We start from the raw sequence: 1,153,433 nt of genomic DNA on the forward strand, positions 1-1,153,433 counted from the left end.
TAAATCAAGTAAATGGTATTTTCAGTCTAATGACACCAAATCCTAGGCTTTCCTGATATATAAAAGTTTACAGAATACAATTTTTATGTGCTTCCCTTACATCATGTTGTTGAATGTTGTGAATGTGGAGCACACTAAGGCTCTAAAGATACTACCAGCATCAAAAGCAGGCAGCTACTCATTGGCCCACATATGATTTTCAGGGTTTAGAGCTATTATAGTGGAAGCTCATTAATATTGTAAGGGAGGAAATTTTTTTAAAGCTTAGGGAATCTAATATACATGTTTTGTTTCAGCTCTGAAGCATGTTCACAAGAGTATGACATATTAATTCATTTTTATTTCAGTAATTTGAATCTCAAATTACATATGCATATTTGGGGTGGAAGAAAAATATTTTTACTTAAAGTTTGGAGCTACTTTTTTTAAAGAACATTTCTAAATTAGGGTACAGACCTACAAAAAATTACTGAAACCTAGTAAAATTGTGGTTTCCAGAAGAAGACATCTTTTTCAGTAAAAACTTCCTAATTTGAATTCTGACCATCATTATTGGTGTTCTTGATCTGCAGGAAACTGATAACTTTGAATATTTCAAATGAAGTGCACAGTTGAAAATAAGAGGTGTGAGGATGATTTGGAGAACTTGCATGAAAAAAGTATTAGTTATTGATTTAGCAGGTTTTTTTAGTTAGACCAATAATGAATGAGAACTGAAATGCCAGTTTACTCTCAATATGGTAGTGAAATCTAACTTTTGGTTCAAGGCTAACTCGTTTTTTGAAAGTTCATGTTTAATTGTGCTTGTCCAGCCAAATAAAGATGTTTAGTACTTCATTCCATTAGTCAGTTGCCTCTGGCTTTACATTTATTTTGAAGCTTTACACTCCTGAGGGTCTTGTTTCTTCAGAATACTAGATAAAGTACTTTTACATCATCTTTTTCAAATTCTTTGCTGATATTTTCTTTTGTTATGCAGAAAGTTTAAACATACTTAAGTGTGTTGTTTGTTTGTTTGTTTGTTTGTTTGTTTTCCTAAAGCTAAGTTTAGGAACTGCTTGCATAGTTCAGGAGTTGCTATATTTTGCTGTACTTTCTACAGACTGGCAGGCAAAATAAAAACTATATAAATGTTGTAACATGATATTATCATGGTGACTCCCTTGACACTGAGTGGGAGTGAGTTAGTTCTCAGTATTAACTCACTGAGTGAGTTAGTTCTCAGTACTGAAATTATGTGGAAGATTTACCAAAACACAGATTCCCTAAATTGCAGATCTCCTAGCTATGGGTGAAAGAAAGGCTATGCAACCTTCTCTTCCCAGGCAAACGTTGCCCATTTTCTCTGCACTGGAATTCAGTTAACCTGATTTCAGATTTTTTAAAAATATTTGACTATTTTAGGATTGGTGTGTAGTTGCTCAGGATGGAAAATGTCAGGGAGCAGCTATGTGGAGGTGGGTGAGTTGAGAGCCTAGGGTGTCCAAAGTGCAGGCTGTGCCCTCAGTGACAAGGTACAGTGCTGACCACAAGCTGGGTGAGGAGCACTGAGGGCTGCAGCAACCATCTGCAGCCCCAGCTGAGCTTCCTAGCCAGGTGCAGGGAACATGCAGTGGCCACGCTGGGAGCAGCTGCTGAGGATGTTGGAGGCCAGACTCAAGACAAGCTCCGTGCACTGCAGGTCTGGAGCCCAAGCTCAGGCAACAGGGCTTGTAGAGCCCTTGTCTTTGAGCGCAAGCTCAGTCCAGCAGGAGATCAGAAAGGTATTCATGTGCCAGAGGTCAAGCATGGCCTGAGTGTATTCGAGGTGCTGACTGAAAATTGAAATAGGTAATTTATTAAACAAAATACAACTCTTCTGATCACTTTGCCCAGCCTCAATCACATTTCAGTACAGTGAATGCAAAGAAAATTTTAGGTAGTAATATAAGTTAAAACCTTTCCATTTCACATTTTGTTTTGTTTTAAACTGTTTCTCACCTTTACAAAGTGTGATGAAAAAGGCATGAGAAGCAATATAAGAGATATTGTGGTGTAGACATGATCATGTTTGGCAGCAGTAGCCTTCTGAACCAATTCTGATTATCTTTTAGAGTTTAGTAGCTGTCAAAACTGTTTCTACCAAGTGTCCCTAAACAAAAGGTGCTGTTCACCTGTCACACTTACATGTAAATGATGAATTTATATACAAAACCTCTTATCTACTAGATATATATTCCTATGTACATACCTGTGTTTCCATCTCCAGTATTTTAATTGTATTTCATATGTAATCTATTTTCTTTTGTGTGTGTATTCAGTACTTTTCAAAACACTTATAAAATTATAGAATCAGAGAATTGTTAAGATTGGAAGCTACTGTTAATTATCAGACCTTACTACAAAACATTTTTTAAAAGAAAACAGATTGTGATTACCAAGTGCAAATAAGGAAGAATTAGGAAAATCGAATCCATATTTTCCAGTAGACTGGATGCTTCTTATCTGTAATACAAGGATAATTAGGCACTAATGTAGAAGCTGATTGAGAGAATGATTACAAACATTGTTCATGAAGCTGAGATTTTTTTGAAAGATATATGTCTTAAATTCAAAACAAATCTATAAATAAGATATATCCTTTCGCTTTCAATTAATGTTGAATATTATATTTTAATTTTGTTAATTGTGAAGGAGCAAAGAAATTTGTGTCCTTAACAGTTGCAACCCTGTGCTTAGCATGGCAAAGTTGTGATGTACAAGCTGATAGTTCTCTGTGCTTTGTATTCCTTTCTGCTTGTCCTTTTAACACCAAAATCAACAAGGCCATTTTAACAAAGAGATGTGTTTCTGTGAAATATGTGTTGTGGCCAGCAACCGTGCTTAGGGGAAAACTCTTCCTTTTTTTTTTTTTTTTTTTGTTCAATTTGACATTTCCCATAAAGGAAGGGCAATTTGGATTCCAGGTGTCTGCAGCTCATTTGAAGAGAAGACTTTTTTCAGAAGTTGCTCTTTATTTTAATACCATTACCTTGTGAAATTATTTATCTTCAACTTTTTAAGGAAATGATCAATTGGTGAATCATTATCAAAGAAAAAATTAAAGGTTCTTAGCATTTCATCTCCTTTTTTTCCTTTCAGTTGAGTAATTTTATGTTTCTATACATGTAGTAGTGTCTGGAGATAAAGCCAAGTAATGTTTGTTCATAGCTTTTTTCCTACCACGGACATGGGAACTAAAGGTGTCAGAGAGCAGTGTTCTGTATCTCAGACTTTGAAGCTTCTACAGTTATTTGCACTGAGAACAGGTGTAACTACACTGAACTTTGTTCCTGCCCTGCAAAACTCTGAAAAAGAAATAGGTAATGAAGCCCAGTGGTAGGAACAAGTGTTACTGAGCCATGCCCAAATGCAGCTTTTTGTCCAGTTTCAGTGTATATGTTCCATCTTGGGTGTCTCCTCTCTCCACCTTAGCCTTACATATTGCACATCATAATTTAACGCCGTTAGGCAGCTGATTACCTCCTGGTGTTGGAGGGGGAGACCATTAAAAAGGGGAAACTGAAAACTCTAGAGATAGAGACAGTTCAATGGGTAAAGCAAAAGCTGTATGCACAAGCAAGACAAAATGAGGAATTAATTCAGTGCTTCCCATGGGCAGGCAGGTGTTCAGCCATCCCCAGTATGGCAGGACCCTATCACACAAAGGGTACTGGGGAAGACAAACACCATATCTCTGAATTTCCCTCTGCCTTCTTCCCTCAGCTTTTATTGCTGACTATTCATCATGGTATAGAGCATCCCTTATGTCAGTTGGCATCATTTGTCCTGGCTGTGTCCCATCCTAAGTCCTTGTGCACTCATTGGATGTTGCGTTGTGCTCTGTGTTATTTATTTTCATGTTGTATTTTATGTTACTTATTTTAGTTATAATGGTTTGTTCTGCTCTCCCCTGTTCTCCTGAGAAATGTAATGTTCCAAGGTTTGTCCCTGCCCCCTTCCCTGTCAATCCTCCCACGCTCCTCCTAGTCCCCTCCTATGGGCCCTGTCTGTCATTCGATTGTTCCTCCCAGCTTTTAGATAGTTCAGGTAAGGACATTGAGTGATAGGGCAGGAGCCAAGGAGGTTCCTCCCTGTAAGTTCTCGTTGGTTTCTTTGAATGTCCCTCCAACCCTGTTCCACTCCCACCTTTTCCCTCATTGGGTGTTGGTTTGCCTCCTCCCTTAGTCCCTCCTCTGTATTTAATCCTGGAGCTGACCACCTTGGGCAGCTCGTCTGGAGAGACCACCTAAAGTTAAGATGTTCCCTTGTGGGGCTGAATAAACACCTTGGACTTTTCCCTCCAACTGAGTCCAACTCCTCCCTCCGTCTTTGGCGAGGTCTCTCCCATGATAAGGGGAAAACCCCCTTTGCTGCTCCTCTGGTTCCCAAAATCCAGAGGAGTGTTCGCCGACTGATCACAGTGTCAGAGCTAGCCTGGGTGGAGGAGCCATTGCTCCGAGAAGACCACTGCAAAAATTGGAATTGCAGCATGAACAACAGAGGCAGCCTTGACTCTATTGAAGTGCTGCTCAGCATTAACTGTAACATCCCTGTGTTATTAATGCTGTTCTGGCCACAAATCCAAAACACAGCACATGCGGGCTGCTTTGAAGAAAATGAACTGTATCCCAGCAAAACCCAGTTGTTTGCACTTATTTATTTTCCTCTTTTTTTCAATATGCCTTGGTTTTCACTTCTTCACACTTAGAATAAGGGTCAGTATTTTAAGTGTGCCATTCTAGCTTAGAGAGGCACTCATTAGAGGCAATATGATATGAAAAACATGTCAGAGCAGAGGAACAGCTGATACACTTAAGGAGCACACTTTTTTTCAGGTCTAACATCTGCAAATTTTGAGCTGAACATATTTTGAATTTATCTTAAATGCATTAATCTTTCAATCAGATTGAAAAAAGATGCATGGTGTATGTGAAGAAGAGAGCAAACAAGACTGTAAGTTTCCAGTCATACTGTGCAGGTAATTCTATGCCTTTTTAATCACTGTATGTGGTTATTAGTAGCCATAACTTCAGTGGCTGATACTTATGATCAAAATGAGAAATTTACTTTCTTTGTTATATAGAAGTAATAAAATTAAAATATTTTTGCTATTATGGCAAAAGTTTACTTTAGCAAATATAACATTTTGCTACATGACATAAAACCACTGACTCTTATACACTTGGTTGTCTGAAATACATGTTGGACATAAATCTTTTAAACTCAATGCATTGTAATGTTATGAATGAAAAAGTTTGGATACAGAACATCAGTTCATACTCAGAACTGATGTAAAATTTCAGTATATTTTTCCTAGGAAGCATACGATGAATTATCAGAGAAGAGTGCACCGAGATTTCCCTATCAGATGCTAACACATTCTCAGTGTCTATCCCACTGCTTAGTGAAGTGCAATGATAATGATGTAGGTTGCATTCTTTTTGGGGACTTGTGTATTGAAGATACTGTTCTAATTCCACCATCTGGGACAAAAAGCTTTGTTAGCTCAGCTCTTTCAAGGTGAACTAAAATCTCATGCATGAAAACTGGCAAGTGTCGTTCAGTTGAAGGTGGTTTAATGTTTTTCAGGCCCTGTTCTTGATGAATGACAAAGTTTTACCATTTTGTGGGGTGGTTTTTTTTTTTTTTTTTTTTTTTTTTTTTTTTTTAAGAAAGCACTCCTTTAAAAATAATGAATAATTGTTTTGCTTTAAAAATCAAAAGAAAATATTCCAATAGTTTTCTAATTTCTCAGAGTAATTTTCTCAGAAGAAAAACTTCATAAGATCTCTCAAAAACTTGTCCATAATTATATGCTGCCATGATAGATGACGGTAGAAAGAATAAGAGCTTTTTAAAGAGAGTAAATAATGTGGGAAGGGACACAGTCAGTGTTGAAACAGTAGAAACAGAGTTGACTATAAATGAAGAATAAACCACTGAAAACTCTCATTTATTTCTATGGTATCTGAGGATGCATCTATTTACTTTGCAGGTTCTTGGCTTATATTTAAATGACTGGAAATACTCAAGTGCTTTTGGAAGAATCAGGTGAGAGAGTGAACCTGGCCCAGGAAAGGGAGTTTTGTGATCCATACAGTCATTAACATTGGGCCGGTAACAGGCCAATGGGGCAGCTTTGGGGCACAAATTTTCCATGGAAAGATGAACCAGAGCAGTGATTGTAGCTTCTCTAACCTATTCAGAATCACCAGCATGTGCAGATGGCTTGCTTGTCTCCATCATCATCTGGAAACCTTTGAAACCACCACAGTCAGGACTGAAGGTCCTGTGGGGTTTGCAGTTATAGTAGCTGTACTACCAAAATTACTTTGTTGCAGGGAAAGGGAAGGAGAGCAGCAGCTGAGACATCTGTTGGGTTGCCCTAGAGGGTTGCACTAGAGAGAGCAGGTAAAAAAGACTGTTTGTATGACCTGGGCTACAGAAAGATGAACCTTCTAAATAGGCTTTTGGGCGTACAAAATAACAGACTACCTGCAGATCATTCCCTGGGGTATGGTGGGAAGTTGCGGTCAGCCAAGACACATGCAAATTACAGTAGGAATACTAAAAAAAAAAAAATCTTTTGATGGAAAATATATGCATCTGTTTTGAAGTTTATCATGGAATATTCAGGTTTCTTCTTCTCTTCCTGCCCCCCCACCCCCCAAAGTAATTGATCTCTGCCATGGAAAGGAGATTAGCAAATATTACTACATTGTACCTTACATATACTATGTCTGCCTGCTTTTGTGTGAGATCAAGTTTAAATTTCTACAAAATAGAGACCAAAAGAGATGATGCAATCAAATCAGTCTTCCTGACCATTATGAAGAATTTAATCATTTTTTCTATAGTACAGGAGTAAGAAGAGGTTTTTAGGATATTTTTTCCAGAGTGTAAATTCTAGCAAAAATTTAAAACTAAGACAAGAATGTTTTTCTGTTTCTTAAATAAAGTTTTCATAGAAGAGTTTCCAGGTTTTTCTTTTAATCCACATATACTTTCTGCATATACATACAGCATTAGGCTTCAGCCTCTACTTCAAATATTCTGATTCTTGTCACAGTCTAATTTTTTGAGTACTTGGTCTGTATGCTGTGGGCATCATTAGGAAATCTTCCCAGTAAAGGCATATACCTTAAAATGTGAAGAAATAATTGTAAAAAAATCTAAAATAATTCATACCTGACACCGACTTTCCAAAATTCTGGCTCGTGGTTAATTATTTGATTTCATATTTCTGCTTTTATACATCTTATTTTTCAACCTTCATTGGTGTATTTTAACTTTTTTTTTTCAGATTCATCTCTTTTGATCTCAAAAATACCTATGTTTCAGTGAGTGCTAACTGCATTTTTGTGTCTGTATGTAGCCAAGATATATTTATACAGAAAAAGCTAGTATTAGACTGTTGCTGTTGGCTCAGCTGGTTTACCAGTACAAAAACCTCGCTGGCTTATTTCTCTTTTGAGAGACAAAATTAGTGACAGAGGTGCTTTGTTACTGATTTGGCTGGTTTTTGTCAGAGAAACCCATAAACTTTATGAAAAATGTGCATAGTTTTCCTTTGCTGAACATTGTAATAAGTAGCAGCAGAGTTTTTCCTATTTACCTTTCTGTCACTGTAATATGTCACAGAGTTCTACTCGAAGTAATTACCTGTATTTTTGCTGACTTTCTTGTTGCTTTCTGTGGATGGAGCATAACAGATAAGCCCAGTTTGAGCCAAACATTTCTCCTGTATTTCTAACCATTTGTCAGAACTCATCAAAAATGTGATGATCAGTCTTAGATTCAGTGTCATTTCTGTGGGAATATTCCTCTGGGTTTTTTGATATAGATATCTTTGATTAATGTATCAATATGTATGAAAGTATCAATATTCAAAAATAATAGGAAGGGGTGTTTGGGTATGTAGGTCTACAATTAAAAAATCTACTTTCCAATTACACAGAAGGCTATTACTGTCACATTAAGACAGTATCTCATTCATATACTTCCATAAAATAGGAAACATCTGTGTTGTGTTTCTTCTAGTAGAAGATGGAATTATTCCAACTGTTATGTACATCTGGTGCTGCTTTCCAGGGTTATATATCACATAATTTGTGGCAAAATCCCCAAAGTTTTTCATTTTCTCTTCTCTCTCTAATTCTTATGCTCTCTGTATGGTTAGCTTCTATACTGTTATTCTTGCAATTGCCAAATCAGACTTTCTGCCCTGAACAGACAATGGACATTATCTGCAAAGTCATGAAAAAGCTATGGGAAAAGACAGAAGTAAAACAGCCACAGTCAAAAATATTTTTTATCTGAACTAAACACTTATGAAAAAAAATTAGAATTCAGTGCACTGACCACAATGGTATCTCTGTCCATGGCACCTAAATCTGTAATAATCACAGAAACAGAATCACTGGGTTGGAAGAGACCTTCGAGATCAAGTCCAGCCCATGCCCTAACACTTCAACTAAACATGGCACTGAGTAACAAAACTCGTGAAGCCTCTTCATAACTTAAAATTCCACTCATCTCTCCCATCCCCTCCCCTTCCCTTACAGTCCATGACTTACCATTTTTTGATCCCAACCATTTTTTAATCTCAAAATCCTACCAAATCTGTTCACAGGATTTTCGTAAAATTCCAAGTTTTCTGAGTTGGAAAAACTATATACTCTTAAAGTATATTTCTGGAGCTGCTCTGACTTGAATGACTTATGTAGCTGAAACTGGACTGAGTCAAAAGACTGTAACTGTTCATGAGGAACAAACAATTCTAGTGGCATTTAGATTTTTAGAGGAGAAAATGCTCTTCATGAATGGAAAAGTAGTGATGAAAGCCCAACTATTAAGATTTTCTTTACCACAGAAACTTGTGGTTTGAAAGATTAGTTTTTATCCCCATGTGTACATGTGACAAAGCATTAACTTCTTGAAGTCTGTTACAGATTGAACCACAATATAAAGATGAAAATAATAAAATTTAAAATTTACCTTTTGTTACAACATCATATCATCCTTCAAAAAGCCCATACATTGGTCATAATAGCCTGACAGTAGTAATTTTACATGGAGGAGTAAAAGTAGCAGTTGTAAACACCCCTTCATGGGATTGTTCCCTTCATGGGGAAGTTCAGAGAGCCCAACAGCATTTCACTTGCTCCTATTGGACTGAATACAGTAATGTTTAGTAGGAGTATGGTGTTCAGCAACCTCTGAAAGGTTGTGTATTTCTAAATGAGGATATGGTGAAAACAAATTTAAACTTAACTACAGTTAGATAGAGAGCGTGGATCAATGATGGAAGGCTGATGGCTGAGGCTTGAGGTGGATGACATTTAAGTTGTTCAGTTATGAAAAATAAACATTCCTTGGTAGTGAGAAGATGCTTTGCTTGCTTTCGTGGGGTTACTGTTTGCTGTGAAGCTTTGAGGTCAGATTTGTAGAACAGGACTGGCAATTGAACTCTAGGCTTTCTGATGTGAAGCCACAGATGGAAATTGTACAGTCCTTCTGTCAGAACAAGCAGGGGAAAAATTCAGCTGCATAGTGCAGAGTGAGTAGGGTAAATACATTGACAATTTATGGTGGGTGTAGCTGAAGTGACGCTCAGTGGTGAAAAAAATGGGACTTTTAGTGTCTAGTGTAACAGAAAAGTTAATTAACTTCTGCAGAGTAGAACTAATTCAAGTCAGAAACAGATGCACATCAGTTTCCTGTATGTATTCATCAAAATATATCCTTATACTCAAAGATGCTTACTCATAGTGTATTCCTCAGATCATATTACATTCCTAGAAGCCTTATGCAAATTACTGTTGCTTGTGTATGATGCTGATTTAATTGTACCTGCCAAATCAAACGTTTATTAGAGCTTAAGTGTCTTGGGAAGATTGTCACACCATGGTTAGGAACCAGAGTTGGTGCAAACCTCAGTTTATTGCACATATCTCTGCAGAATTAATACATCTTCTCATGGCTCTTAGTATTGAGAATTCTGCAGTGGTCTCTTTTTTAAATTGTACTTAAGACTGTGTAAGCAACATCTTGTCTTGTAAGGACTAAGTAATATTAAGTGGACAAATGAAAAGCAACATTAGCAGATAGTGCTTTATATTCCCTGTTGAGGAAGTTAATAGAAACAGTTTCAGGGAAAATTGTTCACAAATGGCTTGCAGAATTAAACTAAACTCTCTTCCATCTCTCTATCAAAAAATGTCCTCTTTTGCAGCAAAGCAATAATATTCTCCAGTATATTCCATGACATGTTCCTTTCTTTGAACTTTTCACTGCTTGAGTTGTTTGCTGCTACTGTCAGCTACCATTATTATGAATCATTCCTGTTTCTTTTTACTAAGTTATTCTCAATTCAGTTGTCTTCTTGAGAGAAAAAAAGAGCCTTAATAACAGAAATTAAAATGCTGTTCTGTGAAGACTTGAAAACAATATATCTCCATTTTATTTTCTTTCTGTATGTTTTTGGGTTTTTTTACTTTTCAAATTCCAGAGCTTTTTGTCATTAAGATATTTAAAACTCCTGTGGCCTGTACAAGTATGAAATATAAAATTTAATGAAAAAATAATGATATAAAATTATTTTTAATTTTAGCAAGAAAGCTGCAGCCCTTTGTTTCTGTTTCATTTTTCCACTTCTCTAAAATATTATATTTTTTTTGCTCTGAGTTTTGACTGATTTTGGTGCTGATAGTTTTTGAGAATGTTTTTTCCACTGTGTAGGGCGAATACATTGACAGCTTATGACTCTTTGTGCATAAAATGGTGACATAATATATCAAAGCCTAGACATTTCAAAAGCAAAGCATGAAAAATAGGTGGATAGGGCAATTAGCTCTGTGATTTCCGACAGTCTGGAGACTTAAGGAGATGGTTGTATTTTAGTGCCCTTTGATAAATACATATAATAGAGGATAGCTACTAAAAAGTTACTTTCTCAGTATGATGGAGAGACTGCAGATCAAGCACTTGACATTAGCAAACCAAGCCAATTTCTGTATCAGAAGACCCATAACACAACTCTTTAAGATCAGCTCAGCAGGGTACTTCACATGCCATCAAAGCAGATCCCTTCTCTGGCTCACTGTTATCATCTTTTACATGGTGAGCAAAGAAGTATGTTGCTTTTCTGAGAAAGGGTTTTTTTTAAAGAAAATATAGGCTATACAACCATCTTCTAGAGAAAAGTAGACTTTCTCTGCCACATGGTTTAGTCACACTCAGGAACACTGGACCCTTTCAGTGTTAAGTGCTAAAATTTTCTTTAGAAGACCACTTTATTATCCTTGTCATTAATGCTTGTCCAGATGTCTACCAATGCCAACAGTTTACCATCTGTTCACAAATACTTGTGGAGCAAATATGTGTAAAGACTTAGCTACACCTAAAATTTTTCATGTGGAAAAAGCCTGACCCACAGACTTAGCCTTATGTGAAGGCCTCCATGACTGTTATATTTCAAGGTAAAATAATTTTCAGGTGTCTGAATAAGACATCTAAATGAGCAGAGCTTTCAAAATATACTCTTGGTTGGACATTAGTCAGTAAACAAAGTTCAGAGTATCTGTGCTTAGTTATAGACAATCAAAAACTCAAACCCATGAGCATTAGAAAAAGAATATCCTTTCCAACATTTTTTTTTTTTTTTTAACATAAATCAGTCCTATTTTTCATAAGAATGAACAGTGCTTCTGTTAAATTTATCATGCTTTTCATTCCTTTCTGAAGCATACTGAAAGCAGCATGTAAGCTTATTGAGTGCCTAGACTAATTGTCAGTAACATTCATGTGACCTGCTGTTTCATATGCATGGCTTCTGTCACATGAAACCCGTTACTCTGAAACCATTATTACTTTACTTAGGAAAGGGGAACTGTGCAAGAATGGGCCTGGGTATTCACATAACTATTGAAGCTGTCAAGATCTAAACAGAACTGCTGAGTCCAGAATACTTCTTTTTTTTTCTTTTTTTTTTTTTTTTTTTTTTTTTTTTTTTTTTTTTTTTTTTTTTCCTATTAGAAAGAACTGGTTCACATCGACCTCAAAACTGAGGTAATCCGTGAGCTTAGCGTCTGAAGTTAAAAGACTAGTACTGTGTAAAGCATAACTGCAATTAGACTAGAATCTAAGTTTCCATAGAAGCATGCACAATATTAAATTGTGCTGAGAACAGTTCAAAATTATGGGTTTTGAAAAGTCAATAATAATCTCATGGAGATGAGTCAGGGATAGATGACCTTGAGATATATGGCAAGGAATCAGCTTGTTTGTAATTCCTTCAGCCTTTTCAGTATATAATCTTTATTTCTACTCTTGTAGTCACCCTACTCTTTGACTGTCAATGAGCTCTCTTGCTTCCTAAGTATTTTTGTTGTATTCTTAGAGGTCTGCCCAGAATACCTCATTGTCAACTGAACCCTGTTTGAAACTGCTACTTTTGTTTGCTTGTTTGTTTGTTTTTGTCTTCATAGTATTATTTGTGTAATGTAATCAAAGCTAGATCATTACATATTTGAGGTAAATATCTTGCATTTCTATTCATAATTCGTAACCGAATTTCCACTACATTGGAATGAGTCCTGCAGTACAAATTCTTTAAAAAATCAGTAGAATTTTTAAATGTCTCAATAATTTTTTTGCTTTCTTTCTGCAAGGTCAGTAGCAGAAAAAAAAAAGTAACTGAAAAATAATTTGATATTAAAAAAATTATCCAACTTCTCTGTCTTGTATATCCTGTTGGATATTGTTAAATATGTTTAACTGTTATTCAGAAACCAGCTTAATCTGACGATTTTAGAGCAGAATCCTCACATCTCTAAAGAGACTATGTAAATAAATTCTGATTAATATCTTCAAGCAGCCAGAGTGGCATTTTCAAAAGCACACTCTTTTGGTTGAAATCTATCTCTGAAATCAATGCAAATTTTATCACTAACTGTAACAGGAATATAGAAATAAGAGAAGTGCTGAAGTCATGGAAACCAGCTCTCAGATTCCAGAATGGCACAAACAAAGGAAGAAGTGTGTTTTTCATCCAGCCAGCAGTTAGAAGGGTTTAAGTATTCCAGGCAGTACAGGCGGATGTTTAAAAGGCAAAAATCAAAGGAGAAAAGAAACTAAAGCCCCTTGTTGCTACACATCCACTATTAAAAAGCAAAGGTAGCCTGAGGCCAAAAAAATAAAGCTGTGCTAGGTATGTGTGGGTTCTGTGAACTTTTTTTTAATCTGTATTTTTTTCCTAGCATGATGTCTTCTGGCTTACTTATGTGCTAGCTGGAAAAAAAAAAAAAAAAAAAAAAAACCAAACAAACAACAACAACAAAACTGTCCAGAATCGAATTTTCTGAAGAAATAAACAATATGTTTGGACAATATAAGCAAAAACTATGATTTCTTGGGGAGCAGGTCTTAAAGAGCATGTTATTGATTTCTGGAATCAGTAAAATGAAACATAGAGAATCTTAAAATAATGAAAAGTAAATATTGGTAAGTATAGCTGTGAGATAGGCATAACGAGAGGGAGTTCAGTTTGGATGGCCCTAAGAAAACACCACATACAAAAAGAAAATAAGTTCCAGTTCTGTTTCTTTTAATAGATAGCAGTCTTTTTTCCTCTAATAGAATCACAGAATCACAGAATAATGAGGTTGGAAGAGACCTCTAAGATCATCAAGTCCAACCTATGCCTTAACACCTCAACTATACCTTAACACCTAGACTATAGCACTAAGTGCCATGTCCAGTCTTTTTTAAAATACAATATAAGTGATTCCTTTCCTAAATTTTCCCATAGGCAATTTTTATATATTATTTCCCAAATCTTTTATCTTGAATCTTTTGAGCAGCCAAGGAGTCTGTGATCTGACCCAGAACGCCACAATCTTCCCAGAGAGAGAGAGTTCTCACAAGAGATAACCTTCCAGGCATCTCAGGCTGTCCTCCAGCCTCTGAGCAGCCTCAGCAAGGTGCAGCCAGTGGCTGCAATTGATTCAGCTCTCAGCAGTGATTTCAGATCTGCCTTGCAAGCTTACCCAGCTCAGGGACAGAGAGATGGGAGAGTCATGTGGCCATTCCACAGGGTAGCCTTTATTGTCCTGCAGCCTGCAAAGGGGGCCAGGGACGACAGCTCCCTAGTGAACCGGGCAGAAGCTGGGGTATTTATGGGGGAAAGCAGAGGTGGTTCCAAAGGGGAAAAAACAGGGGCTTAAAAAGAATCTACATGAGTATATCAGAACATTATAGGTACTCGCCACGACCAGGGAGAACAGCCTTATCTAAGGGGTATCTCTCCCAAGGAGGGTTGAGATGAGCTTATCACATTTGATTCAAGGGACATCCCTCCAGGGGAGAGGCTTAGCAGGCTCATCTGCCTCCACAGAATCTCATACATTTGAGTTTGCAGGTATTTTGGATCAGCTTGAGAATTGAGTTTGTGCATCTCAGGAGTCACTACCTTCACAGAAGCGCTGAATTTTGTCATGTAAATGCCGATGAATAACTTCGCATGGTTCAGTTGAGTTTGTTCTGCAGAAATATCTTCATACTGCTTTCACTGCACTCAAGGTTACACTTACATGTCAACTTGTCATATTCAAAGGTAGAACTTTGAAAGTGGGCTTGCATTTGGATCCTTCCCAATGTAATATATGGACTTTGGAATTCTGGGGCCTGTGGTGCAAAGTCACATCTCTGGAGATCCATACTTAGTGTAGAAGAATCGCTGCTATGTTATAAAAAATTATACTTGTAGAGCCAAATGTTTCTGTCAGGGGCTGTACAAGTGTATGGATATTATGCTTTCCAGCTCTCCTGATTCTGACTGCTGACTACTGAGAACCCTAAGCCTGCTCTGCATGGGGCTGTCCAATACTTGTCAGACTTACTAATGAATGCTGAGCTGCTTCCAAGCCAGACCCTAGATTTTTAAGGTGACATATACACAGTGGATGCCTTGCTAATAAACCCTTTTGGACCCTTGCTGGCCTGCATCAGACCCAGTTGTAAGTTCTCAGTAGCAGTGATTCTATTTATCTGCAGTTCAGACATACTGCTCACAGAAAAGTGAGGCTGCAGCATCTGGAAAAAAGTCTATTAGTAATACTTTCAAAGTGGTCTCCTGAATTTTTAAAGCATTTTGCCATGCTTCTTGCAAGAGACTGATGGTATCTTCTTTGAAATTGTGTCAGGAAGTTTTCTCATCTGTACTCTGCAGGTTAGCTAGTGTAGCTCTTAACAATGACAAAAATAGTTTTTACAGTTATAGCAGAAATTAAATTATATTGCCCAAATATGTGGGGATTTCTGCATTGGAGTGAATGAAACAGACATTTATTCTCCATTTTTTTCTGAGATCTAATAAAAGCCCAGTGTAAATTGCTTGGTCCTGAAAGCATTACTTACCTTTATTCTTCACCTACTTGTTTTATAAGGAATCTGAAAGGCATCTTCTTTTGTTGTCACATCAAAATGACAATCAGTTTTATGCTCACTTTTTTCTTTTGCTAAGCTCTGCCTGATCAGGTGTGATGCTTTTCGTATACTTGTGGAAGTTTTATAAGTTGTATGAGCGTATGTAGGTATACTGTCAGTATGTGCTAGCTGTTCCTCATGGCCAGAAATTAAACAAGAGAAAAGTTTGGAGATGCCAGCCCTGGTTTCAAGGGCTGAGATGTCACAGATCTTCTTAAAATCTTATATTATAAATTTTGTGGTAGTTTTGCTCTGTGCTGACTATGGGCTTTTTGAGAATTGGTAAAGAGAAGGGGACAGCACAAGCTGCAACCCAGAACATACAGTTATTTGAAACTGAGTAGCTACTCTGCCTCTTTTAACAAGTGTAATGGTTTTAATTTACTAAAACCAGGCAGAAACACCAATTAATGTAGTAGTTTTATATTCGCTAAATTTTTGTTGCTAAATTTAGTGCAGTGGTTTTAGTGTTTATTCTCTTTTTTGTGGGAGAAAGATTAGGAGAAAAGTAAAGCAGGCTTAAACGTAAAAATAAACAAATAGTTTTATTAACACATGCTAAAAGAATGGAAAAGAAAGTTAGGAAAAAACTGAAACAAAACAGAATGAAACTCCAAAACACTCTTCCCTCCCCATGCAAAGTGTTAACTTTCTTACAAAACAACATAGAGACACACAACCTGTGATTTTCAGTCAGTTTCACCATTTAAACATAATCCTTCATCACTTTGGGAGAGGAGTCTCTCTAGAGTACCATGACAACACTCACCACAAGACTACAACGGTTTTGTGGCTCCCTAGGTAACAAATCTGCAACTGCCTGGAGTTTTTGCAGATTGTGCTGTTCCACCCATTAGCAGCCTTTCCCCTGGATACTCATGGGCCTCTCAGTGTATCTGGGGTACTGTTTAAGAATGCTTTTTCTAGTACAAAACAAGGATTCACTTTTTCTATCTTTAAAATCATCTCTATCTCAAAAGAAAGAAAGACCTCCTTTTACCCCAGGAGCCGAGGGCTTCAAATCACTTTCTCTCTAAAATATCTTTGTCTCAAAGGCTGAGACTTCTGTTTAACCCAGGAGTGAGGGCTTTAAGGTTCTCACATAAATCTCAATCATACCAGTCCCCAGTTTTGATTAGAACCAACATTCCCCCAAACAACATTAAGATGTTACAAGGAATTTCTCCATAGTTTACCCCAGACAAGTCCGGTTAAAAACTTCTTTGATCTCATTGTCTAATAATATTATCAGTTCTTCACTCTTGGTCCACTGACTTCATGAGATGTCTTTTCTACGTACCCTCTGTCTCTTTCTTCTCTTTCTCAGGAAAGGATTAGACCTTGGAAGCTTCGTGTTGCTAGGAAAGGGTTAAATGTGCCCAGGCCTGCAGTGGCCATGTGCTCTCTGCCCCGGGCTGCAGGGCTGTAGAGACGAAAAGCCGTGCTGATGGGGGAGGCCGGTGGATGTCCTCTCCTCCACCCCTTGGTCTCATCCAGGGCAGCCCGGCTCGGAGCTGCCACAAAGCTGCAAGATTTCTTTCTCCGCTGCCAGAGGCCACCAAGCCAGGCCATGGCTTGGTCCCCTCTGCCATGGCCCGGGGAACGTGGCAAGCACTGCCGGGGGGAAAGGGGGCTCAGCCAGGGGAAAGGGGGCTCAGTTGGGGAAAGGGGGCTCAGCCGGGGGAAAGGGGGCTCAGCCGGGGGAAAGGGGGCTCAGTTGGGGAAAGGGGGCTCAGCCGGGGGAAAGGAGGCTCAGCCGGGGGAAAGGGGGCTCAGCCGGGAGAAAGGAGGCTCAGCCGGCCCGGGTCTCTCCCCGTGCGGGCAGCGGCTCCCGGAGCCGTGGCCGGGCCTGGCCCGGGCGCCCAAGGACAGCGGGGCCTGAGCCGGGCCCTCCTCTGCTGCCCACGATGTTACCTCATGGCTATCCTAGACGGAAGAGGCTGACTTGCAGTGGATGAGGGTTTTATATCGGTACTTCCTAAAGTCGCATTCGACATTCTCAGTGGCTAAAACAGATGCTAATATCTCAACTAACATTCTGATAGGTCCCTGTCTCCCCCTCTGCCCCAAGGCAATTCTAAGGTCCTGGAAGGGAAAAACATATTTTCTCCCCATCTAAAAATGAAACTGTGCTAACCCATGACAACAAGTGAACTTCATGCCTTCTTTTCAGTGGAGTGTTTGTCATTAATTCACATCAATTATTTGATTTCCAGTAGTAGTGGTGTGGACATAGGCTACGTACTCTTGCTGCAGAGCGAATGGTTCTTTTAGACCAGACAGGAAAATCTTTACTTCCCCACTGTGGTAGCAGATTAATACAATCAATCATTTTACTAAGGAAAAATAACAGGAAACTGGTTTACTGCTTAGATTTTACATCAGGGGGTTTTTGGCTGGAGTATTAGTGCCATTAAAGAAGTTGTGCTGCCTTGGTTGAGTTTCCAGCTTGTGTTGACCTTCAAGAAAGGAACAGGTTCTGTGTGGAGAGAGAAAGCAATTCTTTCACTTTCCTACAAACTGGTAAGAGGCCTTGTATGTCAAAAGTCTGTACCTGAAGACTGGCTCTGGAGTATCTGTTCTCATATCCTTAAGTGTGACAGTGCCCTGGAACATATTGAACAGAACATACTGAACAGAACCTCTCCTGGAAAGAAAGCCATATAGCAAGATAATAAAGCATGACTGAAAAAGTTGCTATCATAATAATTATTTTTAATAATCTGCATGTGTAAACAAATTTTGTGTCTGAATTTCTCAGAATGTTAATAAAGCCCTTCTAGCTCCTGGTCATTATTTTTAGCCTCCAGATTTTTTCTGAGTGATGAATTTATCTTGCATTGTCAACTTTCATTATAACAAATAGTGTCCATCCTGTATTTGCAGAGAACGTTTGAAATGTGTATTCTTAGGAAATCATTAACAAATAATACGTATGGTTTTGTTTCTTTATTAATCTGAGATGGCTACCTTTGCAAGATTTTTGAGCTGCACTTCTCATGTAGTAAATAGGTACGTGTAACATTTACCTCCATCTGCCTTAGTTTTGAACACTTTGTTGCAATTTCAGGTCTGGAGTCTGGCATGTTATTTCTGAGTTACTTTGCTTTTGATACAGTTTACCCCAAGTCTAGACTGATTTTGATACAGTTTCTAAGATAATACTAATCCAAAAAAAAAAAAAAAAAAAAAAAAAAAAAAAAAAAAAAGGCATCAAAAGTGGTCCCTGGCTTATCATCACATATCTGAAAATTTACTCATAAACAGTTGGTAAAATAATCCATACAATTTTATTTTCATCGGTGGCCAATCAAGAAAAACAGTGCTCAGAAATAATTTTTTACTCCTTCTAGAAATCTACATATGTTGATTCAAATATGTTGAATCAAAGCAGTATACATTTATAATTTTATTTTTCTAGAAGAGCTGCAGAGCAATATTGATCCCATAATATAATTTTATACAACTCTGTAAGCAGAGTTATGAAATCTATTCTTGCATCTCTCATTTAGACAAGATAAATACTTTCATTTCTGATAGAAGCAGTGAAATAAGTGTTTTAAAGGGAACATAGGAGATAGTAATGTTCTTGTAGTATATTTGAATGAAGCCAGGGAAGTGAATTTGTAAGAGCAGCATAGATCCTATTCACCACCTAGAAAATGTAATTGTCTATCACAGAGCTGAATTTCCTTTTCAGCAATGTTGCTACTGTGAGCTCCAAGAAAAATCGTAACTCTTTTCATTTTACTGTTCAAATTAATCTTGTGTATTTTAATGTATTCCGTAAATGTAGTTATAACTAGTTAAAGGCAAAACCAGTAGAGGAATGTGGGCTGTGTTTCTTCAGTGGTTAAATTAAGTTTGTTGGGCCCAAAATTCTATATACAGATTTCAAAGACTAATGCTGTGACTTACTCTTTAGAAACAGATGAAATAGGGATATACAAGTCTGAAATTTCCATGGGGATGCTATTTTGACAACTGCCAGTACTAGAAACCATACTCTTAATCAATATTAAAACAAGTCCATGGGTGTCTGTCTTAGTACAGAACAGTCTTAGAAGTCTAGCATTGCCTCAGGATGTAAAAAATATAAATAAACTCTAACTGAACATTTATATCTTAATGTGGGTTTAGATGCTATCTATAATCTCTCTCTCTTTTTTTTTTTTTTTTTTTTTTTTTTTTTCCCCTATAAATTACTTAAGTCAAGTAACATATTAAAGGAAATTATGAATTACTGGTAGCAAATTAACTCTATTTATTGCATAGCATTGTCTGTCATAGCATTTCATTTATAATAAATAAATAAGTAAATAAATATTTCCATGTTTCAACTCCTTTTTCCTTTAAAACTTTGATCTCAGTATGTTTTGGACTTTGTCCCAAATACAGCCTCAAGACACCCATAGAAATGAATCACCAACTGTGAGCTAAAGCAAGACAGGAAGTGACATGAATATCAGTTACTGTCTTAGATTCAAAAGTCTTGTCTCCTTTTGGTCTGGCTGTGGCGAACCAGTATCTCCGTGCGCTGCTGTGCTAATGCAGCCATGAGCATATTTTAAAATGTGTAAGAGAAATGACACCACCATATGTCCTAATTGTTGGAACAATGCACTGCCCTCCTGTGGGTTGTCATTTTTTCTTCCTAACAGTGCTGCCAGACGTGTAATCATCATGCTCAGCCACTACTTCTCATCAAAGATTTAGAGTGTGAGCTGTCAACGCAACATTTTCCACTTTCCTCTTCCTTCTCCACTTCTCCCAACACTACACTTTTAAACAAGAGGAAGAAAACTTTTGGTGTAAGTGTAATGTGATTTGCCTTTGCACAGTAAAAATGAGTGATATGAGGTGTTAGCATCAACACTTCTTGTTTCTAAGTGTTGATGTGTCAGCCTGCATCACTGATTCATGTAGCTCTCTCCCTGTTTCCTATTCTCACAGGATTTCTATGGCCTCCTAAATCATTCAGATAATGGTGGCCTTGAACTGAAATGATGAACACAGATTTCTTTTTAACTCATTGTTAAACTTGTAGCTTAAATTAGCTGTCTTCTCTGGAAATCAAGAAACTTTCCTTGTTTCTTTCTTTCCTGTGTGTCTGTGTTACTTCAATGAATGTATTGGCTAAAAAATGTTTCAGAATTAATTTTAAAGGTATTCTACTTATGACTATCTTTCATAGAATCTCAGAATCACAGAATCACTAGGTTAGAAGAGACCTCCAAGATCATCGTGTCCAACCTATGCCCTAACACCTCAACTAGACCATGGCACCAAGCGCCACATCCAGTCTTTTATTTTAAACACATCCAGGGATGGTAACTCCACCACCTCCCCAGGCAGACCATTCCAGTACTTTATCACTCTTTCTGTGAAAAACTTCTTCCTAATATCCAGCCTATATCTCCCTTGGCACAGCTTGAGACTGTGTCCTTTCGCTCTGTCAGTTGCTGCCTGGAGAAAGAGACCAACCCCCAGCTGACCACAGCCACCCTTCAGGAAGTTGTAGAGAGTGATAAGGTCACATCTGAGTCTCCTTTTCTCCAGGCTAAACAACCCCAGCTCCCTCAGCCGTTCCTCACAGGGTTTGGGTTCCAAGCCCCTCACCAGCCTTGTTGCCCTCCTCTGGACATGCTCAAGCATCTCAACGTCCTTCCTAAACTGAGGGGCCCAGAACTGGACACAGCACTCGAGGTGTGGCCTCACCAGTGCTGAGTACAGGGGAAGAATGACCTCCCTGCTCCTGCTGGCCACACCATTCCTGATCCAGGCCAGGATGCAATAAGACTCAAACATTTGAAGATATGAGGATTTCTTATTTTCAATGTTGTGGTCATCTAGACTTATTGCAGAGAAGCTTTTGATGTTAGAATTTAAGCCATTTTAGAGCTGAGTTTTGTATTCTTGTGTCATTTGCTTAAGAAGGCAATTTATTCCAGTATAATCAGTTACAATACTGAATTCAAAGACTGTCAAGTGAACAAAGTAAATTTCTTTTTAGGAAATGTTTAATAGGAATTTAAGGGCATGAAGAGAAGAATTTTTGTCAGAGGAACAAATAAGACCAGCAGAAACATCCCCTTGCCAGTAATTATTTATAGCAGTTCTTCAGAGTAGACCAGTTTGTTGGATTTTTTGTTGTAAGTTTTGAAGGGGAGGATGTTTTAGAGGGACTGGAACTGTTTTTTAGACTATTCAGTGCTGCAAGAGTATGTATGTACAGTTCATGCTTACTGTGGCCAGGTGCTTGCAATAATGAGAGACTGAAAACTGGGTTTTGGAAGCATTTGTTTTAGCTGATATTTTTAAGGTTAGTTGATAAATGGAATAACAATATCTTTAATAATAAATAGATAAAATATATTTTTAGTACTTTAAGTTCTTGGCAATCCCACAGTTGTTAGGCTGATGAAAAACAAAACATTCAGATTAACATTTCCGTATTTAAATCTGCCAGTGTTTGAACTTTACTGTATATTTTTGATGACTTGGGAGGTTTGCTTACTAATTTGGAACTTTGCCTAATGTTTTTGTTAAAATAGAACTTTATATCTTATAATTAATCTCCTTGTTCTATATCTTCGTACAATAAAAGTGCAGAACAAATGAGTACTCAATATTCGAGATGTATAATGAATAGCTGGAGTTTAAACATAACTATTTTCCTGACAAAGACATGATACTGCTATAAGCAATTGGCTGTCTTACATTATTCTTCTGCCAGTTTTTTTTTTTTTTTTTTTTTTTTTAATAGATTACCCAATAAGAAACTGCAGATAGTCATGACTTTTACAACAACATGAAATGAACTAGTTCACTTCCAAAAACAAGTGAATCTACTTTGTTTGTTGTTTATTTAGAATTCAGATTCACTGGCCTTATCTCTATTTGCACTCAGTGGGAATAAATGAATTTTTGTTATTGATTTATGAATAGAACATCCAGGGGCAAAAAAATAATATATTCTATCTGCTTATGCAGAGAGCCATCTTCATTTTCTTAATGAACCTAACCAGTGAATTTAGTCAAGGGTGCAGAACTGTATAAAGCCTAAAACAGAGGCAACACACTGGGTTTCAAGTTCAAGAGAGCCTGTGCTTCCCAAAAGGGCATTGTGGATTGAGTGATAGCTTTAGACAAGACCTACCTGCCTTAGGCCTAGATTTTGGCAGCAGCTCTACTTAGGTGACCTGCACTCTGGCTTGCAAGTTCTCGAGAATGGATGATCAAGTCTGTTATAAAATTAGGGTTTTTTTTTTAATAGACAGGAGATTAACAGACAAAAGGCCTTAAACACAGTTACTTACTACATAGTATAAAACAAAAGAACTACTAGTAGATTATATAAAGTAGTGTACAGCATAAAGGTACCTATTTATGGCTAGCACAGAAATAGTACAGATTAGAAGCCAATGTAACTTGCCACCAAATTGATGGTGGTGTACAGAGTCCTTTCATGCAGCCATCGAGATGGTAACTCAAGGCATGTGTCCCAAACCTTGAAAAGTCATCCCCACACACTTCCAGAGAATGTGCAGAAGCTTTCTGCTCTGTGAAAGTTTGGCAGCTTTTATAATTTCTAAAGTGAATTGTCTGTCAGTGAGAAATTCTAGCTTATCTTCCTACAATCTTACTTTCAAGGTATTTATTGTCAGCTGGGACTGTAGCTTCCAAGGTGCTGAAATAACTCACTACAAGACAAGCTTTCCTGATTGAGTTATTTTACCAATTAGCAAATTCATGTTAGGGAGAGATGCCCTGAATTATTGCACCAGCCAACAGGCAGCAGATAAGCTCTCCTGTAGTGGAAGGAGGGAATGTCTGCTATGAAGAGAGAGAATCGTTCGACTTTATTAGTCATGTTCTTCATTTCACCTGAGCTTCTCTCGTACCCATTTGGCTCACTGTCTCTTTTGATGCTGTCTGCATTCAAGGGTGGAAGGAGTTTAGAGTTTCAGTCAATTAGACCTCCTGTGTACAAAAATGTTCTGTAGAAAGTATGGGTCTAGACTAAGAAATTATTACAGTTCTGTGGGATGTCATGTCATTGCAGGACTCACAGTACATCTAGATAGATGCATATGCACAATCCAATTCAGAATCTTTTGAAGAAAACTGATGATTGGGGGTTGACCTGCCCACTATTGCCTCATATTTTTTCAGTCAAAACTTTCTATTTCTGAAACTGTCCAATGGCTATCTCATAAATTTGATCCCAAAAGAAGGTGTAATATTTTTGGTGTGGTGCCTCTCCTTATCTAACCTGACTGTGAAGTGTGCCATGGAAACATGGTGCCATGTTAAATGCCAGGCCGTGTTTCAGGTAGATGAATTCCATCTTCTGTAAGTATATTTGTGCAAATTATATTTTCTTGTGTGAATTTCAGTGTCACAGAGTCATAGGTTTTTGTCAAAGCCTTGTAATTTAATTTGTTGTATGTTCTGGTGTTATTTGATTTCACTTTTCCTGATAGTAACACTAACTGTTGTAAAGGGCTGTGACAGTACTTTATTAGGTGTCTGAGAAAAAGACCTAAGTACAGAGGTCATGTTACATCATCTGATGCAGGTCAAAGCTCTGCTATGTCTTGAATAGTCATACTTACTCAAGAAAATTTAGGCAAGTGAAGAATAACATTATGTAGATTATAATAGTAGCTCCCTGCAAAAAGCAGGGATTTGCCAAAGCAGCTGATCTCTCAAATGTCTTTGAAGAAGGCTTTTCTTCTCAAACTTAATGTGATTAAAAAAAAAAAAGGTTTCATGAAAGAAAACATCTTCATGGGTTGGAGTAGAAACATCATGGAGCCACACTGCTATTTCTGACAAAACAGCTTTTGTAATTGGAAGCTGGTTGTCTTGTCTAAATCAGGTCTTTAGTAACGTACTCAATTGACCAGGATTATATATGGATGAAAACATCTTTGTTATGCCATTTTTAGCATTTCTTAACTTAATATACTGGAAGGCAGGTCCATAAAAGTAGAAGGGAGACTATTACTGCATCAGATTTTGGCCTTAAAATGTGTTTTAACTGAAATTTACTGTGTTGCATAAAAAGCATGACAGGCCCAAAACACAGAACAGTAACAACTATTTCTACCTTAATTATAGGTGTGGTGGTTTTTTTTTTTTTTTTTTTTTTTTTAACCTATACCTTGCGTATCTTTTACTGTTAGAAACTGTGTCGGAGAGTTTTGTTTAGATACTGGAACAAGGCTCAGGGGATGGGTGGGCACTGGAACAGGCTCCCCAGCAAAGAAGTTGTAGCCCCAAGCCTGACAGAGTACAAGAAGCATCTGAACAATGCTCTTGGATACATGGGTGTGACGCTTGGAGCTCCCTTGTGCAAGGCTAGGAGTTGGACTCAATGATCCTTGTGGGCCCGTTCAGCATGTTCTGTGATTATGTGATTCTGCAATAAGAGATTTCTCTCCATTTTACTCATGCCTGTCCATTTATCTCTGTACTGCTACACTTAGCAATACTATTTGCTACGGATGATAATAAGATTATTGTGAGATTATAACATGGGATTCCAAAGGGACAGTCTACATATTAGAGCTGCTGAAATGGGGACAAACATAATTTATTTTTTCCTTTGTGTTTTAACAGCTCTAAAGGTACTATTTTCTGTGGACATAATCTACTAGAAAGTTAACAGAAATAATTTTTTGAAGGCTGTTGGAAAACCAAATGGCTACAATATCTTGCTTGGGCCACATACTACATGCAGGTACAAGATTTAGAGAGATTTCCTGTACTCACAATTGTCCAGTCCTTTCAGAAACTAGTTCAGAGGGAGATTAGTGAAAATGTCTGCTGTATTTCAGAAAGTAGTTTGTTTTTCCTGTAATACTATAATTTGATAGTTACAAAAAAACTATCTGTAGTGGTTTTACATTCTCTAACTTTTGGTTGCCAAATTTAGTGCTTATTCATTTTTCTGTGGGAGAGAGATTAGGAGAAACAGCAAAGCTGGCTCAAGCTTAAAAATGAACAAAATCGTTTTATTAACACACACTAAAAGAATGGAAGAAAAAAAAAGTTGGGGAAAAAAAAACAAACTAAAACAAAACAGAATGAAACTCCAAAACACTTCTCCCTCCCCCTACAAGCTATTAACTTTCTTACAGAACAACATAGAAAGACAAAACCTGTAATTTCCAGTCAGTCTCACAATTTAAAAATAGTCTTTCATTAATCTTTAGGAGAAGAGTCTCTCTTAGAGTCATGGATCCCACTGACAACTTAGAACAGTTCTCTTGTGGGTTTTTTAACTATCACAAAAACAGCTGCCCAGGGAAACCTGCCTTTGTGACCCCTCCCATTAGCAGTTTCCCAAGCTGCTTATGGGTCATGGGTCTTAGAATTTTGCATACTGGGGTGTCACCTTTTAAAGATGAATAACTCCAAAGGCAAAGGATACTTCATCTCAAGGAAGAGAGATATCTTCTCATTTCTTCACTGGTGCAGAGGGCTTCTCATCTCTATCTCTGTTCAAGCATCTTGTAAGATTAATATCACTTAGTCCATCACCAACACCTTTGCTCAAATCCACACACAAATCTAAACAATCATCTTTCCAAATACATATCTTTCCCAGGATTTAAAGGAATAATCTAAATATAAAGTTCATTTCCATGGCTCAATAAGGATGGAATGACAAACTCCTCAACCCCCTGTCCCAATAGTCTTTTCATTCTTGATCCACTGACTTCATATGGTGTCTGTTCTACACCCTCTGTTTTCTTTCTTCTCTCTCTCAAGGAAGGGTTGTACTTTAGAAGCTGTATGTTGCTAGGAAAGGGTTAAATCTGCCCAGACATGCAGTGGCCGTGTACTCTTTTCCCTGGGTTGCAGGGCTGTAGAGATGCAAAGCTGTGCTGATAGATAAGAGAAACTGGTGGGAGTCCTTTCTTCCACCCCTCGGTCTCATCCAGGGCGGCCTGGCTCGAAGCTGCCACAAAGCTGTAAGCACGTGGCATTGCTGAGCTGTTTTTTTAACCCTTCCTGCTGGCAGGCAGGAGAAGGGCTCAGCCCAGGCTGCTCTCTCTCCGTGTGGGCAGCAGCTTCTGGAGGCCTGAGGGCAGCGGGGCCTGACCCGGGGCCCCCTGCCACCCACGATGTTACTTCATGGCTATCTTAGAAGGAAAACAGAGACTTCCTGTGGATGAGGATTTTAAATGCACCCTTCCCAAAGTTGCATTTCGCCTCTTTTTTGGTTAAGCTAGTTGCCAATATCTTGGCTAGCTTTCTGATAGGTCCCTATCCTCCCCCCGCCGAGCAACTCTAAGATCCTGGCAGTGAAAAACATTCCACATTTTTCAATAACTAGAAACAAAACTGTGCCAACCCATGATACTATCCAAGATAAAAAAAGGAAAATAGAAAATCTTTTTGGTCCATGAAGGCAGGTTGCGCTGATATCTCAAGATGATAAATTACCTCTGATACTAGAAGTGGCCGTGGCAGAGAAGGTCAAAAGTGAAAAAGGTCCAAACACTCTGAACAATCTGATAAACTTCCATATGTGATAAAATTGTCAAATATCATCAGGATAAATAAAGCTATTTAACATGTAGGACAGAGGAAAGCTTCTTTTGGCAACAGATGTCCTTCTGAATTAATATCCTGCACTGCCTTTTATATGACGTAGTGTGTTAAAGTTTATCAGAAAGAAAAATTCAGCTGAAATTCCAGACAGAAAATCAGAATGTGAAACCATTCACTTTTGCTGATGTTTGGTATTTTTTAGTTCAATTGTATTTTAGCAGTACATCGCAGCTTCACTTAGACTGCTATTGCTGATGTGCAAATTCCTTTTCAAAACCCTTCTTTTATTACCAGAGGCTTTTATTATATTTTCTCTACTTGACTTTTGAGTGCATTTTGTGATGTAAAAAGTAGGGAGTTAGAGTTGGAATAATTATTTTGGTTTAAAAACCAGATTATGGACTTCAATCAGTTAATCAGAATCCAAATATTTATTTTCCTGCTTTAAGAAACCATTGTAAAATAATCCATTATTCATACACCATAACATTATGAGGCCTATTACTGCATATTACTTTTCATCACCAGATATGCAGTTATTCGCATCTCAAAAGAATTAACTGGACAGACAGAAGAAGTAACTTTCCAATTAACACATAGAAGATTGAAGCTTGTGTTTTACATTGACTTCAGGTATTCTTGATTTACAGTGAAATTCTAAGACCACAGTGGTCTGCCACAATATTGTTATATTTAAATCTCCTTTTCTGGGCTAGAGCTTTCTTATATTCTTATATGCTTTTCAAAGGTGAAGCTAGCTGTACTTCAGTTAATCCTTTTCTCAAAGTCTCACCTTTAGTTTTTTGTTTTCTCTTAAGCACCTAAGAAAATTCTCTTGTTGAATATTAGTTCATTCCCTTATTTGTTTTTGCTATAAAAATACATTTTCAGATTAATTTTCTGTGCTTGACTTCAAGCTGTAGATACACAGCATGTGGATGTTCTCACCTGTGAGCTGACAAGGTTGTGATTTTTGAGTGTTATGTTCTTCCATATATTTCATACATGGTTTTTAGTTCTGATTTATCACTAATACAGATGTTCAACTGAGACCTTTAAAACACATTAATACAGACAAACTCGTTAATACATTCCATTTTCTGACTATTTTCTTCTAAATTTTTGGTCATATATCTTTAACATAATTCTTAACTGTGCATTGTTTTTATCTTATTTTGTATTCTGAACAGTAAAATAATAATATCTAATAACATTATTACCTTATTGGTCAAATAAGATATCTTTTATTAGTGAGTATAAAAGTAGTAGTGGCATAAGCAGAAGAAAATGAAAAATGAATCAGCAGTTCAAATCTCTCTTTTTGAAAATGAGAATGCAAAATTTTGGAAGGGTCCTTGCTTTCTTTCTGCTTCTAACATTTTAAGTTGTAGATGTTGATGTCTGTTTAGTTACATTACATACACACACACACACACACACACACACACACACACACATATATATATATATACAGAGCTAGAATTTTTACTTAGTTATATTAGTTATATAAAATGGGCCAGTAGGTTTAAAAGATTTACATGAGACTGGAAGTTCAAATAGTTTTGGGGACACAGTTTTCATAGACAAGTACACAGTGAGGAAGCTAAAGCTCATATTGAAGTGCCTCTATCTCTGCTATATTTGCTTTAGTGTCCCATAGACCCTTGGATAGCACCTGAATGTCCTCCAGTGGTATAAATAATTTGAAACATCTTGTGCTTGATTTGAAGCCCATAAAAATAAATTTCTACATCAGACTGTATTATTTATGCCTGCCCTTGTTTTCTTTTCTTTCTCTTTCCAGTAATTGAGTAACGATGGACATTTTGGAACAAGAGACTGAGATGCTCATTTTACATATACTAAATTATGTATATAGAGATCTTACAGACATACTGCAGGAATGTCCTAGCATTCTCTGAACCAGACCACACCTTGGTCTTCCCAGGCATTGACAATGCCATTAGTCATAACAAAATAATAATAAAAAAATAATAACCCCGTAATTTTTTTACTATATCAATCAGTTCAATTTTGTCTTTTTACTTACAATGCAGTTCCACAGAATGTTTTTTAAAGACAAAGATAGAGTTTTTCTTCCTATTTTTCCCCCTCAACCTTGCATCTTGCCTTCCCTTCCCTTCCCTTCCCTTCCCTTCCCTTCCCTTCCCTTCCCTTCCCTTCCCTTCCCTTCCCTTCCCTTCCCTTCCCTTCCCTTCCCTTCCCTTCCCTTCCCTTCCCTTCCCTTCCCTGCCCTGCCCTGCCCTGCCCTGCCCTGCCCTGCCCTGCCCTGTCCCCGGCCCTTTCTTTTCTTTTTGAGACTGGAAAGAGAAACTCATTAAGGAAAACAAAATAAAAACAACTGAATGAAAGAGGAAGGAGAAAAGCCATTTACATGGATTCTTCCACTGTGCTTAGCTAGAGTCACAAAAACCTGAATTATCCAAATGAAAGTGATGGAGATGATGACTGGAAAGAGCACTAACATATAGGTGTAAGGGTCTCTTCCTTTTTGCAAAAAAAGAACCAAGCAGGGAATTCTCATACATTTGTACATTGTGTCTGCTCTAGATCCCTGTATTGAATTTACCTGACTATACAACCCACCATCACATCCAGTGTCTGTTACACTTCCACAGAAATTCTAGTACTTATTAAATTTTCTACAAAATACAGAGAGCTTTTTAAATTTTTGGCAGGTCATTTACACACATGTCTGCTGGAACATCTTTTCTGGTTGTAGAACAGTAGGGGAAAAAAGGAAAAATTTTACTTTAATCATGCAGCCACAGGTTTTCCATCTTCATATTTGCAGACTCCGTTTTTCTGCTGATTTAATTTAAGAGCTTTTGCACTCTACATTTGGGTTTGGAAGAAGAGATGGTATAATAGCTTCCTTTTCTTGCTGTAAACTCTGAATAGATATCCCTAATATTTACTAATTTACACAGTGGTACTAGATTTTCTATCTCTCTTCCATGAATTTTCCAGTATTTTATCATTTGTTGTTCTAAGCGATAATATGTAAATCAGAAGAGAAAAACACATTCAATCAAATAGATTCTTTTTTACATGAAGTCTGTTTGCACCTTTCTTTTTAATAATTAATATATGTGCAATTTGCTTAATATATCATGACAAAAGGTTTGTGAAAAATTATATGCTTATTAAAGATTAGTGCAATAAAACTAAAAAGCTGTATCTGAAATCAATGTCAATTAATCATTTTCAAATTTATAATGCACTTTCTAAAGAAGTACTTTGAAGCATAGAAATGGACATAAATATAATGTGGTAATATATATCAAGGCCTGCTTGATTCATAGCTTAAGGTTTTTGGATGAAAGTACTAAAACCTGAGCTAGTAAAGAAATAGAAATAGTGAAGAAAAATTGACAACAGGTATTTTTAGAATGATTTCTGAAATTGTATTTTCTAAATAAGATTGTAATATCATGATGAGAGTAACAGAATATTAAAAAGAGTAGACAATAATTGTCCAGATTATTTAAGAAGATGTTTCCAAAACACTGGCTTGTGGTCAATTTAATTTCCAAATATTTTTATGAATTTTTCAGAAAACTTTTCTTCAATATGTTATTTAGTGTGGTATATCTCACAGTACTTAAAAAGGGTATCTGGAGCTGCTTTTCTGAAGTATGGATAAATTTGTTTTGTTTAAATGAATAGTTCCCTATTTTGGCTATTATGAGACTATTAGTATACTAGGATAGAAGAATTTGTCTTCGGGTATTTTCTCTTACACTTGGTAACTTTATGGGAATTACTAAGGTCAGTTATGTAATTGTTTTAACAGCATGAAAAATTAAATTGGACAGACTTAGAAGCATATCAAACTCTCCTAAGATTCATGTCATTAGAAAAGCTGTACATGCTCAAAACATGAGGCAAATATAATCTTTTCCTTTGTTGTAGTTTAACCCTGCTTAGCTGTTTGGTCAATGTCCCCCAGTGGATAGGGAAGCAAACTGGCAGGGTAAAAGACAGAAAAATCATGAGATGAAGACAGTTTAATAAGGAAAACAAAAGCTGCACACACAAGCAAAGCAAAACAAGGAATTAATTCAGTGCTTCCAGTGTCAGGCAGGTGTTCAGCCACCTACAGGAGAGCAGGGCCCATCACAGCTAATGTGATTTGTCTTCCCATTGGGAAGACAAATGGGAAGACAAATACCATCCCTCCAAACATCTCCCACTCCTTCTTCTTCTCTCAGCTTTATATGATGAGAATGATGCCATACGGACTGAGATATCCCTTTGTTCATCTTGGGTCACCAGTCCTGGCTGTGTCTTCGCTCACTTCTTGTGCACCCCACCTTCCTCACTGGTGGTGCTCTTTGGGAATTAGGAAAGGCCTTGATGTGTGTGAGCAGTGCTCAGCAAGAATGGAAACATCTCTATGTCATTAATATTATTTTGGCCACAAATCCAAAACACAGAACTGCAGGGAGTGCTGTAAAGAAAATTAACTATATCCCAGCCAAATCTAGTATATTGTGTTATTGACATCACAAAATTCATTCTTTTTCTTTCTAATTTACTAATTTCTCTCTATCAATTTGAATTTTCTCTTATGACGGTTGAAAGAAGCACTAAAACATTTTTAATGTGTACATGGCTATTTCTGTGTCATATTGCATCACCTTCATGAAGTTCATGGATGATAAAAATTCCAATTCATCTTTGACACAAGGTTACAATGTCATATTGATCCTCAAGCTGATTGATGTTATGTGGCAAAATGATGCTTCTATTTTTGGGAGAGGGCATGGAAAGTAAGGTAGAATTAAGATCTAAAAATATAGTTTTAAAACAATATTTACTCATTTACAGCCTTTTAAAACAGAAGTTAATTTAAGAAATATTAAATATATAGGAGGATGCAGGACAGATTTGTAACTTATTTTTGCATGTCTAACATATGAAAGGAAAATTCTCAGCAAAAAAAGGGATTCTTGCTGTGTTCCCAGATGCAATGAAGTTCTGTTCTGCATAAATCAATTTTTTTCTTTTGAGTTTTAATTCTACAAAACATGCCAAAAGTCATCTGACTGTTTATACTTGGAAAAAGAAAATGGACCAGTGTGTATGTTTGTCTTCTTTCAGACCAGAGGACTCTGCTCTTTATTAGCAGTATTCATCAGTGTTGGCAGTTCTGAACTAATGAATTTTACCTATTCCAGATAAGTGGGAATCTGTTATTCTGATAATAGTTTCTCAGATTCCCCTAAAAGGAAATATCTAAAATACTGCATTATGCAAGAAAGAACACTTATTTTCAATATTGTCAAAAAGTAGAATTCCATACTAAAATGATCTTAGGAATATACTCCCCAACAATGTAGATTGGTAAGGTTCATTGAGATAAAGACATGAAAATTAAAAAAAGGTCTGAAAACTCAGTTGCTAATTTACATAGAAGTCATAGATTAAGGGATGATATGGACTTAAAAAGTCTCAAATGTGCATGCATTTTCCTGAATAAACTATTTATTAAGGCCTTTAAGACATGTGATTCACTAAAAGTATCGGCTTTATTCTTTAACTATTTTCCACACAAAACCAATTTGGAAACTGTTACATTTAGTTGAGTATAATTTATATTAACATACATTACTAGTCTCATCTTGAAGTTAAAAAATTTTCATGCCACTTTAGCTTGCTGGAATCCTCTCATTTAGAGAAACATATCCTGGTGAGGTATATGTAAGCTGCTGTTTGGAAATCCAAGTGGCAAAGCATGAGCTGACTTCAGAGCATACAATTAAGAATCATAAGAGAAGGGTGGAGTTTGTTTTTCTTATACAAATTTGTTTTTTCTTATTTTCTTGTGTATTGTTTGTCCTCATTCTCTAAATAGCTACCTGTAGATGGTGACTTATGGCCTCTGCTATAGTCTTCAAAGCAGAAAATATATTTGGAGTATTGTTAATAGATGGTGGTGGAATAGAGTAATGCAAATAGAAAAGCAAAGGATAATTAACCTAGTTGTGGTATTAAGACAGAATTGTTTGTTGTAGAGACAATAGGAGGAAGGAGTAGGAATGGAGGGGAGCTGAAGAAGGTTTCTGCCTACAGAAGGACTGATACTGTGCTCAAGGTGTGAATGAAATGTAGTGTTACTGGGATGGTAACAGCAGAGATAGAATGAGCTAACAAGCGGTGTTAAATTGAAGTTACCTTTAAACCAAGCTTAGGGGTCTGATCTGTTCATCAAAATGATCGCTATTTTTTATAGGAGAACTGTGTTGCATTTTCTCCATTTAATTCTGGAAATCTTCTGCTGGGATTTGTTAGGGTCATTTTCAGTCCTGCTCTTAGAACCTATCTTTTTTCCTATACCCAATTCGAAGCAGTGAAAATAATATTAAGTGAATCACAATGACTTGAAATTGAGCAGAATATTTCTTCCATGGATTCAACACTGGCAGACTAGCTATATATTTCAGTATTTTTTGAGACTAACTTTGAAAGCATCATTGCTTATTTTCATATCTGTGTTTTGGGTTTTGATAGCCTCTCTCTTGCTAGCTATTGTATCAAACATATATTGTCAGGAGTCTCTGCAGCTGAGATCTCTGATGAAGAACAGCAGGGATTTCTCACATGTTTTTATGTCTTAGAAGTAGAATTACATGGAGTAGAATTCAGCTTTAAATTAAGAATTCCAGAACTGCCTTTGCTATGTTTTTGCTCTCACAAATGTTCCACAGAATGATGCCTAGCATACATGTTACTGAAACCTCAGTAACAGTTGTGGCAGAATTAGAGGTACATGGTGAAAGACAATTGTTGTTCAAAGATGTAACACTGACTGCAGGCAGAAATTGTTCATAAATTATTTGAGTAGTGAACAAACTTGTATTGGAGAGACAAAAGAAGACACAGTTAGTTTTCTTTAAACTAATGTATATTCATGAGAAATGTGATTTGTGGCATATAGTTTGTTTATAAACATTGGAGGGTCTTTCAGTATTGATCTCTTGAGGTTGTAGCTGTTGCCCATTCCTATTCATTAATCTCATCCTGTCTGAGAAAGTCCTGCTGAAATGAAAGGAAACTTACTGTTGATTGTAATACAAGTCAAAGCCATTCTCCTGCAATTAATCTGGTTGCGCTATGGAAATTCCTACTCATAACATCTTTCCCTCTGTAATGGATCCAGCATGAAACAGTGATAAATAGTACATGTCATTAGCATGCTTTCACTGCTAGGGAGAGTGTGAAGAAGCACTGTGGATCCTCTGGGGTGGAGACCCTGCTGTCCTGGTGGCAACAGCTTTTTCTGGGCACCTAGCCACCCTCTGCTGAGCAGATGGGGAGCAGTGAGTATGCAGGGATATAACTCAGAAAATGGAGCACGCTGAGGGAAGAACCTTCAGTCAGGCTGTAGAAAGGTTTGAGAAGCTGGAAGAATCTTCAGTATGCTACTCCTGGAGGACTGGTGTCCTTTGCTTACACAGGGACACAGATCTCTGCATGTCTTCCAAAGCTATTAACTCTTTCCTGGAGTTCAAATTCTCCAAAATCGGGATTGGAGGGGAAGGGTTTTTTTTCTGTTGGTGGGGGTTTTTTGGTTGTTCGTTTGGTTTGGTTTGGGGTTTTTGTTTGTTTTTGGTGGCTTGGTTGGTTGGTCTGGTTTTTTTTTGGGGGGGGCAAAGTATAAGATCAGTGAGATATAATGGTGCTCTTAGCTTCCCATTTCACGCATCCATTTTTCTATAAATTCCTTTATCCTGGATTCTTGGCTTTTATTCCTAAAAATTGTCTGTCTAGATTTAGTTAGTATAATCTCTCTCCTTGTTGTCTACATAAAAAGAACGTAAAAATCTTCTTGATCGAATACATAACTGGGTTATGTAAGGATCTCTATATTAGATGGCATTTTTCCAAACATTGTAATGCTAAAGTCTATAAACCTGACAGTAACACAGCTTGACCATGTCCTTCATACAAGTGATATCAATTACTTCCACCTGTGACTGGAGCTTTGTTAGTTCAAATGTATTCACTTATAATTCTTTGAAAATAAGTCAATGAAAAAAATGTGTCTTTTTAAGACATAAAAAGAAAGACAATGACAAAAATCCCAACCCACCTTGCTCTTCCACAAGGACAGAAAAGGAAAACATGTAATGCTTATATAAATATTTTATATTCTGAAGAAAGGAGACTAATGAAGTTTAAAGCATGAGCAGCTGTTCCTTTTTTTTTTTTTTTTTTTTTTTTTTGCTTAAGTAATAAACTGAAATATTTTACACTCAAGTTTTTATTAAATAATAATTATTTACTTCATCCAAGAAAAAGCCCTTCCCAAAATCCCTTTTTAGGTTTGACTTATTTATAAATACTATAATTCCCTGCTAAGACTCAAAGTGCATAGGATCTCTTAATATATCATAGGAATTTTGCTGATTTCCTTGATTTTTTAAAGTATCTGTCTTCATTAATGAAATATAAACTCTCATTATAGATCCTGTCTATGATATGCTGAGTTGAAACAAAGAGTTATGGTGTATTTATACAAAAATGGCAGAAACACAGAATCATCACAAAATGGCTGGAAGGGACCTTAAAGATCATATCTAGTTCCAACCCTCCATCCACGGACAAGGATGCCATCAACAATATCAGCTTGATCAAAGCTGCTCCAACCTGGTCTTGAACTGTTCCAGAGGTGGGTCATCCACAGCTCCTCTGGGCAGCCTGTTGCAGTGCCTTTGAGTAAAGAATTTCTAATCTAATGTAATCAAATCTAAAGTCTCTTCTCTCTTAGTTTAAAAATATTTCCCCTTATCCTATCATTGTCCATGTGAAATGTCCCTCTATTTTGTTATCCTCCTTCCAGTACTGAAAGGGTGCAGTGAGGTGTCCCTGGAGCATTCTCCCCTCTGTGCTGAACAAGCCCAGTCCTTTCAGCTAGTTCATTAGAGAGGTGCTCCAGCCCTTTGATCATCTTTGGGACCACCTCTGGACCTATTCTAATGGACTCCTATCTTTCTTCTGCTGGGACCTCAGAGCTGGGTACAGTGCTCCAGGTGTGGTCTCATGAGGGCTGAGCGGAGGGGGATAATCACTTCCACTGACCTCCTGGCATGATGCTTTTGAGCAGCCCAGGATTCATTTGGTCTTCTGGGCTGCAAGTGCACATTGGCATGTAATGTTCAGCTTTTTTTCCAAAAGAGCATCCAAGTCCTTGTCCACAGGTCTCCTCTCAATAAGTTCTTCTCCTAGTCTTTACTCATGCCTGGGACTGTCCTGACTGAGGTAAAGAACCTCACACTTGTACTTGTTCCCATGGCCCAATTCTCAAACTTGTCAAGGTCCCTCCAGGTGAAATCCTGTCCTTCAGTTGTGTCAACTGCACTGCTCAGCATTATTGCAACTGCAGACTTTCTGAGGGTGCACTTGATCTCACTGTGTCATTGATCAAGATGTTAAAGAAAACAGGTTCCAAGGTAGAACATCATATATGTTAATGGCATGGCATCTTTTTACACTTGCTGATCCAGATCTAGGAAACTGAAAAGATCTAAGATTGAAATTCGGGGGCACTGATATAAAATATCCTTATAAAAGAATGAATGAATGCTTTCCATAATTCTTTTAAGGAGCAAAATGACTTTTTTATAATTCTTTTCTCTCCCTTCAATTGGTATCAGCAGAATTTCTTTTAAGACTTTGAAATGTACAAAAAAATTTACATCATTTATATTAGTAAATTTGAAAATATTATAGGATTATTTATGCTCTTTTCATATGGAATCTTACCTCTACATAAATTTATGTATGAATTCAGACAGAAGCTCCATTTAAGCTAAAATCACGTCCTAAAAAATGACAAGAGAAACAACTTTACTGCCTTTATAATTGGTTTACAGGTAGACAATTTAACAGACAGAGCTCTCTCATAAATTATGCCATTCTGGGTTTTTATTTTTTGATGATGTGTGTTTAAAATGTAGTATTATATGTATTCCACCATAGAAATTATGTGTTGTGGGGGGAAAAAAATCCACTTAATTATATCCCCAGTAAAATTCTGAATGAATTGTTTTGTCAACCTTCTTTAGGCTAACTGAAGCTGACATGAATATTCATTTAACATTTAATAACATCTACATGGAATATACCATTTAATATGGGATGAAATTTCTCCCAACTGAAAGAGATAGACAAGGCAAGTTTGTTGTGGCACTTCAAAGCAATAGCAGTTGATTATAATCTTGGATAAGTAAATGCCAAGAAGAAACTCAAGTGGTATAATATGTATCTCAAGGAATAGATAAAAGAATATTTAAGAATCACTTAAGCTTAAATGTGAAACTTGTCCTGAAGGCCATCTAACATCACAGTTTTGCCTATCATATTTTTAAATGTCATATGTCAGTTTAATAGCTTCTGCAATATGTGAAGCCAAAAGCCTCCATGGGCCAAAACCTCCTTAACATAGTTCTTTATTGGGAAAATTGAGACTTTCTTACGTATTAACTACATTTCTTGATGAAAATATATAGAAGAGGAGGAAAACACCACCATCTTTTCAATTAATTCCATTGGAACTAAGTTTTTAATGTAATTCTGGTAGAAATAAAGCACAGAAAGAGCTGGAATCTCTCCTGATTTCTGATAAACATAGGTAGTGTCAGTCTTTATGCCTAAAATTAGTATGAAATCAATAGGAAGGCAAATGTGGTCAAATTGGTTCAGAAATGTGTAACAGTACACACTGAAAACATTACCTTTAAAACAAAACTAAGAAGAGAATGGTATACAGGATCTCTATCCTCATTTTGACAAATACATATGATAATTTGCCGCATTTTAAATCCTGTGATTCACTCAAGAGTCTAGAAATCAAAAGTTTGACTTTTTAATTGGTTTTCTCCATAAAAACATTATTTATTATTTTTTAGAGACCCATCATAGAGTCAGAGAACACAAGGTTGGAAAGAACCTCAAGAATCCTCTGGTACAACCTTTCTTCGCAAAATCACAGTCTAGACAAGATAGCCCAACACCATGCCCAGCTGAATCTTAAAAGTGTCCCACACTAAGGATCCACCACCTCCCTGGGGAAATTATTCCAATGGCTGATGTTTCTCTTTGTGAAAAAATTTCTTTGTCCATTTGGAATCTACCCAGAAGCAACTTGTACCCTAGACCCCTAATTTTTTTCTATGTGATCCCTTGTAAAAAAAGGGAGTCTCCATCTTCTTTGTAGCCACCCTTTAAGTACTGGAGCATGGTGACTAGGCCTCCCCTTCTCTAGGCTGAACAAGCCCAGTTCTCTCGGTCCTTCCTCACATGGCAACTTCCCAGTCATTGACCATCTTTGCAGCCCCTCTCTGGACCCCTTCCAGCCTGTCCACGTCTTTTGGTATAGTGGGAGCAAAACTGAACACACTATTCCAGGTGTGGCCTGACAAGCACTGGGCAGAGTGGGACAATGACTTGTCATTCTCTGCTGGTGGTGGTGTTGTAGATGAGCCCAGCACCCTGCTGGCTTTCTCTGCAGGGGCAGCACACTGCACACTCACACTGAGCTTCCTGCCCACCAGGACCCCCCAGGTCCCTTTCTACAGAGCTGCTTTTCAGTGCTGTTTGATTCAGATAAGGTACAAAACAGAAGCAAATAACCTAATTTTATTGCACATATGATGTTTTCACTCCTGTACAAAGTAAGTTACTATAAAAAGACACACAAATCCATGAAGTAAACGTTGAAGATTTTCTGAGATTACTATTCACAAACTCCAGATCTTGAATAAAAACTCCATATAAATAGGGATTCAATATTTAGAGATATGCATTTTTCCCTGGAATTTAATATAGAAAATTTCTGACTCACCAAGAATATTGTTTTATGATAACTTATGAAAAATAGTGATTTATACAGATAAATCACGGTCACCTGAAAGATATTTAACATATTTGTCATAAGGTCTGTGGTGGAGTTCATTAAATGTATTTATGAACCATGTTAACTGTGTTCTCATCACAATGGTTCCTTGAAGAATTATTTCCATGATGATGAAAAAATGCACAGTATTTGCTGATAACAATATTTCCCCCATTTTTGTTCTATTCTTAGTCTTTATGGTTATGTATATTATATATAAATTCACTGAAATAACTAAGGAAGCAAAAAAATTTGAAAAATTAAATCCTAGAACTTCCATATTAAATAAATCTATTGCCTTTTATATTTTCTAGGGTGAAAACTATACTCTCGTGTCTCTTTTGTTTTACTACTCTAGATCAGGAATGATGTAAATGATAGTTCATTGTATAAAAAGCAATGCAAGATAAAGTATTGTAAATTAGATATACCAGTGGTGATATACCACTTCTGCAATGCATCGATACCAAGGAATTTATGCATCTGCAGGTTATTAAGTGCGGCAGAGGACTTCTGAAAGGAGTGACAGATTTTGGATGTCAAACCTTGTTCCTCTATTTAAATGTTTTGATACATTTTGATTGTTATTCAGTATCCATGTAAATATGAAAAACCTAAACATTCCCAAATCAAAAAAAAATCCAAACCAAATCAAAACAAAACAACCAATCTTCTCCATTCTTACGGGGATGCTCCAAAATGAGACTCCAATTTCCTGTGGCTGCAGTCAGATTCTTTGTGGCTTGCTTAAATTTCTGGCTCTGTGACCTACAGTGGGTGAGCAGTAGTCTTTATTTCAGAGGGAATAGTAGCTGAGGGATGAAAAGTCTGAATTTTAATCCTGTTAAATTGAGGCAAGAATAGGAGCCAGGCCTCCCACATAGTCTGAGTGTTGTAACCAATCGGCTATTATGCAAATACCCAATGGCACTGAGATATAAAGTGACTGTGATTACTGTGCTTTGTGCTAAGTTCAGTGCTATCAGTGTGTGGGAGATGTTCAAAGTAGACAAGTTGGGTCCAGCTGTGTTGTTTTGTTTGTAAATCACCCAAAACCTTAGCTGTTCAGATACTGTCATCATTGAAGAGGTCTGATCTTCTAGGAGTGTACACTAATGCACCTTTTGGTGTCAGGGGGAGAGATGAAAATCTAAGCACTCTACAAACTCACAGGAATTATAGCCAGGGACTTTTTTGAATGTTTTAAATTGAATTGCCAAGATTTTATATTGTCATGCTTCAGTCCTTGCTGGGCTGCAGTAGTTCGTTACAGTTTAATAGAAATTCATTAAAGAGTTTTTCTTAAAGAAAACTCCTTATATCTACATATAAAGTAGATTTTTTTAATTTTTTTTTTTTTTTTTTGTGATTATTATTGCTGTAGACAATTTATTTACAAGAATGATTGTGGCAGTCAGACTGAAAACTCTTGGTCACTCTGAGGGTGAGGAAGGAAGGAAGGAAGGAAGGAAGGAAGGAAGGAAGGAAGGAAGGAAGGAAGGAAGGAAGGAAGGAAGGAAGGAAGGAAGGAAGGAAGGAAGGAAGGATTTTTCTGTGGAATACTCTTCTCCTCAAAACAATCTGAAACCTCAATTTTTTTTTGTTTCACTGCTGTTTCCAGGTTTGTCACTCCCCTTTTCCCTTCCCCCCTCCAAATGTTCCTGAGGGGTCTTTTGAGTTACTAGTGACCCCAGCTAGGGGAAAGGGTAAAGTACTGATGGCTGTAGTTAAGCTATGACATTAGAATCATAGTTTAGATTATAAAAGGCTTCTGAGATTAAGCTGGGCCTTTAACCCAGCACAGCCAAGTCTACCACTAAATTATGATGCTTAGTTTCACAGCTATGCATCTTCTAAATACCTGCAGGGATGGTGACTCCATCACTTCCTAGGGCAGTCTGTTCAAGTCTTTGACAGCCCCCTTTCAGGGAAGAAATTCTCCTTACTATCCAATTCAAACCTTCCGTGGCACAACTTGAGGCCATTTCTGCTTGTCCTGTCACTTGTTTACCTAGAAAAAGAGATTGACTCCCACAGAGCTACAGCCTTATTTCAGGTAGTTATGGAGGGGGATAAGGTTCTCCCTGAGCCTCCTTTCCTCCAGGCTAAGCAACTCCAGCTCACTTAGCTTCTCCTCATCAGGTTTGTGTTACAAACCCTTCACCAGCTTTGTTGCTTTTCTCTGGAATCCCTCCAGCACCAGTCATTTTAGAGGCCCAGAACTGCACATAGGATTTGAGGTGCAGCCTCAGAAGTGCCAAGTTCAGAGGGGTGATCACTTCCCTTGTCTTTCTGGGGCTCCTCCATTAAATTTCTCAATTAAGTCTTGATAAATGCATATCACTTGTTTTGGCTAAATCAGTTCAACCAATTAAGTCAATTTAAAATAAGAGCAAAGGTGAGAACAAAGACTCTAACCTCGATTTGTCACAGTGGGTGCACTTGCATGAGCTGCCAAGTGAACTACTACTCTAATTACCTTGTTTTCAGTGTTTTTTTAGTTAGCATAAGTAATTAGACTAGTGAGCATTAGCTTTTAGGAGCATGATTTTTTTTTTCCTTTTCTGTTTTTTTTCCACCCTAAGTAGGTCCTTGGAGCCAATAAAAGCAGAGCTACATAAATGATATTATATTTGTGTATTTTTAACTGGTAAGGCTTAGAATTGTTGAACATACCATGCACAGAATTTTTGCTGCAGTTTGTGGTAATTAGTTCATTACTTTCATTGATAAACTGAAGCAACCTATAACTACAGGAGAGACACCTTCAGAACCCAATTGAATGTTTTGTTGATTTGTTTTCAAAATGACATGTTGAACTTTCCATGGATAGCTAATACACATTACACAGCTTCCACCAGATCGAAATGTGTTTACATCACTATTCTCCATCTAGAACAGGATTAGAGCAGGAAGCAATTGAAAAAGAATGAACAGGGCATGCAAATTATTTCTTAATATAACTTTTGGGAAAAGGAAGTTAAAAGCATCCAAAAATTAGTGTTTTCTTGGGAGGGGACTGCCAGGAAAAATAATTTTTCTTCAGTAGTTAAAAGCCTGGAGTTTATGCACAAGTCTTTGCAATGGATGTTAACACCCAGTCATTAAATGAAGAAATATACATATTCTGCATCACTCGGGTCCATTATTAATGGAAATAATTAGAACAAAATTTACTCCCATAAGTTATGTATTTATATATATATATATATTAGTTTGGCAATAGATGAAATAGTGCAGGGCTTAACAAAAATTCTTAGCTTTTAGTGCATGGGACTTCATATGAGCTAGAAGGCATTTTATTAATTATAAAAAACACAAATCAAAACAAAAAAATCTTGACAAGCAGATGAAAATTGTACACACGTATATGTATATCTCCATGTTACAGATTTGTGCAGATACATGATTACGTCTCTCACAGTCTACTAGTAGACGAGTCATAAGCATCTGCAAGGCATTATTTTGAAGATATGTTGAAGTGAATCTTTCAGGGTGATTGGATTGGCTTCTTGGGCAAAAGTGTTACGATGACCCCCTCTCCATTAATATGCTAATAAAATTAATAAAAAAAACTATGAGCCAATTTTAACTTCTATTAGTTATTTCTGTGTTTCAAGGCCTTTAAATCTTCCTCAGGAAAAGCATTGTAAATTGATACTTAAGAGTAGTTTTGTTCATTTTAGTAATACTGTTCTGGAAATTCAGGTATCAGTACTTAACTCTGTATCAGTATTTGTTCTGACATAGATAAAGGACTTCTGTAACAGTTATATGCCGCAAACAACGTACTTAAGTACAGGCTGACAGTAGAAGCACGAGGTGAAAGACCAGATGTGAATACAGAGTTAGGTATAATACAATATGCTATTATAGGTTATGCTGAACATTGATCCCTCTCCTGTGATAAATTACAAGGTGTAGGAAAATAAACTTTTTCATCTTTTGAAAAAAAGAAGTGAATATTTCCAACGTAGGTTCTGCAGCAGCATTGTATTCAAGCCTATAATAATGCTGACCAGGTCCCATCCCAGTTTATAGCATAGTCCACAGCATACTATGCTTTTATTCATCCACACAGTGAGTTGAGGGCAAGCTGTATGCTTCTCTGTTAAACAAGTACACCAGCTTTCATTAATAATGGCTCTAAATGACTGTTAAGTAGAACTACCATAATGCTACTAATATGCTTCTAGTTAGTATTATGTTTTGACAGAACAAAATAAGGAAATCTTAAGACTATGAAATGAATTCAATTTAACAACTTTTTATCTTGAGAACAAAGTTAAAATAGATTATTCTGATAATTAGATAAATATACTGTGCCTTCATATGAAAAGTTTTGGCACAATATTTCAGTGAGGTGAAATTTAATACATAGGAGAATTGCATAATTGCAGTAAACAGACTATAGAATAAGTCTAGACAGGCAAGTCTTGTTTTATCTTCTCCCATTAACTGTGCTGCAAGAACAAGAGAGTTCAGCATATGATTGCACTATTGATTTAAATGCTTGAAGTGTGCAATCAATACTACAAAGAGCCATTAATGGAAAGAGGTTATGTCATCACATATAAGAACTTGGGAGTCTTTTTTTTCCTGTTTTTCATAGATAACGTTGATTATGCTGCTAAAAGAATTTTTGAATTCACCCCGGCATATGATTTGAAGTATTGATTTGATTAAAATAGTATTTGTTCTCTTTAGTCAGAATTAAAGATTTAGTTTAGATTACAATGATGCAAAATTAGTATTTTTGCATATATATAGGGACAGGCATACTTGAGGAGCACTGAAACTGGCCCTACCTCTGTGAGAAATGCTTGAGAACCCATGGTTCCAAACTGAGGAAAAGATATGGATACTGTCATGAAGTATAGCAGATTCTTGATCTGAGTTTTGGTGTGGAAATGCTTTTTAGTGATGCTTGAATGCTGACAACTTCGTTAAATGCTGTCTTCTATAGTTGTGATCAGGATTTAGTTTTAAATATTAAATTCTTTAAAGATTTTATTATTGTTTAATTGGAATGTATTTTTTCTCATTTTTGAAAGACTTCACTATGCTAGTGCAGGATTTACATGATGACTGGGATGTAAATGTAATGACAGATCTTCTGTGTTAAAACTGTGTCTTAATTTGTAAATGAAAAACAATGTCTCATTTTTAGGAAGGTCACACTTTCTTTCTTTCCTTCCTTTTTTTTAATGACCTGAAACGACTCCAACTTATTTTGCTGTGCCATTCTTCAAACTGCCATGTCCATTCTCTTCTCACCTCTTACAGATTTATTTATATATGTATTTTGGAAAAGTTTCTTTGGAAAAGTAACTTTGGATTAAAGTAGTATTTTCCATTTCATATGGAAACTGAATTCAGTTGCCAAAGGAGAATTTTGAAAATTATGTATTATAAATACATAGGATGAAACTAATACATGTGAACTTGAAAACTGCAGTGAGTGAAATGAGTTTAGCCCACCAACAGACTAAATATGGAAATACAGATTTACCAGTGTGAGATGGTTATTTTACAAAATAATTATCCCTAACCTATCAATCCTTTTCTTGAAGGAAGCTTACCGAGTACATTTCAAAATCTGGGGACCTAAAATTCACAACAGCTGGACACCAACGTCCACAGTTTCAGTACCCAAGTTTGTTTTGTGTCTTGTTCTAATTTTTCCTGTTTTCAGTCTCTCACCCCTGCTCACTAGAGCAGTTAATAGTCTTAAGAGTTTTCAGTGTGCTTCACTGAATGACTCTTTTGTACTCAGTTTTCTAAATAATTATTATAACTTTTAAACTGAAAATGCGAATTCAGCTTATGCTTGATATTGTCTTAGTGCAAGCCACAATATAGCATACTCTGCTACTTCTCCTAAGCTTCATCTTAAGGCCAGGGCTTGAATTTCCTTTGCTCTGTGACCTGATGGGAAATTAATTGTTTTTAGCTTTTCCTTGAATGGGCAAGACAATGTTATCTTTAGACACAGTGTGAGGAAAGTGGTTGAGGAAAGAAAGCAGAAGGAAAACAGGCCTGTCATTATAGCAGGATTCTCTTCTTGTACTAGGTTAACCATAACAACGCATCTGGAAGAACAAACATTTTCCAACCTCCATTTAGCTAGGAGTTTATTTTCTCTTTGTAAAATTTAAATTCTGACACATTTATAAATATCTATAGTCCAAAAATTGGACTGTACTTTTCAGTTGTAAGTAAACATAAAAAAATGCTACTTTTCCCTACCAAAATTACTGTTCTTAAATTGGTAATGTCCTATTAACTTGTAAGATTTTATACATATTTGCATTTGGGTCTGAAAATAGATTTTAAATAGTTGTAGTTACGTTATAAGACAACAATTATGAATATAAAGAGAGGAAGACAGCTACATTTTAGGGGACAAAGGTTATATATGTGATATAGCAACACACTCATAAAAGTGTTTTTTTTAATACTCACTTCCAGAAAATTTTGGACCTTTCCCTTGATACTGATAAAAGTTCTAGACTTTATTTAATCTTGAATCTCCCATTCAAATGAGTAGTTTTGCTGATAAGAAAAGATCTCCTAAGTAAGTAAGCATGAGCTTATAATAAAAACTGTAGAGTTTGTAGTAACCTCAATAAAAAAACTTGCAGTATTCCGGAGAAAGTATTAGCCTAGATACCTGTGTGTCCAGTATCTGTGCTCAGAGATAAGAAAAATATTTTGACTCAACACATAAGTGACTGTCGGTTGTTTGGCCTTGTGCTTTGGTCTTAAACTAGCATATTTTGTGACTAGAAAGTGTTTCCTGAAAGAGAGAAATACGCATCTAATCAGACATATAGGAAATATAAGATTTCCCTACATGTAAGAAACTTTAGAAACATGCCAACTAATCAAAATGAGAGATTAGCCCAGGAATCTACGAGAACTATCTTTCTGTTTGGAGATTCTGGGACTGATTCAGGGCTTTGAATTCCCCCTTCCTGGATGGCTCCAGATCTAGAAGTTCAGTTTTGTTTAGGGTTTTTTGGTTCTTTTTGGCTTTTGAGTTTGATAGTTTGTCATTACCACATCAAGGTTTCAAAGTTTCCAAGGTATTAATAGTGAATCTAATATGCTGTAGACACAAGGTTTTTTATTTAGGACATTGACAAAGAAGTACCTGAAACATGTAAAAGGAGCCAATTCTTTCTGTAAAGGGTCCAATTGCAAGCAGAAAACACCTGAACAACCTCCACGTGCTCAAAGGTGAGGAAACTGTAGTTTCTTGTTGCCAGCTGTGCAAGCTCATCAGAGAGTAGAATACATGATCCTATTAAAATGATCCTATGCATCACGGACAGGTTGGATGGGGCATATGGAGCTACCTGGTCTAGTGGAAGACATCCCTGCTCATGGCAGGGGGGTTGGAATTAGATGATCTTTAAGGTCCCTTCTAACCTGAGATATTTAAAACTTCCATGAAACCTTTCAAATGACTGTGAATTCCTGCATATCATCTGGAGCATGACTAACCTCTGTACCTAGGTGTATCACTCTCCTGGGTTCTTACTTGATAATTTTCAGTATTTGTTTATCAGAAGGAGCAAGACCTTCTACTAGCTAGGAAATAATTAGAGACAAATCCCCTTTCTGCACAGATGAATAACTCACATCACTGCTTCAGATACCAAAAAAGTTATGTACACAGTAATTTTAGTGTTAATATTTGGACCCACAATTTCAGTATATCCACACTGATGAGGAATTCCATGTAGTCTGCAAAGCCATGACATATATCTACTGTGAAAAGAGTGGTGTGTAATGAATTGTCTTTACCTTCTGTTTTTCACTGTATGTAACAGTGGCCAGATGGTGTCACAAAATTTATGGAATTTGGAAAGAGGAAAAAAATAAGCTTGGAAAGCTCTTTTAAATCTGGAGGAAGCACAGATTGTTTCCACTCTTTTATCATTAACAGGACAGCAGAGCTCAGCATCTTTCCTATAATCCTCAATACATAAGAGATGAGTATGCATAAGGGGTTTTCACTTTACTATTTTTGTAAACAATGCCTTTATGCAGGTTTTCTGATGCATGGAATAAATTTTCAGACCAAGAATAGTGAGATACAGTTGAGAAGAAAGCTCTCAGTTAAACAACTTCATCACAATCTCTCTCTATAAAACATGATCAATACACAGAACAATAGAATTTAAAGTAAAAAATCAAAGTGAACATTAAAGAGAACACAAGAATAGCCTTTTATATTCCCTTACAACTCAAATTAGTTCTTTCCTTTATTAAAGACTGATTTTTAAATTTTGCAGCCCTAAAGGATGTTCAGTGATTAATCACTTCCTCATCCTTGTGTCCCTGTTTAGTTTTATTTAGTTTCATTTTTTTGGAAAGAAAAAATTGCCGAGTTGCTTCTCTTCTGTTTATTCCTGGGCTTTCAGAAGTTTTGCTTTCTGCTGATCCTTTTTTTCTCAGCTGTTGAAATTGATACATTTCTCATACTGACAAAATAGATAGTCTTTGACAGAATTGTAGTGATTGTAATGCCTAACTGTAGTATATGGTACTGGCAATATAATTTAATAAGGAATTTACTTTTGAAGTCCGTTACAAAGTATTCCTACAAATCAAAAGAGAAAATCTGAAATACTTTTCCTCATGAAAAGCCTATAGAATTCTTTTACATGTGAAAACCATTTTATATATACATTTTTTGCTTCCAACATAGTCCTGAAAGTACTTGTGTGTGCACATATATATACACATACATTCACTATATATATATATGTATATGTACACTATATATGTGTGTGTGTATACATACACAAAATATATATAAAGACCTACATTTTTAGCAAGTTTACTACTGCTTCTATTAAAAGTTAAGTTGCTCAGAACTTTGTTTGTTTGCTGCAGCTGTGGTATGCCTTCACAGGATCGAATCAAAGAGGTAAATCTGCATCTTCTTTTAAAGATTATAGGCTAGAAAAAAACCCCAGTATTTTAAAATACAATTAATACAGACTTTCAAGTTCTCCCATCAAGGGAGAATCCTCTGCTTAGTTCATTAGACTAATGTTAATATAAAAGCAAATAATATTTTTCTTATTTTTCAACATTAAAGAATATCTATTTTTATATACACTTTTCTAGAGGGAAGTCTCTCTCCTTTTTTTTTTTTTTTAATTTACTTTCTTGAAGGAGATTTAAAATTCTAAAGTGTGAACTAAACATATTTATTTTGCTTTAAATTAATCCTATTACTGCTGGTTTCCCAGCAAATAAAGATTTGTAAGGATTTCCCTTTCAATTTTAATGTACTTTGCAATCAATTTTTGTCTCTGTAATTTTGGAAAATAATAACTAATCTTTTGGCATTAATTCCTTTTGATAGAATGTTTATAATTTCTGGTAAGAAATTGATCTATAGAAAATTGTTGTCAGGGTTTATATATTAGATAAAATTAATTCATTGCATAAATTTCACAGAGCCCAGAGAAGTACCAAAATGTTTCAACAGTAATGGGTCAATTCCATGCTCAAAATGAGCTTAAGAGCTTTCCTAGAGGGAAGACTGGAATGACTTATCTTTTCTAAGTTTGATGTATAGTTAAATGTATTGCTGAGTTGGAAAGGTGAGGCGGTATTTAGCATCTCATCAGGTAACCATGTAAGAGTTAGACATCTAGTCTGATCTCAGTTTGTTAAAAAGACAATGGAGAATGACATTTATAAATGATTCATATCTTTGTAGAGTTTATCTCTAAGATAAAATTGAATGATTCACACTTCTAAAATTCTCACCTATCTCTAAAATGGGAGCCTTGATGACTAGTTTAGATTACATGACTAACTTTGGGTTGTTAAAGTGGAATGAGAATAATCCTGTCCACAATGGTTTTACATATAGGCATAATCTGACATTTATAAGACTTCTAGAAAACTGTGCTACTGAGTTCAGAAGTAGAATCAAGTTTGTGTTGGAGTTGTGCGTTTATAAATGACCACCACTCAGTGAAGTTTGAAGAAATCTCCAAACCAATAATGTGAAAAAGAAAACATGTAGAACAGGTCTACATTGAGGAAAGCCTTAATGAATTGTTATAGGATGTGGTCAGTTGGTCTGATAGCTGCAGAATTTGCAGATGGAAATAGATTGAAGTGATTTTGAAACGGTATCTTTAGAATATGTTGCAGATGATGAAGAAATTGTGGTTGCAGATTAAATGATACATGGTAACGAGAAAACAATGCTCATGGGAGAGTTTGAATTTCATGGAATAAAACAGGGTTGTTAAGTTTAAAACGAGACTTTATATATCTTTATATTGCACATTTGTACATGTTCTATTTTCATTATAAAACCAAACAAAAGCAAATCAAAAGCAAAAGCCTGATATATTTTAGTCCCTAGGGTATGCATGATAAGTAAAAAGAAAAATTGACAGTAAAATTTGCTAACTAGTAATATATATTTGGGGTTTGTTTCTAGAGCTTTTTGTCTAGGCAGCTGTGAATAAAAGTGAGGCTGAGTTTTCAAAGTGTCTTTTAAAAGACCTCATTAAGAACTTAGGCAAGTTTATGAAAACCTTGTATACTTCAGAGTAGACCTAATTTATGTTTATCTGAATATATATTACAGACATGAAGGGTAGCTCTAGGAAATCCTTTGTAAGTAGAAATGTTAGACAGCTGAGTACCACATTGTTCTCCTTTGGAATACAGACACTTTATCTTACAGTACCAGGTGAAGCATTCTAAACATTTTACATTTTTGTAATTGCCGATTTGTTTCCATGTTTCTTCAGCTGAAACCCTGCCAGTGGGACAAAGGCCTAGATTTTATCCTGGATCTCAGATCTTCTTTCTTTCATTAGCTAAATTCAGAAACTCTTTGGGAAGTAGGCTTGAATCCAGGTCTTCCAACTGTGTGATGAAAGAGCAGCCCTACAGAGAAGGACTTAGGATACAGGTGAATGCAAAATTTGACACGAGCTGGCAATGTGTACTTGGCAGCCCAGAAAATCAACCATTTTCTGAGCAAAAGATCAACAACCAGTGGGCTGAGGAAGGTGGTATTGCTCTTATGATGCCACACCTGAGTGCTGCATCCAGCACCGGGGTCCTCAACACACAACGCGGACCTGTTACAGCAGGTCCAGAGGAGGGCCATGAAAATTATTAGAGGGCTGGAGCACCTATCCTATGAAGACAGGCTGAGAAGGGTGGGGGTTGTTCACCCTGGAGACGGCTCTGGGGAGAACTTATTGTGGTTTTAAGCCTCCTTGAAGGAGCCTCCTTGAAGCCTCCTTGGCTTATTAAAAGGAGAAAGACTTCACCAGAGCCTGTAGTGACAGAAAAAGGGCCAAAAGGTTTTAAATTGAAAGACAATGGATGTAATGGAAGCAAATTTTTATGTTGAGAGTGTTGAGGCAGTAGAACAGGTTTCCCAGAGAAGCTGTGGCTGCCCCATCACAAGAAGTGTTCAAGATTTGATGAGATTTTGAGCAACCAAAATCCCTATGGAGGCCTACAGAGGAGGGGTGGACTAGGTGGTCCTTTCTGGCCCAGACCATTCTGTGAACTTAAACTTGTGTTTAATTGTCACAGGGGTCATTGTCCCACAGTTTTCCACTAGTACAAGAGATTTTGAAAAGTATGAGGTCTGCATAATTAAGAAGATTTGGTCAACTAGACCTCATATAGTTTTTGAGGCAGTTGCCTAAACTCTATCGGGGGAGCAGAATTTTTTGCATACTTTTCCATAGCATTTAATGAATGCTGCATTCCTGGAAGATTTCTCTTTTTGGGGAAATTTCAATCCCTCTTTAGAGGATAAATGTAATAAGTCTACTTGTATAAATTTTCTATCATAGTAAATATTAGAATTTGGAAAAAGTGAAGCAGCAAAATTGCAATGACCAAACTAAAAATTCTAGATTTTATTTTTTGATTACGTGCTATTATTTTAAGTAGCTTATTTGTGTGAAGAAGAAGGTTTTTTGGAGAGATGGGTTTTTTTGGAGAGAACAATAGTGACAGTGAACTGGAGAATGTTTACAAAATAAGAGAAGTGGTTAAGTGTGTCGCTAGTGGACACAAGTAAATACTCACAGATTTGACTCCACAAAATGAAGGCTGAAGAAGGAAAAGATTTATTGTTTACAAAGACCTTGCTTTATAGGTTTTGAAGAATGACCAGGGATTGGAGAACAAGGCTACCACCTCTCCATCCCACTGGCCAGTCTAGAAGTCCATCAATTGACTATCATCAGAAAGGAATGTGGAAAACCAAGATGTTTACATCAGGAAACTGTGGGAAAATTCAGTCAGAGCTGTAAACATTGCACAGAAGTTCACATAATATGGCAATAGTTAAGGAATGGAAGGGGACTGGATGTGAAGGAGAGAATTTAAAAAGTATGGACATGTGATCATACAACTAAAGATTGCCAGCATGCATAACTAAAGAACTAGAACTAGAACTAAAGTGCCACCTATGTTTTAAGCATTTTTTGGTTTGTATTTTTATAATTGGATTAAGGCATATATTTATGATTTTTCTCAGACTTTTAACAACAGAGCCCCCAAAAACTAACAACTCTTTTGCTTTTCCTTGTCACAGCCTTTGCCTATGGATCTATTTTTTTTTCTCCCACTTTTTCTAGTTCAGTGTTTCTTAGTTATTCTGTGAGTGGGAGGGTGTGAGTGTGAAAGTGTGTGTGTGTGTGTGTGTGTGTGTGTGTGTGTGTAGCACTCATGCACACTATGGTGATTTTTGGAAAAACACCCCCTTTTCCTCTCTATGATACCATACTTTGCTCCAGTCCAAAGCAACTGGAAGCATGCAGCACAGGGAAGTCACTGACACCTCGTACAGCTGGGCTTGAATAGGTACTATTAATATGTGAGGATAAGGTACACACAGTCACTGTTCAGTCCCAGAAACCACATGGAGCCTTAGCATGCTTCCTGAGGAAGGACTCAGTGGAGATGTTGTCTATTCTAAAACTAGAATTCAGACTCAAAATATGTTGTCATAACTGACTATATTTTCATACAGATAGCAGAGACATACAGTGACTCTGTCTCCAAAGCACATTTTAAGACAGAAAATATACCATTTTCCTCTAGTTTTGATTTTTTTTTTCTGAAGTAGAACTAGAAAAAGAAATAGCTATTCTATTAGCATACCCAAGAGAAATAATAAATTTTAATATTGACTGAGGAACTGGGAAAAAAATAGCCTTAAAACATGTCATGCAACTCTTGCAAGAAATGGTACAATTCAACAAAATAATGAGCACCAGCCGCAAGTGCAATACAAAAATGTCATCACTGCATTTATCATTGATTAATACTGTATGAACTCACATCAAATTATTTGTATGAATAGAATTTCATTGTAAAAAGCTTTTATTTGCAACTGGTGCTATATAGGACCAAACCCACCTTTATGCTAGTAGAAAAATTTGCAATTTAGGTAAGTAAGAAAGTAGCACTGTTATCCTGGGGAGGAAACCAGGACCTTCTCACTTGAAACGTTAAAAATACTCCAACTGAAAAAAGTCAAAACCCTGCACTTACTAAAGTTTTCTTTATTTTCAGTCTGAAATGAAAATAGCCTTGTTACAAATGAAAGAGATTATCAGCATTTATATATAAGCTAAATCTGCAGTAATATGTCACCATCATCTGCCTGCTTATTTTAATGATTCACCCAGTTTTGTTAATTGCAACCATCTATCTTGTTTACTGTTCTGTGCAAATATTTTTATCTTTGTAAGAGGCAAGCTCCTGTCTCTACTTTGGGCATATATTGGTGTCACAGTTCTGACCACACATCTTGTATACAGCTTAAGGAACATCTGTCTGCTGAAGATCAAAACTAGTTTTATTCAAGAACTTAGCCAATAATTTCAGTCACTACCCATTTTGAAAGGTAAACATTTTCAAGAAGGCTATATGTGAAAACAGTGGTCTCATGGAAGGTTTTGGTTCAAGGAATAACTTCCCACAATGCAAACCCAATGTTTCAAGGTTTCAGACACATTTTCCCACCATGAAGTTGCCTATTATTGGATTATTTCACAACTTTCTTAATTGGCTGATTGAAGAGCTGACCTGTAGTACCAAAAATTTAGTTCTTTTATGAGAAAAATGTATGTTTTTTCTCTATTGTTCATATTTTTTTTGTCTTTGTGGGGAAAGAAAAATTACTGTGGTGTTTAACTAATTTTTTTTTTTTTTTGTGGCCTTCTGTAACTTGCTGATAGTCCAGCTAGTTCAGCAAAGAAATTATATCATTCTCATGTGAGTGCCAACACCCCAAAAGAAATTTCCAAGGTCATTCTACAACTCATAGTGTCTGTAAATACATCAAGATGGCATATTTGGAGGATTCAGAACAAATGAGGCATAGCGTTACAAACTAATAGATGATGTTTAGTGAACAGGGTCTGTGAAAATCAAGGACCAAACTGTTGCATTCTTACAAACTACTGTTTCTTCATCATAAATCACTGCTCAGTATAGTCTCATGGTGGCAGTCTAATCCACGTGTATTACTTTCACTTGCTTCCTAATGAGACAAACAATAATAAAAATGTTTTACACAAATATTAAGCCTGCCAAATCTCACATAGTATGAATGCTTCATCACAAATTGGCAAATCCTCTTCGTTATAAATGTGTGGTTTAAGAAATTCAGTAGTAGTTACTATCACTATTAATATTGATCAGCTACTATAACTATTGATCGGCCTGGCTATTAATAATGCTTCTTTTTCTCTGACCAAAAAAAAAAAAAAAAAGAAAAAAAAAAGAAAAAGGTTTTACAAAGAAAAGGGAACCAATGTAGTTAGCTCTGTAAATGTTTTGCATGAAGGCAATAAAAGCAAAGATTAAGAATGGCTAATAGTCTCCTTAATAATGTGCAGTTTGTTTGAGACTTTCAATGAAGAAGAGAACCAAAGTCTTAAAACATAAAACCTATTAATTGGATGTTATTCAGACTCGGACATGGACAACCTTCTACGATTGGAGGTCTATCCCTCCTCAGTGATAACTCCCACTTGGTAGAGCTGACCAAAGTCCAAAGTCTGGTGTATTATATGTATATCACTGACTAATAGCAGATGTCTAGAAAAACTAAGAATGTAAGCGTATTTTAAAAGATATTTCTAGGTCTCTGTGTCTGAGAGACTTGCTAAGCCATAGGGTGTGCATTTCCTTTTAAATTTTTTTTTTCTTTTTTTTTCTTCCCCTTTAGCTAATTTCCCTTTTGGTACAGTGTAACTGCTTTTTTTGCTGCAATGAGTTGCACTATTTATTTATAAACTAGGTAAAAATATATAGCCTTTTGGTTCTTTTGGTTGGAGCTGATCAGCAGAAGGAGTGTTGTGAGGAATGAAAACAGAGAAATGAAAAACAGGACAGAAGAATATTTTTTCTAACCCCTGCCATGGACCTCTCCTACCTTTGCCCTCAGCAGTAATTTTCACAAGCTAAAAAATCAGTTTGTTTAGTCTCTCTGTTCAGAACCTATTTCCTGCTTTTAATCATCCTTGTAATTCTTATTTACACCTTTTCTGATAAGATAGTGGATTTGAACTTATGTACAGAGAGCAGACTAGACATTAAGCTTAAGCAGGGTTTGATGACAGTTCTGTTCTCTAATGATTTTAAGCATTCAGTTGACTTTTGACTCTCATGGTTTTATGAACAAATTACTCCAACAGACCCGCTACTTCACAAAGGTTCTCCTGAGTTCTAATAGGTAGTTTGGAACCCATTGCTATGTGTGCAAAATTCAGATGGCCTTGGACACAGTTATTGCACCTGTGCCAGATGGAATTTCTCAGTATCACAGTCTTCCTGCAGCTCTTCACATAGCAAAAGCAAGTGAAATTGCAGCTAAATTCAATATCTGTTCTGTCCATTATGCAACTAAACAGCCAAATAATCTGGAAAAAGATTTAACAAATGCAGTAAACAGACCTCTTCCCTTTACTTGCTTGAATTACTAGTCACATGTACAGGGGTTTGCTCAGAAGCATAGAAATAGTGAAGTAATTGATAGAGTATCATTTCTTCGTAAGAAGATCAGATTAGAGAGTAAATAATAAAATGTCATTGCCAAAGAAGCATTTGGAAATGGAAGGAAGGCAAGAAGGCAGGAAGGAAGGAGATAGAATCATTGTATGAGTTGGAAATTCAACTAGTGTTAAAGTTGATCCGATGTGATGTAGCTGGTGAGGACATGCCAGCTTGTATCAACTGAAAATCCACAGAGTGTGACACAAAGACAGTTGGCTTAAAGAGGACAGATGATAAATAACTGAGATAAGAAAAGATATTTAATAATAAAACTGTTTGTTGCAGATTTTTATTTTTGTGAGTTGTCCAGCTTGAGGAAAGTGTGTATGTGGGGGGGTGTCTCATGTACTTCAAGCCTTGTAATTATATATGGTAATACTTTTATGTGTGACCTTTGATGTTATGTTTGCTGGCTCTAGTTGTTTTAATAGCCTACAGGATAAAGAATTTATAAATGTAAACATGGGAAAATACCTGTTACGTCAAATTATAAGAATCACAAACAATATTTACTTAATTTTGTAGTAATTTTATTTATAATAGGTGCAGTATTTCATAACCAGATTTTGTTTATAAACTATACAATGCTGTGAATCTTAAATTTGTTTTCAAAATACACTTATACTTCAGATTTTTTTTCTGTGAAATTGTAAGAACATTGTTTGTATGGACTGGATGACTGCCGCTCATGACCATACTTTGACTTAGAAGGTATCTTCTTCTGTCATTGCAACCTGTACCTGCAGCTGTTATGGTAGCAGCTAAAGCAAATAATCAGTTTGAATAGTCAATAATATAGCTGAAGAATCATAAACATTTTGCTGGCTGTCCTGCAAGCCATTGTGGACAATTTAATTTTAGAGTTTCTACCATAGGAGCCATATGTTCAGTCTTTTTCACATACACGTGTATGATCATGTCCTCCCTGAATAAGGAAAGTTGTAGATAGAGGGTTGAACTGGGAGTCAGGTGGGCTAAGGACATGACAGAAGTGAGCACTTTCAGAATGTCAAGGGTAATTCATACAGCTGTAGTTTAATAATTATTACAGTGCTCATTGAATTAATAATGTATAGTTGCTTGTATAAAAATTGTGGAGTTGAAAAGGCTTTTTATTCTTAGGGACAAAAATCTAATTAGAGCTTGTTTTATGGTATCTGCTAATTGAATATTCACCTCAGTAAACATAAACATGTTTTCAAGTCACTGTTTTCTCTGCTGTTTTCTCTGTCTTTTTATGTTTTGTAACAGAAATATGCCTGTCAGGTGAGATGTGGGACAGCATGACATAATGAAGTCTGATGTAACATAAGTGAAAGTCAATATTTTAGGTTCTTATCCTGCTCTTGTCAAGGGCCATGTGCAGTCTCCCAAAGGCATGTATGTGCACTTCTGTTGAGCCTTTCCAACAGCTTCCCATTTGGATTTTTTTTCTCCTGGAAGCAAGACAGATATGTAAAGATTAGAGACTGTATTTACAAAGTAGGTTCTTCTGTCATTGAGGTCTGTGGATTCCTCAACATTGACGTGAAACTGTGCTACTGTTCAGAAAGGCTAGGATCTTGGGACCAGTGTCTTGCATCCCTCATCACCCCTGTATCTCAACTGTTTTATTTAAAGTCAGGTCACTTGATTATCACAAACATCAAAGCCAATAATTTTAGCCCTAGAAAAAGGACACATAATGTTGTATTTTTACCTTGTCTGGAAAATTGTTTGCATTAGAATATATGTGGAACCACAAGGCTATACTGAGTGGTAAATTAAAAATATTCCAGAGAATCTCCATGTCATTTTGTGGAAGCAGTGACTATGAACATTAGAATAGCTCACAGGTCTGAGAGCAATTCCCCACCACAGATGCAGCCCTGACATTGCAGATCAGCCTACATTTTACCCACCCTGGCACAACCAGCTTTAGCAGTGCCAACATGAATATCATCTACTTGCTGTGCTGCTTCTGGCTCTGCAGTTTCTGTCAGTCAAACGGGTTCCTGAGGATGAGTCAGTGATGCAGACAGCTTTATTCTTTTGTACGTTATTTCACGTAAAATGAACATTAAAAGGTTTTGCTTGTAATATTCTTGCAAAGAGTAGATCTCTTCTGTGTATTTCAATTATGCCTTAATCAAGGATTAAAAATCCCTTTGAGAAATCAAGTTCAGGAGTAGTCCCTCAAATAGTGCTTGTGTGTTGCGATGTAGATGCAGTATGTGGGGGCCCAGGCTACATGAAAAACCTGAAATGAGTTCAGTTTCTTCCATTTCATATAATTTACCTCTCATAAATAATTGAATATTCATGTGATTTTTAAAAATTTGATATCTAAAACCAGCATCCACCATAATTCCATGAGAAACTTTTGTGTGATATATAGTTGGAGTGTTGCACTGTTAGGTGAAGTAATTTAATTATGTAATATCGTAAACATCCTCTTACACCATTATTGTTTCACTTTGTACTATCATCTAAGTCTCTTAATTTATTTGAATTCTACTTTTATTTCTGTATCATATCTGAATCATTTGCATGGGCTAAAGGTATTTAATTAGTAAATAGACATGCTATATACACACTATTCATAAAATATTATTACTATCATCTGTACTTTAAAGCGAATGCTGATTGCATTTTTCTAACAGTTCACAACATTACTTGCTATTATTTACAAATATGAATAATTACTTGAGATTTACAGAATGGAAAACCTATCATTGAAACGTTCTATTTCATATGGGAGAAGTAAAACTAGATCTTGCAATGATACAGGGAAATATCTTATTCCTCACTCATTTTACTCCAGTATGAGCTGAGGGCGCCAAATCAGACTAGCAGTATTTTGGCACCGTTTTGAATTCATGTAGATAAGGCCAAGGGATTTGGAGCCATGCTGAATCAGACCCATACACCTTATTCCGTTGTGAGTGTTATTGATGCTGCAAGATGGTGGTTACCAACTCCAGTCTGAATATAGCTGTGCATAAATCTCAGCTACTGACATCATGACTCGGGCACAGCAGCTGCATCACCCTTCATGCCATCCCTCATTAAAATAAAAAATTACTTTCATACTGTGCAAACATATCAGTAAATACAAAGAATCAGGTTCTAAATTTCCTGCGATTATTAGAACACATCATTACAGTTCCATTCAAGAACGTCTCACATAGCTGTCCTTTGATTTTATAATTTTGAGGGACTGTTTTTATAATTTTGAGGGACTGTGTGTCTGTTTCATCATTCCAACTTTGGTGATGTTAATGAAAGTCATAGATTGTATATGTTTTGTGTCTAAAAATTTCTGTTTTATGCCTGCATGTGTTGCCCTTTTACCTATGTTTTGATTATATTTTACTTTGCTAATGCTGCAATACTATATTCTATTACAATGTTAATTTTTCATTCTTCTTTCTTGTATATACATTGCATAGTGCAAATATTCTTCTATATATAAAATTGTCATTTAAATCAGAAACAGAATTGTGTGCATAGAAATAATGCACCTGTCCAGAAGAATGTTTCATGATTTCTTGCAATAGATCCATAAAATATAATTTTTAATATTATGGATAAAATTCTTTCTGCAAAATGTGCTTTTATTAACAAAGTGATGGTTTTAACATTAAACCCTAATGTAATGTCATCTGTTCCTTCTAAATTAAATTCTAAAAATAAGTCTTCCATCTTTGAAAACGAAACTTCTCTAATGACTGCTGAAAAATTTATTGTCATTCATTCTCTTTCCTCATTATGACTTAGCCATTTAATTTGGAAAATAGTATTTGTCCTTCTCACTTGATATCAGTTGACTTCACTCTGTTTTAAATGCAAAGGATCAATTCAAGTAACAGAGAAGAATAAATATGAAACCTCTTCTGCACCAGTTATATGGACAATAGAAAAAATGTTGGGAAGCCTGGTGGATAACACGTAATGCACAAAGCAATAACTTTCAGGAAGGAGAAAGTAGTTAATGTGGATAATGTACATGGAGCAGTTACAGTGAGGGAAACGGATTTTTCCTGGTCTTTTGACAGTAAGTTCTTTAATAATAATTTAAAACAAAACTGCTTGAACTATGGAACATTTTTCAGCCTGATGGTGTAGGCATCCTGTGACAAAGATTATAATAAGAAAAGCTGCTCTGAGATCCTGACATGTGAGCAAGGTCTTGGGAGAGTGGTATCCATAAAAGGCATCAATAAAAAATGAAAGTCAAAGTGACTATGATGAAGTGATCAGATTTGGTACAGACAATTATCCTGTATGTTCCAGGAGTCTGGCAGCAGAGAAGTAATTAAATCCTCAGAGTAGTTTGCCTACAGTTGTATTGCTCCTGTTCCAGTGAAGCTCAGAAAAGAGTTTCTTTTATTGTTTGAGTATTTCACAAACAATGGAAACAGCAGTATCCTTTTATCTACCTGAGCTATACAATGCTCTCTAATTCTACCAGCTGTTGCTAAGCAACTGTAACAGTAATAGTGATGTTTACCTAAAGCTTCAATTTATTTCACTTTATCTTAGAAAAGTAGAAAAATAAAATCCAACCTGTCCTCAGTGATCTCCATTTGCAGAATGAGTTTGCCTCTATGGAGAATAGTATTTTTTTTCAAGGGTACTAAATCTACCTTTAGCTCAGAATTTTAAAATATAGGATCTTACTCTCTGTAAAATAACTTTTTCAACACTGCTTTCTACATATTTCAAATCTGGTATAGGACTTGCAATGTTTTCCTCTCTTTTCGATGCACTTTTTTCCCTTCATTTTGGTGTATTTTTAAAAACAATTGGATGTCGCGGTGCTGTCCTTCGCGCCGGTTAGCGCGGCCACGGGCTAGCTCAGTTCCGCGCACCGCTCCAACGTAGCTAGGTCGGGGTGGCAGGCTGAGCAAGCCACCTCCTCCCTGTGGGGCCTTGTTTCCCCCACGCCAGCGACAGGCACGCGATGGAAATGACGACCACGGCAGCTGAATGAAAGGTGACTCTACTGAGCAGGGTACAACGAGGTTTTATTGGGGGGAGAGGGAGCACGGAGCTCTGCACTCTCAGACCTGCTGCCCAGAAGAGCACTGAGAGCAGGTGTGCAGGAGCTTATAAGGAGGGGTGGAAACAGGTGTGGCTACAACTGGTCAGCAAATCACTGAACTTGGGGGTGTAACCGGGGGTGTAAACCATGGAACAGGGGACCAACCACAAAACGCCGGGAGGGGATTTCCAGGGCCCCAGCCTATCACTCGACGCCCTCCCTGGAGCTTTCCAGAAGCCAGGGAAGGGTCCTGGAGTGATAGACAGGGCGCCCAAGGGGAGAGAGAGGAGATTGACAACCTGGGTACAGGGGGAAGGGATGATTGACATAAAATGAACTGGGAGCACTTTCTTGTAAAGAAGTCTGAACCATAACAGAAACAGGGGGGTACATGGAACAAACCATTACATAAATATGTATAAAACAAATAAAACAAATTGCACACCGCCACAATTGGAGAAAATTCAAAGGAAGAAGGAAGAGTATGCAAAGATCTTTGCTTTACTGGGATAAAATATATATTTTTGAAAGAAAAGGGATAAACCAACTTCATATAATCTAGCTGCTTTTAATTAAGAACTTATTGCTGTGTCAGAAGGAAGTGCTGCCAAGCTGTAGCCTTGAAAGAGCTATTATGCTCTTATTATTTTTTGCCTCTACTAACCAGTGACCTTGAGTTGATAGTGTTATACACTGGATTTTTTTTTAAGTATTAAAAGCCTTTTTGGAGAAAAAAAAAAAAAAAAAAAAGGTATTTCCTGTAGAGAGAATATTGTCCTACATTTTATTTCCCCATTAGCCTTTGTGAATACTGATTTATTGGTCTTTTTGGGCAATCCAGTATTGAAAAGAGAACATGAAATATCTTTTTTTCAAATTGTAATGGCAGTATAATCAAGTTTATGTGCACTGTATTTCAGCATTTAGTTCATTAAAATAAAAACTTTTATGCCAGCAGTTGAGACATATTGCTCTGGTACACAGCAAAGCTAGCATTATGGCAGAATTGTTTCAGAATTTCTTGCTGAATAGTAATATTAATCTTTAACCTTTAGGACAATTTAATTTCAGTTGAGTTCTACACAAAGACTTAAGTATACATAGGAAATTGTCCAAAAAGCTAGCTCCTGACTCTCATAGTACTAATCCGAGACTTTAAAAACACCAGCTTTTCTGTTTCATCAGCACAATCGATGAATATATCCTGTGGCCAGAAAGTCTGAATTTAAAATGTTTTATAGATTGATGAAGTTCCAGTCACCTTGTGAATGTCTGCATCAGAATTTAAGGTTATTACATGCATTCAAGCATTTCATGTGAGAGGACTCCGTGAAGGTCCTAGACTGGTCACAGCCAAAAATTGCAGAGTTTAAATAGATCTGTATTTAAAGAAAATCCATCTAAGTTTTGCAATTTAGCTGCAATTTTTCCTCTATTTTTACCCTTAGTGCCAAGCTACAAAATATTTAATGATTCAGAAGCATCTGATAGTGCTTGGAAGGGTAGAATCCGGCCACCAACACAGGTGAGGCTGCCCCACTGCCCCATCAGTTTCCCAGATGGAGGCAGAGACAAGGCTGAGCAGCTTTTCCCAATAGGCACACAGAACACAAGAATACACCATGTACACATGTACACAGCTGACTGCATGGATGAACAGAGTCAGACACGCTCACACTCACATGAGCTCAGGCAGCATCACTTGATTTCCCATCTCTGGCCCAGGACAGAGTTGTATTCCACTCACGCACCCACGGAGCTGACTACAATCTCCCTGGGCTGCAGTAATCACCCAACTCAGAGTCTTGTCCTTGAATAAGCCTTCCTGTGTGTTGTAATGGTTTATATTGTGTTTCATCGGATTTGCAATCTGTATCGCGTGGTCTGTTCTCCCTCAGCTGTAACCCAGCTCTGTTCCCCTCCCACTTTATCCCTGATTGGATGGTGTCTTGTCCCTGCCTCTGGGTCCTGCCCCCTGGGGAAAAAGCCCCAGCGTGGGCGAGGCTTCAGGCGCTCTGGCACCGGTGAGCTGTGGGGAAAGATCTCTAGCCCGGCCGGGCAGGACTGGAGAATAAAGCAATATTTTCCCTCCCAGACAAAGAGCAGGCTCTTTCTTTTTGCTATTGGTGGTTGTCTGGTCTTGCGAAGGAACTCAATACCTGTGTTCCTCTCCTTGTCCCCTGCTCACCGTATCTGCCCAGAAGTTCACCAGCATCCACACACACTCGCACACCTGCAGTGGCTTCTGGTGCTGCCTGGCAGGCAGGCAAGCTGGGGCTGGCACAGGCTGTCACTCACTGAGGTCTCCCCAGTCACTGGCCCCCAGATATTAATTATTTCAGATCAAATAATTTTGAAAAAAAATCTCACTAATTCTCTCAACCATTTTTGCCTGAATCTTTCAAGAACATAATGCATAAATTTGCACTGTTCTCATTTCACATTGCGCTAGGACTGTCTTGAGTACATTTAAATATCTGAAGTACCGAAGCCTTGTGGTGCCAGTTCTACCTGAGGCTGAAAACCAATGGCAAGCACAGCAAATGGACTCTGGTGTGGGGCAGGTGCCCTCTTTTTAGATATCTGTGCTGGGGCATGCTCTAGGTATGCCAGTAAAGATGGTGGCTTGCTTGTGAATAAATCTTCAGTGATGCCTAAACTAAAAGGAGCTCAGTACTTTCTGATTTGATTAATTCCCTGGAAAGTGCCTCATAACAGTGTTGTGAGGGTTTTTTAATGGATTTTTAAAGGACACTTGAAGAAGCTACGTGCTATTTAAAACAGTCCTCAAAGAGAGGAAGAAGTGATGAAAGCCCAGTGCAGAGAACAGCCAACTGATGGAAAGGGCTGCAAGACCTGCAGGTCTCAGTAGGGGTAGGAAGTGCTGGCAGATTACATAGACCTCAGGAGAGGAGAAAATACAAAGAGAGAATATAAAAACACAAGGGAAAGGAAAAAGGGATGGTTGAAACAAGGTGTGCAAACCACCTTTTCACATCTTACTGCTCTCTACTGCTCCACTCTCTCAAGTGATAACAGCAACAATTTAAATCTCTAGTTCTGTTGTAGTTCCACAGTAAATCTTTTTTGTTCTATGTGTACATAACACTTTTTTGTGCTATCAGTAACATTTATTTTTTATCCTTTTTGTTAAAAGTCATGTTTATGAAACTGTTGCTGTCATGCATTTTGCTGCTCACAGTCATTTAAGTTGTGGCTAACACCGCAGTAACAAAGTTCTGCAACTGTGCACATATTTGAGTTAAAGGAGTCAAAATTTCAGGCATGAGGTGCTCTGGGGCCATGAGAGATGTGTGTCCGAATTTGCTGTGCAGGAGAGAGGATTTAAAATCTTTGAAGGCTCTAACCCTCAACTCCTATAATTAAGGCCTCACAAAAAAGAATAGAAGAGAGGTGATAGAATTCATCATGCTATATATTCAAAGCAAGTGGTCAGCGCTGTTCTGTGCCAGAGGGAGATAATCCCCAGGTAAGGTGAGTGAAGGCAGGTGTATCACTGAGGTCCCAGTAAAATTTAGAGGCTGCTGGGCCCTCTCTGAAGGTTTTTCTGGAAATAAAATATTAGTGTCCAAGAGCATTGCAGACCAGCACTGTAGAAATAAAAATTACTTCTCTTTTCAACACAGGTGGAACAAGTAACCTGCAAGAGATTCTTGCTGGGCCAATAGATACTAACAACATAAAGACAAGATTAAGGAAGACAGAAAAAAATACATATGCTTTGTAATTCTCATGCCTGAACTGTTCTCTATGGAAAATTCCTCAATGTCTCTGTTTAAAGTTGAAAATTTGGTAGAACAGGTTATGGAACAAACAGACAAAATAAACAGTAATGTTACAAGCACCATGCATTATCCAGAGCTTAAAAGACAATCTAGGAAAAGAATTGCTGCACAGCAAAAGTAATTTGCAGCTCCAATTTACCTTTGATGTCCATATTTAAAAGGGGCCAGGGGCGTTAAGGTATAAAAGTGGAACACCTGAAATTTGTGTTAGGAAATTCTATTAAGGAAAAAAAATCAATTGACACATGATTAAATATGGCATATGGAAGAAAAAGTTTAAAATTATATGCTTTTCAAACCTATTGGAGTTCTCTGAATGAGTCAGCTTGAATGTGGAGAAAGGTCATCAGAATTCCAAAGGACATTGAATAAGGCTCCCCAGTAACAGCTGTAAAGGAAAAAAATCAGGTAGGGCATAAGAAAGTTGCACAGTGCTGAAAGGTTGGATGAAAGATGTGCCCTTGGAGAAAATTAATATTTTTTACAAAGGAAGGAGTCATTATGGCATCCCAAAGAAATCTGCTGGCAGGTGTGTTCAGTGTGCTCATAAGTGATTTGCAAAAGAGGGTAAGTAATGAAGTAACTGTAGTGATAGGAAGTGATGAGTTAATGAAAATGAGGAGCAGTTGTGAAGAATTACAAAAAATAGCCTTATGTGACCAAGTAAGGAGGTGTTGGAGTAGTAGATAAAATTCAGAGTAGATGAATGTGATGTACATAGTAATAAATGTAAGAAATCTAAAAAATCACATTTTTCTGTCTAAAATGATAGGCTCTAGCCTTACTGTAATTCCAGAGAAAATAAATCTTAGTTATAATCCATAGTCATATAAAATGTCAAGCTACTACTTCCCTTAGAAGATACAAAATTAGGAGAAGGAAAGGGATTAAAATTATCACTGCGTAAATTATGTATACACATTTTGAATATTACAAGAAATGTTGGTATCCCTGTCTCATGCAGGGTATAACATAGCATCAAAATGGTCACAGAAAGGTGATTAAATTGCTTAGGTGCAAGGAACACCTAAATGAAATGGAATTTTTGAACCTGGAAATAAACCAGAATATGACAAAGGTCAGTGAAATGCTAAGTGTCATAAAAAACATACATACAGGTCATTTATATATTCTCTTTTCATGCATAAACTTGTGTCAAATGAACCTAAGAGATGGTAAATGATGACCAAAGACATAAAGGGGTTTTTCGTGTTTTAGGGTTCCCTCTACAATACCTGAATGGCCCTAGAAGTTAGTAGAGCCTCAGAGGATGACTCAGAGATAAGTTCATGGAAAAGAACTATAATATCAAGGATTATTAAACAGAAATACAAGGGTACTGGAATGTCTTCCTTTTAAGAAATTCCTGAGATACTGCTCATGAATGGAAGGGATGCTTTTTGTTGAAGTCCTCCATACTTTGACTTGCTGTGGGAAAAAAGGTACTGAGCAGAATGAGCCGTTGATCCAGCTGAGCATAGCTGTTCTTACTTATTAAATTTATTAATACAACAAATTCATATTAGAAAATATTTCAGGGAATGAGGAAGATCCAATCTTGCTAGACATGTATTATCAACCTCTCTAGATGCAGAATGGAAGATGCTACTTGCAGTCATAAGAATAAACATGACTTCATTATCATGATTGATCAAAATGTGTTTAGCATCAGTGACTTTACTAGAGATAGTTTTGATGCATTTTATAATTTTCTTGTTCAAAATACATGTATCCTGTAAAAATTCCTATTATTATATAAATATGTACATGTATACATATATATTAGTCTTCCACAGACTACGTTATGAATTACAAGAAGAGAAGCACTCCTTTTTTGCATGTTTTTTATAGAATAATTTGAAATTTGAAACAAGCAAAAAGAAGTCAATGAACATGATAAAAAGGGTGGGAAGTATGTGTAGGGGAAGTATGTGATAAATAAACCTAAAGGCCCAGGAAAATAAAAATCAGATTTTTTAGGAAGTGTTTTCTAAGTTGTTATTTTGTGAAATTTGTTCAAAATCTTACAGCAAAGCAGAATTAAAATTTTACAGATTCCTCGTGATTCTACCACCCATTTGACACTAGCATTTAGGGGAAAATTGCAATGTTTTGTTTTCTCCGTTAGCTCTTACTTAGGAATCACAACTGAGAAATGTTGAGCCTGAGCAGGTGTAATAGGACTAGTACGGGATATGCAAAGTAACTTTGAAAAATAGAATAATGCTTTAGCCAATTTAAATATTTTTCAACTACAACCCAAGACCGTCACTTTTCTTAAAATACACTTTTTATGTCATAAGGTGAAAACTAGGTGTCCAGAAATATCTTCTTACAATGTATGACAGAATAATAATAATAACTGCATAGTTTATACTCCTATAAACAGTTATGTGGTATCATACAAATAATGGCAGTCTAATACACCTTTAGTATTAAAATAATTCAGTATACTCATATTGTACTCAATGAGTGACTGTGTGTCTTGTGAAAAATGGCAGTATTTATTTTGTTATTTGACACAAAGTCCAAAGCTAAAGTGAAATCTATGAGTAGACCTTTTTGGGGTATATTCAGTGATACTCAGTCCACATTCAGCCTAGTAGAATTACTTAATCTCTGCTCATTTTTTTTTAACATTTCCTGTTGATGTGTTTATTTTCTTTACTTTGATGACTCTTTCTTCTCTTAAAATACACATAAGAAGCAAAGGTTAATTTCATCAGTGGTCATCATCATTAGTAGTCTGTCGTTCCTCTGCAATCAGAAACTGCATTTTCTCTTGTGGAATAGTGTATGATCAGCTGCTATCTGTCACCCTTAATCTCTTTGTTCCTGTTCTCCAAGTATATCCCCCAACTGAATCTCTCTTAAGTGGTTTGATGCTGAATTTACACCTTCGAAGAGGTGTAACATCTGAGAGTTCTGATGGATTTAGGCTTACATATATTGACAAAATAGGTATTATACTGATAGCAGCTGCCTTCCCCCCCCCCCCCCCCCCCCCCCCCCCCGCCCCTACTTTCTGTTCTGTTAACACACTCAGGTCTTAACTAGGCAGGGACAACTTAGAAGATGTGTTTTCTGGGTCTGTATAGCTCTTAAAACCTCTTTAAGTATTGCTTACTTCAGAAGCAAAATCTTCCTTGAAACTGTGGTGTGCAGCAATGAGTTTTCTGGGAGCTGTGTATTAAAATTTTCCTAGGATATTTACTGTTATTTTTACTGAACACTAAGTAAATAAGTATATATTTATATATGCATATAAAATTAAGAAAAAACCTAAAGAGCATTTCACAGTAATAGGCGTTTTTTTAATGATTCTCCTTTGCTTCATGTTTTCTTGGGTACAAGGTAAATAGGCCATAAGTGTATGAATAGTTTCAGAACCTGTATATGAATAGTTTCAGAACCAGAGTCTTATATATATATATAGGAGAGTAAAAGCAAAGTGGAGAAAAAAAGTGTTCTGGATTGTAAGAAATGCTTAAGTTATACAGGGGTAAAATATTGTTTGTCTTGTTCCCCATTAGAGTTTGTTTATTTTCCAAAATAATAATGCACAATAACCTGTATCTACAGATAGTACAAAACACCTTTTGGAATAAAACTGGGATCAATCCCTGGCAGTTAGAACAACTTCTGCAAGTAGGTAACAAGCATCTGTGTAAGGAAACTGCTAAGTTATGGCCATGTGTGGGCTATGAGCGTTCACTTGCTACCCCAACAATATGGACTTTAAAAATAAAAGTTAATAAAGTTTATATTCTAAACTTTATAACCATATAACTATAGAGTTAATAAAGCTTAAAAATAAAGGTTAATAAAATTTTACTTAAAGCCAGCTCTAGGGTTCCCAAAGAGATTGGACATAATTTGTTTGTCTCCACAGATGTCAGAAATGTAGTTAAGATACTGCATTTACATATGCAGTTACATATGGTGTACTATATTCTTTATACTAGAATTACAAATTTCTGCTCCTAAAATGGGATTCTGTCTTTGACAGATTTTAGATGAATTGCTAAAATGCACTCCTTTTTCAATGCAAACCTTTCACACCCAAGTGGAAGGAAGGCTGCTGTGCAGCACAGCTTGAAAGGGGTACTTGACTTACTGAAACCAATGCTGGTGATGTGAAGTTGCTGCTTAGAGTAACAGGGTGGTGGGCTGTCACTATAATTTTCCTTTTCTGTTTTCAGAACACCAGTTCTATAGTAATTAAATTGTTTTAAATTGTTTGTGGCATCGGTATGACATTTCCCCTGCGGTTGTAGGAAGAAGGATGCAATGTATCTTCAAATGTCTGCAAGAATGCTGATAATTTCTAGTGAACAATATGTAACTGAAACAGGCATGCTAAGTTCATGGTATAATAGGTTCCTTTTTTGCAAATGTTGGATAATCAAGATGTCTTATTAAAGTGAATCAAATGATGGGTATACCAGAGAAGATTTTTATTTTAAAATTTTCCTGAATCCCCACAGCCTTTTTCATTTCTTCATTAGAGTTAATATATTTGAAATTTAGTAAAAAATTATTACTTGTAAATTCTTAGTTTTAGGAGCAATCCCTTTTATTTAATCCATCTTATTAAGATTTAGAAACGTCCCACAAGAATTTGACAGCACTCCTCTGAAAGATTCAGTCTGAGAGACCCACTGCTGGGAAGTTAAAAACAAAATTGCAGTCAGAAATACTCTTCTGGTTTAGGTATAACAATAAGATGTGGGATTGTACTTGTTCTGAAGTGCTTAAAATGCATATAATAATCCAAACATTACAGTCCACAGAATGTCCTTATATTTTTCTCTGCTCCAATATTTCATTAATGCTTCTTTCCAGCTCAGAGTCAGTACAACTGTTTTGTTGGGGATTAACAAAATCAAGTAGGAAACTAACACCAGTGTGCACTGTAAGTCAAAGGCTTTTTTCTGAGGACTTCCTGTTAATGAGCTATCATGCCCTTGCAAACTCTGTAGGATGTACAAACCAGATGCAAAAGCCTGCTGAGTAAACCCTTAGTGCTATTTTCTGAGGAAAAAAAAAAAAAAAAACAAAACCAAAAAAACCACAAAACCCAAAACCCCAACCCAAACAAACAGCCAAAAAACCAAACAAACAAACAAAAAAACCCCCCTCACACACACAAAAAACCCACAAAAAACCAACACAAAACAACAACAACAACAAACCAACAAGCAAAAAAAACAAGAACAAAAAACAACCAACCAACCTACCAAAAAGACCAAACAAACAAACCTCCCACTTTTCTTAGCACAGAACACATGGAACTACAAATATTATATGACAGAAATTTTGCTGTGTTTTCTAAGTATAGAAATCTTGATAGTTGCAACACAAAGCATATTAAATGTGTCTACATTTTGCTCTTAAAAAAGTTTTCAGAACATCAGAAACTCTGATATTTTGGTACTTATATAGAAACATTTTAAATTGCATTTGCCAAAATGTTTTGAACACTCTCTTGCCATTAGAACTGTCAGTCTGTTGAATTTATGGCATTAAAGCCAATACTGAAATTTCACATTTGAATGAATAAGTCATACATTTTTAATACTACAGGACCTTAAATAATGATTCACTGCAGAAAAAGATGTTAAGTGTCTGAGAAAATCCAGCTATGAGGGTTTTTAATCTGAAGGGAAGAATGGTATAAATGCAATTTTTTGTGCTGTTTGTAATCTAGAAAAAATATTTTTAAATTGAGTTTACATATAAGTACTTATGTAAGAATATATACTGGGTGAGGGAAAAGAAAACCAACTGAAAATTTTCCTTTCTTCTTTTTCAGGTCAGAACTGTGGAGGCTTAGTACAGGGACCAAATGGTACTATAGAAAGCCCTGGATTTCCTCATGGTTATCCAAATTATGCCAACTGCACATGGATCATTATCACAGGAGAGCGTAACAGGATACAATTGTCATTTCATACTTTTGCCCTTGAGGAAGATTTTGATATTTTGTCAATTTACGATGGACAACCACAGCAAGGCAATTTAAAAGTGAGGTAAGGTACCTTTTTTCTTTTCCAATTTCTTTCTGTCTGTCTGTCTCTTTACCTTTCTTTCTCTCTCCTGAGTGTATGTTCTGATGATATGTTAGAACATATATTGTGCTTCCTTGATTCATCCCCAGCCACGGGGACAGTAGTACTCCATGATCTCCCAGAGAAAGATGTTAATCCAAATTTCAGATTTTTATGACCCTGGCTTGTGTATCAGTAACATCAGTTGTATTTAAAATTTACACAGTCCAAGGTCAGTTTTGGTGAAGGCCCTGAGCACAGAAATACTCCATGTTTCAGTATATTATTTTTATTTTTCTGCTGGTGGAATCCAGGTTTTGCCAAGAGTCCCTTTCTTGAAGGCACCAGTCACCAGTTTTTGAAAGAACTCTTACTGAGATGAATTCAGCCGTAAATTGTTTGGCATTGCCAAAACTGAAATTCTTCTCCATTAAGCAGTTAGGGATATTTAAAGGTCAGAGACTGGTGTGTCTTATCTGCCCAAATACCGCTGAGGTCATAAAGAGGCTTTGTGGAAGCTTTCTGACCTTAAAGCTTTTCACAACTTCAGGTTTGAAGCATTAATTTCATTGGTGTCTTGTTCCAACTTCCTCAGTCATTTGCTGGATCTGGACTGCAGAGCTGCAAAGCAAACAGGGTCTTTCAGCACTGCTCTGTCATTTGCTGTTCAGCCGTGAGATTTATTGAGTACTGTAAAACATAGCTTTCAGTTCTGTTGTCTGATTACCCTTTTATATGCTGCTGATTTATACTATAGTGCTGAAACAAATGTGGGAGCATCACAAATTTGTTCCACATTTTATTGTGTATCATCACTGGATATTTTTGACAAGAACAATGTTCTGATTGATTGTTTACTCAGTTCAAAAAGTTTTGAAAACTTTGAAAGGCAGTACAGGGCTACCAATGATTTAGATGCACAGTGTGTAGGTTTCCTTTGCTGTACATAACTTACATTTAGTACTTTCATCACCAGTATAGAGGAGAAATCTTTCCCTTTAGTCAAATGCTTTTATTAGCATAATCTAACTTGCCTGTTTGTTTTGTACTAGTCTCAGTAGAAAATTGTTTAAAGGAAGAGCACCAATAAGGCAGATATTTTATTTGTCATTGCTTGTATTTTCCAATCACCTTCACAAACGACATTATGAAGGAAAAAGCATTTGTTGGCTTTTCAGCATGTAAAGGTTAACATAAAAGAATTTGAAGGACAGGTTTCTATTGACTTCTCATATCCCATGTCATACCCTTTGTTGCAAAAAGAACATTCACAGGTGTGCCCCTCTGCAGTTATGCATTTCAAGACAATTCCTTCTGCAAATATTGGAAAATTATAGTTGTGGTCATTTAGCTGACAGCATGCAGATATAAGCGAGCATCTTGGAAGTTCTGCTTCAGGGCATACACTTCTTTATTCCCCATAGATAAAATTATTCCAGTACATTTTGGGTAATTATAATTCTTTAGCCATCATGCAAAATCTGGAGCCTTTCCTTAAAAATAGATGAGTATCTATATCACCATCACAAACTCTAACAATTAAGTCATACTCACTCCATATTTTGTATTGTGTTTTTTTCAGCTGCTACAGAAAAATTGAGTAAAAATGGATAGTACGTTCATCTTGTTTATTGTGCTGCCTGAAGGACCTTTCAGTATGCTAAATGTGCACCAGGATACTTCCACTACTTATTGATTGTAAAATCCAAGAAAATGGGAACACATATAAAATACATTTAAATGATTATGAAAAGGAATAAATTGGATTAGGCTGTTAGTGTGGAGAAAGAAAAGCAAAACAGGGACTGATTACATCTATATGAACTTTGGTTAGTGCATTATTAAAGCATATACTGGTTTAACGGATAAATTACAGCTGGTAGTAATCACAGGCTTTCATAAGCTATAAGGATGTTGAGAATCAAGATATTAGTGGGAAGAATAGAGTAAACAGAAGATAAGGTACTAAAAAGTGCTATTTTACATCTTTTTATTTTTCTAGAAAAAATCCAGCTAGCATTCTGGAATTCAGTGTAATTCTGAGACATGTGGCTCAAAATTGTCCTTAAAAGATTGCTACTGTGGCTTTATTTTTATCATGGTAAAGATCACAGAACAACAACAAAAAAGATTTTACATCTCATATATTTTATTTTTTAATATATTTATATTTATATTTATATTTATATTTATATTTATATTTATATTTATATTTATATTTATATTTATATTTATATTTATATTTATATTTATGGTGTATATTTATATCTACATACATATATTTCATTCAGGAGTGCAGCAGAGGCTAGGATCTATCCATCCGGGAAGCAGGTCTGTGGAAGGGGACCTGGGGGTCCTGGTGGGCAGGAAGCTCAGTGTGAGTGTGCAGTGTGCTGTCCCTGCAGAGAAAGCCAGCAGGGTGCTGGGCTCATCTACAACACCACCACCAGCAGAGATTGACAAGTCATTGTCCCACTCTGCCCAGTGCTTGTCAGGCCACACCTGGAATAGTGCGTTCTGTTTTGCTCCCACTATACCAAAAGATGTGGACAGGCTGGAAGGGGTCCAGAGAGGGGCTGCAAAGATGGTCAATGACTGGGAAGTTGCCATGTGAGGAAGGACTGAGAGAACTGGGCTTGTTCAGCCTAGAGAAGGGGAGGCCTAGTCACCATGCTCCAGTACTTAAAGGGTGGCTACAAAGAAGATGGAGACTCCCTTTTTTTACAAAGGGTCGCATAGAAAAAAATTAGGGGTCTAGGGTACAAGTTGCTTCTGGGTGGATTCCAAATGGACAAAGAAATTTTTTCACAAAGAGAAACATCAGCCATTGGAATAATTTCCCCAGGGAGATTCAGCTGGACAGGGTGCTGGGCCATTTTAGTTAGACCATGCTTTTGTCAAGAAAAATTGGACCAGACAATTCTTGAAGAACCTTCCCACCTAATTCTATGACTATGATTCTGTGATATATAAAAGAGGAGGCTTTAAGTATAATGCCACCTGTTATGGTAATACTTTATTGCATGATGTAGTTGTATTTCTATAGAAAAAACATGAAGTTAGATGATTGATTCCACCACATATTAGAACAAAAACAAATATTTCAGTTCTATGTTATTGAAAGAAACTTTTATTAAAGCAAAAAAATTACTTTATCAGTTGATGGAGAAAGATTTCAAAAGATAACTACATTCTAATTTAACTGAGAAAAGATGCAAAATATATATTTTTGTTTGCATTTTATATTCTAAGGAAATTTTCATTTTCTATATGCAGTTAATTGTCAGCATGTAGGAGTCATGCAAATGAAGCAGAGATGCAAGTGGGGTGCACTGAGACAACAGTTATTATTCTGATGTATTCCTTGTGGATAATTTCCCTATGTAAGCATTGTATTCAGTAATTCAGTGTAATCCAGAAGCTAGCAAATATTTATTTTGACTTTTTTCCTTGTCATATACATAAGATGAAATAGTAAATGGCCATATTTTTAAACAGAAAGGAGAAATGTATCAACAGGACAGAGACACAGGTCAGCCGTGAAGAGACAGCATAAAGGCAGATGTGAATTGACAATATTGACCTATTGGCCACCAATAGAGACATTACCTGCCACAGACAAGTGAATTCAAAACAGACAGCTTAAGAGTTTATACATTTCAAAACTCATTTCAGGGCTGGTTGTAATACCTATTTTACACATCTGAAAATAGAAAATTGGTCACTAATTTTAGTGTAAGTCATATTACAATGTTTTTTGTTTTCTTTTTCTGTGTGCAGAATTCCTGAATAGGGGTGTCATAGAGAGGTATAAGGAAACCATAACAGGACTCAATAAACAGAAAAGCCCGCATCGAAACCTCTGTTTCTGAAAAGGTGGGGTGGAGTGTAAGCTGGGTGTTAAGATATAGAACTATGAATTTTACAGACATGGTGAAATGAGACTTTGTATGTGCAATTGCCTCCATCTCAGTTTATACCATGAGGTACAATTTTTTTTCTGTGTTAAATACTGGTAAATGCTATCATCTCTGTGTTACCATGTCTGTCAGTAAAAGTTACTCTTTTAGTATCTCACACTTTCACACTTAGTTTACCTAAGAGTTAGTTGCAGACCTGTGCAACATAATCTGGAAAAAACTTTTTCAGTTACTTTTTCAAACAGTTCTAAAAAAACTTTTTAAAATGGATTCCAAACACTTTGGTTTGTTGTGGTTTTTGTTTGTTTGTTTGTTTGTTTGTTTTGTTTTTTTCCTTACACAGCAAAGCTGCTAATTAAATCATATGCATTAATAGGAAGACACAAATATACAGTGGTGATATTTTTTACTGTGTGTATGCACGTCTGTCAGTTATTTTAGACATAATATATATTCCTTGGAAAGTGATTTTAAAATATCTACTTGCCTTCATGGTTTCTCAGGCCTTCTAAGCATTATTTAGTTTACTGCAGCCTAGCTACTAATATAATAGCTGCTGCTTGTTATTATTCATATCAGTTGAAATAAACAGTTTTGTTTTAATGGCGCAGTAATGCATATGATGTAAGTTGTTAATGTAATGTAATAAAATACAGCTTACCAAAAGTTCTCTGAAAAGAACATATAAAATGTGTGTTTAATAGCAATCTATTCCCTCTGCTTTCTTGAATCATGCAGCAATAATGGGAGTTAAATATGAATTATTTACACTGTTCACTTTTCCCCATCTCCAGCAAGCAATAAACCATATACATATTCTGCACATCATAATCCAAGCATAGAGGTAAAACTTAAAGTCTGAGCTCTCCCTTGCTATTAAACCTCTTTTATCTTTACAAACCATGATTCATCATGTATGCAACATCTTAAATTTTTTGGTTTTGTTCTGTTTCTTTGTTGTTTATTATCTGATTGTTTCTTCAGAAACCATTTCTGTCTTCCATCTCTCCAGGGTCAAGAGAACAGTGAAGCAATGATGGGGTGATTGACTTTTCTACAGAACTGCTGACACTGCAGCAGCAAGAGCTTTGTGCAGTTTAAAGATCTTATTTCTTTTTTCTTTCCCCATGAAAATGATAAATGTAATTTTTTTTTCACCTTTTTATTGCACATCATTTCCTACAAAGAACAGAAGACTTTTGTTGTGTGTGTGAGGTGGTGACTGTGAAGAAAAGAATATAGATTCCTACAGTAGCATTTTTCCAGCTGAAAATTTCCTAGAACACAGCACAAATTTATAGGCTACTGTTCAAAATTTTAAAACAAGATTATTAAATAATTTCAGCAGAACATTCTGGTACTTCATATATCTGTAGGAAAAGAAAAGCTATTACTGTATATTACATAATTATTACTGAGTTCTTGCCAGTAGACATGCCAATCAATGACTACTGTTCCCTTTTTTATGTTAATCACAGAATCACAGAATAAAATACAGAATGGCTTGGGCTGGAAGAAACATTAAAGATCACCTTGTTCCAAGCCCCTGCAGTGGGCAGGGACATCTTCCACAAGACCAGGTTGTTCAAAGCCCCATCCAAACTGATCTTGAATTCTACAAGGAGTAGTGCACACATATCTAATCTAGAGCTCCCCTCTTTCAGTTTAAAACCATTGCACCTTGTCCTGTCACTCTTTATAAAAAGTCCCTCTTCCTCCTTTTTATAAGTCCTTTTCCTCCTTCCCTTGAGGTACTGGAGGCCACATTGAGGTCTGCCCAAAGCCTTCTCCAGGATGAACAACCCCAGCTCTCAGACTCTTTGTAGGAGAGGTGCTCCAACCTTCTGATCATCTTTGTGGCCCTACTCTAAATCAGATTTTTCTTAGGTTTTCACCTATTAATGTATTAGGAAGAGGAAGCTTTTGTAGTACAGGGCTAGAATGTGATTCATTACACATACTTTCCTTCAACATAGCTGTTTAAGGAAAGAAAGTCTATGATCTAAAGATCAGCTAAATGATGACAAATAGTTTCTGCCAACATGAAAAGAGCATGTAATGGACGGAAAGATAATTTATGTGTGCAACACTGGCAGGTTCAAACTCATGTTTGGAGTTTTGTTGGGACTTTTTTCCCACATGTGGATAGAAGGTAAAATACCTATTCCAAAATTTTAGCTTCCCAATTCAAAATCATAAGCTTTCTAATTTTTTTGGCAAGCCTACATGCCAAAAAGATTTAACAAAAATTGTATTAAATATAAAGCCAAATAAGGAGTCTTCTTACTAGCAAGCCAATTATTTACCAATTATTATAGGACATATTAATTACCTAATAAATAATTACCTAATAATTGTTTTAGGTTGATATTAAATGATGACCAACTAAAATAAAAAAATTCCCCTTCAAAACCATGGAACTCTCATCTGAAAAAGTCTATTTCACATTTAAGGAACTATTATTTCTTGGAGGAAAAAAATTAGATTAATTTAAGAAGGCAAAGCAGTGCATGAACCTATACTGTAATATTATTCCTCAGTTTTTAAAATGTTTTTTAGTGTAGTGGTTTAATTATCAGTGTGATAATATGCACTCACCATAGTGAAAAAGTGAAAATGTAGCTGTGCTCAATTTCTTTGTCCTCTTGGAGGTAGATCTCTTTTTTCGTCTGAAACTGGCCATAGTATGTCTTCCAAAAATGTATAGGTGTTGCTTCTTTGCCTCTTTCATACTTTTGGAACTAACCTGTATAAGTGTCAGTGGTGGTTTGATGCATTTGTATGTAGTACTGCGCTATCAAAAGTATTAAAAGTAAGGATTTAGAATATGACAGCTTGGATATGGTTCCAAAACAGACAACTTTCCAACTAAACAGGTGATAACATTAATACAATTACTGGTTATATAAGGATTTTTTATTCTTAAATTCATTAATTTTTTGAGAGTGAGGACAATTTCTGCCCTTTATTTTCTGCCATCTAAATATATATTACACATACAGAGTGCGTTAAGCAGTTTTATATTAGTATTTCTGCATCTTCTGTTATGTTGAAAAAGGTAAGTCTGTTTTATTTTAAATTATATAACTTGAATTGACATGATTATATATAGAAGCCCTTCTGATCAGCATTCATAAATACTGTGTGTACAATAACTGTTGTGACTGTCCTTGGTCAGACATTGGTCACTTCCCTTTGTTTATATTCTGACAGCAAACTAATAATAAAATTACAGCCATTACAAAATTTTGAGCTGGACTCCACAATGAGAAAACAGTCCAGTTGTCAAAATCTGCCCCTTTTTGATTTTTTGCTGTACATCCTTATTGTGGGATTTTCTACAATTTCTGTTTAACTGTGGTAGATATATTTTTAATGAGTACATAACCTATGTGTTATGAAGAATTTTTGACACTTTGTTTTAGAGAGGAAAAACGTATTTTATATGTCAAATTACAGAGGACCAAAAAAACCTTTATAAAACGTAGTAATCATATTTCTGATGCATTTAATTAGGTTAAACTGTGAACCATATTCTTTTACTGTCATCTGGTAATTACCTGAGCCTTGTGATTATTGACTGTCTGATCACAGTCCAGTTTTGGATCACTCTGTGCTGGACAGGGATGTAGTGATCGTGGGACAGATAAAACATCAGAAATGTTCAAGCATTTGAGGGGAATTCTTCAGTCCCTTATTTCTGGATTTCTGCAGTGGAAGTTCAGCATCCTCTACCCTGTCATCCAGTCACACACAATCTATTAATCTTGTAAAACAAATTCTGTAGACAAGTGTTCTCTTGTCTACAAATCTTGCAGTTTCTGATATTACTTGGAGACTTTCCTCAGTTTTCATACTGTTTTTGTTCACAAGAGTATTTGCTGACATTATTAGGGGCCTTGGATTTTGACAGTTAAGTTTTTCCCACTTCAGTCTAAAGTATACTTCTGCTGGCATCCCAGATTATTCCTATGTTCATACTTGCATTTGAGTGAAAATGATGTATTCTCATCTCCATTCAACTTGATGAATTTATTAAGAATGCTAACTAGCCAGTGGCTGAAGTGCATATAAGACTGACTCTGATCATAAAGCAATTTGAACAGAAATTTTGATAATAGTCCAATAATACAAACCAGGCAGAGAACAGCACTCTTTAAAACTTCTCTTCTGTCTACAAACCTCATTTATATGTTTCTGTCTTTCAAAAAAAAGATCATTTAAAAAATATTCTTTTCTTTATCTCCTACACTCCTAACACACACACATATGCATTGACGAGGTTTTTTGGAGAGTTTAGTGTGACCAGAATCATGAAACAAAAGCAAAATGGCAAAGAAATGAAAGTAGCAGATGCTGATATTAGACTGCCTGGATATCTTAGTTGCTAAGATGGGCTTCTCTTGGCTTCTGAAGTAGAATATTCTTATTAAATTCATAAATAACAAAATTGTGATGAATTTTAATGCAAATTATTAGACATTATTTACCAAAAAACTCCCTCATTTCTTGTTTTTAAGTACTTGAGATAATTCCTCAGTTAATGAGAGGAACTGGGGACAGAATGGCTGGAAAGTGGCCAGCAGAAAATGACCTGAAGGTGCTAGCTGACAGCAGCTGAACATGATCCAGCGTGTACCCAAATGGCCAAAAAGGCCAATGGCATCCTGGCCTGTATCAAGAATAATGTGGCCAGCAGAACCAGGGAAGTGGTTTTCCCACTGGTCAGGCCTCAAGTTCTGAGACCAGTTCTGGGCCTCTCATTTCAAGAAAGACATTGAGGGGCTGGAGTGAGTCCAGGGAAGGGTAGTGGAGAGGGTGAAGAGTCTATAGCACAAATCATGTGAGGAGCAGCTGAGAGAGCTGGGAGTGTTTAGCCTGGAGAGGAGGAGGCTCAGGGGAGACCTCTCTACACTCTCTACAGCTGCCTGAAAGGAGGCTGTAGCCATGTGAAGGTTGGCCTCTTCTCCAAGGCAACCAGCAACAGGACAAGAGGAAATGTCTTCAAGCACCAAGAGTGGCTCCAGTAGGACATCCAGTAGGACAGGAAGAAAATTTTCACTGAAGATATGTGGCATCCACAAATTCTCTGGGCAATCTGTTCCACTGCACAGTAAACAGTTTCTTCCTAATATCTAATCTACATCTACTCTCAGTTTGATGCCATTCTGTCTTGTTTGTCACTACATGCCCTTGTAAGTAGTTTCTCTCCATTTTCCTTGTAGGCTCCACTCAGATTCTGAAAGGTTGAAATTAGACCACCTCGAAACCTTCAGTCTGAACAAACCCAATTCTCTCAGCTTTTCTTCATATGAATGTGCTCCATCCCTTTGATCATCTTGGTTGCTCCTCCTCTGGACTCACTCCAACAGGTCCATGTCCTTCCAGAGCTGGAGACAGTGCTTCAAGTGGGGCCTCACCAGAGCAGAGTGGAGGGGCAGTAGGGGGCAAACCCTCCCTTGCCCTGCTGCCCATGCTGCTTGGGATGCAACCCAGGATAACATTTGCTTTCTGGGCTATGAGACCACACTGCTAGGGCATGTTCAGCCTCTCATCCACCATCATCCTCCCAAAGTCCTTCTTGGCAGGGCTGTTCTCAGTCATTCATCCCCCAGCCTGGAATGGTATCAGGGCTGCCCCATCCCAGGTGCAGCAGCTTGCACTTGGGCTTGTTGAACTTCATGAGAGCCTGGTTACTCTTGGTGATATTATATCCTTCAGGCATGTCAACAGCAGCACTCAGCTTGGTGTCATCTGCAAATTTGCTGAGAGTGCACTCTATCCCCTTGTCTGTCTCATTAAGCATTACCCTTTACTATAGTTCAAAATTGTAACAGTTTGGTATTTTGAGAGAGCATTCATCAGAAGGAAAAATGAGACATTTGTTCATGGTGATGAAGTAATGAAGCAGGGATTCCCAAGAGAACTGTACAGGGACCATGTGTTCCCATATTCAAGTCAAAGAGGACAGACATCCTTTGTCTTATAGTTTATAAATTTTCCTTCACAAAACTGATTAAAATTTCCTATTAAAAATATATGGTTTTTCTTTGCATTTAGGCTGCCATATGTGAGAAAATTAATCAGATACCCCATGTGACAATGAACAAAACATTTTTATACCTTTTTGAAAATCTGCTTTTTCACTTAAGGGACGATGGTTGCCCAATATCTAATAGAAGAAACTACAAAAACTATTTGTCTTATGATGAAGAGTGTGTGGAAATCATTGATTAGTAGCATAATTTCAAGTATCAAGAGAAGAGTTATTGGTGTGTTACAGAAAACAAATAATTTTAAATAAAACTGCTTTTAAAGGTAAATATTCATTTTTTAATGACAGAAGTGTTAATGAGAGAGAGCAGTAATATTAAACAAAATTATGTTTCTAATAAAGTCCAAGGTATTTGAGCAACATGGTCTGGTGGAAGATTCTCTGCCCATGACAGGTTTGGACCTGGATGATCTTTAAGGTCTCCTTCAACCCAAATCATTCTGTGAATCCCAATGCTTTGGAGAATTAATTCCACAGGGTTTTAGTTAGACCACAACTCTTGTGTGCTACAAAATATGTGAGACAAACCTGTGTGCAGCCAAGCTGGAAAGTATCAAGGGCAGTAGTAAAGCAACCATCCTTTCACATAGTAAAACCATCATTTCACAACCAATGTAGTGAAATAAATTTTAGTTCGTACTTCTCACATTTGGTTTTCTATGTTATGTGTTTCAAAAATCAAAATTAATACCAGCCAACAAATGACATAGTACATTACTTAGATTGCTAAATTTTGTTCAAAATAATGAACTTAAGTAGTGGTATTATTGTGCATATATCAAGCATCATACCTATCACTTTTAGGCTGCACACCATTTTGTTTAATACTTGTAATAGGAAAGAATTATTTACAAAATGTATACCTTCTTAATTTTTCTTTATCTTGACAAGAGGTAAACTACTGAAAAAACGATTAAAAAAAAAATTCAAAGTAACTTTTAAATTTCAAACAGTGTCACTGAATAAGCTTAACATCACTTTGTATAGTAAAAGAATATGTTGCTTGGTTAAAACATACAGTGTGCTGTCCTTCAATAAATGTTCCACAGCATGCAGAATGTGAGGTTCTGAGAAGCATGGCAGTTAACAAGAAAACCTCTCTCAGCTGTAGCTGTAGCTTCATGGTTTTTTTTTTTTTTTTCCTGTAGAAATCACTGAAAATGGATGGAGAAAGAACTCCCTTTCCTTATAAAGATAAAACACCAGGCCATTAAAACAACAAGCCATCAAAATTTCCTTTGTGTTCTACAAGCATGAAAGAGCAAATTGAGCATAACAAGTAAACACAAGGATCAAGAATAAGATTGTTTGTTTGTTTGTTTGTTTTTTAATATTTTAGGGCCTTTAGCCGAATATTGTCATATCATGCTGTGTGAAAAAGATGTTGGTTTCTCTGCTTGCTGTGAGATGTTCCAAGTTTGGAAGAAACTGCCACTCTGAAAAAAAAAAAAAAAAGATGAAAGAATGCATTACCATGAATAACTCAATGCTCTCTACTGAGGAAAGAAAAGCAAGTTATTTACATATAGAATGGAAAAATTACACTCGATCAGTGAATGAGTACCAAATATCAGATTGAAAAGTGGCCAGTTTTGGGCTGGTGCATGGGATGTTTGCATGTGAATTCCTAACTTATAACAAAGTCAATTGCATCATTCAGTCTACAGTGACCTAACATTGATGACAGTGAATAGAAACAAATGGATGCAATTGTCTAGCAAATTGAATTTCAACCTTGATAACAGTTAAGAATCTTATTAACAAGGCTAAGATTTTCAGTACCATTTTAGAAGAGGCGTAAATAAGACCTTGTGACAAGAGCAGAAATTATGGCTTCAAGAAGTTCCCAGCTCCAGTTATGGATTGTGACAGTGACTGCACAGCAGTGACAGAAGTTAGGTGCACAGAGCAGTGATAGTGCTGCTCCCTTCCCATTGTTCATAATCTCCATAGTTAATCTGTGTCTTGCTCTTTCTTTTCAATCCAAGGTTTCTTAAAGTTTTTGTCTCCATCTACCCAGAATTTATACGGAAATTACTTTTGTATCAACCTGGGACTTATATGGTCCCTTTTATGTTTTACCTAACTCTTTTTTCTGGTTTTATTTCAAATTTCCTACTCATGATTTTTCCACATCTGCCAAAAATAAAACTTGCCTCATATACTCATAATAATTTGTAGCTTTTAAGGAGAGACAATCTTGTAAACATGAGTATTATGAATCAATATTTGAAAGACATGTAGAACTGGAAAGTTAGTGCATTTGAGTGGACACAGACAAAGTCTGTGCAGGTCTGCAAATTATAGACAACTCTGCTCTTTTTTTAAATTCCAAGAAGCCTAGGATTTAGTGACCAAAAAAAAACCCGCCAAAACCACAACAAAACAAAAAACCAGATCCCACAGACAGAAAGAATTTTTCATGCAAATAGATAGAGGAGGAAAAAGGATATTTTATAAACTAAGCTTTCAGAACCTTGCTTTATTTGAATGTTTACTCCAAATATGACACTTCGGAGGGAATGGAAAATCAAAAAACACATAGGAAAGCAACAGTGATTTCCAATATATGTAGATGTGGACTGTAGGGAAGGTCTCGTTTAAAGTGTCCAAAGCACTTAAAGCTCATTTATTCTACTTCAAACAAAATCATAATAGAAGAATTCTATGAGACAAATGGAAATCCACAGCCAGGAGCTCTGAATCCCCTTTAAAATGCTGCTTCTGAAATCCTGATTTTCAAATGTTGCAATTCTAAAGTGAGAAAGCAGAAGAACAGAAGAACAGTATGTTGTTGTAGTTGTCCTAGGACTCCATTATACTACAGATCATCAACCATATACCTTGCAGTGGTATATTTCAAGATTCAAATGACTTTCCTCCAGCACTACAGTAGTGACAAGTAAGTGGTATAGTTCCAAAAGATTTAAGTAAATAACTTACCTAATAAAATAAAAAATAAATTTTAAAAATAATAATTTGTGCAATTATTGAAATATATATTTTAAATTTTAAAATAAAGCACTAATTTCTAACTACATAATAAAGAATAAAGTGATTCATTTTATAAAAACCAGTTTTCAACTATTCAGCATATGTGGCAACTTTTTGCTATCTGTTCAAGCTTGCTTTCACAGTATAGACTTGTCCTCATTTATTTATTCTTGCAGCAATCAATAATAATATATTCTCTCATCCCTTTCATAAAGACCTTGCCAAAAGGAAAGCTTGTCAACTTCAGCATTTTGAGATACAAAGAACAGAAAGGAAAAGTTATTTTAATATTGGACCTTAATTATTAGTACTGTTTCACTGTTTTCTCTTCATGTTTTAAACCCTCTGTCTTGTCACAAAAAGAGAAAGGATTTTTTTTTTGTGCCCAGTCTGAATAAGTCTTTGTAATCTTATAAGTTCACTATAAAGTTGATAAGTTCTTCTTCTCAAGAGGAATGTATTATTGTTGCCAATAAGCTTTAGTTTCCTGTGCTCAGAGTTGTTGCTTGTGTGTAGGAAGATCCTGTGTAAAAAGAAGTATTAATGTGCTAGGCTAAAGCTTTAGCTAAAACTTTTGTTTATTTGTTTGTTTGTTTGTTTTGGGGTTTTTGTTTGTTTATTTTGTTTTATGGCAATGATATTTTAGGAACCAATTTATGACTTTGAAATTACTTATTTTCTTAATTTACACATTTAATATAACTAGAGGCATTTGATATCACATTGTGGAAGTGCATTATGATGTATGATGTACAATATTGATACGAGCAGAAAGAGTTTGAATTACTGAATATACATTTTGAGGTTTAATTATCATAAGAAATTTTCATAATTACCTTATTCTTGATTTTTCAAGTGGTTAGCTGTAAAGATGAATCCCATAAAACTTTGACTGTTTTATTAGTCCTTACTGTCAGTATTTGCATGCTGTATTGATTTTTATGAAGGTTTATTAAAGTTTCTTCATGGCAAAGCTGAGTTAAAAGGACTTCAATTAGTATTGTACCACCTCTTTTAAATTCTGTATTTGAAATCATTTAATTAGTCGGGCATTTCAGTAGCTCATAAAACTCTGTTTAATTTGAGAAAAAATCCCCAAACCTGAAATAATAACTCCATTACCCACCTTTGGGTATGATACATTATTTAATTAATGCACCTTAAAAGTCACATGTATCAAAAATTCAACTGTAAGTTGCCTCAAATATACTTGGTTGGCATCATTTCAGCTCAATCTAACTCCTGTTTTCCTCAAATGATAAAATTTTGCATTCTTTCTATCATAATTTAGTGTGATTAAGTAAAAAAATCTCAGTCAAACAGTCAGGTCTTGGAAGCAAACTTAGGACAAGAGATCATTCTGTATTTTAAAATATCATTTAATCTCTATTTTATTGTTTGTGAAAAATAGTGCTTTTGTTAATAGATGTGTTTTCTTGGTAAATACTGAAAGATTGTCAAGTGTCTTGGAGTAGAAGGTGTGGAAGCATGAAATAGTTATCATTGTTTTCCTTTGGCAAAAGGAGATCTCATTTCCAGAGTCTTTGGTTTTCAGAAACTTCAAATTGCTGGGTCTGCAAATCTGTATTTTCTGAGCATCTTTTAACTTTATTTACGTTTAAGGGTTTTTAGAGCCCTGGGACCATAATCCAAGGGAAGCAAGATGCTAACACACGTGGAGCTTTCCCAGCTCGGCAGTAAGGCAGTCTAGTATGTGCTAAATCAAGTCTTTTGTTTGTAATTGTAAAGACAGGTCCAATGGAGGCAGCTGTACTAACTCTGAAGTGATGTTTATGGGCAATAAAAGACACACTTTTGACGTAACATCTCTTGGATCTTTGAACAGGGGAAATAAAGTGGATATAGAGCAGGAAGTATATTACCTCAGTGAATGCACATGTACAGCAGAGGGAGGCATTGGGGCAGATTGCAGTATGTACTTGTGTACAGGATGATGAAGACACAAGTATGTCACTGGAAAATATCTTCCTGTTGCCTCAGGATCATGGAAATGTAGCCCTGCTCTGCTACCTTCTAGTGTTGGCAGTGCCCCAATACTACCAGAATATTTAATAGCAGAGCCAGAGCTTCTCTCAGATTTGCTGAGGCCTTTAGGAAAACAGGTGAATATTTGGGTCTCATGTTTCTCTTTTCTTCTATCACAACTCTTCATCCATTTTTGTTTCTTACAGAAAACATTGTGAGATTGAAAGAGCCCTCATACATGTTGGATATAGACCCATTTTCTCAGGATTGGCTCTATATTTTCTGTAATCCCAGACAGGCAAAATCATGTGATTTAGTTATTTGGATCAAGTTTATGCTGTAGGGGATTTCATACTTAAATGGTTTCCTTGTAAGTACATAACTTATCTTTTTCTAGGAGAAAAAAATAGCCATTAACCTAAATCGGATAAACCCCACCATCTGCAAAAAAGAGGGTGACAGAGCTAATAAAAAGGGTTTGTGAATTCAATAACCAAAATGATAGATTTACCTTTAATTGGAATGATAAATGTCTCCACAATGATTTTACTGGATGATCATTTTCTGAATGAGGTAGGAAGCAAGGCAGCTTACATTCTTGGCTTAAAACTATTTTGTGAAATCCATGTGTAAGGTAAATATTGAAGTATATTACATTTAAACAGTCCAATTTTAGCTTCCAAAATTGTAGGCCAGAAAACAAGGTGTATTTGTTGAATAAAGCAAATCCCTCTTTCCCATCTTCATCCCTTTTTTACCTTAATCTTCACCATGACTTCCTTCTGATTTTTGCTGTTTCTACTGGAATTTTTTCTTTTGTTCTTATATGTAAATTTCTCTCTAAGTACCATGAGTCTAAGCTAAAGCCTAAAATATATATTAACCATTTATTTGTCACATTTGCACTTGGCTTCCTCTTACTTGAGGCAAATTTACAGCTTCTCTGATTCTATCTAGCTCCCTTGACCACCTCAAAGTGGAACAAAAAAGAAGTAGATTGCTTGTATTGGGGCTCACCTGCCCAGAGAAATTAAGGTATGGTAAATTCAGGGTTGAATTTAGAGCATTCACTAACTAGATGGGTGAGAACACTCTGATTGCTCATCGGAGATTGAAGGCATTATTAGTTCATTGTGGCCACCATTGTGCACTGGCAGCATCACATCCCCACATGACAAGTAGAATCCAAACTGCTTTATACAGCTTTCAATTAGGTTGTGCTCAGTGTGGCATTGTGTGTTACTAAAAAGCTTCCTGCTGGTTCAGAGTGTGAGTGGACTGCAGCTTTTAGCTTTCTGCAAAATACCTCCCTGGGTGTAACTACAGAGCACCCTTCGACAAAGGAACTTGATCAACCATAAGGAAAAAAAAAAAAAAAAAAAAAAAAAAAAAAAAAAAAAAAAAAAGGGATCCAGCATTTCGTTTATAGTAAAAATGAAAAATCAGTAAAAAATAGCTAGGGTGCTTACTTCTATTGTGCATTAACATTTATTGGCAGGTAGATAGTTTTTTGGCATAAGGTCTCATGGTGTGATTCAGTTGATATACGTCCTTGCTTACACCAGAGAAATTGGCCCTGATCCTGCTCTCCCCCAGTTCCCATGGGAATGCTTTGCCACACTGCCTTGCACCAGCACAGTGGTGCATTTACAAAACCTGTGTAATTTGCTACACTGTCAAAAACCTCTTAGTGGTTCTTCTGACTTTATTTAAATACTTAAACAAATTTATGATGATTGAACAGAATGCCAGTTACCAGTGTAAGGTTGGAAGTGGCAAAATGTCACGTGGCAATTTGAAATTAGAGATATGTGGAACATTTTAGCTGGCTCATTTGTCTTGTTATCCATATCCTCAATATTCAGTAATATCAGTTTGCCTGTTTAGTATTCTCATAAATTCAAAGAAAGCGGCATTAGGATAAGAAACTGAAGTATTAGAAATTATCTGGCAGATTTTCATGGGAAAATACTGAAAGTTGTATTACTTGGGCTAATAAATTAACTTTGCAAAAAAATAGCAGAAATTTCCTACACAATGAGCACATTGTGGTTCCACGACAACTTTTTAAGACAAGCTGAGACAAATGTCATATTTCAACTTTCAAACATGTCTTACCCAATGAAATTAGTGAGTAAATAAGTAAATTGGTATTGGAAATCTTATTCCCACCAATAAGCTTATTAAGTGGTGGGGAAGGAAGATGTTCCTTTTTTATTGTTTTTTTAGCTTGTGAAATGGACAGCTTTAAGAAAATTGGTAGAATCTGTGTTGTTTAGAAGATAATCAAAGCTTGGAAACATGGATGCTGGTAAGAAGCAGTAACCAGAAGCAAAAGAAAAAAGCTTTCATAACCAGGATATACCTTCCATACAAGCCTTCTTCCCAACATAATTATAATTAAAAAAAAAAAAAAAAAAAAAAGGTTTCCTTGTTTAGAAGAAACTTTTGCATTTTCATGCAAGTTTTTATCAACTCATTTAATAAATTTATGAAAATTTAATGTTATTTGTGAACCGGATGTTCAAATAAAATGTGCAAAGTACACTGCCTTGAAATTAAAACATCTCACTATAGTGGGAGATGGAGAAGTATTTAAGCTGTGCTGATAATACACAAGGCAAGGCTTCCTCTATTACATTTAAGTCACAGTTCTGAATAATTATTCTTTTTGTGAAGGGACCTGTCAGGGTTCTCTCAGATCCATCGCTTTGTGAAGTGCTTTGAACAAAAATGAATTGCAAACCACCTTTACATTCTCATTTTCTGATAAATTACATGCAAACTTTTGTTCTCCACTCTCTACATTGTGTGGAAAAAGGAGTAAAAGAAGTACCTTTGTTCCTCAGTGTTTAGTTATGTTTCAAATCTTTGAACTGTAAACAAAAGATGCTTCGAAGTAAATGCCAAAATCTACCTCTTTAAAACAAGTAGATCCCCTTAGCTTTTGTTTTCCTTATTAGTGGTAAAGAAGATATCAGGTCTCACTGATGTTTTATTTGCAGTGGTTCCCACACCTAATGGCCTTTTTTATTTCAATATCACACTGAAGTGAAGCTGAACTGGTATCTTTCATGACTGATATCGGCTTTTTTGCTTGACAGATATAATTTTTTTACAAGCCCAGTCTTCCACTTAGTATATCAGTCTTTCCTGACAAAATTAACTTCCGTAAAACATCATTATAGAGAGAAAAAAATATCTGAGAAGTCCTGTGTGTGTGTCAGCATTCCTCTGTAACGTACTTCAGATGAGTTTAAGTGGTAGAGGTTTTTTCAGTCTAGTATTCATTTATGTTTGTTTGTATTTAACTTTTGCAACTAATCTTGTTTTAAAGACCTTAAATACATTTTATTTGGACAGTCATAGTTAGCATGAGATTTATAGGACTGACCTCCAGCAGTCTTCTCTCCCACATCATCCTTGGGGACCTAGAAGAAATATCAATGTAATAGTCTATTTTTGGGTCACTGGACTTTGGAAGATGAAAATAACTTGTAGCCAAATATCTTTGAAGTTCAAAGATACCTGAAAACTTATTGCTTTTGTTAGCTGACTAGAATAGCTGAAAGGAGAGGAGCAGGCAAAGACAGAAACTAAGAACCAGGGAATTTGAGGTTTATTTCTGGGTCTTTCTCTAAAATATTTTGTGACTTGAGAGATTCCACAAAACTTTTTGTTTGTTTGTTTTTCAGTATGAAATGCATGGTCAAGATAATTTTGGATTTAAAAAATTAATTATCTTTTTGTGAAATACCCTCTAGAATTGAAACACATATATATATCCATTTAGCCTTCTCAATGTATTTATACAGTGGCAGTGTAGCACAAGTACATAAAGGCTTTACATGGGCAAGGATCACTTTGAAAATCATGCAAATTCATAGTTAAAATGTATGTAATCTCTAAAGCAAGAAAGTGTGAGAGAGTAAGTGACAGCAGCAAAAAATCAGCATCCAGAGAAGTCTGAAATATCACCAAAGTTGCTCTAAATAATTTTTTCTCTGCACTGTTTTTTTCCTCTACAGTTCTCCCAAGGGTATACAGAGAAGTTTATTCTTGTGGCAAGAGAAGAAGTTTATGGAACACAAAATAGTCATTGCTTTATGGAAACAAAGACACTGTCTAAAATATGGCCTTTTGTTTAATCTACACAACTCTGAAGAGCCAGTCTGGAAATCATCCAGGAGTATCTATCCTGGAGTAAAATATAACCATGTTAACTTAAGGAAACAGAAAATTATTTAAAGATATCAGTGTCATAATCCATAAAATAAGTGGTGAGATTTGCAAGTAATAAGTTTTGATTTAAAGCATCAATATATCCTGTTTTATGACAACATTGAATACCTCTATTGAGAAGGGATTTTATGAAAAATTTTGGACTTTGGATTTTTTGAGACAAAGTTCTACTTTTAGACTTCAGGTACTGTTTAGTAGATTCACACACATTTTGAGAGGAATTATAAACATCATTAGAACTTCTGGACCTGATTTTGGATTTTGACAGAGAATAAGAGATCGGGTTTCAATTCTGTGTTCTTCCTTAAAAATCTTTTATGTCTGTTGGAAACTTTTTTTTATGACATCATCATGTGTACTAAATTTATATGATAAAATATTATGTATTTATGTCCTTTGTTTTCTTTGCTATAAAGCACTATGGATTCATCTCATCTTAGATGTACATATTACACATATGAGAAACTGCTCTCTGAAATGTTTAACTCCTCTGATTAGAGAGAGAATGTCAATTCAATGGCAAGCCTTTTTTAATTATTTAAACAACTAAGATTAGGTAAGATGAATCTTACCAAAATTAATACTGGAGCAAAGGACAATAGCTTGAAATATAAATTTAATCCTCAAATCTCATGTTTGGAGCAGTGTGGGATCCCAAGACAGAGATTTCTTGTACTTGTTTAGTGATCCTATGATTCTATGATATGGTTGCTTAGTAGCAGGATGAAAGACAAAGAGGAAGAACATCTTTTTCTGATAGTAGGTATATATGTATTGGATTAAAAGGTGATCTAAGAGGAAAATAATGAGCTTCTATATTATCTGGCTTCAATGAGAATTTAAGTTCTGTGGCTTTTGCCTTGGTTTTAGTCCTTTTACAGCTAAAGTAAAAACAAAACAAACAAACAAACACCTCCCCCCCCCCCAAAAAAAAATCAAACCCACAAACCCACAAATCACAATTTTTAGAAGTACTTTTTTCCACATTAAATATATATATATATATATATATATATATATATATAGGTCTCTAAAGAATTTATTACACTAAAATTAGCTCTCAGCTCGTGAGTTTAGGTTTCCAGTGTGGGATGCAATGTTAGATCATTGCCTATTTGTAATCTTGCTCTTTCCCAAAATAAAATGTGTGTGATATATGCATTTATCTCAAGGTTTAGTAGGAACTGTGAGAGCTGATGTATGTGTTTGGACAGAGCTGCATAGCAGCTTCTTTTTCTGATATGTGAGCCAGAGAAAAGGTTTCATCGGTGTGTGCCGGAATATAGCCAAGGGTTGCGTCCCCTGCTAAACATAGCAGGCAAGTCTTATACCCCTTTCCTTTCCCCAAACTTCCTCCACTTTGGCCAATGCACTGGGAAGCACTGACTGCATGTGAATGAAGGTTTCTCACAGGATGGATGAAGGTTCCATTTTTTCATACGTGGTAGTGACAACAAGCTTCTGGGTGATGGCAGTAAGGGGACCATGTTGACACCTTTTTTTTGATATGACTATATTAACAGAAGCCATGTCTGTCCTTGTCTTGTAGAGTAAGACCTGAAGAAGAGATGACTGTCAAGCTGGAGGGTTTGGGGGCTTGGCTTTTTTTAAATTTGTCCTTCAAGCTACAAACATGAACTAAAGTGCAAGACTATTCTGGAAGGTCATGGGAAAATTCTTACTTTCAGACTTATTTTGACCAAAGCAAAGGATGCTCCTCTACTCTAATATATATTCCTATTTCAACCGTAGAACTTTAAATAAATTGTATTTTTCTCATAGTCATACTGTTACTACTAATAGTCATAGTGTTATAATACTAATAGTCATGCTGTTAATTTTATTCTTTATGGAATTTGTATACTTAATCACTGTCCAGAATTCCCAGTGATGATGATAGTTACGCAGATTTTAAGAAGCAGATGTGGTGCTGTCTGCACCAAAATTAACTAATAGCAAGCTGTATTAACAAAGATGTTATTCCTCCTGCTGCCTGTATCTGTGAACTCACTGCTTTGCAAATGGTTGCAGTCTGTAGTGCTACTCTAGAATCAATGAATAGAGATGACGGAGTGTTTTTGTTTTGATGATGAGTGCAAAGAAGTGAGGAAATCCAGCAGAGACAATACAGCATTGATTCAGAGATAGTATTAATTGCATTGCAGTTAATTTCCAATTGTTATGACTCATTTTGTATATGAGACTGAGTTGATGAACGTGCTTTATTATCGGTTAATGAGTAGTGAAAATATTATTAAGTAACACTGTTCACTGTAGAGCTGGCAGAAGTGTCACAATTCTGTCACAGTAATTAGAATTAGAATTAATTTGTGACCTGGATAATCTCATCTAGGGTCAAAATTCCTTGGAACACGCACTTTGTATGTAGAGCTTTCTCTTATAACTCCACAGGATAAATTTTTAAAGAAGCAAAGTAACTACGTGCTTATGGTGGCAGGTCTCCCAGGCACTGCAGTTCATATTTATTTAAGCCTTCAAGATTAAGTGGCTTTCCAGTTGCAGAATTCTAGTTTTGAGTAACTGCATGTTGAATCAAGGGCTGTACACTTGCACACAGGGAGCAGTGCTAGTAACACTCAGCCAGGTATCTTGGGGTTTTTAGGGAGAGTGTGTTTTTTCTGAATTCCAGCAGCATCTATTTTCTGCTTGGTTGAGTAGATCCTAGGACTTTTATTTCAGAATTTTAAAAATCTTTTCTATGTAAGAAAGAACACCTTTTGTTATGGATATATTTTGAATTTACATAAAAACCCCAAGATTTGTTTTAATTCAACTCTATTTCCAAAACATGGTCTGACAGTCAAAAGAACAATCCACAAACTTATTCACTGATAAGAGGGAATTCTGTAGTTGAAGATTTTCAACGAAACTTTTTTTTTTTTTTTTCTGATCTGTGGCAATGATGGTGCTTTTTTCTAACAGGTGGCCAGCCTAGCTTAATTTGTAATTGCTTGTTTTTGAACTGTGCCAATAGAGAGGTTTATTTAGGAATCCCATTGCTCAGTTCTAGCTAGATCAGAACACTCAACATTCCTTTGATCATGAATTTGCTTCTGTGAAAATGACAGCAGTCTACAGTGGTAGAAGTAAAAAGATTCATGGTGGTGTTTAAATTACTTAATTTAAGGCTAGTATGGGCATAACTAACACTGGACACAATTATTTTAAAATAATAGTCTTCATTAAAAACATTCATATTTACTTAAGGTCATTGTGTAATTGAACACCTTTCCACGGAAATAGTTTTCCTTTTTAAAAATTACTATCCTATGTACAAGTGATTGGAAAACCAGTGATCTTATACTTAATATCTTTGTAAACAATATACCTCAGAAATAGCTGTTCTGTTCTAGTTTAAAATAACAAAGGTCTATAGTTCAGGTTCTCATTACATTTTCCCCTTTCTCTTGGTAATTTAATAGTCCTTAAATGGAAGTGCAAAGGTGCTTTAATCCAAATGTAACTTTATATTACACCCTTAAGGTGACCTGGTAAAAGTGACAATCTGTTTGTATATGTTCAAAAGAAATATAGCTGTATAGATAATTATAGCTGAAGTATAGCTGTAATAATTATAAAGAGCCCACAAAAAAAAGTCATTATGCTGTCTTTTATCACAGTAACAAGAACAGAGACTTAGTAGTGCACAGTGTTTAATTAGTTTGTTATGTACAAGTGAAAAATAAGGATATTAATGCAACGATGATAATAAAAATGATATTAACATTCAGGCTCCTACAGAGACTCCATTAACCTTGACTAAGAGCTGTCAAAGCATATGCCAAGTTCTCATCCCTTCTAGACAAGGGAACAGATTAATTTTTACTCTTGGATGAAGCATCCCACTGCTGGTGTGAAAAACCAAACCACAGCTCCTGGGTTTCATTGGGTGGTACAGATCAGGTACATTGCAATACCATGGACATTGTAGTCAGCAATTTCAGTAAGTGAAACTTAGCTGCATATTGCAATGGTTCTTAAGATGCTTTCAGGGAGCACAGAGACTGTAAAAGGCTTTATGTAAACAGAAAATTTCAGCTTCAGAGTTTGTACTTTTATCAAAGTAGGAGTTATGTTGGGTGAATAAATATTAATAAAAACCATCTTAACTAAGGACCAAAGCTAGTAGGAAAAGAAGTTTCTCTTCTTTATAGTAACAACTAATAGAATTATATCTGCTGTGGCAATCATATCTAACATATGCCTTGGATTAAGGCTAAGCCACTGTGAGATTTGGGGTATTAGCTGATGTTCTCTTTTAATTTTTTTTTTTTTTTTTTTTTTTAACCTTATAAGCTTTGTAACAGAATTTCACAGAAAATCCCGTCCCATCAAATAATTCTTGAATTATCTATTTTCTTTTTAAAGACATTGTAGCTGCATGTGCTTTGGGGAGTTTCTAACAATATACTATTTTCAGAACTGATTTATTATTTCAAAATGGTGAAGCCTATAAAAACTTTTCCATGTTTTTACATTAAAAGAACTTTCTAAACAAACAGAACAAAGACATTCTTTTTGCTGCTTCTTGTGTAAACCAAATGAAATATTACTATATTTGACTAACTTTTTGCTCAGTAGTCATGACTTTTCTCTAATATTCCTTGTAATTCCAAGCTCTCATAAATTTAAGCAAGGGTTAGATGGCAAATGTGAGTTTTTCTCCTGCAAGGTGGTTTTGTAACAGGAATGTAGAATGTAGCATTTAATTTTTTTTTTAAATAAGATTCAAAGTTTTGTATTTATAGATCTTCATACACAGAATATCTTCTTAATTTCTGACAGAAACAAGCATTATTATGGGTACAGATTTTGTCCTGAAATATATTCATAAGGGCATGCTTCAATAAAAGTTATTAATTTAGGAAATAGAACACCAGGGTGCTGTGTTAATTTGAAAGAAGTTTCCTGTAGCAGATTCTTTGTTCAAACTGTTTTTTAGAGGAGACTAAATATTGCGCTGTTCACCCTACCATTGTGTCTCTCCTTTTGGCTGCTAAAATTCCTCTCCACAAAATCTGGAAATACAAAAATTGTTCTTTAACACATATCACACTTGCTGAAACATCAGCCACATGACATGACTACCTTTCTAGTCTTCTAAGTAGTTTTTGTCATCCATCCTCAATGAGACTTCTGTTTCTCAGAATAAGCTTTAAATATTACAGTTTGTCATAAAAATGACAAATAATTTCCCTCTGTACTGACATAGGAAGTATGAGATTCTAGACATCTGCATGATGGGGCGAGAGCAAAGGATTAAATAATTTCTTATCACCTACCAGCAACTAGTCACCTCTGGCGAAGAGTACACCTTCTTTACTCTTAAGGCACATACTGCCCACCTTATCTGAAATTCTCAGTGTTTACCCATCTTTCTAACCTCATTTGAGTGTTTGAGTGTTGTTGATTAGAACACATATCTCAAAAGCAGAAGAATTGATGGACATAAGTATGAAGCTAAAAAGCTTACACTGCTTTCAAGTGTTTGCCAACTCTCACCTTTCAAATATTAGGCACTTAAATATGTCCAGAGCTAGAAATAACCAGCTTCCTAGGTTACACTGTACATTCCAATGTCTAAGCTTTTTGTTCACAAAGTTCTTCCACTTCATCTGCCAACACACAACAAATAGTTAGAGCCAAACAGATGTTCTGGTTCGAGTTGTTTTTTTCTCCATGATACATTAAGCTCACAGATACTCTCTGCATGCATGTTCTGGTCCTTTTTACCTGTCTCTGCGTCTTACTATGGCCCTCATATGTTCCTGCCTGATATGAGTGCTGACTCTGAAACTCCAAGATTTGCACACAAGACCATTTCTGAATTGGTCTGAAACTTTTGTTCCACTACATATGATGAAGACATACATAGCAAGTTGTACAATTAAAAACCAATTTTCTTCTTGTGTCTCCATACCATCTGGGTTAATCATACTCCAATCCTAAATGCATAAGCAATTCTTTTCAGGCCAACCCTGCATTTGGCTGAAACAATGCAAACAATCACGTACTCCTCTGAATCCTTTCTCTGTTTTAGTTTAGATCATTTGATAGAGCTGAATAGATTGGACATTAAGCATAGTTTATTTATTAGCAGTACCAAAATATATTTAGCTGCCAGACCATGTTAGCAGCTGCAGTCAAACTTGTCACCCTGTGAGTGAGTGGCTGTGAGCGTAGGATCCAGAAGCAAAGTGTATTGGGTATAGCTGAGCTGGAGTTAATTTTTGCCATAGCAGCCCCAAAAATCCTTCCAATGGCTTTGTTTATATTGCTTATAATCGCAGATGGATTTACCATCTTGCTTAACTGAGCAAGCCAACATATTTCCATTTCATTTTTCTGCCTAGCTTCCTCTTCTGTGCAGTTCTTGGTGGTGGAAGCTCCAGACAGATACAGTTATGCTTCTTCAGGAATGTTTTCGGTGAGGTATTTCTTTTTCTGAGGATCCTTGTGCAGCTTGCTAAAATCACTCTGTGAATGGAGAGAAATTTGAAACTTTTACCTTGCTTTTGCCAACCAGCTTGTGGTTCATATTGTGAACTGAGAGTCCACTAAGTCTGCCCAAGTAATGAGGCTGATCAGAGCATTCTGCTATCTTCTTAACATCCTTTCTGGCGCAGTCTGTGCTTGTGGCTTGTCTCATTTTTGATACACAAGTTTACAGTATGTGAACATTTCCTGGAAGAGATCTGTGCATGCTGCCTCACCAATTATAGAACTGTGGTTTCTGTCAGATTGAGATTATTGACCATAATTTACCCCAAAAGCATTCAGATTGAAAACACTCAATTTGCATCAAAGAAACATGCACTCAAGGAAGAACTTCAACCAGGGGGTTTATTTGTATACATGAATAAAGTGATTATATACATGCCAGATTTCTGCAAAATTAGATTAAACTAATCTATTATCTTGTTTTAGCTAAACGTGCGTTCCTTTTGACTTGATAGGATTCATGACTTTATTGTAAAAGTTAATCAGGTGCTGGGAAGTGTAGTCAAGAAATGGAGAAAATAGGAAAAAAATACACATTTTACCTTCTCATAAAAATACTTAGATTCACTGATAATACTCTAGGTAGCAAAAAACCAGGAAATGTTATGGTCATTTTGGTGCTTTTGGGGATACTAAACTGGAACCATAAAGTTCTGAAGAGCCTATTAGCATTACAGTTTATGCTGTGCATATGGATCAAACCTCTGGGAAATGCAACACACAGAGATTTTGCAGAACATGGAGTATCTCCTTGTAAGCCTATAGACGACAAGAAGACACATGAGTGAGCTCTGGAGGAAGCTGGTGGAGAAAGCCAATTGGGAAAGCCTGCCTTGCTGGTGGGTGCTGGGAGACCTGTGCGAGTTCCACTAAGGGACCTGAGTTTTGGGGTCAAGGAAACCATGGAAGATGAGGCCCTTGTCCTATTTCAGTGTCCACTCCCACATGTCAGCCTGATGAAACTGCAGGGGGTGCTTGAACGTCTCTCCTCAGCAGCACATCATAACCAAGAGCACTGCTATCCACTGGGAGGAAAAGAGAACTTTCAGATTATTCTTTGTTGATAATTATAAAACATTGCGCTTTAATATTGAAATTTGTCATTTGGGACAATTATTCTTTTGTGTGCATTGCTTAGGTCACTCATTTAAATCATCAGACAGATAACTTTTAAACTAATTGTGGTACTTAATTATCCTGTATTTTATGGAATGGAAAAAGTCTGCAAACATTGCATGCACACAGCAGGTTCCCTGTAGAGAAACAAATTTGCATTTCTAAGTGTTAAAGCTTAGCAATGTTAAAACTTAGAAGTGTTTCCTGTTCCTAAAAATAAGTGTGTTGAATTAGATGCAATCTTTTCAGTGTTGTCATTGCATATTTGTTTCTATTTATATACGAAAAAAGACTTTTTTTGTAAGCAGTAAAATTTTTAGAAATATTTTTGTCTTTTTTGAGTTTATTTCATGTTTTTGTGATTGCTCATAGTTAACAAATTAACAGGATTTTGGAAGTTGATATTAAAATTTTCTCTTTTTCCCTTCCCCTTCCCCTTTCTCTTTCCCTTTCCCTTTTCCCTTTCCCCTTTCCCCTTTCCCTCTCCCTTACATTTGACGAGATTTGATTTGCTGATTTATTCCCGTAGCAGAACTTTGGCTAAAAACAAAACACAGAGGCAATATAACACTTAGGTTGTTGGAGATTCTCCATTGATTTCTGATGAAACAAAATAGGCTATTACTAATTCCCCTTGAACATTATGTAATTTTATTTTATTTTTTTTTCCAGATAGCATTTACATATATTGTGGAGAAAAGAAACAAAGGTGGCCCTCAGTAACTTTTATGCAAATCCTGAGAAATTAATTTTAAAAATGCCTTTGCTTTTTATAATTCCTTTAAAAAGCATTTAAAACTGTGAACTGTTCCTTAACCGGGTCTTTGTAAAAAGAAAAAACAACCAATTCCAATAAATAGTTAAATAATTTTTAGATAAAGGATTGAAAACTAATGGCAGGAGAATATAAAGCAATAGAATGATAGAAATTCTCACTGAATATGTCTCTCCTAATTGAAATAATTTCTTTTCTTTGAAATACCATCTTACATACTTTTAGTCAGTGACGATCACAGCTTAAATCAATTAAGTAAGCTGTCAAGTGCGAAATGTGCCTCTGAAGTGACATCTTTTAAAAGTCTTTTTCACCTTGTCATGGTTAGGATATTTACTTACTTTTAGGAAAGAGACCCTTTTTGTTATTAGCCATGGAAAGAACTGGATTTTGGTATTATTGTGAATTATTAATATCATCATTTTCTGAATTCTGTGGAAAATAAATGAACTTGTAGAGATTATTATATAACTACTAGTGATATTGGACAAGTTATAAAGAAATCTGACTAATTCTGCATGCATGGAAATTTCAGGTTTGTATCTTTGTTAAATGACTTGAGAAATGAATTCCAAAAATATTTTCCTGCACATTCCTGTTTGCAGTTATCATACCCCATGGTTATCAAAAATTACTGGGAAATCTGAATGCTTGGATATTATATCTCAGTGCATTGGAAAACTTGAAACATCTGTCATTGCCAGTTTAAAAATGAAATTCAGCAGCAGATTCAAGCATAGGTAGATAGCCATGTACATGGAATTAAGTTCTTATGAGCAATCGTTCCACAGGAAAACATGAGTAGGTGAAAAAAAGAAAAAAAAAAGAAAAAAAAAGAAAAAAAAGAAAAAAAAAAGGAAAAAAGGAAAAAAAAGAAAAGCTAGGTAGTTTTATGGGGGAAACTATGCATGTGGGATGCTCATGGTCATAGGACAAAAGTCACTAGAAGTCATAGAGAAATAGATGGCTAAACGAAACTGAACTCTAAAGGATTTCTCATGTAGAGAATTCTTGCTTGTGCTGGTGGAGAAAAAATGACATTCTGTGAATTTAGGACTATCCTGGTCTTCTAACAGTCATGCAGTCAGCCACAGTTTATGAGCACTAATCTCATTCCTTGACACATGAGCACTCAGTAGACAGTAATGAGCATTAGCTGTTGTAAGCATGACTGCATAACTAAAGCCTAGAGCATATATTTTGCTAATGTTGTGATTTGTGTGTAAAGTCTCATTTCAGTCACACTTCATTCTTTGTCACCCTGGCTCTGTGCAGGAATAATATGTTTGATATTGAACTTTTTTACCTTTTGTGACAATTCTTGACAACTGAAAACCTAAAACATTTCTAACTGCTCATATAATGGAAGTGATCAGTCCTGTTCCCCTTTCATTCTGCTGTATTGAGGTAGCCTTGTGTTGACCCATTAATATTTTTGAAAGTTGATTTCATAATTAGTTTCATAAATATCTTCAAACAAATTAGAAATTCTTTCTCAATTTGCCCTATGGAGGAGCAGCCTCTAGTTCATGTTATTTTTTTCTGATTTTTTCCAAGCTTGATACATATGAACATTTTAATAACATTCCCTTTACTTTGATTTTTTTTTTCAGGTAGCTGAAGGTCTGCTTAAATATGCTTTTGAATCCTGTCTTCAGAAAAAATATTTTTTGGTTTATTAGTTTCAGTTTATAATTGCTTAATCTTATTATATGTAGAGTGTAAATTGCAGTTATACCCACAAGATACTATTAAATTAAAAATTTTGGGAGGTTTTTTTTTCTGTCCTCAAATCATCACATCAGACCATTCATCAACCACTTAACTGGAATCCCTAAGGATCACTCAGAGCTCATTTATGGTTGAGGCATAAGAGATCAAGACATGCGGTGTCCTCTGAATAACATAAAATCTTTCCTACACTTGATATACTTTTCAAATCCAGTTGTCTTCTAAAACCATCCACAAAAAGAAAAAAAATGGGGAGGGGGAGGAGAAAAAGTTAAATGGGTTTATCAGTCATAAATGACACTTTTTTTTTTTTCCCCAGGTGAAGAATCTCTTTTCAGTTAATATACAGAGAAAATTTATTATCCTTAGATTAGTAAATGCACACAGACTGAACAAAAATCTAAATCCCTTACCTGAAACTATACTTCCCTCTAGCCACCCCCTGGCTCTTGCTAGCTCAGTTATTCAGGGGTTTTAGGGAAATATATTTCCAGAGAGACAGAACTAAGATTTCAAAAGAGTGGCTCTCACCCCCAGCTTCCATCCAAGCTTTATTCTCGATGTGATGTTCCAGGAGCCCGAGAAAAGAGAGAGTGAACAGGAAGAGACAGGGGTTTTTCTAGTTTAGAGCCAAGGAAAGATATTGGCCCTGAACCAATAGGGTCAGGAGTAGGTATGATAGGGAAAAAGTGTTGAACTACATAGCACAGGCTCCAGGGGGATTCTGAGAGGAAAAACCATTCCTCAGAGGAACACAACACTTACCCTTGAAGGAAAATTATTTTCATGTACAATATTAAGAAATGGTTTTGATACTGAGAAGAATTAAATACATGGGTGTTTCATTCTTTTAATACTCCCTTGGTATATATTAATCATGTATTATTTGAATGTCATTTTATCTTGAGAAATTGTAAAGAAGTAATTAATATCTCTATTAAATTAATAACTGTTGCATGAGAATTTTTCCAAAGCAATCCCTAGTTTTACCTGTGTGTTTCAACTGGGATATGAAATGACTACATTTTATAACTGTTTAGGTTCTCCTAAATTGTCTCTTAAAACAATCCAAGTCTATTTTTAAACTAGTTATAAATCGCTTCTCAACTGGAAATACATAAGAACAAAATAAATAGGTTTTATGGCTCAGAATATTTTCTAGTGTGATTTAAGCACTACAGGCCCTCTTCTTGAGGTCAAATATAATTATTTTGGATGAAATGACAGATTCAATATACATATTTTTGGGTTGTCCCATGCTGGTTAATTCAATAGCTGAGCTGTTAATGAAGAACAGCTTTGAATAGAAATAAAGTAATAGGTGATTAAATTATGTATAACTCTTGCATTTTTCGTGACTCAATTTAGAAGTAAGAATTGACCTCAAGCTTAATTAAGGAATCAAGTCAGCTTCAAACCCAAAGAGTTATTGTGAATTTAACTAGAAATCTAATAAGCACAATTTCAACCTATTTATTTCTCTTTTTTTGTTTGTTTGTAGTTGTTGTTCCTGTTGGGTTTGATTATTGAAAATATAGGGAAAGAGAATACAAGCAGAAATAGTTAAATTTAGTATTAAACTTATCTTACCTCTGTGGTTATTGTGATGTATACTTTGAAACCTGTTTATATATGACATTTTTTAGTATATACATCTCAGCATTATTAGCAAAGGTTGTTAGACAGTAATACCTCCATTTTACAGGGGAGGAATGTTATTATAAACTGATATCAGAACCACACATACAGTCTTACAAAAAAGCCTTCCATTTACTGGGTTTTTATCCTGTTCTCTAAATGAAGTACTTTTAGTGTTATACAACACAAAATGTGGTGTACCTGACAGTACAGCTTTAAAATGCTGTGTTTTGATGTTTTGTTTATCTCTCCCTAATTACAGACCATGAAATATTACTTTACAGATAAACAATAGCATATAATAGGGAGTAAATTATGGAGTATCAAATGTGGCCTACTCTTGATTGATACAATTAGACAGAATTACTACATGTATTAATATAAAAGGAAAACTAGGCTTTAAAAAATCAATATTTTTGACTGAGCATGGAAAAATTCATTTAACAATATATGCTTATTGATTTCATGCAGAGGAATTTCACTGCAACAATATGCAATCCAAAAATAAGGAACCGGATTTTGGATTTTTCTTTGGAAAAAGTTCTTTCTGTTTTTCTAGAAATAGAAGACTGCTGCTTTTTGCATTTCAAATTAATATGTATTTTAAAAATACTAATTTAAAAACACCTGTATTCTTTAACGGAATAGTTAACATAACACATCTGTCTTTTGAAACAAAATATTTCTTTCAAAGTATAAGATAGGAAAGGTAAAAGGAAAATATGGGCGAAATGTCTAAACTCTCCCAAGATTGCTACAGTTTCAAAAGTCTCATCAATTAACACACAAATAAAGTAACTCACTAATCTTATGTTTGGATAATTCTACCTGAAATATTTCTTGGTTGTAAAAAATTGAATAGCAAGGTTATTGTTGTCAACTTCTTTCATTGCAATTTCAAGGACTGGTGAATGCATGAGCAGTACAGAATTAGCTAATTAATTTTAATCACTAAACTGTTTCTTTCATTTCCTATAATAGAATGCTTGAGTCTCTCAAGCAACTATTTTTACTGCACTTATGTTGATTTTTCTTCTTTACAATTTATTTTATACATATGTGAATAACCTGGCCCACATATTACTGTTTCTTTACTGTTTTTCTCATTTACAGAACATTATATTTTCATATCTATTTCAAACATTTTTTCTAATAGAGCTACACTTGTAATAAACAAAAAAATTGAGTACAAACTACAAAGTGTGGTCTGTATTCTAGTTACTAAAGTATTATAAATTATGAGATTAATCAAAATTCTAATTCTTCTGTACAGTAATTTTTGTCAAATATGGGTAAAGCCACTTAAAATTACAGAAATATAGCATCTGATCAAAACAGATTTCCATAGGGCACTATAAAAGATACTGGTATATTCAAATGTTGATGTCTCTTTTATATCAAGTATAGAGTATATCACAGACTGAGATGAGCATGTAACCAAATATTGTCACAGTGCCTTTCTACGAGTGAGCGCTGACCAGCGCTACTGCAGGCTAGCTCAGTTCTCTTGGCACTGCAGCAACGTCAAAGGTCGGGGCGGCAAGCCACGCAAGCCACCTCCTCCCAGTGGGGTCTTTTCACCCACACAGCGACAGGCGGTAGATGTTGAACGCGACCACAGCAGCGAAAGGAAGGGCCGACTCTTCTGTGCAGGGTATAAGCTGGTTTATTGTATGGGGAGAACGGAGCTCTGCACCTCTGCACCTGCTGCCCAGAAGAGCGCAGATTGCAGCTGTGCAAGAGCTTATAAGGGAGGGTGTAAACAGGGGTGGTGACAACCGGTCAGCCAATTACATAAAAGGTGGGCTCAGCTGGGGATGTAAACTTCACAACAGGGAACCAATCACAAAATGGAGGGAGGGGATTTCCAAGGCCCCAGCCTATCACTCGACACCCTCCCTGGAGCTTTCCAGAAGCCAGGGAAGGGTCCTGGAGTGATAGACAGGGCGCCCAAGGGGAGAGAGAGGGGATTGACAACTCAGGACAAGGGGGAAGGGGTGATTGACATGAAACGAACAGAGATCTCTTAACTGTAAACAAGTTGAAACCATTACACAAGATGGGGGGGTACAAGGAACGAACCATTACATAAAAACGTATTTAAACTCATATAAAACAAATAAAACCAATTGCACACCACCACAAAATATAGCATTGATATTTTTACCCCTAGAAGAGTCATTATCAGCATAACTTAGTTGTTTCTTTGTTCATGACTTCTATAATTTCTCAATCCTTAAGATTTGCTGTGAATTTTATGTTAATCCCCTATTTTTATAAAATAAAATGGATGCATCCAAATGGATCTTTGTTATGACAAGGTAGCACAATGTGATTGCAGTATGAGAACAAAGACTCTTTAATCAGTTACTTGTAGTTCAGAAATGTGTTTGGCCACTTGAGCCAAATTCTGTCATTAAGAGTTTTGAGAGTGTTTTAATTGACTAGTTCAATTGGGAAAAACATCAATTCCCTGGACTGTGGGAAATGCTACTAAAAAGGCTCTCTAAATGTCTGATTGGTAGATCATGGAAAAATTTACTGTAAGAGACAGCTGTGGAAAGATCCTAAAATTAGTTCTTCATATGTAATTTAATTTTAAAAGTAGGACTATAAATTAAAATATCCAAATGTCAAGAGAATTTAATTTTGAAAAGTAATTTAAAAGTTTCCTGAAAGATTAAGATTACTGGGTCCATTCTTTGTATTTAAACAGTTCCCATATCTGTCAGAGAAACGTTCTGTAAAATGTAGTATCATATGGAATGAAGTATCATGCAATCTGTTTTCTCTCCTGAATATTTATGCCATTGAATATGAAGCTTTCTATTTAGTAATACAGGAGAAAATATTTAAGACAGGAGAAAAGTTCATCTAATCAACTCCCTCTTTGAAAACCTTTGTGAGAACAGATAAACACTGGGAAATGGTACTTAAAACTAAATCACTTTTAAAAAGCAGATTTAAGTTGTGATTTTCAAGTTCTGATTTTCAAGCTGAAATACAGCTTCCATTATTTTTGTATTAAAACTTTAAAAATTTAAATTTTTAATTTAAAAGTATCAAAAAAAATTTTAATATATTTTGAATAGCGAATGAAAGAAAAATGTTGATTTGTCAGTTCTTTCACAAAACTAAAAATCAATTATTCAGTTGTCTCTTTCAAAAATACTAAACTTTAGAATAATGTGTGTCTTTCTCAATGCTGTCAGAAGTGTTGATCTCACTGTCATGTCACCATGTGGATGTCAATGTATAACTTCTAAGAAATCATTTTATCAGGGGACAGGGAAAAACAAAAAAAATCTATAAAGCTTAAATATAAGAAAACTAAAATAAAAAGGATATAAACAGGGAAATCAAATGCACTTAAAAGTCTCACATTCTCAGAGGCAATATCTGATAATTATAGAATCATAGAGTCATTCAGACTAGAAATGATCATCAGACATCATGTCCAACCCTTATCACAGCACTGCCATGTTCACCACTAATCCATATCCCCAGGTTCCACATCCACATGTTTTTTGCATACTTCCAGGCATGGTGATTCCACCGCTTACCTGCACAGCCTGTTCCAGTGCCTGATCACTCTTTTACTGAAGGAATTTTTCCTCTTATTAAATCTAAAAGTCTTGTAGTACAACTTTAGGCCGTTCCTCTTGTCCTGTTGCTGGTTGCCCTGGAGAAGAGACTAACCCCCACATGGCTTCAACCTCCTTTCAGGCAGGTCTAGAGAGTGATAAGGTCTCCCCTGAGCCTCATTTCCTCCAGCCTAAACAACCACAGCTCTCTCAGCTGCTCCTCACAGGACTTGTGCTCCAAGCTTCATCAGCTCTCTTGCTCTTCACTGGGCTCACTCCAGCCCCTCAATGTGTTTCTCACAGCAAGGGGCCCAGAACTGGACGCAAGAATTGAGGTGTGGCCTCAACAGGCAGTTTTAGGCTTGCTAATAAGCCTAACTGACTTGAGGATGTTACATTGAGGATGTTCCATTTTTTTAAGATGGAGTTATCTGGCTTTAGGAGGATTAGCTCCTATGTGTGTGCCTGTTGTGGTGATAGAGCTTGGGTTACACACTGTCTGAACAGTAACACCACCTCCTGTGGAATATGGACTCTTACAGGATGTCCCAGGATATGGGGGCAGTTTTTCTCCAACATTATTTTACTGGCTGGTCGTTTACTTAATATACATTCAGATGTAAATTGGTGATCATCAGTAGAAAGACTAGTGTTGAAGCTTGGAATTGCAGAATGGTATGTTCTACCGCCACATAAGAAACCGACAAGAGTGTGATTTATGCGTAGCATCTAAAGGTGATTATGCTTCTGACCTTGTTCAATTCTTCAGGAAGTTAATAGGAAGGTTGAAAGTGGTAAGGTGAGAAACTTCATTTACTTTAGCAATTTGAGAACAAAAGCTTAATAAGGAAAACGAAAAATCATGTCGTATAAAAATCTTGTCAAAATTCTAAATTTGGTTCTTATCATAAAACATTCTTAAGAAATGTCTGGTCACCGGAATATTTTTCTCATCTCTCAGTTCTTCTGAGTATAAGCTATTTTGGTATGCTAACTTCAAAGTGTGGGATGTAATTATTTTTTTTTCCGTTGTAACTTGACATCTCAGCTAGTGCAGAATTTCTTGCTTCACATTCTTTCCTCCTCTATCTCCTGAATTTTTATTTTCTTCCTTCTTTTCTTCTGGTCACTTTGTTTCATATTCTGATAGCCTATGCTAGCCTTAATCACAAACTTAACTTTCTTCTCATCCATTTTTAATTTCCCTCTCCTTCATCTAACATGAAGGCAACTCGTGTATATATGTGCTCTTAGCAGTTAATTTTCTGCTTGTGCATTTGTACAGACTCAGCACCAGCAATTTCCACATATCATAGATCTTGCTTTTTTCAGTTCTTTTGGCCCCAAATGCCCTAAATTCAGGGAGGTTCAGTTACTTATAAGTAGTTTAGGTACGTCAATCCAAACCTTATCATAAAGAAGTCTGGCCTGGTTTCAGCTGGGGTTGAGTTAACTTCTTCCTGGTAGATGGTACAGTGCTGTGCTTTGGATTTATGATGAGAAAAGTGCTGATAACACTAATGTTTTAGTTGTTGCTGAGCAGAGCTGACACTGATGCAAGGATTTTCCAGCTTTTCCTACTGCCGTGCCAGCAAAGAGACCAGGGGCGTACAAGATGCTGGGAGAGGACACAGCTGGGTCAGCTGATCTCAGCTGACCAAAGGGATATCTCAAACCATATGGCACCATGCTGAACATATTGAACAGTAAAATGAGGGCAGTTGGTCTGGGGCCAGCAGTCTCTTGTTCAGGGATAGGCTGGGCAAACATCAGTGGATGATGAGCAATTGCACTGTGCATCATCTGTATATTCTTCTACCATTATTATTATTTTCCTTTCATTTTCCACCAAATGAAACTTTTTTTATCTTGTTCCATGGCTTTTACCTTTATTTTTTGTTCCTCTCCTCCAATCTATAACATTAACACAATCTCCTTTGCAACTGATATCAGGAGGAAAAAAGAACTCTAAAAGATCTGTGCAAATATCAAAATATTTACAATAGGGAACAACAACAAAAACAACAAAACACAAACAAAACCCAAACAGAAAAACAACAGAAACAAAAAAGAAAAAAAAGACCAACAAAACCCCCAAACTACAACAAAATCCAACAACAAAAGAAAGGGCAAAACCACCAAAACAAACAAACAAACAAAAGCCCAGAAAAAATCCAGGGAGAAACTAATACCCTGGGCATTCAGAGGAAAGGTTCCTGCTTATAGTAAAATTTAGAGTTAGCAGGCCAGTATCATCTTATTATTAAGCGATCTCCTGGCTTAATTTTCTTTTGTGGGCAATAGGAGACTGTACATCAACAAATGCTTTTGTGATCTCTCCCTTTTCTTTTCTTTTTTTTTAAAAAAAAAAAAAATTTGCTTCTCCTAGTGAATAGATAAAAAGTGGAAGAAATATGTCATGATATCTTTTCTATGTATTTGTAGGGACTGGTCAAATGATCAACGTGCTATTGAATTCATTACACATATTACACCTTGACCATCCTACTATATATGACATTTTTATAATTTTGTCCTCCTTAATCTTGAGGGAAGGATGAAATTTCTGAATAACATCAATGAAGAAGTGAAAATATGTATGAAAATATTAATCATTGTCCGCAGCATTCTGTGACATGTGATGTCAATATTGAAAGAAAGGAAGATGACTATTTGGTTATTGCTGAAAGAGAAAAAAATTATCAAGTAGAATTTTAGAAGGCTATAGGGGTTTTATTTCTTTTTTCCTTGAAAATGTACATATTCTTGCCCACATAATGTAGTACACCTGTAAGAATTTTTCAAATTTTCAACAATTCAGCAGCTAGTTCCTTTTGTAAGAAATCACTGGCATTTGCCTTGTTGCCTTGTCTTATCTCTAAAGTTACATTAAAAAAAACCCAAAAACCAAAAACCAAAAAAAAAAAAAAACAAACCAAAAAAACACCAAAAACAAAAAAACACCACAAACAAACAAACAAAAAAACCCAAACAACCTCTAGGACATGTCATAGGTGTCAAAATATCTTGGACACAGTATCCAAATAGTCATAGCAATGGAACTGTTACTATGGTTGGACCCCTCAGTTATAAGCCAATCCAGCTGTGACTTTCAGTACAAAAGGAGTAGTAATAGTGTTCTCTTTTTCTCCCTAAGGGAAGAAAAACGGAAAGTAAATGTCTGAGGTTGTCCTTTATTCTGGGCCTACATGGACATTTGAGATGCTCCTCCTGGCAGGAAATACGATTTAATTCTCAGGGAGGGAACTAAACTGGTGTACAGAAAGACAGATTGTAGTAACCTGTGATGTGATGAAAGTACTGCTCTATTTAGCTGCAAAATGAAGGAAGACTCCCTAAAAGAGGATGGAAAATAATTCTGTTCCACAATTCCCTAGGTAAAGTAAGCTATGTTTAAATTAGCATGGAATGTGACATTGTAGAAGCACAGCTCTAGCTGGCTCCTGTGAGCTGATGGAAATGCCACTTTGTGGGTGGAACTGTTTCGCTGCCTTCAAGAGCTCATCTTCCAGGTCATTGGAAATAGCAAAATAGCAGCTCATTGACTCCTCCCTGCCATGTCTAATCCAAGCCTGGTGAGTATGAATGATCAGATTTGCTTCAGAAGCACATTTCTGATCCAGGCTGAAACATTAATATAGCAACACATTTGTATATCCCTTAAATACTTTGGATGGCAAGTTCAATCCCTCAAAAAAATGTAACTTCTCAAGGCGCGCACAGTTAAACTCTGTAACTCATAGTCACAGGATACAAGGGATGCCAAATTCCTACGGGGTTCAAATACAAATTCTTGGAAAGAAAATGTATTAAATACAAATAAATAGAAAGATATTGCTTCCAGCTGCAAATGTTCTGGAGAAACAAATGACTGGAAGAATTAAACACTGAAGTACTACTTTCAATTTGTCGTGCTCTTGAACTGCTTTTGATGACCTGCTGTTGATCACTCTCAGAAACTAGTGGGCAAGGTGTGACCTGGTACAAAAAGTCTCATGTTGACTAAACCCCCTCAGTAATCTTACACAGCACACAAGGTGCAGGCAAAAGTCCAGAAATATCCAGAAATTTTGCTCAGTCATTATTTTCAATTTGTCCTATGGAGATAAATGTCCATGTCCACTGATGAGTTACAGACCCTAAGCTTCTGCCTTGGAAATGCAAGCGCTCCAAGACAGGCATAAATGTCATTCAGGTAGTAGTCTTTAAAGGCAATAAATACAATATTTTTCTCTGTAGAATTTTACTTTTATCGCTGTATGTTAGCAGAGATAACTATAAATAAAATCTGCATTTAATTCTTAAGTATTTCTGTGATAGTAGGGCACACTTGTCTCTTTTGTTTTCAAGTTTCACTACCAATGTAGGGTTTTGATTAGTAAACGTTTGAGTCTCATACAATATCTGACAATAAATTTATAAATAATAGCTGATGCTAAAGACAACTTCCCTCCAATATAGTTCAGCTTATGTCCTGGAAAATCCTGAAGTTTAGACTACTCTGTCTGGATATTAACTTACAAATATTATGCTTGAAAAAATCCACGTCCTGAAGTGCCAAAAAAATTAGCAAAATTGTTCTCAGGAAATCTGTAAAAATCCTGACAGCTGTAGAGTGCACTTGAGGATATGCCAGACTTAAAAGATTTCATAGGAATGAGGCATATTCAGTCCAATTTACATGTCAGTTGGGGGATTTTAAAGAAAAAAATCTCTAATAATATGGTTTAATTAATATATAATGTTGATGGAAAGTTTTACTGAAAAATTACACTTTGGATGTCCTGAGAAGTTCCTTTATATCAATTATCTATAAATGGAACAACTATTAATAGAATGGATTTAGTGGTAATTGTCTGTCATTTACTGTACAGAGGGTTAAATATTTTTAAACCGTCAAGCTCATTTTAAGGAGGTAATATTGAATAGTTAAGTTTTTAAAATGAAACAAAATGCATGAAGGAATTAAACAAATGAGAATAAATAAAATATAATACATTTATGTACAATGCAGTAATATCTGAGAACATGTAAGAAATTTTTTTCGAGGGTTAATTATTTTCCATGGAAGCGGATGGAACCTATTAACTTTTGCTAACATTAACTGTTTTTGTTGAATCAGAAGTTGTAGGGTTTTACTGATAAGTTTGAAAACATTTTGCAGAGCAGAAAAAGACAGTAAGACAGTGGTATCTACAAATTAGAGGCTGGTAAAAGTGATAGAGACTATTTATTTAATATTTATTGGCTTTCTGTAGAGAGTCTTCCGCTTGGCATTCACACTTAGCATATTTCACAAGAACGGTTTTAGACACTTAAAAAAAAGTTAAGTATAACTTTATAAATTACTTTGACAGATTTCTCTGGAGTCCCTTCGAGTAGTAACTCATTTATTACACTGTAATAAAGAAGATAGGTGTGATTCTTTCATGGAGCTCCTTTGAGATGAAGAGGCTTACAAGCAAAATACAGTATTTCTACATATGCAAAATTTTCAGACATATTTTTGGACATAAATTTGCATGGAAAAAGCTGACAAAGTGTGTGGGTGTATTTCAGATGCAATTACTTCCAAATCTGAAAGGATCAAATACATGGAAGAAATCTATAATCCATACAGGATTATGTTAAAATTTAATACAAAATGCCATTCATGTCACTAAAATAGTGTATGTGGAATTTATAATTCAAAGAGCTCCTTTTCCCAAAGACATTCTAATTTCATATAATTTTGGTGTAAGGACTTCTATAACATCATGATTTTTAAACTGCTTTTTTATGGTGCTACATGTTGTAAATAACAGACAACTAGTAAAAGTGTTAAAGTAAAATGCCCCTTTCTTAGTGTTAACCCAGGGAAGAAAACATGCTTGATAAACCCCTAAAAGGTGTTATTCAAGTAATTGATAAAACCCACCTTTGTACTATTATTGCATGTCTTACCAACTCTGCAAACAGGTACTAGGTAACAGAGTGAGATTGAATGAGAATTGATCAATTTTCTGATTATAAAGTTTAGATAATACCGTTCCCCCAGGACAGTATGCAATTTCAGTCACAATTCTGTGTGTTCAGACAGGAATTGATAGGATTTCATTGTAAGAAAGATCTCCAAAGCTGAGAACTTCCAATTAGAGCATATTTAGGAAGTTCTGGAAATTTTGGTTTTAAGCATTGTTAACATCTTGCATCTCTGACATTAATGTCTTATTTACCTTTAACTAAATTAATAGATACTTCCTAGATACTTCCTAGATTCTATGGAAAATGTTTGTACCTTAAGATAGAAAAGAAAAAAAAACCACAGCAAGTTGTTTTAAGAATGTTAGTGATTTCAGCTCCAGAAATTAAGGCTGTGAAAAAAAATCCCTGTATAGCTATAATAAAACCACTTATGTCAATTTAAAAAACATATACATATATTCATGCATCTTAGGGTCTGATAAAGCAGCTGTTATATTTTAGTTGGTTTTGAAATAGTTTATGACAGAATCAGTACCTTTTAAAGGTGAGTTACATACATTCAGATGAGTTATACTGGCAAAATTCTACAAGTCTGTAATTCAATATCTTAGAGGTATATTTTACTCAGCTGGAATTTTCATAGAAATGAACTGATAAATTTTAATATATTAACTTGAAACATGCTTCTTCATGACAAGAGAAAGTTTCTCTTTAAGTATATTGAGTCAAAGTGATTTTTAACTGTAGAGGCACCTGTTTTTGTCATTGCTGTGAACGTAGTATTTGGTAAATGACTCAGAATCACCTCCATCTGGACTGGATCATATCTTGCTTCCTGAGGCAGCTTTCACAAATTATAGATTAGCAATCTTCCACACACACTTTTCTTCCAAAGTGGAGTAAACATTGTAATTTGATTGGCATTTTCATCTGATCTGTAGTTAAAAAATAAGTGGGGAAAAAAAAGAGTCCCATGTTATTAATTACAAAGAAGGTAAGACAGTAATTGTATAATGTTTCATAGGAATAGAGAATTTATGTAGTGAAACAATTAGTAAAAATATTTTATTGTTAACCTTGAAGCATTTTAATGTGCCAGAGTATTTCAGAACAGTATTGCAAATATTGCTTTAAAAGATTTCTCAAAATGATCTTAATTTGTAGGGTGTGTGTGTTTTGTTTTAGTTTCGGGGGTTTTTTGAGAATGGGGGAAAGGATTGGGGAAGGCAAATACCTGTTTATTGTTGGAGGAATAGGGATTTAACTGCATCACTATTTGAGTGGGCAAAAAACCAGTTAGCTTGTAATACACCTATGAAATGCTGTGACATGAAGTATGAGTCTAAATATTCTGTAGTGTTTGTGCTGATTTTTATAGGCTGTGGACTGTGTCTAGACACTCATTCACATAGTTTACATTTACACCCATTTTCTGACCTGATGATATACTTTTAAGAAGATGTTTTAATCATGACAGAAATATTAACTGTGCACACTAAATATATCTTTGCATGATTTCCTAATGTCATTTAATATTTCCATATATAGGGACAATCTGGAATCTTGTGAATAAAAGCTTTCAAAAGCAAAATTAAAAATATTCATCACCCAAATTTATGTAGCACAGAGAAACTGACATCTGTATCCACTTACATGCATATTAAACAGAGTTCTAATAAATACATTTTAAAATATCCCTATGTTTCAAGTTCTTGTTGGATGCTCGTCCTTTTTGCACTGCTCTGATTGCAGTGATATTCAGGGTGGGATACCGAAATGGCAGGATGAGATTTCTTCCCACTAAGCTGTATGATAGAAGGAAAATGTTCAGAGAAATATTATATAATTTTATGATTAATGCTGCCTGCAGAAAAAAGGGCATCACATCACTGTTCAGAGATGACAGACCCTACTTCACTGGCTAGACTACATATCTATTATTGTGTACAGTTCTGAGCACCTCAGTACCGGAAATATCTGAATCAATTGGGAGGAAATAGGAGAAGAGGGGAGAGATATATAAGTACTCCACGGATTAAGGAGGATGAACTGTTCTATGACATTTCCACAGGATAGTCAGATTTTCTGAAATTGGAACTGTGTTATATCAATATTCTTTGAATTCAGTGGTCAGAACAGGTTTAAAGGGGTAGTTGTTATATAAGCAATATCTGGTTTTATGTCATCCTCTAAACTGCCTCTCTTCATTCAATATGTAGTTCCAGTGGCCAGTTCTTTATTACCAATTTCTCCTGTCCCCTCAAAAATTCCATATCTCATATGGTACACAATCTGATAATATAAAACAGTCCAGCCTGTGACTTAAGTAGAATGCATTTATTTTGCACTCTTGGCAGGGCCCAAGTATGTGTTTATAAATACACAAAAATTCAAGTATGATAATTTTTTCTTCCTCAAACTCAAAAGCTAGGGAGTCATATGGAAGAAACAAAACCCAATGAAAAATTGTAGTGAAAGAATGTGTGAGAAAAGCAACCTCACAAAAATTTAAATTACAAAAATAAATCTGCTTGAACTTCTGTATATTAGCACAAAGCCAAAGCTGCACCAAACAAGTACTTGTTGGAGTCAACTTGATAGTGTTCAATCATTTTTTCATCCTGTTTTTCTTTTAAATATGGTCCCTGATGCATATAGTGAAGTATAGACACATCAGAGACAGCTGTGTGTAAATCAGATTTCCTCAGTTTGAGTATTTAATTTTGTAATCAAATCAGCATTTTTCTGGTATAGTCTTTCTCCTACTAATTATAATTTCTGTCCTATGCTCATTATCGTCCGTGTAGTGAGACAATTGTATGTTTGTTGGTTTTGGTTTTTTTTAACCCCACATTTCCACATTGTCCTTTCTTTCACTGGTGCTTGACCATAAACCACTATTGGCCGTGACTGTGAGTCTTGCTCTCAGTTGTTGTTCCATCATTGTAAGTATTTTTCTGCTGAATTTCACTTGGCTGTTTGCTTATTCTATTGATTTCCAGTATTTGATGTTTTCCTTTAGATCATTTCTTCACTTAAATCCTGTACCTGATGGTATCTTTGTCATCTGTTATGCAGAGATTGGCATATTTCTTTAAAACTGGGTAAATAAACAAGCCCAAACAACCAACCCTCATGTTTTATTCTGTGATCTTTCAACAGTGTTCCATCTAAATCATTACATCTTTCTAATGGCAACCTGCTGTGACTATCCTCTTTTAATTTCCTTTCATTTATTGTTTATTTAATGTAAGCATACAGAGAGACTAGACACGTTCTACTTTGTTACTCTTTCAACAATTATTCCATTTTATTCTGAATGATTATTGATTATATAATAGTCACTTTGACGGCATTCATGGCTAGGCTCATTTGCCAGCTTCCATGTCTGGCCAATTTACAGAAATGGAGTATTTTTTTACTTCTGTTTCCTAGTGCTTCACTTAACATAAATGGCCTGTGGGAGAAATGTCTCATCAGAGGGTATAATTGTGGTGATAGGATGCCTGCCCTTTCTCAGATTAGAATGGGAGAAGAGACCATTCTAACTCTTGTCTATCCTTGATGGATGCTTCCCTTAATATTTTCAAAGGTTGATACCTTGAAGGAAGGTAAAGAAAGAGAAGCCAAACTTAAAAGCTCAGAACTTATTCTTTTTATTTCTCTATGGAGAACACCAGGAAGGATTTTATTTATTCAAAGTAAGAAACATGGAAAAGAGTACTCTGAAGGCATCCTGGTGGTCATAGAGTATCCCAACTATTCAGTCACAGTTAAATGGATATTTAAGCTTTAAGAAATACACTGGCAAAGAACCCTGTCAGCAGCTCCAGAAAGAGGCTTCCAGGCAGAATGTTATCCAGCTGTAAGAGAGCTACAGTCTTTTGGGAGCAGCACTTACAAGCTGTTCATGCTGGTAAGATCAGAAAACCAAGTTTGATTCATGGTAAAAGCTCTAGGGCATGTTTATACTGTCTGCTTTACCGTCGCTAAAGTATTAATCCAGGTGTTCAGGCCCAAACAGTGACCTAATGCCTTGAGTAAAGAAATGAATCTCAAATAACTAGAATAAATTGCTGGATTTTTTTTTATTTATTTTTTTTTTAACCTCCATGACTGCTTGTTGCACTGGAATTATTACATAAGTTTTAATTACCAAGGTGGGTTTCAGTGTAAAAGAAAATCATAAAAGTAATTAAGAGTTGCAACACTGCCTGCTCTGCTGGTTTGGAACAGTTGAATTAAAGCTTTTCTAAAGAACACAGGTGTACTTTTACTTCATGTGACTGTCCCCTTATGTGATTTTCATCTGTTCAAAGCAGTGCAAGCTTCATTTTAGGATTCCCAAAATGTGTCTCATGGATCGTAAGTCATCTGTGAAGTGTGTGCATGTTCTGAAGAGGAGTGGCTCTGTAGTCATGGTCAGCCTCAAGTGACCCAGCGGATTGCCAACACTTCATGCACAATCAAATTCTTCTGGAAGAGCATCACTGCTTGAGAGACTGATGAGAGGAGCGGATGAGAACTCAGTGCATCCTGCTGCCCTGGCATCAAGAGGCAGACAAAACTCAGAATTCCCTAAATTAGATCTTAAATGTTCTTCCCATCCTTCATGCTGTTCTGCATGACAAGATTCTTTCATTAAGTCTGTTTCAGAGACACCTCAGAGTCTATGCCCAAGTTTTGAAAGGTGGGGAGTTCCCAGAATGAGGTTCAATCCTAAAGCTTGGGGCACTGCAGAGGAGCAGAGCGACTACAGCAAGTGCCTGAGGCTGCAAACACATCCTGGTGAAGATCCGCTCTGTTCTGCCTCTTGTATATGTAAAATTATCTTGTATTCAGGCATTGGAAATACCATTTTAATTAATTTTTTTTAATTTAAGAGCGGAATTATTTTAAAATCTATTTTTCTTTAAAATTCTGTAGTTTTATTTTACAGCTTCATACAAACATTTGTAAATATTGTGTTCAATACCCTTATATATTCCCTCTCTAGTTTTCCTCTTTAGCAATAGACAAGATTATTTTTGGATTATTTTTAAATTGCCATTTAATTCTTAGCCTAGCACCTCATATGATTTCCTATTTTTTCCTAATTCATTAACTCATTTTTATGTTACAGTCATTTAATCAAACAAATATTCATGTAATCTCATTCTATCTGTAATAAAAATATTATTTTTTTCTTAGGGAAAAGATTTTAGTCTCAGTAAGATACCTGACTAAAAGGAAATCCAGATTTTTTTTTTGTGGACAGATAGAGTTTGAGTTGCAATACTGTATCTCTCCCTATTCTTAGAAAGAATAAAATGCTGTGTTAAATCAGCAAATTATACTTTCTTTTGGTAAGTATGTGCAAACCAGTGAATCATTTGCCTCTAGATTGTTTGGATTGTACACAGAAATTAAGATGCTTACTTGTATATTTTATGAGTTTTATAGACCCTTCTCCATAATCTTTTAGGCAAATATTATTATTTTTTATCTTTCTATGAACTTTAGTATTCTATGCATTGATTTGCTATCTGGAACAGGTGACTAGTTTAATAAACATTCCTGAAGTAGTTCTAGATGAAAGTTCATCTTTTGTCCAGGAATGTTTAATCTGAAATCTTTTTGATCTTCACATCACTTAGAAAGATTAGTGGTTCATATTTTTTCCAGGTTGCCTGATACTCCTATATATGACACTGGATCAGAAGTTTATCGTCATCACAGAATCACAGAATCATGAAATGGTTTGGGTTTAAAGGGACCTTAAAGGTCACCTAGTTTCAACCCCCCTGCCATGGGCAGGGACACCTTCCATTACATTTTGCTTTTTAAATTACTTCTTAAAATACATTTTGCTGTGGTACAGTGTTTCTAGCCACATTGTAGAGGTCATATACCTTGAAGAAAATACCTCTACTGCATTTCTTAAAAAAAGATGAATGAATTTCTGTTGTATTCTCTGACCTAGCTTAAGAACTGAGAAGACATTTTTGCCCCTAAGAAGCAAGGCCATGTCTCACCTCAGCAACAGAGCTGTTCCAAATTACATTTACTATGGATTTTTCATATACCTGGTATAATTTTCTTATACCATTAAGCCTTCATAGTCTTAATGATGTGGGGTTTGTTTTTTTTTTTTTTTCTTTTTTTTTTTTTTTTTTTTTTTTTTTTTTCTTTTTTTCTTTTTTCAATTAGAATGTCTGTGATGTATGCATTCTTAAATTAAGATCCAGATGGAGTCTGGCAACGTAATTCAGTATTTTCAGTAATTGTCAAAAACTGTCATTTTGCAATATTTAACTTCTAAATTGTATGGTACAGGTGTTTTATTTTGAGTGAATACAAATTTGTAGTAGTTGTGGGACTTTATATTCGTTTGCAATACATTATTGAAATTCTTTTGTAAAACTGAGGCAGTAGTCATGAGGTGCATGAACTGCTGTGTGAAGTCTCTCATTCTACAGAAATATTCTACAAAGAAAAATAAATTAAAAATCTAATATTATCTTTTATTGCAAGGTCCTTATTTTTTTTAGGTAAGATGTTTTCCTGTAGCATTTTGGCTCCCTTAAAATCTTGTGAATCTGATTTAAATTCACTGCCAATAATTTAAGCTATTACTCTGGAGAGATCAAATATATTTGCAAATACTTTGCTGCTGAAAGCTGTCTTCATATACTTAATATAGTTTGTGGAGCCAATGGTTATTAAAGGCTGCTGAACATTTCTGTTTTATATTAACCACCTCTGAGAAGATGATGATATATGAATTTGATAGCCAGCAAGTTGGGAGAACCATCTGTTTATAGTTTTTAATGCAATTTTGCAATCACTACCAGGTGAGTTTCTAGGAAGTATATTTTAAAAATATCAGGTAAATAAAATCACCACTATGGAGGTGAGCTATGAAATAATTATTATTGAATCATAGGTTTTTGAAAGAAATCTGGAGGTCAGTTTGTTGTAACATATTCTCTAAGGAATGTTTGTTTCCTCAGACTGTGTTGGAAACATTTAGTAATTATTGAAGTTATATGTGCTTGGTGACACAGTTCTGGTGGGAGCCAACAATATGTTGCAAACTTATAAGTGTATCCCAAATCTGCTCTTAGATAAGAAAAAACAGAGGGAAAAAGTGAAAGCCCAAACCAAAAAACCCACACCCAATCACACTCCCAAGCCCCAGCCAGCTGATGATTCCTTGATGCTTGAAACAGAATAGGCATTCAGACATTCAGTAAGAGGTGGAACAAGAAAAATTCAGTAATAAGCTATTTCTCTGAAAGGAAAGTTGAGTAACACACCTGAAGGCTGGTGAGATGACTGTCGAGTGTGTGGACAAATCTAAGGTTGAAAACACCTTGTTCATTCACTGAGATGTGCCTTCTGTCAGTGTATTTGGGAAACAAGCCAGGGGGACACTGGGTAAACGCCAAGCCTGCTCATAAGATACCCCACTGGGTGCCGGGAGGTGCCTCTGTGGGCTTAGGAAAAGGAGTGCCACTGTGTAAACAGAGGCAGATAACACACACCTTGCTGCAGTGTCTAGCTCATGCTTTGCTGCTAGGGTTTAATAAATGCTAAATACATCTGTCACCTCCAGGCTTGAGGAATAAAGGGAAAGACTATTTTAGAGGCCCCTGGAGTGAGATTCTAAGAGATGTAAGGTAATTAGGCAGTAGCTTTAAAAGGACTGCTTCATTAGCAGAAGGTTACATTGACTTTTGCTTTCCAAGATTCATTCAGGGTTCATTTATCTCTTTGAACTGTAGAGGGAAAGGAGGAATGTCCAGGCAATCCCACGCCCCTCTCCTCTATCCACACATATATTCCTGTTCTTCACTGTAGCCCAGAGTGAGGGTACAGGAGTTCTGTATTTGCCTCCTTTAACTGAAGGCACATTTCAGACTGTCCTAACCAGGTAGCTGTAGGTTAGTCCTCATGAGGAGGTGGTTTAACTTTTCTGTTGGAGCTCTCTCACAGATTAGTGAAGAATTTAAGGTTAACCTTGTCAAAGATTGCATAAGTAAATCAGGTTTTCTGGAGGTTTAATGCCTTAATCAGATTATTATAGTCCATATTCTGGTTGGCACTGCCATCTCTTTGAAGTATTTACATATAAATGTCATTGGAGAAAATTAATGTCTGGAGTTTTTTTCTGCGAAAAGTATGGGGGGAGGGCAAGCTTGAAGAACATTTCCAACCTCAGCCAATTAGGAGGGAAACAATTCCACTAATGGTGCCTTATATACAGTGTAAGACATTTTCTGTGATTTTGAAAGTACAAAGTAATTGACAGCTATAATTATATTTAGCCATATGATTCAAATGAATAAAACCCCATGACTGCAGTACAAGGTGTCTTGCAAAGAGAGTAGCTGTTAAAAACAAATTGGCCTGCCAGTGAGAGTTATTGAATTTAGGACCTTACTTACAAAGATGGAATAGCTAATGAGAAAATGCATGTTCTGGATCCAAGGTGATGTGCCCACACCATATGAACACCGCGGTCCTGGCTGAAAAGGTTTTGTCCTGAAAAAGGTGCATGTTTTTGTCTTTTGTTCAGGACTTCCCTGATGAAAGCAGCTATTAAATAAAACTGTATGCACAGATGGATGAAGGCAGTCTGCCCCTAGATCTTGAGTCTGAATACATACACACACATTGACATCTAAAGGCATACTTTAATATATTATTAAGCCAGACAATTAAGATACATCTATTTATGGTAGTTACAATCTAATTGTCAGCACTGACAATAAAATAGTCTGTAGATTGTGGGAGAAGCATTATATCCTTTCCAATAACACATTAACACAACAAGAAGCCCTGCTGTGTACAGGCTTTTTTTCCTTGGAGTTCAGTTATAATATGTCTTATATACTATGTATTACACTCTGAGCAATCCATGGAGTCAAAGTTCAGTGGATATTTTTTATATAATTTTTATATATATTATTGCAACAAATATTTTTAAAGTTTATTTTGAATTATTTATTTTGCAGCAGAGAAATCAAACCTTATGGGGGAAAAACCTAATAGTGTCTCCAAATCCAGTTTAATCTATTCATCAGCTCTTTCAAATTTTTCCATTGGTAGCTGAAATGGAAGAAGAAAAAAGATACTGTTTTTATTTCAAGCCTTGATGACAAAGTACTCTTGTACCATGTGTTTATAGATTACTTAGAAAGTTAGGTTATTTGTAGGTTTTAAATTTTTATTTATTTAATAAAATCTCCTTATATATTTTCTTCCAATAGCCCTTGGCTTGATCACTTGTCAAAATAAATACTAAATTATGGAAAAGCTGTACAGCTTCTCTGAGTTCATCCCTGTGATCTTGGCTGGAATTTACCCTTTTTTTATTATTACTTTTTGAAGTTTCTCTCTTATATTTTGCTGTGAAGATATGAAACAAACACCAAGTATTTGCTAATCCCTTCATTTTGGCTTAAAATACAAACCAGTTTTGGCTGTAACTTTCTGAGGTTAAATGACTGTCATAACAAGAAGAAACAATGACTCCTAATTTCAGAGATGCGAGGAAGCTCTAATGGGTTGGTCCCAGCTGGATGACAGGTGCCCACCAAAGCCTCCCTATCACTCCCCTCTGCAGCTGGACAGGGGAGGGGAAATATAATGAATGGTTCATGAGTTGAGATAAAGGAGCAGGAGAAATCACTCACCAAATAATGTCATGGGCAAAACAGTCTAGAGTTAGAGATAATAATTCAGTTTATTACTAAGAAAATAAGAAGAAGAAAATGAAAAATAAAATAAGACCTTAAAAACTCCTTCCCCTAACCCTTCCCCCTGTCCCAGCCCTACCTTTCCCTGTGGCAGAGAGAGATGGCAATGGGGTTATGGCCATTACATGCTGTTTCTGTTCCTGCTTAGAGGAGAGGAATCCTTCACCTGCTCCAGTTCAGGTTCCCTCCCATGGGAAACAGTCCTCCATCAACTTCTCCAATGTAAGCCCATCTCAGGAGCAACAGTTCTCCAAAGACTGCTAGGTATGGGTCACTCTGCCTCAGAGTGCAGTCCTTCAGGCACAGCCTATTTCAGCACGGGTCCCCCACAGGGTCATCAGTTCCTACCAGAAAACCTGCTCCAGAGTGGACTTCTGTCTCCATGGGTCTGCAGGTACCTGCCTGGAGCCTTCTCCAGCACAGTCCTCCCACCAGACCACAGCCTCCTCTCAGGCATCCACCTGCTCCAGTGTGGGTCTCCTCCATGAGCTGCAGGTGGATCTCTGCATCTCTGTGGTCTGCACCATGGGCTGCAGGGGAATCTCAGCTCCAGAGCCTGGAGCAGCTCCTCCTCAACCTCCCCTTCTGGACTGACCTTGGTGTCTGCACAGCTGTTCCTCTCACATGTTCTCACTAACTTTAGCAAAGAGGTGCTACTATCATTCCAAGGGCTCAGGCTTGACCAGTGGCACATCAGTCCTGGAACCATCTTGCTCTGCTGGACATGGGGAAACTTCTGGTAGCTTCTCACAGAAGTGGCCCCTGTCGTTCCCCTTCTATCAAAACCTGGCCACACAAATCCAATACTGAAAACAAAGAAAAATCTCTCAGCACTTGCTTGTGACTCTGAATAGAGGGAAATATGAAGTATAAGTATTTACACATCTATAAAAGCTTATATTCCATAGTTAAAATTCAAGTGGCATGGCCATCAGGTGAGATACCATCCAGGATTTCCAACTGGAAAAAATAATCCAGTATTTTTTATAGGAGATACAAAGAAGAAGAGTATAAATCCCCAAAAGGTTTATTTTGTTTTATAAAGCAACACATAAGTCTGCAATGAAAGGACACATCCTTACCTCCTTTAAGTTAAACTGGAAAGCAACATAATAATCTCAGTTAAAGGAAAATAAATCCTAATATTCATCTGTCAGAATGGTATCTTGTAATTAGTTATTCCAACACTTTCTAACAGTTTAAGCTTTACTGACATTAAGCTAATTATCACTCACAAAGGAATGTGTTTTCCAAAGGTAATTGTCAAACTATTCTATCATCATTGAAGATGGGAATTTCATCTGATCTTATTAAACCTAGAATGTAATAGCATTTTTGACAGTTTGGTAGCTTATTTCTATTTTACATTAGCCAGTTTGTAAGAACAGAAAGAAAAGGTGTACTTATTCCAATATGACAAATGCCAATTTCCAATAACTTTTCATCCATTTTTGCATTTATTATTAATATTCATATATGTCTATTAATACATCCAACATATAATTATTGAGGTGTATTTTTATGTCAGGAATTAATAAATATTTGTCAGAATTGTGGTCCTCTATACTGTTTCAATGTTTAGAACATCACTGTGCTTTAAAAAATGTATACATATTGTTTCAGAACTGTTAATGTAGCTAAAGGATACCATAACAAGTAAAATACAAAATTACTTTAAATAATATCCTGCAACATCAGCCTGGCTATCAGAGTCAAATTTAATTCTTCTTGTGAATTGTAGTTCCTAAAGGTCTTGTAAGTTAAATTTAGTCAGTGAATTATGCCTGCACATCTACATTAACTTCAAATTATGCTGTTGCTGACACTTGAAAAGTACTTTGACTTCAGAGCATTTTGTTGTGTAACTGTAATTTAGAAAGCAATTCTGTTGATAGGGCATTAGACAGAATAAAATTTAGAAATCTCTTTAGTCTTTTAGTGAAAAAAGGACTATGAAGTGAAGTAAGAAAAAAAAAAGAAGGCAAGAGATTTGCAATTCAAAAATAGAACTTTTACATTAATAAATTACAGAATTAAACTTGTTTTACTTTTCCAAATTTTGTGAAATGTACTTAGTAACAAATGCTGTCTGTGAGAAGACAAACTCTTGGTCCAATTTTTTTTATGCTCTGTTCATCTGAAATACTGCAGAGTGATAGAAATTAAATTTGATTGTTAATCTCTGTGGTTATACTACAGAATGTTTATGACAAAATTTCAAATGCTTTATACTCTTCATATATATGCATAAATATATATGTGGATATACGCACATATTCATATTTATTATTTATCTCTATACTTATGCATCAGCTTAGAGCTGAATTTAGGAATTCACTTTTCCAAATAATTTCAGCTGAAACATATTGCTGTGTACTTTGTTACTGTGGAGGAGGTAGTACTAAACTAAGTAAATTATATCTGCGAAGAAATCCCAGAATGTTTCACCTTCATAAGAGACTTAACTTTAGTGAAGATCTTTTTCTTTCTCCCTCTCTCATTTTCCAGTGTGACTTTTCTCTATTTCCAAAGAAACATTCCTTTCATGAATACTTTTTTAAGATGAGCTTCAAGCTGAATGCTATTTTGACTTTTTGACAAGGGCAATTTCAACAATTGTCATTTTGTCTTAACCAAAATCCTGTTTCTGTAAAAACCTTGCATCTTTGGGTTTTTTATGTTACCTTAAAGAATTATCTTACCATTTTTTTATGGACCTTGCATCACTTGTCTTTAATTGTATTTTCAACAGCAGTCGCGGAGACATTACTAAACCATCCTTGCAGACACACCAAATCTCTGATTACTGCTGGTAAAATGAAGAATTATTTGCCCTCTTGGGTAGTCTGAGTTTGGCATTTCCTTTTCAAAACACACCTCTCCTTAGAAAAAGAAGCTGAAAAAACCAGCTGAAACTGAAGTTACTGAAACAGAAAAAATGAATTCCCAACATGAGATTGAGGGTGAGTCTTGGCACTCTGTAAGCAGACATGTTTGAATGAGTGAGTCTGCTGTTTTAGGAAAAATTAGAATCATAGAATCTTGAGTTGGAAGGGATCCACAAGGATCATCAAATTGAACTCCTGACCCTGCACAGCGCCATCCCCGAGAGTCACACCATGTGCCTGAGAGCATTGTCCAAACACTTCTCGAATTCTGCCAGGCTGGTGCTGTGACCACTGCCCTGGGGAGCCTGTGCCAGTGCCCGAGCACCCTCTGGGTGAAGAACCTTTTTCTGATATCCAACCTAAATCTCCCCTGACACAACTTGAGGGCATTCCCTTGGGTCCTCTCACGGATCACCACAGTGAAGAGATCAGTGTCTACCCCTCTGCTAACCCTCATGAGGGAGCTGTAGAGCACCAAGCTGGACAAACTATGCAAGTTACTCTGTGAAGCACATGCACGCTCCGTGTCACTGCTCCAGCATGTAGAGTGCTGCAGGACTTCTTTCAAATTAAGACCGCAAATTCTGAGTGCAGTAGGCTCTTCCAAGAATTTGTGTTGACCTCCTCAGTGAGGAGAAGAATTAAAGGAAAACTACCTAAGGTTAATAATGGGTTGAAGATGATTATTGCAAAAACAAGCATTTAGCTTCTACAATGAAATTATTTTGACCTGAAAATAACCCCCACAGGTTATTCATAGGATTAGCACCTTATATACACCTTAAAGCTCTTTTATGATAAAAAAAAATATTAAAAGATTATTTAAAACAAAGATACCTTGATAGCCTCTGTTTCCTTTAAGTTGGATTAGAGAAAATACCTTGATCGTGTTACATTGTGTATTGCTTCTATTGACGTTAGATTATCAGTATTAATTTTAGGATACAAGAGTTTCAGTTGGAAGAGACCTGGGATGATTGTCTAGTCCAAATTAAGATATTCATCAGCCTTAAAGTATTTTTATTTCTTTGTTTCTGGTTCCTTTATTAATTTGACTTATTTTTATGGTTATTTTGATTCTTTTCATGAAGAGGTGCTGAAAATTAAATTTTATAGTAAAAATTCAAGAATAATTCTCTAGTAAGCACTAAAAAATATTTTAAAACTGTAAATCATGATTAGTGTGCCGTATACAAAAAGGAAGAACAATGTTTTCCTTAAGGACCCAGTTACATTTTTTACTAATATAATGCCATTTACTGCAAAGTAATATAAGACTAATAATTCCTATGAACTTGACAAAAAATAGTGGTATATAACCCATCTGAATTTTTAAAGTATCACATAAATAGCCACCCAGCATGTAATTTTCAATTCTTTTCTTTCCTCTCCCCATCTGACTCAGTTATTCTTGGGCCAAATGCTGATTAAAATGATTTCCAAAAGTACAATGTACAAAATTATAGCAGTTTGCTAAAACAGTGATCAGTATGCTGAAAGATACGAGCTGGAAGGAAGAAGCAATAGTGGGGATGAGAGAACATTTTGAAAATGAAACATGGTTTGGATTTGCTGTCATTGGCTTCAGACATTTACCTAAACAATGTAAAACTCTGCTGTAGGGGTTAAGGCATCTGTCATACCCACAAATTTTAAAATGGACATTCAAAAGAATGAAAATAATAGAAAATATTAAAGATAAGGAGAATACATGCCTTCTTCTGTAATGCTTTACTCCATATAGGCAGGGCAAACTGCTTTAGTTGGAAATATAAAATATTTAAAACAATATAAAAAGTCAAATGAGTTTTTAAAGGGACTGCGGGCATCTTGCTACAATTGGTATATTGGTAACATATTTATCAACTGGGTTTATTCTTGGTGGGTACTATGTAAAGGCAAGTATTGCAATTAATTTTGTGGATTTCCTAGTTTTTCTGCATTCTTAAATCATCCCAGTTTTTAGGTGGCACTAAATGAACTTGAGAAACATAGGGCAACTGCTGATTTTCTGTCATTCTTTTTGTATGGTTGAAGAGTCCACAGCTTTAGGGAAGGAGAGATGAAGGGAAAAGGGGAAGAAGAAAGACAGAGGGAAGGAGAAAAGGGAGGAAAAGAAAGGAAGGAAGGAATATAGGAAGGAAGCTGTGAGTAGCACTCATCAAACAAGCTAACAGAAGCTATTAACACAGATACTTTTATAATTTTTGTTCCAAAATCACAGACTGTCCAAAGAAATAAATAGGGCAAATAAATCAAAGTCAAGATTCAAGAGCAGAATCTTGCCATGATAAACTAAATGTTTTAAACCAGAATGTAGATGACCTTAACTTTAATAAAATGAAATTAAATCACTCCACACAAGAGCCAGAATGAAGTGTGCAGGTCACAGAACATGATGTTATATATTTACTATCAGGTTTCAAGGTGAATCATAGCCGTGGGAACAAATAAACTACAAGGAAAAGAAAATCTTGTTGGAGTTCAATTTTTTTGACTTTTGAATTCAACAAAAAAATTAAAGAAGTTCAGAAGGTGACTTAGGTGGTAGAATTTACCATGAGATGACCAGAGTTATTCTGTTATTTATAGCAATAATAGCACATGTACCAGATGCTTAAAGGGTATATTTTGGTGGTACATATGTAAGTCTGATACATACATCTTTATTTTGCCATTTTTACTTTCAGAATAATTAGAAGAATTCTGCATCTGCATTATATTTAAGGCAAAGCATACTGATTGTTCCTGGGTTTTAAGTTTTAAAATGATTCAATATTCCTAGTCAAACAAATTTTTCTTGTGTAATCCAAGAGCTTTCCATCCAAGATTCTACCCTCATGGTGGCATTTTCTTGGGTTGCTTTCTGCAGAAGATGTGAGACATACTTCTTGATCACTGCTGTCTCTGGTGAATACCTAGTATTGCTTCTGGTATAAATTCCAGTCAGGAGGATTTTCCATTTCAAATCATAGAAGCTATAGATTTTTTATCATCTCTTCTTCATTGAACCAAAGCCAGCCACAAATTGTCTGTGTTATCAAGGCAATTTATCTGTGGTGTCTACTACAGAAGTTGACATGTGTTTTACCACTAGATTCATAGGAAATACACCTGAAAAAACAGGATTGAGACGTCCACATTTGGAATCCATGTACCACAGATTTTCACAAAACGTAAAAGCTGTAAAGCTTGTAATTTTCATATATTCATTCAGATATATAAAATATAATAAAAAAAATGACTCTCTCACTTCTGTGTATATAAATTATGCTTCATCTCATCTAAATCAGGGAATAAATATCCAGGGGTTCAAGAAATAACAAAACCATATTTTCTTGCCTTAGAGAGGGAATTTTTATAATTTTGACTTTCATTAAAAATGCAAATAATCATATTTTGCAATGCATATTTTGCAACTTATGACACATTTGGAATCAGGTTGTTACTTGATTGTATTGCTTACAGATAACTAACGGTCAATTCTGAACACCAAACATCTGAAGCCATTTAAAAAAGAAAAAAAAAAAAAGCAGTTTCCTTTTTTTGCCTCAGAAATACTTCTTATGCTAAATTTGTAGAGGATAGAATAGGATTTTTGTAAAACAAATTTATCTAGAATTTAACTCTCATGATTACCGGTCTAAGAATACCATCAAATATTTTGTGTGTCTAAGTGGTTTAACAGGTCACTGACCACTCCCTCAAGGGTTTTGGGGGCTCCCCATCACTTTAAGATGCATAAGTACCTTAACACTTCATTTTTATAGTTGGAAAAATTCTCTTAAACTTTTTATTTGAGAAAAATCACATACTTCTGTAAATAGGCAAAGATTTAAGATAACTGACATTAATACATATGAGAATATGAATATTGCCCTATTGTTGGGTTTTGATATTTTTGGTTTGATATTTTTGGATGTAAACTGTTTTGACCCCAAAACAGCCACAATTCTCTGCTTGATTCCTGCAGCATCAAATGGGCCCTCCAAGCCAATTTTAATAAAAAAGAAAATCACATAATAAATATTCAAGATACAGTCAACCTCCAAACTGTGATTCATCTTGCCTTTCTCTAGCATCTATTTTAGGGTCGGGTAAATATGTTTCATTTTTTTTAAATGCTGAATGTGTATGGCTCTCAGACATTCATCTTGAATCAGATACCTGGTTCAAGGTGGTGGTATCATATAGCATGCTTCTGGCTGTATAATGCCATGGTTTTTGTTTTTAGGGTTTTTCATGAATGTGAATTATTGGTGATTTTTATTAGTTGAAAACATACATTTTATCAATAAGTGCTGTTTTCAGGGGAGTTTCAGAGTTACACCCCATTATATTTTCTAAGGATTGGGATGTTCAGGTCTCCATTGCAAGAAAAATACTTCTTTTTCCAGCCTCTACTGTCTTGTCATCCTCATTAATTTATTCCTTTCTTTTGGAAGACTAAATATTGTAGTGTCACAGGGAAATGCAAATTATTTTGCTTTTGTAAAAAATAATGATGAAGCAGCTAATGAAAAGGTCCTCATCATGAAGAGGTTACAATTTAAACTCAGATGTGAAACAAAAAGAGAAAAAAATAAACCAACAAAAAATTATATAAATGTGACTATAACTTTTATAAAGTATTATGCAATTATCTGTCAGGCATGTCTGTGTTTTTGATTGCTGAGTGCATTAGTTCCTTTAATGGAAGATTTTGGGAGAAAGATTTTAGAAGTACTTTGAATGATGAAATAATGAGGTCTATAAGTAGGAATTCAGAGGCCAGTCCATGAATCTAAAATAGCTAGAAATAGAGCATGAAAATAAAATGGAGGAAGAAAATTAAAACAGTGTTGAATTCATGTTCTTAGCACATAGAAGCCAAGGCCAAAATTTTAGGTTAAGGCTGAGTAATTTGGGTCACTGAGTGTCAAGAACAAGGAATTTGAACTTGTCCTGACAGAAGGATATAGTTACGGATGATGTAATTGTAGCATCACACAAACTGTGGAGTTGGCCACATTTTATGCCATAAATTACATTAGTATGTTCTGAATCTGTTTATTGAGGTTGAAGACAAAGAGAAACTATATGGCTTAGATTTAATAAGTGTATTTTCATGTACATAAAAAATCAATACAAGATAAAGTTGTTGATGTTGATTGACATTTGTAATTTTTTGGCAGCTTTAGATACTTTATTGCCTATTTTCTGTTCTTTGTGAGTTCATTATGTCAATGGATATGAATCACTATTTCCTGTCCAAAGTACAAACTGAGTAGCTAAGAAGTAAAACTGAACTAGCTATTTTTCTGTGCTTTTCTCCTTTCTGCATTTTAAGTTGGACTCCGTTTCTCCAGGCACCAGTGGTGTCCCTCAGGGGTCTGTGCTGGGGCCAGTGCTGTTCAATATTTTTATTGATGACACGGATGAGGGTATTGAATCTCTGATTAGTAAATTTGCAGACAGTACTAAGCTGTGAGCGTGTGTCGATCTGTTGGAAGGTAGGGTGGCTCTGCAGAGAGACCTGGGATGGTTGGATGAATGGGCAGAGCCCAATAAGATGAAGTTTAATAAGTCCAAGTGCCGAGTCCTGCATTTTGGCCACAATAACCCCCTGCAGCATCACAGGCTGGGGACGGTGTGGCTGGACAGTGCCCAGGAGGAAAGGGACCTGGGGGTGCTGGTGCCAGCAGCTGAACATGAGCCAGCAGTGTGCCCAGGTGGCCAAGAGGGCCAATGATATCCTGGCCTGGATCAGGAATGGTGTGGCCAACAGGAGTAGGGAGGTCATTCTTCCCCTGTACTCTGCACTGGTGAGGCCACACCTTGAGTGCTGTGTCCAGTTCTGGGCCCCTCAGTTTAGAAAGGACGTTGAGATGCTTGACTGTGTCCAGAGGAGGCAACGAGGCTGGTGAGGGGCTTGGAGCACAAACCCTGTGGGGAATGGAAGAGGGAGCTGGGGGTGTTCAGCCTGGAGAAAAGGAGACTCAGGGGTGACTTTATCACTCTCTACAACTTCCTGAAAGGTGCTGTAGTCAGGTGGGGTTGGTCTCTTTCTCCAGGCAGCAGCTGAGAGAATGAGAGGACACAGTCTTAAGCTATGCCAAGGGAAATAGAAGTTGGATATTAGGAAAAAGTGTTTTTTTGGAAGGAATGATAAAGTAGTGGAATGATTTGCTTGGGTACCTGGTGGAGTTGCCATTCTTGGATGTGTTTAAACACAGATTGGATGTGGCACTCAATGCCATGGTCTAGTTGAGGTGTTAGGGCATGGATTGGACTCAGTGATCTTGAAGGTCTCTTCCAGCCTATCACCTTTGGAAAAAAGTGGCAGACAACTCAGGAAGTGTTTAAGTAAGTCGTCACGTCATACTGAAAGAAAATTAGAGTTGAAACTGTAATTAGAACTTCTTTTGGCCACTTCTATAAAGAATAATAAAATGTGTTTATAAATACATTAACAGCAAAAAGAGAGGCAAGGAAAAACCTCCATTCCTTATGGGAAAAGGGGCATATAGTCACCAAAGATGAGGGAAAGGGTGAGGTACTTAACATCTTCTTTGCTTTAGGATGACTGGCCTGCTGAGCAGGCAGACAGGGATGGGAAGCAGAATGGACTCCCTGTAATCCAGGAGGAAGCAGTTGGTGATCTGCTGGGCCACTTAGATGCTCACAAGTTTATGTGACCAGACAATATCCATCCTAGGGTCATGAGGGAGCTGGCAGAAGAGCATGCAGAGCTGCTCTCCATCGTTTATCAACAGTCTTGGCTAACCAGGGAGGTCCCAGGTCACTGGAAGGTGGCCAGTGTGATACTCATCCGCAAGAAACACCAGAAGGAGGATCCAGGAAGCTACAGGCCTGTCAGACTGACCTCTGTGCTCTGCGATATTATGGAACAGATCATCCTGAGGGCAATTGCATGACACCTACAAGATGGATGGAGGATCAGACCCAGCCAGCATGGATTTAGAAGGAGCAGGTTCTGCCTCACCAACCTGATCTCCTTTTCTGACCAGGTGACCTGCCTAGTGGATGAGGGGAAGGCTGTGGGTGTTGTCTACCCAGACTTCAGCAAAGCATTTAATACTAACTGTCTCCCATGGACTTCTCCTGGAAAAGCTGGCAGCCCACAGCTAGGGCAGGAGCACTCTTCGCTGGGTTAGGAGCTGGCTGGACGGCCAGGCCCAGGGAGTGGTGGTGAATGGAGCTGCATCCAGCTGGCAGCCAGTCAGTTGTGATGTCCCTCAAGGATCAGTGTTGGACCCAGTCCTGTTTAGTGTCTTTATTGATGATCTGGATGAGAGGATTGAGTTCACCATCAGCAAGTTTGCAGATGGCACCAAGTTGGGGAGAATCTGCTGGAGTGCAGGAGGGCTCTGGGAGGGACATGGATAGTTGGACCAAGTCCAACGATATGAGGTTTAACAAGCCCAAATGCGCTTTGGCCACAACACTCCCGGGCAGTACTACAGGCTGGGGATGGTGTGGCTGGACAGTGGCCAGGCAGAAAGGGACCTGGGGATACTGATTTATGGCAGACTGAAGAGGAGCCAGTATGTGTCTAGTGGCCAAGAGGGCCAATGGCATCCTGGCCTGTATCAGGAATGGTGTGGCCAGCAGGAGCAGGGAGGACATTCTTCCCTGGTATCTGGCACTGGTGAGGCCACACCTTGACTGCTGTGTCCAGTTCTGGGCCCCCAATTTAGGAAGGATGTTGAGATACTTGGGCGTGTCCAGGGAAGGGCAACAGAGCTGGGGAAGGGTCTATAGCACAAGCCCTATGAGGAGCAGCTGAGGGAGGTGGGGTTGTTTAGCCTGGAGAAGAGGAGGCTCAGGGGAGACCTTATCACTCTCTACAGCTGCCTGAAAGGTGAGGTTTGGTCTCTTTTCCGAGCCAACAAGTGACAGGACAAGAGGACAGAGTCTAAAACTGTGCCAGAGAAGGTTTGTTTAGTCCAGACACAGGGAAAAAGTTCTTCACAGAAAGGATGATTGGGCATTGGAATGGGTTGCTGAAGGAGGTGGCGGAGTCACTGCACCTGGAAGTTTTAAAAAAAATATTAGCACTTAGTGTGATGGTCTTGTTGACAAAGAGATGTTTAGTCATAGGTTGGACTTGATAACCTCAAAGGTATTTTCCAACCTACTAGATTCAACCTGCTAGATCCTGTGATTCTGTGATCTGTGTATTTTCTTCAAGCATAATTTTTCTAATATAGTTTAAATGTTTCTGTCTACTTTAGACATTCCTAAGACACTCTGAAACAGCCATCTGTTTTACACAGCTGAAAGTTTAAATGCATTTTACCACTGGTATGCAGTACCTTGACAGTATATTGGATGCTGCTATTTTATGTCTGTGGGAGTGAGAAATGAAAATGCCAGTTTTATGACAACATGATGCATTGATTCTACTCACATGAATATCATTAATATCATACTCTGCCTTCTTGTCTTGGCTAAATTTTGTTTTCAGCAAAACCAAAATAATGTAATTCAGATTATTTTTATTTGAATGATGTAGTATTTAATTATTTTTTTTTTTAATTTTCCTGAAATGCTAATAAAATCTGCAGTGATTGTTAAAGAATGAGGTCTACTATTCAAGGGTATGCATGCTTGGTAATGGAGATTGTATTTTTTGCAGTATTAATGTTGAGGCCATATGCACAGAAAACCAAATCAGAGTCTTCTTGATTGTTTATTTTGTATTGATATGTAGATTTGTCAGTCCCAAAAATCTGCCCACCAACATTTTTTAGGAAAATATGCAGATCTATTTTGAACTTTATAGTACAATTTAATTAGACATATAAAAGCATCCACACTACAAGATCTAGTAATTTGGGAACTGTAGTACTCAGGATAGGTTATTGATCCTCCATGTTCCAGAGATATTATTTGATCTTGGAATTACTCCCTTACATACAATGGCAGCACTACATGGTGGAAATTGCATCTCACTGACATCCACTGTTCAACACATTTCAACACTATCTATGGCAAAAGAATAAGATACAACCCTTCTTGGACCTCACAGCTCCATAGGACCCAAAGAAAGTAAAGGGATCCTAGAGATATTTCAGCAAGAATTTTAAAATTTCCTTTTTAGTCACCTGAGAATAAACATCTTAGATAAGGCAGTGCTAAATGTTCAGACTGGGAATATTTAATCTTTTTTGTTTACATCAAAAACCATCAAACCTTTTTTTTTTTTTTTTTATGTTTTGAACTGAGAATTTTTACTTTTCAATGAAAAGTTTTCTAATTCTGCTTTTCCATCCATTCTCTTCAGAACTGGAAAAAAAAATTAAAAATTCCTCTAGGATACAGTTTCTCTTTTCATTGAGCTCTAATTGAATATTTCAAGTAAAATAATAATAATAAAAAAATACAGCCATTGATTCAGAGTAGATGATGTTTGTGATTTCTTGCATTTTTAGTATGCTATTGCTTAAAGTTTTACATAAGGAGTTTCAGAATATCTTCATAGAATGTGTTGAATTCCCAATTTTAGCAGACTCTTATCTTCTAGGGCCTCATCAGCATTTTAAAACATCTAATTTTCTTCAAGCACAACAGAAATAACTAAAGCTGTGTCTAGTTGCATTTTGGTTCAGAGCTTTCAATATGCACAAGAGCAATTGACCAAATTTTGTCAGATCATCTGAATAACTTTGGGAAATTGCAGGTTAGTCTACCATATAGCAATTTTCATTTACTAATTCTCATTAACTTTTAATCTTCACAGTGTTCATCCAATAGTTTGTTGATTAAGTTCTTCTGGCATTTCCTAGGGTTTTGATCTGATAAAAGAGAATGAAGAAAAAAGGTGAAAACTCACAAGTGGGAAAGTTTTAAGGTATTGCAGGAATCAGGATATCCATCCATTTTTGAGGATTAATTCTTGGTGCAGCCAAGTTTGCTGTAATAAATACCTCTGCTATGCTTTTTTTGCGCTTTCACTTGATAATATAGCCTCTTATTTTGAAAACTGTTTTTGTAAAGGTAATCAAAGATTCAAACTATTTTCTTGTGAATCCTGGTTGCTTCACAGCTGAGCACAGTAAAACAACTGGTCTATATCTTCAGTTTGTATTTACTTTTGAGTTGTGAATTAATCATATTTATCTCCAAGTAATTTAGCCATGGTGTAGAAAATATATATATTTAAATTACACCTAATGACTTTTCTCCTTTTTTTTTTTTTTTTTTTTTAACACATATTTCTTGTAGTCTTACACATGGATGAGGAAAACAATGAGTAAAAGTAACAGCCATTACTATACCCAAATGAAATATGAAGACTGGTAAACATCACAGTACCTGAACGAAAATATGAAACACACTGAAAAAGGGTGTGTTTCTTTTTTTTTTTTCTTTTTTTTTTCAGAAAACATTTGGAGCCTGAGGTGTAGCTGTGAAATTAATTATTTGTTGGAAATTCACCTTCTGCAAAGTATTGGTACTTTTGAATAGGCTGTTATAAGAAGTGATAAGTAAATGTGTGTGTATTCATATCATTAGGAAAATCCTATTTTAATAACTGTCTATTTGAGACTACGGGTTATTTTATGTGCAATTTTATGTTCCTTGGAAATAATGTTTAACTTTCAAAGGTACTCTGTAGCACTTAATTTAAAAGGATAGGTTTTGTGTTTTATCTCTTCATTTTCTTTTCAAAACTATTCAGTCTGAAATTTGCCTTCTAACAGAAGTTAATAAAATAAGAAGAAATTATCAAGACAATTTCAAGATAATTTACCATTCATTTATTCTTCTCCTCCTGTGCTTATTTAGTGGCTGCCCTCTTGTTTGTCAGCATAGCTGCAGATTGCAATTTTCTTCTTCCTGCCATGCCACAGTGGTGAAAGTGAATGTACGCTTGGGATTGAAACCATCTATTATGGAAGCACTGGAATAGGTTATGAAGAGGACATGACTGCTCAGATATATCAAAGAGCAGCATTGGACTGAAGAACATCTGTGCTGAAATTCCCAGCAAGGAATGATGTTGTAATACACAATATTATTTCAGTGCTTCTGTGGGTTCAGTGCAATTTTGGAAAACATAGCATTTTCTAAGACATAAGTAGTTTTTAGTTCTTATTCAGCTTCAAATTTATAAAACCTCTTTCTTATTAGCAAGTCTCCAATTAACAATACGTAGTGTTTTGGAGCTTGTCGAAAACTCTGACCTTCATTTTCCTATTTGCTGTGAGTGTGCTTGTGATCTAAGGACATTCCCTTGAAGCTAGATCCAGACAAACATTTAGGATTCTGCACTTAGGCAATGCAGAGCCTAATTTTTCCATCACACAGACTGAGACAGGAATTTGAGAAAGCAACAAGGCTGTTATGTGTGGTGGATGGGAGGACCTAGGCAAAATACTGCTGAACCTTTCTCAATAGGAAAGAAAATGTAAGATTCATAAAGCAGAGAAGGAAATATAACAATGTAACCTGGAGTTTGAGTAGCTCAGACTTGGTTCAGGAGAACCCCAAATTCACTTCCCCCTCTGAAAACAGTTTCTGCATTTTATATGAAATAGTCTTCACAAAATTACATCACTATCTGCAGAACAGGAATAGACCTGTGCTTTCCATCTGAGCTTCTGCTGGGCTAAAAAATCTCTTTATTTTTGTCCATATGCATATTCTGTCTAGCCTTATAAATGTTCATGTTTTGCACAAAACTCATACCTAACAAAAAGATATGAATAATTTGTTTTGAACACTTTTCTGATCTTAGGGCTTGAGGTATTGTGTTCTTCAAGAAGGTGGGACAGATTGGTTTCAATATTGGTTGATACAATAGGTTATTATAGTAAAGTGACTGCACTATCTTCCAGCTCCTTGAAAGTAAAGGGAACCTCTTACAGCTTGATTTTAGAGAAAGCAGTTGCTATTCTACATCAGCAGGAGCCCCATCCTTTCTTATATACTCTGATTACTCTGATTGTGAAATATAAAGCAATGCTGTAATGTAGATATTTCTTGCTTCAGCAAGTAGCTGCTGCAGATTTAGGTCTTCAGTTTTTCTTGCTTCCACTTAAACATGGATAGCACAAGAACACCTAGCAGCAGACACAATAAATGGAGTCTTGTGAAGGGATGCTGGAAGAGCTGGGGCTCTAGAAAGACAAATAGGTTTTCTAGGGGTTTTTGAAGAAAAGCCTGTGGGAACCATCAGAGACTTCAGATGGATGTAGGAAATGTCATTTAATTTTGAGTGCCAGGAGAAAGTAAAAGCTAGAGGAAGAAGACAGAGCAGCCTTGCTCTGCCTACAACCCTGACCAATTTCCAGAACTTTTTTCTGCTTCTTTTAGGGAGAATGGGATCAGGAAAGCACGACCTGTGATGTAATGATCCTCCTCGTAGGATCCAAAAGATGAGTCCTGTCCGAGGTTGAGACACAGAAGGGCTTTTTTCAGCCTGGAATAACTTATATTAATAAAGAATATAAGCTATGATGTTGGCTAAGGAGGCTGCTCTGAGATGCTGTTTATTTTGTCAACTGCCTTCCTCCAGCTTTCTTAATAGATCCCACAGTGGATGACCTTACTAAAAAGTGCTCCTTAGTGACCTGTTCCACTGCCTGTGGAAAAGAGACTCTTACAACCTCCAAACTGAATATTCCTATGAGGAATGCAAATACAATGGTGTTTTGAAGGGATGAGAAATACTACTGAATAACAGTACATATTAATATTTGAGACACAGCCAAAGGACAGAAGGACCTTTCTTTTGCTTTTTCTTTTTGAGGGGAAGATTGTTTTGTAGTAGATCTGATAGAACTCAGTTTAAAATGCAAGCTTTTTTGTTTGGAAAACATAAAAATATGCATTTGAATGTCCTGTGGTTTCTCTCCTTCTGTTTTTCCATTCACAGATCAAAAAAATTGCAAGATATTCCCAAAGTGGGTTAAATCTTCATTGTTCCTGAGAGTGATATGCTGAAAACTGTTGCCTAGCTCTAAAGGGTCCCTGGCTGAGGCTCACCCAATTAGCCTACACTGATAGTTGCTGACAGGAACATGGGTATTTTGGACATTGGTAGTAGAGTGCTGAATGTGATCTGCAAGTCTGTGCACTGTGCACAGGGTGACAATGAGTGGTGTTTTCAACAGTGGCTCTATCTGCTAATGGGCTTGCAGGACACATGCTATGGTTTGGGTTTTTTTTTTTTCCACACCATGTGATCCCTTTCTCTGTGGGCTTCCTGTAGACAGAAAGTTGGATCAGTTAAGAAATCAGTCTGGATCATATGCTGAAGTAGCACTGGGAAGGTATGACAGTCTTGGACAAAACATGTGCAAAGCTATCAATCCACAAAATACTAGGCTAATTTTTCTGCCTAGTGTAATTGCTCTGAAATGTGCTTTCATAATGGAAGTGCTTTAAAAAGCATTCCTACTTTTCTTCTTTACTAACAGTTGTATTCCTCTTCCTATAAAAGAGTTGTAAATTGGTGGGGTTTTGATATTTTTTCTCCTGTCTCTTTTTGTATCAAAGAATTAATGTCATAGACGTCATATGAATCCTATGTGACAAGATCTATGCAGCTGAAATTGAATGCAGAATGTCAAAATTTTGCTTACAATAATCTCATTAAACTTCTTCCATTCTGCTTTTGACCACAGTCATTACAATTTTGCACTTCCAAGTTTCACTCCTCTAGGAGTATTATGAAAGTGGGTGGAGTGCTTAGTCTGTGTTGTCTATGCCAACGTTTCTTTTTTATAGTAAATCCCTTTATATTGTTGGAAGAAAACAAGGCATACCTTTATCTCTTGAACATCTGTCTTCTTTATCTTCTCTGACCTTTTTCAGGCAAAAAGTTCAGGGCTATAACTGTGATGTGAAGCATTTTGTGTCATTCTTTCTCTTTTACTCTTGTTCTTTAGAGAATTCTGAAAAAACACATTATGCTGTACCCTGTGATCATTATTAGTGTTAGAGGCCAGAAAGAGCATTTTAATGCATCCACACTGACAGGTCAAGGTCATGTCACTGGAGATGTGATGCCTGACAGGTAAATCACTCTGAAGTCGTAAGTCAGAAAATAGTGTTTTACAGCTGTAGCATGTCGCCACCTAGCTTTACTTATTTCTTTTTCTCCTTTAAAATTTAGTATTTCAAATATCCTAGGTAATTTGTTGAACATTTTATATTCAGAGAAGTGTCTCCCTATCCATCAACTACCTGCTTTTTTATCTTATGCCAACAGCCACTCTTTAATCTTTTAACTTATTTGGCTCATTTTGTCAATCCTGAGCTCGTCTCATCCTCCCTTTAAAGAATATGCACCCAGTGCAGTTACTCCCTTATGAGGTCTAAATTAATGACAAAACCCAGTCATCTGTTGAGGCTGCTTTTTCAAGCTGCCTTTTAGGAAGGGAGGAGGAATGTGTACAGGCTACCATGAAAGGAACCCCTATTGTCTTAGACCACGTCTGTGTAAGTTCTCTTCTACTACCTGCCCCAGCCTGCTCAGCTTGGATTAGTTTGGAGAATAATGCATTTTTTGAAATCTAAAAAGGCAAAGGCATTGGACTCTTTCTTTTAAGAGTTAATTTGTTGGATAGAATGCATGGGAGCTGGTTCTGCTGTCTCCTTAATTGCTACAATATAGTGACAGTCTCATCAGATCACCATTTTTATCCTGTGCCAGATCAGCATTTTAATTGAATGATCTCAGTATAATACTCAAATAACTTCAAGCTGCTCCAAAATTATGAAGATTGTAATATCCTACTGTCTCTTTTTCATTACTGATTATTTTTATAATAGATTTCCATTACACATTAAAAAATCAAATGTGATTGGAAGACAGGATTATTTTCTTAAACTGAATATCGAACTCAGATTTTTACCTAATTTGTGAAAGCTAAAATTTAAGAAAATAATGTTATTGCCATTCAATTTTTAACAACAGTGTTGTAAAATTATTTTATATTACATTGTATTTGTATATTTTTGTATATTTATTCTATACAGTATTGTATTGTTTTCTAAATTAATGGAAAAGATTTATTTTAACCACAGCAATTTAACCAAGATTGGTCTCACAAAGTGCACAAGGCAGATTGAAAACAATGGTGGCTTAATCATGTATAGCATTTCTATATTTGGGGATTCTAGAGGATTTGCCTCCTTTCCTCTTGTCTGTTTTAATAGTTACATAACTTTTGTGGTTTGCCCTACAGACTTCAAGGTCAGCTGGAGAGCAGGCAAATCCTTTCTCTGCTTCTTTGCTTTTCTAAGATTATGTAAACAGACTATCAGAAAACACACCCCCTTTCCCTCCTTCTCCCTCCAAGAAGTTAACAGTTCAGCAGGTCAATACTGGCAAGAATATTTCAAGGATGACTAATAATTAGATGCCCTTTAAAGAAATGAGAGACTTAGTACAGCAAGAGCTTACACAAACCACCTCAGTGCTCTGCTGAAGGGAATTTCTCAGCCTTTCTCCCTTGTATGTAAAAAGATGCCGACTTATAATCCTTGACTCTCAAGGGTTCTTCAGCTGAAATCTGAGCCTTGGAAAAATTAGTAAGAGCATCCTATAGCTGCAAATTTAGTTTAGGAACTTAGAATTTCTTCAGTTGATGTTAGATGTAGAAATATTTTGCTTAGTAAATGGAATTGTCTAGTTTTCGGTTTTGTAGACTTGGTTTAGCACCAAATGAGAAGGGAGTGTTTAGTGCTTTCTGAGAGTACCTAAGAATCAAAATTTTGGCCCCAGTTCACCTACTCATGCTCTCAAAAGATGACAGTTTTCCAGTGCTCAGAAGTGGAAAGTTTGTTTGCAGTCAAGTAGCATTGAGTGAGGAGCTAACATTTAACACAAGATATAAAAACATATGGGTTTATCAGGTTACACAGCTGTGCAAAATGAAAATAAATGGCAAATAGAAGATAAACATATTAGTCATAAGATATCTTTAAGTTAATTGAGTTAGAAATATTCAATGAAAATTATTTTTAACAGCTGGTAGCTCAGGTTCTTGAGGTGTGAAACACAACAATTGGACTAGTCCTACATATTAATTTCTAGATACAAGACCACAGTAAAAAACATGTAGGTTACCTGGGTTTACGGCCCAAATAGGGTAGATCAAATCCAGTCCATCTCAGGATATTAATAAACTGAGTTATCTAGATATTATAGTTCACAGATTTTTCAATTATTGAAGACTTGGCCAAGACTCACAATCAGGAATGCTGCATTCAAAGCCTTTCATATGCCTGCATTTGTTTCTGCTTCAGGATTTGCTTGAAATCTTGCACAAACCACCCCAGTCAAAGATTATATATGCTTTGATGAGTATCTGTCATAACTAAAGACTGAAACAACTCTGTAAATTTTGAATTAATTTAAAAGTTGCATTATAATTTAGGTTTCTTCTTATCAGTAAGATAAAATAAATTTTCCTTTTTTTTCTCTCTTTTTTTTTTTTTTTTTTTTTATTCCATCAACCCTTCACATTATTGTGTTGTTATTATTTGAATATGTAATTCAGAACTATAGATGCACATTTTAAAAGACTGTAGTTAAACTGGCATGGAGTGCTTTCTCTACTGCTCTAGCTCTCTCGGATACAAAGTGCATATAACAATACTTGTGACACTGCACAATTGCACTAAGCTAAAGCAAGCCAAAAGAAACCTTTAGGCAGGCCAAGACTAATCTATAGAAATACTGATTGATTCATGTGCAGACTTTTGGTGGGAATATTGGTCTGTAAGACACAGTAAAGAAATCTTTGGACATCTTAATCTCTACCGATGCTGAGCAAAATTAAGATAGAAATCAAGAGTAAGGTGTTATTGGCTTTCAGCTACCACAGTTCAACAAGACATTTTGACATATTTCCTCTCATATTAAAAATATATTTATTGATTATTAACTTCTATAGAATCTTTGTCAATTTTTTTTGTTTTTGTTTTTCCTCCCAGAGAGTTATTGAAAATAATCCAGAACCAGAGCTCCATGCATCTCCAAAGCTTGTTGCAATTTTAGTTCCAAAATTCACAGTTCAGATACAGTGTCCATATTAGAAAATCATGGAGGTAATGGTTACAAAACAAAATTAACTCAAACCCCAAGATTTGATATGAATATTAGCAACCTATTTCATACAGGGTGTAATTTTTGTAGCAATTTGCTTTACTTTGTGAATCCAGATCCTTCAAAAAACCCATTCTTAACACCTTGACTTCTCTATTTTTAGACAAGACTTACCTCTGGTCTTTGTTTCCATTGGTTTAGCACAAAATGAGGAGGAAGTTTTTAGTTCTTTCTGAAAGTATCTAAGAATCAAAATTTCAGCCCCAGTCCACATACTCCGGCTCTCAAAAGGTGACAGTTTACCAGTGCTCAGAACTTGAAATGGTGATGTTTATGTTTGCAGCCAAGTAGCATTGAGAGAGGAGTTAACATTTAACACAAGATGTAAAGACATAAGAATTTATCAGGTAACAGGTTATGATTGTTTGGATAAATCATATACTTGGTTCCTTTCTTGAAAAAAATCTATTTATAATTAGGAATTTGAGTTTAAATAGTCAATGTCTTTCTCGCAAAACAAAGTGACTTGCTTTTTGTCCCAGAACCTGGTTTTCTTCCATTCCTTTAGCAGGTACAAATATGTTTTATTGTTTTCTGTAGGATTTTGTCAAAATGGTCTTCAGGTTGTTTCTACCTGGGTATCTTGAAAAAGAAATTTAAACCTTCCTTTCCTGTTCAGACAAGTTTTAGTTAATGTATGCACTTTAGTTGGCTTATTCTTATTATAAAGAACACAAACTTATTTTCCTTTACTATTATTATTTGCTGGACTATAAACAAAGAGCCATCTACTTATTAAATATGCATAATTAAAAATATTTTTTTCAGCTGTTGCTATAATTTCTTGTTATTTTACAGGTGTCCATATCTGCCCTTAAATTTTAGAGTCGACCATCTGTAAAAGGATTTATACATAATGTTTCAAATGTCCAACACTAACTGAATACACTTTTCAGTTCAATAATAAATAAAACTAAGTTTCTTTTGTAATTAACCTGAACTCAGAATATTTACTGTGTATTGTTTTTTAATGTCAGATGATGAGAGAACTCATGTGTCTTTAACAAAAGCAAATTGTTTACTCATTCAAGGATTCTGTTCAGAGCTCTGTGTCTGAATGAATTCCAAATCAGCAGTTCTATTGAGCTGCATGGCAATCGATTGCCTTTTATATGAGATGAATGGTTGTGTTCAACACATTTCCCCCCCTTGTTCCCTATCCTTTTTTTTTTCCTTTTGGCCCACGGCCTTAGATGCCATCACCCAAAGCTGTTAGTCCCAAATGAGATTCTGTTTAGTGGCTATCAGCCACTTCCAGATTTTCACTGCATATAAATGAATGTATTAAGAATTGGAGATGTGATGTGGATTTATAAACTTGATCTGTATTTTAAAAAAAAGTCCAAATGTGTGGAGGAATATTTTCCAATGGGACCTCTGAGAGGATGATTAGCATAACATTTTTCTGTTTACAACTATAGGCATTTTACTAATTGTAAAAGAGGTTTTGTTTTCATGTGACAAGTTAGTATCCAGCTTATGGAGATGTCCAACCTTTAGAAATACATACCTTTCCTTTTATCAATAATGAGCCTTTATATAAGCCTGTTTAACTCCATTGGACAAGGCTTGTAACAGTTCCATGCTGCATGTATTGGAGGGCAGGGACAGTGATAATGTTTTTATTTATTTAATGGTTGTTTCAGAAGATAGGCTATGTGTCTTTCACTCTTGACTCATTGTCAAGAGTTTCCATTCTTCAAAGTTTGCCAATTACTAGAATCTTTTCAGTGTTCCAAACAACCCTGCAGGAACACAGTGAAATGCACTAAACATACACTTTTCAGCCTGACAGTGGCATTCAAAAAAGATTGTAAGTGGGTTCATAAGGCATCCACAAACATTAAACCGTGCTTGCATAACTTCCACTTCAAGCTACAGTGCAAAGTGTTATATAAATATCACTTTTGTATTATCTGACAATAAGATGATTTGTTATTAACATCACAATTTCTAAAGCAGCGTTATCCCCATTCTGCACAGACAATAGTTGTATTAATGGTAACAAATTCTGTTTAGCAATGGACATACCAAGTTCATTGGGAGTGCTTGGGAGCACTCCATATTTTAATCGTATGAATATTCATGCAAGGTGAGTCTTCCTGCCAATGATATCTGGTTCACATTGGTGTACAGTGAAAAGTCTTCATTCTTGAGCACAGGCACTTAAAGACCTCTTGATGTATGTTGAATATATAATTTTTTCTGAAAGAATACTAAGATTCTTTGTTTTTTAAATGATGCTCTGACATGACCACTGATTTTCATTCATGGTACTGTTAAGGACCTTTTTTACCTGAAAATAAATAAATGTCTGTGTTAGTGGCACCTTTGTCTTGCACCTCCATGTAACTCACGGTATGTCCTCTGTTTCTTGGCAGTTTACAATTCTTTCTTTCTGCTGGTAGGCTAAGATTTCTTTCCTGCACTGCCTGAACACATGTGGCCCTATGTCTAAAATTCAGCACTCCGTCCTTCTCTTTAAATCTTGAAATTCTCTCCCTTGGATGAACATCTTTAGATTCAATGGGTGTTTGAAAGGACTGCAGTCCTGGTCTAGGGTTTCCACACATGATGTAACTAACCTACTTCCCCCTCTATCCTTCCCTTCATGTAAAATATTCCACTCCACTTTCTAGTATATCATAGCCCACACTGGAAACTCTTCACTGACTTCACCTTTGTTCTTATATGTGAAATGCCAACTTTCATTCTCATCTTTAAAGTCAGATGCTATTCCTCCGTGCATCTAATGTCTGTTAAAGCACCTTTGCTCTGCCCAGTCTTCTTTCCTCTGTGACCTGTTTGTTCTCTTCACCCCCAATGATTTTTCTACTGTGCTTTTGATAGTTCCACTCCACAATGTAGTAATAAAAGCCTCCTTTCTGTGGGTCAAGCACTTTTTCTTTAAATTCACTTTTTTTCACTACACTTCTTTTTCACTTCACATACTTTTTACTGTAATGGACTTTCACTGTCTCTGTCTGACCCAATGCACACCTATTATCCCACAGACGTTTGCAGACACCTCAGTCCCAAGTGTTTTAAAATAATGAATAAGTGCATTATAGATCATTAAAATGTTTTAATATAGGCATATAAAATAGCATAAATAAGCTTAAAGAGCCCTATGTTTGCTTTAAGAATGGAACTAGATACACCAGCTGGGTATTAGCCTCTGAATTATCACTTCTTACTTTAGCATGTACATGGAGCATTACCCGGGATTAACTATCTGGATTTCTTTTTCCTCCATTAGATCATGCTTGATTTGGCTATATAGTCAAAAAAAAAATCCATTTTGGTTGACAGCAAATATATTCACTTTAGGACAAAAGACTGTTGCAGAACGTGAGCTCCTAGGTTACAGGTAGTTCTACAACTCTGGTATACAAGTCCAATTTTCATTCAAGCTCCTGCTAGACTTGAGGCTCTCACAGAGGCTTGAGATGCCAGCACTGCTGGCACTTGACATGCTAGCATAGGCAAACCCAGAACCTACTTTGTTTATGGTAGTTTACATATAACAGGGGAAAAAAAATTGGAAAAAGAAATCATGAATTATAGATACATAATTCTTTTTGTTATGCTCAACTAGTCTGGAGCAGGTAATTTGTAAGCTTTGCAAAATGTCATGCAATTAGGGTGCTAAGGATTATCGACAAGAAAAAAATGCCTAACAGAAACCGAAATTCACTATTTCACATATATATTACACTTTTTTGTTGTTACATTGACTGTCAGAACTTTTCAGGTGAACTTGCAATTATCACTTTTTGTGGTCAGTGGTGCACTGCATTCTCTAAAGATCTATAGATCAGAGGTCAAGTGCGATGTGATTGATATAAACCACAAAGATCTGAAATCAGGTGCAGTTTTTGTGAATGTTCCTAGTTCACTAAAAATTTCTGTAAATTTGGCTGCCTTGATGCCAACATAATTCTCAGACAGCTTTTAGAAACTTAACAGGCCAAGACTAGAAATTCGCAGTAAATTAATATGTTTAGCATATGAATGAGATGAATACAAAAGGAATAAAGCTTATTATCCAAGATAATTGATGAGCTAGAAAACACTTATTATGGTCTCTTGTGTGTATATCTCTCTCTTTGAGTGTCTATATGTGTATGTGGCTCTCATTTACCTTACAGAGCAGAGTAGTACCATAAACATCTGTTGAAATGTGTATATTTAGATTTAAAAAAGAGTAAAATTGCCCACTTATAACTTAATGATTTCTTTCAAGACATTGCACAGTACTTTGACATGAGCAGTTGCAGGTTTCTATATCAGTCTTTGCCATACATAATTATGTGCTTATTCATGTTAAATATTTTAACAAAACTACTGTGTAGGTATGGATTTCTAAATGTTACTTCTCTTGATCTTTCCCACATAAGTGGGTGGGTAATGGCAGGGATTACTTATGAAATAATTAATTGCAAAATATTTCTTCATGTGAGCTGCTGAAGTCTGACACATGTGCTTTGAATTTTTCAAGCTGGAAATAATATCAGATTTTTAATATTAAATTAAAAACAAAAAGTAACACTTGTTTTTTAAAATTTACTTTTGACAAACTTAGAAGTAATTTTGGTCACTTCAGTTGAACCCTGTTGTGATTTTGCCAGAGTGGTGGCTTGCATTTTGGCCTTGGGAAACAAAGAAATGTTTTTACCTTCTTAAAGGATTTCCCAGAGACCTTACAATTTTGATAATGCAAATTCAGCATTGCAACACTGCTTATTATGTATGCTTTTAGAATGGGTTTTCATCTGTTAGGTCATGTTTATGATTAACTTCTGAAAAGCCTTTAAAATGCGAGACTCAGGACCTAATTCTTCAAGACCTGTATTCTGCCAAACACATGAAATAGAAAGTGGTGTAATGGGTTTTGCTGTATTTCAAATATTTGCCATGGAACCCACGGTCAAGTGAACAAGGCAGAGGATTTCCATTTATAAGTTTTATATCAAATAAAGATGAAAATGTCAATCTTGATGTAGTTTTCAATTCAGAAAAGGGTCCCAAAGCCAGAAGGGTTCTGATACAACTCTTTTCTACACACTGGGTTTGGTCAAATATCTTGTCTTCTGATAGCCAATTCCTCTCACTCACAGAGGACCGTGAATATAAAATTTCCAATTAGTGCTCATGCAATCAATATTTGTTATGTGCTGAGAAGTCCACTTTCATATGAAGAAATTTCCATGTTCATGGTGAAGTCTTCTAAAGCTTCCTCAGGAGTGTCCTCACTGTATAGAGATGCATCTGAAGAAAGCAACATTTAGCACTGCTTCTTCTGCTTCTTCCAACTGCTAGAAGTACAAAATACTTTAGTAATTTCATTTAATCATCTTGGCTTGCTTTTTACTGCTATAGCTTGGGTTTTTTTATAATGTATTATCAATGTATTTTACTGAATACCAGACAGAACTTCTTACTACTCAGCTGTAAAAGAGAAGTAAGGAAGACCATCTTTAGGCTTCTCTCTTCTACTGCTGTTTTAAGAACTATAATAATTTCAGGTACTTCCAATGCTTGTGAATAAAGTTCCCAGCTCTTAAAGTGATGTTTTTCAGAATAATCTAACTTAAGGGAATTTAGCTTAGTTCAGCTTTCTTCAGCATCCATATAAGCCCCATTTTAAAGTGTACTATGTTAGGGAATGTGTTTCTAGGTGAGACATCAAAAATGCTTCCTTAATAATCACAGAAGCATAGAACGGTTTGAGTTGGAAGGAACCCTAAAGGTAATCTAGTTCCACCCCCCTTGCCTTGGGCAGAAACAGCTTTCACTAGCTCAGACCCCCATCCAACAAGACTTTGAACACTACCCAGGATGGGACATCTACAACTTCTCTGGGCCAGTACCAGTACCCTACGCTCTCACAGTGAAGAACTTTCTCCTAATACTTAACCTAAAGCTACTAATTTTCAGTCTGAATTCATTCCCCCTTGCCATATAACTACTTGCTCTTGGAAAAAGTCCCTCTCTGTCTTTCTTCAGGTACTGGAAGGCTGCAATTAGGTCACCGCAGTGCCTTCTCCTTTCCAGGCTGAACAATCCCAACTTTCTCAGCCTTTCCTCATAGGAGAGGTGCTTCACCCCTCTGATCAATCTGGCCTCCTCTGGACTCACTCCAACAGGGCCATGCCTTCCTGTTCTGGGGACCACAGAGCTTAGTGCATCACTGCCGGTGGGATCTCATCAGAGCGGAGCAGAAGGGCACAATCCCCGCCCTTGCCCTGCAGACCACGCTGCTTCGGATGCAGCCCAGGATACAGAATACAGTTGGGATTTTGGATGATAAGTGCAGATTGCTAGCCTCATGTCCAGCGTCTTCTCCACCATCGTAATAACTGTATTTTGGTTTCAAACTGACAATTAAAATGCTATGATAAAACCAGTATGCAAGAACAACTAATGACAGGGATGGAATATACCCTATATAGTCATGAACTTGTGTTTTCTACTTGAAAGTGAAAATTGTATTTTGGTCATATAAAAAAAAATAATTTGAGTAGCCTTTGAAAATAAACAATTTAGGGAAGCCTTTGCTTTTGTGAGGGAAATCAAGCCATTGCTGTGGTAATAGAGAAGTAGTTCTATACAGATGCAAAATTATTTTCATTTTAGTAATCATATATGCCTACATATATTCATGTTTATATATCACTATGCATCACATGCAAAATATTGGAATGAAAAGATGAATTTGGGATGATTATTGGACATGGTAAATGGCAGAGTACATCCCAGTTTTAACTGGTGGTCGGTTTCTCTGTTGAGTCAGTTTAATTACTAAAAAAAGGAAGATGCAATTGCAGAGGCATGTGGATAAAGCTTTGTAAGCTCCATGTTTACAAGCATGCTAAGCAGTTAAACATGTCACCCAAAGGACTACAGTGCTGGGGTTTTATTTACCTCTGCAGTGTTTCAAGGTTATGTGGTCTGTGTACATAGGTGAGTGCTTAAAGTTTATCCCTGTGATTTAAAGGAATGTTAGTGACTCAAGAGACTATGTGTATTATAAGACATGTTTCTTCTATTACAAAAAATAATATTTTCCAATGTAATAATTGCACAGTATTGTCCAGCTGACCATTTATTTAATATATAAGATGCATTCCTGGGAATCAATGTGTGAAACTGGAAGCGAATATGTATGCAGTGAATAAAATTGAAGTGAAAACATCCATGTATGGGACTTTGAGGACGTAAGACCCACCTCACATGAAATACCCTTTTTTTCACTAGTACATGTGTATGACCGGCCTTTACCTCTAATAATTTTGGGGAAAAAATCTTGTAGTGTGTTTCTGCTGAATAAAGAAGTTGTTGCACTAGATGACTGGTGTTTGAAAACAGAGAATTTAATCTTGCAACTCTAATACCTAAAAGTACTAAGTATACCCTGTTTCAGTGTACCAAAAGTATAAATAAACAGAAGCCAGGTTTGATAGTGTTTGTAGCTAAATGCAGTTGCATGTCATTCTTGCATGTGAGATTTAAATGGGATGCTTTTCCTTGTATGCAGAATTAAAACAGTTACTGTTATATCATGATTAGTTGATTTTCTCTTTTGTAGTAATCAGTGAACGTTCAGGTTTCAGATTCTCGATATTTATCTAAGGTTCTTTTAGGGTCTGTTTTAACACTTACCTTAAGACTAGGACTGTAGATAAGATGACTAAATGGATGAAAAAAACACTACCGTCACTCAGTTCATTGCTAAGTTACTTTGATATTAATTCATTGCAAGGGAAGAAATAGAACTTTTAATCTCTAAAAAATGACCAGCAAGAATGGGCCCTAGAATGTCTGGAATCAGAGGGTGAGAACTGTACATTCTGTGTATGAAATTTAAGGGGAACTGAGGACAAAAGTGTGCATATGTCATCATCCCTCTCATAGTTGAAAGGAATCCAATTTATACCAGACAATTTTAAATGAATACAACTTACTCAAAATTATTACTTTGATTTGAAGGCTAAGAATCTACTGTCAAAGACTGCTCAACCACTTCTTGTATTGAAGCTTATGGATTTTTTTCCTGGAATGTTGCAGCCCTACTAATTTTATTATTTTCAGAAAAAAAAATTAAAATAATTAAATTTAAAAAATAATTAAATTTTATTATTTTAATTATTTATTAATTTCAGACCATCCATATAGTATGCATGTCTTTTAAAGGCTTCAGAATGCAGAATTAAAGATTTTTTAAAATATCATTTCCATTGAAATTTATAAAGGGAAAAAAAAAAAAATAGGAGGTGTCAGTGCTAAGGCACTTACTGAACTAGGTAGGGAATATACATATGGTATTTTGGGGTTTTTTGGTGGACAGAATGAGCTAAGTAAAATGTTACCTCATGTATCCTTTACCAGCTGTGCCCATTGCAGCTTTGCAGTTTGTACTTCAAGAGCTGGTGGAAGGGATTAATTTTTCCAGGGTTATAATCACCGTGGTTTGAAAAATCAAGTGATTCTTCTTACTTGGTGTTTCAGCCCAGGTTTCACATGACAGTTCAAAAGAGAGTCACATATTTTATTATTTCATTACAGCTGTAGTTCTTGAATGTATATGTGTGTATATATTGCTCTTATTTACAGCTGCTTATATATGTGGGGTCTTTGTTTTCCAGCAAATTGTTGTCACAAAACTCTTGGTTGAACAGCGTTGAGGAAAGATTGTAGTCTTGAGGATTTACTGCCTAATTTGAAGCTCCAGCTGCGCAGGAAGATGTCAGCTTTTCCTGATCTAGTTTTGATGATAAAACAGGAGGCAGAGGTGGCTAGTATTCAGTGTCTTCCATGTAGGGAAATAACTGCAATCTTTTATGTCTTCTCATTAGAAATTCCATAAAAGCCATTTTAAACTAACAGAACACATCCTTTCAGTTACGGTACACCTACTCCTATCAGGACCTTCTGCTGTGATTTAAAACACCATATGTTCATATGTGCTTGTTCTGAAATTTGCACAAATTATCCAAGATTTAATATGGGAATTAAAAGCAAACAACTTCCATTAGAAATTCTCTAAATCTGAGTAGCTCCATAAAGTAATCCGATACTTGACATTCTCATTAATATTTTTATTCCTGTATAGTCCAAGTTGGCATCACATCTGTCATGGCAAAGGAATCATAATATGTGTTTACTGCTTGAAGCAACTGGAATTAAGAAAGCCAAACTCATTTGCCTAAGTCAGTTAACAAAATCAGCTAATTAATGAAGCTCTGCTGTATTTCTCTGTATATCTCATAGGAAGCTGATGCTGTGGCGGTGTTCTGCTTAACTTCATTCATTCTCTTGTTTTATGTGCAGAATCACTTTTTCCTGTAGTTTCTGCATTATAAAACTTCTTTAATTTGATGTAAACAATAGTTTAATGTTCCCCTAATTACCTCTTTTTTTAGCTGTAGCCCTGGACATGTAAGTGGAAACACTGATTTTCTAGAAGCCAGGGGTGGAGGAGATTTTTTAATGAGATACAATTAAATCTGACTATTAGGAGGACATTAATTAAATAGTTTCTAGTTCTTCCTCTAGACTGACTATGTAGTTTTTAGGAATGAAGTAGTGTGATTATTTCATAATTAGTAGAAACAATTTCAGAAGTTTTAAATTATTTCCACAAAAGAAGAAGAAATAAACAACATGGTTAAACTTTTGTCCTCTTTTCAATTGCACTGAACTGCATTTCGGCCTGAATATTTAATTAGTAATTTTCTTCTTGAAGTATCTTTATAATTATATGCATATCAGAAACTAATAACACTTTTATGTCTTTTTATGATTGTTTTTCTTGTCTTAGAAGACATTTTGTTGCTTAGTTGTATTTAGTGCTATCTTAGTGAATAGGTATGCCTAATTTCCTTTTCTGTAGAATTTTTTCCATTACCATCATTCTCAAAGTAATATTTTAGTCTAAACATGATGAAAATAAATGTAGTACAATAATGTATATAGTATGGTCCCTATTCAAATTTAAGAATATCTTTGCTTTAGGAAAGTTAAATATCCAACACTTCATGACACAATTTTGCAAAATGCTCTGTTCTTAACTAAATTCAGTCATATATCCTAGATGAAATGACATAATACTGAGTTTTAAAGATCTCTTTGGGGAAAATCTATCGTTTACTAACAACTCTGCTGTGTTGATTCCTGAATTATGCAACATGAATTACAGAACCGTTCTCATGCTTTAGTGATTTGAATGTTTCCGAGCTATTACGCATCAAAATTTTTAACAGGTGACACCCTAAAATTATTGTTCTTCATATCATTCCCTTGAATGTTTATTGCATTAAAAATAAGACCTTCTGAAAAAGGTAGAACAAAAAAATCCCAACACTCTCATGGGAAAAACCAACCAACCAACAACAACAGCAACAACAATAAACTCACCAAAAAACCAAAACCAAAACAAAACAGAAAATACCCCAGACTTTTCCTTTTCAGTCTCTCTTTGTTCACATCCTGTCATGTCTCCTTCCCTTAATTCTCCTTCTCTGAGGATGAGAAAATTGAAACAAGGAGATAAGTGACTTGTTGAAGTCCACAAAAAGAGTTGATTGCAAAATCAAGATAAAAATCTCTGAGGCCTGCTTCTTAGTCCTGACCCTCAAGTATTAAACCACAAATAACACATAGCCCTGAATTTCATATCCAAGAGTTCGATCTGCACTCCAAAAGAATGGCTGTGACCTCTCAGGAAACACACTGATGAACTTTTATTCCCCACAAGAGAAAGGCAACTTCCAATTCAGACTGAAATCATAAAGGTTCAGTCAGATGTTCAAAACTTTTCAAAATATCACACCTCATAAATACACCTTCCTTTTTCCTTCCCTGACCGCACTGTTACCAGTAGTAACAGTGTTTAACAGTCCTTACCAATAGTCTAGCATATGAACGGTTGTCATTAGGGTTGTCTGACCTTTACAATTTTTATCACCCACAGTAAGTAAAAAACAAACCACGAATTTAAATACCTTTTTGTCAACTGTTTATCACTTTACTGATAAACAGTTAGTATTTATCATCATTACCATTAAAATGTGCACTTCATTTTCCAAATACAAAGGAAGACACTTGTCAGAAAGCACTTCTGGGAAAGAATTCCCCAAGCTGCATGCCCTGTTATTTTTGGATATACAGGAGCACAAGCCTGTTTGCAATAGTGACATCTAGTGATCTAGTCACATTTATATCGTCCCCTTCACCAGCTTTAAGTTTCTGCAGGCTTGTACCCCATTACAGATAAAGTTTTGCAAATGAGCCAGTAAATATGTCCTTTTTCTTTCTAAAAGACACTGGAAGAAGCAGGACCCATTTCTCAGGAACAAAGCTTAAAGACACACGTATTTATTCCCAGAGAATACAGTGAGACAGTTTCCAGCCTCCTGAAGCAAGGTGTATTTATCATTTGCAATAAAATAAGCAGAACAATTTCAGCATTTTTCCTGTTAGTGAATTCTCTTAATCAGGATGAACATATAAAGATGACATGTGTTTAGGCATTGTATAGCAAAAAGAAGTGACAGTATTTTAATTAAAAGAAATAAATGTTCCAAAACTGTCCCATAATGATGGAGGTGTGGGCTTTGTGGTTCACTATTGGGGCTTTTTTTACCAATATGTCAATCAATATATCACTTAATACATTTAATATTGCAATTATCCTTTCTTTTTTCTTCATCTCTATAGTTTCATGTTGAATATTTATACATCCTGCTTAGCACCTATGTATCTTTTCAAGCCACGGCAGTACACAGTAATGCAGTAAAATAAGATAAGAATTGTAACAAACAAGTTTATTCATTGTTTATCATCAGCACCACTATGATATTTAAAAGTAAATGATAGTTATTTACATTACATAAAAATAGATTTTTTTCTGACTGTTACAGTCCACTCTTTTCAGTTCATACTGTGATGATCTAATCTTGCTTCTAGGCATGCTGGTGTTCCCAAAAGCTCAATGTACCTTGACATACGCAAAGTGCTACATCTGGTTCTTTGACACGAGGCATTGTGTCACTCCACTCTGTGTATCATGTCACTGTGTGTTCAGTGGCATTAGCAAATGGTGCCCTGACACAGCCTCTTATGTCAGTCCCTTCTCAGATGAGATTAAGAGCTTATATAGCACACGTGCATTTGCAGAGATGCCACAGAGCACCGGTGTTCATATTTCTGTAAAGCTGCAATTTCTATGTTGTTAAGAGCAATGTTTTAATTAAAGTTTTGTTTTAATTAAGACCTAATTAAGGAAAAGATATGAACAGCTGCAAATCAACAGACTTTTCCTAATAGTTCATATCTAATTGCCTTTCTTTTTCTTTATTTATATTACCTAAGCTTGTTCAACACCAAAGAAATTTGTTGAACATGTAATAACAAAACCCACAGACCTTTCATTAAAAATTATCGTGAGAAAACAATGTTAAGCCACACTTTCCCAGAATCACAACTGAGAAGTTTGGAGGGATGCAGGGAATCTGATGCCTTTTAATATATACAAAGTAACGCTATCTCATACCTGCCTCTTCAGCCTTTAGAAATCTCTAAAAATGAACATGAAGTGACTTACAAAAATATAACTAACAGCCATTTCATCTTGTTAGGTACATTTTCCATACCATCCATAGTCACGTAAGAGGAAGACCCTAGTGAAGAGGCAGAGGGTACTTTGTTTTTATTTAAAGAAAAAATTGTGAAAGAGTAATTCAGGTCACTATATGAATTGATGGGGTCAGACTTTTTTTTTTGCATCACATTCCAGGAAAATGTCATATTGGTGGCATACAGTCAGCAAAGCTTTTATTTCCAGTTTCAGTTTTTGGCACATGCAAATACAAACTTCAGATGTATTTTCAATTACTGCTATCAGAAGATTTCTCTCCATCATCCATATGAGCTGGGATGGTTAATTTAGCTAATTATAACTTGTCATTCCCAACTCAAAGAGTGAATTTTTAATATATGTAGAAAACTGTGATCAAGCCAAAGACCAAGTTTAAAGTTTAAGCATTTGCTTACTTTAATAGATATGAAGAATCAATTAGCAGCTGGGCAAACAAACAATGTAAGTTGAGCAATTAGTTTCTATTATTTGCTTCAATCTAGTAAATTTACCAGGGCTTTCAAACATTAAAAATGTAACTAGTTTTAAACGTGTCTATATAATTTTAATATGCTTTCACATCTATCATATTTGTTTGAAAAAATCCTCATCCGCATACGAAAAAGCAAATGGAAATTTATCCAACCATAAAAATTAAATTTAATAAGAAGTAATTTAAATTGGGCCACAGATTATTTGATTTTACAATTATATGATTCCACAGTCATATTTTAATCGGCACTTAAACAGTTACCTTTTTACAATTGGAGTCAATAGGAGTCGTGGAAACCTGCTTTGATATGAAAGTCAAAACAAAGAAAATAGTAGTTCCCTAATGTACACAGATACAAAAACATAAACACAATGTGCGTCCCTTTGAGCTCATGTAATTATTTCCCTAAAATTTAAAAAAAAAAAAAAAAGTCAAAAACTTGGAAGAGAATTGGAAGTAAGCAAGTAACTGGGAATTAGAAAAGGCTAGGAATAAAGTTCTATTTGGAGAAATGTGCAAGACCCCCTCAGGAGCAGACAGAGAAACTAGTCTGCACTGGCAAAGTGTTTGCTCCCTGTGCTGCATCTCCTGCAAAGGGTGGTCCACCAAGCTGGGGCTTCTCATGAGTAAACAACAACTGGAGGTGTGCCAGGATTAGCTGGTGCTCCCAGGGTACAGAAGAAATTTGGGTGCACTGCAGCGACACATGCTCCAAGTCCAGATGCTGGCAGGCACACACAGGTCATTGAAGGAGTAGAACAGGGAAATGAGAAGAAGTGGAAGTAGCTAAGGAACACAGATTGGGTGGGGCAGTCATGGGGTGCTGCTCCTCTCGGTGAAGCGTGTCCATGAAGCCTCTCGCAGAGGTGCATTGAGAGAAGCTACAAGTCATTTCATTCATCACCAAAAAAGTAACAGTGGTAGTTGAATTCTAAGGTCTGATCAAAGTTGAAAAATACCTTTGGAGAAATATTTGTCACCTTCAGCTTCCCATTTTTACTTGTGTTTTTGAACATAATTGTGTTACAAGTCTTCTCCATTACAGTATAGTGCTTTATTAAACAAAAGAGCACAGGATTTCTAAGTCATACATTGAACAAGAGTGAAATCAAGTCAGCATTTTGAATTTCCAATTTCGGTGTTTGTTGTTGGAATTGCTAATATCATGCTAATTGTATTTAAATTGCAAAATGTATTAAAATCAATGCTCTTCCATGGGATGTTTTAGGTAATTAGTAAGTATAATTTCTTCATCTTAAATTCCTAATTTAATACTTTGATTTTTTTTTCTCTGTGTAGAAACATAAGTTATCTGTATATGCCTTTGTTTTAAAACCTTTTGGTTTCCCCTAAAAGATAATGAAGAGGATTTTTAATAATAATTAAATTCTTTACAAGAGTGCTCATCTGTAAGATCCCATAAGGTTTCAGCTACCATTTCCCCTGTTCATATCCTCTGCAAAGCAGCTCTGAGTTATTTCTGTGTTGCACTGTCATTCATATAGAGCTTATGTTCACCTGCTTTTTACAAGGTGTTTTTCTCCAATTTCATTATTGTCCCCACATTTGTGAAGTAGTTAATGAAAATACAGAGATTTTTAAAATATTTGTTGTTACCTAATCCTAAAAAATGGAGGAATCAAGTACTACAAAGTAATGCTGTGAAGCATTTGGATGAAGAATTTCTGGGGAACTGAAAGTTGTGTCAATTCACTTTTTCTAAGTGGACAATTTGCCCCTGATTTTTCATGCAAAATATACGCATGCAAAAAAATGTGGGTTTTTTCGTGTACAGGTTGTGATGAAGGTGGTTGCTTCGCTTTATGCTGGAGAGGGATCCCTAGCTTTGTTAATATAACCAACTCAGTTGAAATTAGTCTATGAAGACATCCTAAAAATTCCAAAGACTTAACCTCTATCCATTGGTTTCAAGGGCTTACATCACCCTTAAGTAGCCTGAAGTACAGGCGCTCTTAGTTCTCTGCTTCCATTTTTATAGGTGCTGTTCACTGACAGTCCTCAAACCTGTAATATTCCCAGTTTGATAAAGTGTGTTTTTTCAAACCTGAAAGCAACTGCTCCCATTAACTACCCTTTGGTATGCATGACACTTTGAAGAGCAGCAGCATTTTACAGCAGAATTGTGAGGGTTAGAGATAGTGGGTTTAGAGAAATTTTATTTGGTGCCCTGTTTTTTGGAATACTTTCTTTGGGAAAATTCACCACAGCAAAATAGGCCTAGCTTAACACGGTAGAATGGTGCATTATGATTATTGTTTTTAACATTATTTAGGAAAAATCCTGGAATAATTGTTTAGAGTGTTTCATTTAGGGTGGTTTTTTTTTTTTTTTTGCTTACAGCTCAGTTCTGCCTAAAAGTGCATACTGACCATGGCTATAGTTGCTGTAAATGAACTGCCTGCATGTTTTCTAGATGACTTTACCTTGCAGCACTTTATTCATTAGAAGACAATATTCTCTCAAACTTGCTTCTTTTAACTGCTCATTTGAGAGATAATTGAAGTGAGACTGAAACTGTGGTATCAAAGTAAACAAATACTGCTTATGTGTTAATCACCAAAAGACTAATATTCTTTTTATTTAACATAGTGTGCATTATAGTAGATACAAGTATATCTGTTAAGTGTACATTTTATTAACAAAATTGCACAGGTAGAAAGAAACATGAACCGTATTTTCAGTTCTTTATCTTAGTGTCTTTATGTGTCTTTCTTTTTCTACATTTGGAACTAAGTAAGTTTCGCTACCCTAGTTAAAAATAAGAAAAAACCATGAAAGTTAAATGCAAGCATTCTTTGGCCAGTTGAAACCTTCTCTAAACTTTCACATTATTGAGGTTAACAGAATCTGTTACCTTGAAAACTTTCTCATTCCCATGTGCTGTTACAAGTTGAAATAGAGCCCAAGGGAAACAGAAGTCACATAGTAAAGCTTCCTAACTGCTGTGTGAAAATGTAGACAATATAGAAGACTCATTACCACAGATAAAACAGAATCAATTCCTAGAGGACTTTTTATAATAGTTTTGGGCAATTGCATTAGAAAGTTAGTCTATAACAAGATGTTGTGACTTTTATACTAATGAAGGGCAATAAGGAGATTCTAATTATGGTGTCTGCCCTGAAAAATTAATCTAAGATTTAAAAATCCAAGCTGTTTGAAGTAAGCATGACTGTAGCCTCCAGTCACTCAGGCAGGACAGTGACTAAACTTCTTTTTTAAAAAGAATTATTATGAATGCTACTGCATTTCATTATTGAGGCTATGAAATACCATATGTGTTGAGGAGGACTTGATAACTCTCTGTAAGTACATAAATTGTTTCACTAAAAGTATTCTCCAATGATGCCTAATTCTAATTATAAATTTTGTGCCCTTGCACTTCCTTTTCTTATCACCAGGCTGTGAAATTTTTGCACAGAAGGGTTCATTGTAAGGGTATGATAAAATTATAATAATTTTTCTGTACAAGCTTTTGAAAATTTTAAAATGTGCTTTGACTAGTGGGGGTATCTGGGTTCTTTACCACAAATATTCACCACAGTCTGATCAGCATCAGCTGACCAGTCACATATCCTGTTGGGCTGAATGGAATCTCTCTTTTTCTCCCTTAATAACACAAACAATACTGCATGCTATATGCTGCCTGGGAATATACAAACCTATGTTCAGACTGTATTTTGGGTATTTTAACCTTGAACTGAATCCTGCCTTAATCTCTCTCTTCCTTCAGAAAATTCCCAGTCAGAAACTGAGTCACATCAGTGCCATTTCTTACTGCTAATGCAGATATGAACTAAAATCTGGAGGATTTTCACAAGGGAAATATAAAGGACAATTAAACAAACAAAAGGATTTTCAAGAAATTTGTAGGAACTTAATAACTTTGTCCTCCCATACTTTATCAAATTTGGCTATCAGATTTAGCTAATACATCTGAATATTCCAGTAGACAAACAGACAAGTATTATTTATATGTGCTGAATTTTCTTAGGAAATCACTTTAAATATATTGTTCTCATTTCTTTCTTTTTCTTACCTATTAGCCTGACTTTTCGTTTCTGTCTGACAAGTATGTATTCATATATGCTAGGTAATTTTGTCATTATTTTCCTAAAATGTTCACAGATTTGGTACCACTCCTCTTCAGTAAATCTTGCTGAGAGCAGCTGATGTTGGGAAACAAAATCTGAAACAAAAAAAATTTGCTGAAAATATTTATGTTACATTTTTGGCTTGTCAAATTTCTCAAATAGTGAACAGTGTCTTAGTGACAGTGCAATATTCAGTGGGAAAGGAAAAGGAGCAAAAATCTATGGGATAAAGTCAGCAGAGAAGACGTGGACTAGCATTCTTTTTAGGATTTACTTATTCATGTCTCAAGTGTATTGTTGGCTATTGACAAGCCCATGAAGCCAAAGTAAACAATTTCTTTAAAATATTTTTCTGAGCCAGGTATAGCTCTTCCTGTAGAGAAGTTTATTATGATATTGAAATAAGCCATAGGTAAGGGAATTGTCAATTCTTATTAGATAGGATAGAATAAACATGTTTTACTGGTTTATTGTTTTACTTGTCAGGTATCATTCAACAGAAGCTCAGGCTTATGTTTCCTTATTGTTAAATTAAAGTAGTTTTTCCCAGCACAGTCATGTAGACTTAGAGCAGCAGGACAAAAGCCTGTTTAACCTGATTTTTCTAGCCAGGAAGTTCCTGTAAAACTGTTTATCATACTTTAAAAATACTCCTTTCTTTATATGTCCACTTTTCAAGCATTTTTGCCTTCCCTGATGCTAGGGATTTAAAAAATTCTTATTGACTATGCAAATCACTTCTGTATATTTTATATCAATTCTACATCAATAAGATAGAAGTGTTTAAAATATTATTACTACAACTTAATCGCATAGGTGACTTCTCAAAACTCTTGATACTAAATCAGTGCTGGCACTTGTCTATAAATTCCTGCTAAGCAAATTATCACGTGCTGTGTTCAATTATCCAATCAATTATAGCTTCTTCTGGGTAAAAGATCATATGTAACTCAGTTATGCCAAATAGCAAAACTCCTAATTGGCCTGGCCTCTCACGCAACTAATTCTCCTAAATTGTATCCCTGCAATGTTAAATAATCAGTGGAGTCACCAGTATAATTTCATCTGCTGTTTAATGACTGTTTTGAAAAACAGTACTCTAACAGGCTTTTTTCAGTGCATCAATAAACAGTGAGTAAAGTGGGATCAGAACAGTTGAATCATCGTGATTGAACAATTTATGTACCTGTTATTTGACGTCTCATTTTAACTTAAGTGTAATTACAAGTTTCTCAGGGTTCTGAGGACACCATTTGGCCTCAATATCCCTGTCCAGGTTCACCTGGGGCCTCCCCCCAGCGCACCATATGGCTCCATTTCACCTCAGCATGGAGCCATCATTTCCTGCATTTTAGGTGTGCTGATCTCCAGCCCTTTCTCTGCCCTGTCTCTTGATGGGCCTAAGGTTTGTGCTGTTGGAAATTTCTCCTGGATAGGTCTTGCAGACAGAAGTTTCTGCTTGTCTTCTGTCTCCATTGCTGACTCATTGATGGACTTTGGGTTCATGCTGTAGCCTCATATCCATCCCTGTCTTTGATCCCATCTGTTTTGCTGCTGGACAGAGTGCCTGGGCCTGGTCCATTGCTTGCTGTGTCTGGTGCTGTTCAGGGAGCCAGCAGACTAGCCCCAGACTCTGCTCATAGTTTTGAGTCCCTGCAGGACAGCTTCCCAACAATGGGCTCTGACATTTCTGGGGTCACATGTTCCTCCCAGATGGTCAACAGGCCAAACAGGCTGGCCTTTGCTGCTCCCTGACAAAAAGATTTTATTATAAATTGAGTAGTTCTTGTGGATGCTGTAAACTGCCTGGCCTTTAGTGTATATTTTAGCTATTTAAAAATTGTGAGGAGGATAGGTCTCAGCACCTTCCAGTGTATACCCTCAGATTCATTGTAATCCAGGAGCCATATGCCCTAGAGTAGCATGTAGCCTCCAAGGAATAAAACTCTCTGCATTAAGTGCCAATAATGCATTTACACCTTTGTGCATACTGTCTTCTCAAAAACCCTATTACATTGATAATTTACTGCCAGAGAATAGTTCTGACTGATTTGGCTGGCCACATAAATACCCCAAATTTTTGGAAGTACTGGATATCGGGAAGAATCTTCCTTTCACTGAAGTGGAATCCTCAGAGATCCTTCTTCTAAGAGAACTATTTACCTATCCAGGAAAAGATGTTGAGGAAGTCAACTCATTTGAGCCTTTTGGGGGTTAGCACCAACCCTCTCTCAGGTATTTGGCTGCAGACAGCACAACTGTCTGCAACAACATGGCTTGGGACCAGGATGTTCAGGTGACCCAGATCTGTGTAGAAACTGGACATACCAGATCTCTAGGCCAACAGCAACTGGTGACAGAGTGCTCTGTCAATTAGTACAAATGCATCTGTGACTTTGGCCTTAGTATGTCTCTTAGAAAGTACCCCATACACATCAGAGACTGAATTTTGAAGTGGTTGGATTGTTCCAAAATTCATAGTTTGGAACTATGCATCCAGGAGATGCAAGAATGCAAGATGTCTCCCATGCACTCTGCCACATGTCTGAGCACATGTGAGATTTCCTGTATAATATCTGTCATCACTCAATCTCTCTGTATACATATGTCCATACAAAATCTGCTTCCAGGAACTATTGTAAAACTAGTGAATCTGTATAGATGTGCCAGGTGGGTTGTGTTGTTTTCTCTAACCAGTTGCTTCAGTGTGCAAAGGAACAAGGTTTAGTCCTTATTCAAAACTAGAGTTACTTCCTCCACTGTGGAATTCAGTATTGGTATAAGCTGGATGTTCTTGTTACATGGAACGTGGATAATTAATTGAAATTTAATTAATTGAAAGAACTTCTGTAGAGAGATGTGTAGAGAGATACTTTTCTTGATATTGACTGACTTTGGTTAAAGTAATTAAGTCTGCTTTCCCGATGGATGTGTGATTTTAGAGCATTCCAGCACGCTCCGAACAGTGCCGTCTCTGTTAAATAATCAGGACAATTAATGGACAAGCAAGGGGCCAATGACACATGGAAACTAGACCAGAATTCTACTCTTTTATAAATGTCAGGGATCAGAAAAACATGTTCAATTTTGGAGAAATTAAAGATTTTTGAATATGATATAAAATGTATGTTTTTGAGGCATTGGTCTTATCACTGACATATTTTTGACTGCCATTTTTTTGCCTTAGAAATAATCCAATATGAAGTAAAACCTATATATGGACTATATGAAAATCAAGGAGCATTTTGTCTTTCACAGCAGCAGTCAAAACCTGTATAAACCACAGTAACCAAAACAATCAATAAGATTTATTTTAATCTGCATATTTTCACTTAAACCTAGTATTTCTTTAATTCAAGTTTCTGGTAAGATGAATTAGAAAGAAACCTACTATTGTCAAAATCTGTGTAACAGAAACACATATTTCTTTGCTAAAAACATTTGAATAAATCTAACACAATCTAGGTTACCTAAAAGTTTTGGAATCTATTTAAAATCAAGATTTCTTCAATGTGTGGCTTCATGCTTTATCTAGTTCTGCTGTGACAAAAAAAGAGCGTGTGTATATAGTGTATAGTGTATATAGTAGGAAAACTAAACCTTACTGAAATATATAAAATGAACTCTCTTATAATGCTTCTGAACTCTTTAATTTCATTCACTGAAGCATGGTCAGAAAATAATGGGTAGTATTTAGAAGCCCAAAGTGTTTTACTTTTCACTACCTTTGCATTTCTAATTTTCACTGAACCTGGTGTTGCAATGTTTTGGGGATAATAATATGATGATAACTATTTTTATCTGATTGGTGCTGTTTACTTCTTAATCCTAGAACGTGCTTAACATGTCTTCAGTGTTTGTGATTTTTTTTTCTGTACATACATGTCTTGGCGACAAAAGGTACAAACTTACATCCTTACACTAACTACCATCAGCTCATCACAGGAGAGAGCCAGTTGTGACACCTGAATGCTATCAACTCTCCTAGAAGACATCTTCCAGTGACTGAGATAGTAATGACTTCATAGAAATTCCCTCTTTCTTCTTTAAATAGTAACTTAAATTTAACCATCTCTTACCTGAAGAATTAGTTACATTATTGCTGCAATGCATCAAATATAGACCTTTTTAAAAAGCGTGAGCCAGGCATCCATATTAACTTTTCAGGTATTTCACTGGAACTTCTTACAATGCATAGAGATTTGATAAATCACTAAGAAGGCTTATCTATGAATCTGCAATATATCCCAGACTTTAAAATGTGTCTAAGAACTTAATGTTCCAATTCAAACTTAGTGAACCATAGAAAATGCCATGCTAACTTTCACATAGGTAAAAAATACAGACAGCAGATTTTCAACATTGGTTTACTGAAGACTGTGTCATCTTTTCTATCTGAATAAGACTTAAGAACATGCAGCTGTGTAGCAGGGTTAGGTCCATGACAGAAAGACTGTAGATGCCTAGAAGTTTTAGTCTAACATTCAGTGACAAAGTTTCCAAAATGGCTACCCAACTGCTGCCTAAACCCAACAAACAAAATTTCTTTTTTCTTGTCTGACCTGAAAATTTGTCAGACAGCTATGCTTCAAATTAGCCCATATAAGCTGGTCTAATCTTCTTATACTATGAGATGCCGTCCTGCCAAACTGAGAGCCTAATTTTGTTTACAGCTGATGGGAGTGATTCATTTTCTTGTGAAAGCCTTCAGAGCATGATCATCTTTACCCGAGTTTAGACCCACAGGACTGTTCTCTTGGTTTTTCAGTTGCTTGCTTTTTCCTATGAAATACGTAGGTATCCATCTCCCTTCACTTTACATGTTGAAGCCTTGTCATTTCTCAGCAAGGAATGAAGGTTTATAGGTCTACAGCCCTGTGTGAAGAAACAGTTTTTACTGAACTAAGCAGTAATAAACTCTGTGAACTGGAAATCTAAGGCTCTCACCCTTACTTCAGGATTTTTATGTATTTTTACCAAAAGTTTTTGTATCCAATTTATTTTCATATAAAAATTTACATGAGAAACTCTTCAAACAGTAAATGTAAGGCACTAACTGCCAGATGGGGTACTAGCCTAAGGTTTTTTGCAGAAAAGATGGGCATTAATTTTCTGGCTAATTCTGTGTAATACTTACAGGGAATGGGGATTTCTGGGCTCCTGTGTTGAGGAATGTTGATGAATTGTCAGTGAAATAGTAGCTGTATAATGTTGATATGATTTGTCAGGAGAAAACAATGGAAGCCTTAATCCCTTCACCTACCTGGCTTGCTCCTGTTGTTACTGGCATACAAAACCACACATTTTCACTTCCGTTCTGAGCAGTGGCACAGCTTATCTGAAAGCAATAAAAAATATTTCTGACTAGTTCAGAACTTTGTTGATGAGGTTCTCAGGTAAGAAACAAAAAACCTGGTTTTAAGAAGAACTAAAAGAAAAAGAACAAGTCTCACCAATATTAATGCTTTGAGTTATTTAGTACATCCCTAGGCTGTTAGAGAAAATGGAGATGTTACAGGAGATGTTGGCATCTGATTTAGTTACGTAAATAGAAAGGAAATACTTCTGGAATGACTGAAATTTATCCATTCTTTTCAGAAGAAATTGCAGGGATCCTAGGCTATAAAGTGGTTTTGGAAAGTGAATCCTTAGTAGAGAGCTGTACTGGTCTGAAGTAAGTTTATTTAGGGCACCATCAACTTTTCCAGGACGATTAATTTACCTCATTGTTTACTGTCATCCTCAGGTTTGAGGCATTAAACTCTGCAGTGCATAAGAACCTTAGATGCTAAATGCAGTTGAATTTGGCCTTAGGGATCACACAACATAACCAGGTCCTTCAAAGCTGGAAAATCGGTACCTGTGTATCTAATGTGTGTGTCCCAGCAGCCAAACGTTCTAAACCAGAAAATTTTTTAAACAATATATTTGCAAAGAAAACATACTGCCTATTAATATTTTGGGACTTACTTTGTACAAACCTATTGGTAAATGCTTTATATATAGAATCACAGAATAGAATCATAGAATGTTTTGTGTTGGAAGGGACCTTAAAGATCACCTAGTCCCCACCCCCTTACCATGGGCAGTAACACCTTTCACTAACCATGTTGCTCAGAGCCCCATCCAACCTGCCTCTGAACACTTCCTGGGATGGGGCATCCACAACTAGTCTGGGCAACCTGTTCCAGTGCCTCACCACCCTCTTAGGAAAGGACTTCTTCCTAGTATCTAATCACTTAAAAATTCTTTAGGAAACACTGCATCTTTATGCGTATAGAATTGTTTATATGTTGTGAAGGACTCAGTAGTGATTCTGAGTCCTGCACCTCTGCATTGCATAGAGTCAGGGGCTTTGCTTCAGTCTGTCAGGGGCTTTGCTTCAATCTGTCTCATGGGCAAAAATCTTCTACTAAATACAGTGCTCAGTTCAGTGGAGGCAAAAAGTGCTATGTGCACACTGGATGACTCAGAGATGGTTTGGCTAACGGGCTGGTTTTTAACCTAATGCCCCCCTGAAGCACTGGGAATATCTAGTGCACGTACATCAAACCCGCTCAGAGACCCAAACCTGCACATGGTAAGTGAAGACAATGACAGGCTCACAATAAAATTGCACTATTTCCTTGACCCAATTTGCAACTACAACCAGTAAAATAAAACAAAGCCAGGCAGTATCACTTTGCTTGATAAATGGTCTTGCATTTTCTTTTAAACCATCATGGGGATGCTGGTACATATCAAAGGTGAAATCCACAGTGACACCAAATGCATAGAGAGCTAATGGGAAAATCTGTTTACACTCTGAGAAATTAAACAGACAAGTGTTATCTCTCCTCATGGATTGTATATCATCAACATGGATTAATGTTGTATTTTGCATTTACATTTTTTAAGAGCTATATTGTATAACTAGTTGCGGATATGGGAAAATCCATAATGTTTCACTCCAGGGCATCTCATTTTATTTCAATTTTGATTGAAAAAAATAGGCAATTTTGATTTGAAAATATGTATGGAATAGATTAAATTTACTCACAGCTTATTTTCAGTGGATATAAGATACCAGGTTTCAGTTGTGAAAGTGCTACTAGAGAGCATTGTTCTTAATATACCTCTAACTGAAATCAGCCGTTGTTCTCAAATTGCAGCAGATATTTAAGTCCATGTAAATAACAAAATAGAAATATTCTAAAATTCAGCTAAGGAAAATCACAAGGGGGAAAAAAAGAAATACCATAATAATAACTTGCCTGAAAATTAATTATAAATTGAGATGCAGTGTCTCAGCCACCTACACAAAATATTGTGAAGGCCTTAACAATCAGAAGGTTAGAAAGAAAGAAAAGAAAAGAAAAAAAAACCAACCAACCAACCAACCAAAAAAAACCACAACAAAGACAAAGAATTCGTATTTTAATAATCTGCTAAACAAACTAAATTAAGAGATCATTATCAACTGAGAAAATTAAAACTGTCCTGCAAATTATGCATAAATATATAAAAGAGTGATTGATGCCAGAAACTTGGGAAGGTTAGATAAACCTTGGTGCATTGCTTAATTGGCAGCAAAAGCTATTCAATTTTAGAGGTAAGAATATTCTAATTGAAACAAAGAAAAAAATGCCAGAAAATCCCAGTAGGACCAGCACTATCAAAAGTGTTTTACAGTAAAGAACTTGGAAATTTTTCAAACCACTGTCTATAATAATATTGCACAATAGCAATTACAGCTGAATCTATGAATGAAATACCATAGTCAGAAATTTTACTTTCAGAGTTAGAAGAAATGTTGAATTTTTCACATACTACTAAAGTGTGCTGAGTCTAGGTTGGAGTTCTCAATTCACATCATGGTTTAAAATATACTCTTCTATACCATTATACTAAGGTTTCTTCTATACCATTACTTTGTAAAACCACTCATTTTTGTCTCTCTGCCACCTGGAGTGCATTCACGGGAGTTATTCAGAACAGATTAAAGTGTTAATGGCATAAAGAAATTTATATGGATTGTAAAATAGAGCAGGATTTTAGCAGTACACTCAAGAAATATTAGTAATTTTCTATTTCTTAAGAGAGAATATTACATCATTATGTAAAAGGGGTGTATCAGAATGAGAAAAATTAAAACCTCATAAGAGATTTTAATTTCTTGAAGAGTGAGCAATTGAGGAATTTTTATCTGGCTTTTCAGCATACATATTAAAACAAAATCAAATCAGTATGCAAGAAATTAAACTAAGCAGTGGAAGTGCACTTCTGGTGCTACTGTCCTGTGCAGTTTTTCAGAGTATTTTGTGATTCCAAAACCTGTGAAGACCTGTATTTTATTCTTTATTAAATACCCACAACAACAGCTAGATTACTAATTCAGAAGGAGTAAGTTTGGCATTCTAGAAGAATGTACAGCGCGCTTAGGTTTATGGTTTAAATTAATATCAACAACTATCAAATTGTTGCACAGGATGAAAGAAGACAAAACTCCATGCTGGGATGTATAACCAGGGAAATAGACTTCTGTGAGCAATGTAAAAGAAACCTTGATTTCCTTTTAGCACTGGAAAGACCTTAGCTGAGGCATAGTATCCAGAGTATCCAGTTCTGAAGAGCCAACCTCAAATTCAATCTGTAGTAAGTGGAGGAATGCTCAAAAAAAAAAAAAAAAAAAAAAAAAAAGATTTGAGCTGATCTTAGGTTCAAGGCCTAGAGATAAAAAAGAATGAAGGAATGTAGTAAAAACAATAGTAAAAATAAAACCAGGAAAGTTTGGCTTGGTGAGATTTCATTTCCATATATCATATTTACTCACTAATTCTTGTCTATAGAAAAATGCAGCAGGAAAGTAAGAAAATATGCAAAATATATGACTGGAAAAAAAATTCCTCTTTTTTTTCACCTCACCATTATTGGCTTTGATTATGGCAGTGTGAGTAGTGTCTAGTTTGTGTTTTCTGCTTAATGGTGAGAGGCACTCCTAAAACAGTGATCTTAACACTTACTTTTTATAATTTTGATTTCACAGTTTGGCTTGTTTTGCTTTTGGCAGACTAGACTTAAATTCTAATGCTTCATATTTATTTTGCTCTTTACTTTCATTCAGGGAATTTTTTTTCTGGGATGGTGTTACCTGCAGGTTACTATTTAAATATCTTTTTAACAAGTGAAAAGTCAATTGATTGTATTTTTGCTACATATTAATAGTACACATGTTATGTTCAGAAATATAGCAGATTTTCAGCACAATGTCTATAACTAATGCCTATGAGATTTTAATGGAAATAACTATCACTACTTTATTAACAGTATTTTTAAAATCTAAGTAGCAAATTATTCCTCTGAGCATTAATATATGAACTTTCCTGTATTTCTCTCTTGACAAGGCAGCTGCCAAAGAGATTTCTTCTTCAGAGTGGCTTAGGTTAATAATCTGACCAAACTTGTCAGACTGATATGATGTTCAGCATGGCATTTTCAACTGCTCTTTTTTCTGCTAAATTTCCAGTGTTACAAGAGTAATATTTACTCAAAAAGCATGTGTTTACTTTGTAAATACTCAACAATACCAATATCATTAGCCTAAAATAGAGGAGTTGGCACCTCTCAGAAAAATAAAATAGGATGATCAGAGGTTTTCAGGAAGCATGGCTTGAAGCAATTGCCCTAAAATTTCACTGTAGTTCAAGCAGAAGATGTTGTTTCTGGCAGTCTGTGGAAGTACCAGCAAACTGTACAATCCTTGGTTTAAAGTTTGAATTGTGTGTAGTACTGTGTAGTATTGTGTAGCAAGTGATTTTATTTTCCTAAAAGGGAATTCCATTTGAACAGTACCACTGATGAAAAGTCCAATATGTTTTTCATAATTTACATCTTATATTCAATGAGAAATTTTCTCTGTTGTAGCTCTAGACTGTTGTGTCTAATCCTTTCAATGGGCACCTCAGAGACAAGTCTGTGTCCATCTCACATATTAACCATGGTTGATAATATGATGTCGTAAACCAGGCTTCAGCTTATTTTTTTACTGCCCTTTCTCCAGTTTCCTGATCCTCTTCTTCAGACTGCTCATGCCCTTCTACCCCAAGCATCTCAATGGCCTTTTGCTGAAATCACTTAAATAAGTGTGTCAGTATTAGTGGAGGCTTTTTGATTTTGTTTGAATTTTTTATTGTTTATTTTTGTTTAGGTTTCCATTTATTTGGTTTTGGTTTTGTTTGTGATGTTTTGGGGTTTTTGTTTGTTTTCTTTTTTTGTTGTTGTTTTTATTTTTTCCTATAGTTCATTTTATTAGTTCATTTAGAACTATTATTCCTCTCAACTAATTTTATCTGTGTAGAATTATGCAGGCAGTGAGGTCATCTTCCCTCAGAATCAACGAAATCCCAGGCAGTGATTCATCCTATCCGACAAGATGTCTGTCTTACTCTACCATACTTCTGCCATTTTTTTCAGTTATTGATAAATATTTTTCATAAGACTAGTCCAAGACTAGGAACACATTGCTAGTAGTTTCTCTTGTCTGACATTTCCCTTTCAAATCATTAAGTAATTTATATCCACTGATTTAGGAATTTCATCAGTATAACATCCATTGTGTAATTTTAAATTCTTTGCTTCTCAAGCATCAGACAGTTAATGTAAATTTAAGAAACTGTGACTGCAAAATCATATGCATTATTCTGTTCAGTCATAAGTGAATTTGTTTCCTCTATGAAGGACAGAGTTAGAATTACTCCAGAGTCTTCCACTGAGAGATCTTTTTCAATAGAAATTTACTATGTTATTATAATTTTATAAGCTTGTACTAAATTCAGTAAAATGTAGAAAATGAAATTGCTCACAAGTACAGTTTCTGGGTGTGGTGGTGGTGTCTTCCCCCCCCCCCCCCCTTAAAATGAAAAATGTACTACTATCGCAGTTGCTACCACCTGTATCAAAATAGACAATTTTTCAGGAATTTTCTCCTGGGATGTAGGAGAGTTAAAACTGTACCATTTTTGCTCATTATTCCTCAAAGTCTTAAAATCCCCTGTCACAGGAAAACAATGACATCCCACAAATTCTTGTTATAATTAAGAAGTAAGAAGAGGATTCTTTTTTTAGTACAAGCAGTTTCATAGAACAGAAAAAAAATACATCCCAAATATACAGTTCCTGAAAGGAATCATACTCTATCTGTCACCAAATAGACTAGAAGGAGCAGCTAAAAATTAAATGTAGCCATGAAGAACACACTAAAATTGCTTTACATATCCTGCAAAAATATTTCATTTTGTTTTACATATCCTGCATAATATTTTGCATAAATAGCAAAAAATGTTCAATGAGGACCATAATTATCACAGCATTTGTTCTTGTATTTCATATGGTAACAAAACCAAAGTCAACTCTAGAATAGATTCTGACAATGAAGGGAAAGTCATTTATTTTGATAGTTGGAGTTTCATCACAGAATGACAGATCAAAGAATACACATAGCATAAAAAATTTTAATACTACCAAACATAGAAATGAAAAGATCAAAGTGCTCTCATCTGCAGTACTGAATAATGTACTTCCATCAGGAAATCAATAAATGATAGGTTTTGTGTTTGGCCAAGAGTACCAGTAAAACTGCAGCTACAGATCTGTCGCAGATAAAGCTGAAACAACTTCATTAGGTCACTTAGTCCACATACCTTTCATTCTGTGATCAAATATAGGTTTCTAAGGAAAGGAGGGTGAATAATGACAGACTAATAAAAGCAATCACTAGAGTCTGCTAGTAAGGAAATGTAATAACACACCACCCTCCCACTCCCACTGCCCTTTTCCCAGCATTAAAATAAATGACAGATAACTAAAAAGAAAAAGAACAGACCAAGAAGGGAAATCAAATCTTTTCATCATAGTATAGTATTATGGGAAGTATAAAGTGATAGGAAAAACTAAAAACCGCACCAAAGAAGTTTGGTGGGGATTCTTCTGCCTTTTTTTTTTTTTTTTTTTTTTTTTTAATTGCATTAAGCATCCCCTTAACTTCATTAATATCCTCTCTTTTCCTATTTTGCATTTTCTTTCTTTTTGTATTGGTATTTGGAACTGCAGGTCGCAGTTTTGCTTGGTCGTTTGAAGCAGGGACCCTTGCATTTACGTTGACGCTTGACCTCTGAGCAAACCTTACTTCTGTAAATCATAATGGTTATAAGAGCAATGGCAAGAAAGGCAGCATTTACAGTTGGTTAGTGTTCCATCTTCTAGTCTGGCGTTTGCCTTTTATTCTATTTCAGTAACAGAAGGAATTGCCAATAATCTTATGCAGTTTTCTCTCTTGCCTTTCACACCCCCATCTCATCTCATATCATCTCATTATCATCTCATATCATCTCATATCATCTCATATCTCATCTCATCTCATCTCATCTCAGTCCAGGCAGCCTTTTTCTTGAGGGGTATTTAAAAATTACAAATTTTTGTCATGCTGGTTAATCTGGTGACGTTTCTTTCATAGGTGTTAGACAAATATGTTGGTTTAGATGTTCATTCAATGTCAAAGGAGACAGGCTTACCCCTTCATTTGCTGCATCCAGCTTGACTGAATCTGGAACATAAAAAGGAAGTTAAAAAAAATTCCAGCAAAAATGGATTCCTTTTATCTGGTTTTCTGTTTAGTACTCTACTAACATTCCCTACATTGTCTTCCCTGAGAATCTTTGTCAAATAAGCCAAATTCTCTTTGTGTTAACTAAGCTTCTTTTTCCATAAAACAGAGCATTCCTTCCCATAGTTTTCTTCTTCCTCATCTCTTCTGAATAAGCAGCATTGACTCACGTCTTATGTTTTTAGTTGCATAGATGGCTTCCCTGAAACTCATTATTTTGGTCTCAGTGGTTCTCTTGATTTTTGTTCTGTCATCCATCCAAATAGTAGTTATTGCTTCTTACCCATTTCATACCTCTCTTACATGCTTCCCTACCACTTAGGAGAGGTCAGAAATCTCCATATTAACACCATGTCAGGGGAATATCTAAGTAGTGCTGTAGCCCATGCCAAGACTGTTCCATAGGCATGTGAAATCTTCTGCAGTGGTTTGGTATCAAAACCCTTCTCTAGCCACAAAGGGAATCAGAGATTTCTGTTTCACAATAGACATATTTTTCCACATTAAATTAACAACAACTTGCAGAAGTTATCCCGTTCATGAGAAAAAGCTAAGGATTACAAACTGTTCTAAATATATATGAGCCAGTGACAATATAAATACACCCAAATAAAAATACAATTCTAAGCAACAGGTTTAGCTAAAACTCTTGTTCAAATTAATGAGAAAAAATGAAAATTAAGATGGAAGACATAAAACTAAGATACTTTCACAGAATCACAGAATCACTAGGCTGGAGGAGACCTTCAAAATCATCCAGTCCAACCCAGCCCTAACGCCCTAACTAGATCATGGCACTGAGTGCCACATCCAGGGATGGTGACTCCACCACCTCCCTGGGCAGACAATTCCAGCACTTTATCACTCTTTTCAAACCTATATTTCCCTTGGCACAACTTAAGACTAAGACTATTACTTGTGTCCATATTTAAGATCCTGCAGCCTCTGGACACACATGAGCAGCTATGGACACACACGAGTAGCTGATGGCAGCTGCAGACAGCTGTCACTAGACCATCTGCAGGAGTAAGCAACACATAATAGGCTAACAGATAATGCACAGCATTGCCACTTTCCTGCAGAAATTCAATGGCAGAATTTGCCTAATATGTATCTTGCTTCAGGTAACTATGCAACACCCATTGCTTGGGGCTAATACAAAAATATTATGATAAAATTTTAAGGGAAATTCTTGCTGAAACTGAAAGTATGAGGAAAAAAAAATGGCTTTGCATACACCATTTCTTTGGAAGGAGCACTTAGAATGAGAACATTTTAAACCAGCAAAATATGACTCAACTGAACACAGTTGTTAGGGTAAGTCATCCATAAGAAACAATTTGTTCCAAACTAAAAATGATATTACTATAGATAATCTCAATGATGATCATAGGGCCTGAAATGATATATTATATATGTAAGGATTAAAGGACAGGAGAACAAGATAAAATGTTCTGATAGGAGGAGCTCAAGCATCAAATTATACATCCTAGGGCAAATCTCTACTGAGGTGACTTAAAATGTAAGAACAAAAAATGCTCAGAGAGAAAGATGAAATATCTCTCAATTAAGGCGTATTTCTAACTTGCTCTTGGAATGTGATATTTCTGGCTGAAGTTACCCAAATTTGTTTGCCATGAAATTCAACAGAGAGATCTGCTATATTACTTCTGAATTTGTTGAAGATCTGATTAGAGGGCACACTGATAAGGTGATACCATAGAGAGGGAACTTTGAGGGTAATCATTAAAATTTGTATGCATACTAGCAACTTGAGGTAGATCAAAACAGGTATTCAGTACACTAAACTACACCATTTACTGCAATAGAATATGTACAAGGGAGGAATATTCTGAAAATAAACTGACATTTCAACATTTGCTCTAGGAGTTAAGGAAAGAATCCTGGTTAAAAAAGTCACGGCAGTCTTAGATTCATTAACTGCTATACCAAAGAAGTACAATGGCCAATGCTGGTGCAGAAAAACAAAGATATTAAAAATGTGATAGTTAAATATTTTCAGCATGGGTGAAAAAGTCAGCAAAGATACACAATTAAGGACTTCAGTGTATACTGACAAATAACTCCAGCTTTCAGAGGTGCATCATGAGCTTTCTTAAGGATTATGGATCTTTGCCATGGTATATGATCCTTTTTACAGCGTAAGAAAGAAGCTGAGCCACTGCTTTTCCCTCCTGTCCCACCTATATACACTCTAAATGGATTCATTGCTGAAAGTCCACGTCTCCATGACTTGACTGCCTGTGTCAGATATTCTTGTATGTGCAGTGCCTCCCCCTTTTCTTTTACAGCCCACTCATGATCTACACAGGAATTATGTTTAAATTTAAGCACTGAACTACACAGATGACTTATCCTCCTGAAGGTTTTGAATACTGCAAAAATATGTCCAAAGGAGATGACAAGTGACATAATGAAGAAAAATATGAGTATATGATACTTAATATGACTTATTAAAGAAAATATGGGTTATTGATCTAGTATCGATACCCAACTGAGACGGACAAAAACTCTCTAACAGTTTAAAGTTAGAAAGTGTATGTTATTACGGCACCGGACAGCGTGCGGGATAGTTCCCAAATTCACACCGCAATTTACAGGTGATCATAGAGTCCTTTTATTTACAAAAGTATTGAATATCCAGAACACAAATGCATATTCATAACCCTGGTACATCCCATTCCCCGCTTCGTATGGTAATTAGCTTAAAAGCCATTAAGCATGCATAGTTTGTTCTTTGAAATGCGTTGGTGGTCCTTTTCATGGAGAGGGGTCCCCAAAATGAGGAAGTAAAGAAGTCTTCCTCGCTCTGACCTTTCTGCCTTTTCAATGCAAATGTGATAAATGAACCCTTGGTAGGATTCCTATTTCCTGTCTTCGTGACTGTTCAATGGGTTTCTGGGCAGAGGAGGCCTACAATTGTCTTATGTTCCTAAAAGCTATTTATCACTTTCTGTATTCTTCATTATAAACAAAGCTAACCAAACATAAAGTTGACAAGTGATCAGTTATTCTAATATGGAAAAGTGATCCCAAACCCAGTTTCTCTTAGTTAATTACTAACTTTTAATTTCAGCAAAGCCTACATATCTACTTTAGTTAATTTCAGCAAAGCTCATCTCTAACTAAAATTTTAACCCCTCTAAAAATCCTTAATTCTCTAAAGTTTATGTCTTAAATACAGTAAGTACAGAGCACCCAAAGCACTCACATAATTCTCAAAAATTTCCAGAGTTTATCATTATTTCGTACTAGTAGCAGCAACTGCTTCTTTTGAGTGCCACATGAAACTATCAAAACTAGTTAGCTTCAAAAAAAATTTTTTTAAAAGTTAAATTTAGATAAAATGAACTTTATGACTCATTGAAATACCCGCTAGATTTCTTTCTTATAAAGGACAAACAAACCAAGCAGCAGTTTTGACAGGAGGTATTCAAGTAATAAATGATACATACTGTATTAAACTTCAAGTATGATGGGTAGAAATAATAGACAGACTTCAAAGGTTGCATAGAAAAGAAGAATGCCATAGCTCTTGGGAGTAAAAACATAGGAGCAGAAAGTTAATATAGTCAGCTTTGTACAGATAGTCTAAAACTGTCAAAGCCTGACCCCCTTAAAATAGAGTTGTCAGAACAATTAACTTCAGGGAAAAAAACCAAAGTCATAATGAGGTGACAGTGAAGGAAAATCTTTTTCTCAGATCTGAAACAGGATACATTATTTTATTGAGTGAAAAGTCTCATATGGACATATTAATAATATGTGTAGTATATAAAAACACTCTGAGAAGATTCTTTATGATTAACGGGTACATAATTTGGAATGACACAGAAGGTGAAGGAAAAGTGTCACTTGATTGCACCAATAACTTTTGGGTTTGGAACTTCATCAGTTGTTCTTCTTTAAGTATAACTTTTTGTCTTACAGCCATAAGAAACATTTCCAGTAGAATTCCAAATGATCAGGACATTGCCTAAGTTTCTTTTGCCAAAATGTATTGCTCAAAATAAGAAAATTGCACATAATTTTAACTTCCTTTTGATTTGACGTATTTAAATAAATACATTCTATTCCCCTAACTCTGGATCTGTCTACAAGTTGCAATGTACTTGAGTTCCTAGTCATAGAATTTCAGAATACTTTGGGTTGGAAAGAACCTTTAAAGTTCATCTCATCCAACGCCTCCTGCATGAGCTGTGACATCTTCAACTCTATCATGTTGCTCAGAGTGCCATTCAACCTAAACTTGAATGTTTTCATGTTTTCAGGGATGAAGCATCACCTCTCTGGGCAACTGTTCCACCACCCTCAAAATAATAAAAAAACCCCCCCTTCTTCCTTGTATCTAGTGTAAATCTATCCTCTTTAAGTTTAAAACCACAGCCCCTTGCCCTGTTGCAATGGGCCTTGCTAGAAAGTCTATGCACATCTTTCTTATAAGCCCCTTTCAAGTACTGGATTGAAATCATTTGCATTAGTGAAAATTGATCTGAATGTTCTTCATAATTTTTATTAAGATTTCTATCATTAGCTTGTATTTTGTATTGAGCAATAAAAACCAAAACAAAACAAAACTCACACACAAAAAAACCAAACCAAAAAAACAAAAAAACCCACCCAGACAATTCAGCATGGACAAAACAGATACTGAAAATCTGCAAAGCCATGTTGGTATTCCAAATTTTCCTATGTATCATAGGCCAGATTTGCAGCTTCACACATTTCTACAATAAAGTTCTGGGCACAAATATTTAGTCTTCCTTACAGAAGGAACACTGAATACTATATAAACTGTTTGTTAAATGCACTCATATTTGGACAGTAACATTTTTTTAGATATCTCCCTATTGCTGCTAAGGACAAACATACTGTTTGTATCTATTCAAATATTTGTTAGCATATTTTCTTTTGCCTTTTCTTTCCCTAAAGTGGAACCACCAAAGAAGGCTGGAGTAGGGGATTTTTTAGCTGGCAATACAACTGTAATCCAATTCGTAAAAAACATTAAGACTCCAGAAATTGCTGTATTTCCCCCCTTCAGGCAATTTTTGTGTGTTGCAGGTCTCCTAAGCTACTTGTTATCATTCCATTTACACTGGCTTCATGCCACTGGTTTTTGCAGAGGTGCCATGATACTATAATATAAAGTGAGCCTATAAAAGATAGAGAAGTGGAAATGTGGGTGATCTTTCAGTTATTAGTACCTGACCAGTGAAAAGAGTCCTCTTCACAGACTTTTCTCCACCTAAATTTCTTCTAGTACAGACAAAAAATACAATTTTTCCTTTGATAGGGTTTTGAGGGTTTGTGAATTCCAGTTTGTTTCTTTGGTTTCAGGATTTTTTTTTTTTTTTCCCCAACAAAAGAGTTCTGTACATTTTTCATTTCCAAACAACTCACAAGTGGGGAGCAAGAATATAATTTGCAGCATTATGGATGTTCTATAATGGATTTGTAAAACAAAGTTTCACATAAAATTCATCGTCACTTATTCTGAAGTTGAAACAACGGTTTGTTGATGTAATGTTGTTCCCAGCCTGATGTGGGTTTCTCTCTAAAGCCTTCTGACATAGGAAATGCAAACTAGCTTCACAAGCGAAATTATGTAAAATAACAGATACCTATATATATACCCATGTGGATAAATAGGACACACTTTCCAAAAAGATGACTGATGTGACATCCATATGTGACAGTAAACAGACATAACTCACATAATGAAGCTTAAAATGACTAGAGCAAATGTTCTTTTCTAAGAACATATCTTAAACTGCTTGACAAGGCATGGGTGACAAAATCCTTGAAAGATCTTTGTCTTTCTGACACAATTTCTGGTCATGTATGGAATACATGACTTTACTTAAAGGTTTCAGCTGTTTTTTTCTCAAGCACAAAAAGTCATTGGCTTTATAGTAAGTGAAATAACTTACTTCTTTTAAAGGTAATACTTTAGTTTTAGTCTTCTGGTACTAATGATTTATGGTATCACTGATTTTAGGCACTCCACAGCATTGCTTTGTTTTTGTCTGGCTTTATCAAATATTATCTGATGTTTTCTTTCCATGTCATTTAGCACAGACATATGAAACTATTTCTGTGGCTGAAGTTTGTCTACAGTTAGTAGAAATAGTAAGAAAATAGAAGGCACTTCTGCATGGACATAGCACAGTGCTGTGTCCCACTGGTTTATTAATTCATCAGTCACCAGTCTTAGAGACTGCCAGGACCTTGAGACACAAACTGGCTGTTTTCCTCTGTTGGTGCCTGCAACTGTGGGGTGGTGCTGTGATTTCCCATTAGGCAAGTCCTTTTCCACATGTGTAACCCCACTATGCCCATCCAGCAGCAGCCAATGCTCTGGGAAGTGCTCTCTCCCCATGTGGTCCCACCAGGCTGGAGCCATTGGAGCCTGCTGGTGGCCTCGCCTTTGCCAGCAGCTGCACACCCTGGAAGCCCCTGGCCCACCTCCCTCACTTGGGAGCTGCCATGTCTTCCGTTCCACTCCTGGCCTTGTGCTGGTTTGGCGTAGGCCAGGTCATGTCATGTGCTCCTGCCCCCTTAGGGACTCACGGAACTGCCGTCACAGGCTGCTGTGAGCCATCAGGGCTTCCCACAGCTGACATGGACCTTTGCTGCCATGGCTCTTTGGTGGCACCTAGATAAAACAACTGCTTTTTCTCAAGGCCAAATACATCAAAATCATTCAGCTTGTAGCTTATTTCTGCTTATTGAATGAACCTGGTGAATTTGGAAAAAAAGGAACCTTCCTCTACTAGCGAAATATCAATGTTATAATTCCTGCAATTTATTTTTAGTTAAGCTTGAACAATTTTCTCTTTATCATCCTTTTTTTCTGTGACTTAAAGAAAAATGTTGAGACTGGGGGCAGTGGGACTAAATATAAATTAAATATATATTTATGTTCTGTGATAAAAAAACAATTATAAATTATGGATCTTGTACTAATCTTATAGCAACTTCTTCTGCTATGTATGAGATGCTGTCTTCGGTTTTAAATCTCCACTTCCTTTAGGCAACAGAACTGATGTAAATTATTAAGATAAGGCTTCTGCGAGTCCACACGTGGCAGGTAAAATCCTATTTTTTTGGAATGGATGTGCTGATCTTTTGGCTCAAAGTACTATTTGGTGTCTTACCCTGTGGCTAAGTAGTAACTCCTCTTACTGGTGACAGCAAGTGGCTTTGTTAAAGGTCATGTAATGGATGTGAGTCCTGTAAATGTGCTGTCACAGCACTGCTGATGTTTTCTGTGGAATAATCGGAGTTGCCAGCTTCTTGTAAATAACTGCTGTAGCTTCTCTTCTGTCCAGACATTCAGGTAGTTTAAACTGATTCTAATTACTAATTAGGATATTATTTTTTTACTTTTTAATTCAAAAACTGAGGTGCACTGAAGTGTTTTCTGCTTGTATCATAGAGGCTGTACAGGGTATGGGTGCTCAGGCTCCCAGCAGGGCTGTGGTGGCTCTGTGAGAGGAGGCTGGAGCTGCCCCAGCCAGACACAGCCGGTTCCCGCTGGAAACAGCCAGTTCCAGCTGGACACAGCTGGTTCCAACCGGACACAGTCAGTTCCAGCCGGATCCAATTGCCCACCATGGGGCATGGCTGAGCCACAGCTGGGCTGGAGGTACCTCGGGGAACACATGTAAGAAAGGAGAGCAAACATCAGAAAGAGGGGAAAAACTAGTGAGAGAAACAGCTGTGAGGCCCCCAAGGTGAGAGAAGGAGGAGAAGGAGGAGGTGCCACAGGCACCAGAGCTGAGATTCCCCTGTGGCCTGTGGAAGAGGCTGTGGTGGAGAAAGAGGAGAATGTTTCCTGAAGAAACCACAGCCTGTGGAAAGCCCATGCTGGAGCAAGGTAAAACTGTGAGGTGGAAGAGCAGCTGTGGAGGAGCCCCAGCCCCCATTCCCTGCACTGGCTAAGGGAAGAGGTGGAGTAATTGGGAAGGAAGGAATGAAGTTGAGCCAGGGGAGAAAGAGTTTTGATTAATTTCTCTTTGTTCCCCAGAATCCAAACATATTTTAATTTGTAATAAAATGAACTAATTTTCCCCTAGCCAAATCTCTTTGGCTCATGAAAATAATTAGTAATTGATCGCCTTGTCTGTATCCTGATCCAGGAACATTTCTGACTTACTTTCTCCTCCTATCCTGTTGATGAGGGTTAGTGAGTGCCGTGGTGTGACACTGGCCAAATGCCAGGCACCAACAGAAGTCATTTGCTTACCCTCTTCTGCTACAGTTGGGCAGAGGAGAGGGAAAAAATTAACGAGGGGCTCACAAGCTGAGATAAGGACTGGGAGAAAAAAACACTCTAAGGGCAAGACGGTTCAAATTTAAAGGTATAAAGTAAATTCATTATTAACAGAGTCAGAGAAGGATAATGAAAAGTAAAATAAGCCTTTAAAATACCTTTTTTTTTTTCCCAGCCCCGCCCTCCTTCCCACTGACAGCACAGGGAGACAGGTGTGGGGGTTTTGGTCACTTCATCAGTCAAGATCTCTTGCTTGCCCAGGGAGAGGAGTCTTTTTTCTGTTATGCCATGGTTTTCTCTTATGCTGTGGGGTCCCTGCCATGGGCGAACAGTTGTCCCAAAACCAACATGGCATGGGTCACTCGTTCATGGGATGCAGTCTTTTTAGGATAGGCTGCTCTAGTTTTGAAGAAAGGGCTCTGTCTCTGGAAGCAGAGGCTCTCTTTCTCTATTCAGATCTCCCACTAGACTACTTCTCTGACAACTGCTCTCTCTGGCATGAGCACTTTTCCTATGGGCTGCAAGTGGATTTCTGCATTCCCTGTGGACTTCATGCATTACAAGGGAACGGTTTGTTTTACCGTAGTTGTCACCATGGCTTGCAGAAAAATCTTGGCTCAAATGTTTGAAGCAACTTCTCCCCCTTTTTTTTTTCCCATTGACCTTGGTGTCACCATGTTGTTGACCCTCACGTCTCACTTCCTCCTCTTCTCTGACAAGAATAAAAACTGCTGTTTGTAGGTACCATTGTTAATAAGTTCCAATAATGTAAAGATTTTTACAAAAGTAGATCTTGTCTAAGTTCTGTGTCGAGGAATCACTCATCACGCTTCTGCAGCCAGCCAGCCATTGCATGCAGCAATGGATGCCATGGCACTGGCGCTACTTTAATGCCTCTCTTCATGTAGGGGGCTGGGAAGGGGAAGCTGTCGCTGCTACCGCCCCTGTCCTTTTGCCTGCTGTGTGGCTGGGGTGGCCAGGCAGGCAAGACATAGAAGCACATAGAGGTAGTCTTATGAATTTTTCTATTAAAGATTTTTCTGTAAACATTTTTAGTGCGATATAAAGATCTTGATAAAATACATTTCAGGTTGATATACTTGAAATTTCCTCACTTATTTGCCTTTTCCTATAGTTACAATCCACCCCAGAAGATGAGGGTAACCTGATGCAGTGTCCGTCCTTGTGCTTGCCAGCGCGGCCACAGGCCAGCTCAGTTTATGCACTGCAGCAACGTGGATGGGTCGGGGCAGCAAGTCGGGCAAGCCGCCTCCTCCCTGTGGGTTCTCAGTTCCCCCACACCAGCAACGAGCGGATCGATGGAGAACGCAACCGCGGCAGCCGAAGAAAGGGCGACTCCTCTAGGCAGGGTATAACGGTGTTTATTGCAGGGAGGGGGAGCATGGAGCTCGGCACTCTCTGACCCCCTGCCCAGAAGAGCCCCGGGAGCAGGTGTGCACGAGCGTAAAAACAGGCGAGGGGACCGGGGTGGCGACAACCGGTCAGCCAATTACAATAATGAGGGGTATAACTGGGGGCATAAACCTAATAACTGGGGGCCAACCAAAAAACGAAGAGAGGGGATTGCCAGGGCCCCAGCCTATCACTCGACCCCCTCCCTGGAGCTTTCTAGAATCCAGGGAAGGGTCCTGGGGTGACAGACAGGGCGCCCAAGGGGAGAGAGAGGAGATTGACAATTAGGTATAAAAGGGGGAAGAGATGACTGACATATAACAGACTTTCTCTAACTCCGGGCAGACAGGTTACAACCAATACTAAAAACAGGGGGGTACAAGGAACAAACCATTACAGAAAACTCAATATGAATTACATTAAATAGATAAAACAAACACACACCACCACAGTAACCCAGTTTCTTATTGACAGAAACCTTGGGGGAAGTTAGAGTTAAGCAAAGCTGAGTGACTGGTGTTTATAGGTGTAGGGTTTATTTTAGAACAATTGTGTTGCAAAGGAAAGCAGGTATGTAGGTTGTTATTATCTTTAGTAATATAGCAATGTAAAAGCATAAAATAAACACTTTAGAAAATGTATACAGAAAAGAAAGAAGGAGAGGATAAGAGTATAAAGATACCACTGCCCATGGATCCAGCAATGAGACTTGACTGTCCATCTTTTGGTCAGAATCATGGTCACCATCTTCATCTGCTGCAGGTGAGGGAAGCCCACGATGCACAAGCTCAGTGGGTTAACATGACTTCAGGTTCAGGTGGAAGGCCCAGGTACCACCCCTGGGGATGGGCATTTTACACCGTTGCAGCACTGTGGGTCTGGCATAGCCCTCTGGTGGAATGCCCAGAACTGAGTCTGGGCATGCTTCTAGAGGCCTTAGTTTATGACACTTCCAAGACATTGCCTTTCATGTCAGCATGGTTGAGGCAGTTATGCCCCTTCAGAAGGGACAAATACCTTCAGTCCTATGTATGAACATCCCCTGTGAGTGTAAGTGTCCAATGCCTTCCTCAGAGAAGATAGATGGGTCAGCTAGAACTGAGCCAGTTGTGAAACAGAAGGACATTAATGGTAAAGAGCACTGCCCTGCCTCTGCAGGGTCTGCTTCTTACCTGTCTTCTTCCTTACCTGGCTCAAAACCCAGGACACAAATAACTCTCCTTGAGTGGGTGGGTGTGCAAACCTGGCCTGGCAAAGCACCCTGCTGCCTCCACAAGTGACAAGAAAGTTTTAAGTCATTAACCATTAACATTCCAGTCTCACACCTGTAAGTCTGCAAAATCTTTAAGAGCAATGACTTAGGGTATAAAATAATGTATTTGTCTTCCTTTAGTGCGAATTGCAATTTCAACCTAAAGAATGATCTTCTTTCAAGAAGGATGCTATAGAAAAAAAAATATTTGGCTCCTAAGAATCCATATTGTAGGAGTGACCCTTATTAGAACAGAATCAGAGCAGGTTGGTGTAGAAATCATACCAAGAACTCAGGATGTCCACTCACAGCTCAGATAAGTTCATTTATATGAACCAAATCCAGATCAAGTGGAGAACACAGGAATGAGGAGCAAAATCTTTGTAGTTCTGCACTGATATAATTTTTTTTTTTCATTTTATTGTGGGGTCTTTCTTTAGTTCTCCCATGTAGTGTGAAATGTTGAGGCTAGCTGCTTCTGACTTGAGCTGATTTTTCCTTTCTTCCCCTACAATGCATGTTAGTTTCCTCTAATTTAGAAAGAAATTTTAGATGCATGAAATACTGTAGTGTTATCCAAAGAAACCCCAAAGCCCATCCCTTAAAACAAGAACTCTTTGAATCACTTCCCAAAGAGAGAGAGACATATAAGTAAGATCAGAAAAAAACACACCTAAATTAATAATGAACTCTCAGAGAGTACACTCCAGATGTAGGGCAAAACAGATAACCACTCTAATTTATTAAATAAAACAAGAGGCACATTTTCCTAAAAACTGCAGTGTCTAGTGAAGGTGAGAGAACATGCAAAAGCATGAACATAAGATGTGGCAAGCCTTATGGTAGTTCTGCAGTTTGAAGACTGAGGGGAAAATCAACCTGGTTATTTCTGGAATTGGAGTAAATGAGGTGGAAAAGAATAGGAATATTAGGTTGACAAGTACACAGAAGATAAAAGATTTGAGCAAACATCTAATTACCACATGGGAGACAATGTTGTTTAAAATGAAAGGAAGAAATTGCAGAAAGCTTTTTGCTGACTTATGTTTCCTTGACTGTATGCCTTTATCTGTAATTAAAGATCTTCTTGCTTTGATCTCTGACTCTTCTATTTGTTTCCTAAAGCTCAAAATTGGCAAGAGATGAGGAACTACCCGACCGGTGTAATTGAAGCATGGAGTTTCTCTTATGTGTTTTTATACATGAAAGTGGTCTTTAATAAACCTAATTTTGGAAAAGAACATCTAGTTCAGCGACACTGCTCTGCTAGTATTTTGCTTACAGTTATTTCTCTTCTGCAGTTCTGGATGGCAATAATGAACTACTTAATTATACTATAAATTTCACCATAAATTTCAAGGGCAAGGTGGTTTTGAGTGGGTTTTTTTTGTTTTTGTTTGTTTGTTTGTTTGTTTGTTTTTTTTTTTGTTTTGGTTTTTTGATATGAATTGTCTTAACCACCTAGATCTTAAAAAAAGACTTTTTTGGTGGGCTTTTTGTGTTTGTTTATTTGCTTTTTTTTTTTTTTTAATCATCTGTTTCAATGTCTAAGAAGCTCTTTTAGGGTGAAATTTGAACAAAAGCTGCTGTTCTGGAAGGGTTATCCCATACATACTCAATCACATATCGTTATTTCACTATACAGAAATTAACTAGTGATTAGCTAAGCTACCAGTATAGTTTTGTTTTTCTGTGACAGTAATGGTGTCTTATATCTTACTTCTGAGAAATTAATCATTAGAAAACCATCCCACTAGTATCAGCCAGGTCTAACAAATTGTGTTTAGAGATGTTTCAGTAAAGGATCTAAATATTTTTCTCCAATCAATTTTCCCCTTAAAAATATCCAGATTTTGGGAAATTGTTTTATAATCTATATAATTGACTGCAATGTAATTATAGCTTATCAAAAATTCCATTTTGTATGTAAAGGTAAGATTACTAGTAAGAGGGGATATGTAAGGTAATTTATTCTGAAATTCTTAAACCACAGTGTGGTGGTTTTTTTTGTTTTCTAGTCAGTTAATGTTTATCACACTGAACATATGACATCCACGTGTTTTCTGAAGCAGCACCTGGAGGATAGACAGGATAATCTAAGCTATGTCCAATTGTAGAAAGTATCTCTGAGTGAGTCAAGGCCTCAGTATCTATTTCTAGGTGTCCTAAATTTGCCTGTCTTCATCTTAAAATGAGTCCTAGCACAAAAAAAAAAAAAAAATTGTCTGTACCAGGTACAAACAGGCTTTTCCTTCCTTGTTTTCTAGATGTGTTAACATAGGAGTTTTAAAGGTCAAGGAAATGTTTGAAGTTTTGCAGTGAATGTTTAGAGATGCATCAAGGTAAAGCCCACAATGTGTTTGCAGTTCAGATGTAAAAACATTGTGTTTATGTTACTGCTCATCACAGCTACTGATGGGCTGTATTATAAAAAGTGTTAGTAATTTGTGCCTTTTTATTGCACAGGTTATCTGGATTTCAGCTTCCATCATCTATTGTGAGCACAGGATCTATCCTCACCCTCTGTTTCACCACAGATTTTGCTGTCAGTGCCCAGGGTTTCAAAGCTATCTATGAAGGTAAGAACTCTTCTTGCTGGGTGTTCACTGTACTTAATACATGTTTTTCATGTTGAAATATGATATTTCAATTCTGTTTGGGATTTGAGTAATCGGCTGTTATCACATTAACTGTGGGGTTTATTTTGTAGCATATTTAAAATGCTACTTTATCTGGGCCATAGTTTTGAATTTTAAATTTAATTTACACTGATACTGCATTTTCTGATGGAATTTTTAAACAAAATTTGTCAGGCCTCAAAGCTGCATTCAGAGATGGATTCATTTAAATGGTTTTCTTATTATTTCCTAAATTATCTTTTTGGAAGCATCTTTAAGCAATATCTAACTTAGGGGTGTAGTGAAAAATGAGAGGAGATATGGATCCTAACTGGTCTTGAAAATTAATTCCTAACCATCTCGTTGTGGAAAAATTAAAAAAGACAATAACAAAAACATATGTATATATAAAATTAAAAACAAACCAAAAAGCAGTTGAAGCTTACTCTGTGGAAGGTGTTAGACTGCAGTGATGACTCGGTTTTTGTTAGAAATTAGGCCAAGAATTTCTTGTGTCTACCAAGAATGATTCTCATCAAACTGGAATGATACCTTTTGTATAGCTGAAAGAATTAAGTAAGTGGTTTTATGAGAACTGCAGTCCTTGTTGGGGAAGTTAACAGGTGCAGTAATATTAAGTCACTTGCTTGTTGGATTATAAAGGTGTTTTGGATGTAATCCAGGATTGCTTTCAAACAGTGTGTGGTGTTGCTTTGGTAGTTTTGGGGTTTTGTGTGTGTTAGGATTTTTTTATTACTTTATTTTTTTTTTTTTATTCACGGAAAATGCAGGGTTCATAATACTTAAAGCTGCAGAAGACTCATTTTCAGATTACTTCTCAAACTGCAAGTGATTTTTCCTGTGGTTTCATAGATCTAAACATTGACTGATAGTGTTTATTCTGAAAAATTTGCCTACAATCATTTAAGTGCCTGAAATGTTTTTATTGATGCAGTTGATGTGGAACTGAATCTAGAAAGTAGTATGGTTTGATGGTAGCTCTTTACTAGGAAGAGAATTTACAAGTGAGTAAACCCATTACATTGGTCACCACTTCAGAGAAAGTGAAGTGGTGACCACAAGTACCTTCAAATGCTTTGTGAGCTTTGAGAATGTTTTTCTAGGACTGCTGAAACTTTGCCTCCTTTTCTTGACAGTGAAAAAGTCTACTCCATATTGATATGTATCTTTCTTTCATATCTCATTAATGTTTTGAAATGATAATGTGTTTTAGGGTGTCTTCTTGAATTCGATAGGCATGTTGAGGGGATTACATAGGTGCAAAAGATGGGCTAAGGGGTGCCATGAGTAGCTCAAACTTTTTGGTTTTGAGCTTTCTCTCTTTGAGTGAGTAGCTCACAGTATATCTCTCCTTGGTAGCTATTCCCCCCTTCCCTTGTCCCTCAAAGCCTTCTGACCTAGTAAGTCAGCTAATCAGTCTCTTATTTTTTAACTTATGTGTGGGCTTCGAGAAACAACTAAGTTTCATTGCCATAGTCTTTATAGACTTTTACTAGGTAAATTGAAAAGGAATATCAGAATGATGAACACACCAGGAACTGGGTTTTTTTGCCTCAATAGGAAGCTGCTTTCTATGCACCTGTATTATTCTTTTCTATGAGGTGCATGCAAGAGCATATTCCATCCTTTTATGCAATCGGAGCAGTTTGTTCTTCATATTGAAAAGCACAGTTGAAAAGGCTAAAGGACATCTCTTGACTGTCAACTCAGGAGCACATGCATGGAGCCACAGGCTGTAATATAATGACACTTCCTGCTGGCCTACTTTCTTCTAAGACCCCCAGCAGGAAGAGCTGTAATTAACAGTGACAAACAGCACCACTTTCTGGTTAAACAACAATGCCTGCTTTCAGATTTAGGGCTGTAAACCTGGCATTGTTAATGAACTTTTAAATTTACTTCCAAATGTGACATTCAGCTTTGGAAAAAGTGTTGAATGTCTGTTTCAATGTCACTCAAGTGACAACATTTCAGTGTAGAGACAGGCAGTGGGTACTGATGATTCTAGAAGGAATTGTAGCAGTGAGGGGTTAGGTGTTTTCTTGTGAAGGCTTGGAGTGATTTCTGAAGCAATGGCCAACTGATTTGCCCCATTGTTAAAGAAATTCCATAACTGTTCCCTAGACTACCTGTTTTTAGTAGTGACAGCTCCTGGCTTCTCTGTCATATGTGATTTTAAGGCAAGTATTCAGTTCCTCTAGGACAGGGGAATATAGACCAAATATTACCAGTGAGTAGAAGTCTTTATAATCACTCTGCCAGCTACCCATCCCGGGATAGTTTGCCTTCCTAAACTATGTGCCTATCCCTGGTTTTGGCCAGCTCTTTCATTCTTCTCTTGAGTAACTGAATTACTGTTCAGTTAGCAGCAAGGGGAGCACTGAAGTGCTACTGAATGCTGCTGCCAGCTGAGAGTTTGGGATATTATGGGTTCAGGATGCAGAGTTTGAAAAACTCAGATGGGCACTAAACCAGGAAAGAGGGCGAGTGAATCGCTTCAATGGTGATTGAATGGCCTCTGAAGTTTTACCCATACTTGGTATCCCTAGAAAAGAGAGATAACATTACATCCCCGTTCCTGGGCTAGGATTCAGACCTGTGCCTTTTACTCTAGTGTATTCTTCATTTACGACCTCAGTTCCTGTGCAGCAATGATATAACTGGATCCTTGTGTTTTTAAAATGGAGAATTAAAAATTAAGCTAGTGAAACCACATTATGGCACTGTAAGTCCTTGAAGATTGGTAGTATTTACTTGACTTAGCCTGCTGTCACCCATATACCATGTGGATATTAACATTAACTAAATCAGATCTTTTTGGCAGTAGACCAGAGAGTTTAACAAGACACTGATGCAGTTGGGCAGTTACTGAATTCTTAGGCTGAAATGTAGGTTTCTTTACTGGATCATTCTTTTACCAGATTTATATGTGTGTTTCTGAAATTCTCTTAATATTTTCAACCGATAATACTTTAGTTTTTCTCAATGATAACATCAGCTCTCTAAGTTCTGGTATGGGTGGAAACAAACTGTTCTTATTTTCTAGAAATAAAATTATCTGTGGAAGTTTCAAACATGTAATTATATCAGTGAAAAAACTATGAACTACAGAAGTAGTAAGTTCAGTTTATAGCATCAGTCAGCTTAAAATGTGAAATGATGTATTGACCATTACAATCACTGTTTCGTATATAAACATAATTTTTTTAGCAATGGAATTGGAAAATTGAGAGATAGCTCTTCGTTCTGTAATATGTGGCTGTTTTTTATAATTGCAGTGGTTTGCATCATTGGAAATACATTTAGGCTTTGCAGGGACTGCAGAAGGAGTTGTGCACTTTTGCTTAATTCCCTGGTAAAATCAGTTTTATTCTTACTTTTCTAGAATGAAGTTAACAAACCGTTTTTTAAAAAGGTGCTTTGAGGGCTACATACAGCATTAAAAAATCAGCATTGCTGTGTCATTGTAGTAGTTTTCTTTGGAAAGTCAATATTCCTGCCATACAGAAAACTTGCTTATGTTTGGCAACAGAGACAAATCCTCTTTAAATTACAGCATCTGAACTGCTGTGCATATTTATAATTTGATGGTCTTTCTTCTATTACAAAGAACCATGGTCTGCCATTCAAGGAATCCAGCTGTTAAGTGGAAAATTTTAGTTAAAGTACAAAAGTAATTTCACAGTGTGTTCCTAGTCATCAACATGAAATGAAACATCATGGGGTTTAGCTTATATTTGGATACACTAGTGTTATTAAACATTAAGATGACCTCTAAGGTTAGCAATACTTTGTTAATTGTTGTTGTTGTTGTTGTTGTTGGGTGTTTTGCTTTGGTTTGTTTGTTTGTTTTGTTTGGGGAGTTTGTTTGGTTTTGGTTTTTTGGTGTGGGTGTGGGTGTATGTGGTAATTTTTGTTGTTTCTAACCATATTTTGTTGTGTAGAATTGGTGGACAGTGTTTAAAAAACAAGCCAGATATACTGGGCTTGGTGTTTCTTCATAACTTTCCTTGACTTCTTCTACAGCAGCAGCTATTCCTTGACAGAGAAAGAGCTCACAAAGAATGTTCTTCTATTCTATTTGCCCGCAGGCCATGTTTCCTTTTTTCTTTTATTCTTTGATTTCTCAAAGCTTTCTGCTCACACCCAGCATTAACATTTATGCTGTCAGTCACCTCATCTTCCCTTATGCATCTTCCCAAAGCTTCTTTTTAAATTCCTTTTGTCATCAACAGCAGAATGCAGTGATGCACTTCCATGGTGTACATCCTTTCTTTGAAGAAATTTTCTGGTTTTTTCATCTCTCACAGGTTTTGTTCTTCCTGAGTATCTGTTAGTTGGTGGGGGATTGTTTTGTTTTGGTTGTTTTTTGTTTGGTTTTGGTTTTTTGTTTGGTTTCATTCTTGTTGTTGTGTTTGGTTGCTTTTTTAATGGTTCAATGCTTTTGGCTATATAAAATAAACAAAAAAATAGAAAAGTTCCCTCAACAAATTTAGTATGATTCTGTGAGTTTGCCAAAGTAATTTTCCTGACACTGTGATTTTTTTTCCAGTCAACATGGACCCCAGTGAAAATAATAGACTTCAGGACTCAAACTAATGTTTTTTGTGTTTTGCTTGTTTCCCTCCCTCAAGTACCTAAGTACCTTTTTTCACACTCGGTTTTAAGAGTAAAAGTTTTCTTGTCATTTGGTCAGTGCTTGAACAGCTTCCTACTTAGTGTCCATGGGTCTGGTTAATGGCTGTGTAGTTCTCCCTACAAACTGTGATACCATTATGAGACTAGTTACTCTCTGGGAATGAATTAATAATCCAATGAAAAATCTGAGGCAAATATTTCAAGTTCACTGTGGGAGGTTAAATTGGTGAGAAAATACCAACTTTATGCAACTTTTACACATAATGATTCCCTGATATTCAATGTGAGATGAGTAGTCTCCTGAATCTTCAACCATTGCAAATTAATCTCTGTGGTTTAGTCATGGGTGCTCTTTTATCTATTAGACAATATTTAATTTTCATAGAATCATAGACTGGAAGAAGACTGGAAGAAACTGTAAAAATCATCAATCTCAAAACCCCACCAGCACAATGGGCAGGGAACCCTTCTGTTAGCAGATTCAATCATTGGAACAATTTTGATTGCTCAAGTGATATGAAACTGTGAATGACTTGTGAACATCAGTGGATTAGTAAATCCAGCTCAGAAAAGCTCCAAAAGATTCTAATGAGTGCCTAATGATGAAATCGAGAGTTAGGCAGTTCGTTCTATATTATCTGGTGTGGGTTTTGGGAAGGATTCATTTTGTCAGTCCCAAACCTGCAAGTATTTTCTCTTCTGCTGTGGTTTTTGGAGAAAGAAGTAGTGTAAATTCTATGACTTCAATATTTTTAAATGTTAAAGGCACAAACTACCTTTTTTTTTAGCTTTTCTTTGGTAAGAATACTTAACTAATAATAATGCTGTACTAAAAGCTGCTGTGGTTGTAGATGTAATATTGACAGTTTTTCTGTTAGTGTAATTTGCCACAAGACCTTTTAATAAGCTGATGTATTTCTATTTTTAGTTAAGTACCTCTTGCTATTTTGGTAGTCTGTTCTTTACAAACTGAGATGTTTGTTGAACCTTTTATCAATATGAGTTTGTGTATGCACACGATAGAATAAATCAAAAACTTTAAATAGTGAAATCAGAGATTTAAAAAAGACTTTTGTTTTTCAGGCTGAAATTTGTAGTTGTACCTCTCTGGAGTGGAAGTGATTGTTTTCTGAGAATGAATTCGGGCATAGATTTCCTTTGTCAACTGCAGTCCTTAAAAAGGAGATATTTTTTTCTTTCTTTAGCATTTTTTATTGAAAATAACATCTTTTTGTAATGATATCATATGAATGATTGTTAATGACAACATACAGGAAAGAAATCATAATGCATCTAAAAAAGCCCCTGATATTTCATGTATCACACCATAACTAGTAGCAGCAAAATCTCAGGGCATAAGAAGTCTAGCAGTGATGTTCTGTAAGAACTCTGCTACCTAATCTAGGATATCAATGATTTAGATATCAAGAGAGTTTTAACAATATGTTAAAGAAAATGATTTTAATTCTATGTATATTCAGAAAACTTCTGAAAAATTAAATGCTGTGTTTGTGAGGAGAGACAGGTGTCTGCTTGTGTTCTGAAGTGTGGGAATGAGTTTAAGAAGTGTAACCCCTTTCACTTAAATGCTGCATTTCAGCAATATTCAAAGGGCCAGGAGTCAGAAACCTGGAATGCTGTTTCCTTAAAATGTCCAAGGGTAGAAATTTCCCAATAAGTTCTAGGAAATTCTTTCCTAGAAAAAAAGATGCTTTACTGAAAATTGTAATGGAATACACTCTATTTGAATTGCCCCCAAATTAAATTAAATGTTATAGGTCTCATTATCAACCCCTGAATTTTGTACCTAAAGGAAGAATAACTTTTATGGTATGTTATGTTATGACCATTATGTTAGTCAATTTGTAAGCTGTGTCAGCTGTGTTCTGCTTTCGAGCTTTCACACAGGCTCAATTTATCCAGTTCAATCCTTAATGAGGGAATGGCATCCTTCCTGTGGCTGGTAGCCCTTGCAAAAAGAATGACATGTTTTAAGATAAATTCTTCAAACTGTCTTTTTGGTTGCCTCTGATTCTGGAAGGGATAATTTTGTGCCTTCTGGTGACTTACTGATCCGTGTAAAAACTACTGTGATCTTTGTCCTTGGTATGTGAATCAGTAACAAACACACTGTTGGTGGTCCATAACTTGTAATGATGTAGTGGACTTGTAACCTCTCTCCACAAAATTCTTCCTTCTGCTACTATTTGAGATCACAAACCCAAAAGGAAAATGTTTTGGTGAAAATGGGCTTACCAGAGAGGAATAATAAGGACTTGGTCCTCTGCCACTGAGAGGTGCCAGTCCTAAACCAGAACAGCACATTCTAGCATGGAAAACAGAAGTGGAAAGTCCATGTTGTAACAGGATTGTTTCTCTTTCTGTGCAGCCTAAATAACTTGCTACAGTGGTATCATGCTTCTGCTACATCCTTAGAGATCATCATCCCAACTGTGGTGATATTAATAACCCATTTCATTTCAAGAGTTTTTTGAAATGTCAAAATTATCTAAGTGCAGTCATTGCCTCATCTGAATGAGTATTAAGGTTATTGTGATTTAGCCCCCGGGGCAGCTGAGCACCATGCAGACACTCGCTCACCAGCCCCACAGTGGAATATGGGAGAGAATTGGAAGGTAAAAAGTGAAAAAAAATTGTGGGTAGAGGTAAAGACAGTTTAATAGTTAAAGCAAAAGCTACAAGTGCAAGCAAAGCAAAGTAAGGATTTCATTCACTGCTTCGTATCAGCAGGCAGGTGTTCAGACATCTCCACAAAAGCAGAACTCCATCATGTCTATGGTTATTGGGGAAGACTAATGCCATCACTCCAAACATCCCTGAGCAATGTCAGCCCTAGCCAGACTCCACCCCTGCCCATTTGATTGCTGACCATGACACCATATGGTATAGAATAATCCTTTGGTCAGTTGGGGTCAGCTGTCCCAGCTGTGTTCCCTCCCAACATCTTGTGCACCTCCAGACTAGTCCTCGACAGGAGAGAAAAGGCCTTGACACTGTGTAAACTCTGCTCAGCAATCTCTGAAATATCTCTGTGTTATGAAAAGTGTTTTCATCACAATTTCTAGACTCCATTTTAGCTACTAGGAAGAAATTTAATTACTTAATAAAATTTAATAACTGGAAAAAGGACAAATGTGCAGTGTGATCTAAAAATACTGTAGGTCAGTGTTGTAGATAGCTTAAAAAAGAATCACAAACAAAATAAAACAACAAACAAACAAAAAACAACAATTAAAAATCCAAAACAAAATAAGCAAACCCTGCTCCTGCTGAGGAGAAAGAGATTAACTTTGCCTCTCTGTTCAAAATGCTCTAGTCTTTCTTTCTGGACTTTAATTTTTACAGGTAAAATATGTTTTCCCAAAGCTGAAATAGTTTGATAAAAAAACAAGATCAAAACTTCCATAATTCTAAGATTATGTTGGATTCTTTCAGGTTTTTTTTTTTTTTTTTTTTTTTTTTTTTTTTTTTTTTTTTTTTTTTAAATTCATCCACATAAGGAATTTAAGGAATTTGTCTCTTCTCCAAGTGCTTTTCTGAAACAAACAGAATTGGCATTTTTGCTTGTTCCATTTTACAGCCAAATGGTATTGGGTGGAATAACTTTTTGTTCGTAGCCTTGCAGATTTGCTGGAGATAGAATTTTAGTCAAGCAGCCTGTGTCCTTTCCTACTCACTCCATATTTATTGTAAACAGCAACTGATGCCAGATATCAGCATGCTAGTAGTTAAAGAAGAAACCTGTTTTCTGTTCATACTCCATTTTCCCTGAACTTTCAGCTCTGGACTTAGTCTCTTCCTCTTTACCAATGGGGAAATTAAAATACTGTCAGCATCATGTGCACTGCTCACATGAGGTTTCTGAAAAAGGCTGAAAAGTTTAATCCTAGTTTCTTTTCTTGTTGCTGGATATACTCATTAGTAACTTACCTTCAGATGGTCCCAGATTAAATAAAACTATCACTTTACCTAGAATTTAATGAATCTGACTATGACTTGGTTAATTTGTGGCCTTATTTGTAAAGCAAGGGGTTTTTTTCCTTTGGCTGGCAAAAAGTAGGGGTAGTTGTAATGGGCTTTTCATCTCTCAAATTATAAACATTCTGTTCCAGCCATACCAGTTCTGGTTTGTTGTAGTCTTTATATTGCTTATATTTTTTTGTTATCTATTTTCCTTAACTTAAAATAGTATTGCTTTGTATTATGGAAACTATATTTCTGCCTTTATAAAAAAGTCTCTGCAGCTTACTGAGAGTTACTGTTGATAACTACTTTGTATTTATTATGAATCTGCCTGCAATGACAAAGATGACTTAGGGATTTTATATCTTTTGTTGCAAAAATAAAAGAAAATGGAAAAATCTCATCTGGAATTTTTGTTTCCAGATTTTTATTCTTTTAAACTGGCAGAAAGTGTAGTGTGATGCAGGGCTGAATCAGTATTTCTGGAATAAACCCCTGTGGGTTATTGGGATAGAAAATAGGAAGTTAGATTTGCTATGTTACTGTAGCCAGCAGCTGTTATCCTGATTAATTAAAGGCTGTATAATTTGCTGTGTTAGATGGATAGTTAACATATAAATACAGTCCCATACCTTGCTTTTCATCTTCTCTTGTATAACGAAACCATTAATAATTGCACTTTGAATTACTTTGTTTTTCATATCCTTCTCATATATTGAGGGTTTCATTTGCATAACTTTTCATGTTTTTCTTTTGCAGTTGGGATAATAAGGCAGATAGATGGAAGTTTGCAGCAAAGTATACTCACCAAAACATGCATGTCTAAATTTTTACTAAGCTGCTGATCCTGCTTAGTAATGAAGACAGTAGCTGGTATGTCACTAACTTGTTAATTGTGAAGAAAGGAACTAGGTTGCTTGTAGTACACATAATATAGACACTGCATTTTAACTAAAACTTTTGAGATTTGTTCAAATCTATCACATGATCCCTGCCTCCAAGTTTTTGTACTATTTATTGAACTACTTTGTGTATTGAATAGTTAAGTACCATTTATTCACCCAAGTAATCTCATTAACTTCATTAGGTATATGTCTTGCTACAAATGAGTCTGCAAAACTATTTAAAGTACTTGTTATCTCTGTATTTTGCATTTGTACCCTTAACACTCTGAAATCTTTTATCTTGTATATACTGGAAGACTTCCTAAAATTTTTATATAATTATTTATGAGTGGAATACTTTCGAGAAATCTTGCCTTAAGGTTCTTTGAAGCTAGCTTATAGGATTGACTTGAAAAGGGCTATTGGAAGCATGGAAGGTCACACAATCTCCTTGACTGTATTAGATCTGTGCCTTTCTAAAACTTGTTTAACAACACAAGGCACATCTGTGTTGTGTCACTGGATTGTAAACCTGAAGTCTCAAGAAGGTTAAAACAGTTTTGGATATGCAAAAATCTTATTTTTGGGGAAAGAGTCACCATTCTTTCTGTGTGTATGTATATAAATCCAAAATTGTTAATAAGCCTTGAGTATCTCCTCTTAATTCGTCGAGATGAAATTGTTACATAGAAGGAAAAAAGAACAAGAGGACAATAATAGTTGCACAAAAAATAATTGGTTTCTGCTCTTTTTCCTAGTATTATGCTTTTCCTTCCCCTGCTCATCTGGGTCCACTAGTAGATGCTTTCTTATTCTTCAGTTTAGGATACACTTGAGGTTATTCTTTCTTAAAGTGATTTTATATGTTTTCTCTTTCTTCCATGGTCTGCAGTTCTATGTGTCATCCATATTTACTTATTATGGTGTCCCATGCATGTTAGCTACTACTCCTTTGATTTTTTGTTATTCCTAAACCCAGTTTTGTCTGGGTCTTAATTTCTGTAGTTGACTATGAGTGAGTTGTTCATAACTGTGGACTCTCTAGTGCCAAATCTTTGTTTCATCTCTTATTGTTCCTGTACAGGTATTTCCCTGGACTTCATCCTTTATCTCTTTTTCTCCAAGACTCAAAACAGGCTTGTATTTCTCTGAACCATGTCATTGTGCCAGTTGCAAAATACTTAATTCTGTATAGACTTTGTTATAGCTATTCTTTTAAAACTCTGGTTGTACCATCAGAAAAAAAAAAAAAAAAAAAAAAAAAAAAAAAAAAAAAAAAAAAAAAAAAAGAGGAAACCAAATTAGCCTTATACACCCAGTCAATTAGATAAATTGCTATCACAGCTAAATGAAGTAAAGCAAAGCTGCAGGCAAGTTTGAGAATTCCATGCAGGGTGAGCCTGACAGTAGCAAGAAATTGGTCCTGAGGCCTTGCAAGCCCTTTACAAAGCTTATGGTCTGTTACTGAGGATGGCAGTACTGGATTACAGGGCTTCACAGTCATAAAACATGGCATGCATAAAACAGTTCTCCTGATACAGCTTTAGCTTTCAAAATTGCCTGTTTTAATCAAAGTTTTCATCAGAAGTCTCCAGAGAACTCTTGACTGTAAAATCCTTGCCTGGTCTGGGTACTACATGGGTTGCCTGACCTAGTGTCATGGGTTAGCACAGTTTAGTTTTTAGTTGGGGAGAAAATGTATTTTTCCCTGCCAGTACCTTAGAGTTGCTTTGGGGCAGAGGGGGGAGACAGGGACCTATCAGAATGCTAGTTGAGAGATTAGCATCTGTTTTAGCCACTGAAAATGTCGAATGCAACTTTGGGCGATACTGATATAAAACCCTCATCTCCGGCAGGTCTAGGATAGCCATGAGGTAACATCGTGGGCAGCAGAGGAGGGCCCAGCTCAGGCCCCGCTGCCCTTGGGCGCCCGGGCCAGGCCCGGCCACGGCTCCGGGAGCCGCTGCCCGCACGGGGAGAGACCCGGGCCGGCTGAGCCTCCTTTCTCCCAGCTGAGCCCCCTTTCCCCCGGCTGAGCCCCCTTTCCCCCTGGCTGTGAGCCCCCTTTCCCCCAGCTGAGCCCCCTTTCCCCCGGCTGAACCCCCTTTCCCCCAGCTGAACCCCCTTTCCCCCAGCTGTGAGCCCCCTTTCCCCCAGCTGAGCTGCCTTTCCCCCTGGCTGAACCCCCTTTCCCCTGGCTTGGTGGCCTCTGGCAGCAGAGAAAGAAATCTTGCAGCTTTGTGGCAGCTCTGAGCCGGGCTGCCCTGGATGAGACCAAGGGGTGGAGGAGAGGACATCCACCGGCCTCCCCCATCAGCACGGCTTTTCGTCTCTACAGCCCTGCAGCCCGGGGCAGAGAGCACATGGCCACTGCAGGCCTGGGCAGATTTAACCCTTTCCTAGCAACACGAAGCTTCCAAGGTCTAATCCTTTCCTGAGAAAGAGAAGAAAGAGACAGAGGGTACGTAGAAAAGACATCTCATGAAGTCAGTGGATCAAGTATTGGACAGGGGAATCAAAGAAGTGGACATTTTTAACTGGACTTCTCTGGGGTAAACTATGGAGAAATGGACTGTTCCTTGTAACATCTTAATGTTGTATAGGGGAATGCTGATTCTAATCAAAATTGAGGATTCATATGATTGAGATTTATGTGAGAACCTTAAAGCCCTCACTCCTGGGTTAAATGGAAGTCTCAGCCTTTGAGACAAAGATGATTTTAGAGAGAAAGTGATTTGAAGCCCTCGGCTCCTGGGGTAAAAGGAGGTCTTTCTTTCTTTTGAAATAGAGATGATTTTAAAGATAGAAAAAGAGAATCCTTGTTTTGTACTAGAAAAAGCATTCTTAAACAGTACCCCAGATACACTGAGAGGCCCATGAGTATCCAGGGGAAAGGCTGCTAACAGGTGGAACAGCACAATCTGCAAAAACTCCAGGCAGTTGCAGATTTGTTACCTTGGGAGCCACAAGACTGTTGTAGTCTTGTGGCGAGTGTTCTCATGGTACTCTAGAGAGACTCCTCTCCCAAAGTGATGAAAGATTATGTTTAAATGGTGAAACTGACTGAAAATCACAGGTTGTGGGTCTCTATGTTGTTTTGTAAGAAAGTTAACACTTTGCATGGGAGGGAAGAGTGTTTTGGAGTTTCATTCTATTTTGTTTTAGTTTTTTTCCTAATTTTATTTTTCATTCTTTTAGTGTGTGTTAACAAAACTATTTGTTTATTTTTAAGTTTAAACCTGCTTTACCTTTGTCCCAATCTTTCTTCCACAAAAAAACCCCAAAAACCAACAACAACAAACAAACAAACAAACACACTAAAACCACTGCACTAAATTTAGCAACCAAAATTTAGCGAATATAAAACCACTACACCTAGCTAGGGTGATCCTTGCCTGACTAACTCCTTAAATTTGTGATAGCTGGATACAGAGCTATTCATAAAAGATTATAATCAAATATTTCAAAAGCTAATTAACATTAGAAGTCTGTGTTAGCATTAGAGAAATCTCAAGGCAGAAGTGTCTGCCTTCTTTGCTTTTTTTTTATGTTACAATGCAATTTGAAGGTCTACCTTAGCTGTCTATAAGTTGAGAATTTTAATCATGGAATAGTTTGGGTTGGAAGGAACCTTAAAGATCATCCAGTTCCAACTCCCTGCAATGAGCAGAGAGTCCTTTTACTAGATCAGAATGCCCAAACTCCTTTCAAACCTTACCTTGAATGCCTCCAACAGTGGGACAGCCACAACATCCCTCAGCAACCCTTGAGCAACCTGTTCTAGTGTTTCACCATAATCTTGTAAAAGATGTTTTTATGTCTAAACTAAATCTACTAAATGCTTTAAAACTTTGTCACTGTCCCTAACATTTCAGACCTTGTTAAAGAGTTTCTCTCCATCTTTCTTCTACCTTCAGGTATTGAAAGGCCTCAGTGGGATCTTCCTGGAAACTTCTCTAACAACTCAAAATCTCTTAGCATTTCTTTACAGGAAAGGTGTTTTGTGGCCTGCCCCTGGGCTGGTTGTAAAAGATCTGTGACATTCTTGTGCTGAGGCCTCCAGACTTGGATGCTGCATTCTAAGACTCTGCTTACAAGAGCAGAGTAGAAGGGGATAATCCCCCGTCTCACCCTGCTGGGTCACACTGCTCTTGATGTCGTTTAGGATATGGTTGGCCAGCTGACATCTAGGCAATGTGTTCTTACAGGCATCCAGGCATTTTATTCACCACTGTTCCTGGATTCTTCACAGAAGTGTTCTAAATCCATTCATTCCTTAGCATGTGCTGATATCAGCAGGTGCCATGACCTAGTTGCAGGACCTTGTACTTGTCCTGATTGAATTTCATGAAGTTTCCATAGGACTATTTGTCAAGTTTGACCAGATCCTTCTGGATGACACCCCTTCTGTCAAGCATATCAAGTAGAACACTCAGCTGCACACTTGTTGAGGCTGCACTTGATCATGGTGTGTCCTTAATAAAAGTATTGAGCAGTATCAGTTTTGATATTACCCATGAAGGGTACTTCTTGTGATTCATCTCTGTTTGGACATTGAGTTGTTGACCACCATCTTTGGAGGCAGCTGTCTACCTGAGTTCTTCTCCATTGACTGGTCCATCCATCAAACCTACATCTTTCTAATTTAGAAGTGAGGAGGTTTGGGGGGACTGTATCAAACATCCTGCAGACGTCAAAGTATTGCATTGAGGTTCAGGGACCTGAAAGATGAGGGAAGATCACTTGCCAGTGAAAACAGAGACAGAAAAGTCATCAAGCAGCTCAGCCTCCTGTTGCTACGTTTTGTGAGTTTTGTGAGATGTTTACAGTTCTGTAGCTGAGTTTTTACGCTTGTACTATAAACAATCGTTGTTTTTCACATTCTTTTCTGATGAAGAATACTGATTGATTTCTAGCCTGGGCAGTGGGATGGAGAGGTGGTAACCTTGTTCTCCAATCCCTGGTCATTGTTCAGAATCTATATAAGAGAGATCTTGGTAAATAATGAAGTTTTTTCTTCAGCCTTCTTCTTGGAGTCAAAAAATTGTGTGAGTATTCATTTTCTCTTTGCGTCCTCTAGTGTCAGCCTCCTCCATGTCATCAGGAGGAATCTTGCCACAGAAAGGGTGCTTAAACACTGGAATGAACTGCCCAGGGAGATGGTAGAGTCACCCTGGAAGTGTTCAGGAAATGACTGGTTATGGTACTTAGTGCCATGGTCTAGTTGACATCTGGTGGATCAATTAAGGGTTGGATTCCGTGATCTTAGAGGCCCTTTCCAATCTAAATGATTGTGTGATTCTGTGATTTATTGGAGGAGTACAGTTTCTTTTGTCTTCTTCCTTTGCTTTCTTGATCCCATCCCTCCATTCACAGGTTCCATGCCTATATTCTTCTTAGGATTTGTGTCTGCTTCTTAATCAAAGATTTAGACCATGTACCCTACTTTACAGAAAGTCAGCATTTGAACTGAAAGGAATTTGAATAAAAAAAATTTGAACTATTTCAGTGCCTCTCAGTTGATTGATCTTCACCTGGACAAAGAAAAAGCTTTTTCAGTATTGTGTGGTTGTGGTGTGTATTTTTTTGTTGTTGGTTGGTTTTTTTGTTTTTTTTTTTCCTCTTCCTTCAAAACTTTCAGTTGCCCAATTACTACCCACTTGCCATCCATCCCTGACTTTAATCATGATGAAATCTGCATGCCAAGTAGCTTATTTAGCAAAATAAGTCTTCAAAAGAAAGAAGAACTCCCCCACCCTGAATGTGAGAAGTCAAGTATCAGTGGAGTTCAGTCTGCAGATAATTATTTTTCTTGGAGCCTTTACCAGAATTCTATGACAACTGCAAATTTTAAAGATTCCTTCTCTTTGCTCACTGCATGCTTGTCAGTAGTGGGTTTTCCTCATGCTCAAAATGTAGCTTTTGAAAGAAAATTGAGAATAAAACAAAAGTTAAAATACTATTCTCTGTTACATGATTTGCAAAATCAAATGACATAATCACCTTTTAAAGAGATAAAGCAGAGATGCCTTAAGCAATGCTTAGGTTATACTCAACCCTTCAAAGCCATTTATGGATTTAGCTGCCCCTTATAACTTCTTTTGGTTATTTTTTTTAGACTTAGATAATAACCAACAAAAAACCTAAATATTTTCCTTTAAAGATAAACTCTATATTACAGGAATTTGATTTTTGTTTGGGTTGTTTGTGCTATGGTCTGTGTGAGAGATAAGGGAGCGTAAGTGGGAAGAAAAGAGAAAATATACTCCTTCTAGGCTTAGAGATTTCAAGCTGTTGTTCATGAAGCTCATGATCAATTCAGAAATTAGTTATTTATACTGAGGTTTTTGAGGTTTTAATTCTTTTTTCCTGTAATTCTGGTGTGAATGACAAATACAAGAAAAATGTTGTGGTTGCAATTTTTTGTCTGGGTTTACTGTTTGCTTTTTTATTCTATTTATTTCTATTTTCTAATGATTAGTTGGATTTGGTTTTTTAGGTAGCAGTAGAAATGACTCTACTTCTTGCACACTGAACCTCTAAATCCTGGTTATTGCAAACTGTTTACTCAGAAAAAACAAAAGTGGTAGTGGCATTAAAAAAAAGAAAATCCAGGCCAAACAGAAACCAAAACAAGCACAAAGCAAACTCAAAAACCAATAATATAACCTACACAGTAATTTACTAAACTCTAGAGAATAGATACAGAATACAACCTGAATAAAGCCCTTGCTAACAACTAGTAAAATGTGATAGGAGATATTGGTAGAAGTATTGCTGTAAACTTTTTGGGTTTATTTATTGATTTATTTATTTGTTGCTTATTTTATTCTGCAACCCACTTGATATTGGACAGGCAGAAACAAGGCACATATATGTTTGTTTGTTTGTTTGTTTGTTTGTTTTTTTCCTCTCCACTCCTACTATTATCTGTTTGTTTTTTTCCTCTCCACTCCTACTATTATCAAGTGCAGATCCGTTAGAGTTTGTGCCTAATAATACTGTTGTATCTTCATACCCATGTCAAAATAATACTGCATTATTAGATTTAGAAAATCACTTGTTGTTTGGTGGGCATTTTGTAAGGTTGTTTATGATTACAATCTTCTTGAAATAATGGTCATGACTTCTACGTATCAGATGTCATATATAATTCAAGATCTCACAACCATTAGTGGTTAGCAGCTAACAAAGTTTCCTAAGACAGTCCATTAGTATAACTGGTGTGATTGTGCTCAGTCAGTTTAAAGTGATCTCAGATGTTTTGTGGAACTCCCTGTTCCTATTGGTTAGTATGGAGCAAATCACAAATGGTGAAATCAGTAGAGTTACATCATAGAAAAAAAATTGATTTTAGTGAGTTCTCACATTGCTGTAATTTTCAAAATACAGATTTTTAATTTTTTTTTTTTTAAACTGCTGAGCTCTTTTACATCACAAACACCAGTTCTCAGACACTGCTTATGTCAGTAACTTGTTTACTTGTCTAAGTGTTTTTTTACAGATCAAAGTTGACATTATTATGTCATATTATTATGATATTATGTAAATAATCAAGAGCAGAAGTAGTAATGTCTTCCAGCCAGTGGACTTCTGAGAGCAGTGGACCAGCCGATATTGGTATAAAGGAAAAAAACACAATTCCTTATTTGTATAGAAGTTTTTTTTTATATAAAATCCATGTGGTATATTCTAACGGTAGCTATGGCAATGATGCACTAAAATTAGTGTCTTATTTTGTGTTTTAGTGCTTTTGTGTTTTAGTGCTTTTGTGGTTTTGTGCCATGGTAGGTAAATTTTAGTTCAATGGAAGTACAATGCCAAAAATGTAGACTTAAAATAAAAGGGGACAATTGGTTCCCCAAACAAGTTAATTAAGTTCTGTGTTATTGTATTTTTAAGTGTAAAGACTCAACAAAACTGGTAGCAAAGTTAAATTAAATGTGATACAACATTGAAAGCAAGGTTCAGAAAGTGAGTTGGTGAGACTGTAGGTAGAAATAAGAAGGCAGAAATCCTATGAGGTCCTGGTGTTTGACTTGAGATCATAGGAATGAATGGTCCTTGACCTGAACCTGTGATCACTAAAACAAAGCATTAAAATTAGCAGGTCTGCCTGTAAAAGCTAAAACAAATCATGAATAAGGCCAGTGTTAAGTTTACCTAGTGTACACTTACATAAAATATTTGCAGGAATATTGAATGCATTTTTAAAACACCTCAGGGATTTAAAATATATTACAAATTGTAAAAAACCCTCTATGACATTAACAGAACAAGTAGTAAAGGTAAAACTATTAAACCACCTTTAATACTGTGTGAAGTGACAAAAGATAGACTAAAAAGCTATGGTGTTCTAAATTGCAGCTCATTAATATCAAATTAATCACCTTCTGATGAACTGATAGAACTGAAGAATTTTGTAAGGGGAAAAAAAACCCACATGAATATAATAGATGTCAAACCTTAATTTAGATTTTTTTCTTGTTCGGCTTATCTTGGGAAATAATTTTCTTTAAAATTCTAACTGGTTTAGAGGCATATATTGGAGGCATGAAATTGGAAATATTTAAAGCTAATTAAACATTGCAAGAGCAATATTCTTTATCAAAACTTAGGGAATTTCTTAAAGTCTGGACAATTTCTAGTAGACTGTTTAACTCAGATTTACACTTACATTACATTGACACGCATGGTAATGGGAATCTTTATGGACCTGTCGGGATGGGTATGTTGCATAAAAACAAGGCTGGAGCCCATTCCTCCCCATTACCTTTTGATTAATGTTGTGTATATTTGTTTTTTTTGTGACAGAGAAGCAGCTCTAATATTCAAGCCCTCATCCCTCTGATATCACAGCTGTATCCAAACGAAGCATAATTCACCTCAATTTTCATGTGACAGGTGCCATGAGGTACTAGTTTCAGTGAAGTCTTAGCTGCTTATACTACAGAACTTTGGGTTCAAGAGGGAAAAAATGTCTGCAACAGGTTTCCCACTCCATAGACGCACTGGAAAGACAAAATGTGTCTGAACAAAAAGTACAAATAATTGGAGAGAATAAGATCTCCACTTGTGGTTGCAGACTGTGTATCAGCTCTGTGGCTGAGCTCAGGTTCTTCAAGTGTAGCCTTTCCCCTCTGGTGAACACAAAGCAGGCACTGTGCACACTGACACAACGCAGCTTCCCTCACGATGGTGGATTCCAATATGCTTTTCCCAACTTGCATTGCACATTGCCAGAAGTGGTCATGTGGCTATAGAAGTAAAAGTTCCGAATTCTAGTAAGTTAGTGAAACAGGGAGGTTCCTTCCCAGGTTAATTCAAAACAAGTCTGTCTTTTACTGGACAGGAGGAAAAGAGAGGACAACTTGTATTGTCAGAACTCTTCATTGCATTGATCAAATGGTGTTTCGTGTGTTTTGTTTTTTTTTGTGTGTGTGTGTGTTTTTTTTTTTTTTCCCCACTGAAAAGTCAAGCAGCAACTGCCTGTTTGATTAATGTAATTTATAGAATATTGGTAGGAATGATGAGATCACTTACTACAGTTGAGTTAGGCTGACATGTGACTTACCTGAAACAACTTTTGTTATACTAACAAGCAGTAACTCATTGCTATTTCCATATCCTTACACAGACTTCAAAATATATGTGTATATGCAGAGCATTTCTACTAGAGATGAACATCCAAAGTTATAACACCACATCAAGGTAGTCCCATTGTAGTCCCATCTTACTACTTTCTATTTAAAAACTTCACCTCAACTTTTCTCCTTAGATCTAGTTTCTGAAAAGGTTCTACTGTAAAATTTTCATTCTGGTATTTTTTTTCTTCAGAGAGTAGTGGTGAATCAATAGCTGAGTGGCCAGTCAGTGGCTAAATCCTGGACTGGTGTCATCACTCTGTTATCAGCTTCTTTCTAGTTAGAAAAGTGCAATTAGTTTGCCTCTTACAGGGATTTTGAAACGTTTTATTAAAATGTACCATAGCAGAATAAGAACCTTATCTGTATGTTGTATATGGGGATATTCAATCTAACCTTAGACCCATAAGGAACTGAGGCATGTAGAAGCCTTATTTTTTTGCTACTGAATTCCAAGTGGCACACCATAGCCTTCTGAATGTTGGCTGGAAAAATATAATGGCCATTGATCCTAAGTGGTTACAGATTTCTCCCCCACGCAGTCACTTCCTCCAGCCCTTCTGTTTTGATTTTGATAATGGTCATATGTAAAGTCTCCATTTCCTAGAACACTTTATTTTTGACTTATTTTTACCTGATGACCTCAGTTGACTTCACCTTGATGTCTTAATATCCAAGAAAAAAATAGTGTTTGTAATCAGAGCTCATTTGAACACTTTCCTTTCAAGGTATCTAATATGTAATAGTTACCTGTATGGACACATTTCTGTATACTTAGAAATCTTACATAAGCTGAATTAAAATGAATTTTTATTTCAATTTTGTACAGAATTCTATAAAACTTTATTGTTCTTATAAGCCTACTCTAGTTAGTTTTAGACATCTTTAGGGTTGAACCACATCTAATATGTAGTGTCCATCTATAGTGAAGAAATTACTTCAATCTTAACATTCATATTCCTTCTCCTGGTTACTTCTGTTGTCAGAGATATTGAAAAGACAAACAGGGAGGTAAAGATGCTTGCTGTAAGCAATTGTATGGGTCATTAGTTAAAATGAGTGTTTAGATGCATAAATGATGCCCCTTTAGATTATAAACACAGAACTAAATTAGTAAGACAGGAAAACTCAGCACAATTTTTTTATGATCACTAGTTGGGTGTTCCCTAGCTGAAACATAAAACAAAATCTTTTAAAGTACTGTATCATATAATTAAATTTAGTTGTTTTAACATGTGTTATACTATGATAACTGTCTGATAGTTACATTTATATTGAACATGTTAGAATTAATATATATTACTTCTTATATTTAGGATATTTAGGAAATAACACCAAAATAGATGGAAATTTATGCCTGCCTTCTGTTGCTTCTCTTGCGCACAAAAAGTAGAAAGCCAGCATGCAGTTATAAAAACACACAAGCATTGTGACATTAATAAAGAGATTAAATCCAATATTTTGAGCTATGTTCTTGTTGCAAAAAGACTTCTGAGTTTTGATCAAACTCTCTGTTTCTTCACTTATTGTTTTTCTTCATGTATATTCATATAATCATAAATCAAAATGTGCCTGTAAATTACTTAATTACTTGTCCAAACTTTTTTGGGTTTTTTTTTAGTGTGTATTTTGAATGGCGGAAGGTTGAAAATTTTAACTTGTAATTAGGTAGGTTGGTGTGCTGGCTTGAAAGCAAAACCAGCGAGAGACTCCAAGTCAGAAAAAACAATTTAATAGGAGAGGAAAAAAAAGTAAAATAAAATAAAACACATGCAATGGTACAAAAGATCACTGACAGAGTCAGAATACAACTTGAAACCGTGGTGGTAGCAGTCCAGATGAAGTGGTCTTGTTGAAGCAGTGTTCTTGCAGAAAGGTCTGGTAGCTCTTGTCCTCTGGGAATCCAGTGGGTAAGGCTGCCTGTGCTGTCCCAAATCCCAGATTATATCCAGGTGGGAATGCTTGGCTCCTCCCCCTGGGCGGAGCATCTCACAATGGACTGACATCATTTTATCAGTCTTGTAATGGGTCCTTGATTGTCCATTAAACAGAGATAGCTCCTGGAGGGAGTTATCTATGAGTCATGCAGCAGGGCATTGACGGGCCATTAACAGAAGATAGTCTGGAGGGAGGGGGCACGGGAAACACTGCCCAACCTAGTTTCAACAGCTCATGTAGATGGTGATAGAATACATACTTTGGGCACATCTTACATTGTAACCTAGTTTGCTGTACCTCTTTGTGAATGTTAAACTTAATACGGCATGGATGGCAACTCTACTTTTACTGAGAGGCTACACAGACTGAAGTTAGAGTAATCTAATCTGACATACTGAAGTTAGAGTAATCTAATCTGTGAGGACCAATAAAAATACTTCACATAGTGGTACATTTTCTTTTCCTGAAGTTAAAAATTGAGAACAAACTATGGAGAGCCTTAGAGGCCTTTATGATTTAAATGATACAAAGAGACCCTTGCACAACTGTTGATGTGCAGTTCCCATTCTGACACGTAAGCGGACATCTTTTTGGTTCCCTCTTAAGAATTGAACAGGCCAGAAACCAGTGAAACAGATGGTGATCCTCCCTTCCTGCAGGAGCTTGCATAACACCATCAAAAAAGCAGGGAATAGCAGAATGCCTCTTCCGGTGGAAAACTGCCCTTGAAACGCAAAGATCATGCCTAATTTTCAGGCAGTGTTCCATTTTGAGAGGTGTTGTATCTCTGTTCTAGTTTTTCAGAACAAGTAAATTGCAGTCTGTTGGATGAGCTGTTGTAGACACCGAGCACCAGGAGCTATATAGGAATACTGTTAGGTGAGTAGCAGACAGACTACAGTTTTTAAATCAGCAAAGTAATGAAATAATGGGCTGAGTGAGATCCAAAAATATCTCTGCTCTGGACTGGGAACTATTAAACACTTTGGGAAGCATTCTGAGGAAGAAGTAAGTACAATTTTATTGCAAATTGCATTAAAGTAGCTGTAAGACCAGGATATAATGGTATAAGTATAAACAACAGGAATGATCTGAAGGAAAAGAAACTGAACTAATAGGATGGCAATCAGAAAAGCAGTGACAAACTTTTTTACTTTTATATAAATCGGGATCATTGCATGTGTACTACACATTTCAGGAGACACCAGCTAGGAAGTGTTACCCTAGGAAACAAGTTTAAAAGCTTGCAATATACCATGAGTGAACATCATTATACTGGGGGGAAAAAATCAGTGCTGCAGTTATAGGGAGAATAAGCTAAAGAATTCTGAAATACTCTTCTGTATCTTCCTGCTAGGGGCTTGCATTTAACTCTAGGCAACACAGTTCCAGATACATGTAGACAAAGAATTTCGACAGAACAGCAACAGGAATAACAAGAGAGCAAAATGACTTAACTGAAACTTTGAAAGGAGATGCTTCTCAAATTTCAATAACAATAAGTTGATAGTCTTTATCTATGTTAAAGGGAAAAAAAACAAAAAAAACCCAACCAAACAAACAAAAAACCAAAAAAACAAAACACCAAAACCAACCAACCAAACAAACAAACAAAAAAACACCAAAAAAAAGTATGGAAAGGAATTCCAACTAACTTTCACACATCTGCTCCAGGCAGACAGAATGAGAATCATTCAGATTCATCATACATATAGTTATGAAGTTCCTTTTTTAGTAATGTGATAGTTAAAATTTGTTCACCTTCATTCTTGAACTGTCATTAAAGAGTGGCTGTTGCTCTAAAAACTGTATGTGTATGGAGCTGCACTAGAAAACACAAGCTAAAAGAGATTATTTTAAACTGATGAGTTGTGTCTAGTTAGATTCCAGAATTTTCTTACACAATTCATTGTTTAATTTGAGCCATTATGATGAATTCTAATTATTGAAGTGATTCATAATTTCATGAAACTTTATGTTTAAAAATGAAATGAGGTAAGACAAATCTTCAAATTACCTTGTTTCTCTCACAGTAGAAATGTCCTGAAACTTCAGTCTCTTGTTAAATGGAACATATTTTCTATGGCTTCAAGTTCTTGATAATACTTTGTTCAGTTTGACAGTATCTGATGAAAGCCATGCTGTGGGTTTTTTTTGTTTTGTTTGTTTGTTTGTTTGTTTTTCTTCCCCCCCCCCCCCCCTCCCCCCAGTTTATCTGTATTGGGTTTGCATGGCCAAGTTTTAGGGGGCAGATGCAGCCAGGGTCAACCCACCAAATTATCTTTCTTATTCAGAACTTTAATTACCACACAACTATCCTATTTTATCAGTATTACATTTGTAGTACATGCATGCTAAACTTAAAAAGTCAGTTGTGTATCATGTGACAAAGATAATGTCTAGGTATTGACACAATTAGATATGAAATTCATGCCTAAAGATCGTAATTCTTTAAAATATTTAAGAGGCTTTTTTAAGAACTATTATAAATATGTCCATAAAAACATCTAAAGTGTAGTATGATATGGAGTAAAAGTGTCACTAAGGACTTCCTGCAGTTACATGAAGTTAGTATATGTGAAAAAGAAAATAATCTGATGTTGGAAACACCTATTTGGTAATTACATTTTTAACTATTTAAAAAATAATTCTTTTCTGAAACTATTCCAATTTATTAGAATAATGAAGAAAGCTTCTGCTTGTTTCCTTTCTGAAGGCTTTGTAAAGGGAGAATAAAATCAGGTGATTTGTATTTAAGTTGGTCCAAAAAACCCCTATTATTCTAGCCATGCATGTTGCAATAAAAAGGTTTGTTTAGATAATACCAGATGGTGACACTTAACTGCAATGCAGTTTTTTATTAGAAATATGACTAATAAAATTTTCGATTCTGAGTGTCTATGTCTAACTATGGGGTGATTTCCACCCTACTTTAAATTTCAGGCAGGTTTCTCTCAAGAACTTAGTGCTTCATCAAATTCTGTCAAAAGCTAGGCTCAAGTACACCAGACTTCTGTAACTGACCTGACATGATATTTTGGAGTACTGTTGTCAAAGTGATGTGCTTTTATCTTCCCTGTACCACAAATAGTTTCTGGAATGTGTAAGGATAAAGAGAAGAGAACAGCTTTTCTGGAAGGAACTCTGGGGAAATAGGGAACTTGAAGTCCTCTTGCTTCAGTTGTTCAGACAGAACATAAAATCAAAATTTGCAAATGCACATAAACTTGACTCCAAGGAAAAAAGTGAACTTTTGCCATCATTTCACCATAGGGGGATGGGCAGACAATGGGAAGGTGGAAAGTGAGAAAACTTGTTGGTTGGTTGAGAGTTCATTTTCTTCATGGTATCTAGTACCTATTGAACTATTGCAGCCAAAACCAGCATAATCTTTTCCTGAGTCATTAATCTTGCTTTAGTCACTATACTTTAGATGTGGCAACAACTTAAGACAAATTGCATTGTTTCTAAATTGATCAATTGAGTATCAAAACCAGTATCAGCTAAATTTTAACACTCACTGATGCTAGTAGATATTCTTTTGGGGAATAATAGTTAGTACTGTATTTAGGTTTTTTGAAATTTGCAGTCTTAATTGGCATTTTTTTTTTCTTAAGGAGCTATTCATATGGATGCATTTAAGTATATGTAGATTGTGTGGGTGGAAATTGTGCCTGCTAAGGCAAAATCTTTATTCTCATTAGGACTGTAACATTTTCACTCCTGTCTGGATAATCCTCGTATTTGAAACACCACACAAGGTATATTGTCAATTGCAGCATAAAGGGAGATAGTATAAAATCCTCAACTGCCCAAGAAAATAAAAGAAACCAACAAAAAAATCTTGCTCAATTTCATACTCCTTTTTTTGGTTCTAAAGACAATGTATACGTACTACTTTTTACATGTCTTATGAACATGCTTAGGATCAATGCACTGTAGGTTTTAATTTGGTAATTTCTATGAACTGATGTTAGAAGACTTGTGTAGATTTTTTTTTCTCACAAGGATTTAAAAGTTAACATATATTAGTTATCTTGTTGGAATGCCTCTACAGCATTTTCTCTGGTTGCTTGTGCAGTGCTAATAAATCAGAAGATTAATATCAAAATATAGATTTTGATGATTGAGTAGATGTGATTTCTGTAGTCTCACTCTGCTAATGTTTTCATATGATTCTTTAATAAACAGCTCAGATCATCTCGTTGAAGTCCAGAAACATTTATATTATTTGGAGAATATTTGTTGCAGCAGGATGCTTCTCCTTGTGTAAACTGGTGCATTAAATAACACAGAGAGAATCAATAAGGTTAGAAAAGACCACTAAGATTACAGAGTCCAATCTTTGACTGAACACCACCTTGTCAACTAGATCATGGCACTAAGTGCCACATCAGTTCTTTCCTTAAACACTTTCAGGGCCAGTAGCTCCATCACCTCCCTCAGCACCTTGTTCCAGTGTCTGATCAGTATGTTTGTGAAGAAATTCTTCCTAGTGTCCAACCTCAATCTCCCCGGATGCACTTTAAGACCATGTCCTCTTGCGCCGTCACTAGTTGCTTGGGAGAAGAGACTGATCCCCCACCTGGCTAAAACTTCCTTTCAAATAGTTGGAGAGAGCAATAATGTCACTTGAGCTTTCTCTTCTGTCCAGCCTAAACAACCCCAGCTCCCTCAACTGCTCCTCAGGGTACCTATGTTCCATACCCTTCACCAGCTCCATTGCCTTTTTCTGGAGTCACCCCAGTACCTCAATGTCCTTCTTGAAGTGAGGGGCCCAGAACTGGACACAGCACTCGAGGTGTAGCCTTACCTGACTACAGGGGAGAACCACTCCTCTAGTCCTGCTAGCCCACTATTCCTGCTTGATTACCTGGGCACACTGCTGGCTCCTGGTTGGGAGCCAGCAATTTTACCAATTCACCCTTCTGTTTTACAAAACAAAAAATTACAATGCCAGCTTGTCAGAATATTGTATATAAACATATATTGTATATAAATTTATATTGTATATAAATATTTTACTTCTACAGGAATTTTCCATAGGAAGTAAAATAGGTTGGATAGAGTTATTTCACCAGCAAGCATAACTGGGAAAGGTGATACAGCTGGGAAAGGTGATACAGTAATGAGGCCAGATGGGGACATGGGGCTTCAGGGAAAATGACAGCCAGTATTTCACCTGATGTGAAATACTGACTGTCACTTGACGGTGGCTTTGATACTGGACAAATAGCCAAAAATGTCAACAAAGGCAAATATTAAATTTCTCACTTGAGATAGATTAAATCCCTTTCCCTGCTTAGTGTGGGGACTGACTGGTCAGGTTGCAGCTTTGCTGAGAGAGAGCTGGTGTCCTGGCAAACAGTCAGCAGAACATGAGCCAGCAGAGTGTATGGTGAGGATGAAGGCTAATGATGTAGTGGACCTATCAAAATGAGTATAGTCAGTAGGTTAAGAAAGTATTTTCCCACTCCTTCTCCCTTTATTTAGAGTTTATTAACTTTCCTATAGGAATATTGCATCCAGTTTTTGATCCCTTAACATGAGGAAGATGTTAACTGACTGGAATGAGTTTGGTGTAGAGTTGCCAATCTGCTCCACTTACCCTGTAAGGAGAGGCTGAGGCAACTGAGGGCTTCCTCAGCCTTTCAGAAGAGATGGCTTCAAGTGGACCTGGTAGCAGCCCCTTAATCCCATACAGGGACGTTTCCAGTAAGATAGAGGTAGGATCTTTATTGAGGGAAACAATGGGAGAGAAAGCAAACGGCTATAATGGGAAACAAAGAAAGGTCCAGATGAATAAAATAAGAGTTATGATGAAAATAGTGAAGCCCTTAAACAGTGAGTTTTAGAATCTTTGTCTTTGAGAGTTTTCAAGACCTAAGGAGAAAATGTCCTCAGCAACTGGGACAGAACTTGTTGTTGTCTCTGGTTTTTATGAAAGTAATTGCTTGCATTTATATAACCTGAAGTGTCTCCTAGGTGTTAATTTTATGGTAAGCTGATTCATTCTGCTGGATGTAGATTAGGCCTCTGTTAACTATAAAGAATATTTAGATAGTCTGTGTATCTGCAGGTGTCTTCATCTAAGTTTCTTAATCTTAAACTGAGTTTTATCTCTAAAAGTAATACAAATCTAATCTGGAGAATTTGGACTCCCTCTTTTAAAGGAAAGAAACAGACACCTCTGAAAAAGTTTTGCCTCAGTTCTTTTTGCGAACTATTTTAGGAGGAGGTGAATCACTTCTTGTGAAATTTCTTTTCTGTCCCCAAAGCCTATATATCAAAAAGGAAAATCACTTTGAGATTTCAGCTTTTCACTTATCAATATGATGATCTGCAAACCTGATTTTCAAAAATCCTAAGCATTGCACAATTGTTTACTATATTTAAAAATCATGTCCTCGTGTTCAACTGAAATTTGTACTTTTTATTTTGGAAAATTTATGATAGAGTGTGAAGTCTTCCTACACTATTTAGTGTTTAAGTGGAAAGATTCTGCACTGATTAACTTTCAAATGCTCACTCAGGTTGATGCCTTTTGGAGCAAAGCACTCTTCTCCAAAGACATAAACTTTGTACTTATAAACAATTTCATGTTCCAAAAGTTTTGTAAAGAAAGTAAGTGTTTCTGGATAATACAATGACATAAAATAATTTGTCATTTTCCCGTTTCATGTAGGAGATGAAGATTTAGGTTAATTTACTTATTGAGAATGAAAAAAAAAAAAGCTTTAGCACAGCAGTTTATGACAATTATTTGCTTCACTAGGCTACTCTGATTTGCTGAGCAATTATCTCAATTAGGGGTAGCTGCAGTTAGGGCCGAGGACCAAATTGTGCTGGTGCTTGCATCAGATGGCCTGCTATAAAATAAAGGTGTTGTAATTCCTAATTGCTTTATTGTAGAAGATGAGATATTCAGCAGTCAAAATTGTTCCCACTAACTGATTGACGGATGGAAGACAGACTTGGTAAAATAGTGGGCCTGGTGTCATATCTTGAAATCCTGTGGAACTCTACCGCTTACAGTACACAGCAATGTCATCTGGGAGTTGCTCTGTGAGACTGCACATCCTGGGTAATCTGGGAGTTGCTCTTCCAAATCAGTAAGTGCCCTCAATGTCAGATGACTTCACTAGAAGGAAGTTTTCTGCAAAACAGATAAAATTAAGATTGTGTCCTCTTTAACTTTAGTACTTATTATATGTGGTATGAAAATGCCAATTCAACAGCAAAATTTGTTACTACTTTTTAATATAGTGAGAAATTTTGCTAAGGTATGTATGTTCAAGGTAAGTATTTTTAGCATTTGTAGTTGTGTTTGTACTCTACACAGTGACTAACAGAAAGTGACTTTGGAACTATTCTGTCAACTGTGAAAAGATTAAGATAACAATTTATGTAAAATAATCAAATGCATTTTTGTTCATCCAGAACATAAATATCCCTTTTTAAAAATTCTTATTAGTTTTCTATTCAGAAGTAGTGCTTTATTTCTTGATAAATGTGAAGTATTAGTTAAGACATCCTTTCTGTTTATTATGTAGAAGTTAAAGGGACTTCATTTACTATTACATAAAACTCTTGTACATTGCATCTTGTACACTGCATCACTTCTACAGCAACATAAAATCTTATTTAAAAGTGTTTTTAAACAGTAAGTATTTGTGGCATGATCCAACATATACTGAAAAGAATTTCAGTGCTCTTGGTACTTGAAGTCTTGTTTATCTTAATAAATTATCAATTAGTTTATAAGAATTAACAAATCTTTTTGATAATATACTTTAAAACTGTTTGAGTACTAGATTTTCATTTATGGAATAACTGTTTTTGTAGGCTGTTGTGAGAAAATAATTGCAGATGCTGAGAACCTGCTTTTAATTCAGAGGCCTCTTTTTTTGTCAGCTGGATGGGTTGGTTTGGGAGGTTGTTTGCTTTGATTCAGATTCTTGAGAGAATCAGTTTCTGTCACTTACTGAATTTTCTTTGTGTATTATTTTCCAGTTTACATCCCCGAAGGAACTTTTTTAAAAAGTCATCCATCAAGCTAATTTCTACTATGTAAAAGCAGGAAGCCCCTCAAAAATAGTAATATTCTCACCTTCAGTTCCCTACTAATGAAAGAGATTCAGTCTGAAAGGCAGCAGACAGCTGCTCCATGAGACTTTGTTCTTACTGGACAACTGACAAACTCTTATTCCCCAGCCAGGCTCAGCAAATGTTACCTGCTTTTCTTATGTGTAGACAAACAGGTGGGGAGCACAGCAGCCAGTGCTGCTAGAGGAGAAAGCGTCCAAGGACTATCAGAAGGAACTTGGCAGTACTTTTGGCAGGGGCAAGAGTGAATGAGGTAGTAGAGTACTAAAGGACACTTAACCAAATACTTCAGGAAACCAAAACTTTTTTCAAACCCTTTGTTTCTAAGTACTCTGGCAAAATGGTTATTTAGAATAACCTTTGTTCTGTGAATTCAAAAGAAAAAAAAAAAAAAAAAAAGGCAAGACTCTCCAAACTTCTTTTGCTATATTATTTTATGCTGAATATATGAGAAAACAAAATTTTACATAAAATAGATTTTAAAGTAAATTTAGCATTATAAAATACTTACGTATGGCTGCATTACTTCTGCAACCTACTGCAATATTTTTCTTTATTCATGTGATCCTTCCCCTGTACTGTGCCGTGAGACCACAAAGTCTACATCTTAACTAATTCATAGACCACACCAGGGGTAATTTTCTGTCTCAGAGTTTGACTGTTGTCATGCATGTGACTTACATGCTGGTGACTAAATTCTTTCTTATCTCCTAAAGCTCAAGCAGTTATTTATACAACAGCTGTTACAAATACTGCCCAGCATATTCCAAAGTTGCTTTAGGAATCAGGTCAAAATTTAATCATATTGATAATATACCAAAGCTGGTGTTCACCTCATCTCAGCCTCATTTAGTTTACTAGGATATATGTGGCACAAAGGTCTGAGTTTAGGAACGGGTGTAGTTAGGAGTAGATAATATTAACTCTTTATATTCAGTGGATTGTTAATTCTATACATATGTGATTCTTCTTCCATCCTAAAAATAAACATCCTAATAGAAATTTCCTACCCAGTGCTGGTAGAATTTTTGGTGCACTAAATCAGTGGGGAGGTAAGGATGTCATCTGTGTAGCACTTCTCTTATTGCTTGTCCATAAGATTATGGGCTGAGTTTCACAACAGGGTTGAAATATGCTAGAGGTTGTACTCACAATTATCTTAGTTTGAGATCAGAACATGTAGCAAGTCTAAGTTTCTTCTGAGGGTTTCAAACCTTGAAGACCTGTAAGAGGGCTCTGTATCCTAAACCTTTACTGGCCGAGTCTCCTCTAAGTTCCAGAAACACCTCAAGACATCCTGAATATGTTGGTCTGGTCTCTCCAGCTAATAAACTACTGTATTTTTTTATTGATACTAATTTTTTTACAAGAGGCTTTGCAATTCATCTGAAGTAATCCTATAGCATTAAACAGTCAACTTTAAACAAGAATGCTCTTCACGTTAGTTGTTAAACTGGTGGCTTTGGCAAAATAGTAAAGAAAATTTATCAGTCCAAAATAAAGAACCTAAAATCCCCCAGCAGATCCAGATGTGTCTATGTTTCTTCTATATCTAGATTAACATGCATTTAATTATCATGAGTTTCAGACTGAGTATAATAGCAATAGATAAGTTTCTCAAGAAACTGTAATTTACACCTTTCACATTCCTTGTAAATTCAGCTGCGTGACATATGCCTCATGTTGCCTATAATACTGTAAAATATTGATCAACAAAATTTGAAGGGGATGAGGAATGACAGGAAAATTCAGAAGGAGAAAAGAAAATTGTCTTAGATAAAACCCACTGTGGGGTGGCACATCTACAGTGACTGAAAGAGCAAACAAAGCTATTAACCAATGCCTAACAAAAATAGTTCTGTGGGTAGCTCATTAACATCACAAAATATCTGCAATATAAATTAATTTTAATGAAGGTGTATCTGCATGCATATACAGTGACTAATGAAATAATTTCTCTGAAACTTTATCTCAGCTGTTCCATAAGCAGAAGTGGTACACGCCAGAGTCATGCTAATTCACCAGCAACGTGTGTGAGTCTTTCAGGCTGGGGAAGCCATAGTCCATTAACACAGAGAATATTTTGCCACCAGTGGAGAGCATTTAACATTTAAATTAGCATTAATTGTTGGTGGGATGAATCAAGTGCGGTTGGTGCATCTAGAAAACAAGATGGGAAAGGATCTTTTCTTTGTGTGTCCAGAACCATGAGATTTAAGCAGTTTCAGAGATGGGACAGAAATGGAACGTAGGTTACCCTTTTTATACTTTGAAGGGACTGAGAGGTAACAGCAGAAGTTTTACAATCTAGTGTTATGATGTGAATGCAGTATGAATGCATATTCTTTATGGAGGATAAGAGCTTCTAATGACACTGTTATGGATTGCTAGTCTGTGCTGAAACCATCTGAGAATCTGAGCTGTTCCTGCTCACAAGGTGCTCTGTAAATTATTATGCACCAGCTGGCTAAGTGCCACATCCTAACAGGATGTGGATCAGCAAAAGGCTGTTTCTGGAGTTTTATTCTGGGAACTGCTTCATCACTCAGAGTAGTGCAAGGTTGCTCCTTTTTAAAAAGTAATAATTTATAACCTCTTCTATGTTATTTTATGCAGCCTATGTTGCTCCCAGTTAACATGCTTAGGTGATGTTTGGATCTCTCTCTTCATAGACATTAAGAATCCTACTCCCAGATACTTTTCATATGGAAAGCAGTGTTAATACAAGAGAAAAGATTATCCCTTCAATAAAGGGTTGACCATGGAGTCTCATGCCTTCTAACCATGCTACAGGAAATGTAACAGCATGTAACTTTGTTTCTGTTGCTATGGTATTATTGAACAGAATTTGATTGGCACATTCCCAACAAAATACAGGAAAATAGTCTGTGGGCAAGGAACTTCGGAATTCATGAGAGATAAAATTTTATACAAACAAATGTCTCATCACTGGTTTACACTTCATATTTCATTTAAAGTGTGATACTGCTAACAAAACTAACTCAAAAAATAATGTCAAGAGATCTATTTTCTCATTATATGTTCATTGCTACCTTATTTCAGTATCAAACCCACTTTTTATTGCATTTCAGTTAAGAGACTAGGATAAATAGTACTTAGGGAGCTCAGCTCTGTTTCCTTGTGTGCAGTGTCAGCAGAATGTTAACCAATTTCAAATTGTAGCTCCAGCCAGCAAATATACTGAAGGTTGATTGTATTCTGTATGGGCTCAGAAGGGATTGTTTCTTTCATGGAAATTCACCACTGATGCTGATGTGAAAGAGGACCCAGAGTATTTTAGAAATCACAAGTAGACATGTGAGACAACCAGGTCTTTATCATAATGTGTAACCTGACTTTCCCCTCTGCCTGTCACACATGCAGAGTGATTTGAAATTAATACAAATCAGAGTGCAGAAGTTGTGAGCCCCTCCTAAGATTGAAAAATACGAAGGGGGAAGGAGGGATTAGCAACCATAAAGTAGAAATGAGCAAAACTCCCTTAGTCAAAAAGAAATACTGCAAAATGCTCAGATATGTAATGAATATATACCAATTTGCTGCTAAACTAGTTTCAGCACTGTCTTGTTAAATTCTTTGCTACCATATGATGTTACATTTTGAAAAGACTGTCAAATTTCCAGTGTCCTTTTTTTAGCTACAGGATAATTCTGCACCTCCTACACTGAGCTGGCATTATCCTGAAGCAGTTTCTCTTCTTGAGCTTCACTTATTTAAACATTGTGTTTGAGAGTGACAGTAAGCAGTAGCCCCATTATGGGGAGGGAAGGAGGAGGGAAGTTGTTTTTCCAGGAGTATTTGTGCTTCATATTTACAACTTCACATGCAGTTAGGAATTTAATATTTATTAGTGACTGCATAAACATGGAAACAAACTCTTGATAAAATTCAGAACAGTATAGGTAGTAGTTAATCAAGTAGCTTAATGATTTATATTGAACTTCTGTTACTGCCATTTCTCACTTTTAGTGCTTTATTTCTGACTGTTAGACACATTATCCAGAAGAATAGAGTGACTTATAAGCAGCACTGTAAAAAAGTCATGAGACAATATGAAAGACTAGTCTTAACTGAAAAAGTAAAAGAAACGGAAAATTAAGGTAAAATGGTAACTGGATGTTGATTTCACTGTAGTAATGACTTTGCTGAAGCCACATTATTTTCTGGTGTCTCATTTTTATATGTATGATATGAAGTAATGGCTCATATCTTCTGAACAGTATGGTGGTAAATTGAAAATACAAACCAAGTTTTAGATATATTGGAGTAGATATTTTAGATGAAAACTCTAAGGATACAGATTAAAAAAAAAAATTCTAAAAGTTGAATAGATTTTCATCAGTAAGGGTTTTTTGGTTGTTGTTGTTGTTTTGAGTTTGGTTTGTTTTGTTTTTGAATTGAAAAGGAAAAAATTGTAGGTAACATTTTCCTAAGAAATATGCTTGTAACTTTTCCACCTGTGTAAACAGGAGAGGCAGTAAGTAGGTAGCTGAGAGAAATGTTGTACTGTGGCAGAACTCTGATTTATTATACAAAAGGCCAGATTTTGGCCTTTCTTGGACATAGAGTGACTATATGTTTTGTCAGTAAGTTGCATGCAGAGATCACATTTTACCAGATAGACATATACATTAAAAAAGGGGGGAAGGCTGGTTGGAGTACTTATTGATTTACTTTCCCAACCAAATATCTACAGTTCTGTTAAGTGCATTTATTTATTTTGACAAAGAGTGTAATTTCATTAAATAGCTAGAGTCTAGTAGTTTATCATGTATATGGAATAGTGGTTGGGGGTTTTTGTGTGTTGGCTTAAAGAGTGTTTTACCTTACATATGGCTTACAGCTGGTTTTTTATAGATAAATAATATGACTAAAACTGTGGAAGACCCCAGTAGTCAACTCTCCTAAATAGTTTGTATTTTCTGAAAAGCTACAACTTATGTATAGTATCAATTTTTTATCCTTTCATTTTTTGTCCAGTAGGGATTTGTTTATTTGCTTTACCTTTCATTCCTGAGGGAAAATGAGGTAACCGACTTTAGAGTCTCGATACAGTTGAATGAGTGTATTTCCACCTTAAGAAAAGCTCCTAAATTTAATGCATGGTGTTTCTGTGATTTACCCATTTGTTATAATTTATTTTTACGTTATTTAATTCTCTTATACATAACAGTGATACATGAACATAGCATATCTCACTTTTTTAAAGAAAAATATTGTGTGATATATACTACTTTAGTGAAACTTTTCCTTTTTAATTTGAGGAAAAGGCTCCCATCCTTTTTTTTTTTTTTTTTTTTTTTTTTTTTTTTTTTTTCCCCTTAGGGGAAAAAATATTGCTCCATGTCATTAGCAAGTTTCCCAGGGTTGCTTTTTTGCTTTGATGTGAATTTATCATAGTCAAGATGTGGTGGTGTGTGATTTGTTTTATTTGTTTTATGTAAATTTATACAGATCTTATGTAGTGGTTTGTTCGATGTACCTCCCTGTTTCTGTAATGGTTCTGACTTATTTACTGCTAAGTGGCCCCTGTTTGTTATATGTCAATCACCCCTTCCCCCTTGATCCCAGTTGTCAATCCCCTCTCTCTCCCCTTGGGCGCCCTGTCTATCACTCCAGGACCCTTCCCTGGCTTCTAGAAAGCTCCAGGAAGGGCGTCGAGTGATAGGCTGCGGCCCTGGAAATCCCCTCCCATCATTTTGTGGTTGGTTCCTGGTTTTATGGTTCACACCCCCGGTTACCCCCTCAGTTTCTCTGACTGGCTGACCAGTTGTCGCCACCCCTGTTTCCACCCCACCTTAAAAGCTCTTGCATGCCTGCTCTCGGGGTCTCTTCTGGGCAGCAGGTTACAGTGTGCAGAGCTCCGCGCTCCCTCTGTCTCAATAAACCTCTGTTACACTCTGCTCAGAGGAGTCCGCCTTTCATTCAGCTGCCGCGGTTGCTTGCTCCATCTACGTGCACGTCGCTGGTGTTGGGATCCAAGTTCCCACAGGGAGGAGGTGGCTCGCCCTGCTTGCCGCCCCGACCTTACCACGTTGCCGCAGTGAGACCCACTGAGCTAGCCTGTGGCTGCGTTGGTCAGCACAAACCAGACACTGTGACATCAAGCAATGCTGGTAGCTTGCCAGAAGATATGTGGTTTAGATTTCTATTACAAGCTCTGTATGCTGAAATTTAGGTGTACTGATAAACCATTGAGAAAGATATGTTTCTTTTAGATTTAGCTGTATATTTCTATTTCAGATACTTGTTGCATAAACCTAATGAACCTGACCTTACAGAAAACTAGAAAAGGAAAGGTATGGAGGGGACAATGGGAGGACGGGGTCATGAATGTAGTCTTTAAATGCAAAAGTCAGTAATACACTCAAACTGCATCAAGAAAGCTTGAGGTTAGCCTGAAAAAAAACAAAAACCCCCTAAAAAAACCAAAACAATGTAACAGACTTTTAAACAATAAGGGTAAAGCAGTTCTGGAGTGGATTGCATGAAAAAAAATGATTAATTCTGTTGGTGGAACACAGATAGAAAAAGTTATCCACCAGATATTGCATTGCTGTGTCTTACTCTTTCTTGCAAAACACGTGCTGCACGAAGAAATCTTCCACAAAAAATGTCTCCTACTAAAACCCCACAATGCTGATATCTTGTCCAGTGATTTGTACCCTCATATATGTTACAAATGAGATTCAAACCAGACAGATATTTCTTGATATTAACTGTGACTCCTAGTATTGTCATAAGTAACCTAGTAATTGGTTTAGAGTTGAGGGGCCGCTCTTTTTTTTTTTTTTTTTTAAGGAGAAGGGTATTGCAGCTGTACACATTGAATTAAGACCAGCAAAAGTTTACTTAGTGCAATTTCTCTCAGCTGACGGAATGATTGACCTATTCTTTTGCACAAGCATGTAAATATTAAAAAGCAAAGAAAAAGTACTTCCCTCTCCCATTATTTTGCTGATTTAGATTCTGAAGTGCTACCACTTCTAAAAGTATTTTATTTCAGGATTTTTTAAAAATGTATAACCTAAATAGTTCCATTCCTCTCAAGGAATAATAGAACCACAGAAAGGCTTGTAGTTGGAAGGGACCTTAAAGTTCATCTAGTTCCAACCACCCTACCTTGAGCAGGGATGCCACCCATCCCTGATATTGCTCAGCATCCCATCCAGGTCACATGAGGAAAAAAAAGAAAACACAAACCAATGAGCAAAGAATTACAGCATTTTCTTCTAGGGTTATAACAATCATTAATGTGATGTTCTTCACCAAGGCAGAGGATTTTTAGTGTCATTATGTGTGTAACAAAAGGAAATTGGAGTGCTAACAAACACTGAGTTACTTTGATTCTGCAAGGTTGGTATTCAGCTGACCAGTAATAACATAGCAGTTACACAAGAGAAGATCTTGCTGGTCTCACCACAATCTAGGAGGCAATGCTGAGAACAGGAGGGCAAAAAAAAGGTTCTCTGACTTTCTGCTCTGTGGGGTGTTTCTGATTTCCTTTGTGCAGGGGAAAGGAGAAAAAAAAAAAAAATCACATTTTGTAGTTAATTCTTGGGAAGCTTGACTTGAAGAAATGGACACAGAAGGACTGCTGTGGACAAAGCTAGTGTACTGATAAGGGTGCACAGAAATGAGATGTGTAAATATATTTCAGTGAATATGATTATTTCCACTACCACCTCAGTGTTGGTGATGCATGTGTAAATTATTTCTCTTAATATAATGTTATCCTTTTCTGGGAATAATAAAAGGATGCATTGCTCATTTAAAAAAAAAAAAAAAATCTAATTAGTATCTTTTGACTCCTGTTTGCCTACCACTGCTGAAATTAATCTTCAATCTCTAAAAGAATGTAGAAGATAATGTAGGAATGTTTTCACAGTGCTGTAGCATAGAGTTGAAATCTCCAATCCAATGGAAGGCTCATACAGCCCTCCTATGTGTACCCAGAGCCTGACCTTACAAACTCCGTGCCAAAAATACTGTCAAAGTGCTGGGGAGAGAAGGGGATCAAAGGAGCACATGAAACTAAGCTGTAATACTGTTTTCAAACCTAAGCTGATTTATTTAGAACTAGCTTTGATGTCTTTGCACTCGTAAGTATAGCTCCAGAAAGTTTTCATACATTAGCAACTAGAAAGCTCATGATATATTGTACCCATTTTTTAATGTTTAGAGGAGTTGTAAATTGAGGATGTTTATTGACTACAACACAGAATGCTTATTAAATTGGCAAAAGAAAACAAGACTAAAGGAAATCTCAATATACTTTATTAAAATAGTATTAATTCTTACTCGGAGCAAAAAATGGCATTTTGAAGTTTGTTTTTGTTTTTTTTTTTTTTTTTAACAGGAAACTGAGCATTTGGAATTCCCTTTGGGGATTAGAGTAAATGACAAAGCTAATTTAGCTTTATTTAAGTAATGTACAGCAGCTTGTATACAATACCTGAGTTCTCAGTTCATACTATTCCGTAAGAGTGAGTGTTAATTTATAGCTAATAAAGAAATCTTGCAGAGTTGGAAATATTAAATGAGGGAGAAAAAAACCCATGAAAACCAAAAGCCAGCGACAGATCCTCAAAATGAAGAGAGGCTGAGTTGCTGAGGTGTGCTGTCTACTTAATGCTTTGCACCGGAGTGATGCCAAATGCTGCAATCTGATTAATTTAAATGACAAGCATGAACATCCTAAAGTTAGTCACTTAAGAGGAAATATGTAGTACCTCTGTAACAGTTTAGTTATTTATTTCATGGTTTAGGATTGTAATTTCCAAACTAATAATGTTTAGATTTCATGACTTTGAAATATTTAATGAATTTTTTAAAATATAGTTTGAGCAGGCATGTAGACAATAATGGAAAGAAGTGTCTTACAGAGAGGTGACTTAATTAAACCTATAAATACCATAGAGAAGGTACTAGTTACTAATGAATATAATGAGCAGTAACTTAAGTACTAGTGAGAAAAAAAGGAAGGCAATAGACCATTGTATCTGATGAATCTCTTCAGTATGTTGCACATGAGAATTTCCTAGAAAGAGTTTGATGAATGTCCCCTTTTTCCTGGCAGTGTTACTGGAAACCAGATGAGCCATAATAAAAGCAGGGTCACAAAGGAGAGAAAAGCTTTTTTCTAATCATTATGCCATTTATATTTACACAAATTTGTAAATCAAATGCTGTTGTGTGAATGGTAAAAGTAAAACCTTTTCCGTGCAGCTTAAACCTGATAAACATTTCCCTTTAGTTATTTTTTGTGAACTACTGACCTATAATTGAGTTCTCTGCTGAAAGAAAACAAAAATCTTAATAACTATTTCTGTATATCTTTACTGCCACAACATTCACCATAGAAGAAAAAAATAAATCTTATTTTACAGTACTTTATTGCTATTTTAGCAATTAGCTCCAAACTACAGAGGATGTGAAGCCATCTTGTTGAAAGTAATACATAAAACCAGAAGTTGGCCACTACCAGCATCTTCGTGCTGGTAAGTCCCACATGCATCCTGTCACAATTTTTGGTTTTTTCTGATAGCAGCACAAAATGCTTTCAGTTTAGAATACCTAAAGGACAAAATGCAGTAACCTTAGTTTATTAACACTGTCTTTCAGACTGTGGAGTACTGCACAGTGTTCCTCAGAGTCTTGGTCACTAATCTTCCACACTGACTGACATTTAGAAGGCTTATTAATTGAAACCAGGAATTAGGTGATGAAAGCAAACATTCAGGTCTTGAGAACATGTTTAGACATGAGCTGTGAAAAACCTTCAGATGCTCAGAGCATTCTTGAAAATAGAAACTGATAAACCAACTGTTCAAGACATGTATCTGAGCAGATGTGATCCACTTGATATTAGGGATCTTGTTCAATCACGTGTTTCAATTCCCTTAAAAAAAACTCACCAGAGTTAATGAGTTGGTTATATTTGTAGGAACAACAAATCCCAAACCTAGTTATTTTGGCAGTTGGACAAATGGGTCAACACCTCTTTGTTTTTAATCAGAATTTTCTACATAATGATTGAGAACAGACAGATACCTAGAGGACAGGTCTCAGATACAGTATTTTCTTTATTACTAGCAACTGCTTTCACTCAGAGATTCTTGGTGATAATCAGGACATTAATACTTTGCTCTATCTTGTCAGTCAGTCCTCTGAACTTTGCTATTGTGGTAGTACCACTCTGTGCAGTGTGCTTTGACCAGTTGTAGCTGATGGAAGATCACCTGGTGATCAGTTTGAATCCCTTGTTCTTCTAGCAAGTCTCATTTGTATTTCAGTCATGTGTCTGTGCTTGGAATGCATGCATTGAACAGGTCACCATGCAGTCCTTGCCCTGAGTGTTGAGAGAGATGTGGGAATGTGCCATCTCCCTTCAGCACACTGGAGAACTACCTGGGCACAAAAGCTTGCAGAATACACCACCCTTATCTTTGCGACTGGAAAATGAGGTGTCCAGACTGGCATAACATGAACATGCCTGCACATATGGTTTAGCATAGTCACGTATTACTCTTGGATGAATGAAGTTGTGGGATGAAAGGCAAACTGGTCTAGCATAGCTGTTGGAAGAAAAGGCATAATCAACATGTATTCCACTAATCATGAACTGTTTAGGCAGAGATATACAATGAGGAGTATTGGAAGGCTTTTGTAACCTCTAAGACACTCACACTGTATATATGCTTTCACTTCCTGACCAAAGAAATTAATTCATTTCCTTGTATTCCTCTTACAAGGTACAGCACTACATTTCTTCTTAAAAGGTACTTGTGTTATAGCACTATTTTTTGGTGTGTACTTTGATACAAATAAATATTTCACTTCAAAATTCTGGAATTAGAGGATTAGGAGAAGAAAAGAAAATAAACTGCATTGCTTATAGAAGCAGTTTAGAACCTGCAGATGTTAAAAGTTATCAGGAAATTTAAAACTGGAAAACCAATTGTCACATCATTTAGGGATTCCAGTGCATAACCTTATTTATATAGGGTACTTCCTTATTGATGTTTACTTATACTTTGAGTGACCTATTACCTCTAGTCAAGTAAAAGTTGCTTTTAACAAGAAGTCTCATTAGAACATATTAAACCAACTTTTTCAGTGGTTGTCCTGGTAATTGTGTCCGTTTTTTGTTTGTTTGTTTTTTGTTTTGTTTGTTTGTTTTGTGTATGTGTGTCTTTTGTTGTTGTTGTGGGGTTTTTTTCCTGTTTGTTTTGTTTTCTTTAAATTCATAAGTGATACTATTTCTAGTTATTTTCCCCTTCAGAAGCTGCAACATTTATCCTTGTCTTTGGCAATGGATATTTAAACAGGATTTAGCTTTCTAATAGCCCATTCTATTTGGTACATGTATTGATTATTGTTTTCTGTATGTAAAATTCATCTAAACATAAAAAGATAATATGGGGTTTGTGCCGATACACTCTATGAATCTTATAACAATATGCCTCTTGCAGAAAACACAGGCAGGTGATAGAATCAGTTGCAGAGAAGTTATATCTTGTCTGTGATTCCATACACAAAATAATGAAATCCATAACTCATATCAACAAGGTGTGTGACAGTCTTTATAATGATCTGCTAAAATGTGACATTTGTTTTCTCCTTAGATTTTGCTGCTAATACCACATTACAACCAATGATTGAAAACAGACACTGACATGTTCTGGCGAAAATTATAATCAGAAGTGCTCTTTCTTAGTATTTAATCAGCAAGCATGTCTGTTCTCTGGCAGTCTAATCTATTCAGTTTCCCCTTTTTTCTAGAGACTAATTTAAATATCAAACATATACACACTTCCGTAAATGGTATGAAGTTATCAGTCTATCACACTGCCCTATCATAGTTACTTTCTGCTGTTGCTTTTAAACTAGTGGGTTCCTCCAGGTATAAAACCAGTGCATAGAGAAGCACCACTGAACTGCTAGTTAGTTGAAATGTTTTAAAAACTGTTTTCATTCCACTGAACAAGTGTGTTAAGTTAATGTACAGAGAACAAAAAAAAAGAATAAAGCTCATTAAAGTACAGCTCTCTAAATAGCTGTTTTGTACTGAAGCAGTCAGCAAGGGTTCTACAGAGAGATAATCGATATGTCTCTGCGAAGAGGAGACATCTCATTATGCTTGTGCTCAGAGCTCACCAGCTGTGAACTCTGTATTTAAGAAGCTATGTAGCACTGACCAAAAAAAAACCCCACAAAAAAAAAGTTCTGTAAAAACTCTGTTTGGCCACCTCTATACACATATAATTAGCTGTTGGTTCTTCAAGGAATCATGCCTGCAGTCTATGTGCTCTGAACTCCTAATCTATTCCTGTTCCAAAATACAGGTATCCAAATTATCTGATCTGAACTATTGTGAGCTATGCTTCACAAAATTCTGGATGTTGGGAAGTGCTGGGACCCACAGCTGTCATGATAACACAGAGGTTCCTGTCACATGAGCTCTAGAGTTTAGAATGAATATTTTTCTTTTGAAACTTTCTTAGATAAGCTACTTGGATTTGTCAGGATGGGCCTACTGAAGCCTCCACAAAGCATTTTGACAATGAGATGCTTTTTAGACCCATTGATTAAAGCATTTGCTTGGATAATGGAAGATGGTCTCACACCTCTTCCTTACAATGCATTTTATAAAGGGTTGGAATAGAGGTAATATGTATCTCAGGTACTATTTAAATGACCCTTATGTAAGACTCTTAGCAATTCCTGCTGTTAAAGTGTTCTGGTTTTCACACTTGAATATTTACTGACCCAGTAAATACAGGTGCCTCTGTGGTAAAGCAGATTAGGACATGCGTGTTAAGGCATAGTTTTGGGGTCCTCACAGTAATGAGATGCTCTGTTAAATACAGAACAGACACACCTATAAATTACTTTCAAATACAATTTGTTGGGATACTCTCTTGGAAATTTAACTGTTCCGTGTAATAATGCAAAAAAGGCACCTTGGGTATGTCTGGTTTGGTTTGTTTCTTTTTTCCTCCCTCCCATTTTATAGCTAAATGGATTAGCCATTGAGGTACTGGGCTTAAATGTGGGCTGTATTTTTACCTTTTGAACCAATTCTCTGAGAAAGTACCCATTGTTATAGCCACTTAATCCTGGATGTGATTCCTGACTGTGAATAGGGGCATAGGGGAGGGAGAAGGTTCGTTCCAGTCTTCTTTTTCACAGAAATTCTTCTCAAAATTTCTGTCCACCAAGCTTTGGTATCTTCCTGCTCAGTACTGCTATTCTCTTACCATGCTTATCATACTAATCTTCCTCATGAGCTGCAGAAGATATTTAAGTGCCTTAACATATTGTTAAAGATTGCAATTGCCACAGGGAACCAGTGGCCTTGCAGCAGTAAAACCAAACCAATTTTGAAGGTGGCTATAAAGTAAGCTTGACTCAATTCTCATTGAAGAGTAGGAATGCCTATGTTAAGCCAGGATTTCAGAGTTCAGCTTCCAGATAAAAATATGCTGAAAAGCTACTTATTTGTTGGCCTCATTATAACTAAATTTAAAATCCTCATGTTGGAACTGGCTCCTAAGCAGATCCTAATCATTGCTAGCTTTTAATAAGTTACATATACTAGGGTATTATGTAAGATTGTAGTGTGCTATGCTTTGCAAATGTAATGAAGTCAACCTCAAACCTTGCTACAACATCACTCTTAAATCTGTTGATAAATGCAGAGTTCTGCGAGTTATAAATATGTGGATTAGCAATGTGCTCATTTTATATACTGAAGAGATTCTGGCAACAACATAATAAACAAAAAAGCATCATTAATGCATAATGTATTCTCGTCCTGGTCACAGTTTAGCAGGTGGGGGGTTTGTTTGTTTGTTTGTTTTTTAATGGATTAGGCTACATTGTTAGGCCTAATGGCATTAGGCCATACATACTTCAGCCCACTCAGTTTTTCTTCAGATGATTGTAATAGAAATTTACACTCACTTATTTCTATTTTTTTTTTAAATGCTTATGTATTATTTTCTCTTGATTGTTGGTGCTTGAGAAAATGTTTTGATTACTTGTTTCCTCATGAAGTTTTTCTTACGTTATACATACCAGGCAAGCCTTCCAGCTATAATAGTCATAGAAAAGGATGTGATTCATGTTCTCTGTAATACTAGTAGTGCAACTATAATATTTGATTAAACATCAATTCTTCTTTCCCGTATGCTTAAATAGTGAGTTTGAATCATGGAGGAATACAAGTCATGTTGTCACAGTCTTGTCATGCCGTACCTAAAATATACTATCACTGCCTTAGTGCAAATACTGTTCTTGTAAGAGATTCTTCCAAAATCCCTACCACTGATATTTTTCTTTATCCCAAAGTTTATTTATTATGTTTGTAATTTAACTCACAGTATCTAAAAATGTCATAATATCTTTATCTTTATGAAAATAGCTGAATCAGTACTGGGTGTAGATCTTCCTACCCTCCCACTTACAACTGACCTCACTTCATGGAACTGTCTGCCTGATGAAAGAAAATTAATTATGTGATGCAAAATTCATCTGGTGTTCAGTAACCAGTAGTATTACTCAGCAATCAGTAGTGAAACCATCAGAGTTAAATATTTATTTTAATGAACTAGGGGAAGGAATGGAGGGCCTATTTAGCAAGTTTGTGGACATTATCTAATTGATGGTGCTGGGGTAGCAGCAGTTGATCTTCCATCAGAGTGATCTGGACTAGCTAGAGGAGTTGAAAGCAGCATCTCATATCCAGGATGGAAAATCCCTTTTAAACAGTACAGGCTGGGGCCCAACTTTCTAGGGAGGCCGCTGGATTTGTTTGCTCTGTTTGCCTCTATGGCTGTTTTTGGATGGTCTGAGAGGAGCTCTGTCTCTGCTCCCTGCTGTGCCACACCCGTGCTGATATGCCACACCCCACTTTGTCCTTCTCCCTGGAGCCCTTAAATTTCCCTTGGTTGCTCCTGGCACTGCCCTGTCCCCACCTGGTTGGCTGCTGAAGCTTATGGTTTGTGATGAAGCTCAGGGCTGCTTCAAGGGCTTGTGAAATTGGGATGCCCCCCATAGAGCTCAGTCTCACCACCTGGACTTCTCTTCAGTCATGGCCTCTTCAGCCTCAACAACTGAAAGACAAGACTATGCTGGATTCAGCCTTTATCAACCTTATGTAAATACTTTTAGTAGGGAAATGAACTATGTGACTTTCAGAGTTTCATGTCAGAACATAACCTTCCATTTATTTTTAGTTCATTCAAAAGGAAGAACTTTTGAACAAGGAGACAGTTCTTCTGTCAATTCTCATGATATTGACAGAAGATGTTACCTCATTTTCCTGAGGCTGGTCTCAGTCTGTATTGGGAGATACTGGCTATCACAGTGATTTTTACAAAGGATCAAACTATGAAGGTGCTCAATTTGAGCCTATTTAGATATGAGGCATAAAATATTTTCTATTCAATATAAATGTGTCAAACTTTTATCCATGAAACTTTTAAGTTCCATTGGTAGTGGGACTTTACTAACTTATTTTATCAATAATTCAAGTTCAAGGAAGGCTACACTTCTAAATGTCATCTTTTCCCCTTTTTATTTCCAGAAAGTATTGAACAACTAACTGTATTTATTGGATTGATGGTTGCTTTTATAAATGATTTTTATTGTGTATGCTTTTTAGCATATATAGAATTTATTTCCTCAGTGAAATTTTCCCTGTGATATCTTATGGAGTCTTTGATGTGATCAGTAGTTATAGAATTCTGTGTTCCATAGCTTATAATTTGAAAATAATTTCTCTAAACTATTGCAAATAAATTGATGCTGGCCACATAGGCAGCTTAGATGATGCTTAAAAATATTAACTTTTTCTCCTGATAGTCTAGGAACACTGACACTACATATAATTTCTTCTATGGAATGGTTTCTATTATGATTTAAGACAGTAAGTATTATCTGTCAGTTATTTGTTTCTTAGCTAGTGTGTAATGACATATCTTAGCAAAGTGCTCAGTATTCCTGAAATATTCGAGTTGAGCTTCCTTTGGGTGACACATGGTATAACTTGTAATGTGTTACTAGATTTGCAGAAGTAGCTTTACTGTTTCTGTTTACATCAGTTTTACTGAGGTTTTAGTTCTCTAATTGTAGTCTTGCAATTTTCAGTAATGAGTGCTGTAAAGTTTAATCTGTAGGTATTGAATTGCTTCAGCAGTGCTGTTTCTACCTTTAAGATCCCATTTCTGCTGTTGCTGTTAGCCCTACTAGCAACAGTTGTGACTTTATACTGTGTTAGGTGTGGATCAAGGAGTCCAGTACAATATGCAATTGAACTCTTTGTAAACTGCTATCAATGAAATAATTTAATACACTTCCAAATTTATATGTAGCTAAAATTTGTTCTAAAGTATCAATATGGTTTCTGTCCATTTACACAGAGTATATAGTATGCAATGTAATGTATGTGTTCAGCACACAAACATTAACTAAGGCTGGGAGAACAATGTTCTTTTTCCTAGCGGCCAGAAGAAATGTAAAACTCTATGATCTTTCCAAACAATATAATCAGAGAAAAGTTTTTTCTTCAGAAGTTGCTTTAACAATTACAGGGATTTAGTTAGGGGTTGTGGAGGTATCCTTTTCAACATTTTTAGGTCTATTTTTATCAGATGATTACACAGCAGCTACGTGAAGTCTAGCCAAAATTACAATATATCAGAATGGTATATCAGACACCCAAGAGAGGTAAACTCTTCCTGAGGGATTTCCTCTTTAATTCATTGTGTTCCTATGGAAATTCAAACCAAAATATAAAAGAATAAATAGGTCTTCCACAGACTTTAAAGAAAACACGGAGATCATATGCATTAAAAGATTCAGGCTCCTCTTTTTTCCCATCTTTTTATTTTAACTTGTGTCAGCATAGAGTGGAGTAATGAAACTTCAAAACTGAATTGAATGCATTACATTATTTATTGCATGAACACAAACTGTGTATTATGCTTCAGGTAAAATAGAAATAAGGAATTCTCAGTATGTCACTGTTAGTTAAAAAATTGTAATCTGTGGGAAGTTGTTTTTTGAATTTTTTTTTGCAACCATGATCTAAAATTCAGTTTCATATCTGTCACGGTGCCTTTCGAGGTGTCGCCTCAAGCTCACCTGGGCTAGCTTGCACCATGACAAGCTGAAGGTACGGCCAGCAGGTTGCACCAGCTGAACCGATCCTGTGGGTCTTTGGTTCCCTGAACCTCGTTGGCAGGCACTGTTGGGATGTTACGACAGTGGTGGAGAAGTGAAGGAAGGACTCTGTAGAGTAGTCACAAGGATTTTATTGGAGCATCTGGGGAAACCTCCTCACCTCCTGAGAGCTGCTCAGACAGAGCACCCTAGGCTGCTTGACAGCACCTTTTATTTGGAGGTGGAGCAAGGGGAGGAGGCAGGAAGTCAACTAATCACGGATCACTAGGGAGGAGTCACAAGGGTGAATGACATTTCCATAAACCAAACATAGATGGGAGTGGGACTTCCTCTGGATCTGACCTATCACTCAATGCCATTGGTAGAACCTTTTAGCTCCAGAGGAGGGCCCCAAGATAACTGGCAGGCTCCAGAGGAGGAGGAGTGGGGGATTGACAGTTAACTGCCAGAGAGGGAACTCCAGGGAGGAACTATGAAACAAGCAAAACAGGGGTACATAGAATGAACCATTCGGCAATATAGCTTTAAATAAAGCAAATATCATAGCTAAACAAAACTTGCACCACAACACATATCAAATTGTATTGCAACACAGAACTCTAGTGTTTTATTCCAACCAAAAATTTATGTGTTTTCTTTTCTGAATTACAGCTTGTTAACTGCAGCATATGCATTGAAGATACCAGAGTACTTTTGATAGTGCAGCTCTCTTGTCCAAATCCAGTAATCCTGTAGGCAGTTTCTCTTTACTGAGAAATTACCTTTCCTCTCTCTTGTTTTGTCTTTCATGGAGAAGATATTATTTTCTGGTCTTGATTTCAGAGAAAACCAAAAGACGAATTTATTAATAGATTTTATTTTAAAGGGGGGGGGGTTATCTCTCAGAAATACAATACCATTGATTGACTATGTCTCTTTATTGAAAAAAGTCTAGAGATTGCTGAGGCCTGCATTACTTGTTTTTGTTGGCAGGGTTCCCTGAAATAAGTCCTCACAATGAGTCTAGAATGTCCTGTTCATGGATTGTGCCAACAATCATTATTGTTTCCTAACAGGCTGTAAATCAGTACTTCATATTTTCTTCTTCTTTTTTTTTTTTTTTTTTTTTTTTTTTTTCCCTTGTATGTTCATCTGTGGTTTTTTTCAATCTGTAGATTGCAAGGATGTCATTGCTGTAATTTAGTGACATGCTTTTCTTATAATTTACAAAATACAGCCTTTGTATAGTCACATTTTGTGACACTAGAACAGCTTCATGGGACTATAAAAGATAATAATAAATTTTTATAAATAATGGTAATATTAAGAAAATATTCTGGTTTACTAGAAATTTTGGGATAGATGAGAACAGTAATAGTTGAAACTTACCATTTGACCTTTTTGTAATATAGAAATGGTAATAATGCCAAGTAAACTCTACAGCATAAAAAAATCAAGGCAGTCCAGAAACTCTGTAGCTGTTTCAATACTGAAGATGAGGATTGCCACTATAATGAAATTAAAAGCATCAAACCTTACAATTTTTATTTTTTGTCTGGATAAACATAACAATTCAGATCTTTCTCACAATAAATGGTGAACTGAGGTTGTAATGGAACCATGAAAAAGACTTCAGTGTGCTGAACATGTATATACATATATGCTTTGGACAAGTTCAGTATTGTGGAGAAAGAGCAAAAGAATTTTTTGTCATTTTATCTGAAAAAAAAAAGGAGGAGGAAAAAAAGTAGTTTGCTGTTGGTACAGACTCTCCAGATGGTCAACAGCAAAGAAGAATGAGTAGTTAACTTTTATTTTGGAAATAGTGTCACAGAATTAACAGAGACAGCTGTGATGCCAGTGATGCTACTGTCAAAACACTGCTGCTGTTTGTCAGCCTGTTTTGAAAAAAATCGGTCAGCCGCCTGCATATAGATCCTGTTGTGCCTTTGAGATGCATTCAGTGATGCTGAGCTCATGGGAGACATCTGTTGAACTGGGAGCACAACATGCTGATATAGATTAATAGAGCCCTGTATATCCTTACTTTGGGTGATTTTGTATGCATCTGAGAGTACAAATAGGGTTTTATACTTTGCTATTCATATGTAGAGAAACTAGATTTTTCTTTGTTTCAGAACATGTGACAGGGGACTTGTAAAAAAATTCTGTAAATCTAATTATTTTTTTACTGACAGTCCTCAGTCCTCTGTTCTACTACTTCCATACTATTTTTTGAAGATCAGGAAGGTGTGTGTGCTATGGCAGGCCTGAAAAAGCTAAAAATATTAATATTAGTTTATGTGTTAAGCATGGATATGACTCTGTTGATGCCAGAGGCACAAAACCTAAATGGCTAAGTCAGGAACAGAGTGTAGATTCTGTTTCTGTTGACAGAAAAATACCGAGAATCAACCTATTTTAACACCCCAATCGTGTTCTTAAAGTGTTTGTTTTTTCCTTCTCCTGATAAAAAAAGTTGTCTAGGATGACTTTGACATTAAGTACCTGCAACCATTAAGACAAAACCCGGACTATTTTGCCCTGGAAAGAAAATGGGGCTATTTCCACGTAAGAATAGAAAGTATCAGCTTAAGTCTCATTAGCTTTTTATTTACTCTATATTCTCTGCTTCCATTACTTGCCCCATTTTCATGTCATAATGTAAAGTATCAAGTGACTCAAGACATTGATGTCTGGACACACTTTACCCATACTGCAAATTTCTGCTGTATGTTGGTGAAATAGATGTATATATAGCTCTATTGTGTGGACAATAAATTTTTACATCTATGGGATAGCAATCTATGAGAAAATGGAAAATTTTCAGTTTTCCTGAAACTATATTGCAATCAATCATCAAAGTTATTCTTCTCTTATTTCTAATTTTTATAATTAAAATTAGAAGTGAAATTTTCTAATTAGATTTTTTCTAATATTATTCTAATACAATACATTTAAATTTTAATTTTGTTTATCAGAAGGTTTTTATTATTTAAAGATGACACTTACATGTAATGCATTAATAGAAATGTTCATCCTAATTTTGAAAAGATAAGCAGTCCAGAATTATGCAAAACTATTTATTTGCACTAATTTAGATTCACAGTAGCTGTGAATTTTATTTACCAAACAGATACTTGCATGTGTAAATAGTTAAGGTAGTGCTATATTTTGTAATTATAATTCTGTTTTCATGATGGTCTGTGATGTTCCTGGTTTGGTTGTTGAGTTGATGGAAACCTCTAAAGTTTTATGGTGTTAAGTTTCGAGTTTTTAAAAGTTCGTGAGTGTGTTTCTTTTTCACTGAAATGCACACTCATAATGCTTAATTAATATACATTTATTGAATCTCTCAAAAAACAGTCATTCAAAGTGTAAAATTTTATACTGTGTGATAGTGGGTTTTTGTCACCAGCTGAAAAGACAATGAGAATGTATTTATGGAAAATTGTGATCTAGGGTTTTTTTCAATGGGAGTAGAAATATTGAGTCTTGGGAATATCCATTCCCACATAGCACTTTGAAGTCTTGAAATCCATTGCAATCAAAATTGTACGTCAGCTTTTCAACAGATGGCTATTAAGATAGATAATAGAATAAAAAAGCTGAGTCTGAGAAAATACATCAGTAGAAAAATTCAAAATATAGAGTAATAGGAAAATACAGCATATTCCTCCCCTTTCACAAATGGATTTCTAATTTTCTCCTAGCTGTTTCCAGTAGCTGTTTTCAGGTACATTTTATTTGTTCCATTCTACTTCATTAATATAATTTTTGTGATGGTTAAGGGGGTAAATAGAGACTAAGAGAAGCTTAGCAAACAAAGAAGCTGAAGCAAGATATAGTTCTCATGCTATATAAATTCCAGTGGATTTAAATGTTCCTAAATACTCATTTAATTGTTTAGATTTTATTTAAAACTCATTCCTTTTTCTAGCAGAGATTCTCTTGTCTCATTTTACAGGTGATTTAGTATCTGCTGGTGTATGCATATTGTATCTTATGTAACTATTGTACATCTCTCTCTATATATAATTGAAATATTTGTCTAAATTACACTTTAAGACTGTAAGAGTAGACAGCAACAAATACCTGCTCTGTGTCCCACAAGACCGTGCTCTTTCCATCTGTTCTAAGCACAGAAGAGCAAAGGGAACTCTATGATTAAAATTGATCAAACCCTGAAAGGTCTGAATATACCAAAACCATGTGATTAAAACCAAACAAGGTTAGATGTTAATAAAAAAAAAAAAAAAAAAAAAAAAAAAAAAAAAAAAAAAAAAAAGTATATTTTCATTAATTGTAACAGAAGAAAAGAGAAAGAGGAAGGTAGGAAAAGGAAAGGGAGAGAAAAGAAAGGGGAAGGAAAGGGAAGGAAAAAGGAGAGTGACAGATCTTAAGTAGAAGTGTGTCACTCCTCAATGGATTCCAACAATGTTTCATTGCTTCCTATTGTCTGGTCTTCTCAGTGGTGAGGATCCCCGACCAAAAAGTGTAGAATCCAGCAGTTTAATATACATTGAGAAGAGCAGGTTTGACATTGTCCCTAGCAAAACTGTGAATTCATTGCATCATGTTGCATCACATCCAGTGCTTTAGTGCATGGTCTGAGAACACACCCCCAAAACCTCTCCTCCTTTCCCCCCTTTGGCGTGAGGGTCTGCGCAAGCCTGGCAGCAGATAAACCCGGCGCTGTGGCCTGTACCCTGAAGGTGCTGGGCTGGGCCCTGCTGTGGATGTTCTTCCAGATGCTTTGAACAAGAGTGTCATTTTCCTTAACTCAAGTTGCCCTAGGCAGTTCAACCCACAGTTCAGGGCCTCATTCAGTTTGCGGTGGTCTTCCATGCACTCGTTGTTATATGGTTTTCCTATAACAGGCAAAAGTCCTTCATGAATATGTTTAAGCCACAAACCGTAATGTTTCAGTCTCCTACACATGCTTCTCATAACATTACCTACACACTCAGAAACAAAGTTTTTGGAATATATTATCAAATCTTTTGGGTTGGAAGGGACCCTAAAGATCATCTAGTTACAACCCCTTGCCATGGACAGGGACACCTTCTACTAAGCCAGGTTGCTCAAAGCTCCATCCAGCCTGGCCTTGAACATTTACAGGGATGAGGCATCCAGTTTTCTAGGCAATGAGTTCCAGTGCACTCCTGTAGGAGAACAGAGTACAACAGGTGACCTCATCCCTGATAAGTAACAGCTGTATTAATTACCCAATACAGCCTTGCCCCTGATGAGTCACAGCTATATGCAAAAAAGATAAGTGTGATAAAAGGGAGTGAGTTAGCTAGTGAGAGGGGAGGAACTTTGAGGAAGAGGGAATGAGATGATCAGGAAGAAGAAGCAGGATCCTGGGGAGAGAGAATCACTGCTGTGAGGTCAGTCTGGGTCTGCAGTTAGAGCCTGTTGTTGGAGCCTGCAGTCAGAGTCTTCAAACTGATACATGCAGTCATAGTTTAGCAGGAAATAACCAGCAGTCAGAGACTGCAAAGGAAACTGACAGTAGGAGCTTACTGCAGCCAGAATCAGTGAATAGTTGGTGTCAGGATGGCTAAGCTGTAAAGAGGAATAAACCAGGACCCTTCTCATGCTGTGTTCAGCAAGAAGTCAGTGTCTTGGCTAATTTCAACCCACTAACAGGAGGACTGCTGCAACATGTTACCATGCTCACAGTAAATAATTTGTTACTAATATCTATTTTAAACCTACTTTCTTTCAGTGTAAAGACAATTGCCCTTGTACTATCACTACATGGCCTTGTAAACTCCAGCTTTCTTGTAGCCCTCCTTTAGGTGCTGGAAGGTATTACAAAGTTTCCTCAGAGATTTCTCTTCTACAGGCAGAACAAACATAGATCTCTCACCCTGCCTTTATAGGAGACATTCTCCAGCCTGCTGATCATCTTCATGGCTCCCTCTTGATTCACTCCAGCAGGTCCACATCCTTTTTATATTAGGGCCCCCAGTGCTGGATGCAGCACTTCAGGTCAGGTGGGGTCTTATGAATAGGGAGAAAAAAAAAAGAAAAAAAGGAAAATATATACAATACAATGCAAGCAGAGAGTAGCAGGCTTGAGAGTCTAATCTTCAGAAGTGATGGAGAATGAGAGGAGGATCCAGAGGAGGCTGCACAAATCATTGCAGCACAATAAGCCATGGAGTTGTAGTCCAGCTGTCCAAGAGACAGGGTAGGTTCTGATGGCTATAAACATATTTCTGCATCAGTGTCAGTTCTGAATTCTCTTACTGGAGAAGTCCTCAGTTCTAATATCTGTGGCAATAAAATCTTCCTCAAGAAATGAGTGTTAGTCAGTATAGGGGTACGTAATTTAAAGAAAAACTTCAGTCAATGCTGTATGGAATTACCTGAAAATCATGGTTCAAATACTGCTTTGTCACAGTTTATTTAAGGAGAAAGGTATGTGTGTGTGAAAGCAGAAAGAATAGCATCTTGAGTGAATGAAATTTATCTATAATTGACAGCATATGCCATCAGTTACTGCAGCTGAATAACTTTTGTAACTTGGGCATTTTCAAATGAGAGTTCTGTGAAGCTGATTTCTTATTTTGGAGCCTTTCATGTTATTAACTAGTGTGACAGAAGAAGCAATGAATCAATTATTTCTAGTTAAATATACTTTCACTTACTTTTCAGTCTTTATATGAAGTATTTATAATGAACTAATTCTGGAAGATGTTATCATGCTGTTTTATTCATAATAAGAACATAAACATAGCAGTGAATATTATGAAAATGTTTCAAGTTCTGTTCTCAAGGCTTCTGTATTTTGAATAAGGCAGTAAAGCTTGCACACTGGGAGTTGGTTAAAACTTTAATGTATTTCTTTGGCATTTTCTTTTTCCAAAAAAACCAGTCATTCTCAGTTTAGTATTGAGATTAAAGGCAAGTGATGAATGATGCAATATGTGTTAAAAATGTACTTATTTTGGCTAAAACATATACACCACTGTATAACATTTAAAATCTTCAATTTGAAGGCTTGGATTCTTGTAATACTTTGCTTCATGAATAAGTGGGACCCCAGTGTGCTTCAAGCATCAAACAGGCTGCTGAAAACTTTTGGTATTTTTCTATCACAGAGTGATATTCCCTGTCCTTTATTTAAAAAAAAAAAAAAAAAAAAAAAAAAAAGTTATTTAGATTTTTCTCCTCACAAGATTGAAAACTAACCCAGAACATAATATTGGAACAGAAGGTTAAAGTGCCTATTTTCTTTGGGTTGCTCTAATGGAAAACTCCAACTATTACATATATGAAGATACCACTAGTTCTATTCACGACCTTATGATTATCACACATATGTACAATGGTGGTTTCAACTGGCTTCCTGATATTCTAGTCTAGGATTCCTCTATTCCAATAATTAGTGGACCTGAGGCAGAAAAAAGAAGGCGGAGTGACTTGTTTGCCCACAGATGCCCCATGTAATTGAAGTGATAACATGTAATTTGCACTTCCATTGTGTGTGCTGGATACATGCTTTTTCTTCATTTATATGGAGAACAAGATCTTTTTAATACTGTCAGTCATTTGTAATTGATGTTCAAATGCAGGGCCTCGTGATGATCATGTTACTGCTATAATGGCATACACCTGTTGAAAACTTCCTGGCTGGCTTGCTTTTCTTTAGGGGCATGCTTGCAGAATACTAACTTGCACGCATACCTTAGCACATCTGGGCTTTTTGGTCTTCTGTGAACCATTCCACTAACTTGTTAATGTCACTAAATATATGGCAAGATAGAGATGGTTATTTGCAAATAAAATGGGGGTGTTTACAGGTATTTGCCAGTTGCCTTATTATACCAGTCTAATATTTGCCTTATTATAATGTGAGACTTTAACTTCAACACAGATGCCAAAATAGTAATAAAAAGAGAAAAAACATATTTCAGAAAATGTTGACTTCAGAAGCTTAGCTATAATTGAGATTACTAACAGGAAAAATGCTTTAACTTCAAAAACTACAATGATGTTGGTTTGGAATTTTATAATAAAGAGAAAGTCTGTTATCAGTTTTATTTTCTTTTCTGAAGTAAAGAAAACTCATACAAAAGCAGTAAATAATAAAAATGGTTGGCAAGTGCAGCATCACATGTTATAAAAATGTAAGTGTAATGCACAAAAATAGAGTATTGTTCTTTGTAACTGAAAGTGCCAGATAAATCTTTAGTACATTAGGAGAGGAACTGGCAGAGGTGTAGAATTTTTATTTTTATTATTATTATAGCTCTCAGTTTCTCTAAAACTGCACATATAATTAAGGTTTTATTTCTTTACTTGTGTTTAGAGGAATGGAATTTGTAAAAAATTGTGCCTACTAACTGTGGAGCTGTTCGTTGTAGGTTTTATCCTTAGGAATAAACTTTTGCTGTTGATTTCCATATTCATAGCTTTGAATCTTTGGTGAATCTTTGAACAGCTTCAAACCCATTCAGTGAGGTTTTGGTCCAGTATTGGCCACAAATCCAAAATGCAGTACTGTGTGGGGTGCCCTGAAGATGATTACCCCCCTGCTCAGGCACAGCCAGAGCAGCTTTACTGGTACAAAAATATACTGAGCTTCTGTGTGTTGTGGAAATCTGTGAGTAGTGAAAAGAAAAAAAACCCCTAACCTATTTACTGACTCTTATTAGGTGTGAGCCCAATTTTCTATCTTTTTGGCCAGTCAATCAGCCATGTACATGATACAAAACTGGGTGCAGGAACTGTGCATACTATAGACTGTGGGGGATGCAGAGTGGTTGAGGATGGAACTCCTTGGACTTAGTGTCTTAGAGCTAAAACTAGAGAATGCAGAAATGCCAGGCAAGTACAAAGACTTCACTCTACTTAGCAACTTTTGGCACAAAATTTCTTTCATGGACCAACAGGACATGAGGTTTCAAAGTTCCAGGATTTTAGGAAGTATATTTTATATCTTGAGTGGAAATGTAGTCTTCCCTTTTCTACATAATTCTTGCTATAACTGCTAAATTCATTTAACACAATGGGATTGTTAAATACACTGATCATTTGCATTTATCAGAGCAGGCAAAAAAAATAGGCCAAGATTATTTAACAGCTTATTCCCTCTATGGCAGTAGTTCTGCTTACCCAACTTTGAGTCATGTGTTCCTGCACCCTCCCATGCATGAATCATGCTTGCCTTTTCAGTGAGCTGCTCTGTGTGCCAATCCAATGGGATGCTAAGCTAGCAGAAGTCTGATTTGGGTCCAACCCAATGAAGAACTGCATGGCCAGGAGCTGGCAAAGATCAACTGACCCTTTTAGTATCAGGCAGTTAGTTTGGTCTGTGTGTAGAAGAATTTATTTAAGCTTTCATTTTTTAGTGTACAAATGAACTAGAAATGCCAAGAAAACCAATTGCAAGATTTCTAAGGAGTAGAGTTGGCAGTAGTAGTCATACAAGAAGATGGCTGGATAAAAGGGTGAAATGACAGCCACTTTTAGGTGTCTGGAACAGCCAGGCTGCAAAGTTGCTCTGTTCAGTGAGGAGAGAGAGTGAGAGATGCCTCCAGAGAGTGATTTGAAGCCTGTACATTATAGTCCTGTCTAGTATGCACATTATGATAGACATCATTTTCTAACAAAAACTACCTCTCTTTTGCTGATCCAGGGAGCTTAAGGAGACTAACCTCCTAACTTAAGTGTTTTAAGAGTTGGTCTGTGTGATACATTTTCCAATTTTGCTGAAAAAATTCAAATTAAATTAAATTATATCTCATGGCAAAGAATAAAAAATGAGAATCTGATTAATATATTCAGGAAAACAAAGAATGTGATTGAGGTGGAAAACTTATACCCGAAAGCACAGACATTGATTAAGAAATAGAATAACCTGAAAACACAAACTCTCCTTGCAAGTAAATGTAGTAAGATAATTGATTTTTCCAAAGCAATGCAGCCACAGGCCTTTCCTTACCTGAAGATACTGTTGGAGTCCTTTGACATCATTAACATTTTTCCTTCTTTTCTACTGGAGATTTAACCTGATAATAAACTTACACTGCTGTAAAAGGAAAGGTAGGAAATATTTGTCACTCTGCAGTTTTACTCCTAATATTTTTGGTGTGATTGACTGACAAGAGCCTTTACTGAGCACTTATAAAAAATGGTCTTTGATTCACGCAGTGTGGAAAATAGTTTAATTACCACTTAGCAGCAAAGCAGTGATGCTGAAATTGCCAACTTTACTGATTCTGAGAAATAACCCACCCTATTTTGCCCAGTAAAATATGGCAGAATAATTTTAATAATTTCATTAAAACTTTCTGCATATTTTTATGCTTCCTGTGTTCTGTATTTTAAAGACTTGTAAGATTTATTGAAAAATGGTAGCAGTAATCAATAACTGTAAAATGGAGGAATTCCATGAAGCAGACCAAACTGCTTTGCATGAAATGTGTCTGCAGTAAATTTTACTTGGCTTTGTTTCATAGATACTATCTTCCAAAGAATGCAATAAATTAGTTTGTTTGCAGTCATATAATAGCATTGTAAAAATTACTAGTTGCAAGTGGTATAAGTGGGGGTTTATTTCACATGAAGTTCAATTTAGTAAATTTTAGTAAAGTAAAAATAATATAATCACAGGCATCAAAACCAAGAACTTTTGAGTCTTAATCTTATTGTTTTGGAAAACACAGCTTAAACACTTCTCTTTTGTTTTTGTATATAAAAATAGGAAAAAATATGCATTTTCTTCATTGTCACAGATGTTCTAAATGTAAATAATGAGTATTTGATACACAGAATGTCTCCAGCAGGAAGAAACCCTTCAAAATACAGCAGCTGTAAAGATTCTGTGTTGTACCTGGGTCTGTGTCCTTGCACAGAGCATATTATGAAATTACAACTCAGTCCAGATATTTTTCCTTTAATATTTTTTATTTCTTTTATCAAAGCTTATCTTCTCCTTCCTTGTAACTGAGTCATAATGCAGAATTTAAGCTAGTCTAAATAGAAACCTGCTTTTAAATGCTCAGAATAATCAGTCACAGAAAAACTTCCAGGTCTTATGAAAGCCAGCCATTCTCTGGTGGGCATAAGTCTCAAGGTAGGATGAGGCAGGTTGGTTCCTAAATTGATAAAAGCACTTAGTTTCTCTTGGTTCTATGCACAGTCTGAAAAGAAGAAAAGAATTTGAGTGAATTAGATTAATATTGAGATATCCATCATAGTGGTTACAGGAATGAAGTTAAATAGGTAAAGTATCATTCTAAGCACTGTTTCTTATAGGCCTTTTAGGTGGAAAACAATGTATATTTCAGATCTTTCTTTACAAATGAAACAAGATAGGCTTGAACTTATTTCAATAATTTTGCACATTCTTTTACATCATCTTTCTAATAATGTCTTCACCCATAAAAATACTTTCTTTTTAATTTGAAATGGTTCTGCAAAACCATAACTGCTGGTCTTTGCAACTTTTTTTTTTTTTTTAAAAAAATTTTAACTTACTTTGCTGAAATCTAATAATTTTTCACTGTTTAAAAATTTAATTGGGGCATGCTGGGGAATCATTTGAGAGCGGAATACTCTGGAGGCCTATGCAGCTCTAGAAGTGTGCAGGTCAAAAAGCACTGTCTTTTATTTGCAGAGATTTTAGTTCTACCTGGTACCTGGGCCATAATTTTCTTATTCTTTTGGAGTGAAAAAAGTGATAATAATTAAACAACAATTCAAATTCAATTATCTGCTCCCTTTAATAGTATGCATTTAAGTTTCCAGAATATATGAATTTGCAATACATCAGTTAATTGAAAATAATGGATATGGTGTTTCTGGAATATTCTTACTCAAAATCACAGAAGATACCAAATAGGTTACTGAATTCTGTAAAATAGAACTGCAAGGGAACTGAAGAAATTACCTAGGCCTTTCCAGGATCCAAGAGAAAGTGCTAAATGTATGTTCGAGCAAGTGCTCACCTAATTTTAAATTCACAGTCTACTCAATGCTTTTGAGCATCTTCTGTATGGAAGGGTTTTCTATTATCCTATTTGTCCTGCCATAAATTAAACCTAATTATTTCTGTTCTGAATGCACTAACAATATGGAATGAATTATTATGATTCAGATTTCTTATGTTTCTGGAAATTTTTACTTCCATCAGAACTGTAACCACAGTTAATTTTATCTTTTTATTTTGTAGATCTAATAAACTTTTGCTGATTTGTCAATGAAAATACTATGTGAAGCAATGTCAAAGTCATATTAGAGCAAAGATAGATGGATTTTGCTGTTTGTTTCCTCCTGCTCTTCGGAAGTAAAGGAAACTGTACTGTTGTAGTGTACATAAATAATTACTGGTCAATACTTAGAAGATCCCACTGAATTTTGGACTTCAGTCTTAGATGCTATATGAAGATATATTTCAGAAAAAAAACAAGCCCAAAGAAAAACAAAAACAAACAAAAACCTGAAAGCAAAACAGAAAAACAAAACAAACAAACACACCCCCCCCCCCCCAAACCCTTGATTTAAAGGCTTCAGACAGATGACAAAGACAGAAAGAGAAGACCAGGCACAGAACAGGGAAATTGTGCTCCATGTTCTGTGTTGGGTCAGCAGCAGGGTTAGGAAATTGCTAGTGAGCTGGTCTGTTAAGCTGCTATCCTCACAGGAGGCAAAAGTAGTGCTTCCATTCTGCATCCCTTTTCAAACTGTTGGAACTGACTGCTCTGAAGAATAAATAGCAACAAAGATACATAGAGCTGAGTTAATGTTAGTGAGATAACCTTAACATCTGCCTTTACTTTTGGCTTTCCTATAATATTGAAGTATATTGAAAAATTCAATATACTTTAGCTCTCTGTCTTGCTTATTAAATTTCTTTTCTGAAGGTTCCAATCAGAAAATGATGAAAGGTTAACAGTAAGAAAACAAAGGTTCTAGACCATCTTTAATATGAAGCAAAATGTTCCCCTAATCTTTTTCCAAAACAATTTTTAAGACACAAGAGCATTCTTTCTAGGAAGCAGAGAAAGTCATATGTGGTGTGGATAAAGTATTGGCAGATTGATGCACAGAGCAGTGCAAGGATGAGTGCTGAGAGGTGACTAAGGCAGATCTCAAGCCAGGCTGCTGAGTTGTGAAATGGGACAGAGAAGAGAGTAGAACTGCAGTCAGGAAATGGAGAGAGGAGAAACTAGAGGCAGCCCATGGTTCGTAAGGGGTTGTGCTGTGCCCTCTCAAAAGTGAGCTCCTTAAATCCTGCACAGAGGTATTGCTGTACCTCCTGACAGTTGTGACATTCATCTCTCTTGATTCCTTCAATGTGCTAATAAAACATGCGTACTGAGGTTTCATCTTTTACCATCTGCCCTGCTATTTTTTTTTTTAATTCTCTACTGGACACGCAGGGAGATGCTGACAGGATTTCACAGAAGCATAGTCAGAGAAATTAGCAGGACTGAAAAGTAGAGGAGGGGTTTGGAGCTGGTATTGGAAAGGGGAGAACTGTCATGTTAGTATAGACTTACTGTTAGTAGTAACAGTAGTAACAGTAACAGTTAATAGTTACTGTTAGTATAGAGTTAGTATAGTATAGAGTTACTACACCTGAAGAGTAGACTTAACTGTAGAGTTAAGACACCTGAAGTTAAATAGTTTAATTTTACAGAAGACTTTCTAAAATAAAAACCTCAAACACAAATGGACATTTTAATGAAAGCTGAATATTTATGCTGTTGTTTCTACACAGCATTTTTCTCTCTTCAGTTCACAGGGAAAGCTGGCAAATCATTCCATGGCAGATGACTTACTGTAGAAAATGCAGGACATTATGCTAAAAGTAAACATGTCCTCACTAATCTGAACACACACTGTGTCAGGGTAAATTCAAGAGGTTATTCAGTCTTCTAGATGAGACTAGAGTAGGAAAGTAGTCAATGTTTGTCAGAAGGCTCGTTCAGTTTTCTGAAGAGTAATTAACCTATTTTCCCCTAGAGATTACAATTATAGCAGTTTGCACAGTGGACACCCTACCACCTTCATTTATAAGTACTTTTCTAACTTTCCTCTTGTCTTAAAATAAGTATATCAATACAAGCTTTAAGAGAATTACTATATTTGTCTTTATGCATAACTCTATATTTGATAAGGGCGAGTGATTTTTGCATTGACATGAGTTTATACAACACTTAAAAGTTCCCACAGAGAGAGTAGGCACCGTGAAAGTGTTAGCTATTGAAAAAAGTACAAAATTTGTCTTCAGGTTTTTTTTCTGCTTTAATTTTAAATTGAGGAAACGAGCAAGCAAGATTATGGGAGGTTCAAAAGGCCTCTGAAATGGCAGTCTTTTATACAAAGGATTGTCATCCTCATTGGAATCTTGAGTTGTGAATTTTTTGAGTTGATAAAAATCCTGAAATCTGGTTTATTGCTGAGTGTTAGCAGTAAGATGTGGCGCAAACCAGGCATGTGCATCTCCCCTGTGGCGTGATAAATACTATGAAGTTGAGCTCTTTTCTACCAGATCTGGGCCATGTCCTAGCAGAACAGTCAATAGTGGAAATACTGTTAAACCATTATTCTGCAACTAATTTTTTAAAAAATCTATCTGAATTAATGAAGTTTGTTATGCTTTTCCTCCATAATTTATATGTGAGATAATATTTTAAAGTTTTACTTTTGTGACCATGCACATATAAGAGAAAATTCTCATTTTTGTGGATTACAAAAATTACAGAATTTTCAACACTGTAATTTCTTGATGCTGTACTTGCATTTTGAGAAGTTTTTGTGGCTTTTTTTTCATATAAAAGAAAATCCTTTATATCTAGAGAATACTAACCACTGATTTTCATATGAAAATTGTCATTTTAGATATTTTCAGAACTCCTGATTGTGTGCAGCCACAAAGTATGGATATGTTAATTCTCTTTTTCTTTTTCCCTCCTGAAGAGACATCTCACAGCAAATCTTTAAATATGTAGTAATGTGTCTTTCATTTTGCTAGAAACACTTCTGAAGCTTGAAGCATCTAAAATGTCTGTTAAGAAGATTGCTCATGATTGTCTTAAATATTTCATTATTTGCATCTACCATACATGTGGCAGAATACTTCAAGCTAAAAAGAAGCCCACAGATATTAAGAGTGCAGCTGAAGAAAATGTATATGGTGGTGCAATGTGATCATTTCAGATTGTTGATTATATGTCCCAGAAAGAAATTTTCTATAAAGAATGCTTTGAAGTAAATTCAAAAATTATAGAACTGTTTATTCAAAGCATATTTTTGTCTCAGTGTTTAGACACAGAGGTCATTATGGATCTTCTTTTGAAAAAAAAAGTTGTAAAAAGGAAGCCATCTTTTCCAATAGTAGCAATTTTCCTAGATGTATAAATGCATGCACACAGAAAAATACAGAGGATGTTTTACTTTAATGGTATCAGCTTCTGTAAAATCCTGCAAAGGAGGAAAAGTTCAGGTCAGTAAGCTATGGACATATTTTATAGGTCCATATATGTAAGCTCTTTACAGATTTTCACATGCAGAGATTTATGTGCTGTTTGTCGAAATCCTTTCTCTAGATAAACAAGTTACATAAAATACCCATTTCTTCTTTGGATCAAAAACTGTTTCCTATGTCCAAATAATGCTATTGCTCCTCAGAAGGGTAGGTAGAAGGGCTTCCAAGGGAAAGAAGGTTATTATTTGCAAGTCACCCTCAATGTCAAAATGCCGGTGAATTCTTAAGTGAGGACATTAAAGAAATTGATTGAATTGCCATTAAAACCATCATATTGAATTGCCATTAAACACACTGAATTACCATTAAAACCATCAAATCAGACTTTTTTAGTCTGTTTGTCTTTCCTTTTCTCTTTTTAGTGTCACCCCTTTATAGCCAAGATAGCTGAAATGGAAATGTTATAGGGAATGCAATATGTAAGAATGTAGATTAGGTCTTCTTACTTTTATGTATGGTAAATCATTCAGTAACTTTCACATTCTGCTGTTAAGAATAGGACTCCACAATGTGTTAGCTTTTTTTTTCATTTCAGTTTATCATACACTGTACCTCAGTCAACCTAAAGTATCTTTTCATTTCAGACTGAATTCTTTTTCTTGTGATTTGTGTGAACTGAAGACAACAACAGGAATGATGGAGATAAAATAAATGTGAACATAATGTAAATAACAGATTCTACTGATGAAACTGATTCTTATGTGTTTTTTCTTTCAAGTTCATACATAAAACTTCATATTTTTCCCTTCCCTTGGAGAACTTTTCTGTATGTTGTAGCATATCTCTAAATCCTAAGTGGATGTTTAAAATTAGTTGAGTATGGACTAACCCTCAACACCTGATTTGGCACTCTTTCTGTAATTGATGCCTGAATAGCATGCATTTAGAGAGTTAAATCAAGAAATGTCACAATTCTTAGTAGTTAGGTTCAGATGATCAAATAATTAGGTTTGCAACCAGTTATCTCTAGTTGTTCTTTTACAATCAGGATGACATCAGCAGCTGAGTCAGAGTAAACCTTGAAGCCTACGTGAGCGTGGTACTGCCTGAAGTATCATAAGCATGAAGATCCTGTAAAGCTAGCAGTGACTTGCACCCCAATCCTTCCATTACCTGCTTGCAGACAGCAGTGTCAATCACTGCATTTGGCTTCCTGAAAAAAAACCCACAAAAAACCAAAAAAAACACCCTAAATCAGGTTTCTATTCATTGTTTAGTTCTAACCAGGGATTAGGTTTTGTTTGACATCTTCCAGACTCTGTAATACAAGAAATGTTATTGAGCATGGTATCTTGGATCAAGCATAATGGAAAGCTTTTGGAAATAACAATTTTAGATTCATGCACATGAAATAATGAAAAACATATAAGTGGTTTAACAGTCTGGTCCTGGATCAACTTTTGCACAGGCATAGAAGTTCTAAAGCTTGGCAAAGCAACTCTCTGGTCATCTTTGCTTTCTTCATTCAGTAGAAGCCTATATATTCCATATTCAGCATATCTTGTTAATAATAATTTATTAAGAAAATATTAGTCATATTTTTTCCACTTTGATTATAGGTGTGTACTAAAGTTGAATGCATTAAGTGTTAGGTGGACATATAATTGTTTCTCAACTATAGAAAAGATTATTGAAGTAAAATCTTAGAAAATCTGTACTCCTTGTTAATAGGTATTCTGTTTAAATATGTGCATATGATACAGTTTGAAAGTACTATTTCCATCTTAAATGATTATTTTGAGCATTTATGGTATAGTAGAGTCTGCTCATGCACTTCAAAGTGCCATTTCTTTATAGTAAATAATAGTTGAGAATCTGTTTTAGTTAGGCTCTGGCTATCTACTGCTATTCAGAAGTATTGCAAAAATAGGAAACATGCCTGGCTTTTTTCTTGTATGAAGTTCTTAGATTTTAGGAAATGCATTATGCTGATGGATGGCAATATATTTGCATATTTTAAAATTATAAATAAGTGGTCTATCATCAAACAGTGACGATAGTAAAATATGCAGAAAGCTACACAGCTCAGGTGTTAAACATACCTTTGCATAAATGTATACACTGACAGACTGCTAAAAACCCAGAAAACTACTCTCTACGTCAGAATTCCTTTCCTTAAATGTCACTATTTTTGTGTCCATTTGCCATCTCATGATAGTCCACAGAATCCGGGGAACAATAGATTTTCCTGTAAAAGAAAGAACATTGTGGAAAAGAGCTCCCAGGTACTGCTTTCCTCTGTCTGCACAGGCATGCTTGTAACACTGCTGTATCCTGTAGCAATTGGCTTCTGTTAGAAAACTTCAACCTGTGTCTTCCATTTTGACTTTTTTTTTCTTGAGAACATGAATATTTTTTTAATTCACTTTAGATATCTGCAATTCTATTTTTACTTGTCTGGTGGGGGCAAACACATGGCAAGGAGAGGCTTGTATCATCAAGTTGTTCCTGTTAAACTCCTTCCTTTATCCTAATTCCAAACAAAAATACCTGCTGTCATGTATTGCATTTGATTGCAGAATGATTATTGTTACAGAAAATACAGAGGAATTGATACTGACTCTGTTTAATTTACACCGCGGATTCCGTAACAGCTTGCTATAAATGGTTTACATTAATTTTGCACAATATTTAGAAATTTCTAGATCTCAACTGTTAAGAAATATAGAGGGGTTGAAGATTTTACCAGTATATTAACTGATCTACAGTCATACTCTGAAATGCTGAGGTTACATTCACTACTGTATTGGTCTGCATTGAAATGCAATTCTGCATTACCTTTAAAATAAAAACAAAACCAGACCATTTACTTGAAAAAAGGATTTTTTTTTAAGTTACACTCCAGAAATTTAAATACTTTAAATACTAATGATCATCTAGATTGTCATGCCCTGTTACTCCTAATGTATCTGGAAATGGAGTCTGTTCTATAGTTTCTGAAGATAACAACAAGCCATGATGTCTCTTTGTCTACTGTAATTTTTAATGCCTCCATTATTTTTTTACTTCTTGATCTACTGAAAAAGTAGAACATAATATTTTCTGAAACCCAGAAAATACCATGGGTTTCTCATGCACTTCACATCATTCTGCCTGAAAGAGAATTATTTAAAGTCATCCGTCTCAATTTTTTCTTACAGTCCTGGCATAGACTTCTAATGCAATAATAATGTCTATGTAATTTTTTTTTTACAATCTGCATTTCTTAAATTTAAAAATATTGTACTTCCCTTCTTGATTGCCAATGTATACATTGTAATGACTAATTGATTTCCTATGCTATTTGATATCATCCACATTTAATTTAAGTAGCTCCTGGTTTTCCTGGGGAGTGGGGGGGAGGGACGACGACACGTGAATTTGGCTTAAGGCATTTCAGTTTAAAAATTCTAATTAAAATTGACTCTTAAGAACTCACTTTTGCAAAGTTTACCTTTTGTAGACATTATTTTTTAAATCTTTTCCTTAAGTTGCATAGGTGAGCCACCTCATCTGAAATCCATCTAGTTCTGGAGAAAATATGAAGAAGGACAAAAAAAAGTGAAATCACAGCCAAATGAAATACTGTTTCTATTACCAAAAAATCTTCATAAATTATATTCTGTGATAATCTTCAATGTACTAACTTTTTGTTAACTCATCTTAGTTCTCAGAATGATTCCTACTTCCAATAAATAGATTGTAAATCAAATTATATATCAATCTCTAGAAATTAGGCATTAATTACATTAAATGACTATTTCACTGGCATAGAATTTTTAAAAATTGGGAAAAAAGTACTGGAGAATTTTATTTTTTTTTCACTTTAATGATAAGCTTTTCTGTGCCTCAAATGTCAGTGGAAAGATTAAGAATGCATAGTTTTTCTAGCAGGAAAGAAGTTCTGGTTCATGGCTGCTCACAATATTTGTTGTCAGTGAGTGAATGTGTCACAGGAGCTTTACTTTCTCTGTCTTTTTCTGTGGAACTGTCGACTTAATTCTGTCATCCAAAGTGTTCTGCAGACATATACAAAATGTCTTTCAGAGAAACCATGTGACAGTCTTCTTGGAGGATTCTATTCCCCCTAGGGAAAACCTTTCAACACCAAATTGTTTGTAGTACCATATGAAAATTCTTGGATTTTCAGTGAAAATAGAAACCGAAAAAAGAGCATATTTGAATTATTAATTTGAAAGGCAGTCGTACGACAGTCCCAATGAAATGGATTATCTCTGACATGTCAGCGGAGTTCATTCTCAACTCCCCTCATAGCTTGTGTTCTCTGACATACTGGGCCTCAAAGCTGAGTGGTATCTTTGATTTCTGGAAAAAGGCTATTTCAACCTTTTGCACTTACTAGCACAGAGACCACTTTTTTGCCAAAATATGAAAGACCTAAGGAAAAAAAAAAAAAAAAAAAAAAAAAAAATTCAATGCATTGCACTTTTTAAAATGCATGCTACAGTGTGTTTCTACATTGAAAGTGGCAACAACTTTAATACAGTGGGTTTGTGACTTAATGACTTAATCACTGCTCTGCGCTGTATTTTCTCTGTTACTTTTCTCTGTAAAAAAACCAAACTCTAAATTGATAGGAGAGATCAGGAATTTTGGGATTTAAATCTGTAGTCAAAGTGTAGCAAAACAGATTTAATTTTTTTTAATGAATATGCCCAATTTAAATGTAGTAAAAAAAACCCACCAACATCTTATTGTCCATGATACTAGAGAAGGGGGAAACAAAAATAGAAGGGGAGAAAAATGTTTCTGGAACTAAAGACAAAAGACTCAGATTTGTATCACTTACAGAAGTTCAAAAGTCATCTGTGCCTAATGATAGCCAAGATCCTAAACCAGGTCCTATCTGAAACAAAGGTCATTGCAGACGCTCTTGCACATTATTACACTGAGTATCTCTCTGCATAAATAACTCAGTCTTCTGTGGTTGTAGGCAATGTATGGTGTATTCTGTCTCTATTCTGTAGCTGAGAAAGCACATATGAAGTGTAAGTCATTGCTTCATATTTTTATTTTGCTCTAAAGAGTTTCACTCAACAAGGTTGAGACCAGTCATGGATAAAATACAATTTTGGAGAGGACAGTTCAGTACAGTTTTGGATCCAAAGCTATCTGTCCTGAGATAGACTAGCCTATATGGTTTTCACCATACACAGACACAAATAAAAATAAAACTTTGCCTTGGGAGAGTAACCTGAAACCTGATGAAATTTCATTGATTGGGAACATGCAGATAGTTTGTCAACTGAAAAAGTATGCTGCCAAATCCCTTCTGCTCTACTAATTTTAACACAGGTTTTTCTGTAGTCTTTTAAAGTGTGGCCAAATTCTGGAACAAAATATGTGAGGAACTATATCGGTCAGTTGGTTAAATCTTACACAGAATTGGAATTTTAGGAAGCCATGCTGTCTTATGGTGTCATTTGGATAATATAAACATCATCTTGGCTGTCTGGGATTTCTTTGGCTATCTAGGCTATAAAACTGTATTTTTATTTTCATAAATCTCTACAATTTGAGTGCATTAAAGCATTCCATTTGAAACTCACACTCTTGAAGAGTAGGAAAGTAACAGAAGGTATATTTTTACAGAATATTTGTCTCTTAAACTGTAGTTAGTACTTTTCCACAACACCCATCATATTTGTAAGCATCCCATCTGATTTCAGAATCAGGCACAGACTGAATTACTGCCAGGAATTAATTGTAGATAAATATTTAAGGTTTATTTTTAATTTGATTGGTTTTGTTTGTTTACTTGTCTTTTTTTCATTCCAGTTCTAAAAGAAAACAAAGTAGAAATCCTTTCAGTCAAAACTGAAACACCACGAAGCAGAAGTCTTGCTGTTCCTTAAATGTACAAGTTTCTGACAGGCTTTGCTGTGGCTTAGTAACCCAGTTGTGAATGCACAATAGTGGGAAGCTGAGCCAGGCCATCTTAGGACAGTGTGCTGCTCACACTTGTTACAGTTTCATATACCTGAAGTCAGTTTAGTGGTACTATAAACATTCTACCAGTAGTTTTCTAGTCTTAAAAATTATTCTGTAAAACATCCAAACAGAACAATGAAATACAGTCTTATTTATCATTTGGCATTGTTTTGCCTTCAATGAACTGAAAGCAGTCAGTGGCCATATCTTCTCTCTTACATGTTTGTGTGAGTAGTTCTTTCCCCTTGTCCTTTTTAAAATTGAAAATCAACCCCAAATCTTCTTTCCTCACCAGATAAAAAAATCATAAAATACTGAAATTTGAGGTTAACTGTTTGATACAGACATAGTAGCATTTACTTAGTAGATACTAGATTTTGTTTTTGTAGAATTAATGTGTTCCTTCTGGATGGTTTATGTGATCTTGCGAGAATTGCAAATAAGATCTTCATTAATATCTTACCCATTATGACACCCTTCTGGGTCATAAGGACTCAACTGATGATTTTATTGCTGTGCCTAGTCAGGTGTTCTCAGTTACATTATACAGTGCCTGAAAATGGGCATGAGCCAAATTAATACTGGAATTGTAGAAATTTGCTTAGTGTCATCTTAAGAGAATTATTAAAAATAAATTATTGTTGTCTTCTGTCACTGAGACACACAAAGAAATCACACGCAGACAAGAGATTTTCGCAGAGGTTCTTCTGATCCAGCTCCCTGCTGAAAGAGTGGAGAGAAGAGAGCCCCTTTGTTTATTCTTTTACTTTTTATACACTTGTGGGTCTAGCAGAAGATTGGCTTTTGGGGTTTCCACCCCTCAGCCTCAGTGGCCAGATGAATTGTCAGTTACAATTGTTTTCAGGTTAGAAATATGCAAACAAAAGACAGAGAATGAAAAACAAAGGATTTGTTTATATTACTTCTGTGGGAAAGGTAGAAAACTGCTCTAATATTCTACAGTAACTAAGAGATCTGACTCCATTTATGAAAATCAAAAGGCTAATAAAGAAACTCAGAAAAACCAGGGTAACAGTCTTCCATCATATTATATTAATGGGGAGAAACTTCTCAAAGATACTTTTTTCTGAATCCCTTCTTTCTGAAATTTTAACCCCATTCCACCCTACAATGATATCAGAAATATATTTCATGTATTTTTCTACCAAAAGCAAGTTCATTATTTACCATAAAGACAGAAGAGTGTTTCTTCTGAAACTAAGTTTGAAAAAGCAGATAATCCAGTAATTTACTTGAATGCATTTCTAAATGAAAATACTTATTTCATGATATCTTTAAATTTTGTATGATTGTTTTATCATTACTCCTTTAGATTGCCCTGTTATCATTTCAATTTTGATTGTTTTTATAGAAACTTTTGCATATGTAAAAGTAGCTACAATTCGATAGATTTCTATTTTCCTTTGAGAATTATAAATATATTTAGACAAAGGTGAAACAAGATCAGAAGCATTTATGTAAGCAACAATATATTTTGGTAGCTAAGAATAAAATTATTTAGAAATCCAAATAAATACGTGAAACATTGACTGTAGTCCTTTCTTTAACTGCTGTCTGCATTGAATTTATATTTGTAAGTCCACATGGCTTCAGTAAGTATGTTTAAAAAATCAAGAATGATATATGTTTATCATTTAGGATCTCAAGAAAGTATCTTAGTACAGTGACATTCAGGGCATATCTCTGAGAAATTACTATTTGATTTTATTTTGAAAGTCCACAATAAACCTTACTTTAACATTTTTAGACTTACATTATAACCGTATATATTGTGGCCCATGGTTTTCAAGTTTGACTGCACTTTGTTTTCACTGAAATCATCTCAAGGAGAATGTTTCAAGTTTGCCTGGCATATGTTTAACCTAGAGAAAACAATTAAATATGTATCCATTTTCCCCCAGAATTGCAGGATTAGAGATGCTTTCTTCTTCAATAGCTACTATTAATAATTTTATGGGACATTATGTCTCAAATGGATAGATAAGCTTAGAGATATAGGGGAGAGTTAATGACAAAGAAAGACTTGTATCAGAGGCCTCAGGCAGTTTGAAAGGCTACAGGGAGACCTCCTGCTCTCAAGTGCATTGACATGAGCAGGTGTTTGTATTAGCATAGATGTGTGATCTCAGCAAACTGAAAAGAGACTTTCCATTTTAAATACTAGGGTTATGGTTTTCTCTTCTTAGTCAGACCATCAAAAAAAGCAGAGAAAAAGAGACCTAGAGACTGAGTTTTAATCTCTGATAATTCTTAGAAGTGGCACCAAGACCTGTGCCACTTGTGCCACAAATTTGAGTATGATAGCCATTTTGAATTAGAGATTCCTTGCTAGTCGTCATATTTATATTTTCTTCTGATAGTCTATCATCTTGCATAATGAGCACAATACTTCACAGTGTAAAGAAAAAAAAAAAAAAAAAACCCATCTTTTCCAGTTAAAAAAAGAGATGCATTAAGCTTCTTCCTTTTTCTTCCTTTTCTTTTTTCTGTCTTTCTCCTGACCTATTTTATCCAGGACAGTAACTTTAAAAGACTTCTGTATATTGTGCTTTTAAAGAAAAAGATGAAATCTTTCCCTCTGTTGTTGGAATGAACTGATCTTGGTCACCAGTGTAGGCTGTAATAAAGTATAACCCTACATATTTTACTTTCCATCTTCAGTTGTATGATATTATTTTCCTGATGACAAGTGTTCTGATTTTAATGAAAAGAAGCTGACAGCATTTTGAAGTCTTTTCTCACACTTTTAGTTACAGTTAAACTGTATGAGACTCAGGTGCAGCAAGAGTCCAAATTCTCGCTCTGTGTTTGCTGCCAGCATAGGAAGAAAATGTTATTTTCCCCAAATCAGAGTTGAATCCAGTGCTTCTGAGATCATTTGTTATGCCTCTTGGTATAAGCAATTAAATTCATTCCAGTTGTTATGGCAGGATAACTGAGAGCAGAAATTTGCCAGTTCTCTGTAAATTTAAATATGCTCTTAGCTAAATAGAATAAGCCAGATGAGAATAATTCAGTATTCTTCATGACCTTTGATAGGAAGGTTTATAAGTCTAGATGAGCAGAAGTTGTGGAGAAGATACAGGCTAATAGCAAGCAGTCATGGTAAGATTAAACTTCTGTATTTAATAAACCTGCAGACAGCTCAATGATTTGGAAGCTTGGATATAATGAACATTCTGTGTCCATGTTTATAAAGAGTAAACCAGACACTCAATGGAAAAAGATAAAATTATATAACTTAACTAATTGCAGTGCATTGTACTTAGAAATGGACTGTATATTCCCCTTGAATAATTTAAGAAATAATCAAGGATACTGTGATTATTAATTCAGTCACTCCAAGTGGACACTTAGAATAATTTTCAAGATTTTGTTGTCTAGAAAATGTAGAATGAAAAAATACGCAGTATGGTGAGATAAAATGCATGTAACAAGTAATTGAGCTAGAATATCTTTTTATAATTTCTTTGGAATTTCAGGAACAAATCAAATTAAAGTTGTTGAAATGTTAGCATAGCACACTTTTCAGGGTAAAGAAATTATAGTTGTGAATAAAACTATTTCATCAGTGCTCAAATAGTAGCATTTGAAATTGATTAGGTGTAGAGGGAATATTAAAATGCAATAAAAATCCTCACCCTCCCTCCTTGACAATGTGAACACAGCCTACATGCAATTCCAAAAGCTTTCCCAGTTAAATATAAGAGATCTGTTTCCATATTTTTGGTTAGATGCAAGATTTTTATTCCATTCTGTCCTTTGTGTTCCCTTCTAGGTACTTCAGTCTTTGGGAATATGAAACCCTGCAATTAAATTCAATACAAAAATTAAGAAATGCAATCTCACTTGAAATTAAATTAGATTTCATAAGTGCAACTTGCTCTTGAATCACACAGAATCACACAATGGTTGAGGTTGGAAGGAGCCTCTGGAGATCCTCTTGTTCACTCTGTCTGTTCAAGTAGAGATAGCAAGAGGTAGCTGCCCTCAACCATCTCTAGAGAAGTCCAAAGGGAGAGACTACATGACCTCTCTGGGCTACCTTACAGTAAGCTAGTGTTTCCTGATATTTCAGCTGGTGTTACCTGTATCTCAGTTTGTGCCCATTGCATCTCATCCTTTTACTGTGGACCACTTGGAAGACTCTGGCTCCAGCCTCTTTACACCCCATTTTCATCCACTTTTATGCATTAATAATGTCCCCTTGAGCCTTCTTTTCTTCATGCTGAACGGTCCAAGCTCTTTCAGCCTTTCCTTGTATGTTAAGTATTCCAGTCCGTCAGTTATCTTAGTGGATCCTCACTGCGTTGTCTCCAGTGTCCATGTCTCTCTTGCACTGAGGAACTCAGTAGTGGGCTGAGTAATGAGGTAGAATAATTTCTCTCAACCTACTGCCAACACCACTCTTAGTGCAGCCTAGCCTACCTTTCACTTTTTGTGCCAGTGCACATTGCTGGCTTGTGTTCAGTCTGAAACAGGACCCTCAGATTCTTTTCTGCCAAGCTGCTTTCCAGGTGAGTGGTCCCCAGCATGTACTGTTGCATAGGGTTATCCCTTGTCAGGTGCAGGACTTTGCATTTCCCAGATGTCCAGAATCACAGAACCTGTCAAGTTGGAAGGGAACATGGAGGGTCATTTGGTCCAGCCTCCCTTCTCAAGCAGGGTCATTCTAAAGCACTTGACACAGGATTGTATCCAGATGGTTCTTGAATATTTCCAGTGAGGGAGACCACCACCTCTTTGGACAGCCTCTTCCAGTGTACAGAGCTTCATGAGGTTCATGTCAGCCCATTTCTTCGGCATGTAACGCTACCTATGGATAGCACCCTGACCTTATGCTAAACAGGACTGGACCCAGTTTTCAATCCACTTCATCATCTGCTTAACCACCTGTATATCACATCTTATGTTCAGATGGCTTCAAAGGCTGTACTTGGCCTGTCTCATCATCCACAGACCAATCCCTTCATCACTGAACTTTTTCAAGTTAGTCAAGAATTGCATCCTCTTGGGGAAGCTGTGCTGTGATCACTCCTCATGATTTTTATTTTTGTCATTAATATACCTGGAAATGGTTCCCAGAAAGGTGCTCCTCAAGCTGATACTGACTGGCCTGTTGTCTGGGTCCTTCTTCTTATCCTTTTTGAAGGTTCTTGAAGATGGAGGTGGTGTTTACTTTTACAGTTTTCAGGCATTTCTCTCTTGACATAGAACTGCACATCTGCAGGGGTCTCTAAAGAAATTGTGGTATCTAGCTAAATGGATCGCAGTAAGAGGGTAGTAACATGAAAACAAACCCACAAATTCTGAGAGACACTGAAATATGATAAAACAAGTATTATTCCAAAATAGTTTTGAGGAGAAAAATCTTTGAGAAGTCAATTTTTTGCTTCTGCAGTTGTTTTTTTTTTTTTTTTTTTTTTTTTTTTTTTTTTTTTTTTTTTTTTTTCCCCACCCAGCATATTATTAGCTAAAGCTAGTGGCTTGTGGCCTCCTTGGGATGTGTGTAGTAGGGAAAGAGCCTTTTAGCCATATATTCACTATCATATGCACATTACTTTGACATAGAGTTTGGATATCAAAGAAAACAAAAGAAAACTGAAATTTGTGGTCCAGTGTGAGTAAATAGATCTTTCTCTTCATATGTTAGTAAAACAATATCCAAGATTGACACAGGTTAAATATAAAATTACAATAGCCTGGTCCAGCTTCTCTTTGTATTCATAATTTTAACACTAAACTTATTGGTTTTGCAGGCTTATATGTGAACAGAATTATCTAATTTGAACATAGAGTACTAATAACTATATTTTAAATTTGAGGTGTAGTCATGGTATTCTGTGGTGTGCCTTGTACCTGTTTTGTTCCATCATGATTTCTGTCTTTGTCGAATAAAATATGTATATGGCTCAAGCTGGTGATGTGGTTGGCATCTGTTTCAGATTCATTTTTACTGACAGCAGGCTGCTGCTGGTGAGCACTCAGCCTTCTAATTATCAGAAATATAGAGACTGTCATTCCTGTCATTGCTCTTTATTTTTCCTCTGGAATTCTGCATCCAATGTACTCTGCATTAAAACCTGCAATATATGAAGAGCATGACAGAATATGCATTATAATTTTCCTAATTATATTTTTTAAACAATACTAGAATTTATTGACAAGTTATTATAACAAGTGTAGAAATGCTAGATAACCCTTGGCAATGGCTAAGCTTCATTTCAAAGATTTTAGAATGTCTGTGCATGTTTACTTAGATACTTCAGAAGCTGCTATAAGAGAATAGTTTAAAAGTATTTTACTGTTTGTAGTATGACCCATTTTTCCTAATGTGTGCTGCATTATATTTCCTTTTTGTGCATCACAGTTGAAGGGAGTGCGTGTGTATGGACATGTAAATATGTACATAAACCATTCAGGCGTATCATCAGATATATATTTAGACTTAGGGTTCAGCATGAAGTTGGAAAGACTTTCTGAAGTGTTCCATTGTTTCAAGAGTAATTTTTTCCCAATTTCTGCACTGTATGAAGTAGGATACTGGGGCTTAGTTTAGGTGAGGTGACTTAACATAGTGTAGAATAAAAAAGACATATTCTTTGTGATTTAAAGTATTCATGCCATTTTGCATGCATGAAAATGACGGTCTTTTCTATTCACTTTCCTACAATTCCCTTTTGCCTAGACACATTTCCTTTTGATATGATCCATTGCAAGGAAACCCTGTATTTTTTTTCTGAACACCCTTAGAGAGTCACTTTAGTTTATAGTGTCTGAGAAAAATAGCAAATTAGTAACAGTGGGTTGGAAGCAATATTTGGATATAAACATTACGTATTTATGAGCTAAAAGCTATTATACATGGACTTTCTCCTGCTTTGCCACTCTGTGTATGTAATTTGTTCTCTTTTGTAGTGTATGCTGGGAGTTTACCATTCTCGTAGTCATGGTCCTCTAGCTCACGGTGCTGAGACCCCCTTGGTACATCAGCTGTGTTGAAACAGAGGCAAAGAATGCATAAAGCACCTCGGCCTTTCCTCTGTGGCTGTGCGTGGGTTGACCGCCCTCATCCTGTGCTGGGCTGACAGTTTTTTCTACTGCTTTTTGCCAGTAACATATTTGAAAAAACTCTTTTTATTGTCCCCCACATTTCTGGCTGGCTTCAACTCCAGTTGAACTTGGACTGGATGTATTTTCTCCCTACAGTGGCAAGCAGCTTCTCTGTATTCTTCCATGACACCTTATCTTGCTACCACAGGGCATGCATCTTCCTTTTTGCCTTATTTCCAAGAGAAGATTCCTGGTCAACCAATGTCGGGGGCTTACCCCAACATTGAGGTGGTTTCAGGGTCCTTGCTCCCCTGCACAGCTCCGAGCCGAGCCAAAGGAAGAGACGGAGTTCTCAGGTTTAGATTTCTCAAGGTTGCATACTTCGTTTATTGTTTCTTATCTTACAATTTTCTCTGAGTCCGACAAGATGTTCGCAGCTGCATGGATTCCTCACGTCTCCCCCCGAGCTGGGCTGTCCTTATCTTTTATACTAATTACTACGTATTTCTTATTTACTATTTCTTACCAATGTCTATCACTATTACTAAAAAGGTCATCTTTACTCTGACCCAATCCTCACTAACTACTTTGTGCCACGTCAATGCAGCAATGGAGTGAGGGAAGAAGAAGGAGAAGGAGAAGGAGACAACGCCCCAGATTCTCCATCTTGTCCCCATTCACTTCAATGCTAGAAACCTAAAACTATTATTTTCTCATTCTGTGATAAGCTAAACTACTATTTCTCACATCCTTGTGGCATGTAAACCTTCTCTCAGCGTAGGAAGTTTTTCCCATGGACTGAAATCAAAGCCAGTGTCTCTCTGAGCTCTGGGCTGGGGTCCCAGACCCCCCTGCCCAGGTCCCTGACCCTCCAGGGCAACCAAAGGAATGCCCTGGACTCCAACAAACCAAGCCAGCATTTTGCCTCACCTGCTTGACTTCTGACATTTGGGAATTGCCTGCTCCTGTGCCCTTGGGATGTAATGCTTAAAAAGTGACCAGTACTTAATGACTCTCACACCTGCAAAAATGTTTTCCCTGGGTATTTTACTTACTAGTTCCCTGAGAAGATTTAAGTCTGCTTTCCTCATTTCAGAGCTGAGGTTTTGCTGGCACTTTCCCTCCTGTCAACAGAAATTTTAAAGTTGGTTGCTGTGGCCAAAATGGCCACCAATCTTCGCTTACGGGATCCTCTCTGTTGACAAGCAATAGATCAAGGAGGGCATCTTTCTGAGACAGCTCTCTTAGCACCTGTTCCATAAAGTTGTCAACCAGTTTTTTTAGGAATCCTCCAGGCTGTAGCAGCTGTGTGGTTCTCCCAGGTAATTTCTGGCAAGCTGAAGGACAAATGCAGTTGACTTGAAAGTGTCCCTTAGCTGCTCAAAGAATAATTTGTTAGCATCATTATCCTGGCTAGGAGGTCTGTAGTAGACTCTCACAGTGACAGTGACATGATTTGTTTGCCCCTCGAGTCTTTTTCACAAGGTCTCAACTGAACCATTGCCAACTGTGAGTTCCACAAATTCTACCCCTTCTATTACATATGGTGCCACACCTTCACCTCTTCTTCCCTACTTACACCCCCTGAAAAGCCTGTAACCATCCAACAGGGCACTCCACTCACCAGACTCACTGGAGCAGGTTTCAGTTATGGCACTGATACCAAATCTCTGGGACTGGGCCAAATCCTTGAATTCCTCTTGTTTGTCCTTCATACTGTATGCCTTAATGTAGAAACAAAGTGCCATGCAAAGTGCTGTGTCATGCCCTTACTGCCATTCCATGCTCCTTTTGCCTGCTCCTGTTGGGCCACACCCTCACTGTTGTGCCATGCTCCTGATTGCTTGTTCTGGGCTGTTGACACTCCCTGGAGTATTTAAATCTTCCTCTGTTGCTCCCAGCACCTCCCTCTCCTTGCCTGGCTGGCTGCTGTGGACTTAGAGGTTGTGATAATGCTTGTGCATGTTGCTTCAGATGCTGAACTTGGGAACCTTCCTATACAGCTCAAAGTCATAGTAATAAATAAAAAATAGTTTCATTTTCAATGTATTCTTGCCAGCTGTTGTACGAGATTTTGCAAAACCACCTGTTTTTTGGCATGAGGCACTTCTTACAGTTCAGATATTTTAGTTCTCTTGGCATCCCAGTTTCGGTTTTGGTTAGAAATGTTGAAATAGAAACTGCAAAACTGATGCAGCTCTACAGAACAGTTCAACAGCCTGTTCACAATCTGCTGAGGTATTATTACTTCCAGAAGAAAATAGCAGAATCTTGTCTGAGAGCCAAAATTAGATGCCCGTCTGTATTTTTCAAAGAACGTGGGGTGTGCTTCTGTATGTTGCTTCCAAAATGAGAGGCCTGTCTCTGTGAGGATTGAGGCTTGTCTAGCTGATTGGATGGCCCTTTTAGTACACCTCAGTATGTGCTCCAGAAGTCGGGGCTGCTTCTTGTTTAGTTTCCTGGTTTGTCTCATTGTCTTCTAGAAGGTGATCCGACATTGTCAGATTTTCTTTAACTGGCATATGAGCCCTACATTTCCCTACTTGCCTCAAATGTATCATTCAAACTGTCTAGTCATCCAAATTATTTGCTTCTGACCTGGCCTCTTGCTTGCAGTTTTACGTACTCGGCAAATATCTACTTGTGCATAATTTCTGCTCTATTTTGTCACCATTATGTCCCTCCTTCAAATGGTACAATGGCCCTTGTAGACAGCACCTTAATCAAATCACCCAACACCACTGCACTCTCAAAGCATCTTTGAGACAGACTGTGTTGTGAGCACAGGACTCATGAGGTGTTCAGAGAAGTACCACACACTGGTCCTTTCTGTAGTGAGCAGAGGACAGTTTGTCAGGAAACCCACTTGAGAAAATCCCCAAAGAGAAAAAGCTTGAATTGTTTCTGTGTCATGTTTCCTGTGTTCCATGTGCTTACCACCAAGCAGAAATAGCACAAAATGGGAAGAGGTGAAAATTAAATATGATACAAAGGGCACCATTTGATTATCCTGTTGAAGTCACTTACAGGTAACAAAGTCTCAGGACACAGTCTTAATCTGTACCAAGGGAAATTTAGGTTGTATGTTAGGAAAAACCTTTTTACTAAAAGAGCGATCAAGTACTGGAGTGGTCTGCCCAGGGAGGTCGTGGAGTCACCATCCCTGGATGTGTTTAAAATAAAGATTGGATGTGGCACTTGCTACCATTGTTTAGTTGAGGTGTTAGGGCTGTGTTGGAATCGATGATCTTGAAGGTCTCTTCCAACCTAGTGGTTCTGTGTGTGATTCTGTTTGTATCTGGCCATATAAATATGTAGAAAATAAAGTGTCATAGATAGTAGTGAATTTTCAATGTACCAACTAATTTGCACAGGCTGACAGATCAACATTTGAGAAAACCAAAATTGGAAGAATATATTGAAGTGTTCTTAACTCAGTATTAAAAGTAATATATAATGACAAAAACGGTAGTATTGCTTTCTTAAATATTTTGCAGAACTTCTGTAGGAGTAGTTGTGGGTTGGTTGGCAATATTCAGGGAAGTTTCTAAACTACCTCTGCTACTGTTTATCTAACGCATAATAACTCTTTTCTTGTGCATGGAACACTTTTATCAAAATATTTCCACCACAATGGACTGCATTTTACACAAATTATTTAAAAGGCACAACCTTCTAATTTCAGGATATGATTTTAGGCTGCAAATACTTAGTGAGTAGAGGTACCTCCCTGTAGTCCTTGGTAAGATGTCTTGGAAGCTTACCCATACCTTCAGTGTCTGCTGTTAACCCACTGTACACTTGGCATGCTAGCAGTACTTCTGCATACTCATATTGTCATCCCATTCTCAGCTACCTGACTTACTTCACAAGAGGAGTGGAAAACTAATTATTATGTCTTCTAAATATAGATCATTTGAGTAATTAGACCTTTGTAGAGAAAGAAACAAGTAGAGAGATTCAAAACAATCTGAAAAAGACTGGAAGTGATGATCTCTTGGTGCTGCAAAGTGCTGCATAGGAAAGCAAAAATCTGTGAACAAAAGCTTAGAAACAACCAAAGAAGGACAAAATAAGAAATCTTAATTTGCTTCTTTGATGTTGCTGCCTCCACCGAGGCGTAGCGACCTGGTTCCAGGAACGACACGGCAGCCACACCCAGGCTGCTCGGGCCACCAGCTCACAGACACCAATGTGACGGCAAAAGGCGTTTTATTAACTGATTACGTGGAGTTATAAAACCTCTGTTTGCTCCAACACATCTGTCTGCTTATGTTACAAATTACGTGTTGCTTACCTTATCAAGGACACTAAACAACTAAGTGTTGAGAGAGGGGTTCTGTCTACCCGTACAACGCAATATCTTACAACCGCCTGTCCCTAATCTCCCACAGATGTGAGGTAAAAATTGCTGGAGGTATGACTAGAATAAATTGTTATGGTATCTGTGGAAGAATAAGAATTTTGTCATAGCAGGACAGAGATAAACAGATGTGGAGGTGCTTTGCTCAAAAAATTTTCATCATTGTAAGAAACATGTCAATACAATGGATTCTAATTATCTCAAATGACTTATTCTACACGATAGACTCAATACTTGCAATCCTTTAAGTATCTAGTGTGTGTGAGCTTTCGAGGCTGCACGGTCTGGCTTTCCTGCGACATTGCATAGGTACCATTTTGTTGCAGTGATCTGAAAAAGAAGTAAAGTCTGTCACACTCTTTCAGTGGAGCTCTGCCTTCATAAACTTACATACGGAGCTTAAAAAGCCATTGTGATGGAGCATGGAACTTGGTAGGGACTGCATTATTATGTCTTAAAACTATGTGTCTTCTTTAAACCCATTGAATTCAATTTTACCTGCTTAGATTCTTTATTGTACCTGACTTACGGTATTTTCACAGATGCTTGCAGCCTTACAAGATTCAAGTTTATTATTTATTGGTATATAGAGACACAGATATTCACTGAAGCTGCTTTTATTGTAATATCTTATCAAATGGATTAATTTATTTCAGAATGTGAGCCACCCTACTATTTTCTTTGCAGTGAAGAGATTTTGTGGCAGGAGAGGCTGCCTCTGAGTTTTCAGGTGCATCTTCCCAGGCTTATTGATTTCAGTTTTCTAATATTATTCTTCCTATTTCAATCACGGCAGTTAAAACAGTCACAGCAAGTAGAAACAATTACTTTTCAAACCAGCCCAGTAGTCACTATACTCCCCTTTCTAAATGACATGTCACAGCTTGAGGAAGTAGTCAGAGCAGATTTTAGGATTGCAAAAGAAAAGAGGTAAAGTTTCACTGTGGATTGAACTTCATAACACTGAAATAATCAGTATGGTTTCCAAGAGATATCTTTCACTGGCTTACATAATGAGTTTACAAATGAAATCTGCAGACAGCCTTTTTCAATCAAAAATCTTTAAGAGAAAGGTTTCTTATCTGAAAGAACACTTGATAGTCAACTATTCCTCCTCCTTCCTCTTCCCCACCCCAACTTCCACTATAATATACCTTCTGCTGTTTTGAGCACCGGTGCCACAAATCTACCAAAAATGATGATGTTTCTACAACAAGAGGAAGTACATGAAACACGTTTAGAACAAGCAAAGAAGATGAAAATGCTAATGATGCCTGTTTTGTGTCAGCACTTCATGAAAACCAGTGTATGCTGCCATCAAAGAAAGTGGCAAAACGATGAGTACTGTTACCAATTTGAATAAGCTCATAATTTACAGGAAGTAGGTATGTTTCTCATGCTTATATGTAGTTCTTTCACGTTTTGTACTCCTATGCTCCTTTTTCCTGTATTTACCAAAAGGTGTTAAACTTCTGCTATATTTGAAAGGTGTGAGGGAAACAATGTGCACAGCTCTAGCAAGGTTTTATTGAATCCTTCACAAGAATCAGAGTACAGTTAAATCATCAACACAATCATGTTTTTATTGCAACCACTCCTAACACCCTTAGAAATATGTATTTTTGAGACAACTAATATATTTTCTTAGTCATCATATAAACTGTCTTGCTGAAAATTTCAAAAATCTGGTAAACTTGAAGTAGAAAGATGTAAAACTGAATCAAGAATGGCTTTTTATTTTTTTTATCAACAATGAAAAAAAACCCAGATCAACAGCTAAAGATGTTAACTTTTATATATTTCTTGAAAAAGAAATCTGTCAATTTAAATTTGTTTGTTTTGTCTAATTCAGAAAAGGATTTTCTTTTCCTGAAATAAAATTTTAGAAGATCTCAAAATCATAGAATCACAAAATCAAAATCACAGGCTCAGAGTGATTTGTCTTCAAAGGGAAATTGAAGATCATCTAGTACCAACTACACTGTCATGGGTGGGGATGTCACCCACTTAATGAGGCTGCTTAGGGCCAGCCTGGCCTTCAATACTGCACAACCAAAACTTATTTTAAAAACTTTAAAGCAATGTTTTCAACAATGCATTTGAAATTATATCAGAGGTTTTCAAAATTTATATTTCCATTTTTTTTCCCTACCCAGCTGGAAATATTTTTATGTTCAAATTATCAGATTATTTTGGTTGCTTTAGAAGCTTAAAATTTGGGAGAAATGGTGCCTACACTCAAAAACATTCCTTACAGCTACAGATCTCTAGATATATAATATGGTTTTGAGTTGCAGTGAGAAACCACAGGACCCATTCTGAGTAGCTAGAAATTAGAAAATTTTCAAAATCTTGTGCAAGTAGTGAACAAGTCTATATCTATGGTAAGTGGGAGTAGTTTCATTACTCTGTACCTTCTGTTAGAAGTAAGCCTAGGCTATGTATTAATTTGTGCCTTTATTGTTTGAAGTTTCTTGTTGGAAGGATTTAAAAAATGGAGAAAAAGTGTTTTAAGCCAAGCTACTAATGACTCAAATTTTGAGGCATTTAATATGGGCACAGAATGCACAGTTCTCTGACTTTATTTCATTAGAAAATGTCATTAAATTCCACTGTCGTAGTTTTCATGCATGGAATGTAATAGTGAGAAACAAAGTAACATAGGAAAAAATCCTTATTTTCTCTATTCAAATAATAAAATTGAGGGGAAAGGATATTTATCTTCCATCAAAGTACCAAATGCACCATATAGCACAATACAACTAAAAGTTGCACCACTGAATGTACCATACCTTTTTTACTTTTGCTGTTGTAAGCAGAGAGCATGAAGATTATTATTTTATTTAGTGTATAAGTTGAAATGATCAGGGAAACCACACTAATTTAGAATTTTAATGTTCTATAAAACTATTGTTTTTAAGGTTTCTCAGAAACAAAAAGGTCCTGTTCTTTAATAATATCTTCAATTTGAGTATTCATGTTTTAATAATATTGCAGTTAATAAATTATTATTTACACTAATTAATAATTACCTTATCATTAATTAGTATTAATAACAAATATTAATGAAAGAAATTTAAGAACGGTTAGCAATTCTGGTAGTTTTACTTAGAGGAATCTACATTTGGCTGTTTTGAAAAATTTTCTGAGGCAAATGTTTACTATCTTAATAATTCAGTGGAGAATTGTCCTAATTTGTAAGATGATAGGTATTAAGTGTGGTGGTTCTTTAGAGAGACCCAGACGACTGTCAATGGCAAAAGGGAAGAGCCTGCTCTTTGTCTGGGGTGGGTGGGGGGTGGAATTTATAGCTTTGTTTGGTCCAGAGCTCCTTTAGCTCCTTCCCCATCCCCACTGGTGCCAGAGCGAGCAAGGATCCACCCGTCCCAGGGCTTTTTCCCAGGGGGGACGGGCCCAGAGGCAGGGACAAGCCACTGCCCAGGCAGGGACAAGGTGGGAGTGGAACAGAGCTGGGTTACATTCCAGTGTGGGGGATGGACGCGGCTGAGCAGGGACAGACCATGTGATACAATTTCCAAGGGGAACAGGGAAGAAAACATTACAACTCCAATATAAAAATGAAACACAATATAAACCAAATTAATGCACTACAACATTATAGTTTCATTTATAATGATAATTTATTTAAACATATGCAGCACAATGACAATCTGCAGAATTTTGTATGTGAGCAGCCTTACTTCAGGAAGATTACACAATTAGGAGCCTAAATTTAGGTAATAGGAGTCAGGCTCGGAGGACTGAGCCCAACTTTTCATAAAAAATGCACTTGTGATAAACATTAACAAATCCATTTTATGTTTAATACAGTCTTGCATAGGTCTTCATAGAGCAGGTGTTTATATGATAAATTACTCAGTAGGAAGACCAGTTAGTTGTATTGGGAATAATTAAATATTACTAGTGTTGTATATGGAGAAAAATGTACCTCCTTATGAGACACTACAAATTCATCATGTGGATTTAGTCTGGCTTTGAAGAGATCCAGTCGCATTTGTAGAACTGAAAAGATGAGTTTTAGATATACTGATGCTCCTTGCTTCTACAGGCTTTTCCTTTATAGTCTAACTAAAATTGTTAAATTCCTCCCTTTGTTTTATGTAGTGACTCTATAATGAAGGAAGCATGCTTGTGTTTCTTTGTGATATACAGCTGTGAAGCTCAGTAATCTGTCTGACTGGCAGGTCACTGAGCAGAATATTAGAGGTCTATTCTAGAAGAGATAAAGGCTTGAATGAGTTTGTCTGAATTCCACAGAGATGTGTTTTAAACTTGTAAATATTTATCAGGTGATAATAGATATTATTAATAAATATGTTAGCATTCAGAAAATGTACTGGGGTCAAAAACCACTCTGCTGTGTTATCCTAGGCATTATACATACAGAAAAAACAAAACAAAACAAACAAACAAACAAAAACAAAACAAAACAAAACAAAACCTCCACCAAAACCACCACCAAAATTTCATGTATTTGACTTGCCTCTGAGCTCTTGAGGAAACCTGGATAAAATTTTTTCCAAATTAGCTCAAGAAATGAATGTGTATCTAAGAAAGAAAATGTTTCCAAATTAGTATGGTGTGGTTTTCTTTGCATCAGGAAAACACTGATCTTTGTGGTACAAATTTAAATTATCTGTCTCAAATATAATATTAGTTTATATTTGGAACTTAATAGAATATTGTTTGACAATAAATAATAAGAGACTCTGGAAAGCAAAAAAAGATAAAAGGTTTTCTCCCTGCAATAAGTAGAAATAGTGAACCCCATCTACATTCTACAAAAAACTTGCATGGTACGTATCTATTGTTTTGACCTTCTGGCATAAAAAGAAGCATTAAGCAGAAAGAAGGATGCTCTTTTAGATTAGAATATGTTTTCACCTCTGGTATCCTCACTGTGCAAGAGTCACAAAAATTGCATCTGATGGTCAAGCCAAAATGGAGTTTCAAAATGGACTGGCAGTGATCCTTCTTGCCAGTCATGGTCCTCACTGATGGTAACTCAGAAATGTTGTAGATAAGCCTATAGAGGGAGATTTCCAGTGAAATGGGAGAGTATTTTAACATTATTGGGCATGCAAGATGCAATCTGTCATGAAAGTAATGAGACTGCTCAGAATGGTCTCTGAAAGATCCTACAGAAAAAAAAGAAAAAAAAAAAATCCCCCAAAACAAAACAAAACAAACAAACAAAAACAAACAAACAAACAAAGGCACCAAAAAAAAAAAAAAACCACCAAAAAAACCCCACATGGAGTTCCAGTCTCAAACTTAGAAGTATGCAGAACCTTTTTGGGTTATGATTGGGAAACAGTTATTTGGGAAGAGTAGGGTAGGCTTTTTTAGACATTAGAGAATTCATACCTTAACCCCAAAAACTTGTACAGCAGAAATATGGTTCCTGCAAGCAGGAATATACTCTGTTTCAATACTGTATAAAACATATTCACTGCAATGCAAACTTTGATATCATGCAACTACAGAACAATTTATACCTAATATTTTATTTAAAAGACTTTAAAAAAGTTATACAGTTATAATATTTTTTCTTAATTTTTGGCAAAAAAATTTAAGCTCCCAAAAGTGCTGTTAAGTTTTTTGCTGCTTAAGTGGTTTTGTCATTCAGGAGGCAAGCTTTAGTTATCTCTAAACATAAGCATTTCACCCCCCTTTGAGAAAGTTTTAATCTGTTGATTGCACTCTCTTGATATTTTAGTCTTCTTAAGATATGCTTTATTAATGGAATATAAGTAACCAACTTGATAAGAATTTATGGTGAAAATTAGGAGTATAATTGAAATAGAGCTATTAATGAAATATCATCTCTTTTTTAATAACAATATAAATATATTTGTAACTATTTTATTTTTTCTTAATCATTCTAGTTCATTTCTTTGCTAATTTTAACTGTATGTTATATGTAGCAAACAATGATACCAAACTAATGTCAGTGTTTTGCTTTTTTCAAATGAATGTCGTTCAGATTTTCAGATAATATTCACTTATTTGTTTTGACCAGAATGCAGTGCTTAAGATGTATAAACTGAGTCCCTTATTTAGTGACTTAGCAATTTAGATTTTAAATTAGCTGCTTTGAAAGTTATTTGGTGATTGTAGTTCTGGGCCCCAGGTGAAATAGTACCCTTTAATATGAGCCTTGAAATCCTCAGTCTGTACAGACTGATCGGGCTGAAATCATGTGGAAACTGAGTGAGGCTTGTGTGCTCTTCCCTCATGGTAACAATATCTTGCTTTCCACATGATGGTGCCAGGTAGCATTAAGACTTTTTCCAGCATTTAAATCTCTTCTGAAATGGTTCAGCCCAGACACTTAGAAGCTGTTGGGCATTTTGATTGATTTGGAAAAATGCTGAATAGGAAATTCATGAAACAATAGTGGTGTGCTCAGGTTGGAGTAACCACAATACAGAGGTGAACATAAGATTTTTTCATTTTAAAAGCTTGAGAGAAATAACATTGTCTTATATATTTTCTAAAACTGTGCTATAACAGAATCATAATGGCCTGTCTTGGAAGGGACCTTAAAAATAATCTAGTTCCAACCCTCTTGCCTTGCACAGGGGGAGCTTCCACTACACCAGGTTGCTTAGAGTTCCGTCCAACTTGGACTTGCACGCTTCCATGGATGGGACATCCACAGTATCTCTGGGCAAGCCTCACTACTCTCACAGAAGAGAATTTTTTTCTAATATCTAATCTGAACCTGCTCTATTTGTTTAACCCTGTTCCTCCTAAATGCTCTTGTAAGTAGTCCCCCTCCATATTTTTTTGCAGGCTCATGCATCCTACAGGTCACAAACCACCAAATTTTAATAAGGGAGGTTTTGTGCTACATTATATAGGATGAAACAGATGACTCTGCATGGGAGTTAAGAAAAAGTTGCAATCACATGGGTGCTGTAAAGAATTATTAAATTAACATTTCTGTAATTTGAAGATTAATAGAAGATGGAAAATGTGTGATGTCATATTTTCCCATTAAGAAGCAAATAGTATTCAAGTAATGAAAAGCAGATTAGTGACATCCAAGTTATGTCAGAAAAGTGATAACCACAATAAGGATTTTTTTAAAGATAACTTAGTCACATCTAAGGGATATTATTGAAAATAACTGCAGTTTATCAGAACTATAGAATAATAAGCCAGAAGAGAATACTAACAATAAAAATAGGGTCATAAACTTCAAATAAATAGCACAATAATGTCAGGCACCTCCAATAAAACCTTTGAGATCTAAAGATAGAATTTTACCTTACAGTTTACATCCCAAGGTCAGCAAAGTGAAGTACTTTGTCCTACATTCCAGAAGTGGTCTCTTTACTCATTTACAGTAGGGAGCCATTTAAAGTGACTTACAGGTAGGTACAAGGCTTGGTTCTCATTTAATTCCATTTAAAAAAAGCAGTAGTTTAGTAAAATATTGGGGGTGGGGGGGGTGGGGGGGGGGGTGGTGGTGGTTGATTTTTTTCCCCCATTTTCTTTATTTCCTAATTCAGTAATCCTACTAAGCCTGGAAATTCCAAATAAATTGTTGATTTGACCTAAGATTTTGTATTAAAAGCAAATGAAAGGCAGATAATTTGAATGGCCAAAAAACCCTGAAGCAAACTGACTTATATACATACATACATACATATATACACACACACACACACACACACACATATATGGAAAGTGGCTTATTTATTTAAATTGTTTATTGATACATATAATGAGCCTTCTAGCAAATGAATGGGTTTGCATTGCAGATACCTGAATAAGGATTCAGTTTCTCCTGATCAAGATAATATCAAAATAATTGTTTGCTAACAGTTGAAGTTAAAAGAGGAAATAATTTCCTAGCTAACTGTAACATAATTATCTAAATTGCAGTTCCTGTGGCCCATGGATTTAGCATACCATCCTTCCTGTCGTAACCCCCTGCCATTTAGTATCAAGATCCTAGTTTTACATTACACAAAAAGGAAACTGTGATCTAGTGCCACGGCTGAAAAAATTAATACATTTGAGAAAGTCACTGCTAAACTCATTTATACAACATGCAGCATAAAGCAAGTTTTATGGCAGCTGTTAATGGTTTTAATAAAGAGTTCTTGCTTTTATTTATGTCATTTGAAGGAGAGGAATATGCAGGGATACAGATGTGATTTAGATGTCAAACAGAAAATTCTTAGTCCAGTTTTAACTTGCCACCATGGCAATGTAATATGAGACGCTGAGAATGACTTTTAGGTTTTTGAGTGCTGAATTCAAACAATAATTTAAAAACTCAACACTGCATATGTGTGTGACGGTTCTTTAGACAGAACAGGTGTCCGTCGATGGCAAAAGGAAAGAGTCTGCTTTTTGCCCGGGGGGAATTATGGCTTTATTTAGCGGTCTGGCCCGTTTTGAGTCTGGAGCCCAGTCTGCTCCTGTCCCAATGTCCCAATGTCAAAAAGAGAGCACCCCTCCTCCTCCCAGGGCTTTTTCCCAGGGCACAGGCCTAGAGGCAGGGACAAGCCACTGCCCAATCAGGGACAAGGTGGGAGTGGAACAGAGTTGGGTTACATTCCAGTGTGGGAGGATAGACACAGCAGAGCAGGGACAAACCACGTGATACAGTTTCCAGGGAACAGAAGAAACATAACAAAAGCCAGTATAAAAATGAAATACAATATAAACCAAATTAACGCTCTACAACATATGTGTATTCTGCACCAGTGTCTGCATTAAGAATTTATCTCTACTATCCTTTAAAAAATTCCGTCTTATATCTAAATTTCCGGTATTTTCAAAAGCCTATTCAAGTCTCCCATTAGCTTGATATGCTTATTTCCATGAAGCTGTTTTTCTAGGCTACTCAGTTCCTTGAATTTTTAAAATTCTCTTGAAGTAAAAAAAATAGTATTTTCAAATAAATTGTGCAAAATAATTCCTGTCTATTAACTTAGGTTTCCAATTACATGTATTTTAATTTTTTAAATAAATACAAAATATTATCACTTATGTTACCTACTTGGAAGAGAAGAATACAGCAAACATGCAAATACAACCTGCACATACGGTAGGTATAGTTAATATAGAATCTTTGATTTTAAAAGTTATTTCAGGAATTAAGAAATCAAAAGAAAAATATAAGTTCTGTGGGTCTCTATGTGTTGCTAACTCTTGTGGTTTTTAGCCTATGGTCCATTAATCATAGTAATGTTGGTAAATATGTGTTTAGCAAGTTTAAAGAAAGATAAATTAGCTCATCCCTCTGATTTAAGTAAGTTTCAATTGTATGTTTAAAGTGTCCTTGGATATTTCTTTGCAATTCTGATTTTTCTAATCTAAATATATGCTAGAAATGAAAAGGATATAAAAGTTCTTGTATTTTATCAGCCAAATTAAATAGAGGAAATAGCTAAACTGCATTGTGTAAATAGTCAAAATTTGTTAAATCCTTCTGGAAACAGGCATCCCTTGTGCTAAATGTGGAAAATACTTGTAGAGTAGAGGAAAGTACTGAAGATTCCAATGTTGGCCTGATGCAAGCTGCAGAAGCTACTGAAGCCACATGCAGCGCAGCTGACCCACAGAAAGGCATGAGTGGAAGTGACAGATCATGATGTTTTCTGAATGTTAAAATTTAACAGTTCTAGTACTAGCTGTCACTGATTTTTTTTTTTTTTTTTTTTTTAATAAATAGTAGTTGTAAAAAGACTGTGACTTGAGAACAAACTTTGTTTTTCAACTTATTTTAGCAAGATGTGTTTAAAACCTCTGAAAAGTTTTTGGGTTTTGTTTCAATTTACTGTTATGAAATGCTGACCTCTCAGGTTGGGAGTTCACTGTGTGGCTGTAGTAGTACTCTTTTATTCCTTTAGATAATCATTTCAGTAAAAACTAAAGGACCAAGGAGAACCAACTGCAATCTCATAAAAAAACAGGAGCTATCCATTATCCAGTAACAAACAGCAAAAAAGGGAGCTGTGGAAGAGATTCTGGTCCCTCAAAATATGGAAATTAAGATTTATCTCATTGTGAATAATCGCTACAGTACTGTGAGAATTTCTTTAATACAACCACTCAATGAGAAGTAATCTTAAGATGTAAATCAATTATAGAATTTCTGCTTAATATAAGTGTAACCTTTTGTAGACTCCATGCGTAATTCAAGACTGTATATGCAAAACAGCTAAAAGTAATCTGTATCTCCCTTATCCGCTTATAATAGAGGTTGGATTTTTTAATAGAACTTAAGTTTTTTTACCCACTGAGCTGAAAAAGAGCGGCAGCCTGATTATTGAGGTAAAGGGGACTGTGTTAGCTCAGAGATATAAATCACAAGATTTGAAAGCTTATGTACAGTGTAAATTGCAGATGTGCTGAAAATTCTGATACTTCTGGGGCTGTTAGGATGAACTTGTGTATTCAAATTCTTTGTAGATAATTAAAGCTTGCAATTTATTTAGAAGAATCATTTAATGCAATGTGTTTGAACATGAGTTATGAAACATTGTCTTTACTTCAGCTGGTTTGTTTACTTGCTCTGAGGGGGAATTCAGTGAGGACAATTCTTTTCTTTTAAACTTTTTGGACTAGCTGAATCTTATTCATAAGACAATTCTCCATTATTTGTCACTGCGACAAACTACATGCCTCTTAAAATGGAGCTATGCACAATACTAGCAACTTTGTCTAGAAAACTTAATAAATGTAGGAAAATAAGGAGAAACTCAAGTCATTGTGACCACTTTAAGACACTTTTAAAAATTTTGACACATGTTTACAATTGAACTATTTTTAAGACCTGAAAGAAACACATTTATCTTGCTTTATTTAGTTGAATGAAAATGGCACTAAAATTTATGCTTTGATTTCAAGAGGCATTGGGACCTAGGAGCCAAAAAAATTATAAAATGAACTATCACAGCAACATGAAAAATTAGTGTGATGATGCGATGAAAAGTTCTTTAAAGAAAATGCAGTCATATGAGTAATTTTCATGCCTGTAGAATCACATAACCAGAGCATACCCCAGATCATTACCATTGTTATCACAGAACATGATTGTGGAGTTTATCATTTTGATATAGTAAATGCAAACTAATAATAAAACTTTAATGCTAACTTACAATGGCAATAAAATAATTGGAAATTATCACTTCCCTCTTGCTATTTTCTTCAGATGAAATATAGTGAAAATGAGAGCACTTGCTTATACAGACATGCACTACACTTGAGAAGTATCAAGTTGCAAAAGGTTTAATTATTGAAGTGTAAAAATAAATAGAAATTTCTACTTAAAACAAGCTAGGAATAAGGTTTTTCAAACATGTTTGTGCTTTACTTCCGGGTATTCATTATCTTTTCATCAGCAGATTATGAGTAGTAAAAGAATGACCATATTAAAATAATTTAATGCCATGCCTTTGAGAACAAAAACTTGAAAAGACAGAGACAAGTTATAATACATTGTTATTTCTTCAATACATGTGTAATTTGTCATGTTCAAAAAATACTGTGGCATTTGGAACACAATATCTTTTAAGTTCTTTTTTGTCACTACCAGTAGGTATTTCTGCTAGACTTGGTGGGTGCCTTACTTCTTTTTAATAAGCCTTTATAAATCCTTTTGTATCTCTTCATTACAGACTGAAGGGGACAGGAGGGAATATCTGCGCTCATATTTTGAAGCAGCAATACAGATTTGATAATCAGTTTCCCTTTTCATTACATACCTTTGAAATATATGCTGTGCACCACGCACAGTCAAACCATGAAGTATGCTTACAATGAAAATAGTAAAGGTGCAATTTTCATTTGGCTGTAACTTATCTCACTAGCTACATGAACCAGGGATGACTCATTTAAGGTGCAAAATTTGGCCTTTAAACAAAAGACAGATTTTGATGTTGTGTTAAATGAGGAGTATTTGTTTTTAGACCACTGGAATTTCTACTCATTCCTATCAGAAAACAGAAGATATTGAGAATTTATTTAGAGTATGTTTTTTAATCTCTAATCACTATGTCATTTCATTTGCATCCTATCTCCATAAAAAATGCTGTTGTTAGAGTTCATCTTCACTCTTTTCATATAGCATATTTCCTATAGTTTTAAGCGCTCATTGAAAGAAATTAAATAGTTCATGTTGTGTATTTTTAACAACTTTGTTTTCAAAAACGTGGGGAAAAATTCTCTCAAATTATTGCAGCTTTTCTGTATGTATTTCTGTTTCCAAAAGGCTCAAACCTATCATGCATATGTTAAAATTAGCCTAGGGCCTAGGAAATTTGGCAGGGAAATTGTTAGAACAGTATTTCACAACCACCTGCACTTTCCTGTTGTGAATTTTATTCCAATTGCTAAAAATATACTTGCCATTAGCAGTGGTTTTAGCGCTATCAGTGTAATATCAGTTCAAGCTGGAACTCAGCAAGGACAGCTAAAGAGAGGTATCAGTGATTATGACCTGCTTGTTCAGAATTCTCTTTTCATCTATGAAATGTACATCCTGCAAACAAGGAGATGTGCTGCCTTGGAGTATTCTTTAGAAATGATCTGTCTAACGAAACAAGAAAGAACATCTGGGTAAAATCTGACAAGGAGCACAGATACTACTAAAGCTCATACAACACTTACCAGAAAGTTATTGGAATGTCAGGTGGAAAATCAGGTCACAAAATAGTTTTCCTCTAAAAAGGAATTCTACAGTATTTTGAAATGTATTTAACTTGTGCTAGGAATTTCAGTTTGCAAACTATTCTTCAGATTAGAAATGAAAGTTAAAATAGGGCCTGGAAGTATGTAAGTTAGGTTTAGTCCTAAAGGCCAGTAAACAACTTTCAGTGATGAAGTTTTTTCTTGTCTGTTTTTTTTCTGTTAGGTGGACTGCCATGTATCAGTCATCATCACATTTTAAGTCATGCTATGCTCTTAGGTCCTATTTTAGCAAAAAAGCAAGTGAATAACTGGCCAGTAACTGATTTGCTTATAGTTATTTGCAAACATTTCGAAGTGCATATACCAAAAGGCTATATTTTGGTTTTAATTTGTAGATTAGGCTTTTTAATTCTTAGAACAGCTTAATACATCTCCATTTCCCAGGGCAGTTCCATACAGCCATGTGGGTTCAACCCTTTTTGTTCATATCAGTGCTATTTTTTGCCTGAGCTGCTGTGCAGCAAGGAATGACAAATTAATGCTCTAATAAATAGGAATGTGCCGGTTTGGTTTTACGTTCGTTTTCCTGAGAAGGCATTGCAGGCTTAGCAGCTCCTTATGTAGCTTTAGCCTACCTTTGCAGTGCAAACTGGACAGGTTGCAAGCTTGAGCAAAAAATCTTACTTGGGGATTTGGCTATGCCCTGGGTTAAATTAACAAATTTAGGCTGAACAAATCTCTGAAAATAGGTCATAAGCTTTCAACATGTGAATGAGAGCTAGAGTACGGGCAGTACCTTGGTGCTGTGGTTAACGCTACAGGCAAGATACACCTTTCTGAAATGCTTGAAACATCTCTATGCATTTAGTAGTTTACTTAGGTGCTACATAATCCTGTGGCTAGGGCTTCAGTTGCTGAATTTTTTACATGATTCTGCCTTAGCAAGGAGCAGAGTCACTGCTTTAATAATACATAGGGATTGATTATCAGCTGAAAAATCCAGGTGCTGGGTTTTGGGGCATTTGAGCATTTGTAGCATTGTTTTCCATTCATCTTCAAGATAATATCATGTGAACTAGACTAGAAATACCAATGCCTCTAAGATTGCCTTTTTCCAGTAATTTCTGAAAATATTTTCAAAACAAGTTTTTGTGGGTTTTTTGTTTGTTTTGTGCGTTTCTTTGCTTATCTATCTATCTATCTATCTATCTATCTATCTATCTATCTATCTATCTATCTATCTATCTATCTATCATCTCTCTCTCTCTCTCTCTCTATCTATCTATCTATCTATCTATCTATCTATCTATCTATCTATCTATCTATCTATCTGGTTAGTTAGTTAGTTATTTAGTTAGTTAGTTAGTTAGTTAGTTAGTTCCTGTCTACAAAAACCACTGTGTTCATCCAATGGGAAAAAAGTCATAAGAGAATAGGAGCTTTTAATCAACTCTTAACTAAAAAGTAAACCAAAGAGATTTATATCAGGCCAGAGTTGACTTACAGAATTTTTTTAGAAGAGATTCAATTCAAATTCAGTTCAAATATGCACAAACTTACAAATTATTGGAAATCAAAATGAATCATTTGCAAAGCCTAGTCTTCCATGGCCTTTTATTACACAGGGGAGAATGTATGCTACAACAGTCTCGCAGAATCTTGTAATAGGCATGGAGCTGTTACACTGTTAAACACATTTGTTCTGAAAGTTTCTTTACGTAGTTGTCTGTGTATAGAAATTAGGGAAAATTTGACTCAGTGTGAAATCTGACCTGAAGGTATGTATTTTTCTTGAAGAACCAGATATCTTTAGATTTTGACAGAATTCTCCAATATTGAAAATTCTGGCATTTGGTGGGTGTCTCCAAGACAGTGATCAAATGCTGTGCTAAACAAAATCATGGGTGGGATGGCTACTTCCTTGTTTTATCAAATGTCTTATTTTTTAGGCATTCCATGCAAACACAGTTGTTAAAATTAGTGTGAAATTTCTATTTGTAGTACAGGATTAATACATTCTTTCCTGCCAGTTTACCTGTCTGGTGAAATACCACTCTATTGTATGAGTTACATTCTGGCAGCCAGTGATTATTTGAAGTAAATTCAAGAGCACAAAATGAGACAACTTTTTTCTTCAATAGCACATTGTGAATTAACATTTATGAACATTTACTAACCTAACAGTTATAAATGTAATAATGTTTGAATAGAAGTATACCACACCAAAGTTAAATCAAGTTACCTGCACATTGTTTAATATTTTTTTGTTAATTTATTTACATTTGTTGATTCTTTTTCTGACCATTAAGTTAAATGTTCCTAGTTAAATTAACTCCAGTATGCAACTCCAGCAAGAAAATAGATTTACTTTATCAAGGCTTGATTGACTCCAGGATTGAGAGTGATTAGGAAAGAGAAAGAGAAGCAATCATATAAAATGGTGGTGGTGCAAATATTCTTGCAAGCATTAACTTTCTGTGCTCTGTCCTTTTGAAATTAGAAGTGTTGACTGTGATTGAGAATGTCACCCCATGCTTTTTCCTGTACTGCCAAGAGACTTAAGTAGATCTAATAAATGAGCTAAATCCTCCATTTAAATTCTAGAAAGATTTTTCAACACTAGTCTTGGTCAAGGTAGTAGAAAGAATTTCCATACATCAAAGAAGACTACGTTAAAAAGGTCCTTGTCTAAAATATACCTTTTTTATAGTAGAAGATTTGGCAACTCTTTATGAAGTTTCTTGGAAGAGTTTCGCCTGAATACTCACATAAGTTAAGACAGATAAAAGTTAATATTCTGTGTTCTCATCTTTAGATGTGGGCTTTTCTGAACTTTACTTTTACTTGTTTACAAAATATCAAATGAGTTTGGTGTCATGTTGATGCAGCCTGTAGAAATACTTGAAATCTCAAAATACTGTTTTGGTGGAAAATAGTTTCTCAGCTAGAAAATGGTTTCTAACACAGTTCTTATTTCTGGTTTTGGAGAATAAGATATATCTGAATGTTATGTCATGATAAAGGACAACCCTGCCCACACCCAGGACTAAGTAGCCTATATTAATGTGCATAATTTGTCTCTTTCTCACAGAAGATAATATAATATGCAACTTGCTATTGCAGTATTGCAATAAACTTTGATCCCAGGTGTCTTTTAGAAGTTATAAATTTAAAATATTTAATTTTTATTTTAGATGCAGAAAATACATTAAATACAATCCCCCTTTTCCGCACCCTGCACCAGGTAAACTTGCAGTGTTTTATGTAAGTAAAACGTACTTCAGGTCTAGCTGATTTCTCTATAATAGTTATGAGTCAGATTGGAGAAAATTATTAATAATCATTAGTGCAGATGATAAGCGCGGTGCAACATCACATTATTGGTGTATGCAGTAACTTTGTTCTTTAATTATTTAAGACTTTCCGGTATCTGCAGCACTATCGTAGTAAAGTGAAGGTCCCTCCTTAACTGACTACAACAACAGTGTATCTGATAGTTATCCCATAGGAATTCCATGTATTACTCACACTAGACAGGGTAATTCATGCATTAAATGGAGACCTTATCTTACTCCTTGCTTCATGTGTTTATTAATAACAGGTTGCCGCCTCTTCTACTACCTTAAAAAAAAAAAGAAAAAGAAAAAAAAAAAAAAAGTTATTGCAGGACTATGGAATAGTTTAGTCCCATAATTGTTTCTGTAAACCTGCTGCTTCTTTCAAGCTTAAGACAGGTCTCTTCTGCCATAATATCTCCTTCTCTGTGATCTCAACACCCTAAATCGGTCCTGGGTATGACTTCATCACTTACTTCAATTTATCTATTTATCTGCTTGCACAAATTCAAACATCTCAAACAAATTAGTCAGTCCCATATCAGTATCTTCTAGACTTACATCTCAGACATTGAATTGCTCTGTACCTTTGTGCATCATGAAGGAACCTCAGAGATCCCTTTGCTTTTGAGCAACTGCTTCCTATTTTGCAGAATCTTTCTTTCTGAAGATACATTTTTATCTGAATTAGGATATGCATCTTATTCTAAAATGTCTTACTTTTGAGCTCCTGTTGCTGCCTATCTGTTCTCATTCTAACAACTTAATTTTACTAATATTTTTAATAAGATCTAATAAATTTAAAATTTTAGCTGTAATATTACAGAAAAAATTAATTGCATTTATATTAGGAGTAATATTTAAATTTTAGATATCAAGTTGTTTCTATGTTTTTCACTGAAAGATCTGTTTCAAATAGAACTAATTTATCAAAATGAATAACACCATTTCCAGAAGAAGCAAATTTCTTAAAACCTCAAGTATATGTTTAAAAGTGACACATATAATTATGGTACAGAAGATGCCCCTATGGATGACTGTTGTTTAGAAAACAGTACCAGTCCTCTTTCATGTCTGTCTATCCTATGGAGGATATAACAAACATCAGGCAACTTGGGTTTTACTCTTCTCAATGCAAGTCTGATAGCTCCCCCTGGAATAAGAGTTTAATGGTCCCAGAGTATTCCTGAAGCAGCCAAGTGAATTTAGTCTGAGAGCAGCTGAAATCTGATAATCTTCCTCTGCCCCTGGCTTATTTGTCCTGGTTGTCTCCTCTCCTTCTTCTAGCTGTTCACTTCAGAAGGAGACATTGAGATGGAAAGTACTCCCAGCTGTGGGATTTGACACTTGCTAGAGATGTGGGAGTCTTGAACTCTCTGATGCTGAAAGGGGCCAGCAGATCAAATTTTCTCCAAATGAGGGATCTAGACTGTGAAGTTTTAATTGGGCAGGACCACATCCATGAGGATAACAGCAATACCACGTTAGCTGATGCTCTGAACACATCTGTCTCTTTAGACTTCTCCATGGGCATTCACAGGTATTTTCTGTCTAATTTTTACAGAAGAGCTGTTTGCAGAACACAGTACTACAGCTCTTTAAAAGAAACCATATTAGGGGATGTTCTTGCAAGCCACCCAAGTAACTTGGCCCTGAAAATCAGACCAGAGAGATTTCTGTCCAAGTTCAGCATCAAAGTAGTTCAAATGACTTTATGCATGTTTTACAAACACAAGCCAAAAGTATTTGGAAACTGAAATCATGCAATGTTTCTCTGTGCCAGAGAAGGCACTGTTTAACGGATATGAAAAAATAATCCTAAATCCCCTCTATTCTTTTACAGGACTACTAATATCTATCTTTTTCTTGAAATAACAGGATGTTGCAAAATGTACTGAATATGTGAACAAGGGATTGTAACACAAAAAAATGAAAACAAGAGACACCTGATATGTGATCCAAGTGGATATTAAAATATATGTTAGTTTTCCATTAAAGCAATTTCTATAATAAAAAAGAATATTAATATCAAACCTACTTTCATCCCAGTGGTTTATAAATGCTTTAATGATTACATCAAGTCTCTATGCACTCAAATTCCTTGCTTTGGATTCATTGAAGATTTTCTTTATTCTTGCAGAGGAACTTATAATAATGCTTCAGTCCTTACCAGGTAACCTTTTTAGGGCAGACATGACATAGATCAAACTACAGATGTTGCCATTTCAGTGATTTCAAATCTTACTACGAAACAACACCAAAACACAAACCCCCAACCCAAGCAACAACAACAAAACAGTAGCAGTACTTGGGGGGAGGGGAGGCATATTTTCAATCTGTGTTTGGTGAACATGAGACTATTTGACTCTTTTGTTCACTAAGATAATATTTAAAAAAAAATAGTTTAAAGGAGGAGTAAAGGATGAATCAGGAATAACTTTCCTTTTAATTTGAGTGGAAAAGCTTAGGCTTTAAAATATCAGATGGACTTAATTGCTCCGCAACATGGATGCAGAGTGAAGAGTGTGGTAACAGCAAACAGCATATTTCATGTACTGTGCTGGCTTTGGCTGAAGTAGAATTAATTTTCTTCACAGTAGCTGGTATGGGGCTATGGTTTGGATTTCTGCGGAACATAGGGTTGATAATACAGAGATGTTTTTGTTATTGCTGAGCAGGGCTTACACAGAGCCAAGGCTTTTTCTGATTTTTGTGCTGCCACACTTGTGAGGAAGTTGGGGTACATGCGAGGTTTGGAAGAGACACAGCTGAGACAGATGACTCAAACTGACCAAAGGGATATTCCAGACCATATGGCATCATGGTCAGTATATAAAGTGGAGAGAAGAAGGTGGAAGGAGAGTGTCTGGTGTGTTGGCATTTTTTCTCCTGAAATACTATTGCATGTGGTGGGGCCCTGCTCTCCTGGAGTTGGGTGAACACCTATCTGCCCTTGGGAAGCAGTGAATCAATTCCTTGGTTTGCTGTGCTTGTGTGTGCAGCTTTTGCTTTCCCTGTTAAATTGACTTTATCTCAACTCATGACTTCGTTTCTGATTCTTTCCCTGACTTCACTGGTGGGAGTGAGCAAGCGGCTGCATGAGGCTTGGTTGCTGGCTGAGGTTAAAACACAACACATATGCTTATTTATTTGGCTTTGGAATTGCCAAATTAACAACAAATTTAATCAGAAATTGTTGTAAGGCAAGGAAAGACAATAAACAAAGTTGAGCTAAGGAAAGAGAGATCTTTGGAGAACAAAAGACCTTTCTGTGGCTTTCATGACAGAACAAAGGTTTCCTCTTCTCTAGGGGAATATATTCTTTACCCTTTTATTTACTGTATGTCAATTCAGTTTTTAGTTACACCTGTCCTTTTTATTCTTCTCTCTCATCCCTTCAGCTCCATGAAATTTCACTACAGTCTATTTAGGTCTCTTAGGATTGGAATGGATTTTCTATGTTGCAGTTTAACTGGGAAGCAATTTCTAATGCCCAGCAGAGCTGCATCTTACAGTTTTCATCACATGAGGTTTCATCATAGCCTCTCATCTCAGTTTAGATCTGTTGGTAGCCCCATTAACCTTTCTGGGAATATGCATCTAGTTTCAAGTACTCTTGATTGATAAATAGATTTATATTAAGATTTAATAAAACAAGATGAAATTCAAATGAAAAAAAAAAAAAAAAAAAAAAAAGAATTAAAGCAATGAGCCAGTACGTATGAAGTCCAGTGTGTGGCAGCCACTGGGCTTTTCACAGCTATGATGGTGTTTTCATCTTTCAAATATAATAATGTTGATAGCTTGTGCCTATTTCAGCAAAATAGATTGATTAGATAACAAAACCAAAATGTACACTGTGGCTTGTTATCTAATTTGTTCTTATTTTACCAATCATCACAACTAGAATGCATTTTATGTATAGGAAATCCTCAAGTTCATAAAAGAAAAACCAACCCTCAAGTCACAATTTTTTTCCTTTTTAATTGGAGTACCCACTGACAGTCAGGAGCAAGCTCCAACTATGTAGGTCCATGGCCATTTGTAATTATCTAAAATCTATGAAGTAAATTGAAAATGTGCTTGTAGAAAACATATTCCTAAGGAAGAAAGAATTTTTAGTTTATTAAAAAAAAATCTGTTTATATTTTAGTATGGTGTATCCATGTGTTTATTCTTTGCTGCTATCTCAGGGCCAGCTGATTGTGGTATATGGCTAACTTGTAGGGGTATGTTACCCAAAGAGATTGTGGTGATACATGCTTAGGAAAAAAGCTCTGGCAACTAGTTGCTTCTAGGTGGTTCTGCTTGAGCTGAAGCGTTGGACCAGGGGACCTCCACCTCCACCATCTTGTTGTTCTATGAATGGCAACCAGAACAAGGTTATGAAAACTACATTTCTGTTGGTTTCTGCTTATATAGAGGCTGTTTGTGTTCTCACAGTCCACTGAAGTGTAACAGAAACCTAGGCATTGACTGTGTATGTTTTAAAATTCTCATCAATGCTTCAAATAAAATAATGCACAGAAAAATATTTTAGCTACTAGAAAGTTATGTGTCAGGTTAAAATTAGTAGACTAAGTTCTTTATATAGTCATTTGGAAATTGATTCTGTGTATTTTACAATATGACAAATGGTGGTCTGCATTTATTTAGGAGGAGGCTATTGACTAAATTTGATTTGATTCCTGTGTATTAGATGGTAAAATTATTAAATTTTCTCTCAACTGTGTAACAACCTCTTTCAATTAATATCTGCTTGCTAACATGATTGTCTTCACATATAAAATTTGCACATCTAGAACCCCTGATGGTTTAGTTAAGGCTTGCTTCTTTAATAATTTTGTCATTGTGATAAAAAAGTTGATTATTAATGTGCCTCCACCATTGCTCTTCATAGTCCTAAATTTAAAGGTCTATGTGGTTGGTTTTAATATATGGTATGAAGGTCATTAAAAAAAAACAAACCAAAAACAAAAACAAAAAAAAACCCTAAACAAACAAACAAAAAACCTCACAAACCCCCACAAAAACTTATGTGACTAACTAACTAACAGTTTAAATAAATTTAAAATATGTCTTAAATGAGGATTTTATTCTATAGTGGATATGGCTGTGCCCTTTTGCGCCGGGCGGATGCAGGCCCCTGGCTGGCTCAGATCTGCACAGCGGCCAAAGCGTTTTTGGTCCGGGTATGCAAGCAGGCTTCCTTTACCTGCTGGACTCGGCTTCTCAGCAGCAGCTGGTCCAAACTGTGTTGTGACTGCAGTGGTAGATAAAGGATGGCTCTTGGCTAAGCAGGTTTAAAGATGGTTTATTCAGAGCGGCGGAGCTCCGCAGCTCGTCCAAACTGCCAGCCAGAAAGGCCCTTTGAATTTCCCTCCCCAACCTTATAAGCGGGGGAGGGTTCAGGGGAGGTCACAACGGGACAGCAAATCAGGGAATTTGGGGGGGTAACAGGGGGTGTCCACTTCTAAGCCTCTGACCACTGACACAAAGGAAAAAGGGGATTTCCCCGGGCACCAGCCTATCACTCGACGCCTCTCCTGGGAATTTCCCGAGCCCAGGGAGGGGTCCCGAAGTGACAGACAGGATGCCCCAGAGCTGGGGGGAGAGGGGATTGACAAGGATAGGTGGGGGGGTGGGATGATTGACGTGAAACAACTCAAAGGGGATGGACTTTTACAGAACTGGGGGCACAGTGGAATGAACCATAACATAAAACTTCTTATAAAAACTTGATATAACAATTCTTGCACCGCCACAAGTAGATAAAATTTTCAAGGAATGATAAGGTGGCACAATTTTAAAGTACAGTTAAGAGGTGCATTTTATACAATATCTAGCTATCGCAAAGCTGAAGTGACAGAGATTCAGTACATGAGGCAGAGGAAGTACCACATTTGATAACAGTCATTGGGTAATTTGACAACTTTTGGATTGTAGAATATAATTCATATTAATGCTTATAAGCAGTGCTTGATTACCAAATTGTGCACTTGCAACAGTTGTTTCAGTTGTGTTTCTGAAGAGTAGTTTTATCGTCTTGATGAGCTGAACTGTTACGTAAACATGGACCAGGGCCACACATAATTTTTTTGTGAAAACTACATCAGTCCAGTTCAATTTTGAATTGTACCAAGACAGAAGTACACAAGAGAACGAGAATAATTACAAAACTCACACTAAAATAGGCATCTCCATCTTGTCAGTTCCTCCTTAGACTCTCATGACTATATTGTTTCCATTGGAAACTACATGGATTATAGATGACACCTAGATTGAAACCTAGATAAGTTTAAATGTCTTGATATTAGCTGAGGCTCTTCCTCCTTATCAAACCTGGTATGCTTTCATGACAAAGTAACCCTCAGCTGATCAAGGGAAACCAGTTGATGTGATCTTTTTTAATTTCAGAAAAGCTTTTGATACTTTCTCTCACAGGATCCTTCTGGACAAAATGTCCAGCGCACAGCTGGATAAATACATCATGTGATGGGTGAGCAACTGGCACAAATGATGTTGGTGACTGGGGTGACACCAGACTGGTGACCTGTCACTAATGGGGTCCCACAGGACTCCATCCTGAGTCCAGTTCTCTCCCACATCATCATAAATGACTTGGAAGGGACTGGAAACGATACTGAGCGAGTTTGCAGATGACACAATACTGGAAGGAGCTATTGACTCTCTTGAAGGCAGGGAGGCCCTGCACAGAGATTGCAAAAAATTAGAGGACTGGACAATCACCAACCATATGAAGTTCAGCAAGGGAAAGTGCTGGTTTCTGCACCTGGGAGAGCCAACCCTGGATGTATGGACAGATTTGGAAATGAAATGCTGGAAAGCAATGCCACAGAAAAGGACCTGGGAGTCCTGGTCAACGACAAGTTGAACATGAGTCAGCAGTCCTCTGGCAGCCAGGAGGATCAATGTCCTGGGGGGCATCAGAGACAGCATCACCAGCTGGGCAAGGGAGGGGATTGTCCTGCTCTGCTCTGCACTGGGGCAGCCTCACCTCAAGTGCTGGGGGCAGTTCTGGGTGCCACAATGTAAGACAGATATTACGCTATTAGAGGGAATCCAAGAGACCTACAAAGATGGTGAAAGACCTTGAAAAGAAGCTGCATGAGGGATGGCTGAGATCTCTTGTTCTGTTCTCCCTGGAGGAAACTAAGGGGAGACCTCACTGCAGTTACAGCTTCTTGTGTGGGGAAGAGTCTCTTCTCTGTGGTGAGCAGAGACAGAATTCAAGGGAATGGCCTAAAGTTGTGCCAAGGGAGGTTTAGGTTGACTATTAGAAAAGGTTTTTCACAGAGACAGGGTGGTTTAGCATTGGAATGGGCTCCCCCAGGAAATGGGGGAAATTCAAGAAATGTTTTGGCACTGCTGTTGGGCACACGGTGTTACTCTTGGGGATGGTGCTGTGCAGGATCAGGAGTGTCACTTGATGATCCTTGTAGGTCCCTTCCAACTGCTTATTCTGTGATTCTGCATCCTATGAACGTGCAATCCAATTCCTATAATCCAATAGAAAAAGACATAAACTATCTCAGATCTGGAAATCTAAACTACCATGTCTAAATATGTATAATTCATTAAAATTTTATTTCTATTTAATTTGAATATCACTATTGCTGAGCTTTTGCATGTAACATTGTTTTTTATAAAGTCTTCAATATTGTTACATGTATAAGAAATGCATATTTACAAATACAAACTTTTAGAAAATACGGTAGTATGGTTCTCTAAAGATTGAGCAAAATGCTTGCATTTTGCTGTACTGCTTAGGCTTTTGCTTTTGTACTGAGAGGATATGGACAGGACCATTCCCTGGTGAACTAATTTTGTCCCTTCTTAGGAGACTTTTTTCAAATTTAATTAGGCCCGAGGTTGGCCAGGCACATTGAAATCCCCAAAGGTGTCAGAGGCTCAGTCCTCAGATTTTTTGATAGCCTGATGATCTTTGAGGAATGCCTAAAGGACAAGTGCAAGTGAAAATATAAGAAAGAAGGTTGATGTGTCTTAAAAGAAAGCACAGCATCCTCTACATGTATACAAATTAGGTTTTCTTTGCTCCATACATTTCCTAACAGAATGAAATACTTGGATATCAATCCACCACAAATTATAAAAAGATGATCTTTCCTCATATGCTGCATATTGTGTCTGAATATATTTATATTTATATATATATATAGTATGTGTTTATATAGGAAAGGAAAATCCCAATTCAATATTTTTATAAACTTTTGTTGAAATTATTTTCACTAAGGCCTTACTGGAAAAGAAAAAAATTGTTAAATAAATGACTGCCTTACCAATATATGCCAGCAAAATGTAACTATACCATCAGAATGCAGTTAATCCCATCTACCTCTAAGTATTGCAGTGCACTATAACTGATGCTGCCCTACACTCCACCATCAATTGTTTAAAATTATTGACTGGCTCTACTAAAAACTGACATGTAGAACTAAACTGGCTGCAGTGGAGGTTTAATTCAGTGACTTGGAAAGTGGCAAATGAGAAATTACAAAACGGAAGCAGTGTATTGCAGCATTTACTGCCTTTTAATAGTACAGTGCATTTACTCTTCTGATCATGATTTAACTACGTCTATCTTTCATGCACATCTATTAATCCTGAATTGTAAGGATATTTCTATATATTAGAATATGCCCTGAGGCTTCCCTTTCCCCTCCCTTTCACTGAGTCTTTTGGTCACATCCTTCAAACACCTAAAAAGGAAGTTCATGAGAACATTTGCTGACATTAATCACAGCAGTATAAAGTGTGGAGCTATTGATTGCTTACAACTGCATCTTTTGAACATTCAGAGCCATTGTGTTCACAACATGATGAATGCACTTGCAGATGGCTTTGTTCTGTAGTGGTCATAAACTCCAGTTAATGGCTGAATTAATTTATAGTAAATGAATAATATCTTTTCGGGCCGTTCCAGGGAATAAACTACTTGTCACATTTTTTTTCTGTTCTGGAAACAGCAGTCATAATTCAAGTAAGTATGTGTGTCAGCTTCCCAAAATGTGGAAAAGTGTCTTGTATAAGTAAAAACATTCACTTTTAAAGCCATTATATGAAGAGTTTCAGGAAGCAAGCTGACATCTGAATAATCATTTCATCTTCTGAAGTGATTTTTTTTTCGTCCCCACATGCGTACTATTAAACATTAAAAGGATATGGCATTCTTTTTTGTGTTATAGGTGGATGATTTTAGAAATCTCTCTGATTTTTTTTTTTTTTTTCACTTTTTCATACTTCATCAGTAGAGTTAATCTTGCTTTTTGCCCAAACAAGCAAGCAAAAATCAATCTCAGAAAGGTCTGAAAGAGACTGATGAAATCCCACATGGAGAGTTAACTGACTTGTTGAAAATGAACGAACAATTTACTGGTATCCTAATTCTAGGAGTAAACCAGATTAAAATCAGGCTTTCTCTATTTCCCTGATGATCTTGGAGTTCTTAACCAATCTTAATGATTCTGTGTTTCTTTGGTTGTTCTGTCTTTCTTCTGTTTTTCCTCTTCATTCCTCCTGAGCTCAAAGGGAAACGCTTAATTGTTATCTTTCAGGCTTTCGTCACTGTGGTTTGTTTTTCTCCTGTTACTTTACTGACCAGTAATTGTTTTTGCTGTACCTACCCCAATTAAACAAAGAAATACTCCTAGTGAGACTCTGATATTGCCCTCCAACAACCCTGCTGTCCAGTGCAGTTTGGAATAATATCTTTTCTTCCATGAGTCTCTGCTGCTGTTTTTGCTTCATTCAGAGAAAGTTAAATGAATCAAACCCAGTGTCATGATGTGGATTGGAAGGGGAAGCGTGCCATAGGGTCCTTCCCCTAGCAGGCTGCATGGATGGCAGCATAAACAGCAAGGTCTAGCAAAATATACTTACAGATGTTATACTTGCAACGACTTTTGTTGGGGAGAGCAAGGTTTTAAGCACATCCCATTCCACGCTGACTGGTACAGGAATTCTAGAGCAAAAATGCTTCATATTTGCTTTCTTGCTGAAGTTCATTATTACTAATCAGTGACTATACTGCTTACATAACTGCCTTGTGCTCTGGTTCCCAGTATGAGAGCACTGACATCACAAATAGCTGTAGCTGGTTAAATTAGCAATATTGTGGAGCATATTATTGGCTGATGCATCATACTGCTGCTCCTCTATTTAAATGACTGAGAGACTGAATTTGTTTCCTGTCTTAAGATACTTTATCGTTATAAAAGGGGAAATATGTTAGAAGATATTTTTTCCTGTCTGATTTTCATCACAGGGCTTTAAATATCCCAGTATCCCAATATTTTTCTGGCGCTGGAGTTGACAACTCATGCATTTTTACAGAATAAATGAGCTGGAATCTGGTGGTTTTGCTGGCTAGCATACTTTTTGTTTGTTTGCTTTTTATCACTTGAAATTCTGATGTTAAATCCCAGTTTTTGAGAACAGGAAGGATTACATTTGATAATTTGTTTTTGCCATTGACTTCCTTACATATAGTAAGACATTGAAAGAAATGCAACTTCTGAAACAACTGTCAAGTTGAATCAATCTACTTTCAACTATAAAATATACATCACCGTTGAATTATTACTTTCACAAAAACCTTACAGATACATAGAAATGTGCAATGAAGGAAAATTTGAGCTTAGTTGAGCTACTAATTGTGTTTAACCTCAGCCAGCACCACACAGTTGCTTGCTCACTACTCCCCTGAGATGGAGAGAAAATCAGAGGAGTAAAAGTGACCATGGGTTGAGATAAAGGCAGTTTAATAGGTAAAGCAAAGCTGTGTGTGCAAGTAGAGAAAATAAGAAATTAATTCCCTCCTTCCTACAGGCAGGCGGGTGCTCAGCTGTCTCCAGGAAAGCAGGGCTCCAGCACACCAGTGGTGAATTGGTATGACAAACAGCACCTCTTCTTCTTCCCCTCATCTTTATATGCTGAGCATGACACCTCTGCATATCCCTTGGGTCAACTGGGATTGGCTGTCCCAGCTGTGTCCCCTCCTGACTGTGCACGCTCATCCTCTTTGTTGTTGGGATGGTGTGAGGAGCAGAAAAAGGCCTTGGCTCTGTGCAAGCACTGCTCAGCAACAACGAAAACATCCCTGTATTATCAGCTCTGTTTTCAGCATAAATCCACAGTACAGCTTCTGTGAAGAAAATTAATTCTCTCCCAGCCAAAACCAGCACATTGCAGATTAGAGATGAAAATCTGTTCCTGTTGCACCTCTAAAAACCATTTAAACAATGACAGGCTGACTCAGCAACACTGCTATAGATTCTGAAGGAGCTGTAAAATGATTATTCGTGGCACAGTAAAAAAATATCAGATTAAAAAAATGAAATCTGAGCAAATATTAATGAGCACATGCATTTATAATTAATGTCAAAATAACAATTTATTATTAAAAGTGAGATGAGAGAGTTGCAAGTAACATTTAATAAACACACTCTAGTCTACTTCATGCAAACCGAGAGGTGGTGATAGTAAAGAATGCAGTAAAATGTGGATTTTCTTAATTGCACACTACTTCATTGTCTACTGCATCTTTTGAAGGGAAGGTAGTAGCAAAACCTGATAATATATTTAAAAGAAATAAATTTTTAAAGATGTTCACAGTTCTTGACTATTTTACAGTCTTGTCTAGGAAAACTACTGGGACACCAAAGCAAGCAAATATAAAAATTTGTGTGTGCTCAGCAATGAATGAGTTCTGTACATTGGATGTTGGTATTCTGGTCAACAGAATGACATTGGGGTTTTTTTTTGAGTAAAAGTATTTTCCAGCTCAAAAGTACATATTTCTCAGCTAGCCAAGATTACCTTCCTATGTGTAATTCATAATGTCATTCATGTCAACACATTTTTATAACAGTTGCTTACTGTGACTGCCCTGTCAGACGTGACATTTTCAACAGCATCTTCCAGTCACAGGAGTTAATTGCTTTTTATGGGCATCTTGGTTGTCAATGGATTTGTATACCAGTAGCACAAACATTACCAAAATAGAAATACAGAAACTAGAATCACAAGCATTAGGGAAAGGGAAATACAAGCCAGTAATCTGAATTTAGTATCCCAGAGATTATTCTGACCAAAATTATGAGAGACTTTTAAAAAAAATATTTATTATTAATTGATTTCATAAAATGTTTTTTTGATTTCAGCTAAGAATAATTTCTGTCTGGCAGCTTTGACAAAAAAAAAATTATGCTAAGTTGATATGATGTCTTGCTCTAATGAATCTCAGTTGAGTCAGATTTCTGTTACTTACCATGTATTTCAGGGAATACAAAAGTGAAATGTGAAAATTATTCCTGATAACCTTGGTTACCTTTGAAAATGTGATATTATGAGCAATTATAAAGAGGTGAAAAAATAAAAGAATGCAAATCAAGTCTTTTTTATTGGTGGCAGTGGTTTTCAGCATGAAGCCTACTTTGAATGCTCTGTAGAGTTAAATATGTATTTTACTTTATCATTATGATGTGTGAGATTATTGATATTTAGTTTTAAATGCCTGAAAACTCTTATATTTCTGTTTGTAAACCTTTTTATTAGTTCCAGAAACAACACTGCAATTTTCAAAATGGTGAATTCTTTGAGAATATTAGCGTTTGAGTTATTATTTTCACCATCTGACAAAGCACTTGCATATTTCTGTGAATTTTATGTAAGTATGTAAAAATATATATATGCATGCACTGGAATTCAGACTGCCCATATTGTACCAAAATTGGGGTCTAGGTAGGCACCTCAACTTGAAAGAGAAATTCAGGAGCCTATCCTCAGACACTGCCTACTCTGCTAACACTTAGCTATTCAGCTTCTGCAGTTGGACTAAACATCTAAACTTTCATGTGCTCAGAAACGGGCATCACCTCCCACCTTTAGTTCAATATAGAAACTGAGTAGGAAGAGACATAGTCTCCATCTAAATCTCCAATCTCTTAGGCATACTCAGACTATATTTAGTACATTGACAACAGTAAGTTCAGAAAATAAATGAAACAGAGATGTATATTCTCATTCATGAAGTTTTGTAGAACTACTTTATAATTATAGCAGATTCCTGTTTAAATATTCATTTTACAGTAAATTCTGAGGTTTTAGGTCTCTCAGACTGACTTAATGCAGATCTGAGACCACAGAACAACAAGCACTGTTCTGTGAAAAAACCAATGTGGTTACCCACATGTTGATAAAAATATGCTCTTTTGTTGACATTAGTAAGGAGAGAACTTGGGGCAACAGACTAGCTGCCACTATCAATTTGTCCTGTGCTTTCTGTAGGACTACCTCAACTATTCTTCTATCACCTCTTGAATTATTACAGTTCAAAGTACAAAACATAAGATGAACCGCATGTTTCTGTTTGTTTTGAAAAACTGGGTGGTAATCTGTGATGATTTTGGAGCTGCTGGTCACCTCAGATGTTCTACACTTGAGGGTGGACAGATTGTTGAGAGCAGGAAGCCTTTGCTGCAAATACATTAAGGGTGGAAGACATCTGTAACCATTTGAGCAAGTCTGTTTTCAAGTAAGAGAGGACAGTTCTCAGGAATTTTATGTTTCACAAGCTGTGGGGTAGGCATAGTTCCAAAGAATGGACAAAGGCAAACAAACAGACAAAGCTTGGATTGTGGGGTATATTTTGGTGAGCTGGAATTCTTTCCCTGTAACAGAGTGTTTCTGAAAGGAGTTATCGTACAATGAGTTTCAAATTCACCACCCCGATTAAGAAGCAGCATCTAATAAACAAAGTGGATTTTTTTCCCTTTAATAAATCATCTAAAAATCATTAAAAGCTATTCTTAATAATGGAGATCATATATGTAATATACATGGTGTTTGTATTGAAGAGTTTAAAGGACATTAACTTTAGCTAGTGAGGGATTCTTAATAAGTAGGAAAGATTATTGAAATCACACAAAATGCGTAAGAACTAACTCTATTTACTACACAGAGTATTCTTTATATAAATATATGGTGCTTAATATATACTCTTTATATATATATTCTGTGTATAATATGCATCTATATTGTGTGATTTAAATCCATCCTCTTTACCGGAAATGTGATTGAAACATTCACAAATGCTTCAGAATATTTTATCTATGTGGTAAAGAGGTGTTTTCTGTATGTATGTTGGCTAACACTAATTTTAAATGAGGAGAAGATAGTCTCTCATGTGACTTCTGGAAGGATCTGTGTGGGACACACAAGTGTTGGAACAAGATAGGTAAGGAGGTTGGGGCTACTTGTTGGTTGGAGCTACTTTGCAACACAGTTTTGAGACTTCAGTATTCCCCTATCAGTGCTGCCTGTAGATAATCAGATCTTGAGACATCTCTTTTTTTTTTTTTTTTTTTTTTTTTTTCCCCCCTTAGAATTATGTGAAAATTTCATGGTGACACAAGAAGTAGCAAAACTTCACTGTCACATGCTTTGTGCCTAATTTTTTACTCTTTTTAATAATTCTAATCCCTGGTGTATAAGCATATGCAAAACACATTCTAATTGAATAGGAGGACTCTAGGGGCATACCTAAACCGTTCTCAGTTATCTAAGCATTTGGGAGTGTTTAATCATATTTCATGTATTTTTGTACTAAGGCAGTGGAAAAAAACCCATGCTTTATTTTAATGTCTTTCTAAAATTATCATCTGTATAAGCAAAATATTTCATAATTACTTTGTAGTCTACAAAATACTTTTAAAATTCATCTATAGTATCTACATGTCAGATTTACAGAACATACTCCTCATCTCTGCAAATTAAAGGGCTGAGGATATGGACACTTAGAGTCTGATTTAGTTAAAATTATCCCCTGCAGCAGAGGGTGGGTATCAGTTCTTCACAGCTGAGAATGATTTTCATAATTGTGCAGCACTCGGCAGCTGCAAAATCCCTGAGGATGCATGTTGCTCCTCTTCCAGAGCAGCCTGGGTTTGCCCTGCCTGGCAGAAGCAGTTTGACCCCTCATCTCTCTTACACTCACCTTGATGTGGGTTTCTGGAGGTGTCCGGTTTCCTGGAGTCATCAGAGGAAAGTTGTAGACACTACCAGAAATACATGAGTATTTTTTCCTCACTGATTGACAGATCCATTTAGAACGATTCAATGAAGATTAAATAATGTATATTCTCCCTCTTCCTCTGCATTGGTGGAGATAATTTTCTGACACATTGCCATCTAGTGGCATTTCTCTCATGGAGCCTATTACAGGATGCTAAAGCCTTACCTCAAGCTGCCTGATATTTCCTTAGGTGGCCATATCTGTGATAAATATATTTGAAAGAAAATAAAAAGAAAGAAATAGAGAAAATAAGAGTTGTATTTTTAATTTTAGCAGACAAAAATATTATTCAGATTTTCAATTAATTATTAAGGAGAAATTTAAAAGCACTAAAGCTAAAACCTGTATTCATATAAAATTGCACATCAATTTTTCTGAAAAGAGGCTGAAGATAAGAACTTTTAAATAAATCTGACGTATTACTCTGATTCCCTGGAACTGTGTTACTTACTTGTGGGCAAATTTTAAAATATCAACTTCTTGGTCCTGATGATTCACAGATATGTTTAAAACATTACTAAATAATTGGCTACTGTTATTTCAAAGAAATTTATCATTTCTCCAGGAGCTTTGACTCATTTGTTCCAACTAATTTAAAACTACATTAACTGGAAATACAATTGTTAATCACAGAAAAGAAATTTCAATCATTTTCACAAAACCAATTAGTTCTCATGAATGCTAATATCAGAAGTGATAAAACTATTTAATCTGAAATTAATTTAAATATAATTATAAACAACAGAATATTTGCACAGGTTTTGTCTTGTGCACATATATGTTCATTTTATGTGTTCAAGTGCACATATCCACCTAAGCTCATGCATATACACACACACACACACACACACACACACACATATATATATATAATTTATGTTCCTATGCACTGTGGAAATGCATGAATATTCAACGTAGTAATTAGGATATTAACAATTGCCCATTCAAGTTTAATTATTTTAGATAATTAAAATATTTATTCCCCATTCCTACAGTAATTCTGTCTGTGACAGCCTTTGCAAAGGCATTCAAGAATCAATGCCAGAAAAGTTTGGACTGATTTAAAATTAAGAGAAAAATAAAAATTTGAATGTAAATGTAGAGTAATATATGGCTTGGTCAGATATCTAAATTTAATTTTTAGATGTGTTAGAAAAATGTAGTAGCTGGAGCATCCATACTATGCTTTGAATGTATAAAAAATGATTAGTAGTAGATGTGACACACAAATATTGATAACATACTGTTAGTAACCCATTGTTTGATGGTTGTGGACTGTTTTTCAGGCATTTCTATTTAGTCTCTAAAATATTTGAAAATACAATGATGTATTTTGAATCTCTGAAATGAATAGCATTTCAGAGATTCATAACTGCTAGCATGGCTACAAATTTGTCTTACAGTCAGTTTTTAAGGACTTAAGCCCTATTGGAAATTTATGTATTTCTTTATTAACCATTGGGTGTTTCATAATGAGGTTGGCCTTACCTTGTGTCAGGATAGCAGGAATGTGAATAGCACAACACTTTCCTTGAAGTGGGTTGGGGATGACAACATTATTTGTGAGTCTCAAAGTCAAATATGAACAACAGAACTCACCCAATCCTGTTCCCAAGAGAGTTAGCATACTAAACTAATGTTTTTACACGTCCATAGCATCAAACAACTGCATAGATTTCAGCAGAAATATGGATTTTTTCTATTTTTAATAGAATGATATATGGATAGAGAGATGTATTCTACTAGTTATAGATTAGCTATTAATATTTTGAGTAGGGTGGCTACGTGCAGGAACTGGTATAGACATGAATAAGGTGTAGTTGTTGCATTTTTTAACTGGGATGTATTTTAATAAAGTATTGATGTATAAATTCTACACAGCTTAACACAAAATGAAATTATAATGTCAATATAGTGCCAAGTACAATATGAAATTATCAGTCAAAATTCAAGGACGCAGTTACAGGGGTATAAATGACATGATAATCTTTGATACCTAAAAGGTTTAAAATACTAATACTAATGTTACCAAAACACCTTAATATTATTTAGACAACATACTGACTTGACCACCTTGAAGCTTCTTATTAACATTTATACAAACCAAGCAATAATGCCTATCATTCACTGCTCATTTTGGTAAGGAAAATGTCAGGGTGTTAATATGAAGTGACATAGCCTTGAGTGGTGCTGTGGGAATTACATACTCTCTCTGTAAATATAGTTTTATTCAGATGAAGCTGAGGAAGGTGAAAAATGGCTTGAGAAAAATATGTCATGGTCATGACTGTGAAGAGATTGGTACCTATGCTTCCACTTCTCCTCATGAGGATGTTGAAGACCCCAGTGAGGTCTCACAGAGCATGATTTAAATGTGCTGGAATACACATTTGTTGGAAAACGTAATTGTTAAAGTCCCCACTAAACTGTTTTTTAACCTTTGTGGTGTTCATCATGGGAGCATTAATAATCTTAGAGTAAGAACTATTTTGACCGTTTGTGCTGCCATATGATTTTACATTTTCCATGGTGCAGCTACTATGTAAATTGTGTCTGGAAACCTGACATATGTTTTAGGCAATAGGAGAAGAGCTGGACAATTGAAAATTGAAATTGAAGAGGAAAAGATACCCTGTAGTCATAATAATGCTTTGGATTGGTATTTGGCAAGAGAGGAGTCTTAGAGCTTTATAGTTTCTGGTACTGGCTGAAAAAAATTATTTGCAAGGTGGTATTTTGAGAACAGGACAAGTGATGGTGTGTGCATGTTCTCAGATTGCATTCTCAACCTGCAGATTATCCAAGTCAGCATGTACTGACTGTGCCCTTTCTTTCCAAGACTAAATTTTCACTTGTTTCTCCTGTCCAGTCTATTTGGGCAATATTTTAATGACTCTTTTCCAAGAGCCCCAATACAGTCTTTTCTGTAATAATTTGGAAACAGCATTCTCAAATCTTTGAAATCCAGTGAAATGTGGAACATATAAAACTTCTACATTCACTCCCAGGAATGACGGAATAGCTCTTTAACTGCTACTATGATATTGTATAGCCATTGTGGGTGCTAACAGAAATGTTTCAAGTGACCATAGCCAAAATATTTATTTTTTATCCCCAAATGCCAAAATTAATCTTAAGATTTTGAGACTTTTCTGAAAGAATTGTTGATTATGTTGATATGAAAGGTCAATACTTCCACTGACTTGTATTCCTGGAAACTTTGCTTTGTTTACCAACATGCTATAGCTAATTTGTTAACATGGTGCTCTGAGATATCTTATTTCTTCGCTTATTATTGTTATTCTGGCAGGATTCTTTTTTTTTTTTTTTTTCCCCAGACAATGAGGGGGGAAGGTTATTGTCTAATGTTCCAAAGGTACATAAACTATCTCAGTTCTACAAAACCCTTCCCTCTAGATCAAAACAAGCTAGGCTGACCCTTGTATCAGTTGGTGAATATGGGACACAGGGAAAGAAGAAAGGCCCTGATCAGATGTTAGGCACTGCACACAACCTCTGTCGGGGCATGAAGGTATATGTGTGTAGCGATACAACATTCATATCTTCATGTTTCAAAAGAAAAACAACTAACAGCTATTGCAAACACAAAAATTCTAACCAATCAATTTAAAGAGAAATCCAAATCACTGGAAAATATATTAGGTGTAAAAAAGCAACAAGAAATTCTCCAACATAAGCCTTCTTGAAAAGCAATAAGTGAGGAAGATAAAAACTGAGATAAGAACTAATACTAAAACTGAAGAAGAGAAATATATACATTTATATACATTGTACTTGAGATATGATCTCACTTTACACAATACAGAGATTTCATTTTCTTCTTAAATATACCTCAACAACTCCCCCCACCTCCCCACATCAGAATCTGAGAAGCCAACTAAAAATATTCAGAAGGACAGACAGAAGTTGCAAGAGGAAATTTGATGAGAAAAGAGGTCCTTCTCCAGGCTGCAGTTTGCTAGTGCCCTTGTGCTGTTGACACAAGGTTACTGTAGTTCCCTCTTTGGATGCTGCTCAGATCCTCCAGCACTCAAAGCGACGTTTGCATCCAAAGAACTGAGCTTCTATTCACATATCTGGAACAGCAGTATTGTTATTTTGCTCCCTTCATGGTTTTTCCTGTGCCAACCCGGCAGAAAGCTACAGAACTGAATCAGAATTGCATTTGGCTTCCTCGGTAATCGCGACAGAGTAGGCCCTGTCCCTGAGGTTGCACTTGAAGTATTGCTCATTTGTGTTCATGAAAAGGAGTGGAGAAAGACAGTCATCCCTAGAAGAGAAAGTGCATTGTATTCTCTATGAGCTTCAGCCGTTGGGAAGTCATTTTAAGTTATCTGTGATTTCTGTATACTGTTTTCAAAAATGCTTACACAATTTTTGGACAAATACATGAAAGTGTTTGAATTACTGTAAAATTCTCTGAACTAAATAGCTAAATCATCTAAAAATAGGTAATGTGTAGCAGATGTAGCACTGCATGTAAACAATGTTGTAAAAAATAGTTATATAAGATTACAGCTAAAAAAATTGCAGCTTATGAAGTTATGTTAAAATGCTGGTAAAAGTATGACCATTTTTAATAAATTTATGTCTCAGAGCTCTTTCTGGCTGCAAATTTGTTGTAAGTTTTTGGAGGTTGATCTTATATATTGTTTACCAGCATTTTCTAAGGTTGTGAATCTTTCTGAGACCAATTTACTCTGTAATTCTTCCACTGACATTTATTTTTCTATATTTTGCAACTGTTTAAAAAGAAATGTGGAGGAAGTCTTCCACAAATAAACTTCTGAAGTGTAATAGTAGAAGACCTGTGGAAAGGTCTTTTCTTTTTTGCTTCCACTGAATAAGTGCAGCAAACTATTTTCTGCCATGTTGATGTACTACCTGATTTTAATTTCCTAATACATACTGTTATTTCATAAAGATTCAAGGCAGTCACTCACAAGGTGGCACAGAGAGACATCTTAATAGTGGCCAGCAGCCTTCCCTAACTTAATTTAGGTTACTAAATGAAAAATATTGCACTCAGATGAAATATGAGGTTGAATTGGTCAGAGCTAGGATTTTATAGCTTGGTCTACTTTCACCTAAAAGTGGTGAGCTTAACACAAGTAACCACAAATTTACTTTTTGCTCAAGTTGCTGTTCATATAATCTAACTCAGACAACAAAGATTTTAAGACAATTTAGTCTAATCTAGTCATCATGAGCTCATGAAAGGTAATTCTTTTCATCCTAAAGTAGGGATCTGAAATAGACAAAGTTGATCTCTATAGGGATCTATTTCTTTAGAAAAGGCCTACAGAGACATTGGATTTAAAGGTTTAAATTACATCAAACTAACCATATTTCCAAATCACCGTTTCTTTACTATGGTAATTCCACTAGTAGAAAAGCTGTATTTGTTTTTTATTTCATTACCTATTAAGCGGGTGTTTCTAATAAAATTGTTGCAACTTTTTCTTTTCTGCTTTTGTCACTAGCGTTTTTGTTTTAGGGTCATCATAGCAGTTTCTGCCTTAAAGTACCAGAGGCCTTTAGGGAAGATGAAAGGTGCTACTGTGCTATAAAATTGATGGTAGATTATGTCTCTGGACAAAATCTCAATCAGAGGAAAAGCACAGTGTGAATGCAATGCAGAATGAAGGAATTAAGTTGTGCAGTAGATAAGAAACTATTTCATTCTCTGGAAAAAAGGGATTTCTACTAGAAGTTTGCAAATGACCTGTCAAACCTGATTTATGACGGCAACTGATTTTACAGGGCTATGAAATCCTTTTCAGTAGTCCAAAGATTTCTTTAGGTCATTGTGCACATTTGATTTGTTAGCAGGAAGTCTTTTCAATTTTTTTTTTTTTTTTTTTTTTTTTTTAAATATTCAGTTTTATATACAGAGAGTTAAAGCCTGTTACCTATAAAATATAGATAAATTATATGTGAATAAGGGAGGTAAAATATAATGGTTCCCTTGATTTCAGCTTTTATTTGCATAACACAAGTTTGAGATGCATTTAATGGCAAGTAGCTGTCAAATTACATTTAATTTTAATAAAATATTTGTACAGTATGTCACCTTTGCAGGCTGCAAAGGCCTTAATTTCATCTGCAAAACCTGTTGCCACAGTTTCAGGATTTCAGCTTCAGAGTTCTTAAAAAAAAGTAAAAATTGACAAAACTACTCCAAAAAGTATTATTATATAGAGCAAAGTCACAGTATCATACCTCATTTTCTTAGGAAGGGAAGATGGAGTAGTGAATCTTCCTAGAAACTTGAGGAACCATCTTTTATAAATAAATTGAGTCTCAAATTTCTGTTTTTCTTGAAACATTACAATATTTCTAGTTGTAGGGTAACTATTGCTGGAACAGAAGTAATTGTTATTCATTATTGAGATTTTGTGGACCTCTTAAAAAAACCCTACCAAACTGGTATTTTTCTAAAGTGAGACTTTCCATTTTAAAAGCTGTCTTGACTCTTCTTCATATTTATGCAAATGTCCATAAAACCTATTTGTTTAGCATAATTCCTGCTGGTTAGTCCAGTGCCAGTGTCAGGCTTACAGGTTTGCCATTCCCCAGATCTTCTGCAGAACCCTTTTCTTTTAAGGGAAATGGCCTGACATTTGCCATATATGGCTATTCAGCTGTTTCATGCTTAAGATCTCAGAATTCAAGGGGTAACCATTAAATCCCGGGTATAGCATTTAATCCTGCTGATGTTCTGCTCCTAATCTTGTCAATTTGTTCTGTATCTCTTCTACAGTCAGTTTAACTTTAGATGGATTCTCTGGTGAACCCCTGTGCAAAAAATTGTATTGAGGTGGGAACCTCCACAGTTTTTTCAAAGTGAACATTGATGCCAAGAAGTCATTTAGCTCCTGTGCAATTGCATGTCCTTTCTAAGTGTTCCTTTTATACCCAGCTCATTAAGAGGACCTGCAGACTCTCTGCCAGACTTCCTGATCTTGATTTGTTTGAAAAAAAAAAAGGCTTATTATTACGTCTGAGACTTATTATCACCTCTGAAACTCTTTTACTAGCTTTTTCTCAAACTTTTTTTTCAGTCTGCCTTATCTGCCAGAGTTATTTTCTTCATTTAAACTCAGCTTCAGCTTTTTTGCAATGTGTTCCTGTATCTAATAGCCTTCTTTACCCTGCTAGTTAGCTGAGCTTTTCAGTCCTTTTGTGCCTTTTCAGTCTGTTCTAAAGAGATGGTGTGCATTTGCACTATGTTTCCAATGCAGTTTCTTTATGAACAGTCCATGCTGTCAGGAAAGATTTAATTCTCCAGGTTGCCACTTTTTGATGACCTTTCTCTTTTCTAAGCATTAAATTAAATAAAACCCTGGAATTCCTAGACTTGTTCTGCATTAATACAATGTCTAAGTACATTAAGTACTTTCCTTAATACATTTTACCGTTAGTACTTAGTAATTACTAATGTAGACACTTAGCATGTTGGCAAAGCAACATATTCAAACTCAGAACCAAAGAACCATAAAATGGTTTTGGTTGAAGAGAACCTTAAATATAATAGATTTCCAAGCCCCCTGGCCATGGGCAGGGAAAGCTTCCACTACACCAGATTGCTCAAAGCCCCAGCCAGCCTGGCCTTTAACGCTGAGGAATGGGGCATCCACAGCTTCCTTTTCAAGAACTCTCTGGAATCCCTTCCCTCTAGCATGCCAACTACACTTCACAGTTCGGTGTCATCAGCAAACTTGCTGAGGATGCACTCAATCCCACTGCCCATGTCACTGAAAAAAATGTTAAACAGCTCCAGTCCCAGTACTGACCCTGAGGAACACCGCTCAGCACTCCTTTCCGCCTGGGCATTGAGTCATGGATCACAACTCTTTGAGCGCAACCATCCAGCCAGTTTCTTATCTACCAAGCTGTCCATCTATGAAATTCTTGTCTCTCCACTTTAGAGTGGAGTGTTGAGTGGGAAGGTGTCAAATGCTTTGCACAAGTCCAGGTAGATGACTTCAGCTGCTCTTCCAGCATACACTAACACTGTAAACCCATCACAGAAGGCCACCAATCTTTTTCAGGCACAATCTGCCCTTACTGAAGCCATGGCTCTCACCAATCACCTTCTGCATAAACTCCTTTGAGAAACAGCAATATAGTTAATTACGCAGCCTTGGCATGTTTGTCTCATCTGGCACAGGATTCCATAAATGCAGCCTTTCTTTCATGTGTCAAGTAGAATAACATACTATTGTGTCTCTTTTTGTTTAATTTTTTCACATTATAACTTTCTGTCACTGATGATTACTACCTGATTGATTGATGGATTGATTAATGGTCAATTTCAGATTTTTCCAGAAGACTAAAGGAGATGAAGAAACAGTCTTGACACGGTGACTGTTATCCTCCTGTCTTTTCCTCTCTGAGATTGATTACATCTCTATTGCAAAAATCACGGTGTCTAAGTCCTCTGATCCCCCTCTTCCACTTCTGATTATAGTTTTCAATTTAGTTTTAGCTTAACAGCCTTTCAGCCAAATTCACTGACATGTTCTTGAAGCTTAAAGCATTTTCAGCTTTTGGCTCAGGTTATCTACTCAAATGGTCAGCAAACAACTGAACTGAATAGAACACCACCACCATGCAAATGCATGAACTAAAAGATATGTGATTGAAAAACTTGAGCACCCTTTCAGTCACCTGAATACTGGTGTTCATGAATATTAGAACAAATTACAGCACAGTGCTAAAAAAGCAGCCTGTAAATTGCCTTGAAAAAAATAGTGTTTCCTATAATCTGTTTTTCATAGCATTTTAGAAAATGAGGGGTAAAGGTCTCTTGTATATTAACTAAAGTACCATGTGACTGGTATTCTTTATCAGTTGCTGAGCAACGGTCATACTCTGAATTTTTAAACTCATTAGCAAGCTGAACAGGCTGGCATTTGGCAGATGTTATTTGATTTTGTTTGGAGGCAAGTCAGTGGGGGAGACAGAAGAGACATTGAGCTCATTGTGTTATCTTGCTTCTCTTATTAAATTCTCATGATATTTTAAACACATTTAAGGAGACTGAAAGGAATGTCTTAATTTTCAGGTTATTCACAGAACTTTTATGTGATTTATGTAGTAATATAAATGAAACACATGAGCAGAATTTTGTTAGCTTCAAACACATTTTAATCTGTACCTAACATTTTCCTGAAGTAACTCAGTCATTAGTAATGGCTGAAGTAGCTTTATTTGAATCCTCTAATCATGCAAGCATTTCTTAAACAGTTTTGTCAGCATACCTTGCCCTTGACCAGGATTATTTTATTTTTGTGTTCCAATTGAAGCTTTTTTTAATAGAAGAACTGTCAATTGTTATAAATCTTCTGGCGCTGTGTGACAGTGATGTGATGTGACCATGCATCCACAAAGAACTCACTCTGCTTGGATTTTAAGATAGTGATAGCCAAAGCTTACAAGTATTGGCAATGTGCCTAAGTAAGCTTAAACCACTAAAACTTTGAACTAATGAATTATAAACCAGCAGGGGACCTCTAAAGAACATAAGTATAAGGGAAGTCAGATACTATCAGATTTTTAACATTTATTCAGGAGCACAGATCTCCCACTCAAATACCAGATGTCAGCATATTGTTTTCTTGACTCGTTAATGGCAGTTTTAGCTTGGCTGGTTTTTTTTGTGAGTGAAACTGATTAATGAACTAGTGAAAAGAGAGTAATACTATTTCTTAGTTTCTAAGGGCTGTCTTGAGTATCTTCTTTGTCTAAGGCATCTTTACCCAAACAACTTACTTCCATGTGATTTAAAGGATCATCATGAAGTACTGAATTACTATTGTTGGTTTTCACCTCAGTAGCAGACATCAGCCCAACTCAGATTTTTCACATTTGGCATTACACATAAATGAACATTAAGAAATTACTCACACTGGTATATGGAGTATGTTTTAACTCCTCCAACATTATTTAAATTACAAATTTCTGATAGTCTTGCAAGTACTTGCTGAGCAGTTCTGGAAACTAATTTTGCCTGACTTCTGGGTATTTTGGGTTTTTTTCAACCTTATTTTCCTCATCACAGATAGAGTCTACATATTCATCTCAACAACAGGTACTAATAATATTGTAGAAAATAAGTCTATCAAAGCTATGGGGCTGGATTCCAAGACAAAAAGCACCCCAAATATCTGGGTATATTAGCATGCTTTGGTCAGTAAGATAAGTCAACAAAAAAGGGAATATCAGAGTAATATCCATAAATTGCAATTAGCAAGAAAAGAAAAAATGGTTTATAGGGAAAGTTGGATTGAATCAAATCACCTGTTTTGTTAGAAGTACTTAGGGAACATAGACCAGACTCACAAGTGACATCATGGTTTATAGCACACAGAAAGACTGTTCTGCAACATGTGGTTGCTAAGTTAACTTCTTGCTGATAGATATTATGGATGTTTAAAATTTATATAAGCTCAAAGGAAGACAGAGTTAATGGACAAGAAATCCATTAGGGTCTTCGGCTGAGTAAGCTTCTGAAGTACAAGTTATTGGGGTTAAGAATGGGTTACCTACTGAAGAAATGTTACTGTTATTTTGTCTGGTTTTGTACCTTTCCTAGGTACGTGGTATTGGTCACACGTTATTTTTTCTGGTTTTGTACCTTTCCTAGGTACCTGGTATTGGTCACACGTCCTTTTAGTCTTAGAGTTTACAATTACCTCTTATGCAGCTATTTATCATTAATTCCACATACATAAACCTAATAATACCACAGAACTGGTTCGGGTTTCTTTTTGTTGGTTGGTTGGTTAGTTGGTTGGAGTGGGGGCTTTTTGTCTGCTTGATTTTGTGGTTTTTTTGGTTGTTTGGTGGGGAGGGTTGTTTGTTTGTTTTCCTTTGCTTTTCTTTTGTTTTCTTTTTAAATCCATGTCTCTCTTCTATAAATCCTTTGTTCTTTGAGCCACATTGGAGAGCAAAAATATCAAATGCTGCAGGGTGCATCATGTAGGAGCTGTGTACACAAGTACTCTTCCCACTGCCCTCTTCCTGCCCTGTGGAGTCACTGGTAATCATCTTATACTGGTATACTGAAACAACTTTTTTAGTGCAGAATGGCTTATCATAAGGGAGGGAATTCTAAAATCTTCCTGCGTGGTGAAATTTTGGAGCCTTCTTATGCAGTTTCAAAGTTTAGCCATCAAAAAGTTTTTGTGCTCCAAGTAATATCAACACAATTTTCGCCACGGCTTTCAAATGTCTCTCTGATGCAAAGAGGGTCTTTTACTCTTGAAGATGCAGCTCTGTAAGGTAAGGCAGATACTGCCAGGTAATTCTAAAGCTTAGGATCTCCTTCTAGCAGTAGCACATTATAAATTCACCTCACGAATGGAACTGGAATCATTGCTGTGTGTTTGAAAGCAAGAAGAAATAGTAAATACTCTCTTCCCAGTTTTCTTCACTGTTATCACTCGCATATTACACCAGTATGGAAAATAACTGTTATTTGGTACCATGTACCTTTATTAAACATCAGTTCACAGAGTGTTTGAAGCTGAAAGGGATCTGTGGAGGTCATCCAGTCCAATCCCTCTGCTCAGGCAGGGCCACCTAGAGCAAGCAACGCATAACCATGTCTAGTGGGGGTTTCAATATATCTAAGGAGTGTGTCTGGTTCCGTCCCGCACCGGGCGGGGGATGACCTCCGGCTAGCTCGAGTCAACACAGCCACAGAATGGTCCCGGTTCGTTTTGGCTTCTCGGCTTAGCAGCTGGACCCAATTGTGTCGTGACAGCAACAGCAGCAGAAGAGAAAAGGCTGGCTCTCGGCTTAGCAGGTTAAAAGATGTTTATTAGCTCAAGAGCTGTGGAGCAGAGAGACTCCGAGCTGAGCAGCAGAGATGCTGCGAGAGTTTTTTCCTCCCTCCTACCCCCTATAAGCGGGGGAGGGGTTCCAGGGAGAATAAAACAAGACAACAAATCAGGGGATTCAGGGGGTAACAAGGTGTGCCCACCCCCAAGCCTCAGACCACTAAAATCCAGAGCTAAAGGAATTCCCCCCAGGGGGCCCATCACCTGAAGCCCTCTCCCTGAGATTTCGCAACCTGGGAGGGCTCCTCAAAGTGATAGGCAAGCTGCCCCAGAGATGGGGGTTGGGGCAGAGGGGATGTTACATGTCAGGTGAGGAGTGGGAAGACTGACGCAAAACACCTTATTATACAGACAACACAAAAGGGATACAGAATTGGGGATACAGTGAAACGAATCATAACATAAACTTCTTATAAAAACCTAATAAAACAGTTCTGCACCACCACAAAGGACGGAGACTCCATGACCTCTCTGGGCAACCTCTGTGAGTGCTTAGTCCTTACTGTAGTAAAAAGTGTTTCCTGATGTTCAGATGGCAAGTCTCGTACTTCAGGTTTTGCCCATTACATTTTATCTCATTACTGGGCACCCCTGAATAGAGCCTGTTTCTGTCCTCTTTGCACATTCAGGTCAGATATTTATATACTGATAACATCCCCCTGAGCCCTCTTTTCTACAGAGTGAACAGTCACAGCATTCTTGACCTTCTCTAATAATGAGATACTCCAATCTCCTAATCATCTTAGTGGCTCTCTCTAGTGTGTCCATGTATCTTTTGTAAGGGACAGCAGAGAGTTGGACCCAGGACTCCAGGTGTGGTCTTCCCTGTGCTGGATAAAGGGGAAGAATGGGTAAGGCTGGAGGTCATCTAGTCCAATCTCCCTGCTCAATTAGGGACCCTTAGAGCATGTTACTCAGGAGTGTGTCTTGACAGCTTTTGAATGTCTGCACTGAAGGAGATTCCACAACCTCTCTGGGTGATCTGTTCCAATGTGTGATCACGCATACAGTGAAGAAGTTCTTCTACATGTTCTAGTGGAACCTTCTGTGCATCAATTTATGCTTGCTGCCCATTGCCCCTTGTCCTATTGCTGGGCACCACTGAGAAGAGTCTGGCTTCGTCCTCTTTGCACCCTCCCTTCGGATACTGATAGACATCGATGACCTCTCAGGTGACTCTTCTCAGGTTGACAGGCCTAGCTCTGTCAGTATTTCCTTATGCTTCTGTCGCTCAATCATCTTTGTAGTCCTCCACTGGACCCACTCCAGGACCTTCATGTCTCTCTTGTACTGTGGAGCACAGAACTGGACACAGCACTCCTGATGTGGCCTCACCAGGGCATAGTAGAGGGGCAGGATCAGCTCCCATGGTCTGCTGGAAATGGTCTTCTAAATGGATCCCAGGACACCACTGGCCTTCTTGATCACAAGGGCACACTCCTGGTTCATGGGGAGCATCTTGTACACCAGAACGCCTTACCAGCAGGTCAGCTCCCAGCCAGCACTCGTGCATGAAGTTATTCTTCCACAGATGCAGGCCTTTACACTTCTTTCTGTTGAGCTTCATGAGTCAGTCAAGGTCTCTCTGAATTGCAGTGTTGACCCTCTGTCAAATCAGCCCCTTTCCCAAGATTGCAAATTTGTTAGGAGTAGCCTCTGCCTGATTATCCAGGTCCTTGCAGATGTTGAACAAGACTGGACCCAGCATTGACCCCATGGGTCCGTCACTCATCCCTGGCTTCCAACTAGAGTTTGTGTGGCGTATCATCACAACCTGAGCCTGGAGACTGAGACAGATTCCACTCCACCTCACTCTCTGTTTATTCAGCCTGTACTTCATAGTTGTGATTAAGTATGCACAGGTAAGAATTTTCTGAATGGTGTTGGTTTAGAGATGTTGATTCCTAGGATAGCATTAGATAGAATTTTTTTGAGCTAATGTGCCAAGCAGTATACCAAGAAATTAATTGTCTTATCTGTTTTCATTCCTGTCATCTGAATTCTGAAATGTAGGTCTGGCTGAACATTCTTGGGAGCACTACAATTTAGCTGTCTTCCAGAAAGGAATTGTGACTGTAAGTGTGAAGTGGTGGTTATGATCCTGATATGAGTAGGGGATCCTGCTTGGTTCATCAAGTGACAAGAGAGACAGCAAACCTTTCCTATGCCTTAGGACACAAGCTTTCTTGGTTGGCTTGTGGAAAAGAAGAGCTGTCCGTAGTTTCCCAAGTCTGGCTTCGTGGGCAGGGAGATGAGCCTTGTGCTCTCAGCTAAATCGTGCAACACTGATTGCCAGCGCTACTGAGATTATGAGAGGTGAAAATTTAGGCTTCAGGGCTAGAACCCTCTCACTCAGTATTTAGCTGGATGGGCAGAATAAGTTGGATAGCAGATTTTATGATTTCTATTTTATGGTATCTGCCTTATCTTAGGTAAATCCCTTCCTGTTCTTATATATTTATAAAAAGATCATTTGGGGCTGTATGCATAATATTCAAATATGCACAAACATGCTATCAGCGTGCTACTGTGCTACTGACTGAAAGCTTACATAATTAAACATCACTGCTGTAATTGCTATTGAAAAATTTAGATGTCTAGAAAGCCCTAGGGCAAAAGAAAATAAAAAGAAGTATCATAAAACTCTGTATTCCCTTTGAAAGATGCTTTTAAGAACTGTTGGTTTTTTTTTTTTTAATTTACAAAGAAGAAATCTTTGAATGAAAAATTCACAGGAATTTGTTATAATTTCCAAAGTGTGTCGAGCCAATTAAAAAAAAAAAAAAAAAAAAAAAAAAAAAAAAAAAAAAAAAAAAAAGACTTTCTTCACAGCAGACCTAGCAGAAAAAATTAGTTGTGTCACCTCATCTTGATTATTTTTTCCCCAGCCTATAAAAAACACTGCAAATGTGATATGATTGGCACTCTCTGCACAAGAGAGGCCAAGGAATAGAATAACAAGATAGTTTGCAGGTCAAGAGAAAAGGGTGAATTAGTAGAGCTGGAGTAAGAAACTTGCACAGCCTGGATCCACTGTTTAACTCGGTCAGTACTGTTAGTCTTATACTTTGATGAACTCTAAATTCACTGAGAAAAGACAGAAAAGAAGTAATAGTAGGGTTGAATGAATCCAGGAGCAGAAATGTGTTAAAGAACCTTTCACCTCCACTGTTATTTCATAATGAAGCAGAATAAAGACAGCACTTTCAAAAGAAGTTAAAGGGAGTTTCTGAAATGAATCTAGCCAAGGTCAGAAATTCTTATAATTCTTATTATCTCTGAAGATGTCTGAAGAATACACTCTTGGTCCCACTTTGTGATGGACAGGTGTCAAATCACAAGCCTCTAATGCTTCCAGCAAACTTAGGGAAAAGTGTAAAAATGTAAATGTAAATAGATAATGAAATAAATAAATAGTCAATCTCTCGGCTGAGTTTATTCCAATGTGCCACTGTCACTTTGATACTAAGGTCACTTAATGTAAAGTTTGATATTTTCCAATGTGTTCCATCCAATTTTTCTTTAAAATATTATTCCTTCATTAATCATATTTACTTCTCAGAGAACTACAAATAACCACACAGTTCAGATCAAAATCTACATTAATTTTGTCAGGGCAGCTTTATTAAGCAGCAGAAGAAGAGACGTTTGAAATAATCCTAAACAGGAAATTTCTTTGTGAGGGAAGGAGAAAGAAATACCATTTCCTTCTTCCTTTGTTCTGAGCCCTTCTCCTCACTCACTGCTACTTTTCAGTATTAACTGTTTACTTTCTTTTGTGGCATTTTTAGTTCAAAATACCTACAGTCCAGTTCTGAGACAATCCTCATAAAATTTGTCTTATTCAGTATGGGTTTTTTGTGTTAGCAATATGGTGGATAGTAAAGACATAAACTAAGACACTGTGATAATTTAATAGTATTTGGAAAGGTCTTCCTTTCCAAATAATGTCCCTAAGTTTCAATATATGTTAAAAATATAGGGGTTATATAAGTTTACGGAAGGATGTTTCCAGTGGGTCTTTTTATTGCAAGAAGTTAATACTGGAGTATCTCAAGGTTATTTCTAATACTTGACTGTTGTAATAATTATTTTATTTGAAGTTAGTGCACCATTTTCAATGAAATAGTTATTCAGCTTGACCTTTATAGCTTTAAACTTGGGGGTTTTTTTCCATCAATTCGTCTACATTAGTGAACTTCAAGATTTCAAAAAATACATAGTCCTAATGCAATGTAAATGAAATAAAACACGAGCTAGAGAAATAGCAACTTAACCAACCACACAAAACTCCCCAAAACCCTAGAATTACATAATCTTCAAAAGTAAGCCTGTACAATGATAAGACCAAGTCTTATAATCTTTATAATAAATAATATATAACAATATATATTTATAATATATAACAAGTAACACGGAATAGTACTAGCATAGTTTAAAATTAATTATTTTCTATGTTAATTCCATAATATAAGCAGTTGTATTTGTAAAGCATTGAAGCAATTTGTATTACACAGTTTTTGTTGTGAAAATTGACTTTATGTAGTACTGTAGCTTATCTTTGCTGTCTCTCTTGCAGAATAAAGATGTTATTTTTGAATACATAAGTAGCTAAATGGAAATTTATAACATCAGATATAGAATATTTTAGTCTGCTATGGGGGGATATTTCGTAGTTTTTAAAGGACTTATTGTAATTAAATTCAATTAAAATATTGTAGTTTTAGGAAGTAAACTAAGAAAAAATTATACAATGAACAATGGCAACATTTGGTAAAAATTCTGAATATGAGGTTCTATAAGAATTTCAGTGAATACATAGAGGTATGAGATAGTCAAACATCATTCAAATAATCTTAGTGATAAACTTTACTTTTCGCTATTTTAGACCTTCTATGGGTGGGTATAAAAATGTCTCTTGTTGGGTTCATTCCTGCAAATGGAGAAGTCACACATGGTATAATGAGGAAGCTGGGAATCATAGTCATTGGGAAGGAAGCCCAGGGTTCAGTGAACAGGTAAATGCTGTCCACACGAACAGCAGCACATGCTTAACAGCCCTATTTCCACCTTCCTGTTTTACACACTGGAGCGTTCTGAGCATTACTTACTGCCATGGTCTCCTGGGTCTCATGGGCTTCTTTCAACTGAATGCTCAAACCACTTATTATTTCTTTATTTACATTTCGATTTAATCAGCAATCAGTAACTAGGGTGCTCATTTTGAATTTTGTACTAATTTTACCAAAAGTATTTTATCTGACTCTCCTTTTAGTGTGAAGACTGAAGTGGTTATGACTGAGCCAAAGAAAGGAAGAATAATTTCTGTTGGCTTTGAAAGTTCCTAGAGCTTTTTATAGTTCTTAGGAATGATGCCACCTGCTATAAATACTTTGAATAAATTGTAACAGTATTAGTTACTGTTAATATGAAAGATTTAAGTCATCTTGATGGTGCTTTTTTTCTGAGTGGTTATAGACTGATACATGCTGAAAAGCTTATAGTTCTTTATATTCATATTTATTTCCGTGCCCTCTTTCCAATGTCTAAACCTTCTTCTATTCTTAGAAGAGGACTTATACTCTGGAGGTTAATTAAGCATAATTTAAGTTCTATAATCACATAGACTATTAAGGTCCTTCGGATTTCACTGTAATTTTTCATATCGTAGTGACATGGCTTGATTCTGATTGCCTTCACGACAATGTAAATTAAGATAACACCACAAGAGGCTTGGACTTGGTAACTTTTTTCATAATTTTTGTGATACATATGACTGCCATAGGACAAGGCTGTTACTAAAACAATATATTTTCTGTGAGTGTCCTAGCTAGATAGTGATAGCATTATTAGAATTTGTTAGAATTTTATCTCCAAAATTCTGCACCTGTGTCTGAATTGAATACCTGTACTAAACTGTAAGTTCTGTGTTTGTTTTTTTTTTAATTATTATTTTTTATAATTATTTTTATTTTTTTATTTTATTTTTTTTTTCCCCTATCAAATTTCCTCAGGAAATTTCTTTAACAAGCAAGGTACAAACCTGCATGAATGAAAACAGAGTTGAGATCAGGATCTGACCTAGTCACTTCAAATAAAATACACTTGAGACCTCTTAAAACTTGATCAGTTAAGCTGTTTATTCTCTGTTCTAAAAATACAAAATATGTAGAAACATCATGATAAATGCAACAATCACATAAGTAACATAATTACAGCTCCCAAAAAGGTTTCAGAAAAAGCTTCACAGTAGTAAAATAATGATTATTCATTCAGAGTAAACTAAAGACATGACAGTGTAGTGGAAGTGGTAAGATGTCTTTTGCAACACTCAGATACACCAGACCTTACCATGTGACCCTTCTAGCTAATTCTTGTTCAAATCCTTTAATCTGCAACCCAGACAGACTCTGGTCTACTGAGAAGACATTGCTCACTCACAAAGGTCATAGGGATTTTAGGTCCTTGGTGCACACAATATCTGTATGGCATTTGGATAAGTACTTTTTTCCAAGGATTTACATCAAGATAAAGAATGCGAATGTCCAACTCATCCAGATGCAGTAATTTGACCTTAACACTGTATGTCCTGATTCTGTCCAGAGTTAATTTTTGCAGTAGCCATGAGGAAGCAGAGCCTGGAGTCCTGTGGACATGGGTAGGACGTTATTCTCTATCACCTCACATCAGTTTCTAGGAGTGGGGATAAGGAACTCTGCTTCTGAGAAAAAAGGCATGGTTTTCCAGTGGAGCAAAGAGTGGCACTGTGGGAAACCTGGACACCATAGTTCATCGTTTTCTTGGGTCCATGGTGTACACTTTTGCATGTGAATCACCCTCTTTTTGTATACTTTTGCCTTATTATTGCTGTTACTGTTTGTTCTCTTATCTCAATGCTGTTTCCAGTAAATTGTTCTTATTTCAACCCATGGTGTCTGTCTTCTCTGCCTCGCACTTCGGGGGGAGAGGAGGGGTTCATGGTATTTTTAGTGGGAGTACTAAAGTGGAGAATACCATTCCTTAACCACGACACTGCAGATAACTCCTCAGGTCAGATCTGGACAACTTGAATGTGTTGTGTATCTCTAAATACTAGGGAAGGTGTCTATGTTTTCTGTCTTCACTTCTGTGGGCACCTCTCTATTAATAGAGCACTTGGTAACTTGGATCACTTTACTAGGAACAGCCAGGCCAAATCTCAAGAAATAGCACTACTGGGGACCTGACCTGCAGTCTGTGGAGGAGCATTAGACAGGAGTTGCTGGTTTATCTGGTTAGCTTGGGAGCAATAAAGGATTTTCTAGTCCTTTTCATTAAAGAAACCTAGGAATATAAATCCATGGAAAGAAAACTAATTACTTACCTATATGACAGTCAAGTGTGATGTACAGAAAACCTAAAGGATGATTTTATAGAGGCTTGTGGTTTTTTGAGACGTTTAGTAGCATGGAATAGCTGTTATGCTGTGGAGCACTCAAGCTGAAGTGTTACATAGACATGACCTGTCCACTCAAAAGCCTAAAGGCAACCAATCTATAACCCAGACCATAACATTTGTCAGCGGCAACTGGGGTAGTAGTCCAAGTTGTAAGGTTGCAAGAGATAGTGTGGAAACATCTAGTTGTTTTGGTTTTAAGCAGCCAAATTGCAGATTTCAGCCACTCTTTCAAAGAGATTAAACTAATTTCTCTGAGAGAAACAGTACGTGGCCTGTATGGCCTGTACACCATATGGATGGCACATAGCATCTCTGCATCCAAGTAGTTAACCATGTCACAGTAAATATCACTTGATGGGATCAGTATGACATCTCATATCCAAACACTTCCCAGTGTAGGAAAATTACTGCGTGAAACTTTAATGGGAATATTTTACGTGTTTCACTGTTACTTTTAAATAAAAATTATCACATATCTTTTTAAAGATGAACAATGAGGAATTACAGTCTTTTGCGTTCTTAGTGAAGCTAACCAGTAATTTATACTAATCATGTTTATACCCAGGCATATAAAGGGCAAGTATGTGAAAAATGGTATCATGTAGATGAAAAACAGTCAATATTTTACTCATAAATTTGTAAACCTTGCATTCTTTTTGCATCCTGCAGAATGAGAAAACACATGTGAGTTCCTCAAAAATAGTATGATTAGCATTAGGAGAAATTTCTGAGATAGTTGTATGTTTCCAGTAGGCAATAATTCTTCCACAATTTGAGTTTAAAAGATCTGAAATATTTAAATTTTTATATATATATATATATGTGTATATGTATATATGTATATATGTATATATATATGTATATATAAGGAAAAAAAAAAAGATAAGGGGATGACATTTGGGTAACCTTCCCATTGCTGAAGAGTCCAAAACATAGTTTTAAGGATGCTTGCATACTTTAAAAAGTATTGTAGACTTACTTACAAAATTAATTTCATAATATTTCTTATGGCAATTGATGACAAAGCACATAGTTTCAAGAGGCCTTGTGAATAGTTCTGTGGAATGCAGGCTTAGAAAGACATCTGTTAATACCTGTTAAATGATCTGTGAAGGTAAAGCACATCAATCTTAAATGTATTGAAAATCTCATATCTTTTTCAATTAGTTCAGTTTTAGTTCGGATCAGGAGTGCACTTCTAGGTGATTCTTCCTGTTGTCCACAAGCACAGAGCTTTCCTTTGCTTTTAGAAGCAGTTGTAAAGGATGCAAATTATTTTTAGATGCTGACCGGATTAAACTGCTGTTCAATTGTTCCTAAGTATTTCTTCCACCAAACTAGGATAGACCTAGTCTTGACTAAATCTCTGCAAAAGCTTAGAGTAGTAATGAAATGGTTTTCTCAGGTGTGAAGAGTTCTCTTTCTGGGACACCAGAAGGAGTGTGCTACACCATCATTCTCCTCCCCTTGCTCCCTCATTGCATACACAGACATTCCATACGTGTTTCTGTCCCATCTGGGGTGCCAGTTGTTTCTGTCCCATCTCAGGGACGGCGAGTTGTTTCTGCCCATCCCAGAGACGCCAGTTGTCGGGGGATCCTTTTTAGGAGCTTAAATTCCCTGGCATTCAGGTGGTTTTAGAGTTCTGGCCCTCTGCAAAGCTCTGTGCCAAACGCAGGAAAAGATGGAGTCTTCAAGGTTACATGCTTCATTTATTAGTTCTTATCTTACAATTTTCTCAGTGTCCAAAAGATGTTTGCCGCGGCTCGGACATCTGGTGACTCCTCCTGTCTCTGGGCTGTCCTTATCTTTTATACTAATTGCTACGTATTCTTTATTTACTATTTCTTACCAATGTCTATCACTATTACTAAAATGGTCATCTTTACTCTGACCCAATCCTCACTAACTACTTTGTGCCAACGTCACTGCAGAAATGGAGTGAGGGAACAAGAATGAAGAAGAAAGGGACAACGCCCTAAATTCTCCATCTTGCCCCATTCACTTCAATGCCAAAAATCCCAAACCCATTGTTTTTTCACCCTGTGATATACTAAACTACTATTTTTACACTCTTGTGGCCTGCAATGCTTCCTGCAGTGCAAGAAGCCTCTCCCATGGACTGAAATCAAATCCAGTGTCTCTCTGAGCTCTGGGCTCTGGGCTGGGGTCCCAGACCCCCCTGCCCAGGTCCCTGACCCTCCAGGGCAACCAAAGGAATGCCCTGGACTCCAACACATACGTAAGGAAAGACTTAGCTGATATAACGTAGTTATAAAATGACTCTTGTGGGCTTCTGCTTTTTTTCTTTCATAAGCCTGTCCAATTTGCAATGTTTTTTTATAAGGAGTGCAAAATAATCCAACATATCGACACTGCCATAGTGCTTAACCTGATGAATCTGTTGATAAATCACTTTTAAGGCAACATATTTAACTATTTCTGCCACTTTATTAAACACACATTTCTAGAGGGTCTCCCTTTAAGTCTCTGTTGGCTTGCTTTTCAAATATCATATTCTATTTAAATAATTACTGTATTAAAGTGTGATATTTAAAACTGTAATCTGGTTGCAACAAGAGCAAGGAGAAGCAAACCTAGGGTGGGCTGGTTATCTTCCATTCAATCCAGATCTTAATCTAACCTTTTTGAAGTCACAGTCTTTTAACTATAATCAGAATAAATCCTTTAGTTAAACATTTGTTTCATCACTATATTTAAAAAAAAATTCTGATCTTAAATGAGTTAATTGAAAATTTTCTCAATTTTTCTTTAGTAAATTCTTCATTATACACTATATTTTCTTTTTTTGATTACATTGATGAAGTGACTGCATTCCCTTTGTGATCATAGAACAAAATGTAACATCTAAGTAAAAGCTAAACAAATCTAGATGAACATTATATTTGGAATTGAATATCTTTCTATTTGCCATTGATAGTAAGTGTTCATGCATTAGACGTTTATGTATTTGTATGAATACCTAAGCATGTATAAGTATAGATGAACTCAAGATGATCAGGAAGTGGCACTAAAGGTGTATGAGTCATGCAAAAGGGACTGGTTATCCTCTTGCTTCCTCAAGTATTGAGCTTCAAGTGATGATGCCTTTAGAATGAACTTGAGAAGTGACAGGCATTTTTGCCTTCACAAACACAGATATGAAAAATCAAGCATTGATGAAGCTTCAAGTGCCGCGTTGTAATGGTCTTAATTTAATGAAACTGGGTGGAAACACTAATTAATGTAGTGGTTCTAGTATTTATTCTTTTCCTGTGGGAGGGAGAGATTAGGAGAAAAAGCAAAACAGGCTTAAGCTTAAAAATGAACAGAAATAGTTTTATTAACACACACTAAAAGAAGGGGAAAAAAAAAGTTGAGAAAAGGAAAACAAAATAAAACAGAATGACACTTTAAAACCTTCTCTCCCCTTACAAACTATTAACTTTCTTATTAAACAACATAGAAAGACACAACTTGTGATTTTCAGTCAGTTTCACTATTTAGAGATAATTCCTCATTATTTTAGGAGAAGAGTCTCTCTAAGGTTTTTTTTATGAAGATGTTTGCCACAAGACAAAATAGTCCAGGGCTCCCAATGTCACACATCTGCTGCCGCCCAGAGTTTTTGCAGACTGTGATGTTCTATCAGCAAGGCCTCTCAGTGTATCTGGGGTACTATTTATGAATACTTTTAGTCTAAAATCATCTTTGTCTTAAAGGCTGAGACTTCTTTTTAAGTCAGGAGCGGGGGCTTTAAAAGTTCTCAATTAAATCTCAATCACATCAGTCCTCAATTTTGATTAGAATTAGTGTTCTACTCAACAACACGAAGATGCTGCAAAGAACAGTCTATTTCTTCATTTTTTACCCTAGAGAAGTCCGGTTAAAAATGTCCACGTCTTCAATCCTATTCTAATATTATTAGTTCTTTCACTTCTAATCTACTTACTTCATTCAGTGTCTGTTCTATGTACCCTCTGTTTTCTTTCTTCTTTCTTTTAAGGAAGAGTTGTTCTTTAAAAGCTCTATGTTGCTAGGAAAAGGTTAAATCCGTCCAGGCCTGCAAGGGCCAAGTGCAAGCACCGGGCTGCAGGAGCTGAAGAAAATGCAAAGCTGTGCTGCTGGAGGAAGCTGGTAGATGTCATTTTTTCTACTCCTCAGTCTCATCTAGGGTGGTCCGGCTCAGAGCTATCACAAAACTGTAAAAGGGCTCAACCCAGGCCGCTCCCATGTGGGCAGCAGTTCTCAGAGGCCCGGCCGGGCCCGGCCCAGCCACCCAGAGGGCAGCGGGCCCGACCTGGGCTCCCCCCACTCTCCATGCGGGCAGCAGCTTCCGGAGACCTGGCTGGGCCCAGCCTGGATGCCCAGAAGGGCAGCAGGACCTGACCTGGGCCTGCTCGCCACCCACGATGTTACCTCATGGCTGATTCTAAAGCGAGAGACAGAGGGATCTGCTGCAGATTAGTTTTAAATGTCCTTTCCAAAGTCTCATTGACATCCTTATTGGTCAAACTAGCTGCCAATATCTTGGCTAGCTTTCTGATAGGTCCCTGTCCTCCCCCCCAAAACTACTCTGTGGTCTTAGCAGGGAAAAACCTTCCACATTTCTCTATAACCAGAAAACAAAACTGTGCTAACCCATAATACACGTGATGTGGTTCACACCTAGAATCATAAACTGCTTTTAAAGATTGGTGGGATGCATCCATTCCCAAGTGCATTGCAGAATGACCTGCACTGCACGGAGACTTGTTAACTGGTGGTAGTTATGCATATTAGATTAAAGAAATCAGAGGAAAGGAAAAAGAATAACTATTTTTCTGCCTTCTTTATTGCCTTTGTTTGTAACTTGATCTGCCAAACACCACCTGATCTTTATTTTGCTGCAACTATTTAATTCAACAGGCATATTTTCCTTTCTTTTTGTTAGAATTATATGTGATCCTTTCAATTTTTTTTCAAAATAATTAAGACTGTTTTTGAAAACCTGATTTTTATTAAAAGTATGAATAATACTACATGCTGAGTATGAGCTGTGATACAAGTGAGTGAACATACTGCGTGTGATCGAAGCCAAGCTAGAAAAGAAAATGAGATGCTGAAAAATAATCAGATTACTCAGTCTCTCAGAGATTCAGACTTGTAGCATGTAAGGCAGAAGAACATTCCCATATATGCATATGTTTAGATTCTGAATCCTCTTGAGATACCTAACACAAGGAAAACCAAAGTTCATATTTCTTGATGGCCTTGTTGCTGTAGGACACAAAAGAAAGACTAAAGACTCCAAATATTTCAGAAGGCAAAGAATTTAGAAGGCTTTATTGTCTAATTCGCACTACCTTTTATAAGGTGTTCCGATACAGACTTAACATAATTGGTGAATAGGAACAGCACCTTTTTAATCCCATTGGTGAAACTAGAGAAACAGCAAAACATCACCTGGGGAAAGATTGTTTTGGGAAAGGCTAGTTGTTTTGCCAAGACTGTTTTGAGAAGAAGCTTTCTCGAGAACTTTTCCCTTGGGAAAGAGTTAGCACTGTTAGCAGGCTAAAGTCTTTTAGACCAGAAGTATCGGGCCCAAAGGCCTTAAGCTTTCTTTTTCTGCCCAAGAAACAAATTGCTTATTTCTTTATTAATAGTGCTAAATATGAATTTTAAATTAATTTTGTCTTTTCTTAGATACCAGTTTAGTAAGTAGCATTTGACATATTTTCTTTTGGAAATCAAGTTCAGAGAGATTCTCCCTGTTTGTGTCCATAAGAGTACATATTTCATGACCTTTCATATTTCATAGTGAGATAAAAGTATTACTGACTTCTTTTTTATTTTGCTTTTATGGTAATTTGCTATAAGCCATCTCCTTGAGCAATTCTAAAGGCCCTATGGTATGCTTAATAATCTGTGGCACATATCATGAAGTACAAATGACTGCATATATAGGACACTGCAACTAGTGCTTATTTTAAAGAAATCTATATGAAACTGAGCCAAGTAGGCTGCATGATATAATTGGCTCAGTACAGCCTATTCTTGTAAAAGCATTGTTTCTTAAATTAAAGTAAGAGCTGAATCCTACTGGGTGATTATTTACTCTGTGATTAGAATATGTTTTGAATCCTATTATAGATACAGTCCTCCAGATCCTTTGACTGGGTTGTGAGTTGAATGATACCCAGTGTTTTTCTTAAAGCCTTCACTTTATGAATCAAATAGGTAGGGTAGAATCCTACTAGTCATTTTTAAAGCAGGAAAATATCATTCCTCATATACGCTATTAAAAAAAAAAAAAAAAAAAAGCTTAATTGCTGAAAAATAATGTGTAAAAAACCCAATTAATGATATAAATAGCAATTCTCAATTCATTCTCTCATTTTGGAGATATTTTTATTGTTTGGACATTGAACACTAAATAATCTTTGTGATACTGAGCTGAGCCCCATATTTGACTAGTAAGCCTTAAATCTCCAGCAAGCTTAAACAGTAGATGAAATCTCAGCTATCTTCAGAAAACAAAAGCCAGTGCAAAGTATATTGACGTGCAACTATGCACAGTTGAACAGCTGCTGAATCATTGTAACTCTATAGACTGTTGGTCTGTTTTCATTTGCAAATAGTATGTATACTAAAATTCATTACTAATGCTTATGGTTTTTATGCCACTGTAAACCTAATAGATTTTAATCTAGATTTGAATTTTATTCAAGGGCAACACTCATCCTCCTTTGATAACACCAAAATTATATCAAGTACTGTTAAGTGAAATAGTATAGAACTGAGAATGTAAATCTGCAGTATTTCTCAATTCTACTCTTAGATAAATAAAGTATTTAACAAGTTATATTATAACAGTTCTTCCATTTGGAATCTGACAAGTCTCTTCAGTCACATCCCATTTGATAATCAACATGTTCTAATTTTAAGTAAACTGAAACTACATTAAAATTATTTTCATTAAAAAGATCCTGTGTCTATTAAGTTCCTTTTCATACAACAGCTATTTTATGAGTGGATTGAGATTTTAAATGTGATTTTCTGTCAGAAATCTTCAAATATTCAGTAGAATATTTGTCATCACCTAAAATGCCATCTAGCAATTGTTGCAGATCTTCATAACTGAAGCAGATTTCTATATCTCAGAGAAGCTCATCTAATTTTGTTTTTTAGTAACTATTTGGGCATACTATATTAAACTGTGTATTTAGTAATTATTATGTAATAATACAGTATCTACAACAGCCACTTTCCTGACAGGTACCCCTGTTTTGTAAATAAATATTCTTTTTTTTTGGGAAGAGTTTAAACAGGTTCAGTCAATTCATTCAATGATCACTTGTTGTAATGCATTAATTGGGTTTATATTTGTAATGTTCTTTTCTATCTGTCCCTGCCCAGCGGTGCCCACTCCCCTCACTGAGATGTAACCTAAACTTGTTTTATCACTGATTGGGCGAGGCCTCTGGGGTCTTGCCTCTGGGCCCTGCCCCCTGGGGGAAAAAGCCACGGTGCGGGAGGGGCCAGCACTCTCTGGCATCGGCTTTCCATCAGATAGGTTCTCAAGGCTGAGCAGGACATAAGAATAAAAGCAGAACTATCCCACCGAAGTCAGAGAGTCAAGACTCTTCCTTTACCTTCTGCGGCCGTCTAGTCTTGTGGGGAAGGCTACAATTACTCTACTTCTAAAATATGCAATAGTTACTATATTGATGATAGCAGACACATGCATTGTTTCCTAGTTACATTTTTCTTTTTAAATAATTTAATGCTTTTTTTTTTTTTTTTAATGTAGACAAATGTAAGATATGAAATTACAGAAATTTCCAAGTAGACACATACTTTTATTTTTTTGGTCTTTGGGAAACTGTACGTCCTTCTGGAGCCAGGGGTGGATGGAGCTAGAGCTGGAAGCAGAATTTGCATAAGCAAAGGTCATACAATTCCCCTCACAACATGTCATCAACAGCCTGCACCTGGATGGAGATGTACAGATAAAACTGCTCCCCTTGGCTTGCCCACTTCCCCCTGCCATTTTTACAGTCAAGCATATACACTGTCATATCCTCCTTTATGCTGGGAAAAAGAGTAATCCTCAACCTTCAGTGTGAAACCACTTTTGTGGGGCAGGAGAAAATCGTGGTGTTAGTGTTGTAAGGAAAAGAGAAATGTCACAGCACAGTAATTCTTATTACTAGGGACTTGTAATAAGGATGACAAGTACTCTATGTGTTGCTTATTACATAAATACCATACTTACTTTATCCTTGCATGGTGACATAATTTTCAACATTGTAACAGAGAAAACTATGCACAGTTGAACAGCTGCTGAATCATTGTAACATGTATGCCTGTGTTTTGCTTGCTTCATTGGGATAATATAAAGCTTTATTTAAACTTAAACAGAAGTAGTAAGACTATATGTATTAAAATCCATGGTTCAAAAAAATAGTCTTTATCATTCTTACCTTTTTTAGACCACTGAGACTTCAATAAATATTAGCAACATGGCTCCTCTGGCAAAGTCCTGCCACTGTCGATTAATAATTTCGGTAACTAATACTTATACATAACTTAAAAATACAAATTGCTAGCTCTGCAATAATTTGAATCAAAAAAGGAAAATTATTTGAAAACCCAAGACTTTCCATTATCAAAAATCACTCAAATATGGAATTTTAATAGTAGCAGAAGTGTGTTCAAAATATTATATGAAATTGGTATTGTTTATAAAAGTTTTTGGTATTTGTATTTTCTATTCATCCAAAGATGTAGATTGTCTAGGTGTGACCAGCATTCAAAGGTAAAACACTTTAAAAATTTCATAAGAGGGTGTAGAAGGCTGATCAATATATCAGTAATATTGTGTTTAGTATCTCTGCTCACAGACTGTAGGTTGCTGGGTAAGCATCAAATGGTAAGTTTTGTAGTTCCAAGATTATAGAGTGCATGTTTAATGCATGAATAAAATTTCCAATTACCTTGTAAACCTTGTCTTCCTATTCTTATAATATTAAACACTTAATATTTACTTGAACTCTCTTCAGTGGAATTTCTTTACATGACTCAAATATGTTCATGTGGATCAAGTCTGCAGAAGGGGCTTCTTCATGTACTGTGTATACAAGTAAACTATTACTCATTAGTAAAATACATAGTACCTTGTTGCTTAAATGCTTATCTACTAGTTAGAAAAAATAGGCAAATATGTTTGTTGTCTGTTTTGTACAGTTAGTGTGTTAATATAACTTATATACTGTATTCACAAAATATGAGAAATTGCTTTTGAAAAAGAGTACTTTTTGAATGGTACAGAGTGAAAAGTGGATGATTAAAAAAGTAGTTGGCAATTCACACGAATAGACATATTAATAAGTGCTTTGTAAATTCATTGATGTAATGAAGCTAAATTAATCTGTGAAAGTTTGTCTTTCACAAGAATCAATAACAACATAAGCAGCAATGCAGAAAGCACAGTGCTGTCCTTATTTACAGCTTGGCTTCTAGTACTTTAGCTTTGTCATACTGCTGGAATTGTACCCAGATATTCATCTTCTGGAAAGTGGTATTGAAAATTTCTCAGTATTGAATTGAGCTAATCTTACTTTATTGATCGTGATTATCTATCTTTCCTGAGATTCAACAGAGTGTAAGGGAAACTTATGTGTCTCATTTAAAACACTTGTGTAGAATATCTCATGTACTGAGATACAGTCAATACGTTGAAATATTGGATTCATGGGATTCAACTGCGTTGAATGTATATGAATAAGATTACTGCTATTGATTTATGGCGAATATCAACTGGACCCAAGTAGTACTGTACTATATCATAGTGTTTTAATGATCCATGTGGACTCATTTATCATTTGCACAGACATAGCAAAATTATTCTGGTTTTGACTGAGACTTTTAATTAGATAGTTTTGTGTGTGTGATACTGCACTTTTCTATGAAATAATTTGCTTGAGCTGCTAGAAGACTTTTGTCTTGTCATGAATGTTTTTTCTGTACTATACAGGACCTAGTATATAATAGTTTCTAAGTCTTTGGAAAAGTGAATATCAATGATAATTCACTTTTGTAATGCAAAATGAAAACATAAAATGTTTTATGATGAATTAAGAAGTAGAGGAAATACTTTAATGTTTTGGGGGTTGTTCCACCATGTGCTGTTTTGCCAGAGTAAAACTTTATTACCATGCTAAACTGTATGATATATCAACATACAAGGAGAATAGTGCTGTATATTATAATTCTAAAACAGTTTGGCAGCAAAAAAACATTCTTAAAGAGGGTAAGCTGAATAAGAGGTTTTAGGTGTAGTTTGGCAGTTTCTTTTGAAGGTTTTGGTGCCTGCCCTTGTCCAGGGGTTCAGAGAGCAGCAGAGTTACCTGGCTGTCTCATTGCTTTGTGGTTGTCTGGGTGGATGTGCTCACTTCACCCAGAAGTACTGAGGCGTGTCCCTAGTCGTAAAAGGCAAAACTGTTACCTGCCAAAGGGACAGTGTGTTTGCTGTTGTCATTTCCCATTTTGCTGACAGATCAGATCTGACAGTCAGAGCTCCCACTGAGTAGTGTCCAGGTCCTTTCCTCATGAACATATGGAGAACATAGACATCAAGGAGGAACAACTCGGGGCCTTTGCAAAATCTGCTTGCAGCTATAAAATCACATCCCCTTTTCTCAAGCCTTGCAAGCTGTGTTTGGCAAACTTTTATCTACTGAGAATGCTGTTCTTTAGGAAAAAAAATAAGTGCTGAAAATCAGTGTGGATTTCTTCATTAAGTAGAAGGTTTGTAGAAATCACATTATTACTCCTCTCAGTGCTCTGGCCGATTTCTAAGTGAAGCTTAAGATGATTGTTTTGATGTAAAAACCCGGCATGGAGTTGCTCTTGATTACAAGAGATCCATCTCTTTTGCATGATTCCATGACAGATTCTTTCATGCCTTTTACTTTGAAAGGGAAGGAAGCTGGCCAGTCAACTTTTAAGAATGTGAAGTACCAATAACAATGTTAAATGCTTTGTTAAAGACAGACAGTGTAGATCATCGAAGATTTCTTTAATTTAATAGCCTTTTTTGTTTAAGTAAGGATGACTTGCAAAGAGGAAACAATGGAACCCAGCACTTTTCTATCTCATAATTCCTCTATATAAATATATTAACTCACTATGGTGGAGGAGGGGTAGGACCTCATGATGTTTGAGGTCCCTTCCAACACAAACCATTCTAGAATTATAGGATTCTAGGATTGAATACAGTTTCTGAAGATTTTGTCTGCTTTGAGACCAGCAGGTACATGTGGCTTCTTCCGTAAAATGAATCCATCTCCAAGGCAGGGTGACAATGTTAAAATTACCTTCTATGGATTGCCTTGTATTAATGTAATAGTTTCTTGGCTTATATAAGTCTTGACCTGTGGGGACACAGTTTGGAGACAGTTGTTTGGCTTTCATCAAAACTGTCCTGGGACTGTGTGAATAAGAGTGATCAAGTGCTAGTATTTAGGCATATTAGGTCTATTAAATTTAATAATAATAATGTTGTAGTCTTTCATATATTCAGAGTCACTTCTAGTTAAGCTTGTCTGGGTTTACCACTAGAAATTTTAATGTAGTACAAGAAATTCTGTAACTGTGCCTTTGATCTACAGTTGGCTTGAGTGATTTCGAGCATCTGAATATAGCTGGTAGTTGTGCCTGGATGGGAGTATGCTTAGAATAGATATGTCAAACTGGATCCTTGTAATTAGTGTATGCACTATGTTACAGAAACCACTCCAGAACTGTTTGTGTTGAAAAACTTCAATATTTTCTGCTTGTCAGGTTTGTCAATCACAATATAAGGCAACTAATGAGTTTTCATAGTAAGAAATCAAACTTTTTCATGTAAATACATCCTGGATACTACTGAGATATAATTTTAAATATATGACATTCAAAGTTAAAAATTGAGAATTGAGATGGATTTAGAAAGACATTTTAAATTTGCATTTGTTAATTTGGAAGCTCAACTGCTTATCTTCCATTTGAAGAGAATAATAATAATAATAATAATAATTTTGTATTTTCAGGTATTTGTTTTAGGTAAATTCTAATACAAATTCTCACATCAATCAAAAAATACTTCATTGGGCTTGAAGTAAGCATTTTTCTTTACTACCTAACAATAAATACAACAAAAGCAAATTACTAACACAAGTACTGGTAATATAAGGGGTTTCAATTTGTACATCAGTTTCAAGATGAAATGTGTTATGTCTTGCCTACATATTCATATAAGCAAAATCACGCATGCTCAGAAAGTCAGGTTTTCATATGCTAATTTAGTCTCCTTTGCACACATAGGAGTAGTAGTTGCCAAAGGACAATAATTAATGTTACTACATTACGACTTCATCTTACAATTTAAAAAATTATAATTTATTTCAGTAGAAAATTAAAGTCTTTCTTTTATTTGAAGATGGCCACTTGACATTGCCTGGATTTTGAAATAAATACACTAGATATCTCTATGAGTTTTAAAATATACACCTACTAATTTAAATAATGTATGAAGCCTCAAAAAATCCAGGTAATTTTATGAGCAAACTACTTTTTCCCAGATAAATTCCATCTTCATTGCAGAGATTATGGATTATTGAAAATAGCCTTGATGAAAAATGGAGTCTAATTCAAAACATCCAGTCAAACATTGACTACATCAATAGCATGCAGGAAAGTCTTCCAGTAAAGCTGAAGTTCCCTTGAAATTGTTTTTTCTAGAATATATTGAAATTGTCTCTGAATTTGACTTGTGACAAAAGTTCTTTTCAGCGAGTATTTGTCTCCTGAGTGATTTTATTTAAATTTCATTTATGTTAGTAGATTATTTGTAGGCAGTTTCATGGAAATAAATTATTTTGCAGTTGTGCAATGAGCTGTTGCTTTACAGATCTGGAGTCTCATTCTCTGTTTCCATAATCAGAGTTCTTACATGACAGGCTAAAGGACTATGGAGCTTTTGTGCATCTTTATTCTAGGAGAATTCTCTTCAATATTTTTTCTGTCCTTCTCCATTATATCTCTAGGAATCTGCAATGTATTTTGAATGCCTCACCATCTTTCTTTTTCTGCTTTATCATCTATTTATCATTTCAAGGATTTTCTAAAGTATTGTGAGGGAAGCAAATTATTAGTAAATTCAATTTGCAGACAACAATTTTTGAAAAAGCAACCTAAGGGCATCCTGTATGAAATTGCACTTTCAGTAGTTTGGAAACTGTGAAGTGTGGAATTTCAATAGAGTGCATTTCATTTGTTTCCTGTGGTAGAGGCAGACAAGCCTGAATCGTTGGTCACAAGAAGGTCAATAAAGCAACATTCATTACCTGAAGAAGTGATGCAGGGCCATCTGTCAACCTCACCTTTTAATAAAATTTCCCAAAAGGAGACACACTGGGGAAAAAAAAATATAAACAAATGTAACTAGCCTCTTTGACAGTTAGCGTGACCCTCACAGTAACTTTGCCTTCATCTTCACTGGGATGTCAGTCATGAGTTTGCTGTGAGGCTGTTTGTAGACCTTATACAAAAGCTTGTGATTAAATGTTTTTTTTTGGAAATGGCTTCACTTGAGTTTAACCAGATCCCAAAATGACAAATGACAGTCCAAAAACAGTCTGCAGGATCAAGCCTTTTTTCTGGGAAAAACTAATGTATTTTGAGATATGTGAAATTCTGTTCTGTCTTCTGTGGGACCTGACCCTCAAGAAAACTGTTTATGAAGGGGAAATAATTAACTAATAATTTGAAAGTTATTAATCACCAAGCTGTGGGATACTGCATGCAAGAGTACTTCACCATATACCCTGTTGATACTCTGTATTTGTGTGTTGAAGAATATGAACTTAATGTGTTAAAACGAAGAAAGGATAGTCAGTGATTAGGGAACATGATTGAATGAATGCAGTCTTAAATTTTACCTTTTCCTGGCTAAAGCTTTCAAGTATGACTCTGCTTTTGTCTAGGTTTGGTTAAGAGAAACTACTTTTTTATTTGCTTAGACATATCCCTCTAGATTTCCATTTTGCTGCTTCATTGGCATATGATGATACCAATGGCAATGCTTTTTTACTGTGTTCTGTGAAAAAAGAAGCATGTGAAGACATTGTCAGAATCAAATCTAACATAGCAGTATTTTTTCATTGTTTTATTTGATATTGTGGATGATTATACTGGTAGTATAATGCATTTTGTTTAGATGTAAATAAGAAACAGCAGTATATATTTCTTAGTTAATGGTCTTTTATTAATTAACTACAAAATCATAGACAAATTCTGTTTTTTTCTGCCTCAGTTCTGTGCACCAAAGATAAACAGTCCTTAGTTAATTTCAGACGTTCTTTAAGAATCAGTGGCTTTTAAATACTTTGCAAATGTAAAATGTTGCTTCAGAGATCAATTGGTTGTAGCAGAAGCATTCTCATTTGTGTAAAGTATTAAAGCTGTATTCAGCAAGAAAATGAGTCGTATTTAAAAAATACTGTTTCTCACATTAGCATTTGTTAAAGATACATATCTGTCCCACTCAGTGCATGACAAATCTGAAACCGAAATACAGTCTTGTTAACAAAATCATCATACTTACTCATATACTTATTGTAAGAAATCTGAAATACCTCATCTGGTTGACTTACTGTGTGTTTTCTGAACTTTTTGGAAAAAAAAAATTAAAAAAAGAAAATTAAACAGCCATTACACAAACATTTTGATTTAGCTTTTATCTTTTTATAAAGGATATCAATAATCTCAGTTAGCTCATATAATACCTCTATACAAGTTGGCAGTGTTTCTTGTACCTATGCAGGGGCAATGTTAGATATGCTAAAGTAATCAGGATGTGAGTGCCAATCTGATGCTGAACTTCCCTCCAAATCCCTCCTGGAGAATTTGAAAACCAGATTTTTTTCTCCCCACAATCCTTCTACTGCTCTCTGAAAGAAAAAAACAAACAAACAAAAAACCCAGAACCCCTCAGTCTCCTTAGAACATTTTGTTGTAATGAAAGAGAAAATCATGCTTCCAGAAATTTTTCCCTTCGCTGTGAACTAAACAAAACCCCATTGCAATCCATTTTCCACATCCAAAATATTTTCAAGTGTAACCCTTCCTTGGTTTCATAACATATTCTAGGGAAATCCACAGGAAAAAAAGTGAGACACCATCCTTTTCTTCCACAAATTTGTGAATCAGCTTTCTGATAGCCTCAACTTAGTACTTCGGAACATACTATAATAATTTAGAGTACATGTAATTTTAAAGATCAAAACAAAAGATTAACTAATTCAGTATACTGACCTTAAAGACTATAAAATACTGACTTCCAAATTGTATTTGAAATTAATTTGAAATATTACTTTATTGATTGTGTGAATGAATCTTTTCCATACTTGAATGAGTCTCTGCATAGACTGCTAGGAAAAGGGGGTTTTTTTGGGTTTTGGGGTTTTTTTTGCCTATCTTTCATAGATGCTGAGTAATAACAAATACTGTGTGTCCAACAGTTGTTTAAAGGTGTTTGACAAAGCTGAAGGAGAGGAGAGGGCCCAGTAGAAAATAGGGACAAAATTACTTTTCGTTGCTTTTTTTTCTTGCCAGTTACATTAATTTACAAACTGGGCAGCTATTTCATCAAAGCTCTTCCAGTCTTGCTTGTCAGAGGCAGATATTCTGAGAGGAAAGAGACCTTCTCTTAACTACTGAAAGACAGAAAATCATCAGAGGAAGTGATTACTGTAGGTTCACTGAATATCCTTTAAGAACAGCACAGGGAGCAGTTAGTACACTGGGAGCAAGTGAGCTGGCTTGGATATGACATCTAGGGAGTTACTTGTATTAACATACATCTTCCATTTATGTCTCTCCATATCTTCATTATACAAAATAAGAAAATCATATCAGTAGTTCCGTTAAGAACACGCAATCTCAGCATTGTACACAAACCTTCCCAGCCAGCAGTATTTGCCTTCGTTATATCAGTAGGAAAAACGTGACTCAAGGGCTTTCTGTCTACACTTCCCTTGTGTTTGTTGCATAGCACTGATAATATCCATTTCTCTGAAGTCTTTCTCTTAACTGAGCGAATTTTTTTTCAACAAACAAACCCCAAACCAGAGCAAAACTCCCCACATGCAAAACAAAACAAACAAATAAATAAAACTCCAAACCAAAACAAGCCAAACTGTACACCAAGCAACCCACAAAAAATTTTCCCAACTTCACTTTTGCAGGAATTTTTACAGTATCTAAAAGAGTGATCATCAGGATTAGACCTTTTTGTAATTCATGCCCAAAAAATAAAGCTACTAGTCCTGTGAGAGCGCTTCTAATGTCACAGCAGTAAGTACTTCATGCTATGCTGATTTAAATTATCTTTACAACCTTATGTGTGATATCACTGTTACATAAAAATCAGAAGCAAGTCAAGAGCACTTTTCAATTTTTGTGAGAGTATGTTTGTAAATTGTGTTATACCAAGGCAGTTGGTTAATGACCTCATCAGTGATGACTTCTTATTTTTCTCCTTCTGAGTGGTTTACAAGCCAATTTTTATAACACATCTCCTTTAATTTACAAAAATATAGTTTCCAAATTCCGTAAATAAAGGATGTTTGAGATACATACATTATTTTAGGAACAACCTGTATTCTGACACTTACTTTATTTGCGATATGGTTGCTCTTTTCTGCTTCACATACCAACAACTTTTAAAAGAAAAGTAAATTAGTGTGTTATACTCTATCAGTCACTCAAAATATAGACTAATCATTCTCCATAAAATGAAAAAGTTCAGGGTGATCAGGATTCTATGAGCACTCTAAAGTTTACAGATTTAATTTTGAAATCTAGTACTTCCTCAAAATTAAAATAATTAAGTTTCATCATTTGAAAAAAAAAAAAAAATCACCAACCTTTTTCCTTAAAAGATTTTTAGAAAGATGTTTCAAGATACTTACTACTGATACGTAGATAGGAATGGTAGGATACAGGACTTTTCGGTTCCTTTCCATATTTTGGAAGAAAATATATTCCCACAGACACACAGTTTTAGGAAAAAAAAAACCCACGTATTTTGGAATGTATTCAGAATATTTAAAAGTATTGGATGGTGTTTTTGTTCACCTTAGGGAAAGATGTTTTTCAGGTAGTACATACCCCATTCCAACAACTGTACAAGATGCCAATGACAGAATTGAAATTCCCGGGGGTCTGAGCCCAGATGTTTGGACCCCTTTGAGTTTCCTCAGGACTCAGCCCTGTGGTGACTTAATGCAGCCTTGATCCAGCTGTCTGGGAAGCAAATTTAATAATACGAAAACAGCAAACAATAAGGCTTCCAATGTATTGGAGCAAACTGGAACAAGGCAGTAACAAGGGGCTAAAGGCAAGAGGTCAAAGGTGGGGTTTAGGTTCAGACAGGGCTACTTATGCACCCTGGTGTGGGTGGGGAGTTAAGGTGGGGTCTGAGGGAAGGGTCCAGTAGGGGAGAACAATAAGGAATATTAAAATTCCTGCACCAAACATTAAAGCACGATAATTCAGAGAACGAGAAACCTTCTAGTAACATTTGCATTCTTGAACATGTGAATAAGCTTCTTGCTTATTGCATTTTGATTGGGGTTTCCCATGGCATTTTTCCAGGGTTCTCTTCTTCCATGGGGAAACCACCTCTACACAGAATTGCTTTGGTATTTGAACCAGATCTTTGGAGCAATTAATGGATTGGTCTTTGGAATATCTTCTTGAGGTCCAACCTTGGTTCAACAGAACATTACTGAAAGAAATGGTCACTTGTGGGCTTTTTCTCTGCCTCATTTCTCCAGCTGGGTGTATTTTGCTGAGATACCTTAGTGACAAGGCGACCATCCCTGTAGAGTCCTACCAAAAGCCCAATTACACAAAGAATGGAGTATGACTATGGAGGTATTTGACATTATTCTTTGTCAGATACTCCGTATCTGACCTAAAGTAAATTTCCTAGAAGTTATGAGACATGTTATGGAATGGGGGGATATTACAAGGGATAGTGTGGAAGACAGAAATCACAAGATGGCTTACCTAATAAATAAATAAATAAATAAATAAATAAATCTTCAGAATTCTTCTTTTTATATGCACCTGATTTAATACTGACTCAATGGATTGTTCCTTTTATCCAGTCATTGATAATTCAATTTTAATGGTTTTGTGAGCGTATTATTTGTGTATGAATTAGAGGCTGTGTCTATAACTGGGAACAGCATGCTAGTGAATGCTAGACATTTGTATCAGGATAAGATATGAACTATTGAAGTAATAAAACAATGTATTTCATGGATAGCACTTCTGCAGTAATCTGTTCTTGGCCTCTTTCTTTTTTCCTGAGCTGTGCAAAAGCTGGTTACTGCAGCCCTAGGGCAATAGCACCATGTTATCTGTGGCTCCAGCACTATAGATGGGAGACATTCCCATAACTGATAAATAAAATACAAACCTGCTAGAGTACAAGGGAGGTTTATCTTTTCTGTTTCTAAGGTCCATGATGAGTCTTCTATCTCTGAAGAATTCTTTATTTCTCTATACCCACACAGAGAAATGTATGTACTGAATCCTCCCAACTTGCCATATTTGATTTATCTTCTTTTCATCCTTTAATATATGTAAACTCTTGGTCAATCAGAATAAGTAAGGTATTTTCTCTCACAAATGTGTGTTGGGGAGCTGGCAAGAGAAAAAATATATCAAAAAGAGGAATTCAAAGGAGAAGTAGTAGAGAACATACACTCTTTTAAGGAGCAGGTCCAGCAATGAGAGCTGATGTTAACAGAACAAGTTAAAAGGACTTTTTCAGTTACCATCTTCATTCCAACAGAGAAGTGTTCCTTTCCTGGCACTTCCTAATGATTTCTGAGTGAAAATTCCATGCTCAACATTCAGTGCAGCACACCGTTAAATATTAGGAACATATTTGTAATTGGACAAAATTTCTCGTGAAATGTTTGTGTTTGATCCACTGCATGAGGATATAGTAAATATAGTTTATCTGAAACAGGATCCTCACTTGAATTAGATGAATTTGGATCATGAGGAGTTAATCTAATCTCTAATAAAAAAACTGAGAAAGCAACTCTGGGGTGGGGTATGCTTCAGGCCACAGTTTAAGTCACATACAATTTTTGTCCTCAGATAATTAATTTACTAACTGCTAACTTCATCTCTCATGTGTTATTAATCTCCTTTTGAATTTCTTCGGTACATGTTCTGCACATTTAAAATTCATTTGGCTACAGAGCTCTATAAAAAAACAACAACAACAAAAAAAACCAACACCAATTTCATTGTTAAAATGGCCCACTATTTTCAAGTGTATCTCAAACATGGTTACCACAACTCAGATAGATTGTGTGCTTACTTTAAGACAACATATAACTTCAGAAATATGAAAAAGAGAAGGTGAGTGTTAGGAAAGTCAAGGATATGGAAACCAGATGAAGAAAGTTAGATTGTAAGCAGTTATGATAGTATTTTAATATCTTCTGAAAAGGTCATTTATTTTATAGTATAAAAGACATTTCAAAACTAACTTATGCCTTAATATGATAGTAAATTCTACCTACAGCGTCTCCTGGTAATTATGTTTAATGAAAACCTGATTATTTCTTGTCATAGTGAGCAGAACTTTTCCTTTTCAAAAGACTGATTTTTTCCTCAGTCTAATAAAGAACAACACAACATAGATGGGGGTGGGGGGGTGGGTGTGTGAGAATTCTACCCTTACTGGTCAGGAAGGGAAGTAGAATGATTGGAAGAAGATGGTTGTGAAATGAAAAATGAAGGGTGTCTGGGGGTTTGTAGTGCAATGTAACTGCCTGTACATAGCAGTATTAAGATTTGATTGTTAAGAGATTTCTTTGCCCAAATTAAGGTACAAACGAGACCATATCCTGAAGTCAATAGCACGGGTTTTTAACAGCAATTGTGAATGAGAGAGGGAGAGAAAGAGTGAGAGAGCAGGAGATAGCCACCATCCTGTGAATCCTGCAGAATCCTGTTGCATCTTTCTTCACCCTGGTTGTCTCAGTGGTGGGGGTCCCAGAATTGTTCTCCTGGGGTATCAACTTTATACAGTCCAAGTTCTGGGTCCCATGGGTTGTAGATGCCATTGCCATAAACTTGAGCTGTCATGTGTTTATGCAGTTGCTCTTACAAGCCTGTGACTGTTGACTGTGAAGGCCTGAAAGCTGACTTCAAATCAATTAAAGTTTTCGGTGAGAAAAGAGAGACCTCTTTGACCTCATTAGGTTTTTTACCTGCTTCAGTAAGAAACTTAGATGCCCCAGTATTAAACTCTAGGTATACAGCTCTGAAGTATGAAATTCAGAAACAGCTATTTGAACCCTAATTATGTATATGGTGAATGAGGTTCAGTTTATTATAGAAATGAGATTCAGAGAATATAGCACCTGAATTAGGTATAATTATACCAATCAGTAGAAAACACTAAAAAGAATAGCTAAAATTCTGAATGAGAGATATGTATGGATCTATAGAGAGAGATTTATGTACGTAGACATGGCTGTGTTTACATCCCCACAGTGATTCCTGCACATCTTTGAGTACCTAGTGCCATCTTTCCCTTCTGGACATGTTGCTGTTGTGTGCTGTGATGAATTCAAGCTTGTCTGTGCATGTTAGGTACTGTGAGAAGTCCCTCTGGGGATTTAACTTTCAGGACATTGAACTTATTAAACCAAACTGGGACTAGGAGGCAGATTAGTACATGAAAAGTTTCAGTCACCCAGGAGAGAGGCACTCTAGTTATGTATCGTAGGCTCTGGAGAAAGGGAGTACAGCTACACTTGTCAAATATTTACCTTGGATATGTTTTTTTCTTACAAATCCACTACTACATCCTGGTGAATTAGACCTTTGAAAGATTTTTGATATCTTTACTCTTTAATGATCACTTCAGTCTAACAGCTAGATTGCAGAGAAAGCTGGATGAGAAACTGTAAAACTTAAAGCAGGAGAGAAAAGGTTAAGGTTTAGTTATGATAAACTGATAAACATGTTAGTATCTTGAAGGCTACCTTAATTCCATGCCCAGAACACTGCTCCAATTTTGATGAAAGGCAAGTCAGAGACCTTAAAAAATGCAAAATCATGGCAGCTAGAGTGATGTTTTCTGCTAGATGTGAAGTATATTAGACTTTGATATATATTGACAAAGAAATTGAAATGTTATCCTCTTACTTCTGAATTAGGTATCTGAATACTTTTGAGCATCTTTATGAATCTCTGTGCTTCATTTTATGTCTAAAATGGCAATATTATTGCTTGTTTACCCCAAGGCATCCATGTGCATGCACACATATAGACATGTTTGCTACTAAAATTGCAATCTATAATAATAACTGTAGTAAAAAAGAAATAGAATATAAGTAATTGAAAATATTAGACATTTTGTGTGGGTTTTGGAGAAATAAAATGTAAATGGCATAATATATGGTTATGGGGATGAATTTTTTTTTCTTTGAGAAATGAGACATAATTACCTGTTTAAAAATAATTTTCCAGCCTACAGTTAATGATGTAATATATAAAAATACAAAAAATATACTACATTAATATAAAAAGTAGAACATAATTTGATTTTTAGTTTGTTTTCTTTGCAATTACATTTACTGTAATATTTTAATTACACCACCCTGTTCGTCTTTTGTGCTCCTTAGGTCTGTTATTTAAAATAAATACCTACTTTGCTCAAAATAGGAAAAAAAAAAAAAAAGTCATAAAACACTGACCACTGCACACTTCTATGAGATAAACCAATAAAATTTTCCAGTGAGTGCACTGATTATATAATAGGCTTGATGTTAGGGCAAGTGTATATTGAAAGTTGTTTTGTTGGTTTTTTTTTTTCATTATGTGTGAATATAATTGAAAGCTATACTGTCAGGAGCAATTATTCTATTCTAACATGTACTATTCCCAAAGGAGTTCAAAACAATCCTGAAATACCTGATTTATTACTATTCACTATGAACTTTGAATGATATCCCTGAATAGTTTGAGAATTAGCTTTAATTATTCTGAGACAGATTTGGGGTCAAAATAAGATGTAGAATCTCAAGAATTAAAAGCAGTAACAACAACAAACCCCAGGCCCAAACAAACAACCAAAATTTTTCTCATAAAACCCCACAAAACTAGACAAAAAAGCCCAACCACAAGACCCCAGACATATTTGAAGATGTATTTTCTTCTCTGGGAAATTACCAGTTCCCTGTCTGGGGCACATGCATAGTAATAATGAATAAATCAGAATAGACCATCCATTGTGACCTCTTTTACTTATTTTGCCACCATACATTTTCTCAATTTAATTATTATAGTCCGTCTCCTTAAAAATACCTAAAGAGTTTAACATTTTAAACATCTTTCCACAAGGGCTACGACCTCCATTTTCACATAAAAAATCACCAATCCTAACCCTAATGCTGCTTAAGGGTACAAATGTCATATGATGTGATTTGTTGTTGGTTAGGGGTTGCATAGCAGGATGGGTATATTACTTTTCCAAACAGTACAGTACTTTTTTAGGGCTCTGTTATAGGTTTTTTACTCATGTCTGACTGTGGCCTTTTCTCCATGGTACGGATTTTCTTCTCTGATTTTATATGGTTTTAAGAAATCCCTTCAATTTTTGCCATTAGAGTAACAAGTGCACGAAACAACTTGATTTTTGAATGAGCTTACTTAAAGGATTTTAAAAATAGTTGTTTGGAAAAAAAATTGCCCTTCAAACCCTTTCCTCTTTCTGAATGGTTATTTATGTATGCTAAGAAAGAAATGTCAACAAGAGATTCTGCAGTTTACTAGTCTTTCACATAGCTGTTACTTCTTGACCTTATGGTCTTCATAAATGCTGAATCCTTGTAAGTCAGTGTTTAAATAAAGCATACACTCGCTTCTCACCAGCAGTGCTAAAGAAACTTAGTAACTACAGTAGCATTCTATACACCTTTGCTTTCCTGCAGATCAGTAAAACTTTTATGCAGAAGATCATATGATGAGGGTAAGAATCCCAGAAGGCTGTATGAGAAGGTTGAGGAAACCCTTGCATTGAATTTTTAAAGAGAGCTCCAAATTTCAGATTTCCTCATGTTACAATGGAGCCCTGTTTGCCATACCATTTATTTCCATCTTCATTGCAGGTTTATGACACTGACCAGATACATCTGTTCTCCTACAAAAATCTGTATTTATACTCCTTAAAGAAAAGAAATCAAACACACAGTGGAGTGGGGGTGGGGGGTTGGGTTTAGGGATGTTTCTCTACAGTGGTTACAAATGTCTTTTTCTTAGAAATGCGTGAACTCATATACAGAGCAACTTCTTCATCAGCAGTGCTGATCAGTGAGATGAATGAAACATCCCCTACATTTTCATGCTGAAATAGAAAGGCATTTGCTGCTAATGAAGTTTATTTATAATAATAGGGAGATAAATTAAAATTACTTCTATTTCTTATTGATAACTATAATTTAGTCCAGTCAGACATATATAAAACACCATAAAGACAGTCAATCTATGAGTCCACTAAAAATGTATCTACTTCCTATGCTTCCAAGACAGTTATTACTTCACAGCTATCGTAAGGTCAAAACCACACTTACTAGTTTTCCAACACACTGTCTTTTGAACAAGTTGTTCAAAATAATAAGATTTAAATTTGGCACATTAAACAAAATGTTCTTGAAGAACTAGGAAAGGCTAATTAGAAAGGAAAGAATCTGTTGGAATGTAAAACCCTCACGGTACTCATGTCTGGTAAGCAGAATGAGTCTTGGACTCCTGTGGTATATGAGTAATGAGAGCAAGACAATTCCACCATCACTTCTTTTTAAGAGAGTAATCAAAGACCCAGTAAGACATCATAATTTGGTACTGGAACAAAGTAAAACTGTGGCGGTGGGAGAATTGTTTTATTAGGTTTTTATAAGAAGTTTTATGTTATGGTTCAGTTCACTGTATCCCCAGTTTTGTAACAGTCCATCCCCTTTTGAGTTTTCTGTATAACAAGGTGTTGTATGTCAGTCCTCCCACCCCTCACCTGACCTGGACCATCCCCTCTGCACCCCCTCGCTCTAGGCCAGCCTGCCTATCACTTCGGGACCCCTCCCAAGATTGAGAAATCAGACGGAGAGGGCTTCAGGTGGTAGGTTGCCCGGAGGGAATTCCTTTCCTCTGAGGATGATTGGTCAGAGGCTTGGAGGGGGACACCCCCTTGTTGCCCCCTGAATCCCCTGATTCGTTGCCTTGTTGTAACCCCCCCTGATCCCTCCCCCAGTTATAAGGTGGAAGAGGGAGATTCAAACTCTCTCTGGCCTCTCTCTGGCCTGCAGTTTTGGGCTAGCTGTGATGCTACCGCAGTTAGGCCTGAATAAACATCTTTTAACCTGCTAAGCTGGGAGCCATCCTTTTCTACTGCTGCTGCTGTCACAACACTATTTAGTCCAGCTGCTGCTGAGAAGCCAAGCCAGCAGGTAAAGATAACCTGCGTGCCTATCTGAACTGGAAACATCTTGTAGCTGTGCAGATCTGAGCCAGCCAGAGGCCGTCGTCCGCCTGGTGTGGAGATAGAGCACAGCTTCATAAAACAAACTTGAGGAAGGATTTGTCATTTGGAATCTACTGTGCCATTGGTTGCACTTCATCAGTATCATCTTGAAAGGTTATCTAGGACAGGTTGCAATGGTATACATCATCACCCTTTTTTTTTTCTTTGTCTGGAAACAAAGAGTATAATTCTGCAACAATAAGCATCAGGTAAACGAAACTAACCTTTTCTACCTTATATCAGAGTTCAATGGTTTCTGCCCCAGCTCCTTTAGAAATGGCACCCAAAGAAGCTTTATTGCTTAATCCCCAAATTACTTGACATTATTTTAATTTATCAGGGTGGTTTAGTAACTCACTTAAATCCTACTATAAATAATAATAATAATAAAAAAATCTGCTAGAGACAGGTTTCAGGAATATGCTCCGACTTTTAGTGTTCCCGTAGAGATCATATAACATCCCATTTTCCTTCAAGAGAAGACCAGGTGTTAAGTGTAGTCCATGCCTCAGTTTTTGCTGAATTACTCCACTTGTCACCAGCACCCCATACTCTTTTTTTCCTTCATTAAATAGTCATGCAGATTGATCCACATTTGAATGTTTAAGCACAACCTCATCTCCAGTGCTTCAACAGGGTTTTACCTCTATTTTAAAAGGAATTTGTGCAGCCCATTATGAGTGGGACATACCATGGGGTTTATTTCTTTTTTCGTGAATTTACAACCTCCTACAAGTGGGATTCGGTCCTGGACATAGTACAAGTTCAGTGTTTTGTACCTATTCATTTAGTAGCCTACTCCTCCAATCTACTGTCCTATAACTTTCAGGTTGTAAAGTTCTTTGTCCATTGAAGCACACCATTTGTACTTCTTTGTCCCCAATGGGATCTCCTATGACATTGTTTTTCTCAGAACAAGTAGCAAACCATTTATTTAGACCTGCAATTCAGCTTGTTGGGGATACCCCCTCTACCCTGACTATTTCTAGCTCTGTAACTATGTATTTCCAGCCCTGGTTCTCATGTTGAGGGAGCAGTACACAGTAATCTACTTGCCAAGTTTCCCAAACAGATTTTCAAAGTGACCTTTTGAAAAGTGCTGTACCATTTTTAGAGGAAAGAGTCTAAAATTTGTCTTGTCAGAACATTCTCACAGGCCATCCTCATCTCAAAGCTGAAATAGCTGTGGGGTTCAAGCCACTCCCCTGCAGGTTTCAACAGATTTGTGTGCTGTATCTAATCTCTGCTACTGCTCATGGGATGAAGCAAGGGGTCCTGCTGCTTGAGTTTGATCCCGACCACCAGCTCTCCCAACACAGCACTACATATCCCATGCAGTGGTCACTTTGTTGTGTTTTGTCAAAACATTTCTGCCAAACACAGACACACTTCCCAGATGCACTGTCTGGAGGGTTTTTGGCTTTAGTATTTACAAGTGCCGTTGAAAGGTATTTTGGCTGGGCTTTAGACATTTTGTGTGGGCTGAAAGCCCACCCTAGAGCCTGGTGTTTCTTGTCACTTGTATCAATATGTGCAACTCAGCTGTTCACATTCTTTTGACTAACTCGAGGAGAAGCATTTAAACAACCAGTACATACATTCAGCAGATCCATCCAGGTGATCTAGCCATTCATTCAGACCAAAATCACCTGGGTGTCCTTGGCAATGAACAAAGCTTTGCTCTCTTTACAGCAGACCCTTTCTTCCCAATGTCCTTCCCTCTCATTGAGGCTTCCTGGCACTCTAGGTGCTCATTGACTACTCACATTGTTCTTTAAACAATCTGCTAGCCTTTTCTTTTGCAAAATGTGGTGAATATTTGGTTCATAGGATTGTGGGTCATCTCCACCTTTTTCATCACAAATTGGTGCAGTAGGTAAAATGAGAAAAAGTTTTTAATTCCTTTCCATTTGTACTTTTGCCTTCTGGAGTGTCTTTTGTTTAAAGAACACCACTAAATCATATGGCAGATGCAGTTTTACCAGGAATCCTCTCTGTTTCAGTGTTTATTCTTTTTCTCCCACCACTCTAGTGCCATTTCAATCTAGTCTAAAGGAAGCAGAGACAGAGAACATGCTAAAAAGAAATAAACTTTTTTAGAGTAAATAAATAGCTAAATTGTAACATTAAAAGGGAATTTACATTATCTCATTCTATTTCCATTTGTGTTTTCATCAAAAATGAAAATGGGTGATCATATTTTACTATTTTTAAGGGAGAAGGACTAAATAATGAATAAATATTCAGATAATATAGCATAATTTTTATTACTAGGTTAAAAAAAAAACCAAATCAAGTCCAGCATGGTTGACATTACATGATTTTCGTTCATCTGGATAATTATAGGTAATTTTCTCCCCTCATGATATACAATACAGCACATTTCCTTTAAGTTGTTTCAGACTACCTTGCTTCTATTTCATCCTAGCAAAATGTTTCTTAACAAAATCTGTTTATTGAATTTGATCACAAACTGCACAAACTAAAAAACATGGTACACTGATCTCCACAAAATTCTAAATGTGTATTTTGGCAACTAATCCTTACTGGTTACCAAATTATTAATCAACTGGCAAGGTAATTCTGTGGCAATCTGAGTTGAAATGGGATGGCTCTTTGAGGTGTACTTAAATAAGAGTAATGCTTTGCTGACTTTAATTGCCACACCTAAATATTCTGATTTTTGGTAAGAGCTTTAGTTTGGTGGTATTTTGTGCTGTTTCTTGATTTTCAGAAAGTTTTTCAGAAATATTTTTTCATGTGTGGATGCTTTTTTGTTGGATGTGTCATTAGCAAAAGCATTTTTCATGTTTTTATTTACGTGGATTTCAGCTTTTTAATGTAAATGCATGTGTAAGTAAAAGGACTGCTCTCTTCCATAATATATGATGCTTGGACCCCAAAGTCTGTAAAAATTATACATAATTGATGCTGTCAGCATCAATCCAGCTTTTAAATAGTATATATCCAATGAATGACATTACATTTATGAAGAGTTGGGAATGATAAATGTACAGTACTGCTAATTCATGCTACCATCATGTTATCTAGTGAAAAGTTATGATTCATTGCAGATCTCTTCAATTGCTGTGCTGATCTAAAATAATGCAGAAAACAGTTCCCCACAGGAGGAAATAGCTTATAAAATTAAATTATATTTCTCAATTTTAGACCTGCTATTGCAATTTAGATTTGTATATATATGATTACATAACTTAAAGTGCCACAATTTCCAAAGATGATTAAAACAAAACAGATAGCTTATTGCAGCTTCAGTCTCAGAGTCCTTTAGCAATCATACATAAATACAGTCATACTCATAAATCTGTAACTCCCAGATCTGGTTGTATTCTCCCAGATGCTATTCTTCATTAGCATGACATCTTCTGTTTATGTGCAATATAAAGACATCACCCTGAAATGCAAACACTTATATTTAGAGTTAGGTAAATGCAGTTTGTGCAATTCACCTATTCCTGAATTCCTATCTTAACTTCCACAGTTTACACAGTCACATCTTCCCATTTAAACTAATTTTGGTTTACTGATTTGTAACAAATCATTCCCACTTAGACTTGAAAAGATATTAGGGATCACTTCAGACTTGCATTTTCCCTGGAGAAAACACATTTTCTCTGACCGATTCTGCAGGTTTTGGCTTTGCATGGTCCTCTGCTTTGAAAAGGACAGCTTTGTCTCTCCAGTCTGTGTCCTGCTCCTAGAGTTCTTCCACAGTCTTCACGTGGATACTTCCACCGGTTTAATCCACCAGACTTTTGTTTTCTTTTAGGTTTCATAAATGTTCCACTCTCTATTCCTTCTTCCTCTGTTTTACTTTTTCAAGCTACTCTCCTAGTGAGGATACTTGTCACAGGCATTGTTTGGTTGTCAACTAAAGTAATGTAAAATTTAATTCTGTTGTGTGTATTCACACACTAACTATCAAACATTCACATTTTCAGACTGATAAACCAGCAATTAAAAAACAAACAAACAAAAAAAAACCAACAAAAAAACAAACAAAAACAAAACAAAACAACAAAAACCCACAACATCAACAACAACCAAAAAGAAAACAACCACCACACCAAAACAAAACCAAAACCCTTTCCAAAAATATATGACATAAAACTTAGAACTTTTAAATGTTTATTTTCTACTTTCATTTACTTTACTACTTACTGGGTGTTTCAAAGCAATAGCCACATAATTATTTTAGTTTGAAGATGCTTCTTTATTTATGTTTAATAGTGTATGTTGGGTACAGAACAAAGAAAAAAATTGAGTAGTGTGAAGCAAAGTAATCCGCCCCATGTTTCTGTTCAAATGAATAATAAATTGCATAGGGAATACTAGTATTTTTCTACATTAGTCCATTCTGGCTTAATATATACTGTCTTTTTACAGCTGATTAGAAGTAAAGTCATTGAAAATGATTTTCAGTGTAATTGGTTCCCCTCCTATTGAAAGAGGAGAGGAATATGCCTACAAAGGCAGCAGCTGAACTCAGTCTAATAGATTTCTCTTGGAGATAATAAAATGAGACACATAGGGGTCTTTCCCTAGTGGCATTTGGTATTGTGCTATATGGACCTTGACAAATGTTCTCAATTTCAATCATCAAATCACCTTTTCATTCCTTAGGAAGTGGACATAAAATGACTTTTCTGAAAAATTGGATAAAATAAAGACTTAATCAAACCAAAATGTTAATGTTTGATAAAATCAAGCCATCAGGAATAGATCTAGCAGGAGCACGAGAATGTTGAGAATTGTTATTACCAATTATATATCCTTTGGATACATTGGCATTAATTTCTAAAAAACATGTGTATATTGTGACCACTAATGGTTAACAATGCTGTGCAACAGCACATGTAAAAGTAGTGAAGTGAAATCCTTTCTCAGTATGATTAAGTCAGTTTCCTATGGAATAGAAGCTTGTGTTTTCAGGACAGTGAGTAATATTGTCTAAGAATTTATCATATTAGCATTGGGATGAACGTTGTTAGCAGATCATCCTGGTTTTATTTTTTTAACTACAGTTTATCCTGAGAAAATGGCAGCTAATGGCTATCCAGAAGAGACATCTTATTCTGAATATTTGGCCAGCAGCAATGATCCAGATACAGCAAATACACGACTCAGAGTTGTGTATGTTCAGGCAACTATGACAAAGCAGCTTTTCACTTTGTGAAAGGGTGACATTTTTGTGAAAAGTTCTGCCTTATGTTCTATATTAAAGTTGATCCCTCACTGTACTAGAAAAATGCCTAAGCATCAACATCGGTGGATCCTCAACAATTTTTCCTAATTAATGCCTACAGAAAAATCACTGCTTGCTTGCCAGAGCACCTACAGAGACATAACCCACTTTTTGAAAACTACCCAAGCAAACATAATTATTAATAGTAATAGTGTCATTTTCTGCAACATGCTGTATGTTCTACATGGAGACTCATTATACATTTCATGGCTTTGACATACACCCCATTTTCTGCCACTATTTTGTTGACATTTTGGAATTGAGCTGAGTGTTTAGATCTTTCTTCTTTGATAAAGTGGATGCACTATAGATTATGTGTCAATTAACCCTTTTCTTGCAGCAGAGAGTAACCTCATCCGCTTGTTTCCTGGAGGGAATTGGAAAATTCTGGAGGCTGACTTTTCTTAACTCATCTCCAAATGTAAAAGTAACATAGAAAAGAAGCATATATTTGTATAATAAATTAGGTATAATCAAAGAAATTATTCAAATAGATGTTGTGTTGTATGAAGTTTCTGTTTGTTTGGGTTTTTTAATACCTGGAAATTATCTAATGTGATTATTTCAATAATGTCATTCTGCAACTAATTGAAAGAGACTTAGTACAATACTGAGATCTCAGGGTTTTTTAATTAGTATAGCATATATAATCTAATTTAAGTGTTTTCAATGGGTCTTTAAATTGATTTACTTTTAATTGCCTTTTTTTTTTTTTTTTTTTTTTTTTTAATGGAAGTGTTTGGGGTTTTTTAAATTATTCTCAAAAACCAAAGTATAGAGCAAATAGTTGAAGCAGAAAGTGAATAACAATTAAGTGAATTCTATTCTGGGTCTATATGTCACCTGGAGTCAGAAGTATTTTAAATAAAATTGCATAGAAAGAAAAAAAATTCTTTTATTTATTGAGCATTTTATTTATTGATCATATTGACCAAATAGAAACTAACAGATGAAACCTTGATGTACTGCGTGCACCAAACATTAAATCATGAAATAGACATCTGAACACCTATTCCTTCATGTGGAGAAGAAGCAGATCATCCCTGGAAGGAATCTTTATAAAAATTTCTACCTCCTAGCTTTGCTGCTGGGAAATATATAATTAACTTTCACTCTTCTTCTGGAATGAGTAAAACTTAATTTAATATTCTGCTTCAGAATAGTAGAATACTTTTGTGCCAGTGTTTTACAAGCAGCGTTTTCTGAAATCCAAGTGTATCACCTTCTTATCAAGATTATTTTGAAACAGAATATTTACATCCTTCTGCTAGTAGACTTCCAGTGTTTACATCAGTCCCATAATACTTATGTGAAATCCCCACTGCTCAGAAACTGGGTGCTTCTTTTTCCTTCTGCTGCGGGCAGTGTAATAATAAAGAATGATTCCTGAGCTTGCTTTGTCTTCTGACTCAAGCAGCTCTGCTACTGCAAGCAGCCAGGTTTAATTAGCTCTGTTGTGCTGTATCTCTATTTTGATTTTTGTATGTGTGAGACAGCTTGTCTCCACATCATGTTTTTGAAGTTTTATGTTAATGTATGAGGGATTTCAAGGTTTATTGGTTTAGATGAAAAATACAGAAGCTAAAAATGACTGTCCATCTAGTCCTTTGGATAGTCACTGGGAAATGGGAAGTTACATATCAGCATTAAATATCTAATTGTTAAGATACAAAAATATACTAATATGCACTTGATTGTGTTTTTACCCACTCCTATGCAACTGCCTTAAGCATGAAGCTCCTGTGTCATTTTTCCTCTTCTTGTTTTGGTCTAGTTTTTGTATTGGAGGGGGTGGGGGTTTTTTGTTTGTTTTGGTTTTGTTTTTTTTGTTTTAATTGTGTTTTTAGGTTTGTTATGGTTGTGTGGTGTGTGGTGTGGGTTTGTTTTTTGTTTTTTGGTTTTTTTTTTTTTTTTTTTTTTTTGAGTTCTTGCTTTTGTGGTTATGGAGTTTTAACAGACAAGTGACAGGTTCTCCATGCTCCAGAGTACTCCAAAGCCTTGAACCTAGGACTGTCTTTCTCATGAGAAGTATGAATACCTGTGCAATTAAGACCAAGCTGAGCTACTGTAGTCCACATTTTTATTGCCGTTCAAACTGTGGAATCAAATTAGATGAAGCATGATCTGTGCAGGATCCTTCATGATCTATAACACTGCATAATTCTCATGAAATTTTCCATTTAGAATTAGATGAAAGGTTTCATGGTGGTTTGCAGGATATCTGATAGCTCACCAAGTTATGCAATCCTAAACATTTAGAGCTAAATAATACCTATTTTGGTATAAAGGTATGGACCTAAGAGAAGGTCTTCAGTCTTCTCCATTTGCCAGATTGGAACATATCCAGATGTTAATAGAAGCATCACAGGTGACTGCAGACTGTTGCTTTCCGTTGCTCTCCAGACCACCGGATACTAACTCAGGTCTGTTGAACTCTTCCCATTCAGTCAGGAGCAAAGGTTCCTTATATCCAGGTTCCAGGTTCTAGTTTGGTACCCCAGAAAGCATGCAACCTTTTTATTGGCCTGGCAATTCCACACTCAGAATTAACTTCAAGTAACCTTAGACATATGCAGTACAGCTGTCTATAAGACCCTGGAATCACTTTTTATTCAGTAAAATAAAAAAAAAATGTACAACTCATCCAACCTACTCAAGATGTTTGCCTCAGTTTAAGAGGAATCATATTATGAAAGCACATCTTTTTTCCATTGCCTTTGAGGATATTTAGATTAATTTACATTGTGCACAACTGCCTTTAATTGGATGTGCACCATCCTCTGTTTCCATCCAGTAGTAAAAATACCCATACAGAAGTATTTACTTGGTGTACGGGACTAGGAGCTATGTAAGACAAGGCATGCAGATGCTAATCAGTGAGGTCAAATAAAAATCTGTTGAATATGTATTGTATAATCATAATATGGAAAATCTGAAAACTGCCGACAATTGTAAGATGCAGTGAGGTGTAAAACTGTATACTCTCAAGGCTAAGCAGAGAGACTTGTGCTATTCAAGTAAGAAAATGGAAACTTACATGGTGAATGGGGGGGTTAAATCTTTATATTAAAGAATAGCCCATTACTTTAGGTAGTGTAGCTCTGGCATAAAGTTGACAGAATTAATTTGCAGACCAGGGCATTATTCATTATTAGAATAAAGCACCAAAATAAGAGTTGACACAAAATTATCCAAGTAACCGTACCAATGTCATGTATTGGATGCATCATGTCAATATGGGCAGTACTCTGACACTGGAGAAAAGGAGATCTAGTGTTCTGTAATTATTCAGAGTCCATTTAATTCAGTCCATTTAATTCAGCTTTCTTCCTTTGTCAGAGCTTTTGTTTTAAAATTACATATTTCATTACAGATTTCAATTTTCTCTCATTTATCTAATTTAACAAAAGAGGTTAAGAGAAGTACTTATTAATAACTCTTTTCTTTTCCCCTCTGCAGTGTTTCAGAAAAAAAAAAAGTTTTCTGCAAAATTGTACTCAGGAGTGAAGAGATATCAATAATTATGATCTGATTTACATAGAAATAGGCTAATTATTATGTTGACTGATTTGAAATAGTCATAGTTTAAAATTTTAAACCCTAGTTTGTATTTTAAGGAGATTTTTATTGTTTTATAGATTGTCCCAGAGCATCATTTCTAATTCACTTTGGAGTTCCTAAAATTTGGACACAGATGTTTCTTATTATTTTAACATGAGCTAAAAGCTCTTTCTGTAACACATGTTGCTTTTCAATTGATTTTAAAATAATTAGGGGGCATTCCTTTGGTGCCACCTATCTTCAGATAAAAGGGAAGAGAGAAATTGGTAAATTGTATCTTATTTTGTTCTTTTACTGAATTATGTATACTAATTTTTTTTCTTCTGCCTTTGGTATTTCCATTTAATGTAATGATTCCTTGATTGGTGTTTTTTTTTTTTCTTTCCCCCTAAATCACAAGTTAATACTTGGCAAAAGCTGCAGTAGTTCATCACATCTCTGAAACATTCCTCCATACAGCAAATACAGTGTGTCCATCATGTATTTCCATTGGCTATTTCTTGTGAAAAGAACAACCTTGGGAGAATAATATCTTCTTTCCTTGAGATTTTCATTACCATGGGATAAAAATTCCAGACATTAGTGTTTGGAGTGTAAAAATCATCTACTTAAAAGATGTGTAGCATGTATGTAATGTAACCTGACTTGTACAGAAGGATCCAGCTGGTGTGGGGAGTTGGCTGCTACAGAAGGATTTACTCCATTGCTTCAGACTGGGGTGATGCAGAGGGAGGGATGGGAGGCAAAAACTGAAAGACAAAGAACTCAAGTAAAATGTGCTTTATGATACATATCTGGGATCAAGACTCAGTTATGCATTTAAAGTTTTCATTTTTTTTTTCAGGTAGGGTTCAGTTATATTATCATGGACTGCTGTTAATGTCACCATTACATATTGTCCCACTACTCTTTGAAAATAGTGCAAACACTGTAAATAATTGCATATGAAATCCATATAGCAAGATTAAGTTTCAACATTTCCTCAGGAAATTAAAATAAATAAATAAATAAATAAATAAATAAATAAATAAATAAATACCCTGTTTGAGTACCCTGTTTGTTCCTTATGCAGATTTTCAGCTTAGGGGTACTGTTAGAAATTTGATTTTGCTCATCTGACTTTTACTATAGGGCTGTTAGTGTAATGGCTCTGCTTTGTAACTAGTGTGTATCTTTTAAACCATATTATCTGGTAAAATAACCCTCTTTAGTATCTGACAGCAACATTGTGTTTTTTTAAAATAATGAATGGTTAGTCTTAAATGCTTTGAGACATTTATAATTACACCTCAAAATAATTAAATGATTCAGTATCTGTAAGACAGATGGCTGTACCACAGAAACCAGCCTCACAATTGGCACTAATTAGCACCCTTGTTGGAATCTCAGCAGTGGCCAAAATATTAAATGGGTATCAAAACTAAATTACTCAGCCAGAGAGAATTTTTTCAAGTTGATATATTGATAAGTGATTGTGAATCCCTTAATTGCATGTGTGCTTACTCATAATTATTTTCTGAAAGCAAATAGGTGACTTCAGACTTCTGTAAAGATAAATATTGTATTTCCTATTAAACTAAAATTAAAGTGTTCCATGTTTGTGAGAACTGAGAGAATGTATTCCCTCAGAAGCTAACAATTCCAAAGTTACTGTGAAAATACATGTATGTTACTTCTCCTTTCTAACCATGTCCATATACAGTAATTTCTGGAGGGTAATTCTAAATGTTATGGCTTTATAGTACTTATTTCTTCTTGCAGAAAGATGTCATTTCTAAAAATAAAGAAATGAATGCACATATCAAACAATATATCATAGTGCTTTATTGAAATTTGGTTGTTAAAAAATGCATGTAAGAGCCTTACCAACTGTCAAAAAAAAAAAAAAAAAAAAACACCCACACAAAAGAACCCCCCCCAAAACAAACAAACAAACAAACCAAAAAAATCCAGAAATATTTGCCATCAGTTTTTTTTTTTTTTTTCCCAATTTTAAGTTTTGCAGCTGATCTGCATACATAGCAAAAACAATGAAATAAAGGTCCACAGTAAGATGAAGGGCAATGGCTGCAAACTGAAAATTAAATTCTTTCCAGAAAGACCTTGACGAAACAGACTATGATAACGCCCTGGTGACATATAAATTATATGACTATATAAAATCTGGAGGAATTTAGGACATTAGTTCAGAAATACATGTTTAATTAAAATATATGAATGCTTTTAATTTCTTATATCTATGAAATAAAATATAAAATGCCCACTCAATCACCACAACCTTACAAAAAAGCTACACTCAGTCCCTTTTACCGCCTAACTTGTGTGTAGTTGCAGGGGAGAGGAAAGGGAGAAAGTAGGGAAAGACAGGTTCAGTGGACTTTAATTCTGCAATGATGGCATTGCAATACACAACAAAAGAAAAGCTTCTAAAAGAAGGCTTGGTTACTTATTTCTCCTATAAGCATTTCTTTTCCATTCTTGAATTAGTTGCGTAGCTGTACTAAATGATTTGGACATTTGTATCTCTTCACTTGTCACTTTTCTTTGATGTGACAAAACTCTGAACTTCTAGTGTATGTGAATGCATGGATTTGGTCACTTTTTATGCCTTTAGTATTTTTGATTAAAAATCCATTTTAACCAATATTTTTCTCAGATGATTTTCACTTATAAAAACATTTTTACAATTAAAAGGATTCCTAATAACTGGGTTGCCTATGGATGGTGCTCAATTGGCATTTCTGTCGTGACAATACCTTAGCAAGGCCAGCAGAAAATCCATGCTGGTAAAATTTCAATAGTTTTTTTTCATTCCTTTTATGAATGGGAGAATAATTCAGTTTAATTTCTGGTAAATTATATGACAGCTTTTAATTGTGCAGATAATTATAGACTTGTTTGTATTATATGGGGATGTTAGTTCCAGGTAGTGTGTCAGTGTTCCTCTTACTGGCTTCTTTGAGGATGTTGTTAGTAGAGCAGTACATGTGGAATAGTCTAGTTAAACTTTAAAATTTGAAAGAGAATGTGAGAAATAACTCCCTTTTTGATACAATGCAGTGCAGATAAAGTCCTCTGAGCAAGAAAACCCTATTTGTAATGAGTCAGCTGAGCTGGGCACATATCCTCCCAAGAGGTGAACACACACCCTTCTCCAACAAAATGACAACTTCTTAAACCCCTTTGGGGCTGGGGGCGGTCCCTGTCCCCTTTCCCGTTGGATGTTACTCAGGAACTTATTCTCTCTCCCAACTGCTTACTCTTCTTTCCTGTCCCCTCTCATCCTTCTTCCTTTTTTGGTCCTGTCTTCAAACCTGCCCCTCTCCCAGTTCTCAATAACACCCAACAGATTAAACAAAACACATCCAAAACATAGATAACAAAAAATAGGAAACAGAAGCAACAACTTTCATTCTTTCACTCAGTAATCTTTTTGGGCTGAAGCAAAATGTTATTTTATCTCTCACAAAAAACCCCAGCCTCTTTTCCCAGAGCCTTTTAAGAACACTAACATAATAACTTCTTAGTTTAGTCTCTGAATTCATATAGTTCTGAAATCTAAAGGCTTGGCTGATCCCATATCTTTGAGAGAGGTAGAAAGCAGTCTAGAGCCCCTGCCTTTGCCTGCTGACTACTGCACTAGCTCTCAGTGAGACTTTGAAAATGCCTGCTTCTCTTGCTTTATTAATTTAGGCTTCATGTGTAATAATAAGGCCTTATTTATGGAGGGAGTTAGCACACAATTGCTAGCAAATTGCAATTCACGTAAGAGCCCAAACTTTACATGAACCTCCCAATGCAGACTATCTTTTAGGAAGCAGACTGTGGTCATTACTTCCACACTAACAGTGAATGGCACCAGAGGCAGCTTGCAAAAATGTTGCCCAAATACTTATATCAATAAAACTGCAGTAAGAGCCCAATCATCTTCATGCTTAACCAGAATTTAGTTTGGTGGTTTTGCTGCTAGTTTACTCCCACATTTAGATGAAGGAAAGTCTCTGCCTTAGGTGTGTCAGTGTAGTAATGTAGTCAAATATAATTTGCTACACAAACCCTTACAATACAAAAAACCCCAATATGTAAGACAATTTATTTATTAGAATACTCATAAAAGCTCAAGAACTGAGATTCCATGCTGCCATTATTATTAAAGATATTAGAAAATTTAAAATTTTGGTTAGGTATCTTTTAAAATTACTATTTGAAATTAAATACAGAGAATGAAAATAGATTGCAAAATACGTGCTATATACAATATCTAATCTCTTAACTAAAATAAAAATAATGGAGAAACAGTACTGTGGAAAGGGTTCTGGGGGTGCTGGTTGACAGAAAGTTGAACAGGACTGAGCAGTGTCCTGACCCTCGCCAGGACAGCCAACCCTGTCCTAGGGGCATCAGTCACAGCATCGCCAGCTGGGCAAGGGAAGGGATTGTCCCGCTCTGCTCTGCACTAGGGTGACCTCACCTGGAATACTGTATGCAGTTTGGGGTACTACAATATAAGAAAGATACTAAACTGTTAGAGAGAGAGTCCAAAGGAGGCCAACAAAATGGTGAAGGGCCTTGAGGGGAAGCCGTATGAGGAGCAGCTGAGGTCACTGGGTCTGTTCAGCCTGGAGGGAGGAGACTGAGGGGAGACCTCACTGCAGTTCCAGCTTCTTGTGAGGGAAAGAGGAGGGGCACACACTGATCTCTTCTCTGTGGTGAGCAGGACCTGAGGGAATGGCCTGAAGTTGTGTCAGGGGAGGTGTAGATTGGATATTAGAAAAAGGCTCTTCACCCAGAGGGTGGTTGGGCACTGGAACAGGCTCCCCAGGGAAGTGGATACAGCAACAAGCCTGACAGAGCTCAAGATGCATTTGAACAACACTCTTGGGCACACGGTCTGACTCTTGGGGCCGTCCTCTGCAGGACTGAGAGCTGATGATTCTTTGGGGTCCCTTCCAACTCAGCATATTCTGTCATTCTGTGGAAATTAAACAGTATATAGAATACAAATACATAAAGGCAAAGATACTTTCCTTGGTGTGCAGGAATTGTCTCAACCCCACAGGTGAAAGCAGGGCTGCTAGATTAGGGACTGCTTAGGGAGATTTTTCAGTAATGTGAACGAGAGATCCCTGATCTTATGCAATTAGTTCTTTACATGCAGTTCTAGTGCAAATTCAAGGACATTATTTCAACTGTAGTCTGGGAATAGATTACTCATATTAAATAAAATAACACAAGAACCTTGTGTTGTGATCCTTTGCCATGTGTTTCATGGCTTATTACAGCACTGGAAGTGGCAAGATTGATCAGTGACTGAATGATGATCCAAATGTGCTATTAAAAAGAGAACCTGTAGCTTAGAGCTTTGTTGTCTGCTCTGGAACTCAATTCCACTGCCTCCAACTGTGACTTGCTCATTTGTGAAGTGCCTCAGGAATCTGTGTGAGGCTCAGCCACTAGGAGCTTCTCAGCATGGTGTGATTTAGCAGATGAAAAGTGTGCAGAATATAGTTTTACTTTAACAGTTTCTGCAGCGATCATTTTCCTGTGGTGTTCAATTATGTGTTTCACAGGAGCAAGTGTCTCCAGATTCTGTTTATTCTCCTTCCTTGGAGACTGAGCACAGATTTTTTCCCCTGAACTAGAGAAAGATAGTATGTAATGTTGACCAATATAATCTATAAATTCTTACACAAAACCTGAGTTAATTTCATGGCTCTGCAGGTGTACAGGTATGAGAGTAATTCTGAGCATTTTTATCTTGCTTGCTTCTGTACAGAACTGTACATTTTAGCACTATGCTGGAAAGCATAAAAGACAGGTTTTTCCAGATCATATCTTGGCAAAAACGTTACTGCTGCAAGATGAAGGAATGATCAGATTAACTTCCTTTAATCTAGAAACAATCAAACTTTCATTTAAAACTTTCGTATTTAAAGTTTCAGTAAAACAATTGTTTCTACAATATAAACACAGGAACAAAAAGTTTTTAGAGAAATGTGTTCCATTCATTTTAAAATGGAGATAAACAATTTTCTAGAACCATTTATTTTTACTTGTTACTTGTTGAAAAATAAATACTTTAAAAGATTGTCTTAGTGTCTCAACACATGATATAGCATAATCTGTAACTAAAAATAAAGATCTCAGAGAAAGTTGTGAGCAGAAGTGTTATAGTGACTGCTCTGGGTTAATCCTAACTGGCAGCTGTGTCCCACCCAGACACTCCCTTGCTTCTCTCCATAACAGAATGAGGGAGGTGATCAGGAAGATAAAAACAGTTTAATAGGTAAAGCAAAAGCTGCACACTTGAGCAAAGTGGTACAAGGAATTCATTCACTGCTCCCATTGGCAGGCAGAAAACAGGACTCTATTCTATGCAACCGTTACTTGGGAAAACAAATGCCTTAACTTAGAATAACCTCATTTCTTCCTCATCCTTGCTCTCTTCTTCTTTCCCTTATGTACCAAGCATGACACCATATGGTCTGTGATATCCCTTGTGTCAGTTGGGGTCACCTGTCCTGGATATGTCTCTTCCCAACTTCTTGCCTGTCCCCAACCACCTTGATGGTGGGCTGGGGTGAGAAACACAAAAAGCCTAGTCCCTGGGTAAACACTGCTCATCAACAGCTGAAACATCCCCACTGTTGTCCAAATCCAAAGCACAACACCATGTGAGCTGAAAAAAATAGTTAAATCTACTCCAGCCAAAACCAGTACACTGACATTTGTATTTAAACCAAAGCTTCTGATGTTGATTTTTTTTTTTTTTTTTTTTTTTTTTTTTTTTTTTTTTTTTTTTTAAACCAAGCAAATAATACATAGTAAATTTATAGTGGTGAATAGGAAGGTGACTCATAAAATGGGAACTCTTTGGATGTTACTGCTCTAGGCAAACCAAAATTAGTTCAGACTTGAAGCACATAGGCATTAAATAATTTTGCTTCTAGATTTTCTTACTTGCGGCAACTACCTATATGTAAAGTTGGTCTGTGATCAATGGCCACAGACCTAGCAATAGTCTTTTTCTTCATATACTAAAGTCAGTTATTTAAATATCACTGAAAAAAATGAAATAGAATTAAATGCAACACAGGGGGACACATTTTAATATATATGTATGCGTAGATGTACATTGCTTTTGGCAATTTTAATAGCAGTTTTCTGAGTAGCTGTTGATAATTGGATGGTTCAAATGTGGAATACATATTTCTGTTAAGAGTGGTATTAAATAAGTAGGATGCTGGTAAGACCATCTTAAATAATTTTGCATTAATAAAGCTTAGCACTTTAACAGAAAGCAAGCAGCTTAAAGAGCAAGAATACAAAAGGCTATGCATTTTGGCAATGCTGCTTCTTATTTCTGCGGTGATAAAAACAGAAATCTGATATATTTTCTCTTCCAAGCTTGACTTTTTTGTCCAGCTTGTATAAAGAAAATACATCTCCAGAATGACTTATCCAGAGAGTATGTTTTGGAAAAGCATCTTGTACTTAGATGTTCTTGTACTTACAGTTCTCTGGAGTATTGCATCATACTTAAGAAGGGTTTATTTCTTATAAGTATGTAAGATAACATCAGCTGTAGGTAGATAAGTGCAAAAGCATGACGCAGATGCTGTATGAGCCAAGGGAATTGTCAGAGGGATGCAGTGTTTTTCTTTTCCTCTGGCTGCCCAGTTGTGCCTGGTGAATGAAACCCTGGTCACATGCCTAAAATCTGAGCTCTCAAGAAGAGGTGTGGTTAATATATCTTGTCTATACTAAGACAGGAGGTGATGGGAGAATTTAAGTTTTTTTAAAAAATAAAGCTTTCTCAAGTTCCATAGTAGTATATGCTGTTGGTTTTGGTAGTACTGCAGCTTATGCATTCAGTATTTCAATTATAAGTATTGACAGTATGATCCTAAATGAGACTACTACATGGAACACTTGCAGCTATAACAGTTGTTAGAAAAGTTACCTGCATTGATGTATATTTCTCTGTTAAGAATATACAAATTTGAAGCAGTTTTGGTATACACTTGCCATAAAGCTCTGATCCAAAGCATTGCTATGGTCCTCGCACATGACTACCCATTTAAACACAACTGTGAAGCCTGCCATTACCTCTCCTGAACACACTTTCCAAAGGTTGGCATGCTGCACTGCAATTCACTCTGCTATGTCACTAAGAATGGCTGTACCTTTTAAAGAAATGATTATATTTTAATAACTTTTTTCTTTATTGTTTCCACTTAGTACTTGATAGATTTACGAAGCTATTTTAAAAATTGGATAAGGAACCCTCAATAAATGTTCACATTTTATTTATATGTATATGCACGAAATTTATTAAGAATGCAATATTTAAAGCAGGATGTCTAATTAGTTTATTAAAGTTAATTTTTCAGTGTGACTTATTACAGGAAATGCTTATGAATTCACTTGGGTCATTACTTTGTACTTCATCACCTAATCATATTAATAAGAGTTCAAATTAGGAAATGCATTATTATTTAAAGCAAGACATGGAGTATTGCTATTCTGATGTGACAGTCAATTTAGCATTAATAATAGAACTTAAATTCTGCAGGTTTTTATGCCTTTCTGCCTGAACCCTCTGATTGGCATATTTAATGTAATCTTACACTGTGGCATGGTTGACCATTGGGACTATTTTTAGCCTCATCCATCCAATTAAGTATAGGGGATCTGGGATCAAAATCCACCATAGGCCTCATTTGGAATTAACTACACTGCTTTGAGAAAAATCATCTGAAGAAAATTAATTTTTACCATACAGAAATGGCTGTCTAACTATTGGAGAAGATTGCTAAATTTAGCTTTTCTTTCGTAGCAGCTTTCTTTGCAAATGTAGCAAAGAACAGGAATCCTGTAAGTATGAGGCTGCTGGAACTGCATGTATATACAGAGCAATATGTACCTGCAGAAAATGGTTCTCCTGCTCAGGCTTCTGCTGTTTGCCTGAACAAGGCTGTCATAACCCCAGCAGAGCAGAGCTGCCAAGGTGTCTTATTGAACTGAGCAGATAGAGTGAGCAGCCTCCTGGGAAGTCAAAACCATTGTTCAGTGTCAGAGACTGAGTATAGCTGTTAGTAAATGGAGTGCTTTTATAAAGATGGTTAATTTATAAAAGACTTGTGTTAATTTGCTGCTTATCTTGAGTTATTATGATTTTATGCACCATTATTCTTTTTTAAATTTGTTGAAATATCTAGTATCTCCTAACACATGGTGTTTCAGTCCTTAGGGGAATGCTTGCAACTGGAGCTGTTTTGTTCTCTGCTCTGTAAATCCTTTGATGTATCCACTGAGAAAAGTTCAATGATCTGATTTACAAATGAATGATGTGGCACGGTCACTTCTGGTTCTGCTAGGTTGTGGGAAAATATAATATTGCTTGGGGTGCCCCTGAGGAATTGTGTGAATGGGAATTTATCCTAGACAATTATCTTTGTATATGTACAATGCCTGTATGTTCTCTTATATGTAGGCTCTCTGGAATGGAGAAACTAATATGTGGAGTATGATGACTGCAACATAAGCTTTGCTTTTGACTGCAGGGCACTCGTGCTCAAGGCTTTTAATCTGGTTCACATGAATGATCATAAAAGCCATACTCTCCCACCTGCTAGCAGTGCTGAAAATAATTTCATACAACTATGCTTGCAGCAAAGCTCATATATGGTCTGATAAGAGGGGAAAGTGAGACTGAAAGGAATGTGAAGAGTGAAAGAGGAAATCATATAATAGGAAGAAACAACCACAGGGGTGGAAGAAAGTGAGGGGAAGTTGAAAAACATTCAACCTTGAAGGCTAGTGAGGAGAGAGTATAGGGAGAAGAAGAAAAATAGAATGGCAGAATGAGAAATGCAAATATTCAATATGTAACTAAAGGGACTGATAAAATTTTGGGTATAGGAAGGAACATAATTTAATTTTCTATGGGCACATAAAAACAGGAAAGCTTTTTTTTTTTTTTATTCTGCATGGGATATGAGTGTAATTTGTCTATAAAAATGCATGTTTTTAATAGATCTTCATTTTTTTCAGTCCATGGGTACTGCTCATTCGTGTTACTTCACTTAGAATTTCTTAAAATATTATCTGGTACCAGACGGCTTAATTTGAGTAATTTCTGTGAGCAGCAGAACAGTAGACTCAGGTGAAACATTAACATTTTCAACAGAAATGGTGATTTCTATTTTCCGTCTTGCAATACTTTAGTAAGGACATTGAATACACATTACTTTAGTGAGCAAAATATTTTTGTCATTCTTGTCCATATTCTCTCCCTTAACCTTATGTGTATTCTTCTTGTAAAAAAAAAAATCAAGTGTTGTTAAAATGACCATTTAAAAAAGCAAGTCAAATTGGAACTAGGGAGCCACACTCTTAAACAAAAAGGAAAAAAAGAAGAATATATTAGGGAAAATATTTTGCTACCAGTCATATTCCTTTTAATGGAGTTATCTAGAAAAATGTTCTCTCCCATCCTGAGATAAAAGAGTTTATTTTAGAAAGCAAGAAAATCCCCTAATAACAGTGTGGCAGGGAAGTGCTCTACTAAATCATTGGTGAGGTTCATACAGTAGTCAGTAAACGTGAAGGACATTGTACTTAGACCAATCTGTGCTTGAAAAGTGTGGTTGAGAGTAAAGGTACATCTTTTATGACTGTTCTGTAACTCAGTAATTAAAGTGTTCCTCTTCCTTTAGATAAATGATAGATGCAGGACGAAATTCCTGAGCTTGTTTTCCTATATACTGGATAGATGTAGAAGGGCAAAATAGTGGATAAGCTCCAAATTTAGTGAAACATGTTTCACATGCAAAGTTATGTGGCATTATAGAGGAAGGGATGCTCTGCTTCTGCTCAGTTTCCTTTCCAGTCTGAAGAAACCCAGGGTAAGACAAGACATTGCACTGCCTCGTGGTTGCGTGGTCAGTCCAAAGATGTTGTCAGCATCACTGTGTCAGTTCTCCCTCAGGAACCAAAGTGCCCAGGCAGTGGCAAAGTGAGGTGGTGTAGGCAGGATGCCAAGGCACAATATCAGCATGGCTGTGCACTCTTCTAAGTGAAGGTATGATGATCTTGCTGCCTTATGATCAAACAAACGGAAGCAAAGTGGATCCTTGCCTTGGTTGGAGCTCATTATATCTTGATACCAGCAACAGGCTTTTCTAACAGTGGAATATTGACAATATTTTGTGGAGGGGGGAAGTGTATAAAATTCCCTGGAATTATCCAGCTGCTTCACAACAGATAAATTGAAAAGATTAATTACAAACTTTTTTATTTAACACAATACACATATCAAGTTAGTAAACCATGATGTTTTATGTAAACTTTATTTCTAAACTCAAGTGTCTCAACAGAGCAATATGATGATTTTCACAGAGCAGTATCTCTGTTTAATTACTATTTAATTGCAATCCTTACTGGCTGGTAGGTATTTTTAAATAATTTCTGAGTGAATAATTTGCATATTGAAGACTATTTCATCAACGAGTAAACTAACTTCATAAATCCAAACTGAACCCACCAGAATATTTTACTGCCTACAGCAGAAAATACTAATTAATAAACTGGCAGCATGTGAGGAAAAGGGGACTGAAATTACTGGGTAATTTGGGTTTCCATCACTAAAGACTGAATTACAGGTCTACTCCTATATATGCTAGGCCTGACTAGTTTAATATTTAAACTTTCTGTAAGGTACACTATAAAATTACATTCCAGTGAATGAACATTCTAGTATATTTTCATAGATTTTTAGTAGGACATAATGCTGGTTCTGTCCTTCTTGATGTTAAAAATAATAAAAAAGCTGCAATACCTTAATGCACCAGTGTATGAATTTTTCAACAAGACAATTTCTCTTAAAAAACTTATGCTTTGGCAAGAAATATATAGGTCAGAAAAATGACTAGGATGTGAGGCTGATGTCAACAGTGGATGCTGCAATGCATGAATTTTGTATTGTATTATCTTTTTCCTGCCTGATGCCTATCATTCCCATTAACTTGATCATAATCCAGGAAATGCACTCCTGAGTTTCCCAGTCTGATGCTGTGGGATTTTTAAGAGTATGTGCAGAAATTTCAGTTGCAGCAGCTTTCTTTTAGAAGGCAAGTGGAAAAGGTGTTGATGATTCTCCACTTTCATTTAATTCACCTGACTTCAGTTAAACTATCTAAAAATTCAATATTTAATAAAACTACCCCTTGGCATTCTTTGTATGGCTGAACATAGTATGAAGGAAATCATCAGGTCAAATTTCGTATATTCAAAACAGTAATAAACCATAAAACAACACCACAAGAGGTAACAAAAGATTTTCCCCTTTACTGCTGGTCATTTTAAACAAAAAGCAATATTTGATACCAGGAGTGCGCTTTGATATGATAAATCATGGAATTCTTTTTTGTGGAGTCTCTGGCATATTATGAAATTGTGAGTTGACATCTTCCCTTTCTTAATATAATTAAAAATATTCAGTGATTGTAATAAAGTTCTGACAAATGGCAATTAGATGAAATTGCTCTGTGATTCCCTGAACTAATTTAGCAAGCTCCTCTTTAACAATACTTATTCAGGCATGAACTGCATGTAAACACAGCAACTGCTGTACTGCTTGTAAGAATAGCAAGTTGGTAATTGCCAGAGTCCCTACCTTTGTAGCATACATCAATGGTCATTATATAAAGACCTGAATGATATAAACAAAATGGATGTGAATGAATTTCATATTTTTTCAGCACAGTGATACATCTTCAACATAAGAAGCAGAAACTGCCAACAGCTCATTTAAGAAGTCAGTGTTGAGTACTATGGAAATTGTTCAATTCTGTCACACAGAGGATAGGATAAAGTGTTTTCCATGTCCCATGGAGTGCACACATCATTAGTTCCTGAATATCAAAAGAGAGAGCACGAAAGCCACTGCTATGCTATCATTTGGTTCAGTCATCTTACTGGTTGAATATAGCACAGTTTATGGATACACAACTGAGCTGAGCAACTTTATCGAGGATTGAGCTCCTGAGCCTCCCACAGGGTTAGATGCTGTGTGTTAAGCACGATCTGCATAAAAAGTTTTCAGGGTCAAAATTAGTCATCTACCTAGATTCTATGTACTCTGCTATACACAGAGGTTTATGTCTATTGCTTTTCTGCAGCTGATTAAATGCCATTTTAAAAAGTGATATTGACACTTAAATTTCCACATCCCATTTACCTTTCTGGGGATTGCAGAAATAATAATAACAAAAGGATCAAGGGCTTGTGACAGCTATAAGTGGCTATAGAACCACAAATAAACATAGTGCGCTTGCAATTTTGATTTTATTGACTGAAGTCTGAACGTTGCTTAATTTCTTTCACATTTTACCATTCTAGGTTAAATTTGTGTTCATTTTACAAAAAAAAACCCAAAAAAACCCCACAAACAAACAAACAAACAAACAAACAAAAGATATCACACTGCATTTTGCAGCAGAGTTACAAAATTTACTTGGTTTCTAGTATATATCAGTAGTCTGAATTAATTTCCAAAAAGAAGGCAATATGCCAGGAAATAATTTGCTGGACTGAACAAGCATTGATTTCTTGATGAAAATAACCCTAAAATACAATTATTGTTCATGGACTCAATTGTTTCCTTATTTTTGTTTGTTTTGTATGTTTGTTTGTTTAAATTTGGTAACACACTGGAGGTCAGTGATTGAGAAAGGCATCCCAGAAGAATCAAAGTACTTGAACTTCTAGACTGAATGATTCATTTAACTGTCTCATCTGCTGTAGTAACACCTTCTTCTTTTCCAAAAGCTTATTTTACAGCTTTTCTCATGGGGGAAAGAACCTAGAACCTGCTGAAGCCTTTTGTAGAATTCTTCTTGTGCTAGTCTCCTGTATGAGTGTCGGTCCAGTGACATTTCTCTGCCATAGAGGGAATGCTGAAACAATGGGATAGGGTTTACGGCTTCTTCCCAGCACTTTTATGAATCACCCAAGAAATTTCTGCTTTGCAAAGACAATAAAGAGCAAAAAAGTTACTGATCCTGATCAGACATGATCAGGAGAGTATTGACAGATGCAGGAGAGGCAGTTGGTTAACTGAAAGAAATTATTAAATAAGGAGAGAAGTGTAAGGGAGCAGATAAGGCTTTCAATGGAAGTGTGCTGCAGAAAAATGTTAACTCTTGTCTCAGGCAGGTGTTACGATTATAGCATGAGAATAAACAATTGGGAAGAAATGGAATAACAGAGTGTAATGGTTTTAATTTAATAAAACCTGGTGGAAACACCAGTTAATGTAGGAGTTTTAGAATTTATTGTTTTTGTGGGAGGGAGAGATTAAGAGAAAAAAAACAAAGCAGGCTTAAGCTTAAAAATGAACAAAAAAAGTTTTATTAACACACACTAAAAGAATGAAAAAGAAATTTGAGAAAAACAAAACCTAAACTAAAACAGAATGACACTTTAAAACACACTTCTCTCCTTTGACAAACTATTAAATTTCTTATTAAACAACATAGAAAGACACAACTTGAGTTTTTTTCAGTCAGTTTCACTATTTCGGCATAATCATACATTACATAGGAGAAGAGTCCCTCTAAGGTTGTTTATGAAGATGTTTGCCACAAGAAAAAATAGTCCATTGCTCCCAATGTCACACATCCCTAGATAACTGAAAACATTTTCTCATTAAATACAGGGGTTTAATTCCATTGTTTATAATTCTTCTGCTTTTCTTGCTTATTTTTTTCAAGAGTTTAAATTTCATAATTTCATAGTCATTGCAGCCCAGACTGCTCTTGGCCTTCATGTCCTTGACCATTTCTTCTGTTGTGTCATGAACAGATCCAGGAGAGCCTCTCCCTAGTCAGTTTGTCAATCACCTGCATCAAGAAAAGGTCATAAGCGTGCTGCAGAAGCCTTCTGCGCTGTTCACACCCAAGATTATTTCCTTCTCAGGGGGTATCGTGTTGGTTGAAGTTCACCATAAGTACCAGTCATGAACATGAGGTTTCTTTCTGCTGTCTGAAGAAGTCTTTATCTGATTCTTCTTGATCATGTGGTTAAAGCAGGCACCTGCAGCAATGTCCCACGTGCTAAGTATGACCCAAGGCAACTCCTATCTTATTTCAGCCACTTCTCAACACAGCACAACTGTTCCTCTTCATCTTTTCAGGATTATAATTATTTTACACTATGTGGATTTATAATTACATTAAAACAGTAAGTAGTTTGGGGGAAAAAAAAAAAAAGAACAAAAAAGATGAAAACAATTTTAGCTCACTCATGTACATGCAATTATGCTCAAATTTCTTAAACTTAATTCCAGATTTGTTCTAAGCTGGAAAATGTAAAAATTACATAGTATTTTTTAATGTGAATACAGCATATGATTATTTTTGTAAGTGACCTTCAGTTTTCCAGGCTTTTCTGTATCAGAGTGTAAGAACATAAAATTGTGATGGAACAATATAAAATCTGATAGACAACATTTTAATATTAGTATAAATAATGAGGTGGTGATGTCATTCTTCTAGAGTAAGGAAACCAGTGAGGGGCTCTGGTAACATTTATGATTTATTAAGCATCCTGCAGTCACATGTACAGTTTTAAGCAGAGACAGGCTATAAAGCAGATTATAAAGCAACCGAAGATAGAACAGGTGTAGACAACCATAATCTATTGTTTTTTATAGTGAAATTCATTGAGCAGAAACATTAATTTCAGTGTAAATCTCATGCTTGATTAAATTCTTGTTAATTCTCTATTTCTGTTTGGGTTGTTAGTATTCAGTATTGAAGTGCTCATCCACACACCAAAGCTTATGGATCCCTTTGAGTTCTTTATGCCAATAAGCACCTAAAACTTTAGGTGGAATGAATGCTCATTAAGAGCTGGGTATAATTTGTTTCATAATCTTGACTTTCAAAAATCCACATAAGAGCTGTATTCTCCTAATAGCAGGATCTATTTTGTTTCTTTTATCACTTTATGAATATTAGAGATTTTGTCTCTATAGTTGCTTCAGCTGTGTATTCATGATGCTTTGATAAGCAATGTTTTCCATTGACTAAATAATTATTCCATTAAGTATGGGTGAAAAAAGATAACTCAGGATTGCAAGAGAACTACATAATTTTCAATTTTGGATACCCAGGAAACTGGAATAGCAATAAATTTTAAATTATTATCTAATCTCATTAATGTCTCAAGACAACTATGAACCCACAGAGATGTAAAAGAAACCATTCTACCTGTAGGAACAGTGAAAAAGGTATAGAAATTATTAATATTTTCTTTTGCGGTACACTGCTCTTTTTTTTCACCACATGTATTAGTCAGCTGTAGAAATTAGTCAGTTGGTCAAAAGAAACTGAACTGTCAAACCAGTCTGTCTGAAACAAAATATCCAGCAAAAAAAAAAATAATGAGTAATACCTATGCAACTAAAAGGTAAATTGGACACCCTCATTTGACCAAAGTGCCCCTGCCCAAATTCTTGTCTCTGCGTAGTACAAAAAGTGAAAAGGGTGCAATTATGAAGGAATCAGTCTGCTTTTCCAAGTAAAATGCAGAGCAGGCTGAAGTATAAATCTTATTTAGGAAGGCAAAAGGTCATACTAGGTTGTGTTAATTACACATTAAGTCTAATAGAGATCAAAGCACAACAGAACCAAACACTTCACCTTGCCTCAACGGTGGGGTTTAATAATATCTTTATTCTTGTTTTCCTACAGTTTTATTAAATTGTTTTCTAGTGATAATAGAGGCTCTTCTATGTATGAACAACTGATGAAAATCAAAATGAGTATATTTTACTATTACACTGTTGTGATTAATATAAGATAAATATTTCAATGTTGAGGGAAAAGTCATAAGAACCGTAAGTTAAAATATTTATTTTCAGGGGAAATAGAGGGAAATAAAGAACAAGAGACAATTATTCTAAAGACAATGCAGGCCAAAACAACTTGAACAGACACTTATCTATATGTTTCTTTCAGACACAGAATTTGTTAATAAAATATGCTTTGATTCTGTTACTCATACAAAAAGAATGAAGAATTCTAAAACTTTGGTTTAACAGCATGAATAGAAAAAATTTCAAGCATAACAATTTCCAAAGGACAATCCCATAGAACACAGAAGTTTATTTCTTCCAAGGAAAGGTGTTTTGATTTCTAAACTATTGCAATTTCAAATTCAGTCTCTTGTGTGCTTAAGATAATAATAAAAAAAGTTTAATCTTCTGCCACTTTTGAAAGTAATGCCAGGACTTCAGATATTGCCAAAATGACAAGTTGCTCCTAGCTGCCAGAACAATAAATCCCTTAAATATTTGGAGCTCGATCAAAAAATGAAGTGGCATTAGCTATGTGTTTTCAGTAGGAAACTTAGAGAATAACAGTATGTCTCTAATTTTTGCCACTTACTCAACCTTTGGGGAATGATCCTTGATGCTTGGTTCAAGTCTGTAGCCTGCTTGAAAAACAAAAAAATTAAAACTTTTGGATGAAGGAGTAGTTTGCTTTGAGTTCTAGTCCATTTTAGGCTTGACATGTGAACTGGCTTCTCAAACCTCAAAGATTTATAAGCAAACTAAGGAGCGGAACTTAATGCAAATGAGTAGGAGAGTAATAACTAAAAGACAGTTTTAATTTTGTGTATGTATATATATAATATATACACATCATTTCATATAAATTGTGGTATAGACATGAATGAAATTTTTGGTTTGAATATGATGGTATGTGTAGCAGAATAATTTTATTTAAATTCTAAATGTGGTGGGTTTTTTTTCTAAACTAGGATACTGATTTGCTTAGTGGTCCAGGAAAATGTATAAAAAGGACCTTAGTGCAAGTAGTCTCGCATGAGGATGACTACATGGCACAGTGTCTTTTGTGTGGTCTGCAACTGTAGACACAAATGTCTTAATCAGAACCCACTCTTGCACCCTTGAAAAAACCAGACTAAGACAGGTGCAGAATTAAACAGTTTTCCAAAAATGTTTTGAGCAGCTAATGTGGCTTGAAAATATAACCTGCAGGTTCCAGTTAGGGCTAATATCCCAGAATTACTTGATATCATACAGGCTCAAAAGTAAACATTCTTACTTCTGGAAAGGACGTTAACAAGAACTAAGTGATTGACATGCCTTTCAAATATCCCAGAATATTTTAATTTTTTATATAAATGTTGCCATGTGCTAAACTACACTTCCCTTAGTAAAGAGAAACTGTTGCTCCTTTCCCAGAGGATGCTTGAAAGACCTGATGGAGAAGATAAAACACTATCCTGTGTCTGTAATTACTGCTTCTGGTGACTGGCTACTTCTTTGGGGCCTTTTGGGGGGCAGTTTTTTGGCGGGTGGGGTGGTTTTTGTTTGGGTTTGTTTTTTGGTTTTGTTGTCATTGTAGTTGTTTGGTTTTTGGTTTGAGGGTTATGGGGTTTGTGGTTGTTTTTTTGTTTAATGCTAAACTTTTATAAATCCTTTATTCATTAAAAAAAAAAAATCTTTCCCACAGCTATTTATTTTACCTTTCACAGTTCAGCAGCAAACACAATTTTCTCTGCTTTCCTCTATCACCATATGTGCATAAGGCCTATCCATAAGTACCAACATTTTAACATTCTTCCTTAACTTTATCAGGATCATTTTTTCTGTATATTCAAAGGATAAATCAGCTATAGTAAGACTGCTCTCAAATGTAGTTTAGCAAATGGCAACAGAGAATTTCAGGGAGTAGTTTTAAAAGAAACTACAGTGGAGTATGAGCAAGTTCAAAGGCACACTGAATCAAATGAACAAACAAATTATAAGATGGGAATTTATTTTCAAGGTTTTATAGGTTGGGGGTTTTTTTATTTTTTTGGGGTTTTTTTTAAATTTTTTTTTTTACAAAAAATCATCAAAGAAGGAATTACTCTTGCTGGAAACCATGGAACTAATTGAAGTACACATATAAAAACAAAGTTGTCAACTAGCAAGTTTTCCTTAAACTAAAGTGTAGAAGCTGGCTGAAGCACTGTGACTATTCAGTCTCCTTCATTATTTCACCCAGTTTCCTGACAGAAAATTCTGTGGTTCACAGCAGATAAGTCTCTTTCTGCTTGGCACAACTGAGATATGTGGCCAGTCCGATTACACTGATTAACCCAAAACATGAATAAGGAAGCTATCTCCAAACCTGGAAAATTCAGTATCACAAAAATTTAGAATAAAATTACCAAGTTGCAAAAATAGCCTCATAATATTGGGAAGATAAAATCAAAGCATTAGATGTGAAGATTAATGTGGAGAATATATATTAATTCAGTGTGCCAATACATCATTTTATTAAGCGAACAAAAGCAGTGCAAGAGACTTGCAATACATCACAGAGAAAGGCAATAGTAACCGGTGTAAGTGTAATGCCTGCCGATGATCCGTTTTCCAGGGGCTGCATTATTAGCAGTCGGGTGCTGAGACTTCCAGACGGTTGTTGGAAAATCTGAAATTAGTTTACTAATCCGCATCATCACATTCCTCTGCTCTCCCTTTTACTGCTGCTTTCATTAAAGATGCAGGTACATAACCTGGCAACACATTCCAGATCCATATGAGGGAATAAAGTACTCACTGTTTGATACCTCATTTGGTGAGGTTTGGGTTCACAAAATTTAGAGGCAAGGAAACAATCTGTTCCAGGTTGCTTTCAATTTCCATTTTATGAAAAGATTAAACAAGGAGACACTTCACTAATGCTAATCCAAAGAGATTGTTCCCAATTTAAGTCAGAGATAGCCTTCCTACTTTCACATTCTAGATAGCGGGAAAAACTTTTTCATTTTGTTTTGATTGAGATCTTTCCACCAGCCAACCCTCTTCCTGCTCCTTTTGTTATGGCCACATCCATGACTGGGCTCTTGTTTCCAGGTGATGATGTACTGCCCCTTCGGCAGTACATTAAATGAATGAAAGAGGTTCATAAGAAAAATTCAATACTGGCATTGGAAAAAGTAAATGCAGAATAAGGTACCTTTTGGATTATCTGGTTGCTCATCTTTAGAGTATATCTTTGGACTTGAATTCACTGATTACTTTTTTCTTGTTTGTATGTGATTTTAGCGCATATGAATATACATATTGCATTTTAATGGGCCTATATTACAGTTGCAAATATCATGTAAATTTATATCCAGTTAACTTGTCTGGGGTGACCATTTCCAAGTCCTGCTTTAGCTGCATGTTGTAGTTATGCCACCTGTTCCCCACAGATATCTCTAGTTGCCTTCTTAGTTCAAGGGAGAATTGTTTATTGCTGTTTTACACCAGCACAGCATATCTAATGCTTGCTACAAAACACACCAGTTTACATAGCTCTGTCACACAGAGGAATAACTTCATCATCTAGGATGTGCCCTCTCTTGCCTCTCACTGATCTGTACAGGAAGGGAAATAGGATCACAGGTGCTTTGCAGCTTGGTTTAAGGCAATCATGTTTGGTCAGCAAGAAGATGACTGTTACTGAGAAGCTTTGTTACACAGCTAGGGAGGATTCACATTTTCATACCTGAGTGGGAACAATTGTATTACTGCTTATACACCGCCTTTGAAAACAAAACAATTACTAAAATAAATGCATTATCATCACATGCATTTTCTATATCTAATTATGCAAAGAAACACTCTAAAAATAAAATAATTTTATTCATTTTTCTGATCATATTCCTCACTTCATAGTTGTAACTATAACTAGTAACATGAAAAAAAAAAAAAAAAAAAAAAGGTTGCAGAAGACAATAAATTTAGAAACATTTTAAATTGCATACCTTTATACCTTGATGCTCTCTCCCTCTCAGCGGAACCAAAACCTCACTGCTCATTAATGGATGATGATATTCAGACTGTTACAAGGAATGTATAATCAAAATATAGCCTTCATGACTCCCTGAAACTCATTTTAATGTTATGTCAGAGTAAAAAAGTTCACTTTAAAAAAACCCAAAACCACTTTTAAGATGAGTTAAGCTCATTTCAGAAAACATCTGTGAACCTCTGACCTCTGCTGCCACAATGCCAAGGGTAGGTGAGGTTTTCCATAAGGAAGCACTAATGTGGCATAACATAGTCTGCCTTTTATAGGGACTGAGATTCTAGTAATGTTTAATGGGCAGAGAGAGTGTTTTGCTTCTCAGGAGTCTTGTTTTACATCTATTCTCAGGACTCAAACTCACAACTGAATCGATATGATTCACAACTGAAGTGACTGCCGATATAAGATGTTTTGGGATTCTTTTGCAGTAAGAGTTCAGACCATTGGATAACCTAACATAATCCTACAACTGGAAAGTAAAAACTAATTCTAGTCTATTGTAAAAAATAACTGCTTATGAAGACTTCTGTTAGTTGTTACCTTCAGTGAGTATTGTAACAGGTTGCCACGAGAGTCATTCAGGCAAAAATTATTTATACTGTTCCAAGTTTCTCATTTATTAAAACAATCATAATATACTACTATATATTGCTCCTGTTTAGATTTATTTTCTTTTAGGTAGAGACACAGCCTAAAGACAATCTTTCTCATTTTATACTTATTTTTTAAAATGTTTTGGTGTGAGATGGTGTATTAGAAGGGATTTACAAGGAACAATTTTGAAAATAATTAGAATTTAGAATTCTAAAAAAGGGCAAAGAAATTCTGAGAATAGTAAAAATGTATGCTATCCCTCATGATGGTCCTCAATTCCTCATCAGTTTTAACCTATATTTTTGTTGTCATATACCAGGACCCCATTTTATAAGGCCTGTACCATGACTTGAGTATACACATCTGCTATACCTGTCTGTTCCAAAGAACTTAAACCAGGTTCCCCACTAGCTGTAGAAGGCTACAAAAGAAATGCTCTAATCTGTGAATCCTGAGCCAGGAAAGAAACCTAAATCTTGCAAATACTTAAGACCCCACATAAATAAACAAGTTTCTGATACAGGATAGAGAGGTGTTTGGTAATACTCAGTTCAGAAATACTTGGTCTTCTCAGTAATTCCAAAGGAATAGTTTGAAGGAACCACTTTTCTGAAAAGGAAAACTGATACAGGATGTTTTGTCTTCTGAGAGAATCTAGTACCACTGCTGCTGTTGACTGCTATCCTTGAAACTTGTGTGTCAATACTCCCGAACTGCCCCCAGTGCCGTAGGAGAAAGATTTATTCTTCTGAGGAAATTAGGTAATGATCAGTGAGACTACTCACTGCACCAGCCACTTTTATTAACTGGGTTATTTTAACTATGATAAAGCTGTGAATGTAGTTGAAGGATAAAACAACCTTCATCACTTTGCCAAGGAATAAAAACTTAGTGATGAAGAGCAGAAAGAAAAGGAAAAGATTATGTAAGAGAGATAATATGCACAGACATACTACTGGAAAGAGCCAATATTGTGATAAACTGGAAAACCGAGATAATAGCTGGTTATGGACAGAGATCCTACAAGAGGATGAGCAGTTAAGGGCAAAGATATTATTTGGATTGGATGATTAGTTGTAAACCTAGTTTGTTGGGCTGTGTGACAAGATAAGGATAAGATTAATGTTAATAACTTGACATTTGTGATCCGTTGGTGCTTGATCAGGAGGCATTTTCCAAAAGGAATCTAAAATTTGATGATTCTGGGGCTTGGTACCATATTTTAATTAATTCCCATGGTTCAGGGCCTTTGCTCCTCCCCTCCTGACACCAGAATATTTCATTTCTGTGACTTAATCTTTTTCCATTGCTATTTCTTTTGGCTGACTGGTTTGGTTTGATATTGTTTTCCTCTTATTTTTCTCTGCTTGAAGCCCTGGAGATTATTGACAGGTGAAAATGAGATCTGTGGTGCTTTTAGTGTTGTTGCAAAGCCTGTCAAGTGCTCAGCTATCTTCTGTGCTCAAGAAAGGAGAGCTAACAGCAGATGGGATGAACAGAAACTTGCAATACTGAAATTGTTTACCTTTTCCTGCAATATGTCATATTTTCTTTCCATCACGAGGAAATACTAGGTAAAGACATTCCTTCAGGACTTTAGCCCTGAGATGGATATACCTGAACTTTTCTTCTTTCATCTTATAGCCTACTACTTTTTCTGTCACTACTGATGTTTGATGAGACTTCAGCTAGATCACAGGAAGTGCTCTGTGCACTGTTCCAGGTTAAAGGCTGTTGCACTGATACTTGCAATTGCAGACACCTAAAACCTTTCCTAAAGACCATCCTGATTCTTTTCTCTGCTCAGATACAACTTGACCTAGGATTTTTTGGCAGATATAGGTGCTGTGACTGTGCTGATGGAGGATGCTGGACTTTTTATAGTTCTATAGGAAGACAGAGTCCTAACTGTTCCTTGAGGAATTTTTAAGAAGTTCTTGATTCAAACAGTCCACAGTGCAATACTCTGGGATTGAATTTATCACCACAAAGAAGTTTGAGTTCTTAGGGATGAGCTGATGTTGAATCATTATTGCAAATCATTTCTGAGGTATGTCTGAGATAATGGCAATTTGATTGTATTGAGTGGTTCACTCAGGAATTAAATTCCAGCATAAAGTTGCTGGCTTAAGCCAGAAATCTTTTATTTATTTGCCAGGTCACTGCTACTACATGTGCTACTATTATGCAAGAAGATCTCTCCAATGAAAATTCCTCACACTAAAAACTACATTTTCTGCCTAATGGGTTCTAAATTATATATAAACTGTGCAATTTTCAGATGTGATGCAAATTCTTCTGTCACAATGTCTTGTAATACAGAGGCTGTTTCCACTAAAGTGACAATTCTTTACAGATGGACTATAATACCTTTGGTTTCAAAAACATCCACTTGTAGTGCTATCATATACCAACTAAGATTTTTTTAAAATATTTCTGCTTGTCTTTATCTTGACTAACAGCAATACACACTGTTAGAAAAGAGTGGACCCTTCTATCAAAAACAACATTTGATTCTCGGGTTTATGTAAAAAAAATTAAACACAAAATATATTAAGATCTTATCATTCAAATCATGAATTTGTGCATTGTCTGCTTTTTTCGTTTTTTGTAACCCACTAATGTGTTTACATAACTGTGCCAGCATGTGGCACCATGGGCAGGTATCTCCCTCTTCTACACTGGCACAAAAGCAAACTGCTGCTGGCAGCCATTAAAGGATAAAGGAGATAGGCATTTCAGTCCAACTTTCAATTAAGTCTTGAAAAATCAGACAACAACACAGGAACAACAGCAAAAACCCTATCCTATCAAAGTCGAGATTATCTCTGAAAGTTGGGTGTGCGTTGGTTTTTTTTGTTTGTTTGTTTGTTTTGTTTTGTTTTTTTTGTTTGTTTTGTTTTTGTTTTTGTTTTTGTTTTTGTTTTTTTTTTTTGTTTTGGTTTTGGTTTTGGTTTTTTTTGTCAGAGGTAATTATGACAGGTTCAGCAATCTGGGCCATTGAGAGATCAGTGAACAGGTTTGGCTGTGACAAGTTAAAATAAGGGGACTGGTTCCTTATTAGTACAGGTATACATGGAAAAAGATACCTGGCCATGGAGCAATGTAAATTACTTTTGTGAGCACCGGTCTCAGAAATAATAGCTTGGTGTAAGGGAAAAATAAGGATTTTGATTCAGCCTTAGAATTGTATGTCTGTAACCCTGTCATGCCAAGCAGCACCCACATACCGAGTTATGGTGACATCCATAGGCACCATCAAATAATTGTGCTCTTTCTTTCCCTACTGTACACTCTGTAGGTAAATCGGGACTTGGCCAACAAACAGGTTTCCCAGGGACTTCTTAGATGCTCTTTTATCTGTGCTATACTGTTCTCAAATACAAAGCTAAATGGAATTGTGGTGAAGCTGATACCACTCCTGGTATCCAAATCGAGAGGTAATTCAGTATAGTTACAGCAAAAAGTATGATCTGGAGGGTGTCTTGCTCTCTGTGTAGGACAGAACTGGTTATGGGTGTCTGCTTTTCAAATCAGCTGAGTAAAGACTTAGGGAGGCAGCAATCTATTCTCCTTTTGCATATCATCCAAAAAAGGGCTCCTAGAGGACTAAGAAGAGAAGCTGCAGTTAAAAGTCCCTTTTCCCACAGCCGTAGACTGTGTTTTGGAAAGTGGTGCCAATTTCAGCATACTTTTTTCTCTGTGTTGATTCAGAGCACTGTGTACTGTTTTACCTATCTTTGCGCAAGTTGAATTCACAAGAACCTGGTGAATTTTTAAGAGGATTTTGGCACTGAAACCCCTGTGGATATGTATTCTTTGGTGAATATCGGTCTTTAAATCATATTTTATCAAGCAAGCAAGTATGGCATTCTAAATGGCATTCTATTATGCTATTATTTTAATGAAATCTGAACTAAATGCAGCAGTTCAAAGCTGCAGGGAAGTGATGAAAAGGGAGTACACAGTGTAAACTTATACAACATGTATTAATGTGGCATTTTTTTTCTGTGAATATGATTCATTTCACATTACAGCCTTATCAGGTTTGCTGGCTTTTATTTTTATCTTCCTTTGATGCTGATTTGAGGCTGACACTTCTCTTTTATATGCTTATCTTCTATTCTTGTTTGTATTTACAGCAATTTTCCACTACTTTTATTCTTATGTATTTGCATCTGTTATTAATAGCAGATGGGATAGAGAGGAACATAATCGTGTGACTCAGCAGCAGTCATGTCTGTTTGATCAGTGGCATCTGACAGAGCATGCATTTACTGCATGATTGTACTGTCATGTTTGACACAAATGGTAGATCACTGCTTCACATAAGTTTTCAGTACTTGTTCATTGTATACAACACTAAATTGTACTTTTCTTACAGTCACCCATCAAAAATTTCTGACCATAGTTACAATTCAGCCAGTGCCATCGTGGTTCTCAAACAGTCAAAATATTGATTGTAGCTCATTCCTCCAAGGATGGCTGATGTATCAGTTTTAGTTTGTAATTACAATTTCACATGAATCAACTGTTGTAAACTCTCATTTAAAAGAATTTGAAACCTAAAGAAGGTCGCTGACTGATATAAGTCAATGATATTTTTTCTTACAGCAAATATACTCATTTAATGATCAATTATTACTAAAAATAGCTTTACTTGAATAAATGTGTTTTCTGTTCCCCCTGATTTTTCAAATGCATCAGATTGTATTTATCTGAGGTTTGTTTAAATTTCAGAAAAGTTTATCACTCTTCTTTTATATTTGTCTTCATCATTGAAATGTAAAATACTATATTTCCAAGCACAGTTTGATTTCTTCCTCCTCAAATGTACTTAAATATCTTAAAATATCTTAGCAAAAAGAAATATCATGAACTTTAAAGGCTATGTCTATACCACAAAATAAATCAGACAGGAGTATATTTTAGGAGCCAGAGGACACGTGGTGGGACATGGCTCCCATGATGTACAGCTGAAGAGTGATTCCCCCCAGCAGGAAAGATTTGCACACGAGCAGCTGCTGGGGAAATTCTTTCACCATCCACTCAGCTATGCCCAGGAAGTTGCATTTACACTAACAGGTTAAAAGGTGGTGCTTGGTCACGTAAAATGTTAAGTGACTGAATTGGACCCTGGCATAGTTCTGTAACAGCACTCTCCTGGACAATACCAAAGCACAGTCTGGAAAATCCCCCACACTGGGACCTGCTCCTGTCCTGAAGCCAAGGGAAATGTGCAGCCTTGTTTTATATGGACTGCGGACAGCAGACTCCAGGGCCAGGTTGCTGCAGTTCCTGGGGCAATACCAGGGGCCAACCCTAGAAAGAGCATGTAAAATGTTTAGCAACACAGACATGTTTGTTAGTGTCTGAGACAGAGCGATACACAAGACTGCACAAGCAATTAACAGAGATCCCTGCTGTGTATGATTGTAAAGGAAATGCAATGGAAAATTGATGTTCTATTTAAGATGCTGCAAAGATGATCAATTTAGTTCCTTCACATATAAACCAAAGACACTCAGATACAGTCTCCAAAGACCTACATTATTTCAACACTGTTCATTTGATCTCATATCTTAAGATTAATATTTATAGTGGGGAAATGTATGATGGAGCAGTTGATTAGAGCATGGTTAGCTCCAAGGTTGTGGGTTCAGTCCCCATATGAGCCATTTACTTAAGAGTTGGACTGGATCCTTTTGGATTCCTTCCAATCTCAAATAGTTTTTGAACCTATGAATCATGTCAGATATGCTGGACAGAATCTGGAGACAGGAACACTTTTAAGAGTAGTGACTGAAAAAAGATACTTAGCTTCTTAACTCTGAAGTTCTGTTTATTACAAGAAAATTAAAGTATAATAAACAGAGGTGAACCAAATTGAAATGACAGAGGTGAAATCAACTTCTCTGATCTCATTTTTTTCTCAAGAGTTTCTCAGTTTGCACTTGTCCTGCAGATAATATCTGCTTGTTACCTCCCAATCATTTTCTGCTCCCTAGAACCTGTTTCCAGTTGAGCCTGATATTTTCCTGAGAACATTTCGGAAATTTCATTGTTCAACAGCCTGCTGAATAGCCAGAGAAATCTGAAACCATGAGCAAATAAATGAAATGTGTTTTCTGTCATGAATCATTTACCAGGGGATGATGAGTTAACAGTTAACTTTGCAGAGGAATGCATATGTTGTTAAACAAAGAAAAACAACAACAACAACAACAACCAACCAACCAAACAAAAAACCCACAAAATTTTAAAGGACAAGAAAGAACAATGTCTCAGAGTTTTGCCATAAATGAAAATATAGATTACAGATGTGTAAGAGCAGAAATAGCGCTGCTCCAAAACTGTGAACCCCTGCCTTCTCTTCCTCCCAGACCTGTTCCTCCTCAGACACAGATGTCAGCAGTTAAAAAAAGCATTTTAAATCTGCATTAGGAAGGACGTGATAAATAGGAAGGAGGGAAGTCTAATTTAGTTATATTTCATACATGGGGACTTGGATCACGTGATAAGGACAAGCCTGAGCCCTTTTCCTCCTTTTGTTTACTGAAGGTGAGCTCGTGGTCTTGTAAGGAACCAGGGAAGGATTAGTAACAGTGTTGGGCTGATCCTGTTTAGGCTTTTAGGCTTTGATAGCAAAAAAATATTACAAGTGACAGTGGAGTTATTGTGCCATAATTGATCCTGATATATGCAATAGGTACTGGCAGAGGCATTTTGAAAACAGTTTATTATTTCAATAATATTTCTCTTGTGGGTTGTTGGTTTTTTTTTTTTTTAAGTGTATGATTTATAGAAGTCTCTGTTAGAGCTAAAGAGCTTTGTGCAGTTGATAGAAGCAATAGTCAGATATTTCAATAACTAGCTTCAGGCAAGCAAAATGTGTGATTCCTGGTTGGTGAAGAGACATTTTGCACTGCACTTCTTTCTGACTCTTGGCTCACGAGTTTTATATAATTTTGCCCTGAGTGAATGTGTTGTTAATTTAACTATAGCAGGTGCACTAATGCCATTGCATATGAAGGCAGAACATGACATACCCCAAGGGTGAGGTAAAGTTAGAATTGATTGAACTCCTTTGAACTTCACGCAAAATAATGGAATTCTGCATCTATACAAATTTTTAGATCTACTTCAAGCCATAGAAATTTCTAGAACATTGCAAATAATTATTAGCAAAGTTTGCTGTATATTTTTCCCTATCTTTGGCTATGATTAAGCATAGTAATAACTTCAAAAGCTAAAATAATTTATGTGCTAGTTTGGGTTTTTTAATATATTTAAAGTATATGCAGACAGATAAAGTATGTATAGTAGGATGAATGTCCAGAGACTGTGTTTGTAGAAGAGATAGTTACTGGCTGAAGGTGGACACCTGGGGCTTATCTCAGTACCAGTGAATTTAATGGTGCAGAGACCTCGCTACTGAGTCCTGATTGTACAGTTAGAGTGCTACAATGGTTCCATGTGTGATTTCTGTCTCCAGTCAAATAATTCCTGGCACAGTTCAAAAGAACACTTCTGAGGCAATTTGGAGGTTATCATCTTCTTTTATATTGTGCTACTTAGCTTAATGGCCTTAAAAAAAAACCAAAACAAACTCTGGCTTGATTACTTTACTTGTATATGTAGCCCTTGTAGTATTGGAATGCATTTAGTTAATTATTAATATTCTCCCATGCTTTCTGATTAGTATTATAATAAAATTTATCAGACAATGAAGAATTAACATAATGCCTTGGCTACATGAAGGACCTATAAATCTGAAAGACAGGTCTTGGTTGATCAGCCATTAGAAGTGCAACATAGAATGTCTAAGAAATGGATGTTGCTCTCTGTAACAACTTATGGGTTAAAGTGTTTTCATTGCTTTACAAAAGAAACACATGTTCTAGCTCTTGCATTCTAGGTTTTACATTTATAAATAGATACCAAAAACTTGTGTTCAGCATGTCAAGGCATGTGGAAGATGAGTATTTGCTTCACTGAGCTTATATGACCAAGGATTGTTTTGATGCTGAAGGGGGAGTGGAAAACAGGAGCACAGAGTCTGCACCTGAGGAGATATGGGAAGCAGTGCCAAACCCCTGAAAGTCTTGAAATACTAATTGAAGTGCCATCAAAAATTATTCAGACAGAGCTTTGGAGAGGGCCACCTGGATTTTGTGACTAATAAGAAGCGGAAAACTAGGAATGTGAAGATTTGGAATATTCGAGGGAGGCTCGAATGACTATGTAATGTTTACAAGGAATGTTTAAGGGAAGCGTACTGGGGAGGTACAGAGCTGGGGCAGGTGGAAAAGGGTATGAAAGAGCTGTTCTTATGTAAACTGGGGCTGGACAGTGCACTGTGTGGCTGAGCCCTCTGCCAGATTACCACAGGCTGTCCTGCTTTATTTAAAGGTTCATAACTTTCTCTCTCTGCATGATCTCATTTTTCATCCTGTGTGTGTGATTATCATATGCTGGGTAAACCGGCCTGAGTGCAGTTGCGTGCCAGCTATTGGGGTCACACTGGGGTGTAGGTGTCCTGTACTACAGTGTAAGCAACTGGGGGGTTGGGGGTCTTTCAGCTGCTGTGGGGGAGCAGTGTGTGTCCTAAAAACCAGCTACTAGAGGGACTAGAACAAGCAAGGGGCTCAGCACTGATGGCTTGAGTGGGACCATGGGTTGCAGCTGGGGTACCTGGTGCTGGCTGCAGGGACAGTGAATGTCTGTATTACCCCCAAAACAGGTGTTCATGACTATTTGCCAGAAAACTCTAAGCTGAACTCACCAGAAGCTAGGAGGAGGCTCCAGATTTGGGAAGGGGTGTCTGGTATCCACCGGTGCAGGTGGTCTGTGCAGGTGTTTGAGGGCAGCTGTAGATGTGGAACGCCTGTGGGACAGGTCTGTATCTGCTGGCAGTGACCACTGGGATGGCAAGCTGGTGAATTGGGGACCCATGGGGTGGGAGAGTGTCATCTGTACACCCACGAGTGACTTCCTGTCTCTGCCAGCCCAAGAGGAGGAGGGAATGGGGCTGTCAGTGTTTCTGTCAGTCCTGGTAGCATTAGGCTGGGCTCTGAGTGCCCTCCTTCAATGTGGCAGGCCGTGGTTGTGCCTTTTTTGCCTATGCCCCAGGAATATGCACTTGGCTTTGCTGCTGGTCGAACCTGCAGATGGGAAAGCAGCAGCTGCATCCATTGGTCCAGTCAAGATGAACCCCCAGGTCACCGAGCTGTTGGAGGCAGCAGCAGCTTATAGCATCTCTTAGCACCATGTTTCATGTACTGTAAAAGGGGAAGGGGAAATAAAAATGTTCAGTCATTCTGGTTAAAATATATCTTTGAAAATGGGAAGGTTAGAAAGTATCTGTTTCTGTTTACTACTTTGATAAAAGCCATAGAGTGCAATCTGTAACCAGGAAATAGATTTCCTTTTTTGACTGAAGACCTTGAATGTAAAAATCATGAATTAAGCTACATTGAGTTCTAAAAGGTTTGTCATGTTCTGAAGAGCATTCAGAAATAGTGTAAGCTTTTACAAGCTTGGTTTTATTTGTATTTTGTTTGTTTGTTTTAAAGGTCCAAACATATTTACTTTGGTGTTATTCTGTAATTATTGAGTTAAATATTGAAAACATAATCATTTAGATAATCTGTATGCCGGCCAAGGTTGTGTCACAGCCTCCTGAAGAACTGACACTTTGAGCATTTGATCTTCTCAGTGTCAGTCATCTGTTCAGCAAAGAATGCCACTGCATGACTGATGGTTCTCATATCAGCACGGGATTGACCGTGCAGCTCTTTAAACATGTTGTGACAGAAACAATCTGAGCCTGCTTCAGCGGAGTTAACACGTTACCGATGTCAAGCCTCAACAGTGCCTACTGAGGAAAACATAATGCTCTTGTATGGCCCCCATATTGAGGGAGAAAATAAAGGAATATGTCTTTGCTCCTGCTATTCTCATGGTGATAAGCAATTAGAAATTTGTGAATATAGAATCAAGATAAGGATCTTTTTAATCTCAGAAACATAAACTGCAATATTAAAATATACTGCTGCTTCACTAATTGAGTGAAAAAGTTTTATCAATATTAAGTGCTATCGATATAAAACTTTTTAAAGAGGGGCTGTGGGATAATTTAGAAATCTTGCTATTAAACAGACATGCTGGCTTTGTGATTGGATTTGTAGAGAGCCAGTCTCCTGGCAGTAAAGAACAGGCTATAGTAGTAAACTGAAGGTTAAACTGCTTTCAAGAGAGACTCAGGAGAGACTCATGCACCTCTGAGACACGATCTGAGAATACAGGTGTAAAATTAGTGAAACTTCTGACTTTCTCCAAGTGTTATTGATTTCTTACCTAAATCAATTTCCTTAGGGAGGAAGAAAGAAAGAAAAAAAGAAAGAAAGGGGAAAAAAAAAAAAAAAGAAGAAGTGAGGGAATGGATAGACCTTAGTCCCAAGCAAACCAGAGAAAAAAATTCTAGACAGAGGAAATGCAAAAGAGTTTGACTATAAAGTGAGCCATGTGGTTTTGGCATTCTCAGGGGTGCAAAAGCCAAAAAAGTCGCCCTGTGATGAAAGTACAGCATTTGTCTGTGGAGATGTTGTGAAGCCTCTGAAAACACTTGCCGGAGATGGGCTTCCTTTTGATTACACCTAGATTCTTTGGAGGAGTTATTGGTGCAAATTAGGGTTTGGGTTGTGTTGAAGAAGAATTTTTAGATCCTAAACTCCAGACAGAGTATGAGAAAAAGTGAACACTGCCATATGAAAATTAAGCCACATGCTGTTGGGATACAGAGCTACAATAGCCCCCTGAGAAAGCACAGTATATATTTAACACTTTTAAAGAGGATTGAGACAAATCAGTTCAGCTGGGATGCAGAATCTTCTCATGAATGATGAAAAATATTCTTTCTAAAATGTGATCAAGACTTGCTCTTTTATTTGAAGTGACTTCAGCTGTGTTGTTCTACTATCCTAAAGAATATAATATTTAGTGCAGTTCACTCCTTGATACATGTGTCTGAACCTGTTTGGACTGTTCTTCTCAATTAGCTGTTAACCATCTCTGCTGTGTCTGAAGCTGAGTTGGTCCTGCCTTAAAAATTAATTTAAAACCAATCAAAAAACTGTAGAGGAGACTGCAAAAGTAGGCAAGCTTTAGAGCTGTGCTTCTGGTGCTCTCTCTTTCCTTCCTGTATTACTTCTGTATTGGCTTCTGCCATGTGACAGTGATTTGGCAGGAAGAGGTGCAATTATCTTTATCCAAGTAAAGGCTAAATTACTAAGGCAGTAAAACTGAATTCACTCCAGCTCAAGAGGGGCTTGAAATTAGGGGATTTGACTTCCTGGAAGAGTTGTTCTTGGGATAAGTGAAATTTTGTAGTTTTGGAATTTATTTTTCAAGTCTTTTATTAAGAAAATAAAGTAAAATATACATTTTGTTGGTAGCCCAGTTGCACTATGACATTGTTAGAGCATTCTTGTCAGCCCATCCAAAGTCATAAATATAGAAAGAATTGGCTTCTATATTAGGTGGGGCAAGTGAAGGAGAGAGATTACAGGCTGCTTATATGGGGCAATTGCATAAGTATATGGAAGTGTGACTTTAATAGCTTTAGTACAACTTTAAAATCAATCACAGAGGTAACTAGTGAATTTCATCTCTAGGAAAGAAGCATTTTATTTTCCTGATGGTTGGCAGTACTGTCTTAATCCTGTTCCAAAGCAGCCAGCAAACTCTAGTGCTCAATCCAATCAATGTTCTTTCTCATGACAGTGTAGACTAGTAATAATACCTGTCTGATGTAAAACTGTGCCATGAAACAAGCAGTATTCCTTTGCAGAGCAGTCCTGGTTTTGTTAAAGGTTTGTGCTAAGAATTGTTGCAGGAGAACCTCCAGTCTATCTCTATAGGTACATATCTGTTTTCAGCCAGATTCGGTGCAAACAATAAAAAATAAGAGTCTGAACTTATCCTTCTCTGCTTGAGAACGTTATAAATTGCAGGTATAGTTGCAAAGAAGAAAAGGGAATTGTAGCTGCAAACAGGAGGCTTCTAAGAAAAGGATGCTTTCATTTCAAGCAAAATTCACATTGTACAAATAACAAGGTTATACAGTGAACTTCAGAAACTCCATTGGTAAGAAAAATATTGTTTTTATTTTGATTTAATTACAAAATAGCAAGTTTTACATTGCTTGCATGTTCATAAAATTTACATTTGAATTTCTTATAGTACCAGAATTGTCAATATTTCCCTTTATAAATATACTGCAATGTAAAGGAAATCGTCATGTAGCAGATTTTATATAAATAAAAGCAGGTAGTTAAAATGAAGTATTAAATCAAGCCAAGGCAATGGTCATTAATTCTTTATGCATTTCCTCCTGCTGCTGTTGGGTTAAAAATGTGAATATATGGGTATAAAAGACTTTTCTCAAATCTAGTGTAAGATTTCAAGTGTGAAAGGTTCTTATTTATTAAAAGTTCTTTAATTGTACCTATGACTGTTGTTGCAACTAGCCTCTAGTAATCCCAGCAGCATGAAATTTAGCTAGACACCTTGTAAAATCTGATTGCCTTTTTCAAAACAATATGCAATTACACATAGTCTTCTCTTTTTGATCATAGCCTGTTCCTTCCCAGCTCAGTGCCTAGCCTCATGTTGGGGGTTAGCTTTAGTTTTGGTTTTTTCCCTTTCCCTATAGAATTTTTCTCCCCCATAAGTTGCTAAGAGACTAAATACTAATGCTTAGAGGGTGCTTGACCCACACAAAAGAAGTGTCGAGAGTGGGGGAAGATCACTTAAGTTTGGGGGAGGGAAAGGCTCAGCGGCTCTGGGAGCTGAGGGTGCCCTCCTCCTGCACTTGGCATCGGAGAGGATGGTCGGGCGACTGCTAGCTGCGTGGAGTCCATTGTTAACGGAGGGTCCGGTCCTGGGAATTCTATCATCTGCTGGAACGCCCAGGAATTCAGAGCTCCTCACCTGCCCTGCTGGAGCTGCGCCAGCCCCGTCCAGCCACCGCGGCTCCTCCAGCACTGCTCACTTTGCCTGCCGGGACACCCCCTGCCTGCTGGGACACCCCACCGTTTCCAGCCATCAGCCCCGGAGCATCCCACCGTTTCAGCTTGGTGCTCTCGGGGGTCCCAAGAGATCAGTCTGCCCGGGGCTTGTGAAACAAAGCCCCTCGAGGTTCTTGGTTCTGTTTATTATTATTATTATTGCTGTTGTTGTTTGTTTGTTCTGTTCTATTTACTAGTAAAGGACTGTTATTCCTTTCCCCATGGCTCTGACTGAAAAGCCTCTTTAATCTTTTAAATTATAATAACTTGAAGGGAAGGGATTGGAATTCCCCATTCCTAGAGAGGCCCCGCCTCTCCCTAGCAGATACCTGTCTTTCAAACCAAGACACCTCAGTTTTGTTAAATTTTCCTTAGTGAGAGAGATCTTTTAGTGTTTGTCTGTTTGTTCCTGGCTTTACTGCAATTAAGTTAGTGATGTTTAAGGTGATTCTCTGAGGAATCAAAAGCAGGGTAATACCATGCGCTGATCAGAAATAACATGACAAGAAATCAACTTTGTTATACTGTGTCATGGGGAAATTTATTCACAAAAAATAACCCCACGTATTTTTGCTTGGGCCAACTCCATTTCTCTGGTTGGCAGAATGAGTCAGAGCTAACTTCATACATGACACCTTGCTATGGTTTAACTCCAGCAAGCAACTGAGCCCAAACAGCCACTCACTTGTTTGCTCACTCCAATGGAATGGGGAGAGAGTAGCAGTGAGAAAATTCATGGGTTGGGATGATGACAGTTTAATAAGTAGAGCAAAGGTGCATACAGAAGCAAAGCAAAATAAGGAATTCATTCACCACTTCCCATGTTCAGGCCATCTCCAGGAAAGCAGGGCTCGTATGTGTAGTGCTGACTTGGGAAGACAAAAGCCATCACTCTGAAGATCCCTTGCCTCTTTCTTTATCTCACCTCTTTATATGATGAACCAGATGCCATATGGTGTGGAATATCCCTGGGGTCAGCTGGGACCAGCTGTCCTGGCTGCGTCCCCTCCCAGCTTCTTGTGCACCCACAGCTTGCAGTAGTGTGAGGAGCAGAAAAGGCCTTGACTCTGCACAGGCACTACTCAGCAATAGCTAAAACGCCTCTGAGATATCAACACTATTTTCATTACAAATCCAAAACCTACCAGCTACTATGAAGAAAAACTAGCTCTATGCAAGTCAAAACCTCAGGCACACCACTTAAAGTTCCTATTCATTTCAATGGTACCATGGTCCCAGTAAAAAAATTATGCATAAACTTGTATTTTTTCTAATCATGTCTTCAATTAACTTATTTTGAAGTAATTGAAAGTATTATTTTGAAGTGAATGTATGTCTGTGGGGATGCTCCTTAGGGACTTTGTTTTTTCTACAATAGTTTCTTATTTTGCTTTAATTCTTACAGTACACCAGCTTTCAAAATTGGAAATGCATATAGCTTTTTAAACTCTAATTATAATCTGCTGAACACTTAGATCAAATCCTGGCTAGATGATGTAGCTTGTGCTCTGTCTGTATAATGTTGGCCTTGTTAACATCCTTTTATTTTGCTAATTTATACCTCTGCATGCCTCAGAAGTTCCTTAATCATCTCTTTTAGATTGCAAGAACTACAATGAAACTTTTTTGTTTTTCATAGCTTAATTGGATGCTCTGTTAGTATGCAAGAGGAACATCTCTGTACATGGTAGAGATATCAAGTAACAGTGCTGCAAAGTGAAATAACCTTAAATCTTTCTCCCCATTGAAGGCAGTGGGATATTTGCAATTGCGGTACTATATAGCAACATGAAAATATTTAAGATATTACAGTATAAATACTTGGAGGGAACAAGCAACCTTTAACACAAAAAGATAATTGTAGGGGAGGGAGTCCCCATTGAGATTTATTTCCTGCTCCCAACCATCTCTTTTCAAGTTTTGATTTTGTGTAGGTATTTACTTTCATCCTGTCTGACCTTGATACCACTTAGCAAAAGAAAACAGCTTTCTGACAGAGTACAGAAATTATATTATAACATATAAAATAATTTAAATAGTGCATTCATTTATAATGTAGAGTACTTACAATAAAGAAATATACAATGCAAGCTTACTCTGATATCCAATTAAATTTTGTATCCATAACATTTTCTAGCATAGGAGTGTGGCTGCGCCCCTCCACGCTGGGCAGGCACGGGCCACCGGCTGGCTCAGATCTGCACAGCGGCCAAAGCGTTTCAGTCTCGGTTGCCAGCTGGCAACCTTTTTGTGAGGGACTCCACTGCCCACCGGCGGCTGGCCTTAATTGCGTCGTGACTGCAGCAGTGGATAAAAGGTCGGCTCTCAGCTAAGCAGGTTTAAAGATGGTTTATTCAGGTCCGAGCGGCGGGAGCTCCGCCACCCATCCAGCTGCCCAGCCAGAGAGACCCTTTGAATTTCCCTCCCTGATCTTATAAGCGGGGGAGGATTCAGAGGTGGCAACAACAGGTTAGCAAATCAGGGAATTCGGGGGATAGCAGGGGGTGTCCACTTCTAGGCCTTAGACCACTCACCAAAGGGAAAAAGGGGACTTCCCGGGCATCAGCCTATCACTCGACGCCCCTTTGGGAATTTCCCGAGCCCGGGGAGGGGTCCTGAAGTGACAGACAGGACACCCCAGAGCTGGGGGAGAGGGGATTGACAAGGACAGATGGGGGCGTGGGATGATTGACATGAAACAACTTGCTATACAGCAAACTCATAGGGGAGGAACTGTTACAGAACTGGGGGCACAGTGGAATGAACCATAACATAAAACTTCTTATAAAGCTTGATAAAACAATTCTTGCACTGCCACATAGGAGTACATATTTTTTTATTTTATCAATTTGATTTGAATTTCTAAATTCTAAAAAACTATTCTCAAGAATGTTTACCTTAAAAAAACAAAAAAAAAATCATAGTATTTTGCATTAAAATTCATAGTAAATTGCATTAAAATGCTCTCTAAATAATAAAGACACCAAAAAGTAGTGTCAGCATCAGCCTAAAGAAATGTCCACCCTGAGGTGGATAAATGACCTCCTTTCTAAATCCTCTGAGACATGGGAAATAAGGAATTTAATTATTTTCTGATGCATATATTTTAAGTATTTTGTTGTCATTAGGTTTGAGAAGCATGGGAACCAATGCCTTGTACTAATTCCCTACATTTTATGTACATTTTATGTACATTTTATGTACAAGATGATTGCTGATGAATATTATTTACCCAGACTTTTTGCCAAGAAAAAAAATAGCCATATATTATAGCTATCAATCTTCAGTGAGTATCCATCTCTAAAATGATGTTATACTGCCATGTCAGAATCCCTACCTGACTTTTCTGGACTTTAAACACCTTCATCATCTTTCCTTGAGAATAACAATGAGCTTACAGTTCATTTACACTTATTGGTACTAGCTTCCATGAGAATTGCATTTTGCATCCATAGATGGCTATTTTAAATCCTTTGTTAGCAGTAATACACTGCAAGCTGTGCTGCGCTTCTTTCTGCATTCCAGGAAAACCAGCTCCTTTTTAAAGCATTGTAAGATTTTGGACTAGAAACTCCACAGCTGTAGTCTGTGTTCACCGTGAACTGCAGAGGTCATTGTTCAGAATAGCAGTTACAGGTGTTTAACTTTAAAGTGTATACAAAAAAACCCAGATTCTTGAAAAAAAATCTCAAATGAAAAGAGATATCTAAGAGATGTCTATTTACTTGAGTATGAATTTGGAAGTATGAGAACTACTTGATAGTTTTCTTCCAATTGCCCTCTACATTTGATGCTTCTTCCATCTATCTGAGCTAAAACCTATTTAAAACCTATTTTTAAGTAAATTAATGCATTTAATGTGAATCCCCTGTGGAGGAAAAAATGCTGAAGTTTCCTCTTGCTCTCTTGCCTTTTTTTTTTTTTTTTTTTTTTTTTTGGAAAAGTCAACATCTGAGAATGATAAGGAGGAATAAAATTATACCAAAAAAATTGAAAGGCAAAAATGGTATTTTATTGCTGAATTGAGCTTGGGGAGAAAAATTTATCAATCTCTTCCCATCTACTGAAGATGCAGCTGGTGGAAAGATTTGATAAGGTACAAGTACCTACACAGAGGAGAATAACAGAAAAAAATATTGCACTAGCAGAACCTCAGCAAGAAAGAGTAGCTGCAGAATATAAAATTGCAAGTACAAAATTAGATACAAATTTTGACTAAAAGTATGGGAGTAAAATGGCAGTGCTTTATGGCTCTTATAAGATGTCTCTCCATTTCTGTGAGTTATGTTTTACTATACAAGTCACTGGGTTCAAATAGAGTAATTACATAACACTTGATACTTTTTTATAGGAGATTTAAAGGTCGCCTAAGATATTTGCTCTAAAACATTTACAAGTCTTCTAATTTGCTATTGTAGTCCTACTTTTTAAATTTTTGAAGAGCTTAAAAATCCTGTAAGTGGTACATAAACTGAACCTATATTTTCCTGATAAAAACTCCTGACAAGACCTAGAAGTTCTCAAAAGAGCCTAAAATTTTCAGAACTAAATATGATAACTGAGAAAAGATGGAAAATTAGGTTTTTTTTTAACTTGTTTTGCGGTGTTCTCTGTGTCTTACCTAGTGCATCACTCCCATTCCTCCCCTTGTGAATCTGGGCTCCAGTTTACAAATATCACAAAGGAACATTAGAATTTCTTCTAAGCTCATCTGAAAATTTCATCAGTGACTCTGTATACGCATGAGTTATTATATGGACAGAGAATAGTAGTTTATAGACACAAGACTACACTGAAATAATGTATAATGTTCACAATCAGCTATGACTCACTGGAATGCTTTGACTTAGTTCTTGTAGACGGGAATACAGGTAACTTTGCCCCTGATAAGTAACAGCTGTGTTAATTACCCAATACAGCCTCGCCCCTGATGAGTCACAGCTATATCCAATAAAGATAAGTGTGATAAAAGAGAGTGGGTTAGCTGATGAAAAGAATCACCATGGAGGATTATGAATGTGAGGATCATGAAAGAAGAGGAACCTTGAAGAAGAGGGAATGAGAGGATCAGGAAGCAGGATCCTGGGGAGAGAGAATCTCTGCTGTGAGGTCCATCTGGGTCTGCAGTTAGAGCCTGTTGTTGGAACCTGCAGTCACAGTCTGGCTAGGTAGAAGCCTGCAGTCAGAGTCTGCAAACTAATATATGCAGTCATAGTTTAGCAGGAAATAACCAACAGTTAGAGACTGCAAAGGAAACTGACAGTAGGAGCTTACTGCAGCCAGAGTCAGTGAATAGTTGGAGTCAGGATGGCTAAGTTGTAAAGAGGAATTAACCAGGATCCTTCTCGTGCTGTGTTCAACAAGAAGTCTGTGTCTCAGCTCATTTCCACCCTCTAATAAGAGGGCTGCTTCAACAAGTTTTTGGGTTTATTACACTGTCTTAATGCTAGCCATGACACATATAATCTTGCACTGAGCCACCTTTCTTTCTTTAATATTGGGCTCAAGCAGATTGCAGACATGTTGAGTCATCTCTTGCTGTTGTGATATCCTTTACTGGTGTTGAGTTCCTTTCCTCTTGTTGATCATTTAGATATTTTCAACTCAAACCCACTTTCCATACAGGACATATCACATTATTTTCTTAGCACAGTACAATGAACAAGATTAAGAAGAAGTAATCTTCTTTGTGCTGAGGAATTTAGACAATTAGCCAAAAAAAAGACAAAGGTAAAGGAAAGACATGGGAAAATTTAAATACCTTATAAGCAGTGTAGCACTGCTCGGTGGCATGAAAGTGGGAGGTAATTGGGATTGAATGACTGGCTTCTTCTGGGTCCCTAGCACTATAAGCAAGGGGTTTGATAACTCCAGTGTTTTGCCTGGACTAGTGTCCTGATTTCACCAAAGGACAGTGCTAAGTTTTCACAGTAGCTGTGAGGGGACAGTCTGGAAATATGTGGGCATGACTAAGAACCTAATTTTCTTCAAAACCACTGCATGTCATTGCTGGGGGGAGAAAAGGACACTCTCTCTTCTGCAAACAGTATTCCTTCTGATGGAATAAGGATGGCAGACATGGGAGTGGTAGGGGTGGGGTGCCACCGGCTGTGAGTCTGGTCACTTAGTGCTGGGTGAGCATTTTGTGTGTGAATCACCCTTTTTTTGTACTCTGTTAGTAGTAGTATTGCTGCAGCTACTGCTCCTTTTCCTATCTCATTGCTATTTCCAGTACATTGTTCTCCTCTCAGCCTGTCATATTTACCAAATACACCTCCAGGTCTCTTCTTCAGACACCTTTTGGAGTCTCAGTCAGGGATGGGGAGGACAGGAGGACTAAATTGGGGAGTAACATTTCTAAACCACAACAAACAGGCAGAAAACTGGTGGGAAATGATAATACTATGGAAGTTGTAGCTCCTAGCTCTCAGACTTCATGAACATGTGGCTGTGGGTGAGGCCTCTTGTGCCTTAGACCCTTATTCTACCCTAATTCTAATGAAATACAGGGACTAATAAAAATGTTTCAGGGTTATTAAATTTCAGCACAAATCTTTAAAATGGACCTTCAAAAACCCTACAGATTTGTGCTAAAGTGAAATAGTTATCTTTATGGGGGCTATCATGCATTTTTTTAGGTTTTTTTACTTCACTTCTATTTTTTGTCTGTATGATTTCTTGAGTATTTAACTTAAAAGATTTGAGGTCTTGGAAGAAATGAGGTATCAAAGAAACCTCTGCAATTAAAATCTGTAAACAGTGTTCAGTAGGACAGGGTATTGTCCAGGTTTTCTATCCATGTAATATTGTCTCTGGCCTCGTACAACACGAAAGCTCGTATGTCTTAGTTCCCCAACTGCAGGGGAATCAGCCTGGTATGAAGGGCAAGGAATGACAAAGTCTGAGCTGCCCTACTTGGAGCTGTAAAACTGATAGGTAAATGAGCTTTCCTCCTGTGAATACTTAAGGCATCAAATACATTTTAAACTTTATGGTATATGTTAAAACTCTAAGGTTACTTTATATGGTGCTAAAAGAAATCCTGAGTTTCCTATGTTATTTAATAGTACATAAAACACAGGGAGGTAAGATAACAATTCCATGTTTCCTAAACAGAATCTACCAAGTTTCTGTTTTGAGAAATTCAGCTCAGGGAGTACCTATGCAGTTTATATTCAAAAGGAGGATGTGCACAATTTTTTTTTTTTTTTTTATCACTGTAGTGTGAATATATGTCCAGCTCATTATGAGACCTGCAAACAATGAATCTGTGCATTGATTATTTTGGTATAAAACAAAAAGAAGCTCTGATTTACCTGTAAGAGCCATTCAAGTTTTCCTGAGCTTTCCCTTACAGCTGCTCAGGTGACTCTTACATTCTTTACATTAATTAATTTCTTACGGTAATTCAGTGTTGTACTTAAAAGGACCAGTCCTTCTGTTTGACAGCTGAGATTTGATTTTTACAGAATATGTTTTATCCCCTGATATAATACAAGTCAATTCCATTTGCTGCAGCCAATAAGTCAAATCATCTATTTAGCCATGTCCTCTACTGTAGAAATTGCTTCCAACTGTCAAACTGACAGACAAATATTCAAAGAAATCTCAAAAGCATGGTGGAGTTAGAAGGTAAAAATAGACAATTATTCTTGGTGTTAAGAAAATATTGGATTAAAGTATTGCTTACATGTTAATATTTTTAATTAACATTAATATACTTTATCACTGTTTCAAGAGTTTGATGAACAGCCATTACCACACTTCATGCCATTCTCATTGATATGTGGTTTCTGATTGACACAAGGTATATGAGTTTTTTGGAAATGGTCCAGTAACATCTTCTTACATATTTCCTTTCATAGCATTTTTGGTTTGTTTTTTTTTTAATTGTCATCATTGTGTTATGAATATTTTTTTTTCTCATATTGATTTATCTCTTGACTGTCATACTCCCAAAATAAATTTGTGTGTGCTTATGGGGAAGTAAATTCACCTTTGCACATTGTCTACCAGAAATGTCATAGTGGCAGCATTGTTGTACTTGTGATGGTCAGTGGGAATAAGCCAGGCACTTTTTGTGTAGCTGTTTAACCAAGTAATCAAACTATGTCAGAATAGAGGAGATTCATTGTCACGGTGTCCACTGTGCGTGTGGAAGCACAGGCTCACGGGCTAGCTCAGTCCCACACCGCGGCACATGCACTTTTGGGTCGGAGTCGCTAGTTTGACTAGCTCTCTCCTCCCTGTGGGATCTCAGTTCCCCACACCCTGCGACGGACTTGTTGGTAGTCATGACCACGGCGATGGATAGAAAGGCGACTCTCTGAGCAGGATTAACAGGGTTTTATTTAGGGGGAGACCAAACAGGAGCTCCATACCTGACCACTGCTGCTCAGAAGAGACCCCGTGCAATAGTCAGGCAGTAACTTTTAAACGGGGGAGGAACAAGAGGTGGTAACAACAGATTAACCAACCAGGGTAACTCAGGGTGGAACTAGGGATATAAACATTCAACAGGAGAACCACTCCACGATGGGGGAAAGGGGATTTCCCAGGCACCAGCCTATCACCTGAAACCCTCCCTGGAACTTTCCAGAATTCGGGGAAGGGTCCCGAGGTGACAGACAGGGCGCCCAAGGAGAGAGAGAGAGGGGATTGACAGTAACATAAGGGGTAAGAACCGTTGGGAAGAACGAGGGTACAGGGAACAAACCATTTTACAGGGTACAGGGAACAAACCATTTTACAAAACTTCTTATAAAAACCTGTAAATTAATTATATAAAACACTTAAAAACCTAATAAAATAACTTTTGCACCACCACATCTCATAACTTTTGCATAGAAGCCCTTTTGCAGGTCAGAATCTTGCTGAGCAAGCTTTATGCCTGCTGTTTATATATGCCTTGCCTCCCTTATTCTAAAATGGTATTTTTCTTACTTTGATATCTTTAAAAGTGCTAAATACTTTCTGTTATGATCTGACAGAGTACATGTGAAATTCTAGAAGCCATAAACAATCCTGGGAAGTGTGGATTTTTTTGCTTCTTTGGGCAAGTCACAGACCCACAGTCCAGGTGTATGTGAGTTTCATACAGCAGTACTTTAGGCTCTATAAACCAAAGCTTCTCTTTGGACTTGTCTCATAACTTGTATCATCTGACTTTTTCAGATGTGAAAGCCATAGATTGAATTGCTGACAGTATTATGATAATATTACATGAATACACTGCCCTGGCTGTAAGAAGCAACCTACTTTTTCTTGAAAAAACAAGTGTTCTTAAGTTCTAGAAATGAAATCAAGAGCAGCAAGGACAATCTGTGCTGCATGGCTGGCTGGGTCAGGGGTCTCACCAGCAAGAGCCTGGGCCTGGGGGAGGAGGACAGCACTGAGGGTTGTGTCCTGGGACAGGCCCAGCACTGGTATGGGTAGACAGAGCTATGGGGTTGGGCACAGACCCACATCAGTGCTGGCAGGAGCTCTCTGGAAAGCTCTGAGCCCCAGTGGTCAGACCTTCTGGTGAGGATGCCCTTGGGGTGATCAGACTGACACCTGAAACCTTTCACTAGCTAGGTACTGTGCTGATGGGAAGGGTTGAAGTCTTGTGGCCATGACTAAAGTTGGATAGTCTGAAGAGTTTTAAATTATACTCTCTTCATAAATGCCCAAACTTTGTTATAACAGGGACTTTAAATCTCAGTAGTATTAAATCATCTTTATCTGGAGATGGGAAAACCCCATAAGATTTCTCAAATTCACTGTTTCAAGAAAAAAGGTTTAGTAATTGTGAGATATAGAAATTCAAAATGCTTTATTTTCAAATAAGATGCACTTCCATGCTGCTTAATTTTGCTGTAAATGTGCATCTGAAATTGAATTTCTGGAATTTTCCTTCAGATTTTCATATGTTATGTAAGACCTAGAAAAATGTCTCTGCTGTTAACTTTTCCAGTCAGACAATTTTTTAAACTCCTACTACATTGATTATTTTCCGTAAGAATAGTGTTTTCAAAATACATTTTGTGAACTGTTTTTTTAGGTCTTAGTGTAAGTATTTTGAGGAGCAATTCAATGTCTAGTAATTCTTATAGCATTATTAGTATGCCTGCATCGCTTCAGCATCTAAAACAAGTTCCAACAAACTCTAAACCTGATTTTCCAACTGTGAGAAACCATGAAGATTTTTAATACCCAAAAATGCCACATATTAGACATACTGAAGGGGCACTTAATAATTTGAAGCATTTTGTTGGATTCATAGAGACTTCTTGTATTGTTGGGAAGTATTCCAAAGCCAGCCTTGGAACCACATTAAAAATGTAGGTGAATGATGAAGGCACAGCATGTGTGTCTCTTGAGATGTTACCTATCACCTTGACAAGCTCTTTGTAAATTGAAAACTGGTTTAGCAAAGAAGAGCTGCTGTGATTACTGAATGAATATAAAGCTTTCACTTCTGTCATTTAACAGCTGGCAGATAACAGAGATGTTTTTTGGGGAGAAAAATTAATAAGTTAGTATTAGGAGAGAGATAGATAAAATCACTTTCTCTCCCAGGGTGTATGTGAAGCAAATTGATGTGCCACGGTAGACCTTAGAGGGGCAGTACCAGCAAGAACTGGTACCTTTCAGGCTACAGAAATCCATAAAATGCCCTAGGTAGCTATTCAACAGGTTCACATCTCCAGGTGACAGAGAAGTATGAAAGCCTTAGGGGGGTAAAAAAAAGACTATTTGGTCTATTTAAGTCTTTTGCATTTGCATAGATATGATCCTTGCTATCAGTACAGTCCAGATTTTATCCTTGGTTCCTTCTTTCATATCCTGTGGGGGTATTCTTTTAGCTGTTTTTAATTTTTCTCTTGTTTGGATATTTAAGCAGGCAGGGATAGGTATACTTTAAAGCAAACCCCCAAAGCTCCTTGATTATGTGTGAGAAGGTTGCCCCATTCCATAAGAGATGGCAGCAGAGATAATTTTATGATTTCTCCCCTGCATAATCATTCTAAAGAGAAAGATGGTTTCAGTGCTTCTTTCTGTTCACTGTGGGATATATCATAGAATTAATAAACTAAACAGGACCAAAATGCTTTCTAACAAATAGCAAAGGAATACAACAGTGACTACACATCCACCCAAAACTGAAGTTCCATCTACCACAGGAGGTGCTGATACTCCTTCTCTTCCTAGTTTGGCATGAGTGAGCAGTCAGTACAGGCCCAGTGTGTGTCCTTGTCTATAGCAGAATATGGCCCTTGTCAGGACATGGGCAGAGGCACTGACAGCCATCTATTGTTGCTGAATGGATCACAGAACGAGTTTTATTTGGGCCAAATAGCACTTTCCTGAACAACTTTTAGGAATGATTCAGAAGTTGCTGCAGCCTGGTGACTGTTCAGAGCAAGCAATCTGGACACAGTCATCCTGTTTTGCAGGCTCAGAAGGTTTAATAATAATGTGCCAGCTGGCCTCAGTTCTGTTCAGTTTCAGTGCACAGTGTAGTCATCATGTCTCCTTAGCCTGATCTAATGACTCACTTGTATGTGAAGTCTCTGTAAGTGCAACACGATCTCCAGGGATACACAGTCTTTTGGGGTTTTGAGTAAAAGAGAATTTTGGGGTTTTTTAAGATTTAGAGAACAGCCTTACCCTCTTGCATAATTGTAATACAGAAACAAACATGAAAATAATGAGTTCTGGGACCATTTCAGTATTAAACTCTTTTTCCTTGCTTCCAGTAAATAATCTTTTAGACAAATAACAGCAGACAATCTTCTTTAGCTGCCCACTGAGCAAGTATTGCAGTAAACTTCCTTGGATATGACATCAGCCTCACAGATGGCTTCATTGTTTAAATAGCCACAAAACTAATTTTTATGCCAAGATTGTGACAACACTGAGGTGTATGAAATTATCTTCTGGTGTTCTATGTGCTGTTTTGTGCTTATGGTTAAAATATACAGTGACAACTGTGTCTGGTTCCATCCCGCACCGGGCGGGAGATGACCTCTGGCTAGCTCGAGTCAACACAGCCACAGAATGGTCCCGGTTCGTTTCGGCTTCTCGGCTTAGCAGCTGGACCCCAAAAGTGTTGTGACAGCAACAGCAGCAGAAGAGAAAAGGCTGGCTCTCAGCTTAGCAGGTTAAAAGATGTTTATTAGCCCCAGAGTTGAGGAGCAGAGAGGCTCCGAGCTCTGAGCTGAGAGCTCCGAGGCTGAGAGGCTGAGAGAGAGACTTTGAATCCCCCTCCTACCCCTTATAAGCGGGGGAGGGGTTCCAGGGAGGATACTACAAGACAACAAATCAGAGAATTCAGGGGGTAACAAGGTGTGCCCACCCCCAAGCTTTGGACCACTAAAATCCACAGCTAAAGGAACTCCCCCCAGGGGACCTATCACCTGAAGCCCTCTCCCTGAGATTTTGTAACCTGGGAGGGCTCCTCAGAGTGATAGACAGGCTGCCCCAGAGAGGGGGGTGGGAGGACTGACACAAAACACCTTGTTATACAGACAAAAAGGGTTACAACACTGGGGATACAGTGAAATGAACCATAACATAAACTTCTTATAAAAACCTAATAAAACAGTTCTGCACCACCACAGACAACCAAAGTGGACATAATGTCATAGTACGTAAAAACGTTACAAAGAATTAGTGAGTTTCTTCTGGTTTTTTACCACTTTGATGTCGGAGTCCCAAAAGAATGGCAGAGTTGGAGAATGCATGGAAATTTTTTTAATTGTGTGTGTCTGTAAGTGTCAGTTACAGCCAGAATCTCATAAGAAGAGGTAGATGAGAATCTATGTCATCTCCAGATCCAGATGGTCCTGAGAGTTAGTCCTCTACAGAGTAAGTTTTGATTAGACCATTATTGACCAAATAAGCAAAAATTGAACCAGTATAGACTTTAGTTGTGTGCAGAACATTATTTGTGTGGACTCCAGATGGTCAGTTGTACAAAATGAGTTTGAGAGTAAGATTTAGGAAAAAAGAAGGAAGTTGTGATTTGTAACTACAGGTTAGGAAATCTTTGATCATTAAGAATCACTGTGATCTAGCAAAACATCAAATCCAAGCCTTTGGAACCAAGTGATTTAGGAATTTCAAGGGAATTTTACACCAGATGTTTCAGAGGAAATGTCTAGAAAATCTGGCCACTCACTGCCACTCTTCAGTTCCTTGCAAAGTTATTACTTAGTTATAGATTTCACTTCTAGTAATCTAATTCTTCTCCTGGGAACAACAACAGGTCATCCTGAGAAGGCTGAACCTGTGACATTTGTGGTTTAATATTTTTATTTCTTTTTTCTGATTATGTATTTAATTAAAATAATAAAATGAAACTTCGCCAGTCATTGTCTTTTATTATAGAATGCAAACAAAATTAAGCATTTTAACATTACAGTATTTAATTTTAGCTTGCAGTGGATTTAAGTAACTTCTTTTCTCTAGATTTCTGCTTCCTTGTCCCATCAGTGCGGAAGGATTTTTAGCTGAGTGCTCACACATAATGGATATAGGGACACCAGCCTGACATGAGTCAAGCTTGGGGTTTTTTGAAGGAGCTTTTAAGATTTCTTATGTCAAATCTGACAAAAAAAAAAAAAAAAAAAAAAAAAAAAAAAAAAAAAAAAAAAATCCCCCAAACCAGAAAACAATTTGAGATGGATTTGCATGATGGGCTACAGATCAAAAATAGCACATATTGTTGCCTAATAAATACATGCTAAAATATGTACTTACATGAGAGATTTCAGAAGTTCGGAAGATGCTACTTCATTTTACTGAGGGAAAAAATTTAGAAAAAAATCTGCAAACACAATAAAAATCAATTTAAGGTTTTGTTTATTCACTCCTTAAGATACTCTTTTTCCTAATTAATTAGGGTACCAAGAACAACATAATGTAAAATTGCATATGTAGGGTTTCGACTTTCTTTCATTTCTTGCTTCTCCTTCTCCTCCTATTTGTGCATGACCCCCTTTATCAGGCATTTGTTCTATTTACCAATCAAGGAATCTAATTTATAGAAAGAAGGTGTCATTAAGAAACTTTGGATTATAGCTTCATAATGCAGTTCATTTTGCTTTCTGAACTTGTTTCCTTCTTGATGCTCTTCATTCTTATTCCTACACCGCAGCTAAGAGGCGTCTCAGTGGTACCCACTGCAGCTTAGTCAAGCTGCCAAAAATGCAATTGTGTGTCTGTGGGAGGAATATTTTTTTTTTTTCTTTTCAAAGCCAGAGCAGTTCTTTCCACTTATTTATAGATTGTTTGTGTAAGCCACTATAAAGAAAAAGAAACCAGCTCAAAGCACTGAAAATAAGCAACAGAAGATCATGTTGTTGTGTTAAAACAGGGGCTTGGTGACAGAATTTGCTGTTTTAAAGAGCACTCTCTGCCTTTCTCAACCAACCTCTTGGCTAGTTAAATAGCAAATATCTGTTGCATATTGTGAGACACGCATAACACCAATTAATTTGGTAATATTTTTTTCCTTCTGAAGTCATTTAATTCATGAAAGTTATACACTTTCACCTTTCTAAACTCCCATTAAAACTGGTATTTTCATCAAGAGTATGTTAACTTTTCACAGGCTATAGCTGTGGATTGCAAAATACTTACTGTTCCATTTAGGTCCACAAAGTGCTGAACATTGAAGTGTACAATACTTGAGGACTTCCTAGATAACAAGCTATTTATGATTCTTCTATAACTAAAGCTTTTGAGATGGAAAATTCTTCTCCTGCCCTTATATTGCTATTTTTTCATACAGCCAGAGTAGTGAGCATGGTACGCGTCACCCTTGTTGAAGTATGAGCCTGCAAACGCTAACCAGACAAGTCATCCTAACTCCCATAGCTTTCAGATGCCATATCTAAGAACAAAGGGAGACAAAGTTGAAAAATAATTTGTTATCACAGTAATTTTGAACAATGGCAACAAAATGAAGTATTGAACTAGGAGAGGAAAAAAAAAAATCAATCAATATTCCTTCATGAAACTGGAAGGACTTGGACTGCAGGGCCTTGAGAACTGCAATGCTGTCATCCATACAGCCTCCTGTTTTTAACCTGTGTGCAAGACAATTCTTAGCATTGACCAGGGACAAAGACAGGACAGAGCCTTTTTTTCCTGAAACTGCATGGGTAAGGAGTGGAAAGAAAAAAAATAGTGGCTATGACATTTGCTGTGCTACATTTTCAGGACTTAACTACAGGTCCCAATTCCTTTCATTTTCAATTACAGGCATGGACAATAGGCTTGTATGTCATACTGAATTCCTGTTAAAAATTTGCCTCATGATTGTCTGTTAGCGAGATAAAGTTTCAAGTCTCTGGGGGCAATAGAGTGCCACTTATGAAGGTGTTAAGCACAAAGAGAATAGTTCAGGAAAGTTTGTGAGAGTCCACAGTCCAGCTTTGCTAAAAGCCACCACAGTGGCAGAAGTGAGGGAGTGCCCGCCCCAGAGCAGGGAGCTTTTGTAATCTGAATAAACAGCAAATCAAGGTGAAAGAAAGAAGGACAAAAGGAAAGAAAAAAAGAAAGAAAAACAGAAAAAAAGAGTTTTGAAAGACTACTGCCTTACTTTAATTTGTAATAAGGGTCTGCAGATATGATGGCAAGCTGGTGTTAGCTGAAGATAAGCCTGTATTAAAACATCAGTATTGTATCTATTACTAAAACTGATATTTTCTAAATTTATTCTGCCATTGCTTCTTTTCTTGTCTCTCAGCCCTATGAGACTCTGACCTCTAAGTAGTTAGGCTAAAGAACAGAAATGTGGTACATATGAGTCCTGCAGTTTGTATTTATCAAATAATACAGGAGATTAAGCTTTAAGCTTTATCTGTTCTGATTTAATTTTTTTTTTTCTTCTTGAATGTATTTTACTGAAACATAAAGAATTTTGATTATATTTAACAAACATTATTTGGAGTGTATCTACAAGATTTGTATACAATATTATTGCAACTTTAAAACTTAAAGAAGAGTAAGCTCATGTCTAATTCTTTTAAAATTGCTGTCCTTTCCTTATATGGTGGGTCTTAATTTAAAATCCAATTTTATTTAGTAACAACAATCATCAGACTGTTGACTGCAATAACAGACAATCATCAGACTGTTGGGAGCAATAAAGAGAATATTGTGTAAAGTGGCCCTCTCTCTCCCGGAGCCCCGGCTCTGTTTTTGCCTCGGCTAGCTTGAGAGAGAAACCATGCCGGAAGGATTTTTTCCCTTCAGGATCCCAAAAGGTCCCAGAGAGGCTGGAAACCTTTTCCTTTAGAGAGAGCAGGCGTCTGTCAATGGCAAAAGGAAAGAGTCTGCCCTTGGTCCGGGGGAATCAAGGCTTTATTCTGGGGTCCTGCCCCCACAGGGTCCGGAGCTCAGCCCAGTCCCTGTCCTCTTCCCAAGAGCCGGAGAGGTTTCCATGTGGTCCTAGGGCTTTTTCCCAGAGGGGATGGGGCTAGAGGCAGGGACAAGCCACTACCCAATCAGGAACAAGGTGGGAGTGGAAGAGAGTTGTGTTACATTCCAGTGTGGGAGGATGGGCGGGGAGAAGGAGCAGGGACAAACTTCGTGATATATTTTCCATGAGAACAGGGTGGTACAGAAGAAACCATTACAAAACCCAATATAAAATGAAATACAATATAAACCCAAATAATGCACTACAACAATTGTGAAATCTTTCCAACAGTTCATATTCACAATTCATCTGTACAGTTGTAGTATGTATCTTGTTGTTTTGCCTTCAGGAAGTGTGATCCATTTATTTTGTCTCTGTACCATAATTCTCAACCTGGGTTGAGCAGATTCATGTGTCAGGAGACATTTTTCCAAGGAAAAAGAGAATGAAAAAATAGTCTTGGAGTGCTAGATGTGTAAAAACTTATGTATGCTTGCATAAGATGTATGTAAATATTTTTAAACTTCACTGCATTTTTAATAGTTACAAGAATATAAAAAATCTTTATTGTGCAATATATTTTCTTTCATCATGTTAGTATACCAAGATTAACTTGGTACATTCCTATCTTCCATTTTTAAAGAAATGTGCCTTTCTGTGTAAGGCAAGAAGTCAATTAACTTCCTTATTATCTGTCAAATTCAATTTTAAGCATCTCAGTTGTCAGACCCAAACACCTGTGTCTTGGCAGGCTGACAGGATAGGACATCTGCAAGTGGGACTTTTACTTTTGTTTCCAGTTATGTCAGCTACATGAGGAAGCTTCTTTATTTATTGATAAGACTCCTTAATATACAGGGAGTAACTGTTATCTAAAACTATTTAAAAAATTTAGGTCAGCTTCAAACTGGTTACACTACCTCCATTCTTCTCTCTCCATGTGACTGCATGGAAACTACCCAATAGTTTATTTTTCCACTAAGATTGCATCTCATTTTGAACCTGCTTGTAATTGTGGTTTGTTCTTTTTTTTTTTTTTCCCTAGGCTTGCCTTCAGAGCTGGTACAAAATTCCTTGTGATATGATGTTTGCCTTCCAGTGTCTTCATAGTGACTGCATTTTAATTTTCATTTCTCAGATTGTGTCTCTAAAAACCTTCCAGTATCCTCTCCAGCTCTTGATCACTTAAGGAATCCTGTTCTGCATTTGCTTCTTATTCAATTACTCTAATTTGAACATGGGTAATCAGATTTGTATGTCGGTTTTCACATAAGGTCATAACAGTTTCTTGTACTTATCCTTAGGCTTGATAAGTACCTCTTAACACACAAAGATATTGTTTTTACCCTCATCTCCCCAGGGCTTTCAAGGACAGGATGGACTATTTTTTTAATGAATGTTGGTCTTTTGTCAAATGAGATTCTCAAATGTTGTCAGGTTAAAAAGCATATTATATTGGATTAATTTGTTATCACACACGAGGTGATGAACTAGAGGTTTGGCAGTTTGAAAGTTTAATGCCATGGAAGAATAGTTGAGAAGACAGGAGTTCCTTCTTTGCTAGAAGGTCTTTCTCAGAATGCAAGGGGCAGATACTGTGCATAATTCTAATGATTGTACTGACAGACTAGAAGATAGACCACAGAATACGCTGAACTTTTTAGAGAAGTTGGAAGGGCATTACTTTGATTTTTAAGAAAATTACTAATTACTTTTGATTTCTGGTTGCTGGAAAAGTTTCTGTTTATAAATTTTGCACAGCCTCAAATACTCTTTATCTTCTTGCCTGGACTGTCATGTTCCATTTTTTCTCCTCTTTCAAGAGAGATCTAAAACCTCAAAATATTACTTGCTGATCTCAGTTTACCTAGGAAAGTGTGTAGTATATCTGAGGCAAAAGAAGTATGAGGAAATAGAAAGTTTGAGCTCTAACTTCAGATTACCTTTGCACTTGAGAGTTTTCTGGCATTGTTTGTATGATATTGACTTTTATGATCTTATAACCAACAGCAAGACATTTATTATATAATAAAAGTGAACACACTAAAAGTAAAATCCATCAATCCTGGGTGTTATTACCTGCAAAAGAAAATTAAAATATCAATCTTAATGCAAAAGTTGTATTAAAGTTTTAGAGGTGCTCCTAAATGATTTTAGAGTATACTCCTAAATGATTTTCATAGCTTTCAATCCAATACAATTTTTTTGCACATCCTTAGAGATGGACAGACACAGTTAGGTAAATGCTTGTAAAACAAGAAAGCTGTATCTTTCAAGTGGTAAAACTTAAGCATTTTATCTAGCAAATATTGCAATGGTTCATGTGGGCACAAATACAGAAATTAGCATGTAACAGGAGAGAAATTTCTTCTGTCTTGGGACTGTATAAAAATAAGAAAGCATAACTAAACATAACAGCTTTATTTCTGTCACCCAATAAGACTGGATGGTTTTTTGTTTTGTTTATTTGGATTATTTTAAGGAAAAATTGCAAGTAGCCCCCACAAAGACAGCCTGAACAAAAAGGTTGCTGGCAGATAAACAGAGGACTATGTTGAAAGCTGCAACAGGTGCCACATAGACTACTGAGCATTGCATTTGTCACCTTGTAGTGTAAATATTACTTAATTATGAGGTATTCCATGAATTTGCACTTCATACCTTTTGGTTTCTATGATTGAACTCTTCCTTCCCCTAGAGTAAACCTAGTGAAATCCATTAATTTTTGATGAAATAATTTTTAAGAAGGATGTAATTTTGATATTGGGAAATATTTGATATTGCAGACTAAAGCTTTCAGAGATTAGTTGTGTCTTTGTGTTTATGTACACATGTACAAATGACAGTTTGGTACTACCCTTCTAGTAGTAGATTCTGATCATAGTTATTTGTAACTCTGGAGTTCAGAAAGATTTCCTCATTTCATTTTGGAGTGAATAGATGTGAAAATTCTGTGTGTGATTTACCATTAGTGACTCAATGTTAGCTCTTCCAGTCTAATGTTGAACTGAAAGTTAAGACTTGGAAAAGACTAGCTTTTAAAATCTGTTTGTGAGCTTAGGGTTTTGGGGTTTTTTTTGTTTTTTTTTTTTTTTGTGAGTATAGTAATTACCTTCCTCAAAAACTATTTTTTATTCTGTAACTCTAAATACAGTTGAATTTATGCCTTCTATTTTTGCATGAAATGGCAAAATGCAACACTTACTAGAGTCACGTGGACAGGGTATCATGGGCTGTGCCTCACACCTACTGAACCTCTTGACACATGCCCTGAAACTTTCTGAAACCCCCATTTTCTCCACAGAGCTTCTGGAGTTCCTGCCAATGTTGTAATTCCAAAGCTGTCATTGGTATCAAAGGACTATCTCACTTCCTCCTAACTTATGCTTTTTCGTTTGTGTGTGGTTTTGCCTATGGCCACCAGTTTAAGGTAATGTTAGAAAATACTCAGGGGACTGTAGTAGAGGGACTATGGAACAGTAAAAGGTCAGCAAGTTTACATTTGGCTAAACTTAAGCACAACATGGAAAACTTTTGCAGATGTTTCAGTAACAAGAGGAAAAAATCACAAAAATAATATATCCTTGTAAAGCCAGGTAAAGATATTGAAATAAACGGAGGAAAAATATTTACTTAATTCCTTTTCTTTCTTGTTTCCCTTTCCTAATTTTCCTAATTGGCATTAAGCTGCTTTCTGAATTTCTGCTGTCAAATTCCAACTATTGTGTGTGGCCTCTATAAGCTGAGCAACTGGTTCACAGAAGGTTGACACTGATATAATTTTGACTGACATAAGCGGTTTGAGCTTTTTGCTGCTAAGACCTCTAGGCAATCTTTGCAATCTAGTTGATGATTATGACATCTGAGGGAAAAAAACAAACAAACAAAAAAGAAACCTTATTTCTCTTGACTATTATCAATTTGATCCTCTGAATGCTAACTTCAGCAAAGGTTGGGAAGTTAATTTTCATAGTTTTATAACTGTTTTCCAATCCAGATGTCTTATTCATGTAACAATTAATAGTAATTGCGCTGCCAGAGACCTCAAATCCTTCAAGATCTATTAGAATGTATCTTTTTTTAACTCAACTTTGTAAACCAAAATAGAAAAAAAGATCTTACCAAATCAGGCCATTACATTGCCAGGGTCATGATGCCATGAAGTGGGATCAGCAGTGCCACTGCTTGAAGTGAACATGTGAAAAACTTTAGGCATTGCTTATAGCATATTTAAAGACTCTTGGATTTTAGTATGGAGACCATAGTAAGACAACTTGGGTGAAATAGTCCTTCAAAAGTTTATTCAGTCCAGTGACAGCTACCATTTATATTTTGGTTTGGTTTTCTTTTCTTATCAACCACTGCTGTTTAATTTTAGGTGGCTTCTCTGTTATGATAGAACATAAAGAGGTAGATTATGAAGTCTAATATATTAAAATAAAATTAAGGAAACTCTTCATAAGTGAAAAAAAGGGATTACTATGTTTAAGGTGGTGTCAATATTCTTTCAAGTGGCCTGTGTTGCAAATAAATAGTTTAGCCTTAGAAAGAGTCTTGAAAATGCTGTATAAATAAATAATCTGATACATGCCATTTAAGATTGAGTAATTTGTTAAATATAAATTTATTTAATAACCTTTAATTGAAAATTCATATATCACCAAGCTGCCATTTTTCTACTACTTTTTACAGTCTTGCTATGTTGTAGCCTTTTGCTTCTGTGTCAAAATAAATACTAGCACTACGTTGTAGCATATAGATGCATAGTTAGAATAGGAAGTTAAATCTTTGGCATTTTAGATCATTAATTTTTTTTGCATTAAGGAATTTGATCATGTGCATTTGTTAAAAATTTCTTCTGTCCAGGAAGACAGAGGCAAAATATGAGGAAGGCCTATACTTTGGCTTGATTTCATGAAAAAATCTTAATTAATAAGCAGTGCTACAGACTGATCTGTGCTAGGAATTGAAGGCTATACAGGTTTTTATGTCTGTCAGAATGGTGAAGATAGACTCCACTTGAGGAGCAAGTTGGAGAAAGACATCCTTCGCTATCTCACTTGTGCCATATATTTTTGCTAAGACTAAATACCAAGACTACATATATTCCTCTTTAAACACTGTAACTACTTTTTTCCCCCAAAGTTGGAAAGGATGTGGGTGAAAAAAAAAAAGGGTATGAAGCATGGTGAGAGAACTTTAACTTTAGTTCTATATAAAAAAATCCATTATCTTAAGTGTTTCAGTGTAGTATAGTTTGTAATAGTTCTCAATATGCAAACATCAAACTATTTAATGAATCAAGAGCCTGTGACTGCAATCTTCTTGACAGTAGACTTCAGTAACTCTACTGATAAATATGAATCTTTTACTGAAAATTTGGCAATGAATTCAAAGCTTGATGGATGCATATGATAACTTTGGTCAGCTAGAATCTCCATAAACCAAAGATTAAACTATTTTGTTCACTGTTGGAACCTTCAAAGGCTAATTCATCTTAGGTCTAGACTAGGAACAGTAAAGTCTGTGCAGATGAAACTGTCTGTCTCAATACACTTCAGTCAAAGTTTTAAAAAAGCACATAAATAATGCAGTTGAATGCTTGATCTTGAAAAGTGAAGTCCTGTGAGCTATTACAGATATTATTGAGTACGGCTGTCATTCTCAGATCACTCATATTTTACTGGGTTTTAGGAGGTTGTGGTAAAGTGCTTGCCAATTTCAGGATGCCAAGTACCATTTTCTCTGGAGTACTTGACAGGGGTAGTGGTAAGAAGATGCAGGTAAACATATTACAGGAGACTTTATAGAGATACAAGACTGACTTGCTGCAATACAGTTTCAACAGTTAGCCAGTGACAGTTGTTATTTATATGGCAGATGTAGATTTTCTGTGATGTGTTTCCTTGGGAATCCAGTTTATCAGAATTCACAGTATCTTTGAATTCTTTTTTCTTTTTTTTTTTTTTTTTTTTCTGATAGAACATCCTCTCCTAAAAATAAAAGCTGACATTTGGATTGTGTACATTTTTGCTGCATGCATCAGATCTTTTCATTAAACTACTTCAATTTACATTTCTTTGTAAAGATGTTTTGATTAGAAAATAACATAAAGATTTTTTTTGTCTCAAATGCAAGTATTTCCCTGCATCAAAGGAGGTAACAAATTTTTCTGTTTGGCTTTCATTTCACTGAAAAAATGCCTGTGTTAACCTGTCCATGACTAAGGCAGCAAAAAGGAGAAAGTTTGAAAAGAGAGAGGTAGAATTTTCTGTAGTGCTAAAATCATGTAATAGCATATTACATAATAGCAATATACACTGTAGATCATTGTTTTCAGCTTTTTGGAATACAAATTGGGATCTTTATTTTATTCCAATTATTCTGATATCTCTATTTTATGTGTAAGCAGTATATTTTACATGTAGTCTTTCTCATGTATCAAGCATGTATCAAGTGATTTTTTTTTTAATAATGTGAGTGAGCACATCCAAAGACATACCCTATTCTGCTAAACCTGCTGAAACAGTACAAAATAAATCAGGTATCATAATGTTTGCTTCCACCTTTGGCAGCTATTTACAAACAACCTTAATTAGTTTCCTTAATCCTAGAAATCTTAGATCTTTGACCTACAATGAGTAGAACATATGTCTAATTCATCATTCATTAAAGTCTTAAGTGATTTTTGTTTCCTTACTAACGTTCATAGAATATTTTGGTATTTTTATAATAAAATTATGTAGTAAGTGAAAGTTTTCTCTCTTCTAATATTTGTGTTTCTTGACCTTTTCAAAGATTTTTATATAACTTGGTTTGTAAATTAAATGTAATTACTATCATTTAAATGCTACTGTGACTGAGTAATGAATTAAAGCATGCATTCACTAATTGAACTTATATGGAATAGTGGGACATAATTAATATTGATATATTGATATAATGCTTTAAAATGTTCTGAGGATATGCATGTATTGAGTGATTAATCCTCTCAATATGCAGGTTAGAGGTTGGCATGGTTATTTTTTTTCTGCAGATGGGTATAGTAAGGAAAAAGAGGAAGTATGGGGTGAAAGAATTTGTTCATCAAACATGTGTCTTCTGAAATGATACCTTAGTTTTGTATGAGCTTTTCAGACCAATATTTCTTTGATGCATGTTTATCTTCTGTACTCTGCTCATGACACATTTTAGCTCCCTACACTTACTTGGTCTTCTCTAAAGGAAATTAAAGAATTTTAATTTATGCTATTTCAATGAAAGCAATGGTGTGCCATTAAAAACTTTCAAAGAAGTTTGAGAACAAACTGAACCAATTCCATTTTCCTTCTCCCCTACACATGTTCTGGTTTTTTGTAGGTGGAGGGATATCAGCTTTAAGCTGACAACTTGTTCAGACAACCTCTTTCAAATAACTAATATTAACAAATGGTAGTATGTTTCTGCAATAAAAAAACCAAAATATTTCCATTCATATTTTCCCAGGGTAACTGATTATTTTCCTTCATATATTCTGTTTCATTTAACAAATATTCACATAATTTATTTTCAATAACCTTAACTAATATGAAACTAAGAAGAAAAACAAACTTTTTTAATATGTTTGAGGCTTTAATTTACTGTCAGAGAACATGTAATTATTGGAAATTTTTAAACTGTTATTTCACCACCTAAATGAAAACTGTACATAAAGGGCTTTCTACTGCCTGCATCCATAATTATGTTGCATGAATATCTTTGCAATATTTACAAGATAAAATTAAATAAAAAGTTCTTTCACTCCATCCAAAGAAAAGCAGCAAGATATTTAGGACACTCTTTGAAAATAGATCTGTAAAGAGCTTCACTGAATGACTGTTAAACCAAGAACTGAGTTTGAAATTAGCTTTGAAAATTATGACATCTATTAAAAACTGAAATGTTTTGTACAAGTAGATTCCATAACCTAATTTCACCTTGTTTCTATAAGAAATCGTGTTTAAAAACAAACAAAAAAATGGAACCAATAGTTAATTATAGTTGTGGGACAAGTATTATTATTTCATTCTGCAAATTTTAACTATAATGTATTTCATTCTTTCTTCTGACAGTATTACCTAGTCATACGTGTGGCAACCCAGGAGAAATAGCTAAAGGAGTACTTCATGGAACCAGATTCAACATTGGAGATAAAGTCCGATATAGCTGTATCTCTGGTTACATCCTAGAAGGCCATGCCATGTTGACATGTATTGTGAGTCCTGGGAATGGTGCATCGTGGGATTTTCCAGTTCCTTTTTGCAGAGGTAAAAAATGAAGACATGAAATTTTAAATACATTTAAAATACATTTGAATACATTTTAAATACAAACAGGAGATGAAATAAATTTATTTTGAGGTTGGGTGGGTTTTTTTCCCTCTAAATTAAAGTGTACTAATGTATTGTCTAAGAATTGACACCTTTTAAAACTGTAATAACGCAAGCAGTGACACTCCAGAATTTACATTCAGATATAGATAGATCCTCATTCCTTGAAGAGGATCCTGTGGTGAAAGAGGTCAAAGCCTTGTTGCCCAGCCCCAGCTCCTTAGTAAAGTGCTGTTCTGCTGGAGTCTAGTACTCCTACCTGACCTTCTCCCCTTGTATTAAGGGGAAACCCTGTGGTTTCCTGCGCTGTTCAGCGTGTTCTCATGCCCTGTGGATACCCTTTACTGCTTCTTCTCCCCTTCTCTTGACAGTATTATTGCTACCCATGTGGATGAGCAACCAGGGGCAATTGTTTTATCCAGTGATGGTTACTTGTGACTGAGGGCTCTTTTATTGTAATTCCTCACAGCAAAGAAATATTTTATGTTTTCCTGTGCTCCTAAACAAACACAAGGGTTAATAATCGAAAAACCCTACAAAATTTTGGCCAGGTCTGTTTTTTGTATTTGATTTCAATCAGTTCTCAACAGAGATTACTTTTACTAGTGGGTCAAAAGAGAAAAAAAAAAAAAATTCTCACTGTTTCGTGTCTGATCTTAGATGTTTGGTTTTGGTTTTTTTTGTCTTTTTAGTAAAACATACCAAAAATTTTTCTATAAGTATATACAAATATACTTACACGTTATACTTTTATATACTTACAAAAATATTCAGAGAGAATCAATGGCTGACCTATATCCTGTTAATGTTTTTTTTCTGGAGAATTGAAAAGTTCTTTGTCTAAATCTCAGTTACCATAACAGTATTACCCAAAACATTTGCCTTCCTTGTCTTGAGGTTGAAATACTGTGCAGTACAATTCTGAAACATTTTGAGAGTTAATTTCATTCTCTTCAGTAGTTCCACTAACAGGTGATTTATGATATGTGACTACTTCAAAATGAACTTTGTATAATTAGGTTCTCAGTTCTCAGTAATTTTGAGAATCCCTAGTTGATTATAGTTGCATGAGTCAAGATTTTTATAAAACAAACATTAGGAATACAAATTGGATTAGTGATATTAAAATGGTAAGCTTTTTATCACAATAAAAATAGCTGTGAAGGGAAGAGCATGTAATATATTATCATTAAAACCACATCCATCTATTGGAGGGAAAATAAAGAAGACAATAAAGTTAAAAAGATCCTATGTCAGTGTCCTGGTTTGGGACAAATTTGGGAGAAAACCCCTGTATAGGATCCCTCTAAGGAAGCAAACCCACGTGGCCCCTCCCTCCAACCGGTCTGGAAAAAAAACCCGAAACCCTCTTTGGAGAAAAGTGGAAAAAACTATTTTACTAAACAAATGAAGTGCATACAAGTATAAAGAATGAATAATATGAAACAATAAAACCTCTCCTTCTGAAGTGAGATGGCAAATTGAGAAAGTCCTTGCCGTGGGTGTAGCTCGGCTCTCTCTCAGTCTCTCCTCAGTCCCAGTCCCTCCGGCGCTGCTGGAAAATGCCGAGGTCCAGGCCCCGGTGGGCCGCAGGTGCAGCCCCCAGTGCTCCCCTGGGTTTTCAGTCCAGAGCAGGTTTAAACAGTTCCAAGAAAAAGGAAAAAAAACAGTCCAGGGAAATTCTCTGCCCTAGCTAGCTGAAACTAACTAAAAGCAAAAGAAATCTCTGTCCTGCAGTCTCTCCAAGCCTCCGCCGAGCACCCCGTCCGCAGAAGAATGTGGAGGAGTCGGGCAGTTTTCTCAAAACAAACTCCGCGCTTCTCCTTGCTCTTAGAACCAGTCTTAAAGGCACAGGACTCAATATACAGCACAAACAGAACAGACGATTGGGGATACAGGCATCATAAAGTTACCCTAGGACAGTCAGAAAAGTCCAAAAGGAACAAGTAATAGTTAATCAGGTTTAAGATTTAAGAACTATTGTTGGAGAAATATTGTGGTTAAAATATATATATTTTTTCATATACATGCACATATGTATATTTATACATCTCTAAAATCAAAAAAGGTATTACTTGATAAAGGATGAAAAGAAAAAGTCTGTGATTCACTTAGAGTAAAATAAACTGAAGAGAGATGCAGAGCTGTTGTTTTTTGAAAAAAAAAAGGAAATTGATGTTGTTATCCATACCTTCTGAGGCAGCAAGCAATTCAATTCTGTTATAATTTCTTCTCAGCCTCTGATGTTAAGATAAATACTGTTTTATAAGTTTAAGGAAGAGAAAAAGGTGTCCTGACCCCATATTTATCCATGTTTACAATTAAAAAAAAAAAAAAAAAAAAAAAAAAAAAAAAAAAAAAAAGAACATTTTCCAATAATTTTGCTTATTGGTGCTTTTTTGACTAATAGATAAGATGTCCTGTCCAGAGTGGATGGAGAGGAAATAGGTCTTTATTATATAACAAACCAATTTGATAGAAAAAATAATTAAAGGTTATTAAATAAAGCAAAATATTTACAAAATAAAAACAACCAGTGCAAGATTACCTGTCTGAGTCCAGTATTCTCAGGGCCCATAACTGTGGAATGACCCCACTGGGGTCTACTTAGGTCAAGCTCACTGGAATCTCAAAGCTAAAATGTTCAAAATAGTGCTGCAGCTGGAATGGTTGCCCACAGGTCCCTAAACAAATTGCAACAATTGGTGTGTTTCTATTTTGTAAATACTATCAGCTTCATGTGAGAAATATGATTATTTAATATATGTAAAATAGATTCTGTTTTGCTAAACCACAATAATTTCTGAAATTTTAAACATCCCCTCCCCCCCAATTCTACTTAGAGAGCAATCCTAATTATTTTGAAGTGCCCTTTGACAACTATGTAGATAGAAATAAAATTAATCTTAGATGCATGGTGTAATGAGTATTTAATTTATGTGAAGTTGATCAACAGCAAGAGAAGAAATTGAGAAAGGGAGTCAAACTGATTACAGCACTTAGCTGGGATGCAATACATCTGGATTCAAGTGATGATAGAAAAAAACCCAAGCGACTTCCAGCAAGTTTCTGGTTTTTTATAACACAGAAAAGAAGCAGAGGTGTTGGCTTTTACCTATTCAAAATAAAGTCTGTAAAAACCTAAAACACTAAGAAGGAAGCAGAGGTGTATATTTTGCTGGTTAAATAGCTGTCTGCCTGTTGGAATGAAATTAGATTAATGAGCTATGAGATGAACACATAATGCTACACCATTGTAACACTTTGTGATGTGTTTGGTCATTCTGAATCTGCAGTTTAACAGCTTGACAGTTGGCAATGACACGCTAAAATTTATTTTTAAACTTTTCATTGATATACTATGGCTTATTTTTATGTTTTTGTCACTAAGACATTTTAAAATGGTAATTTTAAAGTCCTGTTTTAAGAAAGCTATTACCAAACTCCTCGTACTAACCCTTTTGAAAATATACAGAGCATGTGTTTGTGAAAGTAATCATGCATCATTATTTCATAGATATGGTCTGTGTGCTGAAGTTTTTTTGTTTTGTTTTTAATGGAGGATAATCATCTATTTTCTCACAAACAAACTACAGAAAAATGCCATTTAATAAAGAATTCAATAAATCTTAAGATCATAGAATGTGTCAAGTTGGAAGAGAGCCGTAAGGATCCTTGACTCCTGAAAGCCTTAAATTAAACCACGTGGTTAAGAAAGAACAACATTGCAATACTCCTTGAACTCCAACAGGCCTGTGCCATGGCCATCTCCCTGGGCAGCCTGATCCAGTGACTCGCTCGTCTCCCTGTGAAGAGCCTTTTCCTAATATCCAGTCTGAGCCTTCTCTGCCACAGCTTCATTCTGTTCCCTCGTGTCCTGTTCATCTCCCTCTCTGCTGCCTGCCTGGAGTAAGGTGCAGACTGTGCAGAGGCCATCCTACAGCCTTCTCCAGGCTGAGAAAGCCAAGGGACCTCAGCCACTCCTCCTAAGTCTTGCTCTCAAGACCTCCTCTGCACACACTCTAATAGTTTGATGTCCTTCATATACTGAGATGTTCAGAACTGCGTCAGTAACTTAGGTGGGGCCATTCCAGAGCTATGCAGGATGGCTATTGCCGGGCTGGCGAGGCTGTGCCCAATGCTTCCCAGGGGACAGCTGGCCCTCCTGGCTGCCAGAGCCCTGCTGACTTATTTTCAACTTGCCATCAACCCAAATCCCCAGATCTTTCTACATGGATGTGCTCTGCAGCCATGATAAAGAACTATTTCAGAGAAGCTATTAATAGAGCTTGCTAAATAATTTAGACCCATGGTTCATTTAGAACCCTCTAAAGCTACAATTTTCTTTAAATTATAAGAATTATAAAATAAAATGTGACTCAGGATGACAATGTGTCATTTGATGACAGTTCATAAAATATCACTCAAGTTCTTAATTGCACCTATGCTATTGCTAGTGATAGATAAGGAAATTACTACTAAATACATAATAAGAAAAAACTTTATTACTGTAATTTTTTTACTTTAAATCACCACAATGTTTTTATCACTTATGTTCCAAGAGTAGTGTAGTAATGTGATTTATCACATGAAGAGCTTTCAATAAATCTTCAAGTGTAAAAGTCAATTCAAATATTTAAATTCAAATTCTAAATTAATTTTGAAATATTTTAAGTAAATTTTGAAAGGTTAGGTTCGTATTAAGGTTTTGGGGGTTTTTTTTATAATGCAATAGATGCTATTTTGTTTGCCTATTTTATTATATGGTTATATTTGCTATTTTATTATATGGTATGTTAAAAAAGGCATATAGAATAGAGAACATTGCATTCTGGAAAGCATTTGTGTGATGAGGAGAGAAAAGTCCTGTAAAAATGATTAAATGTTCAAAAGATACCTACACAAATTCAAAGGAAGTTTTCTAAGATACTGGTTTTGTTCTTACTTCATCCTTGGCTATCTGCTCACCAAGGCTTGCATCTCACTTGTAGCAGGATTCATTTATGCAAAACCCAGCTTACTAAAATTGTCAGATTATTGGTTTTGTTGAAATTACTCTATCTTAAAGAAGAATTAAAGATTTTTCATTGACTTCCATAGTGGTACTTTTGATTTTTTTGCATGCATAAACTTGATGGATATGTTTATCTGTTTTATCTAAGCTACACATCTGTACAATATACATATTTTTTGTCAAGTGATGCCAGTATGTTTTTGCATGTGCACTTTATACAAGATGCGTATTCTCTAAATTCAGAGCACTTAATTCCTGACTACTGAGAGATCCAAATGTTTGTATCTTTATACTTCAAGTAGTCATTTATGCTGATACAAACAGCACTGTGCAGTTGCTTACAACTTGAAAATAACCATAAGGGTTTGGAATTAATTACTTGCACATTTTTAAATGCAATTTGTAAATCACATAGAGTTTGAATTCATGAAGCCTCAGGCACTATCTGCTATCAAATTACTGCAAACACAGTGATGTACTAAGATTCCTGAGCACTAAGTCTCTCAAACTGACTCTCTAAAAAGTGTGACATAGAGAAGGCCATGGCCAAAAACGATGACCAGTCCAAGGAGGCCAGCTTGCTCTGGGACCAGCTGTGTAAGACCATACAGTTTGTATCTTACCCTTCGAGCAGTGCGGCCACATCCTGCCTGCCGGCATTCACTTAAGCACTGTATTATGCTTTACTGTTCATCAGTCTGGTTGTCTCAGCCTGTGTGCCTTTTTGTGATGACTTCTTGCAAGTCTCTTCAGAATGGTGGTGTAAATAGATTAAAGGGCTATGCATCCCTTTGGGCAGATAGGTGAGTTCCTTTGACTCTCATTGGTAATGCACAGTGTATAAGTTTAGATTTTTGCATGTGGTTGCCAGTGATAATAAACAACATTTCAGCTGTGAAATTCTGAGCTTTAGAGCTCCAAGATTATTCAAGGGCTCTGTAGCAGGAACAGGGAGGAGTATTGTATTTACCACTAGTATGTTACTTGATGTCAGTGTAAACACAGTCGGAGAGGGTATAATTGAGGATGCTGTCATAACAAAATTTAACAGCAGCAGCTAGTACCAAAGAGATATGGCTAACTTAGGAGTTTGCTCATCTTGCTGGTTATCCTGCATGGGAAAAGTCTGCTTTCTAGCTTTCAAGAATACAGGTCGAACGACTGTGTTAGAAAATGAAACTTAAAAGTGCAAGTACAGAATGTATGGAGTTAATGTGTTTTCTTTTCTGGGTTGGATGATGATCTGAAATGAAGTGGGGAGAAAAAAGAAAAAAAAGGCAAAACCACAACAACACAAACCACAAAGCAAACACATACACATATGCACAAACACTGGAAAAAAAGAGTAATTTTAGATATCATTCAGTAACAAAACCATTTCTCCTTTATGATTTATTATAGATTTACTGTAGTTTTCAAATTATTTTAATCTTTGAATGTGTTATGCACCAGGCAATTTCACTCAGATTCTCAGCTTTATCCATGGTTCTTTAATTTTCACTTCCTTTCCCCCTTTCATTCCTCAGAGGCACAATGGCCCTTTCAATATGCCCTGTACAAAAAGCCAGAAATTGAGGAAGGAATCACAGAAATGGCCTGGTTTCACCAACAAAAAGAAATCTTTTAGGAAAGTTGATCTATTCTAGCTCAATTTATTCATTTTTAAAAAGAACAAACACTTATAAATATCAAGGTCTAGGAAGTAAGATATGAAATTTATTGAAAAGACATGACCTCCTCTAAAAAATTTGTGTGCCAAGAAATTAAATAAATAAGGTTTTGATAACCAGGGTTATGGTACATTTGTGTATGTCAAAATTTACTTTGCATGTAGAAGTGTAAAGATAGATACGTGTTTGAGTCATTCAGCAGCTTTCTCTCTTCTTTGTAGTCAAATTAATGCTCTATACATTACTTAAACATTAAAGAAATTATTCTGTTTCTGTCTATCTTGCAATTCTTCCTTTTATTTCAAATCCCTTATTTGCTATTTAACCCCTTTTGATAGCCACCTTTTCCTAATGTCCAGATCCAGTATTCTTCTTCCTTTGATTCACAAATCCTTTTTTCCTTCAAATCCTCCTTTAAAACACATTTCCACTGACAGGCTTTCAATTATGATTGAGAAGAGCAGCTCTACTCATACCCTTTTCTATTGTCTTAATTAGCTATTCAGTTATTATCCTAATTAGACTATAAGTTCCTTGTGTTATACACTTTGCCAAGCTATGTATTTTTGAATCTCCACATGCATTTATAGTATGCAAATAATTCCTAATCATAGTAGCAGTAAGTAAAATGATAGAACAGATAAAAATAAAATGCTTCTCTTCTGATCCTTCTCCTATGCAGAAATATTTTTAATTACTATTGCTTTGGCTTTCATAGCCACACTACCAAACAAAAAAAGCCACCTGATGAATTTTTAGTTTCTTATGTCAATGAATTGTATGGATGATGTATTTTCTTGGGGGATTTTAATTATATGCTTTTATATCAGATACTGCTGATCATCTGCATATATTTATGGGTCCTAAGTGGGTAAAGAAGAACTGGGTTTGCTAAGGCAGAAACAAGGATGGTGCTTCACTTGTTTGAAGTGCAGCTTCATTAGTAATTGGTATTCTGTTCATCAGCTGAAGGAGCTTGTGGAGGGACACTGCGTGGGACAAGTGGAACAATTTCAAGTCCACACTTCCCTTCTGAGTATGAGAATAATGCTGATTGCACCTGGACAATATTGGCTGAACCAGGAGACACCATTGCTTTGGTCTTTACTGACTTCCAGTTAGAGGAAGGATATGACTTCCTAGAGATCAGTGGAACAGAAGCACCATCAATATGGTAAGTCAGAGATCTTGCAAAGATCTCACTTCTTGTTTTTCTTGTTTTGGTGCCTATCTGAAAAGATATCAGAAGATCTTTTCTACCTGTTGGAAATGACCATTTTATATTCCTTTTTTTGGTCCCTTTCACCTTTCAGAACTAAAAAAAGAAATAGTTTGCATCTGTTTCTTTTCACATCTTTGTCTTTTCTCTTATTTTCCTCCATCTGCTGGAGTTATATTTGTACAGTATCTCATCAGTGAGCATTTGATTCATGTTACATAGCTGAACATGGTATAAGAGCATTTTCTGATGTTGTGTCTTGAATAACTTATTATGTTATTCTACTTCAGCAATGAAAGTGGTAAGCAAAGGTCAGCCTGAGTAAAACTGTTATATATAGACAGATAATAGATGACATCTTATTCTAAACAGGCTGTAATTCAGTCTTACTACATGTATGCATGTATGCAAGGATTACTATCTTATGTTAGCTGGTGTTAAAACTGTTTACTTAGCAATTATTAGGGATTGTAATGCTAAATCTACATTCTCTGTACTAAGAAAAGACGATAGTTCTGCCTGTGGGAAGGGATTAAGTTGTGGAACAGTTTGTATCATGGTTTCTGTGCAGCCCACGTATGCAGATTTTTCATCCTTTTCATCTCTGAGAATGTCTTGTGCTTGACATATGCACCATTACTATAAAATTTAGCCTAAAAAAATGTAGATCTTCTCACAGATGACTGATTGTTATTATCTTCAGAATGCCTTTCTAGAGATATGAAGCAATCCCACTATTATTTTGATGTAATAACTGGCTAGAGGGTGCAATATATTAATAAATGTTAAGTTCTTGCTAGCATCTGATCTTTTGAAAATTTATCAATAAAAATATGTGGCAACTATATTTGGGACCTTTGTAAAAACTTTGGTTTAAAGACAAATGTAGATCTATGTCTACATAGATGTCACTGATGGCAAGATGATTTTTTGCCTTTTCTTTTATATTTTTTTTATATAACTTTTATGTGTCCTCAGTATTCTTATCATGCACACTTGTAATTCCTTAAGTCTGATTATTTAGCATAGTCCTAGTATTCTGTTAGGCCCAGAGACCAAACATCCTAAAGGCCTTGTAGTAGGAGCCTGGAAAGCCCTATGATATCTTGAGAAAACAAGGTCCGTTCTAGAACGTATCCTGTAAACTGAAGATATGGCCCATCTAGGGGGGAATTCCACAGATGGGGGAATATCATACCATTCATCCAGGCCTCCCATTGGGGCATTCTTGTTAGATATGCTAATTTGTAAGCTCTATAAAATTGTATATGTGATCTATCATGTGTGTGCAGTTCGGCTCGTTCCACCTTGGCGAAGTGGTGCAGCATCAGGATCCTTATTAAAATACCGAGGTAAAAACCCTTATCCCTTAACCATGTCTGGCTCTCAATTTTTTAAGATCAGGAAAAGGCATCATCACAAGATTACTCTAGCATTTCCACTTGAGCAGAAGTTGTGTAGTGGCAGTCAGTGAAGCAGCTTGGTATCAAATTAAGTGCTCATGTCAGTCTGAAGTAGTGTGTGAGCACCCGCTTGCCTCTCACTCATGCACAGACATGCACAACAATCATCAATAAGAAAGTTTTCTTCTTAAGGCTTCTAAGGTTTAGAAGATGAAATCTTGAAGGGGGAGAACTAATGTAATTTGCTAAAGAACATAAAAGTATGTCCATTTGATTTTGTGTAAGAGACTCTACTAGACACTTTACAACAAATCTGTGCTTTTGATTTCTGGTAATAGATTAATTATAATATAAGTAGAAGGCATTGGAAACATTCTGCATAGATCTCATGCAATATTGATCAGCTTTACACTGGAACAGAGATAAAATAAGAATTTTATTTCTTCTTCAATTCAATCTCAACATTTTTCTTGACTTCTGTGTTATGCTGGAGATCATTATTTAGCACTGATCACTAAAACCTGGATTTATTGTGTGTTCCTAAGATCATAGAACCATAATAAAATTTGGGTTGGAAGAAACCTTAAAAGATTATCTAGTAATAACTCTCTACTGTGAGCAAGGACATCTTTAACTGGATAAGGTTTCTCGGTCCTGACCTTGAATATATCTGGGGATGGACATCCACCACCTCTCAGGGCTTTTTCAGTGTCTCTCCACCCTCGCTGTCAAAAAAAAAGTCTTTTTTATATGTAGTGTAAACCTACCCTCTTTAAAATCTTTACTCGCTGTCCTATCAAATCAGGTTCTGCTAAAAAAAATCTGTTCTTCTCTTTCTTATAAACCTCTTAAGTACTGAAAGGCTGCATGAGATCTCCACAGAGCCTTCTCTTTCCAGGCTGACCATCTGCAACTCTGTCTTTTCTCGTATGAGAAGTGTTGAGGCCTTATTGTTTTTATGGCCCTCATCTGTACTCCGTTGAACAGGTCCATGTCTTTCCTGTGCTGAGACACAGAGCTGAATGTAGCACTCCAGGCAGGGTCTCACCGGAGCAGAGCAGAGGGGCAGTATCCCCTTCTTTGCCCTGCTGCTGGCTATGGTGCTTTTGATGCAGCCCAGGATAGATTTGGCTTTCTGGGCTACACGATGTGAGTTCATATCCAGCCTCTCACCCACCAGCGCTCCTAAGTCCTTCTTGGCAGGGCTGCTCTCAATCTGTTCATCCCCCAGCCTGGATTGATATAAGGGATTGTCCTGACCCAGGTGTCTCGGATTTTTCTCCAGAGATTCAAGTGGTTCAATGGACCTTACACTTGGCGTTTTCGACCCTCACGAGTTTTCCATGGGCCACTGTTCAAACTTGTCCTGGTACCTCTGGGTGTGTCCATGTCACCACACATTTTGGTGTCATCAGCAAATTTGATGAGGGTGCCCTTTTTCCCACTCTCCATGTCATGGAGGAAGATACTATGAACAGTACTGATATCAGTGATGCCCATGCAGGATTTGTACAGGATCACTGATGAAATTCTGGCGAAGTTATGGGGAGTTTTGTTAGAAATGTTTAAAAGATTATTGGAAAATTTGGAATGAAGCTACACATTCAGCTATATTTAAGCCAGAACAGTTACCATAGCGACATTAGAGCCATGCTAAATGTAGTGCATTCTGTAATATGCTAAAATCAGCTGTGTGTTTAAATGGGAAGTTGTTCCATACTTAAAACTAATGGTCTAGGGGTGTTATCATCTAAAAATATAAGGTTTTTGTAATTGCTCCCTTTTATTGTATCTGGCATCATGTCAACAGCTTTAGACATTAATTCTGTATTAGGAGTCACATATTCCATTAGCACAGTCTGGTAATTAGGATTGTGTTGGTGGTTTTGTTTTTTTTTTTTTTCCTTTAAAGGAGTACTTGCTGCAGAATAAGTGAAAAAAGACACATCTATGAGCACTGTAAAAGCTAGAAAGAGAGCAAGAATTAAGAAAGTAATTTCAGACTGATTATTCTTTAGTGTTTTTAGTGTATGATGCAATATGTCTGGATTACCCTCTCAAAACATATCAGCAAGGTTAGAAGGAATTCCAGCATGGTTGCAGTAAAAACGAGATGGATGTGGTTTTTTAAGTAAAGCAATGGAAATGCAAGAAGAACTGGAATCTAAATACTGAAGAAAAGTAATCTATCTATAAAATATATATGTAAGAGATTTTGTGTTATAGTAATTATATAGATTATACATCTTACTCCTATACACTAGTAATATTTTTATATTATTTATATGCTACACGTGTTTCTAAACCTTCTATAAGATCTTCAGGTAATTTCCGTTTATATAGCTGATCATTGGTTTGTTTTCCAATGCATTGATAAAGAAGAGATTTGTTTACCTTTTCTTATTTTTAAAATCACTCATATGGTCCATCCTAATGAAATTACTTTATCAAATAGTTGAGAGATACTATTTATTTTATGATACAGTTAGAAGGTCTAAAGCTATTCAAGGTTTATTTGTTTGGGAATTTTGTTTTGTTTTGTTTTGTTTTGAGGTTTTTTATTGTTTATTTTAATTAGAGAGTAGTTATGTAGCTGTGGGTCTTGAATGAATATAGGTGAACACACTTTTAATTCTGCTTTGAATCAATAGAAGTGTCAACAGGCTTAAAAATAACATCAGTGCAAAAGAATGTGAAGGACATAGAAAAGGCTTTTTAATCTGTGAAAGAAGTAGAAATATCAGTTAGACTGTAGGTGGAGGACATTTTTTCTGAATTTGAATAATTTGCTTAGTTTGCTATTACATAAAGAGTTTTAGGTGCAAAATAAGTTTATTTTGAGTTGGTAAGCTATTGCTTGCAATGCCACAAACAGTACTTGTAGGAGCATAACAGAAAGACTGCCTCTGCTATGTGTGGAGCCCGTCTTCAAATGGCTGATCTTTTGGATCTGAAGGGCTTCTGTGTTGTTAATTATTAGAACATTAAAAAAAACCCCAAACTGAATACTGAATATAACTTTTAAAATACTTAAAAACATGCCCCTTTACACTTCTGCATAAGTTATATGGTACTTAAAATCAAATCAAAGATGGATCTAACAATAGTATTAAGAAGTATCTTAGAAATCCAGACTTTAGCTGAACACAGTTTTGAAATAGAATTCTATTACTCAGGGAAAGTATCCTATTGAAAATCTTAGTCTTTCCTAAGACTCCTCCTTGAGATGGAAGTCTGGGATTTTTTTATTATTATTTGTAGTTTAGGCAAAACTGGACAATTCACATCGGCATAGATAGGTCCAACTCAGGCTTTTTCATGGAAATGTGGCCTGGCCATAAGTTTTACAACATCATCAAATTACCTTATACTGTTATACTGTGCACAAAAGGTGATTATGATACTAAGAATATTTCTGCAATTATTTTTTTAATGTGGAGTTCTAATTTTAACCAAATTTTATTATTTTTTTTCTTTTTGACTTTACAGTACTGATTTTATCTTACTCTTCTCTAATTTAAACCCCGGAATAATATCCTTCACATTTTTGTCAGTATTTGCCAATGCAGGAGAACGTACTACACTTCATACTTTTTAGTCTAAATTAATTTCTTAACACTGTTTAAAATTACCTTAAGGTTATTCTGACTTCCTTATAAATCATTTCAATATCATAGTGAAAGGGCAAAAAAATGTTTGTGGATGTGTGTGTGATTTGGAAGCAGCACTAATGAATTGCTATAATCTTGGCATACAATTTGACCATAAGTGCCTAGAGTCATCCGAAACTCACTTATTGTTTCTGTGTTAATGAATAAGTCCTGTAACAGTTGGATACTGTTTTGTGTTTCTTAGCTGAATACGCCAGTCCAAACACTCAGATATATTTCAAAATAGTAGGATTTCAATTTGCATGCTTTCTGTCCTGTTTATAGATATCTTGTTACCTTAATTACCACTGTCCCTGTGAGAGGCCTGTATATAGTGAAGTAATGAATGAGGTAATGGAGTGGTCTAGAACACCTTTTTGATTGATACATATGGCAGCAGATCCAGACATCTGAGCTGGGTGTTTAGCTCAGAATGACATAATTAGACAGCTAAAGAGCACCATCTATTGGCTTGCTCTAAGAAGAGGTATTGCTTGTGGATCACCTTCAATAAAGTAGTTCTACACCAGAAAAAGGCTTGGGACATACCAATATAAGGTACCATTTTTTGTTTCCTTCTCCATCAGGTGAGAAAATATGTACCATGGCCATGCAACAAAGGGAAGACAGTTAGAGTCCAGCTTTTTCATCTGAAGAAACTATTAGTTTTTTGTCAATTTATGTGTAATTGATCACTTTTTTAGCCTCTTTAGAGACATCATGACAGTCACTTCTTTTTTGTGTCACCAGAGAAATTCTGTAAAGTTATATGTTTGTCTTGGAAGTACTGGTAAAGGGTTCTCTTGCTGCCTACTAGTTTTGGAAGCTCTTACCTTTCTTTAGTTTTTAACCGGATTTCCCCTATTAACTGTTTTGGTTAGGAAACCAATAAGTATAAGCTTCTCTACTGGATAACCTGTCCACCTGAACTGCTATGAATTGTTTGGGTTTTTTTAGTAAAAGAAATTGCATAGTCACCCTCAAATTCTTTCTATTGACTTTCATGTTGCCAAGTTTTCAGTTACCATGTAAAAATTACATAATCTATGGCATGTGAAAATTAACAATAATGTTATCATGAACCCAACCTATTAAATATATATAGCAACACAAAAATGTTTAAAACTGATTTACCATAGAGCACTATTCTGTTCCAAACCCCCAAGATACATTGGATGGACAAAGAAATTTTAAGGTGAGTGGCTAATGTAGATTGTGTGCCTGTATGAAGAGCTTTTTAAGACTGAAAAATATAATGATCCTGATGTAACACTGCAAACTTTTAAATTCATATTATGGTTATTTACATTATTAGAATGAAAATTCTGTTATATTAAATACATTTTTACCAACAGATTTCTTCCATACGTAATTCGTTCAAACTCTTGCTATGGCAGACATCATCAAAAGGGATTTACATATTGAAAACTGATTGAATGACAGAAAAAAATCCCCAAAATAGGTACTATGGCAAGCACCGTGTCCCTTTAAAAGGCTCAGTGGAATACATCTTTTCCCTATCTTCTGGGTCCTGTCAGTTGCTGCCTTTGGTACTGATGCTTGTCTCTCCTGGTTTCTCCTAGATGTTTTTTGTTCGCAATACCTATGCTCCCACTTCTTCCTTTGCTCCCACAAATGTGTCCTATTTCTGCATCCATCCTCAGCATTTCCTTCTGTGTTAAATGTTTTAAGCTTAAAATCTATTAAGAACTGTCCCCAAAAAGGAAGGAAAAATCATAATTGATCCTGGTTTCTTGTAGATAGAGGGTTGAAAAACTTATACCCCCAAACATTTTTCTTTTTAAAGTTAACCATGTGCTTTAGTCATAATCAAAATGCTGTATCAAAAGTTTGCAAGCGAAGTGCTGAACTTGAGTTATTGTGGAGTTGTGTGATCTTGAAGAAAATGTCTCACAGGTCTCAGAGCTGTTAAATATAGTCTCAGAAAGGATTATCCCCACTCACGTATCAGGGAATTTATACAGAAAATTGGCAGGGTGTTTTGCATAGGACATCGGCTATGTATACTAAACATGTCATACAGGAGACTGGTGTACTCTAATTCTAAAAGTATTGCTCTCCAGAGTCACTTAAATTCCCTGAGTGGGAAATAGCAAGGTTTAATTGTGTCTATAGCCAGTTCTTATTTTTTTTAAAAGCAGTTGCTAAACCCAAATGTATGCAGATAAACAGCTTCTTCACTCCTACTCTTTTCAATAATAAGGATTAATAAACTGATATCATCGGTGATATATCTTGTACTTGGCTATATTTATCAAAATCATCATGTTCCAAAATGGATTTTCTGCAGGCATACAAATGCCTACTTGAAAAAATGAATTATCCACAGTTGTAAGTAAATTGTTAGCAGTCTTGGGGAAATACAGTGAACACTGCTCAGTATCTTTAGAGTCTACAGAAATTTTAAAAAATTAAAAACAAACTGTGGTTGAGACATGTAGTGAACAGTTCACCCTTCCTAAAATTTATGTAGGAGAGAAGATGAAGCCTGACTGGTTAAGAAAGCAAAGCTGCAGGAAAATTGGTATCTTAAGACAGGGTTACATTTATTTCCACCATCCTGGGCATTGTCTTCTCTTTGCTTTTAGCATCCTAGTGGCATTATTTTTTTCTTATTTAATTGTTTTGATACAGGGGAACATGTCTGGTTGTTGTGTTTGGTTTTCTTAATTATTTAACTGTATATTAAATAATGTAGTATATATTGTATAAGGAGATGAACTCTACTATTTGCAGTGACAAAACTGCAGATTCTAATTGTTGAAATGGCCATAAGGAAGAGAAGAAAAAGAGTGCGAGTAGTGTTTTTTTTAGAAAAGGGTAAATGTGGCATCCAAATTTGTATGTGATCTGAGTTGTTGGCATTGCACTGGAAGAAAGGAAGTGTTGGAGGGAAAAAGGACCATGGTATTCCTTCCTATTATATGTTATGTGTGTATACATATATATATATATATGTATGTATATGTATATGTATATATATTATCTTGAGGTTAATCTGATTAAAAAAAATTGCATAGAGTCCTGCTGCAAAGACAAATCTCAATAAATGTTTAGTTTATATCTCTCATAGAAATCTTGCAAAATTTCTTCGACTTGTATTTGAAGAAAGCATATCTGAAATGCATCACTTATCTCTTGTCATTTTTTCATTCTAAATAATATATATAAAATACATATTAGTACTTGTATGCATAAAAGTATGTTGAAGGCTTTGCAAGGATTTTGACCTTAAAATAGATAGGATGGTAAATATACTTCATGCTAATAGTAGTGACTGGACTCATATAATCTCTTGCTTGTGTTAGCTGTAAGGACAACAGAGGCCACTTAGCTGTTAACACCAGCATGTGAGTCGTGTATGAAGTGGGAAGTACAGAGGCATTAAATTGACATTTAATTCACAGAACACTATTGCTTTCTTTGCACCTATTAATTTACAGCCTACTGTGCTGAAGAGGCATAAAGGCTTCATTCATAGCACATCACAAACTGACAGGAACATAAGAGTGAGAGAACTCACTTAAGGAAGCACTGTGACCCACAGTATAATTTTCTATTACATTTAAAAGAACGTAAAAAAGCAGTAGATTTTTTAAATTTAAGTATGTGAGCATGGTTTAAATACATCAGAAGAGAGCTCAGATTGCTTAAAATACCACTACTTTACAATCTTTCTAAATAGACTTTATAACCCTGGAGATTCAGTGTGCTCCTAAAATATCCTTCTACTAGGTATGTTGCATTACTCTAGAATAGCTATATCATTAGCTTCATTTACTCACAAAATTCTTGACTTTCATGTTTTAATGATGAAACATTTCATGTCAGTGTAGTCAGATTAGAAACTTTTCTTAGAGATATTTATAAATTGCTAAATTTCTTGGTTTTACACAGTATATGTCCAATGTAGTCAACCTGAAGAGTGAAACAAAACAGACAGATATTTCAGCTTCTGGAATGTTACACTAAATTCTTCCCCTCCTTCCCCTTTTGCCATACAGCCCTGCCAGGGATTCTAGGTTTGCTTGCAATAATCACAGTAGATCTGAAAAAACCACGCCTACTCATTTGTGTTTTTTTTTTTTTTTTTTTTTTTAAAAAAAAAGAAGACAACAACAACAAAACCCAAAAGAAACCAATAACAGCCCCCCCCCACTCCCCCCCCCACACACACACAAAAAAAAAAAAAAAAGGAAAAACAAACCAAAACAACCCAACAAACCCACAAGAAAAAAAATCCAAACCAATTGGAATTTAAACTGGAGCTTTCCAATCTATATTTCTTTTGAGGTCTGTGTTACTGCATTAGAAGGAAAAAGTTCAACGGAAAAAAAAAATCTTGCTTTTAATATGTGTTTGCACATAAATATGAAGTCTCAAACTTGTAGAAGTAATACAGTTCATCTGGTCCAATTACAATTAAGAAAGATCAATATTGAGACTACTAGATCAGTCTGGAAAACAAAAAGACAGTTATTTCCTGGACCCTAGACCAAATTCTAATTTTGACACTGGAACCTAGTTTAGCAATAATATCAGAAAGGAAATCAATCATGGTTACTGTTAGGATCAGTGAGGATGAAGGATGGTAATTTACCCAACTGCTCTTTTAAAGCATTGTAGTTTTCTACCTTATATTTCAAATATATTAGAATTTTAATATGAAGTATTGCCATTTTCTAAAATATATAGGTCATTTTAATACATCCTTTTTGACATATGCTTTCAAACACACAACTATATGAAAAATTCTTCAGTAGGAATTAGCATAGTTGAATGTGTTCTTACTTTCCAGCATATAAAATTATCTCATCAATTATTCATCACAGTTTAAGAGAAGAATAGGTTTTTATGATGTAAAAATCAAGTATAAATATAGGTCTGCTTTATTTTTTTCCTGGATGTACTGAAAGGTGCTAAAACGTGTTACATGACAACTATATAATTTGTTAGTAGTTTGGGTTGTTTTCTTTCCAGCAATATATACTGAAGTAGACATACTCCTCAGAAAACTCTTCCTGAATTTCCACTGCAAGTTTTTAGGCCAACTACCCATTAGTTTGTTGCCTGTTTTCTCTGCTGAGACCAGTGCTGTGATCTACAGCAGCTCAGAGTAAACCTGCCAATGATCTGTTCTTACAGTTAATAAATACCTTGGCCCCTGGTACCTCTGTTTAGTTAGCACACAGAATACATTGATTATTTCTTTGACTCTAAAAGAATGTTAAATTGAATTTAAATAACATGTTTATTGATGGCTACTCTTTATTAAATGCCTGCACAGTAGGCTAATGATTGGACTTCATGGGTTTTCTGCAGAGGTCTGCACTTAGAAAGGACTGTGCTGTTATGTATCTCTGATGTTTTGAAGTGTTAGTTACAGCACAGAAAGTTTAGATATGATGTGTAGTGGTGACTGAGATATTGTTTCTGTTTATCTAATCTCCCACATGGGTAAGGGAGAACACAATCAGTGGGGAAGGCTATTTTGATGTGAATAAAAGGAAAACAAGGATTTTGATAGTTTAGCCAAGCTTGTGACAGCAACACAATGAGGAGCTGGAATTTCAGATCTAAACCATTTAAACAAAAATGGAAGTACTAACGGTTCCTTTTTAAACAGTGGATGCTGATGGGCATATTAATGGAAAAACTATTCTCTATTCTGATAAGATCGGCAAATTATTCCATCCCACTTTTAATGAAGTAAGGAGAAGAGACAGAAAATAAATGCACATTTTCTTCACTAGAACTCATATTAGAAAAAAATATTTTTTTAGAATTATGTGATTCTAATACAAATACTAAAATATTTTCATTAGAAACTATACAGTAAAATATTGTGTGAAGATTGACTAAAACAGTAAATTATTTAATTTTAAATTTATGCAGTTGCATGTAGAGATACATGATCGTCTGCATTTGGAGGAGACTGACCATATGTATTTTGTATTCAAAGCTTTTGTAAATAAGATATTGAAAGAAAGACTCTATTTCTGGTATTGTTCTATATCAAGGAAAAAAACACATTTATTTTAGAACATACCCATTTTTGCACCTTTGCCTTGAAATTAGGGACAGGATCAAATCCCTGAAAAAACATTTAGTAAGTAGCATGCAAATTAACTCAAATAACTTCAAGTAACTAAACTGCCTATTTAGTTACATCACCACATTAATCAATGGTTGCCTTTTTTAGCTGACTGAAGTGAGAGTAGTGCAGCTTACAATGCATGCCAGAACAAAAGTAGGATATATTCTAGTAGAGTATATGTGCAGATTTATTGGACTGTCACTTTTCGTCTTTCTATGTACATAAAAATATCATTAATACTATAAAGCTAAGCACTCAAGACTAAAGAATGCCATCTTTAGTCTGAGCCACTTATACATAAAAGTTGACATAGTTTTTTAAATTATGCTATCAAATGCTCTTATTTCTAACCGTGAGACTGAATTATTGTTGTGCATTTAAAAAAACTCACGTCAGTAGAACTGCTGCTATATATGCTGAGATATGTACAGCATTATGTGGGATATTATATGAGATATTAAAGGAAAATAAAGAAATATCTAATGCTTAAAATGAATTGAGTTACTCTTTAAAATTTGGGCCTTATGTATGCATTTTTCATAGAGATGCTAAGTCATGGTATCTATTATCTTCAGACGAGATTTGCGCAAGGTTTTGCCAATACTGTGTTTCTCATTTCTGATATAATTGCGTTCAACTCTTTCAGCTCTTCTGTCAACTGCAACTGCTTTGGTTGAGCCATGATGATTATTTAAAGAGAGTCTTATAAAATTAGACTGGAAACAAAAAGGAAGGAAGAGTAAAAAACTTTGTCATTCATATACAACCCATTTATGAAGTGAACAGACTTACTTCCAAATAAGGGCTTTATGGATTCTAATATTCATATGCAGGGAATTTAATTCCAAATCAATTATGTGTTTATATCATGGTTTAGCTTAATGATAGACTTAAAAATTGGAAAATGATGCCAAGAATCAACTAATATAAAAAACGCTTGTCCTTACAACCTCAGCAGTGATAGCAGATGAAGAGGGTGCTCGAGCCCTTCATGTGTGCCCCTTACCTGGTTTCTGTACAGTATTGCAATGAACAGGCATTTTTTTAAGCATACCAATATTAGACCAAAATTGGAAGACTGGAGACAGACTGTTCACAGGTTTAAAAGGATGTTTGAAAAGGAAACATGTAATTAGAAAAGAAGATGATTTAAAAGTGGATGCTTGTCTCATCTGAAAGCAGTTTCACATGGAAAGGTTTAGAGCATCTAAATGCACCCATGCAGAGAAAACATGATATCCTACCTATCTAAACAGACCAAGGAGTCTATGGCTGAGACAAAGAACCAGAATCTATTTTCACAGTTGAAAGAAGCAATGGCTTTGTTGTTTTTAGCAAATTTCAAAGCTGACTTTGAATTTTCCATCTCTTCATCTCTTAAATTGAGATTGGATGTGTGTCTTAAATTAGTATTGTATTGAGGTGTAAATTATTGCATACAGCCCAAAATAACATATGATTTCTAATTTTAATGTACAGAACCTAGATCTACAGACTAACTGTCCAAGAAGACATTCTATTAGTTCTTCTATCTTCATTGGTATGAAAAAAATCCTTTGAGGTAGCAAATCTTATATTTAGTATTGAAGGTGTGGGATTCCAGAATTTGGCACTATTTACAGAAAGTGTTTTAAAGATGCAGGTTTTAACTCTGCTGCAGAGGACAACTATCAAGAGACATCTTGGTTTCTTAGAAACTGGTGTACAGGTTTTCATAATAAATATTTAGAATTAGAACGGTGCTCCCTGGGTAGAAATATGGTAAGAAAAAAAAGGGTAGTGTGTTTGCTTCAGCTGCTGTGTTTGAAATCAATCCACTGCCATCCCACTGGGCTGGATAAAGCTCTTAAAAATGTTAATTTTTCTGCGTACAGTAAGTAGCAGTAAAACCCTGCAAATCTTCATAGACTTGAGAGCTGAATTAATGAGTTTTATTTATATTTGGGATTTATCCACATTTTAAATGGTTCTATTCTGGGAGAATCTCAAGTCATTGTCAAATTTTAGACACGATTGATTTATAAGAAAAGAGATTCTATTCTTAAAAAAAAAAAATGCATCTCAGAAGACTGAAGAGAAAGATTACATGTTTGATATGAAAATATTAACAAGAGTTTTCGAATCCTGTTTGCTCCAAATGCGGATATTATTTCAGAAACTTTTACTTCTCAGGAGTGATAACAGTTTCCTGTGTGTTCAAAGCATATACGAGAGTATTTTTTCATTATCATAATCTGATAAATTCAGGCAACATGTAGGAAATTCATATTTAGGAACACATGCTCATTCTAATAATAAATGCTTACCTGAGTAAATGAAACCATGAATGTTCTCCACAAGAACAAAACCATATTTTTTTCAGAAAAATACTATATAATCCCTGATTTAGTGTTTTCCAGTCCTTCAGAGTATTTTGTAATCTGTTAATTAGCCTTATTGTTCAAAGACAGCATCTTATTTCCAAGCTTCCACACATGGCTAACTTCAGGTTCCAGTCACAAAGTTCTGTCTTTGTCTACATGACTGAAAAATTACTGCCAGACTGTAGTCCCCAATAAGTCCTTGCAAACTGAAATCCCACAACTTCCTCTTTGATAATATAAAGGAATAAATTTTTTTTTTAGTTTTTAAGAAAATAATATCTAATTTTTAAAATATTCTTGATTTCTTTTCAAAAACCACTGCAAATATTCTTGGCTGCAAATAGACATTGTGAAATGGAAATGAGCATTACAGAAGTAGATAATTTTTTGTTATTTCCCTGCCATCCTCAGTGGTTATCTATTGGTACCCATGTCAGTGTTTGGTTTTATTTGTGTTTTTTGTGGTGTCTTGGGGGTTAGCTCAAGAATATTGCTATACACCCAACTGGTGTAAAATAGAAAAGAAGGATAGATATGATATGAGTTTGTGTTTTCTGTGAGTTTTATCAAGTTACAACTGTCTAATATTACCTCTTGCCAACCCAGAGAGCCACAACAGTTCTTGTGGTCAGACTTTGTCAGGAATTCTAGCAAAAACTGTAGAAGAGCTGTGCCCAAACAATCGTATGAGAACTTGTCCTCTTCAAGACAGGTAGCAGATGGCTCCAGTCAAGTGAAGTGAAGGAAATCCTTTCCTGCCTTGGGATGCATTTTCGTAGAGTACCCTTTTAGATAGGTTCCTTCATAAGAATCAATAGCAAATGTTTCTTTTTCTATTTCTAGGACAAATTTTTACATTTTTGTTCTTGGACTCTCATTCAATATACTTTAGCATTTACCAGTATAAAGTAAATTCAGCTGTCCTTTAGATTTTAAAGGTAGGATGAAGAAATGAGGGTAAATACATTGAGAGCAGATCCTTGCAGAATATGCTCAGAAAACCAAAGACCCTTTTCAAGAACATGAATTTGCATCAAATAGAGGGGTAGAAACATCCACAAAAACATGGAGTTGCCTGTTCTCAGTGTTGAAGAAAGACAGTCTATCCTCAATGAGATTTTCATGAGACACTAGAGATCTACTGGGAAATTGTCTAATTTTGGGGTTGAGAGGCTGTCAGAGGGTTAGAGGACAGTTTTGGGGAATGCAGCCAGAGAACAGCACCATGCCACTCACTGCATGAAGTCTCAAATTTGTTTACAGAGCAAACATATCAGGTTGGGTACATAATGGGAAGAGCTGTCAACTGCCTCAAGGGCAGAGAGGCCCTGCAGAAAGACCTGGCTTAGCTTCTTTCTGTTCCGCCTCACGCTTGGTTTTCTGCACCTTGTATTTAATAACTGTATATTCCCCGAGTATCTTCTGGTTTAACATTTTTACAGTTTTCTGCATTAAATCACTGGCATGATCTGCCCATGACTTTAGTCCCTCACCAATTTCTGAGCAACCAAACCTAACTGACCTTCTACATGTGTCTTGAATAGTGACAGCAACGTTAACTTCTGTCACTCAGCTGTGGAAGTGCAAAATAACACAGTCATTCCTTGCTTATGACAAGTGCTACACTCGACAGTCTTGTGTGTAGCAGGGAGTTATTTTCTCATTAAGGGCAGGTGCTCACAAAGATAGTCATGTTCCAAGCATTTTGGTTTCATGCTGACATTCAGAGCAATAAAGGTGGGCCTGGCTCTTCTGCAAGGAGCACCTGTCCTTTGCACCAAACAGACTGCAAGGTGCCAGGAACTGCACTTACGTTCTTATGGGATTCAGTTTCAGAATGCTTAATCTGACAAAAAAATTTATGTAAAATATACAACACTGCATTTTATACCCACAGCTGGGAAATTAGTTAAAAATTGCAATTGCTGATTTTGGTGCTTAACATGGTGAAAATCTGGCTTGGTTTGTATTTCATAGAATGGTCAATGTGGATTTACCGAGCCTGTGTTGTAGAAAAGAATAAACTTTGAAAATATAGCATGACTACTATTCTTTTTTAGCAATACAGTAACAGTTTATGTATTTTCTTTTATTAAAAAAAAATGAAACTCTGATTTGATACAGCTTCATGTAAAGAATAAAGCCGATACCTTTACAAGTTGGAGGGCAATGCTTGTGTGAAGTTTGTGGGAAGTACTAAGCCTGATTTACTGGATGAGCTGCACAAGATCCAAAACCTTCAAAAGGTGTGTAGAAAGTAAATCTTGAAAAATAGGGCATGAAACATTATTGAACAAATAATCATTTTTATTCTCAGCATGTTAGTAGAAATAGAGTACATCTGTCCCGCCCAAATGATGCATAATTTTGAAGTTCTTGAGAGGGCTTGTGGAGGTGAGGAGAGTATAAATCACAAATTGAACAGTAAGAAAAGTATGCAAAGAAACAGTGTGGCTGTTCCCCTCCACGCTGGGCAGGCATGGGCCACCGGCTGGCTCAGATCTGCACAGCGGCCAAAGCGTTTCGGTCTCGGTTGCCAGGCGGCAACCTTTTTGTGAGGGACTCCTCTGCCCACCGGCGGCTGGCCTTAATTGCGTCGTGACTGCAGCAGTGGATAAAAGGTCGGCTCTCAGCTAAGCAGGTTTAAAGATGGTTTATTCAGAGCGGTGAGAGCTCTGTCACCCGTCCAACTGCCCAGCCAGAGAGACACTTTGAATTTCCCTCCCCGATCTTATAAACGGGGGAGGATTCAGGGGTGGCAACAACAGGTCAGCAAATCAGGGAATTCGGGGGGATAGCAGGGGCTGTCCATTTGTAAACTTTGGACCACTCACCAAAGGGAAGAAGGGGATTTCCCGGGCATCAGCCTATCACTTGACGCCCCTCTGGGAATTTCCCGAGCCCGGGGAGGGGTCCCGAAGTGACAGACAGGATGCCCCAGAGCTGGGGAGAGAGGGGATTGACAAGGATAGGTGGGGGGGGTGGGATGATTGACATGAAACAACTTGCTATACAGAAAACTCAAAGGGGAGGAACTGTTACAGAACTGGGGGCACAGTGGAATGAACCATAACATAAAACTTCTTATAAAACTTACAAAATTACTTAAGAACTTGATAAAACAATTCTTGCACGGCCACAAAACCGAAATACAATCAGTAAGTATCTAAAATACATCCATAAGGAAGGAATATGGGAGATTTTTATTCCAATATTTAAGAAATTATAGAAACAGAAAATCTGAACAGTTTTAAAAATTACTTGTTTAAATTTTTAATGTAATACTATGATAAAAGATTAATACAGAGTTTGTATATTGTTTTCAGAGCCAAAACAAAAAACCCTAGTATTTTATCTTAGAGGTATTTCCAGAAAAACTTGGGAGAAATTAAAATTTTCCTCGCTCAAAAAGTTGAGGATAATTTTTGTAAATCAAATGTACCATCTGTATTTGTATAATTTTAATACTCCTATGTATTGTTTTCCTAATTAACTAGATACCTTTAAAAGAATTGCCATCATGAAGCTATGATACTGGAAAACATCCCATTTCAACTGTAATTTAGAAGTAAATGTTCTTATTTGATACAAACTAGTATTTTATTTTCTTAAAAGTATTCCCTTAGCACTACTCTTTCAAATTACTTTTTACAAACAACAGAGATCCCCATTCAGTATCTAATCATTGTATCTAATAATTAGCCTTAGCTTCACTACTACAAAATAGTGCTTGCCGCGCTTATTTTATTTTAACTGTTGACAACTTTGAAGATTTCACCAACTTACTTGTGTGGTTGGGTTTTTTGAATTACATTTAGTTAGGACATGCTTCTGTGAGTACATTCTTTTTATCAGACAAAATATGGAACTTCAGAAATTTTATATTCAAATCATACATGCTTTATAAAAGAATTATAAAAAATGTATTATATCATTTATAAAACTCCAATTTCAGTAATTTAATTTCAATTGTTTTTATAAAGTTAATTTCTTATTTACTTTATAACATGAAACAAGTAACAAATGAACCCTGTTTTCTGACTAGTAGGATTCAACAGTGACTCAAAGGACTTAAATATGAAAGCATTATAAAGAGTTCAGTTCCTATAAATCTCAAAAACGTCAGCATTCTTTTATTGACAGTGTTTTTGTGTGGGAATACACAAGACAGAGAGTAAGACAGACTTAATTAGCATGGCTAGTTTGATAACCATGATGCTGTGGCAGGAACAAACAGAGCCTTGAAGATTACAGAAGATGGGATTAAACCTGCTTACAGGAAGAGAGGAGATTCAATCAACGCTCTGCAAGCAAAACATGTTGTAAATGTATGAGTTGTATGTATGATCTTTTAACCTAATTATTGTAGGGGAAAATTATTAACCTTCCTGAAATGGGATATAAGCTTTTGGGAAACCTGAGTAAAATTGAATTCTGATCACCGAATCAGTCTTCCTGTCTCTCCAACAATTGTCAATATTTTCAGTTTTCTCAGGTTGAAACAAATTACTGGAGAGTTATCCAACTGGCACAATCATACCTTATTTTTCCTCTGTATAACATCTTTGTGGATAGTACACATTATGAAAGTAACATACCTCCATTGAGTGCTGACCTGCAACTCTCTGCCTTTTTTAATTTTAAGTAGGCAAATCTATAGCATTTTAGTGGATCTGTCTTTTTAGGTTCCTAGTGTGAGCATGATAAAAATGAATCAACCACTGAAACATGAATCTAATAAGAGAACTTTGTCTTCAATAATTCTGATTTTTTTAATGGTTTTGTTTGTCTTTTAATTATGCAGAATAAATATGAATGTAGAACATGAGATTGCTAATTCCAAATTCTATTGTTCTGTAACTCTGAATCAGTCATTTGAACCTCGACTTCAGCAAGCCAAAAGAGGCAGTCAGCAGCAGTAGATAGTGCAGTTCATGTTGACAAGGTGGAGTTCACTGCAAATTGTGGTCCACGTGCATTCCACTGTCTCAAATACAGAGAAAAAAAGTCCTTTGACATTTAGACTTTAAGTGCAGGCATGCCTTGATTACATATCTTCCTAATGATATTTTATATTTATGTAAAAAATGCAAAGTGTTGCACTGCATCATAGAGAAAAATGTAGAGACGGTAAAGACACTTTTATGAAAGACTCCTCATATTTACATACTGCTAGCAAAGGGATGTCAAATACACAGAGATTATTAGTAACTTTGTATGTTTCTAAATTCTTGGAATCACTGACAGTTTTTGATAATTTAACTTATAAGAAAGCAGTGTCATTAAACATTTAGCACATTTTAATAATCTTTCATTAGTCTTTAGTAATCTTAAGATAAAAATAAATATTATAAATATTATAAATAATATTATAAATATTTAAATATTACATTAGGTTATCAACAAAGTACACAGTCCCTTATTTTGAAATACAAGACATATTTAACATAGAAAACATAGAACCATTTCTAGAAGAAGTTTTAAGCTACTTGTATCTTCTTGTCTCTGAATTCTCAAATGAAAGCAGCTTGATATGGAATATTTTTTGAGCTTTAAAGTAAATACTAGTATGAGGAGATTATATATAATTTCTCATATACTAAATATTAGAAAAGAAAAAACTAATGTCCAGTCCTACATTTTTTCTAAATTATAATCTTCTTTATTGTTATTTGAATCTACAGAGTTTTCAGCAGAACAAATCTTTAAGCCTTTGAAAATGGCACAAAAGTGTCATAGATGAACAGTAAAGATGCTTGTCTGCAACTTAAGTATATCCAATTCCTCATAATTTTATCTCTCTTTAGTGGTACCTCATTTTTTTGAGCAGTAAAATCACTTGATTCAATGCTTTTATCAAGTAGTAGTATTTAGTCTCCACTACTTTTCAAACTGCTACTCCTATTTAAGTGTGATCTTTCAACAGAGCAGGTATCTAAAGGAATTGGAAATGCATGTGTTTCTGCTCTGGGTTATGTTCAGATGTAATTACTGGCAGATTGTTACTGAACTGCTGGGGAAAAAAGAAAAAAAAAACCAAAAAACAAAATTAAAAAAAAAAAAAAGCAAACAAACAAAACAAAACAAAATCACCCAAAATTCATCTTAATTACCATTTTAATTCCTTTCGAGCAATGATAAATTTTGGTAACTGGAAAATAATCTAGCCAAACCAAGGCTTCATACACCCAAAGAGGGGCTTTACAGTGTCACAAAACCCCAAAGCCATATTTCATCCTCTTCTTTTCAGGGATAACAGATTTCTGAGCTGTATTGACAGTCAACTGCGTATATCTAATTTGATGACTGTAAATAATCAGTTTAGTGTGGCTAAGACTGACAATAGGTAGGGTCCAGAGCACTCTCAAACATCCTACAGATTTCACAGAATCACAAAATCACAGAATTAACTATTTTAGAAAAGATCTTTGAGATCATTAAGTCCAACCTATGACCTAACACCGCCTCATCAACTGGACCATGGCATTAAGTGCCATATCCAGTTTTTTCTTGAGAACCTCCAGGGACTGTGACTCTACCACCTCCCTGGACAGCCCATTCCAATGCCCAAGCACTCCTTCTGTGAAGAATTATTTCCTAATGTCTAGCCTCAACCTTACCTTGCACAGTTTAAAGCTGTGTCCTCTTGTTGTGTCTCTGGTTGCCAGGGAGAAGAGCCTGACCCCCACCTGGCTAAAGCCTCATTTCAGGCAGTTACATTCTACAACAGGAAATACGATCTATGTGATTAAGTTTTTCCCTCTGATGTCTGTGGTATTCTAAAGTGAATGAAAAAGAGCTGAACCCATATAAGCTCTACACTTTATAGAAAGGTACACAAATGGAAATGTTTTCAAAATAAGCAATAGAGGGAATATATCTGCATATCTGAAAGACCCATGTCTATTAAACTTAGACAGAAACCATATGTTGCTTGGAACACAGGAAGCAAAAAGAGTATATGGGAGGGAATGAAGCACACAACTATGGAATTCTGTAAAGGAATATACTGTGATGTTTCTCTAGAATTCTGTATCTGTGAAAATATGTTTGAATCAAGCTGAGAATAAAAGAATTTCCTTACCACTTTGCAAGGGACAGGGTTCTTGGCTGCTACTACTATCTGTTTTCATTTTTTTGGTTCTTTTTGAGTTTTTGATAGAATCACTGTATCTAGATTTTCATCTGGTATTCCTGATGCTATGTTAGTTTATAAAATACTTACATTAGTGCCTTTTGGTGAACATTCTCATTCTCATAATATAATCTTTTATAAGGCTAACTGCTAGTATTAGATAAAATATACAAACCTGTGGGTAATAATTCAGATTGAACACAAAACATCATAGATTTACCTTCTAAGTAACCTGCCCAGCCATGGGAATCAGTGAGTTAATTCCTTGTTTTGCTTTGCTTGTCTGTGAGGCTTTTGCTTTCCCCGTTAAAGTGTCTTTATCTCATTGCAGGGGTTTTCTGTTTTACCCTTCCCATTCTCTCCCTGACTGCACTGGTGGGAGGGAGCAGGTGGCTGCGTGGGGTTAAACCATGACACTCCTGAATCTGTGATGCTTAGTATTCAATCTGAATTAATAATTTTAGGTTCCAGATTTCTCTTTAGAAAGTGTCTTGTGGTTCTTTCAAGAAAGACTTGACTGAAGAGTATTTTTGTTGTTTAAAAAGGAAAATTAAAATATTTTGCCATTGCTGACTGTTTGCTCATCAGTTACCTGCAGGATGATTTCTTCCAAACTGGTATTCTCTGAAGCTGTACTTTTTATGGCTGAACAGCATATTCCAGTTCTTATGTACTACTTTAGTCTCAAGGATAATGGAGGAACAGGAGATAAGATATCTAGGAAGTAAAATCTAAAAGAAAAAAACTGTCCATTATCTGTAAGATAATGCCTATAATGGCACATTTTTTAGGCCAGAAAACCCTAAATAAATGCTTACTTTATTACTAGCCACTTAAACCCAAAGAAAAATCAAAACCCACCACCTACAGCTCCCAGTGCATTGTGATAGGTGATATCTTAAAGACATTCCCAAGAAGGAATTCTTGCATACTTTCGGTCAGGGAATGAAATACAAAAACTTGTCACATAAAGCAAGAGAGATGGAAGAGAGTGGTTTTCGTCTGGTAGTTTCATGGTGTCTGCTGTAGGACTAGGGCATTTCCATTAGTAATGGATGCACAATCAAGGGATTTTGTGACTTGTCCTTGGGGCAGAAAAAGTCACAGTACACATCAGTCTTGTCCACAGGCTTCCCCTTGACTGTTAAATAGGGTTGTCCAAAATGAAAGTTACGTGTGTGTTTAGGATTCTCTCACAAAATTTTCAAATAACACTTTAAAAAAAAATCAAACCCAGAACTTTGTAAAGTTGTTAAAAATAAAATGTTTAGTGATGGCATATTTGGTACTCCAGTTCACTGACTTGTATATCTTTGTTATATGTCAAGCTATTCATGGCTATAAGGTCTTTAAAAGCCAAGTGCATTTTCTGGGTGTTACAAGGCTGTTTATTGTATAAATGCATCCGTCTCGAAGGCAGAGTTCTAAATATGCAGTCTTACTAAAAGCTATAAGGCTTAAGTTCCCAGAGGGGCGCAGAAGCAGGTTGACAGAGAGTCCCAGCCACAGGGGCAGATGCAGATTAACAAGGGATCCCAGCCACAGGGGAAAGGCAGCTTTTCGACCCAGATTCCATTCCCAAGCATCATTCTCTGCAGCAGCAGCCACAATGGCAAAAGCTACCGCCACAGCTGCAAAGAAACAGCAGCAGCAGCACCTCCAGCAGCAGCAGCAGTACCAGCAGCAGCATCCCCAGCAGCAACCCAAGCAATAATATCTGACAAAGTCCTGGCAATGGCTCCCTGGCATCGGCTCCCTGGCAAAGCCCCGTTCTCTCTTGTTGTAGGTGGTAAGAGGTTGGATCAATCGATCCAGAAACAGGGGCTTTTTATCCATAAATCATAAGTGCATATTCATATCCCTATCTATAAGTTACCCAATCAACTAAGGACACAATTCTAAAACATTCTCTCTACACCAATCTAAACCTAATTTTGAAAGTACATAAAACTACAAAGGATGGTATCAAACCTTACACAAAACATAAACGCACGTAGCATATCTATTAAAGTTTCTATCATATAGCATGTCTATTAACGTAAAAGGTTCTATCTCATTCACAAAAAAAAAAAAAAAAAGAAAATTGTACTGCTCTATCTAGTACTGTAAGCAATGTTCTATTATGTTTTTGTTATCTCTCAAGCTAAGTTACCAGGCCTTAGGACTCTAGGCTCTGTGCTAGCTGACAGATTCTTAAGGCACTTAGAGTATGTTTACTTAAAACTAAAATCTAAACGTCTATGTTATATTTATGTGGCCTCATATTTTAATTTATCTACAGACTTCAATTCAACCTCAGCATCTTTCTCTCTCCCTGGGGAACTCAGGGAGGGGTGCACTCCAACACTTACAGAAGATAATTTTCAATAATTATAGCAAGTGTTTATGAGAAAAATAACCAAAATAAGCAAGTAGAAGTTCGTCATATGTTAGGTTGTGCTTATTACTAAGAATATATAGAATGGGTTCTTCTAAATCTCACAAAATTGATTGTTAGGCTTTTTTTTGTGTGTGTTTTCACATACAAATTACTTTGTAAGATTCTCTCTGTTTTACTCAGAAAAAATATTTGACCAAGTACCTCATACAGTGCTACTGATTAAAATAATTTATGTGAGTCATGAATTTTTTGGTTCATTTTGTCAGCATTTTGAGTCCTCCAATGTGTGTGGATGTTTCTTAAATCCCACTGGCTTATTCTCCAAATAAAGGGGAAAAAATCAAGATAAAATTGAAATTCAGGTATGAAATAAAAATGCAGAGTGGCTCCTCAAAGTAAATTTTCTACTTTTATTCTGTGATGAAAGAAAACATAGGTTTCTGCATATTTTGTTTTGATTTGGGGAAATAATGATATGAAGTGAAGCCTTCTTGGTATGATTTTTTCTTTTAACTAACAGTAGCTGTAAATGCAGACACCGGAGTATTTGTCTTTGAAGCCTCACTACTAAAACCACAAAGATATTTCTAGTACAAAGATCTGTACCTATGCACCCACCTGACTGTCTATCTATATTGTTTTAATGTGTAGTATACATATATACAATTATGAATAATTTATCTCCATCTGTGCAGACAGATTTCACCACCGTAATCCTTTGTAACTGTAAACTCTGTAAGATAATGTTCATGCTGTGGAGCTACTCCAGTGAAATTTAAAACAATTTTCTAGGTATTTAAAGATAACATGGCTAGTGAGACAATATTTTAAACAAGTAATGCTTAATTGCATTATCTGTCCAGAAATATATTTGAAGACAGTATTACAGAATGTGACTTCACTAAGTGTACGTTCTTGTACTTAAATGTATCTTTAGCTAATGAAAGAGCTTGCAAGTCAATGACTTTGATTCCCTCACAAATTACAAATTTTGCATCCACCTGCCTCTGGTGGTACAACTAATCAAAACTTTGATATGTTTAGAGAGTTTTTTCTTATATTTAAGTTGGATTAAGTACCATGGTAGAAACAATTTTTTTTAACCTTAATTGCTGCAAACAAACACATTTATTTGCTTTTATTAAATTGGGCAGTTTTAAAATACAAAAAACTCAGCTAGCAAGCCTCAAAACTTTCTCATTTTCTTTTAGAAAAATAAAAAGCTTACTGAATGATTCTCCATACTCAGTGCAAGTGCACTGTGAATGATAATACCAATAGCTTAATTTCTTCAAAGAACTTTTATATACCAGAATAAAATCATGTGTCATTCTGTTTCATTTACATGGAGTTTTTATATACTCTGGATTATACCTAAATGTCATCCTGAACAGTATGGTGAGGTAAAAATGTGGAGCTGCACAGTATCTGCTTTAGTTTTCCCTGTCCCTGAAAAACTAAAGCAGTTCCTTTGGATGTACAGAGGAGACACAACACCCTTTAACTTTTTTAAAAAAAATTTTGTAGAATCTTTCAGCAAGCAGGAAGTAATCTACTAATCCACTCTATACAGAAATGACAAAAGTAAAGTCAAGGAGTGTGGTTTTGCTGAATGCAAATGTGTACTTACAACACTCATATGCCTCTTCGGGAGACGCTTCATGGGCACTATTTATTCTAAATATGCATTGGTGCTTTAACAAAAAAAACAGGTCAGCACGTGAAGTTAACATTGAATGTTAATCACAGTAGCTCATAGGTTTTGAGTAAACTTGTTTTCTGCAGTCTTTTGCATAATTCATATATATGCCATTGGAAAACCATTTTTTTTAACACTTATATTAAAATAATACTGTTTTTTTTCCCCTAACTGCAGGATATCTTTTTTCCCTCCCCTGCCTCAAAGTACTGCAAAAGTAAAAACAGTGTAATGCACAAGGCACTGTGAAGGAAAATCTGGAATAAGAACAATTTTGCAAAAAATATCAGAAAGGAAGAAAAAGAAAAATTGAGTCCTGTTGGTTTCACTAATGAAACAAACTCCAAAATTTCTTCGTTCTTTCTCTCTCCTACATCACTAGAATTTTTTTTTTTGTCTCTACTCTGCTTCCACAGGAAAGTCACAGGTTGTGAATGAGATTTTCTTTGCTGATGGCTTCACATGGTCTTTGGATCAACCATCAATATGTCTATTTTGGTTACACATGATAGATCAATTGATTTTTTTACAGCTGCTTTTGACCTTGCAGTATTCTAACAGTAAACTCCCAGGAAAAAAACCCTGCTACTAGAGAGCTTTTGGACCTGTATGATAACTGAACAGGGACTTTGAGAATGACACATGAGACAAGGGCATTAATTTTTAATCAGTTCTTCTGATGTTCTAAATTTTACCTGGTGTTTCCCCCAGACTGTCTTGTGAGCATCTCCACTGGAATCTAACCATGATTCTTAGGGATCTGGAACATACAATAAATTAGGTGATGGTGGAAGAACCGGCTTTTTTTTCAAGCTGGAAGAGAAGATTTGAAGTTGGAAACTTTTGCCTTCAGCCTAACGTGAAGCTAGTAGATGGGAAAAGACACACACAGACTATTTGGGAAGAACATAGTGATAGTATGAGAACAAAAATTCCAATTAGGTGTAAAGAAAAAAATTCTGATGGGAACAGGTTGCCCAGAAAGGCTCAGGAGCCTCCATCCTTTCCCAGACAAGGCCTAGAGCATCACCACACAATTGCATTTACTTTGAGTTTGGACTAAATGGCTTCCAGATCTTCTTTCCAATAGAAATTGTCTGATGTTGCTAAATTTTCATCCAGTTATAATCATAAATAGCATTTTAATTTTGTTCCCATGGATTTTGTTTTCATATTCCATTTAACTGCAAATGCTATCAGTATTTGTATTTCTAACCACATTCTTTTACAAAGACCCCATAATCATCCTAGGAGCTTCTATAAAGTTCACAAAGTCTGTGCCTTTCCTATTCCTACACTTGACATGGCTCCTAGGATAGCGGAACAGTGAACAGCAGTGCTTCTTACAGATGTACAAGGCCCTGTCTAAAACAGATGAACTGCAAGAAAAATCGCATGGTCTTTATGTAAGGAAAAAGAGAATTTATAGAGTATAAATATCTATAAAAGATAGTGCTGTTGGGGACCATGTGACACGCAGTGATGTCACAGTGATACAATGAACTTGTTTGGTTTTAACATACTTTTACAGCATTTTATTATGACATGAAAATCGCTAAGGAGTTTATTTTTGCTTCTCTCTTATCTATCATGTTTCTGTAAAAATTTTTAAGAAGGTTTTTAAACCAGAAGCATACAATTGGTCCCTCTCAATATAAAGTATCAGGATAGGCCTTTTTAAAACACAAGGAAGTATCTTTTAATGCTATAGAGAAAAATCAGTAAATTATTTGTGCTTGTAAATTACACAAGTGACTAAAAATAAATGTAAGTACTATAAATTAATCCTTTTTGTATTCCTGGTAGCCTATGAATTCTATTTCTACTGCCCCATTTACAGACATCAGCTGCATAATTGACAGTGATAATTTTAGTGGAATTTTTGCCAGACGTAGGATTTTCTCTGGAGCCTTGGAGTCAATGTTTATAGTTTTTACATAACCTTTGAAATGCATGAGGGTAATGTGATTTTATGTTTTGTCTTACTAACCCAGGAGTACTGGGTTGTAGTACTACAGCCAGCAGATTATTCTGAAATGTTTTGAACAGCTGCTGTCAAAAAAACACTTGGAAATGATAGTGTAGTCCTTCATCTTGACTGTATAAGTTAGAAGAGCAAATGGAAATGTGTCCTTGGATTACAGCTGTCAAAAATGTGTGCTTTGCTTTTACTAATGTGTCCAGAAATAGATCTTTTGGCAGCTGTGTTTCCAGATACAAGTTCACTGTAACATTTACTATACTGTTTGTTCTCCTTCTGTGATATTTCCCATGCTATGTTCTGGTCCTTGAGTGTTTGGATTTATTTGTGCTACTTGTTTCTCTAAACTGGAACTACTTGAAAGAAAACATTCATGTGTTATCAAAGACTGTTTTCTTGAATGTCTCGCTATCATGAGAAAGTGTTTGCAGTATTTTTACTTAAAGAGCTCCCACATGTGGCAAAATAAAAAGCTGAGTAAAGTCCAGGCTGACATGTTTTGCTAGGCCTAGATGCTGCAGTTTGTTGCTGTGCGAGTCTGTCTAAATGCAATGCCACTAGAGTTTGTAAGAACTGCAAGGGATGGTGTTCAGGAAACATTTATCAAGTTTTTGTGCATCCTAACTTAAATTGTAATTAATGGGGTTTGGTAAATCAAACTCACTGTCTTCTACCTGCTGGGGTTAATTGGCCTCAAGCTTTGTTCAAACATAGGCAATGTTTTTTTTTCCTCTTTCTTATTTATTTTTTCTTTTTCTTTTCTATTAAGTGCAAGTAACTTCAATTGTCCAGTAAATGTATCAAGTAACACAAAATAAAATAAACTAGATAAGTAAAATAAAACAAATAGAATAAAAGCCCTGTGAGATTTTTCACATACTTGTAAAAGATCGCCTATGACATTCAGTTCAGTTTCTTCTGGGCTCACTAGATTAATTCAACCCCACTTGAAGTTATAACAGCTTGGAAATTGGGGGACCAATATCGAATGTGTATTTTACATTTCAAGCAATTTTCTGAAATCCCTCTTTTTTTTTTTTTTTTTTTTTTCCCCAGTGATTTTGTGTCTATTTCTATAAATAGCTGTATATTTAAGATGAAGATGTTTTCAAGCTGATTTATCACTACAGATATGCAAGCGGTGTGCAATAGTGCACAACCACCCCTCAAAGCTTACACTGCCACATTTTCATATGGATGTTTTAATTTAAGTGCAGCAATAATGAGGTTTTCACAATCCTGCCTGTTCTTAATATGTTTCTTGATTTTCTTGTTTTTGTTTTTTTTTTTTTTCCCTGTGGGTAAGTTATCATTTATACTGTTAAGGTATGTGATTCCCAAGTAAACATTTGCACACACATTTTCACAGAACTGTTAGGAAGCAGAAAAGTATAACCATCTTATTTTATAAAAAAAACCCCAAATAAATAGAAAAAAGGAAATAGTGGAGAGCACACAGAAGTCTGTGTGAAAACGAGCAAATTTTATAAGTCTGAATAGCCATTCTAGTTTATCCTTAAGATCTGCCCGTAATGTGATTAATTACAGAAGCAGTGCTGCAAACCTCAGGTCCAAGAAATCTTCCACTGCCTTGGCCAGGATTCCATGTGGCTCAGTGTAGAATGGATTTAGTGAGTATGAATGCATAGAGGTTTCCACAGGAATGGATTTGGGTGGCTTATCAGCCTACCTCATATTATTTTTAATATCAGAAGAAAATTAAGGTGTAACTATAAAAGGAAGTTTTTCTGAAACTCAAATATTCTTTAAAAAATATTCTGAGTTTTAGAGACATACATATGAATAAAGAGACATCCCTTTATGTTCAAAATTGTCTCTGTTTCAAGATGTTAATAAATTTTCAGGAATTTATTTGGATCATATGCTGGGATTCATTTCTATGGTGTTTTGCTCGTCTGAATGTATCATTTTCATTCTAGAGGATCTTGATTTGGAGTCAAGCCTTTCTCTGTGTACCTGTTTTGTCTTTGGGTGCACCAGATTTAAATTTCAATTGAGAAACTCAATGTTTACTATTAATATTGAAAACTATCTCCAAAGAATTAAGGATTGTCATAATCTTTTTTTAGCAATCCTAATATTTTTCTGGCATGGATATACAGCATTTTCTTTGGTTATCTAGTACAAAAAGTAGAATGAATGGCATTATTTCAATTTATATAAGGTACTTTTCTGTTGAATATTAAATAACTGGCAGGATGGCATGGCAGATTTGAAGCCTTAGTAAATAGATTCTTTAGAAATGTGAAATTATCTTTCAAAATATGCACTGACAGCTTTTAAATAGAACTTGAGAAGAGCTATGACAATATAAGCAGTATAATAGTTTGTTACTAATTCTCAATAGAAATTAGATGGGAGAATAAGCAATTTTGTAGTGAGTAGGTTGTTTGAAAGATATTTAAGAATATTTTTGAGAAAATGATGAATCCTAAATCCAGGTCTATCCCTATGTGTAGCGTGCATGCCTATCCTAGACCTGAAATTTAAAACAAGAAGAGGTGCTTGCATTCCATGACACCAGCTTTGTCATGTAGCAGGTAACATTACAAGACATTGTAATTGTTTATTCAATTTGGGCAAAATCATTTGGGCAAAAAAAGTTTATAACTTTGGCACAGTGGTGTAAATACAGGAAAACACATATTTTGTGTTAAGTCCTATTTTATATTGCTGGGTAGACAAGGCAGGTTTGAGAATCTTTGAAATTGTCCCTTTTATCTATTTTCCAATTTGTGTGATCTTTAAATGGCATGGATGATTTTAGCACTGATTTTTTTTTTAAATAAAAGGGTATTATAATTCCTGTCACTATTCAGATGGTTTTACAGGGCAGATAACTCTTCAGATTAAAGTCTGCCATGGCTTTCCATTTCACTGCAGCACACTGATTCATAATAGAGCAGGCAGATGGTCCTTCAAAGCCTAAGTCTGAGCCAGCATTTGCAGAGTTAAAGCCCTTCACAGTGTCAAGGAAAATTTTGTCTGATGTTTGTGGCGACTTCCCAGTGGCCACCTTTTCTGCTGAATTTATTCACCATCTAGTCCATCTATTACTCTTTATTACCAGTCTGTGCAGGCACCAAAGCACTTTACTCAAGAAAGCTACTATTTTCTTCCCTTTTCTAAAACCATATATTGAAAATTGCCAGGTTACTTATGTGTCCTCTTGATCTGTGCCACGAAGGAGACTGTTGAACTGTGGGGAAGCAAGCAGGAGCAGCAACCAATTACTGCTCTCTGAGGCAGCTTGGGCCTTCAAAGTGATCTGTGTCCTGATTCCATAAGCACTTTCCAGCCCAGCCAAAGGTGGAGTGGGGAGGGAAGTACATTAGATACAGTCCATTAAATATAATTAAGCAATGTATTTTTTTCTGAATTTTTCTACCTTCTTTGTTACTTTATGCTTCTTCATACTGTCGTGTGGAAGCAATCATTGCTAAGATAATAAACATTTACTCATAATTCCTTTACTTATTATTATTTCTTTATTATTTCACTCACTCTAAAAATCAGATTTTATGGCTTACATAAAAACAACAACAACAACAACAAAATGGTGAATCCCACTGCTTCAGAGCATGTGGATAACTGCAGTCTGATTTTTTAAACTTACCTGAAACTATTTTAATGCTTTCAGGGTTCTTGTATGGAACTTTGTTTAATGAAAGTGTTGTAGAGAAAATAGAAAAGCTGGAGTTCTGTGATGCAAATTAGGGAGGATAATTTAGCAGTTTAATTATCTCCCAGTTAGAAAGTTAGATTGTAAATAAATAGCTTCAGAATGTTTTGTTTGTTGCTTTTAATAACTTTTAGGAAAATTGCCACCCAAATTTTAGTATTTATTAAGGAGATAATTTATTCAATTTGTCATTATGTTTAAAGAACTCTCTGTGTACTCATGATTTATAAAAATTCTCTGACTTACTTTTATGTATGAGCACAATTTATTTTCTTAGGTAAGCATTTTGGTTTGGCTCAAAGTATTTAGAAAGAATTACTGGCCTTTCATTCAGCTTCTCAGTTTGATACACCCTCTAGTTAGAAACATACAAACAGATTTTTCAATGAAATATATTTATGTAAAAATACAATTTAAGTCATTTAAATTCATGAATTTATTCTGGAGAACCTCTTTTCGGCTTTCCTAATGTAGTTGAAACTTGAAATATTTTAATGAAATCTTTAGTATTATCCAACAGTTAGCTTTCAGAGTTCTCTTCACATTTTTTTCCCATATTTTTGTGGAATATTTTTTGTTTGGGTTTGTTTATTTGTTTATTCTTAACTCAGATTGCAGTCATACAAAGTCCATGCACAACCTTCTGCTGGAATGGGCCTCTCCAACATCTCTTTGAGGTCAGTGACTTTGTTCGAACTGTTCATGTGTGTGTAATTAACATTGAAACTGTAATCTACAAAAGCTGTTCATTAGGTGAGACATCTTAAAAAAGTGAACATAGTAACAAAAAAAGGAAGCAAAAGAATTATACAAATAAAGACATTTATTTCTCTTCATTTCTAGAAACAGAATTTTAGAGCCCCTTAATGAAATAGCTGACATAAAAAGTTTTAAAAATTAAAATATTTTGAGATAAATAAAGTCTCTAAGTGAGCTATTCATTATAGAGTGAAAAAATCACCCAGGGGAATGGAGGTAACCCTTCTGAAGTAGTTTCATTTTGAAATAAGTAGATCATTAGTATAATTCTTGTCTAAGAAATAGTTTCTGAATACTTCCTTTTTAAAAAAGCTTAATTTTTGTCTCTATTATAACAGTGGCTAAGGGCAGGTACCTGTTTGGAATGATTTTAGTTTCCTCTCTTTTTCCCTGACAAAAGTCACAAGTTCATTTCTGACTTTGTTCTGATAGGACGCAAGGTCATTATAAACAACTAGACCATGATATTCGCTGTTCAATTTAAATTTTGGGGGGATTTTGTTTTTGTTGGTTTTTTTCTTTTTCTTTCTTTTTTTCCGTGTTTCAGGCAATTTGTTTGGCTACCTTTGTGTATTGTTAAAGTGTGCTCAATGAAATTGGTATTATTTTCCTTTTATTTTTGTCATTATTATTCTGGTCCCCTCAGTAAAGTCAGTATATTTTTTCCATTTACTAAGATATTAAAAAAAAAATCATTAAAAGAAAACTAAGTGGACCAAAGGGGAACTCCAGTTTGGCAGCAGTTGACAATAAGTGGCATGATTGAACAGTAGTTACCAGTGAGCTGACGTGTGCTCTTCTAATAAAGACAAATGGAGATATCATGATGATATTTTTAATGACCTCTTTAAAAATACTAACAGTAATGTTCTAATGAGTGCAAAAGTGATGACATTTTGATTTTGTCACTATGTACATATATGTTTTTTATTACTAGAACAAGAAAATGAAGAAATGCAGATATTTTAAAATGTATTCAACTTCAGTCTTTAAGGTACATCTGAAAAAAGTTATTAATGTTCTTGTTAGTAAGTCCAGACTAAAGCTTTTTTTCTCCAATGGGACTGGAGAATGCAAGACTATAAAAATCGCATATCATGTGTGAGCTAGAGATCATGCATTGACAGAAGCTGAACTTTAAATAGTAAGCAGGGAAGTCTAAACTAAAACTAACTGTTGGGTGATAATTGCTGGTGTAGAAAACATTGGGAAATCAAACAGGAAGGAAAACACAAGCAGCACGTGTATATTTACCTGATCATTAATCTCATATGATGTAAAACATTTACTTTTCCGTATGTTTAAAGCTTCAGTGTAGAGTCTATTAGAACATACCACCAACAGAGAACCTACTGGAGGATAGGTTGTTACCTGAGGAGTGCATTTTTGAGTGACTTATGAAAATTAAGGTTGATATTTAACATAAAACATGTATCTTTTAGGACTGGTTTTTCCTTTCGGAAGTTATGTGAAACCAAGCACTAAAATGTGTTCATATTAGCTTTAGATGGACCACTGTCTTAATCATTTTCATCTGTACGTTTCAACTAATTGAATTGGAAATCCTTACATTTAGTTGGAATCTTACACTGTCTTACATTTCTTTTCTGAATTTCATCAGCTTCGAATTTAGATACTTCTTTGGGTGTCTGGAGAGAAATGTAAAAATTCTTTGTATGCTTGCTTCAGAAAAATACAAAAGGTTTGTTTCCCTTTTTTGTCCCCTTAACAACATAGTATTTTTAGGGTTTTTTAGAGCTGTGGAGGCAGTAAGATGTCCACTGAAAAATCTCTTCATGGATAACATATGTAAAAACTGATTTCTTATTAATGAAAGCATAAATTTAAAAAGAAAAATTCAGGATGAAATGAGTGATTTTGTGAAAAGGCTTCTAGCATGAGGTTTCTACCTGTTTACCAAGTACTCTGTAAATCTTGTCTTGAATCAGAACTAATTGCTTTGTTTTAAACTAATTGCCTTGTTTTAGATTTGATGGAGATGGGATTTTTTTTTTTTTTTAATTGCACTATAACATTAAAGATCATTAATATATGATGTATTATTTTGGTGTGATTTCAACACTGGAACTCCTGAGAATATTAGTATTCTTGGAAATAACCTGAATACTGTTTAGTTACCCTGACTGGTGCAACATATGAGCAGACTACTTTTACTGTATTTTCACTTTTATACTTTTCCTGTGGCTCTCATCCATTAGCCTCTTTGGCTAATAGCCCCCAGGCAATCCTGTTTCACTCCGTCCCAAATGAAATCTTGCTACATTTTGCTCCTTTCTGGTCCATTGCATCTCAACAGTATTCACAATCTTACAACACCCTCTTACTCACCTTGATATTCAAGTACAACATAATCTCAGTGTTAATGGTAATGATGGGCAATTGAGAAACTCAATTTATTTCACTTGTAGTTAATACTGTATTCTACTAATCATACTTTTTTATAATGTTTTGCTTCATCACTGACTTCAAAAACAATCCTAGAATTGTACAGATCAAGTGTAATCCCTTTTTCCTCCTCTGTGTAGATGATATTTCTCATTCAGGCTGTTCTGTAGGGTTGTAGGTGCTAACAGTGGATCTGCAAATAATTTCTAACATGCTGTATTTTCACAACAGTTTCAGACTTCTGGCTCCCTAACATCTGTGGCACTACTCAACATCTCATAACTTACTCATGAGATGTCTCATCTTGAGATAGTCCTCATCACACACACACACACACACACACACATGCAAATATTGTCTTGCCCCTGTGGAAATTGCTAGGGGAAACTACTCATGTTATTTAATTTTATTATTTTTTACAGAACAGGATCACTTGATAACTTATACTTTCCTCTGTAATTTTTATACCTAGTTATGACCTTAGTAATTAGCACACTGCAATTTGATATAATGTCTGCCTGCTTGGCTTGTCCTGTTCTGTTATTCATGACTTAGGGCCCTGCTGAAATTTGAGAACATTTTCAAAGCTAAATTAAACTAAGTAAAAAAAGAAAATAAATACTCAACCTATTAGGTAGTATAAATATTAAACACCATACCATTTAAGACACATTGGGGTTGATTCTTTGTTATGTTCTTTAAGAAAAAATTTACTTTAGATATTATCACAACCTATAACACTGGTTTGCATATTTGCACAGAAGCAATGGAGTACCATAATAACATCAAAGTAAATGTTATTTCCTATTCATTGCATCTTCTCTATTTTTAAGAATTTATAATGATGTGGCTACAAATTGTAACTTAATTGCTCAGTCTATCAGTTTTCTTAATTTACAATATTGTCAGCCTAATTTTTCAGTGAAAGCTGATATGGCATCTAAATTCAGATTAGACAGACTAATAACAAAGCTGAAATTAACAGAACTGTAACTGTGTGAATGAGTTGATTTAATAAGGTTAACATCTGCCACTTCCAACAAGTTTAGCATTAAGACCCTACATATCAAGATGCCTTTGCCAGGCTCAAGATTAGTTGTTAGTGAGAAATACCAACAGAAAATGTCAATGTCTTTGGCATCTGTTTCAAGTGGAGAAAAGTTCCCAAATGGTGTTATTTGTCTTTACTGGTGACATAATGGATTTTACAGGAAAGAGTAATATTTCTAAGGTACTTCAGCAATTGGGTCCTTAGAATCAGAGAGTTTCCACGATCAAAAGGTCAGGCCATGCTGGCACGCAGGTCCTTCAGCAGAGGTTGTGAGTACTAGAATAGTACTGTTTGTTTAAGACCTTTGTGTGGCCACAAGATTACATGTGTTTTAAAAGAAGTATTTTATTTTTTTTCTTTCCTGTTCTCTTTGCCTGTGTTCAAACTTGTTTTATGCAAACCTAGGAGAAATTATGATCGTCAGTTGGTTTGATCTCTCCTGGCTCTAATTTCTCCCTTGAAATAATAAAGGTAGAAGACTGGAAAGGAGTCATGCAAGATAGGATCTATAGCAAACATTACATCTTCACTGTCTATTTTGTATTTTTTCTGTCAGATGTTAGTAATGCTTTCCTTTGTGTCTTTGTTCAAAAAATCTCAGAGACTGTACCTCAGATGACAGTTTCTGTATAAAAAGTACAACAAAGCATCTTCAGATGCTGCTTTTATTTTAATACTATTCAAAATATAAAGAAAGTTTTAGAAAAAAGAAATTACATTTTCTTCAGAGTAAGAGCAGAAACCCTCAAACAATTGCATCATTCATTCCTTTTAAAGTCTAATCTAAGCTGACTTCAGATTTCAACTTATATAACTTATGCAGTTTACTTCTTGTCCTGCCCAACCACGGATACTGTAGCTGAGACTCTTCATTTTTAGGGGTTTTTCCCCCCATTTTTGCCAAATCTGTCCTTGAGACTGTGAACAGAGAACTTTCCACGTGGAGGCTTAGTTCTAATTGTTGCAATGTCTCACATCTTTTTGGCTGGCTTTCTGAGATCTGCTGGTTCATATATTCAGTAACATGTGAGTGTGAGCTAGCTGAGCTGAAGGGATAATGACATGATAATCTAATGAGCATCTTTTTCCTGTTGCTAAGCAATATGATAGGAACTTCCCTTGCTAAATATAATCTATACAAGTAATTGGGGAGAGATTCATGGCTGAGGCAGCTCAGTAGACTGGGTTTTCCTAGACGTTCCTGTGACACACAAGTGCTAATTTTAAATCCTGTAAGTCTGCTAACTTTTCATATATTCACATTGGTAGGAAGGCTGACATAGAGAGGAAAAAAAAACCTCAAAAAGACAATCATGCCCACAGAAATCTTCAGCCCAAAGTGATGCATTTGTAGTATAGATTAATTTCTCAGATAAATCCCATTATTTATTTTTACAGCTGCATTTTAGTATAAAACAAGATATATATACCCTCTAAAAACTTAAATAGGCTGGAAAATGCTGGAAAACTTCCTCCTTTTTGCAAATTCAGTGGCATAAGAACCCAACAAAAAGAAATTTCTTTCCTCCACAAAAAGCTATTTTATTTCAGTCTATAATCTGCTCATCCTAGAAACAGTTCAGAGAGCATATGAACAAAATGCTTTGAGCTAAAAAAAAAGTAAAATCCCAAAAAATTAAAAAATAAAAGATAAAAAGAAAGAAGTGCATTGATTTAAGGACTAAGTTTCCTGGACATAAAAGCAAATTGTTTCTCATTACCACAGAATTTTATACACAAATCTCCTTTGCGATTCTTAGGAAACAAAACATTTTTCAGTATATCCTGCTATAACATCTGGGCACTCACTGGGCATTATAAATATAGTGAGGAATAAACAGGAATAAATGTATGTCTCATGGTATTGTCTTTAAGTATTATCTTAGTGAAAAGCATGCCTTTGAAAGGCATATGCCTTTGAAATTCTTTTAGTAGTGTTTTGTAGAGCTTGTGGATATCTCAGAAATTACATTTATGTTTACAAATCAATTTTTGTTATTTTATATTCTATCCAATATATTAATTTGTCATGCTAGATGTGCTAGTTGAACCTATCTAAGTTTGGAGTTCTCAGGATTATCATTTCATAAACAGAGTATGGGAATGGTGTCTTGACTGACTGGATTCACTTGCTTCTCCATGATACATGAAATATCCTTAACTGTTCTTTTCGAAGGCTTTTTATAGAGATATTGCATGTGTCCCTTGATACACTCAAAGTAGATTGCTTTCCAGCACTTTTAAAATAATTTTCTATACTTCACAGGAGAGCATGTATGTGTGAATCTGTCTAAAAATATATAGCTCTGGTTAAATTTTTAGCAATGGGTAGCAATGAGATTCATTTTCAAACTGAGATATTTTTGAGTTGCTCTGTTAATTTTGTCCACTTTTCCAAGCTTTTCTCCTTTTTTTTTTTTTTTTTTTCTTTTTTCCTCAGAAATGAATTAAAACCAATGCAATCATTTGTATTTTGCATACTGACAAAATATTTGTTAAAGGAAGCTGCATCTTGGAAGAACAGTCTATTTACAAACCAAAGCCACTTCATTCTGAGGGCTGATTCTATCACACTGAGCTGCTATGAAAATCTAACTGAAATGTACCTGTAGCACTGGAGCTACCATATAACTCTTTAATGATAAAATACAGCCTTAATAGTATTGTTGCTTGTTCAGCTTTGAGTTAGTTGGAGTTAGAATTAAGTAAGAACAGAAGATAAATTGTTATTGCAGTATACCACAAGCCATTGTCAACTGTATGACTTTTTTTTTTTTCCTCATTTCTTGTGAACACTGCATTTTATGGCCTGTAAAACGCATTTCAAGTTTTCATTTAATGAAAAATGATTTATCAGAAATTCAGGCAGAGAGAGACCAACACTGTTGTTCGAACATTACATGTCGCTATGATCAAATTAGAAATTATTAGAATTAAACTTTAGTGCCTTCAACTACTGTTATTTTTGTGTTAAATGCAAAGAAACTACCTTGGTGTTAGGAAGTCCCTGACCCTCAAATTGCAGCCTGTGTTACATCTGCTTTTTACAACTGACAGAAAAGAATACTTGCCTAAGTGAATTGCTCATCTTATTGGTGGTGCTGAAGCAGTAGAACTTTTCAGGCATAAGCACTTTCTGCTTATGGTGGTCCCAATATTTATGGAACACAATTGAACAAATAGAATTTAATATTAAGTGATAAATTGACTTTAAGTTTCTAAATTTCAGAACAGAAGTTCAAAAAAAAGTTACATGCTGCTTAATTGATAATTTTGTTATAAGTCCTCACACAAGTACTGCTTTCAATGGATATTTCATTATAGTTAAACTGGTGCCAAAATTAGGTGATTAAAGATACTGAAAATTAATCCATGTTCAAATCACTGAAAGTGAGTTAGAACAAAGTTAAATAATTATAGGTAAATAACAAGAGGGGTTAGCAAAGCAATAAATGAAGATTAAAAATAAATGAGTAAAATTCCAGTGGGTGGTAAATAAATAATTGGGATTAACTGGAAATTATTTTGAACAGATTGGAAAAAATGCACCAAAAGTAGAGTGCTTATAGGAGGAATGGTATTGTATATAATTTTGGGTCATATTATGACAACATAGAAAAAAGTCTTTAATTGGTGGAGTAATCATTATCTCATATTGGTTGACTGCAGCTGACCATGTAAATTGTCTCCTGTTTAAGTAGAGAGATTTAAATGAAGACTGCAAATTTTGTATTGGTTTTTGTTAATATCTTTCAATGATTTTTAATTTTGCTGATAATGGTGGCCATTAAAAACCTTTTCTACTGGTGTTCATATATTACATGAAGTACAGGAAAGGCTAAGGTAGCAACAGTGGTACTAGAATAAGTTAAGCAAATTTATGTGAACTCTGATATTTCTGGTCACTTTCTGTCTTACAAGAGAAGCCAGTGCATCTGCTTCTGCACTTCTTAGTGCTTCCTTATATAGCCTACATCACTGGAATGTGTGAATAAATACATAAATAAATCAAACACAAAGTCCTAAATGCAGCCTGTTAGCTGCCACTGAGGCTCTCCTCACCAACTAAACAAATTCCCTCAATGTTGCACTGTCTCTACAAGGTGAGACAGTGGTTCTTCAGCATATGGATCATGCTGGAATGCAAAAAGGTGCAAAAGGATGAGGCATAACTGAAGCTATGCCATTGACAGAGATTGGCAGTATTGACTCCTGGGAATGCATTTTACATCATGGTTTTTTGCCATCCTTAGGGCTGTTGTAAATTTCAGGGAGTCTCTGAGGTGAGTTTGAAGTGAATTCAACAACTGTACGAAAATTTTACTATTGACAAATGTTGACTCTAGATATAATATCTGTTTTTATAGGAAAAGAGTGCTTGAAATATTGATTGAATAGAAAAAAAAAAATTGCTGACTATTTTTCTTAAATTGTGATAATTTCTGTGTGCACAAAAGGATACTAATTTTTTTACCAAATACTACCGACCACTATATTTTCATAGGAGTATTAGTGTTCTGTGACTATAAAAAGCCTGACATCCATGGAAAAAGAAAGTCAGATATAGATAGATAGACTCTATACTATGCCAGTCTATGATATAAAAAAACCTAATGTTTTGGGGGACTTTTTAAATGTATCACTTAGCAAAAATGGCCAATGGAAAATAAAAATAAATTGATGCTGCATGAACAGCAACACTCCCTGTAATACTTCTACAAGGTAATATCAAATACTGTTAATGACTTCTGGATATGCACCTTCAGGGTGAAATCTTTTACCTCTTTTAATAATTCAGATGACAAAAAGGCATGTATAAAGATAACAAAATAATATGTATAAAAATACGTGTTATTAACACATAATATAAGAGGTAAACTTAATTTTTTTAGTTCATTGGAATTTTTTCTCCCTTCGAGCTGTGTGTACTCCTAAGCTCTTCAACAACTAAAAAGCTTAATTTAAGTTTCAAAAAAATCTGCAGCTTATTTATTGTTTATATTGGCACATATTCTACATCCTTTCTAATGTGCTTTTTGTTGTATGCTATTGTTTCCTATAGGCTTCTGTCCTATGAATGACAACTTTGCTGTGAAAAAAGTGATTTAAATTATCCTTGGGTTTAATTATGTGAAACACTTCTAATACTTGCAATACATTTCTGTCTATAGAAAAAGAGGACTCAAAATTGCTTTTTATTTTCTTTTTCCTAGAGTCCTTCTCCTTATTTGAAAAAAACCCCAAACCGCACACCACTGTCTTTAAAATACTACAGTTATAACTAAAATTCACAAGACAAATAATATTGTATTGTTTTCCCATATATGTCTGATAATCTGAATTTGTAGATCTTTTCTATGTATTTAATATACCTGGAGCCACACTCTGCTCCAGTGGCATTCTTGAACAAAAGCTACGCTTCTGAAGATAATTTGATTAAATTAAATTTTAAGGTATTTTAAGAATATCCTTTCATAGCTTGTATTTAGCTAACTGCATACATAAAAGTGTGCTCTGGGGGTAAGTAATGTGCTAACACTGATTACCTGATTTGTTTTTATATTCCTAATGGCTTAGGGAAAAAAGGCAAAATGCCCATGTATATAATGAAACTGAAACAGAAGATCTGACAAATAGTTTAATTAGCAATATTGAGCTATTTTCCTACTAACCATAATAGCAGTATATTAAAATAATTTGTCTTTCTCCATATCAAAACCAGAACACTAATATATCTGGAATAATTCCTACAAAGCTTAGTTGCAGACTACAATTACAATACAAAAAACCTACTATGCTTGGATGACTCAGTATAGAAGAAGCCACAGCTTATTCAAATAATACTACTCATTTGTTAATTTTTTCATGGATAGAGTTTTGAGGCCATTCATGGCATTCCTGCCAGGGTAAAAACAGAATCACAGCAGTGGTAGAAGTTCTGTCACTTCTAGAGACACTTCTACTAGAGAATAAAAGGATGTTTCAGAAATTTGGGAAATTAATACCTAAAAGGAACAAAATGCTAAGGTTGCAAACAATCCAAGTCTTATCTAGAGTTGCAAAAGTTTACAGATATAACTTTATATAAAAATGTCAAACTGGCAGGAGCTAGAGGTAGTGTTGAACAGATAACAGCAGAGAAAAGTTTCATGCTAGATATTTGGATTTTTGCATCCCTATGTACAGATGCATGCAACACACAGGAAACTTTCCATTTAGAAATAATAGGAGGGTGAATAGTGAACTAGTTCAAAACATATTTCCTTTTTCCTTTCTAACTGATATTCACTTTTGCCATACACTTTTGGAAAGCTGTAGAAACAGCAACTACACCAATACCCCTTTCACATATCTGACGAGGGCAAACATGAGTCAGAATACATAAAAAACAAGTGGTAACAGTAGCATTATATGTTATCATTAGCATACATCTTCATCTCAGAAATTTGTTCCAAGACGTTAATTTGTATTTATGTAAGTCCTTTTTTTATTTTTTATTTTAGCACAATGATTATTTGTTTACTAATTATGCTATTCCTTTATCATAGTGATTTGATGTTTTGGTATTTATGCAATTTTTTACATCATTTCTGATCAGAGCAGTTGTATAGATGTGTGACCAAATATTTTATTTACATCAAATATAGTACAAAGCACATATATATGAGAGAAATGCTTGGGAGAATTGTATTTTAGTTTCTTGTGTGTTTTGTTGGTTTGGGTTTAGTGTGGGTTTTGTTGTTGTTGTTGTTGTTGTTGTTTGGTTTGGGGGTTTTTTTGTGGTGGTTGGTGGTGGTGGTTGTTGTTGTTTTGGTTTTGGTTTTTTTTCTGGAATCTTAATTGTACCAGTTTCCAGTGCAGTTCTGCCTTTTGTTTGCACTGACATACTGCTACTGCTACTAGTAGGGTGAGCAATAAATCCAGGAAAAACCCTGTTTAATTGAGCGTTCTTATATTGGCTTTTGTTTGCAATTTTCTTGCTTGTATTTATAATTATTAGTTTATAATTGCAATCAATTAGGGTAGGATGTTTGTACACCTGTTTTATTTTTAGTCAGTAGAGACTGTTGTATAGAATAAGACAGTAATTCCCAAGAGTAGGCATACAAAACAGAATTACAAAGCTGAGATTCAATATTTTCTTATCACGCAGTCTGGGGACGTTACCGAGAGATGCTAAGGATCAACAAATTTAACAGGCTGTGAGACAGAAGAAGGAGGAAAGGGGAGAAGGAAAACGCTGCGTTGCTTTAGGAAGGGGCATGATGAAAGATACCTGTAGATTTTATATGAAAGATGTGGAAAAACATACTGTGTGAAATGAAGAATGTGTAAAATATCACATAGTTTTTATTTTTAGAGGGAACTGAATATCAAATTACCAAAGAAACTGGAATTATTTGCATGACACATGTAGTATTTGAGAACAGCAGCCTGAATCTTGTCTGTAAGTGATTACATTTAATAATTCAAGCTTGAGAAAAATTATTCTGTGATAAAATAAAGAAGAAATACATAGGCACTTAATGGGACCAGAGAGATTCTGACATCATTAGAGGTGGATTTTAGATGTTGGTGGCAATATGGAGGGTTTTTTTTCACTGTGAGTTTTACTCTCCCTTCTTACAGGCACTATGAAACTTTAACAAAATGAAAGCAACTTTTCTTGTCCCATACAAGAAAATGGCCTATCACAGAAACTGAGTCCTACAGGGTAGTGATAAAATCACTGTAACACATTCCATACTGCCATAATGTTGCTATCAGGATGACTGATTTCCTTTCCTTGATGAAATTGCACAGATGAGTATAGTTACGGATTAAAACTACAAGAGTTCCAGAGGGGCTGAAATCCTTCATGTCATTCTCCAGGGTAATCCTGTGGTGGTCCTCAAATGTTTGCTTGAGTTGTAACAGTCTCATTGTTCTAGAACAACAATGCAGTTTGATTTGCGATAGAAAAGCTTTGGGGAGGGTTTTTTTTTGTGTTTTGTTTCTTTTGCTGTGGGTTTTTGGTGGTGTTGTGGTTTTTTGTTGTGTTGTTTTGGGGGTTTTTTTTGGTGGGTTTTTTTTTTTGGTTGGTTGGTTGGTTTTTTTGTGGGGGGTTGGTGCTATTTTGTGGGGTTTGTTTTGTTTTGTTTGGTTTTTTTTTCTTTGATATCTGTTCACTCTGAATGTTCATTGTTCTTTTTCTCTCCTTGGTCTTTGCTTCTTCAGACACTTCAAAATGGATCACTATTTTTCTAACAATCTAGGTCACATGTGTGCAACAGAGAGCATGTGGTTTTGCAAAGGGATCTTTCTGTGCCATAATGGCTATGACACATCATAGTGAGATGACAGAGGGGTTACAGATGGATTCTTTCCCTATATGAAGACTGCCTTAGGGGACTTCATTTATTTCAGATATGGTTATATTTCTTGTGAGTCAAGTAGAACAGCCTTTGATGATTTCTCAGTATTGATTAAACATTGTTTTTTCAAGTGCCTCTATTTTCTTCAGCCTCTGATCAGAAGCTGATGTGCAAGCGGGCCAGAACAGGTTTGTAAGCCTCCCACTATATTGTTTTTCTGTCTCCTGAAAGGCTTACTTTTTCCTTTTATTTTTATAGTCTCATATTTTCATGCTGAAGGCTGCTTCTCCTTAGTTTTACTTTTTTATATATCCTTTTTCTCTAGCGACAGAAATAATACCTGTTAGGTAAGCATGTACTTCATGTCCATCTGATCACAGAAAGCAGCCTGACATACAGCCATTCTTACTCTCATCTTTGTACTTTCAGATTCCTGATTTCATAAAGAATGGATTTACTTTACAACATTCAGAGTTTAAGAGTAAAAAGCCAAAATTCTCCAATATCCAGCCATTATATATTTCTTCACATATGTATTGAAAAGTGTTTTGGAAATAGAATTTGCTCATGACTGCATTAGAACTGTTACCGTACCAAATATAAGAAAGCTGTTTTGTGTATAAAAAGGGCTTTTTACTGGAGTATGGATTGTCAAATAAGGGAATTTTTTTTTTTTTTTTTTAATCTTTCCATATTTAAACCTGAAATTTATTCAGAATTCCAGTGGTTAATAATGCAGACTGTAGATGGTAGGACTGTATGGAATGCTTTCTGTATCAGTTTATAAAAAATGTAAATTTAATTTTCTCTGCTAAAATAAATAACATATATATTTCTATCAATACAGATATACAAATATTATTTTTTCCATATCATTCAAGCAAAGTTTGCAGGGAATAATATGAGGAAATTCATCAAGTCTTTGTTTAAGTTTGTAAAATGTGTACCCTTGTTTGTGAGGTCTATATGTACACACTGACCGACAGATTGCATCCTTATTTCAGAGTAATTCACATTAATTCCAACTCTCACTGAGTTGGGGGAAGTACAAATCCCTCAAGCACTTTGTCTCCCAGGAGGTGTACTGATTCCTGCAGCTGGTCAGCTCTGGCAGTCTGGAGAGGCAGAAGGCAGGCTGATTCCCCGAGGAAGTCATTCTGTCTCTCAAGGAATTTGCAAGTGGACTCACAATGTAGAAAAAAGCATTACAGCCAACTCTTGATTCAGTTATTGCAGGCTTCCTGTGCAGCCTTAGGCAAGTCATTCAGTTTCTGTCTGCTTCAATACACGATCTGTAATACACAGAGTGTGTAAGCTTTTCTCATGTATTTTTGGTTGTTATTGCTATACTTTGACATGAGAATCTTCTGTATATTATGGTGACTTTCCCTTTGGAGAGATGGCTAGGTTGGCAGATAATCCACTCAAAAGTAACCTTTAAAATTTTACCTCATGATCTTTCACTAACAAGATACTGATTGCAGCAGAATACTAACTCTCTGGTCCATACTGCCTTTTAATATATTCTGGTCATCCATGTCAAGAGCTGGTTTAAAGAAGGTCAAAGAGAGTTCAGTATTACAGGAAAGAAGACAGCTTTTGCCTAATCAGACTAAAAGTTCTGATGAAATCCTTTGTTTAAAATGTCAGAATTGTAATTTGTAGAAATGTTATTTTTAATGCTTGATAACAAAACGGACTGATAATTTGTCAGATATGAATAATTTCACAGCAATGAGTGTGATTTTTTTTATTATAAAATTTATTAATTCTTGATATGTGAGTCATCCTGCCATCCGACTTCTCCACCTCCAGCCTTTCTTAAGTCCTCAACCTTACAGTGTCTGTGTGTCTCTACCCCTCAGTGCTCACCTGTCAGCCCTGGCCATAGTATAAGATTTGTCAGTCAGAGATTTGGTTCAGTGAAGGTAGAGAAGTTTCTCATTTGAGAACTTTGCCCTTACACCTTAGGAAGCACACCAGGTAGAAAGAAATTTTCACTTTTTAGTATCAGACATTCCATTTGCTAACTGCAGTGTTATAATTTCCACTTACAGTGACTATCACAAAGTCAGATGAAAAATCTGTCACTCCAGTTCTTGATTTCCAAATATTTATGTTAATTCTCTTGCATACAAGAATGCTAACAGAATGAAAAAATCTAGCCAGAATCAATAAGGATATCTAAAATATAGTGACATGCACGCCTGCTGGTTTTCTGTCTTGACACTCACTCATCTCTTTTACCTCAGAATCCTCTGTTGATGTTGGATTGTTACTTACTCTCTACCTCCAAAGAGTGAAGGTAGTTTTGTTTTCTTCATCCTATGTGCTGCCAACTGTCTGAGGTTTTACTCTTGTGGATTTGGCTGGGATGGAGTTAATTTTCTCCATAGCAGCTCAGATGGTGCTGGTTTAGATTTGCAGCTAAAATAGGGTTGGTAATACAGGTGTTTTCGGTCTTGCTGAACAGTGTGCAGGGTGCCAGGGCCATCTCATTTTCTCACTCTGTCCCTTGGTGATCAATTGGTGTGTGCACAGGAATTTGTGAGGGAACACAACCAGGCAGATGACCTGAATTAACCAAAGAGATATTCCACACCATAGATGTCATGTTCAGCAATATCGTGCAGCATACTGGAGTCTGGTGTTGTTAGCCATCATTTGCTCAGACACTGGCTGGGTATCATTCTGGCTGTGGGATATGGTGAGTGGTTGCCTTTTTATCACTTGTTTTATTTCTCTCTTCTTCTTCTACCAATCCTTCATTTTTTAAACAATGGTTATCTATATACCCAAATCTTCTTGCTTTTATACTTCCATTCCTCTTCCCACATCCTAATGGGCCTGAGGGAAGTGAGTGAGCAGGTGAATTTCAAGTTTAGCTGTCTACTGGTGGTAAATCCACTTTAATTGAAAATCCAGATTCTGTTTCTTCATCTGCTTAAGGCTTTCAAGACTTATACTTCTCACTTCCCAGGAACTTAATTTTATCTCTGTGGCCTTCTGAAATAGAGACTCATGCTGCTCCTGCTGAAGTTTTGCCACTGCCCAGTGTTCCAGTTTCAGTGAGCGATAAAGGATGCAAGAAAGAAGAAACACAACTCTAGTGTACATTTTATAATGACATTTTATAATTGACATGAGGATCTTGAAACTGAGGTTTCCAACCCCTGCTCATGGGACTGATTAATTTTATATTAAACTTTCAGTGGGTGAGTCTTTGAGATAGGAACTACAACCTAAACCTGGATTCCCTAGTTATTATATATATGTGCTTCCCAGCATACCCTTAGGTCCTTTATTATCTTTAGCCCTTAGCTCAGTATCCCTTGTAGACTGTAGAGTGTTGCTTCTGCTGGTGTTTATTGCAGCCTTTTACAAAATATAGGTTTGACTGACATGGCAATTAGTAGAAATGGTAAGTGGTGGCAACCCAATCCCTAGTGAGGCATGTTTTTAGAATAACTATTAAATCAGACCTGTCAATAGACATAGGAGGAAATATACTTAATTTCTGTTTCCTAATTTTCAGTTTAGGCCAGTCTTGTGCCTAAGAATGTGAACTCTAATTATATAACAATGTGTGTACAGGCATGCATATATACGTGGCAGTCAAGTGTAGAAAAATTGAGAGAAAGTATCTTACAGAACATGAACCATATGGGTTATTAATTTTCCAGATGATGCTAAGAAAGCTATTGAGATGCTATGCATTGGAAAATGTAGAAAACTCTGAACAAACAACAATTATCATTTATAGAATACTATCACTTTCTCCAGAACATTGTTTTTTGTGCATATCCTGAGTTCCCACAGATCCACATCTGTGACTTTGGGAATAGCTGGGGAAATCATCATTCAGAGAAACTACGCATTGCAAAATACTTAGTTTCAAGCTGTTGCAGTGCTAGGCCTTGTCCTAACATAACCACTTTCTATGCTTAATACAAAACAAAGACTCAGGAAAAGTCTGTAGAGATTTATAAAGTTCTGGGAAGAACCTATCTCAGTAATCCTCAGGGTAAATTCCACTTTTTTCACACCATAAAAGTGGTTCTCATGGTGAGTTTTGTAACGCCCGTGAAATAGTCATAAGGTGCACTTGGTTATTTACTGCAGAGAGGACAGTCAGACAAAACTGCTATGGAGGCCTTCCCACTGAGGTTCAAAAAAGGTTCAGAAAAGACCCCCTTGTGTTCTCAACTCCTTCTCAGAGAGAGTTTAGCTGCAGCTGGATCCAGACAGTCCCAGGCTTAGTCATTTGTATAGGTCTAAAGGATTATATATGCAGAATCTGTCCTTTATGCCACTTATCCAAGATTTCAAAGTTTCAGTGCACTTACTCCCAATTCACTTTCTGAGTATCTGACATGATAAGGCTTCTCTCAGTCTCAAGGAGTAACCTTGAGAGGTGCTTCTGCTGAAGGGGAGATCCTGGCATGCAACCGCTGCCATGCAGGAAAGCTCAGCAGGCCCTGGGCTGCCCACTATTTATGGAGTGTGATGATTGACATACAGTCTTAATTTGCATACTGACTACCGATATATGTTCCAAATTTGGCTGGAATTGGACATTAACCAGCACTGTGCTTAGGTGGGCACATTGCTCAAGTTAGCCCTTGGCTGTTTATTGTCTCGTAACCAAAATACCCCCACTCTGAGCTGGATGAAGCCATCAAACAAACACACAAATTACAAACACACTTCTAGTTTCCACTTAAGCAGGGTAACAGGACATAAAGGTCAGGTTAAGGAGGGCAGGGAGACCACACTGACACAATTTAGTATACAGATTATATCTGTATTAATCCTCAGTTTATCCTTTTCAGAAGGGCTCATGAAGACTCTGCTTCAACATGTGATGGTGGATTATTTACACCACATTCCAGGGAATGCAGTTCCAGAATAGGGTACCTCCCATTATCCAAAGTCATACAATTTGGCAGCAGTGAATTAAGTTCATACTGTCATGACTGCCTTGGTTAAAAAGAGTCAGAAAAATGTGGAAACATGTGCTATGTGTCTTAATGATAGTAATTCAAATGATCTTTTCCCCCTTTCAATTAATTCAGTTTTTTCCATTGTGTAGAATAAAAAAAAGAACAAACCACAGAGTTAGTTAATGTTCTTAATCCAGATGTTATTGACTTCCACCTTCTCCTGACAAAATTTCATAATTAATTTCTTAAACATTTGGAAGAACATTTTAATGATGCAGTCTGAGCACTTGCATGGTTTACACTATTTCCTCAATTTATTTACCTAAATAAGAGCTTTAAATGAAAACAAAAACCTTCATTGATTCCATGACTGCAATGCTGCAATGAATGGATAGAAACTCCACCAGGAACACAAAACCAGGAACGAATGTGAGGAGTGGGAGTTGTTGGGTAATGTGAGAAAGCAGTTTGGGGTGGATGATGGGCCACGTGACAGCTTATGGGTTAAGAAAGTGGGTGACTGGTACAGACAACATTATCGTACATGTCAGCTACAGACTGCCTCATCAGAAAGAAGTAGATGAACATTTCTTCAGGTAATTTGAAAAAACTGTGTGTTTTCAGGCCCTGGTCATCATGGGTGACTTCAAGCATCCTGATAATTACTGGAAATGGGAGGCAAGCGTGACAGAGATCAAGCAGTCCAGGCTTCCACAGTCCTGTGATGAGAACTTCCTAATCAAAATGCCCAAAGAACTGAGGAAGGAAGATACTCTAATAACTTCACACTTTCCAAAGAGCTAGTCATGATTATGAGGGTCTTGGCTGCAGCAAACACAAGATGGTGGAGTTCAGAATATTTGGAAGACAAAGAGAGATAGCAGGATCAGAAGAGAATCAGAAGAAAGGATGAGCAGACTTGGCTTGCTCAGCTTGAGTGAATGGCATGGAATGTGACCAAGGAGAGAATAAGGCTGCAGGAGAGCTGGTCAGTTTTCAAGGAATAGCTCTTCTGGGCTCAACAGTGGTCTACCCTGATAAGCAGGAGGTCAGACAAAATATGGCAGGAGATCTGCATAGATGAACAATGAGCTCTTGAACATACTTTGGAGAGAAAAGGGATGCCAGGGGTGGGAAAAAGGTCAGGTGACCCAGGATGACTGTAGAGGTGCCATCTGAGCATGCAGGGCTTGCTTAGGAAAGCCAAAGCCCACTTGGAGTTGAGTCTGGAGAGTGTTAATAAAAACAAGACAGGTTTATAGATGTACAATGGCAGGAAGACTAAGGGAAAAAGGTGGACATGCTGGCGCATGAGGAAGGAAACCTGTTGACAGGGAACATGGAAAGGATGGAGTTTTCAGATGCCTTTCTCACCTAGCTAGATAGAGCTGGTAGAAGGAAAACTCACTTTTTTTTTTTTTTTTTTTTTTTTTTTCCTTCTCTGTTATGTTTGTGTTAGATTTTAAGTTGTCTATTAGAGCTGACATTATTCTTTGTTGTGTCAGACTGGGTCAATAAAATCTGTTGTTCTTGTTGCAGGTGTTTTTGTTTAGCAACCCTACAGAGAAAGCAGGTGTAAACAGCTTTGCCTGCGGTTTCTTTTTGATTTATCTAGAAATCTGAACAATTTGTTAAACATGGGATATTATTTAATCAGCAGGGCAAATACTGTGTGGGTGTTACATTTTTCTTGAACTGTACATAATTGATATGGAAAAAGCAAAGTGGAACAGCATTGGCACTGTTGGATGAAACATTATTGCTAAGTGAATGGATGTGCCTCTTTTAAAGAACAAAAAGGATTGAGCTAACTCAGTTATGTGAAAACCCTATTATGTGAAAAAAAATTAATCTATCATTAATACACAAGATTAGCATTATTAACATATTTTTCATTATCACTAATAATAAATTTTGTCACTTCCTTATTTTCCATATTATTCCTTGATGAGAGCACTTTGCTGGTAACAAATATGTGCATAAGTATTCATTGTTAATTCTTATTGCCTCCTCATCAGCTGTATTTCTTTTTCATCTTCTGATAGAAAGGAAAAACATAAATAATTTTTCTTATTCCAATTTGAGCATGGCAAGTACTATATTACATCTTAATGTGCTTGCATTTGTGAAAAAATGAAAAAAAACCCCATACCCCAGATGTTGTGCGTGGAAGATTGCTTTTCTTCTGGTTGAAATGAATTGATTGATTAAAGGCTTATCCAGTAATTTAGACAGTATAGCTTCTCTTGCTGAAACCATAGCAGCAGTTCAGCATATTTTATTTTTCTTTTAAGAAAAAATAATTTTTATTAAATAGGATTTTAAATTAGAAAGAATTTAATTTCTGGGCCATGATTTTTAATCAATCAGATTGCCAGTGCCTGGCTAAACTGCTTTTTTTGAATTCTGGAATTCTTTCACTGTGACCTATGAAATTTCTGAATCTAAACAACTATGGGTTTTGAAATTACATGGAGCAGATACTTGTTCAGAAGTCTGATTCTTCCTGCAAATAACACAAGGACAGACATTCCATTATTGTGGAATTTACCTTTCGGAGACCTTGAGAAAATGGAGAAACACAGAAAATAAAAGTAAGAAATAAAATTTATTAAGATAAACTTTTAGCTGATATAAAATTGCTTTCATTTACGCTCAGTTTATATTAATCTAGAAAAACATAAGGTGGAAGAATGTACCTGATTCTCATAGTAGATAATTTTTTCCAGTAATTAAAAAAACACATGAAAGAAATAGTGTTAGCTAATTGGTGAGCATATATATGTAATCAATGAATTTGTTGTAAATGTGGATTGTATTTCCACTGTTTAAATATTTTTGCTGCTTGACTGTCATTTTCAAACCATAAACTCTAGTCCCAAAGCAAATGCAGACATTTTATTTTCTTGAGCTATAGTTAAATAAAAATACATCCTTAGGGGAAAAAACTTCCTAATCTGTAATGAAAAATTTGAGAGGAATTGATGTTGCTAGGCTTCCTTCATGGTGGACAAATTACACAAGACATTGAAGTTGTCTGTACTGCTTTTGTGAATATTTGCAAAAGGTTTTCGTTCCTGTCATGCACAAATGGCACACTTTTCAGATTGTAAAACATAGCTTAGTTTACCTCATTTTAATAACATAATTAAGAATTGTTTTCTGTCGCAGTGTCCCTCACACCTAGCAGGCGTTGACCACAGGCTAGCTCAGTTCGGCACTGCGGCAATGTGGTTCGGTCGGGGTTACAGGCAGGGTGAGTAACCTCCTCCCGGTGGGTTTTTGGTTCCCCACACCAGTGAGTGGACCTGATGGTGTTACGACTGTGGCAACGGAAAAAGGGTCGACTCTCTTGAGCAGGGTAGAAGGTAGTTTATTAAGGGGAGTCCGGCAAGGAGCTCCACCTCAGACCACTGCTGCCCAGAGAGAGCTGAGATCAAAGCCTTGCGGCCACTTATAAATGGGGGAGGATGCAGGGGTGCTGACAATGGGTCAGCCAACCAGGGAACATGGGGGTGTAACAGGGGGTGTCAACTTCTGAACAAGGAATGAATCACAAGAGGGGAGGAGGGGATTCCCTGGGCACCAGCCTATCACTCAACACCTCTCCTGGATCTTTCCAGAATCCAGGGAAGGGTCTCGAAGTGACAGACAGGGTGACCAAGAGGAGAGAGGGGGGATTGACAGGGACAGGTGCAGGGGGGAATGATTGTCACAAAACGTCTGGTTATATAACTAACTCATAGGGGGAAACCATTGCAGAACACAGGGGGGTACAGTGGAATGAACCATTACAAAAATAACTTATAAATCTTATAAAAATAACTGAATAACTGAATAAAACCAATCTTGCACCACCACAGTTTTCATTTTAAAGGTAGTGATATTGGGCTAACAAACTTTCATGTAAAATCCTTTTAAAAAATTACTGTCTTGTGGAAGAGGGGAATTTTGGACTTCTCCCTGTTATGTGCTGGTGTGTACCAGTCTGAACCAGTCCTGTGCCAGCTGATGGCAAGCTGTGAACATGCTGAAAGTGACCCTTCACTAACATGGACCTACCCAAGATGTGCAGTCAGGAGCCTTGAGGGCTTGTGCATTATGGCCTTAAAAACTGTAGGCTTAGATTGTAAATTTAGTATTAAGAATTGTAAATATAAATATTTTTAATTTGCTAAGCTTAATGCATTATTTAAAATAAATTTACCAAGTGTATTAATTGCAATTAAATTAAAAAAGGTAAATAAATAAAATTTATAACTAAAAAAAATTATTGAGTTTGCAGAACATTTACATTCTATAAATTGGAGATGAGAAACTTAAAGATTAATGGTTGGAGTTTGTTGCATTGGTGATTTTCTCATAAAGGCTTTGCAAAAGAATCATCATTGTGGACTAAATAATGCCGAACAAGTTATTTTTGTAATTAGTTGGACAAGTTATTTTAATTGGCAAGTTTCTAAGAATTGACTTATAGAGGCTTATCAGGTTCGTAGTGTGATCATCAAGAGACACTGAATTATACAGTGAAGTTACGGTAATTTATAGTATCCTGTGATCAGGTGCTGTCTTCATAATGACTCCATTGACAGCTTCAGGTATTTAGCTTTTCAGTTAACAATATAAATGTCATATGGAGTGCCAGTAAATACTGGCAAATCCTGAAAAGGTCAGGTTGTTTGTATAACTCAAATACCCCTCTAATGTTAATGGCTTCTCAAGGTTTTGCAGGAATGCTTTAAAACCAATAGCCTTCTATCTGGCTTCTGCAAATTTTGTTTAATGTATGCCTCTCACGTATATTGCTATTTATTTATGAATGTAGCAATTTTACTACACAGTTTCACTGTGTTAAAAAAAAAAAAAAAAAAAGCACCATTAAAAATGGAAGGACAGAACAAAAAGAAGGTGAGCTAAAAAAATGAGAAACTGAATGTCCCTTGACCAGGCACCCTCTGTGCTGCTTCAGAAATTTTTTCTGAAATAGAGAGATTCCTCCTCACCTCCTGGTTTCCTGTTAGTCTTTCCACAATTTTTGTTGGTAGGTGCTTCATGCTGGAGTTGGAAATAGCGTTTTGAGACTTCGTCTTTAAATCCTCTCATTGCCTTAGTCTTGAATTGTCGTAGTTTCTTTTATTTTCTGTTGAGGTTCTTTACATCAGAAGAGAAGGAATAGACATGCAGACACATTATGTATTAAATTATATAAATACATAGATATTTAAATACAATAGGTAGCAACATAGTGTAAAACCAGCAGAGACATAATCTTCCATGGTTTTATTGCCCATCTCAACTACATTTCTAAAAGAATACTTGGACACATTTTTAGTTAGCTTATAATTACTTTGGAAGTAAATTTAAATTAGAAAATGAAACACCATCCTTAGCACATTTCAAAAATTAGCCAAAAGCTGAATTTTATGTTTTTTTTTTAAAGATATCTTTTACAAGCTATTAATAACTAAGTAATCTTTCAACTTGGTAGCTTTTATTTAATCAATGATTACATAGTTAGTGAGGAGGAATCAATTCAGGAAAATAAGTAGCTAATCAAAAGGATTTTTGTTTCCACATTTATTTTCATTATGAATTTTATATCAGGGACTTAACAGACCAGAAAAGACAGATGAAGTACCTGCAAGCTTTCCCTTGATGTGTCAACAAAGCTTCATCTACCCTGGGGAGGATAAAAATTGCTCAAACCTTGAGCTGATTCGTTCATCGTACTATTTTCAGAAAGAAATAGCAATTATATGGAATCCTTCATGTTCTCAAGTCTAAAATTTCAGTTATATAACTTAAAAAAAGACTTATTATTTGTTTAAACAGGTTTAAATCCAGTGTTGATTTTGTTCTGTCCCTAGTGCCTGTGTAATGTCTATGAGCATTTTTACAAATTATATGAGTAATGAGTACTGTTCCCTTTGTAAGGTGATCGGGAAGCTTGTCTTCCTATGTTTGTTGAGCTGAAATTACGGGTAATAAATGCACATTGTTGGTTGCTTATTGGAATTTTGTTTCAATGCTAATTTCTTACCTCTTGTACATGGTTTTGGCACTTTGTCATTTTGCTAAACTTCTATTTAAAATAACATTGCTGAGGCTATTTTTTTTTTTTTTTTTCTTTTGGTTGGATCTAAATAAAGAATTATTTTTCCAACTGTCTCTTTTTGATGTGAGTAGCATTTCATGAGGTTACTGCTTATGTTTGCCTAGTTGTTTATATGGCTCTATCTAAAACCATTCCTTACACTCACAGATATTTAAATCAGGATGCTGTAGTCTCTGCACAATTGCAGAGGGTGAATCTGCACATGGGGACGTGATTCTGCCACGAATGTCAGTGGGTGTGAAATCCTGCAGTAACATCTCTCCTCTCCTCTCCTCTCCTCTCCTCTCCTCTCCTCTCCTCTCCTCTCCTCTCCTCTCCTCTCCTCTCCTCTCCTCTCCTCTCCTCTCCTCTCCTCTCCTCTCCTCTCCTCTCCTCTCCTCTCCTCTCCTCTCCTCTCCTCTCCTCTCCTCTCCTCTCCTCTCCTCTCCTCTCCTCTCCTCTCCTCTCCTCTCCTCCGCTCCCCCCCCCCCCCCCCCCTTTTGGTATAAAAAACAGATTTTTGGGGGGAAAAGCACTTTTGAAAATTTAATTTCAAAATATGACCTTTTTTTTTTTCTAGAAATGAAACAGTGATTTTTCTTCAAAATGGTGCTTCTTAAAAAAAATGGAACATCATAATACTCTATATTTTATACATTAGCTGCTACTAACTTACCATGATACACACTATTAATTGCACAATTAAATTATTATTTTCCTCTTTAAATGCGAAATCTATTTAATATTAGTTGAAAACATGTGGTAACAGCCTATAATCTATTTGGAGAAAGTGCATTTCCTAAAAATCAATGTTTTGAAATTTTTATATTACATTCAGGTACTCCTGAACTGAATTTATTGCAAAATAGTTCTAAAACTCAAATAAGTAACTTTTACTTATTTAATTCAGAAAAAAATAAGTCAATGTATGGCTCATAAATAAGTAGTAGTCATTTTAGTTATACATAAGAGGTGAAAATCATCTAGTAGAATAATTCAGGCAGGAATAAACTTTGAAGGCCTCCAATTGAACCTCCTGCTCAAAGCAGGAATAACTGTGGGGAGCTTCTGAGGGTCCGGCTGCATCTTGAAAATCCCCCAGGATGAGTCACACAATCCCTCTGGTCAGCCAGTTTCAGCATGAAGCCTGCTGGGTTTCTTGTTTTAATGCAAAGAGTGGGGGGGTTGGTTTGATTTTTTTTTTTTTTTTTTTTCTTTTTTAATGTTGCTAATAGTGTAACAAAATAAATTTCAGAAAAAATCTACCTATAATATGGTAACGCATCTTCATGGATATGTGAATTATTAGGAAGTTTACTGGCATGAGGTTTTCTTATGACCTAGAGGCCCTTTTGATGTGCACGTAAAATTTGTTTCCTTGACTGCCTTTTTTAAATTTTTGTCCCTTTTCAACCAGGAGCTAATTCCTTCATCGCAAAAAAATTTATTACTCAAATAATTCTTTAAAACATGTTTCTCTATATATTGGCTTAGACCAGAACTTTCACTGACTGTTAAAATTACATTAGTCCCTTATTTCTGCTTTATTTTATCATTATTGAACACACTGAATTTGAGCCTTGATGAAAAAGAAATACCAAGAGTCCAGAAGTTGTAAAGTGGGTGGATATTTTTTTGTCTGAAAATGAAGAAATTTTATAAAATTGCCCATATTTTTAGAATTATTGACAAAATGTTAGGGTTGTGGGGGTTTTTTTGTTTGTTTAAACTTATTTGAAGTGTGTTACTTTTTGAATATAGCTTCTTTTATTACATATATTTAAAAAAATTAAATCACAACATGGGGAAACACTGATGCATTACAGTTGCTTCCTAATGAATAAGACAATGGGTTTTTTCCTGTGCCTGATGTATACTTTGTTTCATTCTCCTCATTGACAGTACTCATGTGAAGAGTTTTTATTAAAATGTAATTAAGTGTGTTGAAATACGAGGAAGCTAATAAACATTTTAATATTTAATCAGGATATTTTGAAATCTTCTTTTTCAAAGCAATTGCAATTAAATGAAATATTTCAGGGGTCCAAGTACCCAGCATCAAAGGACTGATTAGTTTTGTTATTTATTTTTTCATGTCTTTGAGATATTTCTGTAAAGGCTTGGTAAAAGAAAGATTTGTTTGAAAAATACAATTGAATTGCAAGGTCTTCAGCAGAAAATTTTTAAGGCTTTTAATACTTTAGTTGTCTTACGTATTTTTTTGTACAACTAAAAAACCAATTTGACATGTGATTTCTTGTTCACAACATTGTAAACATGAAGTGTGTTGTTTTAAAATATTTTAAATGTGTGACATTTTAATAGTCTAAATTTGACAATTTTAGTCCCACTGACAGAAACTACATAGTTTTACAGAACTTCTCATCCAGTTTTTGTTAATATTAGCAAGTATAAATGTATTGCCAACTGCTATAGATGAGAGAGCTTTCCATAACCAGGGATGATAAAATCTATCTGTGAATTATATTATGCCATGACAAAATTGTTTGTTTTATTCAATTTTATAAATTTATTAGTACAGGAGATGTCAATTTATTTTTTCTTGCATTTTGAGTAATTTTAAAAATAGAACCTCCAAAAGGCCAAATTTATGGTTTCAGATTGGTTTCAGACTTTCGCACTAGATATTTTTCATAATATGCTCTAGTGAAAAACACTGCTCTAGTGGAAAACACTGAAGTAAAACCTGTCATATCCTGGTGTAATTATTACTTTGCATGGGAATTATGCAAATAAGAAAAGAAAAGCAAAAACAATTTTAAAAATTATTGATAGTAATGTCTTATCATAATAATATTCAAATAAGTAAATGGATACAGAGGCGACACACATTAAAAATTTAGTTTTCATGAACTTCCACATTTTTCCTTGTTTTTAGTAACTGTCCATTGCCATTTGTTTTGATTCTACCTGTTGATTACAAAGAGGAAGTCAAGGGTTTGCAGATGGTCTTTCCTTCTTTTCAGTAAATCTCACTATACTTTGGGGCTCCTGAGAGTGATGAGATTTTCTTGTGTAGTTCCTGAATGTGTTTAAAGAGATTTGAAAGCTTGTTGGAAAACAAAAAGTTCATTTTTTCAGGTTTTTTTGTAGACGGGGCAGGAAAAAATTATGTGGAAGGAACATAATCTTCTTATTACTTCACTTTATTCCTCCTTGCTTTTTCTTATTTTTTATTTTCTGGTGTATTTGAATGAATACAAAGAGGGATGACATGAGGCTTTTTAAAAATTTATGTTTCATTACTTTGTTTATTCCCTGATAATAAATTTTCATTGCATAAACTGACCATTTGAGAAGTTGAAGGGAATAAACTAATAAATTGTCATACATTTCATTAAGACCTGTCTTGTATTCAGAAATCAACTCTGTGAATTTGGAAGGGCTGCTCACAGCCCAAAGGGGAGCAGTGCCTCTACTTTGACACTTTGATGGTACAGAAGGTTGGATGTCACTGTCTCAGGCCCATGCTCTGTTTAAGGTCCATAGCTTAATTTCCCATTTGATTTGTATTTAAGGTGGAGCCTTGAGCAAGTAATTTTTTAACCCCAGTGTCTGTTTCACTATGGTTCAGTAAGCATATTTATGTTTGATTAAACATATAAAATAAAATTGAGTCTAGAAGAATCCAGGTGTCAATAACAGAAAGGACATTATTAATCCTGTTTGTCAATAAAATTAGCTTGAGGTGTTCTTTTCTAAAGATAAATAAATTTAGATTAAAACAACAAAAAATACTGGTTTTTTATATGTAACAGCAAAACTATTGCTTTTTGTTCTTTTAAGAAATGGAGAAGAATTAAAGTGGTTCAGTTTAGGCTTAAAGGTCAAAGTCCATTGAGGTGGTGGAAAAGAGTGATCTTGCTGTTCTTTCAGTACATGTAATAATCTGCTACATGTATGTTCTAGTCTGAAGTATCACATTTCATTGACTTCAATTTTTTGTGTATTTCAGTGTGTACTCTTTTTGGGTTTTTTTTGTAATTCAGTGTGTACTTTTGAAACAAGTGTTGCTTAGATATGCAGTGACGGAAGATGAACTTTTATCTTGGTGTTTATCTTTGTGTTGCCAGGGTCAAAAGCTTTCATAGGTGCCAGGGTTCAATGCAATCAGTTATTTTGCATTTCTAACTTTGCGAAAGGCTACAAAAAAAATACTGTGAAAGCAAATCATCAAAGACTTTTTAGAACTTGGTACTATTACAGGTGGAAGTCTTGATCTTGTACTGATTACTTTGTAAGAGATGCCATTTAATAATGAAACAGTACTAAATCCTGATGAAAAACTCTCTGTGTGAAGTCTATTGGTCTTGATATTGTATGATAAAGTACTCTAGGCCAGGAATTTACTTGCTCCATAGAAAACAGGAAAAATAGTATCTTTCTCACCACAGCCCCCAATTTTTGTCTGATTAGTCATGTTTCATCAACTATTTAATTCAGCCTACATTGTTTGTAACAAAGTAGAAAAGCAACATGCTGTTTCTTGAGTCTCCTGAATTATCTTAAAGCTGTGACTTTTTCTTAGTGATTATAAATCTACCTGAAGGAAGAAATTATAAAGAAAAACAGTCTAGTCCCACAATATTGTAGCAGCTATATAAAAATTAATATTGACAAAGACAGCTGTTACCTTTATTCAGTAGGAATTTAATTTCCTAGTTTCTATTTTTTTTTTTTTAAACATATGCAAGCTTATAGATTACTTTTATGTTCTTCAGACTACAGGGTTGTTCTCCAAAACATTTTGCTAGATGACAACCCATGTCAAATGGCAACCAACATGTTTTAAACAGTTAGCCATGTGAAAGAAATGCCTTTTATGGCTGACTTTATTTTTTGATTGATTGATTGATTGATTGATTATTTATATCAGAAGCCTTTCACTGTGTGAAAGAGAAATAGGAAAGGGAAATAGCATCAGATGTTCTATTTTAATTCTTTATTTGAATTTTATTTGCAATACTTTCAGAGGATAACCTGTAAAGTAGGTGGTGTTTTTATGATTTTTCAATAATCAGATATGTAGCAGAGGTAGATATAGAATTTAATTTTTACCATTTGTTGTGTATATTGAAGGAGAGATGAAAGCTGACAATGTTTTCCTTAAAAAAAAATTACATGTATTACAAATGTTGGAAAATTATGTTTTAAAAGCAAGTGAAATATATTTTTTGCATGTATCCCAAGTCTTAGGTTTAATAATTTAAATATAGTAATATTTCCAATTAAAATTTTAATTGCAATATCACTTTTTAATGGAAAACAATACATTGATTGCCATTATGTTGATTTTAATGGACAATTTTTCTTTATATAAAACCCTTAGGGATGAAAAATAGATTTCTCAAAAATAATAATTTCCTGGTACTAATTCCATTTCTGATGCAGAGAAATGAATATTTTAAAAAATAAATAAATTTTCTGAAGTGTTTCTTATTAGCAATGTTCTTGGTCAATTCCCATCACAGAACTTTAACAGAATTTTAAGGGTTTATAAAATATCCTGGGTTGGAAGGAATACACACGAATCCTTGAAGTTCAACTTTAAAATGTAAGAAAAGGTAATACTGACCACTTTTAGAATCTTTTAATTTAGATGTTTCAGATTATTTCAGGAAAATATTGTGTTTTTATAGTAAAGTCGTGGAATTAGAAGTCATACGCTGAGCATAGATCTGTATTTTGTTGTTTGTTTTGGATGGTACTTTGCTTCACCCTAGTAGTTGTTACATTTCTCTCAACATGGAGAAGACAGAGGGTGTTAGGAGAGAAGGTCTTACATGCTTATTTTTTATCATCATAGGAGTTTGAAAAGTTACTTGAAAGCATATCGTGTTCCAAGGGCTGTGTGTGCAGTGTTGACTCTATCCTGGCAAATAATGAATGAGTTCTAAGTACATAAGAAATAGCAATGTTTGGATAATGTAGAGTGATCTTTTTTTCTCCAAATACATCCAATGACTTTCATGGACATGCTAAATACAAACTGCATTTGTCAACAAAGAAATGTCTAAGTTTTGTATAAATGTATTTACAAAACTTAGACATTTGTTTGTTTGTTTGTTTATGAATTTGCTTGTAAGTGTAAATCAAATGTAAACTTTCAAAATGTATTCTGACAAGCCCCATTTCCTCCTCCCTTTCCATTCATACCTAATGACTGATTTCCTGGTTCATGATTTGAGAATTAACAAGGTACAATAGAAGAAATATCAGATAAATTTCAATGCATGTATCAGAGAATATATGATTAAACATTCTTTAAATATTGAACACAATGATTGAAATAGTATTGAGTATGGACTAAGATAAAGAATTTGATTCTAGATAACTACAAACTGCTTGTGAAGGGTTTCATGCCACAAAGAGCCTGAAGTTAGCTGGAAACTGTACTCAAACCTTTCTTTTCCAAATTAGCATATTAAATTACACTGAAGGCTGAGTCTCTTAATTTCCTTGGAATATAAAGTAGTGAAATTGAATATGATCAGGCTGTAAACAGGGAAAACATGGAACTTTTGGATGACAAAGATTTATCTGGTGAAAAGATCCTTTGTTCTCAGCAAGGACTTTTCCTTACCATATATTTCAGTGCAGCATGTTTTCAATGACTTCTTGGGTTGAAAAAAAATCTTGAAAACTATTTTCTGAAAAAAAAAAAAAAAAACCCCGAAAATCTTTTCTTTCAATCACCTTTGAAGTCTGGCTGTGGGTCTTCACCCTGTGACAGGCAGGCATAATAATTTTCCTAAGATAGCTGTAGCTCCATGCAGGGTGCCTGTATTATCTGGGCTTCCCAGTACTGGCCAGCCTGAGTACCCTTGGTCTTTGAGCAGCTTTGTGCTGTGACTGTGCATTCATACATTATAAATGTGTAGCCTTCTGCTGTACTTCAATTACCCAGCAAGCTGTTTGTAGAATATCCTATATACAATATTTGTACTGCAGTTTAAGAACAGATTTTTCACTTGTAGTGTCTGTCATACAACTTTTTACCCTTATTCCTGCCTGCTTTTATAACTCTGGTGAAGAAAACAAGTTTGTAAAAGGCTAAACAGGATGAACCTGTAGCCTGTCATGCGTTTTCCTGTCATTTTATTCCTCATCTCCTTGAGCTGATTCTATGACATCTGACAAATTCTATTGACATAATAGAAATTTGGTCTGTCTTTATTTCACTTGTGTGCGTTGAGGATTTGAGTACAAAAACATAGTTGCAAAAAAAAAAAAAAAATCTTTTCAAGCTCTATTAAGCACATTGATCCTCTTTCGACCTTCATGTTTGATGGAATGAAAAAAGTGAAAGAGATGTCAGTTTAAAGTTTGATGGAATTCCACAAATTGCTCAAACACCAACTTCAACAAGTATATGAAAATTATGATTAAAAATGTCACTAAGTATTGCTTTTCATTATATTGACCTCAGTATTTCTCAGATTTGACAGAGCCAGGCATGTACTTGAAGGCCAAGAATTCTATAAGCTGGGAATTTTTAGTGTTAGAAGATATGGCTTAGAGAAACATCTCTAAAATGGGAATTATGTGATTATTGCTTGTATCCATACCAACCCTTTTGATTTATACTATTTTAAAGGATATTCTACATGAATTCTCTGGAAATACATTAATCACACTTTTAGATTATTCCATTTGGAAAGTAGTGCATTCAGCAAGTGTATTTAAGGGTATATATGAAATATATGAGTACCTGTAATACTGGAGAATATTTAAAATTAGACAAAAGTCAGAATCCCTCTGCAGTTTGAAGTCCCAGAGGGTGTGAGAGAACTCTTGCTTTTACTATGCAGTGTTTGGAGATTGGTATCCGGTTGTTACAGAAACACTTTTGTTCTTCACAGAAAACACAGTTCAAGTAACAAAACTCTGGATTAATTTAGAAGCCAAAGACATAGTTTGGATCCATCACTGTGAGACATGCTTGCGTCAGAGAGAGATTAATCCAATTTTGCCAACCCGCAAGGCACAAATAAAAGAACACTTGTTAAAAAGTAGATCTTTGCTTATAGAGAAAGATCTGATCTTGTTATTTAGCTTAGAGTCTGAAATGTAAGCCTTCCAGCAAAGCTGAAACCTCTTTAAGAACATTTTCACTGAAGAGTTTTCATTGCCATAACTAGATTTGTTTCAAAATTAAACTATTCTTCAGGCATGGTTGTAAGAGACTCCATGAAAGCAGCTGCACTGGAACTTAAAATCAGTGATTCCAATTAAATGAGCATTAAATGAGGATGTTATTTCTCTTTGTCTTAATGTTTTGCCATGCTATTTGAAATCAATTAAGGCAGAGATCTTGCAATTTAAAGTACACTAATTAAAATATCATCCTTTATTTGCTTCCATTTCTTTCCCAGAAGTGTCAGTTGCTGTGGAAAAGCTGCCCTTTTTTTTTTTTTTTTTTTTTTTTTTTTTTTCCTCGGGGGAGTTAGGAGGGAAATGATTAGGGGAGCTAAGAGTGAAATGATTAAGGAGGAGCCATATTAATAGAGAATTTATTTGGGCAGGTAAAATATTTCATTACTGTAAGATCTGTGTATTTGGTTGTACAGTTTTTACACAGGAGATGGGGAATGTTTCTAATTAAAAATAAGAAAATTCTAAAAGAGTGAGAAAGAGGAGCAGGAGTTTTCTCAGTGGAATTACCTGGATATGTTTTGTTTGTTTGTTTGTTTGTTTTAACTGAAAAAGCTTTTGTTGGTGTCATTGAACCACTAGGAGCGATTTGGTTTCAACCTGTGAATACATAATGTTTTGAGAAACAGAACACAGGTTATGGAGTTAGTGAACAGTACAGTAATGGTAGGTTGGATACTCTAAAACAGTTCTGGGCCTAATCATGTGTGTGTAATCAAGTGTGCAACTAGAATGATTGTTACATTGTATTTTAGCAGATATATTACCCTTGTGATAAATGGGGGAAAAAACTAACAACTTTGTTGGAAAAAAAGAAAATATGCAAATTGCTATTTATTTCTTATTTCTTTTACTTCTGAAATATTTGCTCAGATTTTAATTGTAACTCGAGGAAGTGGGGGGAATCTTATTTTAATCAGGCTAAATACAAAGGATACTCTGAGGAACTCTATTCTCTCAGTGTGGGACCCATATTGTTTTATTTTTCAGTGAACTGATGGTGTAAAATTTTCCATGTAAGCCCTATTAAGGAGAAGGATCTATAACAATTTTTCTATATACACTAAAACCTGCAATTCATTCTTTTGAAGTTATCTATGAAAGTAGATGTCCAGAATAATCTTGCTGAGAAAGTAGATAAGTAGATTGACTATGATCATATTATGACCTGCCTCTGAAACAGAGTAATTGAGACTAAGGTTCTTGTTAATGGATCCCTTAGGTGGATTAGAGTGAAATGACACTCAGTGACTGGTGTTTGTATGTATGTATGTATGTATGTATGTATGTATGTGTCTCAGGTTAATTTTGGAACAATTGCAATAGAAAGAAGGTATGTAGCCATTTTGGTTACTATGTATAAAAATGTAAGAATATAATAGTATTAAACTATCACCTTACATACAAGTATATAAGTACATAAAATATCACCAACATATAAGGAAAAGAAAGAGAAAAAAAGGACAGTAGTAGGTAGTTGAGAGGAGAGGTATTACCCACAACACATGGATCCAGCAATGAGACTTAATCGTAATTTCGGTGTCAGTTGCTCAGTAATGTTTGTGGTCTTGATCTATCAGGGGTGAAAGAAGCCCCAACAACACAAAATTCAATGGCTTAATGCATGTTCATGTTCCCCTGGGAACACCTAAGCACCTCTGCTGCAGGGGCAGTTTTACACTATCTGATGCAACACTGGTGGAAGGACACAGAAATCAATCTTGGGGGTCTTTGATGGTTTATGGCTCTTTCTAAAGACATGACAGTTCTTTGACTGCTTGGTTGAGCCAGCTGTGTCTTCTCAGAAGAGATGAATGCCTTCAGGCTTACATGATACCTGCTCAAGCTGGAGGCGGGAGAAAATTTGCTCTATAAAAAGCATTATCCCACCTTGCCAGATCTGCTTATCAGCCTTTCCCTTACTGAGCTCAAACCCCAGCCTGTTGCAAAACAAAGGTCAGTTTATAATAGTCATTCTCTGGTGGTGGATGTGCAGATCAGAGATTTTGCCAGCACAGAGCCAAAAGCTCTCCTCTTCCCCTTCATTTCAGGGGTGAAGACTTGGCCTCAGCATAGAATCCACTCCTTTTGCAAATGACTGGTTGTTCAAGTTATTAACCTGTGTCATTTCAGTCTCCCACGGATCATTATACTAAAAAAGACGGAAGAGGCAGGAAAAAAAAAAAAGAAACAAAGATAAAAGGAAAAATAAAAAAAATCAAAAACTAAAATAATTTAGGAAATACAATGAGTATTATCCTAGTTGTTACAAAACCTTTAACTAATTGACAGAAAACAGGACACCTTAAAATAAAGTGTCTATAAACTTCAGCTTCAAAGATGGTGGAGCTGTATAGATTATTTTGTTGTTACTTGTTCTTACACTGCAATAAACTTTTTGAGTTATCCTAAAATAATTTCAGGAACAGAGGAAGATAAAATTGTCTTTGCATGTCCATGAACTTCAATGACTTTGCTATATGTTTCAACAAAAATTGTAATAGTTTTGTTTGTTTGTGGTTCCAAATGGCACTGAGGAAGGAGACAAAATGAAAGTTATCAGAATAAGCACAAGATTTTTTGGGGGTATGTAACTAAATTTACATGATAAAGGAAAAAAAAATCCTAATTAAATAAAAATCTTACTGAGAATTTAGGTACTACCTAGGAGATTAAACAACCTTTTTCTGTTTCATGTACCAATCAGTATTGAATTTTGTTTACTCATGCAATTTAATGGTTCCAGAGTAGGATGGGACAAGATAATCTCTAACCTACAATTACACAATGAAATCTCAGGTCAAGTAAAATGGATTTATATATAATTTATTAATATGGGGATGAAATAATTAGTAGTAGGAAATAGAGTACTCATATTTAGGGGCAGCAGAGAAGTGGTTTTAGTGATGATTGCTCCTGAGTCCTACTTAAATTGCATGAAAACAAGTTGAAGGAAAACATAAATAAATAGAAAATAAAATCCAATGCAACTTCACTGGAATATACATAATAACACATTTAACAATACACTTTGAGACTGAAACATTTTCAAACCAGCATTCTGATGTTGCCTATCCTAAAGGCCAATAATTGTTTCTATTTCTCTATGATGGCTTCTTGTTATAACTATGCAAGTTGACAACATACACACATGGTGTGTGTATGGTAGATCCAGCAAATTTGGCACTCATGTTGGGTTTGCCAGACCAGGTTTTGGTAAGGGGGACTACAGGTTCAAAATCACAAACTTAATTAGTCATAAAGTGAATATTGAAAACCACCATAGAAAATAATATTTTTGGATTATCAGTCACCAAGTGGTGGAATGTGCTGTACTGTCAGAGATACGCTCGGATATCCTGGTTGGTCTCCAGTTGCCACTCCACCACATGCTGGGTCTCTGATAGGTTCTTTTTAGCCTCGTGCATTGAAGTGGTGCTGGTTGTCTGCATTTAGGCGACTGAACTAATCATTTAAAGATGTTTTTCTATCCATCTTAGGGTCAAATTTGACAGACTATGCGCCTGTGTTAGCAAACCTAGAGCATCCTAAATGAACTGGACCAGTAAGTTTCAGTAACTGGATCCTACAAGTAGTCGCTGAAAAAGTCTGTAGGAATCAGTGACTGAGACAATGGTGGATAATGGAAGTAAAGGCCAAGCATCCAGGAAGATACCTTCCTGAGGTATTTATCCTCAGGGCAAATTTCACAGTGATGATGATGATGGTGATGGTGATGGTGATGATGATGACGATGATGTGACAGCTAGTGAAAACACTGAGTCACTGAAAAATGCACTGGTAACAACCTGTTAACATGTGTGTTGTGTTTTGGTTCTTATGAGAAGTTATGGTCCTTAAGAAAAAGGAAGACAACTCAGTACAGGTTATTTCTTGATTTTTCCAGAAGTTCAAGAAGACCATCAAAGTGACCAAGATAATAGATCTTATCACAGGATAAGATCTGAAATTTATGTAAACATAAATTGAGTTTTGTCTCATGCATCAGAAGTAAAAAATCCAAAGAGAGAAATAATCTATTTAACCCAATTTCTTCAACTTAAGAAAAACCTTACATGAGCATACTGTAAGTAAGTTTTTTGCTAGAAATCTGTGGAAATCATGGAGCCACCAAATAAAGCAAGATTTTGAATATTAAAATAATGTGAGAGTAAGAATATTACTACTTTTTGGATGCAAGTTGATTAACAAGAAAAGCTGACTATAGATAGTTACTGGAGCAGGAGTGGACACAAAATGTTTCTTGTTATGTTCCTCATTGACCTAAGACAGTTAACAACCACTGCAGGTTGGAGAACTACTTTTTTCCTGGGTAAAATAATTCTATGTCTGTGTCCCTGTATTGACTGTCCTTACAATTGCACTGTTATTAATGTAGAGGTGTTAGTCAATCTTTATACTTTAGTCACCCATGTTTAAGAACTTTTTTATGCTGTTTATTATTTTATTTTTTTTCATTATGTAGTCATTTACTTTAAAATGTAGGGATTGATTTCTTAAAAAAATGACTACACACTGCAGCTAAACCTGCAGAGCTCCACTTTAACGACTTGTAGAGCAGGAAGGGGTTTTGATTTTGAGGTTTGGGTTGGTTTTTTTGTTCACTAGATCTAGACAAAGCCTCTTCATACTCTTTTAGAGTGTATTACACCTACCAGAAGAATTAGTGTATAAACATTATAAATGCTGTTTATAAATTAATCTTTGCACCATTTTCTTCTGGAAGCACAGTGTATACTGTTGTGTTCGGTATTTTTCAAAAGCAAACTATTTCAGACTGGCATTTTTCATGATGCTTTTGGCAAACAAAGCAGATGGATTCCTAAAATAAAGTGTTAAATTAAGCAATTAGCATAAATTTATAAATTTAATGAGTTAAATGATAAAATATTTTAAAATGTGGAGAGGAATAAAATCCTAATACTAGCAAAGTAATTTTGCAGATCAGAATGTGGTGGGGTGAGCCTTTTCTCACAGTTAACATGGACAAATAATTTAGTTTGATTCCTGCCCCTAAAATTTCTACAGAACAATTATATTGTTGTTAAGTATTTTCATTTTCCTTACAAACGCCTAAAGCATTCTGAATTCTGCAGTAAAGTGACAGATCGGAATGATACAATGAGCAGACAGCTGAAGGGCCATGTGGGACAATTAGTGAATTTGTACATCACTTACCCAAATTTACAGTTTACATAATGAAATGTAGTGTGTGTATTTCATCTTCAAATGCATATCTTCAGTAAGCATAAAAACATAAATTTAACTTTCCTGTAAAAGGCTTAACTATAGAGGCATGTGTGTGGAAATTTTAGAATAAGACTAAGTATTCACATGACTAATAATTATCTTTCAGATACATTTCCATTGGGAACTTGCACCTTCAAGATTAGGGAATAGCATTTATCTGTCCTGCACAAGTTAAGGAGCAGTCATCCCACTCCTTTTTAGTCTCCTATTCTGTTTTACATCTACTGACCACTCCTTTCATATCATTGAGCCAGTTGACTTAACAAAGCTAAACTTGAGCCAGTTGTTAGTATCTTTTATGTAATATCAAATTCATTGCTTCCGAAGTAACAACAACAAAAAAAATCTTTGAACTGTTAATATTCTGTGACATAAAAGATAGTATTGTTGCATACTCTCTCTTGATTTATAACTTCAGTATATCACAGTCATGATAATGCATCTGCTGTGTTTGCTGACAAATTATTCTTACCTTCTGGAACAAATCCACTGAAATCTCTTATCTTTCTATAAATAATTCCCATCACATCTTTATCACTTGATCAAAAGCTTCAGTGATTAGTATACCAAAAGGAAATACCACTTCTTAAACTGTAAATAGGCAGTTTAATCTTCTCATTTCTCATTATACACATAGGATGGATTGTTTTCCCATTACTATATCTATCCCATTACTATCCATCTATCTGAACAAATTTTCCTATAAGAAACAAGTTATTACTGAGTTTTGTTCAACATAGGATGAGAGAAGGAAACAACTGTCTAAATAATGTACTGCATTTTTATTTATAGGTGTTAGAAATGGTTAATGTGCTATACTACCTAAATAAATGGGTAAGTTGCCATTGCCACCGTGGTATTAAATGCATAAGCTACATGCTGTACCATTACTTGCTGCAGCATCAATGTACATTGTAGTTACATATATATATATATTTATGAAAAACATCTAAAAATTCAAGAGATAGTAGCCTTAATGAACTGATCTTATGCATTAGTACATTTATGTTTTAGATATGAAACTTAACTAAATGTCTTGCTGCATTTTTTTTCCTAACATATTGAAAGGCAGGTAATACAGTCCTTTTGAAATTGTAAAAGGACAGCCTGTAAGCTTTAAGTTGAAATAAAAGAGAATTAAAAGGATCTTGCTTTCCATCAGTTCTTCTGCTGATTTTTAGTCAATGTGCATAGCTATTAATTTGTCAGATATCCATGAGCTGTCTTAAAGACAACCTAGCATAAAATATTGATCAGATATTTGCACTCCTAGCACTTTCAAAAAAAAAAAAAAAAGGCGTATAAACAAAAATGAAAATGCTCTAGTAAAATTATTTATAGCACAGTATAATTCTGTCATCTGATTTCATCTTTGTTAGCATTAAAAAACTCTGACATTTCCTAATTAATGTTATTATGTATGCTAATTCTTGGTGAGAGGGGTCTAAAGAGCACAGCTGAGAAAATTCTTTCTTGTTTGTGTAATTGCTCTTAGCAGCTGTATACCTTATTTCTTCAATATAAAGGAGTAAATACAAGTTAAGCCAAATAAAGATTCACTAGTATAATTTCCAATCAGTATATGATTGGAATTATCATATATTTAGATTACATGAAAATACACTTATTTTCTTAAGAAGTTTGAATTGGTGGGTCTCTACCACACACAAAATTTCAAATGTATGCCATTCATATAAAAAGGTCTGGCATTCTGTTTAGTTTCACCTTTGTTTTTCTATGTGATGTCATCAAGATGAAACTTAAATGACATTTAGTGTAACAAAATGTTGCTGTCACTGATATTGGTTTAGATAAGTTGTAATGTATCCTGCAATTTTTTTCTGATAGTTTCTGTTGAACAGCCTTTAGCACATCAAGATGTGGTCCTTGAGAACTTTTTAGTTTAGTTGTGTACTATGCAGTGTTGGATTGAGGGGGTTGCAGTCAATAATCTTGGAGGTCTTATCCAACCTTAATGATTTTGTGATAGTGTATGAGACATAAATATGCGCTGTTCACCATTTTTCCTACTAAAGCTGTCATATGATGTGCAGAAACAAGGACACAGCTAGGAAGGAGCCTTTTACAGGATTCTTGATTATTTTTTAATGAAAACATTAATGAGGAGACCCCTATACTAACACAGCAGTGTTTGTTTCTGTGGCATGGTTATGTTTGTAGTGGCATTGTGCCATACGTGGCTCCTACCTGCTGTAAGGGGACTTTCTGCCTCTGGTCACTGCCTGAGGTGGCTGAGGAGCCCACTGGAGGCAGCTTCAGGGACTGCTGTAGTGACAGAGGGGAATGTGCCACCCTCTGCTTCCCCTGCAACTCCCTTCTCCATTGCCAAGTCAGAGCCTTCTGTTCCTGTTATTGTCAGTAATACTGATTTTGCAGAATTCCTGGTTAAAAATACGAATTATATGTAAATATAAGAAAATTGCATTCATAATTTATGCTGATTGCTTGGAAGTCAAAAAAATGTCTTGCCCCAGAAGTTCTGAGAACTGTCTCAAACTTTCTCAGCAGTTTGAAGATTAATGTGTAAACACACAGTATCCTGAGCATTAACATTTCTGAATATTTTAGGATCTATGATTTCCTTTCCCTTCATAAATGTGAGATTAACTTCCAGATTCAATACAATGCATATTTTTTCTAGCTTAGATGGATTTTTTTTTTCCTCCCTGCATTATGGTCTTTGTTGCATTGCCTTACTATTCCATATGGCATGCCTTTGGCTAGCTCTAGGAAGAGTCACAGCTTCACTCTCCATGAGTTCCATGATACCAGCTACAATAACAGATTCTGGCTAAGATAATTCTTTTGTCAGGGAACACACAAGCAAATTGATCTATTAATGTCTGACAGTAATGAAATACCTGCATTTTAGTCATCTATATATTCTGTAAACATATTATATGTGATCTATATAAGGCTAACTTCAGAATTACTGAAAACAACACTGGATTTATGTATGTTTTGTAGTTAAACGCTGTGCACAGTTTGTCACTCGTCTTTCTGATGTTACATTTGTTCTAAGTAAAGCAGTCTCTGTGTCCAGGCCTGCAAGATGCTGAGCATTTTCAATTCCCAGTGACGTCTGCCACCAAGAACAAATCATGTCTTATAATTATTTACATACCATGGTGTAAATCCCTCATGAGCCTCACGCAAGAATGTCTGTGTGGATGTGCACACAAATTGAAATGCACTTGCAAAGTGCACTTCCCCATGGAGAACACCCCTTGTGCCTTCCCTTCTCCTGGCTGCTCCCTGCAGCCCAGTCTGGTGGGTGCAGTGGGTCACAGGTGACCCATGCAGGAGACCTGGTGATTCCATTGCCATTCCATTGACTGCAGTCATCTTGAGCATGACCTTCATATGATTTCTGAAATACTCTGAGTTCATCAGGTGCAAATGTAAAGAACACAAAATGTAATGAAAGGCTTCAACACCATTAAATCTGCTTATATTTTAAAAAATGTGGGATGCAATTTGTGGGAGATGCTTTTATGGAAGTCTTCCATACAAATTTTGAGCAAAATAAGATTTATGTGATAGCAGAAATACTTTATTAGAAAATATGTAGTTATATCCAACCTTATTTCAGTGTGATCTGCTTTAATCCGTAGTTACTACTTTCCTCAGAGTTTGTAGCCTTCACAATATAATTTTTAACAATAAGATTTCATATCTGTGATATTTTCCTAATGTTTCAAAATCTTTCCTACTATGGTTGCTCATGGAGCTGGAGTTTGAATAATATTCTTTATGAAAGCAATAGTTTTCCCCTTTGTATGAAATGCCTAGGAATTGCTCTCAGTTTAAATGTATATATTGATCAAATGAAAATATATACTGAGCAGAATATGGAAAGTTTTCGGGTAATGGATGGCTGTTGAGAGGTTCTTTTCAGCTTTACATCACATATGATGGGTCTCTGAAAGCAGATGCTCTGCCAATGCACCCTCCTCCCCATCATCAAGCATATGAAAAATAACATAGCAAGACAGATTGGTAAATTAATAATAATCACTGGGTAAAATATTAATATTCACTGGTGTAAACTCAGAGATTAATAAGCAAAAAATAGTTAAAATTACATAAATTAAGAATGGGAGGGAGAAAAGTACAGAGGCTTTGGGAATGGTTACAACAGAGGAGAGAAAGGATGGGGCAAGTGGCAAAAAAAAGTAGACCTGAGGAACCAGGGAGGAGAAAAGATCCACCAAGACTATATGACCATGACACTAGAGCGAAAGGCTGGCTTATTTCCAATTAAGGGATTTTGTCTTACCCCAGACAACACAACTTAAGTCTTTTTATGATTCCTACCTTGCTACATTTTTGAATGAATTTGCCTTGCTTAAGCAAAATGGGTGACATTTTAGGCATTTACCTCGTTAAGGGTAATAGGGACCAGACTACAGACATTTGTAGGTATTCTATCCAAATGGTGTTAGCCCCAAAAGCAATGAAATAGATGTGAGACAATAGCTGGAATACTTTAGAAAAAGTTAAACTAGGTGTATGTTTTTATTTGCTTAGTATTTTATATGCAGATACATGTGTGCCTGTTTAGGTATGGGGATGTGGATATCCATAATGAATACTCTGAGTTCTGTCATTTCCATGCTTTACTTTGCCCTGGAAATGGTAAGATGCAGCTTAAAGACATTTTTATTTCGGTTGTGACTTCATCTAAGAAAGGCAGCAGGGAATCAATTGAACTAATTTTTTGATTGGAAGAAGAAGTTGAGATCTGTCGTACCAGAATGCAGCACATTTTACTTAGCACATTTATATCAATTTAACTAAATGGATAAATGAAATGCATGTTATTTGGATTTTTTTTTCTGATTACAAATCTAGTAAAAGTCAAGAATAAATCTTTGTCCACGGAAGTGCAGTTACTACTGTTCAGTGATTACTACAGTTACTACTGTTCATTCTGAATTCAGTAAATTTTTTTTTTTTTTTTTTTTTAACATCGTATAAAGATGAGTTTATACTGTCACGGAAGGAGTGCAAAATCCATAGATTTTAAATTCATCCAATTTTTGGTCTTCACAGATTTCAATACTATTAAACATTTTTTTCTCATTCTTAACACTTCTTTTTGGCTTAGATGCTCCTTTTCTATGTTATATAATACTCTATACAATTTCAAATATTCCACGTGTTTACTTTGGTAAATTTAGAGTATCAGATAGTGCAATAAGGAGTGTCAGTTAATGTAAGTTAATGTAAGGAAACAGTCAGTTTTTCCTCTCTTTCTGAAAGGGCATCCTGTATAATTTTATATCTATATAGACTAAAGAACTTACATATTTATAGTGCAGAGGGGAAGATAAAAAATGGTTGGATAATGACAGTAATCTATTGAAGTCAATGGGATTTATTTGTATTTATGATAATGCAATTAGAGTTAGACCAGTGATTTTGAAAAATCCTGTCTTTCAGCTTTATTTTTTAATAAGGATATTATATTTAAATAAACATTTTTAACAACAAGGACATATCCTTGTTAACTGCTTCTCTTCCTGATTGTTATTTTGGTTATGTGGTAAACCACTCATGTTTTTCTCACTTCTCAGGAAAAAAAACAAAAAACAAACACAACAAAAAAAGGTGAAATAGCATTGCCTTTACCACAGTAACAGAAGATCTAGCTTTAAATGGTTTTTCTTTTTGCAATTACCTTTGTTTTTCACTAACTTTTATGATAACATTTTTGCTTAGTATGACTTGCACAGGTGGTTCTTTAGTTCTTGGTTTCATCTTCTGTGTATTATTTATGAACAACAGTTATTCCTCTGTGTTTCCTTTACTACTGGCAGTGTTTCTACCAACAGACTCAGCAAGCAGCAATCCTTCCTTAGATGTTTCAGTTTAGCATTGCTTTTTTGGAAATAAACAGTAGACTTTTCAACATGAAAATTCTGTTAATAATTGATGGCATTTATCAAAAACAGCCAGCATACCTCTAAGTGAGACTCTGTGGGGTTTCACCAAGGAAAAAAGTAAATATTTCAGAAAGTAAGGTGCGTAATTGGATGGGTTGGAGAAGGGTAAGTAGGAAGAAGGCTTTTACCACAGCAAATGGTATTTTCTGGAGAGGGTGACACATTCCACCTGGTCACCTCTCTCCAGCCAGTACTTCCCAGCACAGGAGTAGTGGGGTCCAGCAGCCCCAGCTGCCTTACTGGGACTGACGCATCCCCAGAACCAGGCACTGGAGGCTTGTTGGAGCCAGGAGCCGGAGCAGCCCTGACACAACACAATCTGTGTCATGCCAGTTTGGGTCTATTTCTGGGGGTTTAATTTTTTTCTCAGTCTATTACTGAATGAAGCCTTTCTTATCTCAGTGTCCATTGTCCTCATACTTTCTCATGTCAGCTACCTTCTACAGCAATATTTTTAGCTCATAATTCTGTTTTTACTTATTTCAGGAAAAGGCAGAACATCCGCTGGGATTGTCGTTAATAGCTTCAAGAAAGATCTATATAGACAAGGTCATATACGGTGAGAAACTTCATAGTAGTGACAAATGTATCAATCCTGCCAAGCTCAGGACTATTCACTAACTCTTGAAACTAATTGTATCCCATTAGGAGCAGCGCTGGACAGGCAGTCAGCAAAACAGCTTAGGTGATATTCAGTATTACCACCGTCCATGTTTTAGCACTCAGCTTCTCAAGTAAGATTTACAAGGCTGACTCCTGATACTTGGAATAGATTGGTAGAAAATCTTGACTTTAGGCTGAATCTCAGACTGGTGCTGTACTCCAGACGTCAAATTCAGTGAAAAATCAAGTAAGAGGAAAACTGGAGCCTACACTTGTGGCTTCTACATAATTCAGTTAGTTTTTATGCCTACAGCTGGCCTCTTGTGGGAAACAGAAGTGCATAATCAAAGGCATTTATGTACAGATACAGGTAGGTGCAGTATGGTCTGAGAAGTTTGATCAAAGCAGTCTCTGTGGTAGGTATCACTTCCTTGAAACTGGGTTAGGCAGAGCTTTGAAACAGGTGCCTAAACAGTCAGAAACCTGAAAATAATGCAGAGTGTGTCCAGTAATTTCAGTTCAACTGTTCAAGGAAAGTTTTTGTATCAATCAACACAGAGAGTGTCTCAGTTTAAAGGGTCTTGTATCACGTTCCTGAAAATAAGCAAATAAAATTCCATGCAGACAAGACTTGCAGTTACTAAGTGGGTTTTTTTGAGTGCTTAACTTTGGTCTTTCTTAATGCAAATCACTGTGTAAGATCTTGGGATATAATGCCATCTACTGGCATTTTGTTTGCTGTCTATGTACATTGCTTAAACATGGAAGACCTCTGAACTTGTTGGAGTGACTACTGCAGCCTCTCAGGGATAATTCAGTCTTCTGAAAATGATACTAACAAGCTGATTTATTTGCTGACACATAGCTGTGAGGAAGTTCATGCTCCAGAAGGTCACAGGGCTCCAAAGGTCTCCGCATTACTGCTGAAAAATTCATATAGAAGTTTTGGATAGCCTAGAATTTCTAAAATCTCCCTTTACGCTTAAGGATATCTAAGAAATGGAAATGAGCCCTAGATCTTCTCTAGATGCAAATAGGATCTTAAGCACCTCTTCACAGATCACCTGAATGCAGAAAACTCCTTTTAGTTATCCAAATCTCCAATTAAGCAAAGGACATTTCCTTCTAACAGTTGTATGGGGACACTGGGGCAAATACCTCCTCTTAGTCTCCTTTCACACAGAGGAAGCAAAGTTAAGTAATTTTAGAAAGCATCTAATTTTAATATGCCTATGGTCAGCAAGAAGTGAAATATCCTGCAGTTCAAACATTTATACCATACTTAAATGTTAAGGTAGAAAAAGATTGAATGGTATAATTATTATTAAAGTGCTCAATTGCACAGAACAATTTAATGATAATTTACTTATCCCCACTTTGGCTTCAGTATTATTAAATGTATTTTGCTATTAACTTTTATTATTTTTAAATATTGGTTTTATAAGGAATTTTTAGTTACTGGTGAAACTACAATTGAGGAGACAGATGTGTTACAAAAGCTTCAAGTATAGTACAAGAGGGCTGCCTATAGCAGATATTGGATATTTCTTAATATGTACAAGGTACGCGGTTAATTATCTTTGGTCCATCTACTAGGAAGAAAATTACATTAAAATAAGGTATCGCTCAAAGACTGGAGCATTAATTATAATTTTAAGAGAATAATTACAAGAGAACAATTAAGGCTATGTCAAGAATTTAAAATATATATTCTAAAGTTAGGCACATCCAACATATACAATTGATGTCTGATTCTTTCTTCTACTTTGGATATTTTTCAAGATACAACATCAGTTCCTTAGCACATTCATTACTTTGATCAGATCCAGATTGGAATGCTGGTATTTGTTTATGTAGTAAATCCCAACTGTGACCAAAAAATATTGCAAGTTAGAAATGTTCTTATAATCAATCTAGGGTGTCAAAATTCTTAATAAATTCATTTAACTTTAACTGAATTAAAAAACAAACAAACAAAAAAAACCTTAAAAAAAAAACCAAAATCCCCTCAACCAAACAAAACCCTCCAACAATAACACCACCACCACCATAACCACCCTCTGCCTCTGCTTCCCCTTAAAAACCCCACCAAAAAATACCAAAACCCAAACCATATTTTCTTTACTGAAAAGAACATATGACATTTATACTGGGCTTTCCAATGGCCACTACTCACTATTCTGAACAAAAGACTTTTCCCGTGTCTTTTTCTTGCAATGATGTTGACCAAGTGGGATTTTCAGAACAGCCTCTGAGAAGGCTTTTTTTAGTAGAAATATTCCTTTTGCCTGCCTAATAGGTCAGTTTCATACTGTTACTTGTATTGTATCTAAAAGTTATGATTTCTATTTCAGTCTGTCCATAGTTTTCAGAATTGCTCCGGTATTTCATTCAAAACCTGTCTCTTGTAAAATGTCTAAAGAGACTGTGGAGAATGGACTCAGAAATGAATCCTATTTTTGGCTATACTGGGTTATAGCCTAACTTTATGCCTATTTTTAACCAAATAAACTTGAGTTCTTTATAAATTCGTAAAAATTCATTAGGAGAGGTTGAAAGTGTCCTTACATCAAAACAGTTAAATTATTCTGGCAGAGATTGCAAATGTAGGTTTCCCTCAAGCACAAAATAAAATTTATTCAGATTTGCTGCATCACAGTGTTGTTGGATAAAAGTAGCCATGCCTTCCTATTCCCATGCTTTGAATGAAAGCTCTAACTGTGGGTCTAACTGGAGTTCCTACACAAAGTAAGACCTAAATGATAGAAAAATGAGGTTTTGCATCATTACTGAATAAACGGATGCCAAACTGGTAACTGGTTTTCAGGACTGAAGACACCTGCAGAAGAAGAATGCCAGGTGAACACTCAAGTAAAATTAAAATATTAACTAATGAAATATATAAGTAAGAACCTTTTTAGCACTTCAATGGTCAACATTTGTTTACACAGATTTTTAATAACAGAATTTGGGCACTGGGTGTTTAAATTCCACTGAAGTCAACCCTTGAGTGCTTCATTCTTTTTTCTTGTTTTTTAATCGGGCTTCAAATTTATGTAGCTGTCCTACTAATGCAATCTTTCAGAAGAGAAAGTTCACCTAGGGCTTTCTAAATCTTACATGAGTATCATTATTCCTTAAACATCCTTTCTTAGTTGTGAATATGCAATTTTGCTTGAAGTTTTATGTGTCAGGATGATCATTTATTTGAACTGATGTTTTCAGTCTGGCACATCCTTCTCTGTCTTTCTTCTTGGGAAAATTAGCATAATGTCTTTGAAAGATATCCAATAGAATCCTTAATTTATGTAGTGTCTCTTCATTTTCTGTTTGGTTTTAAAAGCTTATTGCAGTGTTAGAAGGAGTATAAAATAATATAAATGTTACTTAATCTCCAGTAGTATGAAATTGGTAGGATTAAATAGATATGCAATCTTATTATGTATTTCTATCTACTTATTATGCTTATGTGTCTGCATTATAATATATATGCAGGTCTTTTAGTCTGTGTTTTGTTCTTTTTTATTTAGAAATTGTTTATTGAAGTAGTTACATATTGAATGAATCTCAGTTCTAGTTATGACTACAATACAAGCAAAAAAATAAATTGGTAAATTTGTCTGGAAACTTTAAACCATGGTTGCAGTCATTCATTTTAATTGTGATATAGCATAAAATTGGTTTTGAACAATTTCATAATTTATTCTAATGAATAAGCAGCATCAAATTAAAATCTATATTAAAAAAGCCAAACTTGATTCTCTGACACCTTCTCTTCCAAAAGGAAAATTACATTTCTTCCCCAAAATACCCAGAGTATGTAATATGTAGGGTTCTTAACCAAAAGAGCAAGAAAAAATGTAACACGACCATCTATGGACTCCAATGAATACTGAAAATCATCTTAATGTACTTTCATTCAAGTAATTTGAAGATTAAAGGAACAGAATGCTTTCACATAACAAATGAATAAGCTTGGAGAAAAAAGCTTTTTAGTCTGGAAATTAGATGGCAGAGAACAGACATAATAGAATTTGGTAAAACTGTGAACTGACAAAAAGTTGGAGAAGGTAGAGCAGGCAAGGGCAAGAGGGAAGAAGTGATAAAGAATTTAAATGTTGTAAGAAGGAGTTACAGAAAAAGAAAAACAACCTACAGTTTGTATTACCAAGGCATAACATACTGTACTGGTTTATTTACTTCTGCTGAATCACTAGGATAATCTTTTCTTTTTTCTTCTAAAAGATGTCATCTCCTGTAAGTGTTAATGTACAAGTTTAGTTTTTTTTCTTTTTAAAATTAGGCTCAATAGCACTGTGTCATTTTCAGAACCACGTATAATTGGCTTTTATCTCTAATGATCCCTAAGATTTGAGAAGACTATTTTTTATCTCCAGGTCTTACAATTTTTCTAAGAAAGATTATGGATGAGCATTTGGGAAGTAGAGATTGGAAAGTTTCTCTCCACGCACTCTGACTGATCTTGTCTTTGGATTTTGCCATAGAAGATTATGTCTGTATATGAGTAAACTTGGTGTCAGACCACAAATAACAAATCCATTCATTTTTGTGATTAAATAAATTCCTGAAAGTATTGCCACACAAGGCACACATGCAGGTACAAAGAACAGATTTGGCCCCTCTGAAATACTGGCCATAATGTTCTTTTTGTAATGAGCCTTTTCTTCCTGACTGAATGGAGACAGTGGTATCACCTGTCCTATACATTTTATCACAGCTGTTAGTCTTATGGTTTACATTTAAAAAATCCCAAAATGGTAGAAAGACTGATGCAGTGCTTAGGGGAAGCAGGGTCCAGCTGACATGAAGACAGATTGCGTTACAGCAGGCTTGTGAGAAATGCTGAGAGATAACTTGGAGTGACAATATATATATATTTGCAACAGAGAGTTACTCCTTGAGGCTATTCTATATCAGCCAAAGGATAGCATGCAAAATAAACTCTGCCATGAAGGTGGAAATCCAGCAGAGCTGACCAAAATCATAGAAAAATAAAAGCATCTAAAGGTGCATCCTATACCTGCTTTATCCATTTCAATTTTAGCTATTTTTGTTATTGTTGTTGTTGGTTGGTTGGTTGGTTGGTTGGTTGGTTTGTTTTGTTTTGTTTTGTTTATCCTCCATTTCTTAAAGTAGTGGTTAGGTCATGTTATTCCTTGAATATAGTTCCCAAATGCAGAATCCCAAAATATTTAGATTTAAAGTCTTTCTATATGCTGATACCTGCATTAAGTATAATGCTGTCTGAAAAGAAATTATCTCAGGAACTTTTACAAACACAAATGTTTAACTCTTTGAGCTTTTGTAAAAATAAGGGCATGCCTCAGAAAAAGTAGCAGAGGTATTTGTTTTTACATGTGTTTACTGATTTTTGCTATCACTGTGTATATATCACTGGGAATGATACAGTCACTAAAAGATTTTACTAACATTGTTAATATCTCCTGTGACTAATCATGTAGCAGACTAAATAAGATGAACAGAAATAACCATAAAACTGAGCAGAACATTCTCCATAAATGGTAAATATATTCAGAGTATATTGTTCATAATTCTGAGAAATATTAATAATTAGAAGCTAAGTTTAGGCATCTAATTCAAATGTTTAAATTTAAAGGTTATTTTTACTTCCGTTTCCTTCATTGTCAAAACAGGGAAATTCCCAGGCTCTGAGTCACTGTTAGTAGCAGACTTTATAAGTTAGGTGCTAAAAATAAGAATACCTCCTTTATTTTATAAATAACATTTAAACATTCCATCGTAATATTTTCTCAAATTATCTAAATCATTTTCATGTACAAAATGTGAGAGAAATGAAAATGTCAGCTTCTGAAACCAAAATATTTATTAAAAAAAAATCATTTGAACTCAAACCACTTTCACTAATAGGAGTAAAAGCACCTTCTGCATCACACTATTTTGAATAATTTTCTTCCTAATTTTTCTTTTTATTCACTTCTGATTTATCCATGAGAACCCATTATTTCTTGTGTTCAACAATGTCCACATAGAATTGAATTTCATAATCTTCCTTTGATTGACTCCAGAAACATATTGACTACAGAAACATCTTGAACCTATAAGTCATTAATCGCCTTGTTTTTACACAGAAGACTACACATATGAATATTAAAAGTAAATATTAAATATAGTTAAAAAAACCCAAAAAATGCAAAAGTTTTAAATTTAATGATGACTTTTAAGCTACTCTGTTAGTTGAAAACAAAGTCAGAAAATTAAATAATTTTTTAATTTTTGTCCTATTTCATTTATCCAGGCCATGCATTTTGGAAAACAATAATTTAACAAGATTATGAGAATTCCACCTATTGTTAAAAACATTGTAAAACTTTTCCAATGTTACAGCTCTCTCATTAGATTGAATTTATCCAGGATTACTATGAGAAACACCAGTAGCAAGTATCAGAAATAAAAAATTCTGAAAATAAAGTGGCTAGTATTGTTACTTCCCTTTCAAAGAATACTTCTCATGAATGCTGAATCCTGTTTCCTTTGAACTACAGGTGAGTGCTCACCACGGCAACCTCCCAATGTGGTCAGAGCCATTTGAAAACATGTCAAGTATTAATCTGTCTAGTCTGTGTATTTTAATTGGCACATATTTGACTTCACTTGAAAGGAATGAAAATGGACTTGGAATGTGTAATAATATGTTTCAAATGACAGTAGACAACAAGCTTGTGGAAAAACAGAGCTTTCAAAAAGGGCCTGATATTTAGTGTGAGTGGTATTAAAATAGAAGCAAAGTGCATTTCTTTTTAATCTAGTATTTTATGAGTTTGAGGAAGATAGGACAGTGACAGCAGATTGTATGTAGCTGATTAGTGAGCTCTTAACCTATGTCAGCTTCTTCAGATTGTTTTCTGCTGATGGTCTGTAATTCAGAAGAATTTCTCCCAGCAACGTGTAAGAAGAGTATGGGAAAAAAGTTCTCTGAAGTAAAAACAATAACAACAATAAAATAGAAAACAGAACTATGCCAGTGTTATTAAAGTAAATGTCCCTTTGCAGACAGAATGCCTCCCAGAAGGGAACTTTTTTTGCACTGCTATTCACTGTGGAAAAAAGGTTTACATAAAATATTTGTTAACAGCTGTAATAATCAAAGAAATGAGAGATAGAATAACTCCAGGATGGAGTTTTTTTGTATGTTCAATTTATTTCACGCGGACCAGAGACATTTTATTTGACTTTTGTTCTTAAAGGAATTTTATACATCAAAGTATGCAAGCAGTTGAAGTATCCTGAAACTCTGTAAAAAGCAGCAATCATAAAGGACAGCAAAAATTATTAATTTCTCCATCTTATGACTGGAGTGGCTGTCTCTGTCTCAGTCTGCCTGTATGATCATGTCAAATCTCCAGGTTAGAACAGGCCCTCTCAGGAGGTGAACCAGGATTAGCACTGAGTTGCCTGTGATGCTCTCCACGTTCCCATGACTGCAGAATGTGTCACAGTGCAGTTAGTGTCTGTTCTCTGGCTAGGATCTAAGGGAGAAGCAGAAGGTGGGGAATGTAGAGGTGGACACAAAGATAAACAGCAGGGAACAGGGCAAAGATGAACATTAGAGAATCTGCTTATTCATGCAATGATACGCTCTCAGGAGTAGACTAAATAGGTATGGCAAGAGAAGAAACAGCACCAAGACTCAAGAGTGGTGTAATGTGTAGATATCTGTCAGCTATTTCCAGCTTTTATATGCACATGAGCTCTTCATCTAGGCTACTAATAATCTCCACCAGCTGTACAAACTGAATATTTGCTGATGATTCTTCAGCTGCTGACCCTTTGTGAGCCATTATCCTCAATGAAAATAGTTGTAGACACAATTATGAATAAGCTGTTGAACTGACTGCATGCAAACCAGTTCAGACAGAATTCTAGGACATTAGGTTCTATCACTGTCATAACTCACTTAGGATCTCCAATTTATAGCAAGAGTTGATGTATCAGCTCCTTGTACACGTCTTTGACACCCCATGGTACCTCAAATGGTGATACATGTCTGTATTTAATCAGCTGAATCCCACCTAAGGTGTCTGCTTCAAATTGAGCTGAATGTCTTTCTAGGGTGTTCTAGCTAAATCATCATTTACTAAAAAGGAAGTTCAGAAGCTGACTCACCTGCATTAGGTTACAAAAATTCAAGTTTCATAATCTGAAATTAAAAACCATCCTTAGTCTCCTGTGGCATATATGGTAAATTTTATCATTGATTTAGGTAGCTATGATCTTCTCCTTTGACTAGAAATAAACAAAACTGCTGCTTCATTATGGAGTGTACTGAGAAAAGGATATTTCTGAGACTGTAAAACAGGGGGCAAGTCCTCTGTGTATGTGAATTTATCAGTAAAATTTATGAAAATATGTTAACAGATTAGAAAGCTCAGCAACTGCAATCAGAAATCACAATTCAGTTGAAAATACTGAACATTGTCAATCCATCTTGCTGTCATTGAGATTCACTTGGTGCACTGATGTTATACTCAAGTGAGCAAGTTATAAAATGTGGGGGGGTTGTGGGCTTTTTTGTAGTAAGCATCCAGTAAGTTTATGTCACTGCATACTAATAAAGTCAGAACAGTTCTGGCTTTTCAGGATGTGTATATACTCCACTTTCAGAGCTTCAAGCAGAGAATGCCTTTACATTTAGTTTTGTATTCACTGTGTTGCAACAGTTTGGATGTGTCTCATAGCACTGCACAGAGTTAAGCCATTCCAGGTGAAAATCTTACAGCCGCAAAGCAGTCTGTGTTTGAAGACTGAGATTTAAAATAGGCCAAGTCCAGTGACATATAAATATAGAGGTTTTTTGAATAATAAGGTGTGTTCTGAGAACCATAATTGCAGTGGTTGTCAGTTCTCAGAATCTAATGGGGGTTTTTTTTAGGATCCTAGTCTGTTTTATACTGCCTTTTAGAGAATGGGTTTCTTAGTTTGTAACGTTTTTCTCAGTTTCTGTAAAAATGAAAGTTACTGCTGAAAACAAATCATTGAAGGCTCACAACAAAGAGTGAGGTTACTGTTTAAGGGTTGTATGATCATTGCCATACACACACCAATGGTAACTAAATATCCTCAAATATTTTAAGAATTTTAAAAAGAGGAGGTGAGAAAGCCAAAGGAAAGGCACTCTAAACAGTTTAATCTATTTTTTAATGCAATGAAGACATTAAGTTTTATTTATTCTGTTTAAAACAGTACACTCAACAAACTTTCCTGCTTTGAGAATTATAATGATATTGCCAGTTTATTAAACTTGAGGGAGGTTTTTTAGCTTTTACTTTACTGTACTGAAGAAAGTGGATAATATTTAAAACAGCTGAATTTTTTTTGTGGAATCTGTTGCAGTATTTAGTTCTCTTGCCAATGTTTTCCAACTATTTATCAAGTGGTACAAAGCGGTTTTACATGAAATTAGTAATTTTGATGTTTTACTGTTTACTTGTGGAACATTATGAATAATAATAGGATAGTTTCCCGTTTGCTGGTTGCGAAGGAATGAGCAGGCTGCATAGGGCAAAGTATTACCAGGGGGTTGAGGAAGATGGTCCTTCCCTTGTAGCCAACGATGGTGGTGCCACTCCTGGAGCACTGCGTCCAGTTCTGGGCCCCTCAGTGCCAGGGACACGTGGACATACTGGAGAGAGCCAAAAAAATATTTAAGGGACTGGATCACTCCTATGAGGACAGGCTAAGAGATCTCTGTATGAAATTACATGTGTAATTCCTATCTGTTTTGATTGCTATAAACATATATGTCCATACGACCCACATATGGACATACGTCCAGATTTATGTATAGCAAGATAGTAAAAAGTTGACTTTATTATGGCTTTGGACTAAGCAGGCACAGAAGGAGCAAATTACTGTCAGACTACCTTCAGACAACTAATCCTAGTCTTTCTTTGTTGTATAGTGGAGAATCCCTTCAGAGAACTGAGAAAGTAGATGCTCAAATAGCCTTCTAAATGACTACAGATAGAACTCTCCATTCACTAGATCCGAATTCAGAGAATTCATCTAAATCGGACATTAGGTATCTGCCTTTAGAATGAATTTTTTTTTTTTTCTCCCTAAATTTAATCCCAAATACTGACTGGTTAAAAAGTGACAATGTGACTGTTTTCTGTTTTGCATATGAACTACAGTTAATTTTCATACTGTGATTTACAAAAAGTTGTGTTTTTTTCTATTTATTAAATAGATGGAAAAAATAGATGTGAATGGAAATGATTGTGAATGCAGCATTTGTAGATACACTTCTGCATGCACAAGAATTACAGCATATTTACAGATCAAGGTAAAACATACTGACTACTCTCAACTTACATGATGTAAATATTACAGAAGACTATGTTCAAAATAATGTTTATACCATTTAACTTATTTTTCTTAGAAACAAGCAAGTTTTCAGTATCCAATTATATCTGCAGTGTTAGAGGATAATCTCAAGTAAAATCGGTGTAGTTAAGCTATGAAATGCCTGGCAGTTTGATATTCATGTGGATTGCCAAACATTTGTTTGGCAGATGAACTGTTTACAGGCATATTATATGAAATTAAAGTGTCAATGTTTCCCATTTACTGTAATGAAAAGCAACACAAGGAGTTTTAAAAATATCAGACTTGTTATGCTATGTTAAGAAAAAAGAATAAAAATAATAGCCCCTGGTCTGCACAATGATGGCAAAAAATTGGAAGTTTACTATAAGGAATTCTGACAACATTGTGTTTGCTTTCAGTGATATTTTTGCCTATTTATTGAGCGGAAATATTTTATATCATTATCTGTACCAGCTTCAAAGCCTTCTAAGCATATATTATGTACAAAATTTTTATCTGCTCACATTTCATACAATTTGTTACAGTTATCATAAGTTGCAAGAGGAGACTAAATGTGTTCACAGCATAAACCTTGGCAAATTTCAGCCAAAAAAAATCAATATATATTTTTCACAAGGCTTTTAAAGATAAACTTTATTCATGAAGATTTTATTGAAGAGATTAGTTCCATATGAATAGTTCATTTCATTGATGTAATTTCAGTTTTATCTTGTACTTTGATCTAGCAGAAAGCTTTCAAAAAGATGACAGTCACTTAGGGAAATCTAGAGTCATGAAGATATTACAAGACAAGGTATTTTCTTAAGGGAAAGTGTTCTTGTATGCTGATAAAGGAATAGTTTAACAGGTAGGGATTGAGTTTTCAAACCAAGAATTTTTAAGTATTAGTCAAATGGTTATTGAATTGCTTAATAATTCAGAACATTTCAAACTTAATATTAAGAAAATCTTCCTACACAGAAAATGCATAAAGAACCTTTGCCGAGCAGTAGCTGCTTATGATAAGTTTGACTTATTACTGTAAAACTTTGATTCACTCCCATAAACTAGAAAAGGGCATCTTAAGTGAGATTCATAGTGACAAACCTTGCTCAGAAACACTGTTGATGAAATTACGCAAATACATGCTGCAATGACATTCAAGAAAGAATGACAGGATCACTAATGAAAACATTAGTTTTTGCAGTTCTTTAAGCTGCAAAATTGATTGAAAAGGCACATTTGATTTTCACTCTTTTTTGAATTATTTGGATTCTACTACAATAAATTTTGAGATCTAATTTAAAATATATGGCTGAAACTTGTCAGAACACCTTTTTTTTATTCCCATAATATTCATTAATTTCTGTGTATACCCTATCAATTTGTTTAAATCTCTATGACTCTTATCACTCCTTACATAGCTACTGTCAGCTTTTTAAGCCTATGGCACTTCCACTCTGTGTTCTGATATTATTTTAATATTGTGAAATATATTATCTCTAGTTTGCTGACAAGAAGATTTTATAAAGATGTTTTCATAAAAACTCAGAAAAAGATAATGCTGATATTTTTCAGCAAAAATCTAATAAATTTTGGTTTCATAATTCAAGAAAACCTCTCATGGATTTCAGAGCTCAGTTCTGAGTATTTTTTTCCAATGGAACAATTGAACTACCTCATAAAGAATCAATAAATAATATGGTTTAAAACAACCCATTCCAATTTTACCATATTGAAACTATTTTTAAATATTTTGTGACTGATTTGTGCTTTTTCATCAATTCCTCTCAACCAAGTCAGGAAAAAAAAAAAAAAAAGGTGCTTGTTTTGCTTTATTTACTTTTAATTCTGGATACGTTCACCTCTCCAAATTTATGTGAAAACCATTTATTATTATCATCCTTTTGAGAATCTCTGCTGAATATCTTGAAAACTCTTAGTATTCATAGGACCTTGTGCTTGTTTACTAAAATGTAATTAAGGAGAGAAGTCTGCAGGTTTGATAGAATTTATTTTCGGATAAATCATCAACTCTGTCAGAATAAATTAGGCATCTCATCCTGAACTTCAGATATTTCAATTGGAACACTTATGCTGTTGGTGAAAAAAGATGTTTCTGTCAGGAATGTTCTATGTGTATGGCTCTAATTGGTCCAGTTTCACATTAATGCATGAAAGAATCCTTTGTCATTCTTCTATTCACAAGTTGCACAAAGAAATATGGCAAAACCATCACTTCTCCTGTTTGCATTCGTCTCAAAACAAAAAGGAAAGATAAACAATTGTGACTTTTTTTTTTTTTTTGACAGAACAAAATTTAAATAAAACCAACGTCATACCCAGAAAATATCAGCATTAAATGTTGTCTTCTTTTGATGTATTTTCAAAATAAATATTAGAGGTGAGAACACTTGAAGCAAATGAAAATGCAAAGGATCGACTTTTTCTTAACAAAAGGAGATTAAATACAGCATAACTGAATCCATCACATGGCCCATTCATTTCAATATCCTGGTTTTTCATGTTATGCAAGATTGTTCTAGGAAAAGCCACTACACCCCAAGAAGCATAAGTATGATGCGATTACATACAACTTACCAATTTACAGAAAATAACACCCAAGAACAACACTGACAATCTCTGCAAAAGCTCTAATTTGCTATAAATAAATGTTCTAAGCAAACACAAAATAAGGCCGATCCTGTTATGCATGTGAAATGAGAAACACCATGAGAAGCATCCCATCTGTTTGCAATCATGAGCTTCACGTGCTCTCTCTTGAAAGCTGTATAGCTGCTTTTTGGTGGGGGTTTTGTTGAGTCATCCAACCTTTGTACCTGACCATCCAATTACTCCATGGCCCATCTGATCAAGGTAACAGGGTGGTTTGCACATACTGATATGAAAATTATGTGAGTTGTAATAAATTTTTAAAATCATACAAATTTAAACCCTGTTGTACCCTAAATCACATCAAACTCACCATTAACTCAAACTTCTCCCAAATTTAACCCAAACCCAAGGGTGATTTAGGGGGTTCTGGCATGAATCTGCTCTTTGGTGTGGCCTGATCTGTAATAAAAGCTGTACTTTTCATGGCCAGGATGATCCTTAAAACAGCACAGCTATGTTCCAACATTGTTGTGCCTGCTCCAGTAACTGTACACTACAGCATTTAAGTTTGTCCAAAACTTCTGATTCATCCCCATAGATCAAGTCAGAAGAACAAAGTGAGAGATGAGGTAGCTAATACTTTTACTATATAAATAAGTAGCATCAAACAAGGAAAAGTTATGTATTTGTACCATGGGTATACATGTTAGCATTTGTAGCAGTGTGCTCCTATGCAAAACAGAAAACCGCATATAATATTAGCAGGAGCAACTGCAGTAAATATAAGTAAAACAATTAAGAATATTCCACTAAACTTTTTTCTAAATCTGTTCTAAATGTAGTTTTGCATATTAACATTTGAAGAATTTGGTTATACAATGAAACATGCTAATTTTTATTTATTTAACATATGGAGAGAAAACACTTGAGCGCCAAAGTGAGAGAAAAACACTGAATTTCAGTTCTTGATTTATGTAGACAAATTAATTTGAAATTAGAACATAAGGCCTCCAAGCTTTTGAATTCAAAATATCATGAAGGTCATGTCCTGTCTTTCACAGATTATTTTGGGATATAAACAAAATTATTGCAAAAATTGGTATCTAATCCATCTGTTTTTGCCTAAAGTGTTAAATATTTGTAGAAAATAAGGATATTTTAAAAGAAAACACAAAGGCAATGCCTTAAATTTAACAAAGTCCTTTGGTTCAATTGCACAATTTTCATTTCAATCATCTCTGATTCATGAAGGCCTCCCAGACCACCAAGTACTTAAAACCATTAAAATGAAGCATATGTTTGTGCTTTTACTGGACAGTGATATTACTTAACACATTGTAATAATTTTATTAAAACACTGATAAGGCTAAAATAAGTTACCTTTCAGTTAAAATAAATGAGTGCTACGTTTAATCCTTGCTGAAGCATTTTAAGCAAACCATTGATAAAATAGCTACAAAAAATACTACAACTTTTAAAGTTTAAAAAATAGTATTAAAAATTCAGGTTTGCTTACAGAACCATGATCTTGTCTTTTTTGTTTTGTTCTTCTTCTACCCCTGACTCCTTGTATATGACTCATAAAGTTGTTCCATTAGTTAATAATTAACAGTAAACATGTGACTCTATTCTTGGCATTATGCAATTTTTTAACATTTTCTCTTTGTTTAATATCAAGGTAAATTCAAAATCCAAGAATCTTAGCCTCAAATATTACTAAGAGTTCAAATAATATGGTAATTCTAGGTTGACTGGTTGTGACTTGAGACTGTAAACCGGACACTGCTTTTAGAGTAAATTGTGTTGAATTTGCTGCTGTTACTCTAATTTTTCATTATATGAATTTCAGTCACATTCCTTGTGTTCAACTAAAACATTTCTATATCTGTTTTTCTCTTATTAGTTAAAATAAAGGGCTTATCTGTTTTCAGATGTGTATACATTTTCTGAAATTGCTTCCAGTAGCATTAAAATCCATTGCTTAGTAGTCCTGTCTGTAAATCTGGTTAACAAATCAATAATCTATGTTAAACAGCTTTCTTACATAAGCCCCTACAAGGGAGACTTTGCATCTTTTTTTCCTGGTCTTCTTCTTCCCCAGTACACTCTGGTCCACCTCTTTCCTTTCCATTGGTCCTTCTCCTAGACATCTCATAAGAAATCTGACATGCGGCCATAGTTTCTTTAAAACAATCCTAAAATGTTCTTTCTCCTGCATCACATAATGTCCTCTACCCTTGTAGCAAGTAAGCCCCTGTATTTTTCAGTTATGAAGAATTCCTTCTTTCAGTCCTGTTTTTCTTTGCAAACCCTATGTTGGCAATATTTCAATTATTCTCCCCAATGGACCTATGGGCAGCTGATTTAGTGGCATGGGCTTGCACTGGTCAGGTTGCTCAGGCTCTCCACAGCCTTTATTACTTGATAAAGGATTTTTTTTTTTTTTTTTTTTTTTTTTTTAATATCTTGAGAAGAACACAAAGGGTAAAGCAAAGAATATGATCAGATTTGAGAAAAGCCTGACTTAAAATTACTGGAAGGGCAAAAAAGAGTTTTTCGTTACTTTATGAGAAAAGCTCCTGAAAGGAATGCATTTTTATTTGCCATAATTTTTTATTCTTCTTGCCCAGAATGGGTAGATAAATACATACTACACTTAAATTCAAGCAAAGCAGATTAAAGTTAAATAAACTTTCTAATAGTACAAATGAGGAAGCAAACAAATATGTTTCCCTAAGCAGTTATGAAGTCTCTGCCATTGTCTTTGAAATCCCACTCAAAATAATCAGAAATATGATACAAATCACATTCTTTCCTTGGAGTAAGAAGATGAAATAGTGACCTGTTAAGGTCAGTATTTTATGGTTTTCAGGACTGAAATTTAATTAAGAACATAATTGGAAGAAGACAGTGGTGGCTCATAATTGCTGCTTTTATAAGCAATATTGCTTGTAATCTGAGAATGAATATTACAGACTGACAGAGTGTAGTGGTTTAACATCTGCTGGGATTTACATTCCAAATAAGACACTCCCCTTCCTCCCTCCCTCTCCTGTGACAGAGGGACAAAGGCAGTGACTATGGACTGGGATAACAATTTACTGAAAGCAAACAGCAATGGAATAAGAATTGCACAGTAACAGCAGCAATAATAGTAACCAAAGTATACAGATGAGAAGGGGCTTTACACCCCAAAATGTTGATGCCTCCACTGAGTTCCACATGCCTGCTGGGACAAAGACAAGATGGTGGACATCCCTGCAGCTGGGCGGTGACACACAGCTCTTGGTGAGGGAAGACAAGATGGAGGGTCACCACCAGGGTCCCCCTCCCTGAGTCCAGGACAATCGAAAACCATAAGAAAAAAACCCTGAAAGCTGGAGCATCTGCGTTGTGCTGCTCGCTTTACCAGACTGCTCTGCTCTGCTGGTTCAATTCCGCACAGTGCTGCTACTTTGGACTGCTCAAGTTCCGGTGTTCGGAACTCCATTACCTGTAGTTGTATTACTTTTGTCACTTACCTGAATGTGTTGTTTTTGAATATGTCTTTAAAGTCAGTTTTTATCAGCTACAGGTGTAAATTATTTTCTGACATGTTAGAAGATTCTTCAGTTGTTGATGCAATTAAAAGAGTTAGAGTAATTATTTATAATTGCAAAAGCTGCTCCTGTTCAAGAGTAAAATTGATGTAATTGTCAAAAGGACTGGAATATTTGTGTGTTCTGAATGCAGTAAACAAAAAATTTAATTAAACAGCTATTAGAAAAGCAAATACTAAAAACTTTGGAGTGACATATGTCCTCTAGAAATAGGGACTTACTGGAATTTCCTGTTTACTCTTTATTTTCTAATTAATAACATTACATACAGTGCCTAATGAGGGAAAGTAACAACTATTATTACAGGTCAGGAGGAAGGGGTCTCAGTACCTTTAAAGAAAAAAATGCCTGTTCATAGGAGCTCTACAAGAAGTCCCCTACTGCTCAATCTCTGATGTCCTCCTGTTCTGAAACAAAAATATCTAACTTGCTCCATCCCTTCTTTTCTGGAAACCTGTTGAATTCACCAGTTGACTCAGATCTATGCAGTGATTCGCAGTGCCTGGGTACAATATCACAATATAATAAAAACAGCTCTAGGTATGTAAAAGATGCTACAAGGATGTCTTTCATAGGCATTCTTTCAAAGACAGAGAAAGCGAGAACATGGCCTAAGAGAGAAATTTGTATCAGGCTAGAATGTGACCAGTAATAAGGTAGAAATGAAGACTGAACAGTTCTCAATCTTACGCAGTATGTTTTATCTTGGCTTCTGAAAATACTTTGTGAAAAGAGTACATTGTTCCCACTCTTGTGATTGAGACAAAGGCTTTCAGGTCTTAGTAGTCAGGCTTACTATGCCATGAAGAGATGTAATTGGAAATTTGAAATATAATTTTAATATAACACAGGCAATTCCTTAAAAGTACAGGTTTTCTAAGTTTCTATCCCAGTGTCCAACACTACGCTAGAGGCTATGTTGGTGACAGCAACAAGAGTTGCTGTCAATGGCCAAATGGAAACCAGTGGTGAGTGGTATTTCTCAGTGGTCAGTGGTGGGACTGGTACTGTTCAACATCTTTGTTGGTGACAGCATAGGGGAATCATGTGCACCTCAGCAAGCCTGCTGATGACAACAAGGTGTGTGCTGCAGCTGACATACTGGAGGGAAGGGATGACATCCAGAGGAACCTTGACAGGCTTGAGAGCTAGAGCTATGCAGCTGCTTTTAGGAAAATAGCAATTATCCCTGTAGCTCCTGGGGCTAAGATGGAGGCAGCCTTATACTCCAGGGTTAAGCTATTTTTTATGACAAGGTCATCCTATTCTGTGTCTTCCTGTATAAATACATCAGTTCTCTCTGATTCCATCAATTTTGGAGCTGCAAAATTTTGGTTTAGAGATGCAGTATTTTTAATTTGGTTGTGGAAATTGTTCCTAGTATGCCAGTATTTGTATTTTGTATGTAAGAAGTGGATTATGTGTCTGATAAAAAAGAGATACCCTACTGAGATCAAAAACTGGAGAATATCAATGAGATTCCATGTTTCATTTTTATATACTGAATGGTAGTCTTATCAAGCAAGCATAATGGAGAAATAAATGCAGTTTTTTAGTGAGTAAATTATTTCCTTTTATTCTCATCTTTTTATTTATGGAAATGATTGAATTTAATCAGAATGAAGCAGAATTTGCTTTAATTTTTTTGCAACATGCTGTGTTTCAAAGGCTAAAATTTATCAAGATTGTTCCTACTAACTAGCTGTCACAGATCACAGGAACAATGCTGTTCTCTGACCTCATGTAATTTCTGTGTAGGAATCTCTATGATCAAAGAAAGAAAAAAGAAAACTTTTAATCAACAGTCAACATGAATAACTAATGACTCAGAAAATGTTATCTAGATACCATGATTAGAAGATGGAAATTATCTCTGTGATACTACTGTTTTATCCTCAGTTCTCCCTATTTTTTTTTCCTTCAAAATAATGTTTGTGTTTTAAAAATACTTCTTGATTTATTGCTTCATAAATTACAGTATTTAGTTAAAAATACAGGACCTTTTATGTGAGAGTAGTTTCCAAGGGCTGTCTGGGGATTGCAAACACAGAAGTGATAGCAATTTACAAAAATTAGTCTGGTATTTAGAATATAATATCTTGTTAATAGTTTCATAAATCTTTTGTCTGACTCCAGAGCCAAATGAGAGGTTTTGAAACTTTCAGCAGGTTCCTATTTTATTTCCAAGTCTTTCCCTCCCTAAAAATTCCTATTGAACATTTTAATAAAAGGTACCTGTACAGGAATTCTATGAGTGGAATATCTAAAAATAATTCTATGTCTTTTTCCTTACTAGATTTTCCCCCTTATTTCACCCTGTTGTTACCACAGGTCTCCTGCAGGCTGTCTGGGGCCCTTTTACACTCCTACTAAAAAAATTATGGCATATGAGTAGCTGATACGGACAGACCTCAGAACCTTGGTATTACTAAAATTCAGAAGTACTATTATGTCCTGAGACTGCATTTTTTTAAACTTAAATTTTGCTTAATAATACAAGTGCTAGACAGGGCATTGAGGGGGAAAGTTTATGAGAAGGTATCATTCTGAAAGGATTTCTTCAGTAGCATGTGTTGCTCATCTCTGATGGAGCGGCCGGCTTCATTTTGCCCAGGCTCACTCAAGACTGCAACAAGACAGGAAAACTCCCCTGGGTCCTAAGAACACAGGGAGCAGCAAAGGGGCTTTTTCCCCCTTTTCACGAGAGAGACCCTGTCAGTGGCAGAGGAAAGGAGTCAGACGATCTGAGGGTGAATCTAAGGTCTTTATTCCAGTCTTTGTTCTGTCCTGTTTGGACATCTGCCTCAGACTGCAACACGAACGGAGTCATGCTGAGGCCTCATGCTCCGGGCTTATATCAAGGGGAGGGACTAAGGGAGGGGACAAACCAACACCCAGTGAGGGATAAGGTGTGATTGGAACAGGGTTGGAGGCACATTTAAAGAAACCAATGGGAACATAAAGGGAGGAACCTCCTCAGCTCTTGCTCTATCACTCAATGTCCTTTACTGAACTCTCCAGAAGCTGGGAGGAACAGCTGAATGACAGACAGGGTCCGCAGGAGGGGACTGGGACCAGCATGGGAGGATGGACAGGGAAAGAGGGCAGGGACAATCCTTGCGTTATAACATTTTCCAGGAGAACAGGGGAGTACAGAACAAAGCATTATAACATAAATTTTCAATATAAAAATGAAATACAATATGAAAACAAATTACACACAGCAACAAGCATGTACCATACATACCATATATACCACACATTTCTTCAGTAGCATATACACAAGTATATATTCAGATTTTGTTATTAGTGTCACAGGTAAGAATTACAAAACTGCCACATAATTTCTGCTTTTTCTTCCATTTTCGAAAAAATAATCAATTTACTATAGGAGCTTGAGGATGCCAAGTACTTCAGATTCTTCAATATTTCTATTCTATTATTTCAAATTTTCCTTTGTATATTTAAATGTTCTATTAAACACAGCATTATGCAACTGTCTTTTCTATATCATTTTATTTCCTAGCATACTGATGCTCAAATACTAGACTACTGCTTTAGGATTTTACATACATATAATAAAAAAGAAGTCACTAACTGTCTGTTAACAACATCCTGAGAGATAAAATCGACATTGCAATATACAGGTGAAAACTTGAGAGAACACAGAATATGGAAATAAAAACTACCAAGGTTTCTTGTACTCATTATATATGAAGGAAATGTCATTCCAAGTTGGTTGCTTTTCAGCTGTTCATTTCTGCTTCATGAACTTTATGAGTTCCTGAGCAAGCTTGTAGATGGAGCATATCATGTTATGTATCCTTACCGTGTTCTTGCATATGGAACTTCTCATAGCACAAGATATGTTATGGAGAAATAGTTCACAGCTTTCGCTTCCCTATACTACACCAATTTCTTTAAAACAAATATTTAGGGGAGGATTAGACCCTATTATTGCCTTACATTGAGGATATTTTCTCATGTCATAAGGATATTTCTCATGTCATGACTCTAATATTATAGATACCCTTTACAAATGGAGCCTTCTTTTTCTACTTAGCATTAGCACCTTGTTGGCACAAAATAGAAGTGTGAGGAAAATGGCTTATTATAATATACACAAAGTAGATAAGAAAAATTATGATGGTTTTAAAATGAACAAAGGAAATTAATTATGCTTTCTCTTAATATTCTGAAAAATGATAGGTAAAAATCCAGTGCTCTTGAGTTCTCTGGTTAATTTTGTGGGACAGGATCCTTGGGACAGGATCCTTTTTGTATTGTCCCTTCCGAAGTAATAACTTTCCATAATATCTGTATCATACTTTATCCATTTATATGGCAAAATCTTGTGGGCTTTTAATCCTTTTGGTGTGGTGTTTCAAATAGTGTCAGTGGAGTTGATGTTATAGACCATTATATTCCTTTCAATTTTGTAAAGAAAGGTGATATAATACTCATGTCAAATAATGATCACGTTTGATTTTAAATAAACATTATTTTTTTTCTTCAATGACAGGTCTTATAACTGGTGACCAGGCCTTATCAGAAAAAAATTACGAACAAATAACTGTTTACTCTGACACAAAGCTAGATCTAAAAGTCTTTATCCTAATCAATTGTTAGAAAGCTCAATTCAGCTTGCAAGTAAAATAAGACTAGAGCAACCCATTTGTTTCCTAACAGTTGTCTTCCCTTGATAGGTTTTACAACTGTTATTTTTTAGCATATTTCTTCTTATCAATTCTGCTTCCTTATTTACATATGCCACAGTAATAAAGCTCGTAAACACTGTTCTCAAAAAATAAAGTTACAAAAGTAAACAAGTACCTTCCTATCATCTAGTTCTTAACCATGATCAATGAGCTATCAAATGTCTTTTACCAAAACTTTTTTTAGATACCTTCTTGATGTTTTAGCATCTTGATGCTATAAGATAAAGTACTAATAGAATTTATGTAATTAAACAAAATAGAAATAAATTATATGTACTTCCTTTTTGATTATTTATTTAATAGGTTAAAAAGTATTAATAGTGAATCATGTTCTGTATATTATTGAAAAAGAAAGATATCTAATAGGAATGATAGAGTGTGTGGGGGGGTATATATCATGAGACACATTTTAATCATGAATGCTCTCAGGCATTTACATCTTTGGGAAAACTTCATCACTCTCCTAGTCCTAATTAAAGAAATGGGTTATCAGGGCTTAGGCAAAATCACTTATTATTTCAAGGTGGGGTCTAATATTTGAGACTGCTGATCAAAAGTAACATATCACACAATCATTTCGTCTCAATCTTTTTATCAAGCTGTTTGATAATAGGGTTTATTTACAGAATAAACATCTCCCTTCATGACACATATATGAGAATAAATAACCCATACTGTGAGTTTTGGTATAAAATGTGTATCTCAAATTATGGTATTGATCTGTATTCTGTACACAAACCTTTATGCATATAACAACAGTCTAAAATTAATTAAAACCCCAGTTTATTTAGCACAGTTCAAACAACCTGTTAGGTAACCCAAGAGTTAATTCTGTTTTTTCACCTGAAAAATTGTAGTGCCTCTTTCCTTTATAATGATAGATACCTGAAGTTATCAAAAAGGACAAAACACATTATCATGGGTACAACAGAACTGGCATGCCATTAAACTGCTTCTCATCAGCTAATTTGGGAGCTGATTGAATAAATACTGCAAAAATCTTTTCCACCTCAAAGGAAGGAGCGTTAATTCTACAGCTCCTGTTGATGGGCTCACATCTAATTGGAGTAGGCAATAATAATCTGGTGTACTGTTTTATATAGCTTACTGAGGTAATAAGTAGCTTTTATATTGTCATTTTCAAGCCATGACAATCTCTCTTTCTGCAGTAATTTTTTATCTGTATCAGTATGTAGATGTGTTGGCTGGTGAGGTCCTAGACAGTTGTTTGTAGCTTCTTTGTGTTAATATTTTCACACTAGGGTGGTACATTTTCTTGAGCTTGCAGGTTGCATTTTTCTCTCTTTCAGGGGTTTTCTTCCTTCAGATATTCACTGATACTGAAGTGGCACCTTTTAGATTAATATTACACATTGAGGACTGTCACCAAAGACAGTGTCAGTTCAGAGTATTTATAGGCTGATTATAAATATGTAAAAATTGATAAACAAAGGTGATTTTTAAAATTTGAGGGTAAAAATACAATTGTCATGATTTATTTTATTTTTAAAATGTAAGCAAAATCATACCCAAAAAATCTTCCTCAAAACTTATATCTAAACAATTATTTTAAAGGAAATTTATTTAACTGAAAAAGTAACTAGTTTTGTTTAGAGATGTCAGAAGTTTATTTTTAAAATATTATCATTATTATTATTAGTGTTAATAATGATAATTATAATTATAATAATAATTGCCACGAAGGATAACAAAATATGTGCAACTTTTATTTATTTCTAAAGGTCCACATGGCTGCAGACTCTTTCTACATTTCATATGAAACAAACAGTAAAGATTGTCATAATAGGAATATTTCTCCCATAGCATTTTTAACACTTTGATGTTAAAAAAATGTAAATTTTCCAATTAATGTGAAGTAGTTTTATTTAAAGTGGACTACAACTGCACACTGAAAGCCACTCTTTTAGAGCATGTTTCAAACACTCCGTCGTTCAGCAGATCTATAATAACTTTTCATTTAGTGATTTTTTTTCTGAAATCATGATTGAATGTCAGATTTATTCCAAAAAGAGGCTGATTCTCAGGTCTTTAACTAATGTCATTGTGGACTTACAAGATATTTCCAATGATAAGAGAGACCTAAACACCATGCTTTCAGTACTGCACCTGCACTGAGTAAAAAATTGCTTTCTATAAAAAATGTGTTAAAAGTAAATGAGTCAGGTGTGAAACTTAATCTTCCACAGCAGGCAAGACTACTGTGACTCCTTTTTCTTCTTTATATTATTTTTCTCATACTTGGTGGAATGGTGTAAGACACCTGCTTGCTGAAGTGGGATGCAAAGGGATTGCAGAGGGTCCTCCCTGTGTTATAAGTACCTTAAAGCACCAGACATTGAACAAGAGGACTGCATTAATGCATTGGGGTTTCTGCACCCTCAGCTAATACAGAAAGGAATTGTTTATTAACCACTCTTTCTTTTTTTTTTTTTTTTTTTTTTTTTTTTTTTTTTTTTTTTTTTTTTTTTTTTTTTTTTTTTTTTTTTTTTTTTTTTTTTTTTTTTTTAAGGCATGGAGAGAATGAGAAGCCTCGAACTTTTATCATGAATTATATAGCTTTCCCACATGTCCAATATTTAGCTTCCTCAAGGAATATTGAGAAAAGAGCATCATATTTCTGGACTCAGAAATCTCTGTGACTTCTAAGTCAGATGCTGATTGACTTAGGTATTGCATACTTGTAGTTCCAAAAAAAGAGTATTCAGGATTACACTACAACTGAGTATCAAATGTACATGTGTGACAGTTTAATGTGCCTTTCATGCATCTGGCATTCCAGTCTCAGGTGTGATTCATCACAGATGTTCTTTCTCCTTAACTGAAAACATAGAACATTTCTTCCTCTCTGCATTTGCCTACTACAGGAAAATGGTCTCTGTAACTTTGACTATAAGAGAGTAAGTTTTGGAGCAAGAAGCACAACCACATGAGGCCACAGATTTCCATTTAAGAATTTAATTTATTCTTTCTAAAATTGCTTCCTATATAGCTGCATCTGATTTGGGCAGTGGTAGAACAGTCAGTGTGATGCTACTGAAAGTGCCATTTTGATGAGAAACAGAAATCTAATTGTTTTCCCTTAGGATTTGAACATCTTGTGCTTCTAAATGCAAATTTCTCATATAGAAATAATTACAGCTGAAGCTGAATCAAGTTTATTACTTGTTTTATTACCTCCACCCCCCCTTCTGCCCCTAATATTCTGAGATAATTGTTGAAACCAAGTATTATCCATCAATAGAAACACCAGTGTGTTGGCATCCCAGTGCTCCTGGTATTGTTTTTTTTTTATTTTTCTGAAATTAAATAGCTAAGTCCAGAAAGAAAACTGTACAGTGCAGTATGGAAAAACTCAAGGCAAACCAAAATTATTGAACAAGGGAAGAAAAAAAATCTCTTGGGTTACCCCAAAATTCTGTTAAGGAAGCTTTGGATGTTTCATTTTCTCTGAGAATTAAGGATTCCATCTAGTCCTTTTTTCTATTAAGGAATGCAGATCCAGGTAGGAACACATGTATCATTAGTAGTATGTTGACAGCCTTTTTTATTTAAAATACACATAAATAACAAATATTTACCCAGTTCCAATGCTGTTCGAGCAAAGTGTTTAAATAAACTCATACAGTGACAAAATGCTGAGCATTATGCTGCTGTGGGCTACATTCATGTCTTAAATTATTTTCTCCTGAGGACAGCTGTAACTTCTGGAGAAAAGTCAATTCCAGAGCACATCTTGAATTTTGGTTATTTCAGAACATGTTTAAATCACAGGGGAACAGAATTGCATGTCATATTTGAAAACTTGTGGGATCCTGATAGCTAAAATTAGTAGAACTTATTTTTTTCTTTATGATGACTTGAAAAATCAGGGATTTCTTCTACTTCCCTTAGATGCAAAAAATAATAAAAAAGCACTTTGGGGAGGAAAAGTACCACTTACAACATCCAACCAGGAATGTGTAGATTTTTACATTAAAAAGAAATGGATTTTTTGTTGAGGTTGCTACAGAAGTCTCTCAACATTTTTTGCATTACTTTTTAAATAAAGAAATTGCAATCAGTTCCACTTTATTAAAATGAAAAGTTTAAATCGAATTACTTTGACATATTAAAAAGTGAAATAAATGAGTAGCTATGTATAACTAGAGATACTCTTTCTGAGTAAGTTTATTTATAAATAGGTTTAAGCATTCTCTAATTATTTAAAAATAGAAATGAAAAATTTTTCTGTTGCTTCTCAGGGTATAAGTCTAGTTGATTAGTTGATTAGTCTACTAGTTAGCTGCACAAATCTCTTAGGGCAGAATCTGGCAAGAGGTTAAAGCACTTGAACTCAAATGTCTGTGTGTTAATGTCTACATGTGGAAGAAGCCTAAGCTTCCCTTAGGTCAATGCAATGTCAGTCAATACTCTAAAATGAGTCTAGAAATCCTTTTAGCTCATCAACCAGCTCAGTAGCAATGCAATTAACGTGCTCAAGCATATCCTGGGATATCTGAGAATGGAATTGTCAGATATGGCAAAAGACCTGTTGAAAGTCACTCACTTTTGCAGCATGAAGTGAATTAGCTGAGTGAAGCAGCTATGCCTGCCTGCATACACATGTGATTTAGGTGCCTTGATCTCCTCCTGAACTTCAGCCAGGTGTTGATGCTGAATTCAGCATTTCAGTTGCTTAAATGTAAGCACCCAGTCATATGAGGTATCTTAGGGTTTGCAAACAACTCCAAAAAATGCTTGGCAGACCTGACTTATAAAAGCTACAGAAAATATTTCCTTTCTAAAATGAGAGGTAAACTGTATTAAGATGTACAAATGTCACTATATTCTTGTATTTAAATAATCAAGAACCGAGTACTTGGGTTCAATCTAGCTCCCTGCTTGTAAGCATCAAGTGTAGGCATCGAGACACCACTGATCTATCTGGATCAGCAGATAGATTGGGTGCTGGATAGGATATCTGAAATGACCCTGTGCACCCAGGTGCAGTCAACTGAATCATAACCTACATATCCCTAAACACTCCCAAATTAATTTGGGTAATTTGTTCCTTGTCCAAAACATGCTTGCTCAGGGACATAGAAGGACCAAAATTACTCTCAAAACAGGCAGCTGTTTTCTCTATAAATACATTTAAAGAAGGAAAAATAAGAAAAATCCAAACATTAGAGCATAAACATAAGCAAGACAAGGTATTGATTCATGTGAGTCTTGCCATAAAGGGACCTATTCCCCAGAATTTTTCATATAAACATGACAAGGTATTGGTCTAGACTTAGATGATAATAAAATTGAATGAAAAATAATGGCGAAGGAAGTATATCCTAGACTGTATTTCAGATGAAATAAAATATCCCTAGAAGTAAAATGCAAAGGTTCATTTGACTATTGAAAGAAGGTGAAATTTGTAAGAGCAACATTGCTTGTACTGTTAGAACTAGCAGAAGGAACCCAGAACGTAAGTGTCAATTAATGACTTCTTCCCAGAGCAGAATATTGATACTTAGCGGCAACAGAGAGACGACAAATTAATTTTTCCCCCTTTTTAAATACTTTAAAGTGGAATAAAAATGAGCTGAAAATAGCAAAAATCTGTGTTTGTTTGACTAAAAATAATTTGAGCCGTTTCTATTATTTGGTTTCTTTCTGAAGTGTGAAGGAAGAATAGCTGTAGTTATTTGCTGACAGAAGCATTCCTCACTTTAAAAGCGGGCAAATAAGTATTCTTTGATTCATTGACAATTTTTCCTACACAGATCTATCATGTTTGTCCTCAGTTTCTTTAAGCATTTCACTGTTGTGAAATTAAAACCCCTAGGGAAATCTGAGACTGACAAATTGGTACTGTCTCTCTCAATTTCTTCTCCTGGATTTAAATAAACACTATGCAATCAAAATTAAAGAAGGTTGTTCAATAAATGTGGGATGGCTTATGATTTTTTTGTTGTTGTTGTTTCATATCTCAGTGGCTGCCGGAGTGTTTCAATTAATTGCTTCTATTTTTATATATAAATAATGTCTATCTGCAGTTTCAAATTATCTGATGAGTAAGCTTATGTCACTTTCCAAAGTCTAACAAATAGATGGATTCAGCAGCACATATTTTGCTAAAACCATTACCTTTGTTTACATCTTTCCACTATCTTTCTAGAGTGACTAGGTTCTGTAGAAGCAATAGTAAGTATTAATTAGAGCCATCTAGTCATCCATGAATCAAAATACATAATTTTAAAAATATACTGTCATTAATATCTTATTTCAAAGATGATATATTACAATAAGTTTGGGAATAGCAGTTAACCACTAGTGAGATTTTGAGCTGGACAGTGGAAACCTTTTCAGAGAAAGGAGAAATGCTAATTTGATTAAATAACTTGAAAATTTTCAGATTATGTATTTTTCAATTTTTCTTTTTCTGGTGAACAGTAGAAAAGGTTCTCTAAGAATTCAAATGGCTGTACATTATCAGACTTGAGTACAATCTACAAAGCATCGTTTTTCCATTCCTTGTACTTAGCTGTGTGCAAAGTCTTTGTATATTCTACAAGTATTCTATTTTACCTCAGAGCATCCCCCTCACAGTGGCATGTAGGACATGGTTATCCGTATTTTTGACTTCCTGAAGAACTGTGATACATCCCAAGTCCTTAAAGGGCTGCCTGTTTGGTGCAGTGTGTTACCTGAGGTAATCTGTGCATCTGAGTACTACAGATTTTCAAATACAGCCTTCCTGCCATGTGATTTAGGCAGATTACAAATCCCTGGATTTACTGTAATACCGGAGGAAACACACTTTTGTTTTTTTGTTTGTGAGAACAAAATACAGCTGTGTTACCAAAAAAATTGTTGAGTAAAAAATAAACAACCTTCTAGGCAGATGTGTGTAAGTGTAGACTGGGCTGCAGTATTTCAGGATAAACCTGCTCCTGTGTGGGAAATTGCCTCAGCATCTGGAGTGCTGGCTCCCACAGTGTCCGTGGAGCTGTTTCTCACACTTTCCTCCCTCACTCTGCCGGGCAGCGTTTTACCCTTCCTTACACACTCAGTCTCTGCGGTGCCCCCGCCCTGGCCATGGCTCAGCCACACCCTGCAGTGTATCCGGCAGGAGCCAGATGTGTCCAGCTGGAACCGGCTGTGTCCAGCTGGGGCAGCATGTAGACATGCTCTGGAATTGTGTCACTTAATTTGTGGCGTAGAACAGCTGCTCATACAGACATATTATCACATAATGAAAGAACAAGAAAAAACACATTTGCTACATGTTATAAATGAAAAACACTCCAATTAATTAACTGAAGGAAATTTATTAAAAAAGATCCAAATAGAATTTTAGAGAGCAACAACAAAAAAACACTATCGAAAAAAAAAGGTCGGTGCTGAGCCCGAGTGTCAGCGCTGGGTGAGACACAGGTTTGACTGCTGCAGCAGAGGGTCTCCTTTGCTCCACACCGACTGTCCTGTCTGAGTGATTTTTATACTTTTTTCTTGCCCGAGGCTGAGTACCTTTTCTTCTGTTTCGGACTACACGTATTCATGAGGAGTTCTTTCTCTGTGGCAAGTTGAACAAAACATGTCCGGAGAGTGATGAGCGCCCATGATCGTGTTCCGGAATCCAGCATTGAGATGTATCTCTCTGATGGCCCTGGTTAACTCAATCTCCAGATATTCATCACATATTCATCGCCCTGGCATTCCTCATATCACCTTGATGGACGATCCATCTCCGAGCTGGCCACACTTATTTTATTGTAAATGAAGTCCTCCCTCCTTTGTCCAGGTGGTTTTGACATTATGTTGCAGTCTCTAGCTTGTAAGTTTTAAAACTTATAAGAGTATATTTCAGCAGGACATATAAATATATGACAATTTTATTTGCACGAATTATCATATACACATATAATGCTACATATTAAAAGTACAGAATTTACATTTGATTTGATGAATTTTTTTGCAGGCAAGTTGCAAATAATTTCCAGAGCACTTTATGTCGTATACAGCTTTCCATCTCTTCTTGCTTTAGTTGGGTGTTGCGGTCTAACCCCAAGCCCCACACAGCTGCTCCTTCACTCCGACCAGCAAGATCAGGGAGAAAATTAGAAGGGTGAAAGATAAAAACCTTGTGGACTGAGATAAAAGTTTAATAGGGAAAGCAAAAGCTGCACACACAAGCACAGCACACTAAGGAATTGATTCCCTGCTTCCCACCTTTAGGGAAAGCAGGCAGATGTTCAGCCATCTCCAGGGGAGCAGAGCCCCATCACATGTAAATGCTGCTTGAGAAGACAAGCATCATCATTCCAAACATCTCTCACCTCCTTCTTTATCAAATGGACTGTAATATCCCTCTGGTCACTTTGAATCACCTGTCCTGGCTGTCTCCTCCCAGCTTCCCATGCCTCCTTGCCAGCATGGCAGTATGAAAAGCAGAAAAGGCCTTTGCTCTGTCTAAGCCCTACTCAGCAGTAACAAAAACATAGAGTCACAGAATCACAAAATCATCTAGGTTGGAAGAGACCTTTGAGATCATCGAGTTCAACCTGTGATCAAGTCCACCCTGTCAGCTGGACCATGGCGCTGAGTGCCCCATCCAGTCTTTTCTTAAATACCTCCAGGGACAGTGACTCCACCACTTTCTTGGGCAGCCCATTCCACTGCCCAGTCAGTCTTTCTGTCAAGAACTTCTTCTTAATATCTAATCTAAACCTCCCCTGAAACAGCTTAAGGCTGTTTCCTCTTGTCCTGGCACTGGCTGCCTGAGAGAAGAGGCCGACCCTGGTTACAACCTCCTTTCAGGCAGTTGTAGAGAGTGATAAGGTCACCCCTGAGCCTCCTTTCCTCCCTGTTTAGCACCCCAGGCTCCCTCAACTATTCCTTATAGGACTTGTGTTCTAGACCTTTCACTGGCCCTTCTGCCCTTCCCTGGAAACACTCCAGCATCTCTCAACATCCTCCCTAAACCGGGAGGCCCAGAAATGGACACAGCACTCAAGGTGTGCCCTAACCAGGGCCAAGTACAGGGGAAGAATCACTTCTCTAGCTTTGCTGGCCACACAAAACTGTATGTGTCCTCTGACATTTTAGATCTCACTTGGAACATTCAGAGTACATGTTTTAATTCATTTTTATGAATGTCAGTGTGCGTTTCCTTACAGTGAGAAAGAAACTTGCTGTAAAGTGACCTATTCCCCAGAATTTTTCATGTATGACTGATCAGGTACTTCTCATTGGTTAGATGTTTAATACAAAGTAATATAAAGGGAAGTACATTTCCAGTTAAAATAAAATGTATTATTTGTAGTATAATTTCCAGGAGAAACATAGCATACTCTAATGCTGCATTTTTACTACAAATTGAAAAAAATCCTCAAATTCTAGGCATAATTTACATTACCAAAACAATTTAGCCATTTTGTTAAGACATTGTAATTTCAGGTTCTGTAAATACAATGTTGTAGATTAAATTTTATTCCAGTATATGCAGAATATTTTTTATTACAATCCAACATAATAAATAACAAATATAACATTGTATTCTTTTCTATACAGGGACTACACTGATTTTCATTGTACTAGTCTAGTCATTTAGTTAAATTGTTTTGAAACTGCCACTAAATTCTTAAGAATTCTACTCACTCTTTTAAAATTCTAATTTTTTAATGCAGAAATGAAGTGAGCTTGAATTTTGATTATCAGATGGCTAAACTGTTTCATCTTACTCTGTTTGGGAGCCTGAATACTGCATCAAGCTTGCAATAAGGATAAGGGTAGGCAATTAAAATTAAGGACAAAAGATTGTTGTTTCTGGAAAAGTACAAAAAGAACAGGATTTCATCACTTAGTATTTTATAATTTAGCAGGTCTGAAGTTATTTTGTGAGCACATAGCTTACATGAAAAGAAAGAAATATTCTATATTATGGCAGAAATTTAAAAAAAAAAAAAAAAGTTATGTAGGAGAACTGAGATTTCTAATGGAGCCTGGAATTTCTTTCTTGCAGGTTATCATAATTAAATTCGTAAAATAATTTTAGCAGAAGGACTAAGATCCACTCTTAATCTTCCACAAAATTTGGATCAAACAAAGCACGACCAAGATTACCTTTCATAGCCATAGAGATTGAATTCTTTTTGAATCTACTTGTATGAACAGTTGCAGAGTGTGATTCTGTAGCAGAATGTTTTCTGTGTACTCAAGAATGCTTTTGAATGTTATATACACATGTACATTCTATTTAAAAGGTATTTTTAAAGAGGTGAAAGGAAAAGTTTGTATCTCTAAGTATATGGTTTAAAAAGGTCATTCAGTTGTTTTAGATTTTGATAAATGGTCATGCTTTTGAATAATTTCAAGAGCAGAGGAAGGTAGTTGAACCTGAAAACAGCAAAAGGTCATTATTATGATAATCTGTATTTGCTTTAATCATCAGATTCCTGTTACTTGAGGCTTTGCTTTACAATAAACACACCAAAATAGTAAACCTATTAGTGTTTCCTAAAAAAACATGAGTATATTGAACATAAATACTATTTTTTATCTTTTTGAGATTATACTGTTTTAACTGGATTTGAAAATTTTGAAGATAAAAAAATCACATTATCTGTAGAAATTATTTAATGGAAATCTTAACTATGCTAATAAGACAGTGCAAATTTCAGACAATTTGTTTTCCTGTCTTACCACAGGCAGCTTGTGTAAACATACTATACTATTGATAAGGTCTGAAGGATTGAATTGAAAATTTCATGTGGAAAAAATTAAATTATTGTTTGTACAAGTTCCTATCACATTATTTAGGATTTGTACATTTTTGTCCAAAATGAAATCATATAAGCAAATCTTAAAATGAAAATATTAAACAGTTGTGCACATCTGCTAAAACTATTAAGGTACAGTTTTAGCAATCGCATACATCCATGCCTACATAGATCTACAACACAGAGTAAACAGCTTACAGGTAAAAAGTATGGAGAATCAAATCACCCTGAAACTAGAATCCTTTTCTTCATCAATGTTTCCATCTACCCATGTACAAAGAGTCATAGTGATAATTTTCCATAATCAAATGCATTATTTTTATTATACATAACTCAAATTTTTACTGAAAATAATAACAAGATAAAGAATCTGTGATAGCAAATGCTTTTGTGAGTCCATATGTTGAATAACTAATTAGTGAGTGCTGCTTTCTTGAAATAATCATAAATGTTTTGAGAGAATCTCAGTCCTGTTTTTTTCAGGTGTAGGAGCTGATATTCCAGTGTTCTAGATTATTTATATTGCAAGCAATTTTATATTTTTCATTAAATTAAGTTAATAGGGTCTTGTGCACAGTCTGGAACTACCAATTCAAACACCATTTACTGAGGAAACTGTTCTGTGACAAAACACAAAGACCAATTGATGGAACTACTTTGTTTCAGATTGATCTGTCCATAAGGACCTCACCAGAAAGAATTAAATCTGGTTTAGTTATAAAGCAGCACACACACACATCACCATTCTGCATTCCTCTGTTCCTCTGCTTGTCATCTGAAATGGTTGATTGATAAAAGGTAAGGTACTTCATCATTATCCCTAGCACCTGGGAAATGGTCCAGTGTAAATTCAATCTCAGTGAATTATTAAAGGCATTTTAGGATTTGTGTACTTGATAATGGTATTTTGTGAGAGTTCATTACCAATGCAATTTAATATTACTACAGAAATTGAGTTAAGAGACTAGTAGTCTGGTAACAGCTATGGGATGTAATTTACAATCATGAAAGATAACAAATCCACACTTTACTACTGTGTCAGTAGTGTTTTGTAAAACATGCTTAAAGAAGCTAATTAAACTTCATAAGGCCTCTTGTAGCATTATAATCTGTCACAAGCTTTAATCTAATGAACAACTTAAATGATATTCCACTGTAGAATAAAATCTGAAGTGCTTGATCTTACTTAAAATTGGTGTATAGTTGTTTCCCAGAAGAAATATCTATAATATTCTGACTCAAGTAATGCTAAAATTGAGGTTTAGCATTGCAGTGAATAAGACAAAGCACTAATTTGCATTATGTTTAATTGATCTATAGTTAATTTATTCAGAATAGAGCTTCTCACACTGAAAAAAAAAAAAAAAATCAGCCATGTAATAACAGGGAATTAAATGTTCAGTGGTGTGGAAGACAATAGCTCTTGTAGCAAGATAGCTTGTTGACACAGTGTCAGGCAACCGGAGCGCCCATGGACTGGTACAGATTTGTGTAGTACTGTCTTTGTTGAAGTCAAGATCACCTTTAGCAGGGATTTGAAACTTCACTTTGAAGAAAAATTACTAAAAACCAGAATGTTGAGTAATTGAGTAGTGCTTCCACACTTCATTTGGTGCCCTGAAAATTAAACTGAAGGAAAGAATATACCTTCATGTACCTTTAGACGTTACTTAGGACACAGCGAACATGATTGGATCCCAGCAGTCTACCCAGCAGAGGCACAAGCAGTGTTTGACAAGGTTCTTTCTCTCCAGTTGGCTGCTGGTTCTTCCTGCAGTGCCAAACCTAATGAATAAATAGAGTCATTGTTAACTCAGGCTCATAGGTAATTCAGCCTTCTTTTCTAAAAAAAAACTTTCACAGATTAGGAGCTGTAGACTTCTCTGAATAAATAAATCTGTTTACAAATTAATTCCTTTCAACCTAGCATTTTCATGAAGCTTTTGCTGTCAAGCTGTCCTGGCTCATTATATTCCCAGCTTTCACCTACACATGCTAAGACTATAATTATTATAGTTGAAGCTATAGTTTGTTTTTTAAATTGTATATTGTTCTTATTGTTCTTCATAACCAAATTGCTTAGGCAGTCAAATTTAGTAGCTGATGTCTTCTGTAATTGTGCTACCTCCCTTTAGTCTTGCCTATTGTCAAGATATATAAAGTTATCTCTCCTTGGATTATTTTGCCTACTGAGAATTTTTTAAGGTCTGAATAGAATTGTGAGGATTTTTTCCTTGAACTATTTATTTTTTCAAGCCAGGAAGTTTACTGTATTCTTGTTGTTATGTTGTGTTAGAAGAGTTGCCATTTTATCTCTCTTTGTAAAAAGAAAAAGGATTTTTCCTTTGAAAAGGCAAAAAGAGTTGAAATATGTCTGTGTTTGACAGTGATGATTGAATGATTGAAACCTATCAGCTTTTATTTTGGCTTGGTAAGTTCCAGTGTCATCTCATTTTACTGTCATCTCATAATATTTTGAAGTATCCTGCACTGAATCCTGATAAAATCTGACAAATTCTTTCAGGAAAATATATTGTGAATGGACATTGCCATTCAGACTTCCTTCAAGATAATTATTCTTATAGCAAAAATCTTTTCAGGAAGTAATCTGTAGAGTTTAATCACAGTTCTTTGTTCCTATAACTAATGATAGTATTGCAGAAGGAACCCCCAATTATTTAAGAAGTAAACCTATCAATTTTCCTAATGCATGAATCACTAATCTTTGCTATTTTTCCACTGTTCTGAAGGCATTTTGTGCTTCTGTATTTGTCAGAAAATATTCTCTCAGTAGAAAATGTCTGTGGGTTTAGACGTGTTTTCAGCACAGAGGTCCAGGTGTTTTGTCTTGTAGTCTACACATTCCTACACTTCTAGAACTGATATTTAATTTGGTTGTCATGGTTGTATATTGGCATGCATATCTTGAATCGCTGTTTGCAGATGTTACGGCCTAGCCTAAAGTGGTTCTCATTGAAAAAAACCAAATTGTTGCTATTTCAAAGGTCATAATAATATAATGCTGATATCTCTGTGTGGTGACTATCTTATGCTTTTTTATCATTGCTGGATAGCGATGTTCCTGTACTCAGGGAATTTTGAGGTTTTATTTCTTGTGTCCTTTCATTGCTTTTGCAGTTTGTGTCATTGTTCATGCTGCTGTAAAGTTATGGAAATGTACCTTTATGGTGTTTGTTTGTTTGTTTGTTTTCCAGATTTTGATTCCTTCCCCATTTTCCAATCAATTTGTTCCATATAAATTTAAGAATTTTCCCCAGTCTGGATCCCAGGGTCAATCAGATAAAGTTGGATTCCTTCATAAAAAGCAGAAAGAAGTTGCAAGAATTACATAGGATTTGTCTTTCTCGCTTTGTCTCAGTGTCTTCAGACCTGAATGCCTTTATGAGACTTTTTTGTTGTCTGGATTTTTTTGTTGTCTGCTTTCCTAACTTTCTTTTAGGATTCTTGAAAGCCATATTGATACACTAATTACTATTACTTCTCAGCTACAGCTTTCTATCTGTGATATGCACTACAGATCACAAAATCTACCATGTGTATTTTGATCAAAATTTCTGCTGCAGTAGCAATGCCAGCTTTACTCCACAGAAGACAGAAATTGGAATGTTGTTATTTGTGGTGAAATCTTTTTCATGAGACAAGCAGATTGCTCTAGGCTTGAGTTGAACAACAGCCTAAACGACCCAGATGGAATTGCTGTGTCAAAAGTGACTTCAATCTTTTAGGGAAAAGAAAGCTAAAAATACCACATTTTGTCTTTGAAAGGAATTAAGGGTGCTTTCTTCTCTCCATGCTGGGGGGTGGTTCAGCTTTTCACAGGAGGAAGAAAAAATTCCCAGGGAAGGAATAAATGAAAAATAAATCAGAATAAGTTCATGATAGCATTGTGCCCAATGCGTAAAGTAATTACTTTAACAAGCCAATTAACTTTAATAGACTGTCCCACTGTTCCCATGTCTCCTTAGCTGACCTGTCTATTGAAGCTTTCTGTAAATTTAGCACTCTATTTGCATAGCTGCAGACAATTTGAGGCTGCTATTGTTGGTTAATCTAGAATCTGACCCTGATTTAATTGCAAGGAATTTTAATGAAATGTTCAGGGTGGCAGGAAGGAAAGAGGAATATATAACTTATATATAGTTTTTCCTGCCATTAAGAGGTAGCAAAATATGTGAGCCTACACTGATGAAAATGAGGTGTTCGGTAAAGACAGACACTGAGGGATAATAGAATATCTAACTCAAAATTTCTGCAGTGATAAGGAGACAATGGCAGCAACATGTGCAGTTACGTACTTTTGCATGCTACTGGCACTTTTGCAACAGTCTGTGGATGTTATTTAATAAAAATTTATTGACATTTTATAAGAGTTAAGGATTCATTTGAAAAAAATATTATTTTTAGGAGACACGGTGGCAAAACTTTTACACAGTTAAGCTTTAGATTAGAAGTGAACTAATAATATAGAAACTTAAAAATCCTGAGAATGCAGGGATGCAATATGCTTCAGAGTAAAGGATAATACTACACAAAAGATCTTTTGTACCCAGATTTTTCAAAATATATATTCTAAATTATTTATATTGAGTCAAAACAGTTCAATAAAGAAAAAAAGTCTTCCATAAACACTATCTATGCATGAAAACTTTTTTTTTTTTTTTTTTTAATAATGTATTTCTGGCTCTTCTGCAATATAAATATTATTTTTAGAATGCTGTATTTTGTTTTATAATTAGTTGTGTTTACTTGTTTTGGTTAGGTAAGGTTTCTGAGTGTAGCATGTCCAGTGTATGCAGTGCATCTTGAAAAGCAGTATGTGGAGCTACAAAATACATGAAAATTTTGTGGAACAGTAAGTTTCTCATCATGTCAGCAATTAAAAATAGCTGGCTTGCTACTAGCTATGCTATTCAGTGTGCTGGCTTTAAAGACTTAGCCCCTTAGCCCCAGTTAAAATACCTATGTCACAATGTTCATTGTTAGTAGCACTTTTTTCTTGCCAAAGGACATCTGGCTGTTAGAAAGAGATAAGCTAAACATTACTACTTTCACTGGGAACCCTAAAATATCCCTAAAAGGACTCAGAAGAAGGCTTAATGCAGGAAATATTGCTTATCAAAATCCATGCTCATTTACGACGCACCAAGTCTGTTTGACTAAAGGAACAGGAATACATTTGGATAAATTGAAAAAAATCCATTTACTATTGAAAGAGTAGGACAGAAGCAACTTGCCTCCTGGTGGAAGTAGTGTATCTGCACAGTGTTACTCAGTCAAGAATTTAGTTTGCAACAGGTATATCATTAAGCAATAAGAAAACTGAATACATTTTGTGTTCAAATTTAAAAGTAAATAGAAATTCACCTGGCTTCCAGTATATATGTTATTGTAAACAGCTGTTATGTGGTTGTACTCTGATTACAGTTTGGTGAGATTTTCTCTCTCCCAGCCCACTTTTTGCCCAAGAGAACCGATACGGCAAATAATTTTATATTGGCATGAGCAATAGATCATCTGAAAATAGCACTGTTTTAATTATGTCTAGAATCAGAATTTCCATAGAATTTCTTTGGAAGCTATCTCTCAGAAAATGTGGTGGGTTTTTTGTTTTTTGTTTGTTTGTTTGTTTGTTTTCCCCTCATTTTCTCTGGCATTTAAGCTTTTCTGTGGTCATGGGATTTTCTTTGTTAATTTATTTTTATTTGGAAGTACAACCATCATACAATTCAGAGGGGTCATATCTGCAAAAAAAGGATGCATCTGTTGCCTGATATTTTATGAGGCCATGTGTTAACAGGGTATTGAGGCAATGTACAAGTAAGTTTGGGTTGAGAGGCTGGGGGGTAATTTAATTTTGGAATAAATGTGTATTATTTGAACAAAAATGTGTCCTATTGCTTATTTTGTGTTCTGTGACATTTGGGAAATACCAGAAAACTAACTCATATTACTCCTTAACAAGCTACTAAGTAGTAAATCCTGAACCCCTGCAAAATATATTCTTCCTTTCTTTACACAGCAAGAGTATTTTAAATGAAAATATAGCAGATTCATAGATTCATAGAATGGAAAACTCTACATTATTTTGTTTGTTGTGGTAGTGGGTTTTTTTTGTGTGTGTGGTTTTTTTTGTTGTTGTTGTTTTTTGTTTTTGTTTTTTTTTTTTAATTTAAGTTCTTCATTGTTCAGCTGAAATTTTTGTCCAAGCAAGGTGCAGCCAACATTTTCTGTCAAACTGTCATAAGTACTTTTTGTCATGTTCTGCTGCTGACACAGCCCAGAAATTTTATTTCATTATATTATAATTTCAAATAAGGGAGACAAGTTTTGTGAAGATGGGTACCTAAATGTCAATTCCCATTAAGTTAAGGGGTTGCATGGTCCTTCCTGTTAACAGCTATTTTCTGATAGTTACCCTACAGTATCTCTGGGAGAACAAGTTGGGTTTTTGTTGTTGTTGTGGGTTTTTTTGTTTTGTTTTTGTTTTTGTTTTTTTTTTTTTTTTGGGGGGGGGGGGTGTTTTTTTTTTTTTTTTTAACTGGTATCTTAAATGTCTGTGTACAGACAAATGGGGAAAAAACCCAAACAAAATCAAAACCAAAATCAGTTTTGTTGGGAGCATACTACTGGAAAATTGTCTTGTTCTCCGTTGGCTTTATTATTGCAGCAAAACTTGTTTTTCAAGTGGAAATAGTTACTTTTTGACACCTAAAAATAGCTTAAGGAAACAAAAAGAGGTTTTTACTTAATGATACAACTGTAAGTGCAAAATGATATGGTCAATGTAATGAGAACAAGTTTAAAGTGCAAATAAGTCAACTTACTTGGCAAGATATAGTAAGGATGTAAACATTTGCCTTAGCTCTATCTAATTCAAGTATCAACAAAACCCGGCAAGGTTAACTTTTACCACTTGACAGTATCGATGAAACACATACCATCACTGAAATAAGTAAAGGCAGATGTTTTTGTCTAACTCAGTGCTTAACGTCCTTAGGAAAAAAAGTGATAGACCTGCACAAATCTTCCATCCCAAAAAACCCCCTTATATTTTAAAAGTACTAATATCATCATTTGGACATGTAGTTAGGGTTACACCTACGTGGTGGGTTGCTTTACTTACTTGTTTTTAATGTTGCCAATATTATCATTGCTTTGCCGCAGTCATGCCAGTGTTTCATCCAAGTAGTATATTTGCTGATGAAACTCAAATTTTCAGATCCTTTACCCAGATTTAAAACTGTCCACATGAAGGTACAAAACAGTATGATTTTCAAAGATGCGAACTGTCAGATCTTAGCAACCACATTGTGTTACACAGTGAACAGATTAAACAATAAAACTTATAACAGGAATATTTCTATTTTCAGTGTTCTCAGACAGTGTTCTCAGATTTTATAGTCCTTTTTATGGACACGAAGAAACTCCTAATGCCAGATGGAACCAATATTGCAAGCTCAATGCATGAGGAATTTATCAGGAATTCAGTATAGATCAGGAATTTTCAGAACTGCGTCCTAATCTGGTAATAATCAGTCCATAAAAACTTATCTGAGATTGTTCTTTCAGTCCTTTCAGTCAGATAAAGGCTGTGCTGTTTGTTAACACTGACATATTAAACATAAAATGTACCTGGAAATATATTAGTTGTAGTAGGTCTATCAAGGATGGCTAAATTTAGATATAATTTCTTTTTTTATAGTCTCTATTTTTTCTTAAATATAGATGTCTTTAATAGTAATATAGTATATCATGTTCCCAAAGTAAGTTAATTTTTCTAAAGCTGCATCTGTGAGTCCTTTTTGATGGAGAATGCATTTCTACTAGTTCTATTTCAATCTCAGGAAAGAAGATTAATAATCTTTCACCCAGCAAGTTTCAAAAATAAGAGCTGAATTATAAATTACATGATTATCAGATAATGGAGAATTAAAATGGGAAAATATTGAGCAGATGCACCAATTCAATTCAGTTTCAATGTACAATATTTAGAGGTGGTGAGATTTTTTTGTTTGGTTGGGGGTTTTTTTGCCTTTTTTTTTTTGTTGTGTTTTGGTTTTTTTGGTTTTTTGGGGGTTTTTTTGTTAGGTGAGTTTTCTTCAAATAAAGTAGTTTGAGTTGGAAGTGACCTTCAAGGGTCATCTAGTGTAACCCCTTTACAATGAGTAGGGTCACCTTCAACTCAAGGAGGTTGTTCAAAGCCCCATCCAATTCTATCTTGAATATTTCTTGTTTTTTAGGACTGGGGCATCCCCCACTCCTCAGCATACCCGTGCCAGTCTTTCACCACCCTTATTGTAAAAAACTTCTTCCTTGTATCAAATCTAAATTGACCCTCTTTCACCTTAAAACCATCACCCCTTGACCAATTGCAACAGGCCAGGCTACCAAGTTTGACCTCCTCTTTCCTAGGCCCACTTCAAGGTGTTCTGGAGCATTCTCTTCTCCAGGCTGAACAAACCCAGCTCTCAGTTGTCTTCACAGGAGAGGTGCTCCCTGTGCATGGCCAGTCTAACAGGTCTATGTCTTTTTTATGCCAGGGGGCCCAGATCTGGTTAAAGTCTGATAAAGTTTTTAAAGGGAAATGCATGAAGTTGGGGTTTTGTTGGGTGGGTTGGTTTGTTTGTTTGTTGTTGGTTTTGTTGTTGTGGTTTGGGTGTGGGGTTTTTTTGTTTGTGTTTTTGGTTGGTTGGTTGGTTGGTTTTTTTCTCCCAATAAACTAAAATAAACTATGTACAGATTTATTCCTGGAAGCCCTGCAAATTCTGTCTATAAGCAGTTCTCTTTCCTCCTAGTCTGCAACTGGGAACTTCCCCCCCCCCCCCCCCCCCCCCAGATACGGTTTAAATCACTTGTAAGATAACAGGATTTCATTGATTTATGGTCCAAGAGATTAATAATAGGTAATCATAAAAGAAGGTTGAGAAACAATTATTTTCCTTATTTGTTATTATCTAACATGTCAGATTGATCCCAAACTCATTCCCAATAATCCCTGCAGAAAGGCACAGTCTAAAGGAGCTCTTAAAATATCTTCACAGAGATCTTTTAGAGACTGTTTCTAGATATCACCACATTTGGACTGAGGTTTTAAATACAGAAGTCTGTGGAGGTTTTTCTTAGTCAGAACAGACAATGTAATTTCTACAAATGAAAGTTAAAGAAAAAAAATCAGTAAGTATTAATTACTTCAAATTACTTTTAAAATATTTTCCCCCCTGGATTTCTATTTTCCATTAGTTATTTTACAACAAAGCCAAATGGAATATTTGAAACTTTTCATTAAAACAAACAAACAAAAAAACCCCAGAACAACTCATCCAATATAAAATATACAATGAAGAAGAGTTACTAAAGTAATGAAATTAAATTAATTGCATGGAATGGAAAAACACTTTTCAATTCATTATATTTGTATATTCATTTTAGTTTATTTTTAAAATCTTACAGTAGCAACCACAAATAAAAAAAAAAATAAATTATAGAACAGCACAGAAGAGTCTTTCTCAACACAGAAGTATAGTAGGTACCTAATGTACTTAAAAATCCCCTATTGAATACTTTGATGTACCTAAAAAAACCTGCCCTGGATATTATTTTTATTTTATTTGAGTTTTTCAAAACAGTTATAATAAGGTTGATGGTTACTGTCCAATGATTCATATATCCTTTTTTTGCACTGCATCTTGTTAGATCTTAATCCTCTACTCAGAATTCACAATAATTGAAGGTTAAAGAAATTAAAAACTTAAAAATAAAATAAAATTTAAAAAAAAAAAAAAAGAATCGAATCAGCAACTCCTGTTTAGATGAGTGGTTTCTGTATTTTATTGAAGAATTTCAGTTTTTCTCTATATGGGACACTAAAGAATTTGTTAAGGGATTAATACACTAAAAATGTACAGGGATCAAAGTAAAAAAATGTGGGCTTTTCAGAATGTTAACAAAAATGCCTGTCTGAATAATTGCAGTTAAAACATTATAACTGCAGTTCTCATAAACAGAATGCTGTGTGTGCTATAAGACCTACACTCAGCTACAGAACAACTTTTAAAGCAGAATTTTATCTCTGAAATATTCAATTACTATATATTTGTAGCACTAAAAATGCCTTCAATTTAGTTTCATGCTTGTTCAATTGTGAGCTTGTTTTAAATTTTTATTTCCCTTCAGGAAACAAAAGCTGTCATTAAACCCCAGAACCCTACATATATCTTTTCTGGCTCTGGATGTAGAACTCCTTTAATGCTATAGAAAAGTGGCTTGCAGAACTCAGGGCCTGGGTGGAATATGATTGTATTAAACAATAAAATCTAATTGATTGTGGTGTCTTAGAACTTAATGTTCCAGTTTTACTGGACAATGAAAGCCATATATTAGAAAGAACCCTAGACATGTAAAGAATTATTGTTCTTTTATTCATCTGCTTGAGAGAGGTAATAATCTTCCAAAGGAGCAATATTCTGAGTGCTGTGGAATACTGAACTTATGCTGTTTTTTTAAATATCACAACAGTAATCAAGAAAAATATTTACTATCACTGTTGAATCAACAAACCAACGTGTTCTTAATAAAACCTTTTTCCAAACACCAGTTACAAAACATAAAAACCTCCTACCTTTGGCTTTAGCCTCTAGCCAAACAGAAAGTATGTGCGAGTATCACATGCAGCGTATGTCAAAATACACACAGAGGGTGGATAGTTTGCACACAAATTTTGCCTTTGGAGGATAAATTTCTGAGTTATATCATGTCCCGTAAGCTGAATTACAATAACATTTATATGCCTTGGATGATGTTTAGGTGTTGATACTTAACTGATCTCTTCATTGTAGCTCTTGCATTCCTGTAGGAGAAGGGAATACAGGTGACCTAGTCCCTGATAAGTAACAGCTGTATTAATTACCCAATTCAGCCTGGCCTCTGATGAGTCACAGCTATATCCAATAAAGATAAGTGTGATAAAAGGGAGTGGCTTAGCTGATGAGGGGAGGATCATTAAACGGGTGAATTGTGAAGAAGGAACTTGGGGAAAGATCATTACTGCTGTGAGGTTAGTCTGGGTGTGTAGTTACAGCCTGTTGTTGGAACCTGCAGCCATAGTCTAGCTAGGTAAGAGCCTGCAGTCAGAGTTTGTAAACTGATACATGCAGTCATATGCAGGAAATAATGGCAGTCAGAGGCTGCAGGGGAAACCTACAGCAGGAGCTTACTGCAGCCAGAATCAGTGACTACTTGGAGTCAGGATGGCTGAACTATAAAAAGAAGTAAACCAGGACCCTTTTCCATGCTGTGATAAATGAGAAGACTGTGTCTCTCTCTCTGTGTCAACCCACTAACAAGAGGGTTGCTGCAACACATTCCAAGGTGAAATTCATTACGAACTAATGTGGAAGTCTAGAATACCTCAAATGATAAGTACTCTCAAAATACTTACTTCTCTGTGTTGTACATAGAAGGAACTTCTCACAGATGGAGACTACTCACTGCCAACAACTGAAATTAGATAAGAGGAAGCCTTATGTCTCTTCATTTAACTGGGCCTAAGGGCTTTTAAGCATACATGTAGACTGTTGAGACAACATAAGGAACTTAAGGTATATCTTGGGGTGATATGATTCAAATATGTTTTTGGAAAATATATATAATTCCTGCTTACATTTCCATTTTTACTTGTCTGACTGTGGCCTAATCACTCAAAACTTTATTTATTTAAGGGGAAAATATATGGCCTTAAAGAATTTTATATTGTTATCCTAATTTAGTTTTAAATAAGTTGTCAGCCTGTTCCAATATAACTGTTAGTAAGTGTCATGAGAAGGGGACAAAGTGGGTAAGCAAAATTTTGCTAGATTCAATATTTTCTATGACAACATAAAATTTTCAAAATTCATGATCACAAGCAAAATAGTCTTATTTTTCTGTCATTAAGAATCGTTCCATATGAAACATACATCTAAAGTGTTCACTGGACAGTGTTTCTTTATAATACAATGAAGTTAATAATGAGCTTAATGAATGTAATAACTACTCATTAATGCCACATAAAACAGTTATGGAACATAATATTTAATGTTGGGTTATTTAACTTAGAAGAGGCACTTTCATTTATTAATAATTAAAACATCTACTCTCAATGTGAAGGATAACAGCAAATAAAAAAATATATTCCATTTTTAGACTACTCTAGTGAAAGTATCTTTATCATTGAAATTGACAATATTGTGGTAAAAGCTTATTCTTGGACTTATTCCCTTACTCACCTGTGTTTTCCTTTCTTTCATAATTTTATACTCATTAGTCCTGTGTTTCATTTGAGCTATTTTCTTAGACCTAGACTGACATAACTATTTGATATAAAATTCTCTGGCAAATTCCTTGTGGTCCATCAGGGCTTTAGATATTTGTTTTGGGTTTTTTTTTTGTTTGTTTTTTCTGGGGGGGGGAGGGGAGGTGTTTTTGGTGGGGTTTTTTTTTTTTTTTTTTGCTTTACAGCAACTGTCTTCTCTTACTACTTGTCATTAGGGTCATATCCAGGTCATCTGAAAATTCTCAGGAGAGCTTCCAGGGGTACTCAGCAAGCTAAGATTTACTAAGGTCTTCCTACAAGGAAAAAAGCTCACCCCAAACCATATTCATTTATTTGAATTTATTCTTGACCCAAGTGGTAATAAGGTACAATGCAAATGGAAATATTTATTCACAGCATCCAGTATAACAAGTCATGGTTAAGGAATTATGCAGAGAAAAATCATGCTGGAACTGATTCCTTTAATTAACAAACACCTCACACTGCCTCTCTCTCTACTTTTCCCCACTTCTGAACCCTATCCTAGTAGAATATGTTAGCTGTTACAAATAGTCTCTTATTTCAAATACTACATAAAGAAGAGAGGCTTTACACTTTTCATGTTAAACTGATAGTTCTTATTTAGGAGATAACCTGATCTCACTTATCAAGCATAGTAAGTATTATTTAATTTCATTGATATTGTAAATAGTCTAAATTGTTAAGCTATCTATCCCTTCTTATATTTTGTTGAGTTTTTCCCTAGTTTATATTCTTCCTTTCCCCAAGTCATGACCTTCATCTCCATTTCACTCTGCTTTTCCTGTGCTTCTGACACTGAATTTGTGCCAGCTCTGACTAGTTTCTCTTTTCCATGAGCAATTTCGTTCACTAAAATGGCACATCAATATCTCACCTGGAGGGACTGGGAGGAGAGGATAATTTTCTACCACTATAGTCTTTAAATAAGATCACAGAAATTCCAGCAAGAATCAAGTTGATGCATGTAAGGAAGGGCGCTACAGGAGCAAAGAATTAAGGAAAGAGTAGTAAATGCAGGAGGAGGAGGAGCAGAACCTAACATCACCCTCCTTTTAGGCTGCAGCTGCTTGTCAGAGCATCTAATGTCTGCAAAACTGCAGTCACAAGTATGTGTGTTTCAGTGTCAAACTCTCTAACACAGCTTGCAAAGATATGCATTTACTTACAGCTAATGCAGCTCATTATTTGCTCTTGGTTAATACCAGATACAGCCTTGGCCATCCTGGTGTGAAAATGAGTTTGAGGTAATAAACCCCTAACATTCTTTTTTAATATATCTATACTGAATATAGATATTTAAATATAGACTATAGATAATACATACAAAAAGACTGTATATACAGACATGCCATAGACATTGTCTTCATTTATTTGCTGCAATAATCATACTTTACACCTTGAAAAACTAACTCCCATTATTTTGTCAATTAGTGAGTGGTGATCCATGGAAGTTTTTGTTTGGACCTGTATCTACAGGCATGCTCATAGAAATATTTAAGATGAGAGGATTGCAAAATGAAAGATAGCTCTCATCTGAAAATTAGGGTACAATTTTCTTTCTTCATTTCCTAACCCAGAGACCTGTTACAGAAACTCATTAAATGTTCGTCCTTGTTTCAGCCAGGGCAGGGTTAATTTTTTGCAATAATAATTGGAGGCATGGTAGTGGGCATGTCAATGAGGTTATTCTGTACCACAGGGCATTGCTGAGGGTAGGGATAAGGCACTCTGGCTTCCAAAAAGAAGAGCCTGGCCTCTGGATGAAAAATATGTTGGCATTGTCTGCCATTGTTCATTGCCTTCAGGTCCCCATGAGCATTTTTATATATTAATCGCTCTCTTTTTTGTATACTTTTGCCATTACTATTTTTGCTGTTGCTGTTACTCTTCCTATTTCATTGCTGTTTTCAGTAAATTGTTCTTATTTCAACATGTAGTCTTCATTTTGTGCCTTCACTTCTCAACTTCATCCCACTGGGGTGGGAAGGAGAAGGGGGGAGGAAGTGGCCAGTAGTTTGGAGTCTTGGTGGAAGAGCTGAATTGGGGAATACCATTCGTAAACCACAACAATGTTTTATATAATTTTCAAAATAAATAAATTGGTAAATAAATAATAAATAATAACATTCTAGATAATAGAAATAAATGTGTGGTTAGGTGAATATAGAGATAGCAGAAGTATTCAAAATTCATGCATGATAGACTTTGTTGGAGTGCTTCCGTTTTGTTTTTTTGATCTAAACTAGTCTTTATAGACTGTGTATTTTTGAATTCTAGTTTAGACTCCATTCAATTAATTTTATTCTATTTTCCTGTGTTTTTCCACAAATAATATTACTTCAACTATGTAGATGGTTGGCTTTATACAAAACGGGGACATTAGCTAAATTATAAGGATAAGGGTAGATGAGTTTACAAAACCTACTCTAATTATTTCCTGCATTTTCTTGAAACTTACGTGTCAGTAATTTTATAAGATTATCTGTCAAAACAATGTCAAGAACCTTGTAAAAGAAACAATATTTGGTTTATCTCTTCAGACAAAAGTGTTAATTACTTTATTAACAGATCAAAAATCAAAACCAAAATTATACCTCTCTAGATTAGTTCTCTTAATTAAATGTAGAATAGTTTTGTTACACCTGAATTTGAGTCAAACAATTACTGGAAAATCTCAAACTAGAGAAAAAATATTTCAGTGGCAATCCTCTTAGTAAAAAATGTTGCTGAAGGGTATCACAATCTCTTAGTAATGCTATAGACTTCAAAGAACATTACTCCTTCAGGCCAGCATGGAAACAGAATATCTTAATACTTGCATAAACAGTAGATTAGTGTCTGTGAGGAAATGATGGAATGAGAATAGAAATTAAAACATCACTTGGAGTAGTATAGCATGAAAAAATTCATAGCTTGCAATGATCAACAGAAATAGTGTTCTCTCTGCTGTCTCTGATCTGCAGCAGCCTGGCTGCCTTCAGATTTTGAAGGAGAATAGATGGGGTTGTTTAATTATTTCCCATTATTTCCTGTAAAATGCAGTGTTTGCCAGCAGAGGTGTAGTATGATACTAATGTGACTATAAAGCTCTCAAAACATGTCCCTTTAATTCTTTATGATGCTGGAACAGGCACAGGAATTCCCTGCAAGTCTGTCTGGTTCAGTAGAGCACATTTAGTACGCAGGAACTCAAGATTTTAAGTTCCATGTTCAATTCTCATTCTAAGCCCTCAGGTAAATACACTGTCTTACAATGTTATTTGAAAACTTATTTTCTGTTTATTTCTTTTCTTCTCACAGGATTGCTATTTAACATGTCACTGAGTATTTGATACTCTGTGAATAAACAGCTATCTAATTCTTCCTTCAGTCCCTTTCAATGCATAGCCTCAGATACTGTTAAGCCCTGATCATTCAAATATGTCACTTGCCTAAGTGACACTTGACAGTTTTAACCCCCTAATCCTAGAAAATAAAGTCCTGCCATCAGTAGAGGAGATGAAAACTCAGCACTCTGCAAGTCAAACCAACTATTTCCAGAAAATGCACAAATAACATTTTTCATACATATGTATGTGTTTGTTCTTGGACAACTTGATTATGGCAATTTAGATTAGATATTACTTCTATCCAAGGTTAGAGAAGATTTTTAAGACTATCTATGCTAGGCCTTAAAATCAGCTTCAAAAATACATTACATTTTTCATAGTGAAGGCAGAATTCAAACATAACTGCTTAATTTAATTTCTTTTCTGTTACTTCCCATACAATAAATGTTTTCGTCTAAAAGGAACAGAGAAACTTTCAACAGTCTTTTTAGACAAGATTGGAAAAATCCTTAATAGAGATCAAAGCATAAGATCTTTCAAGGAGAACTTAAAAGAACTTAAGATAAACACCCCCATGTTAAGAAATATGGGGATTTTATCTTATCTGAATAATTTATCAAAGTAGTTCCAAGCCTTCATCTGATTTTAGATTTAGCACCTAATCTGAGCTAAAATGACTCTACCTGTATTCATATGCAACAAGAATGGATACTACGTATGTGCACTTGAAAAAAATACAACTTTGCTTTAGCTGCACCCTTGTTTTCGTAGCAGCCTACCAGCACAAGTCCTGCCTGTTAGTATTTCCTGAGCACCGCAGAAGGGATGATCACATTCCCAATGCCTACTGGGACCCTCTGGGTTTGCATAGCTGCCTACATGGATCCCATGAGAGATCAAGGGAGCATACATCAGTCACAGGCAGAATAGTTTCAATATGAGTGTGGTGAGGCACTGGTACAGGTTGCCCAGAGAAGCTGTTGAGGCCCTATGCCTGCAAGTGTTCAAAGCCAGATTGGATGGGGCTTTGAGCAGCCTGGTCTAATGAAAAATGTCCTTGCCCATGGCAGGTGATTGCGACCTGATGATCTTTAAGGTCTCTTCCAACCCAAACCATTCTGATGCCAAGATTCCATTATTTTCTGTTGTTTTAAACTTAAATAGTATAGACTCTTAAGCAGAAATTGATATGAAGTGCCACTGTTCAATTTACTAATATGAACATAACCAAACTGCTTGCTTTCGGTAAATATTCAACTAATATATAAAAGTATCATGTAACAGTAAAGGCTACACTGAGTCAGAGGAAGTACAGGCGGTAACACCAACACACATACGGGCACTTAGTCACGAACTGTGGTATGTGATACACCGCTCAGCTGGTCAAGTTCAGAGGATATTGTTCTCTGTGGTACTGGGAGGGATCATTCCCTCTGGAGAATGTGACCTTGAGAATGTGTTGAGTGGTGGTGTGCAGCCCCTCTTATTGGCGACTAGAGCAGCTAAGTTGTAAGGACATCCTCTGGCCATGGACTTGCATTCTGTATACCAGAGAAACAAATGAACATGAAATAATAGAGTTGTCAATATTTGATGAAGTTAGGAAGAGCACCAGTAAAACTCTTGCATTGGACTTCCAGAGGGCAGACTTTGGCCTGTTTAGGAGACTTATTCAGAGCATCCCTTGGGAAGCAGCCCTGAAAAACAAAGGAGTTCAGGAAAGCTGGGCATGCCTCAAAACAGAGATCCTGAGGGCACAGGAACAGACTGTCCCTGTGTGCCGAAGTCGATGGGGTAAACATCCAGCCTGGATGAGCAAGGAGGTTTTGGAGGAACTTAGGAATAAAAAGAGGATGTATCAGCTTTGGATGGGGGGGTCAGATCTCTCAGGAAGTATTTAAGGGAGCTGCTAAAGCATGTAGGAAAAAAATTAGGGAGGCCAAAGCTCAGTTTGAACTTAGAATGGCAACTTCTGTAAAGGATAATAAGAAATGTTTTTACAAGTATATTGATGCTAAAAGGAAGGGTAAGACCAACCTTTGTTCTTTACTGGACAAGGGAGGGAACTTAATATCTGCAGATGAGGAGGAGGCAGAAGTGCTTAATGCCTACTTTGCCTCAGTTTTTAGTGAGGAGATGACTTGCCTTCAAGACAACTGCCCTCCTGGGCTGGTAGATGGTGTCAGGGAGCAGAATGGTCCCCTCATTATCAAAGAGGTGGCAGTCAGAGAACTGCTGAAATGCCTGGATATCCATAAATCTATGGGACCAGACAGGATAAATCCCAGGGTGATGAGAGAGCTGGCTGATGAGCTTGCTAAGCCACTCTCCCTCATCTACCATCAGTCTTGGCTCACTGGTGAGGTTCTGGACAACTGGAAGCTGGCCAATGTCACACCCATTCACAAAAAGGGTGCAAAGGAGGATCCTGGTAATTATAGACCAGTCAGTCTGACCTCAGTACCTGGCAAAATAATGGAACAGTTTATACTGAGTGTCATCACACAGAACTTACAGGATGGCCAGGGTCTCAGGCCCAGCCAGCATGGGTTTAGGAGAGGTAGGTCATGTTTAACCAACCTGATCACCTTTTATGACCAGGTGACCCCCCTGGTGGATGCAGGAAGGGCTGTGGATGTTGTCTATTTGGACTTCATCAAGGCCTTTGACACTGTCTCCCACAGCACACTCCTGGATAAGCTGGCAGCCTGTGGCTTGGACAGGAGCACTCTGTGCTGGGTTAGGAACTGGCTGGATGGCCGGGCCCAGAGAGTGGTGGTGAACGGTGCTGCATCCAGCTGGGGCCAGGCACCAGTGGTGTCCCTCAGGGGTCTGTGCTGGGGCCAACTCTGTTCAATATTTTTATTGACAACATGGATGAAGGCATGGAGTCTTTCATTAGTAAATTTGCAGATGACACTAAGCTGGGAACGTGTGTTGACCTGTTGGAAGGACAAAGGACTTTGCAGAAAGACCTGGAACAGTTGGACAGATGGGCAGAGTCCAATAGGATGAGGTTTAGTAAGTCCAAGTGCCGGGTCCTGCATTTTGGCCACAATAACCCCCTGCAGCGTTACAGGCTGGGGAAGGTGTGGCTGGACAGTGCCCAGGAGGAAAGGGACCTGGGGGTGCTGGTGCCAGCAGCTGAACATGAGCCAGCAGTGTGCCCAGGTGGCCAGGAGGGCCAATGGCATCCTGGCCTGTATCAGGAATGGTGTGGCCAGCAGGAGCAGTGAGGTCATTCTTCCCCTGTACTCTGCACTGGTGAGGCCACACCTTGAGTGCTGTGTCCAGTCCTGGGCCCCTCAGTTTAGGAAGGACGTTGAGATGTTTGAGTGTGTCCAGAGGAGGCAACGAGGCTGGTGAGGGGCTTGGAGCACAAGCCGTAAGCAGGGAACTGGGATTATTTAGCCTGGAGAAAAGGAGACTCAGGGGTGACTTTATCACTCTCTACAACTTCCTGAAGGGTGGCTGTGGTCAGCTGGGGGTTGGTCTCTTTCTTCAGGCAACAACGGACAGAAGAAGAGGGCACAGTCTTAAGCTGTGACAAGGGAGATATAGGCTGGATATTAGGAAAATGTTTTTCACTGAAAGAGTGATAAAGTACTGGAATGGCTTGCCCGGGGAGGTGGTGGAGTCACCATCCCTAGATGTGTTAAAAAAAGACTGGATGTGGCACTTGGTGTCATGGTCTAGCTGAGGTGTTAGAGATGGGTTGGACTCAATGATCTTGAAGGTCTCTTCCAACCTAAAAGTTCTGTGATTCTGTATGTTCTAAGGGACTGCTCCCTCACATTGTGTCTTTTGCTATAGATATAATACTCCAGTTTGTGGGACTGGATTCTAACTCTCCTTGATAGTACCAATTTTTAATTTTCTCTGAGGAGCATTCACATAATGTTATTAATTTTTTTTGTTTAATTTTGATATTTGCTGTGTGATGTAAGTAGTTTAAATGTTAAAAAACCACACAAAAAGCCCCCACCAAGAGATAAGAAGGAAAAATCCCCTGTTTCATATAATAGTTCAAGTTCTTTGTGCGGTACAGATCTCCCTGCTGTATTGAGTCATTGAAAACCGATATAGTCACGGACAAAGACCCTCTAACTAATTAAAGTTAGAAAGTGGTATGTTTATTCACTGGTGGGCAGCACGGGAGTCATCTCCGAACAAGGCTCTGCTCTCTATTTATTTCCAAGATCTTACATACAATACATATGCATAACCCCAGCATCTCCCATCCCCGCTCTGTAGTAAAATGAGGCTATCAGTCCTTCACGCGTGCACAGTTCTTCTCTTGAATTGGGTTGGTTGTCTTGAATTGGGTCAGTGGTCTCAAAGGATGAAGTCAGGAGAGTCTTCATCAGGTCTCTGTGACCCTCTGGCACGATCTAAGGTCCCTTGCTTCATGAGTGATTGATACCAAGTCCAGGTGCTGACCATTGTTCTTAGTGGTTTCAATCTGTTCTTTTTACTCCACTTTTTCTATAAACAAACTCATAACAGTTAGCTCTAGCTTGGGCATCTAATAATCATTAACCTACCATTTACTAATCTAACTTACATCTTGATCAATATAAATTGCTTCTAACCCTTAGCTAAAATCTTAACTCTTTAAAATCATGTTTCAGTATCAGTTCAGGTGATGGTCTCCCACTTTCATCAGTAGCCATGCCCACCTCTCTCTTCCACACGCAGCTTTGGTTGTCGATCCTTCAGAAATTCCACAAAAATGATCAATTAACATGTAAAGAATTTTACACTGTATCCACAAACTTTTGGATCTGCCTTTACTGGAAATTGAAATTTTCCATAGGAAGTCCTAGCTACACAAGTTGAGTGTTAGAGAGTGAAGTATTTTGTGTAGGGGCATCACTTTTGATATCCACATGTCAGCCACAGGATTCCCAGGATTCCCAGCTAATACTCCCAGATTTATTTTTTTTTTTAATTTGTGCACTCTAGTCTAGAGGTTTTGAAAACCTTACAGGAGAGAACAAACAAACAAACACCACCACCTCACCACTCTGCCATACACTGCTTATAACTTTGTTCCAAGAACCACTAAGATTTTTTACCTTTTCTCACTTTCTCCAAATAAAGCATAAACAGCATTGTTGTTAAGGAACATATTCCTATCTAGAGTTCAGTATGAAAGAAATCATGCAGCTAAATTAGCACTTTGCTAAAATAAGTTGCGTAAAATACTCTCTCAGTGTCATTTTCATATTATGTTTCATAGTATTATGGGGAGATTTGAGACTGTTTAGACCCTTGCAGATTTCACATAGACATGAAAATATCTTGTGCATTGTGTGTATTGTGTGTCTGGGAAATATATGTTGATTAGATATGTAACTAAAGAAAGATCTGCTCTGAGCATGCTTTTATAATACTAAAGTTCATTTGATCTTTTATTAAAGATTACTGTGCAATTCATATTACAATTTAATATTTCAGCCTAGAGTTTAGCCAGTTTTGAAATTCAAAGCTTCAGATATACTAGATAGAATGTTACTACTTGTATATTTCTTTTTTAAGATAAAACCAACTCCTAAAACAGTGTTTCTGTAATGTAACTTTGTGTACTTGGACAAATGAACTTTCAGTTCAGTGATATGAACTACATCATAAATTTAATAAAAACTTTTAGATTTAGTATATATTTTGTCAATACATAAGAGGTTCTAGCAAAGATATATTCTGTATTCCACTTTTTTTTTTTTTTTTTTTTTTTCATTTTATTTGTGTCACAGTAGTTTCTACAGGTACACCCAAATTCTAAGTAGATTTGAAACAGAAAAGGCCAGTTTGTAGTTTGAAATATTTAGAGTGGTGCTCTAAAACAGTCTAAAGTATGTCTGGAAGAATATATAAAGCATAAAATTCCATCTGAATGAGATCTAGAAATGTATAGATTGGAATGTTTCAACCAACACCTTTAAGAACTATTGAATGCCATGTCTAAAATGAAGTATGTTAATCTTGTAGAAGACCAACACTTTTTTCAATCAAAACTATTTTTTAAGTAGGATTTGGGTTTCCCTTACGTTGTTAACAAATAGATAAAGAAAATGAGATTATAAATAAAATTAAATTTCTCTGATGTAGTTTGCATGTCCTAAGTAGTAAAAAAAATCCATTAAGAATGTCTGTATTTCAATATGTTGGTCTTGTTCTACTGCAGAAGAAAAAGGGATTCAGCCATGGTTCTAACTAGACTTCTCCAGAATCATTACTTCTTAACATGATGAGTTTCCTAGTTATCTGGAATGTTTAATGAAACTCTGATACCTCATACTGTGATAAAAAGGCATATATTTAAATATATTGATTAGTTTTGGTGGGATGCTAAATCTCATTTCAGGTTGGTTATTTTTTAGCTCCAAAAATATGTACTGTTTCTACTCTAGTACTGGAAAATCTACCCTCATTTAGATGATATCTTAGCTGAGAATTTCTGATATTCATCCGTTTGACTTCTGTTTCAAGTAATCAACATTTTTGAAAAGCAGAAAATTAAGTTTGTGTTTGTATAGTTCCACAAACTACAGTTCCCCTGTAGCTATCCGGGGGGGAGGGGGAGGGGGGGGGCAGGGGGGGCCGGGGCGGGAGGGAAGTTTACTGCCTGGTAAACTAAGGTATGAATTTACATCATATTAGGCTCTCTATGGTAGCTACTACATTAACAAATGGTGAAGTATAATGAATGACAATGGAACAATCCAGTGTGGTCCAAGGGCCTGTTGCCTGTATTAGAAAAATTCTTTGTAGACTTTCTCCAAATCCACAGTTAATGCAAGTTAGGTAGCCTGCATTCTGTTGTGCTTAGACTTCTCTTTGTTTTCATTAAAGGTGAGTTGGACTCAGTATGCACAGAATCAGCTCTACCAGCATAGTTATGTACCAATAATTTACCACCCAAACTTAAAATTAGATAGTTTCCATAACCCTTATTTAGCACTTATTAATACTTGAGTTTTGCCTTCCTGTGAGGTAACTACCACAGCAGGAAGTCAGATGATGATATCTTGTCATAACTGAATAGGCTTATTTTTTGCAGAATATTCTGACATGTGCATGCATACCTACACTTGCACGCGCACACTCTCACAAGACCGCTTTTCTTCTTCAATTCATGAAAAAGTAGTTTGTTTTGGAAATACAAGTTTTAATCATAAAAATGATAGCTGTAATGACAAAAAACCACCCCTCATATTTCTCTCAACATAATACTTAACTAGTAATGCATTGAGATTAGATGACAGCGAATCATTGTGCTCTAATATATTTTGAGGTTTGGGGGAGTTTTCTCTTTTAAGTGGTATACACTTTTTTTTTTTTTTTTCCCCCGTTAATATTAGATTATTTTTTCTTTTTTCAGGTTGAGTGGTATGAATCTACCTTCTCCAGTTATCAGCAGTAAGAACTGGTTACGACTCCATTTTACATCTGATAGCAATCATCGACGAAAAGGATTTAATGCTCAGTTTCAAGGTAGGAAACCTATAAAAGTGCACCTTAGAAACCCTTTACCTTTAAGCATCATTAAAGTGGTGGAATTTGATAATTGTGTTTAAATATCACGCTCACAGTAAAAAAGCTGACTCATATTTCTACTGCTCTTACACTGAATATCTGTCTTCCTTGTATGATCAGATGTGTCTAGAGATTTATTTTCAAAAAAAGTATGTGCACTTTGCAATGCAGTTTGCTCTAAATATGTATTTGCTTGCTCACTTTTTTTATAATAACTTTATCTGCAATCAGTCCGATCTTTTCTTTAGAAACTTGCCTGGAAAGCAACTTGCAGGAATTCAATTCCACACAAAGGCAGGTTCCTATCTGAACATTGTCTTCCTTCATTATTCAAAATCTAGCTCTTATCCAGAAACTACATTCATCGTTTGGAAATTTGACTCAACCACAGTATAGTACAAATTATATTTCAGGCTCCTGCATATATTTGCATATACAACTTCAAAAGAAGACAAGAGGATGGCAATGTTGCTGTAATTTCTACTTATGTTTATGGAGATACTTTCTAAAATGCAATTTTTTAGAATGGATTCTTTATTGATTTTTATACTTTCAAAATCATTACTCAAGATGAAAGACAAGGTAGTTATATTGAAAATAATAATAAAAAAACTTCTTACTTTATCTGTGCTTTTAAATTCCACACTTACACAACCTATTTCAACCCTTTTACCCCCCACAACATCAAATCCTTTGGGAGTTTATATATTTGTATTTTTTACCTGAAAGTGTGGGACCTCTGTCATTTTTTAAATTACAAACACATTGCAACAACTATAAGTTTCTGGTTACTATGGCATACGTGTGCAACAAAAGCATTTAATATATATAGCTCTTTTAGTTTTAAAAATATTTTGAATATTTCAGGAAAAAAAATCTGAAATTTCATTTAATTTTGTCAGCATAAGTATGTGATCCTTTTCAGTTACAACTTATTTTTTTGCCAAAGTTTACCAAGGATGAGTATAGAATACCACTGCTGAGGACTATGAATGTAAATACACTGCTTATATTAACTCTGTGTCTTAAGCCTTTTAATTGGGGTCCACAAAAGCAATGTGATTCGTCCTGCCGATGCACCAGAAAACTATGAATCAACAGAACAACAAAGGGGAAGTTTGGGATTATGTAACATACACTGGAAATAACTATTATTCTTCTTCAATACATCTTATCTCTAGATAAGATATAACTACTCACCAAACAAAACTTTTGGGAAATATCTGGGGAGATCGTTATTTCAGATGTGTTGCCCTTGATCTGCATAATACATCAAATGTTGGATATAAGTGTAAACTTCCCTGATGTAGAATATGCCTTGAACGACATATGGAAGTATCTTATTGCAATTCAAATTCTTACAATTACAGAGATTTCTTTCTTAATGTAAATTATTCTTTTGAATTGCATGTTTCTAAAATTTACTGTATTTAATACAAAGGTTTCTGAATTCCATGAGAAATCATGAATTACATAGTTATCCATCTTATCAGGCTTAATTGCAATTAAATAAATTCCTATGTTAGTGATACAAACTTAAACTGTGTCAAAACATAGAAGGATTTCAAGACCCTTAGGATGAAAATTCATAGTGGTATAAAAATCAGGTTAATTTACCAGTTTCATTAAGTCCTTTTTATTATACTATATTATATGTGTATTTGGAAACTAAGCAGAAGTAACAGTATCTTTAGCTAGAGTAGTCTGCTCGTACCACAAATTGCACAATACTGGAGGTTGGAAGAGACCTCTGGAGCTCATCTAGTCCAGTGTCCTTCTCAAAGAAGGGCAACCTAAAGCAAGCTGCCCCGGGCTATGTCAGGTGGGTTTTGAATATCTCCAAGATTAGAGACTCTGCAGCCTCTCTGGGCAACCAATACCAGAGTAAAAAGGTTTTCACTTATTTGTAAGTGGAATTTACTGAGTTTAAATATGTGCTTATTGCTTCCTGTCTTGTCAGTGGCTATCATCATGAAGACTCTGGCTCCACCTTATTTACACCCTCTCATCTCACAGGTATTAATACAAACCAATAAGATACACCCTTGATTCTCAAGGACTTCTCCAAGTTAAAATGTTCCAGCTCTTTGAATTTCTCCCATATGTTTTTGTTTTCAGAAACTTATTTCTGCTGTAATTCAACAGCCTTGACATTTATTTCCATCTTAGGTATTTCTCTCAAGTTAAATTGTTATTTGGACTGATCACAAAACAGAAAAAACTCCACAAAAAATATGTCTTGTGACATACATGTGGTGGTGCAGAACTGTTTTATTAGGTTTTTATAAGAAGTTTATGTCATGGTTCATTTCACTGTATCCCCAATGTTGTAACCCTTTTTGTGTTGTCTGTATAACAAGGTGTTTTGTGTCAGTCCTCCCACCCCCCTCTCTGGGGCAGCTTGTCTATCACTTTGAGGAACCCTCCCAGGTTGTGAAATCTCAGGGAGAGGGCTTCAGGTGATAGGCCCCCTGGGGGGAATTCCTTTAGCTCTGGATTTTAGTGGTCCAAGGCTTGGGGGTGGGCACACCTTGTTACCCCCTGAATTCCCTGATTTGTTGTCTTGTGGTACCCCCCTGGAACCCCTCCCCCGCTTATAAGGGGTAGGAGGGGGATTCAAAGTCTCTCAGCTCCTCAGCTCTGGAGCTAATAAACATCTTTTAACCTGCTAAGCTGAGAGCCAGCCTTTTCTCTTCTGCTGCTGTTGCTGTCACAACACTTTTGGGGTTCAGCTGCTAAGCCGAGAAGCCGAAACGAACTGGGACCTTCTCTGCCTGGGTTGACTTGAGCTAGCCGGGGGTCATCTCCCGCCCGGTGTGGGACGGAACCAGACACACATACATGACCTTGTTTCCAGGCACAAAACCTAGCAGTGAAAGCATATCTTCAATATCTGATTGTCTCCAGACACAATCCTTGTATTTGTCCTCTGGGCAAAACCTGTATCACAGTCTATATGACTCTGAGACCTCCAAGAAACATTTTGCTTATGGGCAACTCTTCCCAGTAGTTTAAACAGACTGTTCCACAATACATACATGTAGTTGGCATTGATATGTTGACGTATTGAGCTATGCTGTCTTTGAGACATGTAAAGTAAATATATAGATTTTTTGATATAACCATTTAACACTCACTTTACTAATAGATGAGTTGTCATTACAAGACCAAACTGAAGGAATCTTAGTGATTATTCTAATTTCCAAGAAGTTCTAAATCTTGAGCAACTGTGTTCAGGGAATTTGGGAATCTACTTTCTAATGTTACACAGACTGTTTTCTCCAGTTGCTGCTTGCTAAAAAGAATAGTTCTTTAAGGTCAGTCTGTGCTGTCTCTTTGTGACTGCTTGCTTGGTTCATTTGTGTGTGTGGTGAAGATGTACAGTTGTCCTGCACAAGAACAATTGTCCCTTGTTTCAGGGAAATAGAAAAGTCAGTAATTTTAATTGCAGTCTTTAGATATTAAATGAAAGCAGCCTTTACACTTTGCCAGACAGTAAGTTATTGTGTTTTAGAGTCCTTATATAGATTTTGCATGGTAGCTGTCAGGTGTAAATGTTATTAACAAAACAAAATCACAAGATATTCCACAAAAAGGGATAGCTTGTCCATTTGCAGATTGCATCATAAGTGATGAGTTGACATTGGCCGGGATGCCAGGTGCCCAGCATATCAGTCAGTTACTCCTTCACCTTACCAGGACAAGTAAGAGAAAATGTATTGAGATAAGGACAGCAAAGTATCACTCAGCTGTTACTGTCATGGACAAAACAGGCTCAACCCTCACATATTCTCACTCCTTTCTCTGGCAGCTGTTAGTGCTGCAGAGTGGCTTTTTTCCTTCTTAAATATGTTATCCCATCACTGATGGGCTCAGCCTTGGCCAGTGGCAGGTCAGTCTTGGAACCATCTGGTTTTGGTTCTATTAGATGTGAGGCAAACTTACGGCAACTGTTCACAGAAGCCACCCCTGCAGCACTCCTACCCCTGCCCAAAAAATATGCCACTGAAACTCCATACACAAATAAATTTTTGACTTTTTTTAATATTTTTAATGTAAATCTATTTAAGTCTATTTGTTCTCTCTCACCTCTTGTGGTTTCACTGGGAATTAGACTAAAAAGGACTAGAGCTTCTCAGCCCTGAAAGTCACTGCAGGTAGAACCACTTCACTGGGCATGGTCACACAAACGTAATTACCAGCCCCAGCTTACAAGCAACCATCCCCTGCCATTATTTTATTCCTGTATTTTTTCATATCTGTTCATTACCAAGTCAATTTAATCCATCCCTTTCCCTGATGTTGGTTCCTTCCCTAAATACTCCATAATTGACCTTGTGCAATACCAAAATGCTCTTCCCTTTTACTCCACAATGAGCTTTGTATCCCTGAGCAGGGCCCCTCCTGGGTCTCCAAAGTGACTGGAGAGCTCCTAGAGTGAGCTGTGCCCATGCCCTTGGGGCTGGGTCTCACCAGGGACAGTCCTTGGGAGGCTGGGGTAGAGGTTGGGTTTCTATGTTGGTTCCCCCACTTGCCCAAGGCCCTCTACTTTTCTTCTGCACTTGGATGGTTGTGGAAAGGCCAGGGTCAGGTGGCATTTGTCTCACCCACCCACTGCCATGTCCCTGTGCTCCTCTGTGTGTGCACAGGTGAGATTTTATCGCCTCACTGTCCTGGGTAAGGCAGGCCCTACTCCTGTGTGGGCAGGGCCAGATTCCTAGTCTATACCAGTCATATCATTGGTGAGGGGCTGGTTTGGGGGGCCAGAAAAGGTTGAGTGCACCCCCAGAAGTACCTCATTTTGCCTCTCTGCTGGGGAGGTTGTTGGGATCAGCTCTGTTGGGATCGTCCTCTGCTGCTTCTGCTCACCCCCGTCCTGTTTCTCTGAGACGTGGCTTGGAGACATGGTAAAGCCACCGTGTCTCCAAGACGTGGTGCTGACAAAAGTGGGACTGCCATGTTGTGGAGACAAAACCCTAGCAGACCCAGCACAGTGCAGCGTCGGTGCCAGAAGCAACCATGTGGAATCAAGTCCAGCTTCTGAACTGGCAGCATGACAGACAAGCTGCTTTCAGGGATGTGTCCACCATGGTTTTCCATTGTCTTGGTCTCAGGGACGGGGAGAATCAACCAAAGGAAGTGGACACCATCTTGTCTTTGTCACAGGGGCCATGTGGATGTGACCTAGGGGAGCATCGACTGTCCTGTCTTTGTCCCAGCAGCCAGACGGAACTAGGTCAAAGTGGTGAACTCCTGTAGTGTGAAAAAAACCTTATCTTTTTTTATACTTTTATTATTGATATTGTTGCTGTTACTGTGTGTTCCTTTTTATGTTGCTTTTTTTTCTTTTTGTTATCTCAACTCATAGTCTCTGTCTTTATCCTCCTTTTACTGGAAAGGGTGAGGGGAAGGGGAGTAGCTTATTTGGAGTTTAATTTCCATCTGGTGTTAAATCCCCACATTAACCTAGCACATCTAGCAGTGCCACTGGCTTTTCGAAAGCAAGTCAGTCTGGGAGGCAACATAACACACCTCTTTGAGCAACAATGGGACAAGAAACTTCTTTCTTTTCCTAGTAAGAATTCAGATTATCACACTTTTTATATAGTTAGCATACAAATTCTTTAATTACTCTTTCCCCCTCATATCAAATTGATGTAATGTTTATTATCATCTTACCATGGATATATTATCGCTGCAACTTTGCCTTTTCCAGTTAGCCAAAACTAATACTTACGAGAAGTCAATTTAATTTTCTTTTCTTTGTTTGATCTTTGATCAGGCAAACAGAATTACTATAATTGATTTCATTAAAACATTGGAACTACCAATTGGATTTAAAGCTATGCATAATTCATTTATTTGTTCAACAATTTTTTCAGATCTTTCTAGCTTGCATTTTTAGCAATATTTAGTGCCCCATTTTTAACATAGTCAAGAAAATCACCTCAGTGGTATAAAAAAAATTAGCACTGAACTAGAATTGCACATCTTAATGCATCAAGTAAATACATTTTTAAAATACTTGGCAAGCTGAATTTATAAATAAAACATTGTAGTGTAAAATGTTAATCCAAATGATTGATGTTTGGATTTCCTCTTGAAACATATTTATTATGCTATCTTCCATCAAATTAGAGAAGTTTAAAGAAAAAAATAAGAGTTTTAAAAATTAATTAGGTATAGAATTTAGGGTTTGTTTTGATACAAAATTTGTTGTTTTTTCATCTCCACATATCCTTTGTAGTTTTCATTTGATTTTTTGTCCCAATTTCTCTGTGTCTAGTTGTGGAGGTGTTTTTCAGGGTTTCTAGTCAGAATGACACACCGTGTTGAATGGCCCTGAAAACCACCAGAAAGAATTGCATTGCAGTGACATGCTCTGCCTTGTCTTCTTCATGTCTGCCATACCAGTAACATCGGTCTCATGGAAATGAACTCTCACAGTAGATATCATTGGATACAGTTCTTGTTCTACCTTTTTCCTTGCTGGCATTGCCGTGGGGGGAAAGATGATACAGTCATTTAGTCACGAACTTTTTTTTTTTTTTTTTTGATTCCTCCACCCTCACCTATGTTAATACATGAATACCCTTTGCATATTTAGTGGGATTTGCAGAGTATATGATTTGTCTTATGCCAGTGCTTCATGAATGCATAAATTCCCCAGAGGCAAAGTATCATTAACAGGCTAACTAGGAGATGAAAACTTAGCACTTCCCAGAGACAAAGCTTGTCAGCGTACACAGAATTACTTGCAAGGTGTCATAAAGAATCCCCTGCTTTTTTGTGTATTTACAGCGTGTACAGTATGCTTTTTTAGCTTTTGCTCATTGCCAAAACAGTGGAAGGGTTTTTTAATTTTTTTGTTGTTGTTTGTTTTCTTTTTTAGGAGGTAAGAACCCCACAATACGTTTAGCTGTACAGTTAAAACTGATCTGCTTAAGTTAAATATTTATTTCAGAATTCCTAGAAATAGAACAAAATAAGAAAGCTTCCAAAGCAAAATATGATTAATGCCTGTGTTTACTTTCACAGTAACTCAGGCTTCTGTTGCAGTATTTCAAATAAAGTATTCTAATTTTGGCAAGTTTTCAGAGAGGTTCAAGAAGGTATTAGGTATTTTGATAATTATGTACCACAAGTTATCTACCTGTTGTAACTATGTTCAGTAATTCAGGATTTAACAAACAGATAATCCTGAAGTCAAACCATTAATATAATAAAGGCTGCTGAAATAAATGTATACTAATGGAAAACCATGAGTGAACTAATGTAAATCAACTTGCACTTGCTAGTTCTTTCAATGAATTTTCATAATTCACTAAGTCTGCCTATAAATGCCTGTCTGTTTTTTCTACATATTCTTTAAAATTCTAGAAATTATGTTTTAAATAAGTGAAAAGAATTTTCAGTGTTTCCTTGATGTATGGTAATTTTAGTCAGGGGATTAATTTAGAATTGTTATTTAGAGAAAATTTAGAAATAAAATTAGTAAAAGCAAATAATAAAATGAAAACCCAGAAAAAAAAAAAGTTATTTTCTAGCTCTTAAGTGATGCTGAATCAAATTTTCCTTTAAATGGTACTGAGACAATAATTTTTATTTTGTTATTTTTTATTATCAAGAGAGTAAACCAGTCTTGATATGAAAACATCAACAAGGAGATGATCCACCATCTTTCTTGACCATTCTATTCTGTGGTTAATAGAACCACTGTTAAAATATGTAGTCCAATACTGCCACAGTAATACTTCTTTCTTAAGTGTCTAGTAAAATGTTGTTAAAAAGGCTCAGACGTAACTGCTTCATGATATCAGCACTAAGAAGATGCCAATTTAGTGACAGCAATTCATACTTCAGCCATTGTTTGGCATGGTGTTACCCTCCCCAGAACTATTCAAAATGCTATGGTTGAAGTGGCATTCAAGCTGAGTGGTTCTCATTTTATGATTTATTTTTAGTGACAGTTCCTACAAACTACTACCCAGTATGTTCTGCAATGCTGTATGGAGAATATCCACAGTCATTGAAGATGCCTGCTGGACTGGTTTTATTATGATATATCATACACTGAAAGCACAAAGTAGCTAATGCAGTCCATCAGGGCAAGGGACCAGCTAGGAGACGCAGAGAAGGTTAATGGAAAACAAATGGCTGTGCTCCTTTTAAAACCTGCAGAACCTGTGTCAGCTTATACAAATAGAAAGAGAAAGATTTGTGTAAAAATCTATTGTGGCACCAATTTATCTTGGTGCCATTTATTCACTAGTACTGTGTGCAGGGATTTCCAGCACAGGGAGCAGGTGGAAGATCTGATAATGACAGACAGTACTTTGCTGAATTGATGGAACAAGGAAGCCATCTGATCATGAACCTACAGCTTTTACAGGTAGCCAAATATTAGAAACATTTGTGCCTGCTGTGAAGCTTTCCAGCGTTATAATGCAGATTAGTAGAAAAGATTTTGAAAGCTGTTAGTGAGAGGAACACTGGGAGAGTGTATTAGGCAGAATACTCTCCAGGCAAGGAATAGAGAAACAGAAAAGGGATGGACTGCTCCGACGAGTTGGTTAAAACTAGAGATCCTACGGAAGATTCTGATGCTTTTGCAAAAAGTCAAGTGGGCAACTGAGAAGAAAAGCTTCTTAGGGTGCTTCCAGATTATTGAGTGTGGGATCTTGTTTTATCAACAAAATGATTATAGAATTCCTTTCATAAACAAAAGTGAATAGTAAGATTGAGAATGATTGTTTCTTTCTTACTCTCGTAAGTACTAAAGTTTTAGGAAGAATTCATAGTGCAACAGGCCATAGTGAAGCAGAAGATAATGAACTGTTTACTGGTCCCACATGACTTTTAGTAATAAGAAAGAAATGTTTCATTCATAAGTATAATCTGGAGAGAACGCTGATGCTGGCAAATATGAAACTGTAGGTTATTTATTCCCAGGGCCAAAACAAAGTAGTGTTCTCATAATTGTGTCTTTGGAAAATGCAGAAATGTTAGGCACTAGGGCAAAGCAAACAGAGCACTGGAGTGGATTCTTCCATCTGAATTAAGAAAACACTTTGTTTTACAACAGAATTACTCAGATTGAAGAAAATCAGAACAGTGAAACTAAAGCAAAAGGAAATTGATGAATTCTGGACTGTACTGAGATAAATTCACTAAGTTCCTTTAAGAATAATCCTATGAATGTTTCTGCAAATACATCGCTGTTTTTTACTGAACTCTGCAAAATATTAAAGCAAAGCATAAGTCTTTGTAAAAGATTTGTATCACGTGTAAAAGATACTGAAAATATTGGGTTCTTTCTGTACTGTAACAAAAACAGAGAACTGTTAAATATATATATATATATATATATATATATTCCTTATAGTGTCACAGAGCTTCAGACTGGACAGGAAAGGGGCTTCTTGTTATCACCAGATACTGGACAATATGCTGTTCCTCCTCACCTTCAAATATCTGTACTTAGGAAAAATCTGCAGTGAAGGGCAGCCAAGAGCTGAACTCAGCAGAGCAGCTTGAGGAAGTACCGGCAGATGATGTCAGAATATTTTAGCTTTGAGCAGTAGCCAGTATTTGAGGACTTGGGGGTTATTTCATGCAGGAAGAAAAATCAGCAAGATACTCGGGTTTTTTGGTAATTGGAGAAAAACATATGTCACTGAAGTCCAGGGTAAAAGGCATTTTCTTCACATATGTTCAAATATGTCAGAAACTAAGAGCTGCAAGGAAATCAGAGTAGATTTGAATGAAGATTTACAACCTGAAATTTTTACTTTCATGATCCATTCAGGATCATAAGACCAGGCATATATTCCTTTCATGGCTGGGTTTATTTCAACTATAGCAAAAGTTTAAGGAATACCACTGATGCTTTCCAGTAGGCTGATAAGATTTTCATGGACTTCCAGCACTCAGCTCTCTGCCCTCCTCTCTGAATAAGTAGCTCATCTCCAAAGGACTCTTGAAGCTGTGATGAGCAGAGAAGGTGAGGCAAGGTAATTCAATAAGCTTTACTGAATGTTTAAGTGAAGACAGCAGAAGGCTATGCAGATTTTAGAAAGTAATCACTTAGTAGTTGGAAAGTGTTGTTTAATTCTGACATTATTAATGTAAACCCATTCCTCTTTTTGTGCTGTTAAATGGAAAATCTTCTTGAAATCAGGAAAACCTTATTAATGAAGGTGAAATGGGGAAGTTAAGGAGAAGTGTCACAGGAAAGGTACTCAAATGGGATTTAAATTGTAATAAAATGTCCAATTTAGAGTATTTCTTTCATTTACAGGTAAGGTTGAACTGTTTCATTCGAACCACAGTATGCAGTAGTCTGTGTTTTTTTCTCAGATTTTGAACAGCTTTTATTTTAGAGACTATGCTTGCTTAATACCTTTTAAAACTACAATAAAACACCACATGGAACACATGCAAAAACTTGCACAGTCAATATAAAAGAGGGGGAAGTTTGCTTTTTATATATAAAATTATACTATTTAACCTCTTGGATCCATACGTCTCCCAGAAAACTACATTAGGCTGTTAAAGTTTTCCAGGCATAAAGGCTCATTCCACCTAATGTTTACTGTCTAAAATGGAGGGATCTGGCTTTAGCAAGTACTATATGTTTCTGTTATGTTTTATGGAGGGGAAATGGCATCTCCAGAGGAGGATTCATTGTGTCTATCTTAGAAGGGGATGAATCACCCCCTTGAGTTAGCTATTTCTCTTCATAAAACATACATTTATATGACTGATCTTAAGTTTTGTGAATCCCTCCCTAATGTCCTTTCGTTGAGATACAGAATGCCTTTTTCTTGTAATATGAAAAAAATTCAAGGATAGAAACTGCAGGACTTATTTCAGTGCATGACAGTCAAAAAACTTTTCATATATCAAGTCAAAAGCTCTTTTTTTCAATTTGTGATCTCTGTATTTCAAATAAAGCTGGTGAGTATAATTTTCCCTCATTCACAAGAAGTGTACTTCAAATATGTATAACAAACAACCTTAAGAGTGAAATATCACAAGGAATTTGAGCGGTGATTGTAATTTTTACTCTAAAATAGTGTCACAGCATAAAGAGAAGAAGGAGAATATAGTTATTTTTTTTCTATCCATTGCCTAATAACTCAATGTTTCTATTACTCATCCATGTAAGCAACATGGGTTCTGAATCCTCAAAGAACTGATCACATGTTTTACATAGCAGAGATATTAATAAATTGAGAAATTCATACTGGTGGAGGGACCACAACTTCAGGCAATATCCCAAATATTCTCTGCAAGAACTGTGGTGTTCATTTCCCATTAAATGTGAAATAATTTTGATAGACTAGTTACACAGCCTGAAAAACAAGGTGGCACTTGATGGAGATTTTCATACTTAAGTCTAGAAACTAATCCAAATAAAACCATATCCATGAAGTTTGCCTTCCAAAAGGCCTTGAGGATGTTAGTCTCATCATTTGCATTGATGTCTCTTTATAATGTACAGTTCCTGCCTTAGAAGACAACACTACACTGCTATCATAACCATTTCATATTATTCAGCTACGATTGTGTTTCAATCATCTTTCATCACTGGAACACCTGTTTCATGAGTTTAGATGTGAAGGACTGCAATTGCACATAGAACAGAATGTACTTTCTGCAGTACTTGCTTGATTTCAGCATGTCAAGAAAAGCCACCTTCGCTCTGAAGTTACAATATGGAAGTAGATACAATGGAATAATGATTTTTAATGCAATATTTAAAGGCAACTTGCTTTCTACCACTTCACTTCTTAGAAATATTTGCATACAGATCAGTGTATATTGTAGTAGTTATAAAATTTACACTATGTAATGACAAAAAGTATAATTTATATTCTGTAGCATGAATTTATGTACTGTGAGGTACTAATTATTGCCATATAAGAAATGTTTGAGTTAAATTCGTGGGGGTTTTTGTATCTTGGATAAATAAGTGAATTTTGAAATTATTAGCCCCTACAAGATTGAGGAAAAAAAGTATTTTATACAAATCAGGGAAGGATTACGGGTTTTTGTAATTTCTGGTAACTGACATGCAACGTGATGTTGTCATTAGCATTCTGATACAGTCAGTCATCGTGACTTATTAAAGAAAATATGGGTACTGATCTAGTATTGATACCCAACTGTGACGGACAAAAACTCTCTAACATTTTAAAGTTAGAAAGTGTGTGTTTATTATGAGGCCAGGCAGCGTTAGGGATAGCTCCCAAATACACACCGCCATTTACAGGTGATCACAGAGTCCTTTTATTTACAAAAGCATTGAATATCCAGAACACAAATGCATATTCATAACCCTGGTACATCCCATTCTCCGCTTCATAGGGTAATTAGCTCAAAAGCCATTAAGCATGCGTAGTTTGTTCTTTGAAATGGGTCAGTGGTCCTTTTCATGGGGAGGGGTCCCCAGAATGAGGAAGTAAAGAAGTCTTCCTCATTCTGCCCTTTCTACCTTTTCAATGCAAATGTGATAAATGAACCCTTGGTAGGATTCCTATTCCTGTCTTCGTGACTGTTCAATGGGTTTCTGGGCAGAGGAGGCCTACAACTGTCTTATGTTCCTAAAAGCTATTTATCAGTTTCTGTATTCTTCATTATAAACACAGCTAACCAAACATAAAGTTGACAAGTGATCAGTTATTCTAATATGGAAGAGTGATCCCAAACCCAGTTTCTCTTAGTTAATTTCTAACTTTTAATTTCAGCAAAGCCCATGTATCTACTTCAGTTAATTTCAGCAAAGCTTATCTCTAACTAAAATCTTAACCCCTCTAAAATCCTTAATTTTCTAAAGTTTATGTCTCAATTGGCTATTTTGCGATTCCTATTGTTTTTTGACATAGTAGTTTTGAATTGTTTATGCTTGTTCCACAATTATATTCTACATCTGATTTTACTTTCCATTGCTCATTTTTTTCCCACAGAACTAATTAATATCCTGTGAAGATGTCCTATATTTCTATCCTTTTCTCTTACCATTACAATTAAAATTTTACCCTGCGTCTTCTTTAACATATAGCTGCACTGCTGTCTTCTCATGTCTCTTCCTGCTTGGCTCCTGATCCCACTTATGGAGCCCAAACTGCTTAATAGGGATAGGCTGGGAGTTTATCAGTCGTTCAGCTGACTAAACAGAGAAAAAAGATATTAAACCTCTGATGCATCTGTTCTTTCTCAGAAAACTTTGCCCCTGTGAGAGCTCTTACTCTCTTTCTTCTTTCTAATTCAGTTGAAATTGCCCTGTAGATTCAAAAGGGTTTAGGTGAGCCAAATAATGTAACACACTATGTTAATCTTATAGGGAAACAGAACTAAAAATATGTCTCCTGATGAAAAGTGTGTCAGACAAAAGCAGGTGTGAATATCACATTGAAAACTTGTAGTCCTTGAGTATGTGTAGACAATGTTCTTTACACTTTATGTAAGGGTGGGTTTTTTTGGTTTTTTTATTTAATAATTAAGATTTTCTTATATGGAATGGCAAACACAGGAAATCCATACCTGTAATTAGGACAGGCTGTTCTTTTCTTTGAACATCAAACAACTTGAATTCAAAATATTGCCAATCCTAATAATATCTGTTTAAAAAGGACATCTTCTGAGACATGATAAATGGTTGTATTTTTGTAAAAATAAATAAACCAAAAATTTATTTGGATTACCACGGAAACTGCAGTTTTTTCCATCTGCTGTAGGTTTCCTATATAGCTTTGTATTATTGTAATGTATGATTTTGCAGTTGTATGTCCTTTTGATGAGGTTTAATAATGAATTATCTTCTTTTCATGTGCTTGTCTTCTCAGTAAAGAAAGCAATTGAACTGAAATCAAGAGGAGTCAAGATGTTGCCCAGCAAAGACAGCAACCACAAAAATTCTGTCTGTAAGTTGTTTATGCCCTTCTTTTTAGTGACTGCATATATTTTCTTGGAACCCTTGCAAATATACAAATAAGAGAGCGAGATGTTGGGTACATGGTCATAAAATGGTTATTATGCTTTCAGTTTTCACTGAATCAGAACTCCACTGATAAAACTCTACTGAAGGCAGAAAGCAGAATATGGTGGTGTAAGCTCTGAAAAATATGTAGAACCCTCCCCCGCATTTTATATCTTGCAGTATTTTTGTATGTTGGATTATTTAGAATTCAGAGACACATGGCAAGTTAGGAAATTCAGGCAGAACAGTGTCATATAGATTTTATCAGCTCAGTGCTGGGGAAAGTGAAAGTAGCTTAGAATTTTCTGTGTCTAAATTAATACTTTGTGATCTTTTATCTTCCCCTCACTCAATATCACAGCTAAATTCTTCCCTCATCTTGACACACCATGTCTGGTGACCGCCTCTTTCCAGTCTTGCACAGCAGGGGTTAAGAACTGGTGTAATTCCCAGCTTCTCAAGAAGATGGAGGTCACAACATCAGCTTCCCCTCATTACATGCATAGTGCACTCTGGAATGACATCTGGTCCCTTTACACCTTTTTCCCTGTGTAAAGTGTAAAGCTAAAATCAAAATGCTATCTAGGGGACTATGAGGTTTTTAGTTTTTTGAGTATCACTTTCTCTGAACTGGCAATCTGACTAATATCCTCAGAGCTCTTTCTCCATTAATTAGGGCAGTCTTGAATCAGGAAAAACGGGGATATTTTTTCAATTTTGAAAGCTGGGAGTCCCTTAGCCCAAAAAACAAAAACAAAAAACAAAACAAAACAACAACAACAACAAAAGCCGGAGGTTAGGCCAGCATTCACACAGAACTCAATAAAAGTGTCAATATAATGGCTAAGATGTATTCAGATAAATTAATTCCTCATGTAATAGCAATGAACTCAATGAAGTGAAACCTATGCTGGGTTTGCCTCATGTGCTATTCTGCAAGTGCAGAGAGAATGAGTGTCTTGAAAGCTGCTGTCTAGGGGATATGTTTTTTTCTCTGTGTTTCTGTCACGCATTGTTTAATGCAAAGTGAGTTTTTGGTATGCTCACTGGAACAAAAGAGTCATGACAATTTTGTGCTTTAAATATTCCACATTGACAGTGTGGTACTCAAAAGGAACTTTTTATGCAAGGTGTAGCAGAAAAAGTTGATCCATCTCTTTGGTGTCTGTACCTGTATGGGTGATTATTTCATTATTTATAAATTACTTCTGGGAGCTGTGTGATCTCTGCTTATGGTCTCACAGCGCATGCTGTCAAACACTACATAAAATTACAGAAAGTGGAAGTAAGACAGGCTATGGAAGATATTTTTATAAGGCAGTCTGTTGTTTACCTCAAATAAAAAATGTCTTTTTTTTTCTTTGTGTTTTGACTTGTAAAACTTTATTTGATGTCTGAATTGCCAACATAAATCTAAGAAGTGCATTATTACTATTACAATTACTTTCACATATTTTCACAGCTTTTAAAAATGACAAGATTAAAATACAAAAAGTTGGATTCAAATGTATTTTGATGCTCTTTCTGTTGTATCCTTTAAATCCATTTTTCTTGTCCATACTTATTTATACAGAAAACATAACTGGGGATTTGGCGCCAGAGAAATTATAAGAATGGATATTATCATTTAATGCCAATTATCAATTTTTTTAGAAAAGATACATTATAAAATAACACATCTCACCATTTTTGTATGTTAGATGTTTTTAATATTCTCTCTCTATAAAGCAGGAAGTTTATTTTTGGCTTTTGAAGGGTAAATGGAATGCAAATATCATTACAAGAAATGCTGTGAGAGCATACCCTGTACATTCCAGGACCTGTAGCTTTCCCACAGCTCTTCCTCCCAAGCAGAACCTGCAAGCAGCTGCAAAAAGCATTTCACAGTGGCACCAGTCTGTTAGGATTTATGTAGAAAATGTTACCAGTGTTACCCATGATAATCACATTACTGATAATTCCTCATGGAATGCAGAATAGTATTTCAGTTGTGCACAGTTATAGCTCACTCTCCTCCTGGGCCTGTCTGGATTCCTGGATGCTTTCTTTCAGATCTGCCATCCTTTATAAAGAGTCACATAGCAAAGCATGGCTTTCAGATGAAAGTACCCCTATATTGGAAAGAAAATTCATTATATATTGTATCACTCCCCAGGGAAACAAGAGGGTTCTGCTGTTATTTTTTGTTTTGGTTTGGGGTTTTGGTGTTTTTTTTTTTTTTTTTTTTTTTTTTTTTTTTTTTTTTTTTTTTTAGGGTTTTTGGTTGGTTTGGGGGGATATTTTTGTGTTTGTTTTCATGGCATTGGGTTTTACTTGTTTGTTTATTTGTTTGGCTTTGGTCAGTTTTTGTTGGTTCGTGGGCTTTTTAGTTGTTTTGTTTATTTGGTTTTGTTTTGGTCTCTTTTTTTTTCATCTTTGGTACACCTGAAGGAAACATATCAAGTCAGATTTTACCAAATAGTCCTGCCAGGCAGTACCCTTTAGCAGTGAGCCAGATGCAGTTGAATTGTGATTAATTTATGCAAGGAAGTGGGAAAAGGATGGAAAAGATAACTGAAAATATGGTCCTGGTTCATCCATACCTTGCACTTGGCAAAGTTGTGAAAGGGTAAACTGGGCAAAAGTACATGGGACAAGAAGTTTTCTTGGCTCTAATTGCTTGAGCTGCCACAAACACTGGCCAAATCCAGTCAGTATATTTACCCTTGATCCTCTGCCGTTGATCTCTCAGAGGCGTAAGGGCAGAGTTGTATTTTATGAAACTGCTTAGGGAAAGCAAATCCAATTCCATTTATTGGTGTCCACCTGATTAGTTGCCAGTTTAGCCTACCCACTTTTGTTATCATTCTGATATATATGCTATATTCCCAAAGATCCATCTTGCTGTCATCCCTCATTCTCATTCTAACACGAAATCCTGCGGACTCTGTGTCCCTAATAGCTTTGGCCTTTTCTAAAACTTCTATGACTATAGCTTGCATCATGACTGATTAAATAAGAATAAAGTTTTGATTGCTGTCTCTTGTATGAGTGTTTTCATGGCAATATTTCTGTCCAGAAAATCTGTCAGAGGGTAATTTATCACCTCTAAACATCTTGAGCATTACCTCTACAGCAGAGAGATTGTACAGGAGAATCCTGTACATCCAAGAGGAGAGCCCTAATGAAACAAGCTGCAAGGACAGACCATAATTGGGCAGCCATAGTCCTTATAAAGGTCTCATTTTCTAGTCAAATATAAGATCCTTGTATTTTATCTCTTAAAATCTGCATACCAGGCAGTTACTGTTAGTCATGCTACGTGCAAAGGATAACGAGTATAGGTCTTCAGGACACTAGTTCACAGAATATTAGGAAGGCAGGGCCATGACTGCAGACCTGCTACTTAGCACCTCTGCAAATCTTTGTGAATTCTGCAGCCTGGAAATAGAGAAGGGTTAGGAGAGCAGACTGCCCCAGAAGCCCCTAATGCCACCACCTGCCTGCTGTAGTCACAGGGCAGCCTCATACTTCCACATCTCCTCACCAGCCGGATGGAGCACAGGAATGCATCCAGCTCACAGCAAATGCCAAGGAAGTTCAGTGAGGTGAGACATATTATATCAGGTGAAAAATGGAAATGGTTATACAGTTTATGTGGTGTGTGCAAATCTACCAGTGCAGTAATGCTAGGAGAAGAAGGCAGCTGTGAGAATGAAGTGCCTGGGAGAGCTGATTTCCTGAGTTTGCTCATGCCAAAATGCAGCGGGACGAGTGGCTTGCCACATGACACAGCAAACTGCAGAGAATGTCCACAGTCTGGAAGAGTGACAAAAATTAAGAGATGAAGTCAGAGTGATTCTTTAAAAAATATGGCATTCATATTGAACCACTGTTAACATTTCATAGTAATTACTGAATATTGAGTCAACTAACCTCACTGTGCAAAATGGTGTGTGTGAACTACTGTGTTTTACGAAGAGTGAATTCTGTGAGTATTCACTAAGTAAAAAACTCATATACTTCACAAAGCAATTTCAGGCTTCTGTAGTATTATTTGAATATGTATTTTAGAATACTAGGAAAACCCATGTTAAATACTTTGAAGATCATTATTTTAGTGTAAGGTTAATGCAGCCTCTGAGGATGAAACTGACGAGTCCTGTTCTTCTCCTCTGAGCTACAGAGTTTACCTAAACAGTTCTTCACCCTGAAGATGATAAAAAGAGCTAGTTTACAACAATTCTTTTTGTGATGTAGAGCCAAAGAACAAATGAGTTTACAGACTAAGTATTGATTGGTTGCAGCACATTAAGTTGAATTAATGGCACATGCTGTTGAAACTACAGTGATTAATACCAAAATGGGATTACATTGCTAATTCTGTGTAAGAAAGAATGACAGCAGTCATTATTTATTTTGTTGTTGGATAACTGAGAAAAATGGCTTAGGGCATTGTAACATAAAGTTAAAAAAATTAGGTTGAACATTTTTTGCTTACCAATACATTCCTCATATTTTAAATAAAGACAATGTCATCTTAACTTTTGACTTCTGTACTTTGACAGAAGCAATATCAAGACTAGTATAATTTTGTTCTTCATTTAATGAAAGTATTTTCCTAAGAAGGACAATATTGGACTAAATAGTTGCATTTAATAGCACAATTTTCTGAAAAAACTATAAGTTTTGTTCTTATACTTTACCAAAACCAATTTATTTAAGCACTTTTATAAATTGATCAATATATCAACAGATCAAAACATAGAAAACAGTTGCAAACTAATGTGCAATCAGCTTAAGAAACAAATATGGCAACTGCTGGAGGTCATCTCAAGTTGCAGATATAAAAGGAAAAATTATTGCTACTTACCGCATTTTTGTAATGAAATTTAGATTCTCTCATTATATAAATACCAATTTCTGATGATTATATTTAAATTTATCTTATACACTTAAAAAAAAAAAAAAAAAAAAAAAAAAGTCTTATTATTTAATTATTTTTAGCATATTTTTCCAAAATTATTTTAGGATCACTGAAATCCTATGTGAGAGTTATATATTATTATTTTCAAAATGCACACGTAATGGAAAAATTTCCACTAAAATTCGGGGGGTGGGGGGGGGGGTTGTGCTTGTATTGTATTGAGTCTTCTCATGTGAAAAAGCATTTCTTACTGAATTTGGATTTTAGGTGGTATTTATTACGCGCTGTATCAGAATCAAATAATGATAAAAAATACTGGTAAATATTCATTGTTCTTATAGTTGTCAGTTTCAAATTTTACAAAAGCTACATCAAATCTATCTAACTCTTTAAAATTATGCTCTAATCTACATTAGTTTACATTAATCAAATATATAATCTCATGCCTTCATTAATTTAAGAAACTTTATATCAGTGATGGGATTGATCACCAATAAACATGATACAAAACAAGCTACCCAAGTCATTACAGGCAGCTGTAAGATCCTAGGTTTGGAATTTTTTTTTTTTTTTTGCATGCCTAAGTGCTCTCAATATTCAGTCTGTTTTTGTTGTGAATATTTTAAATATTGCATGAATCTGTATTTAAAAGATAGTGATAGAAACAAAATGCGAACACTAAGATAAAGTAGAGAGACCCTATAATTTTTTTTTTCCTTTTTCTTTTCCTGGAAAGTAAATTTGTTCTGCAGAATTACATAGTTCTGTGCCCTTTCAAGAAGCATGAATTTAAAGGCACTGGAGAAATAAATGTAACATAAATCTCTATCTTTAATTGGTCTCTGCCAGCTAAAACAAGTAAAGCAGATGGGAAAATGTTGGCATCTTTTGGGCTTTTATTCTAGGGCCCTCAGAAATGTTTGCAAGTGTTTTGAACAAGACTGTGGGGTATTGTTTGCCCTGTTCTGACACTCCTCTAATCAGTTTGCTGTAGTTTCCAAAAAAGCAGAAACAAGAGAAGAATGCCATTATATTAAGAGACATACTTTACTAATTTTTTGAAGGAAAACTCACCACCATTGCATTTTATGTTATCTGCTTTGTGTCCTTTAAAAAGAGAAATTCCTAATTGTGGAAATTAGGATTTCCTTTTACAAATCTATTACTTTTCAAAGACTGCTGTTTCCCAGGCTCTTCATGAAGCATTGCAGCACAAGGGTGAAAACTGACAGGCTTCATCTGTAGCTCTTTTCAGACTTTTAGTGAGCATCTCTTCAGCATTTTCTGTGTTCCTTCATATTCTTTCTTTCATGAGGAAAAAGGAGGCCTTTGAAACACATTTAAGATTGAGATTCTTCAGAGGAAGACTGTTGTGTTCTAAGATCAATGTGAAGGTGTCTCTCACTAGTTTTCATTGGAGTTCTCTCTGAACTCAGTGTTGACAGGGGAATTTACTCTGTGCTTATGTGTTGTGTTATATTAATTTACAGGCACTGAAATTATTCTCATTTTTAAGTGCCCACACAGTATCATGAGCTCTCCAGCCTTTTCAGTCATGAAGACTATTTTTCATTTGTCAGATCTCACAGCTTGAAAAGGAGAGCATTTTCTCAAATTTGCATTTATATTGTGCATGTCTTCAAATGAGAGAAAGGATTGTTTATAACTTATTAATGTAGTACTTAAAAGGTTAGGAAGCACAAGGCTTAAGTATCTAAGATTTTGTGGGCCTAGCCTTTCTGCCAATATCCGATTTTATTTCAAAAAGTCTTTTTAGAGAACTGCTTGAGAATATGTGAATTGTTCAGTGAAAGACAAAGGAAAGAGGAAAGTAACATTTAAAACACTGGCACTTTTATACAACAGGTTAAGGGATAGATCCTGGAATATTTAATATTAGAATATCCTTGTTATATATGTCTATGTATAACTACCTACATACATACTTATAACTGCAAATAATGCATAATACTTAATATTCCGTTATCCCATTTACCACATGTCTAGTAAAAGAGTAATTACTCTATTTCTCCTTGTTACTGAGTATTATGGTATAAAATTGGGCAGTAGGAAAAAATAACTGCAGCATTAACCTCTAACAGTTTTATAAAGCATTAATAAAATAGGAAGGCTAATTATCCTGATATACTTTGTCCTATCACAGACTGTAATAATACAGAGTTACCCAAGAGTTACAGACTTTGGGATTTTCAGAGAAGATTAGTATCCGTATGCAATAAAATTCTTCTACAATACTATTTCACTATATTGTATAAATTGCTTCATAAATCAGGTTACTAAATTATACTTGGTGTTTCTAAATAAGCCCTCATCACAGCAGGAGTTTGAATATCATTTAAAATGCTATGCAAAAATCTTGCTGTGAAAAGAACTACTGCCTAAATGTATCTGTGAAGAAAAGCATCCCTTACAGCTACAAGCAAAACAAGGTGCTTCATCAATTATTTAATACATAATTTGCATATATAATTTGTAAAATAACCAGAAGAAAGTTTCTATTAAAATATGTAAAACAAGGTGTAATCTGATTGAATTATGGATGGTTAAAATGAATTGTTATCCAGCTAGAAAGCTGAAACTGCCATTAACTAATTTTCATATACAATTATAGAATGTTTCTGATTATTCAAAGTGAATGCTCATACTGTAGGCTAAATTGACATTCAATTCTGTTATTTTCAAAGTCAAAGGTTTAAAAATAAGCAACTTTCTTTCAGCAATTACCATTCTGTATAAATTAAACATTTATGCAAAATTTAAATATATACTTTTATACCATTTCCTTGGCTTAAGTTGTAATACAGCTCTGTTAAAAATATAGATGTAGGCAGAAAATAGGTTGGCAAAATTAAACCTGTGTAGATTCAAAATATTTAAATTATAAAGGCATTCAGAATTTATGAATATTTTATGAGTATTTTTCATAAAAATATGAAAACAGCTTTAATTAAAGAAAGAAGTATGACACTGGTCTATGCAGTGAACGTATGCTGCAGAATATAGACACTCTTACTGTTAAGTCCTTTGGAAGAGTCAGAGACTTCCCACCTCCTGCAAGACTTCCACTGTCCGCAGAGGCTCGTATTGCACTTGTGTACACGTTCTGATTTTCTTAATCCTGATTGTGGGAGAATATCTTCAGAATTTGATAGAAGGTCTTGGATGGTTTTCTTTTTTCAGAAATTGTTCTCTACATTAAGAAACACTTTGGAAAATAATTTCGCTGTGTTGGTGCAGTATCTCACTGTTCATTGTTAGGCTGTCACACAGGAACGTGTCTATTCCTACAGCTCTTCTGAGGAGAACTGCGAAGTACCAGTGTCATATATGTTTGGAACAGGGAAGTTTTGTTAAGTGAAAGCTAATTTTTGAGCTTCAGAGCAGTTGGAAAAGGCAAGTAAAAAAATTATACAACACTGTATACTTATTTCCTCAATGTTCATTTAGGAGCTTGAAATATTTTTTAAAATGGGAATGAACACATCAAAAAGGAACTAAAATGGAAATAAATCCATTGGTTTACTTTTTGCAGGAAAGGACTTAGTTGCTAGGGGAAGGGTACATTCAGCAAATGTACCACCACTGAAATAATTAGAACAAATTGTTCGTTCTTAAACAAACAAGCAAGCAATAATGTTACTCAGCTACTTATTTAAAAAAAAAAGAATGGAAAGAAAAATCTTGAAAAATCCCAAAGCACCTGGCTAAGTTTTCTGTTTTATGTTGGCATAATTGAAAAGAAGGGACTGTGAGTGTGGTGCTCTGGCTCATATGTATGCTTCTATCATACAAGCAATCTGAACTCTGGTAAGAGTGACAAGATCGATTTTTCGTATATCAAAGTAATGTGAGTTTTAATACACACGATGGCAATCAAAAATGTTTAATTACAAAATGTTTTAATCTATCAGAAAATAAGTTTATCTCAATGTCTACGTTGTTTCTGATAATACAAGCACTTTTTTGATTTCTGTCTTCACTGTCACAATATTTTCTGCTTCAGTCTTCTAACATGAAAAAGTTCTACTGCATAAGCAAAAGATGTGTCAAAAATATCTTCCCTAGTTTAATGCTTTTGAACTGAACTCTGAAGCTCAGTGCCTCTGCTAGAGGAGCTATAAAGTCAGTGAATTAACAAATTAACAAGAGCAAAACAGTATGGTTTCTCTAAGTCGGCATTTTATGTGGCGTATATTATTTTATTCAAGAAGCAACTTTTTATTCCCATATCAGCTTTTCTTTCAATGTGTTTGAAGATGTATGGTAAACCTGATTCATACTGGGAAGTCACATTCCTTTTTCAATTCTACCAGACCTGTTTACAGTAGCCTGCAAATACATCTGCAGTGGAGAACATCAGAGGCTAAAATGAAAAGCACTTATGTTGAAATTAAAAATATAGCATGAAGTAGTGCCAGACACTTGTGTATTACTCTGTTGTATCTATGGAATATACTGAAAATTTAGTCCACATTTTAGAGTATGAAAGTTCAAAAACACTTAAAATACTATAAATGGTAGTAATTTCTCATGTAGTCCTCAAGCAGAAGTGCTAATGTGTAAGATAGGCTTGGTTTGACAGGGAATGAGACATTTTGGAGAGCCAGAGCTTGAACCGCACACCACTGTTGTTATAAAAAATAGAACACACCCTCAGTTTTAATCAGGTTTGTTAGATTTTCTTTTTTTTTTTCTGTTTTTCAGTCTTTCCGTTTTTATTCTGCTATTGTTGCTTGTCTTACTGTATGTACTGCATTTTAGTTTTGTTCAGAGCAACCCATGTGATGCTGTGTTTCATATTTGGGACCAAAACAATGTTGATGAAACGTCAGAGCTGTGGCTGTCGTTGAATAGTGCCAGCGCAGTGTTCAGGCTTTTTTTAGCTATCTCACTCTTTCTTTTGAAATTCTGTTATTTCTTTCAAACTGTCTGATTGTTGCCATTTAAATCCAGATCTTGTTCCCTCTTTATTTAAATCAGGCAACTGAGTTCCCCCTCAGAAAGGACTGGAAGAAGAAGAGTAGATAACCGTGCAAGGAAAGATTAGTTCTCAGTTCAACATCTAAAACTGGATATTCATTGGTTGCTAGAAGTGGAGAGTTCTACAGGCACATCACAATTCAGAGTCTTAGATTTTGTTAAATTCTGTGTGTATTTGGGATGTATTGCTTAAACATGTTTCTTTCAATCATCTTGAATTACTGTTTCCCAAAGAACTCCTATTCAGCCATTTTTAGTAGATGATGGAAGAGCAAAGATCACTTTTGCACCAAAGGAAAATTTTTAAGTAGGTGCTAATACATTCCCGTGGAAAAGGTGTTTTTTTCTTTTTTTTTTTCTTGTGTGGAGAACTGGGATTTCTTTGTGGCTTTCTCAAAAGTGAATGAGTTGAATGAAAAATTGTTTCAATTTAATATAATTGAAACAAGAATAAAGAAGTCCAAAGTAGGTGTCTGAAAAAGAAAATTTAAGTCCCAGCTGCCTCTGTTTGATAGTTAAGTGTAAGTGAAAGGAAAAAAAAAAAAAAAAAAAAAAAAAAAGACATTTCTGAGCAACTTTAAAATTATTTAAAATATCAATCCTGTATGTATTATTGCTGATAATATTTACTCTTTCTTTGTTCCTGTTTTGCCATCCGCTGAAGTCCCTTCCCTAAAATACATATTTTGACATTGCTACTTCAGTCTTTAGAGAAGTAATATACAACCTCATTTATGATCTTCTGAAATATTTGCGATGAGTGACATAATAAGGATGAGTGTCATAGGCATTTATCAGCTAAAGTAATGGGAACTCAAAATTCACCTTTTGAGGGAACCAATAAAGCATATATATAGAATATAAGGAATGAAACAAAGACTGGTCCTTTTCTTAGATAGTTTTATTTAGAGTTTAATAAAAGTAAAATAAAATGGTGGACTAACTGTGTCAGCACAGGATAGTTGTCTTGGTTTAGGGCAAATTTGGGAGAAAACCTCCAAATAGGGTCTCTCTGGGGAGCAAACCTGTAGCAGCTCTCTCTCCCTTGGAGCCCTTGCTCTGTTTTGGCTACCTTGAGAGAGAAACCACTTCAGAAGGAATCTTCTTTCCAGGGCCTTAAAGCTACCCAGAGGCAAATCTTCTCATTTAGAGACAGCAGGCGTCCATCGATGGCAAAAGGAAAGAGTCTGTTCTTTGTCTAGGGGGGATCAGGGCTTTATTCTGGGGTCCTGCCCCTCCAGAATTCGAAGCCCAGTCTGGACCCCATCCCCATGCGGGTGCCAGAGAGGGCCCCCCAGGCAGTTCCAGGGCTTTTTCCCAGGGGGCAGGGCCCAGAGGCAGGGACAAGCCACTACCTAATCAGGGACAAGGTGGGAGTGGAACAGAGTTGGGTTACATTCCAGTGTGGGAGGATGGGCACAAACAGTGTGGGAGCAGGGACAAACCACGGGATACAGTTTCCAGGGAACAGAAGAAACATTACAAAACCCAATATAAAAATGAAATGCAATATAAACCAAATTAATGCACTACAACATCTCCCTTTTTCTTATTAAATTGAGAAGGAGGAAGGTTTAGTCCATGGGAGATGCTCAGAGTTCAGACCTTGAGTACCTTTAAAGCTGAAAAATAAAAAAATCACCTCTCTTCAAGTTTTGCTGCCTCCTGCTGACATTATATGGGAGAGGCGCTCATAAGCTTTCTGAACAATACATTTAAGGGATATAAATATGGAGAAAGCCTCTCTTGATGAAGAAATTAATGTGGTAAATATTGAGGAATCCATTCAGTGCCAGTAGCAGGTGAGCAAGATGCAGCTTGAGCTGCAGGTGGAGCTCTGGTGATGGAGCCCTAAAACTGGGCAAATAAACTTTGTAGAAGAAGGGCATGGGAACCTGTGGCCCAGCGAGGGGACCAGACACTGGGAGACATGGCAAGAGCTGAGGACTCTGCTGGAAGAGCCCAGAGCTTGGACTATGAGGATATAAAAGCTCTAGGTTTTCCTTTTTTCAGGGTCCCTCCTCAGAGGCATCAGCTAGAGCTGTTATTCTGTTGTTGCACCATTATTGAATTATTTTAAGATCCAGGTCTGAGACTGCAGTAGGAAACCAGAGTTTGAACCAGTGAGAAAATCCAGTCTGACTGTGTGAGTGTGAGATGTGCAGACAGTGAAATGGGGACCTGTCGGATCACTGGAGCTGTTTGCTGTGAAGGAGCTTTGGTCCCTGCCATGAAAGTCTCTGGTTGTGGGAGTGTGACTGCCAGAGTGGCTCCTGTATGGTCAGACAGGAAAGTTTCCTTAACAATAAAAACATAAAAACAGAAAAATTGTGTTTAATTCAGACAACAATGGTGTGTAATTCAGATGACAAAATTTTTGGACGAAAATTAGAGAGAAAAAGATGTTAAAGGGATGTGACACAATTTGCTCTAACAGCAAGCTTATTAACACTTCATGCTTAAAATGATGTTTCTGTACCAAATAATAAAAAGAGCCCATATGCTGCACACCAGCTAATTAAAGCTCACAAGGAAAAATGCTTGGCAAAAGGAGAAGAGACAAATCTTCCCCATTACTTGGAACTGGATTATGGTTTTGGAATTCTCCAGTACTGTAGCAGCTATTTTGTATTCCATATCAATGTATTATATATGTTAAATACAAGAATAGTACTCCTATTCATCTACTTTCATTCCTGTGGTTTAGAGCATTTCTAAGATGACTATTCTGTCTAACAGTAAATAACTTTAGTACTCTTATAAAAACAGCATGATAGATAAATAGGAAAAGAGCAGTGATTTTTCTCTTACAAAAAGTAGGAGCAACATCTCAAAGAGTGATTTTTTTTTTTTAAAGCCTTTTACTTTTAAAATAAGTTCTAACTAATTTCTCACAAAAATATATTTACATTACATTACAGTAATGGTTTTGGCCATTGTCCAAGCCTAGTCTTAATTTTTCACATTGTTTGGAATGTTTTCTCCATGCCAAACAATAGTCCTGGCTAATGGTATAGGTAATCTGTGTTTGAGGGGACAGTTGAGTTACAATTTTTTATTTTATCTTTCATTTCTTGTATAAACAGAATGAAAGGGTTGTTGAGGTAGTTGTGTGTTATTATGCAATTTAAACTGTTTGTTAAACAGTTACACATTATCTCCCTTAACAATCAGATAATTTTTTTGTGTTTCTTTTGCCTGTACGATAGAGGCTGAAAACACTTTAATTGACAGAAGCTCAGCTAGAATTCATGGATGCCTCCTGAGCCCCTGCTGTGTTCTCCCACCCTTTGCAAACAACACTGCTTAGGGTAACAAATTTCCCTGGATTAGGGGAGTAGCAGTATTAGCTTTAATACTGGTGGGATGTCATCAAGTCTCTGTAGCCAGTAATACACAGAGTACTCCAAGGTAATTATAGTTCTTAATATTTTGAAGCTGTAGAAGTGATCATATGAATAAGTTTAGCACTTGGACTATATGAATGGCTCTTCATGGACATTGAAAAATAAAAAGACCGAAATATCTTTTACAGGAGAGTTAAAGGCCAAAACCTTTTCTGTTTTAAAGGGACAATCTGCGTAATAACAAAGAGCAGAGTCACTTCTAAGAAATGGCTAGGAAAAAGTAGTTTTTAACATAAAAAAAAATATTTTTCTTTGACATGATTCTAAAATGATGGTTGATAAATTGGTTGTGCTAAGGCTTTAACTTTGAAAAAAAACTTAACTAAAATTTAGTCTAAAACATAAATTCAGTATTGAAGTTTACAGAGCACAGAATTGAAGGGCTTAGGCTGGTGAGCACTGAGTAGCCCTACCAGTCACATTGTAATCAGCTAGATCTTGAATTATACTTTCCAAATAAATTCAAATAAAACTAGTATTATTCATAGATGCATCTTTGAAATTAATTATTAAAGTGTTTTAACTTGTGGCCTTTTAAAAAAAGGAAAAAGAAGACTGTCAAATTCTATTTCACAGTATTTTATTTGGAAAAATAGTCCTCATAAAAGGTTAACTATAATGGCTTGGAATGTTGTATAGCTATTTAGAATTCCCCATAGACAAAAGGCTGCACACCATTACCTGTAATGGTTTAACTGAAGGAAAGCAACAACTTTGAATCCAAAAGAAAGGGCTTTTGGGACCTCATGAAACAGCACATATGCAATGTCAGTACAAAATATGTTCTCCTTGTTTCTCACAGTTATACCCTTGTTGTCACAAAGCAGAGAAGAGCAGGCTCAGTACTTCAATACAGTGGTGACTACATCAAAGATTCACAACCTGTTTACAACAGAGAAAAAACAACAACTAAAACTTTACAACACCCCCACCCCCACCAAAAAAAAACCAAACCAAACCAGAAACCCCCCACCTGATACTTGGGTAGAAATTATAGTTTCAAAGAAATAATCTGGCAGCAATAAGTCTTTTCTTAAATGTATATGTTTACATCCTTCACAATATCTAGCATCTCTGAGAAATATGGCAAAATAGAAAAAAAAAAATAATAATTGAGAGGTTAAGACTAAAAGTTGATGTTATAGTTCACATGCTTAATTTTTGACAGCACCTTAGTGGGATCTCTCTTAGCCCATGTCTTATAATAGAAAAGGCTGGCAAAATTGATGTTATAGGTACAACACCAGTTTCTACACCAAAATTGTGTTTAACAGGGAAGACTAAAGAGAGTGAAATTCTGTGACAGTCATGTTATGGATCCTTGTTTTAAAGATATAAGGAGTAAAAATAGTTATGAAGAAGAGAAGTAAAAACAACTGATATTAGAACTCTTTCACAGAATTTAAAAGATCAAAGATGACTTCAAATCTCTCTTATTAATGCGGTTTAAGTAAAAAAGATTTGTTTGCATAATGATAACTTAAACCTCTGGGTCATAAGAACTGCTAAGGCCCTGTGATGCTTATCGTTGTGTTGCAGAGTCCAAATGATCATAGTGATGTGTATGTACTACAGTTTGACTATTACATTTAATCAAACTGAAATTTTCCATTTTTTATTGTACTGTCTCTTGGAACATAGTAAGTCACAGAGTAATATTTTAGTTTTTCTTACATAATTTGTTCTAGTTGCCATAAAGATATTTATTTAACAACATATTAGAGCTGAACAAAATATTTTGGTGCACCTCCTTCTGAGACAATTCTAATTCAGTTCTAATTTTCTGATCAAGTGGTTAGGAATTTGGAATTTGGTGGGTTTTCTGTGTTTTTGGGTTTTTTTGGTTTTTTTGTTCATTTGTTTGTTTGTTTGTTTTGTTTCTTTTTGGGTTTTTGTTCATTTTTTAAACTGATTTCAGAATTGTTAGAAGCCTACTAGCCATAACAATCATGTAACAATGGGGATTACAGGTATCTGATTAAGTCAGAGGAAGAAGCAGTAATTTTCCCCTGCTCCAGATAAGGAGTCTCCCTGTAGAAGAACTGAAAAATATTACCTACTGTGACGTAACATAAATGTCACACAAGCCTACTCAACTATTTCTTGGGTTACTTTTTCTGTATCAAAAGTTCACCTTAACAATTTTGGTTTGGTTCATAAAAAATTGAGAAAACAGAGCAGATTGATGTTAAGTTGCTACCCCGCTGTCTAGTGGTTCACCTTTGAAGTACAACATGAATAATTTCTGTAATAATAATTTCTGTGTCAGAAAAAAAAATGCTTGTTACATTTTTTTTCAAATTTCTTTTTCCCATAAGTGGAAACTGTGGAGCTTCAAATGCAGAACTCCTGATTCTTTGTAGAGTTTGCAGTAAGGGCCATTCTTGCTTGAATGGCATCCCTGAAAACTTAATGATTGGTGAAGAATCAAACTTAGACAAAATTTTCAAAATGTTATAAACAATGGATTAAGATGGATTGCACCATCACTGAATTACTGTAAAGAAACTTTTCAGAATCTCAGGAAGCAGCTGAGCATCTTGAACAATTGGGGGATGCCTCATGTTTGAATTGCAATGACACAGTGCCTGAATTTTATTCCAGGACTGGATTCCTAAAGGCTGCTTTAGGATTTATGTCTGTATCATCTCTTTATGTTTGTCCTTCAGGTTAGCTGGAATGCCAGTTCTAATTCAGAAACATGGAGCTGAATTGTGAATGTAGCACTGTGCTAACAAAACCTTAATGCTTTTGGATCAAAACACACATCCAGATGACTTGATGCACTTGCATCATGGTAAATATCTCATAATTTGCAGACATGATTTATCCAGTAATAAGACAAATTATAAGCATTTAAGAACACACTCGGACAGTAAAATTTAGGGATTTTTTTTTTTTTTTCTTTGAGAAAATCTTATTCAAATTTATTAAAGGTCTCTGGTATAATCCAAATCCAGGTGTTTATGACACATACCATAAAATATTGTACCTGTAATGAATCCATTTTAATATTTTAAATCAATTGCATGTTTTACCATTTACATGCATCAAAGCAAAGTCTAAATGCTAACTTAGGAAAATCAAAGTTCAAATTTTCTTTACAGTATATGACTTAAAATTTCTTTTGTTAAAATTCTCCATTATCCCACTAAAAGGCTCATAGAAGGAGCATAACAATATAAATACATAAATGTACAAAGGTTATGCCATGCATTTTTTTGGCATCTTCTTGGGACAACCCTGTTACTTTGTTCTGTTTGCTGCAATCAAGTAACAAATATTGGTGGGAAACAAACAAATATTGGTGGGAAACACAAGCTAACTCTTTGTGCCAACCAAAGATGACTCATTATAAAACCCTTTAACAAAATCTTGCGAAGTTTCTTGGTCTTAGCACAGCCTGTCAGAGCTGTAACAAACAGCTACATATACCATAAGCCTTTTTCAATGCCTGAGATATAGAAACTGATTTTAAATCTTGCATACGTGGTAAGAATAAATTTCTTCACAAAGATAACTGAAACTTAACTTTGGTGTTTTTTATACACTCTCTGAAAAAGTATAAAATGAAATGGATCCAGAGGTTAATTATGAGTTGCTTTGTATTTCTCCTGGCTGTAAACTTGTAGAGGCACTCTAATAGAGTTTCAAGAATTTGACATATTTAATTTTATCCCATGGATTACTTCAAATAAATTATTTTGAGGGAGATGTCGCTTTTTCTGTTGAAATTTGAATTGATTTACTTTTTCAGCTGTTTATAAATATTTTTTCCTTGGTCTTATCCAAGCAAAACATCACAGGAAAGTGATATAAAAAACATTATTATGATCTGTGGGGTGTAGTTTTGTGTTTTGGGGTTTTTATGGGTTTTTTGTGGGTTGTTTTTTTGTGTGTGTGTGTGTGTGTGTTTTCTTTTTGTGTGTGTATGGGGGGGGTTGGTTTTTTTTTTTTTTTTTTGGTAGGTTTGTTATTTTTTGTTGGTTTTTCTACTTTTTTTTCTTCTTTTTGGTTGGTTGATTGTTGAGTTTGGGGTTCATTGTTTTGGTTTTTTTCTTTTGGTTGTGGTGTTTTTTTTCTCTTTTTCTACAGGATTTAATTTCTTTTTTTTAATGGAACAGTGTTTGCTGGAGTTTGTCTGTATGTTTTCCTTTATCTGTTCCTGTTATCAGGCTCAGACAATAATTTATTTTGCATCCCCATCCCCTGTTCTGTGCATGCATGACTTTGGGTACCATGCTCATATTTCATTTTTGTGTCTTTTTTGTAGCAATGGAATAATTCATTATTATACCATCTCAGATATCTCTTTTCCACAGCAGTTTCTCATATTCTCATATTCTTTCTTTTCCAATACCATCTAAGGTGAAAAAGAGAAAGCTTCTTTTGTAAGATGAAGTATATGGACTCTACTAGCTTGAATGGTAGTTATTCGTCTTATTACAGCTATTCAAAATACTTATTCAGGAATTCCTCTAAACTGTGTGAGATTAATGGATTTCTCTTCCTGTATTTTAGATGCTTGCTGTCCATTTGACTTTCAGGTATTTTTGTACTTGGAAGTTATCCAGTAGATTTGCTCTTAAATTTTTCTTCTATGATACACTCAAAAGTCATTGCCTTTTTCTTTCTCTTATTCTCTGTTGCTTCTGTTTTTGACCTGTGAAAGTAATCTACTGTCTTTGAAGCAGCAGTTATAGTCTTGTGATGGTCACTCTGAGGTTGAGTCCTGGTCTACCTGTCCTGGAGCTACTTGGCTATGGTTAAATAAGATATTATCTTGTTTCATGCTGACTGACCTCACTCTGTCAGTTTCTTAATAAAGACATATATGAAGACATGTTTCATCTATTTCTGTTATCTCTTTTGTCCCTGAGTTCTATTCAAGCCAATATGGATTATACAGTTTAATGTTTTCATAGTCCTGTTCCTCAGTCCTAAACAATCCTAGTCCCTCATAAAAAAAGGCAGAAATGTGTAATTAACATTTACTATTTTTATAATTCCTAAATTTCTGCTGTTATGTCTTCTTTAGCCCTTCAGTATTTACTTTTTGCCTATGTCAAAACAGTGAGGGCTTGCTACGCTGCATGTAAAATGAGACGAGAGCAATAACAATGCAAACATAAGCAAGGACTACCCCAAAAAGGAGTCAGGATGTTGGATGGCAAGTCTCTACCAGGGTCAGGATCAGGGCCAGTGGTCAGGACAAGAGACAGTCCAGCCACCATGTGACAAGGCCTCAGTGCAGAAGCAGATTTTGGGCCAAGCCAAGGGACCGAAGTCAAAGTCAGCCATGGGAAGTCCAAGACAGCACAAGGCACAGTGACTGCTTCAACACAGCGTGGATGAAACCAGTGGTACTGTCACAGTTTAATAACACTTCCCAAGGAAGGAGATATAGATCTTAATTCTCCCTTTTTTCACAGATGACCCAGTCTTAGATTCAGCCAGTTCAGCTCTAACTTAGCCAGACAAACTTCTTGAAGGGCAGTGTACTTCCATTTATCTAGGTGTCATGGAACATTGCCCCATTGGCCTTAGCTTTGTGAAATTTTGTGACTGGCCAGACATTTTATGCTGATCATCTTCAGTAACCAGCTGACTCACCTAGTAGAGGAGGGAAAGACTGTGGATACTACTACCTGGACTTCAGTAAAGCTTTCAATACTGTTTCCCGTGGAGGAATTTGTGGCCCAGTTTCATGGCTTTGAAGGAGAGTGGTGGTGACTGAAGTTACAACCACCAGGTGGTGTCCCCAGGGTTCTGTATTGAGGCCAGTCCTGTTTAATATCTTCATTCAGGATCTGGGTAAGAGTATCAAGTGCTTTGGAGACAACACCATGTTGGGGCTGGTGTGTTGACAGAGGGATCTGAGCAGTCTGGACCAACCGTCTGAAGTTCAACAAAGCCAAGTGCCGGGTCATGCACTTGGGTCACAGCAAGCCCTGCAGTGATACAGGCTGGAGGCAGAGTGGCTGGCAAAGCTGGGCAGAAAAGGACCTGGGGGTGCTGGTCCTCAGCCAGCTTAACATGAGCCAGTATGTGTCCAGGTGGCACATAAGGCCAACGACGTTCTGGCTTATATCAGAAAACAGCGGAGTGTGTCCAGAGAACGGCAACAAGGCTGATGATATGTCCAGAGAATAAGTCATATGAGGAGTAGCTGAGGGAGCTGGGGTTGTCTAGCCTGGAGAAAAAGAGGCTTGGGAGAGACCTTATCACTCTGGAGAGTGCCTGAAAGGAGGCTGAAGCCAGGTGATGGTCAGTCTCTTCTCCCAGGCAACCAGCACCAGGATAAGAGGAAATGGCCTTAAGCAGCATAAGGGGAGGTTCAGGTTGAATATCAGGAAGAAATTATTCACGGAAGGAGAATTTAGGAATTGTAATGGACTTTCCAGGGAGGTAGTGGAATCACCATGCCTGGAAGTATTCAAGAAGTTACTGGATATAGCACTGGCATTTAGTGCTATGGTTGAGTTGACAAGGTGTAGTTCAGTAAAAGGTTCAACTAAAAGATCCTGGAGATCTTTTTCAAACCTTGATGATTCTATGATTCAATAAAATGAACCTGTAGTAGCACCCAGATGAACTTCTTAGTATTTTTGCCTACTCCACTTTTATTTTCTTATATACACAAAGATATTTATGTAGCTTGTTTTCTTTGAAGAAACCTTGCACATACCTTGGGAAACTATAGCTTTAAAAACATTGAGAAAAATAAAAATATGAGAAATTTAAGGAAAATTCCTTTTCAGTAAGTATGAAAAAAGCAGAAGAAAAAGGGTGTACTGCCTAAAAAGTTATGGTTTAAAACAGCATATTATGAGTTTCAAAGAATGGCAGTTGTACATTCCAATGAAGTCTTCTAATATTTTCGATGCCTTCTATTTGCTTAGTGAATGAAGAGTAATTGAATTCAAAAGTCATGAAGGAACAATTTCTAATTCTAATTCTTCATTTACTATAAGCTTATATAGCTGTAAAGTATCATTTGTCCAACTATATTAAAGAACATTACTTTTTCCTCTCTTTTTTTCCTCTCTGGGATTATTTAGAAGTTTCTCTAGGTGTTTAACAAATTAAAAATTATCTTCTTTAACAAGTATATTAAATTTCATTGGGTTTAAATCTGCAGAACATCAAATAAAAGATACAGTGAGTTGTAATGGGAATTTTCTTTTTCGTCTATGTAGTGTATCTTCTTTTATTCCTGTCAAATTTTAGGCCTTTAGATACTTTTACAAGTTAGAAAAATGCAAGAATATGTATACGGTAGTAAAGGACACTTGTATCTGATAGGAACATTTTAAACATAGAGAGGTCTGAAGAGAAAGTTTGTTTTTTTCTTCTCTCTTTCCAAATATAAGATGCAATTTTTTATTTATATGTGTTATTTATAATGATACATAAATATAGTAGTATGCACATTGCATATTTTGTACAAAACTAATGTTATAAAATAATAAAATATTTTTATGTGTTTGAATCAAGCTATAGTCAAATGTGGTGACTCCTAGTTTTTCTTCTTGGCAATTTCAATTTTCTAGGCCATAATATAGTACTTCAGAGTTTAGGATGCAGTGTCTTTGAAAAATTATGCTGGTATCTAGCACAGTCAAACTATTTTACTGAAAGGCAAATTGTGGAAAGATTTCTGTAATTTGACAGGTTATGTTTCAATGACTGTGATCATTCACTGAAAATACTGAGTTTATTTTGTTTGAAAAATGGCTTTCTTCCTTCTGGAACCATGAAAAGTTTTGATCTATGTAAAGATTGTGTGTGTAGTGTTGAGAGCTTATTATTTGTTGGGGAAAATCACTTTATCTTGTCCTATCATGAAATGACAGTTTGTGTTGGGATTTCTCCAGCAGCCAGTGAATAGGGTCAATAATCTAACATTGCCTGAAAACACATTGATCTCTAATATTTCTCAACCTCCTGCATTTTCTTTTAGTTTTTGATCCTGCATCTGGCTTTAGTCAATAATATTTCTCCTTTGCCTTTGAGTACCACATTTTATTACTGAAAAACATGTAATAGTGCTATAATTTCAAAATTACATTGAATCATTGTGCTCAGTGGGAGGTTTAGTGCATTTCTGTGGAGCAGAGCTGTTTCTGTTGTAGATTTGCAATTAATGAAGAGAAACCAAAATAAAACGAGACCAGTGTGGGTAATAAAAGCTCTCCTACCTGTGTACTAACTCACTAAGATTGCTGTTCTGAAAGATATGTTCTGGAGGTTCTGAATTAACAAGAAGACAATTCTAAAACTAAGGATCATTGTATAACTTTGAGGGAAGGTCACAGTGACCTCCTTTTGCATGGTCATTGCTACTTGCCACTACAGATAGTGATGTGAACCTGTGAGAAAATAGCAATACCTTTTAATCCAAAACAGGTGAAAAGTATTCTGAGATGATGAGCTATCAGATTAATTTGCTGCTTGTCTTTCATGATCCAATTTAAAGCTCTCTTTCATTTTTAAAAGAACTGGCATAGAGTATTCTCCTATTTAATGCTGGCTTTGGTTGCTGGTTTGAAGCTGAGAGTCAGAGGCATAGTTTTACAAACTTTTACTTTTTTAATGAGTAAATGCTGCCAGTGTGTAAATTATTTGGGTCCTATGTTCCTTAGAGGGATGATAACTAACATGGGACAGAGTGGCTTTGCTCCCTCCTTTTCTTTTTCCTAAGTTATTGACATAGAACAAGATGAGAAGATCAGATTATTTTTCTTCTCAATGTCTGAAAAAGCATGGAATGAAAGATACCACTCTGATAAATAATAATAAAAATAATAATAATAATTTCTGGTCTGAAATAGGAATCAGTTTAAAGTACTTAACAATGTTGGGTTTGTTTTGTTTTTGTTTTTTCATTTCAGGTTGATTATTCTAATTATAAAAAAAATATTAACATAATTGAAGTTACACTCTAGATATTAATCCTAATTCAAGTCAAATTCAAGCAAAAATCAAATTTCGCCTTTTTACATGTATTGTCCATTTCCAAGAAATAAAACATACATTCACTGAGGCTTTATTTTAGCTTACTTTATTTGTAGTATAGGATGGAGAAAAATGTATCAAAAAGTCATGCAGGGTCAGCTGATTTAGATTAAAACTGGATATATTCCATGTATTATTACATACTTGGTATTTTCAAGTGTTTATGCAGATTTGTATTTAACCACTATAAATCCAGGGAGAAAAAAAACAAAAGCAAAAACAAACAAACAAAACAAAAACAAAAACAAACAATAAAACAAAAACAACAACCAAACCAGAAAGAAGAAAAGCAAATATAGCTTAAAGTATTAATTAAGAGCTAATCCATCAGCACAATCTCCTTAGATCACATTTGCCATTTATTCTTGTTTAGGTAGATGAAAACCCATTTTAAATCCAGTTTTCCTGTAAAGGGTCATCAAATCATAGTATACTACAGAGCATTGGCTGGATTCTTCATACACATAACTTCACTCAGTGGATTTTAGAAACTTTTGATCATTTCCAAAACCACTCCTACTCACATAGAAATATCTAAAAGCTGAAATCTAAACTCCTCCAGCTACCACTGAAACCAGAGGAAAATTGGTCACTGTCCAGGGTAATAAGCTTGAGCTTAATATCCTTGCTTGAATTTTTCTGGTACCGAAGACCACGCTCATTCAGTCAGACTGGTTTCAGGATTTGAATTACTATTTCAAGATTATTTTCTATACCATACACAGTGGTATGATGCCTTTGGAAATGCTCTGAGTAACTACAGGATTGCAAAGTGTAGATATTCTATAAACAATCAGACAAAGAAAAATGTCTAACCTCTTAAAGAATCCTTGATGGCTTTCCAGGTTATGTATTGCATACTATTTTTTCCTGTTATTCTGTCCATGGAGGTTTTCATTATATATTCCTAGATGACAGTAACCCCAAGCATGTGTTCCATTACCTTTTGTCATAATGGATGAGAATTCAAAATTTGAATGTAGAGAATAGTAAATGCACATTAATAACAAAAGAAATAATGAAAAGTGTGAACAAATTTATATTCACTGTTTAAGGGTTACCAAAATTATCTGTAATTCATACTATTTATCCCATTGCTGACTTCATACAAAGCTGCAAGAACAAAGTTGTCAGACTTGCTTTGTCTAGGCTTTTCTTGACCTGCCTGGAGCTTGCTTTTAACTCTAGTAGTAATCTGCTGCTCAGGTTGTGGCTTGACTCTCTCATGGAGCTCTCCAGCTCCATTCTAGCCCTGGCTAGCTCAAGAGACAAACCACAGTTAGGATTTTCCCTCGGGGTCCCAAAAGCCAGGAGGTGGCCGAGAACCTTTCCCTTAGGAGAGAGAGCGAGTCCCTGTCGACAGCAAAGGAAGGTCTGCACTTGATCCGGGGAGAAACCAGGGCTTTATTCAGTCTTTCTTCTGTGATGCTGCCTCAGCCTGGGTCAGGAGCCCCGTCCCACTGCCTGAACCAAGGGGAAGCCACACCTGCATGGTCTGGGACTTATATCCAGAGAAGGGGCTAAACGCGGGGACAAGCCAATACCCAATCAGGGATAAGGTGGGAGTGGAACAGGGTTGGATTACATTCCGGGAAGGGGGCTGGGGAGATGGGTTGGGGGAAGGGCAGGGACAAACTTCGGAATATTACATTTTTTAGGGGAACGGGGGGGGGGTACAGAACAAACCATTATAAAACCCAATATAAAAATAAAATACAATATGAAACAAAATAACACACAGCAACACAGGTGACAACTGTCTAAGCTGTTCCACTTTCATTTTTTTATGTATGTCTGCATGATATATGATTGTTATACCATTTTTTATATTCTGTAATTAGGTCGTAATAATAATAAGCAGTGGAAAAATAAATCTAATGTAACACAAAGAAAAGGCAGACACTGGAATATGTGTATAACAATTTTAATTTGTTTTAATTATGAAGACTTTTCCTGGCTTGGTGTGTTTCATTGTTGTTTGGGGTTTTTTCAATGGGTGCTAAAGTAACAAAGTTAATATTTCAAATGCACTAACAATAAATTGTTGATTTTTGAAGTTTTTTTTCTTGGGTACATATAAGCTGAAGAATTTGAAGTAGAACTGATGTCTTAATTTAATAATGTATCTAAATCCTTGGACATGTTCATTCATATATATGTCCCCTGGTCTCTTTAATTAGGTCTTCAGTTTCAATTCAGTGTATCCGTGATTTTCTTGGCCAAGAGGTAATTCAGTTTGGTAGGTATGCCTCCATGTCCTTAGGCTTCAATACTCCTGCATTGAAACTGTATCATCTAATACTTCCATGAAGTATAACCCAGTAAATCCACAGGTGATGTTGAACCATGTACACAGTCAGTCCTAAAAATATCTCTTTCATATCTTACTGTTGATATACAATCATAATTTCAACACTCAAGAAATGCAGCATTTAACCTTGTTAGTATGAAGTGATACATATTTGGCCAAAGAATTTAAGCATTTCTCTTTTGTACGTGTTCAATATCCCATTTTGTATCTAAAAAAAAATAAATAAATAGGGGCTTATGTACCTTTAGAATTGTAAAACCTCAAACTCAAAAGATATTCAATGCCATGGTTTAATATATGCAAAGCCTTAATTTATATTATTCATAAGGGTCATGGTTTAACCCCAGACAGCAAACAAGGCCCATTCAGCTGCTCACACACTCCCACCAGTGAGGTCAAGGAGAGAACCAGAAGGGTAAAAGATTAAAAAAACCATGGGTTAAGGTAAAGACAGTTTAATAGGGAAAACAAAAGCTGCACACACAAGCACAGCAAACCAAGGAATCAGTTCACTGCTTCCCATGGGCAGGCAGGTGTTCAGCCACCTCCAGGAAAGCAGGGCCCCAGCAAGTGTAGTGGTACTTGGGAAGACAAATGCCATCACTCCAAATATCTCCTACTTCCTCCTTCTTCTCTCCACTTTATTTACTGACCATTATGCCATATGGTCTGGACCATCCCTTTGGTCAGTTTGAGTCATCTTTCTCAGCTGTGTCTCTTCCAAACCTCCCTGTATCCCCAGCTTTCTCAGAAGTGTGGCAGTACAAAAAGCAAGAAAGGCTCTTTGTAAGCCCGGCTTATCAAGAACAAAAACATCTCTGCATTATCAACCCTGTGTTCAACACAAATCCAAAAAATAGCTCCATACTTGACACTGTGAATAAAATTAACTCTACCTTAGCTGAAACCAGCACAATAGATGTGACTTATTGAACAATATTGTTGCTTTTTCTAATATAGATCATCAACAAGGAAACAGATAGATACTGTTTTCTCTAATGTGAATCTATTATTTGAGGGGAAAAAACACTTTTAAACTTATCTACTGATTTATGTGGTAGAAAAAAATCTGTTCTTTGACTTACTAAATTTTGAAGATAAGGGGTGGAATTTAGTTACATGTACTAAGCTCCCAGCTTTGTAAATTAGTAGTCTATCTATTTTTTTTCCCACACACTTATTATAGGAGTCAGGTTTGCAAAAAAAGAAAATAATTAAACAATGCTTATTAAAAATATTATGCTGTTATTTGGGGTTTTTTTAACAAATCTTCCGTGAGATTTTGAGAATGTCAATAATACCTAGTCATTTTAGATTGGAAGCTTGAATCCTTAATTATTAATAGAGATAGGAAATTTTTCAGATATGCTAAAAGCATTGATGGAATTAGTTGATGATTCTTCTTGTGTCCAGACTACCATGCCATTCCTCAAGGTAGGATAAATGAGTGTTTTATTCTTTTACCTCTACTCTTTGCCATACACCATGCATACATGCTACCAAAGAAGTTGTAGATTGACCTCAGCTGGCAACCAAGGCCCACACAGCCACTCAGTCACTTCCCCCCCAGGGGCTGGGGGAAATAATTGAATGAGTAAATGAGTTGAGATAAAGACAGTAAATGTGCATGCAAGCAAAGCAAAACAAATAATTACTTCACTGCTTCCCATGGGGAGGCAGGTGTTCTGCCACCTCCAGGCAATTAGGGCTCCATCATGCAGAATGGTGACTATGGAAGACAAAAGCCATCCCTCTGAATGTCCTGCCTTCCTTATTTTATCATGAGTTTATATGGTGAGCATGACACCACACCGTGTGGGATAACCCTTGGGTCAGTTGAGGTCAGCTGTCCTGGTCAGTCCCCTTCTGACTTGCATATCCTCAGCTTACTGATGTAGATGTGTAGGGGAAAAAAGCCCTCTGATCTGTGTAAGCACTGCTCAGCAATAACAAAACTCCTGTATTCTTATCATGGTTTCTAGCACAAATCCTAACTACGGCCCTTTACTTTCTCCATGAAAAAAAATAACTCTCTCCTAAACAAAGCCAGCACAGAAATAAAAGTCTGGTGAATGTATTTCAATATATATACAATGTCTGGAGGAGCAGCAGCAAAAAAATTAGATTTATGGAATGCAAAAGTGGATTATAAGTTATACAAATTGAATATTGTTGAATATTAAAGCATGCAAACATATAACAGACTATTAGTCATTTATACATTGTGGCTCCAGATAATTTAGTTTTCAGACATGAAATATTTTTTTTCTTGTTGATCAAAAAGGAAGGGAAAGGCATAATACCACTTAGGTTAGAACTTTTCAAATGTCTATCTTCAATATTTATCTCTTTTACCATTTTACCAAAAGTTAAATTTATTTTCTTTGCTAAAGAGATTGATATTATTTTAAGTGCTCATTCTAGATCTATGAAATTTACTTCAGTAAAAATCTGGATTTTTTTTTTATTTTAGATTTTTTTTTCTGTTGGAAATTTGCATTAGTATAGAGCTTCATTTTGTTCTATTCTATTTTATACTTGTAAAATACTTAAATTTTGAGGTGTTTTCCTTGCATCATGTCAAAACTACAAAACTATAAAATTTGTGGAAATTATATATGCTCTTTTCACAAATATATTTTTTCTTTTAATCCATGTGCTTAAAGAATACTTTAACTTGATCTATCCTTACAGGGGTTTTTTTTTGTTGGTTTTTTTGGGGTTTTTTTTCTGATCATTAAAATTACTACTTCCACAGTGAAATACTGCTAAATAATAATAGTATATGTAAAGTTTGTTTATTTGGAAATCAAAGAGTTGAGTGTAGCTAATGGAAAAAAATCCAATGGTGTTTGTTTAAAAAAACAACATACTTTCTGTTAACTATGGCAGCACAATGAGAGTGGCTGAACTTTTCTTAAAAGTTGTGGGAAAAACACAAATACCAGATCAGAACTGAATCAATATTGTCACCCATAGATTTTGATTTCTTTTAAAATTCTACTCATAACTTGTCCATCAAATGCATTCAATAGTCTCAGAGACAAGTAAACTGTAAAACAGCTCCAGGCTTTTTAGTGGTGGGGGCCAGAAACTAACTTTTGAGCATGAATTATACAGTTGTTGGCTGGAACAGCCTGAAGACACAAAAGCCCTGTCAAATTCCTTCTCTGCATAGGGTTTTTTTAAGATTTATATGATAATTTAACGCTACACCTTGAATATAAACATCCTGTACACCATGATAGGCTTCTTCCTTGCCTACCTGCAGGGAGGAAATGAGAGTCAGAAAACAGCTGTAAATAGTTTAAAAAAACCTCATGAAAAGACTTTTTTTCACTTTCTGTTCCTATTTCCTGCTTTTATGGGTGTGTATATTTAAGTGCTCATGGGCTGAAAAGTCTAAGCCAGTGCAGTTGTGGGAGTTCACACGTGGTACATTAAAAGCTGTTGCCAATACCTCCAGAAGCAAATGGTATTGTGCCAGGTTCAGTGTGGATACAGTCAACCAGCTGGACCACTTCTTGCTTCCTCTTTGGTGATTTTGGATAAATATGAACATTTCTTTATTTTAGAAAATATGAAATGGAAATTAGCGTTTAGGGTTTGGTTTTTTTAAGATATTCTTAAGGTATTTAAGATTTTTTAAAGGTAATCAAATATGTGTATGCAGCTGTATTTTTGCATTCAATATATTCTGAAAGACACAAATAATTAAAAAAAACCAATCAAAAGCAGACTTTAAGATTTCATTTCTGGTGCCTAGATTTGGAAAACGGTAATTTAACATGTGACTTAATAAATAATACTTTGATGCTTGTCTAGCTGTCAGCTTAAGCCACTGTGATAAGAATGCTTAATTACTAAGAGCAAAAATTTTTTAACCTCTTCCCACACTTGGTTTGATAATAAATTATAGATTATAGAATCACATAACATTTAGAGTTGGGAAAGGCCTCAAAAACCATCTGGTTCCAACAACTCTGCCATGGGCATAGAACCTTGCGCTAGACCAGGTTGCTCAAAACCTGGGCTTGAATGCTTTGATGTCTCCCTCTAGCCAGTGTTTGTTATGTTATGTGATAAAAACTGAAGAGGGAGGAGAGTTTTAAGCCATTACTAACTGCTTGTAGGAGGAGAGAATTGTCCCTTTAAGTACTAAGGACTTGGAATGAGAACATGGAAAAATTTGTGCAGAGAAGCCAAAAGCTTCATCTTGATAGTGTCTGCTGCTTTTGGGGTTTTCTTTTTTTTCCTCTTCAAACAATGAAATGTGGTTCTGTCTTGATCCTAGCTTATTTTAGCTATGGATTTGTTCAGTCAGGAATATTATTATCTTAAAGATTTTTATAGAAAGTGAGAAATAGTTACTTCTAAATCGCACACACATGGTTGGTGGAAGTTCCTAAATAAGTCCCTTATTTACATACCTAGAGTTAGAACAAGGCCACAGGGCTTCGTGCAAGTTCAACAGGCGATGTGTACAGAACAGAAGCAGAGTTCCAGACTCGTACCATTCTAGTTCTGGGCTGTCACTTCTTTTTCCATGAACCCATTCTTACACATGCAGTCTCCGTGGTGCCCCCTCTCTGGCCACAGCCATGTCCCTCTCAGCCATGGGCGGTTGGATCCGGCTGGAACTGCCTGTGTCTGGCTGGAACCAGCTGTGTCCAGCGGGAACTGGCTGTGTCTGGCTGGGGCAGCCCCAGCCTCCCCTCACAGAACCCTGCTGCTGCCTGGGCCTGGCCATGGCTGAAGTTCGTATTGTTGAGGAATATGTCTGGTGGAGGTAGCTGGGCTGCAGATTGAGGTCTGGGTGGGAGCCTGAGACAAAAGGCTGTGGATTGCCCAATTTTGGGATAAAGGGCATGAAGATGGGTGATGCCAGCCAGGTAAACAGATACTCAGACACAGCAGGAAAGGGAATTGTTAAACCTTTCCAATAACAAAGGACGTGAAGACTGTTGATGCCAGCAAGGTGGGTGGACATAGAGAGGACTCAGAAGCAGAAGACTCAGGAGGAAAAACAATACTCATGCTAGGTGATGTGATTGGGACACGCAAAGCAATCACACGGAGACGAGAGATTTTGCAGGGCAGAGTGTTCCTCCAAGAGAGCCCAAGCCTGAGCCAAGGCCGAGAGCCCCTCTGCCTGTTTATTTCTTACTTTTTATACATTTGTGGATCTGGCTGTGGATTGACTTCTGGAGTTTTCACCTCCCAGCCAAATGGCCAGACCAACTGCCAGTTACGATTGTTTTCAGGTTAGAAATATGCAAACAAAGGACAGAGAATGAAAACCAAAGGATTTGTTTATGTTACATGTGTGAGAAAGGCAGAAACTGCTCCTAATATTGTACAGTAGCTAAAAAGGCTGACTCCATTTTATGAACAATCAAAAGGCTTTAAAAAACTCAGAAAAACCAGTGTGACAAGGTGAGACTGTGAGGGTGCAAAAGCCCAGGGGTTTCTTGGCTGGAATTCTCCTCGGAGGCATCAGATTCAGCTGTTTCCATTTAAGTGCACTGTGAATAAATGGCTTTATGGGATGAGACATCCGAGTCACTGCAGTGGGAGACCCAGGGTGGAATCTGTGATGGAACCTGGTCTGACTGTGAGAGTGGGGTGTGCAGGCAGTGAAATAGGGACCCGTCAGATGACTGGAGCTGCCAGCTGAAGGGGACTCCAGTCCCTGCTGTGAAAATAGACAGTCCCACAGGCTGTAGGAGTTTGACTGCCAGAGTCTCATAAATGGTCAGACTGGGTATTTTCTGTAATATTAACTCACACAGAATAGACAACCATTATGTTTTCCATTTTTTTATCCATGTCATGTTTAATTTGTCATTTTATCCAGACTGCCATATGTACTGATTTAACATGGTAAAGACATTTACATTTGTTCATTGTATGCTAAGCAAGAAAGTTTTCCCTTTGGCTGGGTTATCTTTAAGAGGACAAATGTAACCAACATAAAGTTGCATGTTTCATATTGCATAGAGAGCTGTGGGCAGTCCTGTGCATTTTGAGGTAAAATTCAGGATCTATTCATTTTTTAACCCTTGCAGACCTCTGGATATAATCCAAACACAGGCTGTAGATGGTGGTGAAGTGTTGCTGTTTCACTTCTGTAGCTGCTCCACTGCTGTTCACCTGCCTCACCAGGGTTTCTAGGTATCAGAGAAAATATAGGATATACAACAGAGGACAAACTTTAATTTTTCTGCAGGAACCAGAAAACCAATAAGCCCCAACAACAACAACAACAACAACAACAACAACAACAATGCACTAGAAAAAAAGCCCCTCAAAAAACCCAAACAAACCCAAACAAACAAAGAAGCCCCCACCCAAATCCAAAACCCAACCAATCAGCAAACCTTTCTATTGGCAAAGACAACTTCAGCGATCAATTATGGTTACTTCATGTTTTAAATAGGCTTGTGATTTATTTTTTGCTTTCAGTTGTCAGCAAAGGCCCATAAAGACCATACAGAACCATCATGGGATGATCTGCTAAGTTAATTTTCTTTCCATTAACATGTCTGAATAATTTCAGAAGCATTAACCAATCTGCTACTGGTAGTTACCAGTGGTTACTGCTGCTACTGCTGTCACTGGTGTAGCAATACCAGCCACAAATTCTGGTGGCAGTGCTGGTCTCCACATGCCTGCCCTGTCTTCCCTCTTTGCACTGTGGGACAATATGGAAAAAGACATCAATCCCAGTTACAGTGGGCATTTATTTTTCAAGACAGTATTCAGTAAATATTTAATAGTGCATACTTCCAGAATAATACAATTCATCTCTTGTACCATGTTAGTAAAGTTATGCAGGACATAACATCTGCCCATAATTATTGACAATGCTTCTTGAATCTCTCTGGTAAGTAAAGAATCATAGAATGATAGAATGGTTTGGGTTGGAAGGGACAGTTATGGTCATCTAGTCCAACCTCCTTTCAATAAGCAGGGACATCTTCAACTACAACAGGTGGATCAGAGCCCTGTCCAGCCTGACACTGAATGTTTCCAGGGATGGAACGTCTGCCATCTCTATAGGCAACTTGTTCTAGTGTTTCACCACCCTCATAAAATAATCTTTACCTCCAATCTGAAATTAACTGCATTTCAGTTTAAAGGGGCTGAAATGCATTGTCATAGACATCCAGAGTGTTGCAGTGTGTTTCTTTCTATGGGTCGGTTCAATTTGAGCAGTGGTTTATTTCAACTGCCTGACATTTTTCTATAGGCAGATGTCAAGCCCATTGTGAAGTGTTTATTAGTGTGGGCACCACTGCCCTACAAATACTAATAGAGTAATAAAATAAGATTGCTAAAATGACAGCCTAACTAGATTTTACTTGTTACTTTTCTCAAAGCAATGGAATTGACTTTTCGCATCGGTAGCCTGCATTTTCATTCATATTTCTATTTAACAGCTGCAGGCTGTCATGGGTGAAATGAGAGTTTTCAGCCTCAGGAGGAGGAGCAAGTATTTCTCTGAAAACTGATATCAATGTGAAATTATAATTTTTAAGAGACTCTGGGAGTGGCAACAAGGTTACAGAATATATGCTTCCAGTTAGCTAAAGCTTCAAAAGGTTCATGCACAGTATTTGATAATTTCGGTTGATTAGTAACTATGAACTCCATTCTACACAAGTGTAAAGTTGAAGAGCCCTGTTAGCAGCTAGGAATGGGATAATGATAAAATGAATCTTGAAGCAGTTTAAAGACATGAGGAAGCTTGTTCCATCAAGTTGGATGACTTAGGGAAATCTAATACAGATTCCAGATTCTGATAAAAAACTCTTCAATCTTTTTCATATTACATGCAAAACCTGATTATATTAATTGAGCCATAAAGTTTGTGGGGTTTTTTGTTTGTTTGTGTGTGGGTTTTTTTTTTTTTTTTTTTTTTTTTTTTTTTTACCTGTGATGTAAAAAAAAACCCAACCAACCAACAGAGCAGATCATGGGCACAGTATGCTTTCACTGATGCATACAAATAGCTACAGCTTTGAATTCATTTGGGAAACAAACTTTAATCAATAAAATCCAATTGGTGTTTTGTAGTGAGTTTTTCAACACTTATAAGGAAGACATGCTGATTTTTGTAGGGGGATCAGTGGTCAAAATCTCAAAAATGAAGGCTTAGTTTTTCTTCTACTTTTGAATCATGGCCAAAACGATTGTTTATTTAAAGCTTGTCTTGGTTTACTTATACTGTGAGGACCAGAATATATTTGAGGAATCAGTATGGCCTTTTTGCCCCTTTCCTTCAAGAATAAACAGGTTGACATGAATAAGCCACTGACTCTGTGTAAGAAAGAGGGAAAGAAATTATCAGTTTGGCATTTCACCTAAATAAATAGACCTGCCAAAATGAGTGAGTGAGGTTACATATTCAAGAGAGAAATGACTATCTGACACATAGATGCCATAGAAAATTGTGATGAATTGCCAAGAGGTTTTTTTAATTATTGTCATAGTGACGAGAGTAGGAGGGAACCTGTTGCAGCTCACATCCACTTTGCTAATGTCAATGAAGAGGAGAAAAGAGCCAAGCTGAAATAATGGTTTAAATGCTTTTGCTGTATATTTTTAAAATATCCACAGTCTGAGATATTCGTATAGCTGCCTGTCATTGTGTACAAAAGAAAAGCAGTTCCTTTCACGGATTTTTTGCCTAGATTCTCTACTGCTTTTGACAGTCCCTTTACAGAATTTACAAAAATGTTGGAGTGTGTATTTTTATTTGGTGAAATGTTCTCCTGTTAAGTGGTTCCCTTATCTATGTTATAGTGTTTTTCTCAGCTGGAATACTGTCTGTAATTATAGCAGTTGTAGACAATTCAGGCCACAAGACATTCTAGTTCTATTTCAAGTATGATCTGAGTTACTTTGTGGGGGAAAAAAAAAAAAAAAATCTGGTCAAATTATGTACTATTGCTGTTCTACTTTTTGAACTTTGGTTTGAGAAGCATTAGTCTTTTGAGATAGCATCCTGTAATATCCATTCTTCAGATTCATGGTATTTAAATGTCTATTTAGGACACCTTGATAGATACTAGTAGCTTTCAAATTAATAATACAAACACTTGCACTAATTTTTTTTCAACCAAGTCTTGTTAAAATATTAATTATGAAAAATGTAAAAATGTTAGGTCTGGGAAAAATGTTAAAAACATACTAAGAGAAAAAATAGTGCTGAATTTTCTGGTAGGTCCATCATATACAACCTTCCGTATATTTTGTGGTGCTTACACACAATGCCAAAATTATTTTCGCTAAGTAGAAGCCTGAAAAGTGCATACAGTAATATAACTTAAAAAATAAAATAAATAATAATAAAAATTTTAAATCCTATCTCTTGGATGAGTCATTTTATATTAAATTCCTTTTTATCAGAAAATGCGTCATTGTACTAAGGATTCACAATTCTGGAGTCCCTTCTGGAATGGGACACTCCAGGGAATGAATATCGGTACTTTCTCTTTGCAGATGTAGGCAGATCAGCAGAAGGAGCAGTCTCTCTTCTGAAGAGATGTACTTTGCACAGCAATTTAAAAAACCAAACCAAACCAAACCAAACCAAAACAAAACAAAACAAAAAAAAGCTAACTGTATTAAATTATCACAGAAGTAAATGGCCATGATCCATGTCCATTTGTGATTTAGCTTTGCAAATGCTACTTTAAACAGGAAGTCCTCTGTGCATTTAGAAAATAAAATGGTTACTGAAGAAGCCACTTATCATGGGAAATTATTAAATACTTAGTTTGGAGTTCCTGAGATCTATAACTCTTATGCAGCTTCTGGGGTATTGATAGATAGATTTCTTATAGATTTAACTTAAGAGAACTTTAATTGCAATAAAGCAAAGTTTAGTTGATGTATTCTTGCTTTATTCTTTGCAAGGATGGTGCATCCATCACAATCATTGTTACTAGACATTTGGTACATATTCTAGTCAGCAAAATATGGTTCTCAGGATGTCAGCACTGCATTTGATCTCAAGATTTACCATAGAAATGAAATTTATAATATAGAAGGAATTGTTTCACTTTTAACCTAATAAGATATTCCTTTAATTGAAAAAGACTACTAGAACTATTTAGATGTAGTATTAAGCACAGAAATTAGACCTTTAAAATTAATAGCTTTGTTCTATTAAGTTTTGTGTCTCTGGAATGCCTCATCTCTTTTCCACTTGAACAATGAGATAAACACTTACTTATAGATTCAGTATCTTACTGGTTTCTTTTATTCATTATAGTAGGATTGTTGTTTTAATTGAGGCAGATAGAGAAAATCAGAGATCTCTTACTGACTTTGGTAATTTTCATCTATAATCAGTAGAAAGAGTGAAATGTTAATGATCATGCTGTTCAAGATACAGACTAGAAATCAGTCCTACCACATTAAACATGTTTGCCTTCACATTACCTGCGTGTAACCATGTTCGTACCTACTAAACCTGCTGCCTGCCAATATAGAGAACTTCTCTAATTTTTTTTCTTATTGGTAGCAGAACATTTCCCTGTTATGGGTTAGTACAGTTTGGTTTTATAGTTATAGAGGGATGTAGAATGATTGTCTGGGTCAGGACCTGGGAATTGCTTTAGAAAGGACAGGGTCCTATCAGAGGGTTAGTTGGAATATTGACATCTGTTCTGGCCACTGAAAATTGTCAACTACGACTTTGGGAAGTACCATATAAAACCCCTTGATTTCCTGTAGGTGGGTCTTTTCTTTCTTTCCTTTGGCCAGAGAGAGACAGGTAACATCGAGTTGAGCCTGCTGCTCCTCCCTTTTGTGGGGAGCTGGCCTGAGGCCTGGCCGGATTCCATCGGCTCTTGGGTGTGGGGGGGAGGAGAGGTTGCTGTTTTGCAACAGCTACTTTCTCCAAACTTCCCTGGAGCAGGGAGAGATCTCTGCTGGGCCCCTGATAAGAGCTATGGGCACCATTTAGGCTGAGGCCATCCCAATTTACACCAAGGGGTGGGCTGAGAAGGCATTTATGATCCTGCCTGGGTTTTTTTGTAATTCCGGACTGCCCGAGTGCTCTGATCTCTGATGTTTGTGTGAGTGCTTCCTCCCTCACCAGCGCAGCCTTGAACATCTAACACCAGGAGCTACAGAGAGAGAGAGACAAAGACTGCGAGCAGATTTAACCATTTCCTGGCAACATGAAGCTTCCAGAGCTTGGCCCTTCTCTGAGAGAGTAAGAAAGGACAGAGTGAACATAAAGAAGAAAACAGCATGAAGTCAGTAGAGCAAGAGTGAAAAGACTATTGGGACAGAGGGTTGAAGAGTTGGTTGTTCCATTCTTATTTGAGCCATGGAAATGAACTCTATATTTAGATAATTCCTTTAAATCATGGGAAAGATATGCATTTGGGGAGATGATTGTTTAGATTTGTGTGTGGATTTGAGCAAAGGTGTTTGTGATGGACTAAGTAATATTAATCCTATAAGATGCTTGAACAGAGATAAAGATGAGAAGCTCCCTGTGCCAGTGAAGAAGTGAGAAGATATTTCTGCACCTTGAGGTGAAAAATCCTTTGCTTTTGGAGTTATTCATCTTTAAAAGGTGGCACCCCAGTATGCAAGAGTCTAAGACCCATGACCCATAAGCAGCTTGGGAAACTGCTAATGCAAGGGGTCACAAAGGCAGGTTTCTCCGGGCAGTTGTTTTTGTGACAGTTTAAAACCCACAAGAGAACTGTTCTAGGTTGTCAGTGGGATCCATGACTCTAAGAGAGACTCTTCCCTAAAGAATTGATGAAAGACTATTGTCAGATGGTGAAACTGACTGAAAATTACAAGTTTTGTCTCTTTATGTTGTTTTGTAGGAAAGTGAACTGTTTGTAAGGGGAGGGAAGAGTGTTTTTGGAGTTTCATTCTGTTTTGTTTTAGGTTTTTTCCCAACTTTCTTTTTCTATTCTTTTAGTGTGTGTTAATAAAACTATTTATTCATTTTTAAGGTTGAGCCTGCTTTGTTTTTCTCCTAATCTCTCTCCCACAGAAAAAGAGTGAGTACTAAGAGCAGAATTTAGTGAATGTGAAACCACTACATTCCCTCATCAGGTACCAAAAAAAAAGCCCAAAACAAAACAACAAAAAGCCTCCTCCTTTATTCTTCCCATAATCTGATTCGTTGATTCATTGTCAGTTTTCCCTTCTAATTTTATTCATCAGAACTGATGGAAATGTAATGCATTTTTAAGCTTTGAAATGTTTAAATTTCAACAAGATGAGGAGGGAGAGGACTAGCTGTACAGATGTTCCAGTGCTTTTATGACATGGACATTATACAGAAAACCAAAGAAGTTAAATTAACACCTCTAAAGAAAATCATCAACAGCTGGTGTGTTTCTTATTTTGTGATAATTTATCTTCTTGGTAACGTGCTAGAATTATTTTGAGCTTATCTGTTCTAACTGTGAGAGAAAGAGAGACAGTGCAATTATCAGTCCTGTTAAGAAGACAGCTAAGAGATATCACTTCTTGACATGTACAGAACTGTAGCTTCTAAACTGGGGAAAGTAGGGAGAAAGGGAAGACCCCTCACAATTTAAATGGTTTGAGCTTAAGAGAACAGTTCAACAGGAAACTTTGGAAAAGGTTCTGGTCACATGACTTCATGTTCTACCTAGGTTTCACTTAAGAGGTGTCCCAGATGTTTTGCTCGAAGTCATATTAAACATCAGAGGAAGGCCAGAGAACAGGGTTTTGTGTCAGTTTGTCATTTTTTCTATATAAACAGCATCTTGGTAGACTATCCCATAGTTAGCTGTTATTTCCTAATCTTAATCTCTTTCTCAATGTCAAAACTTTTTGGTTAAATCTGCAAGCCCTGGACAGTAGACTTATCTCTCTTTTTTCCTTTGTCTCTCTCAGTTTAATGGAAAACCCTTTAGATTATGTTGATGAATGAGATTATCAATGCATTATGCCAAGGGCTAAGTGTTTTTTTACCTCTTCTTATTTGTAACACAATGTGAAGCATTTTACTCTGAAAGCCAACCTGAAATATCACTTACCAGACAAAAAAAAAAAAAAAAAAAAAAAAAAAAAAAGAGGTAATGCATTGATTATCAAATGCATATCAAACAGCTAATTAAGGAAATGAGGATTTTATTTAAAAACACTTGTTTTAACCCTTATTTATATATTAAAAAAAAAAAACAAACCAAACTTTAGTCTCCCTCAGCTTTATTGAAGAAAAGGAAGTGCTTGGTAAAAATGCTAGTTTGCTTTTTTAAAGGAAAAGGAAAACCCAGGTTTGTGAATCAATAAAATGTGTTATAAACTGGTAGTATATTTACAAGTAAATAACATTGTAGGGTGAGTTTATAACCTGTTGCTGGTGAAAAATGGAATTTTCCAAGCTAATAAGCCACTGAGACAATACATGTTGGATTTATTTCTTTTGGAAAGAATGCTTCTGGATATCCCATAAAATTGCTCTTTAGTACTGACTCTTTATCAACTCTGTCATTTCAAGGTAAATTCTGAATTAAGTGGTATTGCAAAAACCAACAACTTTTGGTTGTTGCTGAGCTGTGTATTTAAGCCTTACACATAGCTTATTGTGTGATCCTCTAGAGGAAAAATGCATAATGGTAATTTTATTTTCATGTCAAGGTTCTGCTTTCACATCCTGTCATGTGGGATGAAAAATAAATTATAATATACTTATTTTTTAAACTTTTTTTTTTATTTTAATAATTTGCCTGTCAGATAAAATCTTATCCCCCGATCATTAATGAAATTTTTATCTGTTGACATCACTGACACAATGGTTTTCATTTTCCTTGTGTTTGATTACTATATAATACAAATAGAGTAAAATATTTTTCATGACTGGACAGAAATACTTTGCAATCAAAATTTAGTCTTTACAATTGCTACAAAAGTAACATTACCTGCAGCAAGTCATGAAATGACTCTGAGTTCAAAGTACCATATAGCCAGTATGATAAATACTGCCTGTAACAGTACTCCAGTACTCTATGCTACTGGAGTAGAACTGCTATTATAACATGGGAGATTTCATGTTGCTTGTATTGCTGCATGAAACATCTGTTTCACCAGCCCTTGCTCCTGCCTAATACTGCTCCTTGATTAAACGCTTTCCATATGCTGAGCTAAATTAGGATGTTAATGTATCTGGTAATTGTTTATTATTATGATTACAATATTTTAAAATGTTATTTATGTTTATAGTTACTGTCAGTCTTTCTTCTTTACTATTGTGTTAAAATCAGAGCATGTTAGACATCTTAAAGAAATTCTGAATTTCCTGTGTCATGTATCAAGTAAAACAATAAAGATGACCTTCAAAGCTGTGGAAATTGTAGTGTTTATGATTCCAACTGAGAAAATAGAAGAAATCTTGTTAATTAATTCTCAATCGGTAAAGAAAGAATGGATTTTATTTTTATCTAGTAAAAATTTAAATCACTAGTCTTATCCCTAGAGATTGTATACAGAATGTAAATCTGTCAATCACATTAATGAACTCACAGCTACTCTTCAATTATTTCTGCAGAAAGATCTGAGAATGTGTAAGTTTTGCAGTATATAATAGCCTGACATGTTGAGAAGTTCCAGAGTTAAGAGTGTCCACTGAGAATGCTCTGTCTCTGTACTACAGACATCTGGTGGCTGAAACATCTTTGATGTTCTCAAACCTGCTGTTAGAAAATGAAGTAAAAAACCCCAAACCTGACTAGAATATTTCCTCACTTTTCTCCCTGCCCTGAAACTTCAAATGTTTTTTCTGATGTTAGTCTCATGGAATACTCACTATTTGCTGCTGTTGATGGTTCCTTGAAGGACTGGGACGCAGTATGAGGAATTGTCTATGTAAATAATATCTTACTTTGATATTAGCCAAGATTATATGGATTATATCCTCTGAAACTTCTTTTAAAGACAGAGATGGTATGCTGAGAATGTACTAAAAGTATATTGAGAGAGGCTGGTGTTATTTAGATTGGTCCTAAATTTATTTGTCATAAATTCCAGTTTATAGATGTTTAGTTTATATTTGCATTTCAGAGGAACATTGTTAGTACTTTAAGATAAATGCTGATAATGAGTGCATAATTCTGCCAGAGGTTTTGCAAAATTTATATTTATTTGTAAGTTTTTCAAGCTTTAAATAGGAGTATTACTTTCCATTTTCATTGACACCATTGTTTTGAAATTTTTAAATTCTAAAATGAAAATTGAAATGATAGTTAAAATACACTCAGTCTGGGAATAAGCTTTGAATGTAGAGAGAAACAAAGTTTGATATGATATAGATGGGGGGAAAAAAAAAAAAACACAGAAGAAAGGTGCAAAGATAATTAAACGCCTTTTAACACCAAAGGTAAATGAAACCTTATACAGTGCAGAAAGAGTAGAAACTAGATGTGGGTCTTTCAAGAGCATAAAAAAGTCTTTTTCTTCAAAATTAAACCAGTGAAAGATTGGGTATGAGACTGGGTGACTTGAAATTATGTATCCAGGAAATGCTTGTAGAGGCTGCTTTTGAAAATATATTTCAAAAATATATTTTGAAAATGAGATACTCAATGATACTTTCTCATCTCACATTATGGATCTCAGTAACAATGTATAATGCTTCATAGCAGTAGATAAAGCAGAAATCTGGCAGGATTGTTAAGAGGAAGATAAAGGTCCCTGACAGGTTCGGGCACCTTTTAACCTGTTTTCAGTCTGAATAATAAATATTGGAGCTTAAATAAATCTTAATACCTAATTTTTAAGATTCCAAAGTACTGGCAGGTAAAGGTTTTAATCATACGAATTTGTAAAAGTATATACATATGTGAGAAGTCCCTGGTATATCTGAACCAGTAGAGGCAATAAATTGTTATACTATTTTGAGAGATTTATTTATCTTTCCATCTGGAAAGATAAAATCAGGCAGGTTTGTTTTATGGGGAATTGGATTTATTTTGTCATGACAGCATGTCATGCAAACACCATCTGTTAAAAGTACACTTGACAGTTTACTGGGGAAAATAGGAGCTAAAACCTGGGCCATGTTTAACAAGGCCTGTAGATATTCAGGAAGATGTGTTGAGTTCCAGACACAGGATATCTGTTCTATTTAAAGAGATAGTATTTCTCTGGATAAGCATGAGGCTAAACCACCCTGCCCTGATATTGGTGTGAGTGTGTGTTGACAGAGTAATGTAGTGGCTGAGAAGAAAACTTTGCAAAGGTGTTCTTCCTTTTGGGCAGATCACTTCATTCTGTGCTATGACTTAAGGCTCCATTCAGCATTTACTGATATCCGAAAGTACTTAGCCATTTTGTATGTATGTATATCTGTAAAAGGAGATGGCTTCCCTCCGATGTGATGTGTGATGTCCTTAAAACATGGTAGCAAAGGTAGCATTCTCCACCTCACGTAACAGCTCTTATCACAAAGTTCGTGTTGAGTAAACTAATAAGTTGAATGACCATATCAGTCGTTTTGCTTATGTTTGTGTTTTGGTTATTCAGTAGTCCAAACTGAATCTCAAGTCCACTAACATAGCTACAGTTCTCTGCTAAAAGTAGTTTTGGTTTTGTGGGGTTTTTTTTTGTTTTTTTTTTCTGAAAAAATGGAAGAAATATTAGTAGGGAGAGAATACATTTTAAGAAACATCAGTGTAGAAGCAGGCAGTTTTTTTAACAAGACCAGGTTTTATTCACTAAAAGTGCATTTCATTGCTGATGTTTGTCAAAAAACTACAAGACTGAGCTTTCAGAATAAAATATATGAATATTAGCTAGTATACGCTTTTTCTGAAAGCCTTTATTAGTACACAAAATCTTCATCAGTCTAAGTATTATTAGAATGATTGAGCTCTGTAATAGAGTTTTCAAGATGGTGAATTCCAGGTGCTATAAATGGACAAAAGTCCAGATGAACTGAAATTTTACTTGTGTCTGGCTTTTGTCTTTAGAAGATTTTTTTTAATAAGACCTCATATTTTCACTTGTGTCTTCAAATATATATATATTTATATTATCATAATATTTCTGGATGTAATTTAAAGAAAAAGTATTCAGGACAATAAGTAGTGTTAAAAAGATGTCGATAAAGAGATGACTCCTGTATTCTTAAAACATTCTAGATGGGGGAAAAAAAAAAGAAAAAAGCTAATGTTGAAATATACTGTGCAACTTCTCTGCTTCTCTACAGAAGAACCTGTGCTCAGGTCAAGAACTTTGGTCCATAATAGTGCATTGCCTCAGTTGTATTTTTGTAGTGCTGTAATACAGTTCATCTCATCTCCTTTCAGTTGTAATGCTGTCATCTGTAATCCATTCAAACTTGTGTATTTATTTTGCGCTCCTAAAATATTCCAATTAAATATTTTTGTTGTTTTAAATTCAGGGAGAATGTTCTATACTTTCTTGAAGATTTCAGAAAAATCTTTTAAGATGGAAAACATGATCCACAAATTTCTACTAGTTCTGTATTCTGTGGAGGAAACAGAAAGACTGGAGGCCTATAACTGTTGTGGGTTGTAGGAGTCCTTCCCTGTTTCAGCATGCTGTTCTTCCCATGGGAGATAATTCGTCATGAACTTCTCCAGTGTGATCCATCCCATGGGCAGCAGTCCTCCCCAAACTGCTGCAGTGTGGGTCACTCTTCCATGGGATTCAGTCCTGCAAGGCCAGGCTGCTCCAGCATGGGTCTTGTACAGGTCACAGGTCCTACCAGCAAACCTGCTCCAGTGTGGGCTCCTCTCTCCACAGGCCTGCAGGTCCCTGCATCTGCATTCCTGTGGTTCTCCATGGGCTGCAGGGGCACAGGTGCCTCACTATGGGCTGCAGGGGAATCCCAGCTCCAGTGCCTGGAGCACCTCCTCCTCCTCCTTCTGCGCTGACCTTGGTGTCTGCAGAGCTGCTCCTTTCATATGTTCTAACCCTGGAATTCTCTGCAATTACAACTGCACTTTTTTTTTTTTTTTTCCTTCCTCTTAAGTCTGTTATCCCATAGGCATTACCATCATTTCTAATTGTCTCAGATTTGACCAGCAGTGAGCCAATTTTAGAGCTGCCAGGGTCTGGCTCTTCTGGACATGGAGGAATATTCTGGCAGCTTCTCACAGAAGCCACCCCGGTAGCACAACCTCCCCTTCCTTCTACCAAAATCTGGCAATACAAACCCAGCACAGTCTTTATGTCAGTTCTTCCTTTTTTTCAGCTGGACCCCCCATATGTGTATATGTGCTGTATAAAAAGCACGTGTGTTTAGGTTTTTTGTATATTCAGTGTTCTGCTTTATATCTTCTGGTATGATGAATGACTTTTAACTTCGCATTTTTGTTAATTACCATTTTAGGAATGTAGTAGGAAAAAAGGGGAGACAATGTTCAAATTGAGTTTTGAGAGTACCATAAGTTTGGGTATTTATAAATATAGTATCATTTAATTATCTGACAGTCTGTACAGGGAAAGAATGGAGAGCAAAAAAAGTGGAACAGTATAGGATACATTGTCTTCTATTCTTAGCTGAAAACAAAAAATAGATATTTGTGCCTCATTTGCATGAGCACATATTCAGCTGGCTCTAAATCCATAGTTCAGTGGGATATTTTATATATTTTTGAGGTTAACTTTATCTTCAGTCAAGGTAGTGATTGGTCAAGAGTTGGACTCAATGATCTTGGAGGTCTTTTCCAATTTAAATTATTCTAGGATTCATAAAAATATTCCTGCTCTACAGTTATACATTATCGCAATTGGGTTCTAGCCATTTGTTTATTTTAAATCTTTTTACAGACAGATTTTATTATGGAGATTATATTTTGTCTTATAGTGTCTTAATCTTACAATGGTGTGTTGAGAGGATTTTAGAAAGTGACTTCATGAAATAGGTTTTGTTTTCTTTTCCTTTCTGAGGAAAACTTTGAATCCTAGTGTATCCATAAAAAGAATGACTGTGGGAAATTAACGATTTCCCACTGAAGAAAATCTTCTTTTACCATACCACATGAAAATAAATAATACAAAATAAAATTAAAAAATCAATTATGTGGGGATTTTTTTTTGGTAAGAATTTCAATTGTTTTTTAAAAAAACCCGAACTATAAAATATGGTTGCATTTAAGCAATAGAAGTTTATGTATGGGAAATGTAGAGTCATCTTTAGAGCTGCATGTCTAATACATTTTTTCCTTTACTTTGCAGTGACCCAGGGTGGAGATGCAATTGCATCTGATACATGTCCTGATCCTGGAATTCCTGAAAATGGGAAGAGGGTAGGCTCTGACTTCAGGTAGGCACATTTAGTTATCTACATGATCAAGAGGAAGAAATTTCCAATTACATTTATACATAGCCTGTGTACTAGTTTGAAAGCAAACAAGTCAGAACTACAATTTAATAGGAAAATTAAAATAAAGGCAGAAAACACTATCATAAACTGACAGAGTCAGGATGCAACCTGACACACGGTTGATCAGGGTGGTGGTAGCAGTCCAATTAAATGGTGGCTGCTGTCCTGTTGAAGTGACAGATATGGTTCTGTTGAAGTGGTGGTCCTGTAGATGGATCTGGTTTTCCTCTGAAAGTCCAGTGGTGGTTATGTAGAGCTTGTCCTCTGGTAATCCAGTAGGTAGGGCTGTTCTGGTGTTCCAAATCTCAGATTATATCCAAGTAGGAATGCTTTGTTGCTCCCTCTGGGTGGAGCATCTATCTGAATGAAATTTTGTCATTTTATCAGTCATTCAGTGAGGCTTGATGGCCCTTTAGCAGAAGATATCTCCCAGGAGGGTGTTATCAGGGATGAATCATGTAGGCGATAAAGAACACTGCCCCACCTGTTTTTAACAGCTTCTGAGGACGATCATAAAATACAACATACTTTTTGGTTACATTTTGCACTGTAACCTTAAACAGCCTGTAACTGTAGATGTGTACAACTTCCCTAGTTTTAGTCTTGTATTGTTTTTGCTTGAGTTATTTTTTAAATAAATGCATTTAAAATAGGAGTTATTTTTTAAATAAATGCATTTAAAATAGGAATTTCAGAGCATAATAATCTCATCTATGGAAAAAAGCAGAACTCCGTGGATAGCATAGAAGAAGAAGAAGAAGAAGAAGAAGAAGAGGAAGAAGAAGAAGAAGAAGAAGAAGAAGAAGAAGAAGAAGAAGAAGAAGAAGAAGCAGAAGCAGCAGCAGAGAGTATTAGCTGTTTTCCCACTTTGCAAAAACTGTTAAAAATCTTGAAGAATGTAGCAAACTCAGTGTCTGAGGCTGTGATGAATGCCTTCTCCTGTTTTTTCTTGTTTTCACCTTTTGTTATATTACAAAAAAGACAACAAGGTCAAATGGACCCCTATGGAGAAAGGAGGAAGTTTGCTCTTTCCCCATTGAGGAAAAAAGGCAGAGAATTGAAGGTGCGACAGAGAAAAGGGTCAAAGGAAGGAGATGGGAGCCTCCAGCCCATGCAGAGATTTATAAATTTCTCAGCAGAGTATGGAGAGTCAGACCTAAGAGACAGGAAAAATTCACAGAAATTAGAAGGAATTGTGCAAAGTGCCCTGCAACTCTAGAAAGCAAATTAATACAACTTGTCTCTCAAATCAAGATTTTTCCAACCTAGGCTATAACTGACAGGAAAAAAAAATTAAAAATCTATTCTCTATCTGACTGACATATTTTTTAGATTTTTCTCCATTTATCCTCAAGGAAGTTTGAGAAATCATAAAGAACTCCAACACTAAAAGATTCAGTTACACTCAAAGTTATGGCTTCATTAGTGGCAGGGCAGAAGTTAAGTGTGTTTTTAAAAAAATGAGGAGAAATAAGATTTCAATTAATAGGCTAGAGACACAAGTTCTCTAGATGTTTGCTTATGTCATCTTCTACATGTTCCGATTCAACTTGTCAAGCATATCTAATGCAAATGAAATTGTATGATACAAAAATACAGTATATATTTACTGTCCAAAGGGTGCTATTTTATAAAAATAAATGTAATTTCTATTTAGGTTCTTATTAATGTCTGATTTATTGCAGAGGAAAGTATCAGCCTTTAAAAGACTAGGTAAAAATGGGATGCTAAAATATAACTCTTTCTCAAGAGGTATTAAAGTGCCTCTGTGTATTCATCCAAGGAATACCTTTATACTCCCACTGTTATTTTGGAGTGCATTTTACTTTCTTGCTTGTGCAGTAATGCCTCAGTATCCCTCCTCTGCTTCAGTCTCTCCTCATAAAACCATAAATGATGCAGAATATGCCACTTCTGAATTCCTCCAAATAAAATACTTTGAAAGAATTAGGGGTAGTCTTTAGAATCACTTTGTTATCACTGGAGAGAGAAAAGCATCTCTGGAAAGAGTTAACAGTAACAGGACTAGAGACAATGTAAATAAGGTGGGACATGGTAAATTACTACTAAATTCACGATTTAAAAACAAACAAACAAAAACCCCACATGTTTTTATCATGAGGATAGTAAAACATTAAAGTCTGTGAGAGAATTTGAGAACTTGTAGAATCTCCGTCCAGGGAGGCATTCAGAACTCACCCAGGAAGTCCTTGAGCCCTCTCTTCCACCTGAGCTTGCTTCAAATGGACTAGATGATATCCTCTTCCAATCTAATTTATTCTGTGAATCTGTAAATGTCATACAGCTTTTATGTGTTGATGGTACACTGTTGTCCAAACAGACTCTCGTGGAGTTGTGGTCCAAATCAGTGACAAATGAACAATTCTTAAGAAACAGCAGCGGGTCTAAGGGCATTGATAACCTCAAAGTGAGTAAGAGAGAAACTAACTTCTTTTCACCTCTAGGGGGTAGTCTGTAAACTGAAAGAGAACTAAAATAGTTCCAGTGAAACAGGTTCAAAGTTCCCAAACCTTGTGAACCCAAAATGGAAGAGGTCAACAACAAATTTCCCAACAATGCATAAAAATACTAAGAGGGAAAACCCAAGAGAACTTTAAAGTTCAAAGTACATTTTAAGATATCCAAGGGAATCTAATGTCAAAGAATGTTGCAAACCTCAAGTAACTATGTTTTGCTCACAGTCTCTTAGGAATTAATGTGGGTTGAAGGTAACCTATGCCTGGAGCTTACTTATGAGCAATGCTTATGCTTACTAAACTGACAGAATAAGTCCCATCCTCCTTCATCCCATCCAACCTCTTATTTTCATTTCACAAAGTGGGGATAAATGAATGCATAAGGTGTTAAACAAGCAACATCATATAACATAAGATAAATAAAACATGTTATATACTTTGATCACATTAATTGTGTACCTGTTTTGGGCCTCCAGTTCCGAATATTATTTGAGAGAAATTATAATAATTTGTTTTCCACCTAAACATTGCTTACTATCTGAAAACTCATTATGCAACAGCAACTGTTTTTCATGTTCTTTAAAGTTAATATCTATTTAAAACATTTCTATCTTAAAGTAAACTGTCTAAATCTTATTTAAATAGAGAATTTGGCTGGAATTTGGTTTTTGTTTCTCTGAAATGACAAATCAAGCTCTTCCACAGGAGAAAGGGAAATAATATTTGCTGCTTGCATTTCTCCAATGTAATAAAAGCACTCTGGAGAGTAAAGAAAGCCAATGTTTTTCTTTTCTTTTCTAAGAGACAAGTATAAACACCAGAAGGAGCTATTGTTTTTGTCAGGAGAATGACAACTGTGAATATTAATCTGAACTAAAACATGTGAAAATGCACATTATTCAAAATCTTTTCCAGTCTACTGAAAGACTTGTTTAAGTGAGATTGATGGAAAGGCAGAGGGTTTATTTTCAAGACAGCCTGAGACCCAGCTGATTCAGTGATGACAAGTTCTTTGAAAGGGTTTCATCATTTTCAGCATAATAATGGCATTCATTCTAATATCATATAGCAAACAAAAAGGTATTGAAACCCTAATCTTTTCATTCTGTCTTCCTGCCACACTTCTACTGTGTTCATTTCAGGAAGTAGGGAGAGGATTTTCAGTGATTTTAAAACAACCCAATGGATATTTGGGTTCATTTTGGGGGAGAAATGGCAAGTCAGACTTGGCTAGAGTAATGATAACATAATCAATACAATTTTGAGGTCAATATCACATTTTATATTTATGTGAGATTGTAAACTGGTAGATTGTTTAAATGAAATCTGAAATGGATCTAAATAATACTGTTTCAGCTCTGTTTAAATATTGTATGGTATGTGTGGTAATGTGAAAATGCAGTCATTTTCCACAAGTTCACCAACACTTGTAAAACAAATGGCTTTTAAATTTCCAAAATAGATTTTGAAAATTAAATTAACTTTTTTTTTAATGTTAGTATTTCCTCTTTTTAAAAATGGCTTCTTCAAGTCAAATTCTAGCCCTCTTTATAAACCCACAAATCATGTTTTGATTGAGTTCAAATTTAAAATAGAAAAAGAAAAGTAAGGAAACATATTTCTTCCCCATGTTTAAAGTTTACATAGAGAAGTAACAAAGCAAACCACCAGACTTCCAGTGCTCACAGATTTGCTTAGTGACTATGGAGGTAGAGATGTAAAAACAAACAGCAACAACGACAACAACAACAAAAAAAAACCCAGAAACAAAAACAATAAACAACATTCCCCCCCACCCCCCCACCCCAATTAAAAACATTCATTCTTAACTAGTGAATAGTAAATGAAACAGTAACTTTCTTTGAAATCACATATCAATCAAGCTGTAACACTTATTCAGAAGGATGTCCCCATTTTAAATGGGAAACTATCCAGCTTAATCAATGGAGAGACTCAGCAATTTGGATGTGTGAATAGTTTTATTGCAGACTGTGATCCTGATGCATCCCCTCTCCTAAGATGCTTATTTAGATCCATAAGCAGCTTTGGACTATTTCATGTCCCTACCTTGATCTTTAATGTGACATTTTTTGCTATGTTTCTTCTTTCCTTTTATTATGTTGTATTCAGCATATTTATTTTGTATACCTTAGTTTGTGTTCAGATATATTAGGTTTTCATTAATTGTCCTTAGAACCTTAGGTCCAAGCTATTTCCAGAGCTTTAGGAAAAAAACCCCAACCCCTTGAAATACATAGTTTGTAGAATGATATTAAAACAAAATGAATCATCATAATCATCATAAGTGTATACCTTAAATTAAAGTGTAATATTTTATGTATACATTAATAAAAACTTTAAAAGTATTTCTACAATGATCAAAACCCAATCTAAACATAAAATCATTAACTTATTTCATTAGGCATAAAAATATTTATACCCTTCCTATTCATTTTCTCCCATCCCCCTTCTTTCTTTCCGGGGGGGAATATTCAGGTGTTTTAAATTATAAATTGTTGTTGCAGACATCCAATAATTATACATTTAATTTCACTCTATGTTGTCATATGTACAGAGTTTTGTAATTCTCCTTGCGTGCCTTGATATTAGCAAACTTAAGGGAAATGTTGGTTTTCACCTTGTTTCACCCAACATTACACCTGTGGGTTGGTCTTTATCCAATTCAAATTTTAAATACTTTAGTTCTCATTTTGTGTTTATCACTGCTAGGTAACCACTTGGGATTTCTCATGTTCCCTTAGAAAAAGAAATACAGAAATCCTAATTCTAGAAAATAGGAGAAAATGCCTTTACAAATGTGTGTTTATGGCATTAAAATGTCAGATTAATGAGTAACATTTTCTTTACCAATAAAAGAAACTAATTTTTATTAATTTGAAGTATTTATTTAGAAAAATGCCTGGTCTCTTTTTCTGAGGGTTTTGAGAATGTTCTGAAGATTATGACAAGTATCAAATAAGCACAATTTTAGAAATCTGCATTTTTCTTCAAGAATTTTATGCATTTTGCATGAATTATGGAGAAAAAGGCCAATATTTTCCCTGCCTTTCTGAGTTTTCTTATTTAACAGCTCAAGAACAAAGTGATAGCAAAACCAGTTTTTAAAGCTTTTCTAGATTTGAAGCATCATACTCAAATTTTTAAAATTAACAACAGCAACAACAAAAATCCTATTAAAATTTCCTGAAGGAATGAAAAGGACTATAGAAACACGTGATAATATCAATAAACAATATAGTTTGTGAGATTCTCTGAGAAACTAAGAGAATGCTTGTCCATGAGCGGCAGGAATGAGCTGGGTGATAGTGAATGGTATTATATGCAGTTCTTCACAGCACAATTTTAAGCCTTGAGCCTCCCACCTGCCATATAGCAATCCTCTGGTGTTTAGGACTCAAAACTTACAGAGGCTAAACTGAGAAATCTGCTTTATTGAGTTCACTTAGTTCACATGGGATTATCAAATACAGATTTAAAGTGCAAAAAAGCAAAGAACAGAACCAGTTTATTATGATGGGGATCAAAGAACATAAAAAATAATAAATGGAGCCAGATATGTAAATAATGTTTAAGAGAACTCTCTGTGATATAGACCATAAGTGTATACAGTGTTTGAAAATCTTCATAACAATGGAGCAGCATAAATAATTCCAAAGGGACACATTTCAACGTTACAAGTATAGCAGTCAAATTTTAGTCCTAAAAAAAATATTATCATTTAATGTAATATTTAAGAGAAAATTTCAACAAGGTCAGGAATAATTAAAGAATTATTTCCATTGATTGAAATTAATATTTGATTGTTGTATGTGTTGACAAATTTCCACATCTAATTACTTATTCTCTCATTGGAGTGAATACAACAATGTTGAAATTATTCATTAAGTTCTGTTGCCTGAAAGAATTGTGTTTAAATATTTTCTTAGATAAAATATATATCCAGACATTCATTGAACTCATGCTGTAAAAGAACAAACTTAGTGTCACAATTGTTTTATATTCCTTAAAAGGTGGGCAAACTGAATAATAGACCTTTTCCCTAGAGTAAAAGTTGTTTTTTATTAATAAAATATTGATAAGAGAAAAATTCTGAATCTTAATTTCTTTGTTTGGATCTTTATATATTGTCACTTGGTGATATATACATTTGTTTGAGGATGTTGATATTGAAATATATTTAATTCCTTCCTCCTTTCTCTGCTTTTTCTCCTAGGGTGGGTGCAAGTGTACAGTTTTCCTGTGAAGACAATTATGTGCTGCAAGGTTCTAAGAGCATCACTTGTCAGAGGGTGACAGAAACACTGGCTGCCTGGAGTGACCACAGGCCAATTTGCAGAGGTAACTGCTATTCTTTGGAATTTTGGAAGGATAATGTGTAGTTTCTGCTGCAATGAAACTCAAAACTAAGGAAACTAAAACAGTGAGCTATATCTCATGTACATGTGTATATATGCTTACAAATATACAAAGACTTTTATGTGGTTTGAACATGCAATCAAATGTGTAGAAAGAATATCAATTTAGGGAGCTAATTTCCTTTAAATAGTTTTAATTTCACTTAATCTTCCTTTTGTCATGATAAACTTACTTTAAGTGGGACTAATTTGTGAAGTTTATGGTGGTTTTTTTTTTTTTTTTTTTTTTTTTTTAATTAATTCCCAAATATGAGATCCTCACAATCATACCATGTTCCTATCAGTCCCAGATACTTACCTAGTCCTATTTTTTTTCAGTGAATTCCTTTCCATTCACCTAGTTTGCTCAGCTTTACATAAAACCTGACCTTCTAATATTTCTAAATATTTTTGCATCTAGACCCTGCTGCTTCAAATTCCTGCCCACCCCACTTTTATGGAGGAACAGGGGAAGTGGCTTTTTGTTACTTTGTATGTTTTTCCATTGCAATCTAATGCCTGTAATAAAACAGAAAAATATGTAAATGCTGCCAAAGTACCTCAGAACTGAGCTGTATAGGAAAAAATAAAGAATGGATCTCTACATACAGAACTTTTTATCTCAGTAGAAAAATTATTTCAGGTTGCGCATTTAGATTGTCCATGCCAATGAGAGCCTTCACCCATGAAATGTGCTTGCCTTATATTCTCCTAGAAACAGACAGCTTAGCCAGGATAAGCAGGGCAAACCATCACCGTTAATTGGAAAAGAAAAAAATACATCATACAAACTGTTAGAGATACTTTTATTGTCTTTTTGAGGTAGATCAAAGTGATACATCTTGCACATAAAATATCTTACACAAAAATGCCAGTTACCAGGACAGCAAATACTAATTTAAGAAACACTGGAGGATTTGTAACACCTGAACTTAAACTTTTTTTTTTTTTTTTTTTTTTTTTTTTTTTTTTTTTAATAATGAGCTAAATATAATTTAATTTATATGTCATATATTTCTCTAGAAAGTTTTCATTATGTAATTATTTTGTAATTCCTTTTTTCTTCCCCCCCCCCCCCCCCCCCCCCCCCCCTCCTGCTGCCAGATTAGATTTTTTCAACTTGTATAAACATGTGTATGATTCACTTCTCAATGGTCAGTATAATTCTTGGTCAGTATCAGGGCGTGCATGTTTGTGGATTGGGAGGAGTGAAAGATGCACTGTGTATTATTCTCAATTCCTGTACTGACCTCCAAGATGCCAGTATTCATGGTGCTCATATAAGCACCAAATAAAAATAATAAATACACTCTGCAAAAAAGTGCTTATCATATTTTCTAAGTTAGCAACAACTTAAAGTGGAAAAGCTCATAAACTGTACATGAGTACTGTGAGTTTAATGGCTTCAAGAGTACAAGACTTACTGAAGAAGCTGATGTTTGCATTTAACCCACAATGGTGATTAACAAAGCTCAAAACTTAGGAATCTGATGAAAAATCACAGGAATCATCTTGCTCTTGGCAGTTTCATGACATCACTTGAAAGGGCACAACAGTGGCTGGGGTCCCAGGGTCCCCAGCACCTCTGGGGTCTGCTCACAGTGGTGGTGCAGCTCCAGGCTCGCCCCAGCACCACACCTGGGTCACAGACAGGGAGTGGTGGGAGGCCCCAGAAACTAACTCTGGAAACTGAGTGGTGCTAATGTAAATGGTCCCGGTTTCCTTGAATTCCACACAAAAACCTTACAGCGACCCATTCCTGTCTTCTGTAGGCAGTGTACAAAGCTATCTAACATTTTTTATCCAATCTTCTGCAGTAACTCCATTTCCTTAACAGACCTCTGGGCTGAATTTCAACTGCACCCCTTGCTTGGCTTTGTCCCTTTCCCTCCCCATGCTTTTTAACCTTATCTTGGAAGTCCGAATAGGAGAAAGGTGAAAGAGTAACAGCTTGACTGAAAAATTTCTCTTCAAGGGAGATGTTTCTTAGCCTTTCTTTTTTGTGGACAGCTATAGGAGGGACCAGCTGGGTTTCTTTATTGCTACAAAGTTTCACCTCTGGATTAGCTTCTGCTGTAGCAGACCTTAGGCTGGAGGAATTGAGACCAAAGTGACAACAGATTGTGCGCTAGTTATGGTTCTGGATGTATGGTGTTTCTACAAAGTTACTAGGAAAAAAAAATGTCATGTATTTCAGATCCCATGAATCTGCCCTTGTTAATCCCTCACTTAAAATACTATAGATTGCTTAATACAGCAGCAACATGTCAAGCTCTCTCTATTATTAGTAGGCAGCATAGTGTGGCATACTTAAATGTGATTAGTTTTTAGTGACACTTAGGGACATGGTTTAGTGATGTACTGGACAGTGGTAAGTTAAGCATTATACTCAGGTAACCTAGACCTCTTTTCTAACCTAAGTGATTTGATTACTTTTTTCTTTTTTCCTTGTTAAGTACAGACACCTTTTTAATAACTGTTAAATGATGCTTTCACAGAGTATCCTATGTAAATGAGTGGGTTTTTAGACTTCTGCTGGGATTATGACAGAAGATTTCCATGAGACTGAGACAAATTGGTTGGTGGCTATTAACACAGTTTTGGTCACAAACATGGAATTATTGAATGATTAGGGGTAGAAGGGAACTTGAAGATCATCTTGTTCCAATCTGCCTGCAGACATATGCATTTTCACTGAAAATGGAGCCCTAGTTGATCAATCTTGTAATAACAAGTTCTCAAAGTCTAGTCTTTAACATCATAGCAAAGGACCAAGTGCTGTGATGGAGGGATAGAAAATGTGATGGTTATTTTCATCTAGTACCTTTTTTCCTATTTGTAGCAGTCACAGTTTATTCATGGAGAAGATCAAGCTTCCTCCCAGCAGTTCGTGAAGTGAAGAAACACTCATATTTTATCTTTTAGAATGGAGGCAACCACAGAGAAAGATGAAAATTTAAATTTTTTAAAGTACCAGAAATATGTTGGGTGTTTTATTCCAATATTTAGAAAAAGAATGACCATGTTTTTAAAGAATCTAGTCATTCCTCTTGCCTGTACTGAAACTTAAGTAACTGACGGGACTAAAATATATCAGAAGATAGTGAAAGATATATGGATATATTCTGAGATTCTGAGATTTGTTTCTAAGTACTTAGAAATTACATTATCTAGGCTCTCTGTTTAGCATGTTGACAAAGTGGTGTAGTACCACAAACATGACAGTGATATTTTGAAATATTCTGAAATCTATAATTGTGTCACTGGAAATTTTATGTCTAATTATTTTTAAATGCTTCTAGATACTGAAATATTTTGAGAAATTTGAATATTCTTGCAATATCTATCACTAATGCTCTTTAGAAGATAACAGAATATGTTAAGTAATATATTTTCAAAATGCTGACTGTCTGGATTTGCTGAATGTGGCAGAGAGATTGTGGTGGTTTCACGGCTGAATCCGCTTTACCAAAGTCTGTCTACATACTGCCTAGAACCATTTTTTATCTTTTTCTTTCTAATTGTATTTCTTTCCGTGTAAAGAGCTAAGACACCACAGAATATGTTTAGCTTAAGGACATACAGTTACATAAATATTGTGATACCTGTGTTTCTTTCTCCAATCATGGGGAAATCATGAAGGAGAACACATACTGGCCCTTCTTACATTCATGGGTAGAAGGCTCCCTCCATTCCCTTGGAAAGGGTAAATCTCTCTCCAAACAGAATATCGATATGATAGTTTTGATAATTTAATTCACATAAAGAAAGAATAAAGTACTGTAAATATTAGATTGATTAATTGAAAAGTGCTTTTTCTTCCTCTGTAGGTAAATTTTCAGGGTGGTGTTGTGGTTTTTTTTTTTTTTTTTTTTTTTTTTTTTTTTTTTTTTTTTGTCTGGCTGAAATATTTTTAAGGGGAGATTGTTATAGAATTTATCAGCATAGTAATATATTCATGGCAAGTTTCTGCTAATGCTGTGGCAATTTGATAATATTTATTTTAAACAGAGCATCCAGTCTAAAGCAATCTGATTTGTTGGTTATCATTTTAGCTAGAACATGTGGTTCTAATTTACGTGGACCAAGCGGCATTATCACGTCTCCAAATTATCCAGTTCAATATGAGGACAATGCACACTGCGTGTGGGTCATTACAACGACTGATCCAGAAAAGGTATGCTTTTTCTCTTGTCTCGAGTGAAACAGTAGGGTTTTGGATTTGTTTTAAAAATATCTCATATATATTTGCACAAATGCATGAATGCATGCAAGTCTATATGTTCATTTAAACACAAGAAGGAGCAGAGTTGTTATGAAGATACACTAGGCACTAGAGGGAAAAAAACCCCAGCATATATGAAAATGTCCACTCAGAGAAATAGGTCTAACTTAAAATTTACAAGTTTTAAATACATTTTATAAAGAAATACAGAAAAATCATAATCAAAATTCCTCATTGCTAAATGAGTTAATAGCGAATTTTTCAGGTTGTGTCTTGATACTTAATTAATGTTGAGTATCAACAAAAGATTTATTGGCATAAAAATTGGACATTACATGCAAATATTTTGACAGCTGTTATTAGTTGTTTTGCTACCTACATAATTTCTTTTTAATCCATTCTTTTCCAGTAATGATTCTAAATACATAACTATGAATTAGTCATCTAATTAAATATAAGATCATGGTCATAACAGTATTTTTACTGTTTTTTCTGCAAAATCAGTAAAGGAAGGATTATCCCTACCTATAGGGGAAAAAAAAAAAAATAGGCTTTACTTATATTGTGCTTCTGTGTAAAGAAATGCTGAATAAATTAATTACATTATGTAAGGGAATGTGCAATCTATATATACTTTCATAATTACAAAACAGATATTTCCTGTGCAGCTTTTTGGAAGACCAATTTCCTGACTTCTTTAAAGATGTTAAGGAAAAAATATTTATCTTACTATAAATAAGTGAAAATATTTAGCTGCAGAAAAGATAAATATGCTGCATGCTTTCATAGAATATTTTTGGGATGTAAATACTGTTGCTTTGTGAAATTAATTAAGTTCACTTTTTTTCTTAAAGAGGATTCAGTGTGGCTCAGTGAAAATATGTATTCAGGAAAAACAGGCAAAAATACAAAACTATATTGAGAAAGATTTTACTGTAGTGGTTCTTCTTGCTGAACAGAAAAAGTTGTTTATATTTTATTTAGAACTGTTATTTAGAACTATTGCATTTCATTTAGAATAGCAATTAGATGTGAGAATTTCTCCTGGAAGTCCTTTGACTTTAAAATCATTGCATTTTATAGAAATTATTAAATACATTACATTTTTAAATATAGAAAGGCATTTAAATTATGGAAAATGTCTGAAATTTTAATCTACTCAAATTTATATGCTGTAGTGTGTTGTCAATTTTGTGAAAGAGCATATTTTTGTAAGAGAAAAATTAAATGTGCATTAAAAAAAAAAAAAAAAAAAGTTAAATTCCTGGTAATAGAAGAGAGTATCGGCGTCTTAATGCTTTCTTTATTCAGTAATTTTTTTCCTTGAGTTTTCAAGAATTTAATTAAGGAGTGTTTTTCATATTTATGATAAAATGAAGGTGGTTTAACTATAATAATAGAAAAACTGATACTGACTATGGTATTAAACTGTCCAGTATATGTTTTCTGTGGAGACTCAGGCTTACCTATGAAAAGCAGTAAACCCCCATCTACTACATTAATGCACATGTTCTCTTCAATCTATACAATGTATCTTTCTCAGTGAATTTAGAATTTTAGTAGCACAGAACTTAATGAGATTGTTGTGAATTAATTATTATGTTCACTGGACTTGAAAAAACACCACTCCTAAGTAGCGTTCTGTGGGCAGATTGCTAGTTCATCAGATATAAGAATACGCAGGAGGAATTGCACACTCGGGCAGATAAATTATGTTACATTTAAAATTAGGTGGTCTGAGTAAACACTTGGAACTTGCACCCAGAAGAAAACCTTGTTACATCCGTCTGTGTGGAAGGTGAAGAGACACACTAACAGACTAGACACACTGACTGATAATCACAGTATGAGAAAAAGAGGCATAACTTTTAAGTCTTTCATTTTTGGCAGAACAGGCAATATTGAATGAGTTGTCTTTTTATTGAACTTGGATTTGTCTAGCAGTGCAACCAAGAAGCAATTTTCTTAATTTGATATCTCTTGGATAGACTGTAGTTGCTTTAAGACCATGGAGAATGTAAATGTAAAGTCTTAAAATCAAACTTATTTAAGGCTTACAGTATTGTTAGGTTGCTTCCACATAAAGTCTACATCAACTTAATCAGGATTTCTGTCCCCAAACAACTGCATCTGGATTAACACACACCCTTTCAGTTAATAAAAGACGTGAAAGGAAAACCTTTTACTTTATAAAATATCCGATTGATTGGAACCCTACTTCTTAAAAAAAAAAAAAAATTAAAAAAAAAAAAATCTTGCAAGCATTTTGAAATCTATGAACTTAAAAAATCAACTATCAAAATAAATTTCAAGTTTCCAAAACAATGAAATTATTTTAAGATATGCTAAGAGTTTTGCAGATTTTCACCCTTGACTTTTCTTGGAGTTTAGAAAGACAGAACTCTCAAAAATTGAACTGTTTATTGAAGATCAGATTTTAAAATTACTTTGAGGAATCTACTCTTTTGACTTGCAGATTTGAAAATATTTATCAGAATGCTTAGGGTCCTGTTGGTTTTCTTTTCTAAGGAGGCAGACCGTTTATGACATGCTGTTACTCTGTATCATAGATTACTTTTGATTTACTCTAAAAGTGAATATGTGGCCTTTTATCAGGTTAGTTTGCAAACAGAATTTTACAAGATAAGATAGTGTTTTCTCTTAACATAACATTCTGATCAGTTTGCAGAGGTTAATGCAGTTAAAGAAGTTACCTAGGAGGTTTCCTTCCAACCCTCTTCACTCCCCCCGCAAAAGAAAAACCCAAACCAAACAAAGTAAGAAACAAACTAAAAACCAGACCAACCAAACAAACAAACAAACAAACAACACCCCAGAACTCCACCCCCAAAGCATAATAATCTGGAATATTTTAGGGGTTTTTTTGGTTTGTTTCTGTTTTTAATGGACACATTTTTCAATTTGTTTCATACTGGTGCTGTCGTGGGGGCAGATTTTTAATGCCAACTCAAAACAAAAACAAATTTCAACATCCTACATAGACAGTAGCACAGTTCTAGGTCTTAGCCAACTATATCAAAATCATTTTTAGTTAAATGTTTTTCTGACATTTATTTGCCTTTTGCTGAGCAACACAGAAATCTAAATTTGAGTCTTCTCTTGTTCAAAGGCATTCCTGCTTATTTTGAAGAGTTGATTTTTTCCCTTAACCATTTGTTTCCTCTGGATCCCACTGTTGTAGCTTGTATCAGCATCCTACTGAGTCATTTATTAGACTTTTAGTACTTGCAAATACAACTTTATGGTGCTCCTCTGACTGTGTCAAGTACATGCTGTAACTCTTTACAACTCTTCATCATTTTAGCTCTTCTGTTATAAAATTTCTCAGCTTTCTAGAATCAGTTACTTTGAACTCTTTTGAGGACTTACTGATGTGTTCTCTTTACCTCTTTCTTACTGTTAGTATAATCTCATTAGCTAATGTACTAACCTTGCCTCTACCCCCTGCTGTTTCAATTCCTTCTCCACTGTGTGTACTTGCTACCTTGGATTTCCTGCTGCTTTCATTGTTTTATGGTAGCATTGCAAGGGCTCCATTTTTCAGCCCCAGTGTCCATTGGATGGCAAGATTTGTTGCATTATTGCATTGCTGCTTCAGCAATGATACCTAATTTTGCCCAATATTTTCCTGATTGATTGCTGATTGTGGTATAGTAGATGGGCTACGGGCTGCAAAAATTCTAAGTTTAATGACCTGGTAAATAAAGACTGTGTCCCAATTACAGGGTTTTTTTTGTTTTGTTTTGTTTTGTTTTTTGAAGGATGTACTTTCTGCACCATACAAAGCACATATATATTAAATATCTGTGTAGAATTTGAGCCTAGCAACTTCATTTTCTATATAAAGTAAAAAGTTATTCATTAGAATTGCTGCAACTGAAGACATTGAAATTAATTATAGTGAGAGTGGGAAACTTCACATACAGTTTTATGGGTCTGAGCTCTCAGGTATTTTTATAAAGTTGGATTATGCCCTCAATATGTTCATATAAAAATATCTTGGTATAAAGTGGTATTTCTGATTTATTGCCTTTCAAAGTACATACCTGGGGAACTCCAAGACAACATTTTTATTCAGGAAATCTTACCACAGTTCACACCTAGAGAATTCACATACTGTTACAGTCGATTTTGAGATAATGTATTTTAAGATAATTCATTCTTGCAATATGCTCTAAAAGAGCAATCTTACTAGGCAGCATATGATAATTTGAAGGGGGTTGAGTGAGATTATCTTGCTGACTCATGGATTGTTTCAAAAGTCTCTGGTAGCTCAGACATGATCTGTTAGTGACAATGGTCTTCCCTATAAATAGCTTATGCATATATAATACTCTGAAATGAATTCAGAACCTATGTTTTGTCCAATTAGGAGGCTTAATATTAGAGTGGGATTTTTGAAAACATGCCCTTAAATAGTTAGTTTCTTCAAAATTTCATTATAGACAAGGCTCCTGTCCCTCTAAATGGCTGATGACATCATCCTGCCACACATAAAAGGAGAGATTTAACATCTACAGAACCCACAGTGTAACTATACTCTGGGGAAGAATCTCTTATTGAGCACCAGATAACTCATCCCTAAGAGATTATTACCATAACCCTAATAAAATTGATTTTTAACTGTAGAATTTATCCTCTCTTACTCTATGTCAGCTTTTTAAGTTGCAGACATCTTGAGGATCAAAAATATGTAGATCTAAGAACTACTTTCACTAAACTTTTGTTTATTCATGGCAATGTACAGTTTCATACTGGTGATTTAGTAAATTACTATTTCAAAATTATTAGGAATGATTTAATAGAATGAAGGATAGTTATTGTGAAATAAGGATTGTGTCATTTGTACATCCTGTGCCATCATACAGATCAACAGATCATACAAATACAGTAACACCTTTCTGAAAGAGTTATTTCCCATTGCAGGTGAAAAATGAAAGCAATTTTTATTCTCTTATCTACTTCATACAGTGTTAAAGCTTTGTGCCATCTGTGAATGCACATGCTTATATTTAAACTTTTTTTTTTTTTTTTTAATGGAATGGCAAATAAATTTGGTTCTAGATGGCTATGGCATCATTGACAAAGAATTCACATAGTTTAGAATTAAAATTATTAAGGTCCTAGTAATGAAATAAACAAATACTTGTTGCGTTCCCTCTTGCCTTGAAACAGGCTTGTGTATTTATTTAACTTATTCATAATCAAGGATTACAATTTTGGAATGCAAAACATCTAAAGCATTTACACGAGAAAACTCTTGATACATTATAAGGATGAGATTTTTAACTTTCAATGTCTTAAAATCTTGTACAAGACTTCCAGGGTAGCCTTGGTTTTGTAAATCTTAAATACATTTCAAAAAAAACCCCAAAAGTGTTTGTATATTTTGGTATGTGCAAACATACTGAAAAATCATGTTATATATATGTTACATATAACTGACTCACTACAGTATATGTTCATCTTCAATTTGAATTCATGTACATAAACTTAACACAGAGCTCCATATACATACAACTGTTATAAAAAAATACAGATATTGTGAAAAAAACAAGCACAGTTTATTTTTTTAAATCATATATTTGTGATGGTTTTTGTGTTTTGTGTATACGTGTTGGGACTTATGATTTTTATTAACAATGCTGATATTTCTACCTTTCAAAACATCATGTGAATGAGATGTTAGGGCTGGAACAGAAGACACCGTTTCAACGCTGAAGACATTTAGAACGGAATTTGATTTGCACATATGGGTGCTGCACCTACAAACTCCGATAGCACTAGATGTACATCTGTCAAATAGTCAGTAGAGTCAAAACAGTGCTTCACTTCCTCCTAAAGCAGTGCACAAGAGGCTGATCAACTAAATCAATGCAGGGCTTTGCTTGCTCTTACTGTATCAGAACCAAAGGGGAGTCAGACATTCAAAATTTCAGCCTATAATGTTTATTATATCCATGGTGGTATGGAAGAAAGTATGGTACTTGAGATGAAGGATATCCTACACAGATTGAATGGGAAGGGTCCCATAATGGCCATATGCTGAATGAAATGAACCTACTTTGGGCTGGGGTTATACCAGATTTAAGTAAAACTGTGTAAGAAAATCTCTCCTACATTAATACATCTAATTCTGAAACTGAACCTTTTGGTGAAACTGATAAGCCCAGATCAAAACAACTTTCTATTTTGAGTTTAGATGTCTCATTTGAGCATTAGTTATAAGAAATTTTGACTCTTGTTTCCTTCAAACTGGGGATAGTGGTGGAAGACGGATGCATGGGATCAATATCCATCTAATGAGGAAAGCATCCAAACAAATTTCCTGGCAAGAAAAGCTAACTGAAGGAGCAATGTGGCTGCCTCTAGTGTAATTTTCTTTGGTATTGCTTTCTTTTTCTCAGGTGATTTCTAACATTAAGTGCCAAAACCACCAAACACTTAATTTTTTTCTCTCGTAAGGTCATTGTCACAAATACAGGATGACAGTTATTGTTTCTTATTACCTACCTTCCCTCTGACCTTCCTTCCATGCTGTTTTTGAGCAAAGGAGAATAACTACTGAGCTTTAGCTGTCTTCAGTATCTCATATTTGCTTTCAAGATATCAGCTAGATCCACACTACTGAGATTTAGCTGTAGGGTGTGAATTTTATGAGCCTCATATGGATCTAAGTATGATATATTGAGTTGGAAATGGCAATTTAGAGGGAATAAACAAGCAGTAAGACTTCTGGAAAGAAACTATAGAAGCATACACATGAAAGAATGGAAAAGCTGAAGAAGGAGACAGCAGTATATTTGCTGTGATATTGTCTTTGATTTTACAGTAAGTCCATAATTCAGAGAAGCTGTTGGCATGTATTAGATGGTAATGCAATCCTCAAGGTAAACAACAGTTTCAATTTCCAAAAAAACAGTGTCAACAAAAAAAAAAACAGAAACAACCCCAAAATCAAAACATTCAAAATTATCTTTTTTTTTTTTTAATACAAAAAGTTATGCCATTTTAAAAGTTTTAATGCATCTGTATCATCATGTTCTATTGCCAGGTTGAGGACACTTTCAAAAGAAAGCAAAATGTAATATTTTCACTGTGATAAATTTCTTCTGTATCTGCTTGGGTCAGAATTATATAAATCCATTATTGTGACTGTTTAGTTGAATACTTAATGCAACAAAAGTATTTGCCTTTCTCATAGATACACTTTTCCAAACTGTATATCTGAAAACGTCTTCATTATTTTGGCCTATATCGAACAAAACCAAACCAGGTTATTCCTCATTTTTCCTGCCTTTAGTTTATAACTAAAATAATCCCCTACTCAGAAAAGTACACCCCCTTCCATTCAAAATTGATTAACACACAAGTGCCCTTTTGTTTTCTAATTATCAGAGATAGTCTTTCAAGATTAAAAAGTGGGAAAAAAAACCTATTAAAAAAAAAATTTACAGTTTCACTTTCATCATTGACATTTATTATCCAACCACTGCCATATACATACTTCACTTGTTGCTGAGTGTTGGGTTGTTGCCTCCAGTTTTTCCTTAGAGAATTTTATTAGCTGCTCATGCACTTCAAATTCCTCCACTGTTTCCTTCCTCCCCTGTGATTTTTCCTTTCATTTTAATCTGCCTCAGTTTCTTCTTTTTTTGTTATTTTTATCTCCAACAATATATTTTTTCTGGTTTAGCTTTAATATTTTCTTTCTTTTCACTTTATATATTTTCAGAAATCAAAGGATTTGTATACAGTGTTCAAATACAGAATCTTAATAATTTTAATCATTTAAATGCTGCTTAAAAACTGATAAAAGAATGGTCAGATGAAATGTTAACTTTTAATTTTAGCCAGAACAAAACAAAAAGCTTTTATTCATAGTTTGTTAATGTAATTGCAATACTATTCAGCATAACCGATTTGCAGAAAAAAAGACCCCACAACTGTTAAGAGTTAGTTGAAGAGTAGGTATATATTTCTGTCGGCACCAGGCGCAATTCGGGATCTTTCCCAAAGGCATGCTCAACTCCAAAGAGTTACCTTTCTCCCTGCATATTCTCTAAAATGTTACATATGAATTAAGTTGTCTATACATATTTATTACTGAACCCCGCCTATTCTCGCTTTATATTGAGATGAATTTATATGTTTTTTGCCCCTGTTCAATGCCCTCCGGTGGTCACTGGTGGTCTCCATGATGAAGTAATACAAGCCTTCCTCTCGCTGAACTTTTTTCCCCGTCCTCTTGTGCATGCTCACTGTCTTGGTCACAGTTCCAGCCGCAAGGCTAGCCTTGGTCATAACAGTCTTTATTATCACTGCCTCAAGTAGACAGTTTCTTTCTTATCTGCTAGCCTCGCATTCTTTCATCTTGCTGCTGCAAGCAGTGGCCTTGACTCCTCTTGCAAGCCCAGCAATTGTTGAGGAGGATACATTGTTCAGACTATTACCCTAATTGATCACCCTCTGACTTTTAGCCCCCCTGTTTCAATAGCAAAGTACCAGTTATTGTTGTGAGATATTATTACACACACACACACAAAATATCTGCACTCAATTTCGTCATCGTAAAAGGGATTCAAGCAACTTTATTAAACAGAATTAATTCATCTTCCTGAGCCACAGCTGAATATACATGAAGTATACCTAAATACAGGACACTTTCTTTCCACATAGTATTGAATTCAAATCAATATATTTGTAATTACTCCTGAACATATATACACATGCAAATAAACATTGGAATGTTTTACTTGCATAATACAAATATATAAATAGAGCAACATGCCATCATTACTATTCTGTCATTTAATTCAGGTTTGTTTTATTTCTGATAGGAAGTACTCCTTACAGAGCATGCATCAAATGAGAACATTCTGGCACTGTGTTAATAAAACCCTACAAGTAAATCTCCATTTAGTTTTGTTACCTTGTTTGTTCTACAAGTTATTTGTAATTCCCTTGATATGAACTATAATTCAATTGTCATATTTGTAAATAAAAAAAATCAAGGTTTATGTGTAGACATTTTTCTCAATTTTTTCTGGAGTGTCTGCAACTCTTGATAGTATATCATACCTGAAAAATGCCCTTGAATGTTTTGCTTATATTCCTTTTATTTTCCTGTGCATTTTAATTTTTCAAGTATTTTGCATAAAATATCTTAGTACAGATGATGTGCAGGCTGATGAGGATGGTAACGAGGATGCCATAAAACCACATTTACTGCACAAGGAAGCAAGTTCTACAGAATATTTTATGCTCTTATGGTTCTTTTTTACATCACAAAGTGCATTCATTTGTGTTGCTTTGGAACATGAGTAGTTAGTGTTCTATCTATAGGTTTCTCACCATTTATTTTCTCTTGTAGATAATTTCTTGAGTACATTTTCTACTGGTAAAATGTCAGCTGATAAATTCTAGGTGAATAATAGGAAAATCTGATAAATTCACAGATTACATAGTGAACTGTGTGTATATATATATATGAACAAAATTAACTTATTCTAAAAATATTAGTATTTTCTTATAATTACTACTATCCCTTTCACTTTGGTTTAACACTGCTATAGATTTGATGTTAGTATCACAGTACTAGAAACCTGCAAGTATTTGCATAATACATTTTTTAGGACTTCATTTAATGACCTCACTTTGGTGTAATACGGATCAGGAAACTCATATTTTTAAGTAAAAAACTATTGTAGAAAGTAACAAAGAGAAGACCAAAATATTAATAAGATGTGGAAATTGCAGATTTCAGGAAGATGATGTTAAAGGGGGAGCATAGATGTAATTCTATTTATTGGAATTTTTACTTAGTCTTGAATTATAACAGGGTTTGTAGTAAGTTATGATAGATTGAAAAGATTTTCAAAGTCTTATGTGGAAAATTTGCCCCACTGGGTCTGATTTGATAGCTGAAATGCATGGGAAAAACAAACTGCATGGGTGCCTCCATAATTTAAAGCGTTTAAGTGCACTGCTTAAATTAATTTTACTTCCTTACAGTTTTTCTGTCTTCAAAGTAAACTCCTGAAATGGTATTGTAGCCCATTGAAGACTAAATTTTTCTCCTGGCTTTCATTAAGTAAAGAAAAGCTAGAATTCTCAATGCTTAACGTGACACGAAGCATAAATGTAAAAAAATATATGTGTATGTTTGAAAGGGTACTAATGTCTAACAAAGCAATGTTTTAAAATTTTGGAAATGTGAATTAAGCATTTTGATTGGAGCTGTTTAGAAAATACAAAATGGCACAAAAAATGTGATACTACTTTAAAGTAAGCAGGGACAAAACTTCAGTCCTAAAGTGAGATCTCATCAAGAATCGAGACAGGTATTCATACACCTGCTGTATATTGTGAAAGGATTGACATAGATTAGCATGCTGATTTGTCAGCTACTTGATCCAAGAAAGACGTGGATAGACTTGAAGTATGTTATAAAAAAACAAAACAAAACAAAACAACCCAGTGGTTCAGGACTTGGTGCACTTATAAAAAGAGTTTAGATGCACCACCACAGCCAAACCCAAGAACCTGGTCCTTCCTATCCTCATCTTCAGTCAGCCTGCTTTGAACATTGAGTAATTAAGCATTGATTTGAGCTACAGTGCAGGTAACAGACTCTTTACGCAATCTTTAAGCATAGCTTTCAATTTAGCAGGTAATATCTAAAACCCCTGTTTAGGGTTTATGAGCCTTAGGATCGGTATCAGTCAGTCACATGTCTATTTTTTAAAGAATTCTAAATTTTTCAATAGTTAATCCTTGCAACAGTATGCAGAACCAGAATTTAACTACCCTTTTAAAACACGCCCTTTATGTTTCTAAAAATATTACCCATAGAGTTAAAAAGTGAGATTAGGCTTTACACATCAGATGTACAAGTGCTTAATGCTAATTTAATGTACTAGAAAATAAGAAGTGTTCATTTAGCACATCATTACTCTGCCTCTATGCAGAATGTGTGTGGGGTTTTTTTGTTTTGGGGTGGTTTTTTTGGTGTTTTTTTTGTTGTTGTTTGTTTTGTTTTGTTTTTGGTTTTGGTTTTGGTTTTTTTTGCATTAACACCATGTTTTCAGCAGGAAGTGACCTGTTTAAAGATTTTTTTTTTTTTCCCTTATATTTTCCAGTATTGATATAAAATTTGCAGGGAAAAAGCTGAGTTCAATTACTGGTCTCATCTCTGTATCCAGGGGAAGAATGGCTTAGACAGAGCTTGTCAATTTGGCCAGACCATTTTCATGCAGCAATCATCTCAACATTTTACTCTTCATTTATTTAATAGCTGTTATCACTGTTTCAGGCTCACTGGAAAGGTAACAAGTGAAGAGCTTGAGCATAATTCAGGTGTTCTCTAAAGAGACAAGAGAAGAGTGCTGGCTAGAGGGCAGGGAACTTTGCAGTTTTCTGTGCTGTCTCACTGCCTTTATGATGGGTTTGAGCAGTATAAACCAGAGTTCCTGAAACAGCGTTTAATCATGTCACAGGAAGAAAAAATTCACTAAGCCAGAGGACAGTACATTCATATCATAAATGCAAATAAAGCAAAAGATATAATGTCACTGCAGGTTTACTTCCTATTCTTGCTAATATTTTGGACTTATTTATTTTTGACAGATAAATGTGTGTTGTATATAGGTTTTATTTTGTTTTGTTTTTTTAAGAGATTTATACTTTAAACTGAATAGTTTGTCCCTCTGTATCATTTTTTGATTATAGGCCTTGCTATTTTATTTTCCTATTTCTAGGAGAAAGTAGATATTTTCACAGAATTACAGAACCATTGAATATTCTGTGTTGGAAGGGATCCCTAAGGATCCAAATCCCAGCCCTGCACAAGCTCCATCCCCAAGAATCACAATATATGCCTAAAAGCGCTGTCCAAATTCTTCTTGAGCTCTGTCAGGCTTGGTGAAGTGACCACTTCTTTGAGGAGCCTGTTTCAGCGCTCAAGTACCCTCTGGGTGAAGAACCTTTTTCTAATATCCAAGCTACACCTCTCTTGGCACAACTTCAGGCCATTCCCTCGGGTCCTGTCACTGGTCACCACAGAGAAGAGATCAGTGTGTGCCCCTCCTCTTCCCCTCACAAGAAGCTGGAACTGCAGTGAGGTCTCCCCTCAGTCTTCTCCAGGCTGAACAGACCCAGTGACCTCAGCTGCTCCTCATACAGCTTCCCCTCAAGACGTCTTTGTGGCCCCCATTTGGACTCACTCTAATAGCTTAATATCTTTCTTACATTGTGGTATCCATAACTGCACACAGTATTCAAGGTGAGCCCACCTCAATGCAGAGCAGAGCAGAACAACTGGGCAGCAGAATCTCACTTTTTCAGATTTTTAAATGTGATGACCCTGTGTAGAGTTTATACATTAGACATAGTCTGAGTCAGCATAAACTGGTGATACTGCAGAAGTTGTGCCTTCACATAGATCAGGAGGAATGTAGTCCAGTTTTCTGGGGGAAAAAAGAAGATATTATTGATCAGACTCTTGGAAATAAAGTAAAAATAAATAATAAAAAAAGAGCAAGTATCAGTAGGAAATCAGTGTGATTTTATACTAATTATGTTTCTTGTTTTCCTCTTGTTCATTGAGGAGAAAACTGACTGTTCTATTTATGATATCTGGTCAAATTAAAGGTAATATTATTTGCCGTATGGCTGAATTTTAGTAAATTCATAAGTAAAACCAAATCTGTGTTCAAAATTATTCTAACACTCACATTTATTTTTTTCCGGTGTTGCATGTATTTCAAGGACACATACTGTTTCCATTTGAGGGTATACTGGTATTTACTGTTGTTTTTATGCATAAATACAAATTGGAAAGTTCTAATTATTCAAAGAATTGAGGCATTGTTTAGATTGGAAAAGACCTTTAAGATCCTTGAGTCCAGCTGTTAACCCAGCACTGCCAAGCCTACCCCTAAAACATGTCTATAAACACCACATTTACAGGTCTTTAAATGCCTCCAGGAATGCTAATTCAACCATGTCTCTGGGCAGCCTGATCAAATGCTTGACCACCCTTTCCGTGAAGAAATTTTTTCTAATATTCAATCTAAATCTCACCTGGCACAACTTGAGACCTTTCCTTCTTGTACTATTGCTTTTTACCTGGGAGATCAACATCCACCTGGCCACAACTTCCTTTCAAGCAGTTGTAAAGAGTGATAAAGTCTCCTCTGAGCTTCATTATATCCAGACTAAACACCTACAGCTCCCTCAGCCATTCCTCATTAGACATTTACACATTTAATGACAAATAATAACCTTTGTGCATGACAAAATTTCTTAAAATTTACTGCTGGTTTCTTTTATTGAAAAACTATATGTAATGGAGAAATCTAAAATGCTGTATGAAGTTTCACATCTGTTTAAATTATCGTCTCAAAAAATCTGATTTTGTTGAGATAAAAAAATTCCTATAATAAATCTCAATTTTTTTAGGATCATAGATGAATTACCTCTTATTAAGTAATTGGAGTCTATTTTCTTTTCCTTCCCATTTAATGGACTCTACTGATTTAAAGGCTAAACAAGGTCTATTTTTTAAACCTTTTTTTTAGTGTTTTTTATTAATTGTAATTGTACCACATAGCCTAAAACTCATGTATTTCCCAGCTTGCTTTATTACTCTCTGGGTGCTTGTGTTCACAGACTTTAATCAGTGTTTAAATCACAAAACAATATACCGATTTGCTCTTAAGAGATGAGGAGCATCCTCTTCTTGATTACTAATTGTAAATTGTTTAAGGGGTTAAGGTATCTGCATGAAGTTGTTGCCACCTTTGTGCTCTCAAAGGCCTTCTTTTTGCACCTTTCATGATGTCTTAGAGCTCTATAGTAACACCTCTATTATATTAGAGCAAGCATAAGACATATTATGATCTGTGTAGTAATTCCACAGATGCACATAGGAGGGAACCACTGGATGAGTTCCTACATTAGGAAGGGGGCATGATGAAGAAGCTTCTTTTCCAGGACATGGAAAGGCATTTATTTCAATTGTCTTGCTAAGAAAAGAGAAAATAGAGCCTAAACCATTGCAGGTACTTTACTGGGTAAAAATTAAAATCAAAATGGGGGTCATCATGCCTTTTGAGATTTTCATGCCTTTCAGTAAAAGGAAGTACCCGTTAGGATGATCTCCCTTTCCTTTTAAGATGACAGGTAAGAAGACAGATTTCACAGGATGGTTTTCCTCTTCATCCCCATCAGTGTTAACTTTCCTCATTACAACAAAAGGAAACATTTTTAACCTAGTGAGGAGCTTAGTGGTTTAAATAAGTTATCACTGGAACATAATTTTCTTACTGATATTTCTGAAATATGTATAAGGAAAGACTTGTACTCCATGGTAAAGTATTAAGGATTGAAGTGAGGCATAAACAGAGGCTTCACTGCAAGAATGAGATTTAGGTCGCTCTAGTTGCTGTGAAAGTTTAAAATGGAGACCAGCTCATTAGAGAAACTCAGCTTTCTGCCTGAGGAGGAAAACATCTTAGGAGGATTTAAATTATCACTAAGCAGTTCTCATTTTAAATTTGGTATTGAAATGGGCAGAAAACAATGACCGATCATGCAAAACGTGAAGTTCAAAGCTGTGGAAATAAGAAGTTTATTTTTTCTCTGGACTCCCAGACTGATTCTTTTCTTATGGCTGGTCTGTTTTGCAAAGCAAAAGACCTCTCTTTTCATGGAGTTCACAGTCTGTGATGGAGAGTTTTGTTCATGCAGATTTTAGCCTCTCTGCAGATGTCATTCTTCTAAGCAGCATTCTCCATAGTTATTTATTAGCATAAGTACCTGGCAACAAGTACAAGTGAAGAAGATTTTAAAAAAAATAAAAATCTAATTTATTTATTCAATCAAAATCCAGAAGTTTCTAGAAGGAAAGTCTAGGTATTTTAAGTAAAGATGACAAACATATTATCTGTTTAACAACTTTCTTAACTTCACTTCACAGGTGCATCTTGTAGAAACTTGCATCTGCAGAGCCTGAGCAGAATCTCAGCAGGTGGGAAAATGAAAGGGAGATAGGATAAGATCCAAGTAGTGCCTACAGTTGTCCTAAGAGAATGAATTAGGCTATGTTTACATTAGCATTAGTAGTACAGTGCACCACAAGCAGCTTTATGCTGCAGAATATTTAGTGCTAAGGGCATGAGTTCACACTGTGTATATTTCAGAGTTCTTACTGCGGACTCTTTCTGCCTCTTTAGGCTGAATGCCTGTTACTGGTTGGAGAACAATTTCTATCTTACTTTTATGCAAAAAGAGATGAACCTATCTGCTTTGAGACTGCTCTGTGATGCAAATCAAAGCACAGTAAGACCAGATGACTGGAAATTGTTTCTGAAGTGCACCCTTGATCAAAGTCTTGATGTGAATGTATTTTTAATCTCCTGGTACAACTATCATAACACAGAGAAGAGCCTGACATTTGAAGACACTTTTTACATGCAGAATTTGATTGGGTCAATGGACAAACAAATGAAGACTCAGAAATTTCCTTTTAAGATTTTATATTATCTTCATGAAATTCAAATACAAATCCCACACAACAAAGTCATTTCAGAACCTGCTTTATTCAGGACATTGTCTATAATGAATATATTTTTGCAACCCCCTAGTTGTTAGTTGTTTCATTTAGTTGGTTTTTTCCAAGGCAAAAAAAGCACTTAGATGGAACATGCACACTGGCAGAATATATGTGTCATGGATTAATTCAGTCTTTTACACAATTAACATAATTTTTGGTATTATTCTGAGTTATCAGACTGTTAACAGCCTTCTGAATGATCATTCTTTTTAACTGTAACTTTTGAAATATTTTATGTCTACAGTGTTTTTCTTTGTAATTAGGTGATTTTGAAGAGACTTACAGGTAGATTTATTTGCCTTGCGGTACCTTTCAGAAAAACTTAAGGCATGCCTGCTATTACATATGTGCAAATCTATGTGTAGAAAATTAAATCCTTACGGATCATTAGCCAGTTATTAACTGTCAAATTAGTAGCCTTTCTTCTCTGATGTTATCTAAAGGGAAAATACATGTTCATTTTTTCATCAAACAACTATAATCAGGGAAAGGTACACAGTAATTTCGCAATATCTGTCCTGAAGCAAATATTTCACTGACAGTCTGATGAATAACTCTTTTAGCTATATTTAAAACAATGAGAGATCAATTACCTGAAGCACCTTTAGACACAAATGGATAAAGATATACATCTGGGTGTTTTAAAGCACATTTCAATTAGTGTACCATAGACTTCTTACATCTCAAGTAATCCTTCCTAGCCTCCAGCTTCTGCTTCAGTAAATTGTGGACCTCTCACAGTTTCTGTATCTCCAGGTAATGTAAGGATTTTACCTCACAGTTTCACATTACACTAGCCAACTATTTAGATTTATACTGAATTCCAATACTAGTACTGATTTAGGCAACAAATTTCTACTTTTTTTTTTTTTTTTTTTTTTTTTTTTTTTTTTTTTTTTTTTAACCTTCTGAAAATGAGATTGAAAAAATCATTTTACAGATCTTTTGGACTGTCTCATTTCTGTGCTATTATTTGAATTTGAACAATATCCATACATCTACAACTACAAGAGGAATCAAAAGGACAGTCTGGGGAACTATGGATCTGTCAGCTTGACCTTGGTACCAGAAAGTTCATGGAGCTGATCATCTTGAGTGCCATCACATGACATACAGAATGACCAGGGGTTTATGAAAGGCAGGTCGTGCTTAACCAACTTGCTTTCGTTTTATGACAAGGTGACCTGCTTAGTAGATGAGGGAAAGACTGTGGATATTGTTTCTCCAGAGTTCAGTAAAGCCTTTGACACCATCTTCCACAGCATTCTCCTGCAGGAAGTCACTGCTCATGGCTTGGATGGGTGTGCTCTTCACTAGGAGAAAAACTTGCTGGATGGCTGGGCCTGGAGTGTGGTGGTCAATGGAGCTAAAACCAGTTGGTGGCTAGTCATTAGTGTTTCCCAGGGCTCAGTACTGGGGATGGTCATGTTTAATATCCTTATCAACAATCTGGATGAAGAGATTTAGTGCACCTTCAATCAGTTTTCAGGTGGCACAACATTGGGTGGGAGTGTTGATCTGCTGTGGGCTAGGAAAAATCTGCAGAAGGATCTGGACAGACTGCATTGATGAGCTAAGGACAACTGCACGAGTTACGAGGTGAAGTGCCAGGTTCTGCCCTTGGTTCACAAAACCCCATGTAGCACTACAGGCTGGGGGCAGAGCGTCTGGAAAGCTGTCTGGCAGCAAAGGAGCTAGGGGTGCTGGTTGGTATCTGGCTTAACATGAGCCAGTGTGTGCCCAGGTGGCCAGGAAGGCCAGTGGCATCCTGGCTGTATCAGCAATAGTGTGGCCAGCAGGACCAGGGCAGGGATTTTCATGCTGTACCCAGCACTGCTGAGGCCACACCTGGAGTGCTGGGACCAGTTCTGGGCCCCTCACTGTGAGAAAGACATTGAGGGGCTGCAGTGAGTGCAGGGAAGGGCAGTGAGGCTGGTAAAATGTCTGAAACAAAAGTGCTCTGAGGAGCAGCTAAGAGAGCTGGGGGTGTTCCACCTGCAGAAGACTAAGCAGGGGACCTCTTTGCTCTCCAGCTACCTGAAAAGAAGTTGTAGCAAGAGGGGGCCAATCTCTTCTGCCATATCTGAAGGGAAAGACAAGAGGAAATGACCTGAAGTTGCACTGGGGAAGGTTCAGTTTAGATGTTAAAAAAAAAAAAAAAAACCCACTTCAAAAGTGTTTAGATTTGGAATAAATTGCCCAGGAAGGTGATAGAGTCTGGAAGTGCTCAAGAGGTGCCTGGATTTGGCACTTGAGGATGTGGTTTTGGGGTGATTATTTAAGGATTGGTGCTAGACAACACAACAGTTGGACTAGGTGATCTTGAGAAACACCTATGTGGTCATTTTTACTTGGTTACTTCTTGTCTTTTGTCACTTTATGAGTCCTGTGGATCTGCCAGCTGTGTCTATCTCTGGACTGATGTTTCAAAGATACTGAAGAATTATTTTATAAACTTATATGAGCACTTTGTCTTTGAAACATTTCGGATTGCACCTATGTTGGTAAGAGACTATGTTTTCAGCATAATTTCTTTTAATCCCTTTTTTTTTTTTTTTTTTAATTGGGCAAATTGAAATACAATTTCTGAATTGGGTTTACAATAATGGTATAATAATGAGTGAGGTGACATTTTTATTACTGCGCTAGTTTTATGGTAATTTAGTATAATCACTTGAAATATAATAAACTTGATAATTCTAGTTGTACCTACACTGAGCCAGGGAATGGGCCAGACTACTTCCACAGGTCACTTGCAACCTAAACGATTCTCTGATTAACCAAAGTGATTTCAACACTGGGAATATTTTATGTATTCATAAAATTCAGAAAATGTATTTCTCAGGTGCTAGACATTCACTTCCATTCCTACTGACATAAAAATGATCAAGCTCGTTTGTGGCATTTCAAGTATAACAGAGTGTTTATAGACATCTTTAAAGAAATTGCACCTTTTCATTTAAGCCCTGTACAATGCTAAATATAATTCCTGAAGGTATGTGATTATATGAACAGAAGTTAGAAAACGAAGGGTCAGAAAAAAGTATTTTTTACAAGTTTTAAGAGAGTTTTGTAATAAAAGAATGGTGTTATGCAAGAATTCAATTCTTATTTGTAAATACCTTACTAAGATGTGTTTATCACTAGTATTTGGACTTAATTGTGTCTGGTCTTTTCCATATTCAAACAGCTAAGAAATGAGCACTTAAGTGTTGCGGATCAGTCAGTGATGGTCAGGGTGCCTTGACCTTCCTTGACCTTCCTCGCAGAAGCATCTTTATAAAGATGCTGTTCTCTGGCACAGGCACACCAAGGCTGCAAGTGATAGCTCTTTTGTGAATGGTTCCTAGGCACCTAGCCCTTAGAAACTACTTCTGGATGACACAGGAAAGAGGATCATAGATGGGGCTCTCTTCTTCCAGAGGTCTTTATTGTTCAAAGTCCAGAGGGAAAGGAACCCAGGATCTTCAGGGTTCAGGGTTTATATAGACAACCTAGGGGGTGGGGTTATGGAACTGGGCCAATAGGGAAAGGAATTGGGAAAGGGACCAATTGGAGAGAGAATCCAAAACTGACCAACCAGGGTAGGAGAAAGCCAGGAACAAGGGAAATAACCAATAGGGTGCAAAACATTAACATAAAACAGCAAAGTGTCATGGGTTGAAGCATTTTGCTCACCCTGAGCTACAAGGATATCTCCCAAGGGGACTTCCCAAAGGGGAGCCTCAGCTGAGGACAGCTAGAGGCTGCATACTCTTCAAGGAAGAGTAACTTCACTGGTGGTTAATTCAGGGGCCACCACACTTTAAAATATCTTTAAGATAGCAAATTAATATTTCTACTCTAGAAAACCTAGTTTGTAATTCAATTTACTTAATATTCCCAAGCCCAAAGAATAATAAAGTCCGTTTCTTTCAAAAATTATATGGCAGCTTTAATATACATAAGTAATATTTTGATATAACATTTGAATATTTAAATATTGTCTTCAGCTTTTATTTTAAGCTCCCTGTTGGACAGTTTCATCAGATGGGGATCAAAGATGTATGTAGTGGTTTTGACCCTTTTAGTGTTAGTCCAACATATTATTTTATTGTGAATAACTAAATCTCAGTCTGAAACATAATTAATTCACTTCACCTTCCAGAAATACCCTGCTTTTATCTTGTATTTGAACAAGACACAGACAAAGTTTCAAAAAAATTGAAGACATAGTAATAGCAGTAAACCATTAGGGCAGTGATATATTGCTATTACCACTACTACTACTGACTATAATTTTCTTTATTGAATTTTGTATGTTATGTTTTAAAAACTTTCAAAATTATCCAGATCAAGTTTTCACTTTTGCTTGCCCCACTTCTAATGAACTTGCATGCATTAGAATTCAGAGAACCTGTAGCTGGTTTCACAAATTAGTGTTCTAAATTCAAAAATCCTGAGGAAACCTTCAGTGGAGTTGTAAGCTGGATCCTAGTGTCTCCACCTGAGACAGCAAATTGATCAGTCTGTATGTATATGCCTTGTAATTCACAGAAATTGTCTAATGGTAGTTATAGACTGGTGGGATGTGAATCAGATTCAATGAAACAGACAGAAAAAAGATAATGGGCATTATTGACACTCAGAATACTCTCTGACAAAAGTATAATTTTTTTTGGTGCAGTGTAAAAATGCCAATATCACAGTCCAAAGGTCCCCAATGAGCCATAATGGCAGAATTAATCTCCATGAACCATTTTCTGAGACTTTAAACATATTCATATTTGCCCTTGGTTTATGTTTCTAGATTAACTTTGCAATCACCTAATGGAAAGTGTTTTTAATAAAAACAGAGAAGTGCTATTCAGTACAGAAATAGAGATAAATAATTCTACAACAAGTGTTTTGATTGTAGCACTTTGGGATAGTCTCTTAAAATAATGATGGATAGTTCGTCGTAATAGAAACAAAATTGATATATGCTTGCACTACAATTTTCTAGATAGTACAGAATACATTGGAAAATTGAGAAATATTTTATGTTGTAATTTCACACTCTTTTTTTGTCTGTGATATATGTTTCTGTGATGTATTTTTCCTTAGGAAAAAATTTTGAAGTTAAATAAAACACATTGTATATTAGTGTAAAAAAGACAAAATTGGTCTTATTGAAGGTGCCAGATTGTCTCCAATTAAAATATATTTTCATATAAAGTAATATGCAAAACACTTAAGAATTAATATGCCAGTTAAGATTTTATTGAAATCATTAGACTATATCTTACTCTCTAAACCTATCAATAACCTTTTTATGGAGGCACAGTATATCCAGATGTAATTGAAGTGGTTTTTTTCTGTTATTATTATTATTATTATTATTATTATTATTATTATTATTATTATTATTATTATTAACAGACACTGATAATAATAGAGAATAAAATAGCTTGGAAATGACATCACAGATCCATATTTAGAATTAATAACATTAAGGTAGTCTCAAATATATTTATTTTTTAGTATTGTTATCAAGATTTGTAATTCATAAAGAACCTTGGGGTTTTTTTGGTTTTGTTTGTTTGTTTAGCTTTTTTAAGTGATTAAAGGGCAGGAATATAAACAGAGTAAATCTTTATTATGTCACATCTGCATTTTTAAATACTTCTTAAATAAATCATTACATATAAAAATTTCCTGTGATAGAAAAACAAATGTTGAACTTTGAATTTACATCAAACATTTTATTTCATTTCACTCAGTCTTACTGGCAGTTTATGTCCTTTAAGAACAAGGAAATGAGAGCTGCACAATAAGACCATGCTTTTGGCAGGTATTAAGTTCTTCCTTTAGCCACAAATTAACTCTTGGTTAAAGCAAATGATAGTGGAAACCAAACAGAAAGAGCAGGAGTTTTGGAACCAAAACAAACAAACAAACAAACAAATAAACAAAAAACTTGACGATAACAATTTTCTCTATTTCTACTATTTTTTTTTTTTTTTTTTTTTTTTTTTTTTTACTAGTGTCTTTTTTCATGAATATCAGTGTGTAAACAGTTATTTGCTCCTACCAGTAGGATACACATTCTTATAATTTCTTTATTTTGGGGTGGTTTTTTTTCAGATTTTAGAGATATATAAAGGCTACACATTTATCAAAACTCGGTTGTGCTTGGTAGAAATCAGGCATCTATTCTGTTCTGTTCTTTCAGAGATTAACTTGACTTATTTTTAGTTTTAAGACTGACCAGCTTTGAAAATAATTGCTTTTGTCTGCCTCCAGTTTTATTTTGTATTTTAAGTAGGGATAGGAATTAATTTGTGTACAAACTCCTATCTGCCAAAGATTTCATATCAGTGCCTTGGCTTTTCACCTTTCTTATGAGCATATTGTACATTGCCGTTAAGGCAGCTTGTAGAAGTTTTGCAGAGCAGAACAACTGAAATGTAAAAAAAACCAACCAAACAACCAAACAAACAAACAAACCCCACAACCAACCAACCAAAAAACCCTCTCCAAATTGCTTTGTGCTCGGTTCCCTGGTCACTTCAGGCTGTGGAACAAAAAATAAAAATCTCCTTATGTGCCATATTTCAGTTCACATGATACTTCTACATTTCCTGAGATCTGTCACTTTTGAACACATATCTACTAGCCAAGCTATTCAAGGACTGAAGATAACAAAAGTCCTTCCAAAATAAATTTTATGGATGTATCATTTTAGTCCAAAAGTATTTTATTATTGACATTACAGCCATGTTATTTTGTCATATTCAGAAACACAAGTTGAGTACTTATGTGATTAATATTTTTCCTTCACTTATATTTCTGAAAACTAAATAATATCAACTATAAATAGTTTCTAAAGGAAATAGTTTCTATTTGGTTGATATTTTCCTTGAAGATTCAGGTCAAATTGACACGGCTTTGCAGTTGAGGTCTCATAAATGTTGATTAAAGACAAAAAATGTCTCCCCATCTGTTACAGACAGCTGTATGCTCTTTTAAGGTGTCTGACTTTTTCAGAGAGGTGACTGATGATTTGTGTTCAGCTGGTGCACTATTATGACATCCAGATCCTCTTCTAGAGAGCTGTTACCTGACTAGCTGTCACTCATTCTGTAACTGAGCAGTACATTATACCTTTCAAAATGTAATGTCCTATTTAATGATGCATTTCTTTTTCTTTTCTTTTTCTTTCTTGTTTTTCCTTGTAAGGCAATATCTCCAATTTTTCAAGATCACTTTGCTTTTTAAACCTCTCTACAGTGTACTCACATTCCCTCCCAGTGTAGAAACTTGAATATTAGCATACAGTTAAAAAAATGTTGAAATCGTTAAAACCTGAAGTTAAAAACTCTTCCTCCTAATAGAGTTAAAAAAAATACCACTAACAGTCATTAAATTTTGGTTTTGTTTTTTTTTTTCCTGAAGAATCAGCAGTTAAGTAATCAGTTAACAGATGTCTAATTCAAGAAGTTGGACCACTTCAGATGTGATATCTATTGTGACTAAAACCATAAGGGCGCACTCTCTCCAGCTAGACTTAAAATACAAAGAGAAAATAATGATCTTTTAATAATTTAAACTTTTTAGCTAGTATCTCCTTAACCAAACTGAATTTCACATCTACCTGTGTTCAGTAATACAGCCTACAGTACTAGAATTGCCAGTTTACATATGGCAATGCCAATAATTTTGTTTCATGGACAATGTAGAGGTGGGAGGTGCAGGGAAGAGAAAAATAAAAGAGAAGATTTGATAAAGGAGATTAGCCAAAAGAATTATTTCATCAGATTCAAATGTCAACTTTTTATAATAGTTGTTTGGCACATGATACAAGTATATTTTAAATGCCTAAACTCTTTATAAATTAGAAATAAGTAGACCAATTATTTTAAATATTCATTATTAAAAGGAATAAAGGGAAAGCAGTGGTAAGCTTTTTAATAAGTGACAAGAAAATATACCAATTAAATACAAAGAGACTGAGTAAAACTGCGGTCTTTGGTTTTAATATAGTAAAATTTTTGTTTGTTTATCTTTGCAACACCTGGAAGAATAGAAGCAGAAGAGTGTTAGGATAAATCTGCTATTCTGATAGATAGTATCAGCTAATATTTGATCAGGAATTTAATATCTGCTTATCGCAAATGTCAAATTTGCCAAAGGGTAAAGATTTATAATATAGGCAGGTGTGGCCGTTTTTATTATAAAGCATTAGCTCACAACTTAAACAAAGATATAAATTTATACTTTTCCTCCATTTATTTCTTTCAAATGTTCATGCATTTTGATATCCAAATAATATGTTGTACAGACAGGGCAAGGACCATGACTATGGAATGAGTTTGTATGCCTATGTGTGCGCATGCAAATAAAAGAAAAAATTAAGTAGATACTGATAGTGGGAAAATTAATATTTTCAGATAGTAAGTTTATAAATGGAAAAATCAGGTACTGAAAGATAGTTTCTGTTTCCAAATGGTTTCAGGTATGCCACAGCTAGCCGCAGTGATTCTGGATAACAGTCCTCTTATTCTTAAAATGCGATAGATCATGAAGTGATAGTTATGCTTATTCAATTCCACTGCCTCATGTACATTTAAGCTATATAATTATGAAGAAGGAGAACATATTGACATCTCATTTGGATTAAGCTTTTTAAAAGGTACACCTAGCTGTGTTTTAGTTAAGACATAGGAAAGAGGAAAAACATTTTTGTGACTAAATGACAGATTTTGGAGACAAAGGCCCGTTTGCAGCTTCTCACATCAGATTAAAGAATGAACTCTGTAACTCTTTCAAATATGTAGACAACAGGGATGTTTTACTATAAAGATGGTACCATTATGTTACAAGTACCGATAGTTACAGAAGATTGTAAACTTGTTCTGCTACAGTACCATGGAAATGAAAGTAAGGGTCAAGCAAGATATACTTGAGAAATATAGTAATATTTAATTTTCTAAGTCTGTATCTACTGTTATTTTTGGGACGGCTGATCACAAAATGGTAACTCTGCAAAAAGAAATCAAAATCTTGTTCACAGACAAAGAGGAAGCACGCAGTACGTTTAAGTAAAGCCAAGAATTAATTGTTAGTATAATAGAAATCTTAACAGATAAATTCAAGAAAAAAAAAATACTAGTATGCATCTAATTATTAGAGAAAAAGAATAGTTCATACTATTCTCAATATTTACTATATATAGTATATTCTCTATGCATTAGATAATGGGTTTTCTTTTTCTATTTCCCTAGAGCCAATTTTGTCCACTATATTTCTTGACCAGTGGTGAATGGTATATAGCTGTGTGGTATAGCTCCTGTAAATAAATAAATATCTCATTCTAATGGAATAACAGCTTGCTATAGCTATCTGTATACAATTATGGTTGTACTTTGCAAAGATTAAAAAAAAAAATAAATAAACTAGCCATAGAGACCTGGTCATTAAGAGAAATTGCTGTCATAGAAAGGAAGTAAAACAAGGCTGCAACTCCCCAGAAGAAAACTTCAGACATGGAAAACCTAAAAACCACCAGTCCTGAGGCCTTGAAAGTCCAGTGTAAATGTTGTGGCTTGTTACTAGGAATGGCAATACTGTATTACAGCACTATCTGGTTACAAGATAGTGGGGAACCAGAATAGAGCAGTGAAGTCTTTTGTAGTGGAGTTACTGTCGGAGACTGACTGGGTATCCTAGTGGTGGTTGGGTGTATTGAGACTTATTAATATTGAGGTGTATTTAAATTCACTATGCATATAAGAAAACATTCACCGTATAACCCTAATGAGATTTTCTTGTCTCACAGCATATATTAAATGGGTGTAAGATTTTGTATATTAAAGCTGAAGGATGATAGCAAATATTTGTTTTGCACAAAGTCTATGTAAAATATTTTGGAAGGATCACTGCATTGTAAAAAAATTAACAACCTTAACAACCTCCCAAACTCAGTGTAGCTGTTAAACATATTTGTCTGTCTGCATGCATTATTTGATCACGTGTTAGTGTATAATGACTGTGGGATTTTTTTTTTTTTTTTTTTTTTTTTTTTTTTGGTACACATAGGAAAAAATATTGTGTTTCATGATACTTAGTTACATTGTGAAGTCCAAAATTGTTATCTACTAAGTGTATCTGGAAATTTGTTGCATGGAATATTGCACTTCTGTGTCCGTCTCAAGTGAGCACTGAGACAGTTTGCCCGAGGGAACAGAGATCTCAGTGGGAATGAGCACAAGTGTGTTTTTCAAGGCTTTAACATTCATACATGAAACCCAATTACACATCCACAATGAGTTTGTTTCATGCCTGCTTTACATCTTTTAATCTACAGCTACATGTTTTAACGGGCCTGTAATAATCTGTGCCTTATCTGACTGTCATGCATTAAACCATGTTTCTATTTCAGCTCATCTGAGTGTCAATCTCTTCCAAGATGTAGATGATCTGTATTTTGCATCAACATATGATGCATCCTGAGTAGAGCAGGAAACTGTCATTCCTCTTGCTGCACTGTCAAATATCCATCATAAAAAACTGTGAGATGTTGAAATAATTGGAAGAAGGTGGGTGGGAAGCCCAATGCTGTAATCAAATTTTCTTTTATCACCTCATTAAATTTTGATTGAAAAATTTACAGATCCCACAGAATCATTCTCACTCAGATGGATTTTCTTTCTGGTTTTGTTACAGGCCAACATGATTGTTTAAATTGTCTAAATTTTTTCAGCAGCTAGGGAGGAGAAGAGAAAAACTTAATCATTGAAATTTTGCATAATGTCACACACCATGACACAAAACTTGAGTGCTATGTGATTGCATGACTTGGAGTTTCTCAGATGACTGTGACCAATTTCTTTGTTTGGATTTTTAAGTATGTTGGGGTACATCTGAGTTCAAACTTTTGTGTTTAATTTGGTTTCGTAAAGCTCTGTGATTCCATGTAACTGACATAATAATAAAACTCTTTATACTATAAATATAAAACATTTTGTAACAGGGATATAAATAGGTGAAAGATTATTTGTAATTGTGAGCATGTGAATGAAACATCAGAAGATCTAAACGTCTTTTGTCTTGCTCTTTATCACTGTTTCATAGAACATTTCAATTATTTATGCAGAAAGAAAGTTTATATGGTGGAGACAAGCCTTTGCTTCACATATTGAAGCAATCTTGTTTAATTTGTTCTTAAAATACATATTTAATGAGGATAAAAACCATAGTTATATAAAATCCAAATTAATTTTACAGTTCTAATTTTCAAAATCATACTCATTAAGATTGTTTCACTGTGAAACAACTTGTGCGACCTGATGTAGTAATAAACAAGTATCTTCTTCTGGAAATTATTACAGAGCCTCTCCCCTTTCATATTTTTCCTTAAAGGTACATAGGCAATTGTGCCTGGAGTCTTAAGTAACAACTATTTTATTAATTTCCATTCATGGCAGAATTGGACAGTTCACATCATAGATCTTTTATTATCCCTTTAGCCATTTAAGAGTATCCTTCCCTCAGGAGGGGAAGTGGAGAGCATGAGCTCTTTTCCCTGGGATTCAGTGATAAGGTTTGTGGGAATGGTTCAAAGCTGTGCTAGGGACATAAGGAAGCATTTATTTTCCAAGAGGGTCATCAAATAGTGAAACATAATTCCTAGAGTGGTCCTAGACTATGACCCAAACCTATCAATGTCTCAGAGGGTTTGAAAAATGCCCATAATATTATAAATTAAATTTAGGTCATCCCTGAAGTGAGGCTATTCTATTCTATTCTATTCTATTCTATTCTATTCTATTCTATTCTATTCTATTCTATTCTATTCTATTCTATTCTATTCTATTCTATTCTATTCTATGCTATGCTATGCTATGCTATGCTATGCTATGCTATGCTATGCTATTCTACCTGTATTATTCTACTATTATCTATTCTGCACTATCCTATTCTACCCTGTCCTACTTCTATCCTATCCTAGCCTAGCCTAGTCTAGCCTATGCCTGATAATGAAGTCCATATTACTTGTATAGCTATAAGTTCTTAAGGCAAAAATGGTCACCAATATGTTATTAAGCACAGAAGATGTCAAAGAACATTTATTCCACTTTAAATTTTATTTTACCTTGCTAAAATTAAATTTCTCATTTTCATTTCAGGCTTTAAAGACTTAATACCACATCTTGCTCAAGTACTAAAAAGTAGTTTCAGCCTTCAGGGATATTTTGTGATTTGCTTTTGTTCTAAAGTGCTAGGACACTGTTTCATCATGTTTTCTCAAGCTCTTTGATACAATGCTATTATTGTTGCTCAAGATAGATAAGTTTTTGTGTGGAATAAACCTGAACATGTTTTATCAAAATGCTTCCCCAGGCCTCCAAAACTGGACTGCAAAATCTCATTCTTCACCTTTTTGAGATAAAATTATATAATCCTAGTGTCAGAATTTATGCTAAATATAAAAAGATGCATGCAATGTTTATACATTGTTATAGAAACAAAAGAAGAAATTGCAAGAACATCAGAACACTGGGTTTTTATTTAGCCAAAAAAGGAAAATGGAAGTATATAACTCCACCTAAGGTCTTTCAGTTTGCAGTTGTCATTGACATGCAAGTGAAATTTGAACTGTTCTTGTTATCCTAAAAGATACTTCATTTGGTCACTGGCCCAGCTCCTCTGAAGTATGGTTTTAATTTTCTAGACAATACATCTTCATGTTTCTATGTCAGTAACAATTACAATAAGAAAATAACTGATCACACATCTTTGCAAGCAAACCACTATTTAAAACTGGTCCAAAAGGCTTTGAAATCCAGCTTTAAGGATATGCTTAATTTTTTTTTCCCCCTAGTATTTTATTGATAGCACAGTTTGCTATTGAGGTGTTTTGTTTTGTTTTGTTTTGTTTTTTTCTGGACTATGTTATTTATACATTTTACACTGATTTAAAAGTAAATCATATAATACTGTAGAGGGAAAATTGCACATATCCTTAACCACTATTCTCTTTACATTTTAATAGCAATTATACATAATCTCCTCATTGAATATTCATTACAGATGATGTCTTAGCAAACTGACAGAAACTGTTCTGTTTACCCATTTATAATTTGAACTAGAGCCAAATACTATCTTCTGCCCAGATGTGTTCTTACAGGGCACTATGACCTGCATATTCAAGCAGAATGCTATATGGGTTTGATACTAATGACCAGAGATCATCTTCACTCATTCTGGTATGTTTATCAGGTCAAGAACAATGCAGGTCAAGAACAGCTCTACTCTAGTGCTTAAAAATGCAAAGACTTAAAACCAAGGTAGACTACAGAGGAATCAGGCCTGTAATCATTAAAGTAAATCATATTTACCACTTCCTCTTAATACATATAAACCTCATGGCACAGGATGAAAATAAATACATTCATTATCAATGAGATGCAAGGGACATTTTCAATGTAAGTATGGGATTCGAGAAAATACATTCAAGTGTGGCAGATTAGATTTTAAAGCCAAGGCAAATAGGCTTTTACTACCAAAAAATTAAATATGTAATTAGGTTTTGTGTTGTGCTTTTTATTTTTGGGTATTTAAACCATGAGAAACATTGCTGAACAAGGTTCAAAATGTATGTGCTGTCATCACTATCATTATTTTTATGGCTTTTGGAAGAAAGAGTTTTGTTTTCTCACCCTGATCGCTAACAGAAGATTAATATTTACTATAGATGAATGCAAATATCTTCATAAACAATTTTATGAGAAGTAATTTTAATGTTTCAGTTCTCCTATATAGTTGTGGTGGGTTGATCTTGTCTGGCTGCCAGGTGCCCAGCAAGCTGCTTTCTTGGTCCTTCTCCCCATCACCATAGGGGGAGAAAATAAGATGAAAAAGCTCATGGGTCAAAGTAAGGATGTGAGATTGCTCACCAATTAGGCAAAATAGATTCAACTTCAGGAATATTAATTTACAGACAAATAAAGATAGAGTAGGATGGTGAGAAACAACAACAAAAACTTTTTCACAAGTTAAACCCTTCTACATCCTTTCTGACTGGATGGTGAAAGGGTGTGGGGAATATGGGCTGCAGTCAATTCATTAACAACTCGTCTCTGCCACTCCTTCCTCACACTTACACCCTGCTCTATTGCAGTGTCCCTCTTTTGGGATAGCAGTCACTCATATACTTCCTGAATGTGGATCCTTCCACAGGCTGCAGTTTATGACTCCTTTCCTTTTTACTTTTTCATTTGAAAATGTAACTGTAAATCACAAAGCTTGTCACATGTTAAGATTCTTATTATTTAGTCTTAGACTACAGGTGGAATTGAATTTTAGTTTATGAAAACAATAATAATAATGATTCAGGGAATTATTCAGAAAACAATTTGGTTTTTATTTCAAAAGTACACTTGGGCCAACAAGGCATGTAGCTGTTTATTTTTAAAATAGAGTAGAAAGAAAAGCTTAGAAGAAAATAAAACTTTCATAGTCAGTTTAAGTCAATCTGTTAATATGAAAGCCAAAATTTCATATTCATAACTGCTTGTTATTAATAGTGTAAACACAGGGAAGAGTTATTTGCATCTTTTTATTCAGAATGAAGTTAACCTCAATGTATTTAAACTTTGTAGTGTATAACATTATCTAAAAACTGTCCAGATATATGTAAAACCTAGGTGTCCTGACAGTTCAATGTCCATGTATTATTACTAAGATTTCATTACAGGGACATACATTCATTCATAGTTCTCTTGTTCCCATCATGTATAGAAATATTACTTATGTATAAATGTATATATAAGCAGTTTATATGTTGTAATATTATAATTAAGAGTTTTTCTATATGAAGCATATGTTTTTGTATTACATCAAACGCTTCAGTACACCAAAGATACAATTTGTTTGTCCATCCTCAAGTATCTGTTTCTGTATGAGATGCTCATTAAAGATGTTACAAGCAAGGTTATTGTATATGATACAGGATAATCCATATTCCCCTAGAGAGGCAGTTAGACAAGATGCACAGACATCTTATATTACAGAAAATATCTTCGTGTGGACATCTGCATTTAGTCCAAAGAAAGAAACACTATATGCTGACACATTGCTTAGTTTTCCTCTTAAAATTCATTTCCGTAAATGCAACCTTCCATTAGTACAGTAACGTACCTGCTTCATCAGAGATTCTAACTTGGCTCAGTATGGCTCAGACGTTTCCTGTCTCTGTTTTAAATAGCATTTAACAGTAGTTGTATACATTTCTAGCGAAAATAATTTAACTGTCACATTGTATATTTCTGAGGCATTTCCTTCTATAAATATTTTGGCATCTCCTTGTATCTTTGGAGGCTTTCCAGTATTCATTTCAATTGCCTTTTTGCACCATACAGTGCAATGGCAAGATCTGTCACCCTTCTAAATGAAATAGTTTGTGCTCTTGGAACTATTATGCCATAATAACAAGAAACCAACAAGCTCAAGTATTCTACTTCTCAAAGAAAAGAGGTGTTTGTGGACCTTTCTGCTGCTGATGACAGATGGTTAGTACTGCAGGAAATTATCTTTAAAATAAGTTTTATAGTGTTAGAATGCATGAAATAAAGGATTTACCCAACATGTTCAACCAAAAATAATACTGGACTTAGAACTACTTAGTTTGTAAGGATTTCCCATAGTTAATTTTTTGTTTAATGTCACAAATGCAAATCTGCTTTGTTATTTTGTTACTTTTACCTCCTGGACATTCTACTGATGCACATGTCATTACAAAGGTATTTGAATTCCCTCAGTGAATATTGTACAATGATATTTGAGTTGGAACACATAGAATTAATTAGATTTTTTTAAAAAAAAGTTTTCTGAAATTTCAATATTTGCCATATTTGGTAAGTGTTTCACATGAAGTTTAAGCGAGAAGAATTAAAATATCAGAAAACCCTTGAGGGATTATGCTGTTAAATAAGTAATATCCAAGGACTTGAAAATAATTGCTTTAAGAACTACATAATAATAGTAGGGCTGAGGTTTAACACTGGATTCCCACATACGGCTCTGTCTAGAGAATAGTTTGTGTATAGATGAATATGCACCCTTGATACTTAAACACTTCTTCATTCAGACCTTTATTTCATATACTCTATCAAGCTTCATATGCAATTTGAATTAACTAATAAAATTAACCTTCTCTTTAAAGAGTTTAGGAAGAAAGACAAGAGTCAAATGGGATAAACTAAGTATGTTTCTCCTGCTTAAATTTCTGAGGGAGGGGAAAAAAAAAAAAAAAAAAAAAAGCTCATTTAAGAAATTATATTCTGAGCCTTTATTTAAATCAGAGATCTTATCTGTTAATTCATGTGTTCTTAGTTTATGTGTAATTTGTTTTAACAAATTCTAGCTGGAGCTTTTAATTTTCAAATTTAATCAACAGTATTTTCAGACCTGGTTTTGAACAACAAATTTAAAGTATTTATTTAAAACATTTTTGAAAAATATTTTCAGTTATATGATTAGCACAATCAGAATTCCTTTTCATGAATGGCAAGTAAAGAGATGCATGGGGAAATTTTACTTTTTTTCCATTGTTCTGTAAAAAAAAAAAAAAAAAAGACATAGTGTATCTTTAAAGCTTGTATTTCCATATTTGTTTCCTAGGGACAGTTGGAGCAGCAGCAGGAGCAAAAATGAAAGCCATATCTGGCATTTTCCTTTGACAGAAAATGAGAAATAGATCATCCTACTATATCAGAGGGTTGTCTAAAATTGTCCAAAAGTGATAAATTCAAAACTTCTAGGGTGAACATATGAATAATTATTTCGTCTTGCAATTCTGCTTTTTATTGTTTTACCTTTCAAACCTAAATCAAATTGATTGATAATTTATTAAAAAGATGGCTCACATAAATGTAAAACATTCATTGGACTTAAAACTTAAATTTTAATGTTTTATATTGTTCTGTGTACTTAGAAATGGCAACATATTTGTATACATATCAAACAAACTGAAAAGAAGGAAAATGGTTAAGATTGTAAAGTGAAATTCGACATGATGTTTAGGCACTATAGCTGAAGATTAAAATCTGTCTTGGCAACAAGCTGCTTCTCTGACTGAGAAACAGATTGTGGCAGATCTGTTAACTCCGAAATCATCATTATGTGGTTTGTTTGGATTTTTTTATGTCTGCCTCTACAGAAGAAACAAAATGTGCTCATTCCCTTACTGTGGATGTATTTAAATTTCTTAAGTAAATTTTTAGTTATAGATCTATTTTACATAATCAAAAGCTACCACTAAAAATGGCACTTAATAGTATCAAGATCTTTATTATTCTCTATTTTCTAAAGATTTAGTTTCCAGCCACTGTATGTCCATCCTTTTTATCTATATATCAGAAAATTCTTCCTTATTGGATTGGTCTAAGTGTCAAATCATGTTGTAACTTTGACTAAATAAACAAAATGAACTGATTTTTCTTAAGATTGTTCTTATTGTTTTCTTCCAAAGATCTCATATTATTTGGCCTTAATTAACTTGCTGAGGAATGGCTATGTTGGATAGGGCACATGCATTCAAGTTTATCTATGTTATCAATGGCAATGCAAAGAAAGAGAATGTCGGGAAAATGTCGGTGTTTGATTGCCTGAGAAATGTTCCAAGCATGGGGCAGTGACCTATAATAGTCATTTTATAATAGTCATTATAAAACAAACTGTTAGAATTTTGTCCTATTATTATTATTACTATGATTATTTTTTAAAAAAATTTTAGTCCTTTTTTAAAAACAATGTCAGCATTTTTGATTTTACATTATTATTATTTTATATTATTACTGTTATTTCCTTCTTATCTTTGTTTAATTTCTACCAGGTGTGGTTATTAGGTTAATTTTCAAGTCATTAGTGAAGGCTAAAAGGAAAACAAATTCCTGAGAATGAGGAATATAAATCATAATGCCAATATTGAAAAATAAGCAAATATCTTATTATAATAGCTTTTTAAGTAACAGCAGTTGTTGGATAATGGGAGTACCAAGCCTTCAACAATTCTTTAAAGTAATGAACATAAAAATCTAACTGTTTTCAGTAAGTTTGTAGTCATTCAAGTAAAAATAGAGGTATTAAAATTTTACAGGACAGGCCCTTGTATTGGCATCAATTTTATTTTTTCTGGTTGGAGTCTATTTCAACTTGAGAGTTACAAGTTATTAATTTTGCATCTTATTAACTGCAGCTGTACCTATGCCAAATTATGAATAATACAGCTGGGCTAAATGGTTCACCTTCTTTAAGGGCTTTGAGGGAAGATAAAGAACTTGATTTGCAAAGGAATTTAAAAAAAAAAAAAAAATTATGCCATCTTTCTTTCACAATAGATCACCCATAAAATTACTGCATTGGAATTACTTAGTTTTATTAGTATTTGTAGTAGATTTTTATGTTTCCTCTTCCTCTGGATTTTGGCCATAATTTCATTGCAGCTTAAACCAACAGGAGATATCACTGTAAGAGGGGTGGTCTAGGGAGAGTGGAGTTTTGAGAGTTTTAAGGAATATTGGATTCTTCTATGTGTTCTCTAATACTGGCAACATTGTTTGACATTACGAATATATTATGATGTTCTTTAATTGAAACCTTGATTTAAAGCTCTGCTGTAAGAATCTGGTTCCATTCTTCTAAAAATTTAAAAAAATATTTAGAAATCTGAAAGACTATAGCAGTACTTCCATGTTTGTATCTATAGAAATGATTTCTTTTGCTTTCAAATCCCTTTAAGCATGAGCTGTCCATAAAAAAAAAAAAAAGACAGAATAAAATTTTTGAACATCTATGTTACTTTCAATGTTTACATAGCAGCAGGGAGAAGATGAAAAGTAGGAAAATACTGTTAAATTTGAAGGAAAATACTGTTACATTAAACACTGTTACATTTGTCAATGAAATGGAATAACCCATGACAGTTGCAAACAGTTTTCATAAAAAGACTTTATAACTAACTAATTTTCTTTTTATTATTTAAAATTTTCTAATCATGAATACTCAGAATTGTTTTATTTTTCTGATTTTATTGTATAGTACAGTAGTTTTACTCAGGCAACAAATTGTCTCACTGTATTTTCTCATCTTTAGAGATGTTGCTTCCACCAGGTCCTGGTTTTTATTGTCGTTGTTGTGGGTTGGTTGGTTTATTTGTTTTTGTTGTTTTGTTTTGTTGTTTTGGGTTTGGTTTTGTGTTTTGTTTTTTGAGGGGGGCGCTTTGTTTTTTGCTTGTTTTATTTGTTTATTTGTTTGGGGTTTTTTTGTCTTTTTTTTGTTTTTTTTTGTTTTTTGTTTGATTTGGTTTGAATGGGGGGGGGGGGGTGCATAAGACACACTTTTACATGGTATATTTCTACTATGTTGAAGTTGTTTGCTTGACCTGCTTGTAAATATCACAGATATCTTATGGGGATTATTCTTTTCTTCTTGCATCTTAAAACAAAATTGGCTGCTCTTACTTTTTACTTTCTATTTACTCTACTTAATGCATACATTTATAACATATAAATAATAGTAAAGTAGGTCTTCTTAGTAGTGAAAAGAACATGCACACCTAGCTGTTCTGGAGATGCAGCATTGCCATGTGCCCTATTGCTTCCTCCAGGCAGAATGTCCATACAGGCATTTCCTACAGCTCTGGTGCTGCCTTTATCCATTGCTTGCAACAGCAATTATGCCAGCAGAAATATAAAGTATGGGAGTATCTAGGGTAAAGGAAAATGTTGCAAATGAAAAACTGATTATGAAAATTCACTTGCAGAACTCTCATATAGGTACCTCCATAGGAGTCTCATATTCATAAGCTTTTTCTTGTTTTCTGTTTTCACAGTCTATTTATCTAATAAGATGTAATCATTCTGAATTGTTTATAAGGGAATCTTGTCTCATACCTTTCAGAAAACAAATAGGATCATTCTTCTGCAGGAGGAATGTACCTGATCATTCAGAAATAAACATGTGTTTGGAAACAATTTTCATGTTTCCAGCTTTTCTAAATAAAAATTAATTCTTTTCTTCATTTAATCTGTTCATATTAAACATATGTAAATTTTGATGGTCAAATTAGTATTACTGGAATTTTAATTGCAAAACAAAATTGAATCTGGATAAGCACCTCAGAGCTGCTTTTTTTCCTCCCTTGGTGTATAAATCAATCTTGTTTAATAACATATGTGGTACATTGTGGTACATCGTGATATTATTCAATCCTCGTAAGTGTCTCTTATGGTGTACTCATATCTATATCTGTACAGAACTGTCTTGCATTCTTCAATCTGCTATGGAAAAAAAGTTTTAAAATTCTTCTAGCAATTCAAAGCTTTAGCTACAGCCAAATTTTAACCAAATAGATAAGGGTAAATATTAGTCTCCCATAGCCATCAAAACTACCATATATTCATTAGAAACAGTAATTCTAAATGGCAGCTTGTTCCACCTTGGGACAGGTAATATGACTTGTGTCAGTCTCACTTAAGTGCTTGGTAAAATTTTGGAGAGGATTATTCTGGGAATTTTTGAAAAATAGCTGAAGGACAACACAATACATGATGGCCGCAGCGAGCAGTTCTTCATGAGGGGAAAGTCCTGCTTGACACACTTATGTCAAGCATACTTCATTTTACGATAGGATAGCCCACCTAATTGATCAAGGGAAGCCAGTTGACGTGATCTTTTTGGATTTCAGTAAACTTTTTAATACTACGTCTCACAGGATCCTTCTGGACAAAATGTCCAGCACTTAGCTGAATAAACACATCGTGTGATGGGTGAGAAACTGGCTCATGGGTCCAACACAAAGGGCGACAGTGACTGGGGTGACAACAGACTGGGGGCCTGTCACTAGTGGGGTTCCACAGGGCTCCATCGTCAGTCCAGTTCTCTCCCACATCATCATAAATGGCTGGGATGCAGGACTGGGAGGAATACTGGGCAGGTGTGAGATGGTACAAAACTAGGAGGAGCTGTTGACTTTCTGAAAGGCAAGGAGGCCCTGCAAAAAGACCTCAATAAATCAGAATATTAGACAATCTCCAACCATAGGAACTTCAACTTGCCAAGGGAAGGCCAAGTGCTGGATTCTACACCTGGGATAGAACAATCCTGATTGCATGTATAGATGAGAAAATGGAATCAGAGCTCTGGAAATGGACCTGGGGAACCTGGTCAGTGGCAAGCTGGATAGGAGTCAGCAGTGTCCTGGCAACCAGGAGGGCCAACCCTGTCCTGGGGTCATCAGGGACAGCATCACCAGCTGGGCAAGGGAGGAGATTGTCCTGCTCTGCTCTGCACTGGGGCAGCCTCAACTCAAATGCTGGGGGCAGTTCTGGGCACTGCAATATAAAAAGGACATTAAACTATTAGAGAGCATCCAAAGGAGGACAACAAAGATGGTGAAAGACCTTGAGGGGAAGCCATATGAGGAGCAGCTGAGGTCACTGGGTCTGTTCAGCCTGGAGGAGACTGAGGGGAGACCTCACTGCAGTTCCAGCTTCTTGTGAGGGGAAGAGGAGGGGCAGACACTGTCTCTGTGGTGAGCAGTGTCAGGACCTGAGGGAATGGCCCGGAGCTGTGTCAGGGGAGGTTTAAGCTGGATATCAGGAAAAGGTTTTTCACCCAGTGGATGGTTGGGCGCTGGAACAGACTCCCCAGGGAAGTTGTCACAGCACCAAGCCTCAGACACATTGTGTGACTCTTGGGGCTGTCTTGTGTGGGACCAGGAACTGGACTCAATGATCCTTGTGGGTTCTTTCCAACTCAGGAAATGTTATGACAGAAAAGTGCCATTTTCTGCCCACTGACTGTGAAAAGAGCAATGATTAGACTGGGTGCTTACTATTTATGTGTTAAAAATTAGTTTATATGAGTCAGATTGAAAGAATTTAAGTTAGTCCTCTTAACTCTCAATCATTTGAAGGTCTTTCCAAAAGATTTTATGTGTTAGGAGAGTAGCAATTATGGAAATGAAGATCACAAGATTTTGTTTAATAGTGTGTGATATAACTTCGCAATGTATCTCCCATAAAAGAATGTTTCTTGTCACATTTCCTATTTGCTTAACCAGAAGCTTAAGACTTTCATTTATGGCTTACGTCTAATTATATTTTTTTCCTAACTTATTTTAGTATTAAAGAGGTGAACATTCATATTTGTTTTTAAATTGTTGTGTAAAAGAATTTACGGGTCTAACAAAATGAATTATTTGAAGTCAAACTGAATGTATTATTTAATTAATACATTACCATATATTTTCATGGAATATTCTATCAGATTTGTTCTTCCATATGAAATAAGAATTGCATTAAAATCTTGCAGTTACTTTTCTTGCCAGGAACAACTGTCTTTTTGTGCTTCTACATATTCTTTGCTTCATTTCATCTTTATTAGTCCTGATTTATTAATGAAATTTTTCATGTTAACTGCTGATATAATCTGGGAATACTAGAAGGTACATCAGGAGAAGATGGAAATGTATATTATCTACAGCATATTGCCTGAAATTCTTATGATTGTTGAAACAATGGACAACCAAGGCATGAAATCCAGCCAGCAGGGCTTTGGGAAATGCAGATCCAACCTGAACTCCTTTTAGGTGACCCTACTTGTGGATGAGGGAAAGGCTGTGGATTTTGTATGCCTGTAGGGTTTTCTTTGGATTACAGACAAAAGCAACATTGTACAATGTAAAGAGCACCTACTCTAGTGGTGTAAGTTCCTCTCTACAGTTCATTGTACTAGGCTTTTCCAATTCTGACCCTGAAATGAGGTAGCCTGGCTTTCTTTTTTAATACTGAGAAAGATTGCACAACTATCTTAGCTTTGATGGTGATTTTTAACAGGGCTAAAATTTGATTGAGATGAGTTCTGTCTTGATGATCACAGAGCAATAAAATTAAGTGCATGGAAAACACAGTTTTTTCATGTGTTTTTTTCAAAAAAGCAGCATAATAAGGTTTGTGATGAAAGCTCAAATCTGACCCAGATGTTGTTTCTATCCACGAAACAAAAGAAAAATGAACTGCATTACATGCAATGGTTTATGTTGTCTGAGAGCTTACCCAGGAACATATCCAAAAGTTAGCATAAAGGTAAAATGGATACTTTTGTGGAAAATCACTGACTCTCTGCACTTTCGTGTCACGTTGTTTGCAGAAAACTTTGTATCAAATTACAGAAAGGTGCAACATCTTAATATATGTGTCCATATAAGCTGCATCTACTCACCAGTCTCACGGATCTCTAAAACTGCTTGCCTTAAAATTGTTTTTATGCAAAACTAAATCCTTTTTTGTACTCCGTTTTATCTTGAAAAATTACAGTTTCATGAATAACTTTTGTAATTTCTTGGCAATTCATTACTAGACATTGTGTGGAATCACAGTTTCATGCTAGTAATTTATGCAAGGAAATTTGTGCTTTTGAATTTCTGTGAACCAGTCTCCTCCATCTTTTTATGAATTGGTAGTTCATATGTTTTACCTTGTTGTTGTATAATTCAACAGATGAGAATGTTTTAATACTTCCAATACTATCTATACAATATTTATATAGCTAGTACAGTTTAAAAAAAAAAAATCTTACTTCAGTAATGAACAATTATCACCAGTTAGTGGTGACTGGCATCTTTGTATCTTAGTATGTGATATCTTTTAAGCATTGTGACAGTGACTTGCTCTTAAGTATTAGAAAAAACCGAAGTATCTTCACTTGTGCTCTTTCTAGGTATCTTTCAAAAATAAAAGAAGACTAACTGAAATAATTATTGCCTCATTATTTGATTTATAGTAGGCAAATAATTCACGAATGGAACAGGTTAGATAACGTGGGAATGTTTTTAAGTAACTGAGTCATTTATTTTAATAGGTGATAAAACTTGCTTTTGAAGAGTTTGAACTGGAAAGAGGCTATGATACTCTGACTGTTGGGGATGCTGGGAAAGTTGGTGATACCAGAACAGTGTTGTATGTGTAAGTACACAACTTCAAATATTTTCCTTGGAAATTTTCTCTCATGTTGTTTCTTCCTGGCCAGCATATAACTACTTAAATTTTCAATTTTAATGTATGGAATATGATAATTAATGTAAGCTTAAAATTCAAGTACTGTCAAAAATATTGTTCATTACAAAGTTCACTCCAAATCCTTAGAAGCATCTTTATAGGCTTTAACATTAGGGACTAAAAACTGCAAATTGAGTTTTTTAAAAGAAAAAAAGAGCTTCATTTAAAACACCAGAACTATCTGTATAACTGTAATTGTATTCACAAGCAATTAATGGTATAAAAAAAATAAAAGGCTCAGGTTTCAGTGAACAGAAAATACAACTTGTGTAAAAAAAAATAAGGCATTGATTGATTTCAAAATTTAAATATTCAAAATTGTATTGGTGTATAAAATTTTAATGAAAGGACCTAGGCCACTTTTCAGTAAATTTAAACATGCTTTATGGAATAGTATAATGTTGTATATTGACACTGTTGGAATTTAGATAAATTTGAAGGAAAATTCCAGACTAGATAACTACTCTTAATATACAGCTCTGCAATACTGTCTGGACTAAAGGAAATAATAGAACCCTGTACAGATTAATTAATCTCATCTACCTTAACCATCTCATTTTTGTTCCATATGCTCATTTTTTATTAATGCATGATGAGACCTTGGGACTAAAAAGATATTTTGGCTATTACTTTTAGACAGTTAAGTTATCATATGAATCTTGCTCACCAAACACAAAACAAAGTTACAGATTTGATAAATTATTAATGACTAAATAAGAGAAACTAGCAGCATTTGTGTCATAATAACATTGATTGACATAGCATAAAAATCTGTTGGATAAAGACACTATTGAACATATTTGACAAAAAGAATCCATTGTAATTTTATATTTTACAGGTATTTTAATCCATCTAAATAGTTGCCATGTTTACTTAATTATAGCAAACAAGTGCTCTTAACACCCAAACATTTTATTTTAAATAAACCAGAATATTTTTGCAGAGACAAATCCGGGGAAAATAATTTCATTATATGCATTGGTTTATGAATATATAAATGTATTAATTGCTAATTTCTGAACCGTCATATCGAAGTTCTTAGAAAACACCTAATTTAATTTGGTTTAAAAGGTATGATGGAAAATTATTGAATTATTTGTTCAATGCCTGTATTTCTTGGGTTGCAATACCAAATAGCTGTTACTGAGTAAATTGAATTCTATATTCTGAGTGTCTGAAAATGAAAAAAGAAAAAACAAAAAGAAAAGCAAACAAACAAACAAACAAAACCCTGCTTAGTGAGCTTACACGTTGTACTAACAAGAAGAACGTGAACTGGGAATGGATTTCCACATTTAAGCTTATTTTTTCTCGTATTTTGCAGACCAATTGTATAAGGCAAATCCTTCTGGTGATGTTGATTTAAGTACTTGTAACTTCGACAAAACAGTTTGCTTTTTTTTTTTTTTTCTTTTTAAATTGGGATATATTTTTTGCTCCTAGGGATTGCGAAACTCCTTAAGAGTCAAGACTTTAAGTAGTAAATCTGCTGTTCTAAACTGTTAATTCTGTTTTCTACACTGAGCATTCTTCATATGTCAAAATTTGCCAAAATTATGTCAAAATTAAAAATATGTGTTAATTTTCTTGGGGTTTTTTTTACCTTTCCATTTGAAGCCATTTAGCCTGTGACTGCCTATTCCACATCTATTTTCCATGACTGTGAATAAAACAAAAATAAAAATATCTAAAATATTATTTGCTCATATTAATTGCTATTTAATAAGCAACACTCCATAATAACATCACCTCCTATAATTTTTTTTCACTTTAATAACATTTTAAAAATCCTGTAACAGACATCCACTTGTAAATTCATCACTGGGATTTCTAGAACTAGTACAATGGTCTCACTAGAGCCACACTACTTCTATTATACTTTTTCAGTATAATTTTTTTTTACTAAAATAGCAACTGTTTTATCCCTATTACTTCACAGCCCATCACTTAGGATTATGGTGCAGTGGTAATCCTACAATCTTTACCGTAAATTGTAAATTTGATGAAAACTGTAAACTGTGAATTTGGTGAAAGCAAAATCTATGCAAATAAATTTATGTGCCTTTTGGGTTGCAAAATTAGCATTACTCTTAAGATCATTTGAGAAATTAAATGCTTAATAACTGAAATACACTGGAATACAGGAAGGCCCGAAGACAAAATTATAGTCGCATGATAATTAATAATGAATCTGAATTTCTATTGAGGCAGTGTTCTTGAAGTTATTAAACACTGGATTGTATCATACATTATGAAATACGTTATATTTAAACAGCATCACAGATATGTGCCATTTCACTTTCTTTTCAGAAGGGTTTTCCATAAATGCAAAATAACATCCCTCATAAAGCACTAGGTCCACTTGTAGAGTATATTATCATGAGAAAGTTCATAACTAAATGTCAGAGTGATTTTCTTATCAATATTTTTTTTTTAGTTGGTTGTAATAACTTCTTTTACATTTATAGAGCTTTGAGCAGCACCTTGCAGTTTCTTATTCATCCCAGGAGAATGAAGGAACTTACAGCAAAGACTTTTCTGGCTAGATTTAATTTCTAAATTTCTCAGGGTATCTTAAAGAAATAATACAGCTTTACTTACAGTCTTCAAGCTTCTATTGGCAGAAAAAATGCCATAATTTCTGCAGAAATTCTGCATAATATGGTTGTAGAAGCTCATGCATTTGATTCTAAAATTTTGTAGCTTTTATGATTTCGTTTGAACCCAATACGCTAAAAATAAATATCTTTTTAAATTCAAATCTAATCTAAGTATTTGAATCTTTCAGCTTAGCAGGAAATTGTCTCAATTTATAATCCTCAGCCCCATGCAAAATTTTCCAGTTCTCAGGTGCTAAAATCCTCAGGGTTATGGTTACCTCTGTATTGGGTGCTTTATTGTAAAGTTAAACACTGTAAACAAACATTGTATTTTATTGTAAATTTAAACACTGTAAACAAACATTGTACTGTAAACAAATTCAAACTTTATAATGAGCTCAGTCATGCCAGGAGCCAGTCATCCTACGAATGTCGAAACTGTCTAAAGGCAGGTCAATAAATAGGGGACCTCTAAATACCTTATGGAAAGAAGATTGAGGGAGTTGAGAATCAAGATATATAAATGATCTGTCCTAGCACAAGCTTTCCATAATGTCCAAACACTCATCCACTAACAACTGTTTGCTTAACCTCAAAGCTGTAGCACTGCAGCTCGAGGGGAATATGAAGGAATCTTGATGTTTAAAAAGGAATAAAAAATAAACTGTAGACTTCCCATCTTTATTTTTTTTGTACAATATTGGGAAAATAATTAGAAAAAATATTTTAAGTTAATGAAAGATAGCACTGAGATCATACAAAACCCAATAGACTTTGATAAAGAGCAAATTATTCAAATGAATTTCATGCATTTTTTGAGAGTCTAGTTGGCATAATAATTGAGGATCTGTAGGGTTTTAATTTTTTAAAGTATTTAATTTTAATATTTACAGTAAACTTTTCAAAAAATCTAATCACCAATAGATTAATTAATTAAAGGGCCATATATTCACATCAATTTTATGATTTTAACAATGTCATCATCTGTAATCCTTGTTGGAAAATTCAGTAGTCTTCATGGATTATGTAATGTTAGATGTTTAGCTCTGGAAAACAGTATTACAACTTACTTAACAGTAATCTAAATATGCTTAGGTTATAAAGTTTTAAAGCAGTTTTTAATATTGATTCTTATATTTCTTATATTTAATGGAGTTTGGTTAGAACTAGCCAAACCTTTTGAAAATAACTCATTAATGATCATCATATGTGAGGTGAAGTTTATCAGTCAGAATGTTTCCTGCAATGTCCTGTTTTCTGTTTTTAAGTTCTTGTGTATTAAAATAATACTTTGCTTTAGAGGGTCTGCTTTGCCTCCAAATGATATAATTTATGTTTTTCTCTCAGCACTTACATTAAAGCTTGTTTTTTTTGTTGTTTTTTTTTTGAATGATTCCCTTAAAACATGAATCTTTTAACTATTTCCTGTACAGAAAACTGTTAGTTGTTTTTCCTCCAATACAAATGAGAAACTGTACACTAGCAATTCAAACCCAATTACTTATGTCAGCTATTTCAGTACACGATAAAAAAATCCATGGTAGTCAAGTGCTTTTTAGTAAACCTTTATCCTTTTTTCTATTCATACAAAGTTTCTGGACTTACTGGGAGCTTGGAAAAGAACCTACCCTTTCATAACTGGTCAAAACCAATATTTCTGGTCCTCGAGACCATTCTCAGTAGCTTGGATCTGGCTTCTTATGGATAACTAAGCAGAGATCCAATGTTTGCAAAAAATTGCTTTCTCTTAGAAAGCAATTCTCTTGCCTTTTCTGACCTGTGATCTGTTCAGAGCTGTGAGGAGCTCAGCTTAAGTTTGCGTCAACATTTTAAATTTCCTTCATGTGGAGATGAACCGAGGTTCATCTGAACCCACCTGAATGGCTGGTCCACAATTCTCTGTTCTTGAACTTGCAGATGATCTGATCTTGAGATGATTACGGACTGGAACAAACTCAGAGTCAGCAACAGCGTGTGTTGGTAGACAGATCTGCATAACCTTCACATTTGATCTACCCTATCTGCAATCCTAGTTGAAGGAATCCAAGGACTTTATTTCTCAAAGAATAAAACCAAATGAAGAAAGCATCAAAATCCAGAAAACAAAAGAAAAAATCCCAAACAAAACCAAAACAAGAAAATAAACAAAAACCCTCCAAAAAACACCACCAGACACAAAAGTACCACCACCACAAAAAAAAGCATTCTGTATTTTATTGATTTTTGATTTTGGCATCTTTTTTTTTCCTTTTTTTTGTGTGTGTGTCTGTGTGTGTGTGTTTGCTTTTCTTTTCTCTCCCTTCCCCTTCACTTTCCCCTTCTCCTTCCCCTTCCCCCTAGATGTGAATCTGAGGAAGTGATTGTATTTTGATTGGTTCATACCTACCATCTATGGATAGACCTTGCATTTTGACAGAAGAGGACTCTCCTTTTTGATGAGTTTACCTTATTCTGTTGTGGCTTTTTATTTCCTTTTTTTTTTTTTTTTATTTTGCCTTTTTTAAAATTGCATTCTTTAGAGACATTTATATTAATTGAAAATATTCCATTCTTCTCATAAATACTTAGAAATTTAAGATGCATCTTATCTGTGTTTAGAAATTATCATATTGGTCTCATACAGTAATCAGATTACTGATTATAAAGAGAGGCATTTAAACAGTTGTTAGTTTGTAATGCAATAGTTTAACACATCTGAATTGCCACTCAGAAATTTTTGCAGAAAAAACACTAGTTTACAGTTGTCGGTCAATGTATACGTAATCTTTACATTTTCTTTCTTTATATATGTATTTCTGCAGGCATCTCCTAAACCACTTTTGTTTATGTTACTCATTGTCTGGTGAGGTATTGCCCTTTCCTAAGCTGGTCATATTATTCATTTAATTGAATGTCCCAACTTTATCAACATTCATTATTTTATCAGCTAGAGAATATTCAGTATTCTGACTATACCTAACATATCTTTGAACCTGTAGAGTTCCAAATTAATTTGGTAAGCATCTCAGTTTCCAGACTAAGCAGTTACTTTATTTTCATTCTTATACATGTCAAACTGAACAACCTAGCTATTTAGCACAGTTTCTTACCTTACTTATCCAAGCTAAGCACTGTTTGTGTGTTTGCATATGCCGAGGTATAATGGATTTAATTTTTTCCTCCTTTTCTACACTTACAGTATCATAATAATCAATCACTTACCAACAGGTCATAACCAGAAATCTTATAGGCCGTATGTCCCAGTTTAGGGCAAATCTGAGGGAAAACCCCTGAATGGGGTCCCTTCAGGGAGAAAACCCAAACTGCCCCTCCTCTCCAGTCGGTCCGGTAAAGAACTTCCTCGGAGAAGAGTGGAAAAATCTATTTTATTTAACGAAGTGCCTACAAGTACAAAAAATGAACAATATGAAACAATAAGACCTCTTGTTCTGAAGTGAGATGGCAAATTGAGAAAGTTCTTGCTGTAGATGTAACTCGTCTCTCTCAGTCTCTCATCAGTCCCAGTCCTGCCAGAGCTGCTGGAAAATGCCGAGGTCCAGGCCCTGGTGGGCCACAGGTACTAATCCTGGTGCTCCTGTGGGCTTTTTTTTCACTCCAGAGCAGGTTTAAACAGTCCCAGGAAAAAAAAAAAAAAAAAAAAAAAAAAAAAAAAAAAAAAAAAAAAAAAAAGAGTAAAATAAACAGTCCAGGGAACTTCTCTGCCCTAGCTAGCTAAAACTAACTAAAAGCAAAAAGATCTCTGTCCTGCAGTCTCTCCAAGCCTCCACCAAACACCCCGTCCGCAGAAGAATGCGGAGGAGTCAGGCAGTTTTCTCAAAACAAACTCTGTTCTTCTCCTTGCTCTTAGAACCAGTCTTAAAGGCTCTTAAAGGCACAGAGCTTAATATACAGCACAAACAGAACAGACAGCTGGGGATACAAGCATCATAAAGTCACCCTAGAACACCATATTAGAGCAAACTCAGCCATTATAGCAGCAGCTCCAGGTGCTATGTTCAGCAGTAATTAGTAAGACCATTCTTCTCATAAGTTGATGGTGTATTTTAATTTTATTTTCAATATATCAGAGTAAGAACCCAAATTATTGTAGGTATGGGATATATACTTTCTTGTTCATAACCTTGATTGAAGACAGAGAGAATTCCTACAACTTGTCTCATGGTTCCTCAGTTCTCACCTTGTTTCAGCCTCTCCTTTTATTATGCCTTTGCATTTAAGTTGTAACTGTATTAGCATCTGGTTTACAATATTTAAATAATATGTTTGGAATAATCCATACACGGTTTTCTTGAGAAATTCTGCTTCTGGAACATCTTATCTTGGTTTAGCATATTATTAGTTTTACTTAATTCATGCCTATTTTTTTGCATAAACAAGACCAAGGGTTGGAAGAAAGACAGAGGATTTTCTGGTTTACATCTGACAAAAGTTTAGTTAGTGAGATTCTACAGCCACTTTTTATGTGTGACTTTTCCCACTACTTTTTGTAAAACCTATCACCATGATCTGAATGGTTTTCAGGACTAGAAGCTGAACTAGTACTTCAATATTAAGAAGCAATCTTTTTCTTAATGATTCTTTTTGATACACAGCTTTTTGATACCAGAATTATGAATGTATAAGTGACACTACAAACAAACATTAAAGTTTTATGGTGGGATTCACCGGTTTGTATTATATGTGTCATATACTGCACTGTACTATGCATAACTGTCACACATTACTGTGCAAACAGCAGTTTCCCTGAAATTTGAGAGATCATTGTGAGTTATTTGAATGGAGTAGATGTGATTGTAGTAAGTTCTGGACACACAGGCTCTGAGGCATGTAAAGCAATTTTCTTCACTTTTAGAAAGCATGGCAGAAAAGCAATACTCATCCAAACAGGTGAACACTAATTCATACAGTTAGTCTCATCTCTTACAACTAATTACTTAATGGAAATTTTAGGTAAGAACAGCTTTATTAGAAGTGATTAGTCATTGTTGAATGCAGTCATTAAAAAAAAAAAAATCTATTACTTCATATTGTTCTATTTCTTATAGAATAGTTAATTTTATAAAAAACCCAAAACTGATTAGAACAGGATGTGAATAATTTAAAAGGCTGTGTTTTGTGGTAGTAGTGATGATAGTAGTAGTAGTAGTAGTAATTTATGCATCTACAAATGACTTTGCCATTTATCCTACATACAGACTCACTGGATCTAGTGTTCCTGATCTTATTGTGAGCATGAGCAACCAGATGTGGCTTCATTTACAATCTGATGACAGCATTGGCTCACCAGGATTCAAAGCTGTTTATCAAGGTATGAGCTAAATTAACTATTTTAAACCTATGCTGCAACTTACTTCATTATACCCCAACAAATTAATTTCAAATAGGCATTTAGTCCCTTCACAAACTTAGAGTTTTGATACTGTTTCTATTTTCAGTTAACGGTTAATGAGGACGTCAATTTACAAATATCTACAAAATAACGAAAAATATTTGCAAGTAACAATGAAAGTTATTCTAAGACTTTTTGCTGGGAGGTCAATAGAAGCTACAAATTTCTAATATATTTGAAAGGTCTTAAATTTTACATTCTGCTAACCTTTATTATATTGCATACTATTTGAAAAATGCTGTTAATATTCTAAGACTTTATTGGGGTGCTTATAAACGTTATTTTCATGCCTCACTGAGAATCTTCACAGACCTAAGTCAAAATTAGTATGCAATGAAAACAACTGAACAGATATATTGTATGCTATTGTGGAAATTAAGAAGCTGTATAGAATTGTGGAAATTTAGATTAAAAAAAAAAAAAATTATCTGAGTTACCCTAGCCTCATTTGTGTTGCTTCTGTCTCAAAGAAATGAGAACCTTTGCAGTATAAACATCTTTCTTTTTTCAACTTTGTGAAATTCAGTACTTTCTGAAGTTGATTAATTGTATTAAAAAAATGCCTGATATCTCTTAGTGTGCATGCATGTATTGTTTTTTTCCATTTCAATAGGTTGTATAGACCTGCAGCTAGAAAGAGCTCTTTCTTATAAACATCTGGTATAATTTTCTGTTAATTTCCATGTTAATTAGTTCACCTTAAGGATAAGGGAAAACATTTGATACTGTTTTCAATAGTACCTTATGGGCACATATGATGAAAATGATCTGATAATAATCTTGTCAAAATTAGTTTTGTACAAAAGATGCTGCAAAACCTTGAGAGACTATTCACACTTCAGTAACTGAAAGTAGCTGAATTAGAAGAGTGGGAGTGCTCCTTAAACATTGTCCATAAACTGAAGTTACCTGCCCAAGTGTTTCACTTCATTCCTAGTTACCTTATTGTTTCAATACCGAAACAGGCAAAATAAAGAGTGAAAAGTTGTGGAGATGTTAACCTCAAGTTTAGAAAGCTATACATTTATTGCACGAAGGACATTAAGGCTTACCTGAGCAGGTTTTTGTAAGTAGGGTCTGTGGCTGTGGCATATTGTGAATATTGGAAGGAACAGAAGCAGAAATATTTCCAAGTGGTCAGCAAGGAAACATGGTGCTACTTCTCCACATCAATATTTTTCTACTAGAGGTCCCTCCTTTGAGGCAGGTAGTGATGATAGAAATGGTGAGGGTTATACTGCTACCATTATTTTTCCCTAACACTAGATTTCTTTGGGACTCACTCAAGCTCACTAATGAGATCAACTGTTGCACATTCATAGTTTAACTTTCTGTGTGCACATATGGCTGGATAATATCTGAGTGTTTTAATTATTATTATCTACTTTTATGCACCATGTTTTGGTTTACTTTAATGCAAGCTAAAATCAACAAAGGAAAAGAGAAAGGAGAAAGAAGGGGTGATTCTCATGAGGTGGCAATCACTTCCCATGAGAATCCTCCATAGCAACAGTACTAAGATTTGCAGATCCATGCCTATGAGAATAACCATATGAGAACAAGGATAATTATAGAGGCTCTTGAAACAGTGTCCCAATTGCTTAAGTGCAATTTACAAGAGCTGTGAATGAAAAAGCAGATGCAGGCCTGTAGCCCTTCTATGGCTGAGACATTAAGGCATCTTAAGACAATGTGCCGTGCATTAAGCCTGTATAGTTACATGGCTCAAGTATGTTTTATTGCATGAGTACAATCACATACTTTTTATCTAAATTAATCTTACCCTTTCTTGTCCGGTCTGTCATGGTTTTATCCTTTGTACTTGTGTCATTTATAGGGTCTGTGTTTACCTAGACAATATATTGTCTTTAAAAATCCATTTATAAAAAACACTCAGTGATTGTATAGTGGAGAGAGGGTATTGGCACAAGTTATGTACCTGACACTTTACACTGTGTCCTCAAACCAAAATGATGAACTTTACTTTCTCATAACCCTATGAAAAAGTTCAAAAATTTAAAATATATATATCAGATGATTTATTTTTCTGCTATAATTTCTTTCTACTATTTCTACTGTAAATCCATCTGTTGTCATTTCTGTATTTTTCTAATGATGTTATTTTATTTATGGAGTTCAACCTCTTGCTCCTGTGGACTTTCTGCAAACATCTGAAGTATACAATGAAGTATACTTCTACTGCATTTTGCAGTAGAACTAGCATCTCTTTGATGAAACATATTGTTATCATTTGATGGTTGGATTTTGGCTTTCAGTCTTGTTTTACAACCCATTGTGGATTATTCTGCTCTTTTTTTTAGGGCCTTTTTTAGTTTGTTGTTGGTGGTGGTGGTGGTTTGGTTTGGTTTGTTTTTTTGGTTTTTTTAGTTTTGCAAGTCAATTTAAAAATTCTAAAGTATGAAATGTTTACAAGTTCAAAAGTATGGTAAATGTTGTAAGATAAAGTTGAATTATAGTTTTTCTTCTCTCTTTCATTTTAATGTTCTCATTATTTTTATTAGAATTTGTCATCTTTTATTGTTGAAACTTTTAACAATCTGCACTAGCAACACATTTTGTGCTTTAGGCTAAGTGTAAAGTTTAAACTTCTATCCTGTCACAAGGTACCTGAATAAATCTCCTGCCCTTTGTTTAGCAGTCAAAGAACCTGTCTAAAAATAGAGTCTCATTTCAATTGTGAGAAAGTTAATAGATTGTGACGTGTAACCTCAAGGACACTGTCTTAGTGATTGCAGTTAGCTAAAAAAAAGGCAAACTGCAGACTGATGCCTTATACATGTTCTGTAGAGACAAAGCAAAGAACATACTTAAATCTATTTTTTTTCAAAAAGCTCTGAGTTTTGCTCAGTATTAGAACATGATTTCTCACCCTCTTGAGCAATATTTTACAGCTCACTGACCAAATCTTGACTTTGATTCTATTAGAGTAATTTTTTTTTTTCTACTACTACTTAAATAGTGTCATAGTCTATAGAAAATTATTACTTTAACTGGACTTCATCTCACTTTAATTATTAAGAAAGGATATTAATGATGCAGTTCACCTGTCTTACATTATTTGCATGTCCACCTAAAAATGGCATGAAATTATGCCTGTAAATGAACTGATATGCGTAACAGATTTTATATATGAATAGTAAATTTAATCCTATTTACAATTTGCCTAAGGTATTAAGAGAGAGGCATGTATTCCCAAGTTCTTTTGCCTCTTCTTTGGCTCACCTTCAGAAACACGTTGACATCAGAAAGATGTAGGATTCTCTATATTATTCCAATTTTTGTAGTTTGCCTTATAAATCATGTCTCTCGGACTGTAGAATGCAATTCTCCAACTGTTGGAACCACAGGAAAGATTTCAGACTTAGGTTCTGTAGAGAAAGTTCCTGGAAAGGGTTTTGTATACAGAGGAATAACAGATTTATCGCTATATGCACTGGAAGGTGAGCTGTGGAAACCCAGATAGTAGAACAAGTGGTGTTAGTTTTTTTAACTCCAGGAAACTGACAGCTACCGTGTTAGCAAATACAAGAGGTGTCTTGATATTTTTCTGCCAGTCATACTCAGTCTCATACATTATAAAGACAAAAAAAAAAAACCAAAAACATTATCTCTGTGTAATAAGTAAAATGCAAGACACCACAGGCAACACTTGACTTTGATGACAAACTTTCTAAACCATGTTAGAACCACATTATTATTGTTAAAATAGAAGGCTGTTAATCCATACACTAAAAAAAGTAAAAAAGCTGAAGAATGATTTGAACCTACCATTACTTTTTTTTTAAAAAAAAAACAACAATTTTATAGACTGTATTTGAAAGTCCTTAATTCTGTGTTATAGGTTCCCAGATGTCTTAACAGAATGGTTTAATACCTTTCAAAAAGAATCCCCTGAAAACATATTTTCTGTGAAAAGGCCAGAAATTTGAATTGTCCTGTCCTTGAAGAATAAGCTATATTGTAATACCACACCTAAGTGTTTCAAAGGATCTAAACTGAAATCCTCTCTAATTATTATCTATGCCAGTTTTCCATACTGAATCCAAGATGACCAGGTGTCACTCCACAACTCTTCATAAATTAAAAATTACATTTCGTTTTTCACAGCTGAATCTTTATAAAAAAAACGCTAACATTTCTCAATGTGTATATACCACTATAAAGTGCTGTTTTAAAATTAAAATTTTAAAAAAAAAAAAAAAAAAAAAGAAGAAAACATTTACAGAAAAAAAATGCAGTACACAAGCTGTTGTGAATACAGTTCTCAATGTTTCAGCAATGGAGCTGTTTAAAAAGTAAAGAAATTATAAAAATGGACTGTAAGTTTTAGGTTTTAGTTTTGTTTATAATATAATTCTTCCTTCCTGAGTATTTAGTAAGGTTATGAAAGATCTCAGTGAATTTTCCCCATAAAAGGGACATATCTGAAATCCTAGCATGTAATCTCCTGGAACAATACCATAAACATGCTGAATGGTAATCTCAATGAATGCTGTTGCTGACCTCCCTTGTTGAAGTTGCTTCAGTCTGAATAAATTTTAAATATGCATTAGAACAAGGACTGGCATCTTCTGACAGCTCTGATTGAATAGGTTTAGGTTCACCAAAAGTAGTTATTCTGAATAATTAAACTAATTACTGATTTTTTTTTTAAGCTCTAGCCTTATTTTCAGTCCTGCCATGCTATGACTCTCAACTCTGTTTTGCTTTGATAGTACTGCATATATATAGAACATGATATGCACACAAATAAATATAACATTCACAAAGTGATGAAAACTATATCACACCACCACCTTGAGGTCACAGGATGGTCTGGTAGCACCAACAAAGTATGTTGATATTCTAAGACTATACTTGTACAACCATGCTTTATTCCAGTTTGTTGTTGGTCATGGGCTAAAGCAAAGACTTTTTTTACATAGAATAGGTAAAGAATTTATAATTAAAGTAATTTTTATTCATACTTTTTTTTTTAAGGTAGTTTTCTTCTTGAGCTACATTTCTGGGTTTTTTTAGCTACAAGTGAAGACCACTCATATCCAAATTTGTGCAGCACATGTGATCTGATGTAGTATTTAGGCAGCTCTGAATCAACAGGAAGATTTGGTTTGTGTTATTCTTAATATTGATTCAAGCATGTACTTACCTGTTAAGTGGATAAGTTAGGCACAGTCATTACCATGCATATCCAGGTCAGGATAATGCAGCATGTTACTGTGACAATAGGCCTTGTAGCAGTATCAGCGATGTCAGGTTGCAGTTGTAGCCAGAAAAAGGACTGATAAGATGAATACATGCCTGAGTTTGATTTATTCCACTAATTTTATGGGTGTGCCACATATAAAAATAGGTGCTTTATGGCTCTCAGGATCCAAAATGGATTGTGCAGACAGCTGTTCATTAGGCTGCTTCCATGATTATGGTCCTATTGGCTGTACCACACTGACATAAAAGCACATTTGACCAACAATTTAATAATTTTAGGTAGAAAGAAATAGGTGTTTTACCCGTTAAAAATGTATCTTTTTTTTTTTTTTTAAATATAGAAAACACCACAGTGTATGCACCATGAACTTAGCTGTCCACTGATGTTACTTAAGAAGATATAGTCCTTCACTCATCAGGCCAAAATAATTCTCTGTTATTAATTTTCCTTATTTAATTCAAAAAGTGGTGACATACTCAGAATTTCCTGTTAATATCTACAACTGAGATTCTTTGGAACTCTTAAGTATCTTCCATTCATTTATAAAGTATCTGCAAATGATGGTCAGACAGAAAGATGCATCATATCTAGATAGCAATAGATATTGTGTTATGATTTTTTTTCTTTTGAATAAGAGTATTTCTTATAGAGTATTTTATTTTTCTGCCAATTTTCTGTATTTTTGTTCTATAACCTTCAAACCATGAGAACTGTATTGCCCCTTCGTTTGAAGCTTTTGTATGCATGACACTCACTCTGTGGTTTCAAAAGTCAAATACTTGATTTTAAATGAATAATAAAACAGCTATTCATGTTGTCTTGCCAGTGGTGACACTTAGTTTAAGCTTTATTTTCATGCCTATGTTACTTTGAGTAATCAGACTTTTTCAAAGAGTAATGGAAGAATTTATTAAATTATTTGACTGATACACATTGGACTGTATTGAAAGAGTCATAGAAGCATTTAGGTTGAAAAGGACCCTTAAGATCATTGAGTCCAATTGTTAACCTAACGTTGCCAAATCCAAAAATTCTAGTATGGATGATTTTTTAAAAGTCTCTAAAAGAAACGTCTGAATGAGCTGTGAGAAATGATGTTATCCCTGAAGTCAATAAGCTTTAAAGGAAGCACTGTTTTAATAATTTTGATAAATATTTAATTAGCTCTTCTAAAGCAAAATGCAATATTATTTCAATTTTTCTTGAAACAAATATTTATCTGGAACCTAATTTTTTTTTTTTTTTTTGAGTCAGACTTTGACAGGATTTTCTGAGTATGTATGGGCATGATGTCAGCATTCTAATAATTCTTTTTGTGATACAACACAGGGTAATTTGATTTAAAAAATACTAAGTGTATATTCTTATTACAAATTGAAGAAAAAGATAAAATGATGATAAGACACTGTACACAAAATCCTGCTTCCAGTTAAGACTTTGCAGTAGCCATTTTAAAAATACATATATATGTATTTATAGATATATGGAGTGTATTTCACATACTAGAATAATTTCAAAGAATCTGAATAATCTCCCCTCAAACTTTACCCCAAATTTTTTCAGATTGTGATTTTCTTGTGTGTGCATTAGAATACATTGTATAGCACAAAATTAATTCAGTAAGTTATGCATAAACTTTAATACAGCTAATCTTATATTTACTTTTATTATATATAAATAATGTGTTCTTGTTTTTAAGATACACACAACTGTAAAAGCTGATGTTCTTTTGATGAAAAAGAGTGATAAAACCCTAAAAATAGGAGCTACCTTTATTTTTTGAAAATGTCTGTTACATCTGCAAGGAGATGCTCATAAATGTTAAAATTAACAAGGTACAATAAATTTAAAGTACAGATTTAGCTGAGTAATCTACCTTAAATCCCCATGTAAGCACTCTCCTTCAGTGACATTTTGACCCTTCATTACTGCACTTAATCTTCTTGGAAAGAAGAATACAAATCATCTGAAGAGGATTAAATCACAGTGATCTGAGGACAATGGCTCACGCAGGGAGTAATTTTGCACGGCCTTTTGTATGGCCTTAGTTTTGTTCTTTTCCTAGTTAGGGAGAAGTGTGTGTGTGTACATGTTGTTGTGCCCAGCAGGTGCAAGGAAGGATTCTCCACCTTTCCTTCGAGTGGCCAGACCTGGTGGGACAGTCTCCATGGCCAAGATGCCATCCCCTAGGGTTTAGGGGAGTGGGATCAGAGATGCTCTTCATAGGCAGACCAGAATACACAAAGGTGCCTGCCCAGTGTTTTATCATCAATGTGGTGTATAACAGTGTTCTCCATGCAAATCTTCACCTGCACTGAATTTCATCCAAATACTTGGGGTCCTGATTATTGTCCACTGTAGACCACCTCCATCAATGCTAATTTCTAGTATAGTGTGCACATTTACTTATTAAAACTGCTGTCTTAGAAATGCTGTGCTGGAATTCTTCACAACTCACATGATGATATTTTTATATAGTAGATTCATTTTAACTGTTACTGAGATTTTAAAAAGATCTGGAATTTCTTGTTCATATGCATTTTTCCATCTTTTTAGGTTGGGCTAGATTCTTATTATCATCTCATTAAAGTAAATTGCAGGTTTTAGGATTTTGGTGCTTATTGTCATGCTTTCCTTTTTAGTAACTAACACCATAAAAAGACAAAAGATGGTCAGGTTTGGGTCATTAAACAGTTTCTGCATAATTTGTGCCTTCATTATAGTAATTATTGAATTTCTTAAATGTCACGGTTGATTACTAAGTCCCAGGATTTCAAATGGAAAATTATATTTGAATCTCAAATATTGAAAACACCATACCGGTACTTGGTACTAAAGAAGGATCTGTCAGAAATATTAAGCAACTTTTGAAGATTTTAATTCTATCACACAGCTGTCTATTAGTGAGATCCTTAATAAAGAAAATTTACTTCACTAAAGAGTTCTTCAGAGTTCTTCAAGACTTTATATCTTTCCCAAGTCCTTTCAACCACTCCATGATTTATCTATTCAGCTCATAAACTGACATAAATTTTACATTTTGACTGAAATGATGTGACATACTAACACCTCCACTTGTTGCAAAGTCAGCATATCCTCCAGAGCAGCCTTTTTTATATTGCTCTTCCATTTTGTTAGCAATTTAGATTAAAGGACGTTGTTATTCAGATGAAAAAATGGCTTATTTTAATGTTGCTGTGAAATTTGAGAAAAAAAAAAATACTTCCTAAACTAAAATATTATCAATAACAAATTTCAGACTTTGTGCATTTCTTTGTTGTATATATGTCAGCATATAAAAAAATTCCATTCAGGCTCTTTATTATGCATGAGAATTGCTGAATTAATTAACAAAAAGCTACAATGATATCTTACTTAGCGTTGTGTGTATTTGCATTCTCTGCATATGAACACATCTGAAAACACAATTTTATTCTAATCATGAAGAACTAACTATATTTACTAGAAAATGAATCATCTGAAATATGAAGTCTTGGTGTTCTCAGAACATCGCTTATGTAAGATTGTAGAATGAAGGTTTTTAAGTGCAAACAGTAATGAACTACATTAAATGGGATATATATGCAGATGAAGCTGAATACAATGTGCTGACTGTCAGTGAAAAACTGTTTGCTACTGCCTTGTACCTTCACCTCTCCTCTGACCTTTCCAGGCCGGCATAGCCATGGCCAGGCCTTTCTTCAACAGGACATTATGCACCTTTCATGGAAAGATTTTAAAAGAACATCTCCTCTACAATTCACTCGTAGGCTTGGCATTAGTAGTGCTTTCAAAGGGTCTTTATTTTTCCTTTCAGTGTCCAAAGAATAGTGTGATGTCGAAGGAACTTTTAGAAAGCGGAGTACTATTTACTTTAAAACAAAATCATCACAAGTAGAGCACAAAACAAAAGTTAATGTTTTGCAGATACTCTAACAATCTAACGTTTCATTTTTTTTTATATTACAACTATATCTAACAATATAGTCAAATTGAAGTTTGAGTCCTTGTAAATACATATGTAAACTGTTTCCAGTCCATATCTCCAAGTATGCCTTTTGATGTGTTTTTCCAATTGTTTGGGAAAAAAAACAAAAAAACAAAAACAAAAAAAAAAAAACCAAAACAAAACAAACAAACAAACAAAAAACCAACCACAACCACCTACTTCTATCAGGTAAATATATGAGGTTCTGTTTCAGTGCTATAAAGTGATATTAGCCTGTGTGCACTTGCATAGCCTTCCTTTCAGAACTAAGATTTTAAATGTTAAAAAAAAAACCCAAAACCAAAATCAAAACAAAAACAGAGGGTATAAGCCTTTTGGATATTTCCTATGAACTGCAGTACTCACCACATTTCAATCTATCTGTCTTTGATAATTCCTGAGCCTTAATATTTGTTGCCACATTCAGTTTTCTAATATTTATATGACCTCTGAAACAGTGAAATGTTCTCATACACTCACCTTTATAAAGAGCATAATAAAAAAGCATTTGTCTGTTAATTTTTCTATTGTGTTTTATTAGCATGCTGTAGAAAAGATTACTGACTTTTGGTGAGTATAATTTCTTAAGCTTATTCAGCTTGCAATTGAACCTTACTTGACTGTATTTCCAAATATTATCATATTGAGTTTGATTCAAAGTCTAATTAGCTGCTTGGAACCATAGCCAGAGGTTCCTCCTGTGCTATTTTGGTAAAATTAATATGCAGAGAAAAGAGGAGGAATTTTAAAAGAAATTAGGAAGAATTGGATGTCAAAAAAAATCTTTTTTTTTCCTGATTTCCATTCATTCAAATAATTCCATTTTGTGTATTTCTGCTCAAAATATGCTCAAGAAAAGTGGGTGCAACCAATTTATTGGGATTGTTTTTTAATCTGCCAAGACTGAAAGAATATAAATTAATCTGACTATGCCTGATGTGCTTGCTTTCCTACAGTATAGACAATTGGATGTGCTTTCACCAGGACATGTACCTGATAGGAACAACATTAATGTACATTTACATTTTCCCCCGCTTATGCTATTTAGGCTATTTTTGGGGGAAGAAAAGAGAAAACAAACAAACAAACAAACAAATAAAACCCCACACCCAAACCACCCCAACAGTGTACCCAAACAACACCATACTTATCAAACACTTTAAAAAATATATATATTTTTAAATGAACATATTTTAATTGTATCCTGGTTACTTTATGAAGACCATAGTTAAGGTTGATTTATAGTAACACACACAAGATTTCCATGTAGTAGTTTGTCCAAGACTAAGTCCAGTCTATCAAAGTCAAATAAATGGTTAATGCTTATGAAGACTCCCCTATGTGCCTCTGTGAAATTTCAGTTTATAGTTGCTCTGACTGAAAAAAACACATGCATTTTAGTAGTGTATTTGTTTGTCTTCATGAATGTATACTATGCCTACAAAATATTTGCATGTACGTATGGGTATGTACTGTTTCAGTATGTTTATATGGAATAGCTTCCAAACAGAACTCTAAGCTGTGAGATTTCCCTCACTTATCTGCAGAGTAGTTTTGTGTTAGACTATGTTCCTCAGAAAGCGTGTTTTATTTGACAAGAAAAAACTCCTGTTGTTAAGCCTTGGCCATGTTGGCATCTTTAGAAAGAGAAGGAAAGTTTGTCTTCCTTCATCCCACCGCAGAGCTCTTGGATGACCAAGGGAAAAGAAGCCAACAAGGATAGAGGCACAGCAAAAAAAAAATTGAAACATATGAGATATAGATAAGAACAAAAGGAACGTTTCTCTAGATGGAAAGAGTGCAAATGCAATAAAGTCTCAAAGTGAATCAAAGAGAGAAACTTTGACATCATGAGAACTTGTGCATTGCCAAATAAGGTTGAAAGATGCTGGACTGAGTCCAACACTAGAGGGCAGGATTTGTCCCGCAAGGGCAGAATGCAGGAGCAAAAGTCCCAAAGATTCTCTCTCTCTCTCTCTTTTTTCTTTTTTTTTCTTTTTTTTCTTTTTTTTTTTTTTAATGAAGAAGAAGAAGAAAACTAAGAATTTTGAAGCAATATTTCATCTTTCTTGCTTCTTTACTGAAGTACAATAAAGGAAAATTATTTGGATGTCCACACTGTATAGTATTGATACATTCAGTTGTTTCCAAAGCTAACATTTTTCATTTGAGCACTTCCTGCTTCTACAACTGGCACTAGAAAAGTACTGAGTTGAAGCTCCAGCAAATCCAGACGTAATTTTAATCTTTCATTTTGTTTTATGAAACTGTACTTGTCACTCCTGGTCTTTAAAAGAGAGGGACATCCACTGTAAAGTAAGAAGTGGATAGTCAGGGAAAATAAGGTCCTACCATCTGACATTAATTTTATTTTACATAATTCTCAGCTGACATAGGCCTGAGATTTTGGTGAAGGTTTATTTTAAGAGTATGAAAAAAAGCAGTGCTTAATGTGCGTACATGTGTTCAAGAAAACTTATACACCTGTAATACATATCAGGCTAAAACATCTTGAAAATAGTGTGGCAGTATTATTTACCTATTTTTCTGTCATATTCTGGTAACAAACTGTTAGGATTGGGCTAAAAAAAGTATAGATTAAGCTAACTGAAAAAGTTCTATTGTCTAATGATTATTTATTGATATTTTTGTTTCAAAATACTATAATTATCTAATTGCAATCGATTTAATGTGTGCTGAATTAATTTTCTATGATCCCAAGTCATAATTAAAATGCCATGTGTCACCAATTTAAGTGGTTGAATGAAGTCCAAATATATTGTGTCATCTGAGTTTATCTAAAAAAAGTTGTTTATATCACATGGCCAATTTTCCATAAAACCAGGTTAACTACTAGCAATTTATATTTTTAATCTTTTTACCCTTTAGAAATAGTGTTTTATGTTGAAATTTCTATTCCTTTGCTTAGGATCAGTGTTAGCTTTACAATCCTGTTACAAATGATTTGCTAGTAATAGCTCATTGATTCTTTTTCTAGACATGTCTTTCTTGTCAGGACTTAGGATAATTTTAAGATGTTTAAGGATATTCCATAGTAAAGGAAGATAAAGCATGTAATTTTCCCAGTTTCAGGGGGCTAATTAGATACACAGGTATTTGTTTAATTCCTTGGTTCCTCTTCTCTTCAGTTTTTGAGACAGTTAACACGTGACCTTGCTCAGTCATGTGGGATCTCCCTTATTCTGATAAGTTCTTGAAGATAATTGCTAATAGTTCATTGACTACTTCTGTTTAAGTACTGAATTTAATTAGTCCCTGTTTCCTTGAATGTGTCTGCATTTTCTGAATAGTCCTTAAACTCTTCTCTTCCTATTCTGCCCTTCTCTTAATTTTATTTAAACATTTTTTTATCTAGATAAGAGAAAATGTTCTTCATTCTCCTTTCCTGCTAGCTATTTTTCTTTCTCATTTTAATGATAGTTGAATTCTACAGGTTTTATTACCACCTTCTGCCTCATTTCAAGGTTTGCCTTTTCACAATATTTTTCACCCTTACGTTATTCTGATAATTTCTGAGGCAGCTGCACTTCCTTTTTCCTGTACTTCCTATTTTCCATAACATTCTAAGTTACTTTCCACAAGATAAATTTGTGCTAACTCTTCTTCAGGGCACTGCTCTCTCCTTTGTTCTGACAGGCCCTACCCTTTCTAGAAGTAAAGAAAGATGAACACTGTAATTTGAACAATATCATGTTCCTTATCACAAAACATTAGAATAAAAATCTACAGAAAGACCAAAAGCTAATTGGTACTTGACAATAACAGGTGATTAGGAAAGAAATGATGAATCATACGGTGATAAATCAAGAAACAGATTATTTTCTCCTTTTCCAGGGATGCATGCCACAAATAATTTCTCTCTCAGTAAGATTTTCTTCCATATATTTGTCCAACAACTTTTTGAACACTTGTCTTTCAGCCCCCAGAAAAGAGATTTGTGGTCTATTTAATTGGTCCTCATTTCCTCAGTAACTTTGGTCTTTTTTTTGCCACCCCTAGTTCTAATGTTGAGTATTTTAAAAGGAAGAGCAGTGCTACATGTAAAATTCAACAGGGAAATGAAATTCTTGAAGATTTTTGTGTGAGGACAAAATGCTATTCTCTGTTTTGTTCACAGTTCCTTTCCCAGTAATTCTTAGTATCTTCAATAGCTTACAGTTTCATAGAATTATCTAGTAGGCCAGAGTGTCTGCTTCTGGAGTCCTAGCTGTCAAATCAGAACCTAACATTGTGCCTGCAAACTCATAATCATGTTTTTCCCCGGATTTATTTTTCTACAAATTTTGGTAATGAATTTAAAATACTTGGTTAGTAAGTATCATACCTTTTTTTGCAACAGGTAACAAAAAGCTTTTTCCTCATTGCTGTTCAGATTTGATCTGCATTTACGCTGGACTTGTAAAATTGATTGTAAAGAAATCAACATTTTATTTTTCTGCATTCTGTAATAGCTTATTTAAGAACACTGTAAATATTAACCTTAAATAACATATTGTAAAGTTTGTTTTCTGCTTTATTGTTTTATTGCTTTCAAGGATTTTTACTGGATATGACACAATAGCATGTTATTATTACCAGCAAGCCACCATATGCTATGATAGTGAACTGTTAGCTTAAATTGACTTCCTAGGAAAGTTGGTTTTTCATCGATCTGATTCTAAAGATCATGTTTGGGGTTTTTTTAATATTGTTACAGAATGCAATAAGGTAGAAGCAGCAAAAATTAATCTACTGGATATGATCTGTGGTCTTTTTGATAACAGCAAGGACAAAACATTTCAGAGAAAATGTGAGATTCTCTTAAAATGCTGCTGGGAACTATATGATCTGTGAAGGAGGCCTTCTCTTTTTATATTGGGAGACCGATAATAAATTGCACTGTTAAATTTCTTTGACAAAATTTACTGGAATAATGATAAAATTGTGATCATTTATAAAACTGTAATGTAAGGCCATCCTCTTTTTAGCAGTAGGCCAACCTTATTTTATCTTTAATACCACCTTTACAGTCCAGTTATGTGCCATCTGAAATATTTTTTGTATTAATTTTGATTTAGCATTTTCTTTTTCAGTAGTAGTTCCCATGTTCCATTGCAGGAACCATGTATATAATATCAGTCCTTTACTTATGTCCTCTTCTGCAATCCTGAGCGTTTTTCTATCCCTTCTCTTTTAATAAGTTTTGTTTATATAAGTTTCTTCTTTGTGTTTTTAAACTACATTAGGTCTTACAATGGTTAAGACAGGGAGGTATGAGGAATAAGAGGGAATAAAATAAATCATCATAAATCATCACAAATCATCGCTTTTCTGGTGTATGGAGCATGAATTTCTGTGACCTCTCAGAGTTTAAATGTTAGACTCTTTTTTTTTTTTTTTTTTTTTGGAGGGAGGGGTGGGGGGTGGGGATTAAATGTATATGTGTGTCAGTTCACAGCTTCCCTTAATTTATCTTGACTATATCTAAGAAGAAAATTATGAAATATTGTCAAATAGTTTAGGTTTTAGAGATAGTGACTTCAACTTTCTGTTTTCTGATAAAAATCTGAAATTTATTTTATATCTCAAAACTGATTTTTTGCACAACTCACATCTCTTAAAAACATTTATTTATATTAAATTGTATTTATACATCTGAATTATTAATGTGAGATTATTATTTATACTCTTTGGGTTGCATCCAGATTCTGATTTAATTATTAGATGATTCACTAATCATCTAAGCTAGAATATTGGATAGTGTGAATGAAAATACAGCAACACTAAAATTTAATTTAAACTGTGTATTTTTAATCTAGTAACAAAGGGGAAAAAAAGTAAATTACGCCTACCATGAATAATAAGCTTAAGAGTTCAAAATTTTCTAAATGATAAATTATTCTATTATACATTTCAGATACCAGAGATACATTTATTATACATTTCAGATACTGTAGTCAAAGTCATTACATCAGAAAAATACTTGAATTGTAACATGACACCTTTCAAATAATAGTCATGTTACGTATTTAAATGCTTAAGATCACTTTTGAATTGCCGTATTTCTTAATTTGAAAGAAAACAGAGCAACAGAAATGTCTTTCAATTAAATTCAGGGAGATATGGTCTTACAGTCAGAAATCTAATCTTGTCATTCTGCTAACATTAAAGAAAGAATATTCCCTGAAACAGTAAATATTTCTAGTTTACAAACAAGATGAAAAGTCTCTTTCCCCAGGCTATTGAAAGAGGGTGCATGAAAGCCAAGAACAATTGCATAAGATCAATATTAATATTTTGATAACCAGAGGAAGCTGTTTGAGATTTTATTTGCAAACATCATGAAGTTCACACAGCTCTAAGAACTCAGATCAAAAGAATTCCAACATTGAATGAGTACACAGAAAAATCCTAAAGAACAGGGCTTTAATTGCCATGCAAAATAGGTTAGCATAGATTTTATTTTCATGTTTGTTATTTTAAGAACATTTTCTATCCCATAGGATTTTTCTAAGGGCTCAACATAACTTCAACGGAATTGGTCTGAAATGCTCTCTTTTTTAGCAAACTGATACAGAGCAACTTTTCAATTTATGAAACAGAATAGTCAACGCGTGTGTTGGATCAACACACACAATGCATCCCAGCTGCATTTAGACATTTTTAAAAATTGTTCACTGACTACTAAATCGGTACAAGTCAAACAGGTATCAGAAAGGACAATGAAGAAAAAATCTGTGCAAAATCCCAGAGGACAGAAAATTGTTGAGAATCATGCCTACTACTCTAGATGAAGTTATAAAGAAAGAGTATTCTTTGTGTGTAAATACAAAACCATTAGTTTGGCCTTCTGCATCTTCCCTTAGTTTCGGGATGTTAATGTAATGGAAACGTAGCTTTTGACTAAAGAGAATAGGGAATTATTTAAGATTATCAATCCAGCCATTAATCCAGCATTGCCAATTCCACCACTAAATGATGTCCCTCAGTGCCACATCTACATATTGTTTAAATACTGCTGGTGTGGTGACTCAGCCACTTCCCTGAGCAGCCTGGTTCAATGCATGGCAACCCTTTCTGTGAACACCTTAGAGCACCTTCCAGTACCTAAAGGGAGCCTTCAAGAGAGCTGCAGAGGGACTTTTCATAACAGCAGCTAGTGATAGGACAAAGGGTACAAGGCTTTAAACTGAGGGAGAATAGTTTTAGATTCTATTTCAGGAAGAAAAACTCTTTACTCTGAGGGTGCTGAGGCACTGGAACAGGGTGCCAAGAGAAGTTGTGGATAACTCATCCCTGGGAGTATTCAAGTATTCAAGGCCAGGCCAGGTCTGAGGAACTTGGGCCGAGTGGAAGGTATTCATGTCCATGACAAAGGGGTTAGAACTGGAAGATCTTTAAGGCCCTCAAATTCTATGATCCTGTGATGATTCTATGAGTTACATTGAGTGTTTTCTGTCAGCCTGAATAATTTTTGACTTGAGTAGATTTCTTGTTAGGGATACATATAGTCTTCAATTTAAGTGTGAAGATATAGATTCGTAGACCTGGATGGAATTTTTCAAGCTATTTATTGTCAAAATGCAAATAAGACATCCTCAGAAGTGTTTTATAAATCTGCCATGTTTTCTGGATTGTTTTTATGTTGAACAAACAAGCACAGATCCTGAATGTTTAAATAGAAATAAAATTAGTGTACTAAATTTTTACCTTTTTTGGCTTTTCAGTATAAAAAAAATTGATTCAAAAATCCTTCTATTGTATTTTAGAGAACCTGAAATTTATAATTCAGTGGGATTTTTTATGAGACATATTTTATTAAAACTTTATTTTTCCAAAGAATGAAACATTTTTTGAAAATGTTTTATGTGAAATTAGTGTTAATATTTTTAAATTTTGTAAATTTTTTGTGCTTGCAAATAAGAAATTTACAGATCCCAATTATATACCACCATATGCCCATGTGGGCATTCTTGGATGAAGGGTGATACTTTAAGAATAACAAAGTATTTGGTTTGTCTCCTAAATTTGGCAAAGAGTTTACAATCATTCTCACATTCTGGATTAAATACATCTCTGCTGTCAGTGAGTGAGATGAATTTTAAAAATGTGATTAAAATCTATATTCTGATTTTCTGTGGCTCCCCATTTTCATGAAACATGTAAAGATGTGCAAACACAGGTTTTCAGTACTATTCTGTGGAATATCAGTAGGAACAAACAAGTGAAGCTACATTAAAGCATTTGTATGTATAATTTTGAATACTTATTTATAAATATTCTTTAGAAATTGCTCTCCCAATGTTTTATTGGTTTTGTGTACTGGGCATTTTGGAAAATGTTTTTATTAATTTATACATTCTAACTTTCTGTTAAGAAAAATTATTTAAATAAAATAATAATGGGTACATCAGGCACAGCATCACCAGCAGGTCGAGAAAACTATTACATTGTGAAATATGTGCCATACCTTTCTGAACATGTCTGTCAACAATGTGTTAATGACTGCTTTAAGGATGTAAAAATAGTGGGATTGACTTCACATACCATAATTTTGTATCCTGTATCTTAAAATTCTGTTGCTGTGTCAAGGTATACACTTCTGCCAGGATTTAATTATTAGATTTAACAATATTTGACAGCAAACATTTTCAATAGTACTAAATTATATTAATATTTCATATCATTCAGTGAGTTGAATTTTCTTGTTATCTTGAATGTTTCTGATTTTGTACCTTGTACCTTTGTACCTATTTAAATACCAAGAATTTTATCTGTATTTTCATTTGAATCAGATTTACATAATTTCATTACATGTGCGGCAACACAATTTATAGAATCAAAAGTGCTTTTTTTTATTATTTTTTTTCTGGTCAAAGGCAAATTAATAAAAAAAAATGCTTTCAATTTAATGTAAAAGAAATAGAGCCTTCATTTTCTGATAGGCAGCCACATGTATAGTATTTTGTAAGATGATTCCATCACAGGCAATTAATACTTACATTTTCTTTTCTAATACTTATGGTATTCATAAATTTCATAAGACTTGAATTTTTTATAGCCTTACCTGTTTTATGTAAATTTGAGATATGCAGATTAAATAATTTAAGAAACAGAGCTCCTAGAGAATATCTTGAAGTTATCCAAAGTGTTAATTTATTTTCAGCATATCTGAATGCAGCTGGTAAAAATGTGGCTTTAATTTGAAGTATGAGATTAAGAAAGAATTCCTCAGTTTTGTTTTTATTATACTTAAGCTTTTTTAAACTGAAATCTTTTGACTCTATTAGGAAATTATATACATTTAATCATATTTTTAATAGACTTATAAATGGAATTGTAGATGTGAGAGTTAAGGGATTCTTTAGTACAAGTACTTCTTTGTCAGAAAAAACATCTAAATGTAGTATGTCTTCATGGATAGGATGGAGACTGTGGCTTTATAGTTTTACCTTAAAATACACTGTAATTTGTTGCAGTCATGCAGGTAAATACAAGTTTTGTTATTTTAGGCAATGCAGTAATGCAGGTATGGAAGCTATTAGCTTGTGAAAAAACTTTAGATCACAAGTCATCTTTGAGGCACTTTTACAGCATTTGCCTCAAGTTTATTTTTGGCTGTAATTATTAGTTTAATGTGTCATGCCACAATTTTGAAAGTACTTCTGATAGTGACAAATTGATTGCAAATGTATTTTCCTTATTGTTGTATTTGAATTTTTCAATATTCAGAAATAGAGAAAGGAGGTTGTGGAGATCCTGGAATTCCATCATATGGGAAAAGGACCGGCAGCAGTTTTCTGCATGGAGACACACTTACTTTTGAATGTCAAGCTGCTTTTGAACTGGTGGGAGAGAGAACGATTACATGTCAACAAAATAACCAGTGGTCTGGCAACAAACCCAGCTGTGTTTGTAAGAATTATTATATTTTTTTCTGTATTATTTTTCTGACCTTAATCTCTTGCATTTCTTAACATTTGTGACTAATCAACAGGAAAATACTTCAAAATACCTTGAAGACTTTTTCTGTCACGTGTTTTTTCTTTGTTTGTTTGGGGTTTTTTTTTTGGTGTTTGTTTTTTTTTTTTCTCCCCCAATTGACTCAGTAGCTCATTTATGGGGAATGCCATGCAGGACTGTTTTTAGAATGTTCTTTATATTCATTTTATATGTAATTGAACCACTTAACACTCTTAATGTAAACACGTGTTGAATTAGATTCTAAATGAGCAATTTTTAATAGCAGATAAGTTTTCAAAAGGACTCTGTGGCACATACATATTTCATTGTGCCAGTGCAAAACAGCCTGCAGATCCACGTAAGAAAATATTGGGATTTATTTATTTATTTATTTATTTATTTTCTGATATACCACAAAGATGTGAATATGAACATAAAGAAGTTAAGAATATCATAGGGAAAGTTTAGGTAAGGTCAATAGTTGTGATTTCTTTTTAAGATAAAATATATTTGTTGTTAAGAGAGGGTTGTTGCTTCTTTTATGTTTGTTTGGAGGAGGTCTTTTTTGTTTTTTGTTTGTGTGTTGGTATTTTTTTTGAGGGGGAGTTTTATTTGGGTTGGATTTTTTTCCTTTTCTTTTTTTTTCCTTTCCTGTAAAATAGAGCAAATCTTTCAATTACACAGGTATATTAGGCACTTCAATTCTGCAGATTGCACTGAATTTTCTTATAAAGGGCATTACAAATCAGTACTGGATTTGACAACCCTTACAGCCTTTGTGAAGTGTCCTGCTCTATTTGAACACGTATGTACTTTGAGGCTGTGTTGGTACAGGACTTAACAAACTGAGCAAGATTGCTGTGGACCAGGATAATTCTCAATATGCCTTGCAATGCTGAAATGTGTCTAAGCATGTAAAGCCTGGGCACAGAGACAGTGAAGCTGCTGTTCCCTTTGGAGACAGAAGTTGTGTTTCTTCATGCTGCTGTATCACATTGGATTGCTGTATCAGTTTTTGTTGACAGTGTAGAATATTTTACTGTGCATAATGTTACATATGCACATGCCCTATGAAAGAGCATGGAATCTCTAGCCTCTATTTACATACACTGAGTTCAGTTTGACACATTTGAAGAGCTGAATAATGGTTGTCCTTTGTGTTAAGAAATATTCAGTCAGTCTTCCCCTTTCTGAATATACTGTACTTCTCCCTGCAGTACCAGCCATGAGATCAGGACTCTCAAACCAGTTAGGCAATGTCTTGATGAAAATTGGTTCAAAAGAGTAGAAAAGGATGATAGCTATAAATCATTTTTGGTTTTGTTCTATGTCATCAATGGAAACTAGGGTAAAATAAGTTCAGACCATATACTCTTAAGATATCCTGATTCATTCACACCTAATTTTCCACTGTTACTTACATCAGTACTTGCATACTACAGAAAAAAATGGCCCTTGTTCTTGTTTTTTCTTGTTCTTGTTGTTGTGTTTTTAAAATTTTTTTAATACAGTTTAATGTGTATTTAGAAAAAAAATCATTCTGATTCGGAGATTGCATTTTCATTTTAGCACAAACTTGCCAATTTTTTTTCCAAATTCTGATGCATCAAGCATTACTTGAGCTTTCTTTAGTATTTGCTGTATGCTAATCTCTTGCAGGCCCTGCCTCAGTCACTTGGATTGACTTGGAAAAAAAAACAAACAAGCCAACATTGGAGAACTGTTCTAAAAGTGTTAAACATTTTCTGCTTGCATTTGTAGTCGTTTTGACATCCAGGCACCAAAATCAACCTTTTCCACAAGAGGAAAAAACAAAACAAAACAAAACAAAACAATACAATACAAACCAAAACAAAACAAAAACCACAGGCATTTATAAAGTTTGTGGATAATATTTTCAGAATCTTATTGTTCTTTCCTTTAGTTTCATGTTTCTTCAACTTCACCACACCATCCGGAATTATTCTTTCTCCAAATTATCCTGAGGAATATGGGAACAATATGAACTGCGTTTGGTTAATTATCTCAGAGCCAGGAAGCAGAATCCATCTGATTTTCAATGACTTTGATGTAGAACCTCAGTTTGACTACCTTACAATCAAAGATGATGGGATTTCAGATTTACCACCTCTTGGCACATTTTCTGGCAATGAGGTCCCTTCTCAATTGGCTAGTAGTGGGCACATAGTAAGACTTGAATTTCAGTCAGATCACTCTACCACTGGAAGAGGATTTAATATCACTTACACAAGTAAGAACTTCTCCTTTTTATTTTATGCCTAGTTTTATGGGGTTTTTTTCATAATAATTAAAACAGGGGACATATTTATATTTATATATTTATACATTTATAATACAGAATTAAATAGTCATGATTGTATAATTGCACTATTTTCAGATGTCTTCCTTGTATTCATTAGATGAATCCTTATTTTTTTTTTTTTAAATTGTGATAGTGCTGAAGAATCATCTTCATTGTTTATTATTTGTCTTTTTTGTTCATACTGTGCAAATGCAGACCCCATAACTAAATTCCAGATCATTTACATCAAAGTATACAATGCACATAATTTAATATATTTCTCAATGGAACCATCAGAAACAAATTTATAAAGGTATTAATCTTAGATTCCCAAATGTTGAGAGATTAATCGGAAAAGCATAAAGGTAATCATCAATGCAAATAAATAGTTCTGGGAACATGCTTTGCTTTTGTATGACTTTTTTCTAGTGTCTAGAACAGAGCTGAACTGATGCAGAAGTCTTTCTTATAAGAGTACGCTAATTTAGGATTATTCTTCTATCTGGCTACTGTCCTTTTAAGAATTTTAAGAATGTGCTACCTTTGAGAAGGCAATTCTCAGATGTACAAAGTTTAATTGTAGCTGGGCAACAAGTTGTTAAATGTGGACCTACTGGTCATGTCATATAGACAGCTACTGAGTAAATAAGTTTCTCCTGTTTGGGCAACCAAGCTAAGAAATATATGGCTATAGACGGCCCTCTATTTTGTTTATATAAAATATATATTACTAACATAGTACTCTCAGTAGAAAAATAGTAACAGCATTGTCATGTAGAAAACGTTTTTATATTTCCCATAGATTGCTAACTCTCCTGAAAGTTTGATGAGTCAAAGACACTACTTATATAAAGGTTATCATTTTAGCTGAAGACATGATCTTCTAAGGTTATAGATGTTAATTGACAATAAAGTTGTCTTTGAGACCTTTTGCACTGTTTCTGTGTTGTGTCAATTAAAATAGTAGTGTTTGTGGCCAAGGTGTTTTCTTTCATTGTTTAGAAAGATTCCCCACAGAAAGCTGGAATTCATTGATTTCAATCTATTTTTAACTCTTAGATGCCTAAATTGGTCTTTTGCTTTTTTAGAAAGGGATAATTTTTGTCCTTTGAAAAGTGGCAGGAAGAAAAAAGGGGAAGCCACTTCCTCTTGTTTTATCACTTGATACCTGTGAGAAGAAAGCAATACTTGCTTTGCTAGAACCTTCTTTCCCTCCTGTAGGGAGCCATAGGGGCTCCCCTCAGCCTTCCTTTCTTCAGGTTAAACAACCCCAACCCCTTTATGCTAGAGGCAAAACAGCTGGATTTTGTCCAGAGGAAAATTTAGGAAAATTATTCTTGTGTATCTAAGCCACATATATCTAAAAACTTCTGAACTCCAACTATGTTGCATATGTGTGAATGTCATTGGATTTGAAGCTTTTAATTGAAAAATTTTCTATACTTTTAACTATATATTACTATGTTATATATGTTGCATATTACTGTATTATAACTGAAATATTATTCTCCTTCTCCTCCAAAAAACAAACCACAAAGTTTAAAGGGATGTTTTTTATTATTGCTATTATTGTGGGATTTATTACCAGTATTATTGCTATATTTTTATCAGCCTTTGGTCAGAATGAGTGTCACGATCCAGGCATTCCTATAAATGGGAGGCGTTTTGGAGACAGATTCCTTCTGGGAAGTTCTGTTTCCTTTCACTGTGACGATGGCTTTGTGAAGACTCAAGGCTCTGAATCCATAACCTGTATTATGCAAGATGGAAATGTAGTATGGAGCTCCACTGTCCCACGTTGTGAAGGTAACGGCACAATCTTTACTTTGCACCTACGGTTTGAATAATGACACTATTTAAATTTAACTTACTTTTTACATTTTGTACATAAATAAAACTTCTTTACCTGAAGTTATTCATTCATCTTAACTCTCTTCCAGTCAAGTGAAAGCACAGTAATAGAAACAAGATGCTTTTATATCCTTGGAATAAATTAGCATTCTAAAATTCTGGTTGCAATTGTTTCCAAGTTCTGATTGTCATCATCATTACTCGGTTGTGAATTATAACTGCTATAACAGTTTTGGCTGTAGCACACTGAAGAACATAAGAGGAAGTAAATAAAGCTTTTATATAAAGTCCTTTTTGAAAATATACCCCTTTAACTTTCTTAAAATGAAAGTAAACCTGAATTTCCATGTGTAATATTATAACCTGGAGTACACTTATTCCTGAGAAGTAAAGTGAATACTAGAGCTATGTTTAATATCCATGATATTCCCAAAAATTTCCAAATTTATTTGCTTGTCCTTTCCTAGGCAAATAAACAGACTAAGATGATCTCTACTTAGGTTTAAAGCTATCTCTAGAATGAAATACAGTAAGAAGTATTGCTTGATACCTAACTGATTGTAGTTTTCCCCATGAGACTAGATGGCAAAAGTAACAGAGTCTGCTCTCTGGCTTCAGATGGGGTTTTACAGCTTTTATTCGCAAGTCCTGCCCTGCTTTGCTGGACTGATGACTCGCCGATGCCAGAGAGCCCTGGCCCCTCCCCAGCTGGGGCTTTTTCCCGAGGGGGCAGGGCCCAGAGGCAGGGCCCAGAGGCACCACCCAGTCAGGGAGAAGTGGAAGGGAACAGGGCTGGGTTACATTTCAGCAAGGGGGATGGGCAGATCATAGGACAGATACGTAGAAAAAACATTACAAATCCAATGAAATATAAACCAAATTAAGGCGTTACAACAACTGATAGGTCCTAAAGTAAAGGCAGATGAATGTATTTAATAAATGACTAAAGTGTGTTTTTCAAAAGTCATGTTCAAAATGTATACCTTTTATTAAACAATAGACAGACTCCAAATTAAAATAATTTTTTGAGGAGAAACTAATCCAAACGTTCTGAATCTCACATTTCCATTAATTTCAGTGTTATGCAATTACTTAAATATCTGGATCATATCACTTTCTTGTTATTTGGGCAATGTGAGAACTCAGTTCTCATAAGACTGCATTTCAAAGAAAATTTAGAAATACTGAAGAACTCTCCCCATGTCTGCAGCCTATTAGAAGCAGCATATGCGAACATGTATGTTGTACTAGCGAAATTTCTTACCCTGATCAAAGCATGTTACACAGTGGAGCAGGAGGTTTTCTTTTATTCTTAGAGCAAACCCAGCCCACTCCAAAGTAGGGAGTAGGGTGCTATTACCGTGATACACAATGCAATCACACGTAGACAAGAAATTTTGCAGGGCAGAGAGGTTCCTCCATGCCAGCTCAAAGCTGAGTCCGGGGCGGAGAGAAACCTCCTTGTTTATTTCTTACTTTTTATACATTTGTGAGTCTGGCTGAAGATTGGCTTCTTGGGGTTTTTTCACCCTTCAGCCAAGTGGCTAGACCAACTGTCAGTTACAATTGTTTTCAGGTTAGAAATATGCAAACAAAGGACAGAGAATGAAAAACAAAGGATTTTTTTTTTTATGTTACATATGTGGAAAAAAGGTAGAAACTGCTCTTAATATTGTGCAGTAGCTAAAGATCTGACTCCATTTTATGAAAATTCAAAAGGCTATAAAAAACTCAGAAAAAACAGGGTAACAGGGTGTAGTTTTTGTCAGAAGATATTTTTCTCATTTTGAAACTCTGGATTCAATTATTAAAGTATTCAATGAAACCTTATTGTAATTTTATTTTTGAAAATGCATGGATAAAGAACCAATGATGAGCACTTTGAAGGGCAAAAGGAAAGAAAAAACTTACAGAAATTACATTTTCAAAAAATGTATAGGTACCCCTCAGATAGCCTTTCTTTGAAGCTTCTGGAATGTTTAATTGTTTTTTTAATGAGGAAAGGATTAAATTAATAGACTGGTTTGGTGTCGCAGTGTCCCTCACGCCCAGCAGGCATTGACCACAGGCTAGCGCAGTTCTGCACTGTGACAGCATGGATCGGTCGGGGTTACAGGCAGGGTGAGTAACCTCCTCCCGGTGGGTTTTTTGTTCCCCACACTGGCGGGTGGACCTGATGGAGTCACAACTGCGGCGATGGAAAAAGAGTCGTCTCTCTTTAGGCAGGGTAGAAGGTACTTTATTAAGGGGAGTCCAGCAAGGAGCTCCACCTCAACCCACTGCTGCCCAGAGAGAGCAGAGATCAAAGCCTTGTGGCCACTTATAAACAGGGGAGGATCCAGGGGTGTTGACAACGGGTCAGCCAACCAGGGAACACAGGGGTGGTAACAGGGGTGTCAACTTCTGAACCATTAACAAATCACAGGACGGTAGGAGGGGATATCCCAGGCACCAGCCTATCACTCGACACCTCTCCTGGATCTTTCCAGAATCCAGGGAAGGGTCTCGACGTGACAGACAGGGCGACCATGAGGAGAGAGGGGGGATTGACAGGGGCAGGTGCAGGGGAGGAATGATTGGCATAAAACATCTGGTTATATAACCAATTCATAAGGGGGAAAACTATTACAGAACACAAGGGGGTACAGTGGACTGAACCGTTACAAAAATAACTTATAAATCTTACAAAATTAACTTAATAACTTAATAAAACAACTCTCGCACCATTACAGTTTGGGGCTCTTATTTTTTTAATATATATTTTACTCTTTGTTTCTTTTAGAGAAGGAAGTAGTTACATTTAGGATATGTTCCTTTCTGATGTGGATTTTCTTGAAAATTGAAGGAGTTTCTAGTTTTGGATTAAAGCATGGACTAAAAATCCCAAGCATGGTTTAGTTTGCTTCTAGTTGTCAGAGATTTCTGAACAACTGGGGTTTTTTTCTGTTGTTGCCCTGCTCTGTGTTTTTTTATACGTCTCTGTAAGCAACACCTGAAATACATGAAGTAAATGAATGTACATGAAGTATTTTAATCAGCTGAGGATCCACAGTCTTATGACTGCTCTTGTTCATAGCATGATGAAATTTAATTTTAAAAAACACTATGCAATAAATTAATTTCCTCATTAACTATACACATGGTAAGGTAAATGCCATTTTACTGGCTTTTCATTTTGCTGCAAAGAAAATTTGATGTGTTTCAAGATTTGTGGGTTGCTTTTATTTCCCACTCAAAGCTGGAAAAAATCCCTAGACACAAGTGCACGTCATAAGTGAAACCAAAGAACCTCTCTTACTAGTTTTTTTAAAATAAAATTGAAATAAATCTAGGCATATCAATTTACAACTCACAAATTCATGTTGCCAACCATTTCTATATGGCATAATAGTCACTACTTAGAGAAACAGAAGAAATCTAGCAAGATTTCCTGCACTGAAATGTGGAATTTTCTGATAAAGATACCATTGACTTCTTCTATGAGGACAACATAAAAGATACTAAGATAAATTTACCTGTCCTTGAAAGTGTTCCGGTGTTACGCTGTGCCATAGCCTTTAGTGAAGTATAACATCCCAAGGCCCTGTGCCATGACCGCTTAAATTTTTAAGGGACTCATGTTTTCCTAAATTTGTTCTGTCATTTATGCTGTTGTTTAATCCTGCTCCAAAGCAGTTTAATTTTGCTCTGAAAAATGCCCCCTGTCTACCCCTGTCATTTTCATAGTCCTCTTGCAATACATTTTTCTTTTTAAACTTTTTATGGAGGAGGATCAGGTTAGAGAATATTTAAACAAATTTGACATATGAGAATAGGTCTGATGGGATGCAGCCAAGAATTCTGAAGAAGCCATCCAATGACATCGTAAGGACATTCAATACCTTGGGAAGCTGATTTAAACCAGGGAGATCACTGAGGACTGGCAGAAAGCAAATTCCAGTCTTGGAGAAAGAAAAGAGGGAAGATATGAAGAGCTACAGGTCTCATCTCTATCAGTGGGAAAGGTGATGCAATAATATTCCTTGAAGCCATTTTCAAACCATGTTCTCTGGTTTAAACCCAGCCAGAAATTAAGCACCATGAAGCTGCTCCTTTCCTCTCCACCCACCCCTGTGAGAGGGAGACAAAAGGCAGATATTCTGAGTGGAGACAGGGAAACAGCAATGAGATAAGATAGTAAGGCAATAATATTAATAACAAACGTTATTTGGGTGATTTGCATACAAAAAAGTGCTCACCCACTGCCTGGCTCACTAACCAACCCAACCAGGCTCCACATGTGGGTGGCCACTGAGACAAAGACAAAATGCCCCCCCAGATCCTCCTGCTCGTGCTTTTCCTTCACCCCATGTCACATTCTCTGCTTCTTGCAAGTGAAGTCCCTGACTTCTAACCCTCAGAGATGGTGTGAATGGTATAGAATAACCAGCCAGGTATAGAGTAACCGTGTGTGCGCACACAGCTCCAAACTCTGCCCCCGCAAGGTTACTGTGAGAAAATTAACTCTATCCAAACCAAAGCTAGGACAAAATGAAGGAAACTATGATGACTGGGTGTAATCAGACCATGTTCATAAATCAACATGGATTTATGAAGTGGAAATCATGCCTGACCAACCTAATAACCTTCTGCGTTAAGATGAACTGTCTGATGGATGAGGGGAGAGTAATGGGTATTCAGTTTTAGTAACGTGTTTGGTGCTGTGTCACGCAAAATTCTCAATGACAAACAGATGAAGTAGGGACTAGAGAAGTGAACAGTGAAGCAGACTGAAAACTAACTGAACTTTTTGGCTCATAGAATTGGAGGCAGTGTCGCAAGGTACAGCTGGAGGCTAATTCATAGAGGTGTAGCCCAGGGGTCAATCCCCTATCCAATACTGTTTAAAATCTTCAGTACTGAACTGAATACTGAGGCAGAATGTACTCTGAGTGAGTCTGCAGATGATGTAAACCTGGGGGGAGTGGCTGGTGTACATACCACAAACTATGTTTGTGCTGCTGTTCAGAGGGATGAGAGAGGTAGGAGAACTGGGTTGAGAATAAATGACAGATATTTCCCATCCATTCAGCATTGGTGAGGCTATGTCGTGAGCACTGTGTGCTCTCCTGGGATCCACAGTACAAGAAAAATATGGACATACTGCAGTGAGTCCAGTGAAGAGTCACAAAGATAAATAAGACTCGGAGCATCTGTCATACAAGAAGAGGTTGAAAGAACTGTACTTGTCCCGACTGGAAAAGAAAAGGCTCAGGACTCAAGAGGGATCTTTTCAGTATGTACAGAAAATGGATAGGACAGTTTAAAGAAAGTGGAGCTAGACTCTCCTCAGTGGTGTAAAATGACCAGACAGTGAACAGAAACTGAAATACATGGATTTATGTTTAAAGATAAGAAAAACCTTTCACTGTGAGAGTCATCAAACATTAAAACACATTGCTCAGAAAGTCTTGGGAGTACCTGACTTTGGAGGAAAGGCATGATCCTGACTGGACATGGTTCTGTGCAATCTGTTGTTTTGAGCAGAAAATGGACTAGATAGTTTCTAGACATCCCCTTCAACTTAAACCAGTCTAAGATCCAATGGAATATTTACAACTGCCTGTTCCACTGAGCTCAATGATTACTCAAAGTGCGGCACAGTACAATGGTAATAATTACTTGGAATAATTTGTCTAATGTTTCCACATAAATGTGGAATCATACCAGACTGAAATGTGGTGAGACTATAATTTTTTAACAAGATAATGTGCTTTTCAACAGAAGGAAGGCTGGCAGACCCAAGTGCCATGCTCTGTGTGTTAAAATATAGAGAGTAATAAGTGTTGATAAAATACATTGCAGACATTATGAGTCTGAAGTGCTCATAACACTGTTTAAACTACTAAAACTTATTAAACTTATATTTCTATGCATTTTAATTTGATTTTTTGCAATTTTTTTGAATATATTAGAAACAACTTGTATGTTACAAATATTTCTTTTCTTGTTTTTCAGCACCATGTGGTGGACATTTGACAGCATCGAGTGGTGTTATCTTGCCACCAGGGTGGCCAGGATATTACAAGGACTCACTTAATTGTGAATGGGTGATTGAAGCAAGACCAGGACATTCCATTAAGATCACTTTTGACAGGTGAGTATCATAAAGTCAAACAAGAAGTAGGGTCTGAGCATAAATGCTTGTTTTATTATTGAAGAATAAATATGTACTTTAAGAACCCAATCCACAAAAAGGAACTTCATTGCAACACTCACAATACTATTCCCATAAGTAGGCAATTAAAGCTTTCTAATGTGTAGTTTGCTTCCCTTGTACTCAGCAGGAAGTTCCAGAATTTTAAGATGCCTTTTTTTTTTTTTTCCTCATTAAAGGCTTCATAATATTTATAGGTTTATATTTATTTTCGAGGTTTGGTTTTTCGTTTTTTTTTTTTTGTTTTTTTTTTTTTTTTTTTTTTTGTTTTTTTTTTTTTTGTTTTTTTTTTTTTTTTTTTTTTTGTTTTGTTTTGTTTTGTTTTTAATTAATGATCAGAAGCCTGAGGTTCAGGGATATCTTCTTAAATGGAAATAACAGTCTTAGTTATAAGATGGAACATTTAAATTTTATAAAAGGAAATGCTTTGCCTGAAGTTGCAGATGTTTCCATGTGCTTGAATTTGATAGTGTGATGGCAATATTTCTGAGAAAATTAATGAGAAACTTAAGCTTCTGTTACATGTGATGCAGTTAAAGGACCTAATTTCCTGAATTTCAGACAGATGCACAAACATATTCTCTTAACAGAATTCTAGAGTTTTGTGTGCAAATTGAACTGAAATGAAATTAAACAAGAACTTTGAGTTTACCCTGATACAAAATGGAGAATTCTGATCACATATGATTTTGTAAGTACAGCAGATACACAATTAATCTACTTCAACTTAATCTCAGTGTTATTAGCAAATGGATTCAGTTGCCATACCCTAATTCTTTCAACTTCAAAACATTATTACCATTCAGCATGTTGGTTTTGGTAGACAAAGAAAAAAACTTTCACTGTTTATGGAGCTTTTGTGGTAGATTTATAAAATTGTGTAACTTTACTGCATCACATTACAAATTTTATTGAAAATGTTATGGTTATTAATAATAGTATACCCTTGCTTTTGCAGTAAAATTATTTTCTTTTGTCAACACAAATGCAAAAATTCCATGGAAAACCATTTTATTGCTTACAAAAAAACCCTGACTTTGCTGATATAATGTTAGCAAATTATAAATCAGTAAAAAAATCAGGAACAAATAAAATATTTTTGTCAAGTATTTGGTCTAGTTCGGGGAAAATGGAATCCTTTTATACGTTACTGTATGACTTGCCTCAAAGGCATACCTAACAGAATGAATCTTTGCACAAATATGATATTAAAAATGTAAATTATCTCTCTCTTGAGCTAATGAAGCTTTAATGTTGCTAGACAAATGCGCCTTTCCAGAGTCCTTAGAAACTTTCCAGAAGTAGCAGCAAATGACTGCATGACCCTATGATTAGTGAACATTGAAACATTTTGCATTTCAGATTGTGCCTAATGCCTGGAAGGGCAAGAGAAAAGTAAAAACTAATTGATTCAAGTAATGAGGAAAGGGGTAGAAGAATAATGGCTAACCTGAAAATCTTTGGTACTTTGAATATTGATAAAAAAAATACTTTGATAATTTATACAACTAACCTCTGTATCCAAAACCAACACAACTGTATGAAGAATAGTATAACACAACATCTCTTAAGTCTTTTTAAAATTATCTATGTACATTTGGAGGACATGCTACCTCTAATTAATATGAGTAAGCTAATAAACTTTAAAATAAACTAAAAACTCAAAAAGTAACCCCTAGTTAGGTACTTTCAGTAGCTATGAAGAACTCGCAATGACTAACTGTCTTGATTTATCACTTGAGGGAAAGTGTAAAGACTAAAAATAAAAAGCAACAACAAACCCAGACCAATTTAAAAATAGTTCATTGCCTTAAATCCATGAAATCAGAAAAGTGTATTATAAAGTCACATTCAAGTTTCACATGAGCAGGAATCTGCTGGGAATAAAAATCATTGTTATAGTCGCAATTGATGTTAAGAGTTATTTTCTAGTTTCTGTCTCCAGCAAGGGTTTGTCATCCATTGTTGTCATGCTGCCCTGCTAAGAAAACCACAATTGCTGGCTGAGAGCACTTTATTCTTAATTAGTTTCCTTCACAAACATAACTGTCGAAATAATTGAACTATTCAATTATTGATCTTGAGTCTATTCATTATGAGTACAAATGAAGTATTTAAACCAGTCTAGCTGTGTCTGTCTGTTTTCATCATTCTGCTGCAGGATAAATCAATGTATAATCTCTGAAATTATGGAAGGGTACTGAAAAACTGTCAAGGGCTTCATTGATGCCCTCTGTAGCTGTCTATTTTGGTAAATTAAATAGAGTCAGTGAGCTTTTCCAGACACAAAATCTCGTGTTTGTGCAGCTAAATGGTTGAAATAGTCTCCAACATGCTCCTTGAGTTTATCAACCAGACTAAAGGATGTGATTAATAGTATGGATGTAGGCCATTCCATTCTAGCTGATTTCACTGCCAGAAATGGTTCCTAAAAATGCTTAATGTTTTAGCAAACCTGCAAGCCTTGTATTCCACTGTCAAAGCAGATAAATATCAGTAAAAGCAAACATCTGGATTTTATCCAGCTTATCCAAATAAAGTACCATATATCTAGGGTTTTCTGTGTAAAGAGGAAGCAATGATATCAAGTGCCTATGTCAGTTTCCCAGCAGTCATTAGCTCTGATAGTGAAGCAAAAGCTTTCTGACTTCTGGCTGTGCTTTTGTTTTCAAGGAACCACAAGAGAGAGCTAGAAAGAATACTAAGTACTTGCTAAAACTGAACTTGTTCTTATATTGTTCAATATTGATGTGTCTGTGAAAATGTTTGTGCAAGACCAATGCTATTTGTCCTGTAAAATGTAATGGCCTGGATGGAAGCTTGGTAATTCTGTCATCATTGCCTAATGAAGTATAAAGTTTATTTACACTTTGAAGGAATGTCACATACTTTTCTCCTTTCTTGTGTGTTTAATATTTTGCACTTTAATTACAAGAATAGAGTTTCTTATCTCTAGACCACAAAGTGTGTCTCATATTGGCAAGACAGCTAAAGGCATTCACTTTGAAAAAAGTATTGTATTGCGCAGGGATTTCTGCTGCTCTCAGATGTTGAACTAACAAGCCTTATGGGAATAGAAGAGAAAAATCTCACAATATATGAATTTCTGAAAGATGAAAATAGAATAATGCATTTGCATGCAAAAATATTTAGAGCAGTGTAGATATCTGTGTAATAGCACAAACTTCATTGACAGGAAAATTTATGTGTGCATGGTTTAAATGCTACAGTATATCAGAATCTTACATAACCACAAACTGTCTTGAAAACTTCTGATGTAAAAACTGCCAGTTCAAATTCATCTAGAGAAAGAGCAGATTTGTTCTGTTTGATTTAAGAACTAGTAGTAGATGACGGCATACATAGATATCAATTATGAACTTGAGAAATGTGATGTGGTTTAGTGATTGGCAGACACATTGACTCTGCTGTTTATTTTAAAATTATTTTTTCTTGTAAATCAACCCTCATTAGTCTCCTTATTTTCCACTGTTGTCTGTATGACTTGGTTGTGGGTTTTTGACACACTAAAGCAAACTAAGAAGTCATGCTTATTATAAGCGTAACAAATTTCAAAATGAAGGCTTGATTTAAATCCAGTATTTTTTTACTGCTTTATTTCATAGGACAAAAATGATTAACTAAAAGTAAAGTAACAAGCTACATTAGAATAAAATCTTGGTATTAAAAAAAAAAAAGCAACACCTTGACTATCTATAAAACAGCTTTTGCCAAAGAGCAAATATCAGATAATGAAATTATTGAGATGAAATAATGAAGTGCTATTGAAAATCTTCTTAGGGTGTCCAACTATTTATTAACCTGAGGTCAAAAGATTTCTTGGATCTTCATAATTCTATTTTATTTGAGACAATTTGCATATTTGTACCCAGATTTCCCACTAAATGTCTTTCTGAAGGCCAGTAATACAGCTGATTTGAAGTATACTGAATCCCTTACAATACTACCAAAGCAAGGAAAATTATTCATGAAACCTTCTTTAATTGTTATTCTTAGTAATACATGGATGGATTTGTAGCTATGTAATTTTTTTATGCATGGTATTCTTGATCAGTTACAAGCAGGTTGCATTTCTAACAGTTGAAGAAAATAACACCATTCATCTATCCACCAGCTGACTTGCATATTCCTTTTCAGATTCCAGACTGAAGTTAATTATGACACTTTGGAAGTCAGAGATGGGCCAGCTAATTCATCACCATTAATTGGAGAATACCATGGAACACAAGCACCCCAGTTCCTTATTAGTACTGGAAATTATATGTATCTGCTGTTCACTACAGACAACAGTCGTTCCAGTGTTGGTTTCCTAATTCACTATGAGAGTAAGTCTGGTGTTTCTCAAATAGATTTTTATTTAATCTTGAAAAAAAATTCATTTAGAAAATGAGCAAACAAATGGGAACAAATAAAATTCAGTAGTTATATTTTTGTTAGGATAAATTATGTTTACTCTATGCTGTACTAACAGAGAATTCTGGAAGTATTCATTTTGGAAATTTTTTTTCTTCATGAGTTCTTTTATGCTGTTCAGAGTCTTTACAGACCTAGCTGTTTAATCAAATGCAACGTAATTTTAGAAACATTCCCTTGTGGGTATAGCTATATTGTTTGGGTGTCCCCTATATTCTCTCTAACTTTCACTTTCTCTCTTTTTCTCTTTCTCTGGTTTTTGTAGGGCTGAACAGACTTGGACACCTTATCTATAATGGTTCCAAAATGCAAATAAATCAATAATAATATCTTCATGTGAAGTACAGATTCATCATAATAGCATTTTCTTTTAAATTGAGTGCATAAAATTATGTCTATTAAATGGTCTGAAGTTAAACTGGTCTTTATATGATAGTACAACCACTCAATTATTTACTGAAAAGAGCTGGTGTGTTTACTGCGGTTGTGCCAACCTAGTAACGTCAACTTTATCTGTTGTTCTTATTTGGAAACTAGTGCAATTGCTGTAAATTTGCTGTAATGTTGAATCTGGAATATTGTCCAGATATATTTTATAGCTACATCAAATCTTGAACAAAAAGTAAAAAAAAAAAGTTGTGCAGAGAAAGCTTGCTAAAAGCTTTACACCTGTGTTGGAGCACTTGCTCCACAAGCCTTCTTAAGTTAATCACAGCCTCACTGTGTTTAATATTGTGTTTTTCCTCACACTAGATTTCTCACAGCACTAAAATTGTCTCCATTTTGCCTTGTGTTCTATGTGTTCATGTAACACAGATGAAATTTGCTGCAGTGTCTATCTTCTTGTGCTAGTCAGCATCAGGAGCTCCTGCAGCATTTCTGTGATCCTTTACTCTGTATTGACAATTGTGCACATCACAGAGGGAAAGTCATCACAATAACATCACATGGGGGTGCTAAGTAGATGAAGTGTTTTCAAAGAGCAAGACCAGGTAGAAAGACCTAATAGAAGCCTTGAGTAATCTGCCAGGAATACAGGAGACTAAAATTATATTTTGATTTGCCTTGGAGGTTTAATTAAAGAAGTTGCTAATTTTAAAGATATCACAACAGATATCTTTTATTTGTTTCACATTTCTTAGATTTGTTACAGACAAGGTAGTCAATTTTAAGTTTTAAGAAAAGTTTCTGGATATTTTCATTGGAAGTTGAAATACCTGTTTTATTTGGAATTACCTTTAAAATCTTCCAATTATAGTCATAATTTTTGATGATAAAATGAATCACTGCACTGTGAAGCAGAAGGCTCTTAACCTTGCTTAAAATAAAAGGTTCAATATAAACTAAACTGAGTTGAATCTGAGATGGTAGTATATTCTATTACGCTAAAATATGACTGTAATTTAGCTTTAATAAATATGTAACCCAATAAAGTTACTGTGGAGGATCTGAAAATATTTTTTTCATTCCTCTCCTTAAATTTCTGTCATTCAGCCTTTTGATAGCACTTCAAACATAGCTAATGCAGTGTAGTTTAACTCTTATGCATCTAAGCAAAAAAATAATGAAGTGGCTAAAATATTCCTTAAGGAAAACTACTGATAAAATATTTTTGTTAAAAATAATTAATCTTTATTTTGGTAAGTGTGCTTCATGCCTTAATTACATTTTCCTGATCTCTCAGCTTCCCTAGTTTGTGTTTTGTGTGGGGTTTGCTTATTTGGTTTGTTGGTTGGTTATTTGTTTGTTTTCGTAGGGGGTTTTTGGTTCTTCATTCTGAGAAGTAGGTTGTGTAGTCTTGGTTTTCATCTTAAACAAAAACAGGTAGAAACAATTTACCTGAAGATTCCTTGAATGTAAATTGTTCCTTTGTTTATTAAAGTATGTTTGAAAATTTTCTTTCCTTATATAAGAGAACATGAAAATTCGTAAAACAAATTGATAAATTATTTCTTAAATCCAAATGCTTTACTTCAAAGTCTGTACTTTCTGTGGTCTAATATTTCCTTCTATCCTAAAATTTATCAGAAAAATAGGTCATATTTCAGTCATGCATTGAGAGAGTCATATCGCACTCTACATTAATGTATATTTGATAAACATTACAATTCTCTTACATAGTCAGGGAAATTGCATTAACATCAAAGATTATCCATCTTAGCAAAAGCATTCCTATTGAGGCCATTGAAAAAATCCACAAAATCAATATTGTGTTTTTTCTTAAATGAAAATCATCAATAATAAAAAAAATAGAGGAGATCCTGTATTCACAGTGTATAAGAGTAGGTATTTGTTTAGATTAGGTTTCAGAAAAGAACTTTTTAAGCTCCAAAATACACAATCTGAACGGATTTGATGAAGTGTTAAAATCAGTCAGACACCCCACAATCAATTTTAACCATGATAAAGCAGCATCAGAATACTTCCTCACACTTTTTCATTTGAGAAAAATGTTATCCTTTGAATAGTCTGGATATGAGGAAAAGATTCATACAATTTTATGTGGCAGGATACAAGAAGTGGAAAAAGATTTGAAATATTGGGGAAGATTTTTGTTTGTTTGTTTCAGCAATCCATTTTACTATGGCTAAGAATCAATACAGAGGCTAAATAAGAAAAGCAATTTTTGGAAAAGTGACCATAAAATTATAGAGTTTATGATTCATAAGAAGTGAAAGAATGAAGCAACATGGTTTAATGGCTTTCAAAAATGTAAACCACCAAATTTGGCAGACTGGTAGGTGAATGTCCTTGAGTCCTTACAAATGAATTCTGAAAGTAATTTTTAAAAGAAATTGAAGGAAAAGCTGAGCAGAAAACTATTGTTTGTTTTTTGGTGGGTTTTGTTTGTTTTGTAATTGCTTTTCCTTGGTTTTGTTTCATTTTGGGGTTTTTGTGTTTGTTTTGTTTCTTTTTTATTTTTTATTTAAATTCTTGAGAAAGCTTTCTTAGCTGCTCAAAAATCCTTTTTAGTGATGTAACTCAAGAATTAATATTGTAGATATTGAAATATTACTATAGATATCAATCAAAGAATAACACATATCTCTTAGGATAAATACAAAAATCTAATGTATTTAGTTCCAAGAACAAGAGACAGAAAGACAGTAACAAAAATATCTATAAATATATTCAAATAAGGGAAAAAAAAATACTAAAAAAAAAAGTCTGACCAAAAATGAGTGGTCACAAGGAAGACTAAATATTTTGTTCCTGTTTTGCAACTTTTGCAGTAAAGAATATTTTTTACCATTTACTTAACATAATTAAGTGAACAAGGTGAAAGTAAGGCATATGGAGAGAGGGTACTACACAATATTGAAATAAATATATTTTATTCATCAGGACCTGTTGAAATTCCCTTTGATATACTCAGAGGCAAAGAGGAAGGACCACTCCACTGAAAATTATGTCTAAAAATTCAAATTTGTAAGGAAGTTAAAAATAAAATTCAAAAGGGCACACACTTTTCCAAGCAAGGATGGAGGAAAAAAAAAAAAAAAAAGATATTTGGACCAGAAGGAGCAATGATATAAGTCATACCTTTGTTCTTGAAAGATACAAGTTTTAAGCTGATAAACAAAATGATAAGAAATAAATTATTTGTATTTCACAAAAACAGATTATGTCAAAACAATTTCTTTCTTGACAGGTTAACTTCTTTTGTAGATTTTTGCAATGGAAAGGGGAGGAAACAGTTCTGTGTTCACATTCATAAGGCTTTTATAAATCATTTGAAGAAAAATATAGAAATTTAGAGTAGACAAAATTATTACAGTACAATAAGTGTACAATAAGGTACAGTAGGCACTGGAAAACATTTCTCAGAAAGGCTGTGGAATCTCCATCCTTGGAGATACTGAAAGTACATCTAGAAATGGATCTACCTCCACACATAGCTTTAGGTGACCCTGCTTGAGCAAGGGATTTGGACTACATGACACCCAGACATTCCTTCCAGCCTAAATTGTTATGTAGTTTCTGTCACGCTGTTAAAAAAAAAAAAAAAAAAAAAAAAAAAAAAAAGTTTTTTTAATGAAAATATAAGAACAGTTAAAATTTAAGGATGATTCCAACCTACAGTTATAGCAAGCATTATGATTGAGGTTAGAATTCAAAACAAGCTAGATGAAGTGAAGAAAGAGTGTAAAACAAAAAGAGTTTTATTCTATAAAGAAATATGCTAAGCCTAAATGGGGAAGGAGAAATGCCTTGTACAAATACAAAATAGAGATACAATAGAAAAAGATTTGGATGCCACACAGAACTTCTATAATCCAGAGAAAAATGTAGCAGAAAAAAAGTGGAATCTTCTAGACATTGTATTTAACCATCTAAAAAAATTAAAAGACAATTTCAGAAAACACATTTGTTTTGTCAATGGGACTGTTTTATCTAGTACTTGTTCAAAAATTATTTGTGTTATTTTTTGTTCAAAAATCTTAATTTGATGACCAGGTAGACTGTTGTGCCAGTTTGTGACATGGTTTAAAAAGAGTAGAAGGTTACTAACATGGAAAATATGATGCATAAGGAGTCATTGAAAGGTTTGTTCTTGTTTAGAAAAAATATTACTTGGCAGCCAGGGGGTAAAGTGTGATAATTGTGTCATGGTCCCAAGTAGCTAATAATTGCAGCCTGTCCTAGAGTTAGATCTACTGCCTGTGCTCCTTCTCAATCAACTCTTTACAACTATTTTCCAACCACATTTAATCACTGTTGTGCCAGAATTTCTCATATCTTTTTTGTAGTCAGAACTCTCAGTATTGCCCATTATTTAATTTTAGGTTACCTCCTATTAAGAAAAAGAATCAAATCTTCTTGCAAAGAAGGAAAGAGGGATTATTTCTTTTCAGCTATGTGCATGGTTGCTGAAACTACATACTGAATATTTTTCCCTGAAAATGAAACTCTGTTGCCTGAGCTGAGTTTATTTATTTAACACTACTACTTCAGTCAGGAAGTTGGAAGTTGATAAATTTCCTATAGCTTTTGGTCTTCTTACAAAAATGTGAAACAATGGGGTCAATGTAATTTTTAATTATCATTTCAAAAAGAAACTGATGAGTTTACCTGTTATAAGTGACTCAGAATGCCAAAGCAGCTGATGTGTTCAGGGTGGCAGGCTGCTCTAAGAAGAAGGAATTTTGAGAGTGCTGCTGTTGGCCTCCACCTACACTAACATATTTCAAAATATGAAGTATGATGAAGTCTGGAAAAAACCTAATGTGTATGAAAGTTAAAATTTCATACAGATGAAATTATTAAGGGCGCTCACAGTGCAGAATCTTATAGACTTAAATGGGATCTTTGAGACTATATTAAGCAATTTTATCCAGGCAAAGGGAATCTAAAAATGCCCTGTGTTAGCTAACGCAGTACATTTACATTAGGAGTATGCAGGCAAATCTGGAGAAACTAATTTGTCTAGACTTTAAGTATGTCAGGGTTACCTCATCCAAACTAGATTATAGACTTCCAAACCTGAATTCTAAGTGAGATATAAGAAGAGCTGGAGGGTACATTTTTCTGTGAAAGCTAGAGTCATTATTTATTATATTTTTATTTGTATTCCTGCTTTCAACACTCATATCTATAGTTCTGAACCCGTCACTTTATGCCCTGATAAATCAATTTTTCCTTAGTTGTGAACTCCTCCTACTTTGTTCCTTAGGCTGTATGGTAGTCCATGATAAACAGGGCAGGGTAGAAGCAGTAAATTGAGAGGATAACTTCCACAGAAAGAGTTAGAGAGGCACAAGCAGCTGCGAGGACCAGCACCTGCTGAGCCATTTAGAGGGCTAAGAAACTAGGAAATGCCAGTGAAGAAGGCAGTGGTGGTAGAATAACCTTGGCTAGATCCCAGGTGCCTATATCTTAAAAACACCTTCCCACTACCCTCCATTCTTCTCTGGCTGAACTTCACTTTAAATTTTATCTACCTCCTCTTTCTGAGAGGTGCAGGGAGACAGGGCATGAGGGCTGTGATCAGTTTATCACACATTATCTTTGCTGCTTGTTCCTCCTTGGTGGAAGGACCCCTTAGACTCTTCTTCTCTAGCATTAAGTTCCTCCCCCAGGGAACAGTCTTCCATGAATATTTAAAATTTGAGTGCTTCCCCTGATCTACAGTTCTTAATGAGTGGCTCTGGCATGGGGTGCAAACTTTCAGGAACAGAGCGCTCCAGTGTGGGTCTCCCACAGGGTCTCAAGTCCTGCCAGCAAAGCTCTTCCAGTGTAAGCTCCTGTCTCTACCAGGCCACAGATCCTGCCAGGATCCAATGTGGACTCCCACAAGATTACAGCCTCCTTTGACCATCCATCTGCGGCAGAGTCGGTTCCTGCACAGTTTGTAGGTGGATCTCTGATCCACTGTGAACCTTCATGGGCTGCAGGAGGACAGCTGCTTCCCCACGATCTTCAGCACAGGTTGCAGGATCTTCCAAACCTTGAGCACCTCCTCCCTCTTCTTCTTCACTGACCTTAGTGTCTCAGAATATTTGCTCTCACACTCTCACTCTTCTCTATGGCTGCTGGTTTTCTGCAAGCAGCTTTTTGTGCCTTTCTTAACTATGTTATCCCAGATCCTCTGCCGCCATCTCTTGAGGTGTTCAGCTTTTGCTGGCAGCAGACCCATCCTGATGGCAGATGGCATTGGTTTCTGTTGGACATGTGGGAAGTTTATAGCAGCTTCTCACAGAAGCCACTTCTGTAGCCACCCTTGTCTACTAACTAACCCTTGGTCATGCAAGCCTGATACAGGGGTGAGGATGATGGTATATTTTAGTTTTTTGTTTTGTTTGTCATCATCCTAGTCTACTTGTGATTGGCAATAAGTTAATTTTTTTTTCAAATTAGTTTGATTGTCACAGTAATTATTATCACTTCACAAGATGTGAACTTCTTGTCTTTGTCTTAGCCCTTGATTTTCTTCATGTTATTTTCTACCTTATTCTCTCTTCCTGTACTGTTGAAGGGGGAAATGAGCAGCTGAGTGGAGAACTGGAAGCCAGACAAGGTCAATTCATCACACATAGTAACAGAAAATAAAATAAATTCCTATCATCCCAATAGAGAGTCTATTTGTTTCCCTGATGTGTGTACATTATTGCTCATTATATTATTAAATCCCACAATCATTTGCTATCACTAGAAGCACAATGTATAATGTGCAGTTAATGAGCCTCCATTTGATAATTTCAGGGAGTTCTTTTCAGTGGATAGCTCCAGGTTTATTTGCAAAACCTATTTAATCTCTCCTGTAAGACATAATTATCAGAGACTTTCTGTCAGATAAGAGTTATACAATTGTGAAAGCTTTAGTATTAGTCTTTCTTTTTTTCATGCATAGGATAATATCTGTAAGAATTCAGTAATTTGTGAGTTCTTCAATTGCAGTTTATTGACATTGCTTCTTGTAGCACCAAATAATCACAACTGCAGAGGAAAATTTAGTTTTCCTGCAGTATCAGAAACTGAATAGATGAAATAATCAAATATGATTTATGTACTAGCAAAATTTTTATTCATACTTTGAACTGTAGTATCTACCTATTGTTTCTGATGTCCAGTACTTTTATTGGTTTCGTGTTTTTAATTGATTGACAAAATAAACCTTAAAGCTTCAGTCTCTTTCTATTTCATTTGTACTTCTCTATTCTATGAAACTTAATATTTGCAAACTGTTCTGTGAGTCAGATAACTAGCTAGAGAAAGGGTTTTATATCCCATATCAGTTCTCAGCCAATGCTAACTAGGATCATTTGGAGGCTCTTTCTTTCTCCTGTCTTCCTTGTTTTGTGTTTTGTTTGGGTTTTTTCTGCATTTACTATCTGAAAAAAAAGGTAAAAAACCAAAATTAAATCTGTGTGTTTCAGGTGTTACTCTGGAATCAGATTCCTGCCTTGACCCGGGAATTCCTGTGAATGGCCATCGCCATGGTAACAACTTTAATATCCGCTCCACAGTAACCTTCAGCTGTGATCCAGGATATACACTGAGTGATGAAGAACCTCTCATATGTGAAAGAAACCATCAGTGGAATCATGCGTTACCCAGCTGTGATGGTAAGTGTCAAGCTCTTCTGATGGCAGCTTTAAAGTCCACAAAAGTTAATCTACTATTTTTCAGAACTAATTAAGCTTGTCATTGCTACTGCCTCCCTTCAATTGTAGAAAGATCCACACTTTTAAAAAATTATTTTATTGTTAGTAGAAACCAGGCTTTACATCTCTGTATCAGCTTTCAGTAAAGTACTGAAAAAAATCCCAGGCACATACTCACAAACAGAAAAATTCAGATTCTTGCAGGGTGCCATTGTTCACCTATGAATCAAAATGGTGCCATACAACTAATACTTTCAAAACAAAGCAAATAAGCTTAATTTATAGACTAAACTCTAAATACTGCATACAAAAATAATTGCTTAAAATTTATGATGCTCAATATTAAAACAGATAAACCATGATCAGCCAATGTAATTAATTTTCTTAACATATTTTTGTTTTGAAGTTTTGGTTAGTTTATTAATTGTTTTGGTGGATATGAAGTATGAAACTGTCTACAAATTTCATGACACATTTTTTAAAGTGCTGAATTACTCCATGGTTTAAACAGCCAGCAAACAAGCCTCACATAGTTGCTCACTCACTCCCACCAGCAGGATCAGGGAGAGAATTAGAAGGATAAAAGTGATGACACTTGTGGCTTGAGATAAAGATTGTAGAGTAAGAAAAGCAAAAGCTGTGCACACAAGAAAAGCAAACCAAGGAATTTATTCACTGCTTCCCAAGGACAGCAGGTGTTCATCCACCTCCAGGAGAGCAGGGCCCCATCACATGTAATGGTCACTTAGGATGACAAATATCATCAGTCTGAACTTCTCTGTTTTCCCTTTTCTTCCCCACTTTATATGAGTGTGTTGCCATATGGCATGGGTTATTCTTTGGGTTTGCTGCCATCACCTGTCCCCTTTGGGACACCTAACCTGCTGTGTCTCCTCCTAATCTTCCACTCACCCCCAGCTTCCTCACCGGTGTAGCATATGAAAAGCAGAAAAAGTCTTGTTTCTGTGTAAAACCTGCTCAGCAATAACAAAAGCATCTCTATATTATCAACCCTGTGCTCATCCATAACACAGCCCCATACTGAGAAGAAAAATAACTGTACCCCAGCCAAAACTAGCACAACTGTATTCACAAATATTTCTGTGTTCTTTTTTGTAATTGGATTTTTTGGCTAAGTTCTGTTTCTGTGAACCTCTGAATAAACTTAATTTCTTCACGGAATCCTTGTATAGTTGCTACAAAATCCCTCTTATAGAAACCACAGCAGCAAAGAAAGGCACTTGCTTCAGTGAATTGCTTAAATTAATGTATTTGTAACTTGCCTTTCAGGTCCAAGGCTTTCATTGATTACAGTGGAATGTCAAAGGACAAACTTAAAGTCAGATTCAGCAAAGTATTTTAGTTTCTCACTCTGTCTTAAACAGTTTTGTTAAATCTGAGCACTAGTCTTCTCCTTCTAAGTATCACACCAGCCTTCTGGCCCCATGCTCAAAACATCTAAACCACAAAAAGGTTATTAAAGAATTAGCTAATCTAGCATGCAAACTCAGTCACCTTGTAATCACTGCAACGCATTCCTCCTTTACAAGTACAGACACAAATAATTTTTATAACTTTTCATTGTTTTTATGGATTTCTTTCCTTGTTAGGTTTGCCTTGATGGGTTTGACAAATGTGAAGGAATCTGAAGATTGAATAGTATTCTCTTCTTTTTCTACTTACTTTGTAATAAAATGTGTGAATGTATTTTTGAGTAAAAATATTATTATTTAACTCTTTATTTTGTATATGAATGTTGAACTTCAGGAAGAGCTAGTTAATTTTCACTCATTGAAAAAAAGTTTTTTTCCCTAGGTCCTTCACCCACTTTCATGTGACTGTATGAGAAATGTCAAACCTTCTGGAGTATGCTCTCTAGGCAAACCACAAGGGTTCAACATACATTCAGTCCTCCTGATTAAACTCCATTGTATTAACTAGTCTAAAAACATGGAATAGAACTCATATTCTATTAGATAATCATGCTGTTAGTGTATTTGCCTTTTTGAGGCTCAACAAGCTGTGACCCAAATTTTTGGAATATGACAGATTTAACTGAGGTGGAAAATAAACATTTTGCACTCATCTGTAGAGTACTGATGTTCTCAAAATTTTAACTTCAGAACATAATTTACCAGAATAAATGCCTAAGGGAAAGCATGTTGCTTTGTTTCATGCCGACAAAGAAGAAAATAAACCTGTGTACAAATACAAGGTAGTTAAAGTCCCCTCTAAGTAACGTGTCATTCTCAAAATTTGCTAATGCCAAGGTGGAACATGAAAATAATTTTTGAGTGAGAGCTAAATTAAAGCACATCAATTCCATATTTTTAATTTGTTTAAAATATGTAAATTATTTTGAAATATGTAATATCTGTTTTCAGTAATGTTGCACAGTCAAATATTTTCTTCCTTCTGTGGTGTTGTACAGAATAAGACAAGTATTTTTGAATTAATGTATTATTGTACATTAATGGCACTATAAACCTGATGTCTATAATGCTGTTTTATTATTAAGTATTATCAACCATATATTTACTGTGGGTTTAGTCAAATGTGTTTTAATTCATACTTGCAAGCAGAAATAACTATATTCCAGGCTGGTAGCATTTCCTTTCCTTCTACTTACTTATAAATATATATAAGTTACATAAAATCAAAAGTTTTAAAAACTTTAACAAAAACCTTAGTCTAATAAGAAATGAAAAAAGGAACTTAATCTATAAGCCAACTACATGTATATATATATACCACACATGTACATAAAGGTACTGCAAGTTTACTGTATATTTTGTCATGTACGTTTTCCAACTACTTAATGGCAAAGTGTATCACTCTGTGTGAGGAAGAAGGCTAAAAGCATCTTAAGGTTTGTTGCTTTAATCGTTTAAATATTTAGTATTAAAATTTTAAAAAACAACAGCATAAAAACTGGACAGTAAGAGATGCATGAAAAGCACAGTCATGCTGTATTTATAAGATCTGTGAGCAATTTGGCATGATAATCTTAAACTTTAATTAATTTGTAATGCAAATTTGAAAAGCCTAGTTTAGTAAATTCTACTATGCATAAAATGTCTCCTAGCATAGTTCTCGTGTCTTCCAAAATATTCAATTACAAATAAATTACTTATGATGGGACAATCTAAATCTTTGAAAATTAGGAAATTACGCTTTTTTCCCCCATAATCATTGCAGTAATCATCAAACTTTACTTATTTGAAAATATGTACTTTTTACTTAAGTATTTGTTGGTTAAAAACGCAGTTGCATGCATGCATTTCAAAATATTTCGTGAAAGAAAAGTAGCAGCAAGATATTTTTGAGTTACTTCACAAAAAATCCCCTTATTTCTTACATACTACTGCAACAGGAATTAATACTTGCAATAAAAAAATTGTATTTATTTTGTATTCTGCTGACTAGCAGGAAAGGCTGTAGATGAAACATAAACTCCATTTCAAAGAATAATTTAAAACAAAATAAATTATTGTCAAATGAATATTGTGACTTTGGATTAATTAACTTCTTATTTTAATCCTTGACTCTATTTTAATTTTAAGTGATGTTAAAAAATTAACTTTTTCTTCTGTCTCTCTCTCTCAAACCATTTTCAAGATAGGCTTTTTGTATTACTTTTTTTTTTTTTCTTTTTCCCCCCCAGCTTTATGTGGTGGATATATTCATGGGAAGAGTGGAACTGTTCTTTCTCCAGGTTTTCCTGATTTTTACCAAACTCTTTAAAACTGCACATGGACTATTGAAGTGTCCCATGGCAAGGGTAAGTTATCTAATATATTTTGCATATATATAATGTCTGTATGGAAAAACAAAAAATCAGACACACATGGCTAAAAAAGAAAATGTCCCTTTATGAGTTAAACCAGCACTTTCTGCTGCCATTTCCTTGAGGAATAAGTTTAACTTCCCAAAATTAATATCTTCAAAGGGGTGGGATTTCCATTTGTGTTAATTTTTCAAAGGAATAATTCCTTGAAAATAAATTTAACAGTTGCCATGGCAATGTTTAGTATCAGAAAAATGGAAAAGAGCAGAAGGAGGTAAAATATGGGAAAATAATGGCTACTTGTTAAATAGCAACAAATTTCTGTCAGTCAAAAATGCCAGGACCTTGTTGCTCGTTGTTTACTATTATTAGCATAAATTAACAGATTTGATCTGTGTATTGGTAACCTTAGATTTCAGGCATAAACCATTGGAGCAACAACTTATATATATATATCTTTTGTTACATATACTGTAGAGTAATATTTGAGTGCATAGTTAATCTCGTAACTTATCCATTAGGGGAACGTATAAAATAACCTAAGGAAAAAGTCCAGAGGGTGCAATAATGTGTTATATACCATTAAAGCAAAACATAATAAAAAGTTACTGAGAAGTATATGGGAAGTTTCTGCTTTTAAAATCTTCTTAAAGACTGGATTTTTTTTTTGTTTAAAACTCCTAAGACATTTTAAATATAAAATATATGAGAAAAATGTGCTAAGAAGAATGTTGATCCCTACAGTAAATTTATAATATTTATTGTATTTGAAAACTGAACTGTAAGTCAAAATTTAATTCATTACTGGGTTAGAAGTAGGCAAATGAAAAAACAGTCATGATGTCAAGTAAAGTGTCAGTCCCAGAAATTATGAATCTGCATTTATATAAGACTGTACATAAAACTTGCGTATGATTTGTCCTTGTATTTGGAAACTGAAGTTTAGAATTAAAAACCAGAATTGTGTTGGAGGAAAGGCAAAAATAAACCACAAGTACAAAATTTCAGCCAAGTATTAAAGTACATGTCCTAGAAAATAATAAAATCAAGGTAGATATTATAAATAAAAGAGACATACAGGATCTTGAATAATACCTAAATTATACAAATTTGAATTTTCAGAGTGCTGTATGCCATTGATTCTGTTATGGGAACTATTGATTTAAAGTGAACTTTAAAGCATCCGCATTGCACATATTATTCAGTTCAGCTCATGTGGTTTCTGCAAACTTTATTTTCAGAATTTCAGAATTTGATTCTTTTTCTCAAAATGTTTCCATGTAATGTAAGTATTTTTTTCTGTGTCACCTACATATGAGGAATGGAAAAAACTTGATATTAAATGGCTTTTCTTTCCTCTCTTTTTAATTATTTTAAAGGTGTACAGCTGGTTTTTCATACTTTTCACCTTGAGAGTTCTCATGACTATTTGCTCATCACTGAAGATGGGAGCTTCACAGAGCCAGTAGCCAGATTAACTGGCTCAGTCTTACCACCTACAATTAAAGCCGGTCTCTTTGGAAATTTTACTGCCCAGCTTCGATTTATATCTGATTTTTCAATTTCTTATGAAGGTTTCAACATAACATTTTCAGGTAATGAATTCCATCTTGCTAAATATCCTGAAACTGTTCAGATGATATTTCACTTACAGATAACAGAAACATTATGAAAGACCATAAAGTAAAAATAAAAAAATAATCAAAATTGTATCGTCTCTATCATAGAAAACTGGTTAAGGTTTTAAAAGGTGGCCAATAGAATTGAGAAGAATGTTGTGATTTGACTGTTTGAAGTTTTCCCTGTTCTCATAGAAACATTAAAATTGTTAAAAAATGAAGTTTGGAGGAAAATTAAGGGGGAAAAGTTACAAAGATAAAAGATACTGCTTCAGAAGAAAGAAACTAACTTGTTCTAAATTATAGAAACTTTAAAAAAGCAGTAGTATGCTAACTCAGATTCACAAAGGATTCTAAATTGAAGACTGATTTTGAAATAGAAAATGTATATATAAAAACAAAATAAGACACTTGTTAGCTATTGATGCATTTCTACAAATTATCTCTTTAAGATACTTGATACATTTGTTACTGATTCTTATTTACAGTCTTCTAGAAAACATCTAATATAAGTTTCTCAATAATTTTCTTTGCCTATCTCCATTACTAGGAAGTAGAATTACAGATGTGCATATTGTAGCAAGGCATCTCACCCCCAACAAGAGCTCATCTGTTGCTTGTTAGCTGGTTAGATAACTCAAACAGGATGAAGCTGTCTTGTAGTGAGTTATTTTGGTGCCACAGCCAAAATGGCCAGTAGTCTGGCATCTCCCAACTGCCAATAAACATATTAGTTTTGGAGTGTGGTCTGGAAGGTAAGCTGGATTTCTTACTGACAGACACCTCACAAGATAGAAAAACCACACCAAAATTTCACAAATCAGAAATCCTCTATACATGATCCTGGAAATGTGTGGATTTTCTCCTATGAGTACAGATGCTTATTTTATGGTTAATCCCCAGGGGCTAAGTGAAGAAATCTGTATACATTACTGTAATTTTGGTGGTAGATTACAATACTATTTCTTTTGCCAGCTTTAATTATAGGTACCTTGAATAGTGCACTGTTTTATGCTAGGCTGTAATCTACTAGTAGTTCTTTAGTTGTATACTGTGTAGTAATTCTGATTAAGATCTTTGGTCTGTTATCTCTGTCTGTTTAGGAAGTAATTATTTTTTTATAAATAGACCTGATTTGCCATCATTAGAACTTGTGGACCAGAGTAAGTCCTTAAATTTAAGATGCTGCCAAGTTCTGAGGCTAAGGCAGGTCTTGTCTGAAGCTTCCACTTGTCCATGACACATATGGACGAATGAAGTGCTAGTTGAAATTCACATGCGTATGTATATCCTATGGAAGGAGTACATAAGGAACTCACATCCAACTCTCCTACTCATTTTTTCAAGAACTGAAAGCCAATAAATTTTGTTGAGAATTGGCAATGTTTACAGATGACCATGCTATTTATGAGTAATGTATCTCATTCAGCTTACTCATTTAAAAAAGGAAAAAACCTGCCTCACTGATTAGAGCAATAGTGTTGGATTTACTCCTATTAAATGCTAAAATGCATTATTCTGGATACTTTGGACTCACCAAAGCAGAGGTCAGCAGTTTTATAACTTTGAAATGTAAAATACAAATATTAATTATTTCTCTGATAATTTGATTGTCATTAAGTCAAAAGAGTAGAGCATTAGCCAAGTTATAGAAAAACACAAAATATTTTGGATGGCAAGGGGGGAAACTGTGCAGTAACAAAAAATATGGATCATAGAACTTTTGGAACACAATTGAAGGTTTGTGTCCTATCTACTACTGCTACAACATACAGAGCCAGCATTATGCCATCATTTATATTAAGTACACATTTTGAGAAATATTATGAGGTACATTAACTGTATGAAACAAATGGGTGATTCTGTTTTGTGCTTCACCAATCAGAATATGATTCTTCTTAGTAAGAAGTGTTTAGTGAGAACTGTTTCGAATGTCATCCAACATAGAAATTTGTCATGAAAATTGCTGTGTGCCTAAGGTATGCTATGAGGTATCTCCATATCTAGCTTAGCCTCTGCAGTATTGAGCAGATGTAGTAGATCATATGTTTTCTAAACTTACGACATTTGCCAGCAGAACTGATGTAATTTATAGATCACCCCTAATATTCAGAACTTTCCTACAAGGCAGCTACTAAAGGGAAGGAATTATTTATTTATTTATTCCATATATGAGCTGTTTTAAAGACTCGCTCAGAAACTTTGGTTTAGTTTTCTTCCCTGCCTCTAAATGGAGTCTCTTCCTCTAAATAGGTAAATTTGACCCTACTTTCTACTGACCTCCAAGGTTCATGATCTAGAAAATATTTTTTCTTATCTGTTGCCAGAAGGGTCTTTTGGATCATATTCTGAGGGACATAAAATCAAACCTTTTCCATTAGATGTTAAGTTGTTCTCTTTCAACATCTTTTCTCAAAGTAGCTGCTAGTGGATATCTGGGGGGAAAAAAACATATTAAAAAAAAATGGGATAAACAAAAAGTGATACTTCAACAGCATATTCTTTGGAGATGAGGAAATGGGTGGCTCATGTATTTTCAGAGTTTGATTTTCTTTGTATGTGACGCCTGATTTTTTCTCCATTAGTCTATTCTGATTCCTCCTGAATGATTCCTAATGTGTAGTTATAAAGCACAATTTTTGAAAACATGTTCATATGTCTTTCATTCATCTAACCTTTTGTTTGATTTTTAGACAGATTTTCTTCATTACACAATGATTTCTTTCATCTCTAAGTCACACTTCTAGAGCTGTTTGGGAGTTCAGATGAAAAGAAACTAGGATTATATACAAAGGAAGTAATTAAACCAAATTAGAGTAAACCACTTACAGCACAAGCTGATTATAGCTCTCAAAATTAAGAAAATAGATGTAGTGTGGGTAGGACACATTAGATATATAATTACTGTATATACAGGCATAATAGACATATGGAAACAGTATTGAGTATTAGTAGACAACACAACTCTGAAATACATGTTTTCCAGCTGTTCCATGCTCACACAATGCAAGCAATTTGGCAAGTTTGCTTTTTTCCGTATGGACAACTTGTCCAGATAATAATATATTATGTTTTATTGTCTGCAGAATATGATCTGGAGCCATGTGATGATCCAGGTGTTCCTGCCTTCAGTAGGCGAATCGGTTTTCATTTTGGTGTTGGAGATTCCTTGATCTTTTCTTGTTTCCCTGGATATCGCCTGGAAGGTGCAAACAAACTCACCTGCCTGGGAGGTGGTCGGCGTGTATGGAGTGCACCTCTGCCAAGGTGTGTGGGTAGGTGGTCACATGCTTTCATTTCATTCATCAAATCGTTGTACAATGGCACGTGTCAGAATACTGGGCAGGGAACGAAGTGCTTGGGTTGAAACAGTTGATCCCCAAAACCTTTAAAGTCAGTGCAAGATATAAGTAATGCATGTCTCTTTTATTTAGAGAACAAAAAATACAGAGAATAATTAGAATTATGCCAGCAAATAAGATGAAAATGTTGTGTGAGAAAAAATGTAGAAGTAATTTATTAAACTTTATGTTTGGCACAGTTAAGTTATAAATTTCACACTTTGTCTTTTGGGGTAGAGAAACAATGTTTAGAGCTTTTACATGAAAATAGCCTACTTTAGAGCCCTGCATCTGATTTGAAGGGACTTTTCCTCATATTGTGTTGTTATTCCTGTAATTCTAAACTTTTGGGATTTTTACAGTTTATAAACTGTATCACAGCATTTTTAAACTTTATTTTTTAAATTAGTGTACTGTTGTTGAACATCAGTAACTATGAACTCAAAGGGAATAAGCAGTTCTTTTCTTTGAAAAGGCCTGGGACTGTATATTATTAAATGTTTGCAGTTGCAGTATTTGTGAGATGGTTTTAACTTGACCATGTCAAGTGAATCTCATCAGCTACTACTGACATAATGCTTCTGAAAAGTCAAATACTTCCATACACCTCTAAATGAATTTCCTTAAGAGGGTTCTTGTTTTAAATGATATTTTATTTCATGAAGGGAGAAACTCAGCTTCTGCTTCTTTCTTTTATTTATTTTAAACAGATGGATCGCTATATCTGAAAGAGTCACCTACATTGTATATGTATATGTGAGATACATAGAAAAACATAAAGTATCTCAAATTTTGTTTTAAAATAGAGTTATTTATCCCATGATAAGGGATGTTACACATGAGAGAGTAACAAAAATAATATGGAGTTTGCCATTTATTTGGAAATTCTAGATTTAGGTCTTAATCTATATGCAGGCCTGGGATATGTGGGTTGTGCTGTTTGTTCATTTGTTTGCTTGTTTTGTTTGGGGTTTCTCTCTTTCTAGGGGTCTTCTCTGTGTTCCACTCAAACATGTTAATTTATTTTTGATATCATAAAATTGTAGTCATCTGCTGAAATGTTGTTATATTGTGCTGAAGAAAAAAGACATTCTATATGATGCATGTTCTTGTAAATTTTGTTAACTTTTAGAAAGCCTTTCCTAAGTATCTATAGTAACAAGACACTCATGCCCGATATCTTGAAAATGCTCACTTAGTTATCTTCATATTGGAAATGACACATTGAAAAGCTGACAAAAGTCAAAGTATCAATAATTATTAATTATTGAAGTATCAGCCATTAGTTGTGAATTCATAGGACTAATGTAGCCACTTACTGTGCCAGACACAGATAGGCCTGTATATTCTCCCATGCATGATTTAGTGATACACATCTAATCTTATGTCTATGTGATATTTCTGCCATTCATATTGAACCGGAATTTATTTACAGAGAGCCTAGGATTTCCTTTTTGTTCTTATGTTCTTATGTTTAATTTTGAGTAAAATTTTCATCTGGCCCTGAGACACTTACATCACTAAATCCGTGTACGAGATGCCACTTTCTAACTGATTAGTAAAACCTTTTGTAAAATATGCAAGGGCAAGTGGAACTTCTCTAAAATAAGATAATCTAAATAACTTTTCTAACTCAGCCTATGTCTTCATTAGGTCTCTTGTAGTGTAGCAAGCTAAAGATATATATATATATTGCAACTAAGACAAATGCAAGGAAAGAAACTTTGCTAGGCAGCTGAGTGAAACTGAGGGGGAACCACATACTCAGTGCTCTTCATAGCTGCTTTCATAAGTGATATATTTCTTAACACTAAGAGGGTTTACAGAAGTTCCTTTCCTTGTTGCCATAGCACCTAGGACATTAAGGGGTGAAGATATCATTTTACCCTGAAAAGGAGTTCACACAAAGACTTTTCAGAAGAGTGAAAAGCAATGGCTTGTCCTGAAATCTGCTGGATTTGGAACGTGCATTCATTCCAAATGCACATCTCAATTCAGTGGCACAAATTCATAAGTACATTACTGGGCTCAGTAGCCTCTTGATTATTACTTCCTAATTGTCATTTCTACATTGACTAAACTCTCATACATGATATATACATACATCAACAAGGATTTTTGGGTCCTCCTATGACAGAGGGTAACAGTCTTTCACGAATATTTTAATCAGATTCAGGATGAAAGACCTTCAGATTTAATTGTATTTAGGTTATAAACTAAACATTCACACGAGCACATGCTGATTTGTGTCATGGAAGTTGTATTTAGTTTCATCTGTTGTTGAAAAAAACAACAAACCAATAGGGTTTCCAAAGATCTTGCCCTTCTTCATCCAAGTAAATAACTTAAAGCCCTTCCTCTAGGGTTATCTCAGACATGCTGTGCTGTTGTATTTCTCCACGAGACTAGACGACTGCCGATGGCAAAAGAAAATACCGATGGCTCTCTCTCACTGGGTGGGATATTACAGCTTTTATTCTCGAGTCCTGCCCTGCTTGGCTGGAGCCGTTCCCGATGGCTCGCTGGTGCCAGAGAGGGTTCGCCACTCCCTCACTGGGGCTTTTTCCCCAGGGGGCAGGGCCCAGCGGCAGGGACAAGACACCACCCAATAAGGGAGAAGCGGGAGGGGAACAGGGCTGGGTTACATTTCAGTGTGGGGGATGGACACTGCTGGGCAAGGACAGATCACATGATACATAGAAAAAAACATTACAAATCCGATGAAATATAAACCAAATAAATGCATTACAACACTGCAGTTTTCTTGATCAGAGAAGTACTTGTGCCTTTCCACCCTTTCATCTTTCTTTAAGAGTTATTTTCCAGGGAAAGGAAAAACAGAGCTTGGGAGGTCTAGTTTGCCTAACATCAAGATGCTGCTATTCCTAATTTAAGGCTTTGAGTCCTGTATGAACAACATTATCATAACTATCAGTGGCCTTCTCCCCATGCTGAGCAGGTAGATGGTTTTCCCCTGGATTTCTTTGATTGCCTGGAAGTTGACTGGCTCTCAGAATAAAGCAGCATACCCTCTTCTTCAGTAAGAACCCTCCTTTTCACAACAAAACACAACACCAAGCCTACCTGCAAAACCAGATTCATATTCATAAACTGGTGGACTTGTAAATCTCATTTCCTTATGTCAACCGTTCTCTCTTTTGTCTTTTCAATTAGAATGATTTTGTGTAGCTCAGCTATGCACTTCAAGTTGTTTTGCATATTATTCCACCTGACTCCAGAGTTTTGAAGAGTCTAGCTAGTTTCCCTTTGTCATCATTCAATTTCTAAATGTGTCCTCCAGTTGGATCTATCCCTTGAATAGAAGGCAGTTTGTGCCTACAGCCACCTACTTACTACTATTTGAGGAAAAGAACTTCAGTGTTAAAAAGTATGCAGAACATCCAGGCCCTTAGGGCTGACTCCTTTCGCACTGTTTAAAGAACACATAATTACCCAAGGTGGTGTCAAATTTCCCACATCTCAGAAGACTAAACTTTTTTTTTCTTCTTTAAAGAGGTGCTTTTGCTACAGAAGCAAAACCCCTTCTTACCTAGTGAATTTTCTATTTACACTGACATGATACGACTTTTCAAGAACATCCTGTCCTTCCACCTCTATGTACCAAGTGTGGGAAGACTGGGACTGCCAATCTCCTCACGCAGAATTTATCCTTCTTGAATTGTTTAAAAGAATGTAGTGGGGCCATCCTTAAAAAAGTCTCATTTCCTCTAAGACCTTCCTCAAAACACTCAAATAACAATGGTGGTTTCCCTGACAATTGTCCTAGTACCTGATAACTGCAGATGAGACACTCTGCTCTTTTTTACACAAGAGTACTGCTTCCCATCTTTCCAGGCGTGGTTAACTGCATTTGGAGAACTATCACATGGTTTTTACTGAACTGGTGACTCACTGCAGCACATATGCTCAGGTTAAGCTTTTCTGTAGTTTCCCACAGTATAAAGGACACAGACAGTAATTTGAATGAAAAAAAAGTCTGTCTACCTGTATGTACCTGTTTTTTTGTGATATGTTCTCTCAGTGTACATTCACAGTGTTATTTTTTACATGCATCATATCTTGAAAAGAAACATCACTAGCCCACATCTTTTGATTTGAGAATATTGATGTAAATATCTGGGTTTTAACTGTTGTGAAATAACTTGTGACCTAGCCTTATCATCTGGCATGCTGCTGTAATTGGTGTATTTGACTATGTGTGATGGTTTAATTTTCCAGATCTACTTCTGGATAATTTACTTATCATTTAAAATTACAGGGTTTGTATTGTGCATGTGAGTGAAAAACAAACTACTGGAGTACAGACAAGTTTTTCGTGATTATCTTTTGTCTAGTTGAGGCTTGCAAGTATTCTGCAGTTTGCAGAAAGCAGCTTTTGTGCCCTTCATTTATTTACATTTCATGCAGTGTTATTATTTGTTATTTTTTGGTTATTATTGCTTTAATTATTATTCCAGTGTTTTCCAGAAAAAAAACATTCAAAAGCATGCATTTTGTTAGTAATTGTGGTTGTGATGGGTTGCTGACACTACTTCTACCTATGTAATTTATTCCCATTATGCCATTTGCTTTTCATAGTTGTATATTTCAATGTCATATATACCTTTAAAAAATATACCTTTATACTTATTTCATCACTGTGAAGACAAAACTGTCTGAGTGTGGATGCATATTCTTACCACTTTTTCCTTCCAGCAATAACTCTTTTTTCCTCTACCGATAATAACACAGTTCTATTATAGTTTCATTTACATTTCACAGTTGACTGCTTTTTCCTGAGGACAAACCCCAGCTTTTAGTAAGTAGTCCCCCTAGAGTACAGATCCAAGAGTAAAGCTTCAAGGCAGTCATGCACCTCTCCCTATCCACAAAGCTGTGTAATCTCAGAAGCTCAGTGAATAATGGTGTCCAGAAATAAGGAGGAACAACTTCTATAAGAAGTCTATTGAAGTCCCTGATTCTGAGGCTAATGTCCACCTAAAGGAGACTGTCACAATCAGATTTCTGGTGTTATCATGTTGTCGTCACTAACCTTTTAAACAGGATTCACATGCTATTTCCAGGAAATATGTTACTAAGGCAGACTTCCTAAATCTCATCTAATAAACCAAGACTATGCTTTCAATCATACTTCTGTTCCTTTAGGGTTTGCTTAAAGTCAAACTATTCAGGAGCTTTCTAATACTCTGTATTAGCGTTGTGTTGAAAGACTCATAGGTTAAGAAAGGCATTCTTAAAAAACCCAAACAAACCGGCAAACCAGAAGATCATGAAAGCAAAATGAAAAATAAAGTTCAAAAAAAGAACCTCTAGTTCATTAGAGGTCATAAAAAAACTCAGAAATCTTCCATTTGCAAGGGTAAGAGACTTTTCTGTTCTCTAGGAAGGATATAAAGGAGTTGTTTTAACTTATGCAGAATTGTTTTGAGCCTGATGGAAAGAAAAGAGAGAAAAGAAAAAGAAAAGGAAAGGAAAGGAAAGGAAAGGAAAGAAAGAAAGAAAAGAAAGAAAAGAAAAAGAAAAGAAAGAAAAGAAAGAAAGAAAAGAAAAAAAAGAAAAAGAAAAGAAAGAAAAGAAAAGAAAAGAACAAAAGAAAGAAAGAAAAGAAAAGAAAAGAAAGAAAGAAAAAAAAGAAAGAAAAGAAAAGAAAAGAAAGAAGACTACATTCTCGGAGAAATAACATGAAATAGTACCTACTGTGTTCTGAAAAGATATAAAAAAATAAGAGAATGTTTTCATATTAAAACACATCTAAATCACTTGTTACATAGCTTAAACTAGCACATAGTAAATAAAATTTGTTCTGTAAATATCAGCTGCTTACATGGATCTAATTTAGATTCTTCACTTCCCAAATCTGCCAACTATGGAAGTCTGCCAAAACATGCCATTCAAAGACAATGTCCTTTTACTCATCTTCTTTATAAAGGAAAAAAACCTACATAGTTATCTGTGTCTTCTCAGACTTGGTGAGGAGTAGGGTATGTGCAAAAGCAGAAATGCTTAACAAAACAAGATACCTGCAAGTATGCACATTTCCAGAGACAAGTGGCCAAGAAGTAGGGGCTGAGGCAGAGGACAGAGTTTAGACTGCAGTGTTAAATGCATGCATCTGATGTGCGCTTAAATTATCCCCTTAGTACTTTTTTGAAAGTGACTTTATAATTTTGCCAGTAATCCTCTAAAAGGTGATGAAATAAACCTTAAGTTTATTATCCTTTATATGGTGTGCATTGTGATATACTGATGAAAATCTGAAAGAGAGGAGACATTTCATTTTTCTTCCTTCCCACTTGACAACAGCTTCCCACGCTGTTGACTGATTATAGCAGACAAGACATTAAAAACCGGAGTAGTGCGAAGATACAGTGAGTTGCAAAGTACAGAGCTCAGATTTAGATTCCTTTTTCTTTTCAAAAGACTTTAATTTCATCAGAGGGGATGATGGCCACATTTGACTCCTCTTGGGTGGTCATTTCCTTTCAAATCTGTCACTAATCTGCAGAGGGTTGATATCTTTCTCCCCATTAACCTTCTCTAGAGAGTCTGCCCTGGCTTTTCTTCAGAGAAATCCATTTCAAAAGGCCCAGCTTATGCCATGAAACCTTTTCAGCAGGTCTCACATACCCAGGTCATACTGAGGGGAAAACTTATCATTATAATTTCAAAAAAGCCATAATTTACGAAAACATATAAAGAAAGGAACACGAGAACGAACGGATAAAAATAGTGGGGAGAAAAGATATCACAGCCACAAGGATTCAGCTATGAGATTTATTGCAACTTAGATGTCCATTGCTCAAAGTGATGGTTGTGGTCTTGATCCACTGAGGGGTGGGGATGCCCCCCACAACATAAAGTTCAGTCGGGTTCTTTGTAGTTTATGACATTATGACATTTTCAAATGTTTTCAGCATAGCATAGCAGTCATGCCTTACCAGAAGGGATGAATACCTTCAGGCCTATGGCCCAAATATCCTGATAACTTCCCTGGAAATGAAGTTTTATATCTGAGGCCATTGCCTTGTCCCCTTCTCTGGCTCCAAAGCCAGCCTATAGCTAAAAATACAGGTCGGTTTGTAGTGGTGTGGTGGTTTTTGGCCGGGAAGTGATTTTTTCCAGGAAATTACCGTTTGACAAGCTAATTAGAAAGGAATATGTTACGTGAAAAATTTAGGAGTTAAATATAGGAGTTACAATATAGAAGGTAAAGAAAATCACTTCCTGGCCCAAGCCCCCCAAAAATGGCCATCGGCTGGTAGTGGGTGCTCACCCCCCTGCACCAGGCTGCTCTTGTGGAGAATCAGAGGTTTTTGCTACCACACATCCAAAATGCCTCCTCCCCTTTCATTTTGGGGGTGTGTAAACCAAAGCACCCCTGTGCTTTTGCAAATAAATGTTTGTTTGACTATTAACCCTTAAATTCCAGTCTGTCATAGGAGGAAGAAACATCTGAATTTGTTCTTCAACTCTCCCTTTATGTGATTGTTCTCAACAATTGTTATTTGATTTGCAAGCTGCTTCTGTCTGCTTTCTCTGCACTTTCCCTGCTCACTATCTCTTTAATGAAACTGTAATTCTTACCCTGTGTATGACCACATAATGAAATATTATTTGTTCACTACACAGTGTATACTATATTCAGCTCAAGCTAGCCTTTCATGGTAAGGATTGAACAGAGTTCAAACACAACATATCAAAGAATAAACTTAATTTTGAATGCATGGGTCTTTTTTGTTTGTTTGGTTGTGTTTGGGCTTTTAACCTGCATTTTTTCCTGTCCCCCATGAGTCATTCCAAACTGTATGGAATTCCTAAGTCAAAAACTTAAAATTATAAAGCAGAAAAGAGTGCTCTTATGTATTTCCATTTCATATTTAAGTGGTTGTTGCTCCTTTCTTAAATTTTATATGACTTTTGACTTTTAATAGTGCATTAACTACAGGTTTGAGTAAAATCTTCGCTGAGGTATTGCTCACTGGTATTCACATTAATATCACATTAATTTAGCATGTTCGGTTGTTATATTAAATACTACTTGAACAATTGGTAGGGTGCTATAATAAAATACTGATACCATTTAATAAGCTGTTTCTTTTTAATAGTTTAGTTAGTATTAATTGAGAAGTCATCAATTGTAATTAATATACTTCATCATGTTGTAGCATTTGAGTTAATTCCAGTGAGACTGAAGCAAGTGGGGACCCCTGTTAGTGTGAATTGCATTGGAGATTTGTGTGAGACCCTGAGATCTGACATTCATTGTTTTTACTTTAAAGTCTCTGTAGCATGAATATGTATTTGAGTGCACCTTTAAGAAGTCAAACTAAGTCTGAAAAATTGCTGTTCATTTTTAGCTCAAGTCTAGGCAGAGAGAGCTCTCATTTAAGAGCTTCTCATGAACCAGAAATCTTATATAGCATCAGGAGTTGAGTCTTTGAATCTTTAGATAGAAATAAGGATGTTCTTGCATTCACAACTCGTTGTATTTCAGAATTCTTTTTTTAGATGTTATCACATTTAAATTGTTAAGTCTACAGACTGTTTTCCATTTTATACAATGTATTTAATAGTTATTTGATGTTTTTGATAATTTCTGTTCCTTTATCTTAAAACATTGCATTCTACAAATACAATCAAAAAGGCTGTGTTATTTCTTCCTTTCTTTTATTTTAATTTTTTTGACTGAATATTGAAGATTTGCTTGAGCTAGTCTTGGAGTCTTACTGTGTCTGAATCTTTAAAATGTGGTGCTATATAATAATTACAGATTTGAGTTGTTTCTTTCAGAAAACTGAAACTTTAATATTCAGGAATCACTACAGATTTCAGTTGGTAGTCCATGGGCACTCTGATTTTATTTTCAGAATGAGAAGCAGTGACTTGTATGAGACCTCAATTACCTTTGTCTGAGCCCTAGTATGAAATATTAGTCAGATATAGTTAGAAGGAATAAAGATTGACTCAAGTAATCCTCTTGCCTTCTTTCTATGGTTTAAGGTTTAAGGTCTGATATGTGTTTGTTTCCCACAAAGACAAATAGTGTAGGAGTGTTATGTCCAAAGCTTATTATCAGATGCCACTAGAACAAGTAGACAAAAATGTCAAAATAATTGAAATACGAAAAGATGCCCATACCTTGGTTTGTGCAAATAATCCCCTGGGGCCAATTAACATCATAGGATTTTGAGAACGTGGAGTAGTGCCTTTTTCAGTGGCATATGGAGTTGAGAACTAATAACCAAACCACAGAAAATTATTTGCCTGCTGTTTAGGCCTTCTTTCCTGCTGCAATATTCTGTGCATTCGAATGGTACAAAAAAATACAGAATAAGAGGTTGTTTTAGGAGAGCATTTCAGTAGGGTTTTCACTGAGGTATTCCAACCTCACCACCATCATATGAGTGTTGCTTAAAGAATATTAAGAGAGGCTGACATGAACATGCTTTAGTAGTACAGTCCACAGCCAAAAACCTAACTGAAATCTGTCTTGAAGAAGCAAACGAAGAGAAAAGAGAGAAAAAACAGGGAATGCCACTCCTCAGGCACCAACTGGTACGAAGTAGGAAAGAATCCTCAAACAAAAAATTCTCCCCAGTAAAGGTAGTGGTGACAGTAATAATGATAATAGTAATGAGAAAAAAGGCACTATTTTCTTGCTTTCTCCCTGGTACAGTTATATTTTTCATGCAGACCTTCTCAAGATCCTCATTGGTAGCTTATAGTACTGTTTACACCAAATGGATCATGTATGGGTACTGCAGACTAAATAGTATTCAACATGATATATTTGTGCATCTATTTTCTTGTGTAATATTAATTGTGCAATAAAATAACTATTAACTGCTCATTATCTACAAGGTTCTATTCAAGTACAAATTTACAGGCTGAATACTACCAGATCTGGAGTGAAGTGATCTTTGTGTAGAGTTACAAGATAAAATGACAAGGCAAAAGAATGAGAAGTGGGATGAGAACAGCATGATTTAAAAATCGATGGCAATCGCTTTTTAGGAGAAACCCAGCGTAACATTGTTTCTGAATTCAGTAGTGCCAGGTGAGAACAGCAGCACTTGTGAAACCAGAGTGAAGTTAATGCTGCAGCTGCCTGGCAGTGTGTAGATGAAAAGTAACAGGCAGACTCTCATGTGGAGAGAGGGACTTGTGACAATACAGACTCAGACACTGTGCGGTGAATTGCTGTGGAAACTCCACGTGCACCTCAGTTTGATGCAGTGTTCCAATTAACAGGAAGCTTCTTCTCCTAGCACTGTATTAGAGCTCGTACACGAATCCATGCTGAAGTTGAGGCATATATTGTGTCTGCCCTGCAGAAGTCGTATGCTCAGCTTTAGAGACCCTTCACTGACTGTGGGGGAACCCTAAGTTTTTGCTATTATTTGAAGGCAGAGGGTCTGTGATCCCTTTTGTTCAACTATTAATGTTACATAATCATCCTACTGGATAACAATATTGTCCAACAGAAACAGAAGGAATGTCTGAGCTCAGCTTCTTCTTGAACTTCATGAACTGCTGCACAATTTTGTAAATACAAAGATATTCTGCACTCAGTAGAGTGCTTTGTGTCAGAGAAGCCTTTAAACTGACAACATACTACTTTTATTTGATCTCTGCTTTGGAGATCTGCTTAAAATCTTGTCAAACCTTTTAGCAAGATGTATGGAAAAAAAAAAATAAGGTAACTTTTCCATTAAACAAAGTTATTGTTACATATTACATGAACTATTTTTCAAAGCAATTCAAAAATCCCTGAATTTTGTTTGTTTTAAGAGTTTGTGCTCATATTCAGGAAGTGTTTGATAATCTTCAAAACATCTACCCTCTGCAGTTTCCTTTTATCCAATTTCAAGTGAGACAATGAAAGAAAGAAAAAAGTCACAATTATTTAGATAGAATATAAGTGACTTTATTAAGCAAACGAACAAAGAATGTGGTCAAGTATCACTTCCAGACAGATTACTCTCTCTGAAAGGGAATAAAAGAACAGTTTGGTAAAGCAGTGTTTTTTAGTCTGCTGCAGTTCTTACCAAGGTTCTAACAGACAGCTTGGAAACGGTAGTGAAATTAAAGCATGTAATTCCTCCTCTAAAGTCTTTTACATGTGGAAACAGTTAACATACAATCTATATGAGTATACCTTTTGAATTCTAAAGTGGATACTTCTGATTTGTAATAATAAATAAAACTAACTTTAAAAAGCACACAAGGTTTCAATGACATAGTAGATAATTAAATTAATCTGCTTTTTTCTGCTTTCCAACTTTTGAAACATAGAGGCAGTACTGTACTTTTTTTATTTTTTTTCTTTACAAAGAAGTTGTATTCAAGGACCTTGTCTTTTGAATGCTGTGTTTTGCAGATTTGAGAAGTGAAGAATCTAGATTGGATCCATGTAAGCAGCTGATATTTACAGAGGAAATTTTGTTTACTATGTGCTAGTTTAAGCTATATAACAAGTTATTTAGATGTGTTTTAATATGAAAACATTCTCTTAATTTTATAGATCTTGTCAAAACACGGTAGGTACTATTTCAATTATTTCTCCTGCCTGCCTTCCTTCCTCGTTCTCTCTCTCTCTCTCCCCCTCGGACTCAAAACATTTTAATCTGCACAGTGGGTTTAGGTGTCACTGACCATATTGATAGTAAAAAACCTAGAACTTTGAATCAATGTATTTTGTATCTTGAAAAGTGAAATAGACTGATGCAGAAACAAAGGAAATGGAGACATCGTATTTCAGTGCTAGATATTTTTTATAGCAATTTTTAGGTATTATATGCACATTTTAAGTTCCTAAGTTTTACCTACATTATACTAAAGCCAAGCATATCACATAACCCACAGAGAGCATTGTGAAATATATTCATTTTCTTTAATAGCTACAGCTTGAGGAGCTAGTCCTGAAAATACCATTTACATAAAGCATGTTCAATGGGTATGTTATAGATTACCTGTTCACCCAAATTCACACTAATATTTCCAGCACAAAGTTTTGGATCAACAGTAATTACTTTAAGATTGGTAAAGATTATTTCTCCTGGCAAATTCCACACCTGTCAGTGTTTGCATAATTTAAGATTAGTAGATACTAATACAGATATAGTTGATTTTTATTGAAAGGATGCATATGGGTACTCTTCAGTGAAATGTAGTTAATAAATGAAATTACAATCACTTACAAGATGTTTCTTCTCATGGGGAAGTGAGAAATCTTTTTCATCTTTCTGGAGAATCAGTTCATGTTGCCAAGCTGAAAGCAGGTTTCTGGAACTGAGCAAGTATCTGGAAAGCATTGAAGTAAGGAAGTGGCCTTTCAAGTCAAGAACTAAGAGCTCTTTCAAGATAATATGATAGTATTTTTCTGCTTGAGATACTAAAATCAGTAGTTACTCATAGAACACCTGTGCTAGATACGTAATGGTGTATGACATCTTTCAAGACTGTCAAGTGTTTTACTTTTCAGTTACCATAGGTGGACAAGCCATATCCCTTCTTTGCACAAAACTGCCATCACTTGATCTCTCATCAAGAATATAAGAGGTGTGGCTTTATTTGCCTTGCTTCTGTAAGAATTTTATCTGATATTTTATCTGATGCTTGCGAGCAGAATCGTCATGTCAATGTGGCCAAAGGCTTTTGTTTAATTTTGCATAAGGAATTAAAGATTAATTGGTGGTGAAGAAATGGATGTGAACATGAATATATTTTTCCTGTCTAGTAGTATGGTACTCACAAGTTAACAGTGAATGTTGATTAATGCGTTACTTCAGAATTTTATTTCCCAATTGTTTAATGTATGAGTTTCTCAGAAGTATTCCTTCTCCCTTATTTAATGCCCTACCCACTGTGCTAAAGAGTTTAGGCAACATTTGTTTGTTGCAGCGTCCTGTGTGCACCTGGAAGCGCTGGCCCATGGGCTAGCTCAGAAATCCTCACCATGGCTCACGCGCTATGGGTCGGGGCAGCTAGTTGCACAAGCCACCTCCTCCCCATGGGTACTTGGTTCCCCACACCCAGCGTAGGACGGGATGTTCTTGACGACCATGGCGACGGAAAGAAGGAGGACTCTTTAAGCAGGGTAAAAGGCTTTATTATCTCCGAGCCTGATAACTGCTGCTCCAGAGAGCCCCAAACAAGGCTTGGACATGCGCTTATAAACGGGGGGAAACTGAGGGGTGGTAACAAAGCAACTACCGATCAGCATAACTTGGGGTGGAACAGGGGGTGTCACCATGAAACGGGAACCAGTCACAGGCAGGGAGTAGGGGATTTCCCAGGCACCAGCCTATCACTCGACGCCCTCCCTGGAGCTTTCTAGAACCTAGGGAAGGGCCCCGAAGTTGATAGACAGGGCGCCCAAAGAGAGAGAGAGGGGATTGACATGAACAGGTGTAGGGTAGGGTAATTGACACATAACAGCAGGGTTACATAACAGGCATAGGGGGAGGAACCACAGAGAAAAACAGGGGGTACATGGAATGAACCATTACAAAGAACTTCTTATAACAATATAAAAGCTTACAGAGAATGCTTAAGAACTTAATAAAACAACTCTTGCACCACCACATTTGTTCACTTTGTGACTGATTCTCAAATCTCTCTGTGTGAGGCAGAAGTCATAGGAGATGCATGTTCAAATCCCCAGAGGCAAAGTGAATTGAATTTAGGTGTCACACATCCTGGTTGTATGTGTTAATTATAATATAAAAAAGCACTATCAGTATCAGCTAGTGTCAATATTTTTTAAAGAAAAAACATGATTTTTCCCATACTACTCAGTAAAATATTAGGGCCTTGGTGGCATGCCTTCTCAAGCTTTTCCTACTTCCAAGGCCAGACTCAGCATTGCATTTCATGGCTGTTCTTTTGAGTTTCTAGTTCATAATTATGGGAAGAGTGGTCATGCAGTTCTGGACAGCAATTTGCAGGAACACTTGAAAAAATATTCAATTTAAGTCCTTAGGGTGTAAGGTCCACTTTATATCTGGGCATTGCTCACAAATGGCAGAGATTTCAGTCGTTAGTACACTCAGAAGCTCCAACATTCTGGAGAAAAAAAGGAATTTTTCCATGGATAAGGACAACATTTCTTTGAAAAAAGTCAGGCCAAGACATCAGGGGAGCTAATGAAACATGGCCTTGACTTGATATCCTAAGATTAGCGAAATACAGCTAGAAAACTTTAACCTGAGCTGTGACAGGTTTTGTATAAATTGAGAAAGGGAAGTTACAAAGCAAGGCTTAATTTCCTTTGAAAGCCTCTTTCTGGGATCTGTGTTAGTGATTTGCTGACTGACACAAAAGAAGGTAGGAAACTTGACTGGCCAGATGACATGAGCAAGCCTTTGTTACGATAACAAAGGGAATTATGGGGGTCTGATGAAACTGCATAGCTGTCAGATATTTGCAAGGGATTTGAAAAGGGAGTAACATGAACTGAAAACAGAATGTGCTTTTACAGCATGGATTGGAGGTATATGAGTGCCAGCTTGAGTTCAGAGAACTTTACCGTGTAATTGAAGTTTAGTAAATACTTGTTCATGTTTAGAATACCTCTGCTTCTTGCATGAAGTGGTGCACCTTTAGAAGGGTAGTAGTATTTTAGCTTTAGTTTTTAACTTTCATTATCCCTGATCTTATATGTCAGTACTTTTATTCGCAGATTTTAAATTGCCATGGCTTTGAACCTTGGAAAACACTTATTGGAGCAAGAAATGTGTCCGGTTCTAGAATTTGGAAAGTTCATTGTACACTTTCTCTATAACTGCATATGTCTTAGTGGTTTACATTCACTCACTGAAACAAAACGTAGAATATTGCATGAGCATTAAGTAAGAAAAAATCTTTTGCTTCCATACTTTTTTTGTCTTCAACATTGTACTTGTGTATGTCTAGTTCTTTAAAGGAGAAAAAAGATACTAATGCGGCCTAAGGGACCATTTTTTTTTGCATTCATCTTTACCTAGGCAAAAACTAGTTTGCATAAGGCTTATGTAGAATACTGGTGTTGTAAATGTTTCTCATTAGTGTGTCATTAATGTTAACATTGCTTTGAATTACATTTTATAAACTTAATTATTTCCACCTTTTTCCTAAAATCCAGGATAAAACACAGCTATATATGGATATGTATGCACCAATAGGTACAGAGAGACATGCATATGTAGCCATATGTAATAGGTATCACATACTTTACCAAGGAAGTATCAAAATAAAAATCTAGTTTCTCAGTGTGCTACAGTTCTTGGAACTATTTAGGCAGTGTAAGGTGACTTTAAACATTAGAAATACCTTATGAAACCTACATTCTCTAACAAAGAAAGAGTTCATCTGTCTGAAGTTTGGTGGCAGGGGTTCTTATTCCCCAATACCATTCTGCCTGCAAAATATAAAGTAGCTCAAAACTGAAGTTAAGGAAGGGGAGAATATAAAGTGCTACTTTAAAACAGCGAATGAACTCTAACTAAAAATTGCTAGATAAAGATCCTGAGCCAGTTTATTGGTGATTTCATTTTTCATTTTGTCTAAGGAGATCCCAAATGCAGAGTAGAAGTAAAGGTCCAGGTAAGATTGTAATTGTCTCATTCCCCCTTCCTTTCTTCTCTTCATGCTTACTTCCCTTCTTCCCCCTTCCCTCCATCCATCCCTGCTTCCCTCTCCTTCTCCTTCTTACTCCCTTTCTTTCTTCAGATTTGTTGCAGGGAGGAAGTGAAAAATACACTTGTTTTATACTTTTCAAAAGTAATGAGTCATTGAAAACCGATATAGTCACAGACAAAGACCCTCTAACTAATTAAAGTTGGAAAGTGGTATGTTTATTCACCAGCAGGCAGCACGGGAGTCATCTCCAAAAGGCGTGGCCACCCCGAACAAGGCTCTTTGCTCTCTATTTATTTTCCAAGATCTTACATACAACACATATGCATAACCCCAGCACCTCCCATCCCCGCTCTCTATTAAAATGAGGCTATCAGTCCTTCACGCGTGTGCAATTCTTCTCTTGAACTGGGTCGGTGGTCTCGAATTGGGTCAGTGGTCTCAAAGGATGAAGTCAGGAGAGTCTTCATCAGGTCTCTGTGACCCTCTGGCACTGTCCAAGGTCCCCTGCTTTGTGATTGATTGATACGAAGTCCAGGTGCTGGCCATTGTTCTTAGTGGTTTCAATCTGTTCTTATGATGGTTCACTTACTCCACTTTTTCTACAAACAAGCTCATAACATAACAGTTAGCTCTAGCTTAGGCATCTAATAATCATTAACCTACCATTTACTAATCTAACTTACATTTTGATCAATATAAATTGCTTCTAACCCTTAGCTAAAATCTTAACTCTTTAAAGTTATGTCTCAGTAAGAAGCACATAAATTTGATATGTCTAAAGTCCTCAGAAATGTAAATATAAAATGTTTAGGCTGTTATTTGTAAATATAAATCATACATTTCTCCTTGAATATATTTAATTTATTTTCAAAATTATTCTTTACACATATGGTTTAAACTATATTGAGGTTTACCTAAAACTGTATTTCCCCCCTCCCATGCAGACATTTCCTCAAATAAATATTTTAACATCCTAAGAACCCTAAAAATCTGTTAAATATTTTCAGAAAAAATACAGATTTTTTTTCTCCTAAACCTATCACTTCTTTGATAGGGCATATCTGTTGTTTTATGATTATACATTAATTTGTTATTATTATATCTGTTATGTTTTTACAAAACTCTGAATGACGTCTAATGAAGTTTAGGTCAAAAAACCAGAATATATTTTATCCCTAGACTGGAAAATGAGATATCAGTATCAATCTCATGCACATAAAAAGAAGTTGAAGATTGTTAGTTGGCATGTTACTGTGGGATTTTATAAAGTGTTTTTAGGTAATTTTTAAGTGGTTTTAATACTTGTTTGCAGTGTACACCAATATTATTTGCTGTCTGTTTAGATGTTCTCTTCTATATGATGTAATTCATGTTGCATATTTGGCATAATTTTATTAGCCTTTATTCAGAATTCAAACTGAGTCCATGGTTTGAAACATGCCACTCTTCCTACTCTTTATTATTTTCTTTGCTGGGGAACTACAAGAAGTGTCTAATGAAAGGGTCAAAATGTGCTTACTACAGATGGCTGTGAAAAACACTCACTTACTCTTTACCCAGAAAGGAAAGGATCTGTCTCCTTGGCACTGACTGATGTCAATAAATATTGGTTTGTTATTGTTTTTTGTTTGGTTGTTTTCTTGTTTTGTTTTATTTTGTTTTGGTTTTTGTTTTGTTTTGTGGGGTTTCGGGGGTTTTTTCTGGTGGTTTCTTTTTGGGAGGGGGTTGTTGTTGTTGTTGTGGGTTTTTTTGTTGTTGTTGTTTGTTTGTAGATTTTGTTTTGTTTTTGTTTGTTTGTTTGCTTTATTCCAGGCAGAGAAAACCAGATTTGAATGTTCTTGATTTAGTACCAGATTGTTTTTTGTTGTTTTGGGGGATTTTTGGCAGCTTATTATCTGGTCTTTTTAATACTTGTTTGTAAAGCTGAATGCAGAGGTAAAATTGATATACGTTTCTTTGAAATGTTACCACAATAACTATATTTCAATAAAGCATTCAATTTTTATGGTAGCCAGGTTAACCTGCATTATTGCTTAGTCTGATGGGAGGACCAGGGGATAAATTGGAGGCAAAAGCACATAAGTGTACATAATGAACAGACCCAGTGAAATGCAGGAGACAGCAACTTTGATAGGGTTTCTAGGAGTTGGTCCTACAGATGAGACCTGTTAGAAATATATTTTTCCTAGACAGCTTGTTAGAAATTTCACAGAGTCTAAGTATTATTGTTAATAACTCATATTTTCTTGAATTGGATAATTCACTTCTTTTGTTTTAATGTGTCTATTTTCTTTAGCTGAATGTGGAGCAACTGTCTCTGGAAATGAAGGAACATTGTTGTCTCCAAATTTTCCATCTAATTATGACAACAACCATGAATGTATCTATAAAATTGAAACTGAGGCCGGAAAAGGAATCCATCTTAGAGCCAGGAGCTTTCAGCTGCATGAGGGAGATATTGTTAAGGTAATAAGAAAAAAAATATTTTACTTTCTATGCTAAATACTTACATTGCATGAATAAATCTATTTCCAATGCCAAGTATCTTTATTTTCATTCCACTTTCTGACACAAAATTAATGAATTCTAGGTAGATAGCATCAACGCCTTTATACTAGATTCAGTGATTAATACTGGATTCAAAGAAACTAAAAGAGACATTTTGAGTTCAATTACATTTCTATAAGTATTAGACTGTTTAAAGCGGTTTAAATCTTAAAAGGAGACCTAAACTTTGAACTTAGATTTTGAATACCTAGTATTTTTTTCTCTTTGCACAATAATTATAAGTGTAGCACGGGGATTTTTTTTTTTTCCCTAAACATAAACTAACATTGAAATATTGAATAAAACTGCAGTTCTAGAATATATATTTCATTATTTACATTGCAGGTAACTTTTGAAACTTGGTTTCATCTAAATATATATAGATTTTGAGCATGTACTTTTCTACATCATGATAATAAGTTGCCTTTTCCTAATGGTAGCTATTTCATTCTTACATGTACTGAAAATCCTGCTATTCATTTGAAGTGTTGACCATGCATTATATTAGTCTTTCAAATGTATGTCTCCAAATTTTCAGTTAATTAATTCTTAAAATCACAAAGTATTCAGAATTCAGTTAGCAACTTCCTTTCTGGATATATTCCAGCAAACCATTTAGCATTTTAGAAATTTCTGTCTACATTTCAAATTTGTTTGTTTTTTTAATTTGCACTGAGTGCTTCTCATAAGGAGTTTAAAGGTAGAATTGTTATGGATCAAATACTGGCGGCTATATTTTTATCCATTTCATAATCTTAAGAACTTTCTTATGTAATTAAATGTGACAGTTCAATTCCTGTGAAAACAAGTCATTTACAGATAGGATGACGCTGGGGAGGAAAAAAGTCTTCATTTTAATATAGAAATTGATATCTTTATTATTATTATATCTGTTCTTTTCAATAAGTAAAGTCTGCATTTGACCATGAAATAAGCAAAACTTACAGTTTAGTTTATAGATTAGAAAGTTACAATCAAAAGAACAGCATTTTCTCCATCTTTACCCACAAAAACAGATAATAAAGGCTCCATGTATAAAACACAGCAAGACCTTGGTTCTGCTTTTAGATCAAAGGGAATTGAGTAGGTAGACAAATTATGTGGTCTATATTGTCCTTTGCTCCCATTATCCATGGTCTGACAGTGCAGATGCCCAAAAGTATTTTTGCTCTGAAGATATGCAGCAGAGGAGAAAGAACTTAATTGCCCACTGAGTTGCTTGAATGTGGTACATAAGTATCCCAGAAGCTTTGCAGATATCTAGTTTATAAATAATTTAACAAACTACTTAAAAATCTGCAACAAAAAATCCCTTAGAAAACCCCAAAGAAACATTCAAGAAACTCAGTTATCATTCAGAACATCTCATGAGTAATGTCCAGCATACTTAGCGATATTCCCCCAAGATACAAGAAAGATTTGTCCAAGACAAAGCTGTTCTGAGCAATCTGTTAGATACTTCCTTCTTTTATAGATCTTTTAGCCCAATACTACAGAGGATCCAAAGGAAGCAAAAGCAAAATTGTGTTGCTGTCTGAACTGCAAGTACTGTTCTCTGGTTTTGAGTCAGTTGGCACAGCACAACTTCCATTTATACAATTAAGCTCTTTTCCACCAATTAAGGTCTCTCTATTACCTGAATTTATGAAATTAAAGTCTATTTCCTCTCTATTCCCATGCCAGGATGTCCTTTTACATATTTCCATTGGAATCAGCACTTTGGCAGGAACATGAACTTCGAAGCTTTTTCTTTCCTATCTGCACCCAAAATATGAGCAAAATGTGTTATAAACCCCAGTCTTCTATCTTGCTCTGCACAGAAGGAAGCTGCAAGACTGCCTTGCTGGCAGCTTCCAAGGGATACACTAAGCTTAAGAGTATTTATAAACCTTGTGTTGAAATATAGGGCATTTGTGAGTCATTGAGGAGCAAGGGATGGAGCTTCCTGTGCTGATACTGAGTGGCTGGTTATAAGAGGTCTCTGGGGAGCGCGGTGACCCAGAGCGCAGTGAACAGGAGCGGGCAAACAGGGGTGTGGTGAGTCACTGGGGTGTGGACAAGGCAGTTTGCGCAGCAGTTCGTGCAGGCAGGGTTGCAAGTAAGGTGTCCTCTGTGGTGTTTGAAGTATTTCTGCTGCCTGGTTGCTTTTGGGGTGTCTTCTAGTAATGGTTTCTACACGGTCGAAAACTGTGGTTGGTATAAGTGTATGTGACCAAATGAAACCCTCCAAAAAGGATGCATCTGTACAGACCCATTCCTGCCCAGAGTGTTTGAGCTTATCGGTGGCTTCAGGGGGTGCTATGGAGGAGGCCTGCCTATGGTGTGAACAGGTGAGTGATCTCCTTTTGCTGGTGGCTGAGCTTAGGGAGGAAGTTGAAATATTAAGAAGTATCAGGGAAAGTGAAATGGAAATAGACTGGTAGAGTTCAGCCCTTCCATCTTTAAGGGAGGCCTCTGACCATGAGTCTGAGGACTTTCATGCCTTCTGCTCTCAGGTAATAGAAGGGCACCTGATAAATGAAGAGTGGAAATGGGTCCCTGCTCGGGGAGATAATAACAAAAACTCCTCCCCTTCTCTCAGCCAGGTGCTACTTCAGAATAGATATGAGGTCCTGAGGGCCAACTAGATGATTTAGAAGAAAATTGTCTGCCCAGTGAGTCCCCCAGTTATGATTCACACGAAAGATGCTTCACCACCTCTAACATCAAGAAGAAAAGAAGGGTAATCGTAGTAGGTGGCTCCCTTCTGAGAGGAACAGAGGGCCCCATATGTCACCCGGACCCATCCCACAGGGAGGTCTGCTGCCTCCTGGGGCCTGGGTACAAAGTATCACTGAGAGACTTCCTGCGCTGATTCAGCCCTCTGATTATTACCCACTGCTGATACTCCAGGCTGGCAGTGATGAGATTGAAAAGAGGAGTGTCAAGGCAATTAAGAGACTTTAGGGCACTGGGTCAGGTAATTGATAGGGCAGGAGCACAGGTAGTGTTCTGCTCAGTCCCTTTGGTGGCAGAGGAAAATGATGAAAGAAGTAGGAGAACTCACATCATTAACAAGTGGCTTAAGGGTTGGTGTCATCAAAAAAATTATGGATTCTTTGATGATGGGGCAACTTTTACGGCACCTGCTCTGTTGGAACCAGATGGGATACATCTCTCCGTTAAGGGCAGAAGGTTCTTAGCTCATGAACTGGCAGATCCTTGTTGAGAAGGCTTTAAACTAGGTTTGAAGGGGGAAGGGGATGCAGCTGGGCTGTCTGAAAGCAGGCCCAATGGTTGCAAAGCTGAGTTAGGGGCAAAGTCAGTAGCCCAGCTGAGGTGCCCGTATACCAATGCACGCAGCATGGGTAACAAAAAAGAAGAGTTGGAGGCCATGGTGCAGCAGCAAAGCTATGGTGTAGTTGCCATCACAGAAACATGGTGGGATGACTCACGTGGCTGGAGCACTGCGCACAATGGCTACAAGCTCTTCAGAAGAAACAGGCAAGGAAGAAGAGGTGGAGGGGTGGCCCTTTATATTAAGCAGACTTTTGATACTGTAGGAATTGAAACTAAGGATGATGGAGTTGAATGCCTATGGGTAAGAATTAAGGGGAAGGCTGACATCCTGCTGGGAGTCTGTTATTGTCCACCCAGCCAGGAAGAAGAGGTGGATAACTTATTCTATAAGCAGCTAGGTAATGTTTCAAGATCATCAGCCATTGTTCTTGTGGGTGACTTCAACCTACCAGACATCTGCTGGGAACTTAATACAGCAGAAAAGAGGCAGTCCAGGAAATTTTTACAGTGTATGGAGGACAACTTTTTGTCACAGCTGGTGAGCCCACCAGGAGAGGGACTATGTTAGATCTAGTGTTTGTGAATAGAGATGGACTGGTGGGAGATGTGGTGGTTGGAGGTCGCTTGGGGCAAAGTGATCACGAAATAATAGAGTTCTCAATATTTGGTGAAGTCAGGAGGAGCGCCAGTAAAACTCTTGCATTGGACTTCCGGAGGGCAGACTTTGGCCTGTTTAGGAGACTTATTCAGAGCATCCCTTGGGAAGCAGCCCTGAAAAACAAAAGAGTTCAGGAAAGCTGGGCATGCCTCAAAACAGAGATCCTGAGGGCACAGGAACAGACTGTCCCTGTGTGCCAAAGTCGATGGGGTAAACGTCCAGCCTGGATGAGCAAGGAGGTTTTGGAGGAACTTAGGAATAAAAAGAGGATGTATCAGCTTTGGAAGGGGGGTCAGATCTCTCAGGAAGTATTTAAGGGAGCTGCTAAAGCATGTAGGAAAAAAAATTGGGGAGGCCAAAGCTCCGTTTGAACTTAGAATGGCAACTTCTGTAAAGAATAATAAGAAATATTTTTAAAAATATATTGATGCTAAAAGGAAGGGTAAGACCAACCTTTGTTCTTTACTGGACAAGGGAGGGAACTTAATATCTGCATATGAGGAGGAGGCAAAAGTGCTTAATGCCTACTTTGCCTCAGTTTTAGTGAGGAGATGACTTGCCTTCAAGACAACTGCCCTCCTGGGCTGGTAAATGGTGTCAGGGAGCAGAATGGTCCCCTCATTATCCAAGAGGTGGCAGTCAGAGAACTGCTGAAATGCCTGGATATCCATAAATCTATGGAACCGGACAGGATAAATCCCAGGGTGATGAGAGAGCTGGCAGATGATCTTGCTAAGCCACTCTCCCTCATCTACCATCAGTCTTAGCTCACTGGTGAGGTTCCAGACAACTGGAAGCTGGCCAATGTCACACCCATTCACAAAAAGGGTGCAAAGGAGGATCCTGGTAATTCTAGACCAGTCTGACGTCAGTACCTGGCAAAATAATGGAGGAGTTTATACTGAGTGTCATCACACAGAACTTAAAGGATGGCCAGGGCCTCAGGCCCAGCCAGCATGGGTTTAGGAGAGGTAGGTCATGTTTGACCAACCTGATCTCCTTTTATGACCAGGTGACCCCCCTGGTGGATGCAGAAAGGGCTGTGGATGTTGTCTATTTGGACTTCATCAAGGCCTTTTATACTGTCTCCCACAGCACACTCCTGGATAAGCTGGCAGCTCGTGGCTTGGACAGGAGCACTCTGTGCTGGATTAGGAATTGGCTGGATGGCCAGGCCCAGAGAGTGGTGGTGAACAATGCTGCATCCAGCTGGCAGCCAGGCACCAGTGGTGTCCCTCAGGGGTCTGTGCTGGGGCCAGTGCTGTTCAATATTCTTATTGACAACATGGATGAAGGCATGGAGTCTTTCATTAGTAAATTTGCAAATGACACTAAGCTGGGAGTGTGTGTCAACCTGTTGGAAGGACGAAGGGCTTTGCAGAAAGACCTGGAATGGTTGGACGGATGGGCAGAGTCCAATAGGATGAGGTTTAATAAGTCCAAGTGCCGAGTCCTGCACTTTGGCCACAATAACCCCCTGCAATGTTACAGGCCGGGGACAGTGTGGCTGGACAGTGCCCAGGAGGAAAGGGACCTGGGGGTGCTGGTGCCAGCAGCTGAACATGAGCCAGCAGTGTGCCCAGGTGGCCAAGAGGGCCAATGGCATCCTGGCCTGGATCAGGAATGGTGTGGCCAGCAGGAGCAGGGAGGTCATTCTTCCCCTGTACTCTGCACTGGTGAGGTCACACCTTGAGTGCTGTGTCCAGTTCTGGGCCCCTCAGTTTAGGAAGGACGTTGAGATGCTTGAGTGTGTCCAGAGGAGGCAATGAGGCTGGTGAGGGGCTTGAAGCACAAGCTGTATGAAGAACAACTGAGGGAACTGGGGTTGTTTAGCCTGGAGAAAAGGAGACTCAGATGTGACCTTACCACTCTCTACAACTTCCTGAAGGGTGGCTGTGGTCAGCTGGGGGTTGGTCTCTTTCTTCAGGCAGCAACTGACAGAACAAGAGGACACAGTCTTAAGCTGCAACAAGGGAGATATAGGCTGGATATTAGGAAAATGTTTTTCACTGAAAGAGTGATAAAGTACTGGAATGGCTTGCCTGGGGAGGTGGTGGAGTCACCATTCCTAGATGTGTTTAAAAAAAGACTGGATGTGGCACTTGGTGTCATGGTCTAGTTGAGGTATTAGAGATGGGTTGGACTCGATGATCTTGAAGGTCTCTTCCAACCTAAAAATTCTGCGATTCTGTGATTCTGTGATTCTGTGATTCTGCATTCTCCTAGCTCAGCATCTTACTCTGTTTTACAAGAAAAATCTGTATGTACATAACGTTGCATTGGGTGTGGGTGCCCAGGCCCTGGCAGCAGTGGGAACTGTGGGGGTTCCATGTGGGGAGGATGGGGCTGCCCCAGCAGGACACAGCTGCTTCCAGCCAGACACAGTTGGTTCCAACTAGATCCCACCTCCCACCACAGGGCATGGCTGAGCCGTGGCCAGGGTGGAGACACCGCAGGGAAACATAGGTAAAGAAGGGCAAAAAATACTACACAACAGTGCATGATAAAGAGGTCCAATAAAAGCCTGTAATAATAATGCAATAATCCCAAGATCAACCCACCAGGAATGTCAGACAAAACATGTAATGTTACTATTTGAGGTAAGATCATTACAAACTCCATGAGGGTGTAGTGAAAGAATTTCAGAATGTTAGCAATGTCAGCAAACTATATAGGCCTTGCCTGACCAGCTTCCAAAGGAATATTTTAAAAGCATCCCTTTGGGATGATTTTCTGCTACAAAATCTCCACAGTTAAGGAAATTTGGCAAGTTTAGTTGTAAGTAATTTCTTTTTACTGTCAGAAAGAGAAATTCAAGAAATGTTAAGAAACTCTAGCCAGAATTTCCTTCTCGTTCAGGTGAGTGTTGCAGATTCCCATAGCAGGTGCAGATATATCAGCAATATTACTGGAGCATTTCTCCTCATGAAAAACTGTAGTGCTGTCCTCTCCTGTTGTCTGCATATTTTAACTCCAGCAAGAAGAACAAACACTTTCATTTCCTCAAAAATAGGGAAAAAGAGGCATCCCTGAATGCTTTGGCTAAATTAGCATTAAACACAGCTCCAGACAAAGGTGCGATCATTCCCCGCTGCTCCCCAAGACCAGCTTCTGCAGGTTGACTACACCTCTAATGTTAAACTCTCACATCTTGCACGACAAGGTGGCTCACTGGAACTGTGTCTCAGAAAGAGACCCTGGCCTATGCAGCTCCTGCACCAATGCTTTCTCAGGGAAGATTTGTGAAGGTGTTAGTAAGTCTGCATTAAATGTGTTCCAGGGATATATTGCCAATAAATACTGTGTAGAAAGTCAAGCTGTGGTGCCTTGACTCCTACTCGGTCACTACTTGGTTTGAAAATATAAACTAATCCGCAGCTCTATATATCAGCTCAGTATTCAAGCAGAAATGTTGAGGCTGGATATTGAGGCTCTAGAGTGTATGGAACTGCATACAATTTGCAAGAGTATTTCTGGCATCAATAAGACTAATGCATGAAGAAGGGTCAAAACTATTACTTTCAAGAAGAACGCATGCAGATTAACGTCTGTAATTTGTGGGCAAATCCTATAGCTGTGACAAAATTTGAACTTAATTTAGTGGAATAGAAATTGAAATTCAAATAAAGTAATAGAAACAGTTTCACTATTTTGAAGGACATATGAAAAAGTGAATACTTGAATTATCTGTTTATTTTAGAGGTTATCCTTTCTCACTCACTAACACTTCATCTTCCTGGTCTCCCTGTTTTAACTGCCATTTGAAGATTCATAATTCTTTAAAGTGGCTAGTTATGCCAGAATCTTTATAATGCAACTGCAGTGAATTTGTCAGAGGTAAGAGGAAAAGCATAATGTAATATTCTGTTTTTCATGTTTTTTGTCAAATAGACCTTCCTATTTTCTTCATGACTGAGGAAAATGTAATTGCATCATGCAAATCATATTTCAGATGTGTTCTCCTAAATAAGTTAAGTGCATGTACTAAATATGAATCAATAGTGATAAATAGTCTAGACTACTTTATTAAATGTATGCTGTGTCACTGGAATCAGTGGTATATGACATGACACAATACTTGTACACATGCTGTCTACTGGGAATGATCCTTGTCCCACATTAATTAGCATCACAAGGTAAAAAAGTGGGGTTTTTCCTAGGCTGGTTCAACAAACTTTTGAGTGTAGTCAAAGGAGATTCAGTGCTTGTATTTGTTCACTAGCAATGTTCCACTTACTGGAGTAGATATGTACCTGCTTATGTCTGTAATGTGAACAACAGATGGACAAACATAACCACAAACTGTACCAGCCTTTTTTGTTTGGTTGTTTGTTCGTGGGGTTTTTGCAGCTGTTTTCACAGGCTCTCTCATACCTAATTTTAATTTCACTCTTTTCATCTGGGTCTGAAATAAACTTGAGGGATAATATGATTTAATTTGTTAGTCTCAGGTAGGAAGAATATCTCTAACAGTCAGTAAGGCAGGACGCTGTTGAAATTATGTCTGTAATCTTTAGCTGCGGGAGGTTTTTGTTTGTTTGTTTGTTTTGTTTTGTTTTACAGAGAAGAAAAATCTCTTTTTAAACATAGGCTGCATTTTTAATTAATGACAATGAGTGGAAATTCCATTTCAAGTATTATCTCCCAGAAAAAGTGTAATATACCTATGGAAATAAATCTTCTGGGGAACAAATGATTCTTTACTTTGTACAATAGATTACCAGCTCTAATAACAAAAGCATAATCCGTCCATGAAATTGATCATTAGTTCTGTCCCAAGGCAACGGTTAGAAGCTTGCAAGTAATTTTTCAGAGACTCTTAGCATAGCTTAAACTCATATGTCTTCCAAGAGGTGGACCTTAAATACACGTAACTGCTTGCATGAACCTTAAATACAATGGATTGTATCTTCTGAGACATCTCATCTGTGTGCCTTGGTGTAAGGCAATCTTTGAATCAATAATAAAGACTGAAAGTATCTATCAGTTATTTATCTATCAATTATTTTCAAAGGTTTCTTTTAGAGTAGGTAATTTTTTGTATCTATATAGGTTTATAAATGTAAACATATGCTTTTTTCTTAAAAACTCTTTATGCATGTTTTTTTTATTTTTTTATTTTGTTAATGGCATTTGAGATTAACATGATACTTTCAAGGCATTTACCTATTGATGACATGCTGGTGTTTTCTCCACAGAAAAAATAGAACTGCTTTTAATTGTTGGTCCTCACCTATAAATGTTGCAATGGTCTGTTTTCTCAAAAGAAACATTTCTAAATTTTGTTAATTGATCTAACTGGACATTCAAATAGGAAGAACTGTCTGTGACTCAGATGTAGCAATTTGGATTGTTAAATGGGTCACTCCTGCTTGTTGTAGCGCATTAATTGGGTTTATATTGTGTTTCATTTTATCTTGGGTTCCGTAAGGTTTTTCTATTGTATCCCCTGTTCAAACTGTATCATGTGGTTTGTCCCTGCTCGGCCACGCCCATCCCCCACACTGGAATGTAACCCAACTCTGTTCCACTCCCACCTTGTCCCTGCCTGGGCAGTGGCTTGTCCCTGCCTCTGGGCCCTGCCCCCTGGGAAAAAGCCCCGGGACAGGTGGGGACCGGATGGGGATGGGAAAGGAGCTAAAAGAGCTCCGGCTGGCAGGGGCAGGATCCCAGAATAAAGCCGTGATATCTCCCCGGACAGAGAGAGAGCAGGCTCTGTGCCTTTTCCCATCGATGGTCGTCTGGGTCTCTCTAAAGAACCACCACACCTGCTTCTCGCTGGAATCAGTACAAATCAGTACTGTACCACAAGGTCTGCAAGTGGAGGGATGAAGATCCAGTGCTTGAAATATTTACTGTAATTGTAGCTTTTGTGCTGGTTGTTTCTAGTTACTCTAGGACACATGAAATAAGGGCATATTATCTTTCACTTCATATCAGAACACAGCTGTTCAAATCCATTTCTTGCTTTTGTATAAGCATCGACATGGCATTTCATGTATGGTGTATATTTACGCACTTCATATTGCTTATTTTTCTATGAGAAAGTAGAGGAAGTTTATTTAATTTAAAGAAGAAATTAGCTTTTTAAGTTTGTCTTGAGAAAACAAACAAAACTGCAGAAGCCTATTTTTGCACTTCGTGACTATCAAGGTTTTGCAATAAGAAAAAAATAATTTTTTACCCCCTTGGCAAGAGTTTGTAGTTCTCCTGTATTTGTGAACAGTCAAAAAGCTTTCTTAAAAATTCTAGGATTTGAAAAAGTACATACGTTGATATTGTTGAAAGTTCTCAGTAAAGTAACATGGCAAATGAGAACATCTCTATAATTACTTTGGAAATAGACTCACATGTCTTTTGAAAACTTATCAGTCTTTGTTAAATCCAATAGTAAACCAAACTCCTGAAGGCTTAGAGCCTGAGATAAAAGATGACAGATTGACTTCAATATCTCATTTTTGCTGTTATCTATCCAGACAGGAGAGAACAGAGTAGGCTGTAAGGGTTTGCCTTCAATGATGATTTCATAACTTACACTTCTGTTGCCCTTTGTGAATAATCAAGAAAACAATCTGAAATCTCAGAAGATAGAATTGCATATAAATATTAATTTCTTTCAAGATGAGTTCACAAAACTGAAAAGGCAAAGGACTTAAAATTCTGCACCCTCTAACTTGAAGGGGGCAGAATACTTAAGATTTCACTGAACTGAATAACCCAGGGATATATATACCTCTCAAAATAGATACATTAATGTTTTGGAGAAATTTTTTGCAATACATTAATAAATTTGGAATTATTATATAAATGAAAATTTTTCAAATATTTAGATTTGATGTCCAATTTCATGCTCTTATTTCTGCAAGGTGTATGATGGAAAAGACAGCTCTTCACGCTCTCTTGGAGTTTTCACCAAAAATGACATGATGGGAGTTATTCTTAATAGCACCTCTAACCATATGTGGATAGAGTTTAATACCAATGGATCTGATACTGACCAAGGATTTCAGCTGACTTATACAAGTAAGTAGCTCATAAATATAATCTGATTGACTGCTTTGCAGGGAAATATTTCTCAGTTGTAGTGATTTATTTTTGAATGTTGAAGGTAATTTCCTAGAATGTCCTGTGGCTAAAAGGCCAAGATTTACTTGTTAGTAATTTAAAAGCACTTTTGAAAGCAAATCTCTAAGTTTTTAAACTTAGAAAGCATGATTATTTTTAAGACTTAGTAGTGGTGTTGTGACATATGTGGGTCAAATATATTAGTTGTTAAACTAATATAAAGAGCAAATGTGCAGAAAATCAGTGTTTCAAAATGGAAAGTTCAATATCTGCAGTCAACAAGAAAAGAAAAGAAAATAGAAATAAAAAGAAAAATAATACAACTGAGAATTTTTTTAAAAATTAATACCTGGGTGTACACTCTTAATCTGTCCTGACTGCTTGTCAGGATCAGGGTGGAGTATACTGGAAGGAGACCAGAGTGAACAATTTTTGATAAACAATGCACTTGTCCCATAGACTGTATGCAATTAATTGAATTCATTTTGCTGGTAAAACAGTGAGGGGTTTTGTGGGGAATAACTTTGGGGATAACTAGTTTGTTTCCAATACACATAAAGAGATATTTTTCCAGGTTTCAAGGAATCTCCAAGTTCCATTTACTTTCAATTTATTATCTCATACATACCTTTCCATGAGTTGCTGTTGAATCTTGCAGAGCAGAGCTCCACAACATAGTGTGGCATAGAAATGGTATCATTGCTCAGTTTAGTATAGATGATGTTTTCCCTTCGGTTTGGAGCAAGCTGTGAAATAACTTTTTAGTTTTTTTGTTTTTTTTTTTTTTTTTCCTTACAAATCCACAGAAGAATGACTAGGGAAATCTACTCTAATTTGCCTAGAGAAACTGTATAAATTTTACTTTGAAAGAAAAGGAAGCAAACATCTGTCTCAAAAACAGTCTTATTTAAAGGGCTCTGATTTCAAGAGTCTCAAATCAGTTTCTTTCAAATCCTGCTTCAGGAGTCAGTTCCACATACTGTTTACAAATGTGATTTTACTAAAAAATAGATTTTTATCTAATTTCTACATATGATTACTTGATTTTGTTGCACTTTATTTTAAGATTTGGTTTCCTGCACTGTATTTTTCTTTGTAAGATAAAATACAATAATTCATGTTTTAAGGCTTTTTTTTTTCCTGACTGTTTGATTAGTTTTAAAACTCTGCTTTTTATTCTTCAAAGCATTTTCACATTTTCTGAAATGTGTAGACAGAATTTGGCATAGTTTTCTAACTGTAATTTTAATACTGGGTAGAGAGCAAAACTTATTTGTACCTAATTTATTTTATTGTTTGTAATCGGTTTGCAGCCATTCATGTTGAAAAGCTTATCTGTAATGACTTTTCTTCCTACTTTCTCTCACATGAGACAATCCCGAGTTGTAAATACAAATTAATACTTTACTTCTCACATGGATTTTCAGGAAGCTGAATCCAATATAAAAAATTTTGAGACAGTGACCATCTAACCAGGTGATTTCCTCTACTGTAGCTGATATTTTCAAACCCTTCAGTGTGGGAGTTTTCATCATTCATAAGTTGATACAAGCTGAAAATACAAGCAGAAAATGTATTCTTTTGCAGTGCTTTGAAAACTGGCTGCAGTGCTGACTCACATTCTTTTTCAGAAAGTCCTATCCTAGTAATACCTTAGAGATTAGATATACCAAAAAATAATACTCATTATTTAATGGATTTGGAATTTTTTGGTGCAGTTACAATTCAGTTACTAAACATATATGTCAATTTTTCATCTGGTAAATATATGAAACACAAAATGAAAATTATATTTTTGAATGAATAAAGTTATATTTTACAGCAAAATTAACTGAAAGATTACTCTGAAGTTTATTTATTTATTCACTTTTCAGATTTAACTATAATGCCAGATACTTTAAAATTACTAAAACAAATCAAAAAGGTGCTAAAATATGGTTTCACTGGAAGAAATGAGAAATATATCCTGGAGTGAATGAAACTGAATAATTAGTATCATAAGACAGAGATAGGAGAAGTGATGGTCTAATAAATCAGGTTAATTAATTCAGGTTTCTTCCTATCTGATTGCTGAGTTCTTGCTATCCACAAGGAATCATCAACTGCCCTTAATTGTTGGTCTTTGTAGCACTCCCTATTAAGGCTATTGAAATCAAGAAGTAACACTGCAGGGTGTTACTAAAAAGACTAATGTAAAAGTCTGATATTTAACTTCCATCCTTTTTGATAGAGTGAATTCTGAAGGTTATGTTAAATTCAAAAATACAATTTAGGGGATCTTTTCTCCCTGAGACACCTCTGATTTTTGTGGGGAAGAGAAGATTGGATACAGGGATTCCCACAGCTATTCCTGTTCACAGCTCAGTTATAACATTTAGCTATTCTGGTATAAAGATGCCAGTGCTTTTTGCTGTCATGTCAATGGCATTTAATGTTAAATTGACGTTCAGATAAAATCAAAATCTTATTTATGCCACACAGTGACAGGCAGAAAAAGCAAAACACAGCTGTCTGGTAAAAGTAACAGACTGCAACTTTAACTAAGGAGCAATTCAGTACAGCTTCTGAATAACAAACAGGCAGTGTCCCTGCCATGCCTAACCACTCCTCTATCACAGTCCTGACACAAGAAGAACTTTAACAGCATTTGTTTTCACTCATCATGCACTGAACTTACTCTGACTTGTGTCATGAGTGGTACCTTGCTCCTGTTTAATCTTCCTTCCTTGAACATAGTCTGACTTTTCTTAAATAATACCCTAAACATTATCATACGTGTCATATACAAATGTTTTATGATGCTGAGTGGCACTTAATGCTGCTACCGTGTGATCTGTATGGTCTTGTACAGATCACAGATCACTCAGCACCATACTGTACTTGCACAATTTTCTTAGTAAAGTTACCAAAGATTTGAGAAGAAAACACTCTTCTGCTTTCCAGTACCATCTAGAAATCTCAAAACTCATTTCTTTTCATGGTGCCTGATGGTGGATGTCTATAGTCATGATGTGTAAGGAACTTTACTGCTGTGTAGAATTTCTCCTTGGACTCTTCTGAGACCTGAGGGGTTTTTACCACGTGCTTTGTTGGCAGTTGTTATAGCATGAAGTTATTGTTGGACCTTATCTAGACATCTTCTTTTTTAGGAGCAGCATTTCTAGCTCTCTATAGCAATTTCAGGGTTCCCCAGTCCTGTGCAGTAAATTTGTCTTTTTGAAAATGAATATTGTATAGGCACAAATCAATTTAATGGTAATCCTCAAATTTTGTATCCATAATGAACATTTCTTTCTCTGAAAGCAGAATTCTCCCTGGCTATCATTTCTTTCTGAGGAGTTCAAGCCCCTGAACTGTGCTCCACTCCACAGAACTGACCACAGATTTAGGATTGTGCATGGATAGATTTTTTTTTTTTTAATGAGGTTTAATATTTTCATTTGCATTTATCATCCTTTATATTTAGCATAGTTAGTAGTTTTACAGTATTCTCTTCATTAGTCTGAAGATATACTTTTCAGTTTAAGGAAAGAAATTTTTAAATACATTTCTCAGACATTATGCACTGGTTTAGCATTCATGGTATTCTGTTACTACTAAAGGTTTCGTTTTAATTTTCAGTTTAATTTCTGTGTTATAATCATTCTTTAACCATACTGCTTTCAAGGGATAGTGAAAGTATGTGCATGGAAGGTGAATCGGAATTACCATGGTCTAAATTTATAAAAAATGTTGAAACCACTTATAGTAGTTAATTTAAGAGAATCATGAACTTTAATTTAGTTATTTTTCTATTCTGAAGTAATTGAAAAGGTTAGAATGTCAGTGAAAACAATGTTCTGAAACTGCAGACTCAGACAATTATTCTAGCACACACTCAGTCTCAAATTCAGGAATATAGTGGCTTTGCCTCAGGGTGTATGTCTGTTTAGCAGAGCAATCCAATAATGAAAAGAAGCTTTTCCAGTTTCTTTTCCATAATTAGTCTGTATATAGGATCTGTTCCAATTAGAACCTTCACACACTGCAGTAAAAATGTAAGACACCAAAGAGAAATATTATTAAATCAGTACATCTTAACCAATATATGTATGACATAGTCACAGGTCCTATTAAGAGCAGTACCATTATGTGACTAAACCCAAATGGATATAACCCCAAATGAAGGTATTGCATTAATAGAAAAAAATCTTCTAAAACCAAGTCAAAGTTGCAAACTTGCAAAACAAAAATTAATGGATGTCAAAAGAAAAGTTTGTTAGAAATATTCATGTCACTTGTGTACAAAAATTATCATATCCTGATTAATGACATGATGACATCTTTTTTTCTTCCTCCTTCCTTCCCCAGAAAATTAAATTGCTTTCTGCTTCCAAAATACTCAACATTTACATAGTCTCCCCTTTCCCCCAAATCCTCAAAGCTTTGTATGAACAAAAACGAATTGGTCTTATAACAGTTTTTATAATTGAGGTTGGTTTTAATTTTTAATTTTAAGACATCTATGAAGCTGCTATCCTGGTAAACAGAGTAGGTGCCAATTTTTTTTTTTTTTTTTTTTTATTTTTTTTTTTTTTAATGTCTAAGACAGAAACAATGAAAGACATTTTATTAGGTGAATATAAGCACTGTATTAACCTTCTGTTTGAAAAATGTTAACCCATGCTTTGTAGATAGAAATGCTGGCATGGTAATGTTTTGCATTTTTCCCATCTCAGGAAAATCCTACCAGATTTTTTGAGGCACAGATCTTTAGCCATATAGATTAATGTGAGGAAATCCTACCCTTTGAAGGAGTACTCAAAATACTTTTTTTTTCTCAGCAGGTCTGGATTAGGATGGAGGTGAACAATTTGTCCATCTGTGTTGGGTTTGACTGGGATGGAGTTAATTTTCTTCAGTTAAGAATACATAGAGTTAATTCTTCTTTCAGAAATAATTTCTTCACTGAAAGGGTTGTCAAGAATTGGAAGGGGATGTGCAGGAAGGTGATGGAGTCATCCTCCCTTGAAGTGTTCAAGAAACAGCTGGACTTGGCATTAATGCTATAGTTTAGTTGACATGGTGATGTTTGGTCTAAGGCTGGACTTATGATCTTGGAGATCTTTCCCAACATTAATGATTCCATGATTCTATGATTCTTCAGCTAATGCTGAGCAGTGCTTCACAATGCTAGGGCCTTCCCTGTTAACTTGCTCTGACATGCCAGCATGTAGGCTCTGAGTGAGCAAGAAGATGGGAGGTTACCCAGATGACCTGAATTGAATGGTGACACATTTCATACCACATCACATCATGTCATGTTTAGCAATTAAAATCTGGGGAAATATTCCTGAAGTAGCTGTTGCTAAGGGTCTGACTAGGTATCAGTCTGCTGTTGATAAGTGATTGGGTTTGCATCACTTGTTTGAATTTGGGGTTTTGTTTTGTTTTCACTTATTAAACTGTCTTTACTTATTAATTTTCTTGCTTTCTTCTTTCTGGTTCTCTTCAGATCCCACTATGGCAAGTGTGAGAGCAACTGGGGAGGGGCTTACAGGCCAGCTGGGGTAAACCCACCAATATCCTGTGTCTTGTGGGGAGCCTGAGAAAGTGAGGATTAAGCTGTTTGGTTACAATATCAGGGACATAAAAGCCAGACCTAGAGAGGAGGGGGAAAGAGAGAAAGAAGGGAATAGATAGGTGCATCTCATGTGATTATGTTGGGAACTTAGAATAAATAAAGCTGCAATACCAACCCAGGGAGTCCTAAAGAGGAGTACAGAAGGCAAGAAATGTACCACAGGGTATGGAGAAAGGTGAATTCTTTGGACAAAAAGGCTAGAATACAAATGTAAGAGAGAAATATTGCCAGACAGGCTGTCTGACAGTAGAGCAAGCATATGGAGTGGAGAATTGAGACTGCATTGGTAAAAAGGAGGGTGCAAAAATGAAACTGAGAAGAAGAAGAAACACAAGAAATAAAACAGTAGTATGCTGTGTTAGGAGCACAGGCTGAATAGACCATGATTATTAAATTGTGTTCTTCAAAAAATACTTGGAGGAAAAACCATTATTTTGTTTGAATTAAAATATGTGTATTGTAAATATACATCAACAAAATTAATAGTTTTTTGGGTTTTTTTTTTTTTTAATGCTCTTAAAATTTTAAAAGAAAAAATAATTTCCAAATTTACATAAATTATCATCCTTAAGTTGCTGAATTATCCCTCTGGACCTAGGGTTAGAAAGAAGGAAGATGCTAATTATTTCTCATTTTCAATTAGGAAAAAAAAAAAAAAAAAAGGTTGATATATAGGTGGTATCAAATATGTGGGAAAGGTAATTTGTTAAAAGTTATTGTGATTTGGTTCTGAAAATTACCAGCTGAAGATTTCCTGACTTTTCTGTGTATGGTTCAGAGATTCTCATCTTCTTAAAACCACTGGGTTTTCCCAGTGTTGTAATTCACATCTATTATCGAGTAAAGGGCTGCTTTTTAAAATCTCTTGTTAGAAAGTATAAAATGCAGTTACGCTTCGCCGGTGAGAGAGAGCGGCTAGCAGAGATCACTGTAGGAGTCCATATGCATATCGTGTTTTACATTTATATTAAAATTCCATCTTTAGAATATGAAAGTAAGATTTTTCAGTGATGCCAATTCAGGTAGGCTTCTTAGGCATTTTTTTTTTCTCATGTGGTGAGGTATTCATCATAGCTAAAAAATGTGATTGAAATTTGCAAACGAATTCCAGATAAATTTATAATCTTGGGAGTGATGGCCTGAAGATTTTATTGCTTTAATATTAAAGAAGTGATCATATTTGTAGCGTTATTACTGAGACCTGGGAGTGGGAGCAGCATCCATGAATTTGTCAGTGCAGTGGTTTGAACAAGAGAACTTCTTTACCTTCTTTGCCACCTCAACCTAATTTTTTTTCTGTCATATTTTAAAAAGAATCTATTTCTATGAAGCCATTATAGACGTTGTCATTATATGTATGTGCAGCTGGATTTAATGAGTTTTAGCTGGGATTTGTTCCAAAAGTTTGCTCATTTCCTCTGTTTTTCACAAAAAGACTCCTGTTTATTTGCAGTGAATCATTTCCTCTTTTCCAAGTTTTAGATGAGTAGACACTAGAGCTACTGTTAATTTATTCCTACTGCTATAATTACTAGAATTTTCCCATGAGCCAAGAATTCCTGCCTGAAAACTTAGAACACTAGAACAGGACTTCCAATATCCTATTGTTCTTTATCCCAGTCTTCTTGCCTGCGTTAGTCTCATGTTGAATGAAAAATTATTATTTCCCATTTAGAATTATTGGTTCAACCCAATCTGTTGGGAAAGGGAGGAGGATAAGAAGTTTCTTAAGTCAGGTAGATGTACAGCACCTAGTAACCTAGGATGATGGAGTAATCCTTCTTGCTGCAATTCAAATGTAAGATCTCCTTGGTGCATCATTGTTGATTTGCTGTTTAATTTATGAACGTATTAACTATAAAAGTCTAATTATAACATTTAAGCTACACAAACATATTATTCAGTTCCATATTTCTAATACTCATGCAAAAGTACAGTCTTATATAACATATATAAAAGCTATATACTCTATAAAGTCTATTATATAATAAAATATAGCATGTGATAATATATAATATAGTATATTATGTTGGACATTTCAAATAACTTGTGTGAGCCCCTGAGATCAAAGTTTGATCTTAATTTTCTTCTGACTGATTTTTTCCCTTTTTAAAAAAATGAATTTTCAAGAAAAATCTGGAATTACTTTGTAAAGATATCAGCAGTTTAAATGAAGGATGTTAGTCTTTCTCTATTCCCTTTATTATATAAAGGAACTGTTTACATTTCAAAAAATTAAGACTGGTGCCCTCAAACCTAGTTATATTTTATTACTGAAGATTAGCAATAAATAGTAAAGAGATTTTTTTTTTTCAGTCAGCTAAACTGTTTCAATTATTTCTAATTATTTAAAACATTAAAAAAGTTATTTCAGAATAAAATGAAGATCATTCCTTCAAAAGATTATGTATATTAAAATCACCCTGCCAAAACTATGTATACATGATATATGGGCAGAATTACAGATGCATGAAGAGAGAAGTCTATTTGGAACAAAGATAAAGATGAATGTTATAAACCTATTTATTTCTATTCCTTCTGCTTCCATAAAGTTTCTATATGGGAAGAGTTGCTTAAAATAGGATGATGAAAGGTAGACAAGTTTTATGTGTTTCTTATTATTCAGTTCTTCACCACAGTGTTTTGAGAAATTAATTTTTGGAAGTTCTGGGCATGATACCAGTAGCCAGAATAACAGTGATGTATGCATGTGGTTCACCTGTCAGTATGTGAAGGAATCAATGCAATTTGAGATGAAGGGTTTCTTTTAACTTTCAGTCCTCTCTGTGCCATACTGCTTTTTATAAACTGGTACAATTCTTTTTCAATTTTTAATCCATCCTTTACATTCATGGTGACTTCATTCCTCTAAAGATAAGTATTTTAGAAAAGACTCTGAGGAAATGAATGAATTTGCAAACCCTTAAGCGTTTGGTATGTGTTAAAGTATCTTGCACTATATAACATGGGGGGGAAAAAGTGTGTGTTGATGTTATTTCTTCCGCTTTTCTTTTCCCTCTCCCAGAAAAAGGTTAAGACCAGTCTCTTCGAACAAGCCACCTACAAAATATTTTTAATTAGAGGCTGTATCAGTCATGACCCCACTGATTATAAAAGAGGGTGTAGACATGGAGATCCTGAATATGTCCTTCCATAGATACTTGAATTTAGAGTTCTTAAACTCACCGAGAATTTTACCTTTAACATCTGCTTCTTATATGGAGTATACATTGTGATTAATTATTCACCTGCTTCCTGATTGTAAAATTTATTTGTATGCCTTCTATATATTCAGAGCAACCATCTTGCTGCAGGCACATATATTAGCATATTTGGCTCTTTTAAATATTTTTATTTATGTATTGTCTTTCAATAATATAATAAAAACCCATCTTCTGCTACTTGTCTACCCATATTTAACTTGCTTCTTAAATTTGCCAATTTTTTATCTGTATATGGGGACATTGTAGCTGAGAAAGGGAGAACAAAATTTTTGAATAGGATACATGGACACAAAGAACCTAATTTGAAATGGATGGGGAAAGGCCTTAGAACTTTTTATAACATATTTATAACAGGAGAAGATTACAGAAAAAACAGTTTTTCATTTTATGTTCAAAGGACCTGTTATCGACATGTCCTAACATCTCTATTTTACATATTTTACAGATTTACATAATTTTTTTACATGTTGCTCATGTTAAGAAGAATTGCTGATATTCATATTAGAAAGTATTATCCATTGAATGACTGTCTCATCCATATAGTCAAAATTAATTGCTAATTGATTGCAAAGCTTTTGAGAAATTAAAAGTGTGTATCTGTTTCCAAAGGACACAAGGCAGTAGTTTCTGACACCCCCACTATAGCCACATTATTGAAACACACTTCTTCTATAGATTTTTTCTATCATTCTAATTAGGTAAGGATTCTGTAACTGGCCATTTTTCCAGTACATGGTTTTTTTCCTACAGCTGTAGGTTTCAGAACAGAGTTGCACATAAACAGTTCCAAAGTAGAATCTCTTATTTTAAATCACATAGATTTACTTAAATAGATTATTTTGTGGATGTTTAGGATGCAACAATTGCAGAATAGTATTTATTGACATTTACATGCATTTAGAAATCCATTATATACTCTGAAAATTAACTCAAGTACCATTTCATACTTTTAATTACTTTTTAATAGTTTAAAAAGATTCTGTGTTAAACATATAGACTACATTTATGAGCTTAAATTACTTCAGATTTAGGCAACTCTGGAAGAGTTACTGGTGTTTCCGACATTTTCATATTATTTTACAATAAAGCATGTTAATATTTCCTTGTGTGCACTGAAATACAATTTTTATATGCCCTTATCCTTCTTCTTTTCAAGTAATTCTGTAATCTTCTATCACATCACTTTCAGAAGCTGATGATAAGTATACATTATTTGTGTGTTCTGTCTTGCATGACAAGCAGAAAAGACAGTGTCTTTTTAAAATGGGCATGAATGGCCCACCCAGTCTATAATTACATTATAGAATGTAATATGATTATTAGAGATTATTAAAGAGTATTTAGTGTCCCTCTGTTGTTTAATATATAAGCTGCAAACCCCTTTTTGTATTCAAAATAATTAACTCCTTATGGCTTGTCTGGTGAAATTTTCTTAGCAATTAATTGTATTTTTGTTGTAATAGTATTTCCTAATCTTTAACAGTAATATTATCATGAAATTATATGAGTATAAACTTATTAATCCAAGCCAAGATTATTAATACTGTTGACCCACACCTGCTTGCTGTATCTTTTATGTTTTAGGGTCTTGTTCATCATTAGATTAGGCAACTAAAGTTTTCAAAAGAACCCAGCTGGAATTTCTTTTAAAATGACTACAGTTTTGTCTGGAGGCTTTGTATTTAGATTTCTTCCTTCAAAGTAGCAGAGTTCACAGAAGTTACAACACAGGTTCATGTTTTTGAATTTACAAAAATGAATTTTTATTTGGCAGCTACAGAGTTCTGGGATCATATCTGAAGCCATGATCTTAAAAATGAATTGATGCAGCATCAGGATGCCCAGCAGTGAAAATCTGATCTGCATCTGGCACAAACACAATTGAATGTCCATAAAATTAATGAGTGCATACAGAAGAAAACTTATACACATTTTGTCCTTTTATGGCAGTTTTATATTTGATTTGGCATAAAGTCACAAGGCATTGACAAACAATTATGAATTCACCATAGCTGGAAATATAGCTAAAATATCAAAAGCAGTCGAACAAATTTTCACCATGGGACCATAATATTAAGGGCTATGATATTACATTTATTTTATTGTCATTTCAAGTAATTCCTCTTTTATAAAACTCTTATCTTCCATCTCCACAAGTGCAGTTTTAATTGACATAGTATATTTTTTACAAAACATGAACAAGATTTACTAAGAAAGAAAAAAAAAAAAAAAAAAAAAGAATAAACAAAGACCTACAGCCTGATTTCTTGGTTTATATTCTGATCACTAATAGCATTGCGCTTATATGTTCTACTAAATCAGTCATAATGTTACATGCATCAACATACCTTTGTGTAGCAAAAATATGTTGATGCATGTTACATTATGACTGATTTAGTAGAATATATAAATTTGGATGAATACCATAGCTTACAGTTCAGAGTGTCTTTGTTGCTTTTGTCCATTCAGAGAAGTCTTAGTGTTGAACTCAAGGTCAGAGTTTCAAATTAGGAATCAAGTACCTAAAGGATGCTAATGCACCTTTTAGATGCTTACTTTTTCATGTGTCTGGCTTTAGGAGGGTGATTGTCTCAAAATATCTTAGGACTTCTTCTAGTAGGAAATTACTTGGTTTAGATTACTTATTTTTCATATAGCCACTGTAGGTTCACATGCAGTGTAAATGCACATGTACATATCTATAGTAAGTAAACCATATTCTTCCTTTCAAGATTAGTGAAGGAGACATTTGTAGATACTTCAGCATATTGTCAACTTCTTTTATAAGTACACTCCACAATGCAGAATCCCTGAATTTTTCCCTTGGAGACACAAAATAAACACTCTCTTTGTATTGACGACAGACTTTAGAGGGTACAAACTTGAAGCTGAACTGATAGTTGTACTTCATGGATGCACATAGCACATTTCACTCTCTAATGGATAGAAAAGCTAGTCCAAGGAAAAAACACAAGTGCACATAGTATGGACATCAAATCCTCAGCTTCATTGCCTTGCTGCCCAGATTTACTTTTGTTATACTGTACTGCTTACTAACAAAACTAGTACCACAGTGCCCATCGTAATCAAACTGAGTTGAAAGACACTGTAATTAAAATTCTACATATATTTACACATATTTCAATGATTGGTACTCCAACAACTGATATTTCTACATTCTTGATTATTTATATCAATTGTGACAGTGTAAATCACATTCAATAGTACCAGGACATTACAGCCAATCATCAAGGTGTATTCTGGCTGGTTTGGTTTTAATTTAACATGCTTTTATGCATTCATTATTCTGACAATCCTGTAATGAAACTCAAGAATAAGACAATTGGCAGCAATTTGCCAATATGATAATCTTTCTCAGCAGTAAGAATCTTGGCAGAATTTCTCTGATGCTGGCTTGCTGCAATGTCAGGTAAACACAAGTATTGTGATTGTTTGGAACTCATGATCATATTCCCCCTTTGTAAAAGTTCATACCATCTACTTCAACACTGGAGTTCTGTTGGAACACTTCCACAATGATATTTCACAAAAGTACAATCCTTTATGATAAATTACTCCAGATTTACAAGAGCATCAGGGAAAAAGGGAATTAAAATTCCGGGTTTTGTGTATGAGAGGAAAGGGAAGAAACTGGGGAAAAAAGAGCACAGGGCAAGATACTGTTTTGTTTGCACATGATGAACAGCACCTATATGCATGTGAAATACTCCAATTTTTATAGGCCTACTGATAAACAATGGTTGTCTATGTAGTGGAGAAATGTAGTGAACATGGGGCTGCAAATTATGTACTGTCATTCTTACAGTTTTTTCCTAAAGAATTCAAAGTGCTTTTGTAAAAATTTGGCAAAACTGCCAGCAATTAGTTTGTTGGATGTTTTTGAAGGGATTATTTTTGAAATACAAAAAGCAATAATACTCTTTTATTTTGCCACACTGAATGTTTGTATCTATTTTTTCCCCCCTAGGCATAATATTTTGCGAACGAACCTGAAAATTAAAAGTACTGCTGAACTCCTCATGAATTATCAATACCTAGAAATTAAAATCAAGGTGGTCTTTTTTGGTAGAAACATCTGACAAATCTAAATAAACCAGCAAGTATTGAAGGGTTTAGTGTCTCAAGGATATTTAAAATTAGGTTTTATATTTTTGCTTCCAGGTAGATATTTTTATTTGCTTGTTATTTTTTAATTTACTGCTTGTGAAATAGGAAATTAAATTCTTAACACAGTGATTTGTTAAGTTCTCTACAATCATCTTAACTAAATAAATATTTGACTTGGGTTTATAATGAACCGGCAGAAAAATCTTAATTCTCCTGTTGCTCCCACAGTCTTTAAAATCTTAAAAATAAGAATTTAAAAACATTGAAAAAAAAAATCAGTATATTTCTGGAAAGGACGTCATGTTCTCTGACATATGTAGAGGCTGAAAAATTCTTGTGACACGGTGTACTCAGAGTGTTTTTAACAAAGTTGTGTTTTCTTATTTATAACTTTCAGAGGTACTTTGTTGTTTACAGATACAAAAATGCATTGCAGTGAGTATCTGTAGAGTGTGTGGCTCTTGAAGAAGTAGGCAATTCACCTTGGGACAGACAGGTTAAAAACTATGTCCACAGACAAAAAAAAAAAAATATATATATATATATAACTTGGAGAACATGTAGGAATCTACAAAGCAAAGAAGGGGAAATACCTTTATGTTTATGGATACTTAAAGAGATAAGTGACTTACAATGATTATATGAACTATTAATAAGGCAAAATAAAAATAAAAATATGTTTTGTGTTCCTCAGTCCTGTTTCAAGCAAGAATAGACAAAGTGCAGGCAGGCTACGGTAGGCTTCTCTCAAACTTCTAAAGCTTGTGACATTCTCTTTAACTCTTCACATCTATCATATATGTTTATACCCTGTGAAAAACTGAATGCTAACTGGAATACATGAAATTATACCAAGTCAAAGAAATAGTTTTATCCTAGTCTTGATACCTTCTTTAGTGAAGATGGCTGTATAGCAGACTAGGAAGGCTGGTTCATCCAAAAGTTCATTTCATTTCACCCAAATTTTTCTGTTGTTCTTATAAAAGGTACTACCTCTCCCTGAATAACTTGTCTTCTTTGTGTGGTACAAGGTATTGGAGAATGAATCTCTAACTCTCAGTGTTATGGAAAGTTTTTTCATGAGACAAAAGCAAATTCTTTAATCAATGGTATTTCATCTGTCAATCATATACCACTCACTGCATTTTATAACCAAATGTTGCACCTAACAAGGAATGAGAAAGTGTCTAAGAGCAGTGGCAAAGAAATAGTGTTACACTGGCTCGTGCTGTCAAATTAGCATTAAAATATAATTCTATCTATCAAACAATTACATTTTCAGGGTTTTACATAAAAGTCTCTGTGTGTTAAATAAGGAGATTAAAATAATGAAATATAGCTATGTCTTGTGAAGTTCAGCTCATCTGAATGACCAAATTGTCTTGGATCTTTATAGTATGTGAAGAGAAACAGGTATTTTTAGAATTGTTCAGTCCATCCAATCCACTTTTTTCTTCCTTAGGATGAGATTAGTCATACTTCCTAAGATACTTTTAAATCCAAAAGACAGAAAATAGTTCTGATGTGACTGTATATAATCCTTGCTGGGAGCCATTTAAAGTGATTGCTGCCACCCCCGCCCCCCCTTTTTTTTTTTTCCCTTTTTTTCACCCCACTAAAAGAAATTGCAGGGATGTGCAAATATTCACATGGAAGCAATCTTTTAGCAATCTATAATCCTTTTGTACTGTGTGTGATTACAGATAACTCCATCTGAGATAAAGACTACAGCTCTGCTGGTAAACTAAACATTGTCAGGGTATGAGTATGGGGAAGTGATTCTTTAGACTGATAAAATGTTAGAGTAAATGCTAACATGGCTCTATTATTTCTGCCTTCTGTCTAGGACTTTCCCAAACTCAGGCATAATATAGTAGATAGATAGCTGAATTCCCAGGAAGGGACCTATAAACCGCTATGCTCTTTTAAAGGACAACTGAATTTAAGAGTGCATGACTGTAGTCAGACTATTCTTATTGTTCCTGAGGTCTGATGTTTCTGAAGATATTAGCAAAGAAAGATATGCAGTATCTATGTGATAGAAGAGCATTTAGTTCTAGCCTACTATATAAAGAGCAAGTAGAAAATGGATGTCTGCAGGAGCTGATTGAGCTGACTGATCTGAACACCTGTCAATTTAAGGGGTAGATTGGTTTCCAGAAACAGATACTTTTTCTACTGACAATTGAAGTGGCCTAGACTAATTCAAACTTAGCCGTCTAATTTTCAGAATCCTGAGTAACAGGTAAATCCTGATGTTTGTGCCCAATTAATGAACAAAGAAAACAAAGGTATTTTGTGTTTTCAGCAGTGTCAGTTAATGGATATCTTTAGCATCTCTACAGGAAGTAAAGCTCCATAGACTCCTTGCAGTTTTTTCAGCTGTGGTTGATCTCACTGGCAGGAGAAATACAACAAGAAAAACATGACACCAACTTTAGCTTGAGTATTATTAGTAAAATAATTAAAGGTTGTACGTGGATATGTTATTTACTACTTAGTGAAGGACCTCACAGAATCATAAAATGGTTTGGGTTTGAAGGGACCTTAAAGATCATCTAGTTCCAATCCTCTTGCCATGGTGTGAGAGCCTGGAAGGATTGTTGGCTTGCAACAGTTTGGGGTGTGTTTGGGTGTGGGTGTGGCAAGGGGAATTTCAGGTCTTGCTCTGGTGCGGCAATGAACTGCCCCTTCCACCACATCCCAGCCTGTACCCCAGCCCTGCAGTGGCTGCCAATCCCTGGGACATTGGAGGCAATGCTCCACAGCTGCCTCTGATTTTCTAAAGGTACTAGTAAAAGCTTTTTTTGTTATTTTGACCTTTTGGGTATCTTGTTAGTATTTATCGCATGCATCTAACTCAGAGTACATGAACAACTGTAAGCACTTTAAAAAGTGTCATAGATGGAATGTCTTTGGGTCTTGCCCATGGGCAAGGACACCTTCTACTAGAGCAGGTTGCTCAAAGCCACATCCAGCATGGCCTTGAACACTTCTAGGGTGGGAGTGGTGGGGTATCCATAGCTTGCCTGAACAACCACACATAGAAATTGCAGTGAAAACAGAAAACTGTAGACTATCAGTCTGATTCAGAACCACTTAAATAAGCTGTTCATTAAAATAAGGACAGCAAAATGGAAAATATTTGTAGAGTCAGAATTACTTCTTTGGTTTGGAGACATGGCAGTAATAAGGAAGAATACACAATGAAGAAGAATTTGGAATTAAGAAAGATGAATTTGGAACCACTCTTCATATTATTCCAAGAACAGGAACTGAAGGCAAAAGAAGAGATATAGAATGCATCTTTACATTTTAGCAATGCTGTACGAAGACCATGAAGAGAGTAATGCATAAAATGTGGAAAGAATTGTAGGTGCTCAGAGCAGATCTGCTTATTCTATGGATCACAGAGGGAGGTATTTATCCCATTCAGTATGTTAATAGGCCAGAAAGGAGAATGCAAATTGAAAATTAGTGTGGGAATACTTCTTTCAGCAGAGATGAAACAGAAGCCATACTGTCTTGAGACTAGGAGGGATGAAGTAGACTTTGCACATGCTTCCTGAGTTACCACTGTGGTCTCTTGATGTCATTATGGAGATTGAGTGAGGAGGTGAAGCTGCTCCTTTGTGCCAAAACCAGGATCAGTCTTTCCTTCCTACTGAATAAAAAAGAATGAAGCATACAAATGGTAAAAATTAATTAATTTTTCACCAATCTATTTTAGAATAATATAGATAAGATGCTTTCTTCAATAAGCAAATGTCATAATCAAATATCAAGTAATTAATTAGTTCCTAGTCTTTCAGTTTCTGATGTAGACACATTATATACCATTTATCTTTGGTCATGGTGGATATATCTATTGTCATTGAATCACGAAGTATAATTTGCATCAGAATCAGATTTTTTGCCAATATGTTTTACTTGGTCTTTATATCTCCATGTCTTTTTTTTCTTCTTTCCCCATTTCTGTTTGCAGGTTTTGATCTAGTAAAGTGCAAAGACCCTGGCATACCAAATTATGGCTACAAGATACGAGATGAAGGACATTTTATAGACACTGTCATTTTGTACAGCTGTAATCCTGGCTATACAATGCATGGTAGTAGTATTATGACCTGCTTAAGTGGAGATCGAAGAGTTTGGGACAAACCTTTGCCTACTTGCATAGGTAATATGGATTGTGACAATGTTCTGGTATGATTGATCTGGTGTTTCAAGAAAAAACCTAAATATTCTGTCTTTCTATACTTCATGAGATGATACTGGGGCAAACATATTTTAAATTTCAACTTAAGACTGAATGTGGACATGGAAGTATAACTTCTCTGAAATAGGTGGCTTGCTATTAATTGTTATAAAACTATTGGAAAACACTTTTTTCTATAGAGAAGCCTTTGATGGAAGACTACTGCTTTGGTTCTGATGCAGCCCTGGTCACTGAGTCACTATCATATGCAGTTGTATTGTCTAAACACTTCATAAACTAAGCCTCATCATAAAGAAAATAAGGTTGTGGGGGTTTTTTTTTTTTTTTTTTTTTTTTTTTTTTTGTTTTTGTTTTTTTTTTTTTTTCAACAGGTATTATTTCACCATCTCATTTCTATGAACTTTATTTTTAATTTCCATCCCATGTTGCTGGATTTTTTTTATTCGTGTGCTCTGGAGTCCTTGTTGCTGTGCTAAGATACTCCATCTGTCAAAGCCTTGAGCTAGACCTTTTCTGGAAATGTGTTTTCTGGAAATACTGTGTCTTCAAGTGACTAAAACTTTGCTTCATTACAACCAACATAAATGTTAAATAGAGAATTACTAGCCAAAGTGTAGAATAACTGATCACCAGTATAGCTGTTATCCACTGTACCTTTACTAGGCAGTTTGCATCCTCTAGTTTTGCTTTCCAGTTCAGCAATTGCCAGTGACTTCCTGACTTCAGTTTTCACATGGAGTTCCCATGTGTCTTTCCTTCTGTGTTTTCACCTCTGCTGCCTGCTGCTGGCAGGTCACCAACTGCTTTTGGCACTCACTTCACCTACAGGATCTTTGCTTGTTGCCTTTCTCCCATTTTGATACTACATTCTCCATTCCAGAGCCTACTTCCTGCTGAAGAGATTCAGAGACCTGCAGTCTAGAAAAGAGCAAGCTCCCTTCCTTTCAAATGTTCAACTTAAGCTGAAAATAAGTGCCAGAAATGGATCAGTGAACAGCATATCTGCTGTCTTGGTACAGGTTATGTCCCCCATATATATGAGGTCAAAGTAACTATTTGATTTTGATTTAAAGACTTTTCTAGGCTCTTTATGCATTCAAGTCCTCATGATCTTCAGTTTAATTGGTTAGGTTCTTTTTCTCTAAGTTTGCCCTTTTGTAGAGAAGACTCATAATTAGTCCTACCTTTGCCTATTTCCGCATGTAATTTAAATGAAGTCATTTCTCTAAGGTAATTTTCTGCAATATTTTTTTGTGCCGGTGTTCACTGTGAAGTAAGACTTAGAATCAATGCTAAAAAACTTATTGGTTTCAAGTCTATTAGGTGAGTAAATCCAACCATCTATCTCTTTCCTTTTCTTTGTATGATGATTTGTCTTCTAATCTATATGTTGGATGTCGAAATCTCAAACACATAACAATTAAAAGAGTAGTAATTAAAAAAAAAATATCCTGTATATTCCAATCTGACCTGGAGGAAGCTAAGGAAGCCAGGATTAAGCAAATCTAAAGAAAATTGCCATCTTTGCTCCAGTAGCATATCTTTCATGGTCCTTCTTCAAAATAATTTGACCAATATATATGTTTTTTAAATACTGACTTTATTAAGATTATTACTGTCTTCCTTCCATGTCATGCCATTTAGTCACAAACTTCCACCTCTATTTACAGTTTTCTTCATATCAATATGCTTTTAAGATTCTATATTTCATTCAAGATTCCCATTCTTTTTTCTTCTTTTGTTTGTCTTTATACTTTGATTTTGTACCTTGCATTACTAGATTTTTGTTTCTCTATTTTATTTCCAAACTTTTGAAATAATTTGTGCCAAAATTTCTTGAGAATCTTATTTCAAATCTAAGTAGAATTATGTCACTCAATCCATAGAATAATCAGGGCGTTTTTTGGTATCCTGAGAGAGATTTTGGACTTACTTTCTGTCTGTTCAACCAACAGAATCTTTCTATATGCTTTTATCTCTCTACATATATTTTTGATTACTGTCCTTGATCCTCTCCTTAAAATAAAATTTTGTGATTGCATCCATTCTGTACAAACTGCCCCTTCTCATTTCTAGTTTAAATCTCCTCTGGACCATTAATTAGTTCCCCAAGAAATCTTTTCTCTTAAAATCTTCTAAAAGTGTTTCCTTCTAAACAGTATTTTACAGTCTGTTATCATCATTAAATTATGGGGGGTTTTTACTGTTCTGTGCACACGAAAGCTTGCCATGAGGATCCTTGAAAACTCAGTTATATCTGCAGATTATTTCTCTCTTGCTTCCCTGCCCCTTTAGACTTATAAAATCTATTCTTCCATCAGTTTTATGTTATGTTATTACAGTTTTATCTTTTTCTACTCTGATTTGAATGACTTATATTGCTTCCTTTTTCTGAAGTTATCATGAAGTTCCAAATATCACTTATTTTCTTAGAAACATTTTCTTAAAATCTTTGTTTGTGGAGATGTATTATTTTTGCTCATAGATTAGATCAGCATTTGATATTTGCTGTTCTCTTCAGTAACATTTATATTATTCATTGTATTCACTATCATTTCAGTCCCATTCACAAAATATTCAAGCCTATATATAGGCTTATTCTACACATTCTACACTTACTAATTTTTAGTGATAAACTGTTGTGCTGGTCTTAGCATTCATTCTCATTTTTTATTTTTTCTAAACCTTAATGAGGACAGCCAATTGCTTCTTTTAATTTCATCTCTAGAAGTTTCTAGAAATGTTTGTCACTTTTGTTAGTTATAGTATAGTTGTTTACATAGTATATTATTTGAGGTGCTGATTTTACAGTGTGCTTATTTCTGCATATTGAAACAAAGTTTTTGAATTATTTTTATAATAACTTCTAAAAGTTTATTTTTGATCTACTCCTAAAATAGATTTAAAACAAAAATATGAAATACATAATGCAACATCCCAAATTTTACGATGTATTCTTTTCCTAAATCAGCCTTATAAGAATTCTAAACCAAGTATGTCAATCAGTTTGAGTTTAAATTTTGGGTTCCTTGACTTAAATTTAATTCTTTGGTAAATAAAGTACTGTATTAGTAATTTCTTATCCCTAGTTATCTACCACAGTGATTACTGCAATCCAGACTTTCTTGTATAATGGAAATTAATTGAAATCTTGGGTGAGGGATCTGTTTGAAGACATTTTGCTTTAAAGTTGCTTCCCGCTGTGGTTCTGTATTTAGAATGTAATGTTTTGAGTGATCAAACCAGCAGGATAAATAAGTAAATCAGTGTAATGGTTTTAATTCAATAAAACTGGGCAGAAACACCAATTAATGTAGGGGGTTTAGTGTTAATATTTTTGTGGGAGGGAGAGATTAGGAGAAAAATAAAGCAGGCTTATGCTTAAAAATGAACAAAAATATTTTTATTAACACACACTAAAAGAATAGAAAAAAAAAGAAAGCTGGGGAAAAAACCTAAAACAGAATGAAACTTCAAAAACACGCTTCTTTCCTCTTACAAACTATTAACTTTCTTATTGCACAACATAGAAAAACACAACTTAAGGTTTTCAGTCAGTTTCACTACTTAGACATAACTACTTATTACTTAGGAGAAGAGTCCGTCTAAGATCTTTTTATGAAGACGTTTGCCAAAAGACAAAATAGTCAAATGCTCTCTGTTACACATTCTGCTGCTACCCGGAGTTTTCGCAGACTGTGATGTTCTATCCGCAGAGCTTCTCAGTGTATCTGGGGTATTATTTACAAATACTTCTTCTGATCTAAAATTATCTTTGTCTTAAAAGGCTGAGACATCCTTTTTGACCCAGGAGCGGGGGTTTCAAAGTTCTCAAATAAATCTCTATTACACGAGTCCTTAATTTTGATTAGAATAGCATTCTACCCAAATAATACTAAGATGCTGCAAAGAACAGTTCATTTCTTCATAACTTACCTTAGAAAAGTCCAGTTAAAAATGTCCACTTCTTCAATCCTATTCCCATATTATTAGTTCTTTCACTTCTCATGTAACTGACTTCATGCAGTGTCTGTTCCATGTACCTTCTGTTTTTCTTTCTTCTTTCTCTTGAGGAAGAATTGTGCTTTAAAAGTTCTGTGTTGCTAAGAAAGGGTTAAGTTTACTTGGGCTTGCAAAAGCCACATGCAGGTGCTGAGCTGCAGGGCTGAAGAAAAAAATTGCAAGGCCGTGCTGATGGAGGAAGCTGGTAAAGAACCTTTTTCCCACCCCTCAGTCTCATCTAGGGCAGTCCAGCTCAGAGCTGTTATGGAGCTGCAGGCTTGCTTTCTCCGCTGCCAGCGGTGATTAAGCTGGGCCATGCCTTGGCCCCTTCTGCCATGGTCTGAGCACATGGCCCCGCACTGCCGAGCTGCCGCTGCCCCTCTCCCCTGCCAGCAAGCAAAGGAAAGGAGCTCAGCCGGCCCAGGCCTTCCCCGTGCAGGCAGAGGCCCCCAGACCCCTGACCAGGCTCGGCCTGGCCGCCCAGCCAGCAATGTGGGGCCCAACCTGGGCTCCCCCCGCTTTCCACGCAGGCAGAGGGCTCTGAAAGCCCGGCCGGGCCCAGCCTAGCCACCCAGAGGGGCAGCAGAGCCCGACCCGGGCCAGGCCCGGACCCAGCCCTGACCACCTTGTTACCTCATGGCAGATCACTGAAGCAAGAGAGTGGGTGGTCAGCTGCAGATTTAAATGTTCCTTCCAAAGGCACACTGACATTTCTCATTGGTCAACTTAGCTGCCAATATCCCAGCCTGCTTTCTGATAGGTCCTTGTCTTCCCCCCCCCCCCCCCCCCCCCCCCCGACCACACTGCGGTTAGGGCAGGGAAAAACACTTTACATTTCTCTATAGCTAGAAAACAAAATTGTGCCAACCCATGATAATCAGTCACCTTATTTCCTCTATGATAATTTTCCCTCATGGTAGCAATTTGGTTGTGAGCAGTGACTTGGTGGCATGTACAAAGATTAATATTTGTTAGGAGCATTGCTTAAAGATTATTTGGTCCAACTGCCATGTTTTTTTCCATCATCTCTGTCTTAATATGCTTGCTGTACAGCTATGCTTGAATAAATCCCCATGGTGTGTTTTTTTAAACACTATTTGTAAGGCAACACTATGAATGTAGTAGAAATTCAAGTTCATCATTCAACTGAAGAATCACTGATCCTTTTTAGTTTGTGGCAAATGACTGTTCCACAGTTCTCTTTCATCAGGGTGTGTCTTTACGCTTACCAGACAATAGCATGATGCTCTAAACAAGCAACGTAAGAATAATTTGATTATGGATGCTTAGCATTGCTATTGGTCTCTCCACAAAAATAGCATTGATAGTAAAAACACATTAAACCAGATATCACATATTATCAAATCGTAACTTTTTGATTTACTCTTGCTTTGCAAGCATATGGCATTTAATTTTTTAAATACCAAAGGAAATTGCTAGGCAATACCTACTGCTTTTTGGTGTCATTAGACCTGAAGTTATACAGAAGTAACTTGAAAACATTACACTAAAATAATTTTTACATTACTGCAAATGAGAAAGTTTTTTTAATTGTAAAATTCAATGCTGCAAAGTTTGAATTTAAACATTCATTGTTAGAAAAGCTAAGCATGTTAGATGGGAAATTTCTGAAACATTTTTGCTGTCTTGCTAATGCTAAAACTATTGCAAATTTTGTAGACTGGTCAGTTAAGTAACATAATCACAGAAGTATGGTTTATTTCATTATAATGAGGTAGGAATGAGATTGTTGTGTTCATTTTAAATTATGTACATGTCCTGGTTTGTATGTATGTGTACTACTTCAGAAGTATTAGGTCATTCTGTTAACTTTTTAGAAAACACAAAGATATGGAATGGATGGAAAATGCATTTGCCAATTACTATGATCTCATTAGAAATTTAATCCTCATTTTGCAGCTGAGTGTGGTGGTCAAATTCATGCTGCTACATCGGGGCGCATTTTGTCCCCTGGTTACCCAGCACCATATGACAACAATCTTCATTGCACTTGGATTATTGAAGCAGATCCAGGAAAAACAATAAGGTACATGCTTAATTTTAATATTTATGGTTGGCTTCAGTATTTTATAATTTTTTTGTCATTCTCATATTTTTCTGCACAAGCTGCTGGTTTTCTCTGATGTGGTCAAGGTAACCTATAAGGTGTTGCATCAATTTTCTGAGGTTGCTTGCTTGTTCAGGCATAAACTCCCTGGATATGGGACAAGATAAGCAACATTCAAGATGCATACGAGCATCTCTTCACCCAAAAATTGTCTTAGCACAAGGAAAACACCAGATTCCACAAACTGCAGAGTATATTACAGTGTTAATTAGCAGTATTAAACAGTTTTCATAAGGGTAAACAAGAACCTCAGGACTCTGCATAATAAAACAATGAATCGCAGGTAGGAAAAGAATGTTGCATTCCCTCATCCTCTCCACAAGATACCTTTGCCAACACAGCAAGGCCATCAGTGCCAGGGCAAAGCACAGACACATTACTTGAATTAACATGTTCCCAAATTCAGGAAAATAAAGAGTTAATCAGTGAAACTAACAAAGTCTGTGACCTGCACAGGAACTTGACACCTAATTACTACCATAGCTATAGCACCTTCACACAAAACTGATGCTATCTCAAGACTCACATTGGGCCCTGAAAAAGTCTTTGGATTGATATTGTCCCTCAGCAGGATATGGTGGGGAGAAATAACATGAGAAAAACCCCATGTGACTCAAACCCAGTTTATTAAAGCTATTGGGGTTTCCAATACCTCCGAAGGTCAGGGTTCAGCCCTGTTCAGAGAAATGGCTGAAATCACGTAGCAAGACAATTTCTCTGGGCATGCTTTGTAAAATAAAAGGTTTTAATAAGCGATGAAAATAATAAACACAAACAGACAAGGACATGTAAGTTGAACACAGTGTAGAGAGCATCCTGGCACTGTTCAGTCCCGAAAAAGCTCTTTGGTTCTTTTGTGTAGTTCCTTTAGTACTTAATAATCCAGGTGGGTTCCACTGGCAAATTGCCAATAAGGAGAGGTACAGACTTTGAAGGACAGTGACAAGGTCCAACAGGTGCTTCTCTCTTGGCATTGAGCCAATTACAAAGAGGACGACACAGAACTTTCTAGTTTGGTTTCCTTATATGCTTAGGTAAGCTGAAACCTTTTTTCCTTACACAGAAATACCCACTCTGGGATGGGTGGTGCATTGCCACATAAAACAAAAGCAAAGGTCCATGCATGGAATCAGAGGAAAACCATAGATTTTATTCTCTACTTCCTATCAATAGGTGATGGCCAGCCACCTCTTTGGAAGCAGGCCTTCAGGTTATGTTGCTCTGGAAGACAAACATAATCACAGAATATTCTGATTTGAAAGGGACTCACAGGCAAAGCAATATAATTAAATGACTAATTATTCAGTGAGAGGTTCCTCCCCACCCCCCCCCTTTTTTTATTTTTTGTAATCCGGTTTCTCTCAGCCAAATATTGAATTTATGCCATCGTGGGTTATTTCAATGCATAATCTTTGTTTAACTAACTATTTTCAAATTAATGATTTCCAGTTAAGGACTAATAAGATAAAGAAATATCAACACAACTATTTGAAAGAAAAAAAGAGACATTTTGATATTTATCTAGTAGAGTTCTTCAGCATTAAGAATGTAAACATTCAGGATTTGGAGACAATGCACATATTTTGACTCATAAGATAATATTCCTGAACACCTTAATAAATATAATCATTCAACTGAAGATAAATACAGATTATTGTATTATAGTACAGTTTTATATTTTATGAACTTTAGCAAAAAAGCCAATCTATTATATTTTTCTCTTTTTTGTATAGGAAAGGAAATGCCATGCTGACAGGACTTCTTGTGCTATGTGTAGCTGCTACTGCAATTTTTTTCAATTGTGTATAATTCAAGAAAAACAGCATTCTTGCTATCCATGTTTGAATAAAAAGAGGAAATCTTTAATAAAATCATAGCTCATATACCTTAAAATATTTATCATAAAAATAAGATAATTTATAGTCTTCTAAATTAAGTCTTGAGGACTTACACCCCATAACGCCATTTTCTGTCATTCAAGCATTTGTAAAACAGTACTGCATGATTCTTACAAGATCAGCTGGTTCAACAGGAAAAATAAATAACTCTGCAGGACCACCAGGTCTTCTTCTGTACTAAACTACATCTCAAAACTACAGTTTGGGAATGATTGCTTGGATTTTCATGTATTTGTGTTTAATGAGTAATGCACAGTGCTTCTTCTTTTTCTTTGCAGTCTGCATTTTATTGTTTTTGATACTGAGGTTGCTCATGACATCTTGAAGGTATGGGATGGGCCTGTTGAGAGCAGCATACTTCTCAAAGAGTGGAGTGGCTCAGCTCTTCCAGAGGATATTCACAGCACTTTCAACTCATTAACATTACAATTTGACAGCGATTTCTTCATCAGCAAATCAGGCTTCTCCATTCAGTTTTCAAGTATGTAAACATTTTTCTTCTTGAATATAATAATTTCATACCCTATTTATATACATTATTTCTATATTTATTACCTCTTACTCAACTCTTTTCCAACTTCTTCAGTCTTTAGAAGAAAAGAGATTATATAATTTTACTTATGTTTTTATGCAAATGGATACAACTAGGTAGAATTTTTGGATTTGCTTTGAATGTTTTAGATTTTTTATTCCTCGCTTTCCACAGCAACCACATACCTAGTGTCATCTAATTAGCATTACTTAACCAGTCAAAATGGGTCTGTACATACAGGACTTTCTTTCTGCATCAATAATTTTAAATATTCCCACCACTGTTATCTAACAATGTATTATTTCATATTTATGGTTTTTGTCAGTTGGACTTTTTTTCTCAAAGCATTGGCTGCATGATGCATGATTTTTATGACCTAAACACTCTTTGTATGATTAAACTAGAATACAAGAAACTTTACGATATTGAAACACACTTAAAAATTTACTATTAAACTAATCAAATTGATCTTTAGGTGTCAAGCAAAAGCTTCTCTGTTTATAGAGGTTATGATCAATATTGTACAAGTGATCAGTATTTTAAAACTTTGTATGTGGAGTTCTTCCATGTTATTTTGACCTAAAGACTGAGGGTAGGACACAGGAGACTATATCTTTGTCTTTGATTCACTCATTGCATCCTTGTATGTCTAGATATAATGTATTTCTCATCAAGATATAGGAAAATTATGAATAAATGTGTGTGAGTAGAAGTATTATTCTCCATAGATGACGTCATTCAGAAGTAAAGGATTCTAATCAGTTTTCAGTCATTATTATTTGCATGATGATGTAAGCATCTAGGGTTTTCCTAGTCTCTAAGTCTCTAATGCATTTTACATTTACCTATTTACTTAAATTTCCTGTATTTTTCTGAATGCTGTTTCTGCCTCCCCAAAAACACTCTTTCATCAGCCTAAAAAAATCTAGTTAAAAGTATATAAAATTAATTAAAGACAAAGAGCAAAATAAATATTTCTAAAGTTTCTCACCAGTGTGCTATATAATACGCTGCTTTTCTTTTTTCTTTTTTCTTTTTTTTTTTAATCAAGTTTTATATCTGTGGAAATAAAAGTATAGGTTTTGGGTTTTTTCTTGTCAGGATTAACAAACACATTTAAGGTTGTATTATATGAAAAAAACCTTTATGCACAGATTTTGAAAGAACAGAAATGTTTATGCAGTTTGATTTACCAACACATTCCTTAACCTTCAGTGGTACTAAGAGCAAGTAAAAGACAATTTAAGGCTTTTAGAGAGATTCACTGATTTTCCTATCCTAGTGTAATATCTGACTGATCATGCTGACAGTTGGAGAGTATGTTTTACTGGAATTAATTTGAATTAGTGATGAAGAGCTGAGAGATCATGTACAGGGAAAGTAATTTCATTTACTCTGCTTGACAAGTGGAATATGTTACTAATTTTTTTAATTGTAAGGAGTAAAAAAAAAAAAAAATTAATGAATATGTTAAAAGAAATGTTATTTAATCTAAAAATCAGTCTAGTTTATTTAGTCTTCTTGAGGCAATGAGCAGACCACTGTGGCCTTGACCCCTAAAGGGTTTAAAGTAATTATTCTATGGCTAAGTGGGAATCTTTACATACTTTAGTATTCATCGTGTGTTCAAACTATTGGACAGTTTATAGCAAAGCTGCACAGAATATTGATATTTCAGTACTTCAGTAGCTTTTAACTCCATATAAAAGATTTCTGAATTGTTGAAAGTTTTTTTGTTTTTTTTTTTTTTTTTTTGGGGGTTTTTTTTTTTTTTTTTTTTTTTTTTTTTTGCTATTGCAGAAGATATAGACATTTTGTTACAAGTTCTATGAAGGTAATTGGTGAAGTTTTTTGTCTTTGTGTTGTGTGAAGGATTTTCAAGTGTTACATCTATTAGAGTCTTTAATTTCATTCTTAATTAGAATTAAAGAGGTAAATTTCAGGTTCAGAATTACACAGAAATGGAAAACCTTCAGTAATACAGCTTCTGTACTGGATTATGCAATTGGGATGAGCATCTGTATCTGTGAACAGCCCTTTATGGGATCAGATAAAGGATATACATTTCAGAATATCAGGTCAAAAAAGCAGCCTAAAGACAAAACGTTCAAGTGCTAGTTTTCATCTGGAGAATTTGTTGCACTGTGCTGTGAATGTATTAATTAGTCTCTATACTTTGCACTCTAGAGTGTCATAACTGCGTCTGACTAAAAAGGAGATGCTGTGAAAGGGTAGTGGAAGGTAGATCAGAAAATATAATCTATAAATTACTTACTGTTCATTGTAAATGTAATTAGAGGTATTTTAATGAAAAAAAAAAAAAATTGGCTGAATCTTGCAAAATGTTTGAATGTTAGAGTGCCCTGTCTTTCCCACTCAGCTCAGCATGTAGAACATGAGGACATGAACTGACAAGAGTGATTATGTTAATTGTAATCAGTCTAATGCTTTTCATTAAAATCTAATTACCATTTAATTGTGCATAAAAGGACAAAAAATGAAGTTCAGTGTGCAAAACTGACTTTTACTCTGGGGGTTAAATACATTTAAGCTACGTATTACAAGTCAGGGATGTCTACCAACTCTTTTTGGCAAAAGGGTACAGGCAGATCTGGTATTTGGCTTATTTTTTACAAAGAAAGTTACTGGCAGCAAAAACTTCTTTCGTAAGTTAACCATTTAAAGTGCTATCTAACCTAGCTTAATTCCATCCTCCATATCTAAGGTAATGACTTTTTAAAGAAAAGATGGGTACTGATCTAGTATTGATACCCAACTGTGACGGACAAAAACTCTCTAACATTTTAAAGTTAGAAAGTGTGTGTTTATTATGATGCAGGGCAGCGTGCAGGATAGCTCCTGAATACACACCACCATTTACAGGTGATCACAGAGTCGTTTTATTTACAAAATATTGAATATTGAATATCCAAAACACAAATGCATATTCATAATGCTGGTACATCCCATTCCCCGCTTTGTATGGTAATTAGCTCAAAAGCTATTAAGCATGCGTAGTTTGTTCTTTGAAATGGGTTGGTGGTCCTTTTCATGGGGAGGGGTCCCCAAAATGAGAAAGTAAAGAAGTCTTCCTCATTCTGCCCTTTCTCCATTTTCAATGCAAATGTGATAAATGAACCCTTGGTAGGACTCCTATTTCCTGTCTTCGTGACTGTTCAATGGGTTTCTGGGCAGAGGAGGCCTACAATCGTCTTATGTTCTTAAAAGCTATTTATCAGTTTCTGTATTCTTCATTATAAACACAGCTAACCAAACATAAAGTTGACAAGTGATCAGTTATTCTAATACGAAAGAGTGATCCCAAACCCAATTTCTCTTAGTTAATTACTAACTTTTAATTTCAGCAAAGCCTACCTATCTACTTTAGTTAATTTCAGCAAAGCTCATCTCTAACTAAAATCTTGACCCCTCTAAAATCCTTAATTCTCTAAAGTTTATGTCTCAGTAAGAGGGATAAATTTCCATCTGAAGTTGCTTTTTTCTTCTTTTCAGCTACAGGTCACGATATACTAATAGCAATTTTCAAAGTTTTGACTATTTAAGGGCAGATGAAATTAATCCTATCTGTCTTTTCACAGGTGTCTAGTTTCCTTTGAGATGCCATAAAGTATCCTGTCTAGTCTCCATCTGCCATTTCAGAATGTCACACAACAACCATAAAGCCTCTCTCCTATCTTCCAGTCCTGTAGTAATACCTTGGATATGATAAGGCATCTGAAATGGGACTAGTCACCTATGTTGAAGCAGATCAATCTCTCCCTGAATGCTAAATCTCCATCTGCTCTAGACTTCTGAAAGCACTTGTATCCCATGCTAATGGGCCTATTGCTTTTATTGACCTGAAGTTTATTTTATTGAGAGTTTTTATTTTTAGCTGTGTAAATTTTTATTTGATGTTTAGAAAAACTATAGAAGTGACAGATGATAGGAACAATTTCTAGTCATATTATCATTCTTATAGGCCCTGATAGCTTTCATTTAAAAATACTTATTATTAGTTCTACCCTTATAGTCTACCCTTTTATTCTTCAGCTAAATTCTCAGCTATTGTCACTTAAGAGAACTGTATCTGTTTCTTCACCTAAATACCTAAATGATGAATTTATAGTTCATTAGGTGGCTTTAGAGATTTTGGTCCTCAAGGCAAAAAATACATCAAAGGATTTTATTCACACTCTTCTTAAAAAAAAAACAAACAAACCCAAAACGGAGATATCTGGCTTTTTTTAGAGTCAGACCTATCTATGATAATTTTCTATGCCTATCTCTGGTTCTGCACTATTTTAAATTTCTCTTAGCTATAGTATTGTGTAAGCAGACACTTTAATTAAAAATGTACCTATCTCTGCTTTTGTACAAGCAAAGATGTGATCTTTTTATTTTCTTAGTATAAAGCAACTGTCAAGATGTTAATAAAGCAGCAACGCACTTTTTTCTCAGTTTATTGTAATGTTTCTGTCTTAATAGAAAAATCTTTGGACAGTCATTAAAAGCAAAGATACAAAACCAAGGCATTTGTATAGTTGGTTTAGTCCACTTTTGATCTTTCTGTAGTTTGCCTGCTTTCTCAATATTTTTAAATTTTGCTCAGTAAGTATATGCAGAGATAAGCAGTGATGACTAAAGTTGCCTGATTAAGTCTTTAACTTAACAACACAAGTCACCAATTTTGATAATGCAAGTAAGCAACTTACATCATTGTAATTACAATTATTTGGAAATTATTCTGTCAGATGTTGACACATCTGTTGACAACTTACTTCCTCTGGCAAAAGTTTAACTATCAGCTGTTTGGTTGTTCCTAAAGGCACTGAGCTTAATATGACAAATCTGTTTAAGCAATGATTTCTGCTTTTGTCTAGTTTTGCAATTCCATTTGATCATTTGTTTGTCTGCAGCAACTTTCACAGTAACCTTGTCACCTATCTTGAACTGAGTATGGTTGTCTTGAAAATTATTCCTTAACTGTTGAAGTATCTTTTAATTGCTTGCCTAATGGCCTAAGTTGCCACATTTAAGTAATATAAGTATTTCCATGACAGAATCTTCATTGCTAGAATTCATCATGCAATTGTTCCAGATTGATTCACAATTAAAATTTTTGGGAAAAGGGGCTAGCACGAAAATATATTTTTAAAGACATTTACAATTCATAATGCATAATCACGTATCTGCCTTACTAACTAAATAAATTTTGAGTTCAATAAAAATGAAATTCATTAAGACATTCCTTGTTATAACAAAAATAAAAGGACACAAGAACTCAACCCTTTTCAAGTCTGTAACTTAATAATTTCACAGTGTCTTCTCCTGTCTGATAAATGTTGCATTTCATGCTCACAAAAACATGGTGATGAAAACATGGTAATGAAACTGTCATTGCACTCCTATCCATCATCTAATCCATGGCTGGGGAAGGCATCCTCAGCCTCATAGAGGGTAGCATTTTTTCATTTGTTTACTGGGGAATTAAGCAAAAAATGAATCTTGTAGGTTACTTTGGTGGTTATCTCTAAACTTATGAGCTTTTTAAACAGAATTTAACAAAGAGGCTGTGTTGGCATTTGGGTTTGTTTTTTCTTTACATTCTTGGTCAATAAATGACATTTAAATTTATTTTTGATGGTAATTTGCACAGTACTTAGTCTGTACTTTTACACATGTTATATGAGCTACTTTTTGGTGAACAAACATTATTCTTTGATGTTTCACAATGTTAGTCTGAAATCATTGCAAATCCATGTATGTCTCAGCTTTGATATGTAAAATTCCTTTTCAAGCTTATTATGATGAAAACATAATAAACTAAACAGAGGGAGCTTGTGCAACTTAAAAGCCTGCAAAAGACTACATTGTTTTTATAACCATGTGGAATAGAAACGGAATGGTGTCTAATGGTGTAGCACAACACTACAGCAGATGGCTTACATGATTGTTACCACAGACAGTGAATATTATAGGGATGAAGGTTATGTTTTTATTTCCTTGAGGTACAAGAGAATTCAAACTAAAAATTATGTTTAAAAAAAGGAGTAAAACATAAATTAGCAAAAAATCTAACATTTTGCTCGCAAGTCTGCGGACATGCAAATACAGTATCATATTCTCAAAAGCAGTCCCCTGTTGATTTTCAGTTAAATTTTAAATCAACTTTGAAATATAATTTGAGGACTAAATACCAAAAAAAAAAAAAAAAAAAAAGGATTATGAAAGATTTTTAATTAGAATCAGAGAGGCTTAACACAGTGGCTGTCTACAAATGGAGGTCTGACAACTCCTTGGCAATCTGTGGTTTTCTCAGTTGTCTGTTCTTCTGGACCCCACCTCTCAGTTCCATCTTTAATGCGCACGATGGTTGTTCCACTCTGAGCAGGTGAGACAGTAAGAGATGGGACATCTGTACAGAGAATGACACAGTAACCCACTGAGTATCATCTAAGCTTAAGACGTAGAGCACATATGCAAGAGCTGAGAAGCAGCAATTACTTATTTTCCAGCTTAGTGGCATTCACATCTCATCTCCTGGCTATATCATTTTAGAACTCTAATTTTTCTCTGTAATTTTTTAAAAGTCTAACTATGTCATTGAGTTTGATTTTGCATCCTTGAGCCTAAATTTTAGTTTTCACTTTCCTAGCTTTACAGTGTGTATGTTTTACTTGTTAAATGTTATAATGGATGAGCAGTGACAAAATCTGATGATTTTTATTTTCTGGATTACTTATAAATGTATATGACCTGTATACCCTTCAGATATTTGCAAAATACCAAACAAAGAAATATCAGACTTGTAATTTTCATGCAGTTACAAAATCTCTTGGGAGTCTTGAGAAATAAAACAACCTGGAAAGGAGGCAAGTTGAAAAGTTGACAGTCTGTCTAAATATTCACTTTACTAGATAACACATCAGTGCTTAAATATTTGGTGTTCAATTTAATTAGGATCAAGTGTATTTGTCACAATAAAAAGGTTGCTGGTTTCAAATACATAAAATAACTTCTGAGGCTGCAAAACCAAAAGTGTAAAGAACATGTTGGTGTTTAATAAATATATGGGATGATTTTTAAAATTTAGAACTTTGTATATGAGAAATGGAGATTAACAGTGAAATTAATATTAGAAGGCAATTTCTAATTGATGGATACTTGACACAGTTAAAATGGGGAAGTTTCGTTTGCTGAGATGTTATATAGCATAACCTTTTAAGAAGAAAATTAATCTATTCAGAGATATGTTAAGAAAAGACAACAATTAATGAAAAAGATAGAATTGTGCTCATTTATTTGGAAGAACTGCAAGTCTTTAACAGATATGCACTAGAGCAATCCATTGTTCAGAGCTGTTGTTGTCTGACAAATAGGAAAATCTTCCCTGAGATCATGTCCATGCTTTCCTTCCTTTGTGGCCAAATATACTTAGTACACTGCAGTACTGTGGGGTGTCACATAAATTGTCAGAGTGGTGCCTGGGGAATCCTTACACAGCATTCATTAGTAGTGACAGCTATTACTTTAATTCCTAGTGGAAAAAAGTCTACCACAGTTAAAAACCTATCATATCTTTTACTTAATTTACATATAGGAATGATCCAAAGTATGAGATCTATTATTTTGAAATGGAAACAAGAACAAAACACAATGAATAATAAAATGTCAAAGTTTCTGTGTTTATAAGTGTGTTAATAATAATAATCCATTGATTCTCCCATAAAGATGCTTTACAATTTCTGTGATTTATCTGTGACCACCCGTTTGCTAAAACATGCATAAAACCACTCTAAGAGTCTGAAATTATTATTTCTTATTTTACTCTTTTTTTTTTTTTTTTTTTTCCCCCAACCTTTCTCTCATCTGAAAATTTAAAACACAGGGAAAAAAAAAAACCAAAATGTTTTCCAGTTGTAAAACATGGTAGTTGTTTCAAGTTCGCAAATGTTTAGCTGCTCTTGCTGTTTCTTATAGTGGTGTCCTCTTTTGGTGTGGACAGAAAAAGTAGATGCAGCTGTAAATTCAGAAAATGAATTATTATAATCAGGAGGGTTGCATTCTGGTGAACACGAGTACCATTAATGGGAACTGTGACATAACTGGATTTATGAGTTCTTATTTTGGTTTTTGTTCACAATTGTAGTCAGTTTTCAAAAAATATGTTTGGTTAAGGACTGGTAGGAAACAGAGTCCAATTCGGTAGGGACATTAGTCTCCAGAGATGGACCTCCTTTCCTTTGGAAGACTGCAGCGTTTATTGCAGCTCAGGATGTCTGAATACCTGGAGCCAGTAGAAGAGAACACAAAGCCAGAAGAGACCTGGCATTTTCCAGAAACTCATAGTAGATGTAGATTTGTGTGTCCACTTTCTGGGTGATTATTTGCTTTAAGTAATACCGTACTGAATGTTCTGCTTAGTTCAACATAGCTTTTTAAATAATTTATTCTTTTAGAAAGCAAAATCCATATCCAGCTACCAAAGACTGATCATAAGTGAGATATTTTGCTAAGATTCAGTTTAAATGATCTCTAAGAAAGTTGTTTCTTGTCCCTGAAATGAAAATTTCATGGCTACATAAACGGCTGTTTGATTTAGCCAGATGGATAAAGATCATTTACATGCTGCAGGATAGTAGGACTATAAAACAATATTATTTACAACATGATCCCCTATTGTGCAAAAGGCATCAAATCTGTTTTGATAACCAGAATATTAAGGTGAGAAAAGGAGTTACTGGTTCTTTTGATGTATTATCTGGATAAAATCAGTCCCTATTTTATACTAAAGATACTGGCAAGAAGTCAACATAATCATGATTTATCTCAGTGGGCAGATTTTTGTAAAAGTAAAGAAACAAACTGCCTTCCTGCATTACTTGAAGAGTAGATAATACTGTCTCTGGTTGGAATGCTAATGTGAACATGTTTTGCATTTAATTACACAGAGTATCTATACCTTACGGTTTTTTATTTCATAATTCCCTTGCAGCTTCCATTGCATCAACTTGTAATGATCCTGGGACACCACAGAATGGCACTAGATATGGAGACACCAGGGAACCTGGAGACACCACCACCTTCCAGTGTGACCCAGGCTATCAGCTGCAAGGGCAGGCTAAGATTACGTGTGTTCAACTGAATAACCGATTCTTCTGGCAACCTGATCCCCCTACATGCATAGGTATTAAGATGAGATGTTAGTCTCTATTTAGGACTAATATAGATCGGATTTCTCATTCAATTACTGGGGATATGGTGCTCATGCTGGAGTGATGATCTCTGCAGAACTCAGTTATTTTGTACTTACAGACAATGTCAGTCTTGTTCTCTTGATTAACAGTATTTTTGGGTGTGATTTTCTTGCTTTATTTTTAAATCTTCATAGAAGCTTTAAAATTACAAAGTCAAATAGAAATTAGTAAGCAGAAGTGGTGATTTGGATAAAAAAATTCTTGTTAAAATGGTTTCATTAGAATGTTCTTCTACCTAATAGTTTAATTAAATAAACTGTGATCCATTATTTATTCTGAAAATATTTTTATATATTAAATGTATTTTATATATATTTGATATTAAGTTATCTTACAGATTAAATACCCATCCTGTGCAATACCTTGGAAGAGAGGCTCTTATTGGGAAAAGTAAATGCAGAGGAGGCGATCCAAGCAACAACATTGTTGAAATAAATTAGATATATTCCAACAGCAGCAGGAGAGGCTGGATCCATAGTGCTAGATTGTATAAAGGTGTCAGTGAGGTTCTTGTCAGTAGACAATAATTACAGGTTTAGAAGTTTTGCTGAATTGTATTTTTAGGTCATTCATCTAGGTTTTCCAGGATTTGCAGAACATCTGCAAATTTACCTGCTAGGCATAGTAATTGCTTAAATCCTTGTTATTTCATTGCTTACTGATTTATAATTAAATGAAGACTTACTTTAGAAATCCTAAAACCTCGACACAATATCACTGGAATAAACATAATTCTTTTTCTTTCTACAAAGCATTTTGGAGAGCCACTTTTCAAAATAGCATATCCTTAAACAACTGCAGTCTCTGTTTCTCTGAAGTAAAAATACTGTGAAGAATTCAAGGAAAATAGAGGATAGTTTCTCTGATTCCATATCATATTAACAGAATTGGAGAAGCACATAATATGCATACTGTCTTCTGGATACTTTATGTGCAGGGTACAAAGCAATATGCAAATGCATACTAAATATTTTGGGATCATTCACAAAGTGAATATCTAAAGACAAAATTAAAATTATCTAATATGGTATCTAAGTCTAGAAAATTCATATTTATACTTTAGATATCAATTATTATCAGTCCATATTTCTTTACAGTCTAATATAAAACCCCAACAAAATAAACTTAAAAGAAAGAAGGAAATAAGATAGAAAGAAAGAGAATACCTCTGGGCAAAAATTTTATACGTAATTACTCTTATTATTCTATATACTCAAAGTGACTTTGAAGGGGAAAGAAGATTAAAGTAATCTTTAGTGTAGAGATGACAATAGTAGAAACCTTAAGAGTTCTGTAAAATCATTATATGTAATTTTAAAATATTCATAAGGTCCTTGCTTTAGTATGCTGACTTAAAAATGGAATGGCCCGAAAAGAAATGTCTTTAAAATGTTTAGTGTAAATTCCAGATTCTTGGTAACAAATGGTTTGCACTATATATGTGTTTCTCTTAGTTTAGTTGACTTGGCAACACAGATGCAGCCTTTCTTAAATACTTTACTTTTTTGTTAGGCTTACTTCTGTTAGACTTTGTAGATGTGATTATCACCTATGAGAGTAGGATTCCTTATCTGTTTAAAAGTTCAATTCACAGTAGTCATATGAATGTATTTGATATTTGATTTGGGTGGTCTTTATTAAAGGAATCAAACTGGTTTCTGCAACATCTATCAACATCTATAGTCAATAGAAACTGCAACCTGAGCGTTCCTATTGAGCTTTCCCAGTTCTTAAAGGATTCCAGTACATAAGAAATTTTCAGCATGATAGGGACAGGATTAAGTAATACCAAAAATATACGGGATTTCTTATTTAACGTCATTTTTTTTTTCCTTTAGAAATATTTCTTCCTGTACCATTTTCTATATGAACAGAGGTGACTTTTTAAAAAGGAAAATAGAAAAATTTTTGCCAAAAGGAAGTGGGAAAGTTCTGGTTTTTAAAAAATATTATTAAATTTGGTAAATGTAGGTGTCATTTTACCCCTGCTTAACAGCTAATCTGTGCTTGCAAATTTAACATGTGACCATATTCCTATTTTTTTTTTACATTGTGGCAGCTGCATGTGGAGGAAACCTGACAGGCCCAGCGGGAGTCATTTTATCGCCTAACTATCCACAGCCTTATCCCCCTGGGAAAGAATGTGACTGGAGAATAAAAGTAAACCCTGACTTTGTCATTGCCTTGATATTCAAAAGGTACCATTTCTCAATTAATTCCTCTGTTTTAAAGAGTTTTGAATGTCAAATCTAAAAATGGCAATATTTGTAATTTCTAAAAGCATCTAATTAAATTCTCTGGCTACATCTTGGAGCATATATCTAATATGTGCTATATCATTGATTCCAAATAATGTTAAAAAATATATATAGCTATATTGTACGTTTGCTATCCAATATATTCCTAAAGAACAAAACTTTCTGTGACAAACCAAATAAAAATCCTTGAAAGACCATATTAATTTGTAGAAATGCTTGATTTATGTTATTGTAACTAAGAGTCAAGACTTAAAGTATAGTGGAAATTCTCTCTGTCAGTTCTTCATGGTTTTTAGAAATACAGCCTAAATATAATTTGCTAAAAGTGCATGGATCAGAAAAAATATTGTTCTACTTAGTCAAGAAATAAAAAACAGTGAGATAATGTATCATAGTTTTAATTATTTCCTTTCTGTTCCATAATCAACCTATATGTATTGCATAGATTTTTAAAAGTTAAAGTTCAGGGATATAGTTATATTCATGCATTCTGTTTGTCATTTCTAGTTGAATCAGTCCTATATAATCATTTTTCCTGCTATATTTATGGATACAAATGCAATTTTTTTTCCATTTTTTTTCCATTTTATTGATACTGTGTTTTAAATGTGATTTTCAAGCTGGGAATGGTAACATTGCTGTTGACTTCAGTGGAATGTTGATAAGTTGTGATTCTTTTAGGAAGATATGGTGGCATGTTGAGATTTTTGCTGTATAATATTTGTACTCTTTCTTTAAATAAATAAATAAATAAATAAATAAATAAATACATGCATAAACAAAAACAACAGCAACCAAACAGCATCAAACAACAACAAAAAACCCCATCCAGTTTCTTTAACTATGGACTGCAGTTTATTTTCTAAAAACTATTGATAGACACAAAATTAAAGAACAGAATCCAAATGTACTTGATATTACATAATAAAAAATACAGTAATTCTGTTATTCTGGTATTCCATAAAATTGCATTAATGGATGAGAATAGTTCTCCCCTAATTACACCCTTGAAGATATCACATGATAGGCTGAGTTAGCAGCATATTTCTGTGGACTGCCTAAATAATCAACTCAAATGCTCCATTTCAAGTAAGATGAAGGAAACTTACAGGTACACAGCATTCAGATTTGTTTGTATTATTGTAGGGAGTACAATACGAGAAATAGAATGGAATTTTCTAATAAGTTTTCTAAATGGTTGTAGTCCAGTAATACACACATTTTTCGGTAGCTGAGGTTAGACAGGCCTGGAGTTCTGTGGTTCTTATCTCACAGCCTTCTTGTAAATTGCAGTAACATTGGCCACCTTCCAGAGAGTAGGGACCTCCCCAGACTCCCAAAATCTTTGGAAGATGATAGAGAGCAGAAGGAATAATGTTTCTTTGACATCTGCAAAACCTACTTTCTTAACACACTGTTTTCTGGTCATTTCACCTAACCTTTCTCATTCTTGGGCCGTATGCTACAACTAGACCTGTGCTATTCTCAAGGTACTGGATTTGAGAAGGCAGCAGTGTCTGCACAGGATGTGAACATGGAATGAGAATAGGGAGATGCATTATATTTTGTCAAATGTGTGTTTCCTACAGAGAGATTGAAAACCATTGCTATGTACAATTTGATTTTCCTTGGTTTTGGTCTTTAGGTTTCTATTCCTTTTATCAATTCTAAAATTCTCAACTAAAATTAGTATTTTTCTGGCTTCTCTTACTTCTTGAAAATAGGGCATAAAATATTATTCATTATATGTTTATATAATGTTTCCATTTGGCATTATGAAACTGTTTCCTGCTGATTGCTTAGCTAAAGATATTACACCTTTTATCTTACACAATTTGGAAAATTTTACATCTAACAGTACTAACTGATATATTGATATAGTAGAAAGAAAAATTCTGATCATCACACTTGGGGAAAAGATAAATATTTAATTATTTTGTTCTACAATGATAAACAGGAAAAAAAATCTTTTCACCTGAGTCTTTGCTTGCCCTTTTTAACATATTTTAATTTAATGTAGTTTTAATTTTCTTATATTTTCTTCAGTGTTCCTCTGTATGCATTTCTCATAGAACTGCCTGAGATTTATCTTTGTGTTGCCTCTGAACCCGTCACAAATTCCTCTGAAAAGACATTCTATTCATATTATCTTCATAATTACTTTGAAAAACATATAAATATCATCAAATATAGAAAAAAAAAAAAAGAGATGGTTTAGTGAGAACTAACATTAATTCACATTAGTTTATCATGTCTGATATCATCTGGGTAAGAACAAAGACAAGTTCCAAGATAATGGTCTATCCATATGAATGTATCTAGTTTCTAAAATGATAAACGTTTGTAATGGGTGGATTTAGCATCATCCAGTTTAGCCAACTAAAAGCTGGACATTTAATTCAAGCTACTTTTCTGGATCATTCCTCTGGTCCTCTGGTAAGAGGCAACCTTTCTGAATCATGATTCCGTGATCTTGAAAAAAGTGTTTAAGGTAGGTGGGAGGATATTCATAATGGCTTTTGGAAAGATGAATGTGTTAATATCAATGATAAAAAGAACTCCACAGTGAATTTTTACTGTGAACCATATTTAAAAATACATTTATTTCTGGGGAAGAAAATATGCTAGGCAGAAAATTAGCAACTACAGTCACAGTAATGTTTAACTCATTAAAACCCCGAAGACTTAATTTTTTCCCCTTTATTTTCAGTTTCAATATGGAACCCAGTTATGATTTTCTACATATTTATGAAGGAGAAGATTCCAACAGTCCTCTAATTGGCAGTTTTCAAGGCTCACAGGCTCCTGAAAGAATAGAGAGCAGTGGTAACAGTCTGTTTCTGGCTTTTCGTAGTGATGCTTCTGTTGGAATGTCAGGATTTGCCATTGACTATAAAGGTACTGTTCCCAATATAGTCTAAATAAAAGGAAAAAATGTTACTTAGTAATTATGGAGATTCAAATCTGTTTACTTCTGTATATACACATAACTGAACTGCCAAATACCTTTACGCATAAATGTATGTGTTAAAAACTGTTTTCTGTTAATATGTGAAGGAACAGAGAAATCCTATTTCATTAAATTGCTTTCACAGCACTTAATGCACATTTTCATCTTCCAAAAAAAAAAAAAAAAAAAAAAAAAGGGTAGAAGGTGCACATCAAAAGTAACATTTGGAAAAAAGTTTGATAATAGTGAAATTTTACTACCCAAGAAGACCACCTGTCTGCTTCTTCTTTTTCATCAATACATACCGTTACATTTTCTTTTCCACATTGATTTGAATCTACAAATGTATTTTTGAATTAATACTACTGGATATTACTTACTTTTTCTTTTTTTCTGGAGGGGGTGCCTCTTACTAGACAGAGACTGGGTTATGGTGTTTATTAAAGCCAGGCCATCACTGAAGGTGCTGGATTTTTTTCCAGTCACAGATGTTGTCTGCGTCTTGATTATAATCTTTGCTCATATTTCAGCAGAAGTGCTGCCTCAGCTTCTTATTCTTGACAATTGAAGCAAACTACATTATTGTATATGTTAAAAATGAAGGACAAAAAGATCTAAGAAATACAGAAAAAATATACCTATAAAAGAGGAAGGAGTGAAAGAGAACTATAAAATCATTTTTATATTCAGTCTTCATCTCTCATCCAGCATCACACATTATTTTCCATATGCTCAAGGTTCTTCTTCCCAAAATAATTGTCATATTGCTGTAAATAAAATCTTAGACTATTTGTCCCTGTCTAAACAAAATATCAAAAAAATGGGAAAATAATTTGTTCCAGGAAGTCTGCAAGGCCTGCAAGGAAAGAAAATGAGATGTTGAGCAGAAGGAGATAAAGAGATAAAGATGACGATTGAAAATGTGCATACACATTTTCACTGTGTGTCTATTTTTTGTTCTCAACATCATGTGATATGAGTTCCTCTATGCAACTGAAAATTAATTGAAATTACAATGTGATAAAATAAAAGATACAAGAACAGATACTGTATTTAAAATGTTATCTCAATGGACTCAATTGTACTTAATGGACAGTATGTTTTTGCCTATTTAATATTTTTCATATGTATATTATTCAGTATTTTATATAAAATATGCAAAATTATAGAACACTTTGAGTTGGGAGAGACTTATAGATCATCTAGTTCAAACCCCCCTGACATGGTAGGGACACCTTCCTCTAAACTGGGTTGCTCAAAGCCCCATCCAACCTGGCCTTGGACACTTCCGGGGAGGGGACAGCCAAAACTCTGGGCAGCTTGTTCCAGTGCTTTGCCACCCTCATGGTGTGTATCTAATCTAAACCTACCCTTTTTCGGTTTGAAGCCACTCTCCCTTTTCCTATCACTACCTGCCCTTGTTGACATTTTCCATGTCCTGGGTAAATAGATCTCCCATTTCTTTCTGGAGAGGACCTACATTTTCCCTTGTCTCCCTTTTGTCACCAACAGATGTATAGAGGTGGTGAATTCTAGAACTGGTAATTTTTTTCTTCTAAAAACTTTACTGGACTCATTCAGCTTCATTATAATTTCCTCTTCCAGATAATCAATCTTAAGCAAACATCCACGATCCATGAGTCAACAAGAATAATATACTATTAAGTTGATGAATAATTTGAACTGACTGAAAAAAAACCCACTGATAATAGTTGGGTTTTTTTTCCTGTGTGTTTGTTTGTTTTTAATTGAAAGTGTACATAGATTTACTGCAATTCATTTTAACAGAAAAACCACGGGAAGCTTGTTTTGATCCTGGAAACATCATGAATGGTACAAGAATTGGGACGGACTTTAAGCTTGGTTCAGCTATTACTTACCAGTGTGATTCTGGATATAAGATTATTGAACCTTCAACTATAACATGTGTAATTGGTGCAGATGGAAAACCAGCTTGGAACAGAGCCTTGCCATCTTGTAATGGTATGTACTATTTGCTTACCATTTTCTTTGCCCATCTACTGAATTCAATTTCTCAGTCCCTGAGGCTATTTACACTATTTCTACACATACATCATGTGTAAAAAAAGGAGTTAAAAAATAAGAATTAATATGAGTATTGGACTACAGTTTAGTCAACAATGTATTAAGTATTTAAAAATGACCTTAAACTCTGGAATCAACAAATGTTTATATAATTGAATGTGATATGTAAGATTCTTTAGATACCCAGTATTATTTAGAACATCTATCACAACCATCTCAATACTGCATTAATTGTCACCTTGAAATAAGAATTATAGTTACTGAGCCAGTAAATTAAAAGGACATCTCAGAACTGTGGCTAACTAATTTATCTATTCTTTGTTTCAGTGTTTGTGTTGCGTATAAATATATATGTATATGGAACAATTTTAACAAATGAAAAAGAAGGAACATTTATTAGTTAATAAAGTCTATAAAGTACTAATTTATCTATGTTGAAAAATAATCTGCAAAATTTTAGATTTTTAATTGTAGAAAAATACAACTTAGAAGAAAACATTTCTATAACTCCATAAATTTGAAGTTTGTTCTAAATTAAGTGTGATACACTTTCATTGCAATGGAATTATCATGACTTGAGAATTTCATGTGGTAATCAGACTTTGTGGCATAATTTCTGATATCCTCAAAGCAAGAAGAAAAATGAAGATTTTAAATTCATGCCATGAACTAGTTCCTTATAATATCTGACTTTCACCTCAGCCACATAATCCTATTCTACCAACTGTTAGATCAAACTTCTCATCTTCTATCATTACATTGGATTTTTAAATAATTCATATAAGAAGCTAAGAGAGGACATGGATTTGTAGTATTAATTGCTGCCTTTTTGTATAAGGAAGTCAAACTTGTGCAGATATTTCAAGCATGGCTTTAAAGACCTGTCAGGAGAAGAACAGGTCTGCTTAATAAGGACTAAGAGCCAAGGCTGCCCAAAGCACAGGCTCACACACCAGGCAGAGCTCCACATGAGCATGTGAGCCAGGTTTGCAGAGCCAGGAGTTGGTAACAGGGCACTTTCACAGCCCCACATCAATGACCTTGTTGCCCAGCTGGACCACAGGTCCTCCTCTGATTTAGTTTCCAGGAAATTGTTCAATTGTACTCTGCTGTATGCAAGATTCCCACAGCAGGGTAACATTGATTTAGTTTGTTCCTTATAGTGGAATGATATTTTCCTTGCTTAAAAGCAAATTAATGTGACTATGCTATTTTTTAATAACCTTATTTATCCATTTATTTATTTATAAAATATTTTTTTATTGGTTTCTTGGGCAAGATAACTTCTTACAACAATCTGTTATGCTAGTGAAAACCAGTTTTTTATTAAATAATTTCTCACAATAAAAAGATACAATAAATTGCATGTAACTAATTTAATACAAGACATATTTTAATGAAGATTTTGATAGGAAGCAAGGCTTTTCCTAAATGTGAGAAGAGGGACAGCAATACTTTTTTTTTCAGTATATAGAAATCGATTTACTCAATATCCAACATCCAACACAAGGAGATATTTGAACTTAAAAATATCCACTCCATTGTCCCTTACTCTACCATTTACAGTCTGTACATGGAGGAACGTGCCATGCATACACTGTTCACTGTTTTTCTCGTGATACAGGCAGAACTACTTCTCATATAAATCTTGCTTTGTCTTGGGGAATTCAGCACCACTATTCTTAAATATGTCTTCTAACCTCTGTAGATCTAAAAAGTTTCTCTTACCTTCCTGCTGTGTTTTTTATACATACATATGGAGCCAAAGTTTTTTTCTTTTTTTTTCTTTTTTTTTAATATATGTAATCTATGTGCACTTTTCATAATCATCTAGGAAGATATGGAAATAAAGCAATTCAAGCATACTTTCACAAAGCAGAACTTTTGGCATTCTGTGTAGGCTAGTGTCAGCATTAAAAATGGCTCAGAGGAATACATAGAATACTATGTATATACACAGAATACTATATATTTTCCTGACCTGGTTTAACATATATTTCCAATCCTACGTGAATACTTGTAGTCAAGTACAACTTGCATGCATTCTAATTTTATCCTGAGAAAGAACCTCTAGTTATTTCAGTACAGGTAAACCAAACAAAAACAAAACAAGAGTCATTTTGTGATCTTTAGATTTTTTTTTTTTCCCAGACTTAACTAATATAGACAGTTCTAATTAATATAACATGTTTCACTGTGTTTGTTTCCAGCACCATGTGGAGGTCAGTATACTGGATCAGATGGAGTGGTTTTATCACCAAATTATCCTCATAATTACACTGCTGGACAGACTTGCCATTATTCAATAACTGTCCCTAAAGAATTTGGTAAGATTTTTTTCTGTTGATTTATCAATTATTATCATTGTTGTACTGTTCAAATATCCTTTATGTGTAGTAATGACCTCAGGTTTACATTGTATTGCAAATTATTTATAAACTAAATATTTTCCTGTCGTGGAAAATGATTCTAGAGTTTTAAACTTTTACTTCTCCCTAGACTAATCAACTGACTTCAGATAAGACATCTATGTTTGCTATCTCAGCATATCCTGAATACCTCAATTGTATACATTCATCATCATCATAGGATAATCATTCATTCAAGCTTCCTGCAAAGTAAAATCAGGTGTCAGAAAACAAGCTCTTGTATTCCTCTTACATTTTAACTTTTTGTTTTTCATGTTTTGACAAGGGAAAGAGGACATTTGTCAAATATGTTCAGTGGAGGGAAAGGAAACAATTCTACATGAAAATTCCAGAAATGCTTGTGAAAAATCATAAAACTGATTCTTTTAGTGTGTCAAAATACCTGGACAGAAAGTATTGAGTATTTAAACTCAAGAAATTGTAGTTTTCTACAAAGCGGGTTTTTCCTAAGTCCAGACAAATAGCAGTAAGATAATTTTACTACTTATTTACCAAGAGGGTTAATTCACAGCGCCTAAATGCATTTGGTACTTTCTGTGTACAATGAAACCTGTAAGGACTCAGCTGTAAACAAAATATAGGTGGCTAGAGTGACAAAATAATATTTTTATTGACTTGGTTTTACTTCATGTTTCTATTGCTATACGATATCTGAATTCAGTGAATCTATTTGATATTTGCCAGTGAGATGTAATATTAAATTATTTATGAATATATTTTAAATTATGTACAGATGAAGTGAAAATTGAGTGTAGCATTATGTCAAAGCTGCTAACACTGATAATTCTAATATTTGATCAGTTTTTACAACCTTCTGATAAAACAAGTACTAATGCAAATTTAAAAATTTGACAAATCAGTAAGTTAAAAAAAAAATCTTCCTCAGACTAAAGCCGGGTAAGCAACTAATCCTGTGTGATAATAGATGGTCCTTAATAGTTGCTATATTTGGTAATGTAATTTTGGTGCAAATATTTCTGTTTAGATATTCCATTTTTTGATCCCCTTGGTACCTAAGCAATAGGACTAATTTGACTGGAGGTCACAGTTTTGGTGAAAGAATGATTTAATAAATTTGGTTTCAATAAAAAATATGGAAATAATGAACATTAAAAAAAAAAATTCTTGCATGTAAGCTTAATGCAGCTGTTTTATCATGTTAGACAATTATGTATGTTGGAAAAGTTCATGCAGGAATTAATTAATAAATAAGACAAACAGAAATACATCCTTAAATTCAATTTTAAAGACTAAGTTCTTTTATCTCGTCTCTTTTTATTATTTTCCTCTCTATCCCTCTTTATCCTTTCCTCTTTTTTTATTTTTTTTTCTTTCTTTCTTTCTAGTTGTGTTTGGACAATTTGCCTATTTTCAGACAGCTTTGAATGATGTGGCAGAATTATTTGATGGAGAAAACTCTCAAGCTAGACTTCTTAGTTCTCTCTCTGGATCCCACTCAGGTAATTAATAAAGAAAAGAAGTATACATTTCTTACACATCTTAGTATGGGAAAAAATAATCAGGAGAATTTTATTAATTTACTTTGGAAATAAAGTTATTGGAACAGGATGCTAAGGGAAATGGAATACCCTTCTAAATCTTTGAATCAAGACATTATTCTGGAACATATGGTTAGGCAAGAACTGATCACTCAGTGTAGAGTGTAAAAACAGTTGAATGAAGTTCTCAGATCTCTGTGTAAGAGGGCAGATTGGATGGTATAATTTTCTTCTCTGACTTTTTGAAATACACATCTACATATTCTTAATGCCTAATGTAAACAGAAATTACTTGTATTTACAAAATGCAATTATCTATATGCAAACATGCACTTAGACTAAAAGCAGGCCAGCTGTTGCATTCAGGTAACTATAGCAAAATGTTGTTCTTGTGAAATCATAATGATATATGGATTTTATGGATTTCAACATGGCCAAATTTCAAATGTATGCATATATAATGAATGTGTTCATCTTCAGTGATATGTAAGTATATTTTTATATTTCTGCAGCTATGGATGTGTTTTGTCAAACACTTTTAGTATTTAGGGGCATTCATATGTGAGTTCAATACCTTCGCAGTACAAGGCTTCTTGGTTTTTATTTTGAATAATCGGAGAAATACTTCATAGGAAAAGAGTTTAACATATCTATTTTATTTATAGTAAATATATTATTGTATGAAAAACTCAGCTTTTAATTTTCCTCTAGTGAATTCCGTTATTTATGTCATAATATGAATTCACAAAAAAATCTAAGATTTGTTTAATTACTGACAAGAGTTCAGCAATAAAAAAAAAAAAATCAGAATTTTAAATTTAAGAGACAGCTCACCCCAGCACCAAATTTTACTGCATCAAACTATCTTATAAATATTGAAACTAATGTCTGTTTTCACAGCAGACATTTAAAAATATTTGAATTTAAACTTCTTATTTTTTATTTACTCCTTGTGACATATCTGATTTACATTGTTACATATCTGATTCAGGATAGGATTCTCCTACATGGAATCACTAGTTGCAATAATATAAAATTAATCAAATTGAAAGGATTATATACCTATATGATATTTTAAATCATCATTCATTTCTGTAGAATTTCATAAAATATGGGTTTATACAGTCCAGGGAGAATAAAATCAGTAGTCATATGTACTGGAGTCATTGTAGAAGTACTGCAATTTTTTCTATAGTGTTTCATTATTGAACATTTGTCATGACTCCTGACAGATATGTTGGGAAAAGAGATAAAGTATATTAAATATTTTTATTGATCCTCAAGTCAGAAATAAAATTTGCAATGCCATAACAAAGTTAATGATGTAATATAGTTCATGGGTGACCATATATTTTATTGAAGCCACTACATAAAACAAGTCATGGGTTTGCTCTCTCTCAGTTTTACTCTTGAAATGGTAAATATTCCATGAAGATCCCTGTGGCGTTTTTCAAATACTTTTATTTGTTTAATGTGTTTTGCAAGGAAAAGTAAAACTCTCAGTCACAGAAAAGAGTTAACTAGCCTTCTAAAAATTTTGGCCCCAAGTGGCAGCAGAGTTCTCCAGTCAGGTAGTTTATAGGAGCTCTAATTCCAGTGGCTGCAGTAAATTCCAGAAGGTTTCTCTTGATGTATCATGAAGTATTTTTATACTGGCAATGACAAATTTAATTTTGTACAGTGTTGTTTATGTTTCCTTTAATGATAGAGAAAAACATGAATTTGTGTTTTAACAGTATATTTGATTACGTATTAAAGACCTATAACAGTTGCTTCTGTTTTGTGTATTTATTTTGTTTCCATTTGTAGGAGAGACATTGCCTTTGGCTACATCTAATCAAATTCTTCTGCGATTCAGTGCTAAGAGTGGGGCATCAGCCAGAGGGTTTCACTTTGTTTACCAAGGTAAACTTGTCTACTTTTGGTGGAAGACACTGGTGACAATTTCATGAATTGTATTATTTTTTAATTCTGCAGAAATCTTAATGCATCAAATAAATGTAGTCATAACCTTTTTCCAGAGATCAGGGACTTCTGATGGTACACTGGCTTCGTAACAGTAATTGTCTGTGTTTATACTGTCTAGCCCCACAGAACTGAGTATGTCCAGCCTTTCTCAGTAGTCAGCAATCTGTTGCTTCCTTACTGCTGAGTGACCTCAAGAGATTTAGGAGTGTGCTTAATTGTATTAGTCTTTCTCAGTATTCCCAGCTGATTTTTCAAGAGTTTTTGTTCAGGCTTCTAAGGATTCTGTCTTCTTGAAGAGCTCAGAGAGAAAATTGCTGCAGAAGAGACCGACAGGCCATTTCCGTATTGAAGGGTGGGTGGGAGACTTGCAAGTCTGTTTCTGACCCAGCTGAACCTGAGGAGATATAATATGCATTTCTGCACACTGCAGCTGAAATGCAAGAATGACACGGCATGGCCAAGTCTGTTGGCATTCTGCTGGGCAGCTGAGTGCACTCAGCTGATCCATGAGTCCTGAATGCACTCTGGTGACACCTGCAGCCTTGCTTACTGATTCATTGCCTGTACAGGCAACAAATGCAGTCCCAAAGGGACCGACTTCTGGGCAGTTCACTAGACGTGTTGCATACATACCCAGTAAACTTAATGAGACAGTCATTGCACACCTTTACTAAAGTGAAGTGTAAAAAGTAGTTTAAAATAATATTATTAAGATTCCTAGATTTTTTTTATTATTATTTATTTATTTTTTTTTAAGATTGGAGCATGGTCCTAGTTTGACGAACAAATAAATGGAAAGAGCTATCTTACCTCAAGAATATTTTCATGGTTGTAAGAAGTTGTTAGGGTGTATTTTTAAGCCTTCTGTGTTTATAGAAAAATATCACATGACTGCACATTCCACTTTGGATATATCTCAAAATATTATTACCTACCCTTATTACACATCAAAAGTATCTTATACACACTTGCATTAAAACTTATAATCCAAAATTAACAGTAAAAGAGGGAGACTGTAAACTTCCTGGAATTAGAAAAGAGCTTTCAGCATTTGAGTTCTTATCCATTTGCATATGAATGACATATTTCTGTCTTACATTGTTAATGTTAACAGTCTAAAGTGTTCCTTTTTGCTGCTTTTGAAGAATTCATAGTGATAAAACCCCACAATTCTATTAGCTGTACATATACACACATAGAATGCTATTGAACAGGAAGTCTCCACGTGAGCACAATGCTATGCCTCATTTCAGACATTTATGTTTTTAGCAACTGTAAGGAATAGATTTTAACAAATAGGAGCACAAAATGAGTTAGGCAAAGTCACTTTATTTATCCCAGAAAAATCATGAAGCTATTCGAATACCATGGGATTTTAATATATATTTTAAAATATATCTTAAGAGATTTACCAAATACAGTGATATATGTATAGATACATTGGCTAATGAGTTAGTGGTATTTAATAAGCTCTATTTTTTTGAGTTTTTTTTTTTTTTTTCTTTTCTTATAAAGCATGTGATCGTACTTCCAATGACCACTTGCTTACTAGCTTTTTAAATACTTCAGAAATGACATCCACTCTCACACTAAACACAGTAATCTTGTGTGCAAAGTCAATAATTTTACTTATTGCCCTCTATTACAGGTTCACCTTTGTCCCTATTCACTTTTCCACGGGGCTGATTTCAATTTTGTTTCACAGCAGTATGAAACATTTACTGAAAAATGGAGGATAATTACTGTAGAAAATGGAATGCCTCTTTGATACAGCTTGAGAAGTCTAAGTTGACAACACAATAGGCAAAAGCTAAAAGGAAGGCTTGAGGGAGAAAAAGTTATTGCTTTCCTTATTTCTCATTCTGTCTTGAGCAACTGACAGATAGCAGTTTTAGCTTCTGATTCAGATTTAATGGCTTTTGTGATGCCACTTTCTCAAAAACTTTTTTTTTCTGGATAAATCATCTATGACTTCATTTCTTTTCTCAGATGATCACATTTCCTTGTAGTTAATGCAATAGGTAAAGAGCATCTGTAATATGAAACTGAATGAATATTGAGTCTTCCAAAATATTAGGGTCAAGTATGTTGACATATATTAAGAACAATCATATGTAAGAAGACTGGGAAATTTTTTTCAGGCTTTCTTATGCTTGTCTTCCTGCTATGATATCACCTAAGCAACAAGAGCCTATATTTTTATATGACTCAGGCTGCAGCAGTACAGAGTTCCTTCCTTAAAAAGTAAAGTAATACCTTTCTACCATCCAAAAATTTATGGAGTTTTAATATTTGTCTTTTTTACTTGTTACACAATACAAAAAAATGCATTAACTGGTTTATTAAGTCAAATGAGATTTTAAAGAGGATTATTGAGAAAGTTAGTATAGTAGGATGAAGAAGACAAAGAGAAATAAAAGAAGATTGTGACTTTAACAATCAAGTTGATCTAATTTGTGACAAGAATAAAATGCACAGCCACACATTGACTGCTAAATATAATTAGAGAGCAGAACTAAGACTGTTAGAATTACTTTTTGTATATGCTACCATGACACATTGTGTCCTGCTTTAAAACAGACATCCTGAAGAAATGATTGGTGTGCTGAGCCTGTCGGTGTTTAAGAGGGATTTGAAAAATGCCCTTAATAACATGTTTTAACTTGGTCAGTCCTGAGTTGGAAAGGCAGTTGGAGTAGATGATTGCTGTGAGTCTCTTCCAACTGAAATAATCTTGGAGGCATTTCAGCTGAACTGTCAGTTGTGCCACCTTTTAGGGAAACAGACTGATTTTCCTAAATTTTTATAGGTCTTAGAAAGTGGATTACATTTTTACATGGACTATTTAAATCCCATTTTAAGCAGTTTGCAACTACCTCACTTTGTTGTTATCTATAGCTTGCGTTACATCTGTTCTTAAGGCAGTTCTTTTTAAAATGGGGTGGAGGGGAGAGGATGATTAAAAAAATAGTACCTTGTGGTGATTTTTGTATCTTTATCACTTCCTGTCTCACAGGAACCAATAACAGGGTATTATATGGAAAACTGAGCAAAATGTCAATTTTAAATGTCATTGAGTGTTTCTTGCTGGCAATAGACTAATTTGATACAAATGCAGCCATGGATGTTTGTGGCTGTCAGGGCTGACCTCAGTAAAATGTCAGCTTTTAGTCTGAAAAAGTATTTCTGGTATGTGAGCTAATTTAAGAGTGCTAGTAAACTGCCCCTACATTTGCTATCATGCCAGAGATAACTTGCTCACAGGAAAATAACTTTCATAAAGCAATATTATTATGAAACTAGATGATCTGACATTCTGTGTTGAGAGGTGCTAAAAGGTCTAGTTACCCAAAAAAGAATACGGATTACTAGTGCATGTATGCAAATTTCCTGATGCTATTACCAAAAGTTATAGGATGTTCTTAAATCTGACTGTTAAAAAGTGTCCTCCGCCTGCACAGTTGTTGTAGGGATTCTCCAGATATGGTTGCTAGGCAAGGGTTAGAGAAAAGGGAAGAATTTTTTTTTTTTTTCCTATAGTTTCTTCCCTTTTAAAAAATTGAGTGAAAAAGTGCATAGGAAAAGATGGTATTCCCATAGGAGCCTGAGCAAGAGTTTCTTCCACACAATGAATGGAAAATACTCCAGAAGCGATGTTGAAATTTTCAGTCAGGTCATGTAGCCTCTTAGGTAAGACAGATAAGCTTTAGACGTTAACTAGCAGGTGTCTGAGGTGGTGACCTTTGTGGGAGGAGGCTGTGAGCTACCATGTGCCATTCACAAACAATGTCCTGTGAAGCTGGTCTAAGCAATCTCTCACATGTCAAAATTCCCACTAGTCAGAGGAACCTGTGGTGCCTGTTCTCAGAAGTACCTGTGGATGACAAGTGCTTTGGGGCAGAGATGCTCCTGGGTATGTGCTGCTAGAGATGCTGCTGGAGGGATTGTTGGAGGCGCTCTTGGAAAGCGGTCCTCCCTATCAAAGGGCTTTTACTTCTAAAGGAACGGTGGCTTGTGGGTGACACCTGCTGGAGCGAGAACCCCTCAGAGGGGTTGTCAGCCTGTGAAAGTGCTATTCTGCAGTAGGGGACTTGAGCATTTGTAGCTCATGGATGACCCATGCTGGAGGAGAAACATTAAGAAAAAGGGTGATGTGGAAACCTTAAGAAGCAAAAAGGAGGAGAAAGACGAGTAAAATGCTAAGTACATTGGTGGAGGAGGTGAGGTATGTGAGGTACTCAAAAAATGAGTACATACCCCAACTTCCTGTGCTTCCTATCACCTCATTGGTACAACAAAGATAGACACAAGGAAGTTAAGAAAAGTAAGAGGAGGATAGGTGTTTGAAGTTGAACCTGATGAGAATGAAGTAAAATTGTTTAATTAACTAGGTTGATTGTGTGTCCTCTTTCTTTTGAATTCCTGAATCACTGATCAGAAGTTTGTGTAAAATTGGTAATAAATTAAGCATAATGAAGTATTAATTTCCTGAATCAAAACTGATACAACAATGTACTGAGCCCTTTGCTGTCACGTAATTGTGAATGATTTATCTCATGGCCAACGGGATGGGTTAATGGTTAATTACACGGCAGAAGCTGTAGTTCCAGGCATATGACAGTCATGCGATTGGATGCGTGAGCAGCCATCATCACGCAGGCAGTTGTAAAGTCATCATTTATTCCAGTGTAGTCATTATACAATATCATGGAATAAAAAGGTTTGAGTAAAATAGTGCAGAAGACGCATGGGTAGAGAAAAGACTATTCATCCCAATAAAAGAGCAAAAAGGAGCAGCTGAACTGACCTGGCAGTCTGCATCTGGCCTGCAGGTTATGATCAGGAAGATCTTTGACTGTGTGAAATTCCTGAACTATGGTTTCATCATTTTCCTTTCACAAGTGCAGAACTGTTTCCTGCCATGGTTAGGACTGCATTCATGAACAAGTTTCATAGAGCATCTGTGTGATAGTGAAGTACTCTTGAGAATTAATCACAAATTCCTGTTTATTTGAACAAAGGCAGGTATATTAAGTTTGCTGAAAGATAAGCTGTGTGTTTAAACTCTGTAAGGTGTTTAACTATTTTTAAAAACTTGAAAAATGGATTTGCTTTTGTTTTGCCATATTGTGCATTTGCCCAGGAGTATGCTTGCTTGCCTATGACCATTCTTTAAATCCTGAGTACATTTTACAACTTTCTGTCACTTTCAAGGTAAAAATCTTCTGCAATCAACCAATGCACTGATTTAGAAGAAAAATACATGCTCCTGTATCTGTATGACCTTGTCTGACAAATCAACTCACTGCATATTAATAAAAAGGAGAATGTATTTTTCTGTTATTGCTAGTATTAATTATTTCTAAATCTTCTTAGAAAAAGCCTTTCTCTACATTCAGTAATACATGGGCAAACTTAACTGTTATATCTGGTAGCAACACTTAAATTGGTAGAGCATAATGTAATCATAAATGACAACTTCCAATGTTCTGCTAAAATGTGTTGCATGTTTAATGCTAGATTTAAGTTAGAACTTATTTCAATTAGTGTTCCATATCCAACTTGTTAAGAAATGTTAATTTTTAGAGCATTTAATAGTACTTACAACTTCATTAAGTTTCTGAATAGAGCAAATGACAACATAAGAAATAGGATGAGCATGAAGTCATTAATATTAAAATAAGTTTGTATAGGCTCTATACACCTTGTCTTTTACTTAGTGACCAGGGTAGCTGAACATGCATGGTAGGGGTGAACAGTTGTGCCCTGAACAGATAGAAATATCTCTCTTCACTTTTATTGGTCAGCAAAGGAATTTAAACATAATGCTGTAAAATAAAACTAAATATAGCTGTGCTTGAAAATTTGTCAGGAATAGAGTGTAGCAACCACTGTCTTTTTTTTTTTTTTTTTTCTCCTTGGTGCACCTTTGTGTTATTTACTTAAGGACTAAATGGCAGGCAATTTTCCTGGTGTTACTTATTCATATCTAGATGCAGAGACATTTTAAAACTACTTCTTGAAGAAACCAAACTGATGAAACAAAGCTTTTGAACATGCCACTCACACAAAAAAATTGCATAGATTTAATGGGGTTATTTTTAATGTACCTTTATTTTAGTATGCTGTAAAATATAGATGATATTGCACACAAATTATACCTCTGTCATTTCCTATATAAATATTTTTAGTTTGTTTTTAAATTTACATTTACTAACTAACTGCAAAATGAAATGTAGTGGAACAAATCTGATCTATGAACAATATGCACAATAGCAACAGTCAGTAGGTATAAAAAAATACCTGTTATCAAGAAGAGTTTATAAATAATGAAGCCAAAGGGAAAACTATCCCATGGGCTTCTAATGAATGTTATTATTTTGCTTGCAGTCTTTTAACTGCTCTTGTATCATATCAGGTTTATGGATTCTCAGACATTATTGGTAAAAATAATTGCTATCAAAAGAAAACACTGAAATAGCCTGGAGGGTGTATCTCTTCATATTCTCCAATATGATAATTATTTTAAAGGTATTATGTTGTTTTATATCTGATTAGCTACACCATAAAATTTTTCTGGGCTTCTAATGAGAAAGTTCTAGTGAGAAGCCAAAGGGCCCATATTTATTAAATTAAGTAGGTGGTAGATGTAGGATCCTGTCACTGAAGAGGGTTGCAGAAACACCCACTGATCTCATGCCTAAAGCTGTGCATCCAAAGTCAAAATGTCTCGAAGCTGCCATGGCACTCACACGACTGTACACAGGTGCAGCCCAAAATCGTGTTCCAGCTAATAGCCATGAAAGTGTTAGTCCAGTCTTTGAGAATACAGGAGCAGAGCAAGTAGCATGAACTAATTTCTGTCCAACAAGAAACAATCAGCATTTTTACTGGTCTATTTTTTTTTTTTTTAATGACCATCATTTGTATTCATGACTTTGTATTTTTCTGTCTTTATGCAGCTGTTCCCCGCACAAGTGATACACAGTGTAGCTCTGTTCCAGAGCCTAGATATGGAAGGAGAATTGGCTCTGAGTTTTCAGCAGGCTCTGTTGTTCGATTTGAGTGCAGTCCTGGCTATCTGCTACAAGGCTCAAAAGCTATTCGGTGTCAGTCTGTACCAAACGCCCTGGCTCAGTGGAATGACACAGTACCAAGCTGCGTAGGTAAGCAATTTCACTTACGTTGTCTGTTCTGTCACGTCTCTGAATTAGAATTCAAGAATTGTTTCAGAAAATAGTATTTAACCCACATATTCACTCTCGTTTGATTAATATCAGTCATGCACAATTTAAAAAAGCAGCTTTCCATATCAAGAAATAATTGAGTACCAGCTGGCTCACAGGCAGTATATTGTTTCATAAAATGACTTAGATTATATGAACAAGTGTGATGCACATTTTCTTGAACATTCATTATTTTCATGACTTATCTACAGGTTGAAATACAGGACAGAATTTAATTCTTCAGAAGTGTCTTTACCTGTTTTATTACACAGTACTTGTGTATTATACACGTGTATTTCTATTACACATAGGATAATGTCTTTTTTCAAGCAAAAGAAACAAAAGCATAGTGTACATAGAACAATGATAACATTGTTAAATATAACTAATTTTCTTTAGTCTGTCAATAAACCTGCACTGAAATAAAGCTTAGCACTCCGAAGTTTTTTGGTAAACATTTAAATGTTTTACCTTCTCCCTATTTGGATTTATATCCAAAAATCCTTGCTATTCCTAGGAATTTACTCTAGAATGAATTAGAGTGTTCTAAAAATAAATGTAGTTATCCTATTTTCTGTGTATTCCGGATTTTCTTTGGTTTGGTTTGGTTTGGTTTTGGTGGGTTTTTTTTTGTGTACTTCTGTTGTTGTTTTGTTTGGTGGGGTTTTTTTTGTTTTTGGTCATTTGTGGGTTTGTTTGTTTGTTTGTTTGTTTGTTTGTTTTTTGCTTGGTTTGGTTTTGGGTTTGGTTTTGGTTTTTTTGTTTTCTTGAACCTTATAGAAGAAAGTACATATATGGTAAAATATTTAATGTACTACACCACTTTATCAGCTAGATTCAATATTGGAACTATCTTAGGCTGTGGGTACATTCGCATGATTTCTGTCGATCGTGATTGTGTCTACTGTTATGTCTTTAGAGTTTGTTGTTACTCTAAGGTAAGACATGACTAGGCTCTGCTGCTGGGGTATTCTAGGCTGCACACATGCAAAATGAAGTTTATTTCTGAATTGTTTTCAGGCAGATTGTATCTTAAGTTTGATATCATTAATGTATTTTTGATAAGATGCTTTCTAAGTTCAGATGATTGCTTCATGTCTATGTGTTTATGCTACAAAAACAAATTATTAAAATTATCTTGATCTTAGTAAAATGATTCTGTGTTGTCAGCAACACAGCAACTTTTCTGTGTTGTCTAAAGTGCCTTAAGTTGTGTAATAATTTGTGATAATACTTTCTTTCAGTGCCATGCAGTGGGAATTTTACTGAGCGCAGAGGTACTATTCTTTCACCAGGTTATCCTGAACCTTATGGTAACAGCTTGAATTGTGTGTGGAAAATCATAGTGACTGAGGGATCAGGTATTCAGGCAAGTCTGTATTCTGTCAAGCATAGAATATTAAGTATTTTTTTGTTTATTTCTCTAAAAATTTCATAAATTAGTAATCCTATAATTGGGGGGTGGGGTGATTGAAATATTATTACTTTGGATTTCTCATTATTGTTCTTTGGTTAGCTTTATTTTATGTTACTTTATTTTCACATAGGGATATGAATGATAAGTAATTAACAAGCAGTTTTCTGTTTTAATTGTGTAGTATGTTGAAAATAGGTCCTGATCCTTCAATCTGATATGCAAATACCAACTCTTTCTATCTGCTAGGGTATTACTGAGGCCCTTGAGAGCTCTGAAGCTATCTTGATTATCTGCTCATTTCCACTTTGAATAATTATTTAAAATGATGCAACACACATGCAAAATTCTTCTTACTTACCTAGTGTCATATTTTCTAAGAGTTAATACAATGCAAAAAGTGAATATTGATTTTTATTTACATTCTTTCCAGTGATGTGTCTTTTGTTTGAATCTCTTATTTTTTATTTTCTTTGCTATGTGTTCCCTTTTTATTTTGTTGGTTATAGAACATTTAAAAATGCACATGGCTTGTTGGCCTAAAAAATTCTGTGGTCCTGTTTTATAGATCCAGGTCATCAGCTTTGCCACTGAACATAATTGGGACTCCCTTGAAATATACGATGGGGGAGATATGACAGCACCACGTCTTGGGAGCTTTTCAGGTTAGGATATGCCATGATTTAAAAATACAGTTTTATATATAGATATGTATGTGAGAGAACATGTCTTTATTTGCTCACACATAGACTAGGAGTATGTATTCCATCATTTCTGATACCATTATGAAATGTTCTTGGTTTTGGGAGGAGACTTCTGGTGGTTGTAAACATGTCAATATTCAAATTCAAAGAGGTTTTTCAGAAGAAAATATGGCACTAAAATGTTTAATTTTGATTAGTGGAATTTAGTTGATAATACTTCAAAAAAAAAAATCTTTTATTTTATCTTTCCTGCCCTTCCAATGGAGGAGATACAGTGATATAAATTGGTACTGACATTCAAGGACCTTCCTTTGATAGATTTGGCTTAACTTATTAGCCTGCTTTTCTCATTAAAAAGATGAAGCATTCAGTCTTCATCTAAAGTCACCAGACCTCAACAGAACAAACCGAATTAATAAAACCAGGAAATAACAAAACCAGATAATTAGTTGCTTAAAGTGTACATTAAGCACATACACTTTCTCTCTTTTTATATGAGACTTTTTTTTATAGAAAGTTTTTTCTGTAAAACAAACCAAGAGAAAAGGATTAAGTCATGAATAATAACCCAAACTCAGGATTACTGCTCTGATTCTGGTGTAGCTAAAGTAGGTGGATTTTTGCCTCTCTGGTGATTTCATATACTTTTAAAGTATGGATGTATATTGGATTAGTAAGGAAATGAAGAATCAACAGAAAAAACTTACTGATGAACACAATGCCACAAGGTATGGCATATCCCTTTGGTCACTCATGAGCAGCTGTCCTGGATGTGTTGGCTCCCAGACTCTTGGCTACCCCCAGCCTCCTCACTGGTGGGATGGTGTGAGAAGGCCATGACACTGTGTAAGTGCTGCTCAGCAATACCTTAAACATCCCTGTGCTATCAGTATGGTTTTGGTCACAAAACCAAAACACAGCACCATGCCAGCTACAGTGATTAATTCCATCCCAGCCAGACCCAGTCAAAAAGTTGATAATATTTTATATTAAATGCTAGTAACAAGGTTGTGTGTTGAATTGGCAATAAGGAAAATGCAATTATGAAAATTATTCTACTTTTGGAAGTGAATTATGCAGCAAATACATCAGACCCATTGGATAAAGAACAGATGAAATCATGCATTTAACAATATTCTTTTTAGCAATACTCAAAACTCAAACCAGTTCCTTATTCTACAAAATAAGTGTGTCAACTTACTTTAGTTTAGAAGCCTTCCTAATTTCCAGGGAAACTGAAAAACCAGCTTTTTGTGTTAGAAATATTTAATTGGAGATAAAGTAGCATGGATTTGTTGTGGATTTTGCTCTTGCATAACGAATGTCAGACCTAAAATAAAGAACTATTTTTCTGCATGGAGAAAGAATATGTAAAGAGGACATGAAATCTTCTGTTCTCAAAACTGAACCAATGATGTGATATTGAAACTGAATTCCAGGCATGATTTCATGAGTGGCAAAATTTCTCACTTACTAAGTCTTTTATGAAACCATTGTCTTCTGATTTCTTCTTTGTGGATTTCTCTGTCTTCTAAGTACAAGAGGTAAAGGTGCACAATTGCTAAGAACTGACTAAATTGTGTTAATTATGTCACAGAGTTGATTTGGAAAGGGAATGCACTGAGTCTCTTTCATTTTGGCCAGTCCGTAATCACTTCCAAGATTCCTGGATGACTGAGACTACCCATTTGAGCTTGTTGTGTGCTCAGTGCAACCCTCTTCCCTATATAACATCAACTGCATGATGTGTAGAGCAGATTCTTCTTTTGAATAGATGCATATACATATGTGTGTATAGACATATACAGAGAGAGAATACAAATACAGTAGCCATTGAGGCTGACATCCGGGGAATCTACCCTTATGATGGTAGTTAAATATAGGAAAAAATTAGGTAAGAATGTGATCCATGCTGTCTGCTTGTGCTTATCCAAGAAATGCTTAAAATGAACACCGATCTCCATTCTTGGCCTGGAAATTTCTTAGATAGCTACATGGACTTTCATACATTCAGTGTAGTGTTTACCTCTGGAATGAGATAGACTACTCTTCATTGACATTGCTGATACTTGAAAGGGACACAATCTTCTGTAATAATACTATAATGGAACATTTAAGTAGAAAACCTATTGGTCCTCATTCCCTTTCAAGCCCTTAAGCAAAACTTGCATGCATTTACTGCCTGCTAGGAGAGTTACCTATTTTCCAGACTACAGATTCTCAATCAAAAGGTTAAAAAGTCTGTAAGACTCCCAATATCCTGCCATGGTATCTGTCTACAGGAGCATTAGATACCTACATATCTCTAGTATGGAGATATCTGCTGCCCTGAAGCTATCATCAATGATATCTGCTCCTGCCCTTTAAGTACCATTTCTTCTCTATTAACAGTAAAGAAAGTCCAAAACAATTAGGACACCACATCTGGTAACCACACTGAAACATATCTTCCATGCTTCATATATCCAGTCCTAGAAAAGGCAGAGGTTAACAAGTGAACAGTAGAATTCCAATTAGATCATAGAATCATGAAATCATAGAACAATCCCTGCTGGAAAGGACCTCACAAGATCATTTAGTTCAACCTTTTGTAAGAAAGGCAACCTAGATGATATTGTCCACAATTTTGTCCAGTTGTATCTTCAAAACTTCAAGTGATGGGGACTCTATCTTGTCACTTGGGTAGCTGCTGCAGGGCATGGTTGTTCCCATTGTAAAAACATTCTTTCAAATGTTAAAATGAAACATACCCCTATGGATCTTGGACCTCTTGCCCCTTATCCTCTCCTTGTGGCTCCCAGTGAAGTGAGGAGCCCTTTAGGTACTGGTATACTGTGACAGTGTCTCCTCTGAGCCTTCTCTTCTACAGGAAGAAGAGACCTAACTTCTTCAGTCTTTTCTCACAGGGAAAGTTCTCCACCCTTTGATCATCTTAAGGTCCTCCTTTGGACGTCTCCAGTCTGTCTTTGTCTTTCTTGCATTGTGAGGACCAGAATGGGACACAATACTCCACACACAGCCTGAAAAGTGCTGAAAAGAACAGCATGATTGCTTCTCTGTCTCTGCTAGTAATGCCATTCTGGATGCAGCTCAGGAACATATTTGCTTTCTTTGCTGCAACAGTGTGCTGCTGACTCATATTCAGTTTGTCCACTGCAATAGTCCCGGGTCCTTTCAGCAAGGCTGCTCCCCAAGCATACAAATCCTAGCCTGTAGCAGGCTCTTTTGCTTATTCTAACAGATGTGTAGGGCTTTGCACTTGTCTCTGTTAAAGTTCATACTGTTCTTGCTAATCTACTCTTTCAGTCTCTCCAGGTCTCTTTGACATGTCAGCCCCTCCACTCAGTTCAGTGTTACCAGAAAACTTGGTGAGGGTGCTTTCAATGCCACCACCCAAATAATTTCTGAAAATATTGAAGCAGTGTGGGGCCCAGTATCAGTCCCTGAGGGTTCCATTTATGACAGATTGCCAGCCTGACTGATGCCGTTAAATGTGGCAATTGCAGGAAATAAAAATGAGCCTCATTTATTTTCCACAGTACAAAAGACTTCTCATCTTTTTGAATATCACCCTTTAAGGAAGTAGAGGACTGGTGTTAAATATTACCAGGTCCTACAAAGGAACAGAACTGCCAGGTAACTTTTGTTCATTAAAGAGTGTTATAGTCATTATGAGTTAACATCCTCATTGTTACAGGACACCTTAAACATCCTTAAATATATTTCACATTATTTAAGGGTACTGTTAAGGAATACAGTTGGTGCTGGTAACTGCATGAGCAGCTGCAGTTCAAGCTGCTCTGGAGCTCTGGGTGGTGCAGCCTAAGGCAAGAGACCTCAAACTGCCAACACCTTACACAGCAAAGGGCCCTGGGGACCTGTGGTTCAGGCTGCTGAGAGGACACTCAAAGACATGGCAGGAGCTGAGGACTAGGGAGGAATAGACTTTTGGGAGTGGTAAGATTGTGAGGTTGCAAAAGCCCAGGGGTTTCTTGGTTGGGATTCTTCTTGGAGGCATCAGCTTGGGCTGTTTCAGTGTAAGTGCACTGTGAATAAATGGCTTTATGGGATGAGACAACCAAGAGTTTGCTGCAGGAGACCCAGGGTGGAATCTGTGAGGAAACCTGATCTGACTGTGAGAGTGGGTTGTGCAGGCAGTGAAATGGGGACCCGTCAGATCATTGGAGCTGCCCACTGTGAAGGGGCTTTGGTCTCTCCCAAGAGTGGGAGGGTGGTGGGAGTGTGACCACCCTGTCGGGATGGGCAGACAAGGAGGTTTCCTTAAGAGATACTATGAAAAGTCCTTCTTCCAGGAAGATGCTTCACTCTTTTCTGTGCTCCAGAGTAATATTGTGTGATGTGAGTGCTCTGTACTGCCTGAATTTCAATACTTTGAGTTTCTGTGTCAGACAGTAAACACCTTCCTTAAAGGACAGCTCATCATCTTTCAGCTCTTCCATTTATATCAAGATTTTGCTTAATCCATTTTTAGATTTAAAAGTATTTACCAGTTCCTATTTTTGACTGTAGACTTAGGAAGATAATTCTTTTCAGCATTTCTTTTTAAACCCAAGTTTCAAGCTTATACCTAGGCTGCTCACTGTGGTGGTTCTTTAGAGAGACCCAGACGACTGTTGATGGCAAAAGGCACAGAGCCTGCTCACCCGCCGGGGGGATATCACGGCTTTGTTCTGGGGTCCTGCCCCCGCCAGCCAGAGCTCTTTTAGCTCCTTTCCGGCCCCCGCTGGTGCCAGAGACACTGAGGCCCCGGCTGTCCCGGGGCTTTTTCCCAGGGGGCAGGGCCCAGAGGCAGGGACAAGCCACTGCCCAGTCAGGGATAAGGTGGGAGTGGAACAGAGTTGGGTTACATTCCAGTGTGGGGGATGGGTGCGGCCAAGCAGGGGCAGACCACTTGATACAGTTTTCAGGGGGATCAGGGAATACAACAGAAAAACATTACAAACCCCAATATAAAAATGAAATACAATATAGACCCAATTAATGCGCTACAACAGCTCACAGTTACTATAGAAACAGAAAATGCCCCACATAAGTATTTTTCTTATGCATCCACCATTGAAGTTCATTAGCTAGTTGATACTGTTTCCAAGGGTAATTATAAAAAAATATGTAATTTTTAGCCTCAAATAGGTCTTCCAGCTTTAGACAGTGCTATCACGTGGTAATAAAATCAGTGTTTGTCAGATTTAGCAATTCCAGTGGCAAATAATGTACCTAGGGGTTAGCAATAAGCGTGTTGTGTAGCACACACAGTTTTATTATAGATATCTGATTTAGAAAAAAATAGTATTTAGTTTTGGGGGTTTTCTTATGTGTTATACCTGTTTCTCCATTTTTTGTCATCCTCTGAATTAGCAGAAGTGGTTGAAATATTATTGTGGGAAGAAGGTGTGGAGTACACACAGAAAAAATCTGGACAGCTTTGTTCTGTACTGCAGGTTTTATAGAAATGTGGGGAAACAGGCTAATGGAAGTTGAGTTTGTTGTCCAAATCAAATACTTTATTTATGTGATTTATTTTTTCTCTTTACATCTTACTTTTTTTCTGTCCAAGTCAAAAAGTTTTCTTCTAAACATGATGGGATCTTGTTTGATTGTACTTAAGTACAATCTTGCCTCTTATTGTTATGGCTTGTAATCAAACTTTTCCTGCAATTTCAGGAGAAAACAAGGCAGAACACAGCAGAATATTTGAGATTCCCATGTGTAATGAGAAGAAAATAAGCCTGTCTGATTCAGTCCTGGTTATGTCTTTTCAATACAAAACTCTGATCAGCATATAGTTTATTCCATAACTCTTATTTTTCCAGGTACAACTGTGCCAGCATTGTTGAATAGCACCTCCAATCAACTTTACCTTCATTTTCACTCTGACATTAGTGTGGCAGCAGCTGGTTTTCACCTGGAATACAAAAGTAAGACACCTTCTTTTTTGAAACTTGGTTGGGCAAAGCATACATATAGAAAGGGAAACAGATATTTCTACATTGTTATTTTTTCTTTCTTGTTTGGTTTGGTGTTTTTTCTTTCCTGACTACCAAGTCTTGTATAAGTTGTGTCTATTAAACTGAAATTTTAAATGAAGTGACATTTGAAATTAATTGAAAGCAGCTTTCACAAATTAGCAGCTCATAATAAATCAACCAGGCAATTCATAAAAGCATTTTTAAAATGTGAGGTTCAATATTTAATATGTGGGTTTTCTTCATTTATTTCAGCTTAGTTCTGAAATTCAGGTAACAAAAAATTAGTAGGAATTAATTTCCCTACTTGGAAATAGATAAAACCAGAGAAGACAACATATTTTTCCTATTAACATGTACATATATTTATATCTTGCAGTTTTTTCTTTCCTTCAAATTATTTTCTCTCAAAAACTTGCTGTAATTGTTAAAAACCAACATTTTAATCCCAGAGCTACAAGAAAACATAACCGTTTTCTTGGTAAATCACTGGTGGTATAAACCGAATAATCTAAGAATTTTCATGGCAAACTCTGCTGTATATCAATTTTAATATATTTTGGGAGAAACTTCATTCTACAATAGAGTTATAAACATAGTGGATTACCTTACGTAATCATACTTTTTTCAAACATGTTTGCATTATTGCATCTCTCCAAAACTTAAAATGCTATAGAATAATAGTAAATTCAGTCCATCAGCTCAAGTGATTTTAACTGGAAATAGGTATTGCTAAGAATAGTCTACTATTTTAAAAGTAATATGTTGAGTTGACATGATGAGTGCTTAGATGAAGGTCACAAAGTAAATCCTTATAATTTTTGAATCATCCTCTCTTTTTTCAAAGGCCATTCAAGAATTTTCTTGAAAATTGAGTTAGCTTTTATATTTCATTGAGTCCAATAACAATATCTAAAAATGGTAATGTTGTTTTTAATATTTTGAAGAAGGACATATAAGTAAATAAACAGGGATGATTTCAAATAAGTTATATTTAGAACTGAAATTAAAAAATGTAAAGAAAATATAAAGCTGCACAAAATTTTGAAAGACTAGATTTTCAGCCCATAATAAATCTTTTAATCTGACTGTAGTCATAAGACAGTCCTATATTTTCATTTAATTCCCTGCATCATTCAAGCATTTATATATTTATTCGCAAATATGTTGTAGGGTTATTTAAATAAAATCATTCTTGTGGTGATATAGAATGAAAATATGAATATTACCTCTTCAGGAATTGCTTTAGAATCTACTATTTTGAGAAAGTTTTGTTTGTTTGTTTTTATGTTTTGTTTTTGTTTTGTTTGATTTTGTTTGTTTGGGGGGGTTCTTTTGTCTGTTTTGGGGGGCTTTTGGATTTTGGGGTGGTTTTTTTTTTTTTTTGGACTGGGGACTTCTCCTTCACAGCTGGTCATCTTATTTTCCGCCTCCAGTATTTCTCTTTTACCTACAGTGAAAGTATAATTCCATATGAAGCCTAAAGAAATACACATTAACTCTAGAAAGTCATAGAATTGACATTTAAATTTTTTATATTTTAATGTATTGGTTTGATTATACCTGCAACTCCTGAAAAAGACCTGTTCCGTTAACAAGTAAAATCACTTAGATTTACACTTTTTCTTATCTCATAATTGCCAGTTTCCCAACTGTGCTCTGTTAAAGCATGTGTTGGACTTCAGTAGTACTAATATATCAAGGTCAGTGTTTCTTAGAAGTGCGCCTCAGGTCAAGGTGGCAATTTTGAGCATTCAAGCTTCGTTACACTGTTGGTAGTCTGACAGGAAAGAAAAAACTTGTTTCTTATGTGGCTAGGTGGTCTCCGCAGGGCTAGTAGGAGTACAATGTATCTATCTATGTGATTAAACACAGTAACAGAGCAAGATTCCACAGCAAGAATTTACAGGTTTATATTGAGCAATCACCTTTTCAGATCAAGAAAAAAGCAGATAAGGAAATACTTTTATGTGCAGATATTGCTAGTATTTGATTATGAATTCTGATGTCTCTGATCACTTGGTCACCTGATGTTTGAAGCAGCATCTGAAAAATAAATAACTTTGGTTCAGAAATCAATATAAAATTTGGAATAAAATGTAATTTTGCTGAACGGTTGTGCTGATAAAGAGACACAAATATAGAAGCTATCTGGTTAAAAAGCATTCAACATGAATTGCTATGTTAGAACATCAGATACTTTTAATAAATGCAAAATAAAAAAAAAAAAGTAATAGTCATAGAATCATATGATGAGTTACAAGGAGCCCATCAGGATCATTGAATACAACTCCTGTCCCTGCACACCTGAATTGTTTGTTTGTCCCTTCATTTTTTTTCTGTATAAAATGCTTTGCAGATGTAAGCTTCAGGTATAAGTGGGTTCAGTTCAATTCTTTCATCTGCTTGCAGAAATTTGAATATCTGAAGAGTCATAGTGGGAGTCCTCAGCATATGTATTTTAAGACTGCTTTGCTAAATGAATGAACTAAGCAGGTCTAACAGGATTTGTATCAGCATTCTAATTGCCAGGGGAAATGATCCATCATTCTGGGTCAACTTGTATTCAAACATTTTGTAACAAGTTGTAGAGCACTAAGATCAAATGTATAAAGAACATACCACTATTGTGAGCCCGAAGACTTACAATTAATGTCTATCAAAGGGGAAAGAAGGACTTGGATACCTCTTGGATATATGTGGGATATAGCCAATTTATAATGATACTTCATGGTTTTCAATTCTTCTTCAAAATTTTTTTTAAAAATAGCAAATTATTGGAGAGCTAAAATTGGTGGGCACTTTTTTTTTTTTTTTTTTAATAGAAATTTGGTGACTTTTCTGTGGCCCTGACTTAAATTTAATAAAGGATTTATTGGAAGTATTTAATTTATGGTTATGCCTATTTTAGTATTTGAATAATGCATCTATAAATCAAAATGTCCTTATTTCCTGCTCTTTTGTGGAATGGGAATAGATTTGTTTATGAAGGAGTCTTTTTTGAGTAATCAATTGCTGTCAGTCAAAACTAATAATAAAAATCCACAGTTGTTCTGATTTTTCAGCAGATTTCTAGGAAACCCACAGGAATCATGGCATATTCTTATTTTAAAATAAAACAAAATCCCCAAATATGAAAATTCATGGCTACCTACATCTCCTATGGGAAACAGCCTTAGAGTTCTTTTCTCCTGCTACACGTATATCATTACCAGCTAACATTAACAGAAATTATACATACTGATCAGAGGACACCGGAACCTTGGATAAGGTTTTAGATATAGGTAGTTAGGAAAAGAAAAAGCTTTCTGCTTTTGAAATTGTGAAAGCTGCAGTAAGTTTCATAAGGCAAAAATTTTTCAAATCCTCTTTTCATCTTTCATCTTGTATTGGATCTTTTTCTTTTCTTCTTGTAAATGGGAACCAGACTTGTCATTTGGTCCTAAAACATTTAAAGCATTTCAAGAAAACTATTTAAATAAATGAGTTTTGTTTTAGATTTTTGGGGATGAATTGGATGGAACTCTAAGCAACCTGGTCTTGTGAAAGGTGCCCCTGCCCGTGGCAAGGGGGTTGTAACTAGATAATCTTTAAGATCCTTTCCAACCTGAACCATTCTATGATTCTATGAAAATATTACCTGAGTAGGAAGTGTAGAGAAAGTTGATGAATAGTCATTTTTCCTTGCATAAAAAGAATGAAAAATTGTTAGAAAAAATACCACTAAAACCTTTCCTAAGCAAACACCCAATAAGTGAGTGTTAGTCCTGAAACAGTTAATTGTTTTAATATCCAGTGAAAAGTTTAATTTATATATTGTGCCCAAAACTGCACACAGTACCCAAGGTGAGGCCATACCAGGGCAGAGTAGAGCAGGACAATCTACTCCTAAAAATTACATTTAGCTATTAAAAAGTTTCTGAAGGAAGGCCATGAGGATGCTGAAGGGCCTTGAGGGGAAGCTGTATAAGAAGCAGCTGAGGTCACTTGGTGTGTTCAGCCTGGAGGAGATTGAAGGGAGACCTCACTGCAGTTACAGCTTCTTGTGAGAGGAAGAGGAATGGCAGACACTGATCTCTTCTCTGTGGTGACCAGTGACAAACTCCAAGGGAATAGCCTGAAGTTGTGTCAGGGAACATGTCAATTGGATATTAGAAATAGGTTTTTCACCCAGATGGTGGTCAGGCACTGGAAAAGGCTCCCCAGGGATATGGTTACAGCACCAAGCTTGACAGAGTTCAAGAAGCATTTAGAGAATTCTCTCAGACACATGATATGATTCTTGGAGATGGTCCTGTGCAGGGCCAAGAGTTGGATTTGATGATCCTTTTGGGTCTCTTCCAAATCACCATATTCTATGAGTCTGTGACATAATAACTTCTCTAGGGAGACGATAGTTAGGAATTAGAGTGGAGACAATTAGTGTTCCAGCAATAGATATTAACAGAAAAATATCTGTTCACAATAAGAAGCTGTTGAGCACATTGAGTCCAAATTTGTAATTCGAATCGTACATCAGCATGTATGTATGTATGTATCCTACAGCAGGGATAGAAGACACAAAGTGGACTTGGTAGTGTTTCATCTAGCCTTACTTTTTATATACATTACAAATTAGAATAGTAGGTGAAACTACTCTAAACTAACCATTACAGTATTCTTCAGAAACCTGATGTCCTTATGTAAAAAGTCTTCATTACAGCATTAGAACGAGAATTATTTAGGAACATTCCCTTAGTCCCAGAAGAAATTCTAAGGAACAGGGTGCTGCAACAGAGGAGCATGTCCTTAAGTCAATACTAAATTATTTACACACAATAAAAATTATGCCTCTATAAATTGCACATCATATTTTAGAATAAACGGATAAGTATTTCTACTTAAAAGGTATTTCACCAGTGTAAATGCTATACAAACACCTGGGTTTGGATCACTATGTTAGGAAAAAGTTTACTTCAGTAAGGTATATTTTGTTTGCTATCACTTGATCACATATCTTATATTCCACACTGTATAATTTTCTTAAGTAACTTTATAGAAATTCATAAATACTTTATACAAGCTTCAGCCACTGATGAAAGCTTATTCAAGTCATAAATATTTCAAGATAATTTAAATATTTGAATAAAAATAGTTTTATTTCTTGAAACATTTTCTTCCTTTTAGCAATGTCTTTCTCTTGTCCTGTCCATTTGCAGGGGGTTTTTTATATATGTCTTTATTTTAATGGGTAAGACCAGGACAGTCTGCTTCTGCAAACTTAAGTCTATGTCTAATCTAGGAAGTGCAGAGGCTTCCATTGTAGCCTTCAAAATCACAAGCCTTAAGGAGGATAATATAATTTTGTCATTTACTTTAGAACGTTTTTGTGTTAGACATCAAGAATGTAAAAGTTCATTTTTCCAAATTAAGTTGTCTACTGAAATTTGTATGCTATGGATGACATAGATTTTTTTCCCCTTTGTTTCTCTGTTATTTGTTTGTTTTTCTCCTTCATTTGGTTTTTGGTTTTGTTTTGTTTTTCAAGTCAGATACACAAACTCAGTTTAAAAGAAATAATTGGTCTATGCTTTAGAAAAAAATCATTATGATCACAAGGTTCTACTTAAGGGCTACTACGTGATGTTTCCTGTTATTTGAGAAGGACTGTAGGTTTTTAAAGTGGCTGCAGCCACCTATGGTTAACAAAGCAGTAAAATATGCAACAGGTTACTGTAGAAGATATGAGAATTAATAATTTAACTAATCCTCCATATGCATGTGCTAGAATAAATACCAAACATAAATATTTTCACAAGCACCAGTCCAATTGAAGAATGCTTTGTTGCATTCCTAATATGTACAGCAGTAGGAAGAATAAATATCCCTGTTATTTGATTGAATTACTTTTAATCTAATGAACAAAGGAATCAACTATACAATTGGTGTGTTTTAGAAATGTGTTTAATTTCACTGCATTTGTGGCCACTTATCTTTTAAGCTTGGTCTTAAAAATCTCATTAATTAATTCAGTGGTAGTTTAAATATTCAAACAAATTAAGAAATAAAAAGTCTGTAAGTAATGACTGTTTGCTCAGCATGCTGCTTAAACTTCTTGGTTAAAATCTAAGTTCTTTTAGTAAAAACTGGATATATGCTGAGTATTGATATATAGGTTTAGGCCACAGATGTCTATAAGTATTTCTCTCTCTCTCTCTCTCTCTCTTCCCCCCCTGCCCCCAGCCCAAATTCCAAAATGTAGGGATTAGAATTATTTTTTCAACAAAAAACTTGTTTAATGCAATCAATATTTTAATAGTGTCACCTAGCTCTATTACCTTGAATTAGGATATATGACACAGGTCAGCATCACTCATTTTGTAAGCTTTTAGTTTACTGCTACACCAAGATAGAATATGTATGAGAACATAAGCTTACTTTTAACCAACATCTCCTTTTCTGAAGCCACTCTATGGTGTCTTTTCAAGTGTTAAAATATTCTTGGCAATGGAAAAAAGGGATTCACTGCTAAGGAGACTAGGGAACACTTGACTGTCTTTTGTAGTACTTCTCTATCAGGAAGGCATCTAATAAATTAAAAGATAAAAATCAGAATAGCAAAGAAGAAAATATATTCTTCCAAGTAGCATATTGTATTTTCAGGTCCAGTTTAAGATCTTTCATGTAACTGGTTTTTAATGTGGCTCTTCAGTGCAACAGTTTTTTCTTTTTTCCAGTGTTAAAGCAGGTGTGAATCATAAACAAGCCATTTTTAATTTAGCGGGTCCTAATCCTGTCAGCATATCTGTACAACTTAGTAGCTGTTGACAAGAACCTGACCTCACTGCAGTAACTCATTGAGATAAAGACATTTTCTAGGCTGGTGTCTGAAGCATGAAGTTTTGAAAGGGACAGCTTGGATTTTAATGTATGCTATCATCAAAATGGAAATAACAAGTCACTCCAGCTTGATGTTTGTAATATAATAAGGTGTAATGTTTCTGTTAGCTGCACAGGGGTGGGAGGAATTCAAAAAAGAAAGCCTGATGATTTTTGGTCCAGCTGTCAAGACATTCTTGTGTTGTCCAGTTCTCGGATTTCTGAAATGGACACTAAAGGGCATTCACATTGTCAGATATGCCAGCAAGGATTTTCTTTCTGCCAGCAATGGCAGTGAGGTTTGGACAGAATTTGAGGTAATTGTAGGCATGGATATAATTATGTAAATAAAGCATATTTGTCTTATGCCACAGCAGAGCCAAGAAAGTGTTTAGCAAACAGTAAGTGGAAGAAGGTCAGGAAGAGGGTTATCACTCGACATTGATGCGCTCTCTTTTGTACTGCATAGCAGAAGCTGAGCTCTGAAAAGCATGCACTTAAGAAATCCTTGTTCCTTTTTTGATTGCTTGGACTTGACATTTAATATGTTCTCCCTGTATTACTGACTGTTCACATACAATCTAGTTTAATGAAATATTTCAGAGTCTCTGGATATTTAAGTTTCCTAGTTTGTCCCCAGATAAAAGAATTTGCTTGCTTTCTCTCAAGCACTCTTGTGATTTTTGCATCTAACTAAAGCAATTTTTGAACGACACTGGGGTAGTATTATGGAACTATTAGAGTAACAGAGATTTGAGGATTCAGAATAGTATTTGATTCTGCTTTCTACTTTCACTTGCTTTAGGGAAGGCACTATTGCTTCTTAATATCAGGTATATCGGAGAAAGTCAAAGTGTTTTATGACATTCTGATAAAATATTCTACAATTTGTGTCAACAGACCAAAGAAGCAGTATATCCTGATGTTATGAAAAGTATAAGCATTTAGGGGGGGGAAAAAAAAAAAAAAAAAAAAAGTTTTTTTTACCTAATTATTAGAATCTGTTAAAGATAAGGACATAGTATACTACAATACTACAATAGCTAACATTTGCATAGAAAGTTATTTTTAAGGTTTTTGATTGATCAGTCTGTTTAAATTCTGTATGCTATTCAACCAATGATGGAATGAGCTAGGTTAAAAGCACTTCATTAACGTTGCTATGCAGCCACTGTTATAGCTGTTTCTGTAACTCAGAAAAATATGTAAAAGTAACTTTATTCATACAAATCTAACCCTGCAGCCCTGTTAAGCTCAACGTACAGAAATGCTGAGTTCCAAAAATACAAATTTTTTTATGACAGGAAATGAATCTCAAATTTATATTCACAGGATTCAGCAAGTACATTGATATCTGTAAGCAATTTAGTCCCTATGTCTTTGTTAGGTGCTTATTTATTTAATAACAGTGATTTTGGAGCAGATCCTTTTAAATTTTATTTTCTATTCAAGAGTGAGAAGGGTGAGAAAATGCAGAAATAAGCATTGATTTACTTAAGTTGCATCTGAACAATGGATTTGCAAATTAGTGAACAACAGTCTATATATGGTCAGTTATTACCTATATTTCAGTCTTCTATGTGCTTTATTAGGAAAAATATACTAACTTCAGCTAAAAAATTGAGCTGCAAAAGACTGAAATTGTGTCAAATTTTTATTTGTATACTTACTATTTTTATGGCATTTATATTTGAGTGATGAAAAGTATATACGTAAAGGTTTATGGCATAAAGTTAAAACCATGTCTGTATGAAAATGTGTGATCAATGTAACCTGTAACAAAATTGTATTTCCCTAGAAAGGTTAGAATTTCAGTGAATAATGTCAGATTTTTTTTTTTTCATGATGAACTATCTGGGAACAACAGACTCTAAAATGTCGTGTATCAGAATAAAGTCAAATATAACATAATTTCTGTACTAACCAAAATGCAGTTGCATGTACTGTCACCAAACTGGATAGATTTCGTAGGAAGACAGTGATAGTAGTAGTCATTTATTTTTTTCACACAGCTGAACTGAAGGACGCACAGGACCACATTCAGTGAAGAGTCATGTTTCTATGCTCTTTACAGAATTTTGTGCTAATTAATTCTCAAAATCTCTCCTACACATTATGAAAATAATTTCCATTCTGTTTTGGCTTCTACAGATCATATTTTCATAAAACACAAAAACTACATAATGATGTTTCAAGAGTAATTTTCTCAAATAAATAAGTTAATAAATTAAATTATATTTTAGACTGATTCTTGACTTCATAAAAGGTTTTTAACATCATAAGGGGAATGAGATTCTGTTGTAAGACCATGAACGTACAAATTAATTCTTCTGGTCCTTGTGTTTGCAATGAAAATCTTAAAAGTGCAGAATTAATCTAATTTCCAGTTTCTCAACTGTCTTGTTCATTTGGAGTATTTTCCCTCAGTTGGAAAAGTTGATACTTAATTTTCAGTAGTGCTGACTAACAAACTCCTTAGATAAGCACACAAGGAAAAAAAAAAATAAAAAAAAAAAATAAAAAAAAAAAAAAAAAAAAAATAAAAAAAAAAATAGGAAATAAAAGTGATATGCACTTGACAAAAAGCAGAAGTTTGTACTTTAGGTTGCCAAATTTAGGTGAAAAAATTTGAGAAATTACTAATCATGGAGAATCTTTTTTAATCTAATCTTTTGTTCTCTCACGCTTGGCTTGAAAATAATTAAGAACACACTATACAGTGACACCTATGCAAAGATTTAGTTTTGAGCTAAAATTACTAAATTTCTATGTCTAAACTTCTTTACAGTCTGTGGAGTTGTCTAAAAATAATGAACGACCAGTACATTCTGCTCATTTATTTTTGAAAAGAGTGAATATTCATGAAGTGCATTCCTTCTTTCTCTCTCCATTTCCTTCACAAGGACAAGAAAGGATTAAAAAAATGTAGTAAAGCAAAACGCGGAAACAAATAAAGTCCAGGCTTTTTAACAAACTAAAGTCATAATACTCTTTTGGAGACTATAAAACTACATAGTGTGTCATAGCAATGTGACCTCGTATGTGGTACAGTCACAGTGTATTATCTTTCTGCTTCAGCCATACTGCTCACATTCTGTAGAACAGTTCTGAAAACTTCTATGTTTTAAACAAAATTTCTGTTTATTGTTGAAAGGAATTTTGAATTAATGTTTTCTTAAATTAACATTATTTTGTGGAAGGAATTTGTAAGGCAGAGAATATCAATGAAGAAATGCTGACCACTTATCTATGGTTTTATTCAATCTTTTTCTTTATTTTTTCCAGCTGTAGGCCTTGCTGCCTGTCCAGAACCAGTAATTCCTAGCAATGGGATCAAATCAGGAGATAGATATATGGTGAATGATGTTTTGTCATTTCAGTGTGAGCCAGGATATACATTACAGGTATTTCTTTCTTTTTTTTTCTTTGAATAATATACTGTGGAATGTTTGCAATAAAATGCCAAGAGATCTGCCCAGAATATATTCTAATGAAGAGTCTGTGATGTGTACATAGAGATGATTTAGGTAGAGCCTATGTGAGTGCTCCCAAATTATATAGTTACAAATGTGTGGCATTTCTGACCCTCAATAAATTTGAGCTGGCAAATCTCTTAGCTCAACATACCATCAAGCAGTAAAGGCCGTCAAAATGGACATTGAAATAACAAGGATAAGGTTTCTCTAGAAAATTGTTATGTATTATACTATAGAGTACTGTGTTCTTCCTTTCAGGGAATTGATTTATCTAGGTGAAATTTTAATGTATAAATATGTTGTGGGATTTCATATTCTGATCAAGAATTGTGGAATTTAATTTCTATAGCAAATTTTAATAATGCTAAATCTACTCTTAATAATCTTTCATGGAAAAAGTATTAGAAAATAGTTCACTGATTGGGGATGTTCTCTGTTCACACACCGGTTTAGTTCACACATGGTAGACATATGGCTGAGCTGCTGTTTGTAAATGTTTCAGCAGTCTATAAGTCTAAGACTAAAAACTCTTTTCTTTTCCTCACTAGTTTCTCTTATTTGTTTATATATAATCCACCACTGGTAAAATATGCTGAGAACACCGGAGTTCAAAATCTTTTGATTGGTAATAGGTCCCACACAAGACACTGTAAAACCTGTATCTGAGAAAGTAAGGCATCACAACTTCTGCTCCTTACAATGATAAAGTTCCCCATCTGAGGATTGCCAATTCAGTGTTCGTACAGCATATATAGGATGTTTCTTTGGTCTCCATATTTCTTACCATTCTGTTAAAATTCCTGCAGGATTCAGACCAAGCATCTGACCTCTAGGCTGGTTCTAGGCATGGAAACACATGCACATGAAACATCTCTAGGTAACCAGGAATATGCTTACCTTGTCAGTCATGTATGGCAGGTATAGGTCAAGTGTTTAAACTAATTAATTCTCTTTACTTGTATTACATGACATGAAACAACCTGCATTGGGAGCATTCCACATCCACAGCAAAAAAAGATTTTGTTATACTAGTATCCTGCTAAAAGCAAAGATTTGACTAGAGCACAAAGCAAATTTTCTGTCCACCTGATCACTCATTGCTTATTTAACAGTCTGTGGGTTACTTAAAAGCTGGCTGATTGTTCATATATGAAATATTTAAATGTTTTTTTTCTTTCAAAATTAATATGTTTTTGAAAATACCTAATGGTATAAACCCATTAACTTCTGGAGTATTTTCTCAATTTCATCTTTCCCTTACAGTATCCTTTATAGTTAGCATGTTGGTAAGAAAATGAAGGATTTGATAAAATTTTTATGACACGGTCCCTTCAGAAGGACTATCTGTCATTTAAAGTTGATGCCAAAACAGATTCAGACTTTCATTTAAAGACTGCTATTGAGCCACTTACAGTATTCTTTTTCAAAGTAGCATTAAACTAAGTAAATGATGAAAGGATTTATTATGTGTCTATATCTATGTTGCTGTACCTGTAGCAAAGATATGGGAACTGAAAATTCATCTTCAGTGCTATTTATTGCGTGGAATGGGGTACTGGCATGCTTTTGGCCTAGCTGAAATATAAAAGCAGTAATTATCACAAGCCAGAGACTATTCCTCACAAGCAGTTTGCATCCTGATGCTTTTTTTTTTTTTTTTGCAAATTCAGAAGAAAAAAGTTAAGGAGGTAGATATACAAAGCACTGTGCATTTTCACTCAATCCCACACACTTCCACTAGTATAGATCTAGCTTACATCTTCTTTTAGGGCTTTTTTGTATTCATTGAGCTAAATCTAGCATTATTCATCGGTAGACTCTGGATCCAGGTCATTGGTTCTGAGCTGTTATGACTGAAATACACTTAGGCAAACATCTAATTTATGGCTAAGCTTATAGCAGTGATCCGACAGGAAAAAAATGAAAAATAAACCTGTACTAATGGTTTCCTATAGAGATGGAATAACATATAATACAATTTATTTAATATAAAATACAGCCATCTAATCTTAAACAGGTGTTTAGCCCTTAATTGTGACACTAGGGATAAACAGCCAGGGATACTCCTCCAAGGACTGATTCATACTAAGATTTTGTGTTAGAACAGGAACTTTACTCTTAAAGTATCATCCTTCATCAGTGATATCAAAAGGTATCAAACAGGTATCAAACTTTAAACTGCTTAGGTTTAGTGGGTTAACCTTTACTTGTATTGCCCATCATATTGCAGACTCTTTCATCCCTACCTTTTTCAACTAGGAAATGTTTAATTTTGCATATGGAAAAAAGAGCATCATTATTCTGTTTTTAATTACATGGATTAGAAATGGATAATGCCCAAGATACAGCATCATCAAATATTCTGTCTGACTAACTGCACCTTTTTTATATACTTACAAGGATTCTATTTTTAAATACTTCCTTAAAATTTCATAGCATGTTGTTCCTTAACTGTATATATTCCAACTGTAAATGTCTTTTTCAATACATCTAAAAATTTAATACTAGCTGTGGAAGCTGACATATATAAAAACTAGTTTCATGGGCTTGTTCAAAGTGCAAAGATCTTCAATATCCAAATTCAATAGAAAATAGTTTGAATGTTTTGAAAATACTGTTAAAATTGCTATGCTGCATGGACTTTGCTGTAAGAAAGTGCATGCATATCTATATATGTAGCATGTTACTCAGATAGGACAAAAATGGGTCCAAATTAAAAAGAAATGATACTGAAAATAATGTTCTGTGAGGCACAGTATGCTTGCTATTCAACAAATATAGACCAGCATAACTTTTCAGAATATTTTTTTCTTTTTCACTCTAGCTGTGAATTTATCCTCAGTCTTTAGAGAACATATTCACAGCTAGCAATAACAATCAGCTGTGGATTAGTTTATAATTGAGACTTACCAGAAAAGTCATAGAGCTCAAACTACTACCTAGAGATGCATAAGAAAGGTAATTGCTAGCTGTAGGATTAAGTGTCTCCCCACAGGAGGGAACTTTAAAAGACTGAAATCAGAGTGTGCTCTTGTTGGAAAGAGGCTTGAAGCTAGAGGAATCATTTAATTTTATTTTTCAATAGATCTTTTATAGGCTATTTTACGTTTTTCCTGACTGTGCTAGTTAAATTACGGCTTCCCCTTGACTCCGAGAAGAGACATGCAATCACAGAAAACTAGAAAAAGAGAATAAAATAAAACAATGCAATCATGGAAGACTTGTAAGCGGGAGTAAAACAGAGAATATTGCATTAATTAAATTATTCAAAACCTCATCCATTTTGCAAGTAACTGAGATGACACAGCAAGTGCATGCATATTTTTTCCTTTAAAAAGGTTGCTTTCAAGCAAAAGATTCTTATTAATTATCAATTTGGAATGTTTTTAGAAGAAAAAGACTGATTTCTTTTTCATTATTTTAGTGAAAACTGATCCTTTTTTTTTTTTCTTCTTTTCCTTCCAAGTAATTTTCTGGATGTATTTCAGTTTAGCTTTCAGAAGATGATTGCCTAAATATACTCAGCTAAATGATTAATTAAAGCAGTTTTATTCCATACAATTCTATATGAACTCTATTCAAGGTAGCATGTAAACATTCCAAATGATGTGGAAGAAATATCATCAAATGGATTTTCTTTTACTGCAGTTTACCTATTTATTCTTTTTCTTATTTTTATGGGATTATGATTGCTATGGACATATAATATTTAAATAAATATACATATTGTATTAATAATACACTTAGAAAAAATAAACTAGGGATATTAAGTGACTTGCATGAGTTGTATATACAAATGATTAAAACAGAAACTAAACCTTGTTCTCACTTCCGTGTCTCAATCTTTGTATCAATTGCTCTCACTCCTGCTTTCACATTTCAGCAGCAGAATGCATAACCTGAGTATCTCAAAGGACAGAACTGAAAAAAAAAAAAGACTTTTTGTCCTACTGTTAAGTTTCCAGTTTGATTTGCTCCTAGGGAAAACAAAGATGGGAGCATTTTGGTCCTAGGCAGTCACCCTGAGTTATGTGTGATTAGACTGTGCAAGTTACAGCCATGTCTGGATTTACTTCCTGCCACCACAGGAGTCTGCTTGGTTCTTGTGATTTTTCTTAAAAATAGGCAAAGTAAATTAAGCATGACAGCTAAATAAAGTGGCACTTGTATTTCTACAGCTGTCTGCCAAGATGCTGCATGTATGCAGTGGGTCGTGTTGTAAGGCCGTGTGAGAGGTCAAGGCCTGCTGCTATTTCCTGATGACAGTCTTGGCATGGTCCACATTGAACATCTGTAGCAAGTAGATGTGACACAAATTCCTCCCAGTGTCTGTACTACTCACACAGAGCAATAGTTGATTCACTCTGGATTGCAGTGTAAAAATCAAGCACTATGCTTGCACTGTAGCTGGAATACCCTGGAACTGACACAGGCAGTGAATTAATTAGACCACATGAGTACACATAGCTGTCTGCTTCTGTCTCATAATCATACTTTTAAGAAATTTTCAAGTAACCAAAAAATGTCAGTTTTAGAATCTTTTAGATTTTTTGATGTTTTAGAACATTTATTCAATAGAAAAATAAGAACGTAAAACCTGAACTATTTGAAAAGAGTTTCAGTCAAGTAATTATTATGTAGTTGGCTGATATAAGAACATACACTGACTCAGGAGGTCCTCTCTAGCTCTGTCTTTGAGGAAAGACCCATAAATATCTGCGATCTGATGTTTTGCCCTTTCCAAACAGGGCCGTTCTCATATTTCTTGTATGCCAGGAACAGTTCGACGCTGGAACTATCCATCTCCTCTCTGCATTGGTATGGAAACTTCTTTTCAGTTTTCTGACCATCAGTCACAAGAAACTCCTGACCTTGTCATGCCTAATTCAGTTTCATTCAAAATTTCTTTGAGTTTCCATTTGTATCTATGAAATTGGGTGGGGTGGGGGGGTGGGGGGGTGGGGGGGGTGGAAGGTAATTTTTTCTGTCCATATATCGTTAAATGCTATTTAAAAAAATATTGTGAGAGTGGGCAAAAGAGGAAACCCGTATGTTGACTATTGTTCAGCTTGTCCTGAATACTCTGCTTTGAATCAGGCTGAATCTTCTTCATAAATGAGAGGAAGTTAACAGATTCTTTTTGCAGTGTGCTCAGCTTGGAAGACTTAGGAGCCAGGCAGGTCATGCAGGGCACCTCAGGAGGTTTCCTAAAGAAGCAGGCAGTAAAGAGCAGCTCTGAAGCCAAGCTTTCATGGTAATGAAATGGAGTTTTAAGGATCCAGAAAAGACTGTCTCTTTTCATTTGAGAAAGCTGTTAAATGATGCTGAGTTGAAAAGTAAAGCTAAAAAGCATTTTCCTTTTAAGTACATTTAGACCTTAGTCAAACAGTTCTGAGTTTTCTGTGTGTAGAAAATAATCTCCTGCAGCATTTTTTCTTGATTTGACAAAATTTAAGAGAGTCAAGATTCTGCTATATTTTGGTATGCTTATTTCAAGAAAAAGCAGGACATTAGGAGAGAGAAGGATAGGTCCATCATAATGTACTGTCACTTTAGCTTTTAAATACATTCCTCAATGAATGCCTTTAATTTTAATATTCAATCAGCAAAAGCTGCTCCTATTAGTTTCATATCTAAGAGGAATTCAAAATATTTGGATGAAATTGAACAACACTAATGTGAAATAGTTTTAAAGGTTCCTTTATCAAGTTGAGCCCATACATTATGTTGTATTGTCAACTTCTACAGAAGCAGTCACTTTTTATTGATATGAAAGCAGTGCTTTTCCTTCCAATCAGTTCTAGAAATGAAAAATGTATTCAACAAGGTGTGTTTTGGGCTTTGGGAACTTTTGTTGTTTCTTTTCTTTTTATGGTAACCTTATGCTTCACCCTGCATGCTAAATATAGTTCCTTTTTTGCAAACATTGAACTCCTTGAATTATGAAACTGTGCTATCCTGGGAGCTAAAATACCCCTAAAAAAACCAAACAAACAAACCCTTAAAACATAACCGTCCTGTCACAGTCAGGTTCTCTGCGACCTTAAGGCCGGTCCAGCCAGGGGAGTGTTGTGAGATAGAGGGGCAGGAACGATGGAGTTGCTTTAAAAATAAAGAACTTCAGTAACGATAATAACAAACCACAGAAAACACATGATCTGAGGGGCAACATCCAAAGACCCAGGGACACGGCAAACTTAGCAATATATAGGGATGTCTGAGAGCAGGGGTCTGATCCCAAACGTGGAACAGGAACATGACCTTATATGTGACAGGTCCCTAACCAACTGAGAACCAGAACCTATGGCCTATTATGGAATGATCTAGTATAGATCATAGTAACTCATCCTTTCAATATCCCCCCTCCCATGGTCTCAGGTTGAATTCTTCTGCATGAGCTACCTGGGTTGAGCCATCCCAGCCAGTTCAACTGCCACAGCCTCCTCCTCTCTTGTCTCTAACACTTAAAATGTTGATTTTTTAATAGAATGCAAGCCAAAATCAGCACAATTATTACAACAGACAATCACAGTATCACAATTGTGTTATCAGATTAGGTATTAATGTAATGCCTGGCATGAAGACTCACAGACCTTAAAGTAATGATTCCTCAAATAATAAATATAAATTAAAATATCATAACTTGATTTCTTGAAGTTATTCTTACTTCATATTACTGTCCTAGTGTATGTGTAAACTCAGCCATGTTTTTGCAGGTTGCTTCACATATTTATAGCTTAGCTTTTTGTCATCCTAAATGATGCAAATGGGTTTTCAATTTCCAAACATATTCATTTGCTGAATAGAAGCATACCAATAGGAAGCAAAGAATTATTCTGTTACGCGGCAAATCTATCCTCTATCTGAATTAAAGCAAAAACTGTGGTGGGGGGCTTCATTTGCTTGTTTGTTTTTAAATTCAAGTGTGGTTTTGGTTATATTGAGTAATAGATTTGTTGCTGCATCATGATTTGGGATCATAATTCAGTTTAATTCCATATTTGTTCCTCTGATTGTGAAACATATCACAACATAGCACCAGACATTTTTAACAGTAATTGCCAAGCTGAGACAATGGGTTGCCCAGTCTATATGTGCAACTACACATTTATAGCTATATTACAGTGAACATATCACCTTAAGTGAAGATCTAACTATAAATCAGATACCTTTTTTTTCCCTCCTTCATGAAGAGTGTTTTGACCATGATAAATTTTACTGCTTTTGGGTCATGGGAACAAAATGAAGAATCCACTTTGAATTAAGGTTATGTCAAATACTAAGAAATAATATTAATAAAAGATATAGTGATTTTCTTTTTGTTTTTAATAGCTAAATGTGGTGGAACACTGACAAACATGGCTGGTGTGATCCTGAGCCCAGGGTTTCCTGGAAATTACCCTAGTAACTTAGATTGTACCTGGAAAATTTTATTGCCTATTGGATATGGTAAGTAAACTTATATTGGAAGAGCAATTATTTATAATATTCAGCTTTATATATATATAATATTATTATAAATATTTTACTTCCAGCATTACATAGATTTTATCTAGTGAATGTATTGTGAACCCTTACATAAATATTTGCTACATTTGAAATTAAAATGGTTGGCAATTTTAAAATGTGTCTTTGCTAGAGCAACTGGTTATTAATGCAGCCTGTCTCAGAAACTGATTTCAAAACAAATTAGATCTGTGCAGCATGAAGATATATCAGAAGAAATAAATAATTTGACCTCTAAATTAAATAATGGTCTTTTGTTCTCCAAGTGACTTTTTAAACAGTATTTTATGTTCTATAAAAGTAGACAAACTGTATTCCAAATCCTAGATTACAGTTGCCAATTCAGAATCTTTCAAGGTTTACATTAAAACACTTTTCATACAAAAATATCTTCACGGGTAAGTAAGTAATAACTATGTTGGAAAGGTAATAATAGATAATAAGGAATCTGTAAGCTTATGTACAAAACACAGTCTTCTATCATTATGAGAACTGAAAGAGGAATAAGGGGGTTTTTTGCTATGAAATTTCTTGTCCCATACTGTAAATTAAATTTCAATGCTCAGTGGGACAATTAATTTTAAAAACTCATTACTAAATTTACTATTCTTATCTGAGGAACTTTTAGTTTATTTTCTATGTTCTCCATCTGCATTCATAAGAGTGGTATTTGCAGTGACATGTACTACTTTCATAGTATTTTACTAAGTCAATATGTAGAAATACTTTGCTGCTGTTTAGAATACCAGTGAACACCTGGTAAAAACTGATCCATCATAATTATGGATACCCTTAGTAGCCTAAGATATCTTTATAGATCGACATTTTCCAGCTACATTTGCAGGAAATATAAATGATAACCAATGTCATCCTAATTAGGTTATTACAATACTGCCTTTGAAAAATAGTCTTTCATATGTCTCAGAGTTGCTCTTTTTCTTTAAGCTTTTCCATGTAGAAAATGTTTCATGGATTAATTGCACAAAAGCATCTTACATCCTGTTGTTATTATTTCCCTCACTTCTCTGAAAGTCTCTGGTGGTGATTATTCTGTAAATAGGAAAGATAATTGTTTTGTTTAGTGAAGGTTTTAACATGTACAAGATGTTCATAGCACTGATCTATCATTGCCTTCAAAAATACTACAAAGGATGTTTTTTTACCACCAAGTTCCTACAGTGATATTTTTCCCTAAGTATTTGTTAAAAAACCACATGTATCTGTATATCAGGTTTAAAATTGTAATTGATGTGATCTTTCACAAAGTACTTCTACTTTGAAGTACTTCTACTTGGAATTTTAATTAGAAGTATAAGGTTCTCTACTGAAAAGCTGTTTGTTTACTTGCATTCTATTGTATCAAAACAACTGTGTGCTTAAACGATGTCTAACAATAAAATCGTGTGAGCTAAATGTGTAACAAAATATAGTGCTCTCTTCATTACATGAAAATATATCAGTCATCTAAAAAAAGACACTACTAAAATAGAAATATTTTAAAATAGAAAGTATATATTTTCAAGTGAGTTATTTTAAAATTATCTCAGGTCACTGTTAATTAATTAACATTTGTAAAAACAATTATCTTAGTTTGGATTTTTCATTAATGAGAGTACATTCAAGTGAGAGAGGAAGTGCTGTTGAGATTCAAGCAGGAAGTAATATAGTTTTACCAGATAATGATTTATTTTGTGTAGCTGTCATTTTAATTCCATGAAATTTTATGTAAGAAATTGTTTTGTGTAGAAAAAAATCATCTTTGACATATCAAATTGACATTTGGAAATTGTATAAACTTGGACTTAAGGCTTGAGGGGACACATGCAGTGTGTTCTTTAATTGAAATTAGCGCGTTTGAAACTACTTTAGTTAGGTGGGGTTTTTTAAATTACCTTTAAACCTACTTTTATACTTTTAAAACACAAAGCCTTTTTGTACTGAATATATGCAACTAGACATAGAAATTCCTTCTCAGAAATTAGATTAGAATGATTCAGTTTTAAAGGTACTCCACAGCTCATTCGAGAATATTTCATAATAGTAGATTACTTTTATTCAAATGTCTAAACTATGTTTGGGCTCTGTATAAATAGGACAAAATTGATTATCTGCTTGTCACTTTTGCAATTCAGGTATTACATTAAGTGGCTGCTCAATTCTTTATCATTTCTATGGTGTTGACATCCAGCCTCTCTTGGGAATCACTAGCCGCTGACACTGAGGTCAAGATGTTTCCAGACTGCTTGGTGTCCTACTTCATCTTAAATTCTGAGGGCATTGTAAAGTTAGTGACTTCATTCAAGTCAGACTAGCCAACTTAAACGTCATAGAGAGATGGCTGATATTATGACTGGTATTTTCGGTGTGTACCTCTCTATCGATAGCACTGTATTAAGTGTTCTTATTCAGCAGCTGAAATACTTGTTTTCATACCTCACACTTTGCATACATCAGAGAAGGTACTAGAACTGAGCATCCTGTATTTTAGAAGTGTTCTATAAAACACATTGGTAGCTTATTTAATTTCTCTTGGAGAAAAAAATAATCTTTTTTATACCATTGATTCAACCTTAAGCCCCAGAGGTGAAGAAATCGGCTATGAACAAGACTGAGTGAATTACCCATGTAATCTATTACCCTGGTAATTAATCTATAATGTTCTCTCTTTGAGTGAAGCATATGTCTCTACCACTAAGAAAGAATGTCAAGCAGAGTTAAGGCATTGACTATTTCACGCTGCTTTGTTGGCTCATTCAGTAATTCTGTTTAATTCTATTACAGCTGGTTCTTGATAGGCTCCCAGAGCAAAGTTAAGCCCAAAAAGTGCAGTTGCAAGTTACTTGGTACTAGGCTTCCAAACTAGGGATTCATCCCTCATTTCTGTTTTGATACAATACATATGCATAGTTTAAAACTGGAAGTCAGGTCCTTAGTCCAGAGGAAGTAGTTCCAGAACTTTTCCGCTTTCCCCGTGAGATTATGCTTATACTTCCAACTCTTCAGCATTTTTCAAATGCTGAAAAGCCTTGTTCAAGCACCTGATTCCTGGAGAGGGTTTGTGGTAAATTCTCTGAAGTCCCTGTCACCAATCTGGAGTTGAGTGCATTTTATAGGGCTGCATACAGGGTAAAATGGCTCCAAAGACACACTGGCCCAAGCTAGAGAGAAAAGGAGACAAAGGTGTCTCCTAGGTGACCCAGGGCAGGAAAACCGAGGTAGAGTAGATAGCTGGAACTAGATAGGTAAACTTCTGCCACAAAAAGGTGGCTTCGTTAGTAACCTTCCTGGGTGCCTAGGTAATCCTGAGCCTCTGTGAGAGGCCTTGGCCCAGCACAGGGATGCACTTGGGATGGCAGAGTCCTGGCCAGGCCGTGGCACAACAAGATTTGTGATTTTCCCCTCTGGTGAGTCTTTCTGTTAATTGGTTTAGGAATATAAAAAATATTCCTGGTGTTAACTTCGTGATTTTTTGGCTTACTTTCATTTGTCCCTTCATGTGTGGGTATGATCTTTATTGGTAACCAAAAAAATTAGAAACTCCAACTCTTGTAATACTTAGCAGCTATTTCTTTAACTTAAGCATCCCACTTTGAATAGTGACTAAAATATAAATATAGTGCCTATAACAACTATTATAATTTTATTTTTATTTACATGCTTTACTATTAAGCAACATGAGTTATATATTTTTTTTCCTTTCTCCATGCTACAGGTGCACACATTCAGTTTCTGAATTTCTCCACTGAAGCAAATCATGATTTCCTTGAAATTCAGAATGGGCCTCACCACACCAGTTCTATGATCGGCCAGTTTAGTGGAATGGAACTCCCATCACCCTTGCTAAGTACGACTCATGAAACACTTGTCCATTTTTATAGTGATCACTCAGAAAACAGGCAAGGATTTAAGTTGACATACCAAGGTAAGTATGAACTTGCACAATGATGTTTACGGTTAGAAAGGAAAAATACAATTTTAACTGTTTTTATTATTATTTTAGAAGATATATTTGGTATATATTATAAAGCATTTTAAAATCTGTAGATTGTTTAATAAATAGGTTGGAATTTTTCAAATTGAAATTGTGTTGAGTTGGAATCTTTGTTCTATTGATGTAAAAGCCTGAGAAGGTGATGTTATTTGCCAAAGGTCTCATAGCTGATAATCCCTTCCATTCAATTTAGTTGTACTGTTACCAATTCATACTACTAATATGTCTTGTTTTCCCATTTATATAATCTTTTTTATGATTAATGTAATAGTAAAAGTTATTTTAAATATTCAGGTGAAAAGTTTTATAATTTCCTATGTTATGTATTTACAGTCTAGACTCCTGTGAAAATACCAAGAAATAAAAAAAAGCCCCATCAGATGATATATTCTATATCCATTTTCAAACACATATAATCAGTATTTGAAAATGTGAACTTTTTGTGGTCCTTTACTGTTGGCTTTTTTCTTCATCTTCATTGTTTGCTTGTTTGTTTTCCCATTAATGACAATAAAACACCAATAGTTTGTGCATATTTCTGAACTCTTAAAATAGTCTTACTGTCAAGAGTTGAGCACCATTACAGGACCTGAACAGTTTAACAAAATGTAATGGCTTGGTTTAATTTTCAGATATCTTTAAGGGAATTCATGCCACCTTATTCTAGGATCTTAATTTGGGTAACTTAATTATGTGTTGGGGGTTAACACCAGTGGGCAGTTAAACACCACACAACTATTCAACTCCTACCCAGCTCAGTTGGATGGGGGAAGAGGAAAGGAATATTAAAAGCAAGAAAGCTTGGCAGCAAAGATAAAAAACATTGTTTAACAGGTGAAGGATAAGGTGAAGAAGAGAGAAAGAAAATAAAAGTGATGCAGAGGCAACCACTCACCACCTCCCACAGGCAGACTGATGCCCAGCCAAAGATGGTTAATGTCTCTAGTCCCCCTCTTTTCCCTTTTGTTGCTGAACATGATTTTATGTGGTATGGATGATCTCTTGTTAGTTCAGGTCATCTGCTAGGTTGTGTCCTCACCCACCCTATTGTGCATTCCAAATTTATTTACTGGAAGAGCATAGTGGGAAATAGAGATAGCCTCAATGTTGTTCAGCAAAAGCCAGAACATTACTGTGTTATCAGTATTCTTTTGGCCGCAGACTGAAGACACAGCACCACGTGAGCTTCTATGAGGACAGAAAACTCTAATTTCCAGGCCCAGTATAGCATTTATTTGCACACAACACCCATTTATAGTTAGATCACATCTATGGAGTCAATGGACAGTGAGGAAGATTCTGAACACCTGAATTAGGCTGATGCACATAAAGCATGCCCACAAAGAAATCATGACTCTCTCACCTGTAGAATTTTATTCTGTCACATAGTTTTACAAGTATGGAATATTCTTATATCACATCCACCTAGTGTTGGTTTCCTTCTGAGCAGTCAAAAATAATTGTGATTGTCAAGTTACAGAAATGGCAGAAAAGTCAAATATAAAGCCATGTGATATATTTTATATATATTCTCCGGTATTGTTCTGGTTTGATTTAGTATGTTTTTCGTTGCCATAACAAGCTCTTCCTGACTAATAGGACTTTCTGCCCTGAAACTAGTAGTTAAATCTCACCTTGTTTGTAGACTGTATAACATGTTTTCCTAGAGGCAGTGTTGTAGCTTACTCAAAAAGTACATGGTTTTATTACTCTTTTTTTCTATTATTCCCTTTCTTACTTAGTCCAATAGGACTGTTTGGTTGACTCCAAAATAAATGGGAATGTGAAGAGGAGGGCATGATACAATAGGAACTGCTATTTTTTGGTTCATTATAACTATCTCCTGTTAAAATCAGTTGCTTTTTGAATAAGTTGCATGCTTTCTACTTCTACTTGCAACTTGTCAGCTGTCAACAAACATACAATCATCAACGACAGTGTAAAATTTTATCGTATTATGTAAACATAGGAAAAGCAATTCACTTAAAACCAGAGCAAGGTATTATGAAATATTACACTTTTGCATTACATGGACCTTATATGTATATATATATATTTTTTTTTTAAGTGATGAAGATTGTGTTAGTAGATTCTCAAAATAAAAGAAAATGTCAAAAAAGTGCTTTTCATTGAAATTAATAAAATTTTAGTAGTATTTTCCAAGTACTTCTAGAAAAGATCCAGAAAAAATTAATTTCTCAACAATAGTAATATTTTATAAGACTTTTCATAGCTAAGTTAGTAGTTTAATAGTTACAATAACAGAACAAAAAAGATCAGAACCAAGAAAGAAATACAGTTAAATTAACTGATACTTGTGTCATTCTAATTTCAAATAAAGGACATAACTAGTAGTAATATCAATTATCTAATTTCACAAAAAAGTGTAGTTACGGGTATATTTGCACTACCAAATGCATATACATCAATCCAGTTTTATGTTTCCCATAAATCAGCAAAACAATTTTTTTCTGTGAAGATAACTCATGCAGTTCATTTTAATGTATTACTCCTTACCTATATAGACAGTATTTTAGTGTTTGTTTGTATGCATTTGTGTGTATATTGTGTGTATGTGTGTGTATGCATATATGCCTGTATGTTAAAAAATTTATGGGTTTAAAACATTTTAAAACACCTGACAAAATAATCCACTTCTCTAAAAAAAGAAGTGCTGGAAAAAAATCAATTATTCTAAAGACTATTTATGATTTAGTGATTTGGATGTCTTTTTATTTTTTTTTCCCCTAATGTGGAAAGTTGGTAACACAGTTGTGTTCAATTTTTAAATGATTAGGATCTACCAGCTAAGCTAAATCTATTGAATTTATAATTGACCTATGTTCTGTTTTCTATCTACTTCCTTTTCTTCATTGTAGAAACAGATATGGGACTTTACTTATTTAAAAATTAACTGTCATGCATGTGTTTCTTTTTCTTCACAAAATAGAAACTCTCTCTGTTGTCTCTGAGAACACAGATTGCACTAGCCATTTCTACTGAGAAGATCTAGCAATTCTATAATCATCATATATTATAACCTCATATTATTGAGCCAAAATAACATGCTCAGCATCGTTTAGAACATACAGGAAATTGTACTCACAATTAGATAGCCATAATCCATGAACTTTCGAAAGTATTGTTTCAGTGTATTCCCCATTCTTCTCTTGTTCTCTGAAAGAAAATGCCAGTGGTTTACAATTGAGCAATTTTATTGTCTGCTTTATTTTTTATCATACAAATATGCTGGTTTTGATAGCTGACTTTTCTTTTTCTGTTCCACATCTGTTGCCCTTGATAGTTGTCTTTTCTGATGGATTATCTCTGGATTTTCCTACTCTCTTTAATATTATATTTCTCAATTACTCTCTCTTCCTCTTAGACTATCTGCAATTGCTGCAACTTAATTTAAAAAATAATACTTACTCCAACGTTACTCTTTTTTTCCTCCTTTCTTCCCTGTTAGAAGTGTTGTTTACCTTTCAGTAAATCAAATACCATACAAGTCTTAGCCTGATTTTTCTGGATGATGTAATTTAGCATTGTTGTGTTGTCTGGCTGTCAACCCTATACCTTTGTTAAGCAATTTTAAAACCATTGGCCAACTTCAGTTATGAAATAAAGCCCTTGTTGAGAAGAGAGATGCAGCATTACTCCATAGATATTAATTCAGTTGGGCTTGCTGGCTACCTGGTCAGAATAATTTTTGTCACAACAGAATTTAATATGCAATGTCATCCCTAATTGCTATTCATGGGATATAAATTGTAACAGCATATCTTTTAGGAGTGAAGCCTCTGCCTAGGCCTCAGTGAACCTCTCCAGTGGAAAAGCTGCTTTGAGCAACTCAGGCAAGCAATCGAGCTCTCACATCCACACACGCCACGAGGCTAGCTCAGCAAAAGAGAGGCAAGAGGGCCCTTTGCATAAGATGAAGTTCCAGCAAGGTTTATTCCAGGTGCTGAAGGGAATCCAGTGCAAAGATCATGTGCCTTGCTCAGGCTTAAGTATGATTTACGGAATCCAATGGCCTTGTCACTCAGGGACAGAACTGAGGGCAGGTAAGGCCAGTGTCCTATAGGGAAGACAGGTCTGGTCATCGGGGTCCCACAACCAATGGATTAACAAGGAAAGAAGAAACCAGGAGAATTTGGGTATCAGGGAGAAGAGGCGGGGGTAGAATTACAGCGTGTCCTTCCAAGGCCAAAACCTGGGGGTTATTTCCATCGGCTTTAGGGACTCCACAATAAATGTGTGAGGGAAATAAAATATGAGAGCTTGGTATGGGTGTCACATTCAAAATCTTCCTATGGGCAAAAGGAATACTGTTATATATGGAAAGCTAAGAATTTATTTTTAGTCCAATTGATGCTCACACAGTTAAGTTGTCCACTTTTGTCATTTCTAGAAATGAATTTACAAAGCAAAGCAAATGGAGCTGAGCTCCTGACATCTTTATACATTTAACCAGATTTTTTTTTTCAGACTGCTCCTAATTGATCTCATTGTAGGATGTCCTAATATACTATAACAGGGGAAAAATGTATAAATAAAAAAACACATTACTTTTCTAATAGTGAAATTAATTTAATTTACCCTTAAAAAAAAAAGAGCAGATAAAAAGAATCCAGAGTTACAGTCACACTTTCCAAATCTGTTCTAGTTGTCTTAGTGAATATGTTGCATATTAGGAGTGCCCACAAACTTGTATAGCTTAATTCTAATCAGATCTGTTGTATTTAAATTACGTTAAAAGGGATTAAGGATTAAATTCAGGGGGGTTGCTGTATGGTACTGTAATGATTTCACATTTGCCAAATTCTGTTTGCCAAATTCAGTGCAATGGTCTGAGTGTTTACCAGAACCCATAGTTCTATGAGATAGGATCAGGAGAAAAGCAAAGCAGGCCCAAACTTAAAGGTACAAAGACAGATTTATTAACATACACTAAAAGAAGAAAATGAAAATCAAAATGAAACTTTCAAAACACTCTTCCTCCCCCACAAACTTCACTTTCCCACAAACAACATACAGAGACAAAACCTGTGATTTTCAGTAAGTTTCCCCATCTAAAAATAATCTTTCATCAGTTCTTAGGGAGAGGAGTTTCTCTTAAAATTCCCATGGAAACATTGCCACAGGGAACAGTCCTCTGGTGGCTCCCATGTCACGAATCTGCAGCTGCCCAGAAAAAACTGTCTGCAAACTGTGAATTCTCCTCCCATTAGCAGCTTTCCTGAGCTGCATATGGGTCATGGACACTTTGGGGTGTCGTTTTAAGGAAAAGCAGCTCCAAAGGCAAGGATTTGTACATCTCATGAACAGAGATCTTATTTCACTTCTTCACTGGCACAGAGGGCTTCTTATCTTTCTGTCCCAACATCTCATGGGATCACAAGATCACAGCTACTAATTCAGTATTCACTCAAATAGAGATCCCTTTGCTCAAATACACAAATCTGAAGAATCATCTCCCCAAAATGCATATTTGTCCCATGGTTTAAAGGGGTAGTCTGATATATTACTGTTCATTACCATGGTTCATAAGAGAAGTCCAGCCTAAAATGGCTACTCCTCTATCCCTTCTCCCAATTAGTCTTTCACTCTCTCTTCACTGACTTCTGTCTCATGCCATGTCTTCTCTACATTCACTCTGTCACTTTCCTCTCACTCAGAGAAGGGTTAGGGCTTTGGAAGTTTCATCAGTGCAAGGGAAGAGTTAATACCTTGCCCAGGGCCTGCAGAGATCACATGATGCCTGCCGGACAGCAGCCGCTCAGTGTTCTCAGCTGCCTGATTTCACCATGGCCCCGGCAGGATGGCTCAGGAGGCTCACAGCTAGAGTGGAGCCCAGCTCAGCTGTGGTTGGAACTCAGTGGCAGCAGAATTTCAGCCGAGCAGTGCCGCAGGCCGAGATGGCTGGGAACTTTCTCCTCCCCTCCGCCAGCGCGGCAGCCCAGGGCAGGGCGGCCCAGCCTGGCCAGTGGCAGGCAGGCTGGCCTTAGAGTCAGCTGGATGTTAGCAGCTGCAGCCTCCCCTTCCTCCCCTGCCCGCTGCTGCCGGGACCCAGGGCCCGGCTGGGCCCCCACCAGGGTTGCAGCCACAGCTGAGCCCAGCCAGGCCACGCCAGACCCGGGGGAGGGAGGATGGCCCCCACGGCGGAGCGGGGGCAGCCTGCTGCTCCTGGTATCTCTCTCAAATCCTGGAAGAATGTTTTTCCTGGAGTTCTTCTGATTTTTGTGTAGCCCAGAAAGCATATCCCTATATTTAATTGGTTCATCCCCCTGTCAATTTCGAAGTCAGTTACTAATTGTTTTTTTTGCTATCTGAGCTAAACCAGCACATTCTACCCTTACAGTCCAGGAGCCGGAATCCCACTTCATTATTGCTAGAGCAAAAGTATATTCTTATGACCAAAGTCGTACAAGTTTTTACCACATCATAGGTGCACATGGTACCTAGTCCGGGTTCCTAGTGTTTATGTCATCTGAGAAGACAATATCTAACACTGCCATTTCTCTCAAGCGTTGCATCTCTCGTTCTCTGGTCTTCCACTGGGTTTGCTGCATATAGAGATCGTCTGCACACAGATATCTTTGTGCCACACTTCCCAGGACCCGTTCCCAGAGACTGCGAGGGTCAGCCCCCCTCATAATTTCTTGGTCGATGACTGGATCATGTGACAGGGATCCCAGATGCCTCGCTTCAGTGCTGTCCAGCATTGTAGTCTCACCTGCAGCATCCCAAAGACAGACTAACCAACTAATTATAGATTCATCAGGTTGTTGAGTCTAATCCTTTCTTGGGCCACAAGTCACCCTAAGACAGGTACTATCTTCAGTTCAAGGACTGATTTTTTAAAATGAAAATAATTCCTAACGTGAATACAATAGATAAGGGCACTAAGGCAGCAGACATTTTTTTTTGCCAGGTAAATAACTTTTTTATAGATACCAATCTGAAAATAAAGGGAGAAGCTATGCTTATTCAATGAAGCTTTCATGCTGTTAAAAAAAAATGAAGTTTTCTAGAGATCTTAGTGTTTTATGAAGGATAAGGTTTTTTGATAATCCCTCATCTCAAAAAAAAGCAACAAATATAAGCATGGTAGAGTGAATTATGAAACTAATAATGCTACCTCTCAATTTTTCTACTGATTTTCTGAAGGCAGGAAAATGTTTACGAGATTGAATCTTAATATAGCTTGGGATTATACTATGAACACATTATTTTTGGGATGAATAAAAGTGAATGCACACTGAGCAGTGTAAACTATTTTCTACCCCTACTTGTAGGGATCTAGTGCTGAGCCTTAAGCCTGTGAATTCTCACAGCTCAGGATTTGAAAAAATATCCTAAATCACTTAGGTACTGTGTATTTCTGAATGCATTAAAAAGCTTTGTCTTCGTAGCAGAACCCTAGGGAAATTACAGCTCTCAGTACCATTGCTGATCAGATCCTTATTGTTTTATGCTGTGATATTTTGATGTTCTCTTTTCCCTTCAGCTTTGCATTTGCAATGCATAGGGAATGGTGGGTATTCCATTATGTTAAAAATGGATTGCTAAATTTCTGTGTGTGGTGGAACCTTTTGTTTCATTCATAGCAAGAAGTTCATAGTGATTGAATGTTGAACTACTGGAATTAGAATAGTTAGAATATTTTTTTCCCAAGATAATAAAAAAAGGACTTTGAAAGTGCCTGATGTTTTAAAAAGCAACATATAAGTTTAATTATATATTTTTCTACTCTTGAAATCACTGTTGTATACTGCTTAGTTTAAAAGAGATGCATTGAGAAAGACTTTCTCTTGTTATGAGTGTTGTGGTTTTGCCACCTATGTAAAACAGTAAAGAGAGGAAACAACCATAAATACTTAGAAGAGTATTTCTATATCTCATTTGACTGGTGATCTTAAGGTTCTGAGACTGCCATGTATGTCAAATCTCAGTATCTGAGATATAAACAGTCTCTGTACACTAAGTCTGAGAACAGTCATGGAAGTTTGATTGGCAAGCCGTTATGCCAGGTCAGAAGAAATAAATTGCTTTTATGGCCTTTGAGAGATTCATAGCAGAATTTAGTGCACAGAAGAACATAGTTAGTCTAGTGGATCATAAGACATATTTGTGGGTTTTAATTCCTGTCCATATTAATGTAACCTCAGATTTTAATATTTCTGGATTTATTTATTCATTTTTCCTACAGATCTCTCCCTTTAGGACTAGAGCTTCCTGAAGGGTAATGGAATAAATATTTGATTTGTATTATCTTTACTGTGGAAGTCCTAGTTCCTCTTATTGCAACTATAAGACTATTTTCAGTCTGCTCTGAATTTCTATGTAAGATAAAGCTGAATATGAAGTAAGAATCTTACTCCCATATATTTGAGAGTTTGAGCAATATGTTCCACAATATACACAGAAAAATGTTCTAATCGCCTTTCCTTTCTTCCACAAACACTCATGCACATACAAAACATGATTTAAACATGTTAAATCTGATGGCCTTTATCTGGAAAAAAAGATGATTATAAAAGATGATTCTGAGTCATAGGAATCACGGAATGAAAAAGGAATTTCAGGCTCTCACTAGAGGTTTTGTCTGCAGTGAAATGGAATCTCAGTTTGTAAAGCTCAGTAACAAGTCTTTGGGCATGACACTCATATAAAGAGCTTTCTATTGCAAGGTGTGGCATCAGGATTTGTTGTCAGTATTTGTTAGTCATGACTACTGCCCTGTTAAATCAGGTGTTATTGCATATATAAAAAGAATAAATAAGAACTTAATTTATATTTATACTAAAACTATAAAACATATTTCCTGAGTGGCCTGTAAATCATAGTATCATAGTCTCATCGATCACCTGAATAATAATTTATGAGCCCTCTATAGGATTTATACCAGAAAATACAAGCAGAGTATGTTAAAGTTTTATACCTTATTTTCTAAAATAACAAATAGGAAACCAAACAATTTTAGTTTGTTCATATGCAAGCACTTTCACCTCTAACTGTCTGACCTTCAAATTTATGGTGATCAGCTTTAGGCACAGATTCTCCTCTTACTAAAATACCAGAGAAAACCCCCAGAATTTCTGTATTCATTTTATTTGCCTTATTTACAACAAGGAAAAAGCATATGCATTTCTCAATAAAGAGTAACTAGAATATTAAAAGCTAGGGTTTGTTTTTTCATTTACAATCCCAGTGACAGTAAGGGATGTGGTCTAAAAATCTCTGGGGCCTGATAGGATTCATCCAAGAGTCCTCAAAGAGCTGTCATTGCAAAACCTCTGTCAATTTTTGAGCAGTCTTGGGAATCTAGAAAAGTCCCAGATGACTCAAAGCTGGTAACACTGTTCCACTTTTCAAGAAGGGCAAGAAGGAGGACCCCAAAAACTACAGGCCTATCATTTTCACTTCAGTGCCTGGTAAACTTATGGAGAAGCTTATTCTGGAAGGTATTGAAAAACACCAGAAAGACAAAGTGGTCACTGGCCGCAGCCAGCACAATTTCATAAGAAGAAAGTCCTGCTTATCAAACCTAGTTTCCTTTTAAGACAAAGACAACCCTCTTAGTGAGCCAAGGGAGGTCAGTTCATGTGATCTTGGATTTCAGCAGAGCTCTTGATACCGTTTCTTAGAGGATCCTTCTGGATAAAATATCCAGGACTCAGCTGAATAAACACATCATGTGATGGGTGAGCAACCGGCTTATGGGTCCGACACAAAGGGTGACATTGACTAGGTGACCTGTCACTAGTGGGGGCCCACAGGGCTCCATCTTAGGCCCTGTGCTCTCTCACATCTTTGTTGGTGACCTGGAGGCAGGACTGGAAGGGATAATAAGAAAGCTGGCAAGCGAAAGAAAACTGGGAAGAGCTGTTGACTTCCTTGAAGGCACAGAGGTGCTGCAGAAAGACCACAGCAAATTAAAAGATTGGTTACATACTTCATCAACCATATGAAGTTCAACAAGGAAAAATGCTGGATTTTGCACCTGCAATGTGCCAACCCTGGCTGTACAGACAGACTGGGGAATAAGATTCTAGAAAACAGTGCCGCAGAAAGGAACCTGGGGGTCCTGGTCAATGACAAGTTGAACATGAGTCAGCAGTGCCCTGCCAGCCAGGAGGATCAACCCTGTCCTGGGGGCATCAGGGACAGCATCACCAGCTGGGCAAGGGAGGGGATTGTCCTGCTCTGCTCTGCACTGGGGCAGCCTCAACTCAAATGCTGGGGGCAGTTTCGGTCACTGCAATATAAAAAAGGTATTTAACTGTCAGAGAGAGCTCAAAGGAGGGCAACAAAGATGGTGAAGGGCCTTGAGGGGAAGCTGTATGAGGAGTGGCTGAGGTCACTTGGTCTGTTCAACTGGGAGGAGACTGAGGTGAGACCTCATTGCAGTCTACAACTTTCTCACCACCTGCTGACTGAAGTCAGAACCCCCTTCCTGAACCCAGATCAGCCACCCTTCTGGGAAACTACTCTGAGTTTATATACCAGGATTCATGTTCTATGGTATGAAACAACCCTTTGGTCAGTTCAGGTCACCTATCCCAGATACGCTCTCTCCCATTTTGTTTATATTTTTTTTTTCTTTTTTTTTTTTTCTTTTTTTTTTTTTTTGTGTACCGCTTCACTGGCAGAGCATGAGACAAATTTTAAAAAATTAGAAGAAATTAAATCCTCCCTAGCAGAATCCAGGACAATACGATCTCTTATTCCATATAATTTTTGTCATGCCAAGTTTCAATACTCCCTAATATCCCATTACCTTCCCTATTTATCTCTTTTGATACATATACACACAATCATAATTTTCTTAGTTTATGCAACACCTCTGTCAAATCTGTTAGGATTTCCTCTCTCACCTGAGTGGTTCCTGTTACCTTTTTATGTAGATCAGTGAGAGAGTTTTTTAATTTTTTTTCCTGAAACTGATTTTTAATACTAACTTTAAAAATTCTGAGACTATGTGAAGTACTTCCAAAATGTAATATAAGAATACTATATTATAACAAGTTAACCAATAAGGAAGGATGGTATTCATGTCCTCAAAAGGTTCTAAAATCAAAGTTTAAAAATTCCAGTACATACTGTCATTGTTCCAAAACACCGTTGTTGTAACTGTTTCATGTATTTTAAAGATGCATAGCTGCATCTTAAAAAAAAAAAAAGAATCTGTGAGATCCTCTGACCTTCTGGAATATTTTTCTATTCTTTTTTTTAATATAATTTGCTAAATAGATTTTTATATATTTTAAAATTTCAGTCTTTATACAGAACCCTCCAGAGTCCTGTACTCTTAAATAATGTTTCTGCTACTCTATTTTGTATAAAGATGTAGATAATAATGATATTGTCTGTATTAGTACTACACAAAGGGTACCAGGAATATTAATAACATTAAAAAATTAATGAGCTGTTACTAGGTTTACTACAAAATTTAATGAACCACAATTTAGGGAAAATAAACCTTTTTTGTATTTCTTTTCAGTAGAAATTAATTTTTATTCTTGGGTTTTGAATTTATTTTCTTAATTTTTTGTTATTTGAGAGGAGTCTGATTTTTTAGATGATCTCAGAATATTCTCTACATCTTTTTCAATTTTCTATTGTTACAAACCCTGAATTCTGGATTCACTAAAGGAATTAGGGAAAAGTTGAAGGCTATCTCAATTAAATCTTCTTTTTATTGCACAGCATGACTGTAATCACAATGACTAAATTCCTGTTGGCTGTAGTTGTATTTCAGTGATGCAGTTAAGTACAAACTTCACTTTAAGTAAGCACATAAGCATATCTAAAATATAAGTTTAGCTTAATCTTGCTGAAGTCACTTGTTTAAATAATCTATTTCAGAATAATAAATATACATTTCTAGGATGAACATGTTCATATCATAAAGTTTAACTTTGAAAAAAGTAACAAAATACTTTGTTCAAGAGTATGTTCATCATATTCTCTTGCTGTATTTTTAGAGCTTGGATTTAACAACACATGTGGATACAGAGCACACTGGTATTATTATTATTGTTTAAACTTTCTTACAGAAGAAAGTTTACCTGGAAATTTATTGCTCAAAAAGAGCAGGGCACTCATCTTTTTAACACATTTCTTAAATGGCAGTTGCTTACCATCCAAGCTATGTGAAGTTGTTTGCAAATAATTCTGCATACTGTTTTTATAGAACAGCCTTTTTATTGCTTCATATGGAATTGCTTATGTTATCTTTATATCTTAGTAAATATTACTAAAGAAAGCTCATTCTCAATTTTCATCACACTGATTTTTATTAATTGTTTGATTGAATAATAATCTGATGTCCCTGAAAACACAGAACCCAACATGCAATATGATGATGAATCATAAAAGAAATGTTTGCATGGTGATGTAGCTATTTGCTTCATAGTTTTATAAATATACATATATATATATATAAATCTTTATGGTGCTCTGTTGTGTTAGAGTCATTCATTAGTTCTTTTAATTTCTTTAGGTCAAGTGATTTTTTGGACATAGTTTAATATATATATAAATCCAATGCATTGTGAAAATCTTGTGTTTCATAAAGTTTAAGGAATTAATGACTTTGTTGTGCATTGCTAAAATATTTTTGCATGGTCCAAAGTGATGATTTATTTCTTGTTAGGTGTTAATCTCTGAATTACTGAAGCCTAGCATTCCAGTGTTTATTTATTATTGAATGCACTACAGATTTTATAATAATGTATTAACACTTCTTGTGTTAAGAGCTGATTAAGCAATAAAAAGTACTTCTGTTCTCTTCCAGCTTATGAGTTACAGAACTGCCCCGATCCTCCTCCTTTTCTGAATGGCTATATAGTCAACTCGGATTACAGTGTGGGACAGTCGGTATCATTTGAATGCTATCCTGGATATGTTTTGAGAGGGCAACCTGTTCTCACTTGTCAACATGGAATCAACAGGAATTGGAATTATAATTTCCCCAGATGTGAAGGTAATTTTCTGGTAGTACGTTTGCTTCAGGTACTCACAGTACTTTCTGATTTTGTTTGATTCTGTGCCTGTACATAATGCAGTTTTTGCTGAAAAATAGTGCCTTTATCCTAATTTGTAGTGTAAGCAGATAAAGGCAGAATATTATGTGCTTTTATAGATCATAAATGTTTTATGAATCAAATTCCTCGGAAGTGATTTATTGTTCCTATTAATATCTGTCAGTTGTGTTGATTATGAGAACACATGATAGTGCCAGAAATTATCTAAAACTCTATGTGAAGGACTATTTCAAGGAGATAACTTTTATTTAAAAGCACTTAGGTTATGGAGACACCTTTATCAATGTTTCAGAAGAAAATACAAAGTTATTCATGCTAGAAGTTCACTATAAACAGATATGTAATATTTTTCTTCATTTTAAACATATGGTAAATTTTTAAGATATCCATTAAAAATCAATATAAAAGTGTAAAGTGTTAACAGTCAGTGTTTTTAGAGTTCGTAAGAATCCTAGCCGAAGTTCAACACCTCATATTTATATTCTAGTGATACATATGCAGCACCAAAAGGCATGCAGCCTTCTATCTTTTTATTTCTTTTTACTCCTTAGAGAAGTACATTTCCTAAAATACATGAAGGTGTAAAATAGGAGAAGCAGCTTTTTATGGTATAAATCAGCATTTTCTGTATTCTTAAATGAAACAAGAGTAAATAATACATGTTCAGTTGGAAATGACATGCAAGAAGCAAATGAATATTTATGATAACATGAAGACAGTCATTCTTACAGTTTCCTATCCCCTCATCCATAGTTTAAATTCAGTGGTCCTGTTTTCATTTTATAACTCAAAGAAGGCATTCCTCTGCTACTGACATTTCTATAATTCACAATGTACCTTTGGCCTGGTTCCTGTGCATGTGAATCCTACCTTCCAGGCCTACCCACAGTCACCTACATCTCCTCCACACAGCCGAAGCATGGAACTGTGTGTGCGGTTGTGTACATTTATGGGTACCATTTCTGACTAAACAACAGGTTGCTTTCTGTTTTGACTGAGCATTGAGAGTTTTTTGTCTTTCACTTAGCACACTACTTGCTTTGTGGAAAATTCATCTGTGTACATTAAAGCTCCACCTAGTACTGCTGAAATTATTATTGTGACATATAAATTTTTCTTCTGCAGGGAAAACTGTTACTCTGATTGCTGTAAGTTGACAGTGGATCTGAGAGAGAAATCAGTGAAAGAATTAAATATTTTTTCTAGCTATGACCAGTTTTCTTAGAAGTTTGAATCAAAAACTTTCTACAGAAAGATTGCACTTACTTTTGAAGGCTGAGAATCTGTATATGGGAGAAAATTAGATTAATTTCTGCTCAAGTAATTGTAGTAGAATTATGTCATATAGTCATGCTCTAAGACTTTACTCTTGTGCATTCAGGCTGTCCTAGTGATTTACCATAGATGTCTTGGTATAATGTATGTAATTGTCAGTAAATTACTAACTGGATTTGGATGTCTTTGGGTGGAATTTTAAAAATGTTTACTGTTTTTCCATGCACAATGTAATTAGGTGTAAATGAGTATGAGAACAAATAGTATGGCATTCACTCATTTGTAAATCAACATGTGGCCTACTGTTAGCATTTGATAATTTAGGAGATTTGATTATACATTTACTCCTTTCAAAATCTGTGTTTCTTCATGCCTGTCATTCAAAGTGTAATATAACAACATCATTAATTTAGAGTGATTTGTTTATTCACACTAAAGCTATTTTTGTCTTGTGTGAAATCTAACCAGTTATTTCTGTGTAATTTTATGTTTTCTGTAATTTTTAAAAATCTTTAGAGAAAGCCTAATAACAGCTGGGTGTATTACTTACTCGACTAGATTTTTTTTACCTGTGACACTTTTTTCCTGACAAAATTTATTGGTCTTTCATGTCAAACAATCATATAGGAGAAATTAGATTGTCTTTTCTGAGATACTATCAATCTGCATTCCTTCTTGAGTATTAAAGAATGATGAAGGGAAAATAAAAAATGTATGCAATCACTAACACCATTAATAAACTTGTCAAAAATACAGTAAACTCAAAGTATATTTAAATATAAAACTTCAATCAGAAAAATTGTGTATATTCATTATAAATTAATATTAGTCTCAGGAAGTGTATTTCCCTGTAGTAAGCACAATTGTCAAAGCAATCTTAGTTGTGAACATGGAGTACTGTGGATGTGGAGGGAACAGAGTAGATTTACGAGACCAAACAAAGTGACCAATTCATGAATGTAGGCATTTAGGAAATAGTAAAAAATGGGCTTGAGTCACATTTTCTTCAGAATTCCTAGATCTGACAGAGAGTGTCAGATGCCCTTGGCCTCTACATGCAACCAGGAATCAGAGAGATAGAACCAACCCTTCATTTTCCACATCTGGTTTCATTTGTTGGCCACTAAAGATTCATGGTTCAGGAACACATGCCATTCTGTTCACTGAATCACAGAATCACAAACTGGGTCATGTTGGAAGGGGCCACAGTGGGTCATCTTGTCCAACCTCCAGATCAAGCAGAACCATTGTAGAGCGCATTGCACTGGATTCCGTTCAGATGGAAAATGTGCTAAATGCATCATACAAGTTAGTACTGATACGGATGAAGAAAGTGAAGTGGTTAAAGCCTCCTTAGCCTGTCCCATAAATCCAGAGATTATTAAAAGAACTCCTCTCAAAAGGGCTACTCATCAACTAGCCAGATGACCTTCTAACACAACAGTATGGCAGCTTTAAACAATACAGAAAATGAGACATCCTACTGCATTTCTCCATCCTCCTTCCTTTTTCCCTTTGTCTTTTCTGGTTTTTTCCTTTTATCATTTTTTTCTGCTTTTATTTTCCATCACTTGTTAAGTTGAAAAAGAAATTAAGAGGGTCTGAAGGAGAGTCACTAGAACACTGACAATAATAACATAAGCTCAATGATAAGAGCTAATGAGAAATGTTCTAGAGCAAGTCTGAGTGCCCATAAATGAGATTAAGGTCTTAATCACTAATTTGCATTAATGGCCATATGTCTACTTGGATACATGCTTTCATCCATCTTCAGTCAATTCTTCCAAACTGACACTCAAAAGAGCGCATTTGTTCCCTTTGAATAAAGTCAACCTTTTCATAGCTTTGATTTGGGTACAGATTTCATTCAGTAAGTGTACACAAATTTGTGTCTGCATGTCCATTTTAATTGTCATAAGGATAATTAGCATGCAATCAGGAAGTGAATCACCACTAAAAATGACTCAAACCTGTCAGAAATAAAGCATAATGGTTTTGGACTTGTGTAAGAACAATCAGCCTATTTTTTCCAGAATTGTATTCCAGTTCAGTTCAAGTTAAGTTGGATGGAAACATGCAAGACCTCTTTGCTTATTTCATTTTTAATCTTGAATGAAAACAAAAGGTGCCCCTTTTTAAATGGTGTGCGGACTTAGTTTCAAGAATTATATGGAAACACTATTACCAGTAGATTCTGATTAATTTTAAGAAATGAAACCTAAAAGACATCAGCATAACTTACTTTAGAAATGTCAATATTTATTTGAAAAGCAACCAACCAAGGAAAAGGCTGTCTTTAATACTTAGGTTGTCTTGTCTTGTGGAGCTTTAAGAATTTGGTAGCATTTTGATATTTCACTTGTAACATGAAAAACTATTTTCTACTATTAACTTCTTTCATTTGTTTTCTTTTCAGCTCCCTGTGGCTATAATGTAACTGCTCAGAATGGCACAGTTTATTCCCCAGGATTTCCAGAAGAATACCCAAATTCAAAGGACTGTACTTGGCTAATTATTGTATCTCCAGGCCATGGGATATATATCAACTTTACCTTACTTCAGACTGAACCTGTGAATGACTACATTGCAGTTTGGTATGCAATTTTTTGAAACAGAAGTTATTTTTTCTGATTGATATATTAAGTCTCACTGTCCCAAGCTACAGATTTTCTTAGTATTGGTCTTTAGGTTGTCTTGGGTGTTGGAAAAGAGCATAAAACAACTTCTAAGGTTACTTGAAAAAAAATTAATAAATCACTGTCTGAATTCTCTAAGAATACTGTTCCAAAAGTACTTTGAGGCTTGAACTCAGTTATGAATCAGATCTTGTTTGACTCTCTCTTCTCTAAATTGAGGCCACATAAGGTCAAATTGATGTAAAAATCTACACTATATTGAATTTTGCATTCCATGAAGATACAGGCAATATATGTTAGTTTTTGCAAAAAATTCTGACATTTTTAGACATTGACTAATTTAGACATTTAATAAGATTTTCTTAAATTTTCTTAATATTTCAATGTGCCTGATAGACATACCTTTTATATTTTCTAACCCAGAATTTCCTCCTGTCTTTAAGCTTCATATTGTATGTTCCTCTTCTCTGAGTTTGTATTTCTTTCCACGCAAACCCATTCAACTTGTGAGCTCAGCTTAAGGAAGAGGTCTTAGAGCTGTCTAAATTCTTGCATAAGGATATACGCCACTCAAGAGCAAGTGTAGATAATGCTGTAGGTGTTGGATATGTCATCTCTGTCTAAGCCTCGTCCTTACCCCACATACTGTGCGAAGTGACTTCTCATATATGCTATAGATAGTTAAGGAAAAGGAAAGCTTGTACAGAATATAGGCGGTAATTTACTCTTGTGTGTGTCAGCTGCTCTGATCTCCCAACTAGTCCATTGGTGAGGTTTTTTTCAGGCAGTTAGTTTCTAGAGTTGCACAACTGTTTCTGAACAGCCATTTGGTTGCCTCTACTATTTCCATTACCTGTAAACCCAAGCGTAAAATACATCATAGATTGTCTTCTGTGACAGGTTGAATATATGTAATGCTTGGCTTTTCAACTATACAGCTGAGGTGAATAAATATCCCTCTGATTGAAAGACAGTGAAAGGTCAAAAGCTAACAGCTTTCAGAGACATTCTAGATAATCTCAAGTCTTCTAAAATAACATATTGCAAAAGTTTTTTCATTCAGTTTAGATTCATTGCATGTAATATACAAAATAACTGGAAATAAGTGTTGTAGGGCTCAAAAAATACTTCAGCGATAAAAGTAGGGAGTTTTGTTTATTTATTAATTCTGACTTTTCAGGCCTGAATGTTCTCTAATATGATATTCGAAGTGAATGAAGCCTGATGTTGCTGGAGTATGTTTCTCTTTTGGTGTCCTATCCTACTGTTGAGAAACACAAAAACACTTTTTTTCCCCCCCTGTTTTGTTTCCCGTCTTTTTTCCCCCCCTTAGGACATACCTTTGAATCTTTGGAATTTATATAAATGGCAGAATATCTTGCAATTTCCACAAGTCAGTGTTTTAACCATGAGTTGAAGCCTTGTGGCATCTGGGTCAAAATGGTAGAAATATTACAACAATTACAAGACTTCTGTTTTCTTCGGTTTGTCTACATCTGATCTGTACACGAATATTTTCGGCAGAAACACACATTGAAAATTTCTTGCCACCACTAAATTTCTTGCCTATGTAAATATAAAAACTATTCATGTTTGAAGTTGAAAAGAGTATTGTCATGCTAGAAATCAAAACAAACAAACAAGAGGAAACTAATTTTAAATCATCAGTAAAACTAATTTTTGTACAAAAAATTTGAACTGCTCTCCAGAGAAAAGAGACTGTTAATTTGAGTGTTAAGAACATTAGCTTTTCAGCTGACTTTTTAATGTTTTACACTCCAGGGATGGTCCTGACCATAATTCGCCTCAGCTAGGAGTTTTCAGTGGGAACACAGCCCTGGAAACAGCTTACAGTTCCACCAATCAAGTACTCCTCAAATTTCACAGTGATTTTTCAACAGGAGGATTCTTTGTCCTCAATTTTCATGGTCAGTTTTCTTTTTATAATTAACATCTAGTTACCACAATCATTTAGTGAATTTTAAAAATATTTCTTAACTTTGTGGTTTACTGATTTACCAGGACTCATGGATTTGCTGTTTTCTTTTATGTGGGTTTTTTTCTTTGTTTGTTTGTTATTTTGGTGGGGTTTGGTTTTTGTTTTTGTTTTAGATTAGTGTTGTGGGTTTTTTGTTGTTTGGCTTTGTTTTTTTTTTTTTTTTTTTTTTTTTTAAATAACAGTACTTATGAGTTTTTTTAAATTACATATTTAAAAAATCCTAAGAATGTTAATATGAGGCATTTAATAAACTGTGTTCTATCTTTAATGTTAAGCATTGCCATCTAATATTGAATTATTTATCTTTTAATTACTTTGGCCTATTTATTCAATAAGATTAGACTTGCTTTATTAAAATTATTCTCTAGCTGACCATGCCTAGGGCTCAGGGTCAGAAAATTTTCTGGGATGCTATGGTAGGGTTGAACAATTGCATAAACACTGATATGCAGCAAAATACATTGTTCAAAGTTGCATTCAGATCTAAAGATGGTGAAAAATAGGCATCTAATTCAGAAGTGAAAAGCTGAACTGTAATTCTAGTTCCAATTTGGACTAAGTACCCCAAAACATGTATAATAAATGGGAGATTATTAACCTTCTGGACTCTAAATAAAAAAATATACAATTAATTAATTCACAAAGACCAAAGTAAACATCACAGAAAGAGGGTACCTGAGATATCTGTTTGCATGGGGAGTCCATATGAAATTGTTACTCAGAATCTGAAATGTTTCTCTTGTCTGTACTTTTCTCCTAAAACGAGGTCATTATGTATGGCCACCCACTGTACATAAACTAAGGAAAAACTAAAGTGGATAAGACTATCAAGTTGTTCAAAGAATTTTATTCTGACAGTAAATTAGTTCCATGAAGGGGAGAGTTTTTCTTTAGTACATGCACTCTCTTCACAATCTTTATTTCTGTTTAAAACTTTTTTTTAATCCAGATAGGTCTTATTCAACTGTAGGCATTCTATACCATTTTAGAAACACGGTCATTTTAGTGATCACCTTTCTTATGAGATTGCTCACAATTTATTGAAACAGATTTGAAAAGCAGACAAGAGACTTTGTTTAAAGAGTCATAAAATCATGGAATGTTTTACATTTAAAGAGACCTTAAAGATTATCTACTTCCAATCCCCCTGCCATGGACAAAAACATCTTCCGCAAGACCAGGTTTAGACCTAGACTTGTGTGATTCCTGAGATCCACAACTTCTCTGGGCAGCCTGTTCCAGTCTCTCAGCGCAGTCATGTCATGTAATGACATTTAACTTGGAAAATATTGTAACTGAGAGACCACGAGATTCAGTGCAGCTCTCATAATTTGGGAAGCATGAATATGAAATTATTTTTCTGTAAAATACTCCTTAACACACCAGTATTTAATTTTTTCCACTTAAATTTGCAGCTTATCAGCTCAGGAAATGCCAGCCTCCACCCACAGTTCCACATGCAGATTTGTTTACAGAAGATGATGACTTTGAAATAGGTAAGATGATAGTATTTCTTTCTCTTTCTTCTGTTTTCACTTGAATTCTAGTTAAACTAAGCTAGTTCATCTTCCACCTGAGATTTTGATATACTTATGTGTGAAGGATTTTTTTAGGTTTAACTTTTTTCAATATCTTTTACAGGAGATTTTGTGAAGTACAGATGCCATCCTGGTTTCACCCTTACTGGGCAAGATATATTAACCTGCAAACTAAATGCACAGTTGCAGTTTGAAGGATCCTCTCCATCCTGTGAAGGTAAATATACACTCTCATGTTGCGTATGTCATTAATATGTATCCTACCTAAAGCGTCAAATTTTACGCACTGTCATTTCATTGCTGCTTAAAAGAAATTTTTCCATTTACTTCTTTAATAGCTAAGAAATGCATATGCTTTTATATATTTGACCCTAAGAATATTATGTAGAAATTTTATTCTTTAGAACCAATGAGAATTGGTTTTAACTATTTAACTCCACCATTACTGAAACACTGATTTCTAAAATTAATTTAAAATATTCTATATTGCTTCATATCAAACCAAGAATTTCTTTTAATTTTTGAAGGATACTAAAAATATTAATTTAAATTAAGCTTTCAAAATAAACCAAGAAATTATTTTCTGTGCTTTGACAAATATGGTGACATTGTATAACACAGTCACATGTAAAAGCTGTTTTAAAATAATATGTGGAAAATTTTAATTCTTCAAAGTATTAAAAATCTTTCAACTATTTATATTGTGTTCATAATTACAGCATTTCAAACAAGGAACTAAAAATTAATATGAATCATGTTTAGTTGAATATTTTAATATATTTTCCTTGTCTTCATAGACAATGAGTTTATTTTGGAAATTTGCATTCAGTGTTTCAAACTTTGTTTTTCAGAATATTTTGTTTGGCATTTTTTTCTTTATTTTGTTAAATAATGGATATCAAAATGGTTTTGAAATGTTGAAAAAGTGATCAAGAAAGCATTTGTAGAATTTTTTTCTGAAGTACCTCAAAATCTTTGGGGAAAAAAGTTACTGATGAGATGCTACCATTAAAATTTAAGGAAATCAAAAAGTGAACAGAATTTCTGTATTCTGTGTTGTACAAGTTTAAATTTGATCTATAATATGTAATTGTGGATACAAGCTATTAGTATACTGATACCATAATATTTTTTATGCATCTCTTTGTCTGCATGACCACACATACTTGCGGTAAAGTGGTTTTTTTACCTCCCCTTCTCTGACTTGTTCATACAATTAGTTGGAGTCTGCCATGGGTTCAGACATTGTACTCCATGTATTTTTTTGACTAGAAAATAATCATTATTCATTTCAGGACCCTCACCATAAAATATGCAGAATTAATGGGAATATTGTGTACTTCTATAACTTTCTTGAAAGGATAAATGAGTACTTATTAATGTTTCTGATTTTTTTTTTTTTAATCAATGCATTTCTTTGTTAACAGTGTAATATTTTAGGAGGATGATTGTACTGTAAATCTAGACTTCATTTTTTAGTTAACAGTAACAGCAGTAACTTAACTCTTGACTGTATCAATTAGAGTGTAAATGTAAAAGAAAAGCATGAAGTAAACTGAACAACTATTGTAAAATCTACAGAGATATTAGGAGCTTCTGATAAGGGTTAGCAATCCATAACAATTCCTTCAGATGTTGTGCAAACTACTGTGCTTTCTCTGGCTCTATCCTATGAATATAGCAAAACTTTGTCACAAGGATGACATCAAAAGAAATAATCTGATCATGAGAAATGAAAGTGCCATCAAATGATTCAGGGACAGTAGACAATAGAACTGGAGGCATCAGAGTAAGACTCTGGCACAGTTTTTTTGGACAGATATAAGGGGGAATTTCTTGAGGTATTCATACCTGATTTCCTTTCTTCAGACAATTTTTATCTTTATATAAACCTAATTTTCCTTTCTGGAAAGTAGAATTACTTGTTTTTATTTCTATCCCAGTATTACTATGAAGATAAATGTTGAATGTAATTCCTATTTTATTATAAAACACAAGTTTATATTAATGAATCATACAAAATATTGCTAGATAGTTTAAAAATTGTGCTTTTAATGACTATCTTTATAGTGTTTGCTCATATATAAATATTTGAAAGTACACATGTTGCACTTAGTAAACCGAAGTATCTGAAAGGGGGAAATATATATTTCTGCATTAGACCAGAAATTCTGTATACCAGATCATTTAACCAGTGTTCCATAACTAGCACTGGCCAGTAATGATTTTATAGTGAAGGACAGAAAAACATTGCAAACATTCAGTTAATTAGGGCCTCAAACTCAGTGGTTTAGTACCTAAACCACTCTTAATCTAGCAATGTTCTTTATATTTCGAATCCTGTAAGGCTGTTTTTTCAGTAGAATTATTCAGTCTTATTTTGAACCCATGTAAATGCCTTAAATCCACATATTTTTGTGTAAGAAGTTACACAATCTATTTATTTAGTAGTGTAGTTATTTCTATCTGTTTTGAACATGGAACCTGCTGTTTTCACTTTATGTCTTCCAGTTCTTATGGGGAAAAAAATCAGTAACAAGTATTCACCATACTTATGGCATGATTCTGTAGACCGGAAGATATTAAATATCTTTAATAATTCTCATCATTCTCAATACCCTGTCCAATTCTATTTCTTTAGGAGTGATGCTGGATGGAATGGCATTTATACAAAACTAATTTTTTCTCGTAGACTTGAAAAAAAATGCTATTTGCTATGCAATTTGCATATTGTATTTCAAGCTCATTTTTGAACTGCCTTCTCATATTTCTACATTTCACCTGTAATTTACAATTGTTCATATTTTCCTTGTTTAGATCAGCTTCATATTTTTTAAAGACACAAAAACACTTTCCATCTTCCTGAGCTACGCCACTATGTTGTAGTAGTCAAAAAAAACATTTATATGATAGAAGACCGAGTTCTAGGATATTGTATATGAGTCTGATGACATATCAGACAGGCAAGAAAAATCAGTCTGCATGACCGCTTCTCTATCATTCTCAATAAAGACCTCCAGAGCAGCTATAATCACAACACAACACAGTTTTCTTACAGCTCCTTTTCCCTTCCTGTCGGAGAATAGACTTTCTCAAAATGTTTGGTACTGTGTTGACTTGCCAGGTATTTTCTAACATGCAGAGCCCTAGGCACCCCTACAGAGCTTGCTGTCAGTGTGAATGGGTTTATGCTTAACAGTAGTTGAACAGCTGTAGTTTCTGTTTCTACACTTGCAGCTGCTGCTCTCATCCTGTCCCTTTATTCTCTTGCTGCAAATTTCTTTCATTTTTTAGTGCTGTTAGGGAAATGTAGAGATTTGAATTAAAGCATGATGAGCATTGTGGCAGCAAGAAGTATTCCTGCACTGGTCACAAAAATTGAAATACTAGTTAAACAGATAATGGGTATAAGGTAATATGGCTGATCAGAATACGTACATTAGAGAGGTAATGTGATAATATTACCCTAATGTGGTGATAATATTTATGAATAAAAAGCAAAATCAAAGGTGAGGATATCAGAAGTAGTATTAGAGTTAAGAAGCTTGGTCGGGTGTCCAGTTGTGTCCCCGCTCCGGGTGGGAGCTAACCGCCAGCTAGCTCGGGTCAACACAGACACAAAGTTTCCAGTTCGTTTTGGCTTCCCGGCTTGGCAGCTGGACTCAAAGGTGACAGTCAATATCAGCAGAAGAGAAAAGGCTGGCTCTCAGCTTAGCAGGTTAAAGGATGTTTATTAGCAGAGATCTCCAAGCTCCGAGGCGAGCGGCTCGGAGCTTCCAGGTTGAGAACCCCGCGGCTGAGAGCTTCTAGGTGGAGAACCCAGCGGCTGAGAGCTTCCAGGCTGAGAACCTGGCGGCTGAGAGAGTTTGCTCCTCCCTCCCACCCCCTATAAGCGGGGGAGGGTCCCAGGGAGGATACAAAAAAGACCACAAATCAGGGGTTTCAGGGGGTAACAAGGTGTGCCCACCCCCAAGCTTCAGACCACTAAAATCCAGAGCCAAAGGAATTTCCCCCAGGCTACCTATCACCTGAAGCTCTCTCACGGAGATTTCACAATCTGGGAGGGACCCCGGGAGTGATAGGCAAGCTGCCCCAGAGAGGGGGGTTGGGGCAGAGGGGATGTTACATGTCATGTGAGGTATGGGATGATTGACACAAAACACCTTATTATACAGACAACACAAAAGGGATACAGAATTGGGGATACAGTGAAACAAACCATAACATAAACTTCTTACAAAAATCTAATAAAACAGTTCTGCACCACCACATCTCCCCCTTTTTTGTTTTAATGACAGGAGGAGGGCTGGAACGGAGGAGGATGATATTCGAAGTCCGGGTAACTCTCGGTGAGCCACTCTGGCTGAGTGGGCCACTCCATCTGAGGTTCATCCTCTGGGTGTCTTCTGTCTTCTGGGTCTTCCTCCAGTTCCACGTCTTCCTCCCATCCAGGCACGGATGATACAGCAACACGGTTCACAGAGGGGGCATGTGTGGTGCTAGAAATTAATCTACTTAACATTTTTTTGATGATGCCAAATCCAATTAAAATTAACAGAATAACAAACAAAAATAACAAAACTGATTTCAAAATTGAACCCACCCAGCCCGAAATTCCCCAGTACTAAGGAGCAGGTGAAACTTCCTCAGCACAGGGGATTGGCGCTGGACAGGTTCCATCGGGACTAGAAGAACTAAAACAAACAATCAGCATTCGAGCAGGGGTCATTCAGGAAAGCGAAACCATCCGGGGAAAAATCTTCCCTCCTTTTCCTCCTAAAAGCTGCCTGAGTAACCTGTGGCAGTTTCTTTTTCTCCCCCGAGACCTTCGGGACATAGGGCCTCACCCATTTTGATGGTAACCATCTCGGCCCCGTGGGGGTGGACACGCAAGCGTACCCACGGCCCCACGTGACTAAATCATGAGGTCCCTCTGTCCTTCCAGTCTCAGGGTCCCGGACCATGACTGGCGGCCTCTCTTTGATGTTTAGCTGAGGGTTTGCCCCGAAATGACGAACAATGGGAGGGTTTAAAAACTCAAATGTGCTGTTTAAAAAATTCAAAGTGAATAGAGCCCTGGCCAATCGGGTCTGTGGTGTTTCTGTTTTCAACACCGGTTGTTGTTGGTTAAGGACCCTTTTGATTTCTCTGTGGGTCCTCTCCACTACAGCTTGGCCTGTTGGGGAATGAGGGATGCCAGTTTTATGACCCACTCCCCATTGTTGCAGGAAGCTGCAGAATTCCTTGGAACGGTACGCTGGGCCATTATCAGTTTTTAATTCTTTTGGGATGCCCATGAAGGAGAAAGCCTGGATGAGGTGTTTAATCGCATCCAAGGTCTTCTCCCCTGCGTGGGCAGAAGCAAAAACTGCACCGGAAAAAGTGTCCACAGACACGTGCACATATTTAGATCGGCCGAATTGGGGGATATGTGTCACGTCAGTCTGCCACAGCTCACAGCTGTTCAGACCTCTGGGGTTTACTCCTGCACTCAAGGTGGGGAGTGCATGCTGATTACATGAGGGACACGTAGCCACAATTGCCTTGGCCTGTTCCCGGGTGATGTGAAACCGGCGAACAAGGCCAGGCGCGTTCTGATGATGAAGCTGATGGCTGAGCTTTGCCTGCTCAAAAATGCTTGGCAATGGGGCCATCGCTGCAGGAGCAGCAAGAGCATCAGCCCTTCTGTTCCCCTCAGCTATGAACCCCGGCAAATCGGTGTGTGATCTTGTATGCATCACAAAGAATGGCTGCTCCCTGTGGGAGACAAGCTTGACAAGCTTAGAAAGCAGCTCAAACAGTGCGGTGTTAGACACTTCCTGCAGTATTGCCTGATCTGCCCTCGATACCACCCCCGCTACATAAGCGGAGTCCGTTACTAAATTGAAGGGTTCGGGGAACCTTTCGAAAGCCCTGACAACAGCGGCCAACTCAGCAACCTGAGGTGATCCCTCCACCTCGGCAACATCTGCCTCCCACTGCTGAGTCTGAGGGTCCTTCCAAGTCATAACTGACTTGTGGGACTTTCCGGACGCGTCCGTGAAAACTGTCAGGGCCTCTAAAGGCTTCCTGCTCCGAACATCTTTCAAATTCAGTGTGAATTTGGCATCCTGATTAAAAATTTTGTGGGCTGGCCGATGAATTGAGATTTGCCCAGTGAAGGAATCTAGAGCAAACTGCAGTGCTTCATTTTCCTGAAGCAGGTGTTCTAACATTGCCTTTGTAATCTGGCCCGATCTTAATCCAATTGGAATGTGAATGCATTCAAAATCACACCCTGCCAATTCCCTGATCCGAACTCTGGCTTTTCGGATCAGTTCAGCCACCAGTTCCTGTGGACGTGTCATTCTCTTGGACCTTTGATGGCTGAGAAAGACCCATTCTATGATTAGAAGTGGGTCCTCTCTGCCCTGGTCCTTTTTGATGTTATTTCTCCATTGGAAAATGACTCCATGGAGGTGTGGCAATTTCCCCATTATTATAAATTTGAAAGGCAGGTCTGGATCACACCTGTGAGCCTGCCGAGTGGACATGAGATGCTGTACCTTTTCCAGCGCCTCCTTCGCTTCCGGGGTTAGTTCCCTGGGAGAACTCAGCTCCTCTCCCCCTTTCAATAAATTGAAAAGAGGGGCTAGGTCCTCAGTTGTGAGGCCCAGCCAGGGTCTCACCCAATTCAATGCCCCACACAGCTGATGGACATCTGCAAGGGTCTGAATTTTGGCCTTGATTTCCAATTTTTGCGGCACAATGGTCCGCTTGCCAATTTCCAGCCCCAGGTACCTCCAAGGTGGCATCCTTTGAACCTTGTCTTCCTGCAGCTCGAACCCTGCAACAACCAATGCATTAATTGTCAGGTCAAGTGCGTGGGACAAGACATCATCGGTGGGAGCACACACAAGCACATCATCCATATAATGATGGATGATTGCTTTCTCTGCGGCTACGCGGACCGGGGATAGCAAGGAAGCCACATACCACTGGCAGATGATAGGTGACACCTTCATCCCTTGGGGAAGAACCCTCCAATGGTAGCGTTTCCTCGGGGCCTCTCGGTTAACAGTGGGAACCGAGAATGCAAAACGTGGTGCATCGTCAGGGTGTAGGGGAATATGGAAGAAACAATCTTTTATATCTATAACAGCCAATTTCCAATTTTGTGGGAGCATGGTCGGGGTAGGCATCCCAGGTTGAAGAGAGCCCATGTCTTCTATCACATTATTAATTTGTCTGAGATCTTGGAGGAGTCTCCACTTGTCCTTCCCCGGCTTCCGGATAACAAAAACCGGCGAATTCCAAGGGCTGGTGGTCTCTACAATGTGACCCTTAGCTAACTGCTCCTCCACGAGCTCTTCGAGCGCCTTCAATTTCTGTTTTGAAAGCGGCCACTGTTCAACCCACACTGGTGCATCTGTTTTCCAATTCAGCTTGTGGGTAGGGCGCTCCTCAGCGACCGCCGCCCAAAAATCCTGTGGGGGGTCTGGGATGTCAATCGTGACTCCCCACTGGGCCATCAGGTCTCTCCCCAACAAGGGTTCCCTATAATCCAAAACAAAAGGGCGTAAACTGGCCAACTGCCCTTTTGGCCCCTTAATTTGCACCACACTCTTTGATTGTCTGGCCAATTGCATTCCCCCTATTCCTTGCACGTGTCCTGCCACGTTTTCCAAGGCCCAACGTGACGGCCAGTGCTTAGCTGGGATTACAGTCACGTCTGCGCCTGTGTCGAGCAGGCCTGTGATGTTAATGGCCTCATCACCCACCTGTAACTCACATCCCACCTGGGGTTTCACTTCTGTGATGTTGTGCACGGGACAAGCTGTTGGTATGTTGTCCTCTTCCAGGTGTTCCCAGGTGGGTATGATCTGGGCAACTGTCTGCCCTTTAGGTAGGAATGTTGGTGGGTGAGTGCAGCGTAGCCAGAGAACGAATTTTCCAGGATTGTTATCAAGTGTTCCTGGAAGAATTTCGATCTCTTTTGGGGTGTGTTTGCAGTCTCCCACAACGATGAGCTTACCTTTGACCCTTGGCCAGGTACCCTGCTCACTGTTGTCAACTGACACAAAATTCCAGTTGTCGTCTTTCAGGTGCAAACCCTCCGTGAGCTGCAACCTGTAGGGGGTATATTTAGAATTGGTTGTCAAAATTGGTTGTGCCATGTCATGGTCTGTGTAAGTCATTTCCAGTGTGTTATGTTTGCTGCCACCCTGAATGGGGCATTGCAGCTTCTCCTTCTTTTTCCCTTGGCTCCCTTTCCCCTCCCCTCCTGCCTGGTCCACCCCATTTTTTTCCTCACGCAGGGCGGACCTGCGCTCTTTCACCAGTTTTTTTGTGAGGGTTTAAACCCTCTCCCTTTTTCCCCTTCCCCTCCCCCTTTTTTGTTTTTGAGGTCCTCTACTTCTTTCTTGAGGGGGCATTTGGAAACCCAATGCCCCAAATTCCCACACAAAAAACACTTCTGGGAGCTTTGCGCAGAATGCTTCTTCCCGGTGTTCGGTGTTTTTCGGGAATCTTCAGTTTCCATGGCTGCAACTTGATGAGGTTTGGGCCGTGGACCTGTAGAGGAGCTTATAAAAGGCAGCTTTACGTGACATACCTGAAGCATGTCTGGTAAGGTTGGTTTGGGGTGTAGGGGTAAACTTAAAATTGCAGCACGACATAAATCATTTGCATTTGAAAACGCAATTTCCGATAAAATGTGTTCTCGAGCCATTTCATTTTTGACCTGAGCTTCAATAGCTCGGGACAGCCTTTCCACAAAATCTGTGAAAGACTCACTTTGGTCCTGCCTGATTTTCGAATAAGAAATCGCAGGACCTTGTGTTTGCATGCTGAAGAATGCAGTCAGGGCTGTCTCTCTCACTACGTGGAGGCACTGGACAGGAATGACCACTTGGTCAGTGGCTTCTGCCCACTGCCCCTCCCCAGCCAGGTGGTCGAGAGTGAGAGGGTTTCCCTGAGCATCAACCCTGGTGTTAACATGGTTGAGGAGCCCTGGTAAGGCCTCCTGGAGCAGCCTTTTCCAAGCTGTGACCCATAGGATGTACTCTGTTGAGTTCAGCAAGCAAGAAAACAGGTACTTTAAATCAGCAGGCACCACCTCCTCTGCAGAGAGATCTGCTCTGAGAAGCCCTCTGAAATATGGTCCATCACGGCCATATATCCTGTGAGCTTTGCAGATCTCTTTGATGGTGGCTCGGGGAAATGGATGGTACTCTGCCCTGTTGTTACCACCGCGGGCATTGCGGAAGGTAACAGGGGCAAGGGTGGGAATGGAGCAGGAGCTGGCAGCTGTCTCTGCTCCCTGCTCGGGCACTTCCGGGTTTGAGGGCGCTGGGACGCCTGTGCCCTGAGGCACTTGGTTGCCTGGCAACCGAGTCTCTGCAAGGGCCGCGGCTTGCCCGGGGGGTGACATCATCGAGGAGTGGGGGGGCAGGGGGGATCCCGGGGGAGCGGGGTCGAGCTCCGGCGGGGCGGGACCGGGACCGGGCTGCTCCGGGGCGGGCGGCGGCGCGGCGGCTGCGGGGGGGAAGGGGTGCCGCAGTGCGCACGCGCAGCCACAGAGGGTTGGGGGGGGGCAGCGCGGCCGCGGCACGCGGGGCGGGGGCGGGGCCCCGCGGGTCGGGGCCGCCACCACGTGGGGTGGGGGCGGGGCCGCGCGGCTCGGGGCCGGCGCCACGTGGGGTGGGGGTGGGGCCGCGCGGCGCGGGACTGGCACCACGTGGGGTGGGGGCGGGGCCGCGCGGCGCGGGGCTGGGGTGGGCGGGGTCACGCGGCACGCGGCTGGGGTGGGCGGGGTCACGGGGCAGGCACCCGACGTCACAGGGGTAAGGCGGGGCGGGGAAGGGGGCGGGGCCGCGCGCTGCGGGCACCACGTCACCGGGGTAGGGAGGGGTGGGCGGCGCTGAGGGGGCGGGGCAGTCCCCCGCCATGCGGTCTCCGCCATCTTGGGAACCCCGAGAGGACCACGCGGACCTGGACCCGATTAAAAGCGGGGAGGGAGGGTTATCCCGTGCAGCATGGCCAGTGCTGCCCGAGATCTCCCTCCTGGCCCTACCGGGCCAGCACGGGCGTGGAGGCTGGGGTGCCCCGGAGGCAGAGCGGGCGGGCGGGACCCCTGCCGCTCCATCGAGAACGCTTTCCCGGGGACATGGGGACCGGGGAAAAGAGGTGGGGGGAGGAGGGGGAGAACACGTTTCTCCGTTGGGCTCTTTCGGCATTCCCTTTTGAAATTGAATTGCCGAATTTAACTTCATTGCTACAGTAAAATACTTTGTAGCCTTTTTGTCCCCAGTTTGAATCAACCTAATTAATTCCTTTTCTACAGTGCCACAGAAATGTGGGCTGCAGAGACTGTCCGGAGAGACTTGGGGAAAATGCACATGAACCCAGCGAACAAAACTTCTTAACTCGCCTTTTGAGATTTTCAATTTGGCCTCGTTAACTACTGACGCATAATTATAATACAACCTTTTCTGAGCAGTCGTGAGCTTTCCGCCCATGTTTTCGATACTAAGTTACTTTTGAACCCAAACCCAGATGAAAAGCACTCCCCCCGCGGACCCCGTTGGCTCTAAATCACAGGAGGTTTAACCCTTTAGCTGCGCAGCTATTTTTGGAGGATTTTTTCCTCCCCAATAGATCCCCCTCCCTCGGGGGAACCCTAAAACCAGTAAGTATGTCCCTTTGTGGGTATACTTACCTGTTCCTGTGCCTGGGGGGTGCGTGGGTTTGGATATTCTGCTGCAAGAAGGACTCCGGTCGGGGCTCGAAGCTCCCCTTCTTTCCCCTGGAACTTGCCTTGTTTCAAAGTCAATTTCACAGGGGTGCGTGACGCCCAGAGACTGTTCTTCGGGCTAAATCAGCCCCAGTCCGTTCGCAGGGTCCGCCTCGTCTCCGGAAGGGTCCTGCGTGGGCGCTGGACGCTCTGTCACCGTGGAGCCGTGCTCCACGTGGTCCAAGCTGCTTCTGCCGGCGTGGTGTGCTCCACGTTGGCGCGCCAATTATGTCCGGTTGTGTCCCCGCTCCGGGTGGGAGCTAACCGCCAGCTAGCTCGGGTCAACACAGACACAAAGTTTCCAGTTCGTTTTGGCTTCTCGGCTTGGCAGCTGGACTCAAAGGTGACAGTCAATATCAGCAGAAGAGAAAAGGCTGGCTCTCAGCTTAGCAGGTTAAAGGATGTTTATTAGCAGAGATCTCCAAGCTCCGAGGCGAGCGGCTCGGAGCTTCCAGGTTGAGAACCCCGCGGCTGAGAGCTTCTAGGTGGAGAACCCAGCGGCTGAGAGCTTCCAGGCTGAGAACCTGGCGGCTGAGAGAGTTTGCTCCTCCCTCCCACCCCCTATAAGCGGGGGAGGGTCCCAGGGAGGATACAAAAAAGACCACAAATCAGGGGTTTCAGGGGGTAACAAGGTGTGCCCACCCCCAAGCTTCAGACCACTAAAATCCAGAGCCAAAGGAATTTCCCCCAGGCTACCTATCACCTGAAGCTCTCTCACGGAGATTTCACAATCCGGGAGGGATCCCGGGAGTGATAGGCAAGCTGCCCCAGAGAGGGGGGTTGGGGCAGAGGGGATGTTACATGTCATGTGAGGTATGGGATGATTGACACAAAACACCTTATTATACAGACAACACAAAAGGGATACAGAATTGGGGATACAGTGAAACAAACCATAACATAAACTTCTTACAAAAATCTAATAAAACAGTTCTGCACCACCACAGTCTGGCCTTCCCCAAAAAACCTAAATCAAATTTCTCCAAAAGACGTGTTTGGGAATGTTTTGTTCCTCAAAACTGGAATAAGGTGAAAGTGTTGTGCTGCCATGCAGAATTACCCTTCTCATGACATTACCCCACTGCACACCATCACATGTGACTGTGTAACCTAGATAGTTGTTATTTCCTGTTGTTCTTCTGTAAGCATTGCCTCTATGCATGAATTTATGCGAGTTTAACAAATAACATTATTTTGAATTTACATGTCCAGCAATGTTATTAAAAATGAATGTAAAATAAATTACTTATGTCCTCCAATATGCCTAAAGCATTTTTTTTGTATTTATTCCTGTTATTATTCCAAATGATTTTAGAGTAGCTACAGTAGCTTTTAAATTTCATGGGATGTACTTATTAATAATTGATAATTAAATATATTGTGGGGCTCAAGCATCTAATCTGTTTTGCAGCTCTGACTTTCTCAAATGGTAAATTTCACATCAATTCCTAAACTTTAAAATGTGTAGCAAGTTGAGTCAACCTGTAATTTAACTAACAGAAGAGAGTCCATGAGGTATCAAATATGTTAATCTGTTAGCCAACTGACAAATAAAAGAAACAGTATTAAGAGTAGAATATTGTGGTGGGTTGACCTTGGCTGGTTACCAGGTGCCCACCAAGCCATTCTATCAATCCCCTTCTCATCAAGACAGGAGAAGGAAGTAAGATGGATAAAAACTTGTAGTTCAAGATAAGGCAATTTATTAAAACAAAAGTCAAAGGTCAGGTGCAAAAGAAGAGAAAGAAGCCAAATATTTTGTTCTGTACTTTCCATCAGCAAGCAATGTCCAGACATTGGGAAGCAGGACTTCAGCAGATGTAGATGTTGTTAATAATAAGTACACCCTCTTCTTCCTCCTTCCTTTTAGTCTTAATTGCTGTGCTGATGTCATATTGTATGGAATATCCCTTTGGTCAGTTTGGGTCAGCTGTCCTGACTAGGCCCTCTCCCAAGACCTTTCTCACTCCCAGCCTTCTGGGAGGTGGTGATGCAGAGTGTTGGAGAGACAGCACAGATGCTGTGTCAGCACCATTCAGCAGTAGCCAAAATTCTGCTTCGTTGTCAATTCCTTTCTAGCTACCAATATAAAGCACAGCACTGTGAGGGGGTGCTGTAGGGAAAAATAACTCCATTTTAGCTAGATCAAACAAAAATATGTATGCCTCAACCAGAGCACTTTTTATTTAGGGGTATTCTATTTTTAAATGTTATCCTGAAAGGGGAGAGATAATATTATTAAAAACAACAACAACAACAACAACAACAACAACAACAACAACAACAACAAAAAAAAAAAAAAACCAAAAAAAAAAACCCAGGTGTTTTGGTTGGTTGGTTGGTTGGTTGGTTGGTTGTTTTTTTTTAATTGTGTTGTGTGTATGGTGAATACAAGATAATCACACTGTGGAGTTTACTTTTATTAAAGTTATAGGTATTAGCTGTGGTACTGAAAAATGTATGTACCTTTTGTTTTAAAGAACAAGGTGAAGCAGTCTTGCTGTCTCAGTATCTCAGTTTTATGTCTTTAGATACATGAATCTTGTAAAATTAAATCTTCTGAAGTGTAGCTTCCACCCTAGACATTAAGTTCTGTAATTAGCAGCTAAGCTATGCTGGAGAGGAATTGTTGAGCAATTCATAAGGGTGCAGAAAAAGACAATAAAGGCTGCCGAGGTGAGAAGTGCCAATTTGCCACATAACCCCATGCTAAAGCCAGCTTCCCAGACCCCAAAGGGGCAATACACAGTCTGCCTTCCCCTGTCCCTGAACTATTCCAGAGCTGTTCCTCTCATAAGTCTCTGTGGTACATCGGCTATGAACAACTTAGATTGGAAGGGGCCTCTTGTCCAATGAGTCTTAGTCATAGGAAGAAAATCTTGGCAATAGAAAGACCTCAAGCTATAGCTCAGTCTTTAAAAATACTTGTTCACTTCTGTCGTAGCGCAAAAGAGATACTGAGCTGTTTACAGGTTAGAAGGACATAATAATTTTGATTTTGTTTGAATTTTCTGCTCTAAGAATATGCTGGTTTTGTCTCAGTACCACAGAGGAATATTCAATACCTCCTTTCACCCTTAGCATCATTATTTGCATTGATTTGTTTTAAAGAGGTACATTTTTTTCTCCCACATAAACATTATTTATCTTTTTTGGAAATTGTTTTGTTAGTAAATTTCTGAAGTTCAGTAAGTGAATACAATAGAGTATGTGGATGAAAGAATTCCTACAGCAGTCCTGTTGATGTCTTTTAAATCCTAAAAGCAGTCAGACAAAAAGTCAGGCACGGTCAGGTGATAAAAATGTGGTTACCTTTATAAAGGATCCTTTATGGTGCACAGCACACTGGAATACATGCCAAAAATGCACACAGTGACATAAAGCAGGCACAATTTTATGGTTTGAAAATTAGCATAACTGACAAGAATCCCCAGTTAGACAACTCCTCCCTGGTTCGACCCTTTTTTGAACCCCCCTTTTAGATACTAACTAAACTGTTTATGAGCATTTGTCTTGAGAAGCCATTTTAACATTGGTTCTCAGAGAATTTAACCTTGGTCCCCAGAAGATTGGAGTCTCTAGGAATGTTTTCTGTCTTTCTGTCTAACAGAATAGGTGAAATGCTAGCTATGAATCTATGTAGTTGTACACTAATAGGCTACAGAGCTACCAACTTTTAAAGAGTATATAAAAGCAAAAAGGCAAAATCAGTTTGGCATCACTGCATTGTTCTCTTTCTTGTGAGCATGTGATGATGTGTTCAGGGAAATACTCTGACATTTAAGCTGTTGATTTTTAATATTCACTCATCAAAGAAATGTTCTTAATTAGAAAGCAACATTGTATTTTCTCAGTTGTGAGAGAAGGGCATGAGGGAACATCTGCAAAAGGCACATTTTCTCCCATGGTGAGTAAATTAGTTTCAGGTCCCTACTTAAGATTTGGCTGCAAGCAGTGAGACAATTAAGAGCAGTTTTTCTCCATTATTGATAACTTTTACCTGCTTTGGAAAGAAACTTTGTTGTTGTTATTTTTCAAACCTAGTAAATAAGCTATTTCTTTGTCTCTTTCCTTCACTTTCTGTCTCTGATATCTTTACAAGAAAAAACAGATAAACCAAGAGCAAAGTAGCTGAAATAATAAGGCAGGAAAAGTAATTTCTTTGGGTTCTGTATCCTTTCCTCTCCCCTCTAAAATTTCCTACTCCCATTTCTTTTTATTTTTGCAGACCATTTTTACCAGTTCTTCTCCGAAGCACTGCCATAGGTTTCTGAGATGATCACAGTCAGTGTCTGCACTGAGTGTGTCTTTTTTCCTGTTCTATGACAGTTCTTTTATCCCAAAAGAAACTAACATTTTTCACTTCTCTGAATTGTTGACTTTCCTCCATGTTTTCATTTCATTCCTTCCCTGACTCCATTTTTTAAAGATGCTTGCAGTGTTTTTCTTGAGTTAGTGAATAATATCTCAGCACTCGGAGACAGTGTTCTGGGGATCAATATATATTAATCTCAGGCTTTTCAAAATGTAATTTTGAATCTTATTGTTAGTTGATAATCCTCCACCCAAGATTCCGAAAACTTAATATACTGGAGTAAGTAAAGAGAGTCCATTCAGCGAGTTCTTAAGAAGATACTTGGAGGACACCTCTCTGAAAATGAGACCCGTGGTAACTTAGATGAAAAAGAACCCATGTAAAGGAGGCAATAATAGCCTTTTAGATTAACCCAGCTGTAAACTTCTCTGGAGGAACTGTACTATTACGCTTCCCAAGTAATGAGATCACCAGGCTTTAGTCTTGCCTGGATGGTGGCTGTGTAATATCCAGATTTTGTTTGCAAACTCCACGTCCAAATGACTACTGTATAATTGTTTTCATGAGTAACTTGACCAACGGTTATTTCCATAACTCTCTAAGATGCTGAGGAAAAGCAGGCAACAAAAGGCATTTGTATCCTTAATTATTGTGCTGCTAGTGTTTAGATATGGCACACTTATAAAACCACTCCAGATGTACTTTCTTCACTGTCATATTCCATTTCAAAAGACCTATACATTGCAACTTCTTGTTTGTCATGTTTAGTTGATTGTAGTATTTTCTAAACCATAGTTTGTCCAGAGAGGTGGCAGTTTTCCAGTGTTGAAAAGAATCACTGTGTTTTGCTCTGCAAACTCTGTCAGCATCACTTATTTCTCCAGGATACTTGTACTTTATGACTTTGAAGACAGGCTTTTAATTCTCAAGCTGTTCTAGTAGATGTTACATTTTTAAATAAACATTTCAGGTAAGCCAGTACTGGATCAGTAAAAATCACTTTTTCTTTCTTAAAATAGTCCTTAGCATAAAGAATGATATTACAGGATAAAGTAGGTTGTGGGACTGTCATGTAAGCTACTCTTCATCACTGATGCGTACTTTCATTCATGTCCGACGGGAAGCACTTAGATGTTAGACATCTGATGATGTTTCTCTTCCTGATTTTTTCTTTGTGAATTTGTTGGGGTTTTTGTATTTTCTGCAGGTTTATGAGTCAGAGAACTTTTTTGACGGTATTTTCCCAAGTTATTCTGGTCTTATTCTGAAGAATAGAGGAAGTCAAAGTAGCAGTGTGTTTCATTTTAAGAGGATGAGAAGAAACTACTGTCATTAGACACATGCAAAGTTATATTCTTAGACAAAACTTAGTGTGAAATTTCTGGGTATGATTTTACTACAGGTGTTTCTACTTCAAGAGGCAATCCCTGGATTATTATCAAAAGAATTCTTACTGCTTTATACACCATTGTCCTGTGGACTTTTCCTCTCTTAGGAACCTCTATGAAAGATGGCTTTGCCTCTTAGGGATATTGTCTTCTGCAGCCAGTGCTGCCAAATGATAGCAGAAAGGGATATATGCCAAAGAAAAAATATTAGCCTACTATCTTTTCCCCAACCAAGATCTTGTTCCCCTGCTTGATGGCATAGCCTCACTTGCATATTACATCCCGCCTTTTCACTGGCTGACATTTTCCTCTCTGACTGAAGAAATTTTTTAGCTACAACTGAACCTAAATTTCACCTCCAAGTTTGCAAAAGGCCTTCTTGAGGGAAATGGTCCAGTTTTTAATGTTTGTTTCTGATATTTATGTGTGGATTTTCCCCTGTAGTATACTTTTTCCACTGATCACTTTTCCCTCTGCTTCTGTATTTTTCACCTTTCTTACAACTTTTATTCAAGTGCTTGGGTACTGGGACAGATGATTTCCAGAAATGCATTTCTATCAAGATACATTTGTGAATCTTACATAAAAAACATTGTTAAAATGAACATATGTTATGAAATTGTGGATAAAACATATCGGATTTCAACAGGAAACAGAATCAAAAAAAAAGTAGTCTTGCATGAGAGGCAAAATATTAAAGAAAAATAGTGACTAACAAAACTTCCTAATCAAACCAGTGTTTAGGATAAAAAATTTACAGTATTTTAATATACTATACTTCTTTCAGTATGCAGATATGAATTCCTATGAATACTAGGTGAAATTTAAAGTTCTAACTTTAAATAACAGGGGAAGTAGTTGCTAAGAAGTTCTTACTTGGATGACTTGGAGCATTCTCTATCCGAAATGAACATTTTACATAAAACTTGTGTACTTTCAAATTATCTGGTATGTCTAGATGTTTCAATATGTTGTCCTGTTCATGTAACAAGCTTAATTCTTAAAGCTGGGTCATTTTTTTAAGATCTCAAATAGAATATAATTTCCAAATTAAAAATTTTACTGGTACTTTCACTTCACCTGTGTGAATGATGGCACCAACATATGTGAATTGCTTGACTGAAACCTCTTTGGGCTCTAATATATTTCCTTCTGGATAGATGCTTTACTATAATTAATAAATTAATATAATGTTTCCTAAATGCAAAGTTTATAAAAGTGGTCAGGTTTCCATGCATATTATAGGGAACTTTTTCCCCTTCCATCTAGAATATGTTTTTAACATGTTTTCATTTGGAAACTGACCCTGAAGCATGCATTTCATGGAGAAGAAGTACTTTGTTTCATTGCTGTTCTTAGCATTCTTTTTGTGTCCTTTTTAGCACAATGTCCAGCAAATGAAATTCGTACAGAATCCTCAGGAGTGATCCTCAGTCCAGGTTATCCAGGCACCTACCCCAATTCTCAGACATGTTCTTGGACTATTAAGGTTGAGCCAGGATATAACATCTCCATTTTTGTAGAAATGTTTCAAAGTGAAAAGCAATTTGATGAGCTGGAGGTATTTGATGGTAAGAGAGATTTAAATTCTAATTACACAAGAACAGATACTGGGTGGAGTGGACCTTGATTCAGAATTGTTGGGTTCATAATACAGTGATATATCTGAAATGTAAACAATAATTCAGAATTCCTATTACTTTAACCCTAAATCTAAATCTATTAGCCAATGAAAGTTTTTATAGATGTATTCAGGACAGAGAAGGTTTTAAACTTTCTTAGGTACTGTTACAGGAGGAACAGTAACAGCTGAAGCTTCCCCAGGAAAGCCACACAGTTCTCTGTTTCCTGGGAAATGTATGGAGGTGTCTGGAAGGAAGAGTTAACATGCTGGTCCGTAATGATTTTTTTCGGGTCGAGAAGCATTTTGGGGTTATAATTATATTTGTACAAATGAATAAAATTATTTGAATCTAAGTACTGAAATTTGAGTTCAAATACCCTGTCTGCTTTCTCCATATCGTAGTGGACCAGTGCTGTTCACTGCTTGAATATACCACTGTTGAAGTCTTCAACCGTCTGCTTTGAGACAAAGCAGAGAAATGACCAAAAGTAATTTTCTAGTGTTGTCACCTCTCAAAGGGCCCTAGTTAGTTCTTATTTTCTACTTCATTCTGAAGTTATTATGACTTCTTATGTTCTCATTGATTAACAAGTCTCTGATTGTTCTTAAGTACTTTTTTTTTTTTTTTTAATTTAGAGACCATTATCATATCTTTCTTCCTTAACCAAGAATATATGATAAGTATGATAGAAACTATGAATATTCACTATGGAAGTTTCACAGCATGAAAAAATATTAAAGGTCGTATCTTTGGCAGTATCTTGTTCTAAGTATTCCTCTGAAGAATTCGATTTTAAAATCTAAAATGACTAATTTTTTTTCACTTTTTGGTAGAAACAGCCAAAAAAAAAAAAAAAAAAAAAAAATCCACCACATTTTTAATGCTTTTAAAATATGCTACTTCATTAGTATATTTTTTTCTTCATAATATGTATGCTGGTCCATGTCAGGTTAGTGCAGAAAATAGTCTGAAAAAAATCTATTAAGACTGCATTTTCCTGCCTTCTATTTTGTATCAAAGACAATATGGAGCATTACTGGAACTTTTCTAGTGATCTGATCACTTTGTTTTCTTTTGATAAATTTTGGTGAAACAGTATAATTTTCCTTATGTATATTTTTGTTTACTTCCCTGTGAATTTAAATGTAATTTAACCAGATTATTAATAATAGATCTGAGAGAAGAACTAACGGCATTCCTACATTTTAAAACATTTTAATTTCATGGCATGAAATTATATTCTTACTTATTAATCTAATTCTGCAGCTCTGAGAAATAATTTCTTCTACCACCTACCAGCAACCTTAAGTGAAAAAGTTAATGGCATATTTATAACCTCTCAACTATAGTGCCATGTGGAAATTCCTGAGTTAGCTCTCAAGAAGTTGATACTCAGATATGGCCCACTGCAGCACCTTGCAGAGATATTTGTTTCTGTCCCTGTGGCCACATTAGCAATGTGCTTTGCTGAACTAATTAGTCGTACATCTCAGCATGAGTTTTTGGGAGCAGAAGGCAATGCTGATGTGGCCATAGGGCCTCCAGTGATGCCTATAATTCAGACTCAAATGTAGCTGCATTTTGCAACAAATATATCATATTGTGGGGGCTTGTGTGGTCCAAAACAGTGTATTTCATCTAGGTTAGTAGAACTGCACTGACCTATCTATAACAGATAAAGATACATCATCAAACTTTACACAGAAACTGTATAAAAATTTGCAAGGCAAATTTTAGGAAATGAGTCTTGCTAAGGCACTCATCTCTGATTGCTTTACAAGGCAGCTTTGGAAAGCAAATCACAGCAGAGACTACACCTACCTGACTGCACTGTACGTTATGGTCCTTCAGCAGCTGGATGATGATCAGATTTTTTATCTTGGTACAAACAAATGGAAAATATACAGCAATTATAGTGCTCTCTAGTGAAACCCCAAGGCCAGATGGGTGCTGTAAATTAAGATTTGTCAGTTATTTCTCTGACAAGGAAGTGTCAGGCGATTTCCTATTCTACCATGTTCACATTCACAGCTGAGTTACAATATGGAAAGAATTACTTAAACTCATAGTAGTTTAAAACTTTAATAATTTCTTTATTCATCTCTGAAGGTTCTTCTGGTCAAAGCCCTTTACTGGTTGCTTTGAGTGGAAATCATACTGGGCAACTGAACTTCACAAGCAAAATGAACCAGCTGTATCTCCGCTGGTCAACTGATCATGCAACCAGCAAGAAAGGATTCAAGATCCGTTACTCAGGTAACAATTCATGCTTTCTAATAGATTATAGTTTGTGGATATACTGTCGTCCACCTAGACTTATAGCCATGACAACTGTTCAGCATCAAATAGGGCTTGTAATATAATGTCTGTTGCTCTGAAGGTAATTTTTTACAATGTATATTTTAAGGATGTGAAATCATTCTATTTGAAGTTTAAGGTAAGCACAGAAACATGGTCTATTTTTTCCTGGTGTGCCAGAGATATCCAGATTACTACTTCTCCAATTAATACTCCTTTCTGCACCTCTTCTCTTATCAGATCCGGAGAGATACCTTTGAAATGTGGTGGTAAGGATAACACTTAGATTTACAAAGAAGTACTCAGAAGTGAGAATTTTTGATCCTCAATAGCTGTGCAGTACTTTAGCTGCAATTCAGTAAACAATTATTAGGTTTACAATTTCCTAGAGCTGCAGTTCACAACTCTTCATTATTATGTTTTTCTTCATGTACAAATAAAAGAACAACTGGGGGGAAATAAACCCCTCATTTCTTCAACAGGTTGCATATGAATCTGGTAACATAAAAATATGTAAGTAGTCTATCTAAATAGTGACAATATTTCCTTATTCATAATAAAAATCAAGAAAAAACATATTGCACTACTGGATTACTTAGACATATTGACCCTTACTCAGTTTGCAGTCTGTTCATGATGTTTCCACACATACAACAACAGACATTGCTACTAGAACACTTGGCTTAGGGATCATCTACATGATGTGGATAGTATGTGTGAGAGAGAAAGGTGATAATTGCTATCATTAACATTTTCTTCTTCTGTGTTTGGATTTGATTAGCAATGTAAAAGTTGTGTGTGTTAATTTTGATGGCTAATAATTATTAATAGAAATTAAGTAGAGAAAGGAATACTAAAAATGCTTTAGCAGAACATTTCATGAGGCACTAAGTATCTCCCATTTAGTCATGGTAAATATTCTTAGGGAGACAGTTTTTGGGAAACTCACTCCTTTTCTGTACTATCCAGACTCTGCTTGTCTAATTTCTGGAAAGTTTCTCTTGTTAATGAAACATAAGATCAGGGCTCAGGTCAGAGCATAATTATGATCATTTGGGGGATTTAAGAACTTAGCACAAATTGTTAGCAGATCAGGAAAAAAAACAATAATAGCATTATCTTTGCCTGCACCTTCAGATAATTACTAGAGACAAACCGAAGCTGAGGGATTGGGAAAGGAAGGTTTTTTCCAAGCATGCTGGAGATTTAGTTTTTCATAGTAAAAAAAAAAAAAAAAAAAAAAAAAAAAAAAACAATTGCAAGACGTAATAGATGGATTGAGAGTGTGCAAGAGGGAAGAAAGAGAACCTGTCACATCATAGCTCTCAAATGTGTGGCAGTGAAAGGAGTGGGCTTTCATTCATTAATTCAAAGCGAGGGAGCAATATCAGCGATACATGAAAAGACTTTATGTGAAGATTTTGGGTTGTAAATATCAAATTATTAAGGAGACTGATTTTTGAGGAATGGCAGAATATTTGTACCTTTGCATGTACACAAAACATGTTTTGCAGCGCTTAGGAGTGTTTTGTAATTGCTAGGCTCAGTTCATCAATTATTATGGCACTAGCTATGACTAAAACAAAACTGGGGGACTGGAGACTAATGTTGCAAGTTATGTTCAAGCTCTGTTATCTAAGAGGTTTTGAAATAATGTGGACAATACGTCATTTGGAAAAGTAAATCAAATCTATAACTGTAAAGATATAGGTAGATATATATATATACACTTCAGTCACTGGAACAGTCACAGAAGTTTATCCCATTTTGTGGTAAAACACTGTCATTCCTAGATGAGAGCACTCCTGAGTCATTGCACCTATTTCAGCTAAGCCTCATGAGATTCCAGGACAGAGTCCCCTCAGAAACTGGCTGGGAGAAAAAGTGTTTTATCACAGTGGTCCTTGACACAAGGCTGCAGTATTTTGTGAGTTCACTGTATGTATTTCTGCTTAAGCCAAAATTTTTTCACTCAATTTACGGTATTTGTAGTTTTCATCTGGCATTCTTCAAGCATTTGCTTACACTTCAGGTCATAAGAGAATTATTCATTGCTTTGTGTGTGGTTCTTCTGTCAATATGTCAGTTCCTGATCCTAGAAGATGTTTTGTGTGCTTCATCCTGGGCTCTGAAGGGAGTTCAGTTTAAAGAACAGATTAAAAATTACTAAAATATAGATTAAGAAGGGAATTATATGTAGATTTATCACTATTCCTTTACTGTATCAACAAGTATACTTTTCAGAGTTGTAAAATAAAAATCCATCTTCAGAATTTTTAGATAATTTGCTTAAAAAACTTCTCTTGTTTTAATGCTGACTATAGCTTAGACATCATTGCTTTGAGTATCAGCCTTTTTATACATACCATGCTACCTTAGCAGCACAAAATACTAGTTTTAGTGGGACTTTTACATGGATGTGAATTCTATGCACTGCTTGCCTGTAACCTCGTTGCTGGCTTCTGACTTGCTACCAGCCTAGGGTTACTACTTTAAAATGTCATTAATAAGAATTTCTGTAAGAGTGGAAGATAGGTCTGATCTATGTTAAATAAAGGTTTTAAGCGTAAGTTATCCAAACATACATGGTTTACATCACAAAATGCATTTCATATGTTTCAGAAACCCTCTTAACAGTCATGAAAGTATCAAGTTTGGTACTCTGGGAGCACAGCCCATTTCTGAAACGTGGGATCTTTTCTGTATTGCTATCTGGTGAACTTTCCAGTGTACTTCAAGGAATCTGCCTCATTTCATGTAGTCCTATTCATCATGAGTTTTTTGTCCAAACCATTATGGTCAAAACACCTCTGCCAAGACAGTCTAGCTGTGCTCCTCAACCCTTCTTTCTGTTCTCCAGCCTTTTTACACGCCTCCCTACAAATCACAGACTACTTTTAGTTGTAGAAACATAAGATTTTTCTTTATCCAGATTTTATCTATCTTTCTTTCCCATCAGGTTTACCATCTTTATCTTGCTTCCTCTTTATGAAGACTCCCCTAATTTATCTTCTTCCTTTCTTTCTTCTGCCCCTGATTTTCTTTCTTTGTCTCCCACTAGTCAATTTAATTTCATTTTATAATTTTTTCTTTACAGTTTCTTTCCCTGTATCATATTTTACTCTGAACATAATCTCAGTCTCTGATGCATCAATCCTTTTGGTGCCACTTCTAATGTCTAACCAAGTCCTTCTCTTTCTCTCATTTTCATCACTTTTATCTGATCTCCAGTTCTTACCTTTGTGTTTCTCATCTCTGCACAATCTGTCACGTCTATTCTTCCCTATGGCTCTTAAATCAGCACCTTTGTGTCAAATATCCTTTCTCTCTTTTCTCCCTACCCTGTCAAACACATCTCATAATTTTATATTCACACTCAAACATCTGTCTTTAACTTTCACAGTGGCAGATGGCCACAAAGCTTTACCAAGACATCTCAGTTCTCAGATCTCCTCTTCCCTATTTTCCTATGAGTCCATGAAGCCGGTGCCACTCACTCACCTTGGGTTGTCAGGAAAAGTAAGCATTATTTACAGTAGGTTGAAAAGATGGTTGAAAGCAGAAAATATACAGGAGTCATCAAGATATCTGGGAAAGGAGGACATAGTTTTCTGTAGAATATCTGCAACAATAAACTTTGGGAATTAAGTATTTTCTAGGGGATGCTGAAGTAAATTTTGAGTGACGTTGCTATTTTACCTTCCTTGTTATCTTCTGCAACTTTCTTAGTTCAAAAGATTTTTTTGTTTGTTTTTTGTTTGACTCTCCTCTGAACAACACTTGATTCACTGGAGAGCTTAAACCATGCTTTAGGGCTAAAGGCATTATTGAGTTTTACAACATCAGCAAAAATTATGACCGATAGATTTCTTTAGCTCCTGAGGAAATTTTCAGTATTTTGACATCATTCTATGTAACTCAGCAGCCTGAATGTCCCATATTTCATGCCATTTTAAAGCTTCTCTCTCTGGATGGTCATATATATTTATTGTTGTAATTAGCCACAGCTAAAAGATGGCAATAAATATTCTGGCAATCAGAACACGAAGATTAACCTGTTATACTAAAAATCTTATTATGCATAAATAACCCTATTCTTTTATATCTAGCTAAGAATTTACTGTTAGAATAACAATGTTAACAGTTTAATGAAAGAATTACTAGTCCAGATTAAATGGTTATAGGAGGAGCTAGAATAAAGGAGACATGAAAGGTACTGTACAGAAAAACAGTAAAGTTAGAACTGTTATACAGCATTACTGGGCTACAGACAAATATTTTATGTGCAAAATTGCAGTACTGATGTAATAAATTTTAGTTTTTTCTGAATTGCATATCACCTGCTTTTCTTAAGATCCAGGATATTTAAAATTAAATAGCACTTAAGAGGTTCCTGGAGCTGATTTTAGAGGTTTTAACCTGCTTGTTTTGCAATAGCAATCTTTATTCTTCAATATGTTGAAAGAAAAATTAAACCCATGTTTATTGTGTTTCTTTAAATGTCAAGTTCCCTTTTTAAAGAGTAATTTGATAATTAATGTAATTTAGGCAGAAGTGTTGGTGTCACCATACTTATAAAGGACACAAACATGGTCCCAAACAATTATTTTACTGGACCATCTTGGCTTATTAATTTTCTTTCTGGTTTTAATATTTCCTTTATTATTTTTTGTGTTTTTTTCAAATAATCTCCAAGTGAAATAATGTACAGAAATAACATTTTGAGTAGAAATAATTTTGCTTAATTGAGAACTATATAATTTCAAAAGATTACAAAATATTCAGCATCTTCATTGGTGGACTTCTGTTATTACTTAGAAATATTGATTTTGATATACTGCATCTCAATCTAGACATTTAAAGGAAGTGTTTCAGTTAGGAATATAATCAACTCTATTATCTCAGTCATTGAACAAAACCATTTTTCTTTGGGTGGCAATTGATACCATAGGTGCACTGTAAGATGAAAAAATATACATTAAAGATATAAAAAATTAAAAATAGAGCTAGATATTGAAAGCTATATACCAAAACATGTAATTATGCACTTGTGAAAACAAAACAACTTTTCATTTTCTACAGAAGCTAAAATGAATATGACTATACCTAAAACACATTTCAGTATGACAGAGGGAGTATTCCAGCAGTAGTTGCAGTTTCAGTCTCACTGGTATTTAGTTCTCAGTGGAGTTCAACAGTGTCTTCCCTGTGAAAAGTGTTCATAGGCTTATTTCAGTGCCAGTTGTTAGGTCAGGTTTCCTTTCAGAAAGCCATGGTCCTGCCATGCTGCTTCTGAAAAGATAATCTCAGTAAGCTTGACATGGTGCATACCTGCTTCAAATACGCAGTGACTTTTACATCAGTATGGAGTCCAGGTAATTTTTTCATATTGCTTTTATCCAGTGATAAATGTTTTCATTCTACAAACAGATCTGTGTTACAATTCTGCATATAACATGTCAAACTATGCTGTACTTCTGCTTGATTTGGGCCAGTTCAGTTATCCCTATTCCATCCTTACAGGCCAGATACTGCAATGTTATTTTAAAAATGGTCTTTATTACTCACTTTTCGACACAAAAAAAAATCTGTCCTTCTTTTGCTTACTCAGCGCAGATCAAAAAATTTCCATTTATTTATCATAGGTCCTCAAGGACCATGCTGGTCATGAAAACCCCTCTGCAAAAAATATTAGTAGTGATTAAAGTTTAACAAAGTTTACTTTCCTTTCAAAACTCAAACAGGTGCATTCTGTCTTACTTCATATGTAGTGTAAATTCAACATTTAAGAAGTTGCAGTCAGTTAAGTTATGTTCTTTTCAAAAAAAATAATTGCAAATATCTTTGAGAGAATATGTACAAAAATAATTAACTGTATTTTAATCTGAAAGAAATGCATCTGAAGAATCAGTGTATTTTTATTTGTCCTATAAATTTTTAACATATTCAACAAAATGTTTAAACTTTGACATACATGCCTAAGTGCACTGAAATTTTTGATAAAGCTGTTTATAATTGGTTTTGTATACTGTGTAGCTCAAAGAATTTTATATTTATGAAGTGATCAGATTTGAAGTAGATTGTTTATTAACTGTGAGAAAACTTACCGAACATACTTCATGCTTCATGATTATAGCTTCTTTATGTGCAGTAGTACAAACTGGTTTGGAATAAAAATTTTGGTTTTGGACTTCATGATGTTTCTTTATAAGTAGTCTGAATATTCACTGAGGATTCCAAGAATATTGTAAAGGTTTCAGTGTTGATTTTAGTGGCATTCAAAGTTTGTACATATCAAAAAGAATCTTAATTTTGTACATTAAATTATTTTGATTTGTTTTTAATAATGTCCATTTTTTTCGGTTTTAGCTCCTTATTGCAGTTTAAACCCTACCTTGAGGAATGGTGGAATTGTAAATAAAACAGGTGGTCCTGCCGGAAGCAAAGTTCGCTATTATTGCAAACCTGGGTATAGAATGATTGGCCAAAATAATGCAACTTGCAGGCGCTACCAAAATGGCATGTACCAGTGGGATTCTCCTGTGCCAATCTGCCACGGTAAGACAATGCTTTATTCTTGAGCTTCTGTAATTTGATTGTGAGGCTATTTCACAAAACAAAGATGCAGCATTGTCAGTACTGCTGTATGCCAAGAGAGACACTGATATCATGACCTGATCCCAACACATACTGACTTGTGTATTTCATTGTGCAGAGTTGAAGTATTAGGAACTATTCATGCAGTCAAATACAGACCAAATGAAAAATTTGTTTTCAGTATATTTTTCTTTAGTAATGTACATATCTATAAACAGACCACAGGTCATGATATTGTATTACTGAACATTTTTTTTAAATTCAGTAGTTATAAGGGATTACTTTATTGTTTTAGAAAATTACTTTCTAACCTGTGCTTCAAAGACATAATTTTTAACTTCTTTTCTCTCCCCTCTTTTTTTTTTTTTTTTTCTTTGTTTTTCTTTTTTTTTTTTTTTTTTTTTTTTTTTTTTTTTTTTTTTTTTTTCTGTTTTTTTCCTTGGGGAGGGAGTGGCAGTTGGGTATTTTTGTCTGTTTTAACAGTCCTGAAGCTGGAACAGGGTCTGCTTTAGCTTACTGCTCCTGTTAATAGTCATTACTCTTTGTCAAATACATATGGCCCATCCCTGGCAGTGGTCAAGGACAGGTTGGATAGGGCTCTGAACAGCTTGGTCTAGTTGAAGGTGTCCCTGCCTGTGATAGGGGTTTGGAACCAAATGGTCTTTAATGTCCCTTCCAACCCAACCTATTCTATGATTCTATGATATTATCAGGGACCTGGGGAAGAGGAAGAAGGCTGCAAATTCTATCCACATCGTACATGGCTTATTCTAGCATGTGTCTGCTTCTAGACTGTTTTACTTATAGAATGAAATTATAGTAGCACTCATATTTAAGAACATGATTGAATAAAACTCTCATTTACTTGTTCTTAACTTTGTAAGACATTAACATTAGTTTTTAATAAGAAAATATTTTGCTTAATGTTCTGTCTCAATGATGGTTCTTCAAACCATCTTATGGTTTAAGACCATAACATGAAAGTATGGAAGTTCTATTTTGTGAATTAAAAAAAAAAAAAAAAAAAAAAAAAAAAAAAAAAAAAAAAAAAAAAAGCCAGTTGAGATTTGTCAGGATGATAACTCTTCTGTTGAGGGTGGGCTATTTGTAAGAAAAGTAAAAAGCTGCAGAAATTTGGCTACATTTGAACTTGAAGGAATAGGATTCCTATCAATCTTTTATACAGAGGAGGGGCCATAAATTTAAGGAGGCTCTATATTTTACTCTTCTCCAAAATTTAAGATCTTGTGATTCGTCAGCTGTCAGAAATATTATGCAAATGTATCCCTTAACTTTCTATTGCTTATCTACCCAGACAATGTTAGCCTTCTACAGTTATTTCCACTATTGTTCATATGTCAGAGTATTTCTGTATAATGAAAATATGATCCAGCATTTAAAAATTCTAAAATAGCTCTTTTTTTTAATATTTTCTCTTTTTTTTTAAGAACAGTCTAATGTTAAGGGTTTTCTTCTACATTTTTAGTTTTTACATTTTATGTTCACATTTTTCTGTTCACAACAGCATAGAGAGTTTCAAATTTGCCATTCTAAGCTTGAAAATTATGTCCAAACATAATGAGATGCATGAATGGAGAAAAAAAAAAAAAAAAAAACCTTTAAACAATTTAAGAAAAAACTCACCACTTTTAAAGACAAAATGGAATAATTTTGAAAAGAAAGGATGAGGGAAAATGTACAGATATGTGCAGGACTATAACATCGCAGGACTTGATAGTGGATAACCAGGGGTGAAAGAGACTCAGAAAGTAATAGATTATGAACAGAACTTAAGAGGACTCAAGAAAATTGTAAAATACTTCAGACACTGTGTCTGCCCTTATTTTATCACTGTGTGCAAGAGGGAGCTTTGAATTTTTAGCAATCTAGCATGTTCCCAGATACTTTTCTTGAATTTTAAGCTGTATTTATAATTTCATCAATATATGTGGCTGTTAGCATGTAGATTTCTGTAAACAATGGGAGAAAAGAATATTTGCAAGATAATTTGTTTAATCTTCCCTATAAATTTCTTATTAATGTAAGCTTCCTCATTGTAATATATAACTTTACAGCTCTGGCTCAATTATTCCAACTTGCATGTCTGAATGAGGTATATGTTCTCCAAAAAAACTCTGAAATGGAGAGTATATTTCAAAGTTTATTTAGTACCTGTTATCAAAATGCATTATCTTTGAAAATTAATTAAAATTACACATTTTGTCCAGCTCATGGATTTCATTATAGGATCTTTCTAAATCAAAACGCCTTTGATTAGCTCAGAAATTTCCATAAAACCAGTCCTGCAGGGTTACATTTGTGATTAATAACTTGAATGTGTCAGAATTAATTTTTGAAATCAAGTTTGATCATGTTAACAAAAAGGGTAATTATTTTTTGTGTATCTATTACAACAGCATCTAATTTGAATATGAAAACGTCTAATATGAGTTAATCTGATAGGGTCAGAAGATACTTTTCAGTTCCAGTCTTCTCAGATGCAAATGTGTGTAATAACGTCCTGAATTCTGTAAAAAGAACTTGACTCCTATCTAGGAAATTAGAACTTACTGTTACTGCTTTTATTTCATTTGTGCAGTGAAAAGAGAAACAGGACTCATGCTACTTTCAAAAGAGATATGGAGAGAAAATAACAATTCTCACATAATAACAGTAAGTAGCTGGTGAGAGGAAATAGTAAGGCCCCAGTAATGATACTGGCAATGACATTTGTCAGCCACTGATGAGCTGATGTATAGATTGCCATGCTGAGGGAGGGTAGGAAGAAAAGACTGAGGCTGGCAATGAAGAGAGTATAAGAGAAGCTATAAGAAAAGCTTGATAAGTAGAGCAGCTAGAAGGAAAAACTGAAAGCAAGTTGTTAGGGTCAATATTGCTCAGCAGTGCTGGGTTGCTGGAGTCTGGAGGCTGAGGCATGGTACCAGTGAGAGTGCAACAGAGTGGCTGTTCCTCTGGCAGGCACGAGCAAATGCCCTTCTTTATTCCACCTGTTCTTCCTATACAGGATTCAGCTTTTGACTTTGTTCTTCCTGATTTTTCCCACTCATTCTTAAAAGACCTAAAAATAACTTCTAAAGCCTTGAAAAACCTTTGGCTGCATTTCACCATTTGAGTTACTTCCTAGTAGGTTTATAAAAGAAAACTGAAGGTACCTACTTTAAGGAAGTTCTCTTCTGAATTGTAAGTACTTGGAAAGGCTCAGTATCTGTGACAGAATCATGATACTGGTATAGCTGATGCCAACAGTTCCTGCTTAAAATGCTGATTCCAGATACTATCATTATGCTAACCTCTGTGCTTGAAGTCTATAGATGTACATTGTGGAGCTAGAGATCTTTGTACTTTTTGTTCTACTGAACAAAGATTATTCCAGGACCATGACTGTGTTCCATGTCTGCCCTGGGAGAGCAGGCTTGAAAATACCAGTTAACAGTTAGCAGTCACAAGACCTGTGATTCTGAGACCACCAAATTTGTTCCTCATAAAATTAGATGTTCTGTGGTTTGGGGCATGGAATTAAGCTTGGGCTTTTTACCTTTTTGGTAAATGTTACTATGCAAAAATGTCCCTCTTAGCATACAGTCTTAAAAATGTAGCAAATTAAGTAGAATGTTAAAAATACCAAATTCCAGCAATCTCTTATAAATCAATGATCATATTTTAGAATATAAATCAATAAGTGTTAGATAGACTAAAAAAATCCCAGAAATTTAAGGAGAAACCTGGTAGCAGTCTTTTAATAAGCCAAAAGTAGTTCCAAAGATGAATGAAATAATTAATCTGTGCTCTTTCTAGATGGTTGAATTACAGCTATCCTTACTTTAACAGGATCCTAAGATATGTTTTTCTTTATTTTTTTATTATTTTCTCAGAGAGGCTAGTGAAATACTGTAACAGATTGTCTGTGGAGTCTTACCCTGTTTTTTCTGAGTTTTTTATAGCCTTTTGATTTTCATAAATGGAGTCAGATCTTTTTAATTATTGTACAATATTAAGAGCAGTTTTCTACCTTTTCCCACAGATGTAACATAAACAAATCCTTTGTTTTTCATTCTCTGTCCTTTGTTTGCATATTTCTAACCTGAAAACAATTGTAACTGACAGTTGGTTTAGCCACTTGGCTGAGGGGTGAAAAACCCCAGAAGCCAATCTTCTGCTAGACCCACAAATGTATAAAAAGTAAGAAATAAAACAAAGAGGCTCTCTCTCCGCCTAGATTTCAGCTTTTGGGCTGGATGGAGAAACCTCTGCTCTGCAAAACCGCTTGTCTGACTGTGGCTGCTTTGTGTGTCTCAGTGACAGTGGAGAGTGTGAAATTTTCATCACTGGAGGTCTTTCAAGAACAAATTAGATCAAGACTGGTCAAGTATAATTTTGACTTGTGATAGGAGAATAGACTAGATGACCTCTCATAGCAGTTGTTTTTTGTTTTGGGGTTTTTTTTTATACCCCCAACCCTGTTTTCACTTTCTTTTATATTTCTGTATGTATCCAAGTCTGAGAATTGTCAAATCTCTCTCTGATGTTTTCAATTCGATATCATACCCATAAGCCACTGAGCATGTTTTTGGTTTGAATCCTGCTTTTAGGGACTACTCAGTTTCTAACTTCAATTGTTGGGTATTTAAACGCTTTTTCCAGCACTATACTGAATGCCAGAAACAGGTCACTGAACAATGAATGCTTGTGGATTAACTTTAGGGATTCCAGCATACGAAAATAAACTCAATGTCTGACTGTAATGTACTCCCCAGCTTCATTTCTATATGCAATTAAATTACATACTTTGAAGATAAATAATGTGTAAGTATCTTACTGGAATACAGGTGTATAGATACTTTAAAGGATTGCCATAAACCTTAAATTCACTGGCTTTAACAAAAAATAAATGTAAGTATGACGTGGAACATGAAAGAACAACTAAAACTGATCTCAGTTTCTAGGTAAAAGGTTTTCTCCCCTGCAGTGGAAGAAGTATATTTTTCTGCTGTGCAAGATAATAGATACAATTAAGGCTGACTTATATTTTGAACACTCTGAATGAATATCTCCCAGATGGAACCTGTGTGTCTCATCTAGACACTGACCTAAGAAACAAGCTGACAACTCCTCAAGTCAGAAGATTTTCTCACACCATTCTTAATTGTTTAGCAATCATGAAGCTGAGAGCTTCAAAATACTTGCTTGTGGCACAGTAGTGCCATTGTTTCCACTGTCCAAAGAAAATATGACATTTTAGTCAGTTTGATTCAGCTTTACATTAAATTTCAAAGTACTTGCTATTTAGTGAAACTCTCCTTGCTGATATGCTTTAACACTGGTGCTCTAAAAGCCTTTAACAGCCTCGATAAATTTGTAGCAACAGGAAAATTTTGTTCCAATCCAGGCTCTGGGAGACAAGCATACAAAAAAATAAACAGATAAGACTCTATCTGGACCAGTGCCAGGGTGCCCAAACTGCTTTTATGATAAGTGGCTAAAGCAACAGTAATAAAAGCCTTACAATTTAGGAGTACAAGACTTAGAAACAACTAAGGAAAGAAGGGACACCATAAGGGCTGAGGTACACTCTGAAGATGAAAGTGGTGAAGTGTGACAGGTAAACATAGATTCTGAGGTGCTTTAGCATACTGACACTGCATCAGACCTGACAACTGAGAGGCCTGTTTGTGAGCAGGCATTGTACATCTTTTATTGCTTAAAATCACTTGCACAACTACTGAGTCTTGAACTTTTCAGTGTGTCTTTAGAAAGGTTACTGCTAAAGGTGAAGAACAAATGCTGACAGAATTATTAGTTTCTTCCATGAACTAAACAGACCCAGATTGGTTTGGTGGCTTTTTTGTTTTGTTTTGGGTTTTTTTCCTTGGTTTTGTTTTCAAATGGCATAAAAAAAGCTTGTTGCTTCACGAAGGTATTTGAAGTTATTTCATGTTTGGAATATTTAGAGGGAAATAAAATAAGGTCCATCTGTATAAGCAGATGGGCACATACATGGAATGGGTGGATAGATTCATAGTTTTGAGTTTTCGTTTTATACAATTAAATGTATGCACACTTAAAAGATACTTTATTGTTTTGACATGAGAAAGGAGACCTGAAAATGTTGACAAGAAGTTAAATCTTAACCAAACACATTCAGACACATTGTCACAATCAAAGAACTGTAAGGCATGTTAGGATGAGTGGAGGCATAGTGCAAGACATTGGGAACACTGAAATCTTTCTCAGTAACCATGACTTGAACTGCATTGGCATTTTTATGATGTACTAAAGTGTGTGAGTTTAACTTTCCATCAGTTCAGCATGCAGACAAACTTTTTGCGAGTATTGCTTGCCTGACACAAGATCAGAGTTGGTTCTAGTTGTAGGTAAAGGATTCAGCTGATCTTTAGGGAACATAGAGCATTTAACCAGATAAGCCTATACTAACTGTGTTGAGTACACCAGAGACATGTAAAACTACCACTCCTGCTGCAGTCACATTGTGGAGAATGACTTTTAATATAGAGACCTGCTCCCAGAAGCTGCAGAACTTGCTTTTATCCTTCCCCTTCTCCACTTTCTCTAACATGATGCAGAGCAGTTAACTCTGAGTCTTTCAGACTTTCAGTCTTTCAGACTTTCCATTTTCCCTTCTTCCAGAACCTTCCTAATCACTTCTCTCTACCTTTTCTCTCCCAGTACTAATTCTTCCACTGGCAAGAGGCTCAGGCCCTGCCCACTGATGGAGAAATATTCAGTTTTGATAAGATAAAAACAGTTCTGGTTAGGATACAAAAAGTGCCAAGAAGTTGTGTTACAAAAGAGGCAGCTTATTTCACAACATTCTTATAGTTCTCCTTCTGTTAGCACCATGACAAATTCCAGATGGAAGGAAAAGCAGAAATAAACTAATCATTCATAATTTAGAAATGGTTATATCTCCACATTGTAATTGTATTCAAAGTACTGTGTTGTATTTAATTTAAATTCATCAAACGTGACAACTTGGAAACACTGAAAACAAATTTGAGAGTTATATTTATGGTACCATGATTGTGTGTTCTGAAATTAATCATTTACTCTGAACTGGGTGAATTGTGATAAAAAAATAGATGTTTTTTTTAATACCTATCTTCACCACTGAAACACATTTCGACAAACTCTGTGATTACTTCTTTTGAAATGTATTTATTTTTATTTTAAAATATTAAAATATTGAATTGCTTCTTACCATTGACTGCATGCAAGGAAAAAATACTTTCATTTGTAAAACTTCACTTTTTATTGGTAAATATTTAAAAGTGAAAGTTTCAAAGCTGATTTTTATTCAGTGTATTTACTGCAGAGCAGTAAACTGGATGCCAAACTCACAGTAGCTTGATTCTGAACACATGTACAAATATTGGTTTACAGGAACTCATGAAATAGATTATTTGAAATAATTTGATAGGTAGTCTGCTCCAAGTTGCCATTTTGCAGAAAGTAACATCCTTTCAGAGAATATAACACAACTTTCCCTTCAGAAAAACTACAGGGCAAACATAAAATTTTTACCACCTTTAGTAACTTATTAAAGTGAGACATAAACTTAAGAGAATTAAGGATTTTAGAGGGGTTAAGATTTTATTTAGAGATAAGCTTTGCTGAAATTAACTGAAGTAGATAGGTAGGCTTTGCTGAAATTAAAAGTTAGTAATTAACTAAGAGAAACTGGGTTTGGGATCACTCTTCATATTAGGATAACTGTCAACTGTATGTTTGGTTATCTGTGTTTATAATGAAGAATACAGAAACTGATAAATAGCTTTTAGGAACATAAGACAATTGTAGGCCTCCTCTGCCCAGAAACCCATTGAACAGTCACGAAGACAGGAAATAGAAGTCCTACCAAGGGTTCATTTATCACATTTGCATTGAAAAGGGAGAAAGGTCAGAGTGAGGAAGACTTCTTTACTTCCTCATTTTGGGGACCCCTCTCCATGAAAAGGACCACCGACCCATTTCAAAGAACAAACTACGCATGCTTAATGGCTTTTGAGCTAATTACCATACGAAGCAGGGAATGGGATGTACCAGGGTTATGAATATGCATTTGTGTTCTGGATATTCAATGCTTTTGTAACTAAAAGGATTCTATGATCACCTGTAAATGGCGGTGTGAATTTGGGAGCCATCCCGCAGGCTGCCCTGTGTCATAATAAACACACACTTTCTAACTTTAAACTGTTAGAGAGTTTTTGTCTGTCACAGTTGGGTATCAATACTAGATCAATACCCATATTTTCTTTAATAAGTCAAAAGGACCTAGAGTTAATATCTGCACATGAATAACTACTTCAAAATAAACATAGTGTTAAATGATTTTTTTTTTTAAATATATTGTCAAAAGCAAGGGACCTGAGAAGTTACATAACAGAAGGCAATCTTGTCTGGGAGACCTTTCCTAAAATTGACTGAAATAGACTTTTTACTAATTTTACTCTGCCTGAAAATCATATATTATGAGATAATGTTAAAGGAATTCTGGCTAAATAAATTATCATATAAGCCTAAAAAACCACCCTAGATGCTACTCAAACTTCAAAAAGTTGACAGCAATTTAAACTTTGTGAGACCTTGAAAGAAAAACTGTTCATTTGGAGTTAAATTCAGAAGGAGAATAAAAAAGTGAAAACAATTCAGTAAATAATTTCCTTAATTATGTAGAAAATTGATAACCCTAGATACACATAATATTTAAATTTCTGAAATAAATTAGTCAAATAAGTAAATAAAGTTTAAAATATCAAAATAATTAAGTGGAACACTTCCCTGTCTAGTCATATATTTGGTTGCTTTTCTCATCAGACAAAAAATATTAAGTTTAATTCTTTAACAACATAGTTCTAAATGCATAGAAAAAACAAGCATTAAATATATGAACAAATATTATGAAGTACTGCAGGACTGAAAGAAAGCCTGAGAGAATGGAGCGGACTACTAGAACGCATTTAAGAGTTTTTCAGTGCATTGCTTCTTGGACCAAATCTCTTTGGACACTTCAATTTTTTTTTTTTTTTTCTCTCTAGCTAATAAACCATTGCCCTTAGCCTGTGTTGAAAATTCCCTCTTTGCAGTGGTTATATTGAACTAAATAATTATTTATAAAATGTTTGTCTATATTAGATGCACTTCAAAGTTTTTATCAATGTATTAAATACTATTACATTAATCAGAATGTTGCAAATATGATGGAAAATTAATTTCAATTGTTTTAAATGCGATATGTCAAAATTACTAATCTATGTTTCTTATTTCAGTGGTGGGACAATATTTTAAAGATATGTATGATAAAATTCCAATCCTTCATTTTTTTTCTTTCATTTCTTTTCAGCTGTGTCTTGTGGCATTCCTGAGTCCCCTGGGAATGGTTCAGTTATTGGTAATGAATTCACTTTGGGCAGTAGGTTGATATATGAATGTAATGAGGGCTTCAAGCTAGAATCTAGTCAACAAGCAACAGCAGTGTGTCAAGAAGATGGATTATGGAGCAACAAAGGGAGGCCACCTGTTTGCAAATGTAAGTGGGCATGTATTTCTCAATAATATTTTCCCCGAACTTTCTCATGAAATTCTTCACTGCTGATGTTTAGGTTTTGCATATACATATGCCCTGAAGTGGCCATTCAGGAATGCATCATTGTTTAGCTTGTAGTAAAGTAGAAGAAGCCCATAAATTTGTTTAACTAAAAAACCTTTGTTTTATCTTTTTCAAAACATCTGAATTTAAATCATTAGATCATTAAATTTCCTGTATATTTTCTTATTATGAATAATATGCCATTCACCACGGTGAGTTACAATCACCAATAATTATTTCCTTTCTAATATAGCTTCTGAAGTAATAAAAGCAAAAATTATTTCTTAAAATATTAGTGTAGATAATTAAGCTGGATAAGAGTCCTTCAGTCTTAATTTCTGGCTCCTGTGAGGAACATGCCAATGTGGTGCAGACTCGTCTGCTATGGTATAACCTCTCATTTGCATTGGGCAGCCACTGCTTCTCTCTGTCCTGCATCAAAGCAATAATTACCTGAGCCTGACTTCAATGTGACTTGAAATTCTCATTAGGACATAATCTCAAAGTTAATAATTGCTGTAATACTATGATTAAAAATTTTGATAGTTAATTTAGAATTTTGATCTAATCAACAGCATATGTATGTGCCTTCCAGATTCTGAATTTGATAAGCACTTTAATTCTTCAAACAAGTAAAATTCAACTAATTTTTAAAGAAATAATAAAATGAGGCATATACAAGAATTGTGAAGTTATATATGATTGTGAACAGGTTTTCATTTATTTAAATAAATTCATAACAAACAATTGTTAGAAAATATTTTTGAAAGTTACTTGAGAGAATTTCTAGGCAGACTGGCATTTAACCTAATTTTGAACACCCTCCTGAATACACTCTTTCAGTAACTTACTTCTGCCCTTGTAGTTTTTCCTGGTACTTACATAATCTGAAGCTGGCGTTCTGTAGTGTAAAGGCCTTGTTTCATTTTGTATCCACAGTGGAAGAACAGAAGTTACTTTATCCCTTTTTAGTCTTCTTAATGTGTTCGAAAACTGGGTTTTTTTCAGTGTAGTGTGTTATCCTTGGTGAGCAGTCATACCTCTCCCATATGTTCACTCTCTTTCTGTTTTCAACCAGATGGGAAAAAATAGGATGAAAAATCTCATGTGTCAAGATTAGGACAGAGAATGGGTTCAGCTTAGAAAAAGTTAACTTAATGTATTGACAATTAAAAGAAGGTAAAACAAACTTCAGAAAATAAAGGTTAAAAACCATCAAAACAATGCTTTCCTCTCTCTATTGCCAGAGTCACCTTCATTCTGTTTGTTCTTTTCCTTACACCTGCCAGTGCTAGGGGATAAGGAATGGGAGTGGTGGTCAGCTTATTAAAGACTTCACTCTGCTTCTCCTTCTTCCTTCTGCTTTTCCTCTGCTCCAGCATGTGTCTTCTTCATGAGCTATTGAACTTCAAGATAAATTTGTTCTAGTGTGGCTAGTGTGGCTAGTGTTCTAGTGCGGCTCCTCCATCAGCTGCAGATTCTCCAAGAAATTCTTCCAGTGTGGACTGCAGTATGGATATCTGCTCTGCCATGATCCACTCCATTGGGCTGCAGCAAAACACCAGCTCTGATGTCTGGAACTCCTCCTTCTTATGTGACCTTAGTGTTCCCTCTGCTGTTTCTCACTTTTATTCCTGCCCTCTGCCTGTACTGGGTTTTGCCCTTTCCTACACGCAGTTTCCCAGAGGTGCTACCATCATGGCTGCAGAGCTCAGCTGTGTTCTACAGTGGGTCCTTTGGAGCTGACTGTGCCCACCAGCCTCTCCTCACAAAGGCCATTGTGGAGCTACTCCCTCACCTCTGCCAACACCTTGACTCCTGAATCCAGTGCACTCAGTCACTATTTCTGTTGAGATAACTATCTTATTGTGATTCATTCTCACTCTTCCTTCCTACTTTTAGGACCAGTGATTCTCATTATTGTCCTTTAGACAATTTCCAATTGATCTTCACCTTTCTTGAAGGGCAGTGCCTAAAACTGTAGACAGCAATTCCACAGAGAACATAAAGAGGATTACTCAAAACCAGCTGTCATCACACAGACATGATCTGAATTCAGAGCTGTGGACAGAGGGAAGGCAGTGCTCCAGTGAATTGAAGTGAGCTTCATTCTCAAAAAAAAATTGGCAATGTACAAAGCACACACTTTTTTTTTTTTTCGAGGGAAGAGGCCAGATAAACTATCTGGGGATTAGATACACTAAATTAATAACACTATATCTGCAATGGACAAAACAAACAAAAAGCTTGTATTATTGAAATGGTCAAACAACCAGACAATGATTACCCTTTAAAACAAAGCTTAATTGTTAACATTTAGCACACCTTTCATTAAAAATTTTGTTTAGTATTTATAATAAACTAACAAGATACTTTATTTTCTTCTTTGCCTTCTCTTTTGCTTTTCTAAAAATTTGTTGTTTGAAAAAGAATCCTATTACTTCTAAATCTAAGCATGCTAAAGTGCTAGTGATGTACATGACAATTTAAAATCAATATTTTCAGAATGGATTGCTATTCAGAGGCAGGCATGCCTTACCCAAGATTTCTTACTTGCAAAGTGCAGAAGAGCTTAGACAACCTGCATAACAACCTGTTTCTTTCAGTATTGCTGCTGTAAGGATAGACATATTTAGTCTCCAGAAACAGAAGCATCTCTAAATTGATGGGAAGCAAACTCAACACAGAAAGGCAAATGGTAAATAAATAAGTTCATTGTTATTCCCCTGTCTGTTAAAATAAAGGTTGAAAACCGGGCAGTTTGTTTCGCAAAGCACTTCTGATAATATCATGCCTGAGGGAGATGTTTGAAACGCCTTTCTTTTCATTAAAGGTATTTACATCAGATTTGAAGCATGAAAAATATAATTTGTGATGGTCATAGAGCAAGAAATAGATGGATCATGGATATTAGGCTATTGTATTTAATTACAGAAAATAAAAAGCAACAGATATCTACTAAGAAACCTTAACTGAATGACAAATATCTTGCTTCAGTTATTCTGCACAGAGATCCCCAGAACATGATGAAGAGAAGAGATTTCTCTACTGCTCTTCCATGTAATCAGAGAATAGTTTGGGTTGGAAGGAACAATAAAGATCATCTAGTTCCAACCCCCCTGCAATGGACAGGAATACCTTCCACTAGACCATGTTTCTTACAGCCTCATCTAACCTGGCTTTGAACACTTCCAAGAATGGGACATTCCCAGTTTCTCTAGAAAACCTGTTCCAATTCTTCACCCTCACAGTGAAGAATTTCTAATCTAAACTCATTCTCTTTAAATTTGAAACCATTACTCCTTTTCCTATCACTACATACTCTTTTGAAAAATCTCTATCTAGCTCTCTTGTAGCCCCCTTTAGGCACTGCAAGGCTGCTCTAAGGTCTCCCAGGAGCCTACTTTTCTCCAGGCTGAAAGACACCAACTCCCTCAGCCTGTCATCATCAGAGGCACTCCAGCCCATTGATCATCTTTTCAGCCTTCTCTGGATTCACTCCAACAGGTCCACATCCTTTTTTTGTTAGGAGCCCTAGAGTGGGACACAGTATTCCATGTGTGGTCTCATGAGAGCAGCATAGAGGGGTAAAATCACTTCTCTCAACCTACTGGTCACACTTCTTTCAATGCAGTCCAGAATATGGTTGGCCTTCTGCACTGCAGGTGCATATTGCTGGCTCATCAAGCTTCTCATCAACCAACAGCCCAAGTCCTTCTCTTCAGGACTGCTCTCAATTTATTCTGTGCCCAGCCTGTACTTGTGTTTCAGGATGCCCTGACCTATGGGCAGGACCTTGCACTTGGCCTTATTGAACTTCACAAGGTTCACCTTTATCCATTGATTTGTCTGCTTGTCAAATCCATGTCTCTCTGGCTTTTGCTCTAACTGCTTTCCTTTTCATAGAAGTATGTGGATGCAAAAGCTAGAATATTGAGTTTATGGTTCATTATTCTAGCATTTTAATTGGCTGAGATAATCCCTATAACTGCATAACTTTGTTGCTTTTTTTCACTATTCTTTTAATATATTTATTCAAAAATTTAAATCAGGCCATTGACTGGTTTATGCTAATTCATCTAACATCAAATATTTTAAGGAAAGCTAATGGCACTCTTCCATAATCTTCATATTGCAGATTTCACTGTAGATTTTTTTTTTTTTGAAGGTGTGGTGTGCTGAGTTGTAACAGTGATGGTTCAGACATTTTTTTCTACAAACTAACTGAAAAATAATTATAAATTTTATAATTTAAACGTTTATAAAAGCCTTTTTTCATAATTTTCAATATGTTTGGAAAATATGTCATTTTAGAACTAAGAATCATAAGTAGCTCAGGAATAAAACTGCTAAGATAAACAGGCAAAGATTCACCATCAACTCATTGTAGATATTGTGATGGTGATTTTTATTTGCTAAGACATTCAGAACATCATACCCATTTTCTTTAAGAAATCCTAAGGTCAGTAAGTATTTTTTGAAGTATTTTGTCAGCTTTTGGTATGTAACATGGAGTACTTATTCAATGAACTGTAGTAAAACAGTTCATACATTTAGCAATTTTTAATTAGTCCAGAGACTGATAACAGATTGGCTTGATATAACTGACTGGGTTGACAGACTGATGCTGAAATCCACATGATCCTTTTGTTTATCTCTTTTGAGATTTTGAAGCCTTTCCTGTTTGAATGTATTGATCAACACAAACAGCTTAATTTTTTTCTTTTCTATTAGAATATTGAGACAATCAACTTGCTCAAGTGATCTTATCTTGTTCTTAGGTCTTTGTTCATAGATTCTGTGATGTCTAGGATTACTTGTTTTCCTACTCTCTTCTAATTTTACTAATACTTGTGAATTTAAACACACTAGTGTCTCAGATATAACGGATGACTTCACCTTAACGTTGCTCTTATTTTTAAGCTAATAGTGAAGTTATTCAAAAGGTTATATATGTGAAATATAGGTCACATTACTGCATTAGGTTCACCAAGCCATCCTTTTTCCTCACCTGCTTGACTACTGACATTTGGGAATTGCCTGCTCCTGTGCCCTTGGGATGTAATGCTTAAAAAGTGACCAGTACTTAATGACTCCCACACCTGCAAAAATGTTTTCCATGATTTTACTTACTAGTTCCCTGAGAAATTTGAAGTCTGCTGTCCTCATTCCGGGGTTGAGGTTTTGCTGGCACTTTTCCTCCTGTCAACAGAAATTTTAAACTCAGCAGCTTTATGGTCACTGTGACCAAGACAGGCACCAATCTTCACTCACAAGATCCTCCCTGTTGACAAGCAATAGATCAAGGAGGACATCTTTCTGAGCCAGTTCTCTTAGCACCTGTTCCATAAAGTTGTCATCTAGGATTTTTAGGAATCTTCTGGGCTGGGTTATAGCAGCTGTGTGGTTTTCCCGGGTAATTTCTTGCAAGTTGAAGTCCCCCATAAGACAAGAATGGTTGACTTGGAAGTGTCCCTTAGTTGCTCAAGGAATAATTTGTTAGCATCATCTTCCTAGCTGTCGGTCTACAGTAGGCTCCCACAATGACATTCACATGATTTGTTTGTCCCTTGATTCTTATCCAGAAACTCTCAGCTGAGCCACTGCCAACTGAGAACTCCATATATTCTACCCCTTTTATTACATGAGTGCTACCCCCTCACCACCTGTTGCCTTTTCTGCCCTGCCTATCCCTCCTGAAGAGCCTGTAACCCTCCAAGAGGGCACTCCAGTCACAGGACTCATCCCACTGGGTTTAATTTAAGCCAATTATATCAGACTGGGACTGGGGCAAAGCTGGAGCTCATTTTGTTTTACTTATGCTGTGTGCATGGTGGAGAAACATTTCAACTGTGATACTTTGTAGCCAGCACCTTGTGAAGCAGGTTGATGGATTAGTGGTTTTTCCCTCAAGTTTTGGCACACCATGCCTTGCTCATCACTGCTAAGCCTGGTAATTTCCCTTTCCCCCTTCCAAACTACTTTAAAGCTCTGTCGGTGATCCCCAATAGCTCCTGTGCTAGAGCTCTCTTTCCCCTCTGAAAAAGGTGGTTCGTATTAGGTGCCAGTAGACCGGGTGTTAAGTAGATCAACAAACCCCAAATTTTTCCACTTACTCCAGCCTAAAAGCCACGTCTTGACCTGACAGATCTGACTTTTTGGGCTTTATAACCACTCTTTTTTAATGGTAATTATATTTAATTAATAATTCCCTGCTTTTGAGTCTGTTCAGAATTATCAATATATGGAGATTTTCAAGTCATTAAAATCGATAATCATGATTTCAAATTATAATTATGTTTTCTGACCTGTATTTTCTGCAAATCAATTTTATTCATACATTTTTGTATAAAAATGCCTGGAGAAGTAGGAGAACATCTTCACATCTGCAAGAAGCTGAGATAATCCCTTACAGATTTTCATCTATGTAAATGAGAATTTAAATATTGCCCAGACCATAGTTTCCAAGAGACTGACCATAAGTTTATGCACTCATTCACATACCATGTGCACAAAATCAAGCATCTGTTAATAGCCACTTTTTTGTTTCTTGAAAGATGAGGAATTTAATAAATCAAAATCAGTCCCTGTAAAATTAAATTTTTTCAGGGAGCAGGTTTAGTTGATTACATCACCACAGCCTAGAAATATATTCTGTATTGAGGAACATCTTGAATTGAAAATTGCATATTAACACATTACAATCTGATAGTTGTTTATAAAGTGTGCTTGCAAATCTAAGTATAGCTATAGAGAAAGAAAGAATAAGTTGCATACTGACGTCACTATGTAGAGGTAACATCTGTGCAGCATATTTGCATATTCTGAAATATATGCATATTCTGAGATAGCTGAACTTGTCTTGAAATGTCCTATGTCTAAGACTAAAATTTTTGCTATTGGACTAAATAAGAAGCTTGTTTTCACATTTGAAAGAATCAATAAAAGTATATCTTGGAAGGGGGAGTGATAAAAATGTTAAAATTGATAGGCATTAAGTTCCTGTTTAGAATATATTTTGTTTTCTGAAAGACTTATTGGATTTTCACTACAAGGTGTTAAGTAGAGTTCTTCAACATGCATATTTTATTTAACAAGTACAAAAAAATGTTTCTTGGTTGAGAGTTCCTAATCTTTCGATAGGTATAAAACACAGTTTAGTATCGATACCAAAATAAATTAAATTAGGAGGTAGGAAGTTCTCTATTAACCCAGGATGCCATTCTTCAGCAGTCAAAATATTATTTTAAAGGCCAAAGTGAAGACCTATTAAGTTTCAAAGTGATTGTACACTGGCAATCCTTCTCAAGATATATTTTTAAAAAATCTAAGAAAATTTTCTACAATTTCAACTCAATGTAACGTTATAATCTGTCATTTGGAAGATCTTCAAATTATTTCTCCTTTATAAATACTTACACATCTTCATAGATATGCTGTGTTCAGTTCTGATTTTCCTGGATGCCAAAATTTACTATGGGTAAGATAACTATTGGAAAATGTAGGTATATAATTATAGCATTAACGCCTAATTTGTTGCAGGAATTTTGATTCTGTCACTTTCCTTTTAGTTCAGTGATTGCCTGAACTAGTCTCTTCCATCACACATTCATACTTGTGATAAAAAACTCTTTATACCTCTCAGGCAGTGTAAGGTCTACAGAATATATAATTATTTATTTATGTATTTATTTTGCCAGCTTGTTAGTATTTTTCCTGGTGGAAGGTATGAATTTATTGTAGCATAAATGAGAACCAGACTCTTACTATTTCTTCATTTGGGATTTTTACACACTTCCTCCTAATGCTTTTGTCTTCTACTGAGCAACAGATAAAGAAACAAAATTTCTGCTACTTGTTGTTGTTGTTGGTTGGTTATTTTCCTTGGAAATTAGAGCTTTTTTCAACTCTTTCTGTGGTAGTAGTTTTTTCTAAAGTATTCACTTAATCAATCTCACTTAGTGACATAAACAGTCAGTAATTCACCCAGACTTATTCTATAGTAGGGAAATTCTGAATAACATGGTAAAGGATAACTATTTTAAATAGTCATAAATATTTTCATAATGCTGGTCTGTAGGCAGTCATAGGTACATTAAGATAGAATTCACGTCAATATCATAAATACTGTAAGCAGTCTTTTGACTTAAATTGCAGAGCATCAAATTGAAACTGAAAGAGAAAAGAAACTATACTTCTCTATTGTCAGTAATTGCATTCTCTAACAAAATATGAAATACTAAAAACAAGAGAACTGAAATAACTCGAAAAAAAAATCTTCCTAAATATCATCATTTTTTTTTTTAAGGTCTTCTAAACTGGAATAAAATAATTTTCATGGTTTTAAAGTAATGAGCATTTCAATGTGTGCTAGCAGCTTTTAAGACAACCTCTTTTAAGAATTTCAAGCTTTGCAAATATTACATAGCAATATTTGCTTTCCCTTTTACATCCACCATAATCTGTGATGTATTTTGTCTGAAATCTCTGAATAAATCTCATTAGAGAGCATAACTGTATGTCCTACATCTACTAAACGAAAATATACTACGAACTCCAGTTCAATTTGTAATACTCACTGTATGATAATTATTTTTCTTAGAACATGTATTTCCAAAATTACTATGTAATTCTAAGTCTTAGATTGTGAAAAATCTACCAGTAAGGCAAGACATACACCTATAAAGAAATTTAAGGGCAGAATGCTTATATGTACATGTCCTTTCTTCACAGCTGTAACCTGCCCCAGCATAGAGACTCTTCTGTCAGAACATGTTGTCTGGAGACTGGTTTCTGGGTCACTGAATGAGTATGGAGCTCAAGTCATGCTCAGCTGCAGTCCTGGATATTATTTATTGGGTCGAAGACTCATACAGTGCAGGACTAATGGAACCTGGAGTGTAGGCAATGAAAGGCCAACTTGTAAGGGTAAGGAACATATTTGTTTACAGAATATCCTATGCTTTGTAATACATATATTTTCTTTTATAAAATAAGAGTTTAATAAGCTATTTTGCTCCCACATTCCAATAAGAAAGTGAAATTTTCATTACCTTAATTTATTCCCACTCTTTATGTGTAAAGTACAATATGTTTCGTACAAGAGCCAATGGAGTAGCATCAAGAAATCAATCTGTATTTATTCTACTAGGTGATGCATAAGTATGCAGAAAATACTAGGAGAGAATGTTATTACTTTAGAAAATTCCAGAATAGAATTAGATTAGAAGATGATATTGTTTTTTGACTTCTTGGGTGAAGCATTAAAACTGTATTTTTGGAGAAACATTCATGAGCTTTTATAGTGTCTTCATACAAAAATGCCATAAATTATATCACCCCGACTTTGGATATTTAAAGTTTTAGAGAACCTTAGCAATGTCAGTGGAATCATACAGATTTCAAGGGTTATAGTGTCAAAGTCTTAATTAATTTCCCAAACCATATTTTTTTCTTTTATAATATGTTATTTTCAAAATTCTGTTAATTGCAATTGTGTCCCTTTCTTTTTGTGCACACAGACTAAAAAATGTAGTTTTGACATGCTGCCTAATATGCAGCTACTGTTCAGCTTCTGACAAGTCTTTGAAAAGATAGTTCTTGCCCACCCTCTAAAATTACATATATTTTATGTGAGTAGGAAATGGGGTGATCCACATCAGATGCAGTTAACCAAAAGAAAAGTATTAGAGAAACACAGGGAGTTGCTGATTGAAGAGATATTAGTTAGTTTTTTAGAAAGGTACATTATTTTGCCCTCTGATAGAGGACTGATTAGGATTTAATTATAGCAAACTTCATCCCCCAAGAGGTATTCACTAATATTTCCATTGGACATGTGTTGCTATGTATTATTTGGTTTCATATTGTATTTCATTTTTATATAGGGTTTTACAATAGTTTGTTCCATACCCACCCTGTTCCCCTGGAAAATGTATTATCCCAAAGTTTGTCCCTGCCCATCTCCCACATTGCTCCTTTCCTGGAATGTAATCCAACCCTGTTCCACTCTCACCTTATCCCTGCTTGGGTATTGGCTTTTCCCCGCCTTTAGCCCCTTCCCTGCATATAAGCCGAAATGACATGTGGTCCAGTTTCTTGGTTCGGGGAGTAGGTCGGGGCTCCTGACCCAGGCTGGGGCAGGACCGCAGAAGAAAGACTGAATAAAGCCCTGGTTTCTCCCTGGATCAAGTGCAGACCTTCCTTTGCCATCAATGGGGCCCCGCTCTCTCTGCTAAGGAAAAGGTTCTCGGCTGCCTCCTGGCTTTTAGGACCCTGAGGGAAAATCCTAACTGTGGTTTGTCTCTCAAGCTAGCCGGGGTGGGAACGGAGCCAGGAGCTCAGTGAGAGACAAGCCACAGACATGGATCGTTAAGATTCAGAAACTCACTGCAGAGTATTTTTGTGGTGTCTACAGGTTACTCTCCCTATGTCATTCAAAAGCTAAGGGTAGATTACATAGATAAATATATATTCTTCTTGGTTATTTTTCTGAAGCAGGAGGAAAGCTAATTGAAACATTGATGATAAAGAGTTTAGATTCTATTTATCATTGTCTAATTGTCCATAGTATCTCTAAAGGAATTGCAAAAGTTTAAATTAGAAGTCATTCTGGATTAAGAGAAATCTAATTAGCAATTTTTTTTTTTTTTTAATATGCTGAAAAGATGCCTAAAAATCACAATACAGATCATTATTCATGTAGTATATGTATTTTTAACTGTAATTTAATTAAAGCAAATAAAACCTTTGTAATATGTTTAGAACAATTCATTCTTATGAGTCACACTCTTCAAATAGAGTTTTATTTATTTATTTTTAACATAAATGCAATTACTATTCAGCATTAAAATTATAAATTGTAACGTTAGACTAATCCACAGATTACAATAATGTAACTTGATTGTAGTCCAAATGAGTCTTACTCGTCTCTGGGGAGATTATATACATAAGAAATTACAATCATATATTTTCTGATTATGACTGAGTAGGTTAATGGCACGGTAGCTGGTACTTGATTTTATCCAAATTCTAACCAATTCCATGCTATTTTCTATGGCAAGCATTTTAAAATATATAAGTGGCCTTGGGATTTCAAGTAGGAAATTTAATGATCAAGATGCTATTGAAAGTAAACATATGATTTATACTAACATAAAAACAATTGAAGCTCTTGAAGACATTGGTCTGCATCTTAAATTGCAATATTATTGATATATTCTTCTAGAAACAAACAAATGACAGAATGGTTTTAATTAAATTAGAGTTTGATACATTCTTGAAAGACAATTTTTCATGTGATGTGCAAGAGCTGTACATTGCAGCTGATGTTACAGAAAGTTTCTGTGTTAATTGGTCAAACTTAGTCTTTGGTAAAACTAGATGATTTATTGTTTTAGCAAGCAGACTATCATATATGCTCTATGCCTATGTATAGTAGTGTGAAATAAGAAAAAAGATAGTTTATAACAATTCAGAATACTAAATGTTAAAAATATTTATAATACCGTTAAACTGATACAACACTTAAAATAGCTAGGGAAAGTGTATTTGAGGAGTAGCCATGGATATGCACATATGGAATATAGCCACAACCTTCTCAGGAATTCATGTAATTCCCTTGTTTCAGAAGGAGAAATATGTTTTGGCTGCTGTCAAGATATGCAGGTATCCCAAAGAAATTTTTAGATTTAGGACAGATGTTGCCAAATCAAGCATAAATTTAAACCTTTTTCTATGGAATACAACTCTTGTATTTATTCCTATTGCATTTACTTCTTAAGAAAACATGAGGTGATGTATTGTCTTCCAGTAAAAAAAAAATATAAAAAGCATTTTCTTATTTCAGTATGTTCTGTTTCTTTTCTTCTCTCTCTCTTTTTTTTTTTTTTTTTTTAATTTTTTTCCTAGTTATCTCCTGTGGTGGTCTTCCATCTCCACCAAATGGAAATAAGATTGGAACCTTAACAGTGTATGGAGCTACTGCAATATTCACTTGTAACACAGGATACACATTAGTTGGTTCTCATGTGAGAGAGTGCTTGGCAAATGGTCTCTGGAGCGGTACTGAAACACAATGCCTGGGTAAAACCCCCAAATTTCTGTTCTTTGTTTTGTTTTGTCTGAAACAATATCAATAACTGGAATTCAGCTCTTGTCAAGCAATATTTTTGAATCAATGAAAAATTAAGGTACCTTAAATATGAAAATATGGTGTACTGAATATAATTTTGTGCTATTCTACTAGCATATATAATTTCATTAGAAATTAAATTACTTTTAATGTTGTAATGCTTTTCAAACCAGTATGATTTTTAAGTGACTTAAATAATCACCCACATTCAAAGCATTTTTCTTTGTGGAGCAGGGTGTATGATGAATCTAAGCTTCAAGATAATCTTCAATTAGGACTATTCCTGATGCATTCCAAATACAATTGAGCACTCAGCATATTGACCATTCGGTCAGGGGAAGCAGACAGGAGGCAGTCAAAAGTGAACAAAAACCAAGACTTTTTCAGACTCTGAAATTTATCCAGTTTGGGTATTAATTCTCACCCCAACTCTTGCTCTCTTGAGATCCACCCATATTGGTTCACACTCCTAATACAGACATAAGAAAAACGGTGGTTTTTTTGAATAACATTTGAGGCTCACCTGTGGGTTTATGGTTGTGATCAGGATATTTATTTCTGGAATCTGTTATTTGCTTTGTCTGCCCTAATTTTGCAGATTTTATTCTTGCCTTGTCGTTGAATGTACTCTGTGGTTATCAGGAAAGGAGGAATTCTGCTTTCCTCTTCAGTGCTCAACCTCACACAAAAAGCACCTTTCTTCTCTACTGCCTCACTATGTCATTTTAGCAGAACACAAAGCATTCCATGCTTATCTTTATATTCGGGTATACATGGGAATGTCCAAGCAATTCTCCTGGGTGATGGGTGAGTTTTACAGGGGATCTGTTGCAATACTGTGGATCACGTGCAGTGTCCTGGTGGAAGGCCTCAGAAATGAGTCTGTAGGCTATGACCTCCCTGTTCTGGATCCAGACAGAGCTGATTTTTCACACAGCTGTTGCGTTTGCTTTCCTCATGGATATATTCCTCTCTCCAAGCTTATTTACTTCTTAGACCTGAGATAATTAGGCAATAGAACCACCTTTATCTTGTCTCAAGCTCCCATCAGGCGGCTTAACTTTATGTCCAGATTTCCAGGAATTTGCAGGGGCTTATTTGGTGTCGGGGGAAGGTTTGGTGACTGCACATAAGCAATGGCTTCTTCATACAGTTCACCATAATGGGCGAAGTCCTATGTTAACAATGTTAACAATGTTTGCGTCATTAACCATTAACATCTCAATGTCTCACAGATACTGTGCTGCAGCTGAAACAAAAATTTAGACAGAATGTTATCAGAAAAAAAGTAGCACATAAACATGTAATTCAGATCAGAAATAAGATTTTATAGCCTTTTATTATGCAATCCTGATTGACTCCTTCATTTTCCAACAGGAGTGTTTGTAGTTCAATTTTTTTGAATATAGTTTGTTCTCTCAAGACAGACTGTTCAAAAGTAGTGAAGATTGTCTCATAGAACTAACCTAATTTCTAAGTGCCATTATTAGTAATTTCCCAGCAAGATGCAGTTGTTTCTGGCAAATTTTGTGAAAATGAAGAACACTTCTCTGGGTTGATATATTTTCGCATGTTATTGTTCAATTTGAAAAATATTGTATTAAGAAAGATGTAATTTTGATGCAGCAAATAAGCACAGGATAGCATAAGCATAGGATAGAGGTATAAGCAGAGTACACTAATTGCTACTTCTTTTGATATTTAGAACAGTAAAGAAATATAATAAACCTTTTTTTACCTAGGGAAAAAATTGCACTGAGGTGCTGCTTAGGGGAATGCTATGATTCAGCATTACTTTTTCACATGCATAAGTTCATCAGTTCCACAGTGGATGTGTACACAAGGTTTGTATCTAAATACACATCACACATCTGTTGGCATCAGATTATATTCCTGGGCTGAGGCTGACTGAAATTTAAATACATTGGAACTACAGCTGTGAAGATCCAACAGCCCGAAACTTGTATGTGTAAGAGTGTTTCCCACAGCTATTTCTTCTGTTCCAGACATGCAAACTCTATTGCAAAAAAAAGAAAGCAATTATCCCTGTAGGTTTTCCAGTGTGTTGTACCACACATTGCCAGGGTATTGCCTGATATTTACATATAATGAATTAAGCATAAAAATATGAATTACTATTAATTCATTTTGAATATCCTGAAACACTACTTCATAATCTGATCAATAATAACAGTATTTAGTACTTATGTTCTACTTTTCTTTTTTGAAAGGCTATATGCAGGATAATTTTGCTTCCAAAATACACAGACTAAACAATACACAAATCTCAATGGATTCTGTTTGTATTATAAATCACTCTTTCCCATGAAAGGCTAGAAAAGACATCTTTTCTTCTATTCTGACTATTGAGAAATAATGTTTACACAGAACATCCCAGAAGATTAACTGTCTATTGTAGTCATGAGTTTAGATTCAAATAGTGTAGAGATGGAAAATAATTTTCAGTACAGGACTTGCATATGTATATATATATATATAAATCAATCGTTATATTACATACATAGAACAATACCACATTATTCTGAAAGTCAGTTTAGAAATGATACCTGGTGAATCTTTTAACTCCTTGGGAAACAGTTAATTATTTTATTAGATCTCATATTTGGAAAGACTGTGTCTATATGCAGCTTTAATTTATATGAAGTCTTCCTTTTCTTCTCCAGGAGTAATTTGGGGTTGGATTTTGTCTAATTCAGTTTTTTTTACAAATTCCCATTGAAATTAGTATCAATTAGTATTATCTCATTATAGCTAATAACTTTTTTATTTTTTCCCCACCTGACTATTCTGCATTTTAAATTATTTTTACAGATCTATTCCTACTTGTAATGATCACAGGACCTCTTGCAGTAACTACTACTGTAGTAAAAGCACTGCTTGCTTTATGATACTTCCCAATTCCTTTTCTAAAATCTTAGATGAACTTTAGTACCTATTTGATCAATTTTGTTGTTGAATGAAGCCCTATGCTTAGAACTGTTAAATGCATGGATCTACCTCACCAGATGAAAAATATCACATTTAGAGCTGGCAGGTTAACCACTACTTAGTGTTTGCTATTTCAAAATCAGACAGGCTCTATAATGCTAAAAATAGTACACAACTTTGAGTGTGAAAGTTTAAATTTGAGTTACCCCATGCATGCTGCAGAAAATTTTATTTCTGCTACTAAGCCCCTTCCTGTCTCACTTATAATACTCTTTCACTTTAAGAATATTAATACCCTGTTCTTCAGATACTTAACATAGATGCAATTAAGAATACAATTCAAGGTCAATGGAACTATGTAGGCTCCTCCAGAGAGCAATTCAGGAAAGGTAAATTCCTAAATTTTAAACCTAGATGATGTGAATACTACTAGTTGAATATTCCTAAATTTCAAGGACAACATGACCCCAATTTATTTCAGAGGTGCTTTTAAGATTTACCTGAAGCCTGTGAAAATCAGAAGGCAGACACCCAGGGAGCTCTGAATGGGCCTTTCCATTTCAAAGGAATTATAATTTGTTAGAAATGCTTTTTATCTACACTGTACCTACATGAATATAATTCAAGACACCTATAGATAGAAAGAGATATCAATTTATGTTACCCACTGATATGTGTCAAATTAATTGATGATTTTGGGTTAAATGAGTACACTAATTTCTGTATCTTAGGAAAGGATTTGTCAATTCCTTATTATTTGTCTTGAAAGAAAGCTAAAATCAAGGACTGTGGTTAACGAGTCTAAAGCTGAATATAAGACCTAAGTCTTCAGTTTCTTAAGATTACATGTATTTTTTTTATTAGTTGTACAAGAGTAAGTATGAATTGTTAGGCAAAATTTTCAATTTCACTCACTTACTGACACCACTGATAATATCTCTTTCCCTTTTTTCCTGCCAAGAATGTTTGCAACTATAAGTCTCAAAACCTGTGGTTTTATGCATGCTTTATGTATTTGGCTGACCAGAGGTTAATATGGGGCATAGGGCAAATTGGAAGCATTTAAATTTGCCTAACTCTATCTGCAAAATCAGTGGCAGTTAATTATGGATCAGTGTGTTTTCCCTGTGTTTTTATGCCTTTCAGGTGCAAAATTATACATAAACAAGTCAAGGACATACTTAAAATCTAAAGTTAAATATAATCTACTCCATTCTGTCTTATAATTATGATATATATAATACCTTAGATATATCAATATGAAAATATGCTGCTGTGGACTTTGTGAAAAAATATCTAATCCTTTAATTGATAATTCACAAGTAAATTGCAGTATAATGTTATGACATTGGCTTATATTTGAAATTCTTGTTAAAATAAAATAGAATCATTTGTACCTTGCTTTCCAGGTGTTTTGGAATAAAACTGCTGAACCAACCTTGATGCATACAAACAATTTTCTAAATTATTGAGGGCATATTTTACTAAAAAATCCCCTCACATCCTTCCTAATTTTCTTTAATTTTAGTTGATGAGAAAATTACATACATTTTGTGTCATTTCAGTGCGCTTTCCGTTCTTGATATGTTGGAATAGTTAATTTAAATGAGTCAAAAATCCCTGAAAAATCATTAAATACAGTAGGTGGAATGATCTGTAAATGAAATGGCTCACATAATAAGTCCAGCAACTTGTTAAATCCCCATTTAAGAGAAAGTGCATAATATTTTTCTTTATTCCAGGTGGCGCATTTCATCTATCTTTCTTCTTAAAATTCCATGGGGTACTCTGTCATCTATGCAACTACTGCTTTGCAATTCTTCACTATTTAGCTCTAGAAAATTTTAAAAACCCAAACATATTCCTTTCTATTTTACCTCACTCCCTGGACAAAAACAGGGACAAAATATTTGGAACTAATTTCTAGCATAGGGAAAATAAGAAGATAATTGGGAACAGACAGGATGGAAGAATCAAAAGCAAACCTTGATAATCTTACTGCCTATTACAGTGACTGTCTCGTGAGATGCAGAATTCAGCTGTAGATGTCTTTCACTTTATGGTGTAGCAAAACTTTTGAAACAGTCTCCCCTTGTATCCTTGTAGCCAAATTAAGAAGACAGGGACTAGACTGGGGGACTGCAAAATGAATGGCAAAATAATTGAGCCAGCAAACTCTAATGGTATTGTTCCTTGATTCAAAGTGTGACTAGGAGCCAGTGGATACTGGGATGAACACAAAGGCCCAGACTATCCAGCTTCTGTCATTCACTTAGATAAAAAATTGAGATGCAGCTGCAGCAAGTTTGGGGGTGACATGAAATGATGGAAGAATGGTTGATGTGTGGATTGTAGTACTGCTAGTAGTACTTCTAGACAGAGGGACCCTTAGAATCTGGAGGAACGGGCCAACAGGAAGCTCATAAAGTTCAGGAAAGACAAATACAGAATCCTGCATGTTGCCTTGAATAATGCCATTTTTGTCTACTCTTGGAACTGACTGGATAAAAACAAGCTTTACAGAAAGCACCCAGGTGACTGAATGGAGAGGCTAACTAAGAGTTAAAAGTGTGGCCTTGCAGTAAAAATATCACAGACTGGAGTGTGTGAGCACCACTGTAGTCAGCAGGTCATGGTTATTATTTCCTCTTCAGCACTCATGTGGAAAATCATGTGTAGTTTTTGTGTCCTCCACCATTCAAGGGAGATATTGCAAAATGAAACAAGTTCAGGGGAAGGACCCATTAAGGGGCCAGGGGCTGAAGTATCTTTTAGACAAGGAGAGTCTGAGTGAGGCTGGAGGAGAGAGAAGGATAAAAGGGATCATATTACTAATTTGGACTGAGAACAATAAGATAAATTATTCCGTGACATATTTCAAGGAGAAAAATATGCTTTCAATGTCCTCTGCTGCCATATTCCCTGTTATAAGAGGAAAAGTAGCTGTATAACTAGTGAAAAGATTGCATTCATCCTTTCTCCCTCAAATTTGCAGAATAATACCACAATGTTTTCTTAGAAGCATCAGCAATCCTACAATTAGGATTTTTATAATAATCCTGCATGTATGAAAAACCTAATCAAGTGGTGTATGTTTTATCCTTCTAGTGTTTTAGAGGAGCCATTTGGTGTGAATGAAATATAATGTCTAGCATAATAAAGGAGCTTTATTATAAAGTAGACTGGATGCTGAAGAAAAGTAACAAACAAGTTGCTATTGATGGATACAGCCTGAAACAAGCGATCACACACACACAACCATTGTAGCTGCAGTCTTGAGCCTTAGGTCCCAGTCCTCACCTTTCAAAATGAGGACTTAACGCAGTTTCAGATGAAATTGCTGCAGTTGCAATTAATCAGCGTCACCACAATTTAAAAAAAAAAAAAAAAAAAAAAAAAAAAAAAAAAAAAAAAAGTAAAACCACCTTTTTTCTCCTCTTTAATCACTAAAGAGAAATAGTTTTTTGCTCAGCAACTCTGTTTTCAAGCAGAATGAAGAATACAGAAAGAATTAAATCATTACTTGGCTTCCTCACTGCCAAGACTGCTATTATCCTGGAATAATGGATTCTGTAATGTTTTAACAGCTGAAATAAGGAAGAAACAGTACTGGCAGACATTTCTTCTTGTTCATGCCTTCTGTCTGGAAAATGCTTATATAAATTCATATTTGTATCAAAACTATAGTAAGCTCTTCTTTATATTGCTTTGTAATTTGGTCAGTGCCAACAAAAATACCCGACTTCTACTTTTTATTACAGTGAAGTGCCTTAATAAGGTTGTCTTTTTCCTCACCGAAGTGTGAGGTCTTTAACTCTCAAACCCGTACTATTATTTCATAATAGAATTCTCATTTCTCTAATTCATATTTTCTCCTTCAAAGAAGTAGAAGAAATATCATCTGTAGGTTTTATACCTGGAATTTTTTCCTGCACAGTGCAGTATTTGACTCTGCATTGTTTATTGAAAGGCAAGTTGAAATTTTGGGATGTTTACTCGTAGATTTTGGCAAGTCTTATCAAAATATGCATTTTGGTTCTTTTATTGTAGCCGGTCACTGTGGCTCTCCAGACCCAATTGTAAATGGTCATATTAGTGGAGATGGTTTCAGTTATCGTGACACTGTAGTCTATCAGTGTAATCCTGGCTTTCGACTCGTTGGTACATCTGTCAGAATTTGCCTACAGGATCACAAGTGGTCTGGACAAACACCTGTTTGTGTCCGTAAGTACAATTAATTTGTCATTGAAATGTTGCTACTATTTTAAACATAATTGAATATCAACAGTGGATTGGACGTTCAAAGTATTTGGGCACAGATCAGATATTTATTGGACCTATTGTCAATTATGAAGATTGTTATGATCCAGTTTCTCACCTAGTATGGACTTGTTAATATTTTCAGTAACTCCTGATTTCTGTTTTTTCAGAAACAGGATGGCATAGACACTGAAGAGGTTTGAATAGCAGGCTGAAACTGTGTAACTTGGTCTATCGCTTTTTCTTTGTCCAGGTATACTTGTTACATCAAGTATGGACTTGCTGAGCCTCTCCCCTATTTTTTTCACCAAGAGTGAAAAATTCCTTTGTATATTTTCACTGTTTGGAGGACAAAGCTGGACTAGTGTTAATCTGCAGTTTTGATGGTGACTGCCCGTTTTTTGAAATTGATCTGAAGTTGACTTACCAATGCAAGCCAAGACATGGCATTGGATTATACTACATCTGTTACAAAATATTTTAACTTTTTTATAGCCTTTAATGTTTTCTTAATTCACCTGTTTATGAACATCCCATAATTAAGAGTTAGAATTGTGGAAACTTTCCTTCTTAATTGCTTCTTTATTTGTGTGGCAGATTATCTGAAATTTTTGGAACCATCAGTGATTTAATCAGTAAGGTCCAATTTATCTGTTTTTTATTTTATTACTTTATTATGTAGTTGATTTTATTTCCTTCTAATTTAATTTTATTAAAGAGCCCCATTTTTTTTATTTTTAATGGAGGATTTATATCAACTATTTCAGTGTTGCATTTTTTAAGATTCAATTCAGACAGGGGTATTGTCTACACAGAGAGAGTCACTGAGATAGTCAGCTTTTCTGTTCAATACATATTAGATTTCTAAATGTTCAGCATTTTTTTTTCTTAGGGTAAAATAAAAATTTTTACTTGTATACAGTGGCAGGAAATATTTGCCAAGTGTCATTGTCCTTTTAAAATCCTATTTATATCTTCAAGTGATTTATATTCATCAAAGGAAAAACGTCACAACTAACATTGTTACTATTAGTGCATTCATTTGATGGTGCAGTGAATAAAATCCCTTCAAAAGAAAGGGACAAAGCTGGGGAAGCACGGGAGGGGCAGGAGGCTAAATCCTATCCTAAATGGATGTTAACATTACTGTTACGAGAAGAACCTGCATCAGTTGCTGTTATTAGAGTTTGCCTAATGATTTCCATTACACCATGGTTTTCTTATGCTTAGAATGCTGCCATGCTAAAAAGTCATTCAAGATGATTTGGTTTTTGTCAGCATCCAAACTTTAGGGGATTTTCCTCCTCTGGATAATTTGTTTAAGAAATTCCCATACAAATGAGACTCTTATTTCTGAGATGTAAAGTGAAAACATACTGTTCATCAATTCTAGAAATATGTTCTACTGAAATATTCTCCTAAGTATTGTGGAACCTGAACTACAAATACGGCTGTGATGGGTTGACCTTGGCTGGATGCCAGGTGGCCACCCAGCTACTCTCACTCCCCTCCTCAGAAAGGCAGAGGACAAAAATAAGATGGCAGCTTACTAAACCAAAAGGGAATGGTTGCACTTGCAAGCGAAGAAAATAAAGATTTGCATTTTCTACTTCCCATGAACAAGCAATGACTGGCCACTTCCCAGGAAAGAGGGCTTCAGCATGTGTAGTGGTTGCCCCAAAACATACATGTAAATAACGTATATCCGCCCTCCTTCCCCGCTGCCACCCTCCCTTGTCCTTTCCTCCTCCTTCCTCGTAACCTTCCTATCTCAGTAAACATCCTATGGTATGGAACATCCCTCTGGTCATCCCTTTGGTGAACTGACCTGGTTATAGCCCCTTGCAAGGTTGTTATCACTCCCAGTCTACTGGTGGGAAGGTGCAATGCTGGGGAGACATCAGTGGTGCTGTGCAGTGCTAATCAGCAGTAACAAAACAGTGGAGTGTTAACAGCAGCTTTCTAGCTAATGATACAAAGCACACCACTGTAAAACATCCATCTCAGGTCGATCAAAAACAATGGTAGATATATTACAAAGACATTAGGGGCTGTGTCCCTGAAAATTTGTCCCAAATTGGTCTCTGTTTTGTGAGATTTTTGCAGAAGATCACATCTTTTTATGTTTTTAATTTACTTTGAAAGGATTTTTAGATTTGTAAAGTACCAGGCATTGTAATCTTAAAAAATAATATGTAAGGAAGAACTTGTAGTTCCCCACCCAGGACTAGTTATGATTCTTCATTTTATATAAAAGTCAGCCTCCTTCATCTTGCAAAATTTGTGACACACAGGTCTTTTCCCGTCTCTTTACTGGTTAACCAGTTGCACCACAATTTAGCCAAGTATTTTCTGAAAGGTCTTTCCACTTGCTCCTTATTGAGAGTTAATAGGAAATAAGATTTTTTGCCTTGTTCCTTGTAACAGCACAGCAGAATTAAGTAAATAAGTAAATAAATAAGTAAATAAATAAATAAATAAGCCAGTGTATGGGTGATTTATTCACGTACAATAAACATCACTAACATAGAGTTGAGAAGTTCTATGTTTGTGCCTGTGTATATAAGTATATTCTGATTTTACATTGTTAGTATCTATGCTTTTCTATCTTTTTCTATAATATTTTAATATCGCATCACATGGAAAACTTAAGCTTGACCATAAGAAGCTTATTTTATAAGTTCTATTTTAGCAAAATCAACACACGTAATATATAATGGGAAAGCTTTACTCTTAAAAATAAATTCTTTATAGTCATAAGAAAATCAGATTAAAAGTATCACTACTTCAGCAAAGCAGTGTAAGGTCTTTGAAACTGGAATGCTTTCAGAACTCCAGAATACTCTGAAGTAGTGCATCACATTTGTTTAGATCGACTACACATTTAAGCTTGCTGGGAAAATATATTTTCCTTTATTTGTACTGGTAGGAATACTGAAATGCATTTTTAAAGGTCTAATACGTATCAGATGTGTGTGAAAATTCATATATTTATAGATATATAAATACAGATTTAGATTTATTTTTATTACAAATTTCAACGTAAGGTAAAAAGTAGGTTCTAAAAGTTTTATTGAAAATATAAGGTTTTTCTCCTGGCAGTTAAGAATTCTCAATAAATATATCCTATTCTTTTTCTTGTATGTCTTGTATAAATGTCAAGGACTAATTCAGAAGGGGAAAGGAAAAAAAAAACAAAAACCCAAAATGTGAAGAGCTCCAACCTGCAAATGGTTCCATGGATCAGTACCTTTCACTTAGATGGTAACCTGCCAATTTTTCTTCTAACAGCAATCACATGTGGACATCCTGGGAATCCAGCTCATGGAATGACTAATGGCAGTGAGTTCAATCTAAACGATATGGTAAATTTTACCTGCAACACTGGATACTTACTTCAGGGTACTTCTCGAGCACAGTGTCGAAGCAATGGGCAGTGGAGTAGTCCTTTACCCAACTGCCGAGGTAAGAGTTTTACCCTGCCTCAAAATACTGGGATATAATTGACAAGCCTGTCCTTTAGGAACTTATTCTCCCCATTATCCGAGTTTCTGCATTTCTACACTCAAGACTGATGTTACAGCTCAGTACTGGGGAAGCCTAGACCTTTCAGTATTTTATCTCAAAGTTCTCAGACTGCAATCACCAGTACTTATTTTATAGTCATATAATGTGAACTTGATGAGTTATATCTCATCAATAGATCACAGTTGCCTCTCTAGCCTGAATTAGGTACATTTAGTACAGTTTCCATAAATGATCATTATGAAATTGAATATTTATGTATCAAAACATTATAAATTATTTTCTTTTCCCCCAGCAATACCTGAGAGGTGTGAAATCTGATTTTTCTTAGCCAAAAAAAAAAAAAAAAAAAAAAAAAAAAGATAAAATAAGATTTAATCCTGCTTGGGTTTTTTTGCAAAAACATCTGAGCTTAATTCCTGGTGTGCTATGCATATGATGGACGTGTTTGAGAGATGAGAATGAAGCAAAGGTTTGTGTTATGAGAAAATCAGAATCAAATGTACATATTAGGAAATGACAAAGAAAAAAAGCATTTTAAAACACAACCTACAATTCTCAGATTAAATTCTTATCCAGATCCCAGTAGTGTGTCTAAGATTAAAACTCTGTGAATTAACCTGTTTTTGTTACTTCCACTTTTGACCAACGTTTTTATTTATATTCTTTAACTTTCGGCTAGCGTTGCAGAATATGGAGCTAACATCTCATCTTTGCTCTGTTCCACCAATACCTTGATCAGACTCCTAAAATCTGTACACTAGTTAAGTGTTTTTACCTTATATGCCCCAAAATAACTTCTACTGGTATAGTACATGCTTTCTCAATGCTGAATCTGTTAAGATACTGATATTTAATGGTATTGTGACACATTTTCTTTTGAATTGCTGAAGCAGACTGAATATCTTACCAAATCATAGATGCAAACTGACAGAGGTGAAAGGCAAGACATGAGGTAAATCATGTAACATACAATGAAAGATCTCAAAGGCCTGGGGAAAAGTTTTTGAGATTTGTGAAGGCTCTGGAAGGAAATGTATTTTAAAGGTTCTAATTTACAAATGTTGTTTGTGGTCATAGTCAAAGCTGGGATTATTTGGGTTCATTTATAAATGTTAATAACAGAGTTAATTTAAAAATATGTAAACCAAAAACAAATTTAAAAATGCTTAGTGTCTGGAAAGAATCTGATGGTTATGTCTGCTATGGAACATGCAAAGAAATAGAACACAAAAACTTCTCCAGAAATGCAATGGTTACTAAGCTTTTCTTTCACTAGAAAAATCTTAAAACAGTGTAAGTACTATGCTTTTTGTACTTTGTGTTTTGTCTTTTGTAAGCAAAAGGAAATTGCAGGCAGCAAAGTCATTCTAAGGATACAACATTGCGACTAAAAATCATATAATGAGAACTTAACTTCAACTATTGTACCTTTATTATCTCCACCTGTTGATTTATTAAAAATCTTATTGTATTACAAGTGTTTCTAAGAATAATAATTATCTTTGGTGATTAGCTCATCAAAATGTTTCAGAGATAGCTGATGCAATTTCAGGCTCAGTGTATGTGGAATTAGATCTTTCATTCTCATTAAAACAATAAAGAGATGGCAATTCCCTCAGTCACTACCATCAGAATTTATTCAAGTGAGTTAACTAACATAGCAATGTAATTATTGGAACAAAGAGACAAGAATTAGCAAAGTCTTCCTATTTAGGCTCATGTATTTTTTCCCTTCTATACTGTTTCCTTTTGCTGGACCTTAGTGAACAAACCCATCTGTCTCATCTGTAAGGCATTTAAGTAAGGTGTTATTTGTTGGAAACACATACTTTTTCACTTATCACTGTAGATGCAATCAGAAACTGTTCTGTTTGCCTGTCAGAGGCAGAGATAGAACAGCTTTACTGAAGTTCAACCCCATTTACAAGCTGAGTTACTCAGCTGTCTGCATTGAACTTCATTTTATTTATTAAAAGGAAAGCAAATCAAAATGAAAGCAAGGAAAAACAATGCAAAGACTGAGAAGATTTTTTTTAAAAGAACAGTTACTACAACATTATTTCAGTTGTCTCTCCTGTCTACTTTTGTTCTCCTTCTTAAATTTATTCTCATGAATTTGAGTTTGATCCAGGCCATTTTATGGTCTGAAATCTTGTTTAGGGAGATTGGTTTTCTGAAAGGAGTGAGTATTATAATGCAACTCTGCCAAGTTCCATTCACTTAAGAATGGTAAATTCCTGCCAGAATGGAGTGGCCCAGAGTTCTCCTAGCTGAGAGACAGTTTTGTCTATTCTCATGCAGGTGGTGTGAATCTGGATTCTTGCTATTCACTCAGTGTTTCTTCGCTTCATTCTTCTTTTCACTTAGTATTTTATTCTCTATAGCAGCATCGATTTTTCAGTGACTGTCTTGTATCTCTTCCATCATGGACTGCAAGGATCCACCTAATTCCGTCACCTGCTCTGTGCATCCTGCTAAAAGCCAGAGCACTTTGCTGCTGATCACAATAACACTGTAGCTGTTCACCTCTGTGACCAAGTTTAACTAATTTGAAAGGTCTAAAAAAAGTTGTAATAAAGTTTGCAATTTGTCCAAGAGACCTCTCCTTCTGGATAGGAGTATATTACTGCCTAAAGTAACAATAACTGTTGTAAATGTATTTGCACACCAGAAGATATTTAGTTTTACTGTAAAGGGAATATTCAATATCCACTTCTGCTAAAGTATATCTGTTTTAGAGTAGTTCTGTACCATTCTGTACCATACATGCATCTCTGATCTAGAAATGTGGGGGATTCTTATTTCAATTATGTGAGAATTTAAAGTGTTGTAATGTAATTGCCTTGATAATTGGTATTGTTTCTTACTTCAGGTTAAGGTGGTGGTTTGACCTTGCAGCTAGTATATAGCAGTTTTTCTCTGCTGCTCTTTATCTTCTCTTCTCTGGTGTGTGTTCTCCAAAGGCAGCAGAGGGTATCTACTCCCTCGTGCACTCCCTTCTCCTCTAAACCCAGTGTTCTCTTTTTTACTTCTCACTACTGTGTGTGTGTGTGTCTGTGTGCGGCCTCCTCTCTCTGGTGTATTCTGCCCTTTCCTAAATATATCTTCAGAGAAACAGTTTTCTCATGGCTCACCTCTGATTTGAGGAGAGACTGAGAGTTGGGGTTGTTCAGCTTAGGGGAGAGAAGGCTCAGGGGAATGTTGCTTATCATTTATACTTATCTAAGGGATAATGTAAAAAAGAGTGAATGACGTTTCCTTGGTGCTCACTGAAAGTACACGATGCACATCGTACAAAATCAAACATAAGAAAAGAGCTTTTTAAATGTAAGACTGGCAAGACACCTGAATATGTTTCCCAGACATTGTGGATTTTCTGTTCTTATAGCTATTCAAAACCTAACTGGACAAAGCCCTGGCCAAACTATTTACTTGTCACTTCCAAGTTCAAGTACTCTTATATACAGTTTATAACTAAAGACTGTATATATACACCAACTATATTCCTATGTCAAATTTGGTCTCAATGAATCAATTAGAACTTACCTAAAGCAAGTAATAGCACTATTTCTGGTGTAAGACTTTACTTCTAAGATTGTCTTTTATCTAATGGGTGGAAAGCATTCATTTTAAAGTTCATTGGTAGCAACAAATTATGAATTTGTTTACAAAGAAAGTAAATAATCCAGCTCTTTAAATATCCTGCTGGGAAAGGATTGATTCCTGGCAAACCTGTATAATTTAATTCAACTGAGATTTTGCATATGACCTTTCTTTCAAACTTTGGTTGAGTTCACCTGAGTCAATAATGAACTTGGCTTCATTTGACTGAGACTGTACAGGAAATTAAAATTTGCTGCTTGAAGCTATTGCAGAAGTTTATTTTATTTAATTCATTTTATTTTACTTTATTTTGTTTTATTTTATTTCATTTATGTTTAAACTGAGCTGTTATTTATGCATAAGAAACCTTGATATTTTCATAAAATAAAGCTGTGGCAGCTCTTAGGCACCTTTCTTCAATGATACATTGCTTCTGTCGGTTGTGTCAATAGCAGGCTAACTAAGTAATCAGTGACAGGAAATTTAGTAAGGAAATTAAATGCGGGTTTTGGCTAAGAGAAAGGTAATGAACACAAAAGATCATATTTTCTATTTAAGAGACGTATGATAAAAACTTGTATGAAAAAAAGGATTTTAATATGTTTGCATATCCTAAATTCCCTGCAAGCATGGAACTGCTTTGAAATATTTCTCCCTACTCCAGAATACTTTTGTCTGTTCTGGTTAACTGTTTTGGCTCAGGAATAAAACCTTTTATCTCTTAAAATCTACATATTTTTCAGTATTTGATTTGGGCATATGTTCTGAGGTAGTGTAATTCTTAAAACACACATGCCCTAGGAAAATTGTATTCCCACTGCTTCTGTCACTGTAAAAAAATGGCATATTGTGATGTTCAGGTACTTCGTGAGATAGAAACCCCATGTTTTAAAATTATTTAAACATTAATATCTGTTTTAAAATTTATATTTAATCCTTTCAATGTATTTAGTATTTTCTGAAGATTGGCAATAACCTTTTCTGGAACGTGACAGTCTCTGAAGTATGACTTTAAATCCATCATTTGTAGTTCTCCACATGGACTCTATCTTTAATTCTATTTATTTGATAAAGAGCATGTCAAGTAGTTGGTTTTACTTGCCTTTAAATTGGAACCAAGTGGCATCAGAAAAATTAAAATACCCAAATCTCTATTCTCTGCTGCAAACCTGCCAGAGTAGAGCTTGGGGCAACCTGGATGTGCTACCTCAGAAGTAGTTATGACTATATTAAATCCTAACCCAAGTATGTTCACTGGATTTTTTTTTCCATTAGCAGTTTGGAACCACTTTCCATTTAGTCTTTGGAAGCACAGAAAGCCAATCTCCATACTTTCTACTTTTCATAATAAATCCTAACCACCAAACTGAGAACTGAATCAGATGGTCTCATCAGGGCTCTGCACTCCTGATTGCACTGCAGGTCATTTTTCCATATATTATGCTTGAAGCAAGAACTGCTGTATTAAACACCACACTGTATCTACCTGTATCAAGGCAGAGTCATATTCATAATCTGTACCAGGAAAAGTGGATATCCTTTGCTTTGATTGTTTCCTTCAGAATTCCTTTTATCTTTTTGTAAATGAGATTTATGAGCTTTTCTCCTGTTAGAAATATGTTCCCTAAGACCAGGAACATTTTGATGGGAAGATCCATTTGGCAAAGTTGCAAAGGTCGGAGTTAGCTCACATTCACCAGTTTGTAACAGTAAGTCTAGGCTATTTGTTAGTAATAAAGAATTTGGGTCTCTATTTATACAGCATTTGTGCTGAATTTCTAACTTAAAAGATTTAACTTTCTTTATCTCATTGCTCATAGATTCTTGAGAAGTTAAATAAGGCTTTTATGTCTTATCAGAAATCCGTATATACAAAGAATTTCTAATTTTATTGTTCTCTCTTTAGTGGCTATGTCATTTGAACCAGTGGTAATATGTTCCACTCTTTGACTGAAAAGGAAAATAACCTTTCTTATGGCAGCTGATAGAAAGGTGGGAGAGATTGAGACTGGTAACCCATTCTTCTCATCCAAAAATAAAGCAGCTCTGAATTTGAGCGGTCTTCTGTCTATGGTAGAGTCAAGGATCTGTATAAACTGAGAAATGCATTTTGTTCAGTTTTTTTTTTTTCTGAAGTCAGAGGCCTTTTTTGTGACTTATTTATATTTGAATGTCAGATGTACGTAATCTGCTCACATTGATAGCATGTTGACATTCTTCAGAAGGAAAACTTGCGCTTGAGTAAACTTCCGAAATAAGGAGGTGAGGTGCCATGGCAGATACCAAATGGTGTCTAAGATATTTACCTGATCTGGCAGAGAATTCCCTTTCTGGAGTGAAACCAGCCTAGAGATCAGGCAAAGGCACTTCAAAAGGTAGTAGAAACACCTTTGAGGAAACTGAAGAGTTCCTCATCCAGGTGAAAAACAATGCTCAGATTAAAAAAGAATCTGAAGAAGAAGACTTTAATCATGATCCCAGTGTTTGTACTAGTCTAACAAAAGCTAGTTGTACATAGATGCCCAAAAACGAATTTTGCATACAGAGAACACAAGAGAAAAATAACAGGTAAGTATTTTATCTTCTGGTCAATTTACTATTGTGATACCTGGCAAAATGTGAGAAGTTTTCATTCTTGTTTATTGTTGACTTTGCATTGACCTTTACTGAAATTCCATTTACTGGCAATTTTGTCATCATGCGTTCGTTAGCAGAGCTTTCTTTCTTTCTTTTTATAGACTGCATTTTTAAAAACTTGTGATAAAAACAGAGTGAGAATAGTCTTTATTCACTTTAGAGTGTCAGTCCCTAAACATATTCTAGATACAAACATTAATAGAATACTATTAACATAAAAAATGTTTAAAAATTCTGTTGAGCAGATATGAACATTTATAAAAGAAGCTTAAGTTTTTTTCTGTCAAGAAAAAAAAAAAAGAAAAAAAAAGAGAGAGTGAGAACAAGAAACTAAATACTGTGAATTATGTACTTTTTGATGATCATTCAACTTTTTAATAGAAAGATGGCCTAGAGGACTCTGACATGGTCTTTTAACTTCTTTGTCCTCAAGGGTTTGAATCTACTCAGTGTGAGGTTCCAAAGTTATTGGGGCAGGCTTGGAGTATTCTCCAGCTCTCCTCCGAAGACTAAACCAAGACTGACAGAATTCATTTCCCATGCAACTCTTGACAGGTGTCATTGAGAGAATGTAATCTCCGTCTGCTCTCACTCTGATTTACAATTGAGTCCCCAGGGTGGAAGGCAACTGGGGAAAATACTGACTTAGTTCAGTCTGCCAGCCAACTCAAATTCTTTTCTAGAATACTCTTTACTGCAGCCCTTCTTAGCAACAGCACTCTTGTGTATATATTTTAAAGCTGACAGCTGATCTTAAGTGGCACTGCAGGCATAATTATGGTTACTTTTTAACTTGAGGGATCGTATTCTCTTGCATAATCATTTGATAAGACTTCATGTATGCAAGAATTTTGTTCACAGAGCACATGTTTAATTATGCATTTGGTGACTGATTTGTGTTTCATTCATCACTAAGCTGTATAAACAGATACAATTGGTATTGGAGTGAAAACCTTTGTATCACACAGAAAAATTGATACTCCAGGACTGCAATATATTCCTTGAGCATTCCATATTTCTGGTCTGCATGGAGAATTAACTTTTTCTCTTCTCCCTATAGACTTGCAAGAATAGTGCAGATAGAATTGCTTTTGGGTAGCTTTGGGCCAGTGTATCTTCGTGAATCAAAGTTCCTTTTAATTTCCAACACCAACCTTCCATAAGCAAACTTGGCACCATTACCCATTAAACCAAAGATTTAATTTGAAGCAGTTATATTTCATTTCTTTATATGTTAATAATATCAACTTCACTTTAAAAAGGGACAGCTTTTGTGAATGCTGGTTAAAAATTAAACCTAGGGAAAGAATTGAGTAAGCGAGAAAAATATTTGAAAAGAATCATATTCATAAATCTACAAAACATTCAATAAATGTGAGAAATATGCAACATGTATCAGATTTTTCTTCTGTTTCAATAGACTATTCTGAGATTAAAATGGAAATAATTTGAACTATTACTTTCAGTGCTCTATTTCAACTAATCTAGTGCATATTTGAGTTCAATAATGATTTTCTCTAAATTGCAGTGAAAAAGAAACACCTTTTGGTTTTTCTTTTGAACAAATTCTAAAATTGCATTTCACTATTTTACTGTTTTTTCCTTTACATAATTTCTATCTGTAAAGTATTTAACGGTTTATCACTTTGATTTAGAAATAAAATAAGCATTCAATATAGTTAAAAAAAATATAGTACTTTCTGATATCCTGGAGTTCCCACAACTCCCAGATGAGATTTCTGTGACTGATAGTCTATGATGCATTAACAAGTTGTCTACATTACGGCTCTGGAAGGCACATTCTTTTAAAGGTTTGTGCCTGTAGATCTCTACTGTCCTCCCCATTCCATCAAAGAGAATACCAGAGCATCGGCAACTTCATTCTCAGACAAAACAGCAATAACAGCAAAAAACCCCAAACCCAAACGAAATAAATAAAATCCCACCCAAAACCCAAAACCCTTAAAACCACCAAGCAAAACCACCCAAAAATCCTGCCAGAAAATAAACTAAAAATATAGATTACATGGAGGAAGATTCTTTTGACATCATAAGAACCTTATCTGATAAGCACTATGAATTTTGTCCTATAGCTTTGGAAAAATTCAGTAATATCTGTCATCATGCAAATTTACATTAGTTTTCCATATTCATTAATGAAATTCTACTGTAAAAGTGTATGTCCTTTTTAAGCTGTGTATGCTCAGATTTTAGTGCTATAATCCTGAACTAAAACAAACTTGGATGATATTAAATGCAGGCTACTAGACATGCATAAGTACTATTGATCTCTGTAAGAACAGTAAGGAGTCCCATTTGTACTGGGATAAAATTTCTTATACAAAAAAATATTAAAATATTATAGATATTTTGATAAACTGATATTAATTCACATTTGGACTATTGGCAGAGGAATGTAATTGTTATTTTTCCACAGGATTTTGCATATATTGTTACAGCCATAAAGCACAATTCCATCTTTTTTTATCTGTATCATATAAGGGAAGAGCTGCTCTTGAAGGAGTAGTTGCTAAAACAGTTAGGTATCAGTGGAATGGAAATATATTATTTTGCCATAATTATTTTTGATAATTAGTTTCATTGCAAGATGGGGTACTGATTAGGACATGGATATAGGTCCCAAGAAGACCTGGATTCTGTTCTCTACCAGTAAAAATATTCCATGCAACCCTGGACTTCTTTTTTTTTTATATGATCGATCACAATAATGGTATTGTGTAATTGTGAGCTTGGAAATAAAATTACCATAAAAATAGTTTTGTCCAAATAGAAAGATTTTGAAATATTCACTTCTGTGTTTGAAATTAAATTTATCTGTATTTTTAAATTAAACAGAGCCTGGCATGGGAGCTGAATTCCTCCTACTTATTTAGATGATTTTTTCCTTTGAATCAAATGGCACATTCACAGGAAATGTTTGGACCATGCCTCAGGGGTTAGTGTGGACAGTTCATTCTTCATGAGCAGTTCAGAGAAATTCACCCTGTTCTGGAGGGTAGCAGGGCACAGTGGCATGGGCTGATCCACCACCTACTGGCCTCATGCCAGAAAACTAGTGCTGGCTTTCTTTAGTTCACATTGATACAGATGTGTATTCAAATGTTTAGGAATGTGTATACATTTATGTGGGAAAATTAAGTTTAAGGATATGTTTGTACAAGGCAACTTATAACTGCAGAGGAATCAGGCTAGTTCCAAAAGCAGAAACTTTACAGCAGCATCTACCCAGCACCACACCATGTCTAATTGCCTAGGAAACAGCGTTAATTAGGATGCAGCTTGTGTTGCTTCTGGGAGCTGTGCTAGTTTCCGTAAGAAAGGATTGTGCTGTGAGTACAGACATATGAGCTCCTTCAGATCTAGCTTTATGTTTTGGCAAGGCATCCTGTCAGTGGACTGCACATTTTACAGACTTTCACACGTGCCCCTGTTCTACAATGATAGTTATGTTACCAGTGCAAGATTTAGACTTAGCTGACAAAGATGGACAAACCATGGAAAGAAAACCAAAAACGCAGTAACAAAGAATATGTCATGTAAAAGAAAAAAGCATTTTCTCTTGATAATATTCTTAAATAGACATGACCAGAAGAAAGAATTTTTGGAGTTCTTCAAAGCAAGTACAGCAACACAGACTTTCACATCCAAAATTTTCACAGCTTTCAAAGAGTAGTGAGATACTAGGACTTGATATTTTTCCCTGTCTTGTGGGACATGAAGAAAAAGTCTAGAGCTAAGGAGGTATTTGTTTCCATCAATGAAATCTCGTGTAAACACATATTTATTTAACCTCCATCTATCTGATTTCTGTATAAATTGTTATGGTTATACCAATATGTTTAAATAAAAATTGTTGGTATGAAATATGAGCTAAATTATTATAATGTAAGCTGAATATGACTTCTCTGGTGAACTGTTTCATAGGATTCACTATAAAACAAACAGGAACATTTTCAGTTGGAAACTCTAATGTTTTATTACTGCTCAGGAACATAAAATGAAAAAAAGGATCTTTCATTGAATGTAACCATTCTACATAATACCTTTCTAATGCTTTGTGTGCATCATTGTAATTACTATTTTTTAAAAATTTATTTGACATTTCTGTGTAATTGTATTGTCGGTGTTTTTAATAACAGTAGGTTTCTTTATGCCAAAAAGTTATCCCCGAATATTGCTTCTAAAATTATTTTTATGAAGGAAAACTTTAGATTCAAATGAGACATTTTTTACACCTAGGTATATGTTTTTTTTAGAATTGTGAGGTTAGAATTATGAACATTTAACACTTTAAGAGAGTGGCTTTAAAAGGTAAGAATAAATAGATTAAAACTGGATTTTGCTCCACATTAAATTTTAGGATGTTAGAATTTTTCTAAAACCCCAATACTTTTTAGATGATTGAATAAAATGTCTCTTCAATAAATGAATATTTTGCACAAGCTGCCTACATCTAGTGTATTATCTAATCAGTATATTTAAATTCTATGTATGATAAGACTTAAGGTTTTGGATAAATTTATTCAGGAGTAAAAAGCAGTCCATTAGGGACCATGTATATCTTACCTCTAAAATGATAATCTCATATATATTCTTCTCCACTGATTTTTTCATGAAAATCAATTTGAACTAGATGATGTACTTGAAAGTTAGATTCCTATGGTTCTTGGATGAGCTTTAATTTATGATACTAATAATATTTTAACTCTTCTTTTTTAGTTTATTTATAGTTTTATCTTCAGAATGAAGATGCGGAGGGGTGGAATAGGTGTTTGTAACTTTTCATATAGTTTTCAGATTTACAGACAGCAAAATTGGGTGTTTGAAAAAGGTGTTTGAAAAAGTCCTTTCTAACCCAACCTGTCAAATGATTCTATGACCCTGGAGTCTCTGCAAAGTATAAAAGGAAGGAGTGGAGAGGGTAGCTATATTTATATAAAAACTAAACATTCAGGAAAAAAACCAAAATGTTTTAGGTTTTTTATGGCTATCTGAAAAAAAAACCCAAAAAAAAACCTTCATGTTTTTTGGTGCTTACCCTCATTCCTGCTCCCCTGTCAAGTATTTGATTTTTCACTGTCTTCCTTTTCCTCTTCTACACATTAATAGCAGAAAATGGCCTTAATATTTGAAGCAATTTTTCTCATCAGAGGAAATGAATAAAAAAGAAGATGTCAAAGTGTCATTTAGAATATAGACTGTCCCTTCATATAAAAATTATGTAGAATACCAAACTAAGCCTACCAAGAGAATGATAAAAAATTCCTCCAATTTCTCTTTCATCTTTGAACCATTTGTATACTTGATGCTATGTATCTTGTCCAAGACTATTAAAAGAACTGGAGTAAAATTGTAGTATTACTTGCAAAGCAAAAAGATCTAGAGTCTTACTTAGGAGTCAATATTTCTGATATTTAAGTCAAATAAAACCACAAAGGAACTGTAGATGAATCACAGTCACGAGCTACTAGTGAAGTGATGAGAATCATTGCTACATTTATGATATTGCTGTTATGCATCAACAATGAATATTGTTTGTTTCACAGTGGTGAACTGTTCTGATCCTGGCTTTGTGGAGAATGCAATACGTCACGGGCAGCAGAATTATCCTGAAAGTTTCAAATATGGAACAAGTGTGGCATACCATTGCAAGAAGGGCTTTTATCTCTTGGGCTCATCTGTGCTGACCTGTAAAGCTAATGGGTTATGGGATAGATCATTACCAAAGTGTCTGTGTAAGTATCCATTTGGTTGGATTAGCATTAAAGAGTTGTGCATGATTTTAAATCATGATAGTAAAAAGAAGTGTAGCCATCTATTAAGGAATAAAGTGGACTTCAAGATTAATACATTGCAAATTGTACATCTCAGTAAGAAAACATTAAGACAAAATATCATGCAACTTAACATTATTTAAAAAGGTTTTCCAGGGAACTATGGAACTATTATTTCAAGTGCCAGAAAGTCAACATTCATATCTTTACAAAATGACAGTTTGCCTGAGTTTAATTTCCACTGAGGTATTTTCCTTCTCTGATCACTATTAGTTTGCTGACATGATTTCTGATTTGCAATACAATTATAAGAAGAAGTAAGTGAAATTAAAGTATATTTTAATTTCAAACACCTCAGATCTTTAAAAAGTTTTTGCTTAACAAAATTGCAATTTTTTTACTAAAATTATTTATTTCATGGATTTAAACGTATGTATAAGAGCAAGAAATGTCACTAGGTCGGTGAATTTATTTATTTATTATGCTTTTCATACTGCTATGTATCTAATATTCACATGACCCAATTAGTTTTGGGTTTGGGGGAGGAAGGGGGGTTGGTGTTGGGGTTTTTTTGTTTGTTTTGTTGTTGTTGTTGTTGGGGGTTTTCTTTTTTTTTTTTTTTTTTTTTGTTTTTGTTTTTGTTTTTGTTTTTTTTGGGGGGGGTTTTTTTTTTTTTTTTTTGGTTTGGTTTGGTTTGGTTTGGTTTGGTTTTGGTTGTTTTTTTATTATTATTATTTTCCGAGCAATCTATGTTTTCAATGTCTTTCAATAAGAGCTATAACCTGAAAAATTTGGTTTATTCACATTTCAGTAGTAAAATAATTAGGGAAGATACACCATTTTAAATACAAAATAGCTACCTTTTTTTTTTTTTTAATTAAGTTTGGCAAGAATATTACTGGTGCAAGCATGATCTTTACTTCTTTATCTTAGAAAAATAAATATGATTTTAAATTATAAAAATTATCAATAGTCCATTTTCTCTTGCTCACTCTACTTCATCGCATTGCTATAATAATAATATTACAGAATAAATATTTTATTTCAGTATGCTGCTTAAACTATACCTAGTGGTAGATACGATAAAGGTACTTACTTTATCATATCTGCAATATGTAAGCACATTAGAGAAATACCCTTATTTGGTGTCTTCCTTCCTATTGTTAACCAAAATAAGGTGTACTATTTGTAGGGAAGGATCATAAACAGAAGTGAATGAGGAAAGAAATCTTAACATTTTTGAAGAAAGTCTAAACTGGATAAAAAGCTAGTTTTATAAATAGTTTTGTGAGTAATCTTACAAATGACCATTAAACCTTCTATAGCAACAAAAAACCTGAAGCTATATGAGTTGAAATCCAGACAAGTATGTATATTTTGTGGAACCAGCTTTGTATTTAAAGGTTACAAGAGATTTTTTCTGTGCTATGAGAACATCTCATAATGTTGTGTTCTTACCTTTGTTAGCCATTTCTTGTGGACATCCTGGGGTACCTGCAAATGCAATTCTTTCAGGAGACAAATTTACATATGGCTCCATAATTCACTATTCTTGCACAGCGGGTCGAAGGCTCATAGGAAATTCTACAAGGGAGTGCCAAGAAGATAGCCACTGGAGTGGGACTCTCCCTCACTGTTCAGGTACTTCAACTAATCTTTATCTGAACGTCACCATGTCATTTGAGTAAGGTTATTCTCACACATTTTTTAAACAAATACTTGTTTTGTGTGTTTTCCAGTTATATTTAAATTTTACCAACAGCTGCTCTGCTGTATCACACCCAGTTACTGAAATATTCTCATAGTCAATCATCTCATTCTTTTTGTCATTACTTTACAACTTCACTCCTCAGCCACATGCTCTAGCTGTATGTTGCAGTATATAGAAAACACAGCGAAACAGTGTTTCAAACCTGGTCAAGTTTGTGTAAACAAAAGTTGTTACATCAGAAACTTTTGATTAAGAAACTCCACAGCAAAGATCTTAAGGTAAACTTTGTACCTTTTGCTTCTCTTTTCTCTTGCAGAAATATACTTTATTATTGTCACAATGTGCAAACACCATAAATATCTGATGTGTTCTTGGTGCTATCAGGAAGTACAGGAACCTTCTCCCCTTGACCTAGCAAATCTAGAATAAAACATCACACAGTTTTGATGAAATGAAGAGTTCAGGCAAGGATTGGCTCCTAAGGACGCGCACAGCATATTAATAGCTTTTGTAAGGGAAACAGGTGTACACACTTTGGTATATTAAATCAAATACCTCAGTGGTTTAAGAAAATTTTCTAATGAGAAAATTGTTCATAATTACCCATTATACAATCTTATAACTTCCCTTGAACTATTGTACATGCCCACTGTTGGGCTGATGTGATTCAATATGGTTCGATTCAGATTTGACCTAATTTAAATAGGTATAAGGTACTTTGAATTATTTTCAGTACTTTGAAAAAGATCTGAATAATTTTTCATTGAAAATGGTCCATTTATGAGCTGCAAGAATGATATGCAAGGATTCTGAGCAGAATTTGAAATACTGAGAAAAGGAAGTGAATTTAAATCACTACTGTTTCTTTTCTTTGCTGCTAAAGGAGGGAAGTTCAAATTCATCTCACTGGCATTGTGGTCTCTGTGCCTGGACCTGAAAGACATCACTGTGCAACAAGAAAGTTTTTCTTGCTTATCTTAAGCTCACATTTATGTCAGTTTCACTTTTTTATCCAGCATAATATTCGAGATCTGAAATTGCTGGAACTGATCTGAAGACTTGAAGAGTTGGATAACAATCTAGTGCTATTATCCAACATTTCTCACCTCAAAGAAAAAATCTTATGTTGGTGGAGGGAAATTTTAATTGCTGATAATTGAAGCTTCATTCATGAATATGACAGTATTTTTATAGACTCATAGATTTTTAAAACATTAAAGAGCCCTGTACTCATGTCTTATGGTGGGGAAAACACATCTAGTGTAACTAAAATATTGTTACTGATGTAGAATTCATTTTTTCTAACTTTGAACACAATGGGTCACCATCTTGAGAGCAAGGTGGTTCCCTAGGGAAATGAAAATCTGTCTCTGTTGACTCAATGTAAAAAAAAGCAAAGAAAAACTCCCCCGCAAAAAGCCAAAGAAAACCATAAAATGTGTCTTGTTTCTCTAAGATACTTAGGATTGTAAAATGAACTACATTTTCCAAGTTAGATAGTTTCTTCTCACTCAGGGATGCCAGATGTTGGGGGCTTTCCCCAACATTCAGGTGGTTTCAGGGTCCTTTGCTCCCCTGCACAGCTCCGAGCCAAGCCGAAGGAAGAGACGGAGTTCTCAGGTTTAGATTTTTCAATGTTGCATACTTTGTTTATTTTTTCTTTTCTTACAATTTTCTCGGAGTCCGACAAGATGTTCGCAGCTGCATGGATTCCTCACGTCTCCCCCCGAGCTGGGTTGTCCTTATCTTTTATACTAATTACTACGTATTTCTTGTTTACTATTTCTTACCAATGTCTATCACTATTACTAAAAAGGTCATCTTTACTTTGACCCAATCCTCACTAACTGCTTTGTGCCACATCAATGCAGCAATTGAGTGAGAGAAGGAGAAGGAGAAGAAGAAGGAGACAACGCCCCAGATTCTCCATCTTGTCACCATTCACTTCAATGCTAGGAACCTAAAACTATTATTTTCTCACCCTGTGATAAGCTAAACTACTATTTTTCACATTCTTGTGGCCTGTAAACCTTCTCTCAGTGTAGGAAGTTTTTCCCATGGACTGAAATCAAAGCCAGTGTCTCTCTGAGCTCTGGGCTGGGGTCCCAGATCCCCCTGCCCAGGTCCCTGACCCTCCAGGGCAACCAAAGGAATGCCCTGGACTCCAACATTAGATATTCAGGAGATTTATCCATCAAAATCTAGTATGAATTATGTGTTGTCATAATGTCAGTGAAAGAATGATTGTGCCCAGGATGACTGAGAACTCTAATTGGTTTTATACTTTGGGGATATGAAAAACTGTCCAAATAGAATGTTTAAAACCTGTAGTTTCTTTTAGAATGTGTTTCATTTCTCTATTATATATTAATATATATTTGAATGCCTGATGGTTCTATGATAGTACAAATAAGATCTCGGGGTTTGCTGTCACCTGGGACCTGTTGCAATGATGGACTTTTGTATCTTATGAATTAAGCAAGAGATGACATTTTTGTTTAAAATGATACACTCATATTTTAGTAATGGATATTGAGCCTTCTACATTGCTAAATTAAAAGGGATCTAGACCTTCATATTACTGTAACTGCCTTTGTCTATACCCTTTGACTATAAAACTTCATGGTTCAAGTTCAAATTTTCTCCAAGTCAAAACTAGGTATGTCCAAGAAAAAAACAATGTCCGTCATTCATCTGGAGTAATTCCCTCAGCAAAATCCCAAAGAAGCTGAGACATCATCAGGTTTTCAGAGTCATAGATCATTCTGCCCTGAAAAATCCCTTTGCATTCACAAGCTAAAGTTTGTGTGATATCTGTTTCATGACATAAACATGCCACAGAGGGAGTCTGCATCACAGTCCTCACGTTATTTTACAAATTTTAAGCAGGTTGAAATGTCTGTGAAATAGTAATCTCTTAGAGTATGTGGAAGTGGATAGCATCCAGAGGCCACATCCGGACTTCTGCTTTAGCAGTGCCAGGGCACAGGTCATGGATGACATTGATCCCTGAGACCATTGTACTCTTTGAATTGTCCCCAGATAAATTTTTACCCCTCACACCTGGCAGTCCATCAAACAACACATGAATACTTTACAAGTTTGTGTGTGCTGGAGGTCATTCTCAACAGTCAGTCCCTGTCGCGTTTCACTGCGGGGGGGGGGCAACACTCCCCCTAGGGCCCTGAAATCCCTGGACAGTTGCTTGGTAAAATGAGAGAGATGGGCCTCACTTGCCAGTCTGAGGATCATCTTTATTGAGGCAACACAAATCAGAGCTCACTCAAAGGGGAGGCAGGGTGAGGACCCAGTACCAGGGCAAGGTAGTGGGTACTAAGGAACAGATTAGGGATGTGGTTTAGGGTCTGGGGCCAACAGGAATGCAGGTGCAAGGTGGGGACTACAATGTAGCAACCAATAAGGAAACACAAGGGGAGAGAAATAACTTCAACAATCAATGGTGCCTCGAAGTAGAAGGGATTGATAATGAACATCCTGGAACAGGGGGTAGGGTCAGTCTTAACTGACAAACAGGGACATACATTCTTCCAGAGCAAAAGAGGAAACAAACTTAGGACTAAACCAATATTACAGAAAAAGGGGTTCCAGATAAACCTTTGAAATTAAAAGGTAATTAATAATGCATAAAGCTACTGAAAATACAATAATAACACCACAACAAGTTTGGGGGCAGCCACAGTGCTTTGGAGAGTGAGTTTTAATGTACACAAAGAAACAGAATATACCAGCTGACTTCAGACACTCACGCTGTTTACAAGCATGTATTTACACCAGGAAATCTAGATCCAAATGTTGTAGGGCAGGGTGACAAAAGCAATCTATTCTAGAAGAACCTAGTACTAAAAGCAAACACAATTAAAGCTTACAAGTTAGTCTTGAATTCTGGAACTGTCTTCCTTTTAAGTAAAATCATGTCTGTATCCACACATACTTGCTAAAATTAAAACCTTATGACACACACCTAATTGTGCCTTCTGACATACAAAAATTTTAATTTCTAAATGGTCTGTTTAAGTTTTCTCAAAAATTTGATATTGTTTGTTCTTGTTTAGGATTTTATCCTTTATATGAAAGGAATGTCTGTGAAGAAAAACCCATTTAACAATATACAGACTTCAAAGTATTTACACTTTTTTTTTGGGGGGTGGGGGGGAAATAATCAAAGCCCAAAACCAGAAAGTATCATTTCAAAGAATTTGAGTTTAGACATATAATTCAAAAGTGGAGAAAAAGAATAATACTGCTGTTAACTGCAATGTAGACACAGAAGGTTTTAGGAGATACACAATTTTATACCAAAGTTTATAATAAATTTTTGATACAGAGACCATGATTCCTTAACCATCTTGTATAGCATCTCCTTTAACAGCCACTCTATGTGATAAAGCACTTGGCTGATTCATCACACTTATGAGGACATCTTTGAGAGCTCGGTCTTGCAATGTTCTTTCTCTTCCAAATTTGTAACCAATATCTGCATAAAAATTTAGAAGATAAGGAGAATTATGAAATATTTTGATTCTTGACAGAATTTTCTGGAGATATGTGTATTCCAAATGCATTTCCTAAAAAATTGAATATAGTTCTCACTCTCGCTGTTATTTAATTCTTTTTATTAGAAGATATCACTACAAGTTAAACAATATAACACAATTTGTGGAAAATATTTATATAAAAAAGCGACAGATTTGTTGAACTGACAAAAAGTGACAGGGGTGTTTCCTGTCTTCTCAATTATTTTTTTTCTTTTATTTTTTTCACATTCTTGATTTAGGCCTGCATTGGTCTGAGAAAAGAAGTGTGGTAAAAAGATATGTATTTTCATCTTTGACTTCAGATTCACACCTTAATACTGAAGAAAAGGGATTGATTGTAATAGAAACAATGTAGTGGCACTCTTCACAAGGGAGACCTTTCACTGCCACTACATTTGCATGTAATGTCCCTGGCAATATTTGTGCTCTGCTGTGTTTTGCAGGCAATAATCCTGGTTTTTGTGATGATCCAGGAGTACCAGCTCACGGGTCTAGACTAGGGGATGAGTTCAAAACAAAAAGTCTGCTACGTTTCTCATGTGAAATGGGTTATCAGCTGCGAGGGTCTGCAGAGCGAATGTGCTTGCTTAATGGCTCCTGGTCAGGTATACAGCCTGTGTGTGAAGGTAGGTATTGATACATTGGCATTTTGACACTATTGACACGCTGCCTAATGACTTTTTATTCTTTGATTGAAAAATTTCGTTAGGCAGAAATATGTTTTCATAACATTCTGCAGAAAGGTGATACAACAAATTTACAAGCAGTTAATGTTTTGCTTGAAAATTGAAATCCAAACCCTTAAAGTTTTGGACTATATATTTATAAGTTTGTGAGAAAATAATTTTAGTTAAGAAATAATTAGCCTGAAAATAAATAATAGGGTTAGGCTTAGGCTTAGGGTTAGGGTTAAATGTAAGACTAAATAAATGCTTTTGATTGAAGATATGGAAATGGAATTATAAATAACTATGTCATCTGTTTTGTAAAAAAACCCAAACTTTCATCTTCTCTTTCTATGTAATTTCTATGCATCAAGGACAGAATAAATGATAAAATAAAGTTGCATAAATTAATGTATAAATTAAGTATAAAATAGTAAATCAGTACATATTTCTCAACAGAAGTTAGATCATTTTCTAATGAGTTTTTTTTGCTGCCTCTTTCAGAAGAAATGAGACAGAATATTTCTGAAAATCACATTTTAAAATAAGATTAAAAAACATAATAAAGAATTTTTAATTTTTTTGTCCCATTAAAATTGGAAAGTAGTAATAGAAGACTTTAAATTCAGTTTTATAATGATTTCCCATTTTCTAAGAATGTTTGAAAAATTACTTTATCTAATGAATCAGAGTTGATGGATTTTGTAGTACCTGTTCTCCTAAACTGAATGATAAAATGGAAGCTAGAACAAAATACTTGTAAAAAATTTTTTACCTACACGTTTTATTCTGAGAACAATTGTTCTTTTGTAATATTCTTCAGAATAGTCAGACTAGTCTTCTGTCAATGCAGATGTCATCATAACTGTGTAAAAATGGCAGTGGGCACAGGATCAGTATTTGAATCAGCAATTTCAACAGAAAACTGAAGCTTTGAAGTAGCCTTTCTACTTGAAGATATTAAGGACATATATATCTACATGAATATCTACATGAAGATATTAAGGACAGTAGGACAGCAGAAGTCAGTGTCAGTTATCAGTGTTTTAAATGCTGCTTTTTTCAGCCTTTCATTGTAGTGTTTGCTTCAACCTTCTTTTTTCAGTTAAAAAAAGAAAACCAAGAAAAAAGTCTTTTTTTCCTCTCATTTTTCTATAGACCTGTAATTGTTTCCTAATTAATGTAAGTAAGGATGAGATTAGGAGATCTATTCATTCCTGCAAGTTCAAGTTCCAATTCAAGTGTTGAATTTTTCTCTTCACTATTTGAAACTTTTAAACTTAAAAAGTGATTAAAATTTGATTAAAATAAGGCAGTAAGGGGTTTTTCAAAACATAAATGACAGACTAATTTTTAATTGACATATAATGTTTTTTTTAATCATAAAACCTAACACGGTTGTATTTTAATTTTTAGATTATAACTATTATGTTGGGGGCCATCCAGCAGGTCCAAATCTTTCTTCTGCTGGGGACTCCAGAGGTGGACATGATACTCTAGGTGGGGGTCTCAAAAGAGTGGAGTTGCTAGAAAAGTGATTAGGAAAATTCAAAACAAAACCCCAAGTTCTTTTAATGGTTAGTTGGTCCACTGGAAAAAAAACCTCCTCACTTTCCAAAAAAATGCTGCATGTATTCAAAGTAATCAAGGTAAGCCACTGTCAAAACTTGGGCATATGAAGCTGAAACATTAATATTGCCTTAAAGGATTGATAAAGATGCCCAAAGATATGGAAGCCAATACAGAGTGTCTGTTCTTTCCTTGATAAAAAAAAAATAAATTAACAAGAAGGTCGCAATTTACTATTTATGAATTTTTTCAATTGAAAAACGAATACCAGAAGACAGGAAGAGAACAGAAAAATTTGCCAAAAGTCAAAGCAGAGGTACATGTCTGTCAGAAATTCCTGAATGAGCTTTATTTGCTCCAGTGACTGTATTGGGTGGAGTAGAATAAAAAGGGCAAACTATCTGAATCAGGAATTGGAGAAAAAGAAAAAACAAATGCAAATAATAATATTAACAAAGAGAAATAAAATGTTATTTCAAGAATATACGTATTACATATTTTCTCAGTCAAACTTGCTATAGGTATTTTAAAAGATGAGCTATAAACCTAGTTGTTCCTTTCCTTTTTATCATCCCAGTTAGTCACCTATCATCAAAATACTTTTTTTTTTTGTGTAAATCTCTTCTTTGCAGCTGTATCTTGTGGGAACCCTGGCACACCAGCCAATGGTATGATAATATACACTGATGGAATATTATTCTCCAGCTCGGTCATTTATGCTTGCTGGGAAGGTTACAAAACTTCAGGGCTAACTACTAGACATTGCACTGCTAATGGGACATGGACTGGCACTGCTCCAGACTGCACAGGTCAGAAAGAAATTTTCTTCCCCTAAAGCTTTAAAGTAGTAAGTCATCCACCCTTTCTACTGACACTGATTTTCTTGATAGATAAAATAATACGTTTTTCCACATTCACTTGTCCTGTAAAACATGGATATTTTTATATATCTAAACATATGCCCTTATAATACATGCTAGATGCTTCCAGAACTATTTTCTTAAGATGGCTACATAAGTAACTTTATTGTATTTGTTTACCTCAGAAATGTGAATTTGATGATAATATTTTTTAGAATAATGTTTTATTTAGCTGCTCCTTTAGAGTTTCCTTTAGCATTTCCCACCTTTTTTTTTTTTCTTTTTTTTCTTTTTTTTTCTTTTTTTTCTTTTCTTTTCTTTTTTTTTTTTTTCTTTTTATTTTTTTTTTTTTCCTTGCGGCGTTTGGTTAGAGGAGGAAGTTCTGGTAGCTCAAAATCAAAGTTTGTATAATTGGATACATTACTGTGCTAGTTTTTATTGTAAGCCAAATAACTCAGAATTGATCAATCACCATTCTGCTAAGGACCAAGAATTCAGGAGCAGCAAGACTGGGCTATTCCATCAGGGTAGGTGAGCAGGGACCAGAGGAGTGCTACAATGCAAACAGGGCTACTGGACTTCCTGACAAGGCTAGGCTAACAGTACATCAGTCCTTTTACATACACACACACACAAAAGAAAACAATTATAAAAAAGGGGAAAAAAGGAGGCATTTCAGAACTCTGCTGGAATTCTATTGCACCATCAACTTCCGGCTTGATGTGAAAAAGGTCTCAGTGTGAAGGTAGAAAAAAACTCATGTCAAAACTACCACCAACAGTCTGCAGTATCTGTAGAACAGGCCAGATGAGGCTACTGTGTTAAAGGAAAGCAATATTTGGTCCATGCTGTTGAAATGCCTCTGAAAGATAACTTTTCTTGACAGAAAAAGATAATTTTTCTTGTATTGTACACTAAAAAAAAAAAGGACATTAGGTATGCATTGTTATACGTTCATTAAAAAAAAAATTCCTTTTCTATTTTCCTCACTAGTGATTAACTGTGGAGATCCAGGTGCACTAGCAAATGGCATTCAGTTTGGAAATGATTTTACCTTTAATAAGACAGTCAGCTATCAGTGCAATCCAGGATATCTGATGGAACCTGCAAGTTCATCTACCATACGTTGTGTGAAAGACAGCACTTGGAACCAGAGTAAACCAATTTGCAAAGGTAATATTTTGATTTTAACAGTTTACAAGTACTGTTTTGACACATATGTCATATTCAGTAGCTGGTGTCTTTATTTATTAAAAAAATATATATTCTCTGGAACAATTACTGTTCCAAATGCAACTAAAATTTTGGGTAAGTATTTTTGTAGAATTTATATTTATTTTTCACTTATGCTGTGGTAGAATAGCAGTCAAAATATGGACATTATTGACTAAAATAGAACCAAATCACTCTGCAATGAAGATTGTCAGAATGGTCATCTTAAAAAATATGAATGAAGTACACATTTTGCTTTTTGGAACATTTCTCATGGATTAGATGGACAAAATTCTGTAGCAGGATTCTGCAGAGCAAGCTTTCTGTAAAAGATTCCCTTGTTGCAGTAGTGTAGTCATCATAAACAGCCAAAAATATGCTTCACAAATAGCTAATTACAAGTGCTAGCAGGAAGGTCATAGTGGAGATGAGGCTGAAAGACAAATAATGCAGCCTGGTGAAAATTGTTAACACAACTTCAGCAGCCCAGGGAGTAAATTTAACAGCCTAGGGCATCTTCTTCTTATAAAAGGCCTAGGCTGCCAACTCACCTAGCACCACTTCACTGTGATATCTAAGTCTATCCTGCTAATTAAATTTTGGCATGTGTATTCAACTGACTGCATTTTCTGTCATGAAAATTACTGCCTGAGTGATTTTATGGTTGTGGTCTTTGTTAAAAGAAATTATATGGAAATGTAAACATGGACATTCCAGATTTCATAATTTTTGGCACTCTTATCAGAAGGTGGAAAACATCAAAATAATTTCTTAGCCCCTAATTACCAATGAAGTTAATTGCCATTGTGTGTGGAAAGCCTTAGAAAATGAGCAGGTGAATAAACATATCAAAGTCATACTAAATAGTGCTGCAAAATTAGTTTAAAATAAAATACAAATATTTAGAAATTTAGAATAATAAAAACTTATCTACTGAAAGAAATAATGTTTATTGAAAACCTTTACTTAGCTTAGTAAGTTGTTGCCAAAAATAATCAGTAATGAATATGAAAGGAAAAATATAAAACTAGGTAGCTATGTACTCTTTGGGCTTCTAGCAACCTAGCACTCAGGGACTTCCTAAATCCATAGCCTTTATTTTCATATTTAAATGAGTTTTCTGTCTATTACAGCTGCTTTAAATTATTTAAATTGTAACTTTTCTTTTCTGACACAGCTATTACTTGTGGCCCCCCTCCAACAGTACTGTATGGGAAAGTGGAAGGATCTGACTATCGCTGGGGTGCTAGTGTGAGTTACAGCTGTGCAGAAGGCTATCAGCTGTCTAACACAGCTATTCTCTCCTGCGAAGGGCAAGGAGTTTGGAGGGGAGACATCCCACAATGTTTGCGTAAGTTTTCAGGGTACAGTTGTGTTGGGCTTCACCAAAGCTACAATCAGTTGTTTTGGGCTACAGTCACAGAATCACAATTTTAAAAGGACTCAGCTACATCAGGTAATATATGAATTACTGCAGGATTCTCCTTCCTTGTACCAAAAAGCTTACCTTGTTATGAAATATAAGTGACTGTGCCCATTAAAGGTCACAGTTTTCTTCCTTTCTCCAAAAGTCACTATCATCTCTTGTTATCTAATTGGACACCTCACGATTTCCTATACTGGTAGTCCTATTGTATATTCTGAATTTGACCTGCAGTAAGCATGACTGGAATATTCCCTTACACTTTTCCTTTTTTTCTTCCCTGTTTCCATTTCCATTAACAGGTGAAAAAAAGGATGCTAACCCTTAAGCTCATAGCCTTTCTAAGCAATTTTTTCTTTCCAAAGGCAAGTACATATCCTCATGTCTTGCTTGTATTTTCTTTTCAGCATTTTCTAAATCTGTCAACTCAGCTCTTTGAGTTCTTGAAATCTTGTTAGGACCCTGATAAACATTTTTCTTTTTATCTAATTAGGGAAAAAAATTCCAGCCTACTCATCTGAGGGTGTCAGGTGTGAAAAATGGTTTTATTTTTAAGTGCTGCAATATAACATTGTCTACTTGGGGATTATTTTGTCATCCAAATCTAATCAATATTTAGGTGTTTCAATTAAAAGGTCTATTTTTATGTTTTATTCTTACAGTAGCTATAACATTGACAATTTATTTTAAATTGCTTTCAAGAATTTAGGAGATCTGCAGTCCTTCACGGATAAATGAACACAGCATTTGCATTCAAATCCAGTATGCCTACCTTGCACATAAAACAACGTAGAATGCTTCAGGTTAAAACATGCACAGATTTTAATACCTTTTTTTTTATTGTTTTAATTTTTATGTATCAGCTGTATTTTGTGGTGATCCTGGCACTCCAGCAGAAGGACGCCTCAATGGAAAAAGTTTCACCTACAGATCTGAAGTTAGCTTTCAGTGCAGACCTCCTTTTATTCTGATAGGCTCTTCAAGAAGATTCTGTCAAGCAGATGGTACTTGGAGTGGAATTCAGCCAACATGCATTGGTAATAACTACCACTAATGCATTTTCTATTGAGAATATTCTTGATAAACTATTACACTATCATAAATCTAGCAATTAGCTATCCAAGTATAGAAAAGGTCTGTGTGATATAAAAATAACTAGTTAAATAAGGTTATGTTTTGACTAAAAAAAACTTTATAATAATCACAATCACATATGAAGTCATTTCTAAATTTATATAGTTGTTTGTCTGCTGGAAATGCAGAAAGTCAATACGTGCAAGTACGTAAATTTGTTCCATCTATTTTTAGAATCTCTTGGACATGCAAAAGATTGTGTCAGATTAAAGACCAGATTTTGTCACTGAGAGTTAAAGGCATTTTTCAGAATCAATCCTTAATCAGAGTGTTTTCGACTTTGTGAACATGGCTTGTACATCTCTGATCTTTTGAAATTCTGATGAACTCCCAAATACTCTCAGTTTCTCATTGACTGTTGTGAAACTGGTAGGCATTTAGCATGTTACATCAATCGGATTGGCGCCTTTAACTCCCACTGACATCAGAACTTGATCCCACTTGGGGTTTCTTGCTAAAGAAAATTATTTTAGTTTTATAATAAAAAAAATCTCTTTGATATTTCTAAACAAACATATTCAGTTGTAGATTGTTGGCCATTGATGTATTTTATTGTAGCCAAGATGTTGGCTGTATGAAAGAGCTAGGTACTCTGGGAAAAAAGTTTTAATCATGATTATTGAAAGCAGCCTGTATTTTTAAATGAAGACATAATAGTCAACAGAATTATTTTGTATGAATTCGAAGCTTCTTTCCATAGTTTTTGCAAACTGGACAATCATCTTGTACCTATATTTTTCTACAGAGGCAAGAACGCTTAAAAAAGCTAATTTTCAGGTCTGATGCAAAGGGTCAACTTTGAAAATGTAATAATGACATTTCTGTTTATATTTTATATAGTATAGTCTAGAAGCACATGGAAAGTAGTACACTGAAGACACAAGTTTTTCTTTTACATCATAGTTTTCATGTTACTGTAAAAGGAAAATATTGGATCATCTAACATTTACTGATAAAATTTCTAAGAAATTTGAAGATTAAGAGCAGTGAACAATATTTAGAACTAGACATAAAAATACCATAAGTGGAAGCTTTTCTGTTTCTGGATAGCAATGATTTCCTTAGAATGCTTTGCGAAGTCTTGGTTTGGCTTCTTCAGATGACACCTATCTTTAAAATTCAATTCAGTTTCATGTGTCTATTATTAGAAATAGAATTCCAGCTGTTGATAATTTTTAAAAAGTTCCTGAACTGTTCAAACATCTCAACATCAGGAGTATGTTTGCTTTTTATTCTTACACTTCAGGTCAACATCCACCTAACTTTTGAAGCCTTTGGTAAATATCAGTCCAGCTGAATTTTTATGCTCTACTGATGGTCAATATTGAAAATGGGAGCTGGCCAAGAGTGAAATGGAATATCAACTATTGTAAATGATAAGTTTAGTTTTGCTCTACAGAAAACTAAAACTTATTACAGATGAAGATGAGTTCTTCATAAGTCAGTGTCAGCACTCAGCAGACTCAGTTGCTGAGAGAATAGCATACCACAGAAAAATTCACTGGATGAAGTTCTGTGCTGTCTAACTGGTGGATGTGACTAGGCAACTCCAAAACCCCAGAATATGGGCATGACTGAATGAAAAAATAGTTTTAGGCTTCTTTAAATTGCTCTCATGAAACAGAACAATTTGTTTTTCTCTGTTGGCATGTGTTTTATTCATGAAGGGAATTTTACTCTCCAGCAACAACTGCAGTGGTGCTCCATTAGAAACTTGTTTTCTTTGTGGCATAGAAAAAAATCTATACAAAAATAAAAGGATAAGATTGCTAAAAATTAATGCAATCCTAACTGTAAAGTCTGCACTAGCAGAAATACCTCCAAAGATATTTTAAAATAATGACTATGTCCTGAAACAAATCACTATCATATACTTGGTAACTTATTTGAAAATACTAGTGTAATATATAGAAAAACCTATATTCAATTCAAAATGGCATTCTTGTCATCACTAGACATTTATGAAATTATTTAGTCTTTGCAAACAGTTTTAGAGTATTTTTTTCCATACTGTAATAATATGTGTTTTTCTTCACATTTTGCATTAGATCCAGCTCACAATACATGTACAGACCCTGGTACTCCACATTTTGGAATACAAAATAGTTCCAGAGGTTATGAGGTAATTTTTAAATTATTATTTATTAGCATTCTAAAATGAAAATGTATTTCATAATTACATAAAAAAATTAATGAGAAACATTATTTGTAGTCTTAAATGTCTGATGCAAATCTTGAGAAATTTCCACCCTCTTTTTAAAAAAAATTCTTCATTCCAACGTTTTTTTAGAACATTCAGCTTAAATAAAGGACTTCTAACCCTGCAATATATCATGCATTCAATCCTCTAGGAGACTTCAGTAGGGAGGGCTATTTATAAATTGATTACTTAATATGATATGACATAATATAATTACCTTGATTTATGATAATAATTCTTTCATACATTGATGAATAGTCAGTAAATACCTAACATCCAAAGACCTGTGTGATCCAAAGGCCATGTCGTCCTTGACAAAAAAAGTCAGCAAATGGCTTTACTAAATTAGAAATTCATGTTATATTTTATTCAGTCAGAGAAAATAAAATTATTCTGTGTGGTGACCAGGTTCTCTGTGATGAATATCCTTTCAATAATTACCAAATTCCTCACAGGTTGTTAGTTTAGCAAGTGAGAGTCAGAAAAGTGATTGAGGAAATAACTGTAGATGCAACAATGACTAATCCCTAGTCATTATATAGATTGATATACTTCATGTGGATAGATTTTTTGGGTATAAATATGTGTGGCTGAAATTTAAAATAAGTTCTATTTGGATTTGTTGCTTATTTCTGAACCTAGGGCAGTGTGCCCGTTGTGACCAAATTAATAGAACTGTTTTCCAAAGGGTCCTTTCTGTAAGTTCCTCTGGTTATTGGTAGCCTCTCTCTCCTGCAATTATTCTGTCTTTTGTTGCTATGGCTCTTTTCTTCACCTTCTGCTCCTGCTTGGCTCAGAGATACAGAAGCACTTCTCCCTGAGACACATCTTGTGGCCTTACCCAAGTTGTTCCTGCTTCCTAGTAATAGGTGCAGTTGCCTTTCTGATGTCACATATTGATCTTGTGCCTGTCCCCCTTTTCTCTTCAAAAACAATTCTAATCTTTGCACCTAATTTTATTGTATGGTTGCTTTATTTTTTCTCCCCTTTTATCTGCCTCACAAATTGTCTTTAATAACAGAATTTTACTGTCCAATTCACTCTTCTACTGTCTGTTGTTCATGTTTACGTAGACTGATCTTCTCTTCCCATTCACTTCTAGAGACTATACTGTGTCTTCATCGGCTGTGCATTAAGTCTTTCTCCAGTATGTGTTTTCTCTCAGAATGCTATCTTGTACTACAACATGGAGACTTCTCTCTAATGGCTATGGAACTAAATTGTTTTGGGTTTTTTTTCATACATTATTTCTAGACTTCCTGTTTGTATGACGTAGCCAAGCTTCTATAAAACACTTTTCAGCAGTCTTTCTTCATTATAGAACAGCGTGATGACAGTCAGCAGATCTTTGTAGGGTTTTCCCCTGTCTACCAGCATCCTGTCTTGCCCCTTTTATTCTTTGCCTTTTGTGCATCACCTCACTGTGAAGCCCTCAGTGTTTTTCATCCAAATATTATACAAAGCGTGTGCTGCTTTTGTTTTAAATTTTACCAGTAAAGTGAAAAAGCAGTATAACTCTTTATCTACCTTGAACCTATGTTACTTTTTGCTTGGTCTTTTGGAGCACTGAGAAAAGATTTGCATCTTGTTTTTACTGACAGAGACCAGAACTGGCACAAGTAAAATGACTTAAGCTCAAGATTAGCCACACACTGTTCTACTCACTACTAAAGACGTGCTGTGTGTCCTTGGCAGGATAGAGAGAATAATATGTTTAAAAATAGTTAGAAAGACATAAGTCTACAAAACAATATCAGTAATATGACCTTTAAAAACACCAGTGGTTTTCCAAAGCTACTTCTGGGAGAAATTATGTGCATTTGCTGGACATCTGTCCTGATAAGTAGGTTTTATATAACTGAGCATATAGATAGCAGGTAGCTACTTTTGAAGATACTAATTTTTAATTGTCATTGAAGTCCTATGACATTTGCAGTGCAGAGCTCTCTGCCTTTCTGTAACTGCAAGCTCTTACTAATACACATTGATCATGATTCATTTGCGACTTGTCTATGTGATATGTTACTTTATTAAAGTAAATTTGTCTAATTATTTATTATTGCCAAGATTTTTTATCCAAAACAAAAGTGATGCTTTACTGATTAGCCCTGTATCATTAAATAACTTGGCCTGGTGTTACATTCTGTTTACTTTTGTCAGTACCATCAATACATTCATTTTACTAGAACTCTCTAAACAATCTCTCTCTCATCTCTTAAAATTCTTTCTCACCTGCAATTTTGTATGTAGGTTTCATGCATTTCTATTCCCAGTTGAAATCTAAAGAGCATTTTCTCTGTTATTTTACCTTGCCTTTTGATGAAGATCATATCATATTTGACCATAGGAAGGCTTTCCAGGACTTCACTCTGCTAGTTGAACATCTCAAATAAAACTTAATAGTAGTAAATGCAGTGCAGGAGGTTTTCCACATATTGCTTTTAAATAAGACCACAAAAGAATCAATTACTCAACCATTTCCTCATCATATTAAAAAAAAAAAAAAAAGTGTAACTCTAGAAACTGCAAAATAGCAGGCGTTTCTATTTTTGAATAAAACTTAACTAATCACTGTCTTGATATCTGACTACACATGATGGTTACTTTTGTCTAACATTCTGGTTTGATCCTTAGGTTGGGAGCACAGTCTATTTCAGATGCAGAAAAGGTTATCATATTCAGGGATCTACCACTCGTTCTTGTCTCGCTAACCTAACTTGGAGTGGCATACAATCTGAATGCATTCGTAAGTCTGGTTTCTATTCTAACCACTCAGAACAGTGCACAATTTTAAGAGTTACGAAGTGATAGATGTGGAAATTCCTGACAAATTATTTGCTACAAGGATGGGAAGCTTTATTTAAAGCATTTTTAAATGTTTTATTTGTTGTTGTTTCCTATTCAAAGACCAAAGGTATTTTTGGGGTATTAATCTGAAGGAAGATTTTTCAGATTTTTTTAATGGAGTTCACAATAATTCTATCAGTTTTACTCAAAAAATCAGCTATAGTTAACTTACAACATTTGGTGCTTTAATTAAGCTAGAATTTTTTGTATATGTGTTGCGGATTAATAAAGAATGGGATGAGACTTGAAATATGCATGGAACTATTTTGTTGCCTAGTATTTTATGAATCATAAACTAAAACTCAGCAATGCCATCTTTTCTGGGCTATGGATGGTTATGAAAATGACTTAAAGCTCTGTGTGAGTTGGAGGACATCAAATAACTATTGTACTAAAATACACTGACCTAAGCTAAAAGTAATTCATTACAATGACCTTAGATTTTTATCCTGTTTTAAATTATCTTTGTGTTGTTATAAATGAACACCAGGTGGCACAGAGAAAGAAGCATACTGAGTAACCAAATCTGTTATAGTCAATGTTCTATGACAAAACATTCTTGTGGAACTTTATTTCAACTGAAATTCATTTATTTATCCCAAAAACCACTCTAATTTTCAGAACACAGAGTGGAAGTGATGCTTGAAGCTGTGACAGTACAATAATTCACAGGACCAATCATTGCAACATGTACAATGTCATGTGCTTCCCCTCATTTTAACTGTTTTCTGACTCCTAGCATGATTTTGGTTTATTCTTTTAAAATATGTGATAGTATCATTTCCACCCCACAATAATATAACTATACACTCTGAGTGTTATTTACAAGTAATAGCTACTTGGCATTGCTAAAAGCTGTCTGGAGTTGTCATGCATTTATTTCAAATTGGCTACTCTAATTCTGTAGAAACTGCTTATCACTATGTTTTCTAACTGTAAAAACCCCTTTGCAGCTCATGCTTGCAGGCAGCCAGAAACACCGGCACATGTAGATGTGAAAGCAATAGATCTTCCTACTTTAGGGTATACTTTGGTGTATACCTGTCAGCCAGGATTTTTTCTTGCTGGTGGATCAGAGCATCGGACATGTAAACCAGATATGAAATGGACAGGAAAATCACCTATTTGTAAAAGTAAGTCATTACTCAAGTGATTTGTTGGATCCTATTGGGTTTGAATTAATTTTCCCTGACATTTTTGTTTTATTTAGTAGTATTAATTTTTTCCGCTTACTATTTAATGAAACTCATGGAACAATAGCTTTTATTTTATTAAAGAAATAGTGAAGAAATCAAAGTGAACATAACATCTAGAACTCTTGGAGGAAGAAAAGGAGATATATGTGTGCAAATGCACAGACACACATACATATGTTTCCTCTTAATAACAGAAAACAAAACCTAAACAATATAAACTACTTTTAACTGCATTTATCTTTATGTCACAGCTTTAAATAGTATCTCAATGTATTCAGTGCTTAATATATGATTTTGTATAAGAATAAGAAAAGTTATTTAATACCCTTTAGATTTATGCAGGTATGCTTTTAGTCTAAGGAAAACTTATAAAATAAAAATGAGCAGTACAATAAGGAAAAAAAATCTCTGCACTCTAATCCACTTTTATATCAGTATAACTTTCATGTAGTTTTCTAGAGTACATCTAAGTGTACAGTTATATAGTTTGCATTTGCTCTTCACAAGCAAATCAACATGGCTGTTAGTTCTCAATTCAGAAAAATAAAATATAATTATATTTAGAATATGAATAGAGGAAAAATAGTTAGATGCCATGGGAAACTTTTTGCAGTATGATTTTTAATTTTAATGTATCAAAGTGTGCTGAATATTTTTTATGTTTGAGCAATATTTATTTTTCTTTAAGGCCAGACTTCTTTGATGCATATGATCTAAATGTCATATGATCTAAATATCAGAATTTATCTTTATTCTGTGTCCCTAAAGGATGGTATTTCATAGATACTGTATAAGTAATAATTTGAGATAAATGATATTTGGTTTGTTGTATTTTTTTTTTCTTGTTTTATTTACTGAAGATAAATTGCAGTAAAGGTTTCCATAAGATTGGGTTACAGTCTTTAGGTATAATTCTTATTGAGTGTCCTACCCTTTTTTGTGCTTTCTTAGCACTTGATCAGTCTAATGTCTAGTTAGTGAATTTCTGCTCCTAAAGAGGAAAAAAAACCAAAAAAACCAACAAACAAAAAAGCCAGACCAAATCTTCCAGTGGGACACTATCCTTTCTAATGTGCCAAATGATGAGTCAGAAGTTGATCAGGATCAATGGACATAACTTTGCTGAGTGTACCACAAATATAGTAAATTACACCTTTTTAATTCACAAATTGTGACTCTTCCCCATGATATCTGATCCTGATCTATGAATCAAGCTATCTGGCTCTTGCTGGTTTGTTTCATAAATGTATCAGTCTTTCTAAACATAAATTTTAATATATTAAATATATTATTCATAATTAGATATAGTATTTTTCCCCTCTATAAGGCTCTCTTTTATAGCATTGGGACTGATATAAACATTTTAGCCCTAAATGTATGAAATACTTAGCTAGCCAGGCAACTTTCCACAATAAAAATGTTGTTTACCTAAATTATTTCCTGATATTTTTGTGCAAGTGGATAAGTTTAAACATGTAGAGTATTCAAGAGAAATTATTTCTGTCTTAAAAGTTATTCTATTTGATAAAAGATTATTTCATCCATCAGGTATTGTTTTAACATTCTATTAAAAAAAAAACAAAAAACCCAGAAACAAAAACAAAAACTACACAATTATGTTCATGAAAATGATAATTTGTCTTTTTACTTGTAGGTAAAGGAGTGAGAGAAGTTAATGAAACAATAACTAAAACTCCAGGTTTGTATACAAGAAGAGTTTTAGATCTAAATAAATTAAATTTATTTACACCTGAGATTGTTATGGATAATACAACTATTTCCAATGTTTTAGTGAAGTATTTGTTACTAATTTCCAAGGAATATAAACGTTGACGTATTTCATAATACAGGTGACATGCAACCTATTCTATGAAGTTCTTTCACAGAGACCCTTTTTTAAATTTCTATAGTACCAATTTTGTGAATTACATAAAATCCCTTCTCAAACAGACAGAAGTTTATATACACAAAGTTCGGATTTGATGTAATTTTATATCAGAGAGATTGCTATAATGGAGAGCCTTATAATAACTGTATGATATAATTGCTGGGATTAGGTTCAGTCAAAGTTCTGCCCTTTACATGGCAAGTGTTGGAAGAAATATAAAAAAAACCCACCCCAAAACCAGTGTTGGAAATGTTCTTGGCCATCATTTCACAGAAACTCTCCACGTACTCCAAGAAAGGGTTTCCAAAACACTGTGTACCAGCAGGCAGGTGACATGGCAGGCAAACATTTCTGTTACTTTTCTATGCCACCTCATGAACATGTATGCAGTTAACCTATTCCTCCTGCAATGACAAAATGGACAAATACATCTGAGAAATCCTCATTCAGAAATGAAAGTCCTAATTTAATTTTTTAATTAACTTATTTAACAATAAGCAGAGCTGTCACCATATAAATGAGCTTGTAATTCTATATTTTGATTTTTAGCAAAGCTGCAGGGAAAATAAGATTAATGGTTTACACTCATGGCAATTCACAGAAGGACTCTATGTAGAGTATATGGGATAAAAAGGTATTTCTGCTAATAATTAACCTTTCTGGAGAGTTTATTAGTGGGAGTGTCAGGTGAATCCATAAATGACTTCTTCTGAAATGCATTACTTCTACAGGCGCACAATAAAGCAGGGTAGTGTTCATTCATTATAATTAATATACAGTCTTCATTTATTGGAGGCTTCACCTCACCAAACACCTAAGATATGCATTTATCTGCTGTCACATAAGTTTTGAAGCTTCAATGCCAAATTAAAATGTGGACCTAATTTCCAAATATATTCACTCTGCAGTGTCAGTATCAATTCACACAGTGTCATGTCCTTTATAACTAGTTTTGATAAGGACTATTTAAAAGCTATTAAAAAAAATGCTGTGATTGAAAGTGCCAATATTAGTAAACTGAAAAGTGAAACTGTAACAAATTACAGTAATCAAGAAGAAAACATTTTAAGTGGTTTTCAAAAAACAGTTCTGCACTATTATTATGTGTTTTAAATTTGTTAATTCTCTTCTTTATAGAACAATATGTATTTTGAAACACTTTCTTTACATTGTTATCTTGACTTTTGATATCATTTATTCACTGCTATCTGTATTTTGAACAGAATTAAGCTAATATTTATAAACTACAGTTTCCATAACAGAATAGATTAGTGTTCTGATTTTTTGCATTTAGAAAATGAATGCAAGTTATATTTACTGGGTTGTTTTTTGGTTTTTTGGCAGAGGTAATGTCTTCATAAGCAATAGTAAACATTTTTTCATGATTGAATATATGTTGCAACTAAAGAATTCTTACAATATGTGAGAATTAAGAACGATATTAGTCTGTTTGGTTTCTACAGTTCTCACTGCTTTGTATAGTCTTCACAAAAATAGTTAGGAATCTGTTTTAATGAGCAGCCATGGATTTTCCCAATTGTCATATTCTGAGAAAAATCAGTGCAGTCAGTGCAGTATTAGAATACGAATAGCCAGTTCATTTTTCTCATTTTGCATTTGCCCATAGAGGGTGGGAAAGGCAGGGAACTTGTAAGGGTTCAGCACAATCATCTCAGAGCCTCTCCAAAGCTGCACCTCTGGAGACTGCAGCACTTGTGTTAATATTTTGAAAAAATATGACTCGGGAAGCAGTAATACAATTTTTTCCTACTACTGATTCTGTTCATCTGCAAGTGCAAACTCTGTAAATACTGAGTAAGTGGTACTATTTTGCAAAGCTTAGCAGCTGTTATTGATGGAGTTTCTGGACAAACTATGTACTGAAGATGCATAATGGTGAAAGTATGGTGTCCTTTATAAAGGTCCTATGTAGTACCTCTCTAGTTCATAGCACTAATACTAGATATTCACCTTCATGGGTGATACACAATTTTGAATAAAAAATAAACAAATAATAATAATTGTAATATTTCTTCTTAGAATACCAAGTTTAAAATTTAGCTATGTCAGTATTGTAGCAAAAAATGAGAAATGCATAGGAAAAGGAGTGAAAGACTCTTTACAGAATCCACGTATTTGCAGAAGTATTTGCAGAAATTATACAAATTCTAAGAACTGTGACATACCTATTGAAATGTAATGTTTCAGATTTTTGGTTGTAAGTTGAGGTAACCTTGTGTAAAGCCCCACTGAATTTTACTTTGGAAATGGAACACTTCCACCTATTCAAAGCTGTTACATTCAAAGCCATTTAATAGGTCTCTGCTCATTTGGAATCTAGTGACAGAACCCATAACAAGCTAATGATGTTTTCAAATCATTCCACACTGAGCTTGAACATTTGCTTGTGACTTTTGCACAATTTAATTGTAAAAGACATGGATGAAGTTATTTATCCTTTAGTCAACATCTAATCAGCCCTCTGATTTTCAGATGTATTGCATGTCAATTATTATTGCTCTGGGTGTCTTTTTTGATTCATTTTGCAATAAGAGATTAGGTAGAGAAGGAAATATCCATGGAACTTTTTAAATGGATACAGGGAATACCTGCTCTGATGAATTTTTCAGTAAAGACAGCTGCCTTTATATGTCCTCAGAGTTTGACAAAATGCAAAAAAATCCAATTATTTAATTTAAGATTTTAATTAGAAGAATGTGAAATGCTTCTAATGTCAGTCTTTATTTATAAAGTGTCATTTGAAGTGGTCATAGATAGTAAGGGTGAATTTTAATACCTGCTAGGGCTATCATTTCTTCAGGATATATGTGATTAATTAAACAATTTAAAATACAACATCTAATACCTAATTTTTTTTTTCTGTGCAAAGATTCCAATCACATCAAATAAATAATCCAAATCCATATACTTCTTCCAATAATTCCTACCGCATTTTGTAGGATTTTCATTTCAGATAGTTCAAACTGCAGTTGCTGAGAAATGGCAGTTTGTTTTAAATTTATTAAAAAACAAAAAAGTTTAATTCTTTTCATGAACATCAAACTTGATTGTTCATAGGTGCAGTAATATTGTATGGAAAAATCTTTGAAGTCTAAAAATGTCTGATAAAACTGTACCAGAAATTCAGTCAATTCAGTTGAATATTCATTTGATATCCAGTTGAAAATCGTACACAGCACTGTTTTAATAGATTCATGAAACAAAAGGGATGGCTTAAGACAGTGTTTCTTTACAGAAATCTCTGGTTTCAGAGATTTTCCTTGTACTTTAAAGGTACTTTAGGCTTTAGAAGAGTCCATTGTTTTTATAGCATTGAGGACATTCACTGAATCACACAAGCTATAAAGTGTGAGGTTATTTGAGAACATATACCGTGATGGACAGGTGTAGTATATTATAGGCAATTTTGTGAAAAAGTTATTAGATGTATTGTCTGTTGTTTTTTTTTGTTGTTGTTGTTTAAATTTTTACTATAATACCTCCTTAGAACAGTGGATTGATTGTCTAAAAAAAATTATTTACATAGTTATGACTAGAAAGATTGCTGTTTCATTGTAGTTTACTTCTTCCTCTGTTTCTTCCTCTCTCCCCACCCCCCCCCCCCTTTTGTTTAGTTCCTTCAGATGTTTTTTTTATAAATTCACTGTGGAAAGGGTTTTATGAATATTTAGGAAAAAGACAGCCTGCTACTCTCACTGTTGACTGGTTCAATACTACAAGCAGCAAAGTGAATGCCACATTCATTGAGGCATCCAACATACAACTCAAACTATCAGGTAGGTTCAGAACTTGGTGTTAAAGAAGCTGTTCTTACGTATATATATAAATCCATTCAGTTTTGATGCATTTTAATTCAAAAGGAAAATGAAACAAAAGCTTTATACTTTTGCTAAGAATAATTTTCTTTTGCAAAAGGAAAGGTTTTAACAAAATGATCTGCACAGGCTTCTGTCACTTCATACAAAGTCACCCATCTTTTTAAGCCATTGTATTTCAAATAGATATTGAGGTAGGGTTTATTCATCTCAGACTGTTGGTTAGCATTGTTGTGTTGAACTCACAGGAAGTACTGAAGTGGAAGACAAAGCATATATAGGCATATTAAAATGGTACAATTGGAAAGCTCCAATAATCAGTAGTGATTGATATCTACCTTAAAACAATGTGGAATTAATAATGGCATCGCATAAGATAGGCACAGACAATTAAATAACATAGTAAATTATGCATACCTTATAATCAACATCATTAATTCCTTTCTGTAAATCTAACTGTGAAGTTCAGATTTAGCCTCTCTTCACAGTTATATTGAAACAAACCTTATCTGCTATCACTGTCTTTTAAGGTCAAGAGTTCAGAGAGAACTGCAGTAATTGGTTGCCAAAGAGCAATTTTTTTCACTGCACTACTACTGTGTACTACTGTAGCAATATACTGTTGTGATGTCAGTAAAATCCATTTTTTTCCAGATCAAGGAAATTCCAGGAAAGGAGTTCTATCTGTATTCAGAATTATTGAAATACTGTATAAAAAGACAACTGTTCATGTGTTAAAATTAAGCAATACAAACCTATACTTGATTTATCAAGTATCATGAGGCAAAGGATGAGTTAAATAAGGTCTAGCAGAACTTTAAATCTTGAGGTTTTCCATGTTATGAAATTCTTATATTACAGAATGTTTCTAAAAACTTTTAGTTCTAAAACAATAAACTTAGATTTGAAGGGATATTTGAACAAACTGGTTGAAAAAATTGTTTAAAAGGTGTGTCTTGCCCCCTTTATTTTATTAGGTGTTTACAAGAAGGAAGAAACCCATTTGCTCTTGAAAGCCTTTCAAATTAAAGGACCAAGTGACATTTTTGTCAGCAAGTATGAAAATGACAACTGGGCACTAGATGGTTATGTAAGTACCCAGGCTTCCATGGGTAAAAATGTCTGAGATTAAATTCTGAAGTAATTTGTGATTATCTATGTAACAGTATCCATTTTTTTTTGTATTATCTGTGTAACAGTATCCATTTTTTTGTATTACAAATATATAATCCAGCACTCTGAATGTCAGTGTAGAGATTGGATTACCTTTTCCTTTCAAAAATGCATATGCAAACTTCCATCTGCTGTTCTCTGATTAGAATTTTTAGTTTATGAAAGGGAAGGACAAGTGAATCAGCATATTTTGCCATCGTTTTGCCTTGTTTCCGTAGATGGGAATGGGAATTTTACTTTTAGTAATATTGTCCTTTTTTGGTTTAGTAAATAGTTCACTGTAATAAAAATTCACCTAATCTTGAAGGGAAACAGTGTTACATTACTTTTTGCATTTCTTCTTTCTGCCTCATGATACTTTCTATTGGAAAATAGTTTTAAATCTGACAATTCAGCAGACTTCTATATCTTCACACTAATTCAATTATGAGTATGGCATTTCAAGAATTTTAAAACCCAGCAATATACATTAGATTTTTTTTAATAATTTCAGGTGTAATTTTGAAAATTTGTTTAATGTCATTTCAAAAAAATAAAATAAAATATTTCAAATAATAAATATTGTATAAGCATAGAAAATTCACTAGTATTTTAAAGGCAAAAAGTTAAAAGTCTGGGCTCCATATCATCTATTGTAAGTTAGAAAAACAAATAGCTAAACATTGCTATTTATTAATTTCAGAAATTTTTTTTTTTTCTGTTTCAATGTATTCTAGGTATCCTCAGGGCTTGAAAGAGGAGTTTTTACCTATCAAGGTGATATACATGGAAAAGACTTTGGAAAATTTATGCTCCAAAGACAAGGTACGTGCTTTCATAGATCTGTAATATGTATCATCTTTTGGGGTCTTGCAAGAATGAATTTAAAGAATTACTCAGCCATCTAAAAGAAGTAGGCATGTTTATTTTACACTACTCCTATTGCAAAACAAAACCAAATGTCCGTATTTGAAATATAGAGTTCAAATCCTAATTTCACTCTGTTTAACATATTACCATCACAGGTTTTCTAGTGTAGCAAACTAACAAGTACAGGATGCCCTAAAAGAGAATGCCATTGCAAGCACTTGCATTTCTTTTTGAAACCAGGGATATCATGCAATGGAAACACATTTCCTGTTTAAATATATAAATCATAGTCAGAATCATGTAAGAAATTAAAAGGCCAGAATCAACTCTAATTTTAATAGTGTCATTTGGAGAGTGCTTGTTGCTGGTGGATGTTTTCAGAATGTATATGTATTTGGACTGGATTTACTTCACTGTCAAAAATATTAAATGAGTGTCTGAGGTTCTTATTACAGCTACGGGCGCAAGGGCTTTAGCAGCTGGTATAAGACTAGTTATTTTACTCATAAAATAGTTTTATCATAAAAACTAAAGCATTTTCTTATGAAATATTCTGGAGTGGTCTGCCCAGGAGGTGGTGGAGTCACCACCCCTGGATGTGTTTAAAAAAAGACTGGATGTGGCACTTGGTGCCATGGTCTAGTTGAGGTGTAGGGGCATGGGTTGGACTCGATGATCTTGAAGGTCTCTTCCAGCTTAGACATTCTGTGATTCTGAGATTCAGTCATAAAATATTTTTGGCAAATACCAAGTGTAGGCATCTGCATTTCCTGATCCTGGAACTACTGCAAAGTGGTCAAAGCACGGTATATGCACAGGAAAGCACTGGTCTAGGAAGAGGAGACAGCCTAGCCAATATCTCTATAGCAGACTGTACATTTTATGAATTGCCTTGGTTCCATTAGCTTCATTGGTGCTGTACCCAGTACTCTTTAGAGTTCTGTCAAATCTCTCTTGTACTTCTTTGCTTTATTACGTACTTTAGTAGCAGCTATGCTGTGGATTTGTTTGTCTTGGCTATCTCTCAAATTGCTAAGTATGTTTAGTGACTAGGGGCAGAAACCCATCTCTTCAGAGTCCTAGCATAAGAGCTGCCAATTATTGAAGCCAAGTACAAGTTCAATCTTCAGAGTAAACTCTTGTGTGGGACAGATTATTTTTCTGCCTCTACGTTCATGTAATCTTTTCTACTGTAATATCTAAGCTACTTTTGCTTTCTGAATTTAGCTAGCACACCATAAAAGTAGATCATCAACATTTATTCAAATATCTGTCTGTTAAGCAGCCTTTGTTATCTTGAAACAGTAAGAATGTGATTTGTTGGTTTTGTTTGTAGGGATGGTGTCTATTTGTACTTTCTATTTTCTTAAGCAACAAAAAATATACCCATTGTTTTCCAGCTACCTAAAATAAAAGTTTAATTTGATGTGAAATTGATAACTCATGGTAGTAACTGAAGAATAAGCAGAAAGTTAAACAGTTAAAGAATTCTCCAGTGGATGTATTCTACCATAGTGGAAAGCATTGTCCATATTACCCTTTAGATCTGTAATACAAGAGATCAGTTTATATAAGGCTAGTTAAATGCTGAAATGTCCAAGTTAATCCTGCATTCCTGGGCTGAGGACCTCTCATCCTCAGTTTTGACATCTTGGTAGAGAGCTTGCTGCAAATTCAGGTATCATCTCTTTTACAAGATTGCTAAACAGACACTGATTTTCTATAAATTGCTTATTCTCTATTGAATAAACAACAACTAAAAGGAAACAGCAAATTTCCATCCAATAAAGACAATATTTGTCAATACCCTCTTATATTCAGGGGTAATTTTTCTTATTATTATTTTTTTATTTATTTTTTTTAATTATTATCTATTCTGTTCATGAATATTCTGCTGAGGTCATGATCTCATATATCCTCTGTCTGAAGACTTAACATATTTCTGGTTTTTAAGTAAGTTGAATTATTTGCTGCCTTTACAATAAGACAAAAGTATACATAAACTGGTGCATACATAAAGCAATATGAAATCCTTCATCTGCAAGCATACTTCAAAGACAGCATTTATGGAGAACTACTTGGTTAAGTGGGAAAGACCAATTAATTTGATGAATAATTTTCTATAACACATGCTAGAAAAAGACTGGTCTCAGTGGGCATTACAGAATCCCAGAATATTGTGAGTTGGAAGGGATCCACAAGGAAAATCATGTCCAGCTCTTAAATGAATGACTCATATGGCAATCACATATGTTGCCATATGTTGGCATTATTAGAACTGTGCTCAAACATCTGAGTATGTTCAGTCTTGGAACTTAATGACATGAAGACAGAAAGAACTTTTCTTTCTTAGTACTTTTTATCCTCTCTCAGGTGCAATTTTGGTTGTAGCCTTAGAAAGCAACTCAAAGGACAAAGAGATTCTAGAGAACTAGAACTGTACTTGAGTCTTCTTAAGAGGCCCAAGTTGTGACACCGAATTATTTAACCTCTTTTGCCAAGTTGTCTGTTAGGTAATAGCAACTTGGTTTCTAAAGGCTGCAAGTCTGTGGCTAAGTTCAGTTTCAGCAACTGTTGAATGCATATGCCTCAACACTAAACTTCTAGAAGATGTTTATTCTAAAATCTTGTTCATTCCAGTCTGGCAGCTTCTTTTCAAATTGTATAAAAATGGTGGCTTTGTGAGAAGAGAAACCTTCTTCACAAAATTGTTATTTTCCTGTATTTATTTTCTCTGGAGAAATGCAATAACCCACCTCTTTCGCAATTTTTTCTTTCCTCAAAGTACTTTTTGCCTTGTCTAGATTGACATAACATACTAACAAAAAATGAAATGTGCATAATTAATTTGAATCTGTGTTATATTAGAACAATGGCTCTGGAATACATCTCCATTACTGGAAATTAATCTACTCTTAAAAGTCTTTAATGTCATGAGACGTGAATTTTAAATTTCACTCTATAAATCTTCCTTCCTCTCCACATCATTTCACACAACTTCCATCACTCACAAGGAAACTCTACACCTAAACAGGGTACTGAAAGCTCCAGAGTACAGAGCTGTTGTGTGTTAGCTAAAGCACAAACAGGTATCTGAAGTAGTGAGCTATGAAACTTTATGGCAATACACGCCAACAACACCCAGTGAGGCACCTATCCAAAGAGTCCTTGCTGTCCAGCAGGTTCAGTCAGGTGGAGAAGTTCCAGCCTATGTCGTTCCTTGGAAGCTGCTGATTTGTTTTCTGTGTTGGTATTTTTTCTCTCTTAAATCCTTGACCTGCTAACCATCTTTGTCTCAGAAATTACTCTTAGGCATGTAATTCTACTTTTCTTAATCTTGCATGGCTTTTGCTGTCACACTTTCCCTGACTTGAGCAGCATTTCTCTTGGTAAAACTGAGCCATGCTCTACAGATGCCAGACAACCGAAACCCTGAGCTTGGAGTCAAATGAGAAATGCATACAATAGATCCAACAATGATAAGAAAATGTTCTTAATCACACAGTATGTATGCACGCAGAATGGCTTGGGTCAGAAGGGCAGGTCTGCCACCATGAGATCAGGTTGCACAGTATTTTCTATAAAAATGTATTGTTTTCTCTTAAGTATAAATTACAATACTTTTCAATCACCTCAAGAATAAAGTACACAGCTTGTACATTAGTGAATTCACTGTGTGTTACCAAAATTTGAATTCATCTGACTGTTGCTGTTTTAGGAAGCTAAAGACGTGTTATTATGTGAACTGTTAAAAAAAAAAAAAAAAAAACACAAAAAAACCCCAACACATTTATAATCTTACTGAACATCCCTCTATTAAATAACACATTTTGTAGTGACAAAGTATGACTGTTTTAAGGAAAAGTAAATAAAATTATTTTTTGCATATATTTTTTATGTGTGTATATTTAGACATTTCCACTTTTCTGTTTTTAGATGTGGTAGCAATCACTACCTTAATTTGGGAAGTACAATATGCTTTCCATTTTTTATCATAATAATACTGTCAGAAGAATGACAAAGTTCACATCAGGATATGTGTAATCACAATCAGGTCTGAAAATTATTATAATAAGTAGACCAGACCTTGCTGAAGTTAGACTGTCCCTCATAGATGGCTAAAACCCAGATTATGCAAAACTGCAGTGACGTTTCTTTTCCTAATGAAAAGCATATGCAATGCAGAGTCTGAACCTGGTCAACTCCAGGTTGAAACTGTCCAATTGAAGGTTGTAAACTTCAGTCAAAAATGTCGAGTTTCGTTACCTTCAAGTGTGGTACTTCAAAACCTGTAGAGATATGGAATATGTGATTACCTCCACTAGAAGTTTTGTGTAAAGCATTAAATGTGAATTGTTCATTATGAATTTTATAATTTTTCTGCTACTTGTACATTAAAATGTATCTATCATATCTGACATGATAATAGCTTTGAGATACAAGTTAAGACTTCATTGACCACACATATTTCTATTTTGAAAACTTTATAGCAGTTTGAATATTACTTCCAGATTTTTTGTTATTTGACTTCAATGAATTTGATCATTACCGTATTTTTTAGTTACTCCAAATGATTGGAAAAACAGCTAGAGATTGTGGTGGTAAAGGATGAAGAAAGTGATACCTGAATGTGGGGTTTACAAACACATAAATTTACATCAAGTGTGTTTCCTCAGCTTGACAAGACTTGGGACAAGTATTGGGTACAAAATCCCAAAGTTTTTTATAAAATGGTTTTATCCTAAAACAGTTCAATGTTAAGAGTAGTGTGATGAAGCTCATAACATGATCCCAACTACCACAATAATAGGTTTATTAACTTGATAATGTTTTCCTTCAGCAGTTCTGCAGAGAAATATGTAAAGAAGTCTAAAACGTGACAGAAGATCGGGGCAGTGAAAAAGATTGTAGTTAAATATTTTTTTCATATTTTAAGTGATCACATATGTCAATACAGGAATTCCTAGCGAGGTTGACTTCATTTTGAAGGAAACTTAACTTCCTAAAATTAATACATTTTTTAAATTAAATATGCAAAAGTTATTTTAATATTGACAGTTGAAATATTTACAGTTTAGTTATCTCACAAAAAAAAAAATCTCATTTGTCTTTTGCATTGAGCTTGAACTGCAAGAAAACATAAAATCATAGAATGGTTTGGGTTGAAAGAGATCTTAAAGATCATCTAGTTCTAAACAGCCTGCCGTAGTTTACTACTCGCTAGATCAGGTTGCCATTGCCCCATCCAATCTGACCTTGAACACTTCCTGGGATCGTAGGAGAAGTATTACTTTTTTCTCTTTTTTTTTTTTTTTTTTTCCCCTCACTTTTTGAACTTATTTAGATGTTTTACTAGACTGGTGAAATTAGCATAGTGGCCATGTCCCTGCTGTATAGTTGGTTTTCACTAGAGTCCTAAAGAGCCTGATTGATGCTGCTCTCAGTGAGGGAGTTGTGGTGTTTGAAGACTCTGTACTGATGGTTTGGAGCATTTCTGAGAGGTAAACAACAGTGTCTCCTGTTCTTCTCTACTCTCAACAGCAGCAATACCCCAGAATATCAAGCACAACGATCTGTCCAAGCCTGATCCTCTCTGTGCATTCCCCCTGTCCTGGTCTTTCTTTCTTTAATAGGATTAATTTTGCTTTCTGGGGAGCTGTGAGTTCAAACTGGCAACATGGAGTTGGACCTCAAAAAACATTCATTTCTATAAAGTTTTCTGTATTTTTAATCATAAAATTGTCTTTCATTCTTCACAGTTTGAATTACCAAGGCAGTCAATTATTTAAGCGATTTAGTGATGTGTCTCTTTATACTGAAGAAAAAAATAAAAATGTGTTCTGCAAAATGCTTTACAGTCCAGGTTATCAGTTTCTCCACAACAGGAGCCCAGTGAGGCCATGCCACAGGCCACTTCGTTTGCACTCTCTGCAATGTTCTATCCCATGCAAACACAGCTGCCAGAGGGATATGGACACTGGTGCAGACTTGGGAGGGCTACAGAGCTGAGTAGAACCACTGTGGTTTATTGCAGTCACCTCAGTTTTTCCTTCCTTGTTCTTTTTTGTTGTGGTCTTTTACTGCTTGTTGGTTTACAAACTGAATATTAAGACTACCTGAATACAGTATATTTGCAGAAATATTTTGTTTTTCAGAAGTTATATGGCTTGACTTTATTAAATTGAGTCATGATCAGGGTATTTCATGATTATTTTACTTGCTAAATACTATTTTCAAATAATTTTGATAGACATTGATATATCATGAGGTGGTATTAACAATATTTATACTATGATTCTGCATGCTATTTATTTCATGTTTTTAAATAGAATTATTTTTCAAGACACCATCTTTAACTCTTGGATAAAAAGAGCATCATTAGCTAGATAACATGGGAATTTTATTTCTCCCCATATATAATGTGGGAAATTTATTTCTGCCCCTTTTGTTTCATTTCAGGTCCTTTAAGTGCAGACACAGACCTTTCAAATCACTATTATGGTACAAACAGCAGTTCAGTTGCAGCTGCCATCCTGGTACCATTTTTTGCTCTAATACTATCAGGGTTTGCATTTTACCTCTACAAACACAGGTATTGTAAATGCTATTTATTCAATAATTTAATAAGCTTTTTATTCAATAATTTAATAAGCTTTTTGGTTTGATCTTCATAAGTAACTACAGAACACAGTGCTAAAAATTTTTAAGAATATCTTCACTCTAGAAAGATAAATATTTCTAGGTATTCCCATGAAGGAGTTCAGTGCAGGGCAGTTCTTAATCGTGTGAATTTTGAAAAATTAGTTGCTCTATTAAGGACCAAAGACCTGTCAACCTTCTTGGTTCATTAGGCTGAATCAGATTGAAATCTGAGTTCACATGTTCTATTTTTTTTTTTTTTTTAATGCTTTATTAAATTGAATGTATGCTGCTTCTTTAAAAATCTTACTAGTATTTGTTACAGTGTGTTAATTTTGTTTATATTGTGTTTCATTTTTATTTTGGTTTGCAATGTTTTCCCCAGTTCCCCTTGGAAACTGTATCACGTGGTCAGTCCCTGCTCGGCTGTGCCCATCCCCCACACTGGAATGTAACCCCACTCTGTTCCACTCCCACCTTGTCCCTGCCTGGGCAGTGGCTTGTCCCTGCCTCTGGGCCCTGCCCCCTGGGAAAAAGCCCTGGGATGGCCGAGGGCCGGCTCTCTGGCACTGGCAGGGATGGGAAGGAGCTAAGTAAGAGCCCCGGCCGGCAGGGGCAGGACCCCAGAATAAAGCCGTGATATCCCCCCAGCGAGAGAGAGCAGGCTCTGTGCCTTTTGTTATCGACGGTCGTCTGGATCTCTCTAAAGAATTCCCACAAGTATTAATTATTCAAGCTGAAAAATGTATAAATCTCATGAGGGAACAGCCCATAGTGTGACAATTTACAGTATGTGCTGAATCAGCCAGTGATTACTATAAGAATTGGCACGACTTCAGGTCATATGAAACTTTTATATGTCACTAGATAATAGAATAAATCCAACAATGTTGTCTGAAATCTGTTTTGAAGGCTGATACCTATGTATCTTCTGAAAATTCGTTCATTCTGAGAACTATTTGCAAAATAGTACTTAACAGGAACATGCTTTTTAAACTTTTGTTCTATAATCATGGTACAAAGAGTATTTTGTGATGGCAAGAAATCACATAGACAATCTGAGATCTACCAGTGCCCTGCAATGCAGTAGATTATCTGCCTACCTTGGCATTAGATGATTTGGGAAAAACAAATAGCCGTGGGGCTTGAACCTGGGAACTCCAGTTAAAATCATCCATGTCCTGAAATGCAGGATAGCCTTTTGCTGACAAAGGCTGCTTAGGAAGAGCTGTCACCTATGTCTTCAAAGTTGATATTGTAAGACAACTTTCTGACGCCTACAGGTCAACATTTTCAGACAGCTCTTGTCCTGCAATAGTGGGGGAAGCTTTAAGAGCATCATGAATGCACAGGCATTCAGGTCTGGAGAAGAGATGGAATGAAAAGGAAATATTGTTTAGAAAGAAGAGGCAAACTTACTAAAAACATACTGTGACATAGGGGTACATTTCATAGTTTATCCTGTGAAATTTTTAATGCCCTACATGAGCTGTAGAAATATGCATGTATTTAAGAGATGAAACTCATTCTTTAAACAAGCAGCTATAATCCCTGTGTTAATACTATGGTTGGCTCAGCATTGCAGTTCTGCCTAATTTAAATGTGTTATATTTGACACAGGAGATGTTTCTCATAACTAAATTTTTCAAAATATATTTTCCTTTTCTTCTATTTTCAATGAGTTACTTCCACTAAACTGCAGGTTGTAGCAGGGATATCAGTGTCATATTGCCATCAAAAAATTAACAAGTTGATTGTGAGGTAAAGTAATTCTAGGTGAAAATTTCTTCTTTCCAAAAGAAAGGATGTTCTGATGGAAAGAGAACAGAATCTATAAGTTTTGAATGGACCTTCTTGAAATTTCATTTTTGATCATAATAACAACATGAAATTTTCAAAATGATGTGATGGTAATTACACCCTTAGAGGCTCTCTGTAACAGAGAATTTAAAGGTCTTAGGGTACAATTTTATGGATGTTTCTGCTGTGTCTATCTCACACTAACATTATCTAAATAGAATCAGGGCTGTTAAATCTTTTTTACACAGTTGTACCTTTTATCTGGCTGACAGGGATTATTTCAAGAATGAAGACCTCATCCCAATCTTCCTGAGCAAAATGAAAATACATTTAATTACTTGTACTTAGGAAAGCTCCTAGTTAACGTCCAAGATTATTTACTAGTTATAAAATTAAAATAGGCAGAAAAACCATATTTTTTAGTAACAAAATTTTTTGCATTTTGTCAATTTCCATTATCCTTTCAGTGATAGCTTTCCCTATCTGTTATCCAAAACAGTATAATTTTATAAGAAGCATTTGACTTTCAAGAACCGTTCTTATATATATTTTTATATAATGAGTTTCTAAATTGTTTTACATTTATTTAGCACCAAGCACGTAGATTTTGTACTCTTTTATCTCCTTTCTTGCCTTATTACAATTATATGTATAAAACAATATACTGAACTTCCTTATATTTCTTTAGATACTTCTAGATAGTAAGAGACATAAGATTAAAATAGTAAAATATAATACCATAGGCTATCACTTGACTTTGTATATAGCAGAAAATTTGAAAAATTCTGGTTTATTTTTCATTTAATTATTGGCTTAATATGTTCTAACAGAGCTTTTCATAAAAATGTGAAAATTCTTGAAATTTTGATATCTCTTTCACGATGAGAAAACGTTTTAAAAAATAAAAGACTGGTTACTTTCAGTATCATCTGATGCTGAATTTTCATAATTTATGTGAATATCAGTTAGAATTTGATCAATCTGATTGCAGCTGTTTGGACAAGGTATTTAGCAGTGTTTATTGTTGGAAGTATGTATGGAGGTAGAAAGACATGCTGTGGGAGATCAACCTGGAATAACTGGAATTGCAGACACTTACCTGAAGGTTACTACCACTAGCAACACAAGATATTCCAGACACTTGCTGTTGCATGTAGACAGAGTGGAAAAATTAGATATTATTAAATTAGCCTATTATTGCTAATGATAATTTCCTGTCTTTTTCTTTTCCCCAGAACAAGACCAAAAGTACAGTACAATGGATATGCTGGACATGAAAACAGTAACGGACAAGCTTCATTTGAAAATCCCATGTATGACACAAACTTAAAACCTACAGAGGCAAAGGCTGTGAGGTTTGATACAACTCTGAACACAGTTTGTACAGTGGTATAGCCTTCAGTGCCCAATATGACTGATTCATAGCCATACCTCTGATGGACAAGCAGTAATTCCTTTGGTGCCATATACCAGTTTCCCTTCTCTTGGCTTTGCTGCTGTAATCTTTAACATCTTCTGTCAGCCTACATGCAGCTAAATTTTCTGGTAGAAACGTGTCAGTCTTCGGGGGATCAGACAAAGAATATTTTTTCATCTTAAAGTTGGATCAAAATGCCTGGCTGCATCTGCTTCAAACCAAGGCACACTTTAAGGAAGACTGCCAAGTCATGCCAATTTGTCATATTTGATGCCTCAGACTTTCATATTTGTATGTGGCTGGATGCCTTTCAATGTGTTCTTCTGGGCACTTGGATAAATCCTTTGAGTACTGTGACAAATGATAGCACCACAAATTATCCCTGGGAATATTCTGAAGAAATAAAGCTCTCTTGAAGGAGGAGACAGCCTTCCTTGAGGTTCCACACACTTGCAAATGCTTTACCATTGAAATCTTGCTAAAATTAGGAAAACTTACGGTATATTTTATTCATAGGGCAGTTTTGCCAATTCCCCAATCAGCTGTTAATATCGCAAAATGTTAATGCACAATTTTTTTGCACTAGGGTGTAATGGCTGGCTGAGTAAGATACTGGTAAAAATATACAGGGTTTCTACACACTGTCCATTGTATATAAGCATTCACTCACTTATTGCCAAGCAAAACATTCCACAATAAATTTTCTTGGAATATTAAGTTGATACCCATGCTTAGCAGCAGTTAAAATCTTGTGCTATAGAGAATAATGTGTCTTTTGTCAATTTTTGACTAAATTTCATTGTAAACATGATCACAAGTCACTGGACACTTTCAGCCAGAACAAGAGCCCATTTCTAAGAAATTTTCATTGCCACTATTTTCTTCTGAAATCAGTCATCAACCACCACTGTCAGTATCATACTATTTAACAGCAGGGGGCTTAGCAGCTATTGCTGCTTGCCATGTACAAATGTGAATAGTAATTTATTTTAGATAGCTCATAAAGCCTGTGAGCCTATGCTCATAATACAGTCTTCCCTTTTGCATTTTTTTTCCATTTTTCCTTTAATATGACATCATTTTCTGATGTTACATGGAACTAAAACACATTACAAACCCAGTGCAAATTGTCCATAAAAAATGGTCATTCAATTTCTACTTTGAACATAGAGAAATATTCAACTATCTTTGCTTTCTGTTTATTTTAAATTTTTTAAACACATTGCTTACTGCTTTTGTACTTACACAGTTTGACAGAGACATTTATACATATAAAGGTTGAGTAATCATTAACATATGCATAGAATTAGAGGTTTTATTGAATGAAAATAAACACAAAATGCCATTGAGCAGATTAATTAAACTGAGTTTTACAGTTAAGAAATTATAGTAAATAATGAAGCAAAATCTCGTTTTAGTCATACACATTGAGTTCAAAAAACAGGGAAGTTGTTTTGCTGTTTTTCAAATTCAAGGCTAGATTTTTTGATGCTGTTGTTTTGTTTTAGTTTTCTGAATTTCAAAATGTCCTATTGTCCAATTGCTATCTAAGCCTGTTGAAAAGTTCTTTCTGAACTCCATATGTGTGTAGGTCTGGCTGTTACACACAAAACAAAAAGGTAATATAAGCCCAGTAACAGGTTTTTTGGCTAATGTTGCAGAATGCAACAAAAATTTCAAAGGTGACCTTGGTCAGCCTAACAACTATACATCTGTTAGATGAAAAATACCAGCAATATAATACATAATAATTGTAGGCCCTGCAGCTGTTATATTCTTCATATGAGTGAGAAACTCTGAAGAAAATTTAATAAATAATCCTTTCCAGTCAGTTCCTTGTTCATTTTGTTAGTAGGTTTTTGCTTTCTTTTTTGTTTTTTTTCTGAAGTTATTGTGCAGTAAGTTTCACTTAGCTGTCCCATCTTTTCCTGTGAAATAGCAATCATCAGATAAAAGTTGTTGTCCTGATCCTCCCCCACATAGAGGAAGTTGCTTGGCAAATGGAAAGCTTCTGTAGGAACAGTGGGCCAGGAAGGGAAGATGTCTGAGTCAAGTTTCTGACAGGTGTTCAAAATTGACATTACTGCATTAAAAGTCTTTCTGTAGTGGCAATGACAGAAAAAAAAAAAAAAAAAAATTGAAAACAAAATACATAACTATTATTGATGTTTTCTAGTCCTGTCTTTACAGTGTATGCTTTAGTGCCCTGTCTCAATATGTCCACGAAGGAATTTGTTGGAGGATGAAAGACAATAGTTAGATGGTCTGATCTTTGGTATTAGAGAGCCCAGATACCATGAATCCATTATTCAGTTGTTCATTTTGGGAGCTAATGTAATGATTGCTTGTCCTGAGTGAGCACTCTTTGATCAGGGACACCCCAAAGGAACACAACTAACAAATTATCCTAAGAAGTTTGCTTGGAGTGTTGGTAAAACAGGAGCTTCACACTGGAACCCAAGTAAAACAAAAGTATCATAGTTTAATCAGTTCTACCCACACTTTTCAAATTATTCTCCTTCTCCACTCTGAGTCTTCTGTTCAGGTTGGATGTCCTTCTCCTGAAGTTATTATACAGAGGGCTGTGTATGCATGCACTTAGATATGGTGCTTCTTCAGAGTGAGACTCGCAAGATGATGCGCAGTAGCTGGGTAATAGCAGCCAGGAAATCTGGTTTTTTTGAAATATATGCAGAAGACTTTTCCCCCAGCGTTGACCAGATCATTATGACAGGCTAATAATACATGCTATATTTTTTTTAAAAAACAGGTTATGTGCTTCAAAGCTGTTAAAAACTGCTGCTTGTATCACACATCTTGCCTTTCTCCAGGCTAGCTGCAATAATTTTTTTTCTTCTGTAAAATATTTTGTAAACAAAAAACTTGTTATTAAAAAAAATTAAAAAAAAAGATGGGAGGGTCGGGGTGGGGGGATTGGGGAGAACACACGCATAATGACCGAGTCAATCTAATTTTCATTCACACTATTCCATTCTGCCATTTCACGACATGCTGCTGTGACATGAAGTAGGTGCAAAAGAACTTTTTGTACAGAGATATATTTTTTATGAAGAATTTGTAAAATTATTAAATATGCTGTACTTTTTTGATTAATGTAGGTAAATTGTTAAAAATAAATGTTTTTACAATACAAAAAGAAATTGTAATTTTCCCAATAATGTAAAATTTACCATCTTTAGCTGATTTTCAGTTCTGATCCTATTACACTTGTATTAATATTAAAGTGGCCTGTTAAAAACAGACAGTATTCTCTTTGGGAAAAAAAAAGAAAAAAAAGAAACAAACATAAAAGACTGTAATATAGCCTGTGCAATGCCACCTACCTTGAAAACAAAACAGAGTTCTAATTAAATATTTAATTTTAGATTTTCATCTGTTGTGTGACCTGTTCTTATCAACTTTGTTCTTTCTATTTCCTTTTATGCTTTTAAATCTCAGATACTGATTTTTCATTACATAATGTTTCAATAGAATCTTAGTCTTGTCATTTTATGTTCCCAAGCATTTTGTAACTTGGGAAAAAAAATACAGGCACTGCCTAATGAGGTGGGATTTATCTCCAGTTATGTTACAGATTCAGATTTTAAAATGGGACTTAAGCTATTTGTTTGTTTTATAAAAAATAACCAGCTTATTCTTTCACAAGTCTGTATCTTACTCATGGAATTGATGGATCACATGGAGGCAGAGGTATTTCCAAATTTTAAAATTTATTTTAAAATCTGAGAGCTAGTTCTTCAAATGAACATACTTTGAATGATTTTTTTAAAAATGCTTTTATATGTAAAGTTAGCCATATATATTAGTATTTTCAGAATCAATATATGAATTTCTAAACATTTTCTAAAATATTTTGGTGTGTATTCATGTTTTAAAAAAATGAATTTATTTACTTGCTGGCAGCTTAACAAAGAGTCAGTCTTCAAGAATATTCTGCCCATTATTCCTCTGGAAATCAGTGGTAGTATATGAGTGTGGCTCACTTACAGAAAAAACTAAGATCTGTGCATGTCCTTACTGCCTTTGTCATCCTCACAGTCCATCCTTCTGGTAATACGATATCTTATAAACAGGGGTTAAAAGTTCCCATCTCTCACGACGATCTGACTACCCTCACACTAAGCTGTAAACTGTAGTCACTAACACTATCAGAGCAGATATTGAGACTCTGTCTGACAGGGAGTCATGATTTTTACCTCTTCCACAAACAGGAGTCTATATATGCTAAACAAATGAGCTGTTGTTCTTGTCACTATTGCCAAATTGCAGTGACAGCTTTTAAAAATTATTTCCCCTTATGAGCTATTGGAAAACACAGCATAGTATATCTAATTTCAGATTCTACAGAAGCCATTTATAGAAAAGAGATATTTTCTGTGTGTTGAGGATAGTTATGTAAGAGCGACTCTCAATTGAATCTATAAAGAATGAACATACTCATTTTCCAGCTGGCATCTACTCTCCTTGTAGCAGCAGTGAGTTCATAAACAGTATCAAAGCAGAACAATTGGTATGATTTACTCAAAATGGAAAATGCTTTTTTTAAAGCTGCATTTAATTTCAAAATCCAATAAACTGCATTAAATACACTGCTGCCTGCTCCAGCATGATTACTAACTCAAAACCACAGGACCTTGACGTCATGTGGCTCAATGCTTGAGAGAGCAGAGGTCAAAATTTGAAAGAGGAAGGTCTTCTGCAGGATAGTGCCTTTAAATAAGTCAAATAAATTGCTTTTAAACACACATCTGTAATGCACAAAAATAAAACAAGAAACCAATCATATAATAATAAAATCTTAGAAGGGTCTGGGTTGGAAGGGCTGTTAAAGATCATCTAGTCCCCGCCACATGCAGGGATACCTCATATGCTTTAGGGATTCAATCCAAAGGCCTTTATATTTTTTTTTAGAGTAAAGCAGTATTACAGTTTTAAAACTCTATTGACAACAGTTTCAAACATAAAATTGTTTCCACCAAAGAGCACATGATTATAGTCTGAACTGCACACACACACACACACACACACACACACACACACAAAAAAAAAAAAAAAAAAAAAGTTAACATATGCCTATACATATGTGAAGTGATTAATTATCAGGACTTGATTATATATAACATGAGGAATTAGAAGATCTTCCTAAACAGTTATACATATATCTATTTATATAAAATTATAATTATACTAAATTACAGATATATGTAGTAAGTATATAGAAATGTGAATAAGCTTGGAGCCTAATCCACTAGGGAATTTGAGTACAGTTTTTCAGTGTTTAACTTCTGGGAGTGTTTGTTGCTTGGCCGAAGCTTCAGCAACAAGTTGTGTACCTGCAGCCCATGAGAAAATGAGAGCTGTAAGATTTTGCACAGAGCCCAGCAAGCTGAGTAGAGCCACCTGAACTAAACAGTAGGAAATGCTAAGGCAAGAGAAATGCTAAAGCATCTCAGCTTTGGCCTGAGAAACATTCATCTTTTCACTAGGATTTATGACAGAAATCACTCAAAGCTGGGCAGCTTACTCATATCAGTTGGGAGTTTTTTGCCTGGAAGCCCCAAAACACAATGGAGTTTTTCTTTATACCCAAGAGTGTACTGGTTAAAGTCGTCAAATTAGTCATTTAGGGTCAGAAGTCAAAAGCTTCTTTAGCTTGAGGAGAAACACAGAGTTGTTAATCATAACTAAGATCGGTATGAGCACTCAGCTGTTAAAAGCAAGTCCGGAGAAATTATACTTATTTCTCCCTGCAGTACAGTTTTTGACATAGTAAAAATTTTGGAGAATTCCTTTTGGATTGTGCCTTGCAGGCAAAATATGTAAGGAGGAAGAATTCTTTTAACCATGATATAGGTAAATTAGCATGAAGAATAAAATTGTGTGCCTGGTGGTCTACACTGGAAGAAACAATATTTGGACTGAATACCAAAACACACTCAAAACAAAGGGTTTTGAGGATATAAATTTTGAATTTACGATATGAATGTCAAATAGAAACTATAGACCTTTTTGACTCTTGGTGTACCAAAAGTTTCAGTTTGCCCATGCTGCAAAAGAACATAAGAAAAATTTCCTTAAAGGAAAAGATTACACAGAAATGCAGTGTTAAAAGAATACACTCCCATGCTCAGGAACATTCTCTGACAATGCTATATTTTCTAGTATAAATACAGTCTTAAAAATCTGAGAGGCTCTAAAAGCAGAATTTCTCACCATAAATGTTCATCAAAATGAGCTTTATCCTTCTATAAAGGCTAATGACCATCTTATTTGGCAACTGTAACTAAAATAGAATAGATGGTGTACCTTAGATGAGGGACCTTTTCCTTTTCCTGTCAGTATGTAATAACCATGGACAGAATGTGTCCAGCAGACTGAAGTTTTTGACATACCTAGCAGAAGATCATGCACTCAAGTTTAATTACAGGTTAGATGAGAAGCTGCTTATTCTAAAACAGCTCTAGGCAAATCCAAACCACAAACATGGCCAGCTCAGATATCCTAAGATGGTGTTGAACAGAGATGTACTAAGTTGTACCTGAGTAGATGTGGTATCTGAGTAGAGACTGTTGGGGCAGTGCAGAGACAATCTGTAACTTAGCACAGTTCTACTGAAGTCCTTTAGCTGCACTTTCCTCTTATATGTCCTAACTATCCATATCCATTGTATCCACATAAATATAGTTAAACAGTTCAGGAATATAGGTTGAAGGTAAAGGCTCAATCTAGATGTGATTTTAGCAGGCTAGTGAAGAAGAACGTGTTCTCCATCTGGCACTCTCGATGAAGATGTCTCTTGATCTAGGTCATTAGGTAGGAAAAATAGGTTTTAGAAAGGAGACAAGTAAATTTGAATCTGAAGAAGGGGATGTGGAAGAAGAGTCTTCTGTTATTCATCTCAAGGTTTCTACAGGGCACAGCACTTATACTGGGTTGCAGGGCTTATAGACTTCAGGGCATACTATGTGTAGGTACACTTCTACAGTAGTAATTCAACTGTCAGCACACCAAGGCATAGAAAACAGACCTGGCTGAATTATTCATAGGCCACAACACAGCAGTAGTAAGGCAATCTGATATAGAGCTCTTCCACTAACATGAAGAGTTGTTCTTTTCCGAATGGACTTGAGATAAGACTTTGGAACCCTGCTCATACAACGCTTGCAATAACAAAGAAAAGACAGTTAGACTGATTAACATATTCTGTGTGATACGCTTCTTTCACGGAGGCATTGAAGAAGACATCTTGGTCCTAAGAGGGGGTTGACCGGAGAAGCTGTGCAGAGATGGGTTGTCAGGGTTGGTTGTTATGAGAGGGCAGAAGGATGTCACCCTGTTTAGAGCTCTCTGGAAGCAGAAAAATAGTCAGGAAAAGTGGTAAGAGGTCAGCTGTGGTAAGGGGGACTACTGTCATTCCTGATGGTTTTGTTGATAGGGTCATAAAGAAGACGTGGCAGAGGAATGCACCAGCAAGCATGAGAACAAAGTTATTCAAGAGCCCTTTGGTCTGGAAAGCTTAGATGAAGAAATTCCTAGAGCTCCTGAATCCCGAGAGAGACTGAGGGTCCCTCAAAATATCCAGGTTTATGCTGATCATCTCTTTCATTGCTGAAAAAATGAAATTAATAAATTGGAGCTCACGTCCACTTCACTTCCCCTCCCCCCCCCCCCCCCCCCCCCCCCCCCCCCGCCCCATCCAGCCCAGCTATCCTTTTTCTGGTTCATGATAATTGCCTCTTTTTTTCTCAATATTGTCCATCATACTCTCTCAATCTTCTTTTTCTCTCTATTTTCTCTGTAACTCACTTTCCAGTTTTCTATGAATTGATGAATAAAATATGTAATTCACAAGGATTTTGCCTGTGACTTTTCATGTCAGGGAATAACAAAGTTTGATTAAGATGGGAGATGTATCTGAGTGGTTGGGAGGGGATTTCAGAGCTTGATATGGTTAGGCAAGGCTGAAGAATAAACAAAAGGGGAGTCAGCTGGGTTTGCAACAATTTGCATATGAGGAAAATAAAGGCAAAATGAACTGTTTCATCTGTTTCAGGGGTTTGTTTGTTGTTTTTAACTACTGCTATAATGCGACAGGCTTACTACACTGCAGCTATCATGCCTGGGACATGAACAGGTGATCTTCCCCATTGTGATTCCATGCTGACTACTGCCAATCTCTTTCCTGTCCTTCATGTGCCTGGCAATGTTTTGCTGAAAACACTTGTCCTGTCTATTAGTTGATCCTCCCATCTATTTGTTTCATCATTCTGATTTAATGTTGCTTTAGAAAAAATGTATTAATACTATTTCCTTTGGCCATACAGGATTTTATGTTTTGTCTTTTTTATTTCTTTCTTTGAAGTCTAAAGGATGATGAGAACATGACAGCCCTTCATTTCCTAAGTAGCTCAGTAAAATGTCTTCTCAAGTTTGCTTAAAATTCACTGTCTTTACTGTATATTTTTTAATATCCATAGCCTGATCATATTGTGACATTCACTTATTAACTTTCATTCGAAGAAAGCATTTATGTGTGTGCATTCATTCCCTCTTGCTTTGTCCCCCTCACATACATGTACATGCACATTTACTTTTCATTTTCTTTTGAGAAAAACATCCATTTTTCCTTCTTCCTTTGAACTCATGTAGTAGCAAGAAAGCATATATGCTTGTAGTAAGGGTGTAAATCAATGTTTTAATGCTCTAAAACATAGCTTTTATAAAGCAGATAGTTTTCTTGTTTTCAACAATATTTTTTTGTTATTAATAAATTGCATATAATTTAAATTTCTACTTGCCCTACAAAAATTGTTAATATAAAGTTATCCTTGGCGGAGGTCCTTCACGTAGTGTATACTAAATAGTTTATTGTCCTATTTGCACCTCCTTCAATCCCTTTTCTCAGTACCTTAATATAGCTGGTTTTAAAGTTTATCCCTAAAGCCAGGAATGGAATGAGAGATTGAATGGAAAGAAAATCTAGTTTCTCTGTAGTCTTCCTTGCTTTTATTTTAGTTATATTTTTAAATCAATTAATTCTTTCTTTTCAAGAAATTTCTACAATACTGCTGTTGTTAATATTCCGTCCCTTGTCAAAAGACTTGTGTGAGACTCAAGAAATTAGTATAATTTGCTAAAGATTCAAATCTTTCTGAAGAAAGGTATCATTGGGCTTTTATTTACCTAATTTCTTTTAGAAGTTTATTTTCAGGTGAATATCTTTCCATATCCATACAGGATGAATGCATGTTAATCCACAGAATGACAGACTCATGGAGGTTCAAGGAGTCTCTAGAGGCCAAACTCCACCTTTAAGCAAGGCCAGTCCTCATACTGGATCAAAATCTCCCATATTCCAACTTAGGTTGGCTGTTTCTTGTCCTTCCATTGTGATGAGAATCTGGCTTTGCAGATTGTGGAGAGATGTCCCTTTATACTTTAAGGCTTCAAAATTCTCCTGGCCTCTCCTCATGTGTGATATACTCCAAATAGTTACCAAAAATAAAACCAAAGGCTTCACCTGTGCTAATAAATGAAACAGCACCAAAGAGAACTCCCTGGTCCTGAGGGAACAGTTTTAGCAAGGATTGTACCTATATAGCTCGATATCAGAAAACCAAATTCAAGTCTGAGTGGAAAAGAGAGATATCTGGAAGGGTCTTAAGAATTTCATTCAAAAATATTAAGCTAATTTATTGCTAACAAAACCCCACTTGTGAACTAGGAAACATTCAGAAAAAATAAGGTTTTTAAAAAAAATATTCCCTGTTAAAAAAACATTTCTGATCTTTAGTTATAGGATCACCCTTTTTTTACCCTCCAGGTGCATTAAATAGTAGTATGTTGAATACATTGCTTCATTTCTCACAAATCTTGCACAAGTGCTATTTTTATACTCATAAGCAAAAATTATTTTAAAGGTCATGTTAAACTGAATCATTAATCAACAAACATCCAGAAATGTCTAATATTTAGTGCACCTGCTGCATTTTCCTCCAGGTTTTCTCTACTTACACCAACTAACTGGTATTGCACAGAACAGCATTTTCATGAGATATTAGAACTGATGAAGCCATGATACGGACCGTACAAACTCTGCAGCACAAACTAATCACCACAGACAATATAGAAAACCCTTTCAATTGTAGAAATCTTCAGAGCACATCTTTCTTTATGCTCTCTTTACTTTTAATTATTTCTACTCACACTCCATAAGTTTCAATTTCTCATTCTTTTAGTTCTTCATGTGCTCTTTGCTTTGTTATATAGACTCTGTATAAAATTACTAAACTTTAGTAGCAGAAATATTTCACCTTCAGATTTCTTCTGTCTTTTTTTTTTTTTTTTTTTTTTTTCCCCCCCCCAGTAATAAGAAATAAATCTTCATTTCATTTTGTGGAAGTTTTTAAATAAAGAGTTTGCTGCGAAATACTTAATATATGCTTACATCTTCCTGATTTTTAATTATGTTGAAGCAGCTGAGCCATATATGTAGAGATCCTACATTTGCTTTGAATACAAAGGGTTTTTTATGAATACTACATTTTTGTCCTCACTTTGTGTCAAATTTTTCCACGAAATGGATTCTTTTCTGCTACTAGCAACAGACTTGCACCTGGCTGACACCTTAAATTAATCCAGGCATTTTTTTAAAGATATAAAAATGCTTCCATTATTATTAGACAGTCAGCTTCTCAACAACTTCAAGCAATTAATTCTGAGAACTTTTTGATAATATTTATCTAAATTATTCCTTTCTGTATTTCTCTGTTATAGAAATTCCTTTATGTTGCGTTTTGAAGCATGCCTTGTAATGTAGAAATATCAGGCAACTTGATTTGCTGTGTTTTATGCAGGCTTTTTTTTTTTTTTTTTTTTTTTTTTTTCTGTTTATAAGATTTATATGCCAATGTTAAGAGAATGAAACACACACTGTATTTCCTCTTCAGAAACTTACTGATCTTTCTAGGAAAGAAATATTTTGGAAATGGAGATACTAAACATTTTGACGTTCTGTATTAAAAATATATTAGAAATCTGTTGTCAAGAGAGACAATACTAGATTTAGATAAATCTGTTCATCTAGAACAGTTTAGTTTTTAAAATTAATTTACTTAACTAATAATGCTTTCCTATAACTATTGGTTCCACCTGGGTTTTGTGCCCACAAAATCTAATTATATTCTAAGACCAAGAGGACTAAATTTATCTTTTAAACGAGGCAAACACTTTTTGTTCTAGAGACAATGTAAAGGACCTAGCTGAATTTTGATTTATGTCTTAAAATTTACTATGCAGGCAAAATAATTGTTGAGTAATTGAATTATTTCATCCCATGTATTTTGTCAAAATCTACTGGCCTGGAAATGTGCACCTTTGCAGTTTTCAAGTGACATTAGCAGGTCTCACCAACATTAATTAACCCTCAATCTTCTTTCATATAAAACATATAAAATACACAGTCCTCAGTCACAAAATCCTCACTCACATAATCTGGTATCAGATACTTACACTTGTTTCGTGTAAAATATGTTTTTCTAGAACGGAGGCAAAAAAGAACCAAAACTCAAGGTTAATTGGGATCAGTTACTCGCACTATGGTTTCTTTTTGAAGGAGTGGATCCTGGTTTAAAATTATGTTGATGTCCAGGGTGTATGAGTTTCCTCTCCATCAAACTTCTTTATTTTATATATAGCTGACACTTGAGCAAATATCAAGTTATGTTTAAATGAAAGAATTTTTATGGAATGTTTATAGTCTTATTAAATTGAAAGATTAATGAACTTTTGAACATAACATAGTGCTTTTTCCCATTATACTGAATTTCATATTTCTATGGTTCTTGCATGCTAAATAGAAGCAAACCTTATTTAAATTTTGTGTTTCACTTCACCATAAAGAATTGTTTGGGGAAGCTTGCTCCAGCCTGACACTTTGAAGTATAACATTATGACACAGTGAAGGACAGAAACCCATGTTAACCAGCATCAATAGTTACTTTGTGTGTAATTGTCTCTGAGACTTGAGCTGATTGTATGTATAATTTCAGAGGTTTTCAAACAAAATTTTAATTTTCCCCAAAAAGTAGCAATGCTGTACCCACCTACAAAGGGAGGAAAAAAAAAAAAAAAAAAAAAAAAAAAAAAAAAAAAAAAAAGAAGAAAAAAATCATTGTCCTATCCTCAAAAAGGCTTGCTTCTTAGACTTATTTTTGGGGTTGTGTATTAAATAATACTGCTCAAATTGTTTTGAAGGCAAGAGTCTTGTATTCCTGTGAGGAGGGTGTGAGATTTTAAGTTTTTGAAGCAATTGTGTTAGGGAAGGCGGTAACGGTGCATGGCTTTGAGAACATTTAAAAGTGCTGGCACATTGTTTTCATTACTGAGTGTGAAATTTAAGACCTAATGGAAATATCAAAGTTTCTGTTGCTGCATCTGTCAATATGTCAGCTCTGGGAGCAGTCATGCCTTACTTTCCCAGCACTGTAGAAGTACAATTTGAACTTGTGGTTACAGGTGGGTGAATGTTACCTCTAAATCCCACCATTCTGACTCACACATAATATTCAAGCTCACAGCTTTGAAATACAGTCTAAGCTCTTGGGCTTAAATTCTGTGTAACCTAACACCTTTAGTTGTGAGGTCTAGGTAATAAAAACACAGCTTTTCTGCCTTTGAATCCTGCACATGAATGAACATTTTTGTTTTGTATATTTCTGTACCAAAAAAACCAAAACCAATCCAAATAAAATGATTTTGATTTGATCTAAACACTTGAGGCAAACTCTTTTTCATCACTAATTATTACATAATTTGAGCTTAATTTGTAAAGCATAGAAATTTAAGTCTTATTTAACTGTACTAACTTCTTTGGGTTTATTATTTTCTTTTTCTTAAAAATTGCAATGCAAGTTCAACTGAAGATGTGGAACTATATAAGTGACATAACATCACAAATACTCACAATTAATTGTTTCAAAGTGTGTTTCCAAAAAGAATACAAAAGTATTGAAAGGAATATGCTAGATACAACTTTATCAAAAAAAGTACAGTGAATATTACTAATTAAAAATAATAACAGAAATTAATTTCTTGTGTAAAAAATCTGTGATTTTAACTTTTCTACCATGAGCTGTCTTAAATGGGTCAGAGAATTACCGGCTAGTCTGTTTTAGACATTGTGTAGCTGCAATTCAATTAGACTAAGTTTAGGAAAGACATTCTCTCCATCGAGAAAAGTAAGACATATGGCAGATGAGGCACTGCATCTCTCAGCTGAAGAATTCTGGAGTACTTCCCATTCTCTGGCATCCCCAGAGGGGTCTGTTCCGATGACATGCTGACTGCAAAGTCCCTGTGACCATTAGGGGATGCTCCAGTGCTGCATCCTGCGCTGCAGTGTGAGGAAGGTAATTCTTCATCTCTGCTCAGCACCACTGTGATACTCAGGAGCGATGGGAGCAGTTCCCAGTTCCACACCACAAGAGAGACATAGAATCACTACAGCCCACTTAAGGGCCATGAATACAGTAATGGGACAGGAGCAATCTCTCCGTACACAGAGATCCTGAAGAGATCCTGAGAGATATGGGAATGTTTAGGTGGAGGAAAGAGGGTTTGAGGGAATATTATTGATGTGCATAAATATATGATGAAAAACTATAATCAAGACAAAGAGTCTTCTCAGTGCTTCAGCAATTCAAGACAATTATGAATGGGTACAAAGTGTGTTTAAACACTGTAACAGGTTGCTCAATGATTCTTTGGAGTCTCCATCCTTAGAGATATTAAAAAACTAATTGGACACCACCATTTCTGGAGCCTACCATAATTGTCTCTCCTCTGAGCAGTGGTTTGGACTGGCTTTACCTTCAGAGATGCTTCCCATCCTCAGTCATTCTGTGTGTGATTTTATGCTATGTCAAAAGTCACTTCAGAGAGCAAGGCTGGAAGGCACTCTGAAGAGCAACATCTTCGCTTCAATGTATCTGTAGAGTTATGTTCCTCCAATAGATGCCTACAGTTAATTGGCATGCAACCCAGCACCCACAAAAGTAGAATCTAGAGTTTTATGGGATGTACGTAGTTCTGAAATCAATCTGGTCATGGTGTATTTCCTCATGACCAGTTCAATTTTCATACTTATTAATTCTGTGAAAGACAGAGGATCATCAGTCTGGTTATGCTAGTTTTTGTTGCATGCTACTCATGCTATGCTGTAGTTGGAAAAAAAATACACTCATCTCGATATATATGTGTGTGTGTGTCTTTATTTACAACTGAAGAGTCTGAAGTTCAGAGGGGCTATATAAAGACCTGTAAGTCAGGTACATGGAATGAAAGGTATGAAAACTTTGTCTTCCTTTTATTTTTTGGAATTCATTGCATACTGCTTCCTTTTTTTCTGTGAGTTCAGTCTTTTTTTATATCATGCTGGCCTTTGCTATCTTGATTCAGTGGCTCAGTCACCTATTGATTCTGCTGTTGGTATAGATGAGACAGTAAAACTACCTGCTTGATCTGATGAAAACTGCTGAATTCTACCCATTCATTTCCCCCAACAGAAACACATCTGAGACATTTTACAATCTTTAAATAAAGTCCTTGATACCATACTCCCTGGGAAATAACTGAAGTAAACAAAATTAAAGACATGCTCTTTTCTGATTTTTGTTTGGTGTTTCACAGGGACTTCTGGTGGTATAAACTGGACATCAGGTAGCTTTGTGTGTAATGGGACTGAAAAAGACTGCTGTATATATACAGAAATTCTGTTGTTTGCTATAAGTTCCAGACATCTGGTGTTTAATACTGAGACCTTCAGGCATTCCTCAGCTTGTTGGTCAAAAGAATAGCTCCTTCTTCTTTCCCATTGCCTTTATTAGTTTTATGAACAGTTGGACAGAAAAAACCTAAAGTTATCTTTGTGTTTTCCAGTTTACTTCTACTCAATATGAAGAAGAACATTTGCAAATGATGAAGCCATATTGGAAGATACATCCCCTCCAAGGCACTGACTTTTGATTCAAAACATAACCTCTGGTAGTGCACAAAAAGTTGTCGGTTAGCAACACTGTCATTTACAGGTGCTGTCAAAGTAAATATTCCTGCTTTAAGCACAGAATTACAGTCCTCAGTGGTTGAACTCAAAATGAAAGGCAAGTCATTCTATCTGCTTATAAGTAAACCTTTCCTCTTCTGTCTTACTAGGTAGTTTTCAGAAGTCTGTTCACTTTGAGGACATATCTCAATGGTGGTTTTTTACATCTCTCATTCTCCTTCTGCTATTTGATCTCATGATAATGTACTCATGTCATCATCTGGCTGTACAGAGTAGCTCTTTCTTTGCTTTTCTTTGCTTTTCTTTGCTTTTCTTTGCTTTTCTTTGCTTTTCTTTGCTTTTCCTTAGTTCTGTTTGTTTCCTTTCATCATCTGTGCAGGTATTACTCCACCATCTTTCTCTCATTTCACAGCAGTAGGGCTTCCCTCCACTCTTTCAGCCATGATAACTAACTGCTTTTTAACAACTATTTTGACCTGAACAACTTTACTGTGAATGACCTTGTTGTGGTCAAATACCAAGCCTTTTATTTATTTGTTTGTTTGTTTATTTATTTATTTAATAGTATTTCCAGAAATCTAAAAATAAATGGACTATTTCCTATTAAAAAACAAAACAAAACAGAACAGAACAAAACAAAACAAACAAACAAACAAACAAAATGGGCTAGTATCCACTTCATCTGCTTAGGTCAGCAGGTCCCTGTCAATCAGTGTTGACTAAACAGTCACTGACTTTTTTTGCATCTTACTCTTTCCTGATAGTCACACAAAAATGAAGAGTAGTCAGGACCTCTGTTCACATGCTGAACTCAATTTCACTTCTGTTATCTTGGAATTTTTGTTATCTTGGAATATTACTTAGTGAAGCTTCTCTGTGTAATTTAGATATGAATCTTCCTTAGGCAATTTACCTTGATCCTGCTGAAATTAATGGGAAAATTATCATGAAGTTGCTCATTTTCAAAGTGGTGTTATGTACAAATGCCTGCTTAGAGATGTCAAAAATGTAAATGTACAGCTATGCACAGTATGTCTAAACTTTCACAACAGAATATTAATGTTTACATACATTAAAAAATGGTTCTTCTGCAATGAAACAAATGTTTAAACCTAGTAAGAGTCCAAATGGTTTTCTTTACTATCTTCATATGAAAATTCTTATTTGTTTTTTCATTTACTATTTTAGTGTTTCTTAATTTTATACTGTGAATATTAATATGATATATTTCAATAGCAAAATAACATTGTTTCATCATGCTCTAAGACGTGACGAAATGGGAACAAGGCACATCAACCCTTTCCAGTTAAATCTGGAACTAGGACACTGACCAAGGTATAAAGACAATTTCTCTCTAGGGAAGATAGAACTTTTTATAATATAGATTTCCATAAAGCAATATTTCTGTAAAAATCTGATGCAGTCAAAGAAACATAAGAATTAACACCTTCCTCAGGAAGTTTAATTTAATATTTGAAATATTGGTTCAGAAAGTGGGATCTTTAGCTTTACCTGCTTCCTCCACAGGCTCAGCAATATTGAACACCCAAATCATGCCTCTTTGACAAATGACATAGTCTTCCTGCTATAGGCCCTCTGTCTTCCATGAAAATACTAGCAACAGGTACAGAAAAGAAAGAAAATATTTAAGGAAAGAGAATGATAATGAAATAGAATACATGGAAGTCTTGACTATTCATTCTATGTATTCAACTTTCACAAATGCATTCAGTGGAAAGCAGTACATATTGCTGCACTAAAGGAAAAAGGGTAACATATGTTCCTTCACGATTTTTTTCTCTCTTTTGTTGGTTATTACTTCTGCCAACAAAAAGGCAAAAAAAAGCTAGTTGAATATCATAGAACTGTAGAATCATTAAGGCTGGAAAATACCTTCAAGACCATCAAGCCTAACTTTTGACAGAAAACACCCATGTCAACTAAACTATAGCACCAATTGCCATGTCCAGCCATTTCTTGAACACTTCCAGGGATGGTGAATCCTTTTTCAGATGAAACCACTCCACCTCCCTCAGCTGCTCCTCATCAGGCTTGTATTCCAACCTCTTCCTCAGCTCCATTGGCCTTCTCTGGATTCACTGCAGCCCCTCAATGTCTTTCTTGGAGTGAGGAGCCAGAACTGGACACGGCACTTGAGGTGTGGTCTCCCCAGCGCTGGGTACAGGGGGACGATCACTACCCTCGTCCTGATGGCCACACTGTTTCTATTATAATATAGAATTTTCTGTTAAAAATTATACTAAATGAAATACAACTTTAACATCCTAGTTGTCCAAGATGGCATGTTATTAATCTTTTCCCCTTTTAATGGCCCATTTTTTTTTGGAGATCTGTATCAACACAATTTGGTTCCACAAAACAATATTTTTAAAGCATCAGAACAAGCTGATCATGATTTAAAAATATAATGAAAATGTTTACAGCTGCAGTAACCCAAGGAAAAAGTTGAGTAATGAGTAGCTGATAAAATCTTTGACAATTTCAGAGTTAATGTTCTTGTTTATACAATAAACATATCAAAGGTTAATAATTTTTCACTGTCTACACTAGATATTAAAATTCTCTGATGATTCTTCTTAATCTTAAAGTTTGAAACAGGAGCAGAAAATACATTAGTCCATTTTCAGGAGAATTAATGTAAAAAAAGATAGAGGCATGTCTTGGCAGTGTAAAAACAATGGTAGAATTTTTGTCCTTGATTTTTAAGGCTTTAAAAAATTTGAATGCTTATTAGGCAATGAGTTAAACCTTGTACCTATTCGAGGCCATAAAATATTAAATAAACTGAGTTATTAACCATTTTTTTTTTTTCAGTATCCCGTATTTAATTCAAAATTGCACTTTGATTGTGTCCACTGTGTTGAAGATGTAAAAACCTCTGTGCCAATTAAGAGGAATAAATTTTCTGGCTAGTCAGGAACCATTCAAGCAAGATGAGTCATCTTCCATTTCTGTCATTTTCCTAATTTTGATAGGTCTTCTATAGATTCAATATGCAACATTTTAGGTAAAGCTCTTATGAAGTGTTAATGAGCAAAACTGTGAGAGTACAGAGACATGCTCATTCATTATCTTTTTATACTTGTACATAACCATTATCTCTAAAAAAAAAACCCTTTTGTATGGAGAGAATACTATCTTCCACTTTATGCTGCCCTTCAGAAGAGGCTCTATTTCTGCGGGCTATGGCTTCCCCCACCCCAAACCCAGACAGAGCTGATTGTCAGGACAGCTGCTGGGTTTGGCTTTCCTCTACATTCCTCTCCTTACACCTGTGATAACTGCACAGTTATACCACCCTTTTCTCAAGTTCATGTTAGGGTGCTTAACTCACAGTCCAGTTCCAGTCAGGAGGAATATTTAGATGGGGGGTGGGCTTTGGTAGTTGCAGCTTCTTTAAACAATTTTGCCATAATGGCCAAGGGCTTTTTTCAACAATGTTTAAGCCATTAGCCATAGCATTCTAGTTTCTCGCAAGGTATTAATTCACATGTATATCCAAAACTTATTATTCTTGTGTTAGAAGAATGAGGATATTCCTGGGTCTAAATGTGGGGTCATAGTGGTGATGGTCTTCTTATATTAGTGAGCAGGATCTCCCTGTCTTGGAAATGTGAGTTTATAATTCAATATCTGGGCTATAGTTACTTCCAAAGATTGATTTCTTTCTGATACTATCTAAAACCACCAGAAAAGGAGAAAGGGAAAATATGCACTGATTAGTTAACTTTTTACCCTGAACATAAATCCCTGAAGAATGCAAAGAACATCCACAAAGATCTACAAGAAGGCATGAGAACTTTTTTGTTGTAATATATCGCATCAGGAACTAAGGCAATAAACACACTTAACTGCTAAGCTAAGGAAATCTAATCATTAGCTGAAGTGCTTAGCAAATGGTCCATTTTAAGTGGTTCAATTCACAAGTCGCTTAGGGATGACAACACAGTAGCAAATGCAGGAGGGATTGGGTAGTCTAATCAGGAGAAAACTGATCAGTGACACTTAATGGAGGCAAACAGATACAATAATGAATCCTTGGCAAATGGACCTTCAATGCAACAACACATGCATGTTAAAAATATGCTTTGAGAAACCTCATGAATAGTATCCCCACTGTTTGCATATCAAGATTCAATGTTTATTTGGTTTCACATCCTAGTTCTGACTTTCTATGGCAACAGAAAATTAACTCTAAAAAATGTCACTGAAACTGGAGCTTCTAAGTTTCTTGAACACTTTTAAAGTTACATACTCGTAATGTTGGCAGTATTCCCAAAGGGGATGTGAAAGTATTGTCTAGTTAAGTTATGGACTGTTTTGTTCTGCAACAGCATTAATTTTCTTTGTATTATCTTATATGCGATGTTTTGGATTTGTAATAAAAACAGTATTGGTGATACGGGGATGTTTTATTTATTTATTTCTGAGCAGTGCTTACACTGTTATTCGGTTTGCTTGGCCAGGTTCAGTAGCAGCAGCAGGGCTGCAGGGGTAACTTTTGTGAGAAGCTGGAGTTGAGAATTGGAAGCACTAAAGGCAAAGATAACAGGTGGAGATAAAAACAGTTTATGGAAACAGCAGTGAGATAAGAAAATTAAATAATAGTAATGATAAGTAACAGCAATGACATTAATAACAAAAATATACAAAAGAGAGAGTGATTCACATGCAAATTTGCTTACCCAAGACCCCAGGACAATGAACAACATCATCCCCTCCCTCTCATATTTTTCTTGACTGGAAGGAATTCCCCCCTGTGGTAATGTCATAAGCTGGTATTGAATAACATTAGAGTCCTGGCCAAGCCCTCTCCCAGCTACTGCAAAAATTAACCCTGTCCTGGGCACCCTTACCAGCCATGAAGTTCCACAGTTGGGTAGATATTCACCTGCAACCAGTAGGAGACTCCACATTGGAGCAGGGGAAAAGTGGGAGGAATTCTCCCCCAGAAGGGTAAGGAATGGCAGAGATGATGTGTGATGAACCGATTGTATTCCTCATTCCCTGCCCCCCAAGCCATGGTGGGGGAATGCGTAGAGAAAACAGGGAGTAAAGTTAAGCCAAGGAAGAAGGGAGGGGTGAAGGGAAGGTGTTTTGGCAATTTAGTTTTGTTTCTCATTCTTCTACCGTGATTTGATTGATAATAAATTAAACTGCTTCTCCAAGTAGTCCGTCCATGACAGTAGCTGGTGAGTGTTCTCTCCTTGTCCATATCTTGACAGAGATATGGAGATGAGCCCTGTCCTAGAAAGTAAGCTGGGGATCCACAAGATGGGAGGGGTCACAGATGACCCAAATCAATCAACCAGACATAAGATTATATGAAGGACATGGATTTTGTTGGAGTGAGTCCAGAAGGGACTACAAAGTGGATCAGAAGTTTGGAGCACGTCTCCTGTGAAGACAGGCTGAGAGAGTTAGGGTTGTTCAGCCTGTAGAAGAAAAGGCTCCGAGCAGACTTTCCAGAAGCCTTCCAGCACCTAAGTGGGGGGGCCTACGAGGAAGGTGGAGAGAGACTTTTGCAAGGGCATGGAGGGATGGGACAAGAGGGAATGCCTTTAAAATAAAAGAGAGTAGGTTTTGATGAGATATTAGGATTAATCTTTTCATCGTGAGTGTGGTGAGACACTGGAATGGGTTTTCCAAAGAAGCTGTAGATGTCCCGTCTCTGGAAGTGCTTGAGGATGGTTTGGATGGAGCTTTGAGCCTGTTGCTGTAGCGGAAGGTGTCCCTGCCCACGGCAGAAAGCTTGAACTAGATCATCTTTAAGGTCCTTTCCAATCCAAACCATTATATGATTCTATGACATTCCATGCCATATGATGTCATGTTTGAGCTCTGGGCAGGGATATGTTCAGAGTTAAGAAATCTGTTTTTCCAGGTGACTGTTACCCTCTTTCCAGAAACCGCCTTGTGGTTATGAAGTACTGAGTGAATTCCCTATTTTTCTTTGGCTTCATGAACATCTTTCCATCATTTATTAAGTATTCATTATTACTTGTTGCATTATCTCAAGCCACAAGTTTTCTCACTTTTGCCCTTTGAAATCACTTCCCACTCCCACTGCAGAGAGTGAGCAAACAGCTGTGTGGATCTTAGTGCCTTGCCTACCAGGCTTAACTCACAAGGCTGTAAAATGGGTACCTATTACAGAAGTACAACTTATAATTTTTTATATAAAGCAGTCAGGTTGCCTGTATTGTTAATGAGTGTTTATGAAGGCATTGCAGAAATCCTCTGAGCTTACAAGACTTTACAACAGCTGATTTGTGAGAGCTGGGTGCAAGGAAGTAAACAATTCCCCAAAATTCTGTTCTAGCTTTGGACAGTCACTTGGGTTCCACCAATGGTAAAACCTGGTTTTCTGTTTAAAGTACCTTTTAGTATTTCCAATTAAATTTTGAAAATACTTATTTTTCCTAAGCAGACTGTCCCACATAACTTCTGAAAACTCTGCTATTTATGCAAATTTCAGGCAATGCAAGCATTATTTTTTACTGAGACATGACCAGATGTGACATGTTTATTTTCTCACAAACATGCATGCACATTTTCAACATGGTTTCAGTCCTAAATTCTTGTATAACTTACATAACGCCATCTGTTTCTCATGCAGCTCAGAATGAAGATGGGCAGAGAAAAATGAAGGGATGAAGGGAAAGGGAAGGAACAGAAAGGGGGGGGAGAGAGAGGGAATAGAAGAAATCCCAAACCCACATGTACAAATGATCAGGTGGTGAATTTAGTATTTTTTCTCTGTCTGTACAAAAGTACTGTTGCTAGCATATTTTATAACAAAACAAAGTTCTATGTTTCAAAGCATATCCTTTCAGTCATGTCTTTTGAAGTCTGAAGAAAGATACTAATGTAAATGAAAGCAGAGGGTATTCAATTCCATTACACCATTCACAGTAGAAAATGTTATTTATTTTCTTTACTTTTTATATATAGACAGTGAAAATTTAATTTAATTACTATATTTGAAGAGGGTCTCTCTACTTCTCGCTGGGAATTTTTCACTAGCATTAAGTGATCAGAAAAAATAAAACATCCTATTAAGGTATTATTTTAGTGCAGAAATTAGTCACATGCAAAATGAACAGTTTAGGAAATGTCTAATTAGCTGAACACCTAAAATATGAACCAGTTAACAGTCCAGAACATGTTTAATTGTCTATTTCAGATTAAAGACAATTACAATGCCAATTAGTTATGGATAATTGGGCACTGGTTGCTACCATATGTAACACTTTGAATTAGATGTCACAGATACAATTATTTTGGTTCATCAGAACATCCTATTTTATATATTTATTTTTCAATGCATTGTAAATAACTGTTTCCTAAATGTATCTCTGCACTTCTCTTATTTAAATTACAAATTTTTCTACCAAGAAAACAAGCAGGTGTTCTCACTGGTTGATTGAAATTGTTTGGAAATTTCAATCTTCAGTGATTTTGTGACACTTTCAAAGTGGGAAATGGTAGAAAATGTCACTGAAGTGATTATAGATATTGTTATTGCTGGAGGGAAATCAAAATGTGGCATAAAGAGAATTCAGAAGTGAAGATAAACACCAGTAAAAGAAAGGGGAAAATGTATTTAAAAAATATGACACAGAGATTGAAGTGGTAAGCTCATAATCTTTTGGGATATGTGGGGTGTTTGTACTTAACTCTGAACTCAAGATCTTTAAAAACATTTTTTACATTATTTTACTTGCTGAATTTCTCATCATCTCTTCAAACTATCTTGTCATGTTGCCAAAAATACCAACTCTGTAATTGAAAGACAACCTGGATTTTTAAAATTTGCTTTCACAGAATCCCAGAATATTCTGAGTTGGAGAGGACCTAAAATGGAGCGTGACTCTTAGTCCTACACTGGACAACCCCAGGAGTCACACCATGTGCCTGAGAACATTTTCTAAACACTTCAACTCTGTCAGGCTTGGTGCTGCAAACATTTCCTGAGGAGCACATTCATGTCCAACACTCTCTGTGTGAAAAACCTTTTCCTAATATCTAACCTAAACTTCCGCTGACACAGCTTCAGGCCATTCCCTTGGATTCTGCCTCTGCTCACCACAGAGATCAGTGTCTGCCCCTCCTCTTCCCCTCACAAGGAAGCTGTAACTGCAGTGAGGTCTCCCCTCAGTCTCCTCCAGGCTGAACAGACCCAGTGACCTCAGCTGCTTTTCATACAGATTCCCCTCAAGGCCCTTCATCATCTTTGTTGACCTCCTTTGGACTCTCTCTCTAACAGTTTAGTATCTTTCTTATATTGTAGTACCCCAAACTGCATACAGTATTCCAGGTGAGGTCACCCCAGTGCAGAGCAGAGCGGGACAATCCCCTGCCTTGTCTGACTGGTGATGCTGTCCCTGATGACCCCAGGACAGGGTTGGCCCTCCTGGCTGCCAGGGCACTGCTGTTCAACTTTTAACCAGCCAGGACACCCAGGTCACTTTCTGTGGCACTGCTTTCCACCATCTCACACCCCAGCCTGTACATACACCCAGAGTTGCCCCTCCCAAGTACAGAATCCAGCCCTTTCCCTTGTTGAACTTCATATTAGTGGTGATTGCCCAATCTTCTAATTTGTCAAGCTCTCTCTGCAGGTCATAATAATCTCAAAAGGACTAGAACTCCAATAAAGAAAATGGAAAACACCAGGGTCTTTGGCTGGTTGCATCTCTGGTTTAAACAAAACCATTTTTGCTGCAGCAATATTAAAATCTACAGTACAGAGGCTTAACTATCTTAGGACCAAATGTGTTGAGGACAGCTTTTGATCTGACTTTCGCCTGTGGGCCCACAGTATAGCACATCCTCAGGAAGGTGCCAGATGCTTGGGGCTGGGGCTGCCTCAGTGTCCCCATGGCTGCCCTGCTTTGGGTTGGGGAGGTTGGACCAGCCCTGGCTGCCCAGCCACCTCACTAAGACCCTGATGCTCTCAGATCCCAGGAAGCCACAGACCCTGCTGCAAACCCTTCTCCCCGGTCTTTAACTGTTATCAAGGTGTGAGAAAGCGTGTGAGCTAAAGGCATGCAAGAACTTCAGAATTACAGACAGAACTGTAGTTACTGAGAACAGTTAGCAGCTCAAGTATTTAAGAGAAATAGTTGCATGAAAGGATACAAAACCATAAGAATAAAACCTCAGGGCACCAGACAATGGCATCTCAGAAGCCTTGAGAACATGCCTGACATAAAGAGCCCTCATAGAGCTTGGCTTGTCTTCACTTGATTGAGCACTGCCTGAACATTAAAGTCTCATTGTATCTCCCATCAGGGGTTGTGAGCATATTAATATTACACTAACTCATTAGGCCGAGCTGTCAGTCGTGAGCCGATAAATAATTGATTTGTACATTTAAACTGTGTATCTCCAGTTTGTTGACAGTCTGTTTCTAGGTGGTATAAATAACCAAAAAAAGCTATTTAGAATGGAATATTAAAATATTTTCAAATCCTTAGGCATAGATTGAGACTGAGCACAATTGATAGTTCTGTTCTAATTTCTTTCAGCATAGTTGTTTTCATTACAACCAATAATCAATGTGGATTTCTGAAAAAAAATCTTTTTTATCAATGGAGAACTTTCCATCATTAATTATAATTAATTATAATTAATTCCATTTTGCTTGGTTGAGTTTGGTTTGGGGGTTTTTTGTTGTTTTCGTTTGTTTGCTTTGTTTTGTTTTGTTTTGTTTTGTTTTCCCAGGGACATTAAATTTCAGTTTCTTTTCCTCATCAATTTATTTGAGATAAAAATATTTCAATTTTTTGTATAATTTTAAAATGTAAATATTACCTTTTTAGTGGTGTTTATATTAAGTCCATATAGAGTGAAGTTATTATGCCTCTTTTGTCTGAATGTTCATAGTAAATTATATAACAGTTTTGACTTTTCTCAAAAATGTTCTTCATTTAACAAAAGTCCCTATATTGCTTAAAAAAACTTAGAAATCTCAGACGGTCTTATCCTGCAGGAAATTTTTCATCAGAACAAACAGTCTGGGAAAATTCCCTTCAAAGTATAGGAACTTTAGTAACAGTAATGTGATCAATAAGTCAATCCAGCTCACATAGCTAGAGTCCTTTCTGTCAGTGCCTTAAAACTGACATAGTAAATTAATACAGCAACAACAACATGGAACTGTGTCATCCATTACAGAAATTTGTTTAGATATAGAAAATATCTTGCTTCTGCTGAAGAGGACAATAAATATTACCTTAACAACAATTTTGAAAATTTTACTGTAAGAAAACTATAGAAGCAAAATAAATATTCTTATGAGTAGTCTTATTTTTCTCCAAAGATCAACAATAATATAAAAATATGAACACAAAAGACACTGGCTTCTTTCAATCAGAAGCAGATCTCTGCCTAATAAAGTAAGGAAAATACTGACTTCTGAGAGTCAGTGAAATAACAAGGGGATTGGGAAAAACTTTACTAAAACTTGTCTTTGGAGGTCAAATTATTGAGTTGATCTGATTGCTTAGTTCACATATTTTTGTTTTATCAGTCAATACATTATTTTTCTCCTATAACAATAAATTAATTTATTTGAAAACTGATTCTTGGAAATAAGTTTATAAAAACAACAAACCAAAAAACCCCAAAATTAAATAACAAACAAACAAAACAAAATGAAACAAAACAAAAAGAAGGAAAAAAAAAAGAAAACAAAAAACCCAAAAAACCCACTCAACCAAACCCACCCTTTTTCCTGGAAAAGAAAGAAATATCTAACCTACTTGTGTCTCTCATTTCTTTACTGCGAAAGAGTGCATGACGGGATTTATGACCCTTTTATCTTTAAAAAAGCTGAGGAATTGATGATTAACAGTCATGCAAATAAAATGCAAACATGATGTTTGACATCTTAGGGAAAGATCAAAGTATGGTTGAGAAACCGTGGATTAGGAAAAGATCTGCAAGAAAATTTTCTGCAGCAAACATAAATCTTTGCTAAAAAAATGCTTGCTCAAATCCCCACATTTTTATTCTCACCAAGGTAAAAGTTAATGTCATTTCAAGTCATTACCTCTTTTTATTTCAGGAAGACATTTTTATGTTGGCTTCGTCTGACTCCTAGAAGACTGAGTATGTCTAGTGGCACAGCTAGTGACATTACTGAGCCCTGGCTCCTGAAAGGCTGATCTATCTATGGCACAGCAGCCTGATCCATGCCTGCTCCCAGCTGAATGTGGGGTTTTGTGAGCACATCAGCATGTGAGTGCATGGCTGGAAGAATGTGAGGGTGTGAGTTATCAGTTCAGGATTATGAAAACTCAGGACGTCTAACCTTGTTAGCCCCACAAATCCTTAAGGAGACACCATATACAGAAATGTGAACTGTGATTTTTCTCAATTTAAAATGGAAACACTGGAATCTGGTCAAAGCTCAGTGCTGTTTGGTGGTTATACTTATATATAGAGATATGGCCAAATACTGAGAGGATCATTTACTTCTCTATTGCTATTATTTGCTATGATGCTGTTAATTTATACTTCCAGGACTATTTTCATTAATTCATAATATTTTCCTTGAATAGCCATTGATATTTCTTAGTTTTATAAGTTATTTACAAATGGTTCAGCTCTTAGGTGGCCTCTCTCTGGTAACATGTATGCAGTTCTTACAGTGCAGCTATCTTTGATGAAAGCTATTCTTAAAGCTGTACTAAAATTTGATATGCAATCATGTTTCTTGACTTGTTGAGACTTAATCACCAGTGCCTCTCACCTCCCATGGAGATTTACAAAGCAAAGGTTTAATAGCTGGTATATCTTAGCATTGCAGAAGTAGTAAATTGATGACCTCATCAATCTGCAGTAGATGAAGACCAGGACTGTTAAGTTTTGGAATTACAGTGCCATTGTAAATGCCTAGAAAAAGGGAGGAACAGTAAAAATTCTGGTTCTATACAATTTACAGTTTTTTCACTTTCCTAATATGTTTGTCATTTTTCTAAATATTTAAATTAATTTTTTACTGTAGTTTAAAGCTTTTTTTAACATGTTGTATCAGTTTGCCTTTGCAACATAATTGTTTCTACTGAACTATTGAAGTATTTTCTCCTAATAGAACAATACATGCAAAGAAATGTAAAACATGTATTTTATTTTATGTCCATAAAGGGTTTACTAAGTTCATTATACTTAAAAATTATGTAAATCCTTTATCTCTACTTTGTCTTGACTACAATATTTTTATATTCTATGTTTCATTTCTATCTGGAGTGAGGTTGATTGGTTACAAGTACCAGCAATGTTCTTCTGCCTCTTTGCTTCCATCAGTTATATGTCTTCCCACATATCAGAGATGATAAATATTAGTAAATTACACAGCAATTTAATTATTCAGACAAAGGCTTATTCATTTTGTCTAACATTTGGGAACTAACAAAAATATCTAAACTGACATAGGTGGGCCTTATATCCCTGCTATAATCAATGCAATGAGAGGAAACTTGAAGGTAGATTTTCATTCCTTTGTAGAGTACTTTGCTTAACTGAAACAGGAGCTGTTAGCCACTGACTCTGTCACTGGCTTCCTTCTCTTTAATTGTTTCCTCTGTCAAAATTCTCTTTGTAAGGGCTCCAAATTGGATTTTTTTTTTTTTTTTTCCTCTCCCCTGACCCATCTTGAAAATGCTTTGTTACAGCTTCACTATAAATAGCTTTCAGGACCTCACAAGCAAAAAGCACAGGGAAAATGCCCATATAATCCCAGTAACTCTTCCATAACTGGAAAACTGAGAAGCAGGCATATGTTTTAATCAGAACTTGTAGTTCAAGGAGATACAAAACTCCTCAGAGAAGTTAGATAAACTAGCCAGCTACTGTCTGTTTTGTCTAACTGACCATGCTGTACTGTATTTTGAATTCACTTTTCACATAAAATGCCATAGTTTTGCTGTTTCTATCTATCCAGAGTGTAGGTAACTCAATATTAATGAACCCCTTAAAGAAGAGGGGAAACAGTTGAAACTTGGTTCTCTTATGTCCTGAAAGACTCCAGTAAGCACTGAGCTACTGTAGAGGATACAGATTTCTTCCAGGTATAAATTTAAATAGCTGTTATATTTGTGGAGCTCCATCACCAGCTTCTGCCTGGAATGTAGCGCCATTGGGCACAACCCTCTGGCTGCGTCCATCCAGCCAACTCCTAATCCACCAAATGGTCCACCCTTCAAATCCATCTCTCTCCAATTTAGTGACCTGCTGCAATAGAGGATAAGAGTGTGAGGGGAAGAAAAGGAGCTGTTACCTCCTTCTGCATTGTGCAATACCCAGGAAGTGTCAGGGAAGTGGATGTTTCATCTATGTAGCTATTATATGTTTGTTTTTTTTTCCTTTAGAAGTCATCTTATGTAGAATTCTGTCCTGGGTCAGGGTGTGCTGGTATATGTCCATGTGTAGGTTGCAGTTTCGTAGCAGTGCTACTGCTTTGTTACTATAATTATTAGCTCCCTACTTGATTTCAAGGAGACTGGAGGTCACAATGATCATAAATGTACTCTAATAAATTCCTAATAAAAATAAATTTCCTAATAAAATTTCTAATAAAAATTGTGCCTTATTTTGCCTCTTCTACGCTCCCCTTATTTTTTACCTCTCTTCAGTATTGGGTGACTGACAAATTCACTAATTCTTATAATGTTTTAGGAAAGATAGCTTTTGCTAGTCAAAGGAATGAGGTGATTTCCTTCCATCCACTTGACCCTGTTAGGAAAAATTACCTAAATCTCTATAAAGAAAAGCCCAAGTAAAGAGAACTAAAAATGTGGTTTTACTAAGGAATTCTGAAATGTCTGACATTCAGTAGGGAATAAAAGAAGCATTCATTATACTTCTCTGCCTTCCTTTGGGCTAGTTCTGCCCTGCCAGTTTTGCAGGACCTCTGCAGAAATTGTATGTACTTTTCATTTGTCGTCAATGTTCCTGGCAGCAGTTTTGTCAGGACTTTCACTTATTATTATGCCTTTATAATCAGAAGCTTTGTCTTCTGGCTATATAGGGAAGCCATAATATTCATGCACAGAATATGATTTTCATTATCACAAAGTGAATATGTTCTTGAAGGAAATGTATACCAATATCTCCAGGCACAACTGACTGAGGGTGCTTTAACTTCTCTCTAATGAAAACGTGTATTGTACATGGAAACTACAGTTGTAAGCAATCAAATATTTTAGGACTGTTAAAAAAGAGTGTACCCACAAAAGAAATCCTTTCTTTATTATTGGAAATGTATATTATATACTGATATTAAGAAAAGAGTATACTCTCAAGGAAAGGTTAAAATAAGTATGTGGCTATTTGGATGGATTTGAAAACGAAATAAAATTTTCTTGGAGGATATTTTCCCAATAATCTTTTATAAGTAACCATTTCTAATTATTAGTAGTTTTCCAGCTCTCCAAATAAAAAAAATTACTCCTTTTGAAAGAGACCAGCGTCTTTTTCAGGTTGAAAAATTTCTAGGTTGAAATGCTTGAATTAAAATCCTATCTGGAACAAACCGATAATTAATAATTATATATTTATTTTAAAAGTAAAATTACTAAATATGACATAACACAAACACAGTAATAAAGATTTTTTTTCAAAGACTGTGATGATTAAGGACTTAAAATTAACAAACTTAAAGCAAAAATAAATTTATATACAGTTTGAGACAAAAGATACAAAAGTATTCAGTAAATGAAAAAAAAACCCTGATTTTTATCCTATTTTTTTTTTTTCACTGCCTTCTGTTGTGATGCATATATTTTAGGTCTCTAAATCTGAGTGCTAATATATAAATGAATCAAACGCTTCTAACACCACATGTTGAGAGACAAATATAATGTTACTTCTACATTGTTCGCACTTCTTTGAACTCTTCACATTTTTTAGATGGTCTAGATCAAAACCCAAGCAGGGGCAATTGCAATACATTTTCTTCAAGTTGTGTACACATCGATACAAATTCAACAAAAGAATAGTTTTAACAATGACTCTTCTAATACTTTTTGGTTTCCAATATTTGTTTATAGAACTGCTATTGGCAATAGCAGTATGCTTAACAAGGGCAACACAAGACCAAGAAATAATGTAATAATGTCTTAAAATGGGGGATTTATGTAGTATTTATGTTTTAGCTTTCTGATATTTTTTCCTTGTGGTTGTTTTTTTGTTTGTTTGTTTGTTTTTTGGTTTTTTTGAGGGGGGGTGGTTGTTGTTGCTCTTGTTTTTTGTGGTGGTGGTGGTGGTGGTGGTGGTGGTTTGGTTTGGTTTGGTTTGGTTTGGTTTGGTTTGGTTTGGTTTGGTTTGGTTTGGTTTTTTGGTTTTTTTTGGTTGGTTGGTTGGTTGGTTTGGGGTTTGTTTTTTTTTTTTTTTTTTTGCAAATAAATGATGGAAGATTCAAATTCTCTGTCTCCATCTCCTGGCAGACAAGAACTAAACAAAAAATGTGGACTAGAATCCATGAAACTAAGGGATAAAAATTATGAGGAATTAAATTTCTGTTTATTGATTTATTTGCCAGTTTTTCCCATTTTTATAATAATTTCAAGCTACTATAACACAGAGAAGCAGAAAGCAATAGCAATCTTATGCAGACAGACTCAATAGCTCTTCAACAACAATTTTCAATCAGAATCAAAAAGGGGTACACCTTTTAATATACAAGTCAGCAAGAAATGAGGATTTGAGAATTTAGATTTAAAAAAACCCCACCACCCTTATTTCCATTTGTTGATATGCCTAAAATTAGTCATGTCTTTGCTCCAACTAATTTACTTGAAACAAATTGCATGCACTTTATGTGATTGCAATGTGATTTTGAGGATTTTTTTACCTACCCACAACTCAGTATTATAGGTATTATTACATATCATGCTCTAAAGCACTGTTTATATTTTTTTAATAAACAATAAAATAAAGTTTAGAGGTAATTACAGCAGGTATGTGTGCCTTTTTCACTAAAAAAAAAGTTTTATACTGGCTGATATTTAATATAACTAACTCTTGTATTAATTAAGATAACAAGCAATGATCTCAGTGGTTTAATGTATTGCCAATAAGCAAATTATAAATTTTCAAGATTTATTCACATTGTATATCCCCAGTCTTTTCCCAAGTACTCTCTAGTAATATGCATTATTTGTTCTATTTCAGAACACAGTATAAAAAGGTGAAAAGAATAAGAAAAATATAATTTACTACATTAAAGACCAAAACATGATTATCATTATTGATATGAAGATTAACATTCATATTTGTATGTAAGATTAGCAAAACAGGGGAACGGTGAAAAGATTTTGTTACAGATTTTTTTCACTTGTAAAATATTCTTTTTGAAGAACAAAGAAAATGGAAATTAATTCTGTAAGTGACCTTTACTAATAAAATTGTGGAGTTTGTTGTCTTTGGAGAGTATTTAATAAAACAGAAAAAACATGAAAATGTCACCTTGTGACTTAGTTCTCTAGGATGTGTTTCACTCATCTCATTTGATATTCCTCCAGAGAGTAAAAAAGACTATCAACAAGGTTAGAACTACTATTTTACTCATATAGAAAGGAGGAATTATAATAGCATAGGTTTTACTATTTCCTGTCTTAGCTCCAGCTTACACACAGAGTGATAAATAAGATTTATAGAGACAGACTCCCCAGTTTAATGAGTGCTTTGAGATACATGGTACTAGAGGAAAGGTTGCTTTTAGAAACAAGCACACTGATATTGATTTAAGAAATAGAGATATACTTTAAAAATTATAAATAGGAGTAAGAAAACATTGACGTTTACAGACAGAAGTTCTGAGTTCATGCTTTCTTTAATATTTAGTCAGTATTGCAAAACTGAAGTTTAAGGCTTACCGTACCATCAAATAAAAAATAAGTTTCTAAAGTCACATTTTTATTTATCATAGATAAACATATTCACAGAAACATATTATACGAGACTGTCACTATCAGACCACTAATTACAAAATATTAGGGGTCAACTTTCCACATTAACATTAATGAAAACTCTACACAGTCATTGAACAAAGTGTTATTTTGTAATAATAACACACTGAGGAAGACTGTAAATCATCTCAATGAGAGCCTATTCACACCAACAGTAGGTGCATCATTACTCTCTAACACCTGAACACCTTCAGTGTGATTCTAAAACACATTTCCACTATTTGAAATGCAAGGAGTTATTATTAACTCATTAAGAATATTAGAATAATTTCTTACTACTTACCTTAGAATCTTATTAAAAAATTTCCCCTTTATTAATTTAGTCACACTGAGTGTGTGAAATGTTTGCAGAATATGAATAAGTATATGCTTCTTTTAGCCTACTGTTTTTACAGATTCATGATTTTTTGTCATATTATTCATTATTTTTCTGGCATTGCTTTTTCCCCATATGCCTCCACGAAAAAATAAAATATATCAATCAACAATGCAAGGTTTTTGAATGTAATACAAAAAAAATCAGAGTAGCTGGAGCTCAACTGGGTTATTTCTTGCTCAAGAGATCAATGAGACTAGAATGAGTGTGAAGCACAGCTATTCCATGTAGTCTTCTATGAATATATATAAGAACATAAATCTCTCCTATGAGTTGTGAAGAAGAAAATAAATTTGGATGCTTATTTAAAGTATAAATTGATTGTTTAGTATGTGACTTCCAAAGTTTTCACCTTAAAACTTGAAAATAGTTGATACTGAGCAATTCTGCCTCAGCAAGGAACATGCTTTTCTTGCGGAACTGCACTAAGAAATGTAAAATCCCTTTTTTCTTGTTTTCATCCCTGACTCAGAGAGCCCCAGGGCAAAAGAAGAACAATAAAGATCCTCTTTGGCTAATAGAAATTAATATATGTACTTAATATACTTAGTATACTTAATACACATATTTTTTTTGCTGGGTCAGCCTCTGCTGTATTTTTATATACAATTTAATGGGAGATTTTTCATTTTATATTTCACCTACCTGCAGAAATGCATATCACATAGTAAGCAAATTTGCCAGTCACCTCTCCAGCTTCATAACTCCAGAAGATTTAGACTGGATTTACACAATCAATCCGAAACAGACTTTGTTTCATCCTGTGTTTCATTTATACCTAGTTACAGCCTCATTCAGATGGTATAATAGATTTTAGATTTGCGAATCAAAGCATCAATTTGCAGTTTGTCACTGAACATGCAACATGACATGAGTCACCTGTCACAAGCAAGGATGAATTTAACATGGGGACACAACACAATCCATCTGATGGGCAAGAATTTTCACTTTGCTCCTCTCTCCATACTAAATCTCGTACTGTAACTGAGCCTTGTTGTGTTGTGCTTTTTAGGAGTAGAGGTGAAGCCTAGACCCGATAAGCCTCTCCAGTGGAAAGACAACTTGGGGAAACTCAGGAAAAGTAGTCAAGCTCACACATCCACACGCTCCATGTGGCTAGCTCAGCAAGGCGAGGCAAGAAGGCCCCTGCACTAGATCAGTTCCAGCCAGGTTTATTTCCAGGAGCTGAAGGGGAATCAGAGCAAAAAGGGGTCAACATGGTTAAGTATGAGCTTCAGCAGCCAATGACCCTGAGACATGGGGGTGGAGCAAGGGCAGGTAAGGTCAGTGTCTTATAGAGAAAATGGGGCCATCACCATGGTCCCACACCCAGTGGAGACACTGTGGAAAGGAGAAACCAAAGGGCCAGGGGCATTAGGGAGGGGGGACACTGGGGAAAACCATCCTGTACAGAGCACCATTGGGAAGTTTTCTCTCTCAGGCTGGGCAGGTGACTCTATGATCTGCCCTGCCAGGGCCAGACCCTAGGTATTATGTCAAGAGGCTGCAGGGACTCCACAGAGCCTAGTTTTTATATGCTGGGATAAGTGCCTCCACCTCAGAAAGATACCTTCCCTTGAGAAGATCATTGAATAGATCCTTCCTGTGCTAAGCTGTGCTAAGACCCATGGAGGACAAGGAGGTGATTTGAGAGAGCCAGCTCAGCTTTACTAAGGGCAACTCCTGCCTGACCAGCCCAGTGGCCTTCTGTGATGGAGTGACTCAGTGGACTGGGTCAGAATAGCACTACAGATGTCATTTATCTGGACTTCGTAAAGCCTTTGATACTGCCCCCCACAACATCCTTTTCCCTGCATTGGAAAGAGATGGATTCAATGGGTTAGGAATTGGTTGGATGGCCACATCCAGAGGGTAGTCATCAATGGTTCAGAGTCCTGAGGGATATCATTGACAAATGGTGTCCCTCAGGCGTCCATATCTTCATTAATGACACAGACAAAGGTATCAAGCGCAAAGCTGCGGTGACACACCTGAAGGACAGGATGCCATCCAGAGGGACCCACACAAGCTTGAGAAATGTTCCATGGGAATCTCATGAGGTTTAACAAAACCAAGGGCAAGGTGCTGCACCTGGGTTGGGGCATCCCCCAGTGTCAATCCAGGCTGAGGCATGAACAGATCCAGAGCAGCCCTGCTCAGAAGGATTGGGAGTGCTGGTGAGGGAGAGGCTGGATATGAGTGGGCGTCATGTGGGCCAAAAGGCCTGTTGTGTCCTGAGCTACATCAAAAGCATTGTGGCCAGAAGGACAAGGGAGGGAATTCTGCTCCACTACTCCACTCTGGTGAGAATCCAGCTGCAGCGCTGCACCCAGCTCTGGGGTCCTCGGAAGAGAAAGAACATTGACCCCTTGGAGCTAGTCCAGAGTTAGCCAACAAGATGGTGAGGGGGATGGAACACCTCTCCTTTGAGGGGAGGCTAAGAGAATTAGGATTGTTCAGCCTGGAGGAGAGATGGCCTTTGAGTGACATAATTGCAGCCTTCCAAGCTCCCTGAAGTGAACCTACAAGAAAAGTGGAGACTTTTTATTAGGGCATGTAGTGACAGAAGAAAGGATAATGGATTTAAATTGAAAAAAACCTAGTTTTAGATTAGATATTAGGAAGAAGTTATTTCCTGTGAGGGTGGTGAGGCACTGGAACAGTTTGCTGAGCAAAGGAGTTGATGCCTATGTCCGGTTGCGTCCCCGCTCCGGGTGGGAGCGGACTCCCAGCTAGCTCGGGTCAACACAGACACAAAGTTTCCAGTTCGTTTTGGCTTCTCGGCTTGGCAGCTGGACCCAAAGGTGACAGTCAACAGCAGCAGAAGAGAAAAGGCTGGCTCTCAGCTTAGCAGGTTAAAGGATGTTTATTAGCAGAGATCTCCAAGCTCCGAGGCGAGCGGCTCGGGGCTTCCAGGCTGAGAACCCCGTGGCTGAGAGCTTCTAGGTGGAGAACCCAGCGGCTGAGAGAGTTTCCAGGCTGAGAACCTGGCGGCTGAGAGAGTTTGCTCCTCCCTCCCACCCCCTATAAGCGGGGGAGGGTCCCAGGGAGGATACAAAAAAGACCACAAATCAGGGATTTCAGGGGGGTAACAAGGTGTGCCCACCCCCAAGCTTCAGACCACTAAAATCCAGAGCTAAAGGAATTTCCCCCAGGCTACCTATCACATGAAGCCCTCTGCCGGAGATTTCACAATCCGGGAGGGACCCCGGGAGTGATAGGCAAGCTGCCCCAGAGAGGGGGGTTGGGGCAGAAGGGATGTTACATGTCATGTGAGGTATGGGATGATTGACACAAAACACCTTATTATACAGACAACACAAAAGGGATACAGAATTGGGGATACAGTGAAACGAACCATAACATAAACTTCTTACAAAAATCTAATAAAACAGTTCTGCACCACTACATCTCCCCCTTTTTTGTTTTAATGACAGGAGGAGGGCTGGAACGGAGGAGGATGATATTCGAAGTCCGGGTAACTCTCGGTGAGCCACTCTGGCTGAGTGGGCCACTCCATCTGAGGTTCATCCTCTGGGTGTCTTCTGTCTTCTGGGTCTTCCTCCAGTTCCACGTCTTCCTCCCATCCAGGCACGGATGATACAGCAACATGGTTCACAGAGGGGGCATGTGTGGTGCTAGAAATTAATCTACTTAACATTTTTTGATGATACCAAATCCAATTAAAATTAACAGAATAACAAACAAAAATAACAAAACTGATTTCAAAATTGAACCCACCCAGCCCGAAATTCCCCAGTCCCCAACCAAGGAGCAGGTGAAACTTCCTCAGCACAGGGGATTGGCGCTGGACAGGTTCCATCGGGACTAGAAGAACTAAAACAAACAATCAGCATTCGAGCAGGGGTCATTCAGGAAAGCGAAACCATCCGGGGAAAAATCTTCCCTCCTTTTCCTCCTAAAAGCTGCCTGAGTAACCTGTGGCAGTTTCTTTTTCTCCCCCGAGACCTTCGGGACATAGGGCCTCACCCATTTTGATGGTAACCATCTCGGCCCCGTGGGGGTGGACACGCAAGCGTACCCACGGCCCCACGTGACTAAATCATGAGGTCCCTCTGTCCTTCCAGTCTCAGGGTCCCGGACCACGACTGGCGGCCTCTCTTTGATGTTTAGCTGAGGGTTTGCCCCGAAATGACGAACAATGGGAGGGTTTAAAAACTCAAATGTGCTGTTTAAAAAATTCAAAGTGAATAGAGCCCTGGCCAATCGGGTCTGTGGTGTTTCTGTTTTCAACACCGGTTGTTGTTGGTTAAGGACCCTTTTGATTTCTCTGTGGGTCCTCTCCACTACAGCTTGGCCTGTTGGGGAATGAGGGATGCCGGTTTTATGACCCACTCCCCATTGTTGCAGGAAGCTGCAGAATTCCTTGGAACGGTACGCTGGGCCATTATCAGTTTTTAATTCTTTTGGGATGCCCATGAAGGAGAAAGCCTGGATGAGGTGTTTAATCGCATCCAAGGTCTTCTCCCCTGCGTGGGCAGAAGCAAAAACTGCACCGGAAAAAGTGTCCACAGACACGTGCACATATTTAGATCGGCCGAATTGGGGGATATGTGTCACGTCAGTCTGCCACAGCTCACAGCTGTTCAGACCTCTGGGGTTTACCCCTGCACTCAAGGTGGGGAGTGCATGCTGATTACATGAGGGACACGTAGCCACAATTGCCTTGGCCTGTTCCCGGGTGATGTGAAACCAGCGAACAAGGCCAGGCGCGTTCTGATGATGAAGCTGATGGCTGAGCTTTGCCTGCTCAAAAATGCTTGGCAATGGGGCCATCGCTGCAGGAGCAGCAAGAGCATCAGCCCTTCTGTTCCCCTCAGCTATGAAACCCGGCAAATCAGTGTGTGATCTTGTATGCATCACAAAAAATGGCTGCTCCCTGTGGGAGACAAGCTTGACAAGCTTAGAAAGCAGCTCAAACAGTGCGGTGTTAGACACTTCCTGCAGTATTGCCTGATCTGCCCTCGATACCACCCCTGCTACATAAGCGGAGTCCATTACTAAATTGAAGGGTTCGGGGAACCTTTCGAAAGCTCTGACAACAGCGGCCAACTCAGCAACCTGAGGTGATCCCTCCACCTCGGCAACATCTGCCTCCCACTGCTGAGTCTGAGGGTCCTTCCAAGTCATAACTGACTTGTGGGACTTTCCGGACGCATCCGTGAAAACTGTCAGGGCTTCTAAAGGCTTCCTGCTCCGAACATCTTTCAAATTCAGTGTGAATTTGGCATCCTGATTAAAAATTTTGTGGGCTGGCCGATGAATTGAGATTTGCCCAGTGAAGGAATCTAGAGCAAACTGCAGTGCTTCATTTTCCTGAAGCAGGTGTTCTAACATTGCCTTTGTAATCTGGCCCGATCTTAATCCAATTGGAATGTGAATGCATTCAAAATCACACCCTGCCAATTCCCTGATCCGAACTCTGGCTTTTCGGATCAGTTCAGCCACCAGTTCCTGTGGACGTGTCATTCTCTTGGACCTTTGATGGCTGAGAAAGACCCATTCTATGATTAGAAGTGGGTCCTCTCTGCCCTGGTCCTTTTTGATGTTATTTCTCCATTGGAAAATGACTCCATGGAGGTGTGGCAATTTCCCCATTATTATAAATTTGAAAGGCAGGTCTGGATCACACCTGTGAGCCTGCCGAGTGGACATGAGATGCTGTACCTTTTCCAGCGCCTCCCCTGCTTCCGGGGTTAGTTCCCTGGGAGAACTCAGCTCCTCTCCCCCTTTCAATAAATTGAAAAGAGGGGCTAGGTCCTCAGTTGTGAGGCCCAGCCAGGGTCTCACCCAATTCAATGCCCCACACAGCTGATGGACATCTGCAAGGGTCTGAATTTTGGCCTTGATTTCCAATTTTTGCGGCACAATGGTCCGCTTGCCAATTTCCAGCTCCAGGTACCTCCAAGGTGGCATCCTTTGAACCTTGTCTTCCTGCAGCTCGAACCCTGCAACAACCAATGCATTAATTGTCAGGTCAAGTGCGTGGGACAAGACATCATCGGTGGGAGCACACACAAGCACATCATCCATATAATGATGGATGATTGCTTTCTCTGCGGCTACGCGGACCGGGGATAGCAAGGAAGCCACATACCACTGGCAGATGATAGGTGACACCTTCATCCCTTGGGGAAGAACCCTCCAATGGTAGCGTTTCCTCGGGGCCTCTCGGTTAACAGTGGGAACCGAGAATGCAAAACGTGGTGCATCGTCAGGGTGTAGGGGAATATGGAAGAAACAATCTTTTATATCTATAACAGCCAATTTCCAATTTTGTGGGAGCATGGTCGGGGTAGGCATCCCAGGTTGAAGAGAGCCCATGTCTTCTATCACATTATTAATTTGTCTGAGATCTTGGAGGAGTCTCCACTTGTCCTTCCCCGGCTTCCGGATAACAAAAACCGGCGAATTCCAAGGGCTGGTGGTCTCTACAATGTGACTCTTAGCTAACTGCTCCTCCACGAGCTCTTCGAGCGCCTTCAATTTCTGTTTTGAAAGCGGCCACTGTTCAACCCACACTGGTGCATCTGTTTTCCAATTCAGCTTGTGGGTAGGGCGCTCCTCAGCGACCGCCGCCCAAAAATCCTGTGGGGGGTCTGGGATGTCAATCGTGACTCCCCACTGGGCCATCAGGTCTCTCCCCAACAAGGGTTCCCTATAATCCAAAACAAAAGGGCGTAAACTGGCCAACTGCCCTTTTGGCCCCTTAATTTGCACCACACTCTTTGATTGTTTGGCCAATTGCATTCCCCCTATTCCTTGCACGTGTCCTGCCACGTTTTCCAAGGCCCAACGTGACGGCCAGTGCTTGGCTGGGATTACAGTCACGTCCATGTCCGTGTGGAGCAGGCCTGTGATGTTAATGGCCTCATCACCCACCTGTAACTCACATCCCACCTGGGGTTTCACTTCTGTGATGTTGTGCACGAGACAAGCTGTTGGTATGTTGTCTTCTTCCAGGTGTTCCCAGGTGGGTATGATCTGGGCAACTGTCTGCCCTTTAGGTAGGAATGTTGGTGGGTGAGTGCAGCGTAGCCAGAGAACGAATTTTCCAGGATTGTTATCAAGTGTTCCTGGAAGAATTTCGATCTCTTTTGGGGTGTGTTTGCAGTCTCCCACAACGATGAGCTTACCTTTGACCCTTGGCCAGGTACCCTGCTCACTGTTGTCAACTGACACAAAATTCCAGTTGTCGTCTTTCAGGTGCAAACCCTCCGTGAGCTGCAACCTGTAGGGGGTATATTTAGAATTGGTTGTCAAAATTGGTTGTGCCATGTCATGGTCCGTGTAAGTCATTTCCAGTGTGTTATGTTTGCTGCCACCCTGAATGGGGCATTGCAGCTTCTCCTTCTTTTTCCCTTGGCTCCCTTTCCCCTCCCCTCCTGCCTGGTCCACCCCATTTTTTTCCTCACGCAGGGCGGACCTGCGCTCTTTCACCAGTTTTTTTGTGAGGGTTTTAACCCTCTCCCTTTTTCCCCTTCCCCTCCCCCTTTTTTGTTTTTGAGGTCCTCTACTTCTTTCTTGAGGGGGCATTTGGAAACCCAATGCCCCAAATTCCCACACAAAAAACACTTCTGGGAGCTTTGCGCAGAATGCTTCTTCCCGGTGTTCGGTGTTTTTCGGGAATCTTCAGTTTCCATGGCTGCAACTTGATGAGGTTTGGGCCGTAGACCTGTAGAGGAGCTTATAAAAGGCACTTTGATCTGACATACTTGAAGCATGTCTGGTAAGGTTGGTTTGGGGTGTAGGGGTAAACTTAAAATTGCAGCACGACATAAATCATTTGCATTTGAAAACGCAATTTCCGATAAAATGTGTTCTCGAGCCATTTCATTTTTGACCTGAGCTTCAATAGCTCGGGACAGCCTTTCCACAAAATCTGTGAAAGACTCACTTTGGTCCTGCCTGATTTTCGAATAAGAAATCGCAGGACCTTGTGTTTGCATGCTGAAGAATGCAGTCAGGGCTGTCTCTCTCACTACGTGGAGGCACTGGACAGGAATGACCACTTGGTCAGTGGCTTCTGCCCACTGCCCCTCCCCAGCCAGGTGGTCGAGAGTGAGAGGGTTTCCCTGAGCATCAACCCTGGTGTTAACCTGGTTGAGGAGCCCTGGTAAGGCCTCCTGGAGCAGCCTTTTCCAAGCTGTGACCCATAGGATGTACTCTGTTGAGTTCAGCAAGCAAGAAAACAGGTACTTTAAATCAGCAGGCACTACCTCCTCTGCAGAGAGATCTGCTCTGAGAAGCCCTCTGAAATATGGTCCATCACGGCCATATATCCTGTGAGCTTTGCAGATCTCTTTGATGGTGGCTCGGGGAAATGGGTGATACTCTGCCCTGTTGTTACCACCGCGGGCATTGTGGAAGGTAACAGGGGCAAGGGTGGGAATGGAGCAGGAGCTGGCAGCTGTCTCTGCTCTCGTTCCCTGCCTGGGCACTTCCGGGTTTGAGGGAGCTGGGACGCCTGTGCCCTGAGGCACTTGGTTGCCTGGCAACCGAGTCCCTGCAAGGGCCGCGGCTTGCCCGGGGGGTGACATCATCGAGGAGTGGGGGGGCGGGGGGGATCCCGGGGGAGCGGGGTCGAGCCCCGGCGGGTCGGGACGGGACCGGGCTGCTCCGGGGCGGGCGGCGGGCGCGGCGGCTGCGGGGGGAAGGGGTGCCGCAAGTGCGCACGCACAGCCACAGGGGGTTGGGGGGGGCAGCGCGGCCGCGGCACGCGGGGCGTGGGTGGCGGGCCCGCGCGGGTCCGGGGGCCGGCGCCACGTGGGTGGGGGGCGGGCCGGCGCGGGGCGGGGGCCGGCACACCACGTGGTGTGGGGGGCGGTTGCCCCGCTGGGTCCGGGTCGTTAACCGTTGGGTTGGGGCGGTGCCGCGCGGGTCCCGGGCTGTTAACACTTGGGCGGGGGCGGGTGCCCCGCGGGTTCGGGGCCGGGGTGGGCGGGGTCACGCGGCCGCGGGGCTGGTGTGGCGGGGTCACGCGGCAGGCACCCGACGTCAGAGGGGTAAGGCGGGGGCGGGGAAGGGGGGGCGGGCCGCGCGCTGCGGGCACCACGTCACCGGGGTAGGGAGGGGTGGGCGGCGCTGAGGGGGCGGGGGAGTCCCCCGCCATGCGGTCTCCGCCATCTTGGGAACCCCGAGAGGACCACGCGGACCTGGACCCGATTAAAAGCGGGGAGGGAGGGTTTTCCCATGCAGCATGGCCAGTGCTGCCCGAGATCTCCCTCCTGGCTCCACCGGGCCAGCACCGGCGTGGAGGCTGGGGTGCCCCGGAGGCAGAGCGGGCGGGCGGGACCCCTGCCGCTCCATCGAGAACGCTTTCCCGGGGACATGGGGACCGGGGAAAAGAGGTGGGGGGAGGAGGGAGAGAACACGTTTCTCCGTTGGGCTCTTTCGGCATTCCCTTTTGAAATTGAATTGCCGAATTTAACTTCATTGCTACAGTAAAATACTTTGTAGCCTTTTTGTCCCCAGTTTGAATCAAGCTAATTAATTCCTTTTCTACAGTGCCACAGAAATGTGGGCTGCAGAGACTGTCCGGAGAGACTTGGGGAAAATGCACATGAACCCAGCGAACAAAACTTCTTAACTCGCCTTTTGAGATTTTCAATTTGGCATCGTTAACTACTGACGCATAATTATAATACAACCTTTTCTGAGCAGTCGTGAGCTTTCCGCCCATGTTTTCGATACTAAGTTACTTTTGAACCCAAACCCAGATGAAAAGCACTCCCCCCGCGGACCCCGTTCGCTCTAAATCACAGGAGGTTTAACCCTTTAGCTGCGCAGCTATTTTTGGAGGATTTTTTCCTCCCCAATAGATCCCCCTCCCTCGGGGGAACCCTAAAACCAGTAAGTATGTCCCTTTGTGGGTATACTTACCTGTTCCTGTGCCTGGGGGGTGTGTGGGTCGAGTTTTTCTGCTGCAAGAAGGACTCCGGTCGGGGCTCGAAGCTCCCCTTCTTTCCCCGGGAACTTGCCTTGTTTAAAAGTCAATTTCACAGGGGTGCGTGACGCCCAGAGACTGTTCTTCGGGCTAAATCAGCCCCAGTCCGTTCGCAGGGTCCGCCTCGTCTCCGGAAGGGCCCTGCGTGGGCGCTGGACGCTCTGTCACCGTGGAGCCGTGCTCCACGTGGTCCAAGCTGCTTCTGCCGGCGTGGTGTGTCCCACGTTGGCGCGCCAATTATGTCCGGTTGCGTCCCCGCTCCGGGTGGGAGCGGACTCCCAGCTAGCTCGGGTCAACACAGACACAAAGTTTCCAGTTCGTTTTGGCTTCTCGGCTTGGCAGCTGGACCCAAAGGTGACAGTCAACAGCAGCAGAAGAGAAAAGGCTGGCTCTCAGCTTAGCAGGTTAAAGGATGTTTATTAGCAGAGATCTCCAAGCTCCGAGGCGAGCGGCTCGGGGCTTCCAGGCTGAGAACCCCGTGGCTGAGAGCTTCTAGGTGGAGAACCCAGCGGCTGAGAGAGTTTCCAGGCTGAGAACCTGGCGGCTGAGAGAGTTTGCTCCTCCCTCCCACCCCCTATAAGCGGGGGAGGGTCCCAGGGAGGATACAAAAAAGACCACAAATCAGGGATTTCAGGGGGTAACAAGGTGTGCCCACCCCCAAGCTTCAGACCACTAAAATCCAGAGCTAAAGGAATTTCCCCCAGGCTACCTATCACATGAAGCCCTCTGCCGGAGATTTCACAATCCGGGAGGGACCCCGGGAGTGATAGGCAAGCTGCCCCAGAGAGGGGGGTTGGGGCAGAAGGGATGTTACATGTCATGTGAGGTATGGGATGATTGACACAAAACACCTTATTATACAGACAACACAAAAGGGATACAGAATTGGGGATACAGTGAAACGAACCATAACATAAACTTCTTACAAAAATCTAATAAAACAGTTCTGCACCACTACAGATGCCCCATCCCTGGCCATATTCAATGACAGGCTGGATGGTGCTTTGAGCAACCTGGTCTATCAGAGAGTGTCTCTGACCATGTCAGGTGGGGGCTAGAACTAGATAATCTTTAAGGTCCTTTTCAATCCAAACCTTTCTATGATTATGTGATGTTTCTGTGATCACCACCATTACCACATCCATTTTTTTTTTTAAATTTGTGTTTTGTATGAGCTAGTTCCTTCATCAATTTGATGATTCATTGCGGTGGTGCAGAACTGTTTTATTAGGTTTTTATAAGAAGTTTATGTTATGGTTCATTTCACTGTATCCCCAATCCTGTATCCCTTTTGTGTTGTCTGTATAATAAGGTGTTTTGTGTCAGTCCTCCCACTCCTCACCTGACTTGTAACATCCCCTCTGCCTCACCCCCCTCGCTCTGGGGCAGCCTGTCTATCACTCCAGGGATCCCTCCCAGGTTGTGAAATCTCAGGGAGAGGGCTTCAGGTGATAGGCCCCCTGGGGGGAATTCCTTTCCTCTGGATTTTAGTGGTCCGAGGCTTGGGGGTGGGCACACCTTGTTACCCCCTGAATCCCCTGATTTGTTGTCTTGTTGTAACCTCCCTTGAACCCCTCCCCCGCTTATAAGGTGGAGGAGGGAGATTCAAATCCTCTCAGCTCGGAGCTCTCAGCTTGGACCTCTCTCTCTGCTCCTCAGCTCTTGAGCTAATAAACATCTTTTAACCTGCTGAGAGCCAGCCTTTTCTCTTCTGCTGCCATTGCTGTCACGACACTATTGGGTCCAGCTGCTGAGAAGCCGACCCAGCAGGTAAATAGCCTGCGTGCCCCCCCGGACTGGGAACATCTTTGGCTGTGTTGACCCAAGCCAGCCAGAGGTCATCTCCCGCCCGGAGAGGGGACGGAACCAGGCACAACTGATGTCTGGAGTATTTATGCAGTTGCAAGGGGACTTAAATTCCTACAGACCTAGGTAGGAACTGAATAATGTCTTCAATAACATTAACATTTCCCAAATTATGGGCATATATCTTTATAGAGACAAAATAGCACGCTTGAATATTTCAGGATCTGAAACTTAGTTACACCTAGGAAAGGCATACACCACTAATGGGTCCATGAAAGTCTTACATAGTATCTAGATAAAAGTAATATATTATTACCCAAGACTGAAGATAACGTGCTGCCATTTTTCTTCAATACACGTAATTGTCTGTTCTGTAAATCCAAAGCTATTGTGTTTAACATAGCTTCTACATAAAAAGATAATAACATTAGTTATTATTTTATGAATATAATAAATACTTATAGTGTCATGTGGCGGTACAAGAATTGTTTTATCAAGTTTTATAAGAAGTTTTATGTTATGGTTCATTCCACTGTGCCCCCAGTTCTGTAACGGTTCCTCCCCTTTGTGTTTTCTGTATAGCAAGTTGTTTCATGTCAACCATCCCACTCCCCCACCTATCCTTGTCAATCCCCTCTCCCCCCCACTCTGGGGCATCCTGTCTGTCACCTCGGGACCATTCCCCAAGCTTGGGAAATTCCCAGAGGGGCATTGAGTGATAGGCTGATGCCTGGGAAATCCCCTTTTCCCCTCCTGTGAGTGGTCCTATGTTTACAAATGGACACCTCCTGCTATCCCCCCGTATTCCCTGATTTGCTGACCTGTTGTTGCCACCCCAAAATCCTCCCCTGTTTATAAGTTCAGGGAGGGAAATTCAAAGGGTCTTTCTGGCTGGGCAGTTGGGAGGGTGGCGGAGCTCCCGCCGCTCTGAATAAACCACCTTTAAACCTGTATGATGGTGCAAGAAGTGTTTTGTTAAGTTTTTATAAGAAGTTTATGTTATGGTTCATTTCACTGTATCCCCAAATCTGTAACCCTTTTGTGTTTTCTGTATAATAAGGTGTTTTGTGTCAATCATCCCACCCCCCACCTATCTGTGTCCATCCCCTCTGCCCCCCTTGCTGTAGGGCAGCCTGTCTATCACTTTGAGGAGCCCTCCCAGGTTGCGAAATCTCAGGGAGAGGGCTTCAGGTGATAGGCCCCCTGGGAGGAATTCCTTTAGCTCTGGATTTTAGTGGTCCAAGGCTTGGGAGTGGGCACACCTTGTTACCCCCGGATCCCCTGATTTGTTATCTTGTAACCTCCCTTGAACCCCTCCCCCGTGGAGGAGGGAGATTCAAATCCTCTTCAGCTCTGCTCTCTCTCGCTCGCTGGCCCCTGTGGCCTGAGGTTTGGACCAGTTGCGGACTTCCCGCAGCTGGGCCTGAATAAACCTCTTTAACCTGCAAAGCTGAGAGCTAGCCTTTTCTCTTCTGCTGCCGTTGCTGTCACGACATTATCTGGTCCAGCTGCCGAGAAGCGGAGCCAGCAGGTAATAGCCTGCGTGCCCATCCGAACTGGGAACATCTGTGGCTGTGTTGACCAGAGCTAGCCGGAGGTCAGCTCCCGCCCAGTGCGTGGACAGAACCAGATGCAAACCTGCTTAGCTGAGAGCCGACCTCTTATCTACTGCCGCAGTCAGGATGCAATTAAGGCCAGCCGCTGGTGAGAAGCTGAGTCCCGCAAGGAAAGGTTGCCGGCTTGCTACCGAGACCAAAAATGCTTTGGCCGCTGTGCAGATCTGAGCCAGCCGGTGGCCCGTGCCTGCCCAGCGTGGAGGGGCACAGCCACAAAGGTGTCATTTTATTTTAATTATATTTTTGTCCTGATTCTTTGCTGAGACATTGAGTTTACAGGGATTCTTACTGGTTTTGTTTAAAAGGTGGCACTGCAACTCTTACTTCTCTGTTTTCATGATAAGCTCTGGCACCTCTGATTACGACGCATCACTTTCAAAAGCTGCGCAACAGACTTTCTAGCTAGGGCTTATATCCAAGGCCTGAAAAACTGTCAGAACTGCACAAGACATGCAGTACCAAGGGCACTTATCTCAGTAACAGAAAACCAGAGAAAATGTTGGTCACATGACTGTATGAAAAATTACTGTGATAGATTTTCCTTCATTTTGTTCTGATGATAATAGGGATATGAAGGTTGTACAGCCAGGTGAATGTTTACTCATTGTATAATGCAGTTAATGAGCTGCCTTTCTGACATTAGTATAATCTGTTTGGTTCATGATGTACTATAGCACATGCATTATTTCACTGAGTGATTTATGGGATCTCTATTATGTTGTAATGCATTTTCTAGGGATGAGAGATGAGATGGATTATCTTGAGTTTCCTAGCTTTTTGTAGTTTTGTACATCGAAAATGTAGTTTGCTTATAAGACATCATATTTCATTAACCAATGTGAAAAATTTTTTCATTAATTAAACATTTCATTAATTAAACATTTCCTTGTTATACTCTTCTAAGTATCTACAAAGTTTTCTGCTATTTACAGTCTTTCTTGGTACTTAATTTCCATGCAGAATTATATAGTATGGTATTTAAATATTAGCTCATAAGGATAAAATCTAGCTATTGAAAGAAAAAAAAAAATTACTAATTTCTTGGGATTTTTTTATTCATTCATTCATGAGCATTTCAATTTCCTAAGGCGATAGGTCTTGTCCTTAAATTTTACATTGATACGTCAGTGTTTGGCAAGGAAATAGGTCTCAAAATTGCTAAATTTCTTCAGCTTTTGTGAGTATTCTTAACTGGTGCTGGTTGAGGAGAAAGACACCATAAGTAATTTTATTATGGTGACTAAGTCCTCCTTCTTCCCTGTTGAAAATATGACTCGTTAATAAGCATTATCTCAAATAGACAAATTACATAATCTTTTTGCTGAGGAAATGCAGTAGAAGAGAGAGAGAAAGAACAGGGAAATTGAATGGAGAAGACTCCAAAGCAAGGGAGGACAAATGGCAATGACAGGAAAAGAAGGTGTTTAGGTAGCAGGGGCTTTTAAATCATGCAACAGACCTCAAGTTATCACACTGGAAGGATGTGATAGAAAGATGGGGTAGGCAGAGCCTTGAGATACAACTGGTTTGCTCATATGCTGTATGTATACTGAGAACCACAGAATCATAGAAGCAGAATGGCTTGAATTGGAAGGGACCTTAAAGATTATCCAGCTCCAAACACTTGACAGTGGCAGGAAGGCCACTCACTAGATCAGGATGCTCAAAGCCCCATCCAGCCTGGCCTTGAACTCTTCTAAAGATGGAATATCCACAGCTTTTTAGACAATCCATTTCAGTGCCTCATCACACCCACAGAAAATAATTTCTTCCTAACATGTAATCTAATATGTTTTCATCTCTGAAGCTGTGGGTTTGGTTGTTTTAAAAACAAAATTACTAATTGGAATACAGAAACAATAAAGAGAGATCTTAGAATAAGTCAGCTGTCAGTGTTCTGTTGACTCTGGTTCCCCATTTCTGTCCTGCACTCCAGCCAGAGCACAGTCTGAGTCCAGTCATTGACGCAAATTCTTGGAGAAATCCCACAATGGACCTTCATGCTACCAGCACATTGCTTGTTTTTTTTTCTTTCTGTCCAGCATCAAATATTTCTCTGAATTACCCATGCTCCCCAGGTTTTGAGAGAAACTTTGCCTTTGACTTCTTATTGACACTTCCACTTAACATAATGGAAAAAAATCGTTTTGGCCAGTTGTATTGTTTTGATGAACCGCCACACACAGTTCTTGCAATATAATCTACAATGTTGTTGATATGTGGTCTTTCTTAGCTCTGCTGCTTCTGGTTTTCCATTCTTTTGCAATGCATGTTCCTGTTCACAGCAAGCTGACAGGTAATATTTCAAATAATTATAAGATTTCCATACTCCTCAGTCAAAATGAAGGTCCTTTGGGGTGCCCTATCAATTTAAACTTACAGAAAACAAATATATTGCCATAATGCAGGTATATAGTAGATTAAGTGGGGAGTATTAAAATGTTTTTGTAAGTTGTTTAAATTATGTATGAAAAATGAGTTTACTATTTTTACACCCATCATGAGACCAACAAAGCTAATTTAGCAAAAAATGCCCCTGACCATGACAATGTAATGCAGAATCAGATGAATTTTAAAGGTCCCCTCCAACTCAAACCATTCAATGGTTCAATGATTCTGTGATTCTATTAATCATAAGACAATATCTAAGCCATGATTTATCATATAAATGGACTGATGGCTAAATATAATCAGCATCCATTTTGAGCACACTGAAACAGTACAGCTGGAAAGTGTTTGGTTAAAGGTTGGACTCAATGGTTGTAGAGGTCTTTTGCAACCTTAAGAATATTGTGATTCCATTAGTCTACAAATATATTTGGTAAACAGAATGGATGAAAATTAGGTAGCTGTACCTCAAGTTCTTGCCTATGTTTTTGTCTATGATTTGACAAAACAAAAAGCCACTTCTAGAAATTCCTACTGAGAGATTTTGGAAACAGCAAAATATCTGAGTTTATGTTTTTTGTCTTGTTCTGCAACTTGGACTCTGTTTTTAAATTAGAAATTTCCAGAACTGTTACCATAGAGTGAAAATGCACAGTATTCTCAAATATAATGACTTCGTATCAAGGAACTATACAATTTTAAAATTTTCACAATAAACATTTAATCCACTAATTTGTACTGATATGCACTTCTAAAGAAAATTTAGTCTAAGTTGATACAATAATATAAATAATTTCAAATTTTAACTATTACCTCTCTTTGGTAAGACATGAATTTTCAATAAGATAATAGAATAATTTGATTTCCACAACAGGTTCAATTTATTTTCTCTCAGAAAAGCGGGAAAAACAAAATAAAATAAACTCACCATAGTTATATGTAAATTCAATATTTGCCATTAGCAAAGAAAGACCCAAAATTTGCTCACATTTTTTCCCTTGCAAATTGAAAATTATAATAATAATTACAGTTTATCCAAAATACCAACTATATCAAGAAATGAGATTCCATTTAATTAATTCCATTTAATTATTTGAATCCTAGTCTCAAAATAAAAATACACAAATACATCCATTATCCATTTAGACAGCTAGTGAATCTGACCTTCCCCTTAGTTTCCTCAGTAATAGTACTTCCAGAGGTTAACATACTCAGCCCTTCGTGAACAAAGTTATAAAGTGAATGAGTTCCAGAATAAAGAACACTCACAGAGAATTGCTCTTTCACTTTGCTTCTCTTAGAAAAACCTTTCATTTGGGGAGAAGCAAGTGGGGATGATTTTGCTGCAAAGAAAGAGGAGTCCAAGTTAGACTTCAGAAGAAACTTACTATCTGATTTGGCCTAAGAAATTTTATTTTTAGATCTTAAACTTCTGGGAGCAGGTACTACTTCTGTTACACATTTTCAAAATAAAAAGAGAAAAGGTCTCATGCTTTAATGGAGACAACTGTGGGCTCCAACTCCCAGGTGAAGTAAAGTCTTCCATTCTCCCACAAAAAACTACCCCTCTCCTCAGCAGTATCTGTTCATTTTCTGTTGGTATATCTATGTGATTCTTCTTCTCTTAGACTGGCTTTTTTGTATTCAACTCAGAGATATGCCACTTTTTTTTTTTTTTTTTTTCTTAAATATGTGATTTGTTCAGAAAAGTTTGGTAGTTACCAGTGATTTGTTGTGTTGGTTGCTTTTTAGTTGTTTTGAGGGTTTTTTAAAGTAAATATTTTCTTTTAATTTCTCTTCCTTGATACATCATTTTCCAGGAAAAGGCAAAGTGGGATAAAAAGAGAAAAACCTACAACTTTGAAGTAGTTTTCTCCATTTTTTATCCTCTGTCTGTAGACAGAATGATTTTTCTTAAAGACTTCTTGAAATGAAGTATTTTGAAAGGCTTTTAAAATGCAATTCCTTTATGAAACAACTGAAATTGGCATGTTTAAATGTCAATACTTTTTAACAGAAAAAAAATGTGGGGTTTTTTTTCTATTCAGTAAGAAATCTGAGATTTTTTTAAACTTGATATCTATTTGATTGAATATTCTAATCAAAATTTTATTGGTCTAGCAATTGGTAGGATATTTCTCTATATGATGATAAATGGTTTATCATCTTTGATAAATTAGTTTCTCTGACATTATCATTAAGGAAAACGCCCCATAATTGTCAAAATTAAAATCAGAATGATTGTATTTTCAAGTAGCAGTTGACAAGTATCAAGTAAAGGTAAAGGGCAATATGTTAGCCTGATATTGGGTTAAAAGAAAGTTATAATGAAAACAATATTTAGTCATTAAAAGAGAGAAATAGGAATTAACTGAGTTTCATTATATACCATCCACTTCTAGAAGACTCATGGCTAAAGGATAGGTTATTATTTCATTGCAGAAGATGCTTTTTGACTCAGCCTTGTGGACATAGATTTAGGGACACTTTCTTTGCCTTTAAAAAGATGATTAACATGATACAAATTCAAAATGGTTCAGCTTCAATAGGACTTAATTTCTAAAATTCCGATTTCTGTACGTTATGTAGTGGACACTTCATATATGAGTTTTCTGTGCTTTCTAGAAATATTTTTTATTTCTTAGTGGAATTTATAGAGTCTACTTGACAACTAGAAAGCAGAATAGTTAGCTAAAGGCAAAGGTCCTCATCCTGGGATGTGACTTTGCCATAATTGGTAAATTAATTTTTCTTCTTCTATGCTAGGTGTAGATGACATTATATTTGTAATATATAGCATTAACACTTAGCCAGGGTGACAAATCCACTAGTCAGCTTGTCTCCTTTACCCCCAATGGACTGAGTGTTCTTCCTTGAACATTTCCTGAAAAGTACGTGACAGACCTAATTCATAGGATTGAAGTTTTAAAATCCACTGAAAATTCACTGGCATGCACTGGTCAATTGAAATACCATTAAGGAAAGGCACAGTAAAAGGCACCTTCTGCAGAGAATTTCATGTGCAGTGTCTTCCAATGTCACAACTAAAGGAAAACTGCAACTGCTGCAGTCACGACTCAATTGTTCATGTATGTGCATAGATGAGGAGCAATAGGAAGCCATAGAAACTCAGAAACTGAATGGCTCAAAACCCCTGAAGATTAGATAGAACCAAAGGGTGGTCTTTTTTTATCTTATATTTTTATATTATTTTTTCTCTTACATTCTTCTTCTTTCTGTGAATTGTACATATAGGCATTCACTTCTTGTCTGGATTTCAGCCAATGCCATTATTTTGCATTGGCATTCACTTGTACTCTGCTGTAATTGTCTTCACACTTCTTTATTCCAAAAGAAGAAGCGTTACACTAGCAGATCAATCAAGATATTGAATGCATTGAACTTTGAACTCACACTGACAGTATTCTGTGGAAAGTGCTGAAATATAAAACATCTAATTGTCTCCCAGATCTTTAAAAGTTTGAAATTTTAATTTTCAATCACATTAACAGTCACTTTGAGATTAGTGAAACATTTTGTATCATTAAGGCTCTGTGGAGTACTAGGCTTTAGAGATGTACTTAGAAGGATCAATTTTTCACATTTAGAAACCTTTTTTGTTTTATATCCATTACTTAGCAATGATACTGCAGATGACATTTCTCATTTTTTAAATGACAGAAAAGTAAGGGACCAGTAAACAAGGGTAAAATGCATTTTTAAGGATCTGGAGGAACTGAGAAATGTTCTTTCAATGCTTAAAACTACAGAATAATGAATCATAAGACTGCAAAACAAATCGAAGTGTGAGTGAATGCTAAATGGAAATATACTGCTGTATCTGACCTTGAAAAAATTTGCGTGTAGTGGCGTGTAGTGGTCCCTAAAGTCTTCATCTCAACTTGCCACTGCACCAAATAAAAGATGAGAGACACAAAATTTCATTGATCAAGAAACACAAAACAGATCACAAAAATAGAGGAAGTGATATATGAAGCTCTGACTACATCCCAGAAAACATTTTCTGTGTTGGACATCAGTGCTACTTTTTATTTTAATCAGAGTTGTCTATTTTTAAATTTTGATTCTAGAAGACTATCATGAAGAACAGATAAAGCTGATAGAAAATATGAGTAAGTTCTGGGTGTCAATAAAAATTGAAAATACAGTGTAATAAAAAAGAGACCAAGCTAAACTAATGCTTGGAATAAAAGAAGGAGTATGCTGTTTCTTTTGGTCAGACAGTAACTTTGTAAGTCAGTCAAAGGAAATTTTTAGCAAAAGGAAAAATATGTAAATGTTAAAAGATGAGAGTGTACGAAGCACAATGAAGGTACATTAGCAGCAAAAAAAGGATTAAAATTCTTCTGTAGCATGCCTGTTCCAATTAAGCTCCATGGCTTAACTATTTTTTTAATAATGAAAATCTATTCTGACTATGCCATCAAGACCAACTCTCATGGAAGTTCTTATCTGCCATAATCAATGTCAGCTATGTCTACTATTCCTGCATTATATATGTCTGAACTGAGAAATTGTCTTTACAGTTTGACTTGAGTACCTAATTTCACAGTGAAGAAAATTCTGAAGGAGAGATTACTTAAATGTAGGATAAGATAGAGTGAAGAAACTTTCTCTGAAGTCCTGCTGTATTGGGTTGGCATGACAAATTTGGATACTGGGAGGGATACAGGAATGGCTTCTGTAAGAAGCTGCCAGAGACTTCCTTGTGTCTGATGGAGCCAATTCCAGCCAGCTCCAAGCTGAACGGACTGCTGGCCAAGGTTGAGTCCATCAGTTACACATCTGCTGTCTTATCTATCTGAATATTCATTTGTTGCCAGAAATTCAGAGTGTATTTCCTTCTGGCTGAGGTATTTGGCCTACTCCCTTCAACAAAACTCTATGTGAAAGTTTATTTTCTCAAATATGTTTTCTCAGTTGTGAATAAAATTATACCTCATGGACACTGTGTACATTTACAACTGTGAAGAGTTTGGCCTTGCAATTGGCATGAAAATGGTAATTTTAAATGATTTTTTTTTCTATCTCTTTTATTTTAGTATCTCAATAGCATATACAAAGGATAATCAGGAAGGGCCTGCTTCTACCAGAAAAACATCAAATTCTCTACTCTAAAGGGCTTATTAACAAAAAGGGAAGGGTAACAAAAATGAACAATTTTATGACTATAACAGTGATCTGTTAGCACTCTTGATCAATTACACAGAAGAACTAAAACTTCAAGCCATCAAGGGACAGCTTTAGCTTTTTCATAGTTGCTCTTTTCATATGAAATGATGATTTATAAAAGTCATCATTAAGTGATCCAGTCTTATTTTTTAAAACAAAATTCTTTATTATATTCTTTATTATATTAAAGTGCCACAAATTAGGAAGGCAAAACCCAGCTGACCAAAAAAAAACCCCAAAGCATAAAGAAAATGCAGTGAACCTTTCTCCCACCCCTCAAAAGAAAACCAAACAAAAATCCAAAAATGAAACACATAAAAGTTTTAGAGAAAAGCAGCTTTTAAGAACGGATGGCAGATTAATTAGAAATTAGCTTCCTCTTGTCTCTGAATAAATAACCCAAACCATTTAAAAAATGTTTTTCCTAAATTATCAAGGGTGAGTATCCTACTTATTTTTCTCTGCTGCAAAAGGCAACTGAGCATGTCACTGCAAAACTAAAAAAAGAAACATTTATTCAGAGCATAGTAGATTTTTGCACAGTATATTCACACACACACACACACACACAGAGTGTTAACTGGGGCGATAATGTTTAAATAAAAAGTAAAATAAAATGGATCTATCTTTGGAAGTATTACCTTTCTGATATCAAGATAAATGTTTTGCTCTTTTGGCAGTTATTCAATGTCATTTCCTTTCGGTATATGGAAAAACATTTTCTGCTCGATAAAAATTAACTTTATTGCCCGAGTAAAAAGTAGTCCATATCATTGAAAGAATCATGTTTTACAGTCTGGTAATGATGCGCATTGTTTGCATTCAGGACTTAGAGAATTCTTGTGCAGCACAAAAACTACCAGAAGAAAACAGGAGCCTTTGAGGGAACATCCTCTATTGTGTTTAAATGGATGGAAAAAGAAAATGGTGTAGTGAGAAAATTTAGAAGAATGTTCAAATCAACAACGAGAAATTAAGAACCATAATAAAAGTGAATTCTTTGTAACCCTTTAGGCTTTGCTGACCCCTCACTTTAGGTCTTTGTGCACCCGAGTAGCCCCATGTTGCAATCCTGCTTTGCTGTGCATTCTTATTCGGATTTCAGAGACCTGACTCCTGATCCACATCACAGTCCAGTGACTTTAGGGCTGACTTATTACAACACTGTGACTTCTTACTGTCATGCAGCTTCAGCTACAGACAGCAGAGTTTGTTCTTGTTCCCATCAATGTAACAGCTGATTCACCTCATGGCCTTGCTAATACTGTGTGATGCCTTTGCTTGCAGAGCTCAGTGTAATTCATTGTCTCCCATGGGTTTGTGTGCGAGCATTTGTGTGCTGTGTTTTTCTCAAGTTACACCATGTCTCAAATATCTGCAAGGTATTAACATGGATTTAAAGCGTTTCTTTACAAAATAAATTGGTCATAGCAATATCCAAAGTAACAAGTTAAAAGAGTTAGGAACAATTGTGTATATATAAAATATATAAAATAAATGTGTGAAAAGCACCAAAGGCTATATTATAGTAACAAATATAACCTACACAGAATCACCATTCTCTGTCACTGAGGTCCAAAGGGTATGGAAAGGTCCATGTGCATACTAATTTCTTCTGTCATCCAGATCAAAGCTGTACCCAAAATGCATATTAAGTGTAGTGTCTGAGGTATACTACCTTGACTGTGCCTTGTAATTTTTTGTGTGATTGCTATCTGGTCAACACCAAAACCAGGTCATCCAAAGAATAGGAGGAGATAGGTAATTGGTGCCAGTGTTTTTGGAAATTCCAAGGAATTTTGGTTTTATTGTAATAAACTGTCACATAACTATACATAACATAGTAAAACAAAATTATTATTTAAGGTCAAGATGTTCTGACTCTTTTATTAGCTATGTCTCTTTCATATGAAATAAAAACTCATCCAATAGTATAGTTAAAAGACTAAGAATTTTTTTACCAAGATCAGAGAGAAATATTGAATTTAAATATAAAACAGTGCAGGGAAAATATAAAACACAGCACAGGGAAATTTTGCATGCTATTGCAGTATTTAGCATACAGTATTTTTCAGATACTGTAATATTTTCTCTTTGCCAGATATACAGGAAACATAGAGTCCCTCATCTTTTCTATAGAACATATAGTACAGGAAATAAGGATCTGTCATAATAGTCCAACTATGACTGAATTAATAATTTCATTAAACTAGCCCAAATATGCAAGTCCTTATGCTGTGTCCTGCACATGCATCTGTGTCGTTTCTATTGTGTCATTTCTCGCATATAAAAAGAATGGTTTTAAATCACCATTTTTATAGAGATAACATCTCCTAGGACATCTCATCTTACACAAATAGCTCCAACACATATGAAACACTGACCTATAGTGTCATCTTTTCATTTGCAATTTAACAGCAATTTTAGACTGTATCCCACTATTGCAAAAGCCTTTCTTTGAAAATCCCTCTCTTTACTCATGGTTATCCAGCTATTAAAATGCAACTACTGCTTCAGCTGGTGCAGACTTACTGAGCTACTTTTGACCTAGAACTGATACTGTCACAGCTATGGGGAAAGCGCCAAAAAGCAGAAGAAATAAATCATTTTTCTCTTTGTCATTTCTCTCAGGCTGACTTTGAGTAGCTTAAAACACACAGAAAAATGGCCTGCATAAAATTCAGTACTGTCTGAGCTTTTTTTAATATTTTCTCAGTATTGCAGACAGAGGTCCTTGATTAAAGTGGAAGAAGGCATCCAAAAGTCTTTCTCCTTTTTGCGTCAGTCATGGAAGTTAATAATATTATTCCCAATGAAGAAAAAAATAAAATTTTTAATTCATTTGACATATGTTACTCTTTTGGTTGTTTCATTGTATATATTCTAAAGTGAACTTAAATCCTGTTGTCTTGATTTTTCTGTTTTTGCAGAGGCTCATCTGAACTTTTACATATCCTAGTACCTTGTCAACTCTTTTGTTTACTTAATTAGTCAAGAAGAATAAGATTCTTCTTTTGTAGTCTCAGGGTTTGTAGACATTTAACTTCTTAATGTATCCTTTTAAATGGCTCAAAAATAAAGGTAAATTTTGGTCTATATTTTCAGAATACTATTAATTTTGCTTTTGTGCTTGTCTTTTAAGCAGATAGAGATAAAACTGTGTATCACTAACTGGTTGAATCGACTACAGTCTCTGAGTGAAGTAGCATTACTCCTTTTGTGATGTATACTTTTAATATCTTTGTAAATTTCTTTTGAGATAAAAATCACAGTTTCCGTTAAAATCTTCATAAATATCACCTAAGATTCATTCTTCAAGGTAAATGTTGCTATGCCAAAGAATTATTTTTTAGAAAAAGAGAACAGAATATTTCTTAACATTAAATCCCAGATAAATCCTAAATCACTTGCAATGACATCACTCCATGTGATAGGAATGTATCTTTAAAAAGCGTTAGTAAAAAATTTTTTTGGACAAAAATAAGAAAAAAGGACTCAAAATAATAAGTGATTTAGAAAACAGGTAAAAATTACAAAAGCAGGAGGGTCTCATTTGACTTAAGAATGTAGATTTAACATTGTCTTTCAGGAATAACATCAATAAAATCAGAAGAACTGCACAAGTGTGAATTACAGGTCCACACAAAATGAGTTTCTACCTTAGCAAGTAGGCAAATTAAGCAGTTCAGATATGTTGTTCAAAAATATATCTGAATGTGATAAGAAAGATGACTCCCAGCTACCAATTAAGGGAGAAATAGGCAGAGAGAGTTGTAATGAAAATTAAACATTCAAAATGCATGAAGACAGTAAATAACCTTTTGAAGCATGTGATGCATTCTAGCAATATATATTTGCAGAACAGGAAGGTTCAGATAAGAGCAATAAAAAGTCAACATTTGCAAATAACCTCCAAAATATTTCAAAGTTAGACAGAACTTAAAACTCCTGTACAAAACTTCAGAAATATTGGCTTTTATCCTGTAGCTGAAAATCATTCTGATACTGGAGAATTTTTTTTTTCTTCCATTTTCCTTTCTTTGCTTTTTCCTTTATCTTGCTTTTCTTTCTTTCCCATCTATTTTCTCTTCTATTTTCTCTCCCTGATTTTAAAAGAAATTATCACCAAAACAATGCATTCCTCAATATGTAGAAATTAATACCATTCTACTTGATCTAAAGGATCTTGGTTAATGTGAGATATTTATCAACTGAATGAAGTATTTAACCATGCATTTTAAGCTCCAGCTTGAATTCTGCTACTAATTAGTGCTAATTTAATGACCTCACAGCAAACACCCTCATTAATGCAGGATCAGCTACTCTTGAGCTCCTTATCTTGCTTATTACTTTTTACGTAATGCTTATATGCACAGAACAAGTTGTATTTAACTAATGGGAACCCATTTACATACCAAGATATAGATATAGATCGAACTAGAAGATTTTAAGTGCAGTATAACTGGGAATAGTTTTATCATTTGTAAATTTCTTCCTAGTTAGGACTTCATCACACTCTTACCAGTAAAAGCTGGTGCTTTGTGGGTTTCCATCCCTTAAAAAATTATTTTTCTTTTTACACACACGTAAGTATTTGAAGTAGACTCATAAGTTTTATTTATTTATTTTATTTTATTCACTTTCTGGGAAAGTCTTAAAAGTCATATATTCACACATGTCCATGTCACAATCTCCTATAATTATACTAGATATTTAACAAATACAAAAGTAATATGTATTTCTAAAGTGTCCTGCAAACAGGACTGTAATCACATAGCTCATTGTTCTGGCTGAGTATAAACAGTGGTGGATAGTCAACTCAAAGTAAACATCTGTCAATATGATAAGTATATCAAAAAGATAAGACTAATATGTAAGCTGGAAGAACTTTTATTATCGGTGCACTGTCAGCTTAATACTTCCTCTGATTCCTCTGATCTTTACAGACTTTTAGTGGTGATTTGAGCTTTTGGACAGAAATTCTGGGGAACGTCAGTCACTCACAAGATTACATTTGGCTCTCACTTTTTTCCTAGTGAGCCCTCTGACTCTGTCTCCATCATCAGATGAGTAAACATGCATATGTAGGAACAGAACTAGAGTGGGGGAATCTACCCTTATATGTGATTTTTTTCAGAATTACAAAGGAAGATTGATACAAAATAAGTTTTCATGCTAAGTCTGATGCAGGTGCTCTGAAAGCCTTAGGTTTATTGGAAATGCCTGTGAGAACAAAACAGAGACAAACAATTCTAATAGGAGGAAGCAAAGATTTCAATCTTTATTTTGGCACTGCCTGCCAAATTAGAGAAAGCATCATTCAAGTAAGAACAGCATTCTTTTTCGAAAAGAACAGAAAATTTGGTTGTTTTTTTTTTTTTTTTACTAACCTGACAGCCTTGTACAAAAAGATAACGATTCAGAATAAATGTAAAGGAGGAACAAATAAGGCTAAACAGTTACAGTATAGCTCTCTGGAAAAGAACATTCAGAGGTTAGGGAGAGGTAGAAGCATGCTGGAAACACTGACAGTTCCTAGATAAAGCAAAGCCAACAAGACCAAAGTCACAAAGAAGAAGCAGCAGTGTCAGGTAAGTAAAGGTCAAAAGTTATGACATTTGCCCTTAAATGATCATACCTGGAAGGAAGTTTCCTTTGATACTAAAACAGATTGATTAAGGTTTGTCAGAATGCATGCAACAAAGCGTTGGAGACCCAAAGATGTTTTATAAGGACTTTTGAGGTCAGCCATTAAAATACTGACTCTTTGTGCTATATACCTTACTGTAGAAATACAGAAATTGCTTTAAGCATGGACAGGTACTTTGGCTGACTTAAAAGAAAAACAAAGGGAATACATTAAAAGGATCCTTAGGATATATGGAATTAATATTCTCAGGAAACATGTGATTAATAAAGTAATACAAAAGTATTGCATGTTTGTCATATAAATACTTTGATAAAATTAGACATTGATACTTAATATTTATATTCTATTTTTTTTGGGGGGGTGGGGAGGGGATAATGTCTCTCTAGACATTCCTGAAACCAATAAAAATCAGGCTGTATTTCTGCTTAAAAAATTTTTGACAGAACTGACTGCATATCAACTTTAATTTTATTCCTATATTATTGAAAACTATTTTTTAATCTGAAAAATATAAAAAACATGAGACACAATTGCTGTAATTTCTGCTTTACATACTTCTATGGGTAGCCTGTCTGTACCAGCACAGCAGCCTTGTGGATGACAAGCAAACAGAGGATTGCAATGCTCTCAGGTGCTGCTCTTTTAGAACAGCAGAGACACAGTCTTGACAATTCTGATTTAAAAAAAGAAAATCCAGTATGCTCCTTTTTTTTTTTTTTTTAAAATTTATAATCTTTGACTCTTAGTAACACTTTTAAGTCCTTATCAGTTTCCTAACACAGACTTGCCCAACATTTGCGATGTTGAAATGCAGGCAAGTGATGAAGCCATAGACTTGGCTGTACCTTCTTAAGAAGCAGGCTATGTTTTATTTAAGCAGAGCCAGCATGAGCTATACTGTTGCTGAGTCCATTCCTTTGGGATTCAGAAGATAACTACTTCAAGAGCAGTCTGTGCTTCTCCCTGCATAGGAATGAAGCACTGCCAGAGGGTAACAAAAGCTTTTCCCCAACACCTATCACACAGGAAGACTTCATGAAATACATCTTGATGGAAAGCAAGTGTATTTTTTGCTAGTAAATTGAGGAAAGGATGTCCCATTAAATTTTTGGTTAATAATTAAAATAAAATGTTACAATAATTATATAAATTATATCTGTGGTTGTTATAACTGAGGATGGTCATATTTGAAAGACTGATAGTATTGTCTGATCCTTTTTTGTGTGCTGTGTCAGGGGCTGGACTGGTATATATTTCCCTTGCTGTTCAATATGGAGAATAAAGAAATACATTAAGAACAAAGACTGCTACTGATGGTGATATTTAAATAATACCAAAGGTGAATAGACTGAATCTGTAAATGTTACAACATTCTTTCTAGATGAAATAATGTTGGTTTTGTCATTTGAAAAACAAAAGACAGTTTCTAAGGCTTTTCCTTGTATCAAAACTCAGAGGCTCAACCTTTGTTTTTGTTTCAAAAAAATCTCAAAGTGTTTGTTTTATCTGTGTGGCAAAAGTTCTGGTGCTTTTTACCTAACTATTTCTAGGTGCTTTTTAGTAGCTATACACAACCACAGCTGTCCTTTGGTTTAATTAAACACACTCTCCTCAGGTTTTAGTGGTCAAATAAATGACTACTGTGATTATAATCTGAGTGATCGATATTTAAAAATAATTATCTTAATCTCTATCATAATCTGTGCATAAACTTGCATCTCTTTATCAGAGCACTAGATACTGATGACTGTTTGCACCCTCACAAAACTGTTCTGTATGTTATGATTTGTTATACTTGAATGCTACTGTGTAACTAAAACTGATTTTAAAATTATCATCTGTATTTTGTAATGCTTATTGACACATTGATTAACTGTACTATTTAAAAAACCACCAGAAGTTGCATAGATTAAGCATATTTTAGTCATCCTGTTCTAGAGTCAAGGTTCAGATCTACAAAAAATTCACATGTATGTAGAACAATGACAAAAAAATATCCATCATATCATGCACTCAAAAAAAAAAAAAAAAAAAAGTAGATTGAGATGAGTTGTGAATAGTTGCATCATGTATCTGGTCAACAGCTGAAGTCTGTCAGGTAATGACTGCTTTTACAGGGAATGTTGCACATAGGATCCTAAACACCAAGTCAAACCCAAACCACTTTTTCAAGGAGTATATTTATGAGATTAATAAATGATACCTTTCCATTTAATTTTGCCTTGGAAAACATGGAAATAGGCAAGGTTATTAGAGGATAGGGTTATAATATCTGTATTAGCTGATTAGTAGCACTTTTGTTTAGATTCTTTATATCTGTTTGAGTTATTAAATGTAAAATACACAAGAAAAAATATCTCTCATTAATATATATATATATATATTAAAAAAATTATTATAACAACATAGAATGGCCAAGAATATCTGTAGTTGGCAAACATTTGACTGAGGTATTGTTATAGGCAGTACCTATAGGGCCTTGGGAAAGAGCTCTAGTATTTTTATTTGAGAGAAGAGGCTACACTGGAAGTAGCTGAATCTGACAATTCAATAACCATAAGGCTACAATAGCACCATGTGTCAGCAAAAGTCATGGCAATGGTAAGCTTGAACAGAGTACCTGTACATATATCTATCTACATGTGGTCAGACATACAGGTGAACACTTACTCAGATCACTCACACAGACATAAAAACTACTGACGGCCTCATCCCGTTCCTGTCTGGTTGCTAAGGATGAAAGCCCTTTCATCCAAGAGATGTACAGTCTGGTTCCCTGCTGAAACTGGGCTCAGAATCTGTCTCCGTGGTTGAGAGTTCCTGGGCACACCAGCCACCAAGGCCAAAGCCCTTTCTTCTTGCTGGTGCTCATACCTACATACAATCCATGGACATGCTTAGTAAGTGGTCTTAGACAGTCAGTCTACCCAGTAGCTGTCCCTTAGATCTATAGAGGCTCCCAAAAACACATGTACAAGTGTGGCTGGTAGCTGGCCCTACCAATCTTTTCACTCTTGTAACCGGTGACAGGATCTGAAACAAGGGCATGAAGCTAAATCAGGGGAGGTATAAGGAAAATGCTCTTCACTCACAGGGTGGTTGGGCACTGGAACAGGGTCCCCAGAGAACTGCTCACACACTCAAGCCTGACAGAGTTCAAGAAATGTTTGGACAACGGTCTCAGACACATAGTGTGATTCTTGTTGTGTCCTGTGCAGGGCCAGGAGTTGGACTTGATGATCATTTCAGCTTAGCATGTTCTATTATTCTATGGTTTATTAATGTAAATTTTATGTCATGTATCTGTTCCAAGAAAAATGAATTCAAATAATTATTTTATATTTAAAGATCAAATAATTATATTGTGAGTTTCTATTTAATCAATTATTATATCATGTGTATCATTATCAGTTATTAGTTTATCATTTTACTATGTCAATTAAAATATTATTTGACACACAGATAAATTTTCATTTGTTTTCTGCTGCTATCCTTTATTTATGCTGGAGCTGAATTTGATCCTAAATTTATAATCCATCTTAATTACACAAGCTTCTATAAAGTCCACAAAAAGGTGCATTAACTTCTGAGAGATGATAGAAACACTGGTGAGAAAAGGATGATTCACAAGCCCTTGACTACTTTTCATCTAAGTAATGTTCTTGGCAGGGTGAACACTTGTCTGATTTGGAGAAGTAAATGACTTTGAAAATTAACCAGGGTCTAGACTGCTCAATGAAGCATATATTATTCCTTCCTATTCTCTATAACGGAAGAATTGCTGCTTGAATGGTTTCCTCAGCTTAATCAGCAAATCTATCTTCTGTACTTTTCTAGTGGCAGAACAATTTACATTTATACCATAACTTTCATTGTTCTCCAAAATTTAGATGCATTTAGATGCAAAAATTTTGATTTTTTTTTTTGTTACCGTCATTACATAATGACTTAATATATATCATTAGTTCTTACCTCCACTTTCATTTTGATTTGAAACCTGATTTTTTTTTTTTTTCAGTTGCTATGGACATGTTTTTACAGATAAACAAAGTAATATTGCACTTCAAAAAAGGAACATTTATGCAACAACAATATATTTTTTAAATATGTTCTTGTGTCTTTGAATAAACTGTATCTCTGCAGAGGAAAGGAGTCAGACTTGGTAAGAGAGCGATCCAAGGTCTTTTTTCCATCTGGGTTGGACACCTGCCTCAGTTCAGCATCTCCAGCCAAGTCCTTGCCCAGCTTCGTGTTTTGGGCTTACATACAGGGGAGGGGCTGAAGGAGGAGACAAACCAACACACAATGTTGTTGGGAGGGATAAGGCGGGAGTGGAACAGGGTTGGAGAGACATTTAAAGAAACCAATGGGAACATAAAGGGAGGAACCCCCTTGGCTCTTGCCCTATCATTCGATGTCCTCACCCGAACTCTCCAGAAGCTGGGAGGAACAGCTGAATGACAGACAGGGTCCGTAGGAGGGGACTGGGAGGAGTGACAGGGAAGAAGGGTAGGGACAAACCTCAGAACATTTCCTCAGGAGAACAGGGGAGTACAGAACAAACCATTATAATGAAAATAGACAACATAAAATACAATATGAAAATGAATAACACAAAGCACAATGCAACAGAAGAGGCCATCAGTACGATAGGAAAGGATAAATTTAAGCTACGATTTTGCCGTAAAACTAGAGATTGTTTGGAGGGTACCTCCTATTACTATTATATTAAACAATTTAAGGTGGTGGAGTCTGCTTTTATTTTATGGTTGGTTTTGGAGGTTTGTTTGTTGGTTTGTTTGTTTGTTTGTGGGTTTTTGTTTGTTTTGTTTTTGTTGGGTTTTTTTGGTTGGTTGGTTGGTTTTTTTGTACTTATTATGAACTGCTGCACTGATCAGAGTTACTTAGAACAGCTGCATTTCTTGTACTATAGTCCCAGTCAAACACATCCCCAACTAATAGACAGGATGGGAGGATGTATTTGAAGACACATAAACCCTTTCTACATCTTACTCTCCATCATACTAGAATCCTGTTTCTTGGGAAAATATATAGGAGCTAAAAAAAATGGGTATTCCTAATACACAATTTCTTCTCATGTTTTGCACTTCATTAGATGGAAATTTTTAAATACGCTAGTCAAATTCTCCTGGCAGCTCTATGCCTCTCATACACAAAGGTATGCTAAATGATAACTTGCTTGGCCAACCCCATTTTTTTCCTTTCATATTTATTATCCACTTAGCTTCTAAACCACCTCTCCATCTCATATACTCGAATTTTCTACACAGAGGCCTTAGAATGGCTTTGTCTGCATTATTTTAATTTGTTCAAATTTATTTCATTTATGTATTCATTTTCCAGATTTCATTTGTCTTGTTTAAATTATCAATTTTTTATGTTTTCTAAAAAGTCCAAGAGAATAATATAAAGACCAGCTTTACCACTGTGACAGAAGGGCTTTTGAGAAAACCCGACAATTTAGCAGCTATCTACGAATTTGCAATCAGAGTCTTTTTGCTAGCAGATATTGCCTTCTGAATAATCTTTCTAGGCTCTGTACATAGGCCGTAGTTCATGGTACATCTGTGACCAAACAAGCCTATATTAAATGTTCCCGTAATGGTTTCAGTAATGGATTGCTCCAGTACTGTTTCTAAAGAACATGTTTTCATGTTGGAAATCATCGTGCTCCGGCTCCCATCATTGAATCTTTTCATATTTCTTTCTGATATACTAAAGATCCCCTTATCTGAAAGTTCTTCCTCAGTATAATGAATACACCATGTAACAAAAACAGGAAATATATCCCACAGCCATTTTTTTTAGACTTATCAACACAAATAATTAATTTGTTAAATTAAGATTAATAAAAAATGTGATTTGTATAAACTACGGAGTGATTCCTGTCAATTAAAGAATATTAAAATATTATCCTAAATACAAAGATGGTGAGAATACTTGCATCATAAATATCTAGAATCCCTCATTTCTTCATGAACAAAACAAAAAGTTAAAAAGAACAGTCAAATTTAATTTCAAGAAATTGTTATTCATTGAGGTTTTTCAATGGCTGTATCTTCACTTCATAAAAAATGAAAGAAGGGGATCCTTCCTATTTAATTCTTTAATGTTTGTGCTGTACTCTTCCTTATCTTTTTGTTTTGAATACTAAATGTGAGCAATTCAAACAAAAGACACCCCCCCACACCCAGTATCCACATCTATCCATTAAAATTACATCTTTTAAGAGAATGGTTAGTGATTAAGACAAGGCTGAGGAATCAAAAAAAATGTGCTGAAGAAAACCGTGTTAAATGTCACCTGGTGACCTCTTCAGCTATGATTAAATGGAATAAGCTCTGAAATCCTCAGTACATGGAAGTCCTTGACCTGTTGCAGCAGGTCCAGAAAAGGGCCACAAAAGTATTAGAGGGATGGACCACCTCTGCTATGAAGATGGACTGAGAGTGTTTGGGGTTGCTCAGCCTGGAAAAAAGAAGGCTCCGGGAAGATTTTGCTGCAGCCTTTCAATACTTAAAGGGGAGTTATAAGAAAGGTGGGGACAGATTTTTTTAGTAGGACCTCTAGAAATAGGGCAAGCAGTAGTGGTTTTTAATCAAAAGATACAAGAAAGAAATTTTTAATGATTAATGTGCAGAAGCATTGGAATGGCTTTCCCAGAAAGTTGGTAATTGCTCCACTCCTGGAAAATTCAAGATTAGCTTAGATGGGGCTCTGAGCAACCTTTACCAGGTCCAAGATGCCCCTGCTCACTGCAGAGGGAGGTGAACTAGAGGACCTTCAAGGGTCCCTTTCAACCCAAAGTATTCTATAATTTCATAGTTCTATGAAGATGACCAGGGTCAAGCAGAATTTGTTTGAGTTTTTTGTTTGTTTTTATTTTTTAATCTGTTTTGAGAGACACTAGTCTATTTTACTTGAATTATAAATTAGGTGAATTAATTAAAAAAAAAAAAACACCCACAACTCATAGGCATTCTACTGATTTTTTTTTTTTTTTTTTAATTAAGATCTAATATATAAAATGCACATTTATCATACTTACCAGCATATTTTACTGTTTCTCAAACAGCATTGTCTGGACTGCCCTTCCTAAACTATAAAAAGTTCTGATCACTATGCTATATGTAATAAATTTTTAGTACATCCACAAGCAAATTCAAATGAAATTTGTTCTATTATGCAAACTGATTGGTAGAATAAGTCTTTCTTCTTAGCTTTCCTTGAAAACTATGAAGTAGTCACAAAAGGATGACTAACAAAAATGTATCTTGATTCTTGTGATTGTTATTATGCACATTAAATTACTGCTTCAAGTTTCAGTGAAGACAAAATTATATTTGTTCCATATGGTTAGGCTCATTAGAACAGAATTTTAAAACAAGGAAATTAAGACAAATCTGCTTACTATGTGCGATATTTCAGACATATTCTGATGATAAATTCTAACTGAATAAAATTGCATTATCCGCAGGCTTGGAGAACACCTTTTGTCATGCAGGAAGAAAAGAAGGTTTGTTACTCCCCAAGCAAATTATTTTCGTCTTGAATCCTCATATTCTGTTGTTTATGATTATAAGTGCTGGTCAGAGCACTTGGCACTGTAAGAACATGCTCAAAGAGCATCAAAAGATAATCAAAGAAAAAAAAAACCTCATTCTTTTCTGTCCATGTATCGGCAACTCAGTATAGCATTTGCAGAGAAAGACAACATGTAGTATCTTACTGATCACAAAATTTGACAGCATGAGGTTTACTTGTGTCCTGGTTTCAGTTAAGATAGAGCAAATATCTTTTCAGCAGCTGTTACAGCTCATATCTTTCACATATATGAACATCTTCAATCCAGCATGAGATTCTTTTAAAAAATTTTAATAGCATCTTCCAGTAATATACACTTGCACAGTTTGTTATGGTTCTAGCATATCTAAATATAGATTCATGGACCACTTATAGTAGGAGAAACTAATCAGAAATAACTGAGGAATTTATTATCTTAATTCCCTTTTTATTATATTGAGAACATAGACCTATGTTAAGACATTCACCATTTGTGCAGTAATCTGAGAGCAGTAGCTATATATCAAAAGGCATATATAATTTAGATGGAGAAAAAAGCCCACATCTTCATATAAGCAAATTCATTTTTCCTCTAAAATGCACCTGTTCCTTCTTCTCCTGCAAATGGCACATCCTTTCCTGCTATTATGCATGAACTGTATGACTTTTCCACTGCTTTGTGACTGTGTGACTGAATCAGTCTAAATGTTAATGAGACAAAATGAATTCCTGAGTGTTATAAAGAAATTCTTACATACAAAATATTTACTAAACCATACTAATCCAATTCTCACCATATACTTCTACACCTTCTTAGTTTATTTTAAAGAAAGAACTGTATCATCCCCATTCTACTGAAAAGCAGCGCTTGTGTTGTGTAGTTATAATAACAAAGAGAAACACATACAGTGATTCTGAACTGCCCCTAATATAATTACTCTCAGAAAAAACAGCTGCTACAGAGTTATCAGCAGTGTACTCAAGAGTGCTGAGATCTTTCATTTTCACAGACAGTATTTAACAGTTTTTTCTCTGGTCTACTTCCCCTTATGAAATCACATTAGCCCATTCCTTTCTTATCCCGTAGCCTGGCACAGTAAAGTGGCTTCTAAATTTAGCATTTAAATATTTTTATTGTATGTCTCCAACTCAAACTTCCAGTTGCAGAACCAAGCACTGAAGCTCAGTTCCATTCATAGTGCATGAGTTTAAAGGCCCCAGACATGAGAGAAAATGCATACAATGAAGGTAAAGAAGTTCCAGGCCTAGGACATTTATGATCCATAGCTCTGTTTTTCATCTTCAAGATTTGTTTTATGATCTAGGACTCAGAATGGATTTTGGCATAGATACTTTGCTGGATGGCTATGCGACTGCCTGACATTATAGAAAACAACTAGAAGGGATTCTTAGTAACTCTTTCCCAATGGATTATTTTCTTCATACAGTTCTCAAAACAGGTCCACAGGTGGATTTACATATAAATTTAAACCTAATTCCTGTGTAAGAGTTTATATCATTAAGAGGTGTGTGAGTTACCCTGAAGACATACTAGTCTCACAGCAATTAGGTTTCCAAACCCTGAAGTGTCCAGCTTCCTTTTTAGTCTATATAAACAAAAAAAATAATGCTGAGATACCAAATTAGGCAAGTATCTTCCTTATACTTGAGTCTGTTTGGAACTCACAAAATATTCATTTACTGATTCATCTCAGCTGTGGTATTCAAGAAAATAATTGTGTTTAGATCATTATTTCATGATCTTTCGCCATTAGATATAGGTTTCAAATGCTGAGATGCAGATTGCCTTTCTCAGCATTTTTTAATTTTTTTTTTAATGCAACATGCAATAACACTATTATATCGAAAACCTGAAACAATACAAAAAAAAAAGGGACTATCTAATTACAGACATCTCATAAGAATTTGAAATTCTCCTGTGTAATGGTTCTCACAGAACTACTACCCATTCGTGAATAACTCAGCCAAGCTTTTGAGTAGAAAAGTATTGACTGGCTTCTTGTTAACATTTATGAAATTTCATATATATTAGATATTTTCCCAGGTTCTTATTAGTTTTGTACTGAAACACAGGATTTCAAAACCACTTGAGTTTCTTTTCTCAAGTCAAGTACAGCAGCACGGGATTATTTATATCGTATTTTCAAAAGTCTGTGGATCAACTTCTTGGTTATTCCTAAGTAATATGTTAAAAACATTTTTGCCTTATGTATTATTCCAAATTATTTAAACATCTAACTTCCAATAACAGAATATAAATTCAGTGCAAATTACTTCCTGAATAGTCCAGTAAAAGTTTCATTTAATACAAGACTAGAATTTCAAATATGCTGCAATTTCATTTAAGAAATGAGTTCTCACTGATTTTAATGAGATTAAGAAATGGTAACTCTTCACTCATGCAGGATGAGTCTAATAATTAAAATAAAATTATTCATATAGAACAAGTTCTTCAGTGCTTGTTTTCTTAATAATAATTTTCTGATCTTCTATTTTTGGAAGGTGTCTAATGGAAAGAAGCTTTATTCCAAAATAAGAAAAAGTAAGCATCTTCACATATCTCTGAACAATCAGAGAAAATTATTTTAGTAGAAAAAAAAGAGAATTTTAATTTTTATTAAATAAAACATGAGAGTGAGTACATAAATTCATATTGAATGTTTTCTTCATTTGGCTTTGCTGCCTAATATATTTGTTAAAATATTGATAAAACCTGAAAAATATTTTTAGTTCATGATATTTTTTCAAGTATTTATTGTAAACAGAGAACTTCAGCCTGGGCTTGATGATTTCCTTGTCTAATAAGATCCACTATATTGTCACCTTTGAGTATCTTTCACTGACAATTTTCAGATTCTCTTGACTTTCACTCCCTCTTCTCATCTCTGATGCAATTTAATCCCTTATCAGAAACTCAAGCTGTCTCCTTTCCTGTCTCCTTCCCTCTCCTCATTCCCTTGTTGCTCTTCAACTTCAGATCAGTCACAAACACTTTGATGATATCATCTTCCTTCTGTATTCTCTGATAAAAAATGTTTCTTTTACATGCATTTCATTTTCTAATGTAGTGCAGTAATGTTCTAATTTCTGTAATATGCTCTTGCAGTTTAGCTTCATCTGCTTGATTTGACTGGACATTATTAAACACATCAAGTGTTTCAGGGCTAGCTATCATGAAATATGATGTTATCTGCTGAGTTTTATTACTTTGTGGCACATACTTGCTTCAGACATGGAATAAACTGCTGTTTAAATATTTTCCATGTATTTTTAATACTACCATAATGCTCTGTCCTTTGAGCATTTTCATTACTTTATTTTTCCACTCAGGATGTTTATAGAACAGTAATCATTCTGCTAATGCCTTGTGATTGTTGAGAATATGTTATATCAGCAGGATTGCAGTAATGGAATAAGATCCATCCCATTACAGCTCTTCAACCTTGTCTGCCTTGGAACCATGTTAACAGGCTTTGCTGATACAACATGTTCTTCATTGAAATGAATGGACATAGGAGAAGGTGCACTTACCAGGACTTATTGCGCAGTTCCAGATAATCACCTCCTAGTTGATCAAAGAGGAATCAATCCAGGGTGAATAAGTCAATTTATGTTGCAGCTGGATATTTAGCCTTTTCGTTTAGATCACTTACACCCTTGCTATTTTCAAAGTTTTAAAAAAATGTGGGGATTCTTCAGCGTCAGTTTAAGATCCAGCTGGGACAGAGTGAATCTATGCTTATTTAAATGCTAAGACAGACCTGTGGACAATAATATAGTCCATGTATTTTTATATCAGACTGTCTTTCCTTGAGGTAGAACAGCCTTCACTTTCTCCTATGTGGCCGTGCGAGAATTGTTTTATTAGGTTTTTATAAGAAGTTTTATGTTATGGTTCAGTTCACTGTATCCCCAGTTTTGTAACAGTCCATAGTCCATCCCCTTTTGAGTTTTCTGTATAACTAGGTGTTGTATGTCAGTCCTCCCACCCCTCACTTGACCTGGACCATCCCCTCTGCCCCGCCTCGCTCTGGGACAACCTGCCTATCACTTCGGGACCCCTCCCAAGATCAAGAAATCATACGGTGAGGGCTTCAGGTGGTAGGTCGCCCGGAGGGAATTCCTTTCCTCTGGGGCTGGTTGGTCCGAGGCTTGGAGGTGGACACTCCTTGTTGCCCCCTGAAGCCCTTGATTCATTGAGTTGTTGTAACCTCCCCGATCCCTCCCCCGCTTATAAGATGAGGAGAGGGAATTTCAAACTCTCTCTAGCCTCTCTCTAGCTGCTCTCTGGCCTCTCTCTGGCCTGCAGTTTTGGACTAGCTGTGGTGCTACCACAGTTAAGCCTGAATAAACATCTTTTAACCTGCTAAGCTGAGAGCCATCCTTTTCTACTGCCACCGCTGTCACGACACTATTTAGTCCAGCTGCTGCTGAGAAGCCAAGCCAGCAGGTAAAGATAACCTGCGTGCCTATCCGAACTGGAAACATCTTGTAGCTGTGCAGATCTGAGCTAGCCGGAGGCTGGCGTCCGCCCGGTGCGGAGACAGAACACAGCTACATTCCTAGATAAAAGTACTGTGACAAAGTGTCCATTTACATTGTGGCAACTGGTGCCTGAACTTCCAGTCCTTCCTTATCCATAGATATGTAGAACTCCTCATATTTCAGATGGTTTCTCTTTTTGTGCCATGATAATCTGGTTGTCTCATTGCAAAGTGGAGTTCATTCAGGATCTGATTCAATATCAGTGTCCCACAGTCCAGAAGAGGATGTTTGGGAGGACCTTTATTTCACATGGGATAGCTGACTTTAAATGCGGCCTTTTCCGCACAAAGTAGTGACCCCGACTGCAGAAAGGGAGAGAGGTTCAGAAAGTCATCTGCTTTTATTAATTTTTAATACACAACTATATACACTGCTTCTTCATTCACCAGTGAACATAGGCCCTTTGTATTCCCATCACACAATATTTAATTCCTCCTTTTTCCACCAAATATAATTTCTATGATGCAGATTCCAAGAAATAGTTATATCCCAAGTCTTGGGGTCTGGAATGCTTAGAAGCTTGCCACAACACCCCACTACAATGTTACAGGCTGGGGACGGTATTACTGGACTGTGCCCAGGCAGAAAGGGAACTGGGGGTACTAGTCAACAGCCAACTAAACATGAGCCAGCAGTGTGCCCAGGTGGCCAAGAAGGCCAATGGCATTCTGGCTTGTATCAGGAATGGTGTGGCCAGCAGGAGCAGGGAGGTCATTCTTCCCCTGTACTCGGCACTGGTGAGGCCACACCTTGAGTGCTGTGTCCAGTTCTGGGCCCCTCAGTTTAGGAAGGACATTGAGACACTTGAAGGCATTCAGAGGAGGGTAACAAGTCTGGTGAGGGGCTTGGAACACATACCCTGTGAGGGACAGCTGAGGAAGCTGGGGTTGTTTGTCCTGGAGAAAAGGAGATTCAGAGGTGACCTCATCACTCTCTACAACTTCCTGAAAGGTGGTTGTAGTCAAGTGGGAAGGCCTCTTCTCCCAGGCAACCACTGAAAGAACAAGAGGACAGGGTCTTAAGTTGCACCAGGGAGATGTTTAGGTTAGACATCAGGAAAAAATTCTTCACTGGAAGAATCATCTGGAATCATCTGCCCAGGAAGGTGGTGGAGTCACCACCGCTGGACAGGTTTAATAAAAGACTGGACATGGCACTCAGAGCCATATTTTAGTTAATGAGGAGGAGTTAAGTTTGATGATCTCAAAGGTCTTTTGCAACCTAGTTCATTCTGTGATTCTGTGATCCTGAGATTCTGTGAAAAAGACCTTTCTTATATCTACCATTTAAAAAACCCCCAAAACATGTAATTCTAACTTGTGGATCTTTTTCATGAACTTTTCTTTCCAGAGGTGTTTTCTTGATGCTACCTGCATTATCTACACACTGTCTTTTCTGGAGCTAGGTAAAATTCTATAGACATGAAATGTCAAGGGCTTCAAAATTTTCTTCATATTCATGACTCTCATTTTTTTTAAAAAAAAAGCTCTCAAAATGATGAAACTAAATTATATTTCACAGAATCATGGTGTGTTTGGGCTAGAATGTACCTTAAGGATCATACAATTCCAAGTCTCCTTCCATGGACAAGTACACCTTCCGCTTGTTTAAAGTTTACTCCAACCAGTCCTTGAACATTTGCAGGGATACTGCATCCACAACTTGTCTCAACAACCACTTCTGCTGCCTCATCACTCACACAGTGAAGAAGTTCTTCCTTATACCTAATAGAAATTTACTCCCTTCCAGTAAAGTACTGGAAGGCTCCTCTCATGTGTTCCTGGTCTTCGTAGGAGGGGTGCCCCAGCCATCTGATCATCTTTGTGACCTCCTCTGAACCATCTCCAGCAGGTCCACATATTTCTTCCAATAGGAGCCTCAGAACCAAACATAATACCTGCAGTGGAGTCTCACCAGAACAGGGCAGAGGGGCAGAATCACCTCTCTCACCCCACTGGTCATGCTGCTATGAATACATCACAGGATCTGGTTGTATATCTGGGCTTTGATCACACACTGCCAGGACATGTTATGTTTCTTGTCCACCAGCACTCACTCGGAAGTCCTTCTCTCTGGGCCACTCTCAATGCATTCTCCAGCCAGCCTGTATTTGTGTCTGGGATTGCCCTGATCTGTGGTGGTGCAAGAATTGTTTTATCAAGTTCTTAAGTGATTTTGGAAGTTTTATAAGAAGTTTTATGTTATGGTTCATTCCACTGTGCCCCCAGTTCTGTAACGGTTCCTCCCCTTTGTGTTTTCTGTATAGCAAGGTGTTTTATGTCAGTCATCCCACCCCCCCACCAGTCCTTGTCAATCCCCTCTCCCCCCTGCTCTGGGGCATCCTGTCTGTCACTTCGGGACCCCTCCCCAGGCTCAGGAAATTCCCAGAGGGGTGTCAAGTGATAGGCTGATGCCTGGGAAATCCCCTTTTCCCCTCCTGTGAGTGGTCCTGTGTTTACAAGGGGACACCCCCTGCTATCCCCCCAAATTCCCTGATTTGCTGACCTGTTGTTGCCACCCCTGAATCCTCCCCCGTTTATAAGATTGGGGAGGGAAATTCAAAGGGTCTTTCTGGCTGGGCAGTTGGGAGGGTGGCGGAGCTCCCGCTGCTCTGAATAAACCATCTTTAAACCTGCTTAGCTGAGAGCTGACCTTTTATCCACCACCGCAGTCAGGACGCAATTAAGGCCAGCCGCTGGTGAGAAGCTGAGTCCCGCAAGGAAAGGTTGCCGGCTTGCTACCGAGACCAAAAATGCTTTGGCCGCTGTGCAGATCTGAGCCAGCCGGTGGCCCGTGCCTGCCCGGCCTGGAGGGGTGCAGCCACACTGATCCAGGTGCAGGACTTGGCAACTGGCCTTGTTGAACTTCATGAGGCTCACACAGGTCCACTTCTCAAGACAGTCATGGTCCCTCTGGATGACATTCCTTCCTTCTAGTGGCGTGGATAGCACCACACAACTCAGTGTCATCAGCAACTTGCTGAGGGTGCATTTGATTCCACTGTCCCTATTGATGACAAAGGTTTCCTACAAAAATATAAAAGAGATATTAATTGCTTAAGCAGATCTATGTACACACTGTCCTCTTCCCCTTTCACTGCTAGACATCCTGACATTTTGGTAGAATTACAATGGTGCTGCTCTCCACAACATCTCAGTCTGGGAAGAGGGATGCTTGTCCTAATATAGTGATTCATATAAAACGCTACTTTGGACAATGCTGTGAGAGTAATATTCTCCCGTTATTCATTCCAGTATAAAATATTAAAATAAATGTGAACAACAATGAACAAACATCATATTATAGTATGTTTTCTTAAGTTATTAAATACTTCTGTAGTTACTATGGTGAAAATCATTACTGAATTATTAGACTTTATGGCCGGGGGAAGAAGACTAGACCTTGTGAAGGTTATTTAGTGGGGTTCAGTCTCATAGTTCATGTCATTTGAGCTTCTTTCCTCTTAAAACATTCATTTTATGAGGTTTTTAATGTTTTTAATTTTTTTTATTATGATGTGTGATTTATCATCTGTTGGTCGGTCTGGAAAGTGAAATTTGGCAAGCAAGGTGACCATTCAAGCTAATTGGCCTTTGACCTTCACGCTTCCTTTCTGCTATGATGCAATACAGATATTTAATTTTTCTTTAGTGAAATATGTGCATTTGAGTGAAAAATATGTTAATTTTTTTTTTTTTTTTTTTTTTTTTTTAATCTGCATCAGTTAAGGTTTATTTGCAGAGGAAGTATATTTTTGCTATAAATGTGAAATATCGTTTCAAGGTTATAATTCTTTGGTTTCTCCTTTGTGTTGCAGTGTTGTTTTGTGAACAGCATTTTGAATTACCCTGGTTTGTATCATCGTTTTCCTCAGAGACACCCCCACAAAAAATAGAAACAAAAAACCCCAAGCAGAATGGAGAAGAATTGCAATGTGGATAACCTTGTACATTTTATAGATAATTGCCCCTCTGGGGCTGTATAATTCAGAGGCATAAAATGGAATGATTCGCAAACTGTAGGAATTCTAGAGAGCCTGAAGTTAAAACAAAAACAAAAGAAAAAAAAAAAAAAATCACCACCTCTCATCTACTATGGGCATTCAGCTGTGAAATAATTACTCCACTGACCTCATTTTACCACTGACATCTATGAGAGCAGAGATTTATCAAGGCTGAATGCTTCTGAAAATCTCACCTTTAGTGTCAGTGAGAAAACCTGCTCATTCCAGATTCTTACTCCACCTGATACTTTAAGCAACCACCATGAAGACCTGTGATAGCATCTCCAAGGTTGGAGGGGCAAGGAAGGGAGGACAGAAGAGAAAGGATAAGGACACCTAAGTAACCTCTTCTTTGCTGCACCTATACAGAAAAGTTCTTCAATAAAAATTTACCATTCTACTTGTAAAAGTTAATCAGGTCTTTAACTTTATGCCTGAATGTTATTTATTATTATTAATTCTATTTCAAACTGGTTTTAATATGTAAATTAAAGCATCACACTCTAACAAAGAAAGTGGTGATGGATTTTGCTGGCAGTAGTACAATGACTAAATGAATCTATCTCTTTATTACCATTTAAATAATATATTGAGCAAAACCTCTGAATACATAGTGGATCTGTCAGAGGCTTTGTGGCAAGACTCTTACCAGCCAGGTGATTGTGGCTCTGTCTTGAGCACACATGAACAAGACCCCTACTGAGAATAGTTATAAACATACTAAAAGGATCTGGGAAAAGGAGGTAACAAAAATTTACCTTTCCATTCCCAGTGAAAAGTGGTATTTGAGTAAATAGAGTACGCTAGTGTTAAAAAAATTCCAAACACTTTGCAAACACTTTGTATTTTCCTCATGAAAAATTTCCACTACATATACAAGGCATTTCTATATAAAAGCCAAAGTTTTCTACTGCATACTGGGGAAGCAATATCCTTGTGAATTTAGCATGGGTTTAAGAGCAAGAGCTGAGGTTGTAAAACTCCTAGGGAAGCAATGGAAGTGCAAGATAACATGAATTGGATCCATACAGGCAGGCTTCACTCATATTAAACATAAAATGAAGTAAAAGTTGTGCTATCTACTGCTGGTTTTGCAAGTTAATTTTCTTTTGTAAAGATACCATATATCAGAATATAACTTTTAATGGGTCTTACATGTGTTTCCACACACACACACACACAAGAAAAAAAAAAAAAAAAGGCACCATAATATGAGAAGAAAATTAAGAGAATTTTGTGTGGATTTTAATTTATTTTCCTTACAGCACAGTAGTCCATAGTGTAGAACATTTTGGCTCACTGTTATTTAACACCATGTCATAACGAAGAAATATTGATTCAAAACAAGCTAATAACACTTACTTAAAAAGAAACAATGTTTTATAGATTTTCATGTCTTTTCAATGTCTAATGAGAAAAAATCTTTATAATAAATATTTTTCATATTCCAGATTGTAATATTTTACATAAATTTAACCAAAAAATATTAAATAACAACTAGAACTGTATTTTCTCATGATAGTCTAAACCAATTCATAGAGTCAAGCCCCAAGAAATATCTATGCTTAAAGAGAACAGGTATCTATTTCCTTGGATACATACCTTGGTTATCAGATTGTTCCATATTAAAGTATTCTGGATGTTTAAGTCTCCTAGGGAGTTAAGAAAAGGAATCTGATTTATATGGTCACATTTCTGCTCTGCTGTAAGTCTGTCTCAAGGGTTAGTTTGTGCTCATTCTTCCCTCCCCTGATAAAAATGAGCATTTAATGATATCAAATATAGTACTGCAGAAATCCAAAATATGACATAAATGCAGAAAGGGGTATTGATAAATGGACTCATTTTTATAATCTGCAGTGTAGAGCACTATTGAGTGGCTTTAGGATGGCCCATTCTCTCTGCTGGTTTCCTCTGCTCACTTTTATAAAATATTTGTGTTGCACATATATGAATCATTTTTCATTGCTTTTCTGGTTTCATTTACTCATTCAATGGTTTGAAAGTCTCCAAAGATATTGCAATATCTGTTTTGAAAGACTGTCAACACTTCTTAATCCCATTTTACAAGTTGTTGTGTATTATTTGAGTTTATATTGTATTTCATTTTGATATTGGGTTTTGTAATGGTTTCTTCTGTACCCCCGTTCCCCTGGAAAATGTATCATCCCAAGGCTTGTCCCTGCTCCTTTTCCCCACCCATTCTCCCATACTGGAATGTAATACAACTCTGTTCCACTCCCACCTTACCCCTGATTGGGTAGTGGCTTGTCCCTGCCTTTAACCCCTTCCCCTGGATAAAAGCCCGGAAACCACGTGGAGCTTGCTCTCATGGCTGGGGGGCAAGGACTGAGCTCCTGACCCAGGCTGGGGCATGACCACAGAAGAAAGACTGAATAAAGCCATGATTTCCCCCGGATCAAGTGCAGACCTTCCTTTTGCTATCAATGGGGACCTGCTCTCTCTAAAGGAAAAGGTTCACAGCCTCTCTGGGATCTTTAAGGCCCTGAGGAAAAATCCTTCCAACTGTGGTTTGTCTCTCAAGCTAGCCGAGGCAAAAACGGAGCCGGGGCTCAGAGAGAGAGACTGCCACAACAACTCATTCTTTTGGGTCTTCTGACAAAAATATATAGTAGTTTTTAATCTACACATTAGGAGTGCGTTATTTTTTTCTTAAGTCATAAATGCAGGGTCTATACTTTACTTTACATATCTTATGTATACTTCAATTCTATTCCCTCAGCCATGTGGGAGTATGCAGACATCATTTCAGTTATAGAGGTCATTAGCAGTGGCAGCTTACCACTTCTGGCATGAATTTGTTTGCACATGTCTAAGAGAGTGCTCACCTGTAAATTTAAGTGAAGGGTCTTTTACGCACAGAGGTCTCAGTCATGACAATCCTGGTTTTGAAGTGTCACTGTGAAACACAAAGAAATCACACGCAGATAAGAGATTTCTGCAGAGGTTCTTCTGATCCAGCTTCCAGCTGAAAGGGCGGAGAGAAGAGACCCCTTTGTTTATTCTTTTACTTTTATACATTTGTGGGTCTAGCAGAAGATTGGCTTTTTGGGGTTTCCACCCCTCAGCCTCAGTGGTCAGACGAATTGTCAGTTACAATTGTATTCAGGTTAGAAATATGCAAACAAAGGACAAAGAATGAAAAACAAAGGATTTGTTTATATTACTTCTGTGGGAAAGGTAGAAAAACTGCTCTAATATTCTACAGTAACTAAAAGATCTGACTCCATTTATGAAAATCAAAAGGCTAATAAAGAAACTCAGAAAAACCAGGGTAACATCTCACCCTTTTAACTTTAAAAAAAGAAAAAAACAGAAAAAGAAAAATGAACAAATTTACAAAGGGAATATATACAAGTTCAATCACTGTCTGTGGAGGAATCATCAGAGTGATCACTCGAGGATTCATCCACTTGGTGGCTTTCAAGTTGATCACGGCTTCCACCTTGCCTGTCAGCTGAATTCTGCCTCTGCGGTCGCAGGTCAGGATGGACACACTTTGAAGGTAGCCAGCGTGTCCCAGTGTCCGTGGACACACATGCATACCCTCGCCCCATAGCGATTAGGTCATAGGGTCCTTCCCATTGCTTGGTGACTAAATTTCGGACCCGTACCTTTGCTTGAGGCTGTTGCTCACCGTCCGAAGCCTGCAACGAGAGATAATGGTTCAAAATGACAGGATTATTTGAGTTCTGCGGCACCGTAAGGTGATTGATGGTGTACAAAGCCTTTGCCAACCGACTGTGTGGGGTTTCACCTCGCATTCCCCATTTCTGCTTCTGAAGAACACGCTTGAGTGTACTGTGATTGCGTTCTACAATCGCCTGTCCCATCGGAGAATGAGGGATGCCAAAGCTATGTGACACACCCCATGACTGTAGGAACTGCCGTACCTGCTGCGAGGCATAAGCAGGACTATTGTCGGTTTTCACAGCAGAAGGTATGCCAAGAACAGCAAAGGCCTGCCTCCAGTGGGCAATGACATCACGGGCTTTCTCTCCAGTGTGAGCAGAAGCCCACATCGCAGAGGAGAACGTGTCCACCGTGACATGCACATACTTGAGCCGGCCAAACTCGGCGACCTGGGTGACATTGGTCTGCCAAAGCTCCAAGGCTTTAAGGCCTCTGGGGTTAGCCCCTGCCGGCAATGGCGCACCAAGGACGTGACAGTCATCACATGACTCGACAATTTCACGAGCCTCAGTGGCCGTCAGTTGGAACTGCTGCTGCAGCGTATGTGCATTTTGGTGGAAAAACCCATGCGATGTCTTGGCCTGCGCGAGCACGTCAGGCTGAGGGGCTACCCACGCTGGGTTAGCCAACTTGTCAGCCCTCGCGTTACCTTCCGCTACAAATCCTGGCAAATTAGTGTGACTCCGTACACGCAGAACGTAGTATGGATGAACTCTGGCCTGAATTGCACACCACAGGGCCTTCAGTAAATCAAACAAGGCAGGGTTACTGACCTCCTTCAAAACTGAACAACTCAATCGCTGTGCAATGTCGGCAACATAGGCAGAGTCCGTGATCAAATTGAAAGGTTCCTGGGAAAATTTCTCAAATGCCATGACAGCAGCCTTTAGTTCAACCAGTTGGGCTGACCCATCCTCATGGCCTTCCAAAACTTGCCACTCAGATCCATCCTGCCAGGTAACAATGGCTTTTCCTGTTTTGCCCGAACCGTCAGTGAAGATGGTGGGACCTTGCACTGGCTCTTGGCTACTTTTGGGTCGTAGAGAAAACTGAGTATTTTTGGCCACTTGCAATAGCTTGTGGCTAGGCAGATGATAAGTGATCTGCCCTGAAAAACCCTCGAGAGCACTTTGCAGCGAAACATTGTTCGCATAGCTCCAATCAAATTCCTCCCTCTGAACCGGGAGTATGATCTTTGAGGGATCTGCACCCATCAATTGCAAACAGCGTTGTCGGCACTTGATTATCAAGCGCGCAATCAATTCAAACAGCGTTGTCGCCGTCTTATGCGGCTGATGAGGCAGGAAGACCCATTCCAAGACGTGCAGAGGATCAGTCCAATCATCATTCCATTGGCCAATGATACCTGTAGGATGTAAATCAGGAGTGGTGATGAACACAGTTACATCAATGGAAGGTTCAATGCGGTACACCTGGCAAGCCGAAACAGCTTGCTGAACCTCCTCCAGCACTTTTCGTGCCTCAGGGGTCAATTCACGAGGTGACTTTAAATCAGTGTCCCCTTTCAACAATTCAAACAAGGGAGACAGTTGTGCTGTGGTCAGTCCCAAGTAAGGACGTAACCAAGTGATAACACCTACCAGCTTCTGAGCATCATTCAGTGTCTTCACTGATTGCACAAATTGCACCTCCTGGTGACGGATTGTCCGTTCCAGAATTTTGACTCCCAAATATTTCCAGGGAGGTTGTTGTTGTACCTTTTCTGGAGCCACCTGCAGTCCATGTGAATGCAGAGCATTCAACAATTGAGGCTGTAGCCTCAGCAGCTCTTCCTGAGTGGGCGAAGCCACCAAAATGTCGTCCATATAATGATAGACGTGAGCATCAGGAAACCGCTTGCGAACTCCAGACAAGGCACGGGCTACATACCATTGGCATAACATTGGCAAATTCCGCATTCCTTGAGGCAAAACTCTCCATTGATACCACTGTGCGGGCTCGGCATTATTTATTGTTGGCACCGTGAAGGCAAATCTTGGTCTGTCATCGGGATGCAGAGGGATCGTAAAAAAACAATCTTTCAGATCCACAATGAGGACCGGCCAGTCCGCAGGAAGCATGGTAGGCGATGGCATACCAGCCTGCAATGTCCCCATGCCTTCCATCACGGCATTGATCTTTCGGAGGTCTTGTAGCAACCTCCATTTCCTAGACTTCTTTTTGATACAAAAGACAGGAGTATTCCAGGGACTGGTAGATGGTTCCAAATGCCCCTGATCCAACTGCTCCTGTACAAGTTCACGAAGGGCAACTAGCTTGTCATGAGGGAGGGGCCACTGATTCTCCCAGATGGGTCTGTCCACCAGCCACCGTAAAGGAGGCGTGGGACACTCTGTGCCCTTCATCACAGTGGCCCCAATCAAAAATCCATTCCCAGTCGCACCCCCCAAGTGGCCAAAACATCCCTCCCCCAGAGGTTCTGAGGAATCTCAGTAACATGAGGCCAAATTATGGCCGTCTGTCCCTCCGGGTTCGTGATGGCCATGGGATTCTGGCTCACGTAGCATTGCTTCGTTCCTCCTAAGCCCGAGATCGATGTCTTTGCCAGGGTCAAAGGCCACTGCGGGGGCCAAGCGGCCAGGGAGAGAATGCTCACGTCAGCCCCCGTATCTAGGAGGCCACAAAGGTGAATCTCCGATGGCGTGGCACCAACCATGGACACGGTACACAGTGTCTCAGGACGGTCTTTGGTCAGGACAGCAGTCCAGCGCACTTGAGGTGGCCCTGTAGAGCCGAAGCCACCGTCTCCCCGTGACCGGTCCTCGGTCCTGGAAACAGAAGACTTAAAAGGAACAAGTTGAGCAATTCGTGTGCCTTTTGGGATAGTCGGGGGGGGGTGGGTGTGGAGACCATTGCATGAATCTGCCCTGAAAAACCTGCATCAATCAGTCCCAGGTGCACTATGATGCCCTGAATGGTGGCACTGGACCTCCCCATCAGGAAAGCACTCATGCCATCACCCAAGGGACCAAAGGCATCCAGGGGAACCTTGTGTATTTTGTCCGAATCAATCACAACAGACTCGGCTGTGCAGACATCAACACCTACTGAACCGCGGGTGCTGGCTGCAAGCCTGCTGAGCAGATCTCCATTGGTTCGGGCTGAGGCAGAGACATTTGTGTCTGCACGCGTCTCACCTTCGCGCTCTGCGTCGCGTTTCCCGAATTGCCCAACGGCTGACCATTCACATGCACTGTCGCCTTACACGCATTCGCAGCGTGATTCGGCCTTCCGCATCGTGCACAATAAAAACAGAAGCCGTAGGCTTCTGTGCCTTACCGCTCTGTTTCTTCCTGGCCCTAGCACCCCACTGCTGCTGTTGCACCCTTTGGGGAACGACCCAAGCAGGCTGCACAGCAGCAGCCACAGCCTGTTGCACGGCCGCAGGCATGGCCGGCTGGACCGCTGTAGCCACCGTCGGTTGGACAATCGTAGCCACAGCTGGCTGCACAGCTGTATGCACGGCAACCACCTGTTGGCTGGAAGGGGATACCTTTGCACAGGCCCCAACCACGTCCGACATGGATGGTTCCTCGGGAAGCGCCTCAATTATCCTCTTGCAAGCAGCATTACAGTTGCCCTGAGCAACGGACTGAATCATGAGCTTCCTTGCTGCCGGATCACTCACCTGCTTCTCAACCGCAGCAGTTAACCTCCCTGCAAAGCACAGGAAGGGCTCATCAGTTCCCTGGATGATAGTCGCAAAGGGCTGCTGTGGAGTAGCCAGCTGTAAGGTCTGAACCAGGGCTGCCATGCCTGTCTGCTGGCACTGCTCCTGGACCAAGGGCTCATAACCAGCCTGCCCTTCGGCCCTGGTATAATTGCCTGTTCCCATTAGCATATCAATATTAACCATACGCCTAGGATCTCCTGGACCCAGTGTCGTATTCCGTTCCACCGCTCTGATTGCCAACTGAGTCCATTTATTCTCAAAGAAGTCATATTCAACCGGTGGGAAAAGGGCCCGAGCCAAGCTCCGAATGTCAAAGGGCGTCAAAAGACTGGCATTAAAAGAACGGAGAACCTGCATCACCTCGGCTGAGCCCAAACCATATTTCCCGACTACATCATGCAGTTCTGACAAGGCCTGCCAAGCCAAGGGTTGATAGGTGTTATGAGTAGCACCCTGAAGGACAGGCAAGGCCTGAAGACCCTCAGATGAAGCAGCAGCACCCGCCCTATCCTGCCCTGTGGACCCCACAGGGTCAGAGGCAGGCACTCGACTGGGAACTAGCTGAACATCAGACACGGCAAGTCTAGCACAAGCATCAGCATCTCCACTTAGTCCTTCAACCTTAGCCTTTACTTCGTCCCAGAACTGGCCGCGGTCTCTCGGCCTTACGGTCACCTGACAAGGGGATAGCGTCCAAACTGTTGATGAAGAGCCAACAGTGCGAGAATTTCTGCCCTTGTCAAAGACCGGCCGCATTTCGGCCGTGTCCCCGTTCGCGCTGAACTTAAAAACCTCGGCGCCTGCAGCCGGCGCAACGCTAGCAGCAGGAAGCGGAGGCGGGGTCGGACCAGCCACTGGCGCTGGCCCCGCCGCATCCTCAGCGGCGCTGGAGCCCGCACCAGCTGCTGGAGACCAGTCCGACGGCTCCGCGGCAGACATGCATCCCTGCGCGCCTGAGGGGCCTGTGCTGCGTTCAGGCGGAGGCGGCGACCGCGCCTCCGTGACTGGGGGTGCCGCGTCGGTCCCTGCGGGCAGCTCATTAGAACTAGCCGCATCAGAGCCTCTCCCCGCCCCGCCAGCACCGCCTGCAGCCCATGGGGCTGGCGCGGGAGGCGGAGTATCCAGAACCCCCCCAAGAAGGGGTCCCGCGGGGGCCCGGGAGCCCGCAGCCCCCCCCACCCCGGAGGGGGGCGAAGCTGTCAGCCCGCGCAGGGAGGCGGCGCCCGCCGAGGGACTGACCGAGGCTCTGCCTTCGGCAGTGTCCCCGCCCCATGCTGCCGGCGGCGCAGGGGCAGAGGCAGCCAACGCAGCCGCCTCTGGGCTTGGCCCAGGCGGCAGAGCGGGGAACTCCACACCGCCCGACCCCATCGGATACGTAACGGTCGTGCGACAAAACAGACAATGCACCGTGACCGAATCGTGGCCGAAAGACAGGGGGGCCCACTTTTCCGGGGCGCCCTCACCCACCAACGCCAGAAAGGCTTGGAGAGGAGGCGGCCCTGGCCCGCTCCGGCGGCTCCGCTGCGCGGGGCTCGGCAGGACTGGCGGGGCCGGCCCCAGGCTCGGCAGGGCTCTGCCCCCCCTCTGCCCGAGACCAGTGCCAGAACCCGAGGGGGGGGAAGCCCCCCGCGCAGGAACGGGGGAGGAAGGGGAAGAATCCACATCACAAAGCAGCTGAAATTCAGATTCCGGGTCTGACATAACGACCCCGCCCCCTCCCAGCTCTCCGTCCCGCTTCGGACTGGGGCTCTCAGCCTTCGAACTGTAAGGAGTCGACTTAAATACAGCTCTCTCAAATAATTTCAACTGCAATAAGAGTTCCGCAATGTCTTCATCGTATTCTATATCAAGAGAGTCTAACACACAAGTCCCCCAGGAGGCGCCACTCCTTTCGACTAAGCACAGACCCAGGCGTGGGAAAGAACCCATGCCACCTGCCCCATGCAAACAGATCCTGTAGTCCCTCCTGGGATATTTGAACATCCTTCCGCTCCAAGAGATCTCCCCAAAGTTCCAAAACTAAAGAATCCTCCATGATAAACACAAAACAGGGAAAAGGAGAAAGGAAAAACCTCACCAAACCGTTCACCCACACTCAGGGTCACCAGATGTCACCGTGAAACACAAAGAAATCACACGCAGACAACAGATTTCTGCAGAGGTTCTTCTGATCCAGCTTCCAGCTGAAAGGGCGGAGAGAAGAGACCCCTTTGTTTATTCTTTTACTTTTATACATTTGTGGGTCTAGCAGAAGATTGGCTTTTTGGGGTTTCCACCCCTCAGCCTCAGTGGCCAGACCAATTGTCAGTTACAATTGTTTTCAGGTTAGAAATATGCAAACAAAGGACAAAGAATGAAAAACAAAGGATTTGTTTATATTACTTCTGTGGGAAAGGTAGAAAAACTGCTCTAATATTCTACAGTAACTAAAAGATCTGACTCCATTTATGAAAATCAAAAGGCTAATAAAGAAACTCAGAAAAACCAGGGTAACATTGAAGGGTTGGTTTGGTTTGAAAGCACTAGTTTTGTTCAATTTTGATTGATATTTCAGCATCTTTCCATCTGAACACACTAGCAGTGAACCAGCAAATAGTATTTTTGCAGCACCCAAAGAACACTAAGTACTATGTGAGACAGGTAGGTCCACAATGGACAGATTTGATCCTTTCTTTTGTACGCAGAGCAAACAAATATGGTGTGTTCCTGTGGGAAAAAAAGTGAATTCTAACAATAACACTAGAAACTGTTGCTACTCCAGAGCTCTACACCTTATTTGGTATTTTATGGGGAGTGAGTTCATGCTATCTACCTGTAACTAGAGTGGCCCTTTGCATGTGAACTTAGAAACACAAAAACACATTGACACTTCTTACCTGTTTCCTATACACATATATATTTGTGTGTGTGAATCAAAATGCATAAAAATTACATGATGTATTTCATGCACATTAGATGTGCTAGTTATATATATATATATATATATATATATATAGTTCTGAATATGATGGGAAAAAGAATTATTCCCCAAGATAGAGGCAATATGTCCATCAGGTGATTGATGCTCTGTTGTGAGGGCAAGCAGTTCCTGAATTTGCAGAATTCTAATATACTGTCAGTGTTTTGTTTTGTTAGTGCTTCTTGAGTATCCTTTCACATACACTCCAAAGAAAAGGGAGGTGCTAAATTAAGGAATGACAAACTGCCATTCAGCAGATCACTGATATTGTGGTCTCTATGATATGTCTTCCTAATTCCTATCGAGTTCAAAACTCAGGGGAAACTCAAGTCATTGTTTATCATAGAAGCAAGGTGCCCAGCTTGCTTCTTTGCTGCCATATTCTGTTAGCCTTCTGAATTGTTTACATTTTTGTTGCAGAGTCTTCTCAGGCTTGTAGCATAAACAAAGTAATTATTTTTGCGTTCCTTCTCTGAGGAGGAACAGTTGATGGACTTCTAGTCTGGCCAGTGGGGTGGAGAGGAGCAACTTCATTCTCCAATCCCTGATCATTTTCCAGAATCTATATAAGCGAGGTCAAGTAAATAAACTCCCCTTCTTTTTGCCCTGAACTTAGCTGTGTGAGTATCACTCTTTTTGTGTCCTCTAGCGACTCTTCTTCATTCAACATTGGTTTCTCCTGTTCAGGGAAAACAATCAAAGGATTCCCATTCAGGGAATCTACTCAGTTGTTGCTTCTCTTTAGCTGCATCTGCAAAGGAAGCAGTTCCCCATTCTCATGAAATTCCTCTAGGTTCTGTTGAGTACATTTGCTTACACAAACTAGGTCTTTACTACACAACCACTATACCAGTCAGCGAAACATTCACATAGTTGAAATTCCTCTACCATTCTGAGCTTATTTTGCTGAGCAAGATGGTTTTGCTCAAGTCTTCTTAGCTGACAGTGTTTTCCTGTGGTTTTTTTCTGATCTTCTTGATATTATACCCTTTCCTGTTTTTGTTGAAGTTTATTAACAAAAAAAAATCTGTAATTCTTAGCTCCATTTACCTTAAATATCAAAGACAACAGAGTGAATTCTTCTTCAAACAGTAACAATTGTTTTCTAAATGAGGAATGTGGACATAGAGATAAAATTCGCTCAAAAAGACTAAAGATTAAATTTAATTTTTAAAATTTAATTTTGATAATATTTTCCCCTTTTTCATTTGAAAATTCTGCTTAATATTTAATTTTATAGTTAACATTTTAAATATTTTATTCAACTTTCATTCAGATCCAGAAAGTTTGGTAGAAAAATCTGCAACTGACATAAAAATACTATAGCTCATTTCTTCACGTTTCTTAATCTTTCTTTATGTTCAGCCTGATGCTGCTCTGCTAATGTACAATTGACCCAGATTAATTCCCTTAAACAAAGAAGAAAAAGACACATTGTAGTCTGCTAACTGAATCTTTTCACATACATGAGTACATGAACTTGAAACATGCTTCTATATAATTAGTCAATTGTGGTAAAAGAATGTAAGAAAATCTGGAAATCTTTTGAACAAAATAAAACAGTATGTGTCCAATGTTGAGGACCTTCTGAAGGGTTTCACAACCCTCTGGGGTATCAGCCATTTCTCCAAGATTTGTGTTTTCAGTGAATTTGCTGAGGAGGCATCTGCCCCTTCACTTGAGTCACTAATTAACGAATTAAAAAATACTGGGCTCAGTATTGAACCCCGGGGAACACTATTCATGACAGACATGTGCCACTGATTTTAGTCTCTGGGATCTGCCATTCAACCTCTTGTCAATCCACTTCATTGTTCCCTCATCCAGTCCATACTTCCTGAGTTTGCCTACGAGGAAGTTGTGAGAAACAGGGTCAAAAGCCTTGCTGAAGTCAAGGTAGACAATATTCACTGCTCTTCTATCATCTACTCAGGTACTTGTTTCATCATAGAAAGCATTCTGGTTGGTCAAGCATTGTTTACATTTAGGGAATCCATCCTGACTACTCCTGATCACCTTCTTATCAACTTGTGGATAGAGATGGCCTCTAGAAAAGGCACCCCATCAACTCACTAGGGATTGAGTTGAGGCTTGCTGGCCAGCAATTCCTGGGTCCTCCGTCTTGTCCTTTTTGAAGACTGGAGTGAGATTTTCTTCCAGTCCTTTGGCAATTCTCTTGATCCCCAAGGCCTTTCAATGATGATCATGAGTGGCCTAGCTTTGGTGTCCACCAGCTCTCTCAGCACCCATGGGTGCATTCCAACAGAACCCATGGACTTGTGGATGTCAATTGTCAATTTCACCTGCTCACAATTGCTGTCTGATGTCTCAGCTTGGTCATGCTGACCACAAAACTCCTCATGAGCCTAAGGATCCTACACTCTCTTTAACCATAATTTTGAGAACTAAGTTTCTAAAACTACCTGTGTAACTGAAGTATGTCATTTCAGATCTGAGACACTTTAAATAAACAGGGACCACCTCTGTATAAATCCAGCCCATTAATGCTGGGCTGTTGTGAATCTAGGAATTCAAATCAATTGACCAAAGAGAGAATGAAATGAGAGTGAACTTAATGATGCCATGGGCATTGAGAGGGGACGCTATAAACCTAAGGAGCAACTCCCTATCTTGTTTAGTGATATGCAATTCTGTGCAAATAAATAGCACAAAGGAGTGTAAAATGGAAGGTTAAAATAATTTTCACACTTGCAGCCATCAAGTTGGGATGCACTTCAGATCTCCTTTAAGAAAAGTCGCTTTATGGGTGCCTTTTCTTTTATTAAACTTCTGTTTGCAAGCTCCTTGTCACCACAGGAATGCCAGTATTACATTGTGAAAACAAGTGCCCAATATAAAAATTAGTGTTGGCTAGAAATCTGAGATTAAAATAGTACTGCCTCTTCTTTTTTTCTCCCCCAAGGTAGAGTCTGGGCCATATATTAATTCATACATTGAATGTCTTCTGCATCAATTAAGTTTTTATAATAGGAAAGCATTTTAGATTTTAATTTCAATTGCTAATAAAATACATGTATTTAGATGAATGGACATTAATAAAATAAGTATTTAGATGGATGTTGACAGGAAAACATTTGTTATACATTATCGTAGTCAGTTATACACAAAATTAGTTCTCCCAACTATTAGTGAACTTTGAAAGAATGTATTAAAATTAACTTATTTAACCAGATTAGATCAGGAAAACTGGCCCAAGGAGAAGAAATAATGCCCTTGTGGGATATATTTGCATAGCAATATTGGTTAATACTTATTAGCTTCTATGAATAAGGTACAAGAAGAGGCCTGGCATTTCAAAGATGTGTGACATAATCCTGTGTTTGAAATTTAGGACATAAATCTATTTTGTTTCAAACTAGCCCTGTGCAGCATTTATTATTTTTGTGAAGAAAACTGTCTCTGTCTTTTCCATAATTTTTTGGCATTTATTTTTACTATTTTTGTTAATGGTACTTTCAAAAGAGCTACTTAATGCTGCAGTATGTTCTTCTTAACTGCAATAATGGAAAAAACAATCAAGTCTGAAGATGATAGCCTTCAAACTGCATGCATCCATATAATTTTTAATAGACCAAAAGTGTTTTGAAACACTGCAGTTAGTGACTCAGTGTGCCTTTGTTCTTGTAAGGGGTTTATATTGAACAGGGTCACTGGAAATATCCAAGTACACCAAATTTTATCAGACACTTGGCAACAGACACTGAGCACAAAAGGAGTTTTGGCCTTTGGTCTACAAATACCTGGGCCTTCAGGAAGTCTTTGTGAGGTACTGTTGTGGTTTAACCCCACTAGGAAGCTCAGCCCCTCACAACTCCTCACTCAGTCTTCTGCAGCAGGATGAAGGTGAGAATTGGAAATATGAAAGTGAGAGAAATCTTGGGTTAGCTAAAAACAATGTAGTATGTTAAGCAGAAGATGTGTATGCAGGCATCACAAAACAAGAAATTCATTCACCACTGCCCACGGGTAGGAGGTGTTCAGCCATTCCCAGGAAAGCAGAGCTCCAATAGGCAGAACAGCCACTTGAGAAGACAAATGCTATTGCTCTGAACATTGCCTCCTCCCTCTTCTTCCCCCAGCTCTATATGGTGGACACAATGCTATAAGGGTTGGGATATCCCTTGGGTCAGTCTGGGTCATGTGCATCCCCTACCAATCTCTTGTCCAAGAAATTTCCTACTTTCTGGCCAGATGGAGTGAGAAAGGAAAAAGGCCTGCTCAGCAATAGCTGAAATATTTTTGTGTTATGAACCCTGGTTTGCTTACAAATCTAAAATGTAGCACCAAAAAAGCTACTATGAAGAAAATTACCTCTATCCCAGACAAAAGTAGAGCAGAAGCTACATATTAAAGTAGTAAACATCAAAAGTAAACCAATTACAAATTCAATATACAGAAAACTGCTGACTTGCAGGACATGTTTTAGGTGTTTTCACATCAGAAAAAGTTGAAAACCAGTAATATAGATCAGATTTTTCCCATTGCTCATTCAAGTTAACATTTGATTAAACTGCAAATGTTTCTGTTTTCACCATATTATGAATTTATTACAATTAAATGCTGTACTAGCAACGCTACTTTCTAACTGTTTTCAGTTAAATCCTCAGTACTGTTTTCCATGGGTTGAAGATTTCAGTAAATAAAATCTAAAAGTACCTTCTCAATGAAATCACTAAGAATTCTTTTCAGTTGCTAAATGTGGACTTTCAATGGCTGAATAGATGAACTGCAAGACTTGAAATAACTTCTACTCACAAAGTTCAGCAGAATTGCTGATGTGGATTTGAACTCTTAATTTCATTTAGCACAGTTAGGGTGCAGAGATCTATTTGATACTAGCGCCTTAATGAGATCAAGTAGACTGAAAAGTTCTTGGATCAAAGACTAGATTTAACCTTTGAAAGTTTACCACCTTGAAAACTTCAGCTTCCTTTGCAAATTGCATTTGTCCTGTTTTCAAATTTCACAAAAGTTTTCCAGCGTTATCATTGAAAAAACAGTTTACATGTGGTTGCCTTCGACCCCCAGTCAAACATGAGTTGTGTCCTTATTGTTATGTTTTTTCTTTTCAGTTTTATTTATTTGGGGTTTTTGTTCATTCATTATCCTCTCCCCCTCAACCACCCCCCTTCCTCCTCCTCCTCCTCCTCCTCCTCCTAAAAAAAAAGAAAAAAAAAAAAAAAAAAGGAAGGATACCCACACAAATTACAATTAAAAGAGAGATCATTAGGACAAAAAGAACATGATAGCATGATTCTGTTTTGGAGTTTTCTGGGCCTGGTGGCACTTTTTTTCCCTGAACAGAAAGGTGTTTTCTAATTCCCAATATGCTGTTAATTCTAGAATTGGTTAATAATGCTGTCAAAACTCTGTAGGTTAATCAAGCTATCTCTCCTAGAGGCTGGAAGATAATCATGCTGCTTACTTCATGAGGAGAGTTTAATTGTATCCTTTCTAGGAACATTGGCTAGTTTCAAAATTCAACAACTGAAGCTATTCTCTTCAGTTACATCACCCCACACTTACTCCTCAGAGTTCTGTTCTCATAGCAAAAAAATCTTAGCAAAAGAAACGTTTTCACGTTTTCAATATGTTTACATTCTTTCTTATTTCCAATAAAATGCATTTAAAAAATTACCAGTATCATAAGATTTGCAGTCCTGTGACAGGTAAGAGTAAGCACAGGTAAAGCAGGAGGAATCTTACAAAAAATCCTTGAAAGTTGAAGGGGTTAAAGAGACAGCTATACTGTGCGAGTCAGGCTGGCTGGGGTGGACAGTGGGCTGGCCTCCACTGGTCACATAGAAGGCATCAACTTAAGGCAGTGGGAAGCAGGATGTTGAGAGGCAAAACATCTAGCTAGGTTATGCTGAGAAGAACTGGATTATGGGAGAAGTTATGTAAATATTAGGCAATGTTTCTAGTTCTTGTCTATAGCTGGTTTGTAACATTCGCTATATAACGTTATGTTTTGAGTTCAGGTTGATGATTGGTTCCCTAGTATAGTAACCCTATACATTGTTGAGTCTACCCTGTTTTGGGTCTTTGGAGATTGTCTTACATGCACTGATTTTGCCCTTTGTTATTTTGCTTGTTATTAGAATTTAATTTTCCAGGCTACTCCATCGTTCCTGTCCCTATTTTATTTGCCATTCCCAGCTGGTCTGGTTCTGAGGTTGTGAAGCCGACACGACACTATACAACCAAGAAGAATAACACATAGGGGGAAGAGAAGTGAGCATGATTTTCCCCCCTCAGTTAAGAACTTTCAGAAAAACACATGCTGTAAAGTTTATTTTATGAACTTACTTTTCATTCATCTGAGTCATACCATCATTCCAGTGGTTAGGTACACATATGTGAAAATATTTCTTTAGTTTCATATTTACATATGTGAGAAATGTTGTGACCTACTGTATAAAATGAAAATCATATACTGCACAAGTTTTTGTTAATTGAAACAATCTTTCATAAAGTCATTAAGATTCTTGTTTCTATGTTGTTAAGTTTCTCCTCCCCTTTATAAGACGCATTCAAAACCTCGCAAAATGCAGAATATTTGCATTACAGCAATCAATTCTCTACATAATTTATGTAAACTTATAGCTAAGTGTATTCTAGATATTCAGAATTAGATATACTTTAACACTGACTAATATATATCACAGAGTACATATAGTTTTGTATAAATCCCTCTTGCCCCTTCAGCCTAGGAATTCAGTAAAAAGTTAAACATGTATCAAGGGACATTAGGGAGAGTGAAAATTATGAGGCTACAACAGACATGAGAAGAAACCAATGATACTTTTCAGAGAGTTGGAGCTTCTCATGCTTTGGAAATTTCCTACTTTTCTAAGGATTGGAACTTTTATTTCTGTTTAGCAGTCATGACAGTTTCTAGTTTATTGCTGAAAAATAGATGTGAAATAAATTGAATTTCACTCTCATTTCTTTTTCCATGTTCCTTAGGGATTCTAAAACTGTATCCACACTAGATGTTTTTGAAGTATAAGAAAAAGCTATCTGATTCCTATCCATAGCAAGCCTTTTCTTTTTATACACTTTAGTTGTTAGTGTTAAAATACAAACCTTATTCCATTCTGAAATTAACATGCAGCTCTTTTTTTCCCCCTCTATATTCCTGGTAGTCAGATTAAAATGTTCTCTACTGAGGTATCACTACAGAAAAAGCACCTTTCCCCTCATAACTGCTTGGAAAAGATGAGACTAGCAACTGAATAACAATCTTGTCATCATTAAGCAATAGTGACATTTAAAAAGCAAACAAAACAAGATTCTATGTAAAGTAGCAATACAAGATGGGAACAACAACAACAACAAAAAGCATTATGTAAATCCGTTTTTTCAAACCACTTCCATGTAATTCCTAACTCATATATTCAGAAGCACAACCCAACAGGTAAAGTCATAAGCATACAACTTAGTTACAGTTTTATATTGGCTTACAGTGGGTTTAAGGGTTCAGATGAAATGTGAAACTTGTGTTCATGCTCACTGAGGAAAAGCTGAACAAAAGAGGAAACAAGAAGGAAGCAAGAATGCAAAGGAACCCAGACAAGATTAGGTAAAATGAAATTTGAATATCAGAAAATCAGTGCTAAACAGAAAAAAAAAAAAAAAAAAGAAGAAGAACGGAAAAGCATAACAGAAGCACAAGCTTCTGTGGTCTAATTAAATGTGACATGTATAACACACTCCAGAATTAAAACACACTCCAGAATTAACTCCTGAGGCTTTGTCTAGATTACTAAACTAAACAGTGTCAGTGCAAGCACTTAAATACTACCATATACCATATAAACATTTATACTACCAAATCAATATCAGATCCTCTGCCATAGTTCTGGCTTTGGCTAGAACAGACTGAGGCTGGGGTGAGTCAAAGCCAAGGAGCGTTGCTGCCTGTCCTGTAGAAGGGCAATCCTCTCAGTTTCTGGAAGGGAAAAACAGGGGAGAGTGAAAAGAGATCTCAGTTGCATGGGTACAAATAGTGTTTTGCCACTTGCACTCAAAAGAAAACTGTACCCTCTGGAAAATATAGTTTGAGAAAGACATATACAATGTTCATTCAATGCGCTTTAGGAACCTGAATTACTCAACCCTCTGACCTTCCTCCCCTAAACTAACAAAAAACTGTGAGAAGTCTCAGTGAAGCAACTGTAAAAGCTTACATTTCACATCTCTTAAAATGATTCCCTTATATTAGTAAATTGATCTTAGTGTTTCTGGAGAGTTTTTTCAGGGGTTGAAGACAACATAGTCCTTCTATATTACAGATTCTGATTTTGACAAATTTTGATTATTCTAGGTAAGGTCAAGTTGTTATTCATTTCTATATATCATCTGTGAAGTAATACCCTATTACAATAGTAATAATCTAGTATTATCTAGTACCAGTATTTTCATGATGTGTATTGTAGTTTTCATCGTCATTGATGCCAATATTACTAACCCCTATTCTGATCTTCTGATTGTAGAATTCTATATAGCATACAATATTACTTGTGCTAAAATATTTTGAGTTGAAAGGGACCTTGAAGGCTATTTATGTCATTAAAAAGCACTGCCTGCATTACAGTTCTTTCCTCATGGTAAGGAAGAATGCTACAGATGTAATGGAACATACAAAGCTTAGAAATTCATAGCTCAGAATGCTACCTCTGATCTTGCTGCCTTACTGTGGCAAGAAAGACAAATGAGACACTAGGCAGAAATGCCCATGTATTTATGATTTATAACAGGAGCTAGTCTTGAATTTTGAAATTGCTTATGTGATTTTAACATTCTGTGTTTGTTAATTGAAATGTTAAAATTTTTTAGGCTACTCTGAAAAACTTGTCCACAAAATGCAGCAGGACACTTGCTAAACATTGTAGTGGTTTCATGTTCACTAAATTCTGGTCATAGTACTTACTCTTTTTCTGTGGGAGAGAGACTAGGAAAATAAAACAAAGCAGGCTCAACTTTAAAAATTAACAAATAGTTTATTAACATACACTAAAAGAATAGAAAAAAGAAAGTTGGAAAAAAACTAAAACAGAATGAACCTCCAAAAACACTTTTCCCTCCCCTTACAAACTGTTCTCTTTCTTACAAAACAACATAAAGAGACAAAACTTGTAATTTTCAAGTCAGTTTTACTATCTGACAATAGTCTTTCATAAATTCTTTAGGAGAAGAGTATCTTTTAGAGTCATGGATCCCACTGACAACTTAGAACAGTTCTCTTGTGGGTTTTTTAACTGTCACAAAAACAACCACCCGGAGAAACCTGCCTTTGGGACCCTCCCATTAGCGAGTTCCCAAGCTGCTTATGGGTCATGGGTCTTATACTTTTGCATACTGGGGTGTCACCTTTTAAAGATGAGTAACTCCAAAGCAAAGGGTTCTTCACTTCAAAGTACAGAGATATCTTCTCACTTCTTCACTGGCGCAGAGGGCTTCTCATCTTTATCTCTGTTCAAGCATCTTACAAGATTAATATTACTTAGTTCATCACAAACGTATTTGCTCAATTCTACACACAAATCAAAACAATCATCTCCCCGAATGCATATCTTTCCCATGATTTAAAGGAATGATCTAAATAGAGAGTTTATTTCCATGGCTCAAGTAAGAATGGAACAACCAACTCTTCAACCCTCTGTCCCAACAGACTTTTCACTCTTGCTCTACTGACTTCATGCTGTTTTTTTTCTTTATGTTCACTCTGTCCTTTCTTACTCTCTCAGACAAGGGCTAAGCTCTGGAAGCTTCATGTTGCCAGGAGGGTGTTAAATCTGCTCAGGGTCTTTGTCTCTCTCTCTGTAGCTCCTGGTGTTAGATGTTCAAGGCTGTGCTGGTGAGGGAGGAAGAACTCACACAGAAACATCAGAGATCAGAGCACTCAGGCAGTCTGGAATTACAAAAAAAACCAGGCAGGATCATAAATGCCTTCTCAGCCCACCCTTCAGTGTAAATTGGGGTGGTTTTGGCCCAAATGGTGCCCATAGCTCTTATCAGGGGCCCAGCAGAGATCTCTCCCTGCTCCAAGGAAGTTTGGAGAAAGTAGTTGTTGTAAAGCAGCAACCCCTCCTCCCCCCCTTCACCTGGGAGCCGATGGAATCCGGCCAGGCCTCAGGCCAGCTCCCCCCAAAAAGGGAGGAGCAGCAGGCCCAGCTCGATGTTACCTGTCTCTCTCTGGCCAAAGGAAAGAAGGAAAAGACCCACCTACAGGCAATCAAGGGGTTTTATATGGTACTTCCCAAAGTCGTAGCCAACAATTTTCAGTGGTCAGAACAGGTGCCAATATCCCAACTAGCCCTCTGATAGGTCCCTGTCTTTTCTACAGCAATTCCCAGGTCCTGACCTGGAGAATTATTCTACATTCTTTTATAACTAAAAAACCAAACTGTACTAACCCATGACAAACATCTATAAAATTGGAATTTCTTTGTCTCATTTTGCATTCACCTTTGTTATGTTTTAATGCTATTTTAATCTTTCTCATTATCCATGAAATAGAGAGTTACTTAAAAATAACAAATGCATGAAAAAATTTAAGTCCTTCATTATCTTTTCATAAAACAGTTTTTTTCTTCCTGTAAATACTGCAACATAAGCAAGATGTAAAAATCCAGATTTCCACTGTACTAGGACATTTCACTAGCTAACTTCAACAACAAATATAAGCTCCATGGTGACCAGCCCAACTTGTATTCAAAGGTGAGATAAAAGAATGCTGTAGGAATCCTTATTCTTAACAGGACCTGTGCTGGATCCAACATAGTGTGGAATGATAGAGATATCCAACTGTATCCTCTGAGGAAGGGGAAGCTACAGAAAAACTATGGTTTTTTTCATGCTAGTTGGTTGAGTTTCATCCTCACTTTCTTATTTTAGCCAAATATTAATATTAATTAAGAAAATTATATTTCTAATTTTATGTTGCTAGAGCTCATGAATATGTGAGAATGAGGTGTACAGATACTTATGGGCAGCAGATCACATATTTGCTAGTGTGGCTGTGTCCTTCCACGCCGGGCAGGCGCGGGCCCCTGGCTGGCTCAGATCTGCACAGCGGCCAAAGCGTTTCGGTCCGGGTATGCAAGCAGGCTTCCTTTATCTGCTGGACTCGGCTTCTCACCAGCGGCTGGCACAAATTGTGTTGTGACTGCGGCGGCAGATAAAAGGTCGGCTCTCAGCTGAGCAGGTTTAAAGACGGTTTATTCAGGCCCGAGCGGCAGGAGCTCCGCCACCCATCCAAACTGCCAGCCAGAGAGCGTGTTTGAATTTCCCTCCCCGAACTTGTAAGTGGGGGAGGATTCTGAGGTGGCAACAACAGATCAGCAAATCAGTGAATTCGGGGGGATAACAGGGGGTGTTATTTTTAAACTTTGGACCACTCACCAAAGGGAAAAGGAGATTTCCCAGGCATTAGCCTATCACTCAACGTCCCTCTGGGAATTTCCCGAGCCTGGGGAGGGGTCCCGAAGTGACAGACAGGATGCCCCAGAGCCGGAGGGAGAGGGGATTGACAAGGATAGGTGGGGGGGTGGGGATGATTGACATGAAACAACTTGCTATACAGAAAACACAAAGGGGAGGAATTGTTACAGAACTGGGGGCACAGTGGAATGAACCATAACATAAAACTTCTTATAAAGCTTGATAAAACAATTCTTGCACCGCCACATCCTAGCAGACATTGAAGGAAGAGCTTGTAAGAAAGAGAAACAGCTACCTGTTCCTAGGTGTGCTGCCAGCAACATCTCTGATAAAATAACTAAAAAAATTAAAACCAGTGGAAGGAGTGTCATATATTAGCCCAAATCTCAAAAAAATTAGGAGACGGCCACTGAGCAACAATGGTGCTTTAGGAGATGTAGAGAAATATGTGATTTTAAGGTCTTTTTACCCTGTGATAATTCAGAGCTTTAGAAAAAGACTCTGAAACCCATATATTCTTTAGTATCCTCATAAATCAGATTTTTGCCCAATTTATTTTTTGTCTGTAGTGGAGATTGAACCAGATAGACTCCAAAGATCCCTTCTAAATAAGTCTCCTTGTGAGATGATGATTTCACATTTTTTAATAACCTGACACCTGGAACAACCATGCTGTCCTACTTTTGTATGTATGAATTTCTTCAGCCAAATATTAAGCAGAGTCCAATATTTTAAATTTTCTTGTATAGAGTAATTGTCTTTAAAAATTGAGAAGTCCAAAGGGAAAATATAAATAGGGGAAGAGGGATTGTACAAACACAGCAGCAAAAGTGATGCGACAGCTCAGTATATTGTACTGAGTACATGGACAATCCTGGGTTTATTATGTAAAGGTGCTGTTCAGCTGCCAACACCCATGATGTCTGTCACTTTGCAGGCACTCATCAAGGTCACTGAATGCAGGGGGGGTTGTTAGTCAGCTTTCATTCCTTTCAGACAGGAAAGCAATTAAAATCTCATTGTTTAAAAATAGTGAAATAGCACAGTCTACTTTCTGAGGTACCTGGAAAGACTGGAACTGAAATATGCCAGCAAAAATTAGCAGAGTTTGTCTAGAGTAGTGCAGACTGTGGAGTTACTGATTTGTAGGACTCTATGTCTGTAAATAACAAGCTGAAAAATAAAAGAAAGTGGTGAAAGTATATAGAAAACGAAAATAAGAATCATGAGTGACAGTGGTCCAAAAGGAATAAGGCAAAGATTGATATATGTGGTCTTGAGAAAGATTGGAAAGGAGGTTGTGGAAAAAATGAAACTTCTTGGAGTGTGCTCTTTCTGTGCTCAGGACAGCAGAACTGCTCCTGTGCTGCTGTGAGTGAAAAGTGAAATAGTGTTTCAGTTCTACTTCATTGTTGCATTCAACTGAAATTTCCAATATGCACTTAATAAAGCTGCATTCTAATTCTACTCAGATATAGAATTGAATCCATACTTATTTTAGTATGAGGACTTTAACTTATTTTTGATTTATATTTGTGAAAGAAAAGTCTCCCTGCATTGTAAACAAGTTATCTATCATATATGAGAAACCCGCAACTTAACCTTTGCAGCATCTTGCCATGATCACTACTGTTTCTCTTTCAAGGGAGAATTATGCAGAGTATATCTTTTATTTCAGTGATATCCAAACTTTAGTCCATGATTGTCTCTGGGCACGGAACTAAGTGTTCTAAATTATGTGAATAAGAAAAGCATATTTTGAATCATAGACTTATGTAATTATCACAGTTGGAAAAGGTCTCTAAGATTATCAAGTCCGACCATTGATCTAGCAAGCAGCATTATTAAACCATACCTAGAAGTGGCACAAGAACAAGCCTTTTGAGTACTTCCAGGGATGGTGATTCCAATTATTTATGTTCCAGGCTTCTGTACCTCAAAATTATTTCATTCTATGAAATAAAGGTTTGAAAAGAAGTGCTCTAACTTAAGTGTATGATTTCACAAATCATACACATTTGTTGAACTTACTGGAAATCTTGAATAAATTTGCCAGAAATTAATATATGAGAGAAGTCTTCACTAGACATATTTTATTATGCATTTTATTTATATTGTGGTCTATTGAAATATCTACAGTGGTTCCTCTTAATAATCTGGAATTTTATTAGTGATCTGTGCTGCATATTTCAACAGATAAATTTGCTAGGAGAAAGGAAAATTGTGAATTAAATATTTACTTCCATTGTCTATTAGTATTGTCTTTTATAGGTCTTGGAAACATGCTAAGGTTCTTCAACCTGAAATATTAGAATCTTGTATTTCAATAAAATAAAAATATATAAAACTTGAAATGGCAGGAGTATGAATAAAAATGTTATATAATATTTTATGTAAGCATACCAGTGTACATATGTGCTTCTGTGGAGCACCCACCTCACTACAATTTGACCATGGTGATCAAAATGAGTGTCTAGGTACTTTTCCTTTATAAATATTAAATAAATGTATGCACACGTAGTCATGTCTCAGTGATGGCACAGAAGGAGACAGCACAAAGTCACCTTCTTCTTTTGTCACTAATCTGGTTAATATAAACCCTCCTCTTCATCAGTCCTGCACCCTACTGTGGCACAGGAAGGTTTAAACTTTAAGGTATTTACATTATCCTTTCAAAAAGAATGGGACTGCATCAACCACACTGCTAAATACAGAGCTTTGAAGTATTCCCAGCAGACCTTGAAAATGTAGTGCATACTCTCGGGCTTCATGACAAACTAAATGTTGACTGGAATCCAAGTTTAACTAATTTAGGTACCTTACTTGGCAACTATATTGGCACTCATTTCATCTCATTTTTCCCATCTAGATTGTATTCTCACCTGGAGTCCTCATACTTTCAATGCAGAGGGAAAAATAACCTTGGGAAGGCTAATTGATTTCCATATCTTACATGTCTGTCAGCATTAGAAAATTTGAGTACATAGGATTACTTGCGATTGTGGCCTTTCATATGTAAAATTATTTTAATTTCTAAAGCCTAGATCTTGACAGCAAGTCAAGTAGCCTCTCACTCCTGTTGTTATACTTGTTTCTGGAAAGAAGAGGAAATGTTAGACACTGTACAGTCATATAGCAAGAGGTGGTACTGACAGAGCTTGCATTTTAAACAGGCAACACCAAAAAAAAAATGCAGAAACAGATATAACCTCCCCTGTTAGGAGAATATGGCAAGGAGCAAAATTCAGAGAAGGGCAACAAGAAAGATAAAAGTTACAGTACAGACAGGATGACTACATGGGAAAATACCGTTATGATTCGGGATGGCTGAAATAACAATAGGTAGAACTCTGGTTTCTTCAGAGGGCATTATAGAAAAGGTTTATTGAAAAACACTCTTTTATATAGTGTTTTGGTATAATGAATATTATTGGTTGTTTCAGACCAATGCCTCTCAGTAAACATCTTTACCAGTAAACAAGTTGGAGAAACACCAAGTGTCAGGAAGAGGATATCTACAAGGATTGTTTTGGGTTCCTCCTTATGATTTCCCAGGCTGAAGTGGGTGAGTTATGTACTTGGCTTTTCCCACAGGCTTTGAGCTACTGCCTGGAGCCTAAAAATCTATTTTCTGACCACCGTCAGTTCCCACAGAAAAAGTCATTTCAGTCTGGAAAAGACTTATCTGAGGGCAAATACCTGGATTCTGAGTAGCAAGGATATATGAATAATTGGCATAATTGCTTTCAAAAGGAAACAGGATAATTTTTGAAAGAAAAGACTCTGTAGCAACAGTAAATGCAAAGACCATAAATGTAAGAGAATCTGCTGAGTTGTAAGGGACCTTCAAGGATCATTGAGTCCAACTCCTAGTCATTCACAGGACAGCCCCAAGAGTCGCACCATGTGCCTGAATGCTATTCAAATGCTTCTTGTACTCTCTCCATATTGGTGTTGTAACCACTTCCTTGGGAATCCTGTTTCAGTTCCCAGCCACTCTCTGGCTGAAGAACCTTTTTCTAATATCCAGCCTAAACCCTGACACATTGGAACAGGCTGGCCAGTTATGTGGTGGAGTTACAATCCCTGGAAATGTTCAAGAAATGACCAGACATTTCAAACAACCATAGTTTAGTGCAAAGCTTTAGTTGATATGGTGGTGTTCTGTCAAAGGTTGGAAACAACAAAAATACAGTGTGCCTGCTCAGTCTCCTACAGCCACGCATTTTGAGAGAGAGATGTCTCTTTGCATATATGTTCTTCTCTCTGAGGAGAGTAATTTGGTCCTTAGAATGATTCTTTTAGGATGCTATCTCACCAGGTGCACCTGGAGAAGGAAACTGCATGCATGTGACATTAACTATTAAGTAATCTCTGGTCCTAGAGCTGCAAGTGGATGTCTTCCAGGAACCAGCATCCCTCAGCTTAGCTCATAGTTTGGTAGCAAGCCCAAACAGCAAGAACCTTCTGTCATGTGTGCTTCATGTCAAGACTACTCTGTGCAGAGGAAGTGAAATCTGTCACAATCCATGCTTATGCTGTCTGTACGGTGCAGACTCTGGAGAACATTATTCACCTACTGCATGGAGGTTTCCTGGCTAGGAGATATATCAGTATCATTCCAAACAGCAGCCTTAGAGCAAGGTAGTATGTATTCACTGAGGGAAATTGGTGACAAGGTAGCAAACCAAGCTACTTCATCCTTTGAGGTGTTGCTACCTTTTAATTGTATAAAAGTAATTATCCTTAAAACTACAGTAAAATAGAACAGTCATATTTTTAATGCTTTATAGCAAAATAATTTTGAAATAAATGAAAGTAAAACTGGGTTTGAAAACAAAAATTAATATTATTCTTATTTAATGCTATTATGAAATACAGTGTTATTATGTGTACATGACATAGAAATGTACACATTTATAGAAAAATATACACATACGTGTACATATTTATTGAAAAATATAGAATAACAATATACATTTTATTAAAATCAGAACAAAATATGCCAGTCTGGCTAAGAAAGAAGTAAACATATCAACCAACCAAACACAGAAATCCAAAAGGCAATGAAGTATAATGAGATTATTCAAAGTAAACATGTTTTGACAATATACTGCTTTCCTTAAATCAATCTTTATGACAGGCAGTGATTATAAAATTAATACTGTTAACACTACTTACCAATTTGTGGATTTAATATTTTTAACTGAAGCCAAACCAATTAGTACAACCTGCCTTTCAGATATCACTACATTAGACAGTTTCATGGTACCAAAATACAGAGGAAGCATATGCTGCATGCATAAAAGTATTTTGCTTGGCTTTGTGAAAAGTAATGAGATGACTAGTGTCTTTTGTGATACCTTTAGTTTGGATCCTGAAAATAGAATGTCCATGAATGGTTTCCTTGTTGGATGTTTTTTTTTGTTGTTGTTGTTACTGTTGTTGGAAGGGGTTCCTTTTAAATGCCCTTTGGGCTAATGAACCAACATAATTTGTAGACACTAAGAGTCTGAAAGTGGCTGTAGGCAATTTCTCTTTTCTTTTTGTTCTGTTTTATATTTTTTTAAAGACTGAGCAATGCTACAGAGTAATAGTTTATGGCAGTCAGCTAATGAGTTGAAACTTCAGTGAGATAGAAGGCACCACAATGGAAATGTGTGAAAAATTGAAATGACAGGGTTGTTAAGGTAACTCTATCTTGGTTGTGTATTTGTGAAGCTTATTATAATGCAGTGAAATGAAAACTTAATAAACATATCTAGTTATTATGAAGGAAAAAAAATATATCTTTTTGAACTGCAAGGTGCACGGATTTGCTGTTGCAATTGTATTGTAATGGAAATGAAGCAAGTGATAAACAGTACCCAATAGCCCCATACGGTTAGCCCATGCCAATATAGAACATTAAAAAGTAATTTTAAGAACTTTCATTTTCACATTAACTTTTTAAAACCAGCTGACTTGGTGATTTTGCAAATGAGAATTGAAATGAAAATGTTCTGTCCACTGAGAGCATATGAAGAGTGTTAACAGGGCTTTCCAATTCTGCCATGATGTGTTTTCAGTGCAGTGGTTTTTGCTTATTTAAGTACATAGGTTCATGCTTACATATACTTATAAAACTTAACACCAAGGAAACTGGATGGAACTGCATAGATTCATTATCCTGTCATACCATACTTTATTGAATTACCATTGTCTGTGGGACTCACTAGTCCTCATGTATGCTCTTCTCTTTGTAGCAGGGAATACAAGTGACCTCGCCCCTAATTAGTAACAGCTATGTTAATTACCCAATTCAGCCTCACCCCTGTTGAGTAACAGCTATATCCAATAAGGATGAGTGAGACAAAATCATGGAAGAGGAAGTTTGTGGGGTGTGAAGCAGAGACTCATGAAGCGTAATCCTGGGGTCAATCACTACTGTGAGGTCAGTCTGGGTCTGCAGTTAGAGCCTGTTGTTGGAACCTGCAGTCACAGTCTAGCTAGATAAATGCCTGCATTCAGACTCTACAAGCTAATACAGGCAGTCATAGTTTAACAGGAAATAACCAGCAGTCAGAGGCTGCAACGGAAACCTACAGTAGGAGCTTGCTGCAGCCAGTCAGTGAATATGAATAGCTGGAGTGATAAGATGACTAAGCTGTGAAGAGAAATAAACCAGGATCCTTTTTATGCTGTGTTTAACAAGAAGCCTGTGCCTCAGCTCATTTTTACCCTCTAATAAGAGGGCTGCTGCGACACTCTTGATTAAATCAAACACTGTTTTGACAAATGCTGTGTATTCAGGCAACACTGACACTGATCTTGACTGTGCTGTTAGTCCTTCTCCAGTTTTCTTAAAATTCCTGTCTCTAGAATTTTAGAAAAAGCAGACAAAGGTGAGTCATCAAGAAAATTTTTCAAGCTTATAATGTTCATTTTTGGTGGTTAATGAGAAGGCTGATGTGAGAGCATCAACTGTGATTGGTCTCAGACCACCAGTGATGAGTCTCAGACATAGCAACATAAAATGAAGGTACAGATAATATACTGCAAGAAAAGGAGATGAATATGTGTCTCCACATACTACTATCAAACTATTAGTTAACCTATGAAAAGAAGACAAATAAGAATCTGACAATTTGTTGTTGCATTTTAAGCTAGAACCAACATTAAAAATATGGATGCTACAATTGCTGTCATGTGTTTCCTGAGGACAGTAGAACAGAGAATGCCAGCTGCAGTGGCTGAAGGGAGATTGAAATAATGCTCTCTTGAATTTGGCATCTCATCTGGCAAGTAAATCCAGCATATGATACTTGGCAAGCATGACTGGTTTTCCCACATAAATTTCAGGCAGCAATACTTTTTGAAAGTGGACCAAAAATGTTGTTTATGTGCTGGTAGAATTAATCTTCATTTCTGGTAGTAACATAGGCTGCCAACTGATAATGATATACAACACTGATAATTTTGATTATCTTTGTAGTGGAAAAACCTGGTTCATGTAGTAACCAAACCCAAATTCACAAGAAAATACTGAGACAATTAGGTATATTTTATCATTAGAAAATATCTAATTGTTACACTACTGGTAATCTTGTGAAATGTCCACATGACATGTGTTTCACTCTTTTTGTGAACATTATTTTTTTTTTCAGGGAAAAAAAAGGCAAAAATGTACTTAACTGGTTTGTCTAGGTACAAAACATAACACTTTGCATGTATCCTTAGTACCATTTGTATCTAAAGAAAAGTACTCATGAGAATCTGATCTCTTCTTGTCTTTCTGGCAAAGCTGGTAGCAACTGATGACTGTTCTGAAGGTGAGATAGGGTACTTCAAAAACAATTCAAAGATGAGTTCTATAATTTTAGATTTACGAAGGAGCAATTATATTAGTTAATTCAATAATGGCATATTGAATTAAGATGCTTCATATATATCTATTCCGCCTCCTTAAGAGAAAAATAGAATTGACCCTTTTGAATAACTAATTGCCAGTATATATAGTTCCTGTCACTCACTCTATGGCTTCTGATCAAAGCTATGAATTTTTTGGGGTGGTTTTTTTTTTTTGCTTTCTGTTTGTTTGGGGTTTTTTTAAATTATTATTATTATATGGTTTTAGTGAGCATTGAATGCAATTATTTATCTAAATACCCTAGTTTTTATTCCATTATTCCACACAATAGCTATACTGCACCAGGCATATTCATTTCAGAAAAGTCCTTTATCATGTAATTATTGCTAAGAATAATTGGAATAATTGTGTCAATTTTTATAGAATATACATAATAAACTTTGAATTAATCAAAGGAAGATAATTAATGTAATTCACATTTTCTTAAAAAACACCACCTTGTATTCTGTTAATGTCAGATTGATTAATCTTCTGGTTGAGACTTTCATTTTCAGCAATGAACAGGACTCCTTGTTTGGTGAACAACAGGGTGGTGAGGAACAGGTTATTTCTCGATAAGCAATCTTGGGTTAACTTGTACATCAGTCCTAACAGAAGGTAGTGGGGCTAATAGGCACTTGAACTGTCATTTTCAAGAAAATTTTGAACTCTGCATCAGTTATGGAGGACTGAAACATATATAACACCAATTTAACAGTATCCATATGAAACACTGTTCTTCTAAGACTGTTTTATTTTCTCTATGTTTGCTGTCAAAGGAGACTGAAAAAGAAGCTCAAATACAACAGTGTATTCCTATGACTTAGACAACAGAGTGGACATATGACTAGATTTGACTCATGGCTAATGTCTCCTCACAGGCACAAAAAGGGATGATTATTCTGCCTGTATTGATATACAGATGGCCTCACATTTCATAAATTACATATATTTTACAAATTACATATATTTCTTTAACTTTTGAATAAGATTTTCAAGTACCTAGATTAAGAAGAATAATATAATCACGGAATTAAAATGTTCATTTTTTAAAAAATCACATTTCTTTCCCTTTGCATGATCACACATTCTGGACACTACCAGTCTGGGCTTGAAACAAGTTGAGTCAAATTTTCTGAATAATTCACTTTGTATTTTTCTTTTGAAATGTTTGGCAACTATGTATGTCTGTGATTTACTCATTTTATGCTGCTGGCCAAATAATTTGTGTTTGGATTCATCCATAATACGTTCAAAAATTTGTACAGAATTTTTAAATAAGTACTATGAATTATGTTAACAGAATTTTTTTGACAGATGTGATTAGTTTGTTTATCAAAATGTTTCCCCTCTTCTCCACTTCTGAAAATCCAGCCCAATCATTTGTGAATATATTTAGAATACAACTATGTAAATAATTCACAAAGTTTTCTTATTCCAGATTTTATGGAAAATTTATTATTGTTCATTTTCCTCTGTGGAAACTGACCCACAGCTCAAGGATACCTCAAACTGTTCTTCCATTGCTTCATCAGTATTTGGATCAGTGACTTAGCACAAGCATGGAAAGGGCTTTTCAGAGAGGCTGCTTTGAATCTCACCACTGCATATCTATCCCATTATCCACTGCTAATTTACATGCCTATTTGAAATCAAAGTGGAGCATGTAAATTGAAAGGCTGGGTGCAACTAGATTAATTTTACTTTTGAATAAATTTATAAAAAGTATGGTGAATTAATCAGCAATTGTAGTATTTATTTTCAATATACTAGTAACCAGATGACCTGGGAAGAGTTTAACTTTTTAAATTGCGCGTATAAATGTAAGTAGCCATATATATCCAAAGTATATTGATGTTTTTTGGTTTTTTTTTTTTGTATGTTTGTTTTTGGTTTTTTAAATGAGATGGGTGATTTTCATAGTTACTAGCATTTATGTTGATTTCTACAGAAGACTGAGGTGTGGGGGTAAATTGAGTCAGACTATGCTATTATATTTCTGCAAGGTCTTGCAGAATTTTAACAGCATCATTTTTGTTATTATACAGCAAATACGAATTCAGTCTTCTATTTTCTGACTCTGTAGTTCTGATAGGTTTCACTTGTCAGGGTTATGCATTTTTGGTATGTAAATGAATGAATACAGCTCATACAATTTTAAAATACCTTACTGAAAAGCTCAATAGGCAAAAACAAACTGGAAATAGTTGTGCATCACAAATTTATATTTAAAAAGGTTTGCTGTGAAGAAAAAATATTAAATTTAAATTACACATGCAAATCAATTTCACAACTTCAGTTAGTGCTCAACAATAATGAAAAACAGAGTTTTATTTAGTATACAAACATTGTTGATATTCACAGTAATATCAATTGCACAGTGATCAGGAAAATGAGGCTAATTATCTCCAAGTATTATTTTGAGGCAGACATTATGCCCTCTACCACCTGCACAGCAGAAAAAATTAACATACCAGTATCTAAAGTCTTTTAGGTTCTGTTCCATAATGTTCATAATTATACTGCTCAGTCTTTTCTTTAAAAACAGTAATTTAATAGCAACTAAATGGCCTGAGCAAAACAACAAAGGAAAAAGTTTTATATTTTTAATTTATATTTAGTTCCAGATTCTTATATCTATGAAAGGTCAGACCATTTGTTATAGGACCTGAATTAAGGCAGTATAATCACTCTAGCATTTTACGTTAAGGCATTGATGAGGGGATCAGCTTGTATTATTGTTGGAAACCACATAGAACTCTCCTAGGACCCTGTGTACACAGGCTTAAAGGCTGAAAGGAATGCATGGTTTGGTTTGAAACCCTCGGAGAAACTGAGATACATAAAGTCACACAGACATGAAGTGGCAATGTAAGTTCTACTTTTAGGTAAGTAAAAATATGCTTTAAGTGCAAATAAGAGACTGTATTAGTTAATAGAAAAGCCCTAAAGTCCAGTTTAAAATTCAGTAGTATTACCTTTTACAAAGTTAACTAAGTCCTAGACATAATATGAACATAACAAAGCATTGCTAACACTGCTAGATAGAATAGATAGGCTGAATGTGTGTAGGCCTTGTGTAAGAAATGGTGACCATTGTCGCACAACAGTGTTAGACCGGGGTAGGTGCAAAAAGACAGGAATCGTGTTTGTAGCTAACAGATGATTTATGAATACAATGAATTGCATTGAGATTGATGCTGCTGCTTCTGTTTGGGACATGAGGACTCTGCTAGAAAGCTTTTGCCTGCTGGCATGGACTCTAACACCCTGCCTTTGCGAGACTGATCTAGCCATGTAATAAACTAGTTTACACCAAGCAGCAGCTTCTCTTGTTCTCTGGCTGACCCGCCAAACTTGGCACCTTATTCTCTACTGAAATATTTTAGCTCCTTGCTCTTTTTGCAGTCAAGGCAGAAATTTTTGATGACCCAGGTTTCTAATAAAGACCTGAATTAGAAAGATGGGTAGACATAAACCTGTATTAGTTTCACCTAATTCATTCATTTCACCTGCTGACTGTTAAAAATATGGCACATACTTATAAAGGATTTCAGTCCATTTTATGCCAATTTAAAACACCAAAGAAAGTAAATCTGAATACCGAAGGTAGCAATTTTTCCCCAGTTTCTATGTGCAGAAATACCCACAAACATAGGGGTTCTACTTTGGTAACTATAAGATCAAAATTCTGTCCAGTGTCAGTGTTTCTTTAGTTTAGGACACTGATAAAATAACAGAAACTCTTCTGCTGTCAATTTTGTGACAACCATTTTCTTGCATGTAACAGTGATTGTACAATACATTCATATCAGTAATTTTCATTTTTCACAGAAATCAGAAATCTGTGTGATTTTTTTAATCAAATTTATTTTGCAAGTCTGATCAAGAGAATGCATGGAGTAGAAGGTATGCTAGAGGAAGAAAACATAAGCATAAAAACCAAATAAATTTGCTCAGTAACAGTTTTCAGCCATATTTCTAGTCTTGGATGCATGTATGATGTGGAAGTAAGTGGTGAACCATGAATTTTTAGTAACGTATATATATGTACATTTACACATATACAGAGCAGCATATAAGTTATAGATGATATACAGACATTAAAAATGTGTAATACATTTTTAATATATTTAAATACTGTGACATAATTAATTGTTTTGGTTGATTTAGACAATGAAACAGGAAATCTGTTTATGTGGATTCAGAGGTCTTTGTCCTCTCCATTAGAGCTCAATGTGTATCATTGAAAGGGAAAGTAGAAAATATTTCCCTCTTTTGGCTGTTAGATATGCTCAAATAACAGCCTGTTTTGAGTTTTTTGTCTTCCTAGCCAAATTGAAAGAAATTTGTCAAAACTCATGATACTCCTGCTATCAAAGTCAGAATGATTATGGAGGTCAAATGTGTGCTTCTCCTTTATTAGAAAGAAAACAAGTCTGTGTGATTTTGACCAGCCTGGATCTCTCAGAAAAACTCTCAACTGTGTTGGACACTGAGCATCTCATGGAATGACTTTTTTTTTCAATTTAAGTTCCATAGGAGGGACTGATGTAACCCTGTCGTGATTATAAAATTTCATGTGCAGAACAAGGAGGATCCTTATTTGACACACAAGACTACGCCGATGTCCCCTTTCATCCCATTTTAAGTTTACCCCCTATGCCCAATGGTTCTTGTCCAGAACAAACAGCGGAAACCTCTCAACCTATAACAAAGATACCTGCATTCTTTACCAGTGTTAAACAAAGTCCATCTTGGGCTTCAGGTATAAGCAAATATGCTTCTGTCTTTTTAGTGTTTTATCTAAACGATTACTGTTCAACTGACTGAAGAGTATACTACTAAAATATTAATTATACAAATACATATATATGAACACATATAATTTTGACTTGCTTATATAAAAATAGGTAAGTCAGTATCAGCAAGCTGAAAGTAAGATTGTCAGTAACTTGAAAATTTTTTCTTTGAAATTTCTCTTTACTTTTTCTATTGTTTTGAAGTAATATTCTTCTATGCCAAATTGTGAGGTAACATTTCAATATTTTGTCAGCTGCAGTACTTTGCTGTAGAAAAGAGATACATCTCTATTTTTCTCCAAGACATACAGTTGGACATCTTTTGGCATTGAGGATCCTCAATGAGTGAGATATTTGCAACATAGATGTGCAAAGTAATTATCTGCTTCTAAAGCACAAACAAAACAGCTGAAATTTTAAGTTTCACTAGGCTAAAATTTTCGACCCTGCCAATAAGAAACGCAAGAAATCTCTCTCAGTGAGGCAGGTATTAGTCAGGAGGGGAAGATTCTGTTTCTTCCTGATGAGTTGAATTCTTGCACTTTATATTTCTGCTTTAGAATTTCATCCCTTTCCATGTTGATGCTTCACTCCTTGAATTTCTGAGCTACTATGTGTTCTCATCTCAGTAATTCCTTCAGTAATTTTTTTTTTTTTCTATTTTTTAGGGTTGTGAATACAAACTTTGTTACAGCTCTTTCTGCCGCTTGATAATTTTTTTTAGCTACCTCCTTCCCTTCAAGTTCTGTAACTCTACAGTTGAATCAGTGATGTGAGGCTGCCTGTGAGGTACATGAGGTTTACTGAATCTGACTTGATTCATATATAATTTCAGAAAGCCTTGTTAGCAGCATTTTTCTAACCACCAGCTTTGGTAGCATGGTAAGGCAATTACCAGCTTTTAGGTTTTGGATACCTCAGGCTCTGCATCTTGCTGGTAAGGTTTGGGTGTAAATATGTGATTCTGATCTCCTGAGAGGTTGTTTTGGCATGTATTTGTTTTAAATACTCCAAGTTAAACCAATGTAAGTATATGATGACTGTTTACTTGAGAATTAAGCCCATTTGGTTGTCACCAGGTTGTTTGTTTGTTTGTTTGTTTCAAGTTGCACTAAAATCAGTTTCTAATCTGTAGAAATAGTTGTATGTTGGAGGACATGCTTGAGTCCAAATCAACTCTCAATGCTTGCTAGAAGCAGAACTTTCAGAATTGATTCTAGTTTGACCTGACAGGATGTGATTTATATGGAGCTTTGTACATGGCTTGAAAAAGTTTATATTGTGGACAGACCCTTACTATCTTGTGGAGGCACTGACTGGAGAAGAGCAAGAACAAACATATTGGAGCATGCATTGATTATGCCTATTTCCCTGCATACTTTTTTTCCCACTTGTTACATACTTTTCACTAGTACAAAAAGTAAAATAGTTTTGTTTGAGATTGTAAAAAATGTTCTGTGTATTAATTGTGTGTAGCCTTAGCACAACAAGATTTCAGTCACCCATTTGCTTTTGATAACTGGTATGTGCATTTTTCACGTTACAGATGCCATTTACTTGTCTAGTCTTGTGCTAGACTAGTCATGCATTACATAGAAGATATATTAATAATCTCTGCTTTTTACTGAATGGCGAAAGCAATCTGAAAAAATGGCATTAAATGATTCTTTCAAAAACACTGGTGTCATTGAAAAATGCTTTAGGCAGTGCACTTATCAAACCATATAGTATTGTACAGATGTAAAGATTTTATAACATCTAGAGCAGTGATTTTTTTTTTTCCTTAGTAGTAAACTTACATTACAATCAAGGATGTAGGTAATAGAAATATTAAAAAAGCAAGCAAAAAAGGACAAATGAAATTCAGAAAAAATTGTTTTATGGGTTGCTTTACTATAATAGAAGGATAATAAAGGTATATTAATGTGCTGCAAAACCTACAATATTACTTTTAAAGGACAAAAGCCTCCTTTTACTCTGTTTATTACTCTGTAAAGATTCTCATAGTAGCCTATATCTGAATATTGGATTAAAATCATTAATTTTAATGGTTAAAACTTAGATTTTTATGAGCAATGACTTTATAATTAACATATTAATAATATAAAATTCAATCCTGTCTTGCTCATTTATTCAGTCCCAAGATTGAAGATTAGATTTAACTTTGCTTGTATTTATGACAAAATTAAATGAACAATTAAATGAACAGCTTTTTATATTTCTGCTAATCATTACAATTGAAGAAGACCTTTAAAATTTCTGAAGCAGATTCTATTATTTGGAAACAATAACAGATTGAAAACATGGGGCTTAATTATTTCAGAAAAAGAATAATGGAGGAGCAAAACAGAAAGGAAATCACATGAACTTAACAGATTTAAGTGTAAATGGGAGACTTTAAAAACAGATGCAATCCAGGTCACAAAAGATATGTGATAAACATGACACAGAAATAAAAAAAAAACCAGCATAAAGAGGATCCTTTTAACTGTCTGGCAGTGAGGGTGGTTCCAAAGCACTGAAGTTAGTAAAGATCAGACCACAGCACAAAAGTTCAACGAATAATCAAGCATCAGCAGCTAGGTGAGCCTTAGGAATACTCTGTCCTCTTTGAATGGTAGCTACAGGGACAGGATTCAGCTGGGGAGAAAGTGGAAGATAGCATGAGGAATCAGACCAAAATTGAAAAACATAAACTCAGACAGCCATCCCAAAGTCATAGTGCCTTGGGTTTCTTAAAGAAATAAGAATTCAACCGTCCCCAGTGCATGCACTTAAGCAGTAAGTTCGTACTTCCCCTCTTTATTTCTGAACATTTTTCAGTTTATTATGACTTGAATAATACTATAATATTACTATTACATGCATGATATTACTGCAATATTTCTATGATACTTGCTGTATTTTAACAATTCAGTTCATCAGGTGCAAACTGCTGTTCAGCATACACTCATTCACTGTTCCCCAAATAACTAAAAGTAATATTATTTAGTCATTATACTGAAGGTTATATTTGGACAAGAATGTTTTTCTCCAAAGTATTGTTTACCTCTTGTATTCACATCATGAAGTATTACAATGCCCTACCTAATACCACTAAAAGCCACTGTATGGTGACTAACCACTGCAATAATGTGATCACTGTGTTAAAACTCAGCTGCTAACTCTAGCTGCTACTGCAGAAAAAGCATGCCTTATTGTTGGAGCGGGTTTTTTGTTTGTTTGTTTGTTTGGGTTTTTTTGGTGTTTTTTACTATTCCTGGTTTATTCAGTCTGTTAGGTTAGAAAAACTGATAACACTGTATTGTCTAAAGAACTGCAAAGACTTGTTTAATTAATGAGTTTTTTGTTTGGCTTCATGATGTTCAGAGAAGCAGTGATCAGATACATTCAAAAGGTACTTGTCACTCAACAAGAATATGTCTAACTAGATTTACACAATGGTACATCTATGTTCATAATTCCAGAAAACAAGTCCTTTTGATCTAAGGAGTTCTTTGACTTACAATAAGGTTTGCAACACCTCATGGATGCCAAAGATTCTCTTGCCATCTAAAATCTGAGATCCCCATCTCTTTAGAGATGTAAAAGTCTTATGGTTGAACTATTATGTATAGATATTTTATTGAAAACCTTGACTATATAGTGACCTCTTGGGCTTGAAAATTTTTCTCTTTGACTTCTATATTGGCTGTGGGAAAATTTTGCAGTACAAGATATTTAATCCACTCTATCAGCGAGAGAGAGGGAGAGTATGTGCATGTTGTTAATATTATTTTTGTTTTTAGAAGTCAAAAGATTAAGGCAATTCCAGGGCTGGTGAGTAGGCAACATGGCCAGGCAGCTAGGAGGGGACTGTATTTTTTAGAGCAATACTGCATGAGCGTCTGGCTTTTAGAGGGCTGGAGAGTCCCAGATATTTCTGGAGAGACACAGAGTGTACGGAACAACCATCTACTGCTGGTACGTGCATATGCATAGATGTCTCTAGGGATGAGGAATTTGGGGAGAGAGAGGATCCAGGACAACATTAAAGATGGGCTGTGTGTCCAAGGACAGATACTATGGGATGTATAGTGTGGGTGGAGGATTGGGGAAGAATGGAAGGAGATGGAGGGGTGAGTAAAGGGGTCTCTAACAGTAGCTGATGTGAACCTGCAGCTGCTGGGTCTCACATGTCCAGATGCCAATAATTGGCAAGACTGGGATACAGGGGCATCTTACAAGTGTACCAAGTGTCTGAGACAAGCTCCTGCAGGGATCCACATGGTACTTCCACACATTTCCCACTACCAGACCTTGATCGTAAAAGATGAGGCACTGGTGTTCTTGGTGTTGATGTGAGACCTGATCATGTCTGCCTGTGTTGTTCTGTGTGGCCAGCTCTGGGGATATACACGTGTTATATACATATATTTGTGTATGGACCTACTGATAATACATGCTCAGCCTCACTGCTGGTTGGACTTGGGGCACACAGCTGAAGCAGCAACAGCTTTACCAGACTACAGATTCAGTCTCCTCTAAGCTACTTACACTGAGTTAAAAATCAAATTGTGCATGTTTGGCATAAAAAAAAAAGTTTCTAGTTATCTCCCACAGTTTGGGAAAATCTAGGAAATAAGACCAAAAAATAAATGTATCACTTGAATATAAAACTGTGCATTACATTAACATTAGTCCTTTGTGTTCTCTGAAAATATATTAAGTATATTGCTCAAGGAATTATTCCTTTGTACATTTTTACTCTTAATATACTATTATCCCCGCATTTCAATGAGCTAGTTCAGGGAGGTAAAGCCAGTAGTAAACTGCTTGGTCTCTAAGGGGCTCTGCTTTCTGTTGGTTTAGCTCTGCTGTTAGATCTGAGCACAGTAAGAAGAGCATGAGGACTGTCATAAGCCTTGCAGGAGGAGCATGTGGAGGAAGAAAACTAGGCATCTTCCAGCAAAAACTTGCATTATCCCAGCTTTGCAGCAATGCAATGGTAGGCAGAATTCTTTCTACTTGTTTTCTTTGTGAAGAGAAAATAATTTTTAACTTTTCTTCTTCTCAAGAGAGATTTTCTTCTAAGTTAATTCTTATTATGATGCTCTGCAACTATAGAAATTCTCTTCTAAGACCACTTAGGTTGCCATCATTGGTCATATACCTTTACAATCTATCCCATCTAATATTGTTGCAGCAAGAACTGGGACTTCTTTTTGTGACCAAGGTAACTTCAGAATAGTCATAAGGACACCAGAAGCCTTTGGTAAGAACATGCATTGTATACAAGTACAGCTGAACATAATAAACTGTAAGAGATGATAATTTTAGGATGGGGATTAATACACTCTCTATGAATGTAAATTTTAGCTTTCTTTTCTATTACATTGCCAATCAGTAATCTGTTCTATTATGTTTTTATTTTAAGGTAAAACTAACTTAACTAAAGAAATAACTTTAAAAACAATGTGTAGATCCAAAATTTTCAGCAATCATTTCTGTTTTATATATATACAGAACTCCTCAGTTTTCTAATCTACCCTTGTAATTCATTAGTAAAAATTAAACTATTTCCATAGGAGTAAGTGAAATAGGAAAAAAAGATAACAGTATTAAATTGGAAAAATAAGGAAACTATTTTAAGTATTCAATATATGACTTTATTTAAAAAAATGTATGCCACTGATTATTGATTGTCTTCCCTCTATATATTATCCAGTTGGTTTCTATTTGATCTGTGAATTTTTGCACTAATCAATTCTTATGGCAGACACAAGCTGAATAAGATCTGAAAAATACCATAACATGGATCTTAGGGAGATCATTTTGTCCTTCAGTCTGCTACAAAGCAATATTAGCACTCTTCCTAAAAGATATTTTTGTTTAACCTTTTGTTAAAGAATTTTATGATAGTCCTCCCTAGGCAATCTATTTCCATGCTTTATAATCCTCACCATTGGAAATGCCTCCTAATCTGATCCCTTTTACTCTTTTTGCTGCAATTTTACCCTTCGTGGTGTTTTGTTTCTTTGTTTGTTTTAATTTGGTTGGTTTTTGCAACATCATTCATCAAATTCTATCTGCCCTCAGTCCATTCTCGTTCAGGCTAATCATTATATTTTCTATGCCTTTCTTTTTCCAGAGTCTCACCTTTTTAGACTTTCAATGAAAATCAGGAATTGAAAGACTTTAGACATCTGATCAACTGTTACCTTATTTATAACTTCCATGAAATGCAACACATGTGTCTGATTACAAGTCTCCATAATAGGGCTTAATAATGCCAGAAGAAAATGCGACAACTTGCAAACCAAGCTCTTTTTATTCATTTTGCTATGAGTGCCATTTGTTTTGATAGTTCTGTACATAAATACAGTATACAGATGTCATACTTATTTAGCTTGTGATCCCAAACAACCTCCTTGACTGTGCAGTGGACATGTACTGGTGCAGTTAATTATTCCTGCTTAGAGTGAGGAAACTTGCAGCTGTTCTTATCAGATCACTTGCTATTTCAAGTTTATTTCTTCAATATTAAAACTCTTTTGCACTCTGCTCATGTTTTGCCATGCTTTTTTAGCCCCTCCTTGTCTAGTTTCATCTGTCATACTCTCATCACGGAGGTAATATGTGAAAGCACCATCCTATCTTATATGAGGCGTATAAGTTACCAGACAAAAAATTCTAGCAGTGATTTTAGCTGTAATATTTACTAGAAATTCAGTTAGTAGTGATGCATAGCTATGTCATATTTGCTGGATTCATCTCAGCATAGTGAAGCACAAGGTACAGACATCCTGCATTCTTATCCATACACAGGGATATAAACAGTAAGGGCAAAGAGAGTGTAAAATTAGGATTTTGGTAAAAAGAAAATTGCAACAAAAAACCCCAAATCATACATATTTTAGACATCAACACTATTAGTTCTTAGACTGCTTAAAGTTTTGATCTTGATCTAGCTGCACAGCATTTCTAAGAATGACTGAATAAACGCCAAAACAGCTTTATACACTTGGTCTTAGTATCACTCTCATATTGTAAAATTTCAGATTTTTGGATTGTGTAAGATCCCACCAAAGCCACAACTGGATTTATACTAAAAGCTTTTCTTTTTTTTTTTCTTTTGTTTTACTACCTTATGTACTAAGTCATGTCTGGTATGCTTCTGATTGCTTATGTCTCTTCTTGATGAGACCTCTTGTATCACCTGTCACATTTTATGTCTGGTTCCGTCCCCGCTCCAGGCGGGAGCTGACCTCCGGCTAGCTCAGGTCAACGCAGCCACAGAAGATCCCAGTCCGGGGGGGCACGCAGGCTATTACCTGCTGGTTGGCTTCTCAGCAGCTAGACCAATAGTGTCGTGACAGCACGGCAGCAGAAGAGAAAAGGCTGGCTCTCAGCTTAGCAGGTTAAAAGATGTTTATTAGCTGAAGAGCTGAGGAGCAGAGAGGCTGAGAGCTCCGAGCTGAGAGGATTTGAATCTCCCTCCTCCACCTTGTAAGCGGGAGAGGGGTTCAAGGGAGGTTACAAGAAGACAACAAATCAGGGGATTCAGGGGGTAAAAAGGGGTGCCCACCCCCAAGCCTTGGACCACTAAAATCCAGAGCTAAAGGAATTCCTCCCAGGGGGTCTATCACCTGAAGCCCTCTCCCTGAGATTTTGCAACCTGGGAGGGTTCCTCAAAGTGATAGACAGGCTGCCCCAGAGCGGGGGGTGTGAGGACTGACACAAAACACCTTGTTATACAGACAACACAAAAAGGGTTACAACATTGGGGATACAGTGAAATGAACCTTAACAGAAACTTCTTATAAAAACCTAATAAAACAGTTCTGCACCACCACAACATTTGTTGGTGATCTCTCTGGACCATGTTTAGCAGGCCCTCGAGAAGGAGCTTCCTTCAGGAGAAGCATTTACCTAGCCCTGAGAGCAGAAGTCAGGACAAGGCAACTAGCAGCAATCTCTCAGCAGCCAGCACAGCCCTGTATTCCTTTAACCTTCTGGGCACTGAAGAGGTTTTTTGGGAAAGTGAGAAGAAGAATATATTAGCTTTTTAAACAATATCTAGTGAAATTTTAAAGGCTAAAGGCATCCAAAATACCAACAGGTAGCTGGCGGATATGACCAAGAAAACACGGGATACTTGATTTTTTTTTTTTTCTTGAGTATGATTAGATGCCAGGAAAAAAAAAACCAAAAACCTGTGGCACTAGAGACCAAGTTCAAGTACTTGAATTCCATCAAGGTCATGTGAGTATGCCAGTTTCTAGTCTTCTTAGTCTCTTGAGTGAGGAGTTAACCATCAGTCACTTACAGTAATCTGATTACAAGTTCTTGTTGAAGAAAAATGCTAGTAAGTATTTATAGTAGCCAAATTATATACTATAATTCAAAGCACTAATAAATACATTTTAAAATAAACCAATTTACATCAACAGTAAATTTGAAATATGCCTCTTTTCTTTCTCTTGTATACATAATGTAACGGCATGTTGAAGTGCTCTATATATATTTATATTTCTTGACTAAAATTTTTCACTTACGACAAACCTAATCTTCCCTACAAATTTTCTGCAATTAGGTTTCTGCAATGTTATTTAGAAACCTAAGAGAATTTTTAATATTTTCCATCCATACCAGCCTGATAACAAATCCATATGCTTTAGGTTGGTTGCAGGTCACCATCTTCTGAAATATTTTCATGAAAACACAAATTTCATGAACTATAGTTTCACAGTAAAAAAGTAATTCTGGGTGCTCAGAGTAAGCACTTTCTGAGTAAGAATTTAAATTTAAAAAAAAAAAGATACATTTTTCATACTATTTTCAGCTGTTTATCTTAGATATTTCCAATGTATCAGCCAAATAAATTTATAATGGTAGTAGAACAATATTTACTTGCATTATAAGGATTTTTGTCCTTGATGACGGTTTCTAAGGATATCCTTCTCCTAATATATTGGATACTACCATATTTGATTTTGAAATAGGTTAACTTGAAAGGTGTTGCTAGTGAAACTGGGTGTTGTTTCTTTGAGATTCTATGTAATACTGGCTTTTATTCTGCAGGATGGCTTGAAGCCACTGGTGAATTTGTATTTCTGCCAAGGGGACTTTCTGTGAAAGGAGATTGTATGTCCACCTGACTGTGGAAACCAGTACATTAAATATGGTCTTCAGTAAAATATGCTTCAAAGTGTCAGTAGGTGATGGACAATTGTGTTTAGTCAGTAGACTTTTATGAAACCCCCTTCATATTTTTCCAATCTCATTGTTTTACAAATACCTTTTAAAACTTGTTGAAAAATAAAATCCTGGTGTATAAGTAAACTGCTCCATTAAGGTCATGAGACTAGGAGTGAGTTAAATCCAGGCTTTTTTTCTGAAAGCCAGGTACAAAATTAACCTCAAGCAAATACCATCACTCACACTGTGCACTGTTTCTCATTCTGATTAAATGTAATGCCATGTAAAAGCTCTGTGACAGTTTCCTAAAATGTCCATTTAGTTGAAGAGTTTCTTCATCTGTTCGTTTGTTCTTAATAGAAATCAAAATCTTTATAGAGAGCTGCTTCTTTGAAGCTAACATGCTCTTCCCACCATGAAGATATAAAATGCTAATTAGCTCCTAAGCTGTTCTGAATGATTCGATTAGACTGCTATATCCTACTTCTGGTTAGACCTTAGATATTCTTATTCTTGATGTCGTACCACCCCCCCCCCTTTTTTTTTTTTTTTTAAATACTATAAAATGGCAACACTGACATCCAGTGACTAGTTAAATTAATTGCAATTGAGTGGTCCCTAAGGATACTCCAGGTGTGAATCTTCTATTCCTTACATATTTTCTAAGTATGTTTAAAGATGACAGTGCATCCTACCAAGTAATAGAAACAGCTTTCTAGGAGATAATTTGTACAACTGAAAGACAAGGGAATGAATAAAAATATTGATAAATATCATCACAATTATGAAATAAGTTACTTCACATGACGCTACAAGGTTGTATCATTACCAAAAGGATTTCCAGTTCAAGTTTTACAGGTTGAAGAATGTAATTCTTTTTCCCCCAGATTTTCTTTAATGGAAAAAAATCTCTTCAGCTTAGTAAATTTAAGCTTTTAGTTCCACTTTTTGAAACATTCACTTTTTTCCCCTCAAATAGTGTTTATGCATTTTAAAGCATTTGCAGGATGTAAGCAATGCTAAAGAAGGTCTATAAGAATATAAGAAAAATTATAAAATAAAATTATTTTGGCCATCCTGGGAACTGTGTGCAAATCTAGTTTGAATCAAAAAAAAAATTTCTGTTGGAAGCAAAAATACTGCGACTTGTGAAAACAAAGGAACATCTTGCTCTATGTCTATGCATCAAAGGAGTTCAGCGTATTTTCCATTTCTTGGAAGAGGGTTCTACTTAATAATTTATAAATAACTTTGGTTTACATCCCTCTAGTATTCTTTGCTGTATCTGTCTAATATTTTTTTTAAAAAAAAAAAAAAAGCTCCTTTTTATTGAAAAAATAATCAGTCATGGGACTGATTCCCCAGCTTGGTTGGTATATTATATTTGCAATATATGGCACAGTTATATTTTGGACCTTGCTTTAGCTAGTCAGGCTTTCAAAGTTGAAGAGTATCAAAATAAGACAGAGAAAAAAATATAGAACAAAATACTATTAGTCCTTTTTTAGGACTAAATAGATTAAATTTATTTAGAAAAAAAGACTGAACTCATCTCTCATTCTGGCTCATTGGTGGAAAAGAGGGAATACTCACCATGACCCTGCAATGAATGTGATTTCCCGCCCCTTAAAAATGCATGAAAATGAAATGTTTACTTTTGGATTAAATAGGAATTTTCAATTCAGATCCTAGAGGAACAAAATTGATCTTGATTTTTTTTTTTTTCAGAAAATTTCCTGTGATCCTTGTTGTTCATTGGAGTGTTCATGATCAAGTACATTGAAATGGCTGTATAAGAGTGATTAAAGATAATTTTTTACTCATTGAATCTAGTCTATATAATGCCAGATTTTTCAGGGGATGTTTATATTATTTCAGCTGCCAAGCCATTTGGATTTGTTAGCTGGGTTTTTTTTTAATATTCTGATACATACAATATTTGATTTATTAATCCAATTCCAGAAAGTTTTGAAGACGTTTATAAGTTGGAACAAAGTGATAGCATTCAGAAAGCACTTCTTGACATACAAGATGAGGTCCTGAATACTTTTAAAGTTTAAGAGAGACACTTGGTAATAAAAGCACATTATTAACAAGATAAAAGTAATACAATTTAAAGATAATGTTTATGCATAGAAGAAGGGCTAGAATTGTTAGGTACATTGTTGTGGTTTAACCCCCCAGCAAGCAACCACAGTCAACAACAAAGCACCCCACAACTGCTCACTCACTTCCCTCCAGCAGGATCAGGGATAGAATTGGAAGACTAAAAGTGAGAAAACTGTGGGTTAAGATAAAACTGATTTAATAGGTAAGGCAAAAGCCATGTACACAAGCAGAGCAAAACAAGGAATTTAATCACTGCTTCCCATGTGAGCCAGTGATCAGACATCTCCAGAAGAGCAGGGCCATGTCACACATAATGGTGACTTGGGAAACCAAACACCACCACTCCAAATATTCCCCTCTTCCTCCTTCTTCCCCCAGTTTTATATGCTGTGTGTGATGGCATGGGACATCTCTTGGGTCAGTTTGGGCCAGCTGTCCTAGCTGTGCCTCTTCCCAGCTTCACGTGTACCCCCAGCCATTTGGCCAGCGCATCAGAATAAGTAACAGAAAATTCTTGGATGCAGTGCAAGCCCTGATCAGCAATAGCAAAAACATCTCTATATTATAAACACTCTTTTCAACACATCCAAAGTACATCCCATATGATCTATTCTGAAGAAAATGAACCTTATACTAGCCAGAACTAGCATAAGTTTTTTGCTCACTTAACTTACAGTTCCTAAAATCTGTCAGCGGATGCTTACTAACGTTATATCCTGTGTTGTGGCTTGTCTCTCACGGAGCTCTCCAGCTCTGTTTTCACCCTGGCTAGCTCAAGAGACAAAACACAGCTGGAATGATTTCCCTCAGGGTCCCAAAAGCCAGGAGGTGGCCGAGAACCTTTCCCTTAGCAGAGAGAGCAAGGTCCTGTCAATGGCAAAGGAAGGTCTGCACTTGATCCAGGGAGAAACCAGGGCTTTATTCAGTCTTCTGTGGTGCTGTCCCAGACCATGGCCTGGGCCAGGAGGCCTCTCCCACTCCCCAAACCAAGAGTGTGAAAGCCACATGGTCTGGGACTTTTATCCAGGGACTTTTATCCGGGGACAAGCCAATACCCAATCAGGGATAAGATGGGAGTGAAACAGGGTTGGATTACATTCCGGAAAGGGAACAATGTGAGAGATGGGCTGGGGGAAGGGCAGGGACAAACTTAGGGATGTTACATTTTCCAGGAGAACAGGGGGGTAGAGAACAAACCATTATAAAACCCAATAAAAAAATGAAATACAATATGAAACCAAATAACACACAGCAACACTATGTATTTTAAGAAATGTTTCCAGTAAACTATTAAAGAATAATTGTAGGTCATTCCAGTTAAAATCTTGCTTGTTGGCACAACCAAAATTTTCTAAAGGGAAAAAAAGTGAAATTATTGCCCACAATTTATATTTTTGACTTGATAGCAACGTTTTCTTTCACCAAAATTATTAAGATGATAACTAGAGATAGCCAGTATCAGTTAATGCATCTAAATACAAAGATTGGATCCTCAAATGCTTTTCATCAACTGCTGAATAACTACAGGAGAACCTCTGTGTTTAGTGACACATAAAGTTTTGTGCTGTGTATGTCAAAAGTAGTTGCTTAAGAAGTCAAGGACTTGCTAAAAATGTTGTCAAGTTACCAGAAATAGTCTTTGTGAAAAGGCACAGTCAGGGAAGTCACCTGTGATCACTGTGGCTTATTCTGTTTAGAATGAACAAGAGTTGCTATTCTTTGTCTACCATACTGCTCAGGTATCAAAGGGGCTGCTAAAGTGAGGAGGAAATTGCTCAGTAAGCTAAATTTTTTTTTTAAAAGTAGAGACATTATTTCCCAGTAACTCTCTGTGTGGATACTGTATGGATTCTTCAGCATGAAGTGTTTGATTCTGAAAATGCAGAGAATTGCTTCACACCTAGGGCACACTGAGTGCCTTTACAAAAGTTAATTTCTTACAGTACAATGTAAATGGATAACCTCTAATGCTCTGGGCATGAATTTCTGCAAAAAAGCTAGTTAATATATGACACTTTATTTCTGACATCTAGGGGAACCAAGGAAACAGTTTTAGAATTGCTCAGTATTTTTCATTCCATTTTAAAAATACATTTTGGCATTCTATAATCTTAAGTTTCAGAAACTTCAAGACAAGATTTGCAAAATATGTCAGTGCCTTTGGTTGCAGGTAAGAAAGACAGCAGGCTAGATGTCAGAGTAAGACATCATTATCTTGAACTACTAATTCACAGTATAAATGCACATGGAATACCCAATGCAGTTCTCAAATTCCAGTTGAAAATACACATAGTAGAAACTGAAAACAGAGACCTCACAGGTGATCAAAAGTATAATTTAGTTTTCATGAGAATATAACTAGGATCAATAATCTGCAAAAGAGACAAGCACAGAATAGCAAGGGATATGACAGAAGTTTTTAATATCCTCATATTAAGGTCAACAGAGAAGAGCTGTCTCTATTAAGTAAAAGAACAGGAGGTTTCAAATAAAATCACCAGACTGCATATTCAAAACAAAGCAAAGAAGAATCTTCTTCACACAATGCATAGTGAAATTAATATCTGGTAGTGTTATCTAGATTTTGCAGACTCTTTTGGACACTGATAAATTATATTGGAGGTGTTTTGTTTAGAATCATGTAACACTTTGTGTTGGAAGGGACCTTTGAAGCTGATCTAGTTCCAGCCCTTCTGCCATGGACAGGGACATCTTTCACTAGATAAGGTTGCTCAAAGTCCCATCCAACCTGACATTCAAAACTTCTGGCATGGTTTAAGCCGAGCCAGCAACAGCCAAACCAGCAACTAAGTACCATGCACTCCTCTGTTGTGCTGGAATGAGGAGAATCAGGAAGAAAATTTTAAACTCATGAGTTCAGATAAGAACAGTTTAATAATTGATATAAAATATAATTGTAATACTATGAATGATAAAAATAAAAATTTTACTAAGGCTACTAATATTGCTAGTGATGGGGGAATGGGAGGGCAGGGGGAGAGAGAGAGAGAGAAAATGAGAAAGAAAACCAGAGATAAACAAGAGACATACAATACAATTGCTCCTTACACACTGACTGACGCCCAGCTCATCCCTGAGCAGTGATCAGGTCCTTCCAGCCAACTCCCCCCAGTCTATGATGAGTATGATATTCAGTGGAATGAAATATCATCTGTCCTGGATGTGCTTCCTCCCAACTTTTGTACACCTTTTTCTGTAAGAGCATGGGACACTGAAAAGTTCTTATTTAGAACAAACACTATTAATAACAACTAAAACATGTCCATGGTATCAATGTTAGAATCATACTAAATCCAAACAACAACACTTTACCATCTACTGAGAAGATAATTAACTTCCACTCTGAATTATAATATGTATCTATGATCTAACTTTAGCCTTCTAAAATTCAGGTGTGTATTCTGTACTGCTCATTTGATACTAGATCAACAGAGATGGACATCTTTTTCCACAAAATATTTCCTCTTATCTATTTAAGGCTTAATTTTTGTCGCGGTGCTGTTCCTCGCGCTGATGAGCGCGGCCACGGGCTAGCTCAGTCTCCTGCACCGCGGCAACGGGTGAGGTCGGGGTGGTGAGCCGGGTGAGCCACCTCCTCCCTGTGGGTCTTGGTTCCCCTCTCAGCGACGGTCAGCAGATGGCGTATGCAACCCACGGCAGCTAATCAAAAGGCGGACTCCTCTGGGCTCAGTTAAACAGGATTTTATTCAGGGGGAGAGGCAGCACGGGGCTCAGCACTCTCTGACCCACAGCCCAGAAGAGACCCCGGGGGCAGGCGTGCATGAGCTTTTAAAGTGGGGTGGAAACAGGGGTGGTGACAACCGGTCAGCCAGTCACAGGGATCGGGGGGGTTAACCGGGGGTGTGAACCATGGAACTGGGGACCAATCACAAAATGAGGGGAGGGGGTCTCCCGGGCCCCAGCCTATCACTCGGCACTCCTCCTGGAGGATTCTAGAAGCCAGGGAAGGGTCTCTGAGTGGCAGGCAGGCGACCACGAGGAGGGGGGGGGCGGGGATTGACAGCGACAGGTGCAGGGAAGGGATGAATGACAGAAAACGTCGGATTTTACAATAGACAAAACAACCGATGCAGAAGGGAAAACCAATGCAGAACACAGGGGTATACAGTGAACTAAACCATTATAAAAATAACTTAAAAATCTTACAAAAATAACTTAATAAAACAAGTCTCACACCACCACATCTCCCCCTTTTTTGTTTTTTCAAGAGGAGTGGGACTGGAACGGAGGAGGGAGGTCAGCGATGCTGCGTTGGGTACCCCATTTCATGCTCTTCTTCATCTAGATTTCTTTCTTCGTCTTCTGGGGTCCCCTCCAGCACCTCTTCCAACTCCAGTCCTTCCTCCTCATGGTCCTCTTCTGATGGCATGGTGACATAGTTAACTGTGGGGGAGTGTGAGGTGGCAGAAACCAAATTATACAACATCTTTTTTGTACACCGAACACAAGGATAACAAGTAAGAAACAAACAAACACAGCAACCCAGTTTTATCATAGATGAAGCCCAACCGGAGATTCCCCAATTAAAAGACAGTCCGCCCAGCCAGTCCTTGGTCTCTCTTTTGATGTTGGTCACTTGTCGGATGGTGGTGTAGTTGTTCGGTTGGTGGACCGGCCATCCGACGACTGGGAGACTCAGGCTGAGCGTTGCCAAGGCTCCGAGGGCTAGGTGGAACCTCCTCGGAGCGGGGAATCCGGCTCGGGTTGCTGTTATGAAAAACTGAAAGACACTAAACAAATATGTTACTTAAATTTGACAACAGCAGGGAAAGGGATGACTCCGCCCGGAGCTGATGTTCAGCTCTCCTCGTTCGATGTTTTCCTTTTTCGCCTCCACGCTGCTACGGTGACTTGCGGACTGTTGATTTTGCCAGACCCTGGGCTTTTGGGAACATAGGGCCTCACCCACTTAGCTGGAATCCATTTTGGTCCCGTGGGGGTGGACACGCAGGCGTACCCACGTCCCCACGTGACCAGATCGTGTGGCCCTTCTGCCCCTCCAGACCCAGGATCTCTGACCATGACCTGCGGTCGTTCTTTGACCCTAAACAGCGAGCGAGCGCCAAAGTGTCGGACAATGGGCGGATTGAGACCTTCGTAAGAACAATTCAGGAAATTAATGGTAAACAAAGCTCTGGCCAGCCTGACTGATGGTGACTCTGTCTTGAGGACCCTCTGCTGCTGATGTAGTACACGCTTGATGGTCCCATGGGTCCTCTCAACCATGGCTTGGCCTGTGGGGGAGTGGGGGATGCCGGTCTTGTGCTCCACCCCCCATTGCTGCAGGAAGCTACGAAGCTCCCTGGATTTATACGCCGGGCCGTTATCGGTTTTCAGTTCCCTCGGAATGCCCATGAAGGAGAAGGCGTGGATGAGGTGTTTTATGGCATCCCTGGCCTTCTCCCCTGTGTGGGCAGAGGCGAACACGGCTCCAGAAAAGGTATCCACGGATACATGAACATACTTTTGTCGTCCAAATTGTGGGAAGTGTGTGACATCCGTTTGCCACACCTCACAGCTCCTCAGCCCTCGGGGATTAACCCCTGCATGTAAAGTTGGAACAGCCTGCTGGGAGCATGATGGACACGCGGCCACGATCGCTCTGGCCTGTTCCTGCGTAAGGTGGAAACGGCGAACAAGGCCAGGCGCGTTTTGGTGGAAGAGCTGGTGGCTGAGTTTCGCCTGCATAAAGATGTTTGGCAAGGGGGCCATCTCAGCAGGGGCAGCAAGGGCATCAGCCTTCCTGTTCCCCTCTGCGATGAACCCTGGCAAATCAGTGTGTGATCTCGTATGCATCACAAAATAGGGTTGCTCTCGGTGGGAAACCAATCTAACTAATTTCGAGAGCAAGTCATAAAGTGCTATGTTGGACACCTCCTGTAAAATCGCCTGATCTGCTCTGGATACCACCCCCGCCACATAGGCGGAGTCTGTGACCAGATTAAAGGGTTCGGGAAACCGCTCAAATGCCCTAACGACAGCGGCCAACTCAGCGACTTGAGGTGATCCTTCCACCTCGGCAATATCAGCCTCCCACTGCTGAGTTTGAGGGTCCTTCCAAGTCAGAACTGACTTGTGGGACCTTCCGGACGCGTCTGTAAAAACGGTTAGAGCCTTGAGGGGCCTCCTACTGCGAAACTCTTTGAGTGATAATATAAATTTAGTTTCCGAATTAAAAATTTTGTGGGCAGGCCGATGAATAGAAATTTGCCCAGTGAAGGAGTCCAGAGCAAATTGGAGTGCTTCATTCTCCTGAAGCAAATGCTCCAACATAGCTTTTGAAATCTGGCCCGATCTCAAGCCAATTGGGATGTGAATACATTCGAAGTCACAGCCGGCCAATTCTCTGATCCGGAACCTTGCCTTCCGGATCAGTTCAGCAACCAACTCCTGTGGCCGGGTCATCCTCTTGGACCGATGATGACTCAGGAAGACCCACTCTATGATCAAGAGTGGATCATTCCCTTCACGGTCCTTCTTCGGGATGCTCTTCCATTGGAAGATCATCCCATGGAGGTGTGGCAACTTTCCCATTATTATGAATTTGAAAGGAAGCTCTGGGTCAATTCTGTGAGCTTGCCTTTTGGACATAGCGTCCTGCACCTTTTCCAAAGCCTTTTCTGCCTCAGGGGTAAGCGCCCTAGGAGAACTCAGCTCCTCTCCCCCTTTCAATAAATTAAAAAGGGGGGCTAGGTCGTTGGTGGTGAGACCTAGCCAGGGCCTTACCCAATTCAAACTCCCACACAGCTGGTGGACATCTGCAAGGGAACTTACTTTTGTTCGAATTGCCAATTTTTGGGGAACAATGGTCCGCCTTCCGATTTCGAGCCCGAGGTACTTCCAGGGCGGCATCCGCTGAACCTTTTCTTCCTGTAGCTCAAACCCTGCAGCAACCAGTGCATCGACTGTCAGACCAAGCACATGGGAAAGCATGTCATCATTCGGGGCGCACACCAGGACATCATCCATGTAGTGGTAGATGATGGCTTGTCCCGCGGCTGCGCGGACAGGGGACAGCAAGGAGGCCACATACCACTGGCAGATAACAGGTGAGTTCTTCATCCCTTGCGGGAGAACTCGCCAGTGATAGCGTCTCCTCGGGGCTTCCCAGTTGATGGTGGGAACCGAGAAAGCAAAACGTGGGGCATCGTCAGGGTGCAGAGGAATTTGAAAGAAGCAATCTTTTATATCTATTACAGCCAATTGCCAATTTTGGGGGAGCATAGTCGGGGAAGGCATCCCAGGTTGGAGAGACCCCATGTCTTCGATAACATTATTAATTTGGCGGAGGTCCTGAAGGAGCCGCCACTTGTCCTTCCCCGGCTTTTGAATCACAAAAACTGGGGAATTCCAAGGGCTGTCGGTTTCTACAATGTGGCCCTTGGCCAATTGCTCCTTCACGAGCTCCTCGAGCGCTTTTAATTTAGGTTTTGAAAGCGGCCATTGCTCCACCCAAACTGGTTTGTTCGTCAGCCAATTAAGTTTCTTGGTGGGACGCTCGTCAATGGACGCTGCGGAAATTTCCACTGAGGGGTCGGGTATGTCAATTTTGACCCCCCATTGTGACATGAGATCTCTGCCAAGCAGAGGCTCCTTATAATCTAAAACAAAAGGACGGATGTTAGCCAATTGTCCTTTTGGCCCCTTAATTTGCACTATGCTCCTGGATTGTCTCGCCAATTGCAACCCTCCGACACCTTGAACGTGTCCAGCCACGTCCTGCAGAGTCCAATGTGACGGCCAATCCTGGGCTGGCACAACAGTCACATCTGCCCCGGTGTCTAAAAGACCAGTGATGTTAATAGTTTCCCCGCCCACCCTGAACTCACAGTCTACCCGGGGCCTTTCTTCAGTGATGGCTTGCACAGGGCAAGCCACTGGGGTGTTGTTCAGTCCCCGGGTAGGGATGATTTGTGCGATCACCTGTCCCTTAGGAATAAATGTGGGTGGATGGGTGCAGCGCAGCCAGAGGACGAGATCTCCGGGGTTGTTGACGAGAACCCCTGGAAGAATCTCGACCTCTTGCGGGGTGTACTTACAGTCCCCGATGATGACAAGCTCCTTTCCTTGGACTGGCCAGGCTCCTTGTTCTTTGGTGTTTATGGAAAGGAAGGTCCAATCCGCCGTCCTCAGATAGAGCGCTTCGGTGAGCCGCAGCCGATAAGGTTCATGCCTTGATGATGTTACTAAAATTGGCTTTGAAAGGTCATGGTCAGTACTGTATGTCAAATTCGGTGTGTCACGTCCGGTATTATTGCCTGTCTCAGTGAAAGGCAGCGTATCATTGGCGCTAGATGTTTCTTCCCCCTCCCCCGCTGCTTGGTCCGCCCTATTTCTATCTTCGCGCCGGGTGGACCTGCGCTCCCCCCTTAGTTTAACTGTTGGGAGCTATCTCCCGACCCTCCCCTGTTCCCACTCCCCCTGCCTTCCCCCCTTTTCTTTTTCAAAGCGTCAACGGCATCCCGCAGTGGGCAGGTGTTCGCCCAGTGCCCGGGCTCCTGGCAGATTAGACACCGGTTCTTCTGGGGCACATACGGTCCGCGTGTCGGTCCTTGGGTGCCAGACACTGCTGAAACTCTTGGTGTTATTGATTTCCCTTCCCGGTCGTTTCCCTGCATGTAGGGGACCTTTAGCTGACACACCCTGAGCATATCTGGAAGGGTCGGAGGGGGGTCCAGAGGGAGACTCAAAATTGCACTCCGGCACATACTATTTGCATTTGCAAACACCATCTCCCTCAAGATCCCATCCCTTACCGCCACTTCCGTTACTTGCACCTCGATTGCTCGGGTGAGCCGCTCGACGAACTTAGTGAAACTTTCCTTGGCCCCCTGCATGATCTTGTAATAGGGTACGACCGGGCCGTCTGGCACCATTCCAAAAAATGCGGAGACCGCATGCTCCCTGGCAATCTGGAGGGCTTTGATGGGGATATTTGAGGTTTGGTCCGATGGGTCGGCCCATCTCCCCTCACCCATAAGGTGTTCTAAAGTGAGGGGGTTCCCGTTGTCGTCCACCGCAGTCTCCGGGTCTCGGAGGAGACTGGGCAAGGCCTCCCTGAGTTGCTGCCTCCATGCTGCCACCCACAGTTTGAACTCTGTTGAGTCAAGCAGGCAGGAGAACAGCTGCTTCAGGTCTGCAGGAATAACGACAACAGCATCGAGATCTGAACGGAGCAAACCCCTGAAATAGGGGCTGTCCCGCCCATAATCTCGATGGGCCTTGCACAGATCCCGGATGGTGGACTGGGGGAACGGGTGATGGATCGCTCGGACCCGCTGCCCTCCTCGGGAGCCCTTATAAACGACTGGGGATACCGAAGGAACAGGGGAAGGCTGATGCATCCCTGCAGGCTCAGGCCCTGGCCCCACCCCCTCCGGGCCCAGACCGTGGGAACCGGAAGGGGGAGCGTGGGAACCAGCAGGGGGAGCGTGGGAACCAGAAGCCCAGGAGGCAGGTCTTCCGGCAGGGGGCGTGGTTTGGGAACCCGATGATGTCATGTGGGCGTTCCCATGGGAGGAGTAGCTGGGAGGAGCTGTGGGAGTGGTCTTGGAAGAGGGAGGGAGCATGGGTGGAGTCTTTTGGGGGAGAGGAGGGGCTGAGGAGAGGAAGGGGTTGGGCTCATCAAGGACAGGAAGAAAGGGATTGAAGGAAGGAGGGTAGGGGGATGGGGAAGACCGTGCCATGCGGTCTCCTCCATCTTGGGGATAAGGGGTAGGGAAGCCATTTTGTGGTTGGGGAGTCTCAGCTAGACTAAATCTAACACGAGGTTTATTAACTGGGGAAGATGGGGAAGGGTGGAATTCTTGAGCATCCCGGCCAGGGCTGCCCAAGAAACCCCGAGCAGTCTGGCTAGGACTGCCCGGGCGGGGGGGTCGAGAATTCCTGGGGGAGCCTGAGCCAGCAGGTTGGGGTCCTGCTGCTCCCTTCAGAATTCTCTTCTGGGGACAAGGAGAAGGGACGGAGGGACAGGGAGAACAAAGGGCAGGTTGTCTTGGACGTGGCTGTTTCTGCACTTTCCTATTCATTTGTGTAACAGCAGCTGTAAGCTGCAAAGCCAAACTGAGGAATTTGGAGACTTGTTTGTCCCCTGAGAGTGCCAAATTATGGATTTTGTTTTGTACAACCGTCCAAAACTTGGGGCTGTACACCTGCTCCGGGGACACATGAGGAAAGTGCAGGAAAAGCCACCTCACAAACCCCTTGAGCTCGCCCCTCGAAACCTTTAACTGGGCGAGCTCCACAACCAACTTAAAACTATAATACACACCTTTTTGGGCAGCGGAGAGTTTTGCGCCCATCTCTCCGAAACCGAAACCAAAATCAGGGGCTCGGGGACACCTAACAAATCCCCCTTGCCTGCTGCCCACTCGATGACACCCAGACAAAAGCAAACTTAACAGAAAACGAACGCGGAGGTCACTCCCCTAAAACCGGGCAAAACCTGAAACCCAAACCCGGGGGGTCCGCACCGAAAAATAAAATCGCAGTGTCTAAAACCCCTGTGGACACTTCCACCCAAAAGACAACTGCCCAAAACTTAAAGTTTACAAAACGAAAAAGAACAAAAGAGCACCCCGAGGAGAGTAATCCGCAGGGGGATGAGGCTAACCACCACCCCCCCGAGCTGCGCAGCCTGGGATCCCCCCCACTCCTGGAGGATCCCTCCCGAAATTAGGGTCTCCACACCGGGAGCACCCTCCGAAAGTAAGCCCCCTCACGAAGAAGGCTTACCCCCTCCTGGGATGCGATAAAGCCTGGGGTCTCGAGATTAGCTGCCTGAAGAGGACCTGCTGGGCGCTTCAGGCTGTCCTCTTCGTCCCTTGGGAGCGTGATCTTACGAAGCCGCTCGACCAAGGGTAGCGGGGCGTCCAAGGACTTTTCTTCAGGCTCTTGCAGCCTCAGTCCGTGCCGCGGGGTCCGCCTCGTGACCTGAGGGTGGGGGCCCCACGTTGGGTGCCAACCGCTGTCGCGGTGCTGTTCCTCGCGCTGATGAGCGCGGCCACGGGCTAGCTCAGTCTCCTGCACCGCGGCAACGGGTGAGGTCGGGGTGGTGAGCCGGGTGAGCCACCTCCTCCCTGTGGGTCTTGGTTCCCCTCTCAGCGACGGTCAGCAGATGGCGTATGCAACCCACGGCAGCTAATCAAAAGGCGGACTCCTCTGGGCTCAGTTAAACAGGATTTTATTCAGGGGGAGAGGCAGCACGGGGCTCAGCACTCTCTGACCCACAGCCCAGAAGAGACCCCGGGGGCAGGCGTGCATGAGCTTTTAAAGTGGGGTGGAAACAGGGGTGGTGACAACCGGTCAGCCAGTCACAGGGATCGGGGGGGTTAACCGGGGGTGTGAACCATGGAACTGGGGACCAATCACAAAATGAGGGGAGGGGGTCTCCCGGGCCCCAGCCTATCACTCGGCACTCCTCCTGGAGGATTCTAGAAGCCAGGGAAGGGTCTCTGAGTGGCAGGCAGGCGACCACGAGGAGGGGGGGGCGGGGATTGACAGCGACAGGTGCAGGGAAGGGATGAATGACAGAAAACGTCGGATTTTACAATAGACAAAACAACCGATGCAGAAGGGAAAACCAATGCAGAACACAGGGGTATACAGTGAACTAAACCATTATAAAAATAACTTAAAAATCTTACAAAAATAACTTAATAAAACAAGTCTCACACCACCACAAATTTTTAGGATGGAATGGATTGCCCTAATATAGATATTTTTTCCATGTCCAAATCTGAGAAGAATGAGTATCTTTTCTGGATCCTTTTGAAAAGTAGTCATATGATATTTGGCACAATGATACAACTGAGAAAGAAAAGAAGGAAAAAAATTAACAGGAATCAGAAAGAAAAAAGCAGTGGAGAAAACAGTTCTCTCCAAGGCCATCTGCTTTCTTTCAGCTTAGTTTTTATAGGAAAAAAACCTATTCTATTAGGGCACATGGGTGAATATTTATTATTTCTTTGATGTTGAGTGAATGACAGTGCCATTGGTAGCAGTACAAGTTTTTTCCACAATTTTAGCATCTTATTTTTACTACCACTGGTCACAGAAACCGTATTATGGGGAATTTTATCTATTTATTCTTCCTGAGTTAGGTTTCATTTCTGACTGGTATTTTGGGCAGTGCTGCCCTCCATTACTCTTGTATGGAGCTAATGAAAGACATTACAGTTCTGTGATTCTGCAATCTTCATCCTCAGCAGGCTATGAAGAGAAGGCTCTGCAATGGCCTTCTGCATTTTACTCTCCATAATCTTGAACATATTTTCCAAGGTATGAAGTAAAGACTCTAATTATTTAAACTTCTTTAGGAAAGAAAAGGATTTTGAAAGAAATCAAGTTCTCTGCTAGCCGAGTCAACATTCCAACGAACTACAGTCACTGGATAGACAACTAATAAGTTAAGTCTATATCCCTATGATGAAGAAATACAATTTCAAGTGAGATGAAACTATGTCTAGAAGTGAATTAAAAAAATAATCACTTCAATTGTCCTTGAGACCATATGATGCTGTTGTAAAATCCTGTCCTGAGCATGCCTTACACAATCTCAACAGAAGTATTCCAGACAGGCAAAAAAAAACCAACAAAAAAACAAACAAACAAACACACAAACAAACAAGCAAGCAAAAAAAACCCCAAAAACCAACCTGTTGCATGGATTTAAAATAATACATAGGAAAAGAAATCACAGGTGAAATACCTTGGCTTAAAATGCAATAATAAAGGCAAGAAGGAAGGAAGAGGCTCTTCAAAATGGTACCACTTCTACACTTCTTAAATAGGAGCTAGACTTCTAGCCTTAAAGACTGCCTTCAAGGTATAAAGTTCTTCCAAGGCTGAGATTCAGTTACATAAAAAACAAAAAGAAGAGCAGACATTACTTTCAATAATTTCATGTTTCAAAGTCCTTAGTGAGATACAAATATTTTTCTGTTATTTTCAGATTGTGAAATGATGAATAGTCACAGCAAATACAAAGATACCAATTGATGGTTAGGAAGATTTTCATGATGGTCTACTCGGAGTTTTGGCCAGAGGAACACCTAAGAAAATGGACTAAAACAAGGAACTGATTTGTTTTATCTAGTACAAAAATTATTCAATTCAACCTGGTAGAAAATTCGTCGTTACCTGCCCTACATTGTATAGCCCTTACCTCCCTCTGTCCCTCTTAATTTCCTCATCCCTTAACCCCTATTCTCATTTTCTTTTCACCACCCTTCTACCTGACATACATCTCGAAATGAATAATTATTAACAGAAGACACCCATTAAAAGTAGATACTATTTGCAGAGTATAACTCTTATTGTTAAATGTAAAAAATTATATTTTAGTCTGCAAACAAAGAGAAATTTTAATGTCTGTAAAAGAGATTATTTTAAAAATTAGAAACTAGGAAATTGAAAAACACAGAAATATTTAATTTTTATAATTATTTATATATATGCAATAGAAAATTACAAAATGTTGTAATAAATGTGCAATAAATACTTCAAAATATTTATTACATCTGTTATATAGTATTTTGACTTTCAACAAGTGCAAATAGATAATGAAAAATTAAATCCTATATAAAATAAATTGGCTTAAAAGTATATAATGGGACATTACTGAACAAATCAAAACCCAAATTGCTGTTCTGAGAATTACTCTGTGAAAGATACAGTAAAAATAAATGTTTCACAGCATTTTTGTAAAGAAAAAATTCTGCAAAAAGTTACGTGCAGTGTTGTGTCTTTCTGTATCAGGAAAAGGAACCAATAATAACAATTTTTTCTACTGGGATATTGCTACTCCTATTTAATCTTCAATTTAATTTATAGTTAAAGTCAAAATTTAGCAGAATTTACAAGGTTTTTTGAGAGACTAAAGAAAAATATTTTGCATGAAGCTGGCATTTTTACTAACTTTCTGGAAACATTTGTATAATTTAAATTATAGTTTGGATTAGGTTCTTTGCAGAATTCCATCTAAAAACATTTGCATGTCTTGAATCTTACAAAAGTAGATAAAATTCAATCAAGGTGTAACATACTCTACCTGCTCCACTGTCACAAGAACTTACGAATCAGCACAAATCAGAATATAGTCACAGGCAGCAACTGAAAGGGCAATTACGTTACATTTCAATATAAAAAGCTATAAAGGTTTACTGTTGTTAACTTTAACTGCAACTACCTTGTTTTCTGTACAGCAGCCTTCAAAATTTCTGAACCTATCTAGGATCAGTTTTCCTTCATATTACTGTCCTTTCATTACTTTTGATAAGTCTTTTTTATAAAAGTATGTCTCCTTTCTTCAAATTGTCTTTATGTAAATGCCAAATTTTCAGTTACAGATAATACATTTTGCAAACAGCAAAATTAAACTTATATATGGAATTTTATAACAAAGTTAACAAAGATGCATTTTTCCATCATGTTCTTCAATTTTTTTTTAACTTCTGTTTTCAGTTAAGAGTGTAACAAAAGCTATTAATTTTTATATTAATTTTTATTGATTATCTTGGGTAATAAAAATTTCCTCAGTATTCACTTTGGTCCCTGGGCAATTGTAAGAGAAGGAAAAAAAATATATATATAGCAGGAACATTTTTTATTTCAAAATATGTGGTGTCACCTATTTTGAAACAGACTTAATGAGCTGATACAATTAACACTCTTTCTTGTCATCCTCAGGATAATGGAGTTACATAACTACCTCACAAAGTTAATACGGTAACTTTACTGAAAGTAGTCAGGTCCTTTAGGTAAATATATTGGAGTCTGCAGACCAAAAACGTAAGTACTAACTTAAACACTCACTTGAATGAGCTGTGCATTTCTGAAGATTATTTGTTATATTAAAAAAAAAAAAAAAAAAAAAAAAAAAAAATTCTGTGGGGCACTGAGTAACAAGGTTATTTGGGCTGGCAGGCATGCAACCATGCAGTTAAAATTAAAGGGCATTGAGATGGACTTTATAGTCTTTGTTTCAGAAAATATTTTCTTCAACTGATTCTCTGACAATATTTATCTACTTAAGACCCTTTGTGATAATGAAAGCAATCAATCTTGCATTTAAACTCTCCTATATAGGCACAGCTTAGATTAATGATCATTCTTCATCTATTTTATATGGATTTTGGTAGAGAATTGTACTGTCTCTGACTAGAATGGGATTAATTTTTTTCACAGCACTGCACTGGTACTGTCTTTTGAAAAGACACTGCCGACAACCCAGAAGTTTCTGAGCAGCGGTTACACAGCATCAAGGCCTTTGTTCCTTGTTCTCTGCTCTGTTCTCCCATCTCTCTGGATGGGAGTGCTCCAAATTGAACAGAAATATATCCCACACAGTGGTATACCATACCCAACAACAAAAGCTTGGGGGATGTTTGTGGTTATGATGTTTATCTTCCCAAGAAAATGTTACGTACACTGGGGTCCTGCTAAAGGGGGCTATACATTGCCTGACAATGAGAAGTAGTGAATAAATTCCTCTTCCTTGTTTGCACACTAAGCTTTGGCTTCACTTTTAATCCATGGCAGAGGGTAATGAGACGCTGGATGGTGGCTATTGTTTGGTGTCCAGTGACAAAGATAAAGCATAATTTGTATTTTCAGTGAGCGTTCTACCTTTTCTTAGGGAATTTGAGGCCGTTTTTGAAGCTTCACCACTGTGCAGCTGCATTTGAACACTACCAGATGGACACTGTAGCCTGGTATTTTGAAAAATATCAAAAGCTAGTTCACAGAAGAATGAATAAGGACCTACAGTAAGTGTCATCCAGTCTGCCTCACTGTGGTGGTGCAGAACTGTTTTATTAGATTTTTGTAAGAAGTTTATGTTATGGTTCGTTTCACTGTATCCCCAATTCTGTATCCCTTTTGTGTTGTCTGTATAATAAGGTATTTTGTGTCAATCATCCCATACCTCACATGACATGTAACATCCCTTCTGCCCCAACCCCCCTCCCTGGGGCAGCTTGCCTATCACTCCCGGGGTCCCTCCCAGATTGTGAAATCTTTGGCAGAGGGCTTCATGTGATAGGTAGCCTGGGGGAAATTCCTTTAGCTCTGGATTTTAGTGGTCTGAAGCTTGGGGGTGGGCACACCTTGTTACCCCCTGAAACCCCTGATATGTTGTCTTTTTTCAGGTGTTCCCAGGTGGGTATGATCTGGGCAACTGTCTGCCCTTTAGGTAGGAATGTTGGTGGGTGAGTGCAGCGTAGCCAGAGAACGAACTTTCCAGGATTGTTATCAAGTGTTCCTGGAAGAATTTCGATCTCTTTTGGGGTGTGTTTGCAGTCCCCCACAACGATGAGCTTACCTTTGACCCTTGGCCAGGTACCCTGCTCACTGTTGTCAACTGACACAAAATTCCAGTTGTCGTCTTTCAGGTGCAAACCCTCCGTGAGCTGCAACCTGTAGGGGGTATATTTAGAATTGGTTGTCAAAATTGGTTGTGCCATGTCATGGTCCGTGTAAGTCATTTCCAGTGTGTTATGTTTGCTGCCACCCTGAATGGGGCATTGCAGCTTCTCCTTCTTTTTCCCTTGGCTCCCTTTCCCCTCCCCTCCTGCCCGGTCCACCCCATTTTTTCCTCACGCAGGGCGGACCTGCGCTCTTTCACCAGTTTTTTTGTGAGGGTTTAAACCCTCTCCCTTTTTCCCCTTCCCCTCCCCCTTTTTTGTTTTTGAGGTCCTCTACTTCTTTCTTGAGGGGGCATTTGGAAACCCAATGCCCCAAATTCCCGCACAAAAAACACTTCTGGGAGCTTTGCGCAGAATGCTTCTTCCCGGTGTTCGGTGTTTTTCGGGAATCTTCAGTTTCCATGGCTGCAACTTGATGAGGTTTGGGCCGTGGACCTGTAGAGCTCATAAAAGGCAGCTTTACGTGACATACCTGAAGCATGTCTGGTAAGGTTGGTTTGGGGTGTAGGGGTAAACTTAAAATTGCAGCACGACATAAATCATTTGCATTTGAAAACGCAATCTCCGATAAAATGTGTTCCCGAGCCATTTCATTTTTGACCTGAGCTTCAATAGCTCGGGACAGCCTTTCCACAAAATCTGTGAAAGACTCACTTTGGTCCTGCCTGATTTTCGAATAAGAAATCGCAGGACCTTGTGTTTGCATGCTGAAGAATGCAGTCAGGGCTGTCTCTCTCACTACGTGGAGGCACTGGACAGGAATGACCACTTGGTCAGTGGCTTCTGCCCACTGCCCCTCCCCAGCCAGGTGGTCGAGAGTGAGAGGGATTCCCTGAGCATCAACTCTGGTGTTAACATGGTTGAGGAGCCCTGGTAAGGCCTCCTGGAGCAGCCTTTTCCAAGCTGTGACCCATAGGATGTACTCTGTTGGGTTTAGCAAGCAAGAAAACAGGTACTTTAAATCAGCAGGCACCACTTCCTCTGCAGAGAGATCTGCTTTGAGAAGCCCTCTGAAATATGGCCCATCACGGCCATATATCCTGTGAGCTTTGCAGATCTCTTTGATGGTGGCTCGGGGAAATGGGTGATACTCTGCCCTGTTGTTACCACCGCGGGCATTGCGGAAGGTAACAGGGGCAAGGGTGGGAATGGAGCAGGAGCTGGCAGCTGTCTCTGCTCCCTGCTCGGGCACTTCCGGGTTTGAGGGCGCTGGGACGCCTGTGCCCTGAGGCACTTGGTTGCCTGGCAACCGAGTCCCTGCAAGGGCCGCGGCTTGCCCGGGGGGTGACATCATCGAGGAGTGGGGGGGCGGGGGGGATCCCGGGGGAGCGGGGTCGAGCCCCGGCGGGGCGGGACCGGGACCGGGACCGGGCTGCTCCGGGGCGGGCGGCGGTGCGGCGGCTGCGGGGGGGAAGGGGTGCCGCAGTGCGCACGCGCAGCCACAGGGGGTTGGGGGGGGCAGCGCAGCCACGGCACGCGGGGCGGGGGCGGGGCTGCGCGGGTCGGGGCCGGCTCCACGTGGGGTGGGGGTGGGGCCGCGCGGCGCGGGGCTGGCGTGGGCGGGGTCACGCGGCGCGGGGCTGGGGTGGGCGGGGTCACGCGGCAGGCACCCGACGTCAGAGGGGTAAGGCGGGGCGGGGAAGGGGGCGGGGCCGCGCGCTGCGGGCACCACGTCACCGGGGTAGGGAGGGGTGGGCGGCGCTGAGGGGGCGGGGCAGTCCCCCGCCATGCGGTCTCCGCCATCTTGGGAACCCCGAGAGGACCACGCGGACCTGGACCCGATTAAAAGCGGGGAGGGAGGGTTATCCCGTGCAGCATGGCCAGTGCTGCCCGAGACCTCCCTCCTGGCTCCACCGGGCCAGCACCAGCGTGGAGGCTGGGGTGCCCCGGAGGCAGAGCGGGCGGGCGGGACCCCTGCCGCTCCATCGAGAACGCTTTCCCGGGGACATGGGGACCGGGGAAAAGAGGTGGGGGGAGGAGGGGGAGAACACGTTTCTCCGTTGGGCTCTTTCGGCATTCCCTTTTGAAATTGAATTGCCGAATTTAACTTCATTGCTACAGTAAAATACTTTGTAGCCTTTTTGTCCCCAGTTTGAATCAACCTAATTAATTCCTTTTCTACAGTGCCACAGAAATGTGGGCTGCAGAGACTGTCCGGAGAGACTTGGGGAAAATGCACATGAACCCAGCGAACAAAACTTCTTAACTCGCCTTTTGAGATTTTCAATTTGGCCTCGTTAACTACTGACGCATAGTTATAATACAACCTTTCTTAGCAGTCGTGAGCTTTCCACCCATGTTTCGATACTAAGTTGCTTTTGAACCCAAACCCAGATGAAAAGCACTCCCCCCGCGGACCCATTCGCTCAAAATCACAGGAGGTTTAACCCTTTAGCTGCGCAGCTATTTTTGGAGGATTTTTTCCTCCCCAATAGATCCCCCTCCCTCGGGGGAACCCTAAAACCAGTAAGTATGTCCCTTTGTGGATATACTTACCTGTTCCTGTGCCTGGGGGGGTGCGTGGGTCTGGATGTTCTGCTGCAAGAAGGACTCCGGTCGGGGCTCGAAGCTCCCCTTCTTTCCCCTGGAACTTGCCTTGTTTAAAAGTCAATTTCACAGGGGTGCGTGACGCCCAGAGACTGTTCTTCGGGCTAAATCAGCCCCAGTCCGTTCGCAGGGTCCGCCTCGTCTCCGGGGGGCCCTGCGTGGGCGCTGGACGCTCTGTCACCGTGGAGCCGTGCTCCACGTGGTCCAAGCTGCTTCTGCCGGCGTGGTGTGCCCCACGTTGGCGCGCCAATTTCGTCTGGTTGTGTCCCCGCTCCGGGTGGGAGCTGACCCCCAGCTAGCTCGGGTCAACACAGACACAAAGTTTCCAGTTCGTTTTGGCTTCTCGGCTTGGCAGCTGGACTCAAAGGTGACAGTCAATAGCAGCAGAAGAGAAAAGGCTGGCTCTCAGCTTAGCAGGTTAAAGGATGTTTATTAGCAGAGATCTCCAAGCTCCGAGGCGAGCGGCTCGGGGCTTCCAGGCTGAGACCCCGCGGCTGAGAGCTTCTAGGTGGAGAACCCAGCGGCTGAGAGAGTTTGCTCCTCCCTCCCACCCCCTATAAGCGGGGGAGGGTCCCAGGGAGGATACAAAAAAGACAACACCTCACTTCAAATAAAACACCCTGAACACACACACACACACACACACACACACACACACACAAAAAAAAAAAAAAAAAAAAAAAAAAAACAAAAAACAAAAAACAAAAAAACAAACAAACAAACAAACAAACAAAAAAAAAAACACAGTTTAATGCACAGCAAATAATTTTATCCACAGTACCTAGACATTGGGAATCAGTTCTCATCTCCAACACAGAAATGTGCAATTTATCATTAGGAAATTCTGAATGTGAGTTTAGATGGCAATAAGAGACTAACCCTAGTGGAGGGAAAATTTCTAACTCATCTTCCAGAATAAACCATCCGAACTATACATAAAGCTTAAGTTTTATTTAATATCTTGACTGGTATCCTTTTAGAACAGGTAGAGTTTAAATAATGCTGAAATTGCTGTTGATTTTTTTCCTAAAATTGAGTCTGTGCGAAGCCAGGAGTGAAGGAAAGTATCACCAGCATTTTGTTTTATTTGACAATGTGTACTACATGCTCAATGGCCAGTCCTTGTAACTCCAGCCTACAGATGTCGGACAAGACACTTTAGGGAAAGAAAAAGCATAGTTTCCTCTGTACTATGGGTTGTTGAAGGTTGAAGGCTCCCTTGTCTTTGGCTTAATTTGAAGTTTGAAACCTAGATTAGTCCCTTCTGCAATCTCAGTTCCTAGTCTCTTACAGCTATGTTCCACCTCTGCCCTGGGAAGATTTGCTTCATGCTGCTGCCCAGGTTATATCTTTTGCAGATTATAGACGTACAGAACTTTCAGACTTTTATGACAATCTGACTGTATGTTTACATTATTCACTGAATTCTTAACTTCTGTCTTAAATACATATCAAAAGTATTTATTTCACTGGTATGTTTTCCACATAGCATTTGGGATGGTACAGACTGCCTACTTATTTTATTTCTGTACCATTTTTCTGTAACACTTATGTCCATGTTCTCAACTGTTTTAACCTTGTGTTTGTATCTTATGTTCTTATGACCCACACTCTTCCTTTATAGGAGTAAATACATCACAAAATCTCATATCACACATTCTTACATGACCTTTTAGAGAATAGGATGGAATTAATAAGGATTAAGTGCATGGTATTTTACTTGGATTGCAGTGGTCAATTGTGTGATCATATGATGGGGAACAATGGGTAGGGAGCTGTTGTTTTGATAATCATCTTAAGCAAATAGATCACAAGCTGAACATGAGCTACCAATGCCATGTCCTATGCAAAAAACAAATATCATTCTCACATTTTAAATACCAGTTTAACACACATTTGAATAACCCATCAAATCTTTTCAACACTATTGAGGTTTCTGCTAGCATATGACGGTCAGTTTGGGTTAAGACAGTTGTGTACAAATGGGACACTGGAGACAGATATGAGAATGATCAGGCATAAAAAGAACTAAGACAAACAAACAAACAAAACCAACCAACCAACCAAACAAAAAACCTGGAGATCTTTTTTCCATAAATTGAACCGAAAACTTTTTCCCAGAGATGGCATAATAGTTGTTTTCACACAATGAATAGTGCCAAAGATTTAGATCACAGTATTAAAGATTCAGGTGTAATTGTTATTAACCTCTGCCAAGCTGAGTTTTCAGAAGCAGTGAATTACCTGGAAAGGCCAAAATCTGAACATTATTTAGGTGAGTATAGATTGTAGTCTCTTTAGACTGAGCCTGCCTTGGTATGAAGTGGACTGGATAACTTTCAAGGGTCTTTCTTTTCTACCATGATTTTATTAATAAAAATTCATTTTGTAGATTTAACTTGAATTGTGAATTGATTGGGTATCTTTTATCCCCGCAATATAGAGACTGTTTATGAATATAAAAATACAGGATTTTAGAAGCAGCTGTTGGTAATTTTGTAAAAGAAACGGCTTGTACTGAGAACACATAGAAGATTAGCTATTAGCTTGGTTGTTAGGTAGTTACTAAGAAAAGTCATATAGGTAAGACGTATAATGTTGAAACTCAGCAAAGCGGGACCACGCTGTCGCGGTGTCCACTGCATGCCTGGAAGGTGCTGGCCTCGGGCAAGCTCAGTTCCCTCACTGCGGCTCACATGCTCGAGGTCGGGGTTGCAAGTTAGACAGGCGACCTCCTCCCTGTGGGGTCTTGGTTCCCCCACACTGGCGATGGACCTGATGGTAAGCTTGACAACAGCGACGGACAGAAGAGCTACTCTCCGAGCAGGGATAATGAGGCTTTACTGAGGGAGAGACCAAATGGGAGCTCCGCATCTGACCACTGCTTCTCGAGAGAGCCCCAAACAATGGACATGCAACAGTTTATAAACAAGGGAGGACCAAGGGGTGTTAACAAAGGATTGCCCAATCAGAGTAGCTCTGGGTGTAACTGGGGGTGTTAACATTTAACAGGGGAACCAATCACCAATGGAGAATAGAGGATTTCCAGGACGCCCGCCTATCACATGACACCCTCCCTGGAACTTTCCAAACTCCAGGGAAAGGCCCCAAAATGAGAGACAGGGCACCCAAGAGGGAGAGAGAGGAGATTAACAGCAACAGGTGAGGGTAGGGATGATTGACATATAACAGCAGGTTATATAACAAACAGGAGGGGAAAAAACATTTGGGGGAATAGGGGGGGTACACAAAACAAACCTTTTTACAAAATCTTCTTACAAAACCCAATTGATCAGTTATACAAAAATGTTCCAAAACCTAATAAAACAACTTCCACACCACCACAGATTGTACTGAGAACACATAAATTAGCTATTAAGCTTGGTTGTTAGGTAGTTACTAAATAAAAGTCATATAGGTAAGACGTATAATGTTGAAACTCAATAAAGCGGGACCTAGGTATTTATAAAAAATCAGTTAAGCAGAACTTTGTGGCTTGAATCCAGCAAAATCAAGCTCCTCATCTTTGGCAAGAACAAAGTGACCTGAAAAATAGCCAAACCTCTACTGCACCTGCCCAGAAGCAAAGATCAACAGGAGGAATACACTGGCCTTCCTCCCAGGACCCCAACTCAGGACCACCAGGAGGCATGACAGTTCGTTAGAATATGAAGTGAGAGGAGGAGGGGAATGGGCAGGTGGGGAGGTATGGGTCTGTGGGATCAATGTGTGTTTAAACCTGGACCTTGTCTTGACCAGGTACGCATGGTTTGGAGGAGATATCCCCCCATGTGTCTCAGCTGGAAATAAAACATACCTACTTTACAATTTCTAATTGTAAAGTCCTTATTCTACACTTCACCATGCTAAGAACAGAACATAAACTTTTACCACGAAAAAGGGAAATAACAGCTCTTGTGTTTGAAAGGTTAAACATTTGGGACATTAGAATTTTCTGATTAGTTCTACTCAAATGAGTCTATATATGTTTCTATTATCATACTGATGATTTCTTTTAATAGTGCTTTTTTTGTTAAATAGCCCTCATTCTCAGGCAATGGATAACCATTCTTACATACAAAAATGTGTGTTATCAATATAGTCTGCTACATACTTTGCACGGTCCTGCATCAATTAGGATATGTAAATGTAATCAACATAAAAATGCCACAGCTAATTAGCTTTCTATCTTTCCTAACATTATCAGTATATTTAAAAGATGTTACATGGAATGTTGGGTGATAAAACAGAAGACAGGCTGTGTATAGTCTTAAGGCAGTCATTACTTTTTAAAAGTCATCAGGTTTTCATCTGCTCCCCAACAGACCTTTGGCTGCATAAAGGGATATTTTCCTGTCCATTTCCTGTCTTGATCACTTTGTCTTCAGTCTCTGGTTCTACTGAAAAAAAAGTCTTAAAAAAATTATGTGGAAGGAAGACGTATTTCTCTCGGAAACTGAGTAGATTGCTGAATCATTTCAAAATGGTATTTTTTGGTCTGACAATCACTTTAACAAACTGTATTCTAAAAGCTAAAACAGAGAGCCATTAAAATGGAATTGAAAGACTTAGACAGTTTTAAATATGCCAGCTGTTGTCACACATACACACACTTGCACACACACACACTAAGTTTTTTTCTATCAAAACTTACGTATATGTATCTAAGTATGTATACACATAAAGTTCAGCTATTGTATCTCAGGATATATAACTTCCTATAACTTACATTAATAGGAAACCATCAAGCTGTTTGATACTTTCCCATCAGTATATTTTTTTTGCTGGAGCTGCTCCACTGAAAGAATTTCTTTCATATGTTGTAATGCAAGCATACATTTTCATGCAGCTGTTAAAATCTGAATCATTATTGCTGTTATTATGAAGACTATATCCCCTTGCATACAAATCTGTTCTCTTCTAAATTCTTTACTTAAATGAATCAAAATAAAACTAATTTATTTTATATATATATATATATATATATATTTATATTTATATTTATATTTATATTTATATTTATATTTATATTTATATTTATATTTATATTTATATACACACATAACTTATTTGCATTATGCTATGAATTATTTCCTTGGAACTTGTTTATGCCAGTGATACTATATTAAAGATAAACATACAATCACAATAGGAGCATTTTACTGATGTATTACACAATTTCATCACTAGAAAATAATTTTGGGGATACAATATTAGCACAATGCTACAATGATGATGCATTATTTACTGTAAATAAGTTGCAATGCTTCTCAAATTGTAATAAAGCACACGTTTCTAAATGTGTGGCTTAAAAAGAGCTATTCATTAAAATAAGAAAAGAAAAAAAAAGGAAAATATTTACATGAAGATCAGTTCTATATGCTTCCAACATCCCTTCTCAGTTTGTGGTCTGAGAAAATACTTGAACTGTGTCACATGTACAGACAACTCTGTTTAAACAAAATTGCTATAAGATTTTGAGGTGTTCCTGTCCCAACTGCAATGAAATGTGAGTTATGAGGATTGAAAAAGTTCACTTCTGACATATAGTTTCTACATACTGAATATATTGGGAGTAGTTGTGGCGCAAGGTTTCCCCAAAGCATAAGGGCTTCATGGGTCAACTCTGACTTACATGGAGAGCTTTGAAATAGCAATTATTTCATAAATATTTTGCAAGAACAATGTGGAGGCTGCGACAGAACAACTTAAAAAATAAAAAAAAAGGGGGGGGGGTGGCGGGAAGTTGGGGTTTGGTTTTGTTGGTTTTTGTTTTGTTTTGTTTTGTTTTGTTTTGTTTTGTTTTTCATCATTATTTCTAATCCAGATACTCTCCAAAAGAAAGAGAACTACAGTTTTCAAGTTCAGTGTTTATGTGCCAAGGTGGTGTCCCAAGGGGAGCTGTGGAGGTTCCACAAGGAGAGGCTGGGGCTGCCCCAGCCAGATACAGCCAGTTCCAGCCAGATACAGCCAGTTCCAGCCAGACACCACTGGTTCCAGCCAGACCCAACCACCCACTGCATGGTGTGGCTGAGCCACGGCTGAGGCAGTGGTGGCATTGCGGAAAAAAAACAATTAAGGAAGGGCAAAATTCTGCATGACAGAGGAGAGTGAGGAAAAAAGAAAGCGAGAAAAACTTCTTTGCTGACACAGAGGTGAGAGATGAAGGAAGGGAGGTGTTGCACATGTTGGAGAACAGGTTCCCCTGTAGCTTATGGAAGAGCCCATGCAAGGCTGCAGTCATTATTGAAAAAGGTGTTTGTGCTTGAAATCTTATGAAATTAATGAAGAAAATACATTTTTATCATTTTTGGTTAGAACTGTTGCTGATTTTGTATATTTTTGAAGGACAACATTAGGAAATGTTGTGTGAGTGCAGCTTGTCATGATGCAGTAGCCAATTAGGCAGCATTTTCTTTGGCAGAAGAGAGAAGTCATTCTGGGAAGGTATTACATTCCTCTGGAATATTGCTATGATTCCACTCCTGACACCAATTAAGATTATGATCCTCTGGAATAATGTTAGGATTTGATTATTAAAAGATGACTGCCTGAATTAAGAGACCTTATGCTAAAGTCAATAGTAGAGATTGCCTTTAACAGCAAATGTGAGAGAGACAGAGGTAGAAATAGGAATGGGGTGGGGAGAAAGGGAGGGAGAGAGATTATAGTCACTACCATGTCTCTCCTGGCCCTTCTTCTGGTCTTAGTGGTGGGATCCCCAGAGTGTTCGCCTGGAGAAACCACTATTATACAGTCCAAGTCACAGAATCATGGAATCAGCTATGTTGGAAAAGACTTTTGAGATCATTGAGTCCAGCCTATGACTTAACTCCACCTTGTCAACCAAACCATGACACCGAATGCCACATCCAGTCTTTTCTTAAACACCTCCAGGGATGGTTACTGCAGAGGTATATATGCCATTCCCACAACTTGGGATGGCATGTATGTAAGCAGTTGCTTCCTTTCTCACAGATTGCCATGATGGGAACTTTTGTCCAAATAGATTACTCAGATCTGCCTCACCAGGCCTTGCATCTTCCTGTTGTTGCATCCAGGTTTTTCCCACAATCTACACAGTGGAATATTGCCTGGTGTGTTAATTACAAATATTTGACCTTCTTGTAGGCCTGAAATTAATGCCTTCCTGTTTGCCATCTGTGCCTTATCTTGTGAGGACTTCCTCCTATGACAGTACTTTGAGACAAGTTGACTGTGTTCTTTAAGTCCTAACAGTAGGATACTATAGAGTCTAATCTGGAAGGAAAGCCTGTATAAAGGAGAAGGAAAGAATATGTAAACATTCAGACATTGGGAGCTGTGAAAGCAGGAGAATGGATGGAAGCTTAATGCACTCTAGCAATGTCTAAATTACTAGGGCAGCAACTTCTGTTGTCTCCAAAGGGAAATTCTATATTGGGGTGGGTTTTTTGGCTGTAGGAAAATTTTGTAACAAAGGAGTATTGCTTTTGTTAACAGGGACTCTTCTGAGTGATTCGGTACATCATCTGCAGCTTCTCTTTTACACATTTCTACACAGTGCCGTATATGAACCAGGACAGGTCTTAAAAACTATTTATTCTTAAACAAAGACTCCCATAAGCTAAAACAACTGAAAACAGAGATGGAACTACACTTGAGAGGAAACTTGATTTTATATAAGGATATCAGGAAGCAGGCCTTGTTTTGCCCCGATGTCCCTAGTGTCTGGATCTTTTTACTTTTCAATCTTACTCCCACAGATATTATAGAGGTAATCTACACAGCCAATTTCCATGCCTTTTATGATCATTATGATGCTCTGAAGCATGTAAATATTAAGAAAACGTTTGGACTGTTTTAGAGGAAAGCAAGATGTAAGTCAGAATTTATATACATGTCTGAAATTTCAGAACAGAGGTAATTGCTTCTAATGCGATTATTACCAATATAAACAATACTTTCATTAAGGGGTTTAAGTTTGGGGTTTATATTTGGCTTGCTTTGATTTTACTTGGCAGTGATTGTTGAAAGAGTTTTCCTTTTTTTGTGTGTGTGTGTGTGTGCATCTTTGACCTTTTAATAAAATATTACCTTGTCATAAACTAACCTTTGCCAACACATGCCTGTGTCGGCTCTCATTGTCCCTCATTGAATCAATTATAATTTATATCTGCTCTATCATGTCCATATTTGCCTTTCATAAAGTAATAGCTCATAGCTTCATTAATCATGCCAAAATTTCTAACTTTCAAAGTTTCTGTGAATAGGATGATGGGGTGGATTTTAATTTTGAGATTCATCATTTGTGTTGTAGTGTTTTTGAATTCTGGAGGGGCATGTTTGCTTTTCATCATGCAGACACTTATTCACTAACTTGCTTGGAGAATGTCACGCATATTTACAGAAAGGAATTTCTCATCTAAAGCTTGAATAAATTATTTATAATTACTGTTATTATTGATTATGTCAATGTTATATTGTTGCTGTGGCTGTGAATGTGGTTGTGATTTTCCCCTGAAACTGGAATTAAAATTTTGGAATCAGAATTGCTATTTTCTACACTTCCAGTGGGTGACTGTGAACACATTGCTTAGAACTTATGGTTCAGGTTTTTTCTGAGTTTAGACAGTGTCTAAAAATACATCTGGGCTAAGAAATGAGACCAGGTCACTCAATACAGAACAGATATTCATCTACCATAATGAAATTGTTTAGAAAAATATTCTCTGCGTATTCAATCCAGAGCATGGTTCTCTTTCCTAATTTCCCTGTACTTGACTTTACATGCTTCCAGTACCTGTCCCAGAAAGTAATTAAATTTTTAAAATTAAATTTGACTATGCATATCACATCTAAATACATGCAAACACAAAGATATGAGTTCTTTCTTTCTAGCAGTGTATTTCAACAGGAAAAGATCTTTGTGCTGTATCTTCAATAAAAGAGTACAATGGAGTAAACTACCTTCTCTCATAGGTATTTAGGAACATTTCATCAAGGGAAATACCTCTTAATAAAAAAATCTCTACTTTATATGTTCAAATGAGACTGCTCTTCAAGTTTCTTACTTACCCATCTGAATGTAGAGGGAAAAATTCTATACAATGGAATATTGACTATTACATTTACATATGCAGGTGAATAGACAACAGAAGAGTGGAAGCTTATCAATTTGATTATAGAACTTGATTTCTAGATTATATTTATAAAGTCAAATTGAACACAATTATAAACATACCAGTGAGAAATACGGTTGAAACCAAAGGATTAGAGGTAAAATTTGTAGGGACATTCCTCCAGTTTCTCTTGTCTTTTAAGACCTATTTAATGGTCAAATTGTTATTTAAATTTTTAATCTAAGTTTATATTTCAGGCGCATGATCTGAAATAAACCCTATTTCCTTTAAATATGCTTTTCTGAAAATATGTTGTACTGTTCATATTAGAAATGAGGAAAGAATAATAAAACTGGGAAAGCTAATAGCAAGCTCTCACAATTATTTGTACAATTATCTTGTCTGTAATGCAGACTAAAACCAGTGTAGATCCCATGAGTTATTATATTATTTAATTTATGAAATAGAAGTTATGTCACAAACCCTGAATTTTGTTCCCTTTACCTTGCTCACTCATATTGCTTGAATTTATTCTTTATCACATCTGAAATCCATTACCATGTTACTCACAGCAAGTATTCATAAATTATATATTGTATTTTCTCTCTCTGAAAAATACTAAATATATAGTAGAACTCATCCCAAATTTTAGGTTGAATTTCATCATTTTGAAAATTAGATTTTCAAGGTACATATTATATTTGCTACAGATTCACAGTTTACATAAACCATCTCAATAAATTATAACATTTTTCAATTTGTATTTCTCTGTAGTATAGCAGGAAAAAGAATGCAGACTGGTCCTTAAGGATAATTTTAATTATTGTAATGTAAAACACAGTATGGCAATGTATTATTATTAATTTTTTCAATGAGTTTTTTTTATGGGAAGTGACTGTTCGGAATTACAGCAGTACACTGAAAGTTATAAGATCTGCTAGATTTTCTCCAAAAAGAAAGAGTTTAACCTTTCTCAAGCAATAAAGATTTGCTGATCTCAGATAATCTATCTCCTAAGTAAAGTTAGATAAGGTGACATATTGAGTGGCAAGGTTTACCAGGGAGAGTTTCAACATGGCATTTGGAAAACAGTCATAACTAAGCAATTAATTTTACAAAGATTGCCAACACAGATTCAGAGACTGTATTAGCCATTCTGATAACATGAACAATGACTTTGGCACAATTATTTTTTAACATCTTTGAAATTTTGGAATTTTTTTTAAAGAAAATGCATTTAATCTTCCTGGGCCAAAAAGAGCATAATCTAAAACAGGAGTTTCTCATCAATGGTATGATGAGTAAGAAAGAACAACAGATGTGTCAGTAAAATTAACAGCTGCTATTGTACTCAGAGAACTACAAACCGTTATCAGCACAGAAATCTATCAAAAAGACAGGGACAGATTGATGTATGAATAACAACTTTTGATTTACCTGAGCATTACATAGCTAAAAATGTTTAGCATTTTTCTCAGAAAGAGTGAAGAGTGTGATAAATGCTAAAGGATTTGTAGAAATTTAAATTCTTCAAGGAGATAATTTTAAGGGGCTAGTTAAAACTCCCAGGAAAGAGATTTCCAAGAACAGTCAGAGTGGATAGCCTTAGACGCAATGGAAAATAAATTGAAGACTTACTAGAGTTAAACAGAAACTTCCTCTATCTTACTTCACTTTTAACAAGAAGAGGTTATCTAGAATAGAATAGAATAGATTTATTCTGTCATATTACTACAGACTGAAAAGGAAAGGGCCATATATTACTCTCAGTTTCCACCATTGCAACATGGTAGTATCTCTGCAGAAGTTATTTAAATGTCATTAGTTTTATACCAGGGTAACTAAACGAGTTATTTAATGATAAAGAATGACATCCGTGGGCTAGTACATGGGACCTATGTCCATCAGTTTGGTGAACATCTAGGAATGGAATACTATCAAAAGCAGCTTTTCTGAAAAGTAATTTCTTCATTAGAATTACTTGTTGAAAAACACTGAGTTTAATTTTTGCATCCATAATTTTATTGATTATTGAATATTTTCTAGCACTGCCCAATGTTTACTTTTGGAACACTTTATACATACTGGACAAAGTACTACATGCTGTGTTAATATTCTTTATGTGTATTACTGCATGACCAGAGCCAGTTTATAATGATTAAAGTCATTATCAAGCATATGCTTTGTCAGTTTAGACAAAAGACTGAGAGAGATTAAGTTCTCCGGATATAAATAACAACCTAATTTCACAAACACAGGTCATGAACCTAATCCAGTTCAACTCCAGTTTCAAATTTAAATCAACATAAAAACAAATAATGAAGCTGGCAATTTCTTCAAATAGGAAATAATCAGAGACATAAATAAAATTAAATTGGAAAAATAACTTGAGACATATTTTAATGGTCTTATACCACTCCCAAAATGTCTCCAGTGTACAATTTTTCAGACAATCAAGGGGCAGAACTGGTGAGTAAAATGAGAGGATAAAAAATTCTAGTCAGCAGAAACCTGAAAACAACATGATATATTGAGAATAACTTCAGAAAAGCACAGGCTGGTAAAATGTAGTATTGTTATAATTAACATCTAGGATAATAAAAGCAATTTTTAACACCTTGTAGGCTTTTCTTGATCATGGAACTCAGCATGATGATACTAAACAGAAAATACAAATAAAACTTGTTAACAATGTAAATGTTGATAAAACTATAAATTAATGTATGATAATGCCTGAAGTGTTTACATTCAAGGATGTTGGCATGTTAATATTTATCAAAGTCAATTAGCTTCATCAGAGAAGAAGCAATATCCAGCAAGTTTCTACAACTAGTTAATAAAATGTCAGCTTTAGTGGGATTTATCTTCATAAAAATTCTGCACCATTCATATATTAATATTACCCAAACGATCAGTTAAGACTGAGACAGCTCAAGTATAATTAGTTAGAAGTGCTGGATAAATCTGTTAGTACTAAATCATATTGAGCAACAAGAAATTACAGGTATCACACACACCACCCCAAATTGAACCCCCAAAACAAGTTCAGTTATAAATATTTAAATACAAATGTTATATAATGTCAAACATGTATTTTTCTTTATAAGACAAGGCTTTTCATACGAAAGCAGCAACCAGAAATTTGGGACAAGTAAAGTCATTCAGTAGATTATTCAATAAATCGAGATATAACATTTGAAAGCATCTAAGAACCTTGTATGTGAATTACCATAAAATTATTAGATTCAAATCTGTGTATATTTTATTTTCTGATGCAGATAGGGATAATATTACACTATTGCATAGAGATAAACACATGAGTAGCATATAGATGATGTCTTGTTAGTTAATGCTCTGTTTAAATAAACTCAGGAATTTGATCATAGAATCATGAAATGGTTTGGGTTGGAAGGGACCTTAAATATCATCTAGTTCCAACCCAGCTGCCATGGGCAGAGACCTTTTTCACTGTATGAGGAATTACTTCTTAATCCCTAATCTAAACTTGTTCTCTTTCAGTTTGAAGTCATTCCCCCTTGTTCTGTCACTACATGCTCTTCTATTGTCTCTGTCTTTCTTGCAGGGTTCCTTCAGGTACTGGAAGGCTATGATTAGGTCACCCCTAAAAAGCCTTCTTTCCAGGATGAACAATCCCAATTCTTTCAGCCTTTCCCAAGTGCTCCATTCCTCTAACTATTTTGGTTGCCAACTCTGGACTCACTCCAACAGGTCAATATTCTTCCTGTGCTGGAGCTCACAGAGCTGGACTCAGTACTCAAGGTGGGGTTCTACCAGAGTGGAGTGGAGGAGCAGAATACCCTCCCTCATCCTGTTGCCCACGCTGCTTTGGACTCACTCCAACAGGTCAATATTCTTCCTGTGCTGGAGCTCACAGAGCTGGACTCAGTACTCAAGGTGGGGTTCTACCAGAGTGGAGTGGAGGAGCAGAATACCCTCCCTCATCCTGTTGCCCACGCTGCTTTGGACGCAGTCTAGGACATTTTTGTCCATCTGGGCCACGAGTGCACATTTCCAGGTCATGTTCATCCTCTTCACCAATCAGCACCTCTAAGTCCTTCTCAGCAGGATTGCTCTTGATCTGGTCATTCCCCAGTATGGATTGATACCAGACCGACCCACTTCATCTTGTTAGACCTCATGGAATTCCCATGGGTTCACTTCTTAAGCTTGTCCAGATCCCTCTGCATTGTATCCTTCAGGTGTGTCAAGCACAACACTCAGCCATGTACAATGCCTCTTACCTATTGTGAAGAGGTGCCTGGAAGGGTGAGGTGGGCAGGGAAGGATTTCACTTCCTACCGTGAGCATGAACTACCCTCCATTCACTCCTATCTTTACAACTGCTGCCTTCTTCTTGCTGTGGGATGGATAGAGTGTCCCTTTCATCTTTAATTGTTTCTGCTGGCTGCTGCTGTTCAAGGGGGCCAGAGCTTGGTTCCAATAGACTATCTCCCCTTCTGAGCTTACCTGATCTTTCTCCCAAGAGGGTGATGGCACAAGTTGAACCCTAGAGCCTGTAGGGTATGTGCACTGTGGTGGTGCAGAACTGTTTTTTTAGGTTTTTATAAGAAGTTTCTGTTATGGTTCATTTCACTGTATCCCCAATGTTGTAACCCTTTTTGTGTTGTCTGTATAACAAGGTGTTTTTTGTCAGTCCTCCCACCCCCCTCTCTGGGGCAGCCTGTCTATCACTTTGAGGAGCCCTCCCAGGTTGCGAAATCTCAGGGAGAGGGCTTCAGGTGATAGGCTCCCTGGGGGTAATTCCTTTAGCTTTGGATTTTAGTGGTCCAAGGCTTGGGGGTGGGCACACCTTGTTATCCCCTGAATCCCCTGATTTGTTGTCTTGTAGTATACTCCCTGGAACCCCTCCCCTGCATATAGGGGGTAGGAGGGAGGAAAAAACTCTCTCAGCATCTCTCTCTCAGCGTCTCAGCGTCTCAGCTGCTCAGCTCCTCAGCTCTGGAGCTAATAAACATCTTTTAACCCGCTAAGCTGAGAGCCAGCCTTTTCTTTTCTGCTGCTGTTGCTGTCACAACACTTTTGGGGTTCAGCTGCTAAGCCGAGAAGCCGAAACGAACTGGGACCTTGTGTGGCTGTGTTGACTCGAGCTAGCCGGAGGTCAGCTCCCGCCCGGTGCGGGACGGAACCAGACACACTGCACCATGCCTGTCTGAACTCCCACACCATGCCCTGGGCTGCTCCTGCTCCCTGGGTGTGGAGTTCCCTCGAGATCAGATGGCCGCTGATGGCAAAATAAGAGAGTCTAATCCCGGCTCCTTTGGGATTTTACAGCTTTATTCACATGTCCTGCTTCAGCTACTGAACTGTCCCGATCACTCGCTGGTCCTGAGTGTCCCTGGCCCCTCCCCCACTATGGCTTCTTCCCCCAGGGTGCGGGGCTCATAGGCAAGACCCCAGAGGCCTCTCCCAATCAGTGTTCAGAAGGAGGGAGGGAACCGGACCTGGCCCGAGGGGGATGGGGACCATCAGACAGGGACAGATATAAAAGAACACCACAAATATAAATCCAATCAATTTCCCCTTTTCTTATTAAATTAAGAAGGAGGAGGGCTCGGTTTGTGGGAGATACTCAGAGTTTGGACCTTGAGCACCTTTAAAGTTGCAAAAAAATAACCTTTAGTACAAACAAAACTGTCTAGAAAAACACTGTTAAGGAATAATGATAATTAGAAGGAGAAGGTTCGGTGCTTTCTCCTCCTCCAGGCAGCACTGGCCACTTGTGGAGCCTCTGCAGGTGGCTTTGCGATTTTTGGGATAAAAGGTTTCACCCACTTGGCTGGCACCCACTTGGGACCTGAGGGAGTGGACATGCAGGTATACCCACGACCCCAGGTGATCAGATCATGAGGACCCTCTGTTTCCTTGGTTGCTGGATCCTTTACTATTACCGGTGGCTTTGCTTTCAGCTGCAGTTGGCAGTTTTCTCTGAAATGGCGCACAGTTGGTGGGTTAAGATTTTCAAACGTACAGTTTAAAAAGTTCAGAGTGAACAGGGCCTTGAACAACTGGATTTGGGGTGTTTCTAATTTTAGAGACTGATGTTGTTGGTTGAGGACCCTTTTGAGATTTTGGTGGGTCCTTTCCACGATGGCCTGACCTGTCAGGGAGTAGGGGATGCCTGTTTTGTGCTCTACTTCCCATGGCTGCAGGAAGCTTCTGAACTCCTTGGATGTGTACGTGGGTCCATTATCAGTTTTTATTGATTTGGGGATGCCCAGGAAGGAGAAAGCCTGTATTAGGTGTTTCATGGCATCACTAGACTTCTCCCCTGTGTGGGCAGAGGCATAGACAGCTCCAGAAAAGGTGTCTACAGATACATGGACATACCTTTGCCTACCAAAGGACATGATGTGTGTCACGTCTGTCTGCCACACCTCACAGCTTTTCAATCCTCTGGGGTTTGCTCCTGCACTTAGGGCTGGGAGTGTGTGTTGCTGGCACGAGGGACACATTGACACAATTGCCCAAGCCTGTTCCTGAGTTAGATGGAACTGGTGGACTAGGCCTGGTGCATTCTGGTGGAAAAGCTAATGGCTTGTCCAAAGATGTCTGGGAGTGGGGCCATCTCCACTGGCGCAGCAAGAGCATCAGCCCTTCTATTGCCCTCAGCTATGAATCCTGGTAAATCGGTGTGCGATCTGATGTGCATCACATAAAATTGTTGCTCCCGGTGGGAGATCAGATTTACTAGTTTTGAGAGCAAGTTGAAAAGTGCGGAATTGGAGACCTCACTCAGTACAGCTTGTTCAGCTCTGGATACTACAGCTGCTACATAGGCTGAATCTGTGACCAAATTGAATGGTTCAGGAAACTTTTCAAAAGTTCTAACAACTGCAGCCAACTCAGCTACCTGAGGTGATCCTTCCACCTCGACAATATCTGTTTCCCACTGCTGAGTTTGAGGATTTTTCCATGTTATTACTGATTTATGAGATGTTCCAGATGCATCTGTAAAAACGGTTAAAACCTTTAAAGGCCTTTTGCACTGAACACTTTTTAATGATAATTTGAACTGAATTTGTTCTCTAAATAATTTGTGAGCAGGCCGATGAATTGAGATTTGACCTGTGTAGCTATCCAGAGCAAACTGCAAAGCTTCATTTTCATGAATCAGGTGCTCCAACATTGCTTCTGTGATTTGGCCTGAGTTTATCTCACCTGGGATGTGAATACACTCAAAATCACTTCCTGCCAACTCCCTGATCTGGGTCCTGGCTTTCTGAATCAGTTCTGTTACCAGTTCCTGTGGCCTGGTCATTATTTTGGACCTGTGGTGACTGAGGAAAACCCACTCTGTGATTAAGAGGGGGATCCCTACGGTCTTTGTCCTTTGTTGATTTTTCCACTCTTTCCCACTGAAAAATCATCCTGTGTAAGTGTGGCAATTTGCCTAAAATGATGAATTTGAATGGCAAGTCTGATTTGCACCTGTTGGCCTGTCTGGTGGCCATACAGTCCTGTACCTTTTCTAGGGCTGCTCTTGCCTCTTGGATGAGGGTCCTCGGAGAACTGAGCTCCTCTCCCCCTTTTAAAAGATTAAAGAGTGGGTCTAGGTCTTCAGTGGTCAGACCTAGCCAAGGTCTTACCCAATTTAAGGACCCACACAACTGCTGGACATCCGCTAAGGTTTTGATGTTATTTTTGACAACCAATTTTTGCGGCACAATGGTCCGCTTACCAATCTCCAGACCCAGGCACTTCCAAGGCGGCATCCTTTGAATCTTTTCCTCCTGAAGCTCGAACCCTGCAGCAACCAAGGAATCGATTGTCAGGTCAAGCACGTGGGACAGTAAGTCATCATTGGGGGCACACACGAGCACATCATCCATGTAGTGCAGGGTGATGGCTTCTCCTGCAGCTGCGTGCACTGGGGACAGCAGGGAAGAGAGGTACCACTGACAAACAGATGGCGAGTTTTTCATCCCTTGGGGAAGAAATTTCCAGTGGTATCTTTTCCTCAGGGCTTCTCAGTTGAGGGTAGGAACTGAGAAGGCAAAACTTGGGGCATCATCAGGGTGTAGAGGGATCTGGAAAAAACAATCTTTGATATCAATAATTGCTAAATTCCAGTTTTGCGGGAGCATTGCCGGGGATGGCATCCCTGGTTGGAGAGAACCCATGTCCTCAATGATATTATTAATTTGATGGAGATCGTGGAGGAGCCACCACTTGCCTTTGTTTGCCTTTTTGATAACAAAGACTGGGGAATTCCATGGAGATGTGGTTTCTACAATGTGGCCTTTATCTAGCTGTTCATCCACTAGCTCCTGGAGCGCCTTCAGTTTTTCTTTACTGAGCGGCCACTGCTCTACCCAGACTGGTGAATCAGTTTTCCAATTGAGTTTCTGGGTAGAGCACTCTTCAGTGGCCACAGCCTGAAAAAACGGGGGGGTATCTGGAATGCCAATCATGACCCCCCACCGGGCCATCAGGTCTCTCCCCCACAAAGGCACTGAATAATCTAAAACAAATGGACGCAGTGTAGCTAATTGTCCATTTGGCCCCTTAATTTGCACAACACTTTTTGATTGTTTTGCTCATTTCATTCCCCCTACACCTTCTACATGCCCGTCCACATTTTTCAGTTCCCAATGTGAGGGCCACATCCTTTCTGGTACAACCATTACATCTGCGCCTGTGTCCAAAATTCCTTTGAAGTTTATTACTTCCCCACTGTGACGGACTTCACACCCTATTATGAGTTTGTCCCTCCCAATAACTCGTGTGGGGCAAACCTCAAGGTGTTTGTTCCTTGTGCTGTTTTTTCCAGGGAATGGGTCAGGTGCTGGAATTGCCTGAGCTATTATCTGCCCCTTAGGCAGAAACAAAGGTGGACAGACACAGCGCAGCCAGAGAACTAGTTGTTTAGGGTTTGATGAGACGAGACCAGGAAGGATCTTGATCTCTCTTGGTGTGTACTTGGTGTCCCCAAGGATGACATACTTACTGCCAACCTGTTGCCAGGAGCCTAGCACTTGTAGATCCAATGAACCTAAATGCCAGTCTGCGTCACTTAGGTGCAAGGATTCTGTCAGTTGCAACCTAAAGGGCTTTTGGAGACATTCTGTGGTTAGACAGGGTCTGCTTACGTCATGATCTGAAAGGGTCATATCTGATGACTTCTGCTGAAAGGTAGAACTGATTATAACAGGATTATTTAATTGAACATTTGCATTTTTTAGTCTTTTCTCCCCCCCCCCCCCCGCCCCTCGGATTTGCCCTAGCTGGGCAAGTGAGTGCTGACATTTTAGTTTTTTGAAAAATTCCCTTTGAGCTCTTGAAACCTCCTGCCTCCATTGTCCCGAAAGTCTAGAAACTGCTTCTTTAAAGGGCATTGAGATGCCCAATGTCCAGCCTGATCGCACAGGAGACACGTTCTTCTTTTGGGTGGTGGCATGGCGTCTGCTTTGGCAGCTCTTTGCGATGGTCTGAAAGCATCTCTGGAACTGTGATTAAAGTGTGCACTCATAAAAGGAACTTTCTGGGTACAAACATGCAGCATGTCATCTAAAGTTGGTGCTGGGTCCATGGGCAGGCTGAGGATGGCTGCCTTACACTGTTTGTTTGCATTGGTCAGTGCCATCTCCTCCAAGACATGTTCTTGGGCCCCTTCATTCTTAACCTGTAGCTCGACAGCTTGAGTTAGTTGCTCAACAAACATTACAAAAGGTTCTGATGGCAGTTGCTTAATTTTACTATAAGGTTGAAAGGACCCATTGGGTTGGATTGAAAAGAATGCTTTTAAAGCAGTCTCTTTAATGCATTCTAAAACAGCTAAAGGAATTTCCTGAACTTGTTTTAGTGCTGCAACCCATTCACCATCACCACATAGATGTTCTAACTGAATTGGCAAATTATTATTATCAACAGCCGTTTCAGGATTTTGCCAAAGCTCTGGGAGTAAATCTCTTAATCTTTTTTTCCATGTGGAGTCCCAAAGCCTAAACTGTGTGGATGAAAGGAGGGCAGAAAAAAGCTGCCGGAGGTCAAAGGGAACAATAGGATTCCCTGCTAAATTTGCTTTTAAAAGGCTGCAAAAATATTCACTTTTGCGTCCAAATTTGGCCTGAGCTTTACACAAATCCTGGATTGCTTGTTGTGGGAATGGATCCCAGTTACTGTGGACAGCACCCCCTCTTTTTGACCATCAGTATGTGACAGGGATGGCCGAGAATCCAGGATAATTTCCTGCTTCTGGGTTCCCGGCTCCCCACCCCCCCCGCCCCCCCTTCCCTGGGGCGTGGGAACTGGGACTGTGGGTGGGGACACCGTGGAAACCAGGAGCAGGGAGGGGCTGGAGGCTTGAGTCACATGGGGAGGAGTTGGAGGGCGCAGGTTTGAGGGTAGAGAGCGGAGTGAGAGGAGAGGGCAGTGCCGAGGGGAAGCGGGGGTCTAGGGGGAGGAAGGGATTGCAAAAGAAATTGTGGGAAGGAGGGACAGACAAAGAGACAAGCTCCTCCTGACTCGAGAGCACATGGCTTCGGCCATTTTGGGAAACAAAGGGGTCCCCTCCATCTTGTGACCACGCTTCCAAACTAAGACTAGCTTGGGATTCACTAAGATGGGGGTTTTGTGCACTCGAACTGCCTGCAAAAGTAAACCAAACCCGGGGTTTACAAACTGGGGAAGAAGGGAGTTTTGGGGAAAGCTTAGGGGTTTCTTGAGGAATATCCGATTTTAGGGAAGGAATTTTGGGGTCAGGATAGGGAGAAACTGAGGAAACTGGGGAAAGTCCACAAGGAACCGGCTTTTTATTCTTTTCATTTTGTTTTTGCATTGCAAATAGAATCTGCAGGCTCCAAAGAGCAAAGTTTGCTCTTTCTTTATCATTTAGGGAGCTTGATTGAGACAATTCCTTTACTACAGTTTCCCAAAATTCTGGGGAGTTTATTTGCTCAGATACTTCTGGAAATTGAGCAAATAACCACCGAAGGAAATTCTTTAATTGCTTCTTGGAAACATGGGTTTTCCCATCCTCCAAGGCATTTAAAATATTGTAATAGACCCTCTTTTGAGATACAGACAATTTTGCACCCATTTTTGGCTCAGATTTTAAGTTTCTGTGTCCTCTCTATTGTGACTGAGAAATTGCAAGGAAAGAGAAAGAGGGAAAAAAAAAACCTCGCTGGAGAGAAAAAAAGCCAAAAAAGGGGAGACAGTTTCCTTTTCCACCCCCTAAAGCTGATAAATGCACTTTGAAGGTATTTACTCTGAATGTAAAACCTTCCCTGATAGAGGGAAAAACCCTTTTCCCTGAGGAATCCCACCTCTGAAGAAAATTTTCCCTTAGAAAACCGAAAGTGTTTCCCTTAGAAACACCAAAATTCCAGTGTTTCTTTCCCTTCTTTCCCAGTTACTCGTTTTGCCTAAAGACTGACCCTTTTTGGTGCAAAAAGAGCTTCCAGTCTCAGTTCCCAGGGTCATCTTTCCACGAACACGTGGTCACTCTGTCTGGGAGCAGCTTGCCGGTCATGGGGCTTCTTTGCAGCACTCCGATGGGATTTTTGAGTCTAGTGGAGAAAACTGCAGCTCTTGCCTGTAGAATCCTGTGTTTTGGAGATTCCACAGCGAACGCCAAGCCTCATGGGTCTGTGTCTGTGTGAGATTCCTTGGCCACGTGCTCCCAGAGTGATTCTTCCAGCGTTTTGGGAACCTTTTGTGGCTTCAAGCCCCAGTTCAGGTGCCAGTTGTGGAGTTCCCACGAGATCAGATGGCTGCCGATGGCAAAATAAGAGAGTCTAATCCCGGCTCCTTTGGGATTTTACAGCTTTATTCACAGGTCCTGCTTCAGCTACTGAACTGTCCCGATCACTCGCCGGTCCCGAGTGTCCCCGAGCCCTCCCCCACCATGGCTTTTTCCCCCAGGGTGCGGGGCTCATAGGCAAGACCCCAGAGGCCTCTCCCAGTGTTCAGAAGGAGGGAGGGAACCAGACCCGGCCCGAGGGGGATGGGGACCGTCAGACAGGGACAGATATAAAAGAACACCACAAATATAAATCCAATCAATGCATTACAACCCCTGGGTGCAGCTTTTCTATGGACATGGTGAGTGTAACCCCGGCTGACTGAGCACACTGAGGCAGAGATGTCTTTAAGTCATGGCTCTACCACTAAAGATCTATTAAATGAGACCATAAATGACCTATTAAATGATCACTCAAGATCATTAAATGAGCAAATTATGGGAACAAATGGCAATATTAGTCTGAAACTCTGAAAGTTTACAGAGAAGAAGAGTTATGTAGGAGATCTCAGTGGCAAGTCATCAAAGACCAAAAGATATCATTTGAAATGGTGACTCATAAATACATTTCATTCAGGGATCTGGATTAGTTTTCGTAGGATATACATGTGCACATTGTCAATAGTGAACCTCAGGGGTGACTAATTTCAAAAGAATACAGAAATACTAAAGGTAGAGGTCACAGAAAATCTCAGAAATTACAGGAGTTTGAAAAAACATTAACAGTTGTATATTTAACAAGTGAGCAGTGCTATGGACCCACTAATATATATACTTTTTGCTCATGCATATGCATTTTTAAGTGTATTAATAGTTTCTTCACTTCTTTAGAAACTACTCACTGATGTTGCTTCAATTAACACTTTATTAGCCCATAACCTCATTAAAAACCTTATTTGCCCTTTAATGGGGATGGGTAAAGTTCAGCTTTTAACTATAGAGTAATTTTTATACTGTCATGCTTATATAGTAACATTAACTGCCATATTCCTGATACCAACATTAAAGAAGCCGAGTGGGAGCCTAACCTTGAGATACAATAAGGAGTATAAAAATACACTATGTGATATTACACATTTACATAGGGTGTAGTAAAATATACTAACATGTCTCCAAGCAATAAGTGAAGAACACAGAGAAATTGATATTCTAATTTTGTCTCATAAAAAAAGATGTGAGGAAATTAAAAAGTCACCCAGAGGGAACCAAGAGACTGAAATTATCAAAGAAGCAGTGGAAAGTAGTTGATGAAACAAATGAAAGAGAATACAAAGGTGAAAATTAGGATAGAGAAAATTCAGATGGATTTTGGTTGTATGTGCCACTAGACCTTTGGCCATCAGCTGAAAGGAAAAGATCTATTTTGGCTATGTCTATAATATATTCTCATTGCAGCATCTTACATCTTCACCTAAGGTAGTTTCCTTTAAGGGTTAAACCAGCAAGAAGGACAATGTGAAGAATAAACTGCAGTGTATACAGTGCCAAAAAAGAGTTGAACGTGACTATGATAATAATATAGGAAGAGAAAAGCAGTATGTTCACTTCCATTTTAAAAGATAGGACAGTAGAGTACTTTTTTTTCTTTCTTCTCTCTCTCTTTTTCTTTTTTTTCTTTTTTTTTTTCTTTTCTTTTTTTTTCTTTTCTTTTTTTTTTCTTTTCTTTTTCTTTGAAGCTGTATACTTTTTATTACTATATAACAAGAACGATGATGATGAGGAGGAGGATGATGACAATTACAAGAGTAAGAATAATAAATCATCATAAAAAAAAAAAGACCATCTTCTTTCTTATCAAGTAGAAGAGTATTGACACTAATCCAAAGCAAGTATTTTAATTTTGCAGATAAATGTTTTCTCAGAAAGAGTAAGTTCCAGTAGACTGCAATAGTGAAGTGAGAATCCACAAAATATGCCAAAAGGAGAAAAGGGTCTTTTATTAGATTTTTTTCAGTAGATTGCTCTGCAAATGACTGAAGATCAGCAGAAATTTTGTTATAAATTCCTGATGAAGAACAAAGTTGTCTTATGTAGGGTAAGATGGTAAAATGTACAGTATATACAGTAGGGCCTCAGAATTCCTCTTATGAGCTTTCTTCACCTTCATTTACATTTTCCCTATAATACAAAAGCTTAATTTCAATTACTGAAGCCAAAATTCAAGTATAGACTAGTAACTACTGATGCTATCTGAAGGAGAATTTGTAGCATCATACAGGCAATTGACTAATTAATATGTCAAAGGAACGTTACAACCCATTAAAGAAAGTATTGGACAAGCACTGAGAGTTCAGTTAATCCTTCTTGCTACATAAATCTCATTGAAAAGGTGGCTTCATCTGAACCTTGAAGTACAGAAGAAAATAAATAAAATGTTCTCCCAAAAGTAAAAATAGATATCCTGTTTTTCTAACTTAAACTTTTATGTAGTCCTTCTACATAGAGTGTAAGACATTTCAGATATCCAACTTCTGTTATTGATAATGGGAATAACAGCAATACTTTACATATACACTTTGGTTTTCATTCATGTTGGCAAACTTGGGTGAGGAAAATTAAGGTCTTTCACCCTATTTTACTTTTAAATCGCAAAATAAACTTACAGAAACACTAATAGTCCAGGTTGTATAACAACGGAGGGATTGCCTGGAAGTGAGTTTTATACTCTACTGGCTAAAATTACCTTTTCCCGGCTTGCAGAGGCTCTCTGACACTGGAGAACTACTTTGTTAGCTTTAACCTTGTTCCTTCTTTGCTAGCTATTTTAAATCACATAGAATGATGTTACACAGATGAAAGTACATCTCTGAGGACGAACTAAGAGCGTGATTCATGATGGAAGAAATGGTTACCATAATTACTGCTGGTGATTTAGAATTAAGGGAGGGATAAAACACATTCAACATAATGCTCATTGCCATATCTTACTAATATTGCACTCTTCAACAAAATAGTTTGACAGAGTTGATAAAATCTGACTAAGGCTAATGTAGTAAAGAAGACATTAAACTAGCTTCTCATTGCTGAGAAGAGCAGAGCAAAGTTTCACCCACAATGAGCAAGGAAATAATTCAGAGTGAAAAAATTCCAGTGCTACTGTCCAGCATTAGTTCTTGTCCTGGTTTAGGGACAAGTCATCCCAGGACAGTTCCACACTGAGGTACTAAGTCTTAAATCTCAGAGCAATATGAGAAGGAAGATAGTTAACGTAGAACTATATCTACAGTTCTGTCATTATCACTAGCACATAAAGGATTAGCATATTGTAATGGAAAATCACTCCCACGGTCAAATATTAAAATACTGCAGACAAACAAATAATACACTGTAAATCCCAGAAGGCAATGACCAGAAAAAATCCTCCTGTAAAACTAGATTATTATTATTATTATTATTATTATTTAACCATTTGCAATGCTCCCATCCTACTTTACAACTAATATAAAGACTTGGCACTCTTGCATGAATTTACTGTATATAATAAAACTGTGCAGTATATTCAATATACAGTTATGATGAGCTATGCTTTTTTCATATGTACAATACATGAATTGCGTTAACAAATTACACCTAACTGAACCATAAACTCTATTACTTCTTTCACACAGTCTCAGTAACTCAGAATCCCTAGATTATTGCAATGACTCTTTAGATGGCCAAGTTGATAAAAAGATTTTGCTTCTCCCATATTTTACAGGGGCTTTTTATTGCCTCCAAAGTCTAAGTGAAAAAAAGTCTAACTTCAATAAAATTCCAAAGTTTTACCAATCTTAATCACACAGCAATTTAAAAATGTAAGAATTTATAAAATCAGTAATATCCTAGTTTTCCAATTTCAATATATAAAGAATCTGCTATTTCCAAGTAACATGGAAAGCCTAAATAATGTGATAAATACTGAAATATTAATAGAGAATAAGACCTATTTTTAGGTTTCATGTAATCCCTTGCATAAAAATATATTTTCCTAATAGCTCTTACTAATATTTTCAAATTACTATGTCTGTCCTGAAATATTTAGCCCTGCAAAAATACATGAAATAAATTATTGATATGCTATGATTTACTAATTTTTTTTCATAAAGACTGTCCTGATTTTTTTTAAATTAAACTATACCTTGTGATTTTATTACCGTTTTATTAAAAAAAAATAAACAAAGCTATTTATTTTGTACAGACAAGTTAGATATAGGAAATTCTGCCAGCTCAGGCTTTAATCACATCTTTTCTAGTAAAAAGGAAGTAAATATTTTGTGTATTTTCCCTTCAACTCTCTAAAATTTCCAGAATTTAAAAGAAATCGATTTTGACTGACATTACTGTGGTGGTGCAGAACTGTTTTATTAGATTTTTGTAAGAAGTTTATGTTATGGTTCGTTTCACTGTATCCCCAATTCTGTATCCCTTTTGTGTTGTCTGTATATTAAGGTATTTTGTGTCAATCATCCCATACCTCACATGACATGTAACATCCCCTCTGCCCCAACCCCCCTCTCTGGGGCAGCTTGCCTATCACTCCCGGGGTCCCTCCCAGATTGTGAAATCTCCGGGAGAGGGCTTCAAGTGATAGGTAGCCTGGGGGAAATTCCTTTGGCTCTGGATTTTAGTGGTCTGAAGCTTGGGGGTGGGCACACCTTGTTACCCCCTGAAACCCCTGATTTGTGGTCTTTTTTGTATCCTCCCTGGGACCCTCCCCCGCTTATAGGGGGTGGGAGGGAGGAGCAAACTCTCTCAGCCACTGGGTTCTCCACCTAGAAGCTCTCAGCCGCGGGGTTCTCAGCCTGGAAGCTCCGAGCCGCTCGCCTCGGAGCTTGGAGATCTCTGCTAATAAACATCCTTTAACCTGCTAAGCTGAGAACCAGCCTTTTCTCTTCTGCTGCTGTTGACTGTCACCTTTGGGTCCAGCTGCCAAGCCGAGAAGCCAAAACGAACTGGAAACTTTGTGTCTGTGTTGACCCCAGCTAGCTGGAGGTTAGCTCCCACCCGGAGCGGGGAAACAACCGGACATACATTACTTTACAATTTAATCTTGACTTTTCCCTTACAAGATCATAAAAATAGAAAAAATACTTATTTCTAGCTGTATTCTTTTATTTCTGTAGAAGCTTCAGAAAGAAAGCATAATATGCCATATAGTAGAACCACCTCAAATCAGGTCCAACTAAAGCAGGTTGCTCATGGTTGTCTCAAGTTCTGACCATCTCAAAGGATGTAGATTTCTCCAGCATTTCCAGGAAACTCTGACCAATTTCAGGCTAATAATGGGGGGGGGGGGGGGTTTCCCTTATGTCTAATCAAAATTTTCTGTGTTGCAACTTGTGCCTGTTGCTTTTTGTCTTGTCACTATGTGCTTTCAAAACGGTCTGTCTCCACCTTCTCTATACCATTATATACTACATATAATAAGATCTCAGCTTACTTTTTCCTAAGGCTCAACAAACTGAATTTCTTCAGTGTCTCCTCACATGGTACATGCACCAGAACCCTAATCATCTTGATAATACCCAGCTGGATTAATTCAAGTCCATCCAGGACTTTCTGGTTATGAGGAGGCCAAACTAGGCATACCTCTTCAAATACATTCTCACAAATTCTCAACTGAGTCTAGCTACTTCTCTCCTAAGAGAGTATGTGGTTAACTTTCTTTTTTGCATGTGGCTGACTCACCTTCAATTTGGGACTACCAGATCACTCCCTGTAATGTTTCTTCCTATCCAGTCAGTACCTAATCTGTCCTTTTGCACCAAATTACTTAATTCCAGATGAAAGACTGGATTTTCTTTTATTGACATTCATGATCTTTCTTTTGCTATATCTTCTGCTAGGTTAGGTTCCTCTGAATAGCACTATGTCAATTGCTCCCCTTAGTTTGGTACTGGCTGCTAAATTGCTGAGTACTGCAATCTGTTATGTCAGCAAAGTTATGGAGCTGTATCGGTCTCAGTAGCAATTCCTGAGTAGTGCCACAAGAAACCAGCCAAAAGCTTGACTCATTAATCACACCTGTTCTGGTTTAGGGTAAATTTGAGAGAAAACTCCCTGAATAGGGTCCCTCTGGGGAGCAATCCCAAATAGCCTCTTCCCCCAATTGGTCCAGGAATTCATTTCCTTGGGGAAAAGTGGAAAAAACTATTTATTTAACAAAGTGCCCACAAGCGCAAAGAATGAAACAGTAAAATCTTCTGTTGTTCTGTTCTGAAGTGAGATGGTGAATTCAGAAAGTCCTTGCTATGGGTTAGCTCAGCTCTCTCAGTCTTTTGTCAGTCCCTCTGGAGGTCTACGCCCCAGTGGACCCAGGTGCTGAGCATCCGGTGCTCCTCTGGATTTTTCAGTCTAGAGCAGGTTTAATCAGTCCTAAGAAAAAGAGGGGGGAAAAAACCCCAAAAAACAAGCAAACAAACAAAAAAAGCAGTCTGGGGAACTTCTCTACCCTAGCTAGTTAAAACTAATTAATAGCAAAAATATGTTTAGTAGTTTCTCCGAGCTTCAGCTTAACACTCAATCTGGAGAAGAATGTAGAGGATTCAGGCTGTTTTATCTCAAAACAAACTTGACACTTCTTTCCCCGCTTCACTCTTAAAACCAGTCATAAATGTACAGAACTCAATATACAGCACAAACAGAACAGACATCTGGGGATACAAGTATCACAAAGTCACCCTAAGACAACACTCCTTTACAACTTACGGCCCAGCCAATTTCCATCCACCTCACTGGCAAATTAACCAGTCCCTATGAAGCCAAGTTGACTACAAGCCTTGCTGTTAAAGAGCATATTCACCACTCTCCTTTTACAGAGAGAGTCATCTATCTCATCACAACACACAGCTGGGCTGGTCAGGCATATTTTGCCTTTGATAAACTCATCCCGTCTGTCCTGTCTGTTCTCAATCAGCTTGTATGAGTCCTGATGTCCTTTATGTTCCCAATTATGGCTCCCAGGTGGCTGATTAAAACTACTAACTGAGAACCTCCTTCTTGATCTTGCTGAAAATGTACATGACTTTGATTTTGATTTTATTTTTCTCCATTACACTATAATAATAATAATTTTATAATTTATTTAAATAATATAAAATATATTTAATCAAGCTTAGGAATATGTACTATTAAATAAATAATAATTTGGAGGGTTGTTTTCTTTAAATGTAGGGACTGAATTAAAAAATTTGGGTTTTTTCCTCTCATCTTTAACTTCACATCATTAATCGCGGTTGTGTTACTGTCTGTAAAAGCAAGGATCAATATGATTGTTCAAAGAAATAGACAACAAAATTTTAACATTGGAGCAAACTGCAATATCATCAGCAAGTCAGCAATTGCTGGTGACTAAAAGCTATTAATTCCTCCATTTGTCACTGAAATGTTTAGAATATACTTTTCTTGGAATAAAGTTAGTCAGCCATTGAAATGTTGTTGTGATTCAGGAAAGGTGCAGCTTCTTCTGATTCTTTTGGTTTATATTATATCTTCATGAAGGAAAGGAATATTCTAAATTACACTGAATAAGAAGATAGACCAGAATTTGATTTAAATTTAAGGGATTTATGTTAATTAAAATGTTTTTCTCAAAAAAAAAAAAAATCCCCCAAACCCCTCAAAACAAACAAACAAACAAACAAACATTGAAGCCTCTTTTATTATAAAGACTGTTTAACAACAAATACTTCATTTTCTTATAACAGGGTTAAGTTTTTCCAACTATTTTATTTTATTGACCTCAGTACCTGGCAAGATAATGGAACAGTTTATACTGAGTCTCATCACGCAGAATTTGCAGGGTGGCCAGGGCCTCAGGCCCAGCCAGTATGGGTTTAGGAGAGGTAGGTCATGTTTGACCAACCTGATCACCTTTTATGACCAGGTGACCCCCTAGTGGATGCAGGAAGGGCTGTGGATGTTGTCTATTTGGACTTCATCAAGGCCTTTGACACTGTCTCCCACAGCACACTCCTGGATAAGCTGGCAACTTGTGGCTTGGACAGGAGCACTCTGTGCTGGGTTAGGAACTGGCTGGATGGCCGGGCCCAGAGAGTGGTGGTGAACGGTGCTGCATACAGCTGGGGCCAGGCACCAGTGGTGACCCTGAGGGGTCTGTGCTGGGGCCAGTTCTGTTCAATATTTTTATTGATGACATGGATGTGGGTATTGAATCTTTGATTAGTAAATTTGCAGATGACACTAAGCTGGGAGTGTGTGTCGATCTATTGGAAGAGAGGATGGCTCTGCAGAGAGACCTGGGTTGGTTGGATGGATGGACGGATTCTTACAAGATGAAGTTTAATAAATCCAAATGCCGAGTCCTGCATTTTGGCCACAATAACCCCCTGCAGCGTTACAGGCTGGGGTCGGTGTGGCTGGACAGTGCCCAGGAGGAAAGGGACCTGGGGGTACTGGTGACAGCAGCTGAACATGAGCCAGCAGTGTGCCCAGGTGGCCAAGAGGGCCAATGGCATCCTGGCCTGGATCAGGAATGGTGTGGCCAGCAGGAGCAGGGAGGTCATTCTTCCCCTGTACTCGGCACTGGTGAGGCCATACCTTGAGTGCTGTGTCCAGTCCTGGGCCCCTCAGTTTAGGAAGGACGTTGAGACGCTTCAGCGCATCCAGAGGAGGCAGTGAGGCTGGTGAGGGGCTTGGAGCACATGCCATGTGAAGAATGACTGAGGGAACTGGGGTTGTTTAGCCTGGGGAAAAGGAGACTCAGAGGTGACCTTATCACTCCCTACAACTTCCTGAAGGGTGTGGACAGCTGGGGGTTGGTCTCTTTGTCCAGGCAGCAACTGACAGTACGAGAGGACACAGTCTCAAGCTGCGACAAGGGAAATATAGGTTGGACATTAGGGAAAAGTTTTTCATGGAAAGAGTGATAAGGTACTGGAATAGTCTGCCCAGGGAGGTGGTGGAGTCACCATCCCTGGACACGTTTAAAAAAAGATTGGATGTGGCACTCGATGCCATGATGTAGTTGAGGTGTTAGGACATGGGTTGGACTCAATGATCTTGAAGGTCTCTTCCAACCTAGGCATTCTGTGATCCTGTAATTACTATTATTATCTACCACATAGTATTCACAAAGTCTTAAATACTTTTCTTTAACAATCTTTTTTAATTCTTTTACTGATCTATTACTTGCAATTGCTATTATAAATAAAGTATTTCAGTTACTCAGAGTTAGACATATGGTATAGCTTCCAGGAAAATCCTTTACAGAGACAACACAAAGACAATCTCTTCTTACTTTTTTACTGTTCAAACTCTGTTTCTTTGACATTTGTATTTTCTTTTTCCCTGTTGTGATACTAAGAAAATCCACAGTTTATAATAATAATTATTTTACTAGTACTTATTACTGGAGTCCTGCAAAGCACATACAAGATCTTATTTATTTGAAATAGTGAGAAGTATATACTTGGATTGCTTCGAGGAATTCTTTTGACTGAAATTTTGGTAATTTTTCTGTGTCAGTATTGGGAATATAAGAGTATGAAACCGTCTTCAGTATCCCAAACACAAGAATACAAAACTGTCTCTGAGATATTTAGCTTGCATTGGACTGTGTTTGTGAAAATGCTTTGGGGACACTTTAGCCATTTTTTCTTCTCTAAAATTAAAATAAAGCCTTTTAGAAGGTTATTTGCTTTAGCTTGTTTCATAAACATGTTTTATTTTCTTCTGCAGAAATAAAATAGAGTCAAATAAGAATTTACAAACATCTAGCTCAGGAATTTGCATCACAATATTGTAGAACTTACTTTTTTTTTTTTTCTGAAAATCATCAACATCAAATGCACTCTTGAAGATGTATTTTCAGAAGTATTTTAGATAGTCAATCAGCTTCAGTGTAATTTAAGAACAGCAGACAGTGGAATGGACTTTTACTCTTTGTCTAAAATTCCTAAAACAGAATTATGCCCTGTTCTACTTCTTTTGATAGCTCTCTGAATATTATATATATATATATATATATATATATATATATATATATATACACACACACACACATATATAACTTATTGTTTCCTAAATATGGACATTCATGCTTAAGTGAAGGAAAAGGAATTGGAAGTACATAGAAATTTAAGGCCAGAACCGAATTCACCTGTGGCCCTGTGGCTCAGCTCTCAGGAGGGTACTAAGATGTGAACCTTTTATATATGTTAGAAAACATTAACTGCTTTGAACTTCAATGATCCTTGTGTGTTGCGCATTACTTGGGTTTATATTGTATTTCATTTTATATTGGGTTTTGTAATGGTTTCTTCTGTACCCGCTGTTCCCATGGAAAATGTATCATCACAAGATTTGTCCATCCTCCTTCTCCCCTCCCATTCTCCCACAATGGAATGTAATCCAACTCTGTTCTACTCCCACCTTATCCCTGATTGGGTAGTTGTCCGGTTGCGTCCCCGCTCCGGGTGGGAGCTGACCCCCAGCTAGCTCGGGTCAACACAGACACAAAGTTTCCAGTTCGTTTTGGCTTCTCGGCTTGGCAGCTGGACCCAAAGGTGACAGTCAACAGCAGCAGAAGAGAAAAGGCTGGCTCTCAGCTTAGCAGGTTAAAGGATGTTTATTAGCAGAGATCTCCAAGCTCCGAGGCGAGCGGCTCGGGGCTTCCAGGCTGAGAACCCCGCGGCTGAGAGCTTCTAGGCTGAGAACCTGGCGGCTGAGAGAGTTTGCTCCTCCCTCCCACCCCCTATAAGCGGGGGAGGGTCCCAGGGAGGATACAAAAAAGACCACAAATCAGGGGTTTCAGGGGGTAACAAGGTGTGCCCACCCCCAAGCTTCAGACCACTAAAATCCAGAGCCAAAGGAATTTCCCCCAGGCTACCTATCACCTGAAGCTCTCTCACGGAGATTTCACAATCCGGGAGGGACCCCGGGAGTGATAGGCAAGCTGCCCCAGGGAGGGGGGTTGGGGCAGAAGGGATGTTACATGTCATGTGAGGTATGGGATGATTGACACAAAACACCTTATTATACAGACAACACAAAAGGGATACAGAATTGGGGATACAGTGAAATGAACCATAACATAAACTTCTTACAAAAATCTAATAAAACAGTTCTGCACCACCACAGGTAGTGGCTTGTCCCCACCTCTAGCCCCTTGTCCCTAGATAAAAGTCAAGAAACCATGGGGTAAAAACATCTTGGCTCTTGGGACGGGGACTGGACCCTGTGGGGGCAGGAGAAAGACTTAATAAAGCCATGATTCCCCACGGACCAAGGGGAGACTCTTTCTTTTTGCCATTGACAGACACCTGCTCTCTTTAAAGGAAAAGGTTCCAGCCACTCTGGGATCTTTAAGACCCTGAGGAAAAAATAATTTCAGCTGTGGTTTCTCTCTCCAACTAGCCAAGGCCAAACTGGAGCCGGGGCTCTGAGAGAGTGAGAGAGAGAGAGAAAGAGAGAGAGAGAGAGAGGGAGAGAGAGAGAGAGGGAGTGAGCACTTGTGGGTCCCTTCCAACTCAGGACAGTCTACAAAAATTTTTGTATGATTCTTTTGCAAACAGCAATCATGCATTCAAGTTAAACAGTTGCAGTTGTTTGATTGCTGTTACTTTAAAACACTAAGCTGTCTTTATTTATCTTGTCTGTTGCCCATTCTGTTTTGCACTCTGAAATATAATCTTATTACAATAATAAATCTTTTAATATTGAGGCATGCCTAGAATGGGTAGCGTTATATGTATTGGTCATTGTGTTGTAGATTTGATTTTCATGTACAAATATAGTACTGTAGTCTTATAAACAGGACAAATATTGCTTCTAATTGTCACATTTATCAATATAGCAACAAGGATACTGCATTATTAAAGTGCCAGTTATAATTTGTTTATTTATCTGTTGATTGGTTTACCAATTAGTCCTTTGACATATTTATATTATAATATCCTATTATATATGTATCATTACACAATTTGTATACTTTAATATATCCTAGTGAATATTCCTAATGTGCTCTATATACTTTCATTATAACTCTAAGTGTTGCATAATATACAGCAAGAATATTGTAGTCTAAAAATTCAGTGAACTACGGGGGTTGCTCTAAATACAGAATAAACATTTAATTAATATTAATGCTATTTTCTACTAGGTTTTTTTGGGGGGGATGACAGTTCAGAAGCATAAGAGAATTTTTGGTAGTAGAAAACATTATGTATACTTTGTGATATTAAATGACATTCAGAATTACATATTTTCCTTAAATATTAATATTTTGCTTATAGCCATTGCTTATTTAGCTGTCAGCAGTTTTAAGATATTTAAATTAAAAATGGGAGCAGATGGATTGATTGTTTATGACTGGAAATCATGTCATAATATATTGCATAGTCATCTTTGTTGTGCATGTCTCACTAAACACCAAAACACCAAAAATTTTAGTTTTCTGGATTTTCCTTCATGTTCGTGTTACAGAGTCACAACATTTCCCCTAATCTTTCTCTATAGAGTAGTATCTGTAGAAGTTTCATTAAAAAGATAACTAATTCATCTGTCACATTCATAGTTTATATGTTTTTCTTCTATTACAGAGCTGCAAAGTCAGCTACTCATAGCTGAGTTTTTACATTAGAAAGCAGACAGATATCTAAAAAAAAAATTTCTAGGGCAAAGTCAGTGGGATTTGCAAAACTGTTAGTCTCTGACACACCTAGAACAATGCAAATGTAAAGTATAGCTTATAATCAGTACTCTAATGTTGGAGTCCAGGGCATTCCTTTTGTTGCCCTGGAGGGTCAGGGACCTGGACAGGGGGGTCTGGGACCCCAGCCCAGAGCCCAGAGCTCAGAGAGACACTGGATTTGATTTCAGTCCATGGGAGAGGCTTCTTGCACTGCAGGAAGCATTGCAGGCCACAAGAGTGTAAAAATAGTAGTTTAGTATATCACAGGGTGAAAAAACAATGGGTTTGGGATTTTTGGCATTGAAGTGAATGGGGCAAGATGGACATTTTAGGGCGTTGTCTCCTTCTTCTTCATTCTTGTTCCCTCACTCCATTTCTGCAGTGACGTTGGCACAAAGTAGTTAGTGAGGATTGGGTCAGAGTAAAGATGACCTTTTTAGTAATAGTGATAGACACTGGTAATAAATAGTAAATAAAGAATACGTAGCAATTAGTATAAAAGATAAGGACAGCCCAGAGACAAGGGGAGTCACCAGATGTCCGAGCCGTGGCAAACATCTTTTGGACACTGAGAAAATTGTAAGATAAGAACTAATAAACGAAGCATGTAACCTTGAAGACTCCGTCTTTTCCTGCGTTTGGCACAGAGCTTTGCAGAGGGCCAGAACTCTAAAACCACCTGAATGCCGGGGAATTTAAGCTCCTGAAAAGGAGCCCCCGACACTCTAAAGACATTCTAATTGTGGGAGGAGAACAATTCAATTCATGTAGAAGGGACTTCATTATTTAAGTCAAACTTTGCTGGTAAAAGAGGTGAATCTATGCTATCTACCATGCCTCTTTTATGTGGCCACTTTCTACCTTGAATTGTTTGTCTGTTGGTAACAGCTCACAGGTGTAACTACTTCTGGTCAATTCATAGGGAATTAGAAATACATTCATTTCCAGGTAGACTTTCCATTTCTTTATCTTGCTATATGCCCAAGAGAGAAGATAGATAGACACATGACTCTGTGCATAAAGTTGGTTCAGACAGTGCCGTTTTCACAATTGAAGATGATCTAAAATATTTACTGTACAATGCTGAAATTTCACAGACAACAGATCAATTTAGTTGGGTGAGATATTTTCTCACGTTTGGCTTAACACTAATCACAGCATTTCTTTGTCTGTCTTAAGCAGTTAAACTCTCTATTAAACTTTACATGATTGTGCTAAGAACTGATGCTCAGATGGCATAAAATAATCTCTATCCACCTTACGTATTTTATGGCTGTCACCTTCCTCTTCAATGTTAAAAAGACTTATTGAAAAATAACATAGTCTGGAGAGAGTTCACATTGTCTAGCATTTTTAAAGGTATCATAAAGATGATCTTGCAGATTTTAAAGTATATTATTTTAGAAGTGTTAAATATTCTGCAGGGCTACTAAAAAATGAACTATCTTCTTTCATTTTGTTATTTGAATACATCATTAGATTATTTTTAAATCTAATAAATTTTTATTGAATAATTCCAATTTTGAGTTAATTATCAGTGATTTGAGGACTTCCATTAGGTAGCAAAAAGTTCGATGAGACGGTTTTTTATAAGGAAAGTATCTCTGGGATTCCTTTGTTGTAAATAATTCCACCAGTTTGTTATAAACGAGTTCTATTCAAATGATCTATGTTTTAGTTACTTAATTGTTAAAATTCCATTAAGGTTGTTAATGCTTGTTCTGTTTAAAGAATTTGCCTTATTCCTGTTTTAATATTGATTAAGCATCTTATTTACTTCTGTTTCTTAATTAAGAGTTTACTTTGTTACCTGTATCTCTGCTCCCATTCGTCAGATAGTGTCTGAATATGCAAATAAAAAGAACACTGGAATTCTGGGAACTACTCAAGAACAAAGGACTCTTAAAGCAGAGAACTGAAGTGGAATCCAGGACTGAAATCGCACCTCTAAACTGGTGCAAAAAATAAAACTGTCTGCTGAGGCAGCTTTATTTGGCTGCCGTGACCTGAGGGGGAGTTCCCCATCGCTGGACGACTAATGAAGCAAAAACTACTCCCCGGCAAGGGAAGCCCGCGAGGGGGAGGGAGTCCCGGCTTCGCTGTGAAGCGAAGTTGTTTGTACCTCCTCCTCCGCGTTGCCAAGGAGAGTAGCCAGGAGCATGCGCAGCTCCTCAAGCTCTCCCCCAGAGCCAGGCTTTCTAATAAAGGCATAAAGAGGAGCAAGTCTCCTGGCCCTTGATTTTTTTCCATAACAATTTTATACTTTCTAATATCAGGAAATTCCTGTGTCATCATTTCATGTGGTTTTATGCCACTGTTAGTCAGTGCAATGTCTGTGTTATGTAGTTTGTTCCTAATAACTTCATTATGCTAAAGGAAGAGGTTAACAGAATTTTCCTGTACAGTATTGATAAATTCAAACTCAGAATCTCTTGTCAGCTATTTAATTTGTTTCTGAATATTTTGGTAGCTAAACCAACAATACCAGTCTTTGGTGGCATCTTTTTAGAAGCTCCCATTTGCCTTTTATCTAGATAATAATAGTAGAAGATATTTGTTTACAGGCAGTTAAGCAATTGCAAAAGATATCTATTTTTTTTTCTACCTGTTTTGAGGCAACTACTGATTTTCAGTGATGTGGTAAGATTACCTCATATTTAGGAAAATAATGGTACACTTTGGTGATTTTTTAGCAAATCATAGCTAACATGTTATTCACTGCCAACAAGCAATATTCAAGCATTATAAAACTTACCCTATTTCCTAGAATAAGTCTTTCTTTTTTCATGCATGCCCTAAACTGACCCAAGCCTCACAAGTCTAAGAATTTTTTAAAAATTCCTATTGCTGTCTGTCAGTTTTGTCCAGTAAGGCACAAAACCTGATCAATGTTGGAAAAGTGAAAAGTAGTTTACACTTAGACCACTTAAAAAAAAAAAAAAAAAAAAAAAATCTTTTGCTCTTACGGAATTCATGAGTTCCAGAAGCTGCTGAGATGGAAAGGATTTGGTGAATTAATCTATCACCAAATGGCTGTGGAATGCTTCTGCCATACTTACCTGTGATAAGAAAAGGTGGAGTGTTTACAGAATAATGTGAAAGATTTTTCAAGGTATGCTGGTTTTAGCTAGAATAGAGTTATCTCATTTTCTTCATTGTAGCTGGTATGGGGCTGTTTTGGAATTGTGTTAAAACTGTGCTGATAATTCAGGGATAGTCTTGTTATTGCTGAGCAGTGCTTGCTTCTCATGTCATCCCACCAGCAAGTAGGCTAGGGGTGCACAAGAAGTGCTCTAGAGTGGGATCTGGACAGGCTGGATGGATGGGTTGAGGCCAATTATATGAGGTGTGACAAGGCCATGTTATAGATATGGTGCTTGGGGGCATGGTTTCGTGGTAAATATCCCGGTGCTGGGTTAGCCTGTGGATTTGAAGATCTCAGAAGTGTTTTCCAGCTTTAGTGACTCTTTTATTCTAATATGGGAGGAGACAAGGCTACAATGGATGACCCCAACTGACCAAAGAGATTTTCTATACTATTATGACATCATGCTCAGCAATAAAACTAGGAGGGAAGTTGGTGTCAGTGTCACTGCTTGGAGAATGGCTGGGTATTTGTTGCTTGGTAGTGAAGAAATGTTTTCATTTCCATCACTTATCTATCTTGGTTTTTATTTCTCTGTCTTTGGTATTTTGTTTCTCGATAAATATCATTATTATCAAGGTAGGAAAAGACATTCAAGATCATCTAGTCCAACTGTTAATCTAGCAACATCATAATCACTGCTAAACCATATGCCCAAGTGGCACATCTAGATACCTCTTGAACATTCCCAGAGAAGGTGAGTCTACCACCTTTCTGGGCAAATTATTCAAATGTCTGACTATTCTTTCAGTGAATTATCTTTTTCTAATATGTAATCTAAACCTCCTATGGCACCTCTTAAGGCAATTTTATCTAGTCCTTTCACTTGAGACATCAGAAGAGACTGACCCTCATCCAAACCCCTTTCAGGTGATTGTAGAGATCAATGAGGTCCCTGTGAGCCTTCTCTTCTCCAGACTAAACAACTCCAGTTCCCTCAGCTGCTCCTCACAGGACATGCTTTCTAGAACCTTCATTTTCTTTATTGTTTTTCTTCATTGTTTTATTTTATTTTAATTATTAAACTGCTCATCTCAGCCTCTGAGTTTTCTCATTTTTACATTTCTCCCTGTTCCACTGGGGGAGAGTGAGCAGGTGGCTGTGTAGTGCTTATTTACCAGCTGGGGTTAAGCTATGACACAAGGGAAAGAGAAAAACGTAAGAACCACTATGTGGTTTTTTTCTAATGACCTTTACAGACCTTGCCTTGAAGTAATCAAAATTCTGTTCCATGTCTGCATTTCCTTCGTGATCTGTTCTCAGAAAGGATACCACAGAAGTACCTGACAGAGGAATGGATGTACAGAAGAGCAATTAAAATGTATTTAAAAGTATTGTTTTGAAAAAGTATTGAAGATTGGTAACACAGTATTATATTAAACAACAGAAGGTTGGTTTCATTTCTGCAATCGTCTCACATATATAAAACACGCTCCTTTTACTGCTATGTGTCAGTATCCATCTGGACCCAAGCTACAGGCAAATTCCATCTGGTTGAGATTTATCAATGACATTGTCAAACATGGAATACTGGACATTTGCAGATATCCACAGAAAATATCTGCTACTCAGCTAGAACGCTTTAACTTTTGATGTCTGCTTCTATGTTATTCAGCTGTTTGTAATATCAAATCTTCAAACAGGGGGCCAATTAACATTTCCAGCCTCTGGGCAGGTACTTCAACATTTGCAACTGTGAGTTAAAATTACAGGATATGATCTGGAGCCTGGGCCCTTAAACTTTTACCTACATTGGCCAGAATAGGATTTGTTTTGTTTTGTTTTAAGAAACTGACTGTCACAGGAATACTGTTAGAAATTGTCTTATAACTGCAGTTATCTATTCCTTTCATGTTGCATAATATCTGAATCTTTTAGGTCCTATTCAGGCAAAAATTCTTGGTGTAAGTTGTCATAACTTACTTGTACTGAAAGAGGATTTACATTTTACTTAGAATATAACTCACATATGTGCAATGGATCCAGTTGGGATGAAGTTAAGTCTTCTAAATAGCAACTTGAATGCTACTGTGTTTTAGATTTTCAGCCAAAACAATGCTGGTAACACACCAATGCTTTAGCTCTTTTTGAACAGCATTTTCACAGCTTCAAGGCCATCTATCTGTCACTCTGCCCTCTACCCCAGTGATTAGACTGGGGGAGTGTAAAAGCTTGGGAGGGAATGGAACCGTGAAGATGACCCAAATTACCAAAAGAGATATTCCATGCCAAATAATATTATGGTCAGTAGTAAAATGCAGGAGAGCTTGTTTATGGAGTTTAGCATGGGAACAGGCTGGGTATCAGCCTATCTGTGGGAGGTGGTAATTGATTGTATTTGCGTCACTTGTCTTGTTTTGTCTTCTCTCTCTTTCTTCTACTTTTGCTTTTTAAACTATTTTTATCACTACCCATGAGTTTTCTGGCTCTTACTTTTCCTTTTCTCCTCCCCTGTTACACTGGAGGCCAGGGTGGGGGAGAATAAGCAAGCCGCTGTGGTCTAGAGCTGTCTATAAGGGGTGAACCCACAAAAATGTGAAACAGAATATATGCAGAAAAGTACCAGGAGGTGCCATAGCATCTTTATCAATGTTGAATCCTCTGGATCTGGTTTTATTTGGATCATCTAGCAGAACATATATTAATTTCTAGAATTTGAGATAGACATAGAACATAAATTATCATCACTGTTGCAGAGTAGGAACTTACAGGTGATGGCATTAGAAGTTTAGTAATGACGGTAAAAAGTTTGAATTTGAAAATATGAAACATTTGCATTTATGTTGAAACACCTGAAAATAAAATACTTTTTAATATCTACATCAGTGTTCAGTTAAGCTAAAATTACTTTCCATTCAAATAGAGAATGAATATATGCATGAATTTAGATTAAAATATTTCAACTGATTGAATATTCTTTTCAGTATTTATGAATACTTCATCTGATGGAATTCACTTTTCATGCACAAAAATTAAAAAAAAAAAATCAAAGGAAATGTTCTCTAGAATGTTTTGTTTTGTTTTGTTTTGTTTTGTTTTGTTTTGTTTTGTTTTGTTTTGTTTTGCAAGATAATCTTGATTAGCATTCCAGCCATGTAGTGCAAAATATCCTAATGATAGTACTACTGTATATGACAGAGATTAACCACAACATACTCAATAATAGAAAATCTATGAAAAGGATAGTTTATTCAAATTATGAAAGCTTGTTTCACTAAGGATGCTCAAATACCTGACAGAAAATTAATCATGTTGCTAGTTGAAGAAGCTGCACTTTATTTGTTAATATTTAGTACAAGGCATTTTGTGCAATTGTCATGTTTTATTACAAAACTTTTTTTACCCTGTAGTAGCCAAAACATTTGTGATTCTCTGTGAATGTATTAAGATCTGATGTCAATGTTCTAATAGAGAGAAAACAGTGAGAGTGGAGGACCTAACCAAGATTACACAGGCTCTCCACCTGTGTATTCTTGGCCTTGTGCTGCTTTCTAGCAATATATCGATATACATCAAGAGGGTATATTGAATTTCTAAATTAAATCAATTGAAGGGTGAATATTTTCCCATAAAGTTCTCTTAGTCATATAAATTGAAATAAAAATAAACTTCAGTTGCATCTATTCAAACCTGTAGTTATCAATGCCTATAGAAGTTTTACAGCACCTATTTTTATGTAAATCTTTCCTCTATTCTTCAACTTGGAAAACCAAATAATGAGAACACCATCACAGATGAAGCTATGAGTTTAAAACTAGTCAACAAAACTTTTCCAGCTAAAGGAGTTCATGCCTTTCATAGATGGATGCCACTGGCCATCTGGCAAATAGAATAAATGTTCTGTGAAGTTCATTTTTATCAGTGTGTAGGGAAAATATATTTAGAAGCTTTTAATATTGAGCTATAAAGAGGAATTAAGGGTAATGAATTACTGTGCTGTACTTCAAAAATGTAGGAAACAGTAGTGCACTGGTCAGGCAGGAAAGTCTTCACCAAGTCAGGCTTATAGGGACAACTTTAAACTGAAGAAGGGAATAGAGTTTCAAGTAAAGAAAGAACCAGGGAATGATCCTGCATTAGGAACCACAATGGAAATACCTGGGAAATGCCTCGAAGGAATTAGGTATTGTTCTTCTAAAATGGTAACACTGTCAATAGCCCAACTGAAATGACTACACCATTGAAGTAGAAAAATTAAAAATTCAGAAGGTGGAAGCCACTGCATCTAGAAAGCTAGGATCTAATCACTAGTACTGAAACCTGGTGGGATGAATCGCACAGCTTGGAGCACTGCAAGCCATTGTTATAAACAAGGAATTTATAGGAAGAGACAAAGGAGAGATTGGAGTATGGATTACATTATATAATATAAAAAATGGATTTATTGCACAGAGCTATCTTTGAAAAACAATGATGAACAGGTTGAGAGCTTATGGATGAAAATTATGGCCAAATCGACAAAGCCTTGTGGTTTGTGTTTACTACCAGTTGCCCGATGAAGAGGAAGATGTTGACAAATCCTTCTTACTTCAACTACAGGAAGCACCATGTTCATAGAACCTGCAGTGGCATTCACATCTGCTGGAAAAGCAGCACAGCAACTTGTAAGCAGTCCTGAAGACTCTTTAAGTGCATCAAGGATAACTTCTTGTGGCAGTTTCTTTTTCTCCCCCGAGACCTTCGGGACATAGGGCCTCACCCATTTTGATGGTAACCATCTCGGCCCCGTGGGGGTGGACACGCAAGCGTACCCACGGCCCCACGTGACTAAATCATGAGGTCCCTCTGTCCTTCCAGTCTCAGGGTCCCGGACCATGACTGGCGGCCTCTCTTTGATGTTTAGCTGAGGGTTTGCCCCGAAATGACGAACAATGGGAGGGTTTAAAAACTCAAATGTGCTGTTTAAAAAATTCAAAGTGAATAGAGCCCTGGCCAATCGGGTCTGTGGTGTTTCTGTTTTCAACACCGGTTGTTGTTGGTTAAGGACCCTTTTGATTTCTCTGTGGGTCCTCTCCACTACAGCTTGGCCTGTTGGGGAATGAGGGATGCCGGTTTTATGACCCACTCCCCATTGTTGCAGGAAGCTGCAGAATTCCTTGGAACGGTACGCTGGGCCATTATCAGTTTTTAATTCTTTTGGGATGCCCATGAAGGAGAAAGCCTGGATGAGGTGTTTAATCGCATCCAAGGTCTTCTCCCCTGCGTGGGCAGAAGCAAAAACTGCACCGGAAAAAGTGTCCACAGACACGTGCACATATTTAGATCGGCCGAATTGGGGGATATGTGTCACGTCAGTCTGCCACAGCTCACAGCTGTTCAGACCTCTGGGGTTTACTCCTGCACTCAAGGTGGGGAGTGCATGCTGATTACATGAGGGACACGTAGCCACAATTGCCTTGGCCTGTTCCCGGGTGATGTGAAACCGGCGAACAAGGCCAGGCGCGTTCTGATGATGAAGCTGATGGCTGAGCTTTGCCTGCTCAAAAATGCTTGGCAATGGGGCCATCGCTGCAGGAGCAGCAAGAGCATCAGCCCTTCTGTTCCCCTCAGCTACAAACCCTGGCAAATCGGTGTGTGATCTTGTATGCATCACAAAAAATGGCTGCTCCCTGTGGGAGACAAGCTTGACAAGCTTAGAAAGCAGCTCAAACAGTGCGGTGTTAGACACTTCCTGCAGTATTGCCTGATCTGCCCTCGATACCACCCCCGCTACATAAGCGGAGTCCGTTACTAAATTGAAGGGTTCGGGGAACCTTTCGAAAGCCCTGACGACAGCGGCCAACTCAGCAACCTGAGGTGATCCCTCCACCTCGGCAACATCTGCCTCCCACTGCTGAGTCTGAGGGTCCTTCCAAGTCATAACTGACTTGTGGGACTTTCCGGACGCGTCCGTGAAAACTGTCAGGGCCTCTAAAGGCTTCCTGCTCCGAACATCTTTCAAATTCAGTGTGAATTTGGCATCCTGATTAAAAATTTTGTGGGCTGGCCGATGAATTGAGATTTGCCCAGTGAAGGAATCCAGAGCAAACTGCAGTGCTTCATTTTCCTGAAGCAGGTGTTCTAACATTGCCTTTGTAATCTGGCCCGATCTTAATCCAATTGGAATGTGAATGCATTCAAAATCACACCCTGCCAATTCCCTGATCCGAACTCTGGCTTTTCGGATCAGTTCAGCCACCAGTTCCTGTGGACGTGTCATTCTCTTGGACCTTTGATGGCTGAGAAAGACCCATTCTATGATTAGAAGTGGGTCCTCTCTGCCCTGGTCCTTTTTGATGTTATTTCTCCATTGGAAAATGACTCCATGGAGGTGTGGCAATTTCCCCATTATTATAAATTTGAAAGGCAGGTCTGGATCACACCTGTGAGCCTGCCGAGTGGACATGAGATGCTGTACCTTTTCCAGCGCCTCCTTCGCTTCCGGGGTTAGTTCCCTGGGAGAACTCAGCTCCTCTCCCCCTTTCAATAAATTGAAAAGAGGGGCTAGGTCCTCAGTTGTGAGGCCCAGCCAGGGTCTCACCCAATTCAATGCCCCACACAGCTGATGGACATCTGCAAGGGTCTGAATTTTGGCCTTGATTTCCAATTTTTGCGGCACAATGGTCCGCTTGCCAATTTCCAGCCCCAGGTACCTCCAAGGTGGCATCCTTTGAACCTTGTCTTCCTGCAGCTCGAACCCTGCAACAACCAATGCATTAATTGTCAGGTCAAGTGCGTGGGACAAGACATCATCGGTGGGAGCACACACAAGCACATCATCCATATAATGATGGATGATTGCTTTCTCTGCAGCTGCGCGGACCGGGGATAGCAAGGAAGCCACATACCACTGGCAGATGATAGGTGACACCTTCATCCCTTGGGGAAGAACCCTCCAATGGTAGCGTTTCCTCGGGGCCTCTCGGTTAACAGTGGGAACCGAGAATGCAAAACGTGGTGCATCGTCAGGGTGTAGGGGAATATGGAAGAAACAATCTTTTATATCTATAACAGCCAATTTCCAATTTTGTGGGAGCATGGTCGGGGTAGGCATCCCAGGTTGAAGAGAGCCCATGTCTTCTATCACGTTATTAATTTGTCTGAGATCTTGGAGGAGTCTCCACTTGTCCTTCCCCGGCTTCCGGATAACAAAAACCGGCGAATTCCAAGGGCTGGTGGTCTCTACAATGTGACCCTTAGCTAACTGCTCCTCCACGAGCTCTTCGAGCGCCTTCAATTTCTGTTTTGAAAGCGGCCACTGTTCAACCCACACTGGTGCATCTGTTTTCCAATTCAGCTTGTGGGTAGGGCGCTCCTCAGCGACCGCCGCCCAAAAATCCTGTGGGGGGTCTGGGATGTCAATCGTGACTCCCCACTGGGCCATCAGGTCTCTCCCCAACAAGGGTTCCCTATAATCCAAAACAAAAGGGCGTAAACTGGCCAACTGCCCTTTTGGCCCCTTAATTTGCACCACACTCTTTGATTGTCTGGCCAATTGCATTCCCCCTATTCCTTGCACGTGTCCTGCCACGTTTTCCAAGGCCCAACGTGACGGCCAGTGCTTAGCTGGGATTACAGTCACGTCTGCGCCTGTGTCGAGCAGGCCTGTGATGTTAATGGCCTCATCACCCACCTGTAACTCACATCCCACCTGGGGTTTCACTTCTGTGATGTTGTGCACGGGACAAGCTGTTGGTATGTTGTCCTCTTCCAGGTGTTCCCAGGTGGGTATGATCTGGGCAACTGTCTGCCCTTTAGGTAGGAATGTTGGTGGGTGAGTGCAGCGTAGCCAGAGAACGAATTTTCCAGGATTGTTATCAAGTGTTCCTGGAAGAATTTCGATCTCTTTTGGGGTGTGTTTGCAGTCTCCCACAACGATGAGCTTACCTTTGACCCTTGGCCAGGTACCCTGCTCACTGTTGTCAACTGACACAAAATTCCAGTTGTCGTCTTTCAGGTGCAAACCCTCCGTGAGCTGCAACCTGTAGGGGGTATATTTAGAATTGGTTGTCAAAATTGGTTGTGCCATGTCATGGTCTGTGTAAGTCATTTCCAGTGTGTTATGTTTGCTGCCACCCTGAATGGGGCATTGCAGCTTCTCCTTCTTTTTCCCTTGGCTCCCTTTCCCCTCCCCTCCTGCCTGGTCCACCCCATTTTTTTCCTCACGCAGGGCGGACCTGCGCTCTTTCACCAGTTTTTTTGTGAGGGTTTAAACCCTCTCCCTTTTTCCCCTTCCCCTCCCCCTTTTTTGTTTTTGAGGTCCTCTACTTCTTTCTTGAGGGGGCATTTGGAAACCCAATGCCCCAAATTCCCACACAAAAAACACTTCTGGGAGCTTTGCGCAGAATGCTTCTTCCCGGTGTTCGGTGTTTTTCGGGAATCTTCAGTTTCCATGGCTGCAACTTGACGAGGTTTGGGCCGTAGACCTGTAGAGGAGCTTATAAAAGGCACTTTTATCTGACATACTTGAAGCATGTCTGGTAAGGTTGGTTTGGGGTGTAGGGGTAAACTTAAAATTGCAGCACGACATAAATCATTTGCATTTGAAAACGCAATCTCCGATAAAATGTGTTCCCGAGCCATTTCATTTTTGACCTGAGCTTCAATAGCTCGGGACAGCCTTTCCACAAAATCTGTGAAAGACTCACTTTGGTCCTGCCTGATTTTCGAATAAGAAATCGCAGGACCTTGTGTTTGCATGCTGAAGAATGCAGTCAGGGCCGTCTCTCTCACTACGTGGAGGCACTGGACAGGAATGACCACTTGGTCAGTGGCTTCTGCCCACTGCCCCTCCCCAGCCAGGTGGTCGAGAGTGAGAGGGTTTCCCTGAGCATCAACTCTGGTGTTAACATGGTTGAGGAGCCCTGGTAAGGCCTCCTGGAGCAGCCTTTTCCAAGCTGTGACCCATAGGATGTACTCTGTTGAGTTCAGCAAGCAAGAAAACAGGTACTTTAAATCAGCAGGCACCACCTCCTCTGCAGAGAGATCCGCTCTGAGAAGCCCTCTGAAATATGGTCCATCACGGCCATATATCCTGTGAGCTTTGCAGATCTCTTTGATGGTGGCTCGGGGAAATGGGTGATACTCTGCCCTGTTGTTACCACCGCGGGCATTGCGAAAGGTAACAGGGGCAAGGGTGGGAATGGAGCAGGAGCTGGCAGCTGTCTCTGCTCCCGTTCCCTGCTCCGGCACTTCCGGGTTTGAGGGCGCTGGGACGCCTGTGCCCTGAGGCACTTGGTTGCCTGGCAACCGAGTCCCTGCAAGGGCCGCGGCTTGCCCGGGGGGTGACATCATTGAGGAGTGGGGGGGCGGGGGGGATCCCGGGGGAGCGGGGTCGAGTCCCGGCGGGGCGGGACCGGGACCGGGCTGCTCCGGGGCGGGCGGCGGCGCGGCGGCTGCGGGAGGGAAGGGGTGCCGCAGTGCGCACGCGCAGCCACAGGGGTTGGGGGGGGCAGCGCGGCTCGGCACGCGGGGCGGGGGCGGGGCCGCGCGGGCCGGGGCCGGCACCACGTGGGGTGGGGGGGGGGGCCCGCGCGGCTCGGGGCCGGCACCAAGTGGGGGCGGGGGGACGGGGCCGCGCGGGTCGGGGCCCGGCTAACACGTGGGGCGGGGGCGGGGCAGCGCGGCTCGGGGCCGGTACCACGTGGAGGGGGGCGGGGCCGCGCGGCGCGGGGCTGGGGGTGGGCGGGGTCACGCGGCAGGCACCCGACGTCACAGGGGTAAGGCGGGGCGGGGAAGGGGGCGGGGCCGCGCGCTGCGGGCACCACGTCACCGGGGTAGGGAGGGGTGGGCGGCGCTGAGGGGGCGGGGGAGTCCCCCGCCATGCGGTCTCCGCCATCTTGGGGACCCCAAGAGGACCACGCGGACCTGGACCCGATTAAAAGCGGGGAGGGAGGGTTTTCCCATGCAGCGTGGCCAGTGCTGCTTGAGATCTCCCTCCTGGCTCCACCGGGCCAGCACCGGCGTGGAGGCTGGGGTGCCCCGGAGGCAGAGCGGGCGGGCGGGACCCCTGCCGCTCCATCGAGAACGCTTTCCCGGGGACAAGGGGACCGGGGAAAAGAGGTGGGGGGAGGAGGGGGAGAACACGTTTCTCCGTTGGGCTCTTTCGGCATTCCCTTTTGAAATTGAATTGCCGAATTTAACTTCATTGCTACAGTAAAATACTTTGTAGCCTTTTTGTCCCCAGTTTGAATCAACCTAATTAATTCCTTTTCTACAGTGCCACAGAAATGTGGGCTGCAGAGACTGTCCGGAGAGACTTGGGGAAAATGCACATGAACCCAGCGAACAAAACTTCTTAACTCGCCTTTTGAGATTTTCAATTTGGCCTCGTTAATTACTGACGCATAATTATAATACAACCTTTTCTGAGCAGTCGTGAGCTTTCCGCCCATGTTTTCGATACTAAGTTGCTTTTGAACCCAAACCCAGATGAAAAGCACTCCCCCCGCGGACCCCGTTCGCTCTAAATCACAGGAGGTTTAACCCTTTAGCTGCGCAGCTATTTTTGGAGGATTTTTTCCTCCCCAATAGATCCCCCTCCCTCGGGGGAACCCTAAAACCAGTAAGTATGTCCCTTTGTGGGTATACTTACCTGTTCCTGTGCCTGGGGGGTGTGTGGGTCTGGATGTTCTGCTGCAAGAAGGACTCCGGTCGGGGCTCGAAGCTCCCCTTCTTTCCCCTGGAACTTGCCTTGTTTCAAAGTCAATTTCACAGGGGTGCGTGACGCCCAGAGACTGTTCTTCGGGCTAAATCAGCCCCAGTCCGTTCGCAGGGTCCGCCTCGTCTCCGGAAGGGCCCTGCGTGGGCGCTGGACGCTCTGTCACCGTGGAGCCGCGCTCCACGTGGTCCAAGCTGCTTCTGCCGGCGTGGTGTGCTCCACGTTGGCGCGCCAATTATGTCCGGTTGCGTCCCCGCTCCGGGTGGGAGCTAACCTCCAGCTAGCTCGGGTCAACACAGACACAAAGTTTCCAGTTCGTTTTGGCTTCTCGGCTTGGCAGCTGGACTCAAAGGTGACAGTCAACAGCAGCAGAAGAGAAAAGGCTGGCTCTCAGCTTAGCAGGTTAAAGGATGTTTATTAGCAGAGATCTCCAAGCTCCGAGGCGAGCGGCTCGGAGCTTCCAGGCTGAGAACCCAGCGGCTGAGAGATTCCAGGCTGAGAGCCCAGTGGCTGAGAGATTCCAGGCTGAGAGCCCAGTGGCTGAGAGAGCTTGCTCCTCCCTCCCACCCCCTATAAGCGGGGGAGGGTCCCAGGGAGGATACAAAAAAGACCACAAATCAGGGGTTTCATGGGGGTAACAAGGTGTGCCCACCCCCAAGCTTCAGACCACTAAAATCCAGAGCCAAAGGAATTTCCCCCAGGCTACCTATCACCTGAAGCCCTCTGCCGGAGATTTCACAATCTGGGAGGGACCCCGGGAGTGATAGGCAAGCTGCCCCAGAGAGGGGGGTTGGGGCAGAAGGGATGTTACATGTCATGTGAGGTATGGGATGATTGACACAAAACACCTTATTATACAGACAACAAAAAAGGGATACTGAATTGGGGATACAGTGAAATGAACCATAACATAAACTTCTTACAAAAATCTAATAAAACAGTTCTGCACCACTACACTTCTCAATCTGTGTGATAGTCTAAGAGGAGAAGTGTTACTAAGACCTATTGCTGGCCAGCACAGATGAACTGACAAGAGATGTCAAGACCACCAGCAGGTGATGCCCTGATGCTCATGTTCGGAATGGACATGTGAAGAGGAAGAGTGGGGTCAATAGACTGGGAAACTGCCCTCAGGGACAAAGAAGGTGAACAAAACTGACAATTCTTCAAGGAAATCTTAGAGTGCAAGACCTCAATTATCATGTGTAAGAGATCACACAAGGAAGGCAGAGGACTGATGTAGTTGGCTGATGTAGTTGCTAAACCTCTCTCCATCATATTTGAAAAGTCAGAGCAGTCAGGCAAAGATCCCAATGACTGCAGAAAGGGAATATTACATTCATTTTTGAAAATGGTGAAAAGGAGAACCTTGGGTACTTCTGACCAAACAACGTTTCAGTATAAAGAAGGGGGCTTGAAAGAGAAAGAGAAAGGCTTTTGAACAAGGCCTCTAGGTGATAGAACAAGGTAGAATGTCTTTGGAAAGAGGGTATATTTACACTGGACATGAGAGAGTTTTTTGTGATGAGGGTGGTGAGACACTAGAACAGCTTGCCCAGAGAAGTTGTGGATGCCCTGTGCCTGGAAGCTTTCAAGGCCAGATTGGACAGGACTTGGAGCAACCTGGCCTAGTGGAAGGTGTCCCTGATCATGACAGGAACTAGATGGTCTTTATGACCCCCTTCAACCCAAGCCATTCTGTGATTCTAGATTCAGTGATTCTATATACTATGATTCCACTATTCTGTACTTTTGAGAGTACAACACACACAGCTGCTTTCACTATGGAAGAGAAGACTGAGGAAGTTTGCAATAAAAATGGCTCGTTCTTACTGTTACATGTATAAGTTGGCATATTGATTTTAAAGCATTAAAAAGCCAGAAATAAAAATGCTTTTTTCCATCTTAATAATTTTGATTCATATTTACTGCTTGAGGAATTTTTTCATACTATTAAGCAATAAATAAATATTGTCTGTATGAATTTTATTTTAGAGTACTAAAAGGAAATAGCAGTCTGTAGTCTATCTGAATAAATATTTTATGTTGCCTATTGATGATAAAAATTCCATAGCAATTGCCAAAGTAGTTTTTTGGCAATCAGATGCTTTAAAGAACAAGTTATAGAACTAAATTTTTAATTGCCTCTAGAAAATGTATTTCAATTAAAATAGAATATTTTAAATTGTTCATAGCTTTATAATTAAATCTAGTATACAAAAAGCACAACCAATGCTTAAGTAAAATGCTTTTTAGAGATCTTTCAAGACTAGTGGGAAAGTGTGGAGGACTGGAAGACCAGCACCATATTTTGCTTCATTATTGGCAGTTTTCAAGTAATTTTCAATATACGCCTACTACCAAGAACTGTGCTACAGGATCCTCCGAAAAGTTTCATAAAAGACACATTACTGTTTTTGACCCCAAAGAAACCAATATGTTACTATTTGGTTATTTCAAATGGCTTCTGTAAATTTTGGCTGCCATCAACCTCTCTGCATATGCACATACTTTCGTTCCTTCTTTAGATTTCATTCCAAACACAAAGCAGTCATCCTCTATTCTACCAAGTATTTTACATATTCTACATTTGAAATCAAGGGTTCATTATGTGCAGAGGTTTTTTTCTTTAAACCATCTGAGAATAACATCTGACTTCATATCAAGTCTCATACTGAATTATCAAAATTTTTAGAATATAAATTTATTACTTCTTCAAAGTTTAATTTCAAATGTATTATGATTGACTTCCTTTTGCATATTTAGCATCAAAATGATCAGTCACAAAGAGGTCATGGTTATTCTGTCTCATTCGTTCAGGACTTCAAGAGCTAGATCATTTTTCTACTGTGACTAACAATAAATAGCACAAGGTCATTTTGTGACATTATAAGCAGCATATATTAATTTTAGGATTTTCTAAATTGCGTATGTAAAAGACAATCACAATAGCACACCTGATGTTTGAATGCAATTAGTGTGTAAACTGTTTATGTCTAGTTATGTGCCAATGACATATTTGGTATCTCAACTGCCTATTGAAAATACAAGCGTACAAAGAAAAAAAAGCAGCATGACACTTTATGCAGGGGACTGTCCTGGTTTTGTTGATTAAAAATTAAAAATAAGTAAATAGTGACAATAAGAAGATTAAGAATAACACTGGGTTACAAAGCATATCAATAAATTACTGTGCTGTAAGAGTACTTAATAACCTAGTGGTAGGTCTCCAATATTAATTCATGTTCTATATCCAGAAAGACTGCAGAGGCAAATTCTTAATCCTTAGTTAATTCAGCTAAATCAATGCAGTGGTTTTAGGAGTAAATACTTGCAGTCTTTTGACAGCAAGTACATAGTTATACATCAAATTAGTCCATGTTTAGGTAAGCCCTAGATACAGAAAATGCCTTTTTTAACTTAAATTCACTTATAATTCAAATTCTTATTGTACTACGGTATTGTTAAGCTACAAGAATATAGAAAGAATAATAACTGATGATGAAAGAAAAAAATTGCAGGTAAAATGTGGTTGGCTTAAATTTTTAATGTTCCCATTCTAAAATTCAGTTCTTGCTATCTGTCTCATACATTGTCATTTTACAACATGTTTTCATAGCAAGTACTAGCCATATATTGGAGTGATCATCCCAGATTTTAGTGAAATAATACTGCTCCTCTCTGCAATCCCAGCCATATTCTACCCAGACACAGAAACACACACTGGGACTTAGAGTGAACAAACCTACTAAAAACAAATCCTACTTCCTGCCTCAAGCAGGTAGCAATATTTGGGCTTCAACATACTATTCTAAACTATTAAGCTGTGGCTTATTCTAATATTGCTTTTGAAACATACCAAATGAGCATTGTGGAAAGCATAAAAAAATGGCTCCTACTGTTTATTCTGTTTTATGGCAGAAAAAGTAAAAGAAACACAAGTGAAGAGGTGAAAAACACTAACTGAAGGAGTAAGAAGTGCAGTAATCAGCACGAAAGATAACTAGATGTTAAGAGCGGGCAAATCAAATACAGACTGCATTAAGATGACAAGCAAGATTGAGGCTGAGAAGATGAAAGGAGAAAGAACACAAACTAATGGGGGATAAGGTTGAATAATACCCACTTCCTGAAGCTGATTCTTCTGATGATGTCAGTAGAAGTTTTGTTACAAATCCTGACAGGAGGGGGATAGAGTTTCTTTGTACTAACTATAACCTTGACAATTTTATGCATGGCTCATAACATCTGCTTCAGTGAACAGCAGCTGGCTAATAACTTGCCAGAATACCGACTGAATTAGAAAGCTGTGAATCACTGAATTCTACCAATTACATGCTCAAAAGATTCTGTGAACTTCAAAGCTCTGTGTACACAAGTGAGTATTTGTACCACTGGCTTCCTACAGAAATGAAATGCTAGTAGAACATTTGGCAGTCTGTGCCATTATTCTCTGGTAAAAATGGTAAATGTGTAACTGTGTGCTTTGTGTTTGTCATTAGTTTTTGGAGCATCAGTTTGGGCAAACTATTGGAATTTATTTTATTCCTGTATTTCACAGACTAGTAATACAGCTTTGAATTTGTTTTAAAGTTGTCCAGTGCTTTAGTGGATGTCTACCAGTAATTCATAAAATTAAATAGATTTACAAATAAGTGTGACCTTTTTTGGACTCTTTTATGACTCAGGCCTTTGAAGTAGGTGCTAGAAAGCCTCTGTGAAATATTAAGCAACAACTTTTGCAATTGGTTTTGTTTCCAATACAGAATCTTGAGAAACTGGAATACTTGGACTGTTTCTAAACACCTTTCATAGGAGCTTTTGGATTTAAAATAGTTGAATTCTTAGGGCTGTAATTTATGACTAAATGTTTAATTAAGTATCTATATCAGATAGAGAAACCCTACTTTGATGTTTCTAATGTTGACACCAAAGTTTCTAAAAACTAGCTACCTGGTACCAGGAGTGTGATTCACACACAAAATTTATGTACTTCATCTTCTTATATGACATATGAGAAGGATGTAATGATGAAAAATTATTCAGAAAAATTACATGCTAATCTTACAACAAAAGTAATCTAACATCAGAATTTTAATGCTTTCAAGCCACAATAGCTGTAGGAGGATTTGCTGGAACAAAATTTTGCAACTGGTCCAAAGACACCAATGGAATAGCAAACCAATACTGATTTCTGATCTTAGCTTTAGAAATCTGGAAGATATATTTATTCCTTTCTTCTTCGGTGACTGTTTCACTTATTTGAAACAAATTATTTCAACAAGGCACCAGCCTCAAGCAGAGATGGAGAACCACCCTTCAAGCAAGAAGTAATTATTAATGACCCAAATAAAGTAAATGAAATGTAGATTGACTTTGAGCAGTCAGTGCACTAAACCCTGGGGCAAGCATGCAAAGATTCCTATGCAAAAGACCGCATTATGTATGACACACCTTGAATTAAGAAGGGAATTGAACACAGACTCTTTTTAAATTACACTGTAGTCAAGTCACTCTTATGGAATGTAGGAATACTGGCCCCTCACCTTTTCCATTTATGCTTTTGAAATAAACTGTAAAGACCTTCTATGCTAGTTTACAGTTCTAAATCAACTCAGCCTCTTGGAAAAATGTTGATTTCCCTCTGAATATGATCATCCTTGCACAGGTTTTTGCACTGATTTACAGGAGAAAATAAGGAAATGATAACCAACTCATTCCCAGTCACAGGCAGGTATTGTGCTTTATCCAGCAAGGTTAAGTAGTCAACTAGAGAATTTCTAGATTTTGGTATCACGAAGTTATGCCTATGCAAAAGCATAACTCAGAATTTAAAAAAAAGTCTGGACTTTTTATGCCCAATTCTATCTGATGCTGGAATAGGAAAGCAGAACAGGTTATATGGAAGATTCCCCCAAATTTTCGGGACTGTATCTGCCAAAATACAATTGACTACTATAACACTCAGGACAGTGAACTCCAGAAGTACTTTCATATCCTTGTAAATTATTTTGACGTAGGAAACCAGAAGAGGATAGTAAACCCGGGCAACGCCCAGCTGGCTTCGGATTTGGAGGAAACAGAGAGATTGGTCTGGGGTTGCTTTGGATGAATGAGGCTGTTGACATTTTACTATGACAATCAAAGTTAAAAAGCAAAAAATGGATAAAGAGTGGGAATACACTCATTGATGTCTAACAGTCTGCAGAATATTGTTTGTGTTGTAGAACATAAGTCTTTGTCCAGAAATCGCCATTCAGCCACTATATCCATGAATGTTAGATTTTATGTCACCGAGTGGTACCGCCTGGTCTCTCTGCCACCTCACCCTAAATTCACCATGAGAATCATGGATGCATGATGTGTCTCATCATGTTCTGAGAACACCTATCATGATTCTGGCAAAATGAAATTTTATTTTCCAAAGTACTTACACGCTGTGAGAATGAACACATGAATATTTGTTTGTCAGGTAAGGATCAGTAATGCTCTGTGAATGCAAATGAATCATGTACAAGTCTGCATACGCAAGCATGTAGAAGATTTTTTTTTTTCACTAATAATTTTATGCACATATTTTAAGGCTTGCAAATCTAATTTTTTTTTCTTTTCTTTTCTTTCTTTTTTTTTTTTCCCCAGAAGACTGTTTCACATATAGGAATAGTCTTTGGGAGAATAATTTTCAAATTTGGTAATTATTATATTTTTAAAATTACAAAATGTATTAAGTCTGTTAAGACCTTTCATTTAGGGCCAATCAGTACCACTTGCAATTTAGCAGAATGTGTTCCTGAAAGGTGAGAATGACCTTTCTTGATTGAACAGCTCATGGCTATTCCTCTGCCAGTGGGACGAGGAATGCTTTATGTGATGCAGCTGTTGAACATCAGAGAACAGTAAATTACTCTAACTACTATATCTGCCAGGGAGTCCAAGCGGCTTCTTTAATATGTTTTCTTTTTTAAAAAATAAAGAATTATTGTTCAAACTGGCTGCGGTTGGAACTCTGCTGTTAACAGCCTTAGAAAATGGAAGTTTCTGACACAGAATCACTGGTATTAATACAAACCTATTCACTATAACTGTCTAAGCCAAGTCAAGGAAGGAGAAAAAAGTTATTTAAATTCTGTCTTTGTTCAGTTCTTGGCTGTTTTTTTTAATGCTGTTAATTTGAAAATTGATAGGTCTGGATAGAAAACATGCTAGTACTACAAGTAACTTTTACATGAACAGCCCTTGTAATGATAGGAGTTTTAATTCCTGTTAGTGGGCCAGGCTGGAATTACGGAGACAAAATTTCCTTGGAATATTAACAAGATTTTAAATTATTTGGTCTCTGAAACAAAGACCCCAAATCCATCCTCAAAGAAACCGTTGGAAGGGGTATAATGATAAGATATAAATAAATAAACATGAATTTGAGCAGAACTGAAGCACCCAATAACATCCTTTGGTTGTTTTGGGGTTTTTTTCCCCTTTCCTTTTTTCCTCTGCATTTAGTCTTATGTGTGTTCTGCTATTCAGAAAACACTTCACTTGGTACAAATTTGAATAAACCCTTTAAAAATTCCTTCAGATTAACTTTCTGCACAATTCCAGAAACACTATGCTTGGACAGACTATTTCCTGCCTTAAAAAGGCACAGGAATTAGGGGAAATAATTCCTACATGCTCTGAGGCTCCTGGTTTCATATTTTCCATGATTCCATCCAATAGGATCAGGTACATTTCAAAATAAAGCCATGTTCATGTGTTTTTAAAGCATGGTAGTAATGACATTAACCCCAAACAGTGAAGCCTTATTTAGAGGTTACAGAACCCTCTTAGAAATATGTAGACATGGACTAAATTCTCTCAACAGAGTCAGGAGGCTTTAAAGCTGTTTAGAAAATTAAATTTCTATGTAAGATTTCCTTAAAAAGAGCTCATTTTTGGATTCCTATTAGTAATTATAAAACAAATTTTGTAATAGTTATATGGCTAAATGCTTATGTATTTAATCATAGGCATAATATTTATTTTTCTCATAACTTTTTCCCACCTCTTTTATATCATGTGCCTTTAGGTGGAAAAAAATAATTTCCAAAAATCTAGAAATGGTAGATTGCGTTCGGTTGTGTCCCCGCTCCGGGTGGGAGCTGACCCCCAGCTAGCTCGGGTCAACACAGACACAAAGTTTCCAGTTCGTTTTGGCTTCTCAGCTTGGCAGCTGGACCCAAAGGTGACAGTCAACAGCAGCAGAAGAGAAAAGGCTGGCTCTCAGCTTAGCAGGTTAAAGGATGTTTATTAGCAGAGATCTCCAAGCTCCGAGGCGAGCGGCTGAGAACCCAGAGGCTCAGAGCTTCCAGGCTGAGAACCCAGCGGCTGAGAGCTTCCAGGCTGAGAACCCAGCGGCTCAGAGCTTCCAGGCTGAGAACCCAGCGGCTGAGAGCTTCCAGGCTGAGAACCCAGCGGCTGAGAGCTTCCAGGCTGAGAACCCAGCGGCTGAGAGAGCTTCCTCCTCCCTCCCACCCCCTATAAGCGGGGGAGGGTCCCAGGGAGGATACAAAAAGACAACAAATCAGGGATTTCAGGGGGTAACAAGGTGTGCCCACCCCCAAGCTTCAGACCACTAAAATCCAGAGCTAAAGGAATTTCCCCCAGGCTACCTATCACCTGAAGCTCTCTCACGGAGATTTCACAATCCGGGAGGGACCCCGGGAGTGATTGACAAGCTGCCCCAGAGAGGGGAGTTGGGGCAGAGGGGATGTTACATGTCATGTGAGGTATGGGATGATTGACACAAAACACCTTATTATACAGACAACACAAAAGGGATACAGAATTGGGGATACAGTGAAACGAACCATAACATAAACTTCTTACAAAAATCTAATAAAACAGTTCTGCACCACCACATCTCCCCCTTTTTTGTTTTAATGACAGGAGGAGGGCTAGAACGGAGGAGGATGATATTCGAAGTCCGGGTAACTCTCGGTGAGCCACTCTGGCTGAGTGGGCCACTCCATCTGAGGTTCATCCTCTGGGTGTCTTCTGTCTTCTGGGTCTTCCTCCAGTTCCACGTCTTCCTCCCATCCAGGCACGGATGATACAGCAACATGGTTCACAGAGGGGGCATGTGTGGTGCTAGAAATTAATCTACTTAACATTTTTTGATACTAGAAGAACTAAAACAAACAATTAGCATTCGAGCAGGGGTCATTCAGGAAAGCGAAACCATCCGGGGAAAAATCTTCCCTCCTTTTCCTCCTAAAAGCTGCCTGAGTAACCTGTGGCAGTTTCTTTTTCTCCCCCGAGACCTTTGGGACATAGGGCCTCACCCATTTTGATGGTAACCATCGCGGCCCCGTGGGGGTGGACACGCAAGCGTACCCACGGCCCCACGTGACTAAATCATGAGGTCCCTCTGTCCTTCCAGTCTCAGGGTCCCGGACCATGACTGGCGGCCTCTCTTTGATGTTTAGCTGAGGGTTTGCCCCGAAATGACGAACAATGGGAGGGTTTAAAAACTCAAAGGTGCTGTTTAAAAAATTCAAAGTGAATAGAGCCCTGGCCAATCGGGTCTGTGGTGTTTCTGTTTTCAACACCGGTTGTTGTTGGTTAAGGACCCTTTTGATTTCTCTGTGGGTCCTCTCCACTACAGCTTGGCCTGTTGGGGAATGAGGGATGCTGGTTTTATGCCCCACTCCCCATTGTTGCAGGAAGCTGCAGAATTCCTTGGAACGGTACGCTGGGCCATTATCAGTTTTTAATTCTTTTGGGATGCCCATGAAGGAGAAAGCCTGGATGAGGTGTTTAATCGCATCCAAGGTCTTCTCCCCTGCGTGGGCAGAAGCAAAAACTGCACCGGAAAAAGTGTCCACAGACACGTGCACATATTTAGATCGGCCGAATTGGGGGATATGTGTCACGTCAGTCTGCCACAGCTCACAGCTGTTCAGACCTCTGGGGTTTACTCCTGCACTCAAGGTGGGGAGTGCATGCTGATTACATGAGGGACACGTAGCCACAATTGCCTTGGCCTGTTCCCGGGTGATGTGAAACCGGCGAACAAGGCCAGGCGCGTTCTGATGATGAAGCTGATGGCTGAGCTTTGCCTGCTCAAAAATGCTTGGCAATGGGGCCATCGCTGCAGGAGCGGCAAGAGCATCAGCCCTTCTGTTCCCCTCAGCTATGAACCCCGGCAAATCGGTGTGTGATCTTGTATGCATCACAAAAAATGGCTGCTCCCTGTGGGAGACAAGCTTGACAAGCTTAGAAAGCAGCTCAAAGAGTGCGGTGTTAGACACTTCCTGCAGTATTGCCTGATCTGCCCTCGATACCACCCCCGCTACGTAAGCGGAGTCCGTTACTAAATTGAAGGGTTCGGGGAACCTTTCGAAAGCCCTGACAACAGCGGCCAACTCAGCAACCTGAGGTGATCCCTCCACCTCGGCAACATCTGCCTCCCACTGCTGAGTCTGAGGGTCCTTCCAAGTCATAACTGACTTGTGGGACTTTCCGGACGCGTCCGTGAAAACTGTCAGGGCCTCTAAAGGCTTCCTGCTCCGAACATCTTTCAAATTCAGTGTGAATTTGGCATCCTGATTAAAAATTTTGTGGGCTGGCCGATGAATTGAGATTTGCCCAGTGAAGGAATCTAGAGCAAACTGCAGTGCTTCATTTTCCTGAAGCAGGTGTTCTAACATTGCCTTTGTAATCTGGCCCGATCTTAATCCAATTGGAATGTGAATGCATTCAAAATCACACCCTGCCAATTCCCTGATCCGAACTCTGGCTTTTCGGATCAGTTCAGCCACCAGTTCCTGTGGACGTGTCATTCTCTTGGACCTTTGATGGCTGAGAAAGACCCATTCTATGATTAGAAGTGGGTCCTCTCTGCCCTGGTCCTTTTTGATGTTATTTCTCCATTGGAAAATGACTCCATGGAGGTGTGGCAATTTCCCCATTATTATAAATTTGAAAGGCAGGTCTGGATCACACCTGTGAGCCTGCCGAGTGGACATGAGATGCTGTACCCTTTCCAGCACCTCCTTCGCTTCCGGGGTTAGTTCCCTGGGAGAACTCAGCTCCTCTCCCCCTTTCAATAAATTGAAAAGAGGGGCTAGGTCCTCAGTTGTGAGGCCCAGCCAGGGTCTCACCCAATTCAATGCCCCACACAGCTGATGGACATCTGCAAGGGTCTGAATTTTGGCCTTGATTTCCAATTTTTGCGGCACAATGGTCCGCTTGCCAATTTCCAGCCCCAGGTACCTCCAAGGTGGCATCCTTTGAACCTTGTCTTCCTGCAGCTCAAACCCTGCAACAACCAATGCATTAATTGTCAGGTCAAGTGCGTGGGACAAGACATCATCGGTGGGAGCACACACAAGCACATCATCCATATAATGACGGATGATTGCTTTCTCTGCGGCTACGCGGA

The 1,153,433-nt window shown here is 36.4% G+C and overlaps 1 protein-coding gene and 1 long non-coding RNA gene across 3 annotated transcripts; both read left to right on the forward strand.

Moving 5' to 3' along the window:
• The first annotated feature begins 4,931 nt into the window (after positions 1-4,931).
• On the forward strand, positions 4,932-955,720 carry CSMD1 (CUB and Sushi multiple domains 1). Its single transcript, XM_040059570.2, is given in 71 exon segments — positions 4,932-4,999; positions 6,017-6,072; positions 69,735-69,951; positions 183,595-183,707; positions 405,990-406,184; positions 413,898-414,105; positions 543,349-543,461; positions 557,354-557,431; positions 601,349-601,436; positions 608,208-608,332; positions 612,444-612,565; positions 652,137-652,240; positions 660,129-660,241; positions 679,273-679,455; positions 681,428-681,754; positions 683,417-683,611; positions 689,654-689,792; positions 694,011-694,198; positions 702,164-702,352; positions 706,056-706,172; positions 707,558-707,773; positions 710,884-711,072; positions 729,077-729,246; positions 740,131-740,287; positions 757,290-757,481; positions 763,443-763,569; positions 765,827-766,029; positions 775,079-775,270; positions 777,400-777,538; positions 780,309-780,496; positions 782,337-782,531; positions 784,805-784,921; positions 786,370-786,483; positions 788,332-788,427; positions 795,453-795,656; positions 796,961-797,085; positions 797,699-797,795; positions 803,666-803,770; positions 813,962-814,080; positions 818,901-818,970; positions 821,485-821,601; positions 825,371-825,580; positions 838,452-838,640; positions 842,393-842,570; positions 844,395-844,540; positions 846,027-846,107; positions 846,253-846,366; positions 864,009-864,197; positions 866,361-866,507; positions 872,919-873,107; positions 882,526-882,711; positions 891,505-891,699; positions 894,682-894,855; positions 901,904-902,077; positions 905,405-905,578; positions 917,449-917,637; positions 919,144-919,317; positions 924,387-924,569; positions 926,810-926,986; positions 928,031-928,210; positions 929,427-929,600; positions 930,536-930,709; positions 932,855-932,928; positions 935,641-935,752; positions 936,807-936,986; positions 938,704-938,748; positions 942,573-942,734; positions 943,751-943,863; positions 944,663-944,750; positions 951,255-951,387; positions 954,470-955,720. Coding segments are annotated over 70 exon segments (10,647 nt in total). The 5' UTR covers positions 4,932-4,999; positions 6,017-6,035; the 3' UTR covers positions 954,630-955,720.
• A 102,354-nt stretch (positions 955,721-1,058,074) lies between these two features.
• On the forward strand, positions 1,058,075-1,070,914 carry LOC120750951 (uncharacterized). Of its 2 annotated transcripts, none has more exons than XR_005700216.1 (5): positions 1,058,075-1,058,151; positions 1,068,309-1,068,371; positions 1,069,260-1,069,395; positions 1,069,594-1,069,662; positions 1,070,539-1,070,914. It is a non-coding gene; the product is annotated as an uncharacterized LOC120750951 (long non-coding RNA). The 2 variants fall into 2 exon arrangements; XR_009207686.1 differs by lacking the exon at positions 1,058,075-1,058,151 and adding an exon at positions 1,065,089-1,065,197.
• Positions 1,070,915-1,153,433: the final 82,519 nt, after the last annotated feature.

The sequence above is a fragment of the Hirundo rustica genome, chromosome 3, assembly GCF_015227805.2.
Source record: "Hirundo rustica isolate bHirRus1 chromosome 3, bHirRus1.pri.v3, whole genome shotgun sequence".
Taxonomy (NCBI): domain Eukaryota; kingdom Metazoa; phylum Chordata; class Aves; order Passeriformes; family Hirundinidae; genus Hirundo; species Hirundo rustica.